At 43.6% G+C, this 1147769-nt stretch overlaps 9 protein-coding genes and 1 long non-coding RNA gene across 39 annotated transcripts; 3 read left to right on the plus strand and 7 right to left on the minus strand.

Annotated features, from left to right (window-relative positions):
- Window positions 1-75373: 75373 nt before the first annotated feature.
- AAK1 (AP2 associated kinase 1) lies at window positions 75374-120217 on the minus strand. 12 transcript variants are annotated; one of them, XM_076065712.1, is made up of 20 exons: window positions 119772-120217; window positions 108823-108941; window positions 107842-107950; window positions 106742-106884; window positions 106011-106132; window positions 104974-105055; window positions 104036-104168; window positions 102763-102866; window positions 101763-101842; window positions 100878-101041; window positions 97823-98103; window positions 96397-96543; window positions 95086-95300; window positions 93666-93805; window positions 93206-93379; window positions 92669-92773; window positions 91840-91941; window positions 91360-91467; window positions 89523-89576; window positions 75374-81841 (listed from the first exon to the last, which is right to left on the minus strand). In XM_076065712.1, the coding sequence occupies exons 1-20, from the start codon at window positions 119929-119931 to the stop codon at window positions 80610-80612; spliced, it is 3774 nt and encodes a 1257-aa protein (XP_075921827.1). In that variant the 5' UTR covers window positions 119932-120217; the 3' UTR covers window positions 75374-80609. The 12 variants fall into 12 exon arrangements, with proteins under 12 accessions (XP_075921827.1, XP_032805863.1, XP_032805862.1 ...); XM_032949972.2 differs by having other exon boundaries at window positions 92669-92683; window positions 96397-96546; window positions 119772-120216; XM_032949971.2 differs by having other exon boundaries at window positions 96397-96546; window positions 119772-120216.
- Window positions 120218-127521: 7304 nt separating this feature from the next.
- LOC116940321 (ras association domain-containing protein 4) lies at window positions 127522-142730 on the plus strand. Of its 5 annotated transcripts, none has more exons than XM_032949984.2 (11): window positions 127522-127601; window positions 129439-129539; window positions 130033-130108; window positions 133404-133552; window positions 135054-135151; window positions 135930-136096; window positions 137676-137777; window positions 138579-138630; window positions 139356-139477; window positions 140403-140500; window positions 140614-142730. In XM_032949984.2, exons 2-11 carry the CDS (start codon window positions 129469-129471, stop codon window positions 140681-140683), a joined length of 1005 nt encoding a protein of 334 aa, XP_032805875.1. In that variant the 5' UTR covers window positions 127522-127601; window positions 129439-129468; the 3' UTR covers window positions 140684-142730. The 5 variants fall into 5 exon arrangements, with proteins under 5 accessions (XP_032805875.1, XP_032805876.1, XP_032805878.1 ...); XM_032949985.2 differs by lacking the exon at window positions 127522-127601 and adding an exon at window positions 127608-127754; XM_032949987.2 differs by lacking the exon at window positions 127522-127601 and adding an exon at window positions 127771-127829.
- A 20587-nt stretch (window positions 142731-163317) lies between these two features.
- Window positions 163318-188184, minus strand: LOC116940322 (RYamide receptor-like). 3 transcript variants are annotated; one of them, XM_032949994.2, is made up of 7 exons: window positions 187787-188184; window positions 178298-178627; window positions 176612-176785; window positions 172599-172808; window positions 171593-171802; window positions 167967-168241; window positions 163318-165841 (listed from the first exon to the last, which is right to left on the minus strand). In XM_032949994.2, exons 1-7 carry the CDS (start codon window positions 187859-187861, stop codon window positions 165808-165810), a joined length of 1308 nt encoding a protein of 435 aa, XP_032805885.1. In that variant the 5' UTR covers window positions 187862-188184; the 3' UTR covers window positions 163318-165807. The 3 variants fall into 3 exon arrangements, with proteins under 3 accessions (XP_032805885.1, XP_032805886.1, XP_032805883.1); XM_032949995.2 differs by having other exon boundaries at window positions 178238-178634; XM_032949992.2 differs by having other exon boundaries at window positions 178238-178627; window positions 187787-188183.
- A 59016-nt stretch (window positions 188185-247200) lies between these two features.
- Window positions 247201-261541, minus strand: LOC116940323 (group XIIB secretory phospholipase A2-like protein). 2 transcript variants are annotated; one of them, XM_076065714.1, is made up of 5 exons: window positions 261386-261541; window positions 260936-261180; window positions 256966-257063; window positions 250992-251157; window positions 247201-249182 (listed from the first exon to the last, which is right to left on the minus strand). In XM_076065714.1, exons 2-5 carry the CDS (start codon window positions 261153-261155, stop codon window positions 249064-249066), a joined length of 603 nt encoding a protein of 200 aa, XP_075921829.1. In that variant the 5' UTR covers window positions 261156-261180; window positions 261386-261541; the 3' UTR covers window positions 247201-249063. The 2 variants fall into 2 exon arrangements, with proteins under 2 accessions (XP_075921829.1, XP_032805889.1); XM_032949998.2 differs by having other exon boundaries at window positions 256966-257054; window positions 260936-261539.
- Window positions 261542-265187: 3646 nt separating this feature from the next.
- On the minus strand, window positions 265188-312258 carry MICU1 (mitochondrial calcium uptake 1). Of its 5 annotated transcripts, XM_032950000.2 has the most exons (15): window positions 312114-312184; window positions 311913-312008; window positions 306390-306568; window positions 297583-297733; window positions 290652-290814; window positions 287077-287120; window positions 285622-285633; window positions 274273-274299; window positions 273473-273587; window positions 273152-273234; window positions 271053-271250; window positions 269998-270135; window positions 269291-269399; window positions 267633-267722; window positions 265188-266414 (listed from the first exon to the last, which is right to left on the minus strand). In XM_032950000.2, the coding sequence occupies exons 3-15, from the start codon at window positions 306563-306565 to the stop codon at window positions 266239-266241; spliced, it is 1482 nt and encodes a 493-aa protein (XP_032805891.1). In that variant the 5' UTR covers window positions 306566-306568; window positions 311913-312008; window positions 312114-312184; the 3' UTR covers window positions 265188-266238. The 5 variants fall into 5 exon arrangements, with proteins under 5 accessions (XP_032805891.1, XP_032805890.1, XP_032805892.1 ...); XM_032949999.2 differs by lacking the exon at window positions 311913-312008 and having other exon boundaries at window positions 312114-312249; XM_032950001.2 differs by lacking the exons at window positions 285622-285633; window positions 311913-312008 and having other exon boundaries at window positions 312114-312258.
- An 8306-nt stretch (window positions 312259-320564) lies between these two features.
- MCU (mitochondrial calcium uniporter) lies at window positions 320565-350050 on the plus strand. The gene is made up of 8 exons (XM_032950005.2): window positions 320565-320753; window positions 342443-342509; window positions 344364-344534; window positions 345092-345196; window positions 346652-346812; window positions 347868-348071; window positions 348345-348461; window positions 349407-350050. The coding sequence occupies exons 1-8, from the start codon at window positions 320625-320627 to the stop codon at window positions 349482-349484; spliced, it is 1032 nt and encodes a 343-aa protein (XP_032805896.2). The 5' UTR covers window positions 320565-320624; the 3' UTR covers window positions 349485-350050.
- Window positions 350051-375716: 25666 nt separating this feature from the next.
- On the plus strand, window positions 375717-403768 carry OIT3 (oncoprotein induced transcript 3). Of its 2 annotated transcripts, none has more exons than XM_076065715.1 (10): window positions 375717-375934; window positions 377063-377458; window positions 379730-379849; window positions 386053-386256; window positions 387611-387733; window positions 389377-389537; window positions 389872-389979; window positions 393453-393766; window positions 396868-396967; window positions 399976-403768. In XM_076065715.1, exons 1-10 carry the CDS (start codon window positions 375883-375885, stop codon window positions 400162-400164), a joined length of 1767 nt encoding a protein of 588 aa, XP_075921830.1. In that variant the 5' UTR covers window positions 375717-375882; the 3' UTR covers window positions 400165-403768. The 2 variants fall into 2 exon arrangements, with proteins under 2 accessions (XP_075921830.1, XP_075921831.1); XM_076065716.1 differs by having other exon boundaries at window positions 375718-375934; window positions 386053-386175.
- Window positions 403769-452966: 49198 nt separating this feature from the next.
- LOC116940375 (pro-neuregulin-1, membrane-bound isoform-like) lies at window positions 452967-945032 on the minus strand. Of its 7 annotated transcripts, none has more exons than XM_032950158.2 (11): window positions 942866-945032; window positions 731140-731305; window positions 694703-694824; window positions 516587-516716; window positions 489155-489213; window positions 483266-483289; window positions 479959-480058; window positions 478467-478608; window positions 472322-472437; window positions 461618-461872; window positions 452967-458240 (listed from the first exon to the last, which is right to left on the minus strand). In XM_032950158.2, exons 1-11 carry the CDS (start codon window positions 943533-943535, stop codon window positions 457415-457417), a joined length of 2610 nt encoding a protein of 869 aa, XP_032806049.2. In that variant the 5' UTR covers window positions 943536-945032; the 3' UTR covers window positions 452967-457414. The 7 variants fall into 7 exon arrangements, with proteins under 7 accessions (XP_032806049.2, XP_032806048.2, XP_075921614.1 ...); XM_032950157.2 differs by having other exon boundaries at window positions 479959-480061; XM_076065499.1 differs by having other exon boundaries at window positions 479959-480061; window positions 516587-516692; window positions 942866-945027.
- On the minus strand, window positions 823105-841318 carry LOC142924051 (uncharacterized). Its single transcript, XR_012941192.1, has 2 exons — window positions 831939-841318; window positions 823105-831798 (listed from the first exon to the last, which is right to left on the minus strand). It is a non-coding gene; the product is annotated as an uncharacterized LOC142924051 (long non-coding RNA).
- Window positions 945033-1090104: 145072 nt separating the features above from the next.
- On the minus strand, window positions 1090105-1106170 carry LOC116940327 (transcriptional activator protein Pur-alpha-like). Its single transcript, XM_032950006.2, has 2 exons — window positions 1105166-1106170; window positions 1090105-1104973 (listed from the first exon to the last, which is right to left on the minus strand). Exon 1 carries the CDS (start codon window positions 1106104-1106106, stop codon window positions 1105174-1105176), a length of 933 nt encoding a protein of 310 aa, XP_032805897.2. The 5' UTR covers window positions 1106107-1106170; the 3' UTR covers window positions 1090105-1104973; window positions 1105166-1105173.
- Window positions 1106171-1147769: the final 41599 nt, after the last annotated feature.

The following is a 1147769-nucleotide window of genomic DNA, read 5'->3' on the forward strand; positions in this document are numbered from 1 at the left end:
TCTCTGTGCTCTTCGCACACCGCCAGTTTCTGTTATTTTAATGTAAATATTTGCGCTCGTGTAGAGTTCTAATGGATAAACAACGCGGACGTGTATTTGTCCCGGGCAATGTGAAGACACGAACTTGTGTGTGTGTGTGGCGATATATTAACTACCTCGCCTGGTATACAGGAGGTCGTGGGTTCGATCCTGACGCTCTGCTGTATATTTGGAGTTTGCGTGTCTCTCTCTCTATCTCTCTCCCCGTAGTCGCGTGGATTTTTCCCCGTGTCCTCCGATTTTTTTTCTTCCACATGTGCGTGTAGAGCTATTCGGCCGTGACAAATTTCCACGTGATCAGCCGCTTCATTGGGGCGATCATTTGCGGCCAGGTCGCTTCTGAAGAATAACTATCTAGCTCAGCGAGCCTTACCTGGTAAAATAAAAAAAATAGTTTGAGCAGTGTGATGCATTTTAAGCGTTTACACTCGATGGAGATTGAATAAAACCCCCAAAGCATGCATTCACATTAATAAACATTACTTCTATTGTAAAAAAAAAATCGCGCCTAGAACAAAATAAAATGCAGTGTACGGCAACAGTGATGCCAAACAGCTTTCAATAGCAAGTGCAAAAAAATGTACCCGAGCGGACTTCTTCGTAACAAGGAGCATGCACGCAACATGTGTGTGGCTCGGGCCCATGCACTCTCCGTGTCGCCTTCTACCATCCATCTCCGAGACATGTCTATCCTCATCTCGCTCGCCCGGCCCTGACACAAAACAGAAGGAGGTGGTGGTGCCTTGCCGCTGGGGTTACAGGTCGACCGTGTGATTTTGGAGCTTTGAGCTCTGTTATATATTTTGTTTTTGTTCAGTCCCTTTTGTTTCTTGCTTCCAGAGATCCTGGGAAATGGTGAGACAAAGGACTCGCGGAGCATGATTGGTAAAAATGCGCATGAGCAAATATCAATGACAAATATCAATGACATTTTTTTTGTGTGTAAGTCGAACAGCCGACTTGTTTTTTTGGCTTTCCAGACCAATATCAACAAGCAGAATTGGTTTTAAGCGCGCAAACTCTGGCGCCGGTTTTGACCTTCTGGGTTTCATCAGCAGACAGCCTTGTTAAACGCACGCCCCTGGTGTCACCCAGTGTTATTGGCAAGAGCGCTCTTTATTTGTCGCCTAAGGGATGGGCACGGCATCATGGGAACTTGCCGGATTGACTTTAGAATAATTGTAGAATATGACTCGCCATTGAATTTTGTAACGTTTTTTTCATCAGCAGTGGATTTGCATAGCATATGGCGCTTAAGTTGAAAGTCGGCTCCGTGTGGCAGGTGTTGTTGTTGGTTTATCGCATCGCCAAACTGCAAGAGATGGTGACGGCTTGCGGGGAGGCCTTTATCCAGCATTGGATTGAGCATGAAACATGGACTACTTCCAACCAAACAGAACAAGGTTTCACGGTGTAGCCTCTCACTGAAAAAAAACCCATATCTGTAACCTCTACCTAAATAAACAAATGAGACGATGAGAGATGCAGGGTCTTGTAACCACTTCAGGACTTAAGCGGGCACACTCGGCAACACTCCATCATTACAATATACACACTTTACTTAGAAACGTTGTTTTTTTTGGTTTGACATGTGTGTAATAATTTCAGAAGAAGGTTAAAACGTCACACCACCTCGGGTCTGTCTAGTTATTGTTTCGTAAAAAGGGCTCATAAAATGAGGATTTCGATTGACCAGCGCTCCTCAAACCGCAAAGAAGCACAGAGAAGGGAATGTTTGGAATTACATTTCGCCACGGTGGCTAGGAGATGTTAGCTCCGCCATGAGGCCAATTCGTCAAGCTGTCATTTGTGGTTTGGGTTGCTTTTTTGTAAAAGAGCGATTATAGCTCGGTGGGCCTTAACAGGTAAAATAAAATAGTTTAAATGGTTAACATTGATAGACAAAAAAAGAGAGGCACATTGATTATTGAAGACGCTCGGGTGAAAGCCCTCCCTTGCAACTATGAAGAATAATTCCGTGTGCGTGGGCAGGCCACGTCGCTACAAGGCCACATAATGCTCACGATAAGCACGGTTGGCTACGTACGATGCGAAAGAAGTTCAACACATGTTCACGAATAATGACGGAGTGGCATTAGCCTAGGGGATGGAACGTGTCCAGGAGCATATGCCCATTTAAGGCAGTGGTTTTTAACCTTTCCTGCAGCCTTTGTACCCCTTCGGTTCTCAATCGTAAAAAAACAGTGTATAATGTTAAATGCATAGGGGTTTGATGAAACAAAGTAGTTGTACTTATGTGCCCGTGCTTAATTTGTGTTTCAACGATCTACCTACTCAAACAATCTGGCCATGTCTCGCACCCCCAGAAAGGGCATCTCACACCCCAGGTTAAGAAGAAGAACCGCTGGCCTAGAGGATGGAACGCGTCCGATAGCATACGTCCATTTAAGGGGATGGGGGGGGGCAATGACATCACCTCGCATGCAGGTGCTAGGCAGATTCATAAGATCGTGGAAACGTGAGAGATCGCAATGGCTTGGGGAGGCCTTGATCCAGCAGTGGATTGATCATGTATGTATATTCATTTTCAGTTTTGCCTTGGTAGGAACACAGCTTGGGGTCCGTAGCAATGTTGCCTTGGCATTTACACAGCTTGTGGTCCGTGGCAATGCCGCCTTGGCAGGAACACAGCTAGTGGTCCGTCGCACTATTAACTAGGCCTCACTCAGGCTGCGCCAGGTGCACTGTCAACCAGGCCTCACTCAGGCTGCACCTTGTGCATGATTAACCAGGCCTCTCTCAGGCTGCGCAAGGTGCACGATCCACCAGGCCTCACCCAGGAAGTGTCATGTGCACAACCAGGCCTCACTCAGGCCACGCCACGTGTATGACCAACTAAGCCTCACTCAGGCTGCGCCTTGTGCATGATTTACTAGGCCTCACTCAGGCTGCGCCAGGTGCACGAATAGCTAGGCCTCACTCAGGCAGTGGCACGTGCACAATTTACTAGGCCTCACTCAGGCTGCGCCATGTGCACGATTAACTAGGCCTCACTCAGGCTGCGCCAGGTGCACGAATAGCTAGGCCTCACTCAGGCAGTGTCACGTGCACAATTTACTAGGCCTCACTCAGGCTGTGCCATGTGCGCGATTAACTAGGCCTCACACAGGCTGTGTCACGTGCACAATTTACTAGGTCTCACTCAGGCTGCGCCAGGTGCACGATCAGCTAGGCCTCACTCAGGCTGTGCCACGTGCACTATTAACTAGGCCTCACTCAGGCTGCGCCACGTGAACGATTTACTCGGCCTCACTAAGGCTGTGTCATGTGCAGTATTACCTAGGCCTCACTCAGGCCGTGCCACGTGCACGATTAACTAGGCCTCACTCAGGCTGCGCAAAGTGAACGATCAGCTAGGCCTCACTCAGGCTGTGCCACGTGCACTATTAACTAGGCCTCACTCGGGCTGTGCCAGGTGCACAATTTACTCGGCCTCACTCAGGCTGTGTCATGTGCAGTACTACCTAGGCCTCACTCAGGCCGTGCCACATGCACGATTAACTAGGCCTCACTCAGGCTGCGCAAAGTGCACAATTTACTCGGTCTCACTCAGGCTGTGTCATGTGCAGTATTACCTAGGCCTCACTCATACTGCGCCAGGTGCATGATCAGCTAGGCCTCACTCAGGCAGTGTCACGTGCACGATCAACCAGGCCTCACTCAGGTTGCGCCAGGTACACACACGAGCGCACATCACCACACCATCACACACACACACGAGTGCACATCACCACACCATCACACAAACACGGCCACTCTCACACGGCTCACTCACACACACGGCTCACTCACACACACTCACACACAGCTCATTCTCACTCACATTTTCACACACTCACGCACAGTTTACACTCACGCAAAACAACTCACAAAAACAATTCAGACGCTTCTACACACGCCGCCGCCATCCCCAAGGGAGATGTGACAACACACACAACACAAAAAGCAGTTCTAAATAATAAAAAAATGTCAATCTAGATAATTTAAAGTGCATGGCTCTAGTGACTTCCTAATATCGGAAAGAAGACCGTTCCAGACGGCCGCAGAAGCGCATCTGAAAGCGCCACGTGATGCGGTAACCACCGCCTCTGTTCGGTGGCCAGCCAAAAAGCCGCTCCTTAGATGATCAGCGGAGTTCGTGTGATGGTTCATGCAGCAAGGCACTGTGGTTCATGTGTGGCGTCAGCAGCAGCATCATGGCTCATGATGATGCTGCTGCTGACGATGATGATCATCAAACAATAAGTAACAGCAGCTGGCTCTTGTACTCGGGTGACGTTTCACGCTGGTGCTGCTCGTGGTGTTGGTGGCTCGGCGAGGAAACAGGTGATTTGGCCTGTTGCGTGCAGCGCGCTCACGCACACAGACGCTATTGTGGCGCAAATGAGATGATTTATGAAGGGGAAAGCTCCTTGGGGGAATGCTTGCACCTTGGTGACTTTTTTTAGGTGCAGAGCACAATAAATTACGAAAAACTCTAAAGTCTGCATCTTGTATCTGTGCGGCGACTGTCGACCGAATCCCGGACGATTTTGGGAATGTCATGGATTTTTTTTTGGTTGCATTGGTTTTGTTTTGTTGCACCCCTTTGCGATATGGTACACGAGGACGCGGCGCACACAGCAACATTGCCTCATGCATGTCGAAGTCACGGAAACATTGCCTCATGAATGTCGAAGTCACCGCAACATTGCCCCATGAATGTCTAAGTCACGGCAACATTGCCTCATGCATGTCGAAGTCACGGCAACATTGCCTCATGAATGTCGAAGACACGGCAAAGATTGCCTCATGAATGTCTAAGTCACGGCAACATTGCCTCATGCATGTCAAAGTCACGGCAAAGATTGCCGCATGAATGTCTAAGTCACGGCAAACATTTCCTCATGAATGTCGACGTCACGGCAACATTGCCTTATGAATGTCGAAGACACGGCAACATTGCCTCATGAATGTCGAAGTCACGGCAAATATTGCCTCATGAATGTCTAAGTCACAGCAACATTGCCTCATGAATGTCGAAGTCATGGCAAACCTTGCCTCATGAATGTCGAAGTCACGGCAACATTGCCTCATGAATGTCGACGTCATGGCAACATTGCCTCATGAATGTTGAAGTCACGGCAACATTGCCTTATGAATGTCGAAGTCACGGCAACATTGCCTCATGAATGTCAAAGTCACGGCAAACATTGCCTCATGAATGTCTAAGTCACAGCAACATTGCCTCATGAATGTCGAAGTCACGGCAAACATTGCCTCATGAATGTCTAAGTCACGGCAACATTGCCTCATGAATGTCGACGTCATGGCAACATTGCCTCATGAATGTCTAAGTCACGGCAAACATTGCCTCATGAATGTCTAAGTCACGGCAACATTGCCTCATGAATGTCTAAGTCACGGCAACATTGCCTCATGAATGTCTAAGTCACGGCAAACATTGCCGCATGAATGTCTAAGTTACGGCAAACATTGCCGCATGATTGTCTAAGTCACGGCAAACATTGCCGCATGAATGTCTAAGTCACGGCAACATTGCCTCATGAAGGTCTAAGTCACGGCAAACATTGCCTCATGAATGTCTAAGCCACGGCAAACATTGCCTCATGAATGTCTAAGTCACGGCAAACATTGCCTCATGAATGTCGACGTCATGGCAACATTGCCTCATGAAGGTCTAAGTCACGGCAAACATTGCCTCATGAATGTCTAAGTCACGGCAAACATTGCCTCATGAATGTCTTAAGTCACGGCAAACATAGCCTCATGAATGTCTTAAGTCACGGCAAACATAGCCTCATGAATGTGTAAGTCACGGCAAACATTGCCTCATGAATGTCTAAGTCACGGCAAACATTGCCGCATGAATGTTGAAGTCACGGCAAACATTGCCGCATGAATGTCTAAGTCACGGCAAACATTGCCTCATGAATGTCTAAGTCACGGCAACATTGCCTCATGAATGTAGAAGTCACGGCAACATTGCCTCATGAATGTCGAAGTCACGGCAACATTGCCTCATGAATGTCGAAGTCACGGCAACATTGCCTCATGAATGTCGAAGTCACGGCAACATTGCCTCATGAATGTCGAAGTCACGGCAACATTGCCTCATGAATGTCGTAGTCACAGCAACATTGCCTCATGAATGTCAAAGTCCACAGCAACATTGCCTCATGAATGTCAAAGTCCACGGCAACATTGCCTCATGAATGTCAAAGTCCACGGCAACATTGCCTCATGAATGTCAAAGTCCACGGCAACATTGCCTCATGAATGTCTAAATCACGGCAACATTGCCTCATGAATGTCTAAGTCAAGGCAACATTGCCTCATGAATGTCTAAGTCACGGCAACATTGCCTCATAAATGTCGAAGTCACGGCAACATTGCCTCATGAATGTCGAAGTCACGGCAACATTACCTCATGAATGTCAAAGTCCACAGCAACATTGCCTCATGAATGTCAAAGTCCACGGCAACATTGCCTCATGAATGTCAAAGTCCACGGCAACATTGCCTCATGAATGTCTAAATCACGGCAACATTGCCTCATAAATGTCTAAGTCAAGGCAACATTGCCTCATGAATGTCTAAGTCACGGCAACATTGCCTCATAAATGTCGAAGTCACGGCAACATTGCCTCATGAATGTCGAAGTCACGGCAAACATTGCCTCATGAATGTCGAAGTCACGGCAAACATTGCCGCATGAATGTCTAAGTCACGGCAAACATTGCCTCATGAGTGTCGATGTCACGGCAAACATTGCCTCATTAATGTCTAAGTGACGGCAAACATTGCCTCATGAATGTCTAAGTCACGGCAAACATTGCCGCATTAATGTCTAAGTCACGGCAACATTGCCTCATGAATGTCTAAGTCACCACAAACATTGCCTCATGAATGTCTCTGTGACGCAAATCATGGGCTCAGCGGTGATGTGAGTCATGTGTGTTAATGGAATGAATTAATGTATCATGTAGCCACTAGAGCATTATCCTTGCTCCCACACTCAATGGCCCGTTTGAGAAATGGCAGCTGAAATCCGTAAAGATTAGACGTGTTTAAGCCTAATCGCACCTCTCGTGTTAAAACAAAACCCAGTGACAAAAATAAATATTCTCATCATTCTATCTTTTGGAAGTAGTTCTCGGCAAACGGTTTTCCTTTTAAAGGATATCCACGACTAAAAAAAAAAGACTATTTTTCACATGTACTAGTTTAGAAATAATCGTCGTATAGCAATCATAATTTGCAGTTTGTGTCACTCCACTGCCGGATGGAGATCTGACCACACCGTGTCAGTTGTGGGATTCGTTTGACCATACATCACAGCACTAGTCGGTGCTGGTTTGTGAACGTACGTACAGTATGTTGAACTTCTTTCGCACCGTACATAGCCAAGCGTGCTAATAGACGCGCAGGGACGAGTTTGTGTAAACCACTCACTCCCGACGTCAGCTGTGGCCGGGAATCCCTCGGTTGGCCAAACTTGACAGTGTCGTGGGCGCACCAATTGCGGCATTCCGCACCGGCAGATTTTTCTACGGTTTGTGTTATACGGGCTTTTTTGTTTTGTAACCGCGTGTGTTTTTAAAACTCAAACGCACCGATTGCTCGTAAAAAAAAAAAAACTAATTCGCCAGGTTATTGCGGTGCCACACCACCATGGCCCCGTTATTACAGCGTAAAACACAACGGAGCCCCCCACTCGTCTTGTTTCTATGCCCCCCCCCCCCCCACCCGTCACCTCTCCTGTGTAAAAGCTCAAGCGGCGATGACCTAAACGACCGAAATCAAGTGTCGCGGTTTTCACGCGTTCGTTCGTTCGTTCATCAGCGACAATCGCGTCGTTGTGTGCGTGCGCGTGCGAAGCGGCAGCGGCTGGCCATACTTCACCGTGTGCTTCTGCTGTAGCAGCAGAAGTAGTTTCTGCTTCTGCTGTTGCCGCTGCGTGACTTGACCGTCGTTGACATTGAATCTGGCGACAGCGCTGAAGACGCGAATAGCCTCGGCGGTGCGATGGTGCACGGTGGCGCGTTGATGATACGCGGTCCACGGGCCCCTTGACGGGGGTTTTTCGCGTCGCATCCTTGACGCGAGGCAGTAGCGGTGGGCGATCGGTGTCACGTTTGCGTAAAAAAAGAAAATGTTTTAATTGTTACGGAGCAAGCGAGCGAGAGAAGCTCAGCGCGCCGCGTCTCTTTGTTGTGCTTTTTTTGCAACTCGCGACAAAGTAAAACAAAAACGAAGGGCCTTCCTTCCTGCGACCACTTAACAAAAAGTAAGCAACAATAAGTGGAATGCACCCATATTATTTCCCTGCGGTTGAAATTAATGCTCCTCAACTTGACCACTGAAACCATTGGGCAAGATTATTAAATCTTCCCCCCCTCCAACCCCCGCCTCCTGCCAAGCCAGCAGTATGAATGGCGAGACGATCGGCAGTTAGCGCGTGGTGGGGTAAAGTGTGAGTACTCCCACCGCCTTCCAAGATGCCTGGCCAGAGTGAAAGAGTAGGCCAAGCCACAACAGTACTCAGATTGTAAATGTTGTGGCGTGGCTCTCCAACACACAACCGGTGTTGCTGTACTAGTGACGAATTGGCCACGTTCTGTTTACGTGACAACCCCTTACTAGTTGGCTGTGTCGGGAGGTGGCGGGTTGTAACGACACATTTATATATTCACACGATCTAACCCAAAAAAAACGAATATTCCGTGTTTTTATTCATAGTAAGTAAATAAATAAATATACCACCAAGTAAAATTGCCCCGTTAAAATGTGGTTTGAATTGCAGTCATAATATGTGCAAGCCTCCCCCCCCTCCTACCCCACGTCAAATAAACAGCTGGAGTAACACATGGCACTGCAATTGAAGTGATAAGGTTATCTTGGTTTGAAAAGCTTCACTTTTTACCCTTTTGACATTTTGTAACGCGGGGGGTGTGGAGGCGGTGGGGGGGGGGGGGAGATCCCCACTGATCCCTAAGATTAGACAATCCCCACTGATCCCTAAGATTAGACAATCCAGGGCTGTGCCCTAGACTGAGTGCCGAGGGTCCCGTGCTGTTAGCCAGCGAGCAGCGCGCCGTGCGGGCCCGTGCGACTCGGGTCTGTCAGCGTCGCAACAAAACCATCATCATCATCATCCTCCTCCCTGTTTGTCTCTCTCATCGTTTAACACGAGCCGCCTGGCGAGGTTACCGATTGCGTGACAGCGGAGGCGGAGGCGAAGACGCCGGATTTGGGCCGTGGCTTTCCGTTTTAATTCACAGATTTTGAGCAACGTGTTTTTAAATCTTCATAATTTTACGGAGCTTTTCGCAAGTCTCGCTCGCGTATCTTTTTTTTCACTTTGCACGTTCCGTCCTCCATTCATTCGAACGTTTTTGGTTCATTGGCATTCCCTTGACAGCGTGTAGGGCCTCCAACACCGCCACCACCCCCCCCCCCCGCCCCGCACACACCTCCACCCAGGCCCCGGTCGCGATCGCAGCGCCTCTCGCAGCAGGGTTGTTCTAGCGGCGTCGGCGAGCCGAGGAAATTAAACGTGGCAGGGGGAAGCTGGCGAAGGAAAGGGGTAAAATGTCCGTGGTATTTGCACTGTGCGCCCCAGGCCATTACCAACACCGCCACCACCACCACCCCAACCCGCCACCGCTTCATGCGTTGGCGCAGATCTGGGCACTGCCTTTGTTGCCTCCTTGTGGCACACTTAACAACAACAACAGCAGCAGCAGCAAAACAACCCGCTCGACTTTTGCTCCAGGTGTTTCAGTGGGGGGACGGGAACCCAGTTGGGCCACAGAGTATTTGGGTTCATCTCGTTCGGAGTCCTGGCACTGGAACGGCATTTTCTGCAACCGTAAAGTGTCGCGACTTTTAAACCCGCGCTGAGCGGTTGTGAAGTCCAATTTGCAAATTATTGCACACAAGCCGAATTGTCTTTGGTGGAATATTTTGAAACTGCCGTCTTCACCCCAGGGCGGGTTCCATAATTCAACTTTAATTAAGTGGGGAAATTATATAATTGCACGTGATGCCTAGACATACATTAATGAGGAAGTACATTTTAATTGCAGTGATTTTCTTAAGGCTATTAACCAGAGAATATTACTCTGCGGTTTATTTATTTGAATGTCTCGGTCAATGAGTTTTCCCATTTTTAGGAAGGCGCTTGTAGCCCTGGTCACAAACAAATGTCTGCTTTTGCTTGGGAAGGGAATGTGTCAATGCGCATGAGGACATTCGGCCGTGATGGATAGACAGTGGCCAAATGTTTCCAAGTGTCCCTGATTGATGAATAGCGCTTGCATCTCGTTTACTTAAACACTCAAGGCTAGAGTTCAGCGTACGAGTAAAGATGCTCTTACTAAGCGGGCGAACGTGGCGAGATGTTACTACCTCGCCTGGTATACAGGAGGTCGTGGGTTAGATCCTACCCTGACGCCAGCTGTATATTTAGATTTTTCACCGGGGTTTTCCCTCGACATTTGGAATCAAAATGCGTTTTGTAGTATTTGGCTGCTATAATATTTCCACATGATAAGGCCACCTCGTTGACCTAACATTTGTGGCTAGATCGCAGTGGAACCTCGCCTGGTAAAATAAAATAGAAAAATTTAGTTTTAGTGTCAAATATGGATGTTGTACATGTGTGTGATTCTGCCTAGCAAATATTATCATCGTTGCAGGAGCTCTCTGCACATATTATTTACCATATTGCACCATACGTGCCGATTTCAGCATACTGGGCAGCGTTGAAATTCCATTCCATGTCGAACCTGAAGGGAGCGCATAGAACTAGTTAAAAACAAATCCCACTTAATAAATTGTACAAACACAAAATATTACACAAACTATGCACTGTTTTTTTAAATACACACATTTTGATAAGTGAAAAAAAACTGGCAAAGCTTTCTTAATTTTCATTTATGGCTTTGCTTTTTAGTACAGTGCCGCTATTGTATGCGAGACTGAAGTAAGTTTGCCAGACAAGTGGTGGCTTTGTGCGGTTTACTGTGTTTGTCAAGAGGTAAGTTTCCATTGCTTTCAATCATTCGCCCCCTTTACGGCACTCGGTGGCATTTGCAGGCTGCTCATGAAAGTCGTCGGGGTTTTTGTTTCTTTCCTCCGTGTTAAAATCAAATGATTGACCCCCACCATCCCCCCCCACCCCCCCCCCCCCCCCCACTTTACTGCCAAGCTTTTACTTTCAAAAACTATACTTGACGTCGCAGCTAAAACCGATGTGGTGGTTCACCCCCCCCCAAAATAAAAAATCTGACATTTCACCCAACATTTACGTGAAAGCGTTTCTTCCCGACCACTTGTTAAATAACGTCCGCTCTAAACGCTCACGTTCGCGGTTTGACTGCTCCGACAATAACGACGTCGCTAATTTTGCTACTACCGCGCTTTTTATTCAGTAATTCCTCAAACGTCAACGTTTATTTTGGCTGGTCTTGTTTATTTGTCAAAATGACTGTCTCACCGCCAAACGAGGCGGTAGTGGTGTTTTACCCCCCCCGCTCTCTCGTGAAGATATTTGTGCGAACGGCGAGAGAAATCAGAACGTCTCCTAACACGAAACACCAGTGCCCCTTTTAACACGTTTCCTTTACGGGGTCATTTTATCCACCTCTGAGCACATTTCCACGAATCCAACTCAAATAAACACCTTTCCAGTAGCCTAACGAGCGTAGGAGCAGGGGGTGCCTTGCCCCCCCTCTCACCCTGGTGGCCAAAGTTACGAGTTGGGGGGGGGGGGCCTTGACAACCAGCATGAGAGGTTTTCAACAACGGTGTAAAATAACAAAAACCAATTTAAAATGCGGTTTAAATTTAATTGAATGAAAATGCTCTCATTTGCTTTCCACTTTGTGGCTGCATTTTGCGAAGACGCAGCGGTCCCTGACAGCATTAAATGTTCGAGACCGTGAGCTGAACTATGTGATTAGGCAAGAGAAGCCGCGAAACAAAACAGCCTCGAGGTGCGACCGTGCGAGACAAATCAACCAATGCGGCCACCACCTGACTAATTGCCGCAACCCCTGAGCTGATAATGTAGCTATTACGCCTCTGACAATGTAGTGACTACGCCACTGATAATGTCGTCACTAAGCCACCGATAATATAGTCACTATGCCACTAATGTAGTCACTATGCCACTAATAATGTAGTTACTACGCCACTGATAATGTAGTTACTACGCCACTGATAATGGAGTTACTACGCCACTGATAATGTAGTTACTACGCCACTAATAATGTAGTCACTACACCACTGATAATGTAGTTACTACGTCACTGATAATGTAGTAACTACGCCACTGATAATGTAGTTACTACGCCACTGATAATGTAGTCACTACGCCACTGATAATGTAGTCACTAAGCCACTAATGTAGTTACTATGCCACTAATAATGTAGTTACTACGCCACTAATAATGTAGTTACTACGCCACTGATAATGGAGTTACTACGCCACTGATAATGGAGTTACTACGCCACTGATAATGTAGTTACTACGCCACTAATAATGTAGTCACTACACCACTGATAATGTAGTTACTACGTCACTGATAATGTAGTAACTACGCCACTGATAATGTAGTTACTACGCCACTGATAATGTAGTTACTACGCCACTGATAATGTAGTTACTAAACCACTGATAATGTAGTGACCACGCCACTGATAATGTAGTCACTACACCACTGATAATGTAGTTACTACACTACTGATAATGTAGTTACTACACCACTGATAATGTAGTTACTACACCACTGATAATGTAGTGACCACGCCACTGATAATGTAGTAACTACACTACTGATAATGTAGTTACTACGCCACTGATAATGTAGTTACTACACCACTGATAATGTAGTTACTACACCACTGATAATGTAGCTACTACACCACTGATAATGTAGTTACTACGCCACTGATAATGTAGTTACTACGCCACTGATAATGTAGTTACTACACCACTGATAATGTAGTCACTACACCACAGATAATGTAGTTACTACACCACTGATAATGTAGTCACTACACCACAGATAATGTAGTTACTACACCACTGATAATGTAGTTACTACACCACTGATAATGTAGTTACTACACCACTGATAATGTAGTTACTACACCACTGATAATGTAGTTACTACACCACTGATAATGTAGTTACTACACCACTGATAATGTAGTTACTACACCACTGATAATGTAGTTACTACACCACTGATAATGTAGTTACTACACCACTGATAATGTAGTTACTACACCACTGATAATGTAGTTACTACACCACTGATAATGTAGTGACATCACCACTGATAATGTAGTTACTACACCACTGATCATGTAGTTACTACACCACTGATAATGTAGTGACTACACCACTGATAATGCAGTTACTACACCACTGATAATGTAATGACCACGCCACTGATAATGTAGTTACTACACCACTGATAATTTAGTTACTACACCACTGATAATGTAATGACCACGTCACTGATAATGTAATGACTACGCCATTTCACCTTTACCTTCACTCTCACTGCCGTTGGACAATCCCTACGCAGAGTCCACACACTGTGGTTTCGTGCGCTCCCACTGACGTCTCTCTTTCTCTCTCGTGTGCTCAGCAACAGAAGCACCCAATGTTTCACGTGCACACGTGGTGCTGGTATACTCGACGCTATTATTTAGTATCGGATCGTAACCATAGCATTTTTTGACCCCACCCATCCCCTACCGCTTTAAGGTTCTGAAAATACGCTGCCAAGATGAGAAGTTTGGGTCGCCACCCTCCTCTCCTTTCCTTTTGAATGTACTTGCGGTATTCTCCCATGAGGCTTTCACGTGTCGGCCTGGGGGTGGGTGACCAGCACCTTGCCCCGACGCCTTTGTCTCTCCTAACGGGGATATTTAGACACCATACCAGGTACTGATTTGAGGCTAAGTCGACCTAGGGGAGGGGCGCGCGACCCGTTCAGATAATCCGTCAATGGTGTTGGTGGCCGTGAGCGAGAATCTAACCCGGATCGCCGGATTCGCAGCGCGGCGCGCTAACCGCTGCACCACCGCTCCCCACTGACACACACACACACTTTGTTGTGAGATCCATTCCCCCCCCCCCACCTCCCCAAAGGTTACTTTAAAATCCAGGGGGGAAGTGCGTCTTATAATCTGAAAAATATAATACATCTCATCATTATCCACTGCCGGATGAAGGCCTCCCACAATCCAGCGATGTGGTGGTAATCCACCTTGCACACGGCCAGATTTCATCGCTTCATCTCCTCGATGCACATCTGGCCCCTCCTGCGAAGTTGAGGTCGTGTGTTTGTTACCGTCTGGTTCGCAACATGCGCTCTGCCTAGACGGCGTGCGGTCGTAGCCGGAGCCGATGGACGCAGTGAGGTTGATGGCTGCTGCTGTGTTCGTCGGTCATTGCCAACGGCAACAGTTCGAGAGGATGAAAAAATAAGATTTTTGGTGAAAAGGAAAGTCGTGCTTCACAATGTCCAACTGTTCCACTATCCCTGGGATATTGGCAAAAAAGTCGCCGCGTGTAAGAAATAAAAATTATACTTGGGGAAAAAAATGTTTCCCCCCCCAACCAAAGTGTGCGCACAGTTCGGCTGTATTGTTTCATGCTGCGTTGGTTTAAAAGACCGCAGTGCGTTTTTCACTTGGCTCGGAGTGACTGAAGGAGACGACTTGGAGCGAATAATAAACAAAGCACAATGTTAATCGGTAGCACAAACAAGTGCTAAATACCGCCACAAATTACGGTGAGAGATGCCGTATGGTGTAACGTCATCTGGGTCACTCGGGAACAATGGAGGGCCTTAATCCGCAGTGCGAGAATTACATCCTAAACATGTGCACACATGTTTAAAATACAATGCCCCATACATGATACGAGTGTGCGTGTGCTCGGCGCTTGTGCGCGCGCGCGTATGAAGTTGCTTCGCAGAGTGTACCGTAATAGACTTTGTATCGGCACATTTAGTCGGCGGTAAAATCGCTGCTGTGTGGGACTTCGTGGTTGTGCTGTGTGTGTGTAAGTTCGGGCTGTATACCACGAGGGGAGCGGTAGTGTAGCGGCTCAGCGCGCTGCGGTATGAGCCTGGCGACCCGAGGTCGATTCCCGCTCACGGTCACCAACACCCAGTGACGATTATCTGTACCGGTCCTGGGCCTCCCTTAGGTCGCCACAGCCTCAGATGAGTACCTGGTGCGGTGTTGTAAAAACATCGCCACTGGGGAGACAAAGGCGGCCGGGCGTGATGCTGGCCACCCATCCCCTCGTGTGCCGTGGCGGCCTTCATGGTTGCTCGCGAACAGCACTCAATCGCCATGTCCCGCGATTAGCTCCACGTGCTTGGGAAACCTTCAGGAAATGAAGTTGAGCAGCTCCCAGAGCACGTGGAGCGGCTCACGCCGGCATCGTGGCGAAACGCGCGCGGTGCAACCACGGGGGGAAAAAAATCACCTCGGTCAACTACACCGCCGTTTGGCCAACAATAAAATAAAAATAAACGTAACATTTGCGGTCGTACTAAGAAAGCTTTGGGGGGGAGGGGAGGGGGGGGGCCTCCGGTTTCTGACGCAAATCCCAATGCGCGAGAACTCATAAATCATCCTCCTGGCTTAACAAGACGGCACTGTCAGAGCCAGGTGGTACCCGTGGCATGCCCACTCCACCCCTATTTAGGAAGAGCCACTACCTAATACTCTGCAATGGTCTTTCATGAGTTCCTCCACCCCACCTCCCAAAAAAATTGTTATTGAGATGTTCCCCCCCCCCTCCCATTTATACGTTTGGAAAGGAAGTTGTTTTGTAAACATGTAAAGTGCTGCAGACTTTGAATTCGCTCTTTTGATGGCTCGGGATTCGGGCTTCGCGGGTGCAAAGTTCAGTCGCCGGGTACGAGCGCGATTGTTTTCTAAGAACCCGCAGTGAAATGTCGGGCTCGCTGGCGTTAGCTGCGTCTCCGCACGATGCTTTTATCACCCCCCCCCCCCCCCATAAGACATCGCTCAGCCCACTGCGGCGAATCACGCAGGTTTTGTGGCCTGGATATTAAGAAAAAATAATCCGCGAGAAATACAATTGCAGATAAACAAACAGGCAAGACAGGCATACATAAGCGAGCCTCGCGATGAAATTGGGGAACAAAGCAATACGATGGCAATCCTCTGAGATTTGTAGCGTCTTGAAGTTGAAAAGACACGATAATATCATTATGCGTGGTTCGTTTATATTCACGCCACAAATCACCGACTCGTTTTTTTTCCTACCTCCACTCAATTCTCACGCTGGCAATTACGTAATTTTAGAGATAATTTGATGAAGTGACATTCGCAGACTGCACAGTGATTAGAGCCACTGTGCTGTGGACACTGCACTGCGAAACCAAGTAATCCGAGTTGAATTCCTGGCGATGGCTAACACCAGTGGCAGGTGACATCGGAAATGATCACGAGCCTTCCCTCGGTAAATTCGGCCTTAAATGAGTACCTGGAGAGATGGGATACACCAGAACTTGTTCCGGGCCACACCAGCGTCCATTGTGCAAGCCTTGATAGGTGATCGCTAACAGCACTTGCCCCTAGTGTCTGTAAGGCTACATAATGAGTCTTTGTCAGTGTACTTTCGATCACGTCTATTTATAATTATCCACCAGAGTTATTTCCAGATAAAAATCGAATAAACCCATATGTGTAGATATGCGGAATGGATGACTAACCCTGTGATTTAGAGCATGGAGACAGAGTACATGTTATCTCGCTCTGGTTCACGTATTGACCTGGTCCAGTGAATGTATTAACTTCTTTTGCGCCGTACGTAGTGCGTGCTAATCGGTAGTGCGGGAGAAGGACACCAAACTAAACACAAAAAGCAGTTCTAAAAAAATTCGTTTTCAATCTGGATTTAGCTCCAGTGGCTTTTCTGTTATTGGATCGAAGAGCATTCCAGACGGCCTCAGAAGCGCATCTGAAAGCGTGCGATGTCCGATGGCCAGCCCGATGCTGGTACGAGGATGACCGGAGTTTGCATGAAGGCTTATGCTCCCCAGAGACAACCCCCTTACATAAACATTGTCAGCTACACCCTGGAAGCCATTCAGGACTTCTCCTACTTGGGTTCCACCATCACCTGCAATGTCGTCCCTTGTCACAGAGATTGACAAGCGCATTGGGAAGGCATCTACAGCTATGGTCAGATTGGTCAAAAGAGCGTGGGAGAATAAATCCCTAACGCTCACCACCATAGTACTGGTGTATCGGGCCTGTGTCCTTAGCACCCTCCTCTATGGGTCTGAGTCCTGGGCAACATACGGCCATCAAGAACATCAACTTAACACATTCCACCTCCGCTGTCTCAGGCGCATCCTCGGTAGCAGATGGCAAAGACCGCTTTCCCAACAGCTCAGTCCTCAATATGGCCAACATTCCCAGCATTTACTCTCTACTGAGTAATAGACGCCTGAGATGGCTTGGGATACGCGCGCAAGATGGCAAAATACCCAAGGATGTCTTGTACGGCGAGCTGGCATCAGGCACGCGGGCCACTGGTCGCCCAGTCCTCCTTCCCTTCAAACATGTCTGCAAACGAGACACGAAGAACTGCTGTGAAAAGAGGCCTCGGGGAGAGGCGAGGAGAAAAGACACGCCGCTTGGCAGACCAAGAGCGAGCATCTTCAAGAAAAAGCAACGAACACCTCTGGAGCTTAAATTTTGATTTAAAGCTTTCGTGACTGCAGTAATTCATATTCTTAGTTCTTTCGGTAAAGTCATGTTGAAGGGAAAAAATGTAATAATAAAATATATATAAAACAATAAAAATTCTCACGACGTTTCGACCATAACACAAACGGTCGTCATCAGGTGTGTCGGTTGCATACATTTATTTATTTTTAAACGGTGTATTTATTTATTTATAAAAAACGTCAGCGCCACGCGCAGCGATTTGGCAGTTTATTTAGGACGAGTCCATTTATGTTCTGAAAAGAGGAGGGGGGAGACGAAAAATTTAATGTATGCTGTCTGAAAGCCACTGTAAGCGTGAACAATCAATTAAGACCTGAAATGGTTTATCCAATCTTTCCAATGATTGCTAAGCCAGAATCCATCTTCTCGGTTGAAATTGTCTCTGTGCTTGTATCTGTGGATAGCCTCATGAACGAATCTCTCATGGTAGCCAGATGGCTTACAAAGAACCTCTGTCTTGGAAAAGTCAATGTCATGTGAGCCTACTGAATTATAACAATGATCTGCCACGGCTGAGGTGTTGGTCCTACCGTGTTTAAGGTCTGCTTTGTGTTCACGAATGCGGTCCGAGACATGGCGTTTGGTTTCTCCAATGTAACTACTACCACAGAGGCAACTTAGTTTGTAGACACCAGGGTATTGTATGTCCGGAATCACATCTTTTACAGATGGAACCAGATCACGGATTTTATGTAATGTGTTGAAACGGACCTGGATCTTGTGTTTATTCAAGATTTTGGAGATCTTTTTTGTGATCCCCGCAATGTAGGGTAAAGTGATGGTTTTGAAAGGCTCCTCAAGAGGGTCCTTCTTCATGGTTTGAGTGATAGCTTTGCAGATTGTATAGTTGGAGTAACCATTAGCCTTAAGAGCTTGGTGTACGTGCTTGAGTTCACTGCCTATGTGTTCCTAGTCGGAAATGCATTGGGCTCTATGATACAGAGTCTTGATGAGAGAATTCTTCTGTGATGGATGGTGGTGGGAATCCGGTTTCAGATAAGCATCCGTATGGGTAGCTTTCCTGTAGACAGAGTGGCTCATTGAACCATCAGGTCTCTTTTTAATTAGGACATCCAAAAAAGGTAGCTTGCCATTTTTTCGACTTCCATGGTAAATCTGATGGCTGGGTGTATGTAATTGATGTGGTCGAAGAATTGGTCTAGAGCAGGCCGGCCATGTGGCCAGATGACAAAAGTGTCATCCACGTACCTCTTCCATAAGGTTGGGCGCAGAGTGGCAGTCTGGATGGCGTCAGTCTCAAATTTCTCCATGAAAATTTTAGCTATAACCGGAGATAGGGGGGAGCCCATTGGGGTGCCCTCAGTTTGTTTGTAGAAAGTTCCATTCCAAGTGAAGTATGTATTGGTTAAACAGTGTCTCACCAGGGGGGGTACCTCAGTGTTTAGTCCTTGATGAACCAAGTCTTCAATGATTGCGATGGTGTCAGGTACAGGAATCTTGGTGAATAAGGAAACTACATAAAAACTGACAAGCAGGTCGTCTGGGGACAGGGAAATACCCTTGATTGTCGATACCAGGCGAGTAGAATTTTGTACCGCAGAGGTGTTTTTTCCAGTGAAAGGACGCAGGATTTCAGACAAAAAACGAGCCAGTTTGTAGATAGTAGAGACGATGGGACGAAGGGGTGTATCTACTTTATGTATTTTTGATAAGCCGTATAATCTTGCTGGCCTTGCAGCAGAAGGTTTCAACGAAAACTGTTTAGATTGATCAATTAATACGGTTGAATCAGAAATTATTTTGTTGGTTTGTGTGACGAGGCTGTTGGTGGGATCTCTTTTTATTTTTGTATAACTATCATCGTCGAGTAATTCTTTAATTTTGTTGTTGTATTCTATTTTATCCATGATGACAGTAGCATTGCCTTTGTCAGCTGAGAGGACTACAATATCATCCCTCTTTTTAATTTATATAATTCAAAACGCTCATCTTTGCTGAGGTTGCTAGCTGGCATCTTAGCGTTTTTGAGGGTTGCAGCAATTTGAGATCTTGCTACGTCTGCAGCGATGTGACCCAGGCCCCTGAGAGCAACGTCTACTTGGGCAATTATATCATTAACTGGTATGTGTTTAGGTGTGACTGCAAAGTTTAGACCTTTAGCTAAAACGGATTTCAGACCATCGGAAATAGAACTATTACTGCGATTAATTACGACTATGTTAACGTCTAACTTTTTGGTGTGTGGGTCCGGTCTTTTGTTGAAGAGGAGGTTAAATTTGGAAATCAGGTTGTCCTTACATTTGGTCGACATAGCAGCAGCTGAAGAGGCAGTCATATTGTCTACATGTTCCCAATCCGATGTGGACATTGTTGCCGTCAATAATAAGTGTGATTTGTAGAGTGTCTTGTCTAACAGATCTAGTTCGGTGCGTATAAGTCTGATTTTTTTCTGAGATAAGAGCTAAGCTAGTTTTGAAAATAATTCGTTTCGCATTAGAAGAAGTTACAGCAGCAGAGGTCAGTGTAAATGCGATTGGTATTACCCCAGAGTTCATCAAGGACTAAACACAGAGGTACCCCCCTTGGTGAGACACTGTTTAACCAATACATACTTCACTTGGAATGGAACTTTCTACAAACAAACTGAGGGCACCCCAATGGGCTCCCCCCTATCTCCGGTTATAGCTAACATTTTCATGGAGAAATTTGAGACTGACGCCATCCAGACTGACACTCTGCGCCCAACCTTATGGAAGAGGTACGTGGATGACACTTTTGTCATCTGGCCACATGGCCGGCCTGCTCTAGACCAATTCTTCGACCACATCAATTCCATACACCCAGCCATCAGATTTACCATGGAAGTCGAAAAAGATGGCAAGCTACCTTTTTTGGATGTCCTAATTAAAAAGAGACCTGATGGTTCAATGAGCCACTCTGTCTACAGGAAAGCTACCCATACAGATGCTTATCTGAAACCGGATTCCCACCACCATCCATCACGGAATAATTCTCTCATCAAGTCTCTGTATCATAGAGCCCAATGCATTTCCGACCAGGAACACATAGGCAGTGAACTCAAGCACGTACACCAAGCTCTTAAGGCTAATAGTTACTCCGACTATACAATCCATAAAGCTATCACTCAAACCATGAAGAAGGACCCTCTTGAGGAGCCTTTCAAAACCATCACTTTACCCTACATTGCGGGGATCACAAAAAATATCTCCAAAATCTTGAATAAACACAAGATCCAGGTCCGTTTCAACACATTACATAAAATCCGTGATCTGGTTCCGTCTGTAAAAGATGTGATTCCGGACATACAATACCCTGGTGTCTACAAACTAAGTTGCCTCTGTGGTAGTAGTTACATTGGAGAAACCAAACGCCATGTCTCGGACCGCATTCGTGAACACAAAGCAGACCTTAAACACGGTAGGACCAACACCTCGGCCGTGGCAGATCATTGTTATAATTCAGTAGGCTCACATGACATTGACTTTTCCAAGACAGAGGTTCTTTGTAAGCCATCTGGCTACCATGAGAGATTCGTTCATGAGGCTATCCACAGATACAAGCACAGAGACAATTTCAACCGAGAAGATGGATTCTGGCTTAGCAATCATTGGAAAGATTTGATAAACTATTTCAGATCTTAATCGATTGTTCACGCTTACAGTGGCTTTCAGACAGCATACATTAAAATTTTCGTCTCCCCCCTCCTCTTTTCAGAACATAAATGGACTCGTCCTTCTAAATAAACTGCCAAATCGCTGCGCGTGGCGCTGACGTTTTTAATAAATAAATACACCGTTTTAAAATAAATAAATTTATGCAAACCGACACACCTGATGACGACCGTTTGTGTTATGGTCGAAACGTCGTGAGAATTTTTATTGTTTTATATATTTTATTATTTAATTTTTTCCCTTCAACGTGACTTTACCGAAAGAACTAAGAATACCCCTGGAGCTGCCACCGCATTCACTTGCAATTGCCGTGGCAAGGATTGTCACGCAAGTATTGGCCTATTAAGTCATTCTAGGCGCTGCGAAACCTACAGCTGACCTCGTAAGGCGCAAAAGAATTGTCTCTCGAGACACACAGGCCTATTGTCGTATGCTCCTTGATGAGGTCAGCAAGATATTGTAGTTCATTTGTGGCAAGCACTTGGTGTGTAATGAGTGCGACCTCATTCCACACTTTTTTTTCCAAAACCGATACAGTACTTGTTACAAGGCGATATGAACTGTAATATCATGGTTATACTTGTCACGTATACACGCCTCAATTTAATATTGTCTTGATCTCCTTTCGTCAGGGTAGGGAAGTGGAAGTGGTTAGCGCACTGCGCTATTAACCCAGTTGACCTGCGGTTCACTTTCCGGCCACGGCTAACATCAGTGGCAAGTGATCTCTGAAGCAACCTTTCAATCTTGGGGGTTGTTTGACCGCATTTAGCCGCTCTGGTCACCGTGGGTTGGTGAAAGTTGGAGGGGGGGGGGGGGCTCCAGGCATGGGTTCATAAATCACTCGCCACTGATGTTAGACGTGACTGGGAACTGAACTCGGGTCACCGGGTTCATAGTGCAGTGTTCAAACCACGACGCCACCGCTCCACACACAGTCCATAGGGAGAGAAAAACGATCTCAAACATCAACGACCTCAAACATCAACGACTACATTGTCACCTACAATTTAATGTTTTACGTGCAGAACCCATTCTGGATGTAAACATTAATTGGTATTTGCACTCGGTAATAATTTGAACACAATTTTACCCATTTGCATCACCTGATGTTAATTTAAATTTCTGCCACGCACGTGTTTCTGTGATCGTCCGTTTAGTCTCCGTGAGATACGGTCAGGCTATAATAAGCCTATTTTGTTAACGTAGTATATTTTGCGAGCATTTTACTTACAAGGGCAAATTGATAATGTAATATGAGTATACACCAAAAACAATACTAACGCCCCAGTGGCTGGGAACGCGCGGGTGAGTGGCAGCTTCTCATTGAGAGGCGATCTGGCGAGGCGCGCCGCTTGAAAGCCTCCCGTGGCAAAGTCCCGCAACCCAGGGGTCTCCAAACCCCCGGGTCACGAACCGGTACCGGTCCCGTGGCCTGTTAGGAACCGGGCCGCACAGCAGCAGCAGGAGGTGAGAGCGGTGAGTCCGCACGTGGCCCGCCCCCATTATTTTATTATTTACCACTTCCGTCCGCGCCTCTTTCCCGCACTGCGCACTTGTCTCAGTCACAGTGTTGGTATAAAGCCCACAAGCTCTAACCCCTAGTAGCCACAATGAGTAAGCCCACAAACTAACCCCTAGTAGCCACAATGAGTAAGCCCACAAGCTCTAACCCCTAGTAGCCACAATGAGTAAGCCCACAAGCTGACTCCTAGTAGCCACAATGAGTAAGCCCATAAGCTAACCCCTAGTAACCACAATGAGTAATCCCAGAAGCTAACCCCTAGTAGCCACAATGAGTAAGCCCACAAGCTAACCCCCTAGTAGCCACAATGAGTAAGCCCACAAGCTCTAACCCCCTAGTAGCCACAAGGAGTAAGCCCACAAGCTCTAACCCCTAGTAGCCACAGCGAGTGAGCCCACAAGCTCTAACCCCTAGTAGCCACAATGAGTAAGCCCACAAGCTCTAACCCCTAGTAGCCACAATGAGTTAGCCCACAAGCTCTAACCCCTAGTAGCCACAGTGAGTGAGCCCACAAGCTCTAACCCCTAGTAGCCACAATGAGTAAGCCCACAAGCTAACCCCTAGTAGCCACAATGAGTAAGCCCACAAGCTCTAACTCCTAGTAGCCAGAATGAGTAAGCCCACAAGCTGACTCCTAGTAGCCACAATGAGTAAGCCCACAAGCTGACTCCTAGTAACCACAATGAGTAAGCCCACAAGCTAACCCCTAGTAGCCACAATGAGTAAGCCCACAAGCTAACCCCTAGTAGCCACAATGAGTAAGCCCACAAGCTAACCCCCTAGTAGCCACAATGAGTAAGCCCACAAGCTCTAACCCCCTAGTAGCCACAATGAGTAAGCCCACAAGCTCTAACCCCTAGTAGCCACAAGGAGTAAGCCCACAAGCTCTAACCCCTAGTAGCCACAATGAGTAAGCCCACAAGCTCTAACCCCCTAGTAGCCACAATGAGTAAGCCCACAAGCTCTAACCCCCTAGTAGCCACAATGAGTAAGCCCACAAGCTCTAACCCCCTAGTAGCCACAATGAGTAAGCCCACAAGCTCTAACCCCCTAGTAGCCACAATGAGTAAGCCCACAAGCTCTAAACCCCTAGTAGCCACAATGAGTAAGCCCACAAGCTCTAACCCCTAGTAGCCACAATGAGTAAGCCCACAAGCTCTAACCCCTAGTAGCCACAATGAGTAAGCCCACAAGCTCTAACCCCTAGTAGACACAATGAGTAAGCCCACAAGCTCTAACCCCCTAGTAGACAAAATGAGTTAAAAAAACAAACGTCGCTGGAGAGCTTCTTTGAAAAGGGGGAAAGACTCAATGATGAACCCCCCCCCCCACGGTCCGTGAAAAAATTATCTTCCACGAAACCGGTCCCTGGTGCCAAAAAGGTTGGGGACCGCTGCCGCAACCCACCCAACAAGAAGATTCGCCGGTGAAACTTTTTCATTGCGCGAGCGGATTGCTCACGGGCGCGCGCGTGCCGTGAGAGAAAGAGAGAGACGAGGCAAGAAGGGCTTCGCTTGCGTGTGTGTGTGTCTGCGTGTGTGTGTGCGTGTGTGTGTGCGTGTGTGTGCGGTAGGTCAAGTATTAACGCCCCACGACGGTTTATTTACCTGCGCTCGGGATTATAGCTCGCAGGTGCATGCTGGAGTGTTTAACCCCCCCCACTCCCCTTACTACCACCAACCCACCGGCCCCCCTATCTCCCGTACTCCCCTCAACTCAACCCACCTATTTCAGCCCCCCCCCCCCACTCCTCCCAAACCCCACGTCAAGACGAGTGTGAGGCCCGCAGATAAGCAAGGTCACCGCGTGGCCCACATCAAACGCCGAGTGCCGTAATGAGGGCCCGGCCAAGCGATGAAAGACGGAGGGGGGCCTAAGGACCGGTCACAAACCTTTAGACCTTCTCCTGCAGGCACCTGGAAGATTTTCTTCCCCAATTAGCGAGAGCCACTCATCCCACCTCGCTCCTCCACCCGGCTCCTCCGCGCCTTCACTCATCCCACCCCGCTCCTCCACCCCGCTCCTCCACCCCGCTCCTCCACCCCGCTCCTCCACCTTGCTCCTCCACCCCGCTCCTCCGCTCCTCCACCCCGCTCCTCCACCCTGCTCCTCCGCTCCTCCACTCATCCCACCCCGCTCCTCCACCCCGCTCCTCCACCCCGCTCCTCCACCCCGCTCCTCCACCTTGCTCCTCCACCCCGCTCCTCCGCTCCTCCACTCCTCCACCCCGCTCCTCCACCCCGCTCTTCCACTCCTCCACCCCGCTCCTCCACCCCGTTCCTCCACCTCGCTCAACCACTCCTCCACCCCGCTCCTCCACCTCGCTCCTCCACCTCTCCACCCCGCTCCTCCACCCCGCTCCTCCACCTCGCTCCTCCACCTCGCTCCTCCACTCCTCCACCCCTCTCCTCCACTCCTCCACCCCGCTCCTCCACCTCGCTCCTCCACCCCGCTCCTCCACTCCTCCACCCCTCTCCTCCACTCCTCCACCCCGCTCCTCCACCCCGCTCCTCCACCTCGCTCCCTGCTCCTCCACCCCGCTCCTCCACCTCGCTCAACCACTCCTCCACCCCGCTCCTCCACCTCGCTCCTCCACTCCTCCACCCCGCTCCTCCACCTCTCCACTCCACTCCTCCACCCCGCTCCTCCATTCGAGCCAAAGGATTTTTTTCCACCCAGTTTTTATTTTTTTATTTTTTTATTTTTTAGTTCATTTCCAGAAGGTGCAAGCGCAATTTTACGCGGTTTTTTTTTGGCCGGAGATGAAGGGGCGCGCGAACGGGGAAAGCGACAATTATTTCTCCCTCTCCCTCTCTAATAATTTGAATCGTATAAGTGCGATTGACGTTGTTAAAAGTGTGAGGTAACCCGCGCTCGCTTTGATACAAATTATACAAATTATAACCCGGAGGGGCGAGGGCGTGGAATAATAGGTGCGCGTTCATTTTTCACGGTGCAGACCTCTGTCTTGGAAGAGAGAGGGGGGAAAAGTTAAGGCAGAAATAAAACCGAGATTAATGTCATAGCGAATGTTGCTGTGTACCTGGATGCCGGCAGTGCTTTCTCGAGGCATGAGGTGTTTTTCTTTTTAATGAAGAAAAAAAAGCAAAGAAAGAGGTTAATAATGAAAGGGGGAAATTGCTTCATATTTGCGTCTCTGCAAGTAGTCGTGTGTTTTAAAGCAGGCGTGTATATACACTCCTCTGCACGCAAGCGACACACGAGGCTCCGTTAGAGGAGGAATCTTGAGCAAACTTTCCCCCCAAAAAAAATTATCGTGATATTTGCCTACGCCTCGTAGACGCGCGTTCGCTCGCTCGCACACACACTAAAACCGGGGGGACATTACCTCATCGTCTTTAATGCCTTAACCCTGCAAGATTAACTCAAATCGATGGCTAAGGGGCCCTTGAGCCGCGGCTGCTCCAGAGCATAATCCAACGGCGTGTCCACAGGCTCAGCCTTGTGAGAGCCCGCGTGTTGATGAGGCACACGGCAGGGTTACAGAGTGCGTGTTGTTACGATTTCACAAAACAGAAAGCTGCTCACATTTTTTTTGTTGTACCTAAAATAATTAGTGGTACACAGGGGGACGGGGGGGGGAGAAAGTGGTTGGCGCTACGGGAGCTGGCGGTCCTTAGAGTTTGATTTCTGACCACGGCTAACGCCAGTGGTGGTGGTGGTTGAGATATGAATCAATTCTGGTCTTCCCATTCCCCCTTCGTCAACCTGTACCGACCAGGAAGTATGGCCAGAGCAATCCCCGTGACCAACACAAAGTGCTGTAAATGATTATATTTTCTTAACGTATTACACGTTAATTCAATATTTAGTCTCCGATCGATCTTATTTTCACAGCGCCAAAAGTCGTCGTCATCATGATCACCATCATCAACATCGTCACCAGACATTCTCAGTCCACTGCTGGATGAAGGCATCCGCAAGTTTCCACCACGTTTCGTCGGTCATGGCGGGGTTGTTTGGCCTCCACCACGAGGGTCAGCGAAGGGTACGTGTGTAAAAGTGCGTCTTTAATAATAATAACAATGCGTACATTGCTAACATTAGTTCAATTCAGTTTCGCTAAATTATCTGGGGTTTTCCTCTCCCCTTCACCCTCCCAGTCTGCTAGGTTGGGAGGGGGAGGTGCAGGGCGGGGGGGGGGTATAACCCGCGTCCCATGACCCCTTGTGGTGCCGGTTGTGTCTGCGGGACAAAGGACTGCAGAGATAGTCCCTCGGGCTAGAGGAGAGGGGGGGGGGGCTGGAGGGAATTGCACCACAAACTCCACCACCACCACCACGCCCCCACTCATCCGCCCCTTCAAAGCAGATTCCTCAAACCTGTAATTTACTCCCCCTTGAAAGGATTTTGGGTCCGAGTTTAAATAGAAGGCCCGAAAGAAAGACGCACTTTTGTTTTACGTACAGCAAAATAGCACGCCGAGAAGAGACCCAGTGGTCGAAGAAGCAAACCCTATAAATACGGTATTTTTTTAAATGCCAACAAATGTCACCCAGTATTTCAAACTTTCACAAAGGTTTGCCGTGTAGATAAGTAAATATTGACAATGTTTCGTTGTATCGCAGAGCGTGAAGACGCGCGTTCAACTGTTATCCTCGTAACCATGGGGAATTGGCGACGTCGGGTGAATTATCGGTGATTCACGGGGAGCCTTCCTCCTCCTTCCCTCGCGAGGATGTTTGACTCGTCCACCACGAGCTGCGGAGAGCGAGAGAGAGAGAGTGTGTCTGGGTGTGTGAGAGAGTGTGAGAAAGAGTGTGAGTGTCTGGGTGTGTGAAAGAGAGAGCGAGAGAGTGTGTGTGTTTGGGTGTGAGAGAGTGTGTGTGAGAGAGAGCGAGAGTGTGAGCGAGAGTGAGTGTCTGGGTGTGAGAGAGTGTGTGTGAGAGAGAGAGTGAGAGAGTGAGTGTCTGGTTGTGAGAGTGTGTGTGAGAGAGAGTGTGAGCGAGAGTGAGTGAGTGTCTGGGTGTGTGAGAGGGTGTGAGAAAGAGTGTGTTTGTCTGGGTGTGAGAGAGTGTGTGAGAGAGAGAGTGAGAGAGTGAGTGAGTGTCTGGGTGTGTGAGAGAGTGTGAGAAAGAGTGTGTGTGCTTGGGTGTGAGAGAGTGTGTGTGAGAGAGAAAGTGAGAGAGTGAGTGAGTGTCTGGGAGTGTGAGAAAGAGTGTGTGTGTCTGGGTGTGAGAGAGTGTGTGTGAGAGAGAGAATGAGAGGGAGAGCAAGTGTGTCTGTGTGTGTGAGAGAGAGCGAGTGTGTGTGTCTGTGTGTTAGAGACAGAGTGTGAGAGAGAGAGAGAGCGGTTGTGTAGCGGTTAGCGCGCTGCGCTACGATCCCGGCGACCCGGGTTACATTTTGCTCTACGGCGACCCGGGTTCGATTCCCGCTCACGGCCAACACCGGTGACGATTATCTGAACAGGCCCTGGGCCTCCCCTAGGTCGACTCAGCCTCAAATGAGTACCTGGTGCGGTGTGTAAACATCGCCACTGGGGAGACAAAGGCGATCGGGCGTGGTGCTGGCCCACCCACCTCCTCGTGTACCGTTCCGGCCTTCATAGGTGCTCGCTAACAGCACTTGCCCCTACAGTCTGCTAAGGCTATAGGGGGGGGGGGATCTTTGTCTTTGTGTGTGAGAGCGAGAAAACATTTCCAGGGCAGTAAATCACGGGGCCGAGGGCGAGGACAAAGTCCGGGTGAGCGCTGCACGCAGGCGCGCGCGAGAGAGGGCATCTCAATGGTCTCTCGATAAATCACCGCGCAAATGGAGTGCGAGTTAGCGTGAGTGTGCGTGTGTGCATGCGCGCGCGCGCGTGTGTGTGTGTGTGCGTGCGTGAATAAATCAGTGCGGCGAGACAATGAAGGGGGGCGATGGCCGTGGGCCAAACAAATGTATTGTGGGGGTTCGCGCGTGTGCCATCAAGTGTTTCCGCGAGTACACAATTGGCCAGGCAAACATCCTAATGGACTCCCGGATTCTTAGGATTGTCAGTGTTCGGCCAGCACTCACTCACCTGAGGTCCCTCTTACTTAGGTCCAAACCTATATTGCCCACATAAATGAAGGTTAATAATTTAATAAACGTCCGCTAACAATTGTATGATTCGCGTGATGGTTGTTGGCGGTGGTGATGGTGGTGAGATTGTGCGCCTATGAGGTACGCAGCAAGGCAAGTAGGTTTGTGGCAGGCCCTCTTGTATAAGCGTTGAGTGTGTGCTTCGCGTCTTGCATGCGAGTAGTTTCTGCAAGCGCTTTTGGTTTCTCTCCCCCTTGCAAATCTACTGACAAAGCTGGACAAACATGACCTGATGAGTTACAGAGGCTCTGATGCATTCCCTGGTGAATAATCGTAGAAACAATAGCGTGGAATGCTCACGAGATTCAATCGCATGTCGCCAAAGATCACTTGCATCATCATTCGGAACGGGTACGGCGGTCCCTTCTTGGGGGTGACAGATGCCCTCCGCACCGCTCAGCTGAACATTGCATTTGAAACGAGCTATACGAAACTATATTTTTACTAGGTAAGGCCCACTGAGCCATATAGCTCTTTTTTGAGAATCGACCTGCCCACAAATGTTAGCTCAACGAAGTGGCTTATCGAAGCGCATGTTTCTAAATGTGGAGAGGGGGGGGGGGACCCGGAGGACCCCCGGAGAAGAATCTACGCGACCAGGGGAAGAACATTCAAACTCGACTTCAAATATTCGGCGTCTGAATCTTACCCACGACCGTTTTTGCATACCAGGCGAGGGAGTTGGCATTCCGCAACCACGACGCGCGTCTCTCCCGCACGGAGGGCCACACGTGGGAAAATGTCACCAATTTTTTTGTTGGGTTTCTGAAAAGACGGCGGTCGATGGGTTCCAGTCCCTCGCCATCCACCACGTGTCCGGCAAATGGTCAGTTAGTTGGGTTAATGTGCATAATGGCCCCTATTGTGCTCTTCTGTGGGGAGAAAGAAAAAGAGTGTCCTGAATGTTCTAGTCTTCAAGGACCATATAAAGGTAAGTGCCACCTACGGTTCGTTGTTTCATTGCCTGGCAAACAAGGGTGTGTGTGTATCCAGCACCGTGCCTGGCTGCGTGTTGTGTCCACTGTCCACTCGTAAAACTCACACTCGTTCCAGGCCAAATCGCCCTTTGGGATTGACCTCACTGGCTGTAGCTGCCAATTCTGATTTTTTTATTTTATTAAAAAATAAACTGTTTGAGCCTCACCCTGACACGCTGAGTAACCACGTGCAGATTCGTGCGGTGGGGGAACCCTGCAGCGTTAAAGTAGCCGTGAAGGATAAATCTTGAACAATCTAAAAATGCCATGACCTGTAACTGGCATTGAGATCGTACGAAGCGGGGTAACACTGGCTCGAGACTGAGCACCGTGGATATTATTCCTGGGTTTTACGCGTAGGCTTTCGCGACCAATATAATCCATAATAATCTGGCTGTCGCCTGATGAAGCTAGTTGTAATTTATGGCGAAACGTCGTACTCCGATTGTCAATTTTGTGGCTTGGCTCTCCAACTACTACGAGTAACGAATTGGCATGTTCTGTTTACGTGACAACCCTTACTAGTGTCGGGTGGTGGCGGGTTTAACGACACATTTATGGAATCTAACCCCAAAAAAACCTCATGGATGATTTTATTTGTGCCCTACGGTCGGTCATCAGCCATTGGAAGGGACAGATGATGATGATGAATTATTTTTACGAGTCGACTTTTTTCGAATCTCACCGCCATAAAAAAAATGTATGGAAATCTAAATTCTGAATACGACCTTAACATAATTAGTTTTTTTTTACTTTTGGTCTCTGCTTAATAAAATGTCCGTGTTTTTACCAGCGCCGTGCACACAAAAGACCCACAGCCACACGAGAACGCCTCTTAAATCCAAGCAGTGCAGTGGTAATGGCTCATCGTGCCCCCTACGAGGCCTGCCCATTTCCATTGCCAAATTATTTATTATTTTGTTAATTTACAGCCCCCTTGTCCAATTCACCGCGTGCGTTGTGAGCCCAGGTTATTACAACTCCCTCTCAGGGGTGTTCTGATGTGGCTGTCAAGCCCTGTGCATCTCAGACTTTCATGCCAAGCTGGCATTCACCCCCATGAATAATAATAATAATAGTCACGATGATAGCCCACCGACGTGTCCGTGGGTTGTGCCACGTGTTGTTCGACACGATGTCCGACGTTTCGCTGTGCATGCTTGGGAGCTTCTTCAGGAACGACCAGCACGTGGTGTAAAACGTTTGACATAACGAACATAGGGTGCGAGCTGGCGAAACCCGAGAGCTGTATGACAACATCATCGCAACGATTCGTGAACTTATGCAAGAGGAGTGAATTCATAATTTGAGTGTGCAGTTGTGTATATGTCATCTAAATACCCAAGCTTCTCAAAGCACCGTAAGTGATAACACTGAGTCCGGTCCATCACGAGTGCGCATTGATCCCACATTGCAGTGGGCCCTCCGAAACAACAACGACAAAGACAACGCCGCTTTGATCTGTTGCAGAACTGGCTCATCAGACTCAGGGATGGCACCCGAACGTGAGCTGGCGGCAGCGTGTTCCAGCGTCTTTGGGCCGGAGACCACCGAAAACTTCGCCGAGCCGTATCGCGCACGAGGTTCATACACGGCGGTCACAGCAGCAGGTCGGCCGCCGATCGTAGTCGGAGTCGACTTGGGTCTGTCGAAGCTGGTGCACAATGATCGGCGAGAGGAGACGGAGCAGATGCACGGTTTGTTGTACTTCCCCCACATCTCCGATTTTAGCACGGTTGGCTACGCATTGCGCGAAAGAAGTTCGACATCCGTGCATAGATAATGTGTGCATTCGAACAAATGCCGCCAGGTGTGCCTGCTCGCGTTGTTGTGAACGAACAATAGACGAGGAAACGTGGCGACGGAATCGGCACGTGTCATGAAACAAGCACAGTGTTTCATTTCTCGTTAACCTGACTGGCTTCTAGAATTAGCAGTAAGATTTCAATTGTCGACATGATGGTGGGGGGGGGGCAGAACGGGCAAGAGCCGATTCGTTTTCTGATAATTAATGAGCCACCAACCACTGCAAGACGGCCAGAAGACGGCAGTACACCAGCAGATCCTCGAATCTAAACCACATTTGACTATATTTGTTTTTTTGTGTTACCAGGTAAGGCCCACTGAACTTATACGGCTTTTTTCAACAGCGACCTGGCCACAAATGATAGCCCAATGAAGAGGCTTATGTGGAAATTGACAGCACCCAAATACTCGAAACGCGTGTTTTCTTAAATGTGGAAGGGAGCATCCGGAAAAAAACCCACGCGACCACGGAGAGAGAGAGAGACGCAAACTCCAAATATACAGCAGGCATCAGGGTCGGGATCGAACCCACGGCCTCCTGTATATCAGGCGAGGTAGTTAACATCTCCTAGCCACCTATGCTTGCTCGGCTTCTCTCCGTGTCGCTCTGGTTTCCGCCCACAGGCCAGAGACTCGGTCATGGAATGGCTCAAATGTCTCAATGCAGAACCCTCCTGAAAAATAAATCGCCCTGTGACGCGGTGAGGCTTTCTTAGGTAAATAAAGGGCACTGTTACTATTGTCTGTTAGTTATACTGTACGTGAAGTATTCGTTTTTTTTGTAAAATAAACGTATACAAATCAAGCTAATAAAAAATATGTGTCTTACCGGGTCAAAGTATTCTGGGCCATTTCTACACGAACAAACCATGCTTGGGAAAAGAAAATAATTAGAGGCTTGTTCCGAACGCACACAGGTGCTTAAGATCGCGTGTGATCTCCGCTGTCCATTCGGACAAAAAGTGTCGTTGCGACAGACTTGCCAGCAGCCACCTTCTCGCATCTGGCTTCCCGTTCCATTCTTAAGCAATTACACGTGCTTATCTTTCATTTCTCCTTGTTTCATCATCCGGCTGTCATGTTCCCATCAGCCCCACATGTAATATATTACTCTGGGTTGAAAGGGCACCAGGGCTCAACCTTGTTACTCAACACACAAGCTTGGAGTCTCTCTCCTCTCTCTTCGCACCATCCGTGCCCCCCACCCCCCACGAACACACGCCCCTCGAGGCACGGTTGAACAAAGACAAAGGTTCCCCGTGTAACCTTCAACAGCCTGTTGAGGCAAGTGCCTTTTTTTAGCGAGCAGCAACTATGATATAGCCGGCACGACACACGAGGGGGTGGGTGGCCAGCACCACGCCCGGCCGCCTTTGTCTCACTAGTGACGATATTTACACATCCCCACCAGGTACTCGTTTGAGGCCGAGTGGACCTAGGGGAGACCCAGGAGCGGTTCCTGTTAATGGTCACTGGTATCGATCTCGGGTCGGCAAGTTCGTAGCGCAGCGTCCTAACCGCTGCACTACCGCTCCCCAGATGGACAAAGACAAAGATCCCCCGTGTAGCCTTAACAGACTGTTGGGGCAAGTGCTGTTAGCGAGCACCTATGAAGGCCGGCACGGCACACGACGGGGGTGAGTGGCCAGCACCACGCCCGACCGCCTTTATCTCTCCCAGGTACTCATTTGAGGCTGAGTCGACCTAGGGGAGGCCCAGGACCGCTTCAGAGACTCGTCACTGGTGGTGACCGTGAGCGGGAATCGAACTCGGGCGGCCAGGTTCGTAGCGCAGCGTAGCGTAGCGCTAACCGCTGCACTACCGCTCCCCAGATGAACACGCGCACACACCACACACACGCGCACCACACGTGTACCCGTGCTCACACGCACACAAGTACCACACCCCGGGTGTGTGTGCGCCACAAAGTGTGTACGTGCGAGGAGTAAGCTAATGCGTCTTCACCCCTTGTTCGTGATGTCTTGTACAGCGCGCGGGCTTGACGGTAAGTGGATATCTAGGAAGGGGGGGGGGGGTAACGAGGCAGAAACTTTGCACCTGCGTGCCGCCTGGCGAGGTTGCGCCAATAAACTTCTGCAGCCCCCCTATTTTTTTGCTCTACGGGGGCGAGGGGGGTCTCTGCTCCACATCGCAATCTGCTAATTGCTTCTCGACAGTCCAGGAATGCACTTGAAGAGAGAGAGCTTCGCAAAATGTCTCGGGGGGGGGGGGAGGTGGGAAGAGAGGAGAGAGGGGGAGTGTGAAAAAAATACGTAATGTGATAAATGTGCAAAAATACAGCGGCGCTCGGGATTTGATGAAGACCGTGGTTCTAGGAGGGGAGCTGAATGCGGCTGGCTGGAGAAAGTCAATCGCGAGCCCGTGAGAATTTGGCTCGCGCAGACACGGACGAACGCTAAACCAGGCTTAAAATGGTTTGTTGTGTAGACACTGTTAATGGGTTTCTTCCCCCCCCCCTCGTTCCCTGGATGATTGACAGCACAACGAGACTCTGAACTAGAGGCAACAGCAACAAAGATCAACTAGAGGCAAGGCGACTTTGCAATGCAGCGTTTAGCAAACGCTTTGTTAAGGGGCTGTGAAGAAGTTATAATTTTTTTCCACAAGTCAAACTGTTAATGACCTAAAGTTTCATCATTTTATATATGATATTTAAAGATAAATACATTGTTTAAAACTGTTTTTATTGTTTTTGATTTAAAGCTTTCGTGACTGCAGGGATTCATATTCTTGGTTCTTTCGGTAAAGTCACGTAGAAGGGAAACATTGGAAGGATTTGATAAACCATTTCGGGTCTTAATTGATTGTTCACGCTTACGGTGGCTGTCAGACCGCATACATTATTTTCGTCTCCCCCCTCCTCTTTTCCGAACATAGATGGACTCGTCCATCTGAATAACTGCCACATCGCTCTCCGTGGTGCTAACGTTAAAAAAACGCCACTTTTTAAAAAAATTCTTGCTGTGGTTTTCACACCTGATGATGAGTGCTTGTGTTGCAGTCGAAACGTCGTGACAATTTAATTGTTTTATATTTTTATTATTTTATTGTTTCCCTTCTACGTGGTGATTTTACCGAAAGAACCAAGAATATTTTTTATTGTGTTGTCTTCTATCGTATCGCTGGGCGTAGACACAGAGCAAATGCAATTTCACGTTCAGGTGGTCAAGCCCAGCTAACCGCGTCAGGAGTAGCGGAGTGTATCATCGCTGTGATGTCTCCTTCTTCGTATTTGTAGATCGGGCACTGCTATCTCCTGAACAACGATGACAAATGCACATATTAAGATGCAATGAAATCAATGTCGTGGATTTACGCCGATTGTCGACCTCACGAGCAGCTTGTGCCACACTCTCGCCACGGAAAAATAGCCACAATTCTCGAAAATTGTTTAGATATATATCCCTCGTCACCACGGCAACAGCACTCATGCGAGCTGGGATGCCCATGTGTTTGGTGCCGTGAATTGATTATCGCGAATTCATTACGCAAGAGAGTGCATTCGCAAAAAAAGCGTAAACACAACCTTGACAAAACGGGGCGATATTTGTATGCGTGGGATTTAACTGTGGCATTCAAAACCTGGTTTCAAATAACAAAAGGGGCTTGTAGCCATGGTGTTAATGGTGAGTGTGCACTGGACTTGCAGTCCGGAAGGGGTCGCTGGTTGGATCTCCCGGAGAGGCAGGTGAAACAAGAACGGGCATTTCAAGAGTTGACAAAAAGTTACGGGTACGGTTTTTTTTTAAACGGTGCAAGTGTTTTATTCAATCCCACACGCATCTGTCCATCACCCAGCAGTATCAATGGATGCACCACGATAGCCTATACAACTAAACTTTTTATTTTATTTTACCAGGTAAGGCCCACTGAGCTTCAGAGGTAAGGCCCAGTGAGCTTCAGAGCTCTTTGTCAGAAGCGACCTGGCCACAAATGATTAGCTCATCGAAGTGGCTCATCACCACGTGCAAATGTATAGCAGCGAAATCCTCTAAACGCGGTGATGTTTTTTCCTAAATGTGGAGGGGAAAACTGGAGGACCCGGAGAAAATTTCATGCAACCACGGGGATAGAGAGAGAGGAGACACGCAAACTCCAAATCTATTGGAGTCAGGGTCGGGATCGAACCCACGACCTCCTGTGTACCAGGTGAGGTAGTAAACATCTCGACACTTTGGCGCGCCAATTACCAGGATGCATGTGGTGGCGGTAAAGTGTGGCTACACCAACTTTTTCCCAAGACATTTTGATCAGGGTGGAAGAGTAGGCCAAAAAATACCCTTGTGCTAGCAATGGCTTAAGCAAGAGAGTGTACGGATGCGCCTTTGCCTTTTCTCTTTTACCTTTTGAAGTACTAGCGATTTTTTTTCATTTTGTAATGTTTAAAATTACTCGAAGTACATGTAAAAATATATATGTATACTTTTGTCAGAAGTAAATTCAAGTGGACGATCAAATAATGTTTCAAAATGTGTTTTTTTTATGGCTCTGAGTAAATCAAGTCATCGAACAGTACCAGATTTATTGCAGGCGCGTGCGTGTTTTTCTTGGATAGAAATGTGTTGAAAATAACATTCATGTGTTCGGAATCTACGTCCTTTGCACACATTACAAAGGGAGTTTTCGATTAATGGCTGTTGTTTTGAATTATGTGACATCTGTTTGTTATGGCTAAGAGTTGAGATGTAATACAAATTGGCACGCACTCTATATAATGTCGCCTTGGCTACATTTCTAGCTATTTATATTGGAAAATAGAATAATCTAAGTGATGCCATGCCATAAACAACTGGTCCTTGTGCACATCTGTAGAAAATCACACAACACGTATGCAATACATGCGTATTATAATAATAGCACGTTTAATATGTTCACTAATACCATAGATTGTATATTGCAATATTGGAGGTGGAGTGGTGGGAGTGGTTAGTGTATTGAACCATTAGAACCTGCAACCTGAGTTTGTACTCTTTGGTTCTTTCGGTAAAGTCACGTAGGTGAAATTAAAATAAAAAATAAAAATTTTAATAACTAAATTAAATTTAGTTATTTTCAGTGATTTAATTTAGTTATTTTCAGTTTTATTTAGTTTTTTTCACCTACGGGACTTTACTGAAAGAACCAAAGAGTATGGATCCTTGCAGTCACGAAAACTTCAAATCTAGAATTAACCTGAGTTTGATTCCCAGCCATGGCTAAGTGACGTCGGTGGTGATGTCGGTGGTGACGTCACTGGTGAGTAATATTTGGATCCCCATCGTGAGCAGATTCAACTCAGGATGGAGACAGTGGTGGTGCCGTCGTCAGCTTACTGGGCTTCGTTTTGTGTTGCTGCTGTGCCCACGTACCACGGATCCCCCGTGTGAAATAGCCGTGCAACTGGCTGAACAGGACCATCCGTGTAACAAATCAAACCAACACAAACTCACTCTGACTTAATTCGTAGCTGGCCATGGCTAACATGAGTGGCGAGTGATATCTGAACCGTAGCTGGGTACCCATCGTCTCCACCAACCCGTCACTGCAAGGTCTAACAAAGCTCATAAACCGAAAGGCATGAGGCGGGGCTTTATCCAGACGTGCAATGGCAAAAGGCTGTAAATTACTAATTTCTCCTTCTGATATTCGTTGGTTATTTCGGAAAAGTCACGTAGATCGAAACATTAATTTTAAAATAATAATTTAAAAAAGAACACCTAACCATTGAACTCAAACACGTACACCAGGCTCTCAAGGCAAATGGATATTCTGACTACACAATCCGCAAAGCCATCACCCCAACCGTGAGGAAGAAGCCATCTGAGGATCAAATCAAAACCATCACCCTGCCATACATAGCAGGGGTAACCAAAAGGATTTCCAAAATCATGAACATCACAAGATCCAGGTCCCATTTAACACAGTACATAAAATTCGTGATCTGATCTCATCTGTGAAGGGCAAAATTCCTGACATGCAATATCCCGGCGTCTACAAACTAAGCTGTATCTGTGGCAGCAGTTACATTGGGGAAACTAAGCGACATGTCTCGGAACGTGTTCGTGAGCATAAGGCAGATTTGAAACATGGTAGGACCAATACCTCGTTCGTGGCTGATCATTATTTTAATGCGGCTGGCTCACCCGAAATTGATTTCTCGAAGACGATCGTACTTTGCAAGCCTACTGGCTATCAACACAGATTCGTTCATGAAGCCGTCCATATATACAGACACAGACACAATTTCAACCGAAAGGAAGGTTCTCGACTCGGCAATCATTATAAAAATGTCATCAAAAACTTTGGGTCATGACTCGACCTGTGTTTTCTTGTCAATCAACCTCCACCGTCAGCAGTGTGGTGTGTGGAGCGGGGTGCAGGGATTTCTTGGCGGCCTTTTGCTGCATTGGCATTGCTCCTGCATTGGGATTGTTGCTGCATTGGCATTGCTGCTGCATCGCCATTGCTGCTGCATTGGCATTGTCGCTGCATCGCTCTCCTGCCCATGCTGCTGGTGCTGCTGATACACTCCAAACCTTTATAAACAGTTTGCCTTTAGAGGCTAACCCCTTTACCTGATGGCGACCGCTTGTGTTGCGATCGAAACGTCGTGTTATTTTTATTCACTTTATTTTATTATTTTTTCTATCCACGTGACTTTACCGAAAGAACCAAAGAATATGAATTCCTGCAGTCACGAAAGTTTCAAGTCAAAATTCGCCTTCTGATTGTACTTCTGAAGTGAGTGTCGCAATTATATTATGCTACGTTTGTAAATGTTTACAATGAAATACAAATGCTCATTGGCACCATTTTTGAGCTTGCATTGCAATGTTGAACTCTTGGCAAAAAAAAATACCCGACTTTTTTTTTCGTAAAGGAACAAAATAAATGAAGACACGATAAATAAACATGCAAAACACACACGGAAATAAATAATTTGACCTATGCCACTGCCCCTCCCGAAACAAAAGACAGTCCCTCCTTGTAAACACGCTGGTGGAAGCCTAATGGGACAGCCCAGCACAAAGATATTGCATCAATCAAACAGAGAGCTCCTTTGTAAATAAGCTCTACCCAAAGCCATGGCGTTCCTCTTCTTTACGAGGCAGAGGATGAATAGAACGAGTAGAATAGGGAGGGGGGTGCATCTTTGTAACCCAGTTGTAAGCTTCACCTCCTGTATAATATACTGTATATTTAAAAAAAAATGAATCTCGTGTGTGCACAATGTTGTACTCTACTTGTGCTCCATGAATAAGGAATATCGAGCATTGATGAGAGGATGAGGGCTTCCTTGCACCGTGTGGGTTCACCACGTTGGTCAATGTGGATTTATGGAGGTGGGGGGAACGTCGATGTTGCATGAATATCTAAGCATAATTCCGGCTTTCCACTCGACTTAGTCTCCAAGATCTGATGAGATCATCGGTGCATTCTGGGTGATTTTGGGAATGGGGGAATCACGTGGTCATACATTGGTGACCTACTACTTAATGATTCTTATTTTAGTAGCATGTGTGTGGTGATCTCCCAGCAACGCACGTTAGTGTCTAAAGCTGCCCCTGGGTGGCGTGTGCCATCTGAACCGGTCCTGGGGTAGCACGCCATTCACCAGCTCGCACGAACCAGCATGGTGAAGTATGGCCAAACAATTTCCATGACCTATACAGCACACGGGCAGGCCTTCATCCGGCCAATGGGTTGAAAGATATCTGCAAATGATTAATAGTATTACTACATTAACATTACTTCCTCTAACAATCTGTAATTAACTGGGAACAAATCTTTCCTCCTTGTAAACCACGTGTGTGTGTCTACGCTACGAACCCGGCGATCCGAATTCGATTCCCACTCACGGCCAACACCAGGTGACGATAATCTGAACCTGTCCAGGCCCTCCCCTAGGTCGACCCGGCCTCAAATGAGTACCTGGTGCGATGCGTAAACGTTGCCACTGGGGGAGACAAAGGCGGCCAGGCGTGGTGCTGGCCACCCCCACCCCCTTGTGTGCCGGCCTTCATAAGAGCTGGTCGTTAGCAGCACTTGCTCCAACAGTCTGTCGAGGCTATACGAGTGGGGGATCTTTGTCTTTCATATACTGTATAAATAAAGCCGTGGCTATAACATGAATATAAAAGTGAGCAATTTTGGTCGCGGGGGGGGGGGGGGTAAAAGGAGCCGCTCGCTTGTAAACACTTGCAGCGTAAGCACTTGGGCACACAGCGACATGCGTGGAAACAAAGGGGGAACGGGGTGGGAGGGGTGTTTTTGCAGACAATTGTCTTGGAGTGGATTGGGGGGGGGGCCTTGCAAACCCGAGGGAGGGGGCTTGCGTGACGTGGGGGCGGGAGGAGGAGGGGGGGGGTGCTGAAGAGAGCTCCCTGGAGCGTGCATAATTCTGTGTAAATAGTCGTTGCCCGCCACTCATCCTCTCTCTTGTATGGGCAATGAGTCACGGCGGAGGCGGCCCCACCACCACCACCACCACAACCCCCTCCACTCCGAACAGCGTCTCCTAGGCACCCGAACGGAGCTGTCGCCACGCAAATTAAAGTGCCCGTTCATTAACTTCAAGCCAGAAGCAGCCCCCCCCCCCCCATCCACGTCCTCCGTTCAGGGGAATAATTAATGAAGTTGTCATTGTCTTTGCATTCGGGTTTTATTTGCGACGCATTCCAGTCAATTGCTGCCAAAGCTATAATAATAATAATAGTATCGTGGCATTTAACCATTGAACTAATTTCATGTCGGCGCCACCAATTTACGTGGATTTGTCATCGCAATAAATTGTAAATGTAAGTGTATCTGTTAACCAAAGTCACCCCGCAATGCGTCCGATCTCGTGAAATGTTGCAAGCTCAGCAGGCAAATAGAGCCTGGACATTTGCTTGGATGGGCTAACCACCACTCACAAAACTCGTTTTGTTATAGCCTGCGGAGGGGGGGGGGGTGCTACGATGTGAGCAGTGGAGAGCAAATCCACTGTTGTTACCCCCACTTCCACGCCTTCACATCGATGCTCCCCCATCTTCACCAACCCGCACTGGCTAGCGTGGTGAAGTATGGGTGGAAATACCACCCACAGGCTACCGACCGTGGGGAGACCGGCAGTGGGGTTTTTTTTTATATATATATAAAAAAGAAACTAAGGGACTGTACACGGTGCACATATAAATAAACATAGTCGGCCAAAGCTATTCTTTAGTGTACACATCTGCCGGTGCTGCTAAATCTCTCCGCTCGCTGTCTGGGTGCGCGTGCGTAAACACACTCGCTTGTGGGGGCTGGAATGCTTGACAGCATTGTCATTGGCTAACGCAATTATTGCGGAAATATGCAACCCGGTGCGATGAAGAGTCGAGGGAAGAGGACGACGAGACGGAACTTTTAAAATAAAATGGAAAATTGCGAGCCAAAACATGTGCGGGCCATCCGATGCGTCGCGTGCGCGCGCCCAATGTCATCGCCGCGAGTTCTCTCTCCCCAGCCCGCGGTCTTGATGCGCGTGCGGCTCGTGGCGCGCGCGGTCTTTTCGAGCCAAAGGATGGCGACAGATTTGGAACCCCCTCTTCGTGGATTGAACCTTCATCCTCGCTCAAACAATGGGTCAGGGCGTTAAATTGAACCCGCGCGCGTCTCGGTGCAGATCGTCTGGCCCGCTTCGCCCTTCGCGAGTGGAGAACCCATGGGAAGTTCGCCGCGACATTGGCAGAAACAACAGGCCAGACAATCAACCGCACATTGGTAAATCCTGGTGAACTCGTTTACGTCTGTGAGTCCCTTGAGTCCGTGGTAATTTATGTGGGTCTATTGGTCTCTGTGAGACTATTGGTCTATGGAAGTATGCGCGTCTTTTTGGGTCCGTGTGAATTGATGGGTCTCCACGTGCGTCTGTGGGTCAATACGCGCATCTTTTGGTCTGTGCGAGTCTTTGGGTCTCTAAATGATTGTGGGTCTTTATTTAAGTACACGGGTCTCTATGTGAGTATATGGATCTCTATGTGAGTCTATCTAAGTCCATGAGTCTCTATTTGATTCCGAGAATCTCGATGTAAATCTAGGGGTGCTCGATGTGAGACCACACAGCAGTGAACCACAGTGAAAATTCAACGGGGGAATTGAATCCGGTCCACCGCACCGCCACTGAGGCGAATTCCTGGCTTACCAATCTGGACAGTGTCGAGTCATCCCAGCCAAACGCAAGGAGGAGAGAGTGATCGAGTGCGAGAAGAACGGCTGATGTTGAGGCCACGAACTCTGCTTGAAGTTCCGTTGCATGCTTGCCGCTGCGAAAGCCACCTCGCCACAGCAGCAGCTACATTCGCCGGTAGTTGTTGTGGCCAACTGCCCGGGGCACAGTGTATACGGTGAAAAATTGTTGTTATTTTCTCCACTAAAAACAAAGATCCCCCACGTAGCCTTCGCAGACTGTTGGGGCAAGTGATGTTAGAGCGAGCACCAATTACGGCCGGCACAGCACACCACGCCTGACCGCCTTTTTACCCCCAGTGACAATGTTTTTACACACCGCACCAGGTACTAATCTTAGGCTGAGTTGACCTAGGGGAGGCCCGGGACCGGTTAAGATAATCGCCACTGGTGTTGGCCTGGTGTTGGCCGTGAGTGGGAATCGAACTCGTGTGGCCGGGGGTTCGCAGTGCAGCGCGCTAACCGTGTCGCTACCACCACCAACCACCACCAACCACCACCAACCACCACCAACCACCACCAACCACCACCAACCACCACCAACCACCACCAACCACCACCAACCACCACCAACCACCACCAACCACCACCAACCACCACCAACCACCAAGCAACATGCAGCAACAATTACACTATGTAACACAATTTGTGTTCCTGGGTAGTAAGTATTATTTCGTAATTGCTTATGCCTAAAAAGTCTAGAAAATGGCTAATATTCCCCACAAATGTTGCTTTTGTGAAGAGGACAGTGATATTTTGAAATATACCTATTTGCAATGAGAAAACGGGCGAATTTGTGTATTTTCGTTCACATAAAGTCAGAAAAAGCAACATGGATGAAAATTAACATGTATTTATACTAAAGTAATACAAGAATTACTACAAATTATTTAGAAGTGAGTAGTTTTTCTAGATTTACGATTATACTGTAAATCACTTTCACGAATCAGCTCCCAAATGTAGTCTCCCATCATGTTCTCCTTATACTGTCCTTGGTAGCGGAATTCAAAGTCCAGTATATCCTGGTGGAAGCGCTCGACTTGCTCCTCTGAGTACGCTCCCATGTTCTCCTTGAATTTATCAAGATGAGCATCAAGGATATTGACTTTGAGGGACATCCTACAGCCCATTGTGCTGTAGTTCTTCACCAGAGTCTCAACCAGCTCCACATAGTTTTCGACTTTGTGATTGCCCAGGAAGCCACGAACTACTATGGAAAAGCTGTCCCAAGCCACTTTCTCCTTACTCGTGATATTTTTGGGGAATTAATTGCACTCCAGGATCTTCTTTATCTGTGGTCCGATGAAGACACCGGCTTTGACCTTTGCCTCACACAGCTTAGGGAATAAGTCTTGAAGGTGCTTGAAGCCTCCTTTTTTACAGCTCTGACAAATTGTTTCATAAGACCCAATTTAATGTGCAGTGGTGGCATCAGCACCTTCCAGGGGTCCATCAGTGGCTCCCACTTGACGTTGTTCCTCCCCATAAAGAACTCGGTCCGCTGTGGCCAGTCCCGCCTGTGGTAGTGCAACTTGGTGTCCCTGCTGTCCCAAAGGCAAAGATAGCAGGGAAATTTGGTAAAATCACCTTGGAGACCCATCAGGAATGCCACCATTTTGAAGTGTCCGATGACCTCCCAGCCATACTCATCATATTTCAAGGCGTCCAGCATGGTCTTGATGCTGTAATCCTCTTTGAGGTGCACCGAGTGAGTCAGGGGAAGAGACGGGTACTTGTTACCATTATGGAGCAGCACGGCTTTGAAGTTCCTGGATGAGCTGTTGTCTTTATAAATTGGCCGCAGAGATCGCAAAATGCGTCTGCCGGATGCTTGCAGCCTCTTGATGCCATCTCAGAAAATTGCAGATATGTATCCACTTGGGCAGCTGGAACTAAACTGAACTGGTGGGCTTAAGGCCCCTGTATTTATACCGCTATTTATATTACTGGAAAGTTCTGGAATGTTCTAGAAGTAATTCCAAGTTTACTCAGCACTGAATCTATCTGGAATGTTCTGGAAAATAAGTAAATTGCTAAATATCATTGTCCTGGTCACAAAAGCGAATAATATCCATTTTCTGTACTTTTGAGGCATAAGCAATTAGGAAATTACACTTACTACCCAGGATTAAAAAAACAATTGTTACACAGTCTTATCAATAGCCCATCTACAAGCATCCCCATGGACAGCAGCGTGAAAATAGCCCGCAAAGCAAGGGCGCGCATGCTACGGATGCTATCAAAAGAAATTGACGAACTTTGCCGACGCGCCAGCGTCTGCGAGTGTTGCTAAGCAGATGCCAAGCTCGCGCTGCGTGTGCCTTGTGATCTTACGATTCACAGTAACCATAAGGACTCTTGTGACTCATTGCCGGTAATTAACAAAGGAAGGTCGCCGGGTGGATCAGGGGTCAGAGCGCTTAGCCGGCACCGATGAGGTCCTGGGTTTGATTCTGGGTCTCAAGCCGCATGTGATTTAAACCGGTTTTTGTTTTTGTAAGTGCAATGCAGTTGATCGTCTCAGCCTTGATTACAAATGACTTTACAACACAACTGGAATATTCAGTTTGTTTACACTTAATTTGGCAAGAAAAAAAGGTCAAATTTTGAAGAGCGTGTGTACGTGCAGCGCACTTCTCTGTGTGTTAACTCTCGACGCACATTTGTAGTAGAGATTTATGCACGTGCATAAGTCCACGTACTATGAAGCTGGTGACCCGAGTTCGATTTTCAGACGAATAAGTTGTGGAAGTATGTCTGTTGAACATATTTCGCACCGTACGTAGCCAACCGTGCTAATCAGAGGTTAGCCCTCTTCACCAGCCTACATTGACCAGCATGGTGACGTATGGTCAAAGCCTTCATGATATCATCCAGCAGTGGATTGACAAAAGGGCAGAAATCTATTGTATGTACAGGATTTCCCGTGACCCCTTCAGCCACGTGGAGGCACTAACATTTTCCACCAATGTTGAAAAACAAAGCGTAGAATTACGTGAATGAATCTCGCAACAATTAATCAAATTGCGGGGCGGTGCAAATTGTTCCACCGTTCTACGTCGAAGTGGCTCGCATCATCATAGTCACAGGCCAACAGTACGCACATTCATAATTTTTAGCTGATGCGGGGTTTCAGCAGCAAGTGGGGCACTCTGTATTTATTGGCCTCATGATATCAAGGGAGCGTGCACTTTGGTCTTACGCTTGTTCTTTCCAATCCCGCCCCCCCCCCTATTTTTAACAACTGCTTTATTTTCGTATTGCTTTGAGTGGGAGAGTACCGATGGCCACAATGCAAAATTCGTGGTGGCCAAAATCCCAATAAAAAAAAAATCACTTTTTATATTTTCTTGTGATGTGAGGTTACTGCAATTTTCAGGTGGTCTCTGGTACGGCCGAGCTGGCAAATGATGCCCGATTTCCAATGGCACCGGGAAAGAGCACAGTCCGCTGTTTTTAATGCCACTTTAATGATTGCTTGACAAATGGAGCGTCTGCAGAAGCTGTCACGAAAACGTACATCCGGGCCGCTCTCTTGTGATTGGGAGCAGATTTAAAGTGACACAGATTTCAAAACGAGTAAGAATTGCACTTTTTTTTTTAGGTTTCAGAGCGTAAATAATTCGGGCAGCATAAACGAACCATCCCAACTGAAAGAAAAAAAAATCTGTCTTGGCACACCACACTGGTTTACCACTTCCCCTCCCCCGTTACGCTGTGCTTTTGGTCTCCTGGCAGAAGCAGTCCCCCGGAATACATTTCGCGTCCCGAGTCGCCGTAATAGCGGGTGTAATTAGCATAATGCATAAAACAAAATAATTGCGCTGGCCGCATTTTTTTTGCGGGGGTTTAACTGATGCGAAATTATGGTCATTTTCAGGAATTGTGGCGGAGGGAAATAGACGCAGAGTTATGGGAATATGAACTGTGGAGCAGATGAAAGGTTAGGAATGGAGAGCGTTGATTCGGGGGAGATAAAGTCTGCGACGTGATGGATTGGTGTTTAGTGGGCTAGTCCTTGGCAGTGCAGATTGATAGATTACCATTAATTGGACCGGTCCTACTTTATACATACATCCCTGCGATTATGCAGCATAAGGGGTAATTCTTATTTGCGGCAGCTGGATTCTAACAATATACAGCTGTCGCAGCTAATGTGCAATCGCCAGTATTTTTTTCTCTTGTAAATTTGTACATTTTGGCAGGGGGCTTGGTGAGTGGGTTCTGAAAGACAAAGACAACATTTTCAAAAATACACGAGCGTTCTAAAAGAGCGTTCGTGTAATAACGGCGTGGGATGCCGCAGTGGTTCATTATCAAGGGCTCCAATACGCTCATCTCTAAGCCCATTAACTCATTACCGGCAACAATTGCCTTGGTGCTGCCACCAAAGAGGCAAAAGACAAAGATCCCCCGTATAGCCCTTAACAGACTTGGGGCAAGTGGCGTTCGCGAGCATCTATCAAGGCCGGAACGGCACATGAGGGGGTGTGTAGGTGGACCAGCACCACGCCCGACCGTCTTTGTCTCCCTAGTGGCAAGGTTTACAAGTAATAATTTGAGGCGAGGCCCAGGACCGGATCAGATAATCGAGCCTGGGTCGCCGGTGCGTTCCGCAGCGCGCTGACAGCTCTCCACTACAGCGCTCCCCCTGTACGCGGTGTCACCAAACCCTTCCAACGTTTCATCCTTTCGAGTTCCGTGCGTTCACCCACGACTTGCCTTGCACACTCCACCGGCCTCATGGAAAACCAAAACTAACGAGGCGAATGGGGCGCGCGCGGCTTTCTGGGTTTGGGAACTGCTGGGCGCCGCAGTGGAGTTTCCATACTCGAGGGACTCATTCCTCTCTCTCATCTTCTCTCCCTGGAGAAATTCAGAGCCTGACCGACGCTGCTGCTGCTGCTTGCCGCTGTGTCATCTTCTTGAGTGGGGTCTGCGACAACAGCTGCGACCTGCAGCCACGCCCCACCCCCACCCCTCCTACCACGATTGCCCAGTGATTTGTAATTTGGGGTAATTCGTCAGGGTTTAAATAATTGAAGAGTGGTTATTTTCACGCACGTGATAAAGTAGTGGGAATGTTTTTTTTTTAAATCGCGGTCGGCCGTTTGATTAATTGAGCGTCTTGGTGTGCGTCGTTATTGGGGAATTGAGAATAAGTCAAAAATGAAATTGGACTGATAATTTAGGTATATATTTGTTTCGTGAGAAGATTTTACATGTTACATTTATGCTCAAGTTGTTTTTTAGTATGATGTGGTTTATTCGTATTGATGTCTCTATTGTTAGCACATAATCGTAACTGCATGTGTCTGCATCAGGAAATATGAGGGAATGTTGAAAATAAACAAAAACAATTTCAATCAGGGTACACTTCAACTGCATTTTCTACGAACTTGGAAATAATCTTGCAGACCCCAATACAAAAATAAACACTTTACACTGTATATTATGACTATACTTATAACCGCCGCGATGATGATGATGGGGAAGCGGATAAATGCGCTGTGCTTTGGACCCAATGAGCTGAGTTAGTCCCAGCCACGGCTAACATCAGTGGCACGCGGTGTCTCACCTCGTCCTGACTCCTCTACTTGAGCAATGCGCACTGACCAGAGTGGTGAAGTATGCTCAAACAATACCCGTAACAATCGCGACGTTGTTCGAGAGGCCTTCATCTAAAAGTCAAGTGTTTTGACAAAAGCTTGTAAATAATCCACTTTTAAAATAATAACCAATTAAGATTCTGTTCAGAAAAAATATTATTATAATTGTAAAATGGTCCCTAGCATTATTGACCAATAAATATTATGATTGCAATAAAAAAAAAGTCGGCACGTGTGCAATTATACGTCGTTATGCACTGCTCAAACAAACAAATACACAATTATGTGAAAGCAAATCGTATTTACTAATTGTGGAAGCATACGCTGGGTGCTTTTAATCCAGTGATCAAAGCTGTACAAATGTATTCACTTTGTAACCCAGTATAATTAATGTAGGCCATGTTCTGAGAGTGTAACGATGCATTTATTCATCGATTTTAAATTTATTCTTAGGTCCCACGATACACTGCATATACACATGCATTTGAGAATCGATTACTGTCAACATCGAAGTGTAATTATGTCACTGGAGGCGATTGTAATCTAGTAGAATCGTTACGAACTTACTCAATCGAGGAGCCGCGGTGGCGAGATGTGAACTACCTCGCCTGGTATGCAGGAGGTCGTGGGTTCAATCCCGACCCTGACTCCTAAATATTTGGAGTTTGCGTGTTCTCTCTCCCCCGTGGTTGCATGGATTCTTCTCCAGGTCCTCCGGTTTTTCCCTCCACGTGTAAACACGCGTTTAGAGTATTTGGCTGCTCGACATTTCCACGTGATAAGTCACCATGGTGAGCTATATCATCTGTGGTCAGATCGCTTCTGAAAAAGAGCTACATAGCTTAGTCGAGGAATCGACACCCTGGACACCCTTGCAAACTAGAAGTTTCCATCCCGATGGCTTTTTTTAGAGAGAACATGTTTTCATAAATCAAAAACAAGTCATATTTATGCAATGTCATGTGGAAATATAGTGGATGTGGTGGAGGGGGCGGCAGGACAAATCATATACATAGTACGTCATGGGTTCTCTCGACTAGATGACACGACCCCCCTCCCACCCATGTATACCTACCTGGCACCCTAACTTTTAAAATCGTTCACACGTGCTTGACTGTGTGCATGCATGGTGAATCCCACAGTAACGGCGTTACAGCACAAGGCCACGCATCCACCTGATAATCACAGCATTCAAACACCGCAGGTTCTAAAACCTGTCTCCTCGCACGGCGAGCGGGTCGCTGCGATGCGAACAATCAAAGCTGCCCCATTGCATCGCTGCCACTCGGCTCATGTGCCCGTCGGGATCGTGGGTATTTCCATAACCATAAAGTCGCCCTTATGCCGGTACGCCGCGTGTAACATAACGTGTGGTGTGTACGTGTGCAGCGGTTACATCTGTGCTGCTCGCTAACAGCACCTGCCCCAACAGTCTATTAAGGCTATACGGTGGGGGGGGGGGAGTCTTTGTCGTTGTTTGTCTTTGTACAGCGCTACGAGCCCAGCCCCATAGTTCGATTCCCACTCACGGCCAGCACCAGTGACGATTATCTGGAACCGGTCATGGGCCTCCCCTAGGTCGACTGAGCCTCAAATGAGTACCTGGTGCGGTGTGTAAACATCGCCACGAGTAATACAAAGGCGGCCGGGCGTGGTGCTGGCCACCCACCCCCTCGTGTGCCGTGCCGGCCTTCATCGCTGCTTGCTAACAGCACTTGCCCCAACAGTCTGTTAAGGCTATATGGGCGATCTTTGTCTTCGTGTACAGCCCATTAGTCAATCCAGTGCTGGATGAAGGCCTCCCCTTGGTGGATAGCACAGATGAAGGAACATACTAGTGCAGTACAACAATGGATAGCGACCTGTTGTGCATGACGGTCACTACATCTAGACTCAACTCTGTTTGCCTTCCGATATCCGATGAGATCGGGCACATGCCACGTTAGTTGGTCTTAACTACAGAATACAGAACCTGAAAATCGCAACATTTAACTTTGGGCTTTTATGGATTTTAAACAGTAGGTTACTGTGAGTCGTGTAAGTCACGTGGCCCATTTTGCATCTCGGTGTCTAATCGCGTGTTTGTTTTTTTACCGTACAACCGACGTCACGTCGAACCAGCCCGGCACGGCTCACAAGACGCAACTTCCACTGTGAAAACAGACGAGTCGATTTCCATGCCGGTGATGCGAGATGTTAACTACCTCGCCTGGTATGCAGGAGACGCGTGGGTTCGATTCTCGACCCTGACGTCTGCTGCTGTATATTTGGAGTTTGCGTGTTTATCTCCCCGTAGATTATCCTCCGGCTTTTTCCCTCCACATTTAGAAACATGCCTTTAAGGTATTTGGCTGCTCGACATTTCCACGTGATAAGCTACTCGGTTGAGCTATCATTTGTGGCCAGGTCGCTTCTGAAAAAGAGCTACATAGCTCAGTGGGCCTTACCTGGTCAAATACAATTTTAAAAAATGCATAGTTTAGTTTCAACATTCTAAAATTGGTTTCATCCTGCCCCTGCTCCTGATTGGCCCCTGAGCCAAATTCGGATGTCTTGTGAGGCCAGACCTTCCACAGTTTAGTTAGGCTCGGCACGGCAATTAACCAATGGAAGAAAAAAAAAACACCCGTACCGTGGGGAGAACCCTGTGTAAGGCACGGTTCGGATGTCCCGGTGGAAAAAAAATAACAACGGGGTGCAATATGCCTGCGGTTGATCGTGTAATTCCGTAAACGTAGAGATCGTTCTGTGCGACACAGCTTGGCGGTGTTCATTTCCCACTGCCGCAGAGCGGCCACCACCAGCAGCTGCCTGGTGTCGTGAATGGGGCATTGGGGGTGCTGATTCAGAGACACGGGATGGATCGGCTGCACGCGGCTCCCCTGACTGACGGCTTCCACGTTGAAACCACAGCGGGGGTTTTACGTGGCCTGATATTGCGAAATCTTAGAGCGTCGTCTCCATTACAAACCCAACAAATACGCGGATTCTACCTTTCCCCTTCACTAGCTTCCCCCCCGCCCCCAACCCATCTCTTTAATTGTTTCATTAAAATCTCGGCGCGCCGCATGAGAAAAGGAACTTTGTTAATGCCTGCGCCAATCCCACACACTCTGACTCCGCCGGCGCTCGTCAGATGAAACCTAGCTTCCTCCTCCTCCTTCAATAAAAGAAAAGAGACACGCTGCCATTCACGCGTGTGTGCCCCGTTTCACGAGGACAATGCCGTGCTGTGGTCTTTCGAAGCTGCGAGAAACTGCATTCGAACGAGAGGGCAGTCTCGTACGCGTGGAATACGCCGCATAACCCGGGGGTGGGTGTGGAGGGGCACTGATGTGGGTTTGAGGATGTTGGAAAAGAGCTTCATAGCTCATCGGGTTCCTCCGGTACAAAAAAAAAGATTCTGATCATTCGATGTTTCCCTCTTCTTGACTTGTTACTTGACGTCACTAACCTGGTCGGTGTGCCAAGGTGAAGTTGCGGCCAATATATGCGGGAGAATGGCAGTAAGTGCTACAGATCAATAACTATCTATACAGAAAATTATGGAAATACCGATATCAGACTGGCGTGCGTGTGCGTACGCCACGGCTAGTCAAATAGCAAGGTCGCGTGCGGCCGTTACTCCAACAGTCTTCGGAGACACCCGGTCGGCGTGGAAGAATAGGCGAAATAACCTCCAGAAAGTGCTCTCCAGAGCTCCCTCAAGGTAAAGGCCCTTCCGCCTGCAGTGAGACGGACAACAAATCGCTTTGCCTTTGCAAGGTCCGTGGCCGGAGCTGACCCCTGGCCTGTGTAAAGACAAAGACCCCCCCCCCCCCCCCCATCATATAGCCTGAACAGACTGTTGGGGCAAGTGCTGTTAGCGAGCAGCACCTATGAAGGCCGACACGGCACGCGAGGCGGTGGGGTGGGCCAGCACCACGCCCGGCCGTCTTTGTCTTCCCAGTGGCGATGTTTACACGCCGCACCAAGTACCTATTTCAGGCCCAGGACCGATTCCGATAGTCGTCACTGGTGTTGGCCAAGAGCGGGAATAGAACTTGGGTCTCTGGGTCCGTAGCGCAGAGAGCTAACTGCTACGCCCCCGCTCCCCCCTGATTTGGGCACTCACTCACTTTCTCTCCTGCACTCATACACAGGGGGAGCCTCAATGTCTGCCGCTTGTTTGGCCACCGGGTTGACTTTCCGTTCATGTTCACCTATTTCTGTTCAACACGTAGTAGGCTTTCGCGACCAATATTATCCACAAGAGAGGGTTTTTTGGGGGTTATATCGAGTGAATATAAATGCTGCTGGTTTACTCTCCAAGACACCGGTGCGCTTGTACTAGCAACGATTTGGCACGTTCCGTTTACGTGACACACATCACTGATTGTCTGTGTCGGGTGGTGGCGGGTTTAACGACACAACCTTTATATTTACGCGATCTAACCCCCCCCCCCCGGCCATCTCCCACTAAAAGCAAGTTGTTGTTTCTTTGAGCAAGGCCACAATGACTAGCTCGACTCTGATGATGAGACCCATGCGGTTGACATCGGTGCCAGGGTTTTCTTTCTTAAACGGCTTCTGCTGGATAATATTGGTCTCGAACGCGGGTGGAATAGGAAACCGTTTTGTTTATGTATGGAAACAGCAGACGGAGTCCTGCTTGGAAATGTTTTCCCTTGGACGGAGTGGAGTGTAGTGTTGTGTGTTGCAAAAGCTTGGACTCTGAGATGGAACACATAGGAAGACCTGGAAAGTCTAGAGATGTGAAATTTGGCATCACGTGGAGAAAATTATTTGGATATGTAGAGAGAGAGAATATTGAGGAGGGCCCTAGAGCAGGTTCAAGGAAAGAAGTCCAATTTGAACAATCCAGACAAGGCACTTTGTGGATTGGGCACGTGTTCAGATGTGAAAGCTCAATGAAGGAAATTATGCAACGAAGTTGGCCAAGAGGCCCAAGAAGCAGAAAAAACGATACTCGACGAGTTGAAAGAACGAGGCCGCGGTGAGTTGAATGAAATCTGTCAAGTTCAGGCAGAATCGTGGGAGTCAGAGCCAAAGATCTGCCACTGATTAGAGGACACAATAATTTGCACGAACACAAATTTGCGTGTGACCAAGTCACCCTGAAATAATGTGCCTGATCTCATTAGATCTCACAAGCTAAGGTGTATTAACACAAATATCTGGTTCGTACTGGGATGACAGAGTGCCTGGTAATGTTAGGCACTTCTAGGCTTGAGCTGGTAGGCGGACAGGAGATGTTAATAATTTCTAAAATTAATCTGTACAGCAGAGAGTTGAGTGTTTACCCCCTTCATATACGCGGGCTATCTCTGTGTGCTCCGGTCTCCACACTCGCACACAAAACTAAAACTTATTTGAATGGAATTGACAAAAATCACGAAGGACTACTCACCTGCAAAAGAATGTTGAGACTCGGCCCGGCTTCCCTGGGAAAATAAACAGGATTATTATTTTGTCAATCATCATTGAAGAGTGAGGAGGTGGGGGGGATAACCGCCCTCCCTCCATAACACGAGATCAACCTCACGACTTCACTCCACATGCGAGTTGCAGCACAAACGCAGCCTCACGTTACGCACCCGAGTAATGCAAGATGCTAATGCAACCAGCCTGGCTTCCCTTTGTTTATTTCCCATTCCTTTCAAAAGCAAAGTAACACATCACAAGGCGCCCCTGTTTCCAAGCGAGGAGATTGGGGGCGCCACGGTGGTGAGATGTTAACTACCTCGCCTGGTGTGCAGGAGTGTCCGTGGGGTTCGATCCCGACCCTGATGTCTGTATATTTGGAGTTTACAAGTTCTCCCCATTGTCGTGTGGATTTTTCTCCGGGTACTCCGCTTTTTCCCTCCACGACTAGAGTTAACATAACGCTTCTCGAGCATTTGGCTGCTATACATGTCCACGTGATAAGCCACTTCGTTGAGCTATCATTTGTGGCCAAGTCGCTTCTGAAAAAGATCTATATAGCTCAATGGGCCTTACACCTGGTCAAATAAAAATATAGTTTAGTTTTAGTTTATATGACAAAACGTTTCTCATTTCGTTCGGCCCGAATTGACTCGGGTAACGCTTGGAACACCGCATACACAAAAGGACTTCTTAATTCTCGCCCTTTGACCGTTCACAAACAGCGCTAAGCAAGCTTGGCTGTAATGGGTTTTATAAGCATGCAGAGTTGAACGTAATTTAGAACGTAAATATTGGTTTAATTTGACACGTACGCCCTTGTATAGTGACAAAGCCCTAGCTGGGATTCTCGGTTTATTATTACTAGGCTACTGTAATTGCCTGGGGCTTTAGAAGTTTAAAGGGTAATAAAATTAAGGAAAATACAAGAGGGTTTGTAACCAACCATTTATTGGGATTGCATGGGGCATTGCAATGCCATGCTCTGAGAAAATATCAGCCCTCCCAGATAACAAACAGAACATTCCAATATCCAACTACATTCTTCCTGTATGTTCCAATTCACATGTCTTGATGCTGTAAAAACACAGTTGTGTGTGTGTGTATGTATATGAGGTTGTGTGTGGGGTGGGGGAGCAGTGGCGCAGTGGTTAGCACACCTTGGAATCTGGCTATGAAAGTTCGATTCCCGGCCAAGACTAACATCGATGGCAAGTGATTTTTGAACCATCATGGGCCAAACGCAGGAAGCTTGTCTAAATGAGTAGCTGATGTGTAAACATCAGCATTGTGGTGCTTGCAACACCTGACCCTTCTCGTGCTGTGCCATGCTCGCTAATAAGCTCTTGCCCCAACGGTCTGTGTAGGCTACACGGGACAATCTTTCTCTTTTTTGTGTGTATGAGCTTGTCTGTGCGGTAACGGTAACGTCAGCAAGAGTCAAAGTTTACGAACTTACGTTGGGGTGCCAGGTTGGGACATATGCCATGAAAAGTGAGCCCAAGTTGGATGATTGGAACGAAAGTGTGTGACCATAATTGGTTTTCACATGGTCATATGTATATATTTATACTTTGTGCGTTTATTCAGTATATCGACGTTTGCGATTCCTATGGACAAATTCTAATTTGTCAATAGGAATAACTATCCTGAATATGCTCCATCAAAAAGTGTATCTAAAGCGAAGCGGGGTTGATCCTCGTGAGGCTGTCTAGGAATGTCACGTTTTGTAAGCTTGGGCCTTAAGGTAGCCAGAATTTAGCGGTACAGCAATGGCTTTTTGTATCTATCCGTGCGGAGTTGTTCACGTGACTCCCTTTCGTGGTGTGGATGTTTCTATGCGTACGCCGGTGTCTCTCCAATACGTCGCGGCACGATCATCCACTCATCGCCAAACATCCCCAACGCAGGGAGATGGGGGGGGGGCCCTACTTGGGAATGAACCTTGAGGCGCACCCGAACCTTGAAACTCATTGACGCTTTTCTGAACAAATAAAAGATCATCGTCGTCGTGGGCAGCGATGGAAGGAAGCTCTTACGATGTTGTCCATAGACTCGCTCGGAAGGCCTTGGAACCACACGTGGCAGCAACACCCAGCGGGTTTGCGAATACCGCTGGAGTTTATTATTGCGCCGGGGATAAATGGGGGGGGGGGGGGGGGGGCATGGCTGAAAACCCAACCCTGTTCTCACCCGAACCCGAGCAAACCAAACCTCCCCACCCCGACTGTACAAATAATCTTGCCTGCTTACACGGGGCGGTGTGACCACTGACACAGCCCCCTGGGGGCGCGGGCGGGGGGGGGGGCTTGGTGACCAGTGACCGCACAGCTCGGCCAAGGCGGACACCTCAAGAAAATGCCTTCAGCCCTCCACCCCATTAAAGTCGTCTTCAGGTTGTTATCTGCCAGAGAGGCCTCGGTGCCTCGGGAAATAAACATCCGCCGGTTTCCATTCCACACTCCTCTCTCTTTCTCTCGCTCTCTCCTCCTGTCACTTCAACAATGTCCCCTTTAAAATGTTGAACAGTCCTTAGGACTCACCCAAAAAAAAAAAAGGGGGGAGCGGTGTGGGTGTTTTGGCCACAATGTGCCCGAGAAGTTCGATTGGGGCCCCACTTTGTAGTTCTTAAGTAGTTACCAGGCGGTTACAATGCCCCCCCCCCCTCCCCATTGTGCCGTGCAATTACTCTTGATGTTTATGCAAATGTGCCGACTGTTGCTGTACTTCCTTCCTGCGGAGAGGTTTGGGAACGATGGGAAAAAGAAGCCGACGTGTAATCACGATACGACGAAGCCTGAGACGAAGTTTTCTTCCTCGAGGAGACTTTATTTCCTTCTCTTCTTCAGCTCCGACTTTGTTTTCGTCACGACCTCTCGCTTGCTGTCTTGCTTTATACGTACGCTGAGGAGGTCGTGCGTTCGACCCCGACCCCCTGACGCCAAGTTTATTTGGAGTTTGCAAGTTAGCTCCGTGATCGTGTGGATTTTTCTCCGGTGTCCTCCGGTTTTCCCCCTCCACATTTTAGAATCAACATCGCGCGTTTAGAGTTTTTGGCCGCTATAAATGTCCACGTGAGAAGCCACTTCGTTGAGCTATCATTTATAAAAGCCAGGTGGCTTCTTAAAAAGAGCTATCTAGCTCAGTGGGCCAAACCTTGTCAAATATTTTAAAAAAATGTATAGTTTAGACTGTGATTCTAATGCGGATCGTTAGGCTTGTAGACTAGTGCATTAAGCACTGGCCCAGTAATCCTAACCTATACTATTAGTAAGCACCCATGCCACAGCTAGAGGGTATTTTGACCCCATTCTTACGCACTGGCCAGACAACCCAAATGATATACGAGTTCCCCACACTTGACCACCTAAACACGTGCCTTGCAAATCTACGAACTGTGGTGTACCCATTTATACATGCTGGGTGGACAGAGGTGGAATGGGGGTGGTATTCAGAAATGTACCCAATGTTTCAACTGCCGCACTTGGAGATCGTGCCGGCGACCTCTGGACTCCAAGTCCAGTGTGATGGCCTTTACACCATAGAATCGCATCATATGGTCTGAATACCTTAGTGTTCATTCCTCCAACACACACACAAAAACAAATCGCCCTCTCAAAAAAAAGCATGAGTTACCCAGCAAGCCTTTTCTGAACAGAAATGTGTCACGTTCAATGCGTGACATGCATTTTCGTAATGATAAGCAATGATAAGCCAAACCCCCTTTCGTTTTCACGATTTGTCTCATCGCACAGAACCCATCCGGGGAAATTAAGGCTGGGATGGTTCTCTGCCTTCACGATGCCTCGTAGACCAGGAATGCTACCGTGGGCTATAAGAGCCCTTCCTAATCCGCAGTGGACTTCATGTGCCCACTGCAGCCAGGGAGGTTAGCGTGTACAACTCTTGTTGCTTAACTCCCAAAATTAATTTGGGACCAAAGCTGGGATGGTTGTCTGCATTCAGGAGGCCTCACAGACCACCACTGCTATCGTGTCGGCTAATAGCCCTTCCTAATCCGCAGTGGACTTCATGTGCCCGCGGCAGCGAGGGAGGTTAGCATGTAAAGCTCTTTTTGGTTAATTCTCAATTCACCTGGGACCAAGGCTAGGATAGTCGTCTGCATTGAGTGGGGCCTCACAGACCACCAAGGCTACCGTGGGCTAAGAGCCCTTCCTAATCCGCTGTGGGCTTGATGTTCCCACGGCAGCTAGGGAGGTTAGCTTGTAAACTTTGTCGCCTAATTCCCAAAATTCACCTGGGACCAAGGCTGGGATGGTTGTCTGCTTTCACGAGGCCTCACAGACCACCAAGGCTACCGTGGGCTAATCCGCGGTGGGCTCTATGTGCCCACGGCAGCCAGGGAGGTTAGCTTGTAAAACTTAATTCCCACAATTCCCACAGGAGAGCGTCCGGTCTGTAGCGGCGCCTACACATGATCTCCTCCTGACCTTTCCGTGACCCCCGGTTGACGCTCCACACGTCACCCTCCAGCGCAGGCTCCTGTGTGGGATGCTGCCACCATGGTGTTATATTTAGCACATTGGACTCGCAATCCAGAAGTCGCTCCCGGTTCGACTCGGCCTGCCATCGTGGCAGTTAAGACAATGGTAACGTGTTTTTCTCAATTTCTGCCCCACACCTCTGTACCACCCAGCAGTATAACTTGGTACACCACCGTTAGTCGATTGATAGGTCGCGGCTGCGGTAAAGTGTGTGTGTGGCACTCCCACTTCATCTGAGATGGTCTGACCAGTGTGGAAGAGTAGGCAACATTTCCCATGGAGAGCTTCTCTAGAGCGCCTATCGGAGGCCCTTCCGCCAACCGTGGCTCTGCAAGAGAGATGTATAAAACAAAAATTCAAGGAGAAGTTTATCTGATCATAATAGAGAGTGAGTAAAACTTATATTTTGAGAGCTGGAATTTAGCCATGTGAAGTTATATACTACATTACATGTTTGTGTGTGCAGTCATTGGGGGTGTGGTTTTGTTAACTCAAAAGTCAGTCCTCTGACCTCTCTCTGAGCCCTGGCCCACTTAAATTATATTTTTTGTAATATACTCAAGTACTCATTGTTTTTTTCGGTAAAGTCACGTATGTAGAAATACAATACCGAAAAAAAACCAATGAGTAATTTTATGCAGTCACGAAAGCTTTAATACTTTATTAATATACTCAAGTGTTTAATACCTGTACATTGTAGTGAATGTAGCGCCTCTAGTGGCTTCAAGGGTCATATGCATCCATTGTGTACAATTAATGAACATGCATGAAACGTGATGGAGATCATGAGTGAATCATAACATGCCGAACATGTTATTCCAACCCATGGAATAACATGTTTATGTTTATTAACAAGGAACAGAATAATCTCAGTCGGTATGAGTTTATGATTCTATTTTGCTGTCAAATGTACTTATGAGTTGGATGTAAGCGTTAAACGAACGTCAACAGTGCATAGCAATGTAACAGCGGTCCCACGCAACAAATCGCGTGGCCAATTTACAGTGCCAATTCACATTTTTAGACATTACTCTTCGAGTCTATTAAAACTGACCTCTCCTCGCACATAAACATCATATTCGGGTTACATTTTGACATATGTAAACATATTAGAACTGTTGATAAACCCATTAAAACAACCACCACAGTATTCGCCTGTTTACAAATAACTCGCATGAATGCAATCTATTCACGCGCAATGGCGCATTTTTCATAATTTATTATTCCCCAGAGTGTGTTCACATGCCTGCTATTTTTAATGGTGTTACTAGAAGGGTTATTTTTTTCTCTCTCCAAATTAATTTTCACCAAAACTTAAACGTCGTGTTTTGGTTTCACGCGGCAGTGTGCGCTAACCCTGCAACGGCACGCGTGGTTCAGAAAGCACGGGCTACTCAGGGAAAACGACAGCACACAACGTCGAGGAGGGTGCAAAGCAAACGCGGAGAGAGATGGTCACGCACGCTTGGAATGGCAACGAGAGACGGATGGATGAAGGAACGCGTGAAGTGAAGAACACCCCCGCAGGTTACAAAGACTTCGTTAGAACCGCCAAGGAAGTCGACGATGGGCTTGGACAGGGACGCCGGGGTCTGTGGTGGAAGAACAATAACCAATATTCTTTGGGTCTTTCGGTAAAGTCACGCAGAAAACGACAGAACACAACGTCTGCGTTTGGCTTTAGAGGCTGACCCCTCTTTCATCTCCACCTGATGACGACCGCTTGTGTTGCGATCGAAACGTCGTAGTTTTTTGTTATTATTTTTTTACATATCTACGTGACTTTACCGAAAGACACAAAGAATATTAATTCCTGCAGCCACGAAAGCTTTAAGCCAAGATTTAATAATAACTAAGTGGCAGCCAAAGACATGGGACGTGTCCTGATGAAGATGCCCTCTTTAGGTGGTGGATCGTTGAATGAATTCACGGGCAGGTGCAAGAGGGATTGTGTAATGACATTCAACGTTTATATTGCCAATGTTTCGTTGGTACTTGAAAATAAAACAAAAATATCCCGCGTAGCCAGTTACCCAGCTATAGTTTGCAAGAGAGATGGGTGGTTCCTATCCCCGTAGGACAAGAACAGCCACAATCACAGTGATGCGTACGGAGGAACGAACAGGCAACATAGGAACAGAACGCATCAGAGGTACAGGAAAAAATTAATGTGCAGAGGACAACGCTTAACGATATGAACAATTTAAACTTTCATGGTTAAACAAAAAAACATGATTTTGAGTGGTGGTAGTGGTGGTGGCTTGGCTAGGCCTTCATCCAGCAGTGGATTGACCACGGTTGATAATGAAACGAGGCAGGTGATGATTGCACGAGCTTTTGGCTTCTCTCTTTGAACCTGTTGGGGTCCCCCTTCTAAACTGTTGGGGGGGGGGGGGGGGGAGGAAACGAATGGAATAAAAAAATGTCTGCTGAGGTAGAGATCCACGATGGAGTGGGAAATCAAATCTGGTCCCCACCTCCGCTCAACCTGAACTGGCCCATTGTTGTGATGCTTATTAATTTATTCCCCCACTACACGCGAGTGTTGGTGACGCAGCGAAGCATGCATTTCCCGATCACTCAATATGATTACGTCACCTTTTTAACCTGCTGCCAAGACCTTTGCTTGCCGGGTGTTCAAAGGGGTTCTGGAACAGAATTTTTTTAAACTGAGCAAAAATTAAGCCGAAACATACAAGTTTTAAATTATTGGTTTAAATATTTTTTGTACATCCCTATCATAATCGTCATCATCATCAATATCACAAACATTCACTTTCTAACGAGGTATACTCAACGTAGGCTTCCATCCGTATGTTTAAAAAAACTCATGAATCGGTCAAAAAACACACACACAAATTATAACGCGCACATATCTCGCTAATCGGACGCCTTGTTCGATCGAGAACTCGAAGTCCCCTCCTTGTGTGTCACCATCAACAGGTGCGAGCCTGGAGCGGGCTGCTTGAGTCTGTTATATTTCGTTCACATCTGAAATGTGTTCATGAACAGGAGGAGAATGTATTATCTTGAATTTCTTTCGTGCCGTACGTAGCCAAACACGCTTATCGGATGTGCGGAGGAAAGACAACAAACTAAACACAAAAAGCAGTTATAAATGCATGAGTTTTCAATCTAGATTATTTAAAAGTGCACAGCTCCAGTGGCTTCCTAATATCGGAAGGAAGAGCGTTCCAGACGGCCGCAGAAGAAGGGCATTTGAAAGCGCACGATGCGGTGACCGTCTTTGTCCGATGGTTACGCGTGTATGTTGAACTTCTTTCGCACCGTACGTAGCCAACCGCGCTAGTTAGCCAAAAGCCGCTGCGGCGAGGGTGACCGGAGTTTGTGTGTGATGGTTTACGCGCCTTTACGAAATTTTTGGCACAGTGGTTATCACATCGCCGCGCTACGAACCCAGTGAGCTGAGATGGAGGCTCAGTCCCAGCGAACATGGATGCTGAGTGTTATCCACCCCTTGTTCAGCAACACACCATGGCCAGCGTAGCGAAATATGGTGAAAACAACGCCCACGATTAGGGCATAGCACGGACCGGCCTTCCTTCACCCAGGAATGGATTGGATTCACTCTTTGACACACCGGTGGGCTGAAGTAGTAACTATACAGGCGTCAGGGTCGGGATCGCACCTACGACCTCCTGTACAACAGGTGAGGTAGTTAACACTCTCGCCACCGGGAAGTGTCCTGTTATGCCCAGGAATATTCTTCCTACTAAAGTGGATAATTATCCACTTGTTTTGATCCCACCTCAAAATGAATAATGGATTCCAATTGATCCACAACATTTTCACGGTTAAGTGGTATTCATCCTCTTTGGTTCTTTCGGTAAAGTCACGTAGAATGAGAATAAAATAATAAATTGATAAAATAAAATAACACAATAAAATTCTCACGACGTTTCGGCCACAACACAAGCGGCCTTCATCAGGTGAAGGGACGAGACTGTCTGGAGGACAGCGCTGGAGCGAACAAAGCCACGCTCAGATCGCGACCTTTAAGCTGGGTGAGAAGAAACAAAGCGCCTTGACAAAGGAATTAGCATAGATTTTAGCATTAAAATAGCTGAGTGATTAGCTTGTGACTGGTCACAGAAATGGCAATGTTAAAGTCAAAGCATACACATTCACAGAGGCACTTAGTACAAATCAAACAGGAAAATTTAGCATTGAAATAACTAGGAGAATTTAGCATTGAAATAATTGAGTGATTAGCTTGTGACTGGTCACAGAAATGGCTATGTTAAAGTCAAAGCCTACACATCTGAGCTAGTCACAGTAACTGGGTACACACTACATTATATAATGAATACTATATTGTAAACCAATAAAAAACTAAAATATAAATTACCTCAATGTTATCAATAAACTCTATATATTCTCCAATCAGCTAAGCTACCAACAATAAGTCGGTAAATATCACAATGCTATATGGCGAATAAATGGGTGGATTCTTACCCTCAATTTTAGCACCACGGATAGCTACGAGCCCCGTTCAGACGGACGAGTTCATCCATGGTCGGAACGGAGGAGGGGGAGAGAGACAGCTGCGAGGCGCTGTTATACTCCATGTTGTAAACCATACCATTAACCATGGTGTGAGAGGTATTAAGAGTCAATGCCAGCGAAAGAGCTGCGGTCTGAAGGTCATCGTAAAATACAATTAATTAAGAACAGAAATGGTTTAAAACATCTTTCCAATGGTTACTAAGCCAGAATCCATCTTCTCGGTTGAAATTTTCTCTGTGCTTGTATATGTGAATGGCCTCATGAACGAATCTCTCATGGTAGCCGGTTGGTTTGCAAAGAACCTCCGTCTTGGAGAAGTCAATGTCATGTGAGCCCACTGAATTATAACAGTGATCTGCCACGGCAGAGGAGTTCATTCTACCGTGTTTCAAGTCTGCTTTATGTTCGCGGATGCGGTCCGAGATATGTCGTTTGGTTTTTCCAATGTAGCTACTACCACAGAGGCACTTTAGTTTGTAAACGCCCGGGTACTGTATGTCTGGAACAGCAACTTTTACAGATGGAACCAGATCACGGATTCTATGTACTGTGTTGAATCGGACCTGGATCTTGTGTTTATTCAGGATTTTGGAGATTTTTTAGTGACCCCTGCAATGTAGGGTAAGGTGGTGGTTGTGAGTGGCTCCACAAGAGGATCCTTCTTCATGACTGGAGTGATGGCTTTGCGGATTGTGTAGTCGGAGTAACCATTAGCCCTGAGAGCCTGGTGTACGTGCTTGAGTTCACTGGTAATGTGTTCCTGGTCGGAAATGCATTGGGCTCTATGGTATAGAGTCTTGATGAGGGAGTTCTTCTGGGATGGATGGTGGTGGGAATCCGGTTTCAAGTAAGCATCTGTATGGGTAGCTTTCCTGTAGACAGAGTGGTTCATTGAACCATCATGTCTCCTTTTATTTAAGACATCCAAAAAGGGTAGTTTGCCATCTTTTTCGACCTCCATGGTAAATCTGATGGCTGGGTGTATGGAATTGATGTGGTCGCGGAATTGGTCTAGAGCAGGCTGGCCATGTGGCCAGATGACAAAAGTGTCATCCACGTACCTCTTCCATAAGGTCGGGCGTAGAGTGGCAGTCTGGATGGCGTCAGTTTCAAATTTTTCCATGAATACGTTGGCTACAACCGGAGATAGGGGAGCGCCCATTGGGGTGCCCTCAGTTTGTTTGTAGAAAGTTCCATTCCAGGTGAAGTATGTGTTGGTTAAGCAATGTCTCACCAGGGTGGGTACATCAGTATGCAGTCCTTGATGAACCAGGTCTTCAATGATAGCGATGGTGTCAGGTACCGGGACTTTGGTGAACCAAGGACACCACATTAAAACTGACAAGCAGGTCGTCTGGGGACAGGGAAATGCCTTTGATTGTCGATACCAGGTGAGTAGAATTTAGTACCGCAGAGGTGTTTTTTCCAGTGAAAGGTCGCAGTATATCAGCAAGAAAACGTGCCAGTTTATACGTGGGGGAGTTGATAATAGAGACGATGGGACGAAGGGGTGTATCTTCTTTGTGTATCTTTGGAAGGCCATATAATCTTGGTGGTCTGGCAGCAGAGGGCTTCAACGAGCACTGTTCGGTCTGATCAATTAATGCTGTTGAATCAGAGATTATTTTGTTCGTTTTGGTAACCAGGCTGTTGGTGGGTTCTCTTTTTATTTTTGTATAGTTGCCATCGTTGAGTAGTTCTTGAATTTTGTTGTTATATTCTGTTTTGTCCATGATGACAGTGGCATTTGCCCTTGTCGGCTAAGAGGACGACAATGTCAGCTCTCTTTTTTAATTGAGATAATTCAAAGCGTTCATCTTTGCTGATGTTGCTGGGTGGCAACTTAGCGTTTTTGAGGGTTGCAGCGATTTCAGATCTTCCTACGTCTGCAGAGATGTGACTCAAGCCCTTGAGTGCAATGTCGACATGGGCAATGATATCATTAACCGGTATGTGCCTTGGTGTGACAGCAAAGTGTAGACCTTTAGCTAAAACGGATTCCAGACCATCAGAAATGGAACTGTTACTGCGATTAATTACGACTTTGTTGAGGTCTATCTTTTCGGTGTGTGGATCCGATTTTTTGTTGGAGAGGTGATTGAATTTGGAAATCAAATTGTCCCTACATTTGGTCGACATAGTGGCAGCCGGAGAGGTAGTCATATTGTCTACATGTTCCCAATCCGATGTAGACATTGTTACTGTCAATGTTAAGTGTGATTTGTAGAGTGTCTTGTCTAACTGATCGAGTTCGGTGCGTGTAAGTCAGATTTTTTCCGAGATAAGAGCGAAGCTAGTTCTAGCTAGAATTCGTTTTGCATTGAGAGAAGTTGCAGCAGCAGAGTTTAGTGTAAATGCGGTTGGTATTACCTTAGAGTCGCGGCATCTCCTCAGAAAGGTGAGAGACTCGATTAGTTGAGCCTTCTTATCCCGGAGTCTGTTGAATGATCTTAAGGTTGTGTGGAATCCCTCCCCGTAGAGGCGGTTAAATTTCGATTTAAAACTTTCGTGACTGCAAGGATTCATCTTCTTTGGTTCTTTCGGTAAAGTCACATAGAATGAAAATAAATAATAATTGATCAAATAAAATAACACAATAAAATTCTCACGACGTTTCGGCCACAACACAAGCAGCCTTCATCAGGTGAAGGGACGAGACTGTCTGGAGGACGGCGCTGGAGCGAACAAAGCCATGCTCAGATCGCGACCTTTAATCTGTGTGAGAAGAAACAAAGCGCCTTGACAAAGGAATTAGCATAGAATTTAGCATTGAAATAGCTGAGTGATTAGCTTGTGACTGGTCACAGAAATGGCTATGTTAAAGTCAAAGCATACACCCATTTTTTCGCCACATAGCATTGTGATATATACCGACTTATTGTTTGTCGCTTAGCTGATTGGAGAATGTATAGAGTTTATTGATAACATTGAGGTAATTTATATTTTAGTTTTTTTATTGGTTTACTATGTAGTATGCATTAAATAGTGTAGTGTATACCCAGTTACTGTGAATAGCTCAGATGTGTAGGCTTTGACTTTAACACAGCCATTTCTGTGACCAGTCACAAGCTAATCACTCAGTTATTTCAATGCTAAATTCTCCTGTTTGATTTGTACTAGGTGCCTCTGTGAATGTGTATGCTTTGACTTTAACATAGCCATTTCTGTGGCCAGTCACAAGGTAATCACTCAGCTATTTCAATGCTAAATTCTACGTTAATTCCTTTGTCAAGGCGCTTTGTTTCTTCTCACACAGCTTAAAGGTCGCGATCTGAGCGTGGCTTTGTTCGCTCCAGCGCTGTCCTCCAGACAGTCTCGTCCCTTCACCTGATGAAAGCCGCTTGTGTTGTGGCCGAAACGTCGTGAGAATTTTATTGTGTTATTTTATTTGATCAATTTATTATTTTATTCTCATTCTACGTGACTTTACCGAAAGAACCAAAGAAGATGAATCCTTGCAGTCACGAAAGCTTTAAATCGAAATTGGCATTCATCCAACAAATTATCACGTAATCTGCATTTTTTAAAACTTTTTTTCCCACGGATAGAGTACATTTGTGGATAGCATCAGCGGATAACAGGATGCGCGATGTTCGTCCGCCACATCGCCGCTGATCAGAGGGCTCTTGTGCAGCACGGTGTATCTCATGCACTGCCATGGGGCAAATTCGAACCACCGTGGCTGGTGTGGAATGGGGAGTGGTTTAAGCCCGGCCGGGTTGGTCAAAAGGGGGCCCCGAACCCTCTGCGGTTACACTGCTTTCATATTCCTCCCAGGAAATGTTTTCAATTATGGCTCCATTCGAAGGAAAATTCCATCTGAAAAGGAACCCTCAGCTGCCTTCTCCTCTTGGGAGTAATATTAGGCAATAGAGCTCATTACTGGTACAGTATCCTTTGTAGTTGGACACAGATGTTGTCGGTAGAAGCCGGCACACACCGAGACGCCTACACCGTGCAGTACTTTGAGTAGATAATGGACCGCCTTGGCCGTTATGGATCTTTGGCAGCAATTGCTTAGGTGAATATGATTACTTATGTGTAAAATTAGCTCTGGACATCATTGCACGGTTGTCGGGGAAACAAAGTCCAATAAAAGAGTTGTTTTTTACTCATATCACCAAAAGAAAATAACGAAAGTGTTTTTATTTGGGGAATGAGAAGAGTTTAGGGGTTTCTTATTCATGCCCAGCAGGGGCAGCAGCTGTAAATCATTACACATTATGTAAAAATGCATAAAAAGTAAACAACGTAGAAATACGCAAATAATTGTATAATTCAATTATCGATAGCTATTACACGATTTTATTTAGGGAAATTACGTTTCAAACAACAACAACAGTGACGTTCAAAACAAACAGCGGGCAGGAACATGTTTTCCAAAAACATACATGAACAGAAACATACAAATGGACAACGTAGACCTCGTTGGCTGTGACCGAACGACACGGAATGCAGCCCGATCTCCTTCGATCCTCGAGGTCGAGAGGGGCTGGGTTTGATCCTGCACTGCGCTTGGATGTGGCGAGCGGCACGCACGCCAAGCTTGTCGTAGGCAGGGTGCACGGCTACACGCGATGAGGGGCAGCACACGGGACATCTCGAGTCCATTGCTCGTCCTGTACTCTTCTCTGCTCCATGCTGTCAGAAAACCCGCACTTGACCGGGGACGGAATGGCGAAGTGAGGTCAAATAATTGCCCAGGACCCTTACACGACGTGGGGCAAGGCCCTCTTATCCCGAGGAGAGAACGGACAAAAGGGGGCCGGTAACGCGATGCACAACGCTCACCTCTGAGAATCCACGGATAAACTTGCGATTTTTAATGGAAACATGGCACTTTAATGCCAATTGAGGAGACGTCTGCAGGCATGGATGAAAATGAAACAATTCATTGTAATAACTTGCTCGACTAGGGATATATATATGATCTGGAATACGGAGCGCCTGTGCAATATTTGTGTTTGATCCATACAACTCGAGTTACATTAAAAGGAGAAAAAAAGTTTAAAAGGAAAAAAAAAACTTTTCTATACCAAACGCTCGCACTGAGCGCAGCTGTGCAAAATGGCAAGTTTTCTCTTCATCAACGTGTATGTATATTTTTATCTCTAGGGAATCATTTCTGACGTTTTCCGACTCGCGAGTCGCCTGGATAAAGGGGATGAGTGAAAATCCCGCGCTGGACAAGGGGGGGGGGGGCGGGGGGAGGGGTACCTAAGAGGCCACCTCCTGAAAAGGGTCCACCTTGTCCCTGTAGGCCCACCTTGTCCTTGAAGGGGGCCCACCTTGTCCTTGAAGGGGGCCCACCTTGTCCCTGAAGGGTGCCCACCTTGTCCGTGTAGGGTACCAACCTTGTCCCTGTAGGGTGCCCACCTTGTCCGTGTAGGGTACCAACCTTGTCCCTGAAGGGTGCCCACCTTGTCCCTGTAGGCTCACTTTGTCCCTGTAGGGCCCACCTTGTCCCTGTAGGGCCCACCTTGTCCCTGAAGGGTGCCAACCTTGTCCCTGGACCGTGCCGCGGCCAAACGAAACGGAGTCGGTGAGACGCCACCTTTTCTGGAGCCGAGCAAGTGTGGAGGAAAGGCAATTTATCGTGTGGAACACTGGAGGACGGTTTTAATTTACCTGTGGCTCCGACGTGGCACAACGCTCACCTCACAGAATCCACGGATAAACTTGCGATTTTTAATGGAAACTTGGCACTTTAATGCCAATTGAGGAGATGTCTGCAGGCACGGATGAAAATGAAACAATTCATTGTAATAACTTGCTCGACTAGGGATATATATATAATCTGGAATACGGAGCGCCTGTGCAATATTTGTGTTTGATCCATATAACTCGAGTTACATTAAAACGAGAAAAAAAGTTTAAAAGGAAAAAAAAACCCTTCTATACCAAACGCTCGCACTGAGCGCAGCTGTGCAAAATGGCAAGTTTTCTTTTCATCAACGTGTGTATATATTTTTATCTCTAGGGAATCATTTCTGACGTTTTCCGACTCGCGAGTCGCCTGGATAAAGGGGATGAGTGAAAATCCCGCGCTGGACAGGGGGGGGGGGGGGGGGGGAGGGGTACCTAAGAGGCCACCTCCTGAAAAGGGTCCACCTTGTCCCTGAAGGGGCCCACCTTGTCCCTGTAGGCCCACCTTGTCCTTGAAGGGGGCCCACCTTGTCCTTGAAGGGGGCCCACCTTGTCCTTGAAGGGGACCCACCTTGTCCCTGTAGGCCCACCTTGTCACTGTAGGCCCACCTTGTCCCTGAAGGGCCCACCTTGTCCTTGAAGGGGGCCCACCTTGTCCCTGTAGGCCCACCTTGTCCCTGTAGGCCCACCTTATCCCTGAAGGGGGCCCACCTTGTCCCTGAAGGGGACCCACCTTGTCCCTGTAGGCCCACCTTGTCCCTGTAGGCCCACCTTGTCCTTGAAGGGGGCCCACCTTGTCCCTGTAGGCACACCTTGTCCCTGTAGGCCCACCTTATCCCTGAAGGGCCCACCCTGTCCCTGAAGGGTGCCCACCTTGTCCCTGAAGGGGGCCCACCTTGTCCCTGAAGGGGGCCTACCTTGTCCCTGTAGGCCCACCTTGTCCTTGAAGGGGGCCCACCTTGTCCCTGTAGGCCCACCTTACCCTTGAAGGATGCCCACCATGTCCCTGAAGGGCCCACCTTACCCTTGAAGGAGGCCCACCTTGTCCCTGAAGGGGGCCCACCTTGTCCCTGGACCGTGCCGCGGCGAAACGAAACGGAGTCGGTGAGACGCCACCTTTTCTGGAGCCGAGCAAGTGTGGAGGAAAGGCAATTTATTGTGCGGAACACTGGAGGACGGTTTTAATTTACCTGTGGGTCCGACGTGGCAACTGGTAACACGAGACACACGTGGGCGCAAGCACTGCAAAAAAATCCCTTTATGAAATAAATAAATACTGTAACCTCTCTTTTTTTCTCCCTCCTCCTTTTCCATGCGGGGTGACTTCACGGGATTTGGAAAGCGCCTCTGAGCGATCGACTCTTGCTCCGAAATGTCGACATTTGGGAATAGTGTGTCCTTTTCTTTTTTTCAACTCGGTTCATTCATTTGCGAGAACCGGTGCGTTTCAACACACACTCACTCACTTCGCGCGAGAGGCTCGCCTTCATTGCGAGGTTGTTGGTTTAAACTGCTGACACACGGGTGGGTGACGAGTGTGAGAGTTAATAAATGAACCCGGCGATTCTCGAACGTGTGGCCACTTAGCAGCAGGCGGGCAATAAAGGACAGCCAACGCCCACCGGAGGTTGCGTTGTGGCTCCCTAGGGCATTCGCTTTCGCCTCCCAAAAACCCAATTTCATCTTCTCGCAGACCGGATTGCTGCAAATTGTATCGCGGCGGTCGAGTCCGCGTGGCTGCGTTCGCAACTAACGGCCGCATGTTGTCAATGCTTCTGTAATGACAACTTGACACGGTTCTCTTGAGATGGCACTTCATTGAAGATACGTTCGCTTGACATCAGGCGGAGACCCCCACCGCAACAGCCCCGAGCCTCCCGCGCATCTCCTCCTTAAATACCGACACGAGGCCACGCCCCCCTTCTCGAACCTTCTCGCTGACTCTGGACGCTCGCTCCACCAGCAGACTCCACCGTCCTCTTCCGTCAACTGACCACGCCCCCTTCTCGAACATTCCCGTAGCCACAAGTCCCTTCGCACTCACAACTGACTCCCCCGTGATTACCTCCAGTGGCCACCACCAGTGCATTCGTACTGCAGGCTGACCTCACCTGCCATTACCTCCCGTGGCCACTAGTCCCATCACACCGCATGCAGGACCCATTGTCATTCCACTTCTGTCACTCGTAAAAAAAATAACACCGTCAAATGAGGCTACTTGCGAAGTAGAGGCACGTTTAAAAGTAAAGCTGTGCTCCGTATTAGGAAGCCACTGGAGTCTATGCACTTAAAAACATGTCAATTGAAGACTAATTTCTATGAGAACTGCTTTTCGTATGAAGTCTGTCGTCCTTCCCCTGCACCTCCGATTAGCACGCTTGGCTACGAACCCGTGCAAAATATAAGTTCAGCATGCGTTGAACGTAAATCCCAGATCACTCACGCACTTGCTTTCCCAACAGAGATAAGCTCTACTACGGACGTTTATCTTAGCGTTACAATTTCTAGGAAAAGATCAGCTTAACGTTAGACTATGGAGTACGCCGTGTGCGTATGTTTCTTGTTGAGCTCCAAGGCATTCGGGCAAAAATAAAGAATGAATACAGCCTTGACACCCACAGAGGTGAACGGTATCGCTCAACTTCTTATTATTATTGACCGGTTCACAGAAAGACGTTTTCCCTTGAAGTCTTTAAACATAATTGATGGGTGGAGGTGCCAGAGTGAGAAACATGTGACACACACGCACGCACTTACTCCATCTCCCCCTCTAAACCCTCTCTCGCCCTTTCCTTTCTCAGCCGTGTGCTCATTCTGCCACGCCGCCTGTTCCACAACAGCGGCTAATATGTTGAGATATAAACACGGCGTCAAACAAAAAAAAGCATTTCACGAAATAACTGCAACTTTCACTCGCAGAATTTTTTTTGTGGAGGGAGAGGGGGGCAAGGGGGGGAGGGTGGTGGTGGCTGTAGCGGAGAATCAGCGGCCCATCACTTGACTTTAACACAAACACAAATGATGCATCGACGTCATCGCGCGGGATGATGAGACTGAAGCGCGTTGCCCGCGCATCAACAGCGACGGCGTGGCAATGGCAGCTCAAAGAGGCCCAACAGCGCTGATGTCGTGGCCAATTTAAACAAGGTCGTCGAGTGGGCGGCAGTGCCGGATCAAGCTAGTGCGGGGCCTGCAGCATATATTCTTTGGGTCTTTCGGTAAAGTCACGTAGATAGGAGATAGGTTCAAAGAAAATAACAACAAATAACGTGACTTTACCGAAAGATCCAAAGAATATGAATTCCTGCAGTCGCGAAAGGTTTAAGTCAAGAGTTTCCCTGTAGCATATGTTATAAAGGGGCCCTAAACTAAAAATACAATTAAACACATACATGTTTTACTTGCATAGTACAATAATTGTATTTTATCATTTGCCATAAGTGCAAAATGGCTGAACCGGAATTGATAGATTGAAAGCATTCAGCGAGGGGCCCTTGAAAGTGCGGGGCCCGTAGCTACTACTACATATGTAGCTACTTGTGCGACTAGGATCATCCGGCGCTGGTGGGCAGGCCTTCCCCATCTGCTGGCCCGATAGAACGCGAGGTGGTGCCGGCGGCATGGAGAAGCAGGACGGGGGGGGGGGGGTGCTGACGGGATGGGGGGAGAGGGAGGGCATGGAGGGCCCTCAATCTGCGTTGTCGGACCCACCACGGAGATGTAACAGCCACGCACGCTGTGGAGCTCCCACGGCATAACCTCTCACCTCCGAGTATCCATTGCAAGACCGGAACTCGAGGCTGCTGGAATTCCATTATTTTTTTGCCTCCTCCCTCTTGACTCTGGGTGTTAGTGGGAATATCGGATTCTGGGGTCGTTAGCATTTTGCCACTGCACCCTCCCCCGCCCCCCCCCCCCCCCAACAGTTAAGTACATTACAGGCAGCTAGAGAACGGCGGGCTATAAAACTGACAAGACGCTTCATTTTAAATGGAGATAAAAGGGCGTTCTGTTACTTTTGCGTACAGGACATCGCGGACGAAATGTCTTTTTTATTGACTGTGAGTGTAAAAATTCAGCTTTTTTTGACATGGAAAATGAACGGAAAAGCCACTTTAAAGATGACACATCAACAGGTGAATAAAATAACTTGCGATTTAATACATGCGCAGAGGCGGCGCGGTGGCGCAATAGTTAATGCGCCTGCTCTGCACCCGGCTCTCTGAGTTTGATTCCAGTCTATGGCTAACATCGGTGTCAAGGGCGATACGGAACCAGTTCAAGGGCTGACCAGCATGGTGAAGTATGGTTAAACCACCCCCATTGGCTGACGTGGCATGCGAAGACCTTGACCCTGCAGTTGTTTATCAAAGAGTTGCAATTTATATATTTTGTATTAGATGTCAAATGCATGTTTTCCTGTGCAAGCATATGTGACATCATTTACGTTTCGTTTATATTTGCAGTTAAAAAAAGCCTGTTTATTGAAAGCTATTATTTACTGAAAGTTGTGGATTTAATGACGATTAAATCTAAATACGCACCACATATATCTCGACACTGGCAAAATACTTACATTATTAATTCCATGCAAGGCTGTGCGTGCGCATAATTATAACAAGATACACTCTTGCTGCATTGACATGAAAATCGAACCAAATATATGATGTATTACAAGCATCTGATTACTTAAAGGCATTTTACTCCTTAAAATAACTCGCAGCGGTGAAATCCATCCTCGGAGCGGGACCCGAGTATGGTGAGCGCGTACACTCGCGCGCACACTCGCCCACAACATCTGCTTGGAATAAGCCACACAGCCAGGGGCTTCATTCCCTTCCAAAGTCTTCTGTGAAAATGAGTAACTTGGTGCACGAGACACCATCGTTTAATGTGGTCGCACAAAATGGATCAAAATTCTGGGGCTGGGTACCACCACCACCACGAACAAACCAGGCTGTATGAAAACTGGAGGTTTTGTTGTTGTTTGGCCCCGTAGTAACATTGTTCTGCTCGGCAAAGCTTTTTGAGGGGGGGGGGCAGGAGGAGTGGGGGGGGGAGCAGTCTTGTCAACACCATGCGTCTTCACGTCTGCGCCTTGAAGCCGCTGGTGCAAGTGGCCTGTGCACACGGACCGACTGACCGACCGCGTCGTCGCCCCGTGCCAAGATCGGAAATTTAGGAACGGGAAAAAAAAACAAGTTTAGCCAAATGTACGAAACATGTGGAATGTTTAACGCGTGCAAGGCTGTTTTCTCTGCGTGTGTGCTTAAACACAATACAGGTCAACTCGGCCTCAAATGAGTACCTGGTGCGGGGTGTAAACATCGCCACTGGAGAGGCAAAGGCGGCCGGGCGTGGTGTTGATCACCCACCCCCTCCGTGTGCCGTGCCGGCCTTCATAGGTGCTCGCTAACAGCACTTGCCCCAACAAGGCTGTGAAGGCTATACTGGGCGGGGGGGATCCTTGTCTTTTAAACACTACATATACGTACACAAGCAGTTTGAAGAGGCTCTGGGTTCATGGATAACCAGATATTCGCTGGAATTCAAATTCTAATAAACATAATCAACTACATCATGGGACCTCCTTTGCCAGTACCAAAATATGAGAATAGGTTTTCCCATTTTTCTGATCTAACACCGTTTGAGACGAGGCTCCAAAGAAAGCTGTCTCTGGTATGGACCAATTAGTTTCAAAGACAATGCATATATTATCAGAGCATGTTTTTGTTTGCATTCTGACCACAAGCATTGTGGTTAATGCAGACATGATTCCTTGTCAAAGATTTCAGTTTGGTCTTTTAACATCTTAACACAGCTGTTTTGTTGCCAGAAAAAAGGGGAAAACCTATTCTCATAATAAACTAATTAACATAAAATGGATTTATATTACTCGTCGCTTTTTTGTCTCTGCTCTGATCTAAATCCATCTTTGTCTCTCGTGTCCATCTCTATCTTTTATCGACATCATCACGCGACATCTACCTCTTGTCGATATCACTCCTGTCATCTAACGAGGAGCTTATACATGGAAACGGGGGGGGGGGGGGCCCACCAACAATGCTTGATGCTTGGGCCCCCAGAAAAAGAAGGTTTTAGAATACATCGTCGAATGCAGTATCACATTTTTTTCAGCAGCATGTTCAGGGAGATAAATGCTAATTGTCGAGGTCTGCTCGGCACGAGAGGGCTTCAGGACAGAGTTTCATGTCGGTTTTTTTGTATATTCCTCCGTTGAAGGAGAGTAAACTACCACCGACCATATAGTAAACCACTGTATAATAGAGAGTTTTGTGGGTTAGATCGCGTAAATATAAATGTGTCCTTAAACCCGCCAATACCGACACAGCCAACTGATAAGGGTTGTCACGTAAACAAAACATCCCCATTCGTTACTAGTCCAGCACACCGGTGTGTTGGAGAATAAACCCACAACATTTACAGTTCTCGTACGACGTTTCGCCATTAATTAGTTGTAATTACTGTCGTCTGGTGATGCGAGTTGTAATTACTGGCAAAACGTCGTACTCGATTTATAAATTTTGTGGATTTACTCTCCAACACACCGGTGTGCTGTACTAGTAACGAATTGGCACGTTCTGTTTACGTGACAAACCTTACTAATTGACTATCGAGTGGTGGCGGGTTTAACGACACAGTTATTTAATTACGCGATCTTACCCAAAAAAAACTCGTATGGATAATATTGGTCGCGAAAGCCGACGTGTTAAACCACAGTAAGCTGTCTTACTTCAACGGAGGAGCAGCAAAACTACACAAACTCTCTCCTGAAGACCTCCCGTCGTGGCCGGTAGATCTCTCCGACATCGGCACTTCTTAGCTCTGTAAAAGTATTGCCATTATGCGCAAGAATGGTATAGCTTCAGTCGCAACCTCCAGACACCACCAGCATCAGAGAAGGAGAGACCTCCCACCATGCACACGGAGAATGCGGTGTGTTTTGGAATGGGGGGGGGGATAAGCAGGAAGGAGAATAAATAAAGAAAGATCACACAATTGAGCAAAAGCCAGGCCATAAGAAGACTTTGATGACAAAGAGAAAGTTACTTTTTTTGTTTAATATCACGTACAATCAATCATTGACGGGAAATTGTGTGTTGAATACATTATTCTCTTAAATGTTTTGGAATTAAAACAACACTTCGTTGCATTCTAGGAGGTGGAATGCTGAAAGGGAGACTGTCCACAGGCTTGATGTGAGGACTGGGTTTAAAGGGCTTCGGCAAAGCACTTCACTGCCCCCTCCTGACCATCGCTGCGATACAACTCTCGCGAGTTTGCTGCGCTTTTAAATCGACGACAATTAATTTCCACGATTCATGGCCACGGTATGAAAAACCGACAAGTCTCTCGTCGTATGCGTCCTCGCTTTGTGCGATTCCGTGCTGTACGTGCGGCTAACCTATTTCTCCCGAAAACAAAAACCGCAATATTGTGCGGTTTGAATTCACTCTGCAGTACATGCGGCTATGGCAGCGGGGGGGATCGGCAACCAAAACAACAAGAGGAGCAGTGATTTGTCTTTTTTTAATGCGGTAAAACAAAAAAATAACCCCGCAATATTTCACGAGCTGCAATGCACTGCGGTGAATAACGGTCACGAAGCGGTCCTTGAAAGCAGCGGTCCCCAACCCCACCGGGGCTACGCGGTTGGGCGTGGGGGCAGGCAGCGTTGTGTGCACTGCGCGTTGTGCGCAAGGCGACAGGCAGCTGTCTCTCGTGCGGTTTCGCTTTGTGCGCCCCCCTCCCTTTATTTTCGAACGCATCTACCGCACAGGAAGGGGGACCTGTAATCGATTTTTTGTGTAATGTGAACCATGTTGTTTGTATCGTTTTGTCCTTATTTCTATCGTTTGTTCCATTCGCTTAAGAGGTAACGTTGAGCAGCTTATTTATAAATTGCATACACTAACACGAACATATTTGTCATATATAAAAATGTAGGAAAGCAGCTCCGCTGTTTTCTGTTCACTGTAACAATTACTTTGGCTCGTTGTGTCGTGTCCAACAACTCACGAGTTCAATGTATAAGCACGTGACCATTTGTCATTCAACTGCTGGCTCAGCCTCCCACCGGGTCACCCGTCCCTTGCGAGTCATGCGGGTTTGTTTGACCATACTTCACCGCGATGGACGTTGTGAGCTGGCCAGAGGAGTTAAGCACGTGATCGAAAATGAGCAATTGGTAATAATGAAAATGATTGAATTTTTTTTTATTAACCGTGCGACTTATATTGCTGTCTGAGGGTTGCACGGTGCGAAGTATACAACACCAAATGCAGGTGTTTTTTTCAAGAGGCTGTTTTATTGACGTTTGCATTCAAGTAAAACAATACACGGTGAGCAATGTAAACCAAACAAACAGCTTCGCTTTTAACCCCACCAAACCTGCCCACTCATAAGGCACCAGTGCTTCATTACACACCACATCCATCTCACCTTATTTTGTCCACGTTGTACCCTACTTTTCTATCAACCCTAAATTATTTATGATTACATCCCCCCCCCCCCTCTGATCTTCGCACCTGATAGGCAGAGTGATGTCATCATCTTACTCTAAGGCCGAAAACAAGACTTCTCCATAATTCTGGCAAATCGCCTGATGAAGCTGGTTGTAATCACTAGCGAAACGTCGAACTCAAATTGTAAATGTTGTGGGTTTACGCTCCAACACATCGGTGTGCTGAAGTAGTCACTATTTGCCACGTTTTGTTCACGTGACAAACCTTACTAATGAGCTGTGTTGGATCGTAGTGGATTAACGGCAGATGTATATTTACGCCCACAAACCCAAAAACCTTCATTATGAATATCAAATCTATTAGAATTGTAGAAATATAGGGTACAATAATATTCTAGTATGGACGGGCGTACCCCGTGTACTTTTGTGGCAGTGCCCTAACACCGATAATAATCCCAACTCCCAAGCCAGCCTAGCAGCGTTCTGGAAAATATCGAATGTGATATCAAGCCCTGTAAGACGCTCAACTCTACACGAGGAACGCAATAACTATGCAAATGCATGAGCCTGAATATTACTCATGTGCTACTCGTACACTTTAACATCAGGGGCACTGTGCTGACCAGCCAAGTAACGTGCTTATACTAAATTACACTAAGTGTGCAGTGATGGTCTGATGGTACAACTCTGCTCGTAGAAGTTGTATATGGTAGAACTCCTCTTATCTGCGACGCCATTACTTGCGACTCCTATTATTCTGTGGAAGCCGTAGAACCTGCAAATAATTCTTATTTCATCTGCATCCACTATTCTTTCAATTATCCACGAATATCCATGGTTTTAACATCCTGCGTTGCAGAATAGTTCACAATCGTTTATACATATTTCACCGGATTTGTTTGGAAAATTGAGCCAATTGTCCGTGGGTCTTAACGGACCCTTTTTTCCCAGCATGCACTGAAGGAAAATGAAGTCGTAAAATCATAATCCGTGAATTTTTCGGATAAGTCGAGTTCACCGGCAAGTTAATCGTTTTATCCACCGTCCTTTTTGTGGCTAATTTGAATACACTCACAGCTATAACAGACAATAGGATCTACATCACGGCCGATGAGAGCAGGTATACTGTATATAAACGACAAAAGGCAAAGTTAGCGTTAGATGAGTGGTGTAGTCATCAGTTTTTTCAATGCCAAAGTTTATAGTTTGTCCCAAAGCTCAAGAGGAGAGCAGCAACTCAAAGTGTGCCAAGTTTGCGTAGACGCTTGTGAGCCAGGGTGCCACTGATTGTGCTTTCACAACACGATAAGGCTAACAATTCAACAGCAAACATTCACCGCAACCCAAAACGTATAAATAAAACACAGCCAAAAGTGTCTCGAAACAATGCCAACGTGCACACCCGTAGTCACGAATCGACACAATGCCATTAATAACCTGATGCAAATACATAACATCTTTGGAGAGAGACAAAAAATCCCACCAGGCCCAATTTTCATTCTTAAATACTGGTATCGAACCTATAAACCGTCATGTTGTGCCCATTGTTAACTTCCTGAATCCCTTTGAATTTCTCACTCTAAAAAAAAACATTTAGATCTCAGTGACACAATATTACCAGCCAATTAACCTCTTAAATACCATTTCAGAAATCGTAAAATACCGAGGATTAATTGCACTTCAGTGAGTCTAATATCTTCATCCAATGTGAGGAGACCCACACCCCTCTGCTAGTTGGTTCTGCATCAACAGCCATCACCCCCCCCCCCCCAATCCTTCCCATAGTATTTGAGGCTCTCATAATAATCCTTGGCGTTTCCTGAAGGCCAGTCGGCCGAAACGTCAAGATCCTTGTTTCCCCCAAGTGACGGTGAGAAAAATAACCAAACCGTATATATTTGTTTTACCGAAGTAGCAAATTTACACCGAAATTTTAAACTATACGTATATTTTTTTTACCAAAGTAGCAAATTTACACCGAAATTTTAAACTATACGGGGCCGCGGCCAACAGTGGGCAAAACTGCAAGCGTTACACGACGACATGAATTTTAGAGGCGGCACAAACTGAAGTCGGCATTCATCGCCGTGTACGGTTGCAAACCACATTCCCCCCGCAGCCTTTTGAGAGCCAAGGCAGCTGAACAACCACTGCTGTCACGAAACGAAACTTAATTAGCTGTGACGGGAACAACCACTCCTGTGAACGTTAATGCCACCCCCTCTTTCCAGGGCACGACTGCGAGCACGAATTCCCAACCTAAGGGAATTGGCTACTTCATAAAGTTGGATTTTTTTTTTCATGCACCGTGTTTATATTTAAATCTTGCTTAATTCGTTTCGAATGCAGGCACATGCAACTTTACGCATAAGTGTCAACCATAATTTGTTGGCGCTTGTAATTCCGTTACAGAGCGAGTATATCTCTACGTGCTGTTCTGTGTAGGGCACATACAATATTTTCATGCACATATAACAGCCCTAATGCCAATCCACTGCTGGACGAGATTCTCAATCACACCGTGCGGTTCATTGGGATTATTTGGCCATACTTCACCAAACTGGTTAGTGCATGTTGGTGGTGGGGGAGTATGTACGCGGAAGCACAGGCGCACAATACAACATCGGAGCTTGCTGCACTGGCCTCTGCTAACCACAAAATAGTACAGCCCTGTAGCTGCTTATTACAACCTAGCATGCATGGGTGGTCACCTATCCAAGTGCTATGCAGGCTCAAAACCCGGCTTAGCTTCCAAGATCTGGCAAAAGCCCGGTGCATTTCGGGCGATTCTGGTAAGAGGGTGATATTTTCACGTACCATCAAAATACTATATCTTTGTACGTACAGATTTTGTTTTTTTCAACATTCACCACATGAAATTACAAACGGACTTTGAGGATAATGTTTTGGAGTCTGCATTGCAGCAAGTGGCTCGAAGGCAGATATTTTTTTTCTGAAAGTCATTTTACTTGTAACAGCTCCGTTGCCATGCGCGTGCATCGCTTATCTATTTCGCCAACCCCTAAAGCAGAACTTGCACGTAGAGGACGCTGCATGCGACAGTAATCCGGCGCTTAGTCAAACTGCTAAAAAAAAATCGCCCGATGGTGCGGCGTAGCGCCAGCTTTGGGTTTTTGCTTCATTAGTGTAGATGAACGTCGCGGAAGTGTTATGCTATCTTCTTTGGTTCTTTCAGTGTTATACTAGATGGACTATAACTTCGGCCGTAATTTTAGCGGGAGCTCTGGTCTGGGGCTGATTTCCAGAAAATACTTCCATGATGAAATAAAGCCTTGCCCCTCACAATACGATAACACTTCATTCACACAGTGCTTGGAAAAAATGAGAACACACGCACTGCGTTATAATTTCTTTGGAACAGCTTATACCGCATGCACTTTGTCAAGTTAGGCTCAGAAGTGCATACATTTAAATACAAGGCAAACGTACTCTTAATTATAAAGTGTTTTGCAATGTGACGTATGCCTAGCAGCAAAACACGACGAGTGCCACACGAAACAGTGTTAGTTTGGGATACTCTAGTTGTTTTGACATTAGGCCTCATAAATTAATACACAAATACAGTGAAAACTACCGTCTCAAACGACGCAAATGTATACCCAAATGCGATGACTATTCATAGTTTTAAAGTGAGAATGCAACTGCACGGAAATGTGTACATTGGACAGGCAAGATATAAGCTTAAGATATGGAGACTGCAATGATTACGAGAACAGAGTTCTGTTTGTGTTTTGTGTGTGTGTATATTTTAAAGGGTTACATATTTCAACCATGCACAAAGGTTGAATTAAACTCCATTTCACTTAGTAAAATTAATCAGCCAGGTCTCCATCCTTCCCGTGTTGCGCGAGGCCAATCCACTTACAGAATGATTGATGGTGTTATGTGAAATGCACATGCTATGTGCAATCTGCTGCCGTATCGTCACCACTCCTACTCGTGGGCATGCCCATAATAACTTACGTGATTATTCCATCCTCAATAGCTTGAGTGAGGAAGCATGTTTTCTTTTATATGTTTAAGCCAGGAAATTAAAAAAAATCGGTGGCGCACATCTTTCGACCATAAACTCGCCTACCCACGAAGCATCAATTAGACAGCACATTCCGCTTTTTTTAACTTAAAATACTCGCCACACCTAACGTGCAAATTTCCAAAAGTGCCAATTGGGTTAATTTCACTAAGCGAACTATTTAAATCTCCCCGAGCCTTGCCCTCACCCGCCGCTCATGTTTTTCCTCCGTGTGGGCCGGCGCTGACGGGCGGCTCAGTCGCCCGCCGCAGGCTCTCCGCGCGCGTCGCGCTCCGACCGCCGAGACCCAGCGACCCCCACGACGGCGTCTCCACCGCCTCCGTCGCCACCGCCTCCGTCGTCTCCGCGGTGGTGGCGCGAGTAGCGCGCGAGCGCCTGCGGGCGGAACGGCTGCACGCTGACGCTGTCCAGCAGTGACGCAGGCGCGCGAGCCTTGACCGCCGGCGCCACCGCTACCGCCGCGTTCCTCGCCAGCTCCTCGCCGTGCGCCTGAGCTCGCGCCCGGAGGTCGGCGATGTCTGCGGAGAATTTCTGCGGGATCGTCCGTCGCTCGTGGCCGACGCTCGCGCCCTGCGCGGAGACGCCGCGGGTCGGGTCCTTCGCTTGTGCCGCGCTTCCTTCCTTCCCGACATCCCGCGGCCGAGCTGCTCCGTCGTCTGCCCTTCGGATTTGGACGGGCGAGTCGTGGGCGCTGGCTCGCGGCAGGCTCCCCCGAGTAGTCTTTTTTACAAAGGGAGCATTGCGGAAGACGTCGTCTTGCGCGGCGGGTTTAAAAGGAGCCTTGGAAAAGATGTCTTCCCTTTCTTGACCGATGGGAAACGGTGCCTCCGAAAACACATCGACCTCCGCTGCACCAGATGTAGTGTGGACTTGGGTGGCAGGATCACGAATTGTCGCAATATTGGCGATTACTTGGGTGGCAGGATCACGAATTGTGGCATTTCCCTCTTCAAAAATGACCACCGGATGCTGCTCTACTGGCCCTCCAGAGATGGAAACCGTTATGCTCGTAGTGTTTTTCTCTGTAGAAAAGCCAGCTCTCCCAGTTCCACCTCCGATGCTTGTTTCGGGAGTTTTACCCCTAAATTCCGTGGAAGCATCTAGGGGGGATGCATCATACGTCTCGCTTGTGTCTTCCTCTTTCTTCTCAGTGATTAAATTATCGGTGGTGGTGGTGCATGGGAGGTCAGAAGCCGCTGCGATGATTTTTTTCTCAAAGTCACTGCCATCATCGAGCAATGATGACGCAGCTTCCTTGTCGGCATATGTTGGCGTTCCGTAAACACCATACGCAACTTCGCCTGCGTTTTCTGGTTTCACCACGTCACTCCTGCTTTCTTGTACAGTGATATGGGGTACGTTAGCAGCTACCTTGTTCAAGTGCACTGCAGCCTGTGGTGTGTACTGTGAGTTTCCAACACTAACAGAACTCTTGGCCACAACATCCCAAGTCCTGGGATTAGTGCCTGCAATGGAATGAAAAAAGACAGCAATTTGTTAAATGACCTACCGTGCGCACATAACATAAAATCATCGTATTATAAAACATCAACGCTGTAATGAAATAATAATATAAAACTAGGTCGATATCGCAATATTGGCAATATAAAACATACGTAGTATATACACACAGCAATACAACGAGCATATTATATTGACTAGTTACACATACCGTTAATGTTGGGTTCATAAATGAGAAACGCAGCACGGTAAGCCTCTGTTACAACTCGTATGTAATGGACTCCTGAACACCAAAGCCGATTTTAATGATGGGACACACACAATGGAAACTTTTTGTTTTTAACCACAACCGTTGGTATGATTGTAACAAGAGATTTGTCTGTGTTCACACGTACTATGGGTGCTGTGTACAAACACTCCGAAAGGGAAATGATATGACCACAAGCAAAATAAAAGGACACCAAAGCCACGAAAAAACATTGACACTCAACTACAGAATGATGTGCATGTTCTCTCATCCTTACATTTTTTTCAGTTACAACCTCTTAAAACACAATCCTGGCAAGACATAAGAGAACATGAGAGCAATAATAATTATTGGGGGTTTTTTTGTTTGTTTTGTTTTCGGAAACATTTCCACGAAACACATGCGGGTGGGTTACCATGCGTTTGAAACACAGCATGTTCAAAATGCCTTGAAGTAACAGGAACTTTATTGATAAACAGCTTCAAGCACACAATTTTTTGTACATTTGATATAATAAAATCACCGCACGCCACCATCCGACGGTGGTAGCGAATTGCCTTTTACAGTAGCTTTTTGAAATGGCCGACTATAAACTGGCGTACACAATTTCACATTCACTACACATCACTCAAAGCAGCTAAGTGGGCTTCCTAATAATGAACCCTTCGTAATGGTTTTACACATCAGAATTCAGCAGTTACAACAATGCCTTGTTCAAGTCGGACAGACTTGCCTGGTACGCAAAAGCAAACAGTGAGCATGAGAACATTCATTTGGAGAGAACATTAATAACACTAAAATTAATACAGACAGGAGACGATCACTTGCGCCCCTGTAGACGCATGTGGCGAGGCGGATTTACAACTTTCTTGATTCAATTTTCCGATACAGTGCTTTACACAATCTCATAAAGTAGTCACGCAATAACAGACCCATTTAAGGATTCCAAGATTAAATCTTTTTTAAACAGAAAGGATTTTCAGAGCAATTGTCCATTATATGGGACAGGAGGTGGATTCCTTACACAAAACATTTCCAAGCAACTAATCATACTGTTGTTTTTTGTTGTAAAGATTGGGACTTAACACATCAACAATGTGCATTTAGGAAACCGCACGAAACTTTTTTCCTCCAAACACAACCGCGACAAGAGGGATAATAACATTTTCATTTCATGAAAATATACGGGAAGAAGGGAATGCTGCTAAAGAGGCAATGGAGTCATTCTCTTTCCTTTTGGACAAGAAAATCAAAGAGGTAACAGGAGAGAAAAAAGACCACACAAACGACCGGGAAAAGTTCAAAGAATGATAGACCAAATATTTTTGGGGGAATATCTGCTTTTTGCATAGTACATAACTAAAAATCGCACAATAACAAAAAATAATAAGAGGTAAACGTTTAAAATATGGCAAAAAATAACTTGATCCTGAAGCACATACAACTCAGAAGGAACAACAGCTTTGCATAGTAATCAAATGCTCAGCTCTTAACAGATTAACAAAATGAGGAAAACAGATGCGGATTAGACATGCTTCAGTCGAGCCACGTCAACACAGACACGGTGGAAGTGCCTCCTACGAGCACCAAGTTTCTTGTTTTTAAATGTTGCTTGGGGTAAAATATTTCACCATATAAATTTTTGGAGAAAAAAAATCTCAAAGTACAGCTTTCTGCCATAATCACTGTTGGTCTGGTAATGGTGAATCATTGAATGCGCAAATTGGACTTGGGAATGCGCCACGATACGATAAACAACACAGAATCGAGTATGTTGTACTGCACAACAGCACATTTTTTTGTTTAGACGCTGCACCTCAAACATGTTGGGATGCTGTCAAGCTCACATCGATTGGTCTCGCCAGGATTTGTTAAAATTACGGAATGAGTTTTTTTTTAGAGTCCAACTGACATTCAACGGCGTACGTAAAACACAGCCAATGCACCGTATTGAGTTTTGTAAAACGGGCAAAGTGACTGGTTTGCAATGATTAAACAGCTTTGAGAAAGGGGACTGAAAAAATAACAAAAAGACCAGCTGTATTCACTTTCACTTCACTTGTGTATTAAGAGTGAAAATGATTGCACCAAATGGGAAGGAACAGGTTTCTTAGATAGAATTACACGTGTAATTTTGGATTACAATCAAACATGCAACCTTTTCACAGAGGACAATTAAACGTCTTGTTCTACAATATAAGTCGCATCAAAAGAAGTCCCCCGTGGTTCGGAAAATCTCACGGTAACAAACTGAGAAATAAATTGCATCTTGTCACAGTATGTAAGCCTTTGATAATCTGTGGCTTTGTTGAAACGCATAGAATGCTTTACGCTGGGCATGTTTCATTCGTTTTTTTATGCAGGGGGCGATGATGATTTAGGGTTTGCAGAGGGAAATGTAAGATTATTCTGCATTGATGCAATGGCCTTTTAAAGTTAAAAATTTGCACCTGCTAGGGTTACACGTAAGCTGAGGACAAGCAGCATAAAACAGCGCTACATTGTGTAATTTAGCACAAAATGGAACACCTTAACAAGTCAAATTATATCCTCACCTACATAATGGTCCCAATTTAGAATGAAGTGTGTTCAAATTGGAATGCTTATAATAAACCAGATTCTAGCGGAAATGTTAAAATACATCAGGAATGGCGATGACTTAATTTCTGAACGATTTAAAACTTTTTAAGCAACAGCAACAACAAAATTGCTGCGCTGTATTGAAATTCAAGTGTTTAAATATTTTAAATGAAAGAAAAAAAACAGTCACAGAGTTTTGTGCGAGGCTTCACAATGTTCGATCCTGGGCAATTACCGTCTCAGGTTTGCTCAGTAATAGAGGCGTCTGTTTTCTCGTGCGCCGCCACACACACCACGTTTGTTCTGCGCACACAACGAATCGACGGCACGCACTTGTTGCTCCCCTTTGTGTGAAAAGAAACACAAAATAAAGAAAGCGTCAATTCTGCCTCGTGGACATCTAACGTATCCTGGTCACGTGGACAGTTTCCAAATTAAAAAAAAAATCCCCGTGAACTTCTATAGACAAGCGTGTGCAAGGAGAGAACATCGGAATGCGACCAAAACAGTCTTCTGAAGAACATGCCGCCGCCGCCGCCACCACCAAAGCGTGTACAACGTGTACAACCGTTCAGGTGGTGGCCTCAATGAAACTCGTCCACTTATTTCGATTCTCATCGCAATTTATTTTTGCAGTCGAATTCCACCTGTCAGGATGGTTCACTTTATCGTGCGATTTGTGTAAACAATATTTTTTTTTGCTGCGTAAAAGGTGCAGAGTGTTCGGTGTTGGTTAACGATTGAGAAAAAAAATTGTTGTTGCATTTGCAGTGTGGAATAATACGTAATTTATTTTTCTTTAAGCTTAATTAAATGGTTTAAACCTGTCACGAGCGACATGTAATTCCACAGAAAACTACATGTACATTTTAAAATGTTTATCTCAGGATCATCAGAAATAAACAAAAAAATCGAATCAGCAATATACATGGGTGCTACTACAATTGCTTCCAACAAGTATTACAAAATAGATAAAATGACAGCTGCGGTCCATTTAATCACAATCAAGTCTTCACAGGTTGGAAAAAATAATAATTTCTTACGTTCGAAATTGTGTGCAAAATTACTTCAAAGCCATATTTTTTTAAATAACCGGAAATAATCAGGCTTGGTAAAAAAAACCTGCAACCTAATTTCTAATTTTCAAAAATAACAGGAAAAGCTTCACAATCCACCAAAAAAAATAAACCACTCAGTTTCTCCTGTGAAAGGGAAAAACCATACCAAAGCAAAACAGGAAAAGTGATTTATGCCGCAACCATTTTAAAGCCAACGGACACTATACATTGCAAGAACCGAATGCACGCAGAGCAGTTGTTTTTTACACTAGGTCCCCCCCCCCCCCCCGGTTCTCTCCCACTGCCTCCAATTAAGCGGCAATTCTTTTGGTGAATCCCCACAACTCCCCCCGCCACACTGCAATGACAACAGCACGGCTAAAAGGGGGAGTAGAGGCACTGGCCGTTGAGTGCCGCCTGTTGCTGCCCAGGCCGCCGGAAGGCCGCCGGTTTTGCCATGCGCGAGGCGGCGTGACCAGCCAGCCCTGGAGGGGGGGGAGACAAAGCGCCGCCGCCCAATCAAAACCGTTCATCTCCCTCTCTGCGAGCCATGCACAACAACACCGCCGTGGTGCTGCCCTCAACCAAGAAGCCGTCACTCCTGTCCAAAAAGTAAACGATTCGTTGTCGGTTTGTAGCTCGCCGGAGGATGCGGGTTTTTGGGGGTTGCGCCGCGTGTTGTTCGGCATGATGTCCAACGTTTCAAATTCGCGTTCTTCGAGAACCGAAGAAACTCCCCAGCGCGTCTGGAGCAAAATGCCGGATGGACATCGTGCCGGACAGCGCGCTCGCTGCACAACGCGAAAACACACCGGAGGGCTCTCCAATGACATAACTGCGAAAAGTTATGCAGGAGTATGCCATCACCAGTTTGCCTTTCTGATCTTTGCAATTTATGAAACGTTGGACATGATACCGAACAACACTCGGCACAGCCCGAAAACCCGCATCCGGCGAACTATAAACCCACAACAATTGGAGTGTCATCAGTTTATCTTTAAGATCTTTACAACGAAGTCAAATGATAATTTAGTTTTTAACATCGTTTCCAATACTGATGGTAATTTTAAGATGCAAGCAAACATTTTTGTTCGACTAAAACGATTTAAAAGCAACACATTTCACCACTTATTGGCCGTCAGCCCAGTTAGTTATGCATGGTTAATTCCAGGTTAGTAATGCCATCAATAACATGTTAGTAGTGGTGAAAAATGTATAATGTATTAGAGATCGGAAGTCAATGGGCATGATTGTGACGATAAAATATGACGTTAAGCCTCTGGTGTAACCTGCTTTGGGGCGCATAAAGCTGTTACTTTCCATGTGCTAGTCTGACTTGCAGATTCACAGCTCCCACATTTACAGTTCTTGCAATGCAATTTGTTACCGTATACGAAGACCACTGTATTAATATACATTATAAGTAGGCAAGGCAATGGAATAACGGAAAATAGGCAGGTATATATCAGACATGTCTGCCGCTTTCAGCAGTGTTAAAACTTTATAAAACTCAGACCAAGCCTGACCTATAAACTAAGTTTTTGTCTGATGTGCAAAAAAAGTACAAATTGTTCTTTTATGAGAACCATTACTTGACAATGCTGAAAAGGTCATACATTCTCAAGCAGGTGGTCAATTTTCGTGACTTGCTAAACATTTGTTCGTGCCGCGCCTGCAGATCGACAGCAAGCGAGCATAACAGAAGCTCATGCTCCATCCATGTCGTGCCAGGCGCATGCATTTGTAGTGTAGGAGGATATTAGTTGAAAGAAGCACCTTCTGTAGGGGAGCAACTGCAAGATAATTCGTTTGACCACTGTCTGCTAGACTCGTATTTCGTTAAGATCCAGTATGTTGGTTAAATAGTTTTTCTTAGTTATATGGTTTGGAAATAAAAATCAAGAGTTCAACATTCGCACAAGGAGTTTTACTTCTACAGTAGAGCACAAGGAGGGAAGTTAGCACACTACTTACAAATCGGTACATACAAAGTTTACAGCTCATTGACAAATCACAAACTAAGGGGAGTTAGGGGAGGGGGGTGGAGGGCAACAAGATATTGCATGGTTAAGAATAAACATGATATACAATCTCAAACAGTCGTGTCATCAACCTTTTCCGGTGAGGCTTCCCACACATTTCTCATGAATTCACATCGCATTATAATATTCACTTTTAAAACTGTGTTAATTTCAATGTGTTATCATTTTCCATCCAATTTTTTCATGCGAGTGAGACCATTCCCAGAAGCAGGATCCTTGTACGTTCACATTTTGCTTTGATAATTCTAGAGATTTTCCAAAAAGACATTTCAATATTACATATTATTTGAGTCGGGCTGTGGGTGTGCTCGTTTCATAAGTCTTTGAAATGAATTTTTACGTTTATGAGGAATATGAATTGTGTATGCACTTAATCCAAATTATTTTCTTACACTTTGGCACGTGTTGTATAAATAAGGAAATTTATGCTATATGTCAGTCAGTATAAGTATTTAACTTGGAACACAGTTATTTATTTTCTCAATCCCTTGCTCATTGTTTCACAGTTTGTCAGCAGCGCACGCTTAATACAGCACAGTATATAGTTCTCTCTTTCGTCTTGTTTGCAGAAAAAAAAACTATATCGCGTAATTACATCTGACACCCAAAAGTAATACGAATATTTAAGCTTAATATCATGACGTCCAACACCACTTAAATAATTCACAAACACTGCTACTACTAATCATTAACTATATATAACAATTGTCTGCTCTATATCAATTTACCCTATGTCTCATATACATTCTCATCTACACACAGCTGCAATCAACGCCGGTGGAATTAAATTAAAAGCCCCCTCCGAGCGACCGCACGCGCAATACTAGGGAAGCAGGAACGGGAAAAGGCTGATGAGTCTCAAGGTCCCGAATAGCTAACGTCTACATGGCTCGAATGTCACAGCAATAAAATGGCAATGATGACGACAAATGTGGCGTTCACACCAGGAATACAGCAGGAAAGAAGATACTGCAAGGAAGGGAGAGAGACTAGAGGAGAGCCCATGTTCGATGCTTGTGCATCTAAAGTACTGCGATGAGTAGTGCAGCTGCGCCCAGTTCACACAGAGCTTTGCCCTTTATTTTGATGGTCGCTCCACAATTTGAAGGTCCCCCCCCCCGCCACCCTGGTACACAGTCTTTTAGTCTTCATGCACGGAGTTCTCGCGTGGGGAGGAGGAAGGGGAGCAAGGGAAGAAAGAGGAGGATGCTTTGGAGCTATGCAGCAGATTTCAACACCGGTATAGCCACAGTATTTAGCAAATGCATTTCAGCTCAGTGCTCATCGCATCATGTTCCATAAACGTACCATCCAAATTTTCCTATAGCGGAATATCATCAACAATCGGCTGCATGGGTAAATAGTTTGGCCATTGTTTTTTTTCCATCACTTATTTCAATTATCATTCAGTGCAGTACGAATACCGACGCTAACCACTGACAATCAAATCAGAATCTTTAGGCTGGAGAAATCCGATGAGCTACGAAGCTCTTTTTCACAGATGTCCAGTACGGGCGGGGTCAGCAAGATACATGGGGCGCGGGGAGGTCAGCAACTGGACTTCAATGCTGTTGAGTAGCAGTACAAAGTGGTTCGGCTGTTTGGGTTCAGTATGGCTGCGACGGCACTGCCGAGTGCACAAGAGGGAGGGGCGAGCGAGCGAGAGGAGGGAGATTGGCAGCAGGGAAGCCAGCAGTGGGATTCAGAGCTCTTCTCTTTCAGAGGTCTATCAGCTGGTCCACCAGAACCAGGGGCCTACCTAGGCTGGGCATCCCACCCTCCGCTGAGCCCTCACTGCTGTTCCGCGAATGGCCTGCACGCACGCACGCGCACATGCGCACACACGAACAGAGAGAAATCGTGAAACATTTACATAAATTCATCGTGTGGAACAATATATCGGTTACACTCTTGCAACAAGAATCCCTCTGCTTACAGGTTCATGGGTTGCAATAGTTTCTGATGTTCCTGGCTCATGTTTGGTGTTTTGGCATTGGCTATGTTTCTACTAAGGAAATGAGCTATTATGCACATATGCACATTATGCACATATGAACAGCAACCACGTGCCTTTATGCAGACACTTGTCTCATTCAAAAATTTCAATGGACCTTACCCAAAATAAAATTGACTGCAAGCATAAAGACGGATTGGTTTGCATTAGGTAGCAATTCAAAGTTTACAAAAATATGCTGTCTTCTGAATTTTAGACATTTGCGAACCGTAAATATGACTCTCCATTGAGCTTGGTAGGATCTGTTTGTTCAATTCGGCCACATCTATGAAAACAGCCATTGTCGTATGAGAGGACTTGTCAATTGAACAGATACGTTTGTCAATTAAGAGAAATTTAATTGCTTGAGTGGCAATTTTTTTTTACGTAACATTGCAAAAGAAAGTTAATGATAACAAAGACAGGAAGCATTATTTTGTGCGGTATCTCTCAAAATATGCATGCCCGGTCTTCCTAAAAAATATTGTTTTATATCAAAAAGTGGTTTACCTGGTCATGTACACATTTATATAGATGTAACATTAAACATGCATTTGCATGGACCGGGGAAGCTATATAAACAGAAGCAAGCACGATTACTTTACTCTCCAAATAAAGGATAAGCAAGGTTTCGGTCTATGTACAATTTAATTATAACAAAACACGAGGGCTTGTGTTAAATGTAAATTGAGTGCAGTGGCGCGATTAAATAACTTGCGGATGTGTGGTTTGTGAACTGCTAAAACAGTCGAATTAGGTCAAACATGGTTTAGAATATTTGCTTAAGTGAAATGCAGGAAGTTATCAAGAACAATCAAGACCAACACTTTGCACCATCGCCAATCCAAGCTGAGCTTAAACGTATTTCATTGTTCTTGTTGCCAGCGTTGCCAGATCGTGCAACTTTGCGTACAATTTGGTTTTCTTTAACGCTGTTGTGAATTGTGATTTTTAAAAAATACAACCTTTAAAAAAATGCGCGCTCTATCCTGGCAAAATGGGCATTTTGGCCTGCCATGGCCAGAAATTTGAATATTTTTCACCTCCGGAAAACTGCTTGTGACCTTCATCATGCAACTCGGAATGCAGGCAGAGAAGAAGTGAGCTAGAATGTGCATATACTTCTTCTAAACTTTGTCTAACAGGCTTGGATGTACTCAACAAACGACACCGCACTCTTGATGGATTGGGATTGAGCAATTACTTAAGACATATAATACTTTAACACATTAAACCAACAAGAAAATGCATGCATAAGTTGAACGTCAAAACATTCCACAAACTATGAAGGTAAACATACAAACTGTATGTTTATCAGAAAAGGTCATTGACTACAACTTTAAATCGACCAAATGGAAGCTATTCTCTGGTTTAGAATATTTTAATAACTTTGCCCCTTAAGTTCTCAGCAACCAATTAATAAAACCAGAGTATAGCTGGCAGTTAACACCGAGTTCATATTGGCAGTGGGAAAACAAATATTTCATTATAGGACACAAACACAGTGACGTTCTCAGTGTTTCACCGAGTAATGTTCTCAAAAACATGCGAAAAATTGATGCTTCAAAGGACATTATATATACTCTGAAGTCCACATACTTACTGGGCGAGCTCTTTCTGGGAACGAGAGGAATAGGATCAAATTCATCGTCTTTAGGCTCTGCTGCCTCCTGGTCAGACTTAATGCTAGCCGGCAGGGAGTTAGCCTCCCCTACAGCACATTGCAGTGATGCAAATCCCACCGATCCAGCAGAAGACAGGAGCAGAGAGAAGAAATCGAATTTCAAACGAACCGTCGAAAGATCAAACACAAAATGTGAGCGGCAAAATGTGTCAAGGCAATGTAAAATCTAGAATGTGAAATTAACAATCCCTGCAGTAAAAACACACGCTGTTTTGTGTTTAGCAATATCCTATTCAGTAGATAGTATTCGCCTGCGTGTTCGTATAAAAGCGTTAGTATTTCAAAGGCTGTTAAAGCAGAGTGGAATGCTTGAATTATAAAACTCAAAGTTAAACATTAACTTTTTAAATGAAATATATTAGCAAAAATAAAAACCCATCTGTGTTAGTAATGTGTTACCATGCATACTCTCGCCAGGGCTGCCAAATGGGTCTGACGAAGGCAGCAGATCAGGAAGCAAGAGGGAAGGCTCTGGAGATTTTAGGCCTTGGATCAGTTTTTCTATGGAAAAAGCAGCCAGCCAGAGACGGCACATGAGTAAAGCATACACAGTTGTAAAGGGCCATAGATGGAATTCTGAGTGACCAACCATGCCATTTTTATCCGAAACTTACATACTCATCCCAATCGTCAGTAACATTATGCGTTCTTGTAGGCACAATGATGCCACCTACTGCCAAGAAAGGGACTTGGTAGCTAAACTGGAATTATTTTTTCAGGATGTAAATTGCCTAGATGCATTTTATTGAATTCGATTGAATAATGATACTTTGATCGTGATCACCTTCGAACTAGGTGGCTAATATGCTCTGGTTGCCGAACAACAAATTATAAAGTCGCACTCATTACACACAAAGTGCTTGTCATAACATGAACCGAGAAAACCTTGCTAGCGCTTCAAGGAGCATAAACCATCAAGCAGACTCCAGTCATCCCAGCAGCAGCTTCTGGCTAACCATCGAACAAATACGGTCACTGTATCGTGCGCTTTGAGATGCGTTTCCACGGTCATCTGGAATGTTCTTTCGTCCAATATTAAGAAAGCCACTTGAGCTATGCACTTTTAAATCTGAACTGAAAACCCATTTCTCTAGAACTGCTTTTTTGTTTAGTTTGTCGTCTTGTTCCCCCACACCTCCTATTCAGCACGGTTGGCTACACGTACGGTGCGAAAGAAGTTCAACATACATACGTAGCTGATGTGAGATTCCCCCTTGGTGACTGTTACCTGGATGGTCGGAGTCTGGCAGCGGAGAGAAAGGGTCGGGGGCATCAGCGAATGCAGGGGGAGGAGGGAGCGGAAGGAGAAGGGACAGCTCTGGCACTTCTCTGTCTGCGCATAGAGAGCCAGAGACAAGGAAATAAAATGATAGACAAGGAGGTTGAAAGATGGTGATAATTACAGCAGCAGCAGGAAACAGGAGCATTTGGTAATGAGCGTGTGGGTACAGTAAACCATGAGAGCGCAAGTCAACGTATGACTCATGCAGCAGCAGCAGCAACAAAAAACCTACGTCAATACTTGAAAGGGAACTCGTGACTATGTAGTGCGTTTTCTACTACCTGGTCTAAATTTAGTGCCGTATTGGATGACTGGCGAAAAATGTTCCTGAACATCACTGAATGCACATTTGTGAGATAACAGTGTTACACATGATTACTTTACACACAGCGTCAAGACTTTTTTTTTAATGCCTTCAGGCGGACAACAAAAAAAACAAGTTTGGCTACCTCATTATTCCTGAGTATCGAGGGTGCACAGTACCTGCTTTGGAAACAAAGGGCACGGCACCGAAAATGTCGGTCTGTGCCGGAGCTTGCTGCGTGGCCACCTGCCCTGTGGTCGTTGGCGGGTGTTGAACCTGCACCTTGGTCTGGGGAGCCTGTAGGCCAGGAATCAGGCTATCGACAGGGGTCCGTGCGCCTTCCTCCTTGTTTCCTGCGAGATAAAACGATCGACTCAAGTACGGGCCTAAGATTCTGTCATGGAGTTGCCCATGGAGTACTGTTCACAGGCATCTTTTCAACGCGACTCTATTTAACAACACCCACACCAGCTTCAATTACACAACACCCCATCAAAAACACTGATCTGTAAAAGCAATTGCGTTGGTTTTTTTTGTTCCTCCCAGTTCAAAAAGACAACCTCCACCAACTCGCACTCGTAAAGACGTCGTTGCACTGCGTAAGGAGAGGGGGGGGGGGGACTGGTGAGGGCACGTTACCCGCAAGGCGCTCAGACGAGAGGGAGGTGAAGTCGTCCCCAAAAGGATTCCAGGTGGTGAGGTCCGGGGCGTTGGCAGCACACCGGCTAACATCCTGCTGCGACGAGCGTGGGGATCCTGACGGGGTGGTGCTTGCAGATCTGTGCAGGCAAACAATTTCGCCACGCCAAGGTTAAAATACAAATGATGACTCAAAGTCGAACTGGGACTGCGGGCAATTTCAGGAAACGTTCAGTAATTCGTACACAACTACAATGAGGGATTGTGGTACCCTCAGCAGACCTCACGAGGAAAGGCACTTTAAGGGTACAGATTTCCAAACGTTTCAGATTGTTTGATGCTCTCTTGTGTATTTGTATTGACTTTTATTTAAAAAAAACTACTTCTGGGCTGAATGAATTCAGTCGAATGTTGATTTTTTTTCAGATGAAAGCAATTGTTTTGTTGCACAATAATTGTATTAAGGGAAATAGGTTAGAATTTATTTAATTTGTGTAATTTTAGATGTTGGAAATTTTCCAGCCAACTGACTCAACATAATTAAATTATACAAATGGATATGCATGGAAAGTACGTTGTACATACTCAGCCCTTTGTAATATCCACTGCTGGATGAGGGTCTCCATATTATTTGACTATACCTTACCATGCTGTACAGTGTGGGTTAGTGAAGTCAAAGAAGCATAGATTTGGGAGCAAATACAACATCACATTTTTCTGCCTACTGCATCATCCCTAAAGTTTGTCATATTTTATACATATTTCCAAACGAATGACACTTTACAAAATGTACTCTCTCATATTATTCTCCGCTCATATACACCAACCTCACACTACTGTAACAAGACAAAAATGCCATTATAGCCTGAACAGACTTTTGGGGAAAGTGCTGTTAGAGAGCACCTATTAAGGCTGACACGGCACACGAGGAGGTGGGCGGCCAGCACGACACCCGATCGCCTTTCTCTCCCCAGTGGTGATGTTTACACAACACACCAGGTACTCATTTTAACACGAGTTGACCTAGGGGAGGCCCCGGACTGGTTAAGATAATCGTCGCTGGTGTTAAGCCGTGAGCAGGAATTGAACTCGGGTCACCGGGTTCATAGCGCAGCGCGTTAACCGCTACACTACCGCATGCATACACACGTTTGTATGTAGGTGTGCATGTTGAACGTCTGTCGTACCTTACATAGCACACCATGCAAATCAAGAGGTACGGGGAAAGGACAACAAACTAAACTCATTAACTGCTTTTTGTCCTTCCCCCCACACCTCCAATTATCACAGATTGCTACGTACGGTGCAAAAATTCAACATACACACATATCTAGAGCTGAACTTGAATAATCTCATAACAGACACGCATATATATATACACAGTTCAAGTCACACCGTCCACTCGACTCAACCTGCTCACTTGGACTTGTTGAGCGAGGCTTGCGCGGCGGCGGCCGCCATGACCTGCGTGGAGCGGCTGGCCGGCACGCCGTACACGGAGCTGTAGGTCACGTCGCTCAGGATGCGACGGTGGCCGCTCGCTCGCTGCGCCTTGGGGGACGAGGGCGGCGTTACCGACAGCAGCCGGGGACCCTGCTGCTGGCTTGCCTGGGCCGGATGATGCATCTGAGCCAGCTGATGGGGGGAGCGCGAGTAGGGAAAAGGAGAGCGAATGAGTCATCTGCGCAGCGATATTAGCATTATAATGGTAGGTGAGAGGACGAGAGAGAGTGTGAGAGCACGAGAGAGAGAGAGAGATCACCGTCACTGCGGGGCTTAAAACGAGCTTCGGAGGATGATAATCTGAGGTCACATCAGTGCAGGCCCGCACAGTTTTCAGAATACATCAGAATTGTCCCCACAGCCCGTGCTAATTTACCGTGCAGCGACAGCTCTCAAGCTGGGGTATGAATCATCTGTCTAAAATGTGTGGCGCTTTGTTCTTACACCCTTTTCATACGACGATATTTTCTTCCAACTAAGTGCTCGCAATTATTTTCCTCACGTATCGTATTTTATAATGACTGGTTTACATCATGCTGCAGATATATAGAATTTTAAAAAGAGTGGCCTTTGATTAAAATAGTTTTGGTTAAACAATGTATGTTTTTTGGTTGCAATTGCTCGAAGAAAACACAACCAATTTGATAAAAGACATGAGAAAAAAATTACTCAATCCTGAGCTATAAGGAATGTATTCATATTGGCGACCCTTTGTTCCCTCACTCTAATAGGCAGTAATGTTGAAGTGTGGTGGGAGAAGTTACAGATTAGATACACACGACAGTACCTGAACTTCGACCTTGGAAAAAGTAATACTCACACGACTGTTCACAGCAGGGTGAATTTGATTCCCGGCCACAGTTAACATCAGCACCTCCGATCAGCACGATTAACTACGTACGGTGCAAAACAAGTTCTGCATACGTACGAGAGATATCTGAACCAACCTCTCCACTCCACCTCCCGTCCTTTACCAACCCACACATCCAGCATGGTCAAGTATGGTCAAACAACAAACACGACCGATACGGCATAGGGAGGCCTGCATCGAGTAATACATTCGCAATGGGCTGCACATTTTTACTCGTACCATTGTTGCTCCTGGGTACCATTTTGTGTGCTCCCTTTATAATAGCTAAGTGCAGTAGTTTGTAGCGATGCAGAAGAGTGCCACACAGTATACACCACACTCTGCACATCTGCCGTTGTGTGTGGCAGCCACACTCACCATAGCCTGCTGCTGCGCTGCCTGCTGTTGAGCCGCCTGTTGCATGACGGCACACTGCTGCATGTACAGTTGCTGTTGGAGCAACATTTGCTGCTGTTGCTGCTGCAAGAGGAACTGCTGCTGCTGCTGCGGATGCATGGCCTGGAGCTGCTGTGAGTGGACAGCACACAGAGGTAACACGCGCTTAAAATTATTTGGCTGCTAAAAATGTCCACGTGATATGCCACTTCATTAAGCTATTATTTGTGGCCAGGTCTCTTTTGAAAAAGAAGCTAATAACTCAGTGGGCTTTAACTGGTAAAATAAAAATAGTTTGATTTTATTTGTATTGTTTTTAGTGACTTATGATTTCTCCAGTATAAATATCCTGATTCTGAGGTACACGCGCAACCATTTGTTGTCCGGTAAGAGGTAATGGAGGGTGAAGCTGCGGCGCAGTTGCCTTATACTCCGTGCTATAATCCTGCCATCCCGCGTTCGATTCAATACCATTGCTAACATTAGCGACCGGTGATATCTCATTACTCATCCTGGGCCGTTCCCCCCCCCTCCTCACCCCCTAGTTCACAAACTTGTACTGACCAGCAAGATGTACGGTCAATCGACCTCATGTCCAGAATGGCGTGGGAGCCCTCGTTCAGCAGAAGATTGATAGTGGGCTGTATATTATTTATTGTGACATTCAGAGGAAACTATTTCCACTGGGCATTATGACTATGCAGCTCCTAGTCATTAACCGGGACACAACACTTCCGTTGAAATTCAGTTCTTACTCGTTGAAATTAATGGTGCGTTAAAAGCTAATAAAACATCTGTACATCACTGCACTTTCAAAATATTACGTGATTGTAAAAGCAATAAAAACGGTATGCGTGTATTTGTGCGCATGCAGTGTTGGGTAACTCGTCACTTTTCACCTTCTTAAATGCAGCGTTATTTGTAAAGGGAAGCCACGTGGAAAACATGTTTAATCAACTAATAGTTTAATTCCATTATTATACCCAGCATGTAAAAGTCAATATCTAGGTTACAAGTTACAATCAATATGTTGTAAAAGAGCATGGTGATTTTTTTTTATATGCGCATTGCAGTTTTACTCATGATAACTTGTTGGCAATTTAGCAGGTGGATTCACATAACTGACTTTCGTTTTACGACTGCATTATTCACAATTAATTAACTTTTTACGTGTTGAATGTATAAATGCAAATGCTTGCATTCTTTACAGCATAAAAAAGTGCTAGAAAAAATAATTCTGTAAAATCCCTAAAAAAGCCACTTTAACCCATCTCCAATGTTTAATTTACACAGCTATGCCAACTCATGTTTTAGTTTTTCCTTGAAAAAATATATAAAATTCAGCACAGCTATAATGTATTATCATTACACCTAACAGCTTTTCCCAGAATTCAAGAAAACCTCGAACCTGTTGGGCTTGAGCTTGAATCATCTGCTGCTGCTGCAGGTAGGCCTGTTGTAGTTGCTGCTGTTGGATCAGCTGCTGTTGTTGCAGGAGCTGTTGCTGCTGCTGAATCTGGACCTGCTGAGCTTGCTGAACAGGCTGTGCGGGTTGAGCCGGCTGTGAGTTCTGTGCTGTCAGCTGCTGCTGCTGTCCGTTTGGCGGCATCGCCGGCTGAGGCTGGGCTGCTGCCGGAGGAGCCGTTTGGCTCGCGGTCGCATTGGACGAGTTGGTCACCGGCATGGACGCTAACAACACGAACGCGCACCGGTCAGGTGCAGCAGAAGCAGAGCACTCGTCAACCTTTCCCCCCCCCCCCCCCGCGACGTATTAGAGTCAAGTGTGGGTGTGTACGGCGAGTGAGGGTTGCCACCTCTTGAGGCGCAAGTAAAACCAGGACATATCACGGGACGAAGAATATCTCACAATGCCGAAATAGGGGAGAGCTACACGTAAATACGTTGTCTTGAGTGGGGTAATCATTACGCCATTGACAAAAACCGAGACTTTTAATGTCCTGGGAAAACTTTCAGATTTCCTAGGATGGCCACCTCGAAGGGAGGACACAATTCTAGAAAAACCATTACAGGTGGCAACCGGGTCGCTGAGAGTGCACGGCAGTATCTACCCTCCAGTGAGCTCCCTTCCTGTCCCTGGTCAAACTGAAGCAGCCACAGTGTCCCTGCCTCCTCACCTGCTCACACCCTGGACAGTGTCTGGCTGCTGAAGTACTCAAGCTAAACCGGGTCATCCCAACAAATATCGGTGATGCCACCAGATCTCTCGTCAAGGAGCATAAACCAATCACACGAACTCCGTTCATCCTCGCAGCGGCTTTTGGCGAGCCATCGGACAAAGACGGTCAGTGCATCGCGCACTTTCAGACATGCTTCTGCAGCCATCTGGAACGCTCCTTCCTTCTGATATTAAGAAGCCACTGGAGCTATACACTTAAATCTCGATTGAAAACAAATTTATTCAGAACCAGTGAGGGAAAAAAGTATTTGATCCCCTGCTGATTTTGTACGTTTGCCCACTGACAAAGAAATGATCAGTCTATAATTTTAATGGTAGGATTATTTGAACAGTGAGAGACAGAATAACAACAAAATCCAGAAAAACGCATGTCAAAAATGTTATAAATTGATTTGCATTTTAATGAGGGAAACAAGTATTTGACCCCCTCTCAATCAGAAAGATTTCTGGCTCCCAGGTGTCTTTTATACAGGTAACGAGCTGAGATTAGGAGCACACTCTTAAAGGGAGTGCTCCTAATCTCAGCTTGTTACCTGTATAAAAGACACCTGTCCACAGAAGCAATAAATCAATCAGATTCCAAACTATCCACCATGGCCAAGACCAAAGAGCTCTCCAAGGATGTCAGGGACAAGATTGTAGACCTACACAAGGCTGGAATGGGCTAGAAGACCATTGCCAAGCAGCTTGGTGGGAAGGTGACAACAGTTGGTGCGATTATTCACAAATGGAAGAAACACAAAAGAACTGTTAATCTCCCTCGGCCTGGGGCTCCATGCAAGATCTCACCTCGTGGAGTTGCAATGATCATGAGAACGGTGAGGAATCAGACCATAACTACGGAGGATCTTGTAAATGATCTCAAGGCAGCTGGGACCATAGTCACCAAGAAAACAATTGGTAACACACTACGCCGTGAAGGACTGAAATCCTGCAGCGCCCAAAGGGCCCCCTGCTCAAGAAAGCACATATACATGCCCGTCTGAAGTTTGCCAATGAACATCTGAATGATTCAGAGGACAACTGGGTGAAAGTGTTGTGGTCAGATGAGACCAAAATGGAGCTATCTGGCATCAACTCAACTCGCCGTGTTTGTAGGAGGAGGAATGCTGCCTATGACCCCAAGAACACCATCCCCACCGTCAAACATGGAGGTGGAAACATGTTTTGGGGGTGTTTTTCTGCTAAGGGGACAGGACAACTTCACCGCATCAAAGGAACAATGGACGGGGCCATATACCATCAAATCTTGGGTGAGAACCTCCTTCCCTCAGCCAGGGCATTGAAAATGGGTCGTGGATGGGTATTCCAGCATGACAATGACTCAAAACACACGGCCAAGGCAACAAAGGAGTGGCTCAAGAAGAAGCACATTAAGGTCCTGGAGTGGCCTAGCCAGTCTCCAGACCTTAATCCCATAGAAAATCTGTGGAGGGAGCTGAAGGTTCGAGTTGCCAAACATTAGCCTCGAAACCTTAATGACTTGGAGAAGATCTGCAGAGTGGGACAAAATCCCTCCTGAGATGTGTGCAAACCTGGTGGCCAACTACAAGAAACGTCTGACCTCTGTGATTGCCAACAAGGGTTTTGCCACCAAGTACTAAGTCATGTTTTGCAGAGGGGTCAAATACTTATTTCCCTCATTAAAATGCAAATCAATATATAACATTTTTGACATGCGTTTTTCTGGATTTTTTTGTTGTTATTCTGTCTCTCACTATTCAAATAAACCTACCATTAAAATTATAGACTGATCATTTCTTTGTCAGTGGGCAAACGTACAAAATCAGCAGGGGATCAAATACTTTTTTCCCTCACTGTATTTTTTGTGGTTAGTTAGTTGTCATTCCCCCGCACCTCCAATTAACACGGTTGGCAACGTTCTGTGCTAAAGAAGTTCAACATAGCCACTTGAAGATGTTTTTCTTGTTCGTGTTTTTGTTTTTTTTGTTTGTTGTGGTTGCACCCGATTCAAGAGCCGAATGGCTCACAGGGCTATACCAAAATAAACTGAACTGAATAAACTGAACTGAACATACATACATACTTACATACAAATCTCAAGATCGCGACTTTTCTTCTACAAGATCCCACAGCAATTCAACGGTTGACACCTGGGACCTTCAAAGTCTGCTCTTACAGTATCAACCAACTAATGCAATTTTACATCCCCCCCCCCCCAATCCCCCTATCTTGAGTGGCACCCTTCATTGATGACCCCCCCCCCCCGTATAGACACTGTGCCCGAGCATCACAATCTGCTTACCTGGCTGGGTGGCGACGGCAGCGGCGGTTGCCACAGGCCTCTTCCTGGGCGTGGAGACTGCCTGCAGGGGCAGGATGCCCACCGCACCGGGATTTGTCTGCCCTGCCTTAGGCCTTTGTCGTGGGGCAATCGACGTTTCAGTGGGGCCAACCGTTTCAGTGAGTCTGTGTGAAATCGGGTGTGGAAATGTTAGTGGGTAAACTGTCGGGCGAACGGTCAACAACGCTTAAGACGGCGTGTAATGGGCCAAGGATCACCAGATTGCTGGCTACAGATGTGGCTGCTTAGGCTACATGGTGTAGTCGATGATTGTGCAATTACCCGATTTGAATGTTCGAGTACGCGCACGAATTGAGCTCCAATGCTTGCCATGATTTGTTAATCATTTTAAAAATCTTGCAAGCGACCAGCTCACCATGTAGCTCTTTGGCAAACCACTGCCATATGAGGGCCTTCCCCACACGCTGCGGGTCGTGGGGGTTATTTGACCGTACGTCCCCACCCTGGTCAGTGCAGGTTGGTGAAAGCGGGCAGCATAAACATTGGCGCACAGTACAACGGATTTTGCTGCACAGCCCAATGATGACAATGTCGCCTTGCAGCAGCCTACAATACTTGTTTTATGCACGGTGGTCATCCAGGCAGGCACTGTGCAAGCTCAACCCCTCCCCCACCCCTCCTGGAGGCATTATTCAGCGATGTTCTGCGCGATCTGAAGATATCGGGTGTATTCCAGGTAATTTGATCAAAATCGCATATATATCCAACCATAATGATAACCCAGAACAGATGCGTAACTACAGTCAATCGAATTAAATGGGGACCATGGACTGAAGACGACTGCATTTTGTACGAGAAATCAGATTAGAAAGAAAGAAAACTCACTTGGTTTTGGACTGTGTCTTCCTGGCAGCAGCTTCACTCGCTTTCAGTGGCTCCGGCAATTTATTGGGAAGGGACAGGCCCTGCAAACGACCACGCGCAGTCAAACCAACGGCACTGTTCAGTCACTCGATCTCAGTGACCACTGTGAGTTTTGTTGCCCTTTAATAGTCTATCTCAAACGAAGAACCTTTTAAGAACCCAAATGGCAAACGGCAAACACTGGTCCAAGGCCATGGTGATAAATTACTGTAACCTAATCAACAATTTGATGCTGGTATTTTGATTGACACAGACACACCTTGGCCATACTGTGAAATTCAAACTGTGCTCATCATAATGCTAACAATGCAAGCAAAACATCCTCAAGTGTAATCTTGAACACCATTCTGGCCCGCTGGCCAGTATTATCCAGTCATGATCTGCAGTTAAACGAAACATTATACTCCCTTGGCATAACATGGACATTATCACCGTGTAGCATAAAACATACATAGAGTATTCCTTCGTAATTAGCTAGTGATATGTTCCAGAGATGCTCTTGAATAGCAAATTTCACGGCCAATAGCACTGGCCTACGAACACTTTATCTCATCACTTTCTGACATCACATTCCCTCTCATCGCTTTCTTACTCGATGCCGTTGTGCAGAGTTTCAGATGTGATTCGCGGACAGCCAAAATCGCGGATATCAAGTTTGTGAATAACGATGGAATACTGTGTAATGCTATGTCATTTGTAATAAAAAAATATCAACGTAACTTAATTTATTTATCCATAGGCAATCCAACATATAGTGTGCGCGCACCCATGCACAATTGCTTTTGAATAGTTACAAAAAGAAACAAAGCTATATCCTATGTTCCCACAGCTTGATTTGATTACCCGCAAACATGGAAGACATTCGTTTAATTTCCAAGACGATTGCACTTTAAGTAAAAAATATATGCAACACATAATTTATGAGGAGATAGTCAACAACAATAGAAAAATAGTAGCTTACATTGACATTCAGAATGGGACATTCTTTGCCTGAAAGCTTGAATGCAAAGCAGGCCACCTGGTAGATTTCCGGCCTGCTGTCTGGATCAGGCTCCAGCATGTAGCCTGATACAAAGATAAGGGTTAAAAATATTTGTAATGGTATATGCCTTTTGTCAATCCACTGCTGGATGTATGTATAACTTCTTCTTTCACACCGTTACGTAGCCAACCATGTAAATCGGAGGTGCGAATTAAGACCTCCCCATGCTGTGGTCACAGGGGTTGTTTGACCATACTTGACCACGCTGGTCAGCGTGGGTTGGTGATTGTGGGTCCCAGGACTGGTTCAATTATCACTGGTCACTGATATTAGTCATAGCCAGGAATCGCCCACGGGACACAGGGTTAATTGCAAAGTTGTACGAAACACTATGCTATTATTGCTTTTTTACAGGCATTAGATACAATAATTTTAGCATGCATTCAAATTATATCAATATTGGCCCTGCGGGAAGATCCTCAATGAAATAATGAATAATTCGTCTTGTGGATGGCAGCATTGACATCGGAAGAGCGGAGGCAAACTGCTGTTACCATATTTGTGGCGAGTCTGCTATGAAAAATTCAACAGAGGACAATACGCATGACGTAATGCTAAGGTCTTAACAAAGATATTTTAAGGCAGCAGGGCAGGCAAGGTGAAACAAAGCCTCGTTAAAGCAAAAAAACAAACGTACATTTCAGGAGCACCAAATTAGCAAGATACCCAAGTACTCATCAGTGCACAAAAGCACAGAAAGGTTGTCATTGATGAAGACAAATTTCATTGATGAAGACAAATTAAAACCTGTAATTTTCTCCAAAAACGGTAAAGATGTATTTATTATATAATAGCATTTTCAAACTAACTTACTTAATGTATGAAAAAAATGTTTATAAACTCAGCTTTCAGTAATGACGTGTCATTAAAAATGTTAGGGGATAATAAATAAGCAAAACCACCACTCTCGTACGTCTAAATTTGCTGCTATATTAGCCTTCCCCACGCCGTGCAGGGCGTTAAGGGATTATTTGACCCATATCTCACCACAATGGTTAGTGCAAGGTTGGTGAAGGCGGCAAGTCACTTGTACAGTTATAGCACAGAAATAGATTACAACGGATTTTTCTGCAGTGCCCTCTGCTGCCCACAACATATACCCATAACAATATAATAACAATTAAATATTCCCGGAAACAATTCCATACCGCCGTAATGTTGTGTGCCATGTGCGGAGGAAATGCAGACGTACGTATAAGACAGTGCATTTCATGCGAGTAGCGGGAGTGGTCGGGTATGGTGAAGTTCCCGTCGCATATTGCCACCTGACTCTCCCCGAACGGCAGCGTAAAGAAGCACAGCTTGTACAGCAAACATCCCAGGGCCTAAAGGGAAGAATAAACGAAAGCTAATTGTATTCATCCAAACAACAACCGCTCTCTTATACATATATATTTAAAAATATGATTTCAAGCGGTGTTCCCGACATGTTGTACACTTTCTAAGCGCTATAAAAAATATACGACTCCATTTGTACGGCTGTGTTAATACATAGATAATAAAATGTATTTATAACTATGCCACCGGTGGGATCTATACCAGCTGGACAAGTGGTGTTTGGATTCTTCCTTTGCTTTTCCAGGCCCCTTCAAATGTCTTAGGTACCCTGCAGGCTGCTTGGCCTCTTGCAGGTCTCTTAAAGCATTTGCATTCTTCCTGGGACACATGAACTCCTGACTTCAAACCCCTGACATAAAATATATTAATTTATCAACGTATCTAATACATAAACATTACCTTCAGACTGACAGTAGCTTTTTATCTCCACATAAATCAAAATTATATTTTCGTCTATTGGCCGGCTGGCCTTCCGACCTCTGGAACTAGTTTTGCCCTTGCAGGGTTAAAATTTGGCTGTTTTACATAACCCTGGAAGGTATACGGGCTGTTACACTGAAATATATTTTATATCCATGTGAAGATACACAGCTCATGTGTTTGTTTTATGACCCAGAATGTAGTGTTCGTTGAGATTTTATACATCGTTTTTTCGTCATTATAATTTGCATTTAACTTATTAATTAAATAGAGATTTGATTGAATAAGTAACGAAAAGAGATGCTTCACTGATTATCTAATGGCCCTTCTCCTAGGTTGTATAAGTGTGTGCAAGATACAACGAAAGTGTACCCAAATGTCGGACTTTGCTGTTATGGGTGTCCCGTTGTACAAGTTGACCATCTCCGGAGCCCTGTATGACAGCGTTGTGTACCTGAACAAACATCACAAGGTCCATATAAATTCTACCTCCTACCCCCACCCCCATCCATGCATGAGAACATACCACAGTACATTTACAAAATTCCCAGAATGTCAACATCATATTTATCATACACACGTAAAGGCAGATTACTATTTACGAAGATTGTTTGAGATGAATCGGCAATCATCATAGCAAACATATTATATAGTGCTGAAAAACAATCTTTAAAAATATCAATTGTCCAGTTGCAACAACATACAAAAAAAATCAATGCAAAGCTATGTATTTCTTCCCATTCTGCATTTGTTTTGGTTTCAGGGCCATCTGTCAAGTCTGCTTGCACAACAAATCTTGACACTGCCTCCCCCTTCTGAATGGATTCCAAGGATCTAACCTCTGTCAAAAAGGAAAAAAAAAACTGCAAGGCAGGGTTCATAGCTTTTATGTGCAATAATTTAACAAAAAATATGAAAAGAGGTAACAGGTCTTATTTTAATGGTGATATGTAGTAGCTCCAAAACCAGGAGCGTTTCAAGTTATTTTGTCAGCTGTTTTGTGAACAATTTTGCCACCATTGTCTGTTGTGATATTACTGCCAGTTGCGGTGGAATTACTGTCAATCTGTAAGTGACAATGCGACTGTAGTATAAAAAATATTCTGAATAATATACGTTTATGTCTCCTTACAAAAAGAAACAAATAACCTCATGCACGTCTAACCGAAAACTTTAAAAACAGTAAAAAAAAGTGACTCGATGGCAAAAAACACGTCAGAAGAATGTGCCGCCGTTAGGTTAAATGTCACTGCTGCTCTTGGCTAGCTTTCAGCGGGTGACGCAGAGAGCGAGTTATGGGCAATAGCCACATGAAGCGAGGGTTGGAGGTATCCGGCCTGGCTCTGGCCTGGCTCCCCCTTGGTGAAGCCATGTGAAAAGGCCGGTGTGAAGGCCAAGTTGGCTCGTACTTTTTAATCTCGTCTTCAACGGCGCTGACCCCATGCGCTTGAGGGTTCAGGATTTTGTTGGTGGCGCTGCCAAAGTCGCACAGCACGTAGTTTCCGTTGTCGTGAAGCAGGATGTTCTCAACCTGTGGCACACAGATATATCATTTGGGCTAGGCATCTTCAAGCAAGCTTTCACATTTGAAAAAAATAGTAATTGGACACTTTTGACACTTCTCTGCAAATCCGGAAAATGTCATGCTGTTAGGACACTAATAAACTAATAATAATCCTGTTAAATGAGATGTTCGTAATTAAAGGAGGGGTATAACTAACGACATCCTAGAATAGTTAATGCCATACTTATCAAATTATAAAATGTCACTTGATACAGCCCACACTATATATATCTACAAAAATTGTCTGGATTATTATAACTCTGTATCATTGTACTTATCTAAAAACATTTAAATTATTCTACCGTCGGCCTCGATCCATATCAATTTCAATTGTTGTCATGCATCTAAACAAAGACACGATTAATATTTAAAGCCCAGAGTGTATGTCGTGCAGTGGTGATTAATCTGGCTATTATTTGAAGATATCTTTTGCATTCACTTTCAACTAATAACCTGCCAGCATATTCTACGGGGACTCAGAAGGGTGGTTAGCTGGAAAGCCAACAAGCAAAAGGCAAGCGAGATGATCGGTGTATAATTAACAGCTCGTGATGCCAGTACAGTATTCCAAGGTACCTTCAGATCGCGGTGGATAATCGGCGTTTTGCACTGGTGAAGCCGGGCAACAGCTTCGCACGTGTCACAAAATATCCTGAGGACCTCGCACTCTGTGAACCCTGTGCTCAACCTTTGATTCATCTGGTTTACCACCTGGCCCGCTAGAGGTGAAAGGTTACACAGAAACAAGACAGACTTCAGGGTCCCATTGCATTCACCAAAATAAAACAGCGAGCGTTCACATTCAGTCTCACACCTGAGAATAGAGGCACGGACGCATGGTTATTTATGCAGGTGACCACAGCTGTTTCTCTTCCCTGGGGTGATATGAGAAGAAATGGGGGATACGTAGAGCAGAACTCAAAAGTGAGACGGCTGGCAGGTGCTTTTATGCACATCACATGGAAGTTTATCATTTGCAGTGTGCCTTGTGAATGCCTGCCTCGACAGTAAAATCCCACCAGCAATTAATAACTCTGCAGTGACATACCGGTGCCTACTTTTACAGTGGCGATAGTTCAGTGCTCCACACATACCATTTGAAATGTAATTTAAAACACAACGGTGCACAGTAAAATCAACCACATGTGCTTCGGTTACCATTTTACCATTATTTGGATACGAGACCATCGCAGGTTTTATAATAAAGGTTAGCCCAGTATGCTTCAGGCATACATTCATAAAACATGCGCAATGCTGTGTGTGAGAGCCCTTGGCTCAAACGCCGGCGACGGCAATGCTGAGCGGCGCATGCGTTATCGGGCACAGCCGTACGGAAAGCACGCGCGTTTGAAGCATAAGCAAGTGAGCGTTGAGAGGACACGCTCGGCCACTCGCGCGCCACACATTAACACACAACGGCAGTGCTGACGGCAGCGATCAATTGCGTCCATGGATAATCTAAATCTAGGTAGCATGGTGGGACAACTCGTTAGCCTCATACTGCTTGACCAAAACAAAAACAACCACACAAATTACAAGTGAGATAAATTCCATTCGATTGTATAAAGTAAAGGCACATGCAAGATGGTTCAACGCTTGGCTGGGAGGCTTCCAAGTGTAGAAGGATATACTGTGGCTTTTGTGCTGATTTAACACGAGGCTTGAGCTGGGCTTACCACGGCATATCTCCATGAGAATGAGCACTTCCCAAACGCCGCTGGAGGTCTGGGCATTAATACTCGAGTCCAGATAACCTACTATGTTTTTATGTCCGGACAGCTCTTTCTGTTTCAAAGTGGAAAATGGAGCGGACAAAAATAAAAATGTATCATAACGAGATCATTCGTCAAGGTTCAGTACACACAATACAGTGGTTTATTCTGTTATTGAGATAATCCACTCGATGGGTTGCCTTAGGTTTTTTTCACGTATTTATTTTATACCATTACAGTTCACATGTCTTCATTGCAACAATGTACAGAATGCACCTTGATTTAGTGTTATTAGATGGGGACTACCGAGTCTGAATAGGAGTGGAAGAACGTAGGATTAAAAACATCAGTTTCATATGCAAACCATAGTTCCTGAAAAATAAGTGGGAGTTAACTGTTAGAGCATTTTACATGCCCTCATGACATTATTAAAGGTCATTTTCCAAAACATTGCATTGCAGGTACCTATCAATTTCTCCAAAAATATAGCTGCTGTTACACATTATATGGAGTCAAATCAACACGAGTGAAATTAACATACGAACCGCAATATTTATGTGAAGAATATATGACCAAATCAGATGGAATAAGCCTGATCTCTTCAGGTCTCAGTCTAAGCAGGGCTGAGCATGTGTGACTGCCATGCACGCTAGGTTGTCATACGTGGCGACTGGCCAGTGCTGTGCGGCAGTCAGCAAAGGGCAGTGCAGAAAAATCCACCGTTGTATTGTAATTCTATGCTCCCACGTCTATGCTCCCCGCCTTCACCAACCCGCACTGACCAGTATGGTGAGTTATGGTCAAATAACCCCTGCAGTGCAGGGAGGCCCGCATCCAGTAGTGTACTGACAAAGGGATGTATAAGCCATTATCGGGAAAGGTGATGGTGCTTCTGGACTTTTTAAGATATACTGACATGTTCTGGCCTTTGTAGAAAACTCTTACCATGATGGTGATTTCCCTCTGGCAGACCTTCAGATCGTGTTCATTGTTAACGTACATGCGCTTGAGTGCAGAGCGAACTCCGCCCGATGTTTTCACAAGAAACACAATGGCAAAGCCCCCTGCGGAGAGAATCAAATTGCACAGATTACAATGTGCGCCACGACCAGAGGAATAACCGACCGACGTGGCATTACGTCACCCGGCCAGATGATCCATTACTGCCAAGTGCCAGTGGCTAATTTAAGATGAGCCGTAAAATAATTTAAAAATGACACCACTGCTTCAGATATATGGTACAGTTGAACACTATCATCAAACTTTAATTGATTCAATATAACTGACATGTCAGATATTCAGCCTCAAAAAGACTGGCTTGCCAACTGCTAACTTATCCAGCATTCAAAATATTAATGCCAGCATAGAGGAGAAAAACGTTTCCATATTACCATCACAAGTTCATTAGTCAAGGTTCAATTTTGGCACACTCAACAAAATGGTAAAATCTGCTATTGAGACTATCCACTAAATGGATTGCCTTCTGTATTATTTCAAGTGTTTATATTCCATTATCATGGTTCATGCGATGCAGAGCCCTTATAATGCTGTGGCTCAGCAGTGTTCAGCCTTAAATTGTTCATGCCCCCTATTGTTTAAAATCGCACGGACACTCTACGATTGTTTGGACAAATTCTTAACTGTAAGAACAGTAAACAAATAAAGAAAAAAAGTGACAAAAACCAACATCCTCCATGAAAGAACGCGTTTTATTCATTCACTATGTCAACAGAGGAGGGGTTCTTTGAGTATAGCTGTTCATGTGCCTAATGGATTGTTGCCCATTCCAAATACCAACATGGCAAGTCCATGGCAACAATGACCGACTCAACTGGCAACCAGTGCCGGCTGATGAAGAAACACAGTACAATAATAAAGACTTGCCTTGCAAAAGGATACCGGTCTCGAGTCAGGTATTATGAAGGGCGCCTGGGCAATTGCGGCATGAAAAAAGCCTGACGTGAGCAAAGCAGCCCCGCATGGAACTCGATAGTATCTGTACGACCAGCCGTGTTGTCCCGAGCGGTGCCACACCATCAGCGGGCGAGTTACAACAACGGTGGAACATGTGTTTGAATGATTTCCCACGTAGCCCAAATAATAATACATTGTGTAGAATATAGATTAAAATAGGGCCAATCAAGGATGCTTCCCTGCATCACTGCAGCGCTACGTTATAACCAAAAGGCTTACACCTTGAGCTATTAAGATTCAATGACTCCACTTATTTTCAAAGTCGCACTCCAAACAAAACAGGTATGTTTCATGTTATGAATGAATTGACAGCGCTGTGTATGTTATTTCAATACACTATTTCAATACACACGGTGCACCTGCCCAAATACTTTTGTTTAGCTAAAGGGCCTTCAGCAGGGGGCTTACAGTACATCCTGTTTGGCAATTCAACTCCCCACTTCAAATCACTTGCTACACGATGTTTTACATTTAACTTTAATACAACCTCGCATTTCTAAATTGTCCAGGAATAACAAGGCTGCATTATTACGTAATTGCAACGTCAATTTACAAATGCCATCATCAACTTACAAAACTTGTGTCATTAAACGGTGCCTTTCGAAGCCTTGTGCAATGTAGAAATACATTTTAAAACACTTTTTTTGGCCTAAGATGTCGGTTAGTTCTTCAACTTTAAGGCAAACTGGCATCTTTCATTGCTGCAGTTTTCAAACTCTCATCTGACACAATTTTCTTGACGCTTGGACAAGTGAATGATACACAAGCAATGTGCTGAATGAGTTAATCTGGGAAATTGAATTCTTAATTTAGCCAGGATTTTGTACTGGAAAGCACAGCAGCACTGTTCTCCAAACCATTACGTCAGCCCATTGAGCATAAGTTCAACTGTACGTGCTGAATACATAGGAAACCTATTACGTTTACTGATGGTACAAAACAGCAGATACAAATATTTTTGAGCGTGCATTACATTTGAATGTCTCAAAACACCGTGCACTGCAGTAAACACAATTAAATGGAATATTCTGCCAGTATCCATGTCACCATTAAATGTACTCAATACACAATTAATTGAATACTAAAGTATAAGACAGAACTAGACATATCCAGTATTTTGCCATAAAAGTATATATAGGTTTATAGATAGTCATAAAAATTGTATTATGAAACATATGACTTGTAAAGATATTAGTGAAATGTACGTGTGAAAATGTAGCATATTTTTACTTGTAATCCGAGACATTAATGTGAAATGAATGCACAAGGTTTTATTTATTGCAATATTTGAAACGTAGTTTTTTTTGTTTAGCCAATCTTTTAATGTTAATTTATGGATGAGTTAATGTAAATGACTTGTAAAAATAGGGTATGTTTCAGGGAACAATGACAGTATAACAGTAATACGTTACTGGAATGATGCCATTACAATGAAATGCTGCATATGTTACATAAGGTCAAATACCTACCACAACAGCTATGTCTTTAAATATAACAATCTCTGCTCCATTACGTCAAAACCGGTCAAACACCAAAATTGGCAAGAATCCTAACCATTAACATACTTCCCAACAAGCAGTAAGCAACCACCCTTTTTGGAATAACGCAGCCACCATGTAAAAGGAACGGGGTATATGCACAGTCTGTCCAAAAAACCATGCTGCAATGCGCTCGCGTACAGCACTACAGTATTAATATTCAAGAACCCAATTATAAAACTTGCACAGGGAAACGCAGCCCTCATCTAAATGCAGTGGCAGGCTTCATCATCCGATGTGCTTGATTTTTGCAGATTTATTGAACACTCGGGGAAGCGGTGTGCTAAAAAAGCCAGCGGACTGAGTTACATTCCCTGCCACGACTAACATCAGTGGCGAATGACCGGTCCTGGGCCCCCCCATTTCATCGACCTGCACTGACCAGAGTGGTGAACTGTTGTTAAACAACCACCGTGAACGATTTGGCATGGGGAGGTCCTCATCGAGCCGTGTGGGGGCATGATGAAGGGGCTGGATGCTGTATTGTTGTGGTGGAGCTTTAAATTAGATAGAGTAGTATCCTATTGAACTGTGGTGTACACAACTAAAATTAGTTAACTTTGATGTCTAAAATGGAAAGGATTATGCTTAAAACCCTCAATCCTCTGTGTTAATCTGCACTCGTACACACTCGTCTCTGGTCTCCGGCAAATGCGTTGGCACTTTCCCCTCTTTTAGCACAAGCCAGAAACCTCGCTGGCTGCATAGAACTTTGTACATTGGTAACATCCTACAAAGCTGTTGATAAAAATAGCAAAAGCCTTCCCCAACGTAAGTGCTATCATTCTTTAGAGCATGCACATAAATCACTCTATTCGTAGATTGCAATTGGGCACCACTGTGTTAAATTAAATTTTGCAGCGATTTTGTAAACCGTCCAAGAATGTACTACCTTGACATAGAAATCCACACGTCTTTGTAAAATACTCTGAATAGGATGAGACGATTATGATTGAGTAACTTACAGGCTATGTCAATTCATTTTTATCTGTAACACGACACTGCAATAAAACAAAGTGTTTCTTTGGGTTTCTGACATTGCTGAAGCTAATAAAGATGTTTTGACGTTTGTGCAATGGCATCAACAAAACTGTAGAGGTGAAAGTAAAGCACAGATAGCAAATTAGGATTAAACATATGGTGTATGGCTAATGAAATGCTGCGTTGGGAAAATAAGAATGGATTTCGGGTGTTAAACTCGTACACACACGAGATGGTCATTTAAAGGCATGTAATGATTCAATCCAAAGATAAAATGCATTTCGTCTAATTTGTACAGTTATTCCTGCTCCATTAGTCTAATTGTAACATTAACATATAATTTATATATTTATATAAACGTAAGAATATATTTTAATTGATGGATCTTTGCACTTAAATTGCATTGACTTTAGGGGTTACCATATTTTAATAAGCATGCCTGTACCTCTACCAGTTCATACATATTTGACCGTCCCCCAATTATTGTATGTGTATCAAGTACTGTATGTCTGCAGACAAAGCATAATCAATACAAGCTAAACATGGTATTGTCTTAGCAGACTATTATGGGAGCATGATGGTCTCAGATGCAAGCGCATGCAATTTGAATACTGTACTTGTTTAATGAGACCGTGGTGCAAAGTCATAGCAAGATCACTGAATTGGTTGCTTGATCGAGATACTTTACAACTTACACAGGTTTGCACTTTTCACACATGCATTACCCTCTACTCTGGTGTCAATACAATTGATTTTTAAAGCGTACATGGACAATTGAATCAAAATTAAACATTTATTTAGCATTTTAAGTAATGAATATCATAGTTAAATGTTGATTTTATGGAAATTATGGGTCCCTGTGTAACAAATTAAGGATTATAATTATGCTAATTTCTCATGGAAACACAAGTTTCACGTTTTGATAAAATGTTTGTGCCGATTAATGGAAACCAAAACAATCTAAAACTATATGTAGCAAATGGTTAATCTAATATGGTAAATGTACGGTCCTCTAAATACTGAACCCAGCAGAGGCCACAGTTAAATAAATGAGATGTGGCAAGTTATTCATTGTGCCAAACCATTGGCGTTGTTGGTCTGGCAAGCACCCCATGGAAAAGCTCCATCTCATTACAAGCTGAAGCACTTGTTCACAGTGACATACGAAAAGTGTTAATTTAATTGAGCCTAATGACCTGGAGTTAACAGTATAACATGATCCACCCCAATGCATGTCACCAGTTTGAAAACTGATCCGGTAATGTTGACGTTAAATAAACTAATTTCATTTTTTAATCCGTAAACGACTCATTGTGCTTGTCTCTTGCCTAGAGGAAGCTGGCCACATATTTTTATTATATTATTAAGATTCTGTACTGCTCAGCATTTCTTGTCAAATCAAAACAAAGTTTAAACAATGTTCAATGACGAACAATGTGAACCCCATATAAGTAAACAATGTGTGAAAACAGCTGAGACTACAAAAAAAACAACAGCCATGGCCTGTCCCATACTGGGTCAGCTAAATGCCAGGGGCAAATACATCGCTGTTTAAAAGGGTGAAAAAATGCTTTACATAATCGCTCTCAAAAAAAGACTTTTATAATAGGATTTTATTAATACAGAAACACATCTGAACATATGCCGAATGTTAAAATTAAGACAATGGACTTTGTTATCTACAATTAGTGAGCCGAGGTCAAAATGTCATGAATCACTTTAATCGTAATTTGCTGCATCAATCAAAAGACATTTATACAATTGCAAAGTAGGTCAATTAAAATTAGTATGCAGGGCCATTAGGGGAACATTGTGTCAATTTTACACATGTCCTACTCATAAAAATAGAGTATCTGTTTACATAAAAGCATATTATCGCCATCCCCTTGAATCTAAGAGTTTAAGGAGGGAAAAAAGTGTTCAATATGCATGCTGCACTTATCAATTGACAGCAATGTACCATCAGAAAAATATTTCATAACGTAGTCATCTTCTGTATAGTTTATTTTAATGTAGAGCACTTACATTTTTTTAAAATTCAATTGTGTTTAAAATTGGCTTAAATCGTAAAAGCCCAATTTAGATGCGGGAGCTAAATCGTTTGATGGATACTCCGATATGTTACGGCATAATTTTCAGAAAAAACACCCTACATTACAAAGGTTAAATAATATTTATTTTAGAAAAATACAGTTTGTCCATATAACTATGGGTTCCATTGCAAGATGTGTACGTATATTACCGATTTTGAGTTATACATGTTGTGTGGGAAGATGTGTATAATGTTACCAAGTTTGAATTCTATGTTATGCATGAGAGAAAGCAAATACAGAGCATAGCAGTTAGTTTGTGAAATGTATTAAAAAAAAAATCCCAAGGTAACACTATACAAACTAATTACAGTTCAAAGAACTAAACACTAGCCTTTGACAATATACCATAAAATAGCGTATAATGCTGCAAAGAAAAACCACAGTGCATAAGCGGATGATGAGCTTGTTGTAAACCAGCCTTACGATGACAAAATGTACAAGTGTACATTTATTTTTGAAAGGGAATTGAAGAGGTATACAGACAACGCAGGATGGATTCGGGCATCCCCATGGCGTGTGCATTACGGAGTTAATTTTACCAAACTTTACCACGTGTGTCCGTCAGGTGGACAGCATAGGCTTAGAAGCACAGGCATACAGTACAACATTGTATGTTGTGTCACTGCCCTCTGCTGCCCATCATTTAGGCCCACTGCAGCGTATAACAACCCTTTGTGTGCATGGAGGTCACCCTACCTATCCAAGGTTCCATCCTGCTCAAGATATTTTCCAAGAACTGATGGAATTAAGTGCATTTCGACCCATTTAGTCATAGGCGGTACAGAATAGGATATGCAGAAATGGTTTGCGCAAAACTCCTGAACGTTATTGTAAACCTCTGGTTTATGTGCTTCAATTTTCCCACACCTCTGGTGGGCACGGTTGGTTACGTACGGTGCAAAATAAGTTCAACATACATACATTCAATAAAATGTTACCTTTAAATAACATTCACTTAAGTTTACACAAGTGAGGTCCTGTGCGAGCATACATATCAGCTCATTAAGGGTAAAAGGTACGTGATAAGAGAGGGCATTGAGAACTGGGAGTTATTTCTACAGTACAGTGCTAAGCTGTTGCATTCTGACATGTTAGAATGTCAATCTGACCGGACAAAACAAAACAACGTTACCAGTAGTTACACTATGATTCTACCTTACTTTCCTATTTCGACAAAATACAAAACAAGGTTTTAAGTCGTCGAAGAAATAGCCTTCTAAGAACCGGTTTTCACGTCCTGTTTTCTTTCAGTTACAAGCTTTAACCAGCTTTAACCAAACCAGTAAATCTACGATGGGATTCTATGTGCGACATCACACATGTTTTCGCACAAAACAGCACATTTACGCTGTGACATGTTAACACTGCCAGGCTGGAAGACCGGCTCTGTTGGGCCCCCTTCCTGATAGCCTGCAGTGATTTAAACTGTAAAACATCCAACAGCAGTGGCCCATCCTGAAAAACGTGTTGCATAAGCAACATGACTTTATCTCAAGCGCCTGTCAAAATAATTTTATTTTTCTTGGTTCTTTCGGTAAAGTCACGTAGAAGGGAAATAATAAAATAAAAATATAAACCAATAAAATTCTCACGACGTTTCAACTGCAACACAAGCAATCATCATCAGGTGTGTTGTGGTTTTCACACCTGATGATGATTGCTTGTGTTGCAGTCGAAACGTCGTGAGAATTGTATTGTTTTATATTTTTATTATTTTGCTTCCCTTCTACGTGACTTTACCGAAAGAACCAAGAATATGAATCCCTGCAGTCACGAAAGCTTTAAATCAAAATTTAATTTAATTTTTATATATTTTTGTGGTTCAGTGACACATAACAGCACTGACTAACGCGCGGTGTGTGTAAAATGCGATGCAAATTTAGGAATGTGTTCCGCGGTTTCCCAGTCAAGCAGGTAAAAACGTCTGTGTTCCTTTCTGAACTTCTTCGCTGGTCATTGGCAAGCTTGTGCAAGGGACAGCTGCATAGAAACCGACCCAACATTACCAAGCATTCCACAAATGTTATTGCGAAACCACCCGCAAATTCCAACAATTTTACCTACCGCATTTTATACATTCAAATGTAAAAAGAGGGATGTTTCAATTCCGTTGTTCTTCAAATGATGGATTTAAAAGTGCCACATTTTATTTAAACTCATTGCTGATACAAAGCTAATGCCATTACATTGCCAATTATTTGTGCATATTCTTACGAAAATGCATCGTATTTTATTTTGTTCCCAAAGGTATGTCTGCATCTGAGATTATTAAATAAGTATTGGACTGCATCCAGTTTGCTAGTTAAACACTTAAAAAGAACCACATTGGCCACGTCATGCTGAAACACTTATACAACAGCCTGTCAATGAATGGCTCACACTGGAACAAAACTCAACCGTGGATGAGCCCAGATTAAATTAAATGGAAGCTCTCTTGCTTTCACGTTTCTTGTCTAAATCACTGAAACATTTAAGGCTCTAAGCACAAACTCTGGCCAATTAATGTATCGCCCCTTTGAACAATAACTTAGATAATTTTACAAACATGATAATAAATGAAACATTGTCCTAGTAAATATACCCACAATACAGGCAGTCACACAGTAGGTACACAACATTACATTGGAGTTCTTTCTGTCGATAGAAACAAGCTGTACAATGATACAGCACAGTTAATCTCCAAACAGAAATTATCATGGATATCTGCCCAAATGAAAGTACAGTACGTACCGTGATCGTTATTCCTAATAAACAAGTCAACTATGTGAGCGATTTGTGGCGATGAATATTACACAACACTACAGGAAAAGCCAGCAACATGATACCTTCCTAACATTGCAACAACCAGTGTTGGGTTGATGGCTACAACATGTATTATTCTATGAAAACAAGATCATCAAACCTAAACCACGGGTGACGGCATCGTATTTTCAGCTCATTTTTTTCTTCACACAAGTCGACTGCTTAAGGTGGACTCATCACGAAATGCCAACATTACAATTATTTATTTAGCCATCTTCATAACCACATTTGTTTTTATTGAATCCACAAGGACCTTTTTATTGAAGCAAACAATGATTCAACGATATCATATTCTTTTGCAATGCAGACCTGAAAAGCCGCAGTTACAAAGCGACAGCACAGTACTGTATCGATCGCATTTACAATTTATTAGCGGGTCATTGTAAATACCTTTTGCACCTCTTGCGAATGGTATCACTAGGTCTTTAGACAATGATAATGCCACACAAACTGGCTGTGGACAACATAGAGGCGCCTAGGATACACAGCTGCATATATCGGTTGAACTATTTATTTAAACAAATTCTACTGGACATTTGTGAAAAAGAGCTTTATAGCTCATCGGGTTCCTCCAGTATAAATATTCTGATTCTGGTAGTTAACTGTAGACAATAAAACATATGGAGAATAAGATGCAAGAATTCAGCGTATATCCTATAATATATAAAATATATTTTAGCATATTTTCAATTTGTTATATTAGAGTATATATGCCTCCTAATTGGATTTATTGCATTACTGTACAATTTTCTACATTCTATGCCTTCCACTGGATTAAATACAGTATTGGTTTATACAGCACAGTGCATATAACATGATAAAGTTAGATTTTGCTCAGGTACCACTATATTTACGTCCATACAGTGCCTTGTGTATACTGTATTTGCTTAAACAGCATATATTGGACACTGCTTGTGCGACAGTAAAGTATATCTATGGAACACAACTTTGCTATGTATACACGTGTCGCTCCATATAAAACATATACAACCTTTTGTCAATCCACTGCTGGATGAAAGCCTTCCCACGCCTTTAGTATTGTGCATCCAACAATTAAAAACCTTCTTGCACGCGAGCTGTCATCGATCCGAGACCATGAGGGTTGGTGCCAAGTTGGGGAGGCCTTCATCCAGCGGTGGATAAAGCACGGGGGATGATGATAAGTACTGTATATGAATTAAGTATTGAATGCAAAGCACATTGCATACACATGTTGTAATAAATGACACAGCTTGTATGTGGATATGTCTAACCATGAGTGTCTCTGTTGTGTTATATATACTGCAAATACTGCAGTTCTAGAAACTGCATGAAGATACAAGTACAGGATAGATACAACCAACCAAATGAGACATGCACGTACTTTTATTGACGTGGCAGAATAATTTAGCCAGACAAGTATGGTGAGTCACACAGATTCATAAAACCCTCAAACCACGATGCTGGCTGCATTGAAGCCAGAGATTGCAAATAGGTTTGTGAACCCATCTGGAATGGGACCTTTGAATGTTATCAACTTATATACGTGGATTTTCTCTGCTAAATGCCAACATAAAACAACTGTAAAAAAAAAGAATTGGCTTAATATAAAAACATGGATCATGATAGCGGCTTTTCTGGATAAAAAAAAATTACATTTCCATAACATCTCAATTATTCCATGCAAAATTGTCAAACCTGCTGACCTAATTTGGCCTTGAGGTTGAATAGAATGAGATGTAAGAGGATGAGATGGAGTAATGATGAAAATTATGGAAAGTGTGACCAATTAGGGGTGATGAGGGGTGGGCGACGAGAGGTATTGGGGTGAATGCGAGTTAGCCGGATGGGAGTTGGATGTAAGTTGGATAGGAGACGGATACGGACGCGATGCGGATTGATACAGATGGGATATTAAAGGGTGACAACTTGGGGACTGATAGAGGATTGAGACTAAAGGGCCTCGGAGCCGCACGGATGTTAAGCGAGGGGACCAGGTGAGAAAGATGGGAGTGACTGGTGGAAAATGGATGGAATAAAAAAAATGGTTGTACTGTAGAACGCAAGTCGGATGACAAGTAGACGGATGAGAGAGAAATTTAGCAGGCGGATTGTGCAGTGCTGTACTCGAATTGAAGACAAATTGGCGAAACTGGCGGAATACAGTACACTTGGGCGGACGGACGGCAGACGAAGGAAGAAAGTGAGACGGGACGTAACGCGGATGGGAAAACGAACGAGGTTGCACGGGCCGGGAACGAAGAGCGGGGATAACGATGGGGTGACAGAAGGCGACACGAACGAAACTGACGAATGAAAGTCGCAGCAGGAAAGAGAACCGACGATTTAAAATCAAGATGGAATACAGTTGGGGAGGACGGGTGAGACCTGGAAGCCGGATTTGGAAGACGGATGGCATCGGAAACAAGACGAGACGGGGAAGGTGGGATGACCGATGCCGGATGATGACGGGAGACAGACGGTGGGAAGACCGAAGAGGAGGGATCGAGGTCCCCGTGAATTTTACCCTCAGCGAGGACCTCCTCCACCGTGACCTGGTGCCGTCCCACCGCGTACACCCGGCCCACGAAGGCGCCGCCGCTGCTGCTGCCGCCGCCGCCGCCTCCTCCTCCACCTCCTCCGCCGCCGGCGTTCCCCTCCCGCCGCGAGTCGAAGAATTTCTTCATCTCCCGACGATGGCGAAGGGGGCCGACTGTTAAAAAACGAAGCGGGGTTTTTCTTCTTGTTCTTCTCCTCCTCCTCTCCGGTTAATTACAAGCTGGGGTTGTGTGTGTTGCTAAGAGAGGGGGGGGGGGAGAGCTCTCTCTGTATATATAAAATGAGGCTTCCTCTCGTCAACGGCGAGCGGGAGGGACGCGAGCGGCAGCGGCGGCAACGCCGCTTCATTGACGGGGCGACCCCGCGCCGTCGTCGACAGGCGGAGGGGCGGAGAGCGAACGGCGCGCGAGCGCTGGGCGCGAGAGACGTCACTCGACGCGCGTCGACCTAAACAGCGGCCATCTTGGGTAAGGAAGGGGGGGGGTTGGTGCTGGTTGGTTTGTTGTTGGTGGTGGTGGTAGCGGAGTTATCACCGGCGGTGTTTGTTGGGTTGGCCTGCTCAATCGAACGCGACGCGGCTCGCCCGCCCGTCGTGAATTGACGACGTCAACTTGGGCTGTTTGTGAGGGAGAGTTCACCCCCTACAAAGATGGTCGGGGCGGGGCGGGGCTGGCGGGCGTCGCGTCGCGATTTGTTTGATCTTTTCGCCATAGGTGGCGCGCCAGCGCGCAGCACTGCACCACCAGCAGCACGAGTCGCGCCACCCCCGTGCCAACTCGCCTCGCCACACAGCCACCCTCGCCACACAGCCACACAGCCACCCTCGCCACCCCCATTCACTCACCAAGGACCTTCTCAATAACCGCGTCCTCTCTCGTCCATCGCGTGGAGGAGTCACGCCGAGCCCACTGTTGGACCCCCCATGCGTTTCCATAGCTGTTAACCCGTACGGGTTTTTTTTACCTACGTGACTTTACCGAATAGAACCAAAGAGTATATGGATCCTTACAGTCACGAAAGCTTCAAATCTAGAACCCGTACGGGTTTAAGCCCTTGGGGGTATTCAGGGAAATTTAGTTTTCGGGTCCGTGCGGCACACAGCCGTTTGAATACGTGCAAAACTAATTTTTGTCTTCCATTATTTAGTTTCTGTTTAGGGTTAGATCGCGTAGATATAAATGTGTCGTTAAACCCGCCACCACCCGACACAGCCGATTAGTAAGGTTTGTCACGTACAACAAAACACGCCAATTCGTGACTAGTACAGCAACACCGGTGTGTTGGAGAGCAAAACCACAGCATTTACAATCTGAGTACGACGTTTCGCCAATAATTACAACTACCATCATCAGGTGACAGCCAGATTTGTGCATAAATCCTCCAGTTTTGTTCATTAGAGAGATCAATGTGATGATGTCACTTGTGAGCCTTGTTCTCTATTTGTGTTTCTCCCTTGTGATGGGACTTTGTTGGATGAACGTTGATTTTTATAAGGGCACGGGGTGACCAATAAGGTCTGAATTGGTCTGTAATAAGGTAGGCACTGATAAGGGGTTAACAGGGTTTCGCTTTAACCTTAATACGAATTCAAACCACATCAGCCATACAAAGAAGAAGGTTGCACTTTAAGGACTGACCCCGGTTTGGTGGGTCACTTTGCAGTGCTGATGATTCTCAATAAAAAAAAGTTAAGTTATTTACCCGTAACATCAGTGGCTTGCGCGAATTATTATCCACGTCGCATTGATATCCAATGACCATTCCAGTTTCGTGATAGATGGATGCGGCGTGGGAAGTATGTCATCCAGCAGTGGATTGGCCATGGCGTAACTTCTAGATAAGCCTGAAAATCTTTTGCAAATCTCTTGGATTACCATGCATGAGCCTGGATAATGTTTGGATGGGTAAATACTACACGTCCATTGCACTGCAGTTTGGCTGAGCAGCAACGTGGTGGACAGCAGAGGGCAGTGCGGTAATCCAATGTTGTGCCGTAGTTCTATGCTCCCCGACTTCAACCTGCACTGACTAGCATAATGAAGTATGATCACATAACCTCCATGGACTTTAAGCCTAATCCATGGCCCAGTCTCCCAAATGTTCTGGTTCGACAAGCCATGGCATGAGCTGTTTTGTGTAAAGGTGTGGGGTATTGCCGTTTGGAAAGAACAATACGCATTTAGGATTTGAATGTTGCAACGTACTACTTGCCGACTGGAAAACCTTGTTAATCTGGAGACAGGACCGAGGGTTATAAATTGAACAATCCACTATAGTTGAGCTCAGTTAGGTGATGGTAAAATGAGGGAATTCTATATATTTACAGAGCCAACTTATTTTAGCATAGAAGGGAGACATTAATGTACTGAATTATGGAGTGGGGTTTTAGGATTCCAGAGAACTGTAATTCACAGTTGATTCGCTAAAATGAAGCTTCTTGAACCACTGCAAAACGATCATTTAAATATGAGTTGACTGAAATATGACTGAAATATAATCATGAAATTAACCATATTTTAAATTAGGGAAAAAATAAAGGACAACACCAAAATGGGTAACTTCAATACAAAGGTTGGTACAAGGTTCAGGTATAAGAGGATGATTGGTATGTTTAGCATCAGAGAATGTCAGAGTTTACAGCCTACAGGAACATGAAGATACTACAAATTGATACAAATTTAAATTAAATTGGTATGCTTCCCAAGGACAATCCCAAGTTTGTCACTGAAATCCCTGTCATTACTAAATGTAACACAGGAAGTAATTGCGGGCTGTTATACTTCAACATCGACAAAGAGAGGACAACGTTAATTACAGGACATAACAATACTTGACATGAAACGTATAGTTCAGGAGGTAGGGGAATTTAAACTGCAGTGATTCTAAGCAACAAATGAAAAACCATCGAGAATAAAAATTAGTAAATAGATGTTACTCGTTGAGTATTGAGCAAATTACATTGTAATGGGAAGTGTACTTTTTCAGGTTACCATTTTCAGATTCATGAGAGCAATTCATGTATATTAACCAATATTGTTCTGTTTTTAAAAGGATTGTTTTTAGGACATCCACAACAGATATCGAATAATACTGGAGTATCTATAAAATACTTTAATGGCACGACTGCAAAACGCTGAAAATGGATGACTTTAAAATGACCGGGTTTAAGAATAATTGCAATTTCTGTATTTCACTTATAACGGTGATCAAGTAAAATACATCTAGAAAATAATACAGGTATGTTTATTAATGACGTAAATTCACACAAGAATACAATGCTATCGCGGTATTATAATCATGCCAACGAGACCGTTAAGAATGCAGTAACATTTGTTTGTAAAAATATTCAGGTTAAATGGTTTATATAGGAAATTATTGGGTAATGTGCAGTTGTTGTGGAGTCTCTAATCTACAGGTTGACCCGTAAGTCTGGAATTGTAGGGGGAAAATAACGAATTTATATTTTTTTGGTTTCTGCAGGCCCAAGATTTCTCATAGTAAGGAAGAACGAGTCCAGATAATTCTACTCATAGGAAATCGGAGTCAGAGGGAGGTCGCTGTTGAATTTAACAGACTCATCCAGACCACGAGCCAAGAACACAGAGCTCTGTTAGCAAACTTGTTGCAAAGTTAAGGGGAACGGGATCCATACAAGATAAACCACGCAGTGGACCTTCGAGGAGATCCACCGACGATTACAGCCACTGCCATCCTTGCTCATTTTAGCAGAAGTGTCGAATAAAAGCGTTATTATTGCCTTTTTGTAATATTTTCATATGATTCCAGACTTATGGAACACACTGTATATTCTTCTTTGGTTCTTTCGGTAAAGTCACGTAGAATGAGAATAAAATAATAAATTGATAAAATAAAATAACAATAATATTCTCACGACGTTTCGGCCACAACACAAGCGGCCTTCATCAGGTGAAGGGAGCGAGACTGTCTGGTAGGACAGCGCTGGAGTGAGAGAGCCACGTTCAGATCACGGCTTTTAAGCTGTGTGAGAGGAACAAAGAGCCTTAGAGTCGCGGCATCTCTTCAGAAAGGTGAGAGACTCGATTAGTTGAGCCTTCTTATCCCGAAGTCTGTTGAATGATCTTAAGGATGTGTGGAATCCCTCCCCGTAGAGGCGGTTAAATTTCGATTTAAAGCTTTCGTGACTGCAATGATTCATCTTCTTTGGTTCTTTCGGTAAAGTCACGTAGAATGAGAATAAAATAATAAATTGATAAAATAAAATAACAATAATATTCTCACGACGTTTCGGCCACAACACAAGCGGCCTTCATCAGGTGAAGGGAGCGAGACTGTCTGGTAGGACAGCGCTGGAGTGAGAGAGCCACGTTCAGATCACGGCTTTTAAACTGTGTGAGAGGAACAAAGAGCCTTAGAGTCGCGGCATCTCTTCAGAAAGGTGAGAGACTCGATTAGTTGAGCCTTCTTATCCCGAAGTCTGTTGAATGATCTTAAGGATGTGTGGAATCCCTCCCCGTAGAGGCGGTTAAATTTCGATTTAAAGCTTTCGTGACTGCAATGATTCATCTTCTTTGGTTCTTTCGGTAAAGTCACGTAGAATGAGAATAAAATAATAAATTGATAAAATAAAATAACAATAATATTCTCACGACGTTTCGGCCACAACACAAGCGGCCTTCATCAGGTGAAGGGAGCGAGACTGTCTGGTAGGACAGCGCTGGAGTGAGAGAGCCACGTTCAGATCACGGCTTTTAAGCTGTGTGAGAGGAACAAAGAGCCTTAGAGTCGCGGCATCTCTTCAGAAAGGTGAGAGACTCGATTAGTTGAGCCTTCTTATCCCGAAGTCTGTTGAATGATCTTAAGGATGTGTGGAATCCCTCCCCGTAGAGGCGGTTAAATTTCGATTTAAAGCTTTCGTGACTGCAATGATTCATCTTCTTTGGTTCTTTCGGTAAAGTCACGTTGAATGAGAATAAAATAATAAATTGATAAAATAAAATAACAATAATATTCTCACGACGTTTCGGCCACAACACAAGCGGCCTTCATCAGGTGAAGGGAGCGAGACTGTCTGGTAGGACAGCGCTGGAGTGAGAGAGCCACGTTCAGATCACGGCTTTTAAGCTGTGTGAGAGGAACAAAGAGCCTTAGAGTCGCGGCATCTCTAGCACGGTTGGCCACGTACGGTGCGAAAGAAATTGAATGTACATGCATATCCAGTACAGACAATACCAACAGGAAAGTACAAAGACAATGATCCCCTGTATAGCCACCACGCCCGACCGCCTTTGTCTCCCCAGTGGCGATGTTTTTACACAACGCACCAGGTACTCATTTGAGTCTGAGTCGACTTAGGGGAGGCCCAGGACCAGGTTCAGGTAACATTATGTAACAATTTTTTTTCCTGGGTATTAAGTGTTATTTTTAAAAATTTCTTATGCCTAAAAAGTATAGAACATTGCTATTATTCGTCACAAATTTTGCTTTTTTGACCGTAAGTGGGAGTCGAACCCAGATAGCCGGGTTCGTAGCGCAGTGTGCCAACCCAGGGGTCGCCAATCTGCGGTTTAAGGAGCCGCATGCGGCTCTTTGGCTGCCCCCTTGCGGGCATACGTTTACAAAAAAAGCCCCATAAATCTTCAACATAATTTAACATAAAGATAATGTATTAATAATGTCAGGGAATGAATGGGTCACTCTGGAATGTCTTGGTGACGACAAAATGTGCACAGTCGGACCGTATACCGACGATAATCACCCAAGAATGGCTGTCCTTAACGCTCGTGACGTCACTCCACATCGAACAGCCCCCCCCTCATTAATATTCATGAGCAGGTAACGGCCTCCAAATGGACCCCCACCCCCAATTCATAATAATTAGCGGCTGACGTCACTCCACATGGGGGGTGGGGCGAGGGGCCTCCTCCCCCCTCCTCGGCGTCAACTCACGACCCTCACTACAAAGGCAGAACCCTCACGTCATCACGTGATCTCACCCTCACTACAAAGGCAGAACCCTCACGTCATCACGTGATCTCACCCTCACTACAAAGGCAGAACCCTCACGTCATCACGTGATCTCACCCTCACTACAAAGGCAGAACCCTCATGTCATCACGTGATCTCACCCTCACTACAAAGGCAGAACCCTCATGTCATCACGTGATCTCACCCTCACTACAAAGGCAGAACCCTCACGTCATCACGTGATCTCACCCTCACTACAAAGGCAGAACCCTCACGTCATCACGTGATCTCACCCTCACGACAAAGGCAGAACCCTCACGTCATCACGTGATCTCCGTAACGCTGTTGTTGAGACATCGAAGTAAACAGGACGTCATGATGAACAAGGGATTATAACCTTTAAATGAAATGGGTCTGTGTCACCGCGCCCTTACTAAATTGCACACGCATTGATGCAATAAATATCACGTCGCGGTCTGCTTTTCGCTTGCAAGTTTCAGGTTTTACTGCAATACACCCGTCCTTGGACGGGCATAAGGCGAGATGTTCTAAATCGAACTAAACATTAAACTAATTTCAATGGTACAGTATATTTTTTCAAGTAGTGGTACCCCAAACTTTCGCAGCTCTTATAAATTCCCTTTTCACACCATCAATAGGTAAACTCCCCCTTCCCCCCATCCCCGCGCCAAATGGCAAGTCCGCCAATCAAATGCTAATTTTTATGCTAATTTATTTGTCAGAACACCTTGTTTGCTCGCACACAGTTTAAAGGTCCGCTGTCTGAGCGTGGTTGTGTTTCGCTAAATTCTCCTGTTTGATTTGTACTAGGTGCCTCGGTGAATGTAAATGGTCTGACTTTAACATAGCTATTTCTGTGACCAGTTACAAGCTAATCACTCAGCTATTTCAATGCTAAATTCGATGATAATTCCTTTGTCAAGGCGCTTTGTTTTCTTCTCACACAGCTTAAAGGTCGTGATCTAAGCGTGGCTTCTCCCACTCCAGCGCTGTCCTCCAGACAGTCTCGTCCCTTCACCTGATGAAGGCCGCTTGTGTTGTGGCCGAAACGTCGTGATTTTTTGTTATTTTATTTTCACCTACGTGACTTTACCCAATAGAACCAAAGAGTATGGATCCTAGCAGTCACGAAAGCTTTAAATCTAGAAAAGGCGAGTTGTTGAAGAATAACTAAAGGAGAAAAAAACCCGAAAGCGACGGTTTATTCCCTCATATTTTGTTTTGTTAAAGTGAGAATGTGTTTGTCATCTGCCTTATACCGGCTATGTTTGTGTACAAGGAACTATTTTGGTCAACTACAAAAACGAAGCAACAACAACAAAAATGTCTCTCCATTTATTGGAAAGGTTTCCCGACCCCTGCGCGAACCACGGAGCTGCCACTCCTCCTCCTCCTCCACGACAAACAGGAGAGCAAGGAACAAGACGGTGGTGGCCGTAGCTAGCGCCACACGCAGCGCCACTTTAATACGAGGGACGCCTCTTCACAGTTCACGAGCTGTCCCCGAGTCTCTCTGATGAGTGAGGGGGTGGGCCGCGCCCCCCCCTGCGGGAGCCCTCGCCCCCTGCGGGCGCCCTCCGCCCTCCCCCCCCTGCGGGCGCCCTCCGCCCCCCCCCCCCTGCGGGCGCCCTCCCCCCCCCTGCGGGTGCCCTCCCCCCCCCTGCGGGCGCCCTCCGCCCCCCGCACGGCCCTCGGGGCTATCGCCCAGCCCGTGGCGGCCTCACCCCCCTTCACCCCCCCCTCACTCCCTCCCCTCACCCCCCCCACTCCCTCCCCTCACTCCCCCCCCATTCACTTTGTTGGCTTCAACTCGGAAGCGGAAGAGCGCTGGGTAAAACAAAACACATTTACAATTGTTTTTACTTCTCCTCACAAATCGTGCGCGTCTTTTTGTCTTTCATGTATTTGTTATCGTCGTCGTCGTCGTCGGTTGGAAGTGTTTTTGTTTTTATTTTGTTTTGCATTTCGCGGCTTTCTGTGCGAGGTGAGGCCCGGTGTCGCTTAGAGCAGCCCGCGTGGGGCACGCTAAACCCGCTTTCATTTTCACATTTTAAGAAACGTAAAGTTTTTACTTGTTCCGCTTGCACGGTCGGTACTGTTCCACGGTAGTGTAAATGACATTGCAACGTGTGCGTGAGCTGCAATGATGTCAAACGTGAAATGGAGTACAGTACGGTATTGTGGATACAACACTGGGGCATTGCAAGAGCTTTGTACCGTTATGAGCCAGCCATGTACTTCAATTTTTTAATCGTTATGTATTTTTAAAAAAAATCGTGTGTTAAGACTTTATAATACTATTTAAACGTGTAATGCATCGATTGTGGCAAACAAAGTGTTTACAACAATGGCTTTGTCGTGGTTAACAAAGGATGTCGTCCATGTTAATGGGTTAACGTTGATCCACATTGGTACCGAATGCGGTCTTTATAAAGTTATCATCACGAGCCATTGTTTCTCCACTGCTGGATGAAGGCCCTCACCCCCATACGTCTCACGCGAACCGATGTAATCGCTCCGTCTCCGCGGGTCTCATTCAATTGTGTCCCATCAGTTCCACGGAGCGACGTGTCCTGATCTCATCAAGCCTACCTTTTTGTGTTAAATAGTCAAGCACTATAAAATAAGGATGTTTGAATGTGAAATCTCGTACATGTGTTATTCATCATTGCACAGTAACTGCAGTGGCCAGCAGCAATAGGTTAGTGCATCATCATCAACATACGTACATCATCAATTGCATTCTTTGCACCCATATCATTATTTTTGTCCGTCACCTTGACCATCGAACATTGTGATCAAATCATCCCGACGACTGCAGAACGTGGGCAGGCCATCATCCAGCAGTGGATAGACAAAGGGCGATAGTGAAGTACTTGCGTGAACTGTTGGATGAAAACCAGCCACTTGCCACAGACTGATACTATTCACTGCATTCGTCAATTAAACGTAAACACCCTTGACAAACGCAACTAATGAGAAATTGCAATGCACTTAAAGCAGTAATGTTCTGGCTGCAACAAATTCTAACAAAAATGCGGGTTATTGTAATTCGAAGCACTCTGTGATATTTTTGCCAGTACTGTACTATGAATACTGTAATTTGGAATTGTCTTGTTTGTTTGAATGTTGAAATTTATCTTTGTTTCCTAAACGAATGCACGCATGGACATTGAAACAGCCAGTGTCTGATTAAGGTGTTTTTGTTTTGGCCCATTTTCATAACAGGATTACTGAGAAATGACTAATTATGTTAAGTGCCATCTGCTCCTCTAACGCTAGTTCCAGTATGTTAGCATTAAATCTGGATTACATTTTTGAAAGCCACTAATTACTGGATAGTAAAGTGCTTTCGTGATGCACGTATACACATAATTTGTACATTGTGGCTAAAATAGTGTCCTGTTCCTGTTATAAGTTGCATATGCTGTCACTGCAGTGTGCCTCAGTAATATAATGTACAGTTCATGGTTCCTAAAAACCCAGGCTTGTAATTCATTGTACAGTATTTTATAGAACACACATTTTTTATATGTACTTTATCATGTGTATCAATTTCTTTAAAGCATGCCCAACACAAATGTACAAATGCATGTTTGAAATGTGGATGGAATTGAGAAGCCCCCGATACATAATATACCGTAACATTTTTGTTCTGATTTGTCTAGGTTTGTTAAAGTATTTGGTTTAGCGGGAGCATGGGAGATGATTTAGTTGGATGTGATGACTCCACCAGATTATGTATTGGCGAAGGCAAGATCATCTCCAAGTAAGTCCCATTACGTTGTCTTTCCCCCTCCCACCACAGTAACAACACAATTTGTTATTGAGTGTATACATTTCTGTATGGTAAAAATAAAGCTGCAGCCATGACATTTCTTGCTCAGGGCCTCTACTAGACGGAGCTTTAGATACCCTCTCTTACATGGTATTTTGACTTCATCGTTCATGCCCACCAGATGGCTTGGAAGAATTGGGGGGACCCATAATTTATTCCTCCACGCGTGACCTGCCGATTGACAAACACCTCCGTGTGGACAAAACAGGGGGGATTTAAGAAACTGTCCCATTGTTTTCTTCACGGCAAATAAAACCAGTGACCTTTGGTTTGCAAGTTCAGAGTGCTAATTGTTACACCATGGCAGTCCTATTTTTTGTATATACTATTCAACATTATTTATGTTGTGTTTAACTTTATTTACTGTTATCACTAGGGTAACAAATGAACTAATGCTAGTTTGTATATGTTTTTTCCCCTACAGGTCAGATCTCATGGCCCAGTTGAGGATTTATAACTGTTATCATGAAGGAAAGACTTTACAACTGCGGTACAGAGAGGTACGTGGAAAAACGCACACTTTAACACAGTCGACATTTACCATTCACAGGTACATTACTAACAAGTGAATTGACTTTGATCTTAACACTATAATCAATGTAGTTGACCAACCCAATTTTATATTTTGGCTATATTGGCAGGATAAGTTTCAAACTTCATGCAAGAAAAAAGATAGTAGTCTTATAAGGCGTGTGATTTTACATATCAGATTATGATTTAAGTCTAAAACTGTTCAATAACAGCTTGTTTCTTTAGTTATTGTTTCTGTATTTTTTATCTCGTGTATTACTATTGTTTTGATAATTGATTCTTTTGTACACGTAGAGCCTGTAGCAATCCACTGTTTAATGAAGGCCTCCCATGCAAATGTGGATTGGAGATGACTTATATGACCATACTTCACCATGCTAGTCAATGTGGGTTGGTGAAAGTTGTGATCATAGAAATACAGTAGCACAATGTATTTTTGTTGTACTTCCCATTGCTACCCACAAATATTCTAATTATACATTGATTATCCATACAAACAAGACAGTATATCCAGTACAAAACAGTGGGTTGACAAAAGGCTGAATATACTTTTGAAAATGTTTAATTGGGAGAGCAACTGCATTCTGTGAATGAAGTTTTTTAAGATTAAGATATATAGACTGTAACCATAGCTACCTGACAGACACCAGAATATTAAGTGTCAATGAGGAGTCATGAAGCCACTTACGTTTATTGTATTGTCTAGCCCATTCACAATTTTTTCAAGGCTGTTTCAGTTTTGGCTTTTTCAAGCCATCTGTGCAATTAGTTCTGCCAAAACTGAACGGGATGCTTGGTTCTGCCAGCTTCTTGATGGAATCCATGTAGTCACTGTCTGGAAGTTGTGATCAACCACTGAGGATCTTGTAGACGCCACTCTCTTGTTCATTATTACAAATGTTATTGTGAGGTCCATGAACGGAATTGTCGATTTGTTATGTATCTCACTGAGCGTTCCGGTGGTGTTTGACATCACTTGTACATTTTCCAAGTTGATTTGTTGGCTGTTGTACATAAACGCATCAAAACAAGTTAGTGTGCTGAGATTGCGTCTTGTAGAGCTAACATATCCATATTTAAAATGTCTTTTGAGTAGTGGGGGTATATGGCTGGACTTTGTTCTGTTTGCGATCTGAAATGTGGGCCATGCCAACACTTTGCTCCAACAATCTTGACCTTGTCACCATCTCTGAGGTCTCAGAGATGCTTGGTAAGTAGCCTCCAAGGTTGATGTTTTCTATTTCCATGGCTAGGACAGTGCATGTAAATATGGGTCAGCTGTACTGTCTGCATAATGTTTTTCAATATGTATTACCGCTCAGTATCCACATATGTATGCCTCTGTACTCATCGCTCTGTGTTATATATTCGTCTGCCTAATACCATGTTCGTAGTTGTGTAATCCTTAGAGTAATATTATGGTAGTAGCCTGTAAAATTGATTAGTCTGTATATGTGTTCCATAATAGTTTTTTTTGGGTTAGATCGCGTAAATATCTAAATGTGTCGTTGAAACCCGCCACAACCCAACACAGCCCACTAGTAAGGGTTGTCACATGAACAGAACATGCCAATTCGTCACTAGTACAGCGCACCGGTGTGTTGGAGAGCCAAGCCACAGCATTTACAATCTGAGTATGACGGTTCGCCAGTAATTACAACTAGCATCATCATCAGGCTGTGTTCTCTGTTTCTAAATTTGTGAGAATTTAGTTTTGGTATTTAGCACATCTGAATGCATTTATTGTATGCTCTTTTTAGCCAGTTGGACTATAAGCCAGCTTGATAAGGACTATAGTTTTTCAACCAAGATCAAGTTTTAATCAAACCAATGAACATTCGAAGTAGTTTCGTTTCCTTTTGTAATTTGAATGCCCTGCGTATGTTTTCCCGAACAGGAAAATTACTTGGAAAAATAATTGGCCCAACCTTGCAAAATAGTCCTCCTGAAATGTAGCTTTGTGACTCAGTGAGAGCTTACTGAATAAATAAGGAAAAGTTTATTAAATAAATGTTATTAAACATAGCACCAAGTGATGCCTAAATACCACTAACTGTGCAACAATAAATCCATTCAAGGTAGTTTATTATTATTCAGTTGTGTGGTGACTTTGCATTTTGGTTGACATTTACATTTTACACGCCTGAGAATGCAACAGCAAAAGCGGTAACGCAGTGATTGGTGTTCCAAACGATAAACCAGGTGACTTGAGGTCGATTCCTTGCCATGGCTAGCGCCAGCGGCGAATTATTCATATACCAGTCTCTGTCCTCCCTTTTCACAAATGCCATGCTAATCCAGCGCGATGAAATAACCTCCATGACTTATGCAGTGTGGGGAGCCCTCCATCCACCAGTGGATTGAGAAAGTGCCGTACATTTATTTACTTTCTATAGTTACCAGGGGACTTAATGCTGTATAACATTTATTGAGTGGAAGCTTGAACTAAATGTGTGGCTCTTTTGTAAAAATCTTATTTCATAACTGTGATCGTTCATATAAATTTAAACTTCACTTGCCAACATCTGTCTTATAATGGTATGGGCTGAAGTGGTTTGTTTTATACAAGAATGCATACTCACCACACTTAAATATTTTTTTATGAAAGAAAATTGTTATTACTTATACCCTGTTTTTTAAATAATAAACAGCAATTAAAGCTTGATCTTTTTTTTAAATAAAAACATGAATGGATCACAGAAAATAGTCACTAAATACTGAGCAAACTGTAATTCATTTGACACATTTTGCTATTCTAGCTGTGGGCCTTATTTACAGTATATAAATAAAATGAACTTTAATTCTACATTTATAGGTGTTTTTTTGTTGGTTATGTAGAAACATAAATACAGCTAATGATGACAACACGATTTTCAAAATTCCATTTGCAATATATGTAAACTGTTAAAGTGAAATAACTCAAAACTTTCAGTGGATTCAAGCCAGTTTAATACGTAGGCTTTTGTGACCAATGTTATCCATAATCGAGGTTTTTTTTGGGTTAGATTGCGTGAATATCAATGTGTCGTTAAAACCGCCACCACCCGACACAGCCAATCAGTAAGGTTTATCACGTAAACAATTCTGGCTGTCACCTGATGAGGCTGGTTATAATTACCGACGAAACGTAGTACTCGAATTGTAAATGTTGTGGGTTTACTGTCCAACACACTGGTGTGCTCCAACTAGTAATTTACGCCACCATGTGTTTTGTTGAACATTGCTCTAGATGACCATGATGGTGTGCGTTATGATCTTCATCAGGATGATGGTCAACTGATCATCGAAGGCCTGCTGAACATTGCGTGGGGTCTGCGACGGCCCATTCGCTTGCAGTTGCACGATGACAATGAACGAATTCACATCCCTTCACCTCCAGAAGCAAAGGACCCGGGGAAGCTGCCTAAGAGGCGGTAAAACTCTTTCCATTCATTGATGGATGTGTATATGTATGTTGAACTTCTTTCGCACCGTACGTAGCCAACCGAGCTAATCGGAGGTGCAGGGGAAGGACAACAAACTAACCACAAAAAGCAGTTCTAGAGAACAAAAAAAATCTAGATGACCATGATGGTGTACATGCAGTTCAAATAATGTCACATTTAAAAGATTCTTGCATTTCCCATTGTGTGAAGTAATACATCTTCAGCATTGAATGGTTTTAGTTTCAAAGGCTTAGAAATAATAGAGTTTATATGATAATTCCAGAAGTGCATTAGGACAATAGACAATACTTTTTTTTCGGCTGAGTCTTGTTTGGTCAATAACATTAATTAATGCTTGACATTTTGGAGGAAACCAGAGCCCCCAGAGAAAATCCACACATATGAGAGGTTACATAGGTTACATAAACATGCATATGAAGAGTAACTCCCACCGCTACCAAACTTTTGGCCACCTCATAGGCCCATGCCAACATCACCTGGTAGTGTTACCTATCCGAATACTAACCAAGCTTCAGGTGAATTGGTGATATGCCATACTAGGAGTATACACTGCCGAAAAAGCAACCATGAAAAATTAAAATGGACTTACACAATTTACAGTGTCTCTTGGCACATAGGGAAATTTAATCTATTCATACCAATGCTCAGGGGGGCATTTCAGTGTAATAGGAAGATGCCTTGTTTGGCTCATGGTGGAAGGTTAATTAATTAATTAAAAATGTGCCAAAGGCACATGGGACAGGAAGGCTGCTGACGGGATGCAGGGGTACAGGGTGAGGTGAGGCAGGACAAATACAAGGTGAACAATAGATGGGAGTGAGCGAGCGAAGTGGACAGTGAGCTGATGCATCGAGCTGCCAATGGGCTGAGGGTAAGACGGCAGCAATGTTGGGCAACATGGGGAGGAATTTTATGACTGATGAGAAGTGATGGCAGTGACAAATGGAGTGAAAGGTCAGAGGATTACCAGGATGTTAGTGGAGGACGTGTCAATTGTGTCAGCTGTTCATGGAGTTTAGAATAAGGGTTTATTTTGCATTGCCATAGTTTGGACGTGAATAAGAATGTTTTGACTGCTGTTGAATTCAACATAACGAATAGTTTGGTTTTATGGTGGAATTGCCAATATGAGGTTTTTTTATTGTGTTCATGAAGCTTTATAAATATAGGTTCACATATTTGGCAAATATAAAAAACAAAACAAATTAAAGTTGTAATTAAACAGTATATCATCTCATAAGAAGCAGGTCTTCAAAAATAGTTCAATAGCAAGATGCAAATGTACAGTTAATACATATACTTGTGGTTAAGTGTGTGATTATTTGTCTTGTGATGTGCAGTTCTCAATGCCGTGGTAACCCAGTATTAGAATAATGTTTCCATTGTCTTCTAATAGTTGCTCGCTAAAAATCGGGTTGCATGCTTCCAGATTGTAGAAACTTAATTTTTCTATTTTCATTTCCCACAGGGGCATGGCATGCTGGGTGGTACCAGAAGAGAAAAAGGAAGATATTGTTGATAAATGTGAATTGCCTACCAAAACCCAAAAAATGAATGATGTGGAAGGTATGTGTGTTTCTTGGCTATTAATAATTCAGTTTCACACGCAGGCTTTCGCGACCAATATTATTCATGATAAAGGTTGTTAGGATAGAATTTGTAAGTATAAATGGGTCGTAACCCTCCGCCACCCGACACAGTCAGAAAGGTTTGTCATGTAAACAAAAAGTGACAATTAGTTACGACTTCAGCTCACTGGTGTGTTGGAGAGTAAATCTACAACTTTTGCAATTTGAGTAGTAAGACGTTTCGCTGGTAATTACATCCAGCATCATCGGGCGATGTGCCAGAATAGAGAAGCAATCCACCTGCTTTGGTCTTAAATAGAGCAAGATTATGTCATCACTTTGAGCTAATTAGGTGCGGAGAGCAGAGGCGTGGTTTATTGTAATTACATAAAAATGGATTGTTAATCACAGTTAATTCGCACGTATTGCTTTTACAATTCTCCATTAATTTGACTCAGTCTGCCTGTGTAGGGGGTAGGGCAGCCTGTGAGATATCAGTCCTACTAACACATTGCATTTTCCTGTTTTAGCATACGACACTTGATAAATAAAAATTCCATTCTCTATCATTTAACGTCTTATAAAACATGCTGCTGATAAATAAAGTTAACGTTTTTGTACATCGTAATAAAGGTAATACTTGTACATATTTAGCACGTGTTTCCTAGTTGGTACAATAAGAATATTTGAGACACTGTAATTGTTAGTGGCAAACGACAAAAGAAACACATTTGTCTAAACCTGAACTGAAACAATGCGCTCTCCTTTCGAATCAGACTCTTTGCCAGTGGAGAAGGAGCTCGAGTTTGAGCCAAGGCTGCCACGCACCAAAAGCGACGCCAGCTGTTTCCTCCGTCACAGCGTGAACAGACGGTCGGCAGCTGACATGCAGCGTTTACGGAGGAACCGTTTCTCAATCAACGGACATTACTACAACCACAAGGCGAGCTCGCCTCCGCAGCTTCGCATATTTTTTTCAGCTCCTTGGGAGGACTTTTCTGGTTTATAATTTATAAAACGTATGCACGCATGGTTGCATAATGCGTACACCAGAAAGTCTGTGTACATAAATTGTACTTTTTGCCCAGTGGTTCCCAAACTTTTCGGACCCATGGACTGCTGTCAGTTTTCATAAAATGTTGGTGGATTACCACCAATTTCCTGTCTCTCACTAAATGCATTGTATAGCACCAGTACTCAATGCCATCAATCAGCAGTTTCAGTCAATAGCCGACCGTTATGAATACAAATTAAATAGTTGTGCAATGAGCAGTAAAGAAAATATGCTGCTTTGTGAAAAAAAGTTATACAGTATTCACAACAGTTCCACGGTCCACTTCCCCACAGCTTTGCAGACCCTAGGTTGTGAACCGCTGCTTTACACTATGACCAAATCACGAATGCCATGGAAACCCAGCAAGTTTTGAGCCTGGATAGTGCGTGGATCGGTGACCTCCATACATTACATATCTTCTAGGCTGCGAAGTTAGGTTGTGGGTAACAGAGGACATTGTCCAACATCCATTTTTGTATGTACTTTTATGCCCCAATGTCTGTTCTGCCCACCTTCACTAACCTGCATTGACCAGCATAGTGAAGTATGGTCACAGGGATCAGTTCAGCTCATTAGCTTCCTGGGATTATAACATGAATACCACTGTTTGGAGTAAATAGGGTTAGATACCTTGAATCTGAGTTGATAAAATGTTCAACCAAAATATCAACAAGTCGTACAATAACAATAATAATTATTTGCTTTACCCAGGAAAGCCTCCCTGAGTCTCTTTTTTTTTGGCTTCTACATTAAGATGTTTGGCCATTGACATGAATTCATGTTTAGCATATTGGAGGAAACTGGAGTAACCTAGAGAAAATGCACAGCTAGGAAAGGGTAGCACGCCAATCTCTCATTCATTAATTCATCACGCGCAGTCAGCGAAGTACCGTTGCGCCAAACGTGTGACCTCTCGCGACAGCATTCACATCAACTGCTCTTGCTGCCGTACATCGGCGCCCCGAATGATTTGTTTGACCCACGGATCATGGGGGCGGCGACCACGGGGGGTGGCGACGCCATTTCTTTGAGGGTCACAGTCCACTTGGAACGTCAATCGCCAGCTGAAGGACACAAGCTCTGCACAATAAATAATTGTCGTCTGTTGCAGTTCTCTTTCATTCTGTTGTAACTGAGCATTTGGTTTATTTTTTATGGAATAGAAATCAGACTAAACAATATGTCAAGTCAAGATTTAACTGCCTCTGCGGGGAGGACTATAAGATATTTTAACAGACTTCCTGCCTCAGCAGTTCGCCTGCTGTATTTCTTCACCTGAAGACGATTGCTTGTGTTGTGATCGAAACGTCGTGATTTTTTATTATTTTTCTCTCTACGTGACTTTACCGAAAGACCCATAGAATGTCAAGTGTTTAATAATTGTTTTTTTTTAAATTGCTTTAAAAGCAAAGATAAGTTTTATATGTGGAAAAGTTTGAATGTGTTTCTCTTCTACTTGTTTTTGCAGACATCTGTTTTCACACCAACCTATGGCTCTGTAACAAGTGTGAGAGTAAGCAGCAATATGACTTCTCCAGAGGTGGTGTCATCTCTGCTGTACAAATTTAGGGTGAGTATTTGAAACAGAAAATATCTAATTAGCGAGTTTTTTCTCTGTCTGAACATTCTGGTGCTGAAATAAAAATCTACCAGATGGATCGTGAATAATCATCTTGGTGCTTTTGCAAAATTACATGCATGTAAATAAACATGCTGTCACAATATATGCATTGTATTTGAAACTGATTGGCCTACACCAGGGCCTAGTCTCACCAGTGTCAGACCAGAGAACGCATGTTCACCACTAGTACATGTGGTTAACGTGAACTGGATTCCTTGCCAAAATGTTTCTATTTGGTGTTTGAACATCTTAACACCTTAAAACTTTCGTGACTGCAGGAATTAATATTCTTAGTTCTTTCGGTAAAGTCACGTAGATAGAAAATAAAAATTAAAAGCAACAAACCCACGACGTTTCGATCGCAACACCTGAAGAAGACCGCTTGTGTTGCGATTGAAACGTGGGTTTTTTGCTTTTAATTGTGATTTTTGTTTTCTATGTGACTATAGCGAAAGAACCAAGAACATCTTAACACCTGTTTTATTGCCAGAAAGGGTAAAACCTAATCTTATTTTTTCATACTTTGATACTGGCAAAAAAGGTCCCATTTTATGTATGACTTTAATTTATCTATCTGTACATTCCCGCCATTGCCGACCCCAGCTTGTTGGAGTCGTGTGAAAACACGGAATATTTTCAGCGAAAATGCAATTTACATTGCAACCCCGAGATCACAAATATGATGGTGGAGATGGTGTGATAAACGATTTGAACACTCCATTTCTCTATTTTTTTGTTGTTGATACACAGGTGGAAAACAACTCAAGCGACTTTGCACTGTACATAGTTCGAGCCACCGGAGGTACAATTTTTCTTACAGCCATTAAGTATTGGAGACGCTGCCGCATGGCACGCTTGACTTTACCAGCCAGCAATTGTCCGTTTTTATCTCCCGGCTCAACATTTGAAATCAGATTTCTTAAACTTTTCCTCGACTTCTGTCCACCAAGCAGTGTAGATGTGTACCATGCAGTTGGTTAATCGGCTGGTTGCATTTGGTGGCATCAAATGTGGGTACGCCACCACTTCCAAGACGTTAAGGGCAGCTTGGAAAAGGAGGCCAAACATATAATCTAGATGGGCTTTCTAGTGGAGGCTGTTTTCCTGGCAGTGGCATGAACAAGAGAGGGGCGCCACGGTGGCGAGATGTTAACTAGCTCTCCTGGTATACAAGAGGTCGCGGGTCGATCCCAACCCTGACACCTGTATATGTGAAGTTTGCATGTTCTCCCCGTGGTCGAGTGGATTTTTCTCCGCATCCTCCTGTTTTTCCCTCCACGTTTAGAATCACGCGTTTAGAGTATTTGGCTGCTATAGATTTCCACATGATAAGCCACTTCATTGAGCTATCATTTGTGGTCAGGTCGCTTCTGAAACAGAGCTATATAGCTCAATGGGCCTTACCTGATAAAATAAAAAATAGTTTAGTTTTTTTTGTTTTAATATACTGCAGGGCTGCACCTTTACCAATAACTAAATCTCTCCCTACTAGTGTCTTATTCTGTCTCCATTTATATTTGAATGCAGAAAAGCGGCGCCTCAAAGTGTCGGAGTTTCCACTGATCACGAGGATCCTGCACGGACCCAGCGAGAAGATAGCGAGACTCTTCCTCATGGAGGAGGATCTGGGCGAGGAGGTCACACATGATGTCAGTTTACAATTGTAGTCCTCTTATTACTTTTGGTTTTAATGCTACAATATTATTGCAAACCAAATAAATAACAGCAATTATTATAGAAATAACCGTACAAGTTAGGTGTACAGTTTTAGCCTTAATGCAAGTACTGTCCATTAAATATGTATTTTACATATGTTCACTATTAATATATTCAATGTCTAACATAGTTGAAAGGCTGGGTTTTTGGGTATGATGATGAATATGCTGAAGATGTGAATTGAAAATGGTTCAAATTTATGTGGATAGGCATGGATTGATGAGAGTCTGAGGTGGTATGGGGTTATTGTTCCTTTCATTCTATAGGCTTGGTTCACTTAATATTTTAATCTTGCTATCATGGTAGATATTACCAAACTAAATGTGCTACATACTGAAAGAGAACGTTGTTGAGAACTAGAGCCTTTCATTTTATACGATGGTAGCATAGGTCTCCACGTTGACTGTTTCTTACATTGATTGCTCCAGTTAGTTAAAGAGGAATCCTTTGCATTTCATTGTACTATTTAATTATGCTAACATTTCGAGTACAGCTTATATTTAAGCTTTAAATCGCCAGACCATGTAACCCTAAGTGTGCCAAATCTGGTCAGATCTCGGAAGCTATGCAATGTCGAACCTGGTGAGTACGTGGGAGGGGAGTCCTCGGAGCTTGCCGGGTGTTGTCGGCTGGGGCTGCAAGATGTCCAGCAGATGGCAGTGTTGAGCGTCATCCTGTGATCATGTGTGCATGGGTTTTCTCTGCATACTCTGGTTTCCTCTCACAAGCCAAACACTCATTATTGAAATTGACTAAACATCCTGCATAAAGAATGATGTTTATGATTGATACATTCACTATCTTTTTTTTTCCTTCCCCGAATTAAATTGAGTGGCTCTTCTTTGTTGTGATAAACAGGTGGCGCAATACATCCAGTTTGAGATGCCAGTCCTGGAGAGTTTTGTGTCCAAGCTGAAAGAGGAAGAAGTACGGGAGGAAAATAAACTCAAGAGGAAGTGAGTCCTATGTTGCAGCACGAACGCACACTGTGATGCCGCGATGTTGTTTCGATGTTGATTAACATCCCAAGAGCTGTGTAATTAACTTGTTTGTCTTCATTTGTTCCCAGATTTGATGCTTTGCGGTCAGTAATAGAACAACGACTTCAGGAGCTGTTGGAAGCTGGAATACAGATCTGAAACATCCTTTGTAGTCTGCACCAATTGGCGGTCTTTACACTTGGGTGGTTTTAGCACAAGAAGTCTTCCTTTTCTCGACCAAAAATAGCTTCCCCTTTTCACGGGAGGCACGTGAACAGACTATTTTTCTCCGTTGTGGCGCTCTATTTTTTTCTCAATGAGCACTTGCTAAATGTTTCCACGTTTTTCAAATTTGTCTTTTCAGACACTGAGCTCTCCTTGATGTTATAGTATTGTCACAATGTTAATATCGTAACATGCAATAAAGTTAGAATACATTAGCAATATGTGTACTGTATTAGAAATGTTGGGGGTTTTCCATCGTTAGGGTAATTGTGTGTTAAGGTATCCTGTTAACTGTCTATTTAGTTGAGTTTGTCTCTTATATATTTTTATATGTATGGTCTATGAAGCAAATATTTAAAAGGTCTAAAGACGGTTGTATGATTTTCATAAAACAAACCATTTTTAAGGTTCAACCTGAATTATCTTAACATTCACTCGTTTTTTTATATGTATAACATTTCAGTCACTGGTATTCAGATAGTGTTTTTAGGGCAGTGTTTTACTTGAAGATTACCTCTTGAAAATCCTGACTGCAGTTATTGTACTGTGCCACGAGTGGACTTGAAATGTGAATGTTAGCGACATCAGACGAAGAAGATGCATTGAGCCTGCTGTACATTTGTTGCACCATTTTCCTGATTGATTTTTGCATTGAATTGGTTTGACACAGAAATATTGTGAACAGCTTTGCCCGAAATGTCTATTTATATGTTTCCAAATTTACGTTTTTGTGTACACGTTATTAGGTGCTTGTTTACACGTATAAAAGGTACCATCATTCCTTGTACGTATGTTGAACTTTTTTCGCACCGTACGTAAATAACCACGCTAATCGGAGGTGCAGGAGAATGACAACAAAGTAAACACAAAAAAACAGTTCTGAAGAATTACGTTTTCAATTTAGATTTGAAAGTGCATAGCTCTAGTGGCTTCCTAATATCAGAAGGACGAAATGTGGGATTGGAGGAGAATGACGGGCGAGAGGATTTCAGGAGTCTTTCTCTTTTGCGCAAGGGAGCCAGTATTTATCATCTCATTTCTGTTTTATATATTTTTTTGAGTGCCTGTGTATTTTTGCAACAGACATGTTGGCTAGATTGAATATTATGTTACAATACAACAATGAATGAAAACTAATTTTTGTTTGGGTTAGGCCACAATGATCTGACCAAATTCGTGTCGTCGAGACCTCGTTCCCACCCGATACGGTCAAACAGTAATTGTCCTGTTTACAAGTGTTCAACACCCATTATTCATTCAGCTCACTGGCAAGTTGAACAAGCAGTTGGATACGGCGTTTCATTTTAAACTACGTCAAACAGGATTTTGATGTTGGACACATGACCGGGATGTATAATTGGTTATTAAATTTGAATTGAAAATTTTACGAACGTGGAAAGATTGATAATTGGAAAGCATAATTACTGAAGGTTGTTTCTCTATATTGCTTGTGTTGACTTTACACAACTAATTGCCGAAGCTGTGATATACTTGGATATCATGTACTTAATACCACTTTCTAATGTGATGTGTAATTATGCACAATCATTAGTTTTTTTAATCTACATTTATATTTACTGTATATATTTTAAATCAAAGTGTATGTGCAAAAGTTGCATTTTCATGACAACTGTGCAATCTGCCTTTGTGGTCTTGACATTTTTTGTTTACTGCACGGAGCCTGAATAGTTTTGCCTTACATCTTTGCTTTAATTGCATTGTTCAAGCATGAAGCCTTTGGTTATGTTATGCACTTCTGTAAGAGATGAACTATGGTGATGCATTTTGCCAAACATTTCCAAGCACATTCTTGAGCTTTTTTGTCTTGTCTCGAAATATTTTTCAACATGTAGAATAAAAAATGTGCACTGTCTTTTCATTATAAAATTGCAATAAAAGACCAAGTTAATTGTTTGTGCATTCGCTCATTGTGTTTAGAGTTGATTGTTCAATGACCAATAAAGGACATTTTCCCACGTAATACTTTATGTAACTTTTTTTATCCCATGTTAACGTGGCACCGTTTAAAATGGCTTAGAATTACACTACGCAATTGCATTAAGTTCATTTGTGTAAGCCACAATGCAAGTCATTGTCAATCGAATTTACCGTTGAAAATATTTCAAACATTTTCAGCATATCAAAATAAATGATCTCGCAGCATTGTGACACTCATGCTATCATTGGCCTCGTAATATAAAGGTACGCCTCACATTGTCTCGATAATTTTATTAATTACTGTCACTGATAAGAGGAAATGGTAATATTTTTTTAAGTCCAATATACATATATAAATTCATAAAGTTACATTCTGCCCCCATTATGTACAACGTGCTTTTGTACCGCATGAAATTTGCGTAAGGAAAATTCACAATATTTAAAAACTTTTGGAATCTATACATGCACGTGTGTTCATATTAAATATGCATAAAGGTTTTTGGGTTAGATCGCGTAAATATAGATGTGTCGAAACCCTCCACCACCCAACAAGGCCAATCAGTAAGGGATTTGTCACGTAAACAAAAAGACAGTTACTACTTCAGCCCACCGGTGTGTTGAGTGATTCCACAACATTTACTATTTGAGGACGACATTTCGTTGGTAATTACATCCAGCATCATCGGGCGATTTGCCATAGCAAATCCCTAACCGATTGGCCGTGTTGGGTGGCGGTGGGTTGCGACACATTTATACTTACGCAATCTAAAAAAAACCTTTATTATGAATCATATTGGTCGCGAAAGCCTACGTGTTAAACATTAAATATATTAAAACATTTGGCAATATAAAAAAAACCCCTTCCAAGAATATGAACACTATCCATAAGATTTATAAACATTGTGAAATAGGCAAATTAACATGTATACAAAATATAACATTTAAATATAGTTTATTTCCAAGAATTGCATCTGGAGTGTTCTATTTAATAATTATACAAAGCAACAGATGGTTGTGATGAATGGGAATGATGAAAGCAATGATAATGCAGCTTAACGAATTACCCGTGCTACATCTGAATCAGATACGAATTAAATAAAGGTGGATGCTCTTGACAAGATGGGTGCTGCTGTTAAAATTGTTTAATGGCACGCTGCGAGACTTGTGTGCTAAGTTCGTAATCCATACTCACGTAAACCTTACATTGGACATGATGCTGTGCAAAATAAATGGATGTTTTCGTCCGTATATCCTCCAAAATTAATTATTCAGCATGACATGCCATTATCTTGCTAAGTGACTTTGAACTTTTCCCACACCCACTAGATGCGTCACTACACATGTTTAGAAGTTCATTTAAATTGTCCAAAACAAAGTCACGTAGAAGGGAAACAATAAAATAATAAAAATATAAAACAATGTTTATATATGTTTTTGTTTCCCTTCTACGTGACTTTACCGAAAGAACCAATAATATGAATCCCTGCAGTCACGAAAGCTTTAAATCAAAAAGCTATATACGTTGTTTCACACATCGTTTGGGCCACCACGTTTTTCGAACAATTTGAATGCCATTATCTGAGACCTCCACTAGAGGGTGAAACAGGGCTTTTTTTTTTACAAAACATGTGCTTAACAGGTACTCAAACTGTAAATGTTGTGGATTCACTCTTCAACACACGGGTGGGCTAAAGTAGTGAACTATTTGTCTTTTGTCAACGTGACACTTTTTTTTGCTGATTGGCCGTGTCGGGTGATGGAGGGTTACGACACATTTTTAAATTGCGCGATCTAACCCAAAAACCTTTATTATGAACATGTGCTTATCAACGGTGTTCGGAGATATAAATTAAATGTGTACACGTCTGATTTGGAAGAATGCTCATGATGATATGCCGTAGAAGAACGGTGAATTGTTTTATTCTAAAGCCAGTGAACAAGCAACATTCTGTTCACTTGAGCGACATTCAAAAGGTGTTCGTTACGAGAGATTTAGCGAATACACAACGCATGCTGGCTTCCCTAGGAGGTAGTAAAACGCACATTTAATTGTCCGGGATACACAGTCCATTGATAGGAATAACAACGGTATGGATATCACGTTATAACAGAAGATGTATGAAAATATTACGCTTTAAGCTGTGCTCAACTCCTTCCTGGAGTTCAGTTATTCCAAAGAAGAAAGCACTACTCTCTGCTGGGTAAAGACCTTTTCTGGTTTATTTCTCTCTTTCATTCCCTCTCTTCCTTCATTATTCTTCTTCTACATCTATCGCGACGTCGCCTGTCCCATATCCACTTCGTTTACTTTTCCTTTACCCAATGTAACCTCAAAGAGTCAAAGTGATTTTCTGCCCAAATTATCTTGGCGTGGCCTTATCTCCTGATTTACAGCCCTGAGCCAGTGGCGAAATTCCTCATTCGTATGGCGGGGGCGAGGTTGGGGGGGACGGACTATCTATATAACAAGAGACATTTTTATTCAAAGTCTGTAACAAACAAAAAACCTCTTCAATATTTCAAGAGCCGCCTTGCTGTGTGGATAACGTCACGAAGCAGTCTTTAAGAGTCGCATGCCAACCAGTGCCGGATGATCCTCGTAGCAAAGGTTGCTGCATATGTAGCTACATATGTAGTAGCTACGAGCCCCGTGCGAGACGCTTTCAAGCTATCAATTCCGGTTCAGTGATTCTGCACTTTGCTCTATTACGATAGTACTATACTGCCTTCAACTTTCATGAACGACTGGGTGTTCAAGGTTAGCGATTTCTCGTATTATCCGGCTGTATAGCTAATGAAAAAATACATGTACCCTACTATGCAATTAAAAAATTTATGTGTTTTAATATTTACGTGTTTTATTTTATTTATGGCTCCTTGATTACATATGCTACAGGCCCCCGCACTCGCTTAATCCGGCACTGTTGCCGATTTGCAACTTGCGACATTAACATTGCGGGCACGCCGAGCACGATATCAGTGCACATTTGACCTCGATAGTAGGCAGCAAGTACACGACCAAAGTCTAGGATTTAAACCTTTGTAATCTACAGATGTACGGCTCGTGTGCGCGTGTGTTTGCACTCCTGAATCTTGGCAGGGATAAGTACGTGGGGCAATGTGCGCGGATTCAGCAGTTCGGTGGTAAACCGTGAACCTACCCTGGAAGCGTGACCTTGTTTATCGAGAGGGGGTGCATAGAAACTCTGGGGTTTGAGACACAACGCAGGCAACGTCAACACAACGCGTTACACAACTCTTTAATTGTGGAACTTAATGAGGAGCAGCGATGCGCTTTCAGAATCAGAATATTTAATTTATACTGCCGGAATCCGATGAGCTATAAAGGCTATTTTTTTTTTTACAGATGCCCAGTACATGTGCTCTTTGCTATCTCGCATTCTGCTCTAGCTCGCACCCCACTCTTGTGTCAAGGTGGAAAGGCTGCGACTCCCAAACCTTAATTGGCTTAATGTCTGTACCAGCATATTTTGACTTGACTAATGTTTTTGAAAGTAGGGGAGGGGGCCGACTAGGCCACCCTCCCAGGCTCCCTGTTGAGCTGCTGTGAACTACGCTAGCCTCTGTGTGTACCCACACCTCCGATTAGCACGGTTGGCTACGTACGGTGCTACGTGCGGTGCGAAAGAAGTTCAACAATCGGAGATTGCCAGGGAATTACACCAAACTTTGCAGCATTGTGAGTGGGGTTGTTGTCTTTTGAATTAGTTTCTAAAATCTCTCACGTTTGTTTATTTATTTACCTACCATAGCCATAAAGAAATCAATGTTGAATCACACAATACCGTAAATGTACATTTTGCTCTGTGTATATACATTTATACAATGTTGGCCAATCGTGCTTCTATTAAAGTTCATACAGCGCCGCAAAAATCATTACCGACTATAATCACCCAGAAATGTCTGTCCGTCCCGCGCGTGACGTCACTCCACATGAGACCCACCCCCCTCATCAATATTCATGAGTGGGTGGATTTTTACACTAACGCAGAAGAAGGTCGAGCTGAATTAAATAATTCATTACGCAAAGTCGCTTCAAATATGACGTTTATTTACAGAAAGTGACGGTAAAAAATAAATCTACGCAGCACAGTGCTACATCCGTGCGTGACGTCACTGCAAAAGAGCCCCCCCCCCTCCTTCATTAATATTTATGCCCGCGTGGAAATTTACACTAACGCACAAGAAGGTCGCGCACTCCACATACCACACCCCTCCCCTCATTAATAATCATGAGCGGGTGACGTCACTCCACATGCCGCACCCCTCCACAATAACCATGAGGGAGTGACGTCACTCCACACGCCGCACCCCTCCCCAATAACCATTAGCGGGTGACGTCACTCCACATGGAGCGACCCCCCCCCCCCCGCTCATTAATAATCATGAGAGAACAATTTTATATTGAATGTTTCCGATTTATTGCAACATATACACACAAGTCCTTGGACGGGCAAAAAAAGCTAGCAATCAATAGCGTCTATTGTGGAGGACGTAAGTAGCAAAATAAATAAGCAGAAAATGTGTCCTTCATAAATTTCTGGAGAAAAATAGGGCTTACTAATAATTATAGTTTGTGTTATACTCGTGCCCATGTCTTGAAGAGAAAGATCTTGCCTATAACTCTACGCTGTTTTCTCTCTGCTATGCTATTTTTTATTTAACCAGGTAAGGCCCACTGAGCTGGGTAGCTCTTTTTCAGAAGCAACCGGGCCACAAATGATAGCTCAACGAAGTGGCTTATTATCACGTGGATATTTATCGCAGCCAAATACTCTAAACTCGCATTTCTAAATGTGGAGGGAAAAATCAGGGGACCCGGATTAAAAAAAAAATGCACGCGACCACAGGGAGAACATGCAAACTCCAAATATACAGGCGTCAGGGTCGGGATCGAATCCACAATCTCCTGTATACCAGGTGAGGGAGTTAACATCTGGCCACCGTGGCGCCCACGGTGGCCAGATGTTAACGATAACCTCTAGCAGGTCACCAGCATTGATTTCGGAAAGCCTGACTTTGCTGATGAGACACAGACTGTCGAACCCCGTCCGGACATTGCTTGTGTTTGAATCAATTCTGCTGAAATTATGTACTTCTATTGAAGTGCAATTTACACACAGTAAGTATAGGTGTCGATCACAGTCGGGGTTTTCTCGGGTCAAGGTGAAAGAGTGAAGTTAATTTCATTTATTATTTTATTGGCCCCGACAAAATCTCAGGAATGTAATGCGCGTTTACTTTTTCAATGCTCTCCACAAGGTGGCGCTGTCACTATTATTCACGCTCTGCCTGTCGGTGTGGCACTGTCCCGACACAACGATGAATTATCGCTGTTCATTGAAACAAAAATATTTCCTTGTACGTGGCGGGCGTAGCGGGCTCCAGTGGCCGTGAACACATCACCTCTCCACATTGTGTCGGTCTTATTTGGTCATACTTCCACAGACCGATCGGTGTGGCTTGGTGAGCTGGGTGCGTGATCGGACCGGTTCAGATAAGAGTATCCCTCGCCACCGATGTTCGTCGTGGTCGCGAATGGATCTCAGGTGACCGGGTTCATAGTGCTGTGCGCTAACCATTGCACCACCGCCCCATCACGTGTGGGTTTTAAGATTGGAAATTTAGTGTTAAGCAGCGTCTACTGCAGTGCTAAGATATGGTATAATTTTTTTTCCCCCCAAATGGATATTAAGCCCAATTGTTTGTACAAATGTGAAGAGTGTGGAATTTCTGTGGCTTTCTTTAAAACTTTTCCAATCCGTCTTGCTCTGCAATTATTTGTAAAGTTTGATGGTATGAGAGTCCAGTTTGAGTCCCAGTAATTGAAAGGAGAGCGCAGCGAATTGGTTTCATCACGATTAATTTGAACGCTTGAGAAAATCCCAGCTGCAAAAGTTAATCGGCCATGGCTAGATATATGCTGCTAGCTATAACATTTATTCTGCCGACTGGATAGGAAGTATGTCCAATAAGGACACCGGAAACCTTTCCCAATGAAGTATAATTACCTTTGCAATGTTTCGATTTAAAGCTTTCGTGACTGCAAGGATTCATCTTCTTTGGTTCTTTCGGTAAAAGTCACTTAGAATGAGAATAAAATAATAAATTAATAAAATAAAATTACACAAAATTCGCGAGAATAAAATAAAATAACACAAAATTCGTGAGAAAATTCGTGAGTATTTTGTGTTATTTTATTATTTTATTATTTTATTCTCATTCTACGTGACTTTACCGAAAGAACCAAAGAAGATGCACCTTTGCAATGCTTTGTTTTCCTTTTAATTGTTTTAGTTTCTTTTTTTACAAGTGTTTACTTAATTTCCATTCCGTCGAAAACAATCGAAGCGTGAAATTGGTTTTCTTTTCAGAAGTGTTTACTTCACTAAACCTTAATCAAAGATGGGTATCCCTCGTGAATTTCTGCTCAACGTTCCACATATCGGCATTCTTCTCCTAATAACCTTCGACTAACCCGTTCTGTGAATATAACACTGCTGCCGCTGCTGCAGTCACTTGCTTCGCCTTTCTGTAAGGATAAAACCTTGTGCCTTTTTATAAAGCGGTAACGTTATCCACACCTCAACCACACCTATGCCGATTAACATTATTTGGTTACACTTGTCATAAATCGTGTATCAATGCACGTTTTAAAAATGTACGGTACTTTACGGTCAAAAGTGATTTCGCCCTCCTCAAATGATCATTGAGACGATGCTGATTTCCTGTTTTACAACCCTGAGCCAGTGGTGTGTAAAATGTTTATTTCTGTGGGGGGGGGGGGGGGGGCCTCTTCATTGCACACCCACTTGGGTGACTTTCCCAACAGACTGGCACCCATTTCGTAGAGTCGAGAGTGTCGGTCGGCTTGGATCTACACACCCAATGAGGAATTTAAACTTACTCATTGTTTTTTTCGGTAAAGTCACTTATGTAGAAATACAATGTAATTTCATATACTTTTGTTGTATTTCTACATACGTGACTTTACCGAAAAAAACAATGAGTAATTTTATGCAGTCACGAAAGCTTTAAGCCTTTAAACTTCGCAAACTTCCCACCGTCATCCGCTCGTCATTCCGCCGAGCCCCTGGCTGCAAGCCACCATGCAATTAAAACATAAACAACTCTGCAAATCGGACGTTTATAATAGGAGGCTGCAGCGTTGTGCCGTGAAATAATATCAAGGGAGGTTACTGGTCGTTTAAATTACTACAGCAGTTGGTTGGGCTTGTACTGCTCTGGCAAACCCCAGTAGGCCACAGGGGAAAATTTGATGTCGCCACGGTGGTGTATAACACTCTGTAACACAATTTTTGTTTCTGGGTAGTAAGTGTTATTTCGTAATTGCTTATGCCTAAAAAGTATAGAAAATGGCTATTATTCCCCACAAACTTTGCTTTTGTGAACAGGACAGTGATATTTTGAAATGTACCTATTTTCAATGAGAAAACTGGCGAATTTGTGTCTTTTCGTTCACATAAAGTCAGAAAAAAACCACATGAATAAAAATTAACATGTATTTATCCTAAAGTAATCCAAAAATTATAACAAAAGATTTAGAAGTGAGTAGTTTTTAGAGATTGTTCCTCCATACAGGGAACTCGGTCCGCTGCAGCCAGTCCCGTCTATGGTAGTGTTTCTTGGTGTCTAAATTGTTTGTAATCACGTTTATAATACTTTAGTGTAAATGCCTGTAATTTTGGATTAATATGGTTTTTTTCTGACTTTATGTAAACGAAATAGGTACATTTCAAAATATCACTGTCCTGGTCACAAAAGCAAAGTTTGTGGAGAATAATAGCCATTTTCTGTACTTTTGAGGCATAAGCAATTAGGAAATAATACTTACTACCCAGGGAAAAAAAAATGGTTACACAGTGTTATTAAACAAGTGACAGAAATTCTAGATTTGAAGCTTTCGTGACTGCAAAGATTCAGGCTCTTTGTTTTTTTCGGTAAAGTCACGTAGGTAAAAAATAAAAATAAATGAAGACCACTAAATTAGATCACGACGTTTCGGAGGCAACACAAGCTTCCGTCTTCAGGTGGAACAGTCATAGCAGTTGATTTTGCTGTGATTTTGCTATGACTGTTCCACCTGAAGACGGAAGCTTGTGTTGCCTCCGAAACGTCGTGATTTAATTTAGTTGTTTTCATTTATTTTATTTTTATTTTACCTACGTGACTTTACCGAAAACAAAACAAAGAGCAAGTGACAGGAAACCAATATTTTTAGTGCCCTGAGCAAACGTGCAGATTTTCTCGGACAGCTAACTGAACACATTCGTGTTATTGACGAATGTTTAGTTTTTTAATCTGTAATGTGTCACAACTAAAACAAGTTGAGAGAACGATCCTGGAGAAAAGCAGGGCAAGGTGACAATCCCTAACGTCACAATTTTGGCCCTACCTTTCGAGCAATTCCAGCCAGCCGTCGGTTAAAAAAACCCCATGGCAAACAATCACAGCGAGGCCCCCAGCAAACCTCGAGGAATGATGACAGTGGCAAAGATGAAGAGAACTGAGGAGGAAGTGGAGGAAATGGCCTGGAGGCATAAAGAAAAACAAACCGGACGCACGGAGCAAACGGACACTTAAATGTGTACTCTGAAATGCGTCCCGTGGGCATCTGGCCTCGCGCTTGTCGCTCGCGGAATATCTGTACACCCCCCTCCCTCCCCATCCCCGTCACTCGCGCTCTGTCCCAGGCTCTTCTTTAATAAAGAAAAAACCAAAACAATTATATATACTCTGAAATTTAGAAGATTTATTTTGCGAAAAACCACAGCCAAACAAAAGGGGTAGACAAAGCAGGAGCTGAAAACAGCCACACCGTTTATCCAAAGCAAACACAATTATCCAGAAGTAAAGCTAACAATTTAAATAAATGCTACGTTCGTTTTTTTGTTGTGTGTGTGGTCGCGGTCCCAGCACGTTTAACTCCTTGTGCTAAGAGCGCAAGGAGCGAAACACCACACTAAACTAAAACTACATATATATATTTTTTTATTTCACCAGGTAAGGCCCACTGAGGTGTATAGCTCTTTTTTCAGAAGCGACCTGGCCACAAATAAATAACATCTCAACGAATTGGCTTATCATGCGGATATTTACAGCAGCCAAATAATCTAAACGCATGCTTCTAAATGTGGAGGGGAAACCCGATGGACCCGGAGAAAAACCACGCGACCACGCGGAGAACACGCAAACTCTAAATATACAGCAGGCGTCAGGGTTGGGATCAAACCAACGATCTCCTGTGTAGCAGGCGAGGTAGATAACATCTAGCCACCGTGGCGTGCCAAACAACGCACGCGCTACAATCCAAAAACGCAACGCAGTGAAAATTCCCCCCAAAACATTCCTTATTGCGCAAAGCCACTTCTTCATTAAAATATTAAACCATTTTCTTTATGATGCTGTATGGAAAATGAAGTTATTTTTGAACCGTAGCTATTGTAATGACATTGCTTCGAAAAAAAATATGTTAAAATGAAATCTAACATGCGTAAAGATCGAGATGAATCCCGTGCATGCACATATTTCAGCGTACCCTTGAAGGTTGACAGGCACATTCCCTGACACTCCTTCGCTGGGTCCTGTGGATGCTGCCTTCATCATGAATTCAATTTTTCTTCGTGCCAGCCGCATCCAGACAGAGGGCTTTTGTGCTATGTGGATAGCTAATCGCCCCATTTCGTAGGTTCTTGCGTTTCTTCTTTTGAAAGGTAACCTCTAAGAATACGATTCCCTCCAATGGCATTTTTTGCCGTCAAACATATTTGTATGTTGAACTTGTTTCGCACCGTACATAGCCAACCGCGCTAATCGGAGGTGCCACTTCCCCGCTCGCAGCCACTTTGCAAAGCTCCAGGCATCGCACAGCCCCCTCGCACTTTTCGGCGGCAAAGGCGTTGCCCCTGTCCGATGGCAGCAGCTTTTACCTTTTCGCTAACTGCCAGCAACACACGCGAACGCATTGCGCGTCTGGCTCGCTGCCGCACCCGATACTCGGCATGGAATAACAGCACCAAAGGCAGGTGGCCGTTGTGGGCGTGTCGCACCCACACACAGCACCGTTGTACTCCTCCTCTGTGGACCTAATTGCTCGTGCGCTTGCAGCCGGCCATGTGCCGTGGCTCCAGTGGAGGTAGTCGGTGAAGCCCCCGGCTTTGGCTTTTGTAATTTTCAGGTGACGCGGATCAGGGACGTAATTTTAATTAATTTTGGAAACCCACGAGGAAATGGAGGCAATATTTAATGCACCACATTGGCTGTTTGCGCGCCCGTTGGCCAGATCTGTTGTCCCGGGAGAGCCAAGAGGGTGTATTTATTTTTTCCTCCATTCAATATTCGGAGGATCGGAGGCTCCGGTAGTAAGCAGGCTGCATGGATTTATTTCTTGGCGCAAAAAAAAAACTTACAGTGGCGCTGCCTTGGCAATTTGTACTCGCGCCACGGCGCGTGCCCTGATTCAGACCCAGGTCAGTGGGGAGGGATTCTCATTGTTACGTTGCATCGATAAAGTGAAGGAAGACGTAAAATGGAGGGGATTAGCGGTGAATGAAGCCGTGAAATTGGTAAAACAACAAACGACAATGGAGGGAACTTCATTCGGACCGCTTGCTATGCCTGAGCAGACGGACAGAACCTGGAAGAACGTCAAAAGATTGTGTGGCTTTCAAACAGAGGGACGTCCTGCCACCTGTTCTGAAAGGTGGCAACCTCACTCGAAGACTATGTCACGATTAATTTGCCATCATACGGGAAGATCACGGTGATTTAGAGCAGACTCTCCAACCAACGTCGCACCATCTAGAACGAGTCTATCCTCTCCCAAGATGCGGGACACCTTGGTCAGAGGGAGCCTCATGTGTCGTATTGCGAGATATGTTATTATTCAATAATTAAAATTGTTTTGAAGTGGCGCAGATCAAACGTCTGCCTGTTAGAGGGCCCATTCGTGATTCAGGCCCATCAGACCCAAGCTGTGCACTGCTGTCATAGAGAGAGGCAATTCCACGGAAATGAAAATCGCAAGGACAATGCAAAAAAATCAGACACACGGCGAATGTATGTATGTATCAGAACAAATGGGATTTGTTTACGTATCGCACCAACCTGCTCTAAAAGGAAATAAAAAACCTATAAAAGCCCAAAGAAATGCTTGGGTAAAATGTTACGATCATAAGGTTTTGTGATCCATGCTGTAATTCGATTACCGTGAAAATGACCAGTACTTTGGGGCTCCATGAAATCATATAAAGACACTTTACCCTCACTGTTACATTGCTTGCATTGTGCAATAAAATAATAAAGTGACCCTATGCAAATCGTATTCTAGTGGGTTTCTTTTAAATACTATCTGTACAATATTCCATAGACTAAAGGGCAAATATAACTACCACGTGTTCATTTATAATGATATTAGCAAGCCACGTGAGCTGTGCAGTTTTTAAATCTAGTTTGAAAAAACTCATTCATTTCGAACTGATTTTCATATTTAGTTTGTTGTCCTTCCCCCTGCACCTCCGATAAGCACGGTTGGCTACGTACGGTGCAAAAAACTTCGACATACATACACGCTTATTCAGTATTCCCACCAAACGTTTCTGTCATCATTTGCAACGGGATCACTGAGGTCATTGGATGATGGTCCTGGGAACCTAAACTCTCAGATATCTCTCCACTGATGTTGGCCATGGCTGGGTATCAACATTGGCTCGCCGAGTTCATAGCACATTGCACACTCGTTTATTTTTTTACAATAGCGCATGTTATAGGAGTTCCTGACCATACACATATATATGAATATGGCAAAGTGCAATGTGTTCATTGTGTAATCTCTTCCACCTATTGGTTAGATTTATCTTATTTCATATTTTGCCCCCCCCCCTCCGCAATTACAATTTTGCTACTCGCGTCTTGAATGATCCTGGCAGATAACATTATAGACCTACTTAGAGTATAATGTCCCTTCAGTAGGCATCTCTTGGCCACACCACACATGCTATTCTATTTAAATCTTGCAAAAATGTGACATTAATATATTCTTCTTGTTACAATTTTGATGTAGCAGCTGCCTAATTCCATGAAAAATAAATTTTATTGTGACTGTATTTTTACGAAGGTAATGGGTAACCACACTGAGACCATAAACTCACTCCTATAAAAAAAATGCAACTAAACGACAAGATGCTGCCGAGATTCAAACCCAGAATCTCAACAGCACCAGCTTCAGTGCTCTGATGTATATTATTAGCCACGTGAGCCACTCAAGCATTATAGCAAACAAGTGTTCTAAATATGTATTTAAATCATTCGCATTTTGCAATTATCCGATTATTAAATGCATATTTCTCCAATAATCTTTTGAAAACTCAAAAGTAAATTTCGGCTATTTCATTATCATCAGCCCTGACATGTATCCACTGGTGATTACATGCCTGCCGCCACCTTTACCCTTCCGTGTCTTGCGATGTCCCGGTCCACCAAGCACCCGAACCACGAGCTGATCTCGTCTCTCCATCTCAGCAGCGGTCATTTCGTCGTGCATGTTACCACCTTGGATGCCATTCAATCACCACCCTTTCCCATCGGTCACCATCCCTTCCGCCCAAGCACAGTGCATTTTGCATGACCGTCAATGTGATGTTTCCAATTTTCATGTGCTCTCTGATCCACGTGCTTCTACCTCCTCGGTGTGAGCATCTCCTCCATTCTTCTTTGTCTACACTTGAGTTTTTGTTCCATTTTGCTTTTGTCAGTGTCCGTGTATGTATACATTTTTATCATCGACAGGCAATGGATACTGGTTGAAATTTGTTTTCCTCGTTAAGCACACTGGTCTTTACAAGTCAATTATCAGTTGTGGAAAGTTAAGCAGTTGGCCAAACTCTCATTAATATAGTCCTTAAGAAAAATAATAAATGAAAATGATAAAAGCCTTTTGTGAAAGAACAGCTACGCAGATATTACATAAATAAAGTGACAATAGACATGTTAGAGAAGTCAGGCATTACAAAAGAGGACATCACAGAAAGAGTATATATTTAGAAATGTTGAATTGGAGAAACAAATGGATAAGGGGCCGTCCATAAATGACGTCACGCGATTTTGGACGATTTTTGAACTCCCCCCTCCCCTTCGTCACACGGGTCACAAAAGTCAACCCCCCCCCCTCAAATATGACGACACAAAGCTCTGCCCCCCCCCCAAAAAAAATATAAAACATGCTTCAAATCGCTTTAAACTATTGTCATTGTAGTGCGTATTTAATGTGCCGCTGCACTCTGATGTTGTAGGAGAAACCATTCATTAAAAAGTCTATTTAATTAAGTAGAACGTGTTGTCTGTATTTATTTAAAGTTGCGCATTTTGATGTGACGTCACATTTCTACCCCCCCCCCCCCGTCACACACACAAATGCCTGACCCCCCCCCCCCCCAGGTGCGTGACGTCATTCATAGACGGCCCCTGAGCATACATTATGAATCAAACAATTAATATTCTTTTGCTCACAGCATTTATAAAAGCAGGAAAAAATTACCACGAGAAATTATTGAACTAGCAGTATAATTACATATATAGATGGTTTACTACAATGTGAATTAAATACCACAACCATGTGCGTGTGTAACTACTCATGAAACCAGCGACAGAGTATTATATTTGTTATTGAGAAATATTTATAATTTATTCAATTATACAATGTGGTGCAAAATGAAACGCACACCACAGGTGTAATTGTGAAAGATACAACCCACTAGAATCTGTATTTGTCATCATGCCCGCATTATAATGAGTTTTCCTGTTATTCAACAAAAATGACGCTGGCCCCTTCATTACATCTTATTCAGTGTTTTAGATATTGTTTAAATACATGATTCTGGTCGTTTTAGTTTATACATTTATATTAAACTGCCATACCAACGCAGGTGAGCGGTGATGGCATAATAATGTCAGCTCTCTCTTGGCCACAGTCTGCTCCACTTGAGGAATTATAAACACCCAAAAAGGTCACCCTAAATTAAATTCGCCGTGTCTTTTGTCGTCTCTGTGGAAGTGGGGAGGAATATTTGCATAGACCTCACTTTGTCGATCAATGCTGCAAGAGAGGATAGGTCATGGTTTCATACACAATGTGTCCTCCTGTGTACATACATTTGCATCGTGTATGAGAGTGCTCAATGGCTCGGTGGATGATACGTGTGTGGTCTCACGGTCCATAGGGCACCTGTTTGAATCCAAGCTCGGGCTTCTGCACTGTAGGAATATAATCATGAAATGCGGTGCCTGCTGCGTTTCAATGAGATGTGAATGCCCACTGACCGTTGTGTGTAATTGAAGCTATTGTGCGTCTGTGTCGTGACAAACCTTGGAATCCTTTTTTCAGGGCTATAAATCCCCGGGCCAGGCTGTGGCATAGAGGATCAAGCCAGCACTCGTTGGCTCGTAGAAACGCGCACACTTTGCTCACTCTCACACACATGTATATTCATGGTGGACATATGTATGTATGCATATTACAATAATGTTCGTTTGTTAATCCACTGATGGATGAATGTCTCTGCTCACCGTGGGCCGTGTTTGACCATACTTCACCACGCTCGTCAGTGTGGGCTGGTGAACGATTTGCGCAAATACGTTTGAGCAAATGAGTACCCTACAACAATGCGCTTTGCTGCGCTGAGATATTTGCGCCAGGTCTTGTGAATTACATATAACACAAGTGACTTTAAGCATTGTTAATTCACTGTTGGTCGAAGGCCTTACCCTTGCTGTGTCGGTCACGGGGATTGCTTGACCATACTTGGCCCAGCTGGTCAGTGCAGATTTTGGAGTCCAGGGAGTTCCAGGTCTGTTTAGAATATCACTCGATGCTGATGTTAGCCCTGGCTGAGAATTAGACATCGAGTTGCCGAGTTCATGGCTTGGTGTGCGCACCACTTTGTACCGCAGCTCCCCCTGTGTTATTTCTTGATTTGCAGTATTTGTGAATTTATGTAAATTTTCAGGCATCAAGTGTTATTTTGCTTGCCGAGTCCATGACGCAATTATGCAACGAACAATTCGCTGCTGAGTTAATACAATTTATTGATTGGAGGTTGGAATGACACACCACTGTTATGAATATGTACTTTATTTTGGTTTGAAATGTGAACACTTAACTGATTTTAAACGAGGTGTTTTTGTGCACATGAAAGATATTCCCTAATTTATCGCAAAACAATGCTGCCACCAACATTTAATCAATATGACATTCCACCAGCTTGCGGCGTGTGGATCCTAGTAGTCTCACGACGCATACAGCGCCGTACGTAAATCTATCAAAGTGGACTCCTGAAGTTCATGATACATGCATCATATCGCATGCATACAAATCAGCGTTTGCTTTTCATGAAAATGCGATGGTAATGGGCACGAGCATGTTTACAGGCACGGCCCTTCGTCAATCTACTGTTGGATGATGACCTCCCCACAATATGCGAGTTATCGGGAATATTTTATGCTGAAGGGGAGCATTGAAGTAAGGTGCAGATTCTCTGCTGTCGACAACTTTGCCCTGCAGCTTATGGCACATGTCAGGCAGGCTGTTTGCCCATTCCAAGCGCTGTCCTATCTCACAATACCTGCTGAACTTCTGAGATCGGGCACGTTCCGTGGTGACTTCCTCATCGGCATAAAAGACACGCGAAAACATATAGAAACAATGCAAAAGGGATGGTTCAATTGGACGAAAAAATAATTCCGCATCGAATTAAACCATCTCCCAAAAAATACAAAATTCACTGTGTAACAAATTAATATTTTTTTTGCTCCTGGGTAGTAAGTATTATTTCCTAATTGCTTATGCCTAAAAGTATAGAAGATTGATATTATTCCCAAGAAACTTTGCTTTTGTGACCAGGACATTGATATTTTGAAATGTACCTGTTTTCAATGAGAAAATGTGGTGTGCATTTGTGTCAATACTTCACATAAAGTCCTGGTCACAAAGCAAAGTTTGTGGGGAATAATAATAATAATAGCCATTTTCTGCACTTTTGAGGCATAAGCAATTAGAAAATAACACTTACTACCCCGGAACAAAAATCGTGTTACATAGTGATATGAGTGATGTCATATTTTGGGAGATCAATCGTTTGCAGTGCTTGTGTCTCTGGTAAAAAGGCAAAGACGTATCATGCACAATGGTCGGTGCGAATCTTAACCTGCGAAAATAATCCATTCCCTTGTGTTTAGGATGAAAGTGGTAATTGCACGCTATTTTTTCTCCAAAACAATTGTACCGGATCTAATTTTTCTCACTAAATATTATAATTGCTGAGGATATTGCAGATTAACTTAGAAGTGGCTGCAGCTTCTTAAACTGTTACGGTTGTCATATGCGATGACAGTCTGCTGCGGTGTATTATTTAACAGGTATAATTTAGCAAAAATAAAGGCTAAGGCCATATAAACAATACTTTCAAGGCACTACCACTTTCCCATAATAAAGACGAATATATGATTTTGTATATATAAAAACTAATAATAAAACCTATTGCATTAACTTTGATCCTTACCTGTGCATTGACAGTGCAATGTTAATGTGGCCACTTTATTGAGGGACTACTACGACTGTCTATCATTTATTTATGTATTTATTATTTACTTGTATTTAGTGACTTCATTTGGCATAATTGAAGCCCTCACTGTCACGTCCCGATAATTTCACAGTGATAACATGAGAACATGTCATCACTGCTGCGTAGAGAATACAACAACAAAAATAACCGCTTGAAGGATTTCTCAGAGCTCCCCTGTGAAAACAATTGGTGACAACACGGGGTACACCGCCTCTGTGAAATTTCTGAATTGTATCCTTCATCTCACAATGTGACAGACGTTACAGCTGGGACAAATTGTTGGGGTGGAAGGAAACCACCCAAAGCAATTGAACGCAGCTCCCGTTACGGTCCTGCCTCTCACTCAAGAGGCTGTACCCCTGGACACCACGGCGTAACAAAAACCACGAAAGATGTTACTTGTAACTTTGATCATTACCTGTGTATCGATAGTGCAATATTAATGTGCCGTTTTATTGAGGGACTGCTCCTGTGTGATGTCGTCTTGGTGTGGTCTGGGACTGGGTTGTTGTCTTTGCTGCCTTACCCAAGCCTGATAAATTGGAGACATATAATTAATGTATTTCTTTTCTACCCACGTGACTTTACCGAAAGAACCACGGAGTATGAATGTATTATATAGATTAATATTTCGTGACTTGCTTACAATTTTCTCTATGTTGCACTCCTATCGTTATTTTTTTATTGTTTGCTGTTGTAACTTGCTGATGGAGTGGCCGTGCCAACTGCACCGCCTCTCCATCTCTCGGTGGAGAGATGTTAACTCCCCCACCTGGTGTGCAGGAGGTCGTGGGTTCGATCCCGACCCAGACGCCTGCTGCTGTATATTTAGAGTTTGCGTGTCTCTCTCCCCGTGGTCACGTGGGTTTTTCTCCGGGCCCTCCAGTTTTTCGCCCAACACATTTAGAATCAACATCGCGCGTTTGGAGTGTTAGGCTGCTATACATCTCCACGTGATAAGCCACTTCGTTGAGCTGTCATTTGTGGCCAGGTCGCTTCCTAAAAAAGAGCTACGTAGCTTAGTGGGCCTTACCTGGTCAAATTAAAAGAATGTACAGCTTGCTTTGCACATTTTTGTGAAAATACTTGTGATGAAGTGTTCCGATGGGGAAAGTTGAAATGCTTGAATGCAAATTATCCAAACTGAAATGGGCCCTCGCATTATGCAGTCTCCATGAATACAGAATTCGGACGATCTCAAGTGAAATGCCACTATTACATTCTTTCCTTTTTTATGTCAGCTATTATGCAGATGTCTTCTTTTTTTATTGCCGACAGTGAAAGACACTTCTGAGAATAAACGTTTCTTGATTTTCAAAACGTATTCAAGTGTTTATTTCGCATTTTTCGTCGATGTTTGTCTCTTGCGCTTAAAAATGCAACCAGTTTGTGCTCTCGTGGTGAAATGAGCCCTCGACCTTGATTATTCCCACTTGGAGTCCAGATTCACCGTGGTATAAATTCCACATTACCACGGTGAGGGCCAGTCTTTATCGGTGGAAAGTGAACCAAATGTTGACTTAAGCCTGCCACTGTTATCTTCCTATCGAGTGGTTTCAGCAGCAGATGTTCATATTATTGGCGCCTAAGGGACGGTGTCTTGAGTTTATCCTGCAATGCGATTTGAACTGACCGTGTTCATGCTTCACAGCCTTGTCCTGTTACATTTTGAGCTACCTTATATCCTGACAAGATTAAAAAAACAAAAATCCCACTTCACATATGCTTGAATTAAATTATACAATAAAGCATCAATAAAAAATGATGCTTTAATCGTGTCCTTCACATTCAAACTGTTCAGAAAGTCAGTGGGCTTGGGCAGGACACGTCACTGTAAGAGTTATGGCCAATTGGGCCAGAATTACGACGGGGAGTGACAGCCAAGGAACGGGATGCATCCAAAACAGTCACGGAAGCCTCACTTGAGTCTCAAAACATAATATACAGGCGTGATCACGGTGGCGAAATGTTGTCGACTTCGCCTGGTATACAGGAGGCCGTTGGTTCAATCCTGACTCTGATGCGTGTATATTTAGAGTTTGCATGTTCTCGCCGTGGTTGCGTGTATTTTTATTCGGGTCCTCCAGTTTTTCCCTCCACATAAAAAAGCCATGCTTTTAGAGTGTTTGGCTGCTATAAATGTCTACATTTGACAAGCCACTTCGTTGAGCTATCATTTGAAGCCAGGTCGCTTCTAAAAAAGAGCTGGAAAGCTCAGTGGGCCTCACCTGGTAAAATAAAAATAGGCCATAGTTTTATTGTTTTTATTTTATTTTATTTCTGATGGTCTTCAATGGCGTTCTTTAACCCTGTTCCTGGTTGAGGAGAGTTTTGCAAATGATAGAGCTCAACAACGACAAGGAAACCTGAACTAGATTTTAAAAAAACATTCAGAGGTCTTCAGATAGGTTCGCCAACATTATTGGCTCGGCTGGCATCACCTCCTGCGATGCAACAATCCAATTCAGCAGCTGCACACGAAGCGGTCTCAACGCTCCATCTCCCCGATGGACGACCTACTGGACGCGTCCCACCCTCGCGAGTGAGTGACTCGCTCCATCATTGTCCGAAACAAACCACAACATCAGCTAGTTGCTCTTAAACTAGTCCTGAATACCTCCAAAACCAAGGTGCTATGCTTCTCACCAGGACTAAAGCAAGCAGCTATTTTTCCCCAATTATATTCCGTAAATAATAATCAAATAGAGCAAGTCAAGATCTATAAGTATCTTGGGGTCATCTTTGATTAAAAACCGCATTTTCAAGATCACATTGATTATATTGGTAAAAAGACAAAAGTAAAAATTGGTTTTCTGTATCGACACAAGCACTGCTTCCCCCCAATGTTCCGTTTGGAATTGATAAAAACTACCGTACTGCCTCTACTTGACTACTGTGACATCGTGTATAAATCATCCCCCAGTACTTTACCGAAGAAGCTTGATTCAATTTACCATTCGGCCTTAAGATTAGCATTGAACTGCCCATATAAGACCCACCACTGCGATCTCTACATTGGGTCAAACTTAACTTCTCTTAATGATCGACGGCTTGTGCATCAGATCTTATTTATTCACGATGTACTTACAAAAAAATCAGCAGACTACCTGCTGGATCTCCTCACTGTTTCAAAGAACAAATGTGACCTAAGGTCTTCTCTCATTTACCAGCTTCACATTCCTTATTGCCGTAAAAATACTGGAGGAAGGGCCTTTGCTATTGATGCCCCCAGGGTCTGGAATGCTATCGCCAATAAACTGCAACTTGGATCACTACCTGTGAGATCTTCGCTCAAAACTGCTCTAGAGGAGTTATACACCCCGAGCTGCCACTGCTATTCATAATGGCCTGAAATCAAATGTATCATTCCGGATGACCGCTGCAAAGTATGGTCTTGAGTTTTGATTATAGTGTGCTGATTTTTAAAGGTGTATTGAAAATGTTAGATTCTGCTACTGATACTCCAGCTGTTATGGAGTGACTCATGCAGCCAACTATGGCTGCAAAGTTTGGTCGTACACGTTATGTATATCGTTTATTGTTAAATTTGAATCACAGTTCCTATGGTCACTGTTACATTGTTTTTCCAGCTTTATTTTGGTGATTTTGGGAAACGTTTTGGTTTAGCCATGTGTGTTTTTTTGTAATAGAGAGTTAACCTGATAACTTTAATCTACATTGTCTTATGGTTGTTATTGTTTGACTTGCATCTCACTGTGATTTATTTGCACACAGCGTTGAAATGCGGTGTTTTTTTTCTGGAAGACTTTGCTGTTTTTTCCAGGATTTTTCTGCTGCGTGTAGTCACTTTAAGATGTTTCTTGTTCATGTTTTTGTTGCGGTTGCACCCGAGTCAATGGCTCACAGGGTTATACCTAATCAATGAAACTGAACTGAACTGATACGCACAACAATAACCTTGTTGGTACAATCGCACAAAATAAGCATTTTACAAACCGTAAGGCAGAAGAGTAGAAAAAAACATAGAATTTTATTTTGGTAACATAACACACATACTCTACATTGTGCAATATATGGCGAAGCAGATATTACATACAAAAGGACAGCTCATTAGGTATATTTAAAAGTGTAGTTTGGTAAAGCAGTGTTTTGAATGGGAGAATATATACACTGAACAATACAATTTAGGACTGTGAAAGATAGCAACAGCTTCTGGAGGCCTTTTTCACACATTCAGAAGTGGATTGATTATGGCTGATGATGTTTGCGTGTATATATTACTGTGCGGAGCGGTGGTGTAGCGGTTAGCACATCGCGCTACAAACCTCACCACACGAGTTCGATTCCCGCTCACAGCCAACACCGGTGACGATTATCTAAACCGATCCTGGGCCTCCCCGAGGTCGTCTGAGTAGCTTGGTGCGGCGTGTAAACATCGCCACTGGGGAGACAAAGGCGGCCGAGCGTGGTGCTCGCTAACAGCACTTGCACCAACAGCCTGTTAAGGCTATTACGGTGGATCTTTGCTCGATCTCTTCTGCATGTGAAAGAGTAAGCAAGAATGGGAAACTACACAGCATCGAATCTTTATTTAGCTTGAAGGAATCCGATGAGCTATGAAGCTCTTTTGAACAGATATCCAGTAGGCTGCATGGGGGATCTTTGTCTTTGTTATAGACCACTTTGATTATAATTATCAGCATTACTGTTTCCACAGTAAGCCTTTATTTTTAATTGAGCTGAATGCTGGTCCTTAAAGTTGCTCGCTGCAGCCAGAGAGAGGAATTATTCGTTTTTTTCCAAGTGGGAATTGTATATTTTTGGAGTTTCCTATTTTTCCTCTCATCCAATTATCTTGCTTGTTCTCCTTCGCACATCGTGTGCTTATTAATACTGTTAATTCTTTGTCAAAAGGCAAGAAAATAAATAATACATTTGCAAGTATATTTGGTTCATTACATTGGCATGCTTATTGTAATACGTAACCACAGCTTCCGCCCACGCATTGCACATGCAAGTCCACTGTTGGGTGAAGGCCCCTGTGCGGATTGTTGGGATTATTGACCATACCATGGCTTGTCACTGCGGGTTGGTGAAGGCTGGGAAGGCGGGGAGCATATAAATAGAGTATAACAACACCTTTTTTCTTCACCACTGCTGTCTGCTGCGCCACAATGTAGCCCCGGATAGGGCTGAACTCTCGCTTAGTGGACTATGATGATGATGATTATTGGAATGCCAATAATATCCATCATCAAGGTTGTTTGCCAAAATCGATGAATGCTTACTGGCATCTATGTCTTGTATTATCACATTGCCAAGTGTACTTACACTGACTAAAGGTAATATAATACTTATGATAATCGGTCTTCATTTGCCTCAATTTAATAATAGCACACAAGCAACAGGGTGGTACATTTTTATGAATGCCCACTGATTTTACAATAACCGCCTGACTCGCTTCACAACAGGCGATTGAAAATTGTGAAAGGGATGTCTCCATGTCTTACAAAGGAGTAATAACAAAGGGCATCGCAATTAATGAAATAAAGGAAGAAGCTTTAAAATAAATGCATCACGTCTCCCTTTTGGCAGTATTCAAGTGGGATATCTATAAACGAATCGCCTTGCATTGAAACACGACACGTCACTTGGGGTGTTTCATTATTTACAGACCGCGTGCCTGTGTAGCACGTGCGTGTTTACAGAGTGACCACCACGCCTGTACACCCACAGAGCGAACGACGTGGCTCGTCTGGTGCAGCTTTGCCATTGCACGCCTTGTGACAGGCGGACGTGCAGCGTGCTCTTCGTGCAAGAACACTTGCGGTTAATTCTGCGATGACATTGCTCAAGCAGATGGGGGGGGGGATGAGATATTTTGTAGTTGATCCCGCCTCTTACAGATCCCCGGAGGACCGTTTTCCCACCCGTGTGATGCGTGGAGATTTTCACTTTAGTTTTCACTTGTATAAATAAGGACAGTGCATGAAATCTCGTTGATCTTTCACCGTAACCTTGGCGTCTCCTGCCACAAAAAAGGGCACGCGACTTCAGAGTAGCCGCGGCACAGATGTGAATTTGAACTCCGGTCCGGGAAAAAAATAAATGACGCAGTTGTAAATTGTACAAAACAGACCGACCTTGCTACGGAACGAACAGCAGTCATCGCAATGTTAACGGTACACATCGTTCAGGATACAATACGTACGGGATACCTACGGTGACACAATGTAGCTGCTGTCCAAGAAGCATTTACGGAACCTCCGTGCCTTGTTATATAATATGAAGGTTGTCTTTACTTCAAGCGCAGCCATAGACATTTTCTGAACGCGGAGATCCACTGATTAGCAGAAGAAGAAAGCACAACAAACATACGAACAATAATTTTCCTCCGGCTCAAGATTTCCATTAATTTTCCATGTTCGTGATCGGTGACAATGATGTGCCTCCTCCATACGAAGTCCTCCAATGTTCTCTGATTTTTTTTTAAAGCTCACTTCATGTGTAGGTTTCCAAAGACGAACCAGTTACGCTGCAAAAAAAGAGAACACAATACCGTCGTGTTAATGTGAATATACGAGCGTTGGTTTGCGTGGAGTCTGATTTGCATTGGTCAGACGATGCACCATTTTCTCATGCAACTTGAACATTCGCTGCAGTGGTCAAATGTGTTTTGATTATCGGTGGCTTTCCCATTTGTAAAGAGTGATCCTCGTCATTATTCTCATCAAATCTTGAGTTGTTTTTTTGTTGTTGTTTGCAATCTATATTCATTGATGTTAAAAATACTCTTGACTGTTCCATGCAGGGGAACAAGAAGGGTGTGTGCACATAACCTTCCGTGGAGTGGACGCGAGTGCCTGCGACGAGAAGGGAAATTCAAGGGATGCACTCAACTGTCTCAACTAATTCGGCCGTATAGCGGCTACAGCTGGGGACTTGCAGAGGCAAATTGTTGGAGAAAGGTCGCAGGTGTTTTGACAAAGGTATCTTTTCCAGGGGCTTTTGGCAATGCTAAAGGCTGGACACAAAGGCATCCAATTGCAACTGTTGGTCCCCTTCTGCATTGGCACTGCTGTCAATAAAGACAACAGGTGTCCTGCGTGGGTGGCCTGGGGTTAGAGGAGCGAGGCCAGCACTGCCGAGATCCTGGGCACAAATCCAGGCAGCCCAATCGTGGGTAAATTTGGCTCCTCAAGTGCACGGAGTTGCAGTCTATATCATCGATGACTGCACGCAAAAGAAAGACGTCCATCGAATAATGTTCTTTTTTTTGCACAAACATTCTAACTTTGAGAATACCAATGTCACTTTCACTACCACGCGGCAAACACCCTTGACAGCAGGGCGCATGGGGGAGGTGCAGCACTCTTAGTGGTGGAGAGGAGGAGGAGGAGGTCACTTGGGGAGCATCTCTAGAAGTTTGTTCTGTGATTGTAATATTACTGGTAGGAAACGTAGTGGGTTGGAAGCCCAACCGGCATGAATTCACAGGAGGCAGGGGATTCATTGTGTATGTCTGTGGATGTCTGTCCACGTGGGAGGGGTGGGGCTGGGTGGAGAGGGGAGGGTAGGGAGGGGCTCGGTGGGGAGGGGAGGGTGGGGAGGAGCTGGGTGGGGAGGGTGGGGCTGGGTGGGGGGTGGGAGGGGTGGGGCTGGGTGGAGTGGAGCTGGGTGGGGAGGGGCTGGTCACCCCGTGGTGCCCTTATAAAACTCAACGTTTAACCTACTCACGCCGGCTTGTGCCCGCCCTCACAGTCGGGCATATTTGCGGAATACACCACGCCGCCGTTGACCCTGGCCATTGACCGAGCAACCCAACGTTCCTACCAGCTCCCTCCGCAGGAATGTGTTCCACAAGCCGTTCTCAAGTAAGGAGTGATGCAATTTGGTCTGTGACCGTTATCCAGTCAACTTTTTATGTTATCTCATTGCATGATGTTGGCAGCACATTGTGAATACAATGGTGATTTTTTTTTTAGTTGTTGTTTAAGAAAGACAAACACCCCCTCCATTATGGCCAACTAAAACCACACGCTCAGCAGAGACGCTGCAAACCCACACGACAGGTTCATGGAACTGGAGAGGCCCACGAGTGTTGACGAGTTACGGTGACACCACAACGCATCATATCGTACAAGAGCTACCGTATTCGTATAAGTAGATTTTACTAAATATTGTGCGAGCGAGATTATCGTGGCTCGAATGTGTACCTCGCATATTATTTCCTGACAAAATATATTCATGGAATAACAACAGCACAAAATGTAAAAAAACAGCTTTGCCCATTTTAAATGAGTATTTTTGCACGCAAAAAAACAATTCCAGAGCAATTGATGGTATTGTGGGGTTATATGACCTCATCTGTTTTCGTTGTCATTTAATTATTCCTTGTGTGACTGGCAGCATGTGACTTGTAAGCGTTATAGGATCATAAAGTTTCCACGACGAGAAGACTTAGTCGCAGTTCGTGTCGAGTGAATTTGAAGTGGAATACATTTAACCATGACATTATATCGTCGTCGTGAAAAATTAACATCGCCGTAATGTATCGTGACGACATTTTTTTTTTTACAATCGCGGGACCCGATGTTCGTTTTTAGAACAATAACAACAAAAACAACAACAACGACAACAACGACGTGGGACGGATTCACCTTCTTGCAGGCGGCGCTGCGTGCTGATTGTGGTGGTTCCCAGCCGCTTGCTGGGGGACCGTGTCCACCGTGAGGTAGGTGCGCACGGAGCTGCCCAGGGGCAGGGTCTTCCTCTCCTGCAAGCTGGAGCGCATGCTCATGCTGGAGCTCTTCTGCTTCTTCGCCTTGCTCTTGCCCCCGTCGGCCGCGCCGCTCCGATCGCACGGAGCTCCGCATGGGCAGTCGAGGCACGGCACGCCGGAGCAGAGGCGCGAGCACAGCTGGCGCAGGTCGGCCTGGGGAATAAAAAGAAAAACTCCACTGAAAACCGGAAAAAGATAAAAAAACACAAAAAACTGGAAAAACACTGAAAACCGGAAAAAGATAAAAAAAACTAAAAACCGGAAAAAAACACTAAACACCGGAAAAAATTAAAAAAACACTAAAAACCGGAAAAAAAACACTGAAAACCAGAAAAAGATAACAAAAATCCATCAAAAACCGGAATTTTTTTTAAAAACACCAAAAACCGGAAACAATAAAAAAACACTAAAAACCGGAAAAAATACAGAAACACTAAAAACCGGAAAAAAAAAACACTTAAAACCGGAAACAATAAAAAAACACTAAAAACCGGAAAAAAATAAAAAAACACTAAAAACCGGAAACAATAAAAACACTAAAAACCGGAAAAAAATAAAAAACACTAAAAACCGGAAACAATAAAAACACTAAAACCCCGAAACAATAAAAAACCGGAAAAAATGAAAAAAATTAAAACCGAAAATAATACAAAAAACACTAAAATCCCCCCCCCCCCAAAAAAAAACGACCGGGGGGGCCTCCTTTGTGAGCGATCGCACCTGCGCCTGGGTTGTTCTGCAGCTCCCGAAGAAGCTGGGTTGTTGTTGTTGTATGTGAAGGTGGGGAAGGGCTGTAAATGTCGTACGCTATTTACACCGCAGTATCGCTAAAATTGCAGTAACCATGTTTTAAAATGCAACATCTCACGTGCTACTGTTTGCACGCTAAAAAAAGGCAAAGATCCCCCGTATAGCATTATACAGACTGTTGGGGCAAGTGCTGTTAGCGAGCACCTATTAAGGCTGCCACGGAACACCAGTGGGTGGGTCGCCAAATCCATGCCCAGCCGCCTTTGTCTCTCCCAGTGCTGATGTTTACACAACGCCAGGTACGTATTTAAAGCTAAGTCGACCTCACGAAGGCCCATAAACCAGTTCAAATATTCACCACTCGTTATTGGTCATGCGTGGGATTCAAACTGAGGTCACAGGGTTCGTAGTGCAGTGCGCTAGTGAGCAAATGCACACGTATACACAGAGCTTTGAGCTGAAAGTAAACACTTCAATCCAATCATAGATTAAGCTTTTAATTATCATCAATATAACATATGAATGAAAATGAGAACTTAATCCATTTACGAGATGGGGAAGAAAAAACACAACCTCCGGCTCATAACTTGCATAATTATTGCTTGGCAGCATTACATGTTGAGAGTGTGGCTTCAATTATGCTCTGCTGAACAAAAAAAAAGACTCTTGGAAGCCTAAAAAATTTAATCCATTCCACATCTTTATGTGCACCATCATTTGACATCGGTAATGGTCAATCCACTGCTGGATGAAGGCCTCTACAGGCCATCGCGATCCCTCACCATGGGAAATGTAAATGGTTAGTACATGCATGAGAGCGCTGTGTTTATGCTTCCGAGATGTATCCAGTGACAGCAACTGGGAAAAAAAAATACGTCTCTGGCTTTTGAATACTTTCATTGTGTATGTCTGTGGATGTCTGTCCACGTGGGAGGGGTGGGGTTGGGTGGAGAGGGGAGGGTAGGGAGGGGCTGGGTGGGGAGGGGCTGGGTGGGAAGGGGAGGGTGGGGAGGGGCTGGGTGGGGAGGGTGGGGCTGGGTGGAGGGTGGGAGCGGTGGGGCTGGGTGGGGTGGGGCTGGGTGGGGTGGGGCTGGGTGGGGAGGGGCTGGTCACCCCGTGGTGCCCTTATAAAACTCAACGTGTAACCTACTCACGCCGGCTTGTGCCCGCCCTCACAGTCGGGCATATTTGTGTAATGCACCACGCCGCCGTTGACCCTGGCCATTGACCGAGCAACCCAACGTTCCTACCAGCTCCCTCCGCAGGAATGTGTTCCACAAGCCGTTCTCAAGTAAGGAGTGATGCAATTTGGTCTGTGACCGGTATCCAGTCAACGTTTTCATGTTATCTCATTGCATGATGTTGGCAGCACATTGTGAATACAATGGTGATTTTTTTTTTAGTGCCTTCTACATACGTGCAAAGCAGAGAAACCTCAAGTCCTGCAAGTGTCGGTCGATGATTTTGACTCCGCAAAGGTGCATTATTGTGTGCGTTTCGTGGAATTACATTACTGCAAAAAAAGGATCTCGAATGCGCATCAGAATTGTATTGTGCTAAATGTCCTTAGCGTGGATGTGTACAGTCTTACCGCACAAAAAAAAGGACGGAATTTTGTGCACCTTGGTGTATGCCTCCCTTCAGAATGCGGAGGCCCTCTGCCTGCAGTGATTGATGAAGTATGCAATCTATGCCCATTGTATAATACAGTGGCCACGATCAATCTCTGGTGGTGGAACAGCAAGGGCTCCTGTTTGAGACCATCAATTTCAATTCCTGGCCACGGTAGGACCTCACTCTCTGGGGTGACGTAAAAAATTAATACGGCGAGGTGAGCTTCGATTGACGCAGAGTCAAACGTGGGCCGGTCTATGGAGAGGCTGCTCTTCGTCATTTACGCATGCAGCAGCCCGTTTGTCAATCCACTGCTGGATGATGACCTCCCAACGTAAAGGTTAAGTTCAGTTAATTTTATTAGGTATAGCCCTGTGAGCCATGCGGCTCTTGAATCGGGTGCAACCGCAACAAACAAAAACATGAACAAGAAACATCTTAAAGTGACTACACGCAACAGAAAAATCCAGGAAAAAACGGCAAAGTCTTCCAGAAAAAGCACCGCATATCAATGCTGTGTGCAAAAATCCCAGTGAGATGCAAGTCAAACAATAACAACCATGAGACAATTTAGGTTAAAGTTATCAGTCTAACTCTGTACGACAACAAACAAATATGGCTAAATCAAAACGTTTTCGAAATCACCAAAATAAAGCGATAAAAACAATGTACATCGGAACTGTACACCAGGCGAGGGAGTTCACATCTCGCCACCGCGAGCAATGTCCCAATGTCCATTTGAGAGCTAAGAACACGCTGACCCATCTATATAACGTGTGTGTGTGGGGGGGGGGGTGGGGGGGGGAGCGGTAGTGTAGTGGTCAGTGCGCTGCACTATGAACCCGGCGACCTGAGTTCGATTCCCGCTCACGGCCAACACCAGTGATGATTATTTGAACCAGTTCCTGGGCCTCCCCTAGGTCGACTCAGCCTGTAATTAGTACGATGTGTAAACAACGCCACTGGGGAGACAAAGGCGGGTGGGCGGCCGGGCGTGGTGTCGGGCACCCACCCCCTCGTGCGCCGTGCCGGCCTTTCACAGGCGCTACTCGCTAACGGCACTTGCCCCAACAGTCTGTGCAGGCTATAGGGGGAACCTTTGTCCTGTGTGCACCGGCGGCGTTGCGCCGTCGCACGCACCCTGAAGCTGTCGTTGTAGAAGCCGTAGACCAGGGGGTTCCACACGCTGTGCGACATGGCGAGGAAGTGAGAGCAGAAGTAGAGGGCCGTGGCGGAGCCGGGGTGGTGAGGCAGCAGCGAGGGCCCGAACTCGAGCAGCGCTTGGAACACGTTGAGCGGCAGCCAGCACACGGCGAACATGAGCACGATAATGCTCAGCATCTTGATCACCTGCAGCGCACGCAACGGCAAAGTCCCCCGGCGAGATGTGTTGGCGCCATTTGTGTTGCGCGAACACCAAGCGGCGGGTCATCCTTTCGTGCGTGACCGTGCACGATCTGTTCTTGTTCAGCTCTCACGCGATTAACGGATTTAGATTTCAACATTTCCATGGAAACAAAAACATATCATCCGTTCGAATTTCTCGCAGAGCAGTGCAACAATTGGTGCTATAGAGGTCGGCCCATGGAATCGGACATCATGGAACTATCTCCAAGTGACCTCTGCACCACGCGACGGAGACCAACGCTCTCCCACACCAACTCTGCGTCCGAGGCAAATGTTTGTCGCATTGCAGTCGAATCGATATTTCATTCCCGGAGCTGGGATTAGCCCAATTAAGCGCACGTTCCCACATGTCCGGCGATAGAGATAATGTCCGTTACATGGCAGTCAAACCGAAACTGGAATGTTGCCATGTGAAGTAAAAAATAATAATGCGATGGGATTTTATAGTGAATTGGTGATCGGGCTAAGACCATTATCTCTCTACATTTGAAGACCCGGCTTCATTATGGGTGAGCTAATACTCAGATTAAAAGCCAGGATCTGAACCCCCCTGAGCCATCCGGGGTCACCTCGTTTGTCACTCTCAATGTAAATTTCAATTAAAACAACAACAACAACAACAACAAAAATCGTGGGGAAAAAAACAAGGTGACAGAGATGCGGGAAAAGCTGGACTTGCTGTGAATGGCTTTTCGGGAAGAGCCGCACTATCACCGAACAGCCGAGCCCCACACTCCACCTTCCGCTTGGAGCGCTCCTGGTGGAGCTCGCGGTTGTGGTCGACGTTGCCAGGTGTCCGCCGGCCCCACAGCCGCACGGCCACGCTGGAGTAGGCGAGGGTGAGCACCAGGAGGGGCAGCAGATAGGTGCCGAGCAGCAGCGCCACCGTGTAGCTCTGCTGGTATCCGCGGCTGGGCCAGCCCACCTCCAGGCATTTCCCCTTGCCCAGCTGCAACATCGGGCCACGCGTCGCCACGGCTAACGTCGTCGTCGCTGACATACAGACACGCCGACCTCACTCCCTCCCCTCCCCTACCATTGATCCATCGGCTAGTCCTCACCATTGATCTATCGGCTAGTCATCACCCACATTTCATCAACCGTTTGTCACCGACTCGCCCATCACCCACCCATCACCAACTCATGACTTATTCATGACCCAAACATCCGTCAGCCGCCCCACTCCCCCACCCATTACCCATTCCACCACCCAGCTATTCACCCAGCCATCACCCATCCTACTGTCACCCACCTACTCATCGCCCACCCACGATCACCAGCCAGCGCACACCTACAGTATCACCCGTTCATCATTCAACCACCACCAACCTTTCAGCCACCTACCCACCCATAATCTGTCAAACCATCACACACTCATCACCACACACAGATCAACCACCCATCACCCATTCATCAGAAACAAAACGATCAACCACCCAAAACTCACCCATCGCAAAAACCATTACAACGTCTTTCCACTCCCTTCTGTGCATCTGGCCGATGACGTTGGGTGTTGTTTCGATTGAGGATCGTGCGACATGGACTTGTGGGTATGGGGTTTTTTTTTATTCTACCGTTAATAGTCAAACGTTGGAGCCGAATGATCTTTGCCTTTTAAAGCATTGTCAAATTGCTTGGCGTGGGCGCCTCCGGGTTCTAACAGCATGTCAGGGCACTGAGCCGGCACCGTTGAGACCTTGGGTTCAAGGCTGTGCAGTCACCCGTGATTACACTGGGTCATAAGGTGCTGCAAGTTGATGGCCTCAGCCCAGTCACCATTGGGTGCACGAATATTTTTTATTTATTAATTCCACATAGTCCAACTGTGAAAATTAAAATCAGTTTTATTTTGTTGTCACATGAGATGAAACACTCTTTGCCATGGTGAAATTGATCAGAATCAGAGTATGTATTTAAATTGGCGGAATCCGATGGGCTATAAAGCTATTTTCACAGTAAAATTAAAAAAAAATATATATCCCACGAATTTAATAAAGGAGAGACGTTCAGAAGTGATTGTGCGATTTACATTTTATGACGCCATTCTCTGACACGAGGCGGTGCATTTTCTCGATTTAAAAAAAGTCTAAATGCAATTGTATTCATCACGTGACAACCTGGAGCCAACAGCACATTTTGGAATATAATTGGAATTTAAAAAAAAACGAAAGACGCATATCTATGGAGCACCTGCACTATTCCACAATTCAGTTGATTGCCTGCTGAATATCTGCCTGTGCTTCATTCTCTTGGGATGTTGGCAAGTCACAGAGGAGACCAAAGTGAAAGCAGTGATCTGAAAAAAAACAAATGATGAGGGAGAGATTTGGAGATTGGACGAGCCTTGAGCCGGTCACGTAGAGGCTCGAGAGAAGGCCAGCAGCGTAAGGGTTTATAAAGGGAGGAAGAAGTCCAGAGAATGAGGTGGATGGAGTGGATGCAGGTGTGAGGGCAGGGTGGGGGGGGGGTACGTCATGAGGGAATGGGGAGAAAAGAATGTGTGGCGAGGGGGGGAATGTGTGATCTTGAGATGGATCGCAATGCATTCATTTCCAGCGAAGGGAATGAAACTGGTGACAGCTTGGGCCTTATCAGAAAAAGACAGCCCAACAACACCGCGTTTGGTACCCAGGCAGTTTTAGCCCTACCAATATAAAACACGCGCTCGAAAAAAAATCTAAAATATTCACACTTTTGTCTTTTCACGACTGGATGAAGGCCTTCCCGAGAACTCCATGTCTCTCGCAGCCCAGTGTGGCTACCGTTCGTCGTGCTCTTGACCGTGAAGCGATCTCATCGCTCCATCTCCACGGCGAGCGATTCCTTTCGGACGCTCTCCCTCCGCTGGCTGCCGTTTCAACTCCAGTCTTGTCCACCGTTAATCAGCCTAACTGGCGATGTCTTTTGCCCAAAGAAAACAATATAACCGTCGCGTAAATACAACGTTTAATAGGCCAATGCATGAATGGTGGAATAGGTCGTACATTACAAACGATGTTTAACTCTTAATCTAAACATTTTTGGGGATTTTACCAGGTAAGGCCCACTGAGCTAGGAAGCTCTTTTCAGAAAGGATTTGGCCACGCATAATATCTCAATGAATTGGCTTGTCACGTGAGAATTGATAGCAGTCACATACGACAAACGCACGTTTCTAAATGTGGAGGGAGAACGCGGAGAACCTAGACAAAATCCACACGACAACTGGGAGAACACGCAAACTCCAAATATACAGCAGGCGTCAGGGTCGGGATCGAACCCACGACCTCCTGCATACCAGGCGAGGGGGTTAACGTCTCACCACCGCGGCACTCTATAGAGGCTGTTAAAATGATGTCTTCCTGCTTGGACAATGTCGTTTCATTGCGGTAATTCAATTAAGGGAGCCTTGGATCCAGGTAGAGTGTGGGTAACGTGACCTCTTCCAGCCCAGCTGTCCAACGTCAAACAGTTGGCAAATTGCCCCCAGAAAATAGCAGCACTCTGCTCGCAGTGGTGTAAAAGACTCAGCGAGGGTGGATATTTTACCCTCAATTCACAATCGTAAGAGCAGCGTCGTTCTTGGCGATATTATGCTGACGCCTTTACCACCTAGGCGGTGGCACGGCCTCGTTGGTGGCACGTTCAGAGCTTGCTGCAGTGGCCGCCCTGGTTATTATGACTGTGGAGGTATTATTAGCCGCAGTAAATACGCGCCGTCTGCTTCACGGTGGATGACAAAGGACCTCGTGACGTCAATCTCCGTACTAGGCTGTTGTTTTTTTGTCTGGCGTAACGGTACAGCAACAAAACAAAACAAATTCGGAAAATGATCCGCTCTGAAATGTACGTGGCAATCGCCGGCCTCTACTCCAATGAACGTGGCAGGACCCTCATGAAAAGGAGTCCTGAGACTCTGTGAGGCTTTTCTGGGTCAACAAGTATAACACGTTATTTTAAGAAGATAATCAATCTCGCCACGTATTCCTGCGGTTAGAAAAAATACACTCTGACGTATAATTGCGACAATTAAACTATTGTGCTCAGTTATCGAGCAACCCACTTATCCAAATGCACGCTGGGGTCAAATGCCCCCCTGCGCTTGGCTGAGGTGGAACCCTCGGGGGGGGGGGGGGGGTTTAAAATTGCAGAAGGCAATGCCTTGTGGCGTGTACCGTAATGACTACCCCGGTGATGAAATAAAAAAAAGATAGAATTCTCATTCGGCTCGTAGGGTTGGTCGGCCAGAGAAGGTCACAGCTGGCTCTGTGGCTCTGAGACCGCAGCGTCTCCCAGGGAGGTGGATGGATTTGGAGGGAGGGAGCGAGGGAGGTGGACGGGAAGGTGGGAGGGGTGGAATCATAGAGAGAAGGGGACATGTGGCGGCAGGGAGAACGTGAGCAGCTTTGGAGAGTGGTCGTGAATCGTGAGTGTGTGCGAGACGTGGATCGGTATAGAGTGGTGGTTAGCGCTACGCTGCGCTACGAAACCCGGCGACACGGGTTCGATTCCCGCTCACGACCAATACCAGTGACGATTATCTGAACCGGTCCTGGGCCTCCACCTAGGACGACTAAGCCGCAATTGAGTACCTGGTGCGACGAATAAACATGGTCACTTGGGAGACAAATGCGGCCGCGCGTGTTGTTGGCCACTCACCCCGCTCTTGTGCTGTGCCGGCCTTCATAGGTGCTGTCCAACAGCACTTGCCCCCAGCTGTCTGTCAAAGGCTCATGCGGGGTGGGGGGGATCTTTTTCACGTGCGAGACTCACCCGAGAGATGCCCAGTTGCACCGACGAGATGCTGATCGACACGGCCCAGATGAGGGCAATGAGCACCTTTCCCCTGGACTTGGTCATGCGCGAGTGCAGCGGGTGACACACCGCGTAGTAGCGGTCGATGCCGATGGTCGTGAGCGTGTAGATGCTCACGGACACGGAGAGGGTCTGAAACGCAAGGGAACATCGGGCGAAGATTGTTTTCTGTTTTACTTCCCGTGGACCAATGCTGCACCCTCGGCTGCATCCGAGATCCCTTCCCGATGTCTGAGATCCCAGCTGCGACGCTGCCGGATTTTAAGGCGAACGCGTTTTGTAAAAAATGTACTTGAGAGGACACTCGCCGCTTTTGCCAGCGCTCCCTCCCTGTGTAGCAGCAAGTACTTTTCAGTAAAACTCAGTTTAGATGCAACCGGATACGCAAGAGAGAAAATAAATGTGGTTTTCAGACGAGACCCTTAGAAAACCTCGACTGACGGAGCATCCCTAGGGGACTGGGGCGAGGCGTTCCAAGAACGAGACGCCGAACAACTGGAAGTTCCATCGCCCACTGAACGCAGATTTATCCCGCTACATGTAGCACACAGTACTACATATCGCGGGATAGCATTCGGCTCAGCGATGCATTCTTTTTCAGAGAAGAGGGCAGCCGCCGCAAGAATAACAATTGCCTCGGCTATTCAGACAGGGCCATGGCATTCTTTTCATCTGGTTATTTGTGACAGAGGTGATCGCCAAATAGTGTCTTGAGATAAGGCACTTACTGATTATTTTCTTGATAAAGTGCAAAGCAATACTTACCGAGTATTTCTTTTTCCCTCGTAAGAGAAACTATATTAAACTTTTCTAAATCAGCTTTTCGACATTAACATATATATTGCATCTTAGGTAGCAGCAGCAAGATACCCTGGTTTTGATACACGTGCAACAACAACAACAAAAACCTACAGTCTACTAATCTTCGCAACAACCGCGAAAAACAATGGGATAGGAAGAGATAGGAAGCGATCGCCCACGGTCATCTCTATAAATATTCTCTGAGGATTCTTTCCTCCATGGAGGTCTGCATTGCGCGGAGGTTCGAGACGCCCCCCCCCCACACACACATTAGCCCCCCGCACTTTGCAGTAATCATTCTGGGTAAATGACACGCGATGCGAGGCTGCTTTCCGCGTGTCGCACTCCCGGAGACTGAACGCGCGCGGCAGTTCACTTTTTTTGGCGCACGTTTTAAAACCCCACGCGTCTCTTGACATTCGCAGCGGACCCCGCCTATTGCAGGTGCAATTCGATATTTTTTTCTAACACCCGAGGGGAGGGGAGGGAAGGGATTTTTTTTGTTTCCTTCATTCTATTTATTATTATATTCTCATTATTATTCACCGTTATAAATTTGCATGCGTTTACGCTTTGCGGATTGACAAGCTGCCAGAATTCTCTCGTCAACCGCTCACGGCCCCCTTACGTCCTGGAGGTGGAGAGGGCGGGGGCGTCAGTCGTCACAACGAGTGGGGGAGCCTCCCTCCTCGTGTCTATTTACTCTCGAGTCAGTCGGTGGGGGCGGGGGAGGGAGGGGTCTCACGCCCGCGTAACCGCGCCTGGCGCGCCGCGGTCACTCGCCTGCGCAAATCTCACGAGGGGGCACAGCAGGGCGCCGAAGAGCCAACTCTGCAGCAGCACCTCGGTGAAGGTGAAGGGCAGGCAGAAGAGGGCCATCGTGAGGTCGGCCAGCGCCAGGTTGATGAGGAAGGCCGAGATGTCGGTGCGCGCCCGGCGGCCCAGCGCCAGCACCCAGACGACCACGGCGTTGCCGGAGAGCGCCAACACCGTGGCGAGGCCGTAGAGCGCGATGATGACCGCCTGCCAGCGAGGGCCCACGATTGGCTCCGCGTCCTCGCCGCCAAAAACCCCGGTGACGTTCGGCCCCGTGGAGCCGTTCTCGCCGAAGTCGCCGACGCCGTGTGGCAGCGGAGCGCTCGACGCATTTTCCGGCATCTCCATTGTTGGGATCTGAGCTCTCGCACCCGCACGCAGACGAAGATTCCACCACCACCCCCCACCAACCTCCACCCCACGTAGCCCGTACAGGCTGTTGGGGGCAAGTGCTGTTCGCGAGCACGTGTGAAGGCCGGAATGGCGCACGAGGGGGTGGTGTGGTCAGGAATCACGCCCGGCCGCCTTTGTCTCCCGAGTGGCGATGTTTTTACAACATCGCACCGGGTACTCGATTGAGGCTGAGTCGATCTAGAGGAGGCCCAGAACCGGCTCGCACACACAGAAAAAGTTCCCCCATGTAGCTGTTGAGGCAAGTGCTGTTCGCGAGCACCGATTTAAGGCCATTAAAGTGGTGGTTTCAGGTCGCTGCACTGGATACTCATTTAAGGCGAAGTCGACTTAGGGGAGGCCCAGGACTGGTTTAGATCATCCCCACTGATGTTATCCATGGCTGGAAATTTTAACCGAGGTGACCGATTTCACAGCGCGGTTCGCTAACCGCTACGTCACTGCTCCACACAGCGGACACACGCACAGACATGCACACTCGAAATGTCACAGTTGTCATGTGGAGAAAAAAAGGCCTGAATGCATACATTTGCAATGACCGGTCCCGTAAATTATCCTCCCACAATGTCCATTTCAGTCGAATTATAATCGTTTCAAATTATAAATAACTTTCTGCAATTTCCACACCGCGTCCGACCCACCCACCATTAGAGTGCTATTGGTGGAGTTCATTTCACCAGGAATACACTGAACAGGGCCTTTGATTTATTCGACGAGCCAATTTGAGGGCCGGTGGAAAGAGAGTTCCACATCTTAGGCGCCACACGCGAGAAGGCCCCGCTACTACCGCCCAGCGCAGAAGGACACATTCTCGGTTGAGCAAGCAGGGCCTGGCCCGAGGAGCGCAAGGTCATGCATCTACCAGACGTCTGAGAGGGCCTTACGGGACTGCAGGTACTGAGGACCAAGGCCAAGGGAGAAGAATGACTTGGCTCACTGATGATGGAAATCATCTCCAAAAGTGTACTGTGTGTACACGTGTGCGTGTTGTGCTGTCGGCAGGCATCGTGCCATCAGGCGGAGAAGCTATATTCGGAGATCTTATGGAGCGGTGGAATCTGTGCGTGGGGGGGATGTCTGAAAAATATTTCGTGACATTTTTCCGTGTTTTTTTCTTTTACACAGCTGCGGGAGGGGGTCGCACTTTTCAACGCACTCTGCAATCAGATTGTCGCGTCACATTTAACTTTTTTTCATTCTCAGAACTGGGATTTGTGTTGGCAAATGAAGTAGGAAACCAAATATAATGATGTATTTGTTTTGCAGCGATTGGCTGAAAAACAATCAGCTCGCAGTCCAGTTCAATCACGAGGAGCTGGCCAGAACCAAAACCCGGAGCTCGGTGTTACCAGCTTGCCACCCGGCCACCTCAGGGGATAGGATTTTTCTAAGCATTCGGCATGAAAATGTAAAGCAATGTAAAACTATAGGCCGAATCTGCCATATGAGTAAAACCAATATATACTATTTTTTATGTCCGATTAACATCTTTTGAAAAATCGGATTTCAGTAGCTATAGTCATACACTTTACTATATTTGTGTTCTTGTTTTTTTGTTTTGTAGTCCTTGGAGACCTCCATGATCATTTACATCTGTCACTTTTTTTTTCGCTCCGACACAATCGTCCATTTGCATCCGAGATCTCCTCAACTCTTTCTGTTGAGCTCCTCGTCCGTTCCTCCGTCCGTGCGTGCGTTCGTACGTACGTGAGCACGTATGGTTGAACTTCTTTCGCACCGTACGTAACCCCAACCGTGCGGGGGGGGTGGGGAAAGGGTTAACAACAAAAAAGGAGAGGGAGACCGCTTCTCTACCGCCGCTCGCCCAACACGCGGCAGCCTCTCGCTGAAATCCAAGGCTGGAGATAAACCCTTGGCTTCATGATTACACGCGGTTGTTGTTGTTGTTGTTGATCCTCTCTTGATCACTGCCTGGGTGTTTTTTTTTTTTTACAAGAGCCAGACAGCAGGAAGATTAGTTGAGGTGTGAAGTTGACAAATCATCATATCCAAATAAAATCTCGCCGCACGTCAGACTTGTATATAGTTGTATTAATGCCCTGCCTATTCCCTATCGCACCGCGATGGTACTTAACCCAGTTTCGTCTATGCATCTTTCACAGATTCATTTTTTTTACATCGCTCCACAACACCCTCGCTAACGTAGGCTACACAAGGCGGAGGAATGGGGGAGGGGCGCCATAGCCGTTCGCCCGCTGCGCTGTGAACCCGGCGACCCGAGTTCGATTCCCGGCCGCGGCTAACATCGGTGCCGAGCGATATCGGAATAAATCTTGAGCAGCCCTCCGTGTCGCCAACCTCCAATGACCAGCATGGTGAAGTATGGTCAAACAAACCCTCGACCGCGGCGGTGTGGGGAGGATTTCATGCAGCAGTGGAATGACATGAAGCTGTATATTTTATATTTCTTATCTAACCACAACATCCTGCGGTGGTGTAACGGTGAGCACACTGGATTTTCAGACATCTCCGATTCGATTTCTTCCTCTGCCTCTATACATCCAGCAGTAGATACGTTGACAACGCAGTTAGTCGGTCGGTATGTCGCGTGCGATTGTAGCAAATGGGATCTTCACATCCATTCCGTACGTCTGGCTGGTGTGGAAGAGTAGGCCAAATTCCATCTATCAAGTTCGTTCCAGTTCAGGCTGTTCTGACAGCTGTGGTGTAAGCAAACAATTGCATGGCTGTGCTTCTGTCTCTTTTAACCCAGCATGTATATATCCTTAGGCAGCATGATTATAGCACTGCGTGGATAGTATTTCTAAACAAATATGCATTGGATAGTATTATAATGTATATACACAAGATTTAAACTATGACACGAACACACAATACGTGCTTGTATGCATTTAAAACGCGTTTTGCCGATTTGGCACGTAAAATATAATTCAGACGGTAAGCGTGGATTCAAAGCCATTAAATGTGTATAAAATAATATTGCTCGATATGTGGACAAAATCCAAGCACATCGTGCATGATAGTGTGTTTTTAAATGTATCAGTTTGACACGTTCTCTAAAGAAAAGCCTAAAAAAGCCAATTAAGACAGCAGCTGTGCCCTGCTCTTGCCTGTGAAAGTCATTCGTCCTTTGCCAGGTCTATGGTCGATTTTGGATTATACCATCAACATGTACGGTCACCACTTTGCCAATAAATGTGTCGCTTAAGGGAATAATGCGGCAATAGCAAAAGCACACAAGCAGTCTGTCTTGTGTACCACTGGGCACCCCATTGCGTATACACGAATTAATATCGAGCACGGCACAAAGCGATCTCACAGCGTGCGGAAGATTTGGACGCACAACGGCGTACGGAGCCATTTGCAAATAATTACCCACGTGGCTGATGGCACGGAGATCTCGCTGCACTTTTGTTCGCACGCAGGGAAGCACCTCAAGGGGTTTGGTGATATTTTTTTTTTGCTTTGGCACCCTTCGAACAGGTTCGTGGCCGGTCACTTCGGATTGTAAGTACCGAGCGGTCTCCCAAACGCACCGTGGACAAAACTCAACCCAGCGTTGGGGGGGGGGGGGGGGTGGGGGAGGGGGGGGCCGCGTGCGAGAGGTCACGTTGCGTGCGCGCCGTGCACGACTCGACTCGACGAGAGGCGTGGATTGACCCCGAGGAGGTCGGGGCATCGCGGCAGGGGACAAGCTGCTGCTGCTGCTGCTCATTGCCAACAAAACGCAACGCACCGTGACTGCAAAGGAAACGTCCCCAATGGTCGGTGGTGGCCGACAATTGGCGTGGCAGGTTTACTCGGCGGATGTGCTCGGGACATGGAGGGGCTTATTTTTTTTTGCGTTCTTTTGCGTGACGTTTTTTGGGCGGATTGCAACAGATCACAAACTGATGTCGAGATGCAAAACCCATTCGACTGCTTCGGGAGTGGCCGCGCGTGGAATTTGTTTCAGGTCGCCGTTTGGATGATCCGATGTTGTCAGTCGAGTCATAGCAGCTTAATGGGCAGCCTCCTCAAGAAGTACCTCGAGAGGCAAAAAAAACACTCACACACACATTCGGAGCCGTAGACGCCCCTTGCCGCGATGCCCCGTTGACAAAACATTCCGAAGGCTGTCGATTATATCGACGACGATGGCGTCGTCATTCATGCACGCACATACGCGCACACGCGCACGAGAGTTTGTGGGAAAGGCCACCTCACGGTTTTGACAGCGTTGATCCACAGACTAACAATCACTGGACAGCTGGGACCAACAAAGGGCGATGCAGGGAACACTGCCGTGGGCTGTCTGGGTCATCGCACAGGAGGAGGACATATACAGACAAATAAATAAATAAATATCCTCCAGAGGAAAATGTTTGGCAAAAAAAAAATCACACGGGAAAAAGCTCCTGTCACAAAGAAGGGCTCCAGATTATGTTTTGGGTCTCGTAGGCTACTACCAAAAATGATAGAGGAGTTGTTAGTGAGTGAGGACTTGTCCCTTGCTTTTTATTCGACGCGTCTGCGTCGATGGCGCAGCCATCGATCGAGGGTCGAAATCGAACCGCGTTGTGTGATCAGCACCTCGCTCGCTGAAGGTGAAGTCGTGTACTGTATACGCAACTGCGCACAATTATGTGAGTCACTTATAGCTGCTTTGCCGTTACTTATGGCCAATTATGGACTCAGACCATTGTCCAATCATCTCATAGAGTCCCTGGCACGTAATAATACGCTACACAGTGACAGTGATGGACGCAAAATGCCGATTTATTACTAATAAACCCCAATGATCCGATCGAAATTCGGGATTTCGATCGGATCATTGGGGGGGCACGTGCCACCCCCCCACCTCTCCCCCTCCCCCCCCCCCCCCCCCCACTGGCTCTGCCAGTGGCTACTACTGTTAATCCTTAACCTTGCATAAATCTTCAACCTCCTAAAAGATACAAATTAAGAAAGGGCCAACAAAACCGTATTTTTGGGGGGCGGGGGATATGTGCTCAAAGTTGAGTTCTGAGACTCTTCAAATGCCTCTTTGTTGTAGCAGAACCCTCTCGCGAATGAGAGAACGCTCTTGATGTTGCAAACGGATGCGTCACAGCGTGGCGTTGGGTGGGGGTATACAATAGTTCTCCAAGAATAGTCACTCTCCAAGAACATTCGGGCCTCATTATTTCCAGTCATCTACATAATTGCTTGCCGCAAACTCCCGGGGAGCAGCAGGACTCGACCACCGAACGGGAGTTGTTCGCGTTCGCGCGACGCTCTGCAAATGTATCCGCTTTTGGTAGGGAATTCATCTTGGGGGAAAGATCACGAGCGCGTAAATAGTCACCGCAGGGCAACCGTTTGGTGCGGGGAGGGGGATGGTAATGCTGATGTGTTGGTGCAGTCGGCATTACGAGAGGACAGTGTGGGTGCGGACCTCGTTCGTCGCAGCAAAGTCCGAGTTTTCGTCCGCTTGGAACACGTGCTCCATCGTGCTGCATGGAGCCAACGTCAATTTGACGTCAATCTGACGTTGGCTTTTCGCTTCCGAGGGAGGTGACGCCAAGGGCAACATCGCGCGCTCGTATTTTAACCGGGCAGCGGTAATACTACATTAAGTTCACCGTGTGCGGGCCGACGTGTCGCTGACTCGGTCACGTGGTTTTTCTTTTTATTCGCCAGCAAATTGCAAGATCCTCGTTAGCATGTGAATGGATCTGGTTCAGGAGAGGTAAAACCAGCCAACGCTGGGTTAGATGGGGAGGGAGGTGTGGATACTGGGTATGACATTAGGGTATATATATATGAGGAAGCTTTCGAACCAAGAGGTAGGACAATTGCTCCTCTCGAGGCGGTTTCTCAGAACCTCTCTACAGGCCGCAATATTTACCCGCAACGATTGGCACCGGAGCCAGCTGGCATTGAGACCCAAGCAACGCTGGGCACTTGTGGAAGGGGTCCACAGTAGACTCGAGCACTTCCCAGACCCGCACAGCCAGTGCCAGCTTACATAACGGCGGGTGCCCACCATGCAGTTTGTTGTGTTGTTTTCAGTGAGGAAGGTTTGCCCGTCCCTCCCCCTCCCCTGCAACCTTTGACCTGTGGTTGTCAACGATCGAGTGCCTCCCTCCGGGCTGTGTGCCAACAAAGTTGTGAGGTTCACCGCGCGGGTGTCTGGCCGGGCACGCGCAGTGCGTGAAGGGGCGCGCGCTGGGGTCGGTGAGACCCGCAGCAGGCGGAGAGCCGTTGGGGGTGCCCGGTGAGCGAACGTTGAATTTATTCCGCAGCGAGCGTAGCCCGACTGCGCTTATCGGAGGTGCGGATGGTCTGAAGTGCACTGCCACGTTTCGACTGATGCGTGGCGCTGTAAGTAGCGACATCAGTAATAATAATAATGATACTCGCAACGACACTGTGTGACCGTGGAGAAAGTGCAAGTGTCCGAAATGCTGCTGTGAGAATGCATTGGATTCTCGGGCATTGGGGGGCACTAACGCTGCCACGAACCGTTCATAGGTTCCAGGGTGGCAACGAGACGCAACGTCGACACACGTGTTGAGTGTCTACATATTGTGTGAATACGCAAATCACAGTGTTGTTTAGACTATTTGACTCCTCACGCCACGGAATGCACATTCGATCAGCGTCACGTTTCGACGAATTCACATTTTAGATCACGCAGAACAGTCGTTTGTGTTTCCACTGTGGAATTTTTTTTCTCTCGTCTCTATTTTTTTTTTGCCGGAGGTGCGATTCACGAGAATCTCCCTCGACGTTGCTAAGAGTGGAAATTAACTGCTCGAACCGTGGGGGGGGGGGGGTGGGGGGGAGCATCTCTGGTCTCTGGTTTTGTAAGCGCCCTTGCTGCTGGGCAAACAATCACCGCCCCGTGCCACAATTCAATCTAGTGAAAGCATAATGCAATCTGGTGAAACAATTTGGTGAAAGCATAATGCAATCTGGTGAAACAATTTGGTGATATTATTTGCAACTTCGTCCGGGTGACTCACTCCGTCATGGGAAGCAATCCTAGCATACGCGCCGGTCTGCAATAACCAGTAATTAGTCAGACGCTAGTTTGCCCAATACCAGTTAATACAAACGCTTTGTTTTTTTCGGTAAAGTCACGTAAAATAAAATAAAAATTCACGACGTTTCGGGCTAAACACAAGCGTCCATCATCAGGTGGGAAAGCATGGTCTGCTGCTGAGGCAGACTGTTTTTAAAAGGTTTGAAATGGGTGTAGCTCAAGGGTCATAAAGAAGTGGCCGGGGCTAGTGATTGTTAATGTGAGGAATTAGCATGATGTTAATGTGAGAAATTAGAGGGCACGAAAGTGGCTATGTTAATGTGAGAAATTAGAGGGCACGGAAGTGGCATGTTAATGTGAGAGATTAACATGATGCTAATGTGAGAAATTAGAGGGCACGGAAGTGGCATGTTAATGTGAGAGATTAGCGTGATGTTAATGTGAGAAATTAGAGGGCATGGAAGTGGCATGTTAATGTGAGGGATTAGCATGATGTTAATGTGATAAATTAGAGGGCACGGAAGTGGCATGTTAATGTGAGAGATTAGCGTGATGTTAATGTGAGAAATTAGAGGGCATGGAAGTGGCATGTTAATGTGAGAGATTAGCGTGATGTTAATGTGAGAAATTAGAGGGCATGGAAGTGGCATGTTAATGTGAGAGATTAGCATGATGTTAATGTGAGAAATTAGAGGGCACCGAAGTGGCATGTTAATGTGAGAGATTAGCGTGATCTTAATGTGAGAAATTAGAGGGCACGGAAGTGTCGTGTTAATGGGAGAGATTAGCATGATGCTAATGTGAGAAATTAGAGGGCACGGAAGTGGCATGTTAATGTGAGAGATTAACATGATGTTAATGTGAGAAATTAGCATGTAAAAGTAAGCTAGGAGAGCGGCCTCCTAAACGAGGGAGTGCAACCCAACGGGTGTAATCCAAAGGGCCTGTGAGTATGAGAGTGCAATCCAAAAGACATGTTAGCATGAGAGTGCAATCCAAAGGCATGAGAGTGCAATGCAATGGACATGTGAGCATGAGAGATATGAGAGAGGCATAGAGAGAGAGAGAGAGAGACACAGAGAGTCGAAATAACAGCTGACATAGGCAGGTTGGATTGAAACATCACAGTCAGTTAAGACTTTACCTGGTTAATAACGTCCTTCCAATGATTGCTCAGTTTGAACCCATCCTCTCGGTTGAAGTTGTGTCTGTGTTTATATATCTGGATGGCTTCATGAAAAAATCTCTGAAGCTGGCCGGTAGGTTTGCAGAGTACCTCCGTCTTTGAAAAATCAATTTCGTGTGAGCCCACAGCGTTAAAACAATGATCGTTACGTAAACACGCATTGCGTCTTTGTGTCTAACTTCAACTGCTTTAGATGACAAATTAAGTGGGGGAGGTCTGAGGTGCAACCAGTCATAGAACACAAGTCTTACCACGATGGCTTACATAATTAAAACTGAATAATTGATATCCACGCATGCAATGCATACCATTTCTTCTCATGCGCACAACGCCGCGTGTTTCATAAAAAAAAATTTAATTGACTTTGACATGAATAGCATGAATCACAGTGTGAACCCAAAACATCGCACGATGACTTAATAATAACTTATATTTGACACCAATGCCCGAAACATTGATCATAATGACTTAAAGCTTTCGTGACTGCAGGAATTCATATTCTTTAGGTCTTTCGGTAATGCCACGTAGATAGAAACAATAATAATGCTATTATTTTGATTTTTTTCTATCTACGTGGTTTTACCGAAAGACCCAAATAATATTTATCATAATATAGCCTGTGGCCAAATCGACAGGACCGTGCCCAGTCTTATTATATCTCAGAAGGTAAGCAGAGTTGAGATTGGAAAGTGGTTGGATGGGCGACCACCGTGAATAAGAGAGGCGTCATAGGCTGCTGCGTTTCTCTCTCGTGGGGGCAGTGCGGACACATCCATTTCAATGGCGAAGTATGGTCAAACAATCCTTAGCACCGAACGGCGTGGGCTAAAAACCTTAGTGCACCAGTGAAATTGACCCAAAAAAAGGCTGTACGCAAACACATATGCTACACTCCACTCGACACACATAAATACCAAAAGGAACTTACCTCCGATATGCCACTTTCCATGCGAAAATTTACACCAAATTTCAACGGGAAAGGGTCTGGCGCGAGCGAGGTCATTTAGCAAAAAAGAGGTTTAAAAAAAAATCATGAAATCTACTTGATGAACATTGGATCGATAGAGCGCGATTGTCACACCGCTTCGTATTGACGATTCAGAAGCACGACCTAAGCCTCTGTTGCACACAGTCTTTGCCGCTTGCTGCTCGGAGTCAGAGCCGCTCTAGAGCTCTGCCTTTAAATACAATTACTGCCACCCCCTATCGCTCCCAACCACCACTGCTACCGCCTTTCCTCCTCCTCCTCGCCCCAGATCCTTTATGAATGAGGGACGCTCGTTCACAATTCGCCACTTGCAGATCTGCGTATAGGGTGCACGGTGTAAATGCAATGACGGGGACGGGGGGGGGCGAGGGGAGGTTTCCACGCAAGAGAGAGTATGAGCTGTGTGGCGGTGCTGGTCTCTTGAATATTATTTTATAAAATGCGTCATTAGCGTATGCACGATTTATGGCAGGATTCGTTTCCACGCAATCTTTCAAAAACAACAACAACAACAACAACAAAAAGTAGCGTGCGTTGTTAGAACGAGGCCACCTTTTAAAATGTGGACCATAAGCACCACCAATAATTAATATCCGTGTTGGTAGATTGTTCTTGATATTGGTCATTGTTAGCAGGTGTGGCACGAACGTGTGATTGTGGTTCCAATCACAATCACAATCTAAAAAGTGCGTAATACAATGATCAGCAGTGGATTGATCATGGCCAATGTGGTTTTTATTTTCGTCGGACGTGGATTGTTTTGGTTGTCTCCGATTTAAATGTGGCGATCCGAGTAAACCCCCGCACCCATCAACACCGTCGCATTCCGCGTAAGGGATCGACTAACGCTCGATATGTGGATCAATTATGGTGAAGATGTGTGTGTTCGTGTCGCGAGATATCTGACAGATCTTTAAGGCTTCTATGGTTGAGAAAGAGACTTTAAAATTGGTCAGGAACGATCTCGTGACATCACTTTAGCGACGTAGAAAACATAATGAGCTTGGGGCTGCTTTTATTCTGTGACAAAAACGCTTTATAGCTCATCGGATTCCTCCTGCATGAATACATATTCTGATCATTATTCGACGTTTCCAGATTCGTATGTTGTAGCATGCAGCCACTGGAGGCGCTACCGCTCAAGGCAGTTATTTAAAAGTAATCGATTTATGATCAAATTGCGAACGCGGAATCGCGACATTCCATACCCCGAGTAGATACGAAATCTACAACATAATTGGTCACTTTAACGCGTAGGCTGTCGCGAACAATATTATCAACAATAGAGGTGTGTTTGGGGATTAGATCGCGTAAATATAAAATGTTGTTAAACCCGCTTTCCACCGATATAGTCATATAGAAAGGGTTGTCACGTAAACAAAACATGCAAATTCGTGACCGGTACAGCACACCGATGTGTTGGAGAGTAAAACCCACAACATTTACAATTCGAGTACGACGTTTCGCCAGTAATTACAACCAGCAACATCAGGCGGACAGCCAGATTTGTGGAGAAATCCTCCTGTTTCGGTCTAAAATGTTCTGTTTACGTGACAACCCCTTACTAGTTGGCTGTGTCGGGTGGTGGCGGATTTAACGCCACATTTATATATTTACGAGATCTAACAAAAAAAAAACCTTGTTTATAAACATAATAGGTGACGTTTCGGACAATGACCCTTCTGCATAGCCAATAAACGATACGTGATGTGGTCTCATTTCAACGTACACTTTATTTTTTTTTGTAAGATGAATGTGCTTTGACTATTCTATGCATATCCTGTAGTTTAATTTTCTAGGCAGCGTTATTGAATACATTGTGTTCGGTTTTTTTCACCTCAGTTAATTAGGCTTGTGCACCACTGCCGAAAGCAGCGGCATCAGCAAATAATAATATATATTCCGTACACCATAATAGCTGTTCGTTTATGGTTTGGGGGTCTTTAAGCATGTTCCAATAAAAAAATCTAATTACAAATAAAACGATATGCAAGCGCTTTTTTTATTACTAGAATTTATATATATTTAAAAAAAATCGAATAGACCAAAAGTTTAACATTTACGTCCGCTATGTATGTGGAATTGTAATAAATTAGAAATGTGCTTTACATAATTTGGGATGGCTCCACATTTTACCTGCGAGTCGGCTTGCGAACCCAATTCCAAGCTTTAATTTGCATCCATCTTCCGTTCGCTTGCAATAAATTAACGATGTGATTAATTTTTTTTTTATTTTGACGCCGTAATATTTCTTTTCTCCCAGTTTCCCAACGCCAAAATGTAATTGGCAAACTCCTCCCCCCCCGCCGCCATTGTTCGTTTATAATTGCAAATCCTTTGTTTTAGAAGCAGCGAAAATAATATCCATTGTGAATCGCCACCGGGAGCTTAAGATCAACAGTGTGAGTATAGGTACTTTTCTAAATTAAGATAGATGTGTATCTTTGCAAAGAGAGACGAGTTGAGGTGGAAAACACATTCGTTTAAAGGCTCGTTTCAATGGCATTGTTTGTTTTGCTTATACTGAGAGTGGTTAGTTGGCCTGTGGCTCCGAATGTTAACCACTCGTGTGCCGACCACTGTGCCATTAATATGTTGGGGTGCAGCGGCGGTGTTCGGTGGTTAACACCCTGCGCTATGGACCCAGCAACATGAGTTTGATTCCCTGCCACGGTTAGACACCAGGGAGTTGTCGAGTTTATTGAAACCGTTCATTGAAACATGCGGTTTAGACAGGTTGCAACAATTGCACTGTAATCCGTAATGTGTTTCTGCTGGTGACAACCACCTTTCATGTCCTCTGCGGCGTGTACCTGAATCGTCTTGTTAATTAAAACATACTTTCGGGAAAAAAAACAACAACTTGACAGTGGAACTGATACCCCTGGGCCACTCACCATTCACCGCCCCCCCCCCCCGACCCTCCAAATTGACCAGAGTGGTGAAGTATGTTCAAACAACCCCCTCCCCCATTACGTAACATCACCATAACGGCTGTGTGGACGTTTTAATCCACCAGCGGTTTAACAAAAGGCCGTGACAATTTTTTTCTTCTAAATTCCTCGTGTTGCGTGGTTACGACCCAATTCATGAGCTGTTGCAGCCGTACGGTTCGGTTTGGCTGCCGTCACGTCTCGCAGTATAAACGGAACATAAACGGATCGCGATCATTTCGCATTTGGCTCTGCCGTGCGCTGTTGTATAGGAAGGACGCTCCATCAATAAACATTTGTTAAAGCCCCCCCCTCCCATTCCCCCCCCCCTCATCAGCAGAGACCCTCATTGGCAATTCCGCCATATTGAAGGAGCTGTCCTTGGTGCTAAGTGCACCATCTTGCTCGTCTAAGCGACTGTCGGAGCCGCTCCGCACAATTCTTCACTTTGGGCTTTCGTGGAAACCAAATGGACCCCCTTGCAATGCACGAGCTAACGGATATAAATCATTGAGCGCAGGGGACGTTACAGCCAAGAGGTTGGTTTAATTTAAATGCCGCACGTGCGTGGTTCAGTGGGGACTCTTTGTTGAGAAGATCAACAAAGCGACGCGTGCGAGTGTGCTGCGCCATGCTTCTCGTCTACCTGTGGCGCCTATAATGCTCGCGAAGATGCACGAACGCCGTCTCACAACGCGGTGCATTCCCTGCCTGTGATCCACAGCCTCCACCATGATGCGCACATTCCAAACATGCCTCCGATGTGAAGACCACATTGACAAGAGTGACCGATTTGAATGATAACAAAATGAAAGTCTGACAGTGCAATACATTTTTTTTTATTGTTTCGTTGGATTATAATGACAAATCAATGTCCTCTTTTTTTGCGTGGAAATTTTTTACTAAATATTTGGTGTTTTGAGTCTTTTCACGGAACAATATTACCATTTTCTTTAACATGTGTTTAGGATGCAGCATGGAACTCTATATTTGGCCTCACTGTTGCCACTGCACATTATATATTTAACAGATACACATTCCATTATGTTCACTGGTGGTATAAGTAATGCATGTTAAAGGTCATGAACGAAAAAAACATGTATATTAAGTAGCTGTAAACTCACACGTTTTGTGAAACGTGGTTGCAGTTCCTCCATATCCCAATTTGCTGCCGAAATATTCAGGTGAAGATGCCAAGGGCTTTTAAAAGCAGGCAGCAGCAGCGTTATATAGAACAAATTCAATTGTTAGTGGGAGTTGGGAGGGTAAGGTGAGTGGGTGTATAGGAGGCAGAGGGAAGAAACGGGTGAAGTATATCCCAGGTGGGACCTTGATCTTCCTGCTGCTGGCTGGATACCGGGAGGCTGTTTCAGAGAGATCATTTGGATGTAAGAATAAAAAAAGTACCTGCCATTGGCATTATTTGTCACAATGTCGTTTGCTGGAGAATGTAACACAAAAAAGAAACGTATGCTTGGTTGTTCTTTGTTTTCTTCTCCCTAAAGGCAGTTTGTTTATTTTTTTGCTGATGGCATTGTGTGAAATGTTTTAAACATTGCGAATAAAAGCAGCCCTTCATTTGAAAACATGTAAATGCCTTGCATGGAAAGAAATGTTATTCAACCCAACAAAGACATTTCTTTTTTGTTCAAAGACCGACATACTCAGGGTTTGCCTGGGGTCAGGATATGTTGGTGTTTGTGGTGGTTTGCAGAGGGAAGGAAGTAATATATGACTCAAAGTTGGGAATTTGTAAGTTGCGATTCACTGGAACGTTTTCCAGATATAACCTTGAAACAGAGGTCAACTTGGCATGAATATACCTCGACAGCATACATGGAGAATTACATGTAAGATACAATCCCTTGTCTAACCACTGCCCGTGCTTAATCATCTTGTAAATGTATTTGAAGAGGTGCAAAGGACGTGTGACCAAGAGTCAAAGCAAGTATCAATAAATCCCTTGCTTTGATTATGTACGGCTGGATCCGAAATAATAAAAAAGACGTCCTATTTAAATAGGATGCGGTGAACGGTGGGTTTAATAAGAAAATAGAGGGTGATGAATGAGCAAGTGAGGAGAAGACTCACGGTGATAGAAATCACAGAGAAGATGAAAAGGAGAGAGAGAGAAAAAGGTTCTGGTGTGGTTCGTTCGTGTGGAGAGAAGGAAAATGAAGGTGCAAGTGATGAGTGATGCAAGTGGAATGAAAAAGTTCAAGAGGATGGCAGAAAAAGAGGTGTGGGGGGGGGCGAGGTGTCCAACGAGCGGAACGAGAGATGGCACAGGACAGGGCAAGCGTGGAGGAGGTTGACAAGGACTGCGGAAACATCCCCACGTGAGTGAGACGGACGCGTGGAAGAAGAACAAGAAGACGGATGTACTCTAATCCCACCTTCAATTATCCTTACTTCCAATCACCCTTGACCCACAGACACACGTTGAAGTTCGTTTAGTATTGTCTGCGTGCATTTGTTTCCTCCTCGTCTCCCGTAAGCGTAGCATAGCGCGACTCTTAATTAACATGGTTGATCGTTTAACATTTCCCTGAGACGCGAGCTCCTCTTGGCCTTTGTTTTAATTTGAAGGGACTCCTTCGGTTAAGGATAAAGAAATGTGCAAGGCGCACATCCCAAATGAAGTTTGACGAGAGCTCTCGAAAGCATTTTATCCATATTCTATTGGTGCTTTTGCACGATGAAAGGTGCAGGCAGATCTCGCCATAACATTTTTTGGGAAAAACTGCGTTCGACGAACAATAGGCCTGATGGGAAACATGATCACCCCCTCTCTCTTTGTTTAACTAATTCTACACGATTCCCACCCTTGCTATTGTACTAAATGATGTTGAGTCCCTCTCATTGTCTGGTGTGTATGTGTGTGTACGCTTTTTATTTTTCAATTTGACCTCAACGCATTTCTCTTCGCGGCGCGAGCGGCCGACGCGAGGCCCCTGACACCTGAAAGTTGATGATTCGCCATCGTTTGTTTTGGTTTGTTATCCCACCCCGACCCCGCGCCTCCGATTGGCACGGTTGACCACGTGCGGTGCAAGAGAAGTTCACCATACATACATCTAGGCGTCCGTGTGAACTGGCGTTTTCGACGAGTGGATGGCCAGATGCATGCGACGCATCCTGAACATTTGCCATTGTTCGTGAGCGTTTTGAGTGTGTTAAATGAGCACACAGAAATACACACACACACACAAAGCACTTGCATAATGTACAAGTGGAACATTGAAGACTATCTCCCTCCTGTTATGCGACTGCAGCTACGAACACCAACCCATGGATCGTACAACTTCGCACTGCTGCAAATTGCGTACGATGCCAGTTTGGCGCGTGTAGCTGCAATTCGCCACCCTCTACGCTCCCGATTCTCGACCGCCCTTCTCTATGATTCCGCCCTGTGCGCCAAGTCAGGCTTTTGTTCATTTTCCCCATTATTTATTCCAAGTGCCTGCTGTGTGTGCGCGCCAGGGTCAAGGTTTTAACGTACACAACCTGGTGTCATCGTTGTTGATTCCTGAAACTGATCCATCACATGCAGACAAGATAAGCCGTCCACAATTACAGCTTTAATGTAATTAGCTACAAGAGGATCATTGCTCTGAGGGATATAAGATCAGCGTTTGCATGCTGACCGGCCTATTTGAATATTTTCAGATAAATCTGAGCAAGCAAAAGGAAACAAAAAAAAATATTACCATTTTTGAATTTTAAACCCCACACTAATGAACCATTTTGTATGCTTGGTCACCACGGTCCAATATTTATGTAGCATTTAAATGGCCACAATTGTTTTTTTTTTGCCATTTAGCAAGTCTGGTTTGTTTCACATGTCTTCTGTGCAAAGGATTTGCGCTTTTGCAAATATTTGCCACCCTATCTGCGCATTATGGGGGGGGGGGGGGGGGGGAATTGAGTCTCGTTTAATTTGGCCGAAAATTCTGAATCAAAATCTTTATTTAGACTGCAGGAGGAGGAATCCGATGACCTATGAAGCTCTTTTTTTTAACAGACGTCCAATTTGGGCGGTCCGTCAAAGCTACAATAGCAAACAATACAAAAATAACGATAGGAGTGCAACATAGAGAAAATGGTAAGCAAGTCACTAAATATTAATATATATAATACATTAATTATATTTCTCCAATTTATCAGGCTTGGGTAAGGCAGCAAAGACAACAACAACCCAGTCCTAGACCACACCAAGACGACATCACACAGGAGCAGTCCCTCAATAAAACGGCACATTAATATTGCACTATCGATACACAGGTAATGATCAAAGTTACAAGTAACATTTTTAGTGGTTTTTGTTACGGCCGTGGTGTCCAGGGGTACAGCCTCTTGAGTGAGAGGCAGGACCGTAACGGGAGCTGCGTTCAATTGCTTTGGGTGGTTTCCTTCCACCCCAACAATTTGTCCCAGCTGTAACGTCTGTCACATCGTGAGATGAAGGATACAATTCAGAAATTGCACAGAGGCGGTGTGGCCCGTGTGTCACCAATTGTTTTCACAGGGGCTCTGAGAAATCCTTCAAGTGTTTTTTTGTATTCTTTACACAGCAGTGGTGACATTTTCACATTTTATCGCTGTGAAATAATTGTGACGTGATAGTCGACCCAATGCTATGATTTTACTTTTCAAGCTCAGGGCTTCAATTACGTGCCAAATTAAGTGGAAAACCAAATTAAATATGGTGGGTTGGTTTGACCGTGTGATACGGTAGGGGCAGGAGGTGGGGGTGGCGGCTGTCAATTTATAACATTTTTGACATGCGTTTTTCTGGATTTTTTTGTTGTTATTCTGTCTCTCACTGTTCAAATAAATCTACAATTAAAATTATAGACTGATCATTTCTTTGTCAGTGGGCAAACGTACAAAATCAGCAGGGGCTCAAATACTTGTTTCCCTCACTGTAGCTATGCCAGGACACTTCGAGCATCACTCGCGGACGATGACGTTCACTCTGCATCGGTTGCAAAGGAAAAAAATGTTTTCCACGAAGGACTGATTATTTTATCTCGGTGCATCTTCAAGCGTAATCATGGCATGGCACGGAAGCCAGCTTCTACAAATATAATTTCAAGCCACAAACTGACGCGATGTAGACAATCCTTTACTACACAGAGTGCTTTGAAGCCCATGCATACGGTTATTCTCCACCACTCAGAGCGGTGGTTTTAAATGTCATCCTTCGCCACTGGCTCATACTTCAGAATTCAATTGCTGTCAATTTTGTATTGAGAAAACATGGTGTGTTTCTGTTTCACGGTGCATGCTCTATTAGGGAGCGGTAGTGCAGCGATCAGCGTACTCTGTGCTACGAACCCGGCGACCCGAGTTTGATTCCTGCTCACGGCCAACATCCAGTGACGATTATTTAACCCGGTCCTGGGCCTCCATTCGGTCGACTCAGCCTCAAATGAATACCTGGTGCGGTGTGTAAATATCGCCACTTGGGAGACAAAGGTGGCCGGGCTTGGTGCTGGCCATCCAGCCCCTCGTGTGCCGTGCCGGCCTTCATAGGTGCTCGCTAACAGCACTTGTCCCCAACAGTCTGTTAAGGATAAACGGTGGATCTTTGTTGACTTCTTCTGCATTTGAAAGAATAAACAAGAATGGGAAGCTACACAGAATCTAATCTTTATACAGCCTGGAGGAATCCGATGAGCTAGCAAGCTCTTTTGAGCAAATGTCCAGTATGGGCGGATCAGAGAGTTACAACAGCGAACAATACAACACAACAATAGGAGTTCAATTTCCATTTAAAGCTTTCGTGACTGCAGGGATTCATATTCATGTTTCAAACCCTTATGTCAAACCAAGCAGGTGATGTACGCTGGATTGAAAGTATGCGTTTACAGGCAATTGAAAGGACGCGCGGTACAAGTAATTTTATTTCGATTTAAAGCTTTCGTGACTACAGGAATTCATCTTCTTGGTTCTTTCGGTAAAGTCACGTAGAAGGGAAATAATAAAATTATAAAAAATAAAACATAATATAATAAATAGGAGTGCAGCATAGAGAAAATGGTAAACAGGCCAATAAATATGAATATACAATGCATACATTAATTATGTAAGTCCGATTGATCAAGTTTATTCACATGTGCCATATCTAAAAATTACAAAATCATCCTCGTGCATTATGGGACCTCCTTTGCCAGTATCAAAATATACGAACACAAAGTAGACCTGAAACACGGTAGGACCAACACCTCGGCCGTGGCAGATCACTGTTATAATTCAGTAGGCTCACATGACATTGACTTCTCCAAGACAGAGGTTCTTTGCAAGCCATCTGGCTACCATGAGAGATTCGTTCATGAGGCTATCCACATATACAAACACAGAGACAATTTCAACCGAGAAGATGGATTCTGGCTTAGCAATCATTGGAAGGATTTGATAAGCCATTTCGGGTCTTAATTGATTGATCACGCTTAAGGTGGCTTTCAGACCGCATCCATTATTTTTCGTCTCCCCCCTCCTCTTTTCAGAATATAGATGGACTAGTCCTGGGTAAACTGCCAAATCGTTGCGCGTGGCGCTAACGTTTTTTATAAATACATAAATGCGCCGTTTAAAAATAAATTTATGCGAACCAACACACCTGAAGACGACCGTTTGAGTTATGGTCGAAACGTCGTGAGAATTTTTTATTGTTTTATATATATTTTATTATTTTGTTGTTTCTCTTCAACGTGACTTTACCGAAAAAACTAAGAATATGAATTACTGCAGTCACGAAAGCTTTAAATAAAAAAAATCTGTTCATCTTATTAGACTTAAAATTCGATTTAAAGCTTTCGTGACTGCAGGGATTCATATTCGTGGTTCTTTCGCTAAAGTCACGTAGAAGGGAAATAATAATAAAATAAATAAAATAAAACATAATATCATAAAAATTATCTTATTTAGACTGTGTTACGTATTATATAGTTTCGTGCTTAACTACTGGGACTCATTTTAAACGCACGCAGAGAGGGTAATTTCCGATAACCATCAGGCAGTTCACCAGCATTGGTTTCTGATGAGACGGGGATTGTCAAAACTGGTTCAGAGTTTGCTTACATTAAAGCAGCTGGTCGGCGGCCAACGCAACAAGAAGAGACATTTTTTAAAATCCAAAATGGATTTTAAAAAACACCTTAATATTTAAAGTGCAGCAATGCACTGTGGGTGAATACGAGACGGTGATGGCCCTTAAAAAATTACAGTCACGAAGCAGATCCTTAAACAGCTACAGGTTGCTTACTCCTGTCAATGGTAAACCAGACTTCCATGGTAAACTGGACTTCCATGGTAAACCAGACTTCCATGGTAAGCCAGACTTCCATGGTAATCCAGACTTCCACGTTAAACCAGACTTCCATGGTAAGCCAGACTGCCATGGTAAACTAGACTTCAATGGTAAACCAGACTTCCATGGTGAACTGGACTTCCATGGTGAACTGGACTTCCATGGTAAACCAGACTTCCATGGTAATCCAGACTTTCATGGTAAACCAGACTTCCATGGTAAACTAGACTTCCACGTTAAACCAGACTTCCATGGCAAGCCAGACTTCCATGGTAAACCAGACTTCCATGGTAAACCAGACATCCATGGTAAACCAGACTTCCATGGTAAACCAGACTTCCATGGTAAACCAGACTTCCATGGTCAGGGGTTGGCAACCACACTAACAAGAAGAGCCGTAATGCAGTCCGTAGAGAGCCGCGTGTCTTCCGGAGCCGCAGATTGCGGCCCCTGTATTAAACCCATGCTGTTGACAAGATACTCTGTATTCTTGGTTCTTTCGGTAAAGTCACGTAGAAGGGAAACAATGAAATAATAAAAATATAAAACAATAAAATTCTCACGATGTTTCGACTGCAACAGAAGCAATCATCATCAGGTGTGAAAACCACAGCAAGAAAATTAGAAAAAAGTGGCGGTTTTGTTTAACGCTAGCACTACGGAGAGCGATTTGACAGTTTATTCAGATGGACGAGTCCATCTATGTTCGGAAAAGAGGAGGGGGGATACGAAAATAATGGATGCGGTCTGAAAGCCACCGTAAGCGTGAACAATCAATTAAGAGCCGAAATGGTTTATCAAATCCTTCCAATGATTGCTAAGCCAGAATCCATCTTCTCGATTGAAATTGTCTCTGTGTTTGTGTATGTGGATAGCCTCATGAACGAATCTCTCACGGTAGCCAGATGGCTTGCAAAGAACCTCTGTCTTGGAGAAGTCAATGTCATGTGAGCCTACTGAATTATAACAGTGATCTGCCACGGCCGAGGTGTTGGTCCTACCGTGTATAAGGTCTGCTTTGTGTTCACGAATGCGGTCCGAGACATGTCGCTTGGTTTCTCCAATGTAACTACTACCACAGAGGCAACTTAGTTTGTAGACGCCAGGGTACTGTATGTCCGGAATCACATATTTTACAGACGGAACCAGATCACGGATTTTATGTAATGTGTTGAATCGGACCTGGATCTTGTGTTTAGTCAAGATTTTGGAGATGTTTTTTGTGATCCCCGCAATGTAGGGTAAAGTGATGGTTTTGAAAGGCTCCTCAAGAGGGTCCTTCTTCATGGTTTGAGTGACAGCTTCACGGATTGTATAGTCGGAGTACCATTAGCCTTAAGAGCTTGGTGTACGTGCTTGAGTTCACTGGCATGTGTTCCTGGTCGGATATGCATTGGGCTCTATGTTGCAGAGTCTTGATGAGGGAATTCTTCTGGGATGGATGGTGGTGGGAATCCGGTTTCAGGTAAGAATCCGTATGGGTAGCTTTCCTGTAGACAGAGTGGCTCATTGAACCATCAGGTCTCTTTTTTATTAGGACATCCAAAAAAGGTAGCTTGCCATCTTTTTCGACTTCCATGGTAAAGCTGATGGCTGGGTGTATGGAATTGATGTGGTCGAGGAATTGGTCTAGAGCAGGCCGGCCATGTGGCCAGATGACAAAAGTGTCATCCACATACCTCTTCCATAAGGTTGGGCGCAGAGTGGCAGTCTGGATGGTGTCAGTCTCAAATTTCTCCACGAAAATGTTGGCTACAACCGGAGATAGGGGGGAGCCCAAAAGGCAGTCATATTGTCTACATGTTCCCAATCCGATGTGGACATTGTTGCCGTCAATGATAAGTGTGATTTGTAGAGTGTCTTGTCTAACTGATCTAGTTCGGTGCGTATAAGTCTGATTTTCTCTGAGATAAGAGCTAAGCTAGTTCTGGAAATAATTCGCTTCGCATTAGAAGAAGTTACAGCAGCAGAGGTCATTGTAAATGCGATTGGTATTACCCCAGAGTCGCGGCATCTCTTCAGAAAGGTAAGAGACTCGATCAGCTGAGCCTTCTTATCCCAGGGTTTGTTGTAGGATCTCAAAGTTACGTGGAAACCCTCCCCGTAGAGGCGGTAAAAATTGTATTTAAAGCTTTCGTGACTGCAGGGATTCATATTCTTGGTTCTTTCGGTAAAGTCACGTAGAAGGGAAACAATAAATGCTGTATAGCTAATGGGATATTTTAAAAATATACTTTTTGTGTATTTGCCAAGACTAGTTTTTGGAAGAAGGCATTTACCTGGTAATTTATTTTATTCAACGGCTTGGTTCGGTATATTTAGAGAGAATAAAAATGAATCAGTTATGCTCCGTTCAAAGACATATTTGGCGATGCTCAGCTACTCTTTCCAGGCATGAGTCAACTACGACCCTCCCTACCACTAACTCTGTGCTGTAGTCGACACGTCTCGCTCATGAAAACAACAACAACAACCATCGACTCACACGTGATCCGCGTGATGTGTGTCAAACCCGAAGGCTCCGAAGCATGGAGGGTGGCCTACAGATATAGGAGGCAATAACGCCACCTCCGGCGATCGTGTGTCTCCCAGAAAGAAAAAAAAATCAATGTCTTATCACGAATAGTCTTCCAGAAAAAAATCTCGCGTAATAAAACGAGCGCGGTTCCGTGCGGTTTCCGCCAGGCGCGTTCGGCGGAGGGAGAAAGGGGCACCCGGGACACCCAAGAGGGCAACGCCTGCACGTTGAGCGCCTTGGCAATGAATGAATTTCATTCACTGCCTCAGCCTCGTAGATGTTAGAGGGGCTGAAGAAAGCAAAGCCCCCCCCCCCCACACACACACACCCCCACACACCTCACTGAGAGCTCAGTCCATCCCCTCCACCCCCCCCCCCCAATTTAAATTCATATCGACAATTCAAAGAATACTGGTATAATAGAGATGTTTTCCTCGTGTCCATGGGGTAGGGGTTCTCAACACCGTGGATTGCACAACCCCCCACCCCGATACGGGGCTGGGGGAGTCGCAGGTAGTGGCATGGTTACCGTGCAGGAGAAATGGTGAATGTGCAACAGGGCGCATCAGCAGCACGTCGCGGCAACAAAACGCGCAGATAACAAAACGCACTGGTGGAGGACAACAAATGTCTTACTAGCATAAACCTCACTAGTCACGCGGACATGGAACAAATTACTTACAAACACCGCGTTGACTTGAGGCGTTTGACACGCGTATCGTGGCCTGAGTGATTTCGGTGGTGATTTTAGGGCTTACGGGGAGGGACGCGGGGGGGGGGGGCGGTGGCCTTGATAAGGGGAGGGGGGGCCGTGATGCCAAACAGGCTGACAGCCTCTCACATGGTAGCGAGATGTTAACTACCTCGCCCGGTATACACGAAGTCGTGGGTTCGACCCCGACCCTGAAGCCTGCTGTATATTTGGAGTGTGCGGCGTCTCTCTCTCTCTCCCCAAATGGTCGTGTGGATTTTTCTCCGGGTTTTCCCCTCCACGGTTAGAAACAGCATCACGCGTCCAGAGTGTTTTGGCAGCTATGATGATCTACTTGGTATGAGCTGCCATTCGTGACGGCCTGGTCGCTTCTGACAACAAGAGAGCTGCCGTTGCTCAGTGCGCCTCACCGTACCTGGTCAAGTAAACATAGGACGGTGCAAGCCAGAGCCTTAAGACAAGACCAGATTATTGATGCCCTCACTGAGTTTTGTTGTGTGTGTGTGTGTGTACCCTCTTAAAAGAAGGTCACCTTACAGGAGGGCACTGCACGCTCAATCACTCTGACCGCGTGGTTTAGCCGGTCTTTCTTATTCAATGACAACACAATTTGTGTTTATATAGCGTCTGGACACGACCGCGTCTCAATACGCTGTCGAGAGTAGTGAACATTTTTCATTTTTTAGAGAGGGGCAGTCAATCATAGACAGAGGCGGTGGGGGAGGGAATGAAGATTTTTGAGCCTGGACCTGAACAGGGAGCAGGTAGTCAATGGCACGGTTGGCTACTTAGGGTGCGAAATAAGTTCAACACACTTACATGGACATGAAAACATGGCCTTATGTCATACAAATGTTGACGGGTGAGAGAAACGAATTGTAAATATGCATACACATGGTGTCTAATTTCAAAATAATTCATGTGTAGGAAGTCAATTGCCCAGTAACGGCATGGGAGCATGGGGTAATGCCACGATGTCATTTGCATCACCCCAAATGCGGGGATATTTACCCCCCACAGTAGAAATAAATCATGCCCCCCCCCCATCACCACTTTGGCGAGACGTCAGCTACCTCGTCTGGTATGCAGGAGGTCGAGGGTTCTATCCCAACCCTGGCGCCGGTATTTTTTGACTTTGCATGTTCTCTGTGTGGTCGTGTGGATTTTTCTCCAGGTCCTCCAGTTTTTCCTTCCACATTTAGAATCAACATCATGCGTTTGGAATATTTGTCTGCTATAAATGTCCACGTGATGAGCTACTTTAATGAGCTATCATTTGTGGCAAGGTCGCTTCTTAAAAAAAAGAGCTACAGGGCTCAGTGGGCCTTACCTGATAAAAAAAAAAGTTTTTAATTGTTTCATAGCTTTGGACCTCGTTCAACCAGCCGTCCATGCTTTCGTCTCCATGCCTCTGTTTATAGCCAGGCTCAAGACCTTCCCTTTTTTACCTCTATGACTGATAGGTAGCCTTTGTCTCTCTCTCTAAAAAGTAAAATGCGCCCACTGTTGTAGTTCAGCGCCTTCAGATGCAGTTGCATTTTGACGCTATACAAATCCAAATAGCATTAAACATAATACTGCAATCCCATTACCTTGGAATCACACGTGTGAACCGTTTATCAATAATCAATCGCACCCCTTGGGCTACGTGACACGTGGCACAAGTAGCGCAAACTCGCTGGCGTGTGGAAGGTTTTTTGTTTTGTTCCAGGCACTTCGTCGCCACGTTACTGTTTTGCATAGCGCACGGAATCGCTTCCATCGTAAGGATTTCTCGTGCGCCTCTGGCTACGCGGGGGGGGGGGGGGGGGGGATGGCGCCACATCTTAGTGCTGCTAACCTGCGTGCATTGCGATGCCCCGCGACAATCCTCAGCATTGCCTATGCCAGCCCAATGATGCTCATCTATATGTAAATGAGATGATATGCATCGTACGCATGTTTTTGTCGATTGGTCGACGTGGCAAGGGGCGCCTCCGTGATCCCTAGGGTCGGGTGCTTGAAGGTACTGGCGGTCTGTATTTGGTAGGGCACCAACATATTCCCAACCACCACCTGCAGAGCAATCGGTCCGGTATATGTGGAGATGGTTTGAATTTGTGGTGTGCTTGGTGGAGCGGGCGGTTAATGATCCCCGATTGTATTTGACGATGCGGCAGATGGTGCGGTGAAACGAGAAGAAAAAAAACACCTCGATTGGTATTGAAGTTAGGGTGACCCGATGTTCTGATATCAAACAGGCCAACTCTATTTTTAAACACAGGGCCTCCAGGAGGAATATATCTATATAAAATAAGGAAATCTGTTCACACCGCGCTGATGGAAAACAGCTGCACACATCAACGCATTATTTGGTCGATGTCGTTGTTTGTTTGTTCGTTTGCTATGTCGCGCTATGTTTCCTGGAAAGATTTTGATCCCGTCATCTTCTCAAATCGTCACTGTTGCAAAGGTACAATAATTGCATGGGATACAATGACAGTTAGATTTTTTTCACACTGTATAACACAATATTTATGTTTAATCCAGAACAAGCTTCACCGAGTCTTCAAAATTCTATATTTTTTCAACGGTTTTACTCAACTTGACTCCCATGTTTGTCGTGGTCAAATCTTGTCATCAAAATTTAGTCGACTTCCTGTTGTCCAATCAATTCCAAAATTTTCACACGTACTCAGATCATGTGACAATGCATGCCTGTATCAAAATCGGCATCAATTAATCAATGAATTGGCTCTTTTAAAGCAATTAACATTTTGTATGGACGGCTTATTAATTAAATATGTAGTTGGCTAGGTTAAAAAAACACGCAGCGGGCCCTAAACTCTGGAATCGCCTCGCCCAAGAAGCAGGCGCCAAGCGCCTCAGGCACGCCTGCTCCGTGTGAACTAGTTACGGAAGTAATCAATTCAAGTAAGCGTTGATGTGGGAGCAGGCGCCGCATCATTGACGTACTTCTCGACGGTGAGTTAAACGAAGTTGTGAAAAAAAAGTTATTAAAACTTCATTCCTCTGTGTGTCGTGGTAAAATCTTGTAATCAAGATGTCGTCCCCTTCGCGTTGTCCAATCGCGTTATTTACTTTTTTAGTGCACTTTAAAATAAAACCGTTGTTTTTCAAAATATTTTCTTAAGGAGTGTTTTTATGTGGATTCAGATGTTTGGCTAATACCATTAATGCGTATTTGGCTTCGTGTGGAATAAGAAAACCATACACACTCAAAATGTCCATCTCCTGGCCCACCTTGCATCTCCACATCTGCAACATCTGGCAAGCCCTGTCTGTGGTCTCCCATCCAAGTACTAACAAGGTTCAACTCTGTTGCGTTTGAAGTCGAATACAATCGTGTAAATTCAGGGTGGTTTGCTCTTAGGCCCAATCAGGAATGCGCTCAAAGTTTTAATAATTCACACAGCCGTTTTCACTTGCCTCGCTGATTGGTTAGTTCTTTCGTTTAAAATTTTGATTTAAGGCGTTCGTGACTGCAGTGATTAATATTCTTGGTTCTTTCGGTAAAGTCACGTTGAAGGGAAACAATAAAATAATAAAATATATATAAAACAATAAAATTCTCACGACATTTCTACTGCAACACAAGCAGTCATCATCATGTGTGAAAACCAACGGCAAGAACATTTGAAAGAAGTGGCGGTTTGTATTTATTTATTTTTAAACGTTAGCGCCACGGATAGCGATTTGACAGTTTGTTTAGATGGACGAATCCATCTATGTTCGGAAAAGAGGAGGGGGTAGACGAAAAATTAATGTATGCTTTCTGAAAGCCACCGTAAGCGTGAACAATCAATTAAGAGCCCAAATTGTTTATCAAATCCTTCCAATGATTGCTAAGCCAGAATCCATCTTTTCGGTTGAAATTGTCTCTGTGTTTGTATATGTGGATAGCCTCATGAACGAATCTCTCATGGTAGCCAGATGGCTTGCAAAGAACCTCTGTCTTGGAGAAGTCAATGTCATGTGAGCCTACTGAATTATAACAGTGATCTGCCACGGCCGAGGTGTTGGTCCTACCGTGTTTAAGGTCTGCTTTGTGTTCACGAATGCGGTCCGAGACATGTCGTTTGGTTTCTCCAATGTAACTACTACCACTTTCAACGTAACCAATTTAAATATATACTAATTCTACTTGTCCTTGCGAGCACGTGAGCTCACGTCTTCATACATTACCCACTTCTAGATATGTTAACCCCTGGCCACGTTTGACCTTTGCATTGTCTTGGTGTGTTCCGTCGTGTGTAAAGATGCATGCACGTATTGAGGTGCAGTTAGCAGTCCAAGTCGCAGTTGCAATATCAGTTGAATGTGACATTGGTGCAGATGAAAAGCCACATCAATCTTTTTTTTGTTAATATCACACTTTAATCGTACCACTTTCACCGTAACCAATTTAAATATATATTTTTATTTTAACTATTTATTTTCCGTCGTATTCCGATGCGTTCGGTATTCCATCAAATGAAGATGTTATTTTTTTATCGCGACTGTTAATAGTTTAAGCACGGCATGACGCTCCGGTGTATTTAATTACGTGCCGTATAATTTGTCATTACGATCAAGTGGATGACATTGAGATATCGATGTCTGCATCCGGTAAATGTCAGCATGGGGGGTGCGGGATAGGCTTCTCGCGTCTCCTGCCGGACCTCTTTAATTAGGTTAAGAGTTTGATAGGTTGATGTGTACAGGTGACACCCTCTGGGAATTAAAAAGGCTTCACATGACAGCTGAGTTAACATGAGCGAGTGTGCGCGTGTGTGTTTTGTATGGTAAGGAGCGAGGACAGATGGGCCAACGGCAGCAATTAACCTTTTTATTGTCTGGTGTTGTGTTTCATCCACTCAACGTGCCCACAGCGCTTGCTCGTGTGTTTGTTTTATAATGTAAACAAGCCGGCAGTGTCGTTGCCTCTGAACCAAAAATCATCCGGAACGGTTGAGCCGGGACATTGCTCGGATGGGTGACCACCATGCAAGGACAGAATGTCGGAGGCTGCTGTGGGGCCCCACGGTGGTGAGATGTTAACTACCTCGACTGGTATACAGGAGGTCGTGGGTTCGATCCTGACGCCTGCTGCTTGTATATTTGGAGTTTGCGTGTCTCTCTCTCCCCGTGGTCACGTGGATTTTTATCCGGGTCCTCCGGTTTGGCTTCCACATTTAGAAGCGTGCGTTCAGAGTGTTTGGCTGCTATACATTTCCACGTGATAAGCCACTTCAATGAGCTATCATTTGTGGCCAAGTCGCTTCTGAAAATAAGCGATAGAGCTCAGGGGGCCTTACCTGGTAAAATAAAAAAAAATGTTTAGAAGTTTAGTTTAAATTGTTCCCTGGTTCCTCTTGGTCAGAAATGAGTTGAACTATCTAAGAGCTAAGAAATTTATCCTGGGAAAAAAAACCGACACCAAAAATGTTCATAATGCGAATCTTACGCGGCTTAGAGGTGTGCATGCCGTTCTCTCTTTGCCATTTCTCAAATATTACAAGGTTTCCGTTTTACTCGTGCAATGCAATTCATTTAAAAAATCAACGTTTGTAGTCCGTAACAAAATATTCGCCTCATCTGTAAGACAGCTTGGTAGCAGTTTGTCATATCCATATATATAAATATTCATAAGAGCAATTCTCACAATCAAATGTATCAATTATACGTGACATTTCGCATAAAACACCGTATGTATTATAATTCCTACATTTGGATGTGAGGATCGACCTTGAACTTATGATATTATGCAAACTCACGCGTGACAGTGGTTTTGTACCCCACGCGACACTTTTACTTGTTTGGCTATTCCGTGTCGTGCACGCTCTCAACGACTCCCAATTTGGCCAGATCATTGCGTGGCCTCACCCCAAAAACGAGTCCACATCAATAAAAATATTGGCTATGAAAATGCGCACTTTAAGTGAAGTTTTAAAAGCTTCATGTGTTCGTTTTTCTCATTTCAATGGACCAAATTTACATGCGCAATTTAAGAGGGGGCCCTTTTATCACACGACGTCTGTGTCTCTAACGTTGTCTCTAACCATTCAACTTCGCGCCATCAGCCATCAGTAGCCCACCCCGCAAGCCTTCCACCATCTCTCACGGTTCTGCGATGTTAATATCAACACTCAGCCACGTGCACACGAGCTCATTCCCTTCGAAGAGACGCGTGGCTTTGCATGGTGCTCCATGCGCGATTCTCTCTGCACGTGTAAACTCTGCAGACACGCCACGAGCCGACGCTATGATCGCCACTCTCGCTGGATGCGTGAACGGTGGCCCTGCGTTGACGGAGCCGCTGCTACGCTCGCCCACCTCAGACGCCGACGTTTTGATTAATCGCTTCACGCGTCGCTTTGCAAGCATGGGTCTTGGCTCCGTCTCAATCGTGTACAAACCCATTATCGTCAAATGAGCGATTTGCTCGCTTGTCTCATTGCCAGTGCGCGTGTGCATGAGTCCTCATTAGGGCTTCCCTAAATACTGCTCTGGCACAGTTTGTTATTGTTATTATTTATAGGGCACTGTATGTATTTTCACTTGGGGGGGGGGGGGGGGAATCTACATATGTATCTATGTAAAGCGTCTTTAGATTGTGTGCATTTATTTATGCATGCATGTTGAACAGTTGGCTGTGTCGGGTGGTGGTGGGTTTAACGCGATCTAACCCAAAAAAACCTCTATTATGGATGATCTTAGTCGCGAAAGCCTACGTGTTAAAATTTTGAACTTCTTTCGCACCGTACGTAGCCAACCATGCTAATATATGTGATATTACAATTAGAATAACATGATTGTGTCTATGCAAGTGTAATGACGACTTGACATGCTTCTCTTGAGATGGCACTTTATTGAAGACGCGATCGCTTGACATCATGCGGAGACCCCCACCGCAACAGCCCCGAGCCTCCCGCGCATCTCCTCCTTAAATACCGACACGAGGCCACGCCCCCCTTCTCGAACCTTCTCGCTGACTCTGGACCGGCAGACTCCACCGTCCTCTTCCGTCACCTGACCACGCCCCCTTCTCGAACATTCCCGTAGCCACCAGTTCCTTCGCACTCACAACTGACTCCCCCGTCATTACCGCCAGTGGCCACCACCAGTGCATTCGTACTGCAGGCTGACCTCACCTGCCATTACCTCCCGTGGCCACTAGTCGCGTCACAGCGCATGCAGGCCCCATTATCATTACACAAGCAACCACATTTGGTTCTCTTTAAGCGCTGACCTTAACGTTGAGGCTCGTGAAGACCCTTGGATGGATGGAGTGTAGTGTTGTGTGCAGCAGACGCTTGGATACTGAGAGAGGAAGACACGACGAGAGTGCAAAGTCTTGAGATGTGGACTTTGTCCTCAATTAGATCAAATAAGTTTGATTGATGGAGAGCGATAAGAAAGAGAAAGCAAGTGTCAGGAGGAGAGGTCCAAGCCGAACAATTCGGATAAAAAAAGTGGATTGGGTATGTGGTGCCGCCGCAGCGGAGCCACTCCAGCGGAGCCGTGCCCACCGCCGCGACGCCGTCACCGATGCCTCGGATTTCCCGCCACTCTCCCGGGGCCGGTGCCTTTTCAGACGTCCGCGTTTTGCCCACTGCACAGTCGTGAGGCCGCCGCAGCAGAGCCGCTCTGCCGAGGTCGTGCCCACCGCCGTGAAGCCGCCACCGGGGGATGCCGATGCCGACGCGGCGCACCCTCGCCACCCCCTCCCTTTCCCCCCCTTTCCTCCCCTTTCCCCCCCCCCCCTCCGCACGAACGCACACACGCCCCACATAGAGCCGGGAGGGGAGGTCACCCGGCCGATAGGTTTTTTTCCAGAAGTCCCTAATGGGATCGAACTTCATGGTTTCCTGCGGCCGGGAAATTGGGCGATCTTCCCCCTGTAGCTGACATGCACCGCGGCGCCGTGACCTAATATTAAAGTTGCATGGTCACGGCAAGGGCCATCGAGCCACCGCGAGTGGAACCACACACACACACAAGCACGGGTCAGTGGACTGGTAGCGGGAGAACAGAGAGCGGACGTCGGAGAGATCACTGCGGCGACGTCACCCGAGCTGGGATCCGGGTATCGAAAGGGCGGGAAAATCCGAGCCCCTGATTGGACAGGAGGTCAAGGGAGCGAAACGGCGAAATTCCTTTGTTGCAGGTGGGATAAAGGAAGGGGGATTCAGGTAGCAAGGACAGTCTTCTTCAAAAATCATCGCGGTCCACACAGGAGGGGAGTTAGCCGTTCGAGACGTCCGCGTGACGAACTTCAGCGCAGCCAGGCTCAACCCTCTACTGATCGCTTTTCTACAGCTTCCAGCACAGCAGAGTGGAAGTACACGTGAGTAAGAGAGAGAGGTAAGTTTGGGCTATTTGATCGAGGGTAGAAAGCAGAGCGATAGGCAGAGGAAATACAGTCTAGGATCCCAAGGGGAATAGGCTGACATCCACTGACCCACACAATTACGCGTAGCTTAACGAGTTGCTCGCGGTAAATAAAATAACTGGTAGGGGAATAAACTGTTTCGTGTGGTCCTTTGGAGGGTGAAGAGGAGGGTGGAGAGTGTTTTGTGTTCGCGCGCACACGCGGCTGTTTGCGGCGAATAAGGGAGTAGAGCGTGCTTGGTGTCCGTACCTGTACGATCGGTTACAGTATTGTTCAGCGCGCGCGTACCTACACGACTATTTTCAGTGGTGCCCAGCGCTCGCGCACCTGCACAATCGCCTACAGTAGCGCTTAGCGCTCGCTCGCGCGTGCGTGCGCAGTTGTTAACAACGAGGCGGAGCACTTCGCGTGCGTGTGCCTACGCGGCTGCGTACGGTGGGGGCTAGTGCTCGCGTAACCGTGCGACTGTTCACGACGGTGCTTAGCGCGCTGGGTGTTCGCGTGCAGATGCCGTTGCCTTCCAGGAAGCGGAGTGTTCGGTGTGCGCGTGCCTACGCCTCTGGTTTCGGTGGCGTTTAGCGCTCGCGTACCTGTACGATTGTTTACAGTAGGGCTTAACGCTCGCGCGCCTGTGAGACGGGGTGGCGGTCGCGCACCCGCGCGATTGTCTAATAGCGAGGTAGCGGATTAAGCGCCTGGCGTACGCGAATACGCAGCTGTGTGAACAGCCCGTTAAATCGGAGCAAAGTAATCGCGGCGTTTTTTTTTTTGCTTAAGCGCGTGGAGCGTGGGTGAGAGGGAATCCCACGGCGGTGCGCCGCGCCTGTTCATTCCCGTGCAGGACGGGGTTTTACTTTGCGAGCGCGCTCAACGCGGCACGCCGCCGTTGAACAGGGTAGCGCATCGCGAGCGCAAAGCGTACCAGCCGCTAGTTAAGCTACGCAAACGCGGTCGACATCCCAGGCAGAGGTACAGGGGGGGGGGGGGGGGCGAGACATTAGGGGTCGGTAGTCTGGACCTGACAGAGCAGGCGGGGGGTAGCGGTATGAATGGAACGGGGGAGTCGGTGGGCAACGGCCCCGACAATTCAGTAATGGCGGGGGACGGTAGCCCCCACAGTTATATTCTCAGAGTTGAGAGTTCAATGAAGGGAAGTTATGGAATGAGGGATGCTGGGAAAGAGGCGATGATGCAAAAAAAGGGGGCGCCAGGTGGGGCGAGGGGGGGCGAGGGGTAGGGTATACAGAAATGAGGACGGATGGAGGGAGATTGAGCCAAAGACCTGCCACTGGGCACAGGACTAAAGAAGCATTAATGTAATGCAGCCTTTTGTTTTATCAATGGCCCAAACAGTCTCAAATGCAAAGTCGAGAGCGGTACTATACATACACGCCTGACTGAGAGACGAGGGGCTAAATTAACATCCTGATTAAATGAATGAAAGACATCGCCTTGAGAATGACACACATCTTTTATAGAGGAAGACGTTGGCTCATGTTTTCTTTTGACAACTCATAATCATCCTGTGCAAAGTAAATACATCAACATGTGAATTCGGCCCAGAGACGTTCTTAATGATGAGCGCAGAATGGCAGTAACGCACAGCTCAGAATATGAATATGTATTTATACTGGAGGAAGCCTGTGATCTATTCTTTTTGAAAATGCTGATAATAATTGTAAAATGCTGATGAGTTCAGTGATGACATCGTCCTGCTCTGTTTAAGAACGGAAGCAGGTGGATGGCTTCACTCTTCTGGCCAATCGCCCAATGATGCTGGATGTAATTACCAGCGAAACGTCATACTAATCAAATTGTAAATGTTGTGGATTTACTCTCCAACACATCGGTAGGCTTAAGTAGTCACTAATTGGTGCGTTGTTTACGTGACAAACCTTACCAGCTGTGTCGGGTGGTGGCAGGTTTAGCGACACATTAATACTTACGCGATCTAACCCAAACTCCTTTATTATACTGGTGTATTGCAGTAAATCTGAAACTTGCAAGCGAAAAGCAGACCGCGACGTGATATTCGTTGCATCAATGCGTGTGCAATTTGTAAGGGCGCGGTGACACAGACCTATTTCATTTTAAGGTTATAATCTCTTGTTGATCATGACGTCCTGTTTACTTTGATGTCTCAACAACAGCGTTACGGAGATCACGTGATGACGTGAGGGTTCTGCCTTTGTCGTGAGGGTGAGATCACGTGATGACGTGAGGGTTCTGCCTTTGTAGTGAGGGTGAGATCACGTGATGACGTGAGGGTTCTGCCTTTGTAGTGAGGGTGAGATCACGTGATGACTTGAGGGTTCTGCCTTTGTAGTGAGGGTGAGATCACGTGATGACATGAGGGTTCTGCCTTTGTAGTGAGGGTGAGATCACGTGATGACGTGAGGGTTCTGCCTTTGTAGTGAGGGTGAGATCACGTGATGACGTGAGGGTTCTGCCTTTGTAGTGAGGGTTGTAAGTTGACGCCGAGGAGGGGGGAGGAGGCGCCTCGCCCCCCCATGTGGAGTGACGTCAGCCGCTAATTATTATGAATGAGGGGGGGTTCTCCATGCGGAGTGACGTCACCTGTTCATGATTATTTATGGGGGGGCTGTTCGATGTGGAGTGACGTCACCTGCTCATGATTATTAATGAGTGGGGGTCCGTGTGGAGGACGTAACCTGTTCATGGTCATTAATGAGGGGGGCTGGTCGACGTGGAGTGACGTAACGCGCGGGACACACAGACATTGTTGGCTCATTCTAGTAGTAAATAGTGGTGATGATTTAGATATTTGTATATTCAGTGTCGGGGGGGGGGAGTGGTGGCAAAGTGGTTCGTGCACTGCTCTAGGAAGAAGGCAACCCGAGTTTGTTTCCTGGCCACAACGAGCATTGGAAAAGAGTAATGCGTGAATAACAACTGTCCTATCTCAAAGGGTCCTCCTCTACCGGAGCAGATAGTTTTCCCGTCTTTGCTCTACTAACTGTTGGTCACCTAATATACGAACCCATAGCCCATATTTTCAACCTGTCCATCAAAGAAACATAAGTTCCTCTAGAATGGAAACATTCCTATGTCCGTCCACTGCACAAAGGGGGCCCTAAAGATGATCCCAATAACTACCGAACAATCTCAATTTTGTCCCCGTTGATGAAAATGTTTGAAAAATTATTGAAGTACCAAATTAGCAGTTTCCTGTCCACCAACAATCTACTACATCTAAAACAGTCTGGGTTCCGAAAAAATACAGCACCACATCTGCTGCATTAGACTCTTTGAATCAAATTTACAATAGCCTTGATAATAAGCAGTACTGTGCCTGTCTTTTTCTTGACCTGTCCAAAGCTTTTGATACAGTAGACCACAACACCCAGCTTAGTAAACTAAGTTGCCTCGGTTTTTCCGAAAACGCAGTAAAATGGTTACAAAATTACCTCTTTTCTCGCACCCAAACTGTATTCACAGATGGTTGGAGGTCAAACAGTGTTAAGATAACAAAAGGGGTTCCACAGGGTGACATCCTCAGCCCCCTTTTGTTCTCTCTTTATGTCAATGACTTGGGCACTGACCTGGATTATTCCAGGGTAAATCTTTTTGCAAATGACACGATACTGATTACTGCTGGCCGCTCTCCGGATGACGTGATTGCTAAGCTACAGGGTGATTTCAACAAACTACAACATCAGCTAGTTGCTCTTAAACTAGTCCTGAATACCTCCAAAACCAAGGTGCTATGCTTCTCACCAGGACTAAAGCAGGAAGTTATTTTTCCCCAATTACATTCCTTAAATAATTATCAAATAGAGCAAGTCAAGATCTATAAGTATCTTGGGGTCATCCTGGATTCAAAACTGAATTTTGAAGATCACATTGATTATATTGGTAAAAAGAGAAAAATAAAAATTGGTTTTCTGTATCGACACAAGCACTGCTTCCCCCCTATGTTCCGTTTGGAATTGACAAAAGCTACCATATTGCCTCTACTTGACTACTGTGACATCGTGTATAAATCAGCCCCAAGTACTGTACTGAAGAAGCTTGATTCCATCTATCACTCGGCCTTAAGATTTACATTGAACTGCCCATATAGGACTCACCACTGTGATCTCTACATTGGGTTAAACTTAACATCTCTTAATGTTCGACGGCTTGTGCACCAGATCTTATTTATTCACGATGTACTTACAAAAAAATCCGCAGACTACCTGCTGGATCTCCTCTCTGTTTCAAAGAACAAATTTGACCTCAGGTCTTCGCTCATTTACCAGCTTCACATTCCCTATTGCCGTACAAAAACTGGAGGAAGGGCCTTTGCTATTGATGCCCCCAGGGTCTGGAATGCTATTGCCAATAAACTGCAACTTGAATCGCTACCAATGAGATCTTCTCTCAAAACTGCTCTAGAGGAGTTGTACACCCCAAGCTGCCACTGCTATTCATTGGCGTAAAATAAAATAAAATGTTTCGCTCCGGATGACGCTGCAAATTATTATCTGTATTTTGATTTAGCGTGCTGATCTTAAAGATGCATTGAAAAATTTGATACTCCGACTGATGCTTCTGTTGTTGTGGAGTAACTCATGCAGCCAACTATGGCTCTAGAGTTTGGTATTAGATGTTATTTATGTAGTTTATTGTAAAAAAAATCGGTCACAGTCCCTATGATCACTGTTACGTTGCCATTATGGCTTTATTTATTGGTGATTTCGAAAAGTTGTTTGGTTTGGACATGTTTGTTTTGTTGTAGTACGGAGTTAGACTGATGGCCTTAATCTAAGTTTTCTTGTGGTTGCTGTTGTTTGACTTGCATCCCACTGGGATTTTTTGCACACAGCGCTGCTGTACGGTGCTTTTTTCAGGAATATTTTGCTGTTTTTTTCGTGGATTTTCTGTTTGCACAGTCACATAGTCACTTTAAGATGTTTTTCTTGTTCGTGTTTTTGTTTTTTTGTTTGTTGTGGTAGCACCCGATTCAAGAGCCGAATGGCTCAAAGGGCTATACCAAATAAACTGAAACAAGCCACATGTCCAAACAAGCCACATCGAGGGCCGTCCTCCAACAGGGCTGTAACATTAATCCTCATGTGTACTTGCCAACGCGTATACTTGCTCTTGCGCAGGTAACTTAAAATCCCATCCCGTGTCGCCTGAAATTCGAGTCTGCAATGTTATTTGCACATGAATCAAATCATAATAATCGTCGTCTATGCGCATGCCGTCTTGCAACTGTCATACCGAGAGTAAATTCCACGCGGTTCATTACTTTGAGCATCCTGTAGGGCATTTAGGAAGGTAGTGTGGCGATGCATTGCCATTTTCCGAGAGCGCCGGCTATCTAGTGATCATAATCAATCATTTAAATAGAGTGTTCCCGTGTTCCCACAGAGCATTTCCTGAGGGCTGTGGTTTGGCTTGAACCCACAAGACCCCCCCCCAATACCAAAATAACCCACCCAGAGTGCACTCCACCACCGTGTCACGCGGTCACTTCCGCCGCCCCCCACAAGATATTGATATTCAAGCGAACACCTAATTTACACAGACATCGCTGGCACGTTCCATTTTCCGAGGGGAGGAGGGGGGGGCTTTCGGTTTCCAAGTAGCCATTCCGTTGCGGACCCAGCACATCACATACATCTGCTCCTTAAACAATAATGTGTGTGCAGCTGGTGGCGTATCGCGAGCTGTTGTGGGGAGCGGTGGTGCAGCGGTTAGCGCTATGCTGTGCTACGAACCCGGCGAACCGGGTTCGATTCCCGCTCACGGCCAACACCCAGTGACGATAATTATCTGAACCGGTCCTGGGCCTCCCCTAGGTCGACTCAGCCTCAAATGAATACCTGGTGCGGTGTGTAAACATCGCCACTGGGGGAGACAAAGGCGGCCGGGCGTGGCGCTGGCCACCCACCCCCTCGCGTGCCGTGCCGGTCTTCGTAGGTGCTCGCGAACAGCACTTGCCCCACTAGTCTATTAAGTCTACACGGGGGATCTTTGCCTTTCTCTTTGTATAGCTGTGGTGTGTTAGGGCAGGGGGGGAGGGCGTCAAGGGGTTGTCGTCTCGGGGTGCTGGAGAGAGATTAAATACGTTTCCCACCATGGAAGTGACTCCCACGACTCATTGCGTGAAATGTTAAGGGGGTGGGGGAATCGGAGCGGTGTTGGGGAGGCTGTGTGGGTGGCGCATGCTGCATTTGCTTTGTGTCCTCCGGCAACATCGCCTGGGTAACAGCGCTAACGCGACGACGTCTTCCGTGAGGCCGAGCTGCTGCTGCTGATGTCTGCTAGGTAACGATGATCATTGTTGATGTTACGTTCGTAAACAAGAACAACAACAACAACAACAAAAGCGAGCGTAATGTTTGATTTGACAAATGCGGAGAACCAAACCAAAAAAAAAAAGCTTTCGCACTAATTAAGTGCCAATATTATAATGATTTTTTTTTTTTTACAAAGGAAAAATCACGGTGTTATTTTTTTTGCGCGTATTTTGTAGCGGCGTCAATCGCACGTGATAATCAAGGTTCATTCACCATTGCATATTTGCACAAGCTAATTGGGTGGCCTCTTCATTACGGGGTGTGGGGGGGGGGGTCAGACATTTGTGACGATGTGTGACGAGGGGGGAGGGGGTTTGAGAAACGTGACGTCACATCAAAATGCGCAACTTTAAATACATATAAACAACACGTTCTACTTAATTAAATAGACTTTTTCATAAATGTTTTCTCCTACAACATCAGAGTGCAGCGCCACATTAAATACGCACTACAATGACAATAGTATACAGCGATTTGAAGCATGTTTTATATATTTTTTGGGAGGTGGGGGGGGGCAGAGCTTTGTGACGTCATATTTGAGGGGGGGGGGTCTGACTTTTCGTGACGCCGTGTGACGAAGGGGGGGGGGGGGTCAAAAATCGTCAAAAATCGTGTGACGTCATTTATGGACGGCTCCTAAGCAATACCCCCCTCGCTCCCGGTATCGGTACATTCAATAGATCATCATTCTTTCTCCACGCACACATTTGGGTGAAAATAGCATTCGGGTTACAACCCGGAGATCCCTTTTCATCCATTACATTATAACGAGCGCTGATTTCAGTGAAGGTCGTTACTAAAGCGTGCATTTTGTCCTAAATAATTGGCAACCTCCTGTACGGAATTTGGACACATTAAATGAATTATGCTCTCGTTAACCATAACCTGTGTTCTGAAATTAGCAAACGTAACTTTGCCCAAATATATGACTTGTGGTTGTTTGTAATGTTGTACAATTGATTGATTGATTATTTCCTGGGACAATGAATAAAATCTCCGCTCGCTGTGAATACCAAAATTATAAATAAAAAAATCACAGAGATGTCCTGCTAAAAGGAAGATTGAGAGCGGCGCTCACCTACCGTTTGCAGAGCTGAGGAAGTGCTGAAAGTCCACTTTCCTATTTTGGCGATGGCTATCTCTGGGACAACCGCGGGTAACTTCCCCACATAGTGCTCCTTGTGTTTTGTTCGACCCCGAAACGATGATTGGCTGAGTCAACCACCCAACCAGGGGTTTAAACTCGCGACCTCCTGAATGCGAGCCGCTCGTTCTACCGCAGGAGCCACTTATTCGGGATGCCTTAACTGAGTAGGATGCTGATAAAGTGTGTGGCTAATATGTTGCGAGTCGGAAAAAGACAACACTGCAGTGTTAAATTTACTTGTGCAAGGAACACCTATTATGATATCAGTGCCGGATTATCCTAGTAGCAAAAGTAGCTACACATGCTACGGGTCCCGCACTTTCAAGGGCCACGCGCTAAATGCTTTCAAGCTATCAATTCCGGTTCAGTAATTCTGCACTTGCTCTATTACTATAGTACTATACTGCCTTCAACTTTTGTCAACGACTGGGTGTTTAAGGTTAGCGATTTGTCGTATTATCTACCTGTATAGAAATGAAAAAATACAATTACTTTACTATGCAAGTAAAAAAATGCGTTTAATATTTACGTGTTTTTTTATTTATTTAGGGCCCCTTTATAACATGTGCTACAGGCCCCACACTAGCTTCATCCGGCACTGCCTATCATGAGTTATTTTTAATCATAGGCACTCTCGTCTGCTTTCTTGTGCAGCCAGTGGAAAGTAATAATAGCAAGAGACATCGTGTTTTAGCGGTGAGGTAGTGGAAGATCATTGGTCATTCAATTGTCGGCGCCAGGGTGCTTAGATGTTAACTTCCTCGCCTGGTATGCGGGGGGTCGTGGGTTCGATTCCCACCTGATGCCTGCTGTACATTTGGAGTTTGCACGTCTCTCTCCCCGTGGTCGCGTGCATTTTTCTCCGGGTCCTCCGGTTTATCCCTCCACATTTAGAATCAACGTCACGCGTTCAGAGTATTTGGCTGCTATAAATGTCCACGTGATGATAAGCCACTTCGTTGAGCTATCATTTGTGGCCAGGTCGCTTCTGAAAAAGAGCTATATATCTCAGGGGGCTATACCTAGTAAAATAACATATAAAAATAGTTTAAAGTAAAAATTGTTTAGTTTGAATAGTTTTTAGTATGGGGTTTGCAGCCGACCTGTGATACCCTGATTATCGCATGAATCACAATTAGTTTTCCTTTGTAAGATTTAGCTCAACACTGGAAATGATCCATACTCTTTGATTTTCGGTAAAGTCACGTAGGTAAAAAAAATAAAACAACAAAAATCACGACGTTTCGGCCACAACACAAGTGGCCTTCATCAGGTGAAGGGGACCGTACTGCCCAGAGGACAGCGTTAGAGTGAAGACAGCCAAGCCCAGGTCGCGTCCTTTAAGCTGTGTGGGAGGAAACAAAAACGCTTTGACAAAGGAATTAGCATAAAATGCATGTAGAGGACCGGCACAGGGGGGGGGGGGTTTACAGATGTTGGTGTGAAGGGAAATAAGCTGCTGTGAAAGTTTGGGATACCACTACTTGAATAAATATACTGTACCATTGAAAATTAGTTTAATGTTTGGTATGATTTAGGACATCTTTCCAATGATTGCTTAATTTGAAACCATCTTCTCGGTTGAAATTGTGTCTGTGTTTGTAAATCTGAGTTTCCTCGTGGACAAATCTTTGATAAAAACCCGTGGGTTTGCAGAGAACCTTGGTATCGGAGAAAACTATATTGTGATCACCTACAGCGTTGTAACAGTGATCAGCTACGGCAGAATAATTCGTTCTGCTGTGTTTCAAATCTGATTTCTGCTCGCGAATTTGGTCAGAGACATGTCGTTTCATCTCCCCGATATAGCAATCCCCACAGGTGCAGCTCAATTTGTAAACCCCGAGGTACTGTAAGTCAGGAATGACATCCTTCATGGATGGGATCAGGTCACGGATTTTGTGTACTGTATTGAACCGGACCAGGATCTTGTGTTTGTCTAGAATTTTGGAGATATTTTTAGTAACGCCTGCTATATATGGTAGTGTGATGGTTTTGATCGGAGTATCAAGTGGTTGTTTCTGTATGGAGGGAGAAACAGCTAGGCGGATGGTACGGTCAGAGTATCCGTTCTTCTTGAGGGCCAGATGTGCATGTTTTAATTCACTGGTCAGGTGGTGTTGGTCCAAAATGCAATGAGCCCTGTGGTCTAACGTTTTGATGAGATAATTCTTTTGAGTCGGGTGGTGGTGGGAATCAGGTTTCAAGTAGGAATCTGTGTGGGTGGGTTTCCTCTAGACAGAATGTCCCAATGAGCCATCAGGTCTCCTCTCAAACAGAACATCCAAGAGAGGAGACCTGATGGCTCATTGGGACATTCTGTCTACAGGAAACCCACCCACACAGATACCTACTTGAAACCTGATTCCCACCACCACCCGACTCAAAATAAATCTCTCAGCAAAACGTTATACCACAGGGCTCATTGCATTTCGGACCAACACCACCTGACCAGTGAATTAAAACATGTACAACTGGCCCTCAAGAGGAACGGATACTCTGACCGTACCATCCGCCAAGTTGTTTCTCCCTCCATACAGAAACAACCACTTGATACTCCGATCAAAACCATCACACTACCATATATAGCAGGCGTTACTAAGAAGATCTCCAAATTTCTAAACAAACACAAGATCCTGGTCCGGTTCAATACAGTACACACAATCCGTGACCTGATCCCATCCGTGAAGGATGTCATTCCTGACTTACAGTACCCCGGGGTTTACAAATTGAGCTGCACCTGTGGTGATTGCTATATCGGGGAGACGAAACGACATGTCTCTGACCGAATTCGCGAGCACAAATCAGATTGAAACACGGCAGAACGAATTCTTCTGCCGTAGCTGATCACTGTTACAACGCTGTGGGTGATCACGATATAATTTTCTCCGATACCAAGGTTCTCTGCAAACCCACGGGGTTTTATCAGAGATTTGTCCATGAGGCAATTCAGATTACAAACACAGACACAATTTCAACCGAGAAGATGGTTTCAAATTTAGCAATCATTGGAAAGATGTTCTAAATCATACCAAACATTAAACTAATTTTCAATGGTACAGTATATTTATTCAAGTAGTGGTATCCCAAACTTTCACAGCAGCTTATTTCCCTTCACACCAACATTTGTAAACTCCCCCCCCCCCCCCGTGCCGGTCCTCTACATCATTGTTATGCTAATTCCTTTGTCAGAGCGTTTTTTGTTTCCTCCCACACAGCTTAAAGGACGCGACCTGGGCTTGGCTGTCTTCACTCCAACGCTGTCCTCTGGACAGTACGGTCCCCTTCACCTGATGAAGGCCACTTTTGTTGTGGCCGAAACGTCGTGATTTTTTGTTGTTTTATTTTTTTTACCTACGTGACTTTACCGAATAGAACCAAAGAGTATGGATCCTTGCAGTCACGAAAGCTTCAAATCTAGACCCGGAAATGATGTCACGATAATGACGTCACTTTCATGCTTTTCCTTGCAAAAAGTGAAATCACGTGGCACCGGGCGATGTAAAATTTGTTCTAGCAAGATCATTTACATTGTTACGTAATGGAAATATTCTAAAAATGTAAAAAAAATCTGAAAAAGCAAAAGAAAAGTTTTCTTTAAAATCGAAATATCGAAAATTCATTTTTTTTTATCAAAAGCGAATCCCTTACCTGAGTACATATTATTTATTTTGAAATAAAATAGAAAACGTTCACTAAACTTTAATAGTGTGGGTATGAAAGTGGAATGGAAATCCCACGTTATTTTAAGGAGACAATTACTTCTCACACATTTTTATAATCTTACTGCAAATACAATATGTAATTTTTCGTACTGTGCTAATTTGGTCATTTATATACTGAGATTAACACTTGAATTGGGCGTTCCAAAACATTTCGGGACCGATTCTAAGCTAACCCAATGAACAAATCCCAGAGGAGATATGAACAGGTGCGGTGATCATACCTCGCTGTACATCCTTTATCTCAGTCCTTTCTTCGTGTTCCCTCCTGGCAAATGAGTCCCGTGGATTTTTTTTTTATAAGAGTAATGTATTTTCTTGCGCTGGGGACACACAATTGGAAACTTAAATATTATGGCTACATTGTTGAAGTATTTGACCTTTGAGAGCATCCGTTAGCTGTTGGGGGAGGATTGTTGAAGTATTTGACCTTTGAGAGCATCCGTTAGCTGTTGGGGGAGGAAGAGAAACGAAAGAAGAGGCATTGGCTCGTCCTTGGCACAAGTTTGAATGCCACGACTCAACAGCGACGAGAGGCATGTCATTTTCCTAGCGATTATCGTTTAGAAAGAAAAGGAAAGGAAACAGAGGTAAAGGTGCAACCCTGCAATTAAACTTAAACTATTTTTTTTGTTTTTATTTCACCAGCTAAGGCCCCAACTGAGCTATAAAAGCTCTTTTTTTCAGAAGCGACCTGGCCACAAATGATAGCTCACGTGAAAATGTATAGCAGCCAATTACTCTAAACGCATATTTCTAAATGTGGAGGGAAAAATTGGAGGACCTGGAGAAAAATCTACACGACCACGGGGAGAGAGACATGCAAACTCCAAGTATACAGGCGTCAGGGATCGAACCCACGACCTCTTGTATAGCAGGCGAAGTAGGTAACATCTTGCCACCGTGGCGCCCCACGGAGTATCAGCACTTTACCCCAGCACACACTACTTAGCGATTGACTGGTGTTCTCATTCTACTGCTGGGTGGGCAGGTGGTGGAGGCAGGAAGGGGTGGCTATGTAAGATAATTTTACCATTATTCGTGGTTCTTTCGGTAAAGTCACGTAGAAGGGAAACAATAAAATAATAAAAATATAAAACAATAAAATGCTCACGACGTTTCGACTGCAACACAAGCAATCATCATCAGGTGTGAAAACCACAGCAAGAAATTTTGAAAAAAGTGGCGGGTTTTTTTTTACGTTAGCACCACGGAGAGCGATTTGGCAGTTATTCAGATGGACGAGTCCATCTATGTTCGGAAAAGAGGAGGGGGGAGACGAAAATAATGAATGTGGTCTGAAAGCCACCGTAAGTGTGAACAATCAATTAAGACCCGAAATGGTTTATCAAATCCTTCCAATGATTAGCAATTGAAGGGAAAGGTGATGAATGGTTTTAATATCATGATTAGCAATCATTGGAAGGATTTGATAAACCATTTCGGGTATTATTGATTGTTCACGCTTACAGTGGCTTTCAGACCACATCCATTATTTTCGTCTCCCCCCTCGTCTTTTTCGAACATAGATGGACTCGTCCATCTGAATAACTGCCAAATCGCTCTCCGTGGTTCTAACGTTAAAAAAATCGCCACTTTTTTCAAATTTTCTTGCTGTGGTTTTCACACCTGATGATGATTGCTTGTGTTGCAGTAGAAACGTCGTGAGAATTTTATTGTTTTACATTTTTATTATTTTATTGTTTCCCTTCTACGTGACTTTACCGAAAGAACCAAGAATATGAATCCCTGCAGTCACGAAAGCTTTAAATCAAAATTTCACCATTGTTCAACTACTGGGCCAGTAAATTATATCGAACCGATCGCAAGACGAGTACGTTCAGAATTCAGAATCTTTATATGTCCAGGAGAAATCCGACGAGCTTTGAAGCTCTTAAGTGATCACCGCCGCAGCGGCATCCTTAGCGCCTGAATGTCTGCACAGAACACGTGGCTGAACGCGAAAAAGGGTGGCTTCGGAGCCCCCGCTCTGGTGGCGAGTGTGCGTCAGTCGCATGCTTACAAAATTTGATGGCGCTCTTGACAATGTCCTCGCTCGTTGACTCGAACTCGGTCCGTGGGCGCAATGTGCACTGAACTTGCAGATTGTCAAGAGGTTGTAGGTCGCCGCGACCTTGCTGTGGAGTTGACGAGTCTGTGAATGCCACCACGGCGTGATGTTCCATTTTCAATTTGTCTTTCGATAGGTGTTATCCGACCGAGCCCGTGATTCATGACTATATTTATTTATTATGCCTCCATGATTCTCGAGAGGCAGTCGATAATGATTGGAGGGAAAGGTGATGAATGGTTTTAATATCATTAAAATACTTAGATTTAGCATTTTGCTTCTGTCATTGTTGCAAAGACCCACGGTTGTTTTTTGCACAAAGTACAAATCCTCAAGCGAGAAAGATGATGGTAATAATAATAATAATGGTTTTCTGAATTGCATATTAATGAAATATCTATTCGCAAGGTGGCTTGTTCATAGACTTGTAAAGATAGCTCTAGCATATGAACGATTTTCACAGCACTCAGAGAAGCCTGCTGTGACAGGCAGCTGATCAGCTGATTCACAGTGTTGAACCAATGCACTTCTTCAATTCGTCCGTGGCCCGTGCCAATAAACACCTGGCGATGGAGTCGTAATAGCGCCACTGCTACCTCCAGCGAAGCCATCGCCATTGCGATTTCTGGGCCCTGTCCTTCAGGTGACAAATTGAAAATGTTAAAGATTTCTGCCCAACCCTATTCTGGGGGTGAAACCATGGAACAGTGCTCATTGCGCTATGAACTCGTCATACCCATTGTTTGATTCCTGCCCACTGCTGACATCAATGTTATTGTTTTTACTTGCAAGGGCCAGGCCTGGGCCAGATGGGTGGAGGTGTGCAGTTGCCAAAACGTATCCACGTAAAATCTCACTGCATGTCAGACTTGTGTGTAGTTTTTATTTATTAATGTTCTGCCAGTTCCCTGTCTCATCGCTGTAGTGCTTAACCCAGTTGCGTCGATACATCTTACGGGGATTCATGTTTTTACTTCACTCTATAAAATGTTGCTAATGTAGGCTACACATGGGGCGAGGGGTGGGGAGCGGTGGCCTGACGCTGCGCTGTGAACCCGGCGGGCCGAGTTGGATTCCTGGCCACGTCGGACATCGGTGCTTATTTTATTCTCATTCTACGTGACTTTACCGAAAGAACCAAAGAAGATATCAGAACTGCTTTCCCTCCCGCCACAACCGCCCGCCCCCTCTTCACCGACCTGCACTCAGCAGAGTGGTGAAGTATGGACAAAAAAAACTACGCATGACTGATGCGGCTTCGGAGGAGGCCTTCATCCATTTGTGCAGTGAAAATTGGTTAAATATATTTTCAATAAATAAATCATCCCTTTTAAGAATGTATATTTACTTTGAGTGTGCATTATTATAGGCGAGCTAATATGTCTATGCATTTACCGTACGTGTTAATGCAAATTTCAAAGGTGTGCTTTATTTGATTTAACGTGAGTACTGGCTTTTAGAAATAACAAAAAAAACACGGATTATTCACCCGCCTGGTTATTCAATTAATTATGCCGATTGAGAGCTGTGATTTGAAAATAAAATATATTTTTAAAACGAGTTTATTTAACTTTCACTGTCCTGTTTGTAATGTTGATATTTAAAATTTTGCACCTGTGCATTGCTATTCTCCCCATTATCCTAAAATGTATTATTAACATAGAATGTGCATATACATTTTCGCAACTTGATAACTACCGATTATGCACACACCATTCGGTGCACGCATCATGAACCGTAACCATTAATATTAACCAATGAATGTATGCATCTTTATATTCTTGGTTCTTTCGGTAAAGTCACGTAGAAGGGAAACAATAAAATAATGAAAATATAAAACAATCAAATTCTCACGACGTTTCGACTGCTTGTGTTGCAGTCGAAACGTCGTGAGAATTTTATTGTTTTATATATTTTTTATTTTATTATTTCCCTTCTACGTGACTTTACCGAAAGAACCATGAATATGAATCCCTGCAGTCACGAAAGCTTTAAATCAAAATGTAATGTATGCATCGTTATACCCCTAAACAAGCAATATTGTTCATATGTTAATTGGTTGGTCACTTCAGGGACTATCACAGTTGTTCATCAGGGGGGCAGCTGCGGTGTGTTGCTTAACACACTGGACTTGCGATCCAGAGATCGCTGGCTCGATTCGATCTCCTGCCTCGGCAGGTGACACAATGGGCAAGGTTTCTGACTCTACCCTCGCCTGCCGACCAAGCAGTCGAAATGGTTGCAGCATGGTTAGCCGACCGGCATGTCGTGTCTTTCAAGTTTATTTTAGTTAACCAGGAGGGAACGCAACAACAGACCGAGATGGACTCATTTGCAAGACTGACCCAGGTCACCAAAATGACAAAAAGCTAAAACAAGTAAAATAAAATACAAATGATTGAAGCTAATAAAAAAATATATAAAAAAACAAAAACAACTGCGTCTCGTGAGGAATTGAGAATATTGCAGAAACATTCATTAATGTTCAATAACAAACTGCCACGGAGAGTCAGTCGGTTCGGCCAAATTATTTTCGTATGCAGTGGGGCAGTTCTACGTTACTTGTCGGTGTGGAAGAGTAGGCCAAGTGACCTTTCAAGGGGCTCTTTAGATAGAGTCCTGGTTGCTTTTGCAACTAGCGGGTATTTCTGAAATCAATTAAAATAACCATACGTTTGTGAATTCCTAATATATACTGTGATTCTAGTCCCTTGGCCATTTCCTTCACTGCTCTCTCCTTGCAGTGGCCTCTCCACTTCACTCTGGCTAATGCGGCATCTTTAAACTGGAATATATATCCACTATCTATATATTTTTCACGTGATGCATTATCCTGGTCGGGATGGTGTTCCTAAATACAATGCCGTGGGTTGTTTTTCTGCCAATTGGACATGTGGTTCTAGTACGAATTGGACACGTGAGAGTCAATGGTTCACGGATATGACCTATTTTAAACTAATATCGGATATGAAACAGGCCGTGTTTTTCCATAAATGTAATATTTCAAGAGCATGACATCCTCTGCTGAAAACACAATTTCATACAATTTGTCAACAATGCGTGAGTGTTTGCAGAGTAGTAATGCAGAACAGTAACAAAGTGATCTTAAATAACCTGTATATATATGTGTGTATTTAAAGTGGTACGAGTGAAATTCCTAGTACAGTTGTGTACTCTGTAAACTCTCTACCGTCGCAGGATGAACATAACACGGAGCCGAATAGCTCATCGGACCCTTGCCGCCGAAATAAATAAAAAATCTAACAGCGTAAAAATCTCTTTTATTCGTTTTTTGACTTGTGCTTTTTTTTTCTCCTTTTCACAACCGCAAATTTTATTTAATTTCAAATCTATTCGCGTTTTCCTGTTTCCAATGTTACGACTTGTTTCATGTCCAATTCAAAGTGGCAGAGGGCTCCTTGGCTGTTCCCCATAAAGGAGAATGTCCGTGCGGTGGCAGTAACCAATTAATCGTAATGGCTCAGCGGCCCTCGTAATGGCAAATTGTGTGGCCCAGCCACAAAACAACACATGTCGCGAGGAATAAATTCACAGATGGATAGAACCAAAAAGCCTTTATTGTGTAGGTTAATAGTTTTCACTTATGTAATATTTTCAGTACCCACACACAATCTGACATGTTTTGTGTATTTAAAGTTTCGCTCGTTTAATGTTTTCAATTCAAAACTGTTGGCAGTACCTATTATGAATTTCTACCAAGTTATGTTATTCCATTATTCCTATAAAAAAAAACTGAATATAAATCTTAATACAGTATGGTAATAAAACACGATGAAAAAAAAGGCAATTTAAAAATAATCATGGAACGCTATAAGACAATTACTAGTAGCCTCCATTTTAAGATCCAGTCTCGTGTTTTATGTTAAATATGTTTAACTTTCTTTTGAAATTATGTATTTAACTGAGTGAGGCAAGTATTCGTATTTAATGTGGCTTTTTAAATAAAAATGTATACCACATCTATGTTTAGCAATCAGGTTTTGAAAATATGATCATTATGAAGGCGGATTCGACATCAAAAATTATTCTAAATTATTTGAGACCACAAGGGCAGTTTTTTCTACAGCATTCTCTGAAAGGATAATCATAATAAGGCTGAGACCAAGTTCCACTTTGGTTTTCATAGATCAAGATACTTTATTCAAGTTTCAAGTTTCATTTATTAGGTAGAGCTCTGTGAGCCATGCGGCTCTTAAGTCGGGTGCTTATTAAAACGCTGTGTGCAAAAATCAATGTGGTGCAAGCCAACAACAATAGCCACAATTTAGATTAACCATATGTTTTCGAATCACCAAAATAAAGCTATTAAAAACAATGTAGCAACAGTAATCATAGGAACTGTGATTTTAAATTTAACAATAAACGATATACATAATACGTACGACAAAAAAAACTGCAGCCATAGCTGGCAGCACAGCAGGAGACATGCCGAGTGTAGCTCATTCCATTCTGGGAATTAATCCCATCTTGTGTTAATTCAAGAGAGTGGTTTCTACAGAACATGAGCAAATAACCTTGGTAAAAAACTTCATGAAATACTGAAAACGGTGGGGACTTGTAAGAGTAGGTTGCATTACTGACCTAACGGCTTAATTCAATTTTCCAGCTGGACATCTCTTTTTTGCCAAGATGTCCTGGCCACGCTGAGTCGCTGCTAAAGTAACACAGGCAGTTGCGTCCACGTAAAAAAAAAACGCAGGAGCCAATGGCGCTTAGCTTTGCGCAGCTAATTACACCGTGTAACAAAAGCAGTTTTTAAATTTTTATTTAAAGCTTTCGTGACCGCAGGGATTCATATTCTTGGTTCTTTCGGTAAAGTCACGTAGAAGGGAAACAATAAAATGATAAAAATATAAAACAATACAATTCTCACGACGTTTCGACTGCAACACAAGCAATCGTCATCAGGCGTGAACACATCAACAAGAAAATTTGAAAAAAGTGGCGGTTTTTTTAACGTTAGCAACACGGAGAGCGATTTGACGGTTTGTTCAGATGGACGAGTCCATCTATGTTCGGAAAAGAGGAGGGGGGAGACGAAAATAATGGATGCGGTCTGAAAGCCACCATAAGCGTGAACAATCAATTAAGACCCAAAATGGTTTATCACATCCTTCCAATGATTGCTAAACCAGAATCCATCTTCTCGGTTGAAATTGTCTCTGTGTTTGCATATGTGGATAGCCTCATGAACGAATCTCTCATGGTAGCCAGATGGCTTGCAAAGAACCTCTGTCTTGGAGAAATCAATGTCATGTGAGCCTACTCAATTATAACAGTGATCTGCCACGGCCGAGGTGTTGGTCCTACCGTGTTTAAGGTCTGCTTTGTGTTCACGAATGCGGTCCGAGACATGTCGTATGGTTTCTCCAATGTAACTACTACCACAGAGGCAACTTAGTTTGTAGACGCCAGGGTACTGTATGTCCGGAATCACATCTTTTACAGACGGAACCAGTTCACGGATTTTATGTAATGTGTTGAATCGGACCTGGATCTTGTGTTTATTCAAGATTTTGGAGATCTTTTTTGTGATCCCCGCAATGTAGGGTAAAGTGATGGTTTTGAAAGGCTCCTCAAGAGAGTCCTTCTTCATGGTTGGAGTGATAGCTTTGTGGATTGTGTAGTCGGAGTAACCATTAGCCTAAAGAGCTTGGTGTACGTGCTTGAGTTCACTGGCTATGTGTTCCTGGTCGGATATGCATTGAGCTCTATGGTGCAGAGTTTTGATGAGGGAATTCTTCTGGGATGGATGGTGGTGGGAATCCGGTTTCAGGTAAGCATCCGTATGGGTAGCTTTCCTGTAGACAGAGTGGCTCATTGAACCATCAGGTCTTTTTTTTATTAGGACATCCAAAAAAGGTAGCTTGCCATCTTTTTCGACTTCCATGGTAAATCTGATGGCTGGGTGTATAGAATTGATGTGGTCGAAGAATTGGTCTAGAAATGGTCTTAAAGCAGCTTTTTTTGTTCTTGGATAGTAAGTGCTATTTATCAATTGCTTATGCCTCAAAAGTACAGTATATGGATATTATTCCCCACAAACTTTATTTTTGTGACCAGGACAGTGATATTTTGAAATGTACCTATTTTCAATGAGAAAACGCATGCATTTGTGTCAATACTTCACATAAAGCCCTGGTCACAAAAGCAAAGTTTGTGGGGAATAATAGCCATTTTCTATACTTTATAGGCATAAGCAATTAAGAAATTACACTACCCAGGGACAAAAATCGTGTTACATAGTGTTACCCACCCGCCCATCATGTGCTGTGTTGGGGGTGGTGGTTGATGCATATGCTGCCAACATTGTGTAGTGCCGTGAATTCACTCGGACGACAACCGTCTCTTTTTCCGCCGTCACTTTTATTCCATCGTTCCGTACACACAGTAATTCTCTCCGTGCTCCGCCAACTCGGACACTCCGATTTACTTCAGCATTGTCCGTGCATCGCCTTCCACACACAGTGTTTCTTCGCCTATCTCTTCACACACAGTGTCTTCCCTTCCACACACAGTGGTTCGTCTTCTATCTCCTCACACACAGTATCGCCGCTATCTCTTCACACGCAGTGACTTCCATCTATTCACAGACAGTGACTCTATCTATCTCCGCTAACGCTGACTCTCCCTATCGCTATTTACTGTCTTTGGGGTCCGGCTCTCTATCTATTCTTCCCTAACATTTCCAGCTGTCTTCTTCGTATCTCTTCACCTCTCGCCAACAACTGCCCAGCAACAACTCTCCAACACAACTCCCCAGCAGCAACTCCCCTCCGTTCAAACCACCTCGCGTTTTATCCCCTCTCGCATTAGCCTTAATTAATTGCCACGTGGTTCGCTGGCCGTTTCCCGCCAGCCCGCACCTGTCCCCTTCATCAGACATCCAGACGCCACCACTTAACGCTAACAGCCTCTCGACCAATCACAGCCCTCGTGCCACGACTCCCTTAATTATTTCGGGTTGTTTACGCCACCCGCAACTCAACCACCTGCTCGACCTCATGTGACCCGTTCTCCTTGTCTGTCTGTATGTACTGTATATGGCCAATTCCATTGCGTATTATTTACTCCACTACAATTGTAAGGGCCAACCCCGTATGTAATTGGCCTTGCATAGAGCGTGGCCGAGCCCTAAACTATGAGCTAAACTGCCAATCCAAAGGAGATGGTTATCAGGCTGGACTCCTAATCCAGAGGTCGCCTGTTTCAGAGTGTTAATCGGGCACATCATACGTGGGTGCTTCCGGCCCTGCCATGTTGCTGCATTTTTATTTCACTCTGCAGCAGCCAGCCCCAACCCCGAGCCAGAGACACGTTGATTAAAACGTGCGAACCCTTATTGCGTTTGAGCCAAGAGTATTATAATTACGCCATGGTCTATAACCCGTATTCTTGGAATTGTATTCCAAAGGGATTGTCATCAACGGCAATTAACAATTCACTGCTCGATGAAGGCCTGAATATTTGCAATACCGTATCTCATTTCACTTGCTCCATCTCCGTGATGGCCGTTGTCTTGGGCACGCTCCGTGTCTTGGCTGTCACTGCCTCGTTAAAGTCGCCCATCGGCCATCAAAGCTTCTCGCGAAATCTCCTGCCCCCAAGCCCACAAACTCTTCTTAACAATCAAAATAATAATGTTTAAAATTTTTGTTTGTTCTTTGAGCTACTTCTTATCCTTTCCATCTGTGTAACTCTCTCATGGGCATGTTTCCATGCTTTATTTTTAATTTGTCATTTTCCATATGTGCCAGCCCTATGTCGTGGAAGGTAATATTCAGCAATGGAAAATTCTATCGCTTTTCATTTTTAATTACATCTTCCTAAACCACTCCACCCTGCGTTTGGCTTGCCTCTTTATTTCACGACTTTGATCCCTATCCACCTTCAACATTTACCACAGATATACAAATACATTCTGTAGTGTTTTCTAATTACGTGGATACAACCATTCTATTCTTTTTTCGAGTGACCTAGCTTCACATATATTCAATCATGTATTCTAATTAATAATATCCATTGGACGTTGTGCTGACTGTAATAAGAAAAAAAATGTGAGACGTTAAATACTTTAAATACGTAGGCTTTCGCGACCAACATTATAATTCACAATTCATTTTTGGGTGAGCACGTGCGAGTAAAATGGTGTCGTAAACCCCTCCTCCACCCGACGCAGCCAATTCATAACGTTGTCACGTGGTGAACAAACGCGCCGACTTTTTAACTGCTTCAGCAGCACCACTGGTAATGCTGAAGAGCAATCCACGACATTTAGCACTTTTGCAGAACATTTCCTGAATACGTTCCTCTATTTATATGTATGCCTTCATATCTCCAATCAACCAATTGGAAAATGTCTTCTAATTTTGCTGTGAATAGACTTTGTGAGGGCACGTCTTCTTGCCTGGCTCTGCTTATGATGCGTTTCCTTACTCGACAGGCAACATCAGTGTAGTTGTTCCAGAGTTATCATTGTTTCCGTTTATATCTATATTTTTTATTATTATAGCTTAATGGCTTGTAAGACCGTGGATTATTGCATCAGTTTCTGCTGATAAAATACATTTCCAAAGTCTTTAAAATCCAGTGGGAAAACAATCGTAATATTTTATTTTGCCTTTCCATAATCTGATTACCAGGTATGTATGTTAGCAATGGTATACATTTTTTTTATCCAAATCTATTTATCGCACATGGTTGGTTCGTCTCTAAATTGTCCATCATGTGGTTCCTTGTAACATCCATGAATGCTTTAGATGTGCAATAGTAATCTAATGGGTCTGTAAGCAACCGAGCCTTCAGTAACCTCTGTTAAGTCATATATATGTAGTGGAGTATGAAGGTGTGTTGTGGAAACTGCGCAATTGCATGATCACACGGACAGTGTGGGTTTATCTGTGGTCAGCCTATGGAGAAGGCGAAAACAGTGTGGGTCGTCTTAGGACAGCCAGGTGCAAAGACTGAAATGATGAGGTAACGGTTGGGCCAATTAAGACAGAGGATCAGCAACGGCGGTGATTGGCTGTGGCTGTTGTCAAGGGTGAGGAGGCGTCGGGATGTCTGGAGAAGGACAGGTGTTTGAGGACGCGAAACGTGCGGAGGCACGCGGGCCAATTAATTAGCGATAATGAGAATGGGGATAAATTGGTGGAGACAGAGAGACAGAGGGTGGTTGGAGTTGGGAGCTGGACGATGAAGACGCAGAGTTAAGAACGGAGTAGAAGCAGAGTCTAGAAACAGAGTTTGGAAACAGAGTAGAAACAGAGTTCGGAACAGAGTTGGAGACAGAGTGAGAAACGGAGTTGGAATAGCATTAGCGGAGCTGAAGCAAGACGAAGTAGTTAGCAGTGGAGTGAGCGTAGCGATAGCGGAGCGAAGACGCTGTGTGCGAGTTGCTGAACGGGGACTCGCTGTGTGCGAAGACGCTGTGTGCGGAGAAGTGAAGTGATAGTGGGGAGACAAAGGTGGTGAGCGAGCCGTGGTGACCAGGATAGTGTGGAGGACATGTTGAATGATGTAAATAAAGCGGTGTTTGAAGAAAGACAGAAGTTGTCCACGTAAAGTCAAACTCTACACACACACACACACACTTAGACACCGGTAACGGTGGAGATGCCGTGGTGCATTGATCAGCGCACTGGACTTGCAATGCAGAGGTCACCGATTCAAGCTCCGGACCGGGCAGTTGAAACGATGGAGAAAAGTTTGTTGAATTTCCCCGCCTCTCTCCACTCGGCAGTATAAATGTGTAATGTAGCTCTCAGAGACACCGTCTTGTCCAGTTATCTGTATATTTACTGTCAATAAAGTCCACCGACTCACTGATGACTTAACGAGTAACCGTGAGTGACTATACATAGTTGGGTAACTCCTGTGACTCTACTCGACGCTCCCTGTGTAGCTGGCTGGCTACACAGGAGCGGACGCGTAGTAGTCACGGAGACAATATAACTCTCTAGCCTTCCAAGACTACAAGGTGCCCGATCCAAGACAATGAAGACGACCCCCTCCAAGATGACGAAGGCGGCGACAGCTCCATTGTTCCCCCAAAACAGCAGCAGCCCAGAGCCCCGTTCCACGCCGGCTTTTATCCCCCTCACGAGCCGGCCACGCCCCTTTTCCCGAACCCTCTCTCACCGCACGTGGCCCTGTCTGTCTCTGTCCCAATTACGCTTTACGACCCTTCAGGTCCCGTGCTTATCCTAACGCAACCCTGTCAGTGCCCGTCGCATCAATCATTATTAACTACCACTTAAGTCCCATATTACTCTTATGTGACCCTGTCTGTTCCCGTCACGTTAATTAGTAACCACAGCCACGGTGAGCCGTACTATCCTCACATAAACCCCGTACTGTCCTTCCAAATGTATTCATGTGTACACCATTGTTAGTCGACTGGCAGGTCGTGTGAGACGGAGTCAAATCTGAGTCCTCCCACCTCTTCCAAGTGACGTGACCAAGTAATTTGTGTGGGGAGCAGTGATGTAGTGATTGGGGCGCTGCAATAGCGAGATGTCATCTCCCTCACTTGGTACGCAGGAGGTCGTGGGTTTGACCCTGGCGCATGTATATTTGGAGTTAGCAAGTTCTCCCCGTGGCCATGTGGATTTTTCTCTCCGGTTTCCCCATCTACATTTATTTGGCTATGACAAATTCGTACACATGATATAAGCCACTCTGATGAGCTATCGCTTGTGGCCAGGTCACCTCTGAAAAAGAGATAATGGCTCAGTGAGCTTTACCTGGTAAACAAAATAGTTCAATGCTGTCGTATTTTCTGACCACGGAACGCATTTCGCCATGTTTTAACATACCATGTCTATCTTGTTGGTTCTTTCGGTAAAGTCACGTAGAATGGAAATAAAATAATAAAATAATAAAGATAAAACATTATGTTTTATTTTTATTATTATTATTTTATTTCCAAACATAATAATGCTTTATTTTTATTATTTTATTTCCATTCCATGTGACTTTACCGAAAGAACCAAGAAGCTGAATCCCTGCAGTCACAAAAGCTTTAAATTGAAATTTATACCATGTCTAATTTTGGGTAGCATATGAATATGGACGATAGACATGAAAGTGGATGAGTGGGAGTTCAAGACAGCAAGGGTTTATGCATTTTATTTGTAGCTAATGTGGTGAAGGTGTGGTAAATTTGGGCTTCTTTGAGGGAGGAATATTGTTGGCGATATGGATTATGAGTAATTTTGGAGGCAGACACAGGAGGGCATTTGAGTCTTGAAAAAATATCGACAGAAAGAGCCAATTGAACCTTAATCAAACGTAGAAATGATGTGTTTATATACGAACCTTAAATGTGTGTGTTTTTACAGCCCTTTGTATGATGAGGTATTTTTAGAAAAGCATTTCAGACACGTCAAAACTGAGAACCACAATAATGAACTGTTAATTAAAATGTCAAAATTAAATACAATTAGCATTCGTGTGGGGAGCAGTGTTGCAGTGATACCTTCCACTGTGTGCTATGAACCTGGCCACATGAGTTCATTTCACAGCCAAGACTCATTTCATCAGAAAATTGGTGTCAAACCCTGCCCTGGGCTTCCCCTAAGCCCACTCCGACTTCAAATGTGTGCCTGATGTGGGGTGTAAACACCAGCATTGGTGCTGACCGTGCCAGCCCCTCGTGCACCATTCCAGAATTGATAATACAGTCGAACGCCTCTTAACGACAGTTATTGGTTCAGCGAAACCGTTCGTTAAGCGATTAGTCGTTAAATGGGGCGGTCGTTAAGAGGGGTTTCTACTGGACGTGCTCAATAACAGCCACTTGCCTCAACAGCCTCAGTGGCTCTGTGGTGGAATCTTTGGCTTTTTGAACATACGTGTGGCTGTTGTGCAGTGGTGGAGCTGAGCTCACGGCCAACACCAGTGACGATTATCTGAACCGGTCATGGGCTTCCCCTAGGTCGACTCAGTCTCAAATGAGTACCTGGTGTGGTGTGTAAAACATCACCACTGAGAAGGCAAAGGCGTGGTGTTGGGCACCCACCCCCTCGTGTGCCGTTCCGGCCTTCATAGGTGCTCGTTTACAGCACTTGCCCCTACAGTCTGTTGAGGCTATACGGGGGATCTTTGTGTCTCTCTGTGTTCTCATTTTCTTCCATGGGCTAGAATTGACCAGTCTCTGACTCTTGATTTAAAGCTTCCGTGACTGCGGGGATTCATATTCTTGGTTCTTTCGGTAAAGTCACGATGAAGGGAAACAATAAAATAATTAAAATAAATATACTCAACAGTCTCTGACTGTTGAGCATATTGGAGATTCAATGGACAGTTGCATACTGAATCAAACACATCCACGACCTGCTTGGCTAATTCAAGGACGGCAGCCCTGAGATTGCTTGCCAATGCCTCTGCTGACGGAAAGGCCTCCCGTAGAGAAACCTCTTATCCACCCTTCCACGGTGAGCAGATGTTACGTGTACGCATGAACGCGCGTTGATTCTTGTTCTGTTTTAAAGTAAATGCGAGTACCCACGCAACGTTCATCCCCACCACCATCAACCTGCCTATCGGTCGACTGCGGCGTGGCAGTCGTAATAATAACGATGCAATTTGTAACGCGCGCACATTTGCGGACAGAACGGCGGCAACTCAGAGGTGCAGAGCCAAGCTCAGCAGGTAGAAAATTGGCGTCAAAACTTGTCCTGGGCTTCCCCTAGGGAGCCGTCCGTAAATGACGTCACGCGATTTTGGACGATTTTTGACCCCACCCCTCGTCATACGGCGTCACAAAAAGTCAGACCCCCCCCCCCCTCAAATATGACGTCACAAAGCTCTGCCCCTCCCCCCAAAACCATATTTCCATTTTGAAAATAAAACATGCTTCAAATCGCTTTAAACTATTGTCATTGTAGTGCGTATTTAATGTGGCGCTGCACTCTGATGTTGTAGGAGAAAACATTTATTAAAAAAAGTCTAATTAATTTAGTAGAACGTGTTTGCCTATATTTATTTAAAGTTGCGCATTTTGATGTGACGTCACATTTCTCAACCCCCCCCCGTCTGTCTGACCCCCCCCCTCGCCCTAGGTGCGTGACGTCATTTATGGACGGCTCCTAGGTCAACTCCGCCTTCAAATGTGTACCAGACACAGGGGTGCAAACACCAGCAGTGTAACCATTTATACAGCTGGGTGGACAATGTGCAAGGAGATTTATTTTCTTTTGTAACTGTGCACACATTCACATTTATGCGATCTAACCCCACAAATAGAAGGAGAGGGAGGAGGGAAACATTTACTCTGAATAATATTTCTCGCCAAAGCCTACCTCCTAAACTGTACACAATTGTTGAACACGTGTTGCGCCGAAGCATTGAGAATCGGCACTCTCGCGATGGCAATTCCAGCGCGCTAACGCGACGCCTCTCGGCAACACCCTGGGGCTAATGAGCTCGAGACGAATGAGGCTGCGTACGAGCTGCTACCTGAGAGTCAACGCCTCGCCTCCCGCACAATCAAGCGACGCAAATTACTCCCTGCGAGAGGGTGATTTTACTCTTAGGTTGATCAATCTCGTCAGCATGCGCCGTGTTGCCATTATCACGTTGAGCGGTGACAATGAATTCTAGTTAAAATCTTACATCCCCCCCCCCCCCCCCCCCAAAAAAAGCTCCCTTTGGGAGGGTGAACACCACACTTTTGCCAATTGTTGAAGAGACCGAACACAGATTCTGTGCTTTCATTGCCGACATCGAGTGTCTTTCAGCGTGCTTATGGGACATGTAAAATAATTCCATGTTGATGTGTTGTGTCTGTGCTCACAGAGCAATGGAAATCTGTTCTCGGGTTTGGGTGCGCTGCATCCATCTCGTCATTATTCGTGCATTAAATGTGTACGTACACCTTTTAACACCCCCCCCCCACCCATATATTTTATAGTTTTCTACTGATGTCAGTCGTCTATAATGCAGCCCTCCCAGCAAGAATTCTTGACATAGGCAGAGCACCCGTCTCTATGTCACCGATCTCGGGGCGTAGCACGTGACGTCTGACGTTTCACTCCACGCTCTGGGACCTTCTTCAGGAATTCCTACGGGGGGGGGGATGGAAACATTGGAACATCAGGCCAACCCCCCCCCCCCACCCCCCACCCCCGCAAAGTGGCACAACCCGAAACTCGCGCATTTGTGATAACGGCATGGCCGTGACGGGCAGTGCAACCAATGCGTTTTGTTTGTAAACAGGTGGGCACGGGTGTGTTTGTAAAGAGGTGGGCACGGGTGTGTTTGTAAACAGGTGGGCACGGGTGTGTTTGTAAACAGGTGGGCACGGGTGTGTTTGTAAACAGGTGGGCACGGGTGTGTTTGTAAACAGGTGGGCACGGGTGTGTTTGTAAACAGGTGGGCACGAGTGTGTTTGTAAACAGGTGGGCACGGGTGTGTTTGTAAACAGGTGGGCACGAGTGTGTTTGTAAACAGGTGGGCACGAGTGTGTTTGTAAACAGGTGGGCACGAGTGTGTTTGTAAACAGGTGGGCACGAGTGTGCAATTTACCTGAAAGAAAAGCGAACAGCATCAGCAACAGCAGCCGCTTTTCCCACGAACAAAAATAGGATTCACTGCGAGACGGGAATTCTCGTGCAATCTTGTAAGTGAACGTCCACCCCCACCCACCCGACCCACCGTTGACTTCAGAGACTCCAAATCCGCTCTGTCGCTCATTCGGCGCACCGACCTCGTCATTCGGCGCACACCTCTTACACGCCACCCCCCCCCCTCCCGACTGGATACCAATTACGATTCGTGGTAATTAGTGGCCCAGGTATGCTCGAAACGTGCGGATTTCCACGGACGTTTTAAATGCCTCGTTTAGGAGCTGGTGAATGAGGTGTGAATTTGTTAACGGCCTTTCCCCGTGTTCTTCCCCCAGCTGTGGGAATCACTGCCATCAAATATTCGATCTGCTGACTCCGTCGGCTTATTAAAATCTCGTCTTAAGATATATATTTTTTTACTTAAAGGCCTTTTCTCCCGATTAATTTGTGTTTGTGTTTTGGGAGTGTGATGGGGGGGTGGTGGTATCTGTGGTTAAATCATGAGCCTGCGTGCTTATATTAGCTTTTAAAATTGCGTTTAATAATGTGTTTATTTGATTGCTTTTTGCTCTGTGCAGCGCCTTGCGACTTCTGGGCGAAACGCGCTTTATAATTGTAAACTATTATTATTGTTAAGATATTTCGTGTGTTTTTAAACCTATCTTAACCGCTCTTAGGAAAGCTATACTATGCATATACCCAGTGAACCATAACAAAAGTAACCAATTGAAATGTATCATTGTTTGCACAATTGGCACCTTGTTAAAACCCGCCTTGTATATACCTACGCATGTATGCATTTATGTATTATGTATGTACGAGACATGGAACGGTGAATTCCAGAATCGATTATTTTTGTTTGAAATTGACATTGAGTTAGCGGCGGTGGTGGCTGCTCTGGGGAGGCCTTCATCCAGCGGTAGATTGACCACAGCAAATTAAAATGATGCTGTTCGGCTAACGTTACATTTGGCCTAATGGAGCAAACACATCCGTGCAAATGACGTGCACACAAAAACAAATGCGTGTGGTCAATGGTACAAACGAGAAGGCGGGATTCATCATCGAGTCCAACTGTGACCCCCAATATTGTTGAGGGGGGTGGGGTGTAGCCGTTGCGTGCAGAGTATACTCGCTGTTTGTACGCGCGTGCTGCACTAAACACACGTGTACATTATATATGCGTGTGTACTCGACAAGTCCAGCGCAGCCACACACACACACACACGCTAGCCAGCCAGCGTACCCATGACAAAGACAGAGATCCCCCTGTAGCCTTGACAGACTGTTGGGGCAAGTGCTGTTAGCGAGCACCTATGAAGACCGTAACTGTGGTCACACGAGGGGGTGGGTGGCCAGCACCACGCCCGACCGCCTTTGTCTCCCCAGTGGCGATGTTTACTATACACAGCACCAGGTACTGATTTGAGGCTGAGTCGACCTAGGGGGAGGCGCAGGACCGGTTCAGAAAATCGTCACCGGTGTTGGCCGTGAGCGGGAATCGAACCCGGGTGGCCGGGTTTGTAGCGCAGCGTAGCGCTAACCGCTGCACCACCGCTCCCCATGATACGCACACAGATCGCACTTACTTGTGCCATACACATCAGCCATGGTCAATCCACTGCTGGATGAAGACCTCGCCAAGCTGTGCACCTTCTCTCATGAGCCTGTGGTGTGAATCTGTATCAGTTACATAGCCTTCGCCCCCCCCCCCTCCTTAAAGCAACTTCCACTGGGCATCGTGGTGAAGTATGGCTAAACGCCCCCCCCCCCCCCCCCCACCGACAACAGCGTGGGGGCGTCCTTCATCCATCGGTGGCTAGACGAATGGGCCGCGTACGTCATCAAACACAAGGGCACGGGACACGCATTGAGCTCTCGATTCTCTCGGGGCCGCATCTCTGAGATGTTTGTCCAATGACTTGCAGCGAAGACGACGTCCCGTGTCGTTTTCTCTCCGCCTTCCAAGGACGGAATGCTGACAACGACGACGACGACGATGTCGACGATGTCGACGATGACGACGACAATAATAATTGGCACTTCACGTTTCGTCCAGGGTCTCGGGGGATGGATGCAAGATTCGACGACATTCCGGAGTCTCATACAACACGGGCGATGGCGGGGGTCAGCGAGAGGAAGAGTTGGCACGCGACGCCGGCTGTTGGTGATTCAACTGTGGAAATTGATTTGCACGGCGATACTGACCGCTTACCTTCTAAACAAGAGATGTTGTCAGATGATGTCTGACAATATGTTTTTTTTTTGGGGGGGGGGGGTTAGAAATTGATGGATGATGTTGGGGGGGGGGGGCATCACGCATTCCTTTTTATTATTAACAGACGTCATTGCACGAATGATTTAAAACGTTACGTTTGTGCGCTCTCCCGTCAGTGTTTTTTTGGGGGGGCGGGGGGGGGGTTCAAACCAAGGTTTGGCAAACCTTCATTCATTCTAGTCCCGTTTGGTTGACCATGATTCACATTCTATCTGTTATCGATCAGATGTTTGCGATGTGCAATGACGATACGAATGGAGAGTATTGGGGTGCGTGGAAAGGTGGCCCTTGTTTGTTTATAAGTATTCAAAGATTTGGAAAACCCGTGAGATGAAAGGACAGCATTCTGTTCTGTGTTCATATCTAATTGACATAATAATTATGTTTCTTACGCAGGATTCCTACATTGTGCTTTCAAATAATTAGACGAATATTTCATCAAGTATAATACCCGTGACGTTAAAACACCACTTTGCATCTTGAACTTATTAACAGTAACTGTTTACTGTGGACTTGCAATGCAACACAGTGGACGCAGGTGACGGTAGTCACTCTTGCAAATGAGACTCTATCCCTGGTCTCTTGAGGTCTCACCTGGTTCAACAAAAATCAACTTCAAACTCGATCGTAGTTGCTCTATTGTCGCTCCACGTGCATGCATTCACACTCGTTTCAAATTAAACATTTTATCATAACTGTAGCCTCACTGAGCCAACTCTCAATACAGAACCCCTCCCTCCCAAAAGCAAAATACTTCAATTTGCTCAACTTCTGCTCAACGTTCATTCTGCATTTCTGGCAGGATTTTTGCAGGTGGTTTCCTAATGGGTTATATTTTTTGCACGCTCTTAGCGCTCGTAGAGAAAATGCTAATGAAGGTTGATTAAATTCATTTCTGTTGCCATGGCAAGTCTCAATGCATGCGGTGGACGTCAGTGGTTTCCCTGCCAAGCAGAGTGAGAACACGTGGAGTGATTACGACTCCGTTTTGCGGTTCGCTGATTGTACTTTCCGCGTGTTTGTGTTCCAGCTCTCATCAACCGATACTTTACTCGTGGTATTTTGAGCAAATGCAAATCATTGCAAACTAAATTTTGCTTTTTGTTATGTATAAAATATTGTTGATTCCACATCCTCCCTCACATCATACATTGCAACATTTTCTTTTCATTTATTTATTTCGTTTTTTAGCTATAACCCTTTGAGCCATGCGGCTCTTGACTCGGGTGCAACTGCAACAAAACAAAAACATGAACAAGAAAACATCTTAAAGTGACTACACGCAACAGAAAAATCCTGTAAAAAACAGCAAAGTCTTCCAGCTCCGCATTTCAACGCTGTGTGCAGAAACCCCCGTGGGATGCAAGTCAAACAATAACAACCATAAGACAATGTAGATTAAAGTTATCAGGCATTAGCAGGGAAATCGACGGTATCAGGCACACAGGACTCATCAGAGCAGGTGGGGGTTGGGGGGTATTGGCCCGCTCATTGCCGTTCTGGATTCAGGTATTTAAGACTCTTCTAAGATTTAGGGATGGACCCCATGCACGCGCTGCATTCTTCTTTCATCGGCGACGAATTTAATCTCATTCGTTTAAAATTTGCAATTCGCAACGGCCCATTGTCGTGCCTTTGCGTAGCCCGATGAGAACTCGTTTGGCAAATGTGCCTGGTTGAAAATGTACACAGACACGCCAGTGCGGGAAACATGATATTTTTTGTAACCACGCTTGCACCGTGCACAATATCATTCCACTGGGCGTGGGTGGCTCATTGCTCGGGATGGATACGCGACGCTGTTTTCTGCATGCATTGCAAGACAGTCCCGTCGACTTGCGATGCTATTCAAGTGGAAATCCAAAGGCTCCCTGACATATTTTTTTTCCTATCAACGGTAAGCCCGAGTCACAGTGACACGTTGGAACGGTTTACTCCTCTGAGTAATAATGTGATAATATATTGCGATAAAACAAAACGTCGCACGTCCGCCCTGGCCAATGAATTGCGCACACCAGCTGCGGTAACTTTGGACGGTGCGATCTTCATCTTACCTATAAAAGGGTTCGCAACTCCAAACACATCCATCTGCACCTCAGTCACCCAGTGAGTCAGATGTCCGACGTTGTCCTGTAACACCGGGCAGCGGTGGATATAGACGTTGCGTTAGGTGGCTCAAAGAATAGGGCACTGCTGGATTACTCGAAACCCAAATATTTTAAAAAAACATACGCACGTACCGCTGATTGTGTACAAACCGCCGGTTGTTACTGCGTCGCAGTGGAATGGTAAAGATGCCGTGTTATTTTTCGGAAAGGAGTAGACCGTGTGTAACAGAGTGGTTGTCAAGTTTAGAGAGAGAGAAAAAAATAATTTACTCACAAATGACTAATAACCTACTGTCAGACTAATCCCCACTTGCATACCGATGCTACGGCTCGTGCTGAACATGGACAGCTGTTGTCAGTTGTCCCCTAGGCTAAAGCAACTAACATGAGGCACTTGGAATGATTAAGATGAGAAGTGCCATTGGGCGCTTTGAAATGCTTTGGGGCTTTTAACTGCACAATGGCAAATCCTCATTCCCCCGATTAAGGCCAGCGGTACGTTTTCGCCCTGTATGTGCCGCGGCCAAGTCTAATGATGGTCTCGTGAGAAATTCCGTTTATTTGTTTATCGATTTTGAATGGGGGAAATTAATGTTACGTATATTTTTTGTAATATCCGACATCACTAAATACAGCACAAAAAAACACATTAAAAGGGCTTACATATTTTTTGGAAAATAACAATCGTGTTTCACATTGGCATGGTTTTTTCTGCAATAACATCGTCAAAAAAATTGCAGCAAAAGTAACAATACGATATCATCAGCGATTGACAGTGTATACACACACACAGAGTTACTAAAGATTGCGTTGTAGAAGCTCAGCGTGAGCGACCTAAAAGGAATATCAAGTCGTGACCAATCTCTAAAGCACAGACCATGGGGCCCGTGCCCTCTCGCTCGTAACGACAAGCAGCTGCAGCGGTGCTGATTAATAATCGTCACTTAATCCGCGTGCTAAATATAAATGGCCAGTGGGCGCGCAGCGCTTTCGGCCAGCGAGACATCCCCCGTTCTCATTCGCGTGCCTCGTTGAGCGCTTGCCGTCAGTGAGAGTACCATCGTTACACTTCAGTCTTCTTGAGGTATGCAAGCCAGACTCCCTATCCCCCCCCACCACCACCACCAGAACTCTATCACGAATAAATGTCTGTGGTGTTTAATACATAAGCTTAACTATTGTTTTTTTTTTTTTGGGGGGGGGGGGGGGGGGTGGGTTTGTACTTGCAATACTCTTACACGAGCTACGAACCAGTGAAACTAGAACACGGCTGCTAATCCGCTGCTGTTGTTGTCATCATTGCCGGTTGTGTGGAAAGACGCCACTGCCGATGGCCTCCACGATGCGTGAGTGGCATTCACTCGCCCTCTCTCTCTCTCGTTATCTCTACCGCATTGGTTGCACTTGCAACTTGATGTTTTTGAAGGAAGGTGGTTGCCCGTTGAGACTTGAATTGTGTTCGAGGTCGGCTCTCTGTCTCCAATCTTGGAGAGACGTGCGTTTTCGAGCTGAGCCACGCCGAGGCCAACGCTTGAACGCCGAATCCAGCGCTAATGATGACCCCCCCACCACTGCTTCCCGTGCCAAATGTCACACCGCTTCGCGCAGTGAGGCTGCGTCGACTGTCTCGCGTTTATATGCGGAGACGCCACGTGTATGCACAATCACATTGTACATTTTTTTGTAATAGTCACTCCTTATATTCGGTGCATTATTATTATTGCATCGGTAGGTGGAGCGGTGGTGTGAATGTGGCCGTATGTATGTTGAACTTCTTTGGGCGCTGTACGCAGTCAACCGTGCTAATTGGTGGTGCGGGAGGGAGGGGGTGAACAAACTAAACGCAAAAGGCAGTGCTAAAGAAACGAGTTTGTCAATCGAGACGATTATGATGATTTAAAAGTGCACAGCTCCCAGTGGGCTTCCGAATTTCGGAAGGAAAGAGCGTTCCAGACGGACGCAGAAGCGCATCTGAAAGCGCCGCGCGACGATGCGACCACCGCCGCCGCCGCCTCTGTGAGCAGCAAGAAGCCGCTGCTGTTGCTGGCAAATACGACGGGAGAACATTCCTGACCACGGTGAACTTAAGCGGTGACTCCCCGAACTGGTCCTGAAGCGTGGTCAAACGAGCCTCGTGACTGTCATGGCCACGTGGAGGCTTTCATCCAACATTAGATTGACAAATGTCCCTAGAAATTTTGATTTAAAGCTTTCGTGACTGCAGTAATTCATATTCTTAGCTCTTTCGGTAAAGGCACGTTTTATATATTTTATTATTTTATTGTTTCCCTTCAACGTGACTTTACCGAAAGAGCTAAGAATAACAGGTCCCTGCAGGGTGGGCTGGTAGGAACATTGGAATTTTTGCGCAATTTTATTTTTACACCCCAACAGCACGAGATTTCACTTCGTTAAAGCATTGAAAGGGGACGGACGGACGGACACATTAATCTATTGCAGGCTGATACACTCAGTTTACAACTTCGTTCCTACCAGTATAAATGTCCCTATGTTGTTATTATTGTTTTTACAGTAAAAGCCGAATATAAGCAGTCTCCCTTGAGCGTATGTCCGAGTTGTGTGCTTATATCAGAAGCTCCCCTCCCCCACCAACCAGTGTTCTATAAACGCGTGCGGTACAGAGGTGCGTCGCGAACATCAGAATCGCCCTTGCATCTATCTGCACGGTGTGCTACGAATCCAGCTTCACGATCCCACAATGCGCGCAAACAGCACGAGGCTTTTGGGGGGGGGCGGGAGGGCCACGTTCAAGCTGTCGACGCGTCACGTGACGGGGGGGGGGGTATAATACCCATTACAGGGGTGGGGTATAATACCCATTACAGGGGGGGGGGGTATAATACCCATTACAGGGGGGGTATACTACCCATTACAGGGGGGGTATAATACCCATTACAGGGGGGGGGGGTATAATACCCATTACAGGGGGGGTATACTACCCATTACAGGGGGGGTATAATACCCATTACAGGGGGGGTATAATACCCATTAGAGGGGGGGTATAATACCCATTACAGGGGGGGTATAATACCCATTACAGAGGGGTATAATACCCATTACAGAGGGGGTATAATACCCATTACAGGGGGGGGTATAATACCCATTACAGGGGGGGGGGTATAATACCCATTACAGGGGGGGGTATAATACCCATTACAGGGGGGGTATAATACCCATTACAGGGGGGGTATAATACCCATTACAGGGGGGGTATAATACCCATTACAGGGGGGGTATAATACCCATTACAGGGGGGGTATAATACCCATTATAGGGGGGGTATAATACCCCTTACAGGGGGGGTATAATACCCCTTACAGGGGGGGTATAATACCTATTACAGGGGGGGGTATAATCCCCATTACAGGGGGGGGTATAATCCCCATTACAGGGGGGGTATAATACCCATTACAGGGGGGTATAATACCCATTACAGAGGGGTATAATACCCATTACAGGGGGGGTATAATACTCATTACAGGGGGGGTATAATACCCATTACAGGGGGGCGGGTATAATACCCATTACAGGGGGGCGGGTATAATACCCATTACAGGGGGGCGGGTATACTACCCATTACAGGGGGGGTATACTACCTATTACAGGGGGGGTATAATACCCCTTACAGGGGGGGTATAATACCCCTTACAGGGGGGGTATAATACCTATTACAGGGGGGGGTATAATCCCCATTACAGGGGGGGGTATAATCCCCATTACAGGGGGGGTATAATACCCATTACAGGGGGGTATAATACCCATTACAGAGGGGTATAATACCCATTACAGGGGGGGTATAATACCCATTACAGGGGGGGTATAATACCCATTACAGGGGGGCGGGTATAATACCCATTACAGGGGGGCGGGTATAATACCCATTACAGGGGGGCGGGTATACTACCCATTACAGGGGGGGTATACTACCTATTACAGGGGGGGGTATAATCCCCATTACAGGGGGGGGGGGTATAATACCCATTACAGGGGGGGTATAATACCCATTACAGGGGGGCGGGTATACTACCCATTACAGGGGGGGTATACTACCTATTACAGGGGGGCGGGTATAATACCAATTACAGGGGGGCGGGTATAATACCAATTACAGGGGGGCGGGTATAATACCAATTACAGGGGGGCGGGTATAATACCCATTACAGGGGGGGTATAATACCCATTACAGGGGGGTATACTACCCATTACAGGGGGGCGGGTATAATACCAATTACAGGGGGGCGGGTATAATACCCATTACAGGGGGGCGGGTATAATACCCATTACAGGGGGGGTATAATACCCATTACAGGGGGGTATAATACCCATTACAGGGGGGTATAATACCAATTACAGGGGGGGGGTATAATACCCATTACAGGGGGGGTATAATACCCATTACAGGGGGGGGTATAATACCCATTACAGGGGGGGTTGATTATTCACACGCGCGGCTGTCCCCTCCGCTCCCAGCTGATCCCGTCACCCGCTGCCCCCCCCGCCCCCGCCCCCGCCTAACTCTACCCCCCCCCTGCCTCCTCCTCCCCCCCCGACTTCAAGACAACATTTTCCTGACCGCCTAACACCCCCCATGCTCGCAAACTTCACGATATAACGAAGCACCCCGCAACGCGCGCCGCCTGCCTCTTCCTGCACAGCTCCTCACCCCCAACTCACCTCCTCCTCTCCTCCCCTCCCCTCCGCGGTGTTTACTTTCATCACCCCGAACGAAGGAGCGAGCGAGCAGAGAGCGCTAAAGCCGGTGGGATTTGCACGTCTCTAACCCGCTAATAACAACCGTGGCGGGGGTAGGGGGGGGGGGAATATTTGCATGCAAGCGGCGTGCGATAATTGTTCAGCTTAAACGTGTCCAAGAAGAAAAAGACGACAACACCAACAACAACAAAAATCACAAAGCGCTCCGTTTTGAAAGTTTGCTCCACCGCTGCGCGTAAGGATCACAGCGGCAGCTGTCCATCTTCGCTGCGTGCACGGGTATCCTGTGATGAGCAGCAGCCTTTTGTCAACCAACTTCTGAACGGTGGCTTGCCCGTGCCTTTTTGTTTGTTTGGCCACTGCCATTGATTGACGGCACTTGAAGGTCGGGACGGCCGTGGAAGTCGAATCGGATATCACGAGCCACTGATGTCAGCCGTGGCCAGAAAATCGGATTCAGGCGATGAGATTCAGAGGTCCCAGGCACTGCCGCCATCACTGCTTGCCCCCATTCTGAATAAGACGTCAAGAAATCAACAATGCGTTTTCTTTCCAGTACGGTTTATTGAAAAAAAACCCCCATCCATTTAGAAAGTAAACTGTTGACTATTATAATGGTAAATTCTTAAGCGGCAAAACAAAGGTCACAAAATGAATGTCGAAAGGGAAATGTTTCGCAAACGAATGAATGATGCTCGTTACGTATGCAGAGGATCCTTCTCCTGTGCCACAATGAAAATTAATTAGTGATATTCAGAGTGTGCACGGCAAAGGGATCGACTTATATGTGGCACCGTGGCATTGCCTTCGCATGGACACGGGAGTGGCAGTGCGTTGCAAAATGGTTATTGCAATTCAACGTTCCCTTCGGTGGAAATAACTGCGGTGTGTGGAAGATAAACTGTAGACATCTGCCCTCTGCAGGATTCCCTCGGCAAAGGCCTCGAATTTAGTTAAATTCATCGGTGGGGAAAAATCGGCTCCCTCTCTCTCTCATCAACATGCAAACATATCCTAACTCCTGCCTGGATGTTGTTGCCAGTGCGATGTGACTCCTATAAATAAATAGGTCACTTATTTTCTCAAATCTGGACCTGAAAAATAGTTTTTCAGCCCACATTCTAGTTGACGCAGCAACATTGTCCTAACTGGGTCATCGTGGTCACAGAAGCGCGCACGCGCACTTTAACTATTGAAACGCAGACGTCTGAGGCGTTTGTGTTTAGCGTTGCACCGGCCGTGTGTTTGCGGTGGCTCTGATGTCCGATATTTTTGGCCCAGCTGCTGGGAACGTCTTCAGAAACGTTGCAACTTAACTGTTGCAGTTTAGTTCCCGATGAAGCTCCCAGCACGTTTGGTGCGAAACGTCGGACGTCGTGCCGAGCAACACGCGCGTACGGTCCCCAGAAGCGCATCGGAGCGGCATTTCCAATGTCGTGTTCAGATTTCTTGCAGGCTTGTTGAGCAGTTCTCTCGTCGTAGCGAGGAACCAATGTAACCAACATCACTTCATGTACTCACATATTGGCCGTTTATGTTTAGAACGATCTGTTCGTGGAGATAAGAGGTATCGGAGGGCGATACATCACAACCGCGGGAAACCTACGCCGTAGTATTAAAAATCTACGCAGTGGTATTTAAACACAGGTGAAACAGAATCAACAACTTCTGTTTTACACTTTCGGCCTCGTAACGTCGATCTTCAAAATCTCCAATATAGAGACACAAATTCTCCACTACGTATTGGTACAGCTGAGAACACTCAAAAGTCATTTCCTTAGAACTGCTTTTTGCGTTTAGTTTGTTGTGCTTCCCCCACACCTACGATTAGCATGGTTGGCTACGTACAGTGCGAAAGAAGTTCAACATACTTAAAAATATATACGAAAATCAGTTTGTTCATTCCCTCTCTCCCCCTTAAATTTTATCCCGATTGTGCTATCGGCATCACGTCACGAGATGAAAAACCCATTAAAATCTCTCGCAGCGCAGTGCAACTACGACGCCGTGTCAGATTGAGGCCCGCAGAATTGGATATTACAGAGCTACCTCAGATCCGTGCCCACTAGAGAGCGGCACATTCCTACGGACTCTCTCTATGCCAGCAATGCTGTTCTCGTGACAATCCAACCAATATTGTAATGAGCAGAGCGGGAAGTTTAGCCGAGTAACGTGAGAAAATGAATCCCCCCAAAATTCGTTGCAACGAACTTGGGGCTTCACGGCCCGGCTTAATCGGCGGTGCCGGCTTCAGTGCTCTTGACCTCTGAGGCGACCCAGCCGGGCCTCTCGCTTGCACCCGCAGCTAACCGAGGGCACACGGAAGGGCGGTCGGAGGCCTGGCTGGTGCGCTGTGGACGGGCCTCCGGCTGACGAGTGTCGTGGGGGGGGGGGAGGGAGCCCTCAAAGTTCGTCCTTGTCCTCGCCCTCGCAGTAGCACGACGCACGCTGGCTGTTGAGGAAGGACTTGCACCCGAAGCTCGTCACCGTCTTGTACAGGAGCTCGGCCCCCGTCTCGCAGGCTGAGGGGCAAACATGGGAAGAAGGGAAATAAAAAAAACAAGCCAGCCTCGTGTAAGACAAAATCGCACTTCCCCCCTCCCCCCCCCCAAAGACAAAGACCCCCCGTGTAGCCTTAATAGACTGTTGGGGCAAGTGCTGTTAGCGAGCACCTATGAAGGCCGGAACGGCACACGAGGGGGTGGGTGGCCAGCACCACGCCCGGCCGCCTTTGTCTCCCCAGTGGCGATGTTTACACACCGCACCAGGTACTCATTTGAGGCTGAGTCGACCCAGGGGTGGTCCAGGACCGATTCAGATAATCGTCACCGGTGTTGGGCGTGAGTGGGAATCGAACTGGGGTCTCCGAGTTCGTAGCGCAGCGTAGCGCTAAACGCTCCACTATCACCCCCCCGCACACGCACACACACACACCCACGCACACACACACGCACACACGCACACACACACACACACGCACACACACACACACGCACACACACACACACGCACGCACACACACACACGCACACACGCACGCACACACACACGCCCCAAGCAACAGCGGTGCGATGCAATATAATATGACACCATCATCATTATCATCGTCAACATCGGCACATTTCTGGTCGTTGCATTGGCAGGCTTTGACCTTTGCTCGCTTGTTATCCTGATACCGGCGTTCGTTATTCTACCGCAGGTGCAATCAACGTGATCTCACTGCTCCTCTTCTTGTTCTTCGTACGTCCGTTCACTCGCTTGATTGACATTCTGTCATTATGTTTATCCGATTGTTGTCCCTTCCATTTGCAGCAAAGTCGCACAACATTCCTTTGCTTTTATCTCACGGATGGCTCTGATTCTGCGATGGCTCTGATTCTTGTTTGCCCTCTAATCGACATCTATTCGTGGCTGAACATCAGGCAGTTTGACTGTGAAATATATATATATCACAGCCCTAATGGTAAAACATTAACTTTGTAACTTCACTCCACAAAATAACTTAGTGGTGCATCACTGTCACGTAATTAGTGCATCTAAAAATGCAAGTATCATCATGACTCGTGTAGACACTACTAATATGTCATTGTTATCAATGTTATTATCAAGCCAGATGGCGTAGTGGCATAATGCGCTGCTCACGATCAAAAGTCCTGCAGGTCACGCATCTCTCTGGAATTTGTAACATTTGAGTTTCACTTCACGAGGAAGGCATGGGTCGTCATCCATTGCATATGGTTTGCCTCCGACATAGGAACGTGGAGTTTCCATCACTGGCTCATGGGTTAAGTTGAGAGATGAGCACTGCCCCGTGCTCAAATGAATGGGAAACCACTTTAACTTGTCTTCGATGATTGAGGTAGCTTGCATTTAATAATAATAGCAATTATGTTTTAATTACTATAATGTACAGCCCCGTGTTTGGTCGATAGGGGTTGCTTCACCATACTTCACCATGCCAGTCAATGCGAGTTGGTGACCTGTGGGTGGGGTGCCATGGACCAGTTCTGCGATCACTCTCCACCGTGACAGCGAGTCGAACTTGGGTGGACGGTTTTCGAGCCCAGTGCGTGTGTGAACCACTGTGAACCACTGCGTGCCAAATCAACCAACCGACCGACCACCACCACCTGGACGTGAAATTGTAGTCGTTGCCCTGCATCTACATCGGCCGTACGAAATAAAGAAAGAAGATGATGAAGCTGTATACCTGCCCACCGTTCGCCCTCCGCCGAACGGCGCGAGAAACAGAGCTCATCAATTTTTACGCAGCGACAGCAGCAACAATAAACAACGACGACGACAATCCGGCTCTTGTCGGGCGAACGCACCGTCGATTTTGGAGATAAATCCGAGGGTCTTGCGCAGGTCTGTGCAGATGGAGGAGAGGCAGATGCGGAAGCGAGCGTCGCACACGTTCTTGCTGGCCCCGCACGACTCGTAGCAGATGTCCAGCTGATTGCAGCACTTGGTCATGGCCGGGATGCCAAGGTCCAGCTGCAAGACGGCGCATTTGGTGGTGGGGGTTGGGGAAGATCAGCCGGCGCTTGACATCGGAGCCTCCGTGGGCGCTAAACAATTCGCTCGTAAGGGGGGCAATTTTCTAAGGGGGGCAGATTGGGGGGTGGGGTGTGAGGGTGTTTGCCGCCGCGTTAAAGGGAAAAAATATAAAATTCCTGAAAATCGCCTTGTTGCACCGCAAATGCTACTTCCGGCGCCATCGGCGTTCAACAATGCCGGTAATTCTCCTGACAATGGCTCCGCACATTATTTTGTGCGGTGCGCTGCGCTTGACATGGTCTGGGGCCCAGCCCTCTCGTGCCGATGAGTTTATTTCCCAACAGGCAATGGGCCAATTTCCCGAGCTGATCCCATGAAAATCACTCACTCCTGTCGTAAAAAGCCCGTGGTTTGTCAAGGTGCGCTTCGCCACACACCCCCCGCCGCCACCACCCACCATACGCTCCCTGCTCCTTAAGAACCCTGGCGGATTGCACGGATGCAGGCGGCGCACGCGATTGTCTCACGATTACAAAGGAGCTGTGTAACATTTTTCTCTTCTTGTTTTCTCGCTCGTTTGTTTGCTTTTTTTTTTCACTCGCCGAATTGAGATGAACCGCGAGGTCATCGTGCGGCACGTAATGTAAGGTGTTCATCACCCGGTGGGAAGTGCTGCCGAGATACTATGGTAATAAATTACTTGAAGCCCTCACAGGGATCTCATCGCCCAGCAACCCCATACTCCCGCAACCCACACATCCACACTCCTCAGTGGCACACACCTATCTGTTATATATATATATTTTTAAAATGCGAATCACGTCACTTGGTCTATTGCAAATACCAGATTAGATGAGCAGTGCCGGGGTCGATGAGGCTAGTTAGATCAAAGGTGAAGAGAGAATACAATGTGACCACGTTTGCATAAACTACGTACCATTATGCAATGGGAGACTTCGTTCACTGAAATCGGCGCAGAGGTTTAAGAGTACAGTATCTCCAATTTTGGCCCATTGCCTGTTGGGAAACAGGTGGAGGACTTCTCCACAAATCTGGCTGTTGCCTGATGAAGCTAGTTGTAATTACTGGTGAAACGTCGTACTCGGATTGTAAATGTTTTGGCTTGGCTCTCCAACACGCCGGTGTGCTGTACTAGTGACGAATTGTCACGTTCTGTGTACGTGACAACCCTTACTAGTCAGCTGTGGTGGGCTTAACGACACATTTATATATTTACGCGACCTAACCCAAAACACCTCTATTATAGAGGTCTAAGAGTTTGCCTGTCAAACGTACATCCTTGCAGCGCTGCCTTTGGTCAAATCGCCTACCATCAAAACCCCCAAAATCCACAAATCTGCTCATCGCCGGCTCCATCGTCGGTCTCTCAAATAATTTCAAAATCCTGGCCATCGACAACCCTCCCCCCCGTGCTCAGCGCATTAAAAGCACGGCGATCACCACCTCAGGGCCTTGCCACGCGTCCTCCCAATTTTGACCGATACGGAGACCGCAAACAGCGCTCGGGCTTTTTGCGGCACTGGCAGCACTCGCCAGGATTGCCGCAGCGTCGGGCCACCCCTCGCTCGGACAGCAGAACGTCGCCTCGACGAACCACAGCGGATCTACAAAACCAACCTGTCCTGGCTAGGCAATTTAGGCCACGTAACTCCCGTTGCTCCGCTAAAAAAGACGTCGCTATCATGTGCCACCGAGCTCTCTTTCTCTGTCTCTCCAGGTTCGCCCACCGTACCTCTCTCCCCCACCCTTCTTGCACGTCTAACAATCTGCTCATCGCACACCCAAGAACCAGGACTGTCCTGGATGAGTGGAATTAGTCCGTGGCTACATCGGCTGCCACCTGGAATCCTCTACCACTGCACACACGCGCAGACAGTGCCATCAGCAGGCAGTGGCAGCAGCAGCGGCAGCAGCAGCATCCAAGCACTCTTCACTTTCAAGCAGCAGAGCTAGGCTCACCATCCAGGCTCTCACCTGGTTCAGGCTCTAACTGTCCAGACTCTCACCTGGTTCAGGCTCTAACCTGGCCAGACTCTCACCTGGTTCAGGCTCTAATGTGTCCAGACTCTCACCTGTTCAGGCTCTAACCTGGCCAGACTCTCACCTGGTTCAGGCTCTAACTGTCCAGACTCTCACCTGGTTCAGGCTCTAACCTGTCCAGGCTCTCACCTGGTTCAGGCTCTAACCTGGCCAGACGCTCACCTGTTCAGGCTCTAACCTGTCCAGGCACTCACCTGGTTCAGGCTCTAACCTGTCCAGACTCTCACCTGGTTCAGGCTCTAACCTGGCCAGACTCTCACCTGGTTCAGGCTCTAATGTGTCCAGACTCTCACCTGGTTCAGGCTCTAACCTGTCCAGGCTCTCACCTGGTTCAGGCTCTAACCTGGCCAGACTCTCACCTGTTCAGGCTCTAACCTGTCCAGGCTCTCACCTGGTTCAGGCTCTAACTGTCCAGACTCTCACCTGGTCCAGGCTCTAACTGTCCAGACTCTCACCTGGTTCAGGCTCTAACTGTCCAGACTCTCACCTGGTTCAGGCTCTAACCTGTCCAGACTCTCACCTGGTTCAGGCTCTAACTCTCCAGGCGCTCACCTGGTTCAGGCTCTAACCTGTCCAGACTCTCACCTGGTTCAGGCTCTAATCTGTCCAGGCACTCACCTGGTTCAGGCTCTAACCTCTCCAGACTCTCACCTGGTTCAGGCTCTAACCTGTCCAGGCTCTCACCTGGTTCAGGCTCTAACTGTCCAGACTCTCACCTGGTTCAGGCTCTAACTGTCCAGACTCTCACCTGGTTCAGGCTCTAACTCTCCAGGCGCTCACCTGGTTCAGGCTCTAACCTGTCCAGACTCTCACCTGGTTCAGGCTCTAATCTGTCCAGACTCTCACCTGGTTCAGGCTCTAACCTGTCCAGGCTCTCACTTGGTTCAGGCTCTAACTGTCCAGACTCTCACCTGGTTCAGGCTCTAATCTCAGACTCTCACCTGGTTCATGCTCTAACCTGTCCAGGCTCTCACCTGGTTCAGGCTCTAATCTGTCCAGGCACTCACCTGTTCATGCTCTAACTGTCCAGACTCTCACCTGGTTCAGGCTCTAATCTCAGACTCTCACCTGGTCCAGGCTCTAATCTCTCCAGGCGCTCACCTGGTTCAGGCTCTAATCTGTCCAGACTCTCACCTGGTTCAGGCTCTAATCTGTCCAGGCTCTCACCTGGTTCAGGCTCTAATCTGTCCAGACTCTCACCTGGTTCAGGCTCTAATCTCAGACTCTCACCTGGTTCATGCTCTAACCTGTCCAGGCTCTCACCTGGTTCAGGCTCTAATCTGTCCAGGCACTCACCTGTTCATGCTCTAACTGTCCAGGCTCTCACCTGGTTCAGGCTCTAACCTGTCCAGACTCTCACCTGGTTCAGGCTCTAACCTGTCCAGACTCTCACCTGGTTCAGGCTCTAATCTGTCCAGACTCTCACCTGGTTCAGGCTCTAATCTGTCCAGGCGCTCACCTGGTTCAGGCTCTAACCTGTCCAGACTCTCACCTGGTTCAGGCTCTAATCTCAGACTCTCACCTGGTCCAGGCTCTAACTCTCCAGGCGCTCACCTGGTTCAGGCTCTAATCTGTCCAGACTCTCACCTGTTCAAGCTCTAACCTGTCCAGGCGCTCACCTGTTCAGGCTAGCTTATGAGGGACTTTAAGCTTTGCCTTGAAATATGCACACGCTATGAATTGTTTATTCGTAATATAATGTATAGAGACGACTTAGCTGCTATCATGTAGATGCAGTGCCTGCATTCAATTATGAAAAAAGTGAAGAGAAGGCAAAAGACTAGGATATCATATGTTGCCAAAGTTTGTTAATTTCATGCCTGAAAGTCTTTGTAAATATGTTAAATGCTAGGATGTAGCTAGATATTAAAAGCACCTGTTTGAAATTTATAACGACGAAAAAGTGAATTATATATCTACGTTTTGTAACTTCATAAATGTTTTCCTGGAGGTGTATTTATTTTCCTAAATAGCTCTGATTGGCTGAATTGTCACGATTCAGGTTCACATATAGATTAAAGGAATCCACTATTTCTTAACATCATGGTGACTGACAGTACCATTGGCTGTCTACAGAGCTCACCGTGAATCTCTAACTTGCAACTTACACCAATCTACAAATATCAAATTGATACACCGTCACCACCGATCAGCATCCCGCACAATCGATTATAACGATTGGCTACGTACGGTGTGAAAGCAGCGTTTGTGGGTTCGATCGCGTCCCTGACGACTGCTTTATATTTGGAGTTTGCATGTTCTCCCGGTGGTTGCGTGGATTTTTCTCCGGGTCCTCTGGATTTTCCCTCCACATTTAGAATCAACAACACGCGTTTAGATTATTTGGCTGCTATTCGTTTCCACGTGATCAGCCACTTCGTTGAGCTATCATTTGTGGCCAGGTCGCTTCTGAAAAAGAGCTACATAGCTCAGTGGGCCTTACCTGGTAAAAAAAATAATTAAGTTTAGTACATACGTCATACCTATACCATTGACTTTATGCTCATTTTATGGTGCGAATGAAACTGTGTAGTTCCCTATGAAGCCTGTTAAGTCGTCCTGAGGCCCATGTCAACAGCTGTTCCTTCTCAAAAAATTCTAAGTGCTGCTTCAGGTTAACGCGTTCTGAAAAGTTCGCGCATTCGTGTTTGGTGTTCTGAGAAGTGCCGATATCGCATGCCGTCATATAGCAGCCCATTCCAACCACTGCTCTCAATAAAATGCTTGGCAGCGGAAACGTTAAGCCAATCTTAAATTCTCTGCTTGGGGAGGCCTTCATGCTGCAGTGTTATTGTTCACCCCTGTTGATGACGATGACTTAAGAGACACATTGATAACAACTATTTTTTTTTTGGTGCATGCTCTCTCGAGTTTTACAGCGGCTTTTTTCATACGTGGCTTCAAACACCGCATGACCGCTTCGTGTCGGTAACGTTGCGTTATCGCTCAGCGACATGTTGACCCTGGGCTGTATTAAAATCTGCCTTCAGCACACAATCTGAACTTACAGCCAAGGGAGACTTTGCTCTCGGTCAAGGCAGGGTGACGCTGTCAGCTCATGCAGAAAATAAGATTACCCCTCGGTAAACTCGGCCATAATCCTCAACAAACAGCGGACAAACATTTACGGCGCATGTCACCGCATTTTTTCACATCTTCAGGCACATGCTAGCTCAAAGGAAGAACACCCCCCCCCCACTGACCCAATACATTGCAACAACAAAAAATCAATTGCCATCAAGCTCATACGTAACAAGACCCACTGTTGGGGTTACACATTCAATGTTGTTTTAAAAAAATGGTTACCAATTACAGCTATATGACTACAACACCAAAATAACACGGAAATCGATACAAAGAGGAAGGGATGCCGCGCGCCAAAGAGCTTCGCTTCCCCCCCCCCCCCCCCGGGGCGGACAACAACCTACCCCGTCCAACGCCTGCACACCCATCAACAACTTACCCCGTCCAACGCCTGCAACCCCCATCAACAACTTACCCCGTCCAACGCCTGCACCCCCATCAACAACTTACCCCGTCCAACGCCTGCACCCCCATCAACAACTTACCCCGTCCAACGCCTGCACCCCCATCAACAACTTACCCCGTCCAACGCCTGCACCCCCATCAACAACTTACCCCGTCCAACGCCTGCACCCCCATCAACAACTTACCCCGTCCAACGCCTGCACCCCCATCAACAACTTACCCCGTCCAACGCCTGCACCCCCATCAACAACTTACCCCGTCCAACGCCTGCACCCCCATGAGCGAAGTTCCGCAGCCGTTGGGCAGCGCCGCCTTGTAGTCCTTCCTTGGCACAGGGACAGCTCCTGGAACCCCTGACGAGAGGGCTGTGTTAGCAACGCGAGTCCGCCGCGAAGGTATTCGCACGGCTATTGCCAAACGCGAACGTATTGCTCGGTTGTCACTAGGTCTGTCAACAACGTGTAGTGGTACTGCCTGTGAAATTGCAGTTGTTGCTCTGCGTCGACATCGGTCACACGAAAGAAGAAGCGTCACTACCTTTTACCGCAATACAATTCACACAGACAACACGGATCTCGGCGCAATTCCAAATCTGCCAGGCCGAACACAGACGCCAATTCCCCGGGGTAAATCCCGGACAGCCGGTAACCCCACCAGCTGTGTGCAGCTCTACCGATGTGTTTTTTAATTGTTCCAAGTGTTTATTCCACTTGATGCATGACATTTTCATGAAGTTCTAAAGAAGCTCCCGGCACGCGGAGCCAAAAACGCTGGGGACATCACGCCCCGTACAAGTATCAACCTGCCGGCGCATCGGAAAGCCATTTCCGACGTCGCGTTTAGGCCATGGGCTCGTTAGGCAGCCGTCTCGTATTAGCGAGGAACCTATGTGAGCAACGTGACTTCATGTCCTCACTTTGTTGACCATTAGGATCGATCTGTTCGCGGAGACACGCAGGTTTGTATGCCAAAACTCAGAAACACATTGTGGTCCAGCTGAACTCCATTGTGGTTTCACAATCATTAGCAAGCGCGGCAGTGAGAGAGAGACAGGGGGCAGAAGTGTTTGTGTTTTGACAAGAAGGGCCTTCCATAAAAACGTTTTGTTTGAAACTAAACTATTTTTTTTTATTTTACCAGGTAAGGCCCACTGACCTATATAGCTCTGTCTCAGAAGCGAACGGTCTATCTGAAATGATAGCTCAACGAAGTGGCTTATCACGTGGAAATTTATAGCAGCCAAATATTCTAAATGCGTGTTGTCGATTCCAAATGTGGAGGGGAAAACCGGAGGACCCGGAGAAAAATCCACGCAACCACGGGGAGGGAGCCATGCAAACGCCAAATATACAGGCGTCAGGGTCGGGATGGAATGCACGAACTCCTGTATGCCAGGCGAGGTAGATAACATCTTGCCACCGTGAAAATGAGGGAACACCTCTACATTTATACCGTTTGGGAAAAGAGAGATTGGGTGTTTAGAGTGTCAAACGTGGAAATAAAAAAATGAATCTAAAATTAATAAAAGCTATTTGTTAATCCACCGCTGGATAAAGGTATCTTCATGCCGTGTAGGTCGTGGGGTGGCCGTGTAGGTCGTGCGGGGGATGGGGATTTTGACCATACATGTCGGGTGGGCGGTGGGGAAGGTTCAGATACCACTCCCGAGGGGCATTATCTGGCGTTGAAGGTTGGTACACTCTGTGGGATTTGCGGGCCCAATTAAAGCAATTATTTCACTGATTGGGAAAAGGCACTAATGATAACATAACAGCGTCTGTACACTACCCTTGGCAGTTTTTGTCAGATCACAGACGCAATATACTGAGTGTCTGGACCACATTTGTTTGGACACGAACAAACATTGTGTCGTGGCACAAAAAGTACTTACGCAGTAATTTTTGTTTCTATTTTACAAGGTAGTTTTTACTATTCACATGCAACCATCCTGTTAAAATTACCTCATTATATTTTGTGTTATTCATTCGTTTTCAACAGTTGTAGATTACAAAACAATTACGTAGTTTCTATACGGGGTTAATTATCTGGAGGACACATTTGTTAAAAATGGAATCCTTTCACAAATATGTACCATCCATTGCCAGATAATATAACTTTGTTTTTGTAACAATTATTGGCTTGCACATTGCCGAAAATGAAAACGTACACATTATAGCAAAGGCAGTGCATGCAATTATATTTCATATTCAGAAGACTTTCAAGTAAAAGTAAAATTGTTCATTTCCAGATTGGGCGGGGTAAGGGTGGTGACAGCGTTGTTTATGAATTTATTAGTAAAACTATTGATCTCGGATCCCGGTTTATACTTTGGGGTGCGAGATTCCCTTTCTGGGGGTGCGAGACATGGCCAGATTTTTTTAGAAGGCGAACCATCGAAAACACAAATTAAGCATGGGCACGTTAGCGCAACGACTTTTTTTTTAAGCGAACCCAATATATTTGTTACTTTTTTACGCTTGAGAACCAAGGGGATGAAAGACTACAGTAAATATTAAGAACCACTGCTCTAGGAAATCCCTTGAGATGCCACATCACGTGTGCAAGGGATGTCCAGGGTGTCACGTCATTCGTGAACACCAAACGTCGTTCTGCACGCTGCACTATGATCCCAGCGACCCCAGCTTGATTTCTGTCCGTGGCTAACGGACGTGGGTGTTGAGTGAACCAGCTCCTGTGTCTTATGCATGCTCTGTGTGTTGAACTTCTTTCGAAACCGTACGTAGCCAACCGTGCTAATCGGAGGTGCGGGGGAAGGACAACAAACTAAACACAAACATCAGTTCGAAGGAAGTTCGTTTTCAATCTGCCATTCACCAACCAGCACTGACCAGCGTTGTGAAGAAGTATGGTCAATCCCTATAAAGAAACCGTGTGGGGAAGACTTTAATCCAGCGCTGAGTTGACAAAGGGCTGTAAACTATTAACCATTAATCCAGAACGTACGTGTCACTAGCACAACACCTTTGTTTAAATGCCTGTGAGAACCAAATATTAGTTTTGCTGACAAATGTGGTTTGATTGAATTGATCATGTTTCACAGAAAAATTGTACAACTTCATGCCATACAGAATATTAATGTATCTAGTTTTTCAGCGGCAGTCGATACATTTCTAATGTATGGGAAGCCAAAATCCAACTACATTGTTAAGATAAAATGTAACAAAAAATATGTATAATTTTTTTTTCCCTGAAAGCTCATTTGCAAAGGACAGCTAATTGCTCCGTTCCATTGCCCTGGCATTGTTTGCCGGGCTACGAACGCAATGTCTTTCTAGATTTGTGTCAACAGAGATCGGTAACGTGAGCCCTGCGAGTGACCTTGTTCAAAAGAGGGGGCATGCAAAACTCGGCGAGCAGGGGCTAGTGTGCACGACACAGTCGATATTAAAGCAAACTCACTACAAATGGAAAAAAAGTTAAATAATGCTGGACGATATAATCCGTTTTTGTCTATCACACTATGTACGTATACTCTTTGGTTCTTTCGGTAAAGTCACGTAGGTAGAAAAATAATTATTTATTTATTTAACCCGCCTGGGTACGACCGCTTATGTTGCGATCGAAACGTCGTGATATATTATTTTTTGTTTTATTTTTATGCCTACGTGGACTTTGCCGAAAGAACCAAAGAGTATGGATTCCTGCAGTCACGAAAGCTTCAAATCAATGTGTACGTATGTTGGGGCTTATTTCGCACCGTACGTAGCCAAACCATTGTTTGCTTCTTGTGTTTAGTTTTGGTGTCCATCACCCGCAACTCCGATTAGCACGGTTGGCTACGTACGGTGCTAAAGAAGTTCAACAAACGTACCTACGTACAATGCTAATGTATACGCGAAAAGGCTGCCAATGGGTGTACCAACGTTTTGTGACTTGACCATGAGAATTAAGGACGGGGGGGGGGGGCTTAGTTCCACTTCGGCACTCCCATGCCGAGGATGCCATGGTCGCGAGATGTTAACTCCCTCTCCTGGTATACAGGACATCGTGGGGTTCGATCCCGACTCTGACGCCTGTATATTTTGGAGTTTGCAAGTCTCGTTCTCCCCCCGTGTTCGCGTGGACTTTCCTCCGGCTCCTCCACACGGTAGGGCCAGGAGAGTTATTTAGCAGCCCGTTGGGCCCTTACCTGGTAAAATGATAAAAAAAGAAGTTCAATTTATTGAACCGAGTTGCCAGTGTCGGTTTGCGCGGGTTTACTGACCATGCTTGCAGCGGTACTGGCACTCCCCGTTGTAGCCACCGAAGAATTCCACCATGGACTCGAGATAGTTGTCGACCTTCTCGATCCCGCGCCGCAGATTCTGCACGTTGAGGCCCCAGCCCTCGGGCTCCTCCACCACGTTCGTTGCTGCCACCAAGGTTGAGATTAGCAGCAGCAGCGCAGCCAAGCAGGGCGCGGATCTTGTTGGGCACAGCGTCATGGTCGCGATGTGTCCCGCTCTCTCTCTCTGTGACGGACACAAACGGAGGGGCGATGAATCTCTCTCGATTGCGGCTTGCGTCGTCGGATGATTTTAGTCTCCTCTGCAGTTAATCATTTGATTTAAGCAGCTGGACTTTAGCACACGTGAAGTCACCGGTTTCGAAATCGGCTCCAGGCGGTATTTTGTGATACTTTTCAACGTTATGTTGTCTGCACCGTTCGGCTTACACTGCAGCGCAGATGCTCTCAACGGCGGCCGGTCAAGTGAGGGATCGGTTCAGCTCCGTACGAGCTCTCTGGAAATGTTGAGGGCACGAGTTTTGTGTTCCCACCTTATGTAGACGAATGTGTTCTACAGTGGCATTTCTGAGTAGGAGTGGTGATTGGTTATAGCGAGCGAGGGAGCCATGAATGCAAGTGAATGATTAACTCGCAGGCTGATAGTAGGGACGTAAGGTACGTAGTTCATGCTGATGTTTGACGTGTTGGCAAGCTGCAACAAATGTGGTCTTCATGTCTGGTTGCGACATATCAGTGTTCGTCATGATTATAATCAGCAATGTCCCGAAAACACGTATTTGTAAAGCATCCCTGAGACACAGGATGGTAAGCTCCATAAGATGCCACCACTTCAGTGAATGACAATGGCTAACGAAGCCATTTTAAAGGCTATGACACTGGCTCCAAGGGAAACGTTTATCCTTCACTTAGTCAAAAAATATGAGGACAGTTGCTATTATCATGTGATTTAACAACCCAGCATGGATCATTCGCAAGAGTTAGGCCATTGTGGCGAGATTTTAACTGCCTCGCCTGGTATATAAGGACGTCGTGAGTTCGATCCCGACCCTGACGCCTATATACTTGGAGTTTGCGTATCTCTCTCTCCCCGTGGTGGCGTTGATTTGTCTCCGGGTCCTCCGGTTTTCCCCTCCACATTTATAAACAAGCATTGAGATTATTTGGCTGCGATAAATTACCACGTGACAAGCCACTATGTTGAGCTATCATTTGTGGCCAGGTCGCTTTCGAAAAATAACTACATAGCTCAGTGGGCCTTACCTGGTAATATTAAAACGTATATTTTAATAGTTTGTGTGCCAGTATCTTGGTCCAAACTTGCCAAATGTGTAAAAATAGAAACAACAAATTCCTCAGTGCGAACAAACGTGGCAATGAAAAACACTTGGCAGTACCCTCTTGAAAAATAAGTCGCGAGACTCACTGAGGCTTGCCCGGCTAAAACCCATTATAGGGCACACCGTTGGTATTGTTCATACGGTCATTGTACATTAAACGGCGTTCGCATGGTAGGCAGCAGAGTACAGCGGGGAAAAAATGTTGTACTGCACTGCTATACTCCCACATCTATGTTCCCCCCACCTTTAACCCACAGCGACCATCATGGTTCACTACGTATGGTCGAATTACCTCCACAACGCGGTGTGGGACGGCCCTCGTCCAACGTGCAGTCAATGTACACAGTGACACATGGACAGGAATGATTATAAGCTGTGCTCATGTTCGTCCAGCACCGGGCAAACTAACCAAAGCGTGAGTTATCGCTGAGGAATCATACCCCAGCGCTGCTGTGAACTCAAAGAGTCTCGGGTCTCAACGCACCAGGCGTCAGGATACGCAGCGCAAAGGTCCTCCCATTTCAGTAGCATAGGCTGATGGTGTTTGTCTTGCTCCGTTAGCCCTAGTTGGCAAGATAGGCTACGAGGTGGCAGACCCAGCCCAGGGTTTAAAGGTTGACGATAGTTAAAAAAAAAACTCAGCCACGGCTCTACGGTGTGGTTCGATGCTTCCTTCTTGGCTTGATTTTAGTGTGGGGGTCGTGGTTCGCTCCACATTAGCCGATCCGCTGCAGCCGTAAAAGCACCGTGAAGGGTTACACGTTTAATCTGTGGTCCAATTGACAATCGCAAATGCTGACAGTTCCTTTAGAGCAGGGATCCACAACCCCCGGGCCGCGGACCGGTACCGGTCCGTGGCCTGTTAGGAACCGGGCCGCACAGCAGGAGGAGGTGAGAGCGGTGAGTCCGCACGTGGCCCGCCCCCCCATTATTTTATTTACAACTTCTATCCGCGCCTCTTTCCCGCACTGCGCACTTGTCTCAGTCACAGTGTTGGTATAAAGCCCACAAGCTAACCCCTAGTAGCCACAATGAGTAAAAAACAAACGTTGCTGGAGAGCTTCTTTGAAAAGGGGTCCGTGAAAAAATTGTCTTCCACGAAACCGGTCCCTGGTGCCAAAAAGGTTGGGGACCGCTGCTTTAGAGGGTATCACAAGCAATGCCATCGTAATGACAATGGGGCCTGTATGCGGTGTGAAGGGACTAGTGGCCACGGGAGGTAATGACAGGTAAGGTCAGCCTGCAGTACGAATGCACTGGTGGTGGCCACTGGAGGTAATGACGGGGGAGTCAGTTGTGAGTGCGAAGGGACTGGTGGCTACGGGAATGTTCGAGAAGGGGGCGTGGTCAGGTGACGGAAGAGGACGGTGGAGTCTGCCGGTGGAGCGAGCGTCCAGAGTGAGCGAGAAGGTTCGAGAAGGGGGGCGTGGCCTCGTGTCGGTATTTAAGATGCGCGGGAGACTCGGGGCTGTTGCAGTGGGGGTCTCCGCATGTCAAGCGATCGCGTCTTCAATAAAGTGCCATCTCAAGAGAATTGTCAAGTCGTCATTATTACATAATTATTTGGCCGTAGCTGCAGATGAGGGCATTGTGGCATTGCCGACATTCGACTGAATTTAAAATATATATTTATACAAAAAAGCACGTACAATAACATGAGTACGTGTTAAAATATAATGCACAGAGCCGTTGATTCGCACATGTATGTTGAACTTATTTCGCACCGTACATAGCTAATCGGAGGTGGTGGGGGAAGGACAACAAATTAAACACAAAACTGTTCAATAAAAATGTAGTTTCCAATCTAAACACAAGTTGCAACACCATTGAATGTTTAAATTGATATATTTGGTTCCCATTGTATACGCAGGCTGCTTCAAAAAAATGTTAACACTTACATAGGACTATCGTTTTTAATGGGAAAGAATGGATAATACACTGCAACATAACAAATGTATGTTAATAGCTTTAAAAAGTCAGTCTCCACTTGTTCGCCATCATTGTCAACACATTGCCTGGAATCTTCCCCAGGTGGTCTCCAGAGGCCGGAGGCAGCAGCACATGCCACGTGGTGTTGTTGCAAATTCTCAGAAGTGTTAACATTTTCTTGAAGCCCCCTGTACATCTGAACAGGATGTTGTTTGTAAGTGCCGCTTGGCAAAAAAAAAAAACTCGTGTGAACGGATAATACACTGCAACATAACAAATGTAAAACTCGTGTTTTTTTTCCCAGTGCTATTTTCATTTCATGGTGCAAAAAGTTCAAGCCGACTTGTTTGTGGCATTAACTGGCGTGACTCAAGGCTGTTAACTTTTTGTGGACAGAGACTAAGGCGCAACCTTTAGCACAGTAGCATCAACACCGCCCATTCTCGAGAATATCGAACAAATTTAACACTAAAATAAAAAGCAGCATTGTAAACCTTGCAGCCAGTGTGCTGCATACGCGGTACTTGAAGAACGCGGCTTTTAAAAATAGCAAAAGAACATTGTCCGGCGGCAAAGCACTGCAATCTGGGTAAAGTTCATTTTCAAAGTCTAACAACTTCATTAGCTGCAGAGGCTCTCCGTCTCTTAAAAGTAATTTCATGCTATTACGAATAACATTCGCAAAATAACATTGTCATTAACACAAAGACCTTTATTTTACCTATAGAACGTTTTGACTTAGATTTACAATGTTTTCCCCACAGGTATAATAAAATATACACAAATGCAGTAAGTTATGTTTTTTTGTATAATTAATGCGCAATACAATTAACATTTTAATGCGTGTTGTGCCTTCACATTTTGAAATGCCAAATAGGAAAATATGCCATCTGGAAGGGAATGCCAAAGGGCGTCATGAATAGAGCGAGAAACCACCAGCACCAGACGTACAGAGACGAGTGTCATCTTAAAAACCCACGTTTATTCAGAAACACTCAGTACTGCAAACAAATAAATCCAATGCGGTATATATGTATACAAAAAAAATACCTCCAAGGTTTCATTCTTTTAAAAAGTGAAATATACATCGCATGATATCTGGACACAAACAGTTAATCATATTGCTCTGGCTTAAGTAACACAACACTCATGCAAGCAAACTTATTTATTTGTTGGCAACCTTCTGGAAAGAACGACAGAGCGACATGCATTTAGGTTTAGCTGCAAGATGAATTAAATGTTTATGGACTTACACGGCATGCAGCACACTAGTTGCATACACAATAACCACACATAATATGCTTCTTTAGGCACACAAAGAGTGGCCCAGGGATCTTTAAATTGCATTCTCCAAAACCTTAAGCATTGTACATTGTTTCAGGATAGTTTGTCCAATCTTAGTTTTCATGTACATTACTTTCAAATTGAAATACAACTGTGACATGGACGCGAGAAAATGTCATTGTTAAATAATACAGCTGCACTGTTTCCCAGTTACTTTGAAACAAAAAGGTGGTAATGATATTCATGAATATGACGTTTTGAAAACTAATTATTATGCATCGATTCCAACCAAGACATTAACTATTTCAATTTACATGCAGACTATAAATTAGCCAAAGCATGCAATATTTTTTTTGTTACTTCCAAAAAATAATTTAACAATGTCAAAAGTTTAATTGGAAATGTGAAGAGAATGGAGCAGCAGCATGCAATAAACTTTGTCTGTGCAGAATATACAACACGAATGCCATCTCATCTGGTCTTCGACTGAGACAGTGGCCAAGGGTGGTGTGTTAATATTGAGATTCATTAAGACCCGATAAAGATATTTAACCACCATAATTTCCTCTGAGTATTGCGCCAAAACGTGTATAATCTCCCAAACTAGACAATCCAAAATTACGCTCAGGCTTACAATAACAGATTTTGGATACTCAAGCCTTAGTGATTAAACGAAGGTGAAAAGACCAATTTGTGCCCAGGCAAGAAACATTTCCTGGAGATGTGACGTCACTCCTTGACATTCGCCGTTTTCTTGCTGGGGAACTCCCAGGTGGTCTCCTTGGCGCACTTCCACATGGCATCCACCAGGCGCGTAAAGCCCATATCCTTGGGTTTCTCCAGTCCTCGCATCAAGCGCTGCTTCATGATCGACACAAACTCCTTGTTGCTGAGCTCGCCATTTCCTGCGAGCGACAGGCACGTGCAAGGGAGGAGAAGACGCATTCGTACACGAGTCTCGTATTATTCAAAGCATTTGGGACAAACAGAAATTATTAGTCGTAGCCGGAGTAGGGGATAGTCTTTGACTCGAACCGGAGATTGATAAGAGGTTTTTCTTAAGTATATGGATTGCTTTCCATATGCATAAAGTAACTGATATCACAATAAGGAGAACAAGTTAGATGCCGTTCTGTACCTTGTCAGAGCGTTACTTAATGCATTCTGTTGTAAAAAAAAAAAACTGTTAAGGATGGCAGTGTGTGGTTTGAAAAGAACGTAAATTATTCTGCAGCGACCTCTGTAAGGTGAGCACTATGAATAACACTCGATATATGATCCTTTGAAGAAAACACCCTACAATGGTAAACATGTACTCTCCAAGAAAACGCATTCATGGATTGCCCTGACTGCCAAAGAACCACCCTACCGTTTTTGCAGCGGAAATATGTTTTTTATCCTAATGAGAAGTAAATATTGCCACAGGAGCTTATCCAAGGCTTAAGTGGATATTGTTGAGGAGCGGATTTGTAAGCAAATGATTGACGGTTCTTTTAAAATGCTCAGAAACATCATGCATTGCATGCGGGTGCCAAGTGTCGGTTTACCACCAGAAATGATGCACCTGTTGGTTAAGTCAACATTACTGTGACGCTAAGTACCAGAACATTATCCTGAAGCTAGGCCAGCTGCTCAGTAGTCTATTCAAGAGCAAAACAAAAGGCATGGGTTGAAGAGTTCAGTTGGTTAGACGGTTATTGTTCAGTGATATTAGGTGGCTTTTTATCAATCTGAACATGGTACCAGACATGTCTTAAATACATACAGACTGCACATGCATTGTTTGTTGTTGTAACTTTTTTTACCTGCCCCTACTGGACATCTGTGAAAAAGTGCTTCATAGCTCATCGGACTTCTCCAGAATGAATACACAAATGTTCAGATTCTGACATGTAGTGAGCTCTTATCAGAGAAAAGACAAAATGTTCCTTGCACATAGCTCCCAGGAGAAATGTACCAGAGTAAAGGATGATTTAAGATTGCCATTCAAATGCAGCGTTTATCTGACTTCAAGCAACTCGCGTTTAGACCGTTTACTTTGCATTTAATAAACTGGCACATTTAGTGCATTTGAGCAGGTCTGTCAAGTGGGCTTAACATAATAAGATGGGGATGACACTCACCATCGCAGTCGAAGAGGGTGTACACTACGTCGCACACGTGGTCGGATAACTCCACTTTAGCCACAGTCCGTGCCACCTGCTGCATCGTGGCTGCAAACATAGATTAAATTAATGCAAAGTTCTTCACAACAACCACGAGTGGGCATTCCATCCTACGGAACACTGCCTGCAGATGGGGTGGCATGATACACTACACCACAAATGTATTATTTTTGATTAGCGAGGAACGCTTTCTCGTGACTATTTTCAGGAAAGTCTTGCCAAGTGTCAGTCAGGGGAAATGACTGCCACGTCTATTGCCCGTCAGTGACATGAGGAACATTTCTAATTTTAACGACACGACGCCGGCACACAATAGCTTACTGTTGCAAGTCACATTTCAGAATATTTAACAGCAACTGTGTAGCAGTGGGTGCATATGCTTATGGTAAATACACCCACAGCCACGGTGTCGAGATGTTAACTCCCCTGCTTGGTATACAGGAGTTCGTGGGTTCAATCCCAACCCTGACGCTTGTTGAATATTTGGAGTTTGCGTGTTTTCCCCGTGGCCGCATGGATTTTTCTCCGGGTCCTCCGGTTTTTCCCTCCACAATTTGAATCAACATGCGTTTAGAGTAATTGGCTGCTATACATTTCCTAATGATGAGCCACTTCGTTGAGATTTCACTTGTGGCTAAGGTGGCTTCTGAAAAATAGCTATATGGCTCGGTGACCTTTACCCGGTAAAATAAAAAAAAGTTTTCATCGTTTAGTTTTATAGGCAACTTCACATTAGCCACACACATGGTAATAGAAGCTAGAACACCATAGTTACTAGGCGAGTAATGAGATTTTATATTTTTTTGGAATCCAGCCATTGATTCACGAATCCAATTTGTTGGTCCAATTTTAGTGTCTTGTTGGTATTGTTCAATAATTTGTTTTGGCTTTTAGACATTTCTAGGCAATTTGCAGTAAATATTAGCCAATATATTCTTATAAGCATGATTTGATGCATGTCTAAAATATAAAATTTTAAGCTTTATTTTGAGTCTTTGATACTTGCACACTTTCCAACGGATGAATTGCTTGGGAAATTCCCGGTAGGACTTCCCGGGTAGTGGGAACGGAACAATCAAATCCACGCAGAGCGGGCGAGCGCGTTGACTAGCGTGCGAGCCAGGAGAATCAAAGTCACGGGCTGCACGGCGGGATTATATATTGCCGTATGAATTCACCCAAACACCTGTGATGCTAAGCCTTATTGAAACACAATTTTGTACTTTATCCAAGGTGAATTAATGGACTTAGGCTGAACAAAAGAACTGCATATCCACACTGATGCAATAAGTCACCCGGCAGACAGGCACGGCCCATGCAAGTGTAATGTTAATCCAAAATAAGATCAGATTAAAGCAACATCCCCCCCCACCCCCTTTCGGCCAATGTATACAAAAGTACCGCATTCATTCTACTGTAACGATATCAGCCAAATTCCTGTGGCATTCAATTATCCCCAGAACATGAATTAATCAGTGCCGAATCTGCTATGCATGCTATTCCAATTATGATCGTGTTGTAGGCTCGACTGGTTATTTGGTGAATGTCGTATACACATTATGTTCCACATGGAGCAGTGTTATTTTAAAACACGACATCTTGAACGGGTAACTCACACTTATCAATGGATGCTCCAGCCATGTGGTAGAATGTTAAGGCTGTGTCCACATCATTGATGTTCTTCAGAAACGTGAAGAAGTTCTGAACTTCCTCGAAAGTGATTCCCTGAGAAAAACACATAAAAAAATGACTTGTAGGCTTCGAAATATCAACCATTGCTCGGGCATGTGGTACTGCGAGGGTGAAACTGGAACATTGCTTCCATCACACTCATGATGCTAGCCTGGTGAGTCACACGTACAGCCGGAGGATTTCAGTAATAATTGAAAAAAACATTACTCTTGTCAACAAAACTTAGTGTGTGTCTTTGAAATCTGGCTGTTGTACAAGTTAAACAATGCCAATAATATTCAAAACATCATTAACAAGAGTAATGCATCACTTATTTAAATATACAAAAGCAAACCGTAATGTTCACACCTCCTTTTCAAGTCATAGTATTCTCATCTATCGTGCCATAACCAAATATACGAGGACCTCCTGCATCTAATCGTATGCCTAGCATTTACATTTCTCAAGGCAAATGCACAATTCTCCGTTTGTAGACCAAATTCCCTTGTCATTTTAACTCAACGTGACAAAAACCAAATAACGTTTGTGCAGTATATTCAAACAGAACAGCGTACCAAAATGTAGCGAGAAATATCATTTGTGCCCCATCGCTGTACCACGAAGCATATATTCAATGACAATGTAATCTTACCGGCCCATCTTTAAACTCCTTCTTGACGTGCTTGAGCATGTGTGTGAGTTTTTTGGACTTGACCCCACTGTAGGCCAAGAGCATGTTTCCAAATCGTCTCTCCGAAATGTGCCCATCCACGGGATCTTGTCTCTCAAACTGACGGAATACAATCGCCGACGTGCACATTTCATTCTACAGTGGGCACACTGAAGTGGTAGGTCATCTTTGAAATGTCAAAACGAGAAGGCTAGCATGTTTTGTTACGAGGCCATTAGTATTGCTCCAGAGAGAAACTTACACTTTTGGAGTCTGTAACGAGTTATTTATCCCTGTATATTGAATTTAAGATATGCAGGAATGGCATGCCAACACCGCATGTTGCATACTGTACAAGTGAATTGTTTTAACAATCGCACGTTTTTACATCAATAAAATACAAAACATTAATCAATGACGAAAACAGGTTTAGCTTGCAAAAGTAGACCTTGAGTGTCATTTACAACAACCATTAACCATGCAGAATTTCAATTTCCAACTTGTAATAAGAAATCACCACGTGCACAAGAGATTACCGTTCCCAATGAATAGGTTTAAGACATCGAATTATAAGTTTCTCCTGCATGTTTAAAATGTCAGTATTGTAAACGACTTAAAGTTTTACATTAGTTATCTTGGTTACACTTAAGTTTCTTTTGGTACATATACAACCACTTATAGACACAAAGGGGAGAGGGGTGGTGAATTGGTTAGAGCACTCCACTTTGAATACGTTTGACCCGAGTTTGATTCATGGCCATGGCTAATATCAGCAGTGAGTGACATCTGAAGCGGTCCTTGCACTCCTGGTGTTCTCAAGTCTTCACCATATATGGTCAAACAATCCTTATGACCTACATGGGACACAGAGCTGTAGCAAAGCATAGCTAGGAAATGTAAACAGCAACGGGAAGACCAGACTTGGGTTTACGAGCAGCTACGCGAACCTACGTGCTAAAATTATCCAAATTGCTGGAGTGGCAATATGCATTGGCTATGCTCGTTCGCTCGGTTTCTACCCGACGACAGCAACACACTTCCAGTTTGAGGATGTCGCGTTGGAGACGGCGTTGGAACTGCAGGAACTTGTCTATGGTGAGCTTCCCGTGGAGATCCTCGCCAAAGAAGAAGGTGGTCAGTGCAGAGTTGAAGCCAGACTTGAGCGTGTTTCCCGTGGTGGAGCGATCGCGGTGCCTCATGCCCATGCTCGTTTGCGAGCGCACAATGCTCTGCACCTGCGGAGGGAGGATTGAAGAGGGAAGCGAGACGTTATATGTCCCGTGTGTACGTTGAACTTCTTTTCGCACCATGCATAGGGTAACCGTGCTAAATTGGAGGTGTGGGAAAAAAAAATTAGGTGTGAAAAAATGAAGGAGGGCTCCGTCTTCAAGACATGAGTATTTTTTTTAGAACCTAACATTTATATTTATTTTTTTGTTTTAAGCACCAACTTCTCTGCTTGTGCACGTGTGCACAGGTTGTATAATAAGTAAAGTCCATACAGTTTTGGTGATTTACAATATGGGGAGTGGTGTCATTTCTTTGGCACACTTAGTTACGAATCTGGTGACCCAAGTTCGATTTATACCGCCTTAGCTAACATTAGTGCGAGCAATATTTGAATCTGTCCTTGCCCCACCGCCCATCTTCACGAACCTCTCAACGGACCGGTGAGGTGAAGTATAGTCAAGTAATCCCCATGACCAACGTAGAGTGGGAAGGCCTTCATTCCACAATAGACTGGCAATTGTGTTGCACAATGATTTAGATTTATAGAGCATCCAAATATAACCGTATGTCAAAGTGCTGTACAAAACAGTCGGACATGGGTGGGGGGGGGGGCATCGTGGAAAGGAGGCAATTTTCTTTCTACAGAGAAAGTCATAGGCAGAGGAAAAGGAGTTCTGGAGCTGGCCTTGAATTGGAAGTCTACAGCAATGATGGCTGGCTGCTACTTGCCGACACCGAGGTTGACTTATTGATCTTAAAATATGTGATGCATTAAAAATCAACGCACAGTGTGTGCAAGTCGGGTTCGTGGAGGGACATTTAAGCCTGACGGATTGCCCCGTCTTGGTGAAACCAATGGCAAAAGGGGCACAAGAGAGAGTGCGCAATCAACCGTGCTTAAATAACCCTCCGCCAACATCAGCATTGCACCCACTCATTTTAAGAGTTGCTAAGGTCTATATTGCCGTCAACAGATCACTGTTGAATAAGCAAGTCGGCGAATATTTTAAGATACACGCTCGAAAAGGTTATATTCTCTAGATGGTACCAATCAAGTATAACCCACTCATTTATTTAGTTGCCGAGCCTTGTGTTTGAATATAATATAGCGGAGATAGTTTGAGTCGAGGATACGACGTATATGAAATACAAGTATGCCACTAGGCATGTATAATACTGGTCGACCTTATTTGCAACTAATTCTTAATGTATGCCATTTTGCATGGAAATTATGGGAATTCTTGACAGCTTCATCGTACCTTTTTGTCCTATGAATTGATGTAATTCTAAATCATGATACAAACATTGGGTTTGTCTTTTTGTTGTTGTTGCATTCCTTTGTATTGCCGGGTACCTGCCTGGACAAGTCTGACATTTCTTGTATCCCCCACAAATTGCAAACCCAAAAGGCACTCGTACACATCACGATTCATCAAATATTATGCCAATACCGTATTTTCCCCCATGAAACCCGAGCAGAAATTTCTGACAAGAATTCACAATTGGGAATTCCATTGACCACATGAACCACAAAGAATTAAGTTTGTGCCGGCAGCGCATTAAATCTTTATCAAGGACACTAAAATATCAATAACACAAATAATAAAAGTCACTAGCTTTGGACTATTGTAGCCATGAGTGGCTAGGCTATATATATCTATCTATCCATAACATACAAGCTTCATGAGAGATGGAGTTACAATTTTCCGCTCTGAGCCACATTTCAACTAAAATCCCAAGAGATGCTGCCACGGGTGCTCCGATATGCAGGCTTAGCCTACCAAATCACTCTGAAGATGCAGTTATTATCACACACACATTTCTACAATGCAGTGAATATTGTTTTACAGCTTTATACTCGCAATGTTAAACCAAAAATTATCATTAATGCAAGTAGTCCACTTACTCTTTCAAATTCTTCAAGGTCCACCTCTCCATCCCCATTGAGGTCAAACATTTTAAATGCAATTTCAAAATTCCTCTGTGGAGCTGTGGAAAGGGGGAGAAAAATAATTATGCCAATTCAGTGTATTTAAAAGCGACCTCTTGTTTTGCATATCATTCTGAAAAAGGGATTATTTTTATATTCTTTTACACAGTAATGATGTGCAAGGTTATATCACTTGTTTTTTGCCACACATCAGCATGAAAATAGCGCTGAAACGTTTGTAAAACTGTCAAGCGTGCTTTTTGCTTGTTTGTTAAAGATCTAAAGTGATTGACTTACTGGACAAAACAGTTGTTAGGAAGATGTAGTCTGAAAAAGAGATCAGGCCACATTCCCCCAGCACATGGAAAATGCTGTCTTCATCCGCAAACATCTCCCGTTCGTGAGCCAGTTTCTGAAGCAGGCATCACACAACACCCATTAATCTGCCACCGTCGAAAAGCAGTGCTAACACAAGGAAGCACGGCTGTTCCATCAACGCACGACCTGCGAGCATTTAAGGTCAACCCGTCCCGTGGGATGCACACTTAAGAGAATGAAAAACCCTGAAACATGCACGCTGTTTGCCTCTCTGATTGAATGTGCAGCGAGGTATATAATCTGGATGTGGTGGGTGTGAGCGAACAAAGATTGTGTCATACAAACCTGTTGTCTCCAACAACAAGATCAATCTAAATGGCCAGTAAGTGACTAAATGAAGTCATGTTGGTTACAGTGGTTCCTCACTAATATGAGACAGCTGCTTTCACAAGCCCGCGCGTAATCCAAAACACGACATTGCAAACGGCTCTCCGATGTGTTTTCAGGTTGTAGCACGGTCTTGTTCGGGCATGATGTCCGAGGTTTCGCCTCCGCATGCCGGGAGCTTTATGCAGGAACTGAAGAGAACGTCGGAGATCATGCCGAATGCGCAGTACAACCCGGCAACCCACCGGGAGAGCTTTTATAAGCACAAGCGCAGAATCCTACGCAAGAGGTGAATGAGCGTTGGCAAATGTGTAAAATGTCTTATTGCCGTTCTCCCTTAACGTTGTCATGAAGCATCAGTTTACGATCAGCCACCTATATCAAAATGTTACCTTATTTCTTGAACGTTGTTGGCCAGCCTGAAATATAGGATACATGCCTTTAGCGCCTCGCAAAGCCATCAGATGCTTTACCATTCGTCTGTATTATGTATATTATATAAAAAAAAGAACCTCTCCTAGTCTCAACCTTTAAGCTGTTTATATATACTGAAATATTGTAGTTGGTAAGGCATCTTACAAAAATGCCTGCCAATGATTTTTTTTCCATAAATCCTGTATGTATGAATATATACTAAGCGTATATACATATATAGTCCCAACATGCAAGCACCGTAGAGTGTATGCCTTTGAAATAATGTTTTATGATAGACTTACTGACCAGATATAAATCCCAGAGAAGTCATGCAAAGGACACCGCTGGGAGAAAAAAAGATAATCTTGTCTTGTGCCACAAGATGAAAATATTGTGGACACACTAAAAATAAAACTAATTATATTTCAGCCAGAGCTCTCCAGCTACCTGTCGGTACAAACGTATGTGCGTTTCCAAAACCCAGGCAGCAACTGCCTACCAAAACCTAAATATCCAGGCAGTTTTTGAACACGCATAAGCATTCCTCACTGAGAATGTAAAATGATGACCGAGGAAGATGCATTGACAAGTACGGTAAAAACCTTCTTGAAGGTAGCTTGCTATTTTAACCACAAAAACTAAATGCACATCCTGGTGAGATACACTTTGACAACACTTTAGAAGTAAAATCTCGAATAGGGTATGTATTCAAATCCATGTCAGTGCAATCTTCGTGAATGCAGCCCAATCAAGCGTGTAGGAGACGTTGTGAAGCATTCTTGAAAGTGGTCTATTTGAACATTTTTGCAATAAATGTTTTACAAAGGCCTCTCACACTCGAGAGGACGAAGTTGATGATGGAGTCGACTCGTGGCAGACGGCTAAATAAATGCATTCACATTTCGTAACGTTGAGAGCATGCACTGTGCATAATTAAATAAGCAGGGGGGGGGGGGGGCAGCCACTTCTCATTGTAATAATAAATGGGATGAGGCTCAGACGGACAAATATCACTCTACTGGAGATATGTGCATATAGAATAATGATTATGAAGCATTATGAAAAAAAATATATAAAACAATAAGGATAACCATCGTGTGCTATTTGAAATTCTGTATCCAACATTTGTAAACTAATCCCACTCAATACAAACCACTACCAAAGTCTATAATATTTCTCAGGGATTATTTCTCAGGGATCATTTAACCCATGGCTACTGGTGTGCAAAACCTCAAGACACCCCTGATAAGAGCAGACCATCGTGCAAACTGTTCGTTAAATTGGTTTAACAAGGGAGACTCTTTTACAGAGAATTCCTTCGCGACATCATGGAGCCATCCAAAACAAAGTCAATAACCAGACATCTGCCTGGACACCGAGCCACCATCATGCAGTGTGGTCATCCTGCATTCCAAGTGCTCGTAAATTCCTGTGCAATTCTTATGCACTATTACTCTTGCACAGTCAAGGTGCATGAATCATGTTTTTCACAGGAGTGGCAAGACAGGTGTGCCACATTGGAAAATCAAATAAAACAAAAACATAGCCATCAAAAACAGAATATATAATTCTTGTAGAATGTCATTTCCCTCCATTCCTTATCATCTCAGGTTGCATTATCACAACTTGTTATTTATAGTTATGCAACTGCGAGATGATTAATAGCAAATAGCATTGAACAGCAGGGAAATAATTCATCAGGAGGTCAGTTTTTCTCAATACACAATGCGCGGATATACGCGTTCCAGCACAAACAATGGTGCAGGAACAGAGCTTTTAAAAATAAGTCCTGGCATTTTGGGAAAAAGATAACGAGCAATACACAACACTGTCACTTGTCATTCACCAGTTTCCTGTTGATGCCGTCGCAATGTATATCTCCCAGAACGCATTTGAAGCCACAAAAAATCATCACAAGTCTGTTTCAGTAAATATTTCGGCCGAATGAAAATATATTGTTGTGGCGGCATAAAACACCGCCCGGGCCTTAAATAATGTATACTGTGCCCATTTGCGTGAGAGCACACACGCGTGTGTGTGGGCAAAAAAACATCCAAAATGTTCAAACTAGTCTAATAAGGAGCACACTGAATTATGTCGCTGTAATGACACGGGTGGTGAAGAACACTACAGGGGGCTCTTCTTCACTTGTAAACAAGACACGCTACAAGAGCACATCATTCATCCTCGTATTACACCAGAGGGGGGCACAATAACCTCAAAAATATCCAAGCATCTCTCTGCAGTTGATTCGCGTATAAATCCACTACCGCTTTTGGTTTTTTGCAGTTGCACGATTTGCCATTATTTTAAATGTTCGTCAATGCAATTTTACATATTATCATCTGGGGGTTTTCGGTCTTCCACTAGAATTGGGGCCGATCAAGATGACACCGACCACACACTGTTCTGGTTGAACGCACACGTCTGATACAAGTTATGAAAATAAATAAAAATCGTGACATTTTTAAAGCAATTTCGAAATTAAGTTCAGGGCAATTGCTGCTCACCCATATACAATCCATGATTAATAACACAAATGCAATATATGAAGTGTTCTGAATTTAGTTTAACGTATCAATATTTTATGTTAACACACTGTATGCAATTTATCAGTACTACCCAATTGGAAATGTATTGGACGATCGTTTGGATTGTTTTTAAACATAAGCACTACAGAACATGTCAAATAGGATTAATGTTTAATTTAATAAATCGGCCAATGTTTTAGTTTTTGCAATTTATACTGTACCACTCCACTTAAATAATACCCCCGTTAATTAAGCACAGAACGTTTCAACATACATTTAATTCAATATTTGCACAATGTTTTCCTTTTTAATGAACACATGGTATGCTGCTTTAATCTTCTGAATCTTCTGTGGCGTTTTGTGGTCAGGCACATTGGTCCTTTAAGATCAATAACTACTTCCGTGTGAATGGAGCCCATCACTCGCAAAGCACATCAATCTGGTAAGCATGAGCAGTTTTGCTGAATATCTTTGCGAACGCACAAGATCATAGAACACATTTAATGTGAAATTTCACGAATGTAATTTTTCCTTCCCCCACCCTACCCCACCATAAATGTAATGCCATTAGGAGCCTAGTTAGCTGCATACATGCCATTTTCACCAGAACATGCCACCCACGCACCGTGCAAATATAATTATGCCACCAGCGCAATACACGGTTTGCACAGTTCTTTCAAAGCATTTTGACAAAAAAAGCCATAGTAATCTATTTTAACGTAGCACAACACAATAATAGCAATGCGGAGCAAGAGGATGAAAAATACCTGCATACGTATTAAAGCACTGCAGGATTCATGACGGTTATTTAAAGATGTGAAAAAAATGCAGCCAATCGTTTTCTTAACTACTGTAACTATAATAACACGACCACCTACAGTGATACCATCCAGTTTTTAGTTTTTAAACTCACGAGCTTTAATGTAAGAGTAGTACCGTATTTATTTTACATAAATTGTACATAATGGATTCTTCCAAAAAATATTCGATGCACATTACACGAGCCTAAGAATGAAGGTAATTAATTAATTTGTCACTAACATGCCCAGTTAAAATATTGATTACATTAACTATACATTTATACATGTATACACTTAAAAGAACGTCTGGTCTCGACTAACATCGTTTTACGTTATAATTTTCACCGCTCGTTTTTTGTCAGCAAAGACTAATACACTTAATTTCATAATTGGTGTGTAATCTGTGCACTTGATACAATTACTGTGAATTCAATAAAATACTGGAGGAATAAAAAAAACCCTAGAAGCCTATTCTATTTTTGACAGTGGGAGTTATTTCTGCAATTATGAGTCAGTATTATATAGAAGCCAGCCAGCCAGCCACCTGGTCTCAATCTGTCAATATTTGTCCCAACACCCACGCGGTTGCAAAGATGGCAGATCCTTCCTGTGTTCATTATTGCGGAGCTTTGTAGCTTGCATGAATGTATGCATGCACGTGTATTGCCAGTGCTTCAATTGTAATCTTAAACCATTTTACACCACTGAAACCATATATCCTGTACGGTTAGCCACCGTCTTTTGTTTATTTACTGCATGCACCCGTAATTGATTGCGTTGTATGTTTAGGTCTCTGACAGTTCCAAAAATTAAAAAAAAACAGAATGTGTGGTGTGTGCTGGAACCAAAACGGTTAGATAAAATTCAATAGCAGCAATATAACACTGAAGGAAAAAAAAACCGGACCGTATTGTGGAATGAATAGACCACTCGGTTGAAAGCAAGACCTTGATGCTACTTGAAGGTCAAAAGCGGTTTCCCACCCACACCCACCATGAACAATGAATGAAAATACAAAGCACATTTCTCAGAGGAAATAAACATTTAACTACATTCACCAGGCATTCTGACAAACACTTTGTTTTAAAAAGCTAAAAATTTATATTTTAAAAAGGCATCCACTGTTCGTTTTGCCACAGTACTTGTCGTTTACTTAATATATTAAAAGGCACGATATTGAAAAAGGTATTTACCAGAAGAGAATTCGGCGATCAAGTAAACCAAATTCATTGAACATTTCCGGATATCAATGGAAAGTCATAACGTATTGACAGTACACCCCAGTGGGATACTCAATTGCGCATGAGGTGTGTACCATAGCTGCCACACAACTCAACAATTTTAGGCAGCCAAGTATAGCTGAGAAAGTTTTTTTCCCCTAAGGTTACAATACAGCGAGTTTTCGTGAGATATGTTTAACTTCTTTCGCACCGCAGGGAGTCAACCGTGCGAATCGGAGGTGCGGGATGGGATGGGTTGGTTCCATTATATATGCCGAATTTTCAACCCCGTATTGCTGAAATACCATACACGTGGCCAATATCAAAACTATTACTAAAATCATTTTACCAGGTAAGGCCCCACTGAGCAATACAGCTCTTATTTAGGAGACCTGGCCACAAATGAAAGCTCAACGAAGTGGTTTATCACGTGGGCATTTATAGCAGCCACATTTCGAAATGTGGAGAGAAAAACTCAAGGACCCGGAAAAAAACTCCACGCCTGTATACCAGGCGAGGTAGTTAACATCTCACCACCGTTGCATCTACCAATAATAGACGCGAAGACAAGCAATCATCCCTTTTGCCCCCAGAGGGCTTCTTTTCTCAACGCAATTAATTTCAATGAGTTATCATTGCTTTGTACATTGCCAACACTGTTGAGTTACAGTGGAATGCATACAAATACATGTTCAGAATACACATAAGCCATCTGGTTGTACTGTGAGAAAAGCTTGCAATCAACGACACTTTACACTGCATCTTTAAAGATCATGTCAAGGAAATTAGTATGATGAATGGCACCACACTATTTGCAAGTTCTATCCCGAGTGTAAACCTGAAAAGGTTCTCGTTTTTAATTATTCTATGATCATACCCTTCATGCAAATTACACACACTATACCTCGAATTATTGTATTATAGTAGAAGCTTTCAATCGTGATATTCTGGGCGTTTTAAATTTCCAAGGTGTACTCATTCATCTAAATGGAACCTGTACCGTGTCAACATTTTGTATAAACATACCTACACATGGCATTAAGCAGTAAATACGATGTACACGACTTAAACACATCCATGTGGACACAAGCAATATTGGATCTATATATTTATGCGGGTAATTTACTGACGATACTGTTTGAGTACCAATAGCAATATGGGACACAATTAGTCTTTATATAATGGCTGTTTCTAAATTGCAGATGTCAAAGTGGAGTCTGTAAATGTTAATCTTAAATTTGATTGCATTCAATATTTCGAAATGACGTTGTCTCTAGTTTATGGCATGAAGAGGGATATTTCCACTGGCAGTTTAGAATGGACATCGTTGGTTGATCGAGCCCTCAGCTGTGAGATAACATATGTGCTGCTGCTTGTACCGAGATATTTGAGGCGTGCGCCGAGAATACTAACCGCTTCGTACGGTAAAACGCCGTCCCGTATTTTACCGTACTCGGATGCACACCGTCACTCTACGGGCATGTGTTTTGTAAACAAAAACCGTAAGAAGAAAATAAATCTCACACACACACACACGAGCACTACTTTGGCAATAAAGTTACGTGTATTGAACCATGAACATGACAGCAGATGCTGTATGCATTTTGGTTTGCTGAACATGCCATTCTTGTAAATATAAAGGCTGCACATTACATATGCATAGCAATAAAACCTTCAATGGCATCTCAGCTGAAAAGAAAATGTTATTTTTTTCATATTGTACAATTATACATGTTTTACAGTTGTATTTGAATGTATAAATACAATTATTTCGTGGTGAAATTAAGTTGGGATACACATTTTGATTCCGGTGATCAGTGTTTTTAGGGCTTGTCATAGCCAAGACAGTTATGATATTGCACTATTTGAAATTAATTATATTCTATTATCATATAACATGAGAGTGCCCCCAAGAAGACACCCACCATAGATACAACGACGAGATTATGTTGTACAGGAGTGAGATTGACTGTCACAAGACTGAAGGATGGAGATGGCGTGGGCAGGGCTTCATCCAGCAGTGGATCGATCATGACTGATGATAGCGATGATTATATATTTCTTACAAAGGTGGCTTTTATCCAACAGCCAAAAGATATTAAAATGTGCATTAAATTAAATCTATTGTCCATTTAATAAAATTATTATTTAATCCAGTGAAGTGGAATGGATTACATGTATACAACCACCTTCAAGGGCACCACAATCGTTGATGAGTTTTAGCAAACATAATTAAAGCACTCATGTGTGTGACTTGCAAGTTATATGCATGTCATAACTAATGTGATTGTGTTGGCGTTTAAAACAACATATGCATGAAATTGTATGCAATACAGTACACAAACAATTTTCTATCATGAGACCGTGGAGAGTGACATTTTCTATTATGGCTATTTCAGCTTAATTTATACAGCAGTGAGATAATCACATTTTCCAAATTATTTTGACAATGTAATGAATTGCTTTTATTTTACAGGAAAAACTCGACCTTAAACATACTTAGCATTAATTAAACACATGCATGTTTGCCAAGTGCTAAAATTACCCTTAGAATATGTAAAAGTGTATTGTTGATTGAAAATAATCGCAGACATTAATTATAGACTGTCCACTTGTCAAAGTACAATGTACAATTCTGTGGTCTGCATGCTAATCGTAGGTCACAATAAATAGTATATACAAATTAACAGTACAAACAAGCATTGGCACAGCTACTACCTCTAATGATGAATCAGGAACACTAAACTGAACCATACAACAAATAAGGTAATGCCACCAATTTTAACAACTTTTTTGTGTTACTACTTGTTCTTTATAAGCGTGGACCCAAATGTTAACTTTATTTGTTTTGAAAGCCACACTGCACCTAACCTCCCCCTCCACCACCCCCATTCTTCTACTCCTCGCATGTTTATTTGAAATATATCTCAGCCAACCCTGTATAATCCCAACATTACGCTCTGTCGGTAAGGACATGTACGACCTGTAACATCGGATAGTTTGATTATTGTTATAATGTAACATACGTCGAATGTGAACATATATTTTTTTTCCAAGAGCAATACTACAAAAAGCACATGTTAAATACTGTAGCAAAAATGCACTCTTACACAAGAGCCAAGGAGACCACAGTGGTTTGCATATATCTTATGAATGGATCCTGTCAAAAAAATGTTGGTAATGCACACCAGAATACAAGCAGTGAGAAGTAAAGCAAGACAGAGTGGACGCTGGATTGATGGTGAAGGAAGATGTAGAAAAGGGGACTGCCAATACACCAAGCCATGACATTGGTAGGCAACAGGCCGCAGTGGAGGGACTTAATTCAGACCCATTGTCGCTAAGAAGCAGACAGATGGGACCTGAAGAAAACTAAAAACCTAACTTAAAACACATTTGTATTTACATTGAAACACATTTTCCACAAATCTTATCCTAAATGTGCTAACAGTATCGAGTCACGAGAAAAAGTATGTACATTATTCGGATCTCTAACAGTGCAACCCCTAATATGTTGAGTATGGCCCCGCAGACGCAAATATCACAGAGCTACCTCTGAGAATGCTTCAAGTGACCTCTTTCCAACAAAGTTGGGGGCAGCACTTTCCCCACCCAATTTGTCATTGCCAGCAGTATTTTTTTACATGACAATAAAACCAAATAACCAGACTTGGAATTGAACAAAATTGACTGCACGGCAAAATTTTCCGTGATCATTGTTTTTGTGCAGTCATTGGTGACTGGGCTGAGCCAATCAACTCATTACATTTAAGAACCTGATTTTAATGAACAGGCTGTTTTCTCCATTCAAATACAGAATCTCACTGTTGCCAGCTCAGCGCTTTGACCTCTGAGCCACCTAGCCACCTTATCTGTAATCACATTCTAACTGCTGATCTAAGATACCATTAATAAAGCACAGCTAGCAAGCCAATCCATTCAGGCAGCCTACAACGTGGATTTATAAAGCGTATAAATGTACCTGCATCCCAAGACATTGAGATTTCAACGTACAAACGTGTTGCACAGAAACAACCAAAAGCACATGCACAAATGGATACAAATGTCAGGTTAACAGCTTAGACCCACACGCTCACATCCCAACACTGTAATGCACGGACACTACCAATTATTTTCAGGAGCTTATTCTTGAAATTCAAATGCCTGTTTGCAGGTCTTTCAGGGCTACTCTTGCCAAACATCTGCCCAAATCTGGGCATTTAGCATTGGTAAGTTGTGTTTTAGAAGGTGCAATAAAGCCAGACTGTAATGTCTAAAAACGACAACAGAAAACTTGGGACCGAATTAAATATGTACATTCACCATTTGCCATCTTGCATTGGCAGAATGAAACAAGATAAACACATTTAAAAACACATGCGCACTGTGAAACGGGAAAACAGTCTTCTTTGGTTCTTTAAAGTCACGTAGAATGAGAATAAAATAATATAATAACACAAAAAAATTCTCATGACGTTTCGGCCACAACACAAGTAGCCTTCTTCAGGTGAAAGAACAGAACTGTCGGGACGACAGAGCTTTTGCAGTCACGAAAGCTTTAAATCGGGAAAACACTGCTTTACGTATCGTACAAAAGCCAGTTTACTGGCACAAGCTCCTTCGTCAATGACATAATGGAGGATTTTCCAATGTGAATGTTTTTAAAAAGATGCAATTTATCAGGAGCTTAACCTGTGCCAACTTGTTTTTTACATGCAATATTACACACCATGGTTTGCCACCAGACACAGGTCCATTTTACATGGAATCAATAAACTACAATGAAGGCGATAAAACGTCTTCATTGGTATGCAGTCGTTTTCATTAACGATGGAGATCCAACAGGAGTAGCTAAACTCTGAATATTAATGTTGGAACAAATAATTAAATTGCCAATGGTCTAAATACATTGCAATGTATAATAATCTTTTAATACACAGGAATATTGGTCAAGCAAAAGTTGTAAATATTTGTAACAATCCATAGCTTTTTTGCCATTTTTTTTGCAGTGGCTTATATTTCATTACTTTTAAATGTTGTCAGGATTTAACTGGTCATAAATTTTATTTAATTTTGGACGTTAATTAAAAGCATTGGACCTTGTAGGACGAGTGAAATTTTGCAACTTGTAATGTTTCATTATAATTATGCATTGCTTTTTAAAATCCACTGAAAAAAATTCTGGACAATGTGCCAGGTTTAAAGTCTTATCTTGTGATTGATGTATTCCAACGCTTTATTTAATGTAGGAATATTTGGATATAAACTAACTCATCTTATCTGCACTCACATGCCTTATGCCGTCTCAGAATGCATTGGAAAATAGAGGTTTTTCCAAAGGTTTGCATCATGATTTCGTACATTTTCTTACGTTATGACTGTAACCTATAAGTCAGCTTAACTCGTCGAAAAATGATATGACAGCAACCTGCAAATAGTGCAGATTTGTTTTTAAATGCTTCACATTTTATAAGTAGGGCTGGGCAATGAATCGGCACTCTGATAGTGTCAGCTCGAAGCTATAAATAGTCGCCGTGACATCTGTCCTGTTGGCAATGGCATGCAATGTAGCCGATAAATACATTGCCCTGCCTTCCTGGAAGACCAGTGCTGGAAACAAAATATAGCGGTATAGTGATCGTGACTGTTAATGTGTTGTTATTATTTTTTAACCAAACTTACAAATATACTGCTAATTGTTTCCACTCCTGGTACTTGTGGCCATCCATCTTTAAGCTATTTAAGATTATCTCATGTAAATTATTGGTTCTTTCGGTAAAGTCACGAAAGCTTTAAATCAAAACTTATCTCATGTGTTGGGCAGTGAGACTACAATGGCACTATAGTCAGAAAAATGTCACAATTCCTCTGCAATGTGATATGCTGAAAAAAATGTCTTACCATCCAGCCCTAATTATAAATGCATACAACCGAAATACGGTACTGGCTTCAGAAGGAATCCATGGTTTTCCTGGTGATCCAGACAAATTAATTTGGAAGACTTGAATGAAGAACCGATTTAGGTTAGTATGAAGGATGTGCAAAAGATTGTGCATAGATCCAAGACATTGAAACATGCGGGTTACCTACTGACGGTATTGAAGTCAGATTACCCAGAATGTACACGACTGAAGAGAACCATCAACCATTGTTCATTTTATTTTTATGCAACTGTGAAAAATGTTTTGTAAATTAGCGTGCATGGGTGGATAATTATATAATCAAGCGGACGCCGATGAGAAAAAGCTTTGCACTAAGTGGTTATTCAGTAATAATGACACATTAATTTACACACCTGGTTTATCAATGTTTTACGAATCCATAATTGTGTTTTTGTTGTTTAATTACTCATTAATATTTCAGTAGCAGCGTCAAAATAGTATTGAATGTGTCATTTTAAATTAAGCTTTAAGTGTACTACAGACATCCACCTTGGTCTTACCATTTCATGAGATTTCTTTTGGTGCATCCACACATGCCATTTCATACAATTGAATTCAAATCACTGCTTCAGGAAGGATTTAAAGCACAACCATTCCCATGATACATGGTATACATTTTTTTGCCATCTCGGCACATGTTTTTTAAAAAGACGTGCCGATACACTAAAAGCCATTGATAGTTCAATACATATTCACAGTTGCATAAAATGTTTGAAAGAAAAATGAAAGATATTAATCCTGTTTTTAATTGAGAAGGTAAAAAAATGATTTATTGATAGGAAGATATCATCCATGCTGGTTTGAAATCCAAGTGCGATAAGCACGGTACAATACCTTCCAAAAGTCCTGGGACACGTGGGAGTTGAGTATGAGGGAACAAAATACAGTTATCCAGTTACCTGTTGGCTTAAGATCCACAAATTTCTCCAAATATTATCTTACAGCACTGAAAGGTGTTTAAGATTCATTTAAAAATTAGTTACTCTTAATTTGAAAATTACATATATTTGTAAGCCAATGAGGCATTGAGAAATTAGCAGTATTTACAAATAGACTGCTGACAATACTAACAGTTATGCTAATATACAGAATTCATTTGGTTCATTATTATAGATGTGTGTATACATTTTAATTTTACGAGGAACTTTGAGAATTCTTAATTTAAAAAAAACTTTTATTATTTTAAAATGAATAAGAGAGTAAAATATAAAAACCACCAAAACTTGAACTGTTGTAACTATCAAATGTCTTACAACCTAGTTTTTGTCCAGAATAAATTTTCATTTTTGTTTTTGGGCCATGCCAATAGCACACCATGACCTACTCCCCCAAACGATGTCTGCCACTTAAAAATCTGTCACAAAAAGATATGCATTGGTATGAACATTACCAGACAATAGTAGGATTCAATCAAATTGGCTCAGTGGCAAGATGCATGAAATATAGATTATCTAAGCTGCCTAAATTGAATGTTAAGATTTACTATAAATGAAAATGCTATTTAATACATTTACACTATGCCAATGTTAAAAAAAACATTTCTCAACACATTATTCACAAAGTAAACAATCCTTTAGGGAAAAAGAGGGACAGTAAATTCCTGGTAAATTTGAGCAAAACTTTACTTAGTTGCCGTGCCGAGTAAAATAAATTAAGATTTACATTAATGCAGGCATAGGACTTTAATTATAGAGATTGTTTGCGTGGTGTGACAATACAAAATATAAAATTTGGATACGAGCAGATCTCTTGGAACTGTGTTTCCCTTTAATATTCGATCAGCAACCTTCTATTGTCTTGCAATCTTGACAATTGCTTTTAAAATCTAAAGATGAATTATTAAAACACTTTGAAAGTAAACAAAACCCTCATTTAAAACACTTTGAAAAGAAACAAAACACTCATTTAACATTTAATATTTATTTAAACCGATTACATGATACCTACAAATAATATCTAGTAAATGGTTGAGTATTTAAGTGTAGTTCTAGTTAATTGATGCTAAGCTTCTTTTTAGAGCCAATTAAATTAACGGAGATGGTTTAGGAAAGCAATATCCGAGTGCTGGAGACCAGTCATTTTTGTTGGGATGAAGCCTTCAGCAAAATGTTTACAGCCATGCTGATGTGCACATTTTGTAAGCGCACGGCTTCTAATGCAGATTAAGCTTATAGCCATTAAAGCGCCTGCAGTAGCAACGTCAGAGAATTAGCGCAGCAATTAAAATTCAAGAATTAAATATTCATGCTTTTTTTATACAGAGCAACGGCGTTCCAATGTCAGTCTTACCTTTCCATCATAGCGCTTAACTATGAACTGATCCAAACCGAGATCTGAAATGAAAAACAGATGCAATTTTTTCTTGAGATTAAATTAACTGAACCAATCATTATTATATTGGAAAAACATTAAAACATAAATGTATCAGACTAACATAGTTTTTTTTATATAGGATTAATTATTTTCTCAACTGCGGATGTCACTCAAAATGGCTTAAATAATAAAAAAAACATCCAAAAGCCACTAGTGTTCTGAAACATTTTATCATATAAAATTCACCATTTATATAAAGCAAAAAAACATCAGGATGGAGTACATCAATATTTTCAATATAGCCCAGCATTATTATTATGCATATACTGTACTCATAATATATGACCTTAATCTATGGAACAAAATTGCATAATCTCATCATTTGCAATGATGCCACCTCCCCCCCCTAAGCGATTGCCATCTCTCATAGGCTTGAGGTGCAATAATACATCAAGCCCGTCCACTTCATTTCATCGCTCCATATCCCCGGTGAATGATCTCTCAGACATGTTCCCTCTTTCGACTGCTGCTCAGTCATTTGTCACAACCATCGACCATCATCCCGTTGAGTGCCATGTCCAAGCCTAATTTTACTTTTCCGAATAGTCAAGATGATGCCTGCGTGGGTCCTCTGATCCATGTTGATTTTTTATGTTAGCGTAATGTCAACCGTGCACCCATCTTCACTTCTTTGCACAGTTTTCATCTTTTGCTCCATTTTCCAATCATGTTGACTCCCTGCAGCCAATGCTTGAAAGTCACATTTCCTTTGTAATATGAAGTTGTATTGTCATATGGTAATGCACGTATTGTTTTGCTTCTTAAGGATGCCTCAAGTTTGGATCGGACCGCCTCAGGCCCGAATCTTTAGCGTCATATGTCTGCAATGTAACAAACTTTAGTGGTCGATCATTTTTAATTGAAATAGTTAATTTAGAACTTACAATTGAAAACAAAACATTGCTTTTGGATCAAATTACTTTTAGTTGAAGTAAAACATTCATCACTTTGGATGAAAGAATAACCGGGTCACTCCTCATTAATAAAATATCAGCCAGTTTCCCTATCGAGCATGTCCTGTGCTGACAGCAACAAGCAATTAGTATATAATTATATGATGCTCCCTTATTAATGATATCGTTGATTGACCGCTGTTTCACAGAATGCTCAGGATCAGTGGTGCAAAATGCAGACAAAGGTGCATTGTAAAGTTAGAATGTGCAGCTGGCTTTCACCAATAGCCATACAAACAAAAAGCAATTTGCTTGAAAGGATTCCCTCATTCTGCATATTAAAACACGTACATGTTTTAAATAAGAGGTGTAAAGGTGAAGCCCTGCAACAGCTTTCTCACGCCACTGCTAGCAGTAGCGCCTCCACGAGATCAGAATTGGAATCAGAATTTTTATCCTTGAGAAATCCGATGAGCTAAGAAGCTCTTTTTCACAGTTGTCCAGTACGGTTGGGTCTACTTTTCCCACTCACCAAATGTCTTTTAAAGGAGGTGGGAGTACTTAACACTTCATACCACCATGCACAACCTGTCAATCGATTAATTGTGGCACACCAATTCATACTGCTGGGTAAACAGAGGTGGTGGGGTAAGTTAAAAACTTGCACCATTATTTCAATTGCCATGCAACGACCAACCGGACCCATACCCTCTGCATTGCAAAGTCCAGTAACCCTTACGATTACACCACAACAGAGCCATGGCTAAATCATACTTGAAGTGTTTTAAGTATTATATTATAATTACTATTAGTTGGCCTGTTTTTTTAATACTTTTATGACAATATTACCATTCTAAAAAAAAAAATCCAGTTTTAAAATGTTAAGCTGCGCCTACATTTTTAAAATTAATTTGTACATATTCTTAGTTCTTTCGGTAAAGTCACGTTGAAGGGAAACAATAAAATTATAAAATATATAAAAAAACAATAAAAAATTCTCACGACGTTTCGACCATAACACAAACACCTGATGACGACCGTTTGTGTTATGGTCAAAACGTCGTGATAATTTTTTATTGTTTTATATATTTTATTTTATTGTTTCCCTTCAACGTGACTTTACCGAAAGAACTAAGAATATGAATTACTGCAGTCACGAAAGCTTTAAATCAAAATTTAATTTGTACATGTGATGTATTTTTATTTATTGATGGAATGGTATGCTCATGCAAACTTTCCAAGAGGAAACACAAAAAAGCATTAAAAGGTGTATGCTATTTTCTAAGTGCCAAAACATGTCCAAAATAATGGTTGCATTTATATTTTATAAATCAACTAGCTTTACTTCCGGGCTTCGCCCAGGACTTGGATTCACGACGCCCGGCCGCCTTTGGCTCCCCAGTGGCGATGTTCACACACCACACCAGTTACTCGTTTGAGGCTGAGTCGACCTAGGGGAGGCCCAGGACCGGTTCAAATAATTGTCACCGGTGGTGGCCGTGAGCGGGAATCGAACTCGGGTCGCCGGGTTCGTAGCGCGCTAAGCACTACGCATGCGCGGGTCACATGACAGATGTGACGTCACAGCTCACTTGCCGTGCATTATTGAGCCCCCCCCCCCCAAAAAAAAAAATATACCAAAGTCTATTTTTATCATTTTTGCATGGTGTACAGTCTGGAAAGTACCCACATGGCAAATTTCAAGTTTGTTGCATGTCGGGAAGTACTCCAACCATTTTGAACAGACACACAATCACAAATTTCCCTTTTATATATAGAGAGAAGATTATTATGAGCAGGTTGAGTATTTAAAATTCGTTCGAGATTACATATTTGTTTAAATTGCAAGCATTTAAGATAATTCAATGTTGTAATCCATACAAAAAATTGCACCAAGGTTAGGCCCTTGAAAAGTACAATTCCAAGCTAATTCAGTCAAAATCAGTCATGGGGGAAAAGCACTCTGGCATAACCATTCCCTTGGCTCAGATACCTGCTGTTTTGTGTTATATTCAGAAGCCAGAGAGAGCTTTCCGTATTTAAGGCATAGAATTTTAACTACATTGTTTTTCCTTCAGCGATGCAAATGAATTAATCCATGCATTAAGCTTTATAATTTCATAAAAACATTCATCCAACTTTAAATGCTAAAGCAACTCAATGCATTTTTTTATAAGACAAAACAAAGTATTGTTTATTTATAGTATATATAGTTACCTTTATATCTATTCCATTTACATGCTCCTGTTTTCAACATTACAAAACATAAAAATATAATTTCGTTTCATAGTCTAAATGTAACTGTATCTCAAGATGTCACAAACAGTGCAATTGTATGCATCACAGGGACAAAATGGAAGCGAGGGATTTACATTACTAAATTAAAAACGGTGATTCAAGCCACATTACAGACAGGAGAGGGTCATAGGCAGATGAGACTATCTTCACACTGGGAAATGCAGAGACCGCTCACAATTACAAGCGCATTTCAGACAGCAATTTCAGTACCCTCCACCGCTCACTGCTAAAACAAGATTATTGGCGTGACCTTAAAACAAACTGTAACGTTCTAATGACATTGTGCTGGTGGCAGCTCACTTTCAGGCTGCTTCTCGTTGGGTGTAATCGAGCGCACAAAGTCCTGAGGTGTCATGAACACGTCCGACTCGCCGCTCTCATTGTAAATTTTAAGCGTTGCAAAGTAGCGGAAAATTTTATCTGGCGTCGAGAAGGCCCGAATGCGGTTTTCGTACTCGATCACCTGGAAAGAAAGAGGCAAACATCTGACAGTCAATTACTTTTCACACGTAAAATTCACACCAGCAGGTTTTGCCTGTACGGTATACAGAGTTGATAAATAGGCAGAGGACATCACAGAACAGTGTGAATGACTTGCAAAATAATGTAAACCATGCACTTTTTTATTGCTTAAATATAATTGAAGTAAAACATTTCATAAGCCATCGAATCGCAATAGTGCGTGTGTTGTAGATGCATTATGGGCTTAATGTCTGTATTACTATAAACTAAATTGCCAACTTCAATTCGCTGTACGAACATGTTTTAATTAGCTAATACGATAGGTGACAGCTAATTTAGTTTAAAAAATATAAGTACCTTACTGTACTGCCTGTTGTGGAATGCAACTTTTCGGATATGTCTACATGCACAAAGGGGAGTAACAATGTTATGGAAACAGGATAAAATTGCCTTAAGTAGTGTCTCGGCATGATTTGCAATGTGCCAATTCAGCAATGCAACATTGCACATCCTAACGTGTCATATCATTCAGGAACTGTGGTTAACACGCATACTTTGGTCACATGGCAACTGAAATGTGATGTTGTAATACCAATCAATACATCAATATAAAGCAACTGCAGTTGCCTACTATTCCAGAGGCATAAAATTAAACTCTAGCTATATTCAAAGCTATGACATGAATGTGCTTAATATTAGGTGAAGCAAAGTTACTTGATAAATTGGCTAATAAATTAGGACATTTATACACCATTAGATCAAAGTTAAAGACGTTAATGCTATGTGCCCAAACGATACACCATTCAATAATTATTTAAGCCAGGCCTGTAGTAGTAGATTCAAACATTAGCAGGGCACGGTAATGTACCGAATAATTCCACATGTACGTACATACAGTACATGTCCAATTGATATACAGTAACATTGTAGTTCAATCCCCTGCAATTCGACATAGCAGTCAAAACGTGTTGGACAAATCATTTACACCTCTTGATAGTCATGTTACACCTTTCAGGTCTCTTCCCCACGTACAGTACCTCATGTGTGGAACAAAATGTGCTCCATGTGCCTGAATACAATCACATGGATGAATGTATTTTAGAGCCTCCAACTTATATTGCAAGCAACACTCGAGACCAACCGTGTGTAACGGTCGGGCCCTTGAACCCGATTGTTCAATTGTTGTACAGGAAAACATTTCAAGACGCTGTATAAGCCTCTGCTTGTAGAGGCAGGATCAGCATGTATACCGATAATAAATCACAATGCAGCGGAAAGTATCCTGCTTTTATAGGACTTGGCAACAATTATCCCCTTTCACGGGGACAGCGGCGAAGGCAGTGGTTGGCGTGCTGCGTTACGAACCCAGCGACCCGAATTAGATTTCTGGTCACAGGTAACATCAGTGGAGAGTTATCCGAACCGGTCCTGGGCTTATCCCCTTCAACCAGCACTGACCAGAATGGCGAGTTATGGCAAAACAAATATACCATTTTCTGACGTGGCATGTGGAGGCCTTTATCAACCAGTGGATTAATGAAGGGACATTAATAATAATGCCCTGTCACTCAGCTGTTTGCAGCCCGACTATAAAAGAAACATTTTGAGAAGGCATGTGCTTGCTCCAAAACCCATCAAATATGATGTACTTACATAAGGGTGAATGCTTTTCGGTACAAACTACATTTAGGTTAAAATGAGGTCATTGGTGTTATTCAGGAAAGTGCTGTGGCCATAAACAGCAGCTGATCAAAGTGTATTAGGTAGAGCACACAATTGAGTAATTGGTCATTCCAGACAGACCTACATGCTTAGCCAGGTTTTCCTTAGTCAGCACAGACTGAATGAATGACCTCAAAGAGACAGCCAATATACCACGACGCCAGTGGCTCAATACTGCTTTGCTCGTGTGGTTGATAAAAACAAAGCTCTCAATCCCAAAAGAGACGGATTACAACGCACCACGGTTAGGTTGTGCGCAAGTAATCACAGTTTAAATATATAGAGTTCAGGTTTAAAAAATGAAAAATAATGAAAAGCATAAAAAATGTTGTAAATTTAGGCTCACTCTTTTCTTCCCCCCCCCCCCCACAAAGATTTTTGGCCAATTTAGATTGAAGATTTTTTGTTATTTGTGCAAGGCAACAGCGTGTATTAGCTACTTTGAATATCTCAAAAGCTCTCACATCCACAAGAACAGATTCCTCTTGCAATGGATGAGCCGAATATTGTTTATGTTATCGCTTCTATTTTTCATATTAAAAATATAATTGTGTTAGCCTAAAGCAAGCTGTGACAAAAAATCTAAGCCGATAATGATAATGCGCTAATAACCACACGTTTGACACTATGCTGGTAAGCCAGGCATGAACATGCTCTCATTGTTTTAATAAAACAGAAATTACAGTATGCATGTTGTTTACAACTGGCATGCTGTGAGAAGGTTCCAGAAAGTATTAATTTAGGAAATGGCTACACATTTTAATGGTTAAACTTGGGGATATGTTTAGAAATTATAAGTGCCAAATAAATTATTACCCAAGACATCTTCATATTACTGTCTAAAAAATGTGAAAAAAAGGACACGGTCATCTATAAAGAGATTTAAATTACCAAATTTGCTGCTAACATATATTGCTACGACGCTGTCTGCGACAGATGCTCTTTGAATTGTGGGGAAAATTTAAAATGCAATGCATGACTAGAAAAGAACATTGTGTAAAGAGCAGCATCTTTATTTGTTACATTTAATTAATCAGCGAAAGAAAACATTAGCTCAGAATTGGGGCAGTGAAATCGATTTTTGTCACCACAATATATGGGTAATATTGGCACAAACCGTACTGCAATTGTACTTGAGGAATATATGTCCAATGAAAGCCACACATGACAATGAAATTACCTGAGTGGCACACCCCAATCATAAACATGAGGTTTTTTGGGTTAAAAACATATACATTTTAATGTAATTAACTTAATTTGTGGAAAACACTAGCCCTATATTTTAGGCTTTTAATTCTGAAACTTAAAAACTCTTTGGAGCCCACTCAACTTGAGTAATAAATCCTAGTTCTCTCCGTTTATGCACATTCATGTAAATTACCAATTCACTTTGCCGTCACATTTGCATTGTTTTTATTTGATGTACTTACATACCATGGGATTATACTCATGTACCTTACCATACTACTTTATCAAGAGAAGTGCATCATGACCCAATGTCACAGACGAATTTGGCAAGAATGTCTGCAATGTCTAAACTTCCCAACAGCAAGTGTAAACCACTTCATTGCATCGCGACATAAAGCTTTTGTGACTGCAGGAATTCATTCTTTGGGTCTTTCGGTAAAGTCACGTAGAGAGAAAATAACTAAATAACTACTACATTTCGTGATCGAAACGTCGTAGTTGTTATTGTTATTTTCTTTGAACCCAGCTACGTGACTTTACCACAAGACCCAAAGAATGAACTTCATTGCAAACAAGCTGCATGTGGTAAAATACATATTTTCATTTAAACAGCAATTTAAATTCTGTCAGTTTTCAACAGCGTTTTGCATTTAACAGCTAATTCCAAAGAAAATGTTAACAAGTATAAAGCACATACTTACACCTGAAATATTTTGGATGTAGAAATAATTATTTAATATTGAAGCACTACTACACTATTATATATGCATATTCTATGTTTGTTTACTGCAATTGAAATATATTCACATTTTTCTCCTGAAAGTGGCATTTTATTAGTTTTGGAAGGTCAACAGTTTCCATGTTATAAATCATTCTGAACAGCTACGTATAGCAAATATTAGAACGTGTTTATACGTGCATGCCTTTACGATATTCATTTATAACGAAAAACATTTTGATAGAACTCTTCAAACATGTAACCCTCTTTGGGGTAGAAAAACATTCAATCATCTGAACTGCAACAGCTAATACCTATAACCTTGCCAAAAAACAGCACAATCACATTACTGTATTTCACTTTTTTCCGTTTTGGAGAAATGTAATCAGGATCAAATTAATTACTGCAATATAATCTGAACCAATTTAATGAGGGTAGTTTTAGATCAGTTATTCCTACCATTTCTCTAAAGGGTTATCCTAGGGAAGGTATTCAGAAAATGAAAAAAGTCTTAGAAAAATATGGCAACACCATGCAGCTCTAAAAAAAAAAGATTGTGCTTAATTATTCATATCCCTGTAGGACAGTGTTAGGAAGCTGAGGCTTGATTTGAACTTGCAAACCTTGGAACAAAAAAAAGTATTTTCCAACACTCAAGATTATTATACAAATAGTGCACACTTTAAATACAGTAAAAGGGAAACAATGCAGCACTGCAGAAATCTAAAGGCTACCGGTACTGTCACTTCAAACTGTGGTTTGATTTTATAATTAGGGCTTCTATGGTTTCCCCCCCAAGCGGTTTGTGCTGTTACGGTAAAAATAGGACAAGGAGGGCATGCTGCATTAGCCCCTTTCTGGTTCGCCGGTATATTTCACCGTGAGAAGAAAAGGGGGTTTAATAGCTGCAGTGTCTGTAATGAGTGCATTACAGTATCCCGAGGGCTGAATTGAATAGCAGGGAGTCCTGAACCATTTGACCCGATGGAAAAACTGCAGCGCTGACAGGATTCGCTGGTTGAAAGAGGTGAGAAAGAACAGGATTATTTAAAATCAATGTTTTATTTGCTGTAAAAAGCCAGCACTATTTATCCATTATAAAGATAAATCAAATACCTCCATACCTACCTGTCTTTCCTCAGGTCTATTCAAAAGTACAAGTTGGCTCATGTTCTCAACCCACAAGCTTGTTCAGTACAATTTGATATGCAAATAATAAAGTTTAAGATTCTCCATGCACATCTACTGATTAACTGTCTGCAATGATCAATCCACTCCAAGATGTACTGTAATTGGTAGACCTACAAAGCTGGAGAATTGTCGATGACAAACATGTAATGTTTACATTTTAGTTGGAACAGTAATTATGTTTGATTGAAATTGTAATTATTTTTACACGCTTTTATTTAACTCACTGTTGTTGTTGTTGTTGTCGTATCCTTAAATTTTGTAACTCAATTTTAACCCACTTCCCAATGTGGTATCGACTGCAAACTTGGTATACCTATGTCATACTGATGACAATACTATATTCTATCAAAAAAAAGTATTTTTTAACATTCATTTTTATATGTTATGTTTCGGCTTGGGTTTAATTGTCCACGCTTAACTAACGTTGGTTGTAAATCACCACAGTCCCTTACGTTATGGCAAGCTTTGCGGCCACTTCTTGGAGTCGTGGAGTTCTGCCATTACGAGTACGGTACATTTCATTAAAGCATGTTTTTAAAAAAAGTTTTTTAAAAATATTATTACATTGTCTAATGTAAGACACATAAGTAACCAGATAGTGGGTACAAGTTTTATCTGGTTGAACTGAAATTAGTCTCAACATAGCACGTATTTTGTCCTTCCACTTTTATAAGTCATATGATATTTACATGTTAAACGTGCAATAATTTCCCAACACTGTATTGTAACACCAGGAGATGGGATGGTAGTGCTATAGGCATTGCAATGTATTACAAACAAAGTAACCCGAATTTCATTCCGGGCCATGGCTAACCATTGGTGGCAAATTATATCTGAACCAGTCTGAGTGACCCCCAGCAGCCACCCACACTGACAAGCAGGGTCAAATATGGTTCAAAAAAAGAACCCATGACCAACACGAAGTAGAGATGCCTTCACCCAATACTGGACTGTTATGATATTCTATTTTAACAGAGCATCATGATAACATTCATAAGATCCTCATGAACAGACAACTGTACTCCAATTTCACCGTTCCTGCTACAATAGGGTAATGATAAATGGGACGATTACTGATAGCGAAAGAACAACATGCAAATGAGATCGGGGAGTTGAATATAATGAGCTTTTCCCCATACATCTTCAGTAAAATGAGGTTGCATAAAGTAATGAAACTGGTGAATGCTTGTCACAACTAATGCTTCACATTTAATAGTGTCCCTGTGGGGCTTACAGGTCAACCGATTTTAGGACACATACTATCTGTGCTCATGAGAAATATATCAATAACCCAAGTGCAGCCAACACAATTTTTCTCACACAGCGTGATAGATGGTCACACGTTTATGTAAACATATTAATCCACAAAATGATCACCTCGAGCACAACATTTTAAACGCAAAAGAATATGAAATGGCAAATATCTGTGTTAAAAGGATTTGAATAAACCGCACGCAGCTAGCACTGTGTGACGGATTGTTGCACGCTTGCATAATTAACTAATCAACAAAATGATCATTTTCACCTTGAGTGTAAAATTGAATCAATTAAATATCAAAACCAACTGATGTTAAACATAATTAAAACCCATATATTTACACGGCTTCATATACTGTATACATCTTAAACCTGTGATGCAGAAATTTAATCGAGAATGTCTACTGCTTGGAAAAATAATTTTAGATAGAGTATAGGGAAATTGGTCTATCAATATTTTATAAAAATTTTATGATCAAATCAGTTCCTGCAACACCACATTTGCAAGCTGCTCGGAGCTGTGGCATATGGACAAAAGGGTTCTATGAATATACATATTTTAGTTGCCACCTTTCACATGGTAGCTGAATGTGATTGCACTCATAAACTAAAATAAGCACTTTGCATATACAAAACACGATATCCCATTGCACTGGTGGGTTTTTATAGAGAACAAAATCATATTCGACCTACCCTGCGATCCCTGAAGCCAACCTTCTGTTTTTTCTTCTTGCAATCTTCCTTTTGCTCTGCATCGCTTGATTCGCTCTCTTGGTCCGAAGTCTCAATCGCTCCATTTTTCTCAGTTTTTTCCTTCACTGAACCCTCGGCCTCAACACGCACACTGAGCCATGCACAGCAAGAGGGCAACAACCACAATGCTGATGAATGCCCCATCACAGTCAAGTTAATAGGTTAAGACGTGGTTTCTCAAATGCCATGTTTTGTATCCCATCATGCTGCAAGATTTCAGTGGAATGTGTAACCACTTAAAATCTATTTTGAATGGAGAACATTGGTGAATGTGGACAGGTTGACTGCAGTGGGGGGGGGGGTACTGCAAGAATGAAATTTGATGATTCCCTGACCTACTTTATGTCCACAGGACTAAGGGGGGGGGTATCGTCATCACACTCTCCAGGATTGTTTTCAATGTTCCACAGTGTGATTTGATAAATGAGAAGTCAAAACAGCATGGCTCCGTGTACTGTATTGCCTTTTTAGGTGCACCCTGCTTCGTTTTTTCTGGCACCATGCCCTTTGTTCTCATCTCCACGTGTGAATAATGGGAGGAACTACTCCCAACCGTACCAAGCGCCCTTTTGTGTGCCATCTATCCTGCATGTTTTTTTCCCTGCAGGAAACACAGTTTTATATAAACTCGAGGATACAGCTGGTGCCAACCCGTTCGACCACTCCTGTAATGCAACAAAAAATTAAAACATGGAACATTTTAAAATTTTGCACGACAGAACTGTTATTTCCAAAATATTTGGTGAAGAATCTGTGTCACTTATTTTTTGGTAGGTATGAACTAAAATCAATACCAACAAGGTTAAAATGATTATGTGAGTGTTTAAAATTCTGCTTCTCAACACGATTGCATCACATTATCTGCAGGAGAGACTAAATTACACAAAACCATTGATGTACAAAAGTTATAATTGTTATGTTTGACCATTCAACCTAATATCAAACAACTTATGTATAGAGCAGATCTATAACTATTTACCCTCCCAGCAAATCGTATCGCTGCAGAGGTCATGCAATCTATTACATTCCACATATGAAAATATTATTTCGGATTCTTACACATGGGATTGATGGATGTATCATGAGCTTACGAATCGATAGGCACATCTTTATAGCTCTAATATGCAGCAGAAGCTGGATATAAGCTCAACTACTATAAGCAACACATGCTTACATTACACTGGTGGCAGAAAAGCCAAGGGAAACTTCTGAAAGAGCACACTTCACAGTTAAAGCGTATCCTGCTTTGCTCCCAAGGGGTGTCGTTATATCCAGCATCCACTGTATCGCCCAAATATACGGGGTCTTAAACAACATAACAATTCACGGAATGTTCTGAAAATCTAACGGTTAAAAGTTTTTTTCTTTCTAAGGTCAGGAGGAGCTTCATTTGTATACTCCATCCTTATGCGCTGCAACTAAAATACGCCAAGCTGATGACAACACACTCGGCAAGAATGGAAATGCTGTAGTGGGTGGGGCTCAGCTGAGCCATCGTGATGTATAAATTGACACAAGCCTGGTGCCCGCCCGCCCGCACGCCGATTACTCCTTGAATATGAATTAAACGTGAACGCTATGTCTCTATTAAACATTAAGTTACAACTATGAAAGTTGAGAGGACACAAGTATGACCAAGTTGAAAATGAGGCTGAGACCTAGTTGAGATAAAGTTTGACTTAATGCCTTATTCACAAAGCAGTCTTGTCATCATGAACAGCACTGGCAGTGTTCTATTTGCTGCTGGATGAAGGCCTCCTCACACCATCTCCTTCCGTCAGGTCCTGGAATGCCACAATCCATCTGACTCATCACTCCACCTCTGCGTCCAATACTGTGTTCTCCTAACATGCTTAATTTTGTCTCCATTTATATGCATGCCTTTGTTTCCCAAAAACAATTGAGGTAAAACATCTTGTGTTATTTTGAATAACCTTTACCAAAGCACGTTTTTTCTTGTTCGACTCAATTTCTCACAAGAATTCTGCTAATTTCTTCATGTCATCTGCATACAGCCGTTCCATTTTTTTATATAAATGGCTGCATTATATCAAAACACATTTTATTTCTTACTTGGTTTGTGAGAGCTTAGTTGGCCGCATTAGTTTTCACTCATTGTAATGCATTTACATAGCCTATGAAGCTAAAATGGTAAAGAAACACTTCCTACAATTATTTAAGATAGTCTTTTTTAAATGCAAGAAAACACTGACGCATCATTCCATGAATGCGGTTTAATCTAATTTAACATTTAGTAAAGAAGTCCAGTAGTTTGGCTCCAACAACGTGTCCTGTTTCTTTGGTAATTTTCACAGTTGTATTATCTGGTCCAGGAGCTTTCCTAGTTTTAATGCTCTAAAGGATCATTCACTTCGAGTGTGATATCTGGAACTTCAATATCAAGTTTGATTTGTTTTTTTGCTATCGCGATGTGCAAAAATTTACTCCACTAATTTTAAGATTCTATGCTGATCATTTGTTATCCAAATTCATCCCTAAGTGCTATTATTAATATATTTCAAATCAATCTCCTTTTTTACTGCTTTCATGTTCCCATGGTTCACTATATCTTTAATAATTTCTGTGTTACATTCTCCAATTTCTCATCTCATTCTTTCCAAAATGATACTAAAAAGTTCTGTATATTCATTTTTTTGTGAAGCATATCCAGCTTGCATATTTTTGTCCTCAGAATGTCTTGTGGCTTCAGGTAATTAATTTGTTTTTGCGTTTAACACTTCCTCTAACTTTCAATGCATTATCCATTGCTGTGCTAATTATATAATTAAGTACTGACATTAATTTAATGAGTTTGACTCTGGGTATTTTAATGTACTGCATAGTTTATCTGAAATTGTTTTATTTGAATTCTCTCGTTTTTTACTGTACAGCAATTAGCTTTGTCCCCTCTTTGGTTATGTTGAAATGCCACCTTGCATCACACCAGCCTGTGATCCCTGTGTGGATGCTATATACATTCAAGTTGTGTTGTTTAAATCGAAATTGTATCAGAGGTCAAGTTGACTAATTACACTGGTCTACAATTTTTTAGACGTCTGCTTCAGAGATTAAATGTGCTGTTTATTATGGATTTTGATGTGCTGAATTCAAATATACTGACAAATGAGAGAGCACGACACTGTATGATTTCTAGAGCTGATATGGTGCTATTTGTTCAGCAGAGGGATGCAAGCCTAGTTATCATTGCATCATCCATGACTTCTAGGAATAACATGATGCAATTCATATCATGTATAGTTCAAATTGTATCATTCATTGTTTTGGTTTAACACGTAGGCTTTCGCGACCAATATTATTCATAATAAAGGTTTTTAGGTTAGATCCCGTTATTTATTAATGCGTTGTAACCCTCCACCACCCGACACGGCCAATCAGCAAAAAAAGTGTCACGTTGACAAAAGACAAATAGTTCACTACTTTAGCCCACCGGTGTGTTGAAGAGTGAATCCCAACATTTACAGTTTGAGTACGACGTTTCGCTGGTAATTACATCCAGCATCATCGGGCAATTCGCCAGAATGGTAAAGCCCTCACTTGCTCCCGGTCTTAAATAGAGCAGCAGGGTGATGTCATCATTTAACTCATTTCAGGTGCAGTGATTTGAGGCTGAGGGGGGTGTATTATAATTATATAATCGATTGGTAATCAGTCAATGGTTATGATTAGTAATGAGTTGTAGATTAGTAATTCGTTGTAATGTGTTATTGTGATTATATGCTACGTTAGTAATCCGTTAATTAGTATGTGTTTCCCCTATAAGGAATTGTAATATGTATTATTTAATAATACGCTTCCAAGCCGCACTAAACCTGTAGCTGTCAGAGAGATTAAAGTTATTTCTATTCCTCTCAATTTTAATGGATTCTCTAATTAGTCTTTGCCAGTAATAATCAGTTTTAGACAACACTTCAACGTTATCAAAATCAATTGAGTGTCCTTGTTGACAAGCATGTTCTGCCACTGCCGACAGTTGTGTTTGAGATAATTTAATATTTCTTTGATGTTCTTTTAGTCTTATGCTGATGTTACGTCCCGTCTGTTCAATATAGCATCTGCGACATAAACAATTAATCCGATATACACCTTCTGTTGATAATTTAGGTAATGCGTGTTTAGTGCAAGATACTAGTTTTTGAATTTTGTGTACTGTACCAAATCTTACTGTAATGTTTTGCTTTTGCAAAACACGGGCTAATTTGTCAGTTACTCCTGAGATATAAGAGCACTTGCCTCGAGCACATTAAAACCATCTTTTTGGTTTAGATATGTGGATGACACTTTGGTTGTCTGGCCACATGGTAAAGATACACTTAATGATTTTCTAAATCATCTCAATGCACAAAACCCAGCCATCCAGTTCACCATGGAAATGGAGGTGAATGACACACTCCCGTTCCTAGATATTTTGCTTGGACATGGCCTAAACGGTAAAATAACACACAGCGTTTACAGAAAGCAAACGCACACTGATGCCTATCTGAATGCAGATTCGCATCATCATCCAGCTCAGAAATCCTCTCTTATCAAGACGCTCATACATCGGGCTAAAACAGTGTCAGATGGTGAAAGTCTAGTGAGAGAGATCAAACACGTTAAAGAAGCACGACAGAATGGCTACAATAATGCTCAAATTAACAGAGCACTGAATGCCAAATCACGATCGCAAAGCAATACTGCTGAAAGCGATCAGATTGTTAAAACAATAAAAAATCCATATATCTCAGGAGTAACTGACAAATTAGCCCGTGTTTTGCAAAAGCAAAACATTACAGTAAGATTTGGTACAGTACACAAAATTAAAAAAAACTAGTATCTTGCACTAAAGACGCATTACCTAAATAATCAACAGAAGGTGTATATCAGATGAACTGTTTATGTGGCAGATGCTATATTGGACAGACGGGACGTAACATCAGCATAAGACTAAAATAACATCAAAGAAATATTAAATTCTCAAACACAACTGTCGGCAGTGGCAGAACATGCTTGTCAACAAGGACACTCAATTGATTTTGATAACGTTGAAGTGTTGTGTAAAACTCATTATTACTGGCAAAGACTAATTAGAGAATCCATTGAAATTGAGAGGAATAGAAATAACTTTAATAGCTCTGACAGCTACAGGCTTAGTGTGGCTTGGAAGCGTATTATTAAATACATATTACAATTCCTTATAGGGGAAACACATACTAATTAATGGATTACTAACGTAGCATATAATCACAATAACACACATTACAACTAATTACTAATCTACAACTCATTACTAATCATAACCATTGACTGATTACCAATCGATTATATAATTATAATACCCCCCCCCTCCGCCTCAAATCACTGCACCTGAAATGAGTTAAATGATGACGTCACCCTGCTGCTCTATTTAAGACCGGGAGCAAGCGAGGGCTTTACCATTCTGGCGAATTGCCCGATGATGCTGGATGTAATTACCAGCGAAACGTCGTACTCAAACTGTAAATGTTGTGGATTCACTCTTCAACACACCGGTGGGCTAAAGTAGTGAACTATTTGTCTTTTGTCAACGTGACACTTTTTTGCTGATTGGCCGTGTCGGGTGGTGGAGGGTTACGACACATTTATAAATAACGCGATCTAACCCAAAAACCTTTATTATGAATTCATTGTTTTGCTCAAAAAGCAAGTACTGTCCAAACCCAGTCATAGATGTATTCAAAGATCCAGTCAAAAATCTATTTGTCATTTCTGGTTTAAATTGAGATCCCTACCCTTTATAACTCACTTATCCTCCGTCATTCCCAAGTCAAGGGTCGTATGTATTGACTCAGAAGCATATCTTGAAAACTAGAGCCAATCAACAATTTTAAGCATCATTTTTATTCTCAGTGACCCATAATTAGTAAAGTTGGACTACACTTATTTCAGAAGCATTTTGGCTGTAGACCAGTGTTATGGGAGGTGTGGGATTCTTAGACCACCAACAAATATGTAGTTTTGGACAAAGAAGCAATACAAACTACTGTGTTTATATCATACACGTCTTATAAAGACTAAGTTAAATTGGTTAACTGTATTTAAATCCAATCTCCAGAATGTTTTAATCACATACCTACCAATGGAATCTCTTATAGATATTAAGGATTGTTGAAAGAATAATACCCTCTTGCGTAAAAAATGTTGGGTTTTAATGGACTGCAGCAGACCCCAGTATGTGTAATAATTCATAAGGATTGACTGTTGGGCTCATCATGTTTCTAGAATGCCAGGTAGGATGATCCCGAGTGTCACATTACATGGCAAATCGAAGAAAAAAAATTGTCAGTACAAACGAGAAAAGAACAGGGTTGTGTTGGCAGTGCCAGGCAAGTGGGAATCATTCAACAGCTATGCAAGAAAATAGTATAAGCCTCTGGCTGCACACAACTCACAATATGCAAATGGTGCATTAAATATATTTCCAGGATACAGTAAAGTTAATTTTGTTTTGTCTAACAGTGCTCAACAACGATCTTTGACAAGAGGCAATTCCTTAGTATTTTCTGACATGACTTTACCTCCCAAGACAACACTATAAATATAAATACATACAACAATATATATTTCATATGCATGGTTTACACACAAACTCACTACAGGACCATTTAATAAGCAACACACCACTTATAGGACATGTCACGAGGTATAGCACAGTGGCCCTGTTGACAGTGTGTACTCGTTTTCACACGGGACCGCTTTGAAAATGCATTTCAAAACACAACAAAGCGCACACACACACACATCCACGACATAGAAGTTATTTTCAGTCTACGGTAATTAAACATTTGCTATGAAAGAGTGCTAGTGTTGTCCAAAATGGCATATACATGATAGTTAAAATTTAACAATCCCCATATTGTTAGTCTTAGGTTTGGTTTAGCTAGTGTAATCATGTCAAGTTCAATCGATTAATTGATAAAAACAAAAATTATTGTGCTCACGATACGTGTATTATATCATGCCTGTATCAAGTCATTCTCAAATTCAATTCAAGGACATGTTAATTATATACAGTGAGGGAAAAAAGTATTTGATCCCCTGCCGATTTTGTACGTTTGCCCACTGACAAGGAAATGATCAGTCTATAATTGTAATGGTAGGTTTATTTAAACAGTGAGAGACAGAATAACAACAAAATCCAGAAAAACGCATGTCAAAAATGTTATAAATTGATTTGCATTTTAATGAGGGAAATAAGTATTTGACCCCCTCTCAAGCAGAAAGATTTCTGGCTCCCAGGTGTCTTTTATAAGGTAACGAGCTGAGAGTAGGAGCAGACTCTTAAAGGGAGTGCTCCTAATCTCAGCTTGTTACCTGTATAAAAGACACCTGTCCACAGAAGCAATCAATCAATCAGATTCCAAACTCTCCACCATGGCCAAGACCAAAGAGCTCTCCAAGCATGTCAGGGACAAGATTGTAGATCTACACAAGGCTGGAATGGGCTACAAGACCATTGCCAAGCAGCTTGGTGAGAAGGTGACAACACTTGGTGCGAATTATTCGCAAATGGAAGAAACACAAAAGAACTGTCAATCTCCCTCGGCCTGGGGCTGCATGCAAGATCTCACCTCGTGGAGTTGCAATGATCATGAGAACGGTGAGGAATCATCCCAGAACTACACGGGAGAATCTTGTCAATGATCAAGGCAGCGGGGACCATAGTCACCAAGAAAACAATTGGTAACACACTACACCGTGAAGGACTGAAATCCTGCAGCGCCCACAAGGTCACCCTGCTCAAGAAAGCACATATACATGCCCGTCTGAAGTTTGCCAATGAACATCTGAATGATTCAAAAGACAACTGGGTGAAAGTGTTGTGGTCAGATGAGACCAAAATGGAGCTTTTTGGCATCAACTCAACTCGCCGTGTTTGGAGGAGGAGGAATGCTGCCTATGACCCCAAGAACACCATCCCCACCGTAAAACATGGAGGTGGAAACATTATGCTTTGGGGGTGTTTTCCTGCGAAGGGGACAGGACAACTTCACCGCATCAAAGGGACGATGGACGGGGCCATGTACCGTCAAAATCTTGGGTGAGAACCACTTTCCCTCAGCCAGGGCATTGAAAATGGGTCGTGGATGGGTATTCCAACATGACAATGACCAAAAACACACGGCCAAGGCAACAAAGGAGTGGCTCAAGAAGAAGCACATGAAGGTCCTGGAGTGGCCTAGCCAGTCTCCAGACCTTAATCCCATAGAAAATCTGTGGAAGGTGCTGAAGGTTCGAGTTGCCAAACGTCAGCCTCGAAATCTTAATGACTTGGAGAAGATCTGCAAAGAGGAGTGGGACAAAATCCCTCCTGAGATGTGTGCAAACCTGGTGGCCAAATACAAGAAACGTCTGACATCTGTGATTGCCAACAAGGGTTTTGCCACCAAGTACTAAGTCATGTTTTGCAGAGGGGTCAAATACTTGTTTTCCTCATTAAAATGCAAATCAATTTATAACATTTTTGACATGCAGTTTGCTGGATTTTTGTGTTGTTATTCTGTCTCTCACTGTTCAAATAAACCTACCATTAAAATTATAGACTGATCATTTCTTTGTCAGTGGGCAAATGTACAAAATCAGCAAGGGAATAAATACTTTTTTCCCTCACTGTATGAGATCAGGCACTGGGGAATTTGGCCATTGCCTGAAATTTGGTGCAGTGTTTCAAGCTTTACAACAAAAAAAAACACACAAACATAACAGCTTACTGCTTCCATATGAGGGCAGTAGACAGTGAAGCAGCTGTAGCTCCAAGCGTCGCAGCAACCAATATCCTGCGCACATGAGGCTGCCCCTCCTGCATGCTGTGCTGGCACGTGTAACCACGTATAGCACATGGCAGGACCCGCAAGGCATGGTACACGCGGAGCCTCCACATCGCCATCACCTTGGGAGAGACACAATCACACGGCAGATGTCTTTTGTTAATTCAAGTGACCTATAGTTGGCCCAGCCAGGTGTTGCAATGCTTTCAAAAGATACAGGGTAAAGGCGCAACCCCGTCATTATTTCCCCCTCACCACGCCCGACAGGAGGACCTCCACTCGAGCGGGCTCTAGAAGAGCCTTTCTGGAGGGCATTAGGCTTACCCTTCCACGCTGGCCAGACGTCTTGGAAGAGGTGGCAATACCCACACTTAACCCTCCCACACAATCCTTCCCAATAGATTCAGCTATGGTGTACCCATTTGTACTGCTTGGTGGACTGAGGAGGGGTGGGGTTTGAGTAATGTGCCCATTGTTCCGATGGCCGTGTCAGGAAATTGAATTGAACCTGCGACTTCTAGATTGCAAGTCTAGTCTTCTAACCATTACACCAAGGCAGTATCTTCTCCTTTCATATATAGCATTTAAAAAATCTACTCCATACTGACCAATTAAGCACGCAAATGTAGTATTTGTGCGTGGTGTAACTGTAATTCTATACAGAAGTTCACATATCGGACTTTTTTACATATCCCCACTGAGTTGGATGTGCGACATTGTACAGTATAGAACAAATAACTTTCAAACTAATGCCCCATGGCTCCAGCTCAATGGAGAACAACACATTAGAAGCCAGAACAAGTCAATAGCAACGGTTTTAAAACCAGTGCATTAGATTATGCCACAGCATATGGCAAACAACAGTTGTAAATACCTCCACAACTTAAAAAAAATGTTGAGAGATTTAGTGTTATGCATTTGCTAGTGTATGTGGTCTTGTAATTTGCAGAGCTGGACAATTCCCAGAAGGTACCCCCAATTTCATGATCTAGTGAGGTGTTGAAGTGAGCATTGACAAGGACGTAACCATAGACACAGATTCCCTGTAGAATTGAGTGTGCAGCCACTGGCTGTAAATACGTGTTGGTCATGACGGTAGCTTGGTACTTGCTCTAAATGAAGTTTATCATGTTATAGCAATTATGACACTATTGCCTATGCCTCCCCATTATCCGTCTGTGTTTACAGATACATTTTCTGATTCAAATATAAATACCGTAATAGCCTTTGTCCACCCCGGAAACATTAAGGGAGTATTGGGATGTTTGGCCAATTCCATTAATGAGTGTTTGGCATAAGGGGAGAAACAAACAATGCTCAATACTGATAAATTATAGAATATATTGCTCTCCTGTCAGTGTCTAGGCACTTCACGATCCAAACTACTAAGTCCAGTATTCCCAGGCAGTCTCTCATCCAGTACAAAGTTCAACCCTGCTTACCTTCCAAAATCAGACAATATTTTGCACATTCAAGGTGACTGGTCATACACACATCTATTCATTCGGAAAAAAGAAATTAGTAATAGATTACCACCCCATGTCAATCAACCGCTGGATAAAGGCAACCCAGGCACGTTGGTCAGTATGGTTCGGCAAAATTCTAGAATTACATTTTTGAAAATCCTGATGTAAAACACCAAAGGTGTCTTGATATCAGCACAACTGTCTAACATTGTATTATACTGTATTTACCAAAAAAATACCAACTGCCCTGCTGTATTCAAACACTTTTGTGAGCTAGAACCTACAATCTCACAATATACTATTGCACTCAACGAATTGACAATTAATGTACACTTAACGTTTACCAGCTAAACCGAGTTCAAACCAGCACTAATCTACTAAAAATGTGCTTGTGCGTGCCTGTCCTATAAGTACTCTCCTGGCAATCATGCATTATTTATTTAATAATGCAGTCCTTTATTTGACCACATGATAGCCTTAGAATACATATGTAGTGATCGACTCAGAGACACTAGGAGTAGGAGGCGCTCACTCTATTTATTAACAGCCTTCACAGTTCACAAGAGGTAACTACAGCTCCCAGTCAGGACAGCTGGCAGGCTGCCTGACTGACGACGCCGAGAAGGTGAAGACATAGATGGCGGTGAAGACGTAGATGGCGGCGAAGACTCAAGCGGCACGATGGGATCCCACTCCAGGCAACAGCCCCGAGCCTTTGCTCGGGGTCCCCCTTTTATCCTTCCAGCGTGGCCTCGCTCTGCCCCAGTCACGCCCCCCCCCCCCCCCTTAGAACCTACCAGCGGGTTCCCGGGCTTCCCTCACGTGCCTCCTTTGTAACCTTTCCTCTACATCCCTCTCTCTGGCTTATCACGTGACCTGCTGTCAGACAGGGTTGCAGCAACTGCAGATCCCCTTCTCTGCCAACAACCAGCGCTATGCTATGTAGTGACCCATTCCATGTCACTACACATATATATTATTTAAAAAGAGGACCTTCAGAGATCACCCAACATATCAAGGGAAAAAGAGACAAAATAAGAATGCAATTTTACAAGAGAATGGAGACAATAAAACGTGGCATTTTCTAAAATATATGAGATCAAAACAAATGTTGCAAACACATTGAAAATAAACTTTATAAAGGTTGTGGCCGTTATGCAATGGCTTACAAGTGCCGAGATTGATGAAAGCATATGAATCATCACTGTCGAGGTGCTTAGGACATAACACATCTATAAACAAAATAAATGTAATTTCAAAACACGTGCGACTGCACGTATCATGATGGAGTGGTTGGAGGTCAAACAGTGTTAAGATAACAAAAGGGGTTCCACAGGGTTCCATCCTCGGCCCCCTCTTGTTCTCTCTTTATGTCAATGACTTGGGCACCGACTAGGATCATTCCAGGGTAAATCTTTTTGCAGATGACACGATACTGATTACTGCTGGCCGCTCTATGGATGACGTGATTGCTAAGCTCCAGGGTGATTTCAACAAACTACAACATCAGCTAGTTGCTCTTAAACTAGTCCTGAATACCTCCAAAACCAAGGTGCTATGCTTCTCACCAGGACTAAAGCAGGAAGTTATTTTTCCCCAATTACCTTCCTTAAATAATTATCAAATAGAGCAAGTCAAGATCTATAAGTATCTTGGGGTCATCCTGGATTCAAAACTGAATTTTGAAGATCACATTGATTATATTGGTAAAAAGACAAATATAAAAATTGGTTTTCTGTATCGACACAAGCACTGCTTCCCCCCAATATTCCGTTTGGAATTGATAAAAGCTACCATACTGCCTCTACTTGACTACTGTGACATCGTGTATAAATCAGCCCCAAGTACTGTACTGAAGAAGCTTGATTCCATCTATCACTCGGCCTTAAGATTTACATTGAACTGCTCATATAGGACTCACCACTGTGATCTCTACATTGGGTCAAACTTAACATCTCTTAATGTTCGACGGCTTGTGCACCAGATCTTATTTATTCACGATGTACTTACAAAAAAATCCGCAGACTACCTGCTGGATCTCCTCTCTGTTACAAAGAACAAATTTGACCTCAGGTCTTCGCTCATTTACCAGCTTCACATTCCCTATTACCGTACAAAAACCGGAGGAAGGGCCTTTGCTATTGATGCCCCCAGGGTCTGGAATGCTATTGCCAATAAACTGCAACTTGAATCACTACCTACGAAATCTTCACTCAAAACTGCTCTCGAGGAGTTGTACACCCCTAGCTGCCACTGCTATTCAGTGGCCTAAAATATGGCTCTAGGGTTTGGTGTTACATGTTATTTATGTAGTTTATTGTAAAAAATTCGGTCAGTCCCTATGATCACTGTTACATTGCATTTATGGCTTTTATTTTGGTGATTTCGAAAACGTGATGGCCTTAATCTTAGTTGTCTTGTGGTTGTTGTTTGACTTGCATCCCACTGGGATTTTTGCACACAGCGTTGGTGTACGGTGCTATTTCAGGAATATTTTGATGTTTTTTTCCTGGATTTTGTTTGCACAGTCACATAATCACTTTAAGATGTTTTTCTTGTTCATGTTTTTGTTTGTTGCGGTTGCACCCGATTCAAGAGCTGAATGGCTCACAGGGCTATACCAAATAAATGGAACTATGGAGTGGGCCCCACGAGCCCAATTGAACACTGTCCATTATTTGTCAAATTTCTCACAGTAGCCTAGCTTTTAACTCTCTGATCGTCATCAGGCATAATAAATCCACTGCTGGATGAAAGCCTTCTCCAGCCGCCTTCACCTCTCACGAGTCTGCGATGGCAACATTCCAACCAGAACCTGCACAATTAACTGATCGAATCACTCCAAGCTTTACAAAACGTCATCATAAAAATGCACATCACAGCACTGTGCATTACGTTTGCGAAGTGTTTCAGGTGATAATGGCCATATAAAAACTGTACCAATAACGTTGAGTTTATGGGGGTTTGAATTCTGGTTTCCGGGCAACTTGGGTTAATCCAGCAGGGAATATTAGTTATACGAGTCCATATAACGTTATATAATCAACATGTCATTATAGTTGTATATTGGCCAATAACAGTACGGTACATCTTCTTTGGTTCTTTCGGTAAAGTCACGTAGAATGAGAATAAAATAATAAATTGATAAAATAAAATAACACAATAATATTCTCACGACGTTTCGGCCACAACACAAGCGGCCTTCATCAGGTGAAGGGGGCGAGACTGTCTGGTAGGACAGCGCTAGGACAGTGCTGAGAATATTATTGTGTCATTTTATTTTATCAATTTATTATTTTATTCTCATTCTACGTGACTTTACCGAAAGAACCAAAGAAGATGAATCATTGCAGTCACGAAAGCTTTAAATCGAAATTTACCAGTGCGGTACTGTATGAAATGTATGAACATCAGTCAATACAGATCACACAGCAGGCCAGATTGCCTCTCGGAGGCGCTCTTTACAGCCCTCTAATCCGATTCGATCGCGAAAGCCCTTCGGCGAGCAGTGGAGCGAGCACGCAATTGCAGGGCTGCCCCTTTAACCTACATTCATCCATCATCATCACAATCCATGCAGATAGCCCGTGGGTAGTCCACTGCACATTTTGTCATTAGTTTCCACTTTCCTCCGACTTGTGCCAATCTGCTCAAGTAGTGCGCACATCTTCCTGGCACCAATCTCTTACGTCGTGCGGGAGTTTACCTCCCTTACCTCTACAGTAAAGGAGATAGCCCAAATGCGGTACCACTAGAATTCATACTAACGCTTATTATAAGTTGGTAACAAGTTCAATGCTACCAGCATACATCAACACACGCGCGAAGCCAAACGCAAGTAACGCTGTACAGTACAACAGCGTCAATATGCACCGCTGCATTTGACTTTACGCGCCTAACGAGGACTTTCCCGGCTGTGATCGGGCCTTACATGACACACAATATATATACACACACAATACACGCGGATACAACGAATCGATTGAAGTAATCCACACACCTGATGTGAAACATCGCGGTTTTACTCTCGGGCGCCAACGACCGCGAAGCGATTCCCGGAGCTGGGAGTGAAAACTAATGCCCGCGCCGTAGACTGCTAAAACGAAAGGACGGCAATGGTGCGACACGAAGCATCTGTGAAGTTTTTGTTGTTGCTGACAAAACTATATACCGTATCTCTCTCTCTCTCTCAAATTCTTACCGTAGCCGAGGTGCGGATGGGAGTTGTTTCCACTGTAATTCCGTTTGCGTGAGGCGCGCATGCGCAGTTGCGGCTACGCGACGCCACTTGAGCGCGCGCGGGGGTGGGGGCTGCAGGTGGGGGGAGGGGGGATCGCGAGTGGTGGCTGCGGGGTGTGGCGACGGGGGCTTCCTCCCCCCCTCACCCGGTGGGGGCTGCCCCGCCCCCTCCCCGGTGGGGGCTTTCGTTGATTGGGATCCCAAATTCTCAAACAATGCCAAAAAAACACATTTTCTGTTGTGATGGAAATGTATTTTCTCTCTCTCTCGTCATTTACAGATTTCATCGATGGCAGATTCTGCAACAGACCTGCACTCTACAACATAGATGAACAAACAACATGTCTCATTCATATATCTGTCTCGCTATATAAAATGTAAAACATTTTTTTTTACACAACCCATCGGCCCAACGGCCTTCTGGGAGTGAATAATTTCAGCAGTACTGGTTAGTAATGTATAAGCATACGGTGTCTCGTCAACAGTGCCGGTGAACTGCCAGATGTTATATGCAAAAACCCTCTCAGATATCGGACATAGTTTGATGACAATAGGTGAGGTAGTCTATGGGCCAGGTTAATCGTTCTTGGGTCAGATAGTCTATGGCACACATAGTAATTGGACATTCTTTGGCAAGATATCCTATCTATGGCAGTGGTTCCCAATCTGAAATTCACATATCCGTAGTGGTTTTCAGTGCCAAGGGAAGTGCACAGCGAACTCTTGCAGATACAACACTGTACTATAGTTTAGAGTAATGCAGTTTTACTTTTGATCATGTTATTGGTACATTATGGTCCGTATTTATTTTTTCTAGGCTTGATAGTGGTAACTTTTTTTTTACTGTCATTGTATATCGGTCCAGAAAGGTTGGGAACGACTGATGTGTATATACGACAGATAATTATTGGCATTAAAAATAGATATACTGTGGTCCAGATAGTCATTGGGCCACATGGTCACATGGGTTAGATTATCCTTCGGTAAGATAGTGCCAGATCATAATTATGTTCAAGCCTTGGTGCAAAACTTTAGTGGATACTAAAATAAACAAACGTGGGGTTGTCTCTGCTTGTAGAAATACAGTACATTTTTGAAAGCGCATTAGTCCATGTTTTTTTTATTTTGAAGACAAACAGTATTTTGTACTACAATCATCATTAAAGTCTTATTTATATGTATAATCCATAGTTTTCAACAATAGTATCAGTTTTTTTTTATTGATGCTAGGCATGTAGAGATGCATCAGTTTGTCAACTGAATCTCACGCTCACAATGCATTGAATTGTGCACGTGAGAGTGAAATCTGATTGAGGCAAATGTTATTTAACTGAGAGGCGAATGTTACATTTAGGACAACGGAGTTGAAAAACAACCGTACAAGCAAGTAAAATCTAAAATCAATACGAAAATAGTAACAAAAAACTATGTTACTATTTGTTACTATATATAAAAAAAAGAATCCACACCAAAATCGCGGCAATTCATTACTCCTTTGCGGGAATGAATTGCTATGTGCTGGCTGGATACCGATCTTAGTCTATGAAATTTAACTTCTGTACACGGAAGTGATAACCTACCACTCTTTTTTCTAAAAGGATGTCACATCACTTTTATTAGTTAGGTATATAAATTGCAACTGTAAAAGTTTTTGTCACAGCAGATGTTATCATCTGGTCTGAGCCCAAGCACTTATTCATTATGATTTAATTCGTATTTCACTCCTCGGTTGGTGCTACTGGTTGGTGCGGTGTGCTGTATTTTTTAAAAATCTGCATCCGTAAAACCCTAACATTTGTGTTGCGATGCCCGTTACACGAACGTACAAGTATTGAATGAGGAATGTATCAAGATGCAGGGGATGGGAAGCTAAACACTGCACAATACACGTATGGTATATTTAACATTAAATTTTTAGTACAGTAGCAGTTGTTACAGTACATTAACATGCCCTGCTTGTTTTGCCCCAAAACACGCAATGCAAAATTACATACACAAAACACATTCATATCGGTTATAAAATAAACATTAACAATTAGTGTAATACAGTACTGTGGTAAGGCTGAAATACTGAGTGATATTGAAAATGATCTGTACCCTGGATACGGTGGTCCAGATGTATTGTGACCCCCAATTAATTGACCCCTAGTTTTTTTACATTGCATATTCATTTCTATTTTAAATAAACCTTACTCTTAATTTTTTTTACGTTTCACAGAATTAAATGGTCTACAAGACATCTAGACCCTATTCAGCAACAGCTCTGATTAGTGAGCTGAGGAAATGCTCTTGGAACGCATAATTGAGTGAATACAAAGGATCTTAATGGAATGGCAACATTATTATAAATCAGACGTGCCCTCGAGCTAAAAGCTGATTAATGTAAAATTTTATTGTCATCCAGTTAATTTAAGTATCCAGATTCGTATACTGTACGTATATTTCCATTGGGAATGCGGTACTGTGCAGTAACGCAGCAGTTCACAACAGGGGAGATCCTCAAAATGTTATATACAGTACTACTTTTTTACAGTATAGCAATCATCAATGACAATTTTATGAATTTAATCTGCATGACATTTTTATTTGCTACATTTTTTAAGTGCACGTACCAGCACTATGGAAGTAACACAATACATACGCTTGGATTGCGATCCATATTTGGAATTTGGAGTTATTCAAAAATGTAGTTGGCCTCTACTGGAATCATGGGCTATGGGATGGTGATACTTTCCCATGTAGAGACTTAGATTACGGTATATTCTATTGCAAATGAGTAGAGTGATTTATGAAATGAATTGTGAAAAATACTAATGTGTGTAATGAATTCCCTGAACGGCTGAAGTTATTAAGGTTAAATTTTCGGTTCTGTGCATGCAAGTGGTGCATAAGCACCGTCGTTTATGTGCAAGTGAACGGTCATTGCCTGAAAGGTTACCCTCGTAAGTGAAATCATTAAACTCGATGAGTTCCTATCGGCTTCTCACCTGCTAAAAAGGACTTGAATCAAAATGACAATAACCAATAACTGAGACACCCCATCGGTGCACGTATCTGCTGCTATATATATTTTTGCTAAAGTCAAAATAACTTCACACAGCTTCAAAGTACTGAACACAAATGTGGTAACCGCGAGGTTCATTCTGAGTTTGTTACACAAAACACGAATGGTGGACGAGGAAAATCAAATGTCACAAGCGTTAGAATACTTTGGACCGCACCCCGATTGGGAACTTGTCTAACAACAACCACACCTAACTTACATTTTTTTTTTAGACTTGAAATTGTTTCACAGTGACGACGGGAAGTTTGTACAGTGCTCACAAAGTAGCATTGTTCTCAGCTTGGGACACGTGGAACGCTGAGGCTTTAGGAACACAGAATTACCGTATGATGAGTTTGATTGATTTCACCTTTCTGTTCTAACCTGATGCCACAAACGGCGTCAACACTTTTAACACCGTGCTACAGTCGTGCAAGCGTGAACGTCAGACGACAGGGTGGTCCAGATGTCTTGCGATCCCCGATTAATTGACCCCATGTGTTGCCTTTGCATATTAATTCCTGTTTTAGATACATTTTACTTTACAAATACAGTATTACGTTTTAGCCGATTACATTTGGAGGTGACAAGACATCTGGACCACCCCCGAACTATAATTCACATTCGCCTTGAACAATGCAACTTTTTTTTTTAATCCACAGGCGACCATGCATGTGTAGTGGAATAAATAGGCGCATGGGGGTAATTGGTGAGATTGCGCAGGAGCAGGGCAGTAGGGGTCAAATTGGGACGAGGAGGTAACGATTGGGCCAATTAAGCTGGGGGGGAGCCAAGGACGGCTGTGATTGGCTGGTGTGGTTGTCAGGGCTAGAGTGTGATTGGCTGGTGTTGCTGTCAGGGCTGAGGTGGCGTCTTGAAGTCTGGCGAGGTAACACGTGCACGGGCACGCGGAGCGTTGTGAGGACGCGGTTTAATTAATTGGGGTGTGATGAGAGCGGGGATAAATTGGGGGAGACGCGAGGAGAAACGGGGAGTTGGAGTCGAGGGCTGGACGTGGAGCAGCTGAAGAGAGAAGCAGCTAGCAGTAGAGAGAGCACAGTGATAGCGAAGAGCAGAGACGAAGCAGTTAGCAGTGGAGAGAGCACAGTGATAGCGAAGAGCGGAGAGCAGAGACGAAGCAGTTAGCAGTGGAGAGAGCACGGTGATAGCGGAGAGCAGAGACGAAGCAGTTAGCAGTGGAGAAAGCAGAGTGATAGTGGAGAGCAGAGACGAAGCAGTTAGCAGTGGAGAGAGCACGGTGATAGCGGAGAGCAGAGACGAAGCAGCCAGCAGTGGAGAGAGCACGGTGATAGCGGAGAGCAGAGACTTAGCAGTGGAGAGAGCACGGTGATGGCGGAGAGCAGAGACTTAGCAGTGGAGAGAGCACGGTGATAGCGGAGAGCAGAGACGAAGCAGTTAGCAGTGGAGAGAGCACGGTGATAGCGGAGAGCAGAGACTTAGCAGTGGAGAGAGCACGGTGATGGCGGAGAGCAGAGACTTAGCAGTGGAGAGAGCACGGTGATGGCGGAGAGCAGAGACTTAGCAGTGGAGAGAGCACGGTGATGGCGAAGAGCGGAGACGAAGCAGCCAGCAGTGGGGGAAGCACAGAGACATCGGAGCTGACGGAGAAGTGGAGATCGGAGAGACAAAGGCGGCGAGCGAGCCGAGTGAAGCACGGCGAGAGAGCTGTGGCAACAAGGGAACTGTGGAGCATTGAGGACATGTGGAGAACTGTAAATAAAGTGGTGTTGGAAGAAGGACAAAAGTTGTCTGAGTGAAATCAACCACTACACATGTACACGTGCTTGTTAGACCCAATACTTTGACGTCACTAACATAAACATGTACTGTATTGGACTATGCTGCTCCTAAACCTTGCGACATGGTATACTTTAAGTAAACAAAGCGTTTGCTTTCTCTCCGGCAAATAAATGCTGCAGCACATTCATGAGTTGGAGTTCATTGTGGTTACAGGAAAGCACTGTACAACAATTAAATATGGTTGTGTTTTAAATTTAGCACGTCGCATAAGTAGCTGTCGATGGCATGCAAGCATGTTCCATATTTAGCACAAATGGCACGTAAGTCAAAGCGCTTTAACTTAACACGCTGAAGCAGGATGTAGAATATCCCGCCTGGAAAAAGATGAACCCCTACATTCCATCGCCTTGCATGGAATGCCTTCTACCTAAAGCTGTTCGTCTTGAGCCAAAATCCATTGTTGAATTGAAAAAAGTCACTTCATTTTGGCTTTACATGCACTAAATTTAATATGAATAAAACATGAACTCTGCTTAGTAGCGGTTGCAATTGTAGAAAGTCATGAAACCACAGCTATGGAAAATACATTGCAATGAACCTTACACATCAATTGTTTTGCAATATAGATGAATTTCAGATAAAATATGTTCGACTTAATATTAATCTGCTTCAATTATGCAGCAGTGTTATCAATAAAAACGCACCGCATTTATCAATAATATTGTACTAGGCTGATGGTCTTATAGGTCATGGCCTCGTCTATGCTCTGAATGGGAACTGCTCCAAATGTCAGCCTACTTAAGCACTGTACATATATTGGCACTATGTCAGTGTTACCAAGTGAACCATAACATCACTAAGACATATACGAATAGGTTTTACCCGTTCTAGCAATAAGTAATATTTTAAAAAAAAACTTTTTTTTAAAAACACGCTTTTATGAAATGTACTAGTAATGGAAAAACTCCACGACTCCAGGAATTGGCCCTGAAATTTGCCACAATGTAAGGGGACCGTGGCCAATTATAGCCAACGTCAGTTGACCGTGGACAATTAGACCCAAGCCGAAACATAACATATACAAAAGAATGTTAAAAAATATATATTTTTTTCTTTATTATGATAGAATATAGTTTTGTCATCAATATGACGTACGTATAACAAGTTTGCAGTCGATACGATATTGGGAAGTGGGTTAAAATTGAGTTACAAGATTTGAGGATACAACAACGACAACAACAACAGAGTGAGTTAAATGAAAACGTGTAATAAAACAGGCGTTATGATGTTAAAGCATCAAACTGAAACCTTTTGCAAGGAATCATGTCTGCATTAACCACATATACTTGTGGTGAACATGCAAACAAAAAACATGCTCTGATAGTATATGCATTGTCTTTGAAACTGATTGGTCCACACCAGAGACAGCTTTCTTTAGAGCCTAGTCTCAAACAGTGTTAAACCAAAAGACGAACAGCACAAAGACAATGCCACTATCAGGACAATGAGAGCTCGGGTGAGCAGCTACATCATGGGACCTCCCTTGCCAGTATCATGTTCACCACAAGTATGTGTGGTTAATGCAGACACGATTCCTTGCAAAAGGTTTCAGTTTTGTGTTTTAACATCTTAACACACCTGTTTTATTCCCAGAAAGGGTAAAACCTATTCGTTTATTTTGATACTGGCAAGGGAAGTCCCACGATGATCACTGAGACGCTTACACCTCATACCTACCCTACCATCATCATGACAAAATCAGGGTTATGTAACTGAGGACCAGGCTGTGCAACCATTGATGATGATGAATTCAATGTTAATGAGGCATGCGGCGAGGTTTTTTGTACAATTGACATACACTGAAAACTTATTAAAGCGACGATTGTACGTTAAACATTATAGAAGCGAATTGTGTACACAAGCTAGTCTTCAGTTTCCAGTAAGTTGGGCGTGTTTGGGAATGTTACGTTGGGCAAGGCGTGTGTATCAAGATTAGCGCGGTTGGCTACGGCCGGTGCGAAATAAGTTCAACATACATACAGTGGAACTGCAGACTAAACCAATAATGGTTGGTATGGTTACGTGAGTATAGTGTTAGTGCCTCCATGATTATCACAACCACCAGACAACAGGCACCCAGAAAGACTTCCTTATTAGGACATCCCATCAAGAAATGACGCGGGCACAAGGAGTGGTCGCCAAAGCCCTAGTCATACAAAAAATAGAGTGCATTACATAACAGAAACGCCATGTGTCCAAAGAACCCCCATCTCACATGCCGAGTCTGTTATGTATTAGTTTTGCGTTAAACTAGGACCCACATCTAACAGAGGGAGAGTCCTTGCCTTTAAACACCTGGCATATCACCAACATTGGTGAAAGTAAACCGATGAGATGGATTGCTGAAACCAAATTGCTGTTACAGTATTAAACTAATGCTGCTGAATCAATGCACTCCAATACCATGTGGCCGATGGGATGTGTAAGAAAAACTTCATTTTTTGGTGGAGACAAATATCAGAACTACAGCAGTAGCCGTATTTTTAACTGATTTTGTTAAAACAGTGTGTGATAAGGTGTGGACCCAACAGGATGTGTGAGGGAGTGGTTTATTTAATTAACCAGGTGAAAGTCTGCTGGTGTCCATTACAAGTCTCTCGTTTGTCAGGGAGATCTGGGGATAGTATTAACTTACATAGGAACACATGCAGCTGTTCAGCAACGTGTATATGTAACGCTGCTAACGAATTCTCTAAGCGGCCAGTTGTGTACTATAACACGTATGTGGTTGATTATTTGACAACGGTGACCGCAATGTCGACTGTTTATTTAAAATGTGATTTTTTTGCGGGCATACACTTTTAATGGACAGGTTTTTTTTTCTTTCAAATGTGGGAGTGACCACAAAGATTTGTTCTGCTCTCAAGAGTATTTTGTTCAGTCTGAGCCTGTAATGATGGATATTTCATGTTCATGTGTCAGAAACTATTGTTTTTGTATACTACTGATATAAGTTGGCTTCAATGTTACCTTCCCTGGGATGGACCATGATACAACAGTAATGCACTACCAAGTAATTAAGAACAACGCTCAATGATGATGCCCCACAAATGTGGAGGAGTCTCAAAGACAAAGGCAGTTGCTTCTACGTGTGCCAACTTCACCCTTCAAACAAAACCACCCAAAACGTTCAATCTTCGACGTCTTCCAACAGAAATGTCTCCCCCAGTGCACGGCGCCCCATGGCCAAGCTGCCCCTACAACCGCAGTCAATGCCAAGCTGCCCCTACAACCGCAGTCAGTGTCTTTATGAACGGGGTGGCAGGGCCGGACAACAGCGGCAGGAATCCAACCGAGTGCATCTGTCAAACGCGCAGCAGCCTCGGGGGTTTGGGGGTGGGGGTTGATTCCCCCCCCCCCCGCAGTGGGCGTGAATTACGGGATGCCACCCACAGCCGATTGGTCGGCGGCGGCAGAGTGGGGCGGACTCCTCATTGACGATTGGTCGGAGGGGTCGCCAAGAGGAGGGGGAGGAGAAGTTTTGGGGAGAGGGCGTGGCGAATCGCAAAGTCCCGCCCCCCTCCACCCGCGCTACGTCTGCATCGTGACCCCGCCTCCTACGCCCCACACCGCGGCGTGGCCACGGCGGCGGCAGCAGCAGCAGCGGCAATGGCGGCCGGAGGCGGGAGATTCCTCGCGTCGCGACTCTCGCTCAGCTGTCGTCGGGCTCTCGCTGCTGCTGCGGACTTCTCGGCAAAGTCGCCACTCCTCGGCTTCGTCCCGCGGCAGGCGCCCATTGTGAGTAGTCAAAGCAATGCACGTTCCCCCCCTACCACCACCACCTTTCCTCATCCTCCCCCCTAAGCCTCTCCCCCTCCCTACCACCGCCTTGCGCTTGCTCGCTCCCCGCCCGCCCGCTGCTGCTGCGACTTTCCCTCCAGCCTCTCCCGTTTCCGCGCACAAGTTGTTTGCATGATGTGTGGATGACACCGTGATGAATCGCTGTCGGAAGCGAACTACAGCATCGCCTATGGGTCCCACACACGCGCGTTGTGAAAAGGCAGTATATGTTCACTGCATCAACAAAAAAAAGCGGTGTCACGCAAGGTCCCACCCCCACTACCACCACAAGAGGAACTATGGACTTCATTGGGGGTGATGCGCCAATAGGGCTCTCAAGCACACTAGTATTTCTTACGGGCCGCTGTTGTTATGTTGCCATGGGGTGGGCCGCCGGGATCATCCTGCACTTTGCTCGTCAAAGGCATTCCCTGTTGTAACCACAGACACTTTCATGCCCCAGCTTTGTTATTCTTTCACCTCGCCGACGGGCTTGCGCGTCCTCTCGGCCCTTAAAAAAAACACAATTTTGTCGAGAGAAGCTGTCCCGAATATCCACCCTGCGTACAACTGTGTAGTAGTGAAAAGGGTAATGTTTTGATGGATTCCAACCGCAGTTATGGGCTGAATTCGTCATTTGGGTATAACCCACCAACCTGCCTCCTAGCAGCTGTGGACTATAGTGGGGGTGATATGCCAATGGGTTTCACCCACACGTATTGACAAGAGGGGCTGACTGGCGTAACCTAATTTGGGTACGGCCGCCTGTCAGCTGAAAGGCTGAGCGAGTGGACATGGGCCGTGTCCTCCCCGTGTTAATGGAATAAAGTAGCTCACTTTGTTCCATCACCCACTCTATGTACGCATATTCCACCACCACTCCCATGTTGGCGGATAAAGTAATTGCAATACCACACTCTTCAATCCAACTTCTACATGCAATCACTCCAAACTTGTGACTTAAGGCAAATCTAATAGTGGGGTCCTTGCAACTACCACCTTCCTAATGGCCTCGAGTGGACAGGGTAACGTTGGGGAGTGATACCAAATTAGTGACTGTACCCTGTCTATTATAAGCTATAAGTAATATTAAAAACAACTTTTTTAAAAAAACACGCTTTAATTAAATGTACCGTACGACGAATGGCAGGACTCCAGGAAGTGGCCCCGAAGCTTGCCACAACGTAAGGGGCCCGTGGTCAATTACAGCCAACGTTAGTTGAGCGTGGACAATTAGACCCAAGACGAAACATAAGATATAAAAAATAATGTTTAAAATATTTATTTTATTGTTTGTGATAGAATATAGTATTGTCATCAGTATGACTTAATTATACCAAGTTCGCAGTCGATACCACATTGGGAAGTGGGTTAAGATTGAGTTATAAGATTTGAGGATACAACAACAGACAGACATTCATATTCTTGGTTCTTTCGGTAAAGTCACGTAGAAGGGAAACAATAAAATAACAAAAAATAAAAATATAAAACAATATACATTTTTTTGTTTCCCTTCTACGTGACTTTACCGAAAGAACCAAGAATATGGATCCCTGCAGTCACGAAAGCTTTAAATCAAAACAAGAAAGTGAGTTAAATAAAAGCGTGTAATAATAAAAATAGATAAATAACACTTCGGTAAGCCTGTCCCCTCCCAGCTGTCGACAGCGTCATTCGGGGAAATGGCACATCACGTCAACTGTGTAGCACCATTCTTGTGATTCAGTTGGCTGTCTTCGTCTCACCATGCTTGATGGGACTTGCAGTGTTTTGTTCACTGGCCGTGCATGGGGTTGAGCCGCATTATTTTTTTTATTTGTCAGTGCGAGCAAAAAGACCTTTTAACGGTTCCATAGGCGCACGCGCAATGTTGTTTAAGAAGAAGGGTTGTGATTTCTCTGGATAGCACATGCAGGCGGGCCTGTGTGTTTTGCTGGGCGCAGTTGAGACGGCAGAGTAAAAAGGGAGTTGGTGATTCATGCATGCACAGTAAGGGTGTGGTGGAGTGTGGGTGACTGGGCGAACTACTCCTTAGAGTGGAGTATGTCTGCGTTGTGCCGTATAGAGTTCACGCTGTGTTGCGCTCAGACTTTTCGTAAATTGTGGAACCCAGGCTTTTTTCCTTTATGAGCCTCCCAAAGAGTTCCGTTGGGAATTTCTTGTAAGTCTAATAATGTAACTCAATTTGACATGTGAGCAGCTGGGGAACTTTATCCTTGTTTGCACTGGAAGGTGATGTCATTTAATAATGTATCATTAGTGAATGCCATGGTAGTTTTTTTTCCGAGTCACTGAGGTGAATGAAATAAAAACGATGCTTTTATGTGCAATACTATACCATAAGTGCGGTGTATATGTACAGTTAATTGCGAGAGCTAAGGCGACTTGGCATTTTTTTATTCTACAGTACACAGTATACCAAATACATCAGCTTATCGTTGGTAAGGTATATCAATTAGGCAGTACAAATTATGCTGAATTTTACCAATTGAATGTAGCTTTGATTTTTAAAAACGAAAACTTGAGTATAGTGCTTAAAATACTTGAATATTTAGTAACATCGAACTATTTATACATATTTAACTGTAATGGCATGGACACGTATCTGCACTGAATTATAGTTTATCGCTTTTGGATGGAGGTTTTTCTGATTTAAAAAAAAACGTGGCTGAATCTCAATAAAGTAAAATACTAACTCGTGCGATAGGCTTGAACATGTGGGGCTTTTATCACTTGCTGTCTCGTGAAGGCTCTCCGTGCTGTGCTGTATGTAAACCACAACTTGTGCTAACGTCTTCTCGGTTCTTTCGGTAAAGTCACGTAGAATGGAAACAAAGTAATGAAAATAAAACAAAATAAAATTCTCACGACGCTTCGGCCACAACACAAGTAGCCTTCTTCAGGTGATGGAACAGAACTGTCGGGACGACAGTTTAGGGGTTCCCTCCATAGCAATTAATTGACCAAATGTAAATACGATACTTTCTTTTCTTCAGATCAGAACCACACAGATTGCCAATTTACGGTAATAGTCCATCATTGAGGACAAAAACAAGTGTTTTAAATTTACGCGATGTGCTATTGGTCATGACTTTGTGTTCATTAATAACTAGGACACGTACAAATAAATTAGTTACATTTTACCACGTGAAATAACACTCCTGTAAAAAAACAACATTCACTAGTTCTCAAAGTGATGAGTACCCGCCCAAGTTAATTTATGCAACCTGTGTACATTAATCAGTTGAAGTCAATACCGCATCCTAATTTAAAAAAATATATTTTTTCATTCCTGGCAACGAAAAACTCACATGCACATGCATACGTACACATGAAAAAAAATACGCTCAAAAAAGCCATCCATTTGGTTTGCTGATAATTACTCCTATGAATGTACATGCACACAGTGCTGGAATGTTTTTTAGTGTTAGCACATGCTGCGCATTAAACAGCATATATTATTGACACAATAAACATTATTTCCATATACTCAATGCAAACACTTTGCACCTATGGGGATAGGTGCCTGCTTACGTGAAATATAGCACTAAGATCTTCTTTCTCAGTGCATTTGCTCATTGGAGAAAGTGCTCCTTGAAAAATACTCCTTGTATGCCAGCAGTATTATGAAATGGTCGATGGGCCAGTTACCAAGTTTGACTTTTTTTATTTTACAGATTAGGATATTACACCCCCATCCATGTCTTATTTTTAGTCAGTTTACAAAGGAATGGCCTATGTCAAAACAATTCTAGAGCTGTGTGAGAATGGGAATTTAAACTCTGTTCACTCAATGTACCAGACCACTGCTTTCCACAGAAATGCACAGATATCCGCTTGGACTAATCTTGCATCTACATGTGGTCAACGGTATATCAAATTACCTTTTCACTCTAAATACTTAGTTTGGCAATTTTTTTGTGTTTTAAAAATAATAACTTTTTTAATTTAACGAATCCAGAATTGTACATGTTACAACTTTTACAGAAATTAGTGATGCTCACTTTGGCCTTTACTCCACTACACTCAATACATAATTTAACAACTCATAAAGATGTGCATTGCATGTACAAACACACCACCAGCTTGAATAACTGAATGTGAGGCCATTTTGTTGCCTCCATACATGGGGGTTCCCAGAGGCACATGGCAGCAGCAAACATTCATGACTACTGATGTATCCTAATGTTACTGATGTGTCTGTCCTAATGTTGGTTGGCTACATTTTCTCAAGTCTGAGCCAATGGTCTATAATGACAAAATGGCCATGCATTCAGTTCCTTTGAGCTAGTGATCTGGATAAGGCTCGGGCAGTGCACATAGTTGTGTTGTTCAGTCTATTTGTTATCCTGCCTGCACTAATTTTCTGTTTTGATGGGTTTTTCCGCAATTTTAATGATTTTTCATGAACATAAGCATAGAACAGTTTATATTCTTGCCACTCACGATTGCATCAATGTATTTATAATACAATTAAATGTGGTGTTTTTCACATTTATTAGTATTCCATACAATAAATAAGCAAATTGGCAAATGCTTTGACCCTGTATGTTCAACTGACCATATAAGCATTAATTATCACGTTAACTTTATAAACGATACCTTGACCTTTTTATACAACGCAAAGAGAAGTAAAATTAGACTGGGGTACTAAGGTTACACACCAGCCATGGTTGTGCTTACATGCACCTGAAACAAATAACTGCTCATGGGTGCCCGATAAGCTCAGTGCAGTAAAATCTGTCATTGTTGAATGTTTAGATTTAATTTATTTACGGCAATGTGTAAAAGGATGTGTTTTTATCACTTAAATACAGAAGGACCCCCCCCCCATTGTTTTATAGATTAAACTTGACATGAAAACCTTGACAATCTTGTTAATGTTGAGACAATTTTTGATAAAAAAAAAATTGAGAGCTTAAAACCTACGTTCGGTTTTTTGTGTTCAATGATAGTTTGTCATAAAAATGTTAAGATTTAATTTGTCTGAAAGTAAATACATATTATGGTGAATATTTTGACATCTCATTCCTTAACTTTTTAGACTGCATTTGAAATACTTTTAACTCAGCATTAATTATGTATGTTTGATTTTTAAATTCCGTAAGTGTACTATGAAAATCGTGTAAGTGGGTTAGAACAAATAGATGTCTCAAAATAATAGAATTTCCCAATGTAATGATGTAATAAAATGAGGTGAAACTTGATTTATTCCAGGTGGATTTATACATGTTAGAATTTTAATAATGAATCCACCCTTTAGCAGGGTGATGTGACCAGGAAATGTTCATGTTTTTTGGCCAAAGTGTTTTTGGAGGCATTGATGTTAATGAGTTGTATCCATTTCCCACATCAGTGATCAGTATTCATATTTCTGTCTTTATATCATCAATGGCAATAAAAATCAAACACTACAGGTCCATACTGTGTATCCATTTATCTAATTAGCTTTAGTGGAATGACCACCACATTGTTGAATGGACACTTCATCTTGTTTTAACAGATTTAAAGAGAATGTGCTTGCAGTCCCTTAGTTACTGATTAAATTGTCTCTGTCATCTTCATACAGACCAGAAAATATTGAAAGTTGCATAAAATATTAATGATAAGTTAGTAACCCAAAAAAATCGTCATTTTTATGTTTTATTTCACATAGATGAATAATACTGGTATTTTTTTAGGTCATCTAAGGTATTTCACCAGATAGATATAAACCTTAAGACATTATGATTCTTTCATGATAGAAATAAGGAGAATGAATGCAGGCTGGATTTATGGAATGTGATGAAAAGTTTAGATTCAATAGCTATAACAATGAATAATTCGAATGGAAAATCCTTCATTGCCTTGAAGATTAAATGTATTTTTGACATCAGTCACATTACTTCCCACAGCAATTGAAGTGTTTGGCTGTTTCTGTGGAGTTAAACATAAATGTATTTGTTCGTGTCATCTTTGTACAGCTCATACTTTGCAGCAATGCAGGAGGAGCATGTTTTGTTTGCCATTGTGTACATTTACACTTGAGTCATTAGTCCATGCAATTAATTTAGGAGACAAGTTGTCAGGACAAGCCACACCGACACTTTTCGTGCAAACACTTGATGCAAGTCAGACTAACTTGATAAAGTATACATTACATCTTCATGACCACTAGCAAGCCCAGGAATAGTAGCAGCACCTAGGTCCTGCTGATTTTCCTGGATTGCTACTAGGTTCATGGAGGATGATGCTCCTTGAGCCAGAACAAGGCTGCAGGACTTGGCCCCTCCTGTTTAATTCCATTTTCTCTCACTTCCCTTCACTTACCTTCCAGAGTAAGGGAGTTGGAAAGCCATCTCAAAAAAAGTTTGGTTTAAAAGTAACATTTGAGCAGAAACGTGGCTTAGGATAGGACTATGCAAAGCTAAAATCAATTTTGTTTTTAAAAAATAAGTTTCTGCCTTGTATCTTGTGACCATTAACAAGCCTGCCAGGTACTGTATTATTGTTAAAACGAAGAAAGTGATTCCAAGTCGAGCATCTCATTACCTTGTTGCACCTGTGGCATCAGGACGAAATCTGAGGTTGGCCCAACTAAAAGCCTGGGAGCCTGGTGCTGAGCTCACGTGAGACCGTATCGGGCTAGCCTGGGAGGAGTTACCATTGCATAGTAGCCTCGTGGGTTGCACCTGGTTAAAATATCGAGCCATTCGAGTTGACAAAACACACTGTCTATGTTGTGTGTCTCTTTGTGTGTCTCTGTGTTGTCTCTCTCTGCTTGTGTGTCTGTCTGTGTCTATGTTTTGTCTCTCTCTCAAATTTAGCAATCTTTGTAAGAACGTAATCAACCAGGTGAGGTGCTGACTGTTGTGTTGGCCCTCTCTCTGTTGCATTGCATTGTATTTCTAAGTTCACTAGGTTTGTTTTCCAACTGATGGCGGTTGCTTGTGTTACGATCGAAACGTCGTCTTCTATTTATTGTATTTTCTTTCTACGTGACTTTACCGACAGAACCATAGAGTAATACCTGCAGTCACGAAAGCTTCAAATCAAGTTTGTTGAGATATTGAGTGGCAACCTTATGGTTAATTTTTAGAGTGAACAGTCGTGCAGTGGATTTTTTTTTCCAACTGAAGCTACAGTGAAAATCACATTTGCCTCATCACCATAGTGAAGTTCATACATTTTTTTGACTGCAGTAAAATACGAATATAATTATATATCTAGTGTTAGCCATGGGAAATGTTTGATTAACATTCATCCCAAAGCCAATTTTTTTAAAGTTGTCGTCTAACCTACAAACTCTAAAATATGGTTGGTGAACACAACACATTTTTTAATTTTATCCTCTACTCATTGACGCAGTCTATTGCCGAGAGCTCTCAGGTGTGGCAAATACAAGAATTATTGAGTCAAACTAAATATGCTAATGTGCGCGAGCCTTTTAAATATTCTCAACCTCTACCACTTTACAAAAAAACTTCCAAAAGAATCTACCCTAATTACAAGATTTCAAGCAAAGCAAATGACGATTTATATTTGCATGATTGTGTATTAGCTAAGTGGTGGACTCAAAGGTTGGAGTGTGATTGCAAGCCTTTATGCGATTATCAGTCACCACTTTCCTCGGTTGATTTAAATATAGTTACGCTTCATATTAAATTTTAAAGATGTAAAGTGTAAATTCTAGTCCCACTGCCTTATTTAGCTGTATAACAATATACTACATTCCTTCGCAATTGTTTATTTGCAAAATTACAGTTTGAAATTAATTCGGCAATGTATCATTATAATGCTTATTTTTTGGTTAGAACAGAGTTTAGGGTCATGAAAATATGTAATTATTTTGGATACAGTAAAATTACAATAAAAACATGTCAGGTGTGATTTTCAATATTGGATATATTATATTGTGACTTAACATGATTTTGTGAAATTAATTTCAGTAATCAAAATATTTTGCCTTTAGATTTTTGGTTCATGGGGCAATACGTTACAACTCTCATCAGTAGAGGCTTGAAGCACAAATCTCTAACCTTGAACAGCACAAAAATAACATCACGTTATATTTTATTCAATTGGTGCGCTGGTGGTCATCATTAATGTAAAGCTGCACTTAAAGTGTACAGTAATAAAATATGGGGTGGAGCTGTTGTCTAATGGTTAGCGCACTACACCATTAACCATCTGAGTTTGATTCCCGGCCATGGCTAACATCCTTGAAGATATTAGTAATATCTAACCAGTGTTACCCTTCAACATACACCGAGTAGCATGGTGATGTATGGTCTAACAATCCCCATGACGTTGAAAGTTGTAAGAGGACCTTCATTGAGCAGTCCATTGACAAAGGGCTGATAACTATTAAAACAAATTAACGTAAAATGGAAGATTCATTTAAATTCAGGCTGTAGTTTGATGCATCCTATGTTATGCAGTCATATTGGAGTGAGCTTAGCAGGCTCTACTAGAGTTCATTACATTAAGGTAACCTTTTTTTTTCGTGGTTTATCCCATTTTGGTTTTTGTCTTCTTTCATCCACTACTGAATCCAGATTTTTTTTGTATCGCAAAATTCTTGCATCATGTTCACTGCAAAGGATATTTGACAAAAATAGGGATCATAGTTTGTTATCGTTTTCACTTCATGCCCTCTATGGTTTCTTTGTTTATTTTTATCTATATTAACTATTAACTAATTAGCAGCATTTTAGAATATGTAACTTACCATAGATTTTGGCTCTTTTGCGGCGGTATGTATACCTGCAATGTTTTTAAAAATGTACAATTCTGGAATCTCAATCTGTTGAAGAAACAGCAAAAAGCAACTAGGTGAAAGGCTATGAGATGACTCCAAACATAGTGCACCACTCTTCCCTCCACCTCTCATGACACGGTGCCTCGTGGCACCCACCACTTATCATGGAATTTCAATGCTGCATAACATGCTGGTACTGGTAGGAACGAAGTTGTAAACTGAGTGTACCAGCCTGCAATAGATTAATGTGTCCGTCCGTCCCCTTTCAATACTTTAATGAAGTGAAATCTCGTGCTGTTGGGTGTATTAACGAAGTGAAATCTCGTGCTGTTGGGTGTAAAAAAATTCCAATGTTCCTACCAGTCCACCCTGCAGGAACCTGTTTTTAACATTAAACATTGTGTTTAATGTAATAAACAGTAAAGGGTTAAAATAAATTTCATTTATTTTATTTTCTACCTACGTGACTTTACCGAAAGAACCAAAGAGTATGGATCCCTGCAGTCACGAAAACCTCAAATCTAGATCAGTAAAGGGTTATTCGTGCAATTGTTTGCCCATGCCACTGCTGGCAGAAGGACCTTGACTCGACGCTGCTCTGACGAGCTTGAGGATATTTTGGCCTACTCTTCCTCGTTGGCCAGACGTGTCGGAAGAAGTGGGAGTTACCCACACTTGGCCACTGCACATGTGACGGGGCCATCAACTTGTGATCCCATTTATATGTTGAATGTAATTTAATATTGTCCATGGGACAGCGTGATTGTGCAAAAGCTATAGAGATTATTTACTGTTATAACGGTATGGCTGCAAAAACCATGACGATTTATTCTGTTGGCATTTGTGTTTATATTGTCCTTTTAATTGTAGGAACACGTATAATGGATGGCTTTTGCGTGGCACTGCAAATCTAGGTATTTATATTGAAAACACTAACTTAAATAGTTGGTCCAGTGATGTTTGTATTGACAGGCTCAATCTTTGAAAGCACCCTGTGCATTGCTATGCCTTCTGGGTTCTTAAATATATCACAAACTAAGTTGGCAGAAAACAGTTAAATCACATGCTTAGGAGATTGGGCAAAGTCAGGCTTTGTATGCACAACGGGGTGTTTGCTTGGCTGCATGAGGCATAGCAGCAAATGCTTGCATTCCTCTGATATTTGAGTGGAGGGACAAAGCGTACTGGGTTTCTATGAGAAGATTCGTGACTGGTGTATTTGTTGACTTAAAGCTTTCGTGACTGCAGCAATTCACTCATAAATGGTAAACCTAGGTCTTTTCATGTATTTATGGTGTCTTTACATGATAACATGTCACCTGTCATGTAACACTTAACAATGAACAAAAGGGTTATATCAATATAATGTATTATTAAACATAACGCAAACAACTTATGTATATATATAAGTACATAATTCTTGACTTAAAGCTTTCGTGACTGCAGAAATTCATCTTCTTTGGGTCTTTCGGTAAAGGCACGTAGATAGGTTCAAATAAAAAAACGAAAAATAACAAAAACTACGACGTTTCGATTCGTCGTAGTTTTTTGTTATGTTCTTTGAACTTATCTACATGACTTTACCAAAAGACCCAAAAAATATAAGTACATCGTTTAGTCCTTCGTCAGTGTCTACTCGGCGCTTCGTGGCTTGTCTCTTGTATTCATTAAATAGAGCATCCCCTGTCACTGTCCAGCAATAGTTTGCAAGCATTTATGGGCTTTATTTGCCCTGATAGTATTTCTCCGTTGTTGCAATGTCCTGGTGAAATTGCTCGCCATGCTCGTCGCTCACTGCTCCGCAGTTCGGTGGGAAAAAATCTAGATGAGTGCAAAAAAATTTATCTTTAGTGACATGTTGCAACCAAGGCTTTTGTATGTCTTTAGGAGGTTTTCCACCAACTCCCTGTAGTTGTCTGAGAAAATTTGTTGCCATTAACTTGGAAGGCTTTCCATTCCGTCTTTTCCTTGCCATGCAGTGCACTGTCAAATGCATCATCTTGAATAAGTTCACGAATCTTGAGGACCAACAAAGACACCTTCCTTTATCTTAGCGGCACTTAACCTTGGAGATTTTCCACGGAGGTACTTGAAAGCTGCTTGTGTTTTGTCCATGGCTTTGACAAAGTTCTTCATCAGACCCAGCTTGATGTGTAAGGGTGGTAACAAAATCTTCCTTGATTCTGCAAGCGGTGGATGCTGAACATTTTTTCTCCCAGGCTCCAATGACTGTCGGAGGGGCCAATCTATCTTGATGTAATGGGAATCTCTCGCACGACTTTCCCATTCGCAGAGAAAACAGCGGTACTGTGTGTATCCAGTCTGCAGACCAAGCAAGAGAGCAACAACCTTCAAATCGCCACAAAGTTGCCACTGATGTTGGTCATAGTTTATGCACCTCAAAAGTTGTTTCATGTTGTCATAGGTTTCCTTCATATGGACTGCATGAAAAACTGAAATTGATGGCAAAACATTGCCATTATGCAGCAAAACAACTTTAAGACTGATTTTCGATGAATAAATGAACAGTCTCAACTCATCTGGATCATGAACGATGTTGAGGGCATGGATCACACCATCGATGTTGTTGCAGGTTACAAGATCACCTTCCATGAAGAAGAATGGATCAAGATCCTTTTGACGGTCACTGAAAATGGAAACCCTAACATCACCTGCCAGGAGATTCCACTGCTGCAGTCTGGAGCCCAACAGCTCTGCCTTACTCTTGGGTAGTTCCAAATCCCTGACAAGGTCTTTTAGTTCACCTTGTGTTACGAGGTGTGGTTCAGAGGAGGAGGATGGGAGAAAAATATAGGTCATGTGACCTTGATGGTTCAGGACCAGAAGTTTCATCCTCTTCCTCAAGTGAGAATGATGCTGGTGCATCAGGAACCGGGAGTCCTTTTCCGTGATGTACTTTGCGTATAGCTGATGGAATGTTTGGATAATACAGTCCACTTTTTCTTCTTTGACACACCTTTCCCAATTGCAGGCGCCATGCAGAAGTAACAATTGCTGATATTATCTGTTGGCTCTCCAAATCATTGCCACTGTAAAAGGCATAGATTTCCTTTTCCTGTTCAACCACGGGTGAAGATTTGTTGCACAAGTGTTGCAGCATGTGTGGGGCTCACATCTGTCCTGATCTCCAATTTTTCAGCCAAAATAAAGGTGATAGGCTTTCTTAACCATGGTGGTTATACTGCACTTTTGTGATGCAAAAGTCACTTCACCACAAACACGCCAGAAGTTATCTGCTTTGTTCACACAAGTACGAGGCATATCTGCTCACTTTAGCTGAACAGAAATGTGTCCCTTTGCAAAATCAAACACTGACAAAAAAGAGAGCACAACACTGATTTCTAGAGCTGATGTAGGGCAATTTGTTCAGCAGAGGGATGTAAGCCTAGTTATGGTTGCATCAGCCATGACTTCTACAAATAACATAATGCAATTCATATAATGTACTAGCTTTACTACCCGGCTTCGCCCGGGACTTGGATTCTTGTCTTGGATTAATACACGGCCTCCGCGGAGGGTGGGATGCGTGACGTCAGCAGGCACACTGCGTAACGCTGCCGCATGCGGGTGACATCACAGATGTGACGTCCCCGCTCAATTGCCGTGCAAAATATATCCATTATTGCGCCCCCCCTCCCCCCCAAATTCAAAAGTCTATTTTTATACTTTTTGCATTGTGTACAGTCTGGAAGCTACCCACATGCCAAATTTCAAGTTTGTTGCATGTTGGGAAGTATGCTAAACATTTGGAACAGACACACATTCCCAAATTTCCCTTTTATACAATACCAGGTTCAGGTTGCATTATTCATTGTTTTGCTCAAAAAGTAAGTACTGTAAGCACTGCCCAAACCCAGTCATAGATTTATGCATAGATCCAGTCAAAGATGTGTTTTAGTCAATTCCTCCTGATGACGATCGCTTGTGTTGTGATCGAAACGTCGTAGTTTTTTGTTATTTTCTTTGAACCTATCTACATGACTTTACCGAAAGACCCAAAGAATATGAATTCCTGCAGTCATGAAAGCTTTAAATCAAGATTTCTTGTTTAAATTGAGATCCCTTCCCTTTATAACTCACTGCATGCGCGTAAGTATTGCCCCATCACACCCAGCTGGGTTTTCTCCGGGTGCTCCGGTTTGCTGCCACACGTATAAACACGCATAAGTTGGCGGAAAAAGTCTTACAATAAAAGACCCAATGCAGGACTCACCTGAAAATGCATCCTTGTGACTTTCTGGGCTAATTTTTTGTTATAATTATTTTTAAATTATATGTCATGAATGCCACAACTGAAATTATAGTAATATTACACGGCCTAGACACCACTGATGCTTAACGAACCACATCATCTGCAATAATGTTTGCAATAATGTAACAAGGTTCAATTAAAAAATATATGCTTATTGTTCTACCTATCAAGTCAGGTTGTTGTAACTTAGAAATGAAAAAAATAAAATGATTCTATTCTGGAACATGAAATGTGCTTTGAAAATAAAACATTAATTGTGGATTGTAAAAATATTCTGATATAGCCAAAAAGTGAAACCATTTTAGAGACTTAAAAATAATAAACCGCAGAGATGAGTTTATCTGCAAAAGCATTCTGAATCACGTCAGAGCTGAGTTCAATAAGACATTTCATTATTTTAAAATTGAGTAGTTGAAAACTGCTGACTTTGGATCCCACTGCATGGCCCCAGGGAAGGTGTGGTTGACGTGCATTGTCTGCCAATTGCATGCAGCCCAGGTCATGAGTTAATTAATTTAAGCCTCTGGCTAGGCAGTGCTTTTCCCATCCTAGCTTACCGATGAGTCCTTCGCCGGTGCTACTTGACATGGGAACTAGGCATTGGTTTACCTAATGGTCACGTGGTAATACAGTATATGGTAATTCACGTGTATATTGATCTGTCGTGATTTGATACTGAAATCCTACCTGCATGGTTCCATGGACAATGCCGAGGCTTAGTGGTGCTTTGTTTAATAGCAGCATAGTCACGAAAACTACAAAATGAAATGAACTCTGTTAATATTAATCAAGAAAGCTACCTGAAATAAAGTTTTACATTTTTTAAGTATATCATCTAATGTAACATAATTAATCCCTGGTTGATAACAGCTGAAAATGCAGTGCATTTTATGAGCATTCCTTTTGGTGATTGCTTTATATTCTTTCATTGTGCTCTAGTCTCTACTTGTGATGTACTGTATTTAATCATGTTTTAAGACCTCGCACATATGGAGAGGTTTGTGAATATGTTTTACCGAGGTGGTTAGAATACATAAATAGGTCTGGCTCCTGGGTTGTTTAATCGCCTAATGTTGAATCGGTTTGCTCGTTGCCTAATTGCTTTACATTTAGCAGACATATGTATGTTTACGTCAGTTTTGTAAAAAAAATTGAACTTCCAATGCATTTTTAATTATCAGCTTGCTGAAAATCAATCTCTTAAGTGAATCAATGGCCTACACGGAAAAAGACTACTTATGTACTGTTTTCTATGCTTCTGGAAAATTATAATGGTTATACTGCCTTTTTCCAATGGATGCTTGAGGCAGCTTGTAAAAGACCATTTTTAAAGGCCATTGGAGAAAGCGAGCAGGAGGAAAGTTACATTGTTTGAAGCAAATCCGCCTGTATAGTTATTCCAGTTTGCAGTCCTTGAAACTGAATAGCTCTTTTACGTAATCTTCTGAGTAAGTCTTACATGTGCTATTTATGGATTTGTTTTTGCTGCCTGTGTTCAATTACAATTGTATATGAATACTGTGGGGGCGGGATGGGAGCAGTGTCGCTATAGTTAGTATAATTTAGCCATAAACCCACCTGAGTTTTATTGCCAACCTTGGCTGACATCAGTGATATCTGAACTGGTCCCGGCCTGGGTCAATCCACCCCAGCTCCCTCCCTCACACTGACCAGCGTGGTGATGTATGGTCAAACAACCCCTATGACCAATATTGTGTCGGAAGACTCTATCCAGCAGGTCTTCCCTGACATTGAAGCCACCCTAATGTCAGCACTGTCTGGGTTATTGGTCTCTTCCTTCTCCGGAATTGGGAGCCAAACGGACAAATCGGCATCACGTGGAAGGGACGACTGCACGCTCACTGCTGGAATCCTGTGTACTTTGGATTGACGTTGGACTTGACACTTTCCTTCGAGACACACCTGGAGAAGACAAGCAAAGCCAGTGCCTGGAACAAGATACTCAGGAAGCTCGCAAATTGAGTTGGGGAGCCATCCCAGCTTCACTACATTCCACTGCACTTTGATATTCTATGGGCGAATACACATGCTTGGTGTGGGAGAGATTGGCTCATTTAAGAAGCTGCACCCTGTGCTGAATGACAGCTGCCAATGCATTACCAGATGTATAAACCAACAAATGTGAACAGACTTAATGTACTTGCTGGAATCACTCCACCGGACATCAGGAGTACGGTTGAAAGCAAAATAGAATGATCACATCAAGCTGAGGACACTAGACATCCACTATATGGCCACATCGCAGCAACATGCTGCCTGAAATCACGGAAAAGCTTCTCAGTTGCAACGTAATCACTTAAAAAAAATCACCGACAGCTACATCACTGGAAATTTGGGAAACAAGGTTTGACATAATAATCAAGTACGTCAAAATGCACATCGACATTGCCGAACACCCTGACGCTTGCGCAGAGTAATAACGGTCAACCTGGATATGCTTAAATCTCCTTTAAATGGAAGTCGGCAGCTCAAAAGGTCAGCATGCGGAAATGAAGCTACTTCTTACAACATTGACACACATGGCTCCAGTGAGACACACACCATGGATCGTCTATTGCTCTGTCGGCTCCTGGAGGAGCTGTGCACCATGGAGGAGCTTGCCAGGGTCACACCACCGGGCCTCTTCGTCGCGTGCCCGATGCCACGTAAACATGCAAATGAGCACCAAGATGCGTGACGAAGATCCAGCAGTGGATTGGCAAATGTGATTCGGGAACGCGAAGTGCAGTTGAAGACATTTTTAAATAAGATGTTAAGAATTCTAGATTGGCTTAATAAACAGCTTATTTAATTCTGACGTGAATATTTATTTGTTAATTACGCAGTGTTAAAGATTAATGCTGATTCCTTGTCATTAATTCTATTGTTGCCTTGGTTTTGAGATGGATGAAACAACAGTTATCGATTAAAGTAAGCCTCGAGGTGTTATAATTCTCTCAAAGAAAACAACACAAAGCGAATTCACTGACACAAAGTTAATGTATAAGCATTATAGCCTTTAACCCTTCGTAGCATATCATTTGATAAAAAAAAATTACCCATCTATATTGAGGATGGACTTTTAAAGCAGTCAATCCTGTGACAATCACTCACATCAGTGCAGTGGTTATGGAGCCTCACCAAATTATGTTGGCAAGAGGGGTGATTGCAATTTATTTGAGCAGTGCATTGATAATACTACATAAACATTGTTGGTTTCATGAAGGCTACTGATGAATAGGTCTCTTGAAAATCCTTCATCATCACCAGCTTTTACTCTGTAAAATTGGGAGCTTCGGGCCTTCCTCAATACTGATGAAGCCAATAATTCCTGCTTATTGCTCAAGGAAGAAAGCTTTTTCACAGAATTTTTTTTTTGGCCCATGTTGCAGAATCACAAGGAAGGTTTATTACCCCTAAAGTGCAGTTTGGCCACACTGTTTTTGGGTTAGACGGGAACTGTTGACAATTAATGTGTACCTTAAAAAATCTTTGTTCGAGGCTAAGTGTTTTTTTCACAGACGATGGTGACATTGATGCAGGTGGTCTGCATGAAAAGGAAATACATATGACCATAAAATATTTTTTCTTGCATTGAAATGCGTTTATTTTCAGGCACTAGGAGTTAACAGCTTAACTCTTTATCTCAGGGTCAAAGATTTGACCTGATGTGGCTGTTTAGAAGCATTAAGTCTGACCCTCTCTAGAACCCAATTGGTGAATGATGAATTTGTCAAATAGCTATATAAATGTAGTTTGAAGGTTGATTAGGTATTTTTGAAGGGGAATAATTTATTATAATGAATATAAAAAAGTGGGGTGATGTTAAGGTTAACTTTAAAATATGAATTGAACCAAATGTGTACATCTTGTACCATCCCATTATGAACACATTTTGAATGTTTCACAATGTGTTATACATCCTTTTTGTTGACTTACCCATCTGCATTTTAATCTGGAAGTATGAGAAATATGAAATCGGCATTTTGCATAGGGGGCTTCCAGAAGAGTCAATTTATTATCTTTACCATACCATAGTTTGTGAGCCTAAAATAAAAAAATTTCAGTACTTAACTTTCTTCACGTGGTTGTTAATGTAAACTATTCCAAAATGATAAGCCATCAAATATATACTTTTGCATTACTATTTTGCGTGTTTAGCAATAATGGAGCTAGTTGTAAAATGTGTTAATGACTAGCTCGTTATGTTTCTTGTTGCTGGAAAGCAAAACATGAATGATTAGGTGAGTGTGTATTAATATTTATACGTGGGAAAAAAAGTAACGACCTTCTACCCTGCCCGCCAAAGTGGATCTGCTCTGGAATACATTGCAAATATCAGACATCCTTCTTTACCAAGTACTATATTGTCAATGCAGTTAAACTCACACAGCACTGCAGTTCACTCTTTGTTGTCTTAATTTGTGATTCAAGATATTCGTAGCGGTTTCAAAGATGTATTTTTCTGACCAATATTTTGCGAAGAAGAGTTGACTTGTCTTGGATAATGGCTGTGAAATGGTATGTTGCCAAATAGTGAATTGACACGTTTCTTAGGTGGTTTATGGAATCCCAATGGGAGTACGATCCACTAGGTGGCAATGAAGATGTTCATTTTAGGATTAACACCCCCCCACCCCACGTGTTAAACACCCACCCTGTGTCACAATTAATTTGTTTGTGAAACAATGAAGACTGTGCTCTGGCAAGTGTAATTTTCGGTGGTTTTCGCTGACACCACGCCACAATGTTCTGTTATCAACAATGGAGGATCGTGTGTGTAAGCATACTGGCATCTTACACATGATCCTACATTGGAAGATGGCAGTATTCTTACACATATAATCCTACATTGTTAAAAAATGATGATGCTCTCGTGAAATCGTGCATGCACTGCTCATAACCATGCTGTCTGCTGTCTTAGTGTGGGTGTGTGGGTTACAATCTGGTCATATACAAGCATAACATGGACGACCTCTCGGGACATCAATGTCGTTGCAGTTGTATTAGCATGGGGTTATTGTATGGTGAAAACATAACCTTATAGCATACGTGCGAACATTTCCAAATCATTTTTATGTAAACACAAACCCTTCTACATCCAGCTGCCACCCATGGAATAATAATAATGATTTAACTCGAACCCAAAGGCTCCATAGATTTTCCAAGGATCAAGTGAAAAAGACACAGGCACCTTTTCTGAATCCCTCTTGCCATGGACCCCTGATTGTCACCCAGTGGAGGTCCTCCCAGATGGTGTCACTTTGCTGTCATTGGCCATCCGCTGCAACGGGAATAGCTTTGATTGCTCCTCCATTCCTCCATTTGTTGGCATACTATTTTGTTGAACTCCCAAATGCTCAGATTGGGTGCTTTATTTAGTCTAAGAGCGACCTTCTCATGTAACTAAAAAAACACACAGATGCATATATCCTGTACGCTCTGGATGAATAAATGAGAATATATTTAGCATTTCCTCTGTTGGAGCTCACGATCTCCAAATTCATTGATAATTTGAAATTACATTTCCATGGTTTTGAGATGAGTTTCCATAATTGTTTGTTCCCTTGACAAATCACATTAATAAAATGTGAATATCTGTAAGGGAGATTAATATTTACACACTGTAATAGCCTTATTCCATAACAAGTTAACATGTTAATAATTATGACCCCTGTTAGGACAAACAGGCTTACCAACATAAGTGCAATCGCAGTTTTTATATTTTTATTTAAAAAAAATGTAAATCTGTTTGATTCTCCATTAAATAATTTAATGGAGCTTGGTTTCACACATTGACCACAAAATAATTATTTTGAGTAAACTGTAAGGGGTGCTCCATGTATTATGGGCCATTTTGTGTTCTTGTTTATGAGTTTACGGAAAGATTGGTCAGCATTCTTTCGGAGGCATTAACGAAGTCTAAAGGCTTTTAATTAAACATGAGCCCTTCATGTGGACTGAATGTAGCCCAGCCAGCTGATAAATGGTAACACTAAAAACAGCAATCAGTTGGAAAGGGTAAAGGGGTTAGACACTCCATCTGCTGCCATGGTAATATCCATCACTTGCATATAGGTGTAATACACCACCACCAGCTTGCTCTAACAGAGGGCTATACAATTTGATTTGAAGAGAAAACAAACTGCTTTATTGCTATCGTGTCATATATAACTTCATTGTGTGGATTGCGTGTTTTGTTGTTATTTGAGTGGTTTTAAAATGTTTTTTTATTCCGTTATATTTTGTGGAATGTATCGTTTAAGTTATCACAATTCGCAAATGACTTGAGTTCAATCATTACCTTTAAATTCATGGTGTCCTTTCATCAAATTGATTACTGCCTTATTGTGGTCAACACTTCGGGAAATTAGATAGGGATTAGAGGTATCTCATTTCTTCTGTCATATTACCGACGATCACAACATATACATTAAATAAGGGTGCACATTTATACATTTCTTTAATGAAATGTTCATTGCATTTTATAAGGTGTACACTTTTTCAGCTTAAGAGATGATCATAGGGAGATCTGTAAACGGTTTTATCATTTGAGCAGCAATCAACTACCAGCTGTTCTTGTGAATAATTTAGAAGTTATGTCTGCCCATAGTCTCTGGGCACTTTTGCATGGAGTGAAACCAGACAGAGCACCTCTACACAAATCATTCTTGCCGGGCAGATCAACACAGATACAGGCTGATGAATTCTACGATACGCGTTTACGCACAGTTAAATATGTTTTACTTATTTTGTTATCTGAATGGATACAGTGAATAGTTACAATGTCAGAATGTTGTTTTCATTGAATTGCTTTGCCTGTGGATTGTAAAAGTACTTAAGTATTGGTTTCCAATAATCTCCAAAAGCAATTGTGCCATATGTTATTCCTTTACAATCAGAAAAACGCCCAGTAAAATTATAGTATGCTTCAGTAAGAGAGATATGGGAAATAATACCAGAAATACCCATTCATATAGGTTGTTTGTAATGTTTACACTTTTCAAATTTGGGATATGGCCCATTATATCAACGGACAATTTAAAAGGAACATTAAAGACCTCGTGAATTATGTAAAAAGCCATGTTGTCTTCTTTCCAAAATTCCACATTGGTAACTATTCCCTAATCGTTCACACAGCTGTAATGATGTTCAATAAGGCTGTTTACCTGTCAAAAATCAGCCTGAATATTATATATGTTGTGATTTGATTGCATGCACTATTATTTTAATACCATATAGTTTAGAGGATTATATAGTTAGCATGTACCATCTTAAGTTATAACATTGCATGTTGCGTGTCTTAAACCCGCACTGACCAGCGTGTTGAAGCCAAGTCGCATGTCATTCCTCCAGTGGTATCGTTGGCTTTGGTAGGCCTTCATCTGGCAGTGGATAGATCTTGGCTGAAAATAACTATGCCCTGGAGTGCTACTGGGTAGTCTTGTATTGAACCCATTGAACCTGTTCACATTGGCTCAGATGCAGCGTCAATGAACCATGATACTATCCAGTTATTTGTTATCCTGGGAAGCAACGATTGCAATGAATCCCTTAGTTCTGTGTTACTATGTATAGCAATGCACCATGCTATAAAATACTGTAACCTGTTTTAAAATTAACTTTAACTTGCCCTACGTTTATTGATTATAAACGTTGGGATGTGGCATGGAATGGTAATTAAAATAGTATTTAGACGGATTTTACGCCCCTTACTTCATCTGTGTGATGACAAATCAATCCGAAAGTTGTGTTTTAGTCTTGTGCTGTCCCTACATTGTTGTTTGTTCTGCCTGGTTAACTTTTACTCGTAATGTAAGAATCAAATTGCATTTCTCATGAATAGATGATTAGATTTTTTTCCTTGCACAACTCCATGCATTTATTGTGACCAATAGAATTTAAGTTCATTGACTCGTTGCATTATTAATTGTGATCTTTATTTTGTTTCTCAATACAGAATTGACTATTTAGTGTTTAAGGAATGTGTAAAGGCATACGTATTCCTGATTAGGCTTCTATATTACAATGCGAATTCATGTTTTTTTATAAACCGCACTTGGAATGTTAATCACTTCCCTCAACGGTGTAAACAAGCATGACCTGATAATAATGGTTTTGGGCAAAAGTTATTCAAGTGTTCTGAAAAATCTAAATACGCTACAGTTTTCTTACGTAACTAAAATAGAACAAAACCTTGCATTTCAAAACCACAATCAACATTGTCAAAAATAGGATAAAGTGATAGTTTGAAATGCACATTTGGACAGATGGTAAGGCATTTTTAATAGGACTGTATCTAAAGAGTATATGACGCTTAGGTGAAGTGTTTATTATGGAGATAGGGGCAATTTGTGATAATATTTCCCTTGAGAATACCGTGCTTACACTTTTGGCCAAGGTTTAGCCCATCAGTGATGTCAATTTAACTTTGTCCACTCTGCCAAGCCTCTTTGACTGGGATTTAGGAGAGTACCAACTCTGACCTTGATCGCTGAATAAATGAATGAAAATCTGGAAGAATGGAACAAATACAACTTTTGTGGCATTTGGGAGTAATGCGGTTTCGTGGCGTTTAGTTTTCGAGCGTAATTATTTTGTTAAAATTGCTATTTTTCTCCCTCTCTCTTACAGGCTAAACATTTCCCCCTGTGGAGGTTCTGCCCAGTTGCTTGCAGCAGCTCAGTGGTGTCCTCTGATGGTGAGTAAGCAACACTGCTTATAAGGACGCACTCATTTCACATCGTGGTTGCCGAACATTAACCACAATACCTCGCTGATCTTGTCAAGGAGCATGAACCATCACGGGAGCTCTGGTCATCCTCGCAGCAGCTTTTGGCTGCCCATCAGATGCGCTTCTGCGGCCGTCTGGAATGCTCCTCATTTAAGAAGGCACTGGAGCTATGCACATTTTCACGTAGATTGAAAAGTCATTTCTGTTGACCTGCTTTTTGTGTTTAGTTTGTTGTCCTCCTCCCGCACCTCCTATTAGTACGGTTGGCTACGTACGGTGCGAAAGAAGTTCGGCATAACTTATATACTGCTCCTACGTTGTCACCGTGATTGTGGCATAAATTAACAAACCACTGCTGTAGAAAGACTGCTTTTCAGTAACTGGCACATTAACATACGCGTTACATTATTTCGAGTCGTGTTACGTTGTACCATAAACGTCGTGCTTGTGTTTACAGCCAGCGGTTAAAGCTCAAACCATATTTGTAATTGTCAAAATTGGCTTTGTACCCAACGACGTCCTTGTATTCATAAAGTTGCAGACACCGTTAAACGAATCTCAATGACCGTAACGAACAACTTGATGGTTTTGTCTCACAAAGAAATAGGACAATCAATGGTCAAAAGGCGTTGAATGTTATCGAGCGCCATGGTGCATGCTCTGTAACCTTTTAGGGACACATTTAGGGCACCTCAACAACACGTTTTGCACCAAGGGAGAGGGAAAAAAGTGCAGCAATCCTGTGGGCTTCAACTCTTTCTTTACCGCGTGTTCATTGTCCCCTCAATTTTCTGGCAATTTATGCTGAAATTGGACTGTCGGGTTGGATTTTGCTTGGTCGGGAAAGACTTTGAAAGTAAGTGTGGTGTGTTCCTGCACATTCTTTTGGGTAGGTAGCATATACAGATGCACAGATATGTGCAGCTTTTACATTTGTTTCAAGGTTGTAAATTACTGCCTGCAAGCAAACCATCAGTTTTATAAATGGACACACCCTTTTGCAATAGTCTTTTTGGCTTTGGCTTTTAAATCACACAGGAATGTCGTACCAGACTAAACCATTTGAATGACAGGGACATGCCTATGACCTTTCCAAGTAAAAGGTACCCCTCTGTTACATGATTGTCAAGCCGGGTTTTTTGTTTAAAATGCTGCAGATTTTTTTTCGTGAATTTGATGCATTTGCTATCACGTTAAGATATCACTTTCCCTCGCTGAAACACGTTTTATTTATCAGATATTAGAGCGAATAATCAAGTGTTATTGACCAATTAGACTGACATCCTCAGGGAGGGATGAGATGACCACTAAATACATTTTAAATGCAAACTGTGAATGGACCTCATGGGATTTCATGACAAACATTCATCAATCAGCAGCTCTGGCATGTAGGGGTCACCCTTGGTGGACTGTACACTTTATACTTGCCCGGAACATTAATTTCCTTACGGATGCTCTGGTATTACCAAATCTCCCAGAATGCGCCCAATTTCATGAAATCTCAGAAGCTAAGTCGGATTTTTAGGCCTGGATAGTGCTTGGATTGGGTGACTTCTATGCAAAACAAATGTTAGATGCTGTAGGGCATCGTGGTGGGCAGCATATTGCGGTGTACTTCAATAGTCTCACGTGTCTAACACCCCGTCTTTACGAACCCATGCGAGCTAGAATGGTGAAGTATGGTCAAATAACCCCCTCAGCCCGCATCGTGCGTTGAGGCCCTCATCCAGCGGTTGATTGACACATGTCTGTACATGTACGTGCATTTGCTCTGGGATGAACCTTTTTAATATCAGCGTTTTTGTTTCACACGTTTTGCAGAGGTAACTGTGTCATATGCCAATGGACTGCCGGTGGTGTCCATTACCCTGCCTTCACGAAAGGAGCGATGCCAGTTCACACTGAGGCCTGTACTGGAGAATGTCGGAGACTTCTTGAGGAGTCTGCAAGCAGAGGATCGGGGAATCGACCGTGCAGCAATATACACACTAGGTGATGCCGGAACCATCGGTGGTTTTGAAATCGTTGCGTTTGGCGCATGCCGAGTTGTTTGGCACATTCATTACAATTATTTAAAGTGCAGCAGCAGGTGATACAGATGAATGGGCTTTTATTGCATTAAATGTATAACGTTTCTGCTTCCGTGACCTTACGTAATAAGTAACGGGTTAATTAAAAATAATAACTAGCATCTTTAACTGTTGGTGAGAGGAAACGATTTTTACTGGCACTGAGTTAAGTGATGTAAAAAAAAACCTGTTATTTTTAATTAACCTGCAATTGCAAAATTTGTTCTCATATGGCACAATTATATTTTTTATATATTTTGAAGAGTCCTACCAATTGTACATTAGTAACGTGGCATACAATTCATAAATGTTGGTGGGAGAGGACATACCTTATATGGGGCAATTATATATATAAAAAAAAAACCATTCATTACTATATGCAGCAGTAGCTTTATAAAAGAAGATGAAAAATAGCTTGAATTTGTAAATGTGTGTGGGTTTGTGTAATTACTTCCATACATGGTTTCCTTCCCTGTGCAGATGGAACCAGAGTTGCAGCAAGCACAGGGGTTGATATTCTTCTTTTGGACGATTTTAAACTTGTCATCAACGAAGAATCGTATCTGGTTCAGCCTCCTAAACGAGGTACAGTAATTAATGCCCGTTAGTTTGTGACTGACTATTTGAAATGTTTTGAATACGTTGTAAAAAAAGCTGTGTTTAAGTAGTGCAAATGGATTGCAAAACAATGAAAGGACTATCCAATTTTTTTCCTGTGTTACTAATTGAAGGTAACTAATTGAAGAAAACAGATTTAACGGATTCCATTAAGATAATTACAGAGCTACAACTTCTGCTGAAGATTTATTGACGTCAATATTACTCAACTAAAAACCCTTCACTTTAAGCACGAGACTAGCCATCCTGTGTTTTTGCCAAATTATGCACTGCCCTTCGTCATTCCACTGCTAGATGAAGGCCCACCCCTGCTGTGTTATTCATGGGGGTTGTTTTGACCATACTTTACGCTGGTCAGTGCAGATTCGTGAACGAGGTGGCCCATGCCCGGTTCATAGACCTTTCGCAACTTATGCCAGCCATAGTTAGGAAGCTAACTGACAGCCAGGATTATAGTGCAGCGTGCTAACCCCTCGCCGCTGTACTATTGCTCCCCCCCCCCCCCCACCACAAAATAAACGTAAGTAATTAATTGGTGTAACAATTGTTAGAGGAAAATACAAGCTTTACACTTCTGTAAATATGCCTGTGAGATTAAGGTAGGATTTCTCTCAAAGTTCTAGGTACATACTTGCTTATGGTATAGTTTTAAACTTAGTTTGACGATACCTAATGAGATTTACATTAATTACATTTATGACCAATCTGTATCCGATGTGTAGTATTCTCCTTTCGTACTTTAAACCATGCGGTTTTTTTCCATCCACTCATGATTTCGTCTCACCTGCAAAAAATACTAATGATGTAATTGGAAAAAAAAACATCTTGGATCAAATTCTATATGAGCTTGTACTAAAACATAAATGGTGCTCAAATATGCTGCAAATCTATCTCAAATGGGTTTTAGTCTGCCAATAAATTTACGGAAGCAAGAGCGCATAGACCACAGCTAGAAGTACCTTGCAGTGCACGCGTCTCCCAAATTGGATTCTAAGGATTGCAAGCATCCAACCTAATGGTTAGAGAAATAGGATTGTTTGATACTGGAGCCAAACGCTGGGAAAAATGTCAAAGGGACCTCTGAAAGCATCTTACTCTGAACACTAAATGTAGTGGCCCTTTTAAAATCACTGCTACAAAACCATATTAGCAGCCATAAAGAAATGTTGCTTCTTATTTTTGACTTAACGCGTGCATTATTTAAAGGTGCTGGGTTTGGCTGTAAACACGAATGCTGTCCGGACAAAATATGTAATTGAAACGATTCCTTTATACTTCAAAGTTACTTATAACAGGCACAGTCGATGCATCTGTGCATCAATGAGTTCGTACTTGATTTTATTTTTTCTGTGATATCTTTTTGAGTTAATGTTTCCGCCCCCCCCTCTTCCTGTGCTACTGTTGCTTTGTGGTACTGTCCAGGAAGCCTCAGTGCTGACGATGCGACCGCCCTCGGGGAGGTGAAGGTGTTGGTGCAGCAGATGTACACCACGCTGCGCATTGAGGAGCACCAGCTACAGCGCGAGAGAGAGTTGCTCACCAAACTGGACAACCTCCGGGTCCAAATTGAGCCACTTGAAAAGGTTTCTTCCCCCCCACCCCCCCCGATTACTTCGCACCTTCCAATGCCATTCTCCAAAATAAATGAAATCCTTGGCTGTTATGCTATAGTACAGGGGTGCTTGTGCTTAAATGTGCGGCCCTTCGGGCCACATATGATCTGCGTTTCATTTTGTAACTAAGCCTGTTTACCATACGTGGCCCACTGCTTTGAAACGGCTTGCAAAACTTTATCAGTCACTGCAAGGGTCTTCTTGCATGCAGTCTTTTACTGGGGGGAAATATTTTTGATCTGGCAACACTGTTTGCAATTTTAGCACGCTCAGTCACTTGTGCCACTGTAAGGGTGCCTCTTTGTGCTCTGTTGACGTGCATGTTCGGTTCGACGTTCTTGTACACAAACGTGTTGGAGTGTGCGTTGCGCGCTTAACACACGGCGGCGCAGACCTTATGATCACCGAACAGTGGGACGTAAAGTGTGCGGCGAGCGAGTTGGATAACGCCGAGGTGTGTTAAAGCGTAGCCTGCCAGACGTATTTGAAAGTGAAGTAAAGAAAATGTTACTCCCACCTCCCCACGACCACTGCTATAACGGATCTAAATTGTCCATGTGAGCTCGGTGTTATTTTTATGACACTTTAATGAGTTATTTTTCGCTTTTAATCGGGTTAGAGGAGGGTTGGTCAATATATTACAATGAGATAATTTTGGCAAAGGGCATTTTAATATGCCAATGTTTTACTTTATGTACTGCAAATGCAGTGTGGTGGCAATTTAATTTTAACAGTTGCGTCATAGATAAAATACTCGACCAGAAACATTACTCGTTTTTGTTTCTGCACTCGGTAAGGTGGATGGCAATCACATGTAGATGCTATATTAATCCAAATAGTTGTTTTATCTTCTGATGCATCCAACGTCTATCGTCTACTGCGTGTAACATTACCTTAGCTGAAGCCACGCAAAATAAATGTGAAATATGAATTTTCAAATCCCCCCCCCCCATCCTCGTTTTGTTCTCCTCTCTCGACACAGGCACTGATCTCGATGAATTTGTCCACCCTGTTTTCTTTCACAGGTGAAGAGAGATCTGAAGCTGAAGGCAGAAAAGCGCACCCGTTTGGTGTTGTGGGGGGGCCTCGCGTACATGGCGACACAGTTTGGATTCCTGGCACGCCTCACCTGGTGGGAGTACTCGTGGGACATCATGGAGCCTGTCACTTATTTCGTCACCTATGGCAGCGCCATAGCCATGTACGCCTATTTCATCCTAACTCGACAGGTGGGTAAACTTGGGAGTGTGCACCTTCAGTGTATCTGCAAATAGAAGACCTTACAATGCGAAAATGTGGTTATGTATATTTTATTAGCAATCTGTGCTCGCATCGGAAAGTGCTGCTGTGTACCCCGTGTTGGTGACAAAATAAATCCATCTGCTGACCTTGGGAGTACAAATAAAGAGATGAAATGCTTCACAGGTGCTGCTTTGTTGCGTGAATGAGATTTGAGTGAGAATATGAAGTCTTTTAAGTGACGGTGAACTTGCTCATTACAGGAATACATCTACCAGGACGCAAGGGATCGTCAGTACCTGCACTTCTTCCACCGTCATGCTGAGAAGACTCGCTTTGACTTTGCCGCTTACAACAAGCTCAAGGATGACATTGCCCAAGTAGGTCCTCAGCAGGAGATAATATTTACATTTCAGAGAGTCGAAGGTGCTTTTTGAAATGCATTTGGCATGCCACGCATGAACACACCTCGGTCACTTCAAGGAAGCCTTTGCGAGCGACTCAAGGGACAAAGTACACTAACATTTGAAAGTGTTGCCAGGTTAAAAATATAGCCTTGTACTACCTGATTATTTCAGCCAAGACGTAGTGAAGGATGGGTATTGTTTGCAGGTCGTTGTGAATTGGTAGACTTCGTGTGGCCGTGGGTCGCATGAATTGGAAGTTGCAGGCCTGGTAGGTTCCACTAGCCTACAGGTAGCTCATTTTACGTTTTCTCGTGGCTTTCCCTCAGTCATATCATTATCGCCTCGTTAAAACTCTATCGAGACGAGAAATCATGCTGGCAAGGGACCCCCGGGAAAATAGTACAAGAGGCCAATGGGAACACGTGAACTTTTCACAGGATTATACAATTAAGTTATCTTTTTTGACGTGTACTATTTGTACAGATTGAATCATACTTGTCATGCAACTAGAGCTACCCGTTTAGACCTCCTTTGAGCTGTATGCCTTTTGGCGTCATCTGGTCGAGCACCAATTGGGTCGAGGCTCAAAATAAAGCCGCTCCTTGTTGTGGACCAATCAGTTTCAAAGACAATGCATATATTATAATAGTATATTTTTTTGTTTGCATTTTGACTGCAGGTATTGTCGTTAATGCAGACATGAATCCTTGTAAGAAGGTTTCAGTTTTGTTGCCAGTAAAAAGGGGAAAACCCCTATTATTAGAACTACCCGTTTATTTTTTAAGGCAATGTAAACTGCACTGGCGGAGGAACAATGATCCTACATACACTTTATGGAAGATTGTATTAAAGAGTGGTTAAATGTTCGCTTAAAGCCCTCTGACGATTGTTCGTTTCATCTCTCCCGTTGTTATTTAGGCCGAGCTGGATTTGAAACGTCTAAGAGATCCACTTCAGCTTCATCTGCCCACACCGCAGCTGGAAGGCAAACATTAAAAATGTAAACATCGAAAGAGCCTTTTATCAGCGAGGAACTCTGCTGCTGCTGTTGCACAACTGCAGTTCTGGCCAACCTAGAGTGACTCCAGTTTTATGCCTGCAGTGATAAGCTAGTTCATCTGCGTTGGCTTTTGGTGAAAAGGGTTTAAAAAAAAGAGAGTTATACGACTGATCATCAGCATGATGAGAGTACATGTACTTGTTTGTTTTTTTTGGTGCCTTGCCCAAGAATATGTAGTGTTTGAAAGGCTAGTGATGGGATACCATTGAATTGCCTAACCTGTATGCATGTCAAGCGGTTTAAACCCGTTGGAGATTAAAACAAATGTTTTGGATGCACTGGTAGTAATATGTTGGGGGTTATGCTGGTGTTTTACGCTTTACGATACAAAATAATTTTACATTGTTAAAGTTAATTCCAAAAAAATGTATGCATTTTAACTATTGAGGTAATTAAGGTCAGGGTTTGTCTGCATAACTGTTGTGTTATGACTTATGTACGATGTATGAAAACACACTTATACAAATCCATGTTCTGTTCATAATAAAAGATTTTGAAATAATACACGTTCTTTTTTTAATGTCAGGTTGGGTTTGTTGAACGTAATAAGGTTTGATTAATGAGGCCGTTTGCGCGTGTACAGTTTAGTCTATTTACATTGCAGATGCGATCCTGAAAAACGTGTGATGTAAGGTGAAACGACGTAAATGGAAACCAATTTTTACTATTGACTTAATGATACAAATTTAGGATACGTTCCTGGGGGTAATTTTTTTGTTGGTAAAAAAAATTTCAGAAAAAAATTGAAATAAGTACCAAAAATGATAAAATATCTCCATATATATAAAAGGCAAAGTTGTGAATATGTGTCTGTCCAAAATGTTTAGCGTACTTCCCGACATGCAACAAACTGGAAATTTGCCATGTGGGTACTTTCCAGACTGTACACAATGCAAAAAGTTATAAAAATACTATTGGGGGGGGGGGGGGGGTGGAGCTAATAATGCATTTTTTTTTGCACGGCAAGTGAGCTGTGATGTCAAATCTGTCATGTGACCCGCGCATGTGGAAGTGTAACGCATTGCAGTGTAGTGGTTAGCGTGCTGCGCTACGAACCCAGCCATCCGAGTTCGATTCCTGCTCACGGCCACCACTGGTGACGATTATTTGAACCGGTCCTGGGCCTCCCCTAGTTCGACTCAGCCTCAAACGAGTAACTGGTGTGGTGTGTGAACATCGCCACTGGGGAGACAAAGGTGAATCCAAGTCCCGGGCGAAGCCGGGTAGTAAAGCTAGTCCTGTATATATTTAAGCTTGGTCCTAAAAAATAAGTTAAATACTGAGTACTCACCAGAGATGGCAGCAGAGGTTGCATTTAAAGAGTCCCCGATAGTGTCCAGCATTGTGATATAAACACTGAGGCTTGAGGTCCCGACACTTGTCTTCGCGTCGTCTGCAGTATTTTACTACGGAGCATTTTTTCCCATCACATTTTTTTTTACAACACTTAATAGTGTCCAGAAATACAGGGTGATTGAGTTTAACACCTAGGCTTTCGCGACCAATATTCATAATAAAGGTTTTTAGGTTGGATCGCGTTATTTATAAATGTGTCGCAACCGTCCACCACCCGACACGGCCAATCGGTAAAAAAATGTCACGTTGACAAAAGACAAATAGTTCACTACTTTAGCCCACCGGTGTGTTGAAGAGTGAATCCACAACATTAAAAAAAAACATTTTACAGGGTGATTCAATTAGAGATGCTCCACTGATTGCTAATGACTTTAGTTTTTAACAGGTGACTAAATATTGTTCATGCGGTGGCTCTTTTACTGACAGAGAAGAGTGTCGAAAGGTTTCACACGCGTATTTGCGATTGGCAGGTGGCAAACAGTGACTTTTAATTTACCCCTATTATGTTAGTGTATCTATAAATGGATCACCCTCTGTTGTTTTGCTCATTAAAGATGGTGGATTCTGCCCTGTTCTAAATTAAGCCCTTGCTCATACTATATATTATCACAATATTTGAAAATCCTAGGCAGCATCTGCACCAAGTGTGGCATCTCGTCAGAAAATTAAACTTCTGAACTGTAAATTGAACGCTGTCATACCACAATTTTTATATTCCTAGAAAATCATAGCCAATATACATTTTGAGGATATGCGTTGGCAGGTTTTGGTAAGACATTAACTGAAGCAGGGTTCTGCTTTTTTATCAGCAGGTGTCGCCCTATCGACAGAATCTGTATGGCCAAACTGGACATTTCCCCATTAAATTACTCGGCACCAAATGGTGCATTCATATAATATAAAAAAAACAATTTCAGAAAATGTAAGAGGAGACAAAAAGTACACAGGTTTTACAAATGTCTATGTCTTATTAGCAACAACAACCCCTGAAATGGATTTTGAAAAACCTGATTATTGGAAATATGTGGGTACAGTTGTGTTTTTTTTTATGCCAATATTCACAATTTTAGAGTACTTTTGTCTCTAAGACTTTTGAAGGCTATATATGAAGTAATTATTCATGAAAGATAATTTCGCTCAAGATACATAAATTAGTGAGAATCGGCTGAAGCTAAGTATATGCTAATCTTTATTTGCATTAATGGTATGATCAAAACAGACCATAAATATGGGGACAACACAACAAACGAGACGCTACAAATTAATACAAGATGGACAGTATGATCTGGACAGCACAAAAGACGATACAAAGATACTAATATATTAGACTAAATGAAATCATAGGTTTTTAAAAAGTGAAATCACAAACCTGAGTGATGACACTTTAGTTGTGGTGTGCAGTTGAATCATTACACGATTAATACTGGTAGGAAACGTAGTGGACTGGAAGCCCAACCGGGATTAATTCACAGGAAGCAGGGGATTGTGTATGTCTGTGGATGTCTGTCCACGTGGGAGGGGTGGGGCTGGGTGGAGAGGGGAGGGTAGGGAGGGGCTGGGTGGGGGGGGTGGGAGGGGTGGGGCTGGGTGGGGAGGGGCTGGTCACCCCGTGGTGCCCTTATAAAACTCAACGTTTAACCTACTCACGCCGGCTTGTGCCCGCCCTCACAGTCGGGCATATTTGTGTAATGCACCACGCCGCCGTTGACCCTGGCCATTGACCGAGCAAGCCAACGTTCCTACCAGCCCCCTCCGCAGGAATGTGTTACCATGTGGATGAAAAAAAGCATATTTTTTCGAACAATTTTAAACAAAACCTTTTTTAAAATTTTAGCGGGTTAGGCCCACTGATATTTAAAGCCCTTTTCCAGAGGCAACCTGGTTATCACATGACAGCTCAACGAAGTGGCTTATCACGTGGAAATTTATAGCAGCCAAATACTCTAAACGCACGTTTCTAAATGTGGAGGGGAAAAAAACCGGAGGACCTGGAGAAAAACCCACGTGACCGTGGGGAGAGAGAGACACGCAAACTCTAAATATACAGCAGGCGTCAGTGTTGGGACCGAACCCACGACCTCCTGCATACCAGGCGAGAGAATTAGCATCGCCACCGCGGCACTATCGAGGGAAAAGGGCAAAAAACCGCATAGGCATTGTTTAAGCTATCACAATTTATAGTTTCCAGCCAGTTATTTACAATAAACCATGAAACTGTCATTTCCACAGTACCTTTGGAGATGGCAAGAATATTGTTTAATAATGCAGTACATATGAAATTGGATTCGCCCTAATCCATAGACCATGTACTGGCAACTTAATTTAAGAAGTTAATGGTGTGACTCCTCACCATAACCCCGTTCTCAACTCTCTCGGGTACGGCGGTTTGTGGAGTGTGATTGCTCGCACTAAAGGTGAAACGGTTATCAACATTGCGTGTTATTTCATGTGAAGCCCAAGCAAGTTCCGATAAGTGGTGTTCACAGAGGAGAGGGGACTGCTTGCAGCTGTAAAATCTAATCAAAAGCATTGAGGGGCTGTGGAAATGACACGTTATTGCTCATCAAAAACAGTGACTTTCATAATATTGAGGTAGAATACAAAGTCAATCGAAGGCAGTGTAATATAATGAAAACCCATGAGGTCTTCATGTAAAATAAGTTTTGTCCATTGGCTTAAGGACTTTCCGGAACGATGCTTTCCTGCAGCATTGGTTTTAGCAGACACACACAACTGATCTCGACCTGTATTCTTGGTTCTTTCGGTGAAGTCACCTAGAAGGGAAACAATAAAATAATAAAAATATAAAACAATAAAATTAACACGACGTTTCGACTGCAACACAAGCAATCATCATCACAAGCAATCATCATCAGGTGTGAAAACCACACCTTTTATTGTTTTCCCTTCTACGTGACTTTACCGAAAGAACCAAGAATATGAATCCCTGCAGTCACGAAAGCTTTAAATCAAAATTTGATCTCGACCTTCTGGGTGCCATCGGGAGAGTTCGACCTCGCAAACAAATACTGCTGGGTTGTCATGGGACCTCCATATAAAGCTATAAAACACTAAGTCCATTTGCCGACACATTTTTTTATATTTATTAAACAATTACTTCCGTCTTCATTTTGTATCGAGAGCCCATGATTATCCACAACATCACACAATGAGTTTTATACCTAGAAAAGAAGTGCCTTAGATTTGAAAGATTATGAAAGAGCCTACCTACAAAACGAGTTCGACATGTAGCAAAAGACCAAACAAGAATTGCCAGTGACTCCAAAGATTACTGATCATGCCATGAACCTTATGCATATAAATGCAACAAAAATGCAACAAAAACTGGATTTTAACATTTTTTTAAATCAGGAATGGTACATCTTTTAAATAAAAAATGTAAGCTTTATTGTATTCCGTATGCATTTATTTGAAGGTTTACTTGAGAAAATCAGCCAGAGATTCCGATATTTTTGGCCAAAAAGCCACCTAAGCGCGTCATAGTTTTTCTATTTTTTTTAGACCAAAATCTGCCATTTGTCTTGCATTCATCAATGTATAAATTAAACTGAGTTTTAACGCAACCAATACCTCTGTTTAAATGCTACAGATAAAACAAGTAATTGCGTTTAAAACTTGCTCCTTGTACGGCGATAATTTTTGGGACGGCAGTTTTTTTTTAAACGGAGGACATCACGCTCACGAGTGCTACCCAGTGGCTTATCTGACTCGATTCAATCACGGATTCACGTGGGATGCCTCTTTTAAAACGTGCGATGTCCTCAAAAAGACTTCGACATATTGCAATTGTTTCACGTGCTTTGGAAAGTACGTAAGTGATTTAAACGACGAAATCAGCAAAACAGACTCGTGACAGGGCATAACATCGTGCCTCGCTTGATGACGACGCTGCAAGTCATGTTTACGACTTTATTATTTACAAGAGCATATACTCACGAGCTGAACTCCCACAGACCGTACTTCATAGCAACGTGCACTGGCCAAGAAGCCCCAGAGCTGCAGAGCCAGAACAGTCGGCCTCTAAATCTGATTCAAGGTCCTGAGCCATTCTGTCTGGCCTCGGGGTCATTGTCCGGGGCAACCAAAAATAACAAGAAGAGCCATTCCCACCTACCCCGTTCAAATTCGTTATATATAAAAGCAACCTCAATATTTCAAGAGCCGCCAATGCATGTGGCGAATACGGGACGGCGACGGTCCTTAATAACCGGCGGTCACGAAGCAGCCCCTTTAAAGAGCCGCGTGCGGCTGCGGGAGCCCCCAGGTCGCTGACTCCCTCGGGCAGTGGCCAAAGGGAGTCCTCGAGGAGGGGGCTCAACATAATATTGGGGGGGGGGGGGCGGAGGTTCAGGGAAAGCAACGTCGCACGGCCGTCTTTCACGCGTAATTTTTCTCGAGGGGGATTTGGTGAGTACGGCACCCATGGACAGTAGCCAGTCGTGCGTTTTTTTTTAAATAAATATGATTGCTTTTTTGTAGGAAATCAACCATTGAATAAGTGAGACAAATGAAGGGCTTTCAGCAGACCTCGGCGAGGGAAATCGTGGGCAGTAAATTCTCAGAAAGGAACGGAAAATTACTTTATTAAAAGCCACGGCATTCCATATCAAATCAAATTATTATATCTGTAGTACATTTGATATTCGCACCATTGTTATCGTTGTTATCGTTGTAAGGCTATCATAAATGCGCTAAGGTTTTCACAGACGATGTTGCTTTGTGGATTCTTTTTTTCCCCTCGCCCAATTTGCCAGTAATTGTCAAATTGGGACAATGAAGCCGGCACACGTGCCCTGCTCTTCTAAAGCAACGTTCGGTGGAGATCCTTCGTGAAGCAGGCGGCGACGCTGGGCAGTGTTAACCGGGCAGGCTTGCTAGGTCGCAGTGCCGGATGAAGCTAGTGGGGGGCCTGTATCATGTCATAAGGGGGTCCTAAATAAAAAAAAAAACACATAAATATTAAAACACAATTTTTTAACATGCATAGTAAATTAATTGTATGTTTTCATTTGCGATACAGCCAGATAATACGACAAATCGCTGACCTTAAACACCCAGTCGTTCATAAAAGTTAAAATCAGTATAGTACTATAGTAATAGAGCAAGTGCAGAATCACTGAATCTGAATTGATAGCTTGACATAATTTAGCGCGGGGCCCTTGAAAGTGCGGGGCCCCCCGTAGCATATGCAGCTACTGTTGCTACGAGGATCATCCGGCACTGCTAGGTCGCACGGCTAAACGTCTGCAACAAGCAAGCGGACCTTTCTGCTGCTGCTGCTGCTGCCGCTTGCTTGCTGGGCCATGCCACCGTCACGATGGTTTTTCACTCCGTGGAACGTTTGTCAAACGTTCGGTTCGTGGAGGAGATCCCGCTGTGCGAGAGGAAGGTCAAAGGGTGTAGGAGAGAGGTGGGGTTGGGGGAGGGGGTCCAGTAGATGACTGCGAAGCGCCGCTCTTCGGTGTGTCATCCGACACGACTGCAGGCCTCAGTGTCCCTTGCCCGTGATCGGAGTCTCGGTTGGGGGGGGGGGGGTCTCTCGGTGCACTTGAGGGACGGAGAACATCGCGAGTGGATTGGCTCGGTGGGGAACTGCTGGATCTCGGAGAGCAGTCATTGAGCAACATGTCCTGTAATCGGATTGTTCAGAGATTGGTGACCCTTGAGCTGATTGGTTCATCTCAAGGGTCGGGGGCAGTGGGGAGGGGGAATGATACAGACGCCTTCACACAGAGGTGGAACCAGTTGCTGGGTTCATCCCTACGTTCATTTATCCTGATTGTCACGGGTTTGCAGAAGGTTCTGAGAGATGGGGTCAAGCTGAATCTGATAGCACCTTGGCTGGCCAAGACACTGTTGGCTTTCAGAAATGTTTCAGATGCAGCAGCGATTCTGTTCAACCCTGCTGCCAAGCTGTGATCGGGTACCACAAGGGGTTATGTTTTGCCTTTAGGTGACGAGGTTCCGCTTGTCAAACTGGCTATTGCACGGGTTAGGTTTAGCATGTTACATTTGACCCCAGAAGCGCATGAGTTGTTTTGCAATTGTAGCTTCTACCTGGTCTGGTTGTCAAAGCAATTTTAGGTATTTTTGCCTTTGGCATGTGTAATGGATACAGTGCCCTGTTGCTTTCTGGATATAGAATATGTCATGCCTCGATCAAAGTTGGGGTGGCAGGCGTTGTGGATTTCTACACTGTGGTAACATGGGCTTTGTGTTGCTTAGACCTTTAAAACTAAATAAAATACGTAAACGCTTTTGAGGATGATTCCAGCAGAACGTCTCACATCACGTTGGTATTCACTCTATCAAGATTTCCCGCACCTCCGATTAGCATAGTTGACTGCGTACGGCGTGAAATAAGTTGATAAAGGTGTTTTGGGTTAGATCGTATAAGTATCTGTCCGTTCCCCTCCACCACCCGACACAGCCGGTAAGGTTTGTCACGTAAACAACGTGCCATTTAGTTTACTACTTCAGCCCACCGGTGTGTTGGAGAGTAAATCCACAACATTTACAATTTGAGTAGTACGACGTTTCGCTGGTCATAACATCCAGCATCATCGGGCATTTTCCAGAATAGTGAATCCATCCACCTGCTTCCGTTCTTAAATAGAGAAAGACGACGTCATCACTGAACTCATTAGGTGCAGAAATCAGAGGTGGGGGAGGGGGGCGTATTGTAAGTATATAATGGATTGTAATAATTAAATTAGTATGTATTTCCTCTATAAGTAATTGTAAGATGTCGTCTTCTTCCAGGCCTTTGCCTCACTCATGTTGGACAAACGCGATCTAACCCAAAAACCTTTAATATGAATAATATTGGTTGCGAAAGCCTAAGTGTTAAACTGAAAGAAGTTGACCATATATACATCACTGTAAGGCCCTTTTTGAATCTGTTGGCTCTTATGAGTAAATAATAAAATTCAGTTAAACTATTTTTTAAATATTAATGTCGGCTAAATGTGAGCAAGCTCAATGCTTTTTTTTAGTTAATGCACCTTTTGTGATCTTGCAATTGGACAAAGTTGTTCTTAGACCATTACTTAATTAATTCCAAAGGTAGAATTATGGTTTCATTGTACCTAGGAGACCGTCCTCGTTTTTGCTCGAAACAATTAAGGCAGTGAAATAGAATAAAATACACATGTTGAGTGCACTTAAAGTGCTTTCCGTTTCATGTAATCATCCAGCAAAGTTTGAAAAAGTTGATAAATTGTGTAGTTTAGCTAATACTCTGTGTGTCTGAGGCCCACAGGCTCTCAGGATTTTCTTTGGTTTGTCTGTAAGGCTCATTTCACTGGAACCATGGAAGTTCCCTGGACTGGAAGAGCTAAGGGTTTGAATTGTGTCGATATTTAAAGGCATTGGTACCTCGACACATCTCGGCCGCTGCAGAGGCGAGGTTTGGAAGAGCAGTCTGTAACTGTAATTAAGCCCTCTTGCCAGTTGTGGCTTTGTTATTGATTCAAGGTTTTAGGGATCATGAGAATTGCAGCAACAAGAAAATTTGGGTTTTAGTGCTTAGTTAGACTCGATTGTTTTTTTGAGTAAACTATTGACATGCACCCGTGCTCTCCGTCTCGTCTTGAGAATTAGAGGTTTTTGTTGACGAACTTGACTCACTTGGTTTATTGATGTTTGTGATTACTTTGGTGACAAATTGCTGTTTCATTTCTTTTCGGCATCCTGCGCCTAGGGTTGCTACCTTTGAGGTACAAAAACGGGGACGTTTCTTGGTAAGAAGAATATCTTGCAACAGTAGAAAAGTTGTCAAACATTTGTGAAGCATTGTGTTAGGTGTATTGTTATACCCCAGGACTAAACCTGGGACTTTTAACGTCCCGAAGTGAATTACAGATTTCCCAGAAAGGTACCTGATAATGAGGACGATCCTGGGAAAACCAGGACACGTGGTAACCGTACCTCTGCCCAGTCGAAAGATTTTGTACTGAATTCGTAGTCGTGCGGTTTGCGGAAGATATGTGGTACGCATAAGTTCTGCTGTATGTACTAGCTCATTCAGAAGCTAGAAGCGAGTTCATGTGGCAGAGGTAAAAGGTCAAGTGAAAATGTCACCGCTGATTAAAAAAACAAGCATAATGTAAGTACAGTACTGAAATCTTTTAATCGCAAAGCTCAACACGTTTGTCATCACCACTGACTTAAAAGGAATAAAAAAAGCCTGCAGCAGGAGACATTTGGGCAATGGTCCTCCTTCATAGCATATAAATGCAAGATGCCAAGTTATGCTGAAATCTGGGTGTGTAATATTGTCCAATAAAATGTTGCAGTATTTGTCCAAAATTCCACAGGTTAGTATTCTACAGCTCTTTGGTTCTTTCGGTAAAGTCACGTAGAAAGAAAATAAATTAAATTATTCCTGCAGTCACGAAAGCTTCAAATCAAGTTTTATTCTACAGCTGTATACAATATGAATCAAACATTTCAATGTGCGGCATGTTTAATTGCTACGTGCGTAGGTTTGAGTTTAAAAATACATTTAATCTATTTTATTTTTCCCGTTTTCATCGAAACAATGATCATATTACAATGATAACTTGGCATTTCTCTTGCATTTGTCGCCACGAAGCCCCAATAACAATCTGCTATTGTGCACGTACACATTGGACGCGACAGAATTCTAATTTGTCAGAACACTTTATTGGCACAGTCAAATTTGCCGCCCGCGCGCGAAACTGTTGCTCTCCTCTGGACAATGCGCCTTCCACGAGCCAAACCTTTTGCGGTTCCACGCAGATCACCGTGACCTTAACCCTTTCAAGTTCCATTTGCCAGCAATCATCTTCAACGGCTACCGTGGGTTCCCTTGAGCTGTTTAAGAGGAGCACGCCAGATGATCGTCTCATTGCAATTCTCAAGCTGAAATGGCGGGGGTGGTGGGGGATGTTGGGTACAAACAGACCCCTGTATAAACAAGAACGTGGCCTCTGCTAGATTGATGGGATGTTTATTCCACCCACAATTTGATATGTGCGCACGTACCGGACATGCCGAATGGGAAAGCACAAATCGGCTCTTCACAAACAGGGATCTTCGGGGTCAAAGTTCAGCTCTGCACCGTTACCGCAGCGTGTACACAAATTCTCTGGCGCGCGTCGTGACGGGTTGCTGCAAGACGCGACCGTGTCCGTGCAGTGCTCGCCGAGCTCCATTGGCTTCCGGTTTTGCCGAACAAACACGTTGAAAGATCGCACTCAGGGCACACAAAGTGCTCGCCACAGCAGATGAACCACAAAACCTCCGATTACCACGCTTGGCTACGTGTGGTGCGAAATTAGTTCAACGGAGCGTCGCGAGAGACAGAATCCCGGCACTTCCACGGTCGGGTCCGCAGTGGTGTGTTTGTCTACCACGTTCAAAGCCGCCCCACCACGCTTCAGAACATCAAGTGGCCTGGTGTCTTTATTTTCAGCTGCCAGAGCGGTAGAAGCGCGTATCGAGAAAGGTTTCCTGGACTCAAGCCTACGGCATGGAGTGATGGGGAGGTGGGGGGGGGGTCCTTTATATCTTGGTGGAGCGGTAGCGGCGATGTTTTTGACGATGTTGTTGTTGATCGTCGCGGCACCAACGTCGGATGTCGGCTGGAGCGACGTTCGCAAGCACGAGAAGCCCACGGGAGTGGAATGAGGCTGAAGACGGAGAATATGTCGCGTGGTGTCCTCGATCCTTGAAGCAAATGGTTTAATTTGCTGACAACGTTTGCGGTCACGCAGGCTCCGAGTCGCTGACCCAATGAAAAAGGGGCCCACGGACATTGGTAACCTGCAACAGAAGATAATGCACCCACCACACACACACAAATACAGGTGTAATTGTGAATTGGGTGTTTGTGCAAGTCTGCCCTGATGGATGTTCACGTGCGTTGCCTTTGCGGTATCGTTTGTGCCATTGAACAGTTAGCATTGCCAACCGAGTACAGGCAGGTAACTTTGCACAAGGCTTCGATCACAATTCACTACTCGACTTGGGAATTAATCTCCTGGGCTCGGCACTCAAGCTATTGGTGTAAACAAAACGTGGTAAACAACTCGGCTACACAGCACGGACGCGACAATCAGTCCAGCACATAACCATCGACCGCTATCTTATAATCTTACAGTCCGGCCAATAAAATGGCTTGGGAGGAAAACGATGTACCATTTTAACGTCTTCCTAAACGATCACGGGATTTTATAACGTGTTCAGCCAACACCCCCTTTTCAGCATTTTTATTTATTTCATTTTACAAACTGTAGCTGCCCGGCTGACAACGGCTACTTACCATTTGATCGAGTATTAATGTGAATGCGGGACTATTTTCTTGAGAGGTGCGCTTGGAACAAAAATTGCGTTAATAGCGAGGAACCCGTGGGCTGAAAAACGCGCCGCGGTTTAAAGACGTCGTTTTCACTACGTCAAAATGAGTGGGCCTTGGGCGGGATATGTCGCTGGCAGGGACGGTGTGGCTGGCGATTGAGGACTTACCGTGGAGTGGAAAGCCAAGGAGAGAAACACGACCCAGAGGACGCGAGACAGAGCAATGAAATTGGCGAGCCGTACCCTGAGCCGTGACCACCGCCACACAGCGAACCCACACTGGCCAGAATGGTGAAGTATGGTCGGAGCAAAGTGTTGGTAACCGAAAGGCTTGGGAAATGCCTTCATCTAGCAGTGGATTCGTAATAATAACGGTGCATTGTGTCCCTCCGTGCACCCTCTAACTCCTGGTTGATTGCAATCTCTCCATGGCGATCTAGGGAATTGTATTGGCTGCTTAGGTGACTGGAGGAGGCTGTCACGTGACATCGACAGACATTATTTATTGATCTACGAATTCTAGCTAGAACTAGCTTCGCTCTTATCTCGGAAAAAATCAGACTTACACGCACCGAGCTCGATCAGTTAGACAAGACACTCTACAAATCACACTTAACATTGACAGCAACAATGTCTACATCGGATTGGGAACATGTAGACAATTACTACCTCTTCGGCTGCCACTATGTCGACCAAATGTAGGGACAATTTGATTTCCAAATTCAATCACCTCTCCAACAAAAAATTGGATCCACACACTGAAAAGGTAGGCGTCAACAAAGTCGTAATTGATCGCAGTAACAGTTCCATTTCTGATGGTCTGAAATCCGTTTTAGCTAAAGGTCTAAACTTTGCTGTCACACCGAGACACATACCGGTTAATGATATCATTGCCCATGTCGACGTTGCACTCAAGGGCTTGAGTCACATCTCTGCAGACGTAGCAAGATCTGAAATCGCTGCAACCCTCAAAAACGCTAAGTTGCCACCCAGCAACATCAGCAAAGATGAACGCTTTGAATTATCTCAATTAAAAAAGAGAGATGATATTGTCGTCCTCTCAGCCGACAAGGGCAATGCCACTGTCATCATGGACAAACCAGAATATAACAACAAAATTCAATAACTACTCAACGATGGCAGCTATACAAAAATAAAAAGAGATCCCACCAATAGCCTAGTTACCAAAACGAACAAAATCATCTCTGATTCAACAGCATTAATTGATGAGACCAAACAGTTCTCGTTGAAACCCTCTGCTGCCAGACCACCAAGATTATATGGCCTTCCAAAGATACACAAAGAAGAAAGACCCCTTCGTCCCATCGTCTCTACTATCAACTCCCCCACCTATAAACTGGCACGTTTTCTTGCTGATATACTGCGACCTTTCACTGGAAAAACCACCTCTGCGGTACTAAATTATACTCACCTGGTATCGACAATCAAAGGCATTTCCCTGTCCCCAGACGACCTGCTTGTCAGTTTTGATGTGGTGTCCTTGTTCACCAAAGTCCCGGTACCTGACACCATCGCTATCATTGAAGACCTGGTTCATCAAGGACTGCATACTGATGTACCCCCCCTGGTGAGACATTGCTTAACCAACACATACTTCACCTGGAATGGAACTTTCTACAAACAAACTGAGGGCACCCCAATGGGCTCCCCCCTATCTCCGGTTGTAGCCAACGTATTCATGGAAAAAATTGAAACTGACGCCATCCAGACTGCCACTCTACGCCCGACCTTATGGAAGAGGTACGCGGATGACACCTTTGTCATCTGGCCACATGGCCAGCCTGCTCTAGACCAATTCCGCGACCACATCAATTCAATACACCCAGCCATCAGATTTACCATGGAGGTCGAAAAAGATGGCAAACTACCCTTTTTGGATGTCTTAATTTAAAGGAGACATGATGGTTCAATGAGCCACTCTGTCTACAGGAAAGCTACCCATACAGATGCTTACTTGAAACCGGATTCCCACCACCATCCATTCCAGAAGAACTCCCTCATCAAGACTCTATACCATAGAGCCCAATGCATTTCCGACCAGGAACACATTACCAGTGAACTCAAGCACGTACACCAGGCTCTCAGGGCTAATGGTTACTCCGACTACACAATCCGCAAAGCCATCACTCCAGTCATGAAGAAGGATCCTCTTGTGGAGCCACTCAAAACCATCACCTTACCCTACATTGCAGGGGTCACTAAAAAGATCTCCAAAATCCTGAATAAACACAAGATCCAGGTCCAATTCAACACAGTACATAAAATCCGTGATCTGGTTCCATCTGTAAAATATGCTGTTCCAGACATACAGTACCCGGGCGTTTACAAACTAAAGTCCCTCAGTGGTAGTAGCTACATTGGAGAAACCAAACGACATATCTCGGACCGCATCCGCGAACATAAAGCAGACTTGAAACATGGTATAACGAACTCCTCTGCCGTGGCAGATCACTGTTATAATTCAGTGGGCTCACATGACATTGACTTCTCCAAGACGGAGGTTCTTTGCAAACCAACCGGCTACCATGAGAGATTCGTTCATGAGGCCATTCACATATACAAGCACAGAGACAATTTCAAACGAGAAGATGGATTCAGGCTTAGTAACCATTGGAAATATGTTTTAAACCATTTCCGTTCTTAATTAATTGTATTTTACGATGACCTTCAGACCGCAGTTCTTTCGCTGGCATTGACTCTTAATACCTCTCACACCACGGTTAATGGTATGGTTTACAACATGGAGTATAACAGCGCCTCGCAGCTGTCTCTCTCCCCCTCCTCCGTTCCAACCATGGATGAACTTGTCCGTCTGAACGGGGCCCGTAGCTATCCGTGGTGCTAAAGTTGAGGGTAAGAATCCACCCATTTTTTCGCCATATAGCATTGTGATATATAACGACTTATTGTTGGTAGCTTAGCTGATTGGAGAATATATAGGGTTTATTGATAACATTGAGGTAATTTATATTTTAGTTTTTTTATTGGTTCACTATATAGTATTCATTATATAGTGTAGTGTATACCCAGTTACTGTGAATAGCTCAGATGTGTAGGCTTTGACTTCCATATAGCCATTTCTGTGACCAGTCACAAGCTAATCACTCAGTTATTTCAATGCTAAATTCTCCTAGTTATTTCAATGCTAAATTCTCCTGTTTGATTTGTACTAGGTGCCTCTGTGAATGTGTATGCTCTGACTTTAACATAGCTATTTCTGTGACCAGTCACAAGCTAATCACTCAGCTATTTCAATGCTAAATTCTATGCTAATTCCTTTGTCAAGGGGTGCCTCTGTGGAGGTGTATGCTTTAACTTTAACATAGCCATTTCTGTGACCAGTCACAAGCTAATCACTCAGCTATTTCAATGCTAAATTATATGCTAATTCCTTTGTCAAGGCGCTTTGTTTCTTCTCACACAGCTTAAAGGTCGCGATCTGAGCGTGGCTTTGTTCGCTCCAGCGCTGTCCTCCAGACAGTCTCGTCCCTTCACCTGATGAAGGCCGCTTGTGTTGTGGCCGAAACGTCGTGAGAATTTTATTGTGTTAATTTATTTTATCAATTTATTATTTTATTCTCATTCTACGTGACTTTACCGAAAGAACCAAAGAAGAAGAATCCTTGCAGTCGCGAAAGTTTTAAATCGAAATTATTTATTGAGTTCATTTATTTGTATTTGCATTGTACATCTGGTGCTCTGACTGTGTAAAAGTCACTTGCTAAAGCATTCGCTAAATGAATACACCCTAAAATGTCTGACCGGAGTGTAAAAGTAGTCCAAAATACCCTCTAAAGGGGGGGAGGGGGGGTCTCTCTACAGCTCCTCCCAGCAGAGATCCTCTCTCCGGCAGCGTGGCATTGAGTGGGCAATTGCAGGGCTGCGACTTTACAAGTACGCATGAACAGCACGTTCAGCACGTCTACCCGCGGCGCAAATTTGCATCGTTCCTGCCCTGCTTGTTGACAGGCGATTGTTTACGACGGATGTCATGATAACAATAATATTAACAAGCCCAGAACTCGTTAAATTCACCAAGCGGCAGTCGCTGTTCTACATTGCCATTGACGGATCATGAATTGTGCATGGTGCTGGCAAAATCAGGCTGCGCCGTAACCCCCCCCCACCTTCCACCACGTCACTGAAGCACGGCAAGCTCGGATCAGCCTCTCGAGATCATTCGTCTGTAAAAAAAATAGTGGAAGGTTAAACTCGTTCCCCGGCTGAGGATTGGGTGGCTTCATGAGCCAATACCCTGGGGAGAGTCCTAATTTTAGGGGGGGCATAACCTTCATTTTGTGTTGTTGCGATGGCAAAACCGAACCGAGCGTGTCAAAATAACAATTTAGATGTAAAAAAAAAGTCGTGAGTCGCATCACGGCATTGTCACGTTGCTTATTGAAGTGTCGATCCAATTTAAGGAGGGGAATGAAAGTGTTAAGGGGGGCGCTGCAGCAGCAGCAGCAGCAGCTCGGCAAATGCCAACTCGTGCCACCACAGGACGGAGCTCGAGAAAGCCCCTCACGGTAGGTGAACACCTTGAGATGGTAGGTGAACACCGTGAGACGGTAGGTGAACACAGTGAGACGGTAGGTGAACACCTTGAGAAGGTAGGTGAACACCGTGAGACGGTAGGTGAACACAGTGAGACGGTAGGTGAACACCTTGAGATGGTAGGTGAACACCGTGAGACGGTAGGTGAACACCGTGAGTAGGTAGGTGAACACCTTGAGAAGGTAGGTGAACACCGTGAGACGGTAGGTGAACACCTTGAGATGGTAGGTGAACACCGTGAGACAGTAGGTGAACACAGTGAGACGGTAGGTGAACACAGTGAGACGGTAGGTTAACACCGTGAGACGGTAGGTGAACACAGTGAGACGGTAGGTGAACACCTTGAGATGGTAGGTGATCACAGTGAGAAGGTAGGTGAACATTTTGAGACGGTAGGTGAACACCTTGAGTAGGTAGGTGAACACAGTGAGAAGGTAGGTGAACACCTTGAGTCGGTAGGTGAACACCTTGAGTAGGTAGGTGAACACCGTGAGACGGTAAGTGAACACAGTGAGACGGTAAGTGAACACAGTGAGAAGGTAGGTGAACACCGTGAGACGGTAGGTGAACACAGTGAGATGGTAGGTGAACACCGTGAGACGGTAGGTGAACACAGTGAGAAGGTAGGTGAACACCTTGAGACGGTAGGTGAACACAGTGAGAAGGTAGGTGAACATCTTGAGAAGGTAAGTGAACATCTTGAGAAGGTAGGTGAACATCTTGAGAAGGTAAGTGAACACCTTGAGACGGTAGGTGAACATCTTGAGAAGGTAAGTGAACATCTTGAGAAGGTAGGTGAACACCGTGAGACGGTAGGTGAACACAGTGAGAAGGTAGATGAACATCTTGAGAAGGTAAGTGAACACCTTGAGACGGTAGGTGAACATCTTGAGAAGGTAAGTGAACATCTTGTAAAGGTAGGTGAACACCGTGAGACGGTAAGTGAACATCTTGAGAAGGTAGGTGAACACCGTGAGACGGTAAGTGAACACCGTAAGTAGGTAGGCGAACACAGTCAGAAGGCAGATGAACACAGTGAGAAGGTAGGTGAACACCGTGAGACGGTAAGTGAACATCTTGAGAAGGTAGGTGAACACCTTGAGACGGTAGATGAACACCGTGATTTGGTAAGTGAACACCTTGAGACGGTAGGTGAACACCTTGAGATGGTAATTGAACACCTTGAGAAGGTAGGTGAACACCGTGAGACGGTAAGTGAACACCGTAAGTGGGTAGGCGAACACAGTCAGAAGGTAGGTGAACACCTTGAGTAGGTAAGTGCACACCTTGAGAAGGTAGGTGAACACCGTGAGATGGTAGGTGATCACAGTGAGAAGGTAGGTGAACATTTTGAGACGGTAAGTGAACACCTTGAGACGGTAAGTGAACATCTTGACAAGGTAGGTGAACATCTTGAGACGGTAGATGAACACAGTGAGAAGGTAGGTGAACACCTTGAGAAGGTTAGTGAACACCGTGAGATGGTAAGTGAACATCTTGAGAAGGTAGATGCACACCTTGAGTCGGTAGGTGAACACCTTGAGAAGGTAGGTGAACACCTTGAGTAGGTAAGTGAACACCGTGAGACGGTAGATGAACACAGTGAGAAGGTAGGTGAACACCTTGAGACAGTAGGTGAACACCTTGAGTAGGTAGGTGAATACCTTGAGTAGGTAGGTGAATACCTTGAGTAGGTAGGTGAACACCTTGAGTAGGTAGGTGAACACCTTGAGTAGGTAGGGGTTTTCCGTCTCCCAAGCTAATACACTCGGCAACCGCTTCGCACAACGAATTGTATATATATATTTTTATGAATTCCAATCACATCAACACCAAACAAGAATGTATAATCCCCCCCACCCACAACATTGTTAATGGCCTCTTAAATGGAGACAGAATGTTTCAGTGTTGAAATAAATGTTGACACTTGCATGGTACTATTGTGTTTAATGGAAAAAGAACGGATAATACACTGTGGCATGATAACAAATCTATGTTAATAGCTTCAAAAAGGCAAAGAGTCTCCACTTGTTCGCCATCATCGCCAACACGTGGCCTGGAATCTTCTCCAGGTCGTCTACAGAGCCCCGAGGCACACGCCTTGTCATTGTTGCAAATTCTCCGAAGTGTTAACATGTTTTTGAAGCACACAGTATATGCATTTTATCAATGCTTTGTCCACTCTTTGAGATGATATATGAACTGTTGATGGAATAATTTGATGACAAGGTTGAGAGCCCAGGCTGGCTATGTGAGCACTGTATCTATGATTGATATTTGTTTCACAGCTGAACTTTATAAAACGTGTTTGGCTTTTATCGTGTTGGTAACCGAGGTCTCTCGCATATGAGACTGTCCTGTTCTCTTGAGTATTCACCATGAAATAAAAACTTGACTTCAGTCGGTAATTTATTCACAAGGTGCCCCGGTGCCGACATGTTAACTGCTTCGCCTGGTATACAGGGGGTCGTGGGTTCGATCGCAATCCTGACGCCTGTTGTATATTTGGAGTTTACATGTTCTCTCTGTGGTCACAGGGATTTTTCTCCGGGTCCTCCGGTGTTTCCCTCCACGTTTAGAATCAACATCACGCGTTTCGAGTATTTGACAGCTATAAATGTCCACGTGATGATAAGCCACTTCGTTGAGCTGTCACTTGTGGCCAGGTCGCTTCTGAAAAAAAGTTATATAGTTCAGTGGGCCTTACTTGGTAAAAAAAAAAATGTTTAGTTTTAGTGTTTTTATTAGTTTTTTTATTAGGCTTGGGCATAACATGTCCGTTGGAAGGAATGATGATTGAGGGTCAAGAATAGTGACAGAGTAACAACCGCCAAGAAATGGATCGTGTCTGAGAGGACACGGACCAGCTCGCTTGTAGGTACCAGGCGAATTGTAACACCTCTGGATCGTGGTGGGTGGCTTTGGGAGACCCTAATCCAGCAGTGAATTGACCGCGGTTGATGATGATGATGATGAGTTATTGTGATTCTGCACAACGATTGTGCTGTATGGGTGGCTCACGAATGCCCCTGCGCGTTGCTGCTTGTGGACTCGTCTGCTCTCAACTTGCCGTGTGTTCGAACAAATCTCGCAGCTGGATAAGGCACCATGTCACACGTGCGTCAGTATTTCAAACCCTACAGTCACAACCCTCTCATTAATATTGCTGACTGATTGTGTTTGTATGAACAAGACAAAAAATACAAAGCCCTCTGTGTTTCAGCATATTACCAAAGAGCAGCATGAGTGATGATTTTGTTTTTCCACACATAAAAAAAAATCATATTTTTAAGCCTAGAACATCGTTGGGGCTATTATCTACAGTGCAGATGTGTAAAGCGATGCATTATGAATTTCGTATTTCTATTCGTGCAGTCACCTTGTCCGTGACAGGTTCAGGGGGTTAAATTCACAGCGGATAAAACATTTCAGATCGGTGGAGTTTTAAACGTATTGGTTTCAAAATGAACCTTACGTACAATATAAATTAGGGATAATCATAGATCATGAGATGTTTTAGCTTGTGGTGAAGCACAATGCTACCGCTCTCTAGAGCCCCCTCCAGTGGAGACCCTTCTGCCAACAATGGTGTGCGACAGGAATTGCAGGGATGCACCTTTAACTTTCGGCTATTATTATTATTATTATTCGCAACGGCCGCGCGGATAACAGGATGACTATGGAGACGGCAGCAAAGACGACGGCGACATTTGCAATGTCATCAAAGATTATCACCATCATCATCATCATCATCGGTGTCTATCATCGTCTTCATTATTCTCTTCATTATCCATCATCACCAGTGAATAACTGTATACAGGTGGATGAATTGCCACATGTTCCAGCGTGCGGCGCTCTACAGGGAGCTTACATTCTCACTGAATATTTTCTGGATCGCTGGAAGCCTGAAGTAGGTGGCACGGGGCTCGTCGCAGCCACGGTGATAATGAGATATATCCTGGATGTGATGTGCCGGGTGCAGAAATATTTTGAGGGTTGCTGACCCCCAGAAGGATCCGGCTAAAAGTAAGCCCTGTCCTCCTCCACATGGCTGCAGTGACATTGGAATTCACTGAAGATGGCAGTGAAGACACAGACATCTTCATTGTCGCCAAACATCGTCTCAGCATCATCATCACAAATTGTCATCTTTCATTATTGCCATCATATTGGTCCATTATCTTCATTCATCGTCTTTGTTGTTGTCACCATCAATGTTCATTTTATCATCATCAACTCGATTATTTGTGGATAACCGTGAATAATACGATGTGCTTGCCGCGTGCTGCAGGATTTCACGCATCGTCAGCAGCTTCTGAACAGGGCAGTGACCGCAAGGACATCCTCATTGTCTTCAAACATTATAATCACCCTTGCCACCCCTCGTGTAGATGCTTTCACCACCATGCATTGTAGTGTTGCAGAAAAAGAGATGAATGTACTGCCCTGTCTGTGACTCCCTCTTATTATTCGCAGTCACAAGGAAAGAATCATGGATAATTATCCGTGATGATCATGGATAAATAAGGGAGTCAATCAATGGATATTGTGAATAATCGCAGTTCAGACCAACCCGACGGATAAGAGGAGTCAAGGATAAAGTAAGTGGCGGAGAGTTGGAATTCTCCTGTACGTTGCCTACAGGGCATTTTTTGTCTTTGCTCAGAAAAGACAATGTGAAACAATAGTCATTTGTGGTGGTGTTGAAGTTTTTGCTGTGATATACTGCCTCAAAATAACAGAGTGAGAAAAAAAACAACCACTGCCTAAGACCCAGTGTTTTTGACAGGCAGATATTTATTTAGACTCGTAACCAAACATTGACTTAAACTTGCTCTCTCCGGAATTCTTTAATTTATTTTCTATTTTTGGACAGCAATACCTAGGTATTGATTTTTTTTTAAGCCGTCAGATTGCAAGCATGGATTTCTCTGTACAGTATCTAAAATTTTACAGACTTATTAATTAAATCCGTGCCTCAGAACATTGTGATATCCTGAAATAACTCTATGGTAATTTACTCTTTGCTTCTATTTGGTAAAGTCACGTCCCTTCACCTGATGAAGGCCGCTTGTGTTGTGGCCGAAACGTCGTGATTTTTTGTTATTTTATTTTCACCTACGTGACTTTACCCAATAGAACCAAAGAGTATGGATCCTAGCAGTCACGAAAGCTTTAAATCTAGAATCTATGGTAATTTGCCAGGGAGACGTGCTCATGGTCAACACACACACATGGCAATATAAAATATTTATCTTTAAGCTTTTATCGGAGAGAGAGAGAGAGGAGTATTCATGTAACGCACGCACGCAAATATATATGTGCGTACGCACGCACGGCAAAAAAGAGCAGGCCCGTTCGAGCACAGAAATCCGCCTCCTGTAATCATGAACTGTGCCGCATTACGTCTCATTCGTTTTTCATTTCAAGTCTATTTCTGCGGGATAGATTCGCCACTGAAGAAGCTGCATCTCATTTTACAGGATGTCCAATGCCAGCACATTAACTCGGATATGTTTTCTTATCTCATTTTTTTTTCATTTCAAACTTATACACGCCTCCACAATGCCGCATTTCGTTTTCAAGGATATTGCGGCGCCCACATTGTAAGGGGTTTTTTTTTGGGGGGGGGGGGGGGTGGGCCAAACTCACATTTTTTCCCGTTTCTTTCATACGACTAATTTAGAGAGTAAGCGACCTTACGCGTTTTTTTAATCCTCCTGAAACCATCGGGTCTGTAATATCCAACTTGCAGCAGACGGCGCTGTTTGGTAACGATGCTTTCCGCAAACTTACCAAGCCGCGGCTGGAATCACGATGGTGACATTAACCAAACGATCGAGCAACCACGCCACGGGATAAAGAGCGCAGTTTATACAAAATCTTGCGATAAGCCGCACGTCTTCATTTAATTTACAGCATTTATATTTGTTATTACGGTGCCATTTTGAGTCATTAAATTTCTAAAGAGTTACGTATTTTTCTCAAGTGCACAATTGTAGATACGTTTTTTTTTCAAGTTATAACGATATTCTGTTGACACAAGACCGGTAGCCGCTGTGGGTAGTTTACGCATTGAGCGTGCTTTGGGATTTGTTGGCTTGTAACTCATTGAAGCCTGGTGGCCTCGAATACCAAGCACATCACGCTTGCTGACTTTAGCGATATCAGCAGCACTAAGAGCAACCGCTGATGCATGCAGCGCGGAGAGTGATAGAGAATAAGGGCGTTTTAATAGCTAACCTGTTTGTTTTAAGATCTGTCTCGACATCCACTGGGCCTGCCAAAAACCTCTACGCTCTGCGTTGAAATAATATTATCCCTGGTTCCATCTCTGTCGACACACGATTTTTTTGTATTCAGTCCTTATGTATCGTACCGAATACGGCACAGCCATTCCTAACAGCACAATTACTGTATTCCACACTTGAAAAGCAATCACATGGCAGCAGAAAGCCCCGAAGACTGAAGGCTGCCTTTATTGCAATCCAAATGGAAATGACTGTGCTTGTGAATAAAAATAATACATCATGGGACCTCCTTTGCCAGTACCAAAATATGAGAATAGGTTTTCCCCTTTTTTCTGGCAGCAAAATAAGTGTTAAGATGTTAAAACACCAAACTGAAACCTTTTACAAGGAATCATGTCTGCATTAGCCACAATACTTGTGGTCAGAATGCAAACAAAAAAACACTCTAATAATATATGCATTGTCCTTGAAACTGATTGGTCCACACCAGAGACAGCTTTCTTTCGAACCTCGTCTCAAACGGTGTTAGACCAGAGGACGCCAAAAAACAAGTTTTAAAATAGTTTGAAAAAGGAAGAAATATTTAGGCAAAAATTTGCTTACAAAAATTGTAATGAGACTTCTGAAAGGCCGATTAAAACAAATTCACATCATTAGAGCTCGATGTTAAAACCGCTCCGTTTTGCCACATGCGAAATTCGAGTGTTGTATAAGCTGAAACTTTCGGAAGCAAGCATCAAAACGGCTGCCTGTGTCGCGTGAAGCTTGAGGACACACGCGTGACTTCACAGGACGCAACGGACTGTTAACAAAATTACAAAGGAAAATGTTGAAGCTAATTTGACGAAACATTTCTTGTGGAATACCCTTTTCACGCAACAACTTAAATGTCACTAAACCACGAGCACTTTAATGGCAGCACTAAAGAGTACCATTCCGTGGCTAGCAAAGACACGAAATCTTAAACAAAGCTATAAAAATTGCACGCTTACAACATTATATGTTGACTGGAGCTTTATTATGGTCTCTCATGAAAATTAAACTAGTTATTTATCAAGCGGTTTCACGACGATCAGAATGAGAAAGCAGCCGCTGGACACGAGGCCATTCACCATACCGTAAATACTGAGGGTGCTATCAGCAATGCTGATAGCAGGAAGAGAGGAAAACAGATTGCCCTATCTATACGGGAAGTCGGCACAAATCTCACCTCCGCATCCCCCCGAAACATCCTCACCACGCAGATAGAGACATCCTCGTGTCATTGCTGGCAAAATAGATGGTGCACCAATTTTCCCGTCGAGATAGGAGCTGGGGGGGGGGGGAGTCTCTGAATATTGGGGCTGAGCTTGTGGGCGTGGGTTCCCACTCAGGAGAATGGGTGATCGAGGGAGTTGAGGGGCCGGGTGATTAGTGGGCAGTCGTGTGATGATGGGGGCTGCTGTGGGTGGGCGAGAGTTCTGTTGGGTTCAGAGTTACAGGGCACACATTTATTTTGGGAAGGGTATCCATGGCCAAAGGATGCTGTCGTGCTGTAATTGTTAGCACACTGGACTTGCAATGCAGAGGTCAGCGATTTGACCTCCTGGCATGGCAGTTAAACAACGGACAAGTTTGTTATATGCCCCCGCTGCCCGTCTCTGTCCACCCAGCAATTATAAATGGGGAGTGCAGATCAGTGGGGTAAAGCCTGGATACTCCCATCTCTTCCAAGACATCTGGCTACTGTGCCACGGTGGCGAGATGTTAACTACCTTGCCTGGTATACAGGAGGTCGTGGGTTCGATCCTGACCCTGACGCCTGCTGCTGTATATTTGGAGTTTGTGTGTCTCTCTACCCATGGTCGCGTGGGATTTGCTCCAGGTCCTCTGGTTTGTCCCTCCACATTTAGAATCAACGTGCATTTAGAGTATATGTCTGCTATACATTTCCACTTGATGATAAGCCACTTCATTGAGCTATCATTTGTGGTCAGGTCGCTTCTGAAAAATAGCTACATAGCTCAGCGTGTCTTACCTGGTGTACAATTAAACATTGTTTAGTCTAGTGGACCAAAATACCATCTAGCAGAGCTTCAGAGCACTCTATCATGAACAAGTAATTCAATGCTGGACCTTACCTTTAACCGATCTATGACCATTTGTGACCAGTCCATGGGTGACAGGAAACCATCCACATTCATGGTGGTCAGATTTTGGTTTATATAATGCATCGGATTTACATGAAACAGTTCAAATTTTATTTGCTTAGATTGCACATACATTACAAAGAAAATCATGGCTTCTAATATAAACGCCAAATTAGCGCATAATATACAAAATATGTTTCATATGTTTTATTACAATAAAACCTTGAAATAATGTTTCGGGCTACAGGCCAAGTGGAATGTAAGATGCAGGGAATTGTTAAATCAGGACTCATTGACTGTAATTGTCAGTGGGCATATTTTTAGGACTTCAAAAATGAGATGTTAGCTAGGGGAAAATGCACAAAGTGGGAACAATATAATACGGTTTCATTGCGCTTGGAAATTTCGATATCTTCTGTTGGCAAGTTAGGCAAAATATATGAAATGTAATGTATTGAAATGTAGTAAGTGTTTTTCACAGCTGTTTTTTTTCTAAGAATTGTGACCATTTTGATAAATAAAATGAATACATTAATACATGCAAACCCACATCTAGGTTATTGGCAATATTTTTGCACTTGTTAAATAAAAATCATTCGATTTATCCAAGTGAGTGTCACAACAGCCCCACCCCACGCCCCCCACCCCACCCCACCCCACACACCCTTAACCCCCCACCCAACACCACCCACTCCACACCCCCACCCTACACCATCACCCAACACCCCCCCATCCCACACCCAACACCCACACCCCCACCCAACATCCCCCACCCCCACCCAACACCCCCCACCCCCACCCAACACCCCCACCCAACACCCCCCACCCCCACCCCCACCCCACACCCCTACCCCACACCCCCACCCAACACCCCCACCCAACACCCCCACCCCCACCCCTCACCCAACACCCCCACCCAACACCCCCACCCCACACCCCCCACCCCCACCCCCACCCAAAACCCCCCACCCAACACCCCCACCCAACACCCCCCACCCCCACCCCCACCCCACACCCCCACCCAACACCCCCACCCAACACCCCCCACCCCCACCCCTCACCCAACACCCCCACCCCACACACCCCACCCCACACCCCCACCCAACACCCCCACCCAACACCCCCACCCCACACCCCCACCCAACACCCCCCCACCCCTGACCCCACACCCTCACCCAACACCCTCCACCCCACACCCCCACCCAACACCCCACCCAACACCCCACCCCACACCCCCACCCAACACCCCCCCACCCCTGACCCCACACCCTCACCCCACACCTCCACCCCACACCCCCACCCAACACCCCACCCCACACCCCCACCCAACACCCCCCCACCCCTGACCCCACACCCTCACCCAACACCCCACCCAACACCCCCTACCCCTACCCCCACCCAAAACCCTCCACCCCCCACCCCTCGCACCCTACAGCCGTCACCTTCGGTGCTTCCACTCTGCCCGGCGACAGCACGCGAGCTCCAGGTCTCATCAATCCAGTGCCGGGCCACCCCCACACGCTCGGAGCCACGCCTGTATATACCAGTGATTAATAACAAACAGCCACACACGTCAAGTATATATATACACACACACACAGGCACATTCTCATGCCACACCGTTCAGAATCCGAAAGGGACAAAATCATATTCGACTGGAGGCAAACTAAGCGACGAGAATGTTTGCCGCTGTGTTGGTGTTTGGGATTCTGTTGACGGCTCGGGCTTTTGGTAAGCCGCACCTTGCCGCGGTAATTAGTAAGCGCGTGCCTGTTTGTAACTGTACTTTGTAAACAAAAAAACTATTTAAGTTTGACTTTCTGTAAAATTGAGGAATTTCAGGAAACTGAATTGTAATACAAATGAAAGTGGTGTACATTTTAATGGGCGTAAAATTGCATTTGGATGCCGTTACAATGCATCCAATTAATCTGTGGGTCAAATGCAAAAGGTTCAAAGCATTTTCATTGGGCCCTGGTATTCATTTCACTTTTAATTTAACCTCAACACCGCAGCTAAGTCCCAAACTTTCTCATTTGACACGAGTCGTGACGTAATTTTAATTTTTTAATCAACACTTTAAGTGTTGATGCTGAAATGAAATGTATCCCCCAGAGTGAAATAAAACTGTTTGTCGAGCGACAAGAGCAATAGAATCAGGGCAACTGGAGATTGTGTACCGCAAAGATGCAGAATGAACTCGACTATTGTTTGACACTTTTTTGAATAATCTCAGCGATGCTGTCGTGGTGCCATGGTTATCGCACTGGAAATGCAACCCAGCGGTCGCCAGCTCGATCAATTTCCTGGCGCGGCAAACCGAATTTGTGGCAGAAATTTTTTGAAATCCCCCTGCCGCTGTCTACCCAGCCAGTTTAACCGAGTAGGCCACAGGTGGCGTGTCGCGGGAAATCATGTGGGTACTCCAACCTCATCTAAGATGTTTGACCAGCGTGGGAGAGTAGGTACAATATGCTCTGGAGAGGCCCTCCACAGCTTCCCTCTCGTTGAGGCCCTTCTGCCAGCAGTGACGTGAGCACGTACGTTGAACTTCTTTCCCATCGTACTCGCTAATCGGAGGCGCGGGTGGAGGACAACAAACTAAAGACAAAAACGCATTTCTAAAGAAATGTGTTTTCAAACTAGAATTCAAAAGGGCACAGCTCCAGTGGCTTCCTAATTTCGGACGGAAGAGCGTTCCAGACGGCCGCAGAGAAGCGCTCCTGAAAGCGCCGCGCGCCGCTGGGTGACCACCTCCGTTCGATGGCTGCGCCTTTAGCGTTCTCTTTTTTTGTTAACCCCCCCCCACCCACCCCACCCCGTCTTCTCCACTCCACACCTGTAACCTGCCCACCCGAGACGACCGAGTGCTGTACGCGGACCTGGACCCGTGCACCTCGTACATCAGCCTCAGCGAGGAGTGGCGGAACACCGAGTTCGCCATCAACGGCAGCAACGGCAAGCCGGCGTGCGACCGGGACATGGCGGGCGAGTGGTACCGCTTCACCGGGCTGGCGGGCGACGTCATGCCCACGTTCTGCGTCGACGAGAACCACTGCGGTACGCACGCGCCCGTCTGGCTCAACGGCACGCACCCGCGCCTGCTGGACGGCGTCGTGAGCGTGCCCGCCTGCGCCGCCTTCCGCGACAACTGCTGCATGTGGCAGTCGACGGTGGACGTGAAGGCGTGCTCCGGTGGCTACTACGTGTACCGCCTGCCGCGCCCGCCCGTGTGCTACCACGTCTACTGCGGACGTAAGTTGCCCTCCCGGGTGGGCTTTCGCGCGGGGCGATTTGTTGCGACGACCGGTGGCACGCGCCCGCGTGTGTGCGTGTGCGTGTGCGCGGTGACTCGCGGGGAAATGTTTCACCCTCTTGCTGCGCTCTCAGTGTTGTTTACTGCGTGTTGTCCGACGGTGGCTAGGAGATGTTAACTACCTCGCCTGGTGTGCAGGAGGTTGTGGGTTCCATCCCGACCCTGACGCCTGCTGGATATTTGGAGTTTGCATGTCTCTCTCTCTCTCTCCTGGTGGTCGCGTGGATTTTCCTTCTTGTTCTCCCTCCACATTTGGAAACAACGCGCGTTGAGAGTATTTGGCTGCTAAAAATGTCGACATGGTGATAAGCCACGTCGGTGAGTGATCATTTGAGGTTACGTCGCTTCTGGAAAAAGAGATATATCGCGCAATGAGGCTTACCTGGTAAAATAAAGAAGTTTAGCTTATATTCTTAGTTTTTTCGGTAAAGTCACGTTGAAGGGAAACAACAAAATAATAAAATATATATAAAACGTGACTTTACCGAAAAAACTAAGAATATGAATTACTGCAGTCACGAAAGCTTTAAATCAAAAGTTTAGCTTACTTAAGCTGGGAGCTTTGTAGTGCTACTGAATTTTAGTAATGCACTTCGGTTCCCGAAGAAGTTTCCAGCATGCGAAGCGAAAGGTTGGACATTGCGCCGAACAACAAGCAGAAGGAGCCCAAAGCGCACCATGGTCATGCCAATGCAACTGCAAGAAAAATTACACAGCAGCTCTATCGCCTGTAACTGGTGCACGGTTAAACAGGGCTGTTTATGAGACTACGCAGCGAGGCCCAGCTGTGAAATGAAACATAATACGATGATTGATGATGCATTCTGATCTAAAGTCCACATTTGTAATTCCAGTGGTAAGTTGTCTGACGTTCGTAAAGCCGCAATTCCTAAATCGTCATCTCAATTACCCAATTTGTACTACATGAACACAGCGTCACCTTAAACTCAGGCCAAATTAATGTTTTGCAAAGTGTTAACTCTTTTTTAAATTAAAACAAAAATTCACGACGTTTCGGCCACAACACAAGTGACCTTCATCAGCTTAAAGGTTGCGGTCTGAGCTTGGCTGTGTTCACTCCAGCGCTGTCCTCTAGACAGTCTGCTCCCTTCACCTGATGAAGGCCACTTGTGTTGTGGCCGAAACGTCGTGAATTTTTTTTATTTTGTTGTTGTTTTTTACGTGACTTTACCGAATAGAACCAAAGAGTATGAACAGGCAGCTTTGCACAATAATATTGACTCGTAAGTTTACATCATTTGTGATTACTACATACCTCGTAAATGTCTTGGGTTTCGTAAAAAAAAAAACTGCCCTAACTTTCTAAGCAGAGGGACAGAAAACATTTTATAAGGCGATTGGCACGTCATAATGTGAAATAAATCCTGCAATTTCTCAGTCTTTAGTTTTATGACGCTGACCGAAGGCTGCGTGCATCTAAGCAGTTTATGCGGCACAGACTGAAGCAAATCTTAGCATGTTCGTAAATAAATCACGATATAAACAATGGTCTGTGTCACCACGTAAAAGTAACGTCACATTTTACTCACCGCCAGACCACAAGCATGCCAGACCGCTGTAAACTACCGGCATTTGTTTTACGTGAGACAACCCTGAACCGCCTTTAACTTTCTGGTGCTAATCGGCAGTGTGGTCCGTTAAAGAAATGCTCCTTGGCTGCCTGAGGTTATAGGCAAGAGCTGTCCAGTAAGACCACACGACCAACGTAGTCAGTTCAGCGCTAACAAGGTGTTCGGAATGAAAACCACGACTAAAATGCCGTTCTATCCTTGCTTCTTGGCACAGATCATCATCTCTTTATTTGCGATCATCATATTAGCCGCAATCCACAATGACAGCACCTCCGAGAGGGTGATCAATTTATAGCTACCCTCCTGTTTTCTCATGATCCTCTGTCTTCTCAACGGGCGACTTAATATTGCGAAAGCGATCGCCTCCTCCATGTCCTATGCTACAGAGGGGAGTGCCGAACAATTTGACAAGTGCAACGAGCTTCGTGGGAGAGACGTGGCAGAGGCTTTGAGAAATTAAAAAAATCGTAGTTTTTCTCCGTAATCACTCTCTCTCTCATTACTTCCGTGGGGTATCCATGAACGGGTCACCCTGTACATTTTGTACAAATGAGCTCGTTGGTGGACAGACGCGCCGTGGTCGACTGAGTGCAGTGCCCTTCGCTGCTCTCCCCACAGACTTCTACGAGCCGTGCGAGAGAGACAGCTCCTCCTGCCAGGGAGAAGACTGCGCCCAACCTCCCAGCTGTCGCTGCGGCCATGGCATGCTGCTCGCAGAGGACGGCAACACCTGCATGGGTGTGTGTGTGGCGCGTGGCATGTGTGTGTCGTGTGTGTGGTGTCGTGTGTGTGGTGTGTGTGTGGTGTGTGGCGTGTGTGTGTCGTGTGGCGTGTGTGTGTCGTGTGGCGTGTGTGTGTCGTGTGGCGTGTGTGTGGTGAGTGGCGTGTGTGTGGTGTGTCGTGTGTGTGGTGTCGTGTGTGTGTGTGTGTCGTGTGGCGTGTGTGTGGTGAGTGGCGTGTGTGTGGTGTGTCGTGTGTGTGGTGTCGTGTGTGTGGTGTCGTGTGGCGTGTGTGTGGTGAGTGGCGTGTGTGTGGTGTGTCGTGTGTGTGGTGAGTGGCGTGTGTGTGGTGAGTGTCGTGTGTGTGGTGTGTCGTGTGTGTGGTGTGTCGTGTGTGTGGTGTCGTGTGTGTGGTGTCACGTGATGGTGAGATGGTATTGTGGTGGTTAGCGCTCCGCTGCGACCCGGGTTCGATTCCCGCTCACGGCCAACACCAGTGACGATGATCTGAACTGGTCCTGGAGCTCCCTAGGTCGCCTCAGCCCCAAATGAGTACCTGGTGCGATGTGTAAAGCTCAGCTCTAAGACAAAGGCGTGGTGCTGGCCACTCACTAACAAGTGCTGTGAGCACTTGCCCCAAAAGTCTATTCAGGCTACACGGGGGATGTTTTCGTTGTTGTTGTTGTTGTTGTCCTCGGTGTCACCGGAAGATGACGGTGCGCTTGGGACCGAGCCCGTCCACTCTTGGCACGGCTCTCTCGTGCGGAGGAGTGAATGTGGAGCGAGGGCTGCGTCGTTGTGTCCACCGCTGTGGTCTGCTCCGTGGCCTTGAGTCCGTTGTGACAATTCACCACGGGACTAGAGACTCTCCCCTCCCACACGCTGTTGGGCGCCGTCGGGGTTAGTTTGACCGTACTTCGCTCTGCCGGTCGGTGCGCATTGATGAAGACGTGGGAGCAGCAAATTGAAGTTCCCGTAGCCACGGTTTACGTGGTGTGTTTGTTTCTGCACTGCCCTCTGCTGCCCGGACCTGTTGTGCTTCGGTGATCGAGCCACCCAACGCGCGCCATGCGGGCTCGCTTCCTGAGATTTGATGAGATCGGGCGCATTCCGGGTGACATTAGTTGCGGGCGGTCTCCATTGGTAGGCACTGAATGATTGAGCGATTAAGAACGATGGCTTGCGCTCAAGATTCGCACTTGGGTGGGTGAGTTCTACAGCAGGTTTGTTGTTCTAGGATGTGAGGCGGGGTTGTGGGAAGCAGAGACGGGCAGCGCATAAAAGGAAACGGTCGTTACTGCACTTTATATGCTACCACTTCTAAACAAAATACAGTGAGGGAAAACAGTATTTGAGCCCCTGCTGATTTTGTACGTTTGCCTACTGACAAAGAAATGATCAGTCTATAATTTTAATGGTAGGTTTATTTGAACAGTGAGAGACAGAATAACAACAACAAAATCCAGAAAAACGCATGTCAAAAATGTTATAAATTTATTTGCATTTTAATGAGAGAAATATGTATTTGACCCCTCTGCAAAACATGACTTAGTACTTGGTGGCAAAGCCCTTGTTGGCAATCACAGAGGTCAGACGTTTCTTGTAGTTGGCCACCAGGTTTGCACACATCTCAGGAGGGATTTTGTCCCACTCCTCTGCAGATCTTCTCCAAGTCATTAAGGTTTCGAGGCTGACGTTTGGCAACTCGAACTTTCAGCTCCCTCCACAGATTTTCTATAGGATTAAGGTCTGGAGACTGGCTAGGCCACTCCAGGACCTTAATGTGCTTCTTCTTGAGCCACTCCTTTGTTGCCTTGGCCGTGTGTTTTGGGCCAATGTCATGCTGGAATACCCATCCACGACCCATTTTAATGCCCTGGCTGAGGGAAGGAGGTTCTCACCCAAGATTTGACGGTACATGGCCCCGTCCATCGTTCCTTTAATGCGATGAAGTTGTCCTGTCCCCTTAGCAGGAAAACACCCTCAAAGCATAATGTTTCCACCTCCATGTTTGACGGTGGGAGATGGTGTTCTTGGGGTCATAGTCAGCATTCCTCCTCCTCCAAACACGGCGAGTTGAGTTGATGCCAAAGAGCTCCATTTTGGTCTCATCTGACCACAACACTTTCACCCAGTTGTCCTCTGAATCATTCAGATGTTCATTGGCAAACTTCAGACGGGCATGTATATGTGCTTTCTTGAGCAGGGGGACCTTGCGGGCGCTGCAGGATTTCAGTCCTTCACGGCGTAGTGTGTTACCAATTGTTTTCTTGGTGACTATGGTCCCAGCTGCCTTGAGATCATTGACAAGATCCTCCCGTGTAGTTCTGGGCTGATTCCTCACCGTTCTCATGATCATTGCAACTCCACGAGGTGAGATCTTGCATGGAGCCCCAGGCCGAGGGAGATTGACAGTCCTTTTGTGTTTCTTCCATTTGCGAATAATCGCACCAACTGTTGTCACCTTCTCACCAAGCTGCTTGGCAATGGTCTTATAGCCCATTCCAGCATTGTGTAGGTCTACAATCTTGTCCCTGACATCCTTGGAGAGCTCTTTGGTCTTGGTCATGGTGGAGAATTTTGGAATCTGATTGATTGATTGCTTCTGTGGACAGGTGCCTTTTATACAGGTAACAAGCTGAGATTAGGAGCACTTCCTTTAAGAGTGTGCTCCTAATCTCAGCTCGTTACCTGTATAAAAGACACCTGGGAGCCAGAAATCTATCTGATTGAGAGGGGGCCAAATACTTATTTCCCTCATTAAAATGCGAATCAATTTATAACATTTTTGACATGCGTTTTTCTGGATTTTGTTGTTGTTATTCTGTCTCTCACTGTTCAAATAAACCTACCATTAAAATTCTAGGCTGATCATTTCTTTGTAAGTGGGCAAACGTACAAAATCAGCAGGGGATCAAATACTTTTTTCCCTCACTGTAAAAGATTATTGTGCTCAAGATGCATGCATTGAAGTAGGTAAAGGATCGGCTATTACTAATTTATCCAAAGCGTTCACGAATGTTACGAAGAATTGTCTTTATTTGTGTATATATATTTTTTTTATTTCAACGGCGCAAACGAGAGACGAGACCAAACGAGCGGGAACGTGAGAGACGGTGGACTCGAAGGAGACATTAAAAAAGACGTGGCGAAACACGACGACGTTTGAAACTCAATTACGTCAAATCGCTTGGGTTGGTGACGTTGCCTTTTGCTTTCGCCTTGGAGAGCAAGCCTCGTCAAGAAGGTGGCGGCTTTGCCGGATTGATGATTTGATTCCTCCAGCTGTGCTGTATTTTTCCCGGTTGGAATTACCAAAGCATACCATCTGCTGTCAAGCTGAAATTAATGGCAGCCTGTAACACGCTGGTGTGCTTATTTTGATTGGTAGACATAGCACGCTCGGGATGGTTATATATATGGTGTTTATATCAAACAATCTTAAGTGATTTTGTTCTTTTGATTTCAATCTGAAGTCGTATAAACCAGTGGTTAATAAAAAAAGAATCAATTTAATGTGTTCATTTCACTGGCTACTCGGATTCCATTGGGTCCAAGCAACTGGGATTTCGAGCCCATGCGCTACAATATTTTGTTAAAAGTGTTTGCGAGTGTTTGACGGGCGGTTTTTTTTTTGTATACTCGCAGCGTGTTGACTGCAAATGAGACGCGGCGGACAGACTCTCTCAACACGAAGTGGTTTTCGCAAACAGCCTCACCAATCGTTTTAGATGTTATTCCTACTTACCCGGGAAATCTCTCGAGTTTTCCGCAGTGAGCGGCGACGTTACCACGCGCAATTCTAATTGGGGCAATTCGCAAGTCAATTTTCAACGCTGGGACGTTTGTTCAACGCAACTCGGCACGCTGTATGCTTTGTTTCAGCTGTGGCAGGTGAAACGAAGAATTCGGAGGAAACCCCACGCATAGCAGGGAAGAGGGGGGGGGGGTTGGAGAAAATACGGTACAATCCCCGCACAGATAGTTGCCCACTATGGGAATCGAACCCAGGGCCTTCTGGCATTCTGGCTGCAAGTTTTATCGTTGCGACAATGTATCACACTGCCGCCCACGTTATTTCACGTGATTTGTCCCGTTGAACATCTCGGTCCATTGAGGTTCGTGGAATATATATTTATTTTTAAGTCTCTCGTGGTCGCAATAAAGCAGATGTAACATATTGTAACCCGAGATGGCAATGATAACACCGCAGTGGAAGTCTAGAGGGATGTTTTAAATCAAGTAACTATCAGCTGGAGACCACCTGGAAAGCTGTGCTCTCAACGGTCCAAACAGCTGCTAGGAGCCAGGAGTGCATTGCCTCCAATAAATAGTCTACGTACCACAGCTTCAAGAGATGATATAGCGTTTACAGCTGTTCGTGTCCTGAAACTACAAAAGAAAGCAGATCGGTCGTGTGATATTACCTCTTTAAAGTCTCACGGGTTAAAAAAAAACAACAACCCACCAGCTCAGAGTCTTACAATCGATGCTGTATGATTATCAGTGTCGCAATCCTATTAAGCGTTGCAAGAGATTCTGAATGGATCCTGCTCGTCACCGTTATCCCCAACGCAGGCTTATCTGGCATGCCGTTCCACAATTGGTGTGGTCATGACATCTGCACCAGCAATAATGACATCACACCTGGCCACGGCAGCTTTGGTGGAGGACGCGTGGGAGTTTTACTCTTCTCCAGAGTCCAGCTGCGCTACAAGGGAAGAGACGCAACGACGCTAATAAGATGTCCGTGTTTTAAGAGCCGATGGATTGCGTGCATGTGGGGGGGGGGGGGTTGGGGGGCGCTGCGATGTCGCGTTCTGTGAAGCGGGCTTGGACGCTCGGCGCGTGCGGTGGCACAAGAAGGAAACTTCAGTGTCACGGAGCCGCGGCGATCTTTGGACAACGCCTCGGGTCTCTCTCTCTCTGTACCCGGCAAGAGAGGCGTGTGGCTCGGCGCGCGTAGGTTTTCGCGGTTGTGCCGTTATGGCTCTCAGATTGTATTTATTATTTTATTTTCGCGTTGTGCGACCGCGTGTTGTTTCAGGCGCAATGGTTTACCCCCACCCCCACCCACCCCCATCGATCCCATCCACGTTTCGCTCCGTGCGCTGATCAATTCCATTCCCAGAGGAAGCTTCTCGGGCACGTGGGAGCCGAGCAAAACGTCGGAGATCACGCCGAACGATTCAAACCTGAAAAAACAATACACGAAGGGAGCTAAATGCAGGCTGCAAGCAAGACCACACTGACTTTCAAGCACAGCATGCCTTGATGGGAGCGGAGTGGTGGCACAGTGGATTCATGTCCTGCGTGGCATGAAACCTGGTGACCTGCGTTTGATTCCTGGCCACGGATAACATCAGTGGCGGTGGCTGATAGCCTGAACCGGTGCTGGGTCATCAAACTGTACACTGACCAGCGCAGTGAAGTATGGTCAAGACAAAACACCATGACCGACACAGCACAGAGAGGGGGAGGGTGGGGAGACCTTCATCCAGCAGTCAACTGTCAAAGGGCTGAGTAAACGTAATCCTGCCACACAAGTGGCCAGTTATTGACAACGCAGGAGACGTCGTGTCGAGGGAGAGGGGAATCCATTGCGCTCAGCCATCCCCGTGATAGCTTGAGGCCGAGGGCCATTTCATATTCGCTGCGTGTTTGTCGGGACTGCGTTGTCGTATGGAACGCGCGAAACAGATTCCCCCACCCTCCCTCTCTTCTCTTGATTATGTTTTAGAAGGGAAAAAGCACAGAAAAAACCCCCCACAAATCTATGCAAGAGCGAAGCTGTGCGTGGGAGCCACGGCGAGGGGGTTGCGGTGTGGGGGGGGGGACAAGTCAGGGGGGCGGGCACGCGCGTATCGTGGCGCGTTACGTGCGCTCACTTGTGATGTATCGCTAAAACGGCTTATGGCATGCTGCAGCTCGGAGGGGAATAAATAAACCATGACAGTGCAATACTCAATATATATGAAAGTGCAAAGAAAGCAATTGGGTCAATATCTGCAGCGTGTGTGGGCGGGGAATAAATCCGTACGAGCCCCCCCCCCCTCCCCCCCCTTTGTTTTCCTTGCCCCCCCCCCCACCTCCATCACTACCACCAGAAGTAAAACGCGAGTCTCATAAATATTACACGGTGGTGGTGGTGGTGGGTGGCGTTTTTGCGTGAAATGTATTCGACTCTGCCCGTGCTGTGACTGTACGCGCTCTCCTCGCCAGACGTTAACGAGTGCGAGGAGGCGAATGGAGGCTGCGCCGAGGTGTGCGTCAACCTGCGCGCCTCCTTCCGATGCGAGTGCCCCGTGGGCCAGGTGCTGTCCCCTGACGGCCGCTCATGTCTGGGTGAGGGACAGAGGGCCGTGGGCCGCACCGGCGGGATCCCGCGGCACGTCTCGCGCGAGCTTCCGGAGATGCGGGCAGAACGTACGGAGTGGTATAATTTAAATTAAATAATTACATGACTTAATTAAGGCGGCGCACCAGTCACGTCCTTGCGTGACCCAGTTTTTTTTTTTAAAGTGCGCATTGCGCAAAAAAAAGAAAGATTTTCTTCTCGGGGTTTTGTTGCAGGGAGTGCCGCTGGTGTCGTTTGCCGGATTCCACACTGTCTCGTCCTTTTCTTGAATCGGCAGGATCTACTGCAAACGTGGACTTGTCTAGATACAACGGGGTTTTCATTTCAACCGCGTGCTGCCTTACACAATCAGCCAACGTGCTAACAACACCCCCACCCACCTCCCCTCTCTCTCATCGCAATTCACACTGGTGCACTCTCTCGTCCTTTTTTTTAATAATCGGTAATATGTACCGCAAACGTGGACCTTGTCTCGATACAATGGGATTGCCATGTACTGCCACCGCTCCATGCCTAACACAATCTGTTACGATGACGCTGGCCTTTAGGGCCTTTAACCGAGGGGCGAATTCAAACTGAACGCCACAAATCTCCACTGTTGGCAATGCGGTCAAAATATTTGATCCCGGAGTTGTGCAAACTCCAACTTGTATAAATGACAAATACAAATGACACCCACAAACAATTGCGTATGTCTAAACTCTTCGTAAATGCAATGTATCGCTCTAATCGAACGTTTCCATCCATAAACATCGCAACGTTTAATTTAAAACGTATACATAATTAATTCCGCTGCACATTTCACATTTTTTATTCGGGTATCATTTTTAAAGATGTGTTATTTAATATCTGCTGCATGCGAGCTGGCAATTACTTTTCACGTGCGAGTAACTTTACGAATTTTATATTCCACGTGAAATTCACGCTACAGTATCTCTTTGCCCAAAACAAGAACCATAACATAAACCGTTCACCTCATAAATGGTGTTACCTTAATCGGAATCCAAGGCAGCGTTTGTAAAAACTGGTAAAATTATTTTGTCCACTACTTCTGCATTGCTGCCAGCACACCGGGTCCTGAATTTTAATTTGAGCTACAAACTATTGGGTAGCTGCCTTTTTAGGTACAGGTAAAGTAAAACATATTTCACAATACCACGCGAGTGGAACACTACACGTAAACGTTTCATTGTTCGTGGCGCATTTAAATTAATGTATTATCATCATCATTATTAGGACGCAAGCGAGAAAAGCCATTACTTTTAATGGGTCGGCAACGAGATCCCAGCAAGGATCTCCTACCGGCAACGATCTCCCAGGACGGGGGGGGGGGTACCAGGGCGGGTGGCAACCCACTGCAAACAGACCAACGTTGTTTGCCAGTGACGTCTCGCTTCGTGTTTTTTTTATTTTCCCTCTCAGAAATGACCCTGTGCGAGACGAACAACGGAGGCTGCAGCCACCTGTGCGTGGCCGCCGAGAGCTCCCACCACTGCGAGTGCCCTCGTGGGCTCCTTCTGGCCGAAGACAACCGCACCTGCCAGGGTAGGCGACGTGGGTGGTGGCGGTGGCGCTGGCCGGCCGACCGCCCGCCCGCCGGGGCCGTGGGCCACCGAAGCGAACTCGTGGGTGCCACCAGGCGGTGTCGAGCTCGGTGACCCCGCCGCATTTGTGACAAAAGAGTTGCGCGTCCAAATTTTCGGCTCGAATTTAATACCCCCTAAATGGACGCGAGATAATAATTCACGTTTCGAAGACAATCGATTCAGAGCCGATTCATCTCGTTCTTATCTCCATTTGTTTCTGCAACTCTATCTTTCCCCGCATCTCTCTTCCTCTCATCTCCATGTCGCTCTCCTTTTCTCTTCTCTCACGACATCCGAGTCTCTTACCCGCATCTGTTCCGTCATCTCGCTCGGATGTTAGAAAATTGAAAGGGGCGGCTCCCAAACATAATGTCCGCTTAGGGCCCCCCCCAACCCCCGAACGTGCCGCCACTACCGCTGGGTACGCGTGCTCCGACCTGCTAATGCGCGATTTGTCGACACTTTTGGAGACGGGAGAGATTGCTCCGTTTCTCGAGAAGCAGTTTGCACAAATGGGCCATTTGTATGACGCCCCAAAAAAAAAATCTCCACCGACTGTGAGGGGTGGCACAAAAAAAGGATGTTTAAATCGCTCTGGAAACGCATCAGCGCTTCGCTGTCTGGTCACAGTTTTGTTTTACCCTTTAAATTAGATTGAGCTGTAAAATATCAAGTTAATTGTCATATTAATAATTTAATAATCATGCTTTCACTTAATTATTTATCGTGTCGCACGCATTAGTCAAATCGCACTGCAAATTTTTATCACCCATTTCCAAACCCATTTTTACCAGATGGTGGTTCTCCTATTGCACATTGCGCGCACCAAATTATGAACCAGGCCTTATTTAATCGCCATTTGTAGCACTGCCGTGCGCCGTGACTCAGAAAACATTTTCGGAAGCCGGTCCTAAATTACTTCTGAAGGAAAGGCGAGATCCTTTGGGAGCAATTAAGAAATGTGTAACTGCATTGATGATGTAAAATAATCGGAGCACAGTCATTTTATACTTTAAACAGCATAAATTATCATAAATTGCCGAATTTAGTTGGAACTTGAATTTTTATATAGCATTTGTTCCTCTGCAAATCATTACATGGGGCAGCATTGGTAAACAGCGTGCGTTTGTGTCTGTGTTACATGAGCGGTGGCGCAGCGCTTAGGGCACTGCGCTACGAACCTGACCAACCGAGTTCAGTTTCATTTATTTGGTATAGCCCTTTGAGCCATTCGGCTCTTGAGTCGGGTGCAACCGCAACAAACAAAAAACAAAATCACGAACAAGAAAACATCTTAAAGTGACTATGCGCAAAGAACCGTCAACGTCACTGAGAAAAACCCGAACTGGTCCCGCACCTCCGAAGTTCACTCAGCCACAAAGGAGTACCTGGTGCAGTGCGTAAACATTGGCACCGGTGAAACAAAGGCGGCGGTTCTAGCCACACCATGTCCCCGTTCTCCATGCCGGTGTTTGCTAAAAAAAACACTTGTCCCAGCAGCCTGTGCAGAATACCCGGGGGATATTTGTGTCTGGTGTGTGCTGTGTGTGTGTGAGTGAAAACGTGTACGTATGTACGTGTGAGAAATGTCTTTTTTTGCAGTTCCCGTGAGATGCAGCCCCGACGCTATTGATGTGGCCGTGCCAAAGGACCAGGTGCGAGGACTGGAGCTCTTCCTGGCCAACGCCTCCTGTAAGGGCGTCTCCAACGGTACGCACGTCAATGTGCACTTTGGCCTCAAGACGTGCGGCACGACATTGGAGGTAACACCGCCTCGGATCGATAGCACCAACCCAGCACGCCCGCGCGCGCACGGCGGTGGAAATGCTTCGCGAAAGATAACAACTCGCCGGGATCGTTTCCTCTGTGTCGCGGGGACGTTTCCGCATACAAATCGATGCTTCTTTCGGCAGTCATGGGATTGGTTGTTGAATTAGCAGCGTTGAGGCTCTTTTGACGGTTGTTGTCTTTGTGCGCGCGATGGAAGTTGCTGTGCTGTGCGCCGGCAAGAGCAAAAGCATTCCGTAACTTATCTCAGCAATGTGTACAAATGTTGTGGCCTGGAAATGCACACACACACACACACCCCCACGGCAGGTCACAGCAGATAAGATTATTGCAAGCAATGTCCTGACGGGAATTCCCAAGCAAGGTCCTGGAAGCAATGGCGACCTAATCATCCGCACCAGCAAGCTTCTTATTCAGGCACGTATCAGGCCGATCATCTCGATATTTTTACTTGGTTTACCTCCGCTTGTTTTCTTTCAGTTCATGCAGAAACACGACCCGCACGGTCAACATATAAACACTCCCTTGTGCTGGCCTTGCTAACGCATACAGTACCTTTGGTTTCAGTCCAAAGATCCCATTAGGAGTAATGTGCAAGGAGAAATCAATGTAATATGGTTTACGTAGAGTCTGGCTCGGTGCCAGCTCAAGACATCGTGACATTGAGGCCAAGCTGCACCGATTTCTACGAAGACATTGCACGTCGCGGCGCGTGCGAGCGTGCCCGCGTCGATATTGTACGCGGCCATGGTCGATCCGCTGCTGGATGAATTGCCTCCCCCAAGCCGCCGCCACAGATGACAATCTTCCGATGCGATAACGCACCCAGCAACTGCGCACGCAAGCGATTTTGTCGCTCCATCTCCTCAGTGGACATGCTCGTGGGCGATTTCAATTCCTGGGCTGCAAATCTGTTATTGTCCATCATCCGTTTTGGGAACATGTCTTGCCAAAACCCACTTAGTAAAAGTCTATAAATGAACATTTTGGTGGTACCCCGGGGTAGCATAATACCCCGGCTCTCGCATAATGTCCGTGATGCAGTCATTTTTAGTCTGTTGATGGTCGGCAATGCGGCAATGGCCTCATCTCTACGAGCTGTACACGATGCACTATTCAAAGTATAATTTTTCGATAATGGATTGTTTATGCTGTTTGGCGTTTCGACATCGCGAAGTAGCACTGATGTCGGATTGATTGGTACCCCAGTCGCGGAGTTAAGTACAACCCCTGGAAAAAAAATAGCGTCCCAGAAATAACATATTTAATTGCCTCGGCCATTTTGTATTATTTGGTGGCCCGGAGGTACCGCCATAAGGATCATATCATGTAAAAGAAAAACTGGAATAGCTCTTTGCTGATTTTACACAAGTGTAACATCGCTATAAAAGCAGCAAATCTGAATGACTTTCCAATTAATGAAAACTTCCACGAATCGATGAGGAAAAACAACTGCGGAGTAGTAAATCTTCATTAATCACATTGTTCCATGGAACAATTGCCGAATTGCTAAAAATATATTTCGCGTCTTCCTCGTAAGCAGGAGGCCAGGGGGTATTACGTATGGAGGGGAGTCGTGCCCAAATTAAATGTACGCAGCTGCCCATGGTCGCGCGCGTGCCGAAGTTTAAACAGGGCTCTATTTGCGACGCGGAGGTTCGTCGTATTTTGAAAGTGGCAGATAATCCGTTTTCCTCTTCTTCATTTGTGACTTTATTTCTACTTTTTTTTGTTATGCCTTTTATTTATTTCGGTTATATTTTCCACTTTCACCTGGAGGAAAAGAAGCAACTGGCCAGCCCTTAGATAGGAGCTGTGGTGCACACCTATTGTAATTTAGCGTAGAACTTGGATGAGTAGTCGTATTAGTCGATTAATCAATCAAAAATTTAAATTCACTATTTTTGTTGTGGTCACCCCGACATCCTGCCTCCCGAAGGTGGGAAAACCCCTACAAGCCACGCCCATCCAGCGGCACACGTGGACACATAAGGGAGACATTTTCCCCCAAACTATTATTTTGTTATCTGATAAGATGCGTAATTGAACCGATAATATAATCGGTAGAGTGATCAATTACTGAGATAGCTGGACAGCCCGGCTCTAATGTAATTATTTTAATGTGGAGTTGGTAAATAATGTGGCGACGAATCAATAACGCGCATGAGATACCCACCTTGTATAGCAATTGGGTAGCACAGCAAATGTTTCTGAAACGATAATTACGTAAATAAGTGCTGTGCTTTTATATGCGTTGCTTTTTCTATGGGCACTCCAGCTATCGTGGTGTAACGGTGAGCACAGTTGACTTGCAATCCAGTTCTACCTGCCACAGGAGCAGTTGAACGGATGAGCAAGCGTCTGTTATTCCCCTATGAACGGTTACATCTCATTAAGGCCATCGGCAGGGTGTTGTCCGGTTGTTGCAAAGTGAGTACTCCCACCTCCTCCAAGGGTGTCTGGCCAGTCTAGAAGACGTGGCTAACGCCCTCCCCAGCGGTCTTGCACGGAGCTCCCTCCAATGGAGGTCCTTCCTTCAGCCAGCAGCGGCGCGAGCGGGCAATTGCAGGGCTGCGCCTTCACCTCTCACCTCATCCATGACCATGCTCCAGTTTCCCAAACACATTGCATCTACCAACAAAATGCAGAACCATGCCTCTCTCTCTCTCGCAAGACAAGTCGCAAAGCGAGCCGAGGCGGAGGACCTGATGGATGTGGCCCATTGTGACCTTAGGAGTGGCTCGAGGTTAATGCGAGATCTATTCTCTGATCAAATTCAGCACTTTTGGTCTGTCGGGACCAGGAGGTGAAACCTGGATAAAATGTAAAATATGGCATCTGCAATCAGCCGCTGGTCTTTTGGGGGTAAAGGCAACTGGTAGCAAAGCTATAATAGATGTAAAGGCGGTGATTTGGTCTGCACACCGTTATTGTATGTTGGGTTGAACGTATGGGAAATTGGGAGTATTTGACGGGCGATGCTTTTTCATTAGCATGGCTGGTGTGCCATTGTTCATCTCATCCAAAACAAGAGTCAGTGGAAATTATGTAAGTTATGGCCAGGCATGATTCCAAGATTTAAAATAAAAAAGTAGGGCAAAGTCAAGATTCTCAAATTTTCTTTTTTTAGTTTATACGCGGATTGCCTGGCCGAGTCTCAGGACCAGATTTATTTTCCAGGAGAATCTATCTCGTGGCATTTAGCCACACTTTTCTTTTTAAGTCTTTACGGCGTGTGGGAGAACACCCAGAGTGGGATGATGAGAACACTCAGAGACTTCACGAAGGCCTTTTCATAACCCTAGAGAGTCAGCGTACTCCCTCCGTACGCGGAGGGAGTCATGCGGGGTGATTATTGCAGGCAAAGAAGCATGGAGGGTTACAGAGATCCGGAATCTGCGTGTGCGCAAACGTGCGTGGGACAGACGCACAGCTTGGGATTACGTTGAGAAGCGGCGATAAGAATGCGCTGAACACGCGCAGGTTGAGAGAGGCATCGTTAAAAACGCGCAGAAAGGTGGTTGGGTTTAGGCAGAACATGTCGTAGCTCAAAGCGGGGATGGTTGCCAATGGGTCGAGAATGACGGCGGCGAGAGGGTGGTCCAACAGGGAGATGGAACCGTGAAATCAGCTCATGTGCAGCGAGCTGCATTGTGGATTATTATACACCGCAGGATTATTGGATATCGCTTCATCCAGCAGCGGATTGACCGTGCCTGACGATAATAACGAACTCCATTCCTCGTCAACCCACACTTACCAGCCTGAAGAACGATCAAAATGATTTAGGAGGCCTTCATCCAGCAGTGTATCGATCACGCCTACTGCTGCTACCTCTGCCGACGTTGGATCCGCTTCACGGAAACTCGCTCGCTTCCCCCCTTCCTCAGGTGTTCTGCGAGTTCCCCCGTCACGAGCTCCTCTCCCAGGGCTTCCTGCCCAAGCCGGGCAACCCCATCCCGAGGCTGTGGGGCCACAGCCAGGGCCACTTCCCCTTCGCCCTGCTGCTGTACCGCGAGCCGAGCTTCGAGGCGCCCGTGGGGCCCGGCGAGATGCCCCTCGCCGTCAAGCTGCACCAGCCGCTCTACTTCGGCCTGGCGCCCACGACTCGTCTCGACGGCCTCGAGGTGCTCGTGGAGCGCTGCTACGCGACGCCCGGGCAGAACGGCAACCACCTCGTCAAGTACTTTCTCATCCGAGACGGGTAATGAACTTGGCTCCGCGCCCCCCCCAACCCCACCAGCGGCCGTCTGGAACGCTCTCCCCACAGATATTAGGAAGCCGCTGGAGCTGCGCACTTTTAAATCTAGATTTGAAACTCATTTCTTTAGAGCTCCTTTTTGTGTTTAGTTTGTTGTCCTAATCCCCCGCATCTCCAATTAACACGGTTGGCTATGTACGGTGCGAAAGAAGTTCGACATACATTCTCGGTTCTATATGCCGTACACATCAATTATAATCGTTATCAGAGTTTACCTATTGCACTCCACACCCAATTAGATGTCGTTCAAGCACTCAATTTTAATTGCATTTTTTTTTCCCTCTTGGAGATGGTTGGTTTGAACGTTGTTTTAAATAATTGCATGGTCGGATGTTCGAAGAGTGCCACCAGACAGCATGAGAATCATTGACAAGATTTTAACTAAAACAAACCCCTGTAATTATTGTCCTTCATAGTAAATGTGTTTTGTTAACTTGAGCATTCTTCAATATACCTAATTGTTTTTCGTTTCAGTGATAAGTTAAGGAATACCCAGGTCTGTGCTCTCTCCGATTGCCTGGGTGAAAAGTGGGCGACGTCTTTGCCCAATCGTGGCCTTGCCGGCTCAAAATCGGATAAATAAACTACGTGGCGGCATTCTTGCAAATTTTATCTCATAATGCATGATATTTTAACCCACCACACAAACACCGTAACCCCCCCCACCCGCCCCCAAACAAATTAACATGATAAGACAGGTACGAGACGAAGAGCACGAAGGCGAGCGATGTGTGGACCACTTGGGGAAACATCAATCACTCGAGGACTCGAGTTCATAAAAATAATGAGGATGTCAACTTGTAAAGGCGATGCGCATGATTATTCGTTCACTCTCGTCCAGAGAAGAGAACGAATCGGAGGTGCAAAGGAACCACAGAGGAGCAGAAAGGCAGCCACGTAAACACATCCCGAGAAAACTAGGCGTGCGTTCACGATTTTATAAATCTGAACAAAAAACTAAATTATTGTGTGAATTTTGAAGGTTTATTAAAACCATTCATTCGTTTCGAGGGATTGATCTGCAAAATGTCACGTCGAAGTGTTGTCGCTCTCATGACATCGCGTCTCGCACCTCTTGATTAGCTACGGGTTGGCTACGTACGGTGCTAAAGAAGTTCAACAAACATACCGTACTTGCATACGTCCGCGAGTTTACCACCAGGTGGCGTCACGTGTCATCAGGTGGCCTAACTTTTGTTCGCACGTCAGATTTATTGCAAACTCGAAATGATCCGAAAGTTTGAAAACATTTCCAGGCTTGTCTTCAAATATCCCAAAAAAAATCGCAAATCCTAAAATGTGGAATCTAAAATTAGTTTCTCGAATACGCAGATGCAGAGAGGTTTATTGAAACGCGATGAGAACATCCTGAGAAGTCTCTTTTTTTGTTTTGAAAGGGAGACACCTTGCCCACAAAGCAACACGTTAAATATTTGAACAGTTGAAATCACACATCGATTGCTCAAATCGACATTAAATATTCAGCAGTTGGGAATAAAGTATAATACGTTTTTAAAATATATATTAATGAATAAATACATATTCTGACTGAATTTTATCCAGCTTTTAACATGGGTATGGTGTAAAGTATAAAAGCGAATTCATAATGAGCATAAAACAAATACAATCCCCATGAACAAAGAAAGAAACTTGGAATTAATGCTTTTTAAACGTGAGAGGGATGCAGTGGTGTTACACGCGTGAAGAACATTGCAGGAAAAATATTAAATGTCACATTCCATACTTACTCTTGGGATATAATGTAATACATTTGAGGCACTAATTGTTCATTTAAAACGATCTTTCGTTTACTCAGAAAAAGCCTCAATTGAATGTGAAGTTGTATTTTTGCACACGTGTGGAAATTGGAGTATAGGATGCAGAAAAACTGCACGCATATGCTGGGAAGGACGAACAAGAATGTTGTCAAAAGGTCAATTACCTACTTGCTGAACTATCATCTACTGGCACCTGCTGCCCTCTGAAATTGAAGTATCGTGAAAATTATAATTTGTGTATGGTGCCCAAAACGTTCAACCGTACAGCTGTATTGAAGGTGGATACAACCACGCCTAAATAATATTTTCTAAGCTATGAGACTGCCGTACCTCCTTTCAAGGTTAGCCATCATCCAAAACAAGTTTTCAGGAAGCGTTTGTGAATGCCACTAGGGACAACTAATGATCAGTCTGCTCTTCAACAACGTTGGCAGTGCAGTCTGGAATACGTAAGTATTTGATGTCGTTATGGGTTTCATTTTTATTTTATTACAAATATGCCATCAAACAAGGCAGATAATCTTTACTGAATGATCAGTACCGTGTAATTGATTAAAATGGAAAAGGGGGCACGTCATCCCTCCATGAATTGAAAAGTTTTCACATTCATCATTCAGTCGCTGTGACCTGAAAGCCTTTAGCTGAGCTAAACTGAAGGTTGTTCATGTGAATATCTTGTCAGATAGCATGTATGTATGTTGAACTTCTTTCACACTGTACGTACTCAACCTTGATGTTTGGAGGTGCGTTTAATATTATAATAATATCAGCATCACAAATGTTGTTTTGGCTGATGACAATTTTAGACTTTGGCCAGGTCACATTCCTTATGCATTGGAACGTGACGCATTATACATTGGATTCATATTTGTTGCATATTCGAAATTTCTTAAATAGATGCAACGTGTTTTTTTTTTATGGAAATTAGTATTGGAGTTTTAGATTGGTTTGGAGGAATAAAGAAAGGTGTGTGCGTGTAGGCAAATAAAACGGTAAATAAATAAATATTCCCATGAAATGGATGGGGGGGGGGGAGAAAAGCAATATAATGCATGATTTTATCAGTTCCTTTAAGGGGAAAAAATTAATTGCTTGTGAGCCGACGAATATAATCAGTGTGCAACACCACGCATAGTGCTGCTCCGTGTGTACGACTATAATTACCGCACAACAGAGATTTCTAAATCCAGCCCAATCTGTTACTGGATCGGTAATTGTGGGCCATTATTGAAGTTCAAATTATCTCCTTGTTGTGTGGATGTACAGGTGTCTCGTGGACAATACCATCCGACTCCTCCCTTCCAGTAACTTACTGAGCAAGCATTACCAGGTGCAAGTATTCAAATTCCTGGGAAAAGAGAACATGGTGAGTCTCGGTGGGGGGTCCCTCTACAATCGCTACATCGGAATCGGAATCTTTTATTTAGAATCCGATGATTCTAAATAAAAGAATCGGAATCTTTTATTTAGAATCCGATGAGCCGTGAAGCTTTTCTTTTCCACAGACGTCCAGTATGGACGGGTGAGCAAGTTACAAAACAGCCAATGATACAACAACAACAACGCACGATAGGAGTGCAAAACAGAGAGAATGGCAAGCAAGTCACAACATATAAATAAATAATGCATGATTTAGTGTCATAAGTCCAATTCTTCACGTTTGGGCAAGATAGCAAAGGCAACAACAAAGCAGTCCCAGACCACACCACGATAACGCCACACAGTAGTAGTCCCTCAATAATGCGGCACGTGAACATTTAACTCTCGAAGCGCTCTCATGTAACTGTCAGCCAATCAAGAGCACACCTACCACGAGTGATATTTCAGTCAATATTTCAAGGCATATTTCATCCACACACACAATACGTTTCACTGATCTTCAAAAAACCAAAGGGATTTCGTAACATAATAGGGATTTCTTCCTTTTTTAAAATTCCTACATGTATTTCAGAGGCATAAAAAAACACCATACAATAAGAATCCTATTGGGATGTGCGATGTCTCATTGATGAAGGAGTCCTGCTGGCATTCGTAATGCAGCAATTATTGCAGTGAAGTCAATTAGTCATGGGTGGTACAGCTGTCATTTTAATATAGTGTACATTTAAATAATTAATAATGATATAAATATCATTGAATAAAAAACTTGTATGACGGTGGAAACACAGCAAGAAGCCACTGGGTTCGATTCTGACAAGGGCATCTTTCTTTAGTGAAGTTTGTATGTTCTCCCTGTGTTCTACATTGGATTTCATCTACAGTCTCTGGTTTCCTCCCAATGCTGATAAAATAAAACAACAACCAGAACGCACAATACAACTGGTATTGGCCAAACATCCCAATGCAAAACTAAATAACTGCAAATTGCTGAATTGGGATTACACGTAGCAATCATTCCCCCCCTACTGTGACTACTTGGCAGGACCCTTTTGAAAGAGTCTCGAGACTCGGTGAGACTTTCCTGGGTAAACAACCATCTCAACAATACGACAATTCCAGCCATTGTGAATCACCCAATGAACGCCCAATCCATGCCATTTTGGTCATGGGGTGTTTTGTTTAACCCAAAATGAGTACGTGATGCGGTGTGTGGTAAACATCGCCACTGGGGAGGCGTGGCGCTGGGCACCCACGCCCTCGTCTGCCGTGACGGCCTTCATAGGTGCTGCTCGCTAACAGCACTTGACCCAACAGTCTCTTTGTCTATTTTTTTGTTTGACCATTCGGCACCACGCTGAGTCAGTGTGGGTTGGTGAAGGTGGGGGTATGGGTTGAATCGGTTCACGACTGATGTTAGCCGTGGCCGAGAACAAAACTCGTGTCGCCGTGATTTTATCACTCGGCACGCTTCACCACTTAACCACCGAACCAACCGCTCCCCCCCTCCCCCCCAAGTGCGTGGTAGACTCTTAATAGCGACCAAAAAAATCAACCTCAGTGAAAAAAAAGATCATTCTCAGTAAAGTGTTTTGTTGTTGTTGTTGTCGTCTTAATAAAAACACGCGAAAAATGCAAAGCCGAAGCTTTGGCGATTTGATGTTGAACCGAAGTGAAACAGGTTGAAGGAACAAACACCACTGCTAAGAGACACTGTTGTATTAAATTGACCCGTGCTTATGCTCCCTACGGTGCTTCTGCTGAGCGGCATCTCCCACTGCCTTCCAGCTGCTCCCCCCCACACCACCCACCTCGAGCTCCCTCCCTTTCCTTCTTCGGGGCGATGGAGGGGGAGGGTTGGTGGTTCACACGCATGCGTGAGCACAAGGGTTGCCACCTCTGCGGTAAAAAAACATTGGGACGCGTGCTTTGTTCGTGCTGCCTCTCTCTCGTCTTCCATTTCAACGTTTTAAACTGTATTACAAACACCGTATATCTGGTTAGCATTGGAGGAATACGCCAATACCCTCTCGGGGAGGAGGGGGGGCGGGGATCTCTCTCGAGCTCTCTCTGTCGTGGAGGCCCTTCCGCCGGCAGTGCTGTGAGGAAGCAATTTCAGGGCTGCGCCTTTACCCTTGAATGCAGTCTTCCACATAACGTGACCCTCATTCTTCCTTCGTGATTCGGGTTGTCACGTCCGAGATACAAAAGCACCAGGAAATATCATGGGAAATGGGGGTATCGAATATAATACTGGAAGAGGAGACCTACGTGTAAATGCATTGTTGGTGTATTATTAATAAACTGACAAAACACTGGGATTTTTTCTGCTGTCCTGAAAACGCAGATTTCCCACGACAGCCACCTCAAAACTAGGAGGGGAACAACATTGTCCTGCCCAATATTGTGTTAGGTCAGCCAATCAGTGTCATGCATATGCATCGAATTACATTTGTTTTGCCCTTTCTCTGTTCACTGCAGTCTTCAATAACGCTACTAAATTATCTTGGCCTGCCTGCATCTTCATTTGCACACCTCTGTCTTGTCGTAGTCGGTCACGCTCAGCTCTTTTGTGGGTAAGCAGTCAACGTCATCAATGGCGCCCGAGGTTATTGTCAGCATCCACCCGGAGCGATCGTTGACTAAAAATGCCCCCCCCCCAAAGAAAAAAACCCCACTTGATTGACACAATTATTACTTCGTTTCTCGTTCGTTTCGCAGTCCCCTTGTCACTGGTGAGGGTCGCGGCAGCAGAAAGATGAGTAGGGCGGCCCAGACCTCCTTTTCCCTGGCGACACACTCCAGCTCTTCCTGGGGAATTCCCAGGCGTTCCCAGGCCAGCTGAGCGACATCGTCCCTCCAGCGTGCCCTGGGCCGGCCCCGGTTACTTCCTTGGCTAATCCCCAACGCCGCCTCCGCCGTCCCCCCAGGGGAGCGAGCGATCGAGCGCACGAGCGCGCGGATGTGACACCTGCTGGGATGGCTGTGTGTTTGCAGGAGGTGTTCCTGCACTGCGAGGTGACCGTGTGCCAGGCGTTCGACGCCGCGTCGCGCTGCTCCCAGGGCTGCATGCGCCGCGTGCGTCGCTCGGCGCAGGGCGGCGGTGCCAGGCCGCGCCTCGCCGGGCCGCGGATCCCCGTGATCACCGGGGGCCCCATCGTCATGCACTCATCGACGACGACCTAACTCCTTGGCTCGCCTGTTCACGGGCAGACCTCTCAGTCCTGCGTCTCCGCACGCAAATACAATATACAGTATGTATTTTAACTCATCGACCTATTGGCTTTCCAGACCGATCGTATCCAGCATAAATTTGTTTAAGCGAGCAAAGTCTAGACGAGTATTGACCTTCTGGGTCTCGTCAGCAGAGCTGCTCAGTGCCACGTTGCCATTTTCTAAAGGTGGCCGTGAAGGCGTCGATGCAGCCGACCGCAGTAACAAGACCAACAAACTCCACGCGTTCGTCAATAGCACTGTGTATGTGGCCTTAAAATGAAAAATAAAAAATGCATTCAAACCATATGAAGAGAAAGGCCAGAGAGACAGGGTGGTCATACTTCAGAAAGATTACCTCTGGAATTTCAAATGTGGAATCGAAATTCATCATAATTCGTCATCATCGAGTGTCTCATTCACAGCAGGTTTCCATGTGCAACCCTCTGAGACACGGTTCTTCTTGGTCTGTTCTCTTTGGCACGGCCCCCCCACCCCCCACAACTCGGCCCTATTGAAACCGTGACCATTTCTGCGTGGCAAAAGCCACTGTGCAGGTTTTTAGGGTCGTACCGAGCGATGTCCGTCACGATGTCCGACGTTTTTCTCCGCGTGCTGGGAGCTTCTCCGGGAAACCGAATTCAGTAGAGCGAAGTGTCGGGCATCTTGCGGCGAACAAGTCACGGTACGACCAGAGCCACGTTGATATCTCGACAGGTGGTCACTGAGGCCTCCGTGCAGCAGTCACTTCTTCTCCAACCAATTATTATATAATAGCCGACCAAATAAACTTACTTTTTTACACGTCTAATAAATCGCCAGTATAACGCAGGATAAATGTGCGTGACGCTTGGTAAGAGAAAGTTTTTTCCTTTATTTTTGCGTACGGCGTCAGTTAACACAATGCCCGCTTCGAAAGCTTGTCCATAAACCCCCGAATCATAAAAGTTGGACTCGCTTTTTGTGACTATGCTACTGACGTTTCATCTTCTTTGGTTCTTTCGGTAAAGTCACGTAGAATGAGAATAAAATAATAAATTGATAAAATAAAATAACATAACACAATAATATTCTCACGACGTTTCGGCCACAACACAAGCGGCCTTCATCAGGTGAAGGGACGAGACTGTCTGGTAGGACAGCGCTGGAGTGAAAGAGCCACGTTCAGATCACGACCTTTAAGCTGATGAAGGCCGCTTGTGTTGTGGCCGAAACGTCGTGAGAATATTATTGTGTTATGTTATTTTATTTTATCAATTTATTATTTTATTCTCATTCTACGTGACTTTACCGAAAGAACCAAAGAAGATGAATCATTGCAGTCACGAAAGCTTTAAATCGAAATTTTACTGACGTTTCTTTCATATTTCATGAAAAAAAATTAAAATGTTTCATGGGTAGTATTAGACCAAAAAAAAGTGTAGTTCACAAAGTATTGAAACTTCAGATTACATATATTTCATGCCGTTTGCTCTGAAGGAACATATATATTTTATTCGGGAGGTTGTTAATGAAATATTTTAGCACTCAAAAAACCCATGACAAGTGCACTTGCAAGGTAGCTCACATCTTTAGTGAAATGCTTCCAGCCTGTATGGGTGTGCATAACGGGCATAATTACGTGCAGGAATGTTTTATGCCAGCAAGTATTAACGAGAAAGAAAAATCATACCGCTAAGTAAGAGCGAATGTATCTGGTGAGACACCAACGGGTTTCAACGTGGCCATTGCACATGCATTGAGGCAATATTCTTGGAAATGTCATGTTTATTTTTTTCTAATGAGATTTTCCATTATTGATATTGATGTGTAGTAGATTAAAACCCTGCAATGTAGGTGAAGTTTAAGTTTCTTAGCGGTAATGTTAAATAAGAGTGCATACGTTAGGCCGATGGATACTGTCATTTAATATTATCACATTTAATCAGTTTTATGCGTTTTTCTTTGCTCTGTTCTCTATGCCATTGCACACAATATTATTAATGATTAATAATACGAATGTGTTACTCTTTTCAGTTTCATATTGCGATTTTTTTTTAAATTTCATTTACATTTTGTATTATGTACCGCATTTCATTCTTGCAACTTGGTGTGTCCTTTTTTAAATGAATAATCCTTAATAATATTTTTGGAGTATTATTGGGAGCTTCAGAAACACGTGATACAATTCAACATATCTTAAATATAGAATCGTTTTGTAATTACAGCATAGGAACTACTCACAGTTCCATTTGTTTCCAAGGGATCACTTTGCTCAACATCGGCGCATTGCATTTGTCAGCACTGGGGAAGAAAATAAATATACTTTCACCTTCCCACTAACAGCAACCACCACAGCAAAAAAACAATGAGAGCCCTGGTTACTTTCGGCTTTGAAGAACATAAACAACCCCTCAGCTTTTTCATGTTGTGTTGCATTTGTGTTGAAACGCGTTTAAGAACTGGACGTCGTAATGTAGAACAACTGAGGTTTTACGCAAATAAGAGAGAAAGGTGCAAATTGTCACAGTTTGACGGCGCTTTGCACAGGCCCGGCCGTGTGGTGGGGCTGGAGAGGCCTCAGCCCCACCTCCCCTTCACAATTCTTATAGACAGTGGCCTTTAGACATCCTGAATAAAAAGCAATATGCAAGGAGAGAATAGTCAAGTCAAAAACACGTCTACAATGTTTAACACCAGTAGCAGGCTTTTTTTTCTCTCTCTCTCTCTCCGAAGTTGGCCAGTTTGACGGACACTCAACCATAAGTAATAATAATGCACCCATGCACATCTGCTTCAGTTGAGTGAATTGTCAGACACTTAAAGGCTCGCCTACCATAAGCGATGGGCACATTTCAGCCTTTCTTCATAAACGCCGGGTGCTGAGAGCTCAAGCGTGGAATGCACGACAGACGAAAGAAGACCATCGTGTTGGTACTCCTTCTGTTCGCCGTCTAACTGACCCGGCTCACAGCAGCTGGAGTCGCCTCGTCATTGCCCCATGCATCCGATCTGTTCGTCATCCTTTGCCCTCGTCAATTTTGCTCCCCTCTAATTTATGCATCATAGACTCCCAAATGACTTCCCCTCATCCACGTTATTCGCTCTCATCTCCGCCATTACATTCATACGCGCCGTTCGTAATTTTCTGCAAAGCGCCTCGGTGAAGGCGCCAAATAACAAGTGGGAGCCCTGACTTGAACAGTTTCCCAGGCGGACGCCGGTAAGAGGAGGACGTGGAAGACGAGGGCAGTAATTACGGTTCAGCTGATTGATTAATTGGATAACTCGTATTGTCAAAAAAAATCACTGCGACTTAGCGGCATTCGGACAGTAAAATGAAGTGCTGTTCTGCAATTTTTGGCAAGTCGGTGACGAGGTGAGATGTGCAAATTTCCATTCAGATTGAAAAAAGCAAGGACCGCGTAAGAATTGAACTAAGAGCAATCAACTGCAAAGCATTTATTTTTTTACTCCACGCCGGCCGTAAACCGAAAGAATATGTCTGTCCTAGTACTATACTTTATGGCTATTTCAAAGTTAAAGCTTCAAATCTGATGCCTTAAGCCTCAACTGGATGATGCATTGGAAGGGGGGGGGGGGGAAAGAGGCCTGCCCCCATCAGTCCAATTCAATCGCGACAGTTACCACGGCGTGTTGGGGGGTGGGTGGGGGGGTGGTGCAGCTTGGCCACGTGTGACGGGAACTCTGCTATCATCCCCCCGTGGTTGGGCAGCCGGCTGCAGCGCTGCCCAACGTGAGCTGTGGGGGACAGGTGGGACACGGGTGCGACTCGGGCAGGCGTGCGGGCTTTAATGAAAAAATCAAATGGGGATAGGAATCAAAGGGCTCAATCAATTAGGACACCTTAAAAGTGAATGCTACGTTGGACGCACTCCTTGCAGGAGGAAAGTGGGAAAGCGATTGAAGGCATAGATGCTGTCACCTCGCAATTTCTTATTACCTCCTCTGTACCGCGTTTATCAGATGGGTGCGCTTTGTCCCGAGACGTATTTTTAAATAATTTATGGAGGGGGTCGATTGTCTAGAAACAATAATTTGCTTATGCAAACAGTTGATTTGTTTTAAACACTAAATATTAATGGGGTTTGCATATTTCACTAGGATTTTACTAATTCGTATGCATCTGAGCTTTTCTGGCCAGGATGACTGTACCAGTCAGATTATCCATCATGCATTCACATGCCGAGCAATCGTAAACGAACACTGCTTGTATATCTCTGCGGCCGTAACAATGATTATAATGATACAATTAGCACCTTTTCGGGTGAGGGTTATGGTCAGCCCTTGTGTAGGGGTTGTCTAGCCATACTTCACCACATTCTGTCAGTGCTGGTTGGCGAAGACAGGGAAAGAGCGGTTCAGAACTGGATCACACATAGCGCTTTCCACCTATGGCTTGGAGTTAAAAGCTCAAATCATGAGGTTCATGATGCATTGTGCAAACAACTGTACCGTCGTTCCACCCACTACTGCTATAATTACACTCTTGATAATTTGATAAAGAAGGTAAAAAAAACACTCAAATGTAGCTTTATATTGCAATATAAGCACGATGGAGAATATTGTTCCTGTGGAAAACACAATTGAAATTATATGCAAAATAATAAAACGTAAATGAAGAGTACACACACACGCATATACACGCATACACGTGTGCAAATGTGCACGCTGTTCAACATGCCAATTAGGTTAGTCTTCTTGTGACCTATTTTGCAATAAAAGTAAATGCATTAAATCTTAAAGCTGCCCAGTGAAAGCATGCACAGAATTCCATAACCGGTCGTGGAGCTCAATAAGATTTGCTTCAGCTCTGTATATTTATGCAAGTGTGTACAAACATTGGGTGCCTACTACACCACGTCAGCTAGAGTTATTTCCAATTAATTGTTGGATCAAAACACACTGTAGAGTTGGCACGCAATGGCGTGTTAATAATACAAGATGGACTTTTTGTATGACTGCACAACTTATAAAAATAAAGGTATTTAATCGTTGCAAACGAAACACACCCAAATTAAAAACTAAACAAAAGTGCAAATATAGCATGTGAGCAGGAGGCACCTGAAAAAGTAGTCGCATGTGCAAATAACCAGTATATTATAGTCAAGTGACATACACCGCAAATCGAAAAAGACAGTGCAAATGTGTGGGAGAACGAGGTGCCAGAAAAAAAAGTTAAGTACAGGTGGAAGAAAGAGAGATCCGACTGGGGGATAAAGTTGTTGGTATAAAAACCCTATGCAAACGCAACACGTTTGACCAATCGATGAGGTTACTGGCAACGGTGTGCGTGCGGTCCGCTTAACATTTTAGGCAGATAAAATATTAAATCTCACTTTGCCTCACCTCGGCACTACGCAATCACCCCCAGCTGCTTGCTCATCCAATGTGAGAATAAATCTGTGCCGCTTTGAACTACACTTGGCTGGCCCTTGCCTTTGTCAGGAAGCGGGGGGGGGGGGGAGGTGTGAAGGAAAGAGCCACTACTTTTGTAATCATAGGTTCAAGTTAAAAATTGAAAGAGTGAACGATTGAAAAATAAATCGTCCCCCCAGGTTCTCCCGAGTAGAGAGTTTGCAGCCCGTGGCAGCACGAGATGAGTAATTGAACCTTATGGCGGGACCCCGGGGTCCCGAATAAACGGAAATCAAAATCGTAATTAATTTATTTTTTGGCGACTCCGTCCCCATCGCGCACATAAACGCCGCGACCCACCAGCAAATTGATCCTCTCTCTTTCTTCACCGAGCACCTGTCGTTGCCAAAATTGCCGTAGTCATAAACAAAACCTCGAAATTTTGATCACCGCATCGTGTAGAGCTCGTCGAGAGGAATAGATTGCTGTGTCGTTCGCCTTCAACAGACATAAACTGACGTCGCAACGCAGTTTATGCGAGGGCCGGGGGCTTATGGGACCCCGGGGTCCCGCCATAAGGTTAAATTGAGTAAATACATGATATATACCCCTGCTTCACTTATATTCTATGTTTGATCTCACTTAGTTCTACCAGTACATGGTAATTTTTTTCTTAAGTTAGCGCAGTAACGAGCGAAATCCTGACTGCTGCAATTAAAGTGTGCATGCGTAAAATATTGTGGGCAGATTCAGCGCGAGGCACTGGTGAAAGTTAAACATTCGGACTAATGCAAATCCTCTTGATAATTATCAAGAGGATTTGACATTCGGACTAATGCAAATCCTCTTGATAATGATCAAATCCTCTCGACAATTATCAAGAGGATTTGCATTAGTCCGAATGTAACACAATTTTTGTTCCTGGGTAGTAAGTGTTATTTCATAATTGCTCATGCCTAAAAAGTATAGAAAATGGCTATTATTCTCCACAAACTTTGCTTTTGTGACCAGGACAGTGATATTTTTAAATTTTACCTATTTTCAATGAGAAAACGGGGAAATTTATGTCTTTTCGTTCACATAAAGTCAGAAAAAACAAATGAATGAAAATTAACATGTATTTATACTAAAGTAATACAAAAAATACTGCAAAAGATTTAGAAGTGAGTAGTTTTTCGAGATTTATGATTATACTGTAAATCACCTTCACGAATCAGCACCCAAATGTAGTCCCCCATCATGTTCTCGTCATACTGTCCTTGGTACCGGCGTTCAAAGTCCAGTATATCCTGGTGGAAGCACTCGCCTTGTTCCTCCGAGTACGCTCCCATGTTCTCCTTGAATTTATCAAGATGAGCATCAAGGATATGGACTTTGAGGGACATCCTACAGCCCATTGTGCCATAGTTCTTCACCAGAGTCTCAACCAGCTCCACATAGTTTTCGACCTTGTGATTGCCCAGGAAGCCGCGAACCACTGCGACAAAGCTGTCCCAAGCCGCTTTCTCTTTACTAGTGAGCTTCTTGGGGAATTCATTGCACTCCAGGATCTTCTTTATCTGTGGTCCAATGAAGACACCGGCTGTGACCTTAGCCTCAGACAGCTTAGGGAAGAGGTCTTGAAGGTACTTGAAGGCTTCCGACTCCTTATCTAGAGCTCTGACAAGTTGTTTCATAACCCCCAATTTGATATGCAGTGGTGGCATCAGCACCTTGCTGGAGTCCACCAGTGGCTCCCACTTGATGCTGTTCCTCCCCATAGAGAACTCGGTCCGCTGTGGCCAGTCCCGCCTGTGGTAGTGCGCCTTGGTGTCCCTGCTGTCCCAAAGGCAAAGAGAGCAGAGAAACTTGGTAAAACTGCCTTGGAGACCCATCAGGAATGCCATCAGTTTGAAGTCTCCTATGACCTACCAGCCATACTCATTATACTTTCACCCATGACTAATGTGTAAGAGATTCTCGCAACATTTTTAATATATTATATTTTTTCAGTAACATTGAAAATTGTAAAACATTTTAAAATAAAACAACTTTTACAATAAAAAAAATGTTAACAAATTTTAGAACATAAAATTCCGATAAACAATTGTCCATATTACCTTCCAGAGTTTTTTTTTGCATTGCTCGCAGGTGAAATGAGGTGCCCAGAGTTTGTCTTGATCCCCGACAGGCATGCCGAAATATGCCCTGTAGGCCTCACACATCTTAGCAGATGCTTCCACAGAGTACTTTTTCGCTCTTCTCTTGATAAATTGGCCGCAGATATAGCAAAATGCATCTGCTGGATGCTTGCAGCCTTTTGATGCCATCTCAGAATAATACAGGTATGTATCCACTTAGACAGCTGGAACTAAACTGAACTGGTGGGCTTAAGGTCCCTGTATTGATACTACTATTTATCTTCTTTGGTTCTTTCGGTAAAGTCACGTAGAATGAGAATAAAATAATAAATTGATAAAATAAAATAACACAATAATATTCTCACGACGTTTCGGCCACAACACAAGCGGCCTTCATCAGGTGAAGGGACGAGACTGTCTGGTAGGACAGCGCTGGAGTGAAAAAAACACGTTCAGATCACGACCTTTAAGCTGTGTGAGAGGAAACAAAGCGCCTTGACAAAGGAATTAGCATATAGTTTAACATTGAAATGGCTGAGTGATTAGCTTGTGACTGGTCACAGAAATGGCTATGTTAAAAGTTAAAGCATACACATCCGCAGAGGCACCCCTTGACAAAGGAATTAGCATATAATTTAGCATTGAAATAGCTAAGTTAAAGCATACACATCCGCAGAGGCACCCCTTGACAAAGGAATTAGCATAGAATTTAGCATTGAAATAGCTGAGTGATTAGCTTGTAACTGGTCACAGAAATAGCTATGTTAAAGTCAGAGCATACACGTTCATAGAGCCCAATGCATTTCCGACCAGGAACACATTACCAGTGAACTCAAGCACGTACACCAGGCTCTCAGGGCTAATGGTTACTCCGACAACACAATCCGCAAAGCCATCACTCCAGTCGTGAAGAAGGATCCTCTTGTGGAGCCACTCAAAACCATCACCTTACCCTACATTGCAGGGGTCACTAAAAAGATCTCCAAAATCCTGAATAAACACAAGATCCAGGTCCGATTCAACACAGTACATAAAATCCGTGATTTAGTTCCATCTGTAAAAGATGCTGTTCCAGACATACAGTACCCGGGCGTTTACAAACTAAAGTGCCTCTGTGGTAGTAGCTACATTGGAGAAACCAAACGACATATCTCAGACCGCATCCGCGAACATAAAGCAGACTTGAAACACGGTAGAACGAACTCCTCTGCCGTGGCAGATCACTGTCATAATTCAGTGGGCTCACATGACATTGACTTCTCCAAGACGGAGGTTCTTTGCAAACCAACCGGCTACCATGAGAGATTCGTTCATGAGGCCATTCACATATACAAGCACAAAGACAATTTCAACCGAGAAGATGGATTCTGGCTTAGTAACCATTGGAAAGATGTTTTAAACCATTTCTGTTCTTAATTAATTGTATTTTACGATGACCTTCAGACCGCAGCTCTTTCGCCAGCATTGACTCTTAATACCTCTCACACCACGGTTAATGGTATGGTTTACAACATGGAGTACAATAGCGCCTCGTAGCTGTCTCTCTCCCCCTCCTCTGTTCCGACCATGGATGAACTCGTCCGTCTGAACGGGGCCCGTAGCTATCCGTGTTGCTAAAGGTGAGGGTAAGAATCCACCCATTTTTTCGCCATATAGCATTGTGATATATAACGACATATTGTTGGTAGCTTAGCTGATTGGAGAATATAGAGTTTATTGATAACATTAAGGTAATTTATATTTTAGTTTTTTATTGGTTCACTATATAGTACTGTGAACAGCTCAGATGTATAGGCCTTGACTTCAACATAGCCATTTCTGTGACCAGTCACTAGCTAATCACTCAGTTATTTCAATGCTAAATTCGCCTAGTTATTTCAATGCTAAATTATCCTGTTTGATTGTACTAAGTGCCTCGGTGAACGTGTATGCTCTGACTTTAACATAGCTATTTCTGTGACCAGTTACAAGCTAATCACTCAGCTATTTCAATGCTAAATTCTATGCTAATTCCTTTGTCAAGGGGTGCCTCTGCGGATGTGTATGCTTTAACTTTTAACATAGCCATTTCTGTGACCAGTCACAAGCTAATCACTCAGCCATTTCAATGCTAAACTATATGCTAATTCCTTTGTCAAGGCGCTTTGTTTCCTCTCACACAGCTTAAAGGTCGTGATCTGAACGTGTTTTTTTCACTCCAGCGCTGTCCTACCAGACAGTCTCGTCCCTTCACCTGATGAAGGCCACTTGTGTTGTGGCCGAAACGTCGTGAGAATATTATTGTGTTATTTAATTTTATCAATTTATTATTTTATTCTCATTCTACGTGACTTTACCGAAAGAACCAAAGAAGATGAATCATTGCAGTCACGAAAGCTTTAAATCGAAAACTACTATTTATATTACTGGAAAGTTCTAGAATGTTCTAGAAGTTACTCCAAGGTTACTCAGCACTAAAGGTATCTGGAATGTATCTGGAATGCAAAGTTTGTCGGGGAATAATATCCATTTTCTGTACTTTTGAGGCATGAGCAGTTAGGAAATAACACTTACTACCCAGGAACAAATAAAAATACAAATTTGTTACACAGTGTAATCCAACACATAAAACCAAACTTGACAGTTGTATGCACTGGATGCACATGTACAGCCCTTTGTCAATTACTTTACGCAGGAAGGACTGTCCACTGCATGCAGGTTGTGGGGATTACCTGACCGTCCTCACCACCCTGGTCAGCGTGGGTCGGCCAAGGAGTACTTCCTTCTGCTGCCCTCAACGCAGCCACACAGCCTATAACATCACCGTTCTCATTCATTGTCCCTTGGAGTTGCTTTCCCATTCAAACCCTATCGAGGCTCACCTTGCTTAGCTTTCGAGAACTGATAAGATCCACCGCGTAAGATCATGCAGCTTGACACATTCCACGGCACAAAGAGCATCACCGTGCTAATTGCACCTCTGATTTAGCACAGTTGGCTACGTACGGTGCGAAAGATGTTCAACACACATACATCAGGCCCTGATTTCGTAGGCCTGGCTGTCTCGAAACTCTCAATCTCACCTCGTCTATTTTTTGGTTTTCTAACTCCCTCAAAAGTGATCACAATCTCACAGGTTCCACCGCAAGCAGGCACAGTGATGTCCAGACTCTGCGTTACCCAAACATGGCAGATGTTTAATTTAATATTTTTATGTTGAGATCATATCAACAAAATCCCCTCCTTACCCCCCACAACATATGGGGCCATCCCAAGTTTATTCTGAGCTGACAGCAAAGAGCACACACACACACACTCGTGTTTCTGGTTTATGACGCCTACAACCATGTCAGCCCACACCAGCATGCATTTCCTAAGCAATAAATCTCAAGGTCTGCAGTCTGAAGGCCTAGAGAGTGGCATTGGGGCTTTGGGGCATCGCATCCCCCGCTGCTCCCTGGTGCATGTACACAGCTAAGACCCTGCTGTTGCTTGTATCTGTCTTTGTGTGGTATTAGATCAGTCCACATGTCATTTTGCACCAGCCGCAAGGACTGCACGCTGTGTTTGTGGATCGGCGGCGCGTTTGGTCGGCGCCGCGGCCAGCCGAGTTAAATTTTCAGTCACAGTCAGCAAGATCGGTGAACCAGTCCTGGGTTGCCAGATTTGTGAGAGTTATGGCCAAACAACCCTGATGTATGTACACGTATTGAACTTCTTTCGCACCGTACAGTATGTAGCCAACCGTGCTAATCGAAGGTGCGATGCCATGATGACCGACTTGGCGTTGGGAGGCCTTCATTCAGCAGTGGATTGCCGAAGAGCTGTAAATTATTATGTATTTTGGATTCGCCAGGACGCACTTTGATAAATCTGTGATCGGTTGTGTGTGTTAGCAGGCGAACACACGTTTTAAGCGTCTGAGCAAATTCATTGCACCCGGTATTATTTACTGTATAGACGGCCATCTGCACCTTAACATTCAGAGACGAATTTTCATGCTGCTCCCAGTGCTGAGCTGCTCAAAGTCTTATCAGCCGTGCTCCCTCAAACAAACGCATGGAAGACGCAAGCCTTTTGGCATCGGGTCATCAGAGTATGTGACACGTCCAATCTTGATAAAAGTAGCATGGTGCCTTTAAAGCAAGATGCGTGGGGGAAGGGAAAAAAAGATGGCCAGTAGCTGAGATTGTGTAAATACCCAATGGGAAAAAGAAGATTTGTCATTGCCTGGACCGTAGCAAGTTCAAAAAGGCGTCTCAAACTTTAATCTGGCGCTAAAAAGCGAGCTTGAAGAAATGCTACGGAAGTCGGCAAGATGCACAGGAGAGATGCTTCTGCATAAAACACGAGGCAAAGGGACATCATACCTTGAGAATTTGGAGTTAATTGCTCGTTTGAAAACAATGCATTCTTGCACATTATACAGTTTGGAAAAATATTTCCAATCTGATATGAAAAATATGATGATAAAAATAGAAAAAATATATAACGATGGCGTGGCAGTCAATAAATTGAATGTGCAAGGGAGACCATTCACTGATGAGATGGAGCAATCAGCTCATTATGAGATGGACTGATCATCTCATGAGGAGATAGAGCGATCATCTCGTGATGAGATGGAGCGATCATCTCGTGATGAAATGGCACCATTATCCGGTGATGAGATGGACAGATCATCTCGTGAGGAGATGGAGCGATCATCTCCTGATGAGATCGAGCGATCATCTCGTGATGAGATGGAGCAATCATCTCGTGATGAGATCGAGCGATCATCTCGTGATGAAATGGACGAATCATCTTGTCAGGAGATGGAGCGATCATCTCGTGAGGAGATGGAGCGATCATCTCGTGAGGAGATGGAGCGATCATCTCGTGAGGAGATGGATCGATCATCTTGTGAGGAGATGGAGCGATCATTTCGTGAGGAGATGGAGCGATCATCTCGTGAGGAGATGGAGCGATCATCTCATGAGGAGATGGAGCGATCATCTCGTGATGAGATGGAGCGATCATTTAATGAGGAGATGGATCAATCATCTCGTGAGGAGATGGAGTGATCATCTCATGAGGAGATGGATCAATCATCTTGTGAGGAGATGGAGCGATCATCTCGTGAGAAGATGGATCAATCATCTTGTGAGGAGATGGAGCGATCATCTCGTGAGAAGATGGAGCGATCATCTCGTGAGGAGATGGAGCGATCATCTCGTGAGGAGATGGAGCGATCATCTCGTGAGGAGATGGAGCGATCATCTCGTGAGGAGATGGAGCGATCATCTTGTGAGGAGATGGAGCGATCATCTCGTGATGAGATGGAGCGATCATCTCGTGAGGAGATGGAGCGATCATCTTGTGAGGAGATGGAGCGATCATCTCGTGATGAGATGGAGCGATCATCTCGTGATGAGATGGCACCTTGATATGGTGATGAGATGGACAGATCATCTCGTGAGGAGATGGAGCGATCATCTCGTGATGAGATCGAGCGATCATCTCGTGATGAGATGGCACCATGATCTGGTGATGAGATGGACAGATCATCTCGTGAGGAGATGGAGCGATCATCTCGTGAGGAGATGGAGCGATCATCTCGTGAGGAGATGCAGCGATCATCTCGTGAGGAGATGGAGCGATCATCTCGTGAGGAGATGGATCAATCATCTCGTGATGATATGGAGCGATAATCTCGTGAGGAGATGGATCGATCATCTCGTGATGAGATGGAGCGATCATCTCGTGATGAGATGGAGCGATCATCTTGTGAGGAGATGGATCGATCATCTCGTGATGAGATGGAGCGATCATCTCGTGAGGAAATGGAGCGATCATCTCGTGATGAGATGGAGCGATCATCTTGTGAGGAGATGGAGCGATCATCTCGTGAGGAGATGGACCAATCATCTTGTGAGGAGATGGAGCGATCATCTCGTGATGAGATGGAGCGATCATCTTGTGAGGAGATGGAGCGATCATCTTGTGAGGAGATGGAGCGATCATCTCGTGATGAGATGGAGCGATCATCTCGTGAGGAAATGGAGTGATCATCTCGTGATGAGATGGAGCGATCATCTTGTGAGGAGATGGAGCGATCATCTCGTGAGGAGATGGACCAATCATCTTGTGAGGAGATGGAGCGATCATCTCGTGAGGAGATGGACCAATCATCTCGTGAGGAGATGGACCAATCATCTTGTGAGGAGATTGAGCGATCATCTTGTGAGGAGATGGAGCGATCATCTCATGAGGAGATGGAGCGATCATCGCGTGAGGAGATGGATCAATCATCTCGTGATGAGATGGAGCGATCATCTCGTGATGAGATGGCACCTTGATATGGTGATGAGATGGACAGATCATCTCGTGAGGAGATGGAGCGATCATCTCGTGATGAGATCGAGCGATCATCTCGTGAGGAAATGGAGCGATCATCTCGTGAGGAGATGGAGCGATCATCTCGTGATGAGATCGAGCGATCATCTCGTGATGAGATGGCACCATGATCTGGTGATGAGATGGACAAATCATCTCGTGAGGAGATGGATCAATCATCTTGTGATGAGATGGAGCGATCATCTCGTGAGGAAATGGAGCGATCATCTCATGAGGAGATGGACCAATCATCTTGTGAGGAGATGGAGCGATCATCTTGTGAGGAGATGGAGCGATCATCTCATAAGGAGATGGACCAATCATCTTGTGAGGAGATGGAGCGATCATCTCGTGAGGAGATGGAGCGATCATCTCGTGAGGAGATGGATCGATCATCTCGTGAGGAGATGGAGCGATCATCTTGTGAGGAGATGGAGCAATCATCTCGTGAGGAGATGGAGCGATCATCTCGTGAGGAGATGGAGCGATCATCTCGTGAGGAAATGGAGCGATCATCTCATAAGGAGATGGACCAATCATCTTGTGAGGAGATGGAGCGATCATCTCGTGAGGAGATGGAGCAATCATCTCGTGAGGAAATGGAGCGATCATCTCATAAGGAGATGGACCAATCATCTCGTGAGGAGATGGATCGATCATCTCGTGAGGAGATGGAGCGATCATCTTGTGAGGAGATGGAGCAATCATCTCGTGAGGAGATGGAGCGATCATCTCGTGAGGAGATGGAGCGATCATCTCGTGAGGAGATGGAGCGATCATCTCGTGCGCAACTACTCGGTGAACTATGAGAGAGGTGGCAACAGATTGGTGAGGCCTTCATCCACCAGCAGATTGGCCATGGCTGATGAGGATGAAATAAACAACTCTAATATAGTATGATAATTTTGATGTTTTTTTAAAAACAATATTCAAACTGTATTAAACACTTCTAGGAACAGGATGATTTCCCCACAGCTCTGGCTGTCGCCTGATGTTGCTGGTTGTAATTACTGGTGAAACGATGTACTCGAATTGTAAATGTTGGGGGTTTACTCTCCAACACACCGGTGTGCTGTACTAGTAACGAATTCACATGTTCTGTTTACGTCACAAACCTTTCTAATTCGCTGTGTCTCGTGGTGATGAGTTTCACTACGCATTTATATTTACGTGATCTAACCCTAAAAAACCTCTATTATGCCTTCCCGTCTGCTGCACAATCAGTGTTTTATTCTTCCAATTAATCCGCAGGCTGACTACATTCAGAATGCAAGGATACATTCAGAATGTAAGGATACATTCTTCAGCAATTCTGGCTCATAGTTTTGTTTTATATATATATACGTAACTTGCACACAGCTCTGCCTTGATCGTAATGGATGTGACCAACGACAGTGCTCGCTTGGTGCATTGCAAAGCGCTTGGTGGACAATCTGTTGGAAGATGCGATGTTTTGTTTGAACCTGAAGACATTTTACTTGAGTGTATATGTTCCTGCACTCTACACTGTGCATTAAAATCAAAATCAGACTGCGGAGTATAAATCACAGCAATCGGTCACATTGTTTCCAGGTTACCCTGGCCTCTCGCAAGAACACTTTGACGCGTGCATCTTTCGCATTCACATCGAGGGAACATTGTTACGGCAATTTTAGATGCACTGGAAATTTTGTAAAAGCAGAGAGATTCCAAATGTAAGCATGAAACAATTTTGGGTTGTACACAACTGGCAAAAGCAACAGAGGTCGGCTTTGTATGTCTGGGGAAATTATAGAAGACACGAACTGAGATCCAAATGATGAACTAAAGAGGCGAGTGACAGCAGGTTGCGGTGCTTTTAGTAAAATTTAATTTGAAAGTCAAAAGCTACGGACTAATGTGAGTCAATCGATGCACGTTGCCCTGCTATTACTTAGATGATCGTCAAACGCGGACATGTACGGTTTAAAATGTAACAAAAAAAAAGCATATGGAGATGTAACACCGAGAGACAAGCGAAGAGGAACACGTGTGTAGTGTTGACCATGGAGACACACCCGTGAACTTTTATTTCAACTCCCCAACAGGGTAACGAACTGCTGCTAGGTGATAGCTACACGGTTAACTATATAAGCAGTGCGTTAACTACGTGAACGCTGCTTGACCCACGATGCCGAGCGAAGGCCGATGACCGAAGCGACGTAGCACCCAGGGTTGATTCCACGGACGAGCTCTGATCCCTCTCGGGGCTTCCCCGTTAACCATCCGCCCCCCCCCCCCCCCCCCCCCCCCAGAGCGCGGCCTTGCTCCACCCTCGGCCACGCCCCCTTCTGGATCTCGCCAGAAGGCTCTCAGCTCCCCGTCACCTGTCCCTCGAGCCCCGCTCGGCCCCCTTGATACTCTGTCTCGGCTACGTGCCCTCTCGGGTTCACACGGAGTAGCACGTCCTCACTTGCTCTCCTCCAACCCCCACCAGAACCATGCCCACTATGGCCAGCTCCCATGTCAACCTATGGTCTGGTGGCAGAGAGGACTCCCGACAGTAGCTGGCACTAAGCGCCATAGTGACACCCATAACGTCACTACACATGGACCAGAGAACAAATGCCAATTGGAGACATCATGTTTGATGACGAACTAAAGCGCGTGGGATTGGGCAGGACACAGAAGAAAGGGGCAATGATCAATGCACCAGACTGGGGATGGAATGGCAGCTCAAGGAGCGACAATGCCCATCAGGGCGACCACCATGGATATGGAGTGATGACATCGGCTCAAGTACGGGAGTAGTAAGATGGATCATGGAATCGCGCGACCGAGCAATGACGACAATGACGTGGGGAGGGCCTCGTTGCGGCAATGGATTGATCGTGGCTGTTGATGATGATGATGATGATAATAACGATTCAGTCGAAACGAATGTGGGTCCGTCAATCATATTCCGTCGAAAGAATTGCAGGAGCCTGTATTGTATAAAAGGGGTTTGATTTCACTCGAGGTCAGTGGGAGGCTTTCACCGTGTTCTTGTTGAATGTGAAAAGAGATAGAATCCTCATAAGGTGGAAACCAGGGATTTTTGCGATTCAATTAGGAAATAAACACAACATATGTCTTGCTCCCAAGCCCCTTTTGCCATCGTGATCACAACGCTATGAAAAGCAAGCAGAATATGCCAATTTCAGCTGATTTTTTTAATATATATTATTCACTTTCCGACAATAAAATTGGGAATAAAAAAAACATATCGCATTTGGACAAGACCATCTGGCAAGCAGTTTGGCGTTGGAGAGAATGCGGGGACATTAATTATTTACTGGTATCGTCTATTACCATATGGTGTCAACAAAAACATTGTTTATTTTATTGAACTTACTCAATGGACATTTTTGGCATAAGCATAAATGAATACGTCTAAAAAAGTAGGATTTGTAGGACACCCCATGATTCAATACAATGCCAGGGTTTCTGATGCTTAAAGATAATAAGTCCGTTACGAATTCCACAAAATCACTTGTTAAAGAAAACCTCCCGTCAAGTAATAAACTTTGATATATAAAATAAAGCTGCACAGTATTCTGAATTTAAATATACAAATCTGGCAGATATTGGGATCTTACAAAGCTGCCTATTTTTAGCTACCATTTCGTAAAAGTCTACAGGTGTATCCTTTGATAGGTAATGGCAGTAAAGCAACATGGCAACTCTGTACCGGTTGTGGTATTGTTTATTACGACTCGTCAGTACAGTGGAAGCCCCAATACACCCTTGTCACAAATTGTACAGATAGCTTTATGGAGGACAGCTCTCTCTAAGAGCCGTGGCACCCACATAAAATAGAATAATTGCCATTGCCCAAAGGCTTGTAAAACAAGCTAACATCCTTTCTAATCATAGAGAATTCGCATCGAATATAGCAGTAAATATAATAATGCATGCAGGGAATATCAAACTATAATATAATATACCATAGCTTTAACAAAAAAAAATCAACAAACTAATTTTTTTAAGTGAGCTAAAAATGAATTGTATTTGTGGCGACCATTGTACATGCATATAAAAGCAAACCTTATTCAGAGTGCACGTGTGTCTCATTTGTAGTGAGTGGTCAGCACTACCATCACTACCACTCTCCTTTCCATTTATGAAGCATCAGGGTTGCCATTTCATGATGGAATTGTTATAGGGTAGGAACGCTGCTATGGTGTAATGGTTGGCACAATGGATTTGTTATCCAGAGGTCACAGATTCGATATCCTAGCGCAGCAGTTGAATCAGAATGAGAAAATGTATTTATACTGGGGGCATCCGATGGGCTATAAAGCTCTTTTTCACAGATGTCCAGTTCATTTAATTTAGCCCCCTCCCCCGTCACCTCTGTCCACCCAGTAGTTTAAATGGGTACACAACAGCTAGTCGATTGACAGGTTGCGTGTGGTGGGATAAAGTGTGAGTACTTCCTCCATTCCTCCCCTTCAAAGGAGTCTGACCAGCGTGGAAGAGGAGGCAAAAAAAACCCCTCTAAAGCTCTCTCTCTCTCTCTTGTGGAGACTATTTCGCTAGGACGAGCATGGGATGCCATTTACAAAAAAATATGGGATGCCATTTTCAAATGAGAGAGGTCTGAATCTGAACAAGGTTGTTCGGATGACGCAATTCTACTATTCATCTCGCTCTCTTTCACCCATAAGAGCAGATGATTTACTCAACTGCCATGCATGCCCGAACCGTGTGGCTAAAACCAAGGCGCCCGTGTGACCCGGTGTTTGTACCCTCATGTGAGGATACACGGGTGCACACACACTTATAAACCACCGGTGCATGTGAACTCTCTCTGACCTCCTCTCAAGCAGTCCTGAGCTCGAAAAACACAAACTGTTCGCTTCAATCATCATCAGCCATGGCGAATCGCCTGCCACCATTTCTTGTTACCCTTCTATGCAATAATCCACTGTTCACCTTCACACGAGATGATTTTATCGCTCCATCTCCACGGTAGACGTGCACTCGGACGCGTTCTTTTCCTTGGCTTCCACTCCATCATTGTTTTTAGGCCACGGACGATCACCCCCTTCTAAGTGACGTGCCCTGCCCACGTCTTTAGCTTGCGAGTGTTCAATAATCTCCATGCTGCTCACCTTTCTGTCTCTCAGTGTAAGTCCAAACATGCATTTCTCCCCGTTTCTTTGTGCACTTTTTAACGTTTGTAAAAACGTTTGTTTATTGACAATGTGTCTGAACCATATGTGATATGCAATTATTAAGACGTTTCTGCCTTAGTATGTATGCTGAACTTCTTTCGTACCGTACGTAGCCAACCGTGCTAATCAGAGGTGTGGGGGGAAGGATAACAAACGTCAACAAGGACTCCAAGCCTGTGCCCATTTGCCATTCTACTCCATCATTTTTATTCTGACCTGCTTTCAATCGCTGTCGTGGGTAAATATACCCCCCTGTGTTTTCCAGTTGTCTCTCCGACAAACTCCTCCGATTGTGTTTTTTTTTATAGCAAATTTGTTACCCTCGTCCTTTGCTGTGCTCACAGCGACTGTGTGCACACGTGCGGCAGGTGGTGGCGAATTTCCCGGATATCCGAGCCCACCGGAGCTTCAGGCAATTGTACTTTACGCAACGAGCAAGTTGGAAGACGCAAACTTCTCTCTCAGGCCCCACTGTGAGCAAACAAGAAGGAATGCCCTTTCTTGAACACTTACACAAGCGTGCGCCTGTGATCACGGGCGCATCAGCGTTAGCGATGCCAGTGCTCCACCGTGCGCCACAATTCCGTCTTCCTAATGAATATTTTAGCTCCGTTTTTATGAACCCAGACACCTGCCGCATGGCTCTGCATTTTATTGGATCGGCAGAAGCCGCTTGTGAAAGCTTTTCTTGGCATAGAATGTAGATAGGAGCAAGTTCAATTCCGAGTTATCGTTTGCTGTAGTCATATTACTAAAGGTAGCTCTTTAAGATTGCATAATTCACTTTCGAAATGTCAAAAAAAGGCTGCGGGTGACAAACTGGTGACAGAAAGGAAACCACAAAACTGTTGCCATAATGAAAAAAGTTAAACAAAGACATTAATCATCATTCTCTAAAGCTACGTATACTCAAGACCTCTGTGGTTAATTTAATAACAATAATATATATAACCATTTTGATTTAAAGCTTTCGTGACTGCAGGGATTCATATTTTTGTTTCTTTCGGTAAAGTCACGTAGAAGGGAAACAATGAAATAATAAAAATATAAAACAATAAAATATAACCATTGTTTGGGCCTTTGGAAATGAGAATGAGAATGAATCGCTCTGCTAATCAATAAAGAAGGGGCCAACACGAAGCGTAAGAATTGGCACGACCGTCAATACCTCCTTTACTGCGGTAAACACAGAGGCAATCCCAAAACGTGGCAGAGGGGTGACCTCCAGATCCATGGAACCCCCCCCCCCCCCAAGTGTGGGAAGCAAAGACGTGGTGGGCAACAATATCCATCGATACCGCATAAGGTTTGTCCTTTTGCAGAGGGCTTCAAATAACTGTTTATTCCTTTCTCATTTTCGTTAACGACCATTGTGCAGCAATGATTTTATTCTGTGCTCACACTGCAACACGAAGCTCGTGCGTGCGTGTGTTGTTTTCTCTCTTGGCTAATGCTACTGCCTCATTAACTGATTCACCATAGTGCGCTTTGCCACGGCCAAATTAAACTATTTAGTCCCGGGGCATATTGGGAGCGTTATTATTTCATCACAATTGTGCAGGGTTACATTTCCCGCTTGTATTATTGACATAGAAATATATCGATACTTACTTTAGTAGCGTTATTTCTCAGCTTTTCTATTCTCTACCCCCCCCCCCACCACCACCGCAACTCCCGTAAGATATTCGGTCACGGTAAGTTATTTTGAAATGACCTTAGTGTCTTCAAGAGAAAAAAAATGCATCAATCACGGCACTTGAAATTGTCCAAATCTAAAGCCCTGGATGAGTTTATTTCTGCGTGAATTATTCAGGGACGCTTCAATATCGCTCGTGAGCGAGGATCGATGCTCCCTTGTTAAGGACCGACTTTAATCCTCACAATTTAAGATGAATTATGCATGCGGCCTAACAGTTACACCTTTCCTTTATCTCTCGCGGAAACTTTATTCTTCCCTGCAGAGGCAAGTGTTGTGTGCTTTTTAGATATTTTTCTGTCATAAATAGTTGATGGGTTTTCACCATGGTAGACAGCCTATTAAATAACGCCAGGTTGAGACGGTCCTGAGCAATGCGCTCCAGTGTCCCTGTAATGAACAACGATATTACAAGCACGTGTGACGGGACGTGTGTTGTTTTAGTTGATAAATTATTACCATTCAACACAACTCAATCACCCCTGTGCCAATTTTCATAAAACCCGCGGAAAATAATTCACGTGGCTCATATATTCACGTCTATGAAGGATTATTTATTTACTTAGTTTTTCATTTACTCGTTCATGTAAGGTAAGCCAACAATAATATGCTCAAAACATAAATTGCACCATGTCATTTGTTGTTATATTATTGTTGTAACAAATGAGTTGCAGCTATATATTTCAGTGGTACATGATAGCCATTAATGTAAATTTTGTTTGGCATTTCATACTCATAATGTAACTTCTAAGGGCAGTTATTATATGTGCATGCTTTAAAAAAGATAGAGGCTATCAATATCGTATGGAGTGTGCAGCGGTGTCGTAGCAGATCGTACACGTTGCACTGAACCAGTTGACCAGAGTTTGATTCTGAACAAAGGCAAAACGTGAGTGGCGAGTGATATCTGAACACAGTCCTGGCCCACCTAACCTTCACCAACCCACATTCACCAGTGTGGTGAAGTATGGTCAAACACCACCCATGACTGAAAGGCATGGGGTAGACCTTCATACAGCAGTGAAATCATAAAGGGCTGTAAATGAATATCAATTATTATAATTTTGTTTGCTTTAAAAAAAATTGGACGATCGGTATGAATATTTTTTTTCATGATCTTAAAGGTTAACCAAGATGAGAACGGATGTGAATGGTGTGGGAGCGAATGGGAAGGGGGGGGGGATAACCTTTCGAACTGACCCTGGGGGTGCCTATCGTCCTTTACGCGTGCGATCTCCTGCTTGCTACGAAGCGGCATGCAACCTTCAGCACAAGCCAGTGGTGTATCTCGCCAGCGCCATAGGGCCCTCCCATGGTCCCCGCATCGTCCAAGCGTTGACAAAAAAACATCATTGCCGTCTCGCAAAAAACAACAACAACAACAACAAACATTTCTTACATTTGTTTTACATAAACAGATTTTAGAAGAGATTTCTTGCAACAGCTTTCCTTTGCCCTTGGTTGTGAATTAACCGCCGGTTTACAAACATATTTTCACCTGAAAAGTGCTATGTTTTGGGATGCTTACCCGCCCTCCCCCAAAAAAACATAAAAATTCAAGGCTGTTAAGGAGCCCTTTTGATGAGCCTTGAAAAGTAATAATTTTTGTTGCGCTTTCTATTAAACCTCTGCCATTACCGCAACACAACAGCTGCAGAGCCCTGCTTTTTCTCATTATAACAGCGTGGTCGCCTCTTATGCAAGATCTCTCCAAACCGTTCTCGGAACAGTTTTCGTCGGGATGTGCAGTTGATTCCATAGGGATATTTTTCTTTTTTTACGTGCAGGTTGGAAGCTAGAAGCTCGGCGTGTAATGATGGGGGCTTGAATTTGTCGATAAAGTCGATTCCACAGAACCACTCGCGTTAGATTTATTGTGCGAGTGGAAAAGTCAATAATTTTCAATTCATGCAAAAGGAATGCGCATTTTACGCTAATGCAGCAGAAGAAACTGTGCAAATGCGACAGCATAAAAATGAGAAGTAATTAGATTGGTTTGGGAAGAATTAGACAAAAATAAATACAATTTTCCTGAATTGAGCAACGACTCTGATTATTGACAATCACATCCCTGGGGAGGGGTGGAGCCAAGAGGAAACATCTCCCACGGTGGCGAGATGTTAACTACCTCGCTTGGTATACAGGAGGTTGTGGGTTCAATCCTGACGCTCACACCTGTAATTTTGAGTTTGTAAGTTCTCCCCATGGTAAAGTGGATTTTTCTCCGGGCCCTCCAGCTTTTCCCTTCACATTTAGAAACATGCATTTAGAATATTTGGCTGCTATAAACGTCCACATGATAAATCACTTCGTTGAGCTTTCATTTGTGGTCAGGTCGATTCTGAAAAAGAGTTGTATAGCTACGTGGGCCTTACCTGCTAAAACATCGAAAAATGGTTTGGTTTAGGTTTATAATACTAAAACTGCTTCAGTCACTGCCAGTTGATGCCCGGTTGGCCTGTGTTTGGGTGTCTCTTTGTACGCATGCTGGTTTGAGTTCTTCATAATCCATAACACCCTGCTTTGATGTTCCATGATCATAGGTATAAGCCAATTACACCAAGCCAAAGCAACTGGCGTGCTCTCTCTCCTGTTATGATGTTGCGCATATAGATGGCCAGGTGGCTCAGCGGTGGCGTGTGGAATGTTGCGAGTTGAACTCGTGGTGTTTTTTGGTTGAATCGGTGCAGGCGGTAGATGTGCTGCTGTTACATTGAAGGACTGTGAGAGGAGATGGCGGCTTGGGGGAAATCTTTCACCTGGCAGTGGTTAACCATTCTGATACTTTTTTTATCTATCCTTTACATTTTCAAAAGCATATTTTCGAATGACTAAACGTCACTAATTTGAATAAGAAACAAAACGTAAATTCTAAATCGAGAAAAAGTTGAACAGCACTGATTTTGCACGTAGAAGTTTGCGTCTGCGTTTCTAGATGTCAAGGTGCGAGTGTGGGAGGGTACAAGTGAGAGGGCACGCCGACTGTGCTTGGCGATGAGTAAAGATGTCCCTTTGACCTTCCCCTTTTCAATGCTGATCAGAGCAGTTATTTTTCTTTTCATGGGAACATCAAGGTGCTGCACTGACATGCAGAGGTGGTTCATGCGGCTCGGTTGCTCATCGAGTTTTTCAACTTCTGTCCTCTTTCACCCGTGTCAAGGTCTGATATCCCACGACTCTGTCTTTTAACTCAAAACGTGTTTGTGTTAGCATGGGCAAAAACAAACAAGGATGCATGACAACAACAAGTGGTGATGCTGGCCTGTTGGGAGCCCCGAGCATAAATCTTCTTTTGGCAGAGGGCACCCCCCCCCCCCTTTCAATTCATAACCTCCTCGTGGGATGACAGAAGAGACTGGCGTGCGAGACAGGGCTGCAATGAAATGAGAGAGCTGTGGGCAAGAGACAAAGGATTGGGAAGAGAGATCAACTCACATTTTTAACATTCATTTGCTTTTTAAATTTCTTTGGATTTTAATTCTAGACGATAGTCGGTTCACTCAATGTATATTTTTTTCTTCAAGAATCCGGAGGCTCTTGAGCTGTGTGAAGGCCTATGCATTTGGCTCGTTGGCTTTATGGCCCGTGGCAGCACTATAAACGACCCTTGATAAAATGACGGGGTTCTGTCATCGTGCCTGATATATTCAAATGATTTAATTCACGCGTCAAGGGAAATATATTTGCATGTCTTTCCATTAAAAATATTGTTTCATTCATCAAACAACGCTTCACGCAATATTGTCATTCGAAAAGCCTAAAACTGTTTCATATCATCGTTTGACGGACCAAAACACTTCCTTCCATAGTACTTGTACATTTCACGGACATTAACTTTATACCTGGTGAAATAAAAATAGAGTCTATCAGTCAGTCAAGTTAGGATTACAATAAAACATCACCTTGCTCTGGCAAGATATATATTCCCCCCACCGCTATAAACGCCGGTTATTCCCAATCGTGATGGAGGTGCCTGGAGGTCAGGTGAGGACAGTGCTTGTACTATCCCCACGAAAGATTTTCAATTTCCCGATATATTTGTTGGTAAACTATGGAAGAGACTCAGGTTGCAGACACTTGATGTAAAAAAACCTATATCTACATAAAAAAAAAATCAATGAATGATTTTGCTTATCCAGGGTAGATGTATTTCCATAAAGTAAATAATTTTTGGCCAGGTTGTTTTTTTTGTGGAACATTTTCTTGGCTTCTGATAAACAAAATAAGCTATCATTAAATCATCCTCCTTTCATGCAGATTCATCATCACAAATATTTGACTGGTGATATACGGGGTCCACGAAACTGTTTTAAATGTTAGAGCAAGCATGGTTAATGGATACATTGCAGTCACATTTCAATCATCCTTCTCGATTTGCAAACTGCATAATAATAAAATAACACGATGATTACAACATTAAAAACGACGAACTCAAAATTTAAAGCAAACATGCAGGAAATAGTTGTATTCTTAATGTTCACTGATTAAGATGCATCAAGTTTTTAGACTAAATAGTTCGCCGATTGATTTTGTATTCTCAAACTGTTGTTGTTGTTCAATAAGTTTAATGGAAGGAAAGAAAACCCAAGAGGACACTTCAATTAATGCAAAATGCCTGGTGAGGATTGGGTTGGTGATCCAATCTGTGCTGTTGACGGCATTGACACCAAGTGTGTGTGTCTGCGCGTGTGCGAGTTTGTGTGTGTGTGGGTAGTGAAGTGGTTTGCGCGTTGTACTATGAACCCAGCGTCCGAGTTTCGATTCCCGCTCATGGCTACCAACACTAATAACGATTACCTGAAGTGGTCCTGAGCCTCCCCTAGGTCGTCGCAGCCTCAAATGAGTACCTGGTGCAATGTGTAAACATCGCCACTGGGGAGACAAAGGCGGCCGGGCGTGGTATTGGCTATCCACCCTTTCGTGTGCCGTGCCAGCCTTCATAGGTACTCACTAACAGCACTTGCCCCAACAGTCTGTTAAGATTACAAGGGGGATCTTTGTCTTTCTTTGTTTGTGTGCCTATACAGAGCAGTACACGATATGTAATCGTACTCTGGAATTAGGCATAATGTTGGGTTTCTCATTTTACATTGGATTTTGAATTGATATTGAGTTACACGGAGTTTGAGTGGTCACCGATGGAAAACTAGATTGCATGCCCCACCAGGAGGCTGCAATCTTCACAGGTGGACGTAATTTATCCGCGTATAAAATCCAATGGAACTCAGGTGGTCAATTAAAGTGCATGCAACTCAATGAATGGTGTAATCAATGTCCCAATCAGAGAAGTGGTATTCCCTACCCTTCCCCCAAATAGGCCAGCGATCACTACAAGCACACACAAAAACTCCCGATATATATACGTGCAGTATAATTCAGGGTATCATAATGCATCGAGAACATAATCAGGTGGCTGTTACTTTATGTTATGAAGGCTCTGGTTAATTTGGTGATGGCAGGAGATGACCACATTTATATATATAAAAAAAAATCAAGCTAAAGTCTTGGTGAGAGAGTGCCGAAGAACGGTTCAGATATGATTCAGGATTTCATAATGCATCGAAAACATAATCAGGTGACTGTTGCTTCATGCTATGAAGGCTCTTGTTGATTTGGTGATCGCAAGAGATTACCACATTTGTATAATAATAAAAAAAACCAAGCTGAAGTCTTGGTGAAAGAGTGCCGAAGAACGGTTCAGATATCGCTTGCCATTAACGTTAGTCATCACCGCCATCAAACTCAGGTCCCCTGTGTCATCTTGCAGTGCGCGAACCATTCCACCCTTTAATGCGCCCTCGTGCACTTATTCTCACTACAGGGCCTCTAAATTGTTATGTTTCACCTTTGTTGTATTTTGATGAAAATTTGGCCAAGAAAATGATCGTGGTGCCAATGTCATTGCATTTTTTTCTTCTTCTGCCTATTGCCCTCATGTTCAAATCACGCCTAAGGACACACTTGTGCAAGGAATTTCCACATGTTTGCCAAACAATACAGGATAACCCCTTTTATCTGCGGTGATATGGGGAGAGGACCAATATCGCGGGTTCTATCATTTGCAGGTTATCTGCAATGTGACTCATCCATAGGGTAAAACAATGTGAACAACCCCACAAATATTTATGAATTTGCCATGCGCGACTTCTCTTATCTGTTTAAAAATCACGAGTATTCAGAAGCCGTTTCGCTATGCATTATGGATAAAACCATGGATAATAAGAAGTAGGCCTGCATATAATAGTGGGTTTTCACAGACCCTACAGATTCCATGGATAATTATAATCGGAGTTATGGGTAAATAAGAGGAATTCTACTCTATTTACATTTTGTTAAAATAGAATGTAAACTGATTTTTACCTATACGGTGATAAAATACAAAAAAAATACGCTTTATTTGTAAACAGGAATGACCATTGTAGCATTTTATTGAATGTGGAGATTCATGATCTATAATGATTGTGTTGCAGACTGTACATGACATTGACCATTATCGTTTTCATGGGAATTCATCGGCTTAAATTTTTTTTTTAAATGTATACATTTTTAAATTCATGGCCATTAATCGATGAGGCACAAGGGGAAATAATCAGGATGTATGCTGCTCGCTCTTCGGCAAAAAAGCAACGCTGCAATTGCAAAGATGACCTTAGTGGAAAGGCTGTCAGTGGGGGCTTTGGCGTGAATTTTCCTTGCGCCAACTCTTTGTGTAGCGCCAAATAGTGGATTCACGAGCAATTGATCTCTGCACAGCCGAAGCAAGATAAGGTGAGGGATGACCTGCTTTGTTATCTCCTTAGCCCAGCCACTGTGAGACTGCCTGATCTGTACAAACATTAGGTACGAGGGTTCAATTCTCTACGCCGCTTGGCTTAGCACGAGTCTGAATTTGTACCTTAATTACAGCAATCATAACAATCGTGCTGTGAAATAACAGCCATCCACTAAAAATGATAGCAGGGGGTATGTCGTGCGTATGTCACTGATTTTTTTTTAATGAAACAAATATACATTTTGGACCCAGAATTGCTATTCATATTGGTGAGTTTTAAAGAAATGTAAAATAACACCGAGGCGGTTGTATATATGATGGATAATATGCAACAATTTGATTTAGAATGAATCTGAAATAAAAGTTGTATTCACATTAAACAATCGAAATGTCAGCAAGCTGTTGTAATACTTTGAAATGTAATGTTTGCTCTAATTTTCCATTATTAGTGGGCGAACCACACTTAATATGTTGGGAAGTATGTGTGTATATCAAAGAAATAAGTAAAATTTGCCGGCAATGTCAGATGATTACATTGGTTAGTAAAAAAAACAACAACGGTAAGTCAGCTGTCAAAATAAATCTGTGTTATTTTTTAATACGTGTAAGTGAACCGAGACATTTTACATTTTTATAAAGGTCAGCAACATATTCTCAATTAAATCGCATCACCCACACCACACTTGTTTCGATAGAGAGACGATTAAAGCTGTGTTGTCCTGTGGTATAGGAACTTTCAGTAGCGTAAAAAGATGGATAGTGGGGAGGATGAGCCGAGTTTACACAAGTGGTCAGAGGGTAATAGGCAAGAGGCACATCCAGCGCATCATTTATTGTGAGCCCAGCCAGTAATTTAAAAACCATTCCAACCACAGTTACAAAGGTGCAAATCTGTATGACTGGGGTCGATTAGAGCACTGTATATAAATACCTGCACCGCAGTTATCGGAATGCTATGTGTGGTGCGGTAAAGTGTGGGTAACTCATACATCTTCCAAGTGTGGAAGATTAGGCTAAAATACCATCTATTATAAGGTCTTCACTAATTTTCAGAGGGGGGTAGGGGGGGGGGGCACTTTCGCCGATAAGACATCATCAGTGTGAGAGCCGCCACGCACGACGATTGGGGAGTTTTCACATTTGTGTGTGGGGCCGCACGTCAGGGGGCACCAGGGGTTGCCAGTGGCCCTCGGGCCTTGAAATGAAGAGAAATGCTCTCGAGATCCCTCAAGTGGAGTCGTAGTAGTAGTAGTAAAAGCGCTCTGCGGTCTGAGCCAAGGTAACTGCGTTTGATTCCCGGCTACGGGTAACATCAGTGGCGAGTGGCATCTGAGTGCGCCCCTTCACCACACCGCACTGACCAGCGTGGTGGAGCATGGTCAAGCGATCCCGACGGCCGATACGCCTAAACCACAGTCTTCAATTCCCGCGGACTCTGTATCCACCAGCCATGGCGTCGGTTGTGTCTCCAGGCAAAACCTTGTCCTTGTACTGGAGACACAACTTTGTTGCACTCCAGAGAGACAACTTTGTGCTGAAGACAACTTTGGGAGGAATACACCGGGATGTGATGCGATTCAGGGACGGGAGGAGACAAGGGGGAGAATTCGATGAATGTCGACGGTGGAAACTTTTTCCTGCGTGGAGGGAAAGATGATAGGAATTACTGAGTGGTCTCTGCTTGAAACAAACATAGAGCTTCATGGCGTTAACATTAAAGGTGCAGCCCAGCTTATTGGTTGATCGTGCTATTGTATATATGTTGAACCTCTTTCGCACCGTACGTAGCCCACCGTGCTAATCGGAGGTGCAATGATTTGCTGTGCGGAAGGGCCACTCCGAGAGGGAACTCAACAAGGTATATTCAACTCAACTCTAGATGCTATGTTTTAACCAACTCTTCCACCCTGGCCAGATGTCTTGGAGAGGAGGGAGTACCCACAATTTACCCCCCCACACATGACCTGCTAGTCGACTAACTGGGATACAAAAACAGTATATTCGGCTGGATGGACAAAGGTTGGGGAGATTTAAGATACGTGAGAGTTTTAGAGTCCAATAGTTATTATATAGAGAGCTGTGTATCTAGTAATGCGGCTCTCATATCATCACAATATAAATGTAAATCAAACGTACACGCCCAACAACATGTCAGGAAGACGTACATAAGCACAGCTTTCACAAGTAAGTTTGATAAACTTACACACACGCTTCTCCATTGAGAAGACAATGTCCCAATCCTTTTTTTTTACGATTCTGTATATGTTCTGAACCTGTACATTGTGCATTGCCACGACAACGATGCCTAACGCTTATTCTGAGAGCGGCTTTGGGTGTTCCACGTGTCGCTTGCACACGCTCAGGAATACAACACAAAACCCGTAAAGCTCTCCTCACACTCCAATTGCTTCCTTCTCTCCCATAACCTCGGCACTCATGGGCCCTCGAAACGAATCGTCCGAGCGAACACCTTGCTTTTATATAGACTTCTTCTGTCCTCACGTGCGCCTGCCTGCATGCAGGTTACACTTTAGTGGGGCTAAGTAGGGTTGCCATTTTTGTCCACTGTAGACCGAGTGCTGGACAGATTTCTCAGTACGCAAACAAAAAAAACGTTGATGAAAATTGTGCAGCTCACCGCAATGAAGTTCAACGCAATAGCGGCACCAGATTTCGGCATATATCATTTCCTGCCACCCGAACACGAGATGCCAATTCCCGGACTGTCCTGGTCAAACCAATAGAGCTGGAAAAACCTCGGGCTAAATCACAATAGCAGAGCTGAAAATTGTTAATTGAGCAGTTACACATGTAAAACATTGCTTCATAGCTATCTCTCTTGCAGACCGCTCCAACGTGCGTCCATATATGTGTATATCAATGTGCTCTATTCATATGTAAAATACGTTACACGTATTCACGTGCATATTTGAAAAAGGAAGTTATGAAAAAAGACCGGTATGGAGGCTGATGGCGATGCCGGTGTGGTGGTGCTGATGGCGAAGATCAATGGCTGCCTCGCTGCAGTTCTCGACTGCTGACAGCGCAGCTCTCCGTGCGCAACAATCAATGGACAGTGTAACGGTGCATTTACATATCAATTGTTGTCTAGTTTGCATGTGAATGCAGAAGACCGGCTGGAATTAAATTCTGGAACATGGGGCGTTGCAAAGGACTGGAGGCATTCGGAATTGCTGCTGTAAATCACACCGGCAGCCACTCCAACCCTGCTCACATGCACAGATCTGTGAGTGGTGAGTTCATGAAATTTAGAGAGAGAGAGAGTTCGGGGCATTTGACATGCCGCAATAAGCCCGAAGACAAGATTCGCAGTTTCGTGCTGGGAAACTGATTTGGGCTCCCTGGGATTTTTTAAAATTAAAATCACAGCTGCAAATGAAGCATGCGGTTTTGTTGTTAATACTAATTATTTATAAAAAAAATGTTTTAATACACTAATTTGTTTTGGCCATTCTAAGTACCTTTTATTGACATTCCGCACAAGTCAGTTACCATTGTGACATGTTTCACCAAATGTATAATTGCGGGGCAATTACAGTACGTCACATTCACGAGTAATTCCATAATGTTATCAATTCTCATTTCAAAGTGAATGCAATTTGTTAAAACAAAGGCAATTTAAAGTGGGAACACAGATGCAGATGCTGGGGGGGAGATATATATGTGTTATTGCACGTTAAACGGCTTGAAAATGATTTTTAAAAAATGATATGCCCTTATCAGCATTTTCTTCTGCCATTGACTCCAATAAATATGCCTATGCACGCTGCTGTGAGGCAGGGTTGGGACATGGTGTAGGAATTCTCTGGATGAACACAATTTAAAAACTCTGTACTCGTGACAAAGATCTTATCGTTGTGACTCATTCCACTGTCACTAAAAGGACATTGAGTTGTGTCACGAAGCAAATTTGTTCTCGAAAATAAATTGTCGCGCTCACTTTGACTCCAGCTGTGCACACTAAACGACTGCGATTCCCCCACACCGTGTCCAGTGGTCCAGCAGCTAGTTTTTTAGGGGGGGGGGAGGAGGCTATCACTCTTTACTTTAACATAACACTGCCTTTTTTTTATTGCCACTGAAGTTAACTTTGTCCCCCATTAAAAAAAAAGCGTCCGAATGTTTTATGAAGCCGTTGGGATTGTTGTGCTCCAAGCATGGATACAATTTGATTCAACGTATGGTAGCCGGTTGACGGTAACGGAATTAAACGACAAGTGAGGGGATATTAGACACGGTTACGAAATGGGCTCGTTTATGTACCGCACCGACATGCGTGTGAACATTCAGAAACTATAAAAGTCCAAATAATGCTTATGTTAGATTTACTGATTATTATGGTGAGTGTTCCGCGCTGTAATTCCATTACCGCAGAATTGACCATGTGTGAAGATGTGTGAGGTATATTAGCAGGTGAGATACATTCTACTCGATCAACACTTGATGGCCCCTCATCACCATCATCGGCTTGGATTTGTACGCTGCTCTGTGGGAAACTGTCACTCTGAGAGTTTTTGCTTTCAAATATTTTCTGGTTACGTATGCACCACTCATTGTTATTACTCTGAGCGATGTTTTTTTCTGGATTCATTGATAGAATTTTATTACAATAGTATGTACCTGATCTGAAACCCGATATTAAAATATGAATATGGGACTTTAAATAAGTCCATTCCGAGTTTTTTTGCGCTTTGAAATGTTTTGATATAAACAGCCTCTTGGAACAAAACACATACACTTGATTTGGAACTTGATTTGGAGCTTTCGTGACTGCAGGAATTACTTGTTGGTTCTTTCGGTAAAGTCACGTATTAAATAATATTATTTAATGTATCATGTTCTCTTTCTTCGTGACTTCACCGAAATAACCAATGAACAAACCAAATAGTGCAGTTACGAGCGTGTATCAACGTCTGTTCATATACGAGCTCACAGACTATTCATAGTGCTGATAATTTGCAAACATTTGGAGCTGTGCTAGAATTTCCAACGGTTTAATATTTTGGGTTTGTATTGATTTTTTAATAAATATTTATCTTGTTAATGGTGTGTGGATGGAGACTCCAGTATAGTGGCACTAATTGAAAGCAATAAATCAGGATGATAAGATTAGAGCTGTACACACGAGGGAATTGGGCTGCTGAATGTTCTTTGCAACTTTAAATGCGTGAAACTATACATTATATAAACACACGCAAAATGTCAATGGTATAACTTGCAATTTTAAAAAAGTAAAAAAATCGCTTAATAACAATATTTGTTTTTTAAATGGCAGTGAACTATTAATATGTATAAGCGGTCATTCGAGAAATAAAATTGGCTCTACAAATCCTCAGTTCATTAAAGCACCTACACACTCGATGCTTAAGGATTTCATGAAATAAATTGATAAAGTTTCTATCATCATTATTAGCTATGATATTAATCCACTGCTGGACCAAGCCTCTCACAATAATCCAACTCATCCACACATTAAATAACTTACACACTCAAGTCACACACCCACCCACACACCCACCACACACACCCACCCACTCACCTACCCACACACCCACCCACACACCCACCCACACACTCACACACCCACCCACATACCCACCCGCCCACTCACTCACACGCACCTCCGATAAGTACGGTTGGCTACGTACGGTGCAAAAGAAGTTCAACAACATACATACATACACTCCTGCGATGAAAGAATCCAGTGAGCACCTGCCCCTGAGCTGAGTTTCACTGCTCCATTTCCCTGATGGGCCTCCCGTGCTGTCGTTTTTTATTGCATAAATGTACAACCAAGGTCCTTGAAAACTCTACAAATGTAGGAAGCTCTGGGTTGGTGGTCGATAGAGATTGGTATCTTGCAGGGATGATGCTTTCTCCATTGGCCAGAGGGAAATGGGGAATAAGAGACCCTGAACTACAGCACAACCCCATGCTTCTGATATTTAAAAAAATGTTGCCGGTGACCTTATACGTATGATTGACATTTGCAACAGGGCTCTTCCATACAGAGAGCAAGTTAATATGCCGAATGAGTGGCATTCAAAGGCAAAAATCTGATTTAGCCTTAACTGCAATATTTCAAAATTGTCTGAAATATCAAGAAAGTGAATTACTTTCTTGCCCACTCATTACAAAAGTGCATGGGTTTTGCCACAAATTGCAGTGGCATCAGTACAAAGGGCATAAGATTTACAACAGCATTCTGCCGTGAATCTAGTCATGCAACCCGTAATAAACTAGCAGCGAGACCTCAAAATACCCCACCCTAGATATATAGTGAATAACTAAGGTAAGTAAAGCGAAATTATATTTTCAAGATATTTATGCGATGTGACATAATGCTTGTGTGTGCAATATATTATGAAGTTATGATTCTGACGTTCACGAAGCAAGTGCACGCCATATTTTCTGCGTGGCATTTGCAATGTCACGTGCACTCTTGCACAGAAGAGCTGCTGGTTTTGTGCATTTAATTACATGAAAATTTTCAGGACAACGAGCTCACGCAGATGGGTCATTTTAATGAGCCGATAAAAGTTCTCTCAATGATCTCTCTATCAGCAGCAACCTCTCTTGGCCCCGTTCTAAAAATACTCCCTGATACCGGTTGATAAAGCCACTTTTGGAAGCAATTATTATAAAACATGTATGCTGGCGACCTAAGCCTACTCAAAGGATACATATGTATTATTACATTCACATTTAGTATTCTATAAATGACCATTCAGTTGAAATTTCCTGACACGACCGGGCTGACACATTTGCTGTGAGGCTGACATTAACTGGGATTACCCCGGGCATCACCCTCTGGATACATTTACACATCTACAGGGCGACATTAGTATTCTTAGAATTTAATCATGATACATTTTTATTTGCATATTGTTGACATCTCGACAATCCTAATTAGTGCGAGGCAAAGCCATGATACATATGTAAATTGCGAATTTTGTACCTAAGAATGGATATAAACGAAAAAAGAAACTATATTTTTTTCACCAGGTAAGACCCACTGAGCTGTATACCTCTTTTTCAGAAGTGACCTCGCCACAAATGACAGCTCAACGAAGTAGCTTATCACGTGGAAATGTATAGCAGGCAAATACTCTAAATGCATTTTGATTCGAAATTTGGAGGAACAAAACTGGAAGACGCAGGGAAAAATCCACGTGACCATGGGGAGAGAGACACGCAAATTCGAAATAAACAGGCGTCAGGCCAGGTAGTTAAAATCTTGCCACCATGGTTGAATGAAATATATCCAGAGGGGGAAAAAAACACTTTCTGGGAAGTGTTTTTTTTATATATTACTGAAAAAATAATTTAATGAATGCAAATATATTGTAGAACATGTCAGTTTTTAGCTTGCTTTTTTGGTTTTACATTTTGGCACAGGTCCTATGAAATATCTATAATTGGGATATATAAATATAATAATGTTATAACATCTACTGTACATTTATATGTTTGTTAATTCACAGAAACAAGTCTATTTTTGCTCATCAACAGAGTGGTATTTAGTTGTATAGGCGAGTTGTTTTAAGCATGCAATTGCTGTAACATCAATTAAAAAGTGATATTTTTTGTAGAAATGTCAAATGTGTTCCCACCTTGTCTCCTTCTGATGTGAAAAGCACTGTCTGTTATTTGTAATTGAAATACGGTATCCTACGTGACACTGCATAAACCCGCGACTAAAAAGACCTGGAAATGTGTTTTCACATTTTTTTTATGACTTTGACAAAAACCTCTGCCTTTCGAAACATAATTTTTTTTGTGATCCTGCATTGGCAGTGTTCCAACAAGCAGAAATAGCATTGAACACGTTTGTCAAAAACACGTACGATTTGCACGGCTGACTATGTACGGTGCGAAAGAAGTTCAACGTACATACACATACAACACTGTCCTAAAAGAAGCAAAAAAACCCGCTGTAATAAGTGATAGGTATAATAGGTGAGGTTTGGGGCAATGTAAAGATGACATCTCTTTGCATTTAAGACCGTTTCAATACATGAAGGCCCTCCCTCCAGTCTAGCACAGTGGGTTATTTTGTCAGTAAAGAGTTTTGAGAAACTCGTTGGTGTTACTTTCACGCTAAGACACATTTCCATGTTACAAAAACACATTGAGAAAAAAAAATGGCAATACATTGAGAAAGGAAGATGATTATGTCAATTCTACAGCAATAAAAAGTGTATGTGAAAATGTGTACAAATTGATTGAACAACTTAAATTAAGCCCATATATCATTGTTCATTAGTGTAAACCAATAACCAATAAATAATTAGCGCGAATTAAATGGCACAGGTCTCTTGAGATTCAACCTTTTAGCATAATGCATACAAATGTTGGAAGTTACGATGGATGTCGCAAATTTTCCAAGTTGTGCTTATTACAGCCACGTCATTCCTGGTAATGTAGCATGTCGTTGGCCTCATTTACTTCGGCCGAAGTCTGGAATTCATGAAATGCCCAATGGGCTACTGTGGGTCTCTTCCCCCTCTATAGTATCGTTGCATCAGTGCCCTGATTGGATTGTGCATGAGAGCATGTCTTTGGCTCTGTGTTGCATCGCTGATGTGGTGGACGACTGTGTGCATTGCCACTGATCCAAGATCTCACCTGGCCAATGAAAACTCCATCAGACCCCAGGTGAATATTCCACTTGAGCCGATGGTTAATGCACACATTCAGAAGTAAATTTAACGCACCCCCCCCCCTCCCCCCACTCCTCATCTGACAAAACCACATTGCGGGCGAAGGAGAAGGACGGCGGAGTCACCTCTAATCACCTACTGTTGAGAAACGCAGTGTTTTTCGGAAAAAATTGCCGGCTTCTCTGAGTGAAAATCAATAACACTACTGCTTGGATTGGGGTCACTGTGAATAGCCCCCATTAGTCTTTGATCAACCCAGAAACAGTTAATTCCCTCCCAGAATCATTAATGCTTATCCGACAAAAGCCATCTATGTGCAATTCTTCTCTAACTAAAAACAGCAATACCATTCGAAATAGACTGAAGTACCGACTATGTGTTATTCAGCAGCGCTAACTGATGACACTGTTGAGGGCGAAACATCACTTTGTAGGATGTAGCCTGCATGTACAACAGTAGCGAGTGGAGCGGACCTGCCTTGGGTTAGCACACTGCACTATGAGCCCCAGTATCACAAATTCAAAGTTTGACCATGGCTCATGACAGTGGTGAGTTAAAATTGAACCGGTAATGCTCCACCACTCCCCCGCCCCACTTTTACAAACCCACACTGAGTGGTGTGGTCGAGTATGGTCAAACAAACCCTATGACTGGGACAGCGTGGGGGAGGCCTTCATCCAGCAGTGGAGTGACACAGGGATGGACATCATTGTGAATTATTTTTTTATTTATTCAAACAGTAGGCATGTGTAGAATACGATTTTGACTGAGATGATATTCAGAATAGTGAAAACAGGGGCATTATATATTTTTACATTCAACTAAGAAATAAGATACGTTAACTTGTGCAGCAGGATTGCTAAATACAACAAACAGAAAAGGAAAGATCAATTCACATATTTACATTCTTCCTCTTTCGTATGGCTTTTTTGGGGAATATTTAAATGTAATCGTCCTGAATATCTACACATGCACACACAACAGTCCTTGCAAAAAAAAACCCAACGTGAAATATTTTTACTCCACGCACACTGGTCAATCACTGCACCTCACTCATTGAGGCTCCTTGACTAGAAACTCGTCGACCATTGGGGCACCCATCGCTCGACAAGGGAATATCTACAGATGGCACGTTCTAACGTCTCTCACATGCGAGCGATGAATACAGTTGCATGGCCTAATTTACATGTGCTTTGCATTATCCGTCTTTTTTTTCCTACTAAATCCAGGGGGCACCCTCCCAAACCCTGGCTAATCTAGAGTTGACTGTATATCTAAAATTAATGGTGCCTCGACTGCAGAGAATATTTATGAGATAATTTCCCAACCCCCCCACCACCACCACTGTAACCCAAATACAAAACACTGGACACTCAGTTTCTACTGAATCATCTTGACCATTGCAAGAAGGAAAATGGTAAAAACGTAAGTTGGCTACAGCACGCGTGAAAAAAATAGCATTTTCTCTCGTATGGCTTTGAATGCTTTGTTTAAAGATGCATTTAAAATGTAACATAATATCGAGGCTACCAAAAAGGATTTTCATTTTTTATTTTACCGAAATAATGTCCCCATTACTCATTCACATTTTGACCTGTAACAAGTGGCAGTCTGCACCGAAGTTTAATATGTGTGTGCAGTAAAATAAAACGTTTATTTTAAGGAACACTTACATTTTACACACCTTTTATTTAAACATGAATTCCACTTTTATTTGACCCCCCCCCTTATTTCTCCGTTTTTACACATGGAAAGACTCGAAATAAGTGGTAAGATCCTAACACAGAACCTCTATGCGACAGGGCACGCGTGCTCATATTTATTGTATTCGTGTCCACGTAACAAAGAATACACACTTCTATAAACCCTGTAAGATGTACCCTAAATAAAACTTGACTAGATTTCAGGCGGCTGGATGGCTCAAGGACTCACAATGCCTCTGTCGAGCTACTGAGCAAGCAGCTTCAGAACTGGGATTCAAGCCTCTGGTCAGTCTTGAGGATCACGGTTTGATGATTTCAGCCTACACATCCGACGACCACACACCAAGGCTATTCTAATATTAGAAATTGCTCTCATCTTTGGAAAAACAGAGAAGCATCATCTGAGACAGATAAAAAAAAACAGTTTCTGAAACATCTGAAGTTTGATCTCTACACAGGGATAATACAACTTTTATTGAGGCTGCACAAGATGCCCTGTTACATCTGAGCTGGTAGGCATTTTGCTGCGAATTATATTATGGAATATCTGACATCAATTGTAACATGCTCTGCGTTTCTCAAACATGAGTAACATTACAATATAACTTTTTTTTAAACAAAGTTTAGTACCAAAGTATTTTATTTGCAATAAAAATAAATATAAAAGCAAGAAGTAATTAATAAAAGGCTAAAAGTGCATGAAAAATACCAATAAATATCATCAGGAGTGTAATTCACATGTTTGGATGAAGCGCAAGGGCACATGTTTAGGGATGTTATTTATATATGCATATAACGTATCTCTAATTACAATCGATAGTTAAACAAAAACTAAATTACGTTATTTTCAATTAATATGAACACAACCAACAGCCAAAATCAACACATTCGTCAATAACACTGTGGCATTAAAAGAAAAAGGTTACATTTTCGGCAATGTCCGTTCTTTATAGCACAACCAACCAACAACAACAACGATAGTGCCAGTAGACGACATCAAGGCAGACATCCTGTCCATTGAGTTATTGTTGTTTTCGTGCCATGCGGTAAAGAGAAAAGCAGAAGGGGGGTGGGTTGGGGGGGGGGAATTCGCTTCAGAGATGGGGATACTCAGCATTCTTTAAAGAGAAGAAAGGTCAAACTGATATACTGCATCCCGCGTGATCGTATTGTCAAAAGGGAATGCGAAGAAGAGGGCACCGATTCTTTTTGAACACCTCCATCTCTGGACGATCGGTGGAACTTCTTCTCCAGGCTGACAGCACAAAACAGCTGCGCACTCCAAGCCTGCAGAGTTGGCCATTTCGTGGTATTTAAAATCATTTACAATTACCATTTCAACTGCCTTATCAATCAATCAATCTGCAGCGATATAAGTTGTTGCTTTGATCTCAAGTGACAGCGACCTGAGGTTAGAGACTGTGACATTGATCCGGTGCGGGAGAGAGCGAGATTTGCGCAGGCTTGGTTAAAACGCTACATTATCTTGCAAGGCAGCTTTGGCACACGTGGGCACGACCAAGATGCATGTTCATATGTTTTCTGAGTGTTCTGAGGACTTCTGAGACAACGAGGCCCTATCAAAGGGGAATTCCCCAACTCTGCACGTGTTCGCATGGTATATCCCATATCAGAATTTTAACTAAGTAAGTCTAATTGTTATCAGATTGCCCGACCTCTGTACGCCCAGCATTGTAAGTGTATCCACCATAGAAAGTCTATCGGCAGGCCGCATGTGGTTGTGGCAAAGTGTGGATGCACCTACCTCTTCCAACACGTCTGGTCAAAGTGGAAAACTAGGACAAATGCCCTCTCGAGGTCACTGGAGTGGAGTTACTTTCACCAGCAATGGTGTGACCTGGTAATTTCAGCCCAATTAATTAACAGTGGCAGATACAAAGCGACGCAAGGAAGATTTCCACGTGGTCCACCACTCTTGCTCTGAAACACTGCGGTGTGTTGTTCAGTTCTCCAAGGTTGGTGTTTGCGCAAGCAATTGTGTTCAGGTGAGACGATTGCTTGCGTTGCGATCGAAATGTACTGATATTTTTTTAAATTTTTCTATCTACGTGGCTTTACCGAAAGACTCGTAGAATATCTATTCCTGCAGTCACGAAAGCTTTAAGTCAAGATTTAGTGTTTGCGGTTTAGGTGATCATTTATGGTTAAGAAGGGCAAATGACTTCATTGAAATTTTGCAATATGATTCTAGGGAGTTTATAGAACCGTGTAAAAAAGGACGTAATGTAACTACACCGTTAAAAAAACGAGTTTGAGATCTTAACTGGGATTTCCGAGGTGTCTTCGGCTTTTTCAGATTTCTTTGGCTGATGAGTGAAATTGGGAAGGAATCTCAATGACTTAAGTGATTTTATAGCATTACAAATCAGCGGAGTAAAGCAATTGGGATATAATTGAAAGAGATTTAAAAAGAAAAAGTAAATTTACCCGTAAATAATTTATTTCAGTTGATTTCCAGATATGTCTGGGTGAGTTCTCTCCAGTAAGAGGGGTAAGGGGAGATTTTAAGATGTACTGTGTGCACACTGCAACTACAACACAACGACATTTCTCGACAATAGAAAGTAGAGAAAAAATATAATTTACTTTTTCTTCTTTGGTTCTTTCGGTAAAGTCACGTAGAATGAGAATAAAATAATAAATTGATAAAATAAAATAACTCAATAATATTCTCACTTTTGTTTGTTCCATGTATGGTTATTATTGCCTTTGTCTAGATCATCCAGGAATGCACCCGATCACACTGGATCTCAGAAGCTAAGCTGTGCTGAGTATGGATAGAGCTTTGGATGGGCGACCACCAAGGATGAAACCAGCGCTTGTAGGATGCTGCAGGGTCGTCTTGTCAGCAGGGTAACGGTTCAGAAAAATCCATTGATGTACTGTTGCGCTATTCCCCAACGACTATGCTCCCCACCTTAACCAATCCGCATTGAGCAGCGTGGTGAGGTATGGTAAAATAATCCCCATGATTCATACGGTGTCAGGAGGCCTTCATCGAACAGTGGATTGATAAAAGAGCCGTCTGTACGTGCACTGTGGCTATCACCGTGTCATTTGCAACCAGAGCTAATTGTATGAAACATCAAATGAAGTGGAATTCCCTCGGACTCCCTCTGTGTGACGTATTGAAATGGCTCGAGGTTCAAATAAATAGAACAAATGATAGAGGTGATAAAGTGCTGCCTTGCCCAGTGCCTCTTGAGAGCTGAGAGAGAACTATACCTGTCAGTACAAACTGTTGGATATGGATGGGAATACACCAGCTTGCCAGGTGTAAATAAAACCATTCTCCAAACCTAAAGACTTCAAACAGCAAGGAATTTAATTCAACCCTGTCCCAGGCATTCTCATCATCTCAGAGCTACCGACGCATGCACATACTTTTATAATGGGAGTAATCATTATATTTTTCAATGTTAATTGTGGAGTACAAAAGGCGTTGGGTTTTCTTTATTCCAAAAATAACACCTTCTGCAATTCACATCATGTACCACCGTAACATTTGTGACAGACAAGAATGTCAACAGCTTGTTATGGTGCTTAATGACTTGCTACAAATTACAGCCATAAATGCTTAATATACTTACATTCATCATCATAACCCTGTCTTCTCATTCTGCATATAATGTGCCTAAAAATGTTTGAGCTAACAGCTAATCATCATCAGTAAGAGCCACCTTAACTGTAAAACATTTTGCTTTGTGACCCACGATGGCATGCATTAATATATTTATAGCATTGAGAAATGTGTGCGGAAGAAAGGTCTCCATACGGGATTTAACAAAAATCCCCATGCAGTGGAGGGCGTTGGGTGTGAGCAAACCAAGCAACACGTTGGGCCTCCAAAGAGGTCATGTGGGCCCCATATTCATGGGCGGAGAAAACATTGGAGGAGGCTTTTCAAGTATCAGCTCAAATTCTAATCCTAATCCTAATAAACACAAGCTCGTGAAGACTCAAATGGCCGATTAATCTATCTCATCTATATCCTGTCTCCATCTCTCTCTTCTCTCATCTCACTCTATCTGGATTTTTGGCCACACTAATCTTATCTCACTATATATCTTTGTCTTGCCTATATTCATTCTGTCATACTTACGAGTATTTTATAAATAATTTAAATGGGGGGCCCTAAATCATAATTATTGCTAAGCCCCCCCTCCCCCCAATGGTTTAACACAGAGGCTTTCGCGACCAATATTATTCATAGCAACGTATTTTTGGGGTTATATCGTGTAAATATAAATGTGTCATTAATGGTCAAACATGCCAGATAACCCCCCCCCCCCCCACGCATGCAACCAGGCATTGCCTCTCTAGTTTGCAGGAAAAATATTTTTTTTGGGCAGTGTTGAGAAATTCAACTTGGAAAAGATAAGTAATAAATTACCTAACTTTTTCAACCCACAAAAAATATATATATTTGAAACACTGACAGGCAGCATTTGAACAGGTGTCGAGAATTAATCACAGCAATTCATCAACATGCTAGCCGGATTTCATTGTAAGTGACAGTGAGGCCACAGCACAAGGCAACGCCAATGCATGAAGACATTTAAATGGATTTTCTAAGTTTCGCTGCGTAAACAATAACTTGTCAACCCCTGCTGCAGGACATTAAACTGTCGCAACAAAATGCATGTATCGTAATTACGAAAGTCGACTTAGGTATGCAGTGTAATTACACGCAAGGCTATTTTCTATTCCGCCGTGCAATACCGCCCACCGCCTTTGTAGATTACAGTTGGCCAAACCAAGAGCTCGTGAACGATGACCGCAATAACTGCTGCCACTGCGGAATATGAAAGCCACGAAGCTGACAGAAAATGGATAAACCCCCACCCCCCCCCAAAAAAAAACTGTCTTTGGCTCAGTAGCATTGTGAAACACACGGGCGATGTGTTTTGTTTTATATTTCTCATTATATAATACAGAAGATCCGTTTGTAAAGCAGGGACAAAATTTGGCAACGTGGCAGAACTCTTTCGAAAAAGATACTTGTATCGGTGAGGTTGATATTTAAACCTCATTATGTTTGATTTGAAAATATCTATTTTTTGTTATTTGAGCATAATTGATTAAAGTGTTAAAAGTAGAGAGAGCAGTATAATGGCATCACAAATGTACTTTGTGCACAACACAGAAAATGACCTGTATATAGCATGTGGTTATTGCAATCGACAGGTCCCTCCTTGGCATTAATGATTAGATGTGTATATTTATGAAGATAATGGATGTTTTGCATATTCCAAATGTGTTTTCGCCTAATTTCAATAAGTGTGCATATGAGCTTAGCTAATCAGCAAAGTGAGCATGCTGTGTTCTACATGGCGTCATGGTTAACTCGAGTCAGACATGTCACACGGGCAAATAATTTGTTCAATTGGATTTTTTGTTGTTGGCTTGATTAAAATGATCTCATTTCAAACTCCAGGCTTGCCACTGTTCTCCATGCACGCAAAGCATGGGAAATTGGACAGCAACGCATTGCATAGATCTGTTGTCTACAAACGTCAAGTGATTAACTACATCGAGGCCACCCAGACAAGAGGTCAAGAACCGATGATCCAGGAAAGATGAACTCGGAAATCGCTACCTCTGTGCTTATAACCGCTCAATCAGATAACAACTCCGACACCCATTAGCCAAAAAGCTTTCGCACCAGTTGCTCTGGAAAACAAATTTACCCTCCGTGCCAAAAGCAATCTGAGCCAATGCATATACGTAACCTCATAATACACGTGTGAGCGCATTCCTTTGTTCAGTTACACCAGAAGCCGTGAGCGTAGATTGATGAAGAGCTTTTATCCCAATATTCTAATACCCTAATGCCTTTGCGTACTGACAACATTTTAACAGTGCAGACATTGGAAGTTAATTTAAAATATTTTTCGATAGAATGTGCACGTCAGATTTCAAAGGAAACGTAGTGAATCAGCAGCTGCTATAAGCAAAATGACCTGTTATTGCCAACCCTGAAAACATACACCGACGATGAACTCATAAACAACAACAAAAATTTGTTACGGAAGTAATAAAATCCTGTTAATCATGGTTTCTGGTCCCACGAGTCCCAACAGATGCACCACGAGAATCAGTCGTGGCGGAAACAGGATTAAATGTTTTATTTATATAAAAGCTCAACACACGGCCCTTGAGGGCAACTTAGCCTCATTAACTCTCACTTGCCTGTCAGTAGGATTCAAGCGAATGCACGGATAGATGTGATTGTTTCTGCTATAGCCTCTAGACAAGAAAACGGTGTCTCCTAGTTTACTCGTGTTATTTTAGGAGGGCCACTGAGAATACCAAGAAACAAATCCTCTTAGCCACCAGCAAAGTGATGTAATGCCTCCTTTGTCTTTACCTTGAATGTGTAACGAGGCTTTTAAAGGGTAAGTACACATGAGGGAGTCGTAAGAAAGGCAGTTAACATTTAAAAATTTGTGAGTCATACTGGATAATTTTTATCTGTGATGGTGCAAAGCAGTTTGAGTCGAAAGCAGTTTTAAAATATCACTGGCAAAGAGCTTTGATTTCTTAAAGCCCATGAAAGCTCCGTTGTACGGGTGTAAAATCCCCAGATTTGCCACTCGGTTCTCGAGGCTCTTTGAGACAAGTGCAGTTCGTGAGTGCCCATTAAGTCTGGCGCAGCACGTGAGGGGGTGTTGAGGCAACTGCTAGGGTGGGGCTGGGCCACAGGGCAACAAATGAACCTCATGGTGGGACCCCGGGGTCCCGAATAAACGGAAGTAAAAAAATCGTAACCAATTAATTACTTATTTTTTCGCAACTGCGTCCCACCGCGCACATCAACTCCGCGACCCACATGGCGCGGTTCTTGTTGTTGTCGTGTCGGTCCAAGCGCAGCCGCGAGGACGAACGCGCAGAAGAAACAACACTTTGAAACTTTGAGTGGCGCGTCGTGTAGGGCTCGTCGAGAGGGACAGATCGCCGTATCGTTCGCCCTCAACAGACATACAATGACGTCGCAACGCAGTTCATGCGAGAGAGCCGGGGGCTTATGGGACCCCGGGGTCCCGCCATAAGGTTCAATTGTCCAATTGTCTGAAGGCACAGCCAAACCCCAAAGCAACCACGCCCTTGATCCACTCGCTACTGAACTTGATGCATCACACACTCACACATTATTCTCACGTTATGACGAGCCACTACACCAGGGGTTCTTAACCTTTGCTGCAGCCTTGGCACCCCTTGGGTTCTCCACCGTTTAAACATGTACAATGTTCACACATACACAGGGGTTTGATTAAACAAAGTCGTTGTTCTTACGAGCCCGTGCTTAATTCGTGTTTCGATTGTTCAACTAAAAAAAATCTGGCCATCCTCGCACCGCCCAGAAAGGGCACCTCGCACCCTCGGGGAGGGGGGGGGGGGCGTGCACCCCAAGTTAAGATGAAGAAGAACCGCTTGCACGAGAGGAAGCCGGGGGGGCCGACGGGGCCGGGGGAGCCGGGGGGGCCGACGGGGCCGGGGGGGGGGGGGTCGACGGAGTCGGGGGGGGGGGACGGCGCGAGCAGAGGGAGCCGACACTGACTTTCTCACACATCATACACTGACTCACTCACACATCATACACTGACTCACTCACACATCATGCACTGACTCACTCACACATCATGTACTGACTCACTCACACATTATGCACTGACTCACTCACACACCATACACTGACTCACTCACGCACCATGCACTGACTCACTCATACATCATACACTGACTCACTCACACATCATACACTGACTCACTCACACATCATACACTGACTCACTCACACATCATACACTGACTCACTCACACACCATGCACTGACTCACTCACACATTATGCACTGACTCACTCACACACCATGCACTGATTCACTCACGCACCATGCACTGACTCACTCATACATCATACACTGACTTTCTCATACATCATACACTGACTCACTCATACATCATGCACTGACTCACTCACACATCATACACTGACTCACTCATACATCATGCACTGACTCACTCACACATCATACACTGACTCACTCACACATCATACACTGACTCACTCACACATCATACACTGACTCACTCACACATCATACACTGACTCACTCACACATCATGCACTGACTCACTCACACACCATGCACTGACTTTCTCATACATCATACACTGACTCACTCACACATCATACACTGACTCACTCACACATCATACACTGACTCACTCACACATCATACACTGACTCACTCACACATCATACACTGACTCACTCACACACCATGCACTGATTCACTCACGCACCATGCACTGACTCACTCACACACCATGCACTGACTCACTCACACATCATGCACTGACTCACTCACACATCATGCACTGATTCGCTCACACATCATGCACTGATTCGCTCACACATCATGCACTGACTCACTCACACATCATGCACTGACTCACTCACACATCATACACTGACTCACTCACACATCATGCACTGACTCACTCACACATCATGCACTGACTCACTCACACATCATGCACTGACTCACTCACGCACCATGCACTGACTCACTCACACATCATGCACTGACTCGCTCACACATCATGCACTGACTCACGCACACATCATGCACTGACTCACTCACACATCATACACTGACTCACTCACACATCATGCACTGACTCACTCACACATCATGCACTGACTCACTCACACACCATGCACTGACTCACTCACACATCATACACTGACTCATTCACACACCATACACTGACTCACTCATACATCATACACTGACTCACTTACACATCATGCACTGACTCACTCACACATCATGCACTGACTCACTCACACATCATACACTGACTCACTCACACATCATGCACTGACTCACTCACACACCATGCACTGACTCACTCACACATCATGCACTGACTCGCTCATCATGCGCTTACTCACTCACACATCATACACTCGCAAAACCACTGACCCATTCACTGATCATACACAGGTTCACTCATCGTGTGCTGGCTCACTCGCACATCATACACTCACTCACACTGCTGCTGACTCACTCACACATCATACACTGACTCACTCATCATGCGCTGACTAACACATCGTGCGCTGACTCACACATCATACACTCACTCAAGCTACTACTGACTCACTCATCATACACTGACTCACTCATCATACGCTGACTCGCACATCATACACTCACTCACTCTGCTGCTGACTCACTCACACATCATACACTAACACATCATACACTCACTCACTCTGCTACTGACTCACTCACACATCTTCCCCAAGGAGTGTCGTGCTGCCAGCTATGGCTGCAGGTTTTTGTCGTACGTGTTATGTATATCGTTTATTGTTAAATTTAAATTCACAGTTCCTATGATTACTATTGTTACAGTGTTTTGTAGCTTTATTTTGGATATTCGAAAACATATGGTTAATCTAAATTGTCTGATGGTTGTTGTTGTTTGCTTGCACCACATTGTGATTTTTGCACACAGCGTTTTAATACGTTTTTTTGCGTGGAATATTTGCTGGTTTATTCCAGGATGTTTCTGTTGCGCGTCGTCGCTTTAAGATGTTCTGTGTTCAAATTTTGTTTGTTGGCGTTGCACCCGACTTAAGAGCCGCATGGCTCACAGGGCTATACCTAATAAATGAAACTTGAAAACTTGAAACGTTCGGTTGTGGCCAGGAATCAAACTGGGTTTAAGCAGAGCAAAGCACAGCACAATAACAGCTGTGCCTCAACTTGTATGTGTACCAAAATGGACAAGCAGATAACCATGTCTCTGTACATATACAGTGAGGGAAAAAGTATTTGATCCCCTGCTGATTTTGTACGTTTGCCCACTGACAAAGAAATGATCAGTCTATAATTTTAATGGTAGGTTTATTTGAACAGTGAGAAACAGAATAACAACAAGAAAATCCAGAAAAACGCATGTCAAAAATGTTATAAATTGATTTGCATTTTAATGAGGGAAATAAGTATTTGACCCCCTCTCAATCAGAAAGATTTCTGCCTCCCAGATTTATTTTATACAGGTAATGAGCTGAGATTAGGAGCACACTCTTAAAGGGAGTGCTCCTAATTTCAGCTTGTTACCTGTATAAAAGACACCTGTCCACAGAAGCAATCAATCAATCAGATTCCAAACTCCACCATGGCCAAGACCAAAGAGCTCTCCAAGGATGTCAGGGACAAGATTGTAGACCTACACAAGGCTGGAATGGGCTACAAGACCATTGCCAAGCAGCTTGATGCGATTATTCGCAAATGGAAGAAACACAAAAGAAATGTCAATCGCCCTCGGCCTGGGGCTCCATGCAAGATCTCACCTCGTGGAGTTGCAATGATCATGAGAACGGTGAGGAATCAGCCCAGAACTACACGGGAAGATTTTGTCAATGATCTCAAGGCAGCTGGGACCATAGTCATCAAGAAAACAATTGGTAACACACTACACCATGAAGGACTGAAATCCTGCAGCACCCGCAAGGTCCCTCTGCTCAAGAAAGCACATATACATGTCCGTCTGAAGTTTGCCAATGAACATCTGAATGATTCAGAGGACAACTGGGTGAAAGTGTTGTGGTCAGATGAGACCAAAATGGAGCTGTTTGGCATCAACTCAACTCGCCGTGTTTGGAGGAGGAGGAATGCTGCCTATGACCCCAAGAACACCATCCCCACCGTCAAACATGGAGGTGGAAACATTATGCTTTGGGGGTGTTTTTCTGCTAAGGGGACAGGACAACTTCACCGCATCAAAGGGACGATGGACAGGGCCATGTACCGCCAAATCTTGGGTGAAAACTTCCTTCACTCAGCCAGGGCATTGAAAATGGGTCGTGGATGGGTATTCCAGCATGACAATGACCCAAAACACACGGCCAAGGCAACAAAGGAGTGGCTCAAGAAGAAGCACATTAAGGTCCTGGAGTGGCCTAGCCAGTCTCCAGACCTTAATCTCATAGAAAATCTGTGGAGGGAGCTGAAGGTTCGAGTTGCCAAACGTCAGCCTCGAAACCTCAATGACTTGGAGAAGATCTGCAAAGAGGAGTGGGACAAAATCCCTCCTGAGATGTATGCAAACCTGATGGCCAACTACAAGAAACGTCTGACCTCTGTGATTGCCAACAAGGGTTTTGCCACCAAGTACTAAGTCATGTTTTGCAGAGGGGTCAAATGCTTATTTCCCTCATTGCAAAGGGGTCAAATACTTATTTCCCTCATTAAAATGCAAATCAATTTATAACATTTTTGACATGCGTTTTTCTGGATTTTTTGTTGTTGTTATTCTGTTTCTCACTGTTCAAATAAACCTGCCATTAAAATTATAGACTGATCATCTCTTTGTCAGTGGGCAAACGTACAAAATCAGCAGGGGATCAAATACTTTTTTCCCTCACTGTACCTGTCATTCCACGTAAAAGCAAAAAAACCCCACACACAACATATCTTTTGCACAACTCGTCAGCACCACGGCCGTGTGGAGAGTGCACAATCTCAGCAGCACTGAACCACGGCGAGTGAACTCGCTGTTAGCGAGTAGCACCGACAAAGATCGGCGGCACGGCACCACGAGGGGGTGGCTGGCCAACACCACGCCCGGCCGCCTTTGTCTCCCACAGTGGTCATGTTTACACATTGCACCAGGTACTCATCTGAGGCTGAGAAAACCTAAGGAAGGCTCAGCACCACTGCAGGTAATCGTCATTAATGTTGGTAGCCATGAGTGGGAATCGGGGCTCGGGCCGCTGGGTTCATAGTGCAGCGCGCTAACCACTACACACACAGACTTGATTTGAAGCTTTCGTGACTGCAGGAATTACTCTTTGTTTTTTTTTCGGTAAAGTCACGTATATCCATACACACACAAACTCGCACACGCGCAGACACACAAACTAGTGTCAATGCCGTCAACAGCACAGATCGGATCACCAACCCAATCCTCACCAGGCATTTTGCATTAATTGAAGTGTCCTAATAATGCAGTTGTTAATCCATTGCTGGATTAAGGCTTCCCCTCGCCATGCTGATCGTGTGGATTGCCTGACCATACTTCACCACTCTGGTCAGTGTGTGTTGATAAGCTGCATATAGATAGGATTGTATGGGTAAAAAAAAAAAAATCCCCAGTATATTATCTCGTGAAAATAATTATCAGGCCAACATCTTGTATTGCAACTACCATACCACAGTAATAATGTCTTCATGGGATGCAGAAATTAAACAACTAAATATTCGTGCTTATTTTGCAAATGTTAATGATTTCAGACATGCCTATAAATGCTAATTCTATGGTATGTCACTGAACCCTTCATCATCAGCCGTACTCTATTCACTGCTGGATGGTGAAGGCACTCTGTTGCCTTCACCATGTCAAAATCCATCTCCCTCCCGATTGCGCAGGCTCATCTCATAGCTCCATCTCCGTGGTGGTTGTTTTCTCTCGAGCGTATTCCCTCCTTTGGCTGCTGTTCCATCACCAGTTTTATCCATCGGCCATTGTGTGCATATAAACTGAACTAAAAAATATACTTTTTTTTATACCAGGTAAAGCCGACCTGAGCGATATTGATATTTTTCAGAAGCGACCTGGCCACAAATGATAGCTCGACGCAGTGGCTTACCGTGTGGGAATGTATAGCAGCCAAACACTCTAAACGCGTGTTGCCTAAATGTGGAGGGAAAAAACCGGAGGAGCGGGAGAAAAATCCCAACGACCATGGGGAGAACATGCCAACTCCAAATATACAGGCGTCAGGATCGGGATCGAACCCACGACCTTCTGCATACCAGGAAAGGTCGTTAGCATCTCACCACGTCTCCTGCATTGCCCCAACATTCATTTTCATTATCTGCCATTTCATTTCATGGCAGATAATGACCGGATTGAAAACATCTTATTGGTTTTCATGATAATTTTGTTTTAATGCACGTACAATTAATATAATTTATATTTGCTGTGACGTGATCAATATCGCAAAATAGATTTCAGCCCAGGATAAAATAAGGCCGAAAATTTAATCTGTACAATTGCTTAGAGGGACTGGGAATAAACGTAGAAGAACGCCATCGTAGAGTTGAAAGGGAGTAATAAGAGACATGGAGAAGAAAAATATTCATGGATATTGAATGAGAGAAAGACTGAGAAGACAAAGGGGAGATAAAACATTATTGCCAAACCAACTCTGCCGGATACAAAACATAACGGGTGATAATGATGATGACATTAAAATGAGGCAGCTGCCTTTTCCTCATTGCCAATTCTGCAAATGAGACATCCTCCAGCTTGGTGGACAGCAGTCAAAAAAGTCACTCAAACATTCATAACGGGCAAAAAGCACTGTGGTCATTCCTCGGGCGCATATGTAAACTGATTCCGTGAAATGCTCTTGAATGAAATGTCACTTGCAGTCTGGTCCTGCCTCCAAGCCAAGACGAAAGAATCTGAACCCCTTGGCCTACCCTTTGTCACGACTGCCCTCGTGATACGAGCTCTGCTCGAGGGGGGCATAACAATCGCTTTGAAAGGGGCACGGCAAGATCATCGCAAGTGAGCATTTCGCAAGCAGTTGCATATGCAAACTTACCCAGTTGCTAAATGTCCTTTTTTTTCCCCCCGACAATTATTAGACACGTTTCACGTTAATCCAGCACATTGTGAATCGTGGGCCTAAGGCTGCATTAAAAGGGCCTAGGAAACAGTGGTAACTTGTGTACACATCACATACTGGCTTTTGCGTGCATGCTGGTGCACAGCTTAAAGAACAAAATGCTCCAACTGTGCCCAATGCAAAGGCAAATATCTCCATGACTGATTCGCTACAACGCATTACGGATAAATGGAGACAATGTTTTGTGCTGACACTGCTTGCATTCATTGCCTAGGGGCGGTTTGCAAGTTATGAAACAAAGTGACCTAATTTTTCTAAAAAATAAAAAAACTCTGCATTGCCAAATCAATAAGCACATTAAACGATTTAAATTATGTATAAAGCAACCAAACATGTCCATACAATGAGAATAGTACCATCTCAATCCTACATAGCACGGTCCCTCCCCGCCAAAGTTACACCGATTGTGGATTATTTGTATCAGCCTTAAGTCACGAGACAAATAACCCATTCAGAACTCTTTCAGAGCAGTGTTTTGTATTGCCCGTGGAGGTAGATACTACAAAACTATTTCTGAGATCACTTCGAGTGACAACTGATCCACATACTGGAAGGCAACACTTTCGCATCCACCCTGCCCCAGAGCAAATATTTCCGCGCAAGTCACACGTATGTTTAAATTAACATTAAATACAGAACCGAATGTAGTATACTTTTGGTACATTCCTTGCTGATAGGGTTAAGATCATTGACGCACTAGGCATGACTTGAAAAACAGTTTTAATCAAGCCAGCTGCTTGATTCCAAACCTAGGAAGTTAGCGTTGCCAGCTCAGCCACCCGGACCACTGTGGCTTAATATTTGCTCAGATTCTGTTGGCTCACTCAACACCTCGTCGAATCGTAATACCCTTCGAATTTTTCCCAATGGATGGTCTCTCCACGCATGTCGGTCATGGATTTTGTTTAACCATAATTCACCACTCTGGTCAGCGTTGGTTGGCACAGGGCTGGTAGGGAAGGCAAGACTGGTTCTGATATCACTCGCCACTGATGTTAGCTGTGGCCGGCGAATGGAACTCAGGTCGCCAGGGTTCATTCAAGGCGCAGCACACTTATCACTGCGCTTCGAATGCTCTGTCTACCACCACTTATATACAACAAATGACACTCACATGGACACATTTGTCTGTGGCACCATACAGAGGAAAGAGACACAATAAGGTAGCACGGCAGAGCAAATGTAAATTGATTTTATTGTTTTAATGTCTTGGTTTGGTCATTTGCAATGCATAATATACATCAACAGCGGGGACGCTTAAGATTTCCTTTTTGTGGACCAGGGCAAGCAACTGTGCGACCTGACAAACAAAACAACAAAAAGAAAGACCGCCTTGGGTCATTTTTTTAATATATATAAATACATATATAATTTTTCTTTTATTTTTGTTCTTTTTCTTTTACAATTTTTAAATGGGTTTTTTTGCCATTTTTTGTTTTATGTAACTTTTTATTATTATTGAGCTTTTTTTTTACAAAAAAGAAGCAAAGCTTTACGTACGTACAGCAAAAAATGATCGTTGGAAAGTCCACAGATTTAAACGTACAATTTTGGGATAACTTTCAATGTAGGATGTTCAGATGTAAACTTGTCTTTTTTATTATAAAGTAGTAAAATCTTAAAAAGCTCAACCATTGTCTTTGAAATAAATTAAACATGTTTCCTATACTAAACACTTATGTCCTATTTGTAGATGCAACAATATGTGGAAAAGATGGCGTATAATAAAACAAACATTAATATGGTATGCAATGCTTACGGCTGATTGATATAACAATTATGCAAGTAAATAAATAACATTAAGACTCTATTCTATCTTGAGAAATGAAAAAAAGTATTTACAACACTCCGCTAATGCAGCTGTACCTAGTTATTTTCCCCTCTAAAATCCTTATTTGTGAGAGAAATAAAAAAATATTCCTCTTTAGTCTTTGCAAGAATAACTGGGTCCATATGGAATCGATTGGGCACATTAGCACACGAAAATATGAAATGCTTATTCCAACAAAAAAGCAATAATTAAAGCAATACATATGTGCAGAAAAAAATAAAAGTGGTTAAATAGAATTGTTAAACCTTCAAACTATTAATTTACCATAGAATACATGTCAACATTAAAACAAAATAGAAGTGGTTATTTTCTAATGCCTACAGATAGCAACTTTGTTCCAACTACCCAGAAACCACCCTATCACATTTTTTTAAATATAAAAATAAAGCACATTGTTACATTGTTTGATTTTGCGTTGAGACTTTTCAATTTTAGAGGGTGCATTTGAGTGAAAATAATCGAACCAAAATGAAATAGTCTCAGATGAAAAAGGGGATGCAAGCTACTCCAAAAAAGCTCTCAGGGAGTCACACTGGATCCTGAAATATAAAGGGATAATAAGTGAAATATTAATTATAAACGTGACTTATAATACTCAAAAGGCACTCGACAAAGTTTGGCCTATGTGTATATGTATTAATTTATTTATTTCTAAGAGGAAAACCATCCCAATAGAAGACTATGTGGCTTTGTCAAGTGATACATAAAGGTTGGCAGGATTAAAAAGAGAATATCTTAACATTAGCAATGCATTCCTCATGTAAATGTAACATTAAAATTTTACACATTTAACTCGCTGCTCTGGGGTGATGACTGTGAGGCATCGTTTTGGCAGTTGTCAGCTTTGTAGCATCATAATATTTGTATTTCTGTGATTCCATTTAATACGAGCAATATCACAACACTCTGTTTTCTGACGGCAGGGGAAAACCCGAAATAAAAAAAAGTTTGTGTCTACAGCAAGTACACACAAATGTCGTTTTGACATGCACACACGACCCCTTTGTGGAGGTCTCGTGCCTGGAAACTATTTAAACAATACATTTACATTTGTAATAATTTCAGACGTTTTTGTTTATTCATATGGAGACACCGTTTTTTTGGTACGGTCCAAAAGTGAATATATCTTGTTATATAATAAAAGTGATTTCCTACCAGGTACAGCTCATAGGCTTTTTAGCGTGTGGAAATAATGGCATGAAGGGTGATCAAAATATTTTTGAGACCGGGTTTGAAATTTGCACTCACAACTTAATACCGTGGTGTATTTTTTCCAGTGAGTAATATCGAATGAGAATGGACTTGCCCGAGGTAAAATTACACCTTTGTGTTCCATTTCGGTCGGGGTGCAATAATGCAACTGCCCATGCAATGCAATGAATCATCGCAATTTAGGGTCACGGTTCGATTCTTGTTTCAACATTCTGGCAAATGCAGTGGCCTCGAGTGGCTGCAGGGGATCACGTGAAGCCGTTACATAACGCGAAGAATTGCAAAGTGTCGATTCTCACACGTACGACTCTAGGCATGCATTTCAAGCTTAGGAAAGTAAATTATTTGGTCAAATTATGCAAATATTACACACCTAATTTTTAGAATGTTCATATATTGGTTTCAAAATAAGGCAGATATTTTATTCGAGTTGGTTTTAGTCCCTAAATCTCAAACCTTTAGATTACCCCTCACACGTTTTATGCACATGACATCAACATAAATGCAACTTTTGTTCCCTTGAACGATGATTTCATTAACTTAAAAATGCACACACACACACACGTGCTAACTTGTACATTTTGTTTTTCAGACATGTAATCTAAATGTTTATATTCGTGGCTGACAAACCAATCCATGTTAGCCTCATGTCAAATATAACATGAGTTAAAGGTGAATAGAATTTGCAATAAATTATTAAAATATTCAGTAGAATACATTTTATTAATTTATTCTAGTTTGGGCCAAAATGTTGATCTGATTGTATTTTTACAATAAAAGGACACGCCAAGCAGACACATGTCCATGAGCCAAACATCATAATTTGCAAATGCCAAGACTTCCCATTGCAGCAACACTTCCTCCAGTAAACGTACAAATGATTTGCATACCGACATCAGATATAGAGAGAAACCACATGTGATGCAAGTAAAAAATACTTGAAATTTACAATTCCTTATGCATTTGCACACTCGGACACATTGACGTCGACACGAGAAGTTCGTATTCAGTGGGGGCTACAAGTTAAAAGAAACAAGCAAAACATGAGTTGAATGGCCGAAACGCAAAAGAAATATACATTCTCTGCAGGCATTAGTCTCATCTCATGCTTAACGGAATCGCTTCTTTCAAACATTACAAACTTTGGCAAGGAAAAGAAGGATTCTAGTATGCCTTAACCTACTGCTCAGTAAAGTTCTATTAAATGTACATGGTACAGCAGGGCTGGTTATAACATGAGAAATAGTTATTCCATACTGCAATTTCCACCCATGCCTCGTAAGACATGTGCAATATTAGGGATGGACTGGGGATAACAGGAAGGTAATGTAAAAAAAATATCCGTGGACTTGTATAATGTCATATGTCAATATACAAAACAATTTCTGTAAAATGGGATGCACGCAATGTACAGCTTTGTCAACCTTACACAAGTTTGGCTCCTAATATTGCACAAGTCCTTTTTTTAAATCATGACTACTAAGTGATGACAAGGTGTTAGGGTGTATTTCGATGTCCCGACTGTATTCAAAATAAATATGGTTAAATGATTTTGTAATATGCCAATAAACAAATTACCACAATTTTAAAATTTCGTGAAGCGTCCACCAAGTTTATTTGTAAACGTAATTATCAGCTTTGGAAAAAGGTGTTTTGTTAAAATGCTTTATTTAAAACTGCATATCAAACTTTTATTGTATCATATATAGAAACAAAGGCCTGTTTTAAATAGATGATTTCAGACAGTTATTTTTGTGTATAATTATTTTTTACCATGATTGTACTCTTAAGAAAATTCGAACCCAAAAACACATGTAAAATTATTAAAGGAAAACAAATACAAAATTAGGATTTTAATATCAAAATCTACACACGTACTGTGATTCTAAATATTAACGTTAATAAAGAAATAACTAATAAATATTACAGTTTCAAAAACATACAACTTTAAGAATTAATTATTTCTAATATGTATTAAAAAATGCTAGTACTGTGGTTAAAGCCACCCACCCACCAATATTCATGGGAGACGAAAGATTATCTGTCAGCACATTTTGAAAACAGCACGTTTACTAAGATGAATCTGCTCATGTGCATAGTTACATGCTTTACTGTCTTTTTTACGACAGTAAATTTGTATGCACAATTGTCAACGTCGCCTGCAATTGACTTATTGATTTATATCATTAGCACATTGCAAAATAGTTTCGTATGAACCAAGCCATCACTCAATAATCATGATTTAGGCTTATCAATGCCCAGATTGACCTCTGCTATAGTATAAATAAAGACAAAAAGGCACAAAAAAATAACATATCTTGTATACAATATACAATATGCAGTCTTTATAATGCAAATTCTACACAATGTGTAATATGGCACTATGCTGCATAATATCCAATCAGAAGAGTCACTAGAATTTGCAAAGAGCAGTTTCTGAAACAGTCTTGTTAATTTCACTAATTCAGCATGTGCGTTACTTATGTTGAATAACTTGCATCTATTAAATACTTCTTTCAGTTTAATGAAGCAACAACAGACAAGGGTTCGATCCTTTTTTTTTGTTTCTCGAGAAAGCAAGTTTAGACGGCTATGGGATCCTGCCTACGTAGCGCGTTTCCCAGCCTCGCCTGGAGCTCCTCTTCCGAGCTGAACTGGCTGGTGGTGAAGGCCGACGACAGCGAGTTTTGCCGTCCGTTACCCACCAGCCGGGATGGAGACTGGCTGCCCAGCCGGGGACCAGAATACTGGCCAGAGAAGGGCCGCGGAGACACCACGGCCGTCCCATCGCCGTTGGCGAAAGAGGCAGCGGAGAGCGGGTTCTGGATGCTCAGAAAGGGCGTGTTCTCACCAATCTCAAACTCACTCTCTTCCTCCTCCTCCTCCTCGTCGGACTCCGAGCCGCTGCTGCCCGTGCTAAAGTCGAAGGCGATGGGGCCCTTGGCGCCGCCGGCCATCACCGTGCCATTTTTCCGCTTGCCGTTGCGTCGGGACGACTGCTTCACCCTGTTGAGCCCCTTCACCGGCGCCACGGACACTGCCGCTTGCGCCGCGGCCCGCTTCGGGTAGTCGTCGGGCGGGATCTCGTACTCCTGCGTCGTCTCGTACTCCTCCTCCTCCAGGAACCACGCTGGGCTCGGCGGCACGCTGCTGCTGCAGCTGCCGCCGCGGCTCGCGTCGCCCCAGCCGCCCCGGTGCTGCTGCTGGTGCTGCTGGTTCGGGGGCCGCCAGAGCCGCGTGGTGGGGCTGTCGGAGCCCTGCGCCGCCGAGCCCAGCGGCGGCAGTGGGGGCGGCCTCGGCGAGTGGGCCGCGCCCTGCGCGCCGTCCGCCGCCGCGTGCCCGTTGTGCCGCGGGAAGTACAGCTCGACCGGGGAGCTCCGTGCCGGCGTCGTGACGGCTGACACGTAGCTGCGGTGGGGGGAGGGCGGGGGGGGGCGACAGAGCGTGTACGCATGGATGTACTGCGTGCGCGCGTGCGGTTTGTTGAATTTGGGTTGCGACGCGCGTAGGTGACCGCGCTAATTGGAGGTGAATTCTGATGCGATTAACCTGACTAGTCAGCAAAACTGGCCCTCGGTGGCTCAGCAGTGGAGCGGGCGGCTCGCGATCGGAAGGTCGCGAGTTCAAATCGCGGTTTGGTGGTTGACTACGCCCATCATCCGCCCCCCCCCTCCCCCCCCGGGGTCGATAAAGTCGGTACCACTTTACGGGGAAGTCAACAATGGTTGTCATATGCACAGACTTGCGCTCTCCGTAAAGAAAGTGGAATTTCCACTGGTGTTTCAGGTTCTGTGAACAGCCGAGGAGCACTGCCTCAATGATAATTTTGACAAGAAGTCACGTTAACTTGACAATTGCTCTCAGCAATTTCTGTAGGTTCAACTATGTCTCCAGATTGCAGTGTCACGTGTATTTTTTTGTTATATGATCATCCATAAACTAGAGACAGTCTTAAGGCATTGCTGACTACAGCTGTTGGAATATAACACAATGTTAAACAAAATGAAAAAGTAAAAAAATATATATCTGGGTGCAAGCCTGCAATAGCTCACGCCACTACTGGCACAAAGACCTCTGACGGCCTAGTCTTCCATCTCACACGACCTGCTGATTGACTGTGGTGGGCAGAGGCGGGCGGTTTTAAGAAACCTGTCCCATTGTTTCAATTGTAACGCTCAAGTAAGGAACTGGTGACCTCTGGATTACACATCCAGGGTGCTGACCCTTACACAAGGGTAGCATCCTGGCAAGTTACATAACTAACATGACGTAGTGTGTATAAAGAGCATTTTTAATTGCCGCTTATTCAGCTCTTGCACAGGGTGAAATTAACTCATTATATATAAATAATTGCTGAGAGGGAAAAATCCATGGCATTTTAAGTGGTTGGCTTTCTTTAGGAATTTCTGGTATAAGATATAACTTCTTGCCTAATTGTATGAGATCTATGGGATACACATGAGAGGACATAAAATTACTGCTATGTTTTATATATGCGACGTTAAAATAGTTAAGATATTTTTTTTATTATCTACTACTTTTCAGAGGAATAACATATTATTATGGGTTTTCAATATATGAACACACATTTTTGCTGAAACTTAATAATAATGTCACCTTAGACCATGTTACCAACCGTTCATGCTTTTTACATTATGTTAAAGAACCCAATAAAAAAAGCATTTCCAGAAAATGTAATTTTACACTGTGCTTACTTTTTGGATTTATAAAACGATTCTTTATATATGTGTGTATATATAAAATTACCAGGTCTCTCCCTGTTTAAGTAGCACAGATAAACAACTTAACCTTTGCTCAATGAGTTTCATTACGCAAAAATATTCAAGTACAAACATTAACCCAGCTAAGACACAACTAATATTTGCAAAACACTCATTTGTGCAGCTTCGTTTGCGTTTTGCGACATTCTGCTGGCATATTTTCTCAGTGCACAATAATGACACGAGCCCGTACGGCAGATTATCTTGGGTAATTCATTGTTGGCCAAGTTTGACAAACAATCCGTCACCTGGACACCTGGAGGGGTAAACAGTCTGTGTTTGTGTAAAATCTGAGACCAAATAAATTCGGAGAAATACGACACTTTGAAGGCATCTGTGTCCACAGACATAGTCGCGCATAATAGGCTGATACAATTCGCTTAGGAATGTTTTTTTTATATCCATTATTTAACCAAAGTCCCGGTCACAGGTCATGAAAAAAGAGCACGCACATTTGTTCATCCCGAGTCTCACAGACAACAGGTAGGCATTACAGCACGATTGGGTTGCCATCTTTCAGTCGATGGATAACACCAAAGTGTTCCTGATAACACCAACACCATAGCGTTATTAGTAACCACATCCATCCACGTTTCCGCTTCGAGCAAAAGTGGGCATGTACAGTTATACGACCCGCATTTGAGTAGAAATATAGTTTACATATGATTTACATATCAATGGTAGAGATTGGCTGTTGTAAAGAGAAGCACTTTGGAAATCCCGATGGAACCTTTGAGGTTTAGAACTCAGGCTCTAAACAAGAGCAGTTTGTCGAAGACAAATCCTCTGATATTTTCACGGCAGTGAATGCGGATTTTTTTTTTATTTGACAATATCTGATATTGATTACATGGATTTGACATTCAGGAAATATGTTTTTGTAAGTGTGAAGATGACAGCGATTTTGTTGAAATATTTTCATTTCTATTTCAGTTTCTGAATTTTTTTTTATCACAGAATGTCGGCATTGCCTCCAATTAAGCTATATTTCCGTCAAGGTGGCTGAATTAATAAACTGTGCATATGTCTGGTCATCAGGTGCATTAATGGTCGCGATGAATGTTTATAATCAATCACATTTCTATTAATTTACAACCAAGTACAAGAATAACATTATTTCCCAATATTTTGCAAGGGGGGCACTTGTGTCAAAGAATATTGACATATCTAAAAATAAGAGTTATTTGAGAAAATAATGGTATATTTCAGGAATGTATTTAAGTGATTGAATCCAATAACAAAATGCATTCATGTCAGTATCGTGCTATGCGGTTTACCATACATATATGTGGAGACACGAATTAACCACATGATCTGATAGAGGGTTACCCCCATTCCATTTAGAACAAATGAACCCCTAAAGGCAACATTATATGACAAAAAGGCAAAAGTGCAGCCCTGCAATGCCTTGCGTATGCCACTGCTTGCAGAAGGGCCTCCACTTGAGGAAGTTCTAGAGGGTATTTGGCCTACTCTTACATGATGGCCAGTCGTGTTCGAAGACGTGGGAGTTCCCCTCACTTTACCACACCACTCACGAGATGCCAGGTGGTCACACCAGTGACCTCTGCATTGCAAGTGGAGTGTGTTATCCATAAAAAATGCAATTACCCCAAATTAAATTTACAGTTAATAATTCCATTGTCTTTATACAAAAATAACCTTTTGGACAGCCCCTCATAAGTGTAATATAAAAAAAAAACAAATGCATCTGTTTATATATAGCTTCAAGCACATATATAAATATTTGGGAACAAAGACCCTGTGCCAAAAACACTATGAGCCTGGCCCTCAACTTACAACCATTAAACTCCTAAACGCAACAAGCGAAATAACCGTCGAAAATAATTTATAATCTAAAATAAAAAAAAGCTTGATTTGTACAAGTAGATCAAGCGAATTAAGAGCCTGTTTGCACGCACAGCTTTCAAGCACACGGACGACACAAAGCACGCGCGACCGGGAGGCTCTGCGCCAAAAGGCTCAGCGGGACTGGGCCCTCACCGATCGCTAAGCGGCGAGTCGGGGTAGTCATGGGCAGGGTGTCGGCTCGGCGTGTCGCCTGGGCCTCCGGCAGCATTGAGTCGCCCCCTTGCCGCCGCCGCCGCCGCCGCAGCAGCAGCAGCAGCAGCCGCCGCCGCAGCCACCTGATTGGCTCTCTGGCTCGTCTCCCGTGACGACGGTGCGGTGGAAGTGAGCGCTCCCGATCGCGTCTCCGTGGTAACGCTCCCTTCCGAATGGCCCGAGCCCCAGCATTGCCTAGGGGGGGTGGAATAGAGGCAGGCGAATATTTGGGGGTTAGTGGGAGGACGGATCGGAGGGTTGATGCATGGAGGGATGGGAAGCAGGCGGAGGATGGGGGGAGGAGTAAAGAGGAGGCAGTGAATAACGCGGTACTTGAAATGTGTCTGCTAATGAGAGTTCATCAATAATAAAATGAACAGGCTATCGGTTCATCCGAACTTTGCTAAAGCTGTAGAAACGAGAACAAGTTTTACAGTCTTTTTTTTCGTCTCCCGAGAATAAGAGGAAATTATAATACCACTGCTCTCAAAACTAACTTAAATTAATTTGGGAAAGGTCCCCATATATGCAAATAAGTGTTTACATAACTCAACTAAATCAAATAAATGTTGCTAACAAGCCGAAATGCTGACTAAATTATTTTAAAACGTTTTTTTATGACATGTAAATAGAATGTCTTATTTACAATAAAGTAATGATATTTCACATTAATTGTGTTTAAAGATAGTCTATTTCGCCAATCCATTGCTGTATGGAGGGCCTCTCCACACATTGTAGGCCGTAAAATAAATGATACCATACTTGACCACGCTGGTCAGCATGAGTTGATGACGGCGATACGGAGTGCAGAACAACAATATAATTTGCTGCAACTACTGCTGACAGCGCCTATTATGTCTGCCTTTTGGACACCATGGCCACCGACTTGAGCATTATCTAGGCTCAAACTCTCCTCAGCTTCTGAGATCTCATCAGATTGGGCACGTTCCGGTTGATTTGGTCATATTTCATTCATTATGAGTGAAGACAAGTGAAGGAAAATTACCCATTTGCAAAGGTGCTCACAATTTCACAATAAATTACGTAAAGCTCTGAAGAGCATGTATAGTCCATTGGACAAGAGACGAATGTGCCGTGGTCTCTAAAAAAAAAATGAAAAGGGATTTTAGTGGTGGCAGTGCTGGGAACAAAGAATATAAAGCTTTATTCATATTTCCACAGTGTACGGTGGACACTAAAGGAACGTGGGCATGGAACATACGAAAACTGCATTCATAGATTAAAATAGAATATACTAATGGAAATTACACACTGAAGTGCAAATCGTTGTAAATGATACGTGAAAATAATAATGAAGACAATTATGCATGAGTTGCTTGACAACTTATCGTAAGAGCCAATATGTCCTGGAATTATTTCACCATTTTACATTCTGCTCGGAATTAATTTTGTAACCCATTTCAAAAATGAAATTGACATTTGAACGAAGTGTGAGACTGTGGCACTGGTTGGATGTTTTACAGAGGACAATAGCACAAAAGAGACCTAAAAACTGATTCCCATTTCCATAATGTCAATTTTTGGCATACTGATGGCCGTTCTCATAAAAACATTGGAAAAAACCCAGAATTTTGTGACTCGTGTCAGCAATTTTAAACAAGAAAATATTAATTCCACCACTTCTCATGCCACAATTGCAGAATGGGCAAAAGTGGGTGGGGTAAGGGGGAGCCAAATATGGTGGCAACTGTCTACCTAATTTGGAAAACCTTGAGTAGGGATCGCATCAATCACAGTTTGAAGACACGACTTGTGTAGCTGAGAGGGCACGCAAGTTCATTACGCAAAAATGCACGTGCTTGTTTGGCATCTCCAATATGTAATGCATTATGCAATGCACATAGACCTTAGGGCATATATTCTTGTGCTCTAAACTTGTTTTTATAAAATGCCGAGATGAAGGCTCACACGCACAGGCATAGGACAATGATTGGTTGGCTCAGTCTCTGTTAGTTGGGCAAGTAAAGTGACATCAGCACTCCCGTGGCCACTGATTGGCTGTCAGAGGTTTTATTTGCGTGGAATAGGGCTCCACCCATTTTCGTATGGAAAAAATTCGCTACAAATCTGCTTCGTGAATTAAGCAGAATCGCTTTTGTTGCGTTTAAAGTTGACTGTAAATTTTTGAGTTGATGTATATATGAACTTGTTTAATCCAAAATGTTTTCTATCTGAAATTTATGTAAATAAGCAAGTGTAGATTTTTATCTAGAGAAAAATTATACAGAATGCCACACATGCATCAAGGGTTTAACAATGATAGATGACCAAGTTGCTTCGAGCCGTGCCAAAGCATGCAAATTGCACACGCTGACAAACCTGTCGTGCATGTACCATTTTGGCAATAAGTCGACTTGCACTCAATCATAAGTGAGAGTATTGAATACGTGTTTGTCCATATCACTTTACAATCTCATTTAAAAACAATGTTTAATTTGGTCATTTTTTGTTCTCCGCGGTCAAAAATTGACCATGCCTCTGCTACAAAGGCAGCTATTGATGCGGGTAATGGAATATGTTTTCTTACATACAGTGAGGGAAAAAAATATTTGATCCCCTGCTGATTTTGTACGTTTGCCCATTGACAAAGAAATGATCAGTCTATAATTTTAATGGTAGGCTTATTTGAACAGTGAGAGACAGAATAATAACAAGAAAATCCAGAAAAAGGCATGTCAAAAATGTTATAAATTGATTTGCATTTTAATGAGGGAAATAAGTATTTGACCCCCTCTCAATCAGAAATATTTCTGGCTCCCAGGTGTCTTTTATACAGGTAACGAGCTGAGATTAGGAGCACACTCTTAAAGGGAGTGCTCCTAATCTCAGCTTGTTACCTGTATAAAAGACACCTGTCCACAGAAGCAATCAATCAATCAGATTCCAAACTCTCCACCATGCCCAAGACCAAATAACTCTCCAAGGATGTCAGGGACAAGATTGTAGACCTACATAAGGCTGGAATGGGCTACAAGACCATTGCCAAGCAGCTTGGTGAGAAGGTGACAACAGTTGGTGCGATTATTCGCAAATGAAAGAAACACAAAAGAACTGTCAATCTCCCTCGGCATGGGGCTCCATGCAAGATCTCACTTCGTGGAGTTGCAATGATCATGAGAACGGTGAGGAATCAGTCCAGAACTACACGGGAGGATTTTGTCAATGATCTCAAGACAGCTAGGACCATAGTCACCAAGAAAACAATTGGTAACACACTACGCCGTGAAGGACTGAAATCCTGCAGCGCCTGTAAGGTCCCCCTGCTCAAGAAAGCACATATACATGCCCGTCTGAGGTTTGCCAATGAACATCTGAATGATTCAGAGGACAACTGGGTGAAAGTGTTGTGGTCAGATGAGAGCAAAACGGAGCTCTTTGGCATCAACTCAACTCGCCGTGTTTGGAGGAGGAGGAATGCTGCCTATGACCCCAAGAACACCATCCCCACCGTCAAACATGGAGGTGGAAACATTATGCTTTGGGGGTGTTTTTCTGCTAAGGGGACAGGACAACTTCACCGCATAAAAGGGACGATGGACGGGGCCATGTACCATCAAATCTTGGGTGAGAACCTCCTTCCCTTAGCCAGGGAATTGAAAATGGGTCGTGGATGGGTATTCCAGCATGACAATGACCCAAAACAACACGGCCAAGGCAACAAAGGAGTGGCTCAAGAAGAAGCACATTAAGGTCCTGGAGTGGCCTAGCCAGTCTCCAGACCTTAATCCCATATAAAATCTTTTGAGGGAGCTGAAGGTTCGAGTTGCCAAACGTCAGCCTCGAAACCTTAATTACTTTGAGAAGATCTGCAATGAGGAGTGGGATAAAATCCCTCCTGAGATGTGTGCAAACCTGGTGGCCAACTACAAGAAACGTCTGACCTCTGTGATTGAGAGGGGGTCAAATACTTATACAAATACTTATTTCCCTCATTAAAATGCAAATCAATTTATAACATTTTTGACATGCGTTTTTCTGGATTTTGTTGTTGTTATTCTGTCTCTCACTGTTCAAATAAACCTACCATTACAGTTATAGACTGATCATTTCTTTGTCAGTGGGCAAACGTACAAAATCAGCAGGGGATCAAATACTTTTTTCCCTCACTGTATGTCATCCATAATACAGGTTATTTTGGGGGTTAGATCGCGTAAATATATAAATGTGTCATTAAACCCGCCACCACCTGACACAGCCAAATAGTAAGGGTTGTCACGTAAACAGAACGCGCCGATTCGTCACTAGTACCACTCACCGTGAACACAAAGCAGACCTTAAACACGATAGGACCAACACCTCAGCCATGGCAGATCACTGTTATAATTCAGTAGGCTCACGTGACATTGACTTCTCCAAGACAGAGGTTCTCTGCAAGCCATCCGGCTACCATGAGAGATTCGTTCATGAGGCTATCCACATATACAAACACAGAGACAATTTCAACTGGAAAGATAGATTCTGGCTTAGCAATCATTGGAAGGATGGGATAAACCATTTCGGGTCTTGATTGATTTTGTTCACGCTTACGGTGACTTTCAGACCGCATTCCATTCTCTTTCTAGCTCCCCCCTCCTCCGTTCCGAGCATAGATGGACTCGTCCGTCTTAACAACCGCTAGTCGCTGTCCGTGGTGCTAACGTTAAGAAAAAACCGCCACTTTTTTCAAAAATTTTCTTGCTGTGGTTTTCACACCTGATGATGATTGCTTGTGTTGCAATCGAAACGCCGTGACGATTTTTTATTAATTTATTTTATTATTTCCCTTCTACGTGACTTTCCCGAAAGAACCAAGAGTATTGTCATAATAGCTTTTCAAAATTATAAAGTTACTCCCTTGTAGGGGTGGAGCAGGGGTAAGCACTCTGCGCTATAAATCATGAGCCCTGAGTTTGATTCCCAGCCATAGCTAACGTCATTCGTGGGTGATATCTGAAGCAGACATTTGTATCCACCTCCCCATTCACCAGTCTATATGAACCACACGTTGAAGTACGGTCAAACGATGCTTATAACTGACAGTGCAGGGAATCCTTCATCCAGCAGGGGAATGACAAAGGGCTGTAAGTGATATATTAAAAAAACAACAACTATCAACCAATTCGTAGCAATGTTTTATACACTGCAGGCAGCACAGAATAAGTGTCAGTAAACAACTATCTATTGTGCAATTCCTATATTTTCTTTTAATGAGCATACTCTAGGGCTGTACACAATGAATCTTTACGCATAAATGTGAGTGCAAGAGACCACTAGGCCGGTTGTTTTTTTTGACGAGTTATTATTGAATGCACAACGGTCGACACATTGGAACGAGTAAAGGTTGTTTTATATATTATAAAATCGTTGCATCAAAATGCATACACTTTTATTCATGTACTGCCCATCATTCCCATTGAGATCCACTCTCTTTTCCGCAGGAATAGCAGAATGCGAGTGCTTCAACTTTAGGTCCGTGTGCTTCCAAAGAGCAAACGACCCAGGTCAAGGGTCGCTTGCTCTTTGTGAGAACTGGCAGCCGCTGGCCCAGCACTTGTATTTGACGTACATATTTGCAGCAGCACCGCCAGAGAGGATTCGACATATGGGGCATCGTGTCTGCAAGCAGCCATCCTAATGGGCTTGCTTGTACGACTCCTGCATTTCTTATGCACTTTAAAAAGACTGCAGAGGCCTGAGCTGTGCACTGAGAGAGTAATGGTTAGTCGGAAAATGTTTTGAAGGACATACGAGGGTCTCGCGGACTTTCCCATTTGCCATACACCACTGTTGCAGACCTCAAAAGCCACCGCAGACAAAGATGGCTATTGAAGGATGCACTGGCATAGATTTTCCCAGTTGTACAGCTCTCTGATAGATATGTTTTCGGGTTGTGCTGCGCGTTCCTTTGGCACGATGTCCAACATTTCGCATCCAAGTGTGGCGAGCGCCGGCTGGAAGTAAAGGAGGTTCTGTCTGTCGTTTTGCTTCAAATGCTGGCAGCTTCCACGGGTGATGGATTTGCTGAACTACGTGTGGTACAACCCGGAAACGCAAAGGACGGCTATAAATGTTAAAAGATGACAGCTTTTTATAAGCACTGATTTCTTTTTTAAAATCCTCTTTTGATTATGTGAGCAAAACAGCAATATTAGATAAGATTAATATATTTTGAGGAGTCACTTAACGTACCCATCAGGATTTCTTGCGGTGTTAACTAGATACTGTGAGAATGAAAAAAAATCACCGCGCAAATGAATTTCTAATCCGTAGTTGGTTACATTTCTGGTGATGCGGAAAAGGAACTATAATAAATTGATTGCGGTTATAATTGAATGAAATAACGAACTCTTATTATTACAACGAATGGAATAATTGATGGCTTTATTGCACCATTCACCGTGATTTGCATGGCAGCCTATTAATAATTCAATTACGCGTCCTGCACGCACCTCACATGGAGAACACCCCCGAAAAAAAGACCCCATACATACAATCATGGGGTGTATCACCCAGTGGACGTCCAGGGCCACCCGGTGGGGCTTGGCACTTGCCTCATTGAAATGCAAGATTGTTGCTTGAGTCAAAAGTTAACCCCCACCGCCGGGGACAGCCTATTCGCTTTAAAGGCATGCTTGGATTGGTATAATTATATTCTGGTGCCCCGTTTGTCACTCCATTGCTAGATGAAGGCATCACCACACCGTGGCAGTCATGTGGGGTTTACGCGATTCGTATTTCAACCATGCCCGTTGGTAACGAGGAGGCCCAGGACTGATTCAGATGTCACTCGCCAACGATGTTCGTTAGCTGTGGCCGGGAATTTAATTCCAGGCCGCCGGGTTCAGAGCTCAGTGCTCTAACCACTGTGGCGCCATTCCATCCCATAAATGTGTTAACGAGTAACGTCATCTCTTCCAAGATATTTAACAAGCGTGGAAGAGTAGGCCAAATACCCTCTGGTGGGGGTGGTGGTGGGGGGGGGGCTTTTATAGTTCCCTCTCGTCGAAACCATTCTGCCAAAAAGCGGGGTGGGCCAGAAATTTCAGGCTGCGCACTTTTGTTTTTATCCTGTACACATCCCTACATCTCGCTTGTCTTCATAAATTGTGGGATCCTTACGCTCGAAGCATAAGATTTAACCACCACATTGGTACGGGGAGGGCACAAGGTTTTCCCAAACGCTGCCTCTTCTGTGCTAAGAAAACCAATGAATGTCGCCACGCTGTTCCCCCCCTCCCCCTTCCCTCCCATTGCTTAGTAAAGCCAACTGCCAATATCTCCATTTTGTGGGACATTTTTCTTCTGCCGGCAATTGTCTACGGGCGAGCGAGCCAAGACCGTGAAACACGTCGGCACACCAGATCCATTTACAGCCACTACAGGGGGAATGAGTTCCAATCAATCCTTGACGGGACAAAGGTTAGCGTGGATGTCGTTTGCACGCTGACAGATGTGCACGCGTGAACTTCTGTGTGTGTGTTATTTTCATTACTGAACTTTATTCTCAAGCCATCCGAGAGGTCGCTTCTGTGTTATTATGTGATCGCAATAAAATATCACATGCCATTGAGATAATTGTGATTTAGACAAGCTTAAAAATAAGATTATGGTAATTCAGCTGTAATTGCATCGCATTTAAATTTAGATCAAGACTTGTGGGAAAATGGTTGCGTAGCAACATAAGCACTGCCCGCATACCACGTTCTTTAAAGCGTTCTACAATTGCCATGCTTTGGCGAGCACTTGAAAATCGTCTGGTGAAAATGATGAAATTATTGTTGTAGGAATGTTGATGTTATGTCGTTGTCTCCTCGCTTAGTATATTCCAAGTGTCGAGATAGACTGCCAATATTGCTACAGGTACATGTTAAATTGACACAACGTGAGTTTTCAAATAAAAAAAAATATATATTTTTTAAAGCGGGCTAGACTCTGGGTAAATTGCAATATATATATATTTTTTTTTATTTAAAAAAAAATATTGTTTAAAAATAAAATGTAATACTGTATTTGCATGTCTTTTTCTCACTGTATCCTAATCATTCTATAGGAACCATGCCTGAAGATGAATAATCCATTGGGAATTTTCAAAGAGCGGTGCAATGACCCCGTGTTACTGAAATGTCCGTGGAAGAAAATATCACAGCACTCTTTCTGAGATCCCTTAAAGCAGTGGCTCTTCTTCTTAACCTGGGGTGCACGCACTCCCTGGGGATGCGAATGCCCTTTCTGAGGGTGCGAGACATGGCCAGATTTTTTTAGAAGGTAAATCATCGAAGCACAAATTAAGCTCTGACACGTAAGTACAAATACTTTGTTTCATCAAACTTATGTATTAATGAACGTACATTTTTTTTACGATTGAGAACCAAAGGGGTGCAAGGCTGCAGTAAAGGTTATGAACCATTGCTCTAAAGTAACCTTTCATCCGTACTAGAGGTCAGTACTTTCTCAGCCACCCTGCTCGAGAGTATTGCGCGTCACATGACAGTCAAACCAATATATCTATTTTTATTCTCAGAACTGGAAATTTGTCGTATTAAGTGCAAACCCTAGTTCAATGTAATGCCATTCTTGAAGACGCATTGATGACAAGGCTCCCTGGATTCGAACCGAGGATTTTCACTGTGCCAGCTCAACACCTCTTAGCCACCTTAACACTTATATAATTTTGATTTGAAGCTTTCGTGACTGCAGTAATTCATATTCTTAGCTCTTTCGGTAAAGTCACGTTGAAGGGAAACAGTAAAATAATAAAATATATATATAAAACAATAAAAATTCTCACGACGTTTCGACCATAACTCAAACGGTCATCATCAGGTGTGAAAGCCAACGGCAAGAAACATTTGAAAGAAGTGGCGGTTCGCATTTAGTTATTTATTTTTAAACGGTGTTGTTATTTTTTTTATTTAAAAAAACCGTTAGCACCACGGGCAGCGATTTGGCAGTTTGTTTAGAAGGACGAGTCCATTTATGTTCTGAAAAGAGGAGGGCGGAGACGAAAAATTAATGTATGCTGTCTGAAAGCCACCGTAAGCGTGAACAATCAATTAAGACCTGAAATGGTTTATCAAATCCTTCCAATGATTGCTAAGCCAGAATCCATCTTCTCGGTTGAAATTGTCTCTGTGCTTGTATATGTGGATAGCCTCATGAACGAATCTCTCATGGTAGCCAGATGGCTTACAAAGAACCTCTGTCTTGGAGAAGTCAATGTCATGTGAGCCTACTGAATTATAACAATGATCTTCCACGGCCGAGGTGTTGGTCCTACCGTGTTTAAGGTCTGCTTTGTGTTCACGAATCTGGTCCGAGACATGGCGTTTGGTTTCTCCAATGTAACTACTACCACAGAGGCAACTTAGTTTGTAGACACCAGGGTACTGTATGTCCGGAATCACATCTTTTACAGACAGAACCAGATCACGGATTTTATGTAATTTGTTGAAACGGACCTGGATCTTGTGTTTATTCAAGATTTTGGAGATCTTTTTTGTGATCCCCGCAATATAGGGTAAAGTGATGGTTTTGAAAGGCTCCTCAAGAGGGTCCTTCTTCATGGTTTGAGTGATAGCTTTACGGATTTTGTAGTCGGAATAACCATTAAAAAATAATAAAATATATATAAAACAATAAAAATTATCACGACGTTTCGACCATAACACAAACGGTCATCATTAGGTGTGAAAGCCAACGGCAAGAAACATTTGAAAGAAGTGGCGGTTCGCATTTATATAATGTTTACAAACCCCCCCCCCACCCATCATTTTCCCGCGTCAAGTATGATAGACAGCCACGAGAATTTTGCATTTCAAACAGAACGCGCAATGAGAAAATGCTATCAAATTTAAATGATTTAATCTTGAATTAGCAATAGTTATCAAACACAGAAAGAGGAAACGTATTACCTTCATGTAATACATTTCTAAAGTAATGCATTTGAATGAAAATGCATACCATAATGTTTTAGAACAAAGAATGAATATTACAAATCAGCCACATAATCTGAAATAGATATCTAACAAAGCTCTTTGCTCTAAGAAATGTCTTCTGAAATGTGACTCTCAAATTAAATTCACGTTTCATCTACTCCATACAAATGCGCAATGATATATGTATATGCATACAAATGTAACAATTTGATCATTAGCGATATACATAGTTGCTATTATTGAAATTCCAGCATTATCGATTTAACTACTATCGATACATTTCAATGGAAATTGACATATAACACTAACAGCGGAATCAAATAAGCACTTTGCACGTTCCTCTTGAATATCATCTCAGTGATGCTGGTAGCGACTGTGATATGGGTTAGTCGAAGATGGTCAAGATTATTTCCCCTTTCAGCCCCTAATTTTTAAAGGAGAATGATTACATAGATGACACAATATTTTTTTTACAACATCCACAAGCACTTAGGCCAACATTCCCTGGACTTTTAACGCATAGACACGAAGACATATTAAAGCAAGAATGAAGGTTAGTAAACACAATAAAATACCCGAGGGATGACATACAATCTGAGCAGCAACAGCAGCAGTCATGTGCTAAGCAAGGCAGTGCAGTGAGATTGGCAGGCGGCTCCAGCTACAACGGACAAAACAAAGAGTCAGGCAGCAAGGCAGCACGACTCACCGGCAGTTGTGTCTGGGTGACATGGTGGGAGTGGTGGAGTGGTGGCTGGTGGAGAAAGAGCAATCCGTCTCCTGCTCCGTCCTGTTCTCAGGCGGACCTGGGTTCTTCTGAATGTACTGCGCAAACATAAAGACGAGGCACTTAAGACAATCGGACGTGGGGACCTTGCACGCTAATGTCTGTCTGTAGTGAGGCTTGTTAGCAATAATCATACGAATAAACGTGCAGCTCTTGCAATGACTTGCTTACGGTACTGCTGGAGGAACAGCGAGTTGAAGGGAGTCTCTGTGAAGGGCCTATTCTTTCTCGCTGGCCAGACATCTTGCACGAGGTGGGAGTACCCACACTTTACCCCACGGCACGCAAAATGTGACGAAGCCATTTGGTGGGAATTCATATTCATTGCTGGTGCTGGAATCATCACACTTTTGTAGTGTCACTACACTTTTCAGCAGTACGGTGCACATCCCAGCATGGGGGTGGCCATGGGTTACATTAATCATGCATGTTATCCCAGCTCAAAGGTACTTTGTCATCATATTACTTCATCTGTGCATTCAGCAGGTCATTGAACTAAAAGTTGGTCTAACTTTTGACAGCACTGTGGAATGCAAAATTGTCAAGCGAGCATTCACTGTTTGGATGCCAAATGCACCACGAAGTTTGAGAGAATCATGAAGCTTATTCATCTTGGCGCTTACGTGTGCAATTGTTTACTATTTTTCATCGTAAATGTTTTTGGGTTAGATCGTGTTATTTATAAATGTGTCACAACCCTCCACCACCCGACATGGCCAAACAGTAAAAATTGTGTCACGTTTACAAAGGACAAATAGTTCACTAATTTGAGCCCACCGGTGTGTTGAAGAGTGAATCAACATCATTAAAAAATTTTGACTACGACGTTTCGCTGGTAATAACACCCAGCATCATCGGGCAATTTGCCAGAATGGTGAGGCCCTCCTCTTACTCCCGGTCTTAAATAGAGCAGCAGCAGCAGCAGGGTGACGTCATCATTGAACTCATTCGTCATTTAACTATTTACACACCATGTGCTCTGGCCCGTCGATCTGTTGAGAGAGATTAGGTGCCACCAATGCTTCATCAAATGTCACGGGTGATTCATACATTGGGTGCGATTGTTTTATGTGTCGGACCGCTGATACAATTGTGCCGAATAAATGTGACATTTGTGTTTACGCATTGACATCAAAGTAACAGTAGACCGCTTGGAAACCACAGCTATCGCGTGTAAATATACCACATTTAATTAAAACGATGTACGCCGGTAATCCCGCCATGTTTTCTTAACGATTGCACCACAATCACCCATTCACTTTGGATACTCGACATCATTTGTTGCGAGGCTGCGGGGCAAGCGGCGGTTAGTGTATGCGTGAGACCTTGTGCATGTTCATCAGATGTTTAAAAAGGGGCCTTCAGGACAAGTGTCCACGGGGAACGTTGCGAGGTGAGCTCAATTATTGACTCGACATCAATGGTCCCAAATTCATTTGGCAAACGAACATTGCCCCCCCCCATCCCCCCCTGCCCCCCCTCCTCCGCGACAACAAATCACAAGCAGGGATTGGTTAATGATATGTTTCAGCGGTTTGGCTCTTTCAAATGAATCACTGCGGAGGTGGAGGGGATTGCAGCTGGGATTTGCAAGCCTTTTGTAAGAGAGTGGGTGGAAGTGAATGAATGTTGTACAATGCAACATCTACGTATAAAATGCTTGAAATAGATGCGCGTATGCATGCTGGAACGTTGAATTTCTTTCACACTGTACGTAGCCAACCGTTCTAATCGGAGGGGTGGGGGAAGGACAACAAACTAAACACAAAAATCAGTTCTAAGGAAATTCGTTTTCAAACTCGATTTGAAAGTGCATAGCTCCAGTGGGTTTTTTTAAATGACCCACTAAGTAAATGACTAAATAATCAACAATAATATTTACAGACCTATGTGAATCCACTGCTTGATTAAATATCCTCATGCTGAACAAGTCATGGCCATTGTTTGACTATATTTCACCACGCTGGTCAGTGTAGATTGGTGAATGGGCCCACGACTGGTTCAGATATCACTCGCCACTGACATCAAACACGGTCAAAATAACATTCAGATGATCAGGTAGATAGCACTGTGCTAATTACCGTGCCACCGCACTACCTCAAGTTAACTACTTAACTAAATACCGAACATCAGTCTCACTCAATACTCGTTAATTTATTCCTACCATGTATTCAAGTGGAGGGCCAATGGGTGGTGCCGTAGTTAGGGCAATGGTGCGATGACATCGGTTAGCTGGAGCCATCGCTAACATCAGCGAAGAGCGACATCTAAAGTGGTCCTATACCCTGTCCTCATCCAAATATCGACCCGTATTTTGTTGTAAGAGTTATTGTTTGTAATACGATATCGAAAGAACATGCAGAGGCAGACTCTGCACTTTACGTTTTATGATCGTTACTTATAACGATGGACTTATTCCATTGTGAGGAATAGTAAAATATGATCAGTATGAGGTTGATGCCACTTTGCTCCGTCTCATATTAAAACTTCAATAACCTTCGTGAGATTCACCCGATACGATACAGTGAATGCAACAAAAAAACCTGCCGCGTGATTGAACACAATGGAGTGGCCGTTTTAGCATTCCGCAATTACTACGTGTTATTTAGTCCCCAAATGGGGTATTTAAATCACAAGGATCATCCGATGAGTTACATTGTTCAGCCCTCGTTGCTTTGTGCTCATGCACAGATGACTTGGCTGACAAGCATCCAACCCACTCACTTTAAGTTAACCTGTCAGGCTTGCTAGGCTTGCCCCCTATTTTAAATGGGGTTGGCTGCAACGCTGAGGATCAATATGACGAAGTGTCACCACTACAAATTCACGTTATATGTGCCAGCACATATATATACACACACACAGAGTAATGCATTCTTTGAAACTGTAATCTTGGGCAATGGCTTAGCCAGCAAGATAATCCATCTTGGGTGTAATGTGTCACTTTTAAGATTAAAGCGGCAATTGCTACACACAGGCACTAAAAACATTTCGGATTGAGAGAGAAAAAAAACACCCACCATTCTCATTGAAGCTCAGCAGTGTAAGTAGGAAATGCAGAAACTCTCACTTATAATGGAGCTAATATACGCAAAAGAATGCTGCGTTTTTGATGAAGGGGAGTGAAGCAAAATCCGTTGTTGCACTATACTATGATCCTATATCTATGCTTCCTGCCTTCACGAACCCAGGCTGAGCAGCATGGTGAAGTATGGTCAAATAACCCCCATGACCAAACTAGCGTGGGGAGGGCCTCATCCAGCAGTGGATTGATAAAAAAATGGCTTTACACTACACATGTATTGGCTAGGTATGCCAAAAATGATTCTAATTGAGACTTAGAAAAATTGTAGTATTTCATAACTGGATCAATTATAAGGCATACCAGGTATGCATGGGTTGCATTTAATGCCTCCTATGGGGCGGGGGGGATACAAATCTTTCCTCTGTCCTTTAGAACTGCTTTTAAAAATTTAGTTTGTTGTCCTTCCCACGCACCTCCGATTAGCACCTCTGATTAGCACGGTTGGCTACGTTCAGTGCAAAATAAGTGCAACAAACATACATACGCAGTGACTCAAATACAAATGCTAGTGTTAAGCCAGGATGATAAAAACAATTATTTCCTGTCCCCAGCTGTGGAGGGGTAAACCCATGAACAATTTTCGGTAGTGAGAGGGGCGGGGGGGTATCAGCTTAATTGGGCGTCACTGGGGTTGCTCTGTGCCAAGAACAACCCCAGTGGAACTTTGTGGTGGGATTGATGACACATCTAACACCAACCTTCTTCTCCTCCCTGGTCTTATTCTAACGAAACCAACCTTTTCCTTCTGTCTCTGCCACCCTGATCCTGTTGAGGCATCTGTAAAGGTCACTGATACTTGTTTAAGTTGCTATTCATTCAGCCATACGCAGGAGCAAGAGAAAGACTACATATTAATGCAAGATGATCTCATTAGAAATTTGACTTATAATGCGAAGTCAATTATAGAACTGTTGTAAAGACCAGATCTCAGACAACGAACATTGGGGGAGCTTCGCTATATCACATTTTGTTCCAGTGCATTTTAAAATGTGGATAATATATCTGTGCTAATGAATATGCATAAATAATCACGTTGCAGAGTTCATCTGAGCCAAAAATGGGAAATTACCCCAACTGTGAATCCACCCGACGACGCTTGCGTTTTTACACATTAATGAATACAATAATTCATTTTGTGCGCCTGAATTGGTTCGACATCAGTCATTGCACAACTGTATTATGTGCACCGAATTTATGTTGAATCGGTAGCGCAGAGAGAGCGAACGCTCTCGCAATGGGATTACTTCAAATGTATGAGATTCACTGTCCCCAGTATTAAACGCGATTGCTCAAATGCACGAGGCATGCCGCTTACTTACACAGTATAACGGCTCAATATTAATTAAAACATGGTTTGAAATGTCTGCTCTGCACTGACTCCAAATGATTTTAATCTCTTCCAAACTATTATAATCAATTTAAATTGCTCCAATTTATACCATGCTAATCACGTTGATTGTAACTGATGAGGTACTTTAAAACTGCAAAGGAAATGTGATCCACAGTCATATAATATGATTGATTAGCATCCCTTGAAACTAATTCAAATAATTTATCGTCAATAAAGAAATCAAACTTGAATTATATACTTTTTTTAAATGCCCGACTCTAAATATTCACAAAAGGGAGGTGCATTATCAAACAGTGCAACCGCTAACAATGCCTTTTCTCAAGTGGCCAAGATTCGTGATGAACACTAGGACACATGGTCATTGTATACGATTATAAATAAGAACAATAATTTTCAGTCAAAAAATAACTAAAATAAAGGTGGAGCCGTGGAACTGCTTGCTCACGCAACTGTTGCCGGAAGGGTCTCCACCAGAGGAAGCTGCAGAAAAGCCATCGAGAGCAAGCAATTGCTTCTTGCTGTGGTTGTCTCACCTGACGACGGACGCTTGTGTAGCTCCCGAAACGTCGTGATTTAATTTATTTTATTTTATACCGACGTTACTTTACCGAAAGATCCAAAGAGTAAAGCGAGAATAGTTTGGTCTGTTTTTCCACGTTGACCGGGCACACTAGAGGGAGAGGTGGGAGTACCCACACTTTAACCCACCACGCAAGACGTGCCAATCAATTAACTTTGGTGCACCCGTTTATTCTGCTGGGCGGACAGGTCGGTGGAGAGGGATCTGAGAAACCCGTCCCATTGTTTCAACTGCCGGGCATCGTTGGGAGATTGAATCGAACCGGCAACCTCTGGATGGCAACTTCAGTGTGCTGGCCCATTACACAGCAGAAGTAGCAGGAGCATCAGCAGCAGCAGCTTCTACTACAGCCGTTATCGTGAGGTTAAAAAAATAAATCGGAATTTATTTTGACAAAAGTTTGTTCTTTGTATATATAAAACAAAAAAAAATATCCCGAAGGGTAATCATCATGGCAATCCAACATTGAGGTGTCCTTGGTTCACATTTGATAATTTAATAAAGAGGCACAAAATTCATCACATGAGCAATGCATTGAGACAACTGGCAGTGTATGAGCATTTGCTATCACTGCTTATTTTGTTAAAAAGGCAGAACCGATTTGGTATTTATACATGCGACAGACACGTTTTTGCCAAGAGTAAAAAAAAAACATTGAGTAATGAATGTTAATGCCGTGGTCAGACATGGCTATGAATTCAAACGTAGATGGCTGATTTAGTGTTACTGCATTTATCACCGGGGGAGTGTTTATTGACAGCTGCAGTGTAGGTCAGTTAAAATTCAACGTGTATGGCCATGTAACATGCAACGCTTGTTGGTATTCAGGGCGGGTTGTAGGCAATTACTACATCTGGCGAACGTGCGTATGCAAGCACACTATTGCAACATGCACTGCATAGCAAAGCAGCATTATCTGATGCCGGACTAAAATATTGTCTTGGCTAACGTGCGTGCGTGTGTGCGTGCGCGCGCGCGTGCGTGCGTGTGTGCGTGGGTGCGTGTGTGCGTGCGTGTGTTTGGGACATGTGCATGCATTTGGAATACTTACATTTCTGAGCTGAATGCTGTTGTCGGGAGCCGGTGCTGGACTTGGTGGTGGGTGTGGCTGATTGTGGGGTCCGTTTGGTGGATTGGCATTCATTCCGTGCATTCCATGTCTCAGCCGGTTCTGCAGCCTCTGTCTCTGCTTTCTACAATGAAGTTTATAACATTGACTTATTTACAATATAAGCAAATGTTGAGTGTAAAGTTGGTGGTTGTGCATATGCTACGGGTGGATTCGTTATTTTTAGATAATTAAAAGTCACAGTGTAATCTTGAATAATCCGTTTCAAGTTTATTACCATCCTGAACATTGTTAATATAAGCCTCGATGTTATTTGCATTTTAATTTCTGAAAAATTATTTCCATCCCTTTCATAAAATATCTTAATTATATTTCAAAAATATATCCTTTTAATCCTTATATATCTCTTAGAAATAAAGATTCTGATATGCCGTGCCATACTACGTTTTGACAATAATCTATCTTCTAAATAACTATTTAACATTTTTCAGAGACAAGAATATTTCCCACTTATTAAACATTAAAGTAACGATTGTGCTCTTTTTGAAAGTACTCAAACAGTTCAGCTTTCAATGAAAATTCTAAAATCCTCACCCACGAACTCTTCAGAAGATATGCATGCCTGCTTTGCACTTTCATCATTTATGATAAAAGTTTTTTTTATTTAAAGTTATACTTTTAATATGACATATTGGACAAGGGCCCCTTTTAATGAACACAAAATTATACACGGATTCATTTGATGTTCCTTTAACCTATTGGTTCCTAGTTTTCATCATTGGCCAGCCTCAATAACATTAATGAGGATTACTTTAAACGTTCCATGTAAATGTTTGGCATTAATTAAAAATTACTTGGCTGGAGAGACTGAGATTCAAATGCTTCCGCGATTTTGTGCACTTTTTAAAGTGACTTATCCTTTAAAGGAGAATAAGCAAATACAGGTGACAGGGGTGGCTCAGTTATCAGAGCGCTGAGCTGCCACCACTAAGATCATGGGTTAAAATATGACCATCTAACTGCGATTAACCGGGGCATTTAAGCGCAATAAGTTGATGGTCTCAGCCCAGTCTCCAACGACTTGCATATTACATTGAACTTTGTACTTGAATAAAAAAACATATTCTGAAACATTTGATTGCCAAGTAACAATCTCACAGCAACGTTTATGGGAACGTGTGCTTCCTACTGTAACAAGTATGAAAAGGCCACTTGAAGGCTTTTGAAAAACCCTGTGAAAAGTCACACCTACACACACACCATTTTCAGACACGTTGAATGCTGACATTTCCAAACGGATTCTTTGTTTAAAAACACAATGGTGGCGAATGCGCAGTTGGATTAAATTAAGTAAATAATTTGCACATTAATCTCAAACTTTGAACATTAATGATTAATTTAAGCAACACGTGGCCGCAATAGGTATGTATGCATGTATGTCGAACTTCTTTCGCACAGTACGTAGCCAACCTACTTGGTTTTGCAGTAGGCAACAACACACATGATGCCAACTACGAGCAGAGCAATGCAGATCCCTGTGATGGTCAACACCCGCTTCTGATACAGCTCCTCCGCTTCTGTGCCCACGCCCCAACACAGACCGCACACCAACACAAGCCATTAATTAGCAAAACCAGCACACGCGCAATGAGCTTACGTTTGCGAATCAGGATTTCCTCGGCTGTCTGCCTGCGTTTTTTGTTGTGTGTCCGGGGAGACAAAGGCGGCTAGGCATTGCGCTTGCTTACTGTGCCGTGCCGGCCTTCATAAGCGCTCGCTAATCGCACTTGCCACAACAGTCTGACTTTCCAGGGGATATTTTTTGTTTGTGTGTGCCAATTGTCATTGGGACTCTCATATGAAACTCAGTTAATTGTTCTTTTTTTTAACGAGGCGAAAGCCCATGATTCTCATCGCCTCTTTTGTAAGAGACACCTGATAACTGGTATAAAATTATGTTTATTAAAGAGGGTTATTAATTAAAAAGGCGAAGGTGCAGGCCCTTCTGCCATTGCTGGTGGAAGGGCCTCGCTATAGGAAGCTCAAGAGAGTCCCTTATGAGGGTATTTTGGCCTCTCTTCCACACTGGTCCAGGCCATATTTGGCAAATGTATTGAAGGATTATTTCATTACATTAGACTTAGTTAAGGGCACTGGCACAAGCTACCCTACTCGTGCGAATGATGTCACAGAATACTTAACATTTGCTCTTTGGTACACAACTCACTTACGCCATTCTGATAGTCACCTTCAGACATTACCGAACGCCTGTGGCAATTAAACAGGTGACCCCATGCACAGTAAGTAAGGGTGCGCTGACCAGTAGGCTAAACGCAGCCACAAAAACCGTGAGGCAGAGTAGCCTTGTGGTCAAGTTTCAAGATGTGACTGAAAAATTGTTTTCTTCACAATGTGGAGGAAGATGACAATTATTTTTTCTTGTCAGCAGCCTTGCTTCAATATCAATATGTACGTTAATTGCATTTATTTACATGATGTAACGAAACAATAATTAATAATGTATTTCCATTGCTAGACCACCGTTAGATGAAAGCCTCCCCCATCCCGTGTCATTTCAGTCGTAAGGGGTTGTTTGATTTTACTTCCCCACGCTGGTCACCATGGGCGGGTGAAACGGGACAAGGGGCCAAGACTGGTTCAGATTTTAACTCGCCCCTGATGTTAGCCATGGCTGGGAATAGAAATGTGGTCACCGGGTTCACAGCGCAGCACTCTGACCACTGCACTATAACTTTAAATATCTATTAAAAAAACAGCTATGTTATATTTTCAAGTTATATTGTGAACCTTTATCATAATACATATCTTTTAAAAATCATATGCCACATTTTTTATGAAGAATTTCTCTAGTTGTTTTTGTCTTACGCTAAACGCAGAGCCAATAATCATTTGGGATGTATTTTTTTACTGAAGGTGGCACCTACAGTAAATTATGTGAGAGCAATTATGTATCTAGTGATCATGCCACAGTGGCACAATGGTTTGCATACTGCCTTATGAACTCAGCATCTTCGGGTTGATTCCAGGGCACGAACACTCCCTTGACTGACCATTAGAAGAATGGCCAAACAACCCCCACAACTGAGATGGCGTGGGAAGGCCTTCATCCGGTAATGGATTGACAAAGGAGCTGTACATTATTTACAATATTAATCACAGCAATCATCTGAAGTTTTAATTGCCAAGGCAATGCTTCTCCAATAAACACCACTGCTCTTGGAAAGTTAAAATTTAGCAATAACAAAAATTAATGTCATTACAGTTTTTCTTTTAAACTCAAAATATCCTAGTCAATCTTTACGTACAGTATGTTTGTATTTGTAACAAAAAGAAAAGCATTTGGCTGCTCAGTATTTATGGCTAAATATATGATGACATACGAGGAATTTCAGTCACAGCTTGATCTTAAAATACAACTTTGAAAAGATGGAAAAACATTATTTTTCAAAATAAGTTACACATTGAATTTTCGTTAGGATGAGAGCCTCCGTGAAATGCATAAACATCAATTCAAGCAATTTATGATCAAAGCAATGGCAGGCAATCTGCATACTGTCACATCAAATTATTGCCAAGATTTTAATGGGTTTGTTAGCATGATGGGGGATGGCAACCATGCGATAAAGGATTACAGAGCTCTGCTGAAATTATGAACATGAGCAAATGGAAAACTCAATTCTACATGCATAACATTCATGCATAAACTCCATTCACTTTATGTCTTTGTGTGCATGTGTGTGTTGTGTTTGTGGATTTTTTTTTCTGAGCGGCACTGCATAATTGATGCTCATTAGCAATAGCTGTGCCCAAAATTAAAATGTCTAAAATGTAATGGCAATTTGAAATGTAACGGGTAGAAATGTGCAGAAAAATATCGGAAAACAAATGTAAATGGAATTTTAAAAGGGAAATTGCATTAAATGTTACTGTTTCTCTTCATAAAGTACATTTATTTCTGTTTACATTTCATCTATTTACGTTTGCATTTATTTGGAAATGAAATAATTTATGAAAAAGGAACTTGAGCAATACCACACTCTCACAAGCAGTGTTCCTCTAAAATTATCTTCATTTCATCACACGTAATTAAAAATCATGATTCCCAATACTGCATTAATTTCAGTACTTGAGTTTGATTGTTAAGTGTTTATGCTATCATATATCACAATTGTCTCCAGCGATTTGAATTTAGATTTAATGTTTGTAAGTTAACTGCCGCAATATGTTTTCGTTAATTATTTATTATCTTGAGATTTGAAAACAAATACTGCTTTGGTGCTCAGGAATTAACGATAAATATATAACGTATTCGTACAAGATTTTTTACTTGTGCTTAACACCATATTATACTGTGTTTTTGTATCTCTGAAAACTAACATTTTAGTCCAATATTAAAACTGTTTGTGTAATGTAATACAGAAAAGTGTTTATTTAAATAATTGGTGCATGAAGATGACACATATTTGACAAATTATGACATTTATATTTTAGCATAATGAATCTGTCTGCATTCACGAGATAAAATTCATATTTAATAGAATCTGAATGTACACCTTAGGCATGCTTCGTGTGACAGTGGTGTGAAAATGCACTGACTGAAAATGTGCACAAACTCAGTTTGCATGAAGTTTAAAAAAAAAACACATGGCTGTTATTTCACATCTGTCATGCAGTGCAGGATTAATGACAATCATCAAAGTTAGGGCGACAATACACGTGAGCATTTGTTAGAAAACTGTATAAAAACACAAGTACCATACCCATAAATTCAATCCCCAGGTGCCCTGTTGAGACAGCAAATAGGCGACAAAGAAAAGGGAGACAGAAGAAAGATGTTTCAGATAACAGCGTGATAAAAATGCAGAGGTAATTGAAGGGAAACACACTCTCGGCACTTATGAACACTTGGTTAGTTAAGGATCTGTAGGAAAAAATAAGTAGGGAGATAAGAATGTGAATTTTGCTTCGTAAAGATTGAAAATTTGAAAACTAAATAAAACACAGGAACACCCGCTGTCCTGCAATTAACCAACTACGGCCCTACAACTGCAGTAATGCAGTCTATTTTAAATGCCAATGCAAGTCAAAGCCATGATTAGTTTGAACTCACGGTACGACTCAGCATGTAAAGCTCATACGTTCTCATTTACCGTTGACCAACCTACAGAGTGGGCGAATAATTTGGATCAGCTGGAAAATGAGGTGTCCAAGATAGATGGAAATAAAATCTTATTTTTATGTAGCAGCCTAAAAAAAAGTGTTTGGCTATAAATGTATGCTGCCCCTTGTTGGCATCTTAAATTATTCCCGTAAACAAATGCACAGCCCCTGAGCTGAAGCTTACAGGGACGAGATTCAAATTACCATTGTGCACATTTGTGACGAAAATGCAAATAGGACCTTTAACCAATGAGGCATCAAAAAAAGCAATGGGTGCACATTCCATCCTGTACATTGCTGTTATGGCTAGATAATACATGTTTAATTATAGTCTCCTTTAATTTATGCATATTCAGTTATTTTTGTGAAGATTGAACTAACATTAAGATGATTTATAATTTGTTTGCAATGCCAATAACACGTTGTAAGCTTACACGTGGTTTTTGAATGGTGAGCATTTTGTTCCATTATAACGGTGAGATATTGTTTAATCGAGCTTTTAAATAGATGCTGTCTGGTTCCATTTCGTTGTTAGTTGTACATTTTAATACAAATTCCAACTCGTATGCTATAGAGTTCAGCTATTGGTTAATACGTTCTAAAATGCTATACTTTTCTGCTGATGAATCTGGCTTAAACCTAAAACAATAATCTAAACGCTAATTCATGTTTATCCTTTTCAACCTTCATGATCATCATGTCAGGTCACGTAATCAAAATCTATTGCCGACCTTTACGACAGTGGCACCAAATAGAATCACAAATTCAATCGAATGTTTTATTCATGCAATGGGATGGCTCAACCGTTGCCACCATGTGACATGGTAATGTGGTGTCAAAATAGAAAATAAAACTAACTCGTGTATGAAGTCAGAAATTTCTGCTTACACTGAATTTAAAGATGGAGGTTGATGGCTATTGTGTGAATAAATCTGAAACGTTGCTACATGGAATTTCACAGAATCTAAATTGTATGAAAATAATCTTCAAATATCTGCAGGGTCATGAAGGAACTAACAGAGTATAGAGAACTAAGTGTCTTGTGTGCTATTATCTTATTCACTGTCTACAAAAGACCTGAAAGTAAAAGTATTTTATTTGTTCATTGAAACTGTGGTCAATAACTGGTTATTGCATTATCAATATTTTAGTTCACTTTGAGTAACATGTAAATAATGGGAATTGCTTAAGATTTCATCTAGCCTAAAAATCAGTGCTAACTTTGAATGGGCTAGCATATATATATTTCGCCTCCATTGCAATTTACTGACACATGGGTGTCACGTTCTAGTTGGACTAGTACTTTCTTTGGCGAAGGTGTTCCTTATTAAGTGATCTCATGAAATATAAAAACAAATTCAATTGTGGTTATTTCTATGGATTTGTACAAAAACAGTTAATTTGTATTTCATTAAAACGTATATATAACATATTAGAAATAGGTTTAACATTTTAATGCAAGTTAAACTATTTAATGTAGCTAACCGCGAAATTGGTTTAATTATGTTACTTAATATTTTGCAAATATTTGATTGAATGCTCCCTTTACCTGATGTGCTAGCCTGTCGAATATTCATAAATTAGACTGCACTTTGTAAGCTTATCGATATTTTACATTTGCCTTCATCAAGGTAACCATGACTATTCCATTGTAATTATAACTGGTTTAATTATATGCCCAGAAATAGTCTACCAATTGTACTTCCATTTGATGCATCACACATACATCCTGCAGTAATATGATGCAATATGGCTAAGGTATGGTGGCAATATCTTTGATGCAACATTTAATTGGATGTTGGCTTCACATTCCACTGAAAACGGTGAAATACTTCCAATTGTTTGAGATTGCTCATTAAACTTCAGGGACATGCTCACGACTTTTGAAGCAATGGTGCGTACCATCTTTGCAAACAAATAATTTGAGTACCACTGTTGTAAACTTGGCTCTAAATTTAATTCAACTTAATCATCATGGGACCTCCTTTGCCAGTACCAAAATATGATAATAGGTTTTCCCCTTTTTTCTGGCAACAAAACAGCTGTGTTAAGATAACACCAAACTGAAACCTTTGTTTTGTCTGCATTCTGACCACAAGTATCGTCGTTAATGCAGACACGATTCCTTGTAAATGTTTCAGTTTGGTGTTTTAACATGTTAACACAACTGTTTTATTGCCAGAAAAAAGGGGTAAACCTATTCTCATATTTAATTCAACTGTCCGTTTATTTAAGCAATGCCTGAAAATTAAATACAGAATTATTAAATGTCCATAATTAAGACAAATTTCACTCTATAATTGTGTTCAATCACCAATGCAATTCAGGTTTAAACCACGGTGGATGAACAATTTAAATTCAAATTAATTTTTACTTTTCATATCATTGTTGTCTGCAGTTTTTAGACCAATTTTTATTTTTCTAAAGTTAACACATATATAAATAATGATTATTTATGTTTTTTACACGAAAAATGGAATGTACAACGCATGCAAAAGCACATTAATTATTCCATTAAAAAAAACTCCGTTAGGCAGTGCACATAACAAACAGACTCCAACAAACTTATACTCGATTTTATGAATTTCGTTTTGCTTTTCTCAATTAACAAACATTTTTATTTTTTGTGTGTGGGGGAAATTAACGTGAGATATAGAAAGGGTTCAAAGTGGATACTTTGATTCCATTCAGCAAGGGGCTGCAAAGCATGTCCCTACCAAGCCAGCAGATCGGTGGCCAGTGTGCAGAGGAATTACTCCACTCCTCGCCGGCTGATTGCAAGCGTCAGGGCCGATTACCCTGAATATACACTTTAGGCGGTCTTGTAATGCAGGCTATATATGCAAGTTGCCATTAGAATGTTTAAGTGACGGCTACATTTTTACGCGGCATTATTTACACTGCGCAACATTGTGCGTTTGTTGATACTGAAGGTTAAATAAATTAACGCAGTGTAAATAACACAGGTTTTTTTTGGGGGGGGGGGTCCAATTTTCCAAGGCAATGAGGTAATTGCAAAATAAATATACCTGCGGTGAGCTATTTGCAAATTAATAGAACAAATCATGTTGTAAAATTATATTTTTAATTAGCTAAATGTGACTTTAGGGTTGTAACATATGCTACTTTGGATGTTTTTCAAAATCTCATTTTGCCAAGCGCTGTAAATAATATTATAAATTTTTAAATGCCCCTTAGTTAAAGCAACCTATCTTTTAATATATATTTAGTAGTGGCAATAACCATCCCTCACCATTTTTAGTGCACTAATCTATCATGCACGCTGTTCAGGTGTAGAACGCTTAATAAAATAAATGTTGCTCTCTCAGTGTGATGCCCGGCATGGCTTCATCAGTTTATTAATAGGTAACTTTTCTGATCTGTAATCAATTTCAATTACTGCTCTAAGCATAGCCAAACTTTCAACCAAATTAATCCTTGTTAATCTAGGATGTTAAATGGGGTACACCTTTATATATTTCTCCCTCTATCGCAACTATGCACAGTTGAAGGAACTCCATTTTCCTATTGCTGTAATGCTTATATTTACATTATGTAAATTTGCTAATTCATATTTTAAAATAAGTTTTTTATAGAAATTTCCATGGCAGTTGAACATTTCAGATCAGAATGAGCTCGTTTCTAAAAAGTACGATAGCAACACTATCTCAACTTACATGCGTCACTTTAAAGAATTCTGTAACAATGTTCTGTAATGCTGCATACAAATTACAATATATAACGCTTAAGTTACGTCTGTATAGCTCTTCAATACACCTACCTCTTCCAACTATAAAAGGCAAGCAAAGGTTGTTTAAAAAATGTGTTTAGCATGTGTTTGAACAGATATTATTTTGTTATGAAGAAGTTGGAGGAGAAATACACGGATGTTGGGAAGAATTTGATTGAAGTTCAGAAAAACAGATTTTAAAGCAACACGCACCACCAAAAGAAAACAGTGACTTAGTACACATAAAACCAGCATCCACAGCATTTACACACAAGCAGCACCTTAAACAAAGGGAAAGCCAATATACTGCTTTGATCATTTTTGATGAGCAATTTTAGATTTTTTTTTTTCAAATTAAATTAACGGTTAGGATATTGCTTATTTTAAAATATTTGTAAAAAAAAATCTACGGATTTAAAAAAAAAAGATAGAAGGTATGGGCTTCGTAAAAACAAATGAAAGATAATGTTTTTATGAAAGATGACATCATTTGAAAGAAGCAATTTATACAGTATATATGCCATTGCAATACACATTTATGTCCCAGGATTTATTTTACCTACTGGTACATATATGCACTGTACATACAGTCTATAATGAATTTATCACAAAACTCTATATGTGGTATACTTGTGAACATGTCGGTAGAAACCTCACAAAGTTAGTGAAATGATCTGAAAGTGACGAATGGGGAGATGTACCATACACATGCGATGTCGTAGTTGTCAAAAGATTTAGTAAAATTTGGCCGTACAACTTTAAAGTACAACACAGTATGAAGTCTTGGCACATGCTCAACAAATTATTTCTGCGATAAACAAATTGTTGGGCATCGCTTTGATATCTTGCATTGCCAAGTTACACAACTCAACATGAGCTCATTTTTTTAAGTCGTCACGATGCGCCAATGCACAATACACTTCACTTTAAAACAATATTTTGCTAGTAACTATATAGCGATGTATGTATAGTGCATATTTGAATAGAGTGAGCCTCATTATTACGGTGTCAGTCTCTAACATAGACTCATTTTGTGGTGGTAAAATTAATTATCGTAACTATAATGAGGAAAATGGATATACTATAATATCAAGGCTACATGTTTAAAAACTCTAATATTTCCCATATGAATCAAGATTGGCTGCCACAAAGAAAACTGTTGCATTCTTGGGCCAATTGTGATAGTTCAATTCCCCTGACCCTTGCAATTGGAATATTTCTAATGCTCAAGAAGTTCGAATTTACATCAGTTGATCTGTACCAGCAGATGAAATATACGATTTAAATTTTCAGAAAACAAAATAAATGTTTTTGCAAGAGCAAATAAGGCCGTTACTTGGGATAAAAATGGACACTTCAGAGAAGGTATTTTAAAACACATTCCATCCGGTATTTTATGTTTTTGTGCTCTGAAAATGTCACGCTGAAATAAAAAAAGGAAACTGCATTGCCCTTGCAGAAATAAGTATACTGAAGCATAAAACTTACGTTTAATTTTTTAATTAAAGTTACAAGATGTCAGAAGCTTTGCCATACGAAATATATTTTCTGGCCACCATAACACTTATACATACTACAGCAACGGAACGATTTAGCTTGAACAAGAATGGCTGAAGGGAGAAAATTAGTAGCACTGAACATGTTCAAAACGTATGATGGGGATAAAAATAAATATCTACGTTGGGTGACTACCCAGAGGAAACACGCTGTCTGGCTCAGAGGAGTGGGAGGGTAAGACAGTAAAAGAAACCAGACGTACTGTAGAAACTGGCCATTATCGAGGTTTGACAGCGGTCGCCTGTAAAGTCGGTGGGACACCTGACGGAAAAACAGATCACAGAGAAAAAAAAGGAAAAAACAAAAAAAACGAGATTGAACTCAAAAACACTGCCATGAAGCCCCGTAACCATGCATTCCGGTCAAGGCCTCAAGGGAAAGCTTCCAACTGCTGCCAGAGACAGCAATCAGGAAACTGGCTGTCATTAGCGGAGGGTTACAGAACATGTCTTAAATTAGCATAGATAGTTTGCGGGAAAAATCTAAATCAAATCAAAATTCATCATCTGTACCAATATGGAATTTGAAATACAATTACGGAGTAATTATATGTATAATGTGCCGTATATTATTAGGTAATAGCTGATAGAGAAATTGCGCCTACTACAATAAAAAGCAAAAATAATACACTAATTGACAAAGATAATTATGGAAATGTGGGATTTATGTCACCCAAATTTAAAAGTCCAGTTTCCCAAAAGACAGGTGGCATCGGAACAGCCTTGGTGACCTTCCCTAAAGGCCTTGGTCGGTTAAGAATATAAAAACATCGTCGACATACTTTTGCCATTAATAACTGTATCAGTTCGGGGCTCGGTTTCCATACACCTCACTCCAAAGTAGCCTTCTTTGCACCTACGAAAGGGTGGAGGGCAGAAAGGGGGGGGAAGGGAGGGAGAAGGGGACAAACCACAGAACAAACGCATGCGGTAGTCACATGAGGAGCAAAAGGATGATGGGTCAAGTTAGTTGTACTTCATTCATCACAGTGTTATTCATACAGATGTGAGTGTTAATTTCACAAGGAATACACAGTTAGTCACCATACAATTTTGGAGGAGGGTTTTGATGCTTAAAGTTAATGTAATACCAAGTGTGTATTTCATTTTGTAGATAACTGTTTTTTTTGCGTGTAATTTTGTAATTGCTAAAATGGCACGGATTCTTTGTTCTCCATGACTCTATATATTGTTATATTGTGCTCGTGTAGTTTTCTCTCTCTGAATTTGAACTGTACATGGTAAACTCAGCGAAAATCATATGGTGCCCTATTTTTAAGAGCCAACTTAAATTGGAATGCTGTTAAATAAACACACAAAATATATATATAAGATTTCTTCGAGTTAATCACATCCCTGATATATAAAATGTACACGGAAAAAAACATGAGGAAATAAAAAAAGACGGGTAAAACAAACGGTGAAATATCATAACGTGGTCTACGAATATTTTAGAGAATGCCCAAATCAGCATTACTTTTTCAATTCTCTCTGGATGTTTAAGGGGTTGAATGGCCAGGAAAATTGAGCAGGTGGCTGGGATTGTGGCATCAGCTTGCCTGAAGAAGCATGAAATTAAACTGGTCCACATTGAAGTAATTAATTGAACCAAAACGAGAATGTTCTTAAGGTCGATGGGCAAAGGATTATCAGATTTGAGGGAAAAAAATATTCTTACAAAAACATTGTCTGTGGGAAAAAAATGTTATGCATAGGTGCAGGATGGCAAAGTTATATTTGAGAAAAGTTGTAGGCGTGTTTATTATTATTATTTAATCCCATCCACCCAGAACAATCGGCCTTTCCCAAGGCTGAGCATTTTAATCTATCTCCACGCTCCTCACAGACCATGCACACAAAGCAGCAGCAAAACCCGAAAAAAAATCTCAACATTAGTGACCGCCAGGCATGGAAAGCCATCGCAAGGCAAGTGGGATTTGCAGGCAAGTCTGAATGGATCGTAGCACTTCACATGGCTTAGGGTGTGCTCTTGCTCTGTTAATCGAGCCAAGCCTTCTTCCTTGACAGACCTTTCCCCCTCCCCCCTTGCCATGATAAGATAAACACCTTCACGCGTTTGACCATGCAAACAGTTCCTGCAGCCCCCTTCTCTGCCCCCCCCCTGCCCCGCCCCGCAGAGCAAATACAGGGAATGGCACTCGTTCTCGTGTATGCGGCAACACAAAGCGGAATAGAAGAGTGTACGTGTCGGATAAAGGTGCTTCGGATAAATCGAAATTTATTCAAACAAGTTGCCATTATTTTGGATATGAAACCTTTAAAAAATAGATTTTATTACTTTGTAGCGTTGATTATTTATTTTTATATGTAATGGTCTTGTTTTGCTATACTCTTGTGGGATATTTCTTTATTAAATATGAAATTTTATCTTGGACGATACGCATGCACTATTAAGTTATTGAGGAATACATTATGGTACGAAAGTATAATGTATAGTGGTATTCATCCCAACTTTATTTTGTATTCATATTTCGGACAATACCCATTAAATAAAATAATTGAGACATTTTCACAGGACATCTGCAGATTTATTTTTTAATAATAATTAATGTTGTTACTAACAATAACTCAAGCTATGGCGATTAATTCACATGCAATGCCCAATGCATGGTCACACTCACAATAATATAGCCATATCTGTGGTGGCTGGTTGGCTCAGAGGTCAGAGCACTGAGCTGGAACCTCATCTGATACCCTGAGTTCAAATTAAGGCATCTGCCTGCGCTTAAACGGAATTCTTAAGTGGAGTGAGTTGGTATATTTTTTTAGCCTAGTCCCCAATTGACTGCACACATTAAGTTTTGGTCTGCTCTTAGTTGGGACAGAATTTAGCTCTGAGAACGCAATGTGAGTTTGAATGTCGCGCGACAAACATCGCTCTAATATGTGGAGTGGGAAGGGAGGGTGCTGCCCTCTAATGCGTGGATCAGAGGTCACTTGAAAGAAACTAAGAGGTAACTCTGTGTCATCCATCTCCGTGGGCCATTCTTTCACACAAAGAGTCTCACTGGGGCTTCTGTGATAGATCTGAAAGGATACTTCATCTCATGCCAAGATGCCGATAGCACAATTGGGATCAAATTTGACAAAAAAATATTATTTCAGAACGATCATCATTATCATCGTCGCTGCCGGTGAATCCAATGCACAGTGGTATTCATCCCAACTTTATTTTCTCAAATGGATCAGTAAAGCAACCTTTCCATCTTCACCACCGATCCGCACACATTCTAGTGTTGGGGCCTCCAAGCTAAATGTTCACTCCCCTCATAATTTTTTTGCCCGTTAAATATTACACTGCAGTGCACATTATTGCACCCCTAACCTATTACAAATGAATACACGTTGACTATTTATGGATGGTCCAGTAATTGGAACAACAACCAAAACAAATCGTACTAACGATTTAGATTGGCGGACGGCCACACGAGTCTCGTGGACGGCTCTGTCTGTGCTCTCTTCCATCAGCTCAGCCAAGTCAGCAACGCTCGGCCAAGCTTTACTGACACGTCCCTACGCCAATATGCGACTCATTATAACACACTGGAGTTGCCTCTAAATGCGAGCAAGTCATTTTGCTGCCGTATCAGCATTGGGTCATCTGATTAGAATCAGACGACCCAATGAAGTGACCAGTCTGTTCGAGGCAATCGGAATCGCCTGTAACCAGAATGAGTGGCGCCTCTTCATTGACAGCTCATCCAGGAGCCTCAAAGCCGTGCTGCTCCATAATGGTAACAAGTACCCATCTCTTCCCCTGGCTCACTCGGTGCACCTCAAAGAGGATTACACCAGCATCAAGACCTTGCTGGACGCCTTGAAGTATGATGCGTACGGCTGGGAGGTCATCGGACACTTCAAAATGGTGGCATTCCTGATGAGTCTCCAAGGCGGTTTTACCAAGTTTCCCTGCTATCTTTGCCTTTGGGACAGCAGGGACACCAAGGCGCACTACCACAGGCGGGACTGGCCACAGTGGACCGAGTTCTCCGTGGGGAGGAACAACGTCAAGTGGGAGCCATTGGCGGACCCCCGGAAGGTGCTGATGTCACCACTGCACATCAAATTGGGCCTTAAGAAACAATTTGTCAGAGCTGTAGATAAGGAGTCGGCAGCCTTCAAGTACCTTCAAGACTTCTTCCCTAAGCTGTCTGAGGCAAAGGTCAAAGCCGGTGTATTCGTCGGACCACAGATAAAGAAGATCCTGGGGTGTAAGGAATTCCCCAAGAAGCTCACTAGTAAGGAGAAAGCGGCTTGGGACAGCTTTGTCACAGTGGTTCGTGGCTTCCTGGGCAATCACAAGGTCGAAAACTATGTGGAGCTGGTAGAGACTGGTAAAGAACTACAGCACAATGGGATGTAGGATGTCCCTCAAAGTCCATATCCTTGATGCTCATCTTGATCAATTCAAGGAGAACATGGGAGCGTACTCAGAGGAGCAAGGTGAGCGCTTCCACCAGGATATACTGGACTTTGAACGCCACTACCAACGACAGTATAACGAGAACATGATGGGAGACTACATTTGGGGGCTGATTTGTGAAAGTGATTTACAGTATCATCGTAAATCTAAAAAAAATACTCACTTCTAAATATGTTGTAGTCATTGTTGTATTGCTTTAATATAAATACATGTTAATTTTGATTTATATGTTGTTTTTTTCTGACTTTATGTGAACGAAAAGACACAAATTCGCCCGTTTTATCATTGAAAATAGGTATATTTCAAAATATCACTGTCCTGGTCACAAAAACAATGTTTGTGGGGAATAATAGCCATTTTCTATACTTTTTAGGCATTAGCAATTACGAAATAACACTTACTACCCAGTAACAAAAATTGTGTTACATCGTGTTATTTAAGGCATTGATTGCTCTCGGAGTTTGGTGATGTCATTGGCATCATCATCAGCCGCGGTCAAGCTGGGCGTGGCTGTTATGGGGTTTCCTGCCTTCAGGAGGTTGGATGTGGGTGCAGCTATCGTTTTTAAAGGAGTCGAGTCCAATATTTAGGTAATTAATAGCCTCAAAATCAGATAATTGCTTTATTGCATACTGTATATTGCGAGTGAAACAAAAACAATTATCAACATATTTATGATATTTTGCAGCCATTTGTCAATCCATGACTGGATGAAGGCCTACCCATGCTGTGTTTGGTCAAGGGGGTACCGCTGACGTTAGCCGTGGTTGGGAATCAAACTCAGGTGCCACACTTATTTATAGCAGGCGAAATACCTATACTTTTGCAAAAAATAGTTATGCTGTAGGCTACACATTATTACGATTAATGTTATGTAGGGCTTAATTTCCCACGGAATAGATTCAGGATCACTGATACGCTGGAGTAGTTATATGGCTCGTGGACCCACAGCCATTGCGAGTGGTATATTCGATATGGTGTTCTGAGTGAGAAAAACACATTTCAGGGTCGGCTCAAATGAAGCCCTGCTTGTATGTATAAACATCCCCTAACTGTCCCCCATTTATGCTTAAAATTCTGCAATGTTTTTCAATAATTAGTTTCAATGATAAAAATATGCCAGCTACATCCAAAATAAAGCCTTAACCTTGGAATACATAGATTTTTGGAGGTTAATATGTTCACAACAATGGGGCTAACGTATTTTCGTTCAACTGAGGTCTAAAATAATAATAATGTGAAAACACACAGACGTGGATAAGTGCAAAATAAATTTGCAATCCACAACTAAATTAGTTTTTTTTTTACATTCTTGGTTCTTTCGGTAAAGTCACGTAGAACGGAAACAATAAAATAATACAAATATAAAACAATAAACTAAATTAGTTTTTTACTATCAGTTGAAAATATTACATACGACAACACTCAATTTAACTAACACTACAGATATATATATTTTGACAAAGCAATTACTAAAAATTTCTGGAAATGTTAACAATTTGTCATGAGGTGAAACATGTTCATTTGAGATTGTTATTAGACAATTTGAAACATGTTTATTGGAGATTGTTATTCGCACAATTTTCCTTGTTTTTCCTCCCGCAAATTTTGTTGTGTTGAAATGTAGCGTGCTATTTCAGTCAGGTAGTGTGCTGTTAATGAAAAAAAGGCTATTACTAAACACCTGTGATTATTTAGGTATGCAAAATATACTATTTTGCCACAATAGATGAAACTGGCATGTAGCTTTATTTTTTGTATATCACTTCTGTTGCTTAATCTTTGTCTAATACAAAACATATGTTTAACACTTAGTATGCTTTCACGAACAATATTATCCATTAAATGTTTTTTTGGGTTCCATCCCGTTAGTATGAATGTCTTTAAACCCGCCACCGCCCGACACAGCCAATTCGTAAGGTTTCTCATGTAAACAAAACATTGTAAATGTTGTGGGTTTACTCTCCAACACACTGGTTTGCTGTACTACTACTCATTGGAGCGCTGTCCTTCTGACAGTTCTGTTTCTTCACCTGAGGACAGATGCTTGTGTTGTGGCCGAAACGTCGCGATAATTTTATTTTGTTTTATTTTTTTATTATTTTTTATTTCCCTTCTACGTGACTTTACCGAAAGAACCAAGAAGATGAATTGATGTTTTGTTTACGTGACAAACCTTATTAATTGGCTGTGTCGTGTGGTGCTCTAACTAAAAAGCCCCTCTTTTTATGCAACATATCACTTAAGTTTAAAATAAACAAAACATGCTAATTATTTAATGAGTGTCATAAAACATTTAATACATGTGATAATACTAAACATAAAAGGTAATTATCAATGTTAAACTGTTATTTTACTCAGTTTAACACGTAGGCTTTCGCGACCAATATTATTCATAATAAAGGTTTTTGGGTTAGATCGCGTTATTTATAAATGTGTCGTAACCCTCCACCACCCGACACGGCCAATCAGCAAAAAAAGGTGTCACGTTGACAAAAGACAAATAATTCACTACTTTAGCCCACCGGTGTGTTGAAGAGTGAATCCACATTTGCGATTGGTGAATCCACATTTACAGTTTGAGTACTCTTCAACACACCGGTGGGCTAAAGTAGTGAATTATTTGTCTTTTGTCAACGTGACACCTTTTTTTTGCTGATTGGCCGTGTCGGGTGGTGGAGGGTTACGACACATTTATAAATAACGCGATCTAACCCAAACACCTTTATTATGTTATTTTACTCACGATATATTTTTTGCAGATACTTAGCTTCCATATGTATCTCATTGCATGCCAAATTAATGTATACAGTTTCCATTCACGGAATAAAATTCAGGGTTAATATATAAAAGTAAAATGCATCTCAAATAGCCCCGGGTACATTGTTGTGTGTGAATATCACAAATTTGCCATGGGCATGGAGTGCAAATCTACAGACTTGTGCAAGAAATAAAAAAACGTATTCATGATGAACACCCTTGACTAACCAATCGCAAATTGCTGTCTTGTTATAATGCAGGATTTGTAATGCATGCAAAGTAAATACAATAATTTTCTGTATTATTGTGGTAATTTCCCAGCCACATAGGCTGTGTGTCTTCATGGCTCAATGCAGACGTTGATGAAAAGGTGGCGGACCATGGAAACATGAAATTTAATACAAGCGTTCACGTTTTTTTTGCTTGTTTCAACAATCGGGTCATTAACATATATAAGTATATTTATATTCATATTATTTTTGTTCAAGATAAGCAAGGTAACCCAGATATGATTTATATGACTGAATGTGTATAAAAATGCTAAAAATATATACGGATTAACATCTGGTAGCGTCAGTTTAATTTAACATGAATAAATGGGTCTGCACATTTAGACTCTTACCAGAGTTGGTCTAAAGAACAAACACGAATCGTACTTTTGCTACAAAAGAGGGTTGACATGAGCTGCTTTTCTGGATTTAAAGCATTATATTACTTGGAATACACTTTTCCAATCATGTTATAAGCAAAAAGCTTAATTCGGCTATTATCTGAAATGCCACCACCAATTGGATTCAGCTATGTTAATTTGACCCTTGAGCACTGGAATCCGAAAGCCAATCACATTTGCACATTGGCCTTAGACCCACATGACACACTAATACTGAAATGACAGTGCAATGTACGAGTTCCAGAAGAGCTTTTGTTCTCAGTGGATTTAACTCTAAACTGTGGTTGATTTCAAAGGGTATTTGGAGTTGAAACATTCACAAGTGTGGGTGGTTTTTTAGAAGATAAGCATCACTTTTTCTCAAGCAGGCATGCCACGATTAGATTACGCATGCCCAGTACAAAAGCACCGGGACAATTGGATGCGTGCTGATAATTTATTCCCACCTCCTGGATTGCTATGTCCGGTCACAAATATCACACTAATTTACAAGTGCCCTCTGCAAGAGGTGGTTACGTAGTAATCGCAGATTTGAAAGCTAATCTGAGTGCTGAGCTCCACCGTCTGATATGCAACGAAGAAGCAGAGATGTTAATATAATTTATTCCTGTTACCCTGATAGGTGTTCATATCTTCAATGTTAATGTGGCTTATTCAGATGAGATAAAGCCATTGCAAACACATGTCAAATATTACCAATGTATCTCCTGGTATATAAAACCATAATTGTGATGTTTATATATATGCAAATGTGTCTCTGTTAATTTTCTCAATAGATTATTTCCGATATCCTCATTCGTTGTTTTTCATATTCATTGTTTCAAAAATAAAAAGGGTTTTAAATATTAAAGCATAAAAATGCATTGATTAATTACATTGTTATTAAATGGTAAATAACGTTTGTAATAAAAAAAATCCGTTCAACATTTTAAGCTTTAACTCGGAACAAAAATACTAAAATCGTTCTGGACGATCCAATTTATCGGATTTTTTATATTGGGGAAAATGCAATTTCACTGAGATCACATGCAATAAAGCATACAGTTATATAGTTAATGTAGCATGAAAAATAAACAAAAGGGCATCCCGTAAGGGGAGGGAGCATGACAAGATTATCTTTGTAAGCTGGGGCAGCAGAAAAAAAAAGACTGCAGCTGACAACACAAGAAATATTATTTTTCCTCCAGCGAAGGGCACCTATGAAGGAGGGGTATTGAAAGGAAGACATGAGGAAATGCAGCAATACAGCAAAACCTGGAGGGCGGACAAAGGACTGTAGGATTTGGGAAAGAGCAAGACGCCAAACACATAGAGATGAAAAACGTGATGGTTGGGTGAGATTTCGGTGAACAAATGCACTGAAAAATATAAATTCCTGCGAATGGACCACAAAACAATGTACATAAAAAGGGCGCGCACACAGCAAATAAATCCCCACATGTTCACTCTACATTCTTGATTACCCACGCTTTACCCCACCATATGCGACCTGCTGACCGACTAGCGGTGGCGTACCCATTACTGCTGGGGGGGGGGGGGGAAATTAATAAACTTTCCCCATCCTTCTAATGGTCACACTCGGGATTGCAAGTCCAGTGTGCTAACCATTACACACTCGCATCTTGCGTCTTGAAAGTCTACATTCTAAAAATATATAACTTTACCCATCTGCCACTGCGTGAACAATGAGTAACGTCACAGCAATTATACGAGTATTGAATTGTACCCGATAATTGAGGCCCACTCTGCTGAGACAGAAACTTTTTTTTTAATGGGTGAAAGCCATCGGCACTTATTTTCCACTCAAGCACAAAGAGAATAGTCGAACTATGAATTTTGTTTCTGAGCAATGGTGGATTTTGCAGCTCCTACAACCGAGAAGTGGCACTTTTTATGCAATTTATAACAGTTACACAGCAATTCCTGGCAAAATAAAAATGGCTGGCTGTAGTCTTTCGGTTATTTCGATCGGCGACAACACGTTCCATTTAAAATGGTACAAAAGAAAATTTCGCATGAATTTCACAGACTATTAGTCAACAAAAGCTCTAAGATAATTTAATTTCAACGTTTGTGTACCACAGACAACAGTAATATATAAGTTAGAGTAATCTGCGCTATTTGAAAGTGTTAATTTGCGATTCTCTTTCATGACAATATTGACATAATGTACATAATATAAACACCATTGAAGGAATATATTAATACTTTTTGGTTCTTTCGGTGAAGTCACGTGGGTAGAAAAATAATAGATCACGACGTTTCGATCGCAACACCAGCAACCGTCATCAGGTGGGACAACCACAGCAATAACAAACTGCTGCAGTAGGCGAGAGATCTGCCGTGGCTCGAGGTTATATAGTAGGCCTTGGCAGTGGGGGGAGGGGGAGAGAAGTGGGGGGTGAAGGAGGCGGGGCAGAAAGTTGACCCCGTAGCAGCACTGGAGAGATCGGCTGCAGGGGGGGAGAGAGGGGGGGAGGAGGCAGGGCAGGAGGCGGGGCAGAAAGTGTCGTCCCACCTGATGACGGTTGCTTGTGTTGCGATCGAAATGTCGTGATCCATTATTATTTTTCTACCTACGTGACTTTACCGAAAGAACCAAAGAGTATGGATTCCTGCAGTCACGAAAGCTTCAAATCAAGAAGGAATATATTAAATTACAGTTTACTGGGTGCATTTATTTATTTAAAGTACATCTAATTTCATACCCTGCAATTCTTAACAGATGATGAGCCCTATTTTAGTTATATCATGTGTGAAATGTACATCATCAGCATTAGCTCCAACATGACATTGCTTAATGCATTAGGCTGCATGTGTATGTTCCAACATGACATTTATCGATGTTTGCAATGTCTGCTGGCTTTTTGGTAAGTATGATTAATTGCACAGTTAAAAGGTAATGGTAAAAGCTTATGTATGAAAACTGTTAATTATTTTAAATTATATGTGTGTGCATATTACCATTACAGTAACATTAACTAACTGAAAATCTATATTGAGTAAAGTGAACAAATTGCCAAATAACCTTCAATTGTCAGCAAATATAAGATGCTCGCAAAAGCACATTAAAAACGTGTGGTCACATTGCATGGCTCTCTGATGCATTTTCGGGTTGTGGCACGTGTTGTTAGGCATGATGGTAGACATTTCACTCCACATTCCGTGAGCTTCTTCAGTGCCTTGAATGAGAGGTTCTCAAAGAAAGCTCCCAGCGCAAGGTTTTGCAACAACGTCAGTGTAGGCTATTGTGTATTAGTGTCACATTTAGCAATTTGTCAAGTTGAAAAATTACTAATTACGGAATAATTTCTGAGATGAAAGTCTTTAGATGCTGGAGCATCAATGAGGGCTTGCGATTTATTTTACTGCTAAGACGAATACATACATCTCCGCAAGTAAAAGTCAATACACAATATATACAATCACACTGCATATCTGAAGAGGGACCACCCCACTCATATTAACGATAATTTATATAGCACTGTAGCATGGCAAGCCAAGAGCGCCGTGTGGATCACGGTGGGGGGAGGGGGGTTATTTGACCATGCTTCACCGTGCTGGTCAGTGCGGTGAGGTGAAGGTGGGGAGCACAGAAGTACAGTACAATAATGCATTTTTTGCTGCACTGTCCTCACCCGCCTACCAACAAATTCCCACCAAAGCCTCTCATCATCATCACAATCCATGGGCAGATAGCCCGCAGGTGTCCACTGCACATTTCGTCATTTGTTTCAACTTTCCTCTCTGTCTTGTGGCAATGTGCTCTAGTTGTGGCCCACGTCTTTCTGGCACCAATCTCTTATTTGGTCAAGCCCTTTCTCTGTTAGGTCTTCCTCTGGGTTAGGTCTTCCCAGAGCCTCTAACACCTGCTTTATGCTTGGTGGTCACCCATGCAAACGCTACTCAGGCTCACACCTGCTTAGCTTGGATGAGATTGGGTGCATTCCCAGCTGATTTGGTCATTGGTTGATAAAATAAAATCAACATGACATGTGTATATATGTACACAGCATTTGTATATAAACTGATACACATTTAAAGGTTGGTTATTTTTTAAAAAAATATAGTATTGAGCTAAATTCTCGAATTGCATGTTTATGTCGGGAGATGAAAAGGTCAAGGTTTTTTTCTAATTCCTGTTTTACCGCATCTGAACAACGTGTTTCAGCGACAATTCTGCGTTCAAAAAAGAAAGCCTCTGTAATATTTACTTAAACGTTGATTTGGTTATGCATTCAAGGGTTTATATTTTCAGATAATGAATGCATGACATAATACATCTGCTCACAAAAGCCACCGAGGCATTTACCATGTTTTATTTTGACAGAACCTGCCAAAGGTATACTTAAGCGCACGGGGTAGATGAGAAGGCCTTATGAATATGGAAAAGATAATATTTTTACATTAGGTCACCGTTCCAGCTCTTTCCACTTACCTGTAGGAGATGCATCACTGAATGCAAAGTAAAATTAATGCAATACTAGCAATGAGAACCGTAAAAAAAGTCCAATCATTCTTGTCATTTGTGATGAAAAAGGGAGATATGAAATCACAGATAGAAAAAAAGTTAAATAGATCATACCAAATATATGTATATCTCACTCTACTCTCTTAAGCTTTGCAATGGGATTCACGTAGGTAAGGTTTTATAAATAGCTGGAACAAAATAGGTACATTGCAAAATATTTCGAAAAATCTACATCGAGTTGCATAACATTCATCATGAAACGTCAAATCTTTACACTTTCTGTCTATACAATCGACAACGATCAGTTATATATATATAAACATTAAAGGTGTTGTTCCACCAGCCTTGTTTGTTTTCTCATGGACCGTAAACAGATTAAGATGTTCTTCAATTCCAAACACATCCTATATGTTTACCCACCAAACAATATGCCAAAAATCACTGTGTGCGTTTTTTTACGCTTGTTAGTGAAATCTTCGGCAGGCCACGTTGGCACAGCCCTGCCCCTTGTAAGCCTGTAGCAAGGAGATTGACAGCCTCGTAGACAGGAGGTCATGGGTTTGATCCCCGACCCTGACACCTGCGCTGCTGTATATTTGGGGTTTGCGTGTCTCTCCCTCCCCCGTAGTTGCGTGGATTTTTCTCCGGGTCCTCCAGGTTTTTTCCTCCACATTTAGCAGCGTTCGTATTCGAGTATTTGGCTGCTCTACATTTCCACGTGATAAGTCACTTCGTTGAGCTATTACTTGTGGCCAGGTCACTTCTGAAAAAGAGCCCAGTGGGCCGTGCCTGATCAAATAAAACATTTTTTTAGTTTAGCGTGAATTGGAGAAACCATGCACACTGAGTACTGCATTGTTTGGCGTTCTCTGGCCTGACACTGGTGAGACTAGGCCCGAAAAAAGGCTGTCTCTGGTGTATACCAATCAGTTTCAAAGACAATACATATATTATCAGGGCATGTTTGCTTGCATGTTCACCGCAAGTACGTGTGGTTAATGCAGTACTTTATTCCTTGCAGTTTCTATTTGGTGTTTGAACATCTTAACACCTGTTTTATTGGCAGAAAGGGTCAAACCTATTCTTATTCTTTCATACTGCGTTGTTGTTTATCGCAAATGCCACGAGTAACTATTTGAGCACAGGTGAAAAATAATTTATACAGCCTTTGATTGTACCTCCATTATTACGTGCAATATCAATTTATCTTGTCCACCTATTTAGCCAGGTGGTTCAGTGGCTGAACGAGTGGCTTTGAATCGTAAAGGTTGTGAGTTCACATCCTGGTTGGGTGTTGACTCAGCCAATCGTCTCTCCAGGATCGATGAAATAATTAGCACTGTGAAGAAGTCAACGGCGGTTGACCTATGGATAGACTTGTCCACACCATAGAAATGTGGAATTTCCACCGCTGGGAGTAGATAAGAACCACCTCAAAGCTGATTTGCGCAGGAAAAGAAACCACAATGGCATCTATCATTGCATTTTGATTGATGACCCGCGAATGCTGACATGATGTATTGAAAGCATTTCAAATGTCATAATCACGCTCCCTTTGTACAGTATTAAAGCTAATAAAGTTGTTGCATGGGGATATTTGGTATCGAAAGATAAAAGGCACCTAACGTCAATACTTAAATAAAGGAAATTATTTATTTAGTTCATTGCATGATGTTTTTCACATGCATTCTAATCTGAAAGAGGGCCTCTGACACATTAACATACCTCTACCTGCCCATGTTGCATGTTTCAGAATTACTTTGTAGAAGTACAATATATAATGTACAAAAAACCCACAAAAATCAAAATCTAACTAGTGTTGGCCAAACATCCCAATGCTGAAGTTATTCAAATGGAATTACAGAGAAGCATCGCTCCCTACTGCAAAAACTTGCAAGACCCTTTTGAAAAAGAGTTCAGACTTTGTGAGAAGCATTATAATAATAAAAATTACGGTATTTTTGCTGTGTTGAAAGAAAAAAAGGTGTTAAGTTTGGCTAATATTACAGAAATACAATTAGCTGAATAAATTAGGAAAAATAAAATCCTAAATAATTACATTTTACCATTTACACTTTATGTTAGAACAACAATTTTTTAAACCACATCTGGAATACAATTCTACAACGTAACAATTTGCATGTCAAAAAAAATCACGAACACAATTAGGAATTATAATTTAGGAAATAAGATTGTGTAAGTGTCAGTGATTTATTTATTTATCTGGAAATTTCATTTCTTCGACAGCAAAACCATCACCTCCAGCTCCCAAATTGTCACCTTGCCAACACTTATGAACTAACAGGTTTGGAAACCAGAATTAATTTATTTAAGCTAATTATAACAATAGATACAAAATGGAACATACTTTACAAAATACACACTACTCAAACGATACCATGTGCTCATAATGAACATTGGTTTGAAGTGTACTAATCTCAAAATATTCTAGTCTGTATTATATACAGCACATTTTTAGCATTGAAAGAATACATTCACACAAAACCAAAATAACCCAAATTCCCTTTGGACAGTTGTTAAACCACAATAGACTCCAAAACACCCTGACAGATCACGATCTCCAAAATTTAATGACCTATCAATTGACGATTCAATAATAGCAGCAATCCACCATAAGACTATAAAGTGCTCTGTGGCACATCAATATACTCCAAACTGTGATGACCTATACATAAGTTACAACGTTAACACCCTCTACGACCTAAAACTGCAGTGGCCCACTTTCCACAAACTCAAAACTATTCACAAATCTTCAGAAGCCTTCAGTGCCTCCGCAACTCATTAGCAGACACCAAAATAGCGAAATACATTTAAAAAATGAAACAAAAGTTGACAGGATCTCTTATCACTTTTCAATTAACTGTCACATTTACCATGGTTTTGTCTGCATATGTATGATACTGTGATTTTGGTGTACATAACAACTTTTGATAGAAATTTACATCTTGACTTAAAGCTTTCGTGACTGCAGGAATTCATATTCTTTGGGTCTTTTGGAAAAGTCACGTAGATAGAAGAAGAAACAAATATAACAATAAAATAATAAAAATAAAGTGAATTAAAAAAGAATAAAAATATCACGACGTTTCGATTGCAACACAAGCAATCGTCATCAGGAGAGAACAAAAAAATATTACATCGTGCGGTGAATGTTCCTTTTAGAAAACGCGAGGGAAGGATATTACGTATGTATGCATGTTGAACTTATTTGCACCGTACTTAGCCAACCGTGCTAATAGTCATGTGACTACTGCAGTCATCATCATTATCAGCAATGACTATGCACTGCTGGATAAAGGCCTTTACAAACCATTTCCATGTCTCAGGGTCTTGCAATGGAACACTTCCCATGCATGAGCTTATTTCATTGCTCCATCTCTACGGTGCACTACCTCGTGGGCGTGTTTCCTCCTTTTGCCTGCAGGAAATTCTAGCAACGATCACAATACCATCTGTTGTGAATGCCTCATTATTCCATAACAAAAAGGTAACAAATTATGAAAATTGTGTCCCTGAGTTACACTGTTAAAGGCAAGAAGAAATGTGAGGCCATTTCCTTGCAGCTTCTTTGACAATTACAAGCAATCTCAGTCAGAATAGCCATGCACGTTGTGTTTGCAAATCTTGTTTGAAGTGGGCTGATTGGGAGTTGCAGGCATGACAGCTGGAATTATTTAAAAGCTAATTGCCAAACAGATAGACGTGTTAATAAATGATCCACCTTGCAATGCAGCTGTATGTGGTCCCACTAAGATGAAACTAAATTTACCAAATATTTGTAATTTAACACTTGCTTATCTATCGCAGGATCGTGAAAGATGGCGACAGTTTGGAGAGGCTTTCATCCAGCAGAGGATTGAGCAAGGCTAATAATAATATATCCATTACTTGGAATTGAATACTTGCTTATGAATTAGTGCATCAGGGTACACTTTTAATTCTCTTCACTTGTGCTGGCACCATTACCATTATGATTTGTTGTACAATGCAATTAACATGCGCTATAGTAGCAAGGCCTGAAAATAAAAACAGACGCCACATTGTAATAATCGGTTTATGGACATAAATCGTGGGCTGTTTGTAAATGGCCACTTTAGAAATTGCTGCAAGTCAGTTTCACAGATAATTAATTCTTTAGTAGGCTCAGGCGGTGAGGTACAGACTTCGAGAGAAACTTCTCATTAGTTGCCCTGATGGACATCGCCATTGCATCTCTCCTCTTTCTGGGTCTTGTGCCGCTTATGAAAGTAAACCTCGACACGTAAATATTTTTCCCCATTTATTAAAATGTAAAACTGAGATAAGTGCTGGAATATTTTTTTGGCCATGTGTATGATTTGTCCCATTACATATTTAAGAACTACTTTTATATACATATACACATAGTCATTTCAAGTAGCATGAATTGGATAATGGTACTTACTGATATTTAAAAAATAGATTTTTCTATGATTTACATAACTAGTGTTGCACACAACAATAAGATGAATAAATTAAGAAGTAATATCCCTCAACCAATCCCAAGTAATTTCAGAATATTTGGCCCCCCATATGTCCTATGACTGGTGTGTTCAACTCTAAGGAGAAGGGGAGATATTTAAACCATCAATCAGTAAACGGTAACCAGATATTTTTGATGCAGTGCATGCTGTGTTAGTGTAAGGAGAGTATCATTTGTGATCAATTTATCATATACGTAATCTATCACTTTCACATAGGTTAAATGATTATGTATTCATGTATTAGGAAATGTACATTTTAAAATTTAAGTAAATATCCACCATTTATCAAACCTACTGCTGGATGAAGGCTTCTCCATGGTGTATAAGTCAATTAAGTTTCTGGACCATATTTTATCACAATTGTCAATGAGGAGGGTTGGGGAGTGGAGGGGCCCAGAACTGGTTCAGACATCACCCAATATTTTTTTGGGCGTTATTAAAAGCACACATTTAATGGCGTTAGGTTTATGTGCATTCTTGTGTACCTACGAATCTTCTATGGATCCAATATTTGCATCTGAATTTTTTAAGTCTTGTGCAAAAATTGAAAATCTCACTTCTAAAATAACAATTGTCAAATCTAGAACAATTATACACAAAATTGACATGATTTTTTAAGTCTATTCAGATACCTACAAACGTTCCGTGAATATATTTAAATGTTAGTGTAAAGGCGAATTGTTTATTTATTTTCATAATATGAAACAGCAATACATGAGGTTTCATTTCACAAGCAATGAATTGGTGACATCTAATTATTTTTTTAATTTTCATTGTTTTTATGTAAATTTATTGTGATGAAATGATTAAACTACTTTATTTATACATGGCCACATTTTCTTGAATAGAGTATAATTTGCATATCAATTACGGTAAATATTGTAACTTTGCATTTTATTTGCCATTGACCTATATCTTCCAATATATCCACCCACAGTGTAGATAAGATAGCTGTGTTGATTAAAATAACATTCATTACGTGTTAATAGGAGAATGTGGAACCCAATGAATAGCAATAATCATAAATGTAATCTTTATTATTTAAGAAATTTCATTTAAACATTTATTGATGGATGCAATGTTGTAATATGTTTTCAAAACGGTCTATTCTTTATGCTGTCATTACAACTTTAGCACACAGCACGCCTTAACACTTAATCGTATAAAAGTGAAGATTTTTTGTCGCCCTTTGTAAAAATGTCAAAATGTTTCCCGGCTTAGTTATAAGTGTAGGGAATGATTTTACTCTAAGTGTAGGGAATGATTTTACTCTAAGTGTGGGGAATGATTTTACTCTACCACAATGGAAGTGATCTGCCAACGGGCTTAGGATTTGTGTTTATTTTACCCCCAAGTTGAAATGACAGGATGATTAAAACCTGGCCGGAATGTTAACTACCCAGACCTTGGGATTGTAAACAAACAGTGACTTTATATCCAAATGTGGTGGATAATTTAAATGTACATAACAACATTTGTTTGTCCAAGATGCCAATATCTTTGTACTTAACCCATATGACTCAAAGGAAAATATCTGCACATGACAAATACTTATTGATTTTACATCTTTTTAGTCACAATACCAGTAAATGTCAGTTAGAAATCAATGCCAATGCATCTTTTATAGCACTGTCTCCACCTACACATAAATTAAGAACATATATTGACACCACATGGCCTATTTAGCCTTTTAATGCAATGCTTTACAGCAGCAATCTTAATTAAGCCATCATCACTTCGCTCTAATAGCTGACATATTGTCAGCTTTGTAAATGAACATAAAGCATGTGATTGTTATTTCATATATTGTAATGTGTTTTTCTTCATATAATCCCTACTCATGAACGTATTTAAAAAGAGGCTTGGCAAAGCAATCCATTGAGGAAAATCTGTTCTCTGAACACACACACACACATATCTCAACAAACAAACACGCACAATTAACTCAACTTCATAGATTCGCAATGCGTCCGTGCCTCTAAAGGAAAGCAATTTATGCAGGGTTCTACACGTGGAAGGGGCACGCGCGTGCCCTTACACGATCCCTTACACGAGCAAGGACACTCATACATGACACCTTACGCAGCACATAGCCCTTGTGCTCTCATTTCTTCCAAGTAATGACGGACGCAAGACGCGTGCGCACGCTGTACTAATCCTTTTCAACGGCGTACATGTAATATTGGAGAAGCGGTGAGTGCAGCGATCGGCGCATTGCACTTGGGATCGCACAATCCGAGTCCAATTCCAAGCCACACAGGTGCCAAGTGTGCATCCGCCGGTGTGCATCCACCACCACCACCACCACTTCACCAACCTCCTCTGCCCGTCGTGGTGAAATACGGTTAAATAACCCCCAGAGCTTGCACTACATGGGGGACGTCGTCATCCAGCAGTGGATACGAGTGTGCGGCTCACAATGTGGCTATGGATCAGCGTGCAGCCTTCACAGTGGCTGAAACGCTGGCTGATTCTGACTTTGAAGCTGTACAACAGTGGCAGTGCACCCGGGTGTCGCATGGCCTTTAGGAGTGAGGGAATATCGTACATTTCTCGTGCAAGGAGGAGGTCCTATGTCATCCGCTGTGACACAGACACAAAATGACAAATACCACGAAAGAAGATAGGGAATCGCAAAGCAGAAGCTGGCAAGTCACCCAAGATCTGTTTCCCGGTGAACAGAGACAAACCCCAACAGAATAATTCTGTTACACAGGACAGCGGTGTTGCCAATGCCTGGAATTTATAAATGTACAGCGGCAGTGTTGTTGTGAGGCTCTGCAATGTGTTTGGTGTGACATCGGATGGCACTCCAAGCAACGTGCCCCCCCCCCCCTCCACCACATTGCAGAATTAAATAAGCAAACTCATTACAACATACAAAGAGCTTTAACAATGGAACTTCTACAACACAAGATACAACAAAAAGTTCCAGTACGGGTGTTCACGTTTCCTTACTAAAACACTAAAACCGTCGCTTTTTATGCCGAAAAAAAAACCGCTTTGTCAATGATGCTCTCTTAAATGAACAAAAGAAAAAAAATGTTGCTGTGACCAATTGTTTTCGAACATCGGCTGGAAACGAATGCTCCTCAACTCAAGATGAGCCTCTGCCGTGCTCACGACAGTTGTGCTGTTGCAAGTACAACGCGTAACACATTCCTGCGGAGGGAGCTGGTAGGAACGTTGGGTTGCTCGGTCAATGGCCAGGGTCAAAGGCGGCGTGGTGTATTCCGCAAATATGCCCGACTGTGAGGGCGGGCACAAGCCGGCGTGAGTAGGTTAAACGTTGAGTTTAATAAGGGCACCACGGGGTGACCAGCCCCTCCCCACCCAGCCCCACCCCTCCCACCCCCCACCCAGCCCCACCCCTCCCACCCCCCACCCAGCCCCACCCTCCCCACCCAGCCCCACCCCTCCCCACCCAGCCCCTCCCCACCCTCCCCACCCAGCCCCTCCCCTCCCCACCCAGCCCCTCCCCTCCCCACCCAGCCCCACCCTCCCCACCCAGCCCCTCCCCACCCAGCCCCTCCCCACCCTCCCCACCCTCCCCACCCAGCCCCAAACTCCCCACCCAGCCCCCTCCCCACCTTCCCCTCTCCACCCAGCCCCACCCCTCCCATTTTTGGATGCACGACGGACGGACGGACACAATAATCCCTTGTGGGCTGGTGTAACCAGGAGGTTCCTACCAGTAAATGTACGTCAAACGATCCCAGCACAGCTTTAGGAAGGTTGCATACGTTCATATCGCCAACATTTAGGCCACATAAACATTTTGCTAAGAGTCACACACGAATAAAAAAAAGGTTCCATGAATAACCGTGTTGTATGGACACTGCATGTAACGTGGACATTTTTTAAGTTGTTACGTGGTGACTAACAAGGCGTGTCATCACACCCTGAAATATTCATCGCAAATGTCAATGAGCCGTGACATTGAATACAGACTCTGGGTGTGAATTTTATTCGTAAATTTAATTCAAAATGTAACTCTCTTTTGTCAGTCGAGTTCACTGATCGATGTGCTGTGTTCTGGCTGATAATTGTCGCAACGATGCATTCAATTTGGTAGTTTGAAGAGGCTCGTTGTTTTGTACAAATGCCAAAGAATACATATTTTTCTAACAGAGCAAAATAAAGTTTGAAGCTATGATATGACATTTTCATAGAAACATGTATGATGGTCACAATACAAATTCACATTACATTTAAAAGTGTCCATTTACATGTTAACCCAGTTATTAAGTTACGTGTTAATGGACACAAAACTCTTACACTGTAAGGGGTTTTATACAATCTGAAGCGTACACGCTACTTTACGGATTACTTGACTCTTTCCACTTCAACGTTGTCCCACCAAAAAAAGTTCAAAGTTTTCCAAAATGCGTTATAATAAATTACAAGTATTATGCAAGGTTGCTAAGATTTAAACTATGGCTTAACAAACAAAAGTTCTGCAAGAAAGAGTGGAAACAAGACCTTATTTTAAAAGGTCTTGCCCTCATTATAGCATATCATCACACCGTATTGACCTACTCCTAAAGCTCAACAAGTGAAACACCAAACAACATTGTAATGTTGTTCCTGCTTGCGTAATGGTTATTAATTAGATGCTGGATCATGTACTCCATCTAGCTTTTGGGCCAAGCAGTCTCCGTGAGTAGTCGCATACAATTACTGACCATTCATTATCAACATCAGCGATAAATAATTAATCAATCCACGGGTGGATGAAGGCCTCCAAAAGCCGTCTCCATCTCTATAGTTTAGTAGAGTATTTACATTATATATATGAATGCATGATTATAATAATGTAATACAGCCCTTTATCAATCCACTGCTGGATGAAACGTCTCGCAGTGCTTTTTTGGAGGTCGTTATACAAGGAATCCCTCCCTCCCTACGTCCACTTTTTCAAAAGCATTGATCAATACGAGTCTGAGAAGCCGCAATGTCCGCTGGAGAGGATAACACTCCGCAAAGTTAACCAAGCGACCACTTCGCTTTTAGGGACAATGACCAATGGTCAAGAATAATGACAGATTGGTAACTGACCGAGGGGACGTTCAAGAGGAGATGGAGCAATTACATTGGTGCGTGCGTGCGTGCGCGTGTATGTGTGTGCAGGGGCTCAGTGTAGCGGGTCGTATGCTGCTCTACGATCCTGGCGACCCGGGTTCGATTCCCGTTCACGGCCAATACCAGTGACGATTTTCTGAACCGGTTCTGGGCCTCCACTAGGTCGACTCGGCCTCAAATGAGTACCTGGTGCGGTGCGTAAAAACATCGCCACGAGGGAGACAAAGGCGGCCGGGCGTGGTGCTCGCCACTCACCCCCTCGTGTGCCGTTCTGGCCTTCATAGGTGTTCGTTAACAACACTTGCCCCGACAGTCTGTTAAGGCTATACGGGGGATCTTTGTCTTTGTAGGGGCTCAGTGGATCAATACATCACAGAATCACGGAAGATGGCAGATTGGGGGATACCCTCATCTAGCAGTGGATTAATCATGTCTGTTGATGATGATAAATTCCCTGCCGAATGGGAAAATATCTGTTTTTGCAAAATGACGTTCAATCATCTACAAAACCAACCAATTAAAAATGATCAATGAGGAGTAGAATTAGCCCAGTGATCAATGGTGCCTCAACAAAATGTCAGTAATTAATTTTTTTTACATTATTAATTTAAATGTCAGCAATCAGATATAGCTTGCACATTGGGTAGCAGTGTACATGCCACATTACCTGCACCACCAAAACTCATACACAAGTGCAATGATTTTAAAACGTGCACCTGGATACTTGATCTGGGTGATTTATTTACTTGCATATTTATTTCAACACCAACCCAAAACCCCTTGCAAAAACTAATCATTACTTAATGTCTTCATATCATTCATAGATTGTTATTAGATTTGCATCACTGAATCAGGATTAAAAAACAAACTCAAATGGCCAAAACACCACAAGGGCTGCAATTATGCTAAAAACTAATAGGACAGCATGATGTCCCAATTCTGTCATTGTGCTATAAGCTAAACCCTGACATTGCTCAAGCCAATTACTATTAAAATTAATAGGTTTCACCCAAAAAAAACTGGCCATTTCAATTATCAATTCGCGCAACTGAGCAAAGTGGTTTCCCAAAGTAAGTACAATGTGACCCTATATTTCACAACGGTCGTGGAAATGATGACCACACATGTCGTTTCACAGCTGATTACCCAGACAAGCTTTGGGGCTGCGTTTTTAGTGTCAGAATGCACTCACTCGAGTAACAATGCCTTTATCCAAAGGATGATAAATAATACTGGTGAGATTGCATTACCGTTCGAGGGATGCATTTAACTCACAGGTGATTGACAAAATGAGCCATTCCACATTTTTTCAGACAGCCCACATCAGAGAGAGCTTAGGCAACTAATCGAATGATGGATATTTGTTCGGTGCAGCGCACACACATTTGAATAAATGATTAATAGCTCTCCATGAAAGTCGCATTAGATTCACTGACCACTCACCACTCCATGATTTGGCTCTGATGAAGGGAAAAAAAAACGTAACATTACTTGCTGTATAATGTGACGCTAACCGTAGTAAAATTGTATAATCATAATTACAATTAATTGTAATTACAATTAAAATGGCCTACACTTTTGAACGAAATGGGTAATAAAACAACACAATGTGCATTAACATAGCTTTGATGTCTTAGAACCTTCTTACATTGAGTTTATAAACGAATAAACCTCATGAAACCGGGCACTGCTTGTGCTGCAATGTGGGTACCAATTGGGGTCAGGAATAAAGTGATAGAAAGGCAACAGCAGGGATAGTCATGAACCAAAATGGCCATTAAAAAGCAGATAGCATTGTAAAAAAATTGCAAATAACAAATCTTCAGACTTTTGTCAATCCACTGCTGGATGAAGGCCTCCCGATGACATGTCAGCAATGGGGGTTGTTTAATCATACTTCACCACGCTGGTCAGTGCGGGTTTGGTGAAGGTGGGGGTGGAAGGGTGGCCGTGTTTGGGAATAAAATTCAGGTCGTTTGGTTCATAACCCAGTGCGCTCACCACTCTATCCCATGCTCCCCTCCCCCCCCAATAAAAGTATAGCTGTGTACAGCACAGTACTTCAGCCGCCCACAAAATCGTGGGCGGCTGAAGTTCACTGCCTTCTCACTGAAGGTCAAGACGACGCGGAGCGTTGTTCTTCCGCGGCAGCAGCAGCATCATCATCATCAACATCATCGCGAGCGGTGCGGTGACGACGCGCAGAGGAATCTCGCGGCCGACCGCGAGTGGCCTCGGGGCCGCAAGGGGCGCGATCGGCGGACTCGGCACCCCGATACATTTGGAGCGCGACAAGCATTGAAAAATAAACCCGTGAGTGGGAAAAAGGTTTTGCCGTGCTCAATTAAAAAAAAAACCGGTGTAAAACATTGTAAAATCGTGATAATAATCTTTGTGGACTCTGCGAGCACGATTATTTATTTTATGTAGCTCCTTCGCTCCATTACACCGATTATCTTATTCAGCTTTCCACTAAGCAAAATCATTTTCCAACGACGTGGCAATGTGGCTCGGAGTTTAGAGCAACCAAGCCGGCGTCGCTGAGACCCTGGATTCGAATCAAGGCAGCCACATGTATTTAAACGCGGGATCTGAAGTAAAGGTAGTTGATGGTCTTATTCTGGTCAAAAATTACGGTACAAACCCCCCCCCCCACCCCAATCCGTCACATTAAATATTGTTCCGTACTTGGTTTGGCTAAATTACAGCTATGGGAATTACCATTTCCAGTTTGACTGTCATGCGACAGACATTTCTCTCAGTGGCATGGAGAAAAATGGGGAGAAAAAAATGTTCCCCCAAACATTGCGGATGAAAGGTCACTTGAAGGGGTCTCAGAGGTTGCACTGAGGTGTCCGCTTCCATGCGCCGTTCTGTACCACTAGGGCGTGCATTGTTCTGGGAGAGGTCCGAATGGATTCTTGGTCATGTGATACGATATCAATAGCATAGCACAATCGGAATAATAATGGGGGTGGGATGGGGGCAGGGAGGAAGGAGGTTAATGCAACATCCTCTTCCCTATTGATGTACCTACATTCATAAAGTTTTATTTCGTTAGTCATACATAATGCGATGTGTTTAACATTTTACATCATCTCCCCACCAGTGTAATGTGAGGATGCGCTACTTAAAAAAAAACGGATGTGCTTAAAACCAGCTACTGTGTTATGGATGAATAAAGATAACTGTTTTTTTTAATGTTTCACATACATCTATTTAATTTCAATCAAGCCAGATGAGCTTCCGTGACCTATGAATAGCTCGCGTGCTCGGGGTGTTTTTGCATCTCGCTGTTCCTTGCAGTTGATTTAGGCCCATGTGCTTTTTAAGAAGCAAAATCCATCACGCTGATGGAACATGGCTACAGGCTCTATTGAGGCCTGATAGTCAATTCTAGATTTTCCTCAGCAAACATCGTGCTAATGAAAAATAAATACATAATCCTAAGAGCCACCTGATTTTGTATGTGCAAACATCATGTCCAATTGACTTGAGAATGTAGGATGGATAAAGGATGACCTCAACAACACAAAATGTGCTTTCTAGTCAATAAAATGTACACACATTGCCAAACTATATAAAGGTATTCCATGAAAGATATTCATAATGCACAAGTCACTTATATATGCACTGATAATACCGTTAGACATTGCCTCGTTACTTATGACCACAGCATGCTCTGGGATAACAGACAAAACTGACAGTATTTCATTTAATTCAATAAAGTATTTGTAAACATAAAAATGTGTATTTAAGTGGCAAACTACATTCCTCGCATACATTGCCTGCCACCAATTTGTCTTCAATATTGATATTGGTAACACAAGTATATTTATATAATACCCCAAAATCACAAGTAACATTGGGAATTGCAGCACTAATTGCATGAAAAAAAAGTCTAATTTTATCATTCTGGTGTTAAATAAGTGTGACCCAAAGCCATTAATATGCAGACCATCTTCTGTCATGATAGAGCGATAAACATATATTTAGAATATTTGAGCACATCGTCTTTTTAAGATCTGCTTGAGAAACATGTTTTGGCCCATTTTTTGTGTTGCATCTTTATTATGTCTGAGTTGGTGCGATGTTGTTTTTCTTGACTGCGTAGTGTCGTTCCGTAGTTTTTAGTTTAATTTGGATCGCTGTATCAATATAACTGAATTGATCAGGAGTCTGTGCTTAAGCAATTTAATGAGCCAAATAACCTATAACCCTGTTAATTAGGGTCATATCGCCTCCATTACGGTTAAATTGTCATATGCGTAATTTATTGTTTAAACATCTGGAGCATTACAAATCTGCGTGACAAGAAATTGCATCAGCATATTAATTAAAATAGATTTAGGGAGAAGGACCAAATATGTAGAGGTGGTAATCGTGGATTACGTGATTCAATTTACGAGAATGATATTTACAGCACAAGCAGTGGTTAATATTGTTATTATGGAAAGTGTTACCAGGTGGATTGTTAGTGTAAGAGCAATAGGAGGCATACACAAAAGCTGGGAAGTATAGTGAACTGAGTAAAGGAAATATCTAAATAGGATCACAACATAAGCTTGACAAGTTTGATTAATTTTTTTCACTTCATAATTTCAATTCATTGCAACAACAACAAAATACAAAAACACATTTCGAACCAGCAACAACTTTTTAAACATCGTCCATTATAACATTAACACACGCACTTTTGACTTACCTTTTTTCGCAATGGAATCAGGTTTTGAGGGAAGATGTGGAACATTCTAAAGCACACAGCTTTTTTGAAATTGTCAAGAAGATGAAAGAAGTAAGGACACAATGGGAAATGGGCCAAACTCACACAAGAAGAACATTTAGTGCTGATGGTAAAACAAAAAAAATGATAAGGAATACTTGCGGAGGTTAAAAAAAGAATGACGATCAGCCGCGTAAATTGTCAAAGTGGTCGTGTAAGTGGACTGCGATGCATTTAAGAGTCGCTGGGAAACAAAAAAGTACGGAGGGTCATATAATTCTGGGAACCTCGTAACCGAGCATGCAGTAGGTGAGAGTGAGTGAGCGAGCGAGTGTGTGTGTGTGTGTGTTTCCATGGGGTGGCACGGCGTGGCGTTTCCAAAAATCACAGCTGGGGTAGCAGGGACGCATTACCAGTGTGAAGCTATTTTGGCGAAGCTGCATAAGAAGCGGTTAGTAAACACTGTGGGAAGCAGAACAAAGGGATTCATTTCATCCGTTCCATATGCTGCACGCTGTGAAATAGCAAAGAAAGGAACAGTGCAATACGCAGAATGTAAAACGCATTTCCTGTACCTACTCTGAAAAAGTTTAGCACTGCAATAAGTCATCTCTGAAGAGTACACATTAAAGGAAGATTCTTTTTTTTTTCAATACGTTATATAACAAGTGGTCTATCTCTTAAGCCAGAGATGAAAGGCAGCTGAGTGAAAATACAGAGTGCAAGGAAAGTGAAGGTAAGAGAAAAAAAAGGGGGCATTTAAAAAAAAAATATTACATCGCCAAAGTTTTCCAACACTCCGAATAAAAATGTACTTTTCACTAAAAGGATACAAACATATACCGGGCACGCACGCGCATGCGTGTGTGTGCGTGTGCGCGTTTCTCCACTAATTTTCTTCCAGCGTTCATTTTCGCGAGGTGCGACGGCGGTTCCGGGCGTCTGCCGCGCGTTCGACTCACACGCAAGAGAAGGTGTAGATGTCCGTGCCCTCGACGACAAAACAGCGGCCTCCGTTGACGCAGTAGCCCCGCTCCGTCTCGTTGCAGGCGCGCTTGTGCCCAGACCCTGGAGTGGAAGGGGTAGTAGTAGCTACGTGTAAAAGAGGCAGAGTACAACAACAGAAGAGGCAAACAGGTCATTATCCATCTCACTGGCTCTCTCCGTGTGTTGAGCGCTTTTCGGTCGACGTTTCACAAAACGGCGTTTAAAAAAATGTTGAACCTGCGCCGTTGATTACAATTGGCATGCGACTTTAGTCGAAGCGAAAGGGAGAGACAGTGAGTGGAAGCAGACCAGCAAGTAGGCGGCGGTGTTCATAGAAATTTATTTTTTACCAATGCAATGTTAGTCTTAGTTGAAGGGTAGTGTTAGTTGTTCCCCTTGGCAGACTATTTAAGCAAAAGTAGGCCAAAGATAGTTTAATGAGAATACGCCAAATAAGGCATTTTCATGAAGGTCACTGACACAGAAGCATTTCCATAGGTGTTAAGCAGAATTCACAATTCGTTAGTAGAATGAATCAAATATCAAATGATTAAGTTCATCACGGAAATACAAATTGGATTAAATTCCACAGATTGTTTTAAACATCCATTATGCAATACCATTGAAACCGTCTTTAAACCAAAAATTGTACGTCGTGACTTGTGTTAAATTGAATGTAAACCGCAATAAAACATCCATCAGTATGAGAACAACAACAAAAACGTCAGCAACTGGGAACCAAAACAATAAGAGTTCGATCAATACGTGTGTAAACAACAACAACAACAAAACACCCCTGTAAATTGCTCTTGCACTGTGTCAAAAGTGAACTCCCCTGGACTTATCGTATGTCATTGGCTGAAGTCGAGTGGAATGCATTCTAAGCTGCTGGGACAGAAGGCGAAGTTTATTGCACGTCTCATGCCTGGCACAGAAGTGGGGGGGTGGGTGGTGCTCTCTTCATGGCTGGACAGTGCCAACCACAATTCCGGTTGAGTGAAATGCTATTTGAACCAGGCGACATCAGTTTCAGGTTCTACTGCCAACAGCAAACTGACGAACACATTTCGTGAAATTGAAGACAGCCAAAAGCCCCCCGTCGCCACCCCAACACCCCCACGTGTGAGGCTCAAATAAGGGGGGGGGGGGGAGGAGGTGGGGCAAGACTGCGTAACCCTTGTGAGCATTGTGAAGCCTAAAGGCACTCGTAAAATACACTGAAATGTAAACAGGTTACATAACTTCTAGATTTAAAGCTTTCGTGACTATTCGGTAAAGTCACGTAGGTAAAAAATAAAACAACACAAAAATGACGACGTTTCGGCCACAACACCTTCATCAGGTGAAGGGAGCAGACTGTCTCGAGGACAGCGCCGAAACGTCGTGATTTTTGTTGTTTTATTTTTTACCTACGTGACTTTACCGAATAGAACCAAAGAGTAAGGTTACGTAACTGGCGTTGAGTGGGGTTGTTTTGAGGCCGCAAAAATCCCAGAATAGCCTAAGCGGTGGATAGCGTGCTACCCGCGTGCTTCTGCCAGGTGGTTGCGGTTGCGCTGTACAGCCCGCCGAAACATCGGACATCACGTAATACAGCATGCGGTAAAAGACCCGGAAATACGAAGGAGAGCTGAACGCTAAACATGCCTGACCAACGTCTGCCCCGGTCACGCCGAAACTTATTGTGCTCAAAAATGTATTGCGTTCTCGTGCAGCATTATGAGAAGTAACCCCTAATTTGTCAAAGGACATCATCTTTTTGTGTGTGTGTATATATAGAGGGCATTGAAATGCCTCAGAAACTCAAAGTGTCTGATGTGACATCTCACCACAAACTATTCAGAAGGGGGACCTCAAAATGGCAGCTGTCCCTGTACGGTACAAGGTGACTCATCCTCGGCCTACCAGTGGGCATCATCAGTCTGCCAGTAGAAGGGTTTTGATTGCTGCAAACGTGTAATCCCAACAGTCTAACAAACCTGGGCACTGATGCGACCCAGAAGGCTGACACTGGCCCTGAGTGCGCTTCCTTAAACACATTCTGCTGGTTTATATTGCTCCGGAAAGCCAATAGGCGATATTGTGTGTGTGTGTTGTATGCGGCGACACCGAATGGAGGTGGTCTGCGCTTATATATGTTATTAATCTTGCCGTGAAGATGCAGCTCGTGCTGCACTTTGATTGATGATTTTTCTTTTTGGGCTCACAAATTTTGCTCACATTGTTTTGGAGCGCGGGTTATATTATGCGCTCACGGAAGGGTCAAAGTGGACGCGTGTTCCCGTGGACGTGCGATTGTGTGGACGTGCGATTGTGTGGACGTGCGTCTTTGGGTGACGGTGCGTGCAAAGGGTGTGCTGTTGCTCAGCAGTGCCGATGCCGTGAGCTTAAGTGAATTGAGTGGTGCGTGTGTGCTGAGGCTTATGTGCCAATACGCGCAGAGGTGAGGAGGTGCGGGAGCAGACTTCCAACTACGATATTACCAGATTAAGAGGCTTTATAAACCTTTTTGTGTCTGGCTTGCTTGGGGTTTCTTTTTCTACGTTCTTCCGAATCTACGCAGTGGGTCCACTCAAAGTGACGGCGTGAAAATGTCACGGGCTGCATTGAGAACACATGCTGAATTTTGTTGATTGTTTTGCATGATTTTCCTCGAGTGTTCTGATCTAGTGCTATCAACTAATGGAACAAATCCCTCCCCACAACCTTGGTGAGTGGACAAATCCTCCAATTTCCGTGTCTTCTTCCCCATGCCTTCTTTGATTGTATTCTTTGATTATGTGGGGGATTCTGGGTGATGAATGAAATAGAAAAGCAGTCCGTGTCTTCATATGAATACCTTCCAGGCCTAGAATGTATAATGTCCTTTGACAATCTACTGCTGGATGAAGGTCTCCCTATGTCATTTGTACATTAAGCAGCCCCCCTCCTTAAGCTCCTTGCATTCCTCTCTTAAATCTTTACCTCGTCTCCATTGCCCATTCTCTTCCTCTACCCCTCCCCTAGTCCCGCCACTCCTCCCCGTCCCTCCCTTACCCTTCCGTGAATCTTAAACACCGCTCCATTGCGGTCACTCATTCCTCAACCAAGGCACGCCCATGCCATCTAAATAATTTCTACCGTGTCACCGTTAAATCTTGACTTAAAGCTTTCGTGACTGCAGGAATTCATATTCTTTGGGTCTTTCGGTAAAGCCACGTAGATAGGACAAATCATAAAAATATCACGACGTTTCGATCGCAATCGTCATCAGGCGGATGACGATCAGGCGGATGACGATTGCTTGATATTTTTATTTCTATCTACGTTATATTACCGAAAGACCCAAAGAATACGTGTCACCGTTGTTTAAACTATGTTAAGCGTGTTGAGTAAAGACGTCCTATAAATATACAATGACATGGTGATCGTGGGGGTTGTTTGACCATACTTCACCACACTGGTCCGGTTTATAGTGCAGTCCTCTGACCACTGTCACTGCAATGCTCTTCCGGACCGGCTTCAAAACCCATTTAAGTTATTTTCTTAACATGCTGTACAATGGAGCATAATGAGTCGTTAAACAATATTGTTTATTTATGCTGATGACTCCAAGGTTTTGCCAACAGAATATGGTACACGAGTGGTATTTAACATGCCTGAATATGTGTATGAGATCCAGAAAGTTGAAGCTGGTCCAGAGTTTGCATGCTTCAACAATTGTTGCTGGACCACAGTTTAGAGAACCAACAGATAGCCTGCCTGTTGGCAGCCTATCAGCCTGTTGGCAGCCTATATGGAGATACAAATATGATGTTAATTTTATTATTTTATCTTTTTAGATACGAATTTTTTCGACCGCATTATGTTTTTTCACACAGAATGCGGTATTTTTTTTCTTCTGAATACTCAATAGATCTGGCTGAATAATTTGTGTTTGATGATTAAGAAGCCACAACATCGTTTATTTCAAAACATGCATACAGATGTCTGGGACATTTTTAACAACGAGCTGTATATTCATAATTTGAGATCTGTCTAATTAACCCCGACTGCTTTGAACTAACGCAATGGATAGAATAATAACACTGTCGGGCGTCCTCTTTATCTGCCTTTTATTCTAAATAGGTAAATACACGTGCGGTGCTCGATAATAGTGGGTGCATTTGCATTTGTGTAATTATGGCCAAATTAAATCCCAGATGAGAACCCATTGAGATACAATGTCTCCCTTGTAAGCGGCACCTGGGCCGAGTACACAGAGAACAAATTACACGTGACTAAACAGGGCTGGGGTAGCCGTGCAATGGTTAGCGGCACTGCATTAGGAACCTGGTTGACCTAAGGTTTCATTCACAGCATATGGTTAGCGTCAGCGACGTGGTGAATACAATCGCAACAGGTCCCTTAACCCCCACCCCACCCCTCCTTAACCAAGCCACACTGACCAACACGGTGAAGTATGGTCAAACAACCCCCCCTCCCACGACAAACATACCATTGGGTGGCCAGCAGTGGATTGAAACAGAACTGCATACTTATTTATTTGTTTTTTTATTGAACCGATTTCCAACTCGGAGATCCGGACAATGAGAATTGCACACAACAATAGCCTACTCAAAAAATGACATGGCTCACAGTTTATAATGGTATGCTGTCGTAATTATACTCCGAGCCTGTACAGAGCAGACATACAATGGTGAGACCACTAACTATGCGGCTATCCAGCCAGACGGCATTGTGCTATGAACAGTATTCCTTTGACAAGTAGTGGGCTTTCGCGACCAATATCATCCATAGTACAGGTCTTTTTGGGGTTAGAACACGTAAATATATAAACGAAGCTAGTTTTAATTACTGGTGAAACATCGTACTGAGGTTGTAAATGTTGTGGCTTGGCTCTCCAACACACCGGTGTTGCTGTACTAGTGACGAATTGCCACGTTCTGTTTACGTGACAACCCTCACTAATTGGCTGTGTCAGGTGGTGGCGGGTTTAACGACACATTTATATATTTACACGATCTAACCCAAAAAAAAACCTGTATTATGGAAGTATTCCTTTGAGCAAACTCCCTTTGGCTCACGTGGCTGCCACCTAATTTCAAGGTACACATTCGTACTGCACTGCTAAACGAGAGGGGGACATTTACCAAACTTGCCATAGCTTGCAGTGCACATACCTCATCAGCAATTTATATACGTACACATTTGTTTTTCGAGGGAGCGGTTTTGACATTTTTCTTCACCCAAGCACGCAAATGGCAATTGAATTGACAACACGATCACAGAGCTCATACGTGTCACAATAACGGCGAGCTCTGCCTTCATTGCGAAACAACTGACAACGTCTGGAGGGTGGTAATCCCATGGCAAAGATGTGTGCGTGCACGTCGATATTCTTTCGCACCGTACGCCGTGAACCGTGCTCATCGGAGGCGCGGGCGACTCTGTACAACAAGTGGGCAACGTGAGAGTTAAGAGATTCAGCTACGAGGTGAAAATAATACTCTACCGAGACGCAACGCATAGAACGGTCTCGCATGGCCTTTTCTGCCTCCCACCGCTCACACCTGCTGCTTCCTCCCAAATCCCCAATACCTTTTCTCTCTACCTCCTCACATCTTAGCCCTCCTGCTGCTTCCCCAGGGCTCCTCCAACAACACCTGTGCGCACATCAGCACGGCGGGGATAGAGAAGAGGCTTGTGCAGTGGCCAAAGACAGCTTGCGTCCGCGAAATTGTGCAATCGGCCAAGTTGAAAGCGCACGAGAAAAAAAAAAAGAAAACGGATGCAACGCAAGAACTCATTGCGGGTCACCGTGAGTCACGATGTAATCCTACCGGGCGCTTGACTGCGCAGCGGCCTAAACACAGCGGCCTAAACACTCGCACACACGTGTGTGTGTGTTTACCAGCATGGCAAGGGCCATCAGGTGACGCGTAAAATAAAAATGTTTACAAGGTTGTAGAAACGAAATGGCACAATACCGAGGTGATGCCGCTTATAAGGGGATTGGTGTGACGACGGCTATTCAAAAAGCGCCCGGCAGGACTCACAATGAGGACGTGCCCTTCCGTTGTGTCAGAGGGTGATATTCTCAGAGGTGAGGTATCTCTGTCATAATAAGCGACGTTTATACACCTCTATTGTGCTCTACTTCGGGAGGAATCGTCTAATCATATCATGGGTTGTGGAAGAAGCTTAAATTGGGCAAACATATTTCATGACAAGATCGGAATAACTCACTTTTTTGTGAACATATTCTCTCGTGCCCTTGCAAAACTTTAAAATTTTAATTCCCATTAAGGTACTTTGATGGAAATTAAAGTTGCATAGGAATTGGAAAACTCCAGTAACTTTAAAGCAACTCAATTTAATCGTGCTGATTAAAAATAAATCCAAGTAATACCACTATAAGTCGAAATAAAATGACTCAGGAGACAATTATGAGTCCACAAATAATAACCACTCAATTTTCTCTTCATTGACCCCTGCTTCTGGTGATTTCTATTTTCAACCCTCAAGATTTAAATTACACCACCCTTGACATAACCAAGGGATCAATAAGTGATGAATTACGCATGTCTTCATAAGTTTAGGAATGATAATTAATTAGACACAAGTTTTACATTAGTGCACGTTTGGTTTTTGTTTTGATAGGGCTAGGGTAAGGTGAGGCAATTGAGGGCCAGGCACTTTGACCATGAGTTATTAAAAAAAAAAACTGCATTAGCAAACTATGATGATGATACTCTATGGTTCTATTGGGTAAAGTCACGTGACTTTACCCAATAGAACCAAAGAGTATGGATCCTAGCAGTCACGAAAGCATTAAATCTAGAATATGATGATGATGCAAATTGCTAAAATATTACTCATCATCAGTTTGTGATAAGAACAAACAGAAAAAAATGCACTAGGATATGTAATTACTATGCTAATGAAGTTTCTCAAGTGCCAAAACGGAGCCTGGGCACATGCTATGTCCGGTACTATTAAATATCATCAAACAATTTACAGAGTTCTACACAAAGCAGATGGAATGTAGATAAAAAATAAAGTGAACCAATGAATGTATAAAGACTTGTTTTTAAGTTTCACATTTAAATAATTTGGAAAAAATAAATATAGTTTAAATGTTTTATTATAAAGCTGAGTGTCACGAGATAACCTTTACTATTTAAAGCAAAGTCAAACTTGAAGAAGGCGGAAAATGAACTGCAATGTTGGTAACATACATTATCCCGACGCTGGGTGTGATTTCCCTAATGAGTCAACTTTGCAGTGTATAATAGATGGCATTTGCGATAATAATGAGGATTAATTCAAAAGTGAGACGTTTTGAGAAGTTTGCATTACACGAGATATGACAGTACTCATTGTTGAAGTAAAAGCAGAGGCAAAGTTTCTCCTGCAGCACCATTTAGCAGAGAGCCCTCAAATGACAATGCCAAGAAACCATCTAAAGCATTGCGGTTCTGTAGAAACCAGAAAGTATTGATTTAGAAAATGTAATCCTAAGCAATTACAGCGTATAAATTTTGATTTAAAGCTTTCGTGACTGCAGTAATTCATATTCTTAGCTCTTTCGGTAAAGTCACGTTGAAGGGAAACAATAAAATAATAAAATATATATAAAACAATAAAAATTCTCACGACGTTTCGACCATAACACAAACGGTCATCATCAGGTAACCTGATGATGGGTTTACTATCGGTTTGCAATCAGATTCAATTTTACTTTTTCAAACAACAAATGGAATCTGATTGTATCATCAGTAATACATTAAAACAAATTTTGATTGGGTCATCAGATTGACCAATTATCGATCGTAATGTGACATCAACAAAGATCAGGTCACATACCTAACTATTCAGTCAATCAAATTGGAAGCATCATTGTAAATTGTTGTAATCATTTGTTTAAATATATCCAAATGAATATATTCTAATGTGAACATTTAAATATAATTTACTAAAAATATATATTTGACATGCCACGAGTTGAATATTTTAACTTATATCATGTACGTAATTAGTATTTTTTCTTATTGTGCACACATTTCTCGTAAAGTGTTGTATTAAAGCCTTTTAAAGCGTCATTATGCAATAATTAAACAATACGCATTTAACAATTTGCTCCCCTCCTCGTTCGATGAATAGCAACGATTCTGAGAACTATTAGTGCTATCACAAGCGATAGCATTAATAATTGAAACAAAATGTATTACAAGCACAATTAAATGCACACATCATGAGTGTAAGAATGGATGTGTCGTCACGTGCCAAAAAGTCACGTTGAAGGGAAACAATAAAATAATAAAATATATATAAAACAATACAAATTCTCACGACGTTTCGACCATAACACAAACGGTCGTCATCAGGTATGCCGGTCCACATTAATTTATTTATTTTCCAACGGTGCATAAAAATAAATAAATTAATGGAAACCCACGGTGTATAAAAATAAATCAATTAATGCAAACCGACACACCTGATGACGAACGTTTGTGTTATGGTCGAAACGTCGTGAGAATTTTATTGTTTTATATATATTTTATTATTTTACTGTTTCCCTTCAACGTGACTTTACCGAAAGAGCTAAGGATATGAATTACTGCAGTCACGAAAGCTTTAAATCAAAATCACGTGCCAAGTTTAAGTTTCAAGTTTCATTCATTAGGTATAGCTCTGTGAGCCATGCGGCTCTTAAGTCGGGTGCAACCGCAACAAACGAAATTTGAACACAGAACATCTTAAAGCGACATCGCATAACAGAAACATCCTGGAATAAACCAGCAAATATTCCACACAAAAAAAAGTAAATAATCCCAAATGATCTGATCCAGATCGGATTTTGCTTCCGAATGACCGATCCGAGGATCAGATCTGATTGCATCAGAATCATATTCAGGTTGGGGTCAGAAGTGATGTTACTGGATTCTATTTAGCTGAACTATGCACTCCTATTATCAATCCTTAAGACTAAATCAAACTCTGTGTTACAACGCCCGACTCTATGGAATGTGATAGCAAGTAAGCAGCTTACGAGGAACATGACATTTAATTTTGGGTTAGGCTATTGAGTAAAGGTTAATAATACATTAAAACAAATTTTGATTTAAAGCTTTCGTGGCTGCATGGATTCATCTTCTTGGTTCTTTTATTATTTCCCTTCTATATGACTTTACCGAAAGAACCAAGAAGACATTAAAACAAGTTAAGTGGTTTGCTACTCAAACAATCATAGGGCAGTGCTCATATTGTGCTTAGAGCCTTGAGCGAGCAGTGGAAATTCCTCATTCCTAAGGCAATGGTGAGTCTTCCAGAGGATAACCACAGCTGACTTCCCGCAATGTTGGACTCACATTTCTTATCGAACTCCGTGAGATGAAGGGTTCAACCAACCTCTAACCGGGATTTGAGCTTGCAGTCTGTAACTAAAAAGGGTAACCGCTGTGCTACCTGGCAAGATAGGTCGATAGTTTACAGTCCTTGGTCAATCCATTTGAGGATTAAGGCCCCTCCCTACATTATGTGTGGTCATGGTGATAGTTTGGCCATACATCGCCGGTCGGTGAAGGTGAGGTGCCCAGGATCGGTTCAGATCTGACTCGCCAAATGTTAGCCTTGGGCAGGAATCGAACAAAGGCCATCGGGTTGAGAGCCTAGTTGCCGCTACCCATTGCACCACTACTGCACCCACTATATGCATTTATATTAAGCTGGATTTTTTTTTAATCTTGCTTACAAATAGCTACAATCTCAATTGCTTGGGGAGGTAACATGTGGATGTATTTTAAAAGACAGTTTTATTAACACAATAAATTTCATATCATGGAGTTAGCCCAGTAAACACAAAATTGCATCTTTTAGGGATAGGCTTACAAACATGCAAACTAATTCTATACGGTCACTTGATTTTTACAGCATAAGTTTTGTGCATCACTGAGACAAGCTATCTTGTACAATAATGAAGAGCCATCGGCATCATTGCAATCTCAAGGAAATGGACAGTTGGTAATTTTGCGTTAATACAATTATTCCCAAATGTGGCTCTTAGAATCTTGTCCCAGAACATGCCCATTTTCAAGTCGTTATGGTACAACTTACTCCCAAAAGTATTGTGCGCATGCAGTAGTTCAGCTTGTAGCTCAACAAAGAGGTGTTTTTCTTATTTGACATTTGCTGGCAATGCAAGCAATTTCTGTAGAAAATATATGCAAGAATATACTACGAAATGTGTGAGCGGACTGGATAGTTTCAATTTAGTTTGTTATTTTGAACTTTAACAAGAATGCAAAGCAGAAATAGAGCCACAGCCGGAGTAGGGAAAATATTTGAAATACTTTTTTAAAAGGTATGAAAATGAAAAGCGTTGCTTTGCTTTAGAACAGAATTAAACGCAGGAATTTTCCGTGGAATAAAAAAAAAATCCTTAAACATTGTGACTCACTTCATATGCCTTAATTGGCTTTATCAAAGCATTGAAGGTATTGATTAATGAGTTCAGAATACAAACATTACATAATATTACATTTTTTATCACTGCTATTCTTATTTAGGAATCTTGCAGTACGTCTCATTTTCAGCAGCTAGTTAAGTAGCATAATGTATTGAAAAATATCATTGATTACTTCAATTTGTAAACTCTTGGAAAAGTAATAAAAATGCATTATGCCGAATTAAGGTTTTCTTTTATATACATATAGCTATAGCTTTAGCTTGTCTCTACAAAAATGAATATTATAATGGAAACCATTTAGAAATAACTGGAAGCCATTACAAACCGTTAACATACGAGTGTAATCTACAGCCTCTCACATCAGTCTGAGCTAAATTTTCAATTTTGGAAAGGTTTTTCTTGCTCATTCCAAGGGCTTGCAATGGGAAATCAGTAATCAAATGCACGGGGACAGCGAGTCTGAGCCAATATTTCCCTCATACAAATGAAATGAACCAATTTAGCAAAGGTGAGGTATATGCCATGCTGTTATTTTGTCTGGACAACGCACCCCGCATACACGAAATACCTCCGATGAATTTGCATTTGGATATTTTAGAATTTAAAATTATACGTTGAACCAAGCAATGCAAGGTATTGCAGATGAGATACATTTGAAAAAAAAGGTAAAGACGCAGCCCTGCAATTGCCTGCTCACCGCCACTGCTGGCGGAAGGGTCTCCGCTAGAGGACGCTCGAGAGAGCACATCTCGAGGGCATCCAAACCAAACTATAAAACATTTTTATTTTATTTTACTAGCTAAGGCTCACTGAGCTGTGTTGCTCTTATTCAGAAGCGACCCGGCTATCAGAAATGATAGCTCAACGAAGTGGCTTCATTACCTAGCTGACTCCCCCACGATGGCCAGACATCTTGGCAGAGGTGTTAGTACCCACACTCTACACCATCACACAAGACGCGCCAGTCAACCAACTGTGATGTTCACATTTATATCTCTGGGCGGACAGAGGCGATGGGATTTAACAAACTTGAACCCCCCCCTCCCCTCCCCCGCTTAGCCTCCCCCTCTAGTTGAGTTTATTACTTCATTCACGTTCGCTTTTGTCGCACTTGGCATCACCTCCCAACACTCTGCCACTGACACATCCTCTCCTACTTGCCCCACCAGACGTACTCTCCCTCACCACGCACTCATCGATTACCACGAATCACCCAACCGTCGCAGACACATAAAGACAAAGACTCCCCCCCCCATATAGCCTTAACAGACTGTTGGGGCAAGTGCTGTTAGCGAGCACTTAACGAAGGCCGGCACGGTACACAAGGGGGTGGGTGGCCAGGACCACGCCCGACCGCCTTTGTCTCCCCAGTGGCGATGTTTACACACCGCCCCAGCTACTCATTTAAGGCCAAGTCGACCTAGGGGAGGCCCAGGACGCATTCAGATAATTGTCACTGGTGTTGGCCGTGAGCGGGAATGGAACTCGGGCCCGCCGGGTTTGTTGCACAGCGCGTAGCGCCACACACCCTCACACCTCCACTCGCCTCCCTCCACAGACACTCCTCGAAGCATCGCCCTCCACTTATCCCCCGCCCGCGCCTGACTGTGTGGGATCCTACTGGTTTACCGGTGTTACTCCAAGATACCTTGCCAACTGTCGCAAGGTCGCACCTGGGGACGTTGAACCAAATACCTCTGAATTGCAATTCCAGTGTGCTAAACATTACAGCACGGAAAGTATCCACAGCCTATAATTTTTATGCGATACACACTCTCAGTTTAACATTCTTCTGCCCGGAAAAGAAGAGCTTGAAATAAAAAAAAAACGTTCCGTACTTATGTAGCAGTATTTATTTAATCACAATAAAATTGTTGCAATAGTTACCATTCTACGTATAAAAATCTACATTGTGTACACCAATGCAGAAGGCCTGAAGAAAATAATAATGACATAATTTTCCAAACCAATTTATTCTATTTTAAGATTGCATTACCGAAGAAGAAAATGTTTTTGGTAATGCGTTCAGGAAGGCTTTTTATATTTAAGGGGAATTTTTCAATTATTATAAGTTGGTGCATTCGTGTATGATAGTTTTGCAGAGTATATGACCTTGGGATATGAAATTAATTATGCCTTATAAATCGTTGTATGCTCAGTAACTCTGCACAACAATGCTTTTTTTCACTTTGTGTTTTAAAATACTCATTAATGCTGTCTGAGCATTGAACAGCATTGGGAGAAAACTTACCTATTATAATCACCCAGGAATGTCTGTCCTTAATGCTCGTGACGTCACTCCACATCGACCAGCCCCCCTCATTAATATTCATTTGCAGGTGAGGTCCTCCAAATGGACACCCTCCCCCATTATTATTACCGACTATCATGAGCCCAGAATGTCAGTGTGCAACGCTCGTTACGTCACTCCACGTCGACCAGCCCCCCTCATTAATAATCATGAACAGGTTCCGTCTTCCACTTGGACCCCCCCCCCTCATTAATAATCATGAGCAGGTGACGTCACTCCACATAGAACAGCCCCCCTCATTAATAATCATGAAGCGGTGACGTCTTACAAATGGACGAGGATAGAACCAATTTCAACACTCAGTGTCATTTCACATTTGTCATAGGATTAGCTGATACATTCCGGTTATTGAATTTATGCCATGAAACTTTTCGCAGCAACCTCTTCCCACGATTGGGCAATGCAGATCGACACAAAGAGCCAGCAGCTAACTCATCGCTCACGTGCGGGATGCTAAAAACTGTTACTAATTACGAGCGTGTCGCAATCTATTCATATGAACAAGCACAGATACAATAAGTGAAGATGGATGCATTCACAGATGGCTGACTAAAATAAAATCAAGCACTTACACGCAAACACAGAAAATCCCAAAACATGATTTGGTTGCTTATGTAGAAACTTAATGACAGAGGAAACTAACACGACTAAAGACCTTGCTTGGTTAAGTCACAGAGTTACTGTGTTGCAGCCTTGACTACATGAGCAAAGCAATGCGTAGCTAAGTGTGACACAGCAAGCTACACGGGTGCGTCTTGCACACTGCTCATTCACTGTGCTGGAAAATCAAATGCCAACAATTTGCATCTCCTGCCAGGCTGAACCTGGAGGTCCCATGGCCTCTAAGCCAATCACTGGAGGTTGCCTATAGCTCATCAGTGTGGTCTGCTTCCATAAAACAGAGGCATTGACTGCATGACTTTTTTATAATTACACAAAACTATTATTTGTGTTGGTGGAGCATGGGGGCAATAGTTGATGCACAACGCTATAGATCACACAACCTTGAGTTCAATTCCCGGCCATATCTAACATCAGTGCAGAGGGATATGTGAATCTGTCCTGGGCCCTGGCATCCTTCAACAACCCACACTGACCAGCACTGTTTAGTTTGGTCAAAACACCTCCCATGACCGACATAGCATGACAATGCATCCAGCAATGGATTGCATTTTTTGTATATATAGTAATGTACTTATTTTCTTTTCAAGGTTTTATTATTTTCAATTTTGTTTCATACCTTGTATTGAAAATCAAAGCAAAGCTTGATATTTGAATTTCACAATAACAGCGTTCAGCTACGGAGGGAGTGACCTGTTTTGAATTGCATAGAAAAAGCCGTGACTGCAGTGACATTTGTGACGTCAATGCTGGAAGACATCTCGTGTGCACCCTTGCGTAACAAGGCTTAGAGTATTTGAGCATATCAGCGACTTAGATAAATATACACACTCATTTACGCATCCCCTGGTGTGTATACTGCAGGAATAAAATGTGGTGGACTGGGTCACTGATGTTACTTACACATTTTTTACTCAGACTGCACATTTTGTTTCTTAGATGTGTAAAAAAACAAGTACAGTACAATGTCACATATCTGACCATCAAATAAACAGAAAAAAAACATTACCTGCTTGGCCTGGCAAATGCAGATGAAACATAAAATAATGTTACAAATATATGGGATTTGGATTAAATTAATCATGTTTTTAATCACATAGTCTTTAAGTTTTAATGGTGGATAATAATGCATGCACAGGGTCTTTGGTATATGAAAGGCGACTTAAAAGAAATTAAGTTTGATTGATTGATCTGCCCTGGCCAATTAACTACCCAACCTGAGCACAGTATATGCATGATGTGACCGTCACTTTCTAAAGATGTCCACACTCTGGACCTTTTCAGGTTCAGTATAATAGTCCTCATCTCAAAAGCCTTTCCCAACGATGAACGTGATTTTTGCTTAAATGTTTGTCCAGCAATCTCCTGTGCACGGATTAACTGTCCCCCTTCTCTCGATGCTTACATATCCGCCTGCACCTCCTTCCCCAGTGAGTAAGATACGTGACATTACACTTTAAATGAACACGAATAGTTACGTTTTCGACTTAAAACAAATCGCACGAAAATGCACACATATACCAATACGTGCGGAGAATAAATTAAACAATAATACACGTTTCCACAACATATTCAGAGTACTTATATTTTTGCACGTTTGTTGGTCATTCGCTGCTGGAGGTAACTGGTGCGGAGTGAGCGTCATATGAAGCCAAAGCGACGAAGCAAATCACAGCCATGGAGATAACTTCAAAAGTGGGGAAAGCGAATGACCTTTAACCGAGCGTGATAAGTGGAAAGGTCGTGCACGGTGACACACACCATCCTCCGCTGCGGTGGAGCGGTTATAGCGGCTGCTTCTGGGCAGCTGTGCCCCCCCAACTACGACTGGTGTAAACTCTCACGCCATCGCCTCTACCTCCCGTAAGGTCACGGTCCCCCCCCCCTCTTGTTTGCCTAGAGACAAACACTTAGCGACGACATGGCTGACAAGTGCTAATTACGATTCCATCAGTGTTATTGACGGCGGTGTCACGACGCGGGTTGTTTTTTTTGCGCCACCAATTATCGTTCCGGCTGCCCTTAATTTATTCTGTCAACAAACGGGCCGTTCTGCTTAACAGGGGTGCCGCCGCGTGTACATGCACACTTTTATAAAGCTCGGCATTGTATCCACAGGCAAATTGGACCGTCTGAAAGAGGTTTGCATTGCCTACGAACAATAGCGACTCAAATTTTCTTCAGTTAAACACATTCCTGCGGAGGGAGCTGATAGGAACGTTGGGTTGCTCGGTCAATGGCCAGGGTCAACGGCGGCACCACGTGGTGCATTCCGCAAATTTGCCCGACTGTGAGGGCGGGCACAAGCCGGCGTGAGTAGGTTAAACGTTGAGCTTTATAAGGGCACCACGGGGTGACCAGCCCCTCCCCACCCAGCCCCACCCCTCCACACCCCCCACCCAGCCCAACCCCACGCAGCCCAACCCTCCCCACCCAGCCCCTTCCCACCCTCCCCTCCCCACCCAGCCCCACCCTCCCCACCCAGGCCCTCTCCACCCAGCCCCACCCCTCCCATTTTTGGATGCACGACGGACGGACGCAATAATCCCCTGCGGGCTGGTGTAACCAGGAGGTTCCTACAAAAAACCTTTATTATGAATAATATTGGTCGCGAAAGCCTACGTGTTAAACTGAGCATGAGTGAAGTTGTTGAAGAAAAGAGAGTATGATAACGTTTGTAATACACTAAACGCACAAATTGTCCACTATTCGCATTGATCCCAAAGTATTTCACTGCCTGTGGCACGTGCATCGTTATCTTCAGATTGTTCGGTAAAGTATCTATTACCTTTTTTGTGGTTAAAGTATCGTGGTTAATGTAAACATGATTCCTTGCAAAAGGTGTCAGTTTTGTTGCCAGAAAAAAGGGGAAAACCCCCTGTTAGTATATCTATTACCTCCCATTAATTGTTGAACTTTAAATGTGGATACAATCTTCCAAAACGTATTTGTCTTCACACCTTTGTCACATCTTTTTTGACACAGGCATCATTACACACCTATAAATGCCAACCACTTTGCGGCTCGACTTCACGCTGAAAACATATTTTGTGCCTTTTGAATCGGGCAGCATCTGGTCACCCGTACGCACAGAGCAAGTGTGGAATGTTATGAGACTCACTGACTCTCCAGATGTTTATATATATTAAAACAATTTGAATTGTGATTTAATATGATCAAGAGTGTGTTAATGTCAGCTTGAGCAGTGACGTTGATTATTTATCCAGCTGCCTGCAAAGTCAAACATTATTTGGTGATGCTGCATTACCAGTGGTGTACAAGCAGTGCCGTATAAAGGAAAAAAAATACGGTCTGTGCAACAGCACTTCCTTAAATTCTATGAAGAAGGGTTATTAACAAGGGCCATTGCCTGAAACGTCACCTTTCACATATTTTCCCTTGAAGGCAGCATTTCGACGAATGCGTTTTCGTTTTTCAATGGCCTGCAAGATCTCAGTTTTATTCTATTTTACATTTTAGCGGCATGGCGTGCTGTTAACTAAAATATGCCTTTACCTTTTTGATACGAATGATGTTATTAGGTTAATAAATAATTAAATATTTCGCCATTATGTCCAACAATATATACGAACGAGTAGCAATTGATGAGCACATGTAAAGCGTGTTACTTAAGCCGCATGAAAATTTTAACCTGGACTTTATGTTCATCGATATGACTGGATGGCATTTTTGTATATTGCTAAATCAGCTAATTGGAACTCTCATGAAAAAGCATTTCTCTTTACAGAGTCGGTAATGAGCCCTAGATCACACGAATGTAATATTTTTGTGTTGCACATTTCGAAAGGTGTTATTGTTGTTGTTAAACCAATGGGACACCTTGCAGACAAGCCATAGAGTAAAAATGATGGTATGTGTTCTACCCGGTCCACATCCCGAAATCAATGACTCATTTTCCACGAAATAACCGCGGAGATAAACACATGAGCAATGCCTCGTGAGACATAAACCATTACTAACTGACATTATTTAAATTGCATGAGAAAGTAATGTTGCATGTGTTTGACTATTTCACATAAGGACACAATGGAGATTGAGCTGCAGAGTGGAATGTTATATTATTCTGAAACTGTGTTTACATCATGGGGTACGATACGTTTCAAACTTTAGATAACTTTCAACCCCCCAAAAAAGAAATACACTGTTATAGTATGTATGTTACTTTGGTTATTAATGATAGAGCAAGTCTCCACATCATTTGTACGTATAATGTACATAATCCAATAACATGATATGAAATTTCACGATGCTAATCACTGCTCAATCACAACCTCCCTCCTTGTTTACCCATGAACAGACACGTGCAGTGTATGATAGACATTTGTCAATCCACTGCTGTATGAAGGCCTCCCCTTACCACGCCAGCTATGAGGGTGTTTGACCATACTTCACCAGTGTGGGTCGGTGAAGGGGTGGACCCAAACCAGTTCAGATATCACTTGATACCCGTATTAGCCATGGCCATGGAATCAAACTCGGTTTGTAGGGTTCAGACCACGATGTGTTTACCACCGTGTCACCGCTCCATCTGCAAATATGCGTTACTTAATCTGAATATCAGTTGATACCCGGTCTTTATATTGATAAAAAACGACTGGATGACATTTAAAGGAAGGCTTGCAAGAGCTCGAGCTAAGACCTGCCGATGAGCATTTACAAATTATGATTCAAAGCAAAGAGGGCATGTGATTAACATCAATAAATTAAGCAACTCCCATTCCCCGTCAACCGCGTGAGTCATTCTCGATTCTACAATTGCCAATACTATATATTGAATTATGCGCTTTATTCAATTTGCATTAAATAAAGTGACGATCAAACTTGGGTATTGAAAAACAAACTAAGATGCTTATGTGCCTCATTTGGGGTATAATTTGACTAATTCGTTGCATTTGCAGGATCATATGAAGCCAACTTGATTTTTTTTACAAAACAATGTGCATAGGCTCGCAATAAACACAGCAAACCCCCCATAACAAGCACAACAAAATCCATATCTCAACATCAAAATTACACCAAAGTGAAAATTAAAGTACGATGAGGTATCAGGAATATAAAAAATCCAAATTATGTTCAACACAGGGCACTCGTGCACTCGATCATAACACGTTGCAGAACCCATTAAGGGATGCAAAAAGACCAGGAACTAATTCCATCACGATCAATCTGTTGTACAGCGTGACATAGTGGTATTGGTTCCGTGAGCATGAGGGGGCCTTCAGGTGTAATGCGATTTGTAACGGGAATTCAGGCGCCACGATATGTTAACGACACCACAGCTCTATCTTTGTGCTGACATTATACAAGACGGGGAGGGATTCATCTTGTGACATGCGGGGGCCCAATCAATAATCCACAAACCCTTCTTCTCACAACACCCCTTCCTTCTCGTGCTCTTTTGTCAAAGCATTTATTTACCCCCCCCCCCGCCCCCCAAAAAAATGCAGGAGAGAGAGAGATGTAGAAAGGTGGCGGGAGGGGGGGAAAAATCTGAAACCTCTTATTGGGGTCGGGGGGGGGTAATGATTCTGGCCAGTGGTTTAAGATTGACGGTGTGTCATTCATGTCAGAACACTGACAAATAGCATCGGTCCAATGAAGTACATTATAATTAGAAGGTAGATTTCCATGCAAAAAAAATGGTGGTTCACCGAGGCTGGACCATGCGAGACAAATTATAGTCCGTATTTTGATTTTAAAATCAAATGTTCAGAGGCTTCATATATCGTTACATCATGGTTGCAGAGCACAGGCTCAAAGGCCCAACAATGCAAGTAGCCGGGAACAAACAGCATCATTGAAGGTGCCTGAGTTAAGAGTTAATACATTTCTTTGAATATGGTGTAGTGACTGAAGCATGCAACATATCCGTACACTTGCCGTCAAGTTTCAAGGTTTACTGGATTTACAGTATCTTGATATTTTGTTGAAAGCAGGAAAGCGAGGATTGCTGCACCATCTGGTTTAATGCATTTTGGAACGATCCCGCGAGGAAGCACGCTATAAGGGATGGTACACGCTATTTAATATGTCACAACTGAGCAAGCTGCAACAGCGCTCGCGATGCCGTACGTGCATGCACTGCACAAACCTCTGGAATGTGCCGTCTCTCACATGGCCACTGCCTTCAAAGTGCCCCAATTATAGAACCAGCCACAAGAAGCAATATTCTCATCATCATACTAACCCCACACACATCCACCCCAAAAATATACTTACATGTGACGAATCTGAGTAAGGTTATATAAGATTCTAACTATGTAAGTAAAAAATAAGAACTTATAGGATTAGTTTTTACGTAAAAAAATATTTAAATATTCCAAACTATAATATACTATGTTGTACATTCCAAATGCCATCTTTTAGCATTCGATAATCAAGTGGTTCTATAGGAAGCTGATGCATTTCATTAAGCTTTACATAAGATAAATGTGATTCTGTTTTCCTTATTTCTATGGGACTTTCGGTAAAGTCACGTAGATAGGTTCAAAGAAAATAACAAACAAATAACAAATACGTGACTTTACTGAAAGACCCAAAGAATATTAATTCCTGCAGTCACGAAAGCTTTAAGTCAAGATTTGCAGAACTCGGTCACATATGCGTTCTCAATATACATGTTTCCTTTAAGTTGTAAAATTAAGTAACACTAAAAATTGCTTAAACAAACAATAGCACAAGTCAATATCAATAAAAACACTTCCAAATATAAATTGTTTCTAGATTTCACCAAGAACAAATATTAAATGTAATATTAATATAAGCAAACGCACCTATTTCATTACTCCGAGTAAAACAATCATTCTTATCTTGGCATCACAAATATCATAAACTCACAGTGATATTGAGTCCATAAAACAAGTTTCCCAACACTCAGGTCATAAATATTGCATGCATCACTAACACATACCCTAGCTGTTGACTTTTATATGCTCATCCACCTGGCCTTACAGAAGCAAGGTCATCATTGAGGCGTTTATTTGTTTGTGTGGTAGTCCGTCTTCGTTGTTTTTTGCTGCTTTTTTGTTACCATTATGAAAGGCTTCTCTGAGAAAACAGATTAACACCACTGGCATTCTGCTGACAGCAAAAGTAATGACAGGACAATCTAAAGCTCCTACGGAAACAAAATGCCCCTCTTTTATTATGAAAATGCCCCTCCTTGATTCCCTTTGATGAAATTGTGTTGCTATTTCTGATAAGTGACTTTTGGAATACAAACCATGGTTCAATGATATGTGATACTGATACATATGGACTACAGTATATAATGTATGGCACGGAAATACCGTATGTCAAGATTATATTCGATGGCAAAGCTAAGAATGGGAATTTGCATATCCATGAAAAGTATTTATACTATAGGGTTACAGCACACTGGCAAGTTTGTTATTACTTGAACATTTTTTTAACTGCAAATCATTTGAACAACAATAGAATATAAAAAAAAAAATATTCGCATGTAATAAAACAAGTGACCACCAATAACAATACCATCATAGCTATGTCTAACAATATCGACGAGCCAGAAATGATACCATCGTGGCCATTGATCAAAATCCACTTAGTAAGAGTGGATAGGATGACGGTTCTGGTGCAAGATGGACAAGCTATCCATTTCCTGTTTCCTGGAACTCGCAGAAGTGAGTGCGGCACTTTGCCCGATGAATTATCTCTGACTGCTCACCTCTCAGACATAATAGTGGACAGAGAAAGTGCTCTTAAGCAGAACGCATCAGTGTTCATTATGCTAAACGAACCTTAATAAACCATTTTTCTCGAGATGTCGATGTCGAGTTTTAAGGCTGAATAAGCAAAACATCCAGCAGATGGCGATGTGCCAGTGACTTATGGCAACATGTAAATGGAATAAAAGTAGCTTCTATAGAATCATAAGCAAATTTAGTAAATTTTGCCTACATAAGACGTGGTCTATGTACGTATCTGCGGGATACAAACCAAATGTTTCTTCATTAAAAGGAACGTAAAACAGCTATTGACTAATATGTTAGGACGAGCTATATTTTGCAAATTGGTGTATTTGTTTCCCTATGATGTATTGAACAACGCTTTAAAAAAGGTGACCAATGAATATTAATTTCATTAATGTAGCCTATATTAATTCTTACAATAGGGGTAAATTGTTATGAAAGTCACCAGCAAAAAAAACTACTTTTGTTTAGTTACAAAACAACCTTTAATTACAGCTATAAGAATCAGAAAATGGCTTTGGTAATTTTATTTTTCAATTTAAAGCTTTCGTGACTCAGGGATTCATCTTCTTGGTTCTTTCGGTAAAGTCACGTAGAAGGGAAATAATAAAATAACAAAAATAAAACTTAATAAAATAAAATTCTCACGACGTTTCGGCCACAACACAAGTAGCCTTCCTCAGGTGAAGAAACAGAACTGTCGGAAAGACAGCGCTCCAATGAACACTGTTAAGCTTGGCAGCGTATTTTGGTAATGTTTCACTCCAATGTACTACAGTTCTAACTTAATGGGCTTTTGTCTTACATGTCAATATAGAACAACCGCAAAGAATGTCATGCTTTCGCTTGACGGCAAAATATGTACAGAGCAAGGTTAGCTTACTCTGTAAACAATACACCATTGGCGTGATTGTTACCAGAAAGATTCAGCACCAAGGACAGCACTTATGTCGGCAGCATTCTTGTAGCTTTCCATATGGCAAACAATTGCTTGCTCTCACAGCATTGCTGCACAGAAATACGAAAGACTGTCTGTCGTGATTTCCAAACATAAATTGCCCCTTGTTAATGATGAAGTTAGAAGATTTTATAGTTGTTGGTCAATGATACGTCACATGGCGAGCATAATGTGTTTTATTTATTTTTAGAGCGCACTCTGACAGGATGATGTCTTCAAACAATTAAAACGATGAACAGTGTATAACAGGAAATTGAAATTGCCAAATGTTTACTTAATACTCAGTAATGTCGCACTATTGTAAGTGATGTTACCTGTAATTACATTAACGACCTGTTATTTATAATTTTGAAGGTATACTTTTGCTGTTTAAGTGTGATTGGGTTTATTGAAGCAACTTTAAAAGCAAAATCTTCCGTCAATGACGGCTTAGAAGGTTACTTTTTTTCCGGAAATTACATAAAGATGGCTTGCTGAATGCACAAGTTATGTCATTATTATATACACAGATTTATATGAAAAAAGTGTCACGTACCATGCAGAGGGCGGAGTGGTGGCACAGTTATGAGTTATATATGAACTAGCTCTAGAACCTTCCTTCACAAACCGGCATTGGCCAGTGTGGTGAACCATGGGCAAAGAACCCCATGGCCGATACAGAGTGAGGAGGTGTTCATCCAGCAGTGGATTGACACAAGGACTGTAAATTACTATAAAATAACAACATATATACGTGATCTGTAGAGACGTTTACAAAATCATCCAATGTTGCCTTTGTTATTGGAATCGATTAATTTTACTTCAAAAATAAAAATCACGCCTCATTGCAGGACTTTATAATTATACATCCTCTATGCCAGCTGAAATATGGCTTTGTTCAGGAGACAATAATTCAGCGACTGTACCTCAGGGCTCTGCATTACAGGAAGCTATTTATATGGTGAGCACAAAAGTGCCCAATTTAGAAGACAGGTGGTATCCTGGGGCTTTTAGAAATCGAAAAAATGCATGCATGTGACCGACTCATACAGGTTTCCTGAGGTCAGAGGTAGATCCGTGATATTTAGGAGGATTACTTCAAAGGTGTAAAAGACCCATGAGGATATCACTGTTGTGATTAAATACATATGTAACTACTAAATCAATGTGATTGTGGAAGCAAGAGTGACATCGACACATCATCCAAAAATGACGAACAAATGTCTAAAGAGTTAGCTTTAGGATTGAGGCGTAGGCTCGTCTTCTGTTTACAGGCCAAAGCCAGTGGTGAAAATTAGCCATTCACATGGTGGGGGCGAGTATATCCACAATGTAACCACCTTCGACTCCGCCACGAAGTGATACTTGGATCATCAACCCTAGAGAAATGACGAGCTGATTCAACCCCCAGGCAGGAGTTGAACTCGCAACCAGACCCATCATCCAGCCAGCTAGGTTGCTCTCATACGTAAACAAGATTGGGATACTTTTTTCAATACAATGTAAATACACACTATTTTACTTGCACGATCGTTTTTTTAATATTCGTTACAATATATACTTTTCTGAGAGGTAAAATACACTTGGCATAAATGTGAATCTGAAAGATTCATATGTTGATGCAGATTTACAAATATATTGGTATAAAATGGCTTAGTATATGGGTCTGCATGCCACCCACGGAATTACATATGCAATCATACGTCGAGCTATTATAATAATAATAAGAAAATAAATATGCCAGGTTGTCAAGGAAATTTATTTTTATTTGAAATTTTCACATCCATGCTGTTTTTTTTTCTTTTAACAAAAATAATGAGTATTTTGATAACAAAGTATACACTTTATATTCTTGGTTCTTTCGGTAAAGTCACGTTGAAGGGAAACAATAAAATGATAAAATATATAACAATAAAATAATAAAATATATAACAATAAAATTCTCACGACGTTTCGACTGCAACAAGCAGTCATCATCAGGTGTGAAAAACACTTTATGTCAATCTCAACATATACTATTGTCACATTTGGTAAGTGCCTGTCACATAGCTGGCAATATAAATCTGTTAATTTCTTACAAATATCATCGTAGTCCAAATATTATATTTTCCCTTTTAATAGGAATTGCAGAGACCAGTACGTTAATTGTGAATAATTAATTTGTAAAGAAATAAAAATAGATGAAATGAGAACGTGCTGGTCTCTTCCAAACTGGATATATTTGTACAGCGTTTGGCCAACCATTGCTAACAGCTTGCAAGTTAGAGCCATTTTAATTGCTATTGCAATGAATGGTGACAGCGCAATATATTGACATGTGAAATGGCTGGTAACATAACAGTTAATTACCTAGTCATGTATCCAGTCAGAATGATGCTGCTTGCAGTTAATATTCTAATTAGTGCATTCACTTCCTGTAAGATGTTTGTCTCATTACAGTGTGCATTTTCAGGACTGCTTATGTTTGAAATACATTCACAGTCATCACAGACCCTCCCACAAAGATCAACCGTGAGCCGGAGCTGTTTGTTTCACATGGCTGCTCCAGAAACACCATTACGCAGATCCCTCCCTTTAACGCGGGGGTACACAAAATCGTCTGCGGTTATCCAATTCACGCCATACGGACGCACGCAGTGATTTTAACCACTACTGGTAGGACATCCCCGAAACCCCGCTGCAGCCCAAACGGCATAATTGCAGTCACATGGGTTCGCCCCTTCCTCCTTTTAAGAAATACCCCCGTGTCCTGGAGTGGCCCATCAATCTTGTCTATAACGAGCTGTGCCTGGCTCGGGGAAATGCACGCATGAGGTCTGTTGGCAGAATCACCTGGACATCTGTTGGGAAATGTCCTGGACAGCCAAAGAGAGAGAGAGAGAGATAGATAAGCAGGGCATACTTTGGTCTGACAGGACCTTCAATTGAGTGTCCTTGCTGCACACGGACATTGCAACTTGAATGATATTTGTTTGAGTCGAGAGAACGGGGGCAGTTTCGTTTATGATCAAGTTGTGAAGACAGCAGATTGTGTAGCGTGGATCAGATATTTTGTCGGAAAACAACGTGCGTGGTATTTCATGTGGATGTTCTGGACTACCTCTTTGCACCAAAAACCCGTGTTGGAAGTCTATACATGTGTTGTAAGCAAAAGCTTATGCGCTATTGTGATCTTTAAAAAAAATCATACAAAGTGCTCCCTTAAAATACAGTAAGAATGGAATCTGGAAATAAAAAAAAAGAATTAAAAACACATTTCCACCTGGTAGGTCAGCAAATTATGAAAGTAACAGCATTCACAATGCATACCAACTGTTTGCTGTCTCATTATGTGTCGAATGGCTACGATTGATTGTATGTGTCCATGACAATTGCCTTCGAAATGCTTCCCACCCCCCTGAAAGGTTGTTTTCAAAAGGAAGCATGTGTGTAATTGCACTGGTGTGCTTGCATATGGCAAAACATCTTAAGCAAAACACCCAAGACCACAGATCGTCTTAGGCCATAGAGTTCATATCAATCACACGAACAATATACACAAGGAGAGAAATTAGGTATGACAGTTTGAGTGTTGGCACTGTTAGCCAAATCACCTGTTACTGATACGACTCAAAAAGGGAACACCAAATAAAACGTTTCTTTGGTTAGATGCAGAAAACATATATTTCTGCACCTAAACAAACGGGTGTTTGTTATTATTTGCTGTTCAATTTTTTCTAGATATAATTCTAAGATGAATTTTCCAACCAGCATGAATCATCTCGTCCATATCATTGTTATTGATCTCAATGAATGCAGTAATAACTCACTGAATGAATGCCCTCTTCACATGGCGCTGCTATGACGTTGAGCGAGTTAATATTTAATTTAATAAAATGTACTTGTGGTCACAGTGATTTACTTTTTGGAAATTGTGTCACTGGAGCTTTGAAATCCACTTGCAATGAAGGGACTCCCCCCTTTTTTAATTCACTACTGAAAATACCCGACAGCACCTGAAGATAAAACAGTGATTCCAATGAGAATTAGCTCGGCGATTGTTATCCAGGTTATGCACCGCATGGGAAAAGCCTAAAGCTAGAGTAAAAAAAAATATATATATAAGTAAAAAATATACATCGTCACAATAACTGTACAGATTTATAAAAATATATAATAAAAAATACGAAACAAGATCTTGGTAGAATATGTATTTCGTAAAATACTTGCGAAAAGCCAAAAATGCATATCCCCTTGCGAAATGTATACCTTGCTATAATGTATTCTTGGCTCATTCATTAGATTGCATTAGCAACCAGCACACGGGGAGATGTCACTTTGCCGGGGCATGCCCGTGTGGAGCGTAGATTATGGGGCTGGCCTTGTTCTGGTTTAATAAAATAGCCTAATTGAGTCATTGAACTCGGCGAGGAGGAAGACGAGGAAGACGGTGCGAGGCTGATGAGAGCCTTCCCTTTACGAGATCACGCCACAAAGCCTCAGGTTCTCCTGTGAGCTCTACAACCCTGTGGGCTCTACAACCCTGTGGGCTCACAACCCTGTGGTCTCACAACCCTGTGGTCTCACAACCCTGTGAGCTCTACAACCTTGTGGGCTCTACAACCCTGTGGGCCCTACAACCCTGGGGGCTCTACAACCCTGTGGTCTCACAACCCTGTGGGCTCACAAACCAGTGAGCTCTACAACCCTGTGGGCTCTACAACCCTGTGAGCTCTACAACCCTGTGAGCTCTACAACCCTGTGGGCCCTACAACCCTGGGGGCTCTACAACCCTGTGAGCTCTACAACCCTGTGAGCTCACAACCCTGTGGGCTCTACAAACCAGTGAGCTCACAACCCTGTGGGTTCTACAACCCTGTGGGCCCTACAACCCTGGGGGCTCTACAACCCTGTGGGCCCTACAACCCTGTGGGCCCTACAACCCTGTGGTCTCACAACCCTGTGGGCTCTACAACCCTGTGGGCTCTACAAGCCTGTGAGCTCACAACCCTGTGGGCTCTACAAGCCTGTGAGCTCACAACCCTGTGGGCTCTACAAGCCTGTGAGCTCACAACCCTGTGAGCTCACAACCCTGTGGGCTCTACAACCCTGTGAGCTCTACAACCCTGGGGGCTCTACAACCCTGTGGGCTCACAACCCTGTGAGCTCTACAACCCTGTGGGCTCTACAACCCTGTGGTCTCACAACCCTGGGGGCTCTACAACCCTGTGGGCTCCACAACCCTGTGGGCTCTACAACCCTGTGAGCTCTACAACCCTGTGAGCTCTACAACCCTGTGAGCTCTACAACCCTGTGAGCTCTACAACCCTGTGAGCTCTACAACCCTGTGAGCTCTACAACCCTGTGAGCTCTACAACCCTGTGAGCTCTACAACCCTGTGAGCTCTACAACCCTGTGAGCTCTACAACCCTGTGAGCTCTACAACCCTGTGAGCTCTACAACCCTGTGAGCTCTACAACCCTGTGAGCTCTACAACCCTGTGAGCTCTACAACCCTGTGGGCTCACAACCCTGTGGGCTCTACAACCCTGTGAGCTCTACAACCCTGTGAGCTCTACAACCCTGTGAGCTCTACAACCCTGTGAGCTCTACAACCCTGTGAGCTCTACAACCCTGTGAGCTCTACAACCCTGTGGGCTCACAACCCTGTGGGCTCACAACCCTGTGAGCTCACAACCCTGGGGGTTCTACAACCCTGGGGGCTCTACAACCCTGGGGGTTCTACAAACCAGTGGGCTCACAAACTGGTGTTCTACAAACCACTGCACGTGGCTGTCCTCGTCCGAGCTTAAAATAAATGGTCTAGTTGATTGTGGTTACATATGAAATGCATAAAAAGGCCTGATTTTTAAAAAAAAAAATTCCAACCGTGCAGTTAAGAGAAATGATTGCAGAATATGTTTTTGTTTAATGTTTGATTGGCAGTCTTGATGTAGCAAAATTACAGACTACAATGTAAACTGAACATGGTCAAAATTGTTTGTGAGCCACGGGACCCTCACAATGGGAATAGGTTGTTGAAAATTGTTGATGGGGTTCTACCATCAGTGTCATTCTGATATGCACGCGCATATTGTGGTAAAAAAAAACATGGACAGTAGTAATTTCATCTTATGTGTACACGTTTTGTATTCAAATTAATTCAACTGTGAATACATTGTCATCGCAAATATATACATTTAAATATGCCATTTCAATTCACACCTTATTTATAGTGTTACAAAAATACACAAGCAACAGAGGCGCTTATACATGCATGAAGCACGTAGGTACATCGTGAATTGCATTAATTTGTGTGGTCTACATTCGGGATGGAACGATTTGCCCACTGAACATCTATTGTGAGTGGTAGCACCTCTAGTGGCGGCAGTGGGTCCCGTGAACCAATTTCATACAACGCATGCAAATTGAAAAAAGGGGTGATTCTAATACGGACACGTGCGCAGCACAAATCGTGAAACTTAAGAATGTATTTTAACCGATTAATGAACGCATCACTCTGCCTCAATGTCACGTGCCACGTCGGAGAAATATCCTCATTATAATGATGCACGCGGATGCACGCGATGTAGAAAAATGATAAACTGAATAATTTAATTCAAGCTTTCGTTCTTAATAGAATTTCGCAAAACTAACACTGTGCATGTTTAAACAAACACTGATGTTATACATTGTAGTTATTTTTTTGCTCAACAGAATAGAGCGCGTGATTTCAGATGCGCTTCTGTGGCCGTCTGAAACTCTCTTCCTTCTGACATTTGGAACCCGCTGGAGTTATACGCACTTTTAAATCTAGATAGAAAACTCATTTCTTTCGAACTGCTTTTTGTGTTTAGTTTGTTGTCCTTCCCCCGCACCTCCGATTAGCACGGTTGGCTATGGACGGTTCAAAATAAGTTCAGCATACACGCGTAAATATACAGCCGTTCATTCACAGGCCCCGACCACAGTTCACCGAGCCAAAGTCAAAAAGAGGCGCTTGCTCGCACTGGCGGCAGGGAAGATGTGAGCGGAGGGATGGTGTTGGGCACGGTGGACGTGGAACGGGGGAGGGGGGGGGAGAGAATGATCTACGCACATGGGACCCACGCACATGCTTTGGCTTTGCGTGGCCAGACCATTACCGAAACAAATGTGACAAGTGTATCTCCCAAAGGCCAGTTTTGGCCAAAGGAAACCAAAATGTTCCAATGTTATTCGAGGGGACAGTTGTGTTAGAAAACAAGGTCGAGGTTTGTGAACTAAAATCTGGGGCTTTGCAGTGGAGGGTGGCAGCTTCCCCGAGAGCTCACCACCTCCCCAGCATGGATCTTTTAAAAATAAAATAAAACAAACACCCCTCTCTCCTACCTGCTGACTAGTCTACCGATCGCTGCATTTCTAGATGTGTGGTATCGATCCGTGAAGCTTTAACAACAAAAAAAACTACTTGCTCCCACGGAGAGAACATTAAGGCAATTTTGTTGCATTACAGTGTTCTCTAACTAAATGCGTGCACAAGTGGCTAATGTGTTTTTTTAAAGCTGTTTATTGCAGTCTTGGCAATGGTCATTCTAATGGAGACTTAATTTGGAAATTAAAATTGCCACAAAGAATGCCTGCCAATGGGGTGGCTGGGGAATCATGCTACGTTTTAAATCCATTACTCAATAGGAGAGGACACCTCTGTGGAAATGGGATTTGGCTCCACAGGGAGGAAAATACACGAGTGACAATTATCGCTACCTGAAATTGCATATTTAAAGCCAGCATGTGTATATGCCGTGCCTGTGATACCTTCGTCTGGGAGCATATCTGTAAGCCTGTGATTCGCTGACACTCAGAGGACAAGGTTTCACGAGTGATGTGCAATAAAGTTGTGAATTTTAGCGATCCCAAAAGCAATAAGGTATCCCTGCTATAACCCTTCATCTGGGAAAACATGTGGGGAAAACCCCCCCAAAAATGTTGAAATGTAGCGGCCAACTGGTCGATAGTTCTCCTGAGGTTAAAATGACCCAGTCTCCTTGCCGTTTCCACTTGGAAACTACTCACGTTCGGTGGGAATGATGGCTTATAGTTGCACTGAGCTTTCTAACAACAAGACTGAGATTGCGTTTGTGAAGCGTGTATAAACACTGCTTGCCTAATGCCATCTGCGGTTTAAATGAAAAGCTAATGAAATAGATGACACACTCGAGATGCAACATTTCAACAATTCCTGAAGCTATTTCCCCCGAGGTGATTTTAGAGACACTGCAGCTATCCTGGTGCTTCTACTGGGATCCCCCCCCTCTCAATTAAATTGTAAAGCTGTTACTGATGTTGTGAATGGTATATACAGTACTTATATATGAAATAAAATGTTAGAATTGTACGGAAACACATTTTTGTTCCCTGAACTACCAACGCACACCAGAAATCACATTCAGCATCCAAATCAGGGATTTAAATATGTAGTATGGTTATTGTTCGTGTGGAACAATGCACCGCCCTGGCAATTTGATCAAATGTCATTTTTCAATAGTTATTTTTTTACTTTGCGGAGAATAGTAATTCCTCTCATGGCTGCAGAACTGATGTGAACCCATTGCATTCAATGTACACAAATACAAACATTGACTTTTGGCAGGAGCCCAAGAATCAATATTAATTTATGAATCGATGCATCTTCCCACTGCTAGTTACAGTAAAGCTCACACGCACAGCCACTGGTCTGAGAGGTGAGTAGATATAGGAAGAGAGACAGCATCTAGAGGGCAAACAAATTGCGTCCCATTTAAAGACAATCTTCTGCTAATAAAATAAAAACATGTTGTATGCAGTTAGAATAATAGTGGTAAAAAAAATCTGATTTATCCGACTTGTCATAGCTGGTCCCATCTTTTCTCAGTGGCACTGTCAGGTGTGGTTAATGAAAGTATATCTGAAGAGTGCATGGAAATTACAATCTGCATGCATCTTGGATTAATTCAATTATCCACACCCAGCCCAGCGACTCTGAAAGACCTGCTGTGTGGGTGGCAAGGAAGGTGAGCCCAGGAGTTATTTAAAACCTTGACTTTTACATTAATACGTGTGTGTGTGTGCCTGGATGTGTGGTGGAATGTGCTAACGATTTATGAACATGCCCTCAATGCCTATTGATTTAATGCACAGCTGATTTGATGGTAAATACGATAACACTGTATGGTGGGCAACCCATGTATCCCAGGCATTAACTAAACTGTGCTTGCAGTAAAACTCCACGTCAACTTGATGAGTGCGAACCCATAACAAATTGCAAAGAGTAACCTACTGCAATTAAAAAGGTAATGACACGACGGAAGAGCAAATACAAAATGCGGACGCAGGGAAGCATTGGGAATGGATACACGTAGGAGATACTGAATGGGATTGGGAGGATCTTGCCTTTAAAAAAAAAAACGAAAACACAAAACATGTCTTGTGTAAAATGCCTTTAGACGGTCATAGCAAGTTTGAACTCAGGCAAACAAACTACATCGATCCCCAGCTGTAACGAGTCTCCGGAGACAGGCACATTCTGAACATTTATAATGAAGGATGATTTTTTTGTTAACAGGACACTTCACATTGATTTTCTTCACACTATTCTACACCGGACGTCATGGCAGAATAGTGGGAATGAGGCAAGTTAGGAAAACACGGTAAGCCTATTCAGGCAATATTCCGATAAGAAAAGCAGTATTTCTACCGCATTATTATTTTTGATCACGTGAAACCCGTGCTTATATTTGTATGTTGTTGTTGACGTCGTTTTCCAATAATTATTCCACCAGTGCCATCGGCATCACATCAGGAGGTGAAGTATCCTTGAGCAGCTCCGTATGTTAGAGAGCAGCCCACAAAACAAGATCTCACAAAACTGCTTCTGATTATCCTCTTCGGTGATGTTTTTTTTTCATCCATTAAGTAGGGGGGTGGTCACATTTTTCCACATGCCCTCTTAAGTAGACATTCTCAGTGCTGGGATGTAACCAGATTAAGTGCAAACCCACAATTAATGCGATGGATTTGTTTTGTGTACTCAACGATGATGAGACTTAGACGACAGACTCACTGACCCTTGAGTGACCCTACCACCTCTCAAATAAAATCTCTTAAACACCTCCATACATTTTGATTTAAAGCTTTCGTGACTGCAGGGATTCATATTCTTGGTTCTTTCAGAAGGGAAACAATAAAATAATAAAAATATATTGTTTTTATTATTTTGTATCCCTTCTACGTGACTTTACCGAAAGAATGAGAATAAAATAATAAATTGATAGAATAAAATAACACTAATATTCTCACGACGTTTCGGCCACAACACAAGCAGCCTTCATCAGGTGATGTTGTGGCCGAAACGTCGTGAGAATTTTATTGTGTTATTTTATTTTATCAATTTATTCTTTTATTGTCATTCTACGTGACTTTACCGAAAGAACCAAAGAAGATGAATCCTTGCAGTCACGAAAGCTTTAAATCGAAATTTTACCGAAAGAACCAAGAATATATATACACCTCCATACATTTATGGAATAGGGATACACAAAATAAGCTGCATATGAATGCATGTTTGTCAATATATATCTATATAGAATGGTTGCAATCTGGGATTACATTCAGATGGGATGTGGTAAAAATGTGTTTTATATGGATTGTATGCATATTAATAGGTTTGTAGACCAAGCATATGGACCCATAGGCTTGGTCTGATACCTTGAGTGACGTCATTTTTTTGACACTTCGAATGAAACAAAATATTGATCTGTGAATTGAATAATAAACCCTGCAGCCACAATAAAATATTGTATATGTTTCACAAGGAAAGATGTATATACATTTGTTGTTAAAATAATTATCCATACAACCAATACAAATTGTATATGCCCCGCAAATATATGACTGAAATGTATTGATTCGGTAATCGAATTCTGACCCGAGCGGCCACTATTATCGAAGACTTTTTTTTACAGGCGCCAAAATGGTAAAAAAAACCCACACATGTTTAAATGTAATTATACTGTCAATTCTAAAGGCACCACAATAATAATAGTTAAAAAAAAACGACTTTGATGAGGCGGTGATTTCAAAGTTCATCGTGTTACCTTCTAATCCATCCACCCCCAGTAAACACAGTGGCCATTTGTTTAAAGTTTCACTATAATAAGCAAATATTGCCAGTTAATAATTTCTTACTGGCTTTTGGTATTTGATGATATGGAGAAAGGACAATGAGATCAGTAAACATTGTGAATAGGCAGCAAGACCATTACAGTTTGCTCTTTGAAATAGATACTTTCAATCTTTATTTTTTAAATCAATTTCCAAAATACATTTCACGTTTGCTGAGACAATTTTTTTGGTAATGAGATTGCATCTCTTTTCCCCAAATACTTTTTTTTTATTGCTGTAACAATATTGTGAATGCAGGCATTGTATATCGTGTACCGAGTCACCAGTAAATAGTGCCAACTGGGTTCCTTAAGCCACCCAAATAAATCAGCACAAACAAAAAACAGCTCATGTGTATGCGTGGCTATAAGAAATATATCATTTTAAATAGACAATTGCATAAATTTGAACCTACGGAAAGCGTTTTTGATGAGAAATACTCGGCTACCGATGTGGTTTTTAGTTTTTGAGTCGACATTTTAAAGGCAATGAAATAGACGTGATAATTTCCATGATTTGAAGACTGCAATTCCACTTGAAATTCTCTGTCGTACTCAATGATGAATGGGCTGACGTTTGTAAAAAAAGAGTGGCAGTACTATTTTGGGATGTGATGGACAGCTTAAAATATTCCACAAATAACTATAATGAGTGAAGACAAGCAAAGGCATTTAGTTCATTGAAATGGTATTGCTTAATGTACATGGCAAATGTGTTTCCAACAAATTATATGGTGCCCAAGCACAGCCAACACAAACATAACTCAAAACATTTGTTAATAACACTACAGTACGTTAATCGAAAAGTGCCCACAGTTCGCCAATTTCGTTTCCGTGAAATTTCGTCAAACGAACGTTAGTAAACCAGGGGGATACCTAGAAAGTTAAGCATGTTCGTGTTTCGAATTAACTCGATGGGTTTGCGTGTTTTTTTAAGCCTGGGAATGGCGCAGTGCTGCTGTTTGGAGTTGCATGAGAAATCATTTCAAACTGTTGGCTTCCATCAGCAAACTATCTTATCTGCAACGTGTAGTGCAGAGCTGCCCTGCAGTGTGACCTTGTTTAAAGGGGGAGGGAGTTGTTGCGACGTGCCGAACCTCAGGGGAGCCACTACAAAGTCGATGTTAAACAAATTTTCGACAAATGTTAAACGCCAATCACGATGAGTAAAGATACAATCTGCTTTTGTCTGTCTGCATTCTTCTCTAGCTCTAGCCCCATACACTTAAAGCCTGAGGTGCAGGTAGCTTAATTGTACTTATATTTGCAGTTTGTCTACAGCCACCCTTCATTGTTATGGTTGCTTGCAGAGCAAGCAGTGCACTCTGAAGTAAAAATTGCCAACGTTACACACGAAAGTCGCTCACATGTTTTCACTTGAACAGAATAATTTAACAAACCTTCCAGAGAATGGCTTAACGACGTAAGAGATCGGTGCCAGAGAGATGTGGCCACTACCTGGGCATATTGTGCACAAGACAGAGAGGAAAGTGGAAAAAAATGACGAAATGAGTAGTGGACGCCTACAGTCTATCTGCCCATGGACCATGATGATGATGATGATTTAGAATGTGGGTGGTGGTGAGGTTGGAGGGTTCACAGCCCCTCACCCCTCACCCACGCCCTCACAACCCCTTCAGCAATCCCAAATCCCGTCACCCATCCCCACGCTATGAAGATGACAATGATGACGTTGCTCCTGCCACGTAAAATGTCTGTTTGTGAAGCAGCAGTGTGGGTATTGTACACACCAGTTCAGTTCATTGATTAGGTGTAGCCCTGTGAGCCATTCGGCTCTTGAATCGGGTGCAACCGCAACGAACAAAAACATGAACAAGAAAACATCTTAAAGTGACTACGCACAACAGAAAAATACAGGGAAAAAAAACAGCAAAATCTTCCAGAAAAAGCACCGCATATCAACGCTGTGTGCAAAAGTCCCAGTGGGATGCAAGTCAAACAATAACAACCATAAGACAATTTAGATAACAGTTATCAGTCTAACTCTGTGTACTACAACAAACAAATATGGCTAAGCCAGAACCTTTTCGAAATCACCAAAATAAAGCTATAAAAACAATGTAGCAGTGATCACAGGAACTGTGATTTCCAATTTAATAATAAACGATATACGTAACACGTACGACCAAACTTTGCAAGCCACAGCATCATGAGATGCGTATTACGACCAACGTCTTTGCATAGACAAGCAGCACCTTGCACACAAAAACGTCGTCTTCCTTATGCTCACATTTCCCTCACACAGTGCCCCGGAGACACAAGGAGACACAAGTCATTTCCCTCGATCGAAACTGGGGCCTCCCTGGTAACTATTGCACGGTAGTAGTGGCACAGACAAGCAAACTATTTACGACGCTGCGAGTGTGCGTGTTATTTTTTTTTTACAGTTGACATGTATATATTTATGCGCCACCATTTTCAGATTTAATGCCAGTCAAAATTAGCTGCCTTCCTATAATAACAAAGGTGGATTTGTAGTTTGTTTTTATAATAGTGTTTTTTTTTGTGTATTACCAATAAAGAAGTTTACTCCTATATCGTGGAATTAAATAATTGGAATAGCATGGGGTGGGGGAAATGACTCATTGTGATTTAAGTTTGAACAGCATTTCTACCGGCTCATTATATTCTTTGTTAAAGTCACTTGCGGCTAAACCAATTCTATATAAACTTTTCCAACTTGTGCATATTCAAGCTTGTGCCTCAAGGCCACAAGAAAACAAGATTTGTTTTAAACCATCCTAGCGCAGTCGACTGAGATAATCCAAGTGCCATCGTTGCCATATTTTATTTTAACCGTTCAGTATTCTGCCTCATGTGGTCTTGGAGGTTCATCTCATTTCTCATATCGTCGACATGAACAACCAAGTAATGAAGTTTTAAAAAAAAAAAATAGCTGCAGTAGGTAATAATGAGGAAACGTTACATCATGTTATAACAGCAGAATGGACTGCCTTTGGAAACATGATCGTGAAAAAGAGCATACCAATGGGAATGCAGAAAAAACGTGTTCAATTCATACATATTGCCAACTATGCATAGGGATCAAAACCATGGGCACTGGCAAATAAAATAGAACGAAAGCTGGAAAATGTCCAAAGAAGCGTGGAGAGATGCAAGCTTGAAATTACACTGAGATTTAGGAAAAGAAATGCACGGATCAGGGAGCAAATACAAATCAGCGATGCCACATTGACAATTAAGAAAAGTACATGGGCTTTGGCAGTACACATCACTGGAAGGGATAATAGCAAATGGATAAGCAGAATGATGGTACAGCAGTCAAAGAAAGAATGCATCCAAAATGGAGAAGTGTCATGGAGGTAGAGCAATTAGATCAGATCAGAATCAGAATATACATTTATACTGCACGAATCCGATGAGCTATGAAGCTCTTTTTCACACATGTCCAGTCAATCATGTGCAGGAGTGATATGGATGGAATTTTGAGGGATGGCCATGGCATGGGAAGTCCTTCAGCCAGCAGTGGACAATGGCTGATGGTGACGATTATTGCAATCGTCAGTAGGCATATCTAATCCTGACATTAACACTAATTGGAGCATACTGGACTATGAATGCATATACTTTGAAATTCATCCGAGTTTTGTTCTAATGTACACTTTTTGAATAACAAAACCATAAAAAAATGTATCGATTTAAAAGCGTATTTGCACAGAAAGGTATTTTAAATGAAAGCATCTATAATACATATTTTTACGTATTTACAAAACAATGTCTGTCTCCAAAGCTGCAAATTAATTTATTTCACCTACGCAAAAAAATCTATTCTCATTTTCACCTCAAGCTCAGCGTGTGCGCACAACACTCAGCTGTACGTAAACCCAATCATGAGATGCAGTCCATGATGTTACTCATGGTAAGAGTGCTAATTAGGTTTCTATGAAGGTGGGCCTTGCAATAAACTGATCAGGACAGAAAGACTGCAGGACCCTATCTTCCAATTAACGGACAGCAGTGTTCCTGAAGCATTTAGCCAGTTGCCAGGCGACGGCAGATACCGCTATTGGAAGTCTTAAGGCAAGAGCCGTTGTCAAGCATCTGCCCTGACTACCATCGCTTTCCAACGTGGAAAGTTGTAACAAATGCCATCTGTGGGATTCGAATGGGCTATTTGAGTATTTACAGGGCTTTACACACGATGTTATGATGTCGAAGCACACGTAAGCCGTTGCATTGTGGCTGAGGCATCGGTTATACGAGAACGCCTTGGAATATCGTTACGAGCATGATTTATTTAGCAAGCAAAAGGGTCCAATGAATTGCACTGTTTAACCGGTTCATTAGCCCGCATTGATACTAATCTAGCGCATTAACAGTCAAGTGAGGCAAATAATATGGGCTCAGGTTGAAGTAATTACTCTTCGGTTTAGCTTTGGTCGACTTTGCAATACTAGTTCAATGAAATCGATCATCACCAAAGTCAAGTAAAATGAGATTACGTAGAGAGCTGCCACTAATATAATTTGGTTATTAATGACATTTTTTTCTTGCCAAATTAACTCTCATTAAACTGTTTAAACATTTTTTTTAAAAAGCATATATACGGTATTACGTTTTAATGACCACATCTTCAAATCAGTCTCTTGTCCAATTACCCCTTGTGCAGTCATGTAAATGCCATGAAGCATTTTACACACCCAAAATACACAGCATTTATTTTATATATATTTAAAATGTATATACACACGTAATAAAAGATAATCATTGACAAAATTGTATGCATGCATGTTGAACTTCTTTCGCACCGTACGTAGCCGACCGTGCTAATCGAAGGTGCGCAGGGAAGGACGACCCAACGAATGAAAGAAGGTAACAATATAACTAGATTTCATTAAACAGATGCTGCAAACGACGGAACCATGCAGGTTTAAAAAGGCGGAGACGCGATTCGAACTGTCAAAGAAAAGACGAGGGCCACGTGGCAGGAGGGATCGTGAAGATTAAACGGACCGCAGAGGCAGCCGTCACCCATGCGAGGAGCACGTCCACCGGCAGAGACGGAGTTATTGAGGATAGTGCTCCTGCGTGTGTCGGTGCTCAGGTGGATGATTGCGACTTAAGATCGCAAGAAATGGTGCCGGCTCGCGGGAGGGAGGGCAGTGGCTGGTGACGGCGGCGATGATTGAAAAGAGTATTTGCGTGCGTACGCATATTCACTATTACGACGTGATAGAATTTGGATTTATAGAGCATCCGCATCGAAAGGGACGCCAGTCAACATCTTCGAGGGGCAAATGCTGAAGAGGAAAAAAAAACACTCACCCGTGTCGTGATGATGTACATGCCCACCACGCACAAGACGGTGACATGTAGTCCCAGCCAATCGTCAATAATTGATTATGACATCAGCGCAACAACGTAGCCTTATGCATCGCGCATGAACACACAATTAACAGTGAGCCAAGTTGATTATCACATATTTGTTTATTAATTTTAAATGTCAGCGCTAAGTAATGCAGCGCAACACTTAAAAAGATCCATAATGGAGGTGTTTGGGTTAGATCGTGCAAATCCCCAAAACCTCTTATTGTGGATGATCTTGGTCGTCAAAGCCTACGTGTTAAACTTAAAAAGATTCCCCAAAACGCCATTATTTTTTAATGCCTCTGTTGTTTATAGAATGTGGTCATGCTCTCCAACTATTCACTTCTTTAAATTATTCATATATTGTGCCGTAGTGCTTCTGAACAGGGGTACAGGGTACACGTGCTGCCATTGCATTGTTTTACAATCGCTTTTCGTTTTGTCTACACAAACAATTATTTTATTTTGTTTATATCTTATCAATAGACAATTCATTTCTGTGTAGGTGTGATTATAACACTCCTTCCTATCATGTGTGCAGCTACTATACGGTATTATATTTACCACTGAGTTGGAGACATCCTGACTCCACAGCGTGTGTTCGAGAAAATCCCTCGTTAGTGGCAAGCCTCATTAAATTGCATTTTTATAACAACAACAACAAAAAAACTTGCCTTTGTTAAGGAAATTAAACCAAGAGCAAAACAGATGCTCTCTTGATGCTTCTGAATGTGCATTCATGACGTACTGCCACGACATTAGTGAAGTACGGGGAATTCGGGCTGATTTATACAGATTCAGCGGCCTTACACTCACGTGACACATTAGCACCTCGGCTTCCAAGCAGACAGACCGCGGACGCGTATCAACGCGCCGTTATCAGTGCCCTATTTAAAGTCCACTATAACACGTGAATATACAGCAAGTGGACGGTGGGGTCACGCCTCAATGGCCACGCACTGCGCGAGGAACCTGCAGACCTGAGTTTAATTCGTGGCCACGGGCAAAAGTGATGGTGAACGCTATCTGAAGCTGGCTCTTCACCAACTGAATCAGGATAGGAGTCTTTATCTTTATTTAGAATGGAGGAATCCGATGGGCTATGAATCTCTTTTTCAGAGATGTTCAGTTGGACTGATACCAATGAGTGTGTTGAAGTATGACCCCCCCCCCTCCCCCATCAGAAACAAAGAGCAGTATATTATCATACAATAATCACAGTCTGAATGGATGGGGGGAAAAGGGGGAGATTTTCCATCGCATTTATTCAGCAAATTTTCAATCTACGCAATTTATTTCTGGTCCACTACAGTTGTGTCAAGACATATGGAATTCATGAAGAATTCTCAAGTGCGTAATTACATTTCAGATTCCCATTTGAATTAAGGCAATAATTTGTTTTTTTTTGTAAGAACTAAAAACATCAGATTTAAAGGCTGCATTTTTACGAATATTTCTTCTCATATATTTAGAATATTTCTACTACTTCAACATGTATTCATTAAATGTAATTTTGTATGGAGAGTTTAAGCTTTAAGGCTATCAACAAACAAAACGTATGTGCATTTTTTTACTTTTACGAATGCCACATCGTCTAAAAGCCCTGTTTCAAAATGTACTTAGCTCAGATTAATATATACTACCACAGGATGCACGTTTATATTTGTGGACAATTGGTGGAATTGAACTACTATTAAATGGAATGCAAAACGAGGTTTGCGATTAGCTCATGCCTGACCAGCACTGATCCAGTGTAAGATCTACCTTAGCATATACATTTACAACACAAATCCATTTTAAATCAATTTCATAATACTTTGAACTCTTCACTTTGTGGATATCCATTTACTTTAATGTTTCCTGTTAGCTAATGGAGTTTATGCTATACTTTGTTGGCTCATATTGATTGTAGAAATTCAAAAAGTGCATAAAAAGGGGGATTTCCATGCACTAATTCTCCGAAATGTCTCCTTTATTTTAATGCACAGACATCCCAAATAACACAAACAGTCAGGCTGGAAGATTGAAAACGTTGTTGAGGACATATTCAGAAAGGTGAGGGATGTAGGAATCAGTGATAGGGGTGTGGCGGTAAGGGTGTTGATGGGGAGCGGTGGTGTAGCAGTTAGTGCGCTGCGCTATCAACCGGGCAACTCGAGTTCGATTCTTGCTCACGGTCAACACCAGTGACGATTATCTGGGCCACCCCTAGGTCGACTCTGCCTCAAATGAAATGAGTAGCTGGTGCGGTGTGTAAACATCGCCACTGGGAATACAAAGGCGGCCGGGTGTGGTGGTGGATCTTTGTCTTTGATCAGGAGCAAGAGTCAATGATCTCACGTGCCCCCTTTTTCAAAAAAAAAATTCATCGTGTACCAGCCCCAATAAAGTTCACACAGGAAGGGTCCCCATGAGCCTGTCACTATTATGTGTTTGCCACATCGCGATTTACGTTGCCTCAATGTGAGCACAGTATGTCTAACATCAGCAGCATTTATTCGTAGAGCTGCATGGCTCCAAACGTGTTGACAAATTCGCTCCCTAATGTGTTTATTTGTTGGTATGTGAAGTGAAACGTCCGAAATTGTACCGAACAACAAATGGTACAACCCAAAAATACATCAGAGAGCTGTACAGCACAACCATGAACACCTATATATGTTGTAACATTAACAATTATTTCATCAAAGCAGAGATGAAATTATGAAATGATCTCATAGTATAGATTTAACGATTCTCCCCCTGGCGATTTAGCATTGCATTACCATTGCAATTTGAGTTCGCTATTCAATTCAAGAATCAATAATACGTTTTATATTTTGGTGAATGTAGCAGCCTCTAGTGGCTGAAGGCGGTGAGAGACCCATTGCAAACATAATTCCTGAATCAAAAAAGCCTGGATTTGTTTCACATGTGTCTTGAATTGGGTCTCAAGAGCTTAATAATTTCTACTAATCAATTAATAGAGGCATGGTTCTGCCCTAAGTACATACAGTACAGATCAATGGTAAGATAGAGAGATATACAGGAGCTTAGGATGACACAGCAAGAAAATCTGAGGTCAATTGCAATTGGTAAAGTTCAATATATCACAATGCATTAGGGCCATCACACTTAATGAGGAAATACATTTTACGGCCATTTTTTTTATCCTGCTCACGAAACATTTTCTGTTTATTCACCTTTTAAAATTTAAAACATGAGTTTAATTATTATTTTTAAGCTTGTTTAGCCAGGAAAATGTCACTGAGCTGCATGACTCTTTTTCATGAGAGTCCTGCCATGTTTTAATAGTAGGGGCATGAGTGCTACGACACAGCATCAGTATTTAAATTGAGCCAAACTGATTGGCAATGTGGCAACTTTAATTTCTCGAAAGCTGTAATTTCCACTCCCCAACTTTTATGTTTCAGCACTGCCAACGCTTAAAAGCTGGAATGTTATGTGAGCATGTGTTTCTCTACCATAATAATTACAATCACCATATGAGTGAATAACTTATGTTTATGTACGTTGTAAATATTCAGTTGTAATGGCAATGAAACATGCATGTATAAAAGAGATTAACGTGGTTGACAACAATATAAGTCTATGATAATTTCTACAGTATTACACCAAATTACATGGTGGGGGGAAAAAAAGAGCATGCTAATCGCGGCATTTAATGTGAGTGTACATTGGTGTGGTGACGCAGTGCTTCATGAAACCAGCTGCCATGTCGGAGTGATGTCTCAACTGACACTGAGCCCACAATCCTTTCGCCAACATGCATTGACCAACTTGATGAGCTGCGGACACACAACCCTCATAAACCAAGAGATGTCGGGGAGCTCTTCATCCAGGGGTGAATTGAGAAAGGGATTAAAAAATTATTATATTGAGCTATTATATTTTGCGCATTTTTTTATACACAGCAGGATGATGCGATACATTAAATTGCCATTTTATCGCTATGTCTTGCGTATATGCATTGTCCCCATAGTTTCGTTCCCGTGGAATCGCCCAAACTCACGCATTTCATCACCGAATTGATCTTTGACGTTTACGCCGCATCTGTGATGAACCAGAGAAATCGTTGGAATAATTTGCATAATTTATGCACGTTTGACATTTACCTTTTTTTTACGAAATTGCATTATATTTAATCCATTTGCAAAAACGATCATGAATAAACAATGATAAAAATAAATTCTCGGAAAAAAAATGTATCAGAATTTGTATAAAATTATAGTCAATATTTGTTTGGAATAAAAACAAGGAGCAATTAATAAAAAATATAAGCCTTCTCATGAATTCCCGTGGAGTTTAATATTTTACTGCAGTTAAATCAAACTGATGCTTTTTTATACAATAGTTGAACAAAAGTGAGAATGAAACTCACAAAAATGTATTAATTCATATATTACATTCTAGAATAATACAGCACAGCATACAGTGCACTAATCATGAAAAGGATGTAAAGATATGTTTAATAAATCAGTAAAATATAGCATGCTATCCTGCAGGTTAGGCAGTTCAATTAGATGGGTTAATGAACCTATATCCATTCTCTTTGCTTAAATCTGGTTTAGATTTGTTTTTCATGACATGACATGCTATGAAAGTAGAAAAAAGTAATGATATATTAAATAACACGACTTGAAGCGACCATAATGTAATGCTATGTTCTTGTACACAATCCATTTACTGGCCTCTTTCAAGAAAATAGTACTCTTTATGATTAGAACACATTCTCCGTGATACTGTTTTCCACTGCAAGAAACCCCCAAACGGAACGTGTGTTATTTATATATATATTTACATTTTACATTTCGCGGCTTTACTTTGGTCCCACCTGACGGGCGCCTGATCTTGTGAGATCTCAGAAGCTAAGCAGGTTTTCTTTTTGAAACCTGGATAGTGATTGTGACGACCAATGCACAACAGACGGGTGCAATAGACGTTGCCGGCAGTGGAGTGCAGTGCAGCAAAATATAATGTTGGCCTGCACCCACCGACTTGCACGAACAAGTGTGGTGAAGCATAGAGACAACATCCCTCATGGCCCACGAGGCAGATTTGCTGTAAAATGTATTCCCTCGCTGCTATACACATTCTGATATGGCCCGCAAGGCATGTGGAGGCCACCAACCAGTACATGTGCACGGACACTTTGGTCTATGTACGCTCGTTATTTTCAGACAGAGCCATATTTATGTATTCCTTAAATATCCTTGGACACCTGGGATGGTCACGGAGAGTGTGCTGGGGTGGGCAGAGAAAAGAGTGGACGTTCATCGTCATTATTTGTTAAGGAAACCCGTACGTGATGTGACGGTTAAAGCAAGGCAGTCGGTGTGGAGGTGCGTGGATGGTGTGCACAATTCCACCTCCTGAGGCCTTATTACCAGGCTTGCTTTACAGGCAAACGTACGTGTGCTGTGCCACCCACACTGACTGCCACCTATAACACACCACAGATCTGAAAATCTCAATTGGGTCCATGCTTGATTCTGCTGGGTTTTTTGTTGTTGTTTTTTTTCCACATTGGGATAATATATATTAATCTCAATAATCAGCCCTTCATCAATCCGCTGTTGGAGGAAGCCCACAAATGCTGGGTCGGCAATGAAAGAAACGGTTAATAGGCCCAGGACCGGTTTAAATATCCAATCATGTTGGCTATGGCCAGGAATCAAACTCAGGTGACTGGGTTCACAGCGGAGTGCACTCGTGACGAAGTTAACTCAAATTTTGATTTAAAGCTTTCGTGACTGCAGTAATTCATATTCTTAGCTCTTTCGGTAAAGTCACGTTGAAGGGAAACAATAAAATATATATTTTATTATTCTTAGCTCTTTCGGTAAAGTCACGTTGAAGGGAAACAATACAATAATAAAATATCTTTTTTATTGTTTCCCTTCAACGTGACTTTACCGAAAGAGCTAAGAATATGAAGTTAACTCAGATAATACATCTCGCTTCTGCACACAAACCGATCTCATCGTTGAAGTTATGCCGTGATCATGTCACAAACTAAGACAGAATATATTATCACAGTGAGCAAACCAAAAATATGAGCAACATTCAATAACGGAGCTAAAACACTCGTACAACCCATAAACTCCAAAAGAGAAAAATTGTAGATGATTGGCACTTTACTAAACAGGGGCAATCGCGTGGCATCCAATTGTATTGACGTAGGACATATTCGCGTTGAAGGCAATTTAAAAAAAATGTTATCTTCACCATCACTAGATGAAATCAGTCCCTCGTAGGCAATTACACATCAGCTATATTAAAGAATGAGAACTTGGAGAGGTAATGTCAGTGGCAACATCAATGGAAATCCAAAAATGTTTTGTGTTATTTATGACAAAGTCTAGGATTACCTTTTAAAGGTAAAGCGAGAATGCGTGGGATAGATAAAAGAAATACATGAGCACATGCCTTGCTAGATGCCAATTAAGATACCATTGGAGTCAAGATATTAATAATTATCTGCATCTTTTATGATTCTTGTGGTTTAGCATTCCATGTGAACCCAAAAAGGCAAAGGTTTGCTCATCCCAAGATCCATTTAATAACCACATCCCATTCCTTACAAATATCCTCAAATAACTTTACAGTTAGCAGTGTTGAGTGCTCATAAGGCATGGGTAATTGAATGGTCTGCTTAAATCCAAGAGTAGTTTTGCAAAACAGATGCGAAAAAGTTTGTTCAGGGCCATAATGTGAAGCTGGGATTAAACGAACCCACCGGTGGTAACTTTCAACAAAAGATATATACATATATTCTTTTACATTTTATATCCCATTAAAATAAAACAAATCCAACGTATGTTTTGAGATGGTTGAGAATATTATCACACATTCAGCCCAGTATCCCAGTTTATATTCTTTAGAACAATTAAGTAAAGTAGAGAAGGAAATTGTAATTCTCATGTTGAATGACTTTTCTTAATCTGCAATATTTTGATGATGAACTGTTTTAATAGTTAGCATTGAAAGAACTCACATAATTTATTTATAGCTTCAAAAATATCACTGAACATAAAATATACCCTAAAACACCGAAGGAATGGTCTGTAATAAAGTACCGGCAAGGGGAAGGGATAAGCTCTTAACTTTTTTTAATGAATACATTCATGAATATATTAGTACACTTAACTTTGAGAAAGATGTTATTGATGGCGGTGAAGTAGTTTTGAATTCCCTAGAGTTGGTGGATCGTTTTATAGAAACAACGTTATTCAGAGGCACTTCCCATTTGCTACAGTGAGGGAAAAACTATTTGATCACCTGCTGATTTTGTACGTTTGCCCACTGACAAAGAAATGATCAATCTGCAATTTTAATGGTAGGTTTATTTGAACAGTGAGAGACAGAATAACAACAACAAAATCCAGAAAAACGCATGTCAAAAATGTTATAAATTGATTTGTATTTTAATGAGGGATATAAGCATTTGACCCCCTCTCAATCAGAAAGATTTCTGGCTCCCAGGTGTCTTTTATACAGGTAACGAGATGAGATTAGGAGCACACTCTTAAAGGGAGTGCTCCTAATCTCAGCTTGTTACCTGTATAAAAGGCACCTGTCCACAGAAGCAATCAATCAATCAGATTCCAAACTCTCCACCATGGCCAAGACCAACGAGCTCTCCAAGGATGTCAGGGACAAGATTGTAGACCTACACAAGGCTGGAATGGGCTACAAGACCATTGCCAAGCAGCTTGGTGAGAAGGTGACAACAGTTGGTGCGATTATTCGCAAATGGAAGAAACAGAAAAGAACTGTCAATCTCCTTCGGCCTGGGGCTCCATGCAAGATCTCACCTCGTGGAGTTGCAATGATCATGAGAACGGTGAGGAATCAGCCCAGAACTACAGGGGATGATCTTGTCAATGATCTCAAGGCAGTTAGAACCATAGTCACGAAGAAAACAATTGGTAACACACTACGCCGTGAAGGACTGAAATCCTGCAGCGCCCGCAAGGTCCCCCTGCTCAAGAAAGCACATATACATGCCCGTCTGAAGTTTGCCATTGAACATCTGAATGATTCAGAGGGCAACTGGGTGAATGTGTTGTGGTCAGATGAGACCAAAATGGAGCTCTTTGGCATCAACTCAACTCACCGTGTTTGGAGGAGGAGGAATGCTGCCTATGACCCCAAGAATACCATCCCCACCGTCAAACATGGAGGTGAAACATTATACTTTGGGGGGTGTTTTTCTACTAAGGGGACAGAACAACTTCACCGCATCAAAGGGACGATGGACGGGGCCATGTACCATCAAATCTTGGGTGAGAACCTCCTTCCCTCAGCCAGGGCATTGAAAATGGGTCGTGGATGGGTATTCCAGCATGACAATGACCCAAAACACACGGCCAAGGCAACAAAGGAGTGGCTCAAGAAGAAGCACATTAAGGTCCTGGAGTGGCCTAGCCAGTCTCCAGACCTTAATCCCATAGAAAATCTGTGGAGGGAGCTGAAGGTTCGAGTTGCCAAACATCAGCCTCGAAACCTTTATCACTTGGAGAAGATCTGCAAAGAGGAGTGGGACAAAATCCCTCCTGAGATGTGTGCAAACCTGGTGGCCAACTACAAGAAACGTCTGACCTCTGTGACTGCCAACAAGAGTTTTGCCACCAAGTACTAAGTCATGTTTTGCAGAGGGGTCAAATACTTATTTCCCTCATTAAAATGCAAATCAATATATACCATTTTTGACATGCGTTTTTCTGGATTTTTGTTGTTGTTATTCTGTCTCTCACTGTTCAAATAAACCTACCATTAAAATTATAGACTGATCATTTCTTTGTCAGTGGGCAAACGTACAAAATCAGCAAGGGATAACATACTTTTTCCCTCACTTTATGTCTACAAAAAAAACATTAGTTTTTCTCGTAAAAAAAGTAGCCTGTTTAATAATGTGCACTGGAATCTCAGCACCTCCTTCATCTGAATGGAGTTTTAAAAAATGTGTTTGAAGAGATTTGGTCATCCAGGTTATACTCCAGTACCGGCGGATCTGTTAATATACTAAATGCAGTGTCTTTAGTTATCTGAAGGGTAGGGAGAGATAATGTCGGATGAAGAATAGCGCACAAAGTATAAGCGGTCTCAGGTGTGTGAATTATACCAGACACCTCTGGATTGTAAGTCAAGCCCTTGCATGCGAGCCGCTGTACCACACTGGCCCCCACTGATATTCTCGTTTTGTCCCGATTCATATTTTGCACTACTATGCATTCTACCAGTTTTGGAATACAGAGTGCTGGCACGGGGAACAACACAAACAACTATGTTCATGAAATCTAAGCAAGATGCATGCTATATTCGGAATCAAACCAGCAAGTTAAACGGAGCTCAAAATAATATCGAAGTCAATTTAGGCCTGGGTTCGTGCAAAAAAGAATGCATATAAGACAAATGTATTTAATGTGAAGTGGAGTTACGGCACAGTGGTTAACACAGCCTGAGTCCAATTACCAGTCCTGGCTTATTCTCATCGTATCTGATAAGAAAAACGTTTAAAGCTACATAGGATTTCCGCATTACTGCAAGTTTATTTTTATTCAAACTTCACATCTTGGTTGATGATGAATAGGCCTGATTCATCCACTGCTGGATGATGGCCCTCTCTGAGCTGTCACCATCTAATGGTCTTAAGATGCAGCAATCCATCTAGCTCCTGCATACAAGCTGATTTCATCACTCGATCTATGCCAACGATGTCCTTTTTTATTGCGTTTCCCCCCCCTTTGGCTGCCTATTATCATTAGCCTCGACCACCAGGCATTATTCCTTTTACTAATTCGTCCTTGCCAAGCCTATTTACTTATCTTAACAAGCAATATGTCTAAATTGCATATGTTCTCTATTTCACGTGTTGCTATTCCAGTCTCTCTAATTCCAAGAATGCACCTCTCGGCACTTATTTGTTCACTTTAAAGTTTTTTTTGTTTCTTCGTCGATGTCAAGCTGAGGTTGACTCTGGAAATAGAAAGTCACCACGAAAATTATGCTCTGACAACAATAAAAAAACGCTCGAGAACAAAAATAAAAAAACGAAACTAACCATGACATTAATGAAAGGTCAATGCTGCGTATTCCAAAGCGGCAGCACTGTGTACGCATAGGGGAAGTAACAAAAACCCATCGCAAAATTAGCCTGCTTTGGAAAGCGCGCCCTTTTTATGCGAAGGTCAGTGTAGCGAATTAAATAGAGTCTCAGGAAGAGGAAGGATTTTATAAATAGCTGCATTGTAACTTGCGCGTCCACCACTCGCCATGGATTTGCTTCCACTTCGCCACGCCGCAGTGATGAAGGTGTTCGTCCTTCGCCATTCGACGAGCACACAAGCCCCGTATTGTGGCCGCAGAAATGTTAAACGGTGAACGGTGAAGGCGTTCATCATTGCATCATTGTCTTTAGTCCATCGAAGGTATCAGGATGCTGCCACGTTGTGATTGTTCGCGTGCTGGGAATTGCAATCCAGACGTCGTTGCTGGAAACAATGGAGCAAGTTTCTCGAATCGCTCCTCGTCTGTCCACCCAGCATCATAAAATGGGTATATGCCACAGTTCGTTGATTGACAGGTCACGTGTGGTGGGTAGAGTGTGGGTAACCCCCCCCCTCCCCTTTCCCAAGACATCTAGTCAGTGAGGAAAATGGGCAAAGGCATCCTCTCCAGGAGCTCTGGAGCTCTTAGAGAGGATGCCCTTCCGTTGCAGTGCTGCAGTGGCATGAGCAGGAAATTGCAGGGGCTGCACCTTTCGCCTACTCATGACCATTCGAATCAAGATGCGAACGACCAAGAGCAGGCCGTTTTTTGTTACTTCCCCATTTGTTGCTGTACCAGTGGTGATGTTGGAGCCGTTATATCCTTGGCATGTATCTCGTGCCACTTTGTCCTTGTGGATTTACCAAAACTAATTGCGAAACCGCCTTGCTGCTTTCACCTTTAACGCTGCATTCAGCTTGTATGTTCACTTAAGGACAAGGTTATGTGAGAATAGCAGCCTGCCCTCAATATTACAAACACCCAAGGCACGTGTGGAGCCCATCAAATACGAGCGGCTCCAATCATGCATGCGTATATATTGATACAGAATCTAATATTTCCTTAAACCATTGCTAGAGATGCTTGCTTGTTACCGTTAATGAATAATATCACCGTATTTGATTATTCAACAAAGTGGCTGTATTCTGGTGTATTTTATGAATCCAAATAGATGCAGGAAAGAATATACTTTCCAAGGATTAAGACATTATCAACTGAATGTAAAAAAAAATATCAAACGACCTCAGGTTAAACCAAACATCATTGGCAGATGTAAAGGTCATAATTCAAGGAACGTGTTACCTCTGTGACAGCTCTAACAAATTAAATATATCTCTGTGAATATATTATGAGCCTCTATTATTAAGAAATAAGAAGGCCGATAAAACACTACTCTTGATGTTTATGAACTGATTACAACAATGGTACATTTTCCATTTCTAAATATTAAATCGAAAAGAACACATTTGTAGCACAAAAAGTTGAGCTTCATAGTTTGGAATTAAAACCGGTAGATATGTATACTCTTTGGTTCTTTCGGTAAAGTTAAGTAGGTAAAACATAAATAATAAATAAATAAAATAAAACTGAAATGAAAACTGATTTAATTTAGTTGTTTTCATTTGTCACGAAAACTTCAAATCTAGAACGGTAGAGATTTCCCTGCCTCCCACCTCCACGAGCAATCCTGTCTTTCGTCAAATATCACAGAGAACTTATCGAATGTCTTGTCACACTCAGAAAAAAATATGTTGGGGAAAATATGTCAATTGTGAAATACTGATAGTTTATTTGTTTCATAATACATTCAAAATGACTTTGAGAACAAAACTTCACAGATCCTATTTTTTCTAAAACACGAAGGAAATATTTGTAAAGTGAGGAATACTGAGGCTAATATGGTAACAGGCCATGGAAATCCATGGTTAGTCAAATCCTGCAAAAATCTAATCGGCTTTTTAGCTGCAGCAATAAACTTGTTTCGAAAATTTCCAACCGTCGAGACCACTTAGTCTAAAATTTACTACAGTACAGAGTACTTTTTACACGTGTTTTTTTATTAAAGCTGTTTCGTACAGTGATTTTCAGTAGAGCTTCTATACTTCCTGAACTTGACACTTGCTTAACGGCAATTTAACCATGAAATGCACCAATTTTGCATAATAACCCCGTGCCGCTCTACTTTCTGATGTGCTCATTTTTATTCTTTGCTCGAGTGAGTTGCTCTGCTGTTTCTGTATCAAACTCAATGGGGAAGCAAATTGTCCCAAGATTCATACATTGTGGTTTTTTAAACATAATTTATCGCCCACTCACTTCGAAGACTTGCGGACGCTGCCGCGGTGCAATGGTTTGGCCGCACTGGACTCGCAAACCGCATGTCGTCTTGTGTTCGTTTTCCGGGCACGGCAGACGAAGCAAGGGGCGAGTTTATTTTTAAACCCACTTCGCCACTGACCACACAGCAAAATGACCCCGAGCCACCACCGCCGTTCGTCGACCGGGTCGCTTGTGGCGGGGGGGTAAAGTGTGGGTATTGCCGCGACCTTACAAGAAGTATGGTCGGCGTAGAAAATAAATGGCCAAAACACCCTTTAAAAGGCCTTTCTGTAACTAGTGTGGAGACCCTTGTCGGTAGTGATGTGACCATACAATTGCAATGGTTGCATCGATACCGATAGAAGACCACAAAATAGAGCAACAAAAATCTGACAGTGGAACATTACCTTTGAACACCCTCAATGCACAACAGTTGAATAATGTTGAACGTGAACACTATTTATCGCTCTAATTCAACTCATATGAATAACACAAGTTTTCGCTCAGGTGCCATCATCATGAGATAGGTGCGGTGTTTAAAAGTGTATCCCCCTCCCCTCTGCCACCGCTCTATTCTTACGTGCCCATTTCCCTTTCATCCCATTCCTTTTATCGCCCCCCCCCCCCTTCCCCTGTGGCCATTCGCATTGGCCGTTATCGCGGGAGAGTTTTTTTTCGGAGGAATATTTTTAATAGTCTCGGAGGCGGCAAGGGGCCACCGTTGCAGTCTCGGCGACATTTCTTCTTCCAGCGAAAACGGCATCGGCATTCACGGAGCAACCTCGACTAAACACCCATAGCGCAACTGACACGTCCGCTACAATGGCGTAAGCAAGTGCAATGTCCGCATGCTACTGCCATACACACAGTAAATGCGAATTATGTAAATTCGAGCTGGGGGGGGTAGGGGGGGGGGTTTCGCATTTGAAAATGATGCGCGTGGAATATGCATATAAAGCGAATTATCAATGCATACACAATGGACCTGGCTATTGAACGTTTTAATATAAGGACCACGTGCATTAAATACAGATGCGTTTTGCATATAGCATGCTGTATTTGCAGCTATACTGCAATTCCATTAGCAGGACAATATCACCACCATATCAGGAACAAAGGGCTAAAGAGAATGGCATGCATTTGTTCCTCGGGGTTTGACTTCCCATGCGATCAGTGTAATGGTAGCCCTGCCACTCGACACAATATATTTTGTAACAAAAAATGGTCAACACAGGATTGCAAATATAGTAGAGCAGCCTTTGTGTAATAGTTTGCAAAAAAACTGCAGACTGCTGGCACACTGGCCAGACCGTGCACAATGCAACTGTGCAGTAGTCATTTTCTGCAGTGCCTATTATTGTGCATTCCGGTAAACGCTTACCGTTCACAATTATTGTCTGTTCTGTAGCTTCCCAAGGTACGCGGAGCTTCTGCTTTGCTAACGCTGTACATAATAAAGTGTATGTATTCCAGATCGATGTTTGATCCAGAATTTGGCGATGTTTCATACACTGCCGTCGTGTTCATTTCGATGAGAAATTTATTCAGATGAAATGCGGTCGAGCAAAAATCCAAATATTGCGTGTTACCTTTTAACTGCTTGCTCCGTGCCACAACAAAGTGACATCCGTTAAAGTGTTTTAAAATCAAAATATCAATAGTGGGCATACAGTCGGATACGTATCCGCATTTCATCCTGTACCATACAAGACTAGTAATTTAATTTTGCATAGATACTGAAGGTATTATGGTGGTTGGATTATGGAACACATTTCCTGTCTAATCATTGCACTTGTGGCATATAAAATGCATCAGCCGCCAAAGCCTGTAAGTTGAGTCATCAATAACAGCCACACTAATGACATTTCCATCTAGAATAGCGCCGGCAAGCTGCCAGCCCTGAGATGCTGTGCTTTAATAAAAAAAGAAAAGCCTCATATTCCTACTTCTATGGTGGGATGCCGCTAAACAAAACAACTGACCATAAAAAAACATCTATATATTCCATTCGTTCGTTAACGACCGAATAGGTTTTTCGTTAGTTCTTGGCATTCCCGTGACCAATTTGCATGTTTTGGAAAATTGAGCAATGTGCAATTATTACAAAACCTACTTTGGCCGCAGTCAGCTTATTAAAAAAAATATATAAATGTTGGAGTGGTGGCACAGCAATTAGTGCTCTAAGCTGTGAGGCTGGCAAACCCGAGTTTGATTGCCAGCCATGGCTAACATCAGTGGTGAGTGATATCAGATCTGGTCATGCCATTCCCCTTCACCAACCTGCATCGACCAGAATGGTGAAGTAAGGTGTGAAAGAAATCCCCATGACCAACGTCTTGGGAAGGTATTCATCCATTGGTGGATTGAGAATTGATGGAATGTATTCGAGGACGAATACGTCTTGAATTTACAAATAAAGGTAAAATGTTTGAACGTCTGTGAAGTCTCTATGTTAATGCTATAAGTATATATGTAGGCCACAGTGGCCTTTAAAACAACATCCTATCTGAAAGTCTTTCGCTAATCAATATGTAGCAATTTTTTTTACGGAACAGACATGCAGGTGTTTGTCTTCAAATTGTGACTCAATCACCAATAAGCAGCTAATGATTATTTTCACTTAATGTACATTTATTACAAAGTTTTTACCGTTCCTATTTTTCTACCACAATTGTTGATTGTTATTTTCGTACGCAAATTTTGTACATTATTGTGCCATATGACTGTCAATAATGTCATATGGCATAGACTAAGACTCGATTTACTTTAGATATGGGTTCATGAAGGGAGTGCTGCATTTGAAATTATAATTACACACACTACTGACTATGGATTACTGCTACTCCTTTGGGAGTACCAAAACTAATTTCTGCAAACTATTGCTGGTGCTGATACAAGCATCAGAGGTCAACGTGTCAAATAAATAATAGGAATTTTCCAAAATGCTCTGTGTAGTTTTATCAGCAGAATTAAACACACACACACATTTAAGAAAGACAAATATCCCTATAGATTCATAATAAAGGTTTTTGGGTTAGATCGCGTTATTTATAAATGTATCGTAACCCTCCACCACCCGACACGGCCAATCAGCAAAATAAAGTATCACGTTGACAAAAGACAAATAGTTCACTACTTTAGCCCACCGGTGTGTTGAAGAGTGAATCCACAACATTTACAGTTTGAATACGACGTTTCGCTGGTAATTACATCCAGCATCATCGGGCAATTCGCCAGAATGGTAAAGCCCTCACTTGCTCTCGGTCTTAAATAGAGCAGCAGGGTGACGTCATCATTTAACTAATTTCAGGCAGTGATTTGAGGCGGAGGGGGGGTATTGTAATTATATAATCGATTGGTAATCAGTCAATGGTTATGATTAGTAATGAGTTGTAGATTAGTAATTAGTTGTAATGTGTGTTATTGTGATTATATGCTAGCACCGTGAGGGCTTTACCATTCTGGCGAATTTCCCCATGATGCTGGATGTAATTACCAGCGAAACATCGTATTCAAACTGTAAATGTTGGGGATTCACTCTTCAACACACCGGTGGGCTAAAATAGTGAGCTAATTGTATTTTAGGAATAGGTTTTTACCCTTTTATCTGGCACCAAAACTGACACCTTTATACAAGGGATCATGTTTGCAATAACCGCAACACAAGCAGTCAAAATGCAAACAAAAAGAGACAACCTGATAATGATATGCACTGTCCTTGAATTTGATTGGTCCACACCCGAGACAGCTTTTCTTAGAGCCTGGTCTCCACTAGTATTGGACCAGAAGACGCCAAAAGACGCCTTTTGTTGTGGTTATTGCGAACATGATCCCTTGTATAAAGGTGTCAGTTTTGGTGCCAGATAAAAGGGTAAAAACCTGTTACTATATCTTGCTACTGGCAAAGGAGGTCTCATAGTGTAATTGTCTTTTGTCAACGTGACACTTTATTTTGCTGATTGGCCGTGTCGGGTGGTGGAGGGTTACGACACATTTATAAATAACGCGATCTCACCCAAAAACCTTTATTATGAATAATATTGGTCGCGAAAGCCTGCTACGTGTTAAATCCCTATAGATCTGAGCAGACTCGTGCGACGAGAGCTGTTAGCGAGTACCTATGGAGGCCGGAACGCCGCTCGAAGGTGGTGGTGTCGGGAGAACCACGAAGGCCGCCTTTGTTTCCCCAGTACTGATTTTTACAAATCGCACCGGGTACTATTTTGAGGCTGAGTCAACTTAGAGGAGGCCCAAAGCTGGTTCAGATGTACACCGTCGAGGTTAGTCGTGAACAGGGAAATGAAATTCGGTCACCGTATTTATAGCGCAAGTGCGCTCTAAACACGGTGCGTTACGTTTCCGTTCCCCGCAAAGAAAGAAAGATATCCCCCGTATAGTCTGAACAGACTGTTGGGGCAAGCGCTGTTAGCGAGCACCTATGAAGGCCGGCACCGCACACGAGGGGGTGGGTGGCCAACACCACGCCCGGCCGCCTTTGTAGGGACGTCTTTTTTAACAGATCGCACCAGGTACTAATTTGAGGCTGAGTAGACCTAGGGGAGGGGAGGCCCAAGACCGGTTCAGATAATTGCTATCATTGGTGTTGGCCGTGAGCAGGAATCTAACTTGGATCGCCGGGTTCGTAGCGCACCGCGCCAACCGCTACACTACTGGTCCCCACACACACACACGAAGAGTGGACAATTAATGCATATCTGAAATTTAGAGCCCATATTTGAAAACCTTTTAGGTCAACACTACTGCTAACATTTGGAGCCGGGTTATGTTTTAGTGATGACAATGAGGGTCAATGGAGCGTTCTTAATTGCACCATAAGCTAAAGAGCACCGCAAAGAGTTAAGGTGTCCACCTGCTATAACCACAGTGTAAAATTTAAATGCAAAAGGCAACCCCGGCCTATTGCTCTCCAGACTCACAATGTCCCTGCAGCGCCCTGCACACTTACATCTTATCCCACCTAATCCTGAGATAAACTGAACCATTGCCTCACCTTTTTTGAAAATCTTGGGTAAAAAAAATCAATTTCCATATAATGGCAGAAAATTGTCTTTCACAAGTGAAGTGACTTAAGATTATGTTGTAATATATTTGTATGCTTTAATAAATGATTGCAACATGAAGTACTTCTTCCAAGCAAATCCACAAGTGTGCCATATTTTTTAATAAGTTAAATTATCTTAATAAAATCTATTTTGGGAGATACTGAAAAAAAGTGAAATATCAAGTCGTTGCTTCATAGTGACAGGAATTTATCTCTTATTTAAATGTTGTTATGTATTAAAAGCGATGATTCAACAGATTCAAGGACAATTATCCTGATTATGGCAGAGAGCCACTAAGTCATATGTAGCAAGTAATAGCATTCAATTTTTTATTTATATATCTAAAATTGTATTGCACGAATAAAATATATAGCTATTTTTAGAATAACACCTTGGCACTTGCGCATGCATTAGTTAAATTTGTTTAATCTCGAAGTTAATTTTTGTTTAAGCACCATATCAGTGGAGAGTGCTATCTGGACCAATCCTTGGCTTCCAACTTCACCAACCACTGATCACCAAGACGATGAAGTCCGGTCAAAAGAAACATTTGCACGATTGCCAGGGCGTGAGAAACCATCCTTCCACTAGTGGACTGACAATTGGCTTTAAAGTATTGATATTGTTTATGTCGATTTAAAGCTTCGTGACTGCAGGGATTCATATTATTAGTCCTTTCGGTAAAGTCACGTCGAAGGGAAACAATAAAATAATAAAAATATAACACAATAAAATTCTCACGACGTTTCGACTGCAACACAAGCAATCATCATCAGGTGACTTTACCGAAAGAACCAAGAATATTGTTAATGTCATGAAACATTAACACAGCCTCGTGCCTACGACACTGTTTATCTTTTGATTAAACTCTAACATCAGTGCACTCTCATTCCATTGCTGTATATGTTCAGCATATGTATATTAGGCTTAAAAATATCTCTTGCTGAGGTTGCATTCCACACCCCCCCCCCATCTCAATTCAAGAAGAAATGATTAACCCTTCTAAATATGTACAGTATATACCGTACAAAGTATATAAACACTTTAATACAGATTAACACCGTTTTGAAAAACGAAGTCGACGATTTACAAAGTATTCATCAATTCACGGAAGAAAGAAAAACTTCATACGATTCATCTCACTCAGTTTATTGAAAAGCGAGTTACCTATACCGTCACAGTGTGGCTCATATCAGCATACATAGCTGCGGGTCATTTAAATAATTGTTTTTAGCAGCGATTACCTCATGTCGGCCGATTCACCACTGTGGGTATTTTATGTCGCCAGCTCAACTTTCATAGCCATGGCTTGTTGTACGGGTTTGCATAGCATTGACGCGCTTGGTCCTTAACATACACACGGTGAAAATAATCAGAATGCAACTCTGAAATGTCCGTTGCCTACCAATGTCACACAGACACATCTCTGCTTCATCAATTAATTTGTCGAAGTTTTTGTCAAGAAAATAATGTCTTGCGTGAGAAATTAAAATAAAGTAATTTACTCACTATTTGAGTAAAAATTGACGTGCCATTCAAAGGGCCATAAAATGAATAAATACATATTTCTCTTAATCCACAGAAGTCTTTGAGTAAGTTACTTAACTTCTGGTGCCATTACAAGATAAAACTCGATGTTGTATTATTTTCTCTGTACTAGTTTATTAATTAGCAGTGACTTAGAAGATGACTACGTATAGAAGGTGACGAAGATATTTGCTTGAATAAAATCACCAGCTTATAAGAATGAAGCTTTCGAGGCATTACAAATGAGATAAAAATGATTTTTTCAAAATCATGTCCAATTCAGACTCTTCGTTTACCACCTGCTGTACACAACACTGCGACACAGATACCGCAGAACACATTTTAATTGTGACCTCGTCTGAAAATTAAAGCAATATAAGCCAGCACAGATAAGCAGTCACATTAGCCTTGTGTCACTGCAGGGCTGGCAAGCAGGGTTAAATATGGAGCAGTGAAGGTCACGAAGCGAGGAATTTTAATTTGAAATACGCAGCAAATCAATGGAGCCAGTCGATGGCTGGACACGTCCCCGTGATAAAGGCGTGCCGTAAATTGTAGGAGAAAAAAGGGGCTGCTGGTCCTGGAGGATGGAGGGTGGAGGGTGGGTGGGGGGGTGTGTGGACACAGTGCAGAATCTGTGCCCTATGAGTGCCGCCGTGAATCAGATCGGCAAATGTGGCAGCCAGCACAGAAAATGGTGGCATAGATGCCGTTTAAAGAACACGAAAACAAAAACGAGTACTTGTGCGCTACACTGCCTTCGAGGCAAACAACAGCAACAACATTAAAAAAAACGACTGTAAATTGTCTAAGGTATAAAAAGGGGCAAAGGTGTAGCCCTGCAATAATAATGTGTTCACGCCACTGTCTGTGGAAGGGCCTCCACCTGAGGGGAGCTCGAGAGAGCCTCCCTCGAAAGCCAATTTTGGCCTCATCTTTCATGCTCGCCATGAACCTTGGAAGAGGTGAAAGTACCCACGCTTAACCCCACCAGACGCGGTCGAATTATCGGTGTGCCATTCTACTTATGGATTACAGGTTTCAGAGCGCTAATTAATGTGCTGAGCATTACACCATGGCAGAACCTCTCTTGTAAATTTCATTGGAAATAAATGGGTTGTTGTTGTTGTTGCAAAAGCTTTGTGTCACTTTGTACAGTACTGCTATGCATAGTTATTTGAAGCATACATTATCATTTGAAAATTCGATTATATCGGACGTTTTGGATGTATTATTGTATTTGAGGTTTTGTATTTTTGTTCAAATTACAGACACCACTTAAAGAACGGCAATACATTTGCATTCATTAAAATATAACGGTGGAATTTGTATTATTATGTAGGATTATTATGCGAATAAAAAATATACAATTGTTATTGGTTCCCCTTAATGAAGAGAATTGTGCTAACAGCAGGATACTGCTGCCTTGCTAAATAATGAACATTCATATACTTAAAATTACAATTGCTACAAGTCATATGCAGGCATTAAAACAAATTAAAAAAAACCCCATTGGGAGAAATATTAATTAAATGGTTTGTTAAGAACATTTCAAAATGATCTTATATTAAGCCCTGAACCCTGGTGAATCCTTATCTGATGTATTACTGTACTTTAATAGAGGAACTCTGACCTTTTCTAAGGCTTACAAAATGGTTAAAAAAGGCTTTAGTGCGACTCATTAGCAGTGGCGTCACTCGGAGGGTGCGGACCGCACCGGGTGACACCATCAGATAAATGAATGTCTATAATATTTTTATGCAGTGTTTCAGCAAAAAAAAATTCTTATGTAACAAAAATATCCCTGTAGTTAGTTATAACAACAACAAAAATGTTTCGTAAGCCCAGCTTACATGTACTGTATCAATATACCTACAAGGCTAAAACTCTATGCTAATTTACTTTTTGAACCTTCTAATGCGCTCCGGTCAGAGCTGTCATTATTACAATGACGCTTCGAGTCACGTGGTTTCGTCTGCACGCGGTACAAGCACGCGCTGTTGTTTTCGTTGCTGCTCGTGTTTTTATAGTCGATGATTTTGTCAATTTTTCTGGTGTTTTAGCTGCAATATTGTGGTAATTAGTATTTGTGAACCCATATCAATAACTTTTTTGAGAATTAAGTAGCAATTAAAGGAAATACTGCATTGTAATTTAAAGTAATATACGGGAATTACGATTTACGAGTAACGTTGGTACAAAAAAACATTACTAAGGATTCTGCATGGTCTGGTACATGAGGGGTGACACCATGAGTTACCGCACTGGTTGACACCAACCCTCGTGACGCCACTGCTCATTAGCAATTTGACATTGGGAATTTGCCACTTGCTCACCAGGCCAGGAACCCATAGACCCACTGGTTTATTAGCGAGCCGTACACAGGTTTCTGATGAAACAGGGTCAAGAGAAAACTATTCCAAGTTGGAGCAATTACAAACGAGATAGTTATTTTAAGGCTATCGTGGCAGGTTAATACGGTCAACCGTACTTAAAACATATACGTTCTTCCTCACAGCACGTGAATTCCATTTACTGAAAACAATAACGGTACCTACCATTGGAATAATTGCTGCTGACCTTTTTGCTCAGGAATTCTAGTTATAATCGGCAAGACCACAGAGATTTGAGCACCACGGTGGCAATGTCTTCTACCTTGCCTGGTATACAAGAGGTCGTGGGTTCCATCCCGACCCTGCCACCTGTATATTTGGAATTTGCGTATTTTCTCTCTCTCTCTACGTGAATTTTTCTCCGGGTCCTCCGTTTTTTATTTATCTCCGCATTTAGAAACACGCGTTTAGAGTATTTGGCGGCTATAAATTTGCACGTGATAAGCCACTTTCATTGGGCTATCATTCGTGGCCGGGTCGCTTCTGAATTTTTTTAGCTATATAGCTCAGTGGGCCTTACCTTGTAAAATAAAATAAAAAATAGTTTAAGTTCGTTGCTGCCGATTTGACAACGCCACAACTTGAATGAGCACAATATTCCTGTGCGTGCGCGCGCTTGTGTACACAGAGACTGCGTGTCAGAACATTTAGTCTCCCCCCACCACACCACACCGCTGAGAAACTGCGCAGTTGAAAGCGTCGGCGCGGAGCTTTCACGCAAATGTTCACGGGCGCAGGCTGCAATGTTGCGGCTTAAAATAGACTTCTACTGCAGCCTGCAACGAGGAGGAGGAGGAGCGAGGAGCGAGGCAGGTGACGAGCGCACCAGACTACCAATGCGCCAATGATTGCCACCTCCCCCCCACCCCCACGACATTCCATGCCCATTCGCAAGCGTAAATATTAATGTGCATAAATCATCGTCGGAATCAAGATGGCGTGGAAAGACGCAAACATCGAGGCCTCGTCTATTGAAGGCAGACACTAATGATGGGACGGGGGGGGGTAGGCGAACATGCTGCTCACACGCGCGCTCGCCATTAATGTTGGCTACGACCTGGGCGACTGTGCGTTTTTCATGGGCTTGTAAGCAGCCCCGATTCCAGCTCAGCACCACCTACCCAACGCATCACCCCCCCTCCCCTCCCCTTTCTCGAACTGATGCCACCAGGCCAGCGTCCTCCCCCACCCCTCGTCCCATCCCCTAACGCCATTACTCAACACATTCTCCACCCTTACTGCACACCCCTAGAGGATTGCTTCGCGTTGAGAAAGCTGTTAATAGTTGCTTGATGTAATGGGGTCAGGGATATGATGCGCACAATCAGCCACGATCGGTCACACTTGGCACATTCGTTTGTGCAGGTGAAGCCAGAAACGAGAAAACGTTAAAAGTGTGTAATTGATGACTAGTTGTAATGCATGGTAAAAAATTAACAATACATTGCAAATATATATATAGGTATGAATGCAAGGTGCTCATAAGACAGATGTATTCAATAGTACACGTACATGAATTGTCTACTCAGGGAACACAATCATCTATCGGATAGCGTGACAGCACAAGCAATGTATGCTTATATGTCTTCTTGACAAGGTGTCATGATATCAACAGGGGTTTTGCAGTGGTATCAAAGCTCTTGATCTAATTATGCATTTAGGAAATAAAAAAATGATTTTTACTGCATTAATCATGCACATTTAAATGTTGTGTCAATCATTATAGCTCCTTATCCCTTTTGCGCTCTATCTGAATAAAAATATTGCAGCACTTACGCCAGGGATGGGAAACTTGAGACTTTTTATTAAGTCAGCAGATATTTTACAATTATCTTGTCAGTCAGAAACAATCATTGAAACAGTTTTAAACGCAAATATTGAAAATATACTTACCACAATTTCATAACATGCATATATAGTGGAGTTAGATGTGTGACAATATGAAAAAAATAGTGTACTGTTTGATGAAAATCAGTGGTGCTAGATAAACATACACATTTTCAGATAGGGTGCCAAGCTGAAATAATTATTACGATGGCTATCTTGGGTACAATCGGTAACCAATTTATCTAATATCTGCAATTCTAAGCCACAAATAACTTTATTTTGATGACCATTCCCACGTATTTGGGGCAAAGAGAGCTTGATCAGAAGACTTTAATTGGACATGTTATCCTGAACTCCAATATTGCTCCCATTTGCTCAAGATGGCCCTCAATTGTGACTAAAATTGAATGCATCCAATTTCTCCCTCGATATTCTTTAGTCGGGCTAATCGCAGTCACGTTTGTTTTCTTGCAGAATGTGAGGGAGATTCTTGATCTGCAAATCGGACGAAGTTCAATGCATAATGTGGCAATAGTGGCGGTGGTTCTTAAGCTTAAAGTGTAGCGATTTGTATTGGCTAAAACCTAGTGGCTAAAACTGTTGATAATCTGAAGAACGTCAAGTAAATGTTAGTACAATGACATCAGCCCATCCGAACACAAGAGTCTCACCATGTCATACAGATTGGAGAACGTGTGTGATTTACCAGAGGGATAAGCCAGGCAATCCACTGCAGTGATCTGCAGGGCATGCACATGATGGGGGTATGTTATGAAACGTTGGCCGTGAACCTTATTAATTTTAGTCGCTTAGGTTGTTTGACGTTCAATATAGCCGGGTTACATTAAGGAGATGGTGTTTATGAAACTCTACTACAGAGAAGAAATAGAATACAAACACGATGTGTAGATTGAATGGCAGTAAATACAGATTGTTGAGAATACAGACGAGGAAATATACAGGGGAGGATTCTGCCAGCTTCAAGGAGTGTGAGAAATGTACCCAAGGGAAATTAAAGAGTCATAATCAAACTCTTTGTCCATATCAATGTGGTATAACCATTATACGAAGCTTCTAAGTACTTCAAAAGTGCACGTTTTAGGTATATGGCAGACATTTTAAAATCCAAGATGGTGCCCGTAACTGATTTTTCTTTTTTATAATAGCTTGGCTTTGTCTGTGCAAATGATTGGTTTCTATTCATATAGCACCCTTCCAACTGTAAATATACTGTATTACTGCAAAAGATGCAATGGCATTTATGATTTTAAAAAAAATCAAAGCTCCGTTTTTATTCGGTTCTAAAATGTATACTTTTCAACTGTTAATATATACCAAATAATATAATTCAATTCCAAATGACACAAATTTCACACAATTACGTGAAAAATAGATTACTATAAAATATCCGTTTTTTTTAAGTGACAAAGCATACCATTAAATCACCGGGATGTTGTCAAGCATTGTCGTAGTCGTCACGGAATTCTATTTTAATGAACCAGTTCCATTCCAGTTACGATTGGCAGGCAGCCGTAGTATATCAAATCTCAGTACTTCCTCTCCATATGAGATGGCACTTGTGCGAGAGGTGTTTGTAACAAAGTTATCACACCCATCACGGGGTGTTGATGTGATATTTTCAATCCAACGACCAAATTTCATTCTGAACTCATTTGAATGACCACTGGCATGGCTTGCTCATTTCTATGCATTCCCACGATGGGGAAAAAAATGACAGTAATACGATAGGGAAGCACCTGCAGCCATACATTAGTGTACTTTAGCAACACAAATGTATTCTGACCCCCTATACACGTGTATATTATGTATTTATGTTTACAGGGTCACACTGTATATGCCTGCGATTTGTGTGCATGCACCACTGCAAATCAAAGTGCATAACGTGCCATCAAAGGCATGGCCATATTTACCAAAACGCTCAAATCATTTGTAGGCAATGCGCGCGCGCACGCAATGCAACGCAGACTCCGGTCTCCGCACCTTCAACTGTGCCTCTGCTCTAGAGATAACCGTATATTTCATCACAAGGCAATGAAACTCACGCAAAACAAGCAGACAGACGTGGAGCATTTGTCGGTGCCATTTGTGCCCCTGGTATATTTCTGCACGGGACTGCACGCAGACTCAGCAACTAAAGGAGGCAGCAACGACTGTGGTAGGTCAAGGACGTTCAGACAAATTGCTCCGCAGTAAGCTAGGCTAATGGAAATTGTGGTTGTGTCGACGGATTGGTTCGGCCTATCACTTTGGAGGCTGAAGTCAGCAAACCTCCATGTGTCGACTCAATTGCAGCCTAGGAGATGCTGTCATTAGACATCCCAGCAGCACCGTCGTCAAGATGACACATTGCTTGCGATTTCCTGCCTTTCCTGCACTCAAGATTACAGATTCCAGTTTACAATTTTCCACAACTGTATCTTTTCACGAGTGTTTTTTTCGTAGAAAAAATATATATTATGACAAGGCTAGGATGACAAGGTGATCTACAACCTTACATTTTTCTTTGAGCCTTTCAGATCGCCTGGGTTTCTGCATGGTTAGGTTAAGAAGCAAAGCCATATTCAAAATATTACATACCTAGGCATTTTATTGGTGTTTAACAATACTCTCCTGTGGACTTATTAAATGTTTTGTCTTATTAACAATGATAAATATGTAATATCCTCAAGGTAAGATACTTATTTAACAAGCATGCATGTATATTTTCTTGTAAAAACATTTAGCCAATAGTCAGCACTGTCAGAATGTCCTTGGATTTTCCATATTCATTATGAGTTCAATTTGTCTGGGAGTTTATTATAATTTTTGCTGGAAATCAAGTGATTATATAATTTGGTTACTGAAAATAAATATTATATTCCTTTAAGCAGTTGCAAATCTCCTCAAGGAGTGATTTTGTAGGTTAAATTAGTCTTGATGTTTCAAATCAGTGACCTGTGCATATATTCTCCCGTGCTAAGCTTCCACGCTGAAAATTGCTTGATATGGCGCGATTGGTGGTGAGACTTAATTTTGATAATAGTGGCAAAACTGTTATAACGGTGATTGGTAATGACGATAATGATGATTTGAATATTGCTTTAATCTAAAAAAAATACGAAAAATAGGGTAAATGTGAAAGTGGTTCCTCCGTTTCAAAGTGATCTGCAAATATTAATCCATTAAGTTTGAAATAAAGTGGTACCAAACCGTATAATGGATGGTCAACGTTTAAAATTGAAATTAATCTTCAGGCCACTTTGGGATGCCTGCTGAAAAGCTTGGGAAGGCCTGATATGAGAAATCGCAGATGAAGCTACACACACTGTTGACATTCTCAGTGGACATTCAATATTGTCCATCTCATTGCTATTTGAAAAATAATTCAAGAATATGTTGATGGGTGATCATAGTATTACATATTTAGAAAAAAAAAACACATTTAAATGTACGGGTTTTACTCTTTATGTGTGCTGCTACTGCATCTCGTCGTTCGCATAATCCACCATGATCAATCCAACTGCTGGATGAAGACCTTCCCCCATGGGTGATTTTAACCATACTTTACCACTCTTGGCCCGCGCTGGTTGGTAACTGGATGGGGGTTAGGGGGGGGGGGGGGGCGCACTGGTTTAGATATCACTTGCCGCTCGTGTTAGCCGCGATCGGCAATCAAGGGTCCCGGGGTTCGCAGTGGAGTGCTCAAAGCCACTGCTTTCCTCAATGCACTAATGGAAGGGGGTAGCCATTTCTGCAGCAGGTTTTTTGACATTTGCTTTTTGAAGTTTCCTATGATTAATTGCACGTGTGCTTTCTTTAATCCAGGCAAAGCTTACTGCATGCATTTCACATCACGCAATCGATCACACCTACATCACACAATGGAACGAACGCACTGTCGGTCCATTTAAAAGTGTCAACATACTTAAAATGGGTATTGACTTTATTTACTGCTCTGCTTCTGAAATCAACCAATGAACAAGGACTGAATGCCTATGCTGTATACCATACACATTTGAAAGTAATAGAAAAAGCATCCGTAAGTATATCGACGTTGATAAATCCTCTCGCTCTACCAATTAATTACAGTACAGTACCTGGCGTTTCCCTATGTGAGGGTTAATGTCCAAAATTAGCAGTTTTCCCAGAACAATAGCAAAGGAATTTAACACCATTTGCCCAATTATCACCTACAGCACGTTATTTTGTTTGACTCTCTTACGTGACAGAAAAAAAACAAGACCATGTTCAATGTCAAATGGTTTTAGTAAGGATGTTTTTACTTCAAGATAAACACATTGTACAAGATGTGAAGAACGTTTGGACTATTCCTTGACTAAGGAAATTATCGTAATGACGTAAGTGTCAAGTAAGATAGCACAAATTAGCAACATACCTGATATCACTCTGTTTTTTTTCGGTAAAGTCACGTATAAATAATAAATAATATAATAATATAATAGCGTACGACGTTATGTGTTTCCCCTCTCTCGTAAATTTAGCTCTTCTGTACCTGATGATGGCTGCTTGTGTTGCAACCGAAACGTCGTACGCTATTATGTTATTTTATTATATCTTATTTATTCGTGACTTTACCGAAAAAACCAAAGAGTAATTTCTGCAGTCACGAAAGCTTCAAATCAAGTCCATACCTGATATCACTCATTTGGGAATAACAAACCTAAGCTGAAGTTGTTAACCAATGAATACATGAATTATTTCAAAATTTTTTTTAAGTTGACCGAATTTGAATCGTTTAGTGTGCCTGATGACCATTGTAATTGTAATTGTCTTCCCAGGAAAGCCTCACTGAGTCTCACTACTCTATTTTTTAAAAGGGTCCTGCCATTTTTTGCAGTAGGGGATGATTTTGCTATATGTCTAATCCTAATTTAGGCATTTACAGGTAGTTATCAGCGTTGGGATGTTTGGCAACTACTAGGTACCATGTACGTGTTTTTAGCTGAGGGAGAAAACTGGAGAATCATGGAGAAAACCCGTGAAGAGCAGTGGGAGAACATACAAACTCCTCACAGAAAGGCACCTGGGTTGGAAATCAAACCCATGGCCTAATTGTTGTGAGGCACAAGTGTGGACATTGCCCTTCTATTCGGTGTATGGTGATACAATCATTGTCAAGAGAATATCCTAGCAAGCCTCGCAACCACAACAAAGCAATCACGTTTGTATTATACGTTTCTGAAGTGTCATTGTGCACAAGAGTGAACTGGGGAGTGACAATCAGCTGCATAGTCGGCATGTGCACAATGACACATATAAAGGTGGGGAATTTTTCGTGATTTATCCGTAAGTCATTATGAATTCGGACCGTGACACCCCAATGCAATGGTTTAATTATTGCCGCAGCTATGTCATGGGGTTACCATTCACCACTTTACAGGAGACGTCGCACATTAGAATCCATGAAGACTGGCCGCTCGGTGGGCAGAAAGCTAACCACAAGGCCGTCAGTCGCACAGATACATTTTCCTGGTAAACCACACACTTTGTACAATGAACATAACACGTGAAACTGCTTCTACACAAAAAGAAACATTAAAATAGCAAGTAAATAATCCGTCTTCAAGGATGAAACTACATCTGACCAACACAGATATTGTTTCTGCCCGGACTACCTCTTCCTTCTAGAATGATTTGAAATACTGTTCGTCATAAAAGGTCCACGACCACTATACGATATGCTATGCAATTCTCTGGCCAGGGAAGTTAGATCAATAGCAAGGAGCTGTATAACTTTAATAGAATGATAAAACATCACTTTGCACGAACTACTCAAGGATACAAAGGCAATACAATGCTTGTTTGCCTGAGGAAATACATTGACTATGTTTATCTTTAAGTTAAAGATATTAGCGTTTTCACTTTGCAAGCATATTTGTTAGAGCGTGATTTCTGACAAATGTTGAGAAAGGAATAATAGCCAATTCCTGTAAAAAATACAGAATTTATTTAATGTATGACCTCATTTCAAGAAAGAGATATAACATAATTTGAATATTCTAACTATTTCGCTCCAAATGGTTAATGCCAGTGGTTGAAACATACATTTTACGTCTAAAATCTGGATGAAATTAAATATGAATACATTTACACGAATAAGTAATGTTTTATACTGTGTACAGAGAATACACGTAGATTACATTCTATCAGTCCTTGCATTGACAGACATTTAGTGAATGTGAACTCAAAAATGAAGGTGAGAGAGTTTAGGTGCAGCCCTGAAGTTGCTTTCTCACGCCAGAGAGCCCTTCTAGAGTTGAACTTCTTTCGTACCGTATGCAGCCAAATGTGCTAATCGGAAGTGCACGAACTACTGCAATATCGCCCAACAGAGAACCACCAATGTACAGCCCTTTTTCAATCCATTGATGGATGAGTGCCTTTTCATGATGAGCAGGTTGTGGGGAATGTTAGACCACACTGGTCATCTATGTATTGGGCCTACTCTTCTAGTGGTGTTTGGCCTCTCTTCCACGCTGGCCAGACATCTCCGAAGTGGGCAGGAGCACCGACCGACAACTTTAGCCCACCACACGTGACCATTAATCGCCTAGCTGCGGTGAACCCATTTAGGCTTCTGTAACTGCCATGGCGGGGAATCAAGGAGAACCGGCAATCTCTGCATTGGAAGCCCAGCGTGCTGACCATCATTGACACCATGGCAACAACGCAAGTAGTACACTCCAAAAGCTATGGGGTCCTACATTTTCGCTGCACATTATGCCGAGGCTTAAAGGGATTGTGCGGCACGTGCCATTTATTCAGTACTCACAGTGAGTTTTTACCTTGTAGGAGGAAAAAAAGGAAGAAAAAAATACGAATATACTTTGCCTAATTACTGAGATTAAAATTTTCAAGCTTGAATGCCTTAAAAGCCATTAGGAACATAATTTTCTTGTTCCAAAGAGGATTACCATTTTTAGCAGGAACGGCTAACAATTAAGGTTTAAATGACCACATTTTTAAAGCACTGGCTAAAATACCATTTATCCTTAATATGGCTAAAATAATTACATGAGCAATATGCTTTGATAGCTGCAATAATACAATAGGGCCATGCGATGTGTAGTTCAGAACCATTCTTTGACATTTGCCAAAATTGTTGTTATGCATTCTGTAGAGCACTGCAGTGCATCTTTAAAATTTACCACCGACAACGGATATGCCACAATTCAAAATGGGATCCTTCATCGGCATTTAAACATATTTACTCAGAAACGCTTTTTGAACCATCAACACAAGTGGAGACAGCCTAATATATCCTTCACATCAATGTAATACTGACGCACAAATGTCTACATGAAACAAGAATATTCTCCTGAATAGCCATATTTGTTGCATAGTAAGCAATTCATGCAACACACCACCGTATGTTGCATATGGCGCAGTCCTGTCAGTGGTGGCCAACTTATGAATAAAGAATGGCCTGCAGCTTTGACAACTTCTTTCTGGACAAAGCACATTTTTTATGGATACAATAGATTTTTTTTTTAAAATAGAGAACAATTTGACTAGATATGGTCATTTCCAAGAATGGACCATCTTTGGCCTTAAACTAATCTGTCTGTGATATTGATGTTTCAATGTCACTTCTATTATTTGATTATTTTCAAAATCCTTTACAAAATATTTGCATTATTTAATAACACGTATGATATCAGCATTCAATATATGCTGTCATTATAGGCTCATGCAATCAATTAATATTTTGTTAATAATACTTCCTGTCAATAATTTTCAATAAAGAATTGTATCCATCATTAATATTCATCATTATTAAGCATGTCCTGAGATTTTCAGTTTGATTGGTATATTTGAATTTTAATATTATTTGGATAGCTTTTGAATTTTAAATAATATAATTTTCTTAAATTTTATTTAAATGATCATGAATCCATCATCATCATCAGTCATCACTACATCCTTAGCATCATCATTAATTGTCAGCTTTCAGCAACTATTATATGCACCAAAATGCAAATTAACAACCTTCAGTGAGTCACCGATGGCGTGTCTAAATATTGTGCGTACTTGTTCTTGGGTATCGATCGAAACTGGGGAGGCGCTACAACATGTTCATTTATGTTCCATTTGCACAGTACACTGAAATGATATGTTAATGACATTAACATTTTAAATTGTGTGGAGTGGTGGCGCAGTCATTTGCACACTGAAATATAAACCTGGCCAGCTGACCTTCATTCCTGGTCATGGCTAACATCAGCGACGAGTGACATCTGAACCAGTCCTAGTACTCCCCCCCCCCTTCACCAACCCACACTGACCAGCATGGTGAGGTATGGTCAAACAACCCCCCCCCCCCCCCACCAACCATAACCCACACGGTGTGGGAAAATCTTTATGAATGACAAAGAGCTGTCAACTATATATTTCCTATTATCCACATGTCTTCGTGGATGCGAAAAATGACTTGGAATTGTTGGCAAATAAATACGATGAGTGCCCATATTCATCCCCTTATCCATGTGAGCCCCATGGTTCACTCACCAAGAAGTAGGCCGGCAGAGGCACTGCGTTAATTCGACTACCCGTGTTTATGCACAGATCAAACACACGATTGGGCAGTGGCAGAAACTGCACAATATCCGTGGAAAACAACTCATATGTCAAGAGTTAGTTAACAGAGGCGTGGATAACAGAATCTGCCAATAGCGTCTCTCACAATAATGGTGGGGGGGGGTATAATATACAGCATACCCAATCTTTCATATATTATACTCCATTGAATAAAGCCTTGGTTCTTCAGATCTAGATCCTGATCACGGAAAACCTGATAAACAGAGGACAGATAGTGCAGGCATGTACACATTTAATGTGTTGCTGCAGGCTTAAAAACAACAGGGCTTTATATTGCGGTTTTACGAAAATTGTGCAATTTCCGTTGAAACCGTGAATGAGGTTGAACGGAGTGCAATAAAATGCTTACTGCATAGGACACCATCGCAATGCTAGACAGTGGGTGGCAGATTATATGGCACAGAGATTCGTGGTGGGGGCGCAAGTGTCGGAGTGTGCATGGTCTTTGTGTGCATGATGCATCAAGTTCTATCATGTATCAAAATACAGTGCTATGTGTTCCATCAATAGTCGCCTCATGGTCAACGCTGCTCTGCTTTTAAGTACTCGGATGTGGCGACTCGCATTGATCATCGAGAGGCAACAGGTTTGGTTCAGCGTATACCACATCAGCGTTGAAGCTACAGAAATGTTAAAGGCTTTCGCGTATGGCCTTGGTGCTGGTCTATAACCACAATGCGCTGTTGTTTGGTCAGGGGCGGTCTTCCATATGGTCGTGGATATTGCAGCTTCCACTTTATCTTTCCTTCCCAAGGGCTTGTGTCAGCATGAGGGCCAAATTACCATCCGCGTTAATATATTTCTCACCAATAAGCAGATGCTTATTGCCCTGTGTATTTACGACCTGCTAAAGTTTCCTAGAACTTCCTACGTGCGCTCTACATGGATGTTTTGCTATGTGGTGATATCTTTACATATTTAAAATGCTCCATCATACAAAGACTAAAGTGCATAACGTACCAACACACTATGCAATGTACACCCCATGTTGGCATAACATCTATATGGATGGACAATTTATGCACCTACATGAAGTGTTTTCCAACTACTACATTATTTGAATACTTTTAGTTAAATCCTAATGCTGTTTTAAAAAAAGGATAAAGTAGCTATTTTGCAATTCTTCCGAAGCATCCTAAGGTAAAAAAAACGTAATTAAGAATTCCATATTCATATGAAATGACTAATGGCATTAAACAATGACTGTACAAAAACAGGGAGCTGTGTGATTTTTTTAGTCCCCCATTTAATTATTTCAGGCATTTTAATTGAATTCTGACCCACGACCAATCGCATCGAATTCAAAAGTTGATAGTATTATGAGTTATGCAATACCAACCACGCCTATGAATGCATGTATTGTGTGCAACGTGTAATGTGACACAAGTTGATGTCCTGATACAATAACTGATGGTAAAATCACAGAGTTTTATTGTTTGTCTGAATCGTATAGATGCAACCGTATGCACCGATGACGTTTTGTATTCTGCTTCAATAAGAAATAAATAATTACTTAGCTGGATTTGGAAGTTCAAGGGTTCGTAATGGTTTTCATACTGCATTGCAAGCAATCGTAAAATAAACCTTATGGTAATAAGGCACGTAAAAACGTCAATAATTATATCTGTAACCGTTTGTGAAAAAAGGTTATCGCTTTTAGTAAATAATAATATGTACATAGATGCGGAGTCAAGATACACTTTGATTGAATGAGACAGTGTCATTAATTGCATTGCCTGCCCTGGGCACTTGCCAGCTATGTTTATGAGCAATTTCTTTATCTATGGGAAAATTCCACAAACAAAATAAATTGCGTCTCCTATAAATATTGTTAATGCCAACAATTTTCAGTCAATTACATTATTTGCATGCGTGACCTATGTGTGCATGTTGTTAAGTGTGAATTATCCTGTCAGTAGCTTTGTTTCAAGCTGTCAAATATCTATCCTTAAGCAATTGCATGTAAGTGTGATTGGCTGTTTCCATGAGCAGATGGTACATTTGGCAGTGACCTCCTGTACAGCAACAAACACGCTATTCAGGGGAAGCCTGGTCACATAGGTACCAATGAGGGATTAAAAGGCATTTTTATATTTTACAATACAGATGCGTCATTAAAGACGCAAATCAGGTTGAATACTTGTATGCCACACACAACATATTGCCATTGAATAAAGTATATTGGTTACTATGTGGTGGTGTGAACGAATACAATCTACTAAGACTTCATGTACTGTATTTTAAACACGCATACAACATTCATTGAAAATATCGACTTTACGCAATTATTTGTGCACCTACACGAGCAACAATCGTACAAAACAAGGTCATAATTTACAGTTTAGAACGAATCTATTTACAAAGGCTTTGGATTTTGTTTACTCTTGACGTTTAACAATGAGCAAAAACATTTTTCATTGATCAGGTATTGTGATTTTTGCTAAACATGGTCATGAAAAAATGGGCTTTATTATTATTTTGCCTCAATTAAATATATTATCAAAACAGCTTTTGATGATTGTCAGGGTAAAATAAAAAAAAAGTATTTATCTTAAATGCAAGGGCGCTCTGAAAAGTCAACAACAACTGGCCATTTTGTAGGTGATAAGCATAGATCTGTGTTGCCAATACACGGTCTGCCGTTAATCAGTCGTGCATTTTTCAAGTGGGTTTGAAAAATGTCTCAACATCCCTTTGTGTTGTTTTTGACTGATCTTTCAGAGCCATCCATTTCATTGTAATGTTTGAAAGAGGAGGGGGGGGGGGGAAACAACAGAGCACAGTACAATGAATGGTAGAAAACCCACTTTGGGTCAGGGTGACAAAAACAGATGCCCTTGCTGTTGAAAAAAAGAGGAAAATTTCAGCCCTAAAGCTAAACGGCGCATCTCTCTGTTAAATAGATACAGATGGCACAGCTCCACTGCTCAGACCTTACATGGAATGAATCATCCCTTAGCTCAGCTGAGACTCGCCTTGGGCTCATACATTATTTATTAGAGTAACCTTCTTTGCGCAATGCACCACGGAAAAAAAGGCAACACAATGTGAGCAAAAGGATGGGAAGAGAGGGTGGGTGCTGGTGGTGGATATGAGAAAATCAATACGAGAAAACAAGCCCTAAAATGAACACCATTTTCACAAACCTATCTATTATGGTAAAATGGCCCATCAGGGTCATTAAGAGTGGGCTAGATTAAGGGACTGTGTTTTTCTATTAACGCCGCCCGCAGTTAAAATGACAAATGGGCTTTTCGACGGTACAGTGTGTCTCACCGGGAGCACGAAGGAGGGCGGTGTGGCTTACCGAGGAAAGCCTCCCGTAATCAACTGGACTGAGAACACCAAATGAACTGCCAACACCGCCATTGACTTACGGCCATGTAAAGTGGCCCATGCCGACTGCATCCACTCCTTTAACCCAATCATTCTTCCTCCTCCTCCCTTCGCGAGATGGACCCTCGCATTGCAATTTAATTATCGCATTTTACACTTGTGACAATTTATTTGCACCAGCAAATCATTAAGCACAACGTACCTAAAACGTTGCGTATTATGGCCCTTTTGCTTTGCATAGAAATGGCTAAGTGGACATCATTTACATTTATTTTCTCTCATTACCAGAAGGAAGAAAATTAGTCACTCAAACAACTATAGCAATCTGAGCAATACAAGCACCTGGAAGAGGTTGGGGAGAAATGATGCAGGGGTTGATTTTTGTTGTTGCCAGCTACATTTGCCTTCTCGTCAAGAAGCATAAACCATCACGCAAATTCCAGTCATCCTCACAGCGGTTTTTGGCTGACCATCAAACAAAGATAGTCACTCCATCACGCGGCCGTCTGGACTGCTCTTCCTTCCGATATTAGGAAGCCACTGGAGCTGTGCACTTATAAATCAAGATTGAAAACCAATTTATTTGAAACTGCTTTTTGTCTTTCGTTTGTTGTCCTTCCCCCGTACCTCCGATCATCACGGTTGGGTACGTACGGTGCGAAAGTTCAATATTCGTACATATGTTCCCTAATACGAAAAAAAGACCAAGGTGGTGGTATGGTGGCTGAGGGGTCTGAGACACGGAGCGGGCACTGCTAAGATGCCTGGGTTCTAACCCAGGCAGACACCTGAGATTAAACCGGGTTTCGATTTAAAGCTTTCGTGACTGCAAGGATTCATCTTCTTTGGTTCTTTCGGTAAAGTCACGTAGAATGAGAATAAAATTATAAATTGATAAATAAAATAACACAATAATATTCTCACGACGTTTCGGCCACAACACAAGCGGTCTTCATCAGGTGAAGGGACGAGACTGTCGTGAGAATATTAATGTGTTATTTTATTTGATCAATTTATTATTTTATTCTCATTCTACGTGGCTTTACCGAAAGAACCAACGAAGGTTAAACCGGGTTCTCAAGAGCAGCGAGTTAATAGACTCAGCTTGGTCAACGATTAATTACAGCACCGCAAATAAAGATAGCATTCAATTGCGTATTTATTTATTTATTTAACAGTCCACAGGTTTAATTATTTAATTTGGATAACTTAATTTTTGAGACTTAAAATATTTCAGTTTGATGTGATAAAAAACAACACCATCTCTGCAGGACGTGAACGGTGTGTCCCATGTGAATCAGGTTTTTAGTAATGACTTCGAAAGGTAATTCCGTGACGTCTTCCGTGGCCATCATATTAAGCAGGGTGATACGCTGCTCGCTGCATAGTTCTAAATTAAAATGTCTTCAATTCATGCCCAAAGCTCAATTGGCAGCGCTCTGATGCGTTTTGGGTTATCACCACGCTGCTAGTTGCGTTGTCCGACGTTTCGCTCCCACGTGCCGAGGGCTTCTTCGGTTCCCAGTTGCTGAACAGTCTCCAAAGAACGTGTGGCGAAACGTTCGACATGACGATCGAAAACGCGGCAGGAACCGAAAACGCGCGGGAGCACCGTACAGCACATCCACGATATAATACGTGGTAGTATTCATTGGGGTATAAAAAAAGTTTCAACATACTGGAACAGATTGGTGTGTGATGACACAGAGGTGGAACATTTGGTTGCAAGGCTATATTTCGCACGGAATCCTCCTCTCTCTGACACTCCCCCCAACCGTTTAGAAAGGACAAACTGATTGTGGGGGATATCCTTCTTGGCATCAGATTGCCGTTGCAGCAGAGAAAGTATACCCGGGAAGTCCAGTGCAGCCATTCGCCAGCAGTGACAACACCCACATGATAACTTTCAAGTGTCAAGAAGGGCAAATAACTGTTACCTGGCACGTCCATGCAATGCGAGGCACGATTAGAACCGTGCCAATGGCTTCATGTCATGTAAGTATCACTGACTGCAGTGCCTGAATCACATTTCAAGGGCAATGTTGCAACCAGAGATGGCAATAACATGAGGCATGATTATGTCGAGGCTTGTAATATCCTCACAGTAATAACCTTCAAATTTGTTTAATTAATTATTACTGTTATTGTGAACAGTGCGCGTATGCACATTAATGAGAGACACTTTCAGAAATAATTTATATTTCATATTTTAATTTATCAAGGGATTTAAGAAGTAGGGGAAGGTCTACTAGTTGTATTACGTGACATTTAAAATTAATAACAAAACATATATATCGATCCACACATCACAATAATAAGTCAGTCATCAGAATCTTAAAACTTAGTCTCATTAGGTTTTAACTTCAGCATATAAGCCTTGCTTGTATCAACAAAACAAAGTAGAATATTTTTAAGAAAGCTTAGCTTTATTTCAATTACATTAATTTAATTCGTTTGTTGAATTTTGCTCCATCATTTGCAATTTCTCATATACACATCACCAACTGATATATGGACAAATCCTATTCGTTGTCAGATGGATTCTCCCTCTTATCCTAAAGCCTGGAATTAATCCTGTTATCTGTGCCCTCGTGAAAATGTAATCCCATTATTAACGGTCATTTGCTGAAAATAGCAGGTCAGCTGCAAGTATCAGCGTTTGTGTGTAAACAAGGGAGTCCTTCAGGAGCGATGGCATATTCATTCTATTACGTGCAATTTATCTGTTTCTAAAACTAAAATCTTCATAAGTGGTCTCCCATAAATGGTACATTCATTAGGTTATCTAAACGTGTCCACAAACAACGATACGGATAAAAGGCGTGGCTGCAAACGCACCCCGGCCCAGAACGATATGGATAAGAGGGGGTTCACCCCACATTACGTGAAAATAAACGGAGCCTTTTCAAATAGCTCAGAGAGTAAATTCGTCGTTGACACTGTGCACAATGGGAGAGTAATGTAAAAATATGGCAAAATGCTCCATCGCCCGAAGTGTCTGTAATTGCTGCCTATGTAATAAAAAATGGAAAGGACTGTAACAATATTGCATTCTTGAGTTTGTGTGCTTCGCCATGATACGATGCCTCCTTTCCATGAAATCAAATCATCCAAGGGCTTTTCTTACAACAATAGCTACTCCCAGCTGAAGGGAATGAATTAAGTACAAACTCATCTACAGGTTCATAATAAAGACTTTTGGATTAAATCGCGTTATTTATAATGTGTCGCAACCCTCCACCACCCGACACGGCCAATCAGTAAAACAAAAGTATCACGTTGACAAATTTATTATGAATAATACTGGTCGCGAAAGCCTACGTGATAAACTCATCTGCAGGTGTTGTTTTGAAAGGATACTTGAAATCCGATTTAAATTATAAACAAATGAATCGTAAACAAATATATATTTTCCCCCCTCTATAAGGAATTAAACCTGAATGGTTGACATTTAATTTGTACTTTAATAAAATAAAATGTTGTCACAAAACAGACTTTTGTCAAGCAATTGTGTTTTTTTTCTAATCATTGTCGGCCGAAGGCTTTCCCCCAAGCCGTCCCCAATCCCCCTTCCTGCCTCTTCGATGCCACAATTTATCTCCCTCCTGCACGTGAGCAGATAGTATCGGTCCTTCTCCGCCGTGGTCATTACCGCTTATGCACTTGTGCAACTGTGCGTGTATGCATATTAGTATTTCACCCGCGGTTACAAATACAATCTCAATGTTCCACTCACTTGGATCCCAGAATGCATCGAGTTGGTAAAACTTATTTCAGCTCTACATGGTTCTGATGTAATCGACTTCAATTATTGAACCACCAATGGCGGCGGTAATAATAATAAAATAACGGAATGCATATACAACATTACTGAAATGTCGATGTTGTGTGTAATCGCAAACGGGGAATGCATTTATATGGAGGCTGCATTTATTGGTCTATTGGTCGAAATTGCTCCAAGCCAATAATAATATCGCACACAGATGACAAATAAATATATAAATGCCTGCATCAATCTGTGCATGCGTGTGTATCATATGCCATTGTCCGTCACGCCTTTTCGACTGCAAGAGCGTTGGGTTTGGCTGATTTAGAACAAGTTATAATACACTGCCATTCCATTTTCAAACATTACATTCACAAAATGGCTGAGGCAAAGCTAAAGGCCATCGCATTATAATATGACGGGCAAGAAACATTTCTGTTCAAATTCTGAATTAGAAATAGCACTCATATTCCTGGTGAACTGTCGTGATTCATTGCCAGCTGTTAATTACGCCAAAGTGCTGAACTGCGCTAAAATTACATCTACTTTCTTATATAATCTACATCATGGATGTAAATTTTCTCTTAGGAGACGTTGTGATGTTTCATTGCATTCAGTTCCATATTGAAGGAGCTGAAAATAAATTCTGCGAGGTTCATAAGAGTAATTAACATCATTTTGCAGAAAAAAATAAAACTGGGTTAAAGAAAAGCCATTGTAATGTCCCTAAAGCTCTCAGACTCAGTCGGTTACATGAGCAAATAAAAAAAAAACATTAACATTGGTGCTTCGAATGCGATTGTTATTTCTCACAATGGTGACCCGATTGCGAAGGTTGTAACAAAACATAAACATGCAATGCTAGTCAACCTTTGTGCACCCTTGTGAAATCATGCATAGTTACTCAGTCTCAGCAATATTGGGTTTCACTAATTTAACTAAATGAAACGGATAAATCCTTAAACCTACCCTCACATAATTTACAAGAGAGGTCACCAGCCTACAGTTATTGTCTACATTTAAGAATCCAAAAGTAAATACCTCTTTGGAGGCTATGCCATCGCGTAAATATCTCCTAAAAGGCTCCCCATGAATGACTGCTATTGATTTAGTTAATGTAAATAAAGAGAACATCCCAAAGTTTACGAGTCTTTGCAAAAGGCTAATAAATTGGAATGCTGCCCAGTGTAATGGTTAGCACACTGGACTTGCAATCCAAACGTCTGACGGTACGATCTCTGCAAGCGGCAGCTGGAACGATGGGGCAATATTCTGAAATTTCCCCCCCCTCCTCCTCCCAGCCTTTGTCAGCCCAACAGTATAAATGGGTACACAGCATGGGTAAACCTCTGGCCGGTCTGGATGAGTAGACCAACGAACAATCTAGAGGGGCTCTCCGGCGCTTCCTCGCATGGAGGCCCTTTCTGCCGACAGTGGGTTTGAGCAAGCAATTGCAGGGGGTGCGTATGCACCTTTACCCAAACTGGATACGTTTATAAACTTTCCTGACAATGAAAATTAACTCAACGCAATGATTTAATTTTCAATGCAGTGCACAGCAATGTTGATGCGGTGAGACATTGGCTGCCAGAAACTGTCAGGCTGCTTCAAATTGTAGTTCTGATCTTGTGATGTCCCCACATTATGGCAGTTATTTTTGTGATGAAGGACATCGGGCACACTCTAGTTATTTCATTTTATTCGTACGATGAGGCAGTGCACGCTTTTTGGATATGTTTAAAGGTCACATTCTCTGTAGATTTTTTTTAGATGGCAAAAAAAATCTCTAGAGAGAATATACAACAGCTTAAACCACAGTGACAGCGGGAGTTCTGAGTGATGTGTTACACACTAGTGGGGGCCACACAGCAATTTTCAACAATTTATGTACATGCTTCGACACGATGTCGCTGAATATAAAGTGTTTTGGTGTAGCGGTGACGTACATTTCTGTAGTCTGTGCAATGAGCCCAGCGATCAGAGTTCAATTCCAGGCCAAAGGTAACATCAGTGGCGAGTGCTATCTCAACTATTTATTTTAAAAAAAATACCAGGTAAGGCCCACTGAGCTATGTAGCTATTTTTCAAAAGCGACCTGGCCACAAATGATAGCTCAACGAAGTGGCTTATCACGTGCAAATTTATAGCATCCAAATACTCCAAACGCATGTTTATTCTAAATGTGAAGAGAAAAACCGGAAGATCCGTAGAAAAATCCACACAACTATTTGGAGAACAAGCAAACGCCAAATATACAGCAGGCGTCAGGATTGAACCCACGAACTCCTGTATACCAGGCGAGGGAGTTAACATCTCGCCACCGCGGCACCTGACCTCCACACCTTGGGTCACCCGCACTGACCAGCGTGGTGAAGTATGGTCAAACAAACCCCACGATTGAGAATATGTGGGCCGGCCTTCATTCAACAGTAGATTGACAAAGGGCTGTAAATGATTCTACGTGTGATTACGTGTGTATACAATTATACACAAATGCAGTTCTTGTTTCACTTGTATCGATTCCTAAGAGGTGTATCCACTGACGTGCAGCTGTACAAACCCTGTGTTTTTTAAATTAAATTTGAGCGCCATGGTTAACCAGGTGAGCACTCGAGAGGAAAAGTCTAATTTGCCTGCAAAACAACAATCTTCATTTTGGGATCTAAATCAGCAATATTAATATAAGCCTTCAACTACCTACCACACTTTCCTTTTCACAAGTTAGAGGGAGAAATGGTAGTTCTGAAAAAAAATGTCGATAACAACGGAGCCTAATTAGAATTTGGTCCCCACGTCCCGCGGCACTGCAGCTGTACTTTAAAAGCCTCCTCCTGTAGGTGGCGGTGACACCAGAAATGCCACGCTGCTTTCCATTTATTTTTTCGAGTCGCAAGCACATTGCTTCTTAGTTTCCCCAAGCAGTCACCGCGCGCCCGCTAGTCAAAGCATGTGTGTGTGTGCAGGGTTGGCTGGCGGGGAGAGGGAATTTGCTCAATTGCTCGCAAGACAAACCCCCTCCCGCGCGCACCTGCGACGCAGACGCGGAGCGAGTGCGCTTTACTTTGTAATCATATCAGGGGATAATTCTAATGCCAAACCACAAACTGGATTTAACATGATACAGCGTCAGCCCCTTTTTCAACGACGCGTATACTCGCCGACACCCAGGAGTTTCTTTGCACGGGGGGAAAAGTTGTTTAACTGGCAACAAATTAAGACGTACAACAACAAGCGGGAGAGCCTTCGGAATCAAAAATCGGGGCGCAAAAGTTCGTCATGCTCATGGCACGCGACGCTGTGGAAATGATGTTGCGAGGGCGTGGTGTTCGCGAGGCGTGCGTGCGTGCGTGTGGCAGGCGCGTTTGCGAAGCGAGGTCTTTGTACTCAAGGTACAACAAAAAAACCATTGGCATCCACTTGTGTTCGTTCTCTGCATAGATGGCATCTCTTGACTTAGAGCTTTCGTGACTGCAGGAAATTCATATTCTTTGGGTCTTTCGGTAAAGTCACGTATTTGATATTTTTTCTTGTTATTTTCTTTTTAACCTATCGACGTGACTTTACCGAAAGACCCCAATAATATAGATGGCATCTGTTTTATCCTATTTTTTTTAGATGTTATGTTGTGTTGGTATTTATTTAATTGACATCTACATGCCGCATTTTTCTTCATGTTTTGTTCAGTTTTTCAATCAAAGGGGAGATGACTATGTGCCTTCAGATGTCAAAGCATCAGTTGATATGGGTGAGCCTTTTATAGGAATTATTATCAAAACCCAGAAATAGTACAATTTTCACACATCGTTAATGCTGATGGTATAGTCCTAGCCAACCTTGCCCAAAGACTTAGCTTGTTGCGGCATTTGATAGTGCTATGTTGGTTGTATGCACGTATCATAAACAGTTACATAGCCACTATGTACGAGCAGAAATCATTATTTATTTATTTGCACCGGACGTTTTAGATATATGCTTATTGATCAGACACGACAACACTCAAAGTATACTTTACTCAAACAACTGCTGTTATCATAGCAGACATTGGATAGCACTCTGAAGTTAATTTAACATCATCTCAATGAGAAGAACATAAGGTGGTTTTAATTGTGTTCAAGCTTAGTTTTTGCCAAGCTGAAGTAAAAAAAAGCATCTGGCAGAAAGGAAAGAGATTGGCATTTTCCTTAATTCTCCCACATCTGCTCCTTCTGTTTCTTGTTGTGTACCTACGTAAAGAAATCAGGAGCATGTTTGCAATTAGTGACATGATTCATTTCGGCCGACATGTGCTTGGCGATATCAGATTCCATGAGGAAGTTATCCATTACTGTATTTTAAGGACCTGCCCATTCCTTGACGGGAAATACATCCTGTATGCCATCAATGAAAACGTTGCATAAGCTATATATATAAAATGAAGTAAAAAAATACTTTTTAAAAAAGAAAAAAATATATTCTGCCACGTAATGCATGAACGTAGTGCTTACAATTATATAGTTGATTAAGTTTAGTGTGTTTGTAGATGCATTTTTTTACAGTCGTGTTACAAAACGGATGTTAAGGACAAATTAAATAAATGCATAAATAAATGTGACGTAGGTGTCTGGCTTCTTATCACAGATCCACAATTTGACAGTGTCACTTACTTTGATGTTAAGATTGCTTCTTTGCTTTAGCTGTTAGTGGGTGGCATCAATAGCCCTGGCAGTGCAGAAATCATTCTGAAGTGGCACTATAATTATAATAACATTAAAATGTGTTCCATCAAAAATGTATCATAAAAAAAAATTATTGAGGGTTTCTTGAAATGCATTTTCAGCTGTCACTGTATATTTCATAACGTTAATTTTAAATATCTTCGTTAAATTTGAAACCGATGGTTCGTATTTCTTAACTACAAATCTAGACATTTTAATATATTTTTTAATTATGCTGTGAGAAGAAGTGTTTGAAGAGATCTGTGTAGTTAAGATGTTTAAAGACAGATAACACATGCATAATGAATCTGTGTACAGGTTGCTCTTATCAAGTCAGAAGCATAATGGTTTCAGTCGTAAATATTTATTCACGTACAGTAAAACATGACTATTATTGCAGCATTCTTCCGTCATTTTCTCAGTATTGTATCTTCAAGTCAGTCCTCAGGAGAAGACGCTCATTAAATAGCAGTTGGAAACGGCCAGTGTAGTTCATTTCACTTCTAAAGCCTTGAATTATTTTGCATCCTAACTCGGGCCCTCCCGAAACCACACGTATAAAAAGGGAAGGACAAACCCTCAGATGCACATTTATTACTGCAGAGACCTATGCACTATAATTTACAAAAACAAGCTCATTTGTTTTAATATGGCCACAGCATATTATGCAACTTTCCTAGCCCAGCTATGACATATGAATTGCATGGGTAGTGGAATACCCGCTGGAACTAATTACAACGTTGTTACCAATTTTCATCCTGACTGATGGGGTGCTCGGAGTGGGATGTAATAGTTTAATTCTGTGTGGCATTCCAAAAGTGTACTTTAGCCACACACGCACGAGTACCTCTGCTTGCAGTCTAATGTGCCCACCTGTTTGGAATATGTTCTTCAATTATTATATAAATTACTACATTTGTATTTGAATAAATTGTTCCAGAAAAAAAAGCCTTCCAGGCAAAACCTTTCTGCTCAGCTTAATTGATGCGATTCTTACAGTGGCGGTGGTGGCCCATGAGGGATGGGGGGGGAGCTAAGCAGAACATTATTTTTTAGGAGAGTCCCCTCCTTTGAATCTATACAAAAAAGACCCCTAGTGAGATGACAAGAGATATATACACAAGAGATAGAGATGCAGTGAGATGTGAGGAGGTGCAGACAAGATAGAGATAAGAGTCATAAATTAATTAGATGTTCAGTTACTGGCACATTATCTTTATTACATGTGCCTAATATTTAATGCATCCCTATTATGTTCATGAATTCAGCTCGCATTGAACTTCTAGAGGCTCTAGGCATTGGCTTCACTTGCTTATGCCCTAAGTGTCACCGCTGGCTGTTAAGGTCCAACTATGGGGAAAGTGAAATAGATTGCTCAGTTAAGAACTGCCCCTGTCACCTTTTATTGTCTTTGTGGGTTATATCTTGGTGCATTTGCCCATGACATTTTTTGTGTGTGTGGATAATGGCTTAATTTTGCGAAGGGTGCTGTGGAATATATAACAGTGGCAGGTGAGATATCACTGGACAGGGATGGGTCACGCAGCAAAAGCTTCAACATGTTGCCAAGGTGCAAGTCTTGCACCCTTTTGCCAGACATTCTCACTATAGTTTTTAAGTCGTGAAATATAAACAGCTGCATTGTCAATGGTGACTCATTTAACAGTGTGCATATAACGTCCACCTCTTTATTTGTAAAATTGCTGTTGATTTAGTCTTGTATGAAGCCATAAAACATGCGTCATGGCCTTCCTTCAAGTATTTCGTTCTATTTATCTTTTCTGTACAGTATATCAAATAGACTATACACATAGAAATACCTGAGAGATGTAACATCTACAGAATGTATTTTACATAGATATTCATTTAAAAATAAAGCTTCGCATAATTTTAGTGTTTTAATGGCAAATTTGGAAGAGATAAAAAAACAATGCTGTTTTAAGACAAACTGTATGGGTCTCCTTCGCCAAGTGTGATATAAACTATTTAGCTGAGCGAGAAGATTCCATTACCATGGCTATATTTGTGATCAAGCACAATTCATTGTTGTCAAGCATACAGAATAATTATGATTATGTCAGTGTTATTTTATTATTACTTTAGATTCCAAACACCGATTAACTTTCTAATACTCTAGGCATGGTCATCTCTGCGGAGAGTGATAACATTACATATACAACTTCACAGGATAATTATAAAATAAATCACTCCATACCATTTTGTCGTCTTGTATAAGCTGATTAATACTGTTTTGTTAAAATTGCACTCTGCTAAAAGTGGTACACCTGCAAGAATTGTAATTAATTATTTCTGTGTAAATTATTGATATTAACGTCGGTGAAGAATGGCAGAAAACGCAAGCATCATAAATGTACAATGTGAAGTCGAGGTAAATAAGCATTGAGCTGTCAAGCAAAAACTATTTCTGCCACAAACACATCAGAAAAAGTGTGCGATATAGCTATGTAACTACTTTTAAAAATACACCAATATCAATGTTTCTCAAACAAACCTAAACGTGCAAGTATAACACGGTTTAGAAAAAAAACACATCTAGTCTAAATTACCAGGCTTTGACTATCTCACGATTAAGCAAAACTGGGTCAACAATAAGTGCCTTTAGCATGACAAGAAATGCAAAAGCCCGAATTACTTCTGTACCTGAAATGAAAACATTTGACTGTCGTGTGCACGAATGTATGCAACGCATTTTTGTAGAAATATTCAATCGAGTTTAATGGCGTTAAGACCGTGGTAAACATGTGAATTGAGAGTGGGTAGGGGTCGGTGTGGGTGGATGGGTGTGGGTGGGCGGTTGGGGGTGGTGTGGGTGGGTGGGTGGTTGGGGGTGGGTGTGGTGTGGGTGAGTATGGGTGGGTGTATGTGGATGGGTGTTGGTGTGGGTGGGTGGATGGATGTGCGTGGGTGGGTGTGGGTGGGTGGATGGATGTGGGTGGGTGTGGATGCGTGGATGGATGTGGGTAGGTGTGGATGCGTGGGAGTGGGTGTAGATGGGTGGGGGTGTGGGTGGGTGTGGGTGGTTGGGGGTGGGTGTGGTGTGGGTGGGTTTGGGAGGGTATGGGTGAGTATGGGTGGGTGTATGTGGGTGGGTGTTGGTGTGGGTGGGTGTGGGTGGATGGATGTGCGTGGGTGTGGGTGGGTGGGCGGTTGGGGGTGGGGGTGGTGTGGGTGGGTGTGGGAGGGTACGGGTGAGTATGGGTGGGTGTATGTGGGTGGGTGTTGGTGTGGGTGGGTGTGGGTGGATGGATGTGCGTGGGTGGGTGTGGGTGGGTGGATGGATGTGGGTGGGTGTGCATGCGTGGGAGTGGGTATGGATGGGTGGGGGTGTGGGTGGGTGTGGGTGGTTGGGGGTGGGTGTGGTGTGGGTGGGTTTGGGTGGGTGTGGGTGAGTATGGGTGGGTGTATGTGGGTGGGTGTTGGTGTGGGTGGGTGTGCGTGGGTGGGTGTGCGTGGGTGGGTGTGGGTGGGTGGATGGATGTGGGTGGGTGTGGATGCGTGGGAGTGGGTGTGGATGGGTGGGGGTGTGGGTGGGTGTGGGTGGTTGGGGGTGGGTGTGGTGTGGGTGGGTTTGGGTGGGTGTGGGTGAGTATGGGTGGGTGTATGTGGGTGGGTGTTGGTGTGGGTGGGTGGATGGATGTGCGTGGGTGGGTGTGGGTGGGTGGATGGATGTGGGTGGGTGTGGATGCGTGGATGGATGTGGGTGGGTGTGGATGCGTGGGAGTGGGTGTAGATGGGTGGGGGTGTGGGTGGGTGTGGGTGGTTGGGGGTGGGTGTGGTGTGGGTGGGTTTGGGAGGGTATGGGTGAGTATGGGTGGGTGTATGTGGGTGGGTGTTGGTGTGGGTGGGTGTGGGTGGATGGATGTGCGTGGGTGTGGGTGGGTGGGCGGTTGGGGGTGGGGGTGGTGTGGGTGGGTGTGGGAGGGTACGGGTGAGTATGGGTGGGTGTATGTGGGTGGGTGTTGGTGTGGGTGGGTGTGGGTGGATGGATGTGCGTGGGTGGGTGTGGGTGGGTGGATGGATGTGGGTGGGTGTGCATGCGTGGGAGTGGGTATGGATGGGTGGGGGTGTGGGTGGGTGTGGGTGGTTGGGGGTGGGTGTGGTGTGGGTGGGTTTGGGTGGGTGTGGGTGAGTATGGGTGGGTGTATGTGGGTGGGTGTTGGTGTGGGTGGGTGTGCGTGGGTGGGTGTGCGTGGGTGGGTGTGGGTGGGTGGATGGATGTGGGTGGGTGTGGATGCGTGGGAGTGGGTGTGGATGGGTGGGGGTGTGGGTGGGTGTGGGTGGTTGGGGGTGGGTGTGGTGTGGGTGGGTTTGGGTGGGTGTGGGTGAGTATGGGTGGGTGTATGTGGGTGGGTGTGGGTGGAAGGATGTTCTTGGGTGGGTGTGCGTGGGTGGGTGTGCGTGGGTGGGTGTGGGTGGGTGGATGTGGGTGGGGGTGAATTGGTGGGGGTGTGGATGGGTGGGGGTGTAGGTTGGTGTATGTGTGTGCTGGTGGGTGTGGGTGGTTGGGTTAGGATGGGATTCACCAGGACCGGTTTAGATATCACTCGCATTATTATGTTAGCCCTGGCCGGGAATCAAAATCAGGTCGCCCAGTTCATAAAGCAATGCACCCAACACTACAGCACTGCATTTTTTAATTGTTTTATTATTTTATTCTCATTCTACGTGACTTTACCGAAAGAACCAAAGAAGACTACAGCACTGCTACCCCCATAGATACATACATACAATAAAACATGCAGATATTAGCAAACCATAATTTTACTCTGGAGCGTCTATTCAAGAATAATGATAGATTTGAAGCTTTCGTGACTGCAAGGATTCATACTCTTTTTTTGTACAGCCATTTCCTTTTCTCAGTGGTTGTATATCAAACTTCAGCTACCTTATAATTGAACAGCCGTTTTGCACCCGCTTTCAAAATCCCCCCCGACCCCCCACGCAGCATCAGACGTTTTGCACCCGCTTTCAAAATCTCCCCGACCCCCCACGCGGCATAACAACAGGTGGGGTTTTTACCCACTCTCGTGCAGTGCGAAGTGGTTGTTACCCGCAGCAGCCTATCAAAAGGCTGCTTAACACAGCCCTCCCACCCACCCACGCCCCCTTACTGACTCCTCCCCCCTCCCTTAACCTGTATATAATCCCGGTTGTCTCTGAACTGTGCTCCTGACACAGATATTCTGCGTTGACTTTTCCACCTGAAGACGGAGGCTTGTGTTGCCTCCGAAACGTCGTGATTTAATTATTTTATTTTATTTTGTTTTATTTTATCTACGTGACTTTACCGAATAAAACCAAAGAGTAGTAATAATGATAGAGTGGGAATTCAAGGAATTGAGCTCATCCAAGAAATACGTCCGCCAGGAAGGCGGAGTGATGAAACCGGTCCATACGCAGGTGCCTGGTGGATTGTTGTGCCACAGGATCACGAGAAGTGGGCAGGAGCTTGGGGAGCCCTTTACACGGCAGTGGATTGACCATGGCTGCTGATGATAATTAATTTTAATGATGAATTATGCTGTCATGCTGGATCGAGGCATCTTTATTATTTTGCCTTTGGCATTGTAAAGCTGCACGCCATCTAAATTCCCTTATTTTTCCTTGATTTAATTATTACTCTTTCCCTTTGGTCATACCTTTACGTGACATGTACTGACTCTGCTTTTCTCAACAGGCAATTTTATATCTCTGCTCTGCAATCTGTGTTTTCCAATTTTCTTTTCCATTCTCTTCAATGTATTTCAAACATGTACTGCATCCATTCATATATTATGCACGAACACTGTACTGCACATACACGCTTACATACCAACACTGCAATGGCCTTGGATATTTATATGAAAATGATTAATTTATATCCATGCATATATTTAGCCACTTGTGAATTATGTAAGGAAATGCTATCAAGGAAAGTTTGCAGTTAACATGTTTTCAATTCATTGTCCTCTGGATATGAAAATCTCCTTTAAATCGTATATGTTCTTCATCATCAGCTATGATCGACCCACTGCTGAATGAAGGCCTCCACAAGCCACTGTCATCTGTCATGATCCTGTGAAGAAAATAATCCACCCAACACCCTGCACACAAGCTGATTTCATCACTCCATCTCCATAGTAGTTAAGCTCTGGGACATGTATCATCACCTGGTTGCTACTCCATCATCACTCTTGACTATCAGCCATCATCCATTCTCGCGACGTGTACTTCGCAAGCACAATGCAATTCCCAGCATGCATTAGATGCTGCGTGAATCCAAATTGCTCTGCATTGCTCTGCATTGTTTTTCACAACAAAGCATACCGTATGACACATTTCCTTACCACGCAAAGAGGTTGATTTGGCACAGCCAACCCGAAAAGAATGTTCCTTGTCAAAATCAATTAAATCTAATACCACCTCTCGATTCTTTATCATAAACACAGCTCTCACCTAAATAATCTGAGAATACAATCTTCTAGCACTGTGCATCATGAAATGCTCATGAAGAACTAACCAACATTTTACTTTGCAATAGACCAGGAGCAGTACTTTTGTGCATCATAATCCCATTTCAAAAATGCAATTTAGTAGCCTTGAACTTCCTATCTGGCCAGCATGGATCAATATTTAATAACGAGGTGAAGCCCCTTGCATACATTATACATATGTCATAATTGCTCATTTTGATTCTCCAGGATGTGATGAATATTGCAAAAGTAATACTTGCAGGGCCTCTTCAATGACACAAAAGGCCACATTAGGCCAACGACTTGATACATTTTCAAATTTTCTCTACAAGCATCAAAATACATGTTTTTTGTTCCAAATACAAATATTTAGTTACACACGGACCTATAACTATGCAATAATATATATGACTTTGAACATTAGTAACTACTGCAAAGTAACCAAAATAATGTACTTTATACATAATTAGTGCCTTCACCAGAGCTCGACAGAGACCCTCTATGGGGTATTTGGCCTACTCTTCCATGCCGGCCAGACGTCTTGCAAGAGATGGAAGCACCCACGCTTTTACGCATCCTGGCGGTGCGTTAGATATTACCAAATAAATATATTGTTTGTAAATTCTGAAGTATAATTGGTCAAAGCAGGCTATTTATCAAGTGTTAAAATATGTTATCTTTATGTGTATACATACACAAGCTTCAAAATACATATATGTGTACATATATATAAAATAAGGTGTTATTATTCACGTACTGTATACATTTTTTTTCTTAGTTTAGATGCTGAAATATATTTGGTGTCACTGACAAAAGGGTCTGTGGGATGGAAGCTTTTATTAATTTATCTAAATCATATATGAGGGCTAGGGTCCTGCTATGACTTCAAATATCAATGATATTGCCGAAACTTACGAAGCATACTAAAGTCAAACATAAAAGGGTAGCTTGATCACACATAGGAGATGAATTTAAAATTTTGACTTAAAACTTTCGTGACTGCAGGAATTAATATTCGTGGTTCTTTCGCTAAAGTCACGTAGATAGAAAACAAAAATCAAAACTAAAAGCAAAAAACGCACGACGTTTCGATCGCAACACAAGCGTTCTTCTTCAGGTGGAAGACCGCTTGTGTGGTGGGTTTTTTTTTGCTTTTAATTTAGATTTTTGTTTTCTATCTATGCGACTTTATCGAAAGAACCAAGGAGATGAATTTACTTTAAACTCTGAGGTCAGATAAGTGTAATGTGTGTTTCGTTTGTTTTTGTTCATCGCTAAGAAGGAAAAACAATTTTTGTATTATTTTTGTTTTGTTGCGGTTGCACCCGAGTCAAGAGCCGCATGGCTCACAGGGTTATACCTAATAAATGAAACTGAAAATCTTCCAACAAAAAAAACACGAATTAAAAAGAAATCATTTTCAACAACCTTTCTATCGATCCTATTGCAATAAAGCTCAAGATATGTGAGTTTCCATTCAAGGATTTAATTGAGCATGGAAATATCCCTTATCTTATGAAATGAAGATAAATAAAAACCATGGGAGGGTGGCGGAGGGGGGAAATTACAATTGTATGAAATGTCACATCGTGAAACTTTAAATGAACCTATATCAGAATCTGTATTTATACTGAAGGAATCCGATAAACTATAAAGCTCTTTTTTTTACAAATGTCCAGTAGGGGCGGGTCAGTAAGTTACAACAACAAACAATTGAAAGATACGACATGAGCTCAAAGTATAGGAAAAGTAAGCAAATCACAGAAAAATGACAAAAACATTTTTACAATAAAAGCTCACATTATATCCCTTGAGAATAATAAAAAGCATGGACGAATACCAACGAGCAATCTGGTATCATTGTCCTCCAATTAGGTTTCTTGCAGAACACTAAGTAAAGACAATAACACAATGGGTACGTACAGCATCGCTACTTAGTATAATTCCACAATTAGCTGCCCGCAGAGGTCCTCATCCTGTCTGGACCTTTAACTCCCAGTTTTAATTTGAAACCCAACAATTGGCTTTTGTTTTTTTGCAGGAACACACACACACACACCCGTCGTCAATTAGTCAAGAGGGCTATTCTTCCTTCCTGTCTCACCTTCACCAAATACAATTACGGTAAGTTTGCACGTGCCCATTAACGACGCTGCCATAAACCCCGATGTGGACCGTACAGCAGTGTCAAGCCATGCTTCTCTGCTTTTGTAAAATTCATGCACTGCGTTTTTACTATTGGCTTAAAAGCTTTTTGACACATTATTTATTAATTTTCGACAACAATTTTTTTACGAATCATTTTATAGCTGCCCTAATCATAAAGTTGTACGTACAATAGCTGTAATGTACTGACTGTGCGTCGTTTTATTTATTACGCTCTAAGTTAAATGGCTTGACATCCTGATCTGGATAATTCAGTGTAGAAAGTGCATGGGAGCAATTCCTATTTATGTACATAGGTTAGGGTAATTGAGTTTCAACAGCTGCACCATACACCGGCTTAGCATTTAGTTATTTTAATGTTTGCACTTATACCAGCTGCGGTTATATACGACGTAAGATGTGAGCCTCACCTCAAATATATCAAACACCGTCTGTAAACTAATTTTCCTTAATCCAGAAAATAATTTGCAAATCCTATGAAAACTCATTCTTTTTTAACAGCTTAATTACACATTTTTAAACCGAAAGTAAAAAATGGCTGAAATGCACACTCACTAGTCACAATATGCAGTGATTTTCTTAATATGCCTGCATGATCGTATTTCTTATTTTGATTTCACAACAAATAATATGTTTAAATCTCATCACAATCAGTAATCAGGTATAAATAATTGTTTGCAGACTATACCCTCAGGGAACTACCAAGGGATGCTTTAATAACAAGGAAGAGTCAAGTGTCTTTATCCTTAAAATTATAATGGACCATTCTCATTTTCACTGGCGCTCCTGAGCCAATGGTGAAAATGTTGGCAAGTGCAAATTAACGAAAGATATAATTGTGGAAAAACGTATATGTCCAGAATAAACACCTCATTCGACACCCAAACATAGCACCTCTGACATTGACAATCCTCAAAGTCAGTCGTGGAACCATCAACCTCATCGGAACATCAACAGGAACGTCAACACAAACATCAACGCACATTTACTTCATGTATAGAACATTAAAGACAAGTCACAGAGAGACTCTAGCTATGCAACCCGGACTATGTACTATATAGGAAACCCACAGAGACACATTGAGATTCATAGACTCGGAGAGATAAATCGAGACCCATAGAGATACATTAAAGGGCAAGCCACAGTAGTGCATTTGTGGCCCATGCAACACAACCCACGGTTCGTATAGTAAATCACTGTAGTAGTAAAACTACATAAACTCTCTCCTGAAGCCCTCTCGTAGCTAATAGACCAGAATCTTGGCATTTACCTCCTGGACGTATTGATGCATACAAGAATTGCAAAAGTATACAATACATACCATATACATGTACTTTTTAACATATATAAACTTTTTCCGTATTTTTGTCATAAACAATGGACTTCGATTCCATATCTCTGGATAAAATAAATTAACGTTTTACAATGGAACAAATTATACGTACGAAAGAAAAATGCTCCCAAGAACAGCTCTATAATCTGACGTTATTACTTTCAAATAGATTTACAGCAATTGTCTTAAAAAAAAAAATTTGAAGGACTGGTAGTTTTGTGCTACATCATGATGTGTGTGCTCCAAATATGTTCTCTTCGTTTATGACAAATTTCAAAATGAAATGTCAGAATATGATGTTTGCAATTTTGAATAGGCAAAACGCGATCCCAGAAGCATGCAACAATGAATATGAAATGTTACTTTCACAATACATACTTGAATAGATCAAAACGTAGTAACCCTCTGTCTCTGCATAAATACAACATAATAAATTTTGAAATCATCAGATCCATAATAGCGCATAATCATGAAAAAAAACTATTACTCTTCGAAATCAATGACTCTATCGATTATCGGCTCGATTACTCAACGAACTAGATAACAGGATAATTCACCTCTGTTGCCACGCGTGCCGCTGGACAGTCGGTGATGGGCAGGACATGGTGGCATCATCAGTACGAGAAGCAGCTTCACATTAAACGTGGCTTGTAGGGGGTTTCCTGCCTTCGAGAGGGAGGATGTGGGGGAGTGGTCCCCATTTTTCTAAGGGATCAGAGTCATTGACCGCAAAAAAAATAGTTGATAATAATTAGTAACCTATTAATCACCTTGTCCCACGAATTGTCCCAGGTCTAATAGTTTCATGAACTGAGCAGGACACCATTGCAGCTTGCTTGGTTAAAATATGGCCGTATTAATTTAAGCTTTATAGAGCTTTACATTGAACATGAGAGATTATTAATTATTAAGGGATGCAAACATATATCATTATGGTTGAAGGAGGCACAGGAGTGAAGAGTGTACCAATGAGATTAAATGAGACTGGTCATACATGTTGAAATAAAAATATGGGAAACGTTAGCTTAATAAGAGTATTAACCAAAAACATGTTAAGGGAAATAGGTTATTCAAAAGTCAGACAAAGACAAGGGCTCTAACAGTTTATTCTTTCCCTTGGTAGACGGATGTCTAGCAAACCAACCATCAATCTGCTGGTAATGTTTCAGCACAAACTGCTTGCTTATTATTCTTGAATATACCATTAGGTTAAAAATAAATTCTGATGGGAGTATGAAAATAAATTGAGCACATTCTGTGTCGTTTTTTTGTTACCGACAGCACTGCAGCAGTTCCAAAATGGCACATAATAGATGTGCTTGCTCATTAACTGCCAACCTTCCAATTCACGATGTCAGCCTGCAGAGCATATTGCTATTTTCTCTCCCCTCCAAACTGCTACAGAGCCTGCCATATTATTTGCATTCGTTTTGCAAACGAAACGCTATGATCCATACAAATATGCCCACAGTGTTTATGTTTTTAAATATGGTGGCTTCGAATGAAAATGTATTACATTAATAAATCCATTTACGAATTAATTATGCTTTTTTGTTGTTGTAAAAAAGCAATTGATTTAATACTGAATTATAGCTGTAGTTAATAAGCTATTCAGCAAAACCAAGTTTTTGCTCTTGTCTTACAAAAGTATATTTAACGGCGTCTTTATTTAACAAGAACAATTATATGTCTACAATGAAGCCGATATACAGTTTCATTGTGTTTTATGTTGAAATGTGAACAAACGCATGCTTGAGGACGAACTATTGCTTGGAGTGGACGGTTCATAATGCACAAAAGCAGTGATGTATGTGCTCATCTAGGGCATATTCCCCAAAGCAAAGTTGGTGAAAATGTTGGCAAACATCAGAAATCAGGTCTTCCACAAAGATTATTTCATTTACAGCACAAGGTCCTTCCTGCGTGGATACTGCGGCATTGCAATTAATTTCACGAGAGCGTGGCTTTATCCCAGGACATAATACTGTAAAACATACAAAAACTCCACACGAAAGCATGGCCTTTGAATTATAACTGGAGGAAACTTTAACATTGATTTCGGCGATCATTGCTCTCTCTCTCTTTGCCCGTGCTTATTATAGTAAACAGGAATTCATGAGCTTTGGTGTGTTGTCTGCAGAAATAATAACATCATCTTCTTCAGCTATGGATGAGCGTTTACTCGAAAAGTTGGGCTTCAAATATTGTGAGATTCCTCTGTACACATGACCTTTGGAACAATACAGATGCAATATAACCACAGAAGAAGACACGACATACAAAAGTGCAGCGATATGTCAATAATGCAATATTAACATTCGTGAAAAGTTAACAAATACCATATACTAAGAACGAATCAATTCATTCCCCAAAGAATCTCCTAGCATGTGGCGTGGAAAGTCAGACATCGTGCCAGAGATGGCACAATCCACAAACATGTCGGAGAGCGGTGCAGCACAACCGCGAAAACCCTATGCAGTAATAAGGAAGCATAACAACTGTAATAATGTGACTCACAAAAATAAAGAGCTTTGATGCGTACATCATTACGGCTCTTTTTGTATTCAAATATTTGAAAGCAATGAAGGACAGACTCTCATTTAGAACGTCACCTCCAATTAGCCCGGTAGGCTAAGTACGGTGCGAAAGATGTTACACATACGCACATGCGTTGATGCATTTATATTTATTTGCACTTTTTCAGAGGGCAGCTACAATGCTCTGAAACCTTTAAATGTGAAGCTTTGCTCCCCCCCCCTCCCACCCTGCAAAATCACGCATGGCACAGCAGGTGCCAACACAGCCCTCCAGATTCGCCGCAGTAAGTAAGAGGCAGTGATCTCCGGTCTCCGTGCCATCCCAGAAAAGTCGAAAGCGGTGGTGGTGGTGGGGTGGGGGGGATACCCACGTTTTGCGCAAGTGGAACACATCCATTGATACCCATTCTCGTTGCTGAGTAGGCCTCTCTGCTACAAGAGCTCGACACGTTGTCGCTATTGCCGATGGGAGTTAACCGACGTTCATCTTCGCTGCAGGATGTTACAATGCGTTAACCTCAATGCTACAAAAAAGGTGTCTATATACTGTGTGTGTGTATATATACTCTATGTAAATGTATGGCCCTTTTAAAAATACACTATTAATTATTTTTAGTTTACCAGATAAGGGCCAATGAGCTATGTAGCTTTTTTCAGAAGCGACCTGGCCACAAATGATAGCTCAACGAAGTGGCTTGTCATCATGACGTGGAAATTTATATCAGCCAAATACTCGTGCTCTAAATGTGGAGGGAAAAACCCGGAGGACCCAGAGAAAAATCCACGTGACCACGGGGAGAACACGCAAACTCCAAATATACAGCAGGCGTCAGGGTCGGGATCGAACCCACAGCCACCTGTATATTAGGGGAGGGAGTTAACATCTCCTCGCCACCGTGGTGCCCCCCCATGCCACTGCCCATGCCAGTTCAGCGTGGATTGGTTGAAGCAATGGGCGGCTTTATTCGATGTATATCCACTGCCAAGCAGTACAAATGGGCACACCACAGTTCATCTTTCGGCAGGTCGCGTGCGGCGGGGTAAAGCGTGGGCACTCCCACCTCTTGCAGGACGCCTTGCCAGCGTGGAAGAAAACGCAGGAAGCATACAAGCGGACACATAGAAGTAGAGAGCAACAATGTAGGTTGCTGCCCTGCCCTCGGCTGCCCATCGCGTAGCTCCGCCGTAGCCAAGAACAACTTGTTGTGTAAACAATACATATATAAACAGACACTATGTCGCCTTGAAAGGAGACAATTGACATGCATTCGCTAATTATTATTTTGAGTCATGAATATTATGATTTTGTGTCCAACGAGGACCCCATAGCATAAGAGGAGGAAAGGGGTCCTTGCCTGTAAAATCGGCAGTTCATCAGCGTTGATTGAAGCAAGCCTGACTCTACTGATGAGACAGCGTGTGTCAAAACCATTACAGAATTTGCTTGTCTGCTGAATGTATGCACTGCCAAAAGACTGTGTAGCTAACGGGTTGCATAAGAAATATGTTAAGGATTTATTTTCTATTTATTTTGCTGTGCATCATGGTTACCCATTTATATCCTATCCAGGTTCAAACCGTGCTTAGGTTCCCTGATCTAGAGAAAATGAATGCATTCAGAGTGATACGATAGTAGGCTTATATTCTGTATATGTGCACAGAATAGTAATCCACATTTCATCCAGGACTGGAATGTTTGCTATTTTTCATTTGTCTGTTTCATTTCCATAGATAATTTCACTGTTCAGCCATTTGTTTATTGAAAATTCTATAATCTTGTTATCCTTTTGTGTTTTAAGGTGGTAAAAACAAGTAAATTGTTTATACTATGCATTCACTAACAAACCACGCATTCATAAATAAAACTTTGTATGGTTACCGAGCTCATCAATAGATTATCATGCTCGTAGCAAAGCAGCAAATCAAACGTAACATTATCTGAATTCTGCTGACATACAAAAAAACTAAATTATAAATTTGTGAGTTGATCCAGCATTCCCCAAAGGAGGCCATGCGGTCGGGCATTCAAGAAAAGAAATATCATCCATTTTCTAGATCAACGGGAAGAAATCGACAAGGTTTTCCCTCTGCCTCATCGACCTAGAAAACAGACATTAATTTACAATCTGCTGATTTCACCTTTTTCCCCTCCACTGGCCAACTCTCTTATTCTATCATGCAATCACTAAGGAGCTAGTGAGGCGTGGACATTTCCCAGCATGGAATTCCAGGTTGCCTACAGAAGTGGCACTATCACGGAATAAACTGGGGATTTCATTAGTCTTCCGAAAATATACGCGAATGATGTAAAAATACCAATCGCTGACGTTTTAAAGTGCTATCTTAAACTCATCCTTTACTTTGATCTTACATGAAACATCTCGTTTTATTATCGAAATGTACCGTGAGGGCATGGTTTTTGCATGAAAAAAAATTATCGTTTCAAGTAATATTTCAAAATATTCTTACTTATACAATCACAGTATGTTTATTTTCCAAATTAAAATAGTGAAAATAGTTTGACTTAAAATCGTATTCAAATCAACTTTAATTCAATGAAATGGAAGACCGTTATATTTATTGCAGCTAATGTTACAGATTGAATTATAAATGTAATAAGCCTATGGGATTTTAATTTTACTATTAAAATACTCTGAGAAAAGGACCTTGGCAAAATTTAAATTGGATTACCCTAAAGGATCATGTCTACTTCAAGTCCCATTCATATTTCCCTCAATCCCTTCTTTAATTTTAAGCGTGCAATGTTAACTTGAGGTTTGCATGAGGGACTTCCCCATTGATCAATCTTTCCATGAATGTTTGCTGGGAATTCTTACTCCCATATATGCTCGGAATATTATGTAAATCACATCTGCTTGAAAATTAATCCAATATAAGCATCACAGTTTGCATGCCAATAACGCATTATTATTATTAAAACTCATTTGCATAATCTTGGTGGTTATATGTAGACTCAAAGTCAGAATTAAACATTTAAAAAAGGTTTATTAAGTTGCAATTTACAAATAAATGCACAGATTGAGAGGTACTTTATCATCCACATGTTATGGAGAGACAAAATATTTTCTTACTTTATGGACAACAATCTTGTGAGGCATTATAACTAACGACCATGCCGAAGAATGAACATTAAAGTTGTCACAAGAAAGTTTCTCTCTTATTATTTCTCAACAGAAATAAAATGGGGGAAAAGAACATTGATAATCTCTAAATATCCCAGACTTTGATTACATTTTAAATCTCTTTTTTTAATAGGCTTGTTATAAACAAAAGTTAATTTATTTGCACATAACTGCAAAATAACCTGCAAATTAATTACAGCTTGTCATTAAATATATCTGCCCAGTTTTTTTTATAGTTTTAGTCATTAAGAATTTTACAGGAATTGCAAAACGCGTATACGCTGAAAACGGAATCATTTAGAAACGTACCACGTGATTGCTACAGTTTATGGATCGAGATGGCAGCATGGGAAATCCTGAACCTTAATACATTATTTTTCCATTCTTATTCTCAATTGTTATTAAACACCCTTGTTCCGATTCTCGTGGAACTAATACCGTTAACATATAATTACGTTTCTACTCCAATCTATGAAGGTCGCACAATTTGCTCTTAAGATCACTGTCACTCAAACGTTTGTACTGGTTTGTTGTCTGAGATTGCGCGTGGCCACAACAAACACCCCGTAATTTTGTACCAGCATTACATTGTTCCAGCAGAGTAAATTTCGTCTGGGGACATGGTGTTCCTGATGCAAATAAGAAATTAAAGTACTAGCATGTCCTGGGAGAGTGCCTGTGTATCATCTACAAGGACTATCCTACCCAACAGAGAGGAATCGTTGCTCTGTACGTTTCCAAAACGATTAACTCATACAACCTAAAACAGAGAAACGTCAGCTTAGCCGCCTTTATAAAAAGCACTGCTTCAATTAAAAGAGGACTTATATGTTACCCTATCCAGTATCCTGTCCTTTGCCCACCCGCTCTGACCAGGATGTTGAAGTATGGTCAAAAACAACCTCCATAGCTAACACGACGTGGATTGACAAACGGACATCAACTAGGATCGTTGTTACAATTAAAATCCAGTCCAGTGATGGCACACGCTATGAAAGGTCTCCGTACATGCACTTTATAGATGACAGATCTTTGCATCGGTGATGTGCAACTGCTTCAACAGCTATGAAGAGCACCTGCGTCAGGTGGTCTGATGATGACTCAGCCAAAATAGGCATCCTTGAGGAGCCGCAGAAGGCAGTCCAATCATTTGGTGCTCACAGTATCCGCTCAAGGGAGCTCAGGAGAGCTCCAAGAGAGTCCCCTCTAGTTTGTACTTTGGTCTACTCTTCCACGCTCGCCAGTCGTCTCGGAAGAGGTGGGAGTATCCGCACTTACGCCACCAAACGTGACCTAATCCACGAACCGTACCGAGTGGATAGAGGCAGGGTGACTTAAGGAGGTTGCCTGTCATTTCAACTGCCATCCCAAAAGTAGGCCACGCAGGGTAAAATGATGAAAATGAAATGTGAACTTTTATTTGTAATTCTCACGAATATATTTTGTCATCTTTACTTTTATTTAATTCAATGTGCTTGATGTAATGAAGGCAGCCACCACCCGCTTGTAATGTGTATAACATTACGTATTTTTCATGGGATGCAATAAACAATTTCCACGCAATTTCCATCGTATCGCTTTCATCTTTGAAGTCTAACTTACATTTGTGCGACTGTGCTTTCATCAACTATCTATTCTTGGGTATTTGTAGAGTAAGGCAGCCCTTATTATTGCGACGCTTGCTTACCCAGGAAAGCCTCACCGAGTCTCATGACTCGTATTCAGGAGGGTGCTGCCATGTAGTAAGTGGGCAATGATTGCCATGCATTTTACAACGGAGTAAATTGTCGATTAACCTTCAAATATGCCAAAAACACAATTGCCTCCTCTCGAGAGTGACGTCAGCGATCTTTAACGCCCCACCGTGAAGCGTACGGCACGTATTTTAATGACCTCCACCCCCCTCCGCAGTTTGAACCAGGCCGGCCGCTGGACTTGAACCGCAAAACCTCTGCAACAAGCGGCAAACGAGCCTACCGCGAGGCCTTACCACACCGCCCGATTTGCTTCTCCGAATGCATAGTTTTGCGAACGGTTGTTAAAAATAGCAATGTTTAAATCGGGTAGGGCAACAGCATATGTTTTATATGTAATTCTACGGTCTCAGACCCTTGATGTTCGCGCGCGTTCTGGCGCGCTGCATACAAAACAGGTGAGGAGGCCACTATTGGGCAGATGAATGACTGCCTGGGACCCGAGTGTGCAAAATTAGGCAACCTGTCCACGCATTACTCTGAACAGCTCTTTACCAATCTAATTGCAACTGTCTGCCATCTGGTCGCATGGCCTGTGCAAGCTTTTAATAACCCATCTCACCAGAACGATAATCAATCTCTGTGACTCCCGTATTAACTTGCAATGTATTACTTACACCTCAGTCCCAGAGACAATCAGACACCACATTCACTCTAATGGAATACTGGGGAGCTCCTGGACTGATAATACATGGTGAAAATGACGGCAATGACTGCCATTAGTTTGCACCCAAAGATTGTTATTAAAAAAAAAGTTTTTTTTAATATATATTCCAATGACAACACCTCCAGTGCTCGAACAATAGCGACTACAGCGATCCTCGGTACTGAATCGTCTCACAAGGAATGTCCAGAGGGGAAGTTTGAGTTGTTAATGCCAATGCAGCATCACACGGACAGGCTGCTCTGTAAGCCCTAGACAAATTCTATTATTCCAGATTACTAAAGGATACACTTTAAAACAACTATGCTACACTACATCAGTACACCAGTCTATAAACCTAAGTGGTCATCGCCGTAAGCAAGCCATAACATTGGTAGAAGATATATATTGTGAACCAATGAGCCAATAGCCTAGTATTGGTACTGACGTTAATAATAATAATAATGACTTCCTCTTAAGAGTCTGCTGTTGCCGCTCTTACAGTTTGCAAATTTAGTTTTGCGTTTTATTGCAAATGCTGAGCAGCGCAAGCATAACGGAAGTTCTACAATGCAAAGCGACCAGCAACTAAGAGCACAAATGGGAGTAGGACAGCAAATAACAAGCGTGTTTAGTTGAATTGAGCAAGGCAGTCGAAACTTGGGAAAAGAGAGGATGGGAAGCAATTCCAAAATTCCAAAGGGGCGCCACGGTGGCGAGATGAAAACTACCTCGCCTGGTATACAGGAAGTCGTGAGTTCAATCCCAACCCAGACGCCTGTACACTTGGAGTGGTGCGTGTTCTCCCCGTGGTCGTGTGGATTTTCCTCCGGGTCCTGCGGTATTTCCCTCCACATTTAGAAACACACGTAATCACACGTACAATCATTACAGCCCTTTGTCAATCTGCTGTTGAATGAAGGCCGCCCCACATATTCTCAATCGTGGGGTTTGTTTGACCATACTTCACCACGCTGGTCAGTGCAGGTTGACCCAAGGTGTGGAGGTCAGGTGCCGCGGTGGCGAGATGTTAACTCCCTCGCCTGATATACAGGAGTTCGTGGGTTCGATCCTGACCCTGACGCCTGCTGTATATTTGGCGTTTGCTTGTTCTCCAAATAGTTGTGTGGATTTTTCTACGGATCTTCCAGTTTTTCTCTACACATTTAGAATAAACACGCGTTTAGAGAATTTGGCTGCTATAAATTTGCACGTGACAAAGCCACTTCGTTGGGCTATCATTTGTGGCCAGGTCGCTTCTGAAAAGAGCTACATAGCTCAGTGGGCCTTATGTACCTGGGTAAATAAAAAAATAGTTTCGTTTTAAATCGAACATCGCGAGAAATGTGCCCTGCGACAGAGTAGATGAGCGCAATGTGAACGAGGAGAGAGCCACTCGAGTAAAACGAGTCCTTGACATTGGCGGAGCCATCAAGGCGTGAAGTTAATGAGAGCAATGACCATGGTAGCGGCAATGAAATTGCGACAAGGAAGCGACTGAATGGCGAGAGAGCGATTGGAGTGAATCAGTGAGCACTGGGGCATTGATCAGCCACACTGCTTTACGTTGGATTCTACCGAGCAGAGTCAGGGAGGGACGGCACTAGGGTGATGCACCAAATCCAGGTGAATTTGTGCTTTGGGCTGCTGTAGTAACTGCAGAGGAGATTTTTGCAAGGAAAATGATATGAAACGTCTTCGATATCTCTTTCACCCGATTAGTATGTAGCCGTTCCATGACACGCCCGAGAAAACGATCATGACAAGCGGATTGACGGATGCATGGTGGATAAGATCAACGTTGTTGAATGTGATAGGGAGGAACCATGCTATTGGCAATCTTGTGTAATGCAAGCATCGACTGAATGCCGTTTTAGTTGAAAGTGACCAGGTGCTTGTCACTCCTGCTTTTGGATTGCATTTAAGTCAGACGCTGGCAAGGCAGTCGTTTTACGAAAGCCTCCATTTTGTTAGGGGATTTCACTGCACAAATGTTACGCTACAACACGCTATGCACATGCAAAGAGACGCAGTTGTTACGCGTGCGAGATTATATCCATGAGCACTAATGCGACACTCGATAATTGCGCTCGGATTCAGCCTAACGTCATTTAATTTTTTAAATAAAATTCTCCCGATCGAAGATGTTTCATTGGTGATCTTTCCCCCTCAAAAAAACTATAACGCATTTGCAAGCTCAGTGGCAGGTTTAGTGGCGATTTGTTTCAGGGTTTGCCAAATTTCGTAAAAATGGTGAAGTGTTCTCGGAAATTCGGATGTACGGACTTAATATTTCCCCAGGCATAACAATAAGTAGCCTTTCAGCTCCCCACATAATGAAGTGAACTATAGCAATACCACACCATAAGCATGGATATTAGCCTTAACAAGCCAACGTCTAGGAGGAGGCAATAATGAACTAATACATATTGTGCCGCACATATAGCTTGTTAAAACTAGTACTGCAGTAAAGTCCTAATGGGGGTCATGTAACCAGAATGCACGATTGAAAGAAGACAAAGAAAAAAACACACGCAGATGAAACCTGCAGGAACTCTACGTGCAAAAGGCGAACAGATTTGTATTGGGGGGGGGGGGGGCGGGGGTGAACGGTGGGTGGGGGGGGCAAGCATCATGGTACGCAGATTACATCTATTGATGGTTGCACAGCGGGTGATGCTGATGAACCACTGAATTACATGCTTGCATGAACACATGTGCGCGCGTAACGCATGACACATGGGCGTGAGCACGCACGCCCCCTGCACATGCGCATCCATGCCTAGCGAGACCCCACTCACAACACACATCGGTGTGCACTGATACACACGAGTCACACACGCGCACAGGTGCACTGGCATATAATGGTTCAATAAGTTTACAATTACGCCCGGGTGCGTGTGCATGCAAACGTCTCCGCGTGCCACACAAACAACCGCGTACACATAAAGCGCACCTGCTGTGCAAGTATACAACGCGGACACATGGACGCTATGCACACATGGCAAGCATGGGCAGGCGAGTAGCACATCTGTTGTGGCTGGCTTTGAAAGAACACTAGGGTTGTGTATTGTATTCCAGAGCAAAGTACGGATTGCATATTCGTGCATAACTGTGAAAACGGTTATGCGTGTTAAACAGAGGATTCTTTGATGGGCACGTTTTTTTTTCTGCGTTCATGCATACAAGTCCATTTGTGAAGTTCAAGTGGCCAGCACAGAATAAAAAAAAAGTTAACGCTGTTTTTGCACACGTACAACCAATGTACACACGCACGCACACATACGATGTATATGACTTTTGATAACAAAATGTCACCGATGTGCTCTTACGTAAACAGAATGTGCACGGTGAGCAACACCGGCATTTTCATCTCATTTTTTTGTAAGCACTGCGCAATTTATATTCCACGTTGTTAATCGCAATAATATTTTCCTTGCCGAGGCAATATCAACTTAGCGTCAACTCTCACGGAGGATATGCATCACAATAAAATTGGCTGGATAATAAGACCTACTGTTGAAGCACACTCAGCAGGAAAAAAGGCTTTCCTTCCCTTGGCCACTAGTTATTTCACTCCTCGTAAATTTTGTCAATAATGGCTCACCAAAGATGGAGTTGGAGTAAGAAGGAATGAGAGAGGAGGAAGTAGAGAGGATTGATTTTCCGCAGAGGCAGGCACACATGACCATGGGCCAGTATTGATGAAACCAAGGGGAATTTGACAGGCTGAGATATCAGAAATTTAAAGGCAATAGTCGGTGGCCTAAAGCCATTTAATCTGGCCTTACAGCAGTTCTTGCCAGTCTCATACCTCATCTGCTTTGCCCCAACCCACGGTGATCCTGCAAGTCGGAGCCAGTCCCCTTCAGAAGCCTCCAAAAGCCACAGCTGAAACTAGGCAGCACCAGGGTTATGCCATCAAATGCAAACTGTGAGAATTACCTGCAGCGAGGTGAGTAAATGTTGAAATAAACAAATGTTTAAATGTTATTTTTGCGTGCAAAGGTGATAATGCATCTCAATGGGGCACTAATGTCAGCAGCGGTATATCTGATACAAATTGCACTTTGTTATGGAAAAAAACCGTAGTTTCTACGTAGTATAATCGTGTTGACGATAATGATTTGCATTTATTTACCACTTACATTATTTATCATTTCAAAGTGGTGTAGAAAGCGCAGGATAACACAACATGAAAAGGGGACAACATCAGGGAAAGAGACACCACAACCATAACTTCCCAAAAAGCGGTGCTTATTTTATTGAATTATAATGGATAAGAATTGAGTTCACCTTCAACAACCATGATTGCAACCGGTGACTTTTTATTTATTTAAAGTGAGACTCAATGCAACATTGCCATGGTGTCAAATGAAGGACATGTTGTCAGAAACAACAGCATCACATTGGTGATGTAAAAGTAACATATATAATATGTTATCATATTTGATATTTCATTTGCATCATTTTCAAACCTCTACATATGTATTGTAAAATGTGTAGCTATTATGTCTTGATAAAAAAAATTATTACAGAAAGCAGTCTCTGATGTGGACCAATCAATTTCAAAGACAATGCATATATTATTAGAGTATGTGTTTTGTTTGCATGTTCACCACAAGTACTGTGTGTGGTTAATACAGACATGATTCCTTGCAAAAGGTTTCAGTTTGGTGTGTTAACATCTTAACACAAACTGTTTTATTGCCAGAAATTGTAAAACCTATTTTTATAGAAATTGACAATTTGACATCTTCTGCACCCACCTTAAGCACAACGTTCAACAAACTACAGATGGTTTTTGGTTATCTTTGAAATTTGCCTACCAATGAGGTGGAGTCCAGAAAACTGTTCATGTAGCGGTGCCAGGTGGATTACTACCTCACAGAATCTTGAGAGGTGGTGGCTTTGTGAAACATTTATCTAGCAGTGGATTTACCATGGCTGATAATGATACATTATCAATTGTTTTCTTGCATAAGCGGCTGCCCCTATCAAATAGTAACACTGAAGTTGTTTATGTTTAAAACAATTACTCCCCTACCGATGTAAGCAAGCATTTACAGTGGTGAACTTTCCAGTGAACATTAGGATACACCTGATAAATTTCGCTTTCACAAAATTGACATCCTACACTATGAGGTAATGTAGTGTAAATGGTCACTTTCCTTGCTTATTAATGGTTAATGGCAATCTTAAGATATTGGACCTGCCAATTTAATGCTATAATTTAATTAACAAGCAATCACATTCTCAGAAAACATGGCATTGGCTAAGTCGAGATTCTGGCCTTGTTCTATATTTAGCTTTGTTGAAGGCTACTTGTGATTTTCAATACATGAAGCAGGCTATATGCAAGGTAACCAAAAGTCACAAAGTTTTGCTATTTTAAATGGTAAACAGACAAATGTTTCCCTGAACGAAAATTATACGACATTTATCAATGAGCCTAGATGAAGCAAGGCAACTCTGAACTGCTGTCAGCTTTTCAAGTTTCATCAGCAGAGTATGGGTCATTAAACACGTGTTTTTGGATTACCTGATTTTATAGTCCAGAACCTGCACGGTCACTGTGAAGCCATTTAGCACAGGTATTTATGGAGGGTTAATGTTGACAACATTTTTGCATAGTGATGTGATGATTAATAACGACCAGCTGACCCGAATTGCAAGCATCACCATTCAAATGTGTGGCTGATGTATTATGCATGGGACTGACCTAATTCTATCCCGATTCGAGTTTGGCATTCAGGCAAGACAGGAGGGTCTTCTTGGTTATTTCGGTAAAGTCACATAGAAGGGAAATAATACAATAATAAAAATAAAACATAATAAAAACAAAAATTCTCACAGGAGGGCATCTGCAGTTTGGATAGGGTTGTCACATTTTCCTAACACAGATTCTATACAAATGTATCGGTCATCCTAGGATATCAAAACTGTGCACTATAAGATTAGAATGTTCAAAGCAATACCACCAGGTCTTTGTGAAGCCCAATTCCTGCTACCCGAACACATGCCAATTCTCGGACTGTCCGTGTTAGGGTTACCACCAGTCCGTGTTAAACACAGACAGGTGGTAACCCTAACCGGATGGCCTAATGAAGGCCTAGGCTATCCAGAGAGCAACACAGGGTTATAGGGTTATAGCCTAGCTCTAGCACATACATTGCAAGATATTCAGAATGAGTAGTTGAGTCGTCCTTGTGTTCACAACTGAGCCAGTTTTGACAGTTGAAAGTTTTGTTTTTCCATCTCGCTGCTGTCCAGTGCTACCCATTAATGTGCAGCGTTAGAAACAGAACAAGCAAACCGTGCCATTCACAGGAAGGTTGAAATGAAAGTGTGTGCATATTTTAAAATTTAGACCACGATTTGAAAGTGAGATAGCCCACATTTAAAAATCACTCACAATTATATTCCACCCCCACCCCGGATGACGATGATACATCTAAAGTTGAAATCGCTTGAAAAAAGTACACTGAATGCTCAAGTATATATTCACTGATTTAGAAAATATGTGTTTTAAGCTAAAGAATGTTTAATTTTTGAAAGGAAGAAAAAAATGTCAATCTTTTGCCTGACGAACCTTGCTAATTAATGATTCCCACTGGCATTTGTTCAGCATGGCAGCTGTGTTGCTTCAAGGCCGCCCTGTTGAATCAAATGCCATTGGGAAACATTGATCTGGAAGGCTCACAGGCCAAGAGATTGAATGATTTTCAATTCAGGGTTTAAAATAAATGAAATATATTTTTTGTATTTATATATTTACTTGTGATTTCTCACGTATATACAGAAGCTGGATATACGCACGCCTGTTAACATACCTTTACGTTACATTAATGGGGAGGAAGTGTGGGGACATCTCTGACAAAATCACACTGGCCATGAGCACTCATGGACTTGCTTCAAAAGGGTTTGCTTATATCGAGATTCCACTGTAATTAAAATGCGACCACAACGACTGTTTCATGACCATTGGAGATGAGACCACTTTGGGTATGGACCTGGACAGACAAAAACACCCCGACAAACATGAATAACCTTAGATTTTTTTTTTAATGTAAACCATATTTCATGTATAACGTGTAGGCAGAAAAGATAAATGAGGTCTCCCTTTTATTCGATAAATAGTGCGTACTAACAAAGACAATGGGGACAAATGTGAGAGGTCAAATATAAATAACCCCCCCCCCGCTAAAAAAATGCAAATGTATTCCTGATATTAGCAGCTCATTTGGCTTTGGTAATGCATAATGAGTCAACGAGTTGATAATACATATCCAGTGAGCGTTATGTATGCCCTTTTAAATGGATTTGTAATATGGGTTTGACCTCTGGGTGTCTCTTTTTTTTCCCCTTCTGCCTTTTAAACAACGCAAAGGCGGTCCGAGATGTTTGTGCCAGTGCTTGATTTGTGCGTGGCAAGGCTGGCTGCTGCGATAGCACTGATGCCGTCACCTTGGTATCTGTAACCACAGGCAGGGAAACACATATCCCTGAATAATTTATAGCGTCATCAGCAATCATCAGAGCAACCACATGACATATTACACCAATTGGGATGCCACTGACATTTTAATTAAGGGAAATTACACATAATTTTCTCCCGTTCGCAGGTTTACCTTTTTCTCTTCTTGTAACCTTATACATGCAAATAAACATTCATTGAAAGTCTGCAAGTATTCATCCCCGCCACTTTGGGCATGCGTCCAATAGGGGCGATCTGCTGGTTTATTGAACCGCATCCCAGTTTAACAAATAATGATTGTAAACTGTAGCCATTCTAAACACGACCCAGGGAAATGCCCCTTTTTCATGCCCGTCTTTGTTTGTGCTATCTCATGCCCCTCGCTAGTTGCCTATGCATAATAACACCTAGAATGGCTCCAGCCGTCAATAACGAAGAGTAAAATCACACGTTTCCCTTAGCACAGCTCAAATGTACCAGCGAGTATTGTAGCCCCAGCCTTTCCCCCCAGGGTTAAACTGACACCAGCATAACCATGTAATGATGAATGTAGTTAGAACAAAACGTATTCCAGAGGCGGCGGGGACGGGGGAGGAAGATAGAGGAAAACACAACTTAACGTCGACTTTCACCTGGGAGGCAACATTTTGGACAATTTTTTCTCACCGCTCCCCACCGGTTTATTTTGGCCTTGTGCCATCCACACGAAGAATCAATTCAGACATCTCAGAGAGCAGAGGCTGTCCCAAGTGGGAGAAGAATGGGTGCGGAAGAGATCTTTGAAAACACATCTCGCGGAGAAAGCCCTCAAGTCGCCATGCACAATATTATTATTATTTTATACATTACGAGTGACCGGCTGACATACAATTTGCCACGAGATTGTTTGGCGCATAAGAGTCAAACAATCTACAGTACCAGCTTGTTGCTATGGACTACCAGGACGATATTCAATATTTCCAGTTTATGAACAATGCGATTATCAGAAAGTGTCACCGCTAAAAAGAATACATGTGACATAAAGAACACATACAAATTCAAGACATGCTACAATATTTAATATTGTATTCATGGGAATTTAAATACAAGTGGAAAAACCCCACTAAGAATTGCACGTGTGTTTTTGCCATCTCGAAGCAAACATGTTTCAGAAAATATTTTTTCGCAAATAGAATCTAAATTTAAATGGAACATTGAATTAAGTTGTGCTGTTTGTGACCCATTGAGACTTTTAAGCAAATTAATCCAAAGTCAGATTGAAAAATGCAGTGACAATGTATCCTGACCACGACAAAATCCATCATATTCACTGCCATAAAGGATGCATGTAGCGACTATAATTTTCCTCTCTTTTCTATCTTTTCCTATCCTCACAATTTCCCTAACTCTTTCCTGCTTCCTCTCATTTCCTAGAGCACAGCTGAAGAATACTGCGATTGTACACGTGTGTGCACATTGGTCATTCGGTAAGTGTGTATTCTGGTTCTGTTTGCTTCTGTATTGTTGTTGTTGTAAATTGCAAATGAAAAAAGGGCACATGAAACAGGTGGTGTGGCCGGGTTAGTTGTTTCTTCATCTGTTCGACAAACTGAACTGTGTGAGCAAAAGATTAACGATGAGTAGACCTTAAAGAGGGCTTAAATGAGAAATGGTAATAGAGGCCAATTATATTTGCTGGAAATTCAGGTCCCAGAGGATTGAATAAAGCACCGAGAGCAAAACAATGCTATGAGGAAGTATTATATATATTTTTTCGCAATAATAGACCTAATCTTTTTTTTCTGGAAAATCATTGTTAAGCAATTTTTGATTAACGTACAGAGCTACTGCTGCTAATTAATTGCTCTTCAAATAACTTTCGCATTCATCTATTTGCAATGGTCCTAAAAGTTGCCATGATACAGCTAAAGGTTGTTCTCTGTGATTCATGTTCATCAATGTTTCATTAATAAAGAACAAGCGTTTGTCTGTCTTAAACAAAGTGCTCACATTAATGCAACCCATTTCTGTCACTTTTTTAAGCTCGGCTGGAATGAATTATAATGTACCAATTATGCCCCAGGCATCTTCAGTTTGTGCTTATAAAATGTTCGTGTTAACATTTGTCAAAATGAACTGCATTTACTTCAAAGGTACACGTGCAGTTTATTTTATATGTACATCAAAGCGATGGGGAATTGGTTACCATACGTAAGTTTTGCTAGGAATAACATCAGTGTTATATTCTTTGTTCTTTCGGTAAAGTCACGTAGAAGGGAAACAATAAAATAATAAAATTATAAAACAATAAAATTCTCACGAAGTTTCGACTGCAACAGAAGCAATCATCATCAGGTGTGAAAACCACAGCAAGAAAATTTGAAAAAAGTGGCGGTTTTTTTAACGTTAGCACCACGGAGAGCGATTTGACAGTTTGTTCAGATGGACGAGTCCATCTATGTTCGGAAAAGAGGAGGGGGGAGACGAAAAATAATGGATGCGGTCTGAAAACCACCTTAAGCGTGATCAATCAATTAAGACCCGAAATGGTTTATCAAATTCTTCCAATGATTGCTGAGCCAGAATCCATCTTCTCGGTTGAAATTGTCTCTGTGTTTGTATATGTGGATAGCCTCATGAACGAATCTCTCATGGTAGCCAGATGGCTTGCAAAGAACCTCTGTCTTGGAGAAGTCAATGTCATGTGAGCCTATTCAATTATAACAGTGATCTGCCACGGCCGAGGTGTTGGTCCTATCGTGTTTAAGGTCTGCTTTGTGTTCACGAATGCGGCCCGAGACATGTCGTTTGGTTTCTCCAATGTAACTACTACCACAGAGGCAACTTAGTTTGTAGACGCCAGGGTACTGTATGTCCGGAATCACATATTTTACAGACGGAACCAGATCACGGATTTTATGTAATGTACAGTACCCTGGCGTCTACAAACTAAGTTGCCTCTATGGTAGTAGTTACATTGGAGAAACCAAATGAGATGTCTCGGACCGCATTCGTGAACACAAAGCAGACCTGAAACAAGGTAGGTTTTCACACCTGATGATGATTGCTTGTGTTGCAGTCGAAACGTCGTGTGACTTTACCGAAAGAACCAAGAATATGAATCCCTGCAGTCATGAAAGCTTTAAATCAAAATTTAACATCAGTGTTGACTGATAACTGAAAACCCGCACTGCCTAGTGTGGTGAAGTATAGAGCAATATAATACTTAACAAAAAATATCAGCTCATGTATTGCTGAAGCAAGCGAGATGGAATAATACAAAAGTTCACTTCACAGGATTGCAATCCTAGAATTAGGATGCCATCCAAGAAAAGCAAGGCTTTTTTTAAATGAACAAACTTAATTGTATCTAATGTCTGTGAAAATTGTTATTTTATTCATGCATTGTCTTTAAACTAATAATTGCAATGTCTACAAAACTGTATACACTGTGAATTAGACTATGCAGCAATGTTGTTGTTTTGATAAGAGATGAGTTTATTTTGTTCATATCTAATTGGTAACATATATTCAAGATTACTAATGCAACCCACAATTGTTTCGTTTTCTCATTAATGTATATCAATTGTACATTTCCAAAACCGCGAAATCAGCACGAGTGTTGGACTTGCTTGTTATTTTGTATGCCGGCTGCGTTTACAGTATTGCAAACTGCATTTTCAGAATTCTTTTATTGCTGCCAAACTGCAGTATGACCTCAGCAATATGGATGCCGCGATCCCGAGTTGGAAAAAAATAATATGGGCTTTCATAATTATAAAATAATGTTGTTTTTTTCAATACATAATTTATCAAACGAAACTTTTCATAACATTTCAGATCGTAAACAATAATTCGTATTTTACAAATAATTCATGCTGCCCTTTCCAAATATTAGTACGCTGTACAAAAAGGTAATTTCAACAAAGACGTTAAAACAAAAGTATACAATCCAAACGGATTACGCAAACGTTTTTTTTAAACAACCATACATTATTCATTTATGGAGAAGCAGTGTTGACAAAATCCCAAGTAAATAAAAAATAAGGTACAGTTGCACGGAAAAAGGGGCACCGGATGAAGCCACTGAGCCCACTTGTGTAGAATATCCATTGAACTCGGATCAGAATCGAGGTGCGGGAAACTTAGGCCCCCATAAGTGTCTCTGCTCCTCATCCCATGCACCTTTGATGTCCCCATTTATTCCCTCGGAGAGATGGAAGTTCATAGCCCTGGGGCAATCACTGTGATTGTTCCTCCCTGCCAGTGAGCTTGCATGGACGGGTATACGGTACATTAGTGATGCTTTAAAACGTGCGGTGGATTCCACTGCTCTGTAAGTAATGAGGGAATGTTTTACATATTATTCTGGCTGCCTCGGATCCTGCATTATTTGTTTGGAGAGAATAAAATCAGATTTTACAAATATTTAACTTTATAATCAGTGGATATCACGTTTCATATCTTAAGTACTTGCCAAAATTATTAAACAATATTTAGCGATAAAAAAATAAATGCGTCGATAATTGCCAATGGTCTCTTCATACGTGTTGAGTTTTCCCAAATGAGGGCCCACGTATCCTACACTAGCAAATGACTTATTATGTTCAAACACTTGACATCAATGTGTTGTGAAAACCTTACTTTCAACAATGCGTATTTAGAGATAAAAAAATATCTGTGTCGTGAGGCCCTTTCAATTCACAGCAGGCAACCGCCACAACCTCGGCAAGCCCATTACACTACGACATCGACTCGCTCCAAACCGCTGTAAAGCCAATCCCACTCCTCTTTGTGCCGTGGTCATAAAATAAGGATGCTTGGTAACAGCCCCAACCTTGACTTTTAGTCTCATTCATACAGTAATGGAGCTCTACCTGTGGATTAAATTCACGAACAAAAATCATCATTTTGTTCATTAAACGGAACACACAGAGGGATAAAAAAAATATTATCCATGTGTATCCGTGCACCCAAAATCCTGTAACGTCGTGCTTTGTTGGATCGGTGTAACCAGCATTATGATGCAGGATTGATTGAAAGGCTGCTCGAGAAAATATTGTTTCTTTATATCCACGTGTCTATTATTTAATTAAAACAATTGTCGCTGCTTGTTTTGTAAATCCAAAGTGTGAGTGCCTTAATAATACCATTAAATTTATACTTTAAATAAATTGGAGTAAATAAATTGGGTGATGTCTGAAAAGTGGTACAATGTTATATGTTCAGCGTAATGGCATACAATATTGTGTGATATTAAATCGTGATGCATGTCCCTTGATAGCTCATTTTTTTCAAAATGATGCATCTCATAATTTGTGTCTCATCACAAGTCCTGACCTACGACAAATAGGACAGTCCTTTGTCAATCCAATCCACTGTTGCATAAAGGCTGCCTCATGCCATGCCAACCATGGAGTTGTTTGATCATATTTCACCAGTGCGGGTTGGTGAAAAGAGAGAACCCGCAACCAGTTCAGATATCACTCGCTACTGATGTAAGCTGTGGTTGGGAATTGAATAAGTTCAATGGGCTCATAGCACAGTGCGCTGCTTTTATCCGTTAGTTTGTTGTCCTTCCCCCACAACTCCGATTAGCGCGGTTTGCTATGTCTGGTGCGAAAGAAGTTCAACATACGTACCTACACGACACTGTCCCACTGCCACCACCCCATTGCCAAGATTATGTTTGGGATAAACTGTTAAAAAAAAATGGTGAAATTATCCCACCAAGTGTTTTCAGAAAATGTGATTACCAATATCGCCAAAAAAATTATATTGCAAAATTATCCATTTCACTTTAAAAAAAGAGTAGGTGATCCATAGTACTTGCTTTTAGCAAATGAGGCACAGGCTGTGCTTGGCTTTCCAAGTGTTAAATCAATGATTGATGACACCGACAGTTTACTCAGCAAATTGCACTGGCAAGCATAAATGCCTCTGGCATATTAAATGCGCGTTTGTAATTTGACAATTCAAACGGAACCAAAGTTAGCCATTTTGTTTAATTAAAATTGGCCTGGAGAGATTATTTTTTGGAGTAAATGATTGCATAAAATACAAGTGGCGCACTTTAGATATCGGACAGGACTTTGAACGATGAAATGAATAATTGACGTTGACTATAATAGGTGCAGAAAACTGCACGCAATACGAAAACTGGCAGTGAACTGCGATGCAATTTCACTGTAAACACTCCGGTGCTAGTTGATCACCGATTTCCAGCAAGCGTCACTGTAAATGGGCTTAGTGTAACAGAATGTAAGCGTGACCAAAGTGGACTGCCCCACGGTTTCTGATTAAATCATCAGGACGAGCAGCAGCTTTCATGTAGCTGCAGTGGAGGTGTCTGCGCATAATAGGATGTTCCATTTCACGAGAAGGTTGCTTAGCATTCTCCCAGCCATTGAATAACGCTCTGGCCAATCGCAGGAGTTGTTTACGAATGTAGCCTGTTGGAACATTGGTCCGCCTCATTCATGGCTCAGGGGGAATGGATTGTCATGAGGCATTTCATACAACTGGAATAATTGCACTCATTGGTAGTCTCTAACAATCGCGTATACACCAATGAAGGCGAGTAGAGGCATTATGAATGTTTCACGCAATGATACTTTACTTTCACGAAGGGACTTTTGCTTCACTTCACCCGAGGGCAGTCGGTAAAAAAAAAATCTCCCTCGACATTAAATGCTGCTGAAGTGTTTGTTCACAACTTGCTACAGCCTTCGGGTTTACACATTTAATAAATACATAAATAAATTAACAAAAAAACATATGCAATGTTGCCATTGTTTAATAGTGGTAGACTTGCCAATTATCATAAAACAAACATGTAAATATTCTTATAAAACTGTACAGAGATCTCTATATAGGTAGAATAATTGCGTGATTCCATGTATGATGAGCATACAACGAAAGTGTAAAACCAAGTATCGCAATATATATAGTAAACTGCGCAACACGCTTGGTACAAATCATTTGGGGAAGAAAAAAAATATTCCCAAAATATTTCCCTCGATATATATTGTACACATATAAAATCATTTACTGAAACTAAATATAAAGCAAGAAGTCCGACGGGAAACGTGGTGAATAAGCGCAATGTTTTGAAATGTAACAATGCGTATTAAGTGCTCCATTAGGGGTGCGCCTTGAGGCTAGCACCCTGGACAGCTCTCTGATAACTATGACATGTTCTTGAAATTTAACACGAAGTTAAGGGTCGTGGAGGGAGAGGGGATAGTTGTGATACTAACAGCCTTCAACCTGCTTGTAATATCAACAACAACGAATCAGCAACCGCAAGGTGTTGTGCGATTTTACAGAGTAAACAAGGTCATGCTTAATTAGTTTTCAAACCGTATTAAATAAGGCCAATATTAATGTTATCACTACGTTTAAAATTTAGAATCACTCATTATATTTTAAAACCATGATAATTAACACAGACCCACAGAAGGGTTTGTTGCAGTTAATTAAAAGGGGGCTCCTTAGAAACGTTACTTTTTTATAATTTAAATCTCCCCAAGGTAACAGCTTACTGGGCAAAATTAGACGTTGCTTTATATTTCCGTAATAAGCGTATCCAGTGTTTAGTACAGCGTGCTGGTGAAGCGGGCTCGCGTGGGCTCTAGGAGCTTGGGCATTATCAGTTGGCTTTACTCCTTCAAACATTTACATGTCTGTGGCCTATGACCAGATCTCCTGGAAAGCATCCGACCTCGTCAGATCACGGTCGCTAAACAGGGTTGAGCCTAGATGCTGAGTGAGTGGATGGGCAACCACCTTGCGTAAAACAGGTGTACGTTGCCTGCTGTGGGGGCAACGTTGTCAGGAGAGGATGGTGCAGCAACATCCAGTGTTGTGCTGTACCACGCTCCCACATCGACGATCCTCCACTGTGACCGACCCCGCACTGACCAGTGTGGTGAAGTACGGTCAAATAATCCCCACGACCACCCGCACGGGCGTGGGATAGGCCCTCATCCAGCAGTGTAATGACAAAAAGGGTCATACATAATGATCCGTATATGCACATCAATTCCATATGGCTATATTAGTTTTATTATTTACACATCAATAGAAGTTCCTTGACTACCACTTACTCATTGTGCATTGTTTTGTTGGCTTGCGTGAGAAATCACGCGCATGCGGCGCCATTTAACGATTTCTTGGATGCTTCTGCCTAAATTGAGTGGATAAGGGATCTTCACAGAGCTATCCGCAATGCCGAGATGCCACTCCCTGGGATTATAAGCTGAGCATTTGGGACATTTGCCAACACAACACGCAAAGAGAACATTTTTATAAGTTGTAAGCCTCAATGTCTTAAGCGATAGTAACTGCGAGTGCATTATACACAGTGGTGTGATGGATGCCTTCAATCACATGACACTATCATCATGGAGGTGTGTGTGACCATACATCACTATATTGGTCAGAGCAGGTGGGTGAAGGGGAGACCCCTGGACCTATCTGGATATCACTCTGGATAAGTCCAGGTCCGACTCACTTCTGATGTTAGCCAGGGTCAGGAATTTAACCCAGTAAGTAAGAACATCTGTTATTGCGCACTATTTTCAGTTCAGTCCATCACGAGTGTGCACTGATCATACGTTGAAGTGGGCTCTCCGAAAAAACAGCACCGTTTTGAGTTGCAAAACTGGCACAGACTCAAGGATGGATCCCGAACATGAGCTGGTGGCGTGTTCCAGATCTTTGGGCCAGAGACGGCGAAACTGCGCTGGCTATATCAGACGCAAGGTTTACACGCAGAAGGTACAGCAGCAGGTCGCCGCGAGCCGCAGATCGTGGCCGGAGTCGATTGGGGTCTGTTGAAGCTGGTATGCACTGATTGGCGAGATAGGATGGAGCAGATCGATGGGGACTCTTGAAGACGAGTAGGCATAGTTTATAAACAATCCTGTCTTTAATAACTGAGGTCGCTAGATTTCGATTCAAAGCTTTCGTGACTACAGGGATCCATATTATTGGTTCTTTCGGTAAAGTCACGTAGAAGGGAAATATGAGGTCGCTAGGTTACTGGGTTCAGAGAGCAATGATAACCACTGGACCATATCTGTCACCCTCCCATTTAAAAGACCCCTATTTAATATAATGTTCATGTATCAATTTGTGATTTCAGTAATATGTGTCTTGCTTAGTCCCTTCTCAAGCATGAATTTCAATGTTGTAATGTTGCATTGAAATGAATTGTTTGTTCTATCAACAGAAATATTAAAAAATGCTTATATTCCATAAGAACAATTATTAGTTTTCAAACACTAAAATAAGCATAACTGCAATGTGTAAATATTTCAATATTATATGAATATATACGTTAAATTTGAATGCCGTTCCAAGTGCCTTTTTGCATTATTTTATACATCGCAAACACACCCACGTACGTGATAGCTGAGTGTTTATAAAATAATATAAAGCATAACATAGCCAGGTAGCAAGCTTTACACCACATTTCCCATTGCTATTCTGCTCTTCTGCAATGAATCATGAAAATTAATATTGCATTATATTCAGTGATGTATAATCACTCTGCTCACAGTTTATTTTAATGGGAGCTTGATGTTAGGTGGTGGGTGGTATGGTTCTCTCTCTCCCTGATTCAGCTCAGTTGACTTCATCAACTTACAAGCCAAATCTATTTGCCACAGACACCATTATACATTGTCTAGGTAAATGCTATAGATCAAGGGAGAGAAAAAAGTTACCCCTTCCAATAACAAACCTGACAGCAGAAATAATGTATAAAAAAAGTAATTTTACCAAAACCTAATATTTGCAACATTTAATGGGGCTCAAAAGATACGTGACTCATCCTCGCCTGCCGTATTGATTGCTCACCATGAGCCAAAAACTAATTCAAATTTGCATGCATTTTCAATTTGTTATGCTAAAAATAGGTGTATCTTTGTTCCTTCTGCAGAAAGAACATCTAGGCAAAGAGTTGGCCCTATTAGGCTAATACTAATGAGCCTCTGTCAAGCATCTTGTGCAGAACAGCTTCACTTGCACGCGAGGCCGTACATATTATTCTGCATTGCTGTGGGCAGGTTTTTTTAATTTGTTTGTTTTAAACCCAGGGTGAACTGTTCAAAGGGGTTGACCCAACAGTGCAACTGAAGGCTCAGCGAGGGTCTGAAGATTACGAAATTAGAGGTAGTCCCTCAGGAGGCTCTCCTCGTGTTGCCGATCACATCGCACAAAGTCCTGCGCGCGCACAGCACCAAGTGTCATCCGACGTGTACAAGCTGCAGCGAAACAAAAAGTCGATGGTGAAACTCTGCAACTGCTTGCTCTCTCGCTCACGCAACTGCTGGCAGAAGAGCTTCCGCTAGAGGGAGCTCCAGAGGACATTTTTTTTTTGTCTCCACTTCCACGCTGGACCAGACTTCTCGGAAGCGATGGACAAAGCCACACTTCTACCCCACCAGAATGAGACCTGCCGATCCACGAACTGGTGTCCCCCCCCCCGTTCACAATGCGAGGGGCAGACAGATGGAATAGAACGGGCAAAATCTGAACATCCAGTGTGCTAACATTACACCCAGGGAAACTGCCCTCGAAGCTACAGTAAGGTGGAATATATATGTATGAATGATAAGAACTACTAAGCCATTGGCGCATTGTCAGGTTTGCCATTTTTGTTCCAAGAATCACCCTGCATCGCCCTGCCCCCAGCGATCCAACGATTGTCAGGATTCCGGGCTGCAATTCAGTTGAAAAATGCATTATTTGTAACAGCCACTAAAAGGCTGCAGGTGTCACTCAATGAGCCCAATACATATAAAGTATATGAAGTGAAACACATTGATTTCACACACATGTGGATCGATCCACATAGCGTGATCTTAATCATTCATATGAATCAATACATCAATGCACAGGTACGCCTCCACACAAAACTTGAATTAAACGAACAACAGTTCTCCATCACTCAAAGAAAAAAACCATCAAAGCCAATCCAAAGTGATGTTTTGAAACAAAATATACCTTTCCTGACCAATTATCAAGCCAATTAGTGCAATTAATCAATAAACCTGTCAGTGGAAGCTAGTGAACCCTTCACCGAATCACTTATAATCTTTGCTTTGATTTGAGAGAAAGAGGGGGTGGCGGAAAGAAGAGAGACAGAAAAAAAATATCAAATTGTCCAGAGAATTTGAAATGCAACATTGGGTGTGACGAAATCGATGGCATATTGGACCCCTACAGAAACCCGTAGAGCAGACATTTTATTGTTTTCCCCCGCTCGGACATTTGGCTCAATGAAGCTGTATCGCACAGCCACCACATTATATGAAAACGAGGTCGGGGTGGCAGTTTACGGTCCAATCTCATGTTTGACCTTATCCCAACTCATAACATTCAATATATATAAACAGTCAAGAGAGAGAAAAAAAATGTGACTGTGGCATTTGCTAGAGGTCTTACTATTCAATATAATTTTAACGGAGCCACGCAAGCAGCATTTATTTATATATATATTTCTTCACACTTACTTGTTTAGTTAGCACGGTTTTCATTGTATTATTGGTATTATTATTATTATTTGAAAAGGTTAAGATAAAAGCGCAGTCTTGCAAATTCTTGTTTACGCCACTGCTGGGAGAAGGGCCTAAGCTGAAGGAAGCTCTAGAAAGCCCCCTTCAAGATGTGGCATTTTTGACTAACTTTTTCATCCTGGCTGAACGTCTTGGAAGCGGTGGGATTACCCACACTTTACCCCACAAACCCACCGACTGTCTCACCGCGGCGTACCCATATACAGATGCGAGAGGGGGGGATTGAAGAAACCTGCACCGTTGTTTCAACTGACACTGAAGCAGCGACCTCTGAATTGCAGGTCCAGTGTGCTCACCATTACGCCGCGGCAACACTCATTATTATTGAGCGGCATCTTATTGTTATGGGCAAATTAACGTTTAGTTAATTAAGCATCCTAGCCCAATTTGGCAACAATTTGTATTAGAATAAAACAAATGTAAGACATTCTGGTTTGGATTGTATCCACGTACAATTATTACGCTACAATTTTACTTGAAAACCAATGAAACATCGAAATTCTCCATAAGGTTTGGGTTTATAAGTAAATATTACGTGAGAAAAGAAAATAAACCCAAGTAAATGTAGTGTTCATAATAAAGGTTTTTGGGTTGTAGTGTTACTGTTATGTACGTAAATAAGGTTAAAGTGAGTTATATTTCACGGAAACAAATGCCTGTTTTTTTTTTACTTAAACAATGACAAAAGATATGGAATTGTGAACGGAAGAAGACATATGTTTCAGACATTGGGAGCAGCATAGAAAAAAGCGACATATAACGACGTGCACATATTTCGTGGAACATTTGAGATAAGACGTTGACAGAAGGCAAGAGAAGTGATGGTGGCCAATTGGGGGCCTGAAGCAAGATGGGGAGGGGGGGGCGGACACCCCGCTTTCAATTTATAAAACTCCTAAGTGAGGTGATGGAAGATATGTAAACGAGAGATAAATGTGGCAAATATGAGAGAAAAATGCACGAAAAATGGTAAAGGTGTGAGAAGATGGGAGGAGATAGGCTGCGAACGATACGGCAATATATTGCAAGGCGATATTTGTAGCCAACAGAGATATGGTGTGGAGAGAAAAGAGAGCTCCAGACAAGATAGTGACGAGAAAGGTTAGTTGGAATTTTATTGTAATTGGTTTTGTGCTCATTAGGATCTGAAGATTAGTATTTGGCTGCTATAAATTTCCACACGATAAGCCAATTTGTTGAATTATCATTTGTGGCCAGGTCATTTTGGAAAAAAGAGCTTACATAGCTCAATAGGCCTTACCTGGTAAAATACAAATAGTTTAGCTTTAGTTTAGTTTTCATATAATTTGGGTTGATATGTGGTTTATCCCAATTTAATAAGGTATCTGGGGGCCCTTGATCTGCCTGGGGCCGTAGACTCTTGCATAGTTTGCTTATGCCTTGAGCCACGACTGGAGAAGATAAAGTGCTTCCCTGGAGCAGTTGGAGTGGGAAGATTCCAGAGTGCAGTATGAAATAATAAGAAGGAAAGAGCAAAGCCTGTGAATATTCTTTGGGTCTTTCGGTAAAGCCACAGATATAGAAAAAAGAATACAACCAGCAACATTATCACGACGTTTCGATCACAATATAAGCAATCGTCATCAGGTGCAAAAATATAGTGAGAGAGCTGCTGAGGCAGGAAAAATATATGGCGGGAGAGCTGCTAAGGCAAGTGTTATAAAGGTTTGAGATGACGAAGCTGTGGGGGTGGCCATTGTATTGCGAGAGATTAGCATGTTAATGTAAGAAGTTTGAATGTAAATTTAAAATTGGAGAGAGCTCGGCAAGAGCCACCGCCACATCGAGGAAAACGAACAACGGTAGCTGTGTTAGTGAATGTAACTCAGAGAATCGAAAATAGCTGCTAACATAGGTAGGTAGGAAGGGAACATCACAGCCAGTTATGACCTAAACTGGTTAATAACGTCCTTCCAATGATTGCCCAGTTTGTACCCATCTTCTCGGTTGAAATTGTGTCTGTGTTTATATATCTGGATCGCTTCATAAACGAATCTTTGCTGAAAGCCAGTGGGTTTGCAGAGTACCTTCGTCTTGGCAAAATAAATGTCGTGTGTGCCCACAGTGTTAAAAAAACGATCAGCCACGGCTGAGGTATTGCTCCTACCGTGTTTCAGATCTGCCTTATGTTTACGAACCCGGTCCGAGACATGTCGCCTAGTTTCCCCAATGTAACTGCTGCCGCAGACACAGCTTAGTTTGTAGACACCGGGGTATTGCATGTCAGGGATAACATCCTTCACAGATGGGATCAGATCACGAATTCTATGTACTGTGTTGAATCGAACCTGGATCTTGTGTTTGCTCATGATTTTGGAAATCTTTTTGGTGACCCCTGCTATGTATGGCAAGGTGATGGTTTTGAGTGGGCCCTCAGATGGCTCTTTCCCAACAGTTGGGGCGATAGCTTTACGGATTGTGTAGTCTGAATATCCATTCATCTTCAGGGCTTGGTGTATGTGCTCCAGTTCACTGGCTAGGTGGTGATGGTCGGAAATACAACGAGCCCTATGGTGTAGAGTTTTGATGAGGGAATTCTTCTGGGATGAATGGTGGTGAGAGTCAGGTTTTAGATAGGCATCCGTGTGGGTGGCTTTCCTGTAGACAGTGTCCCATTGAGCCATCAGGTCTCTTATCGATTAAAACATCCAAGAATGGTAACTTGCTATCCTTGTCCACCTCCATTGTGAATTTGCCTATGTGAGCAGCTATTTTCGACTATCTTGAGTTACATTCACTAACACAGCTACCGTTGCACGTTTTCCTCGATGTGGCGGTGGCTCTTGCCGAGCTCTCTCCGATCTTACATTTACATTCAAACTTCTTACAATAACATGCTAATCTCTCGCAATACAATGGCCACCCCCACAGCTTCGTCGTCGTGTGTATGGCTCAGCTCTCCGATCTTACATTTGTAGAGGTGTTAACTACGCGCTGTTGCGTAACCCGCGTTGCCACCAGGGCGGTGCAGCATTACCCCTGGGTACAACGGTTGGGGTCAGTCGAGGTGAAACGAATCGTGGCCAGGGTTTGGTGCGAACCAATCAGACGGTTCCACGTGGGAATGTATGATTGGTTCTACCTGGCCACGAAGGGGTATAAGACGGGTGACCCAACGGACCTCGAGGAGTTCGCTCCCTGCACGAAGACAGAAGACTGGGCTGAAGCCTAGCTAGGACCCTGGACCAGCCTCCCAGCCCTTCTAAGGGCTAAGGCTCGGCATACCCAGTGGTCAGGACCCACCGGGCCAGCGGTGGGTCAGATAGCCTCCCCTAGGTCCTAGCCGGAGGACTAGGATAGCGGTAGACGTGTGAGTCCCGCCAAGTCCGGAGGCTGTACCTCCTTAGGTATCAAGGAGGTTAGTGGTAGACGTGTGAGTCCCGCCAGGTACGGAGGCTGTACCTCCCTAGGGTATCGGGTGAGGGGACCGAATATCCCTCTGTGTGTGTTAAGCGTTGCATAAGGAAATAATACAATAAACAGAGTGTGCCTCCTAAAGAAGTCTGCTCGTCCTTACAACACTACACATTTACATTTACATGCAAATTTCATCTCTAGCCCCGCCCATTTACCCTTGGGCTACACCCATCTCAAACCTTTATAACCCCCTGCCTTAGCAGCTCTCCCGCCATATATTTTTTTCACCTGATGACGATTGGTTGTGTTGCGATCAAAACAACCTGATATTGTTATTATTATCATTACTTGTTATTTTTTCTATCTACGTAGCTTTACCGAAATACCCAAAGAATATGAATTCCTGCAGTCACGAAAGCTTTAAGTCAAGATTTAAAGCCTGTGAATGATTTATCCAAATCTTCATAGATGAAAGCCACACTATAGTTACAAAAATTTAGTTTCCATGCAATTTCCTTTGAGCTGCACACACCAGTGTATGGTTAAGGCATTGGAAACGTGCCCAATAGGTACAATTTTGAGTTATTTCAAGAATGATATGTCGGTGATGATTTAGTTCTAACTCAATTGAGTGTGGAGACAAATCGTTGTGAGAAAAAAAATCACACAACAGCGTATGCAAATATGTTATCTATATATGCTTACCAGCCCGTGAAAGCCGTAAGACCTTTTCATAAATATAATTAGTTTCAATTACCATAGACCAACACAATATTGACAGTTTTTAAATCACTGAAAAGAGAACTTATGTTATGTAAGGAGGTGAATAAAAACAAACACAGGTCAGCTGATTGCTCCTGGCTATAATTAGAAGGGAATTTTTTTTTCCTACCCTGTTTCATTACCATACAATGCACGGTCTATATATCACCATCAAATATATGGCTGACAATTTAATTTTTCACAACAAAAGAAATCGAACAGTTGAATGCACAAACACGCCGACGACAATACCAATGAATTGTTGTAGGTATATGCCACGGCCAATGACTCTACAAGCCTTGCTGCTGTGTGGTCGCGAACATGTGAACAGTTGCTAATTGCATTGCCCAGAGTGATTCATTTATACGCAATGCTACTTTAAATTGGCCTAAAATTGACTTTTGTGTAAGACAGTGTGCATATTTAGACAGTTTATGTTGGTGTCTTAAAATAGCAGCTCAGGAGATAATTTGACAATCATGAAGGGTAGCATTATATACATAAATTATTCATTTGACTATTATTTTTAAACAAGTTTTTTACCAGGTAAGGCCCACTGAATTATATAGTTATTTTTCAAAAGCGACTTTGCCACAAATGATAGCTCAAAGAAGTTGCTTATTCTGTGGAAATTTATAGTAGCAGCCAAAATCTATAAATGCATGTTGTTTCTAAACGTGGAGGGAAAAACCGGAGAATGCGGAGAAAAATCCACTTGACCAGAGAGAGAACATGCAAGCTCAAAATATACAGCAGGCGTCAGGGTTGGGATCGAACCCACGACCTCGTGTATACGAGGCGAGGTAGTTAGCATCTCGCTGCTGTGGCACTAACCAATGTGCCACCATTACCCCTTTATGCTATAATGTAAACATGTGTTAGGGAAAACTGTATGTGAATGAAGGTGTGGGAAGGGTTCACAAGTTCGCTGTTGAATAAAGCAAAAAAAAACCCCAGTAACATCCCATATCTGGCACAGATGGCTAGCATCACAAACTAAAAGTGAAGATATTTATTTGTTAACTAGGACAATTTTCACTGCTGTTCACTATTCCGATGATTGAGGACATTGGTGGCAGGACATTCTGCAAAAGTAGAGAAGCCATCTGTGCCAGGCATGGAACATTGCGGTCTGCAGGGAAACTTGTCGCTAATTGAATTTAGTTAATAATGCCTAAAAACAATATCTGATGCAAATGCCCACATTCTGCTCTATATATTTTACAGCAGTGCACACCGGAGGTGAAGGGTATCATTTATCCATTAGACTTTTACATAAGTGTCATGTACTACAGTATAAGAGAGTGGGCACATGACAGTCACTTTAGCATTTAGTCCAGATGCTTCTTAGACATTAATGTCACAGCACTAAAATGATGTCACATTACATTACATCAATTAAATATTAATCAGACCATAAATAACTTTCACAGGACACAGCTGCAATGCACTGTGAATTATAAAGGGCAAAAAACCATGTCCACATCAAACTAAGTCATAAAAACATTTTTTTTTTATTTCAATGTAGACCTCTCTTCGGCTTATTCGGAATTAAAACAGTGATTTACAGCCCCTGTTAAAACACAGTACCTCATTACCCATGATTCCTCTCCCTTTTAATTACAATTAGCACACAGATACTTCACATTTAGGTAGAGAAATGTATTCATTGTGCTTGCTTCACCATAATTAACTCCGAATCCTCTAATGAGCTGTATTCAAAGCAAACATAGCGTTCTTAAACAAAATGCCAAGGCAATAATATGCAAGGTAAACAAACACTATTCACTTTAATGCTGCCAACCAATTAACATGTAAAACCATAAACAAACACATTATATGAAAAGCTTATCTCGATAAGCAGCAAAGATCAGAGATGCCGCTTGATTTGTTAGACCAGACCTAACTTAGCTCCCTCCTGCACCTTGAGCAAAATCCCCACCTATTGAAGCCTGTATATGAATACTGAAGTGACGCAGATTTTAACTACAAGGCCAGTAAATATCACGGAGCCTCAATATTTCATGCATGCAGCACTCGCTGAAATGCGAGCGAGGCTTAATAGCGCCCGCATATTCAAATGACCTTTGAAAAATACTAATTTGGAGCGGTATGCTACCTTCAGTTTATTTCAGTTTATTTATTTTGGTATAGCCCTGTCAGCCATTCGGCTCTTGAATCGGGTGCAACCACAACAAACAAAAAAACAAAAACACGAACAAGAAAAACATCTTAAAGTGACTTTGTGACGGTGCAAACAGAAAATCCATGAAAAAAACCCAGCAAAATATTCCTGAAAAAAGCACCGTACACCAACGCTGTGTGCAAAAAATCCCAGTGGGATGCAAGTCAAACAACAACAACAACAACCACAAGAAAACTTAGATTAAGGCCATCAGTCTAACTCTGTACTACAACAAAACAAACATGTTCAAACCAAAAAACGTTTTCGAAATCACCAAAAAATAAAGCCATAATTGCAACGTAACAGTGATCACAGGGACTGTGACCGAATTTTTACAATAAACTACATAAATAACATGTACCACCAAATCCTAGAGCCATAACTGGCTGCATGAGTTACTCCACAACAACAGAAGCATCAGTCGGAGTATCAAATTTTTCAATGCACCTTTAAGATCAGCACGCTAAATCAAAATACAGATAATACTTTGCAGCGTCATCCGGAGCGAAACATTTTATTTTATTTTACGCCAATGAATAGCAGTGGCAGCTAGGGGTGTACAACTCCTCTAGAGCAGTTTTGAGAGAAGATCTCATTGGTAGCGATTCAAGTTGCAGTTTATTGGCAATAGCATTCCAGACCCTGGGGGCATCAATAGCAAAGGCCCTTCCTCCAGTTTTTGTACAGCAATAGGGAATGTGAATATTGGTAAATGAGCGAAGACCTGAGGTCGAATTTGTTCTTTGAAACAGAAAGGAGATCCAGCAGGTAGTCTGCGTATTTTATTGTAAGTACATCGTGAATAAATAAGATCTGGTGCACAAGCCGTCGAACATTAAGAGATGTTAAGTTTGACCCAATGTAGAGATCACAGTGGTGAGTCCAATATGGGCAGTTCAATGTAAATCTTAAGGCCGAGTGATAGATGGAATCAAGCTTCTTCAGTACAGTACTTGGGGCTGATTTATACACGATGTCAAAGTAGTCAAGTAGAGGCAGTATGGTAGCTTTTATCAATTCCAAACGGAACATTGGGGGGAAGCAGCGCTTGTGTCGATACAGAAAACCAATTTTTATTTTTGTCTTTTTACCAATATAATCAATGTGATCTTCAAAATTCAGTTTTGAATCCAGGATGACCCAAGATACTTATAGATCTTGACTTGCTCTATTTGATAATTATTTAAGGAATGTAATTGGGGAAAAATAACTTCCTGCTTTAGTCCAGGTGAGAAGTATAGCACCTTTGTTTTGGAGGTATTCAGGACTAGTTTAAGAGCAACTAGCTGAAGTTGTAGTTTGTTGAAATCACCCTGTAGCTTAGCAATCACGTCATCCAGAGAGCGGCCAGCAGTAATCAGTATCGTGTCATCTGCAAAAAGATTTACCCTGGAATGATCCAGGTCAGTGTCCAAGTCATTGACATAAAGAGAACAAAAGGGGGCCGAGGATGGAACCCTGTGGAACCCCTTTTGTTATCTTAACACTGTTTGACCTCCAACCATCTGTGAATACAGTTTGGGTGCGAGAAAAGAGGTAATTTTGTAACCATTTTACTGCGTTTTTGGAAAAACCGAGGCAACTTAGTTTACTAAGCCGGGTGTTGTGGTCTACTGTATCAAAAGCTTTGGATTGAGAAGTCCATTGCGTTGTCTTACAAACAAGAGCGGAAGATAAAGCCCTGCAATCGCCTGCTAATGCCACTACCGGTGAAAGCAACCCGTCCCTCGAGGGAACTCTAGACCTGAGAGCCCCTCTATGGGGTATTTGGCCTACTCGTCCACCCACACTTTACTCCATCACACGTGACCCTGTCTATCGAGTGACTGTGGTGCACACATCCATACTGATGGGCACAGACATTAGCGAGGGAGTCTAATCAACTTGCCCAATGGACGAAATGGAATTGAACCGGCGACCTCTGGATTGCAAGTCCAGTGTGCCAACTATTGCACTAGGGTAACGTCCTTTATTGCCGCAACATACACGCATAGAAGTCAACAATGAGGCTTGTTTATGAAATGCCTTCTCAAATAAGCAAAAACGTCCCCACATACAATGTATCCACAGTGAAGTAAAATGTCTGCTAACTGCGATGCGTAATGTGTGTGAAATGTTATCTTGGCAAGTTGTGTCACATTAATGTACAACTCTGGCAACATGTATACACTGTGACACCACGACCATGCTGTAACAGTGCTATTGCCCCAGGAGTAGGCAGCATCACAACAAAAACAAATATTGACTAATGTACGATATTTATTTATGCGTGCATATTGCCTGTACACCTAACTACAGATCAAAGGAGATAATTTAAAAAGACGGTTATGTTAAAACAAAATGTTTACAGAAAAAAATAGTTGATGTGTCGACAGAAGCCATTATTGTGAATTATTGTGGAAATATGGATAAATAGCTATAAAGCGTGGAAATCATCTTTTTAGTCTGCTTAATATAGTCAGAAGACTACCTGTTCACCACTCCTTTAAGCAAGTCCAAAGATGCTACCAGGCCAGCATTATTTATAATCATATGCTAATACATATATACTGCTCTATATAATGATACGATAACATTTCACTTAAATAATGTTCCCTTGAGTATATAACAAGAGCATTAGTAATTAGTAAATATGTGAGTTTCATTCATCCACTGTAGTTTACCATAACGTGGTTGAGTACCATCGTTTAACCATTTGAAGGTCATTGGAACCATTATTATTGCGTGCCAAATGTAGGGACACGCTGGTCTGTCTGTGACCCCTTTCCTGTGTGTGCCCCACAAGCCTCACCTGCAATGATCGTTGCTGCTCTACGTGCGGTCACTTAGAGGCAAGGGACACGCAACAGGATCGTGGACGAAGAGATAGATGAGCTCCGCCCACAAAGCTGACAGCCGTGATGTCAACGCGACACTCTCAGATTATTGTGGATACGAATAAAGCGAAATAACGATTTAAGGGAGGAATGTAATAAAGAAATACGATTTGGGGGGGGTAAAAAAAGTACGAATACACGTGGATTACGTAGCACTTTTCCAACACATGTTTGCCTTTTGTAGGTGTTTAATTATCTGTACGGAAGCCTACGGGTAGCTGTCAGGGAAAATATTATTTGGATATTTTCCAATAAATCTTTTTCACTATGGCTTGTATCACCAAGTTTTGAGAATCCTTCTATCAATGTGGCAGTTTTTCTTCAATCGGGTAAGTTTCTGAGAGCAGCGCAAAGTTTATACTTGTTTTGTTCGCGATGGGTAAAAGTTTTGTTTGCAATAATCTTAAATAAAAGTTTTGCTCGCAAAAGATAATCTCTATGAAAGTTATCACGCACCCCAGTTAGAGGCAAACAGACAGAGCAAATGGCTTATTGTGCTTTCAACCTCAGTTGGAATGCGTTTAAAAAGATACGCCTGTGACAGACTTATAACTGCTTTCTCATGCTGTAAAGGTATATAAAATAATCAAAGGCAATAATGTGCGCACTATAAAAAAAATACTATTTATCAGCAAGCTCCAGTTTTAATAGGCGAGAGCCAAACACGATACAAGTAAATATATTGATTGAGTTTGCAGTGAGTGGCTGTCAGCTCTCAGTTCCAAAAAGATCCACTGCAGCTTTCCCCCAGCCCCCACCAGAAACTCAAGACACCCATCACTCCGAGAAGCCAGCTCTCTATTTTGTTTACGTAACTTCCTCGTGCCATACAATTCTCTTCTAGTGCCCATTTTCTAACAGTTCCACATCGCTCAGAAAACACATGCTGCACAAGTGTGAGTCATAAATAATGACACAATGATGCCCTGAATCCACCTGGGAAATTCCTCACTGATACTCTGAAGAAACTTTGTCAGGAGGGTTCTGCATTGGAATATTTGACCACTTCCTCAAATTAATATTTGACTTCGTGTGGGAGGAAAGCAGACTTCCCAGAGGACATTCAGCGTGAAAGGGATGACAGAGAGCTTTAAAAAGATGGATTCAGGACTCCACTGCTAAACTAAAATTCGATGTAACATCACAGCCTGACCTGACCTTACAACACTTGGTATTCTCAGGCAGTCTTCCATCCGAGTACTAACAAGGCTCCACCCTCATTACCTTCCAAGGGCTGACAAGATTGGAGACATTCAGGGCGATGTAGTCACGGGGTGAGAAATGGGGAGAGATATTGATGTCAATGAAAGAGCATTCAAATATACATTTAATGTAATTTTGTGCAGTTTTCATATATAAGATATCAATCAACAGGAACATAAACAGGTAAATGCGTCAATAAAAGCGTTATATGTCAGGAAGATGATCACGTGGACTAGAGATCATACGTAAGCAGAGATGTGAAATTGACGTAAACAAGCGAGCGGGCTTGGACAGGGGGCACACGTTGCTAGAAGGGGTGATGGCCGGTGGTCAAGACTAACGCTTGAGCGGCAGACAAAAGAGGCGACATTTGGACCGAAGAGACGAGAACAATGTTCCATGGTGGCGAGATGTTAACCACCTCGACAAGTATATTGGAGGTTGTGGGTTCGATCACGACCCTGACGCCGGTATATTTGGAGTTTGCCTGCTCTCCCCCGTGGTCGCGTTCTCTCGTTTTTCGCTCCATATGTATGATCAATGTGCCTTTAGAGTATTTGGCTACTTTAAATTTCCACGCAATAAGCCACTCCGTTGAGCTATCATTTGTGACCAGGATCGCTGAGTGGGCCTTACCTGGTGAAATTTAAATAGTTTAGAAAATTAAGTGGGCAATGGCGAGACAAAAGCTTGCTTCATAAAACCAAACAAGGAGGTGGCTTTAAAAGACCTTCATGCATCACTGGATAGATCATGGTTGCTACTTTTTAAATATATAAATGCTCGTTCATGTATTCAAGGCTAAACAGTTAAAATGTCTCCCTGTTGAATAAAAAAAAGGCAATGGAGTGAAGCTCATCTCCGTCGGCGGCCTTGAGCCATTGGTGTAAATTTGGCAGTCTCCCTCTAGAACGACCAACTAATTCGCCTCCCCACAAAGTGATTCTCATTTCTTTGCGCTCGGAGGGATGTCAGCATGAGTCTAAAACTTGACCGGGTATTGAACTTGCAAATTGTGCATTTTTGTCGTCGCTTCCTACTTTCCAGACTTTGTATTTTTCATGCTGTGAACAACATATACTTTTATCCTCCTGACCAAAGGGGGAAGTGCTGTTTGCGAGCGCCTGCTAAAGTGTTTACGCACTCCCAAATCCCTCTGCATAATTGCCGCACGAGAACGAACAAACAAGCTTCTAAAAAATCTTGACAAAATAAATTACAATTTTCACACGCAAATTATATTTTATTGCATTACATTTCCATGACATGCTTATACCTTGAGCTCACTAATTGTTGGGGGGAGGGGGGGTGGAGAAAATGATCATAAAATCTTGTTTGTTTTAAATTAGAATAAATTATTCAACGTGCATATTTAAAACGAAGCGTAGAAAATAATAAACCGTCGCTCTGTAAGGAGAATGCTTAGCTATAAAATTTGTTGCTGTTCGTAATACAAACGAAATGGTTGCACATTTTTTTTTCTAGCCGATCCAGTTGACCTGGACACAGAGGGCGATCAGGCATAATTGGAGATTCTTATCCGCTAAGAGCAATTTTAAGTGTAAAAGACGAGACTGTCCACACCTGGGAAGTAAATTACTCTATCGTTAGCTTACTACGAATGGCGAGATAACGATGAATGTTATTTCAGCTGCCGTTGCTGCAGGATTGTGCTGTTTTGTCGAAGTAAACTAGGAAACGAGTGTGATAATCATGGACTCGAAGGATGAACGTGAAGCCAGGTTTTTTTCTGTTACGATTTTTGGGATCTGCATGGATCCCGCACCTGCGGTTCTCTGCAGCCAAGCAACTGTGGTTTGAGACATTATTATCAACATGCAATTTTCTGCAGCATTATTTTTGCCATTTTTGTAGAGAGCTCAAACATAAAAAGCAGTGCATTACTGTGCAATTGAAGGGAAGGAGAACCCTTGAAATGTTATGTTTAATGGTTACAATTATTCAAGCTGTTGCCTCGTGTAATGCATTGGGTTAAACAGCAAAACAACGTTGATCACGCTTATGATGATGGAATATTATTGCACTTATATATATATTTTTTAATATCAGTTTCAAGAGCATGCATGTGTGTGATAGAGAAATATTCACCACAACAAATATGTTAAACTAGTGTATGTACCCGTCATATGACGGGTTCATTAAAACAAATGAATGAAAAAGACAAAAATGTAACGATTGTATTGAATTTACTTAATCAAAAATGGTGTGCAAAACGAAGAGAAAAATACAAAAACAGAGGCACACTTGCCTTCTATCAAAAGCGGCGCTGGTATATTCTTGGAGAGAATGGAGTATTCTTGTAACAAACTAATAATTATTTACAATTTTAATAAGCCTACTATGAAACACTATGTTTTATTGCACGAAGATCGACATAGCCTACCCAGCAGCGTTACACACAGCGTACAGAGTGCCAGGTGTTAGACAAAGGTCACCAAAACTAGATGTATAATGTATGAGTCTAGAATAGAAACATAGTTATCATACTTAAATGATGTTATAATGCTTTGCTCCAACACGCGCGCAGTATGTGTACATAACATGGTCTCATATTTTTCTGCCGAGTCCATCTCACCTTGCCACTGAGATCTCAAAACGCATCACGATAAGTGGAGTTGACATTAAACTGAATGTAGCCAATGAGATTACATGCCAAGACGTCACTTCTCGGTCACAACAAGCACAGATAACATCAGATGCTAACACGTGCGTTAGATGCCGCTTACTCTTCTTCCTTTACACTTATTAGTATGGCAATTATTTGCAATTGCATCGTGTACATCTGCAGAAAATATACAATATTTGGGTTTTCAAGAGTGTTTAATTGTAGCCATAGTGTGGATGATAAAATAGAAAAGGCGTGTAAAACAGTTAATTTGACCTTCGAATAAATCGTTTGGCATAGCCTGAATCTCTGTAAAAATGACTTAATATTGCATTTCATTGGTTTTACAGGCAACTTTCTGTAAATAATGAAAAACAAAGAATCATGTACTAACCCTGTGTGTAATTGTGTCATCCTGTCACCATAGCATATAGTCTACTCCTGTCATGTACGTACACAATACATGTGCTTCTTAAAAAGTATTCAATAGCTCAGAATGAACCATTACCACCTGCATTTCGTACACGACTGAACAATATCATACGTTGTCATTTTAACACATCACGTTTGTACCATTAAACAAATCCAATTTCCACCTATTTTAGCTTGAAAATAGATATATATTGCAACGGTAGCAAATTGCATGTAGAAGCTTAACTCTGATAAATTACCGACGGTATTCTGTCCATCACTGCAGCAGAAGCAAACGCAGGGAGAGGCTGTGGATCACCGTCTAATATTTCGTTCACGTGGTCAGCGCAGTTTCCTGACAGTATTTTCTTTTATAAATGCAGTCGTGTGTTGCCCTGCCCATAGCTGATGATAACATTTGCCACTGGTTACAGCTCCAAACATTGCCTCTCTCTCTCTGTCATCCTTTCTTTCAAGACTCCATTTTCCAAAACGCCGTTATTTAATTTATTCATCGAATCCTTCCTATATGTCAGACACCTTTGTTGTTTTAGTAAATTAACAAACCCCCTCAAGGATTTTTTGTTTTGTTTTCTAAAGTGAGGTCTTAAAGAGAGATCACCCCTCGGGCTGCTTACAACATTCGCAGCGGATTGATGCATCTCGATGCTGTGCACTTCAATCGAATGACTCAAAAAAAGCAGGCAAATTTCGTTTTAGTTCTCTGCAGGTACGACGATTTTCTGCAGCGCAAAAATCAAAGCCAGGCATAGCCAAACGAATGGGACATGATTAGACCAGATAATTGCATTATGTAACAACAAGAGGTAAAGTGCCACCTTAACAAACATTAATGTAACCAAACATACTCGGGCTCTTTTATTTTCCCCCATCACACACCACAGCAAAATGGTTGTGACTTTCCAGGTCAACTGCTGTAACTAGGGTCATCTGTCAAGGTTAAAGGTAAGGCCAGGATGGACACGTGTGCCTTCGTGAGCCAAATGCAATCAAGTTCTCCTCCTCTGTCACCTCCAGGTCACGAAAACAGCAAAAGCTCACAGCGACACATCTCAAACAGCCTATTTCAGAGCATATTTCAAGATACCCACAATCCCTACTCCGTGTACAGCTGCTGACTTTTCTATGGGAAGGCCTTGCATGTGTTTCATTGCATAAACAGTGACGGATTACTTAATGGCTGCTCACACTTGCAATAATCTATAATGTCTAACCTAAATGTGTGCATTCAGCTGTATCCCAATGTGCATTGCTTTTTTAATTACGATGCATCAACTAAAGCGCGTGTCGAAAAAACAGGCTGCTTTTTTACGATGATTATTTTTTTTCCACTGTCGTGAAAAAGCCCAAAGTACTCACAATCGTCGCCTGTATCGACCACCGCTGTGTTTTCTTCCTCCTCCTCCGAGTCCTCTCCGGACTCCGGCGCTGCGGAGCTCACATATCCATCCTCAAACTCGGAAATGGATGAGGAGGAAGATGGGGGAGCGATGGGGGACAAATTGGATGTAGGGACAGGTGGAAATATTGGTGGTGGCACAAAGGTGGAGTGGTTTATAGACACACGGGGGGTATGGAATTTTGACGGAGTTCTGGTGACGGAAGACGGCTTTTGGGATGGTTTTCGGTTGAGGTTAACCATGGGAGTTCTGTTTGAGTCAAATGTCGGTCGGTTGATGTTGACCTTGGTTCGATCTGGGTGATGAGGATGATGGTGGGTAGTCCGGTTCCGGGTCGAATGCACGGTCATGTCCATGTTGGAGTTTTGATTTTGATTCCAGTTGAAGGTTGGGGTCGTTGTACTGGGAAACTTTGTATCTGGATTGATGGAGCGATTGTTGTGCAGTGTAGGAGGTGGTGGGATAACTGGTTGATCTTGCCCAACCCGATTTGGATCTGGATAAAAGTCTGTGTAGGGAGGAGATGGCTCCGAACTTCTGTCGGCAAACACCCACTTAAGGCCCGTAATGCAGAGCCCAAGGGCCACAAAGCAAATGGCCATCGGGATGATGCAGAGCATCTCGAGCCGTCGGCAAACCCGGAGCGGCGACGCATTTGGCCTCGCCGGTTTTTCCACCGTTGACTCCGCAGGCGCTCCTTCCTCTGGCACAACTTCGGCCTCCTCCTGGGCCGGTGGCCCAATGGTAATTTCACAGGCCCCATAGCTTGCTGCCGGCTCAGGCATCCTGGCTGCCGGAGATCACCACAATCCCCTTTCGCTGCCACACACCGCTGCCACCTCCTGGAGGCCTTCCCCGGAGGGCTCCGTGCTCTTAACGGTCAGTAAGAAATCAGGCGTGAGCGGTGATCAATTACTTCCTCATGGCCGCAAAGTGATCTCAGCCTCCAGCTACAATCTGATCCTCTGTGCCTCGCATTGAGATCCGTCGATACAGCGAAATTTGTGGCTCAGCTCAATCATATCAGGCTCAGCAGCTGGGTAGGATAATTACTGCAGCTAAAATGTCTTCAGCCCTGCTGATTCAACACACCTTTAGGCAATTGCTGGCTGAAAAAATCCTAATTGTGTATTCGATTTCAAACAGACCTAAATTGATCCTGAAAGCTAGCAATGCTGAATACTGAAATTGATACACTGTTACAAGCAGGGCATCTCCTTATTGTGTTAGCCACAAAACAATACTTTCCAAAGCTAAATACTAAGCCAAGCTTAATTATCTTCTCACTGCAGATTGTTTTGTTCTGAGCGTCACTGCTTATTTGCATTGCTAATATGAAAGAAATTCCATTTCATTTTTAAATATATAAAAAATAAATAACTTGTTTAAATAATTACACGCATTTTTATATATATTTTCTTTCACCATATATTCGCAGTAAATCACCAACATTTGTCGGGCATTTTCTTTTCAAGTGTCACTGAAATTTAGCTGCCAGTTTAATTGCCAAAAGCATCGTCGATAACTGACCAGCCTCCAGATGACGACGGGATGAATCTTTGTCCTCATACGGAGGGCTTGCAGGTTGTGACATGCCATCAACAGCAAATCCAATAATGAGGCAATCCAGGCTGCATAAGCAGAACAATTTGGTATTGCCTGATTGACGTTCGCAGCCAGGATACCCCAATTCTTTTTCTGAGGGGGGAAAAAATCACTCTAGAGCCCTCCTGCGTCAGTCATTCAAGGGCGTCATCATGAAAGCATATGTTTGCTTATTCCTTTTAGGTCACTGCAAGCATCTTCAGCCTCCAAAATCAAGCATTCATCTGGAGATAGATGTGCACAAGACTCCAGAAGATGGGGTTATAGGACTTAAATGTTACTTGACATTTTACCCTTGCAAGGACATTATACAATGCCTCCAAAATGAGAAAATAATACTCAAATATATATTTCAAAAATTTCAGTAAGTCAACCCTATACTGAAACATTCACTGCCGAAACATCAATTGATTTTAACATTTTCAAAAAATGTCTATGACAGTATATTTCTTAAAACATCACATGATATTTTGCATCATTACATTTTACATTACCAAAGATATAACATTTGCACGTAACAATAAAGCATACGCTAAATAAATAAAATGTTTCAGTAATGTTTATAGCACTTACTGTGAATTGTGAAAGATATCCGGCTCCAGATTCCCTGTACACAACGCTACTTTCATCTCTGGCGCTCTGGATTTTTTTTGCACGTATTATTTCCTCGTTTTTTCCTCCAAAGAAACAATCTTTACATTTGCACAATGCGCACAAAAATTGCAATTTTCCAAATATTACAGGCCGCCGGAATTCAAAGTTCTCCCATGAAAATGCCTCTTCCGCCGTAATTACATGCACAATTGTAATGAATTGAAGGATGGTCCATCATCGAATTCTGACTTCCATTCCACCAGTCTCCTCGGAGCGGCGGCGAACATTTCAGCGATCGCGCAGGACCCACTGCGACAGAGGCAAATATGCAGGAGGCTCGCTCCAAGCGTTAGAAAAAGGGATGAAGGTCCGTCCAAAGGTGATGTGCACGCGTCACGCAGCTACATCGGTCTCTCCTGCCTCACTTTGTCACGGGAAGCACACGAAAGCCGATCCCAGGAGGAGCACGGAATGGTCTGCAGCCTCATTCCTCCACTTGGAAGAGAGCTTGCGAGCACCACCCTCTCGCTGCCTGTCTGCCCTGCTCTCTCCGCTCTTCCTCGCGCACAATTGCTCCCTGACAGCGGATCGTACCACGTGGGTTCCAGAAAAAGGGGGGGAGGGGGGGTGGAGGCTCGTGGCTGTCAGGTTGTTTGGAGTGTACCAACGTGCCGTTCTCCGTGGGTGTAGGATGCATGAAGGTTGCAGGCATTTTGTCGGTCCTAATCATTCGATGTACCAGCCTGTCGGCCCGGATTTTTTGTTTGTTTATGAAAAACGTAAAATAAAAAAATAGGAACAATTGCTCATTAAATTTATTTTTTTCTTCAACACAGGCTCTGCAATTAATGCTATGAAACAAATTTTACCTTTTGGGATGCAGGTAGAAGTTGGTAATGAATCTGGTAAGATTGTAGCAATTATGTAATTACCAATGCATTTCCAGTTCAGATGGAATAATGCATGGGTTAATGGACAACATCTGGAAAATCATGAAAAAGCACCCCTGCCCCTCCCCTAAAAATCACCCCCCCCACACACACCACGACCTACATCAAATCAATGATGTACACAGGTTTTATGACGGAAGCTTTGATCAGCGAACGTAACAAAAAAAATTGAGGCGCATAAAATTTGGCATGCAACATCGAGAGAAGCGGCAAATGCGGTCTCATACTTCTGCAGGTAAAGTGGGCCCCACAATGGATAACAACCATGTCGAGTGATTAATAATTAAATGCAACGGGGCTGGGAGTACGGAGCGGGGAAATGGACTGCTTTATCACTGCGAGGAAAACGGGTGGCGGGGGAGAGAGAGAGAGAGAGTGTGTGTGGTTCCTTCGGGAACTCATGCAGCCGAGGCTGAAATTAGTGACAGAGCGCTACCCAACGTTGACGTGTGAAATGTACCACGGGAAGTCATGCTCCGATGTTCCAGAGGGCCTTTTGTCGGTTGGGCCCTTAGTTCAAAGAGGATAATGTATGTGTATTCCTATAAGGGAAAGGCACGCATAATTGAGGAGCAATGCGCTGTAAGCACAGATTGGATCAAAGGTGACATTGTACGTCACCAGAAATTGGTAAAAAATTTTTTAGTAACTTTGCACCCATTGCATTTTTGCATTACTGTTAATTGCTTGAGGCGAGGGCTTATATTTCAGATGGAGGTGTCCAGATTAAGCTCCAGAAAATAGCCCCTCCCCATACTGCTGTCGGGGGAAAGGGGGAGGGGGGTCTGAGGATTTGAGGTTTGGGTAGTTCGGGGTTGGCAGAACCCAGAAAACATCTGGTGAGAAATGAAGCCCTATTTGGGACACATGCTCCCTTAGGTTGACAGATATCTCAGCAGAGGATTTGCAGCATCTCTGGCTTACGTGATACTTCGAATACGCTTATGACAAGATTCACATGCAAACATAACTCTTTCCAAACACAAGTCTCACACGCGCTGTATTATTTTGCCAAATGAGCAGGTGCATGCAATGCATCATTACCTCATTTAAATATGGATGAAATATAATGGGAAACTTGAAAAGATTGGCCGTGTCGCTGAATACGTACACAGACCATATAGCGATGAATTGCACCAATAGCATATTACGAAGTAAACCATTACACTCGCTTAACATTGAATGATATAAATGTATTGGCAGAGTGTCATGTATGAGATCAAGCTGAGGTACAAATTAGGAGACTGTGGGGAGAAGCATATATTGGGAAGCTTACAAGAGAAAGATCAATTTACTGTATGCGTGTGTCCTTTGTGTGCACGTGTGTCATCGTGTGCCGGTGTGCATGTATACGTGAGTGTACGTGGTCGGATATTGATCAGAGAAATGCAATATAATCCCAGCCACCCAAGTTCAATTCCTAGGCATGCGAATATTGTATTTTGAAACCTAGCCAAATCAGCTGCTATGTCAGGTGTGCTTAACATTAGTAAGGGTCTAATATGGTGTTTTAACGTCAGAACATTTTACGTGATGGTATTAATCGCTGTTTTCTGAAAGTAGTAACATTTACTATGGATCTTCATGCGATAATATCATAGTATTTTCTGATTGTGCTTGTGTAAACATGCAATTGGAATGCACACATTTTTTTCCCCTCAAAGATGCTAGCGTGGTGTAATGATCAGCACTCTGGCCTTGCAATCCAAAGGTCACTGGTTCAATCTCCTGGAGTGGCATTTGAAACAATGGGCACGTTTCTTAAATCCTGCCACTTCCGTCCTCTCCACACTATAAATTGGTAAATCAGCAGGTTGTATGTGGTGGGGTCAAGTATGGGTATTTCCACCTCGTCCAACACGTCTGGCCAACATGGAAGAGTAGGCCAAATACGCTCTAGAGCAGTGTTCTTCACTATGTTTCAGAGGGGGTGGGGGGGCACTTTCGCCGACAATACATCAGTGTGAGGGCTGCCACACATTTGAAACCACTGGGGTTTGACACCATGACGTGGGGTGTTTTGACATCTGTTGCTGTATTGTCAGGGGGCGCACGTCAGGGGCCGGACTAAAGGCCACCAGGGGCCGCCAGTGGGCCACGCAGTGAAGAACGCCGCTGTAGAGGGCCTTTGTAGAGCTCACTCTGATGGAGGGCCTACCACCAGCAGTGGCGTGAACAAGCAGTCGCAGGGCTGCACCTTTACTAACACACAATAAAATCTGTCCCCAAAAAATCCAAGAATTCCAAAATGTCGCGGCCATCCCCGTGGGGCTGAAAATCATAGAACCGTCGAGTTTTCGTGGATATTTTCCGCTTGTTTGGATGCCAGATCAAAAAACAACTCCTCTAATCCGTGACAATCCCTGATATTTCTTCTCGACGTGGATCTCTGGAGCAATGTCCACCTCCCGAGCCCACGTGACCAGGGGATTCATGGAGTTCTACCGCCTTTGAAGAGACTACAGAGGGCGTGAACAGGCTAATGAGCAGCCCAATGTGATGTTTCGTTTTCTTAACGTGCAATAAAGAAATCCTGCAACTATTTTCTAGACTTACTGGCAATGGTACACAAATCAACAATTCACGTACACAGCATGCACGTCTGTGTGTTGAACTTCTTTCGCACCGTGCACAGCCATCCGTGCTAATCGGAGGTGCGGGAGAGTTGTTGAAGAGTGAGCGTGTAAATACTCGTTGGTGAATAAGTAGAGACAAGTACAACTCAAGGAGCATATCCACAAAGAGGAGAGAACACCTCCTGCACTGAACTGTGCCAATCAAGTCACAAGCCGCAGTCAACACGAGCTAAAGAGTGACTTTATAACTAAAAGTGCGTGGACTATCGCCACGGTGAAGATATCTGTCCGTCTGTCACCTGCACGGAGAGAGAGAGAGAGAGAGCGATCTCTCTGCCTACACTCACGGGAAAAGCGCATCCACACTTCGTCAAAGTCCCCCAGCCGCCACTGCCGGCGTGGGGCCAAGTCGCAGCGACGTCGCACGGGCTAAAGGCGGAGGAGGAGGAGGAGGAGACATCGCGACGTAACGACTCCTACAGGCGAGGGGAGGACGCCCGCTCATCGACTGCGACAAAGGATACCCGCGACTGCGCTTGAAGTCCGTTCATCAATAAGTATCGCGGCTATTTCGGGTGTTTGGTATCGCGTCCTTATACATGTTTTGACTCCTTTTGATATTTGGTTGTTTCATGTCGATTGCTTTTGCATACAGAGCATTTCCTGATGCAAATACCTTCGTGACAGTATTCTAAAGTTGTACCGAACACCGGTTGCATATTAATGACCGGTATTCTGGATTTTAATCAATAAAGTCGTGTATGTGGTTTACCAGGATATTCAACCATTCCGTTTGGATGCGACGATAGAAAAAAAACACATCTGGCATCCATGGGCTACTGTCATTATTCAATTATACCCTAGACAACAGAAACACCAAAATCATTGAAAAATACCAATTGGAATAACAATTATTCATTGTATTTAGTGGTATAGAATTTAAACAATAGATGAAACAAGACGGTGATAAATAACCTCCTGGCTTTTGTACATGATAAGAGAGTAGCTGTACAGCCAGCTCCATAGTTCAATTGCAATGAGTAGAATAATCCATATCTGATTTACAGCAAATACGCCTGCAAACAGGTTACCGTTTTACATACCAAGTCGTACCTTTGATTTACTTCCACAATGCGCATCAACTCTTGTGCGCATGATGCCTAATTATAAACAAACACATCGGCTTGCAAAGAAGCTTGACATGATTATCAGATTGCATGGTTATATGAATATTATTTTGAATGCTGTTAAATATGTCAATAGTGCAGACAGTCAATCACGTGGTAAATGAATGCACCAATATATTTCGTATGCATAAATTTGAATCACCAAACGAAAAGGCACATTTAAAGAATATAATAGCACTCATCAATCAGCCAGCCCCGGTCACACGGAAGGGTTCCACCTGGCAAATGCTACCCTGCCAAACGTAACAATAAACATCAACCACTGAATGAGCTTCGCTGGGTTGGCTGAGCTCCTAACACCGGGGGGGAAAAGTCGATGCAACACTAGACACATCATTCTTTTAAACAGGAAAATAATGAGTACTTGACTTCACAAACGCACGGAACATTAATAGAACTGATCCAGGCCACTCCGTGGGCATTGACACGTATTGGCAAGAAAATGAAATGTTCTGAGATTTTATTTTATTTTTCACATTCTAAGTGCCCCTAAATTAACGGACATTCCATGACAATTGAAAGTGGTAAAAATGTATTGTCAGCGAATCACCGGACCTTAAAATTAGCCATCCAAAATGGTATGCCATAAGTGTTTCACTTACGTGTGAATCTCATTTTTATTTCAACAACACGTGAAGTACGCGTCAGAGAAGGGTGGAATCTAACCGTACCCCATGGCCTACGAGAGTTGTGTTCTGCATACGCGAGTTTATTCATTCCAGTTAATTGCAACGTGTTCCCAACTGCTTACGTAATGGTGTCCCTACAAACAAAGACAAAGATCCCCCGTATAGCCTAAACAGACTGTGGGGCAAGCGCTGTTAGCGAGCACCTATGCAGGCTGGAACAGTACACAAGGGGGTGGACAGCACCACGCCCGGCCGCTTTTGTCTCCCTAGTAGCGATGTTTACACACCAGGTACTCATTTGAGGCTGAGTCAACCTAGGAGAGGCCCAGGGCCGGTTTAAATATTCGCCACTGGTGTTGGCCGTGAGCGGCAATTGAACTCGGGCCGCCGGGTTCGTAGCGCAGCGTCGCGCTACCTGCTACACTACCGCTCTGTCACACACACAGAGACACACAACCAAACTGAATGAATGAAGGCAATTTTACTGCTTTTCCCTTTTTCACATTTGTCATTCCGCTAAAGCAGACACTAATTAAATACGCATTCAAACAATACAATGTCTAAACGTTGCAGGTGCAATAATACGACGTGGATCTAATTATGCATACTTATTGTATGCAAGTATCCAGAGCACAATTTGTAAAAAAGAATTGCAACTTTTGTTCTGTTCGTTGATGAAGTGATACATTTTAGGAATGATGCCTGTTTAACGTGTTATAAACTAAAAAATATAATATGCAACAGACTTACATGCACACACATGCATGTGTACATGCAAATGAATATGCAAATGTACATGCAAATGTGATTTTCATTTCACTGCGGCTGTAATGATGAATGAATTTAATCAACGAAATGTTCTGTAAAAATGATCAAGTACCATTCTACGAATTGATTAAGCCCGTAAAACAGACATACGGTGCGAAAAGAAATGTTAACTTGTATATCGATGATCACATCACTTGATAGACCAGCTATCTGCAAGCATTCAGGAATTCCCCCAAGCAAATTGTTCATGCTGCAAACAGATATAATTTTGCATGCACATCTCCTTTGTGATTCTGGCTTTGCGATTGTACATTTTGCTTCAATTATTCTGTTTGATTGAATTATCTGTCCTCTGCCAAAATCACCCGTGGAATGTACCCAGTTTTGATGAAATATCAGAAGCTAAGAAGAACGGAGCCTGGATTGTGCTAGGATGGGTGATCACTCCGTAAAATAAGTGTTATAGGCTGCGGTGCTACATTGTGGGCAGTAGACGGCCGTGCAGCAACATTTTATTTTAGGTTGTACTTTAATTCTATGCTCTCACATCCACTCTACCCACCCTCGCCAATCTGCGCTGTCCCGTGTGGTGAAGCATGGAAAAATCACCCCACAATTCGCACTGCATCGAGCAGCAGATGGCCAAAGGGGCTTTACATCACATATCTGCAGAACGTCATGGAACAACGTTTTTTTTTCTTCTCAAAGTTACAAATAAAGTGTGTGCAGGTTATTTAATTTGGCAGTAATGTTCAGCTCAGCAAATAAAATAAAATAAAAACTTTGTTTATAACGCTTCACGCACGTGTCTCGCCTCACAAGAGCGTCTGTGCGCCACGACGCAGGCCGCACCTTGTCCGGCTCGTACGAGGTGACGACCCACAAAACGACGAAGAAGCGTTGGTAAGTTTCGTGGTTTTTACACACGAGAGCAAGAGGATTCACCCAGTAATGCGCCAGCACCACAATGCCCGGAGCAAAACCCAGAGGTGGCTCTCAAGGTCTTTAGGGGTTGACTGCAAGTCCAATTCAACGTACGCTTTTTTTTTGAGCCAGCCGTGTCTGGAACGGCTAATACAGCTAATTGAATGGTGGATTGTTAACTGAGCAGTTCACTGTCGAGTGGCTGGAATGGACAGACAGGGCGTGATATTTTTTTTGCTTTAACCTGCGGGGAATTGTGGATCAGCGACCTCTGTGGAACATGGCATCTCCATATTGCGTCCATCCCTGCTAATTACATGATTTATCACTGCATAATATGTATATTAAACACGTATTAATGTTACATAATACACTACAAAATGACATTCACAGATAAACTGAAGATATGGTTATAGCACACAGTCTATATACATATATCTTGCTGTCATTTATATTTTACCAGGTAAGGCCCACTGAGCGAGACAGCTCTTTTTCAGAAGCGACCTGGCCACAAATAATAGCTACTAAATGATAGCCACTTCCTTAAATTATAGCTGAACTATAGTTAAAGGAAGTGGCTTATCACGTGGAAATTTACATCAGCCAAATAGTTTAAACACTTGTTTCTAAATGTTGAGAGAAAAACGTGAGGACCCAGAAAAAAATTCCACACGACCACGGGGAGAGAGACACGCAAACTCTAAAATGCAGGCATCAGGGTCGGGATCGAACACACAACCTCCTGTATACCAGGCAAGGGAGGTGACATCTCGCCACCTCGACGCCCTATCATGTAAGCCATCATGTTTGCTATTCATAGTAAATTACACATACATCAGAATTGGATAGAGTAAACGCAAAAATATTTGTCATAAACTGTTAAGGTTGTAAAACATATCGCTGGTAAAATAAATAAGCATATAAAAAAACAATGAATAAAGAATGCAAGAATGAATTCTAACATCAAAGCCCAGAGTCAATCACATCCAATTAAGGTTGAAAAAACAGAAATAATAAAATGTATTATTACATCCGAATTAATGATACATTGTCAGCATTGCTTTGTTGATTTTTTTTCCCCAACACAATTCATCCCTTACCATTTTGATTTATTATAAAGCATTCTTTTTGCAGCCAGGCATGTGATATAAAAATTATAATGGTAGTCACATAAAACAATGGAATTTATGTGCCTTTGTTTCGTTTTGTTTTCTCTCCATGATTTTGCAGGAAACAAAAAGGCGGTTAGCACGGTTGGCTGTCACCCCAGCAAAAGGTCTCTGGCTGCATTAGTCACTCAATTTTGCCTTCCAAATTACAGTCCAAATTCTCCCTTCAGGTTTCTCTGCTTCAGCTGGTCACACTGATAGATCCTGGCCTGATTGCTTGAAGGCGGTTAACGCGCGACTCTGACCCACATCTGATTTGCCACCGAGTTCCTCGGCGGTCTATTTTTGGGCCGATACTTGGCCCCATCCAAATAAACAATCTTCTCAATGCCTTAGTGAGCTGTTGAGTCATGATGCATGGCAAGGGCAGCACCTTTTCCCCGACTAAACCACAAGCTTCGTGGCTTGCGGCTCTCCTGGAACCTGGCCTTTCTCATCTACCCAACTGGTCCACATTCATCGCGCCGTGCGTGAAAGCCAATAATACACAAGCCCCACAAGCGCCTACAAAGAGTTCACTCCGTGATTTTACACCTGGATACCTCCCAATAGTCCAATAGCGTTTTTTAAACAATATAATTAACGTTCAAACATTTGCCAAAATTTCAGTACACTAAGTCAGTGGATTTTCCTGAACAAAATAGCCACGTTTATAACAACAAGATACCGTTAATTTTTTTTTTATATTTTAGAGGGATGCGATGTGCGTAATTTTGATTTCATCCGATGGTCAAGAATTATGATTGAGTGGCCGCCAATAAACGGAATGCTTCTGAAAGAATGTCCACCAAGAATGTCCACCAAGAATGTCCACCAAGGAGATGGGGTAACGGCCGTGAAAGCGATGGCAAAGGCTTAGGGAAGCTTTCATCCAGCAGTGGATTGATCATGGCTGATGATGATGATAAGTAGCTCAACAGTATGTGCGTCGCCTTATGCACCTAGTGATTTGAGTTAAATTCATGGTCACAGCCAACATCTGTCCGTGACGTCTAAACCATTCCTGGGATTATCTCTTCACCAACACGCTGCATGGTGAAGTATGGTCAAACAGTCCCCCACGATGGGCATGGTGTGGAGGAAGCTGTCCTCCAACATTGTCAAAGGGGTTTTATATTTTTGTAATAATAAATATTATACGTGTTACTATGCGCAATATAAATTGCATATTCATCAGTTAACAAGATGTTCCTTTACAGACGAATGTCTCTAATGCGAGCGGATAAAAAAAACATTCCCATAGCGCTACCGATGTACACCATTGTGGTGCGTGTCATGAGCACAGTAACCACCCATAAATGTCATTGTCTGACTCATTCATCATTTAGCAAGGAGGAACAACCATGCATATGCATGGATTCTGTAGAGTTTTCCAATATATTTGTTTCTCCTAAGTAGTACTTAATTCGCTATGATAACGATTAACGAAACATTCCAAGCAGCACAGTGAGATGATGTCATACGTTATGACGTTATTACCTTGGCCGCAAAAGGATAATAATTTTAGCACTGTTTTTTTTTTAAACGCCAAGTGTTGGGCAACTCTTCAATTAATTTGCCCGGTTTTCCCAAGAGTAATCCTGACAATGTATCCCTACTTCATTGCCTTTACAAGAGTTATTGTGCTCCCCCTACAGACAGACGGGAACTAATGCACAAATTTCTTCCAACCCGAGTTGGAAAACATTACAAAGGGGTCGGCGTTCCCGAAAATTAAACGCTACAATTCGAGCATTGCCATGCTGCCAAAACATACGCGAGAGCCAATCAGGAGCGAGATGTCTTCTGTGCCTCTGTGAAACCTCCCGACATCATAGCCGTGCTCATTAAACTGCTCCTACTGAAACATGCAAGACACGCCTGTGATTTCACGCGTGTGTGTGTGTGCGAGCATGCACGCCTGCGTTCACATATTCGTGTAAATATCGCCGCGTACGCTTTACGTGCAAAGAACAAAGACCAAAGATGCCCACCGTTGGTTGTCTGCACCGGCTGTTGCGGTAATTGCTGTTAGCGAGCGCATGTGAAGGCCGGGGCAGTGCGCACGGAGGTGCTGTGCCTCACAACCACGCCTGTCCACTTTTGTCTCCACCCCAATGCTGGTGTAGTCACGCTTCATTCAAGGCCGACTCAACCAGTTCAGATAGTCGCCACTCACGTTAGCGGGATTCTAACATGGGTCGCCGGGTTCGTAGGGCTACGTTTGAATATAGTATACGCATGCACACAAAAATACGAAAATTCCCCGTATCGCCTTCACAGACTGTTGGGGCAAATGTTGTTAGCGAGCGCCTATGAAGGCCGGCACGGCACACGTGGGAGTGGGTGGCCAACACCACGCCCGACCGCCTTTGTCTCTCTAGTGGCGATGTTTACACACCGCACTAGGTATAAATACACATACTGACGCATTTATGCATATATATGAATCAGTATGGATTTATTAAGAAATTTGTATATAACAGTATGAACGTCTTTTAACTTATATTTCTCAGACTAATGTTACGGGTATTTATTATGTTATAGATCTAAGAAAGTAGGCTTCCAATCATTAATTTCACAATTACATGCAAGCCCTATTCCCAAACTAGTGTATGAATTGTCACAATTCAGGCTCACATTTGAATTCAATAATCATTTATCTGTCTTTTTTTCTGCTTCCCTTGCACAATTTGTATACTTGATCTCAAATGATGAATTGGCATATAATTTGAATATAATTACCATGATTTAACAGATAACTGATTCTCAAATGCAGGTTTTGATGCACGATGGTGAGTATAAGAATATATATATTTTTTCTAAAAGCATCGTTACCTTCCTCCTTTATCCAGTGCCATGACACATGTCTGTAAAATAGAAATGATGGAATTTGTTTATTCCTACTTAACAGCTACAAGCAGCGTGTTATGCAGAGATTATAATGCTATTCATCATCATTCATGATCCACTCCCGGATAAAGGCCTCCACCACAAGCCACGATTAACTCCCACGATGCAGCGATGTAACACACCACCCCAGAGCCTGCATGCGTGCCGATTTCATCACTCCATCTCTTGGGAAAAATGTCCTCTCAGATGTGTTCCATTTCTTGTCTGCCACCGCCATTATCCTAGACCATCGGTCATCTGCCCTTCCAGCAACGTGTCCTGCCCAAGTCTGCTTCAATCTCATAGCAGTTTGAACGGTGTCATTAACCTGTTCCTGATTCAAACCTTTCGTGACTGCAGGGATTCATATTCTTGGTTCTTTCGGTAAAGTCACGTAGAAGGGAAACAATAAAATAATAGAAATATAATAATTTAAATAATTATTTTATTGTTTCCCTTCTACGTGACTTTACCGAAAAAAAACAAGAATATAACCTGTTCCTCTTTCAGCCCCTCAATGTAATTCCGAGCAAAGCATATCTCTCCACGAGCTTTTGTACACTTTTCAGTTTTTTGTTTAATACTTTTTTGCGTTTTGGTGATGATCCCCTTTGTGACCCCCTATTGCAAGTGAAAGCAAAGATGTGAGGCTTCCAAGGGTAGTGTGATTAAAATCACGTGGACTTGAGTTACTTGTGTCCAAAGAGCATGTTGTCAGTGCCCATTATCACCGATTTGCAGTGATTTTAAAATAACATTTATGTGATTTAGTATACACACGTTTCTTCTATCTCTGCGGTAGCATGTGGCTTTATGTTAGACCTCGCCATTAATGCGTCACGGTGATAAAGGTGTTAATGTTGATGTATTGCGGGACAAAGCAAAGCCTTCTCCAGTACCACAAGTAGGGTTACATATTGCTGGGTAAACAATATTTACATTCGCAAAAAAATTGAGCATGAGCCATAAAAGTTCAGAATTTTTGAAAATTTGTTAGAGTGGCCTTTGCGATCCGAGGAGTAAATAAAGTAAAAAAATATTTGCCGATTCATCTTTGAGAGTGTGTGTGTGTATGAGATGGAGTGCTGAAATCAGCTCATGTGCACATGCCAGAGGGGTTATTACTAAACTCAACTATAAACGAAACAATTTCTTTTTTTTTATTTTACCAGGTAAAGCCCACTGAGCTCTATCGCTCTTTTTCAGAAGCGACCTGGCCACAAATGATGGCCCAATTAAGTGGCTCATCATGTGTTTCTAAATGTGGAGGGAAAAAAAAACAAAGGACCTAGCGATCAGTCAACGCCACCACGGGGAGAACATGCAAACTCCAAATATACAGGCATCAGGGGCGGGATAAAACCCACGACCTCCCGTATACCAGGCGAGGTAGCTAACATCTCACCACCGCGGTGTCCCTTACAGGAACATCGGATACGGTGACGGCTCGAGTAGGCCTTGATCTATACAAAACAATATTGTTTGCATATTTATATTTGTACCCTAGATAGGTTGTTTGTTTATTCGAGGCTAAATAAATCACCGCAAAAAAGACAAGCAACTGCTTCTAAACAGTTGCGGTAACATTTCAACGCAATAAAACATGTTTTAACAAAATGTCTGGTTGATAACACTTACCCACCTTACCAAGATAATATTCTCCAGCTTATTGCAATTACAATTAATTACGTGACGTATTTTTTTACGAGAAATATATACACATGTGTATATACATATATTATAAACATATATCCCTTATGAATGTTTTTTGTTCTAATAGTATTTAACATAAAATTAAACACATGGAACCCACAATGCGTTAAACAGCTATCCTGCTCTGGAAAGATGCATAATTTAAAACACCTCATTCCAGATGCAAACATCTGACCTCCTGGCTTCGACATTCCTCCTCTAAGACACTGATTTAACCATCAGCAGCATTATAATATTAAAAGGCCAATGCACACATCTCGTTCATGAATGGAAAAATAAAGACAATTCATGGTGCGACTGGAGCCATGCAAGCCAAACTGCTGTAGCCATGCAAGCCAAATTGCTGTAGCCACATTCTGTGGAACGTTTTAGAATGCCTTCTTCAGTGGAGGAGTCGAAAAAGCAATGCAAACTCTTAGCTGAAGCCCTCTCGTCATCGTCATCGACATTAGCGTTTGACTCCAGAACTTATTGGCATCATATGCAAGAATAGAATTAAAAATGTAAAGATCTGTGTTTGTCAGACGCATCACATGGTGCAGCGCAAACAACAATTCAATGTTATAGCTGGGAGTCAATATTATGTCCCTACAGTGAAATCAATACACAAACAAAGCACCACGTTGGGCACAACTATTTTTATTACTGTGATATTTTTAAATTTAATATTTATCCTACAAAATCAAGAATAGCCCATTTCCTGGGAATTCTCATCCAGTACAAAGGCTACTCTCATAACGATTGAAAATTCACCAATCCCTCTTCCAGTGTCTTACACAATTGCTTACTGCTATTACAATTATTGGCTTGTGTGCAACATTCTCATCACGAACGATGTTAGCCATGGAAATAGTGCAGAGATGCTTCGACGGGCGCATGGCCATCAAACTTTCAGCATTTGTATTATACTGCCCTGAGTTGCATTTTGTCAAACCCAAACATCTCATCAAAGACGTGATGCTGAACTCTCGTTTGTGTTAATACCTCAGTGGGCTTTTCCTGGTAGGATGGGGATGGTTTAGTTTTACTTGTATGTGTTTGGGTGATTTTTTTTACCTTTCTTGTACTCTGTACTCCCATCATGTATTTTTTGTACCGTTTGTTGTTGTAACGTTCTTATACATCTGTGAAAAAGAGCTTTATAGCTTATCATATTCCTCTGGTATAAATACATCTTCTGATCCTAGATTCCTCTAGAGACGTCGCATCTGCCTCGTGACTGGCAATTCCTTAAACGCTTCACCGAGATTTGAACAAGAGGGTGTCGCATGCACTTCTGCCCTTTAGCACAAGAACAGCTCTTTAGTCGCTGAGTGAAAGCGCCTAGCTCTCCGATGTGTTTCTTGGGTTGTTGCCGCACGTCGTTCCAACGGAAGCCTCTCAGCGCATGAAGCGAAACGTCAGATGCGAAGCCGAACACACACACGTTCAAACTTGAACATGCATTGGAGAGCTGTACAGCACAACCACAAAACACAAAAAGCACCAGTGCCAAGTAAGGCATTTCTGCTTAAAGGAGGCCAATCTGTTGCAATAAAACTGACCACGTGCTTGCATATGATCTCTACAAATAAGCGGAACATTTTTTTTTACCAGAGTCTCACAATTCCCCAAATAAATAACAGCAGTTATTTTCAAAAGATAATGAAAATCTGTATGTCCGCTTTATCCTGGATTTAGCCAGCCATCATGTGCATGGCACATACTGATGTTGCAACCCCCATGTATTGTTTTGCTCTCTAGCCCAGTCACCACGTCCATAAATCTGTATGCTATAAAAAAAACCAAGTAATGCTTTAAAGAAATAAACAACAATTTAAATGTATGCAGCATCTAAATAGGTTCGTAATTTTTTTAATTTTCTGCATTAAATCCACCTGAATGACAAAGGTGGTGAACTTAGTGACTATATAATATAACATCATCGTTGATATCTGAACTACGTCAATGTCATAAGAGCAAATTCTTTCGTGACATGCGTAGAAAAGGAAGCTCTCGGTAAAAAAAAAAAAAGATCCTTTCAGTGAAAAAAATCTGCGTTGCTATGTTGATTATTCACCTGCGTCTAATTAAATAAATGAATTAAACCATTTGTATAATTGGTATTCATGCCATCCTTACAGCACAATGCAACCATGAACGTGCTATGTTTCACAGACATAGTCTGCAGGAGGAAGCATTACCCATGTCATTGGATGCGTTATCCATGGTATTGCTATGAAAAACTACACGTCGTAAATATACAATTTGATGTACTGGCAATGGATATTTAAAATAAACTATTTTTCACAACCAGTTACAATAGTTCAACATTCATAATTGGGTTACAATGTGTGTTATAAAGCCGTCAAACAAGAGCAAACACATGTAATACAAATGAGGCAATTTGTTCTCATACTTAAAATGTATGTCTAGAATACGCTGTATGCTCTGCAGTTGCTAGCCAACTATCTATATATTTTAATGACCTGCAATTTGCCCTACCTTATTTAGCCAAATACCATAAAGATGGAGCACCATGTTCCAAAAACTAAAAATGATGTTATTTTTTATTTAAAGCTTTCGTGACTGCAGTAATTCATATTCTTAGTTTTTTCGGTAAAGTCACGTTGAAGAGAAACAACAAAATAACAAAATATATATAAAACAATAAAAAATTCTCACGACGTTTCGACCATAACTCAAACGGTCATCATGGAGCGATTGTTGTGCAGTGTAGGAGGTGGTGGGATAACTGGTTGATCTTGCCCAACCCGATTTGGATCTGGATAAAAGTCTGTGTAGGGAGGAGATGGCTCCGAACTTCTGTCGGCAAACACCCACTTAAGGCCCGTAATGCAGAGCCCAAGGGCCACAAAGCAAATGGCCATCGGGATGATGCAGAGCATCACGAAACGTCGTGAGAATTTTTTATTGTTTCATATATATTTTGTTATTTTGTTGTTTCTCTTCAACGTGACTCTACCGAAAAAACTAAGAATATGATGTTATTTATTCAATCGAATAAGTATCCATGTGAAATGTTCATGACATCAATGCAATCCTATATTATTCAGCATTACATTGATCATCATCAGCCACTGTCTATCCACTGCTGGATGGAGGTCTCTCTATACCGTCACCATCATGTATGGTCCATTTCTGCTAGGATCCATCTCACCCCTCCACATTAACTGATCTCATCACTCAAACTTTGACAGCGGTCGTACTCCCATACGTGTTCCCTCTTTTGTCTGGCCATTCCTTCCCGAGTCTCATCCATGGGCCATCATCCCGTCGTGTCTCTCGCTCGTGTTCGTTCCCTGACCCGTGCGTCTCTCAAGCTATCTTGTGCAGGCACATCTGCGTGCTCCTTTTCATTGTCAGGTTCAACCCCTCATACATGCGGTCTACTTCTTATTTTGTATGGCATGGGAGTGGGTGGTGGGGGGGATTAATTTGTATCGATGTCATACCACCATGTGCACAATTTGGCATCATCTGGTCCAACACCATGTGAGACGAGGCTCTAAGGAAAACTGTCTCGGGTGTGGACCAATCAATTTCGAGGACAGTGCCACATACATTATCAGAGTTATGTTTTTTGTTTGCATTCCGACCGCAGGTATCGTGGTCAATTTCAAACATGACTCGTTGTAAAACAGGTGTCAGTTTTGTTGCCAGATAAAAGGGTAAAAAAAAACAATTATCAGATGATGTCAGTTGAATGTTAAGGTTCTTCAACCAATCCAAGGCAGCAGTAGACGCTGTGTGGATTGCAGCGATGTGTCGTCATCATGCTGTGTGCGTGGATGGCACACTCCTCGGTGGTTTGTTTTATGGTTCGGGCTGTTCCACAGTCGCAGTTTGGCGATTCTTTGATTTTTAATTTATGGAACGTGTACGCGCATCTCCCGTGCTGGATTGCGGCTGGGACATGTTTATGAATTTCTTGAAACTTCTAGTAATTTTAGAGTCCTCGTGTGAGTTGGGCAACGAAATATGGTGTGTATTTTTTTTAATTCTAAAACAATGTTTGATTCCTGCAAAACTAGGAAACCCACTCTTCTGTAATTGCTGTAATTTTTCCCTCTATGGCAGAAATATTTGCCACGATTTAATCATAATCTCCATTTGTCGTTACCTCAGTGCATACATATATGATTTGAAATCCATTTTTAAACGTCTAAAATAGGACAAACATATGCACCCATATTTTATAAAGGATTCTTTAATGTAAAGGAAAATAAAAGTATTTTATCAATGGGGACACTGATTACTGTTCACTGAAAAATATAGCGCAAATAAAACGCTGCACATGCTTAAAATTTCACCTTGTTTTCCAGAGAATTGTTTTTTTTAAACAAGTGAAAAATATCTGAAAGGTAAAATTACCACCGATTAAATGTACAGCTATCCATTCATTACGGCATTCAAATCCTAATTGATAAAATGTGTTTTGTACTGAAATGTACAAAACCTTATACAGTTTGATAACTTATTTTGACGCTATTTTCCGGAAGATTTACATTTCCGTAATCATTAGACGGACCTTAATCTATATTCAAATGTTACCCATTAAATAAAAAATACAACACCCAAGCATTTAAACTAATAAAATTGATACTGCGTATAATGCATGCTCTACTAATATTAATCCCACTACCAACAACACTTATAGAGCATTCGATTCAGAAATGGCATAATAGTGCTAAAAGAACCATTAAACAAATTGAATTCTGGTTCAAATGAGCCTCATTATGTTCCCTTCCAGTACAGCACCATGCATTTGAGGTAATGCAATTTTATACTAAATGTTACACTGCCTTCAATTACGTTAATTCCTTTGCTTATAGATTATTTAGAAAGGGGCTTTATGACCAAATGGTATGGTGCATTTTTTTTGCTTCACTTCAACTCGAAATTGCAACTGGTAAGTCGCGATTAAGAAAAAAAAATCTAAAATTGCGTGTAATCTCAAAGGATAGTTGTTCTCACAATCACGGGCAATGTTAGCGCCTACCTCTTGTCGAAGTGAATTTTAGAAACGTCGCATTCAGCACGATGTTGCAACAACAACAAAAAACCCCCCTCCCAACGGAATCACGCCGCCAAGATACGGAGCAAGTATCGTGGTACAATGTTAACGTTGCATAGAAATATCAGCGTTGAAATTGCAGATGTTTTATGGCATCGCTCACCTTTAATTCCAACGGATCATTTGAACATGTGTGCTGGGTAGGGCCAGCGGTGCGGCAGCTACTCAAGGGATCCAATTTGGAAGTAGAACAAAGTCCGAGGGAGATGGATCGAAGGGAGAACTCGCCGCTCCCCCCGTCGGACACATTTTAAACTTAGCTGAACTGAAATGAACTCCCCAAAGCGCACCATTGTAAAAGCAGCGTAGATAGTGCTGTTGGCTCACAAGTGTTTAAGTCTTAAAAAATAATAATTGCCGTGAGCGAATCATTTTTTTTCCCCCGGTATTAATTAGATAATTGCTCTAAATGAATCATCGCTGTGACTGATTTTCATGAAGTGTAAAGTTTTGTTTAGAAAAAAAAAATGCCAAACCATGTGTACACGAGGGATACGTGAAGGGGAAAAAAAACGTTCTGAGAACAATAAAAAGTGTACGTGTGTGTGTTGCCTCGTAGATATTACTTTATTTTCAATCTGTGACCTGTAATATCTGTGCGCTTTGATTCCCTTAAATTGTGAGCGCCTAAAGATTATACTTGAGAGTGTATTGCCATTTTATTTTGTCTTTGTTCTTGTATACCGTTGGCAATAATTCTATATATGCAACTTGCTTGTACAACTCCTTTTATAATTACAAACTACAGTGGTTTCCATATTTTACACCAGGAAAAGAACAAAAAGCTTCCATCAACAATGTTTTATTTCAATATTATTTACAGAGGACTTTTATTTTCCCCCAGTCACACAGAGCCCTTCATTTAGAAATGTTGGTGAAGCGCATTCAGGAATTAAAATGATAATTGTCATCGATCAATCTAGGCAAGAATATGCCTAGATTGGCAGTGAAGAAGCTCAAATAATGTACAATGGCGTTGTGTTGTAGTATCATGATAAAGTATGTTCACATCACCTTGCAATAATGGCATTTGATTTGTGGTCGCATAACGACTCGATGAAAAAAAAAGCAATTAATCGACTAACAATTGTAATCGACTGCTTAATTTCTTGGTCGAATTACTCCAGGGGGACCTTGAAAAGGAACGACGAACCCTCCCGCATTCGACCTTCCGAAGCCACGCCAAAAGTGACGTGAGCTGATGCTGATGACATCACCAACCCCCGCCCACGACTTCTTGTCCAGCACGTGGAAAGAGAGGTGATTAAAAAGAATTCCAGCCATATTCGTGTTATCTGATGAAGTCGAGTAATTAAACAGCTAATCAGTAGAGTAATTGATTACTTAAATAATTGGATAGCCCAGCTCTAACACTCAACACATAAATGTTTAAATTGCTTAACGTACGTGACAGGGTAAGAGTTTTGTTTTCGTTAAGCATGGGGCAAATGGGATAATGATGCAGATTTAATGCGTTAATCTGCAGAAACATATTACACAATAATATAAATATACCTATATATTATGAAGCACCCCGCAAAAACAATGTAACAACGCGTAAGTGATTTATATATATAAACTGCATACAAAATTATCTCACGGAACATTTGAATGCGTATTCCCCGCTACAGTCGCATAATGTATTTTGTTTGCGCCACATTACTCAAATGAGTCAAACGTGCACATTTGTTGGTAATTAATCATGTGTTGTGCAAAGCAATTGGTTGGGATGGGTACCGTGTTATTCTGCATACACAATTATCATCCGTAGACTATTGCTGCAATGCACGATGGTCGACATTGGACGTTGATAATATTCAAGTGATTATATTTATGGCCGCTGATAGCAGGGCGAGAAAGGAGGGAGCAACGGAACACGTGTTTTTTGACACTAATAATTATGTTTTTTTTCAACATGAAACAATGCGAGAAGGGAAGAGGGGTGGGAAGTGCGTGTAAGGTGGTGGGGGGGGGGGGGAGTTGTGGGGGTTGTACAATGCTCATCTTATCAGCCCTACAAGCAAACGGCCCTCTCTCGTGTTTTATATCCGCCCAGATGGGCTCAAGGTGAGGCTGAGGTGAAACGCTGCTCAGGATGAAACACCTGACCAGGATCATCCCACCACCGAAATGCCACGGTATTTCATGAGCTCTAAGAGGCAGACAAGAAGGCCGAAATTTCCCTCGCATCAGGTAAGATAGAGGAAAGGAGACCACGGGGCAATGTACAGCTCAAACAGCAAAAAAAAATCGGGGATAAAATTTAACGACCCTTGAATGTGAAAATTAAATATATATATTAAACACCTGGAGCAGAAGAGGTTATGACCAGATTCACCTGATTTATGCAGCATTCGGTAAGTCAGTCAATACATCAATAAAGTGTATAAATAACTCCAAACGAAGGTGTGTAATAGGCAAAACTGAAAACCTGACGGATAACCAGCTTTGCTTGACTTTTAAAGGTATAAAATGGAAAGACCAGATGTCATGTTTTGACATGCAGCACATGCCTGTGCCAATACATGTGTTGTCCAGTGGGTCTGCGTCAATGTCGGTGTCAATGTGTCGGACCTTGTTTTAGCTGCAACAAACTTGAGAACGAGGAAAGTACAATCGTCCACTTATGTCACTACCATTTGAAATGTCTATGTTATACCCCATGTGTTCATATCGACGTTGAAATTTGGGCAACCACCGTGTGTAGCAGGTGTTATAGAGTGTGGGGCTGTGTGGTAGGAAGCAGAGGGCAGTTTAGCAAAGGTCCATTGCTGTACTGTGCTTTGAACAACTATGTTTCCAGACTTCCTCAATCTGCACTCACCAGCGTGTTAAAGTATGATCATACAGTGTGGAGAGGTTCTCATCCAGCAGTGGATTAGCAAAGGGCTGTACACATAACAGCGTGGTGCATTGTGCAACGTACGTATGTACTGCGTGTACATATGTTGTACAGTGCTATGATTGAGCCAACCGCGCACCTCCGAATAGCACGGTTGGCCACGTATGGTGCGGAAGAAATTCAACATACATACCAAGTGCACCTAGCCTGGCACAAGCGCTCTGGTGACGAGACCGACGCTTTGTGGCGAACGGCGGCATGTTGTCGTTGCTGCGTGTGTTTTTTTGCAACGCAGGCACGTGTGTGATCGCGCACAAACAATTACACGTAGGAATTTAATTATTCGTGCAAAGGTTGCCTTCGCTGCTATGAGGCCGCTAAGAAATTGTAGAACAAGCCCCCTGACGGAACGCAAAGGGAATGTCAATGTAAATCCAGGGGAGAACGCGAGGTGCGCCGAGTCTTGATTTACAAACAAAAAAATATCTCCGTCCCTGGCGACACGTCATAAATAACCATTTACGCAGAAATCTTGCATATCAATGTGCAAACATGCTTAATAATCAATGAGCGACGGTTCCTTGGGTGGGTAATTTTGGTCTTTTGCGACAACATTTTGGCACGTGAATGTAAACAGTTGTGAAATTTCTTTGGGACTCTTTACGAGCGATTTCAACGGATTGCCACTGCGATAATATTGGTGGAATTCCAGCTGGTTTTAGCAGAATGTGCTCCCGCTGGAACCACAGAAGGCTGCAGTGTTTGCTCGAATCTGCTCACTGCGGAGACATCACAACGATTAACCATGAGAAACACTCATTTCTCAAGCACTTCTAAGCCCTCGGTCAACTAATCACACGTCAACATATTTCATTTCAAATTCCTGTATAGCTAAATTAAGTAAACCTCAACCATTACAGTTCTGTGTGATTATGCCTATGAAAAATAATACGTGCTAAGCCATTGCATAATCAGCATTAAATCATTACTTATCATCAAAAATGCCACTGCGAAATAACATCTGGTTTTGCAATAGCCATTTGAGTTCATCTAGATTAATGTAAAAACAAATCCATTGGCCTGCTGAATTTTTGTGTTACGGTTACTCTTAATTCGGTAGAAAAAATATACTCAATAATAATTTATATTTGATCCAATAATATTCCATTTCCTTTATTCCAATGATCCTATCGGCATCAAGTTGTTAAATGAAGAATCCATTCAGAAGCCTCGCAGACCAGTGAGACCTGTCAGGGAGTGGCTGGATGAGAGTGATTTGTTCCATGGGACTTCATCCAAAAATCCTGCATGTGCTGCTTCGAGGCTGTCGCATGACAGTCAAATTGATGTTTTTTATAATCAGAATCAGCGCTGGTATTGAGCAGAAATTCACTGAAAATTCAAGTTTGATAAGATGGATTTTCTGTTGTTTTCACTGGGCTGAGACCATCAACTCACGATACTTGAGAGCTCAGCTTAATCATGGACGGCTGTCCAGATTTGAACCCAGGATCTCAGCAGCGGTAGCTTTAGCCCTCTGACCTCTGAGTCACCCTGTTACCTCTATTGATTTATTTATCTGAGACTCAAGAATAGCCCAAAAATAATAAAATTAAGCAATTCAAATGCCATACGTTGGTGTGTGCCACAAGCCAAGTGGCCCCTGTGTTGACGTGTTAACCTAATCACAACCCAACGGAGGGCTCTGTGATTGACAATTCACCACGAACAAAATGTTTAACACACAATCCATCCAACACTTTCAGATACACTTCATCGAGTATCAAGAGTGGATTTTCTTTAAAGCATGACAATTAAAGGCTACCTCAACATTGGTTTATGAAGATCACTCATTGCAATAGATGTCATCTATGGCCTACCACATTTATGAACACCAATGGTTGACAGAGCCGCTGGTTAACTTGATCCTTCTCTCTCTCTCTCAGAATAATTTTCATCATCCGGCATTTGTGGTAACAAAGAGAGATGGGCATGGATGAAATTTGCAATGCCACAGCCAAAGTGTGCTGCCAGGCTGCCCAGCAAAATTGAGTAAGGCCGATGAAGAGACCTGGCAAGATGACATACAACCCTTTGATCCATGTCAATGGGACCATCTGGGCTTTACTGCTACCCTTGGGTAGCCGTGGTTATTTCACCCTTGAGCCGCTTCACGGATGAGTTATAGCACCCTATTGATCTAATCTTTCTTTTTTTGTAATCCATTACAAAACTTACACACTACACAATAAAAACCTCAGGTGTATCCAAGTTCCCATTTTATGATCGCGCTTTCTCAAAACGAAAGCGAATTAAATACAATTTGCCTCTCCGACGTGCGGCGTGCTTGGGACTATCAGCAGCGTGAGCTGGCAGGCTCGCACACCATTATCACCTCTGAAATTAAGCCTCTCAGGGTGCAAGACAACATCTGGATTCACCCAAGTGCTGCCATGTGCCTCGCCCTTCAGAGAAAACGAGTGGTGTGCACTCCTGTCACCCTGCGTTAGGTCAAGACACATATGTCGAGGAACTGCAGCATCTACAGGCGTAATCATTCACTTGTTATAAATATGATATACATTTAACAAAAATTCCATCAATTAATAACATTCATACTGCCCTTTTTTTGAGCTAGAGATCTAGAGAGATAGATCGATATTATTAAAGCAAGGTAATTTCTCTAAATGGGATTTTTTAATTAACATAATTAATACTGGCTCTGAGTGCTGTGAGCGTTACCAATGCAATATAAAATCCCTTTAGGTACAAAGCGTATGCAAATGAAAAACAATTCCAGAGTTAATGGAATGTTTTTACTGTTCATAATAAATTGTCTGCTTTGCAAGATAATTTTAATTATTCACTTCCAAACATGTATAAGTATGTCTTTACATGTGAAAGAGGATTACTGGATTTTTTGTAAGAGATGTATTATCTACCATTAATGGATTACGTCCGTATGAAAAAATATAGAAAGCTTATTTGCATCTCATAACTACTGATCACTAAAAAAAGTAACTTAATGATTGATCATACGAAACAAGTGCATATAGAGATATATTTAATTTGAATTAATATAAGATGGGCAATTAATGTAATTATATTATTCCATAAATGCAGGACTCAGTGATGGTTTAACATAAATATATAAACAACTGAACCAATATATAGGTTTCAGTAAAGTGTAGAATATGTATTATCAGAGGGTGTTAATTAACAAACCTGTTCAGTGAATTTTTATATAATTTTCTGTAAACGTGAATGATATTTTTCAAGTGGATAATGATATATATTTTGTACTCAACCATTCAGTTGTATTTTCAGCTTAATGGGACTCACGTATATGTATTAAAAAAACAGACAATGTTGTGAATGTACCAACCTGCAGTTAATTTAATATCTGATCATTCTGTTCATACTTTTTCTTTAAAAAAATAAACCAATATGTAATTCCAGGCCAAATTCACCCAAGAAAAGAAAGAGGTCCCTGAATGTTGCTATATAACACCTGCCCAATACCATTCTAAGTATTATAAAGAGTAGATACAGAGGTATGAACATTTTATTACACTTTGCAGTATTTTAAATAGTAACAAACTTTCTCAAAAAGTCCCTTCAGTAGATCTTAGCAAGTAAGCTTGCTGGCTTTGTGTATTAATTTTAGCTCTGCTCATTGTCATCCAATCTCAATAGCATGACATTAAGCAGGCACCACTGTATCCCTGCAATTACAAATGGAAATGTCCTTTATCATCATCATCATCGTGCTATAGTAGCTAGCATATTATCATTCCCCTTGTGTATTTCTGACAAAAGTATGCCAGTGGTAAACACTGCTGTAAAAACGAACATTCACAATGACTTCTAAATACAGTTGAACCTGATACACGTTAAGTGTTTCAGAAATAACGAAAGTAAAATTCACGCGGAGGAAAATAAGAAGTAAAATATATATTGTTTGTTTCATTTTTATAAAGCTGTAATAAAGGCATTATATTTTAACTATGGTGGTCAATACCATGTGTATGTCTTTCAGTGGTGAATATGATGTCAAACTTTCAAATTATTACAACACGCTCGATGCAAAGTATGTTTTCAATGGGTAAATGTTAACAATAAAGTTAGAACTTTCTTAATTAATATAGCGAAGTAAAAAAAAATATCTATTATGACGTACAATGTAGGTAGCTAATGCATCTGATTTGTTTCATTTAAGCAGCCAATTTCGAGTTATGTGCCCACGGGCATTTATTGCAGTGTACTTGGGTCAATTGTCAGAACAAATTTTAATCCTCTCATGCCAGCCAATTTCAGAAAGCGCAGGCTTTTATTTGCCACCAATTAGGTTTGTAATTAGCTGCAATTAAAACTTAAACACATGCAGATTTCTAGATGTCATTTAGCACACATAATGCTCACAGTATTATCGTGCGCTTATCACACGGACACGGCGCAGACGTTATCAGCTGCCCCTTTGGATGCCTGAATGCGATAACACGCATGGTTGCTCATTTTCACTGTGGCTTAATGGTAGCTCTTTGTAATTTGTCTCCTTCTGTCACTCTTCCTATTCAAATTTCCATTGGTGGATAATTTCCCAAATGGCTTTGAATGTTGAATGGATGCTAATTTATGCAGTACTCATCAGCTTTGTTGAGACCGCATCCTGCTCCTCCGCCCTGCTTACGACCCCCAAAGATACTTTGTTGACATTTTCGCAAAATAATCATAAATTGTCTACGCTTGAAAGTGGCCAAATATTTCGCATACAGTGGACCCCTGATGAGACACGTCTGTAAAAAAATATATATATCGCCAAACGATACGTAGGTGTTATGAGCAATTTACCTGACTATATGTGCTCGTAAATATAATGCACATACATGCAGAAATTATTGCACATCTGCACATCTTATCAGTAGAGTTTTCACTGTCAGGCGTTGTGAATTATTCTACAGGGATATTAAACAATATGGCAAAATGTTATATTATGGTAAACGTATACTGTAACCCTGTGGGTGAATTTATATGATTGGTTATGCGCTCCAGTGTAGTGGGGCAGTGGGCTGTGTGTGACTGAAGCCTGGGTGGTTCATGAACAGGAACACTCCCTGAGGGCATTGCTGATTAGAACTACTACAGGGCAGCAGTGGAGGCATACTCGAGATTACACCCGTGTATAGGTCATTCCCCTGGGCCACAAGTAGGCCGTGACTTCTAAGCTTCGACCAGAGCCCAATGGTGAAAAGAATAAGGGCAGCAGAACAGAGCGAAGGCCGTATTAAACAGCCAAGCAGCACTGCGGCAGCGTGAACACCGGTCTGAGAAAAGGTATGAGTGGCAGGACAAAGTTTTATAGCCTGTAATGGTAGCAATTAAAATCCTGTCTAGAATACCACAAAGTTAGCAAGTGTGCAGGAACCGATAACCAAGTGGTAAGCGAGCGGGAGAATTGAAAGCGACAGCCATTAATTTACACTGGAATATCAGAGTGATGAGATTTATGACACAGCAGTCCTTCAGGCAATTCGCCCAAACGCTCCATCGCAGGGGTCAGGGGTTGAAATGGGGAGCAGTGTTAGAGAGGAGGGGGAGGGGGAAGTAAGAATATAGTGAGAAATAATGATAAAAGGGATTTGTGACAGGATGATGAATGCAACTACGTGAAAATTATCGGAGCATAATACTCATAATTGTTAATTATGTACATACATACAGCCATAGCATGAATTAAATTAAAACATGCACACGTGTAAATATATATATAAAACCTATAGCTAAATTAACCAGTTCATTCTGAGTTTTATTTGTGAAGATTGGCCATTCACTGATTGGCCATTCACTGTACAATCGCATGGCACCGCGGCTCTTGCAGGAAGTGTTCTCAAATTGCACACAAAAAAAACTCCAAATTATATTGCAAGTAAATCCAAGTATCTAAGAATAACTGGCCGAAGAGAGAAATGCGACTTTGGTCTTTGAGTTTTTGACCTTAAAATCAATCATATGTGAGATATTGGCGTTACGGATCATTTGTGAAAATGGCATCGGGATTGATCAAACTGTTAAAGGGATCTCATGGGTACAGGCCGAGAGAGGGATAACTACCCCTTTTTCTTACACCTTCTGTTCAACGATTATCGATTGTTCACCGTGGTAATATAATTGTTGAAATATTATTGTGTCCAATGAAACCGTTTGGAATTCGGTCCTTGCAGTACTGTATGAGAGCTATATACCAAAACAATATATAAAGAAGACAATAATGTTTATAATAATAACCTAATTCACTTTTACAAGATACGTATACATTGCACAAAATAGAACAACCTGGAATTTAGCTGGAAGCATACAAAGACATCACCAAAAACTATAATCCTGCAACACAAATGGACCACACATTTAGCAGTTTTTTTTACTTTGCCTAATGACAGCAAGCCCTTCTTTTCACTTTGCAAGCACTCCATTGTGTTCACACAGATGCAGCCATTCATGAATACATTTCAGAGGTAAATGCGGTACACATCAATAAAGTCGGGACCAATGCCTTTCAGTCACAATATTTGCATAGTTGGTTACTGTAATTCATCAAATGACATCACCAATGGTGGGTGCTTTGAGAGTGAACGTATCTACTGGATTTTCAGCCACAAAACAAGCACGAGACATTATTAATTGATGTGCAACAGAAAGGATATCGATATGAAATGTTTAATGCGTGAAAGAGCGATACCTCAAATGCCAACCTATTAGACTGCATGTACAGTACCCTGTACTGTGTGCATGCAGTCATATGCCAGTGTGTACACAGCGGCAGTACACACCATTGTACACACACTCGAGTCACTTGAGATATACAGGGGCAAACACAGACGCACACCAAATGTTTCCATACACAACATGTTCTCGCAAAGGGCATACTGTGGCATGACTTACCAATAATTTACAGCCCTTTGTCAATCCACTGCTGTATTAAGACCTCTTCACGCCGTGTCGGTCACGAGAGTTGTTTGAACAAACTTCACCACCACCCTGGTCATTGCAGACGGGTGAAGGAAGGAGCACTGGACTGGCTTGGCTATCACTCACCACTGATGTTAGCTGTGGCTGGGAATTGAGTTCAGGTCACTGGGTTCACAGCACAGTGCGCTAACCGCTGCACCACATCTCCCCCCCCCACCACCCCATTAAATGGTAAGGCAAGGGGACAAAGCGGTCCTCAAACATTTACCTGCCAGGAGCCGCTGTGTCACAAAAGAAGGCTCTTCCGACTTGCCTTGCAATGCATTGAACTCCATTTAGAAAGCCCTCTTTTTGGGTAAGAACATTCTGAAACTTGAATGGCCTGCCCTCAGGGGATTGGCCAGTGGGTGCTGCCGTGCACGCAGATTTACATCATGAGCTATCTGTTCACACCACGTCATTTTGTGTCATGCTCAGAGTGTGCACTTATTACAATCAATGAACGTTTCAAAATATCACGGTGACCTGCTCTGCACATTACACTCTGAGCAAGGAGGCTTGTGCACTCGGCACATCTTTTTCCTAAGCTTCATATTTCAGACAATAACTGTTTATTACACTGAATAAGCACATTCGTGATAAAAAAAAAAACATTTAAGAATATTCTAATGTGTGGGCCTGTGTATATGACTGAATATTACTTGAAAAAAAACATACATACGACGAATAATAGCAACTGACACCTATTGTATTTCTCCAGCAAAATATACACAGCAATGTCACAAAATCCTTTTATCTGTTCGAAAAACCATACCCAGAACTGCAATGACTTGTCAATTCCATTGAATCACACAAAATTACCTACGGCACGACCATATGGGTGGCAATTTAACATTCACAGCGGTGCACAAAGGGAAAAAAATGTCTGACTCCTCTTTGAATACGTATTTTGTTCTTTTCTTCGTGAAATCTCAGTTCATTTGTTCAATTAAAAAAAATTGTTATAACTTTTTTTTTATATACCTCGGTTTGTGCGAGCTTAGGTGAATGTCTACTGGATGAAAGCTTGTGCATTAAGGTATTGTATTTTCATTCGTCAAGAGAAGTGATGATAGCCGTTGGTCAAGACTAAAGAAGGAGTAGCAGCACATCCAACAGGACATTCATTACTCTCTGGTTCTTTCGGTAAAGTCAGGTAGTTAGAAAAAAATGATAAAAGAAAACACGACGTTTCGGTCGCAACACAAGCGGCCGTCTTCAGGTGAAGGTGAGAGACTCGATCAGGTGTGAACCACCTCTACGGGGAGGGCTTCCACACAACTGTGAGATCTTTTAACAAACTGCGAGATAAGAAGGCACGCCTGATCGAGTCTCTCACCTTCACCTGAAGGCGGCCGCTTGTGTTGCGACCGAAACGTCGTGTTTTATTTTATTTTTCTACCTACGTGACTTTACCGAAAGAACCAGAGAGTATGGATTCCTGCAGTCACGAAAGCTTCAAATCAAGAGGACATTCCTTGTGAAGATGGAGTTGATGAGACCAGCTCATGTGCAGGAGCCATAGAGATAACATCCTGAACGACGAGGAATGGCGAAGGCTTCGGGAGGCCTTCATGTGGCGGTAGATGTTTGACATGCGACCGTTTTAGTAAACTGTGTGAAAATAAGCCACTTCGAAATAAAAGTACAAATCAAGAATCTGCAAAACATTTTGCCTTTCATGTCTATCATATATGGGGGGAGTACATTGGTTCGCCCGCTGCACTATGAACCTTGGCGACCTGAGTTTGATTTCCAACGATGGCTTACATCAGTGACGAGTGATATATGTACCAGTCTTGAGCTTTCCCTTCACCAATCTGCAGACCAATGTGGCGAAGTATGGTAAAAAAAAAACTTGACTTAAAGGCATGGGAGGCCTTTGTCCAGGCAGACTGAAAAATGACTTTACATTGTTGTCATCTGTTATGCATGTTACATCCCTTTGAAACTCATCACAATTATATATATATAATGATACAATGATATGCTATTGCTATAACTTCATATTATTATTGATATAGCAGCTCTAACCACTGCAAGGACATCGAAAATAGAAGGTCATGTATAGTGACAGAGTGGAAGGAAAAACGATTAATTGTTATTTGCTGTGTTGATATATAAAACGTACAAAATGTTATTTTAAATATTATGTCACATATAATAATGCAAAACCTTAGCGGGTGCATAGCAATGTGACAGCACAATCTTAAGCCGCGTGTTCGAGCGCCCGTAGCTATGCCCAGTGAATTTGATTGGCCAGTGCTGGAAGACAACAGTGGCCAGAGGTCATCAGGAGCTACTAAGGATGGGGATGAGACCAGACATCTCCACTCTCTTCGCTGAACATTGCATGACATGCAGGATAATTACTTTTTGCTCCAGTGCATGTGTAGCCACATGCATATGTACATATACAACGGGTTCCTCGCACAAGCACGTGTACGTGCCATTAAATTTGTAGTAACGGTGAGCAATAAAGTCCTAAAATTATACAACCAATGGCGCAAACGCTCTGTGCGCACCTGCATTGCCGCTGCACCTCATGACAGTGTGCATCACCGACAATTCGGCAAGAAAAAAACGGTCAAAAAATATGCATAAATCGACAGCCCATGTCATGCCGCCTTACCAGAACCTAAAACTCAAACACCATCGCGTACATCACACATAAGCAACTGCTGCTTGCCATTTTTTGAAGTTGATAACCTTTAAAATGCTAATGCGATCAGATAACATGAAATGTATCGCCCCATTTTGAAGTGGCAGATAAAAGATTAGCCTACCAAATTCAGAAATGGAATCTTCAAGCAATGCCCCAGTATTGAGTTGGGTTACGGAACACAAACGAAAGCACGGCAATCGTGGAATGCAAATGCGAGGATGGCATCTAGCAAAAAAGAAAGTGCTTTGGATCTCTACGCAAACACCACAATGAAGGTCAGGATAAAAGGGATTAAAATCCACAGCCCCTCATTTCAAGAAAATACATGAATGAGTTGCTGTGATATCTCAAAAGAACGGAGACTACTTTCAAAGCATGTGTATTTAAAACATCTGGATGTGTTATTACCATTTCATAATTACGTTACCATAGATTAAAAACCATACGGTAAATAGTATGTGTATTGCATTGCTACTGGAACATTGATAACGTAGTGGCTGTTCTATATGAAAGAGGTAATGTATAATGCAAGCTTGGTCAATGGGCTACATTATGCTGAGGTGTTATTGTTGCGAGCTTTGTTGACACAGCCGGCAAGGAGTATCGGGAGGTGCTTCTCAAACCAGAATTGCCCTCATTATATCAGGACAAAGGGTTGGCATGATCACAATAAAAGACATTTAAGTGTCTGTAATTAAATAAAATAGTTCCTCAGCAGCTCGCGGCAGCCACGCACTACTGGTATTTAATTTTAAATGACTCAAATTTCCTCCATGAAATATGTATTTGATCCCTTGCTGATTTTGTACGTTTGCTCACTGACAAAGAAATGATCAGTCTATAATTTTAATGGTAGGTTTATTTGAACAGTGAGAGACAAAATAACAACAACAAAAATCCAGAAAAACGCATGTCAAAAATGTTATATATTGATTTGCATTTTAATGAGGGAAATAAGTATTTGACCTCTCTGGAAAACATGACTTAGTACTTGGTGGCAAACCCCTTGTTGGCAATCACAGAGGTCAGACGTTTCTTGTAGTTGGCCACCAGGTTTGCACACATCTCAGGAGGGATTTTGTCCCACTCCTCTTTGCAGATCTTCTCCAGGTCATTAAGGTTTCGAGGCTGACGTTTGCCAACTCGAACCTTCAGCTCCCTCCACAGATGTTCTATGGGATTAAGGTCTGGAGACTGGCTAGGCCACTCCAGGACCTCAATGTGCTTCTTCTTGAGCCACTCCTTTGTTGCCTTGGCCGTGTGTGTTTGGGTCATTGTCATGCTGGAATACCCATCCACGACCCATTTTCAATTCCCTGGCTGAGGGAAGGAGGTTCTCACCCAAGATTTGACGATACATGGCCCCGTCCATCGTCCCTTTGATGCGGTGAAGTTGTCCTGTCCCCTTATAGCAGAAAAACACCCCCAAAGCATAATATTTATACCTCCATGTTTGACGGTGGGGATGGTGTTCTTGGGGTCATAGGCAGCATTCCTCCTCCTCCAAACACGGCGAGTTGAGTTGATACCAAAGAGCACCATTTTGGACTCATCTGACCACAACACTTTCACCCAGTTGTCCTCTGAATCATTCAGATGTTCATTGGCAAACTTCAGACGGGCATGTATATGTGCTTTCTTGAGCAGGGGGACCTTGCGGGCACTGCAGGATTTCAGTCCTTCACGGCGTAGTGTGTTACCAATTGTTTTCTTGGTGACTATGGTCTCAGCTGCCTTGAGATCATTGACAAGATCCTCCCGTGTAGTTCTGGGCTGATTCCTCACCGTTCTCATGATCATTGCAACTCCACGAGGTGAGATCTTGCATGGAGCCCCAGGCCGAGGGAGATTGACAGTTCTTTTGTGTTTTTTTTTCCATTTGCGAATAATTGCACCAGTTGTTGTCACCTTCTCACCAAGCTGCTTGGCAATGGTCTTGTAGCCCATTCCAGCCTTGTATAGGTCTACAATCTTGTCCCTGACATCCTTGGAGAGTTCTTTGGTCTTGGCCATGGTGGAGAGTTTGGAATCTGATTGATTGATTGCTTCTGTGGACAGGTGTCTTTTATACAGGGAACAAGCTGATATTGGGAGCACTCCCTTTAAGAGCGTGCTCCTAATCTCAGCTCTTTACCTGTATAAAAGACACCTGGGAGCCAGAAATCTTTCTGATTGAGAGGGGGTCAAATACTTATTTCCCTCATTGAAATGCAAATCAATTTATAACATTTTTGACATGCGTTTTTCTGGATTTTGTTGTTGTTATTCTCTCTCACTGTTCAAATAAACCTATCATTAAAATTATAAACTGATCATTTCTTTGTCAGTGGGCAAACGTACAAAATCAGCAGGGGATCAAATACTTTTTTCCCTCATTGTATGTGATTTTATACAGTGCATTTATTTAAGGCTTTCTACCACTCTGACAAAAGGTATTGGGAAAACAATGACCCACACGTTCGTTACATATGTTACGAGTTATATCATCGTCATCATCAGCCATGACCAGCCCACTGCTGGATGAAGACCTCCCTCCCATCTCCCATTGTGATGATCCATCGAGCCCCTGTACACGAGCTGATTTCATCACTCCATATACCTCGGTAGATGTCCTATTGGACACGTTGCATTCCTTGGCTGCCACTCCATTCGTTACTTTTGACGGTCGGCCATCATCAGTGGTCGCGGCATGTCACAATTATTTACCTGATTAAATAACAACAACAACCACAACTGTGTCTTATAATACAGCTAATTTATTTTCGCATATAATTCCTAATTTGTCCAAATATACTTGCATGCTGCGCAACTGAAATTGCAAAACGTTTCCTCCAAATATCGTTTCTGCAGGCAGAAATTGGTGCTTCCATTTAGTATCACATTTGGGAGCCACATTTGGGGCTCATAAGTTTATACTCATCCCAGAAGAGGTTCACCAACAAAAGGGAGCAATGAAATCAGTCCACGTGCAAACTGCTCGGTCCATTCTTACATTACAGAAGCATGAGAGGTGGTGGCATTGGATTGACCATTGCTGCTGATGATGATGATGGTGATACATTTAAGAAAATGTAATCACCAACGACTGCCAACGGCAAACTGAAGTTAAGAAAGGTCTACCAGCAATATGCTTGGCATGTACTTTACAATTATTCTCGATATTTGAGCTGTGTTCTTCAAATGAGTTGTTGCATATGACTTAAGCGGTGGGAATCTACTTTTTGCGATGGACATTGTTACCAATCAACCATGTGCCAACAGGGAGTACTTTTACTTTCCTGGCCGAAATGCCAGAACGTAATTTGACAAGTCACCCATTAATGTCATTAATCGTGCTTGCTTTATTGCATATCAATTACATTATCCTCAATGGCCATCACTGTAGTAAGCTTTATTTGCTTTACAGTGGGCCATACGATACATGTGTATGATGCCAGACACGACATTAACTTGCAGAATGCCTCCAATACCCAAAGCACTAAACGCTGGTGAATAATGTATACTTCATGAAGCAGTAAATATACTGCAATATTTTGGTATCCTTCCGTGATTGAAAGCATAACATCTCACAAAATGTCCATACGGTATATTATGATTATATACACTTGTCAATCCAAATACTGCAATATTTGTACATTAACCGAATGGGCTAATGAAGGCCTGCTGGGTAAACAGCGTTGCAACGAAAAATGAGATGACTTTGCACAAACAGGGAGATGCTAATAATAACACTGTACCAATTATCTATATGGCTGGTGTGAGAAAAATGTATCCATTATAACATGATAAGTTCTTCAATAAAATGTGAAAAAGAGATCACAAAGTAGCAAAATACGATGTTCATAAAATCATTACCATCATCAATCACCACTTATTATTTGTAAAATGCTCCACACATTACAAAATAGATTTAGTAATGCAAACCATTTATGGCCCTTTGTACATCCGCTGCTTCGCGCCCAATCTCGTTTTCGATCCTTCTCCCTCCTCGAACCCCTACACTGGAATCAACTTCCCCTGTACAAGAAGCGGTTCCCCTCCTTAACCACCTTTCATTCCTCTCTCAAAGCCTCACCTTTTCTCCATCGCCGATTCCCTTCCTCCTATTCCCTTCCCTCGCGTCTCCACTCCGTCCCGTCCCTCCCCTACAGACCTTTCGTGACCCCTACTTGCCCTCTGTTAGGGTCACTTATTCCTCGGCTCTTGTACACAATGCACCTGCCATCTAAATCACTCGATTTTGTGATCGCATTTTAAACAATGTTAAGCGCCCTGAGCTAGGGCGCCTTATGAATATAAAATGAGATCAAATTAATGCATTTGCCCATACTTCACCACGTTGCGGTTTGGTAAACGGGGGGGGGGGGGGGGCAATAGCAGACCAGGTGTCTCTCTCCACTGATGTTAGGATGTCCATGGGATTGAAATCAGGTTACCGGGTTCACGGAGCAGTGCACTCAGCAATTCACCCCCTCTCCTAAGACATGTGGTTAATTTTTTAAAGTTTGTAGAAAAAAATACTTTGGAGGGAGAAAAAATTACCAAATCGGAAGCCTCTGAGTAGTGCAAGCAGTTCCTGGAATCAACCCTGTTAATTTGAGCGTCTTGGAAGTCCATTATCAAACTTGATGCAATATTAATTCATACCTTTTATGTGGGGAGAAAAGTATAATGCTGTATGAAAACGGAGTTAAGTTAAGTGGATTTCATAATTACTACCCTGCTCGCCATATCATTTAAAAACGTTCCAAAAAGTGATCAAAAGGCATGTGCCACTATCTTAAAGGAATGACCAGGCCTGTGCATGCATACAGTCATCAACAATCATGCTTCATCACCCAACAGCAAGCATGTTGAAGCTAAATTGTTTCATTTATTTGGTTATTTTGAAGGGAAGGATTGTGAATCAATGTTATCTCCCCTTGTCGCACCTCACACCTGCCACTTGGTTACAGCTGTGGGGGGGTCTCACATACACCTGGAAATTAAAGGCGCAGTACTGCAATTGCTTATTCACGCCACTCCTGGTGGAAGGAGGGCCTAAACTAAATGGATCTTCAGAGAGCCCCTTGAGAGGGTATTTGCCATGCTCTTGCACGATGGACAGACATCTTTAAAGAGGTGGGAGCACACCTACTTTAACCCCGCCATATGTGACCTGCTATTTCACTATAAACTACATATTTTTTATTTGACCAGATGAGGTCCACTGAGCTATATAGCTCATTTGCAGAAGCAACCTGGCTCGGAAATGTTAAGTTCAATTAAGTGGCTTACCATGTGGACATTTACAGCAGCCAAATAGCTCAACGCATGTTTCTAAATGTGTAGGAAGCGGAGGACCCCAAGAAAAATCCACGTGACCATGGGGAGAACACGCAAACTCCCAATATACAGGCGTCAGGGTAGGAATCCAACCCACGACCTTCTGCATACCTGGCGAGGGAGTCAACATCTCGCCGCCGTGGCGCTCCACCTAACTGCTGATCACCAAACTGCTCACCACCGAACCGCTGATCGCCAAACTGTGGTGAACCCATGTTTACTGCTGGGTGGACAAAGGCGTTGGGGGAATTGAAGGAATCGGCACATTTTTTTTCAATCGCTGCATCAAGAGGAAGATCTAGTGACCTCCGGATTGCAAGTCCAGTGTGATAACTATTACACCACAACAGCATCCCTGTGCACATCTTGTTCTGGCAAAAACGCTTTTAGAGATATGTTTATATACGCTTTTGTTTACTTTCTATTACAAACAATAAAGAGCAATTTCATAACTTTAGAATCAAATTGGTATAAGTAAGTTTTCTCGTCGGTTTATATTGTTTAATATATTTTGTATTCTATTTCTTTTCTATCGATATACAGTATATAAAAGGGAAATTTGTGATTAAGCGTCTGTTGAAAATGTTTAGCGTACTTCCCGACACGCAACAAACTTGAAATTTGCCATGTGGGCACTTTCCAGACTGTGCACCACGCAAACATTATAAAAAAATATATACTTTTTGGGGGGGGAGGCGCAGTAATGTATATATTTTGCACGGCAAGTGAGCTGTGACGTCACATCTGTCATGTCACCCGTGTGCGGAAGCGTAACGGAGTGTGCCTGCTGATCGCAGGTAAAGTGCCATACAAATGTGTTGCAGGTCTAAGGCGTTCTTCGCGCAGCATTGTTTACTGCCGTACGCACCCTGAAAGTTGCGTGGTGTGTCTGCAGCAAGCGCGTGTATGTGTACCTATGGACACGTGCGCGTGTGTGGGGGGAGCGGTAGTGTAGTGGTTAGCGCGCCGTCTGTGTGTGGGGGGGAGCGGTAGTGTAGTGGTTAGCGCGCTGTCTGTGTGTGGGGAGGAGCGGTAGTGTAGTGGTTAGCGCGCTGTCTGTGTGTGGGGGGGAGCGGTAGTGTAGTGGTTAGCGCGCTGTCTGTGTGTGGGGGGAGCGGTAGTGTAGTGGTTAGCGCGCTGTCTGTGTGTGGGGGGAGCGGTAGTGTAGTGGTTAGCGCGCTGTCTGTGTGTGGGGGGGGAGCGGTAGTGTAGTGGTTAGCGCGCTGTCTGTGTGTGGGGGGAGCGGTAGTGTAGTGGTTAGCGCGCTGTCTGTGTGTGGGGGGGAGCGGTAGTGTAGTGGTTAGCGCGCTGCGCTACGAACCCGGCGACCCAAGTTCGATTCCCGCTCACGGCCACCACCGGTGACGATTATTTTAACCGTTCCAGAGGCCTCCTCTAGGTCGACTCAGCCTCAAAAGAGTAACTGGTGTGGTGTGTGAACATCGCCACTGGGGAGACAAAGGCGGCCGGGCGTGGTGAATCCAAGTCCTGGACGAAGCCGGGTAGTAAAGCTAGTATTGTGTATTTAAAATATCCGTGCGAATGCATTATAAAGTGATGTGTGGCTGTGCATGATGATACATTTAAAATATATAAATTCCCGATATTCAATTAATATTTACCAATCTAGAACTTAATTTATTTTATACCTACGTGACTTTACCGAAAGAACCAAAGAGTATAATATATTACCACTGAAGCTTTGAGATAATATGCATAACCATTCCATGATATACACATTGTATGCTATTAAATACATGCACGGAAGCATTTATGCACAGTGAAAGCTTAAAACATATATTTATAGAGGACTCTTATCTATCTGCTGTACTTTTAATAACACACCTAAAAGTTTTCTTTGCTAGATTCTGTGCAACAATAGAGTTGGCATGCTGCATCCTATTTATGTAATTAGATATTTTATACCGGGGCATTTTAAAAAGAAAATAATCCAAGTGGAGGGTAATGCTCAGAGGGCCACTTATTCACAGATAGGATTTCTCAGTAATCCACGTCAGTGCTATATTTCACAGCGTTTGGTACATTGCATTATAATATCAATACACAATTGCTGTGCAGCTAAGTATTTTCTGTATTACATCACAATTTACAACTCCTTGTTAACCTACTGCTGGATGAAGGCCCCCCGTGATACCTTGCCATCGGTCACGAGAGTTGTTTACTCGTCCTTCACGCTGGCCAGTGCGGGTTGAATGTAGGACACAGAGGACCAGTTCAGATATCACCCGTTACTGATGTTAGCCGTGGCTGTGAATATAAATCAGGATGCCAGGTACATAGCGCAGTGCGCTAACCACTGCGCGACTGCTCAACCTCCAGTACAGTATGAATAAAGTGTGTAACAAAACACTCCATCACGTTTGTTTACGTATCACGGTGTGCATAACATGTGCAGTATGTGTAGATAACTTGGCGTTTGTATCACGACCTATGCAACCGTGATTGTAAACTAAGATCTCCGCTGTACTGTATAACGTATGTACCGTCGTACAGAGCCTGACAGCTTATTGGGCCCTTCCTGCTGAAAATAACTAGACTCTATCAAATGTATACACTATTAACCGCACAATAATTGGCCTTTGATTGTCATCTATGAGCACTGGAGAGCTTTAATAATGCAGTGTGCAGTGGGTTTCTGTTGAAGTCGTCACTAGGGGGATGTTGAGGGTTTTCGCAGTACAAATAAGACATATGTTAGCAGACAGTTGGTGTCAGTGAGGGTGGTGATATGGAACAGACGACGTGGACAGGGGGAGACTGAAGGATGCTCGGCTCTGTTTCCCAATCACAAAATATAACAGAAGTGCAATGAGCACAGCTGCCACCAATACTTTACCTCTCCAATCCCCCACCCTCACATCTTCCTGGACTGGCCCAACTATTATGGAGATAGATTTAGATTTGTTTATACGTTGTCTGAGGTGGAGCCAGATGTTGCTGCATCTAATCACGGTGACAGCACTAAATTGTTTTTTTTTATATATAGACTTTTTTTTGCAGCTATTGCAAATGAGCTTTAATGTCAATTAAATGTCTTTATCATCGCTCCTAATTGATTCTGTGTTTGGCCCATTGTCTCCAATGCAATAGAGGTTCAATGTCACTTTTGAGACTTTAGATTAGGGCTGTTAACTAGTTATATATAAATATATATGTCTTCATACAGTGCATTATAAACGTAAATTTAATTTTATATGTAAAAAAATCGATATTGCATCACAAAATGTGAAACGCGGAATTTTGAAAGTCATGCAAATTGATGACTAAAAACAAAATAATGATTACAGCCCATTGGCAATCGATGAAAGGTCTCCACATACCGTGTTAGTTTTGTGGTTGTTTGACCATACTTCACCTCACTGGTCCGTGTGGATCAGTTAAGGCGAGGGGTCCCTGAGACCAGTTCAGATATCACTCGCCAGTGACGTCTGCCATGGCACGGGAATTGAACTCAGCACACTGGGGTCCGTAGCACAGCGCGCGGACCACTGACACCAACACTCCACCCCCCATTTATACACGCTCGGACAATTACACACCGTGCCTTTTTTTAATACAGACAATTATTTACAACGATTTTATGTACAAAATAAATTGAGATATTTGCCTGAAAAAATATCCCAAAGGCCACGCATGTAAACACTCGGTCCAATCAATTTGCTGCCTCCACTCTGGAAGTGAAAAAAAACTTAAAGAGATACTTTAGAAAAACCATTCGTCACAGGTTGCTTCAGACAGGCTCTGTAATCAAAGTGCCCTGACCCTTGTACATTTGAGCCTCAACCGACGCAAAGGGCATTTTGCAGCATCGCAAATGCACAGGCTTCCTTCGGAGGACGACACACATGGGATGACCATGCGGGGAAGAGCAGAGTGTGTGCACAAGCCACCCTTTTAAAGGGTCACGAGGTATATCCGCACCCAATGACACGTTCAAAGGCCCCAGCTGACAACTCAAGATGCAAAAGGAATTGAAAAAGTAGCAAATAGATGTTGGTTGAAGGTCAGACGACGAGTACCCGTGTATGGTTGTTTTTGTAACCAAAAAGATAAACGTGTACATTTAAATATAAGGAATAAAAGGATATATTATAATATGTTGCAAAACATCCACCACTCCATAGACATTTTCCGTCGCTTGCTGGCACCTCTTTAAGAGTTTACAACTGTGCTGTATGTATTATTATGAGCCAACGCTGCCACCGACCAATATTTGCGAATGGTAATGTTATACGTTGGGCATAAAGTGTAAGAATTTCATTGATATAAAGGTCAGGCACCATATAAGTCAATCAAGGTCACTTTGTCAATCAGATAAACAAAGGAGCTTTCATATGGATTTTGATTACCTCGTAAATTTGATAGCACAGTTGACCCTTCACTCTCACCTTGTTTAAACCTTGAAATAATTCTGTTCAATATCCTGCAAAAATCCATTTGCGGATTGTCACTAAATATCTGATGTTACTTTAACCTCTGGACATCAAAGGCCTTGGCGAAGTACCGCAGGAATTCATTTGGCCTCGAACGCATTTCCTTGGACGAGGTCATGTGGATTCATTTCAAATGAAGACAAAAGATAAATCAAAGTAATCATCGTGTCAGATGCAAAGAGCACATATCAACTGCTGGACAATTAAAATTATTAGTCCTAAAAGCAACACTTGGCAGGAAATGTGATTTATTTTTGTACTGCAGTGGGCAGAGATGCTTGCTTGCATGAATTATTTATCAGGGACCGTCATAGATGGTCTGGAAGACCTATGTTGCATTCTTTGCTCCAGGGAAAATTGATAATTTTAAATGCTAGACTCTGATATGCCGGCTAAGGGCATTCCCTGTGGTGCCTTAAATCACTGATTAATAACCACGGTCTGGGGAAACCCAGAGCCGTCATGGTTTGATGGTGCATGATGATAGTCATTCTAATAATACCAATATGACATCCTCCACACACTCTGATCGGAATCAGGTCCATTTTAATGCTTTATGTCTCACAACATACAACATCTTTGGTGGGTGTTGCTTGAAACAGTTTTTTTCCAAGTGCTGGGTTCAATAACGACACACATCGTTTGTCTCCATAGAGATGAACTTACCGTGCTCAAGTTTGCATCGCTGTATCTTAATCGCCGATGGCTTTCGTTTACATGGCTAAGCCTCGTGCTGCTGTTAATACAGATGTATTATAGCCGTTGCGTATCCCCCAGTGTATTTATTACTGCAAAGGCCTTTGATTCATGTACACGAGAAAACCAACATCTCTTCATTAAATACAGTCCCTAGTTTTGAACACATGTCAAAAAACGTGGCTAAGCTTCCCACAGATTTTTTTTGCATATGCACACGAGTTAATGCACATCAATTTAAATACAGCATGTAAGACTTTAAGAAATATTTAATATGAAAAAAAAAATTTCCCTAGCAATTTGCTTGCGGTATGTTTTCCTGAATTTTCAGTCATTCCAACTCGATCGTCCCACAGAGAATTAAATGTGGAGGACGTTCCCAGTTACAAGCTTCACCCTGAGGGCCAAAACTGGACAGGTGACATTGATGGATGGCATTTAAATATGCAAGGCATGATCCAGAAGCAGGTATATGATTTATATATGTACAAAAAGAAGCCCCAAATATGTTCCACAATGTAAGAGTATGTGCATCACCCACACCGGTTTAGTGCAGTTCATCTTCTACCAGTACCATGGCATCTTTCACCGGCTCCTTTAGCACCCCAGGGTTTTATGATGTTAGATTTATGAAATGGTATATCACTTTTTTTTTCATTTACACCCCTAGTGCAGCATTATATGTGAAGCCATCCATTTTTTTTTGGGGGGGGGGTTAATTTACTATGGGTGCCCCCTCACTCCCCCGAGATTTGGAACTGATATTTTTTAAACCCGCACGTGTGGGTATAATTTTCCACGTGCAATGTCACAAAATGCCCGATTATCAATGTTATTTTAAATAGGCATTTTCAGTAATGTATTCGACGAGTTAATGTAAATAGCTCACCCCGACGCATCGTTCAATTCCATTGAGCCCGGGCAATGACTCACCTTTTTTGCTGACCGTGACGGAACCCTTGACTTCAGCCTTGCCCAGGAAGTTGGAGGCCTCACAGCGATATTCTCCCGCGTCGCTCATCTTCACCTTGCTGATCTGCAGCCTGGAGTTCTTCCTACGACGCGCAAATGGGCACAGAAATTGTTAAATTATAGGTCAACGCTGACCTCACGTTCTTTATCACCTCGTGCCTTTGGCCAACAACAACGCGACGCCTTTTGTGATGAATGTTGTTAATCATGGCAACAAAAAAAAGATACATTCGGTCAATTATAAATCTAAGGTGTTATTTGTTGAACATAAATATTTGACCTTTTGTGAGAGGAATGAATAATCACTCTAGAGGGTTATTATTGCAACAGATTATCCACCATGTTTTTTTTTTCATGCGCATTAACTCTGTGGCTTCTACATTTCTCCTGTACAGAAGCAGACTGATAACAATACTATGGACCTTACGAGGGTGATGAATGCACATTATCGATAGGGCTGCAATAGCAAAATCTCATGTGACCAGCTCGAACCCGTCACCCTTTCCCCCAATCCCATATTGTCCATCAGTGAGCTGTTACTGATGCCCATTACATACGAGTCAATAATGACTTCCTGATAAACCATTAATGGAGACACAATAGCTTTTTAAACATCCCCAATGCAATAAACCCGCTTGGCCGCATAAGTACCGCGCCACTTGAGCAGTGGGAAATGTTTGGCGAAAACAACGAACCGTGGGCATTAATGAAGAGAATTGAAACCACAGCTGAAAAGAATCGTGAGGGAGACGCGCGCTTGGAAATTACACCGAGACCCACGCAAGAGGTGCACGTGAATTAGAGAGCAAACAAAGTTAAATGACATCTCATTCAAAGTGTTAAAAACAGTCAGTGGGCCTGGGCAGGGCACGTGGCACGATGGGATGGTGGCGGCTGGTAAAGGAATTGCACGCGTGTGACGCGTCAATGAGGAGATGGAGCGATAGAATCGGGGCTCACGTGCCTGTGGCTAGGTGGATTATTACACAGCAGGGTGGTGGGCGATGGCGGCAGCGTGGGGAAGCCTTCATCCAGCAGTGGATTAACTCTGGCCGTTGACGACGTGGATGATGAAATGTAACCGGTGTGCGCAAGGCAGCGCTAAACATTGTTAACAGTAAATGATGCATTGCCATCTCGGTTATATATCCTAACGACAACTGACGTCCGTAGATTTAGGAATCACCACGTGGCAGAGAAGGGTTAATGCCCGGGATCTCCATATATATGAAAAGTAATAAACTGGCTCCATGGACAGCCTTTGGGTGTTACCCGTCATCATAACTCATTTAACTCAGTCGTAATAACTCCGCTTCTTGCCATTACTGTTGCTGCTGGCAAAAAAATAAATAACAGCAGCAGCAGCATGCATGCATGCTGGCAGAGACTCCTCGACTGACCATTCAAAGAGCTGGAGGTGCATTTTCTGCACCTACATATCAGCCAATAAATGCTTGATTACCATAAAGTTCTACAGGGTACATTTTACCTTCACCAGCCTTCATAAATGACCATCCCATTGTTGACGTCCACACAATTGCATGCTCTAATGGAACGTGGTGCATAGTCAAAATCCACAAAGAATATCATGGAACCTTTTCGTCACTATCAAAGTATGAATAATAAGAATAGCTTTTACCCTTTCTGGCAATACAACAGGTGTTTAGATGTTCAAACACCAAATAGAGAAACCTTTTTCAGGGAATCAACTTTGCATAAACCACCATATACTTGTGGTGAGCATGCAAACAAACATGCTCTGATTATATTGGCAGTCTTTGAAACCGTCTCTGGTGGAGGCTAATCAGTGTCAAAGACAATGCATATTGAATTGTCAGAGCATGTTTGTTTGCATGTTCACCACAAGTATGTGGTGGTTTATGCTGGTTTATGTAAAGTTGATTGCTTGCAAAAGGTTTCTCTATTTGGTGTTTGAACATCTTAACGCCTCTTTTATTGTCAGGCCGAGTAAAACCCATTCTTATTTTTTTATATTCCAAAAACACATTCTACAGAATTCACCGTAGACAGAGCTAAAGGTGCAACCCTGGTAATTTCTTGCTCACTCCAGTGCTGGCGGAAGAGCCTCCACTCCAGGGGAGCTTGCTGCATTATTGGCCTACTCTTCCAGGCTGGCCAAGTGTATTGAAATAGGTGGGGAGAAACCCACACTTCACCCCAACACACGTGACCTGTTCATCGACGAACTGCGTGGTGTGCCCGTTTAAGTCCACTGGTTGTACAGAGCTGGGTGGGGGGGGAGTTAAAGAAACCTGGACCACTGATTGGTTCAACTGGCACGTTGGGAAGTCGAATCGGTGCCCGCAAGATTGCAAGTCCGGTGTGCTGAAACCGTTGCACGCACCAGGGCAACAGATAACCTAACGGGTCGTTGTTCTGCCTGCTTGCTGAAAAACAGTCCGACGTTATTAATGCTGAAAGAGCCATTGCCCACTCATTGTAAAGACAGCCATTCTCATGGCAGTCTAATTTAGTATAGCTAATTAAACTGATCAATGGAAATGGAATGAGCTTGTTTTGTTATTGATTATCATTACAAATCCATTGTCCTGGTATTCTTCTGCTATTCATTAGCAGGCAATGGGCACAGCATGTTAAATAGCAAGGTAATAGCTAAGATAAATTGGATAGTAAATGTTTATCCTTTATATGTATTACTTATGTTTTTTGGATGTGAACAACTATCCATTAAAACAGTTTTCACTTTCCGAGAATCTTATTTTATAACTATTATTTCACAATGTAAATGCTTATGTACATAAAATGTAAAACAAGTATATTGCATGACAATCACACATATACTGCATTGTCTAGATCAGGACAAACTTTGTCGCCTGTATTGTGAAGTTGACGTTTGAGTGGTGTGCCTTGCCATCCCACATGTCCGGGGGTGCGTGGCCACGTTTGTGTAACTTTATTGACACTTGGCCACAAGTTTTGAGTGCGTATTTCTTTTTGAAGCACCTCAATAATAACCTGGAGAACGTCGTGCTATTTGCGAATGGAGGCTTGATGGTGTTTGCTGAATGAAAAGTAGTCCTTGTCATGATAATTTGTTACTTATTTGTAGGTGTCGTAGGTATTGCGCATTTCGGAGAAAGAGTGATAATTAGTAATTCATTGACAACAATGTGTTTTAGGTGGCCTTGTAGATTTGCACATGGGGAGACGGGTTTAAGAATGAACCATGAAAATTTCCATGAAATAGATCTCTCCTATCACGTTTACATACACCAGTGACATTTCTATTTCACGTACACCATACAATTTATATATATATTCTATGCTGATGATGCAATATCTATGTTTGAATCACTGCTGTGATTTAGTGTGACATTACTAGCGAGTATAAATCCTTGTACCTCAAAAGCACATTGTTGAAGCTATATAAATGTATCATTTAACAGGTGACACAATGATTATAATGTTTTACAAATTTAATGGTCTTACCAAAGACAAAAGTAACAATTCATGAAAAGGAGTATCTGGTTGTATGGTCTCTGCTTAAATTAGATTTCTAAAATAAAATATAGCATGAGGGTGTGGGCGGAGCAGTGGCAGAGTAGTAGCGCACTGCACTATGCACATGGCAACTGGACTATCATTGGTGGTGAGTAATATCTGAAATAACTTCCCTCTCCCCATACCCCCCACGCGCACCCCCACGCGTACCCCCACACGTACCTCCACACCCCACACGTACCCCCACGCGTACCCCCACACGTACCCCCACTCGTACCCCCACACCCCCACGCGTACCCCCACACGTACCCCCACTCGTACCTCCACACCCCCCATGCGTACCCCCACACGTACCCCCACTCGTACCTCCACACCCCCCACGCGTACCCCCACACGTACCCCCACTCGTACCTCCACACCCCCCACGCGTACCCCCACGCGTACCCCCACTCGTACCTCCACACCCCCCACGCGTACCCCCACGCGTACCCCCACGCGTACCCCCACGCCTCCCCCCCTTCAGCAACTCATGTTGAACACAGTGATGAAGTATGAGCAAACAACTCCGACAGGACGGTGAGGCCTTGCAGTAATGGATTGGACAAAAGGGCTGCATTTTTGTTTAATGTTATTTCAAATAAATATTAAAAAAAACATCAGATGAACGGCATTGTTTCAAAAAATGTATTACATGTGCTTTCATGTTTTACGAAAAAAAAGTGTAAGGTGTGTAAGGGTTCAATAGGTCACCTTTAAAAGTCAGGATTGCCCATTGATATTCCTTCACTGGGCTTGGTGATATACATCAGCAGGTAGATGCCAATTAAGTAAGGATTACTTGAAAACCCCATGGACAAAATTGTCAGACTTTTAAATTAGCATTGCATATCTCTTATAGAGTTACAAATTTGAAAGCTCTTGAGCCAGCTTAATTCCAATTAAGTGTAGTCTTAAGATGACATATAACAGGCAAAGCTGTTTCCTTTTTAAGTGGAAAAGTTCAAATGTTCTGCACCGCATGGGGCTGATGCAGACAAACACTACTTCATAAGATGCATCGCCAAATGGAACACATTGCTGCGTTTCTTTTGTATGAAAAAGCACAATGGGAATAATGAATGTGCTGTCATATTCGAGCAACTTGTGTTTTGGTATTAACATCATATTGCATCTCATATTAACCTTTGGATGTACACTATTTTCTTTATTGAGTGCGACGGTTGCTGGATTGCTTCAATCTCTTGGCCTCCACCGTACGTTGACAGGTCGTGTGCGGTGGGATTCTAGTCTATTCCTGTATACGGCAAGGAACTAAATGTCAATGTCCGAGGCCTGATAGCCACGACGAGAGATTTCGTGTAGTTTTGCTCCTCCTGCATTGAAGGTGCGCAGACCACTGCGGTTTACAATACGGTCCGTAGTTTTGGTTGCATGGCCACAGTCGCAACCACTCTCGCTTGCCTTTCATTTTCCATTAAATGAGATATGCACATCGTCCTGTTGATGTTCGGACGTGGTTGACGGTGCACCAGTGTCTTCCACGTGGTCATCATGGAAGAGGAGATCAAATACCCTTGAACGATACTTTCCAGAGCTGCGGTCTCGTGTAGGCTCTTCTGCCAGCAATGGAATGACCAGGCAATTGTTTAATAATGTTGAAGTAATATTCATATAAAATAAAATAAAAACTACCCTCCCCCTTCTTCCCTTGATCATCTCAGAAAAGTGTGATGAATTACAGCCATATAGATTGAGTTCCCTGGTGATGAATGAAGCAACATTGGCCAGATTAGAAAATTGTCTTTATTTAATTGTTGGGTATGTTGCAACCATACGAGTAAATTGCAGCCTTTTTATTCTATACAGGTAGATACATAAAATGCAGCCATCCATGAAATTTCCAGATTGCAAGGTCCTCAGATACATGCATTTGGCTGTTTGGCTAACTATGTTGGCTCTAACATGAATAAATTATCAAAGGCATGATTTATTACAATCTTTACATCAGTGCTTCTTTAATGATGTATGTGTCGTTGGGTTTTTCAGAATTCTTGCACGTAAAATGTTCATAAGAAAGCAAACAATTATATAAAACAAAAGCTTGTGAGGTTTTTTTTTTACCGAGAGGTATTGCAAATATCTCGTGCTTGATGGTTAGCTATAACAATGAAATACAGAATGATGACAAAAAAAATAATATTTGGGTATGAAAGTATATTTCATTTCTGAATATTTAACATTCTCAAGCAATGTTCTCTTCAAAATTGCACCACTGTAAAAGAACAAAAATACCCTTTAACATATGATTTGATAAGAAAAGTTGCAGTTTCGTGCCTTGAAAATCTTGAACCTCTTGATACTAAAGAATTGATCACAGCTGGAAAAGAGATTTAAATCAACAAATGTGCCTCCCCCTGGTTTTGGCAATGATCAAGAGGCTGCTAAAATACTGCTGCTGATGCAATGCCATTTGAGGCATTATAATAGGTCATCACCCATACCACATGCTCCATGCAAGACCTGAGCAGCAATCCCCTGACATTCATCTCAGCAGCTTGTGCGCGACTGAGGAAGGCAAGCTTGGCCAACCACATGGCTAATGTCACAATACATTAAAGGAAATGTCGCCAACGATGTTCTGGACTGGATGTCCTGCACACCCGTGCGGCACTTAGAACTCGCACAGACACACATGCACACACCTGAATCTATGCCCGTGTACATATGTTAAGGATATAATTGTTTTTATGATACGATGCGATATCAAAATTCGTGGTTCATGACAGGAAACACGAAATCAGTTTACTGTATCAATGCACGTGCACAACATCTGTGGTAAAGAGGAAAAGCTTCCCAAGTTGTAAATTCACCTGAATTTTCGATGTCATCATGGATTAACACAGATAGCAGAACGATGAATCCCTATATCCGAATATTTGTCTTGTGTTTGTGCTCTGATGTGCTTCACGTACTGAGATTGCTTTAAAGGCATTTAACTGCAGTTCGCTCAATGTAAGCCTGCCGAAAGTATTTGCAAATAATTCCAATATATCACATATTTAGCACACGTGCTGTCACGAAATGATGACGTCATATACCCACAATTCCATGAATATCTCCAAGAAACATTTGACAAAATTCTAATTTTGACAACCAGCATTATTATTTTGTCAGTAAAAAAATATTCAAGAAACATAATATGAGCAATTATAATCATGACATAATAATATAAAAATGTCATAATATATAATACGATAATAGTGAATCTTATATCCCACTACATATATATCACAGTCTGGCCATATCACAGTAACCGTCATGTGGCTATATATACGTATATAAAATGTATACATGTGAAGGCATAACAAATTGAGAATGGCACGTAAAAAATGTGCACAAAATCACAAATTGCTTTTTTTACAAAAGGTTAATTTGTACTTATGAAGAAAATAGTTTAAAACAGTTCGGAATTCTGTCATCTAAAAAGCATGCTATGTTCTGATGCACAAGTGGCACTTACAGATACAATTGAAAAATACGTTTAATAGATATATTTTTTTTATTTACAACATATTTTATTATCTGCTTCTTACAAAACACCTCGACTCCCTTTACAAGATTTATGTTTATATACTCATAACAATTATGATAAATAATAATTTACCATCCCTTATATGTCTGCGGCTAAATGCAGATCTCTCCATGCCATGCCAGGGTCGTTTAACCATAATTCACCATTCTGGTTATTGTGATGGTGGTGGTGGTGGGGGGGGGGGGGGGGGTGCTAGACCATTTCAGATACCATTCACCGCTGACGTTAGCCATGCCAAGGAATCGAACTCAGGCCACCAGATTCACAGCGCAGTGCTGGGTAAAAAATGCACCACCCCCACCCTCCCCCCCTCCCCCCCATTGTCTATATCCACGTGAGTTTGATATATACTGCGTACGCAGAAATACCGCACCTACGATTGGCACGGTTGGCTACGTACGGTGCGAAAGAAGTTGAGGGAGGGGGAGGGGGGATAAATTGTTACGAACCCAGCGACCCCCAGTTTGATTCCCGGCCGCGGATTGCCATGAGCGGCGCGCGATGTCAGAGTGAGCCGGTTACGCCCCATCCCTCCCCTCCCGTCACTGACCTGCACTGACCGGCATGCTTTGGTATTGTGAATACAACATGATCGGACGCGGGGTGTGTGGTGAAAGCGCCTTCGTCCATTGGCGCGTTGAGAAAAGGACTGTAAATTCGTTGCGGATTTATTTTTCTCCCGAAATATATATAATGTGCGCTTTGTGCATAGACGCGAGCAGTGAGCACGAGGCGCTGCTAATCAGTATGTGAGTGATGTCATGCCATCACTAACATTAGGAAATTGGTTACAATAACAATGAGGGGGAGCACATCTTATTTGATATATATTTGTTTTGTTTTGGTAGCGCATATTCAAATGAAATGTGCAGTTTATATTAATCAACGGTGAGGCACTACAGGGCACTCTCAATGTCACATTTCACTCACTGTTAATACGTTGCAATGCAAATCCGTGTGTACGAATGCCAGAGTATGTTTGGAGATAATATGTATGTGCTAATGTGCAGAAGGTTACGTTGTATTAAGAGAATGGAGAACGTTTACACGTCAATCCATTACATTAAAAACAAAAATGCAGCACACACGGCCCATGATTAACAGGCTTTACTATTTTCTAATCAAGATTCAATGCACACACACACACATGAGCACAACAGGCAAACCAGTCTGACAAATGAGATCTGCGCGCGTGTTCCCGTACATAATAAAGAAATGCATCCAGCAGGTCAACATTCATCTGCATTCTTCGTTTTCATGTTATCACGATTTGTAAGGGTAATCGTGCACATTTTTAAGTTGCCATGCTCAACTTAATCAAGTTGCATGCTCACAAAAGTGGAAAAACATTGCAAACAACAGCAGTGAGACAATTTGACTAAAATGATCGCTTCATCCTCTTCTGTTTTGGATTTGCTTTCGGCATTTTTGTCAGACAGTGTAGGCATACATCACAATCACTGCATGAAGGGACATTTACAATTCAACAGTTCTATTAATATCCATGGTGGGTGTAACATTAATTTACATAACTTAAGGCTGCCTTCATTACACCACCACACGCACAAATGTATTCCAGCAATTGTAAATCGTCCATTCCCAAGTTTACGTATTAGTTTATCTGTATAATAAAGATATTTTATATTCTTGGTTCTTTCGGTAAAGTCACGTAAGGGAAACAATAAAATAATACAAATATAAAACAATAAAATTGTCACGACGTTTCGACTGCAACACAAGCAATCATCATCAGGTGTGAAAACCACAAAAAGAAAATTTTAAAAAGTGGCGGTTTTTTTTAACGTTAGCACCACGGAGAGCGATTTGGCAGTTTGTTCAGGTGGACGAGTCCATCTATGTTCGGAAAAGAGGAAGGGGGAGACGAAAATAATGGATGCGGTCTGAAAACCACCGTAAGCGTGAACAATCAATTAAGACCCGAAATGGTTTATGAAATCCTTCCAATGATTGCTAAACCAGAATCCATCTTCTCGGTTGAAATTGTTTCTGTGTTTGTATATGTGGATAGCCTCATGAACGAATCTCTCATGGTAGCCAGATGGCTTGCAAAGAACCTCTGTCTTGGAGAAATCAATGTCATGTGAGCCTACTGAATTATAACAGTGATCTGCCACAGCCGAGGTGTTGGTCCTACCGTGTTTTAGGTCTGCTTTGTGTTCACTCGTCCATCTGAATAACTGCCAAATCGCTCTCCGTGGTCCTAACATTTAAAAAAACCACCAATTTTTTCAAATTTTCTTGCTGTGGTTTTCACACCTGATGATGATTGCTTGTGTTGCAGTCGAAACGTCGTGAGAATTTTATTTTTATATATTTTTATTATTTTATTGTTTCCCTTCTACGTGACTTTACCGAAAGAACCAAGAATATGAATCCCTGCAGTCACGAAAGCTTTAAATCAAAATATATGTTTGTTCAATGGAATACATATATACCATTAAACTCATTGCACCTGGGAATCCAAATAATGACAGCCTGAAATGAATCAGCAGGAAGCTTCAATTATCTGGTGATTGATTGTTCTTATTGGCCACAAATATTTACGGATCCCAGAAATTACCCCATAATTGGCCAGTGTACGTATGGTGAACTTATTTTACACCATACGTAGCCAACCGTGCTAATCGGACGTGCGGGCAAAGACAACAGACTAAACACAAAAAGCAGTTTTAAAATAAATTAGTTTTCAACCTAGATTTGAAAGTGTACAGCTCCAGTTGCTCCCTAATATCGGAAGGAAGAGCGTTATCAGATGGCCGCGGAAGCGCATCTGACAGCGCGCGATGCGGTGACAGGTGCTGAATGCATCCCATCATTCGCAGCGTTCAAGGACAAGAAGAGTTTTCCCAATCAACGGGAGACTGCGATGCCGTCTGCACTGCTGCAGACGACGAGTGGCGAATTACGGCGGCAGCCAAATTTCGTGGAAAACGGTCGGCGCTAAATGCATCCTTTTATCTGAAATTTCTATGGATGAGGATGAACGTGGAGCTCAACTTCTAGACGCTGCCATGAGTTCCATCGAGTGGAATAAACATCAGTGATGATTATAATAATTACGTCAACAGTAATGAGGATCATCCACATTATGTCTCTGCTGTTGCTGATGATAATAATGTTGACGATGGACACTATTGCTTATGGTACTGTTCGTGTAGCTGCTGCTGATGATGTTATTTATCCAAGAAAGCATCGAATGTGACGTAAAAAAAAACATTTTTAATGGGTGCTTTGCATGTGAGAGGAAACGGGAGTAAGCCATGAAACACACAGAAAACCACTGTGCGCAAGATGGCAACGAAGATCTGCACGGCTGAATTCACGCACCCACTTGCTGTACTCCCATTTCCTCAACCACTTTGCAGCCTCGGGAATTTCACAGGTCCGTGTAATTCACATCGCCTTGATCTCTGACACGCATGCTCACTTGATCTCACTCACTCGTGTGCACACTCGATCCCTCGCAAGTGTTCATGCTCCCTCACACACGTGTTCAGTGCTTAAATTGTCACTGAATATTTTCCGGGTCACTGGTGGACTTGGAGTAGGCGGCACGTGACGAGCAGTCACAGCCAGAGCGAGAGGATACACTGGATGTGGTTTACCGGGGTGCGGAAATGTGTGTTTTTTTTTCTCTCCCGGGTCGTCGACCCAGACGGACTGAGGCTGAAATGAAGCCCCTTGCGCGTGTGTTTGCGTGCAACCTCTCGCTAAATCTCTCCCGCATACCCACGCCTCATCTCCATCACGTGAGCGCGCTCAATCTCCTTCGCGAGCGTGCACGCAAACACGCGTCTGCTCGGTCTCTCGTACGCACACATGCACGCACAGGTCGCCTGCTCTCTCGCTCTCTCTCTCTCTCTCCAGAAGAGTGAGTGGGCTTTGCCAGACCACATCGCTAGAAGGAATGATAGACAACGAATGAGACCGTTGGCAGACAAGTGAAAGGGGTGAGCGTGTGCCCGAGAGGACGCCGATGGCAGAGGTGAAAACGAGGAGATTCGTGGGCACGGCTGAGATGAGTCGAGAGTTTGCCGATGGAGTTGGAGAGGCCTTTATCCAGCAGTGGATAGATCATTGTTGATGTCCTGTCGGCGTCGTAGCAGCCAGGAGGTGTGTTTGTGTATGTACGTTGAACTTCTTTACCACCATAAATAGGCAATCGTGATAATCGGCGGTGCCAGGAGTGTAATGCACACTACACCATCTCGCAAAGCCATAGAACACATTTACTGTATGAATGCACGTGCACAACATCTGTGGTAAAGAGGAAAAGCTTCCCAATACCCACAACTTGTCACGTATGAGAGGAGTCAAGGTGTAAATTCACCCGAATTTTCGGTGTCATCATGGATTAACACAGACAGCTGAACGATAAATCCCTTTATCCGGATATTTGCTTTTACACGAATAGCACCTCCCACTGAACTGTGCATGACGGGAGATTAACCGAATTTAGTTTTCGTTTACTTAACAAAGAATGTAAATTCCATGTTAAAATCCTGATCAAACTGCAAACCGTATTAACGTAGGGTTACATTGCTTGATACGAACGACATTTTCTCGCATACGCATGGATATATATAATCCAGTGGCAATGTGCTCTGTTTGATACAAATCAACACATTGCACTTACTATGTATGTAGTATTCTTGGTTCTTTCGGTAAAGTTACGTAGAATGGAAACAATAAAATAATAAAAATATAAAACAAAATTCTAACGACGTTTCGACTGCAACACAAGCAATCATCATCAGGTGTGAAAACCACAGCAAGAAAATTTGAAAAAAGTGGCGTTTTTTTAACGTTAGCACCACGGAGAGCGATTTGGCAGTTATTCAGATGGATGAGTCCATCTATGTTCGGAAAAGAGAAGGGGGGAGACGAAAATAATGGATGTGGTCTGAAAGCCACCATAAGCGTGAACAATCAATTAAGACCCGAAATGGTTGATCGAATCCTTCCAATGATTGCTAAGCCAGAATCCATCTTCTCGGTTGAAATTGTCTCTGTGTTTGTATATGTGGATAGCCTCATGAACGAATCTTTTATGGTAGCCAGATGGCTTGCAAAGAACCTCTGTCTTGGAGAAGTCAATGTCATGTGAGCCTACTGAATTATAACAGTGATCTGCCACGGCCGAGGTGTTGGTCCTACCGTGTTTTAGGTCTGCTTTGTGTTCACGAATGCGGTCCGAGACATGTCGTTTGGTTTCTCCAATGAAAACTATTACCACAGAGGCAACTTAGTTTGTAGACGCCAGGGTACTGTAAGTCCGGAATAACATATTTTACAGATGGAACCAGATCATGGATTTTATGTAATGTGTTGAATCGGACCTGGATCTTGTGTTTATTCAAGATTTTAGAGATCTTTTTTGTGATCCCCGCAATGTAGGGTAAAGTGATGGTTTTGAAAGGCTCCTCAAGAGGGTCCTTCTTCATGGTTTGAGTGATAGCTTTGCGGATTGTGTAGTTGGAGTAACCATTAGCCTTATGAGCTTGGTGTACGTGCTTGAGTTCACGGATATGCATTGGGCTCTATGTTGTAGAGTCTTGATGAGGGAATTATTCTGGGATGGATGGTGGTGGGAATCCGGTTTCAGGTAAGCATCCGTATGAGTAGCTTTCCTGTAGACAGAGTGGCTCATTGAACCATCAGGTACCTTTTTTATTAGGACATCCAAAAAAGGTAGCTTGCCATCTTTTTCGACTTTCATGGTGAATCTGATGGCTGGGTGTATGGAATTGATGTGGTCGAGAAATTGGTCTAGAGCAGGCCGGCCATGTGGCCAGATGACAAAAGTGTCATCCACGTACCTCTTCCATAAGGTTGGGCGCAGAGTGGCAGTCTGGATGGCGTCAGTCTCAAATTTATCCGTGAAAATGTTGGCTACAACCGGAGATAGGGGGGAGCCCATTAGGGTGCCCTCAGTTTGTTTGTAGAAAGTTCCATTCCAAGTGAAGTATGTATTGGTTAAGCAGTGTCTCACCAGGGGGGGTACCTCAGTGTTTAGTCCTTGATGAACCAAGTCTTCAATGATTGCGATGGTGTCAGGTACAGGAACTTTAGTGAATAAGGAAACTACATAAAAACTGACAAGCAGGTCATCTGGGGACAGGGAAATACACGTGATTGTCGATACCAGGTGAGTAGCATTTTGTACCGCAGAGGTGGTTTTTCCAGTGAAAGGCAGCAGGATTTCAAACAGAAAACGAGCCAGTTTGTAGGTGGGGGAGTTGATAGTAGAGACGATGGGACGAAGGGGTGTATCTACTTTATGTATTTTGGTAAGCCGTAAAATCTTGGTGGCCTGACAGCAGAAGGTTTCAATGAGAACTGTTTGGTTTGATCAATTAATGCGGTTGAATCAGAAATGATTTTGTTGGTTTGTATGACGAGGCTGTTGGTGGGATCTCTTTTTTTATTTTTGTATAGCTGCCATCGTTGAGTAATTCTTGAATTTTGTTGTTATTTTGAATTAACACAAGATCCAGGTCCGATTCAACATATTACATAAAATCCGGTTCTGTCTGTAAAGGATGTGATTCCGGACATACAGTACCTTGGCATCTACAAACTAAGTTGCCTCTGTGGTAGTAGTTACATTGGAGAAACCAAACGAGATGTCTCGGACCGCATTCGTGAACACAAAGCAGACCTATAAGACGGTAGGACCAACACCTTGGCCATGGCAGATCACTGTTATAATTCAGTAGGCTCACACGACATTGACTTCTCCAAGACAGAGGTTATTTGCAAGCCATCTGGCTACCATGAGAGATTCGTTCATGAGGCTATCCACATATACAAACAGAGACAACTTCAACCGAGAAGATGGATTCTGGCTTAGCAATCATTGGAAGGATTTGATAAACCATTTCGGGTCTTAATTGATTGTTCACGCTTACGGTGGCTTTCAGACCGCATCCATTATTTTCGTCTCCCCCCTCCTCTTTTCCGAACATAGATGGACTCGTCCATCTGAATAACTGCCAAATCACTCTCCTTGGTGCTAACGTAAAAAAAAAACCCGCCACTTTTTTCAAATTTTCTTGCTGTGGTTTTCACACCTGCTGATGATTGCTTGTGTTGCAGTCGAAACGTCGTGATAATTTTATTGTTTTATATTTTTATTATTTAATTGTTTCCCTTCTACGTGACTTTACCGAAAGAACCAAGAATATGAATCCCTGCAGTCACGAACGCTTTAATTCAAAATGTATGTATGTAGTGTTAACATAAGCTTGTTGTAATACATGTTCATTCAGTTGAAGGAACTCAAGCCTCCATTTAAACGATGCCACCTCATCACAGGCAAACAATTCTGCAATGGAGACTGGGGAGTATCTTCAACACTGGATGCACTCACGGAATTGTATATGTTTTATCTAAGCTATATATATATTCTTTAGCAATACAATTGCAAAATTGTAAATCAGGGGCTTCAGCTCACTGAGCACAATGTTTATCTACGTAGGCTCTACCAAGGGGAAGCGAGCAGACACACAATTCGGCACGGAGAATTGAATACGAATATGATCATACATTCTCCGCAGCTTCAATCAGTGTCTTGCTTTTGACACTCGCTTAACAAGTTGTAAATCTACCATGTCTACCTACCAGCATTGGCGGGGGGGGGTGGAATGAAAATATTGGTTACAGAGTTCATTTTAAAGTCCAACTGGAAGGCCAGAAGCCGCTGAAACGAGACCAAGGTTCTCCTCTGATGAGTTCTCTGGCCTGGCTGCTGCATACCGATTGGAATTGGTCGCATAACTCAACAGTTTCACTCATTTTTGTACGTGCATTAATATTACCTTTCATATTACCTTTCGGCTGCGTTCTACTGATTACAGGGCGCAACTTTATGCCACCTAAAATAAAATATATATATTCGAGATGTGTCTTGTAAACTGGCCAGTGCGTGTGTGCTCAGATTTGCTTAACTTTATTGACACTGGACACAAGTTTAGCATGGGTCTGACTTTAACAGAGTGTCTTGTAGTGTGGAAAATAAATTGTATCGAAAACTTTATCATTGAAAACCTTTACTAATGTATGTATGTTGAAATTCTTTCGCAACGTACGTGGCCAACCGTGCTAATCAGAGGTGCGGAAATGTTTATGTTTTGGTCCATTTTGCTGGTTTTTTTTTCAAACAGTGTGTTTATGTAGAAATTATTGGCCTCCCCTCATATCATGCAAACCTAACCCAATAATTCACACATTTGTTATTTAACTATCATGTGCTCTTCACTGACGGTGGAACAGTGGCACAGTGGTTAGAGCACTGCACTATAAACCCAGTTCGATTCCTAGCAAGGGCTAATGTCAACGGGAAAGTGATAGCTGAACTGGGTCCTCCTCCAACCTGCACTGACCTGCATGGTGAAGTATATCCTTCATCCAGCAGTGGACTTACAAAGAATTTTAAATAATTCCATTGTTATGAAGATGCTCTTCTGAGACAGAAAGAGGGACGCATGCATCACAGCAGACGTGTGATTTATAGAGATAATGTTAACTGTTAAGAAAAGTAAGTGGGATTGGGCAGGACAACGTCAATAGCAGGAATGATGGCTGTGGTAGAGACTAATGACAGTGGCAACCAAACGGAGAAAACGCCCAAGACCACATTCACCATGGAGATGGAGCAATGAGATCAGCTCATGTTCACGAGCCAGATGGATTGTTTGCATAACTGTGTGTGATGGTTATGGTGTGAGGGAGGCCTTCATCTTGCAGCGGATAGATCATGTCTGATGAAGATAATGTTCCCTGGCTGCTAATGACTGAGGATTCAAACATATCTTTGGAGTCACTATCAACTTAACTGTTTGTTTTAGTTAATCTTGTTGCATGCGGAATTAACTGTTATAACACTCATACTGGTTTCTAGGATTACCAGTAATATAGTTTTTTTAAATATATTTTCTTTTCCCATGTATCAGTGCTTCGCCCCCTCCTCTTCTCTCCCCTCTGAAAATAGATCCTGCTCGATGACATTTACATACGCTCTCATTTAGCGACGACAGGATTAGTCCAGTTTGAAACCACACCCCTGGCTTGAAACAAAGTGAGGGGCGTGCGAGCAGGCGGGCGTGCGTGCGGGTCGCACGGTTCAACTGTGCTGTGGTGGAATCTCAGGAGTTGATGGCCATTCGTTTTTTTTGGGGGGAGGGGGGAGGAAGGCAAATGAGGCCGTGGGGGAACTCGTGCGAAAGGAGTTTGGGCTCAAGAACGACGCGCTTCGTTTTGCTCCAAACAAGTTGAATACGCCACGCTGAGAGTGATGCACGAAGAGAGACTTCATCCAGCAGTGGATTGACTCAAGGGTTACACAATGTATGCATACGGATACACAAGTGAAAAATTTACAACAATCGCAGAGGTTGGGGAATTTCTCTTCTTCAGAATAGGGAGAAGGGAACTGTAGATAGAAAACAAATAAAAATTAAATTAAAGATAAAAGATAAACAATAAAATTTTATTTTATTTTAAATAATAAAAGCGAAAAATATTTTAAAAATAAAAAATAAACACTTGTGTTGCGATCGATACGTCGTGGGTTTTTTGCTTTTATTATTTTCAATTTATTAGTATTTTTAATTTAAAATGTCAATTTTGTTTTACAATTTTTTGTGATTATTTAAATTTTGAAATTTACTTTTATTATTTGTATCTTCTTTTTGGTTTTCTATCTACGTGACTTTACCGAAAGAACCAAGAATATGAATTCCTGCAGTCACGAAAGCTTTAAGTCAAAATAGAAGGGAACAGGTTAAAGAACGTGTTTAACATTATTTTTGTCGAAAGCAGATAGTGGCTCCAACTATACCCACTGAGTATGTTCTAACATAGAGGTCGAATCCCACCACAATGTATTGCAATCGTGCTATCAGTATCGTGTCATGAAAGAAAGAATCCACTTGTAAATCTCACCTAGCAGTGTGCACCCCCCCACCTCTCCGTGTGTGTCAGAGAATAGCTGCAGTCGAGGATTTTTTTATTTCAAATGCAGTTTTTTGTTGTTGCTGCCCCAAGAAAACTCTGCAATCATCCTGTGTATCCTTCACCCAACACGGTCCCACACTTTCGCCGCACGCGGCAATGTGAGAATGTTTGTCCAGTGACACTCGAACAATATTTTTTCATTCTCACAGATGGCATTTGAACACTTTAGCCAAAGTGCAAAACAAAATGTAATATTATCGTGTAAGTTTTTTTTGTAAGTGTGTGTGTGCAGTCATTCGTGATCACGTTAAAAGACCATCAACTCAGGAGGCTGAAACTCAGAATGGAACTCAGCGCTCTGACTTCTGGGCCACCCGATCACTTCAGCTTTGTCATAATTTCTCACCTAATCCCTTCCTATTGTTCTTATGTTTAAAACTGCATCTTAAAATATTACCTCTTTAAGTACCTTTTCAGTTAACTCTCTCTATGTGCCATGGCCTTTCTCAAAGACATCAGCGATCATGGCCTTTTCCGTTTAGCTCCGTCCATGATACTACTCAAGAACTTTGCATTATATACTGTGATTACTTAATCGTCCTCTCCGCCGGCCTCTTGTAGCGATAACTTTCCCAGTCCAAATATAGCCATGCGTAGTACATGTACAGGCTAATATAGCGATGTGTAGTACATGTACAGCCCATTTTCTTCCACCCCCAACCCCATTCACTGCTGGATGAGGGCTTCCTCACGCTGTCGCGGGTCACGAGGGCTTTCGGCCATACTTCACCACGCGGTTAGGTGCGGCTTGGCGAAGGTAGGGGAACGTAGAGAATGGGCAACGGATCTCACTGCACTGCCCTCTACTGCTCAGAATGCCCACAACACCAGGTTCTTTGGTGGGCGGGTGGTTTGGGAAGAAGTCTGCAAAGTGATCGCCCATCGATGCTCTTACAGAGGGTCAACCCTCCTTAGCTTCCGTGGGCTGACGGACTCAGACGCATTGCATTCCAGGCCATAAGCAATGAGAGTTGCGGAATGTTTTCAGCTTGTAATTGTTTGCTCCTTTTCAAGAACGACGCATATTGTTTCGTCTCTTCACCCAACGCACGAGTTACAGCTCACAATGAAATCGCCATTAACGCCGCACTCAAGTAAACACCCCAACGCAACTCAAGTTCAACCTGTGTAACTAGATACCTGCCCTTCAATTCATGCACGCGAGCAGGAATCAATCATGCAGTCCAATATTGCATTACAGTATACCGTAGCCTTTATTCACAAGCAGGTGAGAAAGTCTCTTGCATTTTTTTTCTCCCAAAGCGGACTACAGGGAAGAAGAAATAAAACAGGGCAAGGTAAGGTAAACATCGCACTGATTGCGGTTAGCTTCCTGCTGCCTAGCAGCATGCAGAGATGACATCAGCGGGCGAATGTCAATGTGCTTTAAACAAAAGTATTGATCCAGGCGAGAGGTCACGCATTCGCATGCCTACGCTGCATGCACATCCTACACGCATAGCGGCCCAAGCACCGCCTGCATACAGGTATTTTAGTTGCCGTTGCAGCTTTGCAGTTGCGGTCCCGCTATCGTTGCCACGTGTTCCTGATTGTCTTCGGGGTCGCCCTCTTTTTCGAGGTAGCTAGCTGTATTTTGGATATTAAAAACAACACATCTCATAAAAAAATATATAACATCATCTTAATAATAGTACACTCAACACAATGCACTAACAGGTCGTTCTCTCCTCGTCTTCTCTTCGCGAGATATTCTTCCCCCGCGAAAATGTGACCTGGATTTTGTTTTCACTGCAGCGGTGGCAACGGTGCATCCATGCACACAGGGCCGCATCGCGTGGTGCCAGCGGCACAACGCGAACCACACTGCTTTCCCCCACATTTTCCGACACCCGGGGGTGGTGGTGGTGGTGGTGCATCAAGATCCAGCAGGCGGATTCGCTTGCAACAGCTGCACCGTACCACCCAGTGCGTCCTCACGAAACAACGGCGCCATTCCCACCCGCACCCCACCTGGGGCCCCACCTCTGAGCGCGTGCCATCTGTACACTCTGCGCTGGCCCCCACGCCTTTTATGTTCCTTCGTTTTAAGCTCGCGTGCTGGTGTGCTCAATCCGGGGCTGGCTACGAATCGAGGGAGGTGACTGACAATGTTTTCAGTGGCCTTCCTTACGCACCGGCTCCTCTGCCCTGTCCCTTTTCTTTCCCAACCCCTCCGTATGCAAGCGCTCGGGGTCCACGTCGCAAAAAAAACGAGTTGATCCATTGACAAGAGTCTCGCTGGTAACCCTGAAACTTTCAGCCCGTAATAGTTATGTAAACTAGATATTTTTCAGCCAACCTAAACCCCATGCCCACCCACCACCACACATTTGTGTGTTGCGCCCTTCATTATTTTTCCTTTTAACCATGCAATGTGGCTTCAGAAATGGTGTCAGAACATTACATGTTCCAGGCAAATTAGGTATGAACAAATACTGATGAATAATTGAATGGGTCACTAACCAATATGGAAAAATGCATGATATATCACTTGCAGAAAAAAAGCATTCTATGCTAACTGCGATGCATCAGTTGATTTGCGACCATCATTTATACTGAGAAATACCCTCATATGGTGATGTGACGTACCAGTTCTCCTATTCTAATTCCTGCTGCATTTAACAAGGTCAGCAGATTTATTGTGCACTTGCCTACAGTGTCGTGTGTATGAATAAATCACGCCGGTGAGATAGACGAGAATGCGTTGAGCACACGAAGATAGCAAGGATCCTGCAATTTGTCTGCGTGTGTGTGGAGTGTGGGTATGTGACTGTCTGTGACTGTGTGGGGGAGCGGTAGAGCAGTGGTTAAAGCCCGCTGCGTTTCAAACCCGGTGACCCGGGTTCAAATCCCGCTCATGGCCAAAACCAGTGACGATTATCTGAACCAGTTGTGGGCATCCCCTAGGTCGACTCTGCCTCAAATGAGCACCTGGTCAGACGTGGTGCTGGCCACCTACCGTTAAGGCTATATGGGGGATCTTTGTCTTCGTCTGTGATGGCATGCACAAGCACCTGGGTCTGTTCCGTGACTACCTGCCAGCGAACCTTTGATACTGCACGTGGCCTCAAGGTGCATCTAGCCTGGCACAAGCGCCGTGGCGACGTCACCGCCGCTTTAGAGCAAACGGCGATTGTTGTTGTTGTGGGGAGCGGTAGCGCAGTGGTCCATGCACTACTACGATCCTGGTTACCCGAGTTTTAATTTTAGCCACGGCTAACATCGGCAGCAAGGAGTATGTGAACGTGTCCTGAGCTTCTCCGAGATTACTCTAACCTCAGATGTGTACCTTGGTGAGTTGTGTAAACAATGGGACAAACATGCAGCTGGCCATAGTGTGGGCCACACTACCCCATCAAGTGCCAAGCTAGCCTGAAGAGGCGCTTGCTCACAACACTTCACCCAAATATCTAGGGGTCTGTGCGAGTAATTTTTACCTGTGCGCTTGTGTGCATTCAGGGATTGTTTTTATGAATGAATGTTCATCATCGGCACAAGATGTTCATGCAATAGGATCATTCCGATGCAAACGATCAAAACAAACGCGGCCATCCAATAATCGTTTGAAAATATTTTGTTCTTGGAAATGAGGATGATTTTAGAAGCATTATTGTCGGCAAACATTGCCTAATCGAGAGCGGTGAAAAGGTATAAGGTGAGCAACACAAACTTTTAAACAGATTTAGTGAATCTCGCGTGCAACCATGTCTCCAATTAGGGCGCTGTGCTGCAGTATTCGCTCACCAGTGCCTTTTGCATACGGAACGGCCTTTTGAAGATATTTTTTTCCCATACAACTCACCCCCAGTCCCGGCTCTTGCCAGCGTTACGTGCGCGCATAATTTATGAGCGCAGCTTCTAACACCCCACCGCGGGAAGGCTGTATCGCTGTATGTGTTTATATTACACGCTGGGGGATATGACCGACAGCACCGCTGCATAAAATTCAAGTTATTTATGGCGCAATTTAAAGCCACTGCAGCAGTCTCGGCCAGGTGTAGCGTCAAAGCCCTCGCTGCAGTAAAAGACTAAATAAACGAGGTGTCCATATTCCACGACCGCATCTGATGTTGTTTGCTTCCGCATTTTTTTCTCTCTCATCGCGATGCCCACGGCCTATTGCACTCAACTGGGCGAAGCACAGCATTGCATGGCCAATGGCGGAAATTAAATTTGCATCGCAGCAGCTGGGGTTTTAACCTCTTGTTGGAGAGGGAAGCCCACGTACGGAGTGAACGCGTCAACATTTTTTTTTAGAAACACAATTCTGATAATAAGTTTTTCCCCTTTTTTCTGGCAACAAAACAGCTGTGTTAAGATGTTAAAACACCGAACTGAAAACTTCTACAAGGAATCGTGTGTGCATTTTTACCACAATACTTGTGGTCAGAATGCAAACAAACTAAAACTTTGATAGCATATTCATTGTCTTTGATCCACACTAGAAACAGCTTTCTTTCGAGCCTAGTCTCAAACGGTGTTAGACCAGAGGACGCCAAAAGGCGTTCTAAATTCTGACAAGCGGTTTGTTGGTCTAGGCGATGCCCAAGATAGCTTGTCAATAATGGGGCAGGAAATGCACTCGGCACAGAGCTTTCTGGGTTGGCGATGATTTCTGATGTAAAGTGCAACGGCTTCATCACTTTACAAGAATTCAGACATCAGCATTTTTCTCATGCACAAAATGAATGCACTTGTCATGCTACATTAACATACCTCACCCCTGACGCTCTTTTCAAGGTCTATGCGAATACTAATGGGTGCGGCCCATACAGTCGTTTAGTTGGACATGTCTTTTTGGTGCAGACATCACATTTTCTTTATGGACAGCATGAACTCCAACACACAAATGGCAAATTTGTATCACTCACAATGATCTCTCTCGGCTACATTTTTAGCTTCCTACGTGAATAAACTCACAGTTTGAAGAAATAAAGTACAACAGCAATCCCTTAACTTTGATTTCCACCAAATATCTTTGAAGCCAAAAAAACGTCCATATACATAATTGTGTGCCTTTGTGCATAGCGTACGTCCAATTTAAATATCATTCGTCTAACCTTTACCCTTGTAGTATGTGTGGTTATAGTGTCTAAATCAGAATTAATATGTTGTAACAGTGTTGGATTTTTTTTCTGTCAATATTACTACGAGGTGAACATTTTACAAACTGCTGAGAATTGTTTTCTACGTTTTTATATTTATTATATTTTTTTACCTAATTTTATTCAGGCAATAATCTATACCATTGTCTCATTTGTCTGAATCCACTTTACATTATTCTGAACTCTTTTGCAAAAGATTTGAATCTAAATATTAAAGTAGTTATGCACTCTTTTTAATGGCTTCACATTCATGAAACACCTTCGAAATATCATAGACTACAGTCAATAAAAAAATGATTGTATTACTAATCCACATGCGTTTGTCAGTCCACTGCTAGATGAATGCTTCCCAAGCCATGTTGGTCATGAAGATTGTTTGGCCATACTTCACCCATGCTGATCAGTGACGGTTGGTGAAGTGGGTGGGGGTGAAAACCAGGACTGGTTCAGACATCATTCGCCACTGATGTTGGCCGTTAATGGGAATCAATCTCAGGTTACTGGGTTAATTACAGAGCGTGCTCACCACTGCACCACCGCTCAACCAAAGGCTACAGTGTTGGACTTAAATTTCTAACTATTTACACACAGGAATCCCACTAACGATCCCAAGGCTTCTTTCTGTCCATAAAGTATTGGCCATAAAAATCTATCTATATTTGGGTGCACACAGCTATTGTTATTGCTTTTAATACGTATTGTGTTTACAAATTTGTTTAAATATTAAATTGTTAAAAGCTATAAGAATGCAACACTCCCATCACAACATCTACTGAGGAGTTGAAGCGATTGCAGTATGATGAGGGATGGCGGCTTCTCAGGGGGGGGGAGGGGGCTTCATACAGCAGTGAATTGTACATGGCTAATGATGATAGCTATTTCAATATTATTAGTGCAACTTCTGATTGCATAGTTAATTGTCCAGGTGGCCTACTGTATCTCAAGAGAACGTTCACTTGCCTTTGTACAGAGGATATGCATGATTGATGGCTCAATAGTATTACCCATTTGTTTCCCTTACAAAAACCCCATGGCATCATGCCGGTGCTTTGAAGTCCAGGTATAATGCCTTAAACGGTTTTTTATTCCTTTCCAAATAAAATCCAGAGATAATATTTTGAGTTTTCCTTCAAACAAATTAAAACAAATCTTTCACTTATCGAGAAAAATTAAATGTGTTCAGAACTATTAAGTTCATTCCTTATGTAACAAAAAAAACCAGGGTTATTTTAAGACCAAGATGTCAACATGTTGAAATGTGGCACTTGCGACCAATCAGGATCACTTTTTTTTCCTGCTGTAAATGCCAATGGCTGACTGTAGCAATAATCTACCGCTGTGATTCTCCACCAATCAGTGAGAGCCCCTGGGATTAGTTTCCTTGATACGAAACTTTGTTCGCGCTTTCCACCCCGCCACGGTCACATGATCTGTACCAAAACAGGGCATTTCCTCCGAGGTTACATAACCACTTCCTATTACTACGTTTCCCCTGAAGGGGCAACCTCCTCCCGTGGAAATGCCACCACCTGTCACAAAGCCAAAAGTATAGCATTACGCTATACTTAGCTAGTTATATACTTAACCTGATTTTCATGTTGCTCTTTAAAACATTTGCTTTAATTAGTCTACTACAACGTATTTGTGATTGCCTACGAGTAATTTTGCTTTTCCTTATTTAATGGTTCACATCTGTGCCATTCTACCTGATAACTCTCCTATAAAAATCAGTCAAAGGTATTACATAAACACAGAGGGGAACTTTCATTTGCTTACGGATGTAATTGGGCTTGTTTGGGTAACATAAATAGGTGCATTATTTCGTGAATTTTAAAACCCACGTTGTTTAACTGTTTAATGTTGACCATGCCATATGGTATTTATATTCATCTATATCCATTCAAGAATTTATGCAACACAGATGTTTTCCCTGACCGGTGAGATAATGAAATAGCGCGTGCGGCTAAAACGCCGTGTCATATTCTTATTGCTAGAATCATTGTTTCACCCAGGAAGGTTTATTTAGAAACATCATACTTTTGGTAAATACACAACTAAGTAAAACAAACAGGTGTTGCATTTGTGGCACAAACACTCGTTCTTAAATTCAAAGAGCATTACACCACCACCCCCTCTGCTAGTTTAGGCAAAGATTAAATGAAATTCTATATCATTTGTGTTGTGATGGGGATTACAAATATTCTTGTTGAGGTCATGACCGTAAATGAGAACCCATTCCGTGGTTTCCCCCAGCTTAATTTAAAACAAAATTACTCACTCTATACTTTGGTACATATAAAATCCTAATTGCGCAGCTGACCAGCGATGGACATTGGTTGATGGTATACTATTCTCGGAGGGCCCTATCCGTGTGGAGTTTCCTCCAATATAAAAAGCAGAGCAAACGTGAATGGGTCAGGTGTGCTGCAATTAGATTGGGTAAATCCATAAGGAATAAGGAAAGGCAGATCTGACAGCAAAATTACAATCTCCAATAAACTCGAGTGCCACCAATCGATCGCGAACATCAAAGACATTTTTCAAAGGTCGTAATCTCTACTTTCCTCCCCTTGCTGCAAAACTTCTCGTTTATAATTACTCTTCCATCTTTAGACTTAGATTGGATTTGCAGGTGTCTCAAACATTATTTGTAAAACATTCTTTCGTGGGGAGGTACATTTCGGACGTTGTGCAATTACAGATGAGCGCGTTCCTATTCCATTTGTGGTATGGAGAAAGAAAACGAACACACAAGCTGCACCACCTGTTTCCGGGGTGGCACAGGCGGCAGTGCTTGCTCTGTCAGGTAGGGAAGGGGTCAATGAGCATCTATTGCTCCTTTTAACTGTGTTTTCTCATTACGTAGTGAGCTTGCACTGTGCTGATAAGTCAGTCAGCCGGAGAAGAGTGAAATTTTCTTTTGCTGGCACAGTGTCTTCCAAAAAAAAAAACCGGGCTAGCTTTCAGAACTCATGCTGACAAAATGGCTGGGCTGTAAAACCATTAATCTTGGCTGAAAAAGGCAGGAAATTAATAAAAATCCTGCCAGTTTTTTCCTTCAATTTTATCTAAAAGTTGCAACAGTTTCAACCGAATAAAATCAATGTTTCACCTCCAAGGATTGCAATTACAAAAATGAATAAGTGGTTTATGGCCTGCACGATGGAGTTGCAGTACACTGTGATTTGTGGCTAATACACCTGAAATAAATATTATTTTCTGTGAGAGGCCATATGAGCATAAGTCCCAACGAAACCTTTGTTATTCATTGGTTTATCAAAAATGAAATTCAAGGGCACTGACGTGAAGGTTTTTTTACATTAAAAACAAATTACCTGCACTTTGTGGTACAGATCAGAATGACTGAATTTACATAAACCTATAAACAAATGTAATTTGAAAATATAGTGAAACTGAAAAATATCTAAATATTGTAAAGGTGAGTTTGGGGATTTATTTTTTCCACATTAATTGGTTTGAGCATAACTACCATCTGTGGTGAGCAATATATGAACCAGTCCTCAACGGCCTCCCTTCAACAACTCGAAAGGTGAAGTATGGTCAAACAACTGGCATGATCTGCACGGCATAGGGAGGTCTTCATCCAGCCATAGATTGACAAAGATTGACAACGAGATGGACATTGTTATATTAATAATAGTGAGGAGCTAAAGGCAAACATTTTATGATCAAAGAAGTACTGAACAAGAGGAGTAAAAAAAAACAGAAGTGCAATAGCACAAATTTTCAATATTAATTTGATTAATTTATACTAATTTTCAATATTAATCTGATTAATTTATACTAATTTTCAATATTAATCTGATTAATTTATACCAATTTTCAATATTAATCTGATTAAATTATACTAATTTCAATATTAATCTGATTAATTTATATTATTTATTTCTTCTGAAATATTGTTCCTTCCCGAGGCCTATATTAGGCCTGTATTTGAATGCATATATTTATTTTTGCATCAATGTATATGTATTTGTTTAAATCTGCTTTCATTAAAAACAGTTATTATAATGCACATATTTTCTAAAATTGTAATCATAAAGGATACACTTGTCATTGTTAATTGGTGAAAGGTTTATATTTCTATCTGAGAGCACGCATGAACACAACATCCCTTTTATGCATGTCGTTGTCAGTACACCACTCTACACTTTATTGTGACGATACGTAATTGGCATTGATGTCAAGCACGTAAATATGTAGCACAGATAACAATGACGTGCATCCATCACTGAGTACCATTTTAATTATAAATTGGATAATTCATGGCTGTAATGCAGACAATTCACGCTGCCGTGACGTACTATACAATTGAACACAAAACAATGTCATTTCAGTCACGGAAGATGAAAATATGCTTCAGGTCACACCACGGGGATGTATTCTGCCAATCCAATCAGTAAGCGAGCTAACCATTGAGAGCAAAAATTGTAAAATGAAAAGTAATTACCATGTATCATTTTTAAAAGGCCTGTCACAAGGGCCGTTATTTCAGTTTCAATGCAAAATTTACCAAAATTTAATTTTCTTCTGCACTGGAGGGACAGTGAACGAATGCACGAGAGATCGGGATGGTCTCAACCAACGCGACATCCCTGTACACAAGATGAAAGACCAAATAAATAGCACAGGCAATTGTAGCTTTATACATGGGTTGCTTTGACAGGTGTCCGCCATGTTATTGAAAGTACTCAATGTTGTCACGTAGACATGACAGGATCCAACGAACTGCACAAACTCACGGCCTTGCCATATATTTTGTTGTTCAAGCACGCCCCCCCCCCTCCCCCGTCTTGCAAGTGGGTGAATCTGGTACGGATCAATAGACATTGACTAATCTGTTGTTAAATTGCTACGTGTGTCACACGCTCGCTGCTGGAATCACGTGATTAAAGTCAAGTTCTCGTCTAAATTATTTCACTGAACAATCACAAAGGGTAGTAATGCACAGCCCACAGATTTTTAAAGGCAACCAGATTTTACATTTAAGAAATAATCATGCAATCAGCATTTGAGCTGAAGCACATACGTTGAGGCTAATATTTGTTTTAAAGTTGCATTTTAGTGTAAGGGCTTTCGTCACAAACATAGTTTCAGTATGCAGGACAAAGCTACGGGTGTTTTATTAATTAGCTCAGTAAATTGTTGCATAGCAAAGATCTCCGAGAAGGGGTAGAAAGGAAATTTTACAATGAAAGATATTTCAATTATCTTTTATTGTTGTTATTCTTTAGATGGAATGGCAGAATCACTTATCCAACGGCGCACCCTGCAAAAGGTCAGAGCAGATGTAGCTTGAGGTAATAACTCAGGGAGTGTGGCTTTACTGGGTTGTTTGTGTCTCCAACATCTCGGATAGTAGGATCACCAAGGTCGAAGAACAAATAAATTAGATGGCATAACATGACAAACCAAAATAAACAATAAAGAGTACATCAGTGGGGAAATATTTTTACAAAAATAAGTTAAGGGAACTAATTTAATTTCACCACCACCTGCCAACATATACGATTTTTTAATATGGGAACAATAATATGAATGGATGTATAATGTAAATGTTGTCACTATGTGGCTTACATGGCATTATGAATGCTGAGTAGCCGCAGTGGCGAGATGTTAACTGCCTCGCCTGGTATGGAGGAGGTTGTGCGTTCATGTTAACTGCCTCGCCTGGTATGGAGGAGGTTGTGCGTTCATGTTAACTGCCTCGCCTGGTATGGAGGAGGTTGTGCGTTCATGTTAACTGCCTCGCCTGGTATGGAGGAGGTTGTGCGTTCATGTTAACTGCCTCGCCTGGTATGGAGGAGGTTGTGCGTTCGATCCCGACCCTGACACCTGCTGAAAATTTGGAGTTTGCATTTTCTCCCCATGGTCGCGTGGATTTTTCTCCAGGTCCTTCCGTATTTTCCCTCCACATTTAGGATCAACATGTGTTTAGAGTATGTGGCTGCTATAATTGTCCACATGATGAGCCAATTTGTTGAGCTATCATTTGCAGCCAAGTTACTTCTGAAAAATAAATATCTAGCTCAGTGGACCTTACGTGGTAAAATAAAAAATAGCATGTAGTTTAAATGAAAAAAATATATTTAGTTTATTTATGATTATCAAATACATCTAATTGACTTGAGCCCCAGATTCTCAGTGATTGCTTTGTTGGTTGACAATATTGAGACTGACTGACAAATTACCAATAAATCCAGGACGCATAATAATAACAATGATAGCAACAATACACAATTGTATACACTGTATTTACTAGAAGGTTTAAGCTTATATATATTGTTGCACGGATGGTCCCATTTAGCCAGTTGCCCGGCTATTTTACACGGGATATCCGTGGTGCGTGAGCGCAGAAGCAGCAACAGCAGCAGCAGCAAACCAAAGGTGACTGGGTGACTCAGAGGTCAGAGCACTCTGTTTTGCACCGTTACCATCCTGGGTTCGATACAGGCAGCCATCCCAGATTAAACTGGGTTCTCAAGTGTAATGAGTTGACAGTTTCATCCTGATCAACAACCCTATTACATTTGCCACTGAATTTGACGTATTACATCTCTGATGCTGAAACGATTTGGTTGGACGTGTGAAAAAAATATATAAAACATATTTTGTGGATAAAAGAATCTACATCAGTAATTTTTCAGAAGTTTTCTGACACACTACGAGCTGCAGAGTTCTATATGGAAATGTATTGATCTCATATTATTATTATTATGCTTGTTTACCAAGGAAAGTCTCAGAGTATTGTCAGACCTGCTAAGTTGTTACAGGAGGGGGCGATGACTGATATGTATAATCCAAATTGAGCTAATTTCTTTCGGTGACGCTGCGTTGGCGGTGGCGCACAAACACAAATATAAAAAAATATAATCTCAGCACATTAATCAATAACGCCATTTTAAAAGGACAAATATATCCCTCACCCCTCCTCCCCCTTTTCGATACAGATCATCTTCCCTACTCGGGGTTCCCGACTGGTCGGGATGGCGGGGGCCCCTTTACCTAGGCTACTCCCCCCCCCCCCGCCCCATCTGTCAAAAGTTACAGCTGCATTGGGAGTATACCGCGCAAGCAGTTATATCGGGTCATAGGAGTTTTGTGAAGCGCTGTGATGGGGCTGTGTTTGTTTGCAATAAAAAAGGGACAAATATATTCCAGGTGGTGTTTCTTGCCATGGTCCTTTTTCATAGCACATCATCGGATTGAACAACTTAAAAAAAAATACTGAATTAGTAATTTGAGCGTACTTTTCCTTCTAATTTTGGCGAATTTGGACCACGGTACCAGCACACAAATGTCATATACCTGAGTATGAGGAGAGACGGCGATTAACGTCGATGAAGCAGACGGCGCGTATTTTTACGTTTAATTCACCCACAGTGATAACCGGGGCGGCCTCCTGGGTTCGAACCGCGAACCGCTACAACAAGCGGTGAACGCGCTTACCGCTGGGAGACAATTCGAAAAAAGAAACTGTTAAAAAAGTAAGTGCGGCATAAGTACTCTCTATGGTGTGTGTTTCTACTTCCTCTGCCACGAGCGCTGTTCCTGTGGGTAATGACGCGCCCTCTATCCAACTCCTAGCCACAGATGACCTACAGGTCTTCCAGCTCGATGAAAATTAGCTTTATTGCTGACAGATTTTTAATCCATAGCCTGTCAATACAAGCAAAAAAATGTGTTTAGTGATATTAGCCACAAACCTCCCACCACAAGTCTCCCTCAACATGATTGATATTAATGGAGAGAATGTAAAAGCAGCTATCCGCGAAGCTTAATAGCCACATAAATAGGTCCATATAATAACTTGGTATGGATAATTAATGATTTGTAATTGGTTTATTTTCGGTCAGAACATGTATGAACGTCAATCAGAGCTATGACCCTCCACCACCCAACAAAGCAAAACAAATCAAGCTTGTCAAGTCGGCAAATGCGCCAAATTGATTTTGTTCTACAGCACACCAGTGTGTTGACAAAACGAGTTAAATTTTGGCAATTTTGTATGCCGTTTCACTGGATTACCCTGGGAATTGTCAGGTGTTAGCAAGAGCTCAGATTTTGAATATTGGTCAAGGAAGCCTCCGTATTAAAATGGATTATTGAGGTCTACAAAACCAGGGCAATCTTGAATACATCGTAAAATCACTCTACCATTGTTCCACAAAAAAAATCCAACCTGCCGATTACCTGTCATCATCATTAACTAGTTCCAACCCACTTGTAAAATTCCATAATGTTACATGCAGCAGTCATTCCTATTAATTTGTGCAGTCTACTGGAGCAGAAAGCTCCACACTTGCTTCACACCAATTACTGGCGCTAAGATGGGCTATTCACAGCCTGCAAAATATAGGTCAAGTGACCTCAAAAGCAATATTTTTAAAAAGTGTACCGCCAATGGCTGATATTGCATGTGCTGTACATGTACAACCTTTTTGTGGATCCACTGCTGGATGAGGGCCTCCCTCTACCATATGGGTCATCCGGGTTATGTGACTGTATTCCACTGCGCTGATCAGTGCAGGTTGGTGACAGTGGGGAGCACAGATGTTGGCACAACACAGTTCGCCAGGGCAATGGAATTCGCTGCACTGCCCCCTGTTGACAACACAGCCCCACAGCAGCAGCCTATAGCAGCTGCTGTATTCACGGCAGTCATCTATTCAAGGACGATCCAGGCTCAAACCTCCTTAGCTTCCCATATCTGATGAGATGGGGGAACTTCCTTGGTGAAGTGGTAGCCACTGAAGTGGTAGTCACGGCAATATTGAGATGTATACTGGATGCAGAGTGTGGCAAGTGCAGAAATGTTGTCGAGGTCGCTAACCTGGGCAAGCCCGACTAAATTTAAGCCCCGGGTATATGGCATTTCACAGGTTGTTCACAAACCTGTTTGTTGAAAAAAAAACAAGTATGTGGCTGATGTCAGTACAGCACTTAAAATATCATGAACATTTAACCATGACCAAATTATTCAAGTAATTAGCACTGTTTTGCATTTCTAATATTTCCTTGTTTCAATGTTTTTTTTGTTTGCCTTCGGGTGACTGGCTGATAGGACTGCACACCCATTCAGGAGCTCTCCATGACTACTTTACAGCTTTGCACAAAGTGAATTGCGTCGGTTTTTATAGCAAAAGTACATTGGCTGAAAAGGCATTTGTGATATCAAGGCTAAGCAATGGTTGCCTGTTCTGCCTGCTGCAACAAAGCTGTTGGACACAACAGTAAATGATAGCCTGTTGGAGACAAACTACTGCATGCCCTGGAATATGCTCAAACATTGTGTGAAATGAATAATTTTTTGGCATCGTGAGCAAAGGGATGCTGTTGTGGTGTAATGGCTAACAAACTGGACGAGCAATGCAGATTTCGCTGGTTCGATCTCCCAATGTGGCAGCTGAAACAATGGTGCAGGTCTCCCCCCTGCCCCCAGCCACTTGTCCACCCAGCAATAACACATGAGTTCACCACGGTTTATCGATCGGCCGATTGCATGCGGTGGTTAATGTTTGGGAATGCCCACCACCTCTTTCAAGATGTCCGGCCAATGTGGACGAGGAGGCCAAAATTCCCTCCCGAGAGGCTTTCTTGGTCTCAAAGGGCTCACCGGAGCCCCCTTCACATCGCAGTGACATAAGTAATGATTTTCAGGACTCCACTAGTATTACCTTCCACGCTTAGCAAACATGACCTGCAGTGAACATTTTTGGGTTGTAGAGAGGAGGGCTTTGTAAGTGGAGCAACATAAAATATAGATAATCTGGTTTATGGGCAATATACCTTAATGCAGAGTGATAAAAAAGCATTTCAGAAGTTATGCCACTTGAATGGGCAGACATTCAGTCAATTTCCTTTCAGTTCCACTAAATTATGAAATAAAAATGGAAATACATTGGCACTTTTGAATTGCTCAGACCGGAGATTATAGTTGTAAGTTTGTGCTATATCTGCAGTGGTAGGGAATAGGATGTTTCCCACGATAGTCTTCACACATATATAAATATGTGGAGAATGTATGTTTCCTTTTCCACATGGAAATAACTAAAAGAAAATATGACAATTTGTGTAACTTTCATGACCCTGTATTTCCCTCGTCAAATGTTGAGGTGCAAGACATGCATTAACACATTTTTATGCGAAGCGAGTAAAAATATGTCATCTTTAGGGAGAAAATCTCCAAGTCAAAGGACACTTTGAAAAAGTGGAGAAGGAAAAGTGAAGTTTTTTTTTTAAGCACATTGTTATAACGGATTACGTATTTTTCACTTTTGTTTTACGCGTGAGAAAAAATATATATATAAAACGGTCAAGTAAGCACAGCTTCACCAAGTGTAAAAAAATGGTGTTCTATATATATTATATATTTTTTATTCCCCGTATATCATTGGCAGGCATGGAAACAAAACTGACACCATGCAATACTCTATTCGGACTCCTCCTGCTGCTGAAGCATGTGTTTACAGATGCCGCTGTCAGCAGCAGTAGCCTACAAAGCATACCACTGGGGTTTTAACGATTAGATACACTACAATTTCGGGATTAAATATATAGGATCAGTTCCCCTCGGGTGGAGTACTCAAATTCTAGCTGGCGGGCTTCTGCAGAACCATGTTACCATATTTACTTGCACTTTTTTGCAAATGCAGAAATACGGTGAAATACACGTACAATGAATAATGACAAATTGCGTCACAAATTCTGCGGTTCAATTTGTATTACAAATGTCAAGAAACAAAAAACGGAGCAAGAGCTCTGAGAACCTGAAAAAGGATCTCCTTCTTTGTAATGGATCATGGTGATGTCGAGCAACAACTGTGATTTTACATTGAAGTGTTTTGAGCCAGTCAAGTGCGTCAGCAGGAGGGGAGTGTATCGCTCTGATGCCTCCTTCATATTTTTGTGAATCGGACAGAGCCATTTTGTGTTCCGCGGTCCGTCCTGGGTGACCAGAGTCGCACACCGTTTGGCATTTGCACATAAAGTATCCGCATCTGCTGCCACGGTGGTTTCTGTGTGGATGCGGTTCAGGGGTTGTTGGACCAGAAGCTCTGTGGAAGATCGAAGCTAGGGATATTCTGCGTCGGGTATTTCACGAAGTGTTTGTTTGTGACTTCTACTGAACAGAGTGTGTTGTGAGTACAGGAATCCATGCTTAACTACCCTCAATCTCAACCTATGGTTGTGTAATTTTTCCCTATTATTTTAGGCAGGTATCTTATAAATAGATCACCCTGTATATTGCACAGTCTAGTAAAGGTCACCTGATGGAATTTGCATATGGAGAAGCAGGAGGATATTTTTTTCTAAAACCTGCGTTAGAATACGGTGTGGGGAAGGGTTTGTATGGCACACATGCCCCACGTCGTGCCTGTTTTGCCACTTAAATGTTCTTTTTAATTAAAGCCAAATTGTAAAGGCATGAGCAATGGTGCTGCCAGGCACATAGGGATTTTTTTAAATCAAATTAGATCTGCATTTGAACACATAAAATAAAAAATAAGCAAACCCATCAAGATTGTCGTTAATAGTTTGCGTTGTTACACTTAAGTATAAGAGCGAAATTATTATTTATTTCAGCAATGCATGATATTTTAAGTTCAGACTTGCTCTAACATTCATGGCAAAACGCATATGCACTGAGTCTACTGAATCTGCTTTTGACAGCCCATGCTTGCTCAAATTATTGGTTGTCATTGTCATTAGGCACTAATCTGTTACCTTTATACATCATGAGTCATTATTCAACTGCTTAAAATATATATCATATACGGTTCATAGACCATCTGTTTTAATCTTGTAGAAAAAATGCGACTAACACTATTGGTATTACATAATGCCAATAATACTCATGGATTAGACATACAACCCACGGATTTAGATTTCATTACATTGGCTTTAATGCTGAATATGTTTCATTTTCATGCGTTTCATGTTTGATGTAAAAAAAGCTCAATGTCAGCGATATGAGATATATTTTGAAATGTGATAATTTTGCATCGCTAAACAGTGCACTTTTACACAATTAAGTTTGTAAATAAATCCAATTTTATATTATTATCTGCACGTATAAATAATAGTTTTTTTTTCATCTTCAGTTATAATTTCTCCACATCATATTACATGTTTTAATTGCTGGCTCACTTTCTGTCAAAAACACATGAAAGGTTAAGTGCTCAAAAGTAATGAACAAGAGATATACCGTAGAAAGCCATCATTTCAGATTACATATCTGATAAATACTACGTGCTTATCAAAGCCGGCAATTCCAATGCCACAAGCACACGTACAACTTACCAGTCTGTAGTGGCATTTTAGAGCACGTACACATATGACTGGAGTCTCTTTCAGCTTGAATATCGAACTCTTATCGAATCCAAGACATTTTTTAAATTAGAGCTATAAATATTATTTGCTCTCTCAACGCTGCTGGGGCAATAAAGCCGCGGGAGATTGTATTACTTGATAATTGCAGGAGTAATTTAGAATAAAAAAAATACTTAAAGCTTAACGGTAAATATCATTGCAGAAGGTTTTAACCACGTTCCGCGTAGACAATATGAGTACAAATCTGCTTGCGTTATTATCGCGAATACAATAAAAGGTTTATTTCTAATGCCCAGGGATGATGGTTTACGGAAAAGCAACAGCACCCCCATCAGTATTTATGGCAGTCACGTGTTCATTTCATAATTGACCAAATGCTTTCAGCACATTAAATCTCAACATATTTTCTCATAAATAAATTTCAATACAAAGTATGCAACTTTCTTCCTTTTACTTTTATTTTATTCCAAAAACTTGTCACATTTATTGTATTTATATAAGAATACAACTATGGTTATATCTAGATAAACAAAACATATCTCCTTGGCTCACACAAGATCCTAAGAACAACAACAAAAAAACACCCTGCTCTATATCATCCCATTCAGGTGTATCAGCATACATGCCTCCCCGACTAATAAGACAGCGGCATTTGTTGAAGCATACGAACTGTGGACTAGTTTTGCCTGCATTGGGCTGATCATCAGGGTAAGGTTTGCTCAACAAATAATGCTGGGTTACCAGAAGCGACTGGTAGGTGCCCCTCTCTCTTCACCACAGGCAATCGGCATACAAACACATTACTTTCGTCGTCAAAATCGTGGTGTTGTGGAGCATTCTTGGAAATGAAGAAAATACGTCTCTAAATAGGGGAAAGGTTCAGCTCCGCTGCTGATGGCAGCGCCTGCACTAGCAGGAGCTCTAAAGAGCCCCTCTGGAGGGTATTTGCCTACTCTTCCACACTTGGCCAGACGTGCAACCTGCCATGCACATGTGTTCTACCCATTTAGAGTCAACGTCACGCGTTTAGAGTATTTGGTTGCTATACATTTCCACGTGATAAGCCACTTCGCTGGGCTATCATTTGTTCTCAGGTTGCTTCTGAAAGAGAGCTACACAGCTCAGTGGGCCAATACCTGGTAGACGAAAAACATTGTTTATTTTTAGGTTTATTTGTGCTGCTCTGCTAGGTAGACAGAGGTAAAGGGATTTAAGAAACTTTCAACTTCCACTTCTAGGGGAAAACAGGAATGATAAATTCGGGCATCACGTTAATGTTATTCTATTTTCGGTTGTGTGTGGTTACATTATCCCCCCCCACCCTCCCCCTTCTTCCCTCCTCTTCCCTTCCCCATTAATCTGCCACTCCCGATGGTTGCCCCTACGGTGGTATGGCACTGTGCCCCAAGTATCCTCCAGTCGGTCCCTTATTTGGGGGCGTATCGCGCCGGGTTCGTTGCGTGCTCATGACCTGTGCTTTCCATCTTTGATGGTTGCGTTGTGGATTGGGTTCTTGAATAATAATAATAAATCAAAATAAAACTCTCAACTGCTGTGCCGGGAGATTGACCCCGACGACCTCCGGATTGCAAGTCCAGTGTGTTAACAGCCACACCATGATAGCAGCATCCCTGTGTGTGCGTGCGTGCACACGCAAAGAGTGCGCGTCGCATTACACAGTATCATCTTCTCCAGAGGATACCCGTTGTCACCTTGAAATGGGCATTTCTAGAAGAAAACTTAATTTGAGAGGCGTAAAAAAACACACACACACAAGTGAAATGTAAACATAGTGCTCTAGAATGTTCGCAGCGAGTGACACTTACCTCGCATTCTTGATGCGGACCTCTTTGCTCTTTTTCAAAGGTGTGCTGTCCTTAAACCACTTGTACTCGGGCTGGGGGTTCCCTTTGGCCTCGCATTTGTAAGTCAGCCGTTCGCCCTCGCTCAAGCTCTGGGCCTTCAGCTTCTTCGTCATGCGTGGCGAGGCAGCTGGAAAGAGACGCGAGAAGTTGATGTTAGAATGTTGAACGTCGGGAAATGTTGTTGTTGTTGTTTATTTTCCACTATCTACAACGGACAATAATAGAACATTTGAACCGTTCGTAAAAATCAATTTGTGTTTTCTTAGCCATGCCCAAAATAGAAACTTTTTAGAGATGATACAGCAAAAGAACGTTGTGAAATCTGAGAGCATAACATTGTACTAACAGCCTTGGCACAGCTATATAACACACTCAGATGAATATACCATAAGGTCAGACGTATTTTCTTTTGCAAGTGTTGAATTCGAACAGATTTAAATAAACTAGATTCGAAGCTTTCGTGACTGCAGGAATTACTCTTTGGTTCTTTCGGTAAAGTCACATTGTAAAGAAAATAAGTTAAATAATAATAGAATACGACGTTTCGATTGCAAACACAAGCAATCATCATCAGGTACGAATGAATGAGAAAACAAACCTAGAAATATAATGCAATACAACACAGAGAGTCGGCCAACATAACAGTCAACACCCCATCTTGTTGATCACGCTCCTCCAAAGATTGCTCAATTTGAGAGAGAGACAAAACACAGACACGGAGACACACAGACAGACACACAGAGACACACAGAGACACACACAGAGACACACAGACAGACACACAAGCAGAGAGAGAGAACACAGAGAGAGAGAGAGAGACACACAAACACAAGACAAGGTCATGACACACAATAGTGTATTTGTGTGTCTCTCTCTGTGTCTCTGTGTTCTCTCTCTCTGCTTGTGTGTCTGTCTGTGTGTCTCTGTGTGTGTCTCTGTGTGTCTCTGTGTGTCTGTCTGTGTGTCTCCGTGTCTGTGTTTTGTCTCCCTCTCAAATTGAGCAATCTTTGGAGGAGCGTGATCAACAAGATGGGGTGTTGACTGTTATGTTGGCCGACTCTCTGTGTTGTATTGCATTATATTTCTAGGTTTTTCTCATTCATTCGTACCTGATGATGATTGCTTGTGTTGTAATCGAAACGTCGTATTCTATAATTACTTAATTTATTTTCATATTTAAATAATTAAGTGTTGTGAACATCAAAGATAAGGCGCACATGATGAAACCACAGCAGAGCTCAATACAAATGACAGTACCGGCTCTATCATAAGCTTGCTGACAAAAATCTGAAAATGTTATTAATGCATATCCTAGAAAGGCGGCAAGACAACGGAGAATTCCCATTGTCCCAACTAAGCACACACATCCCACGTATTGCACAGGTTGAATTAATCACTTTAACACATATTTAAATTCAAAGACAGTGTGTTCAGCTTCCGTGCGGACGCACAGATAGAGCTATCAAATGCTCGTCAATAAACGGCCCTTCAAGCGGCATCGACAACATGACCCCGTGTGCGATATTGTGGACAAAGGGGGCTGCACTTTGCTGCCTTTAATAAGCATCTGACATTGGATTGACATAGCATGCACCCCCCCACCGCCACCCATTTCTCCGAGATAGCGCCTCATATGAAAACAATTAGAAGCCTGCACGCGCACTGTCAAATCAATCAGCGCTCAAATTTATGGTTGCAGATGGAGCACACTTTGAGATGCTCACCCTATTTTGACACGTGCTTCCGCCTGGGAAACTGGATATGCGCTGGCACTGCATACATTAGGGTTCATTAAGCTATTGTGTGTCGTGACCTTGTCTTGTGTTTGTGCCATTATGCAATTTCCAAAAGCCATAATAACATCCGATGTGATTAAAATTCTTTTGAACTAATTTAAGCCATCGCTGAGAGCAAGCTCAGCCAGAAATACGCCAATTTAAACCATTCCGTATGATTTATGCAGATATGTTGCATTTTGCTAAGGCATGCAAAGTTTCACTCGTGTTTACATTCCTTATTTCAGTGGGTCTAATAGTATTAATAGTAAAACTGCCTTACTAACGGGTCCCATGCAAACAACGTAGTGCATTATATTTGATGTATAAGCAAAGCCACCTATTTCTCCTCCAACTCACTTATGAGGATACGTCGCAAAATAATTTAACTTAAGCTTCACAGCTATTTTTTCCCATTATCTCAAACATTATAGAAGTGAAGACGGTTGCCATGAAGGAATAATAAGGTCAAGAGGTGAGAGCAATCCCAACAGGGGTTTGTAAGGGCATGGCAGTGTCATGAATTTCACCCATGAAAATGTAATTCCAGGCAGAATTCACATCACATTCATGAGCCTGATGTACAAGCAATATTTATTACTCTTGAACTCATGTTGGGACGTGAATTCCCGAGCGAACTCTCACAACATTAAGAACAAATATGAATGAATTGGGTTATGAGGTCATACGTAGGATTCCATCTGCACACGCAAATGGTTATTACTTATGGGGGCAATATAAACTAAACAATATGTTCGTGTGTAAACAATAATGTACTTTCACAACCTATATATAAATATTGGTAAATTGTATATGGTCATATGCAATAAATGATAAATAAAAATGTCATGCAAGTCTTTGTTAAACCGTTGCCAGATGAGGGCCTCCCTTGCTAGTGAAGGGGGTTTGTATGAGCATACTTCACCACGTTGGTCATTGCGTTATGATAAAGTGGGACCAGGGACTGGTTCAGATATCACTCGCCACTGATGTCAGCCATGGCCATCAAATGAACTCGGGTTTCTGGGTTCATAGCGCAGTGCACTAACCACTCAGCTACTGCTCCAACGCACATATGGTATATAGTACAACAACAATTTAATTCCTCTCGCTGTCTGGGAGAGATTTTATTTTCTAAATTACACCCACTGATAGAAATGGGTTTTTTTTCTTTTCTTCATCTCTTCGAGAGTACGTTTTGCTTAACATGTTGCTTAACCTGAACCCATTTATATATTCAATGCAAAGAAAATCAACATTACCCGCAATGTACCCAATGTTATATGCAAGTATTTTAAGTGTTTCGTTTAGTTAATGAGTTAGAAATGTGTTATGATTGCATTTTTAGTGGGGGGGGGGGGGGGGGGGGCTTTAAATTCAATATTCTATTGTCATTTGCAGCATGCTGCAATGCCAGCACAGCGATAGGTATGCCACAGTCATCCTCAGTTTGTGTCCATATTAGTTTTTTTCTGAAGCAGAAACCCGGCTCAGGTTACTGACAGTGCATACAGATTTCAACACCCCCCCTACCCCGCCTCCCACCCCCCAAACGCTTAACATTTAACAAAGCAACACACGCCATATACCGTATGACCAGAACCGTGTAACGGGAAAAGCAATTGTGCATTCAGAAAATCTCGTATAGGTTACGCATACAGTGATATAATTATATTCTTGGTTCTTTCGGTAAAGTCACGTAGAAGGGAAACAATAAAATAATAAAAATATAAAACAATAAAATTCTCACGACGTTCCGACTGCAACACAAGCAATCATCATCAGGCGTGAAAGCCACAGCAAGAAAATTGGAAAAAAGTGTCGTTTTTTTTAACGTTAGCACCATTATCAAAACCGTCACGTATCTCGCACACCGCTGGTGAATAACAAGACGGTAGTGATAGACTGAATTCACATCCCCTTCTTTTGTCGTCTAGCAAAAAAAAAACCCTGATATGACATGGAAGATGGGTAACTACCTAACACACTGGGGTTGTTGCTAAAACGCATGCACCGTTGTTGCGATGCAAACAAATCCCAACAAATTCCGTAGATGCACGCACACGCCTCAACATGCACGTGAGAGGCTTGTTAGGTTTCAACTCTGCACCGTGTTTCACCTTGAGAGGGGGAAACGGTTGCGTTTGATAGAGACGGGAGGTGGCAGGTATAAGGGTCCTTGGGGTGATAAGTGGAATCAACAGGAGGAAATAGCCACAGGAAAGAACAGCAAAATAGCTGAACCTAAAAAGGAAGTTGTTCCCCCCCCTCCCCCCCCCCCTATTTTCCTTGACAAAATAACAAGCAAACATATATTGGCACTCCGTCGCTTCACCGCAAATTAAAGCTCCTTTTGTATTGGACTCTTGGATGGCGTGCATCTGCATAGTCGAAGAGGCAATCAAACAAAAACGTCCTCGCACATCGCGTTTCGCAAATGATGCGCGCGTGAAACAGTAACAACACACGTACAGGGATTGCGGTGGAGAACGAGAGGGGTGAATAGACGATTGCATGAGCTCAGGCGGGAAGCGCGACAGCCCCTGTGTTCGAATGGACATTGAGAAAGGGCAGAGGGTAACAAACTGTTAAAGAAATGTGTGTCGCGCCGTCTACGCCATTGTATTTACGGACCTCAAAGCCACAGGCCAATTGTGAATTGGGGAGCTGCTGCTGCTGCTGCACCCCCAGCTGGTCACATGCAGGTCACACCCTGAGCAGATTTCTAAAACGTGCGAGGGGATGGTGAGGGGGCGAAGGGTTCTGGGCAGGTAATTGAATCTATGGACGCAATAATGGCAACGCAGGGAGCAACAACAACAACAACAAGGGAAAAGAAAAGACACGTTGATATATCGAATCCAATAAGATTTTTAAGGAATGATGCAACCTGAATCGGGTTTGAGTGTGATAATTAAAAAAAAAAAGTGCCCATGGAGGTAGTTTGTGCTGTTCTCGGACAAATGATGATGGGAACGGTTGCATTGTGCACGTACGCAATAAATGTATTGCTAACAAGCTCTGAGGATTTCTATAGCACATCTTAGGATTAAATTAAACTCGAAGACATGACTCTACACTGTCAAGCTAAATGATTGAATGTGGCTTTACTCGAGATGAGCCGACATTTACGGATAATGGATTTTGCCGAGCAGCGTAATATCAGTAATTTAATTAACATCACTGGACACTTGAGTATTCTGATCACGGCTGACCCATTTCCCCGCCGCATTGTGAGTTCAATCGATTTGAAGTAGAGATTACCGACGATTGAAACATTCGAGACACTTACGAGAACGAACCCCCCCCCCCCCCCAAAACCTCCATACCTGAGCTAATTAATACAGGACGGCACTTTAATTGTGCGGCTTGATGTGCTCAAGCTTTGTCTTTGTTCAAATACCTGAAGGTTATTGGAAAGATGTACGGCAGACAGTAAGTGCCCGCCCTTTGAGTGCAGTGAGTCAGATTGAACGGTAGATGGGGGTGTCACCCCAGAATACAGCGGCACATGTGAGCGGATGACTGTGTGGGCATTCATGCGCCTTCAATTTTCTTATTTCACACGACACAGTGCCTGGAATATGTAAACTACGTTAGACTAGATTTAACTGTTTCAGAGTAAAATTTCGATTTGAAGCTTTCGTGACTGCAGGGATTCATATTCTTGGTTCTTTCGGTAAATTCACGTAGAAGGGAAATAATAAAATAATAAAAATAAAACAATATAATAAAATTCTCACGACGTTTCGGCCACAACGCTAGCAGCCGTCCCTTCTACGTGACTTCACCGAAAGAACCAAGAATATGTTTCAGAGTAGTTTGCTTAAAATATATATGTTGAAAAAATGCAAACAAATCCTCTGCTTTGACAAATTGCATTGGTCTCACTTCCATTGCCTCTGCCCCACACAGTACTAAACTAAACTATTTTTTTTTAATTTTGCCAGGTAAGGCCCACTGAGCTTTACAGCTCTTATTCAGAAGCGACCTGGCCACAAATCATAGCGTGACGAAGTGACTTATCGCGTGGAAATTTATAGCAGCCAAAAAAAATCTAACCGCACGTTTCAAAATGTGGAGGGAAACCCCTGAGGACCTGGATAAAAATCCACGCAACCACGGGGAGAGAGAACACTCAAACTCCAAATATACAGGCGTCAGGGTCGGGATCGAACCCATAAACTCCTGTAGACCAGGCGAGGTAGTTAACATCTCCCCACCGTGGTGCCCAGTACAGTTAAATGCCACTTTCATCCACTGGAATATCCAACTAACTCATAAGCCCAAGTGATTTTCGGCTCAAATGTTAATTGAGGCAGTGTTTATCTCACGTGTACAGCCCAAAGACCAGTAAAGTAAATCCCACATTACTTTGGTGGGGGGGGGCGATGAGTCTCTCCATCAGACAACCACTCTTGATATCCTCACAAAGTGGTTCTCGTTTGATCGTCCCCAGGGGGATGATGGACTCGGAACCTTTCGACTCTCCCACTGAGACACTCATGCCACCCCCCGGTACCGACGCCAGGAACGTCATTGGCATATTTACGTCGTTCTTTTTTTCCAGCTGACTTGTTGTTGGCAAGGTACTGTGTGAGAATTTTTTCTCAAGGTAAGTCAAGTTACGGCCTTGCCTTCAACCATTTAGGCAAGTTGACACGATTCAGTCACCGATATGTCACAGAGCTCGTCTAAAAAAAAACGGGAAGGTTTTTTTTATTTTTTGCTCCAAAGCGGCATTTTGCGACAACAACCAGTTGGATGGTTTGGTTGGTAGGTCCCGTTGCGGGCACAGCAGTACAGCAGTCATTTAGCAATCAACGCATTCATGCAGCAGCAGCAACATGAATGCAGTTTAACACGTAGGTTTCCGCGACCAATATTATATTGATAATAAAAGTGTTTTGGGTTAGATCGCGTAAGTATAATGATTCTGGCGAATCGCCCGATGATGCTGGATGTAATTTCCAGCGAAACGTCGTACTCAGATTGTAAATCTTGTGGATTTACTCTACAACACACCGGTGGGCTGAAGTAGTTAACTATTTGGCGTTTTGTTTACGTGCCTAATCCCTTACTGGCTGTCTCGGGTGGTGGAGAGCTACGACACATACTTACGCGAGCTAACCAAAATACTTTTATTACGAACATGAATTAAGTAAACCGAGCGAGGAATCGAGGAGATTGGCAGCTGCAGAGAGCTGGATCAAGGGTGGTATGCAGAAACTGCAAGGTTCGATAACCGCTGGCCCAAAAATAAATGTGCATAGCATGAAAGGAATGCTCCTCCTTGAAATATATTCCAACACAAATGCCACTTTATGAGCATCATTGACCACGATGGAGTACCATGTTATACAACTATAAACTACTTTGTTTATTTTACCAGGTAAGACCCACTGAGCTACGTAGCTCTTTCCTAGAAGCGGCCTGGCCACAAGTGATTGGTCAACAAAGTAGCTTATGATGTGGAAATGTATAGCAGTCATTTAGCCATAACCAGATCAACTCCAATCCGCTTATATGTTACCCACGAAACTTTATTTGATAATGTATATGCAAAATTAGAACTTTTTATATTTCTATCCGATAGCCTGCAGCGAACAAAAGTCTACATTCGCATTACATAAACGGCGCTCTGATTGTATTAGTTAATGGCGCTTGAACTGGGACGAAAACAAAAGACTGCCTAAAGCTGATTGTTTTTTTTACAATATACTTTTTACACCGTCATTAAAAATTCACAAGTTTACCGCAGTGGCATGCACACACACACACTGGCGCATACACTGTTAATTACGGACAGAATTTAGTGCTTAACACTGGTGAAAGGAAAATAGTGTGAGGACAAAGATGTCACCATGCTTCCTGGATGATTAACAAAAATATCCTGAGCTAATTTGCATTTTACTATCCTCGCTACCCAAATGATTTACTGTTGCCTTGACAAAAAAAAAACAATTGGAAAAATTATTCTCCACCTTATGCCAGAGCTTGGGCCTCTACACAGTCTAAGTGCTCCCCATGCAGTTGCATCAACGTATGGCACCAATATAAGTTTCTGCGCACCGTATGTTGTGAGGGTGTCTTATGAATGAATACAAGGGTCTATGATCTGAAAATCACCTTTTACCACGTAGCACGTTGCTGTAAAAAAAACAACCGGCTGAAATTGCGTGATTTAAAAATAAAAAAAACATTATTCGCTAATATTGCATTGGCAGTTATGCACAAGCACAAATAACAACAAAAAACCCCTCAACACATTCGTCAATCACACTGCCTTTAAAATATATTAATAAAATAGACTGCGTTTCAGGCAATGGTCCTTCTGCATAGCGCAGAATGCCTCTTATGCAGTGTTATTGATGAATGTGTTGCGTACGTTTGTTATTTAGAAATAGGTCTGTCAGATTGAGGTTGCTGTGCAAATACTCAACATCGTCATTGGATCAATTATTTGCAACAGCATATTGTAATTACAAGTAATGCACTTCTGTCAAAGCATTAATTACATGTCATATTTCCCCCTGTACATTGTGTACATCGCCAACCACTTCATTCCACTGGCAGGTGGAAGTTGGGCCAGTTGCCTAAGACCTAAATGTGTCCGACCTGGTAGGAACTCAGAAAATCAGCAGAGTTGAACCTGGTTATTCCTTGGTGGGTAACCACCACGGCTTGCCAGATTTTGGGGGCATGGGGCTCTAAGGTGGCTAGGAGATGTCAGTACTGAGTGTCACCTCTTCATACATAGAACTATTTAACTCTTTTTATTTTACCAGGTAAGGCCCACTGCACTATATGGCTCTTTTTCAAAAATCGACGTGGCCACAAATGATAGCTCAACAAAGTGGCTTATCACGTGGAAATCTATAGCAACAAAATACTCGAAACGTATGTTTCTAAATGTGGAGGGGAAAACCAGAGGACCCATCTCGCCACCTTGGCTGGGCTTGCTCCAGCTACTGTGGGTTCCTCCCACAGATCGAATACTGTACTCATTCATGGAAGTGGCCAAACATCCCAATGCAGGACCCTCCTCAAAAGGCGTTTCTAGAATCAGTGCGGGTATTTTTGGCTAAATAATTGGCATTACCTTGCACCCAAACACCACTTAATTCCAGAAAATGCAAATGTTTTTTTGTAAGAGCAGTTCTAGTTAGTAAACGCGGACTACATTGACTCAATTACCATAAAATATGTACATAAAATGTAAATCTTCCGTGCAAAAACATTACAAGAGAGAGAGAGAAAGAAATGATGCAGTTAGGTAACCTGGCTGACATTGAACTAGAATACGTCAGAATAAAGTGCAAATCCTCTCCTTTGCACTCTGATCCAAACTTACCATGGCTTGTGTCTCCTCTGGGAAATCACCGTTCACACGACGTAGATAACACTCTCTCTGCTCGCGTGTCCAATCAAACTCATCAAGATTAATTAGGTACGCGGAACATCTATAAATATATTTGGTAAAGCGTCACCAAAAAGGAAAGATTAACCATACTTTAATAGTGTGTACAACTACAGCCCTTTTGTCAATCCACTGCCGAATGAGGGCGATCCCACGACATGCAGGTTACGGGGGTTATTTAACAATTGTTTTTACCACAAAGACAACTGTACCACATAGACAACCACATCGACAAGCCTATGACAACATGTTTGTGTATATTGGTCATCCATCTATGGACTATCCAGGCTCAACTCTGCATAGCTCCTGATAAGACCAGTCGTATTCTAAGCGATATATTCCTAGACTACAAGAATAATAATACATCTACTGCCCCATGTCAACCCAGAAAATCCTCACTGAAATGTTAACATATATTTTTGACAGTGTGTCCTGCTACATTTGGGTTGTTGGTAACATATTGTTAACTGTAAGGTTCCCTCTGTCTAAAACCAAGCACCAGTTGCATGATGTACAACTGGATCACCAGTATGAGATGATCTGTACGATGAACAACTAAACGAGTATAAGAACACTCAGTGCTTAATTTTAGCCGGAAGAGTCTGGAATGCTCTTCCGGGAAGTATTTTGGTTGCACCCCATCCAACGCACCTTGCAATGTCCTCTAGATACTGATTTTGCCCTCAAATGATTATAGGTATACCACATAATATAGGATCATTATGTAAATGAAGCCCAGATAACACTTAAACAAATGGTACTGGATAATAATGGTGTGGAAAGCCAATAATGCCGATGGACTGAGACATTCATTTACATGTGGAGGCACAGAATGGAGTTACACTTAAATTTGATTTTGGCCATAATGCTCCACAGCAGCACATAATGAGTTCGCAATGTATTGTTTTAAAGTAGGTTTCCTCTGTAGATCGCTCCCATGCACTGCCATCAACGGTAGCATTAAATTGGAGATTTGGGCTGTCTGTGCCTTTCAGCCCCCATGGGTTTGAGGCAGCTCTTGAAGATCCGACCACTAGGGTGCGCCATGGCTAACGTGCCAGTTTTGTTCGTCGGGCATAATTCTCACAATTCCGCGCCTGTGGAGGTCTGGGGACACGGAGGGGCAAGGCAAATTGTGTTCACCACCAACGTGAAGACAGACTAAAGACTTTCACCAAGGCCATTTTTGTTTTAACCACCGGGCGTCCATGACGAACAGGAAATAAACGATCGAATTATTTTACCGTTAGACATGAAACGGTCCGTATTTTAAACACGGCAAATGGATGTGTTTTTAAAGATTGTGAAATATTTCAAGTTTATGAAAGCAAGCTTTAAACTCTTTATTATTATTACATAGATGTACCCTGCTGTATGTGGAAACTGGGGAATATAAATCACCCAAACTATGGATGCTGTCAATAGAAAAACACAACCCAAGTACAATTTATGGAAAACACTCACATTTTTTTCGTCACGTGTCATGCTCTGCAATATCCCCTGAAGGTGAAGCAGGGCAAACGTAGCCAGGCATTCATTAACTTTAATAAAATGTATAAATATATTAAATTGCTAAATAGATGAATGACAAACATGATTATGGTAATATAATCTACGACTGCACATTAGTAGCTCTTGCATTGGACACCTCGTGAGAGTTTGTGATGTGATGTTATGTTAAAAAAGCAGAGTACTATATGTCGTTAAGAAAAAGTTTAACTATAGCGTTGATGTTCTGCTTGAAACTGTTCATTGATGAGATACTTTTCCATTTAGAGTATGTGCTATGAAAGACGACTGCCAAAAAAAGTTGCTTATTATAGGCCATGCCATTGACGAGTCTGTGTTTGTGTATTTGTATTCCAGAATTACAACTCAATGTGTCACTCAACTACTGGATGGGGGCTTCTCCACACCATGCAGGTCGTGGGAACTATTTGATTATACTTCATCAGGTTGGCTAGTGCAGGTTGACAAGCATAGACATGGGAGCATAGTACAGGTACAACAATGGATGTTGTTACGCTGCCAACAGCGGACCACCCCCCCCCCCCACAGCAACCACGGCAACCTATAGCACCTATTTTGTGCATGATGTTCACCCGACAAGCCTGCTTATGAAAAAAAAACCATGGCAAACTGACCCATATACTCAAACTCATCACGTCATAAAAACAAAGTATGCAATGGACTATCACAGTACAGTATCCACAACCCTCAATACTGTGTACTTTTTTGTATTACAGCCATTTGTCGATCCACTGTTAGATGAAGGCCTCTCCACACCATACAACGGAGATGAAGGCCATACTTCACCACTTTGCCCAATCCGAGTTGGTGAGTGGGTGGGTGGGGGGCATCATCATGAATCGATTTCAGGTCTCTGAGGTCATTACACTGTGCACCAACCATGACAATACTGCTGCAATTGAAATGATGAGACAAATTAAAAACCTGCGTCGTCAATTAACAATGTAAAAAAAAACCAATACCGACACTATGCCTGGCGCCACATTCGCAGGTACGTTACCACGTTTCAAGGCATTTTCTTGGTAATATGCAATCGTCACACAATTTGCACATCGTGGTATTTGACTCCAGTAAAGACTTGCGATGTATAGAGAACAAAAAAGATAGTCGGAGCTATAAACGTTGCCATGTAAGTACTCCAGACTCCTCTATATAGTGTAATAATAATATAGAGTGCACAAAATAGACTTGGGTGTCTCACACCAGCTTCCTTGAAATTCTCCCGTGTATCCGGCCATCTAGTTGGTACGCATTCATCATGAAGCTCTTCCCTCTCGGCCCCATCCCTTCATCGATACTCCCCTAAGAGGCTGTGTGCTTTGTAAGATGCACGGGGGGGGGAGTGTGGGGGGTTAGAGAGATGGTACGGTTAGAAGACCGCCGTTGGGGGCCTGGGTGGGTGGTGCGGTGGACGAGAGAGCAACTTCACCTCGACGAAAAAGAGTGCACAGCTGGGCGGCCTTAGGAGACCAGCAAGCAGTGAGTTGTGCAGGATGTGCTCAAGACAGACAGGTGCACGTGAGGTCAACATCACCAGTGGCGCTCGGCTCGACTCGCACGGCTTGCTTTGGAGGGGGGTGGTGGGGGTAGCGGGGGTATCGACGTGCTTTCTTGAGCGACGTCACAGCCTCAATTTTACAACTGCTCAATCAATAAATCGTTCTCTTTGTGGAAAAGAGAGATCCCAATAAGGTATCATACCTCGTTCCTTTAGTGGGGGTGGTGGTGGGGGGGATAACTGTGTAACGTTTAACAAAAGGAAGGGTTATGTTAAGGTGGTATATTTCAAAGTTAATATTTGGCCCGTGACACACAGTTTCATAATGGCCTGCACTTAGAAATGATGTCAGACGACCTTTAACTGCCACTTTACAACCTGTGACGTGGCCGAGGGACGCAGCAGATTGTCACGGTCTGGGGCGGAATTGCAAACAGGGGAATCCACGCGCAATGACCCAGTGACATGTCAGCTCACCGATATATATATCAATCAGCTGACTATTAACACAAAATGTTTGATATTAAACAAACAAAAAACCACACACACACCACACACTCAAATAATTCCTTATCGCCATCAGTACACCAAAGCAGATGATAAAAAAACAATAGACCACGTTCAGACAGAATCGCCATCATGCAAATGTAAACACAGACGACACGTACAGTCTTGTTCTGGCATGTTCTTTTTTGTGTAGCTGTATAAATAAAGCCTGCATATTGATACCGGTCAAAAAGGGCTCAATTAAAAGTTGTGATACAATAAACTAAATTGCTTTGACAGTACGTGAATACCTTCCAAATGGCCCGGGTGACAGAACCGATTGCTCAAATGCATGACGCAGGAATGTCGTGTTGTACAACTTAATCCACTCGGTGGTTTTCATTAAGGAGCAACCCTTTGCCTTTGAGCTTGTCGAGGAATGCTATTGACCTTTGGAATGATGACGCGCACGCCTCGTGACCACCTTGCGAGTTCGCGCATACAGAGAGAGTCTCGCACGCGTCACGCGAGAATCAAAGCACGTGCATTCCGACAATTGCTGGGAGCTCGTTAAACCACCACCCCTCTCAACCACGAACTCTGTGAGAGTAAAACATGTCTGAAGAAGAAGAAGTAGTAGACGAAAACCCCAGAATGCCCCGTTTGTAAATTTGGCAGTGAAGCATTGGCAACAGCAATTTAAAAAAAACTGAGTATAATTGCATGTTTTGTGTACGTATATACACTCGCTGCTCCAATCGTCGTACATTGTTTTACTGCATATATATTTATACACCTTACAATGTCAATTACATCCGTACAGTTGCCACTCCTGCAATAATTATTAGGAGTGGCAACTACGTGTCCACTCGTTCTTATGGAAAAAAAGAGATCCCTTTAAAAAAAACGATTTGACATGTTCCGTATAGACTAGGAGGGGGGGGGGGGGTCGTCTGCCTCAAAGAGGAATGCGCGATCTTTATGACATTCACATTGGTAATGTGAACTTGACAACCGGGACGTCACATTCCTTCGAGCGACATGAATACATTAATGATTAACTCTAACGTACAGTCGCCTGCCGTTTTCTGCCCGGCACTCTGGTTGGTGGCCGCATTTTTGTAACTATATATAACTCTTCATTCACTCAGCTGTGCAAAGATCAGTTCAGATTATAAAACAAAAGTAAGCAGAGCAACTTCGGAATGCTCTGCTATCTATGTACTGGCACCGGGTCGCCTATATTTGATTACGGTCTTCTAGGTGCAACAGCCCTTTGGTATTCCGTTTGAAAATAAGATAAGGGGATCAAAACTATCAGAAAAACCCTTAACACTTAACATATGTTGCGTGATACTGTATTTCAGTATTTTAAGTTAGTACTGTAGTTGGAAAGAAAAACAATTATTACTTAGAATAATTCAAAGCAAACTGTTGAATGAAGGCCTTCCCACACTGCGTCAGTCATGGGGGGATGGGTTTGACCATACTTCACCATTCTGGTCAATGCTGGTGAAGGAGTGTCCAGGAATGGAACTTAGGTTGCCGGTTTCTGGGCGAAGTGGGCTGACGACTTCATCACCGGCTCCACCACAACATACCGACTGCACGAAACTCAACACGTTCGTCAATAGCACTGCCTTAAATTAAAATCATAGACGACGTTTCGGGCAATGGCCCTTTTTTTAAAACAATTCGCTTAAATGAAGTTTTAGTAGACATCAACGTAACTAATATGTAGAGACAGCAAGGCTGCCTGTCTTTGGGCAAGCTACTGAGTGTTCCAGAGAATTGCAAACCCGAAGACACAATCTGCGGTTATGAGAATGACTATGAAACACGGGGTTGCTCAAAGAGCTCTGAGTCGGAACCACTGGTAAACGCCAATGGCCATTGCTGCCTCCTGGGAACAGCATGGACTCTGCGCTGAATGGAAAGCAGACATTTTTCATAAGCTTTGGTAGACATTTCTGTAAATATTGTTTTGGATTGTAATTTATACTCCGTGGCCAGTATCCTTTTCATTTTTTTTAAGGTTTGTCTACATCATGGGACCTCCTTTGCCAGTACCAAAATATGAGAAGAGGTTTTTCCCCTTTTATCTGGCAACAAAGCACCAACTAACTTTAGACAAGAAGCCGCTGAGGCCAACGAAACAGGTGTTTTGTTGCCAGTTAAAAGGGGAAAAACCTCTTCTCAAGGTTTGTCTCGTTGGTATATCTCAGGATTCGTAATGATTTTTTTCCTGGACAAGAAGCCGCTGAGGCCATGGGAGCGTTATTGCAGTGGTTAGTCCACTGCACTATAAATGTAGCGATCCAAGTTCAATTGTCAGCCATGGATAACGTTTAGTGGCTAGCGATATCCAACCCCCACCACCATCACCACCACCACCTACCTTAACTCTCCCCCACTCCCCCCGTCCACCACTTTCACAAACCTGCACTGACACAGCGTGGTGAAGTATGGTCAAATAACGCCCATGACCGACACGGCATGGGGAGAACTTCATCCAGCAGTGAACTGAGCGAGTGTAAATTATAATTAATTACATTTTTTTTACAAAATCTATTTATAGGCAGTGTATACCGCAGCAAGATAAACGTGACTAAAATGCAAGTCTGTCCATGACGGAGGTGCATATTTGCAGGGAATATTGAAGCGAACGGTTTTTGTTTTTCAAGCTCAGCACTGCTTTAGAGGAGGTCACAGGGAGTTCACATGCACCGGTGGTTTATTGGTTTGTGTGCGCGTGTATCCCCACATGAGGGTACAAACACCGGGTCACACGGGCGCCTTGGTTTTTAGGCACATGGTTCAGGCATGCATGGCCAATTCCTTTAGCGCAAGCCCTTTTGCCTTTGTTTAAATGTCCCCGAATATTTTGCTGGCGGGATTATACGGACTATATATAATATAAGGAGGCCTGTTTGTCTCTGACATGTCACCCTCTGAATCCTTCTTGTATTTTCCTGCTGAAACCATTTTATCACAGTTTGAGCCCATAAACAAATCATGGTTTACTGCCGAGGGAGTTTTGGAGGTTGTCTGAGCAGGTTCGGGACAGAGCAAATGTAATAAGCCAAGTTCTTGGCTCCCATGGTGAAATGGGTAGAAAGCAATGTCTTAGCTTTCCTATCGTGTATCTATAATTGTGTACACAGTGTACATAAGAACACAATACATCATTAGACCTCCTTTGCCAGTTCCAAAATGTAATAATATTTAACTCACGCCTTTTGGCGTCACCTGGTCGAGCACCAATTGGGTCGAGGCTCAAAAGAAAGCCGTCCCTTGGTGTGGACCAATCAGTTTCAAGGACAATTCACATATTATCATAGTATGTGTTTTGTTAGCATTTTGACTGCAGGTATTGTGGTTAATGCAGACATGAATCCTTGTAAAAAGGTTTCAGTTTTGTTGCTAGAAAAAAGGGGAAAAACACAATATACTTTAGATATGCATAGTTATATATATTAATTTTGAAATGAAGCGAAGAGACAGTCGGTCATAAGCAGAGGAGAAGAGGAAGTCCTTGAGCCTGGGCTTGACCAGGGGGGGGGGGGGGGTGGGCAGGGAGTCGAGAGCACAGATGGCTGTGGGAAATGAAGGTCCACCCTAGAAGGGACCACCAGCAGAGAAGGAGAGGCTCCACACTGAGTGATGATGGCTTTAGCAGAAAAAAAGCCTCGGTTGCTGAATGCGTTTATGGTGATTGCTATACGACTCCAGCGTGGGCTTTTGCAGATAAATTCAGCACTGGAGAGACAAAGGGGGTTGGGAAGAGTCCACCTGAAACGTGCCAATGAAACGAAACCAATTTAAAACTAAGTAGTAATATATTGTTTTTTGTTAAAAAAAAATAAGTCCATTGTCAATCCATTGCCGGTAATGGGGGGGAGGGGGGGTTGTTTGACCATACTTCACCACACCGGTCACTGTGGGTTGTGGAATTTGGGTAGCCCAGGAACCAGTTCCAATTAACTCACCAACTAACCTTAGCCATGGCCAGGAATTTAACTCAGGAGGCCAGGTTCATAGCACAGTGTGTAAACAATTGTGGCCACTGATACACTCCATATTAAGCAGCAGTAGGAGTGTCAAATTGCTATCAACACGCTCAGGCAGATAACCTGTCGACTGGCATGCGCATATATTGAAAGTTTTGGTTATATGCGTATCCAGGTGTATTTTTTCACATGCAAAACATTACAAACAACAGATCCAGGTGACCATGAAAGGCGCACCGTATTTGCGTTTTGTTTCTGTTCCACTTAATTTGATTGAACATATAGCTCCTCTCATCCACATCAGAGTAAATCCATGTACATCAGTATGTAATTACTTAATGTGTCGTGCTAATCCCACTACATATAACATCGTAACGATCTTTTTTAAAGTATTCTAATACTGAGACTGCAATCGGGCAGAATTCAGTGCTTATGGTTGTTGTTTTTATACACACATTGAATGCATCTCATCAGTATGATGCAGATGAACCTTGATATTAAATCCGGGGGGGGGGGGGGGGTACCTTAAAATGCACACCACCGGACTTTAACAATCCTTGTGCAAAGATTGTACACTGGCCAATGTGGATGTCGGGTCTTTGGCTCGGGTAAATATTCACACGTTCCCTTAACTACCTGGAAAATATGGCCAAGGGAGTTACACCGGCACTAAACATGGACCGTATATGGCAATAAAGCGAGTACGTCGTTTCCATGGCAATAAAGCGAGTACGTACTTTTAATGGCAATAAAGCGAGTACGTCGTTTCCATGGCAATAAAACGACAACGTCGTTTCCATGGCAATAAGCGAGTACGTCGTTTCCATGGCAATAAGCGAGTACGTCGCTTCAATGGCAATAAAGCGAGGACGTCCTTTCAATGGCAATAAAACGAGTACGTCGTTTCCATGGCAATAAAGCGAGTACGTCGTTTCCATGGCAATAAGCGAGTACGTCCTTTCAATGGCACTAAAACGAGAACGTCGTTTCTGGTTGGACAAATGCTGAGAAACAACTCAGTTACAGTGGACAGGTGATTCCCAGAATGTCATATGACGTGTTTCCCCCCACCCACCCATCATCACGCTGGGAACGTCCTCGACATATCTGTGGTTTCAGAACTGTAGTTCGATATTTATTTATATTATTCAAAGTTATATTCTTGGTTTTTGTTTCCCTTCTACGTGGTGACTTTACCGAAAGAACCAAGAATATGAATCCCTGCAGTCACGAAAGCTTTAAATCAAAATTTTATTCAAAGTTGTGGATTTTGAATACAGGTGGCCAGAGTAGAATACGCAAATGTTTTCTGTTTAAACTAATAACCTGCACAGACAGGTGTTACAACTTAAGAGATTGCACGCCGTACAAACTCATAGAAGGATAAAGAAAAAAATTACAATTATCGCCAGTCGCGTTTACAAATGGGTCGTACTCTCGCATTACACCTACGTTTAATATTCCTTCGTTTTCAATGAGGCATGTCATTTATTTATTATTATAAAATGATGCAGCTGAATGCACTTCCACGTTTTTGGTGTTATCGGGTAAAGTGCCGATTTTCAGACTGTGAAGGACGACTCGGCATGTACGCAACAACAACAATAACAACAAAAAAACATCTCGACACTTTTCGCTGCAAACAATGTGCTCATTGTTCCCGCTCAGCCACAATAGGTGTGAACGTGATGGGTCGAGGAGAAGACATCCCAGTGCACGTGTGTCTCGGGCTGGTGCTGTGTACATATCTTTAACAGTAATACGATGGCTTGAGAGTTTGCGCGTTCCATTGTCCGAGGGATCTAACCCAAACTCCTAGCGGCTTATCGCACATGTGGGCCAAAGATAATTGGCTCGAAAAAAAACTTAAATTCAATTTTTTTTTACAAGCATGAGCTCAGCTGGGGCATATTTTTTTCTTTCTTTTTTTCTCCACATTTAGTTTTGGAGGCATTCAGAGACATCCATAGAAAAATGACGTACGTCACTTAGTCCTGTGGCTGGGCGCTCTCTCACGCAGGCAAAAAAACATAGTCTCGGAGGATAACAACCGAGGAACTGACATTTGATAGAGATCCCTGCAGTGATGGGGCACATTGGAGTAAATAAACACAAATCGCAGCACGACTACTGCCAATGAAATAATGACACGGAAAATGTAAAATGATGATTAAAAAAACAGTGAAATATAAAGGCTTGAGACCGCCACTGAAGATTATTACTGGTTCTGTTTGTACATGTTCCAAGCTGTAAATTATCATTTTATTATATGGTTCATTTACGGCAAATCTTTTATATACAAATTGGCATGAAATATGGTACTTTTCAAGCTAGGATACCTCTGTCATTGCTTCCTTGATCACGAGATACAACACATCGCAAAATTAACATCGCTGCAATTAATCGCGAGCTAAAGCGTGAACGAGCAAATAGTTGGCAATTGAGCGCGTGTGAGAAAAGCCCACCTCTTTACCACTTAACACTTCACCGAATAAGAAATACGTCCACGAGCCATACATACGTTGAGCATCCTGATCAGTTCCTTCTTCAATACTCTTCCCTCTGCCTTCCTTTTTCTTCTTCTCGTTTCTCGCTTTCTTTTGCTCGGACATCGTGAACAGACTTGAGAGTCGAAGCCAAACAACACCACCACCACCAAAAACCACCAAACCCCTTCACGAAGAGGGGTGGGTGGGGGGGGGCAACTCGAATGGTAGTCCGCGAATCTCGAGAAAAGCTGCAGTACAGTACGTGTTTGGCTGGCTGCCTGGCGGCTATGAGTCCGACTGACAATGCAACATACAAACGCACACATAAAACAACGGAAAGCAAGAAACGCCCACCCCCATGTCTCAGCTGATCACAGGTTGCGACATGATGTCTACGGCTGCAAGGTGGGTGGAGAAAGGCGAGAGGGAGGAGTTCATAAAAAATATATAACACTCACAGGTTTTGTAAAAGTTAGGATGAGATGAAATCCACGCAAACACCAACAACAAACGACATTCAAACGTCCCCCCACGTAGCCAACACAGATTGTCGGGCTGAATTCTATCAGCGAGCGCCTACTGAGGCTAACATGGGCACGTAATGGGGTGAATGTGGTCACCATCATGCGTGTCCACCATGGAGTTCACAGTGCTCATGTTTTCACTTGAAATAAATTACTAATTTAAGGCTGAGCCAGCCTTGAGAATCCCAGGACCAATTTCTGAAATACAAGGACAAAAGATCTCGCCATATAGCCTTTAGAGACTGTTGGGGCAAGGGCTGGTAGGGAGTACCTATTCAGGCTGGCACAACGCAAAAGGGTGTGATGACCAAAACCACATGCAAGCCACCTTTGTCTCCCCATTAGGGATGTTTAAATATTATTCCAGGTGCTCACTTGTGGCTGAGTTGACCAGGGGGATGCCCAAGAACAGTTGACACACCACTCGCCACTAATGTCAACCATGGCCATATATCGAATTCAGGTCGCCGGGTTCATAGTGCAGTGAATTAACCACCTGCACCTCCGCTCCCACTCTAAAATCACACACACACACGCACTATTGAGTCTATAAAGCTCATTTGACTACAATTTAATGTGGTAATGACCAGTACATGACATTCTGAAAGCTAAGTAGCCAATATAGTTTATTGAATCACTGGCTAAAACCCATCAAATGCACTTGGCATGCACGCATGATCTCCGAAAGAAATATATTCTTGCTAAAGTTTTTTAGATTACATGTTGCACATCTATGTTGTATTGTGTATATATTGTATAATTACTGCGTGTAGAGTGTGTTCTCCAGATCTGTCTTCAATGTTTTTGGGAAGTTTGTTTAGCATTTGGAAGAAAAAAACATTTTAAAAATATTTTCTTGGAAAGCACGTGAACAATGTATTTAGAAAAGATTTCATGGCATAATCTAATTCCGTTCTGAAGCAAAAACAAAACAGAACAAATCCATGCTTGAGTAGTTTCCTTGAATTTCCTCATATAGTTTTCCTAAATGTGAAATTTAATGGAAAAAGATGTCACAATTGGATCTGGCAATACAATACAAGATCATTTAGTGCCAAAGATGTGGACATTTTAGCCAAAAACAACCATTAAAAATTCAGCAATGGCACGCATTCAGATATTGCACACATAACTCTACTGATCTGAAAATAATGGAGCTGGGATCTGTTCAAGTCATTGTGAAATTGGGATTCATGGGAATATGCAATTGACAGTTAATCTGAATGCAACAAAAATACCAGTTTTTTTCAGCACTTGTTCCCCGCATCTCATTAATGTGCTTCAAACCAATGGTGTCTCCTCTTAGTGAAGAAAGTGGGTGCTTTAATTGGGTCACAATTTATATAAATTAATGGTCGCCACCTTTTTGCAAAGACCAAATTCCGACATATCTCTCAGTCAGCCCTCGGCCTGCCATGACCGTGCAGTTGACCGGAATAAAGTCGAGCAAAATACCACCAGATTTCACTACAAATCAAATTCATCTCAAACACAGGTGCCACTTTCTCAACTGTCCGGGTCAAACTGGGACAGTTCTGGTCAAATCAGGACAGGTGGCATCCCTAGGGTGCACTGATTGAATCTATTGATGGATAACGGCCTCCCAATGCTGTCAATCATGGGTGTTGTTTGACCGACGATACTTTTCCACGCTCGTCGATGCTAGATGGTGAAGGGGGCACCGAAGACCAATTCGGATATCAGTTTCCACTGATGTTAGCTGTGGCCATGAATCAAACTCAGAGTTCACAGTGGAGTGTTCTAAACACTGCACCACCACTTCACCCAGTACCACCATATTACATTGGTAAATAAACACGGAATATTGTAGTTACAGGCTGAGATACAATTCGAATGATGTTTTATGCATTTCAATCAGTGCTCTCTCTATATTAGCGTGTAAAAATAGCAATGTTCATTTAAAAAATATCCGATTTTTTTACATGTTATAATGAGCTACCCAAATTATAAAATGAACATTGTCAATATGGAAGCCACAAAATAGGTTTGTAGATGATTCCGAGCCATGGAGTGCTCTGCATGGGGAAAAAAAAACTCAAACACTCATCAAAACGCTGTAGTAAAAGAAAAAAAACAAACAGCAACGTTTCAGGCAATGGTCCTTCTTTGGAGAACATGTGTGCTTTGATGCACTAGAAAGGAGGGACATTGCCCCAAATGTTGCTGATTATTGTGATGCCAATGCATCACCAAATTATCAGCATGGAAAGCTCATCTAATTATAATCACTATCACATTCAACGTACTTACCTTTATCAATAGTTGTGCATTCAGCCTTACACGTGCTCGCTCTAGTCGCACAGGCAGTAGAGTGCGCCGTTCACCATCGGAAAGTTGCGAGGGGGGTTGACTCGGCTCATTCATCACTCCGGAGTCGATACAATTAGTACTACTTTGTGGCAAAGTCAACAGTGATTGTGCTATAAAGAATCTCACCCCCGTAACATGAATTTGGAATTTCCACCAATGGCTCAGGGCTGGCAATCAGAATACGAACGCCGCCTAAATGCTCATTTTAGCAAGAATTACATTTGGATTGTTTGACACATAGGCATTCAGAAGACATGCCTGTAAAGGTAATCACCTCAATGCATAGCTCACCGATGTGTTTACAGCTTGCATCATATGTTATTCAGCGTGATATCTGACTTTTTTCTCCAAATGCTGGGAGCTTCTTCAGGAATGTGCAGTGAAACATCAGACAACGTGCTGAACAGCGTGCAATTACAACTCGAGACACATCAGAGGGATGTTACGGCACAATTTAGAAAACCTATGCATTGGTGTTACTATGCATGTGCCAATCGAATTTAATCTCAGATGATTAAAGTGCTTCATCAACATTATTATTATCTCCCAGTATGGCAGTGGTATAAATGGGTACACCACAGCTCGTCAATGGGTGGGTTGTGTGTGGTGTGAGTGCTCCCAGTCTTCCCAAAAAACGTCTGGCTACTCTGCAATAATAGGCCAAAGTTCCCTTTAGCGAAGGCCATTCCACCTATGCAGTATTCCCTCTTCATTCACGAACTTGCAAATCCTCGATTTTGTCTCTCCACAAATCGCTACCTGGAACCCTATGCAACTGCACCGAGAGAGAGAGAGAAAATGAAAGTGATGAGATAAAATGATGAGAGAGAATGTGATGCCAGAAAGTGATGATATGAAAGTTAGGTTTCTGTCGGGAAATATCATTAACCGCAAAAATGTGCCATTCACGAGCATCTGCGGAACGTGTGTGGCCCCGGTGTGCACACTGGGTGGTTTCATCCCGGGGGATGGAACAATCCTTAAAAGGCATAGAACAGAACAAAGACAAAGATCCCCCGTATAGCCTCATCAGACTGTTGGGGCAAGCGCTGTCAGCGAACACCTATGAAGGCGGCACGGAACATGATGGGTGGCCGGCACCACGCACCACCGCCTTTGTCTCCACAGTGACGATGTTGTTGCACACCGCACCAGGAACTCATTTGAGGCTGAGTCGACGTTGGGGAGCCCCAGGACAGGTTCAGATAATCGTCACCGGTGTTGGCTGTGAGCGGGAACTGAACTCGGGTCGCCTGCTTCGTAGCGCGGCGTAGCGCTCACCGCTACTACACTAAACAGCACAGAGCAGAGAGCAGGTAGTGTCTCACACCTGGGCACGCGCGCCCTGCGGATACCCCTGTGGAGGGGGGGGGGGCTACGTAGGCGTGCGGAAATAACCACAGCGTTCCCCCATTTCTACTCGGGGCATTAAGCGACGCGGTTACTTGAGCTGTGTTCACCGCTGCTGCCAAAATATAAAAGTGTGGGACGTCAGTGAGTAAGTGTGTAGGCATCTTCTTTGGTTCTTTCGGTAAAGTCACGTAGAATGAGAATAAAATAATAAATTGATAAAATAAAATAACACAATAATATTCTCACGACGTTTCGGCCACAACACAAGCGGCCTTCATCTGTGTAGGCATCGCCAGCTTGACGCGGCTCGTGGCAAGGGATGCTGCTGCCCTCCCGACCGCTGAAAATGTACAGCACTTGTTTATCCATTCATTGTTTTACCCCATTAAATACAAAAGCACCTTCATCTTCTTTGGTTCTTTCGGTAAAGTCACGTAGAATGAGAATAAAATGATAAAATAAAACAATACAATTCTCACGACGAGTACAACGAACGTCGTGATTGTCAAGCGCGCCAAGAAAATTTCGAACGATGAATCTTAATGTTTTCGCTGTAACGCAGACATTTTTCTGCACGCGTGCATCTTTTGCGCCTTCCAAAAAAAACCAAGGATGTTCCAGCGGACTTAACTAAGATAGGAAGTTACTTGAGAATGTAAAAAAAAAACATTGCAGTGATGTGAGAATGACTACCACGCAGTTTCCATGAATGGTTATTTTATTATCTCATTTACACGTACGAGTGGCGTTTACTACAAGAAACGCCAGGTTTTTACAACAGCGAAGGGTGCCGGATCGCGACACGCCCATGGTTTTTACAAACTAATTTCGAGCAAACTTCGCACACGTGGCATGTATAAATGACTTCATGAACGCACCTTGGCGGAGCAACAGGTGAAAATAGGAGTACGCAAAATGCGAAGGGCAAAAACGTTGGTCCTGTTGTCTAAATAAACTGACGGGGTGTATTACGAATACTCACTTTGAAATTTAATGAACTTTAGAGCGCACCAAACATAGCAAAGTGTTGGTCGAATTGAAATAATCTTTTCACGGAACATAAAAAAACAAGCACCGACATTAGAGAAGGCTGGACAGCAGTAACAACAATGCCGCGAGAATGTAATGCATTCCACGGACCTCTTGACGTAACGCGGGATGATTGAAGACTGCAAAGTTTTCAGAGGGGCGCTCTCAAATTCTTTCAGAGCCACACGCTGGCTTTGTCTAACTGACGTCACTCATCAAAGAGCCGCAGACAACAACAACAACAACAAAACCCGACGTTCTAAGGCTCAATGGCAGTGCGCGCAGACGTCGATCAGCAACAACAAAGGAAACACGCTTCTTAGCGTACGTGAGTAGTGCCTTTAGTGTTAACATAAACATGGTCCTTCAGCAGTATTCAAGGCATATGTCGACAAACTAGACGTGTTTTTCTTTTTTTAAATCCCTCAGTACATAAACAGTCAAAATGTACACCGAAATCGTGATTCTTGTAATGTTTTATTGGGGCGGTGATTGCCGGTGGTTCTTGCACTGCGTTAAGAGCCCTCTCACCTGAGTTTGATTCCTGGCCATGGATAAAATGAGTGGCGAGTGTTATTTAAACTGACCCTGGTCACACACAGCACGACGCCGCCCCCAACCGCACACCTTCACCAACCAATGCTCCCATGTCGTGGTGAAATATGGGGCAAAAAACCCATCAAGCCCAGAGACCGACGACACTGAGGGGAGGTATTCATCAGGCAGTTGGTGAGAAACGGCTGTAGATCATTGTTGTTGTTGTTATTTATTCAGAGGGTGAGGTTGCTACCCTCATGTCATAATCACCGGCTCGATTTCCCGGGGCGCGACATTTGAAACACACTTTGCACGTTTCTTAAATCCACCTTCCTCCGTTCACTAAGCAGTCAACATAAGTGGGCAGACTACAGGTAGTCTAGATGCAGACATGTCATGTGCGGATGGGGGCGAAGTGTGGAGACTTCGACCTCGTCCAAGATACCTGGCCAATGTGAGAGTCCTTAAAATATTTTTTTCCAGAGAGGTTCTCTTTAACTGCCTCTAGTAGAGGCCCTTTTGCCAGCAGTGACACAAGCAAGCAATTTCAGGCCTGCTCCTTCACCTTCATCCACGTCTCAAGATTCTTTCCAACTCAACAGAGGATGGAGAACACAGGAACTAATGTCCTTCAAAGGAATCATCCTCTTTGAAACGTTTAGAGTTAACATTTAACCTTAAGAAGCACCCGCTGACAGAATTATAAGCGCATCAAAGGGATAAATACTATGTAAGATAATTAGGAGGCATTTAAAGGCTTATATGCAATGTGAGCATTAGCCATGAAAGTTCACATGGCTCACGTTAATCTCACTGAACCACGATACACTTGATTAGAACGTTGCAGGTTTACCGAGCAGTGGCAATAAATCACTCTTGGGAACTTTTATATCAGACCTGATGGCTAGGGCAGGTACCTATTTTTATCCAAAAGTAAACATTCTTAGTTATTTAAGACATTTTCAACAATGTCACTATAAATGTATTGTAACATAGTGCAACCCACTCTTATTTATGACCCTATAACTCACGATTTAGATTATCCGCGGGAGTTGTAGGGTCCATGATGAGTATGTATATATGTTCAACTTATTTGCACTGTACGTAACCAACCGTGCTGATCAGGAAGGACAACAAACCAAACACACAAATCAGTTCTGAAGAAAGGAGTTATCAGTCACAATTTATAAGTGCATCGCTCCAATGGCTTCCTAATATCAGAAGGAAGAGCTTTCCAGACGGCTGCATAAAACACAACAGCATCCTGAAAGTCATCATATATTGTCAGCATTATCACCAACAGCCATGATATATCCTCTGCTAACCAAACATGCCAAAGATTACGTCCGCTGTGGAGATGGAGTGAGCTTGTGTACAGAAACTATATGGATAGGTTGTCACCGTCTTCATTATTCTCGAACGTCATCACTAACCTTGGTAATTGTATCCCATAGGTGGCATAACCATCGTCACCCCCATCTCCTCACCAAGATTTCCATCATCAAATGGCTTTACCCGTACTGAATTCCACCACGAGGGAAACGCAAGCCCACGTCATCATTATCTTTGGTTGCCTTTCTAATTCCCAGTCAAGTAAACCACTTCGGTGGCAGTGACTGGCAAGAGTGATATCCTGAAAATCATTGTCATTTGTCATCAAAAGCAGTAACAGTGGTATTTTGACCCCTTGTCCTGATGACGACCGCTTGTGTTGTGATCGAAGCGTCGTGGTTTTTATTCGTATTTTTTTATTCTTATTTTTTATTCACTTTATTATTTTTTTCTATCTACGTGACTTTACCGAAAGAATACAGTAACAGTGGTGTCGGTAAAAGATCAAATGAGCAAGGTGCATCCCTGCAATTGCTCATGCTACTGTTGTTAGAAGAGCCTCCAGTAGAGGGAGCTCTAAAGCTCTCCCTCTAGACGGTATTTGGCCTACTCTGCCACACTTGCCAGACATCTTTAAAGATGTGGGAGCACCCACGCTTCACCTCTCCACATCTAACTAAATGTGGTGTACCCATGTGTAGTTTAACAGCAGCAATTGGGGTGGACATATAGTACACAAGCCGGTGAGGGCGTGCACAGTGTGGGCAGAGGGGAGGAACCGGGGCAAGGGTCACGGAGGACCCCGTCTAGAGGCCCCTGGAACCTGCTAGTGGGTTCGAGAAGGGAGGCGCGGTCAGGGCGGAGCCAGGGCCGTCCTGGGAGCATAAAAGGAGCCGAGAGCGGGGGGATCGAGGCTGCCGGTTCTGGGAGTGGACTCGTCTCGTCGTCACTGCCGTCTCGTCGCCGTCGTCGCTGAACGTCTCTGCTAGATATTGCGCTATGAAGGATAGTAGTTGGCTATCTCAGGGCCGTCAGTGTTAGACGGCTAGGGTTATGGAGAGGCTAGGCTAAGCTACTGTGGAGTGTGGACGAGACGGTGAAAGTTGTTAATAAAGAAGGTGCCTTCGAGAAACTCGGTTTCTGAATTGTTGACACTACACATGTATACTGCTGGGAAAACAGAGGTCAAGGTAGACGTGCCCATTCTAATGGCAGGAACGGGATGAATTGAGCACCTCACTGGGCTGTGGCAATGCCATAATCAGTGGAGACCATGAAAATAAATGGGGAATAATTAGCACGTTTGGCTACGTATGGTGTGAACGAATTTCAACACATTTACATACATTAGCACCTTTCCGTGGCTTTTTCACAATTGTCATCGTATCCATGACATCAGAGATAACAGGAAGGCTGATCTGCAGATAAAAGGAATAATCGCAGATATGCCGGACCTTGCGGATATTAGGAGGGATGGATAAGAGGGCTGCAGACAAAAGAGGCTGCACTGTATGCCATGGCATTATGGTTTTGATCTTTGACGACTGCACAATTTACATGAATGTAATATAAGTGCATTGCTATTGCAATCCTTCATTTTAATATAAGAATGTTGGTCTTTTGATATGAGAGTAATTTCATTTGGGATCACAGACCTATAAAAAGCCCTTTCCCAACACGAGCTAATTAATCACAATCATACAGAGTATTCTGATTTTATCCCTGGAAATTCTCCAATTGTCTCGGATACATTTTTGGAACATTGAGAGGGGAAAAATACCTGAAAAGTTACTATTTCCCAGACTTTACAAATATTTAACTTTGGCACTTCTGTGTTTAAAGAAAACAAGGTCTCAAGAAGTAAATATTATTCATACCTCCATTGCTCTGAAATCCTGTGATCTGATTAAAAAAAAACACAAGGTATCCAAAATATGAATGGGCTGCTCAGTGTTCAAGTATCTTATCCTTTTTTTCTGACAGCAGTGTCTTTTATTCCCAACTTCGTAATTATTTCATCACATTGTGTGTTACTACATGTTTCAAGTGTTTTGTTTTGCGCCTTCGACAGTCCAAATGACGGAGGGAACCTGAACCAGGTGTGAACCATATATTTTCAAGCAAGCTTGTGATGAGGTCGCTAATAATTATTCAGCACTGGGAAACAGGAGCTTGGATAGCTCGTAAAAAATATACATACTGATAGAAGCAATGGGGGTCAGGGCATTCTGATGGTAGTTGTGGAATCTGCAGCTCCCTCGCGTGCGTGACCGAAACAAACAGTGGCACGCAAAGCAAACAGGGGTCTGGCATGGGTGGCCCAGTCTCACACGCAACCCCGTGTCAAAGCGGGGTAGGGTGGGGGTGCCGGCAAGGCGGGCAGAAGGGACGGGAAGAAAGGAGGCGGTGGAAAAGACAGAAGAGAGAGAACCCATACAAACACATCGCTTCAAAGGTGCCGCCTTCCGGCAATTTTGGATGAGTAAACTCAGGTGGAGGGGGGGGGGGGAAGAGCACATGAAAAGACTTATTTTGCTTTTTAAACTAAAAGGTCGCATGTTTGTTTCAGGGGCTCCTCTGACACAGACACAGTTATGTAGTCGAGTCTTAAAAATTCCAACAAATAAAACCTTACCACCCCTCATTGCAAAGTTAAGCGTTTTGACTGTGCAAACAACGCAGTGGGGAAATCCTCCAGGCAAACAAAGCTGGACGACCCTCTGCATTATTATCATTCCTAATGTCTCTGTAAAGACGACTTCGATGCACTTGTCTTGGGATGGTTTTCTTTATTAAGGAGCCACGTTCTCACACTCGGACAGGCGGAGACCCCCAACTGCAACAGCCCAGAGTCTCCCGTGCATCTCCCCCATTACTGAACCTTCTCGCTGGCTCTAGACCGCTCGGTCTACCAGCTGACTCCACCGTCCTATTACGTCACCTGGTCACGCTCCTATTCTCGAACATTCCCGTAGCCACTGACTCCCCTTGTAATTACATGCCGTGGCCACTAGTCCATTCGCACTGCAGGCTGGCTCTACTGTCATGACATCTGTATGAATGTCCCCTATGTTGAGGCCAACATTGATGAAATTAAACCATTTAAATTACCCGTTTATGTGTTGCTTTCATGGGGTGCAGCAGTGGAGAAAAGCAGTCATCGTATTGCACCGTGCAAGTCGGCATCAGTGGTGAGCGGTATCTGGACCAGTCCTGGACCATACTTCATCAAACCTGCATTGGCCAGCGGGGTGAGGTATGGTCAAACAACCGTTATGACTGACACGGTACAAGGAGTAAATTCACTTAACAGTGGATTTATATATGTACTGTAAAAGGTTATTCTCATTACCTTGATGACACATTAATGAATATTGTTTGGAAGCGTTGGCCAAAAATTACCCGCCCTACTGTTGTGAAATATGCTAGTGCATCTCTACGTTAATTAGATATTTCAATGATCATTGATTCAAGCGTGCTGTTCATGCTGCTGATATTGCCCATCGCAACTCCGATTTGCACGGTTGGCTACGTACGGTGCGACAGAAGTTCAACATACACACATAGAGCAATGTTTAAAAAAAGTGGTACACAGGTGCAGTAAAAATGGTCCAGGGCTCACATCAAGCATAGCCAATCCAGCTAAACCGAATGATTGATGGTTTTACATACATTGTAAAATAACTGTGTTGTATGTTACCAATCACTGCTCTCAGGGAAATTTGGCATGACTTAGTGTTGTGTCTTATGTACCGTCAACATTGAACATTGTTCAGATCTGTCCCAACCACGTTCAGCAACAAAACTTATTAAAACTACACGCCATGTTTTGTTGCACGGCACGTTTAATTCTCAGCAGCTGTAAATTTATACTCCAAGGACTAAATTATTGTGGCTAATTTCAAGCAAATTAAATGTGATCGGTAAAAGCTATATTTCAAAATGATAATACTGTACAAATTAATATAATATATAATTATGTTTGACATTCAGATTTATTGTTAACATGTATAACCGCAATATAGATTTTTGACTTATTAAAATAAACAATTGTAAAAATCCTTCAATGTCAATATAATTACACTAATTTTTTTTAAAAACTCCATAATTCCCGGCACTCATTGTTTCCTTTTAAATCCAGCATGAGCACACTTGAAATTCGTAGAAACACAGCTGGTTGAGGTTTAGAAGTTCATGGATACTCTTAGCTTCTGATTAAATCAACAGACTACGGTTTACTTTTGGTGCTGTTTAAACAACATTGTATTGATAAACAAAAGTTGATGTTTTAATTCAATAAACATCTCGAGCAAGTTTTCACTTCCTCTATGAGCGATCACAAAATGTAAAGAGAAACACATCTGGAGAAGTGTGTTCAGTTTCCGAGATGCACGGTTGTTATGTGTATTCTTTTTCACTGTAAGCTGCGATAGAATTTTGAGATTGAATGTATTCGAATATATTTTTTAATGTCTGCCAATGGCGAATGCCTACTTGTAAGGATAAGTGTGTGTGTTTCTTATGTTGGATTCAGTCAAGTGACCAACTGTCAGCAATCTTAGAGGAGGAACTAGGTTGCAATGTCCCCTGCTGCTGTTAAATAAATATTTGAAGATGGGCTCATAATTGGAGTGGCAGCCAAGGAACGGAACTTGCCTTCGAAGCCATCAACCGAGGAGATAGATGGAATGAGCTCATGCGCAGGTGCTTTAGTGGATCAGTACGGAGCGGGATCGTGAGCGAGAGAAGGCGAAGGGCATGGTGAGCCCTTCATCCCCGCAGCGGATTGATCTTGGATAATTATGATGATGAGCAACAGGAACCAATCTTCCGCATGGAACTAGGTCGCGATGTTCCGCGGCCGTTAGGTAAATGTAAAAAAAAATGAATGATGCAGTCATCGCTTAAAAGCTTCTTTGGAGCACGCGAACAAAACTTCCTAAAATTACGCTGAATTCAAATGATGAATGGGCAGGATGGTCGTGCTATTTGTCAAAATTGTAGCCTTGTCACGATCGCTAAATCAGCATGACTGTTGGTGTAATCTGCATCAGAGTGGCAACAAAGCAATATGTATTTTTTTTTTAATACGCACATCATTTGTGACAATACAAAAAATAAACCCCATTGTCAGCGGCAGCAGCGGTGATCTATCCACTGCTGGATGAAGGCCTCCGCAAGCTGCCACCGTTTGTCACGGTCTTGCTGTGCAGCAATCGACCGAACGCCAGCACATGAGCCGATCTCACTGCTCCATCTCCACGGCGATGGACCTCCCTTCAGGCATGTTTCCTCAATTAGCTGCCACTCCATCATTAGTCTGATCAACAGCCATAACACTCTAGACATGTCCTTCCCAAGCCCACGACTCTCATTCTTATTCAGTCAATACGATGTCTCCAATATGTATATGTTATCTGATCCAAGTGATCTTCCTGTTTCTCAATGTTATTCAAAGCATGAGCCTCTCTATGCTTGTTTGCGTGTTGTTCAGCTTTATTTCCATTTTATATTATTATTATTATTATTGACAAAACCCTTATATGACTGTATTCTTAACCTAAAGAACGTGCCTCTCTTTCAGCGTAATACATTTGAACAACTTAGAGGCAATGGCACACCTATCTGGTGCACAGGCATTGCAATTGTACCAAAGCTCGTGGGCTACAGTGGCCCAGGTACTGGGCTACGAAGGGAGGGGGTAATTGGACAGGGGGCCCCATTTGAAGCCCCACGCCATTGCCCATGCAAACATGCCACGTCGATGCTTAGAAGTTATGCCGTGGTTAGCGCACTTCGCTCTGAATCTGGTGACCTGAGTTCACATCCTCGCTCGAGCTAACATCAGTGGCGAGTAACATCTGAAACTATCCTGTGTGCCATCCCCCACCCTCCATTACTTCACCAAACCGCATTGAAATGTGTGGTGAAAAATTGTCAATATTGGTAAGTAAAAAAAAACCATAACTGACACGTTGTTGGGAAGTCTTCATCCAGCAGTGGATTAATGAAGGGCTTTACATCGTACATTTCATAAGCTATATATGGAAAAGTTACACATTGTTCTCATAACATAGTTTGCGTACTCTGAAGGATTTATATTCATGTATATTGTGCAGCCACTGAAATTCAGTACAATGTATATCTATTGCTCAGAGCTATCATGTGCCATTGTCGAGATGATGTTACAGTAACTGTGTTTATAAGTCTACCATGGTTTTAAACAGCACTTTCTCTCAATGTGCTATGTCAACATTAACTCGCAAGCATATATGCTATCCGGAAAAAAAGAGAGGATAAAAGCTTTAATTGTGTAAACGGTTGCAGGTGCCACTGTCCGTGCTTCTTTAGCGGGTGTCCACATACGTGCAGAGACCACTTCTGTCAATCTACACGCTGCACTTTGTCATGGGGGCTATCTGACCATGCTTCACCACACTGGCCAGTGCATGTTGGTGAAGGCAGAGCGTCGATGTGGCACACTACGCCGCCCTCTGCTGCCCACAACATAGCCCCACAAGCCGCCCCCCCCCCCCCGTGGCAAACTGTTTGTGCAACGTGGGCGCCTATCCAATCCCTGTCCAGGCTTAGCTTCCAATATCTGACAAGATGGGGCACGTTCCAGGTGATGTGGCCATGGGCAGAGAAGGAAGGTGTTGCACTGACAAAATAAAATAAAAATGTCATTCATGATTTGAAAAATATAACACACGTGCTATTTTGTCTAATTTGTGTCTGACCTGGACATACTGATGGTTTGCTTGATGTTACGAAAGGCATATTGTATTTAATACCTCCAAGCACATGGAGGAAGGGGGAGGGAATTAAATGTCCTTCTATGTGGCACCTAACTGTCACCCTCCTTCACACAATTTCAATCTAAATTCTATCCAGAAAGCAGGAAAATGATTGACTCAGAGACAAGAAAGCTACCGCTTACCCGACTGTGATAAGTGCGCACCGAACAAGTATTCTTACATTTTTAAGATGCTTCTTCTGGTAACAATTTACTAAATGATTTACTAGTCTGGCTGCAAGTAATTTGTTTTTTGTTCACAAACTTTTCCCAACTCTGTGTTTATAGCAACACATGCCGCAAAATTCCTGGACATGGGCGTAACATAGTATGTTTAACCAGAAGGCTGTAAAGACTTGAAAGATTAAATACCTTAAAGTCTTCAAAATTTAAAGAGAAAAAGAGTGCACGCAGCAATGATGATCTGCATTTGCATGGAAATCAAAAAAGCAAAAAGGTTAACAAATATATCGTAACAATCTTTGACAGGTATTAATTCTAGATTTGAAGTTTTCGTGACTGCAATGATTCATACTCTTTGGTTTTTTCGGTAAAGTCACAGGTACATTTGTGCGCACCTTCCACTCTCAGTGTGTTATAAGGCGAAGTATCTCAAATTATCGTTATTCACGTTAAATAACTGACACCTATTAAAGCTTCAAAAAGAGGATGCTTAAACGCGTTTTTTTTTACTTTGTTTTCTGATTTGTACTATTACAGTAAGTGTACAATGATGCAAACACATTAAGTTAATACAGCATAAGAGAAGTAACAAATGTGTGGAAAGCCAAGACAGAGCCACATACCTGAGACACCTACGCATTGTGTGTGGTTGGACAGGAATGCTCATCCATTCATTGAATTAACCAGACAACCCACTGCCTCAATTACCCGCATGCTACACTCACCCCTGGGATTACCACAAGCACGACAACGTATGGAACGGTGCCCAAGGTAAAACTAAATTCATGTTACACCTTGGTGTAACCTTCTACATGAATTTACTGGTACAGGGGTATTTATTGTGTGTGTATGAAGATAACTGAGATAGTTTCGTGATGTCTCAGTCAGGGACTAGCAAGTAAGCCCGAAAGCCCTGAAACAAACGAACATTCGTAAAGTTCCATGTCAGATATACAGTTCCTAAAAATACGTTTAATTGTTTTGTAATCCATAATAAAGGTTTTGTGTTTCGGTTAGAGCGCATAAATATATAAATGTGTCATTGAACCCGCCACCACCCGACACGGCCAATTCGTAAGGTTGGTTACGTTAACAGAACGTGCCAATTCGTTACTAGCACAGCACACCGGTTTGTTGGAGAGGAAATCCACAACATTTATCCACAACATCAACATTTACATTCTGAGTACGACGTTTCGCCAGCAATTACAACTAACAAAATCAAATCTGCCTGTCCACCTGATGATGCTAGTTGCATTTCTTGGCGAAACGTCGGACTCAGAATGTTGTGAATTTTCTCTCCAACACACCAGTGTGCTGTACTAGTAAAGAATTAGTGTGTTCTGTTTACGTGACAAACCTTACCAATTAGCTGTAACGGGTGGTGCCGGGTTTAATGATACATTTATATGAACGCGATCTAACCTCCAAAAAAACCTATATTATGGATGATATTGGTCGCGAAAGCCTACGTGTCAAACTTATTTTGTAATACCTGCATGCAAGCTGCAGTAAAGATATACATTTTTAGGAAGCATAAGCTTTTATTGAAATATCTGATTAAAAAAATGGAATTTAACGGATACTATGATAGTATTCTTTGGCTCTTAAGATGCTAAGGAAAGTAAGATGCACTCCAAATGTATGCCCGGTGTCAATGAAGTTAGACAAATCTGGTCTCTCTCTCTCACGTACCGGATTATAAGACGCACACGCAAAGTTTGCTTTATACTTCAGCTGGATAAAAGGGCGAAAATCCAGAGAATATTATCAAATGAACACGTTTCCATTGAAGGTCATCCCAAGCATCAAGAGATACACTTTTCGGGTCTTATTACAAGGAGAGAAAAATAAACTCATAAAAAGCATTCACAACAAAGTTTATAACCAATTGTCTCAGCTGTAAAACTGTCAGCAATTGAGTAAAACAATCCGTTTTCCTACACGCTAAAAACACCACCAGCGTGTACCGCTTTGATAATTGTTTACATTATTTTTTTATATGATCCCGCACATCTCAATATTGCCATAAACCTGTGAAGTATCCATTAAATTATACCAACTAACCTTTTCACACGTAAATAAAGCATTCTTACTCATAATGTTGTATCAACATTCCGCTAAAGGTCACTGTGTACTGAAGGCTTTGGAAATGGATGAGAAATAGTTTTCACCATGATTCCCGTGCGCTTGTGCTTTCTGAAAGATTTCTGCTGGACGCTTACATTTTAAAGGAATGATATTGTACGTTCCCGTTAGACTTTATAGTGGTTATTACTGGATAATATTTTGGTCACAGGTTTAGTCATGGTAATGCCACTGGGATGGAATGGGGTTTCAAAGATAAGCCACAATAATCCTAAACCCTGAACAGAGATTAAAGCTCTAATACTTTTGTTTCTGTGAAGATTTGTCAGTTATTTGACTTGGGAAGGTAGGAGGGAGATTTTCTACCCCTTTTGCACAAAAGCTGCTGCTGAATTCTACTTAAATACTTTGCTTTGTCGTCTAAAATTACTTAGTTTTAAATTCTGACCCAAAACAGAGCCAGTTTGGTAGACTGAGGTTTCGAAATGCTCAAAGAAAGTTCAGTTCAAGTTTTTTGTTTCAATGCTTATTGTCAGATAAACAACACCTTTGACCTACAGAGTAAATAAACTTTGGTGGCTTACTATAACAAAGAGAAAATAGATTAATGTTTTGTTCAAGACAACCATAATTGTTTAGTCAATCTTGTATGTGTATACATATGTCTGTGTGTATACATACATGGTATGAGATCACCACGCCATACCAGGTACTCATTTTAGACCAAGTCAATTTAACTGAAGGCTCAGGCCACGATCAAATACTAATTGCCAGCGGCATGCATGGTCAACAATTGAACCTGGGTCAAGGGATCAGAGTACATTGCAATGCTACTCTCCACACGCACAACATACGCACACACCAGCAGTAGAGACGCACGTAATGCTGTGTGCCTGCTGTGGCTCTGTGGGGAGCAGCAGTTCAGTGGTTAGCGCACAGCGCAACAACAAACCCAACAGCCTGAGTTTGGTTTCCGGCCATGGCTAACGTCATCGGCGATTACCTAAACCAGTCCTGAGCCTCCCCTAAGTCGACTTAGCCTCAAATGCATGCGGTATGTAAACATCAGCATTTGGGGAGACAAAGGCGGCTGAGCACGGTGGTGATGGCCACCACCGCCTCCTGGTGTGTTACACGGTGCGGGGGGGGGGAGGTGGGGGGGCGGATCTTTGTGTTTGTGTCCGAGTATCCACATGTGCGCGAGTGCTATAAAGTCATAAGTGTAACAATAATCGACTCAAAACTTGGAATTCCATACAAATTGAGTGCATTGAAAATGCGAATTTTAAACGTGCACAGGAACAAGGCGAGACATGTGGCAGGCCAGATCCAAACAATGTTAATGTAGCGTGTAAGAAACACGACCGGCTCAGAGGGACCAACCTGCTGACCACCCACAGGATGGCCAGGCTGGGTATTTTCAGCAGAAAGTTGAATCTCGAACGCTGACTCTGGTTATGTAAAAGGGAAAGCAGCAGCTCATCAGGATGCCAATTTGTTAAATGTTTCTTTTCAGCCAATAAGAAATTACGCAACTCAATTGTTTCTTTCGATGGGGAAAAAAGGGCGAGGGCATGAAGATTAACGCTAAAGAGTTTGCTAAAATAAGTAAAGGTGCAAGCTTGCAATTCTTTCTCACGCCAATGTTGCTGGCAGATGGGCCTGCAATAGAGGGAGCTCCAGAGATTCAGCGGAGTTAATGTAAACATAATTTATAACAATGCACACAAAAGCCTAATTGGAATAATTGTATGAACAGAAGGCATCCTCAGGTGCAGAAAATATGAAATAATGTCACTTTTCTCATTCAAACATTGCACAGAGACTGCTTAATCGTGTTTTTATTAATCGGTAATCCAGATGGCATAAGCTTCAACTAACTTGCTTAAAATAATTATACGATTTACGTGGACAGTTTGAATGACCTGTTACGTAGCGTATGAATACGCGATTCTTAGCCCACACACAACTTGCACGAACGGAGTTCAATATTCAGTAAAAACAATGAGCAACTGGCACTTGTGCTTGGGAGTGGCCTTAGCCGTTCAGCATTCATGGCTTAGAGGAATGTGTATAGCGTGCAAAGCTGTTCCGTCTCACCAGCAGAAAGCATTCACGTCCTCATCTCGTCAGCGCGAAGGTGGGAGAGTGCTAATACCCCCCCCCCCCACGGAGATTCTCGATGTTGACCATCGGTTTCCCAAATGAAACAATCAGGATTGTGGTGTGGTGACGAGGTCAACGAGGTTTTCTGCTTGCCGCTCGCGGGCTGCTGTGCTGGAACAAACTGTACGGCCTCATTCTATATCAGGCCAATCCCTCGTTAGCGACGCACGGACAATCCATGAAGGTTTGTTTCGCTTTACAGAAGACCATGGGGTTCTGCGCAAGGGCCGTAGAAACAATAACATCAGGAACGCTCCCCATTACCTGGGTTGTTTAAAAAAAATACACACAAGCATACAGTGAGGGCAAAAAAGTATTTGATCCCCTGCTGATTTTGTACGTTTTCCCACTGACGAAGAAATGATCAGTCTATAATTTTAATGGTAGGTTTATTTGAGCAGTGAGAGACAGAATAACAACAAAATCCAGAAAAACGCATGTCAAAAATGTTATGAATTGATTTGCATTTTAATGAGGGAAATAAGTATTTGACCCCTCTGCAAAACATGACTTAGTACTTGGTGGCAAAACCCTTGTTGGCAATCACAGAGGTCAGACGTTTCTTGTAGTTGGCCACCAGGTTTGCACACATCTCAGGAGGGATTTTGTCCCACTCCTCTTTGCAGATCTTCTCCAAGTCATTAAGGTTTCGAGGCTGACGTTTGGCAGCTCGAACCTTCAGCTTCCTCCACAGATTTTCTATGAGATTAAGGTCTGGAGACTGGCTAGGCCACTCCAGGACCTTAATGTGCTTCTTCTTGAGCCACTCCTTTGTTGCCTTGGCCGTGTGTTTTGGGTCATTCTCATGCTGGAATACCCATCCACGACCCATTTTCAATGCCCTGGCTGAGGGAAGGAGGTTCTCACCCAAGATTTGACGGTACATGGCCCCGTCCATCGTCCCTTTGATGCGGTGAAGTTGTCCTGTCCCCTTAGCAGAAAAACAGCCCCAAAGCATAATATTTCCACCTCCATGTTTGACGGTGGGGATGGTGTTCTTGGGGTCATAGGCAGCATTCCTCCTCCTCCAAACAAGGAGGAGGAGTTGATGCCAAAGAGCTCCATTTTGGTCTCATCTGACCACAACACTTTCACCCAGTTGTCCTCTGAATCATTCAGATGGTCATTGGCAAACTTCAGAGGGCATGTATATGTGCTTTCTTGAGCAGGGGGACCTTGCGGGCGCTGCAGGATTTCAGTCCTTCACTGCATAGTGTGTTACCAATTGTTTTCTTGGTGACTATGGTCCCAGCTGCCTTGAGATCATTGACAAGATCCTCCCGTGTAGTTCTGGGCTGATTCCTCACCGTTCTCATGATCATTGCAACTCCACGAGGTGAGATCTTGCATGGAGCCCCAGGCCGAGGGAGATTGACAGTTCTTTTGTGTTTCTTCCATTTGCGAATAATCGCACCAACTGTTATCACCTTCTCACCAAGCTGCTTGGCAATGGTCTTGTAGCCCATTCCAGCCTTGTGTAGGTCTACAATCTTGTCCCTGACATCCTTGGAGAGCTCTTTGGTCTTGGCCATGGTGGAGAGTTTGGAATCTGATTGATTGCTTCTGTGGACAGGTGTCTTTAATACAGGTAACAAGTGAGATTAGGAGCACTCCCTTTAAGAGTGTGCTCCTAATCTCAGCTCGTTACCTGTATAAAATACACCTGGGAGCCAGAAATCTTTCTGATTGAGAGGGGGTCAAATACTTATTTCGCTCATTAAAATGCAAATCAATTTGTAACATTTTTGACATACGTTTTTCTGGATTGTTGTTGTTCTGTCTCTCACTGTTCAAATAAACCTACTATTAAAATTATAGACCGATCATTTCTTTGTCAGTGGGCAAACGTACAAAATCAGCAGGGAATCAAATACTTTTTTTTCCCTCACTGTAACATAAAATTGATTATGTGGGTTAGGTTTAGTTCGTGGAGAAAGACACACCGCAAGATCGCACACGTGTTGGTACAACTGGCTGCGTGGCCACGAAACAACTGCAGTTTTATTTATTTTGAGTTGATTCGCTGAAGCAAACGGTCTTGTCCAACAAATGTAAAATCAATTTACTGAAGTGGAATTACAATATCATTGGCATTCTTGTAAAACCAGGTGATGACATTACAAGTGCCACTCTGCAATAAGTGAACATGAGCATAATGTGCAATAAGTGACACTAAATGATGAGACATTTTTAAAAAATATTTATCAAAATATAACTCAAGAAAGAAATGGTTCCAATGTTTATGTCATAATAAAAATACAGACAATCATAACAAATGGTTGCCCACTGAACAAACCTAGATTTGTAATTATAATAACTTTAATTCAAACACAGCCATATGCAAAATTTTTCGTACTCATTAGTTAAGCTCAGTATGAATATGAATTGCTTTAGGTCTCATGCTGAATCCTTTAAAACATGTACAATTCTTATAATCAGGACACCAGGCAATTTGTCTCATTTTGAGAGTAATGCTAAAGCTGATGTACAGCAGGCAAAAGGTCGTCACTGGTTACGAATACAGTATTTATGTAAAGGTACATTAATTAATAAAAAATCACGGCCATAATTCAAGATATAGTACTCACTGATAAGACTGTGTTGTCCTTCCCCACACCTTCGATTAGCACGGTTGGCTATGTACGGCGCGAAAGAAGTTCAACATACAAGACAAAAACTGTCGATTGCAACGTTACACTGGACGATAAATTATGCTAATGGTAGAACGGAAAATAAGAAAGGCAGCACAACATCAAGGAAAGGCCAAGGAGTGACCTGGATATCAGCTGCATGGACCATGGAAAGCCTCTGCCTTTACCGACCTTTAAGATGTTTTCTTGTTCATGTTTTTGTTTGTTGCGGTTGCACCCGATTCTAGAGCCGAATGGCTCACAGGGCTATACCAAAATAAATGAAGCTGAAAACTGAAACTGAAATCTCGGCAGCTTGACAATGAATCCTGCTGACGATACGTGAATACTTTGCACGTGACTCGAGCCATAAGGGTCGTAGAGGCAATTAGACCATCCTTCACCATGGTGGTCAGTGCAAGCTGGAGAGAACAAGTTATGCCGTACAGCTCCCCGATGCGTGTTCATTCGGGTTGTGCCGAGTGTTGTTTGGCACAATGTCAGATGTCTCGCTCCACGTCGTGGAAGCTTCTTCAAAAATTGAATGGTTCCGTTCAGTTCCAACAGTTCCAGCACACGGAGCGAAACGTCGGACATCGTGCTGAACAACACGAACCGAAAATGCGTTGGAGAGCCGAACAGCACAACCACTATAACCTAATTCAACAATAAAACATATTTTACCACAATATAAATATACACCAAAAAATCTCCAGAACGTACAATTACATAAAATAAGGTAACATTTCGAATAATAGGTTTTCTTCAGAAGGGCAGGTATGACGAAGCACACATCTGAAGAATAGCAGCTCTGAAAAAGGAGGACTGCCCTTAAACAGATAATTATACACATCTTCAGTTATAAGGTAGTATTTTACCACGACTATTTCTAGCCTATTCTTATACACTCGCGACGATTCATTTCATTGAATGCGATACGCTGCAATTCACATGCGTCATATATCGGTGAAGTAAAGATGACCGTCGATCAGCAAAGGCAGAGAGCGCGATGCACGAGTGCACGCGGAAGAATATAAATAAATATGCCGAAAAACCACTGATTAATTTACATTAACTATAACAGCAAAAATATCCATCAGGGAGCGAATCACACCTTATCTGTATGCAAGATTGGTCAGGTTGTGGAGAGCCACAGCTGATGAAATTGCCTTGGCTGGAGGAAGTGACCTTGACTAAAAGAACCCCCGACGACATTAACAGCCAAAGGCAGGTGCGATGCCACTTTTGACTTTTCACAGCCGAATAACTTGCAAATTGTGAATTGTGGCCCAGTGTGGCTTCTTCTACCAGCAAAGCGTCGCGTTATTACAGTATACAAAACACGACTAAAAATAGGCGCGGGCTGATGGGAAATAAATTGTCACATATGGCATTGCTGGCTGCGCCGCGTTCTGATTGTTTTAAATGAAAGCGGCCTGCACTTACAGATTGTGCGAGTGGCTGTGGAAATTACTGGACCTATGCCATCAATATTAAACCCGCGCACGGGCTACCCTTAATTGAGATCGGCTGTGATATCAGGGGCTATGCAAACAAAATAAAATAAATTACTAAAATTAATCACAGGATTGAACTCAATTTACCCTTTTAGTGAACAAATTAACCGTTATTTTCTCAACATGCTCATTTGTCTTGGGGACATTAATACAGCTGGAAACAATAGGAATTGCCCTAATTGAAAGCAATCTGTGAGTACAGCGTTGGGATGCGCGAGTCGTGTCTAAATGCAGATGAGAGAAGGCTTTCGCATTTCGATTTTTGACACATGTCCTGTGAAAGTTAAATATATATAAAGGTGCAGCCCTGGACTCGTATACTCATGCCACTGCTGGTAAAGGGCCTCAACTAGAGGGAGTTCTTGAGCATCACGCTAGAGAGTCCTTTTGCCTACTATTCCATGCTGCCAAAACATATTTTGAAGACGATGGGAGTACCCACACTTTGGCCCACCACACGTGACCTGCCCATCGACTGTGGTGTATCCATTTACGGCTGCTTGGGTGGACAGAAGCTGTGGAATTTAAGAAACTTGGATATTCTGTAATCTACCGCGCCAGGAGATTGCACCCGATCCGGTGACCTCTGGATTACAAATTCAGTCTGCTAACCATTAACACCACGGAAGCATCCCTACGTGTCCTGTATATACAGTAGATTGATTGGTGCTGGTGTAACGCACTTTACGCTGTCATGTATCGAGGCTTGACTCCAAGGTGACATGAAAGGTGATGGTATCCATGCTTTCCAAATTTCGCCTATATGGGTGCCGTTAAAATGTGCACTGGCTGGTGAAAGCTTTAGCAGAGGAGCCGACATCCATTAGGATTGCTATATTCCGGGTAAGCTATGTAACTTCAGTACTTATTTGCTCACGTGGTATACTTCATGAAGTGTGCGCGTGAAGGGCATCCGTTTGGTGAACGTCGTATCGAAGTGGGGAAGCTGTAAGTTTGTAAATGAAAATGCGATTTGGCGGCAGCTTTCGTTTTTATTTCATGTTTACCGAGCACATTTTTTTTACCAACATCTATACTATGTATACGTTTCATCCTTCCGCGGTATCAACATATCGGCATTAAAAACAACAGAAAACGCGTAGAAATGTACAAGGTACAAATAAAGAAGAATTGCATACGCAAATCATGAAACGAATCTTAAGCACAAAAACACTTTGTAGCCGATTTACTTTTAATTATTATTACCGTAATTCTATGATTCAACTCCAAACGTGTTCTGCTTTTTCTCAAATTGCTTGACATGAACATAAGTGATTTTCCACAAGTGTAGTTATCGTCTCTAAAAATCACTTAAACCACCAGAAATGGTTTACGTCCAACGGTGAGCGTGAGCAATGACGGCCCACGCTGTGGACATTTGCACGCGAGTTGCTCTAACACCGGGACAGAGTAACAATTCATTTGAGGCAATCGCCTTACAAATCTGACGTTTTTGCATCACATTCACAACCAAGACGTGTCACATTAAAGGTGGCCCATGTTTACTCACGAACGCACACGGAAGTGACGAGTTAAAGTCAGATCTATTGGTGTACGATATTGACTATTAAAATCTTCACTTTTTTTTACCATGTGCGCATGTCGATTAGTAGTGGATCTATAATTAGAAGCATTCTCATTCGAGGAAGCGCGCTTATTGGTACATTTTTCTGTCAACATACGGGGGCCCACGTGACAAAAAAGTGAAGCTAAAGATGGCAGCACACGGTTTGCTCTAGAGCAGTGGTTCTTCTTCTTAACTTGGGGTACACGCACGCTCTGGGGGTGCGAGATGCCCTTTCCGGGGGGTGCGAGACACGGACAGATTTTTTTAGAAGGAAAATAATCAAAAACACAAATTAGGCGCGCCTAATTTAAAGCTTTCGTGACTGCAAGGATTCATCTTCTTTGGTTCTTTCGGTAAAGTCACGTAGAATGAGAATAAAATAATATAATAAAACAATAAAATTCTCACGACGTTTCGTCCACAACACAAGTAGCCGTCCTCAGGTGAAGAAACAGGACTGTCCAGAAGACAGGCACTCAAGCGCTGTCTTCTGGACAGTCCTGTTTCTTTACCTGAGGACGGCTACTTGTGTTGTGGCCGAAACGTCGTGAGAATTTAATTGTTTTATTTTATTATTTTATTCTCATTCTACGTGACTTTACCGAAAGAACCAAAGAAGATACAACTACTTTGTTTCATCAAACTCCCATGCATTTTGACTTCAAACTTTCGTGACTGCAGGAATTCATATTCTTTGGTTCTTTCGCTAAGTCACGTAGATAGAATAAAACATTATTATAAAAGTATTGTGATCGAAACGTAGTTTTACAAATTACTTTTATTATTATTTGTTTTCTATCTACGTGACCCTATACATTTATTAACATTATATATATTTTACGATTTAGACACGAATGGGGTGCAAGGCTGCAGTAGAGGTTAAGAACCATTACTCTAGCGGCGCCCCCATCACTTCTCTCTCTCTAAATAACCAGTACCACAATTTTATTCATATTACCAGAACATAGAATATATTTTTGTAACGCAGCTGTAGATGTTTTTGTTTATTAGGGCTGGCATGTAGATTTTAGGGTAAGGGTGCTTTAATCAGGTTAGTTTACCTAATTACATTTTTGAAATCAAATATATAAGTAAAATATTAATACATTTGCGAAACAAAAGGAAAGGAAACGTTAGCCGTTACTGTCCGGATTGACTTGCATTGGCATCACCACCTGGGGGAGCTTCGTGTACCACCGGCGGCGTGGGTGCCACACTCTTGAGAACCACTGCGCCAGAGAGAGTATTTTTGACCGAGTCTTCCACGTAGGCTTAGACATCTTGGAAGAGTTGGGAATAGCTGCACTTCGCTCCACCACCACGCACACGACCTACCGATTGACCCTCCACCCAACCCCCACCGCCCTTTTCCTGCTGGGTGAACAGAGGCGGACGGGTTTAAATAACGTGCCCATTGTCTCAAATGCTGGAGCGGAAGATCCGGTGTTTTCACCAATTCGGATCAAATATGACTTGTGGGTTTCACTCCGAGTTACATGGATTTAAGTATAATCCAAGTTAAGAATGTAGCAATTGTTTTGATGGGAACTGAAATTATGTAAATGTAGACAGATGGGCAGACAGATTGAGCAATGCCCATTCCATAATGCTCTAAATCACTAAATCATTATGCCTCATCACCATTCTGTGCTGAATGTTTAAAAAAAAAGAGCGTGGCAACATAGCTTAAAATAAAATTAGTGAACAAACCTTATGACACATTATATATGTCTATTATTGTATGATCACATTTAATGTTGACATATGTACACGAAAGTTGGTTCAAAGGTGGAATCTCTGAGAACAAAAATAAAGCGCCAAGTTCTTTCGTTTTACGCAAGCCCAAAGTGACAGGCTGGGATGTGAGTCTCCGTCATTAGCCAATAATTTTAAGTAAAAATATATTGTATAAAGTTTAATTAACTGTACCTCAATGCATTCAATGAGGACGGTTTTATGTAATGCGCGTAACTAGTTAATATACGTCCTAGTTCCAGAGACAAAATGTAAAAGGAACACTTAAGTAATAAACGTAATTGGACATTACGAGGATGATTAAAACAAAATAGCTGTGACAATGATGCATTGGGTTACGTTTTACATAACGTCTCGCTTCGTGATAAGCAGTACAACAGAATTGGGCATTGCCGTTCTTTGTGCAAGGGAATCTACAGTCGCACAACAGGGAGGCACATTCTTCAAGTGCCACTTTATGACACCCAATTTGGTTAGCTGAAAATGATGTGTCCTATTTCATTTTAAATAAATAAAAGGAGAGAAACCTTTCCCACGGAGAAGAAAAAAGAAGAAAACTGACACACCCAGCTTCAAATAGGAGCAAAGAGCATCGCGTGCTGAGGCGTGCATAATAAACCAGCCGCCTCCACCCACCCCACACACACACACACTACCCTCCCATCCCACACAGACTTGGCATTGCTGAGGCTCAGCGCGTATAACTAGGGCACGCAGTGATCTGTCAGCGTTATAAAACTAAATACCACGACCTGCCTCATCTTCGATTGGCAGATAGCGAGCCGGCGACTTAAAGGGCCCACAGCGAGGACTCCACGATGCCGGGCCAGTGTCAAGAGCGGCAGTGTCGCTATCGGAAATCGGCATCCCAACATCGACCCCCCCCCCCGCCCAGCCCCCCGACCACAGCTGCGGCTATCATTATGCCATACTGTACTTCCTTACAGCACGCATGAATGACAAAATGTTTATTTGAATATCCAAGCTGGAGCGAAAGTGTTCATTTTTTTCCCACCCACTAATGAACGCGGCCACTTTTTTGTCCAAAAGATACCTCTGGGGGGTTGTTTAACAGCCAGTTAAATGCAAATAATTCACAATAGTTTAGTGTCACGTAAAGCTCAAATAGGAACGCGAACTGCGGGCGATATGCTTGGAATTTGGAGTAGCATGCAAGCAACTGGACACAGTAAATACCTATGGGCACCTGTGCTGTTCTGCTATTTGTTCAGAAACCGAAATGCACGTTAATTGCTTGAGATATCCGCAACACTTCTCCCGTCAGGTAGCATTGTGTCACGGACAAGCCAGTGGGTCAGTTACCACTAAGTACGGCCAGAGCATACCAGCCCGAAATGAGGCAATTATCATCAGCAATGGTCAATCCACTGTTAGATGAAGGCCTACCAAAGCTGCTGCTGCTGCCTCTCACAATCCTGCGATGTAGTAATCCGCCCAAGCACCTGTGAATGAACGGATGTCATCACTCCATCTCTTCGGTGAACGGGCTCGCGGATGTATTTTATTCTATTGCTGCCACTCTGCTATTATTCATGACAATCGGCATTCATCCTTTATTGCCACGTGCGTGTCCTGCCCAAGCCCTCTTGCCTTAAAATGCCTTAGACGTATTGAGACAGGTACAAGCTCGTGCGAGATATCCGTTCAGTGGGTCTTGGTGCCATTGCTACACAGGGCAGCCAAAGTTACACAACTGTAAAATTCCAGTGCTTGAGCATGTCACCACATCAGTCGAATCAATAAACATTAATTGGTCCTCATAAACCAGAGCTCACAATATCACACGCTCGTCAGAAGCTGTTCAATTCTGAGTCCTTAATGAACACTGAAAACTTTTAAAAGCACCTTGACAATGTTTATGGTAAAGTCAAAGTGATGCCTGCTTAAATGAACATTGTGGGCAGTGCTCAATTCCGTTCACAGCTCTGAGCCAGTGGTGGAGCTTCCATATTCCTATGGCGGGGTTGAGTCTATACATCGGACAACCACTGTTGATTTCCCTTCAAAGTGGAATGTATGCTATAGATCCCAAAGGAAGAATGAGCCGAGTAAAACCCCATCCAGGATGGGAACTCGCAACCTTCCAATGACTAGCCACTCGCAGTTCTACTCCTGAGCCACCGGGCTGAATACAGGCGCCTTGCAATTATGCTTTGGGCCTAAGATATTTTAGGAACAATTATTCCTACTTCCAGAGCAATGTTGCTGGATAATGTTTGACCCTAGGCTCAAAAATGCAATATAAATTAACAAATATATGTCCTCAGTGATTGTGCAAAATATAAAGCATGGAGTTGTGAATCATTAGAGCGTGATCCCAATTCTTAACTTAACATTTCCGCTTATAATTCACTGCAACCATGAGGGGTTAAGTTATCAATTTACAGGCTGTGGCACACATTCATTTAGATTTTTTTTTTACAATTTGAAGGCCTGTCAGTACGCAGCCAGTGCTGATTCCTCCAAGTAAAAGCTAATGTACTCTGCTGCATACGATTAATGTATACATTTACAGGAGTCAACAATGCATATCTTTTCAGTAGGTAATTTGAGACTTTAAAGTTTTTATTCATCGAAACTAAACTTTTGTTGTTGTATACTGTGATACCACATTGGAAGTAGTGCACGAGCACACGTAGCCACATCTCAATTCATTTTCCAATAACATTTCCTTAGAGTGGAAAAAGAGTGTCATGCTGGTCCCTTTAACACAGCAGACATCACTCTCTCTCTATAGTTGGCGCTTCAGACGATGGCACCTCATCACAACAGCGAGATCTCTCTGCTATGCCTCGCGCTATTGTCCAAAACATCACCTATTACATATCTTCTCCTCTTTAGGGCAGTGTTAGTGATGCATGTGATGAGTTTATCTCATATGTATGTATGTATGTTGAACTTCTTTCGCTACCGTACGTAGCCAACCATACTAATCGGAGTTGCGGAAAATAAAAACAACTAAAATAAAATACAAAAAATAGGAAATTGGGGGAGGTGAAGTCCTTCCGTCACTTGCCGCAATGTTTCCTCCATTGACCATGTGGTCCCATCAGCTGTTGCCGATGCTCAGTTTACCGAGATTGCTCGGACAGGTGAGCTGTTGCCTGCGTCAGGTTTCATTGATTTATCCCCAGAAATAATGTGTCCAGCAGCTGCGCAGACACCGATGTTAACATGAAGCATCTGCCTGGGATTTGCACAGATCTTCTGGGCCAAGCAGCCTCACGCTAACAAGCAAAGCACAACTGCGGAAAGCTCCCGCTAGACTAACCTCCGTCAAACCAATTCTATGCTTCTCCCTCTGGCAGAGACAAACAAAAAGTACCCCTCCTCCCATTTATGCGCCGAGCTTCGATGTCCCCAGAAATCTCACATGAACCCCCTGCCCTCAACCGTGGCGGCATTGCCAGATTGCACCAGAAATCGACTTGTTTTGAATGCACGTCAATGAATATTTCTGTGATGCTGGACTGGAACTGATTTAACCATCCGTTGTTTATACTGCCATAGAGAGAAGAGAGCCCCCCCCCGCCCCCCCCGCCCCCCCCTCCTGGCGTGTGAAGCAAAATGTTGGATAAAGCTTGTTTACCATCATTATTCCGCACTTCGGAATTTCAGATGTATTGCCATTATTAAAAACCGCAAATACCTCTGACACATTTCACCTGAGCGCATCAAGTGCCACGGCCACCTTGTGTGTTCAACTACCATCATGGGCGGACACACACACACACACACTTGCTCCGGTTAAAGCCGAGTGTCCCGTGCTGTTCTTGCGCTTAGTTGTATTTACAGGCACGTTGTCCCGAGCACAAGCCTGAAGTCTCGATACGCCAAGAGGCCAGCGACAAAACAGCACGAATGAAGGCATCACAAGCAAGTTCGTGGAAAATTGTGACCGTCCATCGCGATTTAAAGTATTTTTCTTTAACGGAGATTCCTTTTCTTGCAGAACAGAGAAAATGGAGAAATCGACCGCTGAGTTATTTCTTCGAAGGGGCAGTTAACATGTGTACAGATATGTGCCGCAAAACATACAGCACACGACTCTACTGTTGACCTTTAAGTGGCTGTATACAGCAGACCCCACCTTGGCATCACCGTAAAACAAGTTCTCTATGATCACTTAACTCCCTTTGTTACCTTCCTGTCCTTCTAAACAATTTTACTATGCTTTTTCATCCTTTGTTTTTTGACATACAATAGCAGAGGATAAAGATGCCTTTCAACCGTTAGTAGCACTTGACGTGCCATTTACGACAAAAGTTTCCTTGTCATCGTGCAGTTTGCATTTTTCTCAGAACGACAGCTTTCCACATTGAGCCTACGTATATGCAAAACATTTTTTATTTTGTTATTCATTGTAGGTTTCGTGAATAGAACCAAACGTGTAGATAATCATATCGGAAGAACTTACAACCTCTTCAATGCATTAATAAAACCGATTTCAATGTGGAAAGTACCCTCCAAATAAAACATTGTGGTGGAGCAATACAAAGCCACAATTATTCTTTCACATCATCATCATCATCACAAAACTACATTGGAGCAAATGTGAATTTGTCTTTCTCTTTAACATCCTGCTAATCTCTCACATTAACACAGCTACTTCAATGCTAAATTCTTCTGTTGATATGTAAACTCCTTTGTCAAGGCGCTCTGCTCCTCCCACCCAGCTTAAAATACGCTGCCAAGCTTAGCAGTGTTCATTGGAGTGCTGTCTTTCCGACAGTTATGTTTCTTCACCTGAGGAAGGCTACTTGTGTTGTGGCCGAAACGTCGTTAGAATTGTATTTTATTATGTTGTATTATAATATTATTTCCCTTCTACGTGACTTTACCGAAAGAACCAAGAAGTTGTCTTACTCTGTTTGTCTCTCTGGATTTATTTTTTTAAAGCCCATTTGTTGAGTGCACAACATTTGTGCAATATTCACATTCAATCAAGTATTGCTTTTTCGTGTACTTTTCTGTGTTTGCAAAGATATTGAGTTTGGGAAACATTACATCCAGTTTACGATATAACGATTTGAGACACGCATTTACGAAGTGTGTGAGTTTTGTATGTTGTCACAAATATATAAAATGCCAAAAGGCAAAGAGGGCAGTCATTTAAAAAAAAAACAAGGGTGGCATAGCAATATTTTAAGACTTTAAACACATTCTTACGTCTTCAGGTTCAATAGCAGTTAAAACAAAACCTCGCATAAGAAATGCGCAGTTAGCGCCTGCATGTGAGTGAATATTGAAGTTTTGTTTCCAGCAGCCACCTCAATGGGGTCTTTTTTTCTCCTCTCAGAGATTACACCCTTTGATATAACAACAGAGCCCGTTGACTGCCGCCACCTGTTTCATCTTGGTCGTCGCTTTTATGTCCTTTATTTCTTTCATTTGATTTTTGTTTTGTTTTGCAAGCTAAAAAAAAAATCACATTCCGGAGTTTGTGTGTCCTTTTAAACAATTCAATGTACGTTCACCCTCCCGGAGTTGCGGCCATTCTTGCCTGGGGGGTATTTAATCGCCCCAATCCCCCCCCACCCCCGCCCCTCCGACATCTGTCTGCCTCCCCCATGCCCCTTCACGCAGCTAACTATAACGATTCTCAAAAAGGTTTTTTGATCTGTTATAATGCTCGAGTTGGTTCTTTATTAACTTGTTTTCAAACAATTTTTCATGATCTACGCCTAACACAGATCAGATAATGTATTTTTTGGACCACCCACCAAAGCCTCGATCCTATGGATAGGGTGAGGGACGGGTTCTGTGTGCTTTTGCTCATGTGCATTTGATTTGTTCTGCCGATTTCTTAGAATAAACAAGATTACAATTAAAAATACAAACATTCCTTAACATTTTCACGGTATTGCTTTGCAAACTGAAAGGCGGCACGGGCTGAACACCCTCAAATTATCGTCAACTTTTTAAGGTATCTCAATCTCTTTGATCAAAAATTCAAATCTATAATTGAGGACTTTTAGGATTCACGTTACAACAATACTAAACACATTGCACAGAGAGAGAGAGGGAACGCAACATCGCAACATTTTCCAATTCCAGAACACATATCCATTTGATGTAATTAAATAACCATTTGAAGGTTGCCACAAAACAAATAGCTATCAATCCAGTTGTGTAGCATTATATGTCTAAACAGCCTTGTCCGTTTTGTTACAACCCAAGTGACAGGTAACTAGTTTGTTGAGGTTAAGGCGTATCTGCCCAAGCATGCGAATGACAAAAGTGGGCACAAGCTCAAGCAATGTCATTCGTTTGGAGGGTGCCTGTGACATGGTAATTGCTTTGTAAATTTTGCTTTAAATCAAAAACAGGTTTGGCCCCAGGTTCACCGGCAATTATCCCAAGGACTTGATGCTCAATGCAGCCAGACACTGCAACTGGGTGCAGAAACTCGTTCAGAGCCTCTGACAGAAACTCCCACTTCTGTCGGCATTCATTACGGGCGGAGGGACCCAAAACGAGCTGCGTGTGGCTTTCAGGGGGCGGAGAGAGTTGACAGACTTAAACTGATCTCCAATAGCAGCCCTTCTGCTCAACCAGCTCTAGTGTGTTTGAGGAGCCCTGTACGAAGGAGCATGTCAAGTACATAAGAAAATGGAACAATCATTGGACCCAGGACCATAAGGGGATATTCCTCAAAAGTGTCACCATTCGGTTATATCCATGAAATTTCTTGCTCATGCCTCTGCTGGCAGAAGGTCTGCCACCCCTGGGGGCTCAAGATAGCTTATCTAAAGGGTATTTGGCCTACTTTTAAATACGCACATTGTTGTCCTTCCCCCGCACCTTCGATTAGCGCAGTTGGCTATGTATGGTGCGAACAAAATTCAACGTACATAATACTTTTCCACGCTGGACAGATGTCTTGGGAAAGGTTGGGATTACCCACGCTTTACCCCACCACACAGGACCTGCTGATGGACTAACTGTGATGCACCCCTTTATATGGTGGGGTGGATAGATGTGGCCAGTGGCGATTTGAGAAACGTGCACCAGTGTTTCGGCTGCCACAGTGGGAGATCAAACCCAGTGACCTCTTGATTGCAAGTCAAGTGTGCTAACCATTACACCAGGGCAGCATCCTGGGATATCCATGCACTATATATCCTTATCATATTGACCAAAAGGAGTCCTTGTGATGAGATAATATAATAGATGTAATTAGATGGGATCTAGATTCTTAAATGTACGTAGACATTTAAGTTCATGTGTAGGATGCCTGAATGTCATACAACTCAATGGATCCATAACGGTTTCAATGCAACACCTATTTGTAGCCAATTCAGAGTAAGTATATATGTGCATTGTATTCCATACAATAGCACTCTGAAATCTACATTGCCATTGCAGGAGAGCATGCAGATAGTTTATAATTAAAGAACATAAACAAATGTAAACTCTGTTCATGTTAGAGACTGATTATATTCTGGAAGTTTTGCTTTGAAGGTTAGGAAGCTACCACATTGTCCATCCCTAAAGTTGTAATTAAATGTATTCGATAGTAATATTTTTGTAATGTAGAAATTCCAAATGGTTGCCTTAATGACTGACAGTCTCCTGAGTAATATATTTAAGTTTTGCCACTTAAAAACAAACCATTTATGAAAAGACCAGATAAAATATCACGTGAAAAAAATGCTCCGTGAAACATCTTTGGTACAATAGAATTCCCTTTAACGTCTCAAAATTACGGTGACTACAATTGATGATTAAAAATTAAAGTTAATTGCTTGTCATAATGTGTAATTCAAGATGTGTTTTTGTATTACACTGCAATTGGAGACACATCAACTGTGCGTTAGCATTTAACGGAGAAAACAGCACACAGAATAAAAGCACGATCCATGTCATGGAAACGGCTAATTTCCCTCCTAAATGCAAAGCAGCTGTTTAAAAAAAAATCCCGCATGATTAAAGGCATGTCGAATGAGATCACTCTCAAAATAGCACAAATTGTGTCCATGGCAACGGCTAATCCAATTTCCTACAAATTTTCACCAACGCCACCACCTCTTGGTTAGTCTCGAAAATAAAGAGTGTGGATCTCTGCGATGCCTTCTGGGGTCGTAACGACGAAGACGATCGTCCGACGTTAAGCTCCACGTTTGAGACTGAATTTGGTTCCTGAAGAAGCTGCCGACATGTGGAGCGAAACGACGGACCCCGTGTTGAACACAACACACGGTACAACCAGAAAACACATTTAAGAGCTATACAGCACATACATGAAAACCTACACGGTGGTATAACACAAACATATTCGTTTGTGCCAAATACACAGGCACTATCCCAAGCCAAGCAATTATGGGAATTCGATTAACAACATACAAATGCATAGAGAAATTGACCAAATGTGCATGCAAGTGATGAAGAGAACACTTCAGATAGGACGCCCACCGGAGAGATGAAACGATGAAATCAGATCGAGCTGGATGGATCGTTGCACTGCGAGACTGTGAGAGATGGTGTCAGCACGAGGTGGCTTTCATCCAGCAGTGGATAAATTATGGCTGATGATGATGTAATTGATTGGAGGTAAAAATATGCGTGTGCCTTTTTAACATTCTTGAAGAATGTACACTTTAAACATTATGTTGCTCTTTGAAATCATTTATATTTATACACCAAACGTAAAAAAAAACAATTCTATATTTTTGTTAAGCTATTTCATTAGCAGCACAAATGGACATTTATTTTATATTTAGCCTGCAGTCCATTGCCATGTGTTTCAATTTAAGATAAAATAACAAGAGTCCAAAATGGACATAATATTGTATTCTATGCTAATCCCGAGCTTAAGAGCTAGAAGTTCTAAAATGTCCTTAAATTCCAGTAAAGGTTTGAACGGATTTACAATGCCTCTCTGTAATAGGGATGAAAACTCACATTTGACAGGACATGGGCACCTGGGCGAATGCAGAATTTATTTTAATAAAATCTATTTCCTCCGTGCGGAACCACAACAAGCATGCTGACATCAGCATTTTCTTTTACAGGGCTGGATAATAATCAAAGTAGAAATGATAATTATCCACAGCGGAGCCATCAAAACAGACCAGAGTGGGCTATTTCTCCCAGCGGGCTGTCCAGAAAGAGAGAGCACTGTTGATTAAAGCCTATTGCCTCTCACCTTTATCACGCACACAAAAATTACTTTAATGTTAACTCAAGGCACTGTGAAGAAGAAGAAGAAGAAATATATATCCTATAAATATGCACAATTGTAGTAAAACCACAAGCCGCCCCATTTGTCTTAGGATTTTTATTCCGTAAAAATTAAGTGCTGCCAGATGTGCCCATATATTGTATTGTGTATGAGAAAGAGGTGATTCCCATCATCCCTGTGCCCACCCCCAACCTCTCCTTTGCCTACGATTCTAAGGGTTATGAAAAGAAGAAGCGGGTTACCGTTTGAAGAATGACAGATCACGGCACAGAAATGGTGGTACGATAGGCACCAAAATAAACATAATCATTGGGGAAATCGACATACGAATGTTGAATCGTGATTAATTTGCTTATTTAAGGCAGAGTTTCAACACTGTAATTGCTTGCTCATGAGACTGCCGGTATGAAGGGGGTCCACAAGAGGGAGCTCAAGAAACCCCTTCAGAGGAAATTTGGTCTACTCTTCCATGCAGACCAGACGTCTTGGAATACCCGATCAACTAACCGTGGTGCATCCATTCATTTTTCTGGGTGGACGGGGACATGGTGATTTAATGCAATCGCCCAGTGTTCAGTATGCCACACCGAGAGATAAAACTGAACCGGCGAACTCCTGAGATTGCCAGTCCAGTGTATGAACCATTACACCACGGCCGCCTTCCTTCTTTGGAGAGTCCCTTGTTTGTTGTTTTACTTAGTAATGCATTATTCAGAGCTAAGACTCATCGTACATATTTAAAACAAGACTGAAAATGATCTACTATTTATTGTGGTTATATAATACGGGCACGTAAACATAACCTTGCACAATTTTTGTACATGCAGACTCTTGGCCAACGAGGCTAAGCAAATGAAACCTCTAATACCCCAAGATCCCATAATGTGTTGTTTAAACTTGGCAGAAGCAAACGCTTGGCATTGCCCATGAACAGATAGGATGTTCCCACACAGCGTTTCCAAGTTCGAGGTTAAAGTATCCACTGGCTTTTGGTGTGGTTATCAATAACTCATATGACCCAGCTAGGCGCACGGCATTAATGGCCATCACAGACCAGTGGGTGGAAAAGAAAAAACATTGGCTATGTGGCTTGGACAACGTATAGAGCATCTGCTTCTATGATTTACGGCTCACAGCGCGAGCACTGCGAGGAATACTTCAGTGTGAAGTATTACTATAAGGAAATCTGCTGCTCGACACTAAACATTCTATAGATATTTCACCGCACATAAACATCATAAAACGAATACCCTTAAATTGTAAAAAGTGAAACTGTGGTGAAAAATAGCTTTCTTGTGTAATATTTATATTATTCCCCCCCCCCCCCCTCGTCACCAAAAATGCACCCAGAACATTCATTTGGCAGTCAATTTTGACCGCATTTTTCACAATAACGTTTTTCTTTCCCCTCTCAAAAAAAATGGAACATTTGCGCGTAATGGTACAATGGGTTTTATTTGACAATTATATATTTGAACGTAAAAATGCCTGCCCGCAATATTCTCAATAACATGTGACATGCACGAGGCAACAAATGGCATTCAATGGTTGCAAAATATAATTGAATTGTAACGATTGCCAAACAACTCATATTAGGTATTTCAACGCATTCCACGGACTTGAATTTGACCCTCGCTGACAACAGGTGGCGTGTGCACAAATCCACTCTCGTGAAGCAAAGCCAACTGCATTTTAATGATTATTATTATAATAAAACGTGGTTGGACCATTTCACATTACTCTGTCAAGGGATCCACGTGAACAGTTGTTTTTCTCATATTAACTACACGCTGGCTCAATGTCGTTTTGTTGCATGCATTTTTATTCCATTTAATTAAATGTTTTAAGTTAGCCAGAGTATTTTTTAATTAAACTGAGGAATACATGGACATGTTCATTGTTTTTTCACTTCACAAGAAAAAAAACACACCATAACGTAACATTATGTACAGCTAGTTCAGATGTGGCATTGCAGAATGTGTGTTGGGCTGGCAGGGCAGCACAGTGGTAACACTCTTGCCTTGCAGCCAGATCCCAGCAAACATGGAACGTTGGTCCAATGGCTCCCACCACGAGCCGACGTTGCATGCTTTCTGGGAAAAGCCTTGATTCGATTCCCGACTTTGGAGCCTTTCCTTATGGAGTTTGCGTGTACTTGACGCCTGCTGCACATTTGGAGTTTTCGTGTCTCTTTCCCCGTGGTCGCGTGGATTTTTCTTCCGGGTCTTTAGGTTTTTTCCCTCCACATTTAAAAACATTTAAAAACGTGTGTATTTGGTTGCTCTAAATGTCCACGTGACAATCCACTTCGTTGAGCTATCACGTGTGGCCAGGTCGCTTCTGAAAAAGAGCTTCTACAGCTGGTAAAACTAAAATTGTAAATAAAAAAGATATACTTCCCCTCTTCTGAATGGGTTTTCTCGATGTTCTCCAATTTTATCCCATAGTTAAACAAATCATATAATGAAAATGATGTATGTCAAACATCCCAATGTTGAAAGATTACCTGCCAATTACTCATTTGGGATTAACACAGCAACATCGCCCCCGACTTTGAAATCTTTTCAGGATCCTCCTGAATTTTTTTTAATTGAAACTCAGGCTTTCTTGTAAAAACACGCGTACTAATAATAATAATAATTATGAAACAACAATAACAACACTACCAGAGTAATACGTAATAATAATAAGTCGCATTTTAACCATCCATTGCTGCTGAAACTGTCTCATTTGTGGGGGTTGTTTGACCATACTTCACACTGGTGAAGCCCAAATATTGGTTCGAGTATCACCAGCCACTAATACTGGCCTTGGCTGAGAAGAGAATCAGTCATATTTGACCAGGTTCGCAGCACATCGTGCTCACCACTGTGCTAAAGCCCCACCCAACCAAGACAACCACATTACCACTTTAATACCATTAGGAAGATAACTACCATTTTTCAGCTGGCTGGATGATGTAATTCCTTTGAAAAAAAAAACGTTGAAGCGTGTCAGAATGCTATCTTTATATCATCACTCTTACGCCGTACACATCTGGCTATATAAAACATCGTTAAACATACATCAACGCATTTCTTTTTGTTGTTGCTCAAAAGACAGTGGATAATGCTGCACTGTAAAACGGGACATCAAACACGGCTCTAAATGATGCTAACTCGGCTTCAAACCCCGTAGGAGTAGTTCTTCAAAGGCTCCTGGACAGACTGCTTTTGGCTGGAGTGCAGAAAACTGTAATTACACCCTCACAGTGTAATTTGTCTCTCCTTCAACCAATTGTCACGAATCAAAGGAACCAGAGATGCTATTTTACGCACGACTGAGACGCCACACACACCAACATGTATGTCTGCGGACGCATGTGATTACACTGCCGCTCCTCACACCTTCTTTCATGCAAACCCAATTAGTCTTCAAACGCCTCTCTATTATCCATTATTTATGGAGTCACGTATCTCTACCTCTTTTGCCTCGAGCATTAATGCATTGTAGTAAAACACCTAACAGATTGAGGTTTTTTTAAATCCTCAAAGTGCCTACTTTTAAAAATTCTACGGCGCTGACCTTTGTATTAAAACATTTATACAATGGAATAAATGTAAATTAATCTAGACCTCGTGTCTGAAAACTTAAATGGTTGTAGTGTCTCTTTAAAACATTTTACAGCCTGGCAAAAGTCCACAGGTATGGGTCTTTGCTCATGTGCCATGCCAGCTTTAATATTTACTTAACAGGTGCTCACTAATAGCACCAAATCATCCAGATTGCACCCAATATTGTCAGATCTCCACAAACTAAGTTGGAATTTTGACATCTTACAAACTCAGCGGATATTTTGAGCCTGGATAGTGCTAGAATGGGTCACCACCATGCATACCACATATTTTAGGTAATAGGCTAACATCGTGAGCAGCAAAGGGCAGTGTAACAAAACAACACTGTTAGACTGTATTCTATGCTCCCACATCTGTGCACCCCGCCTCGCCCAATCCTCAAAGACCAGTGTGGTGAAGTATGATGCTTGGAGACGCCCTCATTTAGCAGTGAATTGTCAAAGGGCTGAACTTATTATACACGCAGCCTGTAGCATATGTGCTTGTACAAAGGCACCTGTTTCAGTAGCCTTTACAAGCACAGGAAAGCTCAACACCTGACAATGTGGAAGGAGTTTGAGCCACAGGTAGAACCTACCATCGGGCAGAGGAATAAAGACGACAGTTAATATTGAGAGCCCCCCTTTATCTCCCCAAAACAATGGCATCAATTTTATCCAAATCATACCATTGACCATGAACATTGAAATGGCATGTTAAAAATAAAAGTGTATATGGAAAGAAAAAAATCGAAACTATTCAGAAAAGTGGCTTTTGGGCAGAACACGCAATGAGAAGTGACGATGACTGATGGTTAAGAATATAACCTCGTGGCAGTCAAGGGATGAAATGCATCGAAGAGGATATCCCCCCAAGAGATTAAGTGGTGGCATCAGCTCGTGTACAGGTACTCGGTGTATTGCTACATCGCAGAACCGTGAGAGATTGTGTTGGGGAGTTCTTCATCCAAAACGGATAATAACAACAAAGTGCAGGTGAAACGTAGGACAGTTGATGATCGATTATCCGGTGCGCGATTATCCGGTTGCTTACAACATTATCCGGAAGTCCTGGGTAGATCCAGCGAAATTGTCAAAATCGGCGATCGGCACCATGTGCGTGACAAAAAAAAAAACGGTTTCTATGCTTGATTTCAGTGTTAAATATTATATAGAGTACATTATACACTGCATGCAACAACTTAAACAATGAAAATACTGCACGTATATTCATCACCCCATACAGAATCTTCGAGATTGGAGTGGTAAGCACGGTATAGTAAATACAGTAACTCTTTTAAAGTAGGATAATTATTTTTGTCTATTTGTATGTTTATGAATGCCAATTTCATATAGAAAACAAATTCTCGACACTAAGCAGCATACAACAACACCTAAACAAAACGTCATACAATAACGATTAGTGATTATCTGGCGTTTTTACAAATCCGGCGCCCCTCCCCCCGAAGCCACTGGTAATTAATTCGCTAGTGTTATGGCCCTGTTAATTTGGTTAAAACTAAACTGAAATATGTATTATTTTACCAGGTAAGGTCCACAGACCTGGCCACAAATGATAGCTCAACGAAGTGGCTCATCACTTGCAAATTTACAGCAGCCAAATGCTCAAAATGCTTGTTGATTCTAAATGTAGCAGGAAAAAAAAACTTGAGGATCCGGAGAAAAATCCACACCACCTCGGGGAAGGAGAGAACATGCCAACTCCAAGTATACAGGCATCAGGATCGGGATCAAACCCACGAGCTCCTTGCATACCAGGTGAGAGAGATAACATCTCACCACCACGATTCCCCATGGTCAGTGTTGGACTGATTGAAGTGTCTTGCCTCCCACGGTAAATGGGTTCTGATGCTAGAATCATTAAATTGCGAGCTTTGTACGTACAATTCCACAATATAGCTGTGGAAATCAATTATACTATACAGGAATAACATCCATTAAAACATTTCCTGGCGTTACAAAGAATTGTCTCCAGGCACAATCGTTACTGTATTGCTCTGCATTGTCAACCACTGCCTCGCTTGCTATATTTAAATATCTTACAATCAATGTTCTAATTTAACCAAGTGCATGCCTATTTGAGATTAATTACATCTCTTGTAAATGAGACCAGGGGCAAATGCACAACCACTTGAATTAATAGTTTTTTTTCTGTTTTCTTTACATTCTTCCTAAATTATAACTCAGCATTAGCTGATGTCACATATCCATCACTGGACAAAGATCTCTGTCCATATAACAGTAATAATAATAATTCCAACTTGGAATGCACCGCACAGTATCCACGTGCTCGAGAAGAGATGAAACGACTTAGAGGTGAGACGAACCACAGGCAGGTGGGAAAGGGAGCCAGACGACGAGCCAGTGCCAGATATTCCCCCACAGTTCTACACTCCTCTACGTCTAAAGGTCTCATGAACCAGTTCGCATTTCGCAAGAAACCGGAGCGCGTGAAAAAGACCCAAGTATGCGAGGGCGCAAAACTCTTATCTCATACAGGTGGAAGAGGTGGAGTCCACATTCGCTGTGCCGCCTTCTCCTTAAAATCCTGGGTATGGGAACCCCCTTGATGTCCATAAGAAAGGTTTTGCAATATTTGTGTGATCCAACAACCCTCACCTCCACAGTGCTGGACTACGGCGTGCGTCGCCACCCTTGTCCGGAAAATGACCGTTCATCGCAGTCCGGCAAATCATCACCATTCCTCACAGTGCGAGGATGTCAGAACAAGCAATGGGAGCGTGAGATGAGTAAGAAGCAAGTTTATCAATGATACATCACACAAATTAGCCACTTGCGAGCAAGAGGGAAGCATAATGCATGCTAGATGCCGAATCGTACAACTCGTGGGGGAATGGTGTGCTAATGTATATGGCAAATAAAAAATAATATTAATACCCCAGAACATAAATAATTCTTAAGATGAGGACAATATTATTTGTGTCACACTTGAAGACGTGTCCACTGCCCTTTACAGTATGAAAAATCAAATCTCCTGAAGCACATGGAATAATTGTGGTAGTGATGAAGAAGTGAGATGAGCTGTTGGATTAGAATAATCATGACAGTTTTGGCACAATAGAATTTTAGAGGATGAAAGTGATATTGTGGTTGCAGTCATATCAATGCTAATGTTACACTGAAAATAACGATGTCAATTATGATCCGATAAAAGTATATTTAGCTGGGTGGTGAAACCGTGGAGCGCGTGGCATGCAATCAGAAGGTTTTAAGGTAAACACCAGGTCGGTGGTTGACCGAACCCTTTAATCCCTCCATCATCATAGTCAGCCATGGTCGATCCACTGCTGGGTGAAGGCTTCCCCAAGCCGCTACAACTAATCACAAAACTGCTACGTAATGATCTACCAAGTACCTGCAGATGATCTCTCATTGCTCCATCTCCCCGGTGGACTTGTTCTCAGACATGCTCCATTCTTTCGCTGCCACTGTCATTGTTCTTGACCATTGGCAATCATCTCTTAATCCCTCGAGGGTCGTTAAATTAAGTACCACTGTGTGGGCAAGTTAACAGATATTGTCCTAAGGCAGACTCACATTGCCATAGGAATGTGCAATTTCCGCGATTGACTTATGGCTATGAACATAATATGAGCGAACTCGCACACTCAATTGAGTGGGAAACCATTTTGACTTATTTTGAATCATCAGCCTTGACCTATCCACTGCTGGATGAAGCCCTCCCCAAACCATCACCATCCATAATGATGTTGAGATGCAACAATCCATCTCGCTCCTGCACACAAGTTGATTTCCTTGCTCCATCTGGCTTCCACTCCATCATTAGTCTCGACAACTGGACACTATATTGAATAACACTGAACAGTAGTAGTAATAATATGATATCACACACGTCGATGAAGCATTGTGCTCCTCACTGTTGTACATTCTAGTAAATGACATCATGCATTCAAGAGCTTCATTTAGTGACCTCAGCAGACAGTCTTCCTGTTTTGGGAGAAAGACTTGCATATTTATCTGGGCGAAAATCCGATAATGTTAGACACAGCAGCAAGCCAGTCTGGTTTGAACCAGCAGTTGTTGTTTGTGTAACCTGGCAGGCAACTCCGTTGTATCATAACCAAACAGACAAGCACGCGTGTTATTCAGATGGCGTCCCAAGCCTTATCTTAGGACAAAAAAAACTGAGTTACTTCCATCGTGTCATACTGCGACAGATACCAAAATTCCGAGAGATGTGGGCCGAGTAATTGCCATCAATTGTACAATTACGCACAAAACGCTCTACAACTCAATGAAGCGATTATTAAAATGAGATAATGTTCAATTTATTTAAAGCACGAACACGTTTCATCTGCAGGTACCAAGGAAAGTTCAGTATGCGTTTAAAGTATAATGGAAATATTTACAATTATGCTGTCAGTTCTAAAATATTAACTTTAGCAATTCATTGCCATGCACGATTACACATCCAATGATTTTTGTTTTATCGTGACAAGGAGTCATGCCATAAATTTGATGGGTTCCTATAGAGGGCATCTACTGGAACAACAGGGAAGAAAATGTTTTCCAAATTCAGACTTGTCTTTTTAAGCAAATAATCATAAATTCAAGAGCGCTGCCTTATCTGCTGCATAAGGGAAGCATATTTGGAGAAAAAACATTGAAGGAAGAGCTTTGTTACTGCTTGTTTTTAAACACTGAACCCATATAATGCAACGCCTATTACAACAAATTAATTAGACGTTAAAAATGGGTTGTTATCTGTTACAAAAGAATTGCCATGTTTGCCCTCCGTTCATTTTTTTTTCTTATGAGGAATGCCAGCACTATTTTAGCATCGCGACCAAAAAATACACATGCGATCCTGGGAGCAGCTAAAATTTCAACAAATGCACCTTCACTGCATGCATGCATGCCTGAGTTAATTCGCAGTGCAATTACAATGTACTCAAATATTCCGGTTGGAATGCCTTTCAAACTTTGGCCCGCTGATAGGAAAAAGCTTGGTTACACAAATACGTTTGTATCTGCAATCCATATCTCTCAGGAGCATCGTTAGAGGGATGAAAAAATATATAGTAGGAAGTGTATCATCACATTCCGATGAATTTTGAGTCTGTTCCAGCCAAGAATAACATCCTACTGTAATGTTCAGACTCGGAACACAGCATTTGTGCGTGTTCCTTAATCGCTGTGTAGGCATCGCCAAGAAAAAGGAATGTCTTTTGTTTTTCTGCAACAAACGGGCAGACATGATTGCACAGCTCGCTCGTTCGGACAGATATATTTTGACACAACAAGAAAAGGATAAAGAAATATTTTTTGTCTTGCATTGACCGTGATATTTTGGTTGCATTCATTTAATTATTCATGCACAACATTCCGTTAAGGCAATTTCAACTTTGCTGTTTGAAACGGCTTCAAAAGATCCTACAGATTTTTTTGTCTTTTAATTAACAAATTACTTTAATAAATTACAGATCTGCAGCACTTCACATGAAACTGGAAACAATAATCAGAAAAATGGTATTATCAAACTAAAAATAAATGAATGCAAAAACGGAATGTAAGTTTATTCATGAGTATAGGCGTGTTTTTATTTTTTACATAAGTACCATATCCTAATAATATGTTAGTAGCGTGTTGACAATGCGGCATTAATGATTCGCACTCAGTACAAGACACTCTGTTCGGCATTTTCTTTCGGTATTTTACAGGAAGATAGAGTAACTGCTGCTGGACCGAGTCGAGGAGTTTGAGTTAGAAAACCTACACCATTGTTTCAACCACCTTGCCAAGAGGTGAAATCAACCTTTGAATGGCAATTTCAGTGTGCTGACCATGACACCGTGGCAGCAGCCCTGCTTTGCTTTCTTAGCCGTTGGAGACAAGCAGCTATTTTATAGTACTGCTATTTAACTTGCGACTAGACGTTAAATAAAGCACAGCATTGCATCAGTGCAACATTAAAAAAAAAAATCTCGATCTCAAAATATCTCGATATGCATAGCGTATAACGTAACATTGGCTCAAAGTTATTTCAATGAAAAGGTCGTATTTGGTGGGGTAAAGTGTGCGTACTCCCACGTCTCCCAAGATATCAGGAAGATTAGGGAAAAATGCCCTCGAGAGGTGCTCTCGAAAGCTCCCTCTTGCGGAGACTTTCCTGCCACCAATGGCATGCACAAATACATTGCAGGGCTGCACATTTATCTCCACGATCTATTAACACATGCACGCACACACCCTGAATTCTGGATGCAGCCATCCTTTGTCAAATGCAAGCAGCAGTTGGTTTATTTGGCTCCCTATGGGGTTAATGCTGTGCGCTAATGGACCCGAGCAGCTGGCAGCAAAGTAAACAAGAAGGCTCGTTGCGCTCCTCCGGACAGGCAGCCAAAGGCCCACCTGAAGACCTTGGCAACGAGCGGAGGTGGTAATTGTGGTGAGGAATGATTGGTTCCTCCACCACACTTGCTGCTGTGAAAATCCTTTTGAACTTTGGTGCGGTCGTAGCGCGTAAAAACACTGCCAGGAGTGGTAGCTCCCCAAAGCCCAGCGGAACCACGCGGACAGATTTCCCAACATAGTTTCCCCATTAATAAAGGCCTCAAAGGCCAGGTGCATGATTACAGCCTACCCAATATAAAGCCGCAGCAATTCCAGTGCACAGCACGGGAGTGCCCGCACTTCTGAATGTAAATAATTAAAGGCCCTCATAGGTCATGTAGCTACAAAAATGTACCGTGCATGTGTGTGCGTGTGTCTCAAGCAATGGGCACTGTGGAAGTGTCATCCGATTACCCTTGCCTTTTCATCCATTCCACGACCCACACATGTAACCAAAGATAAGAAGATACGTGTGATTGTAGCACAAGAGGAGGTATGAGCAAAAACTATAGCGGTGACTGCATTGCAATTTGAGCACAATGCAACTTAAGTTCGATTCCTGGCAGTGATTCATTTCAGAGGTGATTGGTATCTGAAGTGTTTCTGGGTAACACCCCATATCCTTCACCAACTCGAATTCATGAAGCAACCTCCAAGACGAACACTGTGTGGGGAGGCCTTCAAACGGAATAATCACCCAGAAGTGGTGCAAGATTCACCCTAGTATCCACATTTATCTGCGGATAACCAATGGGATATCTAACATATCAATGCAGAAGAGTGCCACGGTGGTATGATGTTAACTACCTCGCCGACTATGCAGGAGATCGTGGGTTCGATCCTGACCCACACGCCTGCTGTATATTTAGAGTTTGCGTGTCTCTCTCCCTGTGGTCACGTGGATTTTTCTCCGGTTTTCTCCACACTTAGAAGCGTGCGTTTAGAGTATTCGGCTGCTATAAATTCCCACGTGATAAGCCACTTCGGTGAGCTATCATTTGAAGCCAGGTCGCTTCTGAAAAAAGAGCCGTATAGCTCAGTGGCCCTTACCTGGGTAAAATGAAAAAAAATGTGTTGAAAATAAATAGCAAGTACACGTACAGCTCTTTTGTAAATCCACTGAGGTATTAGGATCTCCCCATGCCATGCAGACAGTGGGGGGTCAACTGGTGATACTTCACCACGCTGCTCAGTGTGGGCTGGTCAAGGGTGGGGGGGGAGCATAGACTTCAGAGCACGGCGTGGTCCCCGACTTCCACAGCAGTCCAAGCCTGCTTGATGCATGGCACTCGCACATCCAAGCACTATCCAGGCTCAGACTCGCTTAGCTTCCTCGACGAGATGGGGCACATTCCGGGTCAGTTGGTCTTAGGCTGCAAGGCATGTAAATATCTCCTGTATAAATATCAATGTGTCCTTGTGTGGGTGGTGTCACTGTGTGTGTGTGTGTTCACCTGCCCACAAGCGGTTCGGTAAACGCATTGATACACGTGTTTGAGGGAGGCGGTGTCGCATCCAAACAAAGTCTGTGAAATGTGCATTGTTTACACACCTGGGCGCAGTGTACTTTGAGTGGCATTGTCTCATGCTGTTTGGAATGCTATTTGGTATTGGATTTGAACGGCTATTTTTGCCTTATAGAGACGGCTCAGAAAAAAAAGAATGGCAGTGATCTATCAAGGATTGTCAACGCTGTGGATCGCCCTGCTCGCATGTTTGCCATTCACCTCGCTGACCCTCAAAAGTCACAGCATGTAATGGCTTTTTTTCACTTTCAAAATACTGTAAGTAGTTTGTCTTATCTCGTTAGACCGACCCTACCATATTTTTCCTCATAGCCCATGTAAAATACACTCAAAGTTTAATATGTATGTATGTGGAACTTCTTTCGCACTGTACGTAGCCAACCGTGCTAATCGGAGGTGGCCTTAACTTTTTTTTCGTTATGTAATTCTCAAATCTGTCAAGGTCAGCCACTGCTGAATGAAGGCTTCCCCTTGGTGGACATCATCTCGGACGCAGTTAATTCTTTCGCTGCCTCTCCAGACACATTCTTGACCATCTGCCATTGCCATCATTAGCATCATCATCATTATTCTAGCGACAAGTGTTGCCCAAACTCGCTTACTCTTCCTTAACAGATTTTAATGTTGGTGTATATCCTTAAAAAAAACCCATTCACCTGTGTGTGTTCTCAAAGCATCTCTATGTGTTTACCTGTTGAGCTTTGGGAATATACAGTATGGTCTCAAGCACACGTGAAGTGTTTTTGTTATTCCACTGCTGGATGAGTACGTCCACATGTCATAAGGTTCGTGAGGGCTATTTGATCACACTTCTATGCGTTGCGGCATAGAAGTACGGTACAACAACGGACTCTGCTTCGCCGCCCTCAATACGGGCGGTGACGCGGCCGAGTGGTAGCGCATCGCACCACTTGTTGAGGTGAGGTTGACGGTTCGAGAACCAGCGGCCGCCCTGATTAATACTGCAGGGGCGTTCACCGTAAGAATACGTGCCGTCTGCCTCACAGTGGACCTTGATTATCCCGTGACGTCTTTCGTAAGAATGGGCCATTGTGTGCTGGCGTCTCCACAAGCACTGGGAAGACAAAGGCATGCTAGTATTGTGCCAGCCAACCCTCGCTAACGGCAACTGCCCTACAAACCTGCGGAGCTGAACGACGACGATTTGTTATATTAGTATTCAATAAACTGTGGAATGTTTTGAGAATGAGATAATGTTTCACGTCGATGAAAAGCGTTTTCCTGACCAAAGATCCAAAGCATATTTTGAGCTAATTTTGTGGTGTGGTTACGTGGTTGTGTGAACCGATCACGTAACATTCCAATACACTGGCACTGATTCTATCATTGAAAAGTGCAATGATGGCCAACACAAACCTTTAACATATCACGTTCGAAGCACCTTGGACAAACCACAACGTGTAGATATTACATAGTTTTAAATCAAGGTTGCTGAGCACCAGAGCCAAAAGGCTCAAAAGACCAAGTGGCGAGCAACAAACAGCACTACCGATAGCGTAAATATATCGAGAGTAAATACGTTTTAATGAATTTAGCAAAGTTTTCACAATTTGCGAGAAACAATAAAACAAAGAATGGGAGGTATTCTCAAGTCAAGCAGTTCGAGAGAAGAAGCAGAGGCATTGTGTATTGACCTGCAGTATGGTGGTTAAACATCGTGTTGGATGAGACTAAGCAGTAAGTCTGGTAGATGGACTCCTGAAACACAGCCGTATGCGAGCAAATTTCATTAACGTCACTTCGACTAACCTTTCCATCAACAGAAAAGTGCGCTAGCTTTACCGATAGGCGTGCAAACAGGACAGCCTGTTTTCTGTGCCTTGATAATGCGCAGGCTCACACATCCTCCTCCAGCTGGAAATTGGACAAAACGCCGCACTGCCATAACAGAGACACGGCCAGATAGGCGTCCAGTCCTGTCTGTTTCTTCTCATGGAATTTAAGACAGAGGGAAAAAAATATGCATCCTGCTAAACATGTATATTCATCAACCGACGATTTCAATTTAAAACTTTGTAGGTCTTTCATTTCTTTTTACTCCTCTGGTTCAGAAAAAAAGAGTTGAATTCCTCCGAGTTGGAGTAATGCACATGACATTGCATTCCAACTATTACGGCCATTCGTCTCCAAAGTAAAATATTATCATAAACCTGAATTGCCATGAGCCGTCGTATGGGAAAATTGCACATGCAGCTGTTTCTCCAACCATCATGTGTTCATGCATCATTTCATCCAAGTTGGTCTGTTTAAAGTTAGCTTCAAACTGCGCTCTATATTGAGCTTCTATACTTTCGAAATATCAAAAATGAACGTGAGCAAAACATATATATAGCGTATAGGCATATATGTTGTATGTATGTAGTATGCATTGCAAAAGGAGAGAACATACCAGGGAGTACATCGACCACGGAGATGGGTGATGAATGTAGCTCATGTGCAAAGTGCAAGAGAGACTGGAACAGCTCAAGAAGGACTCCATCCATCAGTGGCTTGATCATGGCTGATTATTATATGCTCATATAATATATGTTTGCTAAACATTATGCATCTGCACTTATTGCGTGTACATACTGAGCAAAGCAATAATGTTTGGACTAAAGAGAGAGAGAGTCAATGTCAAGTATTCTTTTGAAGCACCTCTACTAAAGTCAACACCAATGCACGATAGGATGGTCTAACAAAGCGCAATGTCTGGCCGCCTTTATCTCCTGAGTGTTGATTTTAATTTAACGACACACTCGCTGTTTTGTTGTTGCTGAATCTCTCCAAGTGAGGCCTCAACAAAGATTCCAATACCAAATAACGCCGGTGTTGTACTTGACTAGGTGGCAAAATGTTATCTCCCTCGCATGGTATGCAGGAGGTCGTAGGTTCGATCCCGACCCCGACGATGCATGTATGTTTGGAGGTAGCGTCTTCTCGCCGTGGTGACCACGTGGGTGTTGTGCCCGAGCCCTCTGGTTTTACCCCTAAACATGCGTTTAGATTATTTGGCTGGCGACTACAAATTCCCATATATCATGGTGGTGGTGATGATGACATAATCCACTTCGGTGAGCTATTGCGTGTGGCCAGGTCACCTCTGAAAAATAGCTAATAGCTCGGTGGGCCATTCCCTGATAAAAACAAAAACAAAAAATTATATCAGTGGTGATAGGAGACGAGGAATCAAACCTGAAAGACTGTCATCGCCGTGCTGCGTGCACTCGCTGCGGTTTCAACACCCCCCACCCCCCACACACACACACACCCGCATGCTCACAAATGAAAGCAAACGTTGTTCAACACCCTTGTTGGCCCTCATGGCCAACTTGTCAAGGACATACATCCTTTGTCGGGCAACACGTGGAGAGGAATGACCGATGTCACACGGTCCCCGCCGCTGCTTTCCCATCGTGCAAGAAATGCTGTGCCAGGTGTTCTTTTTGGAACCGAATTGATCTGGTGGGAGAGTCCCTATTGCATTGTATTAGCAATACGTTTCGCTGATGTAGCGGTCTGTAATAATTCTGGCAGTACACATGTCCTATAATTCCAGGACAGTCCCAGTTTTTTTATCACGCTGTCAAAACATTCCTTTTGGGAAGTCTGTGCGTCCAGGCTATTGCATTCTGTAACTCAGCATCCACTTGAGAAACGTATACTTTCTAATTTTTCCATGTGAATTTGGACATTTGCCGCCATTGTTATTGCAAGATCAACAATCTGCAGACGACTGCGAGCATGTGTTGTGAATAAATGTTAACGTGTAATTATTTTATTTCTTGATTTATTGTCTTCGTTACAAATTCGTTTTCAATTTCATGAAGTAATTTTGAAATGTACTAAATTGTAATGAATAAACATTAGAAAATTACGAGGAAGAAACATTTATGGTTTTGGATTTTTTTATATATAAAGAAGGTTTTGTATTTTTTTAAAGCCAAAAAGCTCATACACCCTTAAACCTATCAAGTATTTGCATGAATACACCCAGACATACTCCTGCATAAGTTTTCACAGTTGTGTTGTATACTTCTCTAATGTGTTTTCAGGTTGTACCCATGGCATGGTGCCCGACATTTTGGTCCACACTCCTAAAAAGAAGCTACATAGCATGTGGAGCGAAATTCCCAGACACCATAGCACAACCCGAAAACACATCGTGGAGTTCAAATATGTTTCTCATCAAGAAGCGCTATTGATCCAATGCCTGGTTGCTTTGCGTGCTCTTCAACAAGTGGCAAAAAGCATTTACTAACCAGGCTTCCCAAGCACGGTATACTGATTAATGCTGCATTTCCAATAATCAAAGGCTATGCAGCTTCTAAGTCACGTGTGCCTCCACCGCACACACGAAAGTGCATTGAATTATAATGCCGAAGTGCGGCATATGCGGATTTGTTTATCGTGTAAACAGCGCATGCACCTGCACGCTTCAAAGCGATTTTAATGAAGTATTGAGCTGAGGCCTATTCCATTCCTGCGACGTTGTTGCGCGTGCCCGCACGGCGGTGGATTACCCCGTCGCGTGTGGGTCAAGAGGCAATCAGGACACATCTATTTGAACCAAACCCCCTTCCAGAAGCCAGTACCGTTCACACGCTGTGACTAACCATCACAGCAATACGCCAATGTAGCGACCTGCATGACAGTTTATAAAAGATGTTGTAATTCCCAAAGCTCGTGCTGGAACGCTTCGATGGAACTGGTGGCTACACTGATTGACCGATTGTTTTTCTCTCTCTCTCTTCCTATTGCACTCACGCTCCCCCCCCTCGCTCCCGCACGCTATTGAATTACGCTGATTGTAATTGCCTGATTTAGCACCGCTGGCCAGAATGGCATGCCAGGTGCACCATTGATCAGCACGACGTTTGTAACGGATCTGCAGCATACGATTCAATCGAGCGGCCAATTAAAATCAGTGCAAAAAAAAAACCCCATCAAGCCCAGCAATCTAAGCTGGTCCTCTCTTCCCTTCCCACTTCCTTCTCCTCCCTACACCCACCTCCCGATCCACCAGTATCAGCGGCTCAACTCATACGGCAACATTTCGAAAATTGTCCTGCTACTTTGATCGGGGGATATAATGCGCGAAGCACTGGGCAGCTGATGATGATGATGCCTTAATTCGAGATCGCATGCAGTGTATTGGATATGAACAACAGCCATGTGAAGTTGATGCCCAGCCACAGCTGAAGTCCTGGGCCTCCATCATTCACAAATCCGCTCTGATCAGCGTCGTGAAATAGTAAAACAACCTCAGCGACTGACGACACATGCAGAGGCCTTCATCCAGCAGTGGATTGACATACATCTGTAAAGTATTATGTATTTACTTTGAATGTAGTCTGCCTGACTGAGGTACTTTACAGGCATTGCATGCCGATTATTTTGTGGATCCACACAGGGCATCCACAAAATAAAGTAATGATTTGGAGGATATCTCTTGGCAGTGGTTGCACAAGCACAAATAAACGTAATAAAAAAAGTACAACACATTATCGTCAATAACGCTGTGGCCTGAAAAGAAAAATATACAAGTATACAGTAGGTGACGTTTCATCCAACGGCTCTTCTTCATGGCCATTAGAAGTATCTTTTTTTTCCTTTTAAGGCAGCGTTATTGACAAATACTTTTTACGAGTGCATCCAAGATTGCAAGTGCTCTAAATAAGGTTTCCATTTTTCTACATGACTAATGTGATATTCGGAGCATATTCCATTCAATTCATAAAATCTGCACTTAAGTTGTGGCTTTGCTGTATTCACCATCTCTTGTACTGTTAACATTGGCTAAGTGGTGACTTTATTGACTACTCGGCTTCCTAGGTACCTTTCACCATGTTCCCGTACCTCCAGAATAACCAGCTAAAATATAACCCCACGCTAATAACTGCAGTGGGGATGCCCTGAGAAATTGTAGAAAGTAAAAAAAGTTATATAAGTGAAAAAAAATCCCTCCCCAAAAGTCACTATGCCTAATTCTGTAAAATCTTTGTTTAAAAAAAGCATACATAACCACAATTCCAGCAACATGACCAATGTATGTACCACGCTCCTGCAATGATTAGAAAGCTGTGTTCAATAAGAGAGTTCTCAAAGCACTACATTCCAGTAGCTTGAAGTAAATTATTTTTGAGTGGTCAGTATGTTAGGATCTTTATTTTTCGCCTTGGATAGTTGCCAATGTATAATAATCACATGAAACATCACTTTATGTCCATATCATTTAGATCACGTGAACGCAAAACTTCCCGCGACGCGATTCAATGGCCATATCATGTTCACTGCTCAACAAAGCTGACCACATTGCCATTAGTAAAAAAAAAATGTTTTTTGTAAAAGCCTCCGCGAGTAATGCTCGCTATAACCGCAGTCGGTGTGTTGCCACATATTCTCGAGGCACTTTGTTAATTGTGTTTAATCAAGTTCGAACGTAGCGATAACGTTGGAGAGGCGGGGGTTGAGGTGCATGGGGGCGCAGCGCTGTGCTGCGATGGTTCCTTTCACACATGGGTTAGGATGTTGGCAACAACAGGAGCGGAAGCAACCGGGTTTGCCTGCTGGGAATCACTCAAGACATCTGCGCTAAACTACTGGGAGTGACCCTCTTAGGTACAGGCCTGCAGAGAGAGTGTGTGTGTGTGCGTGAGTAAATGGAAATTAACGAACAAAAAATAATAATCCGGCACTTCCATACCACGTGCATGCAACGTAGCGTCAGTGGAGAAACTATGCAATGAGAAAATAAACGCGTTAAATTGGTAATGTTGTTCAAACACTTCTGTCGGTGTTTTTTTTTTCCACTTCAGTACGGGATATTTATAATTGGTGTATTCCCATGATGCAAGAAGACATGATGCAACGCATTTATTGTAAGAACGTACAGAATTGAATTGGGCCGAGGTGTTTAAGAGGGCAGCTCAATGGTTGCATGCTAAGGGTGCAATTTCGTCAGCCGTTTGCACTATTTGTGTCCCATTTTTAGCCCCCCGTTTTCCAACGTGCCCATTCAATGCAAATCTTGCCAATACAATGGCGTCAACGTGGCGTGAGTTACAAATTACCCGAGAATTATTGAAATGGAGAAAGAACAATGAGCCCTCGGACAAAGACAAAGATTCACCATATAGCCTTAACAGACGGTAGGAGCAAGTGCTGTTAGCGATCACCCAGAAAGGCCGGCACGGCACACGAGGGTGTGTGTGGCCAACACCACGCCCGGCCGCCTTTGTCTCATTTGAGGCTGAGACAACCTAGGGAAGGACCAGGATCGGTTCAGATAATCGTCACTGGTTTTGGCCGTGAGCGGGAATCGACCCCGGGTCGCCAGGTTCGTAGCGCAACGCGCTAACCACCACACTACCGCTCCCCACACACCCACACGTACACGCATGGAGCCTTGAGTTCACACCTTGTCCAAATTATATTGAGACGAGACGGGCAACAGAAAACAGGCAGGGAAAAAAAATCCCCGTCCCAGTGGTCGCACGACTTTCACCAATAATAATAATAAAATAAAAACAACAAATACTCGGGAAAAAGGGAACTTTCCTGAAGAGCTAAAAGCACCTCTGCCTATTGGCTTGCGTAAAGACAGAAAGTGGTGGCGGTGAACAGTTCGCGTGACACGGCATCTTTACCCGCATTTAAGGCTACAAACTCCGAAAGTGCCAAACAACAGGGATATATCAAGAGTATCTCACAGCACTGCATGTAAATGCATTGTCCTGAGTGCAATAGTATTACCCAATGGAAACCAACTGTGGCTTTTAATCCCCTTGGAAGACAGGCAGATGCCCCAGAGCAACATCTGCCTCCTGGGAAAACCTCGGCAGGTGGCAAATCTGCCGACAGAGCACCTGCGTTTTTGTCTTTTTCCTCTGCGCACAGCGGTTTCTGCCACCCTATCGACATCGACCACAGACGGTTGCAATGACGACGAAATGTGGTCGCAAAACCTCCACGACTGATGCCGAGTGTGGAGGTCTTCATCAAGAAGAAACGTGACCAAGGGCTTTAATTGTTTGAATGATATACTTGGCTACGATGAACCAACCAAATGCGAATGCAAACACCTAACATTAACGTGATATTGTAAAACACAGCAAACATTCGATTTCCCCAAGTGTGAATTATCAACACTTTTGCCAAATATGATTCAAATAAAGTTTTACAATGTTAAGTTATCCAATACCCTAACTCGTGCAGTCTTTGGTATTGGCAAGAGCGGGGCAAAAAAATAATCATCATCATCAAGGGATCAGTTTTTCTCCATTGTATTTTTTTTAAACCTCTTAAACACACGAGGAATAAACCCTTGGTGGCGGGGTGGCCTGGTGGCATAAAACTCGGCATCAGAGCGTCAGTGCTGATAATCTGGGCTACGGAGTTCAAATATGCAGCCCAAGAGAGGAAATCATTTCATTCGACTCTGGTGGCCACTGAAGCCACATGTGCTGCGAGTTGATAGGCTCGTTGTCTCGGTTGCCCATAGACATGAGGTCATGCATCATCTGCAGACAAAGTGAATCCCGAAGTTGTAGGATTAACACTTTGTTTGGCGTTGTTCGATAAACGTGCGGCTCTTTATCGTCAGTTCGTGTTTCATTTGAAAATGGGTCCTGGGCATACCGAGTCGTTGAGTGGCCATACGGATAACATTCTTTCTGACATCTTCCTTTCCAGATACATCTGGTTTCAGAATCATAATAATAATTTATACGGGAGGAATCCGATTAGCTATGAAGCTCGTTTTCCACAGATGTCCAGGAGCAAATTGACCGCCTTGTCCTTTGATGGACACTTCTGCTAAACACTCCCGAATCTCCAATGAGCGATACTTAAAAAAAATAAGAAAAATGATGATAAAAAACAATAATAATTTCAATAAGGCTATGCATCGTAATAGACTCTCGCTGATAATAATTATTTAATTATGGTAAATTTATGAGATGTGCACTGCATATGACAGGTAATGCTAATTTCATAGGAATTCAATTTCACTAAATGGCTACATTTAGTAATGATGCAATAAAAATACACTTCAAATAACTGCTTTCTAAATAAAGTAATCAATATATTTTACAAAACACATTCATGATGGAAAATTTGTAATATAATTCATGAAATAACGCTTCTTGAAATGTTGCTTATTACAAATGAATCATAGGCAGAAAGGAAATATCAAGTCACTATACAGTATTTGATAATTCACCGATAGTATAGTATTGCTCCATGGGCTTCTGTAGTAATGTGAATGACAGTCCACGATAATAAAAAAATTCGATCCCATTTATATATCTTGAATGGGAGCACTGTCCATTTTTCATATTCTATTGATCACGATCACCCTTTGTAATGTATTGGTATGCAGCAATAATTACTGAAACAAATACATTTTCACAACATGAAATGAATGCGTATTAATATTTAAAGAAAAGAGCAAACATGGTTACTTTTATTGCATAAAACAGCACATAAATGTTATGGATTCCAGATGAATTCTTAAGACAAAGAGACTAGTATCTAAAAAAATAAGCTGACACTCACACACAATGCAAATATGTATTGCACTTTGGGGAAAGAGGTTTTATGTTTCAACATCATTTTCCCCCAGCTTGGACACTCCTACAGTGCTGCCCTCCAATTCGCCTGTCTGTTTGGATTAATCAGGGACCTTCTGCAGGACTCTGAAGAGAAATCCAGCCTCGTTCTCAAACCCCCCTTCGACGTATCCGCGCAAAACAACGTACGGGGCGATGGCAGCAGGGGTATAGGAAGCCGTGTTGGCGCGTCATATTCTGGGGATTTCTGCCATGGAAACGGAAATCAGCTGCACAAATATTTCGTTGAAATAAAAAAAATGTTCCCTCCGCAGTCGCTTAACACTTCGGGCACGCCGGACTTTTGCAGTAGCTCCTCCGCATTAACGAGTGTAGCCGGCGTCTAGCGTGGAAACGGAGGTTGGGTGTCCAGCTCAGGTGAAATCCTCTTCGGGTCAATAATGTGTCCACCGGCTGACCCTTGCCATGTTTTGCACCGTTAAATAAGATTGATTTTGATGACTCACTTTTAGGAGTCGGCGGGGCATTTGAAACGCTTATCAACCTTAACCAAACGTGGATCAATTACAATACTCACACGCTTAAAGCAGCACAGCACAATTCAAAAGCTGCCCAAATGGCCAATTCCAAGTTGTCCAACTCAATACTGCAGTGTGCAATGCATTAGGTCAATTAACACCGCAGCTATTTCACGATTTAACCAAGTGGAGACCTAAACAGCATTCTAGTGCGATTCTAGCTTTTAGTACCTCGTTCTAATGCCCTTAATAACGGTTCTCAGTTATATCCCAGCTTCATGTTACTCGTCACACGCCCACACCTCATGCCGATTGATGTAAACCATTTGTAAAAGGCTCTATCGGTTGTCAGTTCTAAATAAATATTTACTCGCTAAATGCACAGCTCCAAAGTTGGCTAAGTGAAGGGTATCATCTTCCAAATGCACTTAAATATGAGCTGTGTGTTTCTCTATCAGTCTGCTTGCATATGGACTGAAAATATTTAAATGTTCGTATTTCAATATTTGCATCGAGAAGCGGGACCATTGTTTTCCGGGTCTTGGCCACATAATACCGTGTAATCAGCAGAAGAATGTTTTTACACTCACTGCTCAAGTAAGACTCAAGAATCCCAGCGCTGTTCACATGCTCCTTACTACATGTGAATAAATAATTTTCTTGATTTTATTTTTAAACCACTGTTTTGTTTAATTATATCACAGCTGAAATTGTCTTATTTTGTCCTGTGTTTAATATAGTTTCATTACAGGCTCAGTCAAGTGCAATTAAATGCCACATTTTAAACATCCATTTAACCTTAGACTTTGTATAAACTGCCCTTTAAAAAAAACAAGCTGTTGAGGACGCATTACAAAAAAAAATCAGAAACACAAACCTCACCGCATTAAAAACCGAACTTGTCATCAGGGTGTACGCAAAGCAAACAAGGCACAGCCAACAGCTGGTTCTGAACCTTGGGACTAACAAGTGGTCAATATTTTGTGGACTTGAACCTAGCAACTTGGGAGCAACACACGCTTAAAACTCTCACGCATTTTTTGGAAGCTCTCCTCTTTATACCATGGAAAGTGAAAACATGTGCCCCATGCTGTTGGGCAGCAGCGAAATAATTCGTGTTCGGCAGAGGGGAGTTAGGTGTTGTTGGTAGCGCGCGGGCTGCTGCTGGTGGGCGGAGGTTGTTTGTTGGTGGTGTTGGTGGTGGGGTTTTGGGTGGGCGCTGTAGAAAGAAACGGGAGCGAGGCTTTTTGATTGTGACAGAGGCAGGGAGAAGTGAGCCGCGTAACCTTTTCCATCTGTTTACCAAGAGGGATCTGTGACTTAGACCTGGGCACGACCCAGAGCTGAGCTCTCGACATCCTGCCTAACCCCAGAAGAGCCATCAGGCATCTTGAGTGAGGATGCCGGGCAGCTGCCTTGCGCTTCAAAACCCAGCTACAAGTCCCTTTGCCACTTGTTGCTCTGGCTACTGAAAAGTGCCTCTCCTTTGAGAGGCGACCCTTTGCTTATGGTCACTATTCTTAACACTGGAGGACAAGAACAAAATAATTAAGCCTTACCGTTGTTGAACTTCAATGGCACGATTCTACAGGCAAATCAAAATCAAGATTGTGCGAAGGAGCCCGGGTGGCTTGTGTGAAGGAGCCCGGGTTGATTGATTGTCGCTTCACAAGACCCTGAGTGATAATGACGGCTTGGCAAGGCCTTCATCCAGCAGCGGATGGATCATGCGTGATGATCATCATATAAAAATATTATACACACTAAAGGTAAATGATAACTTACAGCTCTTTCTCAATCCACGGTTGGATAAAGACCTCCCATGCCGTGTTGGTCATAAGGGTTGTTTGGCCATACTTCACCCTTGGTGTGAAGGAGGGGGGCACGGCAGGCCTGATATATTTATTACCTTGACTGATATTTGCCGTGGCTCGGGAATCAAACTCTGCATTATACACCGTACATATTGGTAGGCCATTGTATAATATTCACATTGTATTATTCATGTGATGTGTGCAAATATATAAGAATACAATGTAGTGCCAGACAGTACGTTTCGAAATAGAGACACATTGCTCAAGACTGCTCTGTAGTTACATAACATGGAGAGGTCAAAGTGTGAACTCTGAAATTCCAAGCAAGCGGCAGTGCAACATGAAGGGAAACACTGCTTGTGTTTTGCGGTTTTTGTTGAAGCATTGGGGATTCAATTATGTCTTTGTCTAGGACTTTGTGTCTTAATCCAATCATAGTTTATTCAGCTGTTTGGACCGAGTGCAAATATTAAAGAATAATAATAGTAATAAAGTCCATTTTAACTTCAAATCATCAATTGAAGACCTTATTATACTCATGTATGAAGCTGCTTTTACAAATCCAATGTACTGTTCTGTAATAGGCCTGGTGTGAATATTCTACCAATATGATGTTGTTTTTGTAGCTGTGCTATGAAAAGATAATGTTTTATATTTCAACATATGTTTTTCCGATTCGCGAATTAATTTGTATTTGAAATATTTCCTAGGGTCGTCGAAATCTCACACATCTGGTATTGAAATGCAGATGCACAACATTATTATATATATTGAGTAATATAGACGCATTAAGTTGTTTTCAACAAGCACTTAAATGTGTACAGTAATTTTAAATCTTCCAACCAAAGGATATTGTTCTATTAACACTAGCCAATATTAGCGGTAAGCACAAAAAAACCAGCAGCTTTGTGGCCGTTCATTGTGACTTTTATCACCATTGACTGAGAGATGAGGGAGAGGAATCTATGTGGATCTAAGTGCTTTGGCCACCACATGTTGACAACATTTCCACCCTCGTTATATACACGTAAATTGTGTTTTTTTTTCCTAAAGAATCAATGCCAAAAATATCCGCAAGATTCATGTAACCACCGCCACCCCCTTTTAAGATAAAAGCTTACCAGCTTCCACAGGGAAAAAAAAAATAATCAATCAGTCAGTTCACAAGGACTTTGGCTAAGAGATATTATATTGTCGAGCAGTGAGGACACTGGGGTTAATTTCGTTGATATTTACGGAACACTACAAGGAGATCATTGTTGTGCAACAAAAAGGCCGGACAAGGGGGGTTTAAAATCTCAGCCTAGGAGAGATGGGACTGCATACAACACAGCAGCAGGTGAGATTGCAGCCTGACATAGGGGAACGTAATATACAGTGGCAGCACTGAGGTCACGGCGGTGCATTCTCTCGAGTCAAACTGTGCCACTCTCTGTTTATGAAAAGGTCTTCTTACAGAAGCACCGTAAAGAAGCACTGCAATTTACCAATCCCGATATTTTAACCCTGCGCAGAATGTCTTGCCATGTTTTTGCCTTAACGTCACATTTTCGTCATCATCGGTCACGATCAATCCATTTATGGATGAAGGTTTCCCCAAGTCATTGCTATTGCTCATGGCACTGCGATACAATAAACTACCGACATCACCGACACACGACGATGATTTCGTCTTTTCCCGAAACTGGACGTCCTCTCGGACGTGTTCCGTTCCTCGGCTGCCACTCCATCGCTTTTCTTGACAAGATGTAATCCCTTCGAGTAGCATGTCGTGCCCAAGAACCTAGGGGTGATTGGACTTTTGTTTCTGGAACTCACTGCCCTTGGAGGCTAGGAACTCAAGAGTTAATGGAGACGTTTATGTCCCGGCTGAAGACCCCACCACCTGCATGTGTGTATGTATGTTGAACTGCTTTCACACCACACATAGCCAACAATGCTAATCGGAGGTATGCGGGCGAAGGACAATAAACTAAACACAAAAAGCAGTTCTAATTTTTTTTTCATCTAGATTTAAAATAGCATAGCTCCATTGGCTTCCTAATAATGGAAGGAAGAGCGTTCCAGACGGCCGCAGAAGCTCACCTGAAAGCGTGCGATGTGGCGACCGTCTTTGCTCGATTGCCAGCCAAGAAGCTGCCGCGAGGATGACCGCAGGTCACGTGATGGTCTATGTTCCTCGACGAGGTCAGCGAGAGGTTATCGTGCGGTTCATTTGTGCTAAGCATTTTGTGTGTAATGAGTGCGACCCGGCTTAGCAAAGCCTCCTCTCTATCTTGTCGCTTGAATATTTCTCTACCCCAATTACTGCCTCTACTTGTTCCGTCCTCCTCTGTATGCACGGCACGCTGAGATCCGTTGCTGAACGGTACCATATAAATGTATTAAGACCGCTAACTTTCCTTCACAGCTTAAATGAGGATTGAACTGTGTATGTTCTTGAGTCCACGTGTTCATCTTTCCGTCTCTCAAGTAATTCCAAGCACGCTTCTTTGTGTACAATAAAATGATGCAATTACTTTGCGTGGTAGCGTTTACATCGACTTTTCTTCCCCTTTGGAACAAACATTTAGTTGCGTTCAGCGTTCCATTCCCACAGTTGAATGAAATAGAAGGGAGTGATAATTTAACAACCTCGTACTGTGCATGAAGCATACATTTCAATGTGCAGCATATAGATGTAGACACAAAAGAACCATGTATGAGTGTGAGGGACAGTCACGTATTCTGAGGACAGGACACAGAAAATAACACATTTAACAATGAAACACATAACATGCATCATTTGTTGCCAAAATAACCCAGGCTCCTTCATTGTGTACAAATATGCATTTGTTTTTTGCCAATTTTTGGGAGTAGACTGCCAAATCGTCATTTAGAAACGTAGGCTCCTGCATTCACAAGTACAGATGTACAATTACCCGTGTTTAAACACACACGTTTGCCTTTATATTCGTATTGTTTGACTTTTTTTACGTAACGTCGGACAACTGCATTTGGCTAGTGTCACCCGAATGCATCAAAGTGTGCGAAAGTTGCAATGTTATAACAATAAAAATAACCACACGGGCGAGAAAGTAGAGCAATAACACAACAAACAGGAATGAATGAAAACAAATTTTTCGCCATGGCATGTGAACAAAGAATGCACCAAACAGAAATATTAGGAATGACGAAAAAGGGTTGTTATTTTTTCTCCCTTTCTCCCCTTCAGAAATGCCAGCCAGCTGAAAAACAGCGAGGTCCTGATTATATGTGATTCTATCCACTGGCAGAGAAGGACCCAAAGGAGGACTCGGCTTGAAAGCTTTTGCAGCTGCTAGCTGATCTCCTTCAGGCTCCAGAAGCAGTCCTCCGGAGTTCATCAGATGGTCCCGCGGCCCGTAACCCCCCCCCCGTCCCCCCCCCCCCCCATCGTTTTCTTCCCCCGTGCATCCATTGCTCCCCCCCCCACCAATTTTTAGCCCACCAGTGAACATCAGAAAGGGGAAAAAAATCTCACTGGGATCATTAATCATTTGTAAAAATGCTCTCCAAAGGCCCGCAGCATTCCATCGCGAGCCCTTCTGCAAGGAGGAGGAGAGCGTCATCGCGAACATCCCAACACCACTCGCTGCTCACGACAACTCCTGATTATTTTCTACGTGCGCTGTGCTCGGGAAATGTGTTTCTGTGTCCCCTTGTTGTTGTGCGTATAACGGGGGGGGGGGAGGGGGGGGTTATTTATAAAGGGTGTTTCTTCCAACACTGAAACCCAGTTGACAGGTCAACTTCAAAGAAAATACTGTCACTTTTGGCGAATTATGTAATATTCACACTTGCATTGTCCCGATTGATGATCGTGTCGCCAGAAAAAACAAGCACGCTACGGGAGAAGTATCATTATTGTGTTAGCCCTTCAGCAATGGCTTTCAAAGTTGTTTTCATTGCTTCTTTAAATATTATCACATATAACAATTCCAGTGTACATGCCCAAATGTGTGATGAAGCAGCATATGAGTAAACTGCTTTCTTGGAAGACACCATGAGCAAAACTAACATTACAAACGTATTTACAGGGGCACTGCTTTGTCATTTTAATGTTTTAATCATATGCTGTCATAATGTGGATTTTCGCTTGTTTTTAATGTAGGAATTTATTTATATATTTTTTCCCCACCAGCAACTACAGCTATTTAATTTCTTCGTTCCGGTTTACAAACACTAACATATACACTTGTGATCTCAGTTAAAAAAATATCTGTGAATTTTCACAAGTACAAGCAGTTCACATATCAAACATATTTGGTCTTCAGCAAGATGATATTTCCCAATTGTATTCCCCTTTCAACAACTCAAATTGACTATCCTTACACGATAAATATGCATACTGTAGAATGCCAAAGTACGCAGAGTTCAGTTGGATAGCTTACATGCGCCGTTTTCTTATTGTCACATCAGAATGTTTGGGTTGTTCTGGTAGGTAGAACAAAAGAAGACTCAAGCATCACCGCATTTCTGACTCATCAAATGTCACTGCCATCCATCGAGCAACCCTTGTCATTCACAATCCATCGATCATCATCCATTTATTCATTACGCATGATCTATTTTGATCATCATTCATTGATCGGCCATGATTTTACATCATATATCATTCACAGAATGTCATCCTTTGATGAATAACCGCAATTGTAATGTAAAAAAGTAATCATTGAAGAGCGTATTACTTATAATAATTGACAGCTCTTTCTCAATACACTGCTGTATTAAAGTCATGGGGGGGGGGTTGTTTGACCATATTTCACCACATTGCTGTTCATATCTTGATTGGAATTAACAACATCCATTTCTCCCAGATTACTATATGAGTTGAGTTTAAGGTTACGTGCAAACACTCATCAGGTGGACATCGAGAAAGCTGCCACCTCCCATGGAGTAAACCACGATAGACTGCACTCCTTCAACTCAGGAGGAACAGCACAACTACACGAACTCTAAATTTCGATTTAAAGCTTTCGTGACTGCAATGATTCATCTTCTTTGGTTCTTTCGGTAAAGTCACGTAGAATGAGAATAAAATAATAAATTGATAAAATAAAATAACACAATAATATTCTCACGACCTTTCGGGCCACAACACAAGCAGCCTTCATCAGGTGAAGGGACGAGACTGTCTGGTAGGAATATTATTGTGTTATTTTATTTTATCAATTTATTATTTTATTCTCATTCTACGTACACGAACTCTCTCCTGAAGCCCACTCGTGGCGAGCAGACTTCGACATTGGCATTCAGCTACTGGGCTACTGGACACCTGTGAAGACTACTGGACATCTGTGAAACTACTGGACATGTGTGAATAAGAGCTTCAGAGCTCATCGGATTTCTCCAGTTTAAATTAAGATTCTGAGTTCCTGAACATTTTGCCAGCATACGTTGCATTGGGGGGGCGGTTGGGGGAGCCCAGGACCTGTTCAGATATCACTCCCCACTGATGTTAGCCATTTCCGGGAATCAAACTCAGGTCACTGGGTTCATAGCACAATGTTCTATGGGCAAATAGGTAATTTATTGCACACACTGAATGAGTCCATTGCTGAACGGGGTCTCCCCACACTGTGCAGGTCATGGGGGTTACGTGACGATCACGTCGCCACACTGGTCAGTGCGCGGGTTGGTGAATGTGGGATGCATGGGCATGGTGCAATAGTGCAGTACAAGATTAGTTGTTTTTCCACACCGCCCTCCGTTGACCACAATGTAGCCCCCAGTAATCGACAACCCAGTCAAGAACATCATCATGAGTTGCCCATGATCAACCATTACCCATCATAATGTTGCAGTGAGAGCACTGACACATTTAAGTTCGAAGGGGGCCATTTCCACTCAATTCAAGGACTGCTTCGATGCCAGCATAGGCGCAGCAGCAGCAGCAACCCAATCCAGACCGTCCAACCACAGCAGCAACGGATGCTTGCCATTGCCTACGAAAGCCTTGCCAGCCAGCTGCCCACTTATGGATGGGCGCTTCCATGGTGCTGAGCCATGCCGGTTCGTGCTTCACGGAGTGGCTGATACAGTTGGCAATTGTGCAGATGTGGTGAACACACGAAGCCCACGCACGCACGCGCGCGCGCACACCTCTCATAGTCATGACTTCAAAAGCCGCCTCTGGCTGCATCGATAGTCAGGGTCATTGGTTGGTGACGGGACGAATGAGGGAGCAGAGGGCGTTCACTTAATGCATTCTTGGCCCGATGGGACCCCTTTACATAAACGCCTGCCCGGCACCGTTTTTCACGATGGTAATCCTCACCGCCAACACAGTCAGCCAGTGTATCTACGCATCGGAGCGCGCAAGCGCTCCGTGCCCCCAAGGCCACCCTCGGAAAAAAAATGAAAAGCTGAGCCGCCACGGACGGCAGGCGTTGCTGCCTCGCTACCAGATCCCTCCGGCTCTCAGCCCCCCCCGCCACTCCAGCCTTCTCCACCACACAAACAACACCAACAGCGAACTACTAACCCTGAACACAGAGGGAACTTCTCGAACGACCTGAAAGAAGAAATGTAACTTCAGAGATGGGCATCAGGGCCGTATCTAATGACTGCAAAGGCGGGGGGGGGGGGTGGCAATGTTTTTTTATTATTTCGGCTTTGAGACAAATGAGGGGGGCCCACAGTGGGGGAGAGAGAGAGAGATAGGCAGACGCGAGAGAAGTCGGGTTGGCTCGGGGTTAGTGAATGATTGACAGTGAATTGCAGGGCTGCCTGCAAGGTTGGAGATCGCAGCGTGACGATGCACATTCCTAACGTGTCGAAGTTGCGGTTTATTTGTGGTCGGTTTTTGACGTTGTTAACGATTGCCTCGTCACCGGGGCCAAATCGCAGGCGAAGTGGTTACAAAGTCCTCAGCTGCGCTTCGCGAGGGCACTGCTGGGAATGGGGGCAAAAAAAGACACCGGAAGAGAGAGGCATGGCAAGGACAAACACTCCCCAGAGTTGGCTTTGCCAAACGGTTCCAGCATAGAGTTAATCGCACCAATAATCTCCATCTCCACGTATATAAAAGGCAAAGTTGTGAATATGTGTGTCTGTTCAAAATGTTTAGCGTACTTCCCTACATGCAACAAACTTGAAATTTGCCATGTGGGTACTTTCCAGACTGTACACCATGTAACAATTATAAAAATACACTTTTTTGTGGGGGGGGGGAGCTCAATAATGAATGTATTTTTTGCACGGCAAGTGAGCTGTGACGTCAAATCTGTCACGTGACCCGCGCACGTGGCAGCGTAACGCATTGGAGTGTAGAGGTTAGCGCGCCGCGCTACAAACCCGGCGACCCGAGTTCGATTCCGCTCACGGCCACCACTGGAGACGATTATTTTAACCGTTCCTGGGCCTCCCCTAGGTCGACTCAGCCTCAAACGAGTAACTGGTGTGGTGTGTGAACATCGCCACTGGGGAGACAAAGGCGGCCGGGCGTCGTGAATCCAAGTCCCGGGCGAAGCCGGGTAGTTACAGCTAGTACACCATACAACATTCCACTGTTTACTTTTTGACGGCTGCAACACTGTACCGGAAAACGGCTATGCCTTTGCTTATTGATTTATTACATGCTGCCAACTTAAAAGTGTATCCTGTGCTCTGCTGTCTTAGTTATTCTTCTGGAGTAAGACTGTACTCAAAAATATATATCTGGAAGTTAATTAAATTTTGATATTAACTGTAGATATAAATACAACACTAATAAGAAGCACTTGAAACTTTGAATCGCATCACTCTTAAGCACGTTATCTGATCAGCCGTGAAACATTGATTAGCAAATGCATGTCGACCAAATCTGATGTAATCAGATATCAAATGTAATCTACTAATGGGCCATATTAAAACAATGTGCTGACACAAAGCACGGATAAATATGAAAGATTGATGAGCACACGTGTCTATGGAATTATAATCTGTACAAATGTTTGCCAAAATCATTCGATGTATATCCAGACACCAAAATAACAAGGCAGGAAAACATCAAGGATCTGCTGATTATAGTTATTAAAAAAAAACAGCAATGCTGAGGTGGGTGGGTGGCCCAGGGCTTGAATCACTGAGCCACCGTCGTTGAGAACCTGGGTTTGAATCTAGGCACCTCCCACGGTTCATAGTTCATTTAGTTCCATAGTTCCATTTACTTGGTATAGCCCTGTGAGCCATTCGGCTCTTGAATCGGGTGCAACCGCAACAAACAAAAATATGAACAAGAAAACATCTTAAAGTGACTATGTGACTGTGCAAACAGAAAATCCAGGAAAAAACATCAAAATATTCCTGAAATAGCACCGTACACCAACGCTGTGTGCAAAAATCCCAGTGGGATGCAAGTCAAACAACAACCACACGACAACTAAGATTAAGGTCATCAGTCTAACTCCGTAAACAAAAACATGGCCAAACCAAAAAAGTTTTCGAAATCACCAAAATAAAGCCATAAATGCAACGTAACAGTGATCATAGGGACTGTGACCGAATTTTTTACAATAAACTACATAGATAACATGTACCACCAAACCCTAGAGCCATATTTGGCTGCATGAGTCACTCCACAACAACAGGAGCATCAGTCGGAGTATCACATTTTTCAATGCACCTTTAAGATCAGCACACTAAATCAAAATACAGATAATACTTTGCAGCGGTCATCTGGAGTGAAACATTTTATTTTATTTTAGGCCACTGAATAGCAGTGGCAGCTAGGGGTGTACAACTCCTCTAGAGCAGTTTTGAGTGAAGATCTCATAGGTAGTGATTCAAGTTGCAGTTTATTGGCAATAGCATTCCAGACCCTGGGGGCATCAATAGCAAAGGCCCTTCCTCCGGTTTTTGTACGGCAATAGGGAATGTGAAGCTGGTAAATGAGCGAAGACCTGAGGTCAAATTTGTTCTTTGAAACAGAGAGGAGATCCAGCAGGTAGTCTGCGGATTTGTTTGTAATTACATCGTGAATAAATAAGATCTGTCTTCTTTGGTTCTTTCGGTAAAGTCACGTAGAATGAGAATAAAATAATAAATTGATAAAATAAAATAATACAATAAAATTCTCACGACGTTTCGGCCACAACACAAGCGGCCTTCATCAGGTGAAGGGACGAGACTGTCTGGAGGACAGTCCGTCTGGAGGACAGTCTCGTCCGTTCACCTGATGAAGGCCGCTTGTGTTGTGTATTTTATTTTATCAATTTATTATTTTATTCTCATTCTACGTGACTTTACCGAAAGAACCAAAGAAGATGAATCCTTGCAGTCACGAAAGCTTTAAATCGAAAAATAAGATCTGGTGCACAAGCCGTCGAACATTAAGAGATGTTAAGTTTGACCCAATGTGGAGATCACAGTGGTGAGTCCTATATGGGCAGTTAAATGCAAATCTTATGGCCGAGTTGAAGTTGATATTCAAGTGTAGTGGGGTTATGGTCTCAGCCTGGACACCAATGATTACAAACAGCAACGCCCATGACATTTACTTGAATTGGATTACTCCAGCTCTGAGACTTCACATGTTTTTGGTTTGACACATAGATGAGCATTCTTTGAACAGGGAGTATACAATCTATTCCTCGATTCTGTGCATAAAAAGGTCGATTAAAGGAGTTCATAGGCAGCTCTGTGACGTCTTCTGAGGCTGTTCTTTGACGCAAGGTGATTTTCTGCTAGATGCGGAGTTCCAAATATACATTTCTTCAAACTCACGAAATAAGTCTAGATGTAATCATGGCCAAATACAATCATGTCACCTGACGTGACACAGCACAATTGGAATATAATGTCCATAATGTACACGCGCACAATTGCACTAATCTTTCAAAGTATAGTTATGAGACTAGTTCAAAACACATTTACAGCCACTTATGTATTTTTTTTAAATGTTGTTCATTTGATCAAGCAAACGCCTCCTTAAACACACTTAGCTTAATATGTTTTGATCTGATGTGTATTTGACACGTTATTTTCAACAACAGCTGCTCCACATGTTTAATTTAAAGAGAGAGGTGTGTCACGGTTGGAATGACATTTCATGGATGCGCCTTTAATTTTTCAAAGAAATGCATTAAAGAGAAGAAAGAAAAAAACACATGCATGTGTGCGCAGGAGCGTTTGGGTGTGGAGTCATGTCAGTGGCAGCACTGTCATTTAAAAATGATGAATCTCAAAAGCTCCAGGTGCACTAAAAAAGTTCGTCCAGATTTTTGCCAAAGATTTTAAGTAAGTCTAAGTGCAGCTGACAATGTGAAATCTCAGATTACCAGCAGTGACGTCACATAAAATTAAAATGTCACATCAGATGGACTCGTGACGCAATCGTCTGCATTGCAGCTTTTAAAATTGTGCATGACACGCCATTATTTTAGAGAAGTATACAATCAAATTCAGGTTGAAACCTGAGATTTGTATAACAGCTAACTAAAAACCAATAGACCATGTAAGTGTAGCTGCTAGCCCTCCGATACCATATCAAAAGGCCACGCTTTTCAAAGCATATTTTTACAGCTGTTCGTGTACATACTTATGAGGATTTTGCTCCCCTTCATAATTGCTCGCTATAGAGTAAAGTAATTTGGCAAGAATTACAACGCAGAAAAACGATCCCGCAAAGAAGAATTTGCTTCTGTGTGTCAGTTCGCATTAATTGATTCGCGTAGTCGCTCGTGCAGCGGAGAGAGCATTTTCTGCAACATACCTTCTAATCTTTTCCCCAAAAAACACACCCAAATCAGCTTAATTTTTGTAACTAACACTGCTCCCTTCCTGCACACAAACTTTACGCTGCTGGCAGAGGAAATGAAATGGGGCCCAGCAGTCAGGGGTTGCCGGAACCACGCGGCACAACATTTACGTGTGCACGGTCACGTGCCGTGTTCAGCGTGGTTGGGGGCAGCGGGCTAGGAAGTTGTTTGCCGCATTAAAGTGTGTACATCACTCAAGCGCGTACATCACTCAAGCGCGTACATCATTGGTAATATTTTACAATCACCATGGCAAGAAGAGCCTCTTAAAACCCGAACATTTACACACTAACAAGCAGATGAAGGATCATGATAATATAATAATAGGGTTTTTCCCCTTTTTTCCGGCAACAAAACTGAAACCTTTTTACAAGGATTCATGTCTGCATTAACCACAATACCTGCAGTCAAAATGCAAACAAAAAAACATACTATGATAATATATGCATTGTCCTTGAAACTGATTGGTCCACACCAAGGGACGACTTTCTTTTGAGCCTCGACCCAATTGGTGCTCGACCAGATGACGCCAAAAGGGGAAAAACCCTATTATTACATTTTGTTACTGGCAAAGGAGGTCTAATGATGATAATGATAATGTCACCCACCTCAAATTTCAGACTGTTGGGGCGTGCGCTATTGGCGTGCCACAAGCTAAGGCTGACAACGCGCAAAAAAGCGCCATGCCAGGCTTTCCTTTTGCTCTCCTCAGTGCTAGTGTTCACGTACTACATACTCGTTTGAGGCTGAGTCGACCTAGGCGAGGGCCTGAAAAGTTTAGGTAACCCTTGACACTGATGTTATCCACAGCCAGGATTCGAACTCAGGTCTGCTGTTTTGTAGTGCAGTGCAGGGACCGCTCCACCACTAATTCCCATGTTCTCATACCCTGTTGGGGCACGTGCTTGCGATCACCTACACACCATGCCACCTCTGTCTCCCCCAGCGCTATTGTGTACACTCCACATGTTGAACGGTACTCACTTAAGGTTGATTTGACCTAAGGGAGGCTCATGACCGAATCAGATATCACTCGCCACTGATGTTTGCCATGGCTGGGAATTAAACTCGGGTCACTGGGTTTGAAGTGCACTAACCACTGCAACGCCCACATATGCCCACAAACGCACGCACACCGAGCAGATATATGGCAATTATATAGTCAGCATAACAAATTAATTCATGATCATAAAATGTATAAAAACAAATTGTGTACCTTTTAATGCCAATCTTTCTATTCTTTGGGTCTTTCGGTAAAGTAACGTAGATAGGTTCAAAGAAAATAACAAAAAAACGATTGCTCCTTATCCTTTTAATGCTCAATCAATGAATACTACACAAATGCAAAAATGCCTACACAGAACTGCCTCAATCCCATGATATTCTTTTCAGCAGTGGGGCAGAATTTTTCTGGCAACTTTTCAAAAATTACACACACGCTAATGTCATTCCCAAGGGACATCATTCTCGCCGGTGGCCGAGTGCAAAACTGCTGGGGATGGCTATGTCTGTGGGCGTCTCCGTGTTGCTTTCTCTAAAATCAATTCACCCACTGGTCTTCTCGCAAGTGCATTACGCCACAATCTGTTTCGAGCAGGCCCGAACCTCAACCGTGTCCCGACTGCTGAGGTTCGAGTGATACCCGAGAGAGGATGTACACTCGTGTTTCCAGAAACTCAGGAAAGAGCTCTGCTAACCGCAAGCTACAAAGTGCAACTCTTCAAAGTCAAGCATGCCCCCCCCCGCGCCCCTCATTAAACACACCACACACATTATAATAATGAGGCCATACCGTGTACGCGAGGTGTTTGAATAGTTTGAAACGTTTCATCGGCTTACTTAAAAATACATATATATGTATACAACGAATTAATTGAAAGTACGTGAATTGTGGTTTTGCATTTAGATAGGAGCAACGTGTTAAAAGGGTACAAGTTTCAGCGAAATTGTTCAATGTTTGCATGCATCAGCCGCGCAGCATTGGGAGTGAGGGGTGGGCGCTGGGGGGGGGGAAGGCCGAACCCCCCAAACTGTTTGCAAAAAAAATCGAGGAGGGCCCGGGGAAAACAACGTGAAAAAATTCGCACAATGAAGCAGCCTTTCATCATCTACACAGAGGGCACGAGAGCTAAAGCAATGCGCACGCTAGGACAACATCGGATAACGCTGTTGTTACTCACTCTGAATTTGACATTCGTTTAACGTTTGTTGAGCGTTGACTCTCTGGACCCCCCTTATCCCTTTAAAAGAGGTCGAACGACGAGCTGCAATGAATATGGCAATCTATAAATCGCCGCATCACATACCAAACATTCTCTCAAGGGCAACGCAGAAGTTGCTGCTCAAAACCGCGCCGTATCAATTCATAAAAAAAAACCCCATCACAGATTGATTTCCTTCAGCAAGACACCGAAACTTTCGCCAAATTGAGCTTATTGTGAAAGTGTGCACGCTGGTGCAAGATTGAGCCAAAAACACCGCATTCTGGCGTTCACGGTTGTGTCAAAATCAGTGCGGACCTGGCTCGCAAAAGGCAGCAAAATGTTCAAATTTAGAATTATTCATCAGGCGTCAAAACGAATGATACCTTTTGGAGCAGGCATGGCAAAAGTTGTTCGAAAAGTGAAAATTCCAAACCACGCACGATTTTTTTTGTTCCACATGCAACAAAAAAATACTCCAGGTGTCAGGTGCTTTCGTTGGCAAACTTAAAGCATTAAACTAATTCACACGAACATTGCTCTCTCCCTCTCTCTCCTCTCCCTCCCCGCTACCAAACCCTGTCATTCTCTTTTAATTCAGGGCCAACAAAAACCAAAATCTGGAGTGGAGTTTGTGAGAACATTCCACGGACAGGGTGGAGTATGAGCGCAAGGGGCTCCTCAGCCCAAATGTTGAGAGAGGGCTTTATATTTTATATTTTAGAGGCGGTGGAGAGGGGGGGGGAGTGCGGAGGTTTGGAAGTGGAGTGGTAAAGGCGCAAGGTTGAGGGGTGATCTCAAACACAAGGTGCCAAAATCAGGGCACAAAAAAAAACACCCAGGCTTGAACGGACGCCGCCTTTAAACAGCCCGTGATGTACCATCGGAAAGATAAATGATACGCCCTTCGTGATTGCAAGCACTCCACTAAATATAAAGCCATAAAGTAAAAAAAAAACAACGCATGCTCCACATACCGTATGTCACATTTTCAACCAGTGCCACATATGCAGCGCTGTGAACGTCACGTTGCATTATGCGCTGCGGTGAATGGGAATTCTGGAAATGTAATTCTAATGTTGTGTCGATAAATAATTTGAAAAGTGTGTGTTATTAAAGAAAATAGCTATTGTTCATATGATCTCTGTAGACTGTTGTTTTGCCAGGATTTGGCGAAACCCGGAACATTGGCAATATTGCAATTTTTTTGGAAGTTATTACGTGGCTAAATCATAAAAACACTTTTTTGATGTTCTTTTGTGGGAATTGTTCTCTTGATTCAAAGAGACCAAACAACAGCAGCAGCAGCTGTATATTCCAAAAAAATTTTAAACGCACAAAAGGAAGTGATTATTATGATTGCATATCTGATTTCGCTCTTATGCATTTAGAGGAAATCTCAACGACCACAAACCAGACTGGTCATTCACTTGAAGGCCCGTGGGGTCGACATGAATAGTCCATTATGTGATTCGACTTGCCAACACACATTACACTAGACATCTTCATATGGAATTGATGTTTTCTGCAAAGCATGATGCACCGAGATTCGTTTCTTTAATTTTTCCCAAAAAAGTCGAATAGCTTCTTCATTTGTTCAATTTATCATACGGAATAAGTCTTTTTATGCACGCGCACTTCATGCGCGGCGACTTAATAAAGTATAATGCACGTTGTTTTGTCTGTTGTCAAAAAAGGTGAGAGAGAGTGGGAGACAGCTTTTGGACCGGCATAGATAAGATACACGAGCAGGAATTGTCAAATGTTGCTCGTTATTCATGTATCATGGGTCTTTGCTGAGCTCAAGTGGGACGCCTTGAGATCAAAACTGTGGCAATGCCAAACAAAAATGTATTATTGTGAAGATACGTATTCCTTTTTGTTGAGATTTGAACGTCAATTTCCTTCTGAAACGACCAGTTAAAACGTAGAAAAAAATATGAATCAAATATGCTCAGCACTAAATTGGGTATGTTATATTCACTAGAGGTCATAAAGAACAACTCTATACCAGTCCACTGCCAGTTCCCAAAGGACAAAAGGCTTTTTTATCATGGGGGTTTGGACTCCAAAGTGCTCAAATTAATTCAAATGCTCCTCTGCTGACACATCAGGTTAGATTCAGCATACCAAACATCAACTTTATATGAAACAGCTCATAAACTTTGCAATTTTAATAATAGCCCAGACCAGAAAATGGCTGTCAAGGGAACCCCATTTCCTAAACTAATGTGGTATTCTATGTCGCTAACAGATTGATGGCTCGGGCCACCGACATAAACCCTTAAAAATGTTACACTAATTGAGGATCGCTTCTGTCAATATATGCTCACAGTAATATTCCAAGTCTTGACCCCACTACCAAGCAAATTTATACATTCTTACAAAATGTGTGCTATTCAATATCTGTACCGCTGGATATACATCCGCATCTAGGTGTGTGTGTGTGTGTTTTTTTTTCTAACATTTCACCAAATACGTTGTAACGAGCTGAAAGCGTCAATTAAAACAAGAGCGCTGAAGGTATAGAGCCTTTGTAATGACCACGTTCAAATATATTATGAGCATGAGGATGCAGTCTTCTACGACTTTGCATTCCATGGAAAATGAATGTTTGTTTTCCCCTAAAGGCATTGGGAAAATATGCAGTGAATTAAACTGTGACAACGTACGAATTAGGAGTTCAGCAATGGGAGGGCAATATGTCAGGAAAATAAATAAATAAAATTGACCCCTAATGTGAATGAGAGCATATTTTTATAATACATTTTTCTGTAATCCACTACAATAATAACATCACTCCAACTTCCCATTATTGTAAGTAACTGCAATCAAGAGTTTAATTACTTTTGCCCAATCTAAATACTCTGTTTAAATGTAACATTACACGAATACTCCACTCACAATACAGCCGTCACAACTGGAACCAGCAGGTACAAGACATTGAACACCAGGAGGCAGCAGACCGCTATCGGCAATACTTTCAGCACCTTGGACAGGTACTGTACCCTTCTGGTTCCCTAGGGGTCAAACAAATCTTCACATGAGGTTAGAACGACCATACTGGGCCATTGTATGAAACTAATGACACTTCAGATGGTCTAAAACCTATTGCAGCTACCCCTATGATGACGTAGCACAAGATGTAAAGAAGTCCTCATTCCAATTCTTAAATAGAAACCTTAAATAGCATTCCTGTAATATATACAATTAGAGCATGTGGGATATAATGATGCCATAAATCTCAAGGTCAATGCAGAATGATTGCAGCACATTGTTAGTAATTAGGTCATGCATAAATTGTTTTGCAATTAGCATTAAATGGCTCAAATGATATGGGGTAAATCCAAAGGCATGTGGACACATATGTTTGTGATGAAAAGGGGTTTTGTGCACGTTAAAATGTACCACATTTAAGTTTTCGTTTGCACTCGTGTGTGACAATAACTGCACAATATAATTAACCAATCAACAGTTATTTTATTTTTTTACGCACGGAAAACTAAATTAACGTATCAACAGCAAATGTAACCGTGCTTCCCGGTAACGCACACACACACAATATCCAGTTGTCTTGACTCAGTGGGAGCCATGAGAGCGCGGCGAGGCGCAGTCTAATGACTATGTTATGTAAACCTGACTGCTGCAGCTGACAGCGAGGGCCGAGGAGATTCAGCAGGGGCGTCCATGGCCGACACGCGATTCAGCGTTTGTCACCGAATACAGAAATGCAGCAGGGACCGCGTCCCAGCGGGGCCGCGCCATGTGCACTTGCACGCGGCTTAGTCATGTGCGAGGCAGTGTCACACTTTAAAGTGCAGTGTAGACACAGTTGTGCATCTGGCAAAGGAGAGGGTTATGTAGCCTTTGGGGTGGTAAAGTTAAAAAAGAGACCCAATCCATATTTATTTTGTTACATTGGAGCACAACTCAATGGCCCCCACGCCCTCACTGCCCTCGGCAAGTTGGCGATAGCTTGCGATGTGGAGCACAACGTGTCCGCGAGATGTAGCTTTACTTTTTAATAATCCTTGATGGGAACTTTTTTTTTAATTACAATAAGTTTGTCAAATGCCACGCGCACATTTTCCCGTGATATTTCGTATTTTGTTGTTGTTGTTGCTGCACACAATGCATTGGCCACGTGGCTCAGCTGCAGAGTGAGCGCCTCGCAATCGGAAATGTTGCGAGCTCAAATCGCGTTTGAGAGTTGACTCGGCACATCATCATCCCGCGTGGAATGGATCAAATAAGTACTGCAAGTCAACAGTAGATATCCAAGAAATAGACTCGTCCCCGCCATATGAATGTGGGATTTCCACCACTGGCTCAGGGCTGTAATAATGACATCAGCACCGATTCGTCACTCATGAGAGCAGCGAATCACATCGATTTTGACGCAACGCACATGCATGGGCAGAACTGTCCACGTACGAAAGCCTTTCATGGAAAAAAATATCTTGAGCAATAACACTCATCATTTACCATGACCTTTAATTTGTATTCCTACACAGCGCTCGACCCTCCGTGGCCAAATTTGGCCACATCTCAAATATCTCCGATGATTCTGGAGGAGCACATTGAATCATTGAAGAAAGCGTACGTGAAGTTGATTAGCCACCACTTAAACAAAAGAAATGAACCCCGTACAAAGGTACGGTTATACATAGAAGGTATTTATAACATGAAAGGTAAGCATCAGAGACAAAGCAAGGAATACCAAGGGTTCCCTACAGTCTAATCTCCAAAGGGGATTTCCACCATCCGGGTTTTATTTTCACTTCAAGAGACGAAGCTCCCAACGCCTTGGACGAAACGGCACCATCACTCAGTCACCCTTTTACTCCACCCTGGTGGGATAACTGCTGCCAGATGTTCAGACTTACAAGGGCAAGAATTAATACGCAAATATGAAATATAGGCGAGGGACGCTCTAACATGGCACCACGTGTACACATGACAAACTGTTCAAGCATCGCCTGCATTAAACGCGATGTGATTTTTTTGCTCGAAAACCTGCAAAGTTCAAGTTTTGAACTATATGAGCATTGACATTTTGTTCATAGGTCTACATTTTTTGCTATGCTTGAAAGCGTCGAGAGAGTCTGGTAAACGGTGAAACAACATGTCCCTGAAAGAGAAACAAGCTGGCAGCCCAGTCCATTACAGGAACCTCTGCTTTGTTAGTGGATTTTAAAGCTATAGTTATATACTGTGCATCCTAAGATGAGGATACTCTGAACATAAGAACACTATGAGACGTGCCCAAGAATATGACTCCAAGTAGATCAAATCGTGCGAGAGCATACAAATGCACATATCGAAAAAAAAACACGGATACGCGCATGCACATGACAAACATTCATTTACAAGCGGCCTGTGTTGTCGATGCATAGATGCTGCAACTGTATTGATAATAGTATACATACAGCACACGCTCCTTACGTTCAATCGTTTGAATGTAAGCTAATTTAAACCCATGCTCATGGGTTTTAATGCACACAAGTAATCAGGCTGATATGCTGGATTTGTGCTTCATATATATGTTTTTAAAATCTTTAAAAAACGTATTTAACTTCCAAAGTCGTTCAAGAACTACACCAATTTGGGCACTGGTGTTAATACGCCGTGTGGAGAGTTTTGACAGTCATTGGTAGCAACTGGTTTATGGGATTTGTAGTTTTGTGAAAAGTGTGGAATGGACAGAGGGACTGTTGGACGACAAGTAATATTTGTTTCGTGGACAATCAAGCATTTCAAATGTAGTTTTATGTTTTCATTGGCTATTGTAAGCACTGAACTCTTTACGCATTTAAAGCTAGTTTAAAATAATTCGTATTAAATATGCTGAGATTTAGTTTTGGACATTTTTTCTCTGTCATTTTAAATATAAAGCCTTGCCCAGAGTTATAAAATGCACATATTTTAAAATGCAACCTCAATGCAGAGTGGAAAACAAATTAAGGCAACTTTTTACTTCCGCTATAACCAAAACAGTCCACAGCTTGCATATGTAAGTTTACAGACACAATGTCAACAGTTGCATGCATTCATATTCCATTTTGGCCAATGCACTGAATATTGGTAGGGAGCAGTGGCGCAGTGGTTAACCCTCTGTACCTTGAATCCTGAGTTCGTTTCCCATTCACAGCAGCATCAGCGGTATCTGAACAAAGTATTTGCTCCCTCCGGCCCTGCCTCTAACCAAGCCACACTGTCCAGCATGGTGAAGTATGGTGACACAACCCCCACGACCAATCTCGCATGGGAATACGTTCATCCCGCAGTGGGTTGACAAAGAGAGATTACAATTAGTTTGACTTATTTAAATGTCCCACTTGCTGAGCTGAACACAAGTCACTCTTTTGAAATAAAACATATTCGTGATGATATCTCCAGATCACAGTCTCACGAAATGCAATTAAGCTGGAATCGAAACGAATTTGTCAATTGTTATTTTAAAATAAGTAACTGTGACATTACAAGGGACTGAGATAATATGAATTAATACTGCCATGTATTTATCCAGCACATGTATATTTTTCAGGAGGGTTCTGTATTGGCATGTCTGGTCAATTCCATGAATACATATTTTTATGAAGGTGAAAGAAAACCCCCTAAGGTACCTGGTCACTCAACACTGACATATGTTTGCAACCTTGCAGCCTCATGCCTACAACACCTGGCAAGCCCTGGTGGTCATCCGAAAAAAACGAGGCAGGCTCAAACTTGCTTAGCTGTACACAATGTCCATAATCTCAGAAGATATTAACACTGAACTGCGTTTTGAAGTGAGTGTACAATAACCTGACATCTCTGGGGTTATTCCACCTTATTTCAACATATTACGCTGCATCCCATTGTTAAAGTCACTCCACCCTTCAACATGTTTAGACGTGCTTGCAGAGTGTGCTCATTCATAGGCATAAGCATCTATCAGCAGAACTTCATAGTCAAATGTTAAAGTGATTTCCTGCTCAAATTAGAATTGGGGCAGTGATAATCTCCTGTTCATAGCCCTGAGCGAGTAGTGAAAATTCCATATTTCTATGACAGGGGTGAGTCTATTCATAGGCGACCACGGCAGCCTTCCTTGCAATGTAGTACTAATTTTAATGTTCCCAGAGGGATGATGGGCTGAGTCCACCCCCAATTAGGATTTGAACTCACGAACTTTTGAATGTGAGATGCTTAGCCACCATTATATACTGCACATTTATCAATATATACTGTGTTCTACATTGTGTTATATCAATAATTTGCAGTCATTAGTAAATCCACTATTGGATGAAGACCTCCACATTTGGTATCGGCCATGGGGGGGGGGGGGGAGTAGGTGGGGGTTGTCCATACTTCACCATGCTGGTCAGTGTGGGTTGGTAAAGTTGAAGGTGGGGGGACCCCATGAAATTGGAAATGACAAAATATTACGTGTTATTGGCTTCAGTAATAATTAAACAAAGAAAATGTCACAGCAATAGGTGGCTGTGATCGATTATAACTATCCCACCTGAAATCAATACCATCAGCCATTGAAGTATTTCTTCCTCGCGTATATCAATAATAGCCCAGTCTGGCTTTATGCACATTCAATGAGATAACTCCTAGCCCATGCTTTATCTGACACGCGTAATGCATCAACCCACACAGCATCAGATATGTTACAATTATTGCGTTATAAAAGGTTCCCACTACCTACACAAAGTCTTCCACCGATACATCAAAGCCTTGGTAATCACTACCTTATTGACTGAGAGAACGGTCGTCTTAGTTACTAAGAGCTCAAATATATAGAACGTAAAGCATACAATTACCAAACATTTTTTGAGAGCCATGGTAATGGTACAAAGGCAAAGCGTGGCCTCCCGATCCGGCACGCAATCTAAAGCACGGGGCTGCACATTTTTGCAGACTGCGATGAGGCCCTTTGTAGCCGAAAATTATGCTTTTACACAAAAATGGGAGGAGAATAACTTCCCATGCTGGGATCTTAGTACCAAGCCAGCAGGTGTCTTTCATGTCTGAGCTCGACCAATGAGACAGTCGTGGCTGAGGTTTGAAACGAACAAAAACGGTACTTTCTTTGTCCATTTGTCTTAAGTTGCGCATCTGATGGTATCCTAATAAAAATGCACACTGTGAATAAAATCTGCACTTCGGTCATTCCAGCATGGAAAATGCCGCAGGGGGTGGGGGTCTTCATCACGCCTTACTTCCTTGTAAAATGAGACGCTCAAGGAACACAACCATCAGTGTCTGCTTCACCAGTGGACGGGGCCCGTTTAATCGACACCTTGTGACGTCTATGAAGCTCCGAGTGGAAGTTTCTGATTACTAGCCAGTGGGCCCTTAATGTGCTCGAGAAAACAAATTAATAGTGTGAAAATTCTTATTTACAACGAAACGTTAAACCTTTACAAGTAAGCTTATGCCCCACTGTGAAAAAAGCATGGTGTTATTTGACTCTTAATGGCTAGCCACTTTAGGTACTGAATACATCAACGACGGTTAAAAGGCTCACAAACAGCCATTCTGAACCTCAAAGATAAGCATTACTTTATTCTCGTGCAGAGGACGATAAATTGCATTAATGGATTAGTTTACACACACTGCGCATACATAGTGTCAAACGCTTGCCAACTGCCATAAACCCCACAGGTATATACCAAAGATGTTACTTTTAGAAGGCAAATTGTTGTCGCATGTCAGCAGATTTTAAATGGGCCATATTTTTGCGTTATTCCCTTCAGTCGACAAACGGCTTATGTCACATTTAAATAAACAGAAATGCTTCATGGGCGCTAAATGCGTAATTTTTAAGACGTTGAGAACTGTATATAATTTGATCAGCGAGATGGAATGATGTGTCGTGATTTATATATTTTAAAGCACACACCCACTGGCATTTAGAAATAGGCAAACAATCAAGACACTATGGGTAAAAACCGACCTGGTGCTGTAAATTACACTTGGGCACGGAGGGCTTGTCCTCCGAGGCACTGCTGTGCTGCAATACCAAAGCGTTTGATTGTAATGGGTCTCTAGCAAAATACTCGTTCAAGAATCCCTCGCTGCGGCCAAGTTTGCAATCACGGCTAAAGATGCGGCTTGTCGTGACAGATGAAGAGAGTGTACTTGGCTTCCAGTTAGTGTTTTGCCTTTTTTGAGACCACACACATCTCCAATTACAATTTTTTCACCAACAATAATTGCATATTTATATATATATTTTTTTTTAAACGTACACATAAGCCATTCACGTGAATGTTACTGAGATGCTTTTAAAACAATTTTGCCAAGTGACATTAATTGGGGCAGGATTTGTTTGTAACAGAATTCAAAGTTTGCATCTGAAGTAACATGGAATACATTTAACAGTATTTCCAGCATATGTCATGCATATCTTGAAATAAATGTAACTAAATCATACGTAAAAAATAAGTACTACAATGATGTGAATATCATCTTTCAAAAGCTAAAAACTTTATTTAAGGAACTGCTGTGGTCCTTTGCATTTTTAAATAATGACTTCGAGACTCCCGTCGTTTATTATTTTTACACATAACAGTAAGTGCAATAATGAGTACAAATAGTAAAATTGTATTCAATCATGATGCATGTTAAATCACAGTACATTAAAGTAACTGCATTGTTTCACCGCAAGCCTGTCAAGAATGTACACCTTTATTTTATCTCATATTTTATTCACCACATCTTCTAGAATTCAATAGATGCATTATTAAGCATCTCCTTTTTGATAACAAACCATTACAATTTTTTTTTACCTAAAAGCACTAGCACATGTACAGGTTAAAAATAGAAGGGAAGCAGAATGTGCATTACATTTTTTATAACATAAAATCTGTGGGGAGCTAGTTTTAAAATATATACACGTGCCACAGTACTGTGCCAACTGATTTGGACAGTTTCTTTGAATCTCGTGGTGTTTCTAAAGTCTCCACACTGTGGCCTTCTGGAGGTGACGTTCAGAGGCAAACAACTACTTTTAAGTGTAGTGGCCTATATTCATATTCTTAGTTTTTTCGGTAAAGTCACGTTGAAGAGAAACAACAAAATTTCTCTTCAACGTGACTTTACCGAAAAAACTAAGAATATGAATTACTGCAGTCACGAAAGCTTTAAATCAAAAATGTAGTGGCCTACTTTAGAAATATAAAGGTCCTGTTGGCCTCAATTGGCCACGCATGTCAAAGTGCTCTGTGATGGATGGGGAAAAAACTTTATAATACATTTTTGGGAACTGGACATCTAGCAAACATTAATTAAGTGCCAGGAGTTTGCAAACGGTTTTATTGGAACAATAAAATGGCAATAAAAGCTCGTTTAAGTTGATTTATATTATAATTAATCATGGCATTTCGTTGTAGGTTTGCCCAGCTTTAAATAAAAAGATATATCAATTGCAACAACAAAAAAGGAAACATACTTCAGTTGAACAAAGATGAATGACGCATGTTTTGTAATTCATGCATTAATTCCTTCATTCGCTTCTGATATTTAGGTTGAGCACGCATCAGGAGTATGGCACTAACAATATTTGAGAAGTATCTTGGTGAGCAGTTGAGTCTCCCCCATAGCAAATTGTTTTCCGTGGCAGAAGCACAGAATAGCTACTTTTGGTCCGCCTATTCCAAACTATTTTGTCCAGCAGGGAAAATGCAGTAGCATAAACACTATATCCAGGCTTGAACTACACGTAAAATATATCATAATCATCAGTCATTATCTTTCCACCGCTGGATGAAGGCCTCCCCAAGCCATCACCACCTGTCATGGTCTCGCAATACAAAAATCCATATAATTCCTGATCACGAGCTGATGTTACCATCTCTCCCATTGACGTTGTTCATATCACCCATTGGCCATCATCCTTTCAGTGCTGTTTTTTATAAACACATAAAAGTATATTTTCTAACATTGACTGCATTGAAACTATCATCAACCAGCACTGAACAGCATGGTGAAGTATGGTCAAACAATACAATGCGCATTTGCATCGCATACAAATGCGACCGCATCTCAAGATGTGGTACAGAGGAAATGGAGCGACCTCCTACTGAGTTATGGTTGACTGGGGCCTTCGACAGAATGCCTTGCGTTGGTGGAGCAGAGAGCGCTTAGAGGAGAGTAGAGAGCAGTTGGTGGAGCAGAGAGAATGGAGAGTGGAGTAGAGAGTAGTTGGTGGAGCAGAGAGAGCGTAGAGAGTAGTTGGTGGAGCAGAGAGAGTGGAGTGGAGTAGAGAGTAGTTGGTGGAGCAGATAGAGTGTAGAGAGTGGAGTAGAGAGTAGTTGGTGGAGCATAGAGAGTGGAGTAGAGAGTAGTTGGTGGAGCAGAGAGAGTGGAGTAGAGAGTAGTTGGTGGAGCATAGACAGCATAGAGAGTGGAGTAGAGAGTAGTTGGTGGAGCATAAAGAGTGGGGTTGAGAGTAGTTGGTGAAGCAGAGAGAGCATAGAGTGTAGTAGAGAGTCGAGTGAGATGAGAGGGGAGGGGTAGAATGTGAGACCTTAATCCAGCAGCGGATTGATAAAGTGCGATTTTTACCTACTTCATGTTTTACACCAGCTTAATATTTTGAGACTTGTAGAGTTATATATTTGCGTGCTGTTAAATTGAATTTCTCGAAACCTAACATGACCCATAAGATACCGCCAAAGCATTAAAAAAATGTTTGCTCTGAATATTAATATTGCTAAATATTTATATTCATACTACATCAATTAAGTAAAGTATCAACAAACATTGCAGCTGAAGTGTCTGCAACGTGTCAAAATTGATCGACATCATTTGGTCTTGCACATTTGACTCAAATGTTGTCAGCCGCGACACATCACCCTTCCTTATTAACCAGGCCGTTGTAGCTTTGGGCATTTACGAAGAATCATAATGAGTAAACATGAATTAAGCCTCGCTAATTACGGATGTGGCCACCGTACGAACACCGCCATAGCATCGAGCACCTGAGCGAGTTGAATGTGGAAACATGCTTTGAAAAGTTGGTTCGCAGGCATCGTAAACAAGAAAGTGTATTCATTCATCTAGAGTTTATGAGCGTGGGTGGTTGTAAACAATGGAGAATTGTTGTAGGGTGATACTTCACAGCTAAACGCGTATGTGCCAGGACTGCTTTAAAAGATTAAAAGAAGAAATGAACACGTTGGCCTGCTCTCCGCAGTACCACACTGACTGAATCGCCTGAGTGCTGGGATAATTCAGCATCCATGCGTCGCAAGCGCAGCACGACCGCTAAATCATCGGCCGTTCAATTTGACGAGGAAGTGTTAAGCTGTTGTATAAACGTCCGTGCTTCAAATGGGAGGAAGTAAATAAATAAATAGCCGGTCGAGCCATAATTTGCGCTGAGTGCCGGCGAAAGCACTGCTCACTGAAACATCTTGGAGAGCTGAGTGGAGTTTAAAATAACTCATAACCAGCTTGTGAAAGACCCAACGCAGAAGATCCCCTGGGTTTGTTCTTTCACGAAGCTCATGGTCCACCCTAAACTGTGTCCGCCCAAACCATGGCAGATTTCGGATACCTAATGCACGAATAAAAAATAAAATAAAAACTCCAATGTGCGACCCTGGTCATCCAGATCAGACCGCACAACGTATAGCGACGCAATGCCTGATCAACAGACATGAAGGAGACATGACAGCGATACACTCCGTTGCTCCTGATGCGGTTGTCTGGGTTGACATCCTGAATGTGAAATTGTAGTTGTTTGTCTCCATATACATCAGCCGCACGAAAGAAGAAGATTAAACAATCCCGACTGAACCGATGGTAAAAGTCGTAATTCGTTATTTTGATTTGAAGGATGCAGGCTGGTTAAATAAATACAAAATCCGATTGCAGACGGAAAACACAATAACCAACCAAAAAGTTATTCTTGAAAAGCCTATTCTAATCCGACACTTGTTCCCCGAAGGCGTGAACAAGGCGGCTTGTTGACAAACACATTAACCTATCTTCGCTGTTTGTTCATCATGACAGCGGTCCGCTTTTTCACGGGTCATATACGCGTGCACCGGACAATGGTAAGCTAATCTTTAACAAGGAATGCAAGGGCGACGAGCGTTCCGTCTCGCAGGACAGGGCGCGCTGCCCGTCGTGAACGCTTCCTTAGCGACGGCGGCCGATAGCGTCTCAGGCAAAGCGCAATGACAAAACGCAGCAATTGTTTGGTGAATGTACTTGCTTCTGTAAAAAAATATATATATATTTACAAATATACCCTCGAAATGGAAAATGCATTATTACGGCTTTTGCGGTATTCATTACATTAAGTGCACTGTTTTTGCTGACCTGTTCACAAAATATTTGCTGATTTTCATATATATATAAAAAGCAGCAAGAGGCAAAGTTCAATGGATTGATTGTGTCAGCTATGAAAGCCCCTTGGGGGGTCTATGATTTAATGTCAAAAAATTATATGTCTCTGACAAGCCTTGGAGGTAAGTTTCTCACCTCTTTGTCGAAGATTAATTAATCTGTTGCCTCCATATGCACCGATACTGGAAGGCTGCCGCTGCTGTTTTTTTAGATAAAATCCTTCAGAATTATTTAAAAAACAGGCCTCTGTGTGAAATGCATTTGTTATACTGTTCACAGAAAACAACAACACCAATAATGTTTTTTTTATTCCAAATTCACTGTGGAAAAAGAGTTTCACCACCAAAACAAACCATAGTCTTACTTGTTCTGCATTATTTTGAACGGGTATGCTGAATTGCAAATAACTTGTGTTGAAATATTTTCAATGAAAGCATTTAATAATCTTTTATCCACCCCCAAACCACCATACTAAGCGAATTTCACTAAAATCCAATTATTGGAACCGAATGCTCTTCACTCCAGCCCCTTGCTTGATGTGCAATCAGTGTGTATTTGTCCATGCTTCCTGAATAATTGTAAGTAAGTGCTGTGTCAACTGAAACTGTAATAATGTGAGCTTATGTCCTTTCTTACAGAGGCTATTGACTTGTTAATCGATCGCCATAGTCTGGTCAGCAGAGACATGTTTGCTGTCGTTATTCTTTATTTCACAAAAACACAGGAAGCCATCCTGGTGGGATTGCACGGGCAATTAGGCCTCACCGTTACCATACATTAAGGGGGTGATATCTACATGAAGCCACTTGGCGAAGGCCCTCTCTGGTATGTCTCACTACATGTACGAATTTTTTTTATCCAACGTCAATGTAAAAGTGTGATTTTGTGAGTCAATGCGTGCAACTGCACGCGGTCACGATTAATTAATGATTTTTTTTACAAATATTATTTTTTACAATTATTAATTACAATACCTCAGCCGTTTTCTAACTACTACTAGAAGAGAGAGAACTAATGCCTCATGTGCAGCAAGCAGTCCTGATAACCTCCATGGGTGGTACGCTAAATGATGGTAATGTTAGAGTGTTTGCAATCTATGTGATGTGGGAAGTTTCCCATGCCAATTACTGCCACATTAAAACCAAACTGTTTACATCTCGTACGTCGGCACATTGCCACAAGATAAACACGCAACGTGTTAAGTGATTCGAATGTAAAACATGTTTCATGCGAAATAAGTTGCAAATATTATTTAAATGAAAGCTATCATCATCATCGAAAGCTTTAATTAACAACATATTTTGCAAAATAAATTAGCAATCTCTCATTAATAAATGTTTATATCAATAACACAGCACGAGTGAAGACTATTTACTTGTTATTTTCTAAACCTCCTGTAGCTAAAATAATATTCAATAAACATGTAGAATGTTCTAAAATTACAAGTCCAATTTACTTTCCCCCCATGTTGACATTTTCACGTGAGAAAATTACAGTGTTGTTCTTCTTGTTTTTAACAGAACGCACTATTGTGTTATCTATGTTTTTCCCGCCCCCCCAAAAAATGGTCACATTTACGCAACCAATTTACATTTATGAAACTAGATCAAAATAATGCATGCACTCTCGATTAAAACAAGTTGCTGGGTATGTATAATGTGTAGCCAAATGAGCATTGTACTACTCAATTAATGCAATCCAATCTTCACAACAATTCAACAAAACACCTTTATTGTAAATAATTGAGAGAGTGTGTGATACAAGAGATGCCTTGCGCGCATCTCCAATGCATATTTTTAAAACGTGCGATGTCTGTGTATGGTTCTCTAATTAATTAGTTCATGCCTTGATTTATTTCAAAACAAATTCTCTCTCCCAGCGTGCCTTGAATTAAACAAAGTGGTGCGGTAAATTTACAAATTGGCCGTTGTGGTTCCGAGCATTAGCAAACCTTCATTTGAAATGATGAGATAGTGAGACGCATTCGGTAAATCACAACGGCGATACAGTCGCTGACACGGCGCTCCACCTCATTCCCATCGCCACAGTCGTTCTCAGTGATGCATTCTCTCATCTCCCTAATGGATCAGGGCATGTAGTTGCCGTCAGGGCCTTTGATTCGCACTACGTCAGGGGGATTTATTGCCACGCTTGGCTCCACTAAAAGGAACAGCTTTGTTTTCCGCAGGGAAACTAAACCGTGAACAAACGTTGCTCATTTTGCAATGTCCTCATCATCTGATACATCAGTCAAATTCGCAGAATGGCTATTTAGTAAAGTACACCCCCAGTGCTTTGCCTATAAAGCGGGTAACTTTAAGACGCACTTTAACCATGCATAAAGAGTGTGAATGCCCGTTTGAGGAAAGCACCGTTATTTCATTTACGTGCGTTCTGCCTTGTTGCTGCTTTTGCTTTTGATCATGGGGCGCTATGTGAGATACGGTGCTGTGTACGTGTTAACATCGATGATGATGATATTAGAGATAGGCGAAAAGTGCAGCCCGGCGATTGCTTGCTCATGCCACTACTGGCAGAAGGCCCTCCAACAGAGGGAGTTCTAGAGAGCGCCTTTAGAGGATATTTTGATATTCTATTCTTCCATGCTGGCCAGATGTCTCAGCAGAGGTGATGATGGTATTAAACAAATGTAAATGATCACAACACATCGTTTATACGGAGTCCACACTAACACCAACCCTATTTACTGTTGTAGGATCCATATTTGTTACTTCAATATGATATCGGTCTTCTAATGCAGGTTTCATTATGGGTTTTACAAAAAAAAAATCAGTGCATGCAGTCAACACACACACACATCTTTACAAAAAACAAAAATCACCACCTTAACGGTGGGGAGGGGGGTGGGGATTTTCAATTGTGCCAAAGTCACCATAAAATGCACATCCAAGCAACCTTGATGGCCAAGGTGGCACTTTGCATCTAAAGAGAGATCGGCAGAGCCGCTATATTACTGTATCTCAGCATGGCAGGGAGCTGCTGCCAATCGCAGCCAAGCAGATCGATTTGGAAATTCTGACCCGCGTGAGTATTGACTTGCTCACTCATAAGAAGGCGACTCGTACTTCCCGTGCATTCTGCGTACAGATGACAAGGGCCCCTTCATTATTCACCTCATATTTAACCCTTCCTTGTGAAGCAAATAAACAATGCTATGTTCTACTCACGAATGCTCAATTTAACGGTGTCCTATTGCATATTTATATTGAGCTGCTATAACGTACAGCGACAAATAGGACTACAAATCCAGACGGTTGCTAGTCCGATTCAAACTCCCGTGTGGCAGTTTATACAAAGGCCAAGAATTTTCAATTCTCCTGTCACTGACCACCCGAGCAGTATGAATGGTACACAATTTATATGAATGGTACACCATTTATACTACAGTTCGTCAATCAGCAGTTCACGTGTGGTGGAATAAAGTGTGGATACCTCAACTTCTTCCAAGAAGTGTCACTAGAGTGGAAGAGGAGACCAAAATATCCTTTAGAGAGGCTCTCTACAGCTCCCTCTAGTGGGGGTCATTCCAACCATCAGTGGCATAAGCAGGCAAGGACATGAATGCATACTTGTTTTTCATGTGTGGATTTATAAGGTTTAATGCGTTACGCATCGGAGCTACTCTAACACTGCAGTGACACTGAGGTTCAGTACTTTGGATAGCTCCGCAAGTCCTTATCCAGTGTCAGGTAAATTTTAGTTGAAGACAACTTTATTTTTATACGTATTTATTGTAAGTGATATTCACCGTCTCGGATTATCCACGTTATCTAAAGTATGTTTGCCTTTCTTTCCAGCACCGACGATGATTAATCAGAAGAGTTTCAGAAGGGGCGACTAGAACGAGTCCTCCTCGGCGTACTAATTAATTCCTGGCCGTAAAACTCGCCTTTCTGAATAATCGTTGCGGGGTTTTAAAAAAAAAATTCTCACTGCATCCACACTTTCAACCTCAAGTCCTCGAGTGCCAAGCTAGGCTACAGTTGATAGGCCAATTACAGTGTTTTTAAGCGCCTGGGCGAGCGCCAGTTGAGGGAGCAAAACCTGCCTGACCTCCTCAGCCGAAGCAGACTCTCTTAGCACCAAGCCGTTAGCATTAAACATTCATGTTCCCCACTGCACATAGGCCCTCCCCTCGCCCTCCTCATCCGCCCCTATTTTTATAAAAAGACGTTGTTTTGGCAACATTTCGCTAAATGTTACACTATATTTCATTATTCAGCGAATCAGCAGTATTTGACCACAGCCGCCGTGTGGGGTTTTTTTTCTTTCGCTTAAGCGAAACTGACCAGGAGGTTGATTAATAAGCCTTTCGTGAGGTAAAATGACAACGGATGTTTTTAAGAGCTGTGGGGGGGGGGGGAGTGGGGGGCCTCTGGGATGCTGGAGCGCAGCCCAACAAATAGGCAGTGGCCTGACAGCTCTGGGCCGCTCTGCCGCAGCAGAATCAGTAAATACGTCAATTTTTTTTTTTACAAAGCTTCGCATTTCAACACCGCTGGGACCGGCAACGGCTAACAAATCTGTTGCCGCAAATGCGAACTTTTTAAAAAGAGAAACATTTTTTTTTTTAAGATCGCTCCTTTTAAGATTGCTTCTTCTTTTTGTTGATCGACGTGCTTCGACAACAGGAGCGCTTGACTCATTCTCCTTTTTAGCATCACTCTTAGTCGCCTTTTATTTTCAGAGCGTTTAAGAACGAGCTCACAAATGGGAAAGGCGGTGCTTTAACTTGAATAATCACAAACGGGCAGACGCAAGAAACAATACACTTGAATATGTTCACATATAAACCGAAGCTGTTGGATGGAGAGTTTGCAAATGGCGATACCTGCTTTGTATAGTTTTATTATTGCCATAACCTTGGAAATGTTAAGAGTGTATCAAGTATCGTGATTCTCATCATTAACATCAGCCACGATTAATCCACTGCTGAAGGAAGGACCTTGCCAAGCCGTTGCCATATCTGCAAAGCAATGATCCACCCATTACCTGCACACGTGCCAATTTCATCGCTCCATCTCACCTGGTGGACATCCTCGGGGGGGGGGAGGGGGGCGGTGCGTTCCATCCCTCTCGTGGCCGCCACTCCGTCATTATGATTGCCCATCAAGCATCATTCCTTTGAGCGACATGTCTCTGCCTAAGCCCACTTATTTTTGGCGTCTCTCATCGATCGTTTTGGTCTCTAATCCGCGTACTCCGAGCGTGCATCTTTCTGCGTGCTTCTTCGCACAACTTTTTTAGTTTCCCCTTCACCATAACACGCGTGACCAACGAAAATATTCTAAAATCTCCACTGTCGGAATGCTTTATTGCAAGTGAATCAATGTTGGCAATCTTACAAATAAAAAAACAAACAGGACCAAATATTACTTAAAAATTATAAGTTTCCTTGAGTGATATAGTTTAAAAGAAAAATTTGTGTGGTAATTATTTTTTTCAATTGCAGGTATAATTAACATGTGCTATGAATTGTTTTCTATGATGGTTATCGACGCACGCTGCGAGAGCCCTTTTCATATTCGCTTCAAATAATTTTTTTACGACTTGATATCAGATTTGTTTTTAAGCATCACTCATCACGAACTACGACTGGCTCTGAGCTCATTGTTTTCGAAGCAGAAGGTGAAAAGGCAAACGGGCAGCCCCTGCAATCGCTTTTCTCAGGCCACCGCTGGCATCAGGGCCTCCACTGGAGGAAGCTTGAGATTGTCCCTCTCGGGGTGGGGGGGGGGCATATTGGGCCGCATCCACCACGCTGGCCAGACGTATTGGAAGAGGAGGGAGTGACCCCACACTTTGCCCGATCGCACGTGACACCATGCAACTGTGGCGTACCTGTTTGTACTGCTGGGTGGGGAAGAGACGATGGGCGTGGTGGTGGGGGCGTGGGCGAGAGTGGGGAGGAGGGTGGGTGGGTGGGGGGTGATTTAGGAAACTCGCCCCCCGTTGTTTCCAACTGCCGCTCCGGGAAATTGAACCGCTAACCTTGGCCCGTCAAAAATAAAAATGCTTGAGCATGCACAAAAATAATTGCCAACTTGAACGACTTTTTCTGTTTCTATGACCAAACAATTCACCTGGATTCCGCCACTGCAAACGAGCACTGCAACTTGAGGTTGGGGTGGGGTTATGATTTCTCGAGAGCGGATACGTTTCCAGACCCCCCCCCCTCCCCCACCTGCCCCCCCCCCACCCCCCGTCAAAAATGTCCAGATGGCAGGCATGTAATAGGACCAGCACTTGCATATCTGTGGTCGCGCTGCATAACTGAGGTTTTAGAGAGAGAGAGAGAGAAAAAGGAAAACTGCAAGGCAAAAACCTTGGAGTGTTTCCATTCCAACAATTAATGTGATTTCAGCCACGTTTATTGCCAGCCTTGCTCCTTTTGGTCTCCCTGCTGAAATGGCAAGAAATAAAAAGCCAAGCCTTCTACAATTACGCTTTTGATCCTGGTTAATGTTTGACGGCTGCTGTCTTGAAGCCAAAGTGGGAAAGTAAAACCGGATCATTGAGGAGGGAGGGGAAAAAAACGCGAAGCATGTCCAAGAAATTAAATCGTTGCATTTGGATTTTAATTTCCCTTTGGGGAATAGAGAGCATTAGATGAACTGAGATGTTATAATTTGCTAAAATGTAAATGTTTACCATTCCGCGGTTAGCAGTTGTAACTTGCAAGGACGCGTTACTATTGCTTCCCAAAAACACCTCCTGCACCTCTATTCTCCAGTCCAGTTACACAGTGGGACCTAATGTCAAATTTGAAATGGTAATTAATGTCATATTTATGGTTGAGCAATTAATTAAATGAAAAATTATACTACGTGTCACCCATTAATATCACTCCTTTTGGCATGGGGTGCAATATGAACAATATATGCAAACAAAATTAGTTCATGCTTTTACAGAAAATAATTGTTCTGCACTAATGTTATGAGTATGTATGCTGAACTTCTTTCGCACCGTACGCAGCCAACCGTGCTAATCGGAGGTGTATACATGAGTGGCACTCATGTATACACACACAGATCAATACCATGCAAATAAATCCACCATCCTTCACCCGACACACATCACAGCGTATGCTAATTGCAATCGTTGCAACCATTGATATCGGATGAATGTGAATAACTGCAAGCGTACGCCAGCACCGAGAGCAGGTATCCACACTCAGCGTGAAAATACATTCTTGCGACAATGATACACTGGGGACAGCAAAGGTGCCTGGGCGAGAGGGGACGCATACATTAATCAGGCAGCACAGACCGTGGCGCTCTCAAGTGCCATAATGACAGCCCAAACTCTTAACCCTGGCAGAAATGCGGATTTGGGCACAACGGCAGAATTCAGGGTAGAGCATTCACAAAGAGTCGGCGCATTAAATGCGCAACGAGACGTACAAAAGTTTACACCCAATGAGCAGTGACGCATATTTTACTTAACGCAGGAACCTTTAAGTGCAGCCTAATGTCCTGACCCTGTCTTCGAGTACTTATACAGTGGATACAAGTAAAATCTATTGAAAGCATGTGTGATTCACGGACACAATTTCCTCCTGCTACTTGTTTTCCTGACCATAAAAACGGCACGGGCAGTCCACAGAAATGCTACTTCAGCAATGCTACTTCAGCATTTCTGTGAAACATGCCAAACGGTCAGCCATATGGCAAGCACAACATGCGAACAGGTACAGCAACATGTGTTAACGGGGCTAAATTTAATGAATTGTTGAGAAGATCATGTTACGCATCTCTGCGTGCCAAACAAAAAAGTAGCTCACATTGATTATTCGCACCCCTCCAAGCAGCTGTTAATAAATAAGGTAATGCTATCGAAGGTGATAATTTAATAAACTCAAACGTTATTAAAATGCCCTGCGTAGACCACGCTGTGGTTTAAATGGAACTGCACCTTGCCTTAAATTTTTGCAGCAATTGTCTGCATCGCATTCTGAACAGAATGCCGGTTAAACCAGACAATTATTGATCGTTATATTATGTTTTATTTTTATTATATTATTATTTCCCTTCTACGTGACTTTACCGATAGAACCAAGAATATGAATCCCTGCAGTCACGAAAGCTTTAAATCGAAAATTATTACACTTCATTATTACAGCTGCAGAGTATTTACTTTGTGTATTATCGCAAATTGTTTAATAATCTTAATGGCATTATGGTTACGTAAATGTAAAGAAATGAATTAATGTTGAAAGGGATTAGTAAGGGCACTAAATTTTTAATCTGACGCCAAAATAATCTGGTAAATTTCTTAACAACCTTGCCCTTGAAATGAATCGTGGTATTTTATGCCCTGCGCTGATGACTAAGCTTGAGGTTCAATTCATCACTTCATGTCGAGTTCAATTTCTTTGATCCAATGCAAACGGCAAAAGGCTTTTAAGTGTTTTCAGCTTCGGGCCAAAACTGAAGCCAAAATATACATTATTATCACGCGACGTTACACTCTGGTATTACAATTATGGTAGCATTTTCGAAGACAGCAATTGTGAGCACAGCCTCTTATAACAAACAGAAAGGAAAGAAATGAGCTCGAATGTTGGTCCAGAGTAGGCATGTAATCAGCAAGTTGTCATGTAAACAGACTCCTCAGAGTCCAATAATAATCATCATCTGTTATTTTCTCCCCATCCACGGTGGTCCATACATCTTTGTCATGTGCTGACCAAGTGTCCTCCGGTTTTCTTTTTCCCGCAAGGGTTAACTCGTTTATTTTTTGCCTCTATGCACAATCGCAACTCTTCCGAATGCAGATGTCTTTCAAACGAAAAAGAATTGGCAACAGATTCTCATCGCAAAAAAATAAATAACAAAAAAGCTTTTGATCATATAAGAAAAACAACTTTCATTTTAGCACAATATAAAATTACCATCTTGATGCTAAAGTGTTATTTAATTTAGTCAGTATTGCAATGTGTTAAGATCAACCAAAAAAATATGACTAATTATATGGGGAAAGTTATTTCTACATGGCTGTGAGGTCCCAGGTGGTTTGCTTGTCCACACTCGTTGTAGAAGGTCAAGGTTTTCTTGTGAGTACTCACAGAGGAGTTCATGGCCAGATGTCTTTGGCTATCAACGCCTTTGGAATGACATTTGGGTTGGTCTCGCAGATGCTTAGACAAAACAGTGGCATTTGCTATTATTTCTTTATTTTTTTATTTTTAGAGTAAATCCTGATATTCAAACGGTCCATAAATATGCTTGAGATTTCACCTGCCCTTCAGTCTCTTTGCTTCAACCACATCAAAACCTGACCTTTTTCAAGAACAAATCATTGAACTTCATAAGTGTGGATGAGCGCTCACTCAAGTTAGCCTTTATGATGGCATGTCATCCTTTCTTGCGAGTGCCCACCTCATTAACTCAAGAAACCACAACATAGACGATGTAGCTAACACAAGCAACCACAGCCACAACTTTTGGATGAAATATTTATGTACATGAAAAAAACAAACCAGAAAAAGAACAATCACGAGGCTGAATTTAGCAAGGGACCATTAAATAGCTGTTCCCTTGTGGGCAAGATCTCCTAGGCTGTGGCTGCTGTTCCATCACCATCGGTGGTTCCATCAAGGTCGCGTCAGTTCTGCACAGCAGAACACAACAGCAATGCCACATCACGCGTCACAGCAAGCGTAGCTCATTGCCACGTCTTCCCGTGTCGCTTTTTTTTGTTCTGAAATTTCACCCCCCACCGCCACCAACCCCATTGACAACAGGTACAGGCGAATATCTAACCGGAGTAGACGGCATCCGAGCGACCGACATATCCGTGTGTAACAATTTTTAAAGCACCTTGGTACGGCGGAGGAAACGGCAGAGGGGCGAGGGAGAGGGCAGGGGAAGAGAGCAAAGGCCAGACAAGAGAAAGGATGTGGGAAGGAGTGAGTTTTCTCTCGTCACTTAGCAGCCCAAAGCAGAGTAGCTATGCATTTGATGTTGATGTTGTTGTTGTTTTTCAGGGGCGCTCAAATATGAGGTTGAAATGGGTGAGAACGCGTTGCTTTTGTTCCACTCAAATGGATGCGCAATTGCAGGCCGAATAGAGCCCCACTTGTGCTGCGTTTTTCTACTGAGGTGGTATTTAGCGATGGTTCAGTGATCTGAATCCCTCCTCGCGGTGGTGGTGGTAATTGTGCGATCACTAAGGCAATAGAGGCTGCATTGATAAGCAAGCAGGGCCCTTCCCTAGCTTGGCTAGAATGGTGTTGATTGGTGGTAATGATGACGCATACACAGCTATCTCCTATCATCTCTCTTCCATTTTGTCTCAATGCTTCTCCCATATCTCACATATGCGTCTATAATTGTTACATTTAAAGAGGTTTCAATTGTTCTATTAGCTTAAAATTACCCATTGCAACCTTGATCGCCCTTGCAAGAGAGGCAATGTTTAATGCATCTTCAAACGTTCATTTAATCTTCTGGTTAAATAAAGGATAATTAGATCTCTCATGTACTGTTAAGAACACATCTTCCTGCTATTTCTTAGAAATGCATCTTTCTCTCCTATAAATTCAATATTTGACAATATTTTTTAGCAGATACAAATGTTCTCATTACTTCAGAACGATAACTTAAGTTGAATTGCTTGGCAATTGTGATTTTATATTATATATTTAAGTTCACAAGAAAACTAAGGACACTGCATGATGGGAGCGAATGAAATCAAAACGGTTGAGTTTTTGTTAAGCAGAGCCAGTCAGGTGGCTCCAGTGGTAGAGGAAGCAGCTCGCGATCGGAAGATTGGTAGCTCAAGCCCTGGTTAGGATTTGGCTCAGCCAATCATCCCTCTGGGGTTTGTAAAATAGGTACCGCTTCATGGGGAAGTCAACAGTGGTTGTCCTACTACAGAGAGACTCACCCCTGCCATAGGATCCTATAACTTCCACCACTGACTCAGGACTGTAATGCTCGCTGGAATAGAAAATCACTTTGGCTTTTTTTAAAGCATTTGTCATGGCAAAATGTGTTGCATATTAAGTGTAAAAGAAAACAGCATTTAGTGCATATAGGTTTTTGTTCCTTTCAAATATGCATTTTTGCATGAATGCAATTTCTAAAGAGTGGATTAGTGAAATGGCCAGGGCGAGTGACTTCAACCGACATGAGTATTACACTACGGTATGCACTGTATTACATATTAACTGCAGGCTTAGTTGAAAGAATGATTTAAATGAATTTATAAGTTACATGAAATCAAATACCAAGATCATAACCCATCCACCCACACCGCCACCCACTTGCGGAAATAATATCTTGACTTTTTTTACGATTCTCAAATTAAACGTTATTGTAGAAAAAAAAGAAACAATATCGTAACCTTTAGACAACCACTAACACTTAAATTGTACGTTTTTCCACGCTGGTAACATGGCCTTGAATGTTAAGAATAATGCAATAATGTTCAAGCATAGTGTGTCAGAATTCATTGCCTTTGTCTTAACTTGGAGTGCGTTGGTATTCTTTCATTATTTATTTAACCGCCAAAAGTTTGCGAAACTATGATGTTGTATGTTTCTTTATTTTACAAGGCACACGATGCTTTTTTACGATGAGGTTTTCTGAAACATTGGAAGGCTACCAGCACTATGACATTTAGGAATATTATCCAGATAAAACTCAAGGCAAGAGTACTACCTAAGCAAGTACACTCCCGCCATGTTGATTGTTGTGGTCATGCACTTGAAGCCCTCTGTCGTGTTTGTAGGTTATAGGGCATGTTTCTGAACTTGAGAAAGCTCCAGGCAAGAGCATTGAAATGTCGCAACATCGAGCCGAACAACAACGCGGAAAACGCCACCACATGGTCAGCCCATAACGGCGGATACGACGTCCAACGTTTCGCTCCATGTGCCGGGATTTTCTTCAGTTCACAGGCGCACGGTGTAACCCAAACAACATCTATGAAGGCCGGCACGGCACGCGAGGGAGTGGGTGGCCAGCACTACGCCCGGCCGCCTTTGCCTCCCCAGTGACGATGTTTACACACTGCACCAGGTACTCATTTATGGCTGAGTCGACCTAGGGGAGGCCCAGGAACGGTTCGGATAAGCATCACTGGTGTTGGCCGTGAGCAGGAATCTAACTCGGGTCGCCGGGTTCGTAATGCAGCACGCTTACCGCTACACTACCACTCCCCGCTATGAACACATAGAACACACACACACATATCACATGGTGGTTAACTACCACCACTGTGTACATGTAGACAAATAGTAAAAGTGTAGATGTTACGTTGTCCAGAAGAAAGCATTCAATGTTTTCGGAAGAAAATCCGGACGAGGCGATGGTCACCTCTCCTCTCTGTTAGTGTGTCAGTCAAAATGCATTGTGCATTTTGTTCACTGATACAGTGCAACACGTTATTTGGACTGCTCATTCATAAACAATGCTGTAGCAATCTTCACCACCACCACCAACAACGAATGCATCGACATAACCCCATGCCAGCTAAAGGCGGCTGGCAGTAAGCACAGCTGACGGGAGATACCAAGCATTGGCGTTAGAGGGATCACACAGCTGCATGGCTTATTCGTGCCAAATGTGGGATTAGTTGTGTCATTTTATGATGAAAATAATGTTGGGTTTTTTTTACTGAAGAGAGTGATCCTCGGTAGCTTTTCTGTCCTTTCTGCGTGGCTGTTTTGGTCATGATAAAGCCAGACCACGATACAGTCTCAAAAAGATTCACCTTGATAATTTGAGGCTCTTTTAACAAACAAGAGCAACATATATCAAGCTCCCTGCAAACACCCCATGCTGGTTTGTGAATTTGTGAACGCTGTTGGGTAAATATGGTCTATGCCAGATGAGCACGCGTGTACCATATGCAATGTCGTTTTTTAAATTGCGTGTTAATCTTCGGTTGACCAACACCATTAGTGTGCTCAAATCCTCTTCTGCTCTACTCCTCTACCTAAGCATCCACTTAAACAAAAGCAGACTGTTTTCTTTTACTTTTATGTGTTTTTTAATCAACTTCCTTTCAAAATGTTTTTTTTTTAAATATGCCCCCGAGGGAAGCATATTTCCTTTTAGGATTTTTTTTATTCCAATTTTTTGCTAGGCAAACGTGATGCAGAGTAATTTAGAAAAATCTGGAACTAATGAACAGCAGGCTATCTGGTGATTGGCTTGTGGGTATATAGTTCTGTGTGTTCCCGAGAACGCTTTGCCAGATTGCTTAGCCTTCCTTTGCCGGCAACAAACCTCAAACCACATGATGCATTCCATCAACACAGAGCCCCCCTCCAACTAACATCGAATACTAATTACTGCGTTTCATCCAGCCCTAATGCCACCATGCACATAACCCTCGGCTGCATACTTTGCGGCTAACGTGGCAATAGATGTGTTTATGTTTTTCAAATGCGGTCTTTTTCTAATTTGATGGCCGATTCTTTGTATACGATGTGCCAGGAGTGTAAAAAAGCGCTCATGTTCACCGTTAAGACGAACTAACCTTACTTTACTTACAGCCCCGTTATCAATCCACTGCCAGATTAAGGCCTTACCCATGAAATGCCGGTAATGGAAGTTGTTTGGTCAACGTGGGCTGGTGTGAAGGGCCCCAGGACCAGTTCAGACATCACTCGCCAACGATGTCAGCCATGGCCTGGAGTTGAACGTAGGTGGCCAGGTTCTTAGTGCAATATAATACACACTGTGACACTACTCCCCCTCTACTATCCTATTATTTATCCTCTGCCAATCCACTGCTGGATGAAGGCCTCACCATGCTGTGTGAATCGTGCGCCTTGTTCGACCAAACTTCACCATGTTGGTTACTGCGGGGTCGTGAAGGTTAGGGGTAAACAGGTAATCGATTTTTGTAGCATTTTTCCCCATGAGGTTATCGACAATGATAATATACAGAAATGGAATAGTTTGTGTGTTCTAAACTAAACTATTCTCATTTTACCAGGTAAGGCCCGCTGAGCTATATAGCTCTATTTCAGAAGCGACCTGGCCACAAATGATAGCTAAACAAAGTGGCTTGTCACGTGTAAGCATATAGCAGCCAAACACTCTAAACGCACGTTTCTAAATGTGGAGGGAAAAACCGGAGGACCCGGAGAAAAATCCACACAACCAAGGGAAGAACGTGCAAATTCCAAATATACAGCAGGCGCCAGGGTCGGGACCAAACCCACGACTTCCTGTATACCAGGCGAGGTAGTAAAACATTTCACCGCCATAATCAGTGGCTCCCGTTACTCACGTAATGCTGAGAACGGTTTAATTGCTGCATAGCTTCAGCCACAAACCTTGACCAAAGGTCTGCAGAGTTGAATGGGACCTTATAATAAATGGGGCACTGGATTTCAGCTGACGTGGATTTTTAATCATTTGTTTTGACCTGGGGGTGCAGATTTTCATGCATTGTCAAGGGCACCATGGGAAAAAAGGGAAAGTGGCAACACAAGCAAACGCTTTTAAAGAGTGGGCACTTGCAAACCAGGGACGTGCCGCACAGAAATCACGAAAGTTGTCACATACCGAACGTATATTGTATGCATGTTGCGGTTTAAATTGGTACGTTGTGTCCTTGTGTGTAATTAAAATAACTTTTGCTGGAACAATGCAGCAATCCCAATGGTGTGGCCTCAAATCTCAAATAATGTCCTTCTGGAATAGCAAATTCTGTCGAGGGTAGGGGTTTAGGCACATGTAATTTTATGGTTCATCGAAATAAGATTGTAAGGGAGGTGCACACACATACACACCCTCTGGTCTTACAGCCTCCCACAGCAAATTATCGCTCAAATAAAAAGCATTACAAGTGATGGGACATCACAAGCTATACATTGTGTGTGTGTGTGTATGACGTATAAGAAACTGGCACGATGCGGTGATCTCTTTTGATTCTCTTCAAACACTGCAGTCATTGAACAGCTCTGAATATCACTTCAGTGGTTGTGTGGATGGTACACATCATATATATATGAATTGATACATAGAAGTGGCGTAAAGCATTTGGAGAAGTGTGGTTGCATCAACAGCTTTGGCAATAATGGCAGGTTTGATGTTAACTTTAGGTGGGTAAGCACTTGTTGACAAGCTATTGCATGCATTTCAAAGTAATAAGCATACCATATGTGAAGATGCCGATAAAATATGAGCTGCAATATCAAGATATATTTTAAACACGTTGGCCTTAGATATTTAATAATTTGTTACATAAGCTTTTCCTGAGCTGAATAGAATTAAATTTAAAAAGGCATATTAAATAAATATTTCAATGAAATTGCCAAATATAAAAAGCGAACCAGCATGAACCTTTAAAAAGATGGCCAAAAGAAGTAGATTTTGGCCCAAACCTGTGATGTCTCAAAATATATGGCTCATCAAGCAGATACTTGAAGCCAATGGCCCAAGAGAGAGCTATCCAATGTGCTATGGTTATACAGAAACCAGGAAAAATGTGAAAATTATGTTCGGCAACACAAGCCATCTTGTGAGAATACCATTTCTGAGTAAAATGTGCAAAACATTGCCATCCGTAATAGGGAACACCATCCTGATGCTGATATTTGCTACGCCAAACAAATGCAATGAGTATTGTATCGTGTTTAAATACTCCATGGATGCGATGCTTTTGTCGTCGGCAAAGGAACTGCCACTCGTTACCAAGAAAGCACCGAGGAAAAGCGGTTGTTTTTGTTTTGGCAATCCAGCCTTGTTGAAAATAAATATTACTTTAGAAATAATTATATGTGTGTTTGTGTGCAAGTGTGCAGAATTTCCTGTGGCAAAATAAAACAAAAAAACTGAACTGTTGTGCATGGCCAACCTCACATGTTCGCACAAAGAGTGATGACCATGATTATGTTGTGCAATGCTCATAGCACAAACAATTAGCTGCGCTGACCAACATATTTGTTATGATATAATATAGTCACGGTTATGGGAATAGTTAACCACTGAAGCAAGCCCTTGAGACAAGGTTGCATGGATCAAACGAGTCGAGCATTTAGGGAATGAATGACTGCGATGAAATATTGGAAAAACATCCGCACGTACATTTTTTTCCATTCCCTGACTTTGAGTTCAAACCTTTGAGAAGCATCAAAGTGCAAAATGCAAAACGAAAAAGAATTACATTTTTTTAAAGACATCACGAAGCATATCAGAGCTCATTTTTAGCCAATTACACAAATGTCCCACGAATGTCTGACGCCACAATATTTATTTAACAGTTTGAGGGCCACAATGTCCTTTTCACAGTGTAATTTTTCCACAAGTGGTGCACCACTTTTTGGCAAGGATTTAATGCAAGGTATTTTTTTGTACTTTTTGGGCTGTTATAATGGTATGAGTCAAATGGACCAATTTTACAATTAATGTCTTAAAATTGGCCATTTTTAAATTGTCTAAAATGTAAGCAATTGACCAAGTGAAAGTTTCAGCCATTGCGGAGGGAATAATGTATCGTGCTGCAGATTCAGTTTTTTTCCCCTCCAGATAATCTGAAGGTTAATCAAGTGAATTACATTAAGGAACAAAGAATTCTAAAGGCAAGTGTAAGGGATGGAAAAGGGCATTTGGCTCATTTGAACAGAGTTGTGGGCTAGGACATCACAGAATCCAATCAATAATCTTCTTTTCATGTGCACAAACAAGAAGAAATGTTTTATGTAGTTTAAAAGGCCTTTCCCTCACCATGCTGTATCATTCCGACTGACAAATTCCATTACATATCTTGTAACTAAATTGCATTATGCATATGATAAATAAAAATGCAAATGGTAAAAATACCGAAGATATTTCTTATTTTGCAAGCGCTTTTCACTGATATCCGAATTTAAATAGATGAAGTTTAGAATCCATAACGTTTTAAAAAATTACACAGTTCTCCATCGCATGAAAAAAACTGCCTCTATATTGTTTTGTTGATCTAATTTCACCAATTATTTCAAATGAATTTTTTCAGGATGGAATGCAGTCACTAGGGTTCCTTACATTCTAGGTTATCCGCAAAGTTCTTTATTAACAACAGATGTTGCCTACGCATAGTCGCAGAGATTTAGATGTTCCCTAACTACACAAATACAACAAATGCACTTTTAGTCTGGACAGTTGGCATATCCACTTGTGGGGTTAGCAATTCTGCTCCCCGAATGTAAACCGTTTATATATTAAAAAATTACAATTTCATATTACTTTTCAACAATGAGACACTCAGCAAGTTTCAACAATTACAGATTTTGGCAAGGACCTCAAATCCTCATTAGACAAACAATTTGTTTATTATTTGTCTATTGCTTGGCATAGATATATGCGCCATTATGATTATGGATTTATCATCATTTGGCGATGTTGAGTAGTGGCCAAATGCTTTGCTTGAACTCCAGAAATTGTCTAAGACAGGTGCTCGTATTGCCAAGAGAGTAGTATTCAGTGCATGCTGCTTGCTTGCACGACTGTAATTTGATAAAATACTACCTGTCACCGAATACCCCCAGGAAAGCCAAACAACTAACCTCATAGTCGTATACTTGTGCTGTAATTCTCAAGGATTGTAATTCTCAGGGACTGTGCGGTGAATTTTAAGAAGAAAAAAAATGGCCAAAAGAATGTTTAATGTTTATTTACAAAGTGTGATTGCACAGGAAAGGCAAAAGCACCTTTTTTTAAGTTAGCGACCTTTTCATGTCCAATTTAAGTTTCGGCTGAGAACAAAAGCTTTTATCCATCGGTATCATTAATTTCATTGCGGATGTAGGCGATCTGTGCTGTATACAACGGGTGGCGTATTATGAAGTATGGACTTGACCACGTAGTTTAAAAGGGGCGAAAAGTAGAGTGGCAAGACAGCGCATTGCTTTGCAACCATTCATTCTCATGTAACGTGCGTGATAAAGCGATTGTTTGATGGGAAATGGCCCACGAGTTAAAAATGTGGCACCACCTCCGAGGCATGTCACCAGGTAATGCTGTTTGCAAGGAACAAATGAACCAACACAACTATGTATTCGTGTCTTTAACGTCTTATATGAAATCAAAAGCTGTGTATTTTTTTGCTCTCTTAATAAAAGACCTGTCAGCTACGACATCTGCAGTAATGTTAATTTCTCCTAAGGCCTGAGATGTACGCTTTAAGACACGAAGCGGGTTCTATTTGGACAAACGGTTGAAGCTGTGCGTGAGATGATCCGAGAAGACAAATCAGCCGTCTTTTTTTTTTAATTTCCACTCGGCACACAAAACGAAAAGTCACGGGCCATTTTTAACGACACATGCTGAGGAGAGCATTACAAAGGCCTCACAAACCGTGTGAAAGACAAAGAAGTAGAAGAAGCTGAAAAAAAAGCCCCCCCCCCCCCCCCCCCCCCATAATCAATCGTTGTCCGAACCCCGGGTTACGTACAACGGCCATTCCGCACCGGAGCGCTAAGACGCACATGAATTGTAACCATACACAATCCGCACACATCTGAGCGTACAGTGGGGTACCATTTTCACAACTCGCGATGTTACCAGGCACTGCGTTTGACAGTTTACACGGCTCTCCATTGATTGGTTTTTTTTCTCCCCCCCCCACCCTTGTACTTCACGCACAGGCCAAAAAAACACAAGTGCCACTCTCCATCGCAGTTCGCTGCGGTGCGTCAGCGATTTCTGATCAACAGAGGGGCAAAATAAAAAAATGTTGTGGCTGTGCACACAAGAGTCCCCCCCCTGGCTGGACGTCTGTAATGCGCACTTTTATAACATCGTCGTTGCGTTGAAAGAGCGCGCGGTGCCAAAGACAACATTCCGTTTTGAAATTGGCTTTGTGCTTTAAGTCCCACATTTGCATTGCAAACCTCCCGGAATTAACTTCCCCGTTATATTCTCCACACACACACACACCTGGTTTGTGAAGAAAGTGTCGCGGTTATAAATATAGTGACAACAAATGTAATTGATGGCACCGGAACACCCCTAAACACATGAGTAGCTTACATTTAATGCAACTAATAAAACACCATTGTTTTAAAGATCGACGCGTTACTGCAGCAGACCCACATGTCAAATGAAGAACATGGAACTCGCTACTAAAATAACGGAGGAGGTATATTCTTGGTTCTTTCGGTAAAGTCACGTAGAAGGGAAACAATAAAATAATACAAATATAAAACAATAAAATTCTCACGACGTTTCGATTTTATATTTTTATTATTTTATTGTTTCCCTTCTACGTGACTTTACCGAAAGAACCAAGAATATGAATCCCTGTAGTCACGAAAGCTTTAAATCAAAATTTAACGGAGGAGGTATTTTTCCATGAAAATGTCATTCTTCATGTTAAATCTACACTTACTTAACAACGCTGTGCATCGATGCAAACAACATAAATTAAGTCACGTAGAAGAGAAACAATAAAATAATAAAAATATAAAACAAAAAAGTTATCACGACGTTTCGACTGCAACACAAGTAATCATCATCAGGTGCGAAAACCACAGAAAGAAAATTTGAAAAAAGTGGCGGGTTTTTTTTTTTAAACGTCACTTTTCTCACACCTGATGATTGCTTGTGTTGCAGTCGAAACGTCGTGAGAATTGTATTGTTTTATATTTTTATTTTGTTTTCCTTCTACGTGACTTTACCGAAAGAACCAAGAGTATGAATCCCTGCAGTCACGAAAGCTTTAAATCAAAATTTAACATAAATAAAGTTTGTTAAGACTGTTGTGAGAAAAGTGACACACACACATCTAATCCAAATGTTACATATGAGTGGTGACACAGTGGTTAGTGCACTGCTAAACGAATCCAAGATCCCCGAGTTCGATTCCCAACAATTGGCTAACGTCAGTGGTGATTCATATTTGACCCGGTTCTGGACCCATGACGGATATGGCTTTAGGAAACGTTCACGTCTTTGGAATATCATCAACTGTTTACGTGCTACTCTTTCAGCGGATGATGAGCGACTGACAATGTTCGCATGAGCCTCGTGTAATGATCCTTAGTATAGATGCGGACGCAATCAATGTGATGCCCAATCACAGTGGGCGGCTTCCTCAAATTAATACCATCTCTTTTCTCCAAGCCAAATCTGGATCACGTAGTCGGCCATGCATTCAATAGTGGTACTTTTTATTTATATAATAACTCATCAGTCACAATAAAAGTTACATCCCTTTGCAAAATTCACCGCTGAATAAAAGCCTACGCCACACCAGGCATAGTTCCGATATCACCCACCGCTATGCACGTTGAACTTCCTCCACACCGTACGTAGCCAACCGTGCTCATCGGAGGTGCGGGATAAAAGCCGTGGCTGTGAGTCAAACTGAGGGCCGCCAGGCTCACAGTGCCGTGTGCTAACTACTACTACTAAGCGCAGGTAAATATCGGTATTGAGATTTGCATTGTGGCACTGGAATGCATTCTCCTTCTTTATTAAACAATGCCAAAAGGGGTGCTTGCTGGCTGCTCACCGCTCGCTGGCGGTGAGCATCAGGGACGTTGGACTCCATCCCCGCTGGCTCGGTGGCTAGCATGCTATCCCCGAAAGCTGGACACCCTTGCAAACTACATGTCCCATCCCAGGAGAGTATCTGGTTAGAACACTGCAATAACAGGTCCCTGCAGGGTGGGCTGGTCTGAACATTGGAATTTTGCGCAATTTTATGACATTGTTACTTCCAAATGTTGGGTGCAATAAGACATATCAAGTCTCTGCGCTGTCTATTGCTGATTTTACACCCAACAGCACGAGATTTCACTTCGTTAAAGTATTGAAAGGGGACGGACGGACGGACACATTAATCTATTGCAGGCTGGTACACTCAGTTTACAACTTTGTTCCTACCAGTACCAGTATAAATTAAGCGTAAACACGCCATTCGTACTGCCGGCTCCCCCACTCCTGTTCAAGTCTATGCTCAAGATCATATTCTTCTCCTCCACGATTTGAAAATATGATTACGCGTGTTTACCCGGTGTATAGATGCATCCAGTTCCCCTAATGAATTTCCCATTTCCCCGCGATGCACCCGCCACTACGTAATACAGCATCTTAAGATGCGGCTGCACTTAGACGCTCTACAAATGCGCTTTGTAATGTTTGCCGTCGGTCTTAAAGCACCGGTCGTCATCGCCTTTCGAGGCGAAGCACCCTGCACGAACCCCACTCACCCTCCATTTCTCTCGATGTAATTTCGGGCATCAATTGCAGAATTGCATTCAATTGAATGGGTGTGGTATGAGAGAGACGTGCGCGGGGAGTTGCCCTCTCCGCACGCACCCTGTGACGAAGATGTGCCCCGCGCGTGCTACCCCTACGCCTTTGCTTTTGGCACCTGAAGAGCGCCCCCAACGCTTCACCCCCGGGCGCCAAACCACAGCATTCACCCCGGGGGAACACTTCCTCATCAGCTTTTAAGTCCCGACGAGCACTTCTCTCCGAGTCAATTTCATTAACCCAGTCACAGCTAATACAGTTGCAGGCCCCTTGGCATAATGAGATGGGAGAATGTGCCATCGGGTGGCCTATCACGAGCCAGGGAGGACAAGCAATCCCGCTGAAGGGCGTGCATTATGTGTATTAGCGGCGAATAGTTTATTTATTTAAGCACCGCTCGCAATAACAAATCGCAGGTGATATTGTAGCGAGCATGTAAAGTGCCCTCAGTCTCTACTCTCCTCCTGCATTGGGCTCGAAAAAGGCTTTCTATTAGGGTGAATTACTTTTGAAGAGATACAGTGCCTTGCCCTTCCATTGCCTTCTACCAAGGTTTATGCTACCCATACAAAGGTGCAGTCATGAATTCTGAGGCCGTCGCAAATAATAAAAGAAAATGCCACCTATTTTTTTTTCCTTTTTTTCCCCACCTTAAGCTTTGTTCTTTAACAAACACCAAGTCAAGCTGACACGCTATCATTAAGTAAAGTGCACTAATGCTCAACAATAAATCTAGCCTGTTTCTTTACGTGTAGTCTGTACTAAGCTGTAATAGAGTATAAAACTAAACAGATCCCTTTTTTTAAATAGTCTAACCTAAAGATGACATATTAAGATGCTGCTTGCAATTACACATTCACTTTTTACTTAACAACGTTACAGATGAAAGTCGTGATTTTTTTCCCCCTGAGCCAGTTACATGAAATACAATCCCTGAAGGAGCTCACAAAACTTAGAGCAGAGGGAGATGGATTGTTGGATATTTAATGGAAATAGTAATTACGTTTCCTAGGAATTTACGGTATAATTATGACTTGCCATAACAAAGTATTTCCACAAAGAGACTTATAAAATAAAATATGAATATTTAAGGAACAAAACCTACAAGCTCATTGTCTGTGTCATATATATGCACAAATACACTTGTGATATAGAGAACAGGTTTTTGTTATCAAAACTCCAGAGTTGACTCGTCTTAATCAGACTACCCTAGTACAATATTAAAATGTTGCCGAATAAATAATCCGTGGTGAAATGTATTGATTGATATTATGGCTTTATGAAGCTCTCTGGGTGTCCTCCAACGTTTTTAATTTAATATATTTTAAGGTTAAAATGTACAAATCGTAACACATTTTACAATATAAACATGAAAATTGTAAGCATTTTTTAAAAATATATATATGATTGTTATATCACGATTGTTATTTTTCCCTTCATATATTTGATAATTTATAAGACATTAATGATTGCACCGTGTGAACATTATCATAAACAGGATTGGTTTCAGAATCAATTTACGCTAACTGATGTCATTTGCATTTCCACTCGTCGGCTATTCTGCACTGGGCCTTTACAGAATATAATTATCTCGTTCGGCTGCACGGAACGTTACAATACCAACGCTTTATCAGAACCACAGTTTAAAAAATATAATAGAAACCTCATTTGCATGTAGAATTTGTTGTCACATCCGCATCCGCCCCACGCATTTGCTCCGAAACATTCATTCTTGTAAATACCAATGGCGTGTAGCATATATAAAGTATGGGTTTTTGTTTAAAAACGTGAACTTCCAATGGTACATTTAGTTTTAACTCTGGGCTCGAGTCAGACATTGGAAGAGGGTTAGGTGAGGGTTACAGCGAAGGGTATATGTTTTACAGCTCCTTGTTAGCTACGGTATTTAATAACCTGTTTATTTACATGTACAGAGTGTCCAGAAAAAGGTAAAATCCATTACTATTAAAGAAATATAACAGTAGTGCAGCTTGAGCTAGGTTGATGAAACTACACACACACATTTCATCTAGTGAATAGTTTATTGTACAAATCCCTCTAAACCTGCACATGTCTGCTATGGCTTTGGCGATGCACACATCGAATCGAGATTTGAGAAAGTCCCAAGTGATGGCCTACATCTCTGGGTGCGACTGTTTCCAAAGCTTGTGCTACAGTGTATGTGCTGTTGAACATCGCTCTGAAATCTCTTCGGTTCCAAAATAAAAAAAAAAACTGTAAGCATATTATACTAAATACACTGCCAATATTTTCGCCACTGCAGTCCAAACCGCTGTCTAATTATACTAATTTCGTAATGGATGATACCTTTGTGGACACCCTGTAGTTTAATTGGTAGCATGAGTTCTGCTAGATGTTGGGCTTAATTACACAGAAAGTGCAGTCACTGAACTCACCTGCCATATCACAGTCCAGGAGAGCTTACAGATCTAATTAGCCTTCGTCGGGATGCGGAGCTTCTAAAAACACCCCTTCCTCGACCCCCCCCCCTGCCTACGAGGTACCTTAGCATCCAGCAAGCCGCAAGAGTAGGATAATTGCAGCAGGAAACACGTGTGAGCTGCATACAGCGCAGCCCTCTGGTCAGCGGTGACACCGAATGCTGCCACTGGCCCCTTAGCACAGGATACTGTGGCTCGGAAAAAAAAAACAAATGTGTTACACGGCATATGGGCCAGTGGGTGATTGTCTGATTTGCTAAGGTCGCTAAGCTGTGTCGATACGATGTCGGTCGCCAAGTAGTGCATAACACCCCATGCCTCAGATTAGCGCCGTTGTCTACGTACGGTGCAAAAGAAGTTCAACATATATATATACAGTGAGGGAAAAAAAGTATTTGATCCCCTGCTGATTTTGTACGTTTGCCCACTGACAAAGAAATGATCAGTCTATCATTTTAATGGTAGGTTTATTTGAACAGTGAGAGACAGAATAACAACAACAAAATCCAGAAAACGCATGTTAAAAATGTAATAAATTGATTTGCATTTTAATAAGGGAAATAAGTATTTGACCCCTCTGCAAAACATGACTTAGTTCTCGGTGGCAAAACCCTTGTTGGCAATCACTGAGGTCAGACGTTTCTTGTAGTTGGCCACCAGTTTTGCACACATCTCAGGAGGGATTTTGTCCCACTCCTCTTTGCAGATCTTCTCCAAGTCATTAAGGTTTCGAGGCTGACGTTTGGCAACTCGAACCTTCAGCTCCCTCCACAGATGTTCTATGGGATTAAGGTCTGGAGACTGGCTAGGCCACTCCAGGACCTTAATGTGCTTCTTCTTGAGCCACTCCTTTCTTGCCTTGGCCGTGTGTTTTGGGTCATTGTCATGCTGGAATACCCATCCACGACCCATTTTCAATGCCCTGGCTGAGGGAAGGAGGTTCTCACCCAAGATTTGACGGTACATGGCCCCGTCCATCGTCCCTTTGATGCGGTGAAGTTGTCCTGTCCCCTTAGCAGAAAAACACCCCCAAAGCATAATGTTTCCACCTCCATGTTTGACGGTGGGGATGGTGTTATTGGGGTCATAGGCAGCATTCCTCCTCCAAACACGGCGAGTTGAGTTGATGCCAAAGAGCTCCATTTTGGTCTCATCTGACCACAACACTTTCACCCAGTTGTCCTCTGAATCATTCAGATGTTCATTGGCAAACTTCAGACGGGCATGTATATGTGCTTATTTGAGCAGAGGGACCTTGCGGGCGCTGCAGGATTTCAGTCCTTCACGGCGTAGTGTTACCAATTGTTTTCTTGGTGACCATGGTCCCAGCTGCCTTGAGATCATTGATACGATCCTCCCGTGTAGTTCTGGGCTGATTCCTCACCGTTCTCATGATCATTGCAACTCCACGAGGTGAGATCTTGCATGGAGCCCCAGGCCGAGGGAGATTTACAGTTCTTTTGTGTTTCTTCCATTTGCGAATAATCGCACCAACTGTCATCACCTTTTCACCAAGCTGCTTGGCAATGGTCTTGAAGCCCATTCCATCCTTGGAGAGCTCTTTGGTCTTGGCCATGGCGGAGAGTTTGGAATCTGATTGATTGATTGCTTCTGTGGACAGGTGTCTTTTATACAGGTAACAAGCTGGGATTAGGAGCACTCCCTTTAAGAGCGTACTCCTAATCTCAGCTCGTTACCTGTATAAAAGACACCTGGGAGCCAGAAATCTTTCTGATTGAGAGGGGGTCAAATACTTATTTCCCTCATTAAAATGCAAATCAATTTATAATATTTTTGACATGCGTTTTTCTGGATTTTTTTGTTGTTATTCTGTCTCTCACTGTTCAAATAAACCTACCATTAAAATTACAGACTGATCATTTCTTTGTCAGTGGGCAAACGTACACAATCAGCAGGGGATCAAATACTTTTTTCCCTCACTGTACATAGCACAATTCTGAAAATAATTAAAACCAGATCGAATCAGAATTTATTCTTTGGCGCTCAAGGAATGTGATGGACATGTTGTTGGAGGTGGCATGGCTCGAAGCGCACTGCACTGTGAACCCAGTCACCCGAGTTTGACGCCTGACAATGGCGAGTGTCAACACCAAATGATATCAGAACTGGTTCTGCCCCTCCCCCCACTATCGTCACCACACCCCCACCCCACCCCTATCCCCACCAACCCTTCTCCTTCTTCTTCACCAACGTGATCTAACGAGCATGGTCATGTATGGTCAAACAATCCCACATGACCGACAAAGCGTGTAGATGCTTTCATTAAGCAGTGGATGGGTGAAGTGCTGTAATTTTATTATTTTTTGTGCAACACGTGCGCAATGGACGTCACACTATATACACGTATATATGCACCACTGCAAAAAAAGTGACTGGACCAAGATCATAAACTTACGACACTTGGGAATCCAGGTTAATCATGGGTGGCTGCTCAAATTCAAACTCAGGATCTCAGCGTTGTTAGCTCAGTGGCCCTCAGAGCCCCCCAGCCAACGTAAGCAACACATTCTTGACACGTGCAAGTACATGGTTACAAAATGCTCCCTCTATTTGGAGTTTGGATTAATAAGCTCGTGGTCAGCGGGGCTCTCCAATGGTATGTTTCTTTCTTTTTAAAAATCAGAGCTGATTTGTTTAATTCCCACAGCCACCCCTGAATTCCTGTGAGAAATTACCAAAGTGCACCGTCTGATGTAGAATGGACATCAAAGAACTCCTGACGTCATAATTTGCAACCAGCTGACCTGCTTCCTTTACCATGTGCAATACACGTATGCTTTGCCCACTTGCTAACTCAATCAATGGCACCGTTACCAATCCAATGTACCTGCTATTAACATTTTAAATGCATAGTTTCTTCATTGTTTTCATTGAGCGGCGGCTTCGACGTGACAATGTGCTTCCTCTTGGTTATTTTTGTAAGTATTTAATAAATGTCACACTTATCTTTTTTTATTCCGACAAAGCAGCCGATATAACCAATGATAGGTTTGCCAAACAAGACTGCATACAATACAGCGGAACTCATCGACGTTGCTATTCACCGCCTCTTTCGCATAATCCGCGATCCCAAATTGATTTGTGTGAGGGAAAAAGAAAACCGAATAGCCCTATTATCCATACTTATTCGCAGATATGAGGAGTAACCTTGAAGAGGTGTAAGAGTCTTGACGTTTTCATAATGAACCTGCAGACAATAAGCTGGAACTGGTTTTGCGGAAGTGCTGAATCCGTCCCTCGACAGTAATCTGGAGCGATGACATGGCGAAGCGGTGGTGTGTTTTGTCACTTGTTTCAGAGGTTCGGCGGTGCAACCTCTCCCTCCTCCCGGTGGCCGCCCTGGTAAATACCGCGCGTGAGTCAACAAACAAACACGTGCCGTCCGCATCACCGTGGACATTATAAATCCCGTGACATTATTTTTGTTGTTGTTGTAAAAGAGTAGACCACGTGTTGCTAGTGTCATGGACCGCATTTCTCACGTTTGCAATGTATCTCGGTTGTTACCTAACTGGGTAAACCGACGGGAGCAACGTCGTCCCCAACTGGAAGGCCATATCTGTCGGGAAAAGACAGCACATTCGTGACGACTGTTCTGACACTATAAGAATGGTGCAAAGACCACGTGCATTTATTGTTATTTTATTGCTTAGAGACAATTGGGGCATATAAACCATATCTGCATTATTTCACGGTTAAGGAGTGATTTTATAATATCATTTGATAATGGAATATCAAATTCAGGTAATAGGATCCCAACATCAACAAGGATATGAGAAATGTAAACTTAACTACCAGTACATGTATACATCGATATGCGAGTCTAACTAACATGGTTTTTAGAGGGTGGAGCAGTAGCAGAGTTATTAGCGCACTTAACTATGAACCCCATAATTTTAGTTCGACTTCTTGATATCTGAACTTGTATTAGTCCCCCCCTTCACCAACCCACACTGACCAGCATGGTTAAGTATCGTCAAGTAACCTCCCTTGACTGGCATGTTTGTGGGAGGCCTTCATTCGTGACAACCAGCACTGAATATTAGTAATGTGGTTTTTTTTTGTAACTTTAGTTTATTTACATTTTTTATGTTTTTTATACATTTAATACGCTGTTTTTTTTTTGGGGGGGGGGGGGGGGGGGATTGTGTTTCTGTATATCATAACAACACTTGTAAAAAAAGGGTGCTTGGAGTTGGGAACTTGGCCCAGCTGTGTCTAGGATAAATGTTTTGCTGTAATCAGTTTTTAAATGAAGCGAGCCCATAGTTGTGATTACATTAAACATATGCTGGGGATATGATGAAACGTGTTTTTTGTTTAATACGGATATTATATTTTCACCATTTCCCTCCCCCCCCCCCTCCAAAAAAGCACTTGCAATCAAACTTCACGGCAAACTGTGTGCACACATCAGTGCAAGAATATGGGCTTTGTTGCATTTAAAGAGCAATGCACACCCACTGGTGAAGTATGGTCAACTGGCAAAGCAGACCCGCCAAAACAGCTGCGACAGAATTTAATGCGTGTAACTTTACGTGCAATAATTCGAATACTCCTGTAATGGGAAATAATATTGACTTAAAGCATTCGTGACTGCAGGAATTCATATTCTTGGGTCTTTCGGTAAAGTCACGTAGATAGGTTCAAAGAAAATAACAAAAAAATAACAAAAAACTACGACGTTTCGATCGCAACACAAGCAATCGTCATCAGGAGAAAAAATAGCGGGAAAGCTGCTCAGGCAGGATGTTTTAAAGGTTTGAAATGGGTGTAGCCCAATGGTCATAAGCGAAGTGGGCGGGGCTAGTGATGTTAATGTCAGACATTTGCATGTCAATGTAAGATCGGAGAGCTACCTCCACGATGACAAAGCTGCGGAGGTGGCCATTGTATTGTGAGAGATTAGCATGTCAATGTAAGATCGCAGAGCCACCGCCACATCGAGGAAAACGAGCAACGGTGGCTGTGTTAGTGAGACATTTAACCAGTTAATGTATAACCAGAGAGTCGAAAATAACCACTCACATCGGAAGGTAGGATGAAAACATCACAGCCAGTTATGACTTAAAATGGTTAATAACGTCCTTCCAATGATTGCTCAGTTTGTACCCATCTTCTCGGTTGAAATTGTGTCTGTGTGTTTCTATATGGATGACTTCATGAACGAATCTTTGTTGATAGCCAGTGGGCTTGCAAAGTACCTTCGTCTTAGAGAAATCAATTTCGTGTGAGCCCACCACATTAAAATAATGATCAGCCATGACTGAGGTATTGGTCCTACCGTGTTTCAGATCTGCCTTATGTTCACGGACACGGTCCGAGACATGTTGCTTAGTTTCCCCAATGTAACTGCTGCCGCAGATACAGCTTAGTTTGTAGATGCCGGGGTGTTGCATGTCAGGGATCACATCCTTCACAGATGGGATCAGATAACGAATTTTATGTACTGTGTTAAATCGAACCTGGAATTTGTGTTTGCTCATTATTTTGGAAATATTTTTAGTGACCCCTGCTATGTATGGCAAGGTGATGGTTTTGATTGGGTCCTCAGATGGTTCTTTCCCAACGGTTGGGGTGATAGCTTTACAGATTGTGTGGTCTGAATATCCATTCATCTTGAGAGCTTTGTGTACGTGTTCCAGTTCATTGGCTAAGTGATGACGGTCGGAAATACATCGAGCTCTATTGTGTAGAGTTTTGATGAGGGAATTCTTCTGGGATGGATGGTGGTGGGAGTCAGGTTTTAGGTAGGCATCCATATGGGTGGCTTTCCTGTAGACAGAGTGTCCCATTGAGCGATCTGGTCTCTTTTCCATTAAAACATCCAAGAATGGTAACTTGCCATCCTTTTCCACCTCCATGGTGAATTTGATGGCTAGGTGTATGGAATTGATGTGGTTGAGGAATTGGGCTACACCCATTTCAAACTTAAAAATCCTGCCTCAGCAGGAGAGCAAATCACTTACAATGTATGTACAAATAAAACTAAACTATTTGTATTATACCGGTAAGGCCCACTGAGCTTTTATCTTCTGTTTTTAGAAGCGACCTGACCACAAATGATATCTCAACAAAGTCGCTTACGATGTGGAAATTTAAAGCAGCAAAATAATCTAAATAATCTAATTTGGTCTGCACTTCCCACATTTGTCCAGACCTGTTGGAAGAGATGGGCATCCCCACAGTTTACCACACCACATACAACCTGCAGATCGACTGTGGGTGGGAAGGTGGTGTGGAAGGTTTGACAAATTTGTCCTGTAAGTTTTAACTCCTACGCCGAAAGATGGCATCGAACCAGCGACCTCTATACACCACCAAGGATGCCATGGTGCCGAGATGTTAACTACCTCGCCTGGTATGCAGGAGGTCGTGAGTTCTATCCCGACCCTGACGCCTGCTGCTGTATATTTGGAGTTTGCATGTTCTCCTTGTGGCCGCATAGATTGTTCTCCGGGCCCTCCAGTTTATCCTCTAAGTTGAGAATCGACACGCGTTTACATAATTTGGCTGCTATAAATGTCCACATGATGATAAGCCACTTCGTTGAGCTATCTTTTGTGGCAAGGTCGGTTCTGAAGGAAGAGCTATGCAGCTCAGTGGGCCTTATCTGGTAAAATAAACAGTTTAAGTTAGTTTAACATCGTCATTAAACCTTGCCAATGCATACAGTAGACTGACAGGGACATTTACCGTCTAAACAAAATAGTTTTGAGATATATTTAGTACTTTCTCTGCTTGCAGTAAAAACCTATTTTCATCATTAAATCTCAATATTTTGAGTTATCATCCTTTTTAACCTGCCACAACAGACTAATATCTAGAGCCGAATTTGGATTATCAACGGAGATTTGATAACATGCCAACCCAGAACATACGATTGAGCATTGCTGAATATTTAAATAAGAATCTAAGAGCTAAATGAGGTTTTAAATAATTAAATGTATCCTTCGAATATATACGTATATATGCAGTATATTTTAAAAGCTTAGCATGGAGAAAATCTAAGTTTTCAGTGGCAAATTAAGAATTTCAGTCTTTCTGCAGTCCAACACATCTGAAAGCCCTAATTACATTCATTGAAATGTGAACAAGCAAACTGTCAAGTTAATACTTTAATGGATTTGTGCCAAAGTTAAGAATTTTTTTCCACTTGGTTTGATGCCCAAAATGCAACACAGTACAAATTTCTTAAAACAAATATCCCTCGCCAAGTCCAATAAATTGTGAACAACTCAGAAACTCTTGTAGGCATACACACAGCGCTTCTAAACGTTCACTTGCTACGGCTTCGCCCACCTCAATTATGTCGACGCGTATTCATTTTGCTCAAAGTTACACTTAGAAAGTAATTGCTCGTTCAAAACCTTAACCTTTTCACGTCACGACGTAATTGGACTTGTGACTTTGCGCTGAAAACGGCCATACAAACGCAGGCAGAAGTATTCAGCCAAGTTTAGTCTTGCAGAGATGCCACCGCGGTGATCATGGTCTTATTCTTCTTTCGTATGGCTGATGCAGATGCAGACCAACAAACAACAATTTCACATTTGCGATGGTCAAGCCAGGTTTAATGGTCGGCACACACCGGACTAAAAATCCAGGGGTCACGAGGGTCGATTCGATCTCCTGGCACGGCAGCTGAACCAAAGGGGCACATTTCTTAAATCATCCCGTACCTTGACTTAAAGCTTTCGCGACTGCAGTAATTCATATTCTTGGGTCTTTAGGTAAAGTCACGTTATTTTTTTGAACCTATCTACGTGACTTTACCGAAAGACCCAAGAATATGCATCCCGTACCTGTCCGTCCAGCAGTACAGTTGGGTAACACCACAGTTAGCCAATCGGTAGGTCGCGTGCGGTGGGATGAAGTGTGGGTACTCCCACCCCTTTCAAGGTGTTGGGCCGGCGTAGATGAAGAGGCCAAAATAGCCCCGTGGGGGGGGGGGGGGGCTCTTTTGTGCTCCTGTTTTTTGAGATCCTTCTGCCAGCAGTGACTTCAGTGGGCAATTGCTCGGCTGCCCCTTCGCCTATAACCTTTACGCTCACGTAAACAAGGCCGCATGCACCTAGGGTTGACACCTCAGAACGCATTATGGAAAGAAGAATAAGAAGAATATGGGGTAGTGATAGTAGTGTTAGTAAGTAACTGAAAAGAAACCAGCACTGTTAATTTCCCGGCAAGACTTGCTGACTTTCCAGTACACCTTCGTCGACAAGAGGACATCCTGGGAAAACCAGTACAAGTATCATACTCCCAGCGGATTTTGACTGCGCATTGAACAAAGACGGTGGTCACTGCATCGCGCGCTTTCAGATGCGCTTCTGCGGGCCGTCTGGAACGCTCTTCCTTCCGATATTTGGAAGCCACTTGAGCTATGCACTTTTAAATTATATAGATTGAAAACTAATGTATTTCAAACTGTTTTTTTCTGTTTAGTTTGTTTTCCTTCAGCGGCACTTTTGATGCGCACGGTTGGCTTTGTACGGTATAAAAGAAGTTCAACATACATACATAAATACCTGTGCCTGAAACCCAGCAAAACTCACCAACGAGGTGAGGTGGAGCAATGGAGCTGCGTTTGACACGAGTGGTTGTTTGTAATCCTGCGGCACTGGAGCCACTCACTGTCATCTCCTGTGCACAGCCCATGCCCTCCAGGGCCGTGTGGAGTGGGTGTCTGTGAGAGCTTATGCCCTTTGAATACACTCTCGCACAACTCAGATGCCCTCGCATCTGGCCTTGGAATCAGCCAATGTCAGCCGCTGTAATGGGGAAAAAAAATCACTGACGGGCCCAATTACATTATCTGATAAACAGTAGAGGGCCGGCTTTTTGTCGACCCATTGCCAGTCGCGGCCACTGCCAGCTCACCTTTTGAGATTTATCAAGGCCTGCAAAGGAAAATTAGTGGCTTGGAAGCATGAAATAAAGGATTTTATAGAAACGCCGCTATATTTTCTGCGCAGCGTAACAAATTAATGACAGTTGCGGTGTCACGCATTACGTTTCCCACTCGGCTAATATCTCTCTGGGGAGCGTGGGGGTGGCGTTTGAGGAAGGGTCAGGCGGCTACTGGAAGTGCCGCGCTCTCGGCCGTCTCTCCCCGCACAGATTCCGCTGGTAAACTGCTCCGCGCCGATAACGCGTGCGCAATATATTTGCTTGGGTCCTGTTAAATCGCCGTCACTTTTAATGCCGAAGAAGACGCCAGCGGCCCGCAAACGAGAGCATCAACTCCTCCGGGTTCATCCGTAAACACATGCCGTTAATTATCATGGGAGCGTTAAGCATTGAGAATCTAGTAAGTCCATTGCACCTCGTATATATAAAGTATTTCATCTATTCACAGTGGTGGTGGTATAGTGGTGATCGCACTGCGCTATACATCAGGAAACCTCAGTTCGATTCAAAATCAAAGTGATATCCGAACTGGTCCTGGGTCTTCTCTTTACCAACATGCACTGACCAGAGTGGAGAAGTATGATCATATTGTGACATGACTGTCACAGTATGATACCTCTTTTGTGGATTTACAAAGAGGCTGCAAATAATAATTATCATTCCTAGTTTTCCATTTATCATAAAATACATAGTGTGATAATGCAACAGAGGGTATTGTTGACCAACAGACGTTAATCATGAGTCTGTGTGCACATCTAATGTTCTGTTTCCAAACACTTATTGACTGCCTCTGAAATGTGCGTGCGAAGGGTCAGTCAATATGCCCCCCTACCCCCTGTCCCCCCTTCATCGCTGGCTCATCGGGACGCTCGTTAGTGGTGTTCCACTGCATGTCCTGCCAACAATGCGTACAGCCATGCCTCGGTGCCAGATCCAATGCCGTCCGATCTGGATCCCACCGCAAACTCTTCAGCTAGATGTGGGGGAGCAGAGGCACATTAGGTAGGTTACGGACCCAGAAATCTGAGTTTGATTCGAGGCAATGGCTAACATGTGTGGCAAGCACGTATCTGAGCTGGAACTGGTTCCAGGCCTCCGCTATGATAAACTCAGCCTTAAATAGTGCGACGTGTAAAACATCAGCAAGGGACCTGCACGGATAATTCCAGCCTTTGTTTCACCAATAGCCCGCAGTTATACAGATCACCAATTTGCCCTTACACGTTCCAAAACATTTATCTTAAAATGCACGTAAAGCAATGAAGTGTCTGTCGCATTTTTTTGCGACATCGTTTGGCAAAGCCAAGCAGTTGGACCCTTCCCTCTGCCAAAACGGTAGTCAAAGTGCCCGTCGTGTCTCGGTTCCAATGTTGTGAACTCAATCTGGAGTTGGACCAGATCCATAGCACTCCGGCGCTGGCCCTGTACACAGCTGAGGTGCTGGGCCTGCATACAACTCAGGTGCTGGCCCTGTACACAGCTCAGGTGCTGGGCCTGTACACAGCTCAGGTGCTGGCCCTGCACACAGCTCAGGTGCTGGCCCTGTACACAGCTCAGGTGCTGGCCCTGCACACAACTCAGGTGCTGGCCCTGTACACAGCTCAGGTGCTGGCCCTGTACACAGTTCAGGTGCTGGCCCGGTACACAACTCAGGTGCTGGCTCTGTACACAGTTCAGGTGCTGGCCCGGTACACAACTCAGATGCTGGCCCTGTACACAGTTCAGGTGCTGGCCCTGTACACAACTCAGGTGCTGGCCCTGCACACAACTCAGGTGCTGGCTCTGCACACAGTTCAGGTGCTGGCCCTGCACACAACTCAGGTGCTGGCTCTGTACACAACTCAGGTGCTGGCCCTGCACAATAGCAGCAGAACTAATGTTACAGTCAGACCGCCTCGCTTATGGTGTTGGCCTTTACGTATGTATGCTGAACTTCTTTCACATGGTACGTGGGCAACCGTTCAAATCGGAGGTGCAGGGGACGGACAACAAACTAAACACAAAAAGCAGTTCAAAATAAATTACTTTTCAATTTAGATTTTTAAAAAGTCCAAAGCTCCAGTGGCTTTCTAATATTGGAAGGAAGAGCGTTCCAGACGGCCAATTCCACACTTCACCAATTCCCTCCTGATACATGCATGCGTGTTATCACCTGGCCACCGTAATACTGCATACGGTATTAAAAAAATACTAACTGTATACGTGACTTGCCCAGTTGACTATTAAATTGCAAAAAACATATTCCAGCACAGACGTTTGTCATATTACGGACTGCTCATGATGCCAAAGAGATACTACTACATCGCTCGCAACTTTAATATGATACACATCAGCGTAGCACACTGCCTATGAATCAACTTCATCAATCACCATAGAAAACTCTACTACGCCATAGGTAAAAGCAAAACTGCTGCACCACAATTGCTTGCTTATGCCTCTCTAGAGGGCATATTAAAAACCAAAAATATATTTTTATATTACCGGGTAAGGCCCACTGAGCTATTTCGGTCTTTTTCAGAAGCAACCTAGCCACAAGTATAGCCCAATGTTGTGGCTTATCGTATGGAAAGGTATAAGCAGCCAAATACTCTAAACGCGTGTTTCTACATGTGGAGGGGAAAACCAGAGGACCCGGAGAAAAATCCATGCAACCACGGGGAGAACATCCAAATTTCAGGGTTGGGATCGAACCCTGCGTACCAGGCGAGGACGTTAATATCTCGCCACCGCGGCACCCAAAAGGAGCTCTAGCGAGCCCCTCGAGAGGGTATTTGGCCAAACGTCTTGGAAGAGGTGGAAGGACCCAAACTTTACCCACCACACGTGACCTCTCCGATCGAATAACTATGGTGTACCCATTTATAGTGTTGGGTGGACAGAGGCAGGGAGGGATTTAAAAACATTCTCCATTGTTTAAACTGACAAGCTGGGAGCTTTGAACTGGTGGCCTTTGGATTGCCAAGTCCATTACACGAAAGCAGCATGAGCCCAAAAGTGAACTGTATAGCAATGTGTAACTACGCTCCACTGTAAGGTATTTCATCAAATAGGTAAAACGTGCAGAGAAAAAAATTATCTTAATAAAGCAAATCATAAAACAAATTAGGTGGGTGCAGACATGCAATGACATTTAAATGTGAGTCTATAATACATATTGTTGTTCAGCTATTCATGTTTTTATTCTAAAAGCAGCATGACTTCCATATAATATTTAACAAATGTCAAATCATAAAGCTGCATTGTGAATGTTAAATAACAATTGATTTAAAAATAAAACGTAAAATAAAAATTATACATTGTCAATTCAGACTGCACCAGTGCAGTTTTTGATTGGTTTGTAATCTACTACAAAACAAAAATTGCTTCATACCGTTTCTGAGCACAGCAGCACACACCCAAAACATCAAGCGGATAGCAACAAAAATCACTCACAACATTTTTAAATAGATGATAATTCAACATTTCTTGAATTGAGTAAAGTTATTTTAAGAACTTGGTGCCGAATCCCGACTTTGATGCCTGCTGTATATTTGGAGTTTGCAGGCTCTCCCCGTGGTGGTGTGGATTTTTCTCTGGGTCTTCTGGGTTTTCCCTCCACATTCAGAATCATGCGTTTAAGTGTATTTACCTGCTATAAATTCCCACATGATAAGCCACTTCGTTGAGCTATCGTTTGTAGCCATGTCGCTTCTGAAAAATAGCGATATAGCTCAGTGTGCTTTACCTGCAAAATAAAAAATAGTTAGTTATAGTTAGGTAACCCACAGCAATTTCAAACGGATTAAAAAATATATATATATTGGTGATAAAGCTTGGCATTGTCTAATAGACACAAATATTTTGGATAAATATAAATAATAGTATTGACCCAGAGGTCCTGTTCAGCCATTCTAAATGACATTGCTTTAAAGTGCAAGAAAAAGCGCTGACATTTATTGACGAATGATTTCAAGGGCCCTCCTTTTATCTTTAAAAAAAATAATGATCCAAATTCTGGTCACAAAAAGGTTGCAGGAAGGGGTAGTTTGTGTCACCGTCAACCACAAATGACTCTCCCTGTACGATCAGAGAAACTCAGAGACAGCGCCGAGCTAATGGGCCCACATTGACATGGAGACCTTTCCTTCAACCGACGTTTACTTGATTTCACATTCATCATCGTTTGCTCCATTCACCAATGCCATCACACTTAAATAGCTCTTATTTGTCGAGTAGCTCACAACCGCGCGTCTCGTTTCATGGCGCCGAAGCTACGCAACGCATTCCTTCGACAAACTAAGTCGGCAGGTAAATGCGACGTATGAATATTGCATTAGCGTTCGCCTGCCGGTTTCAGTGCCTCGCTATAAAGGCTTGGAACGTGTGAGAAATGAATGATGAATTACCCATGTAGCGGTTTTCTTGAGAGACTGCCCTCTTATGTTTCAAATGTGATGGAAGGGTGTGTGTGTTTTGAGACAAATGCCAGGCCCACCATCTTGCTTTTAAAAGTGACAGGTTTTTGCTGTGAAGACTTTGAAACGAAGTTAAGGAATACAAATCATTCCTCTCCCCTTTGTTGCGGTAGCGCTAACAAGATTTCGTGAACACACACCACACCACAGCCTGCGACAATGCAAGGAATCTAGCCCCGGTGTCGACAAGGTTGGACGCGTTGATGAATGGAACGTTACACGAGAAAGATTATATACAGTCTACAACATTGGAGGTTGATTCTACCGGCTGGACAATGTCACGATTGGACGTTGCTTGTTTATATTTTCATTCCGTAATCAGTATGTAGAGCAAATATATGAAAATAAAAAAACGAACGAACCAAAGGTTTCCTTAGATATTTCATTCGCAGTGATTTTTCATTGTCTTCCTGTTTATAAACAATAAATGCTTGCTTAGCAAGAGAAAAGAACATCCTATTATAAAAATTAAGTGAAGTGACAATTGATAAATATATTCACATTCACTGAGGACTTCCTCAAAGCCAAGATCTGTGTAATGTACTGCAAGTCATCAATGATACTGCACGGTTGGCTATGTACGGTGCGAAATAAGTTATACATACAAATAATGATTTATAATAGACCGAATATATAGCTCTCCCATGTGTGGTTTTGTTGTTTGGCGATGTCCGACGTTTTACTCCACGTGCAAGAAACTTCTCCACAACTGCAACTCCCAGCACGTAGAGTGAAACCTCGGACATCCGGTCCCGAAGAAGCTCCCAACAAGGGAAGCAAAACGTCGGACTTCGTGCAGAACAACACACGGAAAAAAATCAAACACACATCAGAGAGATGTACAGCACAAGCACGACATCCTATGCAGTACAGAGAACCCATGTCATCGCAAGGATAAGGACTGTCCTGTACCTGGCCAATGAGCAATTTCCGGGCCCCTCGTAGCACTAATCACCTGAGCCATTACTGGCCTGAGTTAAATGAGCAATCCAGACCTATTAAACTTCCTTCACAAGTGCTCAGGCCTAACTTCATTTGACCCCACAAAGCATCGCAGATCCCAACTTGCAAATAATAGTTTGCAGATGTACCAAATAGTCCTAATAGCCTCTCCCGTGATGGCATAATAAGCTCCATAATTACACTAAGTATTGTGTGCAACTCGCCGCCACACTTACGTGTCACAGTTGTGCTTGTACATGTTTTTGTCTTAACAATTAGACGCTGCATAAAAAAAGGCTTAAGTAATTAAATCGTAATTATCCCTGTGCATAAGTGCTTGTATTGGATAAGCTGTAAAGAAAAAAAAAATCTCCGGTTTATTCTTCGAGACTGTTTTGAGCACGTGATGTTAGCGAGCACCTATTAAGGGTTGGTGGTGCGGCCCGCGTCGTGCCAGGCCGCCTTTACTTGCGCAGCGACTGACATCAAAGCGATTCGGTCAGGCGATCACTTTTTTTGTTGTGGCTGAATGAACCCAGGTAACAATTTCGATTAGGGATCGTTTGTGAACAGACTCCGGAACCAGCATCGCCAGTATTCCATTGCACCTCAGTGCACTTATCGAAGTTACGCAAAGCGACATTTAAAATGTCTTCGGCTCCTGAACCCATTAATAATTATTACGGCAAGTGAACTTTATAAATTGATCTGAAACAAAACGAAAGTGTCCATGGGTCCCCGTGATAACGAACGAATTCTCTTGAGTGCGTATTCTTGTTTAATTCGTTTTCCTTAACGTCCTAGGCCCCTCGGAGCTGAATATGAAACAAGCGCAGGCACAGTACTCAGGTGGTTAGTGTTTGTATAAATATCTCTGCTAACCCACAGTCGATTAGCTGCCGCCGCGTACTGTTAAACCATATGTCAGCTCATGGAGTAATTTCGAGCGTATGTTTGTCCACGTCCACCGCTTGAGCTCAGGTGGATCCGTGCCAAAGCAAATATGCGAATTATTTAAAAATGCACACCAACTAGCATTAAAGTACATTCTCAAGTAGCCGCTGTACATAAAACACATTTCCTTGATAATTTCCTTTGTGACATATTTTTTCAAATTGCACGTGAAGGATTAGGGCTGAGATGAAGAGTCTATTTTTCAATTCGATATCTACTGCCGGTTAGTGTGTTAGCCAACACTACGGCACATAAAATGCAAAATAATCGTCGTGCTGTGTAAATGCCGTGTCAACTTTCAAGATGTTCATGCCCCTCCATGCTTCAGATTTCCATGTTTCAATCCTTCAACCGAATCCTTTATCGATGACAAGTTGAAAGCCGACAGGAACAATGGACCTCATTTGTAAGTGTAATTTAGGTAAAGGTGCAGCCCTGAAATGTATCGGTTGACCACTGTTGTTGGAAGCATCCCCACTCTAGGGATCTCTCCAGGGTCCCTCCAGAGGGGAACTTCGGTCCACCCTTCTGACCTACTCTTCCGTCCCGGTGAGATGTCTGGGAAGAAGTGAGTGTACCCACACTTTAACTCGCCATGCAAGACCTGCCGATTGACTGTGGTTGCATCTATTAATGCTGGACATCTGTGCAAAAACAGCATTAATAGCTCATGGGATCTCTCCAGGGTAAATAAAGAGTCTGATTCTAATAATGTACTGGGTGGATAAATATGAGCATATTCTAGCAACTTGCAATGGGGTGAAAGTCGTGTTTACCAATGTCATACATTCCAATGAGATTTGTTTAATGATGCACATGTCTGCTGCTAATTAAACCATGAAAGAGGCACCACAAGGAGCTTCATATTAAGACCCATTGCCCTATAAAATGAATACACCCGCTCTTTCTGTACAGTGCTGCGAGATGCAGTCACATTTAGACGCTACGAATACAAATTGGATTTGCATCGCGGTGTTGGTAAATATCACATACTGTGCCAATTGAAGGCAGAGAGTGTTTCAGTGCAAGCGAATTCCATTTTTGTTTTCATTGCCCTGAAGGATATGCATATTGTAAATAAACATGGGCAGCTTTAAAATAGAGTTGGCTATGAACTTTGATGCACTACATCAGAAGACCTTTATGCATGGCAGTTCCATATGCATTGATTTATCTATTTATTTTGCAGATGCCTGCATGCCAATTGCCTCGAGGGCCACTAAAAGACACGAACATGATGCAGGTTTCACTTGCTATTTTTTTTACAGCACGCAAAATAGTGTTAGATAAATAAATAAAAATGCAATTTGCATGCCAAAAAAAACACAACGTAACTTTGTACACCCACAGCCACAATATTGACATGCTCTGGGGCACAGCATACTTGCCAATCCTTTCATGCATCACCAGGATACTTAACTAAGATGCAGCATTTAACACGCGACATATCTAAACTTTACACACTTAGCTGTCAAAGTCAACGTGCCCATCTCGTGTCTACAGCCGTGAGCCCGTAAGTGAAAATTCCACATTCAGATGGTGGCGGCGAGTCTATCCATATCACAACCTAAACTAAAACAAAAGTAAACTTTCATTTTAAAGTAAACTTTTATTTTACCAGCATGAGGCCCGCTGAGAAATTTCGCTCCCTTTTAGAAGTGGCCTGGCGATAAACGGCAACAACGAAGTGGCTTATCAGGTGAAATTTTACAGCAGCCAAGTACTCTAAACGCATGCTTATACATTTGGAGGGAAAAAAAGACAGGGCCCAGAGAAAAATCCAGGCCACCACGGGGAGAGACACATGCAAACTCCAAATATACAGCAGGCGTCAAAGTCGGGATTGATTTGATGACCTCCTTGCATAACCAGGCGAGGGAGTTAACATCTCGCTACCGCAGCGCATTGTTGACTGCCACAAACACTTTTCACTTCCCCACAAATTGGCAAGTAAATATTTTACTGACCCCTGATGCGATGATGGGCTGAGTCGACTCCCAAGCAGGATTTAAATTCGCAACCTTCCATTTGTGAGCCGCTCCCTCCACCAACAGAGAGGGCGCAGGCATACGTTCAAATTTTCTGGATCCCGCAACGTACGGGAACATCCATGCGCGTGCGTGAGTGCGTTGCGCGGCTTGCATTTAGATTATATTTTTTTCATGCCCAACTGCTCTTAGGCATTTTGCTTACACTGTACATGGCTTACGTGCTGCAAATTCATCGTATCCGCTCGGCTCTCCCTCTTGTGTGGAAGGTGTAGTTCCATGGACAAGTGGGGTGATAGGTAATTTGCAAAGCTAAATCCACAGAGCAATACAATGGAAGGGTAATTGACTGCCATCCTCTATTTTGTCTCATGGCCCTGGATATAACTCTGCCACTGATTACTCTATCCCCACTGTGAGAGAGAGAAAAATCCTAATCCGATGCAAGTACATGCATGTACAAGCATCCCTACACATCGTGGTTATGGTGCGCATTTTGGCAAGCACATGAGGCGACAAGTTAATTCCGTACATGGGCCTAAAGCGCTCGTTTAAAACCAAGAGCAATCATGACAACGCAGCTATTAGGAATATCAGTCATTTAACAGCGCTTGAATTCCTGGGAATGACAATGCAATCGCCGAGGATTTTAACATCGTCAAATGCGGCCCATGTTTAGTGGTGGCCTACCCAATATGGAGAGAAAATTACTCGTGCCTAGAACAATGCAGGCATTTACATGATGCCAATTTGGATGTGGAATGCATGAAACTGGCTACAAGGTTACGAATTCTACAAATTCTGCACATGTCAGGTCCATTATATTGGGTGCGCCATGATTTTTAAATGAATAGGTTTTCAAAACTGCAGCTCGCATTAAAAAATATTATCTTTCAGCCCAGAAAATATTAATTGTCAACAAAATTGTTATTAATCTATACACGATATATTAATGCTCATGATGCAATTACCTAAAATCCAATTATATTATCACATGAATTAAAAGACACTCAATTAATGAATCTCTATTTTTATAACCGACGTTTTAATGTTCATCTTAATTCAACCAATATGTGATTAGCAAACACGAGGTATGTATATTGACTTGCGCTATTGACAGAAAAATGTATGAAAAATTGGATCAATAAACACTGTCAAAGTTTTATAATGAACATAAATAGCCAACTTCACATCAGCCCATGACATACAATGCAATAAATGTAATTCAGCAATGATGTTCTTGCATTCATGCCTGTCTTATTTTTTTATCAAATGTTTTTTCAGATTGGATTAAGCCTAGCTATTGTGCATGGGCACCTTATAACAAGAACTTAAATAAAGAAATGTTTAATGCGAGTACATATTCAATTACATGCAAATATGTAACACAATGTGAAATGTAAATGTGGTCGTAACTTACCCTTGTACCTGACCCAGTCTGAAATCACGAAAAGTTATTATCCTGAAAAAGCATTATTGCTTTTGGCTCAACAGGTTGATTTTTTCAAAAGTTCTTACTTAAACATTCGGCAATTGATATTCTCGTTAAAGAAATGTTGAACAAAACAAAAGTTGAAAGCTGAGGAACTTGTATTGCACCCGTATTGAAGGCCATTATGGAAGAATTCACTCCGGTGATATTCTTTGGCTCATGAGCATTGTGCAGTTTCTCCCCAATGGGAATTAATAAGTGTACCGCGTCAAGCTGTGTTCCTCAGACCCTCTTTCATTCAACGACACGCATAAACCTAGGTCTAGAACACAGTAAGGCGGGGTGAACAAAGTGACATTCAAAAATTCCACATTGTGGCATGAATGCATGTCAGCAAGAGTCAAATGCATTATGGTTCATCACTCAATACCGAATCCGTGGGGAGTGCTAGTGAAGTGGTTAGCACGCTGTTCTACGAACCCGGCGGCCTGAGTTCAATTCCCGCTCACGAGCCCAATGACGGTGGCGAATATTTGAAACGATCATGGGCCTCCCCTAGGTCGACTCAACCTCAAAGGCGGTCGGGGCGTGGTGCTTGCCACTCGCGCCCTCGTGTGCCATGTCGGCCTTCACAGCTTGCTCGCTAACAGAACTTTCCCCGACAATCTGTTCAGGCTAAATGTGGATCTTCGTCTGTTTGGTTTGTACTTTCTGTGCAAGCGGCAATGCTGGCGTGATGTGGACGGTGAACGCAACTGGAACTTGCATTCTTCACCGGTTCGATTGTATCTCCTGGCATGGCAGGTGAAACCATTGGTGCAAGTTTCTTAATGCCCACCCCCCCTCCACACACCATCCACTTCTATCCAACCCCAGCAGCATAAATGGGTGCATGACAGTCGAATGGCAGGCAAAGCGCGATGGAGTAAAGTGTGGGTAATGCCGGTTCTTACAAAACGATCGGCCAGCATGGACACTAAGGCCAAATGCCCTCTAGAAAGGGATTTTTTCTAGGGCTCTCTCTAGTGGAGCCTCTCCGACTTGTAGTATGTATGCACGTTGAACCTTTTTCACACCGTACGTCGCCAACCGTGCTCATTGCAGGTTTCAGGGGAAGGGCAACACACTAAACACAACAAGCAGCTCTAAAGAAATGAGTTTCCAATCTGAAGATTTAAAGGTGCGTATCTCCAGTGGAAATCGCAATAATAGGAAGGAAGGGCATTCCAGACGGCCGCAGAAGCGCATCTGGAAGCGCGCGATGCGGCGACTGCGTTTGTTCGATGACCAGCCAAAAGTAAGTGGCATAAGGAAGTCATTTCAGGGCTGCACCTTAACATTTTTACTATGTACCACATAATGTATCGTATAAATGCACTGTTACTTGCAGAATAGACAATGTCATTGACATTCATAGGAGACATGTATACTGTGCTATTTGTACAATTTTAAAATTCATTTAATATGACCATATTATTCCATGCTAATATGTTGAAGTTACCCAGCTAATTAATAATCTGGATAGCTATTAAAGCCCATGTAACAAAAGCTGGACTTCGTTAAACACTAATTTCCCGTAGCAAGAGGTTAAAAAACAGCTAATTTTCTTCATAATTAACGGCCACATTTTCTTTAAATTTTTAAGTACCGGTGAGATTAAAACTACTGTGTAGTGTAGACATTGCAGTGTATGCATTTTCTCTTCTGCAGGTCACGATGACAAACCGTACAGTGATTTCCCCTTCGTGTCCAATGACAGGACAATGAAAAAGAAACACGAGCAGTTCATGTCACACATCATATCTCGACTTTGTATGTATAAAATACAACCGAGCACAACATCCCATGAGGACGCGATTGAATTATGACTTTCCAATGGAAATGGGTAGAGAGAGAGAGGGGGGGAAAAAATTAAGAGTACATTTCTTTGAAATGGAACCACTTATGTTTATTGGAGGGGAAATAAAATCGGGTGTCGTCATACTTTTTTCATTTTTCTTTGTCACTGGCTTCTACGGAAGAAGGCAACAGTTATAAGGTACATATATATTTTTTTACAGGCTAAGGGCGAATGCAATCACAAAGGTCTCACCCTTTGGGGAAATCCGATTTAAAAGGCTCTATAAATAGCCGCGCGGATGCGGTTGGTAGCGTCAGTCACTGGGTGGGAATGCCTGCCGCTGCGTCGGGAATAATAAATGAGACCCCAAGTCAGTCAGGTTCCCCTCAATTGAGGAGCAGCCCTTTTTTTTCCGTGGGGTTTTTTTTTCTCACACACACTCTCTCTCTCACTCTCTCTCGTCATAAATCTACGCCTACCTCCAACATTGGCTGATATGCTAAAAAGATATAGTTGGCCAATTCCTTACCATTGAGCCAATTCCACGGCTTTAAAAAAAAACTAAAACGTGTGCAACTACACTCGGGATAAGCTTTAGCAGTGCGATATACATTTTATTTTGCTTGACCTCTATGATTTTCAGACATAAGCCTGCATTTGGTATTGGTAGAGGCTCTAAGTGTGCTGCTATGACTGCTGTTTGTAAAGCAATCTACAGGGTAGTCCAGATGTCTTGTGACCCCCAATGAATTGACCACTAACATAGTTTTTTTTCCCCCTTTGCATATTAACGTCCGTGTTAAATAAACCTTCCTTTAAAAAAAATATATTACGTTTTTGAGAATTAAAATGGAGTCACAAGACCTCTGGACCACCATGTACACAACGTTTTAACGAGCATTATGTTAACCCCCTCCCCCCTCCCACCGCCCCAATCACGGTAGACGTACAATGTTCCCTGTGTGCGGTTGCGACATGGAAATTTCCATCGGAACTCTTTGCAGGAACAAGTGCACACTGCCTTGTGTTTGGGGAACAGACGAGGGAACAGAACCGCTTCTCTGGCACCTCGAACGGGCCTCTCTATGCACGCACACCGTGGGCACATCTACGGACCTTTTGCTTCGTTTTGAGTCGTACCGTATTATCAGCGAATGCACGGAAACGTACAAAAAATACTGAGAAGTTTAAGCCCAAGAGAAAGCAAGCTATTTTCATTAAATTAATACGTCGCTTTGTAGTTATATTTTATAATGTAAACCAACACTATAAGTAGTTCCTTAAGTTATTAAGTCATGAATGTGAACATTTCCAGACACCGCTAAGTGCTGGTGCGCATGCTTTTCGATTAAGTCGAGGTTCATATGCTGTGTTAGTGGACTAGACCTGTCCCAGGCTAGACACACACACACGCTCGTGACTGTAGTACACACAAGCAAGCTTCTCCAGAGTACATTGGAGTCATTTTAATTATAACACAGGGTTCAATAATCAGGTTTAGACACGTTTGCTTCACTATTTTGAAATCCCCATGCAATTGCGGAGATAGTTTACACAATGACGCACGATGGAGAGGCCTTCATCCAGCAGTGGATTGAGAAGGGCTGTAATGCATTACTATAATTACATTTTTACTTCTGTTAAACTGGCAGCAACATGGGTGCACTATGCTATACAAACAATAATATCATGGTACAGTTAGGATGAAGTCTGCATCCTTCGTCTATTCAAATTTGCTTATCCAGTGGGGTTTGATTTAGCTAAACACATGTTCTGTCTATGTATTTATGCTCCAACAAAATGCGTGCATATTGTCGCACAAATAGATGTTGCCTATGCACTGTATGAAATGACAATGTGAGTACAGTATGTGTCTGTACAATGGGAGGCTGATCAATGCCAGGTTGCGGTCAAGGGATGGCTCCCTACTTGCGAAACATGTTATTGATGCTAATGCCCGAGCGATTGCTGCCCATTCTCTGAATGATTTAGATACCCCCCCCCCCATTCTACTGACCGTGAAGCTTGCCACGAAAAAAAGTGGAACCTCACGATCAGCCCCACCAACACAAAACACCAGTCTGTCGTACAAAGAAAAAAAAGAGCAAGATTTATATTATGCACGAAATTCAAGCAGCAAGTCGCTAACACAAGTCATGAAGCATGAACACGCCTCACTCTCCACGAGTAATGGAGTGCTTGCGGAGTGAATGGAGGAGTTTCGAAACCTGGGCAGTGTGCTCACGGTTAGCTCTAGGTTGGTTTCACTTTGAATCAGCGACGTTATTGTTATTATTCCATTGGCTGCGTAATGTACAAGGTGGTCTAAATGTCTTGTGATCCGGATTTAATTCTCTAAAACTTAATATTTTAAAAGTAAGGTTTATTTAAAACAGAAATGAATATGCAAAGGAAAAACATTTTCGGGGTCAATTAATTTCGCGTCACAGAACATTTGGACCACTCTGCAAAAGCTGCCTTGCCTGTTGTTCCACAAATAAGCTCAATTTTCTCTACCACACACATACGCTTGCTTCTTTCTATACGCCTGCAAAATATGGACTACCTGACAGGAAGAGTGTCAATGGCTTGAAACATCCATGGGTTTACATCGGTTGGATTGTATGAGAAGCTCAAAGATACTTGAGAGATGTGTATGACAGTCCCATCGATGAGCTCCTCCAGTAGGCTGCGGATGCATATCCCATCATGCCGACACATCACATGACCATGCACCTTCTGTGTGGCCGGGTGTGGAGAGAGCTAAGTGGGCGAGCGACCTCAAACCGAATCCGTACCCCGCTCATGGAAATCCTGACCAGACCGCGGACCGCGATGCGACCCACTGTAAATGTGGTGAAATCAACGGTGGGCATTGAAGACATCCATTTCAGCTTTAACCCCGAGGCTATCCTTTGGCTAACAGACCTGGACACGGACCAAGCGAGTTGCTATGCAAAGCCATAAGCAAGAAGAATTAAAAACGAATGTGGGCTCGTCAGAGACGAGGCAAACGCAGACGCGCAGCCACCCTTCAACAACAAAGGAAAGCAGAGGAGAGATGCTCACAATATAAAGCGGTAAGGTTTGTCACGTAAACAGAACATGCCAATGCGTTACTAGTACAGCACATCGGCGTGTTGGAGAGCAAATCCACAGATTGTAAATGCTGTTCTAGTAACGAATTGGCATGTTCTGGACGTGACAACCCTTGCTAATTGCCTGTGTCGGGTGGTGGCGGGTTTAACGACGCATTTATATTTACGAGATCTAGCCCCCCAAAAAACCTCTATTATGGATGATATCGGTCGCGAAAGCCTACTACGTGTTAAACGCAACGAGCAGATTGTCAGACAGCTCAAACACAGTGAGTTGGCATGTTTTGGTGGAGTGCAGTTGGGGCAGTTCCCCAAGCCAGTGTTTGTCCTGTGAGTTTCCGGCAAAGCCTTCGCTACTCTACGTGACCTCAGAATGCACCTAGCCTCGTACTGGCACCATGGTGATGTCACCACCACTTAGTGTAGAACGGCAGCATTGTTGTGTGTACGTGTGTGGAGGCAAGCGATGGCACAGCATTTAGCAGACTGCACTGGAACCCGGTGACCTGCATTCGATTTCACATCATGGATGGAAATTGGTGTCAACCCTGTCCTGGGTCTCTTCGAGATCAACTCAGCCTTGAATGAGTACCCAGTGCGGTGTGCAAACATCAGCACTGGGGAGACAAAGGTGGCCCGATGTGGTAGTGGCAACATTACCCTCCAAGCTGATCTTAACAGCTACTTACTCACAGTACATTCTCCAACAATCTGTAATACTACACGGTAGATCTTGTATATATATAGCATTAAAGATGTAATGAAAAAGGTATCATTCAATCATTGAAAACACACATAAAATGTAATGATTGCCCATTATTCACCACTGGCAGGGACATTTGTCTGGAGTTACTCATCTATAACCAAGTTCACTGCACCGACCCCCAGGTTCATATTCCTCCTCTTTGCCCAATTTTTTTCGTATACAGATGTCTGGTGAACTGTATCATTGTTGCCACCAAAATACACTCTGCACAGCTAATGGAGAGTTCTCCGCGTTTCTGGCTGTGCCCCAACATTCCACCGTGTTCCATAATCGCTCTTGAGGGTTAACGTTTAGAATCCGTGTGGCCAGAAAGCATGGAACAGCACATTATGGCAAATCAACGATTAAATTGTAAATACATAAAATAGACATTCACTAAGTACTGCAACTAACTTTCTTAGTCAATACTCGGTTAATAATACTAATAATAATGTCAATACAACTTCTTATAATCTAAACTATTTTTTATTTTACTAGATAGGGCCAACAAAGCTGTATATCTTTTTGGCAGAAGGGACCTGGCCACAAATGATCACTGAACGAAGTGGCTCATCATTTGTCAATTTAAAGCAGCCAAATACTTAAAATGCGTGTTTCTCAATGTGAAAAATCCACGCGACCACGAGGAGATTGAACCCACGACCTCCTGTATACCAGGTGAGGTAGTTAACATCTCACCAACGTGGCGCCCAATTGGTGGAATCTCAATCCGCCAATGGATGAAGGCCTGCCCATGCCGTGGCGATCGTGTGCATTGGTTTGACCATATTTCACCACGTTGGCCAGTGTCGGCTGATGAAGTGGGAGAGGGCTGGACTGGTTCAGATATCCGCTCACCACTGCAGTCCATAGGCCAGATTAAAAACTGGTACCTCCAAAAGTTGCAAAACCTTTTAGTACCGGTGTAATTGTATGGCTAATAAGAGCAAATTATGTAATAACCCACTCATTGGAAATAGTTATCGCAAAGTTCACTATTTTTGGCTACAAGGAAGTTGAAACCACTAAAGTTATGCCATCTTGGGGTGGTAATGATGAATTAAATATCTGGGCTCAGCTCATGGACTACTGATGGACTACTCGGCTCATGGATTACTACTCATGGACTACTGATGGACTACTGATGGACTACTCGGCTCATGGATTACTACTCATGGACTACTGATGGACTACTGATGGACTACTCGGCTCATGGTCTACTACTCATGGTCTACTACTCATGGACTACTGATGGACTAATCGGCTCATGGTCTACTACTCATGGTCTACTACTCGTGGACTACTGATGGACTACTCGGCTCATGGTCTACTACTCATGGTCTACTACTCATGGACTACTGATGGACTACTCGGCTCATGGTCTACTACTCATGGTCTACTACTCATGGACTACTGATGGACTACTCGGCTCATGGTCTACTACTCATGGTCTACTACTCATGGACTACTGATGGACTACTGATGGGCTACTTGGCTCATGGTCTACTACTCACGGACTACTGATGGACTACTAATGGGCTACTTGGCTCATGGTCTACTACTCATGGACTACTGATGGACTACTGATGGGCTACTTGGCTCATGGTCTACTACTCATGGACTACTAATGGACTACTCGGCTCATGGACTACTACTCATGGAGTACTGATGGACTACTCGGCTGATGGTCTACTGCTCATGGTCTACTACTCATGGACTACTGATGGACTACTCGGCTCATGGTCTACTACTCATGGAGTACTGATGGGCTACTCAGCTCATGGTCTACTACTCATGGACTACTGACGGACTACTCAGCTCATGGTCTACTACTCATGGACTACTGATGGACTACTCGGCTCATGGTGTAATACTCATGGACTACTGATGGACTACTCGGCTCATGGTCTACTGCTCATGGTCTACTACTCATGGACTACTGATGGACTACTCGGCTCATGGACTACTACTCATGGAGTACTGATGGGCTACTCAGCTCATGGTCTACTACTCATGGACTACTGACTGACTACTCAGCTCATGGTCTACTACTCATGGACTACTGATGGACTACTCGGCTCATGGTGTAATACTCATGGACTACTGATGGACTACTAATGGGCAACTCGGCTCATGGACTACTACTCATGGACTACTGATGGACTACTCGGCTCATGGTCTACTACTCATGGTCTACTACTCATGGACTACTGATGGGCTACTTTGCTCATGGTCTACTACTCATGGACTACTGATGGACTACTCGGCTCATGGATTACTGCTCATGGACTACTGATGGCTACTTGGCTCATGGTCTACTACTCATGGACTACTGATGGACTACTAATGGGCCACTTGGCTCATGCACTACTACTCATGGACTACTGATGGGCTACTTGGCTCACGGACGATTACTCATGGACTACTACTCATGGTCTACTGATGTTATCTGTGGCTGACAATCGAAATCGGATCGTTGGATTCACAGCACAGTGCACAAACCGGTATACCACATCGTATGCAAATACTATACACACCTCAATATTCTGTGCGGTGCAAGTATACAGACATACAACGAACACACTCCGACAACTTGAATAATTATAAAAACAAACCAAAAATGCTCGACGGGAATATTGAGCAGTGGTGTTACCACTCCACGTGAAAGTCATCTCAACCTCCGTGACCCCTGCGCAGATGGTGAATTGTACTGCACCGTGATGCGTGATAACTGGGGGTCGACAAACCCTCCGATGCATGCGAGCACGGTGGGTGACAACAAAGGCAGAGATGGAAGGGCTAATTCGGGAGGGTTGCTGTAAGCAAGCAGCGTGCCAACGTCAAAGCAAACAGAGGAAGGTCTCGGGTCTGGGCTTGAGGGGGATGATGCTTGAGGGGAAATGAACTGCTGGAATGTGCGATGTGCATGGGGCGTTGTGATACAGGAGCCACACGCTGCGATTACTCGTCATGCTCACTACTTTGAGGACAATGTTAATATTAAAGACTTCATTTTCTTCATCAAAGCAATTAAGGTAAAAAAGGTCAAAGTGCGGCCCTGAAATTACTTGTTCACGCCGCAGCAAGCACAAGTGCCTCGCTAGATAGCTCAAAAGAGAGTATTTTGCCTACTCTTCAATGCTGGCCAGATGTCTTGGAATTGGTTGGAGTGCCCTCAATTTACCCACGCAAAGTATTATACCCTTGACTTGATGACTGTTGTCCAGTACACGTTCAGTGGAATACATAGACCACCGCACTCTGTCGTATCATTCGTGATGCTTGTGACACATGGAGGTGGGAGGTGGAGCGAAAGGGGGGGGGGCGGGGGCAATTGTAAAGTTTAAAAGACGTGCCACTGCATTCACCATGCCTGTCAAGGTCATCATCAGACGCCTCTGCACTCAAGTGTTCGTTGATGGCAGTGATTGGAGCGGCGCAATGTCGCGGAGTGCAGTCCACGCCATCTGGGCCCCCCAGGGGCATTTTACCACAATGAACTCAATGCCACTGTCACAGTGTATTGTAGATTCCAGTTTTGACAGCATCTGTCCCTTGCATGGAGTCGCAACAGAGAGAGCCGATCTTAACCACACAGAGGCCCTGTGGGGAGATTTGTCAAGCATCTGTTCGCAGCCAAACCTCAATGCCCACAAAATCTAAAGTAACTCAGTAATGTCATACTGACGAAGGCGGGTGCTGTATATTCCACCAGAGATGTACTGGAAATTGGTTTAAAGCATTAGCTTCAGGGGTATACCGCTTGATGACGTGAATAGAATCCGTCAAACCAATGTCGTACTAAAAAGTGATAATAAGGACTGTTCATCACGTTTCGTATGCCAATTTTTTGTGTATGTCACATTGATTCGTTTACTCAGCGATTCAATTCTCGCCGAATATTTACCAGGACAAGTGGTAGACTGCTGTCGACACGTGATCAAGTAGCCACAGCCATGGCAAGAGGTATTCAGAGTGTGGTGTGCCGGTGACAGAAACATTAACCGTGTCAGTGACCCAGAAATCCACGGGTGAAATTGAGCCCTGCATTTAGTCGCACACACATTGTCATTTTTAGAATCCAAAGACTATGAAAGCAAATTAGTGGCAGCTGTCGCGAACGTGTCCCGTTTATTTATTCATCGTTGATTTCAAACCGCATCTTCTTCAGAAGCTGCCCAAAGTACGAACAGTAATGGTTGACCCCGAAAACCTAAACTCAAAATCTCAGCATTTTCAAATGTATTGAGATATGTTGTCGTCGCATCCTTCTCCGGAGTAAGAGCCTCCTTCACCCTAAACATACTTTTCCATCATTTTTACTGCTTCAAAACAGCAACGACTTTGGTTTAAAGGCCTCGGAGATGCAATTTTTTTCTTTACAAGAAATATTTGACGAGAAGCCATGCTTATGTATAAAAAAACTGCCAATAAAGATCGGAGGATAGCGTAACATAGAGTCACTTTTAAATATTCAATATAAAATTCGTGTGTCCTGTTTTGTATAAAAATGGAATGCAAAGCTTTGAAAGAAGATACACATGCGTGCGCATGCACACACACAAACGCACATTTACACATAACGTTATTAGATATCTCCCAATGGGAAGAAATCAGTAAGGGTAATAACCGAGTTTTAACACGTTTTGAATCACGCTGACACGTGTGGATTCTCAGCATCAGCTTAGCTATGAAATATTAGGAATCAACAGGGTTGAAAATTGGCCAAACTCGTTTAGGAATACTGTGAAATTGTAAGTGAGCACACTTCAATATGGAAGCGTTAAGTCACGTGGCTGAAATCAAAGGTGTGAACCTATAGGATTGAACATTTGCAGGTTAACCGTTTATCGTCACCTTTTCCTAGAAACATTTTACTGTACAACTGATGTGCAACTGCTGCCTCATTCTCCGCTAAAAGCAGCACAATTCAACGCTCAACCATACATCCAGATGCGTAACTAAATATGTTTGTACATTTTGCTGAAATATTAGTTTTATTAATTTGTATTTTTTATCAATTATGTAATCGGCCCAGATCAATCCACTGCTGGATGAAAGCCCTAGCAGCTGCACACGAGCCGATTTCATCGCTCCATCTCCTCGGCGGGCAAACCTCTCTGACGTGTTCTATTCCCTGGCTGCCGCTCCACCATCATTCTTGACCAATTAGCAAGTAAGTAAGAACATGTTTTTATTGCTCTCCGAAACAACAACGACAACAACAACAACAACGACGCCGCTTTGAGTCTGTTGCAGAACTGGCACAGCAGACTCAGGGATGGCACCCGAACGTGAGCTGGCGGCAGCGTGTTCCAGCGTTTTTGGGCCGGAGACCACCGAAAACTTCGCCGAGCCGTATCGCGCACGAGGTTCATACGCGGCGGCGACAGCAGCAGGTCCGCCGCGAGCCGTAGTCGGAGTCGACTTGGGTCTGTCGAATCCAGGACCCCACTGATCGGCGAGATACGACGGAGCAGATTGATGGAGACTCTTGAAGACGACCATCATCCCCTTCTCAGGGACGTGAACTGCCCAAGTTCACTTCTCGTAATTATTTAAAACGATGTCGTTAACCTGTCCATGCTCTCTAGTCCCACGTGTTCCTCTTTATGTCTCTCAATTTTAATTCATGCACCTCCGCGTGATGTTTTTGCGCGCTTTCAAATCGTGTTCCGTTTCATTTGTTCATGACCATCCACGTGTCACGCTTCTCATTCACCTGTCACAGCAGGTAGTACGCACTGATTGAAAACTTTCCTCTTTCAGCACATTGGTATACTACTTTTCCTGATCAAGTCCCAGTGTCATTATGAACATGTTATCACCAGCTTTACAAATGCACTGCAATCTGCTGTCATCCACCTGCTCAGTTATCACTTGCAGCTTTAAAATTTATTTTTAAATGTATTTTAAAGCAAGGGAAATTATTTTAGTTTCAGACGCACGCATATGGGTTTACGTCGTTACTTTTTCCACTGCAGTTTGATGTTGTATCTCAATACTCTTGAAGATTTAGGAAAACAATGCCAAACTTGTGACCAAGCGTGACAACCACCGGTCCGCCTCACCAGAAGCAACCCGCGAGATTGAGAGGGAGGCCGTCTCGCGTCTGTTTAATTAGGCGAAGAGTCAGGGCATGATGAAGAGTCAGGGACGGGCCAGGGCCGACACAAGGAGGATGGGTTCGCGTGAGGAGGTGGGTGGGGTGAAATTCTACCCGTGGCGTGTCGTCGGACTCTCTAGGGGAATAATTCAGAAGTTCCCATGTCTCTCTCGCTCCCCGTGGTCACGTGGGTGTTTCTTCGGGTTTTTTTTCCTCCGGGTCCTCCGGTTTTTCCCTCCACGTTTAGAAACACGCGTTTCGAGTTTTTGACTGCTGTGTATTTCCACGCGATAAGCCACTTCGTTGAGCTATCATGTGTGGCCAGGTCGCTTTTGAAAAAGAGCTATACAGCTCAGTGGGCCTTACCTGGTAAAATAAAATAGAGTATATCGTATATCGAGTTACGAGTGCAGCGAACGCCCTCTAATCCCACCGTGAGTGCTGTGCGTTACTTTTCCATCTCGTGTATTGCTTCCGCTGGCGATGCTCTCGTGTTGACTACGTTATATCTGCGAGCAGCCCACAGATGAGAGCAAAAGCGGTCGAGGTTACTGACCCTTGCTCGCACTCTACGGTAATCGATATTCTACAGCCGCCAGCGTGTTTCATTGACCGACCTGTGTGAAGGCAAGGGTGTCATGCGAGCGTCCCCTCCCCCCATAATCAGAAATGGAATAGTCGGTGCCTGACATTCCATTTGTGTGAAGGTAGAATGTTCCATAGTTTGCAAGGATGACTGAGGTTCGTGCTTTGCCGCTTTTGAGGACCCATCAGATTTGTTTTATAGCATATGTGTTTTTGTTATTTTTTATTTGTAGAGACCACTTTAAGGGCACGGGTTTTATACTCCAATAAACATGCATATATATAAGTATATCTCTATGCAATGTTCTTTTAAATTACCCGTACGACATGCAGCATATGTAAAGCGCAAGCCTTCCACGTAAAACATTCAACCTGTACAGACCTGCAATTTACAATTATTCACCAAAAGACGGAGAGGCTGTGAATCTTCGGCAAGCTACGCGTCTCTCTGGGCGACTCTTGCTACTCCACGCAGCGACCGGAGTAAATTACCCAGTAAATTGCACGTCACGTCGCACTCCTCCTGCGGCCTCGATGGCCCGCGACAGCATGGACGGGCAGCAAGGCGACGCGCCAGTCTTGCACGAGAGGATCGTTCATATTGGATATCCCGGGCCACGCAAATTTACCGTACGCATATAAAGATTTCTGAAGGGGCGGTATTGCCTGCAAATGGGATTTCAATGATACATCAAAACCATTACCATATCTGCGTGCTCATGAAATGGTACCAATGGACAGAGAGGGCATTCAAGCGTGCATTGGGCTAATTTATAAAATCAACCCATAATGTGTGAATCCATTCAGCCTGTACATTATAAAATCCGCTTACTTCGCGTTATTTCGGTATTCAAAATGTTACATAAACCGTACTCACATTTCTGACTGAAGGATGTGCGATTTATATTTAGGCTACGTTAATTTTGATGATATTTGTGCGCTGGAGCATCGTATGTTAATGTTGTTTTCTGAAGCAACTGCATGCAGTACGATGCACACTCACATTAGACGGACTTAAGAGAACACGCAGATGGTTTTGGCCGAGAGGCAGGCTGTCAAGTCGGCCCATGCGGAATGCAATTTCCCAAATTTGCCGCTTCTCAATCACCATTACAGAAAGAAAATTAAATCTTCGGTTTCAATTGAGATCTAAAATTGAGTCTGGATATTTTTTTTTTAAAGAGGCTAAAAACTCCTCCTCCCTAATGTGCAGCAACAGCCGCCAAATCACTGGAAGGAACTCACAGATGTTCACGTTACCTTCCAGGCTACACAATACCACAGTCACGGTCCACACGTGTGAGTCGCGATGGCCAGCAGGCAGTTTACCAGCCATCCCAAGACGTATGAGATAACTCTGTCTTAGCATCAAAATCCTCCGTTCCCTCCCCCCGAACTGTAATCTCCTAAAGTGATCCCCATGCAAACGTTTATCACTCCAGTGGTGAAACACATTACAGCCCACAGGTCAATATGACTGATTGAATTAAATGTGTACAAAGAGATAGCTTCTAATTGCATTAACATACTTATTGTTATAACAGGAATGTTATTTAGCAGAATGTCGTGCGGTCTCTGGCGTGTCGTGTAAGACCACGGTAAGGTTGTCGTTACAAAAAAAAAGTTGTCGGAGTTTAAACGCAGGTGGAAGCGCTGTGCCACCTCAGAGAACATGCGGCAACAATGATAAACACAGCCATTCATAATTATGCTCGTATTGTATTCCCTGAGAATCTATGCACGTGCAGCTCACTCAATCTTTCAATTCGGTTATTCACCCAATCCCCGTTGCCTCCGTCTCTCTGCTATGCACACAAAAAAAACATTTCCCAAAACGTCACCTAATATACCACATTATCTGGATTGAGGTGCATTTTTACCCTCGAATTTTTAAACAAATTTTGGGGGGTGCGTCTTGTAATCCGATAGCTTTGTGTGTACGACCAGCATTGTATAACTTTACTAACACCGGGCACAGGTTATGGGTACCGGCTTACTTTCGGGAGCATCTGACACTCCAGTCAATGCTGTACCCTGTCCCTTTCATCCTCCCCTCATCCAAGCCACCCATTCACCTTCCCTATTCTGGACAGTAGTTCCTATAACATCCCTGAGCAAAAATGGCATCAAATAAAAGCTAAACTTTCATCCATTTACATGCCTGCAAAGTTGTCCAGAGTAACATGACACGCCTTTAAACAACTTGCAATAGATGGCAGATTTGCGTAACGTTTATTGACACCTCGCACAATTTTTTTGGGGGGTGTGCGTCTTACTTTCTTCTTAGAACGCGGAGAATCTGGTATATATTTGCGTGTTCCTTTGCGGTCAGTGTACTTGGCGGATGCGCTGAAGGCATTCAATGACCATTTTTTTATTACTGCATCGGTGTTCAAACGTGTAGAAAAAAAAAACTACGTTTAAAAAAAAAACAAAGTTAGGTGCTGTCGGAGAATACTTTAAAAAGGAGTGTGCAAAAGGTGTCAATGCACACGCTGTCAGGTTATCAGAGGAGAAATACCCATTAACGATTATTAAGGGATACAGCGAAATACCACAACAACACGGGGAGATCCCAATGTGTAGTAGCATAGCAGTGACGTGTTCTGAATTACAATGAATACATCTATATTTGCCAGCGTGCTGCTTCTGCAGCACGCTGCACTTGACTCAATCTACCGGCACGGCAGCTGAAAGAGTGGGGCAAGTTATGTGGTGGGGTAAAGTGTGGCTACTCCCACCTCTTCCAAGACGGTTGGTCAGCGTGGAAGAGTAGGCCAAATACCCCCGAATAGAAAGCTTTCTGCCAGCATTGGTGCATGCTGGCATTTTCAGGGCTACACCTTGACCTTTTAAGCTCACCCAAGTTTATTTCTAAGATTATGTCTATTAAGCAGTGGATAATTTGAACAGTGAAAGAAGAGTATTGCTTAATTGATACAATATATAATGTCATCTACACATGAGTACGCAATTACTGATGTAAATCAGCTTCTTATACATACATGCACTTGCAATACTTCAATATAATATGAACAATTATGCTAATCGTCACCAATAAAAAGCCTCACTGAATCTCAAGACATTTTCAAGAGGGTGCCGCATTGGGACGTTTCACCAATAACACGAATGGGTAGTTTGTATTGTACGCATGTTGAACTTATTTCTCAACGTGCGTAGCCAACCGGAGAAAACCCACGCTTGTAAAGAGGGTTCGACTCAACACTCCCCATCTCCTGGCAGCACCATGCCTAACAATACACTACTCGGTGACCACCAGGCAGCACTGGTGGTCACCGATCCAAGTGCTTACCAGGCTCAAGCCTGCTTGGTCGCGTTCATAGCGATTTGTCATAGGTGAACGGCCGTGTCAAAATAGGGAGCGGTGAGATTGGTGGTTCTTGCGGAGGAGGAAGATGGATGGCTGGTAGCAGCACTGTAATGTGAGGGAGACTGAGGGCATATAAAATGGCTGGTGATGAGTACGTGCATTGGTTTTTTACAATGCATGTACGTTATCAATCTAAAGCACTCTATTATATCAATCTAATACTGAGTCCAGGGACACGGGATTAGTATCCCAGTGAATGCCCTGAAATCTTAACAAAGTTGTATTTTATCTAAGGACACAACGTAAGTGTAACTTCACAACCTCCTGCTTAATTGAAAAACGCTAAAAATTATTTAGTCTCTGCTTAGCAGCCCATTGCCAATGTAACAAAAAAAGCGTCATCACCATGGCATATAGACTCCAGTCAAAGTCAAGTCTCGCTCAAACCCTGAGCTGATGGTGTCAAATTCCACAATCTTCAAGAAGAGGCAGAATATATCTAAAGGACAACCGCTGTTGAATCCCCCCTCCCCGCACTGCCGTGCTAATTTTTATTGACCCCGGAGGGATGATGGGGCAAGTTAACCCGCAGCCAGGGTGTGAACTCTAGAATTCCAACTGTTGCCGCTCCCCCTCTAACCCTGATTCACGAGAGACCATCGCATGTAACTACGTGTTTAAATGCATTGCCTCTACTTTCGCAAGTACACTGTATACACAATTGTATTACAACATGGCTTTCGAAAGCTGTTCAGCGTCAGATGGCATTATAGTGAAGCAAAAAAAATGTGCTACCTTATCTGCATTTAGAGTTTGGCCACTTACGAAATTACGCTCTTTGTGTATTTAAGTCACAGCTACTGAAGGACCCCGTAATAATATACAGCCAAACGATCTTCTCGTTGCAAGACCCACCGCTAAACTGCAGGGATCAATTGACAAGTTTTGTGTAAAATTAGGTTGATTTCCACTGAAGATTTGCAATTAAGATAACTATAATTGTGGTAAACACGGCAGTTAGCCTTTTCGGTGTAATTACAATTGTTTTCTTTCCAGATTTCCAAAATGAGCAAAGCGCTTAGCAAATTGCTTTCCCAGTAACAAAAAACCCGTTAGGCGATACATAGAACCCTCGCCAAAGTAAAACATCCTGTCTCATCTCGCCGCCGTAATGTCTATTCCACGTAGCGAGAAAGAGAAAGAAACATTTTGCTCAGTCCACTCAGCCCCCCTGGGGGGCTTCTCCAACAAACCCGTGCCCCCCACTACCCCTTCCACGACCACACATTGTTGTCCAGTGGCCAGCAACACCGCAGAGGCCACCTTGGCAGCTTGGCGGTGCCGGCGAGAAAGACACAAATCAGAGGTGAGAGTGACTGGGCGGGGTGGGGGGGGGAGCTGAACATGCTGTAAACCGTGAACAGGAAACCTGCTTCAAATCGAGAGAAAGTGAATGGGAAGGCTGCATTTTCTGTGCCGTAACAGAGCAACGAGCACTAACTTGAGGCTTGTTTTTGTTTGTGCTTCCACGTTATCGCGAAAGGGCAAGATTGGGTTCGTGGCATTAATTTGTTTAAACACGAATGAATGACTCGAATTTGATAATGCGCATCAATCACATTAGTTACCCGTATATTTATTAAGCATTTGAATACACGTATTTAAAAACATGCAATTCGCATCCATGTTTCATGGCAGTGCTGCTATATTAACAAAACATCATTTTCAGGACCTTGGCACAACACTGCTGAATGAAGTCCTCACCACGCTGTGTCAGTCATGGGAATTGCTTGACCATACTTCACCACGCTGATCCTTTTTTTTTGTTTTAAGTGCTTGGTCCAGGGGCGATTTAAATGCGACTCGCCGCCGACGTTAGCCATGCCAGTGTATCCAACTGAGGCTGCCAGGTTCATAACATGCCACTGCTGGTGTAAGGGCCTCTACAAGAGTGGCTCTCTGGAGAGGATTTAGCTGACTCTACCAGCCAGACCAAAAATCTGGGAAGAATTGATAGGACCCATATTTTAACCAATCACAAGCGACCTGGCGATCATCGACTAACTGAGCTGTACCCACTGATACTGCTGGCCAAGGGAGAGAGGTGCTGGTAGGATTGGGGGCGAATTTTAGAAACTTGCCCTCATGCCTCCACTGCCAAACTGGGAGATCGAACTGTCGACCTCTGAATTGCAAGTGCAGTGTGCTGCAACCTTCCACCACGACGTATCATGGAAGGTTCCCTTAAAGTCAGATACACAGAGTGAAATATACCGCGCTCGGCATAACAGAATCGGAATCTTTATTTAGACTGCAGGAGGAATCCGATGAGCTATTAAGCTCTTGTTCACAGATGTCCAGCATGGGGCACGTCAGCAAGTTACAACAGCAAAGAGGAGAACAAAAACGATAGCAGTGTAAAATTGAGCAATTGGTAAGCAAGTCAATAAATATGAAATAAATATTTAAAATATTTAAATGTCTAAGTCCGATTTATCAAGGTTGGGCAAGGGAGCAAAACAACAAAACATTCCCAGACCACACCAAGATAACGCCACACAGCAGTAGTCCCGCAATCAAATAGCACGTGAACGTTAAACTATCGATACACAGCTTATATACAAACGAGTAAACACTGGTAATATACAATCGAGTACAGGAGTGGTGGCAAAAAAATGCCGTATACAGTGCACTAAGAATAATTTAGGACAAGTCTAATCTGTGAACATAAAACAGCACGTGGGATCCTTTTTGATAGCTCTTACGAGATTAATGTTGCTTTAGAAATAAAACCCGGCGCTGATTTTCCTAAACCTCTGAGGCCTCGTACATGAGGGAGCCATTAGAATATGAAGCTGAGAGTGAGGCGCTCAATTGCAGAGGAAATGTATGAACAGTTAATTCTAGGTGCGCGCGCGCGCGCGTGTATGTGTATCAAATAATAGCATTAAGGGAATTAAATTAATCTCTGTCCAGTGATAATATTTGCCTTGCTAATTTAACATTACTACATTATTTACGGTTCGCAATTTTCTCGGGGAAAATGTGTTTACAAAAGGGGTACAATAATCTTAATATTATATGGGGGCCTTATATAACGGTCCAAACCAATCAACTATGATCATTGTTACGTGAAAAAAAATACTTTCTAACATAAAAAAGACATATAAGGGTATATATATATTACGAAATCCCGGCGTTCCGTTTGTCTGTTTGTCCGTCAATTAGATTTTAAGAGCCTTTCAGAAGGCCTGATTCAAAAAGTTATTGAAGGTGGACCCACGTCCCAGATGTGTGAGTAAAAAGTTGATCCAACAGGGTTCCAAAAATTGTCACCTCCCTCCAAAAAAAGAAATGTATTTTGTAAGCATATATGCCTACACATATGCCTACACACTCTACATGCAATAGAGTCAGTAGTATCTACTAACTCTATATATGCCTGCAAACCCTACATACAATAGTCAGTAGTATCTACTAACTCTATATATGCCTACACACCCTACATACAATAGAGTCAGTAGTATCTACTAACTCTGTATATGCCTACACACCCTACATACAATAGAGTCAGTAGTATCTACTAACTCTATATATGCCTACACACCCTACATAAAATAGTCAGTAGTATCTACTAACTCTATATATGCCTACACACCCTACATACAATAGAGTCAGTAGTACCTACTAACTCTATATATGCCTACACACCCTACATACAATAGAGTCAGTAGTATCTACTAACTCTGTATATGCTCACACACCCTACATACAATAGAGTCAGTAGTATCTACTAACTCTGTATATGCTTACACACCCTACATACAATGGGGTCAGTAGTATCTACTAACTTTATATATGCCTACACACCCTACATACAATAGAGTCAGTAGTATCTGCACATATTGGGGGAGCGAGGCGCGAGTATTAGAAAATAGGATGTCATCAAAAAATTACATAATTATTTTTTTTATCACTTGGTCATTACGATGGAAATCACATTGATCGGTGCGGCACTTTCAATTTCAACTCACGCGGTGCGAGTTTCAAATCCGTGCTTGACAGACGCGTCATGACGAGCAATCCTTCATAATATGCATTGTCACGAAAATTTAATTATACGTTTTTTATTTTAAAAAAAAGTCAGATAATGAAGCAGGTAACAAGGAAGATGAAAAAAAATAGAATCCAAATATTTTTTAAATATTTTTTTCATCATTGTTTTTTTTCTTCCCCCGAACAGAAAAGGAAACAAAAAAGAATCCTGACGATCTAACAACCACGTTCTACACTAAGTGCAACGGCAAACCATCATGATCCCCCAAAAATACTATTCGGCTAAGATGCGGGCTGTTAGCGGTTAAAATGGCACATGAGCGATAATATGTAGCTGCCTCGATTCTGACACGGAACGAGGTCCCAATCGAGACACTTTCACCGCCCGACGAGTGGAAGGTTGTGGGGAGCTTTTCCTCCCCCTTGGGGTCGACTGCCGATTACCCACAGCGAAGAAAATGGGGGGGCGGGAAGCCAGTCCCAACTGCGTGTGCACGGCTGGGAAAAGGCACCGTAGCTTCCCCCCCCCCCCCCCCCATCATTCCTCCTCCCATTGTAATTCATCAGCGCCCCGATGGCTTCCACCGCTGCGTCATCAGAAGCGAGAGAGAGTTACCGAGGCCAATGTACGCGACCCGCCGCTTTGTGCCGCGCGCGAAATGTCACGGCACCTCCTTAACCCTCCTCCGGCTCGTCATCGTCGTCATCGCCGCCGCCGCCGCCGCAGCAGGCTCGCAGGATGAAAAAATAACGCAAAATAAAACAAAATCAAATCAAATAAAATGTTGACTCCGGAGAAACATCCACGGCGGCAGTAAATTAATGAATTCGGTCGCGATAAGCGGCGATGACACACGCATGCCGATTTAAAATCGAATCAAGTTGCCGACCACGCATTAATTTAAATTTGAAAGGCGCTTTTGTAGCTGTTGAAATGCACCGTATTCGTTGTTGTTGTTGTAATGCTAAACATTCACTCATATTTCTTGTGCCAGTCATAGTCTGGCACACAAAGCCCAGTTTACGTCTTTTATTTATCACACGACCAATTTGGCTCATACTTAACCCAGTGAAATAATAACATTTGATCCCGCTCGAGAAAATAATTGTTTTAACTGAATAGGTACAAGTCGTAATTGGTTTCCTTCTCTCTCTAGTATGTATGCTAAGTTTTTGGTGAACTGGCAAGATTAATGCAGTAATTAGTTTCAGCAAAAACCCAAAGGCTCGGTGCACCTTTTGTGATTTAACACATCACATCGGCCCAAATTACACATGAGGATTCCGCTGATGCAGACCTGCTCCTGAAAACAAGATACGACGAAATTTGGTTTCATGGAGCGTCAAAATACTGAGATATCTCGAGAGAAATGATGGCCTCAAGGTAAGCAAGTCATTCTGGCTTGCCAATCCCTTCCTACAAACACATTCCTGCGGAGGGAGCTGGTAGGAACGTTGGGTTGCTCGGTCAATGGCCAGGGTCAACGGCGGCGTGGTGTATTCCACAAATATGCCCGACTGTGAGGGCGGGCACAAGTCGGAGTGAGTAGGTTAAACGTTGAGTTTTATAAGGGCACCACGGGTGACCAGCCCCTCCCCACCCAGCCCCACCCCACCCAGCCCCACCCTCCCCACCCAGCCCCTCCCCACTCTCCCCTCCCCACCCAGCCCTTCCCCACCCAGCCCCTCCCTACCCTCCCCTCTCCACCCAGCCCCACCCCTCCCACGTGGACAGACATCCAAAGACATACACAATTAATCCCCTGCCTCCTGTGAATTAATCCCGGTTGGGCTTCCAGTCCACTACGTTTCCTACCAGTAATGCCCACTAGGAGCGCATTTGTTATATATCCGGGTGTCCGGATACACGTGGACAGACATCCACAGACAAACACAATTAATCCCCTGCCTCCTGTGAATTAATCCCGGTTGGGCTTCCAGTCCACTACGTTTCCTACCAGTAAAAGACCCCGCGGTATAGCCTTGACATACTGTTGGGGCAAGTGCTATTACTGAGCACCTATGAAAGCCAGCACGGTGCACGAAGGGTGGATGGCCAGCACCATGCCCAGCCACCTTTGTCTCCCAAGCGGTGATGTTTGCACACCGCACTAGGTGCTAATTTGAAGCTGAGTTAACCTAGGGGTGGCCCATGACCGGTTCACATAATCGTCACTGGTGTTAGTGGCCGTGAGCGGGAATCGAACTCGGGTCGCCGGGTTCGTAGCGCAGCGTGCTAACCGCTACGCTACCACCACAACCAAGACAACAACACCCACCACGGCAGGCACACGCGTGTGCTGCTCTGTATAAATCGAGTGACGGTGCATCATTTTGACGATTCTTATTATACACTCTATCAACACCTGACTTACATGGTCTTTCTTTCGAGACGTGCCATGGCATTGAGAGAACGGCGAGCAATATTTTATAAGACGCCAACAATTTTAGCGGACGCTTCGATGGAAGGCCAGCGAATCTTCTTACGCTTCTTACTTCGTCGGCATCGATTGCAGCATTACCGTACGTAATACAATCTGCGAGTCCCCTACAATAGGTGCATGCAACAGCCGTGAACCGCCGACATCTGCTTAAAGTGTGCCACGTGGAAAACTCATGCAATGTTTCACGTCAACGCGCGTGTTTTTAATGTGCGGGCCATAAAGATATTTCCACACAATGGTCTCACTCACTCGAACCTGTTTACTAGCTCGAAAACAGCTGCCTTTCACGAAGCCTCGGGGCTGCACACGCTGCAGCGTTAAGCAATGGGATCCCATCGCTTGGGTGGTAGCCACCCTTCCTCCCGCTCGCTACGGAGGTGGTGGGGGGGGGTGGTGCATTTGAGAATATTGGCAGAGACACTCTGCACTCGGGCAGCTGTCAATTGCATGTGGCAGGTTGGGTTTGCTTGCATTACGTTATCTTGTGTTCGTTTTCTTACAATGTGTGTGTACGGCTGTCGTACCAATACCTGTGCTGTGAAACGTGGGCGATGGGTATTCGTGCCAGCAAAGGACTTGCGCGCTTCTTTATGTTAGTTTGACACACGTCTGCTAAGAGTGGTCTTTTTTTTTGCGCACATTATTGTCAGCGTTGTCTCCGTGCCGTTTTGCCCCGGGATCTGTTCCAATCACCGGGCTTGAGCCGTGGTGCCGGAGCAACGGGGCTGCATTTACGCCGAGCTTCGCACTTCGCTGACCGCCAGGTGCATTGCATGGAAATGTCACGTTTATCTCTTCGCCGTTCAATTTCCGCAGGTGACGATGCAGTTCCTTTGTCACTGCACATTTGCATCCAATGGATTAACACCTCCTTTAAAACCAAGTTGACGGCCAGACGAGAGCTCACAATGCCTTTCAATAACTTGTATCGAGTGGATGTTGCTGAATTCCGTATTATGTATGTTGAATTTCTTTCGTACCGTATGTAAGCCGACTAAGCTAATCGGAGGTTACGGGTGGGGGGTTGGGGACAACAACATTGATTTATACGCCGGACTTGCAATCTTTATTTTCATCGGTTCAACCTCTCGGTGTGATAAGTGTGTTAACTCCCACCCGAACTATATCCACCTAGCAGTGCAAATGGGTAGATTGTAGTTTAGTTAGTCGGCAGGACGGGTGTGGCGGGGAAAGGGGTGGAATACTCCCATTACTTCCACCACGCCTTGCCCAGCACAAACTCTCAGTCCAAAATACCCGCTTAGAGTGGCTCTCTCTCTCAAGCTCCTTCGAATGGACTCCCTGCTGTCAGCAGTGGCTTGAGCAAATTACCACAGGGCTACACTTTTACATCTCTTACATGACCTGTTTGTATAGCACGTTTCACAAACACATGTAAATCATCTACAGGATAGACTCTTTCCTCCCTCAAGCCAGGCAGCACTCGCCAACGCAGCAACCGACACCGCCCGTTTGTGAGACACATTGACGCAGTTTGTACCGATTTTGGCCGCTCACGAGATGTCAGCTAATTCGCGGTGTGCGTCGGCGAGAGCAGACAGGGCGGCGTCAGTGATCCCCCGACCGGTATTTCAGATGCCCGTCAATGCACTTTCCGTGGGATTTGTACCCTGGGCCAAATTCCGTTGCCGCCGGTAATAAGCCTGAGGGTTGAAATGAGTGAGCGGGAGCATCTCTAGAGCTGCCACTTGGTGTCCGTTGCTTTGTTTACAGCCAAGCCGAGAAAATGTCAGCATCTGCATTTTAACCCACACATTGCTCAGCTAGCAAAATGTCACGGAGGGAGGGGGGGGGGATCAATTGCGGAGACAACTGCGTCGTGAGATGCGGGGGTCAACAATCAGACTTCCATGTTTTATTGTTCACGTGAAATTGAGCGCATGGAAAATTCATGGCTCCAATTTTACACTGAACATAAGAGGACTATGAAATCTAAATAAATTAATTGGTGCCACTGCCTTTGCATGAACAGATCCCAAGTGCCAATTAATGGCCGAATTAATAAATGAGAAAATTCCTTTACATCTGCATAATAATATTCATGTCACAATGTAACAGCTTGCTTTTGAAAATTATGCATTCTAAACAAAACCGACAAGGCTGGTAATTGTGGAACAATCGTCAGTAGCAATGCATTCATTGCCACGGGCAGGATCACACAATTATAACACATCGGAGCATAAACCATCACGCCAACTGCAGTCATTCTCACAGCAGCTTTTGGCTGGCCATCAACAAAGACGGTCACTGCATTGTACGCTTTCAGACGCGCTTCTGCGGCCGTCTGGAATGCTCTTCCTTCCAATATTAGGAATCCATTGAAGCTATGCACTTTTAAATCTAGATCGCTTGAGAATGCTTTTCATGTTTAGTTTGTTGTCCTTCACCCGCACCTCCGATTAGAATGGTTGGCTACATACGGTGTGAAATACATTAAACATCCATATGTACATACAACATAAATCCAGTTATGTAAGAATGTATCTTCGTCTGTAAACGAAGGTCAAGCATTTTAAACGATACCTGGACCGTTTCTTTAAAGCCATTCTACGCTCGCTTGGTGACTCTGCGGTAGAGCGTAGCCGCTCGCAATTGGAAGGCCGTAAATTAAAATCGTGGTCGGGCTTTGACTCAGCCCACCATTTTCTGTGGTCGTGACATAATTACAATTTTGTGAAAAAATCAGCAGTGCTTGTCCTATGGATAGACTCACCCCTGCCATGTGAATACGGAATTTCCACCAGTGGCTAAGGCCTGCAAATGGGAGATGACTCAATGCTCACTTGAGCAGGAAATATCACTTTGACTTTTGAATGTGCCAGTGCCCTGTCACAGACTCCCACACCTACGCCGAACCCAACCCTCTCTTCTACCCACCGTCACTACTCCCCGGCACCCCTCAGCCCCCCCCCCCCCCCCCACAGCAAATCCCTCAACGCTCCCTCATATTAAACCAATAACATTTCCGCATTTGGTTACGGCCTGGCGCTGAAGGGGTGATGCTGAGTACACGATGATGCCCGATGTTGAAATATGGACCCCCGATGCCCCTTGGGCACCGATGCAGACAGAGAGCAAGAAAGGAAGCCGTCTGCTCTGTGAAGTGATATCATTGCCGTGTGGCATACGATCGCCGCTGCAGAGCGAGCACAATCAACCAAAACACACACTTTGTTCGCCTACACCTTGGCAACTAATCCTCAGTATTCCTTTAGAGTGCAAGTTATTATTTTATTTTTTTAAACCAACAATTAAGGCCAAATGCCTTATCAGATGCGCTTCTGGGGCCGTCTGGAACGCTCTTCCTTCCGATATTAGGAAGCCACTGGAGCTGTGCTCTTTTAAATGTAGATTGAAACATAACTTATTTTAGAACTGCTTGTGGTATTTAGTTTTTGTTGTCCTTCCTCCGCACCTCCGATTAGCACAGTTGGCTACGTACGGTGCAAAAAAAGTTCAACATACATCCAAATCGGTCACAGGGTGTTTTAGACATACATATGAACAAATGCAGCCATTTCTCAATCCATTGTCAGTCATTGGGGACGTTTCACTATCTTCCACCACACTGATCTGTGTGGGATGGTGAAGGGGAAGCAGATCAGGACCAGTTGTGATATCACTCGCCACTGATGTTAGATATGACCGGGAATCTATCTCAGGTAACCGGGTTTAAAGTGCAGTGTGCGAACCACACAAACACCACTCCACCGCCAGCACTTCACTGTGTTACTTTAGAGAACAGTGCTCCAACAGTATTTTAGTAAATAATATGATAATAGCAACGTTTAGCGTCAACGCAGTAACACGAAAAGCATACAAATAAACAGAGATACACAATATATAATAGAACACTTCCAGCTTTCTTGGTCGTGTAATAAAGTCATAAATCATCAGATTCTATTGCGAAACTTGGACCAAAAAGGCACACTCGTGTTCCCAAGAGAGTGAATCCAACATGACAACATTGAAAGCTTCAAAACTTATCCAGAAATGTTTGCATTCTTGTGCAGACCCCTGCACCCCAGTGGAAATTTAAACACCAGATCAGTTATTTCATCCCTTTCTACAAAGCACGAATGCCTCAGTATTGCAAACGTTAACGCAATTTGCACGTTCGTTACATTTATAAACTAAGATGTGATTGCGAATTATGCTCCATAATAGAGGTTTTTGGGTTTGATCGCTTAAATATAAATGTGTCGTTCAACCAGCCACCACCCGACAGCCAATTAGTAAGGTTTGTCACGAAAACAAAATTCGTAACTTGCACAGCACACCGGTGTGCTGTACTAGTAGTACACTGTCTATTATAGATAATATTGGTCGCGAAAGCCTACGTGTTAAAATTAATTATGCTGTTTTCAAAGAGTAATTAATCAAATGACATATGAAGTAAAGGGAGAAAAAAAGGATGCATTGTTTGAATACCATTATTTCCGCTTGAAGTAGAATGCACCAACATTTGCGAAGAGAGGTCCAGGCCATCTGGTTTACCTATGTCCCTCAACAAGAAACATCAAGGCACCCATGAGCAAGCTGACAGGTCTGAAGGCTTGTCCGTCACCAAGCCACGTGTTAAGTATGCCCGTTAACCCTTCCCAAGGCCCGGGTCAGACACTGCATCAATTTTAAAAGTGAAGCCAGCAGCAGCAACAACAACAAAAAAAAACCCGTCAGCCTCTGCAGCTTAAACGATTGATGTGTTTGCCATCTTCAAGCCCAGTCGACAAACAACTGAATACGTCTCTTTTTTCCCTCCACATTTTTTTGTTCTCCAACATAATTGCTTCCACCCATATTTAACGTATTAAAATGTACCACTTTAGCCGATCCCAGACACACTGCACAACAGCGGACACCACATACACACGAGAGTGCTAAGGATCAGCGGCAATAGGAAATGTTTGAAATGTAAACAACTCGAATGTTATGAGGTCCTCTGAATTAGATATGAGCAAACTTAGGACTGACCCAAAATACACAGCAAAACGGGCTCCAAACCGAACAGTTCTAATGTTACGCTCGGACAGGTTGTCATTGGAGAGTTTACACACAGTCTCTTAGGAGAGGGTTTGAATGTGAATCTTACTCTTCTAAAAATAGCTCTGCCGAATTGCTTGGAATCGTGCACAGGCAAATTTCACTCAAACAATGAACTCGACTCCAATGATAACAATGCAGGCTGACTTGCAAGCCAGCATAACACACGTTCACATTTCAGGGTCATATGATTCTAATAATAAAAAAAAGAAAATCCAACGATAATGCGTTTGAGGAAAAAGTGTCAAGTAGGTACGCCATGCGATCATTTGTTTGCTCCTGAATAAAAATGGGAGTGAATTATTCTTCGGGAAAAAAGGCCAATTTTATTCTGGCTGTCATGGGAAAAATTGAACGATGAATAACGTGTAATTCCCTCCCAGTAATGAACTTTAAACATAATTGCAACAACGCTATACGTGTGGTTTGCTCATTTCAGATACGTATACAGCGTATATCATTCAATTAGAATGTATAGTTCAATTTTTTAAAAAAAACTACATTGATGCTTTTTAAAAGAAAATGACATTTACATTTTGACTTGAAGCTTTCGTGACTGCAGGAATCCATACTCTTTGGTTCTTTCGGTAAAGTCACGTAGGTAGAAAATAAAATAAATCATGACGTTTTGGGCACAACACAAGCGTCCATCACTTTCCCACCTGATGACGGACGCTTGTGTTGCGCCCAAAACGTCGTGATTAATTTTATTTTATACCTACTACGTGACTTTACTGAAAGAACCAAAGAGTATGACATTTAGATTATTTTGATATGATTACCACATTCTGAGTCATGCCATGCAACTGGATGGGATTCTATGAAAATATTAGAATTCTCTGCAATAGGCTACTACATATGGCACAAGGCCTATTCCTGTTGGCAAAAAAAGCAACACTATTTCTACTCATTAGAATGAGTATACAGTAGGTGACATACACGTACAAAAAAACACTCTGTGAACTATTAAGCTCATACTTCCCCCCTCCATTCCAACCATTTCATGGCTCCCTGGACACTAATGAAATGCTTCACCTTCCTTAAATCAAAAATTTCACGGCAGCAGTTGATAGCTTGCATTTATAGCAGCTTGCCAGGTGGCTCCATCGGTCGAGCGAGCGGTTTTCAATCGAATGTTTGCAAATTCAAATCCTGGTTGTGGGTCGACTCAGCCCATCATCCCTCTGAGGTTGATGACAAACACACAACAAACAAGCACCACTTTGTGAAGAAGCAACAGTGAGTTGAACCTGCAGAGAGAGACTCACCCACAGTGGATGAATGTGGAATTTCTACCAGTGGGTCAGGGCTGTGACAGATGATGACCGCTGTCTGAATGCTGAATAGAGCAGGAAATCTATTTTATTATAGCAGGTAGCCAGAACCCAATCACACCACGTTTTTGAGTGCCAGGTAAAAACTCAGAATCAATTAATCTGTTATAGATATAGGTTTCCCGTGGAGATGTGCACCCAATTTTTGCATTAATCAGAAAAATGTAAACATTGGAGTTAATATAATACATTTGGAATAAAGAGGCGAAAACATGTTTTGCATTGGTTTGAAAACTGGAAGTGATTTTAGATGATTCCCAATTACATCCACCATATTCCCGCCAAAAGTGGATGTGAGTAGTATTGGATGATGCCACTCATGTTAGCATGCAGACACGCACATATATAACAAACGTAAATTATCAGAAAATCCCCCCCCCCCCCAATTTTAAAAAAAAAATCGCCCTTGAAAATTTTCAATTTGAAATGTTTTAATTAAAAACTCATGCATAGCTCTCAGATATCAGATAACATGATACTAAAATTATCTGGACATTGTCAATGTACTTTAAAGTTGAATGTAGCAGGCATATAGATGTAAATAGTGAATGTCCATTACTGTTCCAACAACCCACTGTTGTACTGTTCTCCTGTACCCCCACGTCTATGCTTTGTACCTTCACCAACCCAAATTGACCAGTGTGGTGAACTATCGTCAATTAACCCCCACAACCGGCATGGCAAGGGAAGCCCCTTTGCAACAATTGCATGAACTGCATTGATGACTTGAACATTCCACCTAATCCCTCAAGTCTCTATTTACCTAGCAAGAGTTCAAACACCGAAATAGATCTGGTGTCACATGCTATGCATGACTTTATATGCAAGCCTGCATAATAATAATAATAATACCATTACTGTCCTGAAACTCAATACAATCTCGAAGCAGTTTCTAGCAAAGCGCTCGTCTCCACTTATCCATTAATATAAAGTTACTGTTCGGGTGGGGACTTTTTGTTGCACTGATTTATGTTCAAAATCAGATCAAATCATCAATTTATTTTGAGGTCCTATTTTCTAAGCACATGCATATTTCCAGAAGTTTATTTACTGCGCAATCCTTCAGCGTGTGATAAAATTCCACAGTCGTAAAAGACCGTTGTCACAATATGAGCTCTGCTTGTAATTTTCTCCCTACAGTTTATATAAAGGAAATATGCACCCGTCTAAGCCTATCAAATAGAACAAATCTTGCTTTCGGTTATCTTCTATTGGCTATTCATAATAGAGTACTTTGATAATAACACAATATGTCTTGATAGCTTAACACTCCGTGTGTGTGTGTGTGGCATATCGATACACTGCTATTCTTTTGACAATTAAATATTGACTTAAAGCTTTCGTGACCGCAGGAATTCATATTCTTTGGGTCTTTCGGTAAAGTCACGTAGATAGGTTCAAAGAAAATAATAAAACAAAAAATGACAGAAAACTACAACGTTTCGATCACAACGCAAGCGGTTGTCATCAGGAAAAGGGTGAAGGCGACCGCTTGCGTTGTGATCGAAAGGTCGTAGTTTTCTGTGATTTTGGATTATTTTCTTTGAACATATCTACGTGACTTTACCGAAAGATCCAAGAATATATCTTTTGACAATTGTTTAATGAAATGCCGTTTACTTGACACGCATTATAATTTGTTTCGTACATGTTCACCACGTGAGTGCCTTACATTTTCACACTCTCATCAAACGCTGAGTGGGACTTCCTTAAATCCTTATGCGTTGAAAACAAAAATAACACTAGTTTACACGATTAGTTGTGTCTGAAAAAACACAATTAAATATTGATATTTTATTTTAGAACATATACTTTCATCAATGCCATTTCAGCAATCCAACGGTTGCTCAGTAATTTCCAGTTTTTCTTTTTTTTAAGTTGCTAAAAATAAAGTCAGTGATTTCCTGCTCAAATGAACAGTGAGGTTGTGTTCAACACTGATGAGGCAGTTTTGGAAATTCCACTTTTCTTTGGCGGGGGTGAGTTTGCAGGTTCTCCCCATGGTTCCCGCGGATTTTTCTCCAGGTCCTGTGATTTTCCCTCCAAATTTACAATCATCCGTATAAGAGTTATTTGCCTGCTAAAAATTCACACATGCTACGCCACTTCGTTGAGCTATCATTTTTGGCCAGGTCGCTATCATTTGCGGCCAGGTCATAGGACAACCGTTGATGACTTCCCCCAAAAAAGTGGTGAAAATTGTATTGACTGGGAGGGAAAGATGAGCGGAGTCAACCCCGAACCGGGATCTGAACTCACGAACCTTCTCGTTGCGAGCTGCTCGATATATAGCCGAGCCACCTGGCACGGTTGGCTACATGCGGTGCGAAAGAAGTTCAACGTACACACATACGGGTGGGTAAATACGCATTACTTCAAACTGCCAACAAGTTTAATGGTTCTGGCATCTGTCAGTGACTGTATATGCGAATGAGACGACCTAATGAGTTAAACACTCCTGGATGAATTCTGCGTGGGTTTACTATGAAATATGCATTACATTTCTTATGCACAAACTTCGTGAGGTTTTACTATTAGTAACCGTGAATACGGCGCAGCAAATGCGGCCAATCCCAAGACACTCATCACAAAAGTAGGCTATTGTGTGGGGGGTACATAATGGAATAGTATGTTCCCAACAAGGGTGCTCTAAACACCACTGCTTTATTGCGCTACTGATTTATGTGCGTGCGAAGTTGGCTTCTCAAAAACCACAATTGTTAAATATATTTTTTTAATTTTTAAACTATATTCTATTTTTATTTTACCAGGTAAGGCCCGTTGAGCAATATAGCTCTTTTTCAGAAACAGCCTGGCCACAAATGATAGCTCAATTACGCGGTGTATCACGTGGGAATTTACAGCAGCTGAATACTCTTAAACGCATGATTCTAAATGTGGAGAGAAAAAAACCAGAAGACCCAGAGAAAAATTCACGCCACCATGGGGAGAACCTGCAACCTCTAAATATACACCAGGCGTCAGGGTCGGGATTGAACCCACGACCTTCTATATGCCAGGCGAGGTAGTTAACATCCGGCCACCGTGGCACCCACATGGACATGTAAACAGTCCTTGTGTCAGTCCACTGCTTGACAAGGGCTATCACACGCCCGTGGCATCCATGGGAGATATTTAATGAGACTTCGCCACGCTGGTCAATGCAGATTGATGAAGGCGGTGGCGAGTGTTGCAGTCGGAACATAGAATAGCAGTGCAGCAATTAATGTTGCCTCTTGACACAATTGCACGTATGGTGGTCACCCATCCAAGTGCTTATTCAAGGCTCAACCTTGCTTAGCTGTCCGAGGCCTGACGAGATCAGGTGCATACTATATATTTCGTCGGAGGTGAATTCTATACAATAATCATAGATTATTATACAGGACTTTTCGTCTCGAGATCACAGAGCGCTGTACATGTGAAAACGTCAATGCTCCTTATGTAACAATATCAATTTGGACATCCACATTTGTTTTTGTTGCTACTGTACAAGACAAATATTTGCTGAGACCCTTAAGATTACATGTGCTTACGTATAGACCCATCAGCTTAGATAGAGACCCATATAGGCTTGCATTGAGGTCCATAGACTTATATACCCGGACCTCTGTTTAGCATGGTTGGTTACTTACGGTGAGAAATAAGTTCAACATAAAAACACACGTAACAGTGAGAATATATTAAACACGGCATTGCAAACATCCATTTGTGCCGATTCGATACCTAAATACAATTGTAATTGTTCCTTGAATGCACAATTATTGCATAAGTCTAAAGCTTGGGAGTGAATGAAAATAAATCCTGTATGGTATTAGTCATTACATAACTTAAACCTTTAAGTCAACTGAGAGAATACATAAACAATTCTTCCAACGACACGAAAAATCATTCATGAATAACATTTCATGCGGAACAAAAAAAGTGTTGTTACGTCAGCTGAATATTTGTTAAAAGCCTTCCGTCCGGGGAATTAGGCTTTGACCCACCAGGCAGACTCCAGGGTAGCCCCCGTGTTGGTGTTAAACACATGGCCCCAAACACAGGGGCAAACCAACATTGCACTTTGATAGCTCCGTGAAGGTCAGCGTGAAAAGCACTCATTAGAGAAGAAGGAAAGAAAAATCACACGTGCGTACTCACACGCACGCGCGCGCACACACACACATACAACACGCGAACCGAGCCGTTGCAAAGTTAACACCAGCATTGGGAATTAGGACCAAACGCCGACGTTGGGAACCCACCTCGCACTGGTACGTAGGGCCAATTGCATTGCCACAGGTCTCCTGCACGGTTAAAAGGAGGCTGCTGTTTAAGGAGTGCGCGCACCACTTTGGCAACCAGCCAGCCAGCCAGGCAGCCGGACGCATGAGAGGCCCCCACCCCCTGGTAAAGGGCTGACCGTTCCGAAACGAGAAACTTGACGACACAGGGTGTGAATTGTTATGTGCCCTCAAAGCTCCTACCGTTAACGCTCTCACCACGCACCCCCTCGACGATTTTTGTTCCTCTCACTCCACATTGTCACCTTTGGCTAAACGCTCACATATTCTTCTTTGGTTCTGTCGGTAAAGTCACGTAGAATGAGAATAAAATAATAAAATAAAACAATAAAATTCTCACGACGTTTCGGCCACAACACAAGTGGTCGTCCCGACAGGTTTGTTCCTTTCACCTGAAGAAGGCCACTTGTGTTGTGGCCGAAACGTCGTGAGAATTTTATTGTTTTATTTTATTATTTTATTCTCATTCTACGTGACTTTACCGAAAGAACCAAAGAAGATGGATCCTTGCAGTCACGAAAGCTTTAAATCGAAACGCTCACATTATCGCGGACAGCGCAAAAAAATACATATCTGGAGCCCGGTGCCACCACCGGTATTTTTGTTGTTAGTTTTTCACAATCCAGAGCCACAAACCGCGTGATATCATTGCAACACACCGTGGGATGACAGAGTAGATGACGTAAAATACATGACGAGTCACCTCCGTTTAATACCTTCGCAACCACGTTTGTAAAACTGCGGGTGAAAGGGTTAAATCAATGGAAATAAAAGCATTCCACAGTCGAGGTTGTAAGGTGACATGGGCTACATTAAACTAAAGACAGTTTTGTAGATGTAAAGCTAACGGATCCTATTTTTAACCAATCACATCTGTGAAAATTAAAAAAAGGAATGTGCACGTAATGATTTGTTTCAGGTTCAGCTGTCACTGAAATCATTCCCATGCAGCACACAAAAAGGGCAGCTACGGTCCTGCACAAACATGACAATAGTCAAGTTCAATCAGTCCTAATGACAGAGAAACAGAGCAGCCAGAGGAGAAGACAAAAATGGGGAAAAGGCCTTTATAATTAGTCCAAGAATGGTATTTATTTTTTCCCTCTCTCAACATTCCACAGTCGATGGCTCAGGAACAAGAGCAGGATTGCCAGAGACAAGATGCCCTAACCTCTGCTGACCAGCTGAATAATTTGGGTTAAGTTAACCCTTACTGGAGAGTTTTTTTTACTTGATTAAAACAAGCCCTCCACAGTGTCCATTTGTATGGCGATTTGACAATTTTTTTCTCTCTCCCTACAGTGTGGCCCTGTGTTTAACAAAAAAAAACTTGGACATAAGTGTCACATTGCTGATGACCATCTGTGATGCTGGCTCTACCGCTGCACCATTCACTGCACAAATTTTTGTCCGATTAGCTGCAAGGCACCGCAACAATGCCCGGAGTTAGTAGGAGCCAAGACGAAGGGGGAATGTTGCCTGCACTTTGCAACTTGGCATTTAAATCAGTATTGGCATTTTAATGGGATTACACAAGATAATTAACTCAGCGCCACTCTCCTGGAAACATTTTAATTTGAAATTAATGCGCATGTAAATGAACACAATTAAATGCAAATGTACAGACAATAATAATTGTCAATAAATAGAATGTTTAAACATGTTTTGGTCTTATCTATTATTAGGCACGATTAATCCACTGCTGGATGAAGGCCTCCTTAAGACATATCTCACCACATTCCACATATGACCGTCCGAATGACTAACTGTGGTGTACTGCTGGGTGGACAGGGCCAGGGTAGATTTTATAAACTTGCACCATTGTTTAATTTGGCATGCCAGTAGATCGACTTAACGACCTCTGGATTGCGAATCAAGTATGCTAACCATTACATCAAGGGGACATCAATTGCCCATGGTATGGGCACTAAATCAAAACGGCACTTGCAATTTTTTTTCTCCAAATAATTCCCATAACACTTTGAAAAAGCAAGACATTGTGTTCCATCATGAAGACTAAATACCTGCCACAATATTCCACAAAATACCAATTTAAAAAATCACTCTCTCATTCATGCGTGTAGCTTAAGTAGAGTCATTTTGCACAACTTTCATGCATCATTACAGCAAAGTAAAGATTTAGGTATTATTAAAGATTAACATATTGCATATTACAGTGTTTAATCTAAGCTCCCAGTCGATATTCGCCGAGTGGGAGATGGCTCATTATTTTCTGCTTCTCCCATAGTCTGGAACTTTCTTCCCCCAGCCATTGGTGCTATCGACTCCCTTGCCCGTGATGAGGTCGAGGCTCAAGGATATAATTTCTTCCTCTGCCTATGATGGGCTGCTTCTGCCCATCGAAATAAACATTTCAAAAAATGTCTGTACAGCGTCTTTAGATGCATTTCCATACAGATGCACCGCATTGTACTCGCATTGCTTAAAAACTAAAACTAAAAAACTTTGAACCGAAAAGTCACAAATTTTGAAAATGTTACCACCGTGTGCGATTGTGGGAATTCACAAAGATTGACTGCAGAGTTGAACTCAAGCAGAAGCACTCATCCAACTCCCAAACTTGAATATATTTTGCACAAAAGTCTAGTCATACATGGCATTAACTCCCTAGTTTAATATAGTTCAAAATCATTGCTGAAATTTCACGACACATTAGCGCAACCGCCAGAGACACCGAAAACTATTTAAATGACGGATTACTCAATTTAGCATAGCATTTAATATAAGGGCACTTCCCCCCCCCCCCCCCCAAGGTAAGCCAATGCGTGATATGCATCTGCAGAAGGGGAAAGGATGAAGTGGAGGCATGCAGACAATGAACCGTCGATGCAAAATGTTATAAGAGGCGGACAGATCAGTCCCCTGACAAAAGCGTGCGAGCCAAACCCACAGTGAACACACTGCACTGCTTGCGAGCGTGATCCATCAGTGTTTCAATAATAACCTTTCAACCATTGCACCTCTGCTCCCATACAAAGCTTGCTCGTTTGTATTGCTTCAAGGGCAGGACTGTTGAACAATCACCAGCTTTTTAGCAACATTTCATGCCTGCCTCGAGCATGCAGGCTTTTCCAAAAAAAAAAAAATCAAAGCAATGAAGCGGCGTTTATTAAACTTTTAACACAATAATCACTTTGTACCTATGAGATAGCCAATAAATCGTGCCTTCTGTGTGCGCCTAGGGGCCTCATCACATGCTGCAGACCAGGTATGATTTGTTTAAGTATTTCTGGAAAATGATCTTACCTTACCTACGAAGACCCAAATCAGCTCTTTAGTATCGTGCAAATCCGGTACTGTTCTTTTTTTTAAGACGAGCTATAGGTATGGCCTTCACAAAAGGTAGGAGAAGCAAGACACATTTCTCGAGTATCAATTTCAGACCATTTGAGGTCAGATTCTGTTTACTCTGGATAAACTAATTTTTTAGTCAGCTGCGTGGACTTACAGCGAGGGTTTGAGGCACAGTAAACACCGCACAAGACTTAAACGTGGACAAGCAATTTCTGATATTGTTTTGTCCATGTTTCAGTGCACCGTTATGTAACAATGATGTATGCCCAATAATTATCTAAAAGAATGTTAAAGAGACCAAGTTTTGAACAGATGTTGTGTTACTTAACCACACATTAGCCCATGTTGAATTACCGTTACTGTAAACGGTTGTGTTAAGGTATATGGATAATTGCAAACTTTAATAACTGCTCTTTAGTTTCTGATTACTGAAGTTACCCGATTTCCTGCAACGTCAGGCCTCCAAAAAAATTCTCAAATTTCCTGACAAATTTACCATTTCTGAACACAAAATGTGAACCACGTGCAACTGAGTCAGCTCACTGTCTCTGAGCAAGGATGCAAGAAATCCCGCAAATTTGTAAATATCCTTCGACGTGGCATTTAACTGCTCATTACCAACCCAGGGATTACTATAATCCCTAATCTCCTGTTTCACAGTTCACGTATTTTTTTGGGCTGAAAATCATACCACAAGGCGTGGAGGAATAATACATAGGTTACTATCTGCAGCTAGTTTCCCTTATATACAAATTCTGGGGGAATACAAAAAAAGAGTCCCATGCGGAGGTTATTACAGGAAATGTATCAGCGATTAAACATCTGGTATATTGTTTATCTCTGAATGAGATTTGTCGTCAACAAAATGCATTTTTTTAAGCGAACAAGCAAAAACAACAACAAACCACACACAAGCAAATATATTTGTAAATAAATAACTAAAACCCCAAACAGCTTATTTATCCCCCCCTCCCGAGAAGCACGATACGTAATTATTTGTGTGGGGCGTCCAAAACTTGTTCAGCATAAGAGGCTGCAACTGCGCTGCGCCCTTGGGGTGTTACGTATGACTTGTTGAGCACCATCTGTCTGCAGCAACCGAGTAATGGAACATGTCCAAAGAGAGCGTCCGCCTGAGGGAGATGGAGCGATGAAATTAGTGTGGGCACTCGGCGGATTATTGCACCGTGCGATCTTGAGAGGTGGCAGCAGCTTGGGGAGACCTTCATTCAGCGGTGGACTGACCACGGATGATGATGATGATGATCACCATCTGTCCACGGCAATGCGAGCAGTCCACATGGTGCCCAGATTTTGCAGGCAGCTTTCTTGGTGCGGCAGTTCCCTCCAGGTGGGGCTTGAAGAACAGGGGGATATAGTGTTTGCAGTTTGCCTTAAATACCCTCTGCATGAGCGCGGCTCTGAAAAAGCAGCCGATAAGAGGGCATTTCATCGTGGCTGGTGCAGAGCAGGAGGAGAGGGAGACCAAGGGTGAGATGCGAGAATGCGGTGCAACGAGATATGAGGACGGTGCATGTGGCAAGAGAGGAGCGCTCGGAATAAAAATGACGGTGCTAGCAGAGGGAAAATCCGAGCAGCCGGCCCCATGCGACAATCGGACTTTGGACTCTGAAGAAGGAGAAAAAGAGAAAAATGTATTTCAAGGGCCACGAACATAATGTGGCTCATGCAGCCCCGATGGCCAACATCCCTGGTGGACCTTGAGTATGCCCGTGCGCCTGTGAAGTCATTCAAAAACAGCTGTGAGGCTCTACCAAGTCAATAATGACCCTGCATGCACTGGCAAGAATGAGCTGTGAAAATATGTTTGCATTTGCCAAGTGTTTTTTTTCCCCCCTTCCTGATTCTACAAAACCAACAATGTTGTCAATGCATTGCTCGCCATGCAAATGGAAGCCGCTGCTAATACCCATGGCTCAAAAGAGGCAGCAAGGTCAAAAAGATATTCCGCAGTTTGTCTTTTTGTTCATGCCTATGCATTTTTTGCGTTGTACAGACTTTAGAAGCCAAACACTTTAAACAGTCAGAGGAAAATAAAAGACGTGTCATTTGTTAAAACCCTTGAAAGTCAATAGCCAGGCAATGTTCTCTTTTTTCTCTCTTAACTTTAACTCACAATGGCCAAAGCTAAAAATACTTTCGAATGAATTAAGGATAAGCATTGAGAGACAGAACGACAAATACACTTGAGACGCTGTTCAATCTGAAAGCTACATTTGCCCGTTAAGAAATCAATACTTTGTTAATACAGCTAAGTGCAGTCATGTTAAAATTGTATGGTATTGAATGGCTGTCAAACATTTCATCAGTTAAGAGAACAGTTATTTTAGAGGACTGACCCATACATCATAAATAATTGCCTCCTATCAATCTATTGAATTAACCAGAGCAATTCATTTTTCTGCCACTGCCCATATAAATACACCGTATGTATTTGCCTTAAAACTCTTACATTTAATCCATTATGGACTAAACCGGTCCCCATGTGACCTAGCCTGGCCTAAGGGAAATATCAGAATTCTAAAGCAAATTGATATTTTGTAAAATGTGATATTTCAGCGTTAAAAGAGACGGGCAAACAACCACGGCATATCCAAACACCCCACTGCCACTTTTGTAAATAAAATTCACTTTGAAAGCAAAAAAAACCTGCTGCTTGCCACCAGAATTTCTTTGGAAATATCAGCCTGGCTGAAATTGACCCAATAGTGAAATATACCAAACTGGAAAGCTCCATGAAGTGAGATCTACTAGGCATGCTGAGAGCAACATTTCTGAAAAAGGCCATGATATATTCAGCCCTTCTGTGCAGAGGGGAAAGCCATTTGTCTTGTGGGCTGGCAAAATAGCTCCAGTGCCACTTGCTATGCAGAGGATGTTAACGGCCCCAGCTAACTCAAGCAAGGCTTATACAGGATAAAAGTAACCAACTCCAGGTGTTAAGTTGGCACGTCTGGCTGTCACTCACATGCCAATCTGTCCGGCAGCATTACTGCCTTATGTGCCAACACGCAACGCCCATTTCGCTTGTGTTACGTTTAAACTGCAGCATTCCATAAGTGTGTGTTTGTTTTTTAAGATGCTGAAGTCATTCTATTCCATTGGGGGAGGTGGGGGGGGAGACACCGTGGGGAGAGGGAGGCGAACATCCCTGCTTTTAGTCTTAGGTCTGAGCCCACATATCCTGTGTGTACAGAGTGATTCTAGTTCAGGTCATGTTGTTACATTGCAGCGCTGTCCTTTTCTAGAAATAACCCTGTGTGTTCCCCTTCTGGGCGAATATTAACCGATGAATGAATGCCCATGTGTATGTGAACTGCAGGCATTTTCTTTCCGCCAATGATTACCACGGAAGTTGTAGAATACAAATTGCTAGTTTTAGCTGTGAGCAGTAATTAAGTCATACAATAATACCCATCATAATTTACTTCCCTGTGTCAATCCACTGCTGGATGAAGGCCTCCCCATACTTTACAAGTCATGTTGTTTGACCAAATTTCACCACACTGGTCAGTGGGTAAATTCTAGTTCCAGGACCCAAACAGAAATCAGAGCTATTATCAACTTTTTAGTTTACATGAGGTCAGATTAAAGATAGCCCCCCAATTTAGAATCTCTGAAGTACGACCCTGCAGAAAATCCAATTTAAGCTATACGTATTGCCCTAGAGCTGGCCAGGCAGATGGTCAGTCTTGACACATGGTTCATGAGATGCCTGTATAAAGCCAGCGTTTAAGCAGCACGCGTACTTGGGCGCATGACCATTTATTTCTCCAGCGAATGAATGCAGTGTCACATTTCAAGGGTACGATTTTTACTCGATTATCAATTCCTATTTTGATTGTTTCTGTATTGATTTTTTTCTAATGCATTTTGCGGAGCGGTTGGCATAAACGTAACATCAGCGTAGCATTTGCGTAAAATTATCATACGTAGAAATGAGACGCGTAATTCGATGCATGTACCATGAGTGTAAGAATAGATATTGATTTATCAATATATATTATTGCAGGCCTTATATGTACTATAAAGCGGGGGAGGGGACAAGATAACCTTAGATACAGTGGTACATCTATAACAACTGCAGACCCCAAGGTGGTTTGAAAATACATTCACACATTGATGAGAATGCAATAGGCACAAACAATATATAACGCAACTAAAGCATCAGCTGTACGTTTTACAACATTCGAGCAATCACAAGAACCTTCAGGAAGTGCATTGTTGATAATGAAAGTGATGCGCTAACAGCAGTAGTGATTAATCCAGAATCGTTTTTCTGCAGAAACTGATTAAGACGAATGAGGGTCAGAGACAATTAGGAATGACAATCAAATTACTCCGCTCATGTGGATGGAATGATCCCCAGTTTTTAATTTCATTCCGCATTGCAGTAGAATGTGCAATCCCTTTTAATCCATGCGACCGCTTTTGTTTGCCTCACTGGCATCCGATTTGATGAACACTGCGTCCCATTGTTTTAACGCAAGCATTTAAAAAAAAATAGGGCGCTTTAAAACCCACTCGTGTATTCCTGAGCAAAGGCAATTTGTAAACTTCTATAAAAAAAAATGTAAGAAACACATCTCAGGTTCTGTACCATGTGAAAAGCAATGATTCTAAATCAGTATTTGTAAACAGTGAAAACACTCCATGCTTTATGTTCGCAACTTATAAAACACATGTAAGAACACATAGAGAGTCGTCATTCTCAAACTATTGTGTTGTTGCCACTGATGGATGAAGACCTCTCTCACTCGCCGCTAATGGTTTGACGCCACTACTTCTATTTGCACGGAGTTTCAATCTTTGACTCCACATACGAGTGGGCTTGTGTCGAGTGATGAGGTTTTGCCTCCAACATAAAAAAAAACCTCAAAAGAAATTGGACGAATGTTCCAAGAAGGGCGTTGCTTTAAAATGGACACTCGAGACTTGATGAGGATTTCCAAGGCAAATTGAAAATTCAATTCAAATTAATTTGCTCTCAAATTCGCTGCAATTTCATCACACCATCTCCACTTTAGCTCCCCTCTCTGCTATGCCACCATTAATTTATCTGACGATGTTCATCACTTCGAGAGACAAGCTTCCCATTTCCTAGCCAAGTCCATTTCCTTTTTTTTACCGATGGCTTGAGTTTTATTTATTCACAATTCCATTTGTTGACGATCTTGAGTCTACGTACTAACCAGGCACACTGCTGCGTCGAATAATCAAACGCTTTACTGATCCGTATTTCATCATTTGTTATTTCTCTTATTATTTATATATTAAAACATGACAGACATTAATCTATGATTGAGGATTTTCATTTTTTGCTCAGGCTCCGAGTGAACAATTCAGCTGGTTGAATTTTATATTTGCTCCCATTTTCTTAAGTAAACCGTCCGTGTTTACATCGAGGCCCATAGGCTTCTGCTGTTCACGTCACAAAGGGCATGACTCATCTCCCCACGTACAATACCAAGGATGACCTCTCCAACATTATCCTAATTGTGTCTTAGTCATTCGATGTTTGTTTCACTTTGAGTGTTTAACACACTCAATGTCCTCTTAACCATGCCTTGCGACTCATCAATGGTCACTTTCGTGCTTCTGTTCATAATTTGACTTACCCAACTCATCCTGAATGCACTTCCCATCCCAGTCAAACTATTCTCCGAGCAAATTTGCCTGTTTTGCATTTTGTCCTATTTCACGTGCCTAAGTAAATTTCACTGTGTGCTTTTGTTTTGCATCTAACATTGACCGCACGTTCCGTACTTGTCAGCAATTATTTTGGGGGCCTTGGCATCGTTCTCATATTGCCTGTTCCTCCATAATTACAAATGTACTGCGCAGACTTACTCCGAAGCTGTCCCTCTCCTACATTATATTTCCCATGTAATCCCTACTTGGCACCAAACAACGCCGTGGTCATTCTATTGCACGCAATTTGTCGAGGTCTTTGACGCCCAAACACGTATTCAAGATACACATCTTTGAGGATGACGTGCAGGCAGTACAATTGCACTTGGGCCGATCCTGGGTTGGAGGGTCCCACGTATCAGGCCGTTGAGAGGGGGGGAGGCGAACAGGGGGAGAGGGAAGGCATTTAATTCCTTGCTATGCCAATTGGTTAAGCGTTAATTCAAAAGCCTCGTAGAGTCAGACTAAGGCTCCCATCTGCTTCAATTAAGCAGCATGTAAAAACGAGTGTACAGGCGGTGTAACTGCACCAGTGTCTAGGGGCTGGAGGAGTCCAGGTGATGGACTACGAACAGGAGGGGATATTGAACGGGGAGGGGCGTATTTAATTCCTTGCACCACCAGGGGCTCATGCCAACCACGCTATGATAATTTTATGTTAGTTTCTCCATTATGTCTCCATCCTTTCAATTTGCAGAAACTTATATTTTTATGTAGCAGTACACATATGTCTAGTAAATGCTAATTAGACATAACTACATTAAATTACGTTGTATAACACAGCCAGACCTGCTGTGCGTGAACGTGTGTGGAGCAGATGCTTGAAATATCCACTTTCAATCAAGCCGTGCACACGAGACACAATACAGAATATTCCTCATGTAGTCTTCATAAAACACACAGTGGCAATTCAAATTAACGCTTAAAATAACAGATTGTGTTACATGAAATGTAATAAACTCACTTCGAAATGAAATTCTTTACATCAAGGCTCTTAAAATAAATTAGCAAGGGTCCCAAGTGACAGAGAAAAAAAATTGGCAATGTAGTAATGTAATTTTATATCACGGGAACACTGCGATCAACACTGCACGTTAATATTTAAAACAATATTTTTTGAAGTTCATTTCTCATTATTATTCAATTTGTAAAACTAAATGTGCGTAGCAGAATTAAAAAAAAAAGTGTTGCTAATTAAGCTTGCAACTTTGCTAGTCCATTGGACATCTGAGCACTCATTTGACAATAATTCCCCCAAATCGTTCATGTTCCCATTGTTTTGTAAGCTGCGCAATGCTAAGCGACAGACGGTGTTCGAGGTGGCTTGGCAAAGAAAGTGGCCTAGAGTGGCCAAGAAGCCAGCATGGTTCCACCACAGTAAATATATTTGGTTCGCACTCCTTGGTTTTCATTTTAACTGTTAGTATGCATGGTTTTCATTTTAACTGTTAGTATGCATGATGCCTATGCATGTAAGTGGGCTTCTTTCGTAAAATACGCAGCCAACCATAGTAATTGGAGGTGTTGGGGAAGGACAACACACTAAACACAAAAGCAGCTCCAAATAAATGCGTTTTCAATCTTGCTGATTTAAAAGTGCATAGTTCCATGGCTTCGTACTATCGGTAGGAAAAGCGTTTCCAGGCGGCCGCAGGAGCACGTTTGAAACCGCTCGATGCAACTTGCAAACATTCTCCTTCCAATCTACCTGACGTAATAGTGCAACTGACATCTATACCCCCCTTTTGCACGAGCATATCAAAGCCAAGCTCTTATGGCACACTCACGGCTATTTGCCGAGCCAAGCCAGAACCAACTCATGAAACTCATAGAAAACATCTAAATCTGGCTCGGGGCGGGGGCCAAGCAGGGCCAGGGGCGGGGCTAATACTTTTCGTGATACATTGCATCGGTCAGCGCTCGCCTCGTTCACTGTGCGTGAATTCGGCGGCTCACGTCCTGTGGTGGGAACAAAATCAAACCTTTGGTGCCTTCTTGAGCCACGTCGGTTCTGCAATGCACCAGCACATCTCGGTTTGCACAGTGGGGGGGGGGGGGGGGCATTGCCCGCGCACATCAGCTGCAAGTGGAAGGCTTTCCTCCATTACGGGGCGTTTAGCCCGCTATCTGGTTTGCCGTTAAACGCTGGAAAGGTGGGTTGAAGGTGAAGGGTAAAACCGCACTTTAGCCACGAAAATAGGTTCCACCGGTGGACTTAATGAGGTGCGTCGCTTTTACTGCTGGGTGGACAACTGTACTCTGCATGATAACAAAGCACTTCTACGAATAAAGCACCGCAGTTAGGACATTCCATCTTGGGGGGAGGGGGGCGTTAGGAGAGGAAAAGATTATTGCAAATAATTACGCATATTTGATAGCTACATTAGAAATGCAGGGAAATGAATGGCTCACAGAGATTCCACTTATTTCGCATATTGCTGCAGTCACAATAAGGTGGTAATACAGGCCCATTGAAACATTTAGATAATTATGAATCATGGCTATCGTTTGTTTTATGTTAATTGTTTTCATCATCAACAGCAGCCATTATCAATCCACTTTTGGATGAAGGCCTCCCGCAAGTCGCCTCCATCTCCTACAGTCCAGCAATCTATCCAGCACCTACGCGCAAGCTCATCTCGTCCACTCCGACACATTCCATCCCTTGGCTCCCACTCCGTCACTATTCTTGACCGTCGGCTGTCATTCCATCCAGCGGAAATGACCTACCAGGCCCAGTTTTTGTTTAAATTTGAATCATGTCTTTAACCTGCAGGTTATCTAATCCACGTGTTCCTCCGTCTATCCCTCAGTGTAATTCCAAGTGTGCAATCATTCTCCATGCTTCCATTTTTTGTGGGGGTTAATGACCACGTTTCTGAGCCATAGTCAAAGCAGCTTGTACTCATTGATTACAATGGTTTACTACACCTTAATAGTAATAATAATGTCGTTTGCCTGGGCAAAACCTCATTAACTATCGCGATTTTGGATGATTGGACAATTCCTTTACAGAGAATTTCCACGAGCAGAGAACTTTGTGCGCGGGAGACAACGGGAGAAACCTCACACGCGTGCCAACGGAAACACGCGCGTCCCTCCGACTCCCAGAAGCCTACCCTCCCGCACTGCCATTCGCCAACGCTGCAACTAGGGCCCATTGGTACAAGACAACGTTGTGTAACATTGCCGCGCCAAATGAAAGCAGGAAATGCGATTGCCTGGACAAATGACACGTGCCATCGCATGCAATGGTGTACAGACTTAGACAAAGCGGATGCATACAGAATGAAGACAGTGACAATTAATCAACTGATTGATGTCAATTAATCATTTGATCAGCAATCGATTAAAGCTGCTGGCCAGCGGGGGGTTGACTGTAAGTGAATAATGCATTCCATGGACTCTTCCCACAATTATATTTGGGACGATGCTCTGGCCAACAGTATATAACGTGCCCTTTCTATATAGTGCACCTGTGCAGTACATTATCTATGTGCAGTATGCACACACTCAGTGTTTCCGCACTGGGATCGAAAATGAGATGGAGCAATGACATTAGGGCTCATGTGCAGGGTGTTGATGGATTGTTGCATTACAAGACCAGTAGGGTTGGTGAACAACTCCGTACGCCTGTATCCGGCAGTGGATAGATCACGATTGATAAATAATGATGCTGATGATGACGACAGAAATCACACCAATCACGTATTCATGCCATGCGTTCTATTCCGCTGTCAACATGCATTTCGTAAACATTTAAACGCGCCTTTTGTAATCGTGAACACTGTGAGAAAAAGTCACTTTCAGTCATGTGGTCCGAGACTGTTTTGCGATAGCCATTGAAATGTAACTTCCTTCCAAGGCTACTGAAATGTTGCGTCGTGTATATGACATACGTACACTGCATGGCTGTGGCTGGAGCAGCATTATAATTACATGAGTAAAGGGAAAGGTTGAAGGAGTTTGAGCCTGGCATCTGTGAAAAAGAGCTTCATAGCTCATCGGATTTCTCCAGGATAAATGAATATTCTGAGATTCTGAGCGCCCCCCGCCCCCCCTGCTGTCCTTCCCCCGCACCACCGATGAGCACGGTTGGCTACGTACGGCGCGAAAGAAAGTCAACATACACACATCCGAAATTCTCATTGCAGCCACGGGGTTGGTGGCTGTGCACGTGGCCGGCAATCCAGCACTGTGGAGGGTTAGTGGATCACCGCACAAATGTTGCGAGTCTCCCTTCCCATGGGCGTCGACGGGGTGCCATACCCTGGCTCGCCACGCGAAGGCAGTATAGCAACCGGACTAGTCGCCATCTGTTTCCATCTGTAGGGAGAAGGGGTGTTGCCCTCTCGCGCGCACACAGGCTTTCTCCGGGTGCTCCGGTTTCATCTCCCAAGTATAAATACTCATTAATTAGCTGAAGACATCTTGAAATAATACAAATTATAAAGAAATAAAATACGATGAGGGACTCAGTATGGATTTTTTTGGAAACGTAAGTAATTATTGTAAAGTCAACACATGCAACTGCTGGAGGGGACTGAACAAAAAAAATATACAATGAAGCAATGGTCATCGCAGACTTTCATCTTTTACATGGGAGGGTGAGAGCAAGAGCAGAAGGCATAGTAAGCAAAAGCCAAGTGAATCATTAAACTAGAAACCATTTTTATTTTACCAGGTAAGGCCCACTGAGCTGTATAGCTCTTTTTCAAAAGCGACCTGGCCACACATGATAGCTCAATGAGGTAGCTTATCATGTGGGAATGTGTAAGCAGCTATATATTCTAAACGCATGATGTTGATTCTAAACGTGAAAGGAAAACTCGGTGGACCGGAAAAAAAAATCCACGTGACCATGGGGAAGAACACTCAAACTCCAAATATACAGGGTCGGGATCGTACCCACAACTTCCTGTAAACCAAGCGAGGGACTTAACATCTCAATCTCTTTTAGTATCGAACATCTTCTTTGGTTCTTTCGGTAAAGTCACGTAGAATGATAATAAAATAATAAATTGATAAAATAAAATAACACAATAATGTTCTCACGACGTTTCGGCCACAACACAAGCGGCCTTCATCAGGTGAAGGGGCGAGACTGTCTGGTAGGACAGCGCTGGAGTGAAAGAGCCACGTTCAGATCACGGCCTTTAAGCCTCAAATTGGTGCTGAAATTTGAAATTGGTGCTGAAATTTGAGGCTTAAAGGCCGTGATCTGAACGTGGCTCTTTCACTCCAGCGCTGTCCTACCAGACAGTCTCGCCCCTTCACCTGATGAAGGCCGCTTGTGTTGTGGCCGAAACGTCGTGAGAACATTATTGTGTTATTTTATTTTATCAATTTATTATTTTATTATCATTCTACGTGACTTTACCGAAAGAACCAAAGAAGATGAATCATTGCAGTCATTAAAGCTTTAAATCGAAATATCGAACATCTGTTTACAGTTTGCTCAACATTTACGGTGTTGTTCCCCCTGTGTTTGGAAGCACCTCCCTTCTCCGTTAAACAAGATCACACTCCTACAGGGTTCAAGGGAACATGAGCATTGCGTGGGGTGAGCAAAAACCTTCAGCTCATCTCTGGCGTATACCTTTATTACTCATAACACTCTATTAACCCTCTTCAAAAAATGCTTAAACACTTCATCTTTTCCCCCATTGAGGTCCATCAAGCTCACTGGTGAGAACCATTCCAGCTGCTTTTTTTTTTAAATGAGCTAATTTTATATTCCTCCGACTGAAGATGCGAGCACCAGTCTCTCTTACTCTTTTCTGAAGTGTGTTACGCTTTTATTATATTTGCTAAATGGACCCGCGCTAAAATCTGGAAGTCTTCACAGCCCCTGGCACATGAACACTTGGTACAGTCGTAAATGCAATATGTAGCACTTGCCCGAAAGTCATGCATGTTTGGGTTTTCATTTTTTTCTGCTTTCAAACATTCACGTAGTCCAGATGGTCTTAAAATTCAATACATTGCGAGTCTGGTCCTGTGTTTTGTCTAAAGCATTCTGTGATGGTATCGCCAATTCTGTTCCATTGGGGTGCCTTCGTTTTTAATTTGATTCTCTTACCCTCAGGCAGTCTATTTAATGTTGTAAATCTTAGGGCTGAGAAAAAATAAAAACACAGACACACACACAAACACAGACATATGTACAAAGCAAAAAATGATTGTGCATTCGAATTATAGACTGTTGGGGTAATTGCTGTGAGAGAACACCTGTTAAGTCTGGCATACCACAAGAGGAGGTGGAACAGGCATAGCTGTAAACCTGACTGCCTTTGTCTGCTGAATGCTGATGTGGTAAATGACAATGCACCCATTCTGGCCGAGCTAACCAACGGGAGACATAGGCCAGGTTCAAATACCAACATGCATGGCCAGGGATTGAACTCAGATTATTGGGATTTAGAGACACTATGCCCCCCCCCTTCCCCAACGAAGATATAGATCTACATCCACTTATACAGTAGTTAAATATATTCTGTAACTAATGTAAAAACCATCCCACATCCCACATATGCAATTGCTCAGTGTAATCTCCCATCTCCTGTGGATATGCGGATTCCTGATGAAGATAATTCCTCGCTGCGCCGTTCCGTCGTGGCCGAGCGGCCCTTTAAGGAGGTCATTTTCACACTCTCCAAGCCTCTGCTGACCAGGGAGCTCGCGGGATGGGCCCCGTGATGTGTGAGGTCTGGACTGCGGTGTGGGTGGGACGGCGCCCCCTGTGCACAAACACGTGTTTGTTTGCTCCCCCTTCCTCGCGACCAAAGAGCAGTCTCATTGGGGTTCCACCTGGCATTGACCTTGCGGAAAAGCAGATGGTCACGGGGACTGTGGTTTCCACAGGCTCGCGCTGAAGCATTCAGCCTCGCTAATGTCCCGGATCGCGACGAAGAGCGAGGGTCTGCAAAGCGTGGCCTTTCCAACACATGTGGCGCTCGCTCTCTGTTTTTTTTTTTACAGCGTGTCCATGGCTCACATTTGCACGACAGATTGATCATCGGGGCACTTCCCAGAGTCCTCGTGGTTGGCCACACCGCTCAAAAATGTTCTGGCTCGACAGGCCAAGCTAATTGCTGCCTGGCAGGAAAATGCTACCGACTTGTTTGCCTTCAGCAGTTAGAAATGGCTTTAATAACCTTTAAAAGACCTGTCTAGCAAAAGGGTTCAATACCCCAGAAATGAAGAATGTTCCCCTCTAAAATCCATGAGCTGATCCACATATGGGACGAGGAATTCCGGGAGGAAGCACATTACCATCAAGGCTTGACACGTACATCAATCTCTTGGGACACACACATTGTGCTGTTTACAATAATTAGACGTGGAATATTAGGAGTGTTTAAATTCACAAATGTCAGCTAATGGCAATAACGCAGACTTGCTGTCATCTGCATGTGTTTGTTTACATGATAATGTTTATCGGATACTTAAATTGGATGCAGCATCTCGTTTGCAGGAGGAGTCCCTGTGACGGCATCGGGTTACATGGCGTTGCTAATGGAAATGTCTATGATTACATAAAAAAATGACATAACCTATTAACTAATGCACACGAGACTTAAACAAAACTCCACTGAGCTTATGAAGGACAATTAAGGTCAGGTACTCAGGACAATTCAGGACAGGATTGTGGCAGTTATGTTAGAGATGAAGGTGGGTACGTTTACTCGTGAGAACAACACAAACATGCTAACTCGTACGTAGCTAACCGTGCTAATCGGAGGTGCGTCCCTCATGCTAATCACACCCCAAAACGCTGGAGGGTTTGTCGCGCGTGCAAGTTGTCAGACAGAAGTGCGTGGAGGCAAACGGCAAGCGGGAAGGCAGCCAGCGGCGGGCCCTCCCAACAATTTCCCAAGCTCCATGGTCCTATCTTAGGATGCTTGGCCAACGCCGTTCATGAGTGTTCATACGTGGAGAGATGGGGTGAGTTAATGTGCTGGAGTGACGTGGGTTTCGGCATCGCAGGACCAGGAAGGATAGCGATTGCACCAAAAAAGCCTTCATCCAGCTGCGGATATCCCCTGACTGCTGCTGATGATACTGACGATTATATAGATGGTGAATTATTAACGGAATCATAAAGTGTTTCGGTTTTGCGTATCACGCCATAGTGCATAAAAGAGTGCATAAACCGCATGAAATATGCCAAAGCAAGTCCCGCTCGAAGGGTGTGCACGTGCGTGCGCGTGTATTAGAATGCAACCTGAGCTGCACATATGTAAATTATTAAACAGAAACTTGCGTGCATATTTATTTTTGATGCCGTGCCACCACCATTGAATGTAACTCCATGATAATTAATTTACATATTCTCTCATAGCTGGATGTTACGGATTTTTTTTAAAAAATATATAACCAGCAGAAGAGAAAAATAATATTGGGGCAGAATGTTGATTGTTGTGAGAACAATGTGTACATATTTATATTTAACTACGCCACTTTTTAAATAACATATTGATCCGTAGCTTTAGGACAAATTCTTGTTGACACTACACTGCGCGGCATTTACAACATTTGTTGTGGACTTTAAATGACTAAATAAGAGGTTGCGGATATTTGGTAAATGTCATTGTCAATACAGAGAGACATATCGATGTATCACAACAACTGCATCAATAACAAGCAAAACACAGATTTTTACAATTGCAGAATATATGGTGCAGGATTATATACGTTTAAAGAAACATTTAATGTTCTGCCCTTAGTCAACCCACTGCTGAAGGCCTCGACAAAAAACACACTAGTTTCGTTTCTAAGACACAGATGCCACCTTCCATAATCGAGGTTTTTGGGTTCTATCGCGTAAATATAAAAACCCACAAGATTCACAATTGTGGGTTCACTCTCCCACACAACCGGTTTGCTGCACCAGTAACATGCTTTTTTTAAGTGACTAACCTCACATTTACATTTACGCGATCTAACGCAAAAACCTCGATTATGGATAACATTTGGTGTCGAAAGCCTACGTGTTAAGATGCTGCCTTGTTTGCAATAAAACGCACAACAGCTCTTGATTCTTGCTAAAATTTCTCTTTCGCCATTTAAATCGGCGGATTATTTTTAAATGTTCTGATTTGTGCCGCAACGCCGGTTGCACGAAGACCCGGGAGGTCTTAAAAGTGACGCCACGGAGCTGTTGACATTCACTTTAGAGTACGCTGCGCTTGTTTTTTTTTTGCGAAAGGCCCGCAGAAATGACACCAGCGGTAACAGGAATCAAAGGCTGTCAACCACAAAGAGCGTGGCCACACCTGCCTCGGCAAAGAGTCAGCTAGCCTCCAGTGTCCTGCCCGCTCGCTAAAAAGCCATCATTTTAAAATTAGGCCATTTGTGGATATGCTATCGTTAAGGATGCACCCTGTTCAGAGAAAGGCCCAAGCGTTTAATGGATATTCTACGAATGCTCTCGAAAGTGGCTCTCCCCCCCCCACCTCCACCCCCTTTGAAGCGGAGCTGCGTGTGAAAGATACTTGAATCCCACACACACCACACACACACATGTGATGCCCATGCGTCACATGGATTCAGTGAGCAGCGGTGCCTGGCTTTCTCGTTTCCATGACAACACTGAGCATCTCCTTGTAATGGTTTTAGTGCGTGTACTGAAAACCCCGCTATATATACGTTGCAGTATAATAATGATAATAATATGCAGCCCTGTGTCAATGCACTACTAGACGAAGGCATCCCATCGTGCTGTGTCTGTCTGTCTGCCTTGGGGTTGTGTTGCCATACTTGTGTGGTTGGGCCTCAAATATCGTTCAGATATAACTCACGACAGATGCTAGCTGTGGACAGGAATCGGACTCCGATCATTGAGTTCATAGTGCAGTGCGTGAACCCGCTGCAATGCCATTCCACTCACAATTAACAGTTTATACACACACACACTCACTCATTTGTTATCGGTGCGCACGAAAAAATGACAAAGCTAATATCATGTTTCGGTCAAAACAAATTGCATTGAATTTTTGATCTATTCATGCATCTGCTCGCAAATATAAACAAACAGTTAATTTTATTATCTATCAGTGTTTACATTCAGTTTAAGTTTTTTCAGTTTATTTATTTTGGTATAGCCTTGTGAGCCATTCGGCTCTTGAATCGGGTGCAACCACAACAACAAAAAAACCACGAACAATAAAAACATCTTAAAGTGACTATGTGACTGTGCAAACAGAAAATCCATGAAGAAAAACAGCCAAATATTCATGAAAAAAGCACCGTACACCAACGCTGTGTGCAAAAAATCCCAGTGGGATGCAAGTCAAACAACAACAACCACAAGAAAACTTAGATTGAGGCCATAAGTCTAACTCCGTACTGCAACAAAACAAACATTTCCAAACCAAAAAACTTTTCGAAATCACCAAAAAATAAAGCCATAATTGCAACGTAACAGTGATCACAGGGACTGTGACCGAATTTTTACAATAAACTACATAAATAACATGTAACCGATACAAGATGTATCAACCAACAGCGTTCAAGATAACCCATGACCACGCTACTTGTTTCTCTAAGCCTTTATGTAAACGAGTTAAACTAAAAAAACAGGCATTCTAATTGAGCTTGGCACAAGGATGTGACTTCAAGAAAGCCAGAATTTATTTTTCCATGGAATGTTTTACCATTTCATTGCAAAAAAAAAATCAGGAACAGTTCAACCATATAACTCGCCATTGATGTTCATCACGGCCAGGAAGTGAACTCAGATGATCAGGTTCATAGTAAAGTGCACAAACGACTGAATGTACAACGAATCAGCTGTATTGTTTTTCGCTGTATGAATAATAGTTTACAATACAATGTACAGTCCCAATGTCAATCCGCTGATGAATGAAGACCTTCTGAAATCCTGCCGGTGGTCGGGTTTATTTGACCATACTTCACCACACTGGTTTGTGTGGATTAGGTAAATGGGGTCCGACACCAGTTCAGATATCTGCTCGGTGGCGACGTGAACCTCAGCATCGACACAGCTATACGAGCGTCAAATGAAAACCCAGTAACTATGATTTCACACCGAGCTAGTAGGCAGACTTGGCGCGATGTCGAATGTGCATCCAGCTTCGCCACAGAGAGGCTCCTTAAACCGGCGTCCTAAAGCGATGTCTCCTCTGTCCACACCAATTCCCTGAGGCCGTCGAGGCGTCGGCCGCCAGCCGCAGCAGGTAACAATCACGTTCTGATAACGCCGCAAAGTTGGCTTGCGTGTCTTTTTTATCGTAGTTTTTACCCTTGAGCCGAAATTCAAAGGCAACGTGTGGCTGCTTGAAATCCTTGAACTTGTCAAAAAACTCACGTGAGCGAGATTAAGCCGGGTGAAATTGACGGCCGCTCCGGCGCTGCTACCTGGAGCCCAATCCGCTCGTCCATCCAGCAACAGTCTTTTGAACCGAGGGCACGTAGAGTGGGAAACCATTTTTCGGTGGCGTGGTTATCGAGTGTGCAGGCTGTGCAACTGCACCGAGGCCCCACATGCCAGAAGGGGCCCAAGTGATCGTGGTACGACGAGGGGGAGAAATGTGACAGGAGGCGCTCCCATTGTGTCCCTTTCAGCGAGCCAAACACGCAATGCCACACTGCAACCATGACGGCCGGTGTTGTTTCCGTCTGTTAAATGCACCTTAAAAGTAAAACAAAAACATTCTCCTTTTGCATTACTGCATCTTCTCGATGGACTGGCACACAGGATAAATGCATATCTTCATTTACCATAGCAGTCTCAGCTAAGCCCATTGATGAAAGGTGGAAATAAAGGCATTGCCGTTACACTGGCGCAGTAATTAATTAGGACTGCCTTTTTTTGTTTCATCAGTCAACGTTAACGCGCGCGGGGCTTTTAATTGAGCAGGCCACCTGCTGAAGGAGGTGAATTTGTCACAAATTTTCTCAAGTAGAAGTCTGTCAACGGTGTTTTTTTTTCAATGGATTGGTTAATGCGTTGCAAACTATAATCATGATTGCATCATGTTCCTGCTTGTAATAAATTAACCAGCAAAAGACCAAAAATATTGCAAGGCTGCAAACATTAATAATCGAACTCTACTATTTAAAAACAAGTTTTGCTGGCTGGCTGACCCGGAGGGCGCGTCACGGCGCACATCTACGTGATCTGCGTGATGACGTCATCCGTATCCCACAGCGGCGAGCCGCAGTCCGTGCGTCGTGCCGACGTCACGCCCCCCCACTCACCCCCCCCCTCACCCACCCGTCCCCCCACACCCCCCTACTCGCCCCTCCCTCACCCACCCGTCCCCCCACACCCCCCCCCACTCGCCCCCCCCCTCACCCACCCGTCCCCCCACACCCCCCTACTCGCCCCCCCTCACCCACCCGTCCCCCCACACCCCCCCCCACTCGCCCCCCCCTTTACCCACTCGTCCCCCACACTCCCCCCCCTCACCCACCCGTCCCCCACATCACCCTACTCGCCCCCCCCCCTCACCCAGCTAATCAGCTGGCAATACGTCCAATCGCTTGCTCACGTCTGTGAGATAGCGAGCAAAGACGTGCACTCGTAAAGTCTCGTCAAATTGAGGCAACTCGTAGAGTCTCGTCAAATTGAGGCAACTCGTAGAGTCTCGTCAAATTGAGGCAAGAGTCTCGTCAAATTGAGGCAACTCGTAGAGTTTCGTCAAATTGAGGCAAGAGTCTCGTCAAATTGAGGCAACTCGTAGAGTCTCGTCAAATTGAGGCAACTCGTAGAGTCTCGTCAAATTGAGGCAACTCGTAGAGTCTCGTCAAATTGAGGCAAGAGTCTCGTCAAATTGAGGCAACTCGTAGAGTCTCGTCAAATTGAGGCAACTCGTAGAGTCTCGTCAAATTGAAGCAACTCGTAGAGTCTCGTCAAATTGAAGCAACTCGTAGAGTCTCGTCAAATTGAGGCAACTCGTAGAGTCTCGTCAAATTGAGGCAACTCGTAGAGTCTCGTCAAATTGAGGCAACTCGTAGAGTCTCGTCAAATTGAAGCAACTCGTAGAGTCTCGTCAAATTGAGGCAACTCGTAGAGTCTCGTCAGATTGAGGCAACTCGTAGAGTCTCGTCAAATTGAGGCAACTCGTAGAGTCTCGTCAAATTGAAGCAACTCGTAGAGTCTCGTCAAATTGAAGCAACTCGTAGAGTCTCGTCAAATTGAGGCAACTCGTAGAGTCTCGTCAAATTGAGGCAACTCGTAGAGTCTCGTCAAATTGAGGCAATGCTTTTGAGATATGGATGGAAGTTTCCAAATTGGACAATGCAACCGTGTCTTGCGCGAAGCTCACGGGTTCCTTTATACTTTTATACTTTGTCTCCCAAAACTCCTGTCTGATATACGACCATTAACCCAGAAAATGTTCTAGCTTTTTTCTTCGTTGTTGCATAATTTATGTAACTAATTAGTCATGTATTGATTTGTAGATATACACAAGTGAAGAAGTAGCTACCCATCGGTTTGTTTATCTGAGCTGTAACATCACATACAACGCAGAGGCAACACCTTAGCCACAATTGTAGAGATGGAACAATTACGTCGATTAATTGAAACAAATGGCAGTCGCTCTGACATCAGAGGTAGGAAATTCCCCTAAAATCCACAGTCAGTTGTTACCATCACCTCCCGTCCAGCGGCACAAGTGGGAACAGTTGATACTCTTTATTACAATCTTGACGTTCTCCGATTAGTCGAGTTACGCAACTAATTTTCGGCGGAGTGACTTCTTGAATAATTTGATATTCAAGCTCTACGTGTATCTGATGATGGAGATGGCAGAGGAGTTAACGTCTTCCGATTATTTATATTCAACGTGCAGATACTAAAATTGTAAGTGGTGCACCCTCGACTCGGAATAAACGTTTCTCGTAAACACTGGCTCCATGTAAAAATGTTTCTCAAGGTGTCCATGTGAATCTCATCTCGTGTGGCGGTGGATAAAATAAATAATGCCATCTGTGAAAAGGTTAAAGAGATGCTTTCTCGTGTTTCGGCAGTGAAACAGCCTCGTGTTTCATAGTTGTGAATCACAATCCCAGAATTCGTGTCACATACCTTATTATATATATAAACATATCAGTACTCACAGAATGGAGGCAGCTGTCGCGCAGTGAGTGCGCTGCACCGTGGAAACTCGGAAACCTAAGTTCGATTCTCGTGCTCCGTTAGCATTGTTGGCGAGTTATGCACGAACCGGTATTAGTATCACACTGCCCCCCCCCCAATCACCAGCAACATATGTTAACGTATGAACAAGCCTGAAGCTAGCGTTGAAACATAACCAAAAAAATATCCCACAAAAAAAAGTGTTGTGGATCAGCCAGTGGTTATCACACTGTGCTCCGAGTTGAGCCCATTGGCACAGTTCAATTCCCAGCCACGTGTAACACCACTGGTGAGCGATATCTGAAATGAACCCCCCCCACCCCCCACACACACACTTAACCAACACACACACCGGTCAGCGTGGTGAAGTATGGTCAAAAAATCACGATGACCCACACGACGTGGAGAGAGATGTTAATCCAGCAGTGAAGTGACACGGATGTAAAAATGGTGTGTAAGCACACAATCTTTATAGTCTTGGTTCTTTCGGCAAAGTCACGTACCGAAAGAACCAAGAATATGAATCCCTGCAATCACGAAAGCTTTAAATCACACAATCGTTGTCCACCTGTAGCCTATCACTCATAAGATCGAGTAAAGTGTATCGCTCTTTCAGAAATGCCACTTTGTCTATGCAAGTTGGATACAACTGTAACCATAAATGGCACAACAATCAGTGCCTTTCAAAATATAAAAGAAAAAAATGTTGATACATTCACAGATGCTACACCATCGGGTTGAGACGGCTTAGAGCTTACAGACCACAGCAGGAATGTGACCACCAAAATTCACAACAATCCACAACTAAAATTTGACACACGGAGAAATGTAAGAAAAGCTATTGAGTACGGTGTTTGCGGTTTTCGCCACGTAGCTCTCCGATGCGTTTTTGGGTCGTGCTGCTTGCTGCTCGACGCGATATTTGGAATTTTCACTCCGTGTGCTGGGAACAGCACATCACCGTGAACAGCACACGGGTTACAAACTGAAAAAACACAGCGGACAACTCAAAGTATCAACTGTTGGTTAAGGCTGAGATCATATGCCCGGAGCATGTGTGTGTGTGTATTGGACAATTGTGTCAATGCGCACTTGTGGTAGTAGCAGCAGCATACAAACAAGCATAGCTCAATGTTTTGCTCGAGGGCTAAGATCGTGCGATATTTTTTTTTCTTCCCCCAGAAAATGTCTACAGCCATAAAAGTCAATTGCATCCCTTTTTCAAGTTAAATGTGGCAATTCCTGAATTCCCCCTTATGAGTTGCAGAATTGGTATCGTGTAAAATATCCACACTGCTGCAAGTATTTATCGTCCATTGGCCCTTCTGATATTTCAATATATTTAAATGTGCTCGTGTAATTTATTTGTGTGCAAAACCAACGTTCTTATTAACGTCTCAACATTATGGTCTCATGAACCCAAAAGCCAGAAGACAATTTCCTATTTGGAAGGGGTAGGGGAAGGCAGAGATGCCATGGCAGTGATGAGTAGACTGGAAAGGAAGTGTCAAATCCTTTACTCATGTCAGCATTAAACGAAGCTCCAAATATGCGTGCCATTTAAATACATACTCGAGTGATTAATTCAACACAAAACAACATGTTTTTTTGTTGACTCCGATTTTTGTTTAAGCCCAGATGAGCATGATCACAGGACAAACGTATTGTATGGTCTCACGTCCCTGATGTCACTGTTTAAAGACATACATTTAATTAAAATGAGCTGCACGGTAGGCTTAAAGATACCATAAAAAGGTCATTGATCGTACGCTATACTTTATCCATGGGTTTGAATGAATGCTGCAGCAGCCAATGTATAAACCGCAGCCTATAAATAATTGAGCAAACTAAATAATGAATGCTGGCCAATGAGTAATTTATCGACCAATCATGACAAATCTTTGCAGAAACGCTTCAATCCCTCGTTATCCTGGAATCACCGTGGCTTAAGACCAGAGCTGATATTTAACATTGCGCATTGTTCAAAAGCCGTTGGAGTGGTGATGCAGTGGTTCGTGGCGCTGTGATGTGAACCCGATGACCTGAGTTTATGTTTCCGGCCACGAGTAACGTCAGTGGCAAGTGATATCTGAACAGGTTCCCAACCCCCACCAATCCTCCCCCCTTCATCAACTGACAGTGAGCAGTATGGTGAAGTATGGTCAAACAATTTCCATAACCGAGCTGCCTTCTTCTTAGCAGTAGATTGACAAAGGGGTGGTATTGTTGTATCGTGTTTGTAACGGTTTGACCGTGCGTTCACGTCACGGCAATCTTGCCATGTGGCAAGAAAAGGGTGGTAACTCCGGTGATAAAATAGAGCCCGTGCACCCTTTGAAAACGACTCTCGTAAGTAGGCTAATGTAAGTTTGAGCAAATGAGTGCTCGTTTCCTGCGCGTGTGACATTAATTGGGCATAGCTCTGTGAAACGTGATAATTTTTAAATCGTTACTCCGCTGTTAGCCTTAATTACTCACCCGACGTGGCGCATTAAAAATCAATGCACCTACGCCGACTCTGGGCGAATGCTAAAGTTTAAACTTGTTTTTGTTCCTCCAAACGGATGCTCTCGATGCGAATTTTTCTTCCAAACGCATTCAGAACTTCGACGACACAGCACAGCCGAGGGCCGAACCCGGGACCACGCGTTCACGCGTTGACACACTCAAGGGGGGTGGGGGGGGGTTCACGCGTTCTGAACGCAATTTAAAACAAATCCCAAGCATGGTCCGCTTCTTGATGAATAAGCGAACTATAATTCGACCCCCCCCCCATCCCTCCCCGTCGCACACATCTGCTTCTCCACGTAAAAACAACACATACATTTGTTTTTACACATCCAATCAACCGCACGACCCCTTCTGTGAGTGCACTATTCCAGCAGCAAAGGTTCAACACAAGCAAACGGTGGATCAGTTTGGACATTCAGTGTCTCGTTCGGCTTGCATTGAACACGTCTTCATACACGTACTTGGACGCATGTGGCGCTAGCCATGCCACTCCTGCTGATCGCGAGCCAGGGGAGTCGAAAGTTTAGTCATTTCGCAAATCCATTTCAATCGGCATCATCCCTTAGTTGGATCGTCTCAAGGGCTGATGTAGTCGGAACAACCCTTGCAGCATGACCTTGTTTAAAGAAGGAGGCATACAAATCTCCAGGGGATGAGGGCACGATGCAGTCGATGTAAAAAAAACTTTTCTCAAGTGTTAGACGTTAAATAAAACGAGAAATGATCACTTCTGCGTTTTTTTTTTTAAACGTGTTATACTCTGGCTTCCGCAATTGCCGCGACGCGCATCACTTGATTGTACTCATTATTGTTCTTCGATTTCAAGAGTTACCTGTTACGCATTTAGAAGGTGAGCTGAGCGTTCAGCTAGGGGGAGGACGGCTCACACGCAACAAAAATCATTACGCTGAACATCCTCTCCCTTCCCTCTCCCATCCCTCCCGGTGCTCTTTCTCGCGTGGTCTCCTCCCCGGAATAAATCTGAACGCGGCTTGGAGTTGGCACGTTAAACGCTTAATTATGCCTCTATCTGCCCCACAATGGTCGGGCCACATGAAGCTGGCAGGGGGAGGGGGGCAGTTTATATATAGGGGGGGCACACGAGCTCACAGGGCCGTGAGATATTGTGGCGATCGCAATTCCTGCCGCAACAACAACAAAAAACGCCACAGCGACCCTGCCACACACTGATGATGAATGCGTGCCGTGACGAAGATCGATTTTCATCTCTGCTTGCCTATCCCACCTATGGATCATTGAAGCGGGTATAACAGGCGCCGCAGCAGCATTTCGGACGTGAGCGCGACACTGCCGAAAGTAACAAACAATAAACTGCGTGGTTTGACGAACGCATTCGTATGCATCACTCCATTGGTCCCAATGATTGTTACGAATTCCGTTTGCAATTGGGTTATATGCCCCCCCCCCCCCCCCACCGCCGCACACTTTGCACGTTGCGCTATTGTCGTGATTGATGACTGATGATTATGATGATGATTAATATTATTAATTTATAACACAATTTGAAGCGTGTAATACGTTTACATTTTTAGCATGAGAATTGCGACAATTACAGCGTCGGTATTACTGCTGATTGGATAATCACCGCGTTACAGTATATTTTTTAAGCTCTTGCTGCTCTTAACTTTGCCACCACGACTAGAGAATCCATGGGTATCGCCTTACCACTAAGCGTCGTCATTATAACGACTTTACAACACACCCACACGCCACGCAGGGGTGAATATCGCAAACACGACACAAGCAGGACAAAGATCCCCCGGTGGAGGAGCATTCAAATATTTTTGTACGGGGGCACCTCCTTGTTCGTGAACACACGATGGGGGGGTGGGTGTGCCGAGCACCACGCCCGACCGCCTTTGTCTCCCCGGTGCTAGTGTTTTAACACACCACTCCCAGGTTCTCATTTAAGTTTGAATCGACCCGAAGGGCAAGATCGATACCGATATCGTCACAGTATTTGTATCCCCTTAGCATACCGATATTTCCGTGGCCGGGAATCAAACTCTGTTTGCAGGGTTCGTAGTGCAATAACCCCCCCCCCCCCCCCCACACACACACACACACAAAGACACACACGCGCGCGTATAGAGTTGTGAATCCAAGTGGCACGGTCGTGACACAGAGCGGCCGTGTCACTTCCACCCGTTGGGGTTGAAGGGAGGTCGGTGTCTCGCTCGTCCGGCGTTTCAGCAGAGGCCACGTGTCTGAATCATTTCGTGTCCACGGCGATCGCGCGAATGACGCACGAGCGCCCTGTCCATGCAAGCTGCGACCCAGAGAAATCCCGCTCACCCTGCACACAGAGACAAAGATCCCCTCCCTCCCGTATGGCGCTTAACAGACTGTTGGGGCAGGTTCCTGTGTTAGCGAGTGCCTATGAATGCGCACGAGGGGGTGGGTGGCCAACACCACGCCCGGCCGCCTTTGTATCCCTAGGTGATGCTTACCCACCGCACCAGGTACTCATTTTAGGCCGAGTCGACCTAAGGACGGCCCAGGACCGGTTCAAATAATCGTTACCGATGTTGGCCGTGAGAGCGGGAATCGAACTTGGGGCGCCGGGTTCGTGGCGCAGAGCGCTAACCGCTACACTACGGCTTCCGCACACAAGTCCACAGAGACACGCACACACACACACACAGGTACGCACACGTAAGCTCCTTTCTCGCGTGAGCGGCACTTGCAGCAACATCCGGAAGCTCTGTACAACAATGCCAATTCATGCTGCCCGCTATTGACGACGTCGTCCTACTGGTTTTGAATAGGTGTAGAATTGAATAGGTGTAGAATTGAATAGGTGTAGAATTCCCCCGTATGGATTTACTGCACATGAAGAACACATCGCATTGATCGCGCAACAGACATTTTGAAGCGATCCACCTACCACGTTTTCGTGTTTTGACCCTCCAACGTGTGGCGCCCCTGAACTAGTTATGTACAATGTACTGTTCCGTTATAAATCCACTGCTGGATGAAGGTCTCCCCACACACGCTGGTCGGTGCGGGTTGGGGGAGGGGCGGCAAGATCGACATCGCTCGCCACTGATGTTAGCCGTGACCGGGAGTAATTTGGCTTCCAACATTTTTCAGGTGATAAGCCACTTCGTTGAGCTTATCATTTGTGGCCAGGTCGCTTCTGAAAAAAAGCGCTATCAAGCTCCGTGGGCCTTAGGTGGTAAAATAAAAAAATATAAATAGTTTAGGTTTTTTATTATAGTTTAATTCACGTAACCGGGTTCATTGTGCAGTACGCTAACCACTACACCACAGCTCCACGCAATTTTGTTAAGTAATGCCAAACAAGTATTTTATATGTCACACATTGTCTCCCTTGATTTTTTTTATCTTCCTGTTGCTTTGTATGTGCTAATGTTTGTAACTTTTAGACTGGGTTCACTGACTTATATACACACCACTAATTGACATTATTATACATAATCTGACATACATCGTAAGAAAGAAATACGTAAGTTTATAACTTTATTACGATACTTAATTTCAGCAAAAAAACGTGATCTTACGTTCAGTATTTGCTGAGTTTTCTTAACTTACTGATTTTGATGTTTTTTTTGTGTGTGGCCACAACACCTATTTCAAGAATAAATTACTCCTCACACGAGGCAGCCACCTTTACCAACTCGCATTTACCAGCGTGTGGAAATGTGGTCAAACAGCCTACGTGACTCACTCGTCCAGCAACAGATCTCCAAAAGAAGTTACGTTAATTATGAATGTAGAACTCAACCCCGCCATAGCAAGGAGGAGTTTCCACCACTGAACCACTCGGGGCTACCAGCGGATTTGATGCGCAATCTCCTCATTTGTGCGTTTGACACCAAGCAAATAAACGCTTCAACTGTGGCGTGATCGAGCGACGGGCAGCGTGCGACGAGCTCGCAATTTCCCACCGCTCCTTAGATCTCACGATTGGTTAGCCAGGTCACCTTTAACAAGTGCAGTCTCTCCCGGAAAAAAAATCAATCATAATAATCATAATGATTAGCAATCATTTACAGATGCGCTGTTAATGGGGATTGCTTTTTATTACCATACTTCACCAGTCTCTCCCGGAAAAAAAATCAATCATAATAATCATAATGATGAGCAATCATTTACAGATGCGCTGTTAATGTGGATTGCTTTTTTTTACCATACTTCACCAATCCGGGTTGATGCGAGGGAGAGAAAGCAGAAGCCCAGCACGGGTTTCGATATCACTCGCCCATTGGGGTTAGCGGTGGCTGGGAATCGAACTCGGCTGAGGGGTTCCATAGAGGCTCAAGTTCACGAGCCACTACCTCACGACAAATGAAGTGGCGGATTTATTTATTTATCACCGTAGTCTCCGGATTATAAGACGCACCACCCGACCCCTCCACCCCCTTATAATATAATTTAAAGTTGGCGGTGCATCATAAGATCGGGTAGGTGCGTTCGTGTGAGAGAGAGGCCAGTTCTGTATAACTGCATCGATACGGGGCCAATAAGCCCGGAGTGCGTCTCATTATCCGGTGCGTCCTAGAATGCGGACAATACATTATCTGTGCATGGATAGTTAGCCGCACGCACGTGCTTACCCACGCATGCATGCCAATCGATGATGCATCCACGTCCCTCCTCCACGCCTGCGTTGCGTAACGGCGTCGCGCGTAAAGGCAGAAGCCGAACGACAAATACAAGGGTAGGCGACGTGGGCTAGCGCCGAGCCAGGGCCATTGTTTTCTCTTTTTTTTTTACTCGTGGTGCTCACGAATACAAAATAGCAAATATGAACCTGCGGCCCCCTCCGCCTCCGCCGCTGATTATGGAGAGGGCGCCGTCTCCCCGTGCTGGTGTTGAAAAGCGCGGCTGGGTTAAGCGACAGGGACATTCTTTTTTTTGTTACGTGGCGGTTGCAGGGGGTGGGGGGTGTTGTGGTTTATTTTTTTTAGTGCACCGTGGGTGGCCTGCCCAATCTGAATGAACTAGCAGCTGTCGTGCCGTACACACGCGCAGTGGATGATGTACGCGCGCGCGCATGTTTGCAGTGCGCGTAAATTAAACACAAAAAGGGCCGCCTCTCGCCCACGACACACGTCAACCAAAGCCCTCTTAGGTTTGTTTTGCATACCCCCGTTTGGACGAGTACTTAGGAGACATCATCATCATCATCATCGTCATTATCTTCATTGTCATCATCCGCATGCCAGCAGTTTGCCTTGCGGCAGTTTGGTGGTGCTGGAACCACTCAAAGAGTTCAGCTACTTACAACGGCATCGTTAGCATGCTTACTATATATGTGATGGTCGACACTCACTCAAATTTACACACTTTAGATAACATGCTTGTGCTCAAAGAAGTTGCACCGACCTGATGTTTGGTGATTTATTGAAACTTTTACATTTAACCCACTTGTACAACGGCGAAGCGTGTGCGCACTCCTGCCAAGAGTCGCAACTCACACATATGAGGAGAGTGTAAAATAAATAATTAACGGCGGGTCTCTTTGCGCACTTTTTATTACCTCGTTCTCACAAGGGTTCCCCGCGACTCGCGCGCGCGCGTGTGTGTATGCGTGCATCCCAGGAGAACGCTAACACTTCAAAAGAGACGTGCATAGGGCACACCTGCAAGGTCACGGAACACCCTCGAAGTGAGCGTCATCATTTGCTGAAGCACATGTCCGGAGCCTTGCGGGCAAGGCGTCAATGAGCGAGCTCTCGCTCTCTGCTCAACACCTGGCAATGCTTGGGTGTTAAACGTGTACTGATATGGTGGTCTGGAGTCCCGTGCGTGCCCGCACACACACACACACACTTCCATTAGACTGCCGACAGTCTGTGAGAATAATCTATTCGTAAATCAGAAAATGTATTGACCATCACGATCTAACAGAATTTGAAATATATTGTTGGAATTTTGTACGTGCCTATAAAAAGTGGAGAGAGAGATAAATTAAACACATGTAAAAAATTACGCTCTAAGATGTTTGCTCAAAAGTTGTTTAAAGAAGGATATACGAGTGCGTTCTCCTTCTAAATGCCATCTGAATTCAGCGTGTCTTTATATCTTTGCGTTAAAGCGATTTATTTTATGCGTGGGTAACCGTTGTGCTTTGACATCAGAAGCTGCAAATGTAAACACGAATTCATCTGAGATACGACATTCGTTGCGGATGCTTCGTTGACGCTGCACTCTGGTGACGTTTGGTATCTGGAGATTTCTTGTTTCCATAAATACAATAGAATAATTAACTAATGCGCAACGCATGTACGTCTATTTAAAAAAAGAAGAGAAACACGTGCGGTTGTGTGTTTCTGGCATCATGCACGCTACTGTTTATAGGCTGGGGTAAAGTTCAGTGAGTTTTACAACAAAAAACCGTGCTCCTGTTTAAAAGGGAATGGCGTTTTTCATTGAATTAACTCGTGCGTAAAAATGTGCAGTGACGTCCTTAAAGGTTGTGAGAGCGAACCAGATCAAATTGCACACTCGGAGTACCCGCTGCGAGTTTCTTCTCGACTAATGTCCCGTCGATTAATTTTGAAACTTTGACCAATACTTCAATCCCACGTGTTACCTGGATGGGGTGCCGGACAGATCCCGCTCGACGCAGACTTTCTGCACACACACCAAGACCCAGACCTCTCTCCTGCTCATCATTTCATAAAGTACCGCACTTTCACAAGAACACGACTGAAGCATCTCTCTCTCACACTGCACAAGAACATCCCCATGACCCACGATGGTGGCCAAATACAATAAACGAATGATAATATTTCTGAGCCAAGCAGCTTCGCTTACCGCACTGGTCGCACAGTATTCCGTTGATCTCGCGCTTGATGTTCTGTCCACTGGACGCCGTCTGCCGCGGGGAGTAGACAGCTCTGTACATGCCGCTACTCTGTTGGCCTCTCAACTGGGGGTGCGTGATCGTGGTGGTGGTGCTGCTGCTGCTGTTGCTGCTGCTGCTCGTGATGGTGGTGCTGCTATTGACGGTGGCCTCCTTCCCGTTCTCGTCTGGGACGGACACGTTGGCCACCAGGCTCCACGTGGTCGGCGCTGGCACGAGCAGCTCCAAGAAGAAAACGTAGCGCTGGTTGCGCCTGGGACGCACGCACGAAGGCTCCGTGCCGAAGTCGCCCACGGTGATGAACTGGCCGCGCTCGAGTCCACCGTTGTTGACGGACCACACGTCTGAAACGCGCACCCGCAGCGTGTAGCGGCTGCCCGGGAACGCGGCGGCAGCGGCAGCCGCGGCTTGCGACGTGCCCGTGAGCAGCGCTGCCGCGGAATTCACCGGGGTGGCCGTGGCGGTCTGCACCTTGCCCTCAATCACCACGGCCGAGCGGTAAGCCTGCTCGGCCAAGGAGGGCAGGCTGGGCGCGTAGCACGCCTGGCCGGGCATGACGTGCCACAGGGTGCACATCAGTAGCAGCGGCAGCACCAGCAGCAGCACGGCAGGAGGCTTCATCCCTAAGGAGAAGACAAATGACCCCCCCCCCCGGACCCCGGAGAAGAGCTGCGTTCCAAGCAACCTCTCCCCGGCGTGCGCGCGCGCGCGCGTGCTCGCAGGAGTTGTGCGCGGCGCGAGTCCCCGTCAGGCAGTGGCGAGGAGAGCGCTCCGCAGACGGCGGCGTTGCAATGTGCGGCACGGGTTTGTGTTGACTCCTGCACTCATTAAGTATCCCATGTCGCGGTCCTCACGTTTGAATGGGGGGGAACTCCGGATGCGGAACGACGTCAGTCGAGCGAGCAAGCACACCCTCTCGAAGCGGCGCATTGCCGTATAAATATATATACACACACTCACGCTCACTCACACGCGCGCGCGCGCTCACATTCACACTGGAAGAGAAAAAAAAACACCGCCCTTTCCTCCCCCAGCGACAGCGCTTAGTCCGAGATGCACCTCCTCCGGGCGCTACGATCGGTGCGCGCGGAGCCTCCTGGCATCTCCAATTCTCTACCGATGCGAACGAATACGAATTGGAAGAGGATGAGGAGGAGGAGGGCACGGATGGTTTACGTGGTCCGCAGAGAACTGCGACTCTTGTTGGCCGAGCGAGGAGGGATGGATGGATGGGACGCACGGCAAGAGAGAGAGAGATTTAATTTTTGGGGGGGGTAATTCCTGCAGAGACAGACAGACGGAGCAGAAGAGAGACACGAGACAGGGAGAAAACACGCACGCGCGCGGACACAGCTACGACGCTCCCACGTCGTACAGTAAACACGAGAGATGCGGCTAGCTGGCCGTCCGGCTGGCGATCTGGCGACACTCTCGCGCGCGTGTAAACCCCGCTCCGCTGCACGTTAGACGCGACCGACAAGCAAGAGAGAACGGCAGAGACAGAGAGAGAGAGAGAAGGATGGCACTGAGCGAGAGAGACTATGAACGCACGCAACGCAAACGCACGCGCGTATGTGCACGCAAGCACGCACGCAACGCAAACGCCGGCTCGGTCGTGTGGGCTGGGCGGACAGGCTGCATGCGGACGGGGGATCAGGAGGAGAGTCGACCGATGGACGGACAGGCCATGCGAACCGGTGGCGTGGCTAATATTACATAATCATTCAGCACCACACTACCGGCACATCTCACGCATGCACACACTGTACCTGACTGCACCGCTGCGGTACGTACGGTATATTGCACGGCATGCAGAAATTTCTGAAGAGATACGGGGTGGGGAGGGGGGGTTATTTATTTTTTATTATTCTCCGCTCGTTCTCTCTCTGTCTCGTGTTATTTTATTATTATTACCATCACTATCATTCGCTCGCTTTCACTACCAACGTCCGTGACCCCCTTCCCCCCCCCCCCCGCTTTTTTGTTGTTTTTGTTTTACCCCCTGGCCCGTAAAATCTGCCCAGCGCAAGGCTGTAAGGCGAGCGGTGAGAATGGGGAGTGGGGATTGAGAACGAGGCTGTATATATTTATGCCTCTCGCATAACCCATTGGTCACGTAGGGATATCCCCCCCCTCCTCCTCCTCCCGCTATATACGCGACCGTGCGCTGTGTGTGATTGCGGGGAAAATGAACGCATCAGCAGCACTTTAATAGCCGCACCGGCCGCCACCACCGGCAAAGATGCGAGCAACGCACGTGCGCGTTCGAGCATCCCCCTCTCTCATGCGACCGAGAGTAATTGGATCCCTCCGCACACCACCACGACCACCAGAACAGCCACAGATACACATTGTACATGGGACCACAGTCACGCACACATTGCGGAATTACGTTATACATCATCAGTGCCGTGCTGCATGCGATTCAGAAACGTCCAAACAAAATGAACAAATAAAACATCGGAAGAGTGCGCAAAGAATCGTGGCGAGGATGAATGAATGCTGGGAAATTGCATTGAGTGACAGAAAGGGGAACGAACACACGGGTTAGAAAATAGATGGATACTTTTAAATGTTGATGAAAGTAAATGGCCTTGGACAGGACCCGTTGCTGGACCGGATGATCATAATACACTAATAATAAACCAATATTAACAATAATAAACTTTCAACGCGCGCAATTTTGGTCCGGGATAACGACGGAGTGACCGCCAACGAATGGCACGCGATCGCGAGCAATCCTCCTCGGAGGAGATGGAGCGATGCAATCAGCTCGAGTGAATGTTCTGGGTGAATTGTTACATCGAGGCATCGCGACAGATGACGGCGCAGGCGGTGGCAGCTTGGGGAAGTTTTCATCCAGCAAACGTGGCTGCTGGTCATACAGTATATACATCCTCCCAACGTGGTACGTCACATTATTACATTATGCGAAGGCTATACTATACGGATGGAGTAGAGGACGTGCATATGTATGACTGGTGTAGCGTTTTAGACTTTTCATTTAACTTTGTGATTCACAAACGGTGCTTCTTGAATGGAATGAGCGATTTGTGAAATTGCACATTATTTGTTCAGAAAACGGTGGCATTGCATCGCAAGGTAGTGAGAGATGTTAGCGGCTTATGGAGCCCTCCATCCAACAGTGGATCGACCATGGCTGATGATGTTGATTATCCAATATAGTATCTCACGGGATATGATTCTGGATTATAAATCGATGCAATTTTTTTTTATCTAATCTATTGGCGCCTCTACCTTAACTAAAAAAAAATCCGATTATTTTAAATGACGCATTCACAAAGAAACAATAAGCACACGTGACTTAAATTATTCATGGATTATAACAGACTCTAAAACGTGGATCATACGCATTGAAATCGTAGAACAATCGCGGTTTTAAATCGTACACGTTGTCATCAGCTAACGTTACCCCTTGCAGCCTCGATCGGCCGCTAATTTATTCACATTTGTAAAATAAAACAATTGCCGCTTATTATTAGATCAATCTTGAATCTCGCCCTATTTGTCCAATCGCTGTGGGTGACGAGAAGACGGCGAAGCGTTGCTCGCAAGACTTAATTTCATCCTGAGATTTCCGGGACTGAGCTCCGGAAAATTCCCCTCCCCTCCCAAGCCTCCGAGAAATGATGAGGGCAGGTTGGGGGGGGTACTGGGGATTGAAGCGGCCCCGAAAAATAACCCTTAAGACATGAAGTTCTGAGCGTCCCACAGTGAAGCATATGCGAACCCCACTACCCCACTCAATCCATCCTCCCGCAACGGAACGCAGATAAACCATGGGAGTCGGTGTTTAACTTGTGACTTATCGGCGCTCTCTACCGGAATTGAGATGGCAACGCGCTGTCTCGCCTCCTTTATCCCCACACACACACTCGCGTACAACACGCACACCCTGCTGAGGAATTCTTCACTGCTACTTGGTCGGGTAAACAACGGCGCTTTGATGCGGGTTCGAAGCACGGCGGAGGCGGTGATTGGGAGTCAGGAGTAATTTATAGCGCCGAGGCGACCTTCCCAATACCAACAACCTCCCCCCGGATGTCCCCCGCACAATGAAGGTGTGGATTGGAGATGTATTGTGCGTGTCTATTTATTTGTATTTAGTGACTCGCTCACCTTTCCTGCACTCTGCACTCCCATCGATGTCTTGTTGTTGGTGTAACTTTCCGACCAGCCCCTACTGGACGTCTGTGAAATAGAGCTCCGTGTCTAATCGGATTCCTCCTGCGGTTTAAATAAAGATTCCGATTCTCATTTTCTGGAGCTTGGCCCCGAACAACTCCAGCTGAAAATAAGCCCTAATTGATTGACCTTAACAAGAACACGTGGTTTGCGTGTTGTTTGACGAATTAGAAGCCTTTATTGTTTGAATCTAATGTGATTCATCAAGGGGCGAGTCGGTGATTTGAATTCCCCCGCCTCGTGATAATGAAGGGCTTTATGACATCACAACCTCACACAATGCCCGGCACAAACACCAACAAGAGATACCAAAAAATAAAACCTTAGCAGATAAAGGCGAAGCCCTGCAATTAAATCGCTCACGGCCACTGCTGGCGAAAGGCGTCTCTACGAGAGAAACTCCGCCCCTCTTACAGAAGACTCGGCCTACTCTTCCACACTGGATAGACGTACGTCTTGGTAGAGGTGGTGCGAATAACCCACACTTTACCCAACCACACGCGACCTACCCGTGCGACTTAGCGACGTTCACATTTAAACTCACGGGTGGACGGATGCAGCGGATTCGGGGTGAAGGAGGGGAGGGAGGGTGATGAAGACGCTTGACAATTGTCTGCTCTGCCACGTCGGGAATTTGGCTACCTCTGGAATGCAAATCTAAACGCGCTTAACCATTACACCACTGCATTGCACCGCCTTATTAAGTTGTGCTGACATTTACACTCGAATAGTATTGTTTTTATTATTATTATTAAGTACATTTTTGCTTTTGCAGTTTGAAGCTCGGTTTCTGCCACACACATCAGACGTGTATTTATTTGTTTATTTTAATTAAAAAAAATACGACGGTTCACGGTTGCTTGTAAACGCCGAATCATTTTTACTGCATTATATAACACAATGGAACAGGATTATACAAAAAATATATGCTGGGTTCTTTCGGTAAAGTCACGTAGAAGGGAAACAATAAAATAATAATCATTGTTTCCCTTCTACGTGACTTTACCGAAAGAACCAAGAATATGAATCCCTGCAGTCACGAAAGCTTTAAATCAGGATTATAAAAAGTCAATTTGACCAGTAACCGGGCGCAATAACTCGTCCTATTACTAGCAGCACTCATTTAACCTTACCAAAGGTTGAATGAGTGCAAACAGATGCTCGACGTTTAAATGGAAATGCTATTAATACACAATATAGCTCTCGCATCATCAACAACCATGGTCAATCCCGCTGCTGAATGAAGATCTCCCTCCATCCGCCGACATCTTTTGCAGATCCTGAGATGTATTAATCCACCCTGTACCTGCACACGAACTCATTCAATCGCTCCATCTCCTCTGTGTACGAACACACGTACGCGTTACATTTCTTGGCTGCCATTTTGCTAAGGGTGACGCGGTGGTGAGATGTTAACTGCCTCCCCTGGTATGCAGGAGATCAAGAGTTCGATCCCAACCCTGAAGCCTGTATATTTGGAGTTTGCATGTCTCTGTCCTCGTGGTCGTGTGGAGTTTTCTCCGGGTCCTCCGGTTTTTCGCTCCACGTTTAGAATCAACGTCACGCGTTTAGAGTATTTGGCTGCTGTAAATTTCCACACGATAAGCCACTTCGTTGGGCTATCATTTGTGGCCAGGTCGCTCCTGAACAAATGGCTGTACAGCTCAGTGGGCCTTACCTGGTAAAATAAAATAAAAATAAAGTGTAATAAAGTTATTATTCTTGACAATATTCCATCATCTCTTCAGGCGTTGTGCCCCCTTTTCTGAATAGTGGGAGTGATGTTATCATTAATCTGCTCATGCTCTCCAATCCACGTGTCCCTCTTTCTGCCTCTCGATGTAATTCCAAGCGTGCATCTCTCCGTGCCTCTTCGTTCACTGTCAATTTTTGTTACGTATTCAAGTTGCTCAGCATCATCATGTTTCTAAACCATGTCACATCAAGAAATGCTCACTGATTAAAACAGCCCTTGCAAGTTTCCCAGGTATGACTTTCAGAAGCGCCGTGATGATGTCACTGCAGCCACGCGTGCGATAAAGTTAGTGAAAAGTGTGTGCCACTTAGTGCGTTGTATAGGACAAATCTTCTGGTGCGAATTTGCAAGAGACGTTTGCATTAAGATCGTGTCTTTGTAGAAAGGCAACGTAAGAGTTCTCTTCATGTGCACCCATATGAATCCACTATTCCTTTTTCGAAACAATTCATTCATAGTTCGAAGTTGATTGAAGCAAGACAAATAAGTTATTTAAAACAGCTTTCTTTAAATGGCATGTTTTCAATAAACATTGTTTGTCTTGGTTGACTGAATGGAGTTCAGCTGTTGCAGCTGCCATTCATTTGCTCAATGTAAGGTTACATCCCATGACGTGAAGATATTAATACATTTATGGATAGAAGATTAAAGATATAAGATGAAAGGCATACATTTTGTCACGGGGATGGGTGATCTGTCACGGCGATTTGCAAGCTTGTCAATGAACGTGGAAAGTTGCAAAGGTTATTCCTGCCTTTTCAAACTGATGCTGGTGTTATGGTGCAATCAGATGGGTCGTCAAGGCTCTACAAAATTCATCATAAACAAGCCCAACAGGCCAAGCAGACAAGTGGTTCATAGGTCAGTACAATTAGACCAGGGACACTTGAACCTAGGTTCTCAAGTGTAGCGATTTGGTCTGAGCCCGGTCCCGAATGACCGCACAACAACTAGAATATTAAACTTGGTTCTTCACTTTATTTGGCTAAATTCCTGCCCTGAGAATATAAAACAAAACAAAAACATCTTGGTTGGATTGTCATGCGAGAATCAATCTCATTGCAGAGCGAATGATAACGTGCGTCGCCTACTGTGTACTGGCTAAAAGTACATTTGAAAGATGTTTCAGCCAACAGGCCGTGGGATAAATCCCCTGTGCGTGCCATTCCGTGACACATGGGGGCATGCTACTGTGTGAGATTTCCGAGTGGATTCCTCATCTCATCACATTACTCCCATGGCATAAATTGAATACATTAGATTTTTTTTAAACCACAAAGACAAACATAGAGGCCACATAAATTCTTGATTTATGATCCAAATTATTATGCACAATGCAATTAAGTGAATTATAAACAACTCATCATCTCGTTCTCTTTGCTTGTTGTAATGAGAGGTCGCCCCATGGTCAAGCTGCCAAAATGCAGAACATGTGCAGAAATATTGAGGAGTGTTGAGAGGGAAATTGTACAGGAGGTACACCCGTGGATAAGCAACGTGAATAAATAATATTAAAGCAAATCCTGATGATGTAGTCACAAATGCATTCACTTTTATCAAAAGCCATTTTCGAATGTACTATTGAATTGCTTACAAAAAATGCGATCACTGAATTTAATATCATGATGTGATCAAAATCACACGGTTTGGCAAAATGCTCGCATACTTTGCATGGGAATGAACCGTACATTCTCCCAAAAAAACTATCCTCCGGCTCTTTTTCACGCCAGATAGAAATAGTGACTCGAAAGCAACTGGCAAAAGACGCCGGGACATGAAACAATTAGTGTGCCATCTGCCATGGACACCGGTGGAGTCTTCTGGGTATGAAATCCAGCGATTGCTTGCCGCTGGTGGAATATAAATCCTTAGTATGCAACCAATTCGGCACGATATTAATATTACTAAAACATTTCATGTAAATAAATTATATTCATGAATGGTAATACATTCTCGTAAATAGCATAATTCGTGGATAATGATATTGGCCGAATGAATTACGAAAAATAAATACTTAAATAAAATATTAAATACATGACAATTATCATACTGTAACACAAAACAATGAAACATTCTTATAAGAAACCAAGTAAATGAAAATAAATATTAAATCATAGTTTATAAATTAACTTCCCTTAAATTGTGATGATTCTGCACATGATCACTTTATCTCATCACTGTCTCGCATCGCATTCTTTCTCTCTCGATGCAGTCGTGTAGAGTTCAAAGATGTGATTCGCGGATAGCCAAAATCGCGGATAGCAAGTTTGTGAATAATGAAGGAACACTGTACTTCATGAACGGCTGTACAGAATGTTGGACCGTTGGTGTGAAGGTGGCAAAGCAAAGGCCAGATTGACAGATGGAACCCTTGTGGTCGGTGCTTCAAATTATAACACCTCACTTGTGTGCATTACGGGTTGGACCGCATGTTGTTTGGTACAATGTCCAACATTTCCCTCCACGCACTGGGAGCTTCTTCAGGGACTGGATGGAGCAGAGCTCTGCCGCTCCTTTGTTGAGAAACGACACGCGGCACAACCCGAAATCGCAATGGAGCGCTAAAGGCAAAATACTTGAAGTGGACATTTACAAACATTTTACATTCTCGAGGTCTTAACGTCCGGCCGCAGCTCACATTCTACTTTGATCATATCGGCAGTACCAGCAACAGCAGCCAACGATTATGCCGATTAGATGTATTAATGGCTGACAGGGCTGTTGTTCACAATTGCACCCTGTGAACAAAAAAAAATCGAGGGACACGAGCTGCTCAGTTCACTTCCTGAAACGTTGGATATCATTCCGAACAATGCGCGGTTCGCGACCACCTACGCAGCAGAACTCCAAATTCGTTTGGATATTTATGGCCATGGAAGAAGAATGTGGAAAATGCTTGTGAATAGGCTGCACAGCCCGCCTGTAAAAGCGCGAGTGTTACATAGAGAACCACCAAACTTAAGAATTTTATCTGGCCAAAGAAATCAATTAAAATTCCCCTTGAGTACAAATAATGAGTAGGCAGTACTTAGCTATAGGGTACCAACGAGTCAAAAATTGTAACTGATGTAGAGGTGCCTCGTTGTCATTCTGCTCTCTGCATTTTTTAATGCCCTCCACCATTGTCTGCAGATTGCTCACCTTCGTCCCTCATTATTTACATGGCACGGCCAGTGGGTAAACATTACTACTGTGTGGCAGCTAATGGAAGGAGAGGATTCCAAGATCACCTCCACCGTGAAGATGGAGTGACAAGATTGGCTGGTATGCAGGGAGGTGGCAGAGGCTCGGATGGATCGTGGGGCGATACGGTGGCGAAATGTTATCTCCCTCGCCTTGTATACAAGGAGGTCGTGGGTTTTATCCAAATCCTTACGCCTGTATATTTCGAGTTTGCGTGTCTCACACTTTCCCTGTGGTCACGTGGATTTTTTCCAGGTCCCCCGGTTTTTCCTTCCACATGTCCAATCAACATGCGTTGAGTTATTTGGCTGCTCATACATTTCCACATGATACGCGACTTCGTTAAGCTATTATTTGTGGCCAGGTCACTTCTGAATAAGAACTATATAGCTCAGTGGGCCTCACCCGAGTCAAGAGCCTCATGGCTCACAGAGCTATACCTAATAAATAAAACTGAAAACTGAAAACATAGTAAAATAAAATAAAAATTAGTTTCGTTTTAGATGATGATGATGATGGTGTGTGTTGAGATTGATTTTTCTTCCTTGCATTTTCAGAGATTGCCAGAAACCAGGTGGATGATTTGTGTGCTTCGTTACTTCCTTTCCCATTGATGCACCCCCTCCTTTTTGAATTATGGAGTGGGGGTTATGTCCGGTGTCATGATGTGGCGTGATAATAACTGTAATGCAATTCAAATATCTGTATGTCACTTTTGATAATAAAAAAAAATTAAAGTTAAAATTAAAACCCTGCCAATCTTTAGAGCTGGTTTCCATCATAATGATGTGGCAGAACATGCACGGGAATTCATATTATTTGGGTCTTTCCGTAAAGTCACGTAGATAGGTCCAAAGAAAATAACAAAACATAACACAAACTACGACGTTTTGATCGTAATACAAGCGTTCGTCATCTTCCTGATGACGAACGTCATCTTCCTGATGACGAACGCTTGTGTTGCGATCGAAACGTCGTAGTTTTTTGTTATTTTTTGTTATTTTATTTGAACCTATCTACGTGACATTACCGAAAGACTCAAATAATATGAATTCCTGCAGTCACGAAAGCTTTAAGTCAAGATTTATGCAGGGGAATGGTAATGTCACCTTGCCACACACATCATGCTGCGATTGTGCTCCTTCGAGTGGAGGACCTTCTATCAGGAGTAATAGGAGCATGGAATTGCAGGGCCGCACCTTTATCTCTTAAATGAGCATGAGCTAACTTTCACGAAGGCATGCCATCAGTAAGGTAGACTTACCTATGTCTGGTAAAAGTGTGTGTGTGTGTGTGCACCATTCAAATCCTCGTTTGGTTGACGGTATCCTGCTGTAAATTAATTCAGTTGCAAGGCATGCAGTTGGTGGGATTGTTACACCACTGCTCATCGCTGAAAGATGGAGCAACTCGAAAAATGCGAGAGTGTACACAACAGGATCGTCTCATATGGCTTTAAAGTCTCAAATTGCATCTCGTTACTGGGAAATGGCAGAGTCAAGAGGAGCTGACCTTGCAGCGTGAGCTTTGCAATGTCTTGTTAGACTGCATAATACGTGCATTAGAGGTTTTTTTCCAGCTGTGTACCACCAGGCTGTACAAATACGCATCAGTAAATCAACTCCGCTGGTTGATAAAACTAAGGGGTCGAGCGGAGGCGCAGTGGTTCCTACACCGCACAATGAACCCCGCGTCCTGAGTTCGATTCCCCTTCCACGGCTAACATCAGTGACAAGTGAAATGTCCGAACCGGTTCTGCCTCCACCCCCTGCCCACTCGACCACAATATTCACCAACTTGAACTGAGCAGCTCGACAAAGATTGGTTAAATAACCTCCATGAATAACTTGTCGTGCTGTATATTCTTGGTTCTTTCGGTAAAGTCACGTAGAAGGGAAACAATAAAATAATAAAAATATAAAACAATAAACAACAATTTATATTTTTTTATTCTTATTATTTTATTGTTTCCCTTCTACGTGACTTTACCGAAAGAACCAAGAATATGAATCCCTGCAGTCATGAAAGCTTTAAATCAAAATAAGTCGTGCTGTCTTCTCTTCACTTCTAGTGGGTTGACAAAAGGGCTGTACATGACTTGTCCTTATTATATAACGCATTATTATTAGTTTGATAATCATTTAACACGTTTGCCAATATGGTCAAGATTCGAGCCTAGTTTGAACATCGGACGTATTTGTGACAACATTTTGGCAAAGCGTTTTGTTTCAGGGAACTAAATCACGGAGCACATTGAGACGAATATCCTTTAATATGCAGGGCATTTTGTAACAACCGGCCCACCAATGAGTAAGGGTCTGGGTTGGCTAGTACTGGATTACCTTTTGTAATATTTCATCCTCTTTAATATTAAATGACTCCCTTAAGGCACGTGCTGCTTTTCATTAAGTCTATTTCATTGTTGCTGTCACTTGGTTAATGCTCTCGTGTTTTCATATATATATTTCAAAATAAAACATTTGATGAGTATTTTGTCAGCTATACTAGACGGTCAAATAATATAAATTATCTGCTGATGAAAGGATGTAATGGTTACTTTCCAGTATACAACGATATTGCTCCAACAGTTCCTATTAGACATTCAGCAAATGTATTAATATGAGTGTTTTATACTCGATAGGTAATGTTATGCGAAAGTAATCCTGTTGTTTTTACCAAATTGTCAGTTGTTTTATTTTTCATGTTAAAATGTTTCCACGATTGTGATAAACTTAGCTTCCTGTTAAGCCAACATCTTGCTCGCAAATACCTGGACAGTGTATCAGCATTGGCTCTTGCCTGCTTATACATTTAGCAAGAGTTATGATTGATTTACCATTGTTTTGGTGGGACTTGAACCACTACCCCAGGAGGTGAATGGTGAATATTTTACTGGTAGGAACGAAGTTGTAAACTGAGTGTACCAGCCTGCAATAGATTAATGTGTCCGTCCGTCCGTCCCCTTTCAATACTTTAACGAAGTGAAATCTCGTGCTGTTGGGGTGTAAAAATAAAATTGCGCAAAATTCCAATGTTCCTACCAGCCCACCCTGCAGGGACCTGTTATGCACGCCATCAGCTGCGTCTGTGCCACGAAACTTAATCAAGCAGCCCACGTGGTGGTTTAGGTTTTTTGTCCCCATAGAGGTGTCTGCGTGTACGCCAGGGAACATCTTTTTTGTTCACTGCAACAAAAATATCCGGCGAAGCACGACTCTGGCCATCAAAAACAAGATTATAACGGCGCGATCCGTGCATCGTTTCCCGTCGCAGAACAGTCAACCGCGGGTGAGTGGGGGGGGGGTCTCTTCTTTCCTATTTTTTCTGAGCGCACGACAAGTCCGGAGGCATGAAAGCCCCTCGACGATAGCGAGCGGTGCATCACCTCCGCGTGACGCCTGGGTTACTCGAGCGGCTGGCGAGCCACCGTCACAAAATGCCAAATGAAGCGGTTTTTTTTTACAAATATAAAAGTTGATGCATTCGAGTCTGTGACATTCAACGTTTTCCTGTTAATAAAACAACAATAAAAAAGCGTCGCAAAAGGAAAGTTCCCGTGCTCAAACGAGCATCGGAGCTGTGCTCAAATCACTTTCACCAATAAGAGCCCAGGGTGGAACATTCCACATTTCCATGGCCGGGAGCCAGTCTCATCATCGGATATTTTCTGTTGACATCCTACAATGTGGTACGCATTTTAACATCCCCCAGGGGCTGATGGGATATTTTAATATCCGCAACTGGAGTTTGAAATCATAACTTTCCAAATCTGAATCAATTTTACATTTTTTTTCTTTTCTTTCCACAGCACCAAGCAGCCAGACATTGTAATTCCATAAGGCACGTTTTAAACAAACACACGTAAATAACTTTAGATGGATAAGCGCCGGAGTCTAACTCGGATTTGTGCCGCGGAAAGAAAGCTTACATCGATAAATAAATAAGTTCAACGGTGTTAGCATTGTCCTCCGTAAAAAAAAAAACAAGTGGCGATTTTAAAACAGGGGCATCTTGCACGTGCTGTCCACATGCGCGTGTTTGAAAGGCCCATAAATTACATGATCCACGTTTTGCCACAAGAGACAGCCAAGCGTGCTGTCGTGAGACGCGGGGCACAGGCGCAGAGATGCAACATTAGATGTGTTTTTCATCCTCTTATTTTCCTGGAACTTGTAAATGATTGTCACTCTCCAACAGCCGAGGGCCTCCTCCAAAGTTTAAAATGCTCTTTCTAACGTACAAGGGCGGCAACAAGAAATGTAATCGAAACAGATTCTTTTTTTGTGTATTTTACTCCGAAAGATGACCCACTGAACAAAATTCACGAGCAGCTTATTACGTAAAATGTACAAAAATATATAGCGACGTCTTATTTCTGCGCATTGCACCGCCAGGCTTGTGAATTTTGACCAGTTTGACACGAACATATCAGCACTTTCTTATCAGGATGAATAATAAAAAATAAGCCTTTTAAATGAAGGTAAATACGTGCTCACTGAAGAATTGGGGTCGCTTCTCAAACGCCTCCTCCGTTGTCAGTGCGAATATCGGACTGTCACTCACATTGGATTGCAAGGTTAGTATTCTTTGGGTCTTTCGGTAAAGTCACGTAGATAGGTTCAAAGAAAATAATTTTTAAAAAATATTAATTAGTTTAAGTAGCGTTCTACTGGGCGTGCATTGTGTATCAGTAGCTGGGGGTCCTCTAGTGGAATAGCGCAAGAGCAGCATATCCCACACTGCATGCGAAGCCGCGAGAGGCGATATTTGAGATTCGTGGGTATACTGCATGCGCAGCGTATTGCGACAAAACTGACGCGAGCCGGATGTTAATTTTGTTGATGGAGGCAGTGATGATGGAGCTAGTGATGGTGGAGCTAGTGATGGTGGAGCTAGTGATGGTGGCGCTAGCGATGATGAAGCTAGTGATGATGGAGCTAGTGATGATGTAGCTAGTGATGATGGAGCAAGTGATGGTGGAGCTAGTGATGATGGAGCTAGTGATGATGGAGCTAGTGATGATGAACCCAGTGATGATGAAGCTAGTGATGGTGGAGCTAGTGATGATGGAGCTAGTGATGATGGAGCTAGTGATGATGAACCCAGTGATGATGAAGCTAGTGATGGTGGAGCTAGTGATGATGGAGCTAGTGATGGTGGAGCTAGTGATGATGAAGCCAGTGATGATGGAGCTAGTGATGAAGCCAGTGATGGTGGAGCTAGTGATGGTAGAGCTAGTGATGATGGAGCCAGTGATGATGGAGCTAGTGATGATGGAGCTAGTGATGGTGGAGCTAGTGATGATGGAGCCAGTGATGATGGAGATAGTGATGATGGAGCTAGAGTGATTGAGCTAGTGATGGTGGAGCTAGTGATGATGGAACCAGTGATGATGGAGCTAGTGAGGATGGAGCTAGTGATGATGGAGCTAGTGATGGTGGGGCTAGTGATGATGGAGACAATATTGATGGAGCTAGTGATGATGGAGGTAGTGATGGTGGAGCTCGTGATGATGGAGCTAGTGATGATGGAGCTAGTGATGATGGAGCCAGTGATGATGGAGCTAGTGATGATGGAGCTAGTGATGGTGGAGCTAGTGATGATGGAGCTAGTGATGGTGGAGCTAGTGATGATGGAGCTAGTGATGATGGAGGTAGTGATGATGGAGGTAGTGATGATGGAGGTAGTGATGATGGAGCTAGTGATGGTGGAGCTAGTGATGATGGAGGTAGTGATGGTGGGGCTAGTGATGATGGAGCTAGTGATGATGGAGCTAGTGATGGTGGAGCTAGTGATGATGAAGCCAGTGATGATGGAGCTAGTGATGGTGGAGCTAGTGATGATGGAGCTAGTGATGGTGGAGCTAGTGATGATGGAGCTAGTGATAATGGAGGTAGTGATGATGGAGGTAGTGATGATGGAGGTAGTGATGATGGAGCTAGTGATGGTGGAGCTAGTGATGATGGAGGTAGTGATGGTGGAGCTAGTGATGATGGAGCTAGTGATGATGGAGCTAGTGATGGTGGAGCTAGTAATGGTGGAGCTAGTGATGATGGAGATAGTGATGGTGGAGCTAGTAATGATGGAGCTAGTAATGGTGGAGCTAGTGATGATGGAGCTAGTGATGATAGAGCTATTGATGATGGAGCTAGTGATGATGGAGCTAGTGATGGTGGAGCTAGTAATGATGGAGCTAGTGATGATGTAGCTAGTGATGATGAAGCAAGTGATGATGGAGCTAGTGATGGTGGAGCTAGTGATGATGGAGCTAGTGATGGTGGAGCTAGCGATGATGAAGCTAGTGATGATGGAGCTAGTGATGATGGAGCTAGTGATGATGGAGCTAGTGATGGTGGAGCTAGTGATGATAGAGATGGTGATGATGGAGCTAGTGATGATGAACCCAGTGATGATGGAGCTAGTGATGATGAAGCCAGTGATGATGGAGCTAGTGATGGTAGAGCTAGTGATGATGGAGCTAGTGATGGTGGAGCTAGTGATGGTGGAGCTAGCGATGATGGAGCTAGTGATGATGGAGCTAGTGATGGTGAAGCTAGTAATGATGGAGCTAATGATGATGGAGCTAGTGATGATGAAGCCAGTGATGATGGAGCTAGTGATGATAAGCCAGTGATGATGGAGCTAGTGATGATGGAGCTAGTGATGGTGGAGCTAGTGATGATGGAGCTAGTGATGATGGCGCTAGTGATGATGGAGCTAGTGATGGTGGAGCTAGTGATGATGGAGCTAGTGATGGTGGAGCTAGTGATGATGGAGCCAGTGATGGTGGAGCTAGTGATGATGAAGCTAGTGATGGTGGAGCTAGTGATGATGGAGCTAGTGATGGTGGAGCTAGTGATGATGGAGCCAGTGATGATGGAGCTAGTGATGATGGAGCTAGTGATGATGGAGGTAGTGATGGTGGAGCTAGTGATGATGGAGCCAGTGATGATGGAGCTAGTGATGATGGAGCTAGTGATGGTGGAGCTAGTGATGATGGAGCCAGTGATGATGGTGGAGCTAGTGATGATGGAGCTAGTGATGGTGGAGCTAGTGATGATGGAGCTAGTGATGGTGGAGCTAGTGATGATGGAGCTAGTGATGATGAAGCTAGTGATGATGTAGCTAGTGATGATAGAGCTAGTGATGGTGGAGCTAGTGATGGTGGAGCTAGTGATGATGGAGCTAGTGATGGTGTAGCTAGTGATGGTGGAGCCAGTGATGATGGAGCTAGTGATGGTGGAGCTAGTGATGATGGAGCCAGTGATGATGGTGGAGCTAGTGATGATGGAGCTAGTGATGGTGGAGCTAGTGATGATGGAGCTAGTGATGATGAAGCTAGTGATGATGTAGCTAGTGATGATAGAGCTAGTGATGGTGGAGCTAGTGATGGTGGAGCTAGTGATGATGGAGCTAGTGATGGTGTAGCTAGTGATGGTGGAGCCAGTGATGATGGAGCTAGTGATGGTGGAGCTAGTAATGGTGGAGCTAGTGATGATGGAGCTAGTGATGGTGGAGCTAGTGATGATGGAGCTAGTGATGATGGAGCTAGTGATGATGAACCCAGTGATGATGAAGCTAGTGATGGTGGAGCTAGTGATGATGGAGCTAGTGATGGTGGAGCTAGTGATGATGAAGCCAGTGATGATGGAGCTAGTGATGATGGAGCTAGTGATGGTGGAGCTAGTGATGATGAAGCTAGTGATGATGGAGCTAGTGATGGTGGAGCTAGTGATGATGGAGCTAGTGATGATGGAGCCAGTGATGATGGAGCTAGTGATGGTGGAGCTAGTGATGGTGGAGCTAGTGATGATGGAGCTAGTGATGGTGTAGCTAGTGATGGTGGAGCCAGTGATGATGGAGCTAGTGATGGTGGAGCTAGTGATGATGGAGCCAGTGATGATGGAGCTAGTGATGATGGAGCTAGTGATGGTGGAGCTAGTGATGATGGAGCCAGTGATGATGGTGGAGCTAGTGATGATGGAGCTAGTGATTGTGGAGCTAGTGATGATGGAGCTAGTGATGATGAAGCTAGTGGTGATGGAGCTAGTGATGATGGAACAAGTGATGGTGGAGCTAGTGATGATGGAGCTAGTGATGATGAAGCTAGTGATGATGTAGCTAGTGATGATAGAGCTAGTGATGGTGGAGCTAGTGATGGTGGAGCTAGTGATGATGGAGCTAGTGATGGTGTAGCTAGTGATGGTGGAGCCAGTGATGATGGAGCTAGTGATGGTGGAGCTAGTAATGGTGGAGCTAGTGATGATGGAGCTAGTGATGGTGGAGCTAGTGATGATGGAGCTAGTGATGATGGAGCTAGTGATGATGAACCCAGTGATGATGAAGCTAGTGATGGTGGAGCTAGTGATGATGGAGCTAGTGATGGTGGAGCTAGTGATGATGAAGCCAGTGATGATGGAGCTAGTGATGATGGAGCTAGTGATGGTGGAGCTAGTGATGATGAAGCTAGTGATGATGGAGCTAGTGATGGTGGAGCTAGTGATGATGGAGCTAGTGATAATGGAGCCAGTGATGATGGAGCTAGTGATGATGGAGCTAGTGATGATGGAGCTAGTGATGGTGGAGCTAGTGATGGTGGAGCTAGTGATGATGGAGCTAGTGATGGTGGAGCTAGTGATGATGAAGCTAGTGATGATGGAGCTAGTGATGGTGGAGCTAGTTATGATGGAGCTAGTGATGATGGAGCTAGTGATGGTGGAGCTAGTGATGATGAAGCCAGTGATGGTGGAGCTAGTGATGTTGGAAGTAGTGATGATGGAGCTAGTGATGATGGAGGTAGTGATGATGGAGCTAGTGATGATGGAGCTAGTGATGGTGGAGCTAGTGATGATGGAGCTAGTGATGGTGGAGCTAGTGATGATGGAGCTAGTGATGGTGGAGCTAGTGATGATGAAGCCAGTGATGATGGAGCTAGTGATGATGGAGCTAGTGATGGTGGAGCTAGTGATGATGAAGCTAGTGATGATGGAGCTAGTGATGGTGGAGCTAGTGATGATGGAGCTAGTGATGATGGAGCCAGTGATGATGGAGCTAGTGATGATGGAGCTAGTGATGATGGAGCTAGTGATGGTGGAGCTAGTGATGGTGGAGCTAGTGATGATGGAGCTAGTGATGGTGGAGCTAGTGATGATGAAGCTAGTGATGATGGAGCTAGTGATGGTGGAGCTAGTTATGATGGAGCTAGTGATGATGGAGCTAGTGATGGTGGAGCTAGTGATGATGAAGCCAGTGATGGTGGAGCTAGTGATGTTGGAAGTAGTGATGATGGAGCTAGTGATGATGGAGGTAGTGATGATGGAGCTAGTGATGGAGGTAGTGATGATGGAGCTAGTGATGATGGAGCTAGTGATGTTGGAGCTAGTAATGATGAAACCAGTGATGATAGCGCTGGTGATTAAAATATTCCCCAAAGAAGCTTTTTCAAAATTTTATTCAAGTCAGAAATGACTATACGTCCTTGAACATCATCAAGCCTGACCAAGACTATGACAATATGTGACTAAGACGAGACGCAAAATGAGATGATTTAATTACATCATTAGGGGATTGCAGTGCACTGGAGGAAAGCCAAGAATTGTAATCGACTATATGTGTATCAAAGAACGACTCAATTCACCGATTGGCTGACCTGATACAATGTGGTTCGTTAATAAATAAATAAATAAATGTTGCGCCCCTCAGCTCAACGCCGCATAAGTGACGCATTGACGATGACACGGTTGTTGTTGTTGTTGTTGTTTACCCCTTTCAGAAGTAGGCTCGTCTAAAGAGAATGCATACATTACATCCACAAAACTTAAGCCTTGAAGCAACAGCAGAGCAGACCTGAGACTGCGACTGAAGTTTTTCTTTGTTTTTTTTTTAAAGCACAGCCTGGCTACGCGAACACCGCGGTGTGCGATAATGAGACACGGGGGGCGTCAATCGAGGCGCGCCACTTCGCCTCGCCAAAGCGGGCGACGCTCGGGCCGCAACGACATTCGACCGCTAATTCAAAGCAGTGGCGGGTTTAATTTTTTTGCGTGTGCTCCGTTGCCGTACTCGTTTGACTTCGTCCGCGCAAAACACTTCCCGAGCGCTGAGTACATTCCCTTCCACGGGGGGTTTGCGCTGATTAGCGCTGCGAATGATGAATGGCTATGTTCGTGACCATACATCGAATATATATTTTGTTATCATATTTCTAATTGATACCGACGCCTTTCTTAAACGTCGTACGAGGCAAGTTTCCCCAACTCACTGAATTGAGAAGATGCTGTCACCAGAGAAGACGTGTGGGTTTGTTTGTTTTTTGTTCCCTTACGACGACCATGCAATAAAAGATCGGTGGTCTAAAGCATACGCAGGTCAAGCTTTAATTAAGTGCCGCTCGATCCTACCAAACGCAAAGGAAATAAGAAGCTCACACAATTAAATTACATGTGCCTAACAGACCTTTAAACTCAACGTTTATATTCTCTTCTCAAAAGCTCTCGAAGGTTAATACTGGTTGTTTAATTGCAGCGGGTGCAATGGTTCGGACACACTCCACTTGCAAATCCCGTGACCACTGGTTCGATCTCCAGAAACCGCAGCTGAAACATCGGTGCGAGTGCCTAAATTCTTCCCGGACGCTGTCGTCCACCCAGCAATAAAAACAAAAATGGGTACACCACAGTCCGTCGATGGATAGGTTGCTTGTGGTGGGGTAAAGTGTGGGTACTTCCACCTCTTCCGAGACATCTGGCCAACATAAACTAATAGACCGAATGCCCGCTAAAGGGAGCTCTCTCGGCTTCCTCTTGGGGAGGCCCTTTTGCCACCAGTGGAACGAGCTAACAATTGCGGGGCTGCACGTTTTACTCAACACAAACATAGAGTATTGCAAATCCATATAATGAAGAATGCACGCTACGATAGCACGCATGCTTGCAGGACTATAACATCTGAGAAATAAATTACATTCCACAATAGTATTTCAATATTGTGTATTGTATTATTTTCAGCATGCCTTTACATTTCAAGTCGTAACAACTCGGAATATCAGGAGTTAGATATCAAGTATTGACTCAAGCGCTACATTTCTGAGTCCAGAACCTCCTGAAAACTCTGTTTTGTAATTGCAATCCTGCTTGTGGCCCAGGTGTTATGGGTTAGCGCGAATCATCTGTTCACACGCATGCACACGCGCGCACACAAAATACACACATACGCATAGATGCCGCTACTCAAGGCTGCCAGATTGGGAAATGTTGTGCAAAATTGGAGATGTTTTAAAGCTGTTGTGAAACGCGATTCGGAAGAAGAAAAAACAACTTTTAAATATTTCTACTCTGCACCCCATTGTAATAAATGGGGCATTTTGGAGGTCTCGTCTACACCAGACATTTGGGCGCTATTTACCACAAAAATTATCCTGCCAGCCCTGCCGCAACATTGCATACGTAGTCTTATGTATTGTATTGACTCGAATTCCGGATAGGTCAGTCTATCCAACAAACATATCGAGAGTATATTCATTACATTTATATACATCCGATCAGGGGGCTCCGGATAACATTGCCATTCGCTCCACACTACGATTCCCGTCCGTGCCGGCCCCATATACCGCCGGTCACAGGCAATGCCGTCAAAGCGCTCCGGGTTATTCACGTCGCAGTTTCACCTTCCACCCCCCCACGCTCCCCCCGCGACGCGAACAGAACGCCCGCAAGCCACAGACGCATCTCAGGCATCGGATAAGCAGCATGTGCCCGCCCTGGCTCCGGGCGAGACTCCAGCCCTAATGGTTGCACTTAGCGGCAGGAGGAGGTGGTGGAGAAAGGGGAGGAGGAGGGGGGGCCGGTGGAGAGAGGAAGTGGGCTGGCTCCCACATGGCGGCTACTCGGCCTCGAGGTCACGGCGCACGAGCCGGCCTCTGGGATGGAGACGGCGGAGGCTTTGTAAGAGGTGGTGGGTGGGGGGGGTTCGGTGCTGATGGCTTTGTAGCACCTTCACAAAATTGCTTACGCCCACAATTAACAAAAAAATGTTGGGGGGCGGGGGCGTGGGGGGAAAGGCGGTTTCCTTTTTTTCTCGGCGCGCGCGCGCGTTAAACGGGCCGCCGTTGTGCGCGAGCGTTTCGCTTGACTCCGTGTCCCCTGCCCCCGACCGCCACCTTTTGTCAAGGTCGCGGTGAAGCAGGAACGCGGTGACAACCCCGCGACACCCGCGACACCCGCTAGAGCCGCCTCCCTGTCCCTCCGGCGGCGATTGCCGAGAGAAGTTCGCGCGGCCAGCGGCGGCAACACCGCCGCTGGGCGACCCCACGCGCGTGGCCAACCTTTGCCGGGGCCCGTTCACATCTGCTTAGGGCTCTTTTATTGGCAATACATGCCACATTTGGTCATGTTCCAGCTCGTGCGTTTTTTTGGTGGAATTTACAAAAAGAGATGCAGTCAATTTATTTGGCTATAATGTTGCCAATTCATATGTGTACCTTGGGGCGCATGCACTTTTGATTACGCGTTTTAAAATGTTTTACTTGCGTTTTCAACTACAGGAGCGAGAGCGTGCGTTCACTTGCGTTCTTTTTTTTTACTACGTTCCCCTTGTTAACGTTATGAAGTCTTTCATTGTCCTTTTTTTCAATCGCATCATGCAAATTGTTTTGGTAGAGAAAATGTTCCCAATAAATGTCTGTAAAAAAGGGGGAAATTGTTTATTATCAAGTGAACAAAGCGAAATGAATCACAATAGTAAGAGCGCTGCTTCAACTTCGCTTACACAATGTGCGGTACTCATTTGAGGAGGCACGCTCACAGGCAATAAACATCGCGTTGAGGGAAGGAAGGAGGAACACACTGCCGTAGTTTCCCCCACACTTTGTCAGTGTTCTGGGGCCGCAGTAAATTATCGACACTGCATGCTGACCGCGGCTGAGTTTGACAACCCAGCGAGAATCAAAACCGAAATATGTATTTCTACCGGAGGAATCCGATGCGCTATAAAGCTCTTTTCCCAGAGATGTCCCGTAGCCACGATTAACGTCAGTGGCGAGCGATATCTAAACCAGTCCTGGATCACCCCTACCTCCCGCTCCCCACATCACCACCGACCTACACTGAGCAGTATGGTGAAACAACCCCCATGAGCAAGACAACATGAAGAGGCCTTCATCCAGAAGTGGATTGAATGACAAAGAGCTGTGAATAATTACATTAACTTTTGTTTTAAAGCTTTCGTGACTGCAGTAATTAATATTCTTAGCTCTTTCGGAAAAGTCACGTTGAAGGGAAACAAATAATAAAATATATATAAAACAATAAAAATTCTCACGACGTTTCGACCATAACACAAACGGTCGTCATCAGGTGTGACAGACAAACTCACACTCGTGAGAATGTTTATTGTTTTATATATATTTTATTATTTTATTGTTTCCCTTCAACGTAACTTTACCGAAAGAGCTAAGAATATGAATAACATTAACTTTCAGTCGTTTCCATCGAGGATGCCAAGATAGGTAAAACACGGTGTTACACAGGAGGGTACTGACTGTTACTCAGACTATAATGCAGTTTGTCTGTCTGGATTTGTTTTTTAAAGCGCATTTTTTGGAGCACATAACATTTGTGAGACATCAATATTTAAATTAAGTATTGATTTGATGTATCGTGAAATGTCAGTAAAAATGTTGATTTAAAGTTTGGGAGTTTATATCCCGTTTATGACAGTCCAACACTGATCGATGTATGGCACAGAAACTTCACTTGGGGCCCATCTTGCGAGGTGACTCGCGTTGAATAGCAATGTTTCTGCCGTGCAACGTCGTAGAACGTGAGTGAGTTTTTTCTTCAAACGGTTTTAGTTACTTAAGCAGAGGAAGGAAGAAGAAAATGTTTTTTTTTTTTTGGGGGGGGGGGGGGGTAAAACCTATTCTTATTTTTTCATACCAAGATTTTTTTTTTGGTTTAAACATTTATAAAAATTGATGTGTCAATTTCAGTAAAACCTGCCATGTCCAGTATTTAACTGTACACTTGACACTATTGGCCTATGAATATATAACACTAGGGGACTTTTCGAACATGTTATAGCATGACGAATAGTTAGTAGGTTGTTTTTTCAATGAATAAAAACATTAGTTTATTTACTTACAGTCGTTCATATTGTACTATCACAATCCTTAGGTTAGGCTTCATATGTTCGAATTGAAGCCCAAAGCCCCCACCTCAAGCCCCCCCCCCCCCCCCCCCCCCCCCCGCAGGGCCCAACATCTTCTCGTATCGATAATTTGTCTTTCGTGGTTTCTTACGTAACGTTATTGGTTTTAAGGTTCGTTTTTCATTTCAGCTGAGGTTATGAGTCCAGGCATTGCTGTGACATTCTCAGGAATTAAATCCAGCACGACTCGCGACGCTGTGCTTTGACCCTACATGAGTGCAGTGCATTTTAACTTACACATTTACAGTCCCAATAGTTATTAGCGAACTTTAACTTGTAAAAAATGACATTCCACCTTGTTTTACACTTTTCAAATGTAATAAGTGCAATGGGTGGAGTGGCAACACGGTGGTTAGCACATTGCGCTGTGAACCTGGTGAAACAAGTTCAATGCTATGAGCCGCGGCTGACACCAGTGGCAAATTAAAATCTTAACTAATTCTGGACCCCACCCCATCGCAGACCTGCACTCGATTAGCATGCTGAAGCATGGCCACGCATCTCCTTCGTCTTACATATGCCTACTGTCTAAATAGCAAGTCTGAATTAAATTATATTCTTGGTTCTTCGTTAAAGTCACGTAGGTAGAAATAAAATAAAAATAATAAATAACATTTCAAACAATTACAATTATTTGTAGTTCTAATCCTATCTATTTAATTATTATTATTATCCTATCTACGTGACTTTAAAGAAAGAACCAAGAGTATGAATTCCTGCAGTCACGAAAGTTTTACGTCAAAATTGAATTTCATTAATTTACGTGGCATGTGGAGGCCATCATCCAACAGTGGATTGACAAAGGGTCTGTATATTAAAAAGGAACAAAAAAAACCACAGCAAGTGGAATGTGAAATGCGCTTCAGACTCGTCTGCGTTACATTGGCATTGAGACAGTGCAGACTGCGAGCCAGAGCAGAGGAAAACTAAAATCTCGCGTGTTATTTCACGTCGCGGTTCCCGTGGCTTACGTTACCGTTAGAGGCTTCCACGTCGCCTCCGTACGCCCAGCGCGGCTCCGGAGAGGGGGGGGTGGGAGAGGGGGTGAGTGGGCAATACATTTTTTTGGTATAGTGGCAGCAAAAAAAAAAGGAATACGCGAATATACATCACGCGCCCCTGAACTGGCAGCATCGCACGATTGATCGCCGCGGTGCGCGCGGGACGTCTGGCAGCATGAAAGGCGGGAAGGGGGCGATGTGCAAGAGACCAGGTGCGTGCCTCCAGGACTGCGTGAATCCAGAGGAAGAGAGGTGTCCGATGACAGCATTCCCGCAACAGATAAACCGCAGTTTCTGTGCGCCCGTCTCTGCCGAGGCTACCAAGTGAAGAGTCACAGGCGCGGGATTTACATGACCACCAGGACACCCGTCAATAATTGGTCCCATCTCATACCGCAAGATTTCCAGAGCAAATAAATAGCTAAATGTTGTAAGAAATTGCTCGGTGTGGCCAGCGATATCTCAATTGAGTCTCAAGGCTTTGCTGTTTTTACTTCTTTTCAGAGAGAGTCCTGCTGGGCATGTTTGACCAATTTCCGATCAATTCTTTGTGCATGTGGGAGGAAACTGGAGTATTCGGAGAAAACCCACACGCGTGCCTGAGTTAAATCTCAAACATCGTCGCAGGTGGGGTCACCTCGTAGCAGAAAGTTCCATAATAACGTGACACCAGTTACAGCAAAAACAAGAAAAAAGCTCATATTCCCAAAGTATTGATGGCTTTCTGTTTTTACATTCACAGCCAAGTTTTGGAAATATTTTTTTTTATGTTGAATAAAAAATATATTCATCTAGTTACTCGATTACCACGGTTGACTATGTATGGTGTGAAAGAAGTTCAACGCACGTACATTTCTGGCCTTAACCGTCCCATCCTATTTGTGTTCACGTGGCCTCAAGAATGCACATAGCCTGGCACTTCGTGGCGATTTAGCGGTTTTTGTGGTACGCACTGGTGCAGATTTAAGTTTCTTCACTTGTATTCCAACGACACGATTGGCCACGTTTTCGCTTGCTTGCTTACTCAAGCACATATTTCGAATTTCCAATTCAGTTGTATAATTGTTTTTTTGTACTGTCTTCTGTTTGTTATTAGGGTTTTAGTTACCATGCAGTCACAGGCTTTATTTTGCGGTTGTCATTGTTTGCGAGGCGGCTTTAAGTCCAGTAAACTTTCTACCCGAAGGATGTACCTGGGTAAACTCTTGTCTCACGCATAAAAAATATAAAATATTAAAACGACACAGGTAAATAAACATTTTTTCTCATTCTTCGAGGGTTTGCCGGCGGTGGGGGGGGGGGGGGAATCCAGCTTCTGCACTACAATGACAAACCCAAAGTGACGCGTTTTGGCAGCCAGCATAGAGAAATGCAATAATTGCAAACAACGCAAATACTAAGCCTGTGGCTCTCTTTCCCATTACTTTGGTTCAAGCTGGAGAAAATATTAAAGTCCTTTCGCCTGCGGCTCTGTGTGAATCATTGCCAAAGCTGCTGTACGCATCGCTTCATTGATAAATTACTGTGCAGCACGTTAGCGCGGAGGGAACGGAGCAGGAACGTGGAGGAATATCTCTCCCGAGGAATGCCCAAGATGAAATCCCAACTTCAGAGATTCTGGCCAACATACGACGTGTAAAGCAAGGCATGCATCGGGGAAGGGGTCACATTTTTCTCATTGCCTCCTCTCTGCCGTATTAAGGTTGTGGGAATCTCGGCCGGGCAATGCGGATTAAAGCATTGGTAATAAACACTGACGATACTGCAAAGTCGAAACATCTGGCTGCGGTCAGACATCAGGACAATCATATCGGCCTCATTTAAAGGCTCGTTTGCAATAGTCTCATCTTCCCCGTTACTTCTTTCGGTGATTACGCCCGCGTCACTTTAACACTTTTCATGCCACGAGCCTTGGACACTTAATTGTCGCCCCGTAAAAGCATTACATGCGAGGACCTTGTTGCTAATTGCGGCATGTGTCTAAGGATAATAGTCGTGCAAGCAACAGCCAGCTGGAATGCAGCATCTGCAACACATCTTCCAGAGAATTAAAAGAGAACCCCAGGGTGCCAGGTTTAGGCCATGCAAGTCAAGCCAAGAATGCCCCCACCCTCCACCCCCGTTTTTCTGTCAATTCCTACAATTTCCGCTACATCGCCGACTCATCGTTCAAGAACCAAGAAGAACAATGGTGTGCAACAGCAATGTCACGAGGACAGCTAAGGACGCTTTGATTTTATATCGATGGAGAGAGTTTCACATCCATAGGGACCTGAGTGTCTGCGAGTTTATCTTCTCATTTGCACCGGATTTTCAATCTAGATTTAAACGTGCATCGCTCCAGTGGCTTCCCAACATGCTCGACAAGACACCGCAGTGTCAATGAAACTCTTGAAAATCCCGTGTGATCGTTTTTTTTTTTAAATATCATCTCCCGACAGGTGGTCATGCAACAAACTTCCAGCAGTCGTTCACTCCATCCACGTAATCCACCCCCACCCCCCCACTCTCCAGGCTGCAGAGCTTGTGTGGATTATCAAGGTTTTATTTCTTCCTCCAGAATATCCCTCACACGCGACAAACATTTCGAAGCAACTTCAACGCGTAGGATTTTAACGAGCAATATCATCCATAATACAGTTGTCATTGCGGTTACATCGCGTAAATGTACATGTGTTGTTAAACCCTCCACCACCCAACACAGCCAATTAGTAAGGGCTGTCACGTACACAGAACATGCCAATTCGCGACTAGTACAGCACACCGGTGTGTTGGAGAGCAGATCCACAACATTTAGAGTCAGTACGACGTTTCGCCAATAATGACAACTCGCACCATCAGGCGACAGCCAGATTTGTGGAGAACTCCTCCTGTTTCGTTTCTTAAATAGAGGGGTTGATGTGATGACGTCACTTGTCAGCCCCTCACGTGAGCAGCTGGTGAGTGTACTAGTAATGAATTGGCATGTTCTGTTTACGTGACAAACTTTTGTTAATTGGCTGTGTCGGGTGGCGGCGGGTTTAACGACACAATTAGATTCACGTGATCTCACCCCAAAAAAACACAAACCTGTATTATGGATTTCGAAGCAAGACTTGCAGCATAAAATGGCAGAATACAGAAAGCACAGCACGAGCAAGGTGGTAGATAAAGGCCGTTCATCATCAACTTCATCAGCAGCCATGGTCAATCCAACAGTGTGATGAAGTCCTTCCCAAGCCACCACTACCGGACGCGATACTGCGCTATAAACAATCCACCCTGCACCCGCGCGTGAACAGAATCTCGGGGCATGGCAGTATCATTCCTGAAGCTGAACAACAACAACAAAAACATTCTTCTTGAACTGTATCATGGCCCCCGAATTGTGACGATTCATCCAATTCGCCCCGGGAGGAAAGATGCGCGCGTGGTCGTTCGCTGCAACGCCGATCTGATGAGCGCGCGTCGCGATCCGTAAGGGGTTGTTTTTAATTTAAATATCGGCGCATCGCGCACGCCACAGCGAAGGTCAGGGACGAGGATTCATTTTGAACAACGCCAACAAGCCGCTCGCGTCGGCAAGAAACCAGCTGCCCACGTTTTATTTGTCCCCGCGTGCTGTGCACATCCCCCGACCTCGGCGATATGCTCACAGCTCGAGTCTACCATTACCGCCCTCTCAATTACAGAGAGGGGTTCTGTGAAATGGCGGTAAAAAAAAAAAATTCGACGTAAAAAATACAATTATTTTTATTACTATTACAGTATTATCATTATCGTAATCATCAGACATCGTTCCAGTCCTTCAATCAGGCTTTATGGCAACTCATTACTGTCGCACTGCAGGCGTGTGAGTGTGTGTGAGTGTGTGTGAGGGTGTGTGTGAGTGTGTGTGAGAGTGTGTGTGAGTGTGTGAGGGTGTGTGTGAGTGCGTGTCAGTGTGTGTGAGGGTGTGTGTGAGTGTGTGAGGGTATGTGAGTGTGTGTGAGGGTGTTTGTGAGTGTGTGTGAGTGAGGGTGTGTGTGTGGGTGTGTGAGTATGTGTGAGTGAGGGTGTGTGTGTGGGTGTGTGAGTGTGTGTGAGTGTGTGAGGGTGTGTGTGTGAGAGTGTGTGAGTGTGTGTGAGTGTGTGAGAGTTTGTGTGAGGGTGTGTGTGAGTGTGTGTGAGGGTGTGTGAGTGTGTGTGAGGGTGTGTGTGAGTGTGTGTGAGTGAGGGTGTGTGTGTGGGTGTGTGTGTGAGTGTGTGTGTGAGGGTGTGTGAGTGTGTGTGAGTGTGTGAGAGTGTGTGTGAGGGTGTGTGTGAGTGTGTGTGAGGGTGAGTGTGTGAAGGTGTGTGTGTGAGTGTGTGTGAGTGTGTGAGAGTGAGGGTGTGTGTGTGGATGTGTGAGTGTGTGTGAGGGTGTGTGTGAGTGTGTGAGGGTGTGTGTGTGAGTGTGTGTGAGTGTGTGAGGGTGTGTGTGAGTGTGTGAGGGTGTTTGTGTGAGTGTGTGTGAGTGTGAGGGTGAGTGTGTGAGTGTGTGTGTGAGTGAGGGTGTGTGTGTGGATGTGTGAGTGTGTGTGAGTGGTAGCGGTTAGCACTACGCTGCGCTATGAACCTGGCGACCCGGGTTCGATTCCAGCTCACGGCCAACACCAGTGACGATCATCTGAACCGGTCCCGGGCCTCCCCTAGGTCGACTCAGCCTAAAATTAGTACCTGGTACGGTGTGTAAACATTGCCACTAGGGAGACAAAGGCGGTCGGGCGTGGTGCTGGCCACCCACCCCCTCGTGTACCGTTCCGGCCTTCATAGGTGCTCGCTAACAGCACTTGCCCCTACAGTCTGTTAAGGCTATATGGGGGATCTTTTATCTTTGTGAGTGTGTGTGAGTGTGTGTGAGTGTGTGTGAGTGTGTGTGAGGGTGAGTGTGTGAGGGTGTGTGTGTGAGTGTGTGAGGGTGTGTAACATTTAGGCTAGCCTGCCTACGCTCCATCCTGGGTTTAATCAGGCTGGATTCTGTGAGGAGCTCACAAATCCTGAAAGATCTGGGCACGGTCCCATCGGTGAGCTCCTCCGGCAGGCAAGGCTGCGTTGGCTGGGTCATGCCCAGCCACCGCATGCCCAGCCACCGCATGCCCAGCCACCGCATGCCCAGCCACCGCATGCCCAGCCACCGCATGCCCAGCCACCGCATGCCCAGCCACCGCATGCCCAGCCACCGCATGCCCAGCCACCGCATGCCCAGCCACCGCATGCCCAGCCACCGCATGCCCAGCCACCGCATGCCCAGCCACCGCATGCCGAAACAGCTTTTGTTCGGCCGGATCGAGGGGGTTAAACGGGCGCGGCACGGGCTAGAGAAGAGATGGAGTGATGTGGTGCAGGAGGACGTGGAGCTGAGTGGACTTGCCGATGACTGGTACCAGCGGTGTCAAGATCAGCCTCTGTGGAGGAGGCTCGTGAAGGACGCTACTGGGCAGTTGGAGGCAGTCGCTCTCAAACAACAACGGAGGGCGGAGGGCCGACGCTCACAACAACGAGCGGAGCGCCGGGTGGCTAAAGCACAGCAGGTTGGCACATTAGGGGGCACAGGTGGTGCACCAGCCAGTCATCTCAGTCAGTCGACCCGTGGCACCTGGGTCTGCCCTGTGACCTGCTGCCAGCGGGCGTTCGACACTTCACGTGGCCTCAAGGTGCACATGGCCTGGCACAAGCGTCGTGGTGACGTCACCGCCACTTAGTGGCGAATGATGTTGGTGTGAGGGTATGTGTGAGGGTGTGTGTGAGTGAGTGTGAGGGTGTGTGAGTGTGTGAGTGAGTGTGTGTGAAGGTGTGTGTGAGTTTGTGTGAGGGTGTGTGTGTGTGTGAGTGTGTGTGTGCGATACTGCACACACACACTCACACAGTGGGGAGCGATAGTGTAGCGGTTAGCGCGCTGCGCTATGAATCTGGCGACCCGGGTTTGATTCCCGCTCACGGACAACACCAGTGACGATTATCTGAACCGGTCCTGGGCCTCCCCTAGGTCGACTCAGCCTCAAATGAGTACCTGGTGCGGTGGATAAAAACATTGCCACTGGGGAGACAAAGGCGGTCGGGCGTGGTGCTGGCCACCCACCCCCTCGTGTACCGTTCCAGCCTTCATAGGTGCTCGCTGACAGAACTTGCCCCTACAGCCTGTTAAGGCTATACGGGGGATCTTTGTCTTTTTTTGCGATACTGCGCGTTGTGGGGGGGGGGGGAGTTGAAAGAGGTGACAACAAGACGCCACAGCTAATGAATAGAGAGCGCCGCGACTTCTTAGGAAGCTCTATAATTACACTTGCTCAAGTTTATATTTAAAAACAAATCAAATGTGAATCCACAAAGCTGGTGCTCAGACTGAGGTCGGTTCCAATTCACCTTCAGTTGGAGTTATCAAGGTTTTCGGACACAGGCGTTCAATTAACTTCAGCAAATTGCCATTGGCCTCGTGTTGTAAAAGATAAAGGTGCATGCCTGCAAATGCCTTCTTACTCCACTGCCGGCGCAAGAGGAAGCTCCTAGATAGGTCCTCCTTAGAGTATCTTCTGGGTTATTTCGGTAAAGTCACGTAGAATGGAGATAAAATAATAAAAATAAGATTAACAGAATAAAATTCTCACGACGTTTCGGCCACAACACAAGTAGCCTTCCTCAGGTGAAGAAACAGAACTGTCCGGAAGACAGTCCGGAAGACAGCGCTTCCAGACAGTCCTGTTTCTTCACCTGAGGAAGGCTACTTGTGTTGTGGCCGAAACGTCGTGAAAATGTTATTGTTATTATTATTTTTATTTTATCTCCATTCTACGTGACTTTACCGAAAGAACCCAGAAGATTAATCCCTGCAGTTACGAAAGCTTTAAATCGAAAAATATCCTCATTACAGTACTTTGGCCTATTCTTCCACGAAATGTGACAATGCCCACACTTGGCCTACTCTTCCACGAAAGGTGACAATATCCACACTTTTCTCCACCACACGGGAACCTTCTGGTCGACTAACTATATCTAGTGCACGAATTTAAACTGGTAGCTGGACAGAGGTGGGGAGACTTCCCATGTTTTAAATTTCCGTTGCAGGAGATCAAGCTGGATTGTATAAACTCGGCTATCAAGGCGAACGGAACTTGTCGAAAATGCCTCGTCGTGGCCACGTGACATCGAAAAGAATTCCCAACGCAGCCGCAATCTGCCTACCTTTGACAAAAAAGAATCTCAATAACCTGCTATAAATTTGCTAATTGCAGCAGGTGTTTGCTATAGGAGGCAGCTTAATGAGTATTGATGACTGACTGGAAAGTATTTTGCTTTTGAATGCGCGTGATGTGAAGCAGCGCGCACTCAAGTGGGACGTCTCATGCGATAAATCGGCATAATCTATTGAGCTGTCAAGGAGGCGGCGGGGATGGTGGCTGTATGGCTGTATGTTGCCACGTGCTGTCGAGCTCACCATTCCAGTTGTCACGCACTCGCAGGTGCGTCGTCATCACGTGGGACTGCAAGGGCAGTGATTTCGAACGCGCGTTTCCGCACACGCTTTAAAAAAAAAAGTGGTAAACCGTTTGTATAATCGTGAAGAATTACCTTTTGGTTTTTGTTTTTTACAAATCGGGGTTAGAGTTATGTCATAAAATTATCCTTGTGATTCAGATAGAAATAATTTGTCCACCTTCCTTGGAAAGGTAGAATTGCTCGTAAAAAAACTGAGTTTTTCATCCACACTGGGATAGCAAAGATGCGTTCATTTTTGTCTATGCGACATACCATTCACTTAATCCATAAATAAGCTGTATTTCCCTTACCTATAAATCAGTACCTTTGAAATTGGCATTGTGTATTATTCTATGGATTTAGAAACGTTCAACTGTGCGGTCGTGTAATTTACAGAATTTCCCACACACGACTTTGCCATGCCTCGTATTTAACGCACATAAGATAAGCACATCACAAAATGTATGCTCTCAGAGGCATACATATATTTCTACGTTTTTGTGTTGTTCAGGAAAATTAACAGTTGCTTTAAACCCCCCTGCTTTATCATCGTTATTAGAATTCCTAATAAAATACCAAAACCAATGACGAATGGTGGGCCAACGCACCATAGCAATACTATTATGTCGTGCCGAAGCAACAACAACAACAGCAAAATTACTGCTCAGCACAATGTTAACGTCTGGGTCATCGTGACTCAAAATGAAACAAGGGTGCAATTGTGCGTGGTACGTACGCGCAAGAAGCCATGCTTCATTTCTTCCTAATATCAATTCGAATACATATGTTTCATTTAAAGCTTTCGTGACTGCAGGAATTCATATTCTTGGTTCTTTCGGTAAAGTCACCACGTAGAACGGAAACAATAAAATAATAAAAATATAAAACAATAAAAGTCTCACGGCGTTTCGACTGCAACACAAGCAATCATCATCAGGTGTGAAAACCACAGCAAGAAAATGTATTATTTTATTGTTTCCCTTCTACGTGACTTTACCGAAAGAACCAAGAATTCGAATAAATGTTTCATTTTACTCGGCAGACCAGGGTTCCTCCTCCGCTTGGCAACAGGTTACGATCGTCCTTCCCCAGAGGCATCTCAAAAAGTGCGGTGTGGACAGAGTTGAACCAAATAATTTTTGTGCTCATAATGGAATTTGCAATTTAAATGCACCGTCTGCCTTCTGTTCATTTCAATGGATCCAAATTGGGTGGCACTAAATAGAGCAAAATGTGGTCACACACTCGAGCTAAAGATACCAACACCAAAATAAGGGCAACAACTGGCAGCTGCGAGCAAGGCAATTACAACTTACTCACACGTCAGTGTCTTCCTGAGCGTTACAAACAAAGGCTCTCACAAAAACAGAGGTTCGGTGTTATCAGGGACTACGAGTCACGCTGAAACTGTGTTTGTGTGTCATCTTGCAATCATATCATCGTGTGTTGCTGGGGCACTGGAGGGAAGGACAAACAAAATGATTGAACGACTGTGGAGTTGTCCCGATGTTTTGGTGGGTTGTCCTCTCGTGTTGTTTGGGGGAACTCTGCAGCACAACTGTCAAAAACTAAACTGTGCAGTACTATAGAAAGATGGTTTTGATGAACATGCACAGTTATTGTGTCAGTCCACTGCCAAAATTAGGCCTCCGCTAGGTCATCACGGGTCGCTGCTCAGTGCGGATTGGTGTCGGCGTGGGGAGCATAGATGCGGGAGCGTAGAGTACAGTACAACAATAGACCTCCCTGCATTGTGCTCTGGTGCCCACCACATAACCCACATGGCATGTTGCACACAACCTGTTGCATATGGCAGTCACCCATCCAAGCACGGCTCAGGCTCAACTCTGCTTAACCTCTGAGATCGGATTATTTGGTCGTTGACTGATTTATATATATATATATGACACACACATATAAGACAATTACCAAATCATACATATGTCGTGACATTGAATGTGTCACTGTAGCGCGTGCCGCTGGGAGATTGGTAGACAATAGAATGAGGGGTAACAGCAGCCCGTTCTACCAGTTGCACCTGGTGGGCAAGGCACGGAGCCCTCTGGGGGATCCAGAGGGGTGCGGGCCCGAGGGCGGAGCCTGGCCACGCTGGGGAGGATAAAAGGCGAGCTCCAACTCGCAGTCGGGGCTGCCGCGATCTGGAGTGGAACCCGTCGTGCCGTCGTCGTCGTGATCTTCGCCCTCTGCAAGCTGTGGGTCTGGCAGCATGTTGGCTGTCCCGACCCGGTGTGTGGTTATATCCTAAGGCTGTGAAGGCCGGAGTAAAAGAGAGAGAGAGAGAGAGAATCTCTTCCTAGTGTTTGTAAATTGGCACACTACACATCTCGTAATGATCTTCAAAATAATATTAAATCGGCATGAGACAAATGTGGATCAGGATCAAGCATGGATTATTTTGATTGAAAGTACGATATTTGTAAAGCCAATATACAGATAGTGAAGCAGAACTTCGCCCTCCTTTATCGAACCTTGGCTCACCGTGAGCTGCTGTCACATTTCTGTTTTGTTTTTTAATTCGTTCACCACAACATCATTTCCTCTGCCATGTCAACGCCCTTGCCAAAATACGTCTGGCACTGCCACTGGTGTATAAAGTGTGTACTCTGTTCAACATGTGTTTTTTAGATTCTTAGATGTTATGATAAATGCCCAAAAACGTTCTACTAATAAACTCGGGCACCTGATTAAAAAAAAAATACTCAAATTCGTCAATAACACCGTGGCCCCTAGGAGTTAAAGTATATAACATGTGATGCTCCTGCCAATGGTGCTTCATTATAGAACACGTGCTATGAAAAAGGGCCCCATTGCTGGAATCATCGCCGATTATATATTTATATTTCTATTTATCAGTGGCCAATGGCTGTGGAGGTTGATTACATCTGCGATGCAATTTGTCTTAGTTTAAAACTATTTCACCTGCATAAATGGTCAGTCACATTAAGCTCTGATGAAGATGAATATGAGTAAATATATATATACAGTGTCGAGAAAAAAGTTTGTGAACCCCAATGATACTCATGGAAATGCCATAGCTCTACCATGATAGCGTTCTTAAATCAAAACCGATCTTTTATTAAATATCCAATAGGGTTTATATTAAATTCTTGATTCTTTCGGTAAAGTCACGTAGAAGGGAAACAATAAAATAATAAAAATATAAAACAATAAAATTCTCACGACGTTTCGACTGCAACACAAGCAATCATCATCAGGTGTGAAAACCACAGCAAGAAATTTTTAAAAAGTGGCGTTTTTCTTATTAAAATAAGCACCATGGAGAGCGATTTGGCAGTTATTCAGATGGACGAGTCCATCTATGTTCGGAAAAGAGGAGGGGAGAGACGAAAATAATGGATGCGGTCTGAAAGCCAACGTAAGCGTGAACAATCAATTAAGACCCGAAATGGTTTATAAAATCCTTCCAATGATTGCTAAGCCAGGATCCATCTTCTCGGTTGAAATCGTCTCTGTGTTTGTATATGTGGATAGCCTCATGAACGAATCTCTCATGGTAGCCAGATGGCTTGCAAATAACTTCTGTCTTGGAGAAGTCAATGTCATGTGAGCCTACTGAATTATAACAGTTATCTGCCACGGCTGAGGTGTTGGTCCTACCGTGTTTTAGGTCTGCTTTGTGTTCACGAATGCGGTCCGAGACATGTCGTTTGGTTTCTCCAATGTAACTACTACCACAGAGGCAACTTAGTTTGTAGACGCCAGGGTACTTAAAGTACGGAATCACATCTTTTACAGACAGAACCAGATCACAGATTGTATGCAATGTGTTGAATCGGACCAGGATATTGTGTTTATCCAAGATTTTGAGGATCTTTTTTTTGTGATCCCCGAAATGTATGGTAAAGTGATGGTTTTGAAAGGCTCCTCAAGAGGGTCCTTCTTCATAGTTGGAGTGATGGCTTTGCGGATTGTGTAGTCGGAGTAACCATTAGCCTTAAGAGCTTGGTGTACGTGCTTGAGTTCACTGGCTATGTGTTCCTGGTCGGATATGCATTGGGCTCTATGGTGCAGAGTCTTGATGAGAGAATTCTTCTGGGATGGATGGTGGTGGGAATCCGGTTTCAGGTAAGCATCCGTATGGGTAGCTTTCCTGTTGACAGAGTTGCTCATTGAACCATCAGGTCTCTTTTTTATTAGGACATCCAAAAAAGGTAGCTTGCCATCTTTTTCGACTTCCATGGTAAATCTGATGGCTAGGTGTATGGAATTGATGTGGTCGAGGAATTGGTCTAGAGCAGGCCGGCCATGTGGCCAGATGACAATAGTGTCACCTCTTCCATAAGGTTGGGTGCAGAGTGGCAGTCTGGATGGTGTCAGTCTCAAATTTCTCCATGAAAACGTTGGCTACAACCGGAGATAGGGGGGAGCCCATTGGGGTGCCCTCAGTTTGTTTGTAGAAAGTTCCATTCCAGGTGAAGTATGTGTTGGTTAAGCAGTGTCTCACCAGGGGGGGTACCTCAGTGTTTAGTCCTTGATGAACCAAGTCTTCAATGATTGCGATGGTGTCAGGTACAATAACTTTGGTGAATAAGGAAACTACATCAAAACCGACAAGCAGGTCGTCTGGGGACAGGGAAATACCCGTGATTGTCGATACCAGGTGAGTATTATTTTGTACCGCAGAGGTGTTTTTTCCAGTGAAAGGCCGCAGGATTTCAGACAGAAAACGAGCCAGTTTGTCGGTGTCGGAGTTGATAGTAGAGACGATGGGACGAAGAGGTGTATCTACTTTATGTATTTTTGGTAAGCCATATGATCTTGGTGGCCTGGCAGCAGAAGGTTTCAACAAGAACTGTTGGTTTGATCTATTAATGCGGTTGAATCAGAAATGATTTGGTTGGTTTGTATGACGAGGCTGTTGATGGGATCTCTTTTTATATTTGTATAGCTGTCATCATTGAGTAATTCTTGAATTTTGTTGTTATATTCTATTTTATCCATGATGATAGTGGCATTGCCCTTGTCGGCTGAGAGGATGACAATGTCATCCCTCATTTTTAATTTAAATGATTCAAAACGCTCATCTTTTCTGAGGTTTCTAGCTGGTATTTTAACTTTTTTGAGGGTTCCAGCGATTTCAGATCTTGCTACATCTGCAGCGATGTGACCCAGGCCATTGAGAGCCATGTCTACTTGGGCAATGATATCATTAAATTTGGAAATGAGGTTGTCCTTACTTTTGGTTGACATAGTGGCAGCTGAAGAGGCAGTCATATTGTCTACATGTTCTCAGTCCGATGTGGACATTGTTGTCGTCAATGATAAGTGTGATTTGTAGAGTGTCTTGTCTAACTGATCTAGTTCGGTGCGTATAAGTCTGATTTTCTCTGAGATAAGAGCTAAGCTAGTTCTGGAAAGAATTCGTTTCACATTTGAAGAAGTTACAGCAGCAGAGGTCAGTGTAAATGCGATTGGTATTACCTCAGAGTCGCGGCATCTCTTCAGGATCTGGACAGCTTGCCATGATTGACACAACCATGAATTCTGCATTGTATCAGAAGATTGTAGAGGCGAATGTCAGACCATCCGTCCGTAAGCTGAACTGAAAGTGGGTCTTGCAGCAAGACAATGATCCTAAACGTATAAGTAGACCTACAAAATGATGGCTGCAGAAGAATATATTCCGCGTTTTACAATGGCCGAGTCAAAGTCCGAACTAAAACCCGATAGAAATGCTGTGACAGGACCTGAAGCGAGCTGTCCGTGGAAAGTAACCCTCAAATGTCACCGAGTTGAAGGAGTTCTGTAAGGAGGAATGGGCCAAAATTCCTCAAATCCGATGTGAGTGACTGACCAACGGTTACGGGAAACACTTAGTTGCAGTCAATGCTGCTCAAGGGGGTGTCACCAGTTAATGAAGCGAAAAGTTAACATACTTTTTCACACGTGGTTATTGAATGTAGAATCAATTGAGAATAAATGTTGAAAGAGTATCATGTTTTGTGTCATGTGTTTAATCATGTTATCGTTCTCTATTATTACGAATTAGATTAAGATCTAATAACATTTTAGGTTTTGAATATGTAAAATATGTGAACATCCTAAGGGGTTCACACACTTTTTCTCGGCACTGTATATTATTACTGTTCGCGCCGAGTTAAATGTTAAAATTAAAAAATATATCTTTGCGGATATATGCACGCATATATTTTTAACAAAAAATCAATGTTTCGCTTATGAAAGTTTGCACTACAATAAACATTTACTGCACACAGCTGTACTTGCTCCGACTTATCCGCTGCACGTGTATGACCGACTCGTGTGGCAGTGTGTAAAAGTACATTTCATGGAAGAGAACTGTAATTTTTCCAATACATAGCACCGGAGTGTCTCCAAAAGGGAGGTTTGCATTAAGAAATAAACTTGTAAATTCAAGCCAAAAAGGGTTTGGGTAGAATTGCTGTACATCAAAGTCGCCACTCGTATTCAAACCATGAAGTCAAAGACTACAAGTTGTCTTTGCTGCTTCTGATGCTTGGGCTTTTGCATCTTTTTTCAATTGGGTGGCTCTCTGGCCTTGTGAAATACTTCACAACAGCAATAAAAAATAACAGCAAAGCTTTGTTCACTGGCCCCGCTGGAACGTTCGCCAACCACACAACCGCATTTCGAGCGGTGTCCGGCCACCGGTTACACACCGCAGACATCGGCGGAGTCGGAGGCTTGCAAAAAAAACTTTACCGCCGCGTGGAATGTCGCGCCATCCGTCCTGGTGTGTGTCAGCCGCGTGCGGTTTTTTTTATCAGCTTTTTCTTTTATCGCCGCCGAGGATACCTTGAGCAGGACTGTCAGCACCTCCGCAGCTTCATCTATTATTGTTATTGTTACTTTTATGACACAATTTGTAACGCGCTAGTCCCACCCGTGCTGTTAAGGGGCATAGCCGGGCAGCAGTGGATGGTGGCGGTTTGTAGCCCATTGCGGGGTTGGGGGGGGGGGTCCCTATGCAGGGAAGATTTTGCTCGCCCCCCCCCGCCCCCGTTTTGAATTTTCAACACGGAATGAGATGACACAAAATATACAGACAAGCGATAGAGACGTAGCGAGATGAGAGGAGAGATACCGATGCAACAGTAATGTAGTGGGGCGAGAGAGACAAGATGTACAGGGAAACCTTGCACTTTCGTCTGGTTAGGGGCGAGATTATGGACGAATCTCAAAAATGGACGAATGTCAAAGCAGAGCCTTTATTTAGTATTTTTGCAATAATCATACACATGAGCACAGTATGAATACTGTACACGTGTTTTATAACCACGAAAATAACCATGAGCACTGTAGTGTTATACTGTTATCACACAAAAATAACTATTAATTGATTAGAGTCCTAATCACAGAAATAAGTACAGTATTAATAATAAATAAATAAATACACATGTAAGAGATGCTCACTGTGAACGACTTCTATTCAAAGACTGAACGAAAAAGACGGCGCGTGGCGCGAACGTCGTGGAAGGTTTGGGATGAAATCGGACGAAAGAGGAAATCTGCGTGGACGGAATTTGGAATGTCGTGATCATTGAGAATGGCCGAGAGAGAAAAGCGACGAAAGTCAAGTGGACGAAAGTCAATGTATCGCTGTATACAGACAAGGCGAGATAAAGAAAATGTGTGTGGTTGCGTAAATTCGTCTTTGTATATTCAACGTGATTCGAGTTAAAGCGTTTCGTTGCTAAACCCATATTTTCTTGAAATCGGGGCCCCTTGAGCTATTTGGGGCCCACAACACCTGGCGAACGGTCGAGTGATTCAGCTGGCACGGGTTTTACACCGCCACTCTCAGAGCTATCCACTCGGCTATTTTTTTTTCACGCTGCAGAAATACAAAGAGCATTCGACACCATTCGCAATCAGTAGGCCATGGGGAAAAAACGTTATTTAAAAAAATGACAAAAAAATTGAAACAAATGTAAAAGTTTAGAAAAATAATAGATATGCCATTCGTATAATCTCCCATGTAAAATAAGATATTGCACATTTAATGTGTGGCCATTTACTAATTCACTGCTGAATTGTAGCCTCCAATGCCGTTTTTTTGTGCTGGGGGTTGTTTGACCATACTTCACCATGCTGGTCAGTGCGAGTTGGTTAAGGGGGAGGCAGAGAACCGGTTAAGATATCACTCGCCACTGATCTTAGCCGTGGTTGGGTATCAACCTTAGGTCACCACCTCTGTAGTATTCACCAGGTTCTTTGGATTAATTAAATAACGAACACAACAATTCATATGAATTTGTTGTAAGTGAACGAGACATTGACCATTATAATATTGGTTCTTTCGGTAAAGTCACGTAGAAGGGAAATAATAAAATAATAAAATAAAACTATAAAATTCTCACGACGTTTCGATTGCAATACAAGCAATCATCATCAGGTGTGAAAACCACAGCAAGAAAATTTTGAAAAATTATGATGATTGCTTCTGTTGCAATCGAAACGTCGTGAGAATTTTATTGTTTCATTTTTATTACTTTATTATTTCCCTTCTACGTGACTTTTACCGAAAGAACCAAGAATATGAAACCCTGCAGTCGCGAAAGCTTTAAATCGAGACATAGACCATTGTAAAGTTACAACAAACGGCAGAACAACACACATTGTTATTATTGTAATTTTATTTGCATGTGTGTTTCAGGGTCACATTCTAAATATAATTCGAGTGTGCCACTTTCATAGCGACAGTGTGTATATATATTCACACACGAAGCGGCCTAGTCATGCACAATAAGGCATGTCCATATATCTGTGGCTCATAGGGCAAGACCACGACCGCTTTGGATCTCTTAAGGGTCAGTGTTAATGACTGAGGTTCGTAGAGCCAGACTTACATAAATGCTGGATTTTGTTTTTTAAGAAATCAGTGTCGATGCCTTAGGCTCTAGTTTTCAAACACAGCAATACCACATACAATCGCTTAGTTGTTACTAATGTTTTTGGCAAATAGGCTTGGGTATTTTCATAAGGGCAAATAATAATAAGGACTCTACGTACAGCGTGTATAGCGTGCATCTCCAGGCTTAAGCCTTGATCCTGCCCGAGCTGATTTGCATAATTTTTTTTCAATCTCGTGGAGATTATGATTGGTGCATACCAAATACCTCCCCATCTAGACCAATAAAATGAAATTTTGACAAAAGCTATACTAATGCTCAGTAATAAACATAATCTGCAAATACAATCCATAACGAGCTGCCGCATGACCCAAAATGAATAAAAAAAATAACTCCTGAGTTTTACAAAAACAAAAGCAAAGATCCCCCGTATAGTATTCCTAGACTGCCGGGGGCAATGGCTGTTGATGATCACGTGTTAAACGGCTTGCACAGCTTGCACGAAGGGGTGGTGTGGCAAGCATCACCTTTGTCATTACGCCCAACCACCTTTGTCTCCCCAGTGTCGATGTTTACACATCGCGCCAGGTACTTAATTAAGGCTGAGTCGACCTAGGTGAGGCACCGAAATGGCGGCTGTCATCATTCGCCAAAGATGCGAGCCATGCCCGGAATCGAACTCGCGCCTTTGGGTTTGTGCCGCAGTGCACCAACCACTATGCCCCCACTGCACGTGGAACACGCACACACAAACACACGCACAAACACACACACACACGCGCGCGTAACACATGTGCCTGCATGAACGCAGCTTTGTGAGTGAGTAATGATTTTATGATGCCATCAAACCGAGACATTTTCATTACGCACAAATATTACAAAGCGAAGCCGTCGGTTTCTAAGTCAATCTTCGAATTATGGTTCATTTCCATTACTGCCACCGATGCTTTTTTTATATATATAAGCAACGGGTATACCTTTTCAAGTGATTAAACTGGGACATAATCAATACATGTTATGATTTTGAAGCACCTATTATCCCCAATGGGAAACAAATACTTGAAATATATGCAGGGGAAGATTACATTAGCACCAATGTACCGGGGCTCTAATCCACTGTAAGTAAACTCATCTTCTCTGGATTAGGTCCGGATCAATGTTTTGGACCTCCACGAACAGATTTTTAGCAACCGCTTTACTCCTTTCAGCGCTTAAGAAGCTTACTTAGATTTACCAGCACAGAACCCAGCAATACAGACCTGGAACTCACCATCATTACGGTTTAATCTTTTTTTTTCTTCCTGGTTTTCATTACCATCATGCGCCCATGTGATCTAATTTTGTTTCCTTCCTATTTAATGCACGCGCATTTAAACGAATACTCCTGGATTATACATGTGCGCGTCAGTAAACACGCCGCGCATGTGCACGATGTCGAATACAAGTCGTTGTCTATGTTAAACAAAGAAGCAGTGCTTGCATCAAAAAGCGTTCCATGTCTCGAAAAACTCACATTCGTTCATATCTCTGAGTTACCGCTGCTCGTGCAAACGTCACCACCAACAGTGACAGACCAGCGTGGTGAAGTATGGTCAACCAACCCCCACCTCCCCACACCCCTCCCCCCCCCGGCCCTTGATGCATTGTGTAGCCGCCACTTGGTGAGGCCCTCATCCAGCAGTGAATTCACTATGCCTGATGATGACACATGTAGACTGCCAAAGTAATAACTTACATCATTATATAATGCGTAGTCTCGACTGTAAATCGTTGACCATGGCTGATGATGACGACACAATCATCTTGTGAAGGGTGTGTTGTACACAAGTGGTGTAACGTGAATCAGTCTATCGGGTACGATCCGATGTGATGTTCTTATATATAAAAAAAAAAACTCCTTCTGAAACAAAATGCACTGACAATCCCCCCTCCCCCCCCACCCCTGTACTTCCGCAAAGGATAATCTCATCTGCAGCTGAGACACGAGCCCATCAGGATCTATCCTGTTTGGTCATTACACATTTGAGATATGCCCCAAATAAGTCGATTTCCTACCGCTAGAAAGGTGTCCGTGATTGTGCTCAATAGCCCTGCGCTGCGTTTCGCTGGGTTGCAGCGTGCGTGGTTCTGCACGAGGTGCTGGCTTTACGCCCCACGTTCTGGAAGCCTCGTCGGGACCTTAGAATGGCATGACAAAATAAACTATAACATCTTGTCACGTTGGTCATTTAAATATTGCTTTTCTATAAAAATCAGTGCTGAGCCAAGCCGCCTTCCCCACGCCACACTGGGCGAGGTGGTGGAGTACTGTTGTACTGTTGTACTGTCAAAGGAACAGAATTATATTCCATTCTTGCACATGGCTGCAATTTTGTTCAGGAGCTAAATGCCAATTTCGAGGTCGGCTAGCCACGACGAGAGGGCTTCTGGAGAGAGTTCGTGTAGTTTTGCCCCCCCCCCCCTCCTCCTCCTCTGTTGAAGGAGCGCAGACTACGGTGGTTTGCCAAACTGTCCGAAGTGTGAGTTGCCTGGCCACAGTCGCATTGTTGCTTGGTCTTTAACTTTTCCATTTGTCGAAGGAACATTTTAGTTCGTAAACAAAACTCCGATCATGTGGAACTGTAGCGTCGAACGTTGTGCAGGAGTGCAACGCGAAAACGCATCGGAGAGACAACATTGGTTTCAGTTTAAAAGTCTATCTCAACATTCAACAGCGAAGTCTCTCTGACTCCTTTCCCACCCCACTGTTCTTGCTACGACCTTGTCCCAAGCAGACCCGATGCATGGCTCAACTTCCTCTCCAAAAGGGCAGCTCGCTTCGGCTCCCAAGATGCTGTTGCTGTGCCAACGCGGAACATTTTAAGGGCAATGCGATGGTGCACACGGCAATACAAGTAGCGAGTTGATTTTGTGTTAGAGATTCGATTTATATTATGAATGAGGCATTGTATTTTAACCACACGATGCAATTGAATTTAAACAGAAGGCGTATACATTACATGAAATCCAGGTCATGCCCCCCCAGTCCGGATTTCTTGTAAATTTTGTCTGTACACCATTGCCATACATATTATTCATGAGAGGCTATGGGGAGAGCGATGGTGCAGTGGTTAGCACCCTTTGCTAGGATACCAGTGACCACTTCCTCTTGGAGCTAATACCAGTTGTGAGTGATATCCAAATTGCTCCAATATCACTGGTGGAGCATGGTCAAACAACCCACCATGACTGATACAGCAAAGGATGATCAGTGGGTTAACAGGGGCGTATACATTTATTATTTATTATTTTAGGGACTTTTGAGAGGCCACCTGGACAGACAGGAAACATCCACTTAGTATTCACTGACTTTTTTTTCTTGCAATGAAGCCGATTCAATGCAAATTCCACACGCATTTTTTTTACATGGCCAATAACGTGCCAATGCGAACATCGTGGTAAAACATCTTTAAAATAGTAACAAAAAAATGGAGGTATACATTTTCCACGCATTCTTCCATTTCCATCCCTCGTTTCACGTCTCGTTTCCCACCACCCCCCCCCCCCCCCGCTGGATATTAGAGCGGCGCTCGGCTGGTGGTAGCAGCATGGGGGTGGGGGAGATCTGGGAGACCTCGGACACACTACGAGGGTGTGGGGGTCATCCGGCGTGCCACGGTGTCAGAAGTGCCGGCACCGAGGGCTGCTCTGCCTCGTCCCACTCCGTCCCTGAAATCGCGGCTCGAGTGCGCGCGCGATCACGCAGCTCCACGAACGTCGATCCAACTCCACGCACGGTTCAACTTATTAACCCCTCGCCCACACCGCGGGCCGGCGAAGACCAGATAAGAAGGAGCTCGTTATTTGCGTGGGTTACCGAGGAGTTAAAACAGCATGATGAAGCCTGTTTGTGTCCTCGAGTAATTAGTGTACTGCATTGGAATAAAGACTGAAGAGACGGTAATAACATTTGCAGATGGTATTTTAGGCCTGGCTTGATGACTCACTAACGGGCATTGTTTTTTTGTATTTGTCATTGTCCATATAATGTCAAATGTTGCGTGACAGAAAGAGATTTGCATTTCATGCAGGTGAAATTAATCGTTTTGCATTTAATGCAGTGCGCTAGTTTATAATAACATTGGCACAGAGAATTGGTGTTTAGTCTAGCTATAAATAACGAAATTCTCCAAAACCAAACATATGATTCTAAAAGAAACTATATTTATTCATGCTATTAATTTAAAACATTGCTTTTAAAATATGCTTGCTTTTTTATGGAATTTTGGAATTATATTAAATGATTCATAATCTAAGTGGAATACTTAATGACATATCCACTGCATTCAACATAACCTTACACCGATTCTAGCATAGCCTTCGGGATGATGATTTTTTTATTGCATTGTTCATACTTTAATCTGCAAAACATTAAATATAACCAAAATTACACGCTTACTTTCGCTGCTATTTTTAGTTTTTAAAAAACATCAAGTGAGGTATCCATTAGCTCCAACCATAATTTGATTTCCAAGATGTTTAACCTTGGTCTACCCTTTCCCCAGTTACAACCCTGGCCCCCAACCTTACAGCAAATCACTTCCTTCCGATGTAATCTGCCACTATGTCGTCCTGATGGCCCCAGTCCATCCGGTAGCAATCATTTGCTGCCGAGATGGACTGAGTTCTGTTTCCCCACCCCGGCCGTAACCCTTGCCCCTGCGAGGGTTTGACCTCTGCATCATTGCCAAAGCTCAATCAGGGCCCTCTTAGGTTTATCACAAGTTCAAGAGGTTCTTTGTTTTCCACCCCCAAAAAGATATGCGATACCGTATAGTTTTTAAATGTAACATTTCCCATATTTGCAACTATTAGTTGGGAGAGGCAATAAGAGTATTAGCACCAACAGACCTCGTATTGGTCGATGGCAAGGTAATTTTTTTACTAATGGTTGCAGACATTTCCCTTTTCACAGTAATGAGATCTCCAAATGTTATTCTGGCTATGCAAAACCACTTGGTGGGGGGGTGGGATATCCATCGTAAAACAAGAAATGTCCATCATGTCAGAACAGTGCAAGAAGCAATATATATTTTTGCTACTGCCCTTTTCCGGGCAAGCCTTTCAGCTCTAACAGCAATCCAATCTGTTCAGGCAACATCTGGGTCCAAGCAGATTTTAAGATGAGTGAAGAAAGGTGCAAACAAAAATGGGAAATGATTTATATATACACATGAACTTCAAAACATTTCACACTGCTTCCTTTCAATCGCACAGACCACACTTTCCCCTATACAACTGTCTGTGTAGTCTCCGTTAAATGCCTTCCTTCGAAATCCCGCGCAGTGTTCATGGGAGATAGAGTGTGACGTGTGTGTGTGTGTGCGCGCGCCTCTGTATCTGGACGGCTGATAAGTGCAAAGAAATGAAATTACAGCACCGGCACATTCACTTTCTCACTTTAAAGCTGGGTGTCTGCAATCAGATGTTTTTGTGTGTGATTTATGTAGCTTCAGCTGGCAAGAGTGAATGTTTTTTTTTTACGCACCATTATATTATTTTAAAAGTGATTACATTAACAATTTGCGCATATTCCCTGCATTTCTGGAGTGTAGCAATTTTCCATACAAATTGCGTACATATATCAAACATTATGAAATAGCAAAGGATGGATTTTCAAACACACCCATTATATGTAATCATTGTAAGTGAATATTCATTGCGTTTGAAGTGCTAAAAATATGCTCATGCATTTTCAGATTCTCCGAGCTTTGTAAATGTCTCGATTTGATATTAATCCGTATGGCATACATTTATGTTTGGCTGCGGATTCAACCAATGGCCTTTGTTTAATTAAAATATATACTTTTCAGCGCAATGTGTTTATGTTGCAGCACATTGGGGGCACATTATAATAATGTCCATGCAAACAGATGGGGAAGAGAAAATATCATCGGGATTATGGATGCCTGATTCCATCTCGCCAGCAGAAAATCCTTCATAGGAATTCAGCTGTCAAGCAGAATGTATATTTAAAGATAACCCAGTAAATCCATGTTATTTTCTAAAGCATTGCGATTTACATCAAACTGGTATTACAGGGATTTCAGGCTAACACAGGCACTAATCTTAAACATTTCTTATATAATGAATAAAAACATTTGGCAAGGTTAAAACATTCAAATTAATTTATCTACAGGATTTAATATCAATATATATTTTAGCTTTGAGGGCATTTGATTTGTTATTTAACATTACCTCGAGATTCTTTTAACTTTCCATGTAAACGTCGAGTATTTTAATAATGTTATATCCACACAGATATAATGTTGAGCTAAAATACTTCTAATAATACGAACGACAATTTACTGCCCTTGATCAGCCCAGTGCAGGATGAAGGCCTCTCCAAACTGTTGGTCATGGGGATTGTTTTACCACACTTCACCATTTCGGTCCGTGCAGGTTAGTCAAGGGAAAGGGAGGTGCTCAGGGGCGGGAATATATCTGGTAATATAGCACACTCCAGCATTTACGCAAATGAAATTACTAATTTGTTTGTTTTTTTATGACATTAGATGTTTGGCTCATCAAATTGCCACACAGAGATATCGTTGTACATCTGTGGCCACATATGAATCACGTCACTTCATCAGAACATATTCTGGCTGCCTGTCTATGGAATTGTACTGCCCGATGATGACTGTATCAGACCAGACAGACACGGGATTGAGAACATGGCTGGGACACACAAGAATTCTTTTCCCGGAAAGTGAGACTCACAAACCCCCTTAAGACACAAATAAAGTATGTCTCCGTGTCATTTTTTTCCTTGCAGAAAAGCCAATATTCAAGTTGTAGAAAAGGATTACATTCGTATATGTCATGAAATTACATTTGTTTCAAATCTTCACAAATTGGATTTGCTGTTTATTTTTTCAAAGGAGACTTCCAACTTGCATAACATGGCATGCGGTCGGAAATATTTCAAATCAGCCTGCGCTGGGGTATGGTGTTCAGTGGTGCAGTAAAACAATTCTAAAATAACACCCCGTACAAACTGACCGCAAAACCAAGGAGGCATTTTGGCTTCTAGATTTAGAACAGCGATCACCATTAGGTTATACTGTAATAACAAAATGACTCATGCAAAGTCTGACGCATGGGGCAACTATTCAGTGGCTTGTTTTTTTCCACACTAAATGCTTAGGCATGTGGTGGGACCTTCACACAAATACGCTTTTTGATACAAGCAATTTTTAAATGATTTTTTATGCTAATTAATTTAGTTTTTTCATAATCAGCTTTATTTGGGAGGGGGGACGGGGGGCGGGGGGCGGGGGGCAGGGAACAGATGTACTTCCATTCCATTCACGTGGAATGGAAACAAAGATACTGTCGTGGTGGAATGATGAGCGGCACGCGAGACTTGCAACTCAGGCCACCGGTTGGATTCGATCAACCCAGGGCGTCGGTTGAAACAATGTCGTAAGTTTATACCCCTCCCCCACCACTGTCCCACCCAGCAGTGTGTAAATAGGGTACACTGACCACGGTTGATTTATAATTAATTTAAGTTAAGCTAATTATTTATATAATTTGATTACTTATTTAGGATATGGTTGGGTAAATTGTGGGTGCTTCCGGGATGTCTGGCCAGTGTGCAAAAGTAGACCAAATGCCCCTGTAGAGGGGCTTTTCAGAGCTCCCTCTAGTGGATGATATTTTGCCAACAGTAGCACGGGTGAGTAATTGCAGGGCTACATCTTTGCCTTTCCCATGAGTTTAGGCAAAGGCACCGATTTTGCTGACATTTAATAATAAGTTGGACTTGCATTTGGGGCTCTCAAGCCACACGCAGGCATCGATTAAACTTTGTTTATCTATATCATGGGACCTCCTATCTTTACGCCAACTTATTCTCTCCGTCAAAACAAAAACAAAAAACATCTCTAAGCAAGGACAGACAGAAAGCCACCGTGGGGCAGAATGCACGCTCCAACTCGCATGAGCACTGCAGGCTTCCGCAGACTCCAACCATGCCGGTCGCCAGGATACCGGAATAGTGCCACAATTGTGCTTCAAGAATTACTTTTTACAAAGATGTGACTTGTCAGAGACATGACAGATTTAAGCTGCAGAGCATGTATCCTGTGTTTTTTTGTGGCTAAATTTATAGCCAAGATTGACCCAGGCAGCGTACAGCTGTGGGGGATGGCATACGCCTTACCACCCACCTTCAAAATGAATTCTGCCACCCAAGAGGCCACATTTGCACGAGAGTTGATCGCCAAAAGGGCAGGGGGGCATTGTTCATGCATTCTCACATCAATCCCAACACCGGCTTCTTTTCTCTTGCCGATTTTAGCTGGTGTTTGTGACAGAGTGTGAAATTAGTCACCCTTCGAACTGTTCTATCCATTATGGCCTACGTACGAGTGCACAGAACATCACGCGGATACATTTGTTGCCCGTTACACCGTTTGACCCCGAGACGCTTTGATTGATGCTGCACCAGAGCGATCGTCAAATGAGATGATTATACGAACATCTCAAAATGTGTTTTGGAAAGGAGAGAAATAAAAATAATATTTCAGCCGTTAAAGTTTTCACAATTGCATCCGTCAAGGTTTAGATAGCAGCACCGCCACTGTATCTCAACATGGCACCTGCAGTGAAGTATCGTTCTCTCTCCGCAGCATTGGTCACCGTCCTGTCAGATTCGTAAATGTGAAAATAAAACGCGTGTCTTCCTCGGCTCTCAGGCAAGTTGGTTCAGCAGGCCTATGCCTTCCCACCCCCTTCACTGGCTCTTCAATTGTCCGATGGTTTTTTTTCCTGCTGCCGTCTGCTGTCACATTCCTTATTTTTCCCAGCCACGATCTCTCTGCCATCTGTTTTGTGTCTCCAAAACCAATTAACCTGCTTTTTAAACTTGACATTTTTGGAAACTTGCCTCTTACTTTTGTTCATCATCTTGAAGAAACAAGCCAGACAATTATCAGAATGAGCATGCGACTCTAGGGACTTCCTAAAAGACATTCAACTTGCAACTCGATGTTTTACGTCATGGACACTTCACATTTACAAAAATCAGCCGCAGCATCTCATCATTTAAACTGCAAACCCAAAAAACAAGCCCTGCGAAGACTTTGAACATGAACAGTAATAAATTAATTCGCAATTACTTGTTCACTCCACTGCTATGTGGAAGTGCCTCCATTATTAGGAAGCTGTGGAGGGCATATGGCCTCCTCTTTCAAGCTGGCCAGACATATTGTAAGAAATGGGAGTAACGCACACTCGACCACACCACGGGTAACCTGCCGACAAGCTAACTATGGTGTACATATGTAAACCGCTGTGGGATTTTTCAAACCCTCCCATCGTTTCAACTGCTTCACCATGAGATCGAACCAGCGGCCTCCAGACTGCAAGTCCAGTGTGCTCACCACTGCACCATGGCAGCATCCCACTGCAATAACATCAATTTGATTGAGAAAACAAATCTGCTTTAGCTATGATTTTTCAAACAATACGCCTTCAACCCCACCATTGAAACAAATATATTGGCTCAAGTACAAGTATTATTATATTGCCACTAGCCTTTTGCCCGTCCAAGGACGAGTGTATTGCAGTAAAACCTGAAACTTGCAAGCGAAAAGCAGACCGCGACGTGATATTTATTGCATCAATGCGTGTGCAATTTAGTAAGGGCGCGGTGACACAGACCTATTTCATTTAAAGGTTATAATCCCTTGTTCATCATGACGTCCTGTTTACTTCTATGTCTCAACAACAGCGTTACGGAGATCACGTGATGACGTGAGGGTTCTGCCTTTGTAGTGAGGGTGAGATCACGTGATGAGGTGAGGGTTCTGCCTTTGTAGTGAGGGTGAGATCACGTGATGACGTGAGGGTTCTGCCTTTGTAGTGAGGGTGAGATCACGTGATGACGTGAGGGTTCTGCCTTTGTAGTGAGGGTGAGATCACGTGATGACGTGAGGGTTCTGCCTTTGTAGTGAGGGTGAGATCACGTGATGACGTGAGGGTTCTGCCCTTGCAGTGAGGGTGAGATCACGTGATGACGTGAGGGTTCTGCCTTTGTAGTGAGGGTGAGATCACGTGATGACGTGAGGGTTCTGCCTTTGTAGTGAGGGTGAGATCACGTGATGACGTGGGGGTTCTGCCTTTGTAGTGAGGGTGAGATCACGTGATGACGTGAGGGTTCTGCCTTTGTAGTGAGGGTGAGATCACGTGATGACGTGAGGGTTCTGCCTTTGTAGTGAGGGTGAGATCACGTGATGACGTGAGGGTTCTGCCTTTGTAGTGAGGGTTGTGAGTTGACGCCGAGGAGGGGGGAGGAGGCGCCTCGCCCCCCATGTGGCGTGACGTCACCCGCTAATTATTATTAATGGGAGGGGTTGTCCATTTGTAAGACGTGACCTCTTCATGATTATTAATGTGGGGGGCTGTTTGATGTGGAGTGACGTCACCTGCTCATGATTATTCATTGAGGGGGGGGGGGGGGTGTGCTACATGTGGAGGACGTCACCTGCTCAAGATAAAATTTTGACTTCGAACTTTCTCGACTGCAGGAATTCATATTCTTTGGTTCTTTCGGTAAAGTGACGTAGATAGAAAAATAATAACAAAAATTTAGTTAGTAAAAATAAAAAAATAAAAAACAAAAAAACACTAATGTAGACTGTAGCCCGGTTCTAAATCGGAGTGAGTGTACTGGCAGTCCATAATGTAGACTGTAGCCTGTTTTTTAAGCTGGTGAGCGTATTGGCAGTCTATGATGTAGACAGAGGCAATGGTTATTAAACTGAGTGAGCGTACTGGCAGTTTATAATGTAGACTGTAGCCTGGTTCTAACCTGAATTTTAATGAGGGGGGATGTTCGATGTGGATTGACGCCACCTGCTCATGATAATGAATGAGGGGGAGGGTGCTCCATGTGGAGTGACGTCACCCGCTCATGATTATTAATGAGGGGGGCTGGCCGACGTGGAGTGACGTCACGCACGGGACACACTGACATTCTTGGCTCATTATAGTAGTAAATTACACGGGTGGGTCTCTCGTCAAACTAGATGGCAGCATTGAGCAACTTTTGGCATGTAAGCACAGTGCCTCGCATTGAACAGACTACGCTTCAAAGAAAAAGTCGAACTACATCTTGGGCTATTTTCCCAGTATCAAAGTATGAACAATAATAATAATAGGGTTTACCCTTTCTGCCAATACTGTTAAGATGTTCAAACGCCAAATATAAACCTTTTTGCAAGGAATCAAGTCTGCATTAGCCACACACAGTACTTGTGGTGAACATGCAAACAAACATGCTCTGATAACATGATTCCTTGAAAAGGCTTTCAGTTTGGTGTTTCAACATCTTAACACCTGTTTTGTTGCCAGAAAAAAGGGGAAAACTATTATCATGCTCTGATCATTTCATATGTGGTTCATGCAGACTTGATTACTTGCAAAAAGGTATCTACTTGGTTTTGAACAAGAAGTAGCACTGCAGAAACTGTTGATGCTTTTTTTGTTGTTGCAAAATGCACAGGGCCGAGTGCTTTTTGTACACAATTACGCGTGTTCTTTTAAACTTATGTTTTTTCTGTTATAATGCGATTTTTCTCGTCATTTACATTTTTTTTAAACCAATAGACCAATCAAAAACCCTACACGTTTAAAGGGAAATGTGGCCACGCATAATTATTAAATGATTATTTTTTTTGGCGTGTTTGCACTGTAGTCGTGTTTTGCAATTCATTCGCCACATTTAAATATTCACTCCATACGTCCGTTTCATGAGCCACCTGTTCCAAGTTGCACAGGACCGTCTTTTATCATCAGAAGTCACCTTTAAATCGGCTTGAGAAACTAAGCATGTATGCATTCATATAGCATTAAGGCTTTTCAATCTTGGCTATAAATTTGCTAAATTAATTAATTGGTGGTCTATGTTTTGTGGTTTGCAATGTATACATTTTAGGAAACAACTATAATTTCACTGAGACTGGGCACACGTTTAAGGTGCGTCTTACTTTCCAGAGCATCTGATGATATTGAGAAGACAATCATATTTTTCACTTTATTAATCTTAATCTGCTTTGCATATATTTAAGCCCATTTTTTAAGTTGCAGATGGTCAAATAAAAATCTTCATATTGCAACATAATGACATGTTTATTTTCTAACGAACTCGTATCGTAATGGGAGCTTTACTAAAAACTCAAATCAAAGTGTTGACATCAATACGTAATAATAATAATAATTGAAATTAAAATACACATAGATTGGGTGGTATCCTATCCTCCTACCAGCATTAAGACAATGCCACCACACAGACAACCAGCCATTTGCTCAGAAAGCCGGTCCTAGGAATATTTTTGCTGGTTTTTTCCATGGAGTTTCTGTTTGCACAGTCACATAGTCACTTTAAGATGTTTTTCTTGTTCGTGTTTTTTGTTTTTTTGTTTGTTGTGGGTGCACCCGATTCAAGAGCCGGATGGCTCACAGGGCTATACCAAAATAAACTGAAACTGAACTAATAGCTGGACCCGCACACACTCGGCCAAATTAAACTACTCATAATTTTCATAGCTTGGGCCTGGAGACTTCTTCAGGCTGGGCTGAGTGTGGTGCTCCCCATGCGAATGGCGAGTTGTCTCGTGGGTCAGTATAACCCTGGTCCCTCCTTCGAATGTTAAAGGAAAGGATCCCCCCACCCACCCACCCACCCCCGCTTTCCTTTCCACGCTCAGCAGATGGACAGAGCAAATAGTGTTGAAAATTTGAGTGCCATTTGAGGGCAGCACAGCGAGTGCACACAAGCAGTGAGCTTGGCCAGCAACGTACACACGAGCTCCACTCACATTCATCTCCTCGTTCTGACGATGACAACGTCACAGCAGGTGCTCATTTAGGCCAATTCAACCACCCCCCCCCGTACCAGCGCCCGACTCCAACTGGCAATGGTGTGCAGGGCCAGGAATCAAATATGGCTTTCCTGGACCGTAACCAAAGGTACGTACCGCAAGACACGGTCATGATTCACCATCCAACGATGCCAATTGTCGCAATTTTGGGTCGTGATTCAGTCCAATAAATAAATGAAAATACTTTGGTCTGACATTTTCTTAAACCAATTAGTTTTTAATGTTTCTCATTCATTACGTCTCGTTCGAACTGGGTGTTTGTTTGTTCCTTTAAACCGCAACATAATAATATTGGGTGTGTCATTGTGTTTGAATAGGAAACTGATCAATTAAATGTATGCACGTGTAGAGTAGGAGTTAGTGACGTCATGTCACGCTCGCCCTCTGGTACGATGACGTCACGCATGGTGACGTCATGCACAGGGGCCGGGACGGTGACGTCATGTCTCCCTGGGGGATTTAAGCCGGAATCCGTCACAGGTTCAGGGTCGTCTGGAGAGTTCGGGAACGTGTACTGCACAGTCGGGACCCGGGGTAGGGGGAAATTGGCACCAGGCTAGGGTAGCCTGCGGGTGTGCTAGGAAATCCCCAGTACCTTTCCCCTAGGGTGTGGAGTGTAGGCAGTGAGTGTGCAGTACACGGAGTCGTGTGCGAAGAGAGGTCTTTAATAAAACAACTGGTGTAAGCCCTTAATAAAACTGGCGTGAGCCCCTACACGAAGATCTGCCTCAGAGTCATCATTTGCGCCGCAACACACGTAAGAACTGATGAAATAATTGGTGCATAATAACATTTCCACTCCCCATTTACCCCATCAAACTTCACCCCACATAGACAAAAATCCCCCATATAACCTTAACAGACAGTTGGGATAAGTGCTGTTGGCGAGCACCTATAAAGGCCAGCATGGCACATGAGAGGGTGGGTGGCCTGCACCACAACCGGCCGCATTTGTCTCCCTCGTGGCGATGTTTACACAATACACGAGGTACTCGTTTGAGGTTGAGTCGACCTATAGGAGGCCCAAGATCGTTTCAGATAATCATCACCGGTGTTGGCCATGAGCGGGAATCAAACTCGTGTGGCCGGGATCATACTGCACCACTCCCCATCAAACTTCACCCCTCTCACACACAAATCGTCAATTCTTCTATCAACATCACAGATACAGGGGAATTTATTGTTAGTCTTTTGTTATTGAGAAATATCATAGATGTATATCATACATCTGGTGATGAGCAACAAAGAACATGTTTTTTTAATCTTCGTTCAACTCTTAAAAAACATAAGTCCGTGATGACAGCCAATACGAAGTTGCAGAACCTGTAGGTGGGGTCCGACAGTTGCCACCCTCCAGAGGCACGAAGGGCAGCAGCAGACCGTGGAAGGGGAGTCGACAACTTAATCCACCTCGGCCCCTCCCGTCGAAGTGATGTGAGGATCCCACAAAGAATCGGCATGGCCACCTTCCTCCAACTTTGCCTCTCTCAACAACAAAAGCTACGCATCTAGGGGTGCCAACGATGGCGAGATGTTAACTACCTCGCCTGGTATACAGGAGTTCATGGGTTCGATCACAACCCTGACGGCTGCTGTATATTTGGAGTTTGCGCGTCTCTCTCCACCATTGTCACGTCGATTTGTCTCTAGGTCCTCCGGGTTTTCCCTCCCAATTGAGAAACAACATCACGCGTTGAGAGTATTTGGCTGCTGTAAATTTCCACGCGATAAGCCACCTCGTTGTGCTATCATTTGTGGTCAGGTCGCTTCTGAAAAAAGCTACGCAGCTCAGTGGGCCTCACCTGGTAAAATAAAAAAATAAGTTTAGTTTCAGTTTATCGATACACACGCGCATCCTGCCAGGTGCGCGCGGTCGCTCAGAGACCTGGACGCTGTTCGCGTCCGACATCAAGCGTTTGGAGACTTTTCACATTCACCTGAACATCGGCGCGCATGCTCAGGTGGTTTGACTTCATCGCAAGCGTCACCGTGACATCCCGCACTCGCCTGCCCAACGTAGAGGACCTCGTCCGACACCGCCGCCTGGGCCTATCTCGGCCGCGTAGCTCGTCTTCAACGGAACATTCTGGCTCACCTTGCCCTGCGGTTGAGTGTAGATGGGGGGGGGGGGGGATGCCCACGCTCAACCTGGTGCTCGTCGATCATCAAGCTCAATGATGTGGACCATACCTAACCAGGAAGGCCTGGCTAGGCACGATGGATCGCAACACCTGGATGAATGTTTGAAACGGCCCATGTAACAGCTTAGCGACCACTAGTCGGGCTTTCTAACGTGAGATGCTTCATTGGTATACATGAGGGTTGTTACCAGTGTCAAAGTCAAACGTCAAAGTGATTTCTCGCTCAAAATGAGCATTGAGGAGTTTCAACTCCACGTCAATGTGCTGAGCCAGTGATGGAAATATCACATTCCTATCTATCCATAGGGCAACCACTCTTGGCTTCCCCACAACGCGATACTCATTTTAATAACCATAGAGAGAGTTCATGGGCCAAGTCAACCCCTCAACCAGGGTGTGAACTTCCAAAGTCCATGTCGCGAGCCGCTCGCTCTACCACAGAACTACTTGACCGGTTATGGGCGATGTACACCTCCGATGAGCACGGTTGGCTATGTATGGTACGAAAGAAGTTAAACATACGTACAAAATACAATCGATGATGGATGACCGAGAAAAACGCTTCTGGTCCTAGTTACGTTCTAAACCAAATCGAACAGAGCGTTCCCATTAAAACTCAACACAAAGTGGGTGGCCAGGCCTAACGACATTACATGCTTCCCTGTTATAAACGTGGGCTGTCCCCTGTGCGCCGCATGCCTTCTATTTGTATGCGGTGTCCGCAATGTCTTATCAAAAACGAGGCCCCGGGCCACTCTTGCTTGTTCAAGAAAAATAAATGGCAACACAAACAGCTATTTGCCCTAAAACCCACTCAAGCGGCTACGCAAACCCCCAACGTCAGTGACTTCGAATTCGAAACAAAGACTCCGTCGGTGGGTTTTGTTTGTTTGCATCATTGCGATCCGATAACGCAAACAGTTGCGATTGCTGGCCAGGAAGGCAAATCCGGCCCGAAATTGAATTACCCCACCCCACCCCCCGTGGAATATCAGTGCAAGGCTTGATGCAACGGTTGCGAAAGCTTAGCCCACTGATCAGCTTTAACAACGGCGAGTCACAATGCCGACACGGGATGGGAGTGTCTCGTTGTTTTATCGCCGGTGCCCAAGGTTGTTGCCTGTTAAACGGGCACAGCAGCGGTGCCCCCCCCCCGCCTGCTCTGAAATACTATCCAACGTGGATTCATATAGCGGTTTAATATGACCGTATCTCACGATGCCGTACAGAAACACTGGGCATGTCTATTTTATAGGATGCTAGGAGGTCATTGTTCTCTCTTAGGACCCTATGGGTTTCTGTGTGACTATATGGGTAGTTACATGAGTTTACAACAGACAATGTGGATTTATAATACTGCATCTCAAGACGCTGTAGTCAGACAGTGGGCTTACTTTACACAGCATTAGGCAGTCATAGGCAGAAGAAAGATAGCAGGCTTTTTGAGCCTGAACTTAAACAGGTGCAGGATGTTGACAGCAAGAATGGCTGGGAGAAGGGAGATACAGACTGAGCAGGCGACAGAAGACGACAAGCGACTTCCCACCGAGCGAAGGTTGAGTATGGCTTTCGACAGAAAGGTCTCAGTTGTTGTAGAGGAGTGGAAGGGAGTTTGGTGGCATGAAAAGGCGGAGATGTTTGAGAGCATGTGGAGGGGAGTAGAATGAGATGAGAGTGGAGAGGTAGGCAGGGTAGGTGGGTCCATGGGGATTAGTGAAGAATGAACCTTGGAGAGTAAATCCAAGATGATACGTGTACCACCACAGGAATAGACACAGTGTTTCCTCGGCGAATAGAGCAGCACCTCACCTGGGCACATGTCAGTGGAGGAGTTTTGTGTGTCAAGCTCACGTCACCTGGAGTTTCCCAGGTGTGTTGGCTCCTCAGTCACCAAACGTAAACGTAGGTGACGATGTGGCAAGGTTTAAAACAATTAGTTCACTCGAAATGCTCACGATTTTTTTCTGCAAAGGTTAGGGGAGGGTGTCACAATTATACGATCCGTCGTGATACTGGGTCACAATTAAATCCGATAACTAATTCGTTTTTTTTTTAACTGCAGTGAACGTAGCGGCCTCTCGTGGCCCCAGGGGTCGCGTGAACAGACGGCGTACAACGTGTACGAATCGAACAACATGGATTCATACACACACAATTCGAAGGAAGCATTGCGAGCTTACAGAGTCGTTATTAATCATTTCATCTAAAGCATCGCTACACTGCTAATGGACTTGTCAGGTGGCTCAGCGGCAGTGCGAGGAACTTACAATCGGAAGGTTGCGAGTTCAAGCCCTAAATTCGAGTTGGTTCGGCCCATCATCCATCTGGGGTTGATAAAATAAAGAACCACTTTCTGAAGAAGCAATAGTGGTTATCATGTGGAGATACTTAACCCTGCCAAAGGAATGTGGGATTTCCACCGCTGGCTCAGGGCTGTTTAACAGGAAATGATCACTGCCGAAATGCTAATTTGAGCAGGCAATCACTTTGACTTGTGACTGACCACCCTTTGTACATATCCGCGTTTGTGTGTGAACGTGCACATGCTTGTATATATATTTATGAAGAATGTAATGCCCTAAGCGCAACATACATAATGCACGCAGAAGCACGTAACGTTAAAGTGCTACAATGTGACCACAAGCGTCGTATAACACGGCTGCAAAAATGTATGCAGGAATCTCAAACGCTTGGCCACAAATCAGTCGTGAAAGAATGTCTACTTGGGATACAATATCCACCCTGTAGCTGCGGCTTGGGGGCCAAAATACCACAAGCGCCCTATTCCCTAAAATAAATTGGGGCTCATCAGCTATCCGCTAATGGTCAGGTCCATGAAATTACTTTCGGTGCAGCTTTAATTACAGACTTTGCCCTTCCGTGTCTAATCTTTGCTGCTACCAAATGTGCCGCCACATCAGCCGGAATGGGCACAGCAGGAGCACTTGCACTGGTTGCTGTGCTAAGTGTCTTGTTAGTGAGAAATGTTCAAATTGCCGGAGCAACACACGCACAGTTGTCTGCAAAAAAATAAGATAAAGGGAAATGGACAGGCTTGCGATCGCCTCCTAATGCCACCGCCGGAAGAAGAGGGAGCCTAAGAGTGCCACTCTAGAGGATACTTGGCCTACTCTTCCACGATGGGCAGACAACTTTGAATAGGTGGGAGCACCCACACTTTACCCCCCGGTCGCATGTGACCAGCTGATCGGCTGCGGTGGACCCATTCACACTTGCGGGGTGGATGGAGGATGCACGTGGCATAAACGACCGGGTGATTCATCCACATGGTGATGCATTTATAGACACCCCCCCCCCCCCATTGATTTCTAATGCCCATTTTACACACTTCTGAGCAGACGATTGGATTTCGTGAAAGCGATTGCTCTTTGTCTTACAGAGGAGGAGAGCTGTTGAAATGTTTTAATAAGCGCATTGAGATTGGTGTGAGATGTGTAGAGGCTTTGAAATAAAATACCGTTTCGTCTCTACCCCAATGATTATAGTTGGGTGCCTATAAATACATCACCTTATATATATAAGTACGAGTAATTGGAAGCGAGCTTCACCAGCTTTCTGGTGGCTTTTGAGTCAGACTCTTAACAAAAAAACGTACCCGCAAAAAAAATATAGCTATTGAATACCATGTTCGACTTGGGAGTAGCGTGGGGTATGTGTAAATGGATCACGCCGTGTGCATCTTCCCTCCAGCATTCCCACATCTGGCCGCCTTAATTACCTCCAAAACATCTTTCCTGCTGGAGGTTTTGCCGAAGCAAGGGAGACGAGAAGTCATTAGTTTCATCAGTTCATTAGTTTTATGGAGCGTGTTCGTGAAGACACACCCACCCAGGAGTGATGCCCTGATTAAAGCACAGGGTGTTTCAGCGTAATGTGTGAGAAAGAGAGGGAAAAAAACACACACACACACACGCATTTTCCTTGCGCTGTTTGGGATGTCTTAACTGTTGTGGGTTCAGGGTGAGTGGTCTTTTAATTTATCCCAGTTTTCCCCCACGAGACCCAATGAATTTGTGCATTTCACGCATAAATATTCCAATAGAGGGGCCCGAACACATCTGTAATTAATTTCTGTTCGGGGGGAGGGGGGGAAACTGATGACTGCCATTAGTTCGATCATCTGCATTAGGTCTCTTTTTTCTCCCCCTCGTGCCTCCGACCCCCCCCCCCCGCCTCCTCCCAAAGTGATGGTTATTTATTTATTGACAATCGATCCATCGCTGGAGTCACTCCCTTTGATGTGTATTTGTAGCATCGACGAACGCTCACGTGTCCGACCTCCGCCCGCCCCGCTCTCTCTCTCTCACACCTGCTGAGCCAAATGAATCTGCTCTAACGAGAACAAATGTGCGCAAGAGAAACGATCGTGCAATGAGAACCATCTGATCGCGTAAAATAATAAACCCAAAATGTGGCCACTTCAAACCTGCGCAAAGCCCATAGAATCGTGTCTGCAATAATGGAGAGATTCGAACCGTGTTTTATTCAAGCTTGCAGCACTTTTGCACGACTGTGTTACATTATGTAACGACCCATGCCGAGAATCCCTCATCAGCACCTCCATCCAGGTGTGTCCCATCTCCATCTTCCCCACAAATGTTTCTCATTCTACGTCGACAGCTCCATCTCTCGACAGCCACTTCTCCCCGCGTGTTCCCTCCCCATTTCTCTCGTGCCACCTCCATCAGCTCCACCGTTACAATCTCAGAAGAATAGTGTGCAAAGCACTATACCACAATAATATATATTAAAAAAGATATAGCATTACCAAAACGTAATTGTTGTGCTTCGTGGCTTTGTTTCAGGCGAGTCAAGTTTTACTTTTTGGCGCAGTAGGGGGTGGGATGGGTGGGGCGATGTTGCGATGTGCAATTTCAATTGAGTGATTTGCGGGTCGTTTTTCAGCATTTTTTGCGATGTGTGGCCAATATCAGTTACGTTGTATTTAGTTTTTTTGCGATTAGAGGAAACTGTAGAAGCCAGAAGAAACCCATGCAAAGTTGCGGGATAACATACAAACTCCACACAGAGAACATACAAACTCCACACAGAGAACATACAAACTTCACAGAGAACACGAAAACTCAACAGAGAACATACAAACTCCACACAGAGAACATACAAACTCCACACAGAGAACATACAAACTCCACAGAGAGAACATACAAACTCCACAGAGAACATACAAACTCCACACAGAGAACATACAAACTCCACACAGAGAACATACAAACTCCACAGAGAGAACATACAAACTCCACACAGAGAACATACAAACTCCACAAAGAGAACATAGAAACTCCACAGAGAGAACATACAAACTCCACAGAAAACACGAAAACTCAACAGAGAACATACAAACTTCACAGAGAACATACAAACTTCACAGAGAACATACAAACTTCACAGAGAACACGAAAACTCAACAGAGAACATACAAACTCCACAGAGAACACACAAACTCCACAGAGAACACACAAACTCCACAGAGAACATACAAACTCCACAGAGAACATACAAACTCCACACAGAGAACATACAAACTCCACAGAGAGAACATACAAACTCCACAGAGAGAACATACAAACTCCACACAGAGAACACACAAACTCCACACAGAGAACATACAAACTCCACAGAGAACATACAAACTCCACACAGAGAACATACAAACTCCACACAGAGAACATACAAACTCCACACAGAGAACATACAAACTCCACACAGAGAACATACAAACACCACAGAGAACATACAAACTTCACAGAGAACACGAAAACTCAACAGAGAACATACAAACTCCACACAGAGAACATACAAACACCACAGAGAACATACAAACTTCACAGAGAACACGAAAACTCAACAGAGAACATACAAACTCCACACAGAGAACATACAAACTCCACACAGAGAACATACACACTCCACACAGAGAACATACAAACTCCACACAGAGAACATACAAACTCCACACAGAGAACACACAAACTCCACACAGAGAACATACAAACTCCACACAGAGAACATACAAACTCCACACAGAGAACATACAAACTCCACACAGAGAACATACAAACTCCACACAGAGAACATACAAACACCACAGAGAACATACAAACTTCACAGAGAACACGAAAACTCAACAGAGAACATACAAACTCCACACAGAGAACATACAAACTCCACACAGAGAACATACAAACTCCACAGAGAACATACAAACTCCACAGAGAACATACAAACTCCACACAGAGAACATACAAATTCCACACAGAGAACATACAAACTCCACACAGAGAACATACAAACTCCACACAGAGAACATACAAACACCACAGAGAACATACAAACTCCATAGAGAACATACAAACTCCACACAGAGAACATACAAACTCCACACAGAGAACATACAAACTCCACAGAGAGAACATACAAACTCCACACAGAGAACATACAAACTCCACACAGAGAACATACAAACTCCACACAGAGAACATACAAACTCCACACAGAGAACATACAAACTCCACACAGAGAACATAGAAACTCCACAGAGAGAACATACAAACTCCACAGAAAACACGAAAACTCAACAGAGAACATACAAACTTCACAGAGAACATACAAACTTCACACAGAGAACATACAAACTTTACAGAGAACACGAAAACTCAACAGAGAACATACAAACTCCACAGAGAACACACAAACTCCACAGAGAACACACAAACTCCACAGAGAACATACAAACTCCACACAGAGAACATACAAACTCCACAGAGAGAACATACAAACTCCACACAGAGAACATACAAACTCCACACAGAGAACATAGAAACTCCACAGAGAGAACATACAAACTCCACAGAAAACACAAAAACTCAACAGAGAACATACAAACTTCACAGAGAACATACAAACTTCACACAGAGAACATACAAACTTCACAGAGAACACGAAAACTCAACAGAGAACATACAAACTCCACAGAGAACACACAAACTCCACAGAGAACACACAAACTCCACAGAGAACATACAAACTCCACAGAGAACATACAAACTCCACACAGAGAACATACAAACTCCACAGAGAGAACATACAAACTCCACACAGAGAACATACAAACTCCACACAGAGAACATAGAAACTCCACAGAGAGAACATACAAACTCCACAGAAAACACGAAAACTCAACAGAGAACATACAAACTTCACAGAGAACATACAAACTTCACAGAGAACACGAAAACTCAACAGAAAACATACAAACTCCACAGAGAACATACAAACTCCACAGAGAACATACAAACTTCACAGAGAACACGAAAACTCAACAGAGAACATACAAACTCCACAGAGAACACACAAACTCCACAGAGAACACACAAACTCCACAGAGAACATACAAACTCCACAGAGAACACACAAACTCCACAGAGAACATACAAACTCCACAGAGAGAACATACAAACTCCACAGAGAACATACAAACTCCACAGAGAACACACAAACTCCACACAGAGAACATACAAACTCCACAGAGAACACACAAACTCCACAGAGAACACACAAACTCCACAGAGAACATACAAACTCCACAGAGAACATACAAACTCCACAGAGAACACACAAACTCCACACAGAGAACATACAAACTCCACAGAGAACATACAAACTCCACAGAGAACACACAAACTCCACAGAGAACATACAAACTCCACAGAGAGAACATACAAACTCCACAGAGAACATACAAACTCCACAGAGAACACACAAACTCCACACAGAGAACATACAAACTCCACAGAGAACACACAAACTCCACACAGAGAACACACAAACTCCACAGATAACATACAAACTCCACAGAGAACACACAAACTCCACAGAGAACATACAAACTCGACAGAGAACATACAAACTCCACAGAGAACATACAAACTCCACAGAGAACACACAAACTCCACAGAGAACACACAAACTCCATAGAGAACACACAAACTCCACACAGAGAACACACAAACTCCACAGAGAACATACAAACTCCACAGAGAACACACAAACTCCACAGAGAACATACAAACTCCACAGAGAACATACAAACTCCACACAGAGAACATACAAACTCCACAGAGAACACACAAACTCCACAGAGAACATACAAACTCCACAGAGAACACACAAACTCCACAGAGAACATAGAAACTCCACAGAGAACATACAAACTCCACAGAGAACATAGAAACTCCACAAAGAACATACAAACTCCACACAGAGAGAACATACAAACTCCACACAGAGAGAACATACAAACTCCAGAGAGAACACACAAACTCCACAGAGAACACACAAACTCCACAGAGAACATACAAACTTCACAGAGAACACGAAAACTCAACAGAGAACATACAAACTCCACAGAGAACACACAAACTCCACAGAGAACACACAAACTCGACAGAGAACATACAAACTCCACAGAGAACATACAAACTCCACAGAGAACATACAAACTCCACAGAGAACATACAAACTCCACAGAGAACATACAAACTCCACAGAGAACATACAAACTCCACAGAGAACATACAAACTCCACAGAGAACACACAAACTCCACAGAGAAAGGCTCCAGAGTCAGGAATTTAACTTAGGGCCTTCTTACTGTCAGGCACAAGTGTTACCACTGCACCACCCCAAATATAGTTAAAAGGAGTGACAAACTCAGTCCTTCAGTTTTTTAAACTTTTTAAGTTCTCGTGTTGCTACCAGAATGCACATTTAATAGCACGTTCCGCTACAAAGATCACGTCTCTTGATGTCTTAGACTTTGACTTTTTAACAACTTTTATTGCCGCCAGCAGCAACAGCACTGGAGGCGATTTCGATATGAAATACACAAAGTCACCAGCAACACAAATGAAAATAAACGCTACAAATCCACGCGCTGTGGCGCTAAATGCACCGCGCACAACACGAAAGAAAAGTCACGTGGTGGTGGTGGTGGTTGTGGTGGTCATCGCGCACGCCACGGTGACGAGCGAGCGCTTCAGAAGGTGAACACGTGGAGGGTGCCGTCCACGCTGGTACAGAGAGGGGCTTGTCCGGCTCCCCAGCGTTCGAAGAAGACGTGCGCATGTTTCTTGCGGAGATAATTTAACCATACTTTACCATGCAGGTCCGTGCAGATTGATGAAGGTGAGGAGTTTAGGTGTTTGGGCAAAGTGCAGCGCAACAGTGGATGTTTCTGCACCGCCCTTTACTGCCTTGCCACATCGCCTACAACAACCGTTGATGCACGGTGATCGCTCATCCAAATTCTATCCAGGCTCAAGCATTTGCTGGCCTTCTGTGAGATCTGATGAGATCAAGAGCATTCCGCGCGATTAGTGCATAGGTCTGTTACACGAGGAATCCAGGAAACGCGTAGTAAATTAAATGTACCACTTGGAGGACCAAACACATTCATATTGGGTCACCAGTGACAAAGGATGGAGAGGACGCTCACATTTGTTGGCCGTTACATGTCTAGTTCATGACAAAACAGACATTGTACACACGAAAAATAAGAATAGCTTTTACCATATTCTTTGTTTAAAAACGAGAATAGCTTTTACCATTATTGGCTATAAAACATGTGTCAAGATGTTCAAACATCAAAATAGATAACTTTTGCAGGGAATAAAGTTTGCATTAACCACACGTACTTGCGGTGAACATGCAAACAAACATGCTCTGATAATATATGCATTGGATTTGAAACTGATTGGCCTACACCAGAGACAGCCTTCTGTATGGCCTCGTTACACCAGTGTCAGACCAGAGAACCCCCAAAGGCAAACAGTTTCCTTGCATGTTCACCACACGGACGTGTGGATGATGCAGATTTGATTCCTTGCAAAAGGTATCTGTTGGGTGGTTAAAAAATGTTAGCATCTGTTTTATTGCCATTAAAGGGGAAAACATATTCGTATTTTTCATACTTTGATACTGGAAAGAGGTCCCATGATAACTGCCCACATGTTTGATTTTGACCATGATTATGAAAATCACATTCAGAAAGCACATATATAAATAGTATCATCTTCCCCGGTTCTTAGTTATATTACATTATAACGATTTCCCACCCAACCCACAACTCATTGCAGCCTCCCCAGTCCGAGCATGGCAGAGAATACACACATCACCGTTAGGGGAAATTAGATTTCTATCTGTAGTGACAAGAATGAATCTGTCTTGAGAATGTAATATTACCTTCCTTTCCCTTTCCTATCTCTTCCAATTCTTCCCTTTCTCTACACTTACTTTTTTTGCTTGACTATTCGTTTATTTAATCATAGCTGGGAGCTACTACTGTTATAAATATGTATGTCAGTCGTCTGGCAGTTACGTACCCTGGTTCTCCGTTTTCCAGCACTCGCTGTTTCTGCAAAATATTTGTAGAAACACAATTATTGTGTGTGGTTTTTTTTTTCTGGAAAATTATACGTACCCACTTTTTCGCATTGCGAACTTACTCAACCGTGGGTGCGCTTTTTCAGAGACTACACGTTCCGTGGGCCTTAAATGAACATGTTTAACAAAAACATTACAGACAAAACACAGAATCAACAAACACGGAGAACTCTAATTGTTTTGTGCCTCTGGGTAGGGTGTCTCTCAGAGGTTAGGCCACACACCCAATACATCCCTTAATGATTAAGAGTTCAACTTGGGTGGGGGGTGGTCAATATATCCCAGGAGTCCACTGAACGGGAGGCGCCATGGACGACACTTTGTGCCTGGTGACAAGGAATGTGCACACCGCACCATCACAATGTCCTCCTCCCAACACGGCACAAAAGGAGAGCTCTTGCGCCTCACCGGGGATGGTTGGATCTTTTGTTTTTGTGTGTGCGCGCGTGGCGTTACTTAAAATTGTCCTCTGTAGCAATGTTGAGCAAAAACAGAACCCGAAGCGTCAATAAAAGTCCAAAAGTCATAGCAATGAAGCCGCGTTCCCATCCATTGTCTCACCTCATGGTGGAGGTTTCCCGTTCCTTTTAAAGAAACAACTGCGGAGGAGGAGGAGGAGTAGGAGGAGGTGGGAATTCGCCGAGGACTATCGCCACAACGTCTCCAAGTTAGCTCCCCGGTTTGTCGCAGTCAATAACTCCACGTCATCTTTCCCGAGCTGCGGGCAAATTCCTCCGCCGTGTCCGTCGAGTGAACACGAGTTCCAGACGCTGGGCACGTCACAACGAGGGTCCCTTCTTCTTTGGCCAAATGTATTTTTTTTAAAGAAAAGGGGGGGGGGGAGAAGGAGGAGGTGGGAGGGGGGGGCTGCTTTCCTTCTTTCTATCCAGAAATCGCGCTCAAGTCTACGAGGTGGGAGGGGGGGGTACCGAAGGTCGACGCTCGTGTGAACTATGAAACAAAGACAAATATCCCCCGTATAGCCTTAACAGACTGTTGGGGCAAATGCTGTTAGCGAGCACCTATGAAGGCCGGCACGAGGGGGTGGGTGGACAGCATCACGCCCGGCCGCCTTTGTCTCCCCCAGTGGCGATGTTTACACACCGCACCAGGTACTCATTTGAGGCTGAGTCTACCTAGGTGAGACCCAGAAGCAGTTCTAATAATCGTCACTGGGTGTTGGCCGTGAGCGGGAATCGAACCCGGGTAGCCGGGTTCGTAGTGCAGCGTAGCGCTAACCGCTGCACCACCGCTCCCCACCCTCGTGTCAACAATCATGCACGCACGCACGACGTCATTCGGGGACCTGCCGTGGAGTCGCCGGAGGAATCGTTGCAAATGTGTATCTGGTCAAGGGGGGATGTTGTGCATAGATTTGAATTAGTTCTGGATGAAAGACGTCGACGAGTCACTCGTGAGCACAAAGCGAGCACGTGACTGTGCCGTGAGAGTTCTGCGTCGCGTGAACTCTGCTCCGTGTCACCTAATCTCCTAAAGAGTCTCGCTATCTCTCTCACACACACACAGCCAGTAGTTTAACAGGCAGGCTTTCGCGACCAATATCATCCAAAATAGAGGTGTTTGGGTTAGATCGCGTAGATGTAAATGTGTCGTTAAACCCGCCGCGACACGACACAGCAAATTAGTAAGGTTTGTCAAGTTAATAAAACGTGCCAAATCGTTACTAGTTCAACACACCGGTGTGTTGGAGAATAAACCCACAACATTAACAATTCGATCACGACGTTTCGCCGATAATGATAAATACACAGCCAGCAGTCGCATGCTTTAAAGCATTAGCGTCCCAGTGGCGAGATGTTAACTACCTCGTCTGGTATCCAGGAGATCATGGGTTCAATCCCGACCCCGACGCCTGTATATTTGGATTTTGCGTGTCTCTCTCCCCGTGTTCTCGTGGATTTTTCTCCGGGTCCTCCGGGTTTTCCCTCCACATTAGAAACATGCGTTTAGAGTATTTGGCTGCTATAAATTTCCAAATAAGCCACTTTTATTGAGCTATCATTAGTTGCCAGGTCACTTCTGACAAGGAGCTACATAACTCAGTGAGCCTTACCTCGTAAAATAAAAATAGTTTTAAAAATATATATAGAAACGAGCTGCCAATACCAGTTGCATCTTCTTGGCATGCCGTCGTGTTCTCTTTGACAACTTCTTACCGCGCCGTCTTCCTCCTCATTGTCCCTCCTCCTTCCCTCAACTCCTTGTCTTTTCCGAACTCTCATTCCAACGGAGCAATTCCGATCCTCTGGCCACGAGTCCACACCCATCTCGGTCTGTTGCCTCTCAGCGACCCTCCCCCCGACCGGCACCCGTAGTCTCACACTTTCGTCGCATCTCGATTGGTCTTTCCCACCGACTCCGCACATTCACCTCGGCAGTCTCACCTCCGTGGCCATCATCGAGTACTAACGTCGCTTTTCGTGGAGGTTTTGACAATGCAATGAACCTTGCATGCCGTGCACTTTAATACAGCCGGACATTTTGTGAATGCAACACCTCTTATTTCAACACCGACGTGCTTATACATATGCACTATATGTAATGCTACTTATATGTAATGCTACTTCTGATGTATTGAAAGATAAACGTAAAGAAGAGCAATATGCCAAACATGGCAGAAAATCCAATTTTTATATGTATATTTTTTTTTACGGGACATGACCTGACCTGGAGAGCGGACAATAGCATTTAATGGAGTGGATCGTGGTAATTGTTCACTTATTATTGACAGATGTCCTAATTACATTTTACGAATCATCAACATAATTCCTGTCCATTAAGTGAACAAAAACCATTTAATCGTCATCATCATCGCAGTGCTGCGGATGTATTAAAATATGTTTAGTAATTAGTCTGCTCTTAACTTGAGAACCAAACGTAGAACAATGGATGAGAGCCTCTGTTTACACTCAAGCCTTCCTGTGAAAAATGGCTCTTGGAGCTTGATGGCTACCAAAGTTAGATTCTTGATTATGTTTATTTAATCCATTTAAAATCCACCAATAAATGAAGGCCTCTTCGCCCCCTTCTATGTTAGTTTATTGTCCTTGTCCTGCACCAACGATTAGCACCGTTGACTGTGTACGGTGCGAAAGAAGTTCAGTCGTGCGTCGTTTATTTTTTTTACATATACCTTACTTTACCATGCCCGTCAGGACGAGTTGGTGAAAGAGGGGAGGGGGTGAAGGAGCTTTTCTGACATCAGTCATCACCGATTAGCCGGATATTCAACTCTGGTTGCCAGGATTCCCTCGTTGATTATGCAGTGTGCCAACCACCCTACCGCCCCTCTCATCCCTGATCGACTGTGCGCAGACCAACTCTTATCCATCGTCACCACACATTGAGAATGGAGCCGTCTTTTTTTTTTGGTCGAAACGCTCCTCGCACATATATTCCAGGAAGAAATAATATTTCTGTCAGCTTTCATGAAAAAAAACTCTCGCGCTCAGAGACCGCATTTATGGGGGAAGCGGTTAAAAACGGAACCCTATTTTTTTTCTTTTTTTACATTTTGCCACGAGGAACAAAAGCTTCAAACGGTTCCCCAAGACGGCCAAACACCCAGCCCTCTAATTCAGTGTCGCATTGCTGATGCACGTTGAACGCATGTTCGTTTGGAGACCAGCTTTCACTCCGCCGGCTTTGGTGAAAGCGTGCAAAGTGCAGCTCCGCATATCTAATTATAAACACAGCGCGGCCAACAAATGTGGAGTCCCATCTGCACATCTTGGCTTGGCCTCGATGCTCATTCGGAGGGACCGCTGCGGGGACGATTGCGCAATCGGCGGTGGGGGGGGGGGTGGTTGATCGTTTGGCAACTGGGAGTCCGACCGACTGGTATGAGAATCAAAACACTGTGGTGAGATGGTCACAGGAACGCCCCCCCACCCCCGTTTTCACGCGTTACGGCGCGTATCTGCGACTCAGCCAGATGTTTTTTTTTACTGCAGCAGTTGAACAAACAACCTGGGAGCTCCAAACGTTCCTGCACGCGAGAGCAGAAAAAAACGATGAAACCGAAACATTAGCGAATGCCTTTATAATGTAATGCTTTCGTATAGTTTATTTTTCTTTGCTTTAAAAAAAATTAAATTGCCGTCAGGCTACACCATGCATAAATGTGGAGGGGAAAAAAATATTCCACATTTTAATTATAAAATGGTTGTCACATTTATAAATATATGCTATTGTTATTCCATAGTATATCAGCTTTGAGCCTGCACTTCAATGTAAGGTACGTATTTAGTGACATTACTTATGTTTAATTAATATACATTGCAGCATGTAATTCCAAAATGCAATGTAAAATGTTTACTTTATTGAGTTATGAATCTAACATTAACTCTCAGGTGAGTCTGTAAGGTATGTGCTTGAGTCACACTGCCAATTCCTAGGAGGAATTAAAGGCAATGGAGATTTAAATAATAATACCACAAATTGTTTGAAATTAGTGACATCTCAGTTGTGCCAAGAGCAGAGGTTATTAAATTGGAGGTAGCCTGCAGTTGTTCCATTAATTCTGGCATGTTTATAATGCTTTCAAAAGGAACCAGACAGAAAAGTAATAAGCATTGTGGCTGTACAGTAAATTAATTCGTAGTAATAGTACTTTTTAAAAAAAACTTTGTAATTATTTTAAAATGTACACTTAATTAAATTGTAATGTTGATTTTTTTATGTACTTACGACCAATCTATAATAGTAGGGGTAGTTATTTGCGCATTTTGCATTTTTTAAAAACACACATTTGGGGCTAGAAAAACATGGAATTTATTTATTCAATTTAATCTCCATTTAAAAACGGATGAGATTGCTCACTATTCCAAGGGGTATAAACCACGCAAATAAATTATGGCTTTTTTCCGCCCATAACAACTTAACGAAATGTTCAAATGTGTAGGTCTGGTTGTGAAGCCAGCACATAGTGCTCTGCTGTTGGGAACATCACCAGAGTCGTCAATGTCCACCTGATGTTTGGACGTCCCTCCTCCTCCCCTCGCTCTGTGCTCGCTACAAGACCTCAACCACCCGACTCCTTGCGAACAGAAAAACAAGTTGCGAATATGGGTGTTGTAGTTAGCCACTTTTCAGTGACGTGAAAAATACGTGCATTGGTTTGTGATGATGAGGATATCGAAGAAGACGGGATCATTTATCACTGAACATTTTCCAGATCATTGCTCAACTGGAGTTGGTGGCACACGACTAATAGCCACAGCCATCGTGAGAGGTATACTGAATGTGGTGTGCAGGAATTTTAAAGTATTTTGTCCAGTTTGCTGACCGAGACAGACCCATCTAAAATTACGTCCCACTGATGGGCTATTTCATTACAATGATCCAAAATAGATATTAAATAATACGAACACATTAAATGGATCAATTTTTTCTGCACTTAAATGGGAAGTGTAGCCAAGTGTTATTTACTTGCAAATGCTAATTGATACAGCTCCTCTTACATTGATCGTTTCTTAAATACTCTTCGAGGGTACTACAAGATTTTGGTTGCGTTATTTACCACGAATATTGCAAAACTTTGGAAATGCAGACCACGTGCTGAGAAATAGCAGGATTTATTTTCGATGTTTAATTTTATACGGCGCAGTTAAAATGTAGAACAGAGAGGAGTGGAAAAAAGGCACCACTCGTTCCGAAATGATTATGGAAAGCGGAACCATTTCAAGAAACGTAAACAAGATTACGCGTAGTATTTATCAGATGAGCCTCTTCCACGGAGCAATGCATTTGCCGGGAAGAAGAGGCCTTTTTACTTTGAACAGGCCATATGTGAAGAATGCCTCTTGTTGTTTTGATTTGTCAACGATGCTTACACATAGCTGCCAGTGATTTTCCACTTTAAAAATATCATCTTTTTTCAAATTATCTCAATATGCATGGTCCTGACTCATAATAATAATAAAAAATCGCCCGTAAATTACTCATCTCGGAATTGTACATAACAACCATTGCCAACTATCACAAAAAAAACTTGGCAGGATCCTCCTGAAAGAGTTATGACACTCAGCGAGGCTTTCCTAGGAAAACAAAAAATATACAACTATGTTGTGCAGTGAAATAGAGATGCAGCCACATATTGATGCTCTATTAATCCAAATGTTATTTTCGTGTAAATATCAGAAAAGCTCTCCAAATTACAATGTCTCCACCAAAATATAATTAAGCTTTGTCCTGCCTTCCATTTTCTCATGTATTTTCAATTACACGACTCTATAAAAAAAAATGTAAAAATGCACAATGTGAAGGAAGACACTTGTTTGGCATTTTGCGTAAAAAAAACATTATGATGAATCAAAACACTGAAAACACATTTTGCACTAACGATCCTTCCTTACGGGTATTCCTTTGCACTTAAGATGCAATGCCTGGATCGTTGACACATAGCAATGAGATCATTTATAGGCAACATGAACCACATATCCTCGGTTGTGCAAATTAAAATAGTCTACATATTTGACAATGTGCATTCAGACAATCAAATATTATTATTTTGCACAATTTTGTGCAAATACTTTCCAGAAGTACTCACATCGGTTGAAATGATTGGCTTCAAATGTAATAATACATGTCAGGACACTCACTCCGTTGGCTAACCAGCTGTCCAACCAGCTGCTGTGAGGAGCATTTTTATTTAACTGCACCATTCCTTCAGATTCCCCGACACTCCCCAGCTTTCACGAGAGAGGATAAAAGAAAGGTGCCATTCTCCAATAGCACCCGGGTGTGGTAGCGCATGTCATCTGGCACTTTAGAGGGCAAGGGTCGGTAAATAACATGCATGTTATTATCAAGTATGTATGTAGAACTTCCTTTGCACCTTACGTAGGCAACTATGCTAATCGGTGGTGCGGGGGAAGGACAAACTAAACGCAAAAAAAGCAGTTCTAAAGAAATGAGCTTTCAATCGAGATTTAAAAGTGCACGATGTGGTACAGGTGCAGCTTCGGCAATTGCTCACATATATTACACTGCTGTCAGAAGAGCCTCAACAAGATGGAGCTCTACAGAGACGCAGTCTCCAGAGTATTATGGCCATCTCTTCACACACTGGCCAGAACCGACTTGGAAGAGCATACACCCAAACTTTACCCCACCACATGTAAACCCTGCCGAAAACACCGTGGAGCATCGAGGTATAGAGGTGGGGCGATTTAATAAGATACCATGCCAGCGGATCAAATCAAGCCAGCGGTATCTCCATCGCAATTCCAGTGTGCTAAGTAGTTCCCCAATGGAAGTTTCATAGTTGAACACGTAGGCTGTCGCGACCAATACTAACCACAAGAGGGTTTTTTTTTTTTTTAAGACCGAAACAAGAGGAGGATTTCTGTACTACTCTGGCTGTCGCCTGATGATGCTGGTTGTAATTACCAGCGAAACGTCGTACTCAAATTGTAAATGTTGTTGATTCACTCTTCAACACACCGGTGGGCTAAAGTAATGAACTGTTTGTCTTTTGGAAACGTGACACATTTTTTGACTGTTTGGTCATGTCGGGTGGTGGAGGTTTACGACACATTTATAAATAACGCGATCTAACCCAAAAACTTTTATTATGAATAATATTGGTCGCGAAAGCCTACGTGTTAAACTGGCACGTTTTGTTTACGTGACAAACCTTGCTAATTGGCTGTGTGGGGTGGTGGTGGGTTTAACGACACATTTACAGTGAGGGAAAAAAAGTATTTGATCCCCTGCTGATCTTGTACGTTTGCCCACTGACAAAGAAATGATCAGTCTATAATTTTAATGGTAGGTTTATTTGAACAGTGAGAGACAGAATAATAACAAAAAAATCCAGAAAAACGCATGTCAAAAATGTTATAAATTGATTTGTATTTTAATGAGGGAAATAAGTATTTGACCCCCTCTCAATCAGAAAGATTTCTGGCTCCCAGGTTCCTTTTATACAGGTAACGAGCTGAGATTAGGAGCACACTCTTAAAGGAAGTGCTCCTAATCTCAGCTTGTTACCTGTTTAAAAGACACCTGTTCACAGAACCAATCAATCAATCAGATTCCAAACTCTCCACCATGGCCAAGACCAAAGAGCTCTCCAAGGATGTCAGGGACAAGATTGTAGATCTACACAAGGCTGGAATGGGCTATAAGACCATTGCCAAGCAGCTTGGTGAGAAGGTGACAAACAGTTGGTGCGATTATTCACAAATAGTGAACTCTTGAGGCTCAGCGAGGCTTCTCTCTATAAATAACCACGCTGAAGTAAAATTAAAGCCGCGCTGTATACGCATATGCTATTAAAAAAATGTTTTTTTATAAAATGGGGCACGTGCATATTTATTTACGTAAATGTAAATACATTGTACCGTACGCGTCAGATATTTTTTTTAAAATCGTTACTAAAACAAAACCAAAAATACATTTGTAGTCTATGTAGCTCGCTTTTCGGCCTGAACATCTGGGCACTGGGGTACTCTCCAGTGGCGAGGCGGAGACGGCAGTTGAATTTGCCATGGAGCGAAACAAGCTCAAAAGACGCTTGTGGAATGGTTCAATTTTCACATGGAACGCTCACCCCTTTGCCCCCCCCCTCCCACAGCCCCCTGCCCCCCTCCCAACCACCCCCCCCCCGTCCTCCCCTTTCCACCCTCCCATCCCCGTACCCCTACAATCCTTCGCTTTCCCGTTTCTCCCAATGTGGACACGTGCAGGCACCTTTGTGTGTGTGTGCGTGTTAAAATGGGGGGGAAACGGATTTTAAAAGAGTGCGCGAGCGTGAGATGGGATAAATAAATAAATAACGCGGAAAGAAACACACCCTGTAAAACTACTTATGCCTAGCCGAATGGCCCCACGAGACAAAACAGTCTTCTCTCGCTCGCTCCCCCTTTTTTTTTACAAACTCCCACTCCAAACAGATGTTTTTTAGTGAATTTCGTGCCTGGGCAAAATTATAGGCAGCGGCATGGACTCAATTAGGCCCTAGCACCGTCTCTAGTTGACTTATGGAAGGATGCCTACCCGCGGACTGTAAATTACTCAGGGTATGAAGTTACATTGCTGATTAGTTTTCCATTCAAGTCCCGCGAATATTTTTTTCTTTTTTTTGTTCCCCGCTAAAAAGGATCCCCCCCCCGCCCCCTACCAGCCAAGGTCACTCCCGACTACACGGCCGCCGCTGTGGCCCCACGGTGCCGTGGCTGGTGGCTGCACCAGAGGAACGTGGCGTTCCCGATGTCCACAGTAGCGCTGGGAGAGAGGAGAGTCAGCGGTTACAGCGGCCGCCAAAGCGCCAGCGCTCGTGACCGCTGATGGTGCCAGCCCACGGTGGCGGGGGTGGGGTGTGGTGGTGGGGCCTTAAGCAGGAATTAGTTTGGGTGCATCACGTGACTTACAGACATTACACGCCGAACAAAATATGTAAATGAAATGATACAGTCGTGTGAAATAATTAAGCATCCGAGAGGACTCCTCCGTGGGAGACGGAGGGATGAAATCAGTTAATGTGCAGGTGCCAGGATTGTGAGAGGTGGTGGTGGCTTGGGGAGGCCTTCATCCAGCAGTGGACTGACCATGGCTAATGATGATGACGATAATGAACACCTGTCAACAATTAAGGTTATTGTATCATCATGATAATTTGAAGAGCTTTTTTTTTACTTATGATTATTCAGCATCTGAATGCGAGCCGATACAACATTTGAGGCACCCCCTATTTTTTGTTGACGAATTCGTGACCTTCGCCTGGCAACCCCCTCGATCGACTTGGGGCCCCCTCGCTTTTGCCACGTTGGCTCACTATGCCCGGCACCACGATCACTGCACCCACCTTGGCCGACGTCCGCTCAACCTACCGCAGCATCCCGTGCCAAACCCTCGTTTGCAACCACTCTCGCACGTAAACCTGCCGCGGCAGCCAAGGATAACATTTTATGCGCCAGTCACTAGAGGAATATATTTCAGTGCCACCGTGCGCTCAGCACGTGCGCTCAGCACGGTGGCAAGAGGATTTCAAATTGGAAGATTGCGCAAGGTCAAAACAGCTGAGGAGTTTCATGCCACACAATCAGTTCTCTACATTATTCTATGTTGTGCAGCGAAAAAAAATATTCATCCTAAGGGAAAAGCATTGCCATGTTTGTACTTGAACAGATAAACTTTCCAACTATTGATGGCTCCCAAGATTTTCGCTAAGGAAAAAAAAATTTGATCTTTTCAACGCTTGCACTTGTTTATAATGCAACAAAGGGTGCTGCCGTGGTTATGGGGTTTTGATGGCAATTTTGGAGGCAAGCGATTTTAAACATCTACCCGTGTGGTCCAAAGTGATGAATTCTGCAATTCGTGACCTTTGCCAGCCCGGCTTCATTCATTCCACCGAGCCCCATTTTGGCAGCCAAACTGTGCCTCACTAAGGAGCAGCGTGCAAGCAGATGACTCCCGGCCATAAAGCAGGCTTTCACTGGCAACTGACAGTTCACCTTCGACGTATCTGCGAGATCGCCGTATAATTCACCACATCATCTCAAATCGTGTGCAAAGGGAAGGCTTAAATTTTGATTTAAAGATTTCGTGACTGCAGGGATTCATATTCTTAGTTCTTTCGGTAAAGTCACGTAGAAGGGAAACAATAAAATAATAAAAATATAAAACAATAGAATTCTATTGTTTATTTAATTGTTTCCCTTCTACGTGACTTTACCGAAAGAACCAAGAATAAGGGATGGCTTATTTTAGCCACAGGACAAAAAATTGCCAATTTCCACCATTTTCTTTCTTTACTGCTATTCGTGGCAATTTTTAAGGCTTTTTTGAAAAGCTGTAAATTGAGTTATTGAGTAGCAATTTAGTTGGCTTTCTGTCGGTTTACATAGCTGCTATAATACGTGGACAATAGATTTCATGGCTGAAAAAATATCCTTCTTTGAACCTTACAGTGGGCATAATGAAATTATCCCACTACTCCTGTGCTGCAAGCCATTAGGACACTTGCCTATTTTTTTTATCTGTGTAGCGCCGTCTCGCCGTGGTAAATACTAAACAGAACTAAGAATTCAGGATCCTGCCATGGTGTAACGGTTAGCACACTGGACCTGCAGTCCAGAGGTCACCGGTTCAATACGACCTCCTGGCATGACAGTTGGAACAATGGTGCAGGTTTCTAAAAAAGTACCCTGCCTCCCATCCATCCAGTAGTATCAATGAGTACACCACAATTAGTCAATCGGCAGATCCCATCTGGTGGGGTAAAACCTGGGTTCTGCCATCTCTCCTCCCCAAGACGTCTTGCCAGCGTGGTGTATGTCGACTAACAATATCCACCCCAAGGGAGGCTGCATAAAACTCCCTCTAGTGAACGCCCCTGCACCAGCAGTGGCTTAAGCAAGAAATCGCAAGGCTGTACTTCCATACCATTAGATAAACGCAGCCTATATATGTATTAGCCTGCAGTACAGCACCTCACGGGGAACAAAATAATCTGGAGAAGTCTTTCATGAGCATAATCTAAAATGACACGTTTTCAATGAAACGCGCTTAAAGCAAAGCACGTGTACAAATTCAAAATCACTCCCCCTCCCCTCCACCGCAAAATAACATTTTCAAAACAGAATTAAAATCCTTTCAACGAATCATTTGCTCGACCGCCTCGGACAGGTTTAGCATTGATGGACTAGGAGCTGTTGAAAATTCGCGCAAAAAATATATTGCCCACAATTATGAACCTATTAAGAAACACGTTGCCAACCTAATTAAATAAACGTACCCAGAGCAAAACAACTTTAATTTTCTTTTTTACCCCCTTGCACCTGCGTCTTTTCAAGTCCCGTTTTGAAGGTGGGCCCAGCCTCTCTCCTCTCTCTCTCTCCTCTCTCTCAGGGCGATTGGATTTTGCCGCGAAGCTGACACATGCTTGGAAAATGGCTAACAGATGTACCTTTGTTTGCAAAACCGCCGCACGCTGCCGCCATTTCCTGCGTTGGGACCGACCGAGAGAGAGAGAGAGAGGCCACCAGTCTAATTGCCGGCCTCTCCAGGGCAGTTTGATTGTGCCGCCCGATACAAACAAGATAATAAGCTTAAGCAGACAACAGGGGCAAAGAGGGACATTTCAGGAATCGTGGTTATTAATTTAGCAAGTAATTCTCTCTAACTTCTTCCTGCCTGTGTTTAAAAAAAAAAATGTTGCACTTAAACGCACACGCAGCACAGGGGAGAGTGAAGTAAACCTCATAAACACATTTGCAACTCAATTAATGTCGCGCGCATCAAATAAAAATTGTCTTCCTCATTGTTGTTCCGAATGAAGGACAATTATTCCAATAATTTATACGACTGATATTTATTTTTTTATTTGCTCTATAGATCACATCATTTAATACAATGCATTTTTGATGGCTCAATAATGAAAACACGAGGGCCCCAATTACCATAGATAATATAATCAACCACAATGAACATTTGTCGATATAGATTGCGTATTGTTCCATACTCTATGCTCCCACATTTATATTCTCCCTGCCTCTACCAGCTGGGACTGCCCGCTTTGGTGAAGTATGGTCAAATAATCCCCAGGACCAAACAGAGGCGTAGGGAAACCCTCATCCAGCAGTGGACTGACAAAGTCGCAGTGAACATGAAACGTTGGGCCAACGTTGTTTCAACGGTTCCAATTACATGCGAACGTTCATCCAAACATTGCCCGTTTACTGGCAGGGGGTCGTACATGTACAAGAACAAAGATCCCCCGTATAGCCTTTAACAGACTATTGGGGCAAGTGATGTTAACGAGCACCTATGAAGGCCGGAACGCTGCACGAGGAGGAGGGAGGCCGGCACCACGTCTGACCGCCTTTGTCTCCCCAGTGGCGATGTTTACACACCGCACCAGGTACTCATTTGAGGCCGAGTCTACCTCGAGGAGCCCCTTCACCGGTTCAGGTAATCGTCACTGGGTGTTGGTGGCCGTGACTCGAGTAACCTGGTTTGTAGCACGCCACGCTAGCCGCTGCGCCACGGCTACCCACACATACGTGCACACATGGAACAAGCGTCAAAACTTATTCGTGAAAATGTTGGTGCAAGTCGAAAAAAAACGGATGGCCAGTAATACATTTTGTGCCTCCTCTCAGAACGCATCATACGTCGCGCCGAACTTCTCCGCTTGATTTGTCTCGATTTAAAACGACATCGCGGCGCGGGCAATGCTCCCTAAATCCAGAGGCATAAATATTCAGTGAGCCCTGGCTTTGCACCCAGCGCAAAGGGGGCCCCTCGGTTTTGACAAACACAGCCGCCACATTGCCGTCATGCCATATGTCAGGTAGACAGAGTGTCGGTGTTTAAAACAGCCGCGAGCTAGCGGTAGCAAAGAAAAACAGCGCAGTCATTTCACGCGCAGTGGAAGGGAAACAATCTGTTTGTAGGCAAGAGACGCGCTCTGTATGCCGGCACGCATGCAACACGCGTACGCACACGTGTGTATGAGCACACGTGTGTGAAGGCGTGCGTGCGTATGGGGAGCGGTGGTGCAGCGGTTAGGGCCCTGCGCTACGAACCTGGCGAGCAGGGTTCGATTCCCGCTCACCGCCAACACCAGTGACGATTATCTGAACCGGTCCTGGGCCTCACCTAGGTCGACTCAGCCCCAAATGCGTACCTGGTGCGGTGTGTTAACTTTGCTACGAGGGATACAAAGGCGGCCGGGCGTTGGTGCTTGTCAGCCACCTCCTCGTGTGTCGTGCCGGCCTTCATAGGTGCTCGCTAACAGCACTTGCTCCGCCAGCCCGTTAAGGCTATACGGGCGATCTTTGTCGTTGCACCATGCCCACACACAAATGCGCGGACACGCACACGCAAGCAGGAACACGTGTGCACACTCGTGCTCATGCACGTGAAAACGTGCTCGCGCAGGCATGCGTGTGCTGATGAGATGTGCGCGCACACACGCGGGCGACGCACGCGCGCGCACACCGCACGTTGCTGCAGATGTGAATCGCAGTTCACCTTGAAATGGGTCACCCCAGCCCCTTTTTTGCCACCATCCATCATTAACTTCAGCGCGCGAGGACTATTTTTGGGGGGAATTCTTAAAAGCGCCGCCGGTCGCCGCCGGTCAAGGGGCCCTGGCGGTGCCTTCGGCCACGGCCGCGCTGCGAGGTCGGTCACCGCTCGGGAACGCGTCGAACAAAAAAAAAATTATGTGAATTTAAAAACACCGTCCGTTACGAATAACTTCCGAGTTGCCCTCTTGTGACGGATGTTTTTCGTTTTTAAATCAAACGCGATAAATTATTACACGCGCTTAAATTTTCCTGGCATATGGAATATGGGGGCTGGGGTAGGTGGGAGACAGAGGGGAGGGCGAACGGCAAACGCTTGGATGTGCCGGTGGTGAATGACCAATGACTGCTTTCTGGAGCTCTCTCCCTTGGGTTATGTCATCATAATACGTTCTCGCCGAATTTTAATTAAAAACCATTATTTTAAAACGTGTGCGTGTGCGTACGTGTCTGTGTGTGTGTATATATATGGCGGGGACCGATGGCGCAGTGGTTAACGAACTGCACTATGAAGCTGGCTTGTTCGAGAGCGAAGAATATTTTAACCGGTCCTGGGCCTCCCCCACGTCTACTCAGCCATAAATAAGTACCGGGTGCATTGCGTAAAAATCAATTACTGCGGAGACAACGGGAGTGGTGCTGGCCACTCACCCCCTCGTGTACCGTGCCGGCCTTCAGGACGTGCTCGCTAGCAGCACTTGCCCCAACAGTCTGGTTCGGCTATGTGATGGATTGTTGTCTTTGTTATTACATTTTTTAAAGTGCCTTGATAGCATTCAATATTACAATGAATTTACCATGAATTGCAATTTTCAGCAGCCTTGATCTAAGTCAACAAGCCGTCGGACATCCCTGATGAGCTTTGTGATACAAAGATCCATCTAGCCCCTTGGACACGCTCTACAAGCCAATATCATTGCTCCATCTCCGTGGTGGATTCCTTCTCGGGCATGTCGTCTCATTTGGCTGTCACACTGTCATTAGTCTCAGTCACCAGCCATCATCATTTCTGGCAATGGTCCCTTCTTCTCTCAAAAGTCAATATAATTGTGTCGATGATTTCTAATGCTTTTGTTTATCTTTCTGTCTCAGTGTTATTCCAATCATGCACATCTCTCACGCTTCTTTCTGCACTTTTTAGCTTTTGGTAAATGTTCATCTGCTCCTTGGTTTTATTCATGTCGACGTTTCTGTTTCAAACGTCACAAAAGGTAAAGGAACTGCACACCTATGTATGCATACGCCGATTCAACACTTTTTAGGCACATTGGCAACAATGGTTTTCATTCTCAAGATATCTGTTCGCGAGACAGAACTGGAAAACACATCAGCGTATGCAGACCTATAGAGCAGTTGTTGGATGAGGGCCAGGATCAAAAATGGGGGGGACAAGGAGCAGGTTGGGAAATAAAATGTCAGTTAATCTTCAAACAAACCATATACAAAAATTATGGGCTAACATCCAACAATGTCTAATTAGGCATGCATTCCGTTGGTGCAAGTGTTGTTAGTGAGCATGCATTATAACAAACACAGCATGAGGGGATAATGTGGCCAGCTTTACACTCAGCCGCATTTGCCTTCCCATTCTGAAATGAACACATAGCACCGGTTACTCATTTTATGCTGAGTCTACCTTGCAGTCCTAGAAGAGGATCAAATGCCACTTGCCACTGATGTCATTCGTGGCCCAGGAATGAACTGCGGTCATCGCTTGAATGCAGTAGTTCTAAGTTAGCTAACCACTGCACCACCTCTCCCTAATGTCCAACGCATACATTCGGCCATCCGTGCGCACGCACGCACGCACGCGCAAACACACGCGCACACACACGCGCACACACACGCTCGCTGTTCGTGAGACAGGACTGTTTCCACCGAATGCATTCCTGCACCGGGGCTGGGTGATACATTTGGTAAAATGTTGTCATTCCATTCCGACCACATACACATGGCCGGCCCAAAAGGTAAGTCAGCCGCAAAGGGGGTTCAGACTTTTGAGGTCCCCTGACCCTCATTCCAAACAAGCCATCAAGCCATGGTCGCTGTGATATATTAAGGCGTCCCGCCCACGAGGGCAGGGTCCGTACACACACGCGCGCGTGCGCGCGCGCGCGCGTTGTGCCCCTTCATTCCACGATATTACTGCCGTATCATCTGGCGGCGAGCACACCAGGCACATTTCTACGGGGTGTGGTGGGGGGGGGAGATATTTTTTCCTCGTGCGAGCTACGACTGCCACACAAACGAATGGCTTTTGTGCTGGGATTTCGACAACCGGCACACGGCTACGGCTCTCTCTCGCGCGCACACACACACACGCAACATCTTGGTTTGTACAAAAACGCTACCACCAAATAAAAATACACACACACACACACCTCAAGTCACTGACATTCGCCAAAACTTCTGCGGCAACGCGTGCGAAAAATTAGTCGGCTCGCCGTTGCGGAAACGCGTGGCGTTACATTCCCATCCTCGTTTCACAACCAGAATCACCAGCGTTAGCGCTCCGGGCCACAGCAAAGTCGATCAGCTGCCAGCGCCCAACAAGCCACACGTAGCCCTGAACGCCGAGAGAGGCGGACAGGGCGATCCGCTCCGAATGTAAAACCATCACGTCTCGGGTCTCCTGACAAAGCCACGAATGGTCAGGTTTTTAAAAGAATGGAGGCGGGGGGGGTGCCTTGCAATTTGCTCGACCCCGCTGTCTTTTCCATTCATTTTCACAGCAGTGGCACTTAGCGTTGCATTAAAACTTGAATCATTTAAATCGGGAGAGAGCAAAGCCACCTTTGGTTTGTACACGGTTTTATACTTTGGAGAAGAAAAAAAAGCTCACGTACAAATTGAATAGCATTTTAAAAAAAAAAATAAACACGAAAAAAGGCGGCGGTTCAAAATATGTTGTGCCGATAATGTTATCCAAGAAGATGCACTGGAAAGACTTCTTCTGAAGTAAGAATGCTATCACAATAAATACCTAAATAATTCCATTTACCGGTGCCAGCACTAATAAAGTCATTTGGTTATCAGTGGAAAATGTCGCACTCGGGATTGCTTAGGGGCGCGGTTGCCACCCCAAGGGTTATCCTGGTCGCCCACGTGTTTTTTAGGGTGCCTACTTGAATGCAACTGGGTGCAGTGCAATCGAGGGTTTGTTAACTTGTAGGTTCAATGTAAATGCAAGTTGTTGTTGTTGACTTTAGTAACGAGGAAAGACGATGAGAGTGGCTTGCGGGATGGTGGAGCGATGGTCCAGGGCTTTCAAGGAGCCGAATGAACATTTTTTTAATTCACAATTGTAGAAAAGCTTACCCAGAAATACGATTAATACATCCAACAATTAATACAAATTATAATAAATAAATAGCAAATTTTCAGATAGTTTACGAATTAAGTGGCTCAGATAGAAAGTAGTCCCGCACACGTTTTTAATTTTCAATTAAGTTAAAGCACATTTCTCGCCTAGATCATCTATATTGTTGTAACCTAGGCCTCTCTTGCAAGCAAACAATGTTGTTTCACGTGTCCCGGTGGGTTAATTTAATCCGCTGATTCAATAAAAGCAGACTGACTGCACTGCGATGTTTTTAAACAATGTATTTTGTCTGCTATCACTTCCTAATTATCTCAATTAATTATCTCAATTACCTCTGTTCTGGCGCCTCCAGAAGTACTGCTTGGGTGGCGAGATAAAAATACACAATTATGATGATGATGGCAGTACAGGCCGCCTGGAACATGGGGGTGCAGGCATTGGGATTTAATTATTCTCCTTCCCCCACACCTCCGAATAGCACGGTTGGCGAACGAAGTTCAACACACGTGCAACATGCATATATAGGTGTGCAGTTCCTCTCAGGAGACAACCTAGATGGAACGCATCAAATACCGTCACAAAGTCCAACAGAACTTTGTCTTGGTGCCTCTCCTGTGTTCACTTAGCCCTTAGATGATTTTAAAAACGATATACCGTGTAAACATCATGCATTACACTGGCCAGTCCTCCCCAAGGGGGTACCATTATCACTGCCGATTGCTCAGTGCCTGATATTCCAATTAAAGTTTGTTCTTCCGAAACCATTCCCAACTTGTAATTTTAAATCAGGCCCCCATGGTGCATTCACTCGCCGCTCGATCAAAGTGCCCGAAATGTCGCCTATTTCAATGTTTATCCCTTTTATGCCACACGGTGTCATCGATTAATGTGTGTTGAGTTTATCATTGTTGTGTTTTGGCCACTACCGCCAATGCAGCAGCAGCATCCCCAAACGATGTCCGACTTTAATCTGTTGGTCACCACACTTTGAAGTTCTCCGTCTGCACCAAAATAGACTCGAGGATTCGCAGCTCCACAGTGCTGTTCTGCACTCACACTGGCTACCCTTGGGGAAAATAGAAGTAGCACCTCAAGTCAGAGGCTTTGTTTGCCCCTGCAAACCGCAGTCGACTTGGGTGGGGGGGCGTGGGCGGGTAGTGGCCTCCAGCTGAAGCTGCCAAAATGGATCTGCGACACCGAGAAGTACACCCCCTCCGCTCCTACCGCTCTCGCCGTCTTCAGTGGTTCTGTGCAAAGACCCCCGTGAGCGAGAGGTGGGCCCGCGTGGCTCGAGAGGTCAGAGTGTCGAGCCAGCGCCGCTGAGACGCTGGCTTCCAATTAGAGCTCCCGCCATCTGCGATCAAATCATCGGTTCTCAAATGCGGCGAGTCGATGGCCCTCGGCCCAGTCATCAGTGGCTACACCAAAAAAAAAAACTCCCACGACATATTATTTTTTTGTCACTTAATTTGGTTAATTCCAGCTCGGGACACGTGCGCATTTTGGTTTCATTGGCATGCAGTGGAGAATCTTTGCAGGGCGTTACAGAAAAGTGTGTTTCTCCTGGTGTGGCTAATGCTGGGCGACATCAGAGACGGCCGTGTGACGTGGAATGGAAATTTCTTCACTTTGTGACAAGATGCCAATAGCACGTTTGGAATATAATTGGGGTAGGGGGGAAGCATAAAGAAAGAGGCGCCCACTGCTCCACAAGCCATGAATATACCTCAGATGCATTTTCGTTCGGGTTGTGCAGTGCATTGTTTGGCAAGATGTCCGACGTTTCGCTTCACAACTTCATCTGCTGAAGACGCCTGATGCAGAATTCAGTGGCGGTCAGATTCAACGATGGGGGCGATCACCCCCCCCCCCACACCCCTGCCCTCAGCCCCCACTTGCAACCCTGAACAGCGGTAATTTATTGAAATTAACCAATACAGTTTTAAAACATATCATAGTGTTGTACCACATTTAAAAAAGCTTGACATATTAAGACCACCTCGCCCTCTGCATGCCCCCCCCCCTCCACTGCCACCCCTATCCACCCCGCCCCCCCTTCATGAAGTTTCTAGATCCACCTCTGGCAAAACCACACACCAAGCGTGTACAACCCCAAAAAATCAAAACATCACAGAACCCAGACGGCACAACCGCGAAAGCCTCCACCGCAGGCCCTCCGCAACTCCTCCGGGCCCTCGGAACGGGCAGTAGTCTGCAAATGTCCGGCACCTGGAGACGCTTTCGTAAAAGTTGGATCCGCCGCAAGTGCCTCTCGGCCGAGTTGCTCTCTATCGTTCGTTTTGAACTGAACACGCGCGCATGCCACGACCCTCTCCCCCTTCCCTCGCGAGATGCTTGCGGTCTCACCAGTCAGCCACCCGCGCCCCCAACAGAATCTCCGCAACCCCCCCCCCCCCCATCACCACCAGGCAGTTGATACCACCCTGCGTCCGTGTAAGGGGCACTCAAGTGAATGTGAATTCAATGTGGTTGTTGAAACTATCACTTTTGCAGAGAAGACGTGTTTTTTTTTTGCACTTCACTGATGTTTCCTACAATATTTTTATTGCGTAATGTGAGGGTTCTTTTCCGCTTCTCTTCACTGTGCGAAAAATGTGATCTCTGCGGCCTCAAGAGACACCCGTGTCATCGTGTTTTTTATACGTCTAATATAATATTATGCGTCTATATCCAGATGCTCTATGTATCAGAGTGAAAAGTTGGATCATATCCTAAAATAAAAAGTTTCACAACCTACAGAGACCAACCACAAGCACGCAATAAATTAAATTAAGCCTAAATAAAGTTTGCTTAATCACGAATATAGCAAATTTAATCTGAAGAGTTTAGTCAAATCGTTATTGTCATGTGTTTATTTAAAAATGTCTTGTAGTAGCAAAAATATAATACCCTAATATTCCCTTGCAATTCCTCTCCAAAAATACAAACCCAGCCGTGTATCTCGCCAAGAAAAAGCAAACAACACAAAATCTCACCCCCCACCCCTCCCCCCAACTTCTCCATTGTGTCGTGGGGCTTCGCTTCGTAGTAGATTCCTGTCGTATCAAGACGGCGCGAGCGAAGTCGCCCAAGTTTCCGAAGCCACGGTCGCCCTTGCGCTTCGTGCGGCGCGTGTTCACCATCCACGCGGGGTTGTTTTTTTTATTTTTTTCCAATGGAAAATTTCGACTTTGACATCGGCCGGGCTAATCAGCGGCACGCCACGGGACACGCCACGGGACACCACCGCACGCTGCCCCTTGGCGTAACCGAACCACGGCCCCCCTAGCAAAAAAATAAAGGTGCAAGCGGAAAGCGTTTTTGCGCCCAAAAAACGCACGCCCTGACAAACAACAGCGCGCGGAAGCGAGATTAACAGAATTCCAGTTTAGGGACGATGCAACCAAGTGCTCCCGGGCATTTAAAACCAGCCGCAGAAGGATGCGGTATTCTCACCACGTTGCCTTTTGGGAGGCTCCAGATTTTCTACAAGCAGAGTAAATAAATACACAGCAGCGCCTCTCCGATCTGTTTTTTGTTAACGACTCCAGATGCCTTCCGAGACCCCGACCCCCACCCCCCGTGCGAGGCTTTCTCCAAAGTTTAGCCGTAAGCTGCCCACGTCCTCGCGACAGCTACTGCCTGTCAAGGGGTGAAATTGTAAGTGTTACAACTTAGCCTAGGCTTCGGCTGTCGTTCTCCGCGTCTCAATGGGAGACAAAATAAATTGCGGCATGTTCGTTGACGCGCCAGAGCCAAAACTGCGCGCACGCACGTTCGTTACTCATTCGAAAAATCTCAGCGGTCGCGGAACAATGTGTTTGTGAAAGATGAACGCCGATGTCGCGTGCCCTTTCATTTCATTGTTCCGGTAATAGCCGAGCAAGGGATGAATTGCACGCGACTGCTGTTTTTTTTTTGCCATTCTGATGGGCGACGACTCACCGCCGTAATAGGGTTCTTAATCCGCCTTAACAAAGCACAATGGGACACGCCACGTTATTGTTTTGTCCATTACAATTTGGCGAGCGATTCAAATCACCGCAAGTTGCTCTTTTTTTCCTTTTCTGGAACAAAAGGGAGCCTCCATTTCACCTTTACGATTGCCCGTCCGCCGCTGTATCTGGTGTCACCAAAAAAACCGCCACCTGGGTTTGTGAATTGTCTCTCAAATTGGTTTTCATGATTGAGGCGTGCTTTCGCTTTCCGAGGTCGTGTCGACATATCGGGTGAGGGGGGGGTTTAACAAGGTGGATTTGCATCCTCTGGCAGAGGAGTGGACGCGGGACAGAGAACCTGAAATTACAACCGAGCTTGGGGTCTCAGTCATAGATCCCGGCCCCGTAACAAGACAGAATTTACAAACACGCGTTTAGATTATTTGGTTGCCATAAATTTGCACGTGATGATAAGCCACTTCGTTGAGCAATCATTTGTGACCAGGTCGCTTCTGAAAAAGAAGCTAATAGCTCAGTGGGCCTTACCTGGTAAAATAACACATTTTTGCAATAGCTTTAGTTTATAGATTGCAGGGTCATTCCTTGTTTCTCTGCTGTTGTTATGAGAATCTCTGTGATGGAGCGACCAAGTGTCCCGCCTCCTCCTCATCTCTAAGGTGTGCACTACACTATGTAACAGGAAGACAATATGACACTTCATATCTGTCCCTCCAGCATCGCATCAAGCAAGCTGGTTAAAATGCCAAACGTTTATTGACAAGCACCCTTTCTGTTAAACTGTAGTCTTTTGAAACTCAAGGACAATTTCAGATCGTCTTTGTTGAACACAGTCTCACGATGGTCGTCGAGGGGGGGCCCCCCGACTCGTAACTTCGGCCACCAGGGGAGGCGGTGTGGGCAAGGCACCCCCTGCCCCCACCCTCGATGCGCTCCTGCAAGGTCATCTTGAAAGAGAGTGTCGAGACCCAGTGAGACTTTTCTCGGAAGGCAAAGAAAACAGACTCACTGGCTGCTCGTATTGCCGTGTTGTTTAAGAACAATAAATCACCATCGCGGCTGATTTCTGAACAGAGTTGCTGCAATCTTCCAGAGTCTCATCCGCACTCGTCCGATGGCCATTTCCCACAGAGGTGATGTCCCGCAAATCAAAAGGTCAGCCCCGCAATCGGTCCCTGCGAAACTCGAGCTGCGCGCGAGAAAAGCCTTTTGGGGTTGGGTTCTTGAGTCTCTCTTTGCCAAGCGCACAGCCGAAAAGGTAACGAATTCCCCCGTTTTGGTCGAGCGCAGCCCTGGCGTGCCTCGCGAGCGTTAAAATGTGTTCGGGGCTGTTAAGCGCCTCGCCGCGGCGACCAGGACGACTTGGTGATAGCGAACACGCCGTTAAAGTGTGTGTCGCGCGCATTGTACGATGGTGCACGAGACACCTTGACCACGGTTTCGCTCAACTTTCACAGGACTCGTGGGCTACGTACGATGCGAATGGACTTCACCATACATACGTCAGAAGCAGCAGCAGCCACAAAGCTTACAGGGCAATGATTGTCAAATTTTTACTTTGGCGGATTACCAATTCCTGGTACCTGTAACGCCCCTCTGCACCACCCCTCCCCCCAAGCTCCACACGCCTGCCCAAGGTTACGAATGCAACAATAGAGCGAGATCACATGCCCACGCGTCTAATCAATAGAGCGAGATCACATGCCCACGCGTCCAATCAATAGAGCGAGATCACATGCCCACGCGTCTAATCAATAGAGGGAGATCACATGCCCACGCGTCTAATCAATAGAGCGAGATCAAATGCCCACGCGTCTAATCAATAGAGCGAGATCACATGCCCACGCGTCTAATCAATAGAGGGAGATCAAATGCCCACGCGTCTAATCAATAGAGGGAGATCACATGCCCACGCGTCTCATCAATAGAGCGAGATCACATGCCCACGCGTCTATTCAATAGAGCGAGATCACATGCCCACGCGTCTAATCAATAGAGGGAGATCACATGCCCATGCGTCTAATTAATGCGCTGCAAGTAAAAATAAATCAGTTGCACGATGCGTATTGATGAAGTCAGTTTTGTCACCATAACTTGTTTTCATTCGAAATGTCTCCTGCATGGTATCAATGCCACAGCCTGTGCCCCCCCCTCCCCTCCCCCCAAAGGGGTTTCGTGCTGTAGGGTCTATTTTTTGGGGTTTACCATCCAATGCCACCGAGCGCCAACGCTCCGCTGGGTGCACTGTAAAGCCAACATTTTGGCAAATTGTGAGTTTAGGCTTCACAAAAGTAACCTGAAACAACTCCAACGTCTCATCGCCCACCAACCGCGTCTGGCCTGCGACTCCGCTCTCCGGGCCCTCCACTGGCTCCCAATCCCCATCAGAATCACATTCAAAATCGCCTGCCTCAGTTTACACCTCCCGCCAGGTCGCCCTCCGTGCCCCTCGGACCTCCCTGGCGCCCCGCACCCAAACCACCGCCAGAACTGTCCGCAGCTCTGCCCAGGAGTTGCTCTCGACACCGAGAGGCAGGACCACGATCACCAAGGCGTCGTGTCTCTGTTGTCGGCCCCTCCGCCACCTGGAACGCTACCACCCTCCGCATTCGCATCACTGACCCTTTTGCCTACCTCTAATTGCCTTCTCAAACAACATATTTTTGTATTATTGGTTCTTTCGGTAAAGTCACGTAGATAGACGTGACTTTACCGACGTGACTTTACCGAAAGAACCAAGAATAGTAATTCATGCAGTCACGAAAGTTGTAAGTCACAATGTAACACATTTTTGTATCTGACTTTTACTCAACGTAACTCTGAGCTGGTCTCCGCGCCTCAGGGTCGGTGTCGTCGGGTAATTGAACATTGTGCACGTTACAAATTATCATTATTATTATTATTTCAAGCCTTTTCCTGTCATATCAAAATACATAGGGACCAACAGTGCTTTAACCGTAGTTCAAATGCTAATTGGAACCATAGATCACTTGTCATCCAGCAAACACTCTTAATTGGACAAAATTAAGTCTGAATAGCTGCTTAATTAACATTGCCATCGGAGCAAACAAATAGGAGCACGTTTGTTTTAAATATAAAAAAGGTAGAAGACACACGTTGGTCTGAGAAAACTCTCCATCTGCAAACATCTTCAGGATTTGACTCTGCGCAGTATTGTTATATTTTAAAAAAAACAGAGACATTTGATTCGTTTTCTCTTCCCGTTGTTTTGCCGAGTAAACGCCGAACTGTGTCCCGAGCCCTTGAACTTGTGCGCATTCACTATTATACACGCAATGTCATTTGCACTTGAACGTGAGATGCGAGCTCCTTCAAGATGCCAAGCCAGCTGAGGCCAAATGGAATATCGCCAGCCACGTAACCAGGTCTAAGGTACACCCCTACAATGTCTTGGTCGTGCTACTGCTAGCAGAAGGCCTTCTGATTTGGAAGCTCTAAGAGAGCTGTTCTATAAGATACAGCCAGACAACGACTTTTAAAAAATAACAATAAAAATCTTCAACATGAGGTGGCTCATTGTTAGAGCGAACATTTCACAGTGAGAAGGTTGCAAGTTGAAATCCTGGTTGGGGGTTGACTCGGCCCATCATCCCTCCGAGGTTGATCAAAAAAATCAGTATAACTGTTTTCAGTAGAACTTCATGGGCAAGACAAGAGTGGTTGACATGCGGGAGAGACCCACGCACAACATGGGAACGTGGAATTTCCATCACTAAATAAGCGTTGCAAACAGGAGATGAGCGGTCACTGCATATCGGCAGGAAATCACTTGAACATAACTGAGGCACAGGGAAATGTTTTGTATAGGATGAATATTGTCTAAAACATATACAATATTGCATGCAAGGATTCATATATGCCGTGATCAAAAGTATAATATTTACAATAAAGATGTCAAGAGAATCACACTGCGTGTATAAATAAATGGGTTTCAGGCCATGAACGCTATAGAGTAACCCTTAACAAAAGGGGGGTAATAAATGAATACATTCGCGTCCAAAAAAGAACGCGTGCAGTTCCTCTCGGGTGGATGGGGTGAGAGCCATCCTCCATCCCACACTCCTCGTGTGATCACGCACCAGAGCAGCGGAGAAGAGAAAATTATTGAAACTGGACGTGAGAGTTCAATGGAGAAACACGTGCAGGAGAGAAATACAGAATAATAAAACAGAGCACAAAAACGGCATTGCGTTACCGCAAAAACCTCCTGGGATGCGGGTTAATTTACCACGGCAATATCTAGTTACAGCTGCGCTAGTGCCGACACAGTCTTGTGAAGGCATGTGCCTTTTTTTCGAAGCCTCCAACAAAAGTGGGCACATTTTTGTTATAAACGAATTCAAAAAGGTGTTTTTTTTTGGAAAAAAAATACAACCCCGCCCAATTCACCACCCCCTACTGTTGTTCAATTTAGAGTGCCTCAAAAAAGTACCGCCCTGGCTTTTTTCCTCTTTAACCCGTTCTATTTTTGGAGGTCCCATCGCAAGAAAAAAGATACACAAATAAAATAATCCCATTCTCGCTCTCGTGCGGGTTTTTTTCGACGATTTCTTCTGAACACGGTGCCCATCAGATGCTCTGTTTTACATCAGTGGATGGTTCGGTGTCGGAGTGGTGGGGGGGGCGGGTTGGACACACACACCCTTTTCGGAGGAAGGTGTTTGATGCTCGCCAGAAGAAAACAAGGCAGAGACAATTGTGCGCGCTGCAGCAATCAGAAGCCAAATGCCCACCCAAGTGGGTCAGAGGGCTTTGGTGTTGCACCACCGAAGCGCCCCTAACCGCAAAGCAATTGCCACATTTAAGAAAACAGGACAATTAGGTCAACTTCAAAGCACACTTGGACTCACGATCTACTTCCATCACCGGTAGATTTAACGTGCATCCATACATCACGCTTGTGTGATGGGCCACCAGTAGTCTGTTTGTTGTATGCACTATGCACACGTAAGGGAGAACATTGGAATGTTTGTAGATTGGGATATTAATAGTTCATGTAGCCGAGTGCTTTAGAGTTCAATATGTTTACACTTTTCTATTAATTAATGCACGGCTTCACAACTCAGATTAATAATAAACAGAAATCTCACTTGACATTGTTTTTGTGTGTGTGTGTAATTTGTTGTCCTTTCCCGCACCTCCGATTAGCAGGGTTGGCTACGTACGCTGCGAAAAAAGTTCGACATACATAGATTGCATTACTTTATTTGGTTAATATATCATCATTATTTAAAGCGTTGAATGACCTCTCGAAAATTACTCGATGCCGTTTTTAGCCATCTGCAGCGCAATGTTCTCATTCTCCCCGTCCTTGCCACATGGCACGCCTGGGGAAAGGTTCCCCCCACAACGTCTCCCACTCACGATCTCCTCTTGCCACCTCCACCCAGAGTGCCCCCCTCCACACACCCCCAAATCTTCCATCTTCTCATCTTGCGCCCCCCCCCATACCCCCCTCCATCTCATTTCATGTCGACCTCTCTCCGTCCACCTCATTGCGTTGTCACATTTCACCATCCGTCATTTGATGTCCACGCTACTAGCTAGATGTCTTGCTTCATCAACTCCATTTCATGTTTTTTGCCGTCGTAAACTCTCCCTTTTGCTCACGGTAATTCTCAACGTCTTAAGTTCATACGTTGTGCATGTGTGTTAACATTGAATACTCTTAACCCAAGTCCGACAGATGACATGCTCGTATTCCATATGAGGTTAAATGTCAATGTATTTTTCCTGATAAACTATGACATCATCATCAGCCATGGTCAATCCCACGTTGGATGAAGGCCTCTCCCACTCTGCCGACATCTCTCACAATGCCCGCGATGCGAAAGCACGCGAGCCGATCTCGCTTCTCCGTTTTCTCGACGGATGTCCTCTCTGGAGCATGCTCCACTGTTATCATTATTATTATCTGACCATCGACCATCATCCCGTTGTTTGCGCGTTGTTATTGTGCACGCGGCTTGGGTCAGAAAGAGGAGACGGCAGTGCGCAAAGGACACACGCATCGCTGCGTTGCGAGTGTTCCCGATCAGAGCATCATCGGCGTAATGGCCAAATAAAATAAAAATAAAAGATTGAGATGTGTTTATTAGAAGACTCGATGCGAAATAGTAAAAATTCGTCGATTTTATAGTGCTCCATCACCATAAATTGGAACAGTTGTGGGAATGTGGAACAGCCAGTTCACCATTTGAAAGTATTATATTTTAATGCCTTACACATTATATTGATGGGGTAGTGGTTCGCACGCTCTGCTATGAATCCAGCAACTAAAGATCGCTTTCCCAAAATATCAGAATGCATGATGACCCCTGGTCCACCCCCGCCAACCGTATCCCCACTTTACCAAAACGCACCGGCCAGTGCGGGGATTGACCATGGCCGATGACGATGACAACTTTACGGCACTCCGCACGTATTCAAATACAATATTCCCGCGTTGTTTGCGAACTTGCTATCCGAGATTTTGGCGATCCTATGAATCGCATCTGGAACTCAATGCGACTGAGGCTGAGAGACAAAGAAAGCGATGCGAGAAGTGAGTAAATAAAGCCGTGGGAGAGATAACGTGATGAGAGAGAAAACGTATTAATGTATTTAAGGCAAAAACATTGTTTTAAGATGGGTTTTCAGAGGCCAATATCATTATCCGCGAAATTTGCTATTCACGAGCATCTCCGCAACGTACACCCCCCCCCCTCCGCGAATAACGAGGGGATGTCGTGTACGTTTTAAAAGAGCACGTGCTTTGCACACATCGCGCACATCATCTGAAACACGCCGGCAGCAGCCACGCGTTTACTCGCAGCAGGTGCTTACATTTATTTCATCTCGTTTTGAAGGAATTGCGGTTACGATGTACAAATAGGCCCGTGGGTTCTTGTGTTTTTCTCTCTCTCTCTCATACACAAGAGCCAGAAGAAAAAAGCCCCTTTATATTTTGCCGGCAGATGTACATGACTACGGCACCTACCGTACTCATTACTATGGTTACGGAGCACTTGCCGTGGCCTGTAAACAAGCGAGCAAGGGGCTGCACTCGTGGGCTCTAATCCCTTCCATATGAGCGGCAGATGCAGCACCCCTCCCCGCCAAGTGAAAGTATTGTAAGGGACCTAGTTGTCAATAAAAGTGGTCTCTGCTTTAAAAACCCACAACAACAAAAAAAAGCACAGCTTGGAGTAATTAATTTCTAATTACCCTAAATGTATTGTTAATTGAACAGGAAATTTAATGAAATTAACAGTGCAGTTATGCATCTCTTTGAAGTGATCTCAAAATATGCACTTCCTCAATTCCTTCAAAGGCCAAACAAGTAGCCAATTGAGAAATATACACACCGACTATTCTAAGCGACAGTATGCGGCTTTTAAATGGGACATACCGGTGGACATCTGTTTGAAATGCTACCGTGTGTGCATATGCAGCACAGATACAGACACGTGGCCCAGCAACCAAAAGGCGTGCTTTGTCAACTTGCCGCAGCGGTGAAGCAATTATTTTTAATAACTTCACTACAGTAATTATTAATGTAACAAATTACTTAATTACCGATTTATTTAATCAACAGCAGAGAGTTGTTGTACACGCTGGGAGGGGTGAAGCAACTTTTTTTTACGTTCCAAGGAACGCACAAAAGGTCCCGTGCTTATGAACAAGTCGCGCGGAATGCGCCCGATCGTTAGATCTCGCAAGCCAAGCGAGGGCCGAGAGTGGACGATGGTTTGGATGGCCGGTCACCATCCATAATAAACTCTTTGGCACGTGTCGTGACGGGAGCTGGTAAGATCTGACAATGTCCACCCAGTGCTCGCCGAGCCACATTGCGCTTCCAGTTGCCGAACACATGCGTAATGACAGGGGAGTCAGTCTGCAGTGTGAGTGGACTAGTGGCCACGGGAGGTAATGACAGGGGAGTCAGCTGCAGTGCGAATGGACTAGTGGCCACGGGAGGTAATGACAGGGGAGTCAGTCTGCAGTGTGAGTGGACTAATGGCCACGGGAGGTAATGACAGGGGAGTCAGTCTGCAGTGTGAGTGGACTAGTGGCCACGGGAGGTAATGACAGTAGAGTCAATCTACAGTGTGAGTGGACTAGTGGCCACGGGATATAATAACAGTAGAGTCAATCTATAGTGTGAGTGGACTAGTGGCCACGGGATCTAATGACAGTAGAGTCAATCTACATTGTGAGTGGACTAGTGGCCACGGGAGGTAATGACAGGGGAGTCAGCTGCAGTGCGAATGGACTAGTGGCCACGGGATGTAATGACAGTAGAGTCAATCTACAGTGTGAGTGGACTAGTGGCCACGGGAGGTAATGACAGGTGAGTCAGTCTGCAGTGTGAATGGACTAGTGGCCACGGGAGGTAATGACAGGGGAGTCAGCTGCAGTGCGAATGGACTAGTGACCACGGGAGGTAATGACAAGGGAGTTAGCTTGCAGTACGAGTGAACTGGTGGCTGCGGGAATGAGTGAGAATAGGAGCGTGGCCAGGTAAGGAAGAGGACAGTGGAGTCTGCTGGTAGAGCGAGAGTCTAGAACTAGCGAGAAGGTTCGGGAATGGGGGCGTGGCCTGGGACCGTATATAAAGGGGATATGCATGGGAGACTCAGGGCTGTTGCAGTGGGGTCTCCGCCTGTTCGAATGTGAGCACGTGGCTCCATGATAAAATAAACTATCTCAAGACAAATGCGTCCAAGTCGTCATTACACATGCATTAAAAAGGGTAGCACTCAATGCACACAAAGTGCTTGCCACAAATGAACTGCAATACCTTGCTTATCTCATCAGGGAGCATAAACTATCACGCGAACTCCGATTACCCTCGCAGTGGCTTTCGGCTAGCCATCGAACAAAAACGGTCAATGTATCACGTGCTTCAGGTGCGCTTCTGCGACCGTCTGGAACGCTCTTCCTTCCAATATTAGGAAGCCACTGGAGCTATGGACTTTTAACTCATCCAGATTGAAATCGGATTTCTGTAGACATTTTTTGCGTTTAGTTTTCCTTCCCCCGCACCTCCGATTTAGCACGGTTGGTGCAAAATAAGTTCAACATGTATGCATAACAGGTGTTATAGGCTACAGTGCTTCACCAACCCGCACTGACTAGCATGGTAAAATAGTCAAATAATACCCCCCCTCCCCCGCCTTAACCCACAAGCCACTGGGAAGGGCCCCATCCAGCAGTGGCTTGACAAAGGCTGAATATGGGAACATTATTAGTGCTGAAGATGAAACCGGTAGTCTCCCTGCCGATGATGCATTGTCTGGACCACCTCCTCATGTGCCACATTGGCTTTCACAGCCCCGACAGTGTACAAAGGTTTACTTGAGTGTCATTATCCGTGTGTCTGCTTGTTCATGTGTAAATTATCAATACAAAAAAAATCAGAGGCTTTTTTTATTATTCCATCTCAAGTCCATTTTTCCTTTGGTGCGTCGGTGCTGGACTTCAGTAGCAGATGTAGCCCTTCGCCTGTGCATGGGCTTGTTATCCTTCCCTTTTCCTATGTTGTCGTAGAATGTGTTGCTTTATATACACTTGTCTCTCCCCTGATTTAACCGATTTGTGCTTTCTGTATTGTGTTGTAAAGTGCTGGAGGGTGCTCCGGCATTCAAGTGCCACAAAAATATATGAACCTATATTCTTATCCGTTTTCGTCATCTCGTTTCTCAATTGTCAATCACAGGTGACATCTCAAAGTCAAGGTCTTGACAAGTTGCCGCTCGATACGTGCACTGCAAAACTATAAGGCTGGGTGAAAATATTTGTTTCAAGCTTGTGGAAAGGAAGGAACATTGTTGTCCTTGACTGGCCATCTCTAAGATGTAAACGTTCATCTCAGTTAAGACCCTTCCATCACAATTTAAGGGAAAAGTTCCTCATTTTTGGGTCATTTTTTCCCCCAATGATATCCAGATTGTGCTCTCAGCATCATGAGATATAAGATCCAATAGGATTTCTCACACATCAGTGCAGTCCTCTGTGCCAGAGAATGAATGGCCCACCGATGCAGCGATCACAGAACTACGTCGAAGAACCTTTCACGTGGCCGCTGTTGGACACAATAGATACGCAAGTGATGGTCTCCTTCACATGTCCGTCCACGTAAATAAAGAAAAAAAACATTTATACACAGCCCATCAGCCCCACGGCCTTCGAGGATTGCATCATTCCAGCAGCATTGATCAGTGCAAGCAAGCGATGGACTGGTTTCGACACGGTGTTTCATCAACAGTCAGGCTTGCCCGAATAAAATGTATGTGACATGCCAAATGGAGAGTCTGCTTATTGATCTTGTTATTTATGTTTTCCACAACAACGCGAACGATTATTCCGCTCTACACAGTAGGGGGCAGACATTTACCACTTACCCTGCCACATGAGGCATGTGTGTGGCATGACAGTCAAACCAACAGTATTTTTTTATTTTTTAGAATGTTGAGAGTTGGAATCAAGATAAATTGAATACATGCTCAAACTTTCATATGGTGGGGGGGGGGGTTTGCGTGCAATAATTGGTGACCTGGCCGAGACCAACTCACTACACTTGTGAACCCCAGAATATAATCACAGGCAGCTGCACGAATTGAAGCTCAGCATCTTGGTGGTGCCAGCGCAGCGCTCTGACCTCTGAGCCACCTCATTTTAAAGGACGTGGGTTTTATTAAGCCACCAGCATAAATATTTGCAAGTTAAAAGTGGCCGATTCTCTGCCCAGGATATGATAGAAACGAGGCCTTTCGCTCAGGGGAGTTTGAATTTTTATTATTCTCCGATGCCAGCTTATAAGATTTGACTAAAACCAGTGCCGAATTTACAGAGCACCACATGCGCCGGTGTTACGTGCCCAGTTCCTTAATTATCCACTGGTAGAATGCAGGTCTGCACGCAGAGGTAGTTGGTTAATTAATCTTTTCACTTTGTGAAAAAAACACATCACGGTGGCCTTTCACATGCCTTGTATTAATAAAAAAAAGGCACGAGTGGCTTTTGCTTCGTTAATTATTTACATTAATAAAACGTAAAATCACGTATCTTTCACCCTTACCTTCTTGTGGTTCAGGTTGGTGGGGGGGGTCATGGTTTCAGAACACTTACCTCCCCTGCCTTTACATTTGTCTTAAAAATATATATTGAAGTTAAATTACGTATTTAAATAATTTGCCCGGTACCGTATTATTACGATGATTGCATGCAGAGTACAGACCCCAGTAATTGTTTTTATGTGTTCATAATTTAATACTGAATGCATCGTTATGCAATGTTAATAAAAGCTGTCAAAAAATCCAAACTGTAACACTTCAAGTAACGCATTGCTGGCATGTTGATAGGCACGCAAAGCAATATTGCTGCCAGTTTGTTATGACATTCATTGAATTTTGAATTTTCTTTAAACTACTCCTGGGAGGCCACCTAATGGCAAAGAACCATAAATAAATTAGCCATCGTAATTACAACCAAAAATATTTTAAAATGCATTATTATAATTAGCCTTAAACCAATAGCAATGAAGAAATCCTGTGGATAAACATTTAAATTGAGCACTTTCTACATGGGTATCATTATGGGCCATTAAGAATTCGACTTTTATAGCCTCCGATTTATTTACCCTCAAGTACACAACACATTTAATTTTTACAATCAATCATAATCTTTCTCACAGCTACAAAGCACTTGCAGGCTTCGCCAAACAGATGGCAATCATTATCTCAAGCTGTTCCGTGCCTACTAAGTGTGCGACTTGTGTTTAAATTAGACATGTGCACGGGTGTATGTCCGAAGCAGAACAGGCGAGCGTGGTTATGTCGGGGGGGAAGGGGGAGGGGAGAGCGGCCTCAATGAAAGTCAGCGCTGCCCCCCCATGATCGTAAGAACGCGTGAAATAATCGAGATACGAGTGTGACAATAATGAAACAAAAGGAGGAGAAAAATAAATAATTGTCTGGCACGCACGCACGCGATATCGCCGAGTGATTTTCACTCCTGCATAATGAATCGACTGAATGAGGGAGATGATAAACGTTGATTCGTATTTAAAGGCCTGCAAGCGCCCTCGTTTCGGAAATGTTTAGGCATCAGCTGCGCCATTTACAGTGCAAGGTGACCCAAAAAACATCCCCGAAGCCACTCTGAAATTCATTATGCTAAAAATACTCGTCTCTACAGGTTAAGTGCATTTTATAATTAATTGTAAGTACGAAACAGACAAGAAATGCCAATATTTGAGTACGTCTCTAAAAGCAGCAGCAGAAATGGCCCGACATATGTCATTCCCTATCAATGGTACAATTTTGCGCCAAGTGCTACGCATTTTTCATTTCCATAAAACGCATGCTTTACAAATGGAAAAAAAAAATTTAAAACAATCTTTACATCTTTAGAACAGACAAAAGGGGTTACAGCACAACACGCAATGTCGGCGGAATCGTGGCCGCTACATTATCCTCTCTCCCCGGCTAAGCTCTATACCCTGCCACTCAATACTTAAGGCATGCACTTCAAATAATTGGGTACAATCCGTTCCCCCCCCCACCACCACTCCTCCGCTTGGCACTTGGCAATAATAATTATGCGAGTGGAAGCCGACCCAGGCAGCACGGTCGCGAACGCAGCCGCTATCAGCTTGGTACGCACACACGTGCCAGGTGTACCCACGACGACGCGAAACTTTTATTATTATTAAGAAAAGGATGGTAAAAAAACACACAAGTTCTACCCCTTCATGGCAATAATACAGCTTCGTTAAGATAATCGAACCCAAAATAGACATAGCTCTTGCAAGGAAATCAGATCTGCAGTAACCACACGTACTCGTGGTAAAAAATTAAAAAAACATGCAAACAAACATGCTCTGACTACAGGAATCTATACTTTTTGGCTATTTCGGTACAGTCACGTAGGTATAAAATAAAATAAATCACAACGTTTCGGACGCTTGTGTTGTGCCCGAAACGTCGTGATTTATTTTATTTTATACCTACGTGAATTTTCACCGAAAGAACCAAAGAGTATGCTCTGATAATATAATATATTGTCTTTGAAACACCGATTGGCCAACACCAGAGAAAGTAGCCTTTTTGTATAGCTTCGTCTCTCCACCGGCGTCAGTCCGAAGAACAACGCCAGGAAGGCGAACAGTACAAAACAAAGGCAATGCAAGTATCAGGGCATTTATGGTTTTTTGAAAAAGTAGGGAGTTTAAAAACGGTTTAGGAACACCCGCCCCAAAGCGCGCGACAAAAGTCGACGATGCCAGACAACATCAACAGACACAGGCCGACAGTAGCCGCGTCCAAAACAAGAAGAGGTCGAACAACAACAAAAAACCAGAGCAGTGGGCAGGCGCAGATGGGCGCGGCGGCATTGCAGGTTTCGCAACCCAAAAAAAAATCCCCCCCCCCGTGACAGATGTAATTAAGATCGCACGCGCCTGCACTCTCTTCTCATTTGATGTCTGTGCGCGCGCGCGCGCGCTTAAGAAAAAAAAATTGGAAGGAAAAAAAAGAATCGGGCACCCGTTTGGCGCGCGTGCACGCGCTCCCTCGGAATCGCTCATTTCTTTTGGCCACGTTTCGCCGGCGTTGGTAATTTGTTGAAAGCCTTGGATGGGGGCTTGCAAACAAAAGCAGCACCCCCCCGCCGCCTCCCCTATCATTAAACTGAAGAGACAAACTGCCACCTGTGGTTCAAGGGGACCCCTGCATTTATTTATTCATTCGCCAACACCGCCACCGTCTTTCTTGCAGGCCGTGCGCGAGCTTTCACGGCGCGAGTCGGAAAAGGAGGGCCCGGTGGCCCGAGCCGTTAACAACAACAACAACAAAAAGGGCAGTGGCCGCGAATCTCCGCGCTGCCGTGCAGGGGACGGTCAATCTCTCTCAACGTATCATGGCCAGTGGGGGTGGTGGGGGTTGGAGGGGTGGAAGTTCCAGTGAGGCCACGAATGAATGTCGCACGCGCTTGTTGGAACATTACGTGGGTTGTGAACGTCGTCAACAAAAAGCCATCAGCAATGCTTCGTTGTGAGACGCCCGGCTGCGGTGGGGGTCATGGTGGAGGGGTTCACGAACCTCCCTTTTCACGGTGACACGAACGTTTTTGTTTATTTCCTTCGGGCATTGTGCTTTCGGCAATGCCACGGTGAGCCAGCGGATGACCTTCTTACACGGAGCCGAGCCCATTTAGAGGCTCTCCAAAAATGGGCAAACCATTCGAAACGGGGTGGAGAGGGGGTTGGCTGAACAGCGGTGAGGATGGATTCCATAATTGGGGAGGCCGTGACGGGGCTGCCCGTTTCATTTAAGAACACTAAATTCGTGTCCATTACCTCCAGGAGCAGGTTACCCAATGCCACACATCAGGAGATGCCCCCAGCCATAACCTCGCCCATTAAAACATCACCACTGATGAGTGGCTAAAAAAACCGAGGTAAAGGCATGCACTCTTACACTGCTGCCGGAGAGGGACTCTTCTCTAATATAGATGTCCTTTCATGGTTAGGCTCCGCAGCAGAAGTTACTGGCTGCCCATTGTTAAGGTGACACAAGCACAGAAAATCTAGAGAGAGAGAATACCCCCCCACCTCCCCCTGTCTCCCATCTCATACACAGAGTCTCGTAGGGCGCTTCCAGTGCCGTCAAGACGCACGGAGACGCGATGCAGCGCACGGATCGGCTATCAGCGGTCTAGACCTAAAGCGATCTTGCTGGGTCCCAAAGTGAGTTCAGCACCTCTTCACGACGTTCAGCAGCCGTCTGTCCACCTTTCCGAAAAAAGAGAAAAAGATCTGGCAGCTGCAAAACGCCCCTTGATGCCGCGTGGGGCCAGACCTCTCCTCGCCCCGACGTTCAAAGAGCCGAGATGCTACACCGCGCGTCACTCCCTCTGCGGGAGAGTCCACCCTGCAGGTGAACCGAGTCCGCGAGGCTTCACTGGATGACGGTGGCTTATCGTGGTTGTGGTGGACACGCGCGCCGGTGACAGGCACGCACATGCACGCACACACACACACAAAGATCCCACGTATGGCCTGGACAAACTGTTGGGGAAAGTGCTGTTAGCGAGATACCTAATCAAAGCCGGCACGGCACACGAGGGGGTGGGTAGCCAACACCACGCTCGGCCGCCTTTGTCTCCCCAGTGGCGATTTTTACATACATCACCAGGTACTCATTTGAGGCTGAGTCGACATAGGGGAGGCCCAGGAACGGTTCAGATAATCGTCACTGGTGTTGGGGTCGCCGGGTTCGTAGCGCAGCACGCTAAACGCTGCACTACCGCTCCCCGCAGGGCACAAAGAAAAATCCCCCGTATAGCCTGAACAGACTGTAGGGGCAAGTGCTGTTAGCGAGCACCTATGAAAGCCGGCACGGCACACGAGGGGGTGGGTGGCCAGCACCACGTCCGGCCGCCTTTGTCTCCCCGGTGGCGATGTTTACACACCGCACCAGGTACTCATTTGAGGCTAAGTCGACCTAGGGGAGGCCCAGTACAGGTTCAAACAATCGTCACTGGTGATGGCCGTGAGCGGGAATCGAACCCGGGTCGTCAAGTTCGTAGCGCAGCGCGCTAACCGCTACACTACCGCTCCCCGTGCTGGCCTTCATAGGTGCTCGCTAACGGCACTTGCCCCAACAGTCTGTTCAGGCTATACGGGGGATCTTTCTTTGTGCCCACACGACAATCACCCACACACACGCGCCGCACACTGCCCCCAAGCTCGCACGCAGCGTCAGCGAGCTTCCCCCAGTGGTGGTTTGGGTGGCGTGGTCTAAAACATGACATGCCCCCCACTCCTTCCCATTTCCCCCTCCCGACTTATTAACTCAGCACCTTGAGTCCCTCTTTCTCATGGGCCCCCCGGTGCAGTTGCACCGCCTGCACACTCAAGGGCTACGCCGCTGCTGGACCATTCTAAGAGAGAGAGACAGAAGGAAATTGGGCAACGCTCGTATAATCGCCACGTTGTTTCCGGCCCGTTTTTCAATGCAGTGCATCTCGAGGCTTCACAGCAACGGGGTATTGGAGCTGATTACTCGGCAAGTGATTGTAGAAGACACAATTCTCAAAAAAACCGATGCAGTACAGACGATATACACAACAAACGTAGAACCAAATCTAAAGGCCAAGAGAGCTACATTGTATTTGTAAACTACCTCGCAACTCATCCCACAGACCACACCAACTCCGAGATTTCAGCGCCTGGTTTGCCACTGGAAGATAATCTGCAGTAAAAAAAAAATACACCATAATGTGCAGGACGAAACTTTATTTAGCTGTTACAGCCCATTGCACACTGCTGGATGAAGGCCTCTGTTATTTTGGGTCACGTGGATTGTTTGACTGAACTTCACAGTGATGGTCAATTTTAGGTTGATGGGTCGGGTGCGGGGATACCCAGGACCGGTTGAGGGAATTAAACGGAGGTCATTGGGATTCAGTTTCAGTCTTCAGTTTATTTATTTTGGTATAGCCCTGTAAGCCATCCGGCTCTTGAATCGGGTGCTACCACAACAAACAAAAAAACAAAAACACGAACAAGAAAACATCTTAAAGTGACTATGTGACTGTGCAAACAGAAAATCCATGAAAAAAACAGCAAAATATTCCTGAAAAAAGCACCGTACACCAACGCTGTGTGCAAAAAATCCCAGTGGAATGCAAGTCAAACAACAACAACCACAAGAAAACTTAGATTAAGGCCGTCAGTCTAACTCCGTACTACAACAAAACAAACATGTCCAAACCAAAAAACTTTTCGAAATCACCAAAAAATAAAGCCATAATCGCAACGTAACAGTGATCATAGGGACACAGTTTAGTTTTAGTTTTATTTTATTTATTTTGGTATAACCCTGTGAGCCATTCGGCTCTTGAATCGGGTGTAACCACAAAAAAAAACAAAAAAAGGAACAAGAAAACATCTTGAAGTGACTATGTGACTGTGCAAACAGAAAATCCATGAAAAAAACAGCAAAATATTCATGAAAAAAGCACCGTCCACCAACGCTGTGTGCAAAAAATCCCAATGGGATGCAAGTCAAACAACAACAACCACAAGAAAACTTAGATTAAGGCCATCAGTCTAACTCCGTACTACAACAAAACAAACATGTCCAAACCAAAAAAGTTTTCGAAATCACCAAATAATTGCAACGTAACAGTGATCATAGGGACTGTGACCGAATTTTTACAATAAACTACATAAATAACATGTAACACTAAAATCCTAGAGCCATAGCTGGCTGCATGAGTTACTCCACAACAACAGAAGCATCAGTCGGAGTATCACATTTTTCAATGCACCTTTAACATCAGCACCCTAAATCAAAATAAAGATAATACTTTGCAGCGTCATCTGGAGCAAAATATTTTATTTTATATTACGCCAATGAATAGCAGTGGCAGCTAGGGGTGTACAACTCTTCAAGAGCAGTTTTGAGAGAAGATCTCATTGGTAGCGATTCAAGTTGCAGTTTATTGGCAATAGCATTCCAGACCCTGGAGGCATCAATAGCAAAGGCCCTTCCTCCAGTTTTTCTACGGCAATAGGGAATGTGAAGCTGGTAAATGAGCGAAGACCTGAAGTCAAATTTGTTCTTTGAAACAGAGAGGAGATCCAGCAGGTAGTCTGCGGATTTTTTTGTAAGAACATCTTGAATAAATAAGATCTGGTGCACAAGCCGTCGAACATTAAGATATGCTAAGTTTAACCCAATGTAGAGATCACAGTGGTGAGTCCTATATGGGCAGTTCAATGTAAATATTAAGGCCGAGTTGGGATGGTTCGTAGTGTGGTGCGCTAACCACAAAATCAACGCTCTCCCCAAGCGCACGAGTATTGGGACAAGCGGTTCACCCGAATATTTTATCGTCGCATCCAATAATTACATGGCCCCTTGAATAGACAGACCTTTTTAATTACTTGCAGTCTCATCAAGGATGGGGTTTTTTACTGAAAACATCAAATGCTTTGTGGCCTCCTCCAAGAGATGTATTTATCCTCCAACAAGTCTCCAATGCTAGAATTGAGAGCACAATACAAAAATATATTCTTAACCCCATCGGTGGTAAATGTTTTTACAATAACTCTGACGCTTTCTGCAGTGATCTCCATCAACCAAGAACAAAAGCAACTGCATGCGTCAATGTAGCCAGCAAAACACTGGTCAAGAGATTATATATTTTTTTTATTTGTTTAGTTTGTTGTCCTTCCCCGCACCTCCGATTAGCATGGTTGCCTATGTACGGTGCGAAAGATGTTCAACGTACATACGTAAAATAATATTTTCGGACGTCACTGCGATACTGCCACTGTGGCATGGTTAGGCCACCGGGTACAAATGCGATCTCCCTGCAAGGCCGTGGAAACAAAGAGCCAGTTTCTTTTTTAAATATATACTGTATATAACCATTTTATTATTGTCATTAAAGTAACTCAGAATACAGTTGGAATTTCAAAAAGGAGCGAGAAACAACAGATAAATGTGTGCAACAAGCTCGCTCGACCTGATGCACCGTCAACATGATGGAAGGAACGAGGGCTATCCAGAAGCGCTGCCCTCCCGCGGTAAGGGGTAACGATGGGGAGCAGTGACAAGCAGCCAGGCTCTCAAAATCACTGCCCCCGTCCACTGGGCAGTACTGAATACCCTACAAGATGGGTTCACCACCGTCCGACGATCAGAAGGCAGATGACATGTGATTAGAGGTGAGGTGGGGGCGTGAGTTAGTACTCTCCCCCTCTTCCAAGGCGTCTGACCAGCTTGGAGTAGTAGGCCAAAATTGCCCTCGCTTGAGCTCCCTCTAGTGGAGGTCCTCCCGCTATCAGTGTCCAGCAGACGGACGTTGCAGGGCTGCGCCTTTACCTCCGTCACATGAAGTTGAGGCAGCGAATCGCCGATCGGGAGACGTCTCTTCGTAACAACGTCACACTTTGGTCTGCCTTTTCCCCCTTTAGAACAAAAAAAAACACAGGTAAATAATGCTTGCCCTACTCCACCCAAGACCTTAAAAGAAAAGAAAATCATTACATTCTCTGCGTGTTGCCCTTGAACGCACCTGCGCAGGTGACGTGTAACGGCATTATCTGAAAGGTTGGAATCTGGGAGTGTATGTGTGTGTGTGTGCTCTTTACAATAATAATAATCTTGAGTCGCAAACCTGTTTGACAATGGCAAGCGGCAGTTACGCAATCATTTTATTGTCGAAGCAAAGTTTGTCCACGTCGGTCAGTTCGCACTTTCGGGGTTTTTTTTGTTGTTTAAAGGCCACGGGGCTCGGTGGCTGCCAGTCGCAGCTCCGAAGGGCAACAAAAACAGACAAAACGGTCCCGACGCGCACGCACATTTCTTGTTTATTATTTTCTTTTCAAAATTGTGAAGACGTGCGCATTCTGCTCGCTGATTTGTCCGCGGGTCGAGGAAAATCCCCTCGAGACGTCTCGAGCGCGCACCTCCGAAATGCGGCTGTTTGGGGGGAGGGAGGGAGGGTGGCGTGAAAATCATCCTGCCCCATGACTGCGCACCCACGGCTCGATTTGTTCTTATAGAGAGACCTCTGCTGACAAAAAAACTGAATTGCCATCTTCCATAATACAAGTTTTTTGGGGGGTGTTAGATCGCGTAAATGTGTGTCGTTCAATCTGCCACCACTCGACACATCCAATTATTAAAGTTTATCGCGTAAACAGCACATGCCAATTCGTTACTAGCACAGCACCACCGGTGTGTTGGAGAGCCAAGCCACAACATGTACAGCCAGATTACTTGGCCAAACGTCGTATTCAGATTGTAGGCTCTCCAACACATCAGTGTGCTGTACCAGTAACGAATTGACATGTTTTGTTAACGTGACAAACCTTACAAATGGGCTGTGTCAGGTAGTGGCGGGTTTAACGACACATTTATATATTTACGCGATCTAAAAAAAAAACTGTATTATGGATGATATCGGTTGCGAAAGCCTCCTTCGTGTCAACCAGAATTACCATCTGCAGCACGGGAAATTATTTTATATATTGTACCCCCCACACCACATCACGGTTGTTGAACGCAGGCCCAGTATGTTCAAAGCGCCAAGCGGCCAGCAACAATCAGCACGAATAACGCTGTTAGACACAAGAGGGAGAAACCAACTTTATTGTATTAAGCAAAGTAAATGAGGACTTGGGAAAAGAGAATACAATTGAGTTGTGGGGGGGGGGGGGGGGGGGAAATTCCAACAGCTAAGCACGTGCGAGGGAAAAAGCAGTGGTTGTTAAACGAAAAATGGATGAGACGAAAAAATAAGCAGAGGCTGGTGGACAGCTGTCACGGTGGGTACAAGAACCGGCGAGTGAAGTTCACGGGCAGTAGCGATCGAAGAGTGACGGGAGAGAATCAATGGCTCGTAGTAAACCATGATACACCATTATTATGATGACCAAGAATCCTTTTATAATACCGTATTTTCTGGAATGTAAGACGAACCCCAAATGGTGTGCGCAGTGTCAAGGAAGTAATGCAAATCTGGTCACGCACACTGCTCCCGCTGGATTGTACGATGCAACACCAATTTGTGTATTTAAAAATCAGGGGAGAGGGGCGGGAGTGCATCTTATAATCTGGAAAATACGGCAATAGCAAATAGAACATGAGAAAAACTTCCAACTCGATTTCCATACTTGCCAAATTATTCATATTCAGCCGGTGCGTCAATTCTGTAAGTACACTTAGACCATTTATTTTTAAGACATTCATGAAATTCTACAATATCATTTTAAATCTCAGCATATGCATGATTTTGTTTAAAAAAATGTCCACCTCTATAAAACAGGGGCAAGCCAAACAATTTGAACGCGACCAATAAGATGTCCTGAGGAGCTGGAGTGATAAATTCAATTGAAGAGGTCTCTGGCCAACGTGGAAGAGTAGACCAAAATACCCTCTAGGATGTGCTCTCTAGGGTTCCCTTTCGTGGAGGCCATTTCTGCCATCAGTGGCGTGAGCGAGCAATTGTAGGACTGCTCCTTTATCGAAGTGATGTTTGTCATCCTTACAAAACCAGCATGCCTTCACAGACACAACACAACAACAAGCAGTCGTCTCAGTGAGTCAATTCAGCAACAGCCCAGGAGAAACCTTTGGTGGTTAAACGCTGTGACCTATATTCATTTAGCCACATTTTTCAAATTCAATACCAAGCATCTTCAGCTCATTGTCCTTACCAAAGAAAGGCAACTGCGGAATTACCGTAACTTAATTTTGGGGCTGCATTATTAAATCTCTCCATGTATTTATGGGACACTGATGTGGAACAATTTTCAGCGTGCAGTATCCAAGTTCCTGAAACGGGGGGTTCCTCCCTTAATATAACTCAGTGTTTCAAGAGGATTTATGTCCAATACATTTCTCTTTTTTTAATATGGAAGCAATAAATGTACTAAGTGGCATCACGTCAGAGTTAGTTGGTCGATTTCTTTCCTTAATAGGCCAGTTGGATTCTTGCCCACGACATCCATAAACGTAAAGCCAACCCCCGTGGCAAAACGTTAAGGCCCGGGAGAACGTAAAATATTTGTAAATGTCCACTTCAAGTAATTTCACTTTAGCTCTCCGACGCGATCTCGGCTCGTGCCACGTGTTGTTTCTCAACAGAGGGGAGGACGAGTCACTGCTCCATCCAGTTCCTGAAGAAGCTTCCAGCACACGGAGCGAAACGTCGGACATCACCACGAACAACACGCGGTACAAACCAACCGAAGGACACAGAGCTACGCGGCACAACCATGAAAGAAACCTAGAACTTTTATTGCGTCTCCTGTGCTCCCTTTCTCACGCAACATTAATTGATGTACATCTCAATCGCAGCGTTAAGACAACAGTGTGCATGTCACGTGAGCCAATATTTAGTTTGTCCGGAGAAGAATTTTGTATTCCAATCACAAAAGGCTCACCGAATGTGGAGAATATTTTATTTTGTTTGTTTCCAATTCGGTTTCTAATGACAGAATCAGAATATGTATTTATACCGGAGGAATCTGATGAGCTATCAAGCTCTTTTTCAGCAAAGGTCCAGTCGGGGCAGGTCAGAACGTTACAAACTATACAAAAACACAGGAGTGCAATGTAAACGAAAAGTAAACAAATCACTTAAAATATATACACACAAATAAAACTAAACTATTTTTTTTAAATCTTGCCAGGTAAGGCCCACTGAACTATTAGCTTTATTTTCAGAAGCGACGTGGCCACAAATGATAGCTCAACCAAGTGGCTTATCGTCTGGAAATTTTTAGCAGAAAAATAATGGAAGCAATCTAAACGCACGCAACAGATTTGGTCAGATCATTATGCGGCAGTGGCCAACAATCAATGAGGAATCAATTCCTTTTGGTTCGTGCGCTTCAGTGTAGGAGGTAACTGGAGTGTCCGGACAAAACCCAACAACATTACACACGAGGTAAGAAAAATACCCTCACAAATGACCTATCAGTGGCCTACATGCCCCATTGCTTCCCAGAGGCCCACGTTTTGTCCTGTGGGTTCAAGTCCTGTGGGATGTTCTGCGCTTTCAGAAGTATATATCCATCAGACGCTATGAAATATCTGGGTGATCACGAGTACTGTTTAATCGTGAAGTGGCTTTTTTCATTTTTACTTTAGAATACATAAATGTGCCAACCAATTGGGAATACAAGTCAGGTGTAAAAAATTAATTTACCGTTTTTGACAATGGTGAAATGCTCACGAAATGCCATGACGTGCAACTCGGACAAACCGATTCGTTGTTTTTATTTGATCCACACCGGGTGGGTAAGTCAAACCATTGACCCGTTGCATAAAAAAAATCCATAATTTCTCAAATAACGATACAGTGAGGGAAAAAGTATTTGATCCCCTGCTGATTTTGTACGTTTGCCCACTGACAAAGAAATGATCAGTCTATAATTTGAATGGTAGGTTTATTTGAACAGTGAGAGACAGAATAACAACAACAAAATCCAGAAAAACGCATATCAAAAATGTTATAAATTGATTTGCATTTTAATGAGGGAAATAAGTATTTGACCCCCTCTGCAAAACATGACTTAGTACTTGGTGGCAAAACCCTTGTTGGCAATCACAGAGGTCAGACGTTTCTTGTAGTTGGCCACCAGGTTTGCACACATCTCAGGAGGGATTTTGTCCCACTCCTCTTTGCAGATCTTCTCCAAGTCATTAAGGTTTCGAGGCTGACGTTTGGCAACTCGAACCTTCAGCTCCCTCCACAGATTTTCTATGGGATTAAGGTCTGGAGACTGGCTAGGCCACTCCAGGACCTTAATATGCTTCTTCTTGAGCCACTCATTTGTTGCCTTGGCAGTGTGTTTTGGGTCATTGTCATGCTGGAATACCCATCCACGACCCATTTTCAATGCCCTGGCTGAGGGAAGGAGGTTCTCACCCAAGGTTTGACGGTACATGGCCCCGTCCATCGTCCCTTTGATGCGGTGAAGTTGGCCTGTCCCCTTAGCAGAAAAACACCCCCAAAGCATAATGTTTCCACCTCCATGTTTGACGGTGGGGATGTTGTTCTTGGGGTCATAGGCAGCATTCCTCCTCTTCCAAACACGGCGAGTTGAGTTGATGCCAAAGAGCTCCATTTTGGTCTCATCTGACCACAACACTTTCACCCAGTTGTCCTATGAATCATTCAGATGTTCATTGGCAAACTTCAGACGGGCATGTATATGTGCTTTCTTGAGCAGGGGGACCTTGCGGGCGCTGCAGGATTTCAGTCCTTCACGGCGAAGTGTGTTACCAATTGTTTTCTTGGTGACTATGGTCCCAGCTGCCTTGAGATCATTGACAAGATCCTCCCGTGTAGTTCTGGGCTGATTCCTCACCGTTCTCATGATCATTGCAACTCCACGTGGTGAGATCTTGCATGGAGCCCCAGGCCGAGGGAGATTGCCAGTTCTTTTGTGTTTCTTCCATTTGCGAATAATCGCACCAACTGTTGTCATCTTCTCACCAAGCTGCTTGGCAATGGTCTTGTAGCCCATTCCAGCCTTGTGTAGGTCTACAATCTTGTCCCTGACATCCTTGGAGAGCTCTTTGGTCTTGGCCATGGTGGAGAGTTTGGAATCTGATTCATTGATTGCTTCTGTGGACAGGTGTCTTTTATACAGGTAACAAACTGAGATTAGGAACACTCCCTTTAAGAGTGTGCTCCTAATCTCAGCTCGTTACCTGTATAAAAGACACCTGGGAGCCAGAAATCTTTCCGAATGAGAGGGGGTCAAATACTTATTTCCCTCAATAAAATGCAAATCAATTTATAACATTTTTGACATGCGTTTTTCTGGATTTTCTTGTTATTCTATCTCTAACTGTTCAAATAAACCTACCATTCAAATTATAGACTGATCAATTCTTTGTCAGTGGGCAAACGTACAAAATCAGCAGGGGATCAAATACTTTTTTCCCTCACTGTAATACATTCAAATTGATACACATGTTTGATTTGGATAATTTTTGTTTAGTTTTAGTTGCCCAAGTTGCAGTACTGCCTTTGAACAATGTCACAATTTCTTCGAATGCGCCTGCTTTTTGGGATATATAGCATGGATGTTCACCACCACGCCAAGATAATTATGTAATATTATTATTGGTATATATTAAATGGGCTCGTATCAGTCCATCCTCGACATAGGTCGAAACACGTCGCAACATCGCCGACCTTGTTTGCTTTCAGGATATTTCAATCACCAGCTCAGAAAAGGATCATTCGAAATCAGCGCGATGTCCATTACAAATCAACCACGGCGTTGTACGTCTATTATATGACATATTAAAACACAATATTAAGCACGTTCCATTCATTCAGTCCTCGCCTGAAGCAGCCGCGTGGGCGGTTTCAAATTTTGTACAAAGCCCGTTCAAGTTGCCATTCCCCAATTCTTACACTAGACGAAGCAAGGCAGTGAGCTAACGGTCACGTTAACAGTTATGGACAGCAAGGGGTTCTTGTTCGGCCCTCGGAGTAAGCCACTGCACCTCCGATTGGCACGGTTGGCTACGTACGGTGTGAAAGAAGTTCAACATACGTACCAAAGCATGAGCAACCAATCGCTGTGGTTGCACACTTTGACGTTTAACTTCATAAATAACACTGTTTCCAGAATAGACCGCTCCAGTAGTTTTTATCATCTACCCCCGTTCTCCTCCTGTCCCCGAATCACAACGCCAACAAAGACATCCACAATCCGGATTTCACCGCACGTGCTCACGCGCGCACACAACAAAATCAGACTCTGTATTTAAACTGGGAGGAATCCGATGAGCTATAGAGCTGTTTCTTGTCACAGATGTCCAGTAGAGATGCGGGGTAAGAGCGTTACAACAACAGACAATGTAAAAAGCATGATAGTAGTGGGGGGGAAAAAATAACCCAAAACACATTACAAATAAAACTAAACTATCTCCCCCCGCCCCCATCTTGCCAGACAAACGACTCGGAGTCCAATCGCACGCGCCGAACATTACGAGGGGGCCTGCCGAAGGGACAAATCGCTTGTCCCGAGATCACGGGGGCGGTGGGGGTGGAGTAGTCGGGGGGGGGTGTTGAGACCACGGTTGACGGCGCCGCAAAGGTGACGCGTGGCTGTTTAACACCAAATCGGCGTCAACAAATGGCCTCCATAATTAATTTTGACCTCCTTTGCCAGTACCAAAATATAATAGGGTTTTTCCCTTTTTCGCTGGCAACAAAACTGAAACCTTTTTACGAGAAATCACCGAGCCCTCATTACGCCTCTTGGCGTCCTCTGGTCTCACACCGTTTGAGACAAGGTTCAAAAGAAAGCTGTCTCTGGTGTGGACCAATCAGTTTCAAGAACAATGCATATATTATCAGAGTGTGTTTTTTGTTTGCATTCTGACCACAAGTATTGTGATTAATGCAGTTTTGTTGCCAGAAAAAAAGGAGAAAATCCTTATTCTTAAATGACCTCCATATTATAAAAAAACCCTCAAAAGTCATAGGCCAAAAAAAGCATCACATTGAGCGTGCGGCCGCCCGCCCGCCCGCCCGCTCGCTCGCCTGCCCGCGCACATCGCGGCACACTGTGGCACACTGTGGCACGCACCTCTGCTTCGCTCCGTGAGAGAGACCGTGGCTTTGCACTTCGCTAAACGTCGAGGTAAGGGGGAGAAAAAAAGTTGCACGTAGAAGAAGACCACCTGATGATGCATGCGGTGATGAGAAGGAAACTGACTCTATTTGGACACGTATGTTGGATGGCCAACAGGAAAATAAAATGTGTGTTTTAATTCGGAATAATAGAAGGAACCGGAGAGAGAGAGGAAAACCTAACAGAAAGGGCTTAACGACGGCATCAGAGATTGGTGCCAGAAAGATGTGGCCAATATGCTTGAGCGTATTGGCGCAAGACACAGGAAAGTGGAAACAAATTACAAAAATGTGCAGTGGATACCTACGGCATATCTGCCCCATGGATCGTGATGATGATGCTGCTGCTGCTGCTGATCGTGCCACGTGCGTGGCAATTGCGGTTCGTTTTACCCTCGGTGGATGCTGCCCCGCGGGGTGTATTTGTTAGCGCACTGGGCTTGGCGCTCATCCAGCAGTGGATTGACAAAACAAAAGGCTGCACGTGCGCTGCATTGTTGCAGTTATACACCGCTCGGAAGTTCACAATTCACGTTCGCCTTGATAGCACGTTTAAGTAGTGTTACCATCCAAAAAAAAAAGTCGTTTACAAATTGCGAACAAAAAGTGTGACGATTACATTTCTTTGGGAGGAACGCTGTGCACTGCTGTGATAAATAGAACAGTGGACATGCAATCGAGAGGTCACTGGTTCGATTCTGCCTCCCGGCGCGCCAAATTAACTAATGGGGCAAGTTTCTTAAATTCCCCCCCCCCCCCCGGTTCGCATGTAGTCCACCCAGCAGTGCAAACGGGCCCACCAGTTAGCCGATTGACTGGTTGCGTGTGATAGGGTGAAGTGTGGGGGGTGATTCTGGACTCGTCCGAAATGTCGGACCAGCCAGACATAGCCCTCGAGGGACTCCCTTGAGCCTTCTCATGCGGAGGCACTTTTTGCCAGCAGTGACGCGAGCGAGACATTTCAGGGCTGCACCTTTACCATGTCCTCAGTGGAGCCGAGCTGAGTTACCGCACCCACGTGGGTACACGATTGAGCCAGGTCACGGAGCAGAGCTTCCCGATCGCTGAAATAAAGATGCCACAAAGATGCAGTTCAGCAGTTCTCTTCCCCTGCTGCATTATATTTCTGCGAATCCCGAGCTAGGGGAAAAAAAAGACTCCATTCCCTACACGCTGACGAAAAGTAGAGGGCATAAAACCATGTCCACAAAAATATATCAGCACATGGCAGCCTCTGCAAGTACTGTACTCCAAATATGACCTTGCGTCTAAAGTCGGATGAAGGTGATACATATAAGTAGAGTGAAAAAGAACAGGGTTGTCTAATGAGTAAAATTGAGTCCAAATGTCATCATTTTGAACAAGCATGGTAAAGCCACTGCTCACAAAGCCATCCCGATCTCCCACAATCCAATAATGTAGCAATATATGCAGCAGAAACCTGATTTTAATCACTCCATATCCATCCCCAAATATAGTTAGTTTATACCAAAAGGTAATTTGGAACACCTTGACCAATGCCCACATTTTCAAATCTCAAGGGAAGGGGGACTTGAATGCAGCCTCAAAAAGCCCACGGTACCTTACAGCTCTGTGGTCACGGAGGATATGGCTGGCCAGGTGGCTCACAGGTCATCCTGGGTTCAAATCTAGGCAGCCAATCAAGAATAAACTGTTTAGTTTTAATCATGATTGGCTGCCTGATTTGACTCAGCTTGAAGGAGAACGTACAGCAGAGGATCGACCGTAGCTTCTACTTCGTTCAAGATTAAAAAACTTGGTAACTAATAAGACTAAACTGAGTTCTCAATTGCAGTGATTAGAAAATGGTGTTCACTTTGATATGACCTTGCATGTTCATTTGTCAAAGTGGTTGACGCAAATAGGGTGAAAAAATAAAAAAGTGTTTCATTTCTAAGTTGAGCATCTTTATTTTGATGTCCGCCACAGCCGTCAACTTTCGCAAATCTCAAGAGAGGGTGGATGCTATATGGTGCCAACATCCAACGATTTATTTTTACACCCTTCTGCTTCTGAGCCACCTGCAGAACGAAGGGCTCGAAAGGCTGGGAGTTCAACTCCTGGTTGGGGGTTGACTCAAACTATCTTTCCTCCGGGGTCAATAAATGAAAACCATTTTTTGGGGGGGCAAATCAAGAGTGATTGTCCTGTGGATAAACTCACCCCGTCACAGGAACATGGAGTTTCCACCACTGGCTCTCAAGACTGTAAATAGGACACGAGCTGCGGCTAATTGCTCATTTGACCAAAACATAATCAACCGTTTTTCTTTTCCAACTGCTTCTTAAAGTTGGCTCTGAATCAGTGAGAGGCAGGATCGTGCTTAGTGTGAAGCTGATAAGCCCTTACAGCTGTGTAGTTACAGTATAGCACATCGCCGAAGTGGACTAAGAGCTAGTTTAGTGGCTTCCAAAATACCGCAATTTTTCCACCATAAAAAGACAGACCCATGGCAGTGCCGTTATGAGTCAGCCTGGCATGGTTCAGGGAGGCCCCAAGCTCGTTTTCCACTGAAGAACCAGAACCGTGCCACTGCTGTCACATGCAATGAATGAGGTCGCAAGTTCTGCCGAGTGACAGGACATATGCCATGAATTATTAACCCCGCCTCTGGCCCTGTTTTGTCCCCAAGCGGAATTCAGGATGTATTTGTGAGGCCGAAGTCTGACAGTTTGGTTTTGGCTCGGTCAGGCAACTCACGGGTGTAAAGGCACCCATAGCACGAGGGCCCCACGCTGTCAGCCTAACAACCACGACTACAAGCAGAGTTCCTTCATTGCGAGTGCTACAATTGGGAAGTGTTTTATTTTTACTGGGGGAAGGCGGGGCGGGGTGTAAAAGGAAAATAATAACTAGGAAACACAATTTCCTACACAACCAAAACAATTCGATACATTTTAGGTGCATCAGCGAAAAGGACTTCAAAACGGATTTTCCCAGCAGTGTTTGTTTCAGCAGGCAAAAACCATTGACTCGCTTCAAATTTCCAAGTATCATGAGCAGGGTGTAAGCCCGGTCAACAAAGGTTGTGTGGTGTTATTATACAATATTTACTCCATAACACACACACACACACAAAGGTAAAACTCACGTGTGGTGCAGCAACAGTCACAAGTGCCGCCCATGTCTCTTATCGAAATTCAGGCAAGATTTGTGCATTGGGTCGCTGAAAAGTCGACGCATTAGGCAAAAAATACCGTGGCCCCAAAAACAACGCCACGCGTTGGGTCTCTCCACTGTTGGATGAGGGCCTTTCCCGTTGCTGCCGCCACATTTTCGCAAAACCCCGTCGTGGTGTAACGTCCCGTCTCGCACGAGAGCCAATGTCACCACTCCATCACAGCGGTCGCGTCCCCTCTACTGATCCCTGATGGATCTGAGCTGCACACGGAATTGCTCCCCGAAGGGAAACTTTCAGAAGTTGGTGTGTTATAACCGTCAAGCACTTTTTGCCAATTGTAACGCCGACGACAACAATAACAAATCTAAAACAACAACAGCAACAACAACAACAAACACTCGAGTCGAAATAAATAGCTGGAAAATGTTCCCATGTAAATATCTTTTTTGTTTAAAAACGCGCACTGTTATATTTTAATCAAAACTCGTTTTTAACTCTACAAAATATCGGTCAGCGGTGCAGTGCAAAGTACAATGAACACGCTGAGGCGGAGGAGCGCTCGGTAATATTTGGTGACAAATTGCTTGTACAAGTCACACTTTGCACGGCGGATATTAAAAGAGAAACTTTTGCCAAGTCAGGATTTTTTTTCCCCCTCTCCCTCCGCGTTCCAATTATAATATTGGTTTTCGGTTTCATAAGACTTCTCACGGCACATGTCACGTAAATAATTGTACGGCAGTCCAATGAAACCTCCAGCGTGTTGACTGGGCTCATTAACTTTTATAGAATGGACCCAGGCTCCGTTAAGCTATGAAATAAATCTTAAGCGAGACGTGTAACTCAGCGTAATCTCCACAGGGCAGCACATTCTGACATTTCTGCAGGGTGTTTGCACTTTTTTTTCCTGCTCTGTTCAATTCAGACTGACCTCTAGTGCTGAACAGAGAGCGTTACATTTGGACCTTGAGGCAGCCCCAAAACAAGGCTCGCCGTAACCAGCCGTGGTGGCAAATTTCAACGATTATTTGATGTAAGAATGTGTTCTCTAGATCACGATTACGTATGGCAGCAAGGTCACCGTGGTAGCCTTGTATGGGGGGCGGGGGGGGACATCGTTAAAAGGATGGCTAAGTATGTTTGATAGAGTATGTTGATAGTATGTTTGATAGAGATCATTATTTTGGGGGAGAAAATAAATTATGAATACGACACAAAACATCTCTATGGTACATGGAAATACTGTAAAAATAAAAGTGGCTATGAAAAATGCAGAATACAAACTAAGATTTATGCTCATAGTTGACACTGCCCAGAGTGGCTTTGCATAGCCAGCCCAGCTAGTACTGACCAACACTCGACTCGTTGTGCTGTGAATAAGGGCTATTGCCCGAAACGTCGTCTACGTATCATTTTGTTCTTTCAAGGCCACAGCGTTAGTGGAAAATGCTTTTTTTTTCTTTTGGCGTATGCCCTAATTGGATAACTCAAAGCTGTCACATCTAAATGGAAGATAGTTTTAATGGAACTATTGCTTCACTGCTAGATTAAGGCCACGCCAAGTTGCTACAAGTTTACCAGAGTCGTGTCCCTCCAGGCCGCTTGTTTAGCGAACTTGTCACTTTTGTTTGCTCATTTATCCGGAGCCCAAGTTTGCAGACTTCATTATCATGTCCATCTAACATTGTCCTGTGGCGCATTCCCGTTGGACGTTGTGAATTACTCTCCTCGTCAAGATTCGAGAGCGGCTTAGTAGATTGTTTAAAATGTCGTGACGCTTCCCCCTCCCCCCACAAATTAACCACAACACCTTGGCGATCTCGTCATGGAATGCGTACGGAAATTGTCACTTTAATGTTGCACATCATGCGTGTCTTGTTGTGCTGTGGAAGATGCCTCCGTGCACAGACTGTGGAATTATCTGAGTGGCGTCCAAGGGGCTGATCCTAGGCCGATTCGATTATCTTTTTTTTTTACGCAGCGGAAGTAATATATGTGTGGTGGTCACTCTGTAAACACACACACGCTACACAGTACCTACCAGAGCTGGTCACTCTGTAAACACACACACGCTACACAGTACCTAGCAGAGCTGGTCACTCTGTAAACACACACACGCTACACAGTACCTAGCAGAGCTGGTCACTCTGTAAACACACACACGCTACACAGTACCTAGCAGAGCTGGTCACTCTGTAAACACACACACGCTACACAGTACCTACCAGAGCTGGTCACTCTGTAAACACACACACGCTACACAGTACCTAGCAGAGCTGGTCACTCTGTAAACACACACACGCTACACAGTACCTAGCAGAGCTGGTCACTCTGTAAACACACACACGCTACACAGTACCTAGCAGAGCTGGTCACTCTGTAAACACACACACGCTACACAGTACCTACCAGAGCGGGGTCATTGATAACCCTGACCAAGACGCCGCCTGAGGGTGTAGAGGCTGTGGAGTGTGTGTGTGTGATCCCCCAGAACCCTGCCCCTAGACAGAAAGCGGGATAAACAAACAGATCAGTTGGGCTTCCTGTGGCCAGAACCCCTCCTGAGGGGAGGGGGCTGCGAGGGATCTGTGATCCCTCAGAATCCCGCCCCTCGGTGGGGAATCGTATAAATTGCGGGCTCCTGAGAGCAAAGGCAGTTCGCCTCAAGCCAAAGTCGAGGAGCCAGAGACCCTGGACCCCAAGCCCTGACGTCCTTCTGAGGGCCGGGGCTCAGTGCGGTGCCAGAGGTCGAGAGGCTAGGACCCTGAGGTTCCCTCAGCCCGACGTCCTTCTGAGGGCCAGGGTCTGGACGGGCCAGTGGTCAGAGACCCACCAGTGCCAGCGGTGGGTCAGCCTCCTTAGCTCCAGCCAGCCGGAGGACTATAGGAGTAGGTCAGTGGCTAGGATAGATAGCCCGGAGGCTGTACCTCCACAGGTTGTGGGTAGAAGGGGCCATTACCCCTTCGTGTTAAGTCCTAGTGAGTTGTTAAAGATATAAATAAAACGTGTTGCTTCCTACTAGGACTCCGTCTCCATACACGACTACTACAACTGGTGTCAGAAGTGGCCAAATACTTCGCCGCCATGGAGACCAGACGGATGACGAGGGTCGAGCCCCAGGGGGCCGTGATTGCTCATGCATCACTAGCGCTCCACGGTGACTTTGTTGTGGGCCATGTGGATGACGCGCCTCGGTCCAACACTCATTCTGACCTCGATGACGGTTGGATGGATTCCCTTTGTTCTGTGCCTGGCGAACTGTCCGATTCCCAGCGATCCCAATTACGCGCGTTGCTCCGTGAATTTTCCGATGCTTTCAGTAAACACAAATTCGATATCGGACGCACTACCCTACTGAACCATCACATTGATACGGGCGATTCCGCTCCCATTCGGCAGAATCCGTTTCAGTTGAGCCCGGCTGAGAATGAACATGTCCGGTTGGCCGTCAACGGTATGCTGGCCACGGACATCATTTCTCCATCCACCGGCCCCTGGGGGGCCCCGATCGTACTTGTCAAAAAACATGATGGCAGTTTGCGGTTTTGCGTTGACTTTCGGAAACTTAACAAAATTTCGCTGGCAGACGCATATCCACTCCCTCGGATGGACGAGTCTCTAGATGCCTTGGGGGGGGGGCGCGATACTTCTCCACTTTGGATCTTTTGTCCGGATTTTGGCAACTGCCCTCGGACGAGGCGTCCAAACCGAAGACTGTGTTCCGTACGCCACAGGGTCTTTTTTAATTTAATCGGTTGCCCATGGGTTTGCACTCGGCCCCAGCGACGTTCCAGAGACTCATGGAACTGGTCCTCGCTGGGCTCCAGTGGGACTCATGTCTCATGTATCTTAACGATGTGATTGTTTTTAGTCGTACATTCGAGGAACACTTGGATAGGTTGCGGGCTGTGTTTGTCAAGAAGCGTGCTGCTAACCTCAAATTTAAACCCCAAAAGTGTTTTCTATTGCGTGAATCGGTGCGGTACCTCAGACACATTGTCAGCCGTACGGGCATTGCCACCGACCCTGAAAAAAACGATTGCGTAAGAACATGGGCGACGCCTACGTCTGTGGGCGAGGTCCGCAGCTTCATAGGGTTCGCGTCCTATTACCGCCGGTTCGTTGAGGGTTTCGCATCAATAGCCAAACCCCTTCATGCGCTGATGGCTAAAGGTGCTAAGTTTCAGTGGGGGGAGGTCGAGGACAGGGCGTTCAAAGTTCTTCGCGGATGCCCTTGTCAGAGCTCCTCCCTTGTGTTACCCCAACTTTACCTTGCCTTTCATTCTGGACACTGATGCCAGTAACACGGGCATTGGCGGGGTGCTCTCGCAGGTCGTGAACGGCATCGAGCACGTGGTCGCCTATGGCAGTAGGGTGCTGTCCCCGGCGGAGCAGCGCTACTGCGTTACTCGCCGCGAACGGCTGGTTATTGTTTTCTTTGTACAACAGTACCGGCCGAAACCTGTACGGTAGGCACCTTACCGCTCGTTCCGATCGTGCAGCGTTACAATACGCGCTAAAGATAGACCAGCCATCCGGCCAGTTGTCACGGTGGCTGGAAGTCCTACAGGACTACGCATTCACGGTGATCTACCGTAAGGGCACTCGGCATTCGAACGCTGATGGTCTGTCGCGCCTTCCCCCGGGGGAAGGATGCGCGTGTTTTACACTCTCTGGGAGGTGCAAATTGGCCACTGCAGCTGCGCCTACCTCTCCCCTGGCTGCAGCAGCAGCAGCAGCAGAGGTTATCAGCCCGGAGGACATTTCTTTCAAGGGCCAGCACGATTCGGCCGCCCGTGACTCATTGCTTGAGCTGCCTCTTGACGAATGGGGACGTCTCCAGATGGAGGATGTCTCCCTCCTCAGACTTCACCACCGTGCTGAATGTACAAGTACCTCAAATGGCCGGGAAAGTGTTGGGAGATTCGTTTTGCGAGATGGTCTCCTCATGTCATGGGACGCCAGCTCTCGCTGTTACATGGTTGTTGTTCCTACCGCTCTGCGGGGGAGGGTCGTGTGGGCCGCACACGAACGGCTCTTACATTTGGGTATTCATAAGACGCTCAACACTCTGAAATTGGACTTATTTTGGCCAGGGATGGCCTACGATGTCGCCGACTTGCTAAAAAGCTGCACACAGTGTGCACGGCGGAAGCACCCAGCTACGCCAGCCTGCCCACCGCTTCAGTCAATTCAAGTGTCCCGCGTCAACGAACTGGTGGCGCTGGACATTCTCGGACCACTGCCCGGGGTAATAAGTGCCTACTGGTTGGGGTCGAGTATTTCACCCACTGGCCCATGGCTGGCCCCTCCCCAACCAGTCGACAGCAGCCGTTGCGGAGGCCTTTCTCCAGGGCTATGTCCTGGATAAGGGCGCCCCGGAACGGCTGTTGACCGACCAGGGAAAGAACTTTTCATCTGTCCTTCTGCGGGAGGTCTGCGACCTGTTAGGTACCCAGGAGGTGTGCACTTCCCCTTACCATCTGCAGACCGATGGTATGGTCGAGCGTCTGCACCGGACGATCACCTCTATGTTGTGCCATCAAGTAGATGAGGCACAGCTTGACTGGGACCTCCGCATGCCCGGGTTTCTGGCCGTGTACCGATTGGCACCTCACGCAGCCACGGGTTATTCACCCTTCTACTTGATGTACGGCAGGGATGTTGACCCCCCCATGAACGTGCAACTGCAGGTCAAACCAGCCGCGTCGCAGTCGAAACTGTCCGACCACATTCGGTTTAACATACAGAAGTTGGTCGAGGTGCGGGAAGCCGCAAGGGAAAACTCCGGGGTGAGGCAAAGGGCGAATTAACGTCTGCACAACCGCCGCGTATCCATACACACATGGTCTGTGGGGGACAAGGCATGGTTACACTGCCCCCAAGTACCCTTGGCGACGTCGTCAAAATTGCTCAAACCCTGGCGGGGTCCGGTGGACATTGTTCGGGTGGTTCGGGACCAGTGCGTTCGGGCTGCGTGGGGGCGGCGCTCACGGTTTGTTCACCCGTCACGCCTGAAACCCTACATCACGCCACTCACTGTCACCTCACGTTCATCTCGCAGGGGCCGTGCGCATGGTGTGTCCGATGACCTGGGGGTTGGTTCTCCTGACCCTTGCTATGCATGATGCCGTTTTGCCGCTCCCCCGGTTGCCACAGGAGTGAGTTCACCGACGGTGCTCGCGCCGATGGATCGCCGTGTTGCTTCACCGGCTCTCCGACAGGGCGGTGACCCACGAGCGCCGGCATCTGCCTTTGCTGAAAAACTGGAGGTCCATCGCCCGGCCCCTCCCAGCCCCCCACCGGGGACTCCTGGCCCTAATGATGGTCTTGCTACGAGGACTCGCTCCAAACTTCCCCGGTTCTCTTAGGGCCCTGATGCCACTCACCCACACTGTCCGCCTCCTCCTGTGGATGCGTCGCTCAATGAATCACCTTGTCCCTTCTTCGGTCCGCCGGTGCATTCGTCGACGGGTGGGATTCAGGGCGCAAGGGGGGTCGGAAATGCGTGTGGACGGGTTCGGTTCTTGTGTATATTGTTCATAGGGTGTATTTGTACAGGTGGGTTGGGGTGAATTATGGGGGTTGCTACTGTTTCTTTGTTGTTGTTGTTGTTGCGGAGCCACACGAGTTCATGTTCAGTCTTTTTTTATTGTTGTTGAAAAGTGAGAATTGTTGTCATTGCAGCCGGGACGGCTGCGGGCTATACAGGGGGGGGGGGGGGGGGTGATGTGGTGGTCACTCTGTAAACGCATACACGCTACACAGTACCTACCAGAGCGGGGTCATTGATAACCCTGACCAAGACCCCGCCTGAGGGGTGGAGGCTGTGGAGTGTGTGTGTGTGTGTTGTGAGTGTGTGTGTTGTGTGTTGTGAGTGTGTGTGTTGTGAGTGTGTGTTGTGAGTGTGTGTTGTGAGTGTGTGTGTTGTGAGTGTGTGTTGTGATTGTGTGTGATGTGAGTGTGTGTGTGTTGTGAGTGTGTGTTGTGAGTGTGTGTGTTTTGAGTGTGGGTGTTGTGAGTGTGTGTATTGTGAGTGTGTGTGTTGTGAGTGTGTGTGTTGTGAGTGTTTGTGTGTTTGTGTGATCCCCCAGAACCCTGCCCCTAGGCAGAAAGCGGGATAAACAAACACAGATCGGTTGGGTTTCCTGTGGCCAGAACCCCTCCTGAGGGGAGGGGGCTGTGGGGGATCTGTGATCCCTCAGAATCCCGCCCCTCGGTGGGGAATCGTATAAAAGGCGGGCTCCTGAGAGCAGAGCTCAGTTCGCCTCAAGCCGAAGTCGAGGAGCCGCCTGGAGACGAGACCCTGGACCCCAAGCCCCGACGTCCTTCTAAGGGCCGGGGCTCAGTGCGGTGCCAGAGGTCGGGAGGCTAGGACCCTGAGGTTCCCTCAGCCCGACGTCCTTCTGAGGGCCGGGTCTGGACGGGCCAGTGGTCAGAGACCCACCGGTGCCAGCGGTGGGTCAGCCTCCTTAGCTCCATCCAGCCGGAGGACTATAGGAGTAGGTCAGTGGCTAGGATAGATAGCCCGGAGGCTGTACCTAAACAGGTTGTGGGTAGAAGGGGCCATTACCTCTTCGTGTTAAGTCCTAGTGAGTTGTTAAAGTAATAAATAAAACGTGTTGCTTCCTACTACGACTCCGTCTCCATACACGACTACTACATATGTACAGTATATAATTATTACACAGGCTTTTCAATGGACTGCTTAATGAAGGTCTTCCAGAGGTCTAATTGACCATACTTCACCATGCTGATCAGTGAAGGTGAAGGGTCAAGGTCCTTGGACTGGTTCAGGTACCACCGTCACCTGATGCCAAGGGGTAACAAGAATTGAACTCGGCCAAGAATTGAAGTCATCGCACGCCGTGCCATCCCTCCACACTCCCAGCGTTGCTACGTGCATGGTCCGAGTGGTCACGTGGCCCACCGGGGCTCATCATAGGCACGTCAGGAGACACCGAGCCAGCACCGCTGGGATTCTGGGTGAGGTTTGTGACATCAGTGATTAATACGTCTTCTTCTTCTCCCGTGTTCACAAGGAGTAGCGAGTTAAAAAAAAGGTCTCAAGACCGGTCACTAATGACCGCATAGACACAGAAAGAAAAAATCATTTACGTAAAATGTATCTTGACTTTAAAAAATATAACAAAAAAATATTCAATTGCATTTGAGAAGGTGCATCACCACCTAGTGGAGAACCGCGGTAATTGACTGTACACGAGTTCTAAAGTAACGTCCTTATTTGATGCGACAAACCACAAGTCAGGGCGATGATGCACTCTCCACTGCCTTCTGCGAGTTCTGAAATGTAAATGACCCCGTCTCGTGCTGTGACTCGCACGGCTGAACTGTAACTTGGGTGAATAAAGAAGACAATATCTCGCATCCACGAGAAGTTAGCGGCGACAACTTGCCCCGACTCTCTCACACCCATGGCAACACGTCGCACAACTGACAGCCCAAACTAGCCGGAGTGAACTTTCGGGCATCCGTGGACCGCTCATCCGGGTTGTGGGTTAACCTAGCTCACCCTCGTGCCTGTCAAAGCCCCACGCTCGATTCGCCATCAGCTGCTCCCAACTCGTCGAGGGTCAGCGGCACGCGGTGCCCCACATGAAAAAAAAAATCGCACTCTTTGTCCGCACGCAGTCCAAAAACAAACCGCAGTCGCGTTCTGCATCGTCGCACGCGCCTATCGTATTTGCGTCGTTTAAAAAGTATAGTTACTGTGGGGGGAGGGGGAATTATTGCAGCCTCGTAAGTTTTAATTATCAGCGTTTTATTGTTGTTGCTGTTGTTGTTGTATTCGAGCCAGACTTTCCTCCACGCTACGCCGAATATTTGAGAGGCGTTTGCACTTTTATTGAATTGAACACTTAAAACAGCCAGGTTCACCGACGGATCCGGCACTCGCCGATTCACCGCAGTCACTCACTCCCCGGCGGCCAGTCGCCCTCATATCACTATCCTATCGCTCCCGTGCACTTCACTCCAAGGCCGTAATTATAATATATATTGGGGGGGGACACAAAGCTAATAAGCACTGGGAGGGACACAATAGGGGGGGGGGGGATGTGTCCCTCCCAATGCTTATTAAAATATGCTAAAAATGTCCCCCCCAATATATTGCTATAAAATAGATTTCTGTTTTTTATGATTGTGGTTGTACTTTATTAATCCCTAATGTCTGCCATTACATACAATGAAACAAGAAAAGGTAAAAAATTAAAAACAGAGCAATGTAATACAATACACTATTAGACATTATTGTAAAAAAAAAAGTCCATCCTATGTGTTAGTGCATTTTTTTAAGCAGGAAATGAGTTTTCAAATTTAGATTTTTTTCTGGGGGGGGGGGCAGACCCCCTGGTAGAATTTTGTCCCCCCCCCAATGTTGACTCTATGGCTACGCACTTGCTTCACTCCACCATTCCCTGTCCCACGTTCGAGGGCTGTTCTCGTCTCCGCTCCTTGCCTTTCACCGCTCCGCGTTTAGGAATTTCTCATCACCTCGCTTCAATTCGAGAGACTCGTTAACCTGACCTACTTTACAACTGGAAAAAAAAATAATTCACCTCTTATCCATCAACAGCTATTGTTTGTTTGCAACTTTGCAGCGCCGTTCGTTTATGGCCGCTCCGCCTATTTTTGGCCCTTTCGATCGGCTGTGTTCGGCAACCGTGATCATCCAAAATTAACAATGTTGACATTCAACAGCAAATTTTCTAATTGGTCACGTGGTACGCAGTTACCTACGACTGCCGCTGGAGGGCAGCACTTTGCGGCAAGGAGTCCACACTCGGGGGAGGTGGGGGGGGGGGATGTTAAACGTTAACCGGTAACCGTATCCAGAACCCCGTAACCGGATGGTGAAAATCAGGAACCGATAACCGTTCCCATTAGAACTTTTGAGGCAATTTAAAACAAAACAAAAATTACCCCATCGTTGTATACTGCCGCGCCGTGAGACGCAGACGAAGCGTGCCGATCTTTGGATTGGAGATCCTGAGCAGAGAAACATTACACCACTGTGGCAGCTACCCCAGTCACTCAGTCAGAGAAGGCTAACGCGTTACATTCTTTTTCTGGACAGTTACGCATGTGCGGAAAACCGATAGCCGGTATTTAACCAGTGTCCATCCAATGCGGTTACCGGTAATGGAAAAAAACCCACGGTCTTAACTAGCCTCGAGTAGACGTATAATAACCATCGGGAGCTCTGTAGGATTATGCCCTGGAGTGATATGCAATTGCACACAAGAGTGGAATTAATACAAAACGAGTTTAGAATCAGAATATTTGTTAAAACTGGAGGAATCCGATGAGCTATTAAGCTCTATTTCACGGATGCCCAGTCGTGAATAACCATCTGCCGAGTTGCATGGGCCACATTTGAAATGATGGCAAAAATAAACTTTGAAAAACAAAAAACGTACAATCGACGCTGGTTAGAACCACACCTCGATTCAGCAGAGGAGCAGTTTCGCGTGGGGAGGGAATACAATTGTTGTACTGTACTACGATGTAGAGCACCGACCAGAGTGGTGAAGCGTGGTCAAACAACGACGCAGCTGTTTTCACGGTCGGGGAAACGAGGTCATTCGTCCACAGTAATTTATCGACCCAAAGGGTTGTTGTTGTTCCGGTGTGCCTAGAGAGGCCCTGTGTAGTGTTAAATCCGCCCACCAGGCGGCAGCCGACACGCGCGATCCAACACTCAAGACATTTTTCGACAATCGACTAAAATAATACAGCACCCAAGATACTGTGATTGACATCGACCTCTACTCTAGTTTTCACACTGGCAGATATAGTCTCGCCTCAAAATGTACTGTTTTATTTTTCTTTTTGCACTCCGCGTGGCAACCCCAAGTGGACAGAGACATTTCCTTGAGTGCCATCTTTCCAGGATTTTGGAATGCACAATGTCCGCAGACGTCTTGGCAAAATTGTGTGAGATTGCAAGATGGGGGATAAGATTTGCTTTTTTAATCATACGAACTCACTTTAAGGCTTTGGGTCGATTATTATTATCACTACTACTACCTTTGTTTATCAGTTTAACACGTAGGATTTCGCGACCAAAATTATCCATAAGAGTGTTTTTGGGGTTAGATCGTGTAATCTAGCCCACACAAACCTCTATGGACCTTTTGTTTACCCAGGCAAGCCTCATCGAGTCACGTGGTTACTTTTCTCAGGAGGATCCTGCAAAAGTTCAAAACAGAGGACCATGATTGCGATGTTTGGCGTCACTGGATCTTTAACGTCCACTTGAGCGGCATCTTAGCTTCCGAGACTCGGACGAGACCTGGCGCATTCCCGGTGATTAGGTCATCGGCGCATATGCGTCGTAAGCATTATGTGCATTCACGCTATTCAAATGCATTTACCGATTTGAACTATGGGGACCCGATTTCAAATGGTCAGAGCCACAAAACAACCACCTATACTCGGGAGGCGAGGTGGGGCCCTATATCAATAGACGGCCCGGGAACCAGTTTGCCGCAAGCCGTGCGTAAAGTTTGAGCGTTTCGCTCGTACGCACGGGTTCTGCAGACGCGATTTCCTCCAAAACATTTTTTTAAACACTGTTTTCATCAGTAACCAGGCATGATCAATCCACTGCCGGATTAATGCCTCCCCGAGCTTTAGACATCTCACGGTGCTGTGCTGTAACAATCCACTCGGCACCTACACGCGCAGATTTCACCGCTCCGAGGAATTATTAAAGGTGTTTTTAAGATAAAAAAAGATCGTAAAGCGGGATATCTCTTAAAAATCAGTCTTTAGGCTCTATACAAAATACAAGTCACTGCTTAATACCAGCCGAAAGTCCGTTAACGCTGTTCCAGGAATACGTTTGGCACGTGACATCCATCTCGCCTTACTTTTGTACCCAACTTGTATGTATCTCTTATTAAAGTTATAGAGATATAGGTTACACTACACACATATACAGTGAGGGAAAAAAGTATTTGATCCCCTGCTGATTTTGTACGTTTGCCCACTGACGAAGAAATGATCAGTCTATAATTTTAATGGTCGGTTTATTTGAACAGTGAGCGACAGAATAACAACAAGAAAATCCGTAAAAACGCATGTCAAAAATGTTATAAATTGATTTGCATTTTAATGAGAGAAATAAGTATTTGACCCCCTCTCAATCAGAAAGATTTCTGGCTCCCAGGTGTCTTTTATACAGGTAACGAGCTGATATTAGGAGCACACTCTTAAAGGGAATGCTCCTAATCTCAGCTTGTTACCTGTATAAAAGACACCTGTCCACAGAAGCAATCAATAAATCAGATTCCAAACTCTTCACAATGGCCTAGACCAAAGAGCTCTCTAAGGATGTCAGGGACAAGATTGTAGACCTACACAAGCCTGGAATGGGCTACAAGATCATTGCCAAGCAGCTTGGTGAGAAGGTGACAACAGTTGGTGCGATTATTTGCAAATGGAAGAAACACAAAAGAACTGTCAATCTCCCTCGGCCTGGGGCTCCATGCAAGATCTCACCTCGTGGAGTTGCAATGATCATGAGAACGGTGAGGAATCATCCCCGAACTACACGGGAGGATCTTGTCAATGATTTCAAGGCAGCTGGGACCATAGTCACTAAGAAAACAATTGGTAACACACTACGCCGTGAAGGACTGAAATCCTGCAGCGCCCGCAAGGTCCCCCTGCTCAAGAAAGCACATATACATGCCCGTCTGAAGTTTGCCAATGAACAACTGAATGATCAGAGGACAACTGGGTGAAAGTGTTGTGGTCAGATGAGATCAAAATGGAGCTCTTTGGCATCAACTCAACTGGCCGTGTTTGGAGGAGGAGGAATGCTGCCTATGACCCCAAGAACACCATCCCCACCGTCAAACATGGAGGTGGAAACATTATACTTTGGGGGACAGGACAACTTCACCGCATCAAAGGGACGATGGACGGGGCCATGTGCCGTCAAATCTTGGGTGAGAACCTTCTTCCGTCAGCCAGGGCATTGAAAATGGGTCGTGGATGGGAATTCCAGCATGACAATGACCCAAAACACACGGCCAAGGCAACAAAGGAGTGCCTCAAGAAGAAGCACATTAAGGCCCTGGAGTGGCCTAGCCAGTCTCCAGACCTTAATCCCATAGAAAATCTGTGGAGGGAGCTGAATGTTCGAGTTGCCAAACGTCAGCCTCGAAAGCTTAATGACTTGGAGAAGATCTGCAAAGAGGAGTGGGACAAAATCCCTCCTGAGATATGTGCAAACCTGGTGGCCAACTACAAGAAACGTCTGACCTCTGTGATTGCCAACAAAGGGTTTTGCCACCAAGTACTAAGTCATGTTTTGCAGAGGGGTTAAATACTTATTTCCCTCATTAAAATGCAAATCAATTTATAACATTTTTGACATGCGTTTTTCCGGATTTTTTTGTTGTTATTCTGTCTCTCACTGTTCAAATAAACCTACCATTAAAAATTATAGACTGATCATTTCTTTGTCAGTGGGCAAACGTACAAAATCAGCAGGGGATCAAATACTTTTTTCCCTCACTGTATATATGGGTACCTTACACTGTTTTGACAGTGCCTTATGCACACTTCTCAATGCCAGCCTAGCGGCGTTACGGAAATAACCCGAGCGAGAATAAAGTCCTGGAGGACAGTCAGAGGAGTTATTTGCAACAAAAAAAACAGTTTGCCGAGCACAGGCCCAAGAGAGACCCAGACCATATTGGGGCCAGCAACAAACGGCAATCAAAATTGTAACGGATAAAAGTAGGAGTTGATCAAACACGCAGTGCCAGGGGAGGGAAAGAGCAGAAAGACAAGTGGCTATCGACCCGCAGTTGTGCATGGAGACGAAACAATAATCGTGCCCTAGACACGGATCCTCAACACGGCTGGATTAATATATGGGCGATGCCTCCACTCCGGGTTGGGTGAAGTTCACGGGACCAGTGACAATGGCGTGAACGGATTAATAACAGTTTTTTTTATTTAACAGGTAGGGCCCATTGAGCTATATAGCTCATTTTCAGAAGAAACTTGGCTACAAATGATAGCTCAAAGAAGTAGTTTATCGCGTGGAGATTGAGCATCCAAATACTCTAAAGCGTACGTTTCTAAAATGTCGAAGGGAAATATCGGAAGGGCCGGAGAAAAATGCACGCGACCCACGGGGAGAGGGACACGCAAACTCCAAAAATACAGCAGGGATCGGACCCACGACCTCTTGCATACCAAGCGAGGTAGTTAACATCTTGCTTCCGCGGCAAAGGATGGGTGGCTGGGGAGAGGCGGCGAGGTTGGTAAGGGATGGGATAGAAGAGGCGGGGGTGTGTGAGGTCAACGTTACCTGCACGTTGTTCCGAGATCATCCGCGATTGCTCGAACCGCTTGGCAACGCCTCGACAGTCACTAAATATCATGGGCGTTGAGCGAGAGTTGTGTGTGACCCATGCATATTTAATACAACGCTCTTCTGCAAGTCAGCCTATCGTGGGACCTCATCCAGTGTATTTATTTTCTTGGTTTACCTACTCATTTATTTATTGCCAGTACAGACTCCGGCTGGGGAGATAGATGCTGCTTGTGTCGTTTTTTTATCATAAAGGGGCCACGCGTGACGTCCGCCATGCACATCACACGCAACCCTGTTGGGGAGAGAGGATGTGTGTATGTATGTTAAACTTCTTTCGCACCGTACGTAGCCAACCGTGCTAATCGGAGGTTTTGGGAAAGGACAAAAAAACAATTATAAATGAGTTTTCAATCTCGATTATTCAACTGCACGTTGCTGAAAGTGACGGGAGCAGGGTTTTTTTTCTCTACGTCGCTGGGCAATTTCATAAGTTACAACCATTGTCAATCAACTGCTGGATGAACGCCTATCACGCCGTGTCGGCAATAAGGGTTGTATAATAATAATAAAAACCGTAAAGGACCCTGCTTAAAGTCATGCGACTTAGTGTGGCTTTTCTAGATAAATCAGCGAATTAATTATAAAATCACGCTGATCAGTGGGGGTTGGTGGAGGGATAAACCCGGATGTTAGCCGTGGTCAAATGCCATGGAGCAAAAGCTGAAGATCACTCGAATAACCATGGGGAGATGCGTGTTGGGAATTGCACCGAGGAGACAAAGAGAAACGCAAGTTAGGAGGCATTGTAAAGAAAGTTGAGAAGAGTGGGCTTGGGCAGGACACGTCGCTAGAAGGGGGTGGACATCGACTGAACATCTGTGAAAGCGCTTCATAGCTCATCGAATTTCTCCAGGAAAAAAGAAAAGATTCTGATGATGACCGATGAACATGACGAAGGACGGCATGACAGCCAAAGGAGTGAACCAGCCCAAGGAGGAACGGCAAATGTAGAGATGAAGCGATGAAGATCAGCTCATGCGCTAGAGTATGGATGCCTTCAGCCAGCAGTGGATGGATGATGGCTGGGTGGTTTGCAATTTGTATTTTTTAAAGTGGAGAGAAAAACAATCAGCGGATAATGGCAACTAATACCATTAGTATCACGGTCCATGCGCGCTCTGTAAAAGTCAGGTCCCAAGACCCAACCTCAGAATTAACACATTTGCACCACCGAACGCTAAAAATAGCACAATCGCACAAATAATACATACCGCTTGTGTAGCAGACTTGCCAAAGTATCACCCGCTACAACGCAACCCGGCAGCGTGGGGCACAACGGGACGAGTTCTAATCCTGGAGATAGAAAGTTGAAAAATCAGCCCGTCATCGCCGCTTCGGGGTTGTCCTACGGCCAGACACGTGGAAATCCCACATTCCTATCGCGGGGACCACTGGCTCAACATTTTTTACATACATATATATGAACAGCAGAGTAAGGTCACCGCTACCCATTTGAGTAGGAAATCAGCGACGCCGTAAGCTCGCAGAGATGTTTGACCTTCTGCGTTTTCGCATCGTTCATTCACGCCCGTAGCCTCGGCCCCCCGCGGTACAAACTCAAAGTGGCTTTTCGGTTGAGATGCGGCCGGGTTCGAATCTTCGTCGGGCTGCGTGAGACGTTTCAAGTGAAACTCCACTTGAAAAGGAGAACGTTTTGCGTAAATACGCCAATCTATTAATGTGCGCAAATGTGTTTTTTTTGGCTCCGCGTGGTTTGTCATGTCGATATCATGGAATGTATACATCAGCTGTTATCAGCATCATCTTTATACCGCTGGATGGAGGCCGCCCCGCGATAGGCTCACCGCGATGCCACGAATTCAAATACAAATCCGCTCCATCTCCGTGTAAATTAAATTTCACATCCAGCGCCGGCACCGATCTTGCCCCTCGGCCTCCATCAGTGCGGGCGATCCCCTTCCCCCAAGTTCGCGCTCACCTTTTGTGTACCGACCGCCAATGCGACATCTCCAATCTGCGCGCTCTGCCATCCTCCAAAGCGCGTGCGCTTCCTTTCCGTGACGTTGTTGTTGTTGTTGTTTTTGTGTACTTGTTTAAAGAAAGACTTGTCTTCATTTTATTTTGACGTTCGTGCGTGTTCCACCTGCACTACCTGGCAACGCGCACTCATTGTTACTGTTAGAATTAAAATAAGTCTGCGTCTTTACGATGCTAATACATCGGAAGATTGTCATACCCTAACCAAAATACAAATTTGTTATATTTCTGATTAATATTGTTTATATAAATGCTGCGTTATTTTTTCGGGGTTGTGCTGTATACATCTGGTGTGTGTCGCGTGTTGCTCGGGCATTATGTCTGACGTTTCGCTGCCCTTGGCTAGCGAGAGCTACTTCAGAAATGAAATTTTTGAAGCACGTGTCCTGCCTAGAACACGCGATACAAACGGAAAATACGTCGGAGATGAAACGATACACAGTCATCCGTATTAAATCCACGTTACGTGTCGCGTGTGTCAAGTAGTGTGAATGTGGTAACGCGAAGATGTTTGCTTACGTTTATCACATACAGAAATGACCACACGTGGCAACTACTTAGCCTCTCATTTTCAACAATAAAATACCAACCCCAAGTACCCACACGCGACAAACGTGATATTGATTACCGTATTATATGCAATGCTTTAAAGCCGCAGTGTAGCGGTTTTATTATTTTGTACGTTCAGACATACGACAGAGGCATACGGAACGTGGGTATATACAGGGTGCTTCAAAACATGTTTTAAACACTTATATGGGACTTTTGTTTTCAATGGAAAAAGAACGGATAATACACCGTAACATGATAACAAATGTTTGTTAATAGCCATCGTTGTCAACGCGTGCCTGGAATCTTCTCCAGGTGATCTCCAGAGCCCGAAGGGCACATTTCTCGTGGTATTGTTGCAAATTGTCGGGGGTGTTCACATTTTTTTGAAGCACCATGTTAAACACCGTCACACGTGACCCGGCGAGCTACCACGTTATCGTCGATGGGACCCCCTCCCCCGCTGATATCTCTGGGTCGAGACCGGATAGTCGGAGTGGAGGGAGAATGGTGGGGGGGGGGGAGTAGATCAGGATCCAATTAACCAAAGGGGAACCCCGGGTCTCATTGGACACCATTCGGTGATCCACACGACAGAGCTCCCAGGTGTTAAGAGCACAATTGTGCTCACGCGAAACGCCATTAACGTGGAGCAACGTAACATGATGTTCTTTTAACACCTGTGCATCCTTGATCGTAAACAAAACGTGAGCGTGGAAAACTTTTAGCACAAATTTGTGCAGGTAAATTGTGCCGAAACTCGCTATGGAGCAGCGTTTTTCTGCATGTGGCAAGGTCACCACGCGTGTTTACACGAGACATCTCCAGGGGGTGCGCGAGACAATTCAGAATCAGAATATTTATTTCCAATGGAGGAATCCGATGAGCTATGAAGCTCTTTCTCACAGATGTCCAGTAGGGGCTGCTCAGAACGTTACAACAACAAACACGACAGGAGTGTAAATATATGAGAGAGAGATAAACAAATCACTTAAAATAAATACAAACGACACTTTATTTTCTTACCAGGTAAAGCCCACTGCGCTATTAGTTTCTTTTTCAGAAGTGACCTGGGAACAATGAACAGCTCAACGAAGTGGCTTATCACGTGTACATTTATAGCAGCAAAATAATCCAAATCATCTAAACCACATGCTTCTAAATGTGGAGGGGAAAACCCCAGAGCACCTGGAGAAAAAATCCTCCCCGAGCACAGGGAAAACACGAAAACTCCAAATGTCAACGGGTCAGAGTCAGGGTCATTTCGTCGTCAGTGGGCAGGCGTGCGAAATCAGCGGGGGATCAAGTACTTTTTTCTCTCACTGTACATGTTGTTTATGTCGTTTATTGTGAAACTTTGGTCACAGTTCCTATGATCACTGTTACATTGCTTATGGATTTATTTTGGTGATTTCGGAAACATTTTTGGTTTGGCCATGTTTTTGTTTGTTGTAGTACGGAGTTAGACTGATGGCCTTAATCTAAGTTGTCTTGTGGTTGTTGTTGTTAATTGGCTTGCATCCCACTGGGACTTTTGCACACAGCGTTGGTGCACGGTGCTTTTTCTGGAAGACTTTGCAGTTTTTTCCTGGATTTTTCTGTTTGCACAGTCACACACAGTCACTTTAATATGTTTTCTTGTTCATGTTTTTTGTTTGTTGCGGTTGCACCCGATTCAAGAGCCGAATGGCTCACAGGGCTAGACCAAATAAATGAAAATGAGAAACTGAAACTGAGGGAGGTTTCAACGGGCAAGTTACAGGTCACGGGATGAACGCCAAGCGAAGCCAGGTATCACCTCGATTCGCAAAGCGCACTGCAGTAACCTGCAGCTTTTTGCTCTTGTAATTTTGCAGCCAACAAAGTACGAATTGTACACTTTCATACGAAGTGTGGAATAAAAAAAACAACCCACGGGTTTGAAGACTTGTTGTGTTTCCATCGACGTTTGCAGTGTTCTATAACAGGGCTTACGCATTAACCGGCTTGCAAGATTCTCGTTTTCATCTCCGTCGACGTCGTCACCCGTGTTCAATCCACGGCTGCATGAAGGATTTTGCCAGGCCTCCGCCAACTCGCACGAACCCACGATTTAATTAATCCACATCGGAACACGTAGATTCAGATTTTATTTAAGAAAAAACCCAAAATCTAAATCCTACGTATATAGTTATTATTTATACGAATCATTTTGCGGGAGCCCGGCGTCCCGCAAAAATCAGGTCAGTAATTATTATTTTTCTTCAGTCCGCCCCACTCCGTGATCCCGACAGCAACGCGCCGCCCGCCCAGACTCGGGCCAACAAGCGCCAGCAGCAGCAGCAGGCGGCGATCGACACGATGGGCGCCACCCCACCGGCCAAACGCAAGCCCCGGGGGGCGTCCGCCGCCAACGCCCTCCGGTCAGCCGTCGATCCTCAGCTTCTTTGCCAAGACGAGCCCGCAACCCCCCCCCCCACCCCGGCGGTGAATTTAACGTGTTTATGTAATTTTTAAACTTTTTACGAAACTTAGTGCCCCGAGTAGCTCTCGACGAGGCCAATCTATTGACCACTAGTTTTGTTGTTGTCGGTAAGGCAAGACTCGTGTCGCTACGCGGTTTTTCCAACCCCGGGCAGCAGTGATGGGACCCCGGGGTCCCGCCAATTGCTTCATATAATCAATCAAGTGGATAGTTCATATTTTGGGTTTCATAACACAAGCCGGACTTTGGCGTGAACTCCGTTTTAGATGAGCGAGACAAAGATCCCCCGTAAAGCCTGCACCAGACTGTTGCTTCAAGTGCTCTTAGTGAGCACCTATGAAGGCCGGCACCGCACAGGAGGGGGTGGGTGGCCAACACCACGCTCGGCCGCTTTTGTCTCGCTGGCGACAAAGTTAACGCACCGCACCAGGTACTAATTTGAAGTCGAGTCGACCTAGGGGAGTCCTTGGACCGGTTCAGATAATCGTCAGCGAGAAGACACATGCACACAAGTATTCCACGTGTTATACGCTACTTATAAGAATATCTCTTACGCGGTAGAATTATTTAGCGACAGTCGCCAAAGATCAACAAAAGGCTCACGATTACCGTAAGGGTCCATCAAGTCGTCGATCCCGAAATCGAGCTCCTTTGTCAGTCTCCTTCACTGCTCGAAGCCGATACGATCCCTGCAGTTAAAGGCGCATCCCTTGAAATTCCTGACACGTGCAACTCCTCGGCCCGAAGGAGCCTCCACCACTAGCCGCTCTTAAAGAGGGCACTTGACCTACTCAAATTGCAAGGAGCCCGTGGAAATTACTGGAGGCTCACACACACACACGCGATGGTGTGTTTCCAAACTAAGGCACAGGGAACAACAGCAGCACCAAGGTGAGTTGTTTTTGTTTTTTCCAGTCGCGCTGCCACCAGAGTTGATGAAGACGACGAGCCGGATGGAGATCTGTGTCTCGGTGCTTGTCCTGGCGACACCAGAAGCGTGAGAAGACACTTGCGCAATGAGCCGAGGAGGAAGAGAGGTCATGGTTTGATTGAGTGGGTGAGTTTCTGCGCAGGGTGGTGGTGACCGATGGATTGATTGGACGATTTGATGAGAGTGGAGCGTTACAGATGCTGATAATACACGCAGACCATCACCAGTAGCAGCAGCATTCGTCTCGTCCGAATGGAATACCCCTCCCCCCGCCCACGTGTTTTGTCACTGCGGAACACACCTGCACAGGTAAACGTGATTAGCAAACGTTGAGTGTCTATAACGAACACACAATATCACAGGCACGATTCCTCGTCTTGGCGGGTGTTTTTTTTTCTTCCCCTAGTCCACAAATCAATTGGCCTTCCAGACGCTTAATCGTGATCTGTGTACGCACTAACACTTGGACGAGTTTCGACTCTCAGTGTGTCTCGTCAACAGCGCCGTTATCTTGCCAAGCGTTGTTGGTGTGAGCCATCCATTTCAGCCAGTGGTTCTTAACCTTTTCTGCAGCCTACAACCCACTTGTAGTTCTCAGAAAGGGCATCTCGCACCCCCAGGTTAAGAACCACCGATTTAAGCTAGGGCACCCACCCACGGCTCTCTGAATTGTTTTGGGTTGGTCGGAATGACGTCCAACGTTTGGCTCCACGTGCTGGCCGTGGCAATAACCATCCCTGGGAGTCGGACGAAATAAGCACGGGGAGTGAAACGTCGGACATCATGTTCAACACAATCCGCGAAAACCTCGGTCAGATAAGACCCATACACATATATGTTTGGTGCATAAGGTTTTGGTCAATTGCTATGATTGTTGAATATAATCATTCACATGTATAATGCGCATTCCATCCTAGCAACCCAGTGCGCATGATGTATGACTGGCTTATGACATTGCATGATGTATGGGCGATGTACGAAAGTATGTTAACCTCGGCGAATGCCACGTGATTCCACCGGTGCCCTCTCTGGCTCCTCATAGGATCATAAACCATCACCACGCGAACTCCTCTGATCCTCGCAACAGCAGCCTCTCTTGGCTCACCATCGAACAAAGACGAAGATCACTGCATCGCGCGCTTTCAGATGCGCTTCTGCGGCCGTCGGGAACGCTCTTCCTTCCGACATTAGGAAGCCACTGGAGCTATGCACTTTTAAATCATCTAGGTTGAAAATACATTTATTTGGAACGGCTTTTTGTGTTTGAGTTTGTTGTCCTTCTCTCCGCGCTTCCAATTAGCACGGTGCGAAAGAAGTCCAACATGCACACGCGTGTATATGCACCCACCACTCGGCCACGTTTGGTGCGATATAATAATAAACAAGTGCAACATGCGTAGGTTTTGAATGTGTGGGGTGGTTTTGGAGGGCAAAAGAAGTGCCCGGAAGACACAAACTGCTGCGTTGACTGCCTTGCGTGGCCAAGTGTATACGGTGGGTGCACGCACGCACCTCGACCCGTCGCCAGTACCCAGGGCCCGTCCACTGGCGAGTTGCATGTATTGTTTCGAGTGATGCAATTCAACAAATTGAATGTCGTCAATCCACTTGCAGGATTGTCCAGTGGGCCGGTGAGAGCGGGATGGTTAAACGGGGCCCAGGGACACGGTGTGCGATTGGTTCAGACGGCACACGCCACTGACGTTAGCCGTGGCCGGGGAAGCCAACTCAGTGCGCTAAAACCACTGCACGACGGCTTTAGTTTCATTCGTGTGTGTTTTTTTGTGATGTGTTTACCTTTCCTATACTTTGCACTCCTATCGTGTGCTTTTTTTTAATTCTTTGTTGTTGTAAAGTTACGACCCGCACCCTACATCTCATTTCACAGTCACACCCCGATTTACGTTTCACCCCGTTACGTCGTTTCGCGAATCAAGTCGTCAATTTGTTATGAATATATCGCCACCCGATTTGCGCGACCTCAGCAGCCTTCGCCTCCTCCTCCACCACCACCAACGAACCTGCACATCGCTTTGATTTACGTCGTTTCGGTAATCGTCGTCGTCGAAACTTTCATGAACGCTCGACGACACAACCCGGGGGTGGAGGTGGTACTATTAGTACTATTAGTTTGGCGAATCGGGATGCATTCGCTCGCTAGCTCACGCCCGTCCAAGCAGCAGCAGCAGCAGCATCTCGCTTCAAAAGCGAGGCACTAGACATTCACCCAGACGCGTGAAGTCGCGAGCCAGGCCCTGATCGAGGCACATCATCATCATCATCCAGGATCGCAGGGGCGACGTCGGGGAAATCGCTTAATCGAGCACGCGGCTGCAGAGAAGAACACTTTGCTGTGCGTGCGCCCAGAGCTGGCAGCTCGGCGTGCGGGAGCAAATGTTCTGGCTTAAATTACGTGCGCGAATTAAATTACCCAAACGGACCGCCGCGCATCCGAGGAATAGCGGGACGACGGACAAACGAACAAAAAAACAAATCTGCGTAGAATCCAGTCGTAGCGAGAGAGACGCCGACGTGGGATTTGAGACGAGGCAGATAGACGAGAGAGCGACTTGTGGCGGCTCCCCAATTACAACACCCCCCACACACACACACCACACACACCACGCACACACACACCCCACACACACACACCACACACACACCACACACACCACGCACACACACCACGCACACACACCACGCACACCACACACACACACCCCACACACACACCCCACACACACACCCCACACACACACCACACACACCACGCACACACACCACGCACACACACCACGCACACACACCACGCACACACACCACTCACACACACACACCACACACACACCCCACACACACACACACCACACACACCACGCACACACACACCCCACACACACCACACACACACCCCACACACACACACACCACACACACCCCACACACATACACCACACACACCACGCACACACACACCCCACACACACACCACGCACACACACCACTCACACACACAACACACACACACACCACTCACACACACACACCACACACACACACACCACGCACACACACACCCCGCACACACACCACGCACACACACCACTCACACACACACCCCGCACACACACCACTCACACACACACACCACACACACACCCCACACACACACCACACACACCACGCCCACACACCACACACACACACCACGCACACACCACACACACACACCCCACACACACCACACACACACCCCACACACACACACCCCACACACACACACCCCACACACCACGCACACACACCACACACACACCACGCACACACACCACGCACACACACCACACACACACCACACACACACACCCCACACACACCACGCACACACATACCACACACACACACCTCCCATACACACACCCCCCACACACACACCACACCACACACACCACACACACACACCACACACACACCCCACACACACACCACACACACCCCCCACACACACACACCCCACACAGACACCACACACACCACGCACACACACACACCCCACACACACCCCACACACACACCCCCCACACACACACACCACGCACACACACACACCACGCACACACACCCCACACACACCCACACCCCCCCCCCACACCCCCCCCCCCACACCCCCCCCCCACACACACACCCCACACACCCCCCACACACACACCCCCACACACCCCCCCACACACCCCCCCACACCCCCCCCCACACACACACCCCACACACCCCCCCACACACACACCCCCACACACACACCCCACACACCACCCACACACACCCCCCCACACCCCCCCCCCCACACACACACCCCACACACCCCCCCACACACACCCCCCACACACCCCCCCACACACCACCCACACACACCCCCCCACACACCCCCCCCCACACACACCCCCCCACACACCCCCCCACACACACCCCCCCCACACACCCCCCCCACACCCCCCCCCCACACACACCCCCCCCCACACACCCCTCACACACCCCTCACACACCACCCCCTCACACACCCCCCCCCCACACACCCCCCCTACACCCCCCCCCACACACACCCCCCCCACACACCCCTCACACCCCCCCCACACCCCCCCACACCCCCCCCCATACACCCCCCCCCACCACCACACCCCCCCCGCCACCACACACCCCAACCAGCGATTTCCGACTCCCGAGTCTCCATGGCGTCAAAGTTTGGCTCCGGGCCGTGGCGTTGTCTCTTGCTCCCTCTTGCTCCCTCTGCGCAGCGCAAATTCAACGCAACGCGCGCACACACACACACAGGCACACACACACAGACACACACACAGACACACAGGCACACACAGACACACACACAGACACACACACGCACGGGAGGGCAGCGAATAAATGAAACAGGCTCCATCTTATGAGCGAGCACAAGATGGACGCGCGGCCTCACCCTCTTGGACCACACCCGGGCAGTCCCAAGACATCTCCAGATCCCCCCACCCACCCCTCCCACATCTCCCACCCACCCCTCCCACATCTCCCACCCACCCCTCCCACATCTCCCACCCCTCCCACCCAACCCTCCTACATCACCTACCCACCCCTACCACATCTCCCACCCACCCCTCCCACATCTCCCACCCACCCCTCCCACATCTCCCACCCACCCCTCCCACATCACCCACCCCTCCTACATCTCCCACCCACCCCTCCTACATCACCTACCCACCCCTCCCACATCTCCCACCCACCCCTCCTACATCACCCACCCACCCCTCCCACATCACCTACCCACCCCTCCTACATTTCCCACCCACCTCTCCCACATCTCCCACCCACCTCTCCCACATCTCCTACCCACCCCTCCCACATCTCCCACCCCTCCATCTCCCACCCACCCCTCCCACATCTCCCACCCACCCCTCCCACATCTCCCACCCACCTCTCCCACATCTCCCACCCCTCCATCTCCCACCCACCCCTCCCACATCTCCCACCCCTCCCACCCAACCCTCCTACATCACCTACCCACCCCTACCACATCTCCCACCCACCCCTCCCACATCTCCCACCCACCCCTCCCACATCTCCCACCCACCCCTCCCACATCACCCACCCCTCCTACATCTCCCACCCACCCCTCCTACATCACCTACCCACCCCTCCCACATCTCCCACCCACCCCTCCTACATCACCCACCCACCCCTCCCACATCACCTACCCACCCCTCCTACATTTCCCACCCACCCCTCCCACATCTCCCACCCACCCCTCCTACATCTTCCACCCACATCTCCCACCCACCCCTCCCACATCTCCCACCCACCCCTCCCCCATCACCCACCCCTCCCACATCTCCCACCCACCCCTCCCACATCACCCACCCACCCCTCCCACATCACCCACCCACCCCTCCCACATCTCCCACCCACCCCTCCCACATCACCCACCCACCCCTCCCACATCTCCCACCCACCCCTCCCACATCTCCTACCGTATTATCTCGGCAGCGGCAATTATCGACGGACCTGCAGCCACGCGGACATCGCAAGCTGCCTTGCCCCCCACCCCTCCTAGCGCCTGTTAATAGGTGACAAGACTTGTGAGCGCTTGTGCAGTAATAATAACAACAATAATGATGATGATGCCACATCGGTGCGCTCGCTGCCTGCCAACGCACGCCGGCGCTCACGCGGCCACGACGTTTCGAGTCACGTTACGTGCACCGGGAAATGTCGCCGCCGCCGCCGCCGCCGTCGCATGGACTGAAACCGGCTTCCTCTGAACGCGGCATCATTGCTTGTGCCGTTGCGTTCGAGACGAGCGCAGGCGGGCGCGCGCGCGCGACATCGCTCCCAAGTGGTAACGGTCCCTTTTAAATGATTGCAGCTCGTCGTCTTTTTTAATTTCGTGCGGTGGGCTTGAGAGTACGATGAGACCCGTTCGTGGGTTGTCGACTGATGAGGTGGATCGCTTCAGTGGCCCCGTGGCGAATATCTGTATAGCTGCCAGCGAATAATAATTATTATCGGATGGTTCAGCGGTCTCAGATATCGTATAGACTGGCCTAAAGGTTCATAGGCTCGCATAGAGACCCCCCCCCCCAAAGACTCGCATAAGAGACCTGTAGACTTAAGCAAATAATTGTCCTTTGTTATAGTGGTTAGGGGTCACCTGCAAGTCGCCCGCATTCACCTGCAAGTCGCCCACATTCACCTGCAAGTCGCCCACATTCACCTGCAAGTCGCCCGCATTCACCTGCAAGTCCCCGCATTCACCTGAAAGTCACCCACATTCACCTGAAAGTCGCCCACATTCACCTACAAGTCGCCACATTCACCTGCAAGTCACCCACATTCACCTGAAAGTCACCCACATTCACCTGCAAGTCGCCCACATTCACCTACAAGTCGCCCACATTCACCTATAAGTCGCCCACATTCACCTTAAAGTCACCCACATTCACCTGCAAGTCGCCCACATTCACCTGCAAGTCGCCCACATTCACCTACAAGTCGCCCACATTCACCTGAAGGTCACCCACATTCACCTGCAAGTCGCCCACATTCACCTACAAGTTGCCCACATTCACCTGCAAGTCGCCCACATTCACCTGAAAGTCGTCCGCATTCACCTGCCAGTCGCCCACACATATTGACACAAGCACAAAAACTTTACGTGTGCCCCCTTAATAACGATATACGCCAATGCCATGCCGTTAATCGAATGCCGCCTATGTTCCAGAAGCTGTAGTATAATATTTTAAGACAATTTGGCGTTTCATTATCAGTATATATACACGCATAACCAACGCCTGTGTTCGTTATTATGAGCGCATGATGTACGTGCCATACCGCAGACATTGGGGTCATGTGCACGTGGGCTTCGTGTGCACACATCACCCGTAGACTAATTTGCATTAGTCGGCGAGTGCACGTTGTAACATTGACGGTTCGTAACTTCAGATCAACGAGGCCAGAGAGTCCCGCCTCGGTTTTTCCAGTCTCGGGCAATGATGCGTGCACGTGGATTCATTGAGTAGCTGGGATGCGCCGGCAATGACTTCACCAGAAGCGCTTTGTCGCACAGACTCGGCTGAACGAAGTCGCACACAGAGAGACCCGCAGACTCACACAGAACCCCATCGACTCGCAAAGATGCTCAGCGAGAAACTGGAATACCCTGTCACAGTGGCTTCACGATCAGCGGTATTTCTTATTCTTCTACGCAGGAACCTGTAGACTCACATAAGAGGACACATAGTGTCACGCACAAACAAAGGTCCGCACAGAAACCCAGAGGACTCACAAAGTCACGCACGCACGGATACACTGAAATTGGCCGATTTTGTGCCTCGAAACCGTGAGCGCTTTTGGCCTCCAGGAGGGCAGTTCCAGCCCGCGACGGCTTCCCGGGAGAACTGGCCTGGTGGGAGCCCAACACCGCAGCAGTTGAAGCAGCCTTCACCGCTATCATCGCCACACCCGTTACCTGTGTGTGTGCGCGTGTACCAATTATCAATTAACCCACGTGCACGCGTAATCAGTCTTGACTGGAAACCCCGGTGGCGAACACTCTGCAATTAGTGTCACTGACGTTTAGAGACCATTTCTGCAATGCGAACTCCATCCATATGGCGACGGGGTTTTTGTTGTTGTTGGTCCAGGGATGTTTTAAAACATATATTTCCGTATGTGTGTGCAGCGGCAGAACGATCTGCTCAAGCCACACCGCTAACGCGTTCGCCGCTGAGCTGGACTGTGTTGCAAACTCACGGTTGGATTCCCGCACCCGTCCGCTGAGTTCTTTGCGGCGGATTTTTGTGAACACCAAAGCGCCGCCCCTTGCTTCAAGAGGAGACGTTAAAGACCCCGTGCCATAATTTGCAAGAGTATATACTGTTGTATCCATGTGTTACATCCCAGCCTTATCATTAAAATGGACACTCGCAACTAATTCTCATACATAAGCACTATCAAAAAAAGATATAAATTTGGTGCCAATAACGTTAAATACGCAATTATATTTACATGTGTTTTGTAAAATGAATGCATTGCAATATGGTATGGACATTATCATCTGGATAAATAAACCTACTTAAGTATTATCACGAATCAACGATCCGCTAACAAGCAGAAGTTTAAGGCATTGCTTTTACATTTTAAATGACAGTTCCAGGAAGGTTCTTTTTACTCTAACGTATTTTCATTGGATTTTAAATGAGACGTGTGGCATTGAGGTCTGTTTATATTTGAACCTTATGGCGAAACCCCGGGGTCCCATAAGCCCCCGGCTCTCGCATAAACTGCGCTGCGACGTCATTTTATGTCTGTTGAAGGCGAACGATACGGCGAGCTGTTCCTCTCGACGAGCTCTGCACGATGCGCGAATCAAAGTTTCGTTTCTTCTGCGCATTCGTCCTCGCTGCTACGCTTGAACGACACGGCAACAGAGCGAGCCGCGCCAGGTGGGTCGCGGCGTTTATGTGCGCGGTGGGGCGGAGCGTCCAAAAATACATTTCTTAATTATGATTTTTTTTACTTCCGTTTATTTGGGACCCCGGGGTCCCGTCATGAGGTTCATTTGACGCCTGTCTTGTGGGTGGGAGGGGGGAGGGTTGCAGGGGAAATGGGAGGGGGTGGGGTGGCGGGGAAGTTTTGTCTTTGATAGGTAGGGAAACGTACAGCGTAGACGGCCTACCAACCGTGTACGTAGGTTCGGCGTCAATTCTCTTTGAACACGCTACCACCGCTTAGGTGGAGAGGTCATTTACGACAAATTGGATGTTACGTAATAATCTGTGTCGACACAGGGTTGCAAGTGAGCATAATGCTTCCCATGACATGTCGGTTTTTTTCTTCCTAAATGCTCAACGCTTTGTTAAATAAAATAAGACGAATGTTTCCTAAACAATCGAGCACTCTTAAGCCAGCACTATATTACCAAAGATCCCCCCTTATAGCCTGTAACAGACTGTTGGAGCAAGTGCTATTAGCGAGCATCTATGAAGGCCGGAACGGTACACGAGGGAGGCCAGCGCCACGTCCGACCGCCTTTGTCTCCCCAGTGGCGATGTTTACACACCGCACCAGGCACTCATTTGAGGCTGAGTCGAACTAGGGGATGCCGATGACCGGTTCTGACAATTGTCACTGGTGTTGACCGTGAGCGGGAATCGAACTCTGGTTCGTAGCGCGGCGCGCTAACCGCTTCACTACCGCTCCCCACACTATTCTATGCGCGTTCAAAGTTAAACACCGATCACGTCATCCTTGCGTGCAGACATGACGCGCGTTGGTTCTTGATACACGGGTACGCATGGTATTCAAAGCTCGTTCACGAACGCCTTCCAAATTTAGATCCAGGATCTGTATGTAGTATGCGTGCCGTGTGCTTCCTTACCGCAGCTGGGGCCAAGGTACAACCCATGTTTAAGTAAATAACAGACAGGTGCACACCGAATTTGGGCTTAAGTTCCTCACTCAATATTTTTCCGGAACGCTGGCGTGGAGTACAGAGTATCGGCGTAAGGCACTACCACGAGAGTGTGAGTTGTACGCGTACCCAGAATTATCACATATCGTCGTACATTTATATATGCTTATAACCCTATGAGCAGGTTTACTTTTATATATAATGTAAATATACATACAACAATCGATTACAAAACAGGACAAAATGTGTGGTGTCAAAATAAATCCCGGACCACCGTTCCAAATTGTCCCAGGATCGTTCCGGCTGAAATTAATCACTGCACACAATCAAGATATTTGTAGGCATACGCACGCATAGTTGTAGCGTGTGTATGTGGCGTGCTTCGTATTTAGTGAGGACAATAACTTATATATACGTTACAGCGCATCTCGTGAAAGCATATAAAAGCAAGCAGACGGACAGTTGGGGTTTCATTTTATTTTTAATACAAGTTGTACATGAAAGCAAACAGACTAAAATAAAATATAAAAGACTCAAATTAGCACCGAGTCTTGTTATAGAGCAGAAGAGTTGGTCAGAAGTTTCAGCGCTACGCTCCAAAGTATGCAGAACCCCGGTTTTGTCTTGTTATTCATATTAAGCAAAGCATATATAACGACGTAATAAAGAAAGGCATCTTTCCATACATCATATAGGCCAAGCGACAAACGAGAAAGAACATTTTTTTAAAATAAAACCTACAACAGTAAAACACAAATAATACGAGCACAAATGATCAAGTAATACATTGCAATGGACATTGCAAAAAACAGACCATACCCAAGTTACAAGATGCGAAGGTATACACAACAACAGGACGGGGTGTGGAGAGGAGATGTTTTGGAGCGTGTTTGGAAGAGATCATTTTGCAGAGTACACATTTATACACAAACACGGAGAGATACAAAGACGGGGGGGGGGGGGGGGGCGGGGAGGGGTGCATGGCTTATAGGATGTTCATGGTTTTAGGGGGGTGGGGGTAAACTTGGTCAAATCAAAGTCACGCGAACGTGCGTGCACAGCTTTACAACGCAATTGTTTATACTGTCCATTCATACAATTAACTCTCGCCTACACTGCTCCAATGTATAGTCAAAAGGCGTGGGTTTTTGTTGTTGCTGTTGTTGTGAACATTGGTGCGACGGGTGATGGTCGGTCCGGTGTTATCGTTGTAAATATAAGGAGGGCCTCAATGAACCGCGATGCCGCGCGTAAATAAAAATAAAGCAAAAAGATTGCACAATCCGGGCCCCGGCTAAAACATTTGCGGCAATGCAGCTGTTTATTTAACCCCTGTCTGGGCGCCTGTGGGTGCTTCTTAATATCGGAAACGATCGGTGCTGTTATTACTATAATTATAATACATACACCCAATGTATGGTTTGTGTGCACGGATATAGACACGAAATAGATACGTACAAAGTGCGGTCAACGGTTGCAAGAACACGTCGCTATGATGTGTTTTGGCCGTGGCGTTCATGCCTTGCTGTTGTGGTACACACGGACGGTGAGATAACAACGAAACTTCGGAAAAGACCCCGAAAAAGTCTCGGTACGAACCGCATCCACCATTTACGTAGCTCACTCCCGAACCGTTGACCTATTGACCGCCTGCATGACACGGACACATAACACACCGAGTGATGCGTGTGTGCAGCTCTACAAACATGTGCGTACGAATATGTCAAGAGATGCATACATACAAAGACAAAGGCCCCCCCCCCCCGTAGCCTTAGCTGTTGGGGCAAGTGCTGTTAGCGAGCACCTATGAAGGCCGGCACGGCACATGAGGGGGTGGGTGGCCAGCACCACGCCCGGCCGCCTTTACACGCCTGCTTGCTATTCGCGCCGCATATACATACTTCTGCGTCAGTTTTCGTGGTTGCGCTGGATAGCTCTCTGATCGGCGTGTGTTCGGGTTGTAACACCAATTGAGAATTGAAGCTCCCAGCACGTGGATCGAATCGTTCGACATCAAGCCGTACAGCACGCGGTACAACCCGCAAAAACATCACAGCTAGACTCACTCACACGCCTACGGACTAGTTAATGATGATACTTTACATACATACGCAAATTGTATTTTCAACAGCAAGACAATGGGAGCGCCCCAGCATGCTTTGCATGTCAAGATGACATTGGGGCAGAGACACTCGCCAGGTGACCGGAGGCTCCCATTGCAGACGTCCCTTATCGTGTATATATAAATATAAAGATCCCCCATATAGCCTTAACAGACTGTAGGGGAAAGTTCTGTTAGCGAGCACCTATGAAGGCCGGAACGATACACGAAGGGGTGGGTGGCCAGCACCACGCCCGACCGCCTTTGTCTCCCCAGTGGCGATGTTTACACACCGCACCAGGTACTCATTTGAGGCTGAGTCGACCTAGGGGAGGCCCAGGACCGGTTCAGATAATCGTCACTGGGTGTTGGCCGTGAGCGGGAATCGAACCCGGGTATCCAGGTTCATAGCGCAGCGCGCTAACCGCTACACCACCGCTCCCCACATGTGTGTATATATATACACACACAACACGGTTAACCATTTACAGATACCCCATTGCTGTCCAATGACCCTTTAACTTTCTTCTCAACAGTTGATTGACTATTGGAAACAGCGACGGGGTCATCATAGCATTGGTTGTTGGGAGACGATGTAAATGTGTTTATTAAAAAAAACACTGGTTGTTTTACCCTTTATGTCTGCACTGTAATTTATCCATATTATTCAGTGGGATATCTGTAAATGGATCGCCCTGTACGTTACCGTTAGATGCCTGCCGTACGCAAGAAAAATCGCGTCTTCAACGGCACGGCGTTCAACAACAGCAGCAGCCCGACTCGGCGTAATTGCGCGTGTCAAGGATGATGATATTCGGGAACGAAAAGCCACGCGCGTCAGTCAACGGACGTCCAACAGCACTGAACAGCGACGCGCGTTTGTGACCGCGATGAATTAACGCACGGAGTTAGCGATGCTGCACCTGCACGGTAGCCTATCTCACCTGTGCATGCGATTCATGTAGCCTATACCCCCTCCTCCCACCCCATCACCTCCCCCTCCGAAAGCGGTCGCCAATTGAATGCGATGTCATTTCCATGTCAGGTAACCGCAACTAAAAAGTCCGTGCCGAGTTTTTTTTTCGTGTGTGCCAAAAATCGCGTACATTAACAGCTACGTCAACGCGTTCTAATATATATAACTACTAATATATATACCTACTAGTAATTCTGATGTGCGAGTATAGTAGTAATACGAGACGCAATTTTACATCGCCATGTAGAGTAGAGCAATACTAAATAGTGTGTCGGTTGATGAGCAACATTCATACGTACAAGCAAAGTGACGAGCGTCTATGTTACGTGTATAGCGGACGGGTGTACGCAGAGACATGGGACACACACGATACGCGGCGTGTACCAGGTAGTGTATTATTATGGGTGAGCCACAACACTCCCAAAACAATCTAAAAACAAAACAAAATCGCTCGCAATGTCCAATATCACTGGACGCCTAAACTAAATACATGAAATATAATAGACGTATCGGGTAATGTGACCCCTCTCTGTACGTTATGAAGATGTTGGGCCATTGCCTGAAACGTCGCCTATTATATATTCTTTTTTGTAGCTTTTTTAGGGGCAGTGTGAATTACAAAATATCGAGTTTTTGTTGATTGTGCATTGCTGTTAATGCCGCTCCACCGCCCCGCCCCGCCGTGTAGACTCGCAACAAACACAAACGAATCTCAAAGCCCGTTATGAAGGAACAACTTTTAACAAAGAAGACGCCTTCGGATCGTACACGCGGCGAGGGCACTGAACGCGGCAGCCTGGTCAGAATGTTCAGGACACCGATGGTGGAATTCCAAGGCAGTGCTCGCGAAAAAGTTTCGCGAATTCCGAGTTTGACCGCAATGCAACTTACTGAGGCCACTCGCATGCGTGCATGTGCATTTATGCATGGAATTCGTATACAGATATACCATTGTGTTGATGTATAGTTTATATACACACATAATTAAGCGGAGGGATTGCTTTCCACAGAACCGATTTAGTATATGTGTAATTTTAAAGCGCGGATTTGCGGCATTGGGAGTGTATACAGTAGTTGACACGCAGAATAACGTTACACAATCATTTCACGCGAAAGTAATCGTAATAAAGTGAGAACAGGTAATCGTGTAAAAAGCGGAGTTTTATAATAAACACTACATTAGTGTTTTGACATTCACTACGACGGATAAGACTGAGTACGTGACCACCTAATACACATGTATAGAACAAGTACTGCATATATACTGCATAAGCCACACAACACCGTGTCTGTTGCAGTGTGCGTGTGTATAGATGGAAACTTTTAATGCCACTTTAGTTCATGCTACAACATCACGCGACGCCAGTTGGAAGGTGGTCGCACCGTCAAATATCCCCCCCTCCCCTCTCTCCCTCCGTGTAGCCTTCACAGACTGTTGGAGCACAAGTGCCGTGAGCGAGCACCCATGAAGGCCGACACGGCACACGAGGATGTGGGTGGCCAGCACCACGCCCGGCCGCCTTTGTCTCCCTAGTGGCGACATTTACATATCGCACCAGGTACTCATTTGAGGCCGAGTCGAGTTAGGGGAGGCCCAGGACACACACACGCGCGCGTGCGTGCATAGATATGCATGTATACAAATGCTTCGCTTGCTATACATTAGCAAGACAAGAAAAAAATTCCGTCCTAAAGCATTGTAATGTATAAAATAACTTCATAGAAAATGTAGATATATTTCTTATCTATTAAGGTATCATTTACTAATAAATAAGCACCAGCACAAGGAGATACTTGTATTTAAAATAACTCCACCCCCCACCCTCCCCCCAAAAAAGTACCCAAATGTATTATCGTATCGTACGCAGAAGCTGCTTTGGCAATTTTGTATTCTTGAATGTATTTATTCATTTTTTTTCTGTTAATTCACACAAGATGAGATGATTTTGTTTCTGTGTGCGTCTATACGGGGATGCCCTTGTTGATTAGGAGTATTGGAGCAGTGTATAAAACATAGAATTCTAAATGTCAACCACACGGGCGCTTAAGCGACGCAACGGAGTGTGAGAAAAACGTGGACGTTAAGGTGACACTAAGACACACGCCCTTACACGTCAATACACAACACACACACACACAAACTGACGAGGACATACACCACATTCTGAATTTCAGTTCGCCTATAGGAGGGATTGGTGGAGGAGGGGTGGATGGGTAAATGAGCCGCACGTGCAAACAATGCCACAATAACATCAACATATTAGCCAAGCTTCGTGAAGTTACAACTTTTTTTTTAATTAACGAAGAAAAATAAAAGAACGTAGTAGTAGTAATAATAAGGAACTTCAATATATTGTATTATGCAAGTAAAAATCATGTGCATTTCAAATTGAACTGCACTTCAAGCACAATCAATATAGGGTTAACCTACACATCAATAAAGTGATGGCAAGTGTGTCATTAGCACCATAACACGTGGCAAATTCAGCACAATTTCTGATTGTGGTTTGCCACAGATAGATTATTAACGGAATAGAACTTTATATTTTATGTTTTTTTATTTCATAGTGCAAGTCTCTAAGATTTTTATGTCTGCATTGGTCTTTACGGACGCGGTCTATAGTTTGCTATAAAGTCCTATAAAGTAGTCACAGCCAGCTTTTTTTTTGAAGAACCTCATAACCAGTCAGTATACAAGAAATCTTTACCAAAATAGTTGTAACAAGGATTAAGCTCAGCTGTTACATGCGCTATACACGCGCACGTTATATTGTACGCGACTCTTCCTTCGCCTCAGTGAACCTTATTTTTTGTTTTACAGCCTTTAAAATGATCTCTTCCACAGTCCACTTTGAACAAAAACACAAGCGTTATTAATTTAAATCAGACTTTGTATTCCTTCGCTAACACGCGAGTCATTGCGTTTCTTACCTATCTGCGCATTATACAGCAGGCAGAAGAAAAAAGCAACACCGCTTGAGAAATATGCACCCACAAAGCTAAATATACTTATTTTATCCAAAACTAAGGAGGGGGGGGGGGGGCAACTATGGAACAAACACTTAATCGGCTTGTGACTTAAAAATAAAAGTACACACGAAGGGTGGAAGGGAGGTTCGGGAGAAGGGTTCTAAAACACGAAAAATCTAGCACTTAAAATAAAACTTGTTAACAAGCATCAACTGTAAAGGTTTTTTTACATCCAATTTCGTATGCGTGCGTTCAACATGCCACTCGATCCGCTGCTAATGTATACGTCACTAAACACCAGCTTATTCCAAAGTTCTATATCCATGACAGGCGCACGCACACGCACACAGAGTAAGTTAAGTTACTCTTAATACATCTACAAACTCGCAACGCTAAATACAGACGAGACCCCGTACACATTTAAACCGATGCGGTAAAGTGTTCATTTTCGGGGGGGGGGGGGGGCAGGGGGGGACGAGAGGAGGGGGGAGCTTTCAACTGTGTGGGAAATGCGAAGCTGGGTCACAAAGCATGGCGACAGAATGCGCGTATACGTATATATGTTTAATATCGTGGACTTTTTTACTTTTTTAATTTTGTATTTTTTTAAAGTGCTACGTTTCAGACACTGCATGCCTGGCCTCCATAGATACGCATTTTTATGTAATATATATGTAGAGGTTACTATGCTCAAGACGTGATGTTACGTAGTCTACACGTTTGTGAAATAACTCTGTTGGGAGGGGTTTCTCTCCTTAAATTGACACAAAATAAAAAAACCTGTTGTAATTCAAAGCTCTCAATTTTGCACGTGCGGCTGTCAAATCAGGACACGAGAGTCGAGTTGCAAAAGGTGTCCCCCGTAAACCTATTGATTCGCAAAACTCATGATTTGTTGTACTGTTTTACGGTAAGCTGTACATATGCGGTTTCGTTTCAATATTGATGTCCTTTTTTGGTTTTTGTTTATCTACTGTAAACATTACGTATACCGTAGTGATAAGGCATTGCTATTGTTTCAAAACGCATTCAAAATGCAAGCTGAAAACGGTTGGATTGTCCAATGGCGTGTTTATATTGCATCCAAATAGGCCACATTTCAACTCCGTAGAAGAATTCCATTGTGCAAAATCGTTATTTGTAAGCACACTGCAACTTCACAAAATTAGACTTTAAAAAAAAATAACGTTAAGCAACAACAGAACTGTTCAGATTACATAGCAGGCTAACGTATATTACAAACCGGCTGACTTGTCTATTGTGCAACGTATGCGACGGCTCAAGGAGGAGCAAAAAAAAACACAATGACAAGATTACAATTCGGGATTCTGTGGTCGGTGACGTCCCTAAGTGAAGGGGGGTTAATAGCTTCCCTCTGCCCACAGGTGACGACAAAGCTCCCGGTATTGATAGATAAGCTCCGACTGCATAAAGTAAGAGCGAGAAAGCAAGTGATGAACCGAATGTAATAAGCCCCTCTCCCTGCCCCCTTATCTTCCTCCCACCTCTCCCGAGTCCAACGTTTTGTAGCGAGTGACAACCCCCCACCATTGTACGCAAAGATCAAACACCGTCAACTTGAATCCGTACAACAATTTTTGACAAATTGTTTAAAGTCTGCATCAACGCTCAAGAAATAAAAAAACGATGCAAAGTCTATTTCAATGCCCATAAGAATGTCAATCAGAAGAACCCTTTTAGCATTCGCAGCATCAAGGATTGCCTCCAAGGCAGAAACAAAACAACAAAAACCACGGACAGGTGTTGTTTTTTTTTACAAGATGTGCTTCAGCAGCACTTGGACACACAAAAAACCCCATGAGCTATTGTTAAATGTTACAGTTTAAGAACAAAACGCCGAGGCGGGGAGGGGGCGATCATACCTCCCCCCACCGGTTAATGCTTTGTGGGGGGGGGGGGGGAATCAGCACCTCTGCATGGCCGCGGGCCACAAAAGGTAAACATTTATTTATAGAGCTGGGATGATGAGTCGATCGAGCCAACATTGGGTGGATTACCCGTGCCCCTTTAAAGATAACGGCCACCAATAGATCTTGATTCCCGAAGGTAGGAGACGCCCCACAAAGCCACTTGCAAAGACGCCGATATTACCAAGTTCCACCCATCACCTCCCCCCCCCCCCCAAGTACTTTCATGTCATCCCATTGTCTAAGTAATCAAACCTAATACATCGGCAGAGCAATCGAATAATTAAATAATCTGGAAATCCCAGCTCTAAACGTTTCCAAAGGACAACATAGATGTTTTCAAACTGCTCAAGTTAATTTTCTTCCCTGGAAAAAAAAAAGCTATGCTCAGCTCTGGCCTTCACTGACTACTGGAGCCATCACCACCGGACATTGGTAAAGCGTATGCAGGGATGGGGGAAAAGCATCACCTAGAGTTGTCACAAAATACCGCTAAATTATATTTTAGAACGCTTCAGCCACCTATTTCAGATTTGGTATCTGTTTAAAAATCATTCGTCGATTCACTAATTTATGTCATTACCGTTATCATCGTTAATATATATATAGCTATTAACCCCCCTTCACTTAGGGACGTCACCGTTAATATTATATAAAGAATTATATGCTGAATACAGTCTAGGGGTATTTACACGTACGCAACGAGATATTGTCGGGCCTGTTGTAAAGCATGCTGATAGCACCTTCGCCTGTCGAGAACAGATGACTACAAACTCCTGAAATTAATTTCTAGAAAGAAACCTGGAGGTACACATCTACATAATCGATTATCCATTAGCAGCACATTCAACAGAGGTTGACTTTTCGCTTCGGTTTTCCTCGTTCTTAGTACTCAGAACTGTCTAGACAAAGACCTTTAACCCCCCCCCCCCTCCATTTGCCTTTGGAGCATGATATATACGGCAAAAGCCAGTAGCTGAAGAATGCACAATTACCAAAGAATTTATTCTGTAACTGCTCCGCATGAAGCTAGGAACCCTGCCTAAATTAGTAACCCAAGCGTTATTCATTGGGAAGGCCTTTTGTTTTCTTTATACTGTACAAATGAAGCCTTTTTTCAAAAGAGTATATACAGATGGATCAACTGTAGTGGATGAATAGGTGCTGGCAACAATTGCAGGAACACAGAATGAAGATACTGACAAGGGGACCCTGCATCATTGCCTGAGACTTGGCCTGCCCGTAAAGCTGTGCTGGCCCGTGCACTTCTTGTTACAAGTTTATAGTCCTGGACTACTGCTGCCGCTCGACGTGCCAGAGAGTCATAGTGTCCCATTGACTTTACAAGGGGAATAGCAACTCTCGTCACTCACCTCCTTCCCCTCCCCCACCACCAAGAACCATCTGACATTCTGAAACCCATGCTTCCACGCGCGCACACACACACGCACACAGACAAGCAATAGTAGCAGCAGCCAGGAAAGTGCATACATGACGCACTTCCAGCAGCAGTGATGTCAGGCTCAGCCCATGCGGCGAGGGTATTGCATACGTGGTAGCGTGCCGATGACTTGTAGCAGCTTTTCCCCCGTAGCGGGGCGAGCAAAGATTATCATTTTCAATTCCAAAAGAAAAATGTTTCCTTAGCAACTGCATGTCCTACGTAATTGTGCAGGCAAACCGGATTTTTAAATCACGTATATTAAAACTTCCGTCGGAAATGCTTCCAATGACACCGAAGCTGTCCGGATTTTGTTAAGCCAAGACTGCCGAGTTCAAGGTTGTAAGCAGTCGTTTTATTGCCACATGCAATATTGGAATCATTTCCTTTATTCGCATCATTTAATATTTACTCGACCCAAAACAGAAGCTTGAATGATAGCTTACATTTCTCAAATACCCAGAGGCCAAAGAAATGTATCTAAATTTCATTGCTCTGCAAGGTGCACAGCACCACATTTGAAGATCAAATCACCTGCCCAGCATTTAGAAAAGTTTGAAAGCATACTCCACAGGCATTACAGAGAAACCATTTTCCCCAGTTACCGTTTTTTTAAGTACGTTACACTCCAATATGTATTATAAGATAAAGTATATCTCCCAAATGTTGAATAATGTCATCTGAAAATCCTCACATTTTATGTTTGTACACCTGGTGCAAATTTAAGATCTTCAGTTTAAATTATAATAGGAATTCATTCTCATGTATTTTTATGTTCCTTATAAAATAATTTAAAAAGGTCAAAATGTGCACAAGAACATTCATTGTAGCACAGCAATATCTTGTTTTAATGTTAGCACCATTGACGTATTAAAAAAAATGCAAGTAAATGCTATCCATTTCACAATAATTTTCATTGGGAATATTCATAGGCTTGAAGTTACATCTCATTTACATTTAATACTAACCAAAAATTAACATTGCTTTATCCTTGTTAAACTTTGATGACCACTTTCATTAAAAAAGTGCCCATGCAGACAAAAACATAAATAGCTTTTTTTTACTGTGACTCTACATTCTAAAGACACCTAAGATAAACCAGATATACCTACAGGTTCACAGGGGAGATTGAGGAATTACAACGTAGCAAAAAAAAAGGAATGCTGAATTCTGATTTCATACGCTTTAAAAATGAGTGAGAAATAATAATAATAACGTTTGAAAGGGAAGAGGAAGAGCTTCCTCGTTGGCATTGGCAGCACTAGGTGGCAGTGCGTGGCGGCTCCCCGTTCACTCGGCCAATGCGTTTCTTCTGGCCTGTGGGAACCATCGTTGCTTCTGCAATGCTGCGTCAGAGCCCAAGCAACAAGGCATCCAACGTTCAAATGAAAAACCCTCTCTCGAGTTTTAAGTTACAGCGGAGTGCCAAAAGCCTCCTTCAGGGTTGCTTGACCCGATTACTGTAAATTAATCACATCCTTTTCCAACCCCCCCCCCCCCGCACCTAAAAATTGTAGGAAGAAAAGCAACTCCACTGCATCAATAATAGTGCACTGCTGTGTATGAAACGCTTGGTTGTTAAATTGCATCCCACCCCTACCCCTCAAAAAATGCGTTGGCAGACTTAGGTTGTATTTGAATTGAACCTGCCATTCAGCTTTGTCACAACTCGCCTTCCTTCCCACCGTTTTCATGAGGGGGGGGGGGGGTAGGGGGGGGCACTTCAGAATTATTTTTCTTTACGTCACTGCATACAACCGGAATTAAACTTGTCCGTTCTGATCAATGAAGATGAAACGGCGTATATTTGAGAAGCCAAGTCATAAACGTGCGCATTAATGCTGTATCAGAGAGGCCAGGCGACGGCACTGTTAACTGCACGACCGTGCTGAATTCGGATATCCTGTCACAACGTGATAACGGTCACTGCTACTGCAGCGTTCGAGTCTCTCACACACCGCTGATTAGCACGGTTGGCTACGTACGGTGCGCGAAAACACTTCAACATACATACAGGGCAACGGAGATCCGCCGTACAACAGAAGAACAAAAAATAAAACCCACCGGGCCACCAGACTAAACGCCTGCAAAGCAGGATATTTACTATATTCTTGGTTCTTTCGGTAAAGTCACGTTATAATTGTTATAATTCAGTAGGCTCACATGACATTGACTTCTCCAAGACAGAGGTTCTTTGCAAGCCATCTGGCTACCATGAGAGATTCGTTCATGAGGCTATCCACATATACAAACACAGACAATTTCAACTGAGAAGATGGATTCTGGCTTAGCAATCATTGGAAGGATTTGAAAAACCATTTCGGGTCTTAATTGATTGTTCACGCTTACGGTGGCTTTCAGACCTCATCCATTATTTTCGTCTCCCCCCTCCTCTTTTCCGAACATAGATGGACTCATATTTTTGGTTCTTTCGGTAAAGTCACGTCAAAGGGAAACAATAAAATAATACAAATATAAAAAATAAAATTATCACGACGTTTCGACTGCAACACAAGCAATCATCATCAGGTGTGAAAACCTCATCAAGAAAATTTGAATAACTGCCAAATCGCTCTCCGTGGTGCTAACGTTAAAAAACCGCCACTTTTTTCAAAATTTCTTGCTGTGGTTTTCACACCTGATGATGATTGCTTGTGTTGCAGTCAAAACGTCGTGAGAATGTAATTGTTTAATATTTATTATTTTATTGTTTCCCTTCTACGTGACTTTACCGAAAGAACCAAGAATATGAATCCTTGCAGTCACGAAAGCTTTAAATCAAAGGATATTTACTCTAAAGGCCGCAGGGCAAAGGGGGAAAAAGGGAAATAGAAATCGCTATATTAACATACCAGCACCACGCTGCAAACGCCAATTCTCGCATTCTATATATTTTGACACAAGCAGGTTTAAACTTTAATAACAGGCATGTATGTACATCTGCCATAAGTTGCCTGTCACTGGCCCTCGCCCAACTTAACCAACCAAAAAAAAGAAAAAAAATACAATCTTGAAAATGCTTCTCGGTTAAGAGGAAAGGTAATGAAACCAAGCAAAAAAAATACGCGTGGGCTTTTACGGCAGCCATTTTAGCAAACCTTCAATAATTATAGAGACTGTAAACATTAAGTCGTCCAGTTCATGCAAAGCGATTGTTGGCTGCATCACGAGTCAAACCCAGCAGCAACCTCTGCATTATCCTCCAAATTTTTGCGCTGGTACAATGTCTGCGGCTTCTCATTTGACATTGAAGCTAGCCTGGTGCTGGCGAGTTAATATTATCGCAGTCAAACCCAAATGAAAAAGCATAACAAACAATATTAACATTTCTACTGGAAACATTTTTGTTTTAAGAACCAAACTGAGCTTTTTTTTCTCAATCACATCCTCCTGAAAGTGTACGCTGCACTGTAGAGGACTCATGGCAATGGCCAATTTGCACTGCCTGTGAAATTGAACCCAGTTTCTCGAGCCAAAGTTCAAAGTTCACTTACAGTGTGACACACCACTTAAGACAGCTGTTTAACCCCATTCCTACAATCGGCATTGCAAGCCAACGTGGACCTACATTTGAATTCCACTGCAAAGACCCAAGAACTCTGCAAACAATTCCCGTCACGGTGTATGTTACCGACACATTTGGAAGGACAATACAAGCGAGAACACGAGCATTCGAATCAATTGGAATGCCAGTTTAAAAAAAAAGTGTCTTGTTGAGTGAAACATGATGGGCCATGCATTTAGAATGCCCGCTTATTAATTCACTTTGCCCGGTTGTAGACAGTCCACTTTCCGACAGTTCCACCCGTCAGGAAAGGGTTAACACGGTGCCAGTCAACCAGCAGAAATGTAAAAAAAAAACACTGGGAAAAACCAAATAACCTAGGTTATAAGAGTTGCGCGTTTCTAAATGTACTTAACATTAAGTTAACGCACAAATGCAAGGCTCAAAAACTCTTAACCCATGACTTACTAACCCCGACCACTTTCTAATATTGTTTATATCTATGTATATTATTGCCTTAACACGACGTCCAATGAGCTGAGTGTATAGACACATGCCGAGAGGCTGAGCGTAGAAAGAGAAAGGCGTGCTGGCATCTTAGAGTTGGTTGGCACCCAATACGCCAGCAAAGCCGCACCAATTATGTTGCCGTTTCTGTACACAACAATGCAACAAACTGCAATTCTAGCAAGTACTGCACTACACCCGGATTACAAGTTGTCCTAGTTATGAGGCGCTCATGAGTTACGGTAACATACATTTATCAATGACGAAACAGGTGTTGTAATTGGTTTTATATATAAATAGCAGCATATATTGGAACTTTGTTTGCTTCCTGGCTGCCTACCTTGGGCCTTCTGCTTACAAGAATCACAATGGTTGACTACAACTTTTGAGACCACCGCTTTTGTTTTTAATTTCAAACCTGCGATGGACACACAAATTCATCCCACAGCAACACAATGTTAGGTTGCAATGTAGCAAAAGAAAAATGCAATGGAACATTATCCATTAGCAATCCCGTCGACAAAAACACCCACTCAATTTGTGCATTGCCTGACCATCCCCGACTCCGAACCCCACCTAGCAACACAGAAAATGAGCCCAAGGACAGGTGAGATGTGCGGCGGGGTGGAGAATGGGAGAGAGGGGGGTCAATTAATGGGTGGCTATTGGGCCACGGACCTCATAAAATTTAAAAAAAAATCTGCCACGTAAATAGATATTTTTTGTGTCGTCGCATATTTTTTTTACAACCATAAAATATATATAGCTATATAATAACCCAATCCCACAATCGACGTGGCCTACATTTGTGTCCGGACACCCGCCGTTGGATCGGTGGCAACTCCAAAACTATGACAAAGAATACCGACAAAATGCCTTCCCTTTAAACTATGGGATTCTTTGGGGCCATACATGGTCTGAGCTCACTGAACTGGCTAAAAAACGAACATGTACATTACTTTACGTGGTTTACCTTTTGCAGTTAAAAGTAAGCAAACTTTGGGCGGACCTGCATTTGCAATGATGCAGCAGCGACCGTGTTGTATACTTAACCTAAACACAAATAATATGCATTTTCATTCTTAAACCACGAGTCAGTAGTGGCTGGATAACATTTTTTAGCCTTCTGATAGAAACCCAATTCTGATTGTTCCATGCTATTACATAAAATCCAATCAAAAGACATAAAACGATAGTGTGCATACTATTCGAATGGTTTTTTTTCTCCACTTAAATTGCACGGTCATTATAAAACGTAAGTTACCTTTTGGGAAGGGAAATTTTAAATTAAAATACGTTAAGATATTTATTTTTTTTGTCAACAACTCCCTCACACCCCCTATACGAAACAAGTACGAAAAAACAGTGCTCATTAGCAATGTCTAGGACATTTCATGTCAACTGTTTCCAGCAAATGTTGGATTGTGGACAGCGCAAGCAGATAACAGAAGGCCGAGATGCGACAAACCTTCCAAAAGCACTGCTGCTGCTGCTAACAGGTGGTGGTGAAAGTGGGGTCATCGGGAGGAGTGGTGGTTGATTTGAACTTTAATCTTCAGATGCTGTTCTGCTCTGTAGTGACGTCTTCACCTTAAACGATGAATGACTAGAGAACAGTACAGTCCAAGCCAAGTTCAATTCACAATTCACTCTTCGTTTCTCACATTGGCATTTTCCTTTTTGCATTTCTTACTTGTTCTCTCTTCTCTATCATTCTTGTGAATATTTTTTGTTTCGCAGTTTTTTCGTTTTTTTTGTTTCCGAAAATAGAATAATCAAGTGATGACAAATTAAAATCTCACCCACAGATGCCCCCATTCCTTCCCCCCTTCACCAAATCCCAACCCCCAACACCTCTCACACCAACCCCAAAACACCACGCAGAAGGGCTCCATCTTCTGAATAACGACAAACCAAAACAAAAAGAACAAAATTAACCACAATAAAAACCAAAAAAATAATTAAAAACAAAACTGTGAATGGGCATAACATTTTTTTTGGAGGGGGAGGGGGGGGAGATCGTAAAATTAAAACATTAATAGTAGTAATTATGGTAGTAGTAGGAGCAATAACAATAATAAACCATCAACCGATTGAATCAATCCTCTTCTCCATCGTCGCCACCTCCTCCTCCTCCCTCCTCCTCCTCCAGGGGCTCGGCTCTCTTCTCGCGCTGCTTCTCCTGAATCTTCTTCATCTCGTCGGAGTAGCGGCTGAACGTGGCGCCGAACTTGGCCCACGCCTTAAGCGGCACCGTGATGGAGTTGCGGTAGCTGGGCTTCACCTCGCTCACCCGCATGAACACGCCGTACTTGTTGGAGCCCACGTCGAAGAAGAAGCGCTTGTTGTCCACCGTCACCGCCGTGCCCTCGGGCAGCTCCGCGGGCTCCTCGTCCACGCCGAAGTCGTCGATGAGTTTGGCGAGCGCGTCGCGGAACTCGATCATGCCCTGCGCCGGCAGGGCGATGGTCTGCCCCTGGGCACCGAGACCGGGGCCCCGGCTCACGGTCTGGCGGACTCGCAGGAATCGCCCGCGCTGGTTCTCCTTGAGGTCCATGTAGTACTTTCTGTTCTCCCTCACGAGGAACTCGCTCTTGAGGGCGCGGCGCGGCTCGTCCGGCTGCAGCTGCTGATGGTGGGACTGGTGGTCACCGCCGCTTCCAATGCCGCCACCGCCGCCGCCGCCTCCTCCTCCTCCTCCTCCACTCATGGCGGAGCTGGGCCCGAGCTGCGCGTAGTGCTCGATGAAGTCGCCCAGGTAGTCTCGGAACTCGACGGCCACGGACATGGAGAGCGTGAGGCGGCTCTTGCTGCCGCCCGCGCCAACCTCGGCGATCTTGAGGAAGCGGCCCTTGGCGTTCTGCTTCACGTCCAGGTAGAAGCGCTTGTTCTGGATGTCGACGCGTTTCGACGCCAGCTCCTGCGTCTCCTGCTGTTGCTGCTGCTGCTGCAGGGGGTGCATGATGCCGCCGCCGCCGCCGCCGCTGCCGCCCGCCGCTCCTTGCTCGCTGCCGCTGTCCCTATCCGCCATGATATTAGCCTTCTTCCAAGGCGGACGAGAGGGGGCGGGGCCACAGGGGGGGGCAAGGGGCGGGGCCGGAGGGCGTGGTCGGGGGCGGGGCGGGCAGAGTTGGGGGCGGGCAGAGTTGGGGTGGGGAGTGGTGGGACAGCGGTGGGGGGAGAGATGGGATGGTGGTGGAGGGGGCGGATGGGTGAGTGGAGGGAATGGATTTTTTTCGGGGGGGGGGGGTGTGGGTTAGCAAATTTCGAGTGGGTTTTTGGGGGGTAGGGGGGCGCAGGGTAGGGTGGGGGTGTATATATGGGGTGGGGGGGGGGTGTATATGGGAAAGGAGTATGGGTGGGAGAGTGAGTTAGAAAATTGACGGTGGGATTTAGGGGGGCTGTGGAGGCGAGAGGGGGGTTTATATGGTAGGGGTTAGAGAGAGGGGGGTGTGAGTTTTGGAGGGTGAAGAGGGATGTACAGGAGACGTGGGGGGGGGGGGTCTGAATGAGGAAGCTGTGGGGGGCCCTGGAGTGGAGGATAGATGTATGCCAGAGACGGGGGGGGGGAGTTGGTTAAGTGATTGGGGAGTACTGTAGAATGTTGGTGTGGAGGGGGAGCAGCTTTGCGGAGTGGCGATAGAGTCTGAGTATATGAGGGGGTGGGTGTCTAAGAGAGGATACGTTTGGGGAGGTATACGAGACGGGGTAATAAGTGAGTGGGTGTAAGGGACGGAGGTGAAAATGTGGTGGTGATGGTGATCGATTTGCAAATACGATGAGCGGACGAGGTGAGGGTATAAGAGACGGGAGCAAGAGACGGGTTGACGCGGAGAAGACGAAGAAGACGTTAGAGAGACAGCGGTGTGAGAGACGAGTGTTGATTGTGGGAAGCCAAAGACGCCAGATTGGTGCGCGTGTAAAACACAAGAGCGCCTGTCCAGAGACGGGGAGTGTAGGAAACTGATGGTGAGTGGGGTGAGTGGTGCGGTGGTGCAGGGGGTGGGGTGGGAGAGGTCGCCGGATAAGAGACGAGGCCCTGTGGGTAAATGAGACGAATGCCAAGAATGGAGATTCAGGAGGAGCACGGACGAGTGGCCAGGCAAAGGCAGGGTAAGGGGCGGGGCTGGTTTAAGAGACGGGGGAGGGGGGGACCAGGAGAGACGAGGGGGAGGAGGCAAGACGAGGGGGGGGGGGACGAGGGGGAGGAGGCAAGACGAGGGGGGGGGGTGTACGCGTCACGATCTCGTGAGATCACACGCGAGGGGGGAGCAAATGGGGGCGCGTGAGGAGTGGGGACTGGATACAGTGAAATCGCAATGTATTTGAGTTATATTATACGTCTGCAAACGTACGCACGTTTTTTTTGTTTCAATGGGTTTATTTTGTAATCGTTCGTTGAAAATTACAAGAACAATTATGGAGAACGGAACTATATACACCAAGTGATTGGTCTCGTGCTCCAAAATAATAATACAAAATAAGTGATAATCTTTCACATTTGTTTTAATGTAGCAACTAATTCACTGTACCAACATTTTTTTTCTGTTCAGTTAAAGTTTCGACCTACATTATACTGTATTAGGAACAAAAAGTTTTGCTGGCTTCCTGGTCGACTGGCTGACTGGCGGGGAAGTGCGGCGTGATGACCTCACCCGCACCCCAGCGCTGAGCCTAGTTCGTGCATACTGCAGCAGACAAACAATCAATAAAAAACACTACGATACTTTTGTATTTTTCAAAAAAAGAACTCAACACATTCTTCAATAACACTTGCCTTGAAAAATATATGACGTGACGTTTTTTGGCAAAAAGTGGCCCTTCTGCAAAGCAATATATTTATACCGTTTTTTTTAGTTAAGGTCTAAGCAGCGGAAATTACATTTCTACCTTTTATACATGACAGTATATTTTCATCATCACCTTTAGCGCTAACTTGGTCAATCCACTGCTGTATGAAGGCGACCCCTATCCTGGGCCATCTCCCACGGTCATGTGGGGTCACTTAGCATCTGCACGCGAGCTGATGTTTCAGTATAGTTATGCACTCTATACACTGCATTGCATTTTACATGCGTGTCCTTTATGTCAAACAGGATACATTTGGTATAACTGGTGCTCTACAATCACGCACTCACCAGTTTGGGGAAGTATGGTCAAACAACCCCCATTACCGATATGGTGTAGTAAGGGACTTAATCAGCCAGATGACTCATAAAGGCAGTAAATTGTTATTTAAGAAGCCACTGAAGTGCGGTTTCCTTTTCAAGGGAGACCTACATTTGTCTTAAAGTGCACAAGCAAGGTTAATTACATGAGCTCAAAAAAGTAGGCATAAGTTAAGATAAAATAATCTTTGATCGTTTTAGATAGATGCACTTTAAAAAACACACAAATCACTCTAAATGACTGGATGTGATTGTAATGATAGAGGGGCGCCAGTTAAAATGAAATCGATGCCATGGTTAGTAGATTGCACTTGCAAAAACCAGAGTTTGCCGGTTCAACTTCCTGGCTCGGCAGTTGCAACATTGAGCACGAGCTGGCCTCATAGCTTCATCTCTACGGTGGATGTCCTCTCATAATGTGAAAGACTTTGCTTAACTTCCTTGTAACAAAGCCACCATGGTCACCAGGGTTATCAGTGCCGAGTACAATTGGCATGCAGGCTGGCTGGCGAACTGGAAGAGGGCTCGAATATTTAGGATTTGTTATTCCAGCGGGACCACAAGGAATGATGGATGGTGCCCCCCCCTCCCCCCAGCAAAGACGTCACAATGTTTCATGAATTGCATCGCCACGTGTCTCGTGTTAAAATACAGGTATTTAAAATAGAAACCACTTGAATTGACACCAACTTATCGATTAAATGAAGGGCAATTTCCCCAATACGTCGGCTGTTTTCTTTAAATTACGGTGTTGTTGGCTGATGTGTTAAAACAACTTTTGTTTGATTCGTACCTTTGCACCACTGCCAAACACAGTATCACAAACAAAATGTACTGTACATCTAAACTTTTGCAGCGAATGTTGAACTATGAAGGCTCGAGGCAACAGTTTATGCTCGCTTAAAAAAGATTCAAATCGATTCATATTTGTTCGTGATGCTGTTAAGTGCAGAAATAAGGGGGGGACGTTTCGATTGTGCCCATATGTATGGGGTTTTTATTTCACTGAAGGCGCTATGGTCTCTGCTTCGGACCCATACGAAGTGAGGGCTGAGGGGCGGGGTTTGTGTGGGGCTGAGGGGAGGGGTTAACATGGGGCCAAGGGGGTGGGGAGAGAAAGGAGGGGGGCGGGTACAAAACAAAAGTTCCGAAACTGAAACGCCACTTCTCATTGGTCCGATTCACCGCGTTCGTGACGTCGCGGCAAGTTCTCAGCCAATGGTAGCCGCCCTTACGTTGGCCTCCACTCACCCCACCCACGCAATCCCCCGGAGCCCCGCCCCTGACTCATCATCCCCCTCCCCGACACCCCCGGGCCACCTCCACCCCCCGCCCACCAATCCCCCCCCCGCCCCATCATCTCAGGTCACGTGACGTCTGGTCGCGGCCGCCGCTTTGCATTTCATATTCAGAATGCGCGATAGCGGGCGCGTGACGGCGCTCGCGATTGGTCAAGGTGCCCGCCCGCCCCCTCCCCGCGCGATTTAACGAGCAACGCCATAGGGCCGAGCGCCTATTCGTTGTAGGGAATACAACCAGCTCTGCCAAGAGTACCCACCCCCTCCCTTTCCTCGCAAAGCCCCTCCCCTCTTCGCCCTCAGCCCCGCCCCTCAGCCCTTGAGCCCCGCCCCTCCCCCTCCATCCCACGCGCGTCCCATGCGAGGCGCGCGCTTTATATAACACTACGGCTGGAGGCACTGTACTCAAGATCGGAGCACTGTACTCGACGAGACACCCCGGACGTCACGCTGCAGCGTTATGGGGCAGCTGTGAACCTATCCACTGCTGGATGAAGGCCCCCCCCCCGCCGACGTGTCAGAGTGATGAAGCCGCTTTAGTTGAGCGCTGTCATTTGGGGGCGCTTCTGAAACGAGAGCATAGCTCAGTTGGGGCTTTACCTGATATACGAAAACAAATAGTTTAGGTTTATTTGTATTTTGTCATTATCACCTGTCCTATACTTTGCACTGCTATCGTGTTTTTTGTGTTATTTTTGTAACGTTTTTTTCCCATCCCGATTGGACATCGTTTTTTTTTTAAATAGCTTTATAGCTCATCGGATTCCTCCAGTATGAATAAATTCTGATTCTGAGTGGTAATCTTTCACGGCTCCTCCAATACACTAATATATAAAATCCAGTGAATCCACTTAGCTCCTGTGCACACGAGCCCATTCCGTCGTTCCATCTCGCCATGCGGTCGTGTTCCCGTGCGCGTTTGCCAAGGGCAACCACCACCATCACAGCCACTGCTGATATTGCCATCGGCACTCGCACACACATACACATACACGCCCGTTCAACAACGAAGCTACATTCATACCGATAGCAATTTTCTATCTTTAGCCTCGGTGAAGTTATGCACCGAGTGCGCATATATGGGTCAAATGGTTGTTGCAGCGGTGTGCGCGCTGCGCTATGAAACCCGCGACAATTGAGTTCAATTTCCGACCGCGGCTGAAACGTCAGTGGCCAGAGTGACAACTGAATTACTATTTTTGGTTCTTTCGGTAAAGTCACGTAGAGGGGAAATAATAAAAATAAAACAATACAATTCTCACGACGTTTCGATTGCAACACAAGCAATCATCAGGTGTGTGAACAAAAACAGCAAGAAAATTTGAACAAAGTGGCGGGTTTTTTCCCCTTCTACGTGGTGACTTTACCGAAAGAACCAAGAATATGAATCCCCGCAGTCACGAAAGCTTTAAATCGAAATCTGAATTACTGTGGACTCTGGGTATCCCACAAGCATTAACCAATCCGCTCTGACAGCGGTGGTGAAGTATGGTCAAACAAACCCCAATGATTGACACCGCGTGGGGAGGGTCTTTATGTGGGCATCCGTGAAAAATAGCTTCATAGCTCATCGGATTCTTCCAGTCTCAAAGATTCTGATGTATCGGTGGATAAACATAGGCATGCGTTTTGTTATTTTAATGTGTACGGTGCGAAAGAAGTGCAACACAGTAAGTATATCGATATGCGTACATATGCATACAGTGAGGGAAAAAAAGTATTTGATCCCCTGCTGATTTTGTATGTTTGCCCACTGACAAATGAGCAGTCTATAATTTTAATGGTAGGTTTATTTGAACAGTGAGAGACAATAACAACAACAAAATCCAGAAAAACGCATGTCAAAAATGTTAGGAATTGATTTGCATTTTAATGAGGGAAATAAGTATTTGACCCCTCTGCAAAACATGACTTAGTACTTGGTGGCAAAACCCTTGTTGGCAATCACAGAGGTCAGACGTTCCTTGTAGTTGGCCACCAGGTTTGCACACATCTCAGAAGGGATTTTGTCCCACTCCTCTTTGCAGATCTTCTCCAAGTCATTAAGGTTTCGAGGTTGACGTTTGGCAACTCGAACCTTCAGCTCCCTCCACATATTTTCTATGGGATTAAGGTCTGGAGACTGGCTAGGCCACTCCAGGACCTTAATGTACTTCTTCTTGAGCCACTCCTTTGTTGCCTTGGCCGTGTGTTTTGAGTCATTGTCATGCTGGAATACCCATCCACGACCCATTTTCAATGCCCTGGCTGAAGGAAGGAGGTTCTCACCCAAGATTTGACGGTACGTGGTCCCGTCCATCGTCCCTTTGATGCGGTGAAGTTGTCCTGTCCCCTTAGCAGAAAAACACCCCCAAAGCATAATGTTTCCACCTCCATGTTTGACGGTGGGGATGGTGTTCTTGGGGTCATAGGCAGCATTCCTCCTCCTCCAAACACGGCGAGTTGAGTTGATCCAAAGAGCTCCATTTTGGTCTCATCTGACCACAACACTTTCACCCAGTTGTCCTCTGAATCATTCAGATGTTCATTGGCAAACTTCAGACGGGCATGTATGTGCTTTCTTGAGCAGGGGGACCTTGCGGGCGCTGCAGGATTTCAGTCCTTCATGGCGTAGTGTGTTACCAATTGTTTTCTTGGTGACTACGGTCCCAGCTGCCTTGAGATCATTGACAAGATCCTCCCGTGTAGTTCTGGGCTGATTCCTCACCGTTCTCATGATCATTGCAACTCCACGAGGTGAGATCTTGCATGGAGCCCCAGGCCGAGGGAGATTGACAGTTATTTTCTGTTTCTTCCATTTGCGAATAATCGCACCAACTTTTGTCACTTTCTCACCAAGCTGCTTGGCAATGGTCTTGTAGCCCATTCCAGCCTTGTGTAGATCTACAATCTTGTCCCTGACATCCTTCGAGAGCTCTTTTGTCTTGGCCATGGTGGTGAGTTTGGAATCTGATTGATTGATTGCTTCTGTGGACAGGTGTCTTTTATACAGGTAACAAACTGAGATTAGGAGCACTCCCTTTAAGAGTGTGCTCCTAATCTCAGCTCGTTACCTGTATAAAAGACACCTGGGAGCCAGAAATCTTTCTGATTGAGAGGGGGTAAAATACTTATTTCCCTCATTAAAATGCAAATCAATTTATAACATTTTTGACATGCGTTTTTCTGGATTTTCTTGTTGTTATTCTGTCTCTCACTGTTCAAATAAACCTACCATTAAAATTATAGACTGATCATTTCTTTGTCAGTGGGCAAACGTACAAAATCAGCAGGAGATCAAATACTTTTTTCCCTCACTGTAAGGCATGCTGTGGTTTTCACACCTGATGATTGCTTGTGTTGCAGTCGAAACGTCGTGATAATTTTGTTTTATATTTTTATTATTTTATTGTTTCTCTTCTACGTGACTTTACCGAAAGAACCAAGAATATAAACTTGGATAGGTTGTCTTATTGAATTCAAATACTATAGCCATGAAGGTTGTTGGGGAAAGTGCTTTTAGCGAGCACTTATTCAGGCAAGAACGCCGCACGAGGGCTGGTGTGACAAGCACCACGCTCGTCCACCTTCGTCTACCGAGTAGTGATTGTGTACACATCGCACCAAGTCCTATGGGTCCACATCAGATACCCACAGCACGGTTACGGGGTAAACCCCCCCCCTCGGGTGGCCCGTGACCAGAGGGTCACACCCCAGTCCCCCAAGGGCTGGGAGCTGGGGGGGATAGAGACCGCCCACCGATTTTAAGACCCTTTCGGATTTAAGACCCTTTAAGACCTTCCAGAAGATTCTGGAGGGGGGGGGGGTCATTAGGGTAGGATAAAAAGCCATCCAAAACCTGAAGGCTGGACCAGTACCCTGGGACTCTCAACCGAATCTCTTGTCAGAGCCGGGTTGTAGCGGACCGGTGGTGGGATCAGCACCCTGGGACCCTCACCCGAGACTCTGGTCAGAGCCGGGTTGTAGTGGAACGGTGGTGGGACCAGCACCCTGGGACCCTCAACCGAGGCTCTGGTCAGAGCCGGGTTGTAGCGGAACGGTGGTGGGACCCGTACCCTGGCAGGGTCGGGTCGGTCTAGCCTCCCTTAGCGGCCGTGGCAAGGGACCTGGGTGAAGAGTAGCCCGGGGTGTGTAGGACACACTAGAAGGGAGGCTGTACCTCCCTTAGGCTATTGGGTTGAAGGGGCCGTACCCCTTCGTGTTACAGTCGCTGTTCATAGAGTTGTTGAAATAAACGCGTTGCCTCCAGAAGTCGTCTCCGTGTATTTAGTTAGACACACAACACATACATGCACACTGATGCGTATGGGTACATGTGCAAAAACACCTTCAAATTTCCCACTTTCTTAGATGCGTCGATACATTTGATTCTGTCGTCTCGTTCGGTCTTCACTTTCTAAATTAATATTTTGTCTCCCTGAATTTCCACGCAGACCTATAAGTAGGGCTTGGAGCGGTGGCGCGGCACGCGCACTGCACGGTGAACATCCCTTCATCTGTCAATTCAATTATACTGGTAAGAACCTCCTGGTTACACCAGCCCACAGGGGATTATTGTGTCCGTCCATCCGTCGTGCATCCAAAACTGGAAGGTGTGGGGCTGGGTGGAGAGGGGAAGGTGGGGAGGGGCTGGGTGGGGAGGGGAGGGTGGGGAGGGGCTGAGTGGGGAGTTTGGGGCTGGGTGGGGAGGGGAGGGTGGGGAGGGTGGGGAGGAGCTGGGTGGGGAGGGTGGGGCTGGGTGGTGAGGGGAGGGTGGGGAGGGGCTGGGTGGAGAGGGTGGGGCTGGGTGGGGGGTGGGAGGGGTGGGGCTGGGTGGGGAGGGGCTGGTCACCCCGTGGTGCCCTTATAAAACTCAACGTTTAACCTACTCACGCCGCCTTGTGCCCACCCTCACAGTCGGGCATATTTGCGGAATACACCACGTGGTGCCGCCGTTGACCCTGGCCATTGACCGAGCAACCCAACGTTCCTACCAGCTCCCTCCGCAGGAATGTGTTTCGGCCACTGCTAGCGTCAGTGACGAGCCACATCCGAAGTAAGACCGCGTTGACCAACGTGGCCAAGTATTCCCAACCACCGAGCCACGGCAGTCGGCCGGAGCCTTCAACCAAAAAAAACAAAGGAGGATGACGTGCTCACGACCCCCCCCCCCCCGCCACGGACTGCCTGATTCCGGTCACCACCTTGAAAACGTGGGCGAATCGAGCGAGGCTTGTAGAGGGGACGCTGGCCAAACCACGGGGGCGCATCGCAAACGTCGCAGAGATCTATCTAAAGAGGCTGAACGATGGCAGGAGCAGCAAATGAATGCAACCTCAGTTTAACACGTAGGCTTTCGCGACCAATGTCATCCATAATAGAGGATTGTCGGGTGGTGGCGGGTTTTAACGACACGTTTCTATAGTTACGTGAACTAACCCCAAAAAATCCCTCTTATGGATCATTCAACCTCACCTGAGGCCGTCGCACGTGCCTTTAAAACGTGGATCGAGATATGTAACGTTACTATTCATGAAGCCGTACGCAAGAAGACGGATTTTAACAATCCACTTCTCAGTGAAGACCTTCACCACTTCCCGTCGATCAAGTCGGGGGGTTATTTTGACCGTGCTTAAACATGCCGGTGAGTGCAGGTTAAGGGGCCGTCCATAAATGACGTCACGCACCTGGGGGGGGGGGTCTGACTTTTTGTGACGCCGTGTGACGAGGGGGGGGGGGGCAAAAATCGTCCAAAATCGCGTGACGTCATTTATGGACGGCCCCTAAAGTGGGGCGAGTCAGGAGTATTTGAGATGTTACTCCCCACTGATGTTAGGCAGACCGGGAAGCGAACGTAGGTCACCGGGTTTAGAGGGCAGTGCGCGAACCACTGTGCCACCGCTCCACCTTCATTAATTACGCTGCTAATAAAACAATCATCACATTCGTCAACAACAGCTCCGCTATGTAGAAGGGCCATTGCCTGAAACGTCGCCTATTAATGTATAGATATTTTCCGCATTTTCGGACAGTGCTATTGACAACTGTGTTTAGTTTGGCTTCATTGTATTGTAATAAATTATTGATCACACATACAAAGAAAAACGTCCCCCCTGTTTAGCCTTTAAAAACAGACTATTTGGACAAGTGCTGTTTGCATTTTTCTGTCTCCCCAGTGGCGATGTTTACACACCGCACCAAGTACTCATTTGAGGCTGAGTCGACCTAGGGGAGGCCCGGGACCGGTTCAGATAATCGTCACTGGTGTTGACCGTGATCCGGAATCGAACCCGGGTCGCCAGGTTCGTAGCGCAGCGCGCTAACCGCTACACCACCGCTCCCCCACCGCTCCACACACGGACACACACAGGCACCCACACACGCACAGCACCCACTCACTACGTGATACCCGGCACTGTCTGCCGCAGTTGGCATTGCGTGGTTGTGCCCTGTGTCTCTGCGTCTGGTTACATAATGCTGTGCTAAGCCGCCTTAAACTAGGCTGTTGTGGCAAATGAATCCGTAAAATATATATTGAAATAATAATTTCCTGTGCTAGTGTGCCTGTAAAGGACAAACCTCGATTTGCTTACACTGTACATCTGACCTCCAATTGCATATGTGGAAGAAGTAGGCTTTTTTGTAATAGTTATTGAAATCAATAAAATCCCGAATAGTTAATGTCATGAATATCAATACATTGCCCTATTTATGTTGCCATGAATAGCCACGTTCTTACAGAATACTTTGTTGCAAATATGAAACAACATTACTCATGTCAGCCCTCCATCTGCTAAAACGGTTGAGACGAACGACGGATTGGCAGCCAAAGGAGGGAAAAACACGGCCAAGAGGACGTCTGCTGCACGACGCAAATCATCAAACTCGCGTGCGTGAGCTTTGTGGATGCACCACTGTTGCATCGCAAGACCCTGAGAGATGGCGATGATTTCCCGCACCTCCGATTGGCACGGTTGGCTACGTACGGTGCGAAAGAAGCTCGACATACATGCATACATGCCTTCATTGTGGTGGATTGAATATAATGATGATGATGATGAACAGCATATGTTCATAAGGCAATGATCTGTGAAACCCGTCACGCGCTGTGATGTATGGGAATACATTATCATCATCAACAACAGCCTTAATCAATCCGCTGCTCGATGGGAGCCTTCTCAAACCGTCGTCACCTCTCGCGATCCTGCGGTGTAACAATCCACCCAGCAGCTGCACACGAACTGATTTCACCGCTTCCCATTCTCTACGGTGGACAACCTATCGGATGGTGTTCCACTCCTTGGCTGTGACATGTACTTGTTGGTAATAATAGTTTAGTCATTGTATCCGCTGCTGCTGACTACACTTTATCACTTTTGGCTCGGTGCAGATATCATTCGCCACTGATGAGGGTGTTGAGCGGTGACCCGTTGCAAATTTTGGAAGACCACGATCTCACTGGATGTCTAACATCAAACACGGTGGCGAGATTTTAACTGCTTCGCCTTGTATACATGAGGGCGTGGGTTTAATCCCGACCCTGGCGCCTGTATATTTTGAGTTTGCAGTTTCTCCCTGTCGTCACGTGGATTTTTCTCCAGGTCTTCCGGGGGTTTCCCCTCCATATTTAGAAACGTGCGCTTAGAGGATTGACTGCTGTACATACATGTCTACATGATAAGCCACTTAATTGGGCTATCATTTGTGGCTAGGCCAAAATAAAAATAGCTAAATAGTTCAAACAGCGGACGAGATGGAAGCAACATCATTCGCAAGACGCAGCGACGGACATTGACGACTGCAAGGAGATATCAGCGAAGGAAACGTCTCGTGCCATAAACGCTCCACAGCGCAAAGCCACGGAAGAAGACCCGGTGCTAGCCACGACTGGGAATATAACTTAGATTCGCCGCGTTCATAGCGTGATGCGCTAACCCGCTGCGTCCATCAGCCAACCCCAAGCTCAATAACACATGCGTGTGTGCGTACAAGAGAGGGAGATAGATTGCACGGAAAGATGTAGACGTTGGGGAGAAGGGGTGAATTGGCGGTCCTGTCCAAAACCAATTGCATTTGCCAAATTAAATTCGATTCATATTTATAAGAATAAGGTTGGCTCCACTGACTGGTGATCCGATCACATTTGGAGCTGTAAATATTTTCATCGCGTTTGAGTGTAACAACGCAGCCCCGGAACAACTACACACACATCTCGATTTTTAATAACATCACACGAGAAGGCGCTGTGACAAAATACATCTTGAAGTTGTTGATGGTGTTTTGTTTAAAATATAACGCTGGGCAACGATTGTCAATAATCAGACTCCCTGGGTTCGAATCCAGTCCGCAGCTAACAATGAATTGCGCGTGATATCTTAAGCGGAATATCCCACCCCCCTCTGTATTAATCTACACATTTACACAAATAGCTTATGACCATATTCACCCGCAATCTGTACGATCTCGTCAGATCCCGGAAGCTAAGCGGGGTTGTTGCCAGGATAATGTTTGGAGGGGCAACCACCATGCATAATTCCCTGGCTTGCCAGGGGAAGGCAGTACAACAACAACGTGGACTCCACGTGTCCCGTCTGTATGGAATAGAGTGTTTCTCCCTCGCACGCGTGGGTCATCTCAGGGTGCTTTGATTTTCTCCCACATGTAAACGTTAATTAAGTGGCCGATAACACCTTCATATGTAGAAGACCGCAGAGCTTGGGAAATTTCTGGCACTGGCTCACCGCCTGGCTGCCTTCCTGGGTGTCTGTGGTTCCTCTTCGGGCCTCTGAGTCGTTCTCCCTCTTTTCAAATGGGTCAATACTGTGCACGTTACAGGTTTAAATTCTTATTATTACAAGGTTGTATAGGCTGCTGCGGGGCTGCGTTGTAAGCTGTAGGTATACATTTGGACGAATGACCCCTATGGCCGCTATGGCGTGGGGAAGCCTTCCTCCGTCTATAGCAATGGATTGCCAAAGGTCATTATATCATGATATGCAATGTTATCGATTGCCAATAGTGTATTGATTGGTTACAAAAAAGGTTATCGAAGGATCATCAATAGAGCACAAATTACCCCAATGGTTCCTTTGAACGCTATACACAGACGACGCGAACGATGCATCTCTGTGGCCAGCATACGCAATGTTATTTATTTTAAAGCGGTTTGTCGGTCCACCGTTGAATGAAGGCCTCCCTACGAGTGTGCGACATGGGTTTTATTATGTTCTTTACCATACTTCATCACGATGGTCAGTGCTGGTTGATAAAGAGTCGAGGGCAAAGGGGGGGAAGGGGCGAGGTGGGGGAGCAGAAGGAGGAGGGGGGGGCAGCATAATCTGAACCATGAATCACCACTGATGTTAGCCGTCGCTGGGAATCAAACTCGCAGTGCGCAAAACGCTGCGTCACTGTCTGACCGCTACTCAATGTACGCATTGAAGAGTTCGTGATTTATGTCATTGCATATATTTGGAGTTGAGCGGGCGTGTGCGAGTGATGAATGATATCGGAAGTGGCTCGCGTGTTTGGGAACGCGCCAGGGGTACGTCGTCGACCGCGGAGATGGAGCGTTGTGATCGGACTCAGGTGGCGCGGCCTCATAGCGCAGTGCACGTGCTATCCCACTGCACCGCTGCGCAAGCCCAATTGTCTGATGAGGACTTTCGTTCTGTCGGAGAGGATGCGTTTGCTACACTGTGGTCCGTAAGGCGGTCGCAACCTAGGCGTCATTGATGCACAGACCACTGCACAGGGATTCGACATACAATAGATAGGCTCCATTGTGTGTGCCTCTGCGCTCGTCACATCCACATGCACATCGATGATCGGTGTATCACCTAGCTCTCAATGAAGCGCCCTTGCCTTGTCAGCTGACAAACGAGACAACAGTCGGCGTTTGCTTTGACCTCTACACGACCAAGGTCAAACGTTGCTTTGTTTTTTTTTATTTCACTACGCCCAACGCAATGCCTTCGCCAATTGATCCAATTAAGTTGCTGTGCTGTGTTACGTTGCTCGCTATACTCGGCAGAGCGGTGCTTCACTGAGCTGCGTTCGATTCCCAGCCATAGCTAAAATGAGTGGGCGATTCATAATGCCTTGCACAGCCTCCCAACCCACGCACACACTTCACCAACGCGCACTGGCAAAGCGTCGCGAAGTATTGTCAAACAACCCCCATGTGTGAAAAAGAGCTTCATAGCTCCTCGGATTCCTCCAGTGTAAATACGTACTCTGATTCTGAACTCCCATGTGCCACGCGCGTAGGGAGGTCTTCATCCAGCAGTGGATTGACAAACGCGTTTACATTATAATACAGTGGTTCATCACAAATACATTAGGCAATGGCAAGGCGTTCATCTGAATATTGCTCATTAATCAACTGCATAGATGGATTTTAATGAGCGACATCCTATTAAAAACATTTGTGAATTGCATAAATAAAGATCACATAAAAACAATTGTGGTGGCTTGGCGAAGTCTTCATCCAGCAGTTGATTGGCCATGGCTGCTGCTGATGCTCCTGATGATGATTATGATAACATAGCTGTATGTAAATATCGGTTCATGAATCACCATCGCTACAGAAAAAAGTGGTCGAAGTCTGACCCCCGAGTGTCAGCGCTCTGCAAAAGGGTAACGGCAACAGACGAAACAGACATTCTACCCACGCCTGTGCTGTCATTATCAATCAACTCATGAGGATATTTTGGCATTCACACGCCCATTCGCCGTGGTGGCGAGATGTTAACTACCTCGCCCGGTATACAGGATGACGTGGGTTCGATCCCGACCGTGACGCCTGCATGTTTTGAGTTTGCATGTCTCTCTCCACGTGGTCGCGTCGATTTTTCTCGGGGTCCTCACGCGTTCAGAGTATTTGGCTGATATAAATTTCCACGTGACGATAAGCCACTTCGTTGAGCGGTCATTTGTGGCCAGGTCGCTTCTGAAAAAGAGCTTGAGAGCTCAGTAGGCCTTACCTGGTTAAAAAAAATAGTTTTAAATAGTTTTAAACAGTTCATATCGCAAGGCTCCCAACGAAGGTCCTGATTCACACGCACACAGTCTGCAGTACTGTCGCAGTAGAGCACAAATGATTGCCACGTGGTCTCAAAATTAAGTAATTTTCGGGGTAACTTTTAAACGTGGCAACATATTTGGACCGTGACGCGGTCACACGTGGCCTAACTCCTCTTTTTTTCCCGAATGACGCCACGACGTGCGTTCATTTTCTCGAACCGCGAACCATTGCAACAAAGCGGCATTGGATTTAACCGCTCAATCATCTGGGCTCAATCGCCGTGCGCACACGTGACTCGCCGGGGAGCATCGCGCGAATTTGTTTGATTTTTTTTCGCGTTTGTCTCGAAATGAACCCAACCGATCTATCGGGCGTGCAGGCCGCTCGAGAGGCCGCATCCTTTGAACCACATTGTTGGAGAGAGAACAAAAAAAACGCGAGCTGTCGAGAGGTCATTTGTTGACTTGAGAAAAGTAAGAGGTGGATTTTGGGGCACGATTGGGCAGGACATTTCACGGCTAAAAGAGGTCGAGACAAAGGAGGGAAAAACACGCGCCAGGTGACGTGGACTGCAGACGTGGAAGCGACGCGGTCATCTTGTGTGCACGTGCTAGGTGCACTGTTAACGTCGCAGAACCGTGCCACATGGTGACTGCTTTGTGGTGACCTTCATCCAGCAGTGATCATTGCTTGATGATGATGATGACGATGGTGATCGACAATTATAGAGCCAGACCAGCTGATAACGCCAACCGTGCAGACCAGTAATGATACCCATTTAAAAGAGACAACCCACGCTTGTATTTGTAGGCGCATGATAACCCCCAGTCGCACGGCACCTAACTCTGAATGCATCACGTGGCAATGCACACACACATTACAAAAACGAAAGTTATTCCAATTAGAAAAACAAAAACCCGTCCCAGAGCATCCGATGCATATTCACGGCATATATTTGCAAGGTAGATGGCAGGCTTCTCGTTATACAATATAGTCAGTGGCGATTACATAACACGTATTTACATATACAGTAGAGCAATGAATATGCACGTGCACCGCAGCACGGCTCATCGCGGAAATTAATTCACGCAACGGGTTGTCCAAAAACCTATCTTGGTGTAAATGCCTTTTGAAATATATTGAGAAAAAAAACAAATATACTTGGCATATTACGTCTGCACTCGATATATATACAGAGCCGACGCCTAATCGTTATCATCGGCCATGTTCTATTCACTGCTGGATGAAGGCACTGCCCCGAGCCGTCGTTATAGCTCCACGCAAACTCCGTTCATCCTCGCAGCGGCTTCGTTGCTGGCCTTGGAACAAACACTACGGCCACCGCATCGCGCTATTTCAGATCCGCTTCTGCGGCCGTCTGGAACGCTCTTCTTCCCGACATTAGGAAGCCACTGGCGCTATGCACTTTTAAATCATCTCGAATGAAAACTAATTTCTGTAGTACTGCTCTTTGTGTCTAGTTTGTTGTCCTTCACCCACACCTCCAATTCGCACGGTTGGCTACGTCCGGTTGTAAGGAAGTTCAACATACACTGCACAGTTAAATACGCGGTCTCGCAAATGCATATACACATCGGGCTCTTTCCTCCGACACGCGCGTCGATTCCCATTGTTCTATTTCCGCGGTAGGTATGCGTCCTCTCGGGCGTGTGTGGGGAGGGGGGCGAAACGGGCGCGGCACGGGCTAGAGAAGAGATGGAATGATGTGTGCTACGAGAGGATGTGGAGCTGAGTGGACTTGCCAATGACTGAAAGCAGCGGTGTCAAAATCGGCCTCGGTGGAGGAGGCACGGTGAAGGACGCTGCTGCTGGACAGTTGGAGGCAGTCGCCCTCCAGCAACAAGGCAGGTCAGAGAAGCTCACGACAACGAGCGGAGCGCCGGGCAGATAAAACACATCAAGTTGGCACATTAGAGGGCACAGGTGGTTCATCTGGCAGCCATCTCAGTCAGTGAACCCACGGCACCTGGGTCTGTCTCGTGACCTTTATGCCAGCGGGCGTTCGACACTTCACGTGGCCTTAAAGTGCACCTAGCCTGGCACAAGCGTCGTGGCGACGAGCGGCGGTTATTGCTGTTCCATCCTTTCGCTGCCACTCCGTCGTTTAAACTCGACCACCGCGATCGTCATCCCTCCAGAGTGACGGGTCTTCCCCTTAAACTTCTCGGCAGTCAGACACCTGTGTGTGTGTGCGTGTGATGCGTCTCTAACGTGCGCGTGTTCCGTAGTCCGTGTCTTCCTCCTCTTCGGCGGCTGATCGTAATCCCAAGCGGGCATCTCTTCCGCGCTTCTTTGCGCACTCGTCGGACTTGTCCCCATTCTCACGACGTTCCGTGTTTGACTTGTCGGATAGGGACGGCGAGAATTCACGCCCCACGTGGTCGTGCTTTGGACTTCGCGCAAAACAGCAGATGGTAGTGTTGGGTCACCTGTACGTTAACCATTCGGCTTTTTCTTCATTAGCCTCAACTATGTGTTGTGCCTGTATAGCTCATCATCACGTGGACATTTATAGCAGTCAAATCCTCTAAACGCACGTTGATTCTAAATGTGGAGGGAAAAACCGGAGGATCCAGACAAAATGCCACGCGACCACGGGAATAGAGAGAGAAAAAACATACACACTCCAAATATACAGCAGGCGGCAGGATCGGGATCAGACCCACGACCCCTGCATACCAAGCGAGGTAGTTAACATCTCACCACCTTGGCACAGTGGGGGGGGGGGGTTGAGCTGAGCCTTCAACAGGGGGGGGGGGTCGTCCCCCCCAACACAACGGGACTGGCCCGGTACTACTTGGTACTACTACTTGTGCAATGTGAATAGGGAAGCGCTTCGTGTACGCGATGTTGCAGCAACGCAACCTCCTCTACGTTTTGAGGTTGCAAGAGCTATATTTAGATAATGCCTGTTTCGGGCACTGCGCATCTGCACCGCGCGCGCCCCTATATATAGCCGATCGCATAGCATATATACCAAGCGCAACTTGGCCGCGCGCACAGAAACTAGAGGAAAGCTCGGATATCCGATTAATTAAATAACATGTTTTAGTACTTTTGCTTTGTATTGGTTCGACTCATCTGATGCCACGAAACGAGTTGCAGCGGGGAAGGTGGGGGGGGGGGGTCTTACCTCTGCCCCCATGCGTGCCGCTGGACGGGAGGTGATGGCCGAGGCTCGCTGTTAAGCTGGAGGCATGGTTTGTGGCGGAGTTTTCCGCCGTTCTTTTTTTAAAGGGACCTGAATAATTGACGAATGGTTCCAGCTTTTCAACTCGAGCATGGTGACACTTATCAGCCGACAGCCTACACCTTGCACGTGTTTGTTTTGCGACACAGTACAGACGTCCGTTAATATATGTTGTGTTACCCATAATGCTCCAAAAAACGCATAATGAGTTTGTCTAGAATGTTGATTTTAGTGATGGAACAGCGCCCCGTCGTTTAGACAGAGTGATCGTGCCAATCACACGTGCAGGTAAGCCAGCAGAAATGATTTAACAAGCTCGATGAGATCCACAGGGTCAAAACCGGTCTTGAGTTTGCTTCCTTAAAAGCAAATACTGCCGAATAAAATTGGTCTGGAAAGCCAATAGGCCGATGACTAAACACATCTAATCCGTATGCAGAGACGCAGAACGGAGATCTGTTCATGTATGTTGTATATTAAAGTAATTGTATTTTTCATTTGCTATAGAGCTAGAAAATAAGACAAATCGCAAACCTTAAACACCCAGTCGTTCATAAAAGTCGAAGGCAGCATAGTACTATAGTAATAGAGCAAGTGCAGAATCACTGAACCGGAGCTTCAAAGCATTTAGCGCGTGGCCCTTGAAAGTGCGGGGCCCGTAGCATTTGTAGCTACTTTTGCTACTTGGATAATCCGGCTCTGTATATATATACAGTGTAAGGGCCATGCATTACCATGGACACTACCCACGGACTACGCCAGTGTAGTCTGACAATCTTCACAACCGCCCATATATGCGTGCTGGACTGCGTAACGTTAAGACGTGGTTAGGATTCGAACTCTGGTTGGCGAAAGCGAATGGAACACATCGGCTGACCTACATCAATCAGAATCTTTATTTATACTGGAGGAATCCGATGAGCTATGAAGCTCTTTTTCAGCGGATGTCCAGTAGAAGCACCAGCAGCGACATGAGTTGCTCTGCATTGGATTGGCAAAGGGCGTAGAATTATTCTTGTTGTAATCTTTTTATATATGTAGTAATCTTCTATACATATATAAAAGGGAAATTTGTGAATGTGTGTCTGTTCAAAATGTTTAGCGTACTTACCGACATGCAACAAACTTGAAATTTGCCATGTGGGTACTTTCCAGACTCTACACCATGCAAAAATTATAAAAATATACTTTTTTTGGGGGGGGGGGGGGGCGCAATAATACATTTATTTCGCACGGCAAGTGAGCTGTGACGTCACATCTCTGTCATGTCACCCGCATGCGGCAGCGTCACACAGTGTGCCTGCTGAAGTCACGCACCCCACCCCCCATACAAATGTGTTGCAGGTCTAAGGCGTTCTTCGCGCAGCATTGTTTACTGCCGTACGCACCCTGAAAGTTGCGTGGTGTGTCTGCAGCAAGCGCGTGTATGTGTACCTATGGACACGCGCGCGTGTGTGGGGGGAGCGGTAGTGTAGTGGTTAGCGCGCTGTCTGTGTGTGGGGGGGAGCGGTAGTGTAGTGGTTAGCGCGCTGTCTGTGTGTGGGGGGGAGCGGTAGTGTAGTGGTTAGCGCGCTGTCTGTGTGTGGGGGGGAGCGGTAGTGTAGTGGTTAGCGCGCTGTCTGTGTGTGGGGGGGAGCGGTAGTGTAGTGGTTAGCCCGCTGTCTGTGTGTGGGGGGAGCGGTAGTGTAGTGGTTAGCGCGCTGTCTGTGTGTGGGGGGAGCGGTAGTGTAGTGGTTAGCGCGCTGCGCTACGAAGCCGGCGACCCGAGTTCGATTCCCGCTTACGGCCAACACCGGTGACGATTATTTGAACCGGTCCTGGGCCTCCCCTAGGTCGACTTAGCCTCAAACGGGTAACTGGTGTGGTGTGTGAATATCGCCATTGGGGAGATAAAGGCGGCCGGGCAACGTGAATCCAAGTCCCGGGCGAAGCCGGGTAGTAAAGCTAGTCACAAATAATAGAAAGTTTAAATATTGATGTGACTTTGTTCTCGTAAATCAACTACATCGTCGATATTCACGAGCTACAGCCTATTTAAGAACGTCTGAATGAATTGCTTAAACAAAATGCGGAAACGTAAGAAATAATTTGCGGTTGGGCATAAACCTACTTGTGAATGAACACCGTACTTCGGAAATACACGAATCAGAAAATGTATTTATTCTGGAGGAATCCGATTAGCTATAACGCTCTTTTTCACAGACGTCCAATGGGGGCGGGTAAGAACGTTACAACAACAAGACAATACGAACGCATGATTTGAGTGCAAAGTAGAAGTAAGGTAAACAAATCACCCAAACACGTGCAAATACAACTAAACCATCGCCAAAACTGCGGACACGAACTCAACAACTATCCTTATACCACAGCAGTGATTGCCCTCTCTGCACTGTGAGCCAGGGCAATTTAACTCAACGAACTCGTCCTCTGAAGCAGCAAAGTGGTGGGCGGAAGGGGAGGGGGGCTCAGGATAACTTCGGGCAAAACAAGGATCATGCTGAAGAAACACTCAACAGGTTCGTCAATAATATTGCACCCCAAAAAAAAAATACCGTACGTATTTTTACGCAGGGAATTGGCAGCGATTCGGACAATGGTTTTTCTTTTCGTAGTTTTTTTGCTGTTGTTTAGACATCTCTGTCATAGATGAAAAAGATGATCCGTAAATGTTTTTGTGGGGGGCATTAGGCCACGTGGTAGTAGTTTCCTCCTAAAATTATTGTCATTAACTCCTCTCCTGCCCGACAAGAGTTTCACTTTTTCCAAGGATGTTGTTGAAACGTGTCAATGCATCGATCAAATGCTGATGAATAAAGTTCATCCCCACTCGGTGGCTGGAGACATTTCAAACTGCGATGAGCTTCATCAGGTAGTGACGTCGGGAATTGCAATTTTGACTTAAGAGATGTCTGAGAAATACAGGAACGGACTCTTTAACCAACCTGAACTTATCCCAAGTCACTCCAGGTTGAAATTTCAGGACAGAGTTCCAGGTTTACGGATCTTCTCCGCTCATAAACACAGGGGCGCTACGGTGGTGGGATGTTAATTACCTTGCCTGTTATACAGGAGGTCGTGGGGTTGATCCCGACCCTGACGCCTGTATATTTGGAGTTTGCACGTCTCTCTGCGTGGTCGTGTATATTTTTCTCCGCGTCCTCCGGTTTTCCCCTCCACATTAAGAATCACGCGTTGAGAGTATTTGGCTGCTATAAAATCCCAGGTGATGAGTCACTTCGTTGAACCATCATTTGTGGTCGAGTAGCTTCTGAAAAAAGAGCGATATAGTTCAGTGGGCCTTATCTGGTAAAATAAAAATTAAAAGTTTAGTTTTATTTTAATAATTGTTTCACATAATGATCAGCGTCGTTGTAGAGAATATAAATAAGACAACAGATAAACAGCCAAATTACCCCGTCTGCGCATATCTGTCTTGCCACGTAAAAAAAACAACTACAAGAATTAGTTTGTATACATCTCATCACACAACTCACTGGCACCACGGTCTTCTGGAAGTGCATAATTTCAGCAGAATTGATTTAATGAAAGCAACCACTCTGAAACGATTTCCGACAAACAGTCCCGGTAGACATGCCAACGTTGAACGTGGCTTTTTTTAAACTTTTTTTTACTGGGGTGTTTCATCAGTCGAGTCCGGCTTGCCCTGAATCAATGCATTGTTTGATGATGATGTTTATGATAATAATAATATATATGATGATGATGTCTATGATGACGATGTCTATAATGATGATGTCTATGATGATGTCTATGATGATAATGTCTATGATGATGATGTCTATGATGACGATGTCTATGATGATGATGTCTATGATGATGATGTCTATGATGATGATGTCTATGATGATGTCTATGATAATGATGTCTATGATGACGATGTCTATGATGATGTCTATGATGATGATGTCTATGATGATGATGTCTATGATGACGATGTCTATGATGATGATGTCTATGATGATGATGTCTACGATGATGATGTCTATGATGACGATGTCTATGATGATGATGTCTATGATGATGATGTCTATGATGATAATGTCTATGATGATGTCTATGATGATGTCTATGATGATGATGATGTCTATGATGATAATGTCTATGATGATGTCTATGATGATGATGTCTATGATGATGATGTCTATGATGATAATGTCTATGATGATGATGATGATGTCTATGATGATAATGTCTATGATGATGATGATGTCTATGATGATGATGTCTATGATGATGATGTCTATGATGATGTCTATGATGATGATGGCTATGATGATGATGATGTCTATGATGATGTGTATGATGATAATGTCTATGATGATGTCTATGATGATGATGTCTATGATGATGTCTATGATGATGATGGCTATGATGATGATGATGTCTATGATGATGTGTATGATGATAATGTCTATGATGATGTCTATGATGATGATGTCTATGATGATGTCTATGATGATGTCTATGATGATGTCTATGATGATGATATCTATGATGATAATGTATATGATGATGATGTCTATGATGATGATGTCTATGATGATGATGTCTATGATGATGATGTCTATGATGATGTCTATGATGATGATGTCTATGATGATGATGATGATGTACATTTTCTCTTTGCAAAAAATCCCGAGCAGTAGGCGCAGTGACGTCAACTGCCAGTGGGATGTTGGTGAAAGGCGCCGCCCGCCGCCTCTGCGCACGTTGCACGCGGCCGTGATTATGTAACAGGCTCCCTTTAATAATTCACACCGTGCAACTGCACGCACTGCTACTGCCTGCACAAGTAGACGGGCACGCACACACCGGAGAGAGAGAGAGAGATGCGCGTGGTTTTCTTTGAAATTTAGACTTATTCTGGTTGGTTCTTTTTTTTAACGAACGCATTCTTCCGGAATATAAGACGCGCGCCGCAGAATAATACGCATTAAACCCCAATAAAAACGCGTGTGTCCGGTGTTGATAACGTTATGGAAAGCTGGTCACAAACCAAAAAATACTGCACGCATATGTGTTATACGGGCTCCATAGTCGGCCTTTTCGTTGTTGTTGTTGTTGTTATTGTAATTGAACCCCGTTTGTACATAAGCAGCATTGCATGTTACCAGCAGTGCACTGTAAAACGTTTGTCCGAGTCATTTGCTACAAGGCGTGCATTGTTGTGTGGCAAAAGCGTGTTGCGCATTGCAGTGAGTTAGATAGACCCTTAAATGTGGAATTTCCATTCATTGCGCTCATTTATTTTTAAATCACCATCTGGGGGGGGGGTCTGCTTTCTCCCCTCTCCCGCTCATCATATCCCCCAACTCCCATCGCCACCCGCATCCCTCCCCTATCCTTACCTCTCGTTCACCTACAAGTTGATCCCCATGAACGTTTACATTTCAGCCGGAAGAGTCCGCAAAGCTGTTCGGGGCAAAAAATGTTGGCACCCAACCAACATATCCATAATCGCATCATGCTGCTCTAGTGAGACTGCGCTGGAGTGTGCCGTGGAGGTGCTAAACCAAGCCCATCATCTCTCAGCGGTCGATAAAATACTGCTTTGTGGGGAAGTCAACTGTGGTTTTCCGATGGATAGACTCGTCCTCCCTCCCCCCGCCATAGGAACGTGGAATACCCACCACTGGTCATGTTAGCACCACCCGATTATTTGGGCAGGATATAACTTATCTTTTTTTATTCAATGGGAGGAGTGGGGGCTGGGGGGGGTGAGGAGCGTGGTGAGTTGCCAGCCACGTGCAGAGAGCTTCCGAAATGCATGCATTGTCGGAGATAATTTCTTAACGCTATTTGCTAGCGCGTGTCCCTGCACGTGACATAACCACGCTGAATAAACGCCAGCCGTGCGTGTGTCTGCCTCCCTTGGCAAGCGCAGTGATTAAACAACCTACATTGAAATCCTGGGCTCACTCACTAATGGATTATTAAGTATTTTCCAATTCACTTCCCCCCACCCCATCACCAGCAGCTTACCTACATCACTATTTGTCAGGGGGCCCCGCCTCTCACACCCATGCCACGTGGGATTTCGTAAATATAAGCAGAATTCCATTTTGTCGTCACGTAAAAATACAAATATGTTTTTTTAAGACCATCAGCCTATTGGCTTTTCCAGACAATTATCAAACAGAAATGTTTTAAGATGATTATATTTTCCTTAACTCTCAACCGGTTTCGACCTTTGGCTCTAAGTGGCAGTCAGGCTTGTTAAATAAATTCTCAATTTTTATTGGTTCTTTCGGTAAAGTCATGTCGATAGAAAATAGAAATAATAAAATTGTAATTATAAATAAAATAAAAGCAAAAACCCCACGACGTTTTGATCGCAAGGCAAGCGGTCTTCATCAGAATATGAATTCCTGCAGTCACGAAAGTTTTAAGTCAAACTTTAAATGCTCCGTTACGAGATGTTATTGGCAATGGCGAGCACTCCATATACAATATGGAGCTACGATCAACGCAAAAAATGTCGAAATTGTTTCAACGTTTATTGCCGAATAGCATTGGTCTGGAAAGCCGATAGGCCGATGGACTGAAAAAAAATTTGCATTCATATTTTGAAACACAGAATGGATGTTTGCTTTTAGTGTATTTGCTTTTACCCACAATGCCCCACGGCAATGCATCGTTCGTTTGCGTGATCGGATGACTGGTTTGCGATGAGGCTTTTTATCGCCGTATTCTGCAGATCATAAGACGCGCTCGGTGTCAATAAAGTAATACATATATCAGTACACACACAAATGTACCGTATTATAATAGGCATCCCAATCGCTTCTTTAAAACACTGAAGGAAAAGTGCGTCTCATACTTCAGTGAATACGGTAATTGATCACTGCGTTTTCACTTGCTTAATACAATGTAACTTTGCTGGTTTGCATACAACCAGAAAAAAAAATCTTCTTTCTACAGCAAGGCCAGTCTATCACAATTTTTTTTTACGCCAAACAGTCAATTCCATGAATCTTTTCTCTACCATGGCAATTGGGAAGGACGAGGCCTTGTATGTAAAAATGCCCTTGGGAGCAGGAGCTACCAAAAGGCATAAAGTATCAAGCAAAGAAACACATTTTGCAAATTGCTCCATAAATGGGATACCGCTGTGGTGTAGCTGGTAAGCGCACTGTACTTGCACTCCAGAGGTCACTGGTTCGATCTCTTGGCGCGGCCGCTGGAAACAGCGGTGCAATGTTCTCAAATCCTCCTGTGCCTCTGCCTTCTCGGCAATATAAAATGTCGTACACCCACGGCGATCGCTAGGTAGGTCACGTGTGGTGGGATAAAGCATCGGGACGTCAACCTCTTACCAAGACGTCCGGCCAGTGTGAAAGAGTAGGCCAAAAGCACCCTCTCGTGCAGTGTTCTCCACTAATTTTCAGAGACTTGGGCCACTTTCGCCGATGAGACGTAATCGGTGTGAGGACCGCCACACATTTGAAACCATTGTTGGGTTTGACAGCAGCACGATGATGATGGGGGGTGGGGGGGGTGTCACTATTTGTGTACTGTCGGGGTGCCCGCACGCCAGTAGCCGCACCAAAGGCCGCCTGGGACCGCCAGTGGCCCGCGGGCCTTGCAATGAAGAGCACTGGCTCTAGAGGGCCCTCTAGCGGAGGCCCTTTTGTCAGCAGTGGCGTGAGCAAGCAATTGCATGGCCGTGCCTTTACCCCTTGACTGCTTCAAGCGCCCCCTGCCAATAAACAGTGTGCACGTGAATGCAAAGCATGCATTGAAGAGACCAACGATAATACATCCACCGAGAACACTGGGATAGTTGTTAGAGATAAGCCGTACGTCTTTGGGTACGTTTAAATTCCAAAATAACATGTAAGTGCACGTCCAAAACCGTTGTCAAATATGTGAACGCTTTGCCCTTTAATCAAGGCCAGCAATGACCTACTTTTTTGACCCACAGAGTTGTAGCACACAGCACACACACACAGTTCTTAAAATCCACAGTGCTGCTGCATTCGCTCTGACATTCGCAGCACTGCCAAACAAGTTTGCTCTTGTATATAAACCTGGGCCACATATACTGTATCGTGTAATGCATGCCCAACACCGCATTTCGGTGTGTGTGTGTGGTTTTTGCACGTATCACGAGCAACTAAAGAAAAAAAAATATTTTAATACCGTGCTGCAAATTGGCAACCGCGCGTTTGTGATCGATAGATCGACGAATCACACAGCGTTTGTGGTGGCAGACAGCATAGTATGAAACTACGAGGCATTATTTTAGCTACCTAAAGCCAACGTTTCGGGCACATACGGTGTGAGAGAGTTGAATTGGCTGTCAAGTGAATTGCCGTAACGAACGTTGTGAAATCGCACAATTTGAATACCAGGCACAAATGTTTGTTTGGTCAGTATTGCAGACGAGCTCAAGGGGTTTTCTCCTTTTTCTACAGTTAATTCTCAATCGGCTGCTGGATTAATGCCGTTTAACAAACTCCATCGTGTAGCTGATTCAGACCAACATTTAGATTTTCTGTTAGCTACTAGTGAATATGCACCTTGTGTGACAATATAATTACATATTCTTGGTTCTTTCGGTAAAGTCACGTAGATAGAAACCAAAAATCCAAATTAAAAGTAACAAAAACCCACGACGTTTCGATCGCAACACAAGTGGTCTTCTTCAGGTGGAAGACCGCTTGTGTTGCGATCGAAAAGTCGTGGGTTTTTTTTGCTTTTAAATTTAGTTTTTTGTTTTCTATCTACGTGACTTTACCGAAATAATCAAGAATATGAATTCCTGCAGTCACGAAAGTGTTAAGTCTAAATAATGATTACAATTTAAAGCCAATCTTCAATGCACTGCTTGATGAAGGCCACCGCCAAAGCCTTGCAATGGCCCCCAGAAATGGGCATCGTTATTCGTGCATGGGTGTTGTTTGGCAACACTTCACCACACTGGCCAGTTGGCCGTCGCTTTAAAGGTGGGGCCCAGAATCGGCTCGGATATCACTCGCCACCGATGTTATCTGTGGCCGCCAATCAAAACATGGTGCGGCCACATCGCCTAGCCTCACTCGGTAAAGTCCAACCAGCAGAGAGGCGTGTGAACAGAGGTGAGACTTATTTCCCCCCCCCTCCAACTTATTTTCATGGTATCTGATTTTTCATTTAAAAAAAACTGTATTTATTTAGGCTGTTTGGCTAAAAAAAAAGCTTCACTTATTTTCCAGAGTATTTTTCAGGAGGGTCTTGTCACGTTTTTGCAGCAGAGGGCAATGTTTCCAAGTGTAATCCCAAGTAGGTCACGTTTTTTAGCATTCCAAAATTTGGCCAATATCAAGTTCAAGTTTATGTGTTTTTTTAGCCTAGTAATTAAACTGATAATTATTGGTACAGTAATCGATTAATTAAATAATCAGACAGCCCAGCTCTACACACGTTCAAGACTGACAGCAGCCGGCCATTGACAATAAGAATTTCAACTTACAACAATAGTTTAAACTCACTGTCGGAGAGAGAGAATGGAATTCAGAGGCACCAGGAGGAACCACAGACTCGCGTAAAAGTCAGCAGCCACGAGGAGAGACGGCGCCTAATTTCCTGCCAAGCTCTTCGCTCCCCTATATATGAAGACGTTATCGGCCAATTAAAGGGTGTTTACGTGTGGGAAGAAACGAGAGCACCCGGAAACAAACCCACGCATGCAAGGGCGCAACACCGTATCCCATGCAGATGACGCAGATGGAGTTCACGTCTGCTGTATCGTCTTCTTCCGGCAAGCCAGGGTTATGGCATCTGGACGCCAAACGGGAATTGAGTTTCTCAACATCTCTGCGATCTTCCAACCCTCGCCTCTGCACCGCTGGGTTGCAGGCGCGTGCCACCGCCACCGCACAATGCAATCATCGCTCGATGGGCGCGTCGACCTATGGACGCACGGCAGCCCTTTCAGCGTCAATGGTTTATTTTCCACTAAGCGATGCCACGTGCACAGTGGGTCCATCGCAATGCACAGCAGACGTTTGTTTTCTGCAACTCATTAGGAACCGCAAAGCCAAGCGCGTGTGGTTTCCTTTACCAGCGACTAACAGCAGCGGCGATGTCTCGATAACTTCTGAGCAATATGCCCCGGAGCGCATGCAACGTCGAAACAAATTGCGTACGTGCGTGTGCACGTACGGAACATGAAACACGATGCTTTTACGTCGCATGCGTGACGCGGTTTTTGACGGCAGTAATGTATTAGGAATTCAATGAACATGCTTTGTGGTAACGTCAGGCTAGAAAGGTACCTTTTTTTTCGAGAATACGTGTATGCATCTTGAACTTCTTTCGCACCGTACGTAGACAACTGCGCTAATCGGAGGTACTTGACCATAACCAGAGGCGGAGCCAGGATTTTGACTTTGGGAGGGCTGACTTCAGTATTCTGAGATATTCAGTTTATGTTTTCCAATGGGCGCCACAAATGTATAAAACAAATTGTATTGGATTTGAACGCGGAGTTTATTAATAGTTCGATAAGTTCGCAAGGCTGCCGCTCAAGCAGCCTGCAGGGCAGCACGAGGTGGCAGCCTGCAGGGCAGCACGAGGTGGCAGCCTGCAGGGCAGCACAAGGTGGCAGCACAAGGTGGCAGCCTGCAGGGCAACACAAGGTAGCAGCCTGCAGGGCAGCACAAGGTAGCAGCCTGCAGGGCAGCACACGAGGTGGCAGCCTGCAGGGCAGCACAAGGTGGCAGCCTGCAGGGCAGCACAAGGTAGCAGCCTGCAGGGCAGCACACAAGGTGGCAGCCTGCAGGGCAGCACGAGGTGGCAGCCTGCAGGGCAGCACGAGGTGGCAGCCTGCAGGGCAGCACAAGGTGGCAGCCTGCAGGGCAGCACAAGGTAGCAGCCTGCAGGGCAGCACAAGGTGGCAGCCTGCAGGGCAGCACGAGGTGGCAGCCTGCAGGGCAGCACGAGGTGGCAGCCTGCGGCATTTTGCAGCACCCGGATATCCGGTTATTCCGATTACCGATTTCCCAAAATTTCAGGGGGGGCTGAGCCTCCCCCCCAGCCCCCCTTGTGGCTCCACCCCTGACCATAACATCCACATATGTATGTATGACAACTCTATCATGAAAGGGTGGATCCTGGAGACAGGAACGATGTCTCTTACTCTACAATTCAGGGAGCTGTGACCAGTTTTATGAAACACCTTCAGTGAAAATATTTCCTTAATTGCCACTGATTGATTGGTTGTACTATTTTGAACTTCTTTCGCACCTTATGAAGCCAACCACGTTAATCAGAGGTGTGAAATTGATTGAAATATGATGTCAGGGAAGTTTGTACTTAACTTGTTTCATGAAAATGGCCCCTGGGCTTTAAGACAGCCACCAGAATGAGAGGATAAGAGTTTGCAATGAGGAAGTTTGAAATAGAATGTGGCATCAAAGTTGTGTTGTAGTAGATGCATTCAGGAAGAGGAAGCTGTAATCAGTGGAGCACATGTGCAGGATGGGGGATGAGATAAGCAATTTACAGCTTCGGAATAGGACGAGGTTAGAAGCGTGGCATAGATGCAGTCAGGAAGAGATAGAACGGTGCAACGAGCGGCATTACAGGAGGGGGAATGTTCATCAACGCAGTCAATGAAGTGACCCAAACGAGTTGGTAACGAAGAGGATGACCTCAAACCAGAGAGTGGAATACCGTACAGAGGACACCACTTTGGGGGGGGGGGCAGGTATTGATTCTGGTAAAGCTGCGAGATGTGGTGGCATCAGTGGTTGTTGGCTGTCGTCACTTTGACAGAAGAATTCGACTTTTTGTTTACTCTGTCATTCCCCCCCCCCCCCCACCTCTGCGTGCCCCACTTTATTTTGACTGTGCAATCGGCGCCACGTCATCGAATAAGTAGCGCAACCCTCTGTGTGAGAAAACAATCTGAAGAAGTGGATATCACAGAGCTGCCCTCTGAGATCCCTTCTTCCAATGGCCTGTGGTCCACACATGGGAATGCAGCACTTTTCCACCCGCTCTGCTTTTTGGAGTAATGTTTGTCACGTGACAGTCAAACCGATATGTGACATCTCAGAGCTGGAATTTAGCAAATATCAAGGGCAGAATCATATGAAACGTGACGGCAATTTTTTTTCGTGTTCGAAAATTATGACCTGGCTGAGACCATCAATTCACTACGCTCCAGGACCTAGATTGGGGTGTCAACTCGGCATTCTGAGTGTCCTAGCCACACCGCCGTCAACCCACACGGTTTACCCCGTATTCTTGTACGGTGAAATTGAGTTTTTAGATCCATAACGACGTACAGCCGTCTCAATGCGGGCAACATTTTTTTGTCTGTGTTTGTGTTTCTCCCTTGTGATGGGACTTTGTCGGATGAACGTTGACATTTATAAGGGGCACGGGGTGACCAATAAGGTCAGAATTGGTCTGTAATAAGGTAGGGCACTGATAAGGGGTTGAAAGGTATGCAGCCACCTCTGATCATTTTGAAATTTCGAAGACAAAATGACAACACGAGTTGCACTTCCAGCAAGGGAGCAGCACCGTTTAATTTTGTGGGATTGGTGGGTTTTTTTTAAATGGAGGGTATCCCCCCCCCCCATTCACCCCACTTCCCCAACCCTACAACCGCACCCCCACCTCATGGTGTATAAATAGCATTTGGACCCATCCCCATTCAGCTGTTTCTGAATTGTGAATGGGCTTGTCATTCACGAGAGTCTATCCGGCTCTCGTGATTTGAACCCCCACGTGTCCTAGCACACGGGCTGATGATAATCACGCAGTGCTGTGTTATGAGCGCGCATCGCCATTCAGATGATCGTTTGTGGCAATGCGCTTTTCTACACGTAGTATATTAATCGTATTGCTATGCGATGCATTGCTGAAGAGCACTGATCGGAAATAACATTTCCCAACATCGAGTTGTGAGAATTACAGATTGTTCTCAGTCAGATTTGCTTAAACATTGCCGCCAGTGATTGAACTGTGTTCTCAAATGTTGTGAGTTGATAGTCTCAGCCCTGTCGCAAATAGACTACAAATACAGATATCCCCATTATAGCCTTAACAGACTGTTGGGGCAAGTGCTGTTAGCGAGCACCTATGAAGGCCAGCACGGCACACGAGGGGGTGGGTGGCCAACACCACGCCCGGACACCTTTGTCTCCCCAGTGGCGATGTTTACACGTTGCACAGGTACTCATTTGAGGCTGAGTCGACCTAGCGGAGGCCCAAGACCGGTTCGGATAATCGTCACTGATGTTGGCCATGAGCGGAAATCAAACTCGGGTCGCCGGGTTCGTTGCACGGTGCACTAACCGCCACACTACCGCTCCCCCCCCACACACACACCTACACACACACGTGAAATGTTATCGTGCGCGTAATGAAGTCTAAATTGCAGTCCTTTGACTCTCATGAGCTGAACATTTCTCTCCTGTGGCAGGGCAGGTGGGGAAGTGTTTGCTTTTGTGTGTGTGCAGTCCACACAGGTCACTGGAATTCAATCTCAGAAGCACTTCTGCGACATTCTCTTCAGTGGGCCGTTCTCAAAGATGCATCGCTCTGAGAGGGACCTGATGACATCCAGTTGATAGCACGATTGCGATACAATTTTACAATTTGGATAAAGTCTACATATTTTAATAGAATACTTGAAATCAGCTTCAATTTGAATGAGTTTCATCAGTTGGTCATTATTTTTTTCATTTAGAATGCAGTGCCATAATAAAGAGGCCGCTGATACACCACCAGTGAATTAAATTCAGGCATAATTGATGTTACCCGTGGCAATATTGGAACATATAAGCCTATTATGTCTTGCTGTTTGCACGCCTTGCAGTGCGCTAACCACTGCGCCACCGCTCCACCCCCCCCCCCCCCCCACAGCTCGATGACCTTTACCATTCACAGACAGGTGGGGGTCCGTTGAGACCAGAAATCTCTTCTCGCAGAGAGACCCGACTTTAAAAACAAGACATCTGCATTAAAATTTAAGGAAAGCCGTCCACGCGTGGGACCTAGGGTTGACGCCTCTTGAGGTATTAAGAAGCCGGCTCATATCGTGGGCAGAAGAAACTTCTCAAAATACTGAAAGAAAAAAAGAAAGAATGTAAAAAAATTAAGCAGCCACTGCGCCTCTTTCACATGTCTGTCCCTTCACGTAAACATTTAAAAATGTTTTTATATATATTTATAAGAAGCCATCAGCCACACGGCCTTCTGGGAGCGCATAATTTAATTGTGTTATACAACTGAGAACAAAGACTCGGCAAGAGGACGAGCGTGGGAGGGGACCTTTATCTGCGACGCTTCCCATTTAGTCGCGCGATATTCCACGTCGCTGCATAACCTTTCCGCGGTTCCGATTTCCTCTCGTCGTCAAGAATAACAGCGAATTAAGTGATGACCACTTGAAATTCGCGGGGGCTCATCGCAACCCGCACTTCCAATGGACTCTCTCGTCAGCCCGCCAGATGACGTGGACGCGACTCGGGTTCGTCGTTATCGTTGCTCTCGACGATTGTTTTTATTTCTCTCCGGTGCATTCGCAGGGCTCAAATGCTTCACGTGGGGGGTGGTGGGGGGGACGATGCTTGGCTTAGAGGCAGACGGTGGGACCGTCGGTCTGTCCGTCGGGCTGGCTGGCGACTCGTGCCCCGTCCAGACAACACTGCCACGCGCTCACGCAGCGCGCTCGATTTAGAGCGGCGGCGTGGAGTGCCCTGCGATAGCGACGGTACACAAGATGTGACCTTGTGCCATCTGGCAGCCACGCTGTTGTGTCATTCCCTGTGCGCGGGCAGACACAAGCCTCGTGCACAATCTCGCAGTGATGCTGTGTACATAAGCCTCGTGTACAATCTGATAGTGATGATGTGTACACAAGCCTCGTGTACAATCTGATAGTGATGATGTGTACACAAGCCTCGTACACAATCTGACAGTGATGATGTGTACACAAGCCTCGTGCACAATCTGACAGTGATGATGTGTACACAATTCTCGTGTACAATCTGATAGTGATGCTGTGTACACACGCCTCTTGCACACTCCCACAGTGATGATGTGTACACAAACCTCGTGCACAATCCCATAGTGATGATGTGTACACAAGCCTCGTGCACAATCTGATAGTGATGATGTGTACACAAGTCTCGTACACAATCTCGCAGTGATGCTGTGTACACAAGCCTCGTACACAATCTGATAGTGATGACGTGTACACAAGCCTCGTGCACAATCTGATAGTGATGATGTGTACACAAACCTCGTGTACAATCTGATAGTGATGCTGTGTACACAATTCTCGTGCACAATCCCACAGTGATGCTGTGTACACAAACCTCGTGCACAATCTGATAGTGATGATGTGTACACAAGCCTCGTACACAATCTGATAGTGATGATGTGTACACAAGCCTCGTATACAATCTGATAGTGATACTGTGTACACAAACCTCGTGCACAATCCCACAGTGATGATGTGTACACAAGCCTTGTGTACAATCTGATAGTGATGATGTGTACACAAGCCTTGTGTACAATCTGACAGTGATGATGTGTACACAAGCCTCGTGCACAATCTGATATTGATACTGTGTACACAAACCTCGTGCACAATCCCACAGTGATGATGTGTACACAAGCCTTGTGTACAATCTGATAGTGATGATGTGTACACAAGCCTCGTGTACAATCTGATAGTGATGATGTGTGCACAAGCCTCGTGTACAATCTGATAGTGATGATGTGTACACAAGCCTCGTGTACAATCTGATAGTGATGATGTGTACACAAGCCTCGTGTACAATCTCACAGTGATGACGTGTACACAAGCCTCGTGTACAATCTGATAGTGATGACGTGTACACAAGCCTCGTGTACAATCTGATAGTGATGATGTGTACACAAGCCTCGTGTACAATCTGATAGTGATGATGTGTACACAAGCCTCGTGTACAATCTGATAGTGATGATGTGTACACAAGCCTGTGCAAAGGCCACAGCGTCTTTGCACAGGCTCTGTCGACAATTTGCTTGTCATGCTGCTGCTGTTCCTGTACCCAATCCTTGTACACAACCACAATATTACAAACTCACGTCGTCCGCCACGTTGCACAAAGCAAAGATTATCTCTCCCCCCCCCCCCCCATACAGCCTTTAGCAATAGACTATTGGGGGCAGTGCCGTTAGCGTGGTGTTAGCGAGCAACAATTAAAATCGTCACCGTGCCCGTTCGCCTTTGCCTCCCCAATGCCGATGTTTACACAGCGCACCAGGTACTCGTCGTTTGTGGCTCACTTAACATCGGGGAGGCCCAGGGCCGCTTAACATGTTCGTCACTGATGTTGGCTGCGAGCTAAACGCTCACACCGCGTGGCGTCTGAACCCTCCACACACAATCCCGTGGTGCTGTCTGTCCACGTTGCGAAGGAGACCCCCTAATGGCAGCTGTCCCCGTGCGGCTCAAGGTGAACACAGCACCGTCCTGCAAGTAGGGGAGGGGGGTGGGAGAGGGCTATGCTGCTACAGGTTATTCCTATCAAGTTATTTCAATATTTTTTTTCGAAAAGCGTCACGCGATTTTTAATAAGTGAAGCAGACGGCGCATGTTTCGTAGTTAATACACCCCGACACTTATTCACACAATCCTTGACGCCAAATCCCACCCACCCACCCAACCCGAGTCGCCCAATCACATCCTGCCAGTCCCACGCACGGGCCAGCACGTATGGCCTCCCTAGCGCCAGATAACGGAGCTAAATCCGAACTGCATTTCCTATTGCACTGATATTACGACAAGTCGAGCTTAGTGAGCGGGGGTGGAGTGGGGGGTACATGGCCAGCGCACCTGCGATTAGCACGGTTGGCTACGTACGGCGCGAAAGAAGTCCAACATTCAGCTTGGTACACCCGGAGAGATGTGAGTGGCGGCGGTGGGCATGAGGAAACCAAGCAAAAGTGGAGTGACCCAACAGGCTCAGGGGGATGGTGGTGGGGGGGGGCTCTGATTATTATTTGTCTGTACTTTTATTATCTCGCTACATCTATGACTCTTGCCTATGTATCTTCTGTCATATCGCAAGGATTGTAAACATGGAGAGGAGATGGCCTCAAAAATAATGTCTGCTCAGGGCCGCCAACAGCATGAGCTTCATCACTGGCCAAACATCCTAATGCTAAAATACATAAATGCAATCTATTGGTATGACACAAAATAACGTTACCCCCCTACTGCGACAACTTGGCACGACCCTGATAAAAAAAAAGAGTCTTGGAGACTTTTTTTTCTGAATGAGGCTTTCCTGGTTAAAGCAGCATCATCACAATAACATTACATATTCATTATTCTATATACTATATAATCGTATACCCATTGTTTATCCGTGATAAAACCAAAAACCACGTCCCACTGCTTTGCGCATCGTTTCGGGATATGCGGTTGCACTTAAGAGGCTATATAAATCGAATTCGTAAGTTGTAATGGGAAAGTATAACATCCCACGGGGCAGCTGTTACGTAACGTGCAGAACGCCCGCTCGACTCTCCGCCACAATGCACGCGCACGTGCCCGCGTGAATTCCGAGGCGTCCCTAGTGGTACAACATCTTGTGTGCACAGGAGCTTCCGACCTGCGCAGTCCGTGTAACGGCTCGTGTCAACCCACTGCTGGATGACAGCCTCACCACGCCGAGCAGATAGTGGCATACGTTTGGCCATACTTCACCCCTCTGATTTAGTGCGCGGTGGTGAGGTGCGGGGGGGGGGGAGTTGAGGACCGCTTCAGATATCGCGTAACCCTCCGATGTTAGCGGTGACCGGGACTCGAATCCTGGCAGCCGGGTTCAGAGCGCAGTGCGCTAACCACTGCACCACCGCTCCTCCCTCTTTGCACCACTGAATGCATTCCGCGCATAGTTTATCCGGCCCTATAAAACATATATATGGCTACTACATTAAAGCAAGTAACTGCAGACATTGCGTGCTGTGCACGTCTGTATATACCCGTGTGTGTATAGTTATGCAGCGATATATACCGTACAGTACACGCCTATAAATCTTAGTCATTCCGTATGACCACGTTATGCCTTCATGCCAACACAAAACATATTGTTTATTTTACCCGCTGTTTATAATTGCAAATGATACAATCTTAAAAAAAAATTTTCCCCACGATCGGACCGACGGAGAGTTGGCTCCATCCCTGGCACAAGCATTGGTAAAAACAAGGAAGAATAACCAGGCGTACGCATGGCCTCTCTCCGTAACGCTTTAAAGTAGGCGTGTGTCCACGAAAAGTATTTAAATACTAGTTTATGAAGCCTGTCTTCGCCAGGCAAAAGTTTTCAATAAATATAATAATAAACCTGGCATGATTTTTCACAATTTTAATCTGCGATCAGACATAAACAACTACACCAAAACATTTCCGCAAAAAACCCACAAAATGTGTTGATTCAACTTCTTATATTTAAAAAGACGTAGTCATCGAAACCCGCTCAATTTAAAGATTACGTTCTTTTTAATTATAAAGAACAAAAATGTATGAACTTAATACTCTGAGGGACGCTCCTCTCTTTTACCGTTTTCGAATTATTCAGATTTGAACATCATCAAATGCGTATTTTTATTTCGTTCAAACCCGCTTTAATCCGAAATCTCTCAAAAACAATAAAATATATAACAACGGTTCTCGCTTTAATTCTACTTGCTGTTTAACGCTCTATCAAACGAAACATCCCGCAATCTTATATTTTGAACGGTTCCTGAATGACACGCACAAACATGTTTATGGGATACTTAAAATCGCGATTTGGGGTCTAAAAAAAAAAAATTCGGATTTTCGGATTGTTCCTGTTGTTTGTGTACCAAAAGCTACCAATGTTCCCACTTTTAGCTTTCTACCTTGTCGGGAAGTGCCCTAGAGGTTTTTGAGACATACAGATTAAGGTCTGTATTTATATAGGTGAGATAGAGCGGCAATGCGAAAGCCAACGGTTATCCATCACGACGAAGCGCGCGTGAATATTTGCACGTACGATAGCCGCTCTAGCGCTGGGTGAAGCACACAACACGCACGCGCGCACAGACTGACGAACACTGCCACAAATGTGTTCACACTATACCTAGGGATCTGGATATAGTTCAATCTTGACTCAAAGCTTTCGTGACTGCAGGAATTTATATTCTTTGGGTCTTTCAGTAAAGTCACGTAGATAGGTTTAAAAAAACTACACTATACCAGACAATATCGGGCTATAATGTTTACTGGACATCTGTGAAAAAGAGCTTTATAGCTCATCGGATTATTCCAGCAATAAATAAAGTCTGATTCGATTCTGATCTCCCGTCTAGCCTGCAACAGACCGTTAGGGCAAGCGTTGTTAGCGAGCACCTATGAAGATCGGGGTGGTGCAGCCAGAACCAGGCCAGACCGCCTTTGTCTCCGCAGTGCCCATGTTTACACCGCGCATTCAAGGCCGAGTCGACCTATGGGAGACCCAGAACTGGAGGCCGGGAATCGAAAGCAGTGTTGCTCATTAATGCGCTCCCACTTGCATTAAACCGACGCAAATATCACACGCACTGACGCGCGCGCGCACACACACGCGCCGCGCAATGATCCCCCGTAGAGACTTTTTCAACAATTAGGCCAAGTTATTGTCGTGTTAGCGAGCACCTCTGAAGACCGGTACGGCACACGACGAGGTGGGTTGGTGTGGCCAAAACCAATGCCCGCCCGGCCGCCTTTGTCTCCCCAGTGCTGAGGTGTAACACATTTAGCACCAGGTACTCATTGAAGGCTGAGTCGGCCCTCGGGCGAGGGAGGGCAAGACTCGGCTCAGCTATTTCGCTACTACGCACACAATCCACACGGCACCACATATTTGCAAAGACCACCCCCCGTATAGCTGTTAACAGTCTGTTCAGCCAAGTGCTGTTAGCGAGCACCTAGGAAGGCGGTATACGGCACACAACAGGATGGTGTGGCCACAATCATGCCCGGCCGCCTTTGTATCCCGAGTGGCGATGTTTACACACCGTACCAGCCAATAATTTGATGGCTAAATCGACGTCGGGGAGGCCCAGGACCGGTTCAGATCATCCTCACCGGTGTTGGCCGTGAGCGAGACTCGAACTCGGGTGGCAAAGGTTTCGTTTACGCACGCAGCACGCTAACCTCCGCGCCACCGCTCCCCCAGGACACACGCACGCAACACCCCCCCCCCCCCCCAGGAAATCAGGGGAGGGGGGGGCGGCGACGTTGAAGAGTCTGGTAAAAAAAAACCTCTTTGCCATCTGCGTGCTCATTTATAAATACGATGGTGGGGGGCGGGGGTGGGGGGGAACAACCCACGGCGCTGCTGGGAAACCGACGTCACAGCGTCAATTGCACCACGAGCCGACAGCTCCAGCACGCGGCACGCGGTTACATAACGGGCGGGGGGCAGCCCGCGGGGGCTCGGCGCGCACCCCCCCCCCTCGCGCGTGTGGGCGTGCGCGAACACGTGCGCGTGTGTGAATGTGTATCTGCTCGTGAACACGTGTGTCTGTGTGAATGTGTATCTGCTCGTGAACACGTGTGTCTGTGTGAATGTGTATCTGCTCGTGAACACGTGCGCGTGTGTGAATGTGTATCTGCGCGTGAACACGTGCGCGTGTGTGAATGTGTATCTGCTCGTGAACACGTGCGCGTGTGTGAATGTTTGGTGTGTGAACACGTGTGTCTGTGTGAATGTGTATCTGCTCGTGAACACGTGTGTCTGTGTGAATGTGTGTCTGCTCGTGAACACGTGTGTCTGTGTGAATGTGTCTGCTCGTAAACACGTGTGTGTGTATGTTTGGTGTGTGAACACGTGCGCGTGTGTGTCTGTGTGAATGTGTGTCTGCTCGTGAACACGTGTGTCTGTGTGAATGTGTGTCTGCTCGTGAACACGTGTGTCTGTGTGAATGTGTCTGCTCGTGAACACGTGTGTGTGTGTGGTGTGTGAACACGTGTATGTGTATAAATATCTATGTGTGTATGGGAAGCGGTAGTGTAGCGGCCAGCGCGCTTCTGTTCGCTAACAGCTATGCCCTAACCGTCTGTCAAGGCGAAACGGGGTGATCTTTGTCTTTTTTGGTGTGAATGTATTTGCGCGACCACTGTGTGTGTATGAACACTTTGCGTGTGTGTGTGTGCACACGTCCATGGGGAGTGATCGTGTAGCAGTTGGCGCACTGCGCTACGAACTCCGCAACCCGAGTTGGATTCCCGCTCAAGACCAATAACAGTGAAAAATCATCTAAACCGGTCCTGCTCCTTCCCTAGGTCGACTGAGCCTCAAATGAGCACTTTGTCACGGCGTGTGTGTAAACATCAGCGTTGGGGAGACGAAGGCGGCCGGGCGCGGAGTGTGCCGTGCTCGCTAACAGCACTTGCCCCAACATTTTGTCAAAGGCCAAACGGGGGTTATTTGTCTTTGTGTGAATGCCCTTGTGTGTGTGTGTGCGTGAGAACTATATTCATTTCCCCGTAACCCGATGACTTCACCGAGGTCGACTCGGTCTTACACGAACACCGCACCTTCTACGATGTGCCAACATCATCAGCAGCGCACCGAGGATGTGACGGTTAAACCCTGCCAGCGTGTGACGCACACGATGTCTTACTAGGCGCTCGCTAACATCACCAACGCACACTTGTGCCAACAGAACGCAGCGTCTGCGGGGATCACACAGACTGCTGGCATTGTCCCCTTGTGCGCGCCTCGAGAGCCGAATCTCATTGCAAACATTCACACGGAGCTCCCCGTGCTTGCACTCACGTCCTATTCATTCAATACACCACCCCCTCCCCTTATTACCAAGGCGCATCCTCCCTGGAACATCAAAACCGCAGCCCCCGCCGTCAAGAGAACCACCCACCCCTCCGTCCTGCCTGCAATCAGACAAACGGCCAAGGCTGTAACCAGCAAATCTTCAAGTGGAAACCCAAAAAAACTCCACTGACAATACCGGCAAGTTCGGTCGGTGGCATTGCGCGCGGTCGTGTTAGGGGGTACTGCGGCTGCGCTACAAAGCTGGCGACCCGAGTTCGATTCCCGCTCACGGCCAATGCCAGGGACGATTATCTCAAAAGGTCCTGGGCCTCCCCCAGGTCGACTCAGCTTCAAATGAGTGCTTGGTGCGGTGTGTTAACATATCGCCACCAGGGAGACAAAGGCGGCCGGGCGTGGTGTGCAGTGTCGGGCTTCATAGGTGCGCTCGCTGACGGCACTTTCCCCCAACAGTCTGTTCAGGCTATACGGGGAATCTTTGTCTTTGTATGCGGGTGAATGGAGGAGCCGTTGGCGTGGTGGTTTGTGAACTGCGAGACAAACTTGACTTCGAGTTAAATTCCAGGTTACGGCTTTGCCTTCATCAGTGCTCGCTGACATCACGACAGTCTGTGTGGGCTATACCTTTGTCTTGATGCTAGTGAGCAATTCCCATTCAAGCGTGAACGGACCAGCGTATCACCCGAGCGCCATTCCGGGATCAGAAACATCACAGCGATTCCTCGAGGCGTATAGACTATGAAACGATGGCACGTGAGCATAAATATCTCAAGGCGTGTATTGTTTAACATAACCTATTTATTATTTCTGGGATCGGCACGGTCGTTCAGATGCGTTATGAAACCGCATTATTGTCGGCCATGCTCAATCCACTGCTAAATAAACGCGTTCCCACGAATTAATTGTTGTATTTTTCCATACTCACACTGCTTTGCCTGTTACTTCGTAGGCGTATGGTTCTTCCATACCAGTTAGTTTTTGGAATATGACTACATATATAAATTATTTAAATACTGCAGTTCCAAAAGTGATGTTCACAGGGAGAGGGAGCGCTATACCACTGACGTATGAACCCCCCACCCTGAAGCAGCAAGTGCAGGCAACCGTGCTAATCGGAGGTGCGGGGTTAGGACAACAAAAAACACAAAAAAAGCAGTTCTAAGGAAATTCGTTTTCAACCGAGATTTAAAAGTGCATAGCTCCAGTGGCTTCCTAATATAGGGCGGAAGAGCGTTCCAGACGGCCGCAGGAAGCGCATCTGACCGCATGTGTTCGATGGGTAGCCAAAAGCCGCTGCGAGGATTACCGGAGCCCCCGTGATGAGACCAGCAAGGCATTGCGGGTCATTCGATGATGGCGATAATGACGGCAGCGCATTTCAAGAATAACAATGTTTTTTTTTTTAATAAATACAATACGAATACATTTCTAGCCTGTCTCGATGCACCGATGAAAGAAGGACTCCCCCGAAAGGCACGTCCGTCGAGGTCTTTTTCACCACACCTCACCACGATGGTCAGCGCGTATTGGTGGTGAGAGTAGAGAGGGGTTGGAGAGTGTGAGAGGGGAGAGACGGACAATGCATTGCATCGATGACCTTGGCATTTGAAAGAAAACACACAAAACGCTGCACAAATGGATTTAAGACGTCATTGAAGTAGTTTAACACGTAGGTTTTCGCGCCCAATATTATTAATGATAAAGGTTTTTGGGTTAGATCGCGTCAGTATAAATGTGTCGAAACCCTCCACCACCCGACACAGCCAATCAGTAGGGGATTTGTCACGTAAACAAAACGCCAAATAGTTCACTACTTCAGCCCACCGGTGTGTTGGAGAGTGAATCCACAACATTTACAATCTGAGTACGACGTTTCGCTGGTAATTACATCCAGCACCATCGGGCGATTTGCCAGAAGAGTTATTATGGCCATTGAAGTAATATAACTATAATCTCCTGGCCATCTCGCAGTCCGAGCCTATAACACCTGGTTATTCCCAGGGCAGTCTCCCATACAAGTGCGAACCAGGCTCAACTGACCTCTTCGTGGCTGTATTTGTTGTGGTTGCACTCCCCATCGCGATTTTTCTTCCCCGAGCCACGTGCCCCCTTCGCCTGTCTCTTCGTGTCGAGGGCAGACAGCGGTTCATGTATAATGCATGCGTTGCCTGGTTCACCGGGGCGATCATGACAA

Source organism: Petromyzon marinus, chromosome 8 (assembly GCF_048934315.1).
Source record: "Petromyzon marinus isolate PM22_M1 ecotype Great Lakes invasive population chromosome 8, UKy_Petmar_22M1.pri1.0, whole genome shotgun sequence".
Classification (NCBI taxonomy): Eukaryota; Metazoa; Chordata; class Hyperoartia; order Petromyzontiformes; family Petromyzontidae; genus Petromyzon; species Petromyzon marinus.

What these genes read in the sequence shown, in the direction of transcription:
- MCU (XM_032950005.2), top strand. Translation starts at nt 320,625, where the DNA reads ATGGCGGCCGGAGGCGGGAGATTCCTCGCGTCGCGACTCTCGCTCAGC. An exon ending in GGTTCAGCCTCCTAAACGAG is followed by an intron (nt 345,197 to 346,651) that starts GTACAGTAATTA and finishes GGTACTGTCCAG; the next exon opens with GAAGCCTCAGTGCTGACGAT. An exon ending in ATTTCATCCTAACTCGACAG is followed by an intron (nt 348,072 to 348,344) that starts GTGGGTAAACTT and finishes TGCTCATTACAG; the next exon opens with GAATACATCTACCAGGACGC.
- LOC116940375 (XM_032950155.2), bottom strand. Translation starts at nt 943,535, where the DNA reads ATGAAGCCTCCTGCCGTGCTGCTGCTGGTGCTGCCGCTGCTACTGATG. An exon ending in ATCTACACCTTCTCTTGCGT is followed by an intron (nt 489,808 to 516,586) that starts GTGAGTCGAACG and finishes ACCCTTTCGTAG; the next exon opens with GTGCAAAGAAGGCTACTTTG. An exon ending in GACTCGCCGCTTAGCGATCG is followed by an intron (nt 458,241 to 461,617) that starts GTGAGGGCCCAG and finishes CCCCCACCGCAG; the next exon opens with CTACGTGTCAGCCGTCACGA.
- MICU1 (XM_032949999.2), bottom strand. Translation starts at nt 306,565, where the DNA reads ATGGCGATGTGGAGGCTCCGCGTGTACCATGCCTTGCGGGTCCTGCCA. An exon ending in CCTAACAACTGTTTTGTCCA is followed by an intron (nt 273,235 to 273,472) that starts GTAAGTCAATCA and finishes CCCTTTCCACAG; the next exon opens with CTCCACAGAGGAATTTTGAA. An exon ending in CACCCTCTTCGACTGCGATG is followed by an intron (nt 266,415 to 267,632) that starts GTGAGTGTCATC and finishes TGTCGCTCGCAG; the next exon opens with GAAATGGCGAGCTCAGCAAC.
- LOC116940327 (XM_032950006.2), bottom strand. Translation starts at nt 1,106,106, where the DNA reads ATGGCGGATAGGGACAGCGGCAGCGAGCAAGGAGCGGCGGGCGGCAGC.
- LOC116940323 (XM_076065714.1), bottom strand. Translation starts at nt 261,155, where the DNA reads ATGACGCTGTGCCCAACAAGATCCGCGCCCTGCTTGGCTGCGCTGCTG. An exon ending in CCAGTACCGCTGCAAGCATG is followed by an intron (nt 257,064 to 260,935) that starts GTCAGTAAACCC and finishes CCCTCTCGTCAG; the next exon opens with GGGTTCCAGGAGCTGTCCCT. An exon ending in GGGTGCAGGCGTTGGACGGG is followed by an intron (nt 251,158 to 256,965) that starts GTAAGTTGTTGA and finishes GCCGTCTTGCAG; the next exon opens with CTGGACCTTGGCATCCCGGC.
- OIT3 (XM_076065715.1), top strand. Translation starts at nt 375,883, where the DNA reads ATGTTTGCCGCTGTGTTGGTGTTTGGGATTCTGTTGACGGCTCGGGCT. An exon ending in GGACGGCAACACCTGCATGG is followed by an intron (nt 379,850 to 386,052) that starts GTGTGTGTGTGG and finishes TCTCCTCGCCAG; the next exon opens with ACGTTAACGAGTGCGAGGAG. An exon ending in TACTTTCTCATCCGAGACGG is followed by an intron (nt 393,767 to 396,867) that starts GTAATGAACTTG and finishes GTGGATGTACAG; the next exon opens with GTGTCTCGTGGACAATACCA.
- LOC116940321 (XM_032949984.2), top strand. Translation starts at nt 129,469, where the DNA reads ATGGGAGATGATTTAGTTGGATGTGATGACTCCACCAGATTATGTATT. An exon ending in GAAGGCAAGATCATCTCCAA is followed by an intron (nt 129,540 to 130,032) that starts GTAAGTCCCATT and finishes TTTCCCCTACAG; the next exon opens with GTCAGATCTCATGGCCCAGT. An exon ending in GAAAATAAACTCAAGAGGAA is followed by an intron (nt 140,501 to 140,613) that starts GTGAGTCCTATG and finishes ATTTGTTCCCAG; the next exon opens with ATTTGATGCTTTGCGGTCAG.
- AAK1 (XM_032949971.2), bottom strand. Translation starts at nt 119,931, where the DNA reads ATGAAGAAATTCTTCGACTCGCGGCGGGAGGGGAACGCCGGCGGCGGA. An exon ending in AGAGGGAAATCACCATCATG is followed by an intron (nt 107,951 to 108,822) that starts GTAAGAGTTTTC and finishes ACTTTGAAACAG; the next exon opens with AAAGAGCTGTCCGGACATAA. An exon ending in GCCCTTTGTTTCCAAAGCAG is followed by an intron (nt 92,774 to 93,205) that starts GTACTGTGCACC and finishes CTCTATGCGCAG; the next exon opens with ACAGAGAAGTGCCAGAGCTG.
- LOC116940322 (XM_032949992.2), bottom strand. Translation starts at nt 187,861, where the DNA reads ATGACCTCGCTCGCGCCAGACCCTTTCCCGTTGAAATTTGGTGTAAAT. An exon ending in TCTACAACGACAGCTTCAGG is followed by an intron (nt 168,242 to 171,592) that starts GTGCGTGCGACG and finishes TTTATTCCCCAG; the next exon opens with GCCGACCTGCGCCAGCTGTG. An exon ending in GCAGCGCCGCCTGCAAGAAG is followed by an intron (nt 165,842 to 167,966) that starts GTGAATCCGTCC and finishes CTTTTTTTGCAG; the next exon opens with CGTAACTGGTTCGTCTTTGG.